Source organism: Crocodylus siamensis, chromosome 10 (assembly GCF_052110815.1).
Source record: "Crocodylus siamensis isolate JL-2025a chromosome 10, ASM5211081v1, whole genome shotgun sequence".
Classification (NCBI taxonomy): Eukaryota; Metazoa; Chordata; order Crocodylia; family Crocodylidae; genus Crocodylus; species Crocodylus siamensis.
Genome location: NC_143404.1, coordinates 30391454 through 31440548, shown reverse-complemented (window position 1 = coordinate 31440548; position 1049095 = coordinate 30391454). Strand labels below are relative to the sequence as shown.

Here is a 1049095-nt window from a genome sequence, read left to right as displayed (position 1 = left end):
GCTATAGCAATGCGCTATGTTGAGGGATTGTGTTGTTATGGTGAAGTACCGGTGGCATCATGGTTTTTGCCCATGGATGCTATACCACAGTGAATTAAAAGACTCTGTGGACTTATTGTAGACTAACTGCTCCCTAGTAAGTGTTTGGATTTGGAGTAAAAGCTAACCTAAGATAGCTTAGCACTGTGCGGAAGAGCGTTAAGTCTTGTAAGAACATAAGAAGTGCCATACGGGGTCAGACCAACGCTTTATCTGGTTGCACCAGGATCAGGCTCTGTGACTGGCACTGTCCCCTCCCTGCCCTGCACATCAGGATTAGGCCCTAGAGCTTGGCACCACCCCCACACGTTGTGACTGAGTCCTGGGGGCATGGCACCTCCCCCCCACTGCTGCCTACTGTGATTTCCCCCCACCCCAAACACACACACCTGCCACTGTGTGCCACGATTGGGCACCAAACCAAAAATCCAATGCCTGAGAGGTAAGGGCAAAGACACCAACAGTGACACATACCAACTCATGTGCAGTAAATCTCAACCCCCGCTAACTTGCTGCGATTTGTTCGTCTCTACCCTGTGCCTCTTTTGCCTCTGCAGACAACTCACTTGATCCAAGCCATTTGGTACTGGGGAATTATTTTCGCACTTGCATGGGGCAGACTGCTGTTAGATTTGTCCAGAATGGGCAGTGCCTGAGTCCCAACCAATAAATCATTCTTGATAGTGGGGAAAGCCCCAACCTCATCCAGTTAAACACATTATATGCCAGTAGTAGCAATGCTTCTTTTGTCAGGATACTGGTAAAACCTTATTCCTCCACAAGAAGTTCCTTTCAGGAAATTGTTTAGGAAATTGCATTTTTATTCATTTCCTGACTTCTTGTAATGTCACAGTATTATGTTAAGCTGCTGAGTTCTACTGCATTATTCTACTTTATATGGAAATACAGCAAACATGGCTGATGCAACTAAAATTGCATCTTGAAAACCTTAACGCAATTTTTTTAAATAAAAGACTATAATCAGATGCTTTTGACTGTGCGCCAGATCTTTGGACTAGACGCTTTTTTTTTTTGTTTGGTTTTTTTTTTTTACTTAAGTCACTGGTAGTTTTGCTTGGGTAAAGATCTTAGAAAGATCTGTTTACAGAGATACAGTCATAGGTAGATCTCTGTTAAAAATACAGGGGCTGAATTCTCCCCTTGGATACACATGCTCAGCAGGTCCCACTGACTTCAATAATGGCACAAGACATATGGTTCCAAAGCTGAGCTTTAACCTTCCTTCCTTCTCCCACTATGCAGAACACTGGGGTTTGAATACCCTGTACAAATCTCCAATCTCCATTATTTTGCATTGGTTCTCTCTGAGGAACCTGCAAGAATAGTTGGGAAGTCTTTGATAATGGAAATCTAGCTTATATTGACGTTAAATCTATATTTATATTACACGAGACAACGACATTATGGTGGCAAAAACAGTATTCCAAAGTAAGGAAATACCAGAATTAAGGTTGCCTTGTTTAAGGTTAATGTGGCTCCCTTGTTCATATATGGTATAACCTAGTCTTTAATTACATTATTAATTCTATAATCAATTCATCTTGTATAGTATTGTTGTCAATGTGTTGTCCCAAATGTCTTCTGCTACATGCCACTCAAACCTGGATCTGAAAGTGGAGCAATTACTCTCAATTACCCACTTACTGTGGGTTTTTCCACATAAATCATCACTACAGTTTCATAGTTTCATAGTGCTTAGGGCAGGGGTGGGCAAAATACGGTCTGCAGGCTACATGCGGCCTGCGAGGCCATTCTATCCAGCCTGTGGGGCCCCTAAAACATTTAGAAAATTAATATTTCTCTGCCCTCAATTCCTGTAAAAAATGACAGGAACCAAGGGCAGTAGGATCCAGGGGAAGTTCCAGTGGGCTCCCACAACAGCAGGGTCTGCCCGGCCCAGCCCCGCCCCGCCCCGCCCCGCCCAGAAGCTCCAGCAGGGGCTTCTGCCCTGGGACCATGCAGATGCCCCACACCAGAACCACAGGTAAGGGAGAAGTGGGGGGAAGGGCAGGGAAGGAGACCAGGGAAAAGTGCCCTGGGGAAAAGCTGAGCGTGGGGGGGGAAGCAGTCCCTAACCTGCCCCGTGCCCAGCACCCCATGCTGCAGCCACTCGCAGCCCACCTCGGGCTGCCTGTGCCTGCTCTGGACAGCCCCGCGCAGGCTGCGAGCATCTGCAGCAGGGAGCACCAGCCACGGGGCACAGGAGGGGCCACTTTTCCCACCCCCACACTCAGCTTTTCTCCAGGCTCCTTCCCTGCTCCTGTTCATCTTGTGGTCAATCCTGACCCACAAGTCTCTTTTGGTCATGGTGCTATGAGTTTAGCACTGCTGAGCCTATACGCATGATGTAGGTTTTTTCTCCTGAGGTGGAGCACCTTGCATTTCTCTGTGTTGAATGTCTTCAGGGTTTGATCCACCCACCTTGCGAGCCTGTCCAGGTTGGCCTGAATTGCCTGCCTATCCTCTAGCATGACCATACTTCCTCATAATTTCAGCGTCATCTGTGAACTTATCCAGTCCAGTGCTGAAACCCGAATCCAGATCATTTATGAATATATTAAAGAGTGCTGGTCTGAGTACTGAGCCCTGGGGGATACCACTGGTAACCATGTGCAATGTTGACCCGGTTCCATTGACTATCGCTCTCTGGGTCTGACCATGCAGCCAGGTCTCCAGCCATCGGCCTGTAAGGTTGTTGAGGCTGCAGTTCTCCAATTTTACCATAAGGGGGCAGTAAAAGAAGATGTGAGAAACTTGTTTCCCCAACACGTTTTTGTGCCCATGGGCAGAGAACACCCACCCTCCCAGAGCCAAGTTCTACTCTCCATTACATCAGATTAACTCCCCTGAAATACGTGGAGTTTCACTAAGCCAAACCCAATATGAAATCACATCCAACCCCTCAGTCCTCATGCAGCTCAAGCAGAAGGACCACCAGAATCTATGTTGCAGGTACCAGATCTGAAATGTCTACATATAGTACTACTGAAACATCACCACAAACCTCACCGTGCTTTGGTATGATCACTAGCCTGGAGACTTAAGTGTAAGGATAAGGTTAAAATGAGGCTCATGCCCTTAGGCTTGATTATTTGGTTCAGCTGAACCCAATGAAGCAAACGGGGCCAGCTGAGCCCTAGCCCCTTCCCAGTGATTAGTTCTGGGTCTGCTTCTAAGGAATGTCTCCTGAGCCTTGCTGCATAACTTACAGGTTTCCCATTCTCAAGCAGCTTCTGTCCTGGTAACTTTTCTGGCTTCTGCCCCAGCATCTTTGATCACGCACTTAGCCCTTTGGACCTTGGTTTGACCTCAGGTTGGTTCCTAACCCTGATTCTGATTCGTCCCCTGGCTTGATATTTGGTTTCTGACTCTTGGCTTTTGACCTCCTACCCATTAAGCCAGACACCACAGCAGACAATAGCAGCCCTCCCCCAACACCTGCAATTCCCAGTTCCACTCCCAGCTCTATCCCCTAATCCAGATGCTTCAGTAGACAGCAGCAGGAAGGAGAAAAACCTTAGTACCAAAACCTAATAATTGTTCTAAAGCCAAAGGCAGTTAAAACTCAAAGAATTGTTAATTTCTGCATGAAACTGGGAAAAGAGGACTACTATGACAAGAACGTCCACCCATTGCCCCAGTGCAATAACTGTATTCCAACAGAACATGCCTAGAAAACTGTAGTAGCTACTTCCTCTAGACCAATGGCCAGCCCTGAGAGCTGAGCTTGCAGAAGGCATAGAAGACTTCTAAACAAATCTAGTTAAATACAGCTTTCCTAAGGACATTCTGAGTGCTGCTGACAGAGGCAATACATGCCGAACAAATCACCGCAAATGACAATATCAAGTCGGAAAATCTATCTCATCCGCTAAACTAGATGCAATTTTGCATTTAATAGTAACTGCCTATGTAAGGGCCGAGGGCCTGGTTCACAAACTAGATGGCATGTTGCACCATTTTATATAAGGTCTCCTGAATTCAGTTCTTTGTTCATGCAGCCTCCTCCATACCCCAGTTAATACATCCAATGTTTATAGTAGATAATCATGCTGACTACCTTTTGGATAGGGATATTGAACCAAGCATCTATAACACTTAAAAATAACAGCTACAATATGAAACCCATTCTCTACTACTTACTTGTCTGTTCCAAAATTGTTTGCAGTCTGAGCTCCTACTAAAGGAAGCACAGGTGCTATCACCTATTACTAGAGCTGCTTGAAGTCTTCCATTATTAAAAAGTCTCTTGTCAGTTGCTTATAACTTTGAAAGACTGTTTGGGCTGAACCATTGATCGGTTTTCCTTTGATTGTCAAGCTGTTCATGTTCCGCTCTGTCAGGTGGGCTGCAAGTGGCTGCAGCTCGGGGTGCCGTCCGGGGGGTGGGTAAGGGGCCACTTTTCCCACCCCCACACTCAGCACCACCTTGTAACCTATCCCCACTACCAGTGTGGGCCCCATGCAGCTCCAGGCTCGCCTGTTGGGGCTGCATGTGGTGGCAGCCGCTGCAGCCCCCTCACTTGCCACACTGGGCAGTGTTTTCCACTGCTGCCTGTGGGATGCCCAATGCGTGCTCCGGGCGGGCAGCAGCAGCCAACACTGCCCAGTGTGCCATGCAGTGTGCCATAGTTGCTGCCGCTGCTTGCAGCCCCAACGGGCAAGCCCTCAGCCGGCGCAGAGCCCAGGCTGGCTGCAGGGGCAGGCTTCCAGCTGGTGCTGAGCGCAGGGAAAAGCAACCCCTCGCTCACCCCGTGGCCAGTGCCCCACACTGTAGCTGCTTGCAGCCCATGTGGGCTGCCTCTGCCTGCTCAGGAGCATCTGCAGCAGGGAGCGCTGGTCATGGGGTGGGCGAGGGGCCACTTTTCCCCATGCCCAGCACCAGCTTCCCTGCCGGCGAGCAGGGGGTTGGCACTGTGCACTGCCACCTGCCTGTACTGCGGGGCTGGAGGCCACTGGGAGTGAGTGGGCAGGGAGCCAATGGGAGCATGCAGCCCGCACTGATGTCCCAAGGCCAGTGCCAGTGGGGCCCAGAGCAGGGTGGCAGGAGTGCGGGGTCCCAGCCATCAGGGGCTCTATGGAGCTGAGCCAGCTCCCCCCTCTCCCTGCTGGTGCAGCCCAGCCCAGTTCCACAGACCCCTGCTAGCCCCACTGGTGCTGGCCCTGGGACATGGGACCAATGTCCCAATGTCTTGGGACCAAAGACATTGGGATATTGATCCCAAGATGGTGACCAGGGGGTGGGGCACCTGTCAAGGGGCGGGGCTACCCCTCCAGCCCTCAACAGCCTGCCAAAACTGAGTAAGCGGCCCTCCGCCCAAAATAATTCCTGCCCCTGAGCTAGAGCTTAGACAGAGATTGTAGCTGCAAAACTTGAACAGGTCTTTACAGAGCATGCACAAGCTGAAATTTTTCAATAGTTTTTAACTGAGCCAAATTACTCAGTTTTGGCAGGCTGTTGAAGGGCTGGAGAGGTAGCCCCGCCCCTTGACAGGTGCCCCACCCCCTGGTCACCATCTTGGGATCAATATCCCAATGTCTTTGGTCCCAAGACATTGGGACATTGGTCCCATGTCCCAGGGCCAGCACCAGTGGGGCTAGCAGGGGTCTGTGGAACTGGGCTGGGCTGCACCAGCAGGGAGAGGGGGGAGCTGGCTCAGCTCCATAGAGCCCCTGATGGCTGGGACCCCGCACTCCTGCCACCCTGCTCTGGGCCCCACTGGCACTGGCCTTGGGACATCAGTGCGGGCTGCATGCTCCCATTGGCTCCCTGCCCACTCACTCCCAGTGGCCTCCAGCCCCGCAGTACAGGCAGGTGGCAGTGCACAGTGCCAACCCCCTGCTCGCCGGCAGGGAAGCTGGTGCTGGGCATGGGGAAAAGTGGCCCCTCGCCCACCCCATGACCAGCGCTCCCTGCTGCAGATGCTCCTGAGCAGGCAGAGGCAGCCCACATGGGCTGCAAGCAGCTACAGTGTGGGGCACTGGCCACGGGGTGAGCGAGGGGTTGCTTTTCCCTGCGCTCAGCACCAGCTGGAAGCCTGCCCCTGCAGCCAGCCTGGGCTCTGCGCCGGCTGAGGGCTTGCCCGTTGGGGCTGCAAGCAGCGGCAGCAACTATGGCACACTGCATGGCACACTGGGCAGTGTTGGCTGCTGCTGCCCGCCCGGAGCACGCATTGGGCATCCCACAGGCAGCAGTGGAAAACACTGCCCAGTGTGGCAAGTGAGGGGGCTGCAGCGGCTGCCACCACATGCAGCCCCAACAGGCGAGCCTGGAGCTGCATGGGGCCCACACTGGTAGTGGGGATAGGTTACAAGGTGGTGCTGAGTGTGGGGGTGGGAAAAGTGGCCCCTTACCCACCCCCCGGACGGCACCCCGAGCTGCAGCCACTTGCAGCCCACCTGACAGAGCGGAACATGAACAGCTTGACAATCAAAGGAAAACCGATCAATGGTTCAGCCCAAACAGTCTTTCAAAGTTATAAGCAACTGACAAGAGACTTTTTAATAATGGAAGACTTCAAGCAGCTCTAGTAATAGGTGATAGCACCTGTGCTTCCTTTAGTAGGAGCTCAGACTGCAAACAATTTTGGAACAGACAAGTAAGTAGTAGAGAATGGGTTTCATATTGTAGCTGTTATTTTTAAGTGTTATAGATGCTTGGTTCAATATCCCTATCCAAAAGGTAGTCAGCATGATTATCTACTATAAACATTGGATGTATTAACTGGGGTATGGAGGAGGCTGCATGAACAAAGAACTGAATTCAGGAGACCTTATATAAAATGGTGCAACATGCCATCTAGTTTGTGAACCAGGCCCTCGGCCCTTACATAGGCAGTTACTATTAAATGCAAAATTGCATCTAGTTTAGCGGATGAGATAGATTTTCCGACTTGATATTGTCATTTGCGGTGATTTGTTCGGCATGTATTGCCTCTGTCAGCAGCACTCAGAATGTCCTTAGGAAAGCTGTATTTAACTAGATTTGTTTAGAAGTCTTCTATGCCTTCTGCAAGCTCAGCTCTCAGGGCTGGCCATTGGTCTAGAGGAAGTAGCTACTACAGTTTTCTAGGCATGTTCTGTTGGAATACAGTTATTGCACTGGGGCAATGGGTGGACGTTCTTGTCATAGTAGTCCTCTTTTCCCAGTTTCATGCAGAAATTAACAATTCTTTGAGTTTTAACTGCCTTTGGCTTTAGAACAATTATTAGGTTTTGGTACTAAGGTTTTTCTCCTTCCTGCTGCTGTCTACTGAAGCATCTGGATTAGGGGATAGAGCTGGGAGTGGAACTGGGAATTGCAGGTGTTGGGGGAGGGCTGCCATTGTCTGCTGTGGTGTCTGGCTTAATGGGTAGGAGGTCAAAAGCCAAGAGTCAGAAACCAAATATCAAGCCAGGGGACGAATCAGAATCAGGGTTAGGAACCAACCTGAGGTCAAACCAAGGTCCAAAGGGCTAAGTGCGTGATCAAAGATGCTGGGGCAGAAGCCAGAAAAGTTACCAGGACAGAAGCTGCTTGAGAATGGGAAACCTGTAAGTTATGCAGCAAGGCTCAGGAGACATTCCTTAGAAGCAGACCCAGAACTAATCACTGGGAAGGGGCTAGGGCTCAGCTGGCCCCGTTTGCTTCATTGGGTTCAGCTGAACCAAATAATCAAGCCTAAGGGCATGAGCCTCATTTTAACCTTATCCTTACACTTAAGTCTCCAGGCTAGTGATCATACCAAAGCACGGTGAGGTTTGTGGTGATGTTTCAGTAGTACTATATGTAGACATTTCAGATCTGGTACCTGCAACATAGATTCTGGTGGTCCTTCTGCTTGAGCTGCATGAGGACTGAGGGGTTGGATGTGATTTCATATTGGGTTTGGCTTAGTGAAACTCCACGTATTTCAGGGGAGTTAATCTGATGTAATGGAGAGTAGAACTTGGCTCTGGGAGGGTGGGTGTTCTCTGCCCATGGGCACAAAAACGTGTTGGGGAAACAAGTTTCTCACATCTTCTTTTACTGCCCCCTTATGGTAAAATTGGAGAACTGCAGCCTCAACAACCTTACAGGCCGATGGCTGGAGACCTGGCTGCATGGTCAGACCCAGAGAGCGATAGTCAATGGAACCGGGTCAACATTGCACATGGTTACCAGTGGTATCCCCCAGGGCTCAGTACTCAGACCAGCACTCTTTAATATATTCATAAATGATCTGGATTCGGGTTTCAGCACTGGACTGGATAAGTTCACAGATGACGCTGAAATTATGAGGAAGTATGGTCATGCTAGAGGATAGGCAGGCAATTCAGGCCAACCTGGACAGGCTCGCAAGGTGGGTGGATCAAACCCTGAAGACATTCAACACAGAGAAATGCAAGGTGCTCCACCTCAGGAGAAAAAACCTACATCATGCGTATAGGCTCAGCAGTGCTAAACTCATAGCACCATGACCAAAAGAGACTTGTGGGTCAGGATTGACCACAAGATGAACAGGAGCAGGGAAGGAGCCTGGAGAAAAGCTGAGTGTGGGGGTGGGAAAAGTGGCCCCTCCTGTGCCCCGTGGCTGGTGCTCCCTGCTGCAGATGCTCGCAGCCTGCGCGGGGCTGTCCAGAGCAGGCACAGGCAGCCCGAGGTGGGCTGCGAGTGGCTGCAGCATGGGGTGCTGGGCACGGGGCAGGTTAGGGACTGCTTCCCCCCCCACGCTCAGCTTTTCCCCAGGGCACTTTTCCCTGGTCTCCTTCCCTGCCCTTCCCCCCACTTCTCCCTTACCTGTGGTTCTGGTGTGGGGCATCTGCATGGTCCCAGGGCAGAAGCCCCTGCTGGAGCTTCTGGGCGGGGCGGGGCGGGGCGGGGCTGGGCCGGGCAGACCCTGCTGTTGTGGGAGCCCACTGGAACTTCCCCTGGATCCTACTGCCCTTGGTTCCTGTCATTTTTTACAGGAATTGAGGGCAGAGAAATATTAATTTTCTAAATGTTTTAGGGGCCCCACAGGCTGGATAGAATGGCCTCGCAGGCCGCATGTAGCCTGCAGACCGTATTTTGCCCACCCCTGCCCTAAGCACTATGAAACTATGAAACTGTAGTGATGATTTATGTGGAAAAACCCACAGTAAGTGGGTAATTGAGAGTAATTGCTCCACTTTCAGATCCAGGTTTGAGTGGCATGTAGCAGAAGACATTTGGGACAACACATTGACAACAATACTATACAAGATGAATTGATTATAGAATTAATAATGTAATTAAAGACTAGGTTATACCATATATGAACAAGGGAGCCACATTAACCTTAAACAAGGCAACCTTAATTCTGGTATTTCCTTACTTTGGAATACTGTTTTTGCCACCATAATGTCGTTGTCTCGTGTAATATAAATATAGATTTAACGTCAATATAAGCTAGATTTCCATTATCAAAGACTTCCCAACTATTCTTGCAGGTTCCTCAGAGAGAACCAATGCAAAATAATGGAGATTGGAGATTTGTACAGGGTATTCAAACCCCAGTGTTCTGCATAGTGGGAGAAGGAAGGAAGGTTAAAGCTCAGCTTTGGAACCATATGTCTTGTGCCATTATTGAAGTCAGTGGGACCTGCTGAGCATGTGTATCCAAGGGGAGAATTCAGCCCCTGTATTTTTAACAGAGATCTACCTATGACTGTATCTCTGTAAACAGATCTTTCTAAGATCTTTACCCAAGCAAAACTACCAGTGACTTAAGTAAAAAAAAAAAACCAAACAAAAAAAAAAAGCGTCTAGTCCAAAGATCTGGCGCACAGTCAAAAGCATCTGATTATAGTCTTTTATTTAAAAAAATTGCGTTAAGGTTTTCAAGATGCAATTTTAGTTGCATCAGCCATGTTTGCTGTATTTCCATATAAAGTAGAATAATGCAGTAGAACTCAGCAGCTTAACATAATACTGTGACATTACAAGAAGTCAGGAAATGAATAAAAATGCAATTTCCTAAACAATTTCCTGAAAGGAACTTCTTGTGGAGGAATAAGGTTTTACCAGTATCCTGACAAAAGAAGCATTGCTACTACTGGCATATAATGTGTTTAACTGGATGAGGTTGGGGCTTTCCCCACTATCAAGAATGATTTATTGGTTGGGACTCAGGCACTGCCCATTCTGGACAAATCTAACAGCAGTCTGCCCCATGCAAGTGCGAAAATAATTCCCCAGTACCAAATGGCTTGGATCAAGTGAGTTGTCTGCAGAGGCAAAAGAGGCACAGGGTAGAGACGAACAAATCGCAGCAAGTTAGCGGGGGTTGAGATTTACTGCACATGAGTTGGTATGTGTCACTGTTGGTGTCTTTGCCCTTACCTCTCAGGCATTGGATTTTTGGTTTGGTGCCCAATCGTGGCACACAGTGGCAGGTGTGTGTGTTTGGGGTGGGGGGAAATCACAGTAGGCAGCAGTGGGGGGGAGGTGCCATGCCCCCAGGACTCAGTCACAACGTGTGGGGGTGGTGCCAAGCTCTAGGGCCTAATCCTGATGTGCAGGGCAGGGAGGGGACAGTGCCAGTCACAGAGCCTGATCCTGGTGCAACCAGATAAAGCGTTGGTCTGACCCCGTATGGCACTTCTTATGTTCTTACAAGACTTAACGCTCTTCCGCACAGTGCTAAGCTATCTTAGGTTAGCTTTTACTCCAAATCCAAACACTTACTAGGGAGCAGTTAGTCTACAATAAGTCCACAGAGTCTTTTAATTCACTGTGGTATAGCATCCATGGGCAAAAACCATGATGCCACCGGTACTTCACCATAACAACACAATCCCTCAACATAGCGCATTGCTATAGCAATGTAGGGGCTAAAAATAACTGTGCGCCACTGGTATGGCACAGTATGGGCTGTTACTGAGCCATCATTTAGTACTGTACAGCACAGTAACAATGGCGCCATAGGGGCACGTGTAGACGCATCTCCTGAGCAGAGATGATCTGAGCAGGGTGCGGGCCCAGGGCAAATCAGCCTGTGTGGGGTCCTGCCCCCAGACGCAAGGAAGCTGGCAGCAGATTCGTCAGCGGGGATGTGGGGGGCAGCAAGTGGCCGGATGTGCTGATTTCAGCAGCGGATTTGGCAGTGGGGTGCAGCGTGCCAAGCAGCCAGACGTGAAGCTGGCGGCAGTGCGGCATCGCTGCACTGCTCCACCCGACTCCATGGGGCCCCTCAAAGCGTGTGGCCTGGGGCAGTCGCCCCAATTCATGCCTCCTAGAAATGGCCTGGCCCCTGAGTGTTACATGTGGGCTATATATTGGCCCTAAAGGCTGACAGTAGCAGCAGGGTGTATTCAGTGCCCAAGCTTCTGAGTGTATTCAGGGTGTATTCAGTGCCCAAGCAATACATTTGGCATGGTAACTTATACTACAGTATTTTAAATCCATTTTTTCTTGTATTTAATATCTGCATTAGAATCCCACTGGAGTGTACTCTGGAGCTCTCCAGGTTAGTTGTATTGTGGATAACATTTTAAGCCTTTTTCTCACAAGTTCGGTTTCTGTTTGTCTTCTGAGGCAGTCCCACAATTCACAGAACAATGGCAAGAAAGTGGTTATTTCTTCTTCACATGGTTATGTCTGTGTAAGCTCTTTGTGGCAGAGACTTTGTTTCTATACATCGCTCGATCCAGACATGTGGTTTGTGGCACGAGCCTCTTTGCAGCACCAAAGATCACATCCCTGGCCCATTAAAATGGGCCCTGTACTGCAAACTTACACGGAGGGGCAAAACTTACTACCAGGAAATCCTGGCAGCAAAGAAAAAAAATTAGCCGTGAAAAACAGTGGCACAGCACATGCCACTGGAGTGTGCACCAGCAGACACATAGGCTTGGTCCATTAGGGAGGTGTGCTGGCTCCCAGCCAGAGAGTCTCCCCTCCTTCACTTCTGCCATGGCTCCTTTAGCACACTGGGACCTGGAAAAAGGGGAGAAAAGGAGAAAAAACCTACATCATGTGTATAGGCTTAGCAGTGCACCGTGCACTCATTAGCACCATGACCAAAAGAGACCCATGGGTCAGGACTGACTACAAGATGAACATGTGCCACCAAACAATGCTGCAGCCAGCAAAACAAATAAAACTGTGGCTTGCATCTATCGATGCATCTTGAGCAAGATCCAAGAAGTCATCCTCCTGCTTTACTCAGCCTTTGTGAGGCCACAGCTGGAGTACTGCATCCAATACCAGGCTCCACACTTCAGAACGAATGTGGAGAAGCTTGAGCATCCAGAGAAGAGTCATGCGCATGATTAGAGGGCAAGAGAACAGACCTCATGAGAAGAAGCTGAGTAGCATGGGACTCTTCAGCCTAGAGAAATGAAGGCTCAGGGGTGAGTTTATGGGAGGCTGTAAGTATGTAAGGAATATGCATCAGGAACTGGGAGAACATTTGTTCGCTAGGCCACCCCCAAGGGAAGGCAAAGTCTAACAGTCACAAACTGTTGGAAGACCATATTAGAATGGACATAAGGAAAAACTTCTTTACTGTCTGAGTCTCCAGAGTCTGGAATAGACTCCCCCAAGAAGTGGTACAAGCACCTACTCTGGATATCTTTAAGAAATGCTTGGATGCTTATCTTGCTGGGGTGATTCGACCGCAGCTGACTTCCTGCCCCTTGGGCAAGGGGCTGAACCCAATGATTTAGCGAGGTCCCTTCCAGCCCCAATGTCTATGAAATCTATTATCCAACCCTTAAACAGAAATTACCCTGCTATTCTAAAAAAATCAATGGAAAGGAGGGCAGGCTGGCAGGGAGGGTGGTGTGGAAGTGGATTAATGCTAAAAGAAGCAAAAGTGATTGGATTCCCATAAAAATGTTTTCCATGGAACTAGTGGCTGGGTGCCAATTCTAGCTTCTTTTGGTGCCAATCTTACTTTTAAGAAACAACTTTTATGAATCCCATCATTAGTGGTATATGCACAGTGAAGTATAAGTTAATTCTACAGTAACGTGATTATTAAATCCATTAGTCAAAGGCAGGGGATCCATAATTAACGTATTCTCCAGCATCAAGTAAATGATCCTACTGTGTGCTTTAAGAAAGCAATTGTTCACTAATATGGAAAATACAGTGGGGCTATTAGACTATAAAGCTATGTAATTTTATAATTAAATTATAAATTTTACATATTTTAATAATATAGCCTATATATTTTAATTGTTTTCTACATAGGATTAAAGGGGGTGCCATTCTTTTGCTCTTTTGCATTATATCTAACCTAGAGTAATACAGTACTTAAAAATAATTGATGGCTATCTTCTGAGAATGACAGCTGTCTGTCACTTAGCCAGGATTTTACCTTAGGTTTCTGATTGCTCCAGCTGGCCTGTTTTCTGGCAGTAGCTGCTGATGAAGGATTTTTTGCTCTTTTGGTATTCAATTTTTGCTTCTGATGACCATAACCCTTTAAACTTCTCACCTTGCACAGACAAAGGAAGAGTTTGCAGCAAGATTCTAGTGCTTAATGCTTGGGCTTGATTTGTACAAGTGCTCTGATGTCATTTCACGCACACAAATTGTGAAATGTCTTTACATAAGAAAATGGTCTGTTTCCAATGTCTGTATGTTGCAAAGGTTCTTTTCAATGCTATGTCACTTCTTCCCAGCTGAAAGCTCTGTACATTTCCTCAAAAACAGCGAGTCTTCTATCCCATATGATGAAACTGGTATTTAAAAGTTTTTGAGGCTCAGTGCCAAATATTAAGCTGTTTACCCAACAGTAGGCATTGAGGGGCTCGGGAATTTAGTGGGGGACCCTGTACCTATTGCATCAGAGCAGTGTTTTCCCATGTGCCAGTCTCATACTCCCCCCATTCCTTACAGCTACTTTTTATTGCTTTCTCTATTTATTTAGATGCCAGGTAACAATTCAGGGTGAGTTTAGTAGGTTCCATAGGCTGCCAAAGAAAGCAAATTTTCCATATGAAATTGTGGCGTAAATCACAAGCTGGGGATATGCACGCACAGTACTGGAACCTGAAACCCACGTGTGTCAGGGACTTGTGCTGAATTTTAGTGAGCAGCACTGGATTATTGCAAGACTGGTGGATTTCTCTGGCTCCTGGACTTTAGCAGACAGCTCCTTTTTCTGGATTGCTGACTGTAATTTCCTTGCATTATTTTTAAATAGGACAAACCTGCATCCATTATAGGTTTCTTATCAAAAGAATGGTTTAGTAGCAATGTCTAGGATCATGGATTAAAGTGAAAATCTTCTTATGTATTGTTTCTTTAATATTCATCTCTCTCTCTTCCCTTCATCATAGTGATCTCTGTGTTACCAGGGCTGACCTGTGCTCATCCAAAGAAAAGGCCATAACTCCATTACATTACATAACAACACATTCCTTGTATTCTTGGGGAAGCTCCAAAGAATCCTTTTCTACCTTTATTTTGAGCTCATAGGTTTAAGTTTCTGGGACCCAAAGGGCCTGTCCAACCAACCTGTCCTCTCTTTGCTACTAAAGAAGGGAGAGAGTTCTGTTGTCTTCTACTGTTACTTGTGCATCAGACAGGAAGGTTCTCTACTTCCTCAGTGTCCAAGACAGCTGTAGTCTTGTCAAACAAAATTTTTGAGTCATTTAGGTGTCTAAAAATGCAGATAGATGCCTAGTGACATTTTTAAATGCACCTGGGTGCCTGATTTGACTTGACTTTTTCTTGTTACCTTTAAAGTCTGTCAAAATACCTTTAAAAAAGGGCCTATGGCCCTTTCAACTTCCTTCTAATGAATAATGTAATGGTTCTTTTAAGCAGATGGATAGGAGCTGTAAGGTAGCCAAGCACATGGTGCTGTTTCACAGCAGTGTTTTAAGGAAATTTAGTCTAACAGAGCCAAAAGGCAGTGCTGGTCCCTAAAGGAGTATATTTGTCTTTTTTGGTGTTTCTGTCCACTGGTTCTCAATATAAGAGACATGAAGAAGAAACAGACCACTGCCTCAGAGGTGGTAACTGCACTGTGAGTACCATCCTCTGACTGCAAATATTAGGGAAGTTGCTAAAACATGCAAACCCAAGTGCTTCCCAGGATGACTTACTAGAGAGGAGCTCTGTCAATCTGCAGATTGTGAACATGGAGTCATTCTTTCTGGCAGCCCTGATATTGGCTGATAGGCTCTTTCGCCCTGTCCAGTTTATATAACAGCAGCTGATATAAAGTGACTTCATTGTTGGATATTTATGAGAGGTTTCATTTCAAATAATATAGTTTTAGCCTGTGGCAGTGTTAAGGTTTAGCCCTGTTATTACTGGGAACTAAATCTTTAGGATAGTCTAACTATAACTGCAGGGCCTGCCTGATCTACCCTGCAAAGCTAATATTTTCCAAAGCAATGAAAACTTTATTATAAAAAGTCTCATTAACAAAGGCTACCTGTCCCTAAAACATATGGGCAATCAGCAGGTCAGGCATTAAAAGACAGCCTTAAGGACTTAGCCTCATCTGGTTTCTATTATACAACAAGGTAATTAAAGAAAGCACTGCTTTCTATTACAGCTAAAGCACAAATAATGTCGCAGAGCTTCTATTCTAAAGCAACAGCTAGAAGCCAGGCCTCAGAAGCTCTCCCTGCTTATCAGTTTCTGCAAATAGCCACTAGTATAACGAGCGGTGGATGACTGGCACACCAGCCTTGGGCACCCATTTAGATTGTGTACAAATGATCTAGGAAAATTCTCCTGGGTTTGTTCTCTTTGTAGAAAAACTTACCTGGAGATGTCTGACTAGACATACTCAAGGAACTGGCGAGCATCATAGCCCAGCCCCTGGCACGGATCTTTGAAAACTCCTGGCGCTCTGGTGTAGTGCCCGAAGACTGGAAGAAGGCCAACGTGGTGCTGATCTTCAAGAAAGGGAGGAAACTGTATCTGACTAATTATAGGCCCATCAGCCTGACTTCTATCCCGGGGAAGATCTTAGAAAAGTTTATTAAAGAGGCCTTCCTTAATGGACTGGCCGACGCCAACATCCTAAAGGATAGTCAGCACGGGTTTGTTGCGGGTAGGTCTTGCTTGACCAATCTCATTTCCTTTTATGACCGGATGACCTATCACCTGGACAAGGGAGAAGAGATTGATGTCATATACCTTGACTTCAAATAGCCTTCAATCTGGTATCCCATGATCACCTCTTGGCAAAATTGGCCAGTTGTGGCCTTGGGTTCACCATGATCTGCTGGCTGGGAAATTGGCTCCATGGTCAGACCCAGAGGGTTGTAATTGATAGCAGTCACTCATCATGGTGTCCTGTGACCAGTGGGGTCCCCCAAGGCTCTGTCCTTGGACCCATATTGTTCAACATCTTCATTAATGATGTGGACATTGGAGTCAGGAGTGGACTGGCCAAGTTCGCTGATGACACCAAACTTTGGGGCAAAGCATCCACGCCAAAAGACAGGTGGGTGATCCAGGCTGACCTGGACATGCTCAGCAAATGGGCAAATGAGAACCTGATGGTGTTGAACGCCGAAAAATGCAAGGTTCTCCACCTTGGGAGGAAAAACCTGCAGCATGCTTATAGGCTCGTCAGTGCTATGCTGGCTAGCACTATGGACGAAAGGGACTTGGGGGTCATCATTGACCACAAGATGAACATGAGCCTCCAATGCGATGCTGCGGCTAGTAAAGTGACCAAAACGCTGGCTTGCATCCATAGATGCTTCTCAAGCAAATCCTGGGACGTCATTCTCCCTTGTACTCAGCCTTGGTGAGGCCACAGCTGGAGTACTGCTCCACAATTCAAAAAGGATGTGGAGAAGCCTGAGAGAGTCCAGAGAAGAGCCATGCGCATGATCAGAGGTCAGGAAAACAGACCTTACGATGACAGGCTGAGAAAAGCACAGGCTCAGGGGTGATCTGATGGCCACTTATAAGTTTATCAGGGATGACCACCAGGATCTTGGGGAATGTTTGTTCACCAAAGCACCCCAAAGGATGACGAGGTCAAAAGGTCATAACCTACTGTGAGACCATTTCAGGCTGGAGATAAAGAAGAATTTCTTTACTGTCCAAGCCCCCAAGGTCTGGAACAGCCTGGAATCGGAGGTGGTTCAAGCACCTACATTGAACACCTTCAGGAGCAAATTGGATGCTTATCTTGCTGGGATCCTATGACCCCACCTGACTTCTTGCCCTTTGGGCAGGGGACTGGACTTGATGATCTTCCAAGGTCCCTTCCAGCCCTATTGTCTATGAAATCTATGACATTTTAATGCTATCTCTGCATGCTCTGCAAGCTCCCTGGGTCTTCCTGGAGTTAGATGGCAGCATTGCACAGGGGAGCTTTTATTGAGTGATGCAGATAGTTCAGAGTCAGCTTGTGTCACCCTGTAGCATAGTGTGGGGACTGTAAAGGGGGTGTAGAGTCCAGCCTGAGTGACACACTGTCTCCCTGGGAGGGTGGAGGGGTCAGTAACAAAGCATCCTGCAATGCTGGAAGCCTGCGCTATAGTTTCTCCCAGAAGAGTATTTGTACAGATATTCATTATCCTCCCCCTACCCCTCTTCCCTGCAGCATTTTCTCCTGAAGTTGCCATTTTTGCTCTGGGAAAAAAATTGTGAACACCTGTACACTCCTGGTTTCTATTGGGAGAGCAGCAACTTTCTGTGGAGTAAACAAATGTTTTTACGTGGTTAGAGAGCACACAAGAAAGGCAGTCACTGAAGCTGCTAGCCCAGTTACCACAACTGACTCGCCCCTGCCACCCAGGATGCAGACCTGGCTCTTATGTATCTGCAAATAACTCTTTCATAGATGGTGTTCATGTTATGGGTGGAGATATCTCTTATCTCTGTGGGCCTAAATAGACAGGCCTGAACCTGGACATGCTTTGCTTTGAGATCTGTGGAATCAAAGGGTTAAGAAAAGTATATTTAGTCTTTACATTGAAGCTTCTAAGGACTCTACAGTACCAGGTTTTATCAGTGCAAATCTTTCCTGTTTAGAGACAAGTATAAGTAATACAAGTTTAGGCAGCAATATAATAGCAGGTCCTGCGATTAAGTTTCAGATTAATTGGGTGGCCAGCATAGAGGACAGTCTAGTTGTCCTCTGCCCTCTATTGATATGAAACCAGATGCCTTTATGTCCTCTATTTTTCTCTTCAAGAAGAAAAGTAGAGGACATAAAGGCATCTGGTTTCATATCAATAGAGGGCAGAGTAGAAGAAAACTGGAATGTCCTCTGTGATGGCCACCCTAGCTCTCACTCATTAGGAACAGGTACACCGGCTTCTTCCTTCAAATGGGAGTGGAGTTTACGTGCGATTGTTATTCAAGGCAATTGATTTCAAGTATGGTTGGACCCCACTGCAGATCTTGGTAACACCATTCTGTGCTTGGTTGTTGCAAGGAATATTAAACTGGTAACAGTGAAGGGCCCAGAGTGCTTCAGATAGGAACACTGAGGAGAAGCCAGCAGAATTTTACCTGTGATTAATCCTGTTATGGGTTGGGGTTAACTTTGAATTTAGGGAGCAATGAGCAGTAACCACTGTGTTTATTGAAGACAGCTGCAGCAATTACATTGCTTTAAGTAACCAGGTAGGAGAAACAATAGTGGTGCACAGGAACAGATCACTACCCAAAACAAAAGTGCACGTGAAGTGCATGCAGGCAGAGGAGTTTTGCGGGCTATTGTTTGCACATTTTTCAAAGGCACCCCGTAAAGACTAGAAAAGCTTGTAGGCAGCAGGGAAGCATCCAATACAGCCACAGAATCTTTGTGAGTGTGGCCCCAAGGGAAAAAAAATCTTTTGGGCTAAGTGCTGACTGGAAAAGGGACTTGGAACGCTGTCTCTGTCTCTCTGATTCCTGCTGTGTTCAAGGAAACAAGGCTTTGTATAATCTTTATAATCAAACAGTGATGCATCAAAGAAATCCATGCTTCCATCACCCATTTCTGGTTTTTAATGAGAAGAAACCATAAGAACTTAGATCGTTGGCTTCCTGCTTGGGTCAAAAAGGATAAATGTAATTGCCCTGACAAGATCATTCAGAGCATTTTTACACATGCTCTGAGGGTAGGAGATGGGGGGTGGGGAGGGGTGCTTTAATTAGAGTGGCTCCAAGAAGTGCTCTAATACATGAGATGCTGTGGGCACTTTTATCATCCTCCCTATGCTTCAAAATGGCGGCAGGGGAGCTTTAACTAAAGCTTGTTGAATGAGCTGATCCATGAGACACAGGTTGGCTGGAGTATTATAATTAGCACACTCCAGCAGGTTTGATTAATCAAGTCTGCTCTGACCCACTGTAATCCAGTGCATCTGAGCAGCCTCCCTGCATGTATACAGGAACCTTCACCATCTTCATTTATTTGTCCTCATACTTATAGTTAAAAATCATGAATACTGCCTTTTATCACATACAACATGACCCAAGTGTGCACCTTTATTTTGAATGGCAGAACGAAGAAAAAAAACTTTCCTTGAAAATCCCGATAAGTACAGTATTTGCCCAGGGAAACCACAGGCAGCTGCAATTGTGGAAAGGAAAACATTGTGGTTGCTCTGTTAACTCCCTAACTAAAGAATGCAATAGATGCTTCTGATAAGTCAAAGTACTCTTGAGTTGAGCTGACTAATGTGGCTAGCAGTGCCTGCCAGATCAGCCAAGAGCCTCTCCCTAGCCAGCAACATCCATGGAGTCAGCTGTGAGCCTCAGTTCTGGTTTAAAATAATGTGGAATTGAGCTCCTGGTGTGGCAGGAACCTGTGGTGGGGGAAAGAGAAAGGGCCCATAGCTAACAGCTAGGAAGCCTGCTCTGAAGCATATGCAGCATTACTTTCTTTTTCCCCAGCAGAAGCTCCTCAGTCACAAGCTGCTATTATTGTATTTCCTTGCTTAAAATATGCACCCCTATTGGCAGAAGCTGATTTTTTTTAAAAGTCTGATGTATGGAAGAAAATATGGTACTGTGGCCTAAATTATTCTCTTGGTGAAATAGAACTATCTGAGGATAGCGTGCGATAATCACAGCCTTAGAAGCAGCATTAGGAATACTCTATAATGCATGATGTCTCCAGGGTGTTGGAAGTTCCAGGAATAGCGAGACTTTCTACTCTGGCTGAAAGGTCTGACGGTGCTCTCTTGCTAGCACTGAGTAGCATGTGACTGGAAGGCAGGGACTGAAGTGGTGCGTGTGTAGTCTAAACAAAAGTGGTGACAATCTTTAATGCAATCCATCCAGACATGAGTCTTTCGGGCTGCATTTTATTCTGGGACAAAATGGAAGTATACAGATATTCATGTCCTTTATCTTGGGGATAAAGCTCAAAAAGTTTCCTGGATAAAAGGTAGTAAAAGTTTATTCCAGGATATAGTAAATTGCATCTGCACAGTTATCCTGGGATAGCATAATTGAATCAATAGCAGCGAAGAAGTACAGCATTCAGCTGCTCACTAGACCCTGATTAGAAAGGTGACATGTCCTATGATTGGTATGTACACATTTTTGTTCTGGGATAAACACAGGCACAACTTATCCAGGAATAAATTCAACCTCTGTTCTTAGCCTAACTGCAGGTGAAAGTAGGTGGCTTTCTGCTCTATACTTCTCATAAGAAGCACCCAATTTATGACCTATTTATAAATGCTCTAGAGCAAAGGCTTCCAAATTTTTTCTTATTGCATACCCCCTTCAAGATTTAGAAGCTGCCCATGTATCCCTTCCAGTATACAGTTTTTTATATTTTAACCCCTTAAATGTCATTTAGTATTATAATGAAAATTAAATCCACCATTACACAATTTCTCCCATGTAACCCCCAGGGATGACTTGCTTACCCCCAGGGGTATGCATACCACAGTTTGAGAATCTCTGCTCTAGATACAAGGTTGGCAGGTAAACTGGGTCCTCATGCACCCTTCTCCTTGTCCAAACTATATTCCCATGAAGAGCTGAGCTAATTTGGTCTAAAGACATTTTTTGGTCTTAAGAAACCAGTTGTTGTTATGAAGCATTATTTAGACACTTTTCAGAAAGTAAGAGAGAATGAAACCCAAGAACCACTGATTCCTGTGTTAGTAATGATGATTGACTAACTCTCAGGGTATGAAAAGGGGCCAAACAAAAGACTCCTTAGAGTCTAAACACAGGCCAATAGACAGCCTACCCTCCTCTCAGGCCCAAGAATAGAAGGGCAGTCTCCAACTGGGTGGAGCTTGATCTTGCCCCTCTGAGGCATGCCTCTCTTTCCTCCTTCATATAATAGCAGGTCCTGTGATTAAGTTTCAGATTAATTTACTTCAAACCTACACCCTTCCTGTCTGATTCTACAATTTTCAATGGCTCAGGTTGAGGTTTGATGCTTTGCTTTTCCAGGACAATCCCACTCCAAGATAGTAGAGATCTTCATTAACATTCCTACTCTGCTGGGCATGAGGCTGGGATTCTACCATATAAGCACTGTACAAGCATTTAAGAAATGGCAGTCTCTGCACTGTGGAGCTTATGTGGATAGAATCTACCATTAAGATCACATAATATAATGAGGGTCTTTTCTGCACAAATAATGATTATGGATGAGATGAGGTTTAGTTTAAGCCAAGTCATGCAGCTTTTCCTAGGTCATAATTCCAATATACATCTATTTTTGACCTACCGACTATTATACAGACAGTTTCACTAATATATATCCTCTGTCCCTGGTCATTCGTATGGTTACTGAAATGCAGGTCACTCTCACTGGGTGCATCTACACATGCTGATTTAAGGCTCATTAACAAATTTTAAGGTGCATTATGGGTATACGGGTCTACATGTTCATGCCCTTAGTGTGCCTTGAAAATGGTGATGTTGGGTTATTCATGCCTAAATTTGATACCTGCTCATTAGGCATATGTCCATTAAGGTTAGGCTTGTAGACATGCCCATTATGATTCCCCTGAAATATATATTTCATATATATGCCTAATAACAAGTTATAAAAGATGGAAAAGCTGGAATCTTAACTCTGGACAAAGGAATATGAATGAAAAATGTGTGAGAATTAAATACCCAGGTAAAACTCCCAGTGATTTCAATGGGTCCTAGAATTCACTCTCAATGTTTTTAGCTTAGCTAGTTTCCTGTTTAAATTGGCAGGGCAAAGGGCCTTTGTCCCTGTCCAGCAGGGCGTATTTCAGATTTATTTTTTTGTCAAGGCTGATGAAACATTGTAAAAACTTCCAGTCTGTTCCAAATGCAGCAAAAGCATAGATATGGCTCCACACCATTGTCTAAATAGTAAGAGCCAGAAGAGAAGATAACCAAAAACTACTACTAGAAATTTATGGGCTCTCACTCTAAAGCCTGGTCTGCACCCAGATTCTGTACTCATATAATCATACATGATCAGGAGTGATTTCTTTTTGACTGATAGACTTTAAAGCATAGATACACAGAGGTATTTGGGCACAACTCCCATTTTTCAAGACTAAACTGATTTACATCAGTTAAGGGTATGGTCCAAAAAGTTTAAATCTTGTGCCTTTTAACCCCATCCCTGAAAATACTATGAAAGATTTTCTATAAAAACTTATTCAAACATACAACTGAATCTGCTCTGTGTACATTTAAACTCCCCTTTCTGTTTATTTCAGAATTTTTCTCACAAATTGGTTTATTGGCAGACACATTCACAAAAGTATTAGATTTTAAACATGCGAAACATGAATATTTAATTTCCAGACATAGTATTTGCATTAATCCAATCAAGAAACTAACACATAGCACACAATTTGTATGCCCAGTCAATACAGCTGACATTTCAAATACTGACTCTTTTGATAAGCTGCTAGCAAGTAAGTTGCATACCAAGAATTATTCACGAAAATGATTTGCTAAAGATTAGCTAACATACATAGTCAGGAAAACTGAAGCTTACTTCAGACAACTCACAAAAAAAAGCAAAATAGATCAACTACATTATTTATGACAAAGGGAATACTGATTTGGAGTTAACATCCTGCCTTTTGGCTATTCTCAAGTTTGAAAAATGTATCAATCGTGCATTGAAGTGGTTACTGTTACTGATTTCCATCAGCAAGAAAAAAGTTATTTCATGTTATCTTTTAGGGAAAATGGTGAACTTTTTCTAGTTAAGAGTACAATGATAACCAAAGTGTGTTTACTTATTGAAGGAATAGCATTATAGCTCTCCACTTGCTGTCATATTTAATATAGCAAGGAACTGAGAGATTTCTGCTGCCATTTCAGTAACAGTGTAGTTGAATATAGGGTTCACCATGTAAAAATGCAAAATCTTTTTTGCAGATGGGAGTGTTTCCACATGCAAATACATTTTGTTTTCAAATAATATAAACCACATGAAAAGTAGTAAGAGGATTCTTGGTCTGATATTTCATCCTAGCGAAAAATGAAAATAGGTTATAAGAAGAGAAGAAAAAAATGAGTTAAAACACAGAAGGAAACATGACAAGTTGATTAAAAAGTTAGCAGACAATCTCTTGAGAGCAACTAAGGCTTGATTTTGTTCTGTGTTTGACCCAGTGCAGTCATTTCATTTGTAAAAGTGACCTCAATAACTAATTTTTTACTGCTTGTAGCCCTGACTCCTTTTGTTGGCTTATCCTCACATTCTTGTCTGCTTAATACAGTTTCTGTTGTTTCTGTCCACTCATGCTTTGTAAGAGAGCCCCTTGCACAGGCAGTAATACTACCAACCCCAAGCATTCCAAAAATCAGCAGTCAGGCCCCTAAAAATCACAAGACTAGCTTAATAATACGTACCCATTTTTCTTTATTGAAAACAATACATTTGGGGGTAACTCTTATTTTAGCCCTTGAGATTTGACAGTAGGGCTTACTGGGTGCATCTACACATGTAATTAGCATGTAGCAATGAACTCTGGTGCAGTCTGTGCTGCACCAGAGTTCATTGCTGGTGGTGTGGCTGTCACCCGGGGCCCCATGCTGCCAGCCCGAGTGGTCTGGAGCTGCCAGAAGGCACACAGCTCTGCGCAGCGCTGTACCAAGCTGGGCCTCACCCGCACGATGTGGCAGAGGCAGTGCCCGGTGGCAGGTGGCCAGTGCCGAGCCACGCTGCCCCATGCTGCATGGGGGTGGGGGGGCTGTGCCATGAGGCCCAAAGCACCCCAATGGCCACTGCTGGTAAGCTGTGGGCTGTGTGGGGAGGGGTAGGGGGCCGTGGGGCCGTGGGTCCTGTGGGGGGGAAGGGGCTTTAGCCACTGGGAGGGGGGGCTGTAGCCCCTGGGGTGGGTGGGCAGGGACCCACACCTCCTGAGCTGGCCCCCCAACCTCCTACATACCTGGGATGGAGCCCGGGTCCAGGTCCCTGCAGCCTGCCCGCAGTTTGCCCTGCATAGGCAGGCAGTGTGCTTCAGCACCAGGACAAGGGACAGCCATAGACATGTTCTGGTTGGCTACCAGAGCATCTCTGTGGAGGACCTGAGCCTCCGGTTGCCTCGAGGCACATTTGTGGACCATTCCCTGCTCCGCTTTTCCCCCCTCCCCCCACCCCCTGTGTTTTATTTTGGTACCTGGATTTCCAGGTACTAAATTTTGAACCTGCACTGCAAATATATGCGCCTTGCTGCATTTCAGTGTGTGCCTTGCTGCATCTCAAACTGCTTTGAGACATGGCAAGAGGCATGTGCAGTCTCGTCTGGATGTACCCACTGAGTTCCAGTTTCAGCCAGGCATATAAGTTCTGCTTCACTGGTGTTCCTTCCAAGTTCTACTTTTCATATGGGAGGACTGCATGATGGATTAGCCTCTCATGCCTGATTGGGCAGATGTTATAAATGTGGTTTGAAGTGGTTACAGGCCCAAAATATAACCTGGGCAGAACCAGAGTCTGGTCCTTTTCTGATTAGGCTTTATTGCTCAGAAGTGCTCTCCATGTATATTGAAGTTGAACTTTCATGACAAAGCACAGAGTGTTCTTTTTTGTTTTGTGTGCACTCTGTGTATGGTGTTTGGCTCCCAATGACAATATAGTTGGGGCATATAAGTCCTTGGTGAAAAACACATTTTTTTAGTCATCTCCTGGAAGACACTCAGGACTTGTTTTCTCTAAAAAATTAATTTAACAAGGAAATTTCTCATAACTCAACTCCTGTCTGAATACAAAACCTCCTCACCTGAGTGCAGTGCAATGGCAGCAGCTCAAGCTGGATGACCTGTCAGGGGAGATGGTCTAGGGCTTTAGTTTAACTTGCTAGCTGCCAACATAAGAACTCATGGTAATAAAACTCTCAGACTAGCTGTCTTCTAGTGCCTTCCCTATATGTGCCCAGAATAGACAGACAAAGTCTTCCAGGGGTCTATGAAAGAATTCATAGAGAGGCTCAGATCACATAGATCATAAAAAACTTATTGTCACAGAAGAATGAGTGTAGCACAAGGGTGGATACAGCAACCCAAGATATTTTTCATGTGGGCTTTCTCTTTATTGCTAGGGTCACTTGCGAGAATTAACTCAAGTACAGACAGCACAAATTATCTCCTTAGTGAGGCACATCCTCAGAGGTCTTTGGGCACTGGACAACTTAAAATGGATTTAATTATTTGTATTTCTTAAGACCCCTGATCCTTCAGATTTCTGTATCATACATAATCTCATGACAGTCAGCAGTGGTGGAAAAGACTCCAGCATCAATTTGCATGGAACTCAGAACAGAACTGGGGACTGATATGTAAATGGCCTTGTACGAGTGCAGTCTGTCCCTTAATGAGAGAAAAGTCAGCCCTATTGAGAGAGCCTAGCAGCAGAGCATTTGGGGCACATATACACATGCATCGAGGCTGCTCTGAAGTGCTGTAATTACACTGTGTCATAGCAGACTCGATTAATCAAGTCTGCTGGAACATGGAAATTGCTGGACTGCAGCAGAATACAGTGTCTCATGTATCAGCATCCCCATGCTGAAAAATGGTGGCAGGGGCACTTTAACTAAAGTACATTCAATGTGCTTTAGTTAAAGTGCCCCTGCTGCCGTTTTTCAGCATGGGGATGCTGATACATGAGACTCGCTGGGTGTTTTAATTAGATTGGCTCTTGGAGCCACTCTAAAGTGACCCCCACCCCATTCCCAGAGAACATGTATAAACACCCTTGGATGGGCAGGGGGTGTCATGCTAGGAGTTTTAAAAAGTTCACAAAAGATTAAGTAGGAGGGGAGGAAGTCAGCTGTGAGCACAAGAGCTTGCTACAAGGAAGAATCAAGCTGCTTTGCTGGGAGCCAGAGCTCCCCTTCTAGTGTTTGGGAAAAAGCAGAAGGATTTGGTGTTGTTTGCTTCTTTGTCACTTAAAGACTGTTTTTTGGGGAGAACTGGCTGAGGAGCTCCTCAGGGAGTAAAGCCCACCTGCAGAACCCAGCAAGCTAGGTAACCTGCTTACAGTCACTGATGAGTGGTTAAAAGCATTAAGATTTTGAACTCAAACACAAGAAATGAGATTCTTTGAGTTGGAGTCTGTCCAATTAAGGCTTGAAAAAGTGCCAGGAGTTCTAACAAAACAGCTCAAGCTTTGGACGGCAAGCTAGAAGTAAAAATGATTCAGAGGTATTCAGCAAATAATGAAGAATAGTAGAGAATACGACATGTTATTCACCTAATTCTAGAATTTACAAATAAGAGTTATTAAATCAGTATAAAAGCTGAATTGTCCACAGAAGATTATCTCTGCATGCACATTAACAACAAGATCTGAAGGACCTATGCTGGATTTAGTGTGCTTCTAAAGTACTTACCACATTTTTAAATGTGTTATTTTAGCATGCAAAGGATATACAGGCATACCTCGGAGATATTGCGGGTTTGGTTCCAGACCACCGCAATAAAGCGAATATCGCAATAAAGCGAGTCACACGAATTTTTTGGTTTCCCAGTGCATATAAAAGTTATGTTTACACTATACTGTAGTCTATTAAGTGTGCAATAGCATTATGTCTAAAAAACCAATGTACATACCTTAATTAAAAAATACTTTATTGCTAAAAAATGCTAACCATCATCTGAGCCTTCAGCGAGTTGTAATCTTTTTGCTGGTGGAGGGTCCTGCCTTGATGTTGATGGCTGCTGACTGATCAGGGTGGTGGTTGCTGAAGTTTGAAATATTGTGAGAATTACCAAAATGTGACACAGAGACATGAAGTGAGCAAATGCTGTTGGAGAAATGGCGCCGATAGACTTGCTCAACGCAGGGTTGCCACAAACCTTCAATTTGTAAAAAGCGCAATATCTGCAAAGTGCAATAAAGTGAAGCGCAAGTAAATGAGGTATGCCTGTATTACCTTTTAGCTCCATTAAATCAGTATAACTCTACTGATTTTAAACCAAATATCATTTGGTTTGGCACTGTCTGGTGCGGCTGTAATGGGGATGGACCTTAGGTGGGCTTATGCTCTTTCTTCCAAATCTTGGACCTTGCTATGCTTTGGCATGACTTCCATGAGACAGAACAGGCTCAAGGCTTCTTTAAATTGCACCTAGTTGAGGTCAGAGGTCAGGTTTTGTATGAGGAACTCGTGGTGTACTGTGTACATACTCAAAGCATTAAAAGTGCATGGGACTTTTATATAGAAGGGCAAAGTGTCCTGAGAGGGAAGGCAGAAATGTACAGGATCTGACATATGTTATAGAAGGATCCATTATTTGGATATTTCCTCACTTTTAAGAGTGTGTGTAAATAGGCACTCCCTGTTCCAGTTTTAGTGCTTTTCTTTTAATGATGTGTGTGTGTGAGAGAGAGACTTTACATATGCAGAACCTAAGAACAAATATTGTAGAATGGGTTGAGTTGCTGATGGGGGATAGGGATGTGAAAAAAGAAGAAAAAAACCCCCACAACATTTTCTTCTGTCAGAAGACATCCTTGAATAAGTTATGAGCAACTTAAAAAGAGAAAGTTATATCAGGAGTATTGTTTAACTACATTCTGTGCAAGCTTGCAAATTCGAAGTGGGGAACACATCTGTCCACCCTAGGCACTACAGCCTTAGCGCCATTGGCAATGCGTAGTGGGTGCACATGGGTGCTCGTACCCCCCCCGAGATTGGCAGTGCACCCCCTGAGAAAAGTGTCGCAAATGCTGTGAGTGGTGCCTGTGGGCAGTCACTGCTTGCCACCCTCCCCTTGCCATTGACACTACCAGCAGCATCTGTGGGTGGTTGCCGATCATGGGTCGGTACTCACCATCCCCCTACCACCGACACTGCCACGGCCACCTATGAGCAGTCACCATGGCCTGCCAGCCTCTGGGGGCATGCATCATTCATGCTGAGCACTTTGTTTCTCTGTGGCTGAATATACCTGCACCACCTGGGGACACTCAAATTACAGTAAATATATTGACACTGCCCTTAATGATACATGCAGAATTATAACAGGCTGCCTAAAACCCACCCATTTCCTGCCTATAAACACTGTCTGGCATAGCTTTCCCTTACATCAGGAGGAAAGTAACAGGTGGCACTGACCAGCAGGTACAAGAGTTAGACAACCACCACCCGCTATATGGACATCAACCAGTGCACCATTGTCTCTCACCAAGAAATACCTTTTGGACTTCTACCATACCATTAACCAAAATCAGAATCAGCCAGTATTACCCTCTGGCAGAAAGCATGGGAGAAACTGGGTGACAAAGCTGTTGAATGGAGCCAGCAAGGAATTATCCTCAGCGAGGAGTTGGCATCCAGCTCCAACTACAAATGGCACACACGGAATATTGAAAGTCAGTCTTGGCAGATGCAACTTTCTCATGAAATCATAGGGCCTGTACGCAACTAACCAATGTGTTTTGTCAGGAGAAACAAACCATGGGTCATCTCCTGAGATGCCCACAATGCTCCCCACAAGATTTGGCAACACCAACATCAGAAGCAGTGGCCTGTGCAGAATATTGGGAGCCGACCATATAGAAAGGGGGGACTGGAGACATTAAAGAAGGAAGAGGAAGAAGAGTTTAACCCTAACACAGCAGTTGCTACCACTTTCACTATACTGTTTGAAGGAATTCCGTTTGTTAAGCATGTATCCCTGCAGCCTTGTACAGAAAAGGTAACAGCATTTTAGTTGGGATTAAAGGAAAAAATTGAAACAAAATGAAAGTGGTGATTTTTTTTATAGATGATATCTCCAGGGGTTTGCTTTTATATTTCAAACATACATTTTATTACATTTTATGGAATAGAGTTTTAAATGCCACAATGTACAAGCCTACATTTCATTATTGGAATTTGTGCTTATTCACTTGCCACTGTCATTTCGTTCCCCTTTTTTCCTATGGTGCTGCACTTTATAAAATATATGATTTATGAATATGTGGTTTTGATCCCTCACCATGTAAAATGGTTCAATAAAAAGTTATTGAAGTAAGAAATCCATAAAGCTTCACATGCTTTGCCTAGCTTCTATAGCAAACTTTAGCAAGAGACTTAAGTCACTTCAGTCAGTCAAGAACTAAACAAACACTCATCTCTCCAAGGACTATGTGATACAATATCCACAGTGATAGGTTTAACTCAGCCCAGACATTGCTGTTGTTAGCAGTTTTCATAGTTTCATAGTTGGTAGGTTTGGAAGGGACCTGAGCAGATCATCAAGTCCAACCCCCTGCCATGGCAGGAAAGAGTACTGGGGTCAAATGACCCCGGGAAGGTGTTCATCCAGCCTCCTTTTAAAGACCCCCAGGGTAGGAACCAGCACCACTTCTCTTGGAAGTTGATTCCAGATTCTAAGCCGCCCTGACAGTGAAGTAGCACCTCCTGATGTCTAGTGCTCAGGGGAACAGGGACTCTCCAAATGCCTGCTGGTCCCCCTGACTAGTTTGTAAAAGGCCACTAGGTCCCCCCTCAGCCTTCTCTTGTGGAGGCTGAACAGGTTCAGGTCCCATAGCCTCTCCTCGTAGGGCCTGCCTTGCCCTTGATCATGCAGGTGGCCCTCCTCTGGACCCTCTGCATGTTGTCCACATCCCTCCTGAAGTGCGACACCCAGAACTGGACGCAGTACTCCAGCTGTGGCCTGACTAGTACCGCAGAGAGGGGGAGGATCACCTCTCTGGACCTGCTCGAGATGCATCTGTGGATGCATGACAAGGTGCGGTTGGCCTTCCTGACTGCCTCCCCACACTGCCGGTCCATGTTCATCTTGACATCAATGATGACTCCAAGATCCTTTTCTGCCTCTGCACTGATGAGAAGGGAGTTCCCCAACCTGTAGGTACGCTGCTGGTTCTTCCTCCCCAGGTGCATCACCTTGCACTTGTCAGTGTTGAAACCCATCCTGTTCTCATCTGCCCACCCCTGTAACCTGTCCAGGTCTGATTGCAGCCTATTCCTCCTTTTTACCGTGCCCACTTCTTCCCACATCTTAGTGTCATCTGCGAATTTAAACAAGGTGCTTTTTACCCCCTCGTCCAAGTCACTGATGAAGATGTTGAACAGTGCGGGCCCGAGGACCGAGCGCTGTGGAACCCCACTGCCCACATCCCTCCAGGACGAATAAGACCTGTCCACCACCACACTCTGGGTGCTGCCCTCCAGCCAGTTGGCGACCATTTGACTGGCACAGTCTCCTAGTTTTTTAATGAGAAACAGGTGAGAGACAGTGTCGAAGGCCTTCCTAAAGTCCAGAAAGACTACGTCCACTGCTACTCCTGCGTCTAAGGATTTTGTGACCTGGTCATAGAAGGCCACCAGGTTGGTCTGACAGGACCTGCCTCTAATGAACCTGTGTTGGTTGCCCCTAAGCATAATCTCCCCTGCTGGCCCCTCGTGGACATGTGCCAGAATAATTCTCTCAAAAAGCTTACCCAGGATTGAGGTAAGACTAACTGGCCTATAGTGTCCTGGGTCCTCCTTCCACCCTTTTTTGAAGATGGGAACCACAATGGCCCTTTTCCAGTCCTCTGGTACATCACCAGAGCACCATGAGTGCTTGTAAAGCCATGCCAGGCATCCAGCAATGACCTCAGTTAATTCCCTCAGCACTCTGGGGTGGAGATCGTCTGGACCAGCTGATTTAAATACATCCAGTCCCTCCAGAAGTTCCCTGACTAGGTCCTCTCTGACCCTAGGCCTGGGTGCACCTCCCCTGGGGCCTACGGGAGTCCCAGTGCGGGGATGACCCAGTCCCTGCTCAGAAAAATGGAGGCAAAGAAATTGTTAAACAGGTTAGCCTTGCTGTCTGGTGCGATGACCAGATTTCCTAGCATGTCCTGCAGATGCCCCACGTTACCCGGTACCTTCTTTTTACCCCCCGTGTATTTAAAAAAGGACATCTTTTTGTCCTTGATCTGGGTAGCTAGTCCCAGTTCCATCTCCGCCTTGGCCTTCCTGACTGCCCCCCTACAGTCCTGAACAACAGAGGTATAGTCCTCCCTGGTGATGTCCCCTCCCTTCCATTGGGTGTATGTCTGCTTTTTAGCTAGGAGACTTTCCCAGATGCTTTTGGTGCCCTCTTGCCCCCTTTGATCCGTGTTGGGATTACCTCCGTTTGGGCTTGGAGGACTGTCTCCTTAAGGAACGACCACTCTTCCTGGACACGTAACTCCCCTCCCCTCCAGAACCTCAGTGTCTCCCTGACTATTCTCCTTACCTCATTGAAATCCACCCTCCTGAAGTTCAGGGCTGCTGCCTTGCTGCAGGCCTTTGCCACCTTGTGCTGGATGGTGAATTGCAGCAGGCAATAATCGCTGTCGCCCAGGTGGTTGAGTACCCACAGACCCCTCACCAGGTCATTGCCCATGGCCAGGACCAGACCAACAAGGTGTCTCCCCTGGTGGGGCTGTGCACCTCCAGGGTTAGATGGAGGTCCTGTATCTCGGCTAGGAACCTACGTGAGCGGTCAGACCTGGCTGACTGCTCTTCCCAGCAGATGTCTGGAAAGTTTAGTTCACCCATGATGACCACATCCTTTGACCTAACTTTCTCCGTGAGCTGACTTAAGAATTCCCAGTCTAGCTCTTCCCCTTGGTAGTAGACCTCCACCGTTAAGTCCTTTTCCCCTCAAACTTCTTGTATTCTCACCCAGAGCACTTCAGTGTGCCCCTCATCATGCTACTCATCGAGGATGCGTATTTCTCCTTGATGTAGAGCGCCACACCCCCACCTTTCCTCCCTGTCCTATCCCTCCTGTACAGCCTGTAGCCTTTGATATTCACTGCCCAGTCGTGCGTTGGCTCCCACCACATTTCAGTGGGCCCCACTATGTCTGGGTTGGTGTTAGCTAGCAGGAGGATAAGTTCCTTCTGCTTGTTCCCCATACTATGAGCATTAGTATAGAGGCATTTGAGCCCTCCTGAAGATGCATGCACTGCCCCCCTAATCCCAGTACTACCCTGGCCCCTGTTGCTTACCTGGGTATTTGTTCTGCTTGTCATCGGTCTAGGCTGGGCTGTTCTTGTGGGTGATGCTTGGTTTAGTAGTCCAAGGCTTCCTCTGCTCTTGTCTTCCCTTTCCCCCGATAAGCCTAGTTTAAAGCCTGCCAGAGGAGATCAGCCAACCTAGAAGAGAACACATGCTTACTTTTGGGGGAAAGGTATTATTCAAATAAGAAAGGTTTTATCTGAATAAGAACCGCAAGACTTTGCCCTTATTAATGTAATGAAAATTGCACATACCAAGAAGAGAATAAAATTGATATATAAAAATCTGTTTTAGACTTGCTTCAAATCAGGAAATTAAACCATACCCTGTAGCCTAAAGATATACAGTACAAAACAGCATGTTGTTCCCAAACAGTAAGGGTTTAAAGCATATTGGGGCACATATTATAACTCATTTCTACAACAAAGCTCATCATGCTGCTTTTGGAGTAAGCATAATAAAGCAGAATAGTATAACTGGCTCTCAAGCCCTGCATTAAATGGAAATTTCTGGCAAAATGCAATACTGTTCTGCACTTCACTAGCAGCACACCGCTCTCTCCTTATTCTTTTCTTCCAGAAGCATCTAGTCTCTTAGGATATTGTACAGTTAAAGACCCTGAAGCATGTGTTGTTGCTGATAAAAGTAGCATTAATGGCAGCAATAACTGAGTTTCATTCCTGAATAGCTGACATGCAGTGTGTTACCGCTTGTCCTCTTCCCCCTTCCTCACAGCAGGAGGGATGCAATGGCAATTTAGAACATTGCTTGCAGAGTTCTGTAAGTATCTAGGGCTCTGGCAAATGAAGTCTCTCACCATTTCACCTGTTCAGTAACACCAGAGTGCAGGATGCAAAAGACTGCCCAGTACAACATAGAACTCCCAGCATAAGACCTCACTTTTACATCACTCTACTTGACTGAAGCCCTGAGGAGTGGCCAAATGAGCATGCATGTGTTTCCCTGGGGACAAAAAGCAGTAAAATATGTGCCACTGCTACTTGTCCCTAGGGAACACTCATGCACATGTGGTCTGGTGGGTGGAAAGTTGCCCCAGGTCGGGTAGAAAAGCCTGATGCCAGCACTTGGCTTGGCCCCAGCAGCCGTAGCTAGGGTCCCGGGAGCCTCCTGGGGCTCCAGTGACAACGATCCAGCAGCAGGGAGCCTGGCCAGCAACCGGAGCATGGCTCTGGCCAGCCAGGCTCCAGTTTCAGCCCTACACACTGATGCCACTGTCCTGCTTTTTTCTAGTGTGGGTTTCTTTTTTTTTGACACTAGGAATCCCCAGTGACAAAAAAAGACGGCACCCACTGCAGATTAGAAGTGTGGGGAATGCCTGCATGTGTGGTATGTGGCACCACAGACAGGTCTACAGTGCTGCATATCACATATGTGTGCTTGCCCCTAGTGTCCTTCCTAGGAGAAGGCTACACATGAAGTAAATGGGTAAACACAGTTCAGTTCCTAGAGGATAGAGAACTACATCACAAAGCACATGACCTCCAAGGGACCATCATCTCAACAGACTCCCTTGTTGCTATCTCCATCTGCTTATTTCTATCCTAAACTCACTGATTTCTCTTTGGGTATTAAAGTGGAGGCAGCATGTAGGGCATTTCATACTGCTTCCACCTGAGGTATGTTTAGAAATAAAGGACTTCTTTCTGGAACTCTTTACCAGATTTTCAAAGTAATAGAAAGTAACTTAACTCCTCTGCTCACCCATCCTCCGTGCTATCTTTTATGGAACTTCTGACCATCCATGTTCTCTTATGTTTTGTCACAGGTAATCAGCTGCCCTCAGTTTGGGGCTTCTTTTGCCCCCACAATGGAGCAACCAAAGGCTCATTTTGTAGGTGAGCCTTTCAGGAGCCCTTCTTTCCAGATGAAATCAAAGAAGCTGGCACATTTTAAGAGCTATAGACATCACCCTTCAACATGTTTATAAAAACAGCTGCAGTCAAACTCGATGCAGTTTTACTATTCACAATTATTAGATGCGGAATTTTAAGAATTATTTTATTATAAGAAAGGATGGTGGCATGTCAAGCTCTCCAAAGTTAGGAAACATCATAATTAAAGTTGCCTGTGCAATCTTAATTCACTTTCCTATCTATTATGAAGGCGTTGTTACTGCTAATTACACAATCACATATTGTTTTCATCATGGGGCACCTGTTTCATTTTGTGACCAGCATGCTATTCTTTGGGGAAATAGGATGGTGTATTGAAATTAGTCTGTTGTCTGTAGGACTGTCCTCATTTTTAGCTGAAGGGGAAAGATGCATCATGAATGAGGCAGGAGAATGCAGGGAGAGAAAATGTAGTTTTGAGTTGAAAGCAGATGAATGCAGTCCTGGAAAGTGGATTCCATATAGCCTCTGGCAGTGTTCTTCAGTATCTTTATTCAAACTTTTCACAGCAGATCAGTTCATGTATTTGGTCCCTATTTTGAAACTCTTGGATCAGTTTTGCAGAACCGAGCACTCACAGCTGCCCTTGAAGTTAGCGTGAATTGTGCTTGAAAATATAAAGTGTTATAGAAAGCTAAGTACTCTGAAAAATCAAGTCCTACGTTTCTCAAAATTATTTGGCCTTTTTCGTCTCAGTTCCTCAGTTTCCCATTTATACCCACTCATCTCTTAGGGAAAACAGTTCTTTAGGCTTGAGAAGCACTCAGATCCTATTGTGGTGAGTGCTGTGGACAGTCTCAGGGAGAAGTTGGAGAACATAATTATTTTTTCTTCAGAGCAGAATATGAATAGTGCATGCCAAATTAAGCCTGACATCATCCAACAAGAGGGAGGAGAAAGCAAAATATTGACTACCTGTTCATTAAGCAAGCACTATCCATCCTGCCTGCTGAATGAAGCATAAATCCTGCAGACAAAATAGAATGTGATCATATTATTATAGACCGTATTATAATGCATACGCATAAAGGAGCTGACATGCCAGCAACTTTTAACTCTAGAATTTTCAGACTTCTGAAGACTTATCTGATCTTAATACTGTGATTTTAGCATGGGTATGTGCATGCACATGTACACTTCACAATGGATTTCAATACATCTTTACATATCACTGAGGATTGGGATGAAAATTTATTTGCTATTAGTCCTGTGGATGCCTAAATATGCAACCATAACAGAATAAAGAATAAAACTTTATTTTGAGAAAGCGTTTGTAATGTATAAAATGTGAGACAGAATACTTCCATAACAACATGCAGGATCACAGTACTTTTGTAGATAAAGCTGTAAATGGGATTATCTGGTTTTACATTCTGTATGAAAAATTCAGACTTAAATTAGGTGTCTGATCACTTCATCAAGAACTGGATTACAAGGAATGACTTAAATTACTTAATGGACAGTGGGCAAGACCACATAGTGAGGGAGGGCACAAGGTAACAGTGTACAGGAGAAGTCCCTGAGTTGCTCTGAACATAAAAATATTTTTTCCAGAAACACGTTATATGAGATGATAAACAGTGGGCCTTACCCTTTTTTGCTGGACCATGGAGCTAGTTGGAAATGGGCTGTGTTCCCAGGAGACATGGGCAAAGCATTCTCTGATGCTCTGGGAAGTGTTTTGTTTCCAGGAGAAGCTCCTATCCTTCAGAATTATTTTTAGGGGTTGTGCAGCCCTACAGCATTCCCAACACCCACCATTAGCCACCATTGAACCATGTATTTACAATGAAGTTTGACCTTGATTTCCTTCTTGAGTACTCTGCACGTAGAAGAAGCAGAATAAAACCGACGTTGTGAACTAGATCGCCAAGACTGTTTTATAATATCATCTGCAGAATGAATTTCTTGCTTCGGCTTTGCCAGGAGATCGACATCAGCATCAGGGCTTAACACTAGAAAGCCATGAAGCAGGGAGGCAAGAACAGGAAAAGTCAGGACAGAAGCATCCAATCTAGCGTTACAAATCAGGGGAACAGGTGCAAGGAGCCATTGTTTGGGAGGCAAGGGCAATGGATCAGGAAACATATGTATGTGTGTGTATAGCACAAGCTTTTCAGAACTGAACCTAACTTCATCAGATACTATGAAACAATGCACAGAAAACAGAGAAGTATAAGAAGGAGAGAGAAATTAGAATACAAAAGGCAGGGTGGGGGGCTGGGGGAGAAGGGAGAGAGTGGAGCAGGGGGACAGCACTGGAAGAAACAAGCCATGCCAGCTGGGGGTAATTAGGACACTGGCAGCTAGGCCCACTCCAGTAATCAGGACCAGCTGGTGGCCAAAGCCTGCTGTGCTGACTCCTGGCAATCTAAACTCCTAGAGCAGCACTCAGCCAGAATAACCATAGGTGCTATCTACATATGAAAGAGTTAAACAAGGAGATCTTTGCATTATCACAACCTGCTCTGTAGAGCAGTGTATTTACATATCTAGAGACAAAAGCATAAAAACCAGCACAGATCATTCCAAAAGTTGGGTCTCTATGCCTGGATCACACTTCCTGAGGCAAGACCAGAGGAGTGAACAAATCAGAAGCAGTCCCTAATGATCTTCTTGCTGAGCTCATTTCTGTCCTATCAGAAACATCTTGACTACCCTTAGATATTTCTATAAATCATACTATTACCTACAAAGTCCCAAGCTGCATATTGTTCATGAAGATCCTTAAAGGAGGTTCCTTATTGCAAAATAGCTCTGTAGGAAACATAATACAGCCTTTTCCAGGTGAATTCCACGGGGCTGCAGAGTGAGGTGCTTTCTTCTCAGAACTGCCCAATGCATGGTTGAACACTCAGTATAACAGGCCCCTGCTCCTGCCTCCAGACAGGTCCACACAATATACATAATCCTTGTGTGGTCACTGCAGTGGGATTGCTGCCCCAGAGCCCACCTGATCTCCTCCACAAAGACAGTACAATTTAGGTAGGGGAGTCCTGTCCTGTACTTGGGGAACATGATCTGGCCCATATTTAGGGATTGGCCAATGGGCACAAGTATGATTAGAATTAGGAAGCCGTTTAGGCCATCAAGTCCCTTCCCCTGTATTTTCAGTCAACCATTTACCTAAAGAATCCCTTAAATCTCACTTTAAGTCCCCATATATGAGTCACAAAACCTTGTAACTTGCTACAGATAAAAAGTCTAAATCCATTTCTCAATATCATCATCATAATCATCAGCACCAGGAGAAGATTAAAAATATACAGTTATTTAAAATAACAAAATCATACTCCTCACCACTTTTTCTTTTCACCTAAAACTGGAATGAATAGCAAGCACAAAAGTATTACCAAGATGGCTCTTCTCAAGGTATTTCCAACATGAACAATAGGCAGCTTGGGACATTGAAGGCAATGGTCTGATTTACAGAAATATCTAGCCCACTTTCCAAACCAAATTACCTGTGAAATATGTCTGGCTTCCAAAGTAAAATATTCAAGAGAGAGTTAGCTCAGCAATAATGCATGACTAACTTTCAGCAGTCAATCTGAGGTGATTTTACAGTACAAAGTTTTTATCTGCTGCTTTGTTTTATTTCAGTTTCCTGACTTTAAATGTTGTTGAGATGAAGGAATTATGAGTGGTTGTTAAGGATGGCACTTTAATTTGACTTCATGTTTCTCTATTATGAAACAGGGGTCCAAACGTTGTTCTTAAAGACAGCATTGTTAACCCGGGGTGCATCTACACAAGACGCTTCACTGAGGAAGTGACTAGTTAGCTCCCTAGTAAAACATCACTGTCTACATGTGCTCCCCTATTAGGTAAGAGTAAACTAATTAACTCTACTGTATGCCTTAATTACTCCATTGCAATGCATGTGTAGATGGTGACTGGGGCTGGTTGCCCAGCTGGCTGCCTCTGCAGCGTGTTGACCTGGGAGGGAGCAGCTCCAGGCTGGCAGCATTTACACATGCACCCAAGTATGAACTACACCAAAGTTTATTTCATTGCATTAATATCACATGTAGACATACCCCCAGATTTCTTCCACTGATTTGAATCAATTTATTCTAATTTTGTTGCTCAGTTACAAAAAAACTAAATTTCTCCCAATAATATTTATTTTAATCATGCCATTTAGGTTTTTCAGTCATTATAAAACCTATTAAGTAACGCAAGAAAAGATTCATAGATTGTTAGGGGCTGGAAGGGACCTTGCAGATCATCGGGTCCAACCCCCCCACTTTAGGCAGGAAGACAATGGGTCAGATGACACCAGTGAGGTGACTGTTTAGTCTCCTCTTGAAAACCTCCAGAGTAGGTGACTGCACCACCTCTGGAGGGAGTTTATTCCACAGTCATACTAACATTAAATATAAAAAAAAACTTTATTAACTGACTGTAGACTGCAGAAGCTAAACAAGAAAGGAAAAGACTGTTGTTCAGGTAATCAAACAAAGAATAGAAGCATCTGAGAGCTTATTCAATGTAATTCCAGGGAACAAGAAAACAGTTTTTTTTAAAGGCAGGAAGAAGTAATCCTTATTGTGTTTAAACATCTTTCTGATTTATTTATTGTGCTGTTTGGCCTTCTCTTCAAGGATAGAAATGGGATTGCCAGCCCACGAGTTCAAAAATATATATCAGATTCTCTCAAACATTTTAAATACATATTTTGGGTTATTTTGATTTACTCCTTGCTTTTTGAGCATTTATGCTTTAGGTTTAAGCTTTTCTTGGCAACTAGAAAGACTAGAAAATTGCAGTTTGCAAAGTGGACTGAACCTGGTATCTTTCTTTATTCCCCATCTTTTCAGTTTCTATGTGCAAGCAATTTGTCATGAAGAGCACTTTTAGTGCAGATGAGTGGTGTCAGCATACACAAACTGGCTCAGGTACAATCTTAGCTTGGTATGTACATCCAGGTTACAGGGGGCATGTACAAAATAGATTCACCCAAATAGACTGGTGCACACATACTGGGGGGAACAGGCTGTGCAGGGTCCAGTTTTAGGCTAGGTACAGATGTTCAAAAAGCCTAGGGCAGAAGTGATCTAAGTTTCGTGCTTTGCTCTAAATGCCCTAGGTTAGGTTGGAAGCAAACGCAACACACATATGCCCTTTGGGGGTGAGGCTGCCTGCACTGGTCAAGGCTGGCAGGTTAGGGGCACTTTTGCACACCTCCCAGCAGGCTGGCAGAGAAGGTCGAGCCCAGCTGAGCTGGTGGTCAGCAGCAGCAGGGCAGGAGAGTGCCTCCCCCACAGTTGTGCTGGCTTGGGTTTGGGGGCTCTGGGACTGGGGCCAGGACTGGGTTCAGTTTGTGGGGGCCTCTGCTTCCCTTCCCCCCTCCCCCCCGTTGCCCAGCTGCCACTGCCAGCTGTGCGGCTCGCAGGTGCACAGTCCTGCCTGTGCCTCTCAGTGGCTGCTGGGCAGCAAGGGGGGGGCGAATGTGGGAGTGGAAGCTCCTGCTGTGTGGGCCTGGCCCTGGCCCCCCCAGAGCTGAGTCGGCACAGCTGGGAGAAGGGATGAACTGGATGCCCTTGTATACAATTTGTAAGGCAGGGATTGTCTGGGGGCAGCAAAAGCTGAAGCAGGGCTGCTCTGTGGGATGAATAGGATTGTTTAGAGAGGAAAATCACTGACTCACACTTGACCACAGCAGACCTGTATTGAAATGAAACTCAAGAGGTGCATTTACATGTAACACTGTTGCTACAGCGACATGCTACCGTGACGTATCTTGTTGCTATGGCGACATAGTGTTGGCATCACAGTTTGGGCCTGCCAATGCTATGTTGCTGTATCAATGAGGTGCAGTAATAACTGTGCTGTAGGGGGCACATGTAGACATGCCCAAGGAGCAGGGCAAAAATGGTGGTTACAAAGCAAAGACATGCATTTGTTACATGGCATTCCTCATTTCTCAAGTGCTAAGGAACTGCATTGGTCTGTGACTTGTGAAATGCTTTGTTTTCCTTTAGGGATAAGACTGGGATTAATTAAAGGCAGCAAGAAATAAAGGTATGTTTGTCCCAACCTGCTGGAGCTCAGTGCTCTAGCGCGGCCTTGCACCCTTAAATAAGGAAAGCCAGTATGACAGACCTGCTTCTTTCTATAATCATCACACTAATGCTCCTTTACTTTTTGTTGCTTGAACAGAAAGAGCTATTGAGGCAGCAGTGACAGTTCCCCTATTACTTTTTTTTCTTGGAAACACAAAATAAAAATAAAATCTAAAATGCTCTTGAGGATCTAAACGAGGCTTTTCAATAAAGCTGATCTCAAATGTTTCCAGTAACCGTCATGGTTTGTCATCATCCTAATACTTCAGCTCTCTTGCTTAAGCTTCCACACAGATTAGAGCATCAGCACTGGGATGCACTGCATTGGAAAGTACATTTGTAGCACTGGTCCCCAGCACAGAGACTTGATAAAACTGTGGTGGGGAGACCAGAGTAGCAGCCACAAATGATGAAGTACTGATATTTCTGTACAGTAATGAATAGGAACCACACATGTTACCATGCTTCTTTTTAGCAACACGGGCAACACGACAAAACATTTTGTTTTGTGTTCACTCTAGTGAGGTTAATCTATAGGTACAGTGTAGCAATAACAGGATTCCTACATCTTTGCAGTGTCAGAACAAAAAATGACATTTTTTAAAAGTAAAGATAATAAGCCCAATAAAACACATTGACAAGCATGAAAAATAAAGGGAAGAACAATTTTGAGTAATGATCAACATTGCTGGGATTCTGAATAGTGAAATAGTTGATGATCCTGTGCATTTTGTTCCTCAGAGCAAACTTAATCTTCTCATGGGTCTTCATGGTTAGGTCACCATAGTTGACATTATCACTAGAGATCTCAACGCTAGTAAAACTTATGCTCCGCTTATAGCTGGAGTCAGAGCTGTTGAGGATGTCAATGATGTTAACGTCTTCAGTTTCTTTGCTATATTCCTTTGTAGATCCCTGGAAGATTACAGAATGCATTCAGTGTTAGAGGGTGGGATCTGGGTATACCCTGGCTCAGTGCATCTCCCCCCTTTGGTGGCTGCTCCCAACAGAATAAGGACTAGATTCACAAATGGATATAGGATTTAGGTGCCTAATTCCTCCTGGCTGGGTTTTGAAATAAATGACTGATTCCTCCTTCATGCTGACTTAGGTGCCTAACTTTAGAGAAACACTCCATGAAGCCCAGAGTTAGGTACATACGTTGTAGAGACCCCTGAGATTTATGACATTCCACTCCCCTCAGGGTCTCCTACTTGTTATTTTAGACAGGTCCCCACTAGGATTGCTGACTTTATGAATCCCATTCTCAGATGCTCAACATTCATTAACTCAAGGCTGATGATTTTGCTATAGTGGCCAGGTAACTAAAGTCCCTTTCTGAATTAGAGATTACCACTGCTGTTGACTAAGGGAAAAAGTGGCAGAAGCCTGTGCATTGTACCTCAAGGTTTTGTCCCTGTCAGTGCTCCAGGTTGATGCTGCTGTTACTCATGAAATCTAGACATTCAGCAAGTGCCATTCTTCTCAATCATGCCACACTGTCATGAAGCACCAAAACATTACTTGTAGGTCTTCTGTCCAAACACTAAGCTTGCCCAGCCCTACTTAATTTATGGAAGCTCCTGGGAAACAGTCTGCTTCACAGTTGCAGGATAAAAGGGAAACGGTGCTAATGAGGATTCATGTTATGTGACTGACAAACTGAGTTTTATGCCCACCATAGAAATACGTAATAAAAACAAAACAGCCATGCAGTTATTATTCTGTTACTGGATTGCCAGTTCTTGAGTACCAACTCTTGTTGATCAAGCATGACCTTACTCCTTGAGACAGCTCATACCTGTTGAGGCTGTTGGGTTGTACATTTTTGTGATGAACTGTAGTGAGCAACGGCGTATTCCACCAGGGCACCAAAAACAAAACTGAAGCAGATACCAAGGTAAACATCAATGGCCTTTATGAAACAGTTAGTTTTAGATAGTGAGGTCCGAGAGCCAATCATCAGAGTTGTCATCGACAGCACAGTTGTCACTCCTGTAAGGCAGGGAAATCAGTATTTTCATCTACCATGGGAAAGCATTTCATTGGCACCGCAGGAAACAAAGGACTTGATTCTTGTGCTCATTGTGGCGTTATTTGCACAGGGAGCTGAACACCTTACAGATCCAATTCTTTCACCTACTTATCCTGTTTTGGGAACTTTGCACAGACTGACACAGCAAAAAGTGCAGCCAGCAACCCTTGAGAAGGGCCCCAGTCACATACAGATTATGTGTTTGTATAAACCGCCAGACCCTTTGCACTGCTCTCACACTTTAGCATGGCTGCAATAGGAACTGGGCTCCTTTTGTCTTCTTATTTCCAGGTGTTGCAAAAATGCCCTTGCTGGGAGAAGTTGCATGTGCACTATCTAACCTAATGTAACTTCTTGTGATGATAACCCAGGTGTAGGAATCTTGGTAGGTAGAGACAAGCCAGATGTGGTGGGGCAGGATGTACCTGGTTTTCTGTATCAACATGGAACCCTGGCCCTTCAGAGCTCTGGTGAAAGGCAGGGAAAACTTTCAACAACAAAAACATACTCCTCCATGTGCCTTATGCTTGTTGTCTGGCTCTCTTCCATGTATCCAAACAGAAGCTTGATTAGGCCCTCTTTGCTTGTTGCTATTTATTTCCTGGCTAGTCTAAGGAAAGCTGTAATTTTGCTGAACATCAGAGGCCACCTGTCTGTCTGTGCCTGAAGTGCCCTTCTACAAACAGCAGCTCACCAATGCAGGTTCTTGCAGGAACTGAATCCAGGCTGATCCAAAAGGAAACCCAGGACAAGACGACAAGCAGAGTAGAAGGGACGTAGGTCTCCAGAATGAAGTAAAGGACATTTCTTCGCAGTTCAAAGTGCAGAATCAGTCTTGGGTAATTGCCTATTGGGAAAATGATGACAAATGCCAGGAAAGTAAGATGTCTATCCAGTCTGAGAAAGATTCAGACATAGCAGAGATCAAGCTCTCATCTGGTGATTTGCCCAACTTATCTTTTATTTATCAGTATATAGCCATTTCTTAAACAAGAACAACATATAATGTAAGTTAACGATACACCCCAGGAAAAAGTATTTAAGTTATCATGAAGCACGTTACAGGCTTTCAACCTGGAGCTGTTCTTTCTTAGTGCTCTTCCATAACCTAGAGAAGAGCTGATACTTCACAGGGATGTTGTCAGGTTAAAAGTCTGATTCGCTGCTCACTAAAGGGAACAGTGGACTTTCCATTGACATAGAAGGCCTATAGGTACTACTCTGCTATATTAAACCTACAGGATCATTCATGCTGCTTGGTAACTGCTTGATGGTGGCCAGTCTACTTTGTGTTTAGTCAGTTTGTCATGCAGCTAGCTGAGGGTGTAGTATCTGGGTTGGAAACACTGCAGGGGGTAAGTTTTTGGCATTTACACACCAGAATGTTAAAAAAGGAGGAAAAAGAAAGAAAAGTATAAACAGATAGACAGAGTCATTTTTCTAATGTTCTGGTGCTGTGGAGATTTTATTTCTCAGAAATGCTGCGTCTCAGGCTAATCATGATCTGACAGCAACCCTATAAATGAATATGGCCTCAATGACATGTTTATCTATGGACAAACTCTTCACATGGTGTAAATTGATATAGTTCCATGGCTTTCCATGATGCAATATAAATTTGCATTGGCTAAGGATCTGGTCAATAATGACTTTAAGGGTAGGTTAACATGCTTGGTCCAATAAATTACTACATTCAAAAGCAAGGATGGTGAGGGATGGCTCTTGTTTGAACTTATGAGGCTGGCAGGAAATGGAAGCATCATATGGTATAGTTCTAAAACCAGAGAAAACAGAAGTACTCTTTGATGTTACAGCTGGTCTGGAGACTGTGCTCAGGGACTCCAAGTTTTTGCTGTACCACAGAACTGCTGCAACACATGCCTCAAATGATAATGTAAAATGCATGTATTATTTAGTGTCTATAGGCATCTGTGTGTTGTATAGCATTCTAGACAGAACATTATTCCTGTTAAACACGGACCACCACCAGTGGAACACAAGCTGTGTAGCAGTTTGCATGGTTTTTTATAGTTGTACTCTTAAATACAAATCCCCTTTTAAAGAAAGACTGTGAGGCCATATCTTGGTAGGATCTGAATACAGAGTGTCAAAAACCTGGATGCAGAAAACATTTGATCCTTTCTTGTTCAACACTCAGGAACATGGTTCATTTTGAAAATCTAGTCACTTGAGGGTGGATTTTTTTCTCTTCATCATTGCATATATGATGTGACAATACAGACAGGCAGCCACCTGAGAGATAAAATGGACTACAAATAATGCAGCCTCATTTCATCAATATAGAAGCATCTTTTAGAAACCAAGGAATGTTTAATATGTTAGTTTTGATAGCAGTTATTGTGCATGTTATCTGGAATACCCAGTACAATAGTTATAGTTTGCAGACATGGAAGCAGGATCTATTGGGTTTGATACAATAAAGTGAAACTATATCAATTGGATTTCAGGAAGGTAACAAATCCCATATTTTCTACTTGTTACAGGCCATCTTGAATGAATTTGATTTTGCCACCTGACATCCCTTATTCTTGTTGAAGAGATGCTATTGTCTGTTCTCTAACAGAGCTAGGTCTGCTAAGAGTTCACTGCTTGGGTCTTCTCAGCTCAAATATGTTGCTGCATAGAAGGAAGAAAAAATGATAGATACTTATGACATACACATTCTTGAGGTTCCAGTTCTCTGCTTTACCTGTTTCCTGCTGGGACCTTGTGACTAGGGTATAATAATGTTCCACAGTGTACTGAGACAGACGGAGATTTTCCAGGCCTCGGACTGAATCATTCCCCCTCAGCCAAGTGAACACTACATCATTTCCATCATATCCCCCTGCAGAGATCATAAAAAATGTATTAATTACTGTCATGAACTAGCCAGTGCATTATTGTTATACTGCCCTCTGCTGGAGAGACTCAGAAATGTTTAGCTAAGGAGTTCTGGGTATGAGATGGACACAAATTGTGTCATGACTTTAAACAATTAGCTAAAATGGACAGGTTTGGAGTAATCATGCTTTTGCTCTAACAGATCAAATTTAGATTGAAATTTGCATAGGATAATGGCAAAGTTGCATGTGAGGCAGTGGAGTATCAGTTCCCATTTTGCTTTATTTGCATTCAGTGTTTTAAAAAAATATTTTAACATTTTTAAAAATGAGGAAACTTTTCTCAGCCCTAAATTGTTTGAAAGCATGTAGATAAGTATTTGAAATGATAATGTATACATTTACATTATATTTAAAATGTAAGGCATAATTACTTCCACCATATGGCATCACAGTGGATGAGCTGATAAAAACAAACAGTGAATCACTGGTGTACTTACCCATTCCCAGAGATCTGGAATCAAACTTGACTAAGCCTTTTTTGAACATTATCAAATTTCAGGATAGATTTTCTTTTCCTTTAGGATTTCGTATGAGATTGTAGATGAAATTGCTGAGCTGTTATAAATATAGCTACTCTCCTATGTTGTCATGCTATGTTCTCATAGCTGTCTACATAGTATAGGGAAATATCTGGCACAGACGCCCTGAGTCAGCTCTGAATATTTTATATCCAGAACCAGAAGTACAATATGTATGTTAGCACAATGTTGTCCCTGAAGAAATAAGCCCTGCTTTCCAAAAGTGCTAATTAGGCCAGGTTCCCTGCTGAACTGATGTGGCTACACTGTTTCCAGTTCCAGGGCTACTGTACATAAAGCTGGGTATCTGCATGGTGTTGCCTTTGGCTGTACCATATAGATATACCCTTTCCCACTGGTTCTGAGGCTGAGCTCCCTTCTGTGAAAACAGTGGGTCCAAGGGCTGGGTGTGTCTACATGTGCACCCCATGGAGCAGTTGCTACTGTGTTGTCATTTAGTACTTGCTTTAGGAAGTACCAAATGACAGAGCAGTAACAGCCGTTACTGCGCTGTCTTGGCGGTGCACAGTTATATTTAGTAGCTATGTTGCTGTAGTGGCACACCAGAGCGAGGTAGTTTGTTGCTATGGTGATGTAGCATTGGCATCACAGTTTGTGCTTGCTGATGCTACATCACCATAGTGCGCCACTTGGGTGACATAGTGTCACGTGTAGAAGTGCCCACTAAGTCTTAAGATGGTGCACATCAACATAGCTGCTCACGCTAGCTAAAATTCTGGCCCTGGGAATTTAAATAGCAATTAGCTAAATGTTTTAATTTAAATAGTCTAATAGTCACAATACAATAATTTAATAATTAAAGGAATTTTTAGAATAATTTAAATGGCCACAAATTGAAAAGAGCCATTTTTGCAATAACCTGAATTTGCTGCTTTGTAGCCATCCAGCTCAAACAAGTCACACTAATTTGGTAAACAGGCCCATTACTCTCATTAATTTGATTCTTTTAATTAATGTCAGGCTATGAAAAATGACTGGTGACTCTCATGCTGATAGCCGCCAGTTCATGCCTTTTAGGAAAAATAAACCTACTTTCAACTCTGTTGTTTGTCTAATTGTGTTTTCTATTAGACACAAATTACTGGTGCTTGCATCTGATGTGCTCTTCAATTATGTGCACAGGGCCTAATTCCCAGGGTACAAATCTTAGGCATGTGACTTTTCAAAGTTTCTGGCAGTTTTGTAATAATGACAATTGTGGTTACTGAGGGAAACTTTATAATAAATGATAGATGGCTGTTAATTCATCTGGCATATATTTAAATAGCATTAATTCCAGGCATTTATCCTAATGAAATCTCTAGTTGGCAATGTGCATGTAATTTCACTGGAATTATACAGCAACTGAGCATGACATAGGGCCCAATTACTTTTAAAAAAGGCTGAAATCAGCTACACTTGAAAAGAAGAGGCCAATCATTATTATTTCAGGTGCTATTCTTTGTAATAAAGTTAATCATGATGAACTAATATGATTTTAATGTGAAAATAATATGCGCTTCCATAGGAACACTGTTCTAGTAACTGGCAAGTCAAACCTGGTCTTTAAATAATGAGATTCCAGACAGTTCCTTTTGTGACATTAAATGGGAGATGGCTGATGCTTTTTTTCAGGGATTCAGAAGTATAGCAGCAAAAAGGACTGCCCGGTTAATGTCTGCCTTTTTGTGATGGGACTGGTGCCTTGTTCCTCTTGAAGTGCAGCTCAGAGATATTGTTTCAAATGCTGTATTTAAGTAACACTCAGGGAAGATGGATGAGAGATGCGCAGTTTGAGACAGGGAGCTGCGAATTATGAACAGAGCTTCCATTACAGGTTGGGTGGCAGCTCCCGCTGTTTTTGTTCTTGCATTATTTGGGCAAGTCCTTAACTGTATTGAGATATTCATGAGTTGTTGCATCTGAGCCATGTTCCCTGTTCCCTTTCTCAGTTATAGATATGTCCAAGTGCACAAGGACTGAGAAAAAGGCCTGTCTACACAAAGGATATTTGGCCTCTTGAGACTCCGAAGCAGAGATATTCCATCTTGAAAGCTATACTGTATTTGTGAAAACCTTTTGGTGCTCTAAGCTCTTCTGGAAACTATTATTTGATGACCTGTATATTTGTCTCTTGTTCAGTTTTGCAATATCTTGGCCACTGAGATTAAATAACCAAGAAACAGTCCTTCTCCAGAATTCCTGATCCAGAAGGGGTGTCCCTGGTATATTTTGACAGCCCTTGTTCATATAAGGGTTGCAGAATTGAGCCCCCACACTTGTCACCATTTATGTTACTGTGACAAAGGGCGCAGATGAGTAAGCTCATCCTGTTTCTTCCCGAGTTAGGCTAGGCTTTAGCTTCAGCAAGCAACAAACCTTTAATACATCACCTCCTACCTCTCTGGCACATGTGAAAGATGCTTGGCTGAGTGCATTGAAGACAAAAGTCCATTGTTTATTCCTGAGGCAGAATTAGAAGCAATGGTACAAGCAGTGCACTCAGTATTCCATTAAGGATATCAGCTAACTGTAGATGTGGGACTTTCTTAGTTATGTAGACACATGCCCCTTACAGGTCAGTGAAATTATTTGCAATGCATTTGCTTAATTCATCAGTAACTGACATAACTATTACTATGGAAAACAATCAAGTCAGTCATTATACTCTTAGAACCAAATTTTGCCTTAGCCATTCTCCTTTTTAATTTTCATAAGTGCACGTGTCTTCTTGTTCAAGGGCATGCTTTAACATGTACACTTAAGGCAGAGACAAGCTTGAGCACAAACACAAACGTGGCTTGCCTAGTGCAAATGGCATGTGGCATGGGTGGTAACTGAATGATCTTTTGAAAATTTGGGTCCTATTGTACACCTGCTGTACCAAAGCACAGTCCCTGAAGTAATATACTTAAACACTGGAGAAAGATGCTATACTTTAATACTTTAGGTGAAAGATTGAAATATCTGTTAGCCTTTCGGAGAAGATATTATTTACTGTCATCCCAATCGGTGTGGACTACACCTGGGGACCAGGGTGACAGGTACATTCTATGCCATGTAATAATGATCCTATTCATTTGAGGAACTGAGATGAGTTGTTTTCCTCTTGAACATTTCCATATTCGCAGGGACAAAAGTGCATTTTGAGAGGACTGCATTAGCTGAAGTCAAATATTTGAAATGGACACCTACATATGAATAAACAGGTTTAAAATGAGTCAGGGAAATATTTTCAGTCTTCTGTAGAATGTTATACTTACAGCTTTCCAGCTGCAGTTTACACATCTGAGTGTCCATGGGGTATTTTGACAGGTCCATGTTACATGCAACAGTAGTTGTGATTCTACAAAGGGAGAGAGTTTAGAAGGTTTTCAGTAAAAGCATGCTGTAGAATCTCTCTATTTTTATAACAGATAACAGATCACAGAGTTATGTCTTTTAGATAACTTTGACTTTGGAAGTGAATAGACTGATAGAACCAGAGAGGTACCACTAAAGTACAAATTCTGATCATGGCCTAATCGGGGTTGTTCAGGAGTTTTTTGGTGTAAATAAGGATCCTAGGTGTATGGGAAATTTAGCAACATAAGGCACAGGTGCCTTTAGTTAGCTAAAGGACCATGTGCCCTGATCCCTACAAATCAGACCTGCTGGGCACCAGTCAAGCAAGAAAGAAGCCAAGATTTGTAGACGTATGCTTAATTTATTTTTTGTTTTATTGTCTTCCCACTGGCTGCTTAGGTCTGATTGTTTTGTCCACCTGTTATATCATGTTTGTAAGCTCTCTGGTCAAGTACCGTATCAGATGCTGTTGGTCTGTACAATGACACAATAGGGGGCCCTGATCCTTAACTAGGATTCCCAGATATTATGACGAGACATATAACTGACAGTTGTAACTGCGGTGGCTGTGAGGGTGAGATAAAGTAACATAAAAATTGGAGGCCTTTTGATCCCAGAGCTCTTATTAACCATAAATCATACACCAGGCTACATACATTCTGGTCTCATGTCATTTAATAATCTATTGGTCCCCAACAGCACACTGACTTACCTTAAGGCATACAGGACAGTGCCATTAGAGAATAATCTTATCAGGCGATTCCCCACTGTTACATCATGCAGGAAAGACCTTTTGGACTCCACTATATATGTGTCAGGTACCCAGAGGAATTCCACCAGACGGGCATCCAGAGTGAAGCTCTTGTTGCCATGAAAAACTAGGCGGGGATCTGTCCATCGCTGCCGCAGGTATATTGTAGCAGTGTAGTCCTAAAGAAGAAAGATAGACACAAGAAGATACTCAGTAACAGCAATGTGAAGGTGTTAATGTCCAGTTTCTAAGAAATAAACTCATTCATGTGGCTGAACCATAGTCTTCAAAATCTAGCCATATATTTTTCTTTGATACCAAAAGCACTGTCTCAGTCATAATCAGTACTAATTGTTGTCTTTCCCAAAGGTTATGGAAATAGTGCAAAAGATAGCTTATATATAATTTTAACAGCTAAAAACTCAGCTTAGAACATACAGGACAATGGTGGTAGATTTTATTTATAACCTTCATTAATTATGTTTGCATAACTTATTTCTCTTACTGATATCCCTGAGTGTTCTCTTTGAAAATAGTAGGTAATAACATACTACCATACTACTTAGATTGCTATTATGCTTTTCACCAAAACCTTAAACTGTTTAAGGAGTCAGTAAGTATCACAGCCCCATTTTGCAGCTGACAAAACAGAAAGGTTGATTGGATTACCCCAGGCCACACGTGAAATCAATTTCATATTAAAATTCAGCCATGATATTTCTTCCAAAATGGTGTAGGTACCATATAGATATATGATCATGAAACATACAGGTAGCCAAAATTAGGAAAAGCAGATAAGCAGCTGCAACTTCATTAGTCTTACATCAATACTTAAAGTTCAATAAACAATGTAGTCACCGGAATTTAAACTATTCACTCTACTGGAAGTCCCTCATTTGTTTATGACACTAAAGGGTATTGTGCAATATATACAAAATATAGAACGGGGACACAGGCAGAGTGTGTGTGTGGCACCTGGCAGATCGGTGAGGGGACAGACAATACAGTGGCAGATAGGGCAGGGAGCAAAAAGTAGGGCAGCAGATTAGATAGAGAGCACAGAGCAGGGGACAGAAAACAGAACAGTAGATTCTCCAGGTGAAGAGCATCGAATTGGTACTCATGGAGGGTGTGGGACTAATTTGTGGCAGCCTGCCAAAAAGATTACCTCCCAACTGCTATAGAGAGGGCCCAGTGGTGGTGAGTAGAATAATGCTGTTCTTTGGAAGGGTCACATAACTCAGTACTAATGGTAGTTTTAGTCTGATGAGCAAAGGTTTCAGTTTAGGTAAAAAATGTAGGTAGATGAAAAACTCCAAAGCCTTGCAAGAGAAGGAAATTTAATCACAGTTTCCAGTCATAGTTCATCTTGGCTTTGCTATCTAGCCTGTCTGAAAGTCCCCAGATGTTTTAGATTGGCTGAAATATTCTTATATTGCCCTCTGACAAAGCAAGAAGCTGTGCTCAGGTGTAAGGAATACAAAGTAAGTCTTTACTGAGCCTTCTGGACAGATAGGACCCTTAAGTAATCCCCAGTTAAATGCAGTTGGTGAGGTCTGGTATTTCTGTAAAGGTTGTCTCTACGTTCTGGTCTGGAGTTGGTAGTTATGGGCCAACAAAAACTGTTGTGTAGCAGTGCTGTGCAGCATTAAGCTGCTACCATGCTACAGACAAGATGTGGCTGCATTTCTGTGGTTGGGGAGCAGTTCCTTATGATTTAGTATAAAATTTGTAATGTGTTTTGGTGTAAACGGTGCCAAATAAATATCAGATATCATCATATTATCTTTACTCTTCAAATTTTATGCCCAAATTGTTAGGAGAAAAAAAGATGTCCTATTTCACCACTTAAGTGAATGAAATGCTGCACTTCTATGAGTTTCTGTGCACTGAATTATTAATACTGATGATGAAGGTGAAAACCTTGGGGTCATTTCAGTTATTTATCTAGCTATAGAGCATGCCTCTGTAATGATCTTCTTGACACCAGGGGAATGTGGGCAGGACGGTGAGGAGAAAACTACTGTAATATGGGGCTATTTTACAAGGGCCTTTAATTAGAGCTGTGTGAATAATTGATTTTTTTGGTTCAGTGGCCAAACTGAAAAACCAGAAAAAAGAATGTCCAATGATAAACTTTATTTATCATGGTGGTGGTGAAGGAGGAGTGGAAGGGGTGCAGGGGCATGAGTTGAAAACCTTATTAAAAATTAAAGGAACCCAAATTTCAAAACAGAAAGTCAAACTGCTTGTTTAAAAATCTCAGAAAGGAATAGTTTTGGTTGACCCTCAACTGTACTTTTCTGCAGATAAACTCATGGAAAAAATGTTTCTAAGCCTTTGATATAATAGGAATGGACCAGAAAAGTTTGCATAAGGAAAATTCCTCCTGGTTATTTTCCTTTTCTATTTTCCCTAGGGATGGCAGTCTTGCAAGCCCTCTGGTCTCCAGAGACTGCTCTGCTTTAACTCACTTTACTCCCCTATCATCTCCAAGCTGAAAAGAAGGATTGGAGTTGGCTTCTTCTAGAAGAATGTGCAATGCCATTTCTAAATGAGCTAGAGGGGATGCTTCAAGGCAAAGGGAAAGTGAGATTAAATGCTACAAAGTATGGGGGAGGAAGTGTCCAAAGCTTGGTGTCCAAAGGGGGTGTTGTCCAAAAATCGCAGTTTTGGGCGCCATCATTTTGGACAGCCAACCTGAGTCATCTTAAAGGGACTTGGGTTATAAAAATGGCTGAGCCTCAGTCAAACCCTTTTTGCCATCCCTGTTTAGCTTAGAAATGATTGGCTTTTATTACCTCACTCTCTGAGAATTTCATAGCTAATAATACATTTTGTTCTTACAGAGTGTGTCTACATGAGGGGGGATCAGCAGGCACTGGGGGAGTCACTGTTCCCCCGAGCACCGCCAGGAGTGACCAGGAATAATGGTCACAAGCTGGGAGAGGGTAGGTTTAGGTTAGATATCAGGAGGCGCTACTTCACGGTCAGGGCGGCTAGGGTCTGGAACCAGCTTCCAAGAGAAGTGGTGCTGGCCCCTACCCTGGGGCGTGTTTAAGAGGAGGTTAGATGAACACCTTGCTGGTGTCGTTTGACCCCAGTACTCTTTCCTGCCATAGCAGGGGGTCAGACTAGATGATCTGCTCAGGTCCCTTCTGACCCTAGAAACTATGAAACTATGATGAGCTAGGGTGATGTAGCTTATTGCTACAGTGACATAACTTTGCTCATTGCTACAGGCACTAACTGAAGTCACTACTGCTGCTCAGTAGCAATGAGCTACCGCACAGTAGCTCATTGGTATGGCACAGTAGGGTTGAAAAGGATCCGTGTGCTGCTGGGACTGTGCAGTACTAGCTAAAGCAAATACTAAATGACTGCACAGTCAGGGATATATGTAGACGTGCCCACAGTCTCCTTGAAGTTGATGAACTGAGACATGAAGGTAGTAGGGGGTATGTCTGAACTACAGTGATATGGAATTTAGAAATGTACTTCCCATAATCTCATGCACAAACACCCGCTCTAGTTGTTTAATTTTTTGCCAGTAAAGTTACTACAGCCCCTTAAGTTCCACTACTGCTCATTCCATCTTGACTGCTGACTATCCAGACATTGATCTCATGCTTAAGGCCTCTCAGTACCTGTTAACTAGGGATCCTCCCACTTGAGTCCCAGATCTGGTAGGTGTGCTCACCTAACACACACCAACAGTACTGAGTTGAACGATAAACACACCAGCCATGACGATTTTCATTCAGAAACAGGGTGGTAATGCTGCCACCACTCACCTTCTATGGGACAACTCAGTGGTCAGAACACTCATCAATGTAATGGGAGAACTGGGTCCAATGCCTTCCTCAGCTGGAGAGGCTTTAAACCCACATCTACTTTCCAGTATCCTAATTATCAGGCTATAGATTGGGTGTAGTATCTGTGTGTGTCTTTGAGAGAGACCCATTTTCCACCCATTCTTTAACGTTGGTCCCAAAGATATAATGCCTGTGAATCCTGGTCTCACAAAGAAACCTAGCTGAGAGTTAGGCACTTCTGTCTGAAAGTAATGGGGGATTTTTGACACATCATAGTCTTTGGCATTACCTGTTGGCTATCTTAAACACCTTCTGTCAGTGGTCTGGCTCTCATGAATCCTATTCCTAAGCACTTTACCTGAGTTTGTGAATTTCACTTGTAGAGACAGACACCTAAAGATTAGGTGTGGTAATGAGTGAGATAATGAGGTGAGCATCACTAGGTCACATTTCCTCTATGGATCTAGGCCCAAAAGACTCATCTGAAGTCTGTGGCTGAGTCATAATGAGCGCTCAAGAACAGACATACAAGATCTCTAATCACTTTTGAATATGTTGGCCCTGAACTCTGGTGCCTCAAGGTCAGATCCCCTTCAGGGCAGCAACATTCAGCTGACCTCATTCACCCCTATATTTAATTCAGATTATGTCACTTACCATGTCACTCTCTGAAATACTAGAAATACTTGCAATGTCTAGGCTCATTGCTATTTGAACAGGGTCTCCTGGAGAGGGAAAGAAAAGCTGAGATTAGAAAGAAGCAAAAAGTGAAAGCAATGGAAAGCTTTTGGGCATCCAATTAAAGTAATGGGCCCTCAGTCCTTCATGGAATTTCATTGGCCCCGTTCTAATTTTACATATGTGGTGATCCCTGGTTGCCACTGACCCAAAATCTAGACCAGAAATGAGCAAGAGATTTCAAAATCCAACCAAAAGTTTACATCTTGGCTGCAGATAGAAGTCTTTGGTAGCCTCAGCAGGGGAAATCTTAAGATGCACTAATGTTGGCTGTATGCATGAGCCACCACAGAATAATAGAAATGTAGGGCTTGAAGGGATCTCAGGAGGTCTTCTAGTCCAAGCCCTATATTAAGGCAGGTTCACCCCTATCTATCTACAGGGGTGAACCTGCTTCTCTACAACTCTGTTGTGAGAAGATCAGGTACATTGCCCTCAAATACCAACCCTCTAACCTGCCACAGGGAAACCAGGAGGATGAAGGCTCTGTTAATGTCCTGCTACCACTAGGACAGGAAATAGTCTCCTAAAAACACTTGAGAGATCCAAAGAAGAGGATCACACCCTGCCTACAGAGGAAGGCAAAACCCTCACTGTCCCTGCCAGTCTTGACCATGGGGTAAAGTTTCATCCTGATTTTAAATGTGGTTGTCTGACCCTGAGCAGAGGACCTTCCATGCAGGCAGTGGCTCTCTAGGAACGTGTTCGCACACATATAATGGTACGAATGCTTAGCTGCTTAATGGTACTTTTCATGGATAGATTTCAAAGCATTCTGCAGAAGTAGGTAAGAATGACCAGCTTCATCGAGTAAATGTCTCATGAAGGTGCACCCAGGGTGAGAAAGAACTAGAGGCAGCTAGCTATGAATAGCTATGAGGACCCCAATTCACACAGCCTGTCCTGAATGCAACACAGTGGAGGAGTCCTGGCTTTACTTCTCTCTGACTGCTGCACTGGACTCAGGAAGAGCTCTGCTGGTGCTTCCTTCTGTCCCCCAGTGCAGAAAGTTGGGACTTTGCCTCTTACAATTATTTGTATACCTGCATAAAACCTGATAATTTAGGGATTTGTAAGAGATTTGAGTATCTCACCCTTTGCAGCTCCAATCAACTGCTATTACTTTCAAGCAAACAATAGTATTAACTGAAAATGACTGCTAGGAGTTAGCATGAAGACCAGTGCTGGGGGCCCTTTCCTGCTTCTAGAGTGCCGATTTCCTCCACATTCGTTGCCAAATGCCAGCCAAGGAGGATCTAAGGAAACCTTTTACAGTGAACAAACACAGTGTTCCAGTGAGCTACTGTTTGCCAGCAGACGTAACGTTATGTTTTTTTTTTTAATAATGTGGTATTCAGGTTGTTCTTCCTTCTAACTGCACACATACAGAGGACAAAGGGAGACAAAGTTACAGGGAACTTTGCCAGGTCCCAGCCTTGGGAAGCTTCTCTCTCTGCCTTTCTCCTGGGACAAAACTGAGGTAAAATATTCCCTTTCATCCAGTCCGGTTATCTGTTACTCTCTCTCTCTCTCTGTCTTTCTCTCTCTCACACACACACACACACACACACACACACACACACACACACACACACACACACTTTTATATTAACATCAAGGTCACATATCTTGGAAGGGCAACTGATCTTTTCTAGAATTAAAACTAAAATTCACCACAAGAGGGCAGCTCTACCCTAGAAGATGACAGCTGGTCACTATGAAACAGCTCCCTCACTTTTTGTTTTATTTATTTTTAAATAAGAGGATTACTTTAAAATGATGCACTAATAGATCTGATTATTTTCTTCATAATATCATCATGAATGTGATCGTTATTTTATTCATCAGATCAGAAACATTCCTTAACATAGGGGTTACTTCTCATCCATTGGCTTTGCTGTAAGTTTTGTGAAGGCCTACAAAACTGGGCACAGCAGGATTTTTTTTATGCTCAGAGTCTTTCAGGACTAAGCACTCTACCCCTATCTATATATAACATGCCTATGTTTTCTCCCTCCAGGACTTGCTTGGTCTTAAATTCTTAGTTATCTACAATCTGTATCTCCAGTTGTTTAAAGAGACTTTATAAAATGTAAAACTTTCAAAAGGACTTAGGTGACCTAAAACCCATGTTCAACAGTTATTTAGGAAAAGTACCTCAAAGACATTCAGGGATTTTCTTCCTATTGAAATGAATGAGGTGTAGGCACCTAAGTATCACAGAGGATCTCCACTGTAGGTACTTAGGAACCTGAATCCTAAACATTTTACCCAATTTGTTATGGATTTGTTACCTACATGCTGACAGGCACAAATGCATTTAAAATTCTGTCTTGTAGCTGGTAGCCGTGTGCCCCATGTGACATATTTCAATGAAGAATTTGTCCTATTACTTGGTATCAGACATTGCAATCATTACTGCATGTTATTTCATTGTATCAGAGATTTATCACCAGAGATGGAAGAATAAAAGAAGGACAAGCTAAAAAATGTTAGCAAGCCTAATAATATTATGAGATACAAAAAGTTATAATAAGAGCTAGTTGTGATTTTTTGTTTCTAATTTTTTTCTCAAAATCTAAGGCATAATCTACAGACAGCTCATTAAAAATTAACCAATTCAGTTCCACAGTGAAAAAAAGTTCCCCAGAGACTGGGGTTAAACAGGAAAGAGTTTTGCAAAAAGAAAAATGCAACTGTTCAACTAGCCAAGGAAACTGGCTTAGTTCATTTGCACCCAGAATGATACTTCTAAAACTGATGCCAATTAAGAAAAACACACCACAGGGGCAAATTCTAAGCAAAGGGATGGCATGGTATTGACAGAGCAGAATTTAGCTCAGGATATCCCATTTGCCAGACCTTATGCTGAGGTACTGAAACTTCTGAGCTTCATGTTCTTTATGCCACAGTTTCTCTTGGAGTAATTTCCAGTTAAATACAAATAGAAAACAGAGTTGGATGGGTTTAAGTGAAGGCAGGCTAATGTAAATAGGTGAACTGGTAAAATTCAAACAGGTTCATGCTAAACAAAACCCATGCAACATTTATTCCTTCTACATAAACAATACTGACTATATACCTCCTTTTGTAGAATATTAGAAAATAGGGCTGAAAGGGACCTCAAGTTCCCTTCCCTAAAGCAGGATCAACTATAACTAAACCATTCATGACAGATATCTAACCTTCTTTTATAAACCATCAGTGAGGGAGATTCCACAACTTCCCTAGTAAATCTCTACCAGTTCTTAGATATTCTTACAGTTGTAATATTTTTTCCTGTGATAGCCAACCTAAATTCACTTTGTTGCAATTGAAGGCCACTACTTCTTGTCCTGTCCATAGCTGTCATGGAGAACAGTGTATATAACCTTTCCATTATTAGAGATTAAATGTTCATCTGACATACCACCAAAGTATGGCCTGAGATATTTGTTGTATCCCATTGTGAGGTTCTCAAAGCCAGGGAGGGATGTTGTGTCACTGCTGTGCAAGTCACCGTCAGTCTTTTGACCCACTGTGCACCTTCTAAAATACAAATAGGTCTTGTTACATGCGTCAGGACATGCCGGGCACATTTTCTGTGTAGCTGAAACCCTGTCATTTGCACATATATAAACAATCAAACAGGAACTCCAAAAAAACACAAATTTTGACATTGCTGAAGGCAGTCACACTTGATACTGCCGTTTAATTTGTGTGGAAGAGGTAGACTGGGGCGAATCAGCACATTAATGAAACAATTCCAAGTTTAACCATTTTGCCATGGTTTGGTGAAGAATAGTTGATGCTACTAAAGAAACCCTCATTATGAGCCAGTAACCAGTCACATATTAATAGCTACATTTTGCTCATGGCTTTTTAATGATGATTCAGGTTCTTAGACTAAAGGCCAAGACTATAGTATATGAGCATCTTTCTAAACTGTAATAAATTTCTCCAATATTTTACTGGTTTGCAGGTAGTAGCATATCAGTCAGAGACAAGGGTCCCTTGGTACTAGGTTCTGTACAAGAATAGAAAAATGGTCTCTGCCACAAAGAGCTTGTAACTTATAAAAAGAATCAACAGGTCCTTTTCACTTTGTGCCATGGTGACAAGAGCTGGGTGTCTTTCATGACCCAAATGTGAAAGGTTGTGTATAAGGTGCCAGACTTGTTGTAAGAGGCAAGAGTTTTTGTAGGCTATAGCTACTTTGTCAGGATAAATTGGGCACTTAAAGACTGCAGAGGATCTGACAAATCTGAGGCCTAAAAATATTTAATCATAATTTTGTTATGGATTTGTTATCCATATACTGATACAGGCCCAAATGTATTTAAAGGTCATGGCCATCTGTTATCATGTGACATATTTCAATGTAGGATCTATACTATTTCATGATACTAGATGTTGTGATCATTACTGTATGCTACTGATGCCATGCTTCTGATGAAGAAGCATGAAATACCTATATTTCATAGATACCTATGAAAGCTCATGTCTCTCTGAATGAGTTAGTTCATAAGGTGTTACCTTGCCCTGCCTTCTGTTTGACTTCAGGCTAACATGGATAACTACCTCTCTCTGAATGTGGAAGCGTATTTTAGCATGAAAAGGGCACTATTAGTTAGGGCTTCATTTAACTGTATCAGAGGGTGGCAGTGGCTGTTCTTTTCTTTTCTGGGGCAGATGGGAATTGGCTTGGTCCAACTGGGAAAATGTCTCCTAGCCATGTTATGGGAACCCATCCTGTTGACTTCTTATGCTCAGAGTTTTTCAGGACTAGGCACTTTACACCTATCTATATACAACATGCCTATGTTTTCTCCCTACAGGACTTGCTTGGTCTTAAATTCTTAGTTATCTATAGTTTCTTAATTCATGTGAAATATAGCTGTCATAGGAGACCATGGCTAGAGGGAGAGAGATGATCTCTTCAGTAGCCAGGGCCAACCAAGAAAGATCGAAGACAGAGATCTTGAACTGCACTTAATTTTCAATGGGAAAATTGCAGAAAAGGATGATGTCTTAAGGTAATGTTTTCACAATGACCTGTGCTCCTATGTATGAAGTAAAAACTCCTGTACTCTGCAGAGTGAAGGATCTCAGAGACATTCTACGGCTGTGAAAATATGAGCCAGACTAGGTAAAACTGTGGTGTCTCATTGCATTTCTATGCAGGAATAAGTATTAAATAAAAAAAGAATATTGAAGATTTGGGTGATCATCTGTTGGGGTTTTTTATATCGGTGACCTTTAGCTGGCAATAAGACCTACAATGACATCATAGGTCTGATCTGCTCCAGATCCTACCTTCAGTTCCTGAAAAGGAAGGGTTGCTTCACTCCTCATGAGGTTCATTAAGGACTTTGCTATATTGCTGTGAATGTTTCACAGAATGTGATATTACACTTGATCTGAGCCTTCAAGAGGCACACAGAGAAGGAGACCCAACTTCAGAAGGAAACCCAACTCACTTGTCCTGTGGGACACCAACGCTAAATACTAACTCTAGACAGAGCAGGGACTTTACCTTAGGTTACCTGCATCCCAGGTTAGTGTGCTAACCAGTTGGCCATTCTTGGGGAATAGATGGATAGCAGCATAAAAACGTAGGGCAGGTAGAAGTCAGAATGCTGAAGAGGACTCAAGCAATTCCTTTGTGTCATCTACAGGCCGGTTAAGTGCTAAGCTTCTCTATAGCTGTTCTGACATATTAGTGAGTTTACTAAGTGACTCAGGCTTTGTCAGCACCTGATGTCCTCTGCAGATCTCTTGCCCTCTAGCAAGCTTAAGTGAAGCTAGTTGTATTGCAGGTGTTTTATTGATAATGTGGCCTCCCCAGTCATTTGGAGCAGAGGGTTTGACATCTTAGCATTTAGGGTAATTTAGACATTTCTAGGAATGCCTGCTATAGAGCAAATGGAATGGCATGCTAGGCAGTGCCTTTTAACTTCAGCATCTAAAACTGCATCCTCCATTATGAAACACATACATTAATACACCTTTTTTTTCTTTCCACTGTCACTTTATGAGTATATTAAGCTGTGCTTCAAGCCATCAGATCCTTCTGTTTACTAATTTCCTAGAAATGTTTTTACTTTACTTGCTGGTAAACTTCCAGTGTCAGACAGAGTGTGCCTGCAACTGATATCAGCAGTAAAAAAGGAACATTACCTTAAGCCTCTGGAAAAATTGGTTTGGGAGGGGCAGATAGCAACCAATGCCAGGGCTTCTTAGCATTGAGCCAAGCAAGTAACACTGGCTAAGGCAAGCTGCTGCATTTCATCCTGTGGCTGTGTGATCAGAAATGGATCTGAGCTTCTATAGCCAGACAAGGGAATCGAGTCAAACTTCTTGGTTCAGAGGATTTCAGATGTAAAGTTTTGGTTCAGCTCTAGGGGTGCTGTTGGCGTCAAATTCAGCATTCTGTAGGAGGCAATAAATCTGACATGGGGGCTATGAAGATAAATCAATAGTGCATGCCAGGCACTCAGGTGAAAAGGGTCAGAAATATCGTCAACAGATAACCATTAGTGGTGTGTGAAGCAGGCAGTATTCGATTCAGATTTGGATTCAGCCCGATTTGGGGGACAGTGATTTGATTCACTGATTTGGATCACTGTTGTGATTTGATTCAGCTGAATCTGAAGATTGAATTCTGATTCAGAGAATCAGCAATTTGGCCATAGACACAGCTTTATTTTTTTTTCTCTACATACCTTGAGGTACCAGGTACGGCTTGTGGGGACAGAGGTGGCTGAGATGGTGAGGCAGATGGAGCATCCCATGGGGTGGGGGGGGGGGGTCCTCTGCTCAGTGGTGGACCCTGAAGTGGACCAGAAGTACTTTCGGTCCACTCTTGGGCCCGCTGGGGAGTGCGCACCCTTCCCCACCCCCGTGTCCCTCCAGCTCAGCAATTGGCCATGGGGGGACCTTGGGTGCCCCTCCAGACCCAGGAGGAACCAGTCTCTGAACCAGGGGGTGGGGGGGTCCACTGCTGAGAGTGTAGGGGACCCCCCCATGCTCCTGTGGGATACTTCATTTGCCCCATCATCTCAGCATTCACGAGCCATGCCTGGTACCTCAAGGTACATAGAAAAACCATATAAAACTGCGTCTATGGCCAAATTATTGAATCTCTCCGGATCGATTAGGAGGCTGCCGAATCAGGCCAAATCTCCTCTGTATTGAATCAGTGACCAAAGCTTTGCACAGTCCTAATAACTATCTATACCCAGCTAATCAGGCACAGCTAGGTCACATTCCACCGTGCTTCAATGTTTCAGTGTAAGTGGGTGGCCTTATATGTGTACAATTACACTTCTGCAACATGGAGGTGACAGGTTACCAACAGTATTTGTGAGCGGCTAATTCTGGTTTGATGGTGTTCTATATCCCATTACAAAGGTATAAATTGCAACATGCAAGGCATGAAAATACTCTCAGTGCCAAAGGACACCCAGGGGTAAGCAGCGTGAAGTGCAGCAGTTCGGTTCCTGAAGTTTCAGTGGAGCTTTATCTTCAGTTCTTATATGGATGAGTTTCATTCCCCCTGAAGCTTCCTATGGGTTTAAAATCTGAGAAGAACCCAAAGTCTCAAAGCAAATTTTATGTTATTATATATTATTGACCCTCCCTGGAAACTGAGCATAAGTTAAATTCACAGACCTTCCTAACTTTAAGTGATGGTTTCAGATTTCCTAGTGAAAGTTATATAAATCTGTAATCTATCTAGGGCTTGACCAGGTAAGGAAGAGCAGTGTCACCATGCCTAAGAGAACTGTGTTGGCTATACTATCCCTTGGGATGACCCAGCCTGTTCTCCTGAGATCTATGGAAGGGGAGCTGTAATCTGGACCATGACATGCTCACAGTTATCAATAATAACTCAGGCAATTGCATCATAAGAAAACTTACCTTTGAGTTGGAAGAAAAAGCCACATGCAGAACAAGCAAAAATATCTGGAGTACATTTCTCAAGGTTGTTTCTGTGCTGGCACCAATCCCTGTACTGATAATCTGTGAAACAGAAAAGGATGGGATGCAACTTAATAAAAATGATTTCTTAAATATATCAGATTTGGGGACTCGGGGGCAAGGAAGAGAAAGAAGAACAAGAAGTTTTAATTACTCCAACTCAAGCCTAAACTCCATGGCCGGATTCTGCAAACTGTTTAGCACTCCTCGCACACACTAATTCTCATCCCTTCTATCCATCTCGTTTTAGTTTTGAGGCCCAGTGCCAGTTTTCACATCTCCCACGTAAAATAGATTAGCAACAATCAGGTCACTGGCAGACTTCATGGCATCTCTGGATCTGGAGTATAGCTGGAGTTGTGAATAGCATTCTGTGAAGGTTTATCTTGGTTATGGTACAATAGCTTTATTACGTAATAAGGCTTTTCAGCACTTACTCAATTTAATCTGACTCTGGATTTATCTGATTGCTTTTTATCACAGGAGGGATTCAGTGCCTGTCTGGACTGGGCCCAAAGCTCTGCTATACAAGAGTACTATGGTTTCTGTGCTGTATTGGATGATGCCTGTGATTATTATATGATGGCCAGTAACTCAGCATTTGGTCCAGTGATGAAATCATTTAACTAAGAATTGGTTTCGTTGACTTTTCTGGGAGTGGAACGGAATACTGGCTTTCAGCCTTACAGTTACACAGGTCTGTGCTTGTCTGAAAATGAACCCTATGGTGATTGACTGGCTTTCTTCTGACTACAGGGTTCTCTGTAGACCATCTTATGCTCACTGAATAAAACAGTGGATCAATTAACCAGCTTTTCTAAAGCATAAAGATGGCTAAGTGCCACATTCAAAATAATTCTTTGTGATAAGACTCAACTACAAGAGTTAGATGATCTGCAGGACAACATACTGTTTACTAAGCCATTCTAATTACTTGGCCAAAAAAAAAAGAGCTGGAAACTCAGTATTGTACATCTACATCTTGTAACTATTCAGAAAAAAATGAGCAAGTGTGTCCAAGATGAAATCAAATGCAAGTGCGTCCAAGTGTGTCCAAGGTGCTACAAATTTTGCTTGTATATCTATGTTGGCTACATACCTATTTTGGGGTGTGAAAGGATCAACCTCCACTCACCCCTACCCTGCACACAGTTATGCTGACAGATGGCTTTGGTTGGCTTGGCCTCTGTCATTCAAGGAGATAGTGAAATGAAACCAGCAGAAACACGCCCCGCCCTGCCCTCCCGCCCCAGACTCTACCACCAAAGAACAAAATACAAGCATGGAGATTTTACTTCTTTCTCATGAAATGGACTGAGTGGTAGCCACTTGAAGATGGCGGGGTGTTACTAAAAAGAAGCACAGGAAAACTAGGGAAATATACAATTAAAAATACAGGCCTTATGCACTTTACTGTTGCTGATTTGAAGAGAAAAACAAAAGACGTGTTTGGATGGGAAATAAATGGCCCATAGCAATGGATAAGAGTATTCTTTTCACCTTCATAGGCCACTCAGCTCTTTACATAAAGTGCTCTTAAAGATGGATCTGAGTTCAGAATTTCTAAAATCAGTAAGCTAGATGCTGTACGTAGTGGATATAATTAGCATGTACTCAGCAAATGGGAGCCAAGGGAAATGGCTTGCTAGTCTTTTGTCATTCCTTTCTGTGGCTGCTTGAGGTAACCTGGTAAGTTCTTTAGCTTAGATACCAAAATATGAGGACAGTCTAGTGGGAAAATAAAAAGGATGTGAATGAAATGACTTAAAAATGAAATATGCTCTAATAACTCCAGTTCTCTGTGTAAAATATGATTTCCTGAATAAGTTGCTTCCTTTTTAGCAACCTGCATTGGACATGTCACTCAGGTGCTTGCCACAGTTACGTAGCAGCCCACCTCCAAAATATAACTACATAGGCCCAGGAAGGGCTGTTTAAGAGCTCACAGCAATGCTATACAGTAATTTAGGATGAGAAGTGAAGAAACTACATCCAGCTGAAATTAAAGATAAACTTTTAGGGAGGCAGATCACAGTTGTTCAAGTTGGCATTGGGCCAGGATACAAGATCAACAAACTTTTGTTGTGTAAAGTGCCAAGAAATTGTTCATGTCCTATTGCCAAGAATAATTTCTTATCTGATCTGAAAGATGTTATCTAGAGTTGAACATTGCTCATAAATGTCATGATGAGAGCATCACCCACTGCATCACCCCTATTTGTTTTTTGGTGACACAGATTTCCCATCCAAGTTTTGACCCCCTAGCTTTGCTTAGTTACAAAATCCAAAAAAGTCACTGCTTGTGATTGCTGACTGAAGGCTTACTCAAAGTCTAAAGGTTACTGTGGACATAAAAATATACTTGGCTCATTTTGTTCTTTGGATAAACCAGTTCTCAAAGAGCTTGTAGGATTACCACGGTTTGAAGTTGTGCTGGATTTGGACAATGAGCCTACCTTAACAGATTTGCAGAAAGCCATTAAATCTATTTTTGGGAACAAGGTATCTGGCAATGACTGACAGTAACTGTTTGCCTGCTGAAATCTACAGAGGTGTTAATGACTAATTACTTTGAAAGCTCCATGAAGCTGTAGTGCTCTATTGGAAAGAGGAAATGGCACCGTAACATTTCAGAGATGCTCAATTTGCACAATTATACAAAAAACAAAGGGGATAATAGAAGCAACTATGACAACTATAGATATATCTTCCTCTTGAACGTTGTTGTCACTTGCATTATGCTCCCTAGGATGAAATCTCTCCCTGACAAAATCTATCCCGAAAGTCAACACAGTTTTTGCTCAGGAAGCTCCGCCATTGATATAATATTTTTGGTCAAGCAACTGCAAGAGAAGTGTAGAGAAAATGGAGAAAAATGAATACCACTGTACATAGCTTTCACTGATCTGACAAAGACCTTTTATACAGCCAATACACAGGGACTTTTTACTATTTCAAAGAAACTGGTTTACTCCCAAACTATTTGAACATCACTGCACATTTAACAGTGTTAATATTGTGTGGCGCCCTGCATCACCCTTAAAAGAATCTGGTAGGACTCCAGGGTGCTGATTGAGCACCTTAATTGAGCACATTGATTGAAAATCACTACCCTGTTAATTAATTGCAACTCACTGTAGCTTGATCCTTCGACTATACCCTAGGATAGATAAATAGTCAAGATAATGACAGTACCACCTATGACTTTCTGCATGCTGGACAGTACCACCTAGGATTTTTTGGGTACTCAGAGAGTAGCCTCTGTGTTATTCTCAAATGACCAAGGAGTTAAACGTATAAAACAATAAAGCTTGTTTATTCAGAGAGCTTTCTTAGTCTACTGATCTGCTGTTCCCTCCTGCAATCCCCAGGCCAGTGTAACAACTTACACATAACACTTTTAAAGCTATCTGCACATCTTCCCCATTTACATGTAATGTATCCCCATGTAATACTAACACTGGAAGGTTAGTTCAGCCTATTTTTAGAGCACATTTTAACAGGTCTCTGTTCATTTTTGTGTTGGCTTTTTAGCTATAAGTGATCTTCTGAGTTTCTCTGCATTCTCAGTCCTTATTGGTTCAGTTCTTGTTTGGTTCCTTGTTCAGATATATCTACTTCTGTGCCATTTTCAACCTCCTCTGTTGTTTCTTGTTGCTCTGTTGTTAGCTCCGTTTCCTTTGGTGAATCTCATGATGCTGCTTTTTTTCTCCCTTTTATGAGCTGCAAGTCTGTTCCTTCTTAATACCTGTCCTTCCAGTGTGACTACTTGATAGGATCTGGGAGCTACTTTATGGGAAACTATTGTTTTTTGTCATCCATTTGAAATAAGCACCATATTTTTCTTGTGCAGTTGTGGTAATTCCCTGGAACCCCTGTCATAGTACCATTTTTATGTGAGTTTGTCACATTCTTTTAATGTTTTCACGTTTTGCTTTTCATTCTGATGAGCATCATCCACAAGATTTGGCAGCCTGTTTTTGAGTTTCCCATTAAAAAGCATTTGTGCTAGGGACAATCTGTGTTTCATGGGTGTTGCCCTGCAATTTAAGAGTGACAGGTAAACATTGGTGTGTAGATTTGTAGATTTTTTCCAAAATTTCTTTATTTTTTTATTCCATTTTCCACCAGGTCATTGGATTGTGAGTATTTAGGAACTGAAGTGTTGTGATGGAATCCATATTTGGTTTAAAACCCTTTAAAATCAAGACAGGTGAACTGAGGTCTTGTCTATTCTCACAATTTGTGGAATCCGATGTGTAGCAAAAATCGATTGGATGTGCATTATGATATAGTTTGCTGTTGTGCTTTCGAGCAATACAATTTCAGGGTAGTGAGAATAATAATCCAACACTAATACATAATTTTTCCCTGCATGCATGAATAAGTTAATGCTCATTTGATACCATGGAGCTACAGGTGCCTTCATGACCATCATGGGCTCTTTTCTTTGTGCAGATCCGTACTTTAGGTGTGTTTCATAGTTTCATAGTTGTTAGAAGCTGGAATTCTACAAGCCTTTACAGCATCTTTTATGTCATTATTTATGTTGGGCCAACATATAGAACACCCTTTGCTCTCCTTTTGCATTTTTCATGGTCTAGATGCCCCTCATGTATTCTGTTTAACATGGCCTTCTTTAGCATTGCTGGAACAAGAAGTCATGAGCCTTTGAACAAAATGCCATCCAGTACTGACAACTCTCCCTTGAACTGGGAGTAGGAGCTAGGTATATGTTTTTCAGGCCAACCAGCACAAATAGCTGTTATCACTTTTGCAATGTGGTATCCTGAGCAGTAGCTTCTTCAATTAGTGCCCACATTTTATCTACGACAGGAATCACTCTTTTAATTAGATTAACATATACTATGTCTGAATCTAGAATTCTATCATTTTCCATTGTGTCATATGCTCTGGATAATGTATCTGCAGTAAGTAGATGTTTTCTTGGTGTGTACTGCATGTCTAGATCATACATTTGAAGTTGCAAGAAAATTCTCTGTAATCTGGGTGGCATGTCTATATCCCCCTTTTTTTTCTATAGTTACCAAAGGTTTAAGATCAGTTCCAGCTATTACAGGCTTTCCATAGATGAACATATGAAATTTCTTACAGCCATATATCAGAGCTAAACTTTCTTTCTCAATTTGTGCATATCAACACACTGACTTAGAGAGTTCCCTAGATGCATATGCCACAGTCTTCCGCTATCCCCATGTTTTTGAAACAAAGCTGCTCCAATGCTTCTTTAGAAATATCTGTTGACAATTTAATGGGTCTTTTAGGGTCGTAGTATTTTAGTTCTGGAGCTTTCATTATTTTTTTCTTCAGGTTTTTTATTTCAGCTTTATGTTCATGATTCCGTATCCACTGAGCTTTCTTTTGTACAAGTATCTCAAGTGTTTGGTCTGGTCTGCTAAATTAGGTAGATATTTCCCAACAAAATTTATCATTCCTAGTAATCTCTGCACTCCTTCCTTATCTGTAGGGGGTGGCATGTTTGTAATGGCTTAACCCTTGCAGGATTGATTTGCACCCCTTTCTCAGAGAGCTTTTCTCGTAGATATATTATTTCTTTGACCCTGATTTTGCATTTTTGTTTGTTCAGTTTCAAACCTGCTCTGTGAGCTCTTTCAAGTGCCTTTCTTAGCCTCAAATCATATTCTTCCATACTATTTCCCCAAACTAATACTTCATCAGTATAAACCATAGTTCCATTAAGACCTTCAAAAATTTGTTGCACCTTTCTGTGAAATACTTCAGATGCAAAACAGAGTCCAAAAGGGAGCCTATGAAAGCAATACCTTCTGAAGGACATATTGAAGGCACATAATCTAGTGCTATTACCAGACAGACATACTATAATCTTGCAGGATAATGATATTCCCAATATGAATGACTTCACAGAGCAATCAGTCTAGAACTTTATACATGTTCACAACCAAATAATCGGCACTAGCTTTCCTGGGACTGTTACAAACTGAACTTTTATTATATTATCCGTATGTCTAGCATTCAGTGCAGAAACACCCTTGGTTGCAATCATGTTCCCATTATATGCTATAAATTTCATTTTCTTATTCTCATAGTAGTTTTAACTTTTTAGTTTAGTTTTAATTTTTTTAATAATGTATTATGATAGTACATTGACCTGTGCCCCTGTATCTAATTTAAAAATGACCATTAATCCATTGGTGTCCGGGGTGACTGTCTAATCCTCAGAAGAATTAATTTATTTTAGCATTGTGCCAGTGAGGAATATTTCCTCTTCTGTGTTGTATATAGCATTCACCTGCTGTTTCTTGTGTGGTGCATCCCGCTTCTTTCTACAAACTCTTGCAAAGTGATAGAATCTTTTGTATTTGTTGCAGTGCTTATCAAATGCATGAGCATTGCATGGATATGTGGCAACCCTCACAGCATCTGCGGTGGATCATTGTTTCTTCAAGCAGTTCTCTTTGGTCTCTGCTTGCCTGCTTCCTAGTGAGGGCCTCCTTTCTGTATTGCTTGTGTGTTGCCTTAGGTTTATGCATTTGTAATACTGTTTAGTTCAGCTTGTTCTGCTTTTTCCTCCAGCTTCTGCAGCCTGGCATTTCTCTCAGCCACTTGGCGCATTCTAACTGCCTTTTCCAAATCAAGCTCAGGATCATCTAGCAGACTTTTCCTGGGGCATGTATCCCTTATACCTAATACTATTTGGTAGGGGTATGTGAAGCGGGCCTTATTTAATTCAGATTTGGATTTGGCCCAAATCAGGGACAGTGATTTGATTTGTTGATTTGGATCGCTGTCCCTGATTCAATTCGGCCGTATCCAAATCTAAAGATTCAATGCTGATTCAGAGAATCAGCAATTTGGACATAGACACAGCTTTAAATGTTTTTTCTACATACCTTGAGGTACAGCGTGGCTTGTGAACACTGCGATGGTGGGGCAGATCGAGTCTCCCAGAAGTATGGGGGAGGGGAGGGGGGCCCTCCACATGCTTGGTGGTGAACCCGGAATTGGACCAGAAGTACTTCCGGTCCATTTCTGGGTCCACCAGGGAGCGTGTCCAGGGGTCCCCCTGTGCCCCCCCAGCTCAGCAGTCAGCCAAAGGGGGACCCCAGGTGCCACCCCAGACCCAGGAGACACCAGTTGCCAAGCTGGAAGGGCAGGGGCCCCAGTGTGCTCCTCGGCAAACTTGGAAGTGGATTAAAAGTGCTTCTGGTCTGCTGCCAAATGCACTGGAGAGCCCCCCACAATCCTGTGGGATGCTCCATGTGGTCTAGCATCACAGCATTCATAAGCTGCCTAGTACCTTGAGCTATGCAGAAAAAACATTTAAAGCTATGTCTATGTCTGAATCTCTGAATCCTTCCGAATCTCTCTGAATTGATTTGGAGGGTTCTGATTCAATTCAGAGAGATTAAAGCGTCCTCTGATTTGATTCAGACTTGGAGATTTGGCCATCAAATTGGGTCGAATCTCCGCTGAATCGAATCAGCGACCGAAGTGTCGCACAGCCCTACTATTTAGTCTCTGATCATGGATTCTTTTAGGTCTCCAAAGTTACGTGTCTGGCTCAGGAGTCTGAGATCTTTGACAAACTCCTATATTGTCTCACATTCTTTCTGCTGTCTCATGTGGAAATTATACCGTTCAAAAGTTTCATTTTGTTTGGGTATACAATATTCCTCAAACTTTTTTATTATTATGCCATAGCTTTTCTGTTCTGCTTCTGACAGTTGTAGGCAATTATGAAGAGACAGAGCTTCTAGGGCTGCTGTTTTAAAAAAATAGCTACCTTGAGTGGATATTCCTTCTCTGAAGCTCCACTGGCTGTCATATATATGGTGAAGCTCTGCTTAAATTTCTTCCAGTTTTCTGCTGCATTGCTGGACAGCTTTAACCCCTCTGGAATTCTGAGATGCTTCATTTTTCCGTCTTTCTTCACACCCTACTCCTGGTACCATGTGTTATTCTCAAAAGATCAAGGAGTTAAACTTATAAAATGATAACGCTTGTTTTTTCAGAAAGTCTTCTTCACCTACTGAGCTGCTGTTCCTTCCTGCAATCCCTGGGTCAGTGTAACAACTTATACATAACACTCTTAAAGGTAACCACACCACATCCCTGTCTCTGTTAAATGATTACTGTCATACTCCTAAATTATCCTGAAGCTAAAATAAACACAGGAAATTACAAATGAAGTATGTGATGAAAAGATGGAAAGGGGGAGAACAAAATCGTAAAATCAAATATTCTACACTTCACTAAGATGTGGGCCTACTTTTGATCTCAAACAAGTTTTACAATGGAGCTCCATATGTTTCAGTGGACTTAACTCTTGACTTATAACAGCACAATTAAAAATTGTCTAGTACTTAGTCTTGACCTCAAATATATGGAGAAAGGGGAATGCCAACACTATGTGATATTAGTTTAGACACAGGAGTTCCAGCAGATCAATACACACAATTGCCATTCTGTTTCTATATTCCAAGAGCTATAATTAAAGATTAAAAACTGAAACAGTAAAGTAGTGTGGGGAAATATGATGTTTAGGATTATATAATGTTTGTTTCTCTAACCAGTAAAAAATTGCAGTTGATTGCAAAAATAAATAAGTTCAACACTATTTATTTTGGATTTTTTTATAGTGTTGGTAAAAATACAGAAAATGCAGAACTACTACAATAGTTTCAATGGTGGAGAAATTATTTCTAACTCCAGAGTTATTCAGAACAATTTTATATTACTTAGACTTTCACAGTGATAATTAAGATATTTAAAGTTTAATAACTTGCCCTCCCTATGGATTGCTAAGTTATACAAATGGCATGTACTACAGAAATACATGCTGGGCCACAATACCAATTGTAGGATGAAATTAATGCCCATCTATGTTACTCTACTGTGATTAAAACGATACTGATTTACACCAGCTGAAGATCTGGCCAAATATGCATATACACTATAAATCATCCTCTGCTGCCTCAACTCTGACATATGTGTTTTTATCTTTGGAATTTTGAGAGGGTAACAAATGCAAAAGTAGGAAAATAATTGGTGCCATCACAATTTGGTTTATATGTAATACAACGTTAGTAACAAAAATACATATCATCGGCCCATGAGGCCTGATTCTTATTAACAAAAGGCTTCTTTATACAAGCATAAATAACCGACTCTCACTTTCAGGCCCCTTTAAACAGTACAAATGAGATTCATGTTCATTATTTTCTTTCTGACATAAAAATTGGTGGATAAGGTTATCCAATGAATATAGTAGGATAAGATTGCTCTGTGAAGTCATTCATATTGGGAATCTTATTATCCTACAAGATTATAGTATGTCTTAACTTTGGTAATATAAACTTGCAGTGTTAACACATCTACAACATACAGGAAGTCAATGAGAATAAGGGGGATTGTTAAATTGCCTTGTCATCACTATTTTTTTATTATGTGTTTGGCACCTTATGGTAGCTGATTCAAGGTAAGAACACACTTTTTGTCTCAGCATGGATGCATAAAAGTTGTGGATCTTGAGTGGCATGTGGGAAGGCAGGTTATAATCTCCAAAATAACAAACCATAAAGAACTTGGTAAATCACAGGTGAATGGGAAGAACAGTTCGGCTGGCAGTTGATGGGGGATGAATATTGCTGTTATGTAACATATCCAGAAAAGCACTGGACAATTTAGATTTCTTCCTTTTTCCAGCTGCCCCTTTTGGAGGGGAGTACACCAAATGCCTCCTCCAGCTCCCTCCTGCTGACAGCCGGAGTCCATCCTTCGTTTTCAGTCTCCTTTCCAAAAGGTCATACTCACTCTCTTTTACAAATACATGACTAAGGGAGCAAGGCCAGTGCTCTTCATCACATGCCACTTGCTCATGATGGGAGCAGGGTACAGTGTTTATGTTACAATTTACATGCTTTTTGAGGGAACTAGTAATCAATTGTCCTTTTCCTTCCAAATTTATTATATGAATTCCCCAGTTGGGAAGTTCAGGCCCTAAGGCTGTCCATTAGTCATATTATTTTGCCTAGAATAACAGGTCTGGGCAGACTTTTCTGTATTTTTTCCTCTTAAGACAAACCAAAGCTTATGATATTTAGGCATGACTTGATACACTTGATCATTCACTATTGCTTGTAAGTGTGCAGATGAAACTGACTTCCCAAATAATTAACACCGCAGTAAATTGGAAAGATGCAATGAAGACAGATATTATATATCATTTTTACAGTTCAGTGAAACCACAAGCAGTAAAAAGGACATAAACATGTTCTCTCTAGTTCGAGTAGGAAAGTGTGATGTATCTGACCAATTGTGCCAACATCAAAGATACATACACCGATAACATGCCATTTACTGTGCTTCACACAATGAATACTATGAAGCTATAAGGTCAGATTTTGTTATGGCTGCATTGGTGCAACCTCAAGGGCTTCAGTACGCTTGCTTGGATAGAACAGAACAAAATTTGGTTCAAGTGGGACAGAAAGAGCACCACAAGAGAGGTTCATTTTACAGCCAGCATTCACACATGTAAAATAAAGGCTGACATGTAAACAGGTAACATTTTATTTAAGATTTGTCTCTGACTTCTGCACAAAATGGAGACTTTTATTACTGGCTTAGGCACAGTCAGATCCATTCTGTGTCCTAGGCAAAGGCTCTGTAAGGTATTTCTACAGTCAGGTTTTAGTGTCAACATTTGCCCCTGTGAATGCTGCTGCTGAAGGCACAAATAGCCTTCGGCACAAATAGCACAAATGACTGCATGGCATTTGCATGTCAGGTGTCCTATGTAGACTTGGCAGCTCACAGAAACAATCTCTCACTGGAGTCCGGAGTCTTAGAAATAAATCTTATCCTGACCAAGACTAGGACTGCTGGAAATCATACAAAGAAGCCTATTTTTGTGATAACTCCACCTCACATGTGAAGAGCTTTATGTGGTTTGGATCAACCTCAAGTGCACTTCAGCTTTTGCAGTATGTATAGTCCTCAAGTGGTGATTGAGTTTGTAGTAATTTGTGACCTCTCTTCTGAAGAGGTTATCTGGGTGTCACTTCAGCCTCCTCAAATCAGGAGAGGCAAGAATTTTGGGGGGTGATATTTTTTGGACAAAATTGGGATAAAATATGACAAGCTTTCCAATGCAGGGCATTCTAAATTTATCCCAACTATGCAGGTGGTCCAATAAAAGCTATCACCCCAAAAAATCCTTATCCCTTTCATAATTCCTGGAACATCATGGCTATGTTACTTTAACACTACTGTGGTATTGACAGGAAAGTCTGTAGAGCCAGAGATTCAGTTCATTAGCAGATCTCCTCTAAAGATATGGTACTTGGAGCACCTCCTGTCCTACCCTAGAATTCCCGAGGGTCATGGACAATTGCATTGCCCTGTGCCAACTTCTGTGAAAATGGCTCTGTGGAATTACCATTGTCAACTCATGTCAGTATTTTTTCATTCAGAAGAGGAAGTTAAGTAATTCAAACCAGAGAGCCCATCCTTCTTTGCACAAAGCCTACATTTTAAATAGGTCCCTCTGAACATAAAAAAAAAACTACTTTGGAATGTGGGATCTGGGTAGGGAGGGGACATTTTTGTTAGCAGAGGCTTATGGAATGCATCGTCCTCTTCACAGCCAATTGGGAAAGAAGCCAGGTGTTGTAAGAATATATTTACTTTTAGAGCTGCCTGAATAACTGATTTTTAGTTCACTGATCAAACAGAACAACATTTACAAAAATCTTCTGGTTTTCTCACCAAAATAAATGGCAAGGGAAAAATCATTTTGTATCATTTATAGGCATTTCATTTTTTTAAAAGTAAAGTAGGTAAATTGCAGAAAGAAGCAACTTTGTAATACAAATTAAAACAATCATTTCTAAATATTTCAACAGTTCAATTTTTACACATCAGTTTAAGGTTTTTTGGCTGAAACACTTCTATCAATTCACTGTATTTTTCAGTTGACCTGAATACGTATTTTTCATCAAAGTTTTGCTCCAAAATATTTCACTCTGATTACTCAAGGGCATGCAGATCCAATTTGATATACTGGCTGTGTTGTGATAGCAGACATATAAAAGTTATGTTCAGCAAGACAGATTTGTGGAAAAAAAATTCTATAATATGATTATTATTGAAGTACAAGTACTCTAATTTTGCTGGCTAGTAATATATATCCTTCTCTTCCCTGATGAAAAAACAAAGTTTACATTTTGCAGAAATGGAGTTTTGAATTTTGGCGCCAGTTTTGTCCATCTGCCTATAAGTGTGGCCTGTAAAACCTAGCGGCTAATTCTTCCATAAATGAAGGCATAACTAGCCAGTATTGCAGTTTGGACAGCCCTCACCCTGTGTCTTACCTGTTCTGGCTCTTGTCTCTGGTTCTTGGTCCAGATCCAGGGAAGGCAGAGAAGTGATGGAGGTGTGGAAGATCAGCCAGAGGTTCACTACTGTATAGCGAGAAATGTCACTCCATTTTTTTAACTTTAAAAGGTGGCCAAAAAAAATGATGGCCAAAAATAGGGTGACACCTCCCCCAAGCAGAAGTGAACCTCTGGCCACTCTACCACCACACACAGTTGCTGCTTTTCTTCCCTCCACACAGCCACACTGCTGCTGCTGGAGCTGGAGCAAGGAAGGTGTAGGATGTGGGAGGCTAGGGGCTAGGAGGGTGAAACAGCCCCTCCCCCCCCCGCTCCATTCTGGAGCCCCTTTTTAGGCAATACCTGAGGCTCATGCTGTGCTCACCCACCCATCATTACATTACCATCCATAACTATCAATTTAGAATAACTTCAAGAAGGCAATGGGCTAGGGACAGACATTCAGAAAGCCCAAGCTTGAATTGATTCCATCTCTGCAGGTTAGTGTAACCTGGCTAGGCTAAATCAGTTTTGTAACCAGACAGACATCCTAGAAATTCAGGCACACGCCTGCAGTGGCTCAGGCTAGAAGCAGGGGGTGGGGGGGAGAGGGCTAGAGCAGTCCTCCCTTCCTTCCACAGTTTGGAGCTGAGGGAGGCATGGCCAGGCTCTGGTAGGACACTGGGATTAGGCCAGCAGGGAATTGATAACAGTGTTTATCACCCAATTAAGAAAACAACAGAAGGACAATACCAGCTACTTGTTGATTCTATCTGTTGCTTCAGCATGGACTGTAGACAGCATGTGGTCTGCTGCCTAATACACAGACATCTCCTCATTAAGGCAGAGGGGAGGGGGGAAACCCTGCTTAGCAGGGTGTGGTGAGGGGAAGGGGTGAAGCAGCCCACAGTATCTGGAGCCCCAGTCAGAGAGCAGAGGGGAGGGGCCAGCCCTGCTGTGGAGCAGAGAGCCCCACTCACCCCAGAGAGCATGCTGGGATGCTGGGGGTGTCTGGTTTATCTTAAACCAGCCAGGGGTCTGGGACAGACATTGCATAAATTGGTTTGAGCCAAATCAGTTAAGTATGATACTACATTCAGCCAGATTTATCTCACACCAGTTTCAGCCGTTCCCAAACTGGTTTATGTGCACTGAAAATTGGTTCTGTTACAGGTTTAAACCAGTTTCTGATCACTTAGACCGGCTTATGTATAAGGTCTGTTGTTAGCTCAGATGTCCATTGGCGTGATGCCTGCATGGAAAGAGACTTGTACAAATGAATGATTGCACTCAAGCTTATCTTTGTAAAGCTCTTCATTAGTTAACATTATATCTTTTTGTGGGGTTAGTTGTGTTGCTATGGACCAGAAAAGTCAAAAGCATCTGTCAGCTTGTCAACACATTAGAGCTGTTGTTTGACTGTACTCCTTCCCAATACTTGTAAGGGGAAGCCTAAAGTGCTTTAGGAGTGGGTGTAGGTCCTTGAGGAATGTGGTAGCATTTCTGGGAGCTGTGCTGTGACAGGTCTGGAGTGCAGCTGGGTAATTTTATTTCAATTCAAAGTAAATATGTCAAAATCAGGGATTTGGGGGCGGTATGTTTGAAATGCAAGTCAAATCTGGCAAATAATTTTGGCTGAGAAATGGAGGAAAAATCTTAAGAATCTTTGGAAAAAATAATTTTTACATTTTTAAGTGAAATATTTCATTTTGGAATGGCTGCAATATTTTGTTTCAAATGTATTTTTTAAATATAAATTTTCCTACATTTAAAGGAGGTGGGACAGAAAGAAAGCAACAGAAGTTAAATAATTTGAAAATGAAACATTCATTTAGGGTTCACCAAAATGACATTTTTATTTTATTTCCATTTTGCTGAAAAGCCAGAAAAAGTGCCACTTTGGATCAACTTGATCCTTTTTTTTAAACTCATATTATGATTTAGCCCCAAAGCCAAAAAACCATTATGTGAGCAGGTTGTATTAGAAGGAACAGACACTCCAGTCTGGAAGACAATGTCTTAATGTTCTGCTTGGGAGATGTACGCATAGCAGGTGCAGGATTTTGAAGCTTAAGGCAAGTGCCAGCTTTATGGCAGCAGGCACAAACTTTTTGTTATGCATTTTGTTTTCATTAAGCCTAACAAGTAGCTTATCTCAAAGCATGAACAATAAGTGAGAGACTCTCTGGCACTCCCAGGAGTCCTGTAAGAACTCAAGAAAACTTTTGTTCTTGCTAAAAATAGATTGTTTCAGTTGAAGCTGCTGTCATTACATCATATGAAAAATTACTTTTAAATTCCAAAAATAATTGGTGCAACTGAGGTACATAGAGAACTTCCAGAGCACATAGTCACACTAAGCTCTAGCCAAGTCTACCAAAGTCTTGACCTCAGAGCCCCATCCTATATTGTTTGCATAAACCAGACTCCCACTGTGTTCAGTGGCAGTATGGGATGAATGAGGTTTGTGTAACTGCTAAACAATAAATCCAAGGAATTCACCGCCCCTCTCAGACAGTTTTAAAAATGAAAAGAAAACCCCAGAAAACCAACAACCCCAAAATACCTCTCCACAGAGAATAACTTAATAATATAAGACATAATTTTGGTCATTACTAGTGTAGCGAGCAATAGATACTTATAAATCATTGTCTTCCATAGCTATTCCTAGTTTACCTCAGTGTAACAAGAAGGCGAATCAGGCCCATAATTTAAATATAACATTAACCTGCTTGATTAATTCTTCCCGTTACAAGAATAAAGTTCAGGAGTAACTCCACAGAAATGTAGTGATATTAGACTGATTTAAGACATGCATACATAAAATTAGAATTAGGCTTTCTATAGATATATGAAATTAATCTCCCAGTGAACTTACTTAAGATTCTAGAACATAAGCCTTGATACTTTAAGTTGTGTACTTAAGATGGGAACCTGTGTCTGCTGAGGCCTATAGTTTACAGGATCAGATGGTTAGATGCATGCAGAAAGACTTAAAATAGATTAAAATGAGGATTTCCAAGATTTACTTACATGCAATAATTTCTTCCTCCAAAATGCCAAGCTTTGCTTCTGGTCAGTCAGTTCACTTATGCTGCTTGAACAAAAATAATATGTTTGTATTGTATAAATAAGTGAGGGTATATATTTGCCACTCCAACCATCTATTTTCCCCGCTTTCCCTATACACTGGATTTCTTAACTCTTGTTCTAATATTACCCTGTTTGCAGTTTCAGTCTGTTGCAACCACAGGTCTAGCAAACTCACTGCTATCTGAGATCAGTCATGTTGTGCAAGTGTTACAGAGGAGGGATTTCATTCATTCAGTAAACCAGTCCCCCTCACCAGCCCACTGCATGTGGGGATCCAGGAGCAGGTACAGACAGCTCACCTTCCCTCCCGTTGCAGACGCACAGATAGCAGGTAAAGCACTGTGTCCTTTTCCAGCCTTTTACTTGTAACCCTATACTTATGGTCCCTCCCACCTCAGCAGTTCTCCCATCTGATTCCTCTCCATTGTTTACACACACGCATTTTGGTGGAACAGCATTATTTTTGCCCGTATCAGCTGAAATGCCTTCTCTGTCTTATTCAACATTTAACTTCCTTCTGGACATGAAATGAACAACCTCTAACACCATCTATATTATACAAAGAATGGGACAAAAACTTTGTAAAATGTTACAATACCTGTATGTAAATCAAAGGTACAGCCTTGCCTGGAATATTCTCTTTCAATTCTGACCATGCTGACATAAAACCAGAAAGGGCTCAGACATGGGAAATAAAAAGGGTTTAACCTGGAAAAATGTCCACATGGATAGAAACTGAAAAGTTTGGCATTATGTTACTTAGATAAGAAAGGACTCAGATGGGCATGGCATAAAACAGTCATATAAAGAAGGTAAGCCAGAAACTTATATTTCTCTTCTTGTGGTATAGAACAGAAGGACATTCAATACAATTTAAAGCAATTGCCAACAGGTACTTTTCTTGAAACCAATACATTCAAAAGTAAACTATAGAAATTGTTTTCACAAAATAGCATTGAGGCCAAAAGCTTCTCAGGAAAAAAAAGGGTGATGGATTTATGCAGGAAGTGTGAATATACATATTTACATTAAACATGAAGGGTTCTCCCCCAGCTAAAATGTAGAATCCCTGGTGGAATATAAACCCTCCTACTATTGGTTATCAAAGTCAGGGCTTCTGAGCTTTCTTGCTCTAGGACTTATAGCAAGACTCGCACCCTGCGCCAGGTACCACTCCTTGGCTTTACCTCTTGACCCTGGTTCCTGCCCCCGGTATGATTTCTCAATATTGGGCTGACATGCCCACCCAGACCAGGACTATCAGCTCTTCCTCAGACATGTCTGGCTCTCCCAGTGCTTTACCCCTGCACTGGGCTCACTCTCCCAGCTCTGCAGCCCTCTTGCCATATCCAGCAGCCGTTCCTTTTAAGCTCCTGACAGCATGCACCCTCTAAGCCAAAAGGAGCAAGAGATTATAAGTTGCTGCGTCGCTGCCTCCTGGAGTAGGCAGTGTACCTCCAGGTAAGTTTCTTGAGCACTCAGCATGTGCTGGAGGGAAATCTATGTAACCGTGGCTTCCTGCCATGGTTACAGCTCTGCGTGCTGGTGTTTCACTGCCATGGGCAACTGGTGCCTCCTGAGCCAGAGGGGCACATGCCCCCCCCAGTGGCCAGTCAATGACTGGGGTGGGGTCCCCCATGGCCAATTGCACTGACCGGGGGAGGGGTGCCCCCACAGCTGATCATGCCAACCTGGAAGCATAAGTGGGGCAGCCAGAAGTGCCAGCGGTGCTTCTCCTGGAGCCCCCACTCACTGACCAGTGCTTGCAGGGAGGGCACTGGTGCTCCCACCTGCCCCCCTGCCTGTCACCTAAGTAGGGAGTGCTGGCAATAAGGGGGTGCACCAGCACTCTCAGGAGGTGTAAGTGCACCCCTGTGCACCCTCTACATGTTGCCACTGCTTACCACCACATACCTCCTCCTTTAAGTTGCCTTGTGGAGTTGAAAAGCATGCCTCCTGGTCATCCTTGTCATCACAGCATCTGAAGAAGAAATCAGCTGTAATATTAACTTTTCCTGGTTTGTGTACTATTGAGGATTTCAAAGGCTGGACTGCTAATGCCCAGTGGCTCATGCACATCTTATCCACCTTGGCTTGCATGAGCCACTGAAATGGAGCATGATCTGTGACTAATTGGAACTCCCATCCTAATAAGTAGTATTGAAAGTACTCAACTGCCCAACAAATTGCCAAACATCCCCTTTCTATTGTGAAATCTGAAATCGGCACCTGGTTTCTGCTGGGTTCAACATATGGCTCACATAGGCCACTAGCCTCTCTTCTTCACCTTGCCGTTGTGTTCATATGGTTTCAATGACAGTGTTGGAAGCCTCTGTTTGGAAAATAAAAGGTTCTGAGAAATCTGGCTTGTGTATTAATACATCACTGTGTAAAGCCATTTTCAGTTGTTGGAAACTCCTCAACATGGCTGGATTCCATTTAATGACCCATTTAAGGGCATCCGTCAGCAGGGCCACTCATTCTGTGAAATACAGTATGAACCTGCAGTAATAGTTAACCCAGGGGTGAGGAGCTGCAAATTGCTGCACCACCTCTACTTTGTCAGCAATGGGTTAATGATACCTTGGCCTCCCATGAAGCATAAATACTTCAGCTCTCTGCCTGCCAGGACACATTTTTTTGGATTGGCTGTCATTCCCATGTTCTTCTGCTCTTGTAACATCGCAGTTAGGGCCTGTAAGTGTTGGTGCCAAGTCTTGGTAAAGATTACAATGTCATCTATGTATGCTGTGGCATAGGCTGTGTGTGGTGCCAAAAGAGTCTATCAGCCAACCTCTGAAAGGTAGTGGCTGCCCTATGCAATCCAAATGGTATACACAGGAATTCATAAAGTCCCTATGGCATTCTGAATGCCTTCTTGGCATGATTCTTAGGTGCTATAAGGATCTGACGGTATATTTTTGACATATCTAGTGTGGTAATTGGGCATTGGGCCACATGGGGCATAGGGAAAGCATCAAGGTCACTAGGACATTTAACTTTCTGAAGTCAAAACAGAATCGTAGAGATCCATTTGGCTTCATCACAGGTACAATTGGGCTTATCCATGGGCTATGTGAGGGCCTGATGACACCTTGTTTGAACATCTTTTCTAACTCCTGTTGTACAGCATGATGCAGATGATGGGGAACCGGATGTCAATATTGTTGTACTAGGGGCCCTTTCAGTGTATAAATCTCATGTATTGCCCCTCTGGCCCAACTGGGATCATCTCTAAAGACCTCCTGAAAGGCCAAGACCAGCTCCTTTATTTGTTTATACTGTCTGGGGTTAGGTTTTCCCCTATCTGTATATGTTACTATAACCTTGCCCCCTCTACTTCTGATAGGGTCATTGGCCCCAAATCTTCTTGTTCTTTAACTAGGGCAGCCAGCCATCCTGCAGGCTCTTCCCAATCCCTCAATAAATTTACATAGATGAGATGATTCATAGATGTTTAGGTTGGAAGGGACGTGAGCAGATCACCAAGTCCGACTCCCTGCCCTGGGCAGGAAAGAGCGCTGGGGTCAGATGACCCCAGCCAGGTGCATATATAGCCTCCTCTTATAGACCCCTAAGATAGGGGAGAACACTACCTCCCTTGGAAACCCATTCCAGGTTTTGACAACCCTTACCATAAAGAAGTTCTTCCTAATGTCTAACCTAAATCTGCTCTCTGTCAGTTTGTCGCCATTGTTCCTAGTTACTCCAAGGGGTACCCTGGTAAACAGGGCATCTCCTGTTTCTTGCTATCCCCCCCCGATGAATTTGTAGGTGGCTGCAAGATCACCTCTCAGCCTTCTCTTGTGGAGGCTGAAAAGATCCAGGGGTCTCAATCTCTCCTCGTAGGATTTTGCCTGAAGGCCCCTAACCATACAAGTGGCCCTCCTTTGAACCCTCTCGAGGTTGTTCACATCCCTCTTGAAGTGTGGCACCCAAAACTGGATGCGGTATTCCAACTGCAGCCTGACCAATGCTGCATAAAAGGGAAGTATCACCTCCTTGGACCTGTTTGTCTTGCACCTGCTAATGCATTATAACATGCAGTTAGCTTTACTGATCACTTCACCACATTGACAACTCATGTTCATCTTGGAGTCAACAGTGACTCCAAGATCCTTTTCCACTGCTGTGCTGCTGAGAAGTTCTTCCCCCAGCCTGTAAGCATGCTGGTGATTTGGTGTTTCTGGGTGCAGCACCTTGATTTGTCCTTATTGAACTGCATCCTATTCTGTTCTGCCCACTTTTTCAACTTGTCTGGATCCACCTGGATTTATGCCCTACCTTCTGGTGTGTTAACTCTACCCCATAATTTGGTATCATCTGTGAATTTGGACAGATTGCTTTCCACGCCCTCATCCAAGCCACTAATGAAGACATTGACAGCACCCATCCAAGGATCGAATCTTGTAGGACTCCACTGCCCACATCTTTCTAGGTCAATATCGACCCATCCACCACCACTCTCTGGGTGCGACCCCTAAGCCAATATGCCACCCATCTGACCATGTAATCATCTGTGTCATGGTCACTCAGTTTATCTATGAGACTATAATGAGATACAGTGTCAAAGGTCTTCTTAAAATCCAAGTGGATGCCATCTACCTTGATTCCTGCGTCTAAGCATTTTGTGACCTGTCATAAAAAGAAACAAGTTTAGTCATGCAGGACCTACCTACTATGAATCCATACTGGTTGCCCTTTAGCATTACTTTCCCGACTGGACTCCCACAAATATGATCGTTAAATTTTTTTCAAAGGTTTTCCCAAGGATACAGGTGAGACTAACAGGTCTATAGTTACTCAGATCCTCCTTCCTCCCCTTCTTGAAAATAGGGACCACATTGGCCCACCCTTTTCCAGTCCTCTGGGACCTGACCTGAGCACCAAGAGTGCTCAAACAGCTGTGCCAGTGGCTCTGTTATGAAACTGGCTGATTCCTTCAGTACCCTTGGATGAAGATCATTCAGGCCTGCTGACTTAAACACATCCAGCTCCTCCAAATGTCCCTTCACTAAGTCAGTGCTAACAGTTGGTGGGCTGATTTCCCTTTTATGCCTGTCTATGATTCAACTGAGAGAATTGTCCTGATCCAAGTTCAGGAATACAGAGACAAAAAACTCATTGAAGAGCTTAGTTTTACCCCCCCATCTGTCACTAATTGCCCTAGTTTGTCTTGTAGGGGGCCCATGCTACCCTGTACCTTCTTTTTGCTCCCTATATACCTGAAGAAGAACTTTTTGTGGTCTCTAATTTTTGTTGTCAACCTAAATTCCATTTCTGCTTTGGCCTTTCTGACTGCCTCCCTAAAAGGGTGGGCCACGTAGGTATACTCTGCCGTGGTAGCTACCCCCTGCTTCCACAGCTTAGATGCCTCTATTTTTTTGCCTCTAGGTTTTCCTGAACTACCCTGTTCAGCCTGGAGGACTTCTTGGCCCCTTTGTCCCTTGCCCTGGACATGGAATACTTGTTTCTCCCTCCAGTATGCAGGGTGGGAGACTTTATAATCTGTAGGTTCTACTTGAAGAATTTTGAATCGACCTTGCCACTGCCTAAGATGCTAGCTAGTTGAAGTTGGTAACAGAACCAGTACTCTGTTACCCACACTGAACTCCCACAATTTTGCTTTTGTATTGTATGCTGCCTTTTGTCTTTCTTTGGCTTCTCAGAGGTTCTTTCCCGTGATCCATTTGGTGGCCTGCAATTGTGTACAGAGTTCCTGATGATAGGTCTCCGTCCCCACTGGCAGCTCCTTGGGTCTTTCCCATTCTTCCCTGAAGATGTAAATCAATGTCCACGGGATATGGCCATATACCAACCCAAATGGTGAGAAGAGTGCTGATTCTTGTTGGGCATCATGAACCGCAAACAAGAGTGGTGTCAACAAGTCCTACTTCCAGGGTTTGCTTTGTGCGCTATGCTGAAGCTTTCATTTGGGTGTACCATTTAGTCATTTTACCAGTCTGTTAGTTTGTGGATGATACATGGATGTGTGGAGATAACTAATTCCCAGGGTACAGCACATGGCCTTTACTACCCCAGACATAAAATTCATCCCCATGTCATAAGCATTTCCCATGGGATGCCCACTCCCGCAATTGACTTGAGTAATTCCTCCATGATACTAGGGGCACTAACTGTCCTCAGGGGAACCGCTTCAGGGTACCATGTGGCCTAATCTATAATTACTAAAATATTCTGATACTCAGTGCTACTATGAGGTGAAGATCCCACAATATCGGGGCAATACATGAAAAGGGAACTTCTATCATCAGCATCACCTGGAAAGGGACCCTAGGTGGCCTATCTTCACAGGTGTGCTAGCACACTGGGCATACTACGCATCTCCAGGCTACAATACCATGTGAAAAGGTGCCTAGATGACCAGTTGGGTAGTCACCTCCCCCTCTCTTATCCCCCTTTTAACCTGATAAAGTAGCCCCTTTTTTTACCTCATAGTGGGGTTCACCCTCTGAGGAATTGCTAGCCACTTCTTCCTCAAAGATCTTCCTCAGGTTAGCATCATCCCTCAGTGCTTGTTGGGACTGAGTGCTGTTCACAATTCTTTCTATGTCAAGGTCTCCCTCTCACTCTTCTTCATTTGGAACTTCATCTTTTCCCTAGCGTGCTTCAAGAGATTGCAAGTGGTGATGCCCCACACAATGTCTCTTGTTCTTTTCAGGAGCAAGTTACAACCTGCAGACCCTGACTCACAGGCCAAGTACTGTTTCATTTATAAAGTGCCTAACTATAATCCTAATCTACTGTGCCTGAGTCTGTTTTGTCTATTATTTGTTGTATAGATTAGGCCCGTTGTATCAGTGACCTATCAGAAAACCTTTCAAAGATTATCCCAAGTCAAACTTTAGGGTATGGGCACACAAACAAGTTGCCCTTCTGGGAGAGTGGAGTAGGCTTTTTCTTTTGTGTCAACTTTTGCAAGCTGTCTTCATTCAGTCATAAGACTAGTCACAAAAAGCTGCAAAGAGATGGAGGATCCTTTTTGCACTACCATTTTTTGGAGACTTGAATCATGTAAAATAGGATTATGCTTAAGTGACTTAGGGCATTTTTACATGTGGTGTGGGATGCGATGCTGGGTGCTTTAATTAGCGAGCTGTGCTAATTAAAAGCCCTCACGTGTCATGTGTATCAATGTACCCATGCATTCCCACACTGAAAAAATAGTGGTGGGTTGCTTTGAAATAAAGCTCCTTGACAGTGCTTTATTTTGAAGTGCCCTGCTGCCATTTTTTCACTGAGGAGATGTGTGGGGATGCCAAAACACGTGACACAAAAGGCTACTGGAGCATGTCAATGTCTGTGCTCCAGCAGGCTCGATTAATTGAGTCTGCTTTGACATGCTGGATTTCCAGTGCGTTGGAGCAGGCTCTGTGCATGTGTATAGTAGGGCTGTACGAAACAGCACCATTCCACTTCAACTTCCATTTCGACGTTTTGACAGAACATTGTTCATTTCGAGTTTCATTTAGTTTTGAAAGCACTGTTCCGTTTCGTTTAGTTGAAACTGTTTTGCTGTTTCGACTCTGTTTCGCTATTTTGCCCATAGGCTATAGTGGGGAAGCACAAAACTGCCTATAGCTTTGTCATTTCTTGCCTGATTCAGCTGAATCTTTCAGGGATTGTAGCCCCTTCAAAGGGAATAAAGTCTGCCAAGTTTCAAGGAGATAGGTGCAGTAGTTTCTGGGAAGCTGCACCTCAAGTTAAAGTATTGACAAGCAAAACTCCGGTCACATGCTGGCAGTGACAGCTTCCTGTCATCCAGCAGGCAGATCGGGGGCCTGCCCACAGCCACAGGAGGGCTGTGGGGCTCTTTAGGACACCTCCCAGGGGTGCAGGTCCCTGATCTGTCTGCCAGATGATAGGAGGCTGCTGCTGCTGGCTGGGACCGGTGCTGGGTGCAGCTCACACCCAGCTCCAGGAAGATTGGTGCTGCTGTTGGCCTCAGCTGGCAGCACCAGCCTTCTGTCATCTGGCAGGCAGATTGGGGGCCCACCTGCACCCCTGGGAGGGCTTGGAGGGCTGTGCTGGACTTCTCGCAGGGGTGTGGGCCCCCAATTTGCTTGCCAGATGACAGGAGGTTGGTTCTGCTGCATGGGGCCAATGGCAGAACCAGTCTTCCCAGTGCTGGGTGCAGGCTGCACCCAGTGCTGGTCCCAGATAGCAGGAGCAGCCTCCTGTGATCCAGCAGGCAGATTGGGGGCCTGCACACCCAGGAGGAGTCAGGCAGAGCCCCACAGCCCTCTTGGGGGTGTGGGCAGGCCCCCAATCTGCCTACCAGATGACAGGAGGCTGCTGGGACCAGCACTGGGTGCAGTCCACACCTAGCACTGGGAAGATCGGTGCTGCCGCTGGCCCCAGCCGGCAGCAACAGCATGCTGTCATCTGGCAGACAGATCTGGGTGCCCACACCCCAGGAAGGGCTGGAGGATGTGCCAGAATCCTCCCAGGGGGTGCGGTCCCCACATTTGCACCAGATGACAGGAGGTTGCTGCTGCCAGCTGGGACCAGCACTGAAGCCACCTAAGCCCGGCTTCGAAACATGAAGTGCCCTTGTTTCGTTTCAAAGCTGTTTTGAAGGCTTTTGTTTCATTTTGCTTTTGCTGTTTTGAGTTCAAAATGCATTGAAAGAGCTTCAGAATGAAACACCCGGCAAAATTTTGCGCAACTCTAGTGTATAGGAGTCCTTAGAGGAGAAACAAGGTTTGGGCCTTCCATGCTTGTCAGCACCCCTTGGGTAGTTATTCACCACTACCTCAATCCCCTTCCTTTTCTAGGCCTGGCATACTGTAATAGCTAAGTATTCTTTGACTGAAGCGCAAATGGTTTAATATTCCCTAGGCTTAGCCATGGGAAGAATAAACCATTCCAGCCTAGATAAAGTCAGAAGTCTTCCTTATTGTTAGCTCAGCTTGTATTATTGTTGAAGCTATTTATTCCAGATCTTTTGTCTTTGCTAATATTTGGCTCCTGTGGGTTACCTTCTTACAGTCTCTTTTGACAAATGCAAGGTAAATCAACTTACTCCCAGAGGGGAAACTTATCTATGTGCCCAGGCCCTAAATAAAGTTTGATTTTGAAATAATCTTTGAATTTTCTTTTTCTGACAGGTCACTAACACAACCAACCTGATACAGCAATTAATACTTGTTTTATACTTCCATATTCTTTTCTTTTTGCGTCTTAAATCACCTGAAATATTGAGTAAACATTATTATGCTAGCTTGATGGATGGGAAAATTAAGGCATAGGAAAACTGATTTATCTGCCTCCCAAGTATAATTAATACAGGTCTGAACTTCTGTTAGGATTAATAAACCCTCTTTAGAGTATGTAGCCCTATCTATTTCTCAAGGGCTCATTGCTATATCTAAAACCTTTGGCAAATACAGATCTATAACAAGGTCATGCAATAAACCTTCAAGATATTCAGCAGATTCTGTTGAATGAAATTCTCACTTGCAACACTCCAATAATATCGCTCAGAGAAAAGCAGCTACTCTGGAAACGTACACCGTGCAAAGACTGTGTGTGTCATTTGTATCTCTTGTAAGTTTGAGAAACATCAAAGAAATATTTTTTTACCTTATGTCAAAATCATGATGGCAGATTTGAGGCTGTACAGCAGTAGTCTTATTTAAGATGATCTTTTATAAGACAGATCATGAATAACTGCTAACATACTCCCTGAAAGGTACAGATCAATTGACAGAATATTACAATCCCTTAAAATATTAATGTCTTATCAGAGAGAGGATTTCACTGAACCTAAAGTCTCTTCCATTATTAGAAATTATGCTCTGGTCTTAAATAAATTAACTCAATAAATGTCTTACCATAATACAAATTACTGTTCGGGCTTGCAACTAAAGTGACTTATATCTGATCTCTAAGGAAGATGAGATGCTTAAATTTGTAAAAAGGGGAAAACCTACCATATTCATTAGCTTTTTGTTTTAAATAAGCTCTTCTTTAATAAGAAAATCTTTTATTTAAAGAAAATCTAAGGTAGGAAAAATAGAGTGACTGTATTTTCTTAAATCGTGTAATATGTCCCAATTCCTCAAAGCATTTATGCACATGCTTAACTTTAAAGGAAGTCAACAAGGCACAAGCTTATGCTTAAGTTTCACTAAGTTAGAGGGACAGGTTAAGATGGCTCAGTGCAACTAGTATCTGCATGCAGAACTGCTTATCAGTAAGATACCAGTTCATACATCTGTTGGTAATGCCAAACTGCCATTTGATGGATTCTGCAGTGTGATTTGGTTGTATACAGAGCCTAGTGTAAAAGGATGGGGTTGCAGCCCAGCTGCAGGTGATAGGAAACTGATTGTAGGCCTTCCTTGGATACCTGGGTCAACTGATAAAGATAATTAGCTGGTTCAAAGGAAGATAAAAGCTCTGAGGAAAGGAAGCTGAGGGAAGACTATGCAGCTGGAGGCTGCAGTCCTAAGCCAGGGTACTCTTTCAGGGCCTGGGATGGACCACAGGGCTTGATTTAATCATTTATTGTTTATTTATGTGTTTGTTTTATGGTTTATGTTGTTTCCTGTGGGGACAAGTTGGCATCAGGGAAAATAAAACTGCTGTGAAAAGTGACAACCTGTTATAAACGAATAGTGCAAAGTAACTAGTCCTGCAAGTCAGCAATGGAAGATACCACCAGCCATTTAAGATGTTTCTTCTCAATGTTTAAAGCAAAGAGTGGAACAGCCAAAACAGAGACAACTCTACCCCAATGATCCTAGTTACAAGCTTGACTCCAAAATAGCTAACTTTTACCCTAAAAGTCCACAGAGTATAAACACTATATGGCCTGATCAATGGGAAGCCTTTTATTTTCCACATTGAGTGTTGGATCAGTCCCATCTGAACTCAAACCTTCCAGTAGGCGTCTTAGAACTTACACTTTACAGTTTAAAAAGTATAATTCACATGATGGTTGCTTCAACCTTTACATTTAATAACATTTCAGGCTTAGTAGGTGCTTGTAATTTCAACAAAACATAAAGCATCTGCCTACTCGTTAATCATTTCAAGCCTCCTGTCAAAGCAGTTGCCCTCATCATATTGATGAATTGACTTTAGCAATGTGAAAGCTAACACTGTCATGTTTCATTAGAGCTGTATTTCACACCAAGGGTGCGTGATATTTTCTCAAGTGCAGTTTTACCATTTTGTATCCTTTATGGACTACTAGTGCAAAACATGGGGCACAAATTAATATTGAACACCAGTAGGTTAGTACTGAGGCTTTTGCTTAGGCTACTGATTCTAATCACTTGATCTTTTGGTCTCCAATTTGCAGGAAGTCTTTTTACCCAGTACACTTTCTGAGTAACATCTTGTCTATGCATAGAGGTTTTAGTGATTTAGCTACATCACTTTAGAAACAAATTTACTTAAGTTGTCACAACTCTTCTAAAGGGACATTTTACCGCAGTTTTCAAACTGATTCTATGCAGATGAGACTTAACTGGGAACACCATTATGAATACATATCTTTGGTTTCACTCTTTTTCTGGATAATGAATGGATAAAATTTGGTTTGATAGACAAAGCACTTTTGTTTTTCTCCATTAAAGACGTATAAGACATCTGTATCAAGCAGTAATCACTTCTCAAGTATCAATATCAGACCCTAGAGGTGCTTTATATTTCATTTGCAATTTTTAAATTTTTATGCCAATATCAATGTTGTATTTACATCCAGTGAGGTGATCACATCAAGGTAGAACCATAACCACATTAGCCCATCTTTAAACATTAATGTTTAAAGGTAGTCCAGTGGTTCAACTCACTTATTTATTTTCAAATAGAAAAAGGTTCCATTCAAGAATGGCCCCAAGGCAGATGTTCATTAGGCGATTACAAGACAGATGTTCATTAAGAGTTTACTAAAGGTGTAAGAAGGCTTCCTTGGGATTATTTCACATGAATAGTAACACAAGTGCTCATTCATAGCACAGATATGTTCTGGGTACAAGGGAAAAGTAAAAGCAATGACAGGGAGATCTTACACCTCCACTAATCAGGGTGCTGTTGCCAAACAAATCCTACCCTTATACTTGTGTAGATAATAGTGATCATCACCATAGTGTCTGAATTCTTCCCTGACAGACTAAGGCTGAGCCCTCCCAGCGCTCCTGTAAGGATTGGAAGTATTGTTCCCCCAAATTTAGAGAATGGTTATCGGGCAGGGAAAACAGAAGTGACTTTCCTAAGAGCACACTGAAGGTCCGTAACAGAGTCAGCAAAGGAAAACCAATTATTCAAGGCCCAGTTTACCTTTTTGACAAGGTCAGAAGACTTTTCTACAGTGATCAGAAAGCTCTCCTGTATACCACACATCACTATATCCTTCAATCATTTTGCTTCTGTCCCTCTTTACTGTGTTGCAACTGGGGGCAATGAGCAGCTGGCAGTGATGATGGAACCCTGCTTGGGCAGGTCTGGCTTCCATGCTCCTCCCCTCCACATAGAAAACATCAGTGATGAAGAAAGAGCTATTCAGGAGCCAACAGTAAATGCTGGTGGAGAACCCTACAGGGAAGAAGTAAGCAGTCTGGCTTGACATCATGTTGACAGGAGGAGATGGTTAAAGAAGTAGCATATCTGCTAATAAATATCAAGTTCTTTTTAGGGTCAGGAAAGATTTCTACTAAGCTCCCTAATTATTATGGAATTGCTATATGTTTACATATTATAATAGCAAAAAAGTACTCAAAAAAAAAAAAGAATTCAGGAGATTACTCCATAATATGCATGCTAGGCTGGCTGATTCTGATTTCTCTGTTAGCAAAATATTTAGAAATGGAGGTATGTTATCAGTTCTCATCTTGCATTACAGCATATTTGTTGTTTATGTTCTGTCTCACAAAAGAAAAATTAATTGTTAGAGCAGAACATGCAGATAAATCAAGCAGCTCAGACCGCATTTACTTTCTGTAACTACACTTTCTGCCAGACAAGTTCTGCGCTCCCCGCAACTAGAAAATGGCAGCGACCCCTATTCTTTTTTTGTCATGACCAGGAGTGAAACTCAGTGTTGCCAAAATCCACCTACAAAAATCTTGTTTAATCATTTTGTTTAGACTGGGAGAATATACAGTTCTTCCCAGTGTAAATCCAGGTCAAGACAGCCAAACACCTCCAGTTGAGACTCGGAGATCATGTCTACATGAAACACTTAATTGCACAGTAGCCTAGTTTACTGAGCAGTAAGGACACATGTCTATAAATGCAGGTAGCAAATTTACTTGCTGGTAGTTACTATGCAGTTACGCATGTGTAGATGCAACCTGGGTGCTGCAGGATCAGAATACTACCCTGGCCTGGGCAATGCAGGCCACAGGTGATGACTGCTGGGTGCTGGTCTTGGCTCTGGCAGTCACTTTCATGCTGCCCACTGCCTGGCCCCAACCCTAGGTCTGCCTGTCCCCTGCCTACCACCCAGCAGCAGGGCCACCCATGGGCCTGGGAGGAGGTTCTGTGCTACCTCCAGCAGCAAGGAGCCCCTGGCCCACCCCAGGTGCCCCACCAACCAGCTGCCCCATCTGGGCAGGATTGCCACTCACCCCAACTGCATGTCGGCACAGAGCCAGAGCTACCTGCAGCAGGGCCAGGACCGCACACCAGCCTTGCTGGTCCTGGACATTGGCTGCCAGAGGGGGAGCCATCCATGCCAGGGGAGCACTGGTCACTATCGCCTCTGGGTAAGCCTCCCACCTGCCAGGCTTACCATGGCATCTGCACCCACAAACAGTGAAAGGTTGGGATGTTGGCTACCTGTCCCCCGGTTCTGCCCCCCTAGGTGCCTCCACCCCGTGCTCCTCCACCCCAGGAGAGCACACAAAGCACTTTGTAAATAGTCTGCACAGGGAGGAGGGTGCTTTATTGTTAATGGGTAGGGTGGGCTGTGGACGGGCTGGTTTTTTGGGTGGGAAGGGGGCTTTGTTTGTTGGGAAGGGAGGAGGGCGGGGAGCTCTGTTGGAGAGGGAGGGGGTTTCTGTTTGATGTGAGGGTATTAAAAACTTCTGTTCTTCTGAGACATATTTTCAGTGAGTCTGGTGCTGGGGGTGAGGGGGGTGGGACTGTGGGCAGCAGTCCAGATGGGATAGAGTGGGGAGTGAAGGAGGAGGTGGTTGGCAAGGGCCTCTTACACTCAGTGCCTTGGTCCCTGGTGTCAGGTGTGCAGCTTGCTTGGGGCCTTGGTGGGGGGATCCATCACTGTCACTGCTGCTGCAGGTGGTGCGCCTGCTGCCAAGTTGTCTTCATCTGCTGTGTCTCCTCTGCCCATGCCTAGCAAAAGAGTTCTCCCAAGGTCTCATGGATGCTATGCAGCATGCAGATTGTGATGATGACCCAGGGAAGGTTGTTTGTGGCAAACATGAGGCAGGTGGTGAGGGTGTGCCAGTGTCCCATCAGACAGCCAATGGTGTACTCCATGAGGGTGTGGCTACAGCCCAAGCAGCAATTAAAGTGGGCCTGGTGGGTGTCCAGGTGGCCAGTGTAGGGCTGCATGAGCCAGGGCAGGAGTGGGTAGGTGGGTCTCTGATAAGGAGGGCCAGGACCATGACAGCACCCAGCTGTGGGTCCAGCACTCCTAGTCCCCAGCTGCAGTCTGGCACCTCTGGCACCCACTCTCCACCAGGCCTGGCAGTGTGTCGGGTGTCAGTGGCCCTGCCTGCCCAGCCAGCACTCATGTACATGAAGGATACTCAGTGGCCCATAATGGCTTGGAGCATCATGGAGTGAAAGCCCCTCCAGCTGTAGTAGGGCTGGTCACTATGGTGTGGGCAGGTGATGGAGATGTGGGTCTCATCCAGGGTCCTGATGCATTGAGGGAAGCCATCACAGCCAGGGGTTCATATACACAGAGCATTGTGTGCCCCAGCACACCTCCAGAACAGCTCCACAGTGGTGGCCTTGCCCACCCCAAAGAGATGGTCCATACAGCAGAGGCTGAAAGGTGTGGCCAGCTTGAGCAGGGCAAGGGCCAGATGGCTGTCCTCAGGGAGGGGTGGCTGCAAGGCAGTGTCCTGTTGCTCCAGGTGTGGTTGGAGCTGCTCCAAAAGTTCCCAGAAAGTGGCCTAGGTCATCCAGAATGCCTCCATCTGCTGCTTATAATCCCAAGTGTGCTGGACTACATACCGTTACCAGCCCTAGCTGGCCTGGTGGGCCCAGAGGCAATGGGGATGGAGGCCCAGAGGCAATAGGTATGGAGGCCCAGGAGGGTGAGGGCAGTCTTGGTGGTGGCATCCAGGAGCCTGATATTGGCATTTCTGTTGGGGTCTGACCGGTCAGATGGGGTACAGGCAGCAGCTGCTTGGTGGTGGTGATCCTGGTGGCCAGGCAGGTGGTCACTGCATGTGGGGGAGCCAGGAGGGAAAAATGGCTATGGGTCAGCTGGCAGTTGGCACAGTGGACCAGGAGGGCCAAGCCAGTGGCCAGCAGTAATCTGGGGTACTGGCTGTCATTGCCAAGGGCAGGGGCTGGAGCAGCCATGGCACAGGGAATCAGTTGGTGAGGAGAGAGCTGCTGTGTGCTGCCCCTGTGCTGTATATGTTGCTCCTGGCCAGGGAGGTGGCTGAGAGCAGGGAGCAGAAGCAGGGCTGGCTTTTCAAGAGGGCTGCTGGCTGCTGACTAGTTCCTGCAGTCCCTGCTCCCTAGTCCCTGCATATGTTGATTCATAGATTCATAGATTGTAAGGCTGGAAGGGACCTCAGAAGATCATTGGGTCCAGCTCCCTGCACTAGGCAGGAAAGATAACTAGAGTCAGGTGACCCAAGCAAGGTGACCTTCCAGTCCCCTCTTGAAGATTTCCAGGGTAGGCGATTGCAGCATCTGTGGAGGAAGCTTATTGCACAGTCTGGACTCCCTAACAGTGAAGAAGATTTTCCTAATGTTAAGCCTGAAATGGTCTTCCAGGAGTTTGTGGCCATTACTCCTGGTTTTCCCCAAGGATGCCCTGGTGAACAGTTGTTCACCGAGCCCTTTGATGTACTCCACTGATAAAGTGGTAAGCTGCTACCAAGTCCCCTCTCAGCCTTCTCTTTTTTAGGCTGAAGAGTCCCAGGTCCCTTAGCCTTTCCTTGTATGGCTTGCTGCGCAAATCTCTGATCATACAGGTGGCTCTTCTCTGGACTCTGTCAAGCTTTACCACATCCTTGTTAAAGTGAGGTGCCCAAAACTGGATGCAGTACTCCAGCTGCGGTCTCACCAATTCCGAGTAAAGCAGAAGAATCACTTCTTGGTTTTGCTTGAGATGCATCGATTGATGCACTCCAGAGTATTATTTGCCCTACTGGCTACAGCATCACACTTCCGGCTCATTCATACTGTGGTCTATTATTACTCCTAGGTTCCTTTCATTCATGGTGCTGGTCAGTTTGGCTCTGCCATGCCATTATGTGTGTTGAGGATTTTTCCTCCCCAGGTGGAGACCTTACATTTCTCAATGTTGAACTTTATCTGGTTTTGATCTGCCCAACTTGCTAGCCTGTGTAGGTCTACCTGTATCTGCAGCCTATCTTCAAGCATGACCATGCATCCCCATGGTGGTGTCATCCACAAACATGGCCAGTAAGCTGTTCCCCCCACATCCAAATAATTGATAAAGACATTGAAAAGAACTGGACCAAGCACCGACCCGAGGGACACCACTGGCCACTTCTTGCCAGGATGACACAGATCCTTTCATTAGAACTCTCTGGGTCCTACCCTGCAGCCAGCTTCCTACTCACCAAACTGTTGCACAGTTAAGCCCACAATTCTCCAATTTTCTTGTGAGAACATTGTGGGATACAAGATCAAAGGCCATTTGGAAGTTAAGGTATACAATCAATTTCTTATCCAGGTGGCAAGTTACCTGGTGGTAGAAGGAGATGAGTTTGGTAAGACAAGACCTGCCCATGACAAAGCCATGTTTGCTGTCATTCAAAATCCTATCTTCTGCGATGATATCAGCCAGATCCTTCAGCACTCTTGGATGAAGTTCATCCAGTCCTACTGACTTATATATGTCTAATTTTTTTAATTGATCATGCACCAGTTCTACAGCAATAGAATGAAATTGGTCATTCCTACCATGGCCATTCTGTACCTTATATGGCATGATTTTCCCCTTATCCTGGTGAAATACCAAAACAGTCATTCAGGAGCCAAGTGCCTGTCTGTGAGGGAGCCCTGCCCCCTGCCCCCTGCTTCCCCACAGAGTCTAGTGTGGGGCTTCCCTGTGCAAGTGAAGAACTGCAGGCATAGTGCAGAACTGCAGGGATAGAACCAGCCAGGCAGGTTGTGTGTGGCTGCACTCCTCACCCCAGTGCAGCACTGGCTGCCTCTTATCGTAGCTCTGTGCTGTGCCTGCAGCTCTGCACTTGCATGGGGAAGCTCTGCACTGGACTCTACAGGGAAGCAGAGGAGGGCACTGCACAGCGGGAACTGGGGGAAGTGGCTGGCTCCAGTCTGGGGCTGGAGCTTCAGGCTCAGGCTCAGGAAGCAGAGCAACAGGGATAAGGCAGACTCCACTGTTCCCCTGCACAGCATTAGCTGGAGCCACACCTTTGCAAAGCACAAGCACCTTGGCTGCACCCCACCAAGGGTGGGGAGTGTGTGGAGGTCCCACTCCCTCTCACCCTCCCTCACACCCCACACACCCACACCCTCCCCAGCTGACCTCTGTGTTTCTGCTGCCTCTCTGGGGGAAAGAAGAAGGGGAAGAGTTCCCCCCACATTGGAACTGAGCCTCCCCCTACCCTGGTGGGGAGGAGTGGGGGCAAGAGTCCCCCTCTGGGGCTGGACAGCATCCTATATAGTCTCCCCTTCCTACCCGTCAGTGATGGGGCAGAAGTGTCCCCCTCTGGAGCCAGGCAGTCTCACAAAGCCTTCCTCTCCATCCCACCACAGGGAGTGCAGAAGGATGGAGAAGTGTCCCTCCAGCACTGAACAGAGCCCCCCCACTCCCCTGGCCCCACAGGAGTGGGGGAGAGGGAGGAGGGGGAAGAGTTCCCCTCTGGGGCCAGGCAGCTCTTGTAGCATGAACTGAACTAACGCAGCTGATGTTAACATAGAGTGTAATAATAGTGAAATGTAACCATGTTACTCTTGTCCTGTTAGCAACTTGAAAACTCCATTTTGCATCCTTCTGCTTGACATAAATGAATGAACCCTGCATGGTCTTTTTGAATGAGTGTATGTGAAAGGGTGAATGGTGAGAGAATGCATTAGAGATGGGAGAAGATTTAACTGTTTATGTAAGCAACAGGGTGCCAAATGTAAGTTACCAGTCAGTACACTAATTAATGGATGGCTGAAGAATCCCTTTGAGGCCTAAGGCACAAAGGAGATAATGAGGAGGAGGGAGGCACACATGCTGCCAGATGGGCAGCAAGGACACTCCAAGGCTGAGACACAAATTTTTATGACAAAACTGACTTTGGGCTGAGATAAGCTGAAGACGGAGAAGAACAACTGAACAAAGCACTGAAACAAAGGATGCCAACCCCTATAAAAGAAGACTTTGAAAATGCCAAGTCTTTATCAACTGCTGTTTCTTTGGAGCACAGACGCGTCTGTCCATCCTGCTCCAAGCTGCTATCTTTTCTCTCTCAATAAGTCCTGGGCTGGCCACCCGGAGCTATTATTGAGCAACTGATGGCGGTAACTATAATGTCTGAATGGAATGGTTGCTTTATGTTTGTGTGTGCCTGTGTGTAATGTTGTTATGAATGATCTGTGTGTGTCTATATGAGTGGTATGTCCGAACCTCTATGTCTAGTTCACCTAATCAATAAACATGGCATTTTGCCTTATCTCCCTTTATAAGGTCTTGCTCTTGATTTGGCAATTGGAATTTAAAGTAACACCCTGTGTGCCTGGATTGCTCCTGGCTGTCAGGGAGCCGCTGGGGTGGGCCTGCTGGGGCCTGGCCATGCCCTGCCTCCACAGCTCGGTTTCCCTGTGGAAGGGAGGGCTTGAGCCACTGCAGGCATGTGCTGAACATCTCTCCACTTGTGAACGAGTTCACTCTCTGTAGGTTAGATTAACCTGCAAAGATGGAATTAATTCAGGCTCAGGCTCAGGCTTTTTGAATATCTATCCATAGCCATAGACTTCAGAAACTCTCTTTGTCAAAATGATTTTAAATGATTTAAAAGTGATAGCCTGCATCCTTATGATTTATCCAGTATGTGTTCAAATATTAAGATGCATATATGAAATGGAGAAACTTTTTGGGATTTTCAAGAGTACTCAGGGTTGGCCTGACTCTTCCCCTGCTGACTTTAACAAAAACAGAGTTAGCATAATGCTGAGTGCTTTTGAAAATCCCGCCTGAGCCTGTAAATTATTTAGGCAAGGTCTGTGTCTGTTCCATTTGTCTGTAAAGCACATTGCATATTCTGGGTGCTCTATATTAAAAAAATCAATGATAAATATTCTCTGACCTAACCAGGACTAATGCTTTAACATTTTCAATGCTCAACTCTAGTCCTATGGGTTACATAAACATCATAAGTAGAAATAAAAATAGTTGATTAATACCAGGTGCAGCTTGACTACTTCACCTGAAACATCATTTATTCATTTCCCTAGTGGCAACAATTACAACCTGAAAGGATTATTTTATCTGTCCATATATCAGCACTGAATGTTCATGCCTAAATGCACATTTTTCCCTAATTACATATTTATTGATAAGAAAAATACATTTTTTAAAAGGTTGGTATAACTTACTGCTGGATGAAAAGATAACATGTGGAACAGACAATTATTTGGTCAGCCACTATTAGAGACATGGAACTCCATTACCTTTACAAATTGAAAAGCAACAGTTGTTCTATCCTAGTGCCAGTCTCAAATAGGATGATCTCCTTTCACTACAGTTCCTTGTTATTTGACCTATTTTGAGCCAGATCCTCAGCTGCATCAATGTAGCAACTGAAATCTTTACAAATCAGTTCATTTATGCTAGCTAGAGATCTGGCCCATTGTTTATTGGAAATCTTTACATGTTTGTATGCTTACTTGTGGAATCCACCTAGGTACAGAAGGCCAGTCCTTGACCTACAAACAGCATCAGTCTTAAGTTGAAGGTTGAAGAGAGATTTACCTGCTGCATATGTTTTTTACAGGCATTCTGCTGTGGGGAGAATTTTCTGCAGAACAAGAGGGGGCTATTTATATGGCACATTTTTGGGATCCATCAACCACAAGACATAAGATTCACTGGGGATGTTTAATAAAACTCTCTTTCTCTTTGCATCTTTAAAAAAAAGGGATTAGAGCTACTGATTTTTTTTATAAGGAAATTTCTGATTTTTTTTTAGCATAAATTCAAATTCCAAAATATTTAGATTAAAAAATGCCACCACGGGTTCTCTTGGGAGCTAAGATTCTGGTGGGACTACATCTCTCCTGATGCATTGTAGTCTCCATGTAAAGTGATGCAAGGTAATGCCTGATGGGGAAGTTGCATCCTGGGTGCTGTGGTTCTCCTGGGGACCCCAGCCTGCAAAGCAGAATGGAGACACAAGCCAACAGCTCTCATACAACACTGCAGCAGCATATTTAAATTAAAATATGTTGAAGATATTTTTTCATGCAATTGGAGGTTTTCTATGGAAAGCATACAATTTTTTGTGAAGAATTTTCTATAATCAAAATTTTCCCAAAGAACAATTTTGAAGAAAAATTCTTTATCAGCCATGGAAAGCCTACTGTCTGTCTTATCTGTATATTATCATGAATTTCCATTCCAGTACAATTTACCTTGTATTTTACAACAAATTATATTCCACTACACACTACTTTGTATGAACTTTGCAAGTTAAGACATCTTCTTTACTGAATAATATCTAGTAATAACTATATTTTTCCCTGAAGAGTGTACACCTAATCCAGATACTTTACTGGGTATAAAAAAGTTGAATAGCTCCTTCCCATTTAATATTTTGAACTATCAATTTCTTTGGTCGCACATGTCTAGTTCTGTTAGAGTTTTCTGGAACTTTCCATTATTCTCCCCCCAACGCATTAATCTAAATCATTTTGTGCCACCAGCAAATTTTTTATTGTCTCACTGAATTCTAACTATGTAATTAATAAAGGAAGTGTGAACTTTGTGCTATGCACTCTGCTTCTGAATGCACATTCAGCATGAGCAGGTGCCATTTTCTATCTGTTAGACAACGAATGAATCACTGCCTCTCTAATTCTTTCCAAAATATTTGGGACAGATTGCTTTTCTTAAGACAAAACAACAGTTATCTAGATCAAAAGTATATATTTTCCATGCATGGGAAACTTAATAATATCCTTATAGTTCAGAACTTATTGGATGAAATATTGTACTAAGTCCTGAGGACAATTGTGTGCGGGTGTGAAAAAAGTCCTTTGCAGCTGAAGTAAGAACAAGTTGTTGGTGTATTGATAAAATTTCAGTTTCCATAACTGATTACATTTCAAAGACATAAAAGGCTCCTATTTTGGTGGGATATTTGACTTCTTGCCTATTGTGCAGAATCGCTGCACACTAGCTGAGGTGTCTTGTTCCTGAGATGGCTCCATGTTGGTGGAAGGTAAGAATATCCCAGCAGATTATTTTTGGTATCAGTACTACATCATAAAAGGTGCAGTGGTACAGAAGAGCAATTAAGATATTTCCTATGCCTTTGAGACTGCTTTACAACTATGCAAGAGGCTGCCTTCAGCTGCAGATGAGTAGCTGGTCATTTGGGCTAGGGAATCCAAGGCAGCTGGAGATGATGCCAACTCCACCACCCACAGTGTGCACTTGGCTAAAGAAACTGATGAACTTTAACCATACTAGTTTGAAGGGTTGCTAGACTTGGGCAGACCATTGACTTTGTAAAACTTGAGTACTTTAATAGCAGTAGCTTTAAAATATCCATATTCATTTTACAGAAGAGTAAAGCAAGGTACCTAGATATTTAATCTCTTACACAGAACTGTCCACCATAAGGGTTCAGATCCCACAAGCACTTTTACCTGTAGGTAGTTCTATTGCAGTTAATGGAAATTGCCTTATGTAGAGAGAGGGTTGCTTAGATACATAATTGTTTTCAGGATGTGGCCTAATTCTATGTAGCTGCTGTCTAGAAAGCCTTGTATATTCTTTGAGAAGAATGGCTCAGCTGAAAACAGAAGCAGCTGCACTTGTGGAGTTTGGGATAGCAGAATTTAGGCATTGCCTCTCAATGAGTGCCTGAGGAGTGAGCTTGTCACACAAAAGGTTAGCGTAGCAACTTCTCTCTCAAACAGTTCCATGTAATTCTCATCCCAAGCATTTTTTCCCGTGAGAATAAGAAATTAAAGTGATTTCAACCTACAATATAGAACTTGTGTATGTATGTCAGATCAGGCACACCCATGCATTTTAAAAATGTAAGTTAGCCACACTGTTTTGGTGAGATTACATAGATGTTTTGCCAGGGGAATTTTACCCGATGCAGTTAGAATCCAAAAATCACCTTTTAAAGCCATCTCTGACCATGTAAGGAATAGTCTTCTCATTCAGAGCCTCGGGGGCAGCTCTGCCTTTGGTGTAAATGGGCATAACCCCATTGCCTTCAGTTGAAGCTATACTTTTTTCCTGAAGTGAGACTCTAAGACCAATGTCTACATGATAAATGTTTGATGAGTGACAGCTGTGCCCTCAAGCAGGTTCTGTTGCTCCACACTGTTTCCTAAACTGGAAGTTGTATAGCCATAACCACATAGTGCTTTAGGTAAACTAATTAACCCCCAAAGCTAATTAGCCTATCTAAAGTAGGTCATAGAAGTATAGGTGCACTGTTTTAAGTTTAGGGGCAGCCTGCTGAGAACAGTGCAGAGAGCTTAATGGCAACATTTCCAGGCATTGTAAGTTTGCCATGGTGCCTCCATCTGACCCTGTATGGTAGGTTTTCTTGGAATATTACAAATTCTATTTAAGTTTTGTCTACTAGGAAGCAAAGTATTCCTGGACTTTACTTTTGTCTCTGTTATGTAATCACTTTTTGACCTTGCATAGCATTATGATTAACTATGGTAGCAAATGCATTATTATCAATGTATTTCTCATGATTGAAAAAGCCTTAGGGAGTAGGTGTGGGGATCTGGCAAAAATGTGATTGTCAAGCATTTGAAAGAATGACTGAGATGAATTATATACATTTCCCATGAACAAACATTTTGCTTTATTTCCAGGAGAGAGAAAATTGGAGAGAAAATTGTGTTAAAGATCACATTAACTTTGTCATTGCGTTTATCTGTAGCTGTAGTAGGCACGTCATCCAAAAGATAACTACCTCATTAACTAGAAAAGGCGAGGTTCAGCAATCTTAAAAATGTCTTATCCATAAGACAGTGAATTGGAGAAATATGTTTTGTGTTTTAAAAATAATTCCAATGGGTGTTAGGTGTGATTAAGCAATGCATTCACTTTTAACAACTCAGCATAACAATATGGAGAATGTGCAGACAACAATTCTGTTGTTACAGTAAGAATGAGGAAATACTACTTTATTTCAGTTTCTACAGGCTGGGGTAAAGCATTATCTAGTTTTGAATGACTGCAAGATGTAAAATAATTTGACCAAAAGGTACGGTAAGTTTTAAGTGCGTGTAACCTTCAAAGGTCCTGAAAGTTGAGTTCAGATCCTGAAACTGCTACTTGACATGTATCATGACACTTTTATTTTATTTTTTTAAATTTTGCAAAAGCATTCATGGTATAGCCTACATTTAGAAAATGACTGCATGAAAATGTTGAATGCCACAATGAGGTATAATTTCCTCCTCCTGGAAGTAATAAGAAAGGAAGGGAGGAATACTGATAATGGGATTTCTCAGGGGCCCAAAGTTGGTTGAAGCTATTCCTAACAAACATTTTGGAAGGCATAAAAAACTTTCAGGTTTCAGGGTTAAAAATAATCTCCAAATTTTGGGGAATTAGGAGCAGACCTTCATGGGGTTTGAATTATCCCATGTCTGCATATGGAGGGATTTGTGCATTGTTCTCTAAAGCATCTGGCATTGGCCAGAGGCAGAAACATGACCATGGGTCTGATCCAGTCTGGTGCTCCTAAGATAAAGTACCTTTCATATTACCTTTTCTTCAGGGTTGCTCTTAAAGGCACATCCAAGCTTTTAGCACCTACTATTACTGCGTGAATGTCTGCTAGTGAACGTATATAATATAGTATTGACGGAAGACAATCACAAAGGTGTGTGTGGAAAACATTCACATGGATTCAACATTCTAGTTGGGATGTGCACAAATGACTTTTTTCTAAGATCTACATATAGCTCTATTCTTTACATTCCTGTTTTTATTGTTTAAATCTATGTAAGTTCAGTGTATGCAGAAGGCGGGGCAGGATGGTACCTTAGGGACTAACTGGTTCAGAGATGCAAGAGTTTTTGCAGGCAACAGCCTACTTCCTCAGATGCTATGAATGGACTTGAAGAAAACAACAATTCTAAATAGAAGGGAATTTCAGTACAAAGGATCAGAGAAGGGGGAATGATGAGAGAGGGAAAGATGGGTTGAATACGTCAATAGGAATAAATAAGGCAAATTAACTCACTGAGGGACATGGGAGTTATAAAAGATAGCCTGAGTAATGGGATAAGAATCCATAGTCTCGAAACTTGCTACAGAGCCAGATGCTAGCTGTGCTTTCTCATCCATACAAACCACATCATCACTAGACAAAACAATACAGATTATATTATTCAGGATTCATTCACTTGTTCCTCTATCAATATCACAGATGCCATCACCTGCTTATAAAGCCCCTTTGCTGTCTACATTGGACAGATGTGGCAATCCTTACATGAAAGAATGAGTGGACACCAATCTGACATCATTTCCAGAAAGACGCACAAGCCCATGGCAAAATAACTTCTCTGGACGTTTCGTCACTGCTCTCAGAGTAGCTGTTCTTAGATAATAAAACTTTAAGAGCTAAATTGAATGTAAACTTGCAGAACACAAAATCATCCACAGACTGGTTTGTGTTAAGTACAGTCTCGCAGGAGGCTGAATTCTTATCCCATCTCCTGGACTAGCTTTTATAATCCTTGTGCCCCTCAATGGATTAATTTATCCCTATTAACATATTCAACTATCTTTCCCCACCGTGCAGTGCTCTATTCCTCCTAGCTTTCATAGTTAAATGCCCTTCTATTCAGGACTCTTGCTTTCTGTATGCCCAGTCAAAGCATTGGATGAAGCAGGCTATTCCCTACAAAAGCTCATGCTTCTGTGAATCAGTCAGTTAATTTCTAAGATATGTTATCCTGCCCTGCCTTCTGCTTGACTTTAGACTAACTTGGCTAACTACCTCTCTCAAGTTCAGTTTATGTTGCAGAACAACAGCAACACAATTGTTATTTATGTAACTAAGGAGGTGGTGCTTATTTATATGATTCACAGAATAGAAATGTCTGGTTTCCTTAAAGGAACTATGGTCTTCTGTTGTTGGAGTCATGTTAGAGCATCACACAGGTACTGAAAGCCTGAAGGAAGTTATGCAGGATGTCTAAAAATAAAGTACTCAATAAGTACAGGAAAGCCATCAGCAATCAGAGTCCCAGACTGAGCACCTGCATAGAACACACAAGAAAGTTTTAAAGAAAACCTGATTATGAAAACATTGTGGATGTATTTTTATTGCTTTTTTGAACATCGTATGCTAAAGAAGAAGGGACAGTTGTCTCTATAACCATTGCTTTAACATCAGGTAAACACGAGAAATAATATTTGCACCCGTTTTCAAAATGTTGCTTTCTAGACTCCTGTCATTCAAACATTCAGGAATGTTCAAAACCAATTTGATCATATGTATGTATAAAAAATAAATCTTAGTTCCTCCAGGGATTTGTCAAAGTACTAAACGCTTACAAGGCTGTCATGAGACAAACTGAGTTTCCTTTAAATTATGCTGAACTGAATGATTATTTCTGTAGTCATAACAGGGTTTGATTGTTTTTCTTTTCATGAGATCTGAAGTGTCAAGTCAATACCTATGAACAATGCTAAAATTTTCAAATGTACCATCTTTCATTAAAGCAACACTTTTCAGTTCATAAAAGTAGTTTGGCTACTAATGCTGAGCTAATAGGTTTGTGGCTGAACCCAATAGTACAGCAAACCATGAAGCCAGTCTAACAACATTGAGGTCAATACTTTCATATCATAACATGAGTCTATTTGGATGATAGAGCATGGAAGGCAGGGGAAGATCACTGAGCCTATTCTGATGAAGAAACATGAATATTAGGAATGAACTAATGTCACAGAAAATCTGTCAGTTTTCTCCTGGGGAAAAATGGGAAGAACTTTTCTAGGGGTACAGTCAGGATATGACATGAAATCACAATGTCATATTGTTACTGAGGCTAGACACATTCTTCTATGGACTACTTCAATAAAGCAGAAGTAGTCTGCTTCACGTATTTTCTCCCCCTAAACCCAGCCATAACCTTCACCTAAGCCTGTTCATCCTTTCTTGACACAGAGGAAAAAGCCTACAGAGTGATCTATACAGTAAAACTTGCTGTGTGTTGCTGACCATGCAGACCTCCCAAATGACACTCCCCTCGTGTTTTGTGTGTTTGAAAAATGCATCACTGGGAGGGTCAGGAAGAGCTCTAGACCACTACTGGAACATGCAGGACAATATTAGTTGCATTAGGAACATTGTGTCACAAATGACTGCACTCAATGGCTTCACTAATTATATTTTAATAAGACTTTACTATTTCCATCTTAGTATGCGAAAATGCATCATTAAGAAACTACTGCTCATCACTAATAACTAACTAAATGGAGGAACATAGGACTGGATGGGATTCCTGGGTTATTGAGGCCAGTCATCTGCTCTAGCAGGCAACTTTATCATATAATCCCTTTCATAAAATGATCACACTCCAACATTACTAACAGAAATATACCTAAGCCTTTATAGCAGAGGCAAACCCTCAAATTCTGTTACTGTCTAGAATGCAAAATAACACCCAGATCTTAATTTTATAACCAACCTCTAACTAACCATAAGCCAAATAGAAACACCAAGTATAAAGTAGGGGACAGTAAATTTTAATATCATGCTTAAGTCCCTTACTAATTTGGGCGAGCAATAACCCTGCCATGTAAATAGGACTTAATATCTTATATGCTCAGCACAAAATGGAGGCACACAGAGGTGAAATGAATTGCTCAAGGCCACTGTGGTGCTGGAGGAAATATATCCCAATTTTTTTTTACTCTAAGCCCTGGTATTCTGCCATTCAGGTCCTGCCCTTTTTAAATGAGCAATGCACACAGAAGTGTATAATAGCAAATACCAGCACACACACATAATTAATTCTACACAACATGGCCTTTAGCCTTTGAGGCCATCAGAATTCAAATTTTAATTTAAATAATAATGTCTTTGAAGAAACTAGATCTTGGCCCTTCATGCAGGTTTTGTTGTTGTTCCTTTTTCTTTGTTTATGTTTTAACCAGGTCTTATACACATGCACAAAGAAAAACCAAAAAAGAAAAAAGAAAAAGATTAAGGCCAAACCCAGAAAAAAGCAAGGGCAAACAAATTGTAGGTGAGAGGTTTTTCAGAAATTGTCCTCCTTAACTTCTTATTCTCTTATCCTTCTTATTCTCGGGTATGGGAGTGCTCCACAGAAAACAGAATAAAAGGACTGTGAAATCCATTTCTTTAGTAGAATGCATGTCAGATCTCAGCTGGCGCCTCTGGGCTTTACTGTAATACAAATAGTAATAGATGCCTTTTCTTTTTTCCTAAAAATCTGGGTCAATATTTGATCTTCCCTTATTTTTTGTTGCTTGCCAGAAGGCCATTCCACGCAGACATAGTGGAACATGCAGAACAACTCACAGGCTCAAGACCTGTTCACTGCAAGTGAGAATTTTTTTTTTTTGTTTATGGGACTGGAAGGGGGAGAAATACCCAAGGAGATCTCTGCTTCCCATCCAGTTTGTCTGAGGGGACTGTGTGGATAACCTTGGTTCTTATGCTCCCAGCATGCAAGGCCCAAGGACACTTTAATTCTCACTTGGGTTGGAGAAACTCCAAAAAGGGCGGGGGCAAGGTTGAAGCAATGCCCTTTCCCCACTGTGGCCATGTACAGATATTCAAAAAACAGCTTGATTTATATCTGTAGTAAACAGTATACATGTTCACCCTTGTGGGGTGGTGGAGAGAGGCAGGGGTGCACAGGCAGCCTGTGTTGGCCAGGGCCTACAGGTAGGGAGTGTTCCTTCATGCTGCCCAGTGTGCTGAGCACCTGTCCAAATGCACATGCCTCCATGTCGTGGCCTGCTTGCACCCTGCTATGGTATCTTACCACCTGTGACCAAGCCCACAGAGCCGGGAGCGGAGGCATGCCCTGCTTGTTATCCTGCATAACTGTCAAAGGAGGCTGTGGGACATCATATGCAGCCATCTGGACATGATGCAGCACCTAGTCACCATGGGACATGACTTCCTGTCCGAGTCAGCAGCCAGCATTCTGCACAGAGACCCTACCTCACCCTGTGCCTGCCCAGCATCCTGGACTAGGCCAATGACTTCTAAGTGGCCAATGAGGACAAAGCCATCCATGATGCCATGGATGTTGGGGTGCTCTGGCACCATCTCCAGACTGTCAGGTGATGGTTCAGGGCCCATGCCACCAGCAGTGACTGGTGGCAATGGATTGTCCTGGACACCTGATGCAATGAACAGTGGCCCAGGCCTTCTGCATGAGCCAGGCCATGTTCATGGACATTGTTGCACAGGTAACTACCCATATCATGATCCAGGACATCAGGATGTGGCCACCTCTCACTCTGGAGAAGTGGGTGGCCATTGCCATCATGAAGCTGGCTATTCCCAGCAGTTTTCACTAGGTTGCCAACCAGTTTGGTGTGGGCAGGTCCATGGCTGGAGAGGCAATCTGGAAGGCATGCCTGGTCTTCCAGAATGCCCTGGCCAACTGCTTCATCTGTCCCCAACCCACAGGAGGTGTTTGCCAGATTTTGCCACATGGGCTTCTCCAACAGCATGGAGACTGTGGATGGCACCTACATTATCCTCTGACCACCTCAAGGTGTCTGGGTATTTATAAACCTTTGGCATGCTGCAAGGTATTGTCAGCCACCAGGGCCACCTCACCCATGCCTTTACTGGCTGGGCAGGCAGTGCCTATATTGCCTGTATCTTCCACAACTTCCCCTTTTCCCATCATTGGCCTCTGAGGACTGGGAACACTCCCTGGATGAGTAGATCAGGCACTGGATGCCTGGCACTGGGTGATGGATCTCTGGTCCCAAGATCCTCTGGCCCTGGAATCCTGGGCAGTGCCACCTACAACCCAGGCTATCTGGACACAATTTCCACCCCACCTCCCAACTGCCTTGAGGGCCACACACTGGGATGTGGTGGAGTGCAGTGTGAGGAAGTAATATGCCTCAGTTTACAATGTGGCAGTTACTGATTTTTTTCTTATTTTTAATAAAGAAAACCTGTTGAACATTGCCTGTGTTATAACTGGGCCCCTCTTCCCATTGATGCAAACCAGCAAATCTTTGGAGGTAGGTGGGGGCAGGAGCAGGGGTGGGGGAGGTTTGTTAAAGATGTGAAATAACCTGAAAGGTGGTTAAAATGGGGAATGGGTTGCGATCGGGAAGAATACTACAGGGACAGAACTCAACACAGAAACTTGGAGGAGAAGAACAGGGAAGGGGCTTTAGACCTGGCACATGAATTCCCAGATTCAGGAATGAAGTCCAGGGACTTTTCCATGTAGGAGCTGGACAGGTGGGTGATCCCAGACCCACTATCTGGTTCCAGGACAGGGGTAGAGAAGTGGCTGCAGGGCATGAGGCATTGCTACAGCAGGGGACTTCCATGCCCTAACCTCCTGCCCCTGGGGCTCAGCTTCCCTCCATGAGGACCCACAACCCCACCACTTTAGCCACACCTGGGGCCTACCTCATATGGCAAAACCAAGCCTGGGGGATGCCCTGCCATGGCTGGGGGCACTCCACTGCAGCACTGGGGGCACTCCAGGCCAGGATAGGGGTTGTAGGGAGTGGAAAAGTTTCCCTCCCTGGACTTCTGTCTGGCAGGTGGATGAGCTGGAGCAGGCAACCTCCCAATGCCAACCAGTGTTCCAGCAATGGCCTGGCAGGCTGGTGGGCTGCACTCTCCCCTGGTTCAGAGCCCCCTTGAGCCCTGCCAGGCCCATCTTGGAACTGCTTGGGAGGCCTAAGTACGCAGGGTGATCTCCAGGATTGGAGGGTGTGGACCAGCTCAGGAAGGAGGGTGGTGTCAGGCCCCAGGGACCCCAGTCCTGCTCCCTTCGCCCACTGCTGCCCACCAGAGCGGGCCCTGCCAGGGGCCTTTCTGCTTCCCTAGACCATGGGTCACCATGTCCCCCATGCTACTTTTTCTGTCTTGGGACCATCTCCCACTCTAGGTCCCAGTCAGGACCTGGTGGGGACCATTTCCTCCCTGCCCAACATCTAGGGGTTCCTTCCATGGGACCCCTGTTCCTATCACCTCTGGGAAGACTGTCTGCCACCCCTAGCCCAGAGGGCTGTGGGTTGTCTTTTGGATGCAGTGCTGGCACAAATCAAGGGTGTCATAAGTGGCTGCAAAGTGGCCCAGAACCCTGTCCATAGTCTCTCTCTCCTGGCACTGGGACTCTGCCATCTCTGCAGTGGTGTAGGATTCCTTGTCAAAACAGTGGGTAGTCATCTTGAGCCTCTGGTTCCTGCATCATGGCAGCTTGGGTGTGGGCATGCTTCAGTCTGAGGATGTCCTCAACTCCATGTCTGGAGCCTCTCCTTGTGCTGTTTCCATAGCTCATGGTGCCAGGAGTCAGCTATGTGTGCTGGGAGCTCAGAGACAGTGACCAAGGCCTGTAAGTATCTCCTCCTTGCTTCTTTGATGCCTCCTATGGACATCCCTCATGCACTCTGCAGCTGTGCAGCCCCATGTCCTTGAGCTAGCATTGCATCCTCTGTACGCTGTCCTCCCTTGCCCAGTTGGTGTTTCTGCAGTTTGATAGGGGAGACACAAAGCATTTGTACGAAGCTGCAATTTTTGCTGGTAAAACTAAGTATTAGGGTAGTTGTTTTGGACCTTTCCAGCACTTGCCTGGGCATCCATGCAGAGCCACCAAGGTAGCTATTATAAATACTCCATCTTGGCCCTTTTCTGCCTCGCCCTCCACCCTGCCCCCCCAGGGCCAGGAGCCCCACCACTACTTTTTCTCCAGCACAACAGAGCTGGGGTCCTGGCTCTGCTGCAGGTGGAAAGTAGACCCTCCTGTGGTGCTGGGACAGGTTTCTGGGGAGGGAGGTAGGGAGGGACTATCCCTCTCCAGGATGTGCAGCAGGTATTTGTTCCACTCCCTCAGAGGATTTCGTGACTTGGGGTCCTGCCAGAACTTGGACAATCCCTGCAATGGGCAGAGACTGACCACCCTGAAGGATGCTGGGGGAGCTCTTACACTGCCCTCACCCCACTCCCTGTCCTTTCTTTACAGGAGAGACATTCAGTGCTGTGTCAGTGCAGGAACTGTGTTTCTCTCCCAACTTTTCCTTGGTAAAAGTCAGCTGGGCCTGAAGGGATGAGCTTTACCACTACTGTTAGGGAAACACTAGCCAATACACCCTGTTCTTGCTGCAGGACATGGTCCATCAGAAGATGTTCGACACCTGGAGTGGGGGCTGTCTGCTTTGCATGCAAGGGAGGCCTGGGTTGCTGTTCAACAAGATAGTCTGGCTTGTGTGCTACCTGCGGCTTTGCTAGGATAAACTCACACCTGTAGATAAGTTTGTCACAACTACTGACGTGATGCTGAACCCTTGACCTGTGAGAGAGGTTTCTCAGAACCTGGCTGCCTAAGAAGAGTTTTGTACTTCGCTTGGCTTTCCAGCACCATTCTTGTATTTTGAATACACCGAGAGGGGGGTGGGACTAGGGGGTTGCTTTACTTTTAGGAGCTGGCAGGAGGCCCTGTCTGGGACTGGGATGGGGGCCATGATTGTGGGATAAGAGGGATAGGTTGCCTGTGGGGTCAGTACAGTGATTGCCTGCACTGTGAGACTCAGAGTTGGTCGGCATCCACGGACTTTCATCAGGTACCAGATCAGATAGTGTGTGTGGGGGAGGATGAGAGTGCTGGAGTGCCATTTGTAAGCCTCTCTAGATGTACAACCTGGGATTCTCCCTGCCTGCAGGACCAGATCGGCTGAGATAACAGTTCCCATGCGGAACTCCTACCTTTCTTGGACTGGGAGGGAGGGAGAGGGGTTGTCTGTCAAAGGGGAATTTTTCTTGTTCCTGCTGTCCTGCAACTGTAGTGGTTCTCACAGATAGCTGAATGTTATCTCCTGTCCCTGACCTCAGTGCCCTCTCTGCCACTCAGCCCCATGGTACTGCCAACTGGGGGTGGGATAGTGTTCTGTGGAGGTCACAGGATTGCCTCTGTGACCTCCACTGCACAGTGCAATCTCAGTGTTCTGCACCTGACCACCCTGGCCCACCAGAGGCAAGTTGCCCGCACCAGTTCCTGCTCAGGTAGGGCAGGTGTCTATGCTGGTATCTGGGTCATAGGGTTCCTGGCTCTGGCCTCTGAGATGTGGCATGCAGGTACAAGGGTCAGGGTCCAGTGGGTTGTGCCTGAGCATGGGGATTCTCCTGGGCTCAGTGTTGGGGACTTCATGTATGTTGTGGGGTGGTTCATGACAGGGTGCTGGGAGTGTAGGGGTATAGTCTGGGGACTGGGGTGCCAAAGTCCCAGAGCTTCTATGGAGGGGGCAGACTCCTTGCTTCCTTCTGCTGCCTGCCCAACAGGTGGCTGGAAGCAGGAGGTAGGGCTTGCTTGGTGCTGGGACAGCCCAAGGTCAGGGCCTGCTGGGTGCTCAGCTGGAGCGCAGCAAAGCACAGGCTGAGTGCTAGAGCATCTTCCTGCAAGGAAGAGATAGGAGGAGACACAAAGCAGGCTGGAATGGGCAGTGATCTAGCTTAAATCAATAGGGGAAACAGGCCAGGACAATCTGGAGCTTAACTATATACAAATCTATTATTATTTATGTAGTGGGTATTAGATTAACATAAATATAAATATATGTACAGATATGTATGTATATAAGTATATATTTAGATACATAACTATAAATCTTATTCTCTATAATGGGTTACCACCACCAGGGTTTTAGGTAAGTGACAGGTAAATACAGGTAAGTACAGGTTAGTGTCAAGGAAGGGGTCCAGCAGAGCCCCAGCTAAGAGTCGTATACTACACACTCTATTAAACTACCAAGATACAATTATAAAAATACACAAAAGATAGGATGCAGCATTACAAATTATGAGGCACTTTCTCACAAAATATAAGGCATATAAACATTAAAAATAAACTTGACTCCTCAAATGTCCCTAAAGCCCAGGCTGTTCCTCAGGCCTTGGCTGCGCTCCAGTGACTAGTAGGAGGGGAAAACCCTAATGCCCTTGGGACTTCCACAAACCTCCAATAAGCCTATAAATCCAGAGGGGCCCTCTTCCGCTGGGACCTCCAGTCCAGGAGCCCCTTGCTAGCCAAAAGGAATTTTCCCTCCCTTGTGGGAATCCTTTTTCCCAGCAACTCATGACACCGGGGCTCTTGGCCCCTCAGACGCATTGCTTCTTGCTTGTTGTCTGCACTGGGTTGCTGGCTCTGTGCCAGGGGACCAGACCTGAGCTGCTGTGAGCGGCTCCCGAGGTCCCGATGCCTCCCGGACCACTCCGTGCTGCCCTGCCAGGACTGACTGTCTGGCCCTGAGCCAGGGCTTGCAGACCCAAGTCACCTCAAGAGGCTTCCAGGGTCCTGCTCCACGTACTGGCCTGTGCAGTCCATTCCTGGATGCATGCCAGAGGTTGTAGACCTGAGCTGCCTTGTGCAGTTCCCAGGGTTTGGCTCCATGCACCGAGCTGTGCACCGTTCACCGTGCTCCTCTACAGCAGGGCTCGTGATACAGCTGCTTGCCACTCCTGTTCAGTGAGGGAGGCTTTGGGACTCTTCAGGGCAATAGCTTCACCCTGCTGGCCAGCTCATACCAGCTTCTTCTTTCTCCATCCTCTTCTCTATCCCTCAATGCAGCCGTCACGTGCTGGGCATGCTGCTTCTTTTATACCTTTTGGAGGCCCTGCCCCCAACTGCAAATGGACCAATAGGGTTGAAGCAAAGTGAAGGCTTCAACCAGGTCTGGGGTTCTTCATCTCAGAGCAGGTAGGGGCAGGGCAAACTCCTCCCAGCAGTTACCTGATTGGTGGGCATGTTCCACCAATCACAATGAAGATTCTTCCAGCCTGGATGTGTTCAATAAGTCCACTGCAGTATGTTGGTCCACGGGTTTCTGGTATATGGTGGTTTGTATTTTACCATTCTGGATATTGATCATGGTGTCTAAAAAGGAAATGTTGGAGCTGGAGTATTTAAGAAATAGTCTGATGGAGGTGTGATGATTATTGAATTTGTGATGGAAGCCAATCAAAGATTGCAGGTTTTCAGTCCAAATAATGACAAATGTAATTTATATGTCTTGGATATAGCATGGGTTTGGTGGTGCAGTCCTTGAGGAATTTTTCTTCCAGGAGGCCCATGAAATGTTGGCATCTTGTGGGTCCATTTTGGTGCCCATAAATGTGCTCATGGTTTGCACAAAGTGGCAGTTATTGAAAATAAAGTTGTTGTGTGTGAGGATGAAGCTACGTTCTATCACCAGGTGCTAGAATATCACTGACATTCTATTTACACCCCTTCCCCCTCCCCCACCAACCTGTCTCATACCTATTGTCTCCCATGGCCTCTGATCCTCACTGCTGTGCGTTTGTATTTTTTAAGGCCTACATTTTGCATATTGGCTTCTATTCCATTCAGGAGAACACAAAACACAGTAGAGTCTCCCTATGGCTGAAGAAGGGTGTTTGTGCCCAAAAGCTTGCAAAGAACAATTTTTTAAATTATTTTGTTGGCCTAATAAAAAATATCACATTAACCCAAAGACCCGTGTCTGCCTATCTCTTTAAACCAACATGGCTACAGCCAGCACATGTGACTTATTAGCACTGCTCAGAAATGAGCAACAAATGGGAGGCACAATAAAAACCATCAGAAATTGTTTAACAACTTAACAAGTTTGGGTGCCTGAACACCTTGATTCAAAGGTCTTAGATTTCATGCTAGAGTGTGAAGGACAAGCTGACATTAGGATTGTCTCTGATCACTCATTTTAGCTGCCAACACACTTAAGGAGCCTGGCTTAGATAGATTTTTGCAAGCTTCATTTGATAATAGGCCTCCGGGTAAATTAGCACCTACTTTGGGAAAATTATGGATTGTATTGTATTATATTTTAGAAGACACACAATTCAGATGAACTTTGAGCTCCACATAGAAGCCAGGCCTAGCTCAATGAGGTTTTTTGGTGGGAGCCTCTAGGTTCCTATGCTCAGTTATTAGGATAACCCTGTGCTAGATACTACATATACACAGGATAAGAGTTTGGGATCTGTCCCAAGAAGCTAACAGTTTAAAGGAATAAGACAGACAAAATGTGGAAGAGAACAGAGAGGCTTCCCTAAATTTACAGAGTAGGCTAGTGGTTGAGCTTAGAAGACAATCCATATTTTTTGCATCTCAGTTCAGTGCCCTTCCTGCTAGGCTACAGTGCCTCTTAAATTATAAATAATAATAAATAAATAATAAATCCAGCAAAGTACACCTAGCACTAATGAAAATATAGTGTCTGATCATGGATCAGAACGTGTAAGCTGTGCAGATACCTTGCTCATCCGTAAAGTAATAAACTACATGAGGAGATAAAACTTATTTCATTAAAGTGATTTAAGATGTCATATGGTTTGGAGATATAAGCATGACAGTGAGGTTCCCATCCACAATCACTCCCATTCAGCTCAGTCACTTACCGGCTATGTATAACAATACTGAAAATGTCAGAGATTCTAGCCATAGATACTGGAAAGGAAGTGTATGGGGTGGTGTGGAAGAACAGTCTGACCAATAGCACAGTCAGGGAGTCACTGCATTCCCAGTATCCTGGTGTGTTCTTACCCAAGAGACCGAACATCAGAGTTCTAAAGAGAATGCCACATTTCAGAGAAACTCAGTTTGACTCTGCTCCAAGTTTCACAGGTGTGGGAGCATTGAAATAAATGGACCTGCACCAATGCAAAAGTTCAAAGAAATCAAAATTGGGCCTATTTATATTCCTCTAAGCAAAGGGTGATGAGGGTGAAATATTCTTCATCTCCACTAAGTCCGTCTACTTGTGCACAAACAAAGGAGTGGCTGAGGAGGAAAGCTTCCTGTCATAACATGATACTTGGGTAGATGGACTTTGGGTCTTATCCAGTATGGTAATTCTAGTGTCCCCAAGCATGCTTCTTATCATTTTGCAGTAAAAGGCATCAACACCTCCTCTTCAGGGTGCACTATTAATCCAGAGATCCTTCACCTTCACTCCAGTGCTCTGAGAATTCTTCTTATTTATTTATATTGCATTTGTGCCTAGGAGCCCCATCCATAAGCTGGGACCCCATTTTGTAGCATGCTGTACAATTCTAATGCTTTATTTTCTAACATGGCCCATGGCCTACTTCCTCTCATCTCCTGAAAAGACAACTCCTCCATCCTTATGTCTGCTAGGCTGAGGGAAGGGGGTTGTGGCATGTCAGAAAAAAAAGTTGTGGAGCATGGGACACAGAGAATGCACCTGCATTTTGAATAACCCCCTGGGTCACTCCACAACTTGCTCCCAAGGAGCTAATGATATCTGCTTTGTCTTCTTTGTGGGGGTGGGGGAAAGAAGAGACTCTTGTTTCTCTTGCCTATGTGCTAGGATCTGTAGTGATGCAGTGCTAGAGGTAGACCTCTTCAGATGGATGAACATAAAGCAGGGACAGACATTCAAAAAGCCTGAACCTGAACTGATTCAGTCTTTGCGGGTTAGTCTAACCTGGCTAGTCTAAATCAGTTTGTAACCAGACAGACATCCCAGACATGCAGGCACATGCCTGCAGTGGCTCAGGCTAAAAGCCGCCCTCCTTTCCTTTCCACAGAGCTGAGCTGAGGGGGGCCTTGGGCAGGCCCTGGCAGGACGCTGCATTCCCCCCGCTCCTGAGCAGCCCAGCAGGGAATGCTTATCCCCCTTAACTTAGTGTTTATCAACCCATTAAGGAAACAACAGAGGGACATTACCAGCTACCTGTTGATTCTGCTTTTGTCCTGTGTGCCACAGCTTGGAGGTAGCCAGCATGTGTTCTGCTAGCTAACGCTGTTCTGTTACAGGTTTAAACCAGTTCCTGATCACTTAAACCAGTTTATGTGAACTGTCTGTCCCTAGCCTAAGAAAGGTGGTTATATGAGCCTGGGATGTGGCAATGAATAGGTTTGGACATGTACTCACCAAATGGAGTGCCAAAAACCTTAAAAACCCACACAGACACCAAACGGTTAAAATATATCTGATTGTTGTATTAGTGCACTATGAGATGTGAGTATAGTTCATCAGACTATCAAATTCATAGCATAATTATGACAGGCTTTGGCTGTTCTGTGATGTACATACAAATGGCATATGGTCTGTCTAGTCCAAGATAACTGCCTGTGATGTTTGAATCTCTAACACTTAAAATATGTCCAGAACAAACTCTTGTGGAAGCACATTAATGATGTCTCTATTTAAAAGGGAAAAAATACAAGACCAAAATTTTACTACAAAACAGACTCTTGTAACCTGATTGACTGTCTTTTCTAGAACCACTTATGGTCATTATAAATGCCATGCTTCTTCTCACAAGTCTGTTAGGGACAGTGCTTAGTATTAATTCAGCTGCTTACAATTGCCCTGTAATTATTGCAATTACCTGCAATTACTGTGGTAGTTTCAATTGGTTAGCTTTTGCCTTCACCAGAGGGGGCTCTGTTCTAATAGCACATGGTATGAAAGGTATGACTAGGTCTTTCCAATGATTTTTATCAAACCTCTGAAACAATGAGAATGACAACTTGCTTCTTGGTAACAGTGCTGGTCTTTCTAATGCTTGGCAACTACCAAATTGAGCATAGCCTGCCAGACTAAGCAGAGAATTTAGGTAACAGAAGCACCACGTTCATCATTATCTTAGTTGTTATTTATAATGTCTATTCATAAACTCAGGATACATTTTTAAAATGTGTCATGGGGTATGTTGTAGCATTTGCTTTTATGCCTTGGACCCTTGTACGTCTCTTTAATGCTACTGTTTTTAACAGCCTAAAGTGAGTATTAACTAATTGAGTTTAATTGTACCTTTGAAGAACAGTCTGATATTGCACATGGTGCATGGATCCTCACTCAAGTAGAAGTTCAGAAAAACATTGCAAAAGAAGCTCCAGTGAAGATGTGCTTTCTTAATGGGTGTGCAGAGTCAGATCCCTGTGGCTGCTGGCCATATCCTCCTTCTCTTCATCTTGTCTGGAGAGGTTAATGCAGGCAATGGCACTGTGCAAAGTCTTGTACAGTCCTTGGGGTCAGGAAAGTTAAAAAATGACACTGTGCCAGGCCATTGTTCTGTGCTTTTTTACTCCTTTGTGTGCAGAGCCTATGCAGGGCCAAGGATAATTTCTCCCTGAAGAAGAAATAAGAAAGGTGTTAACCTCATTTGCAGACATGCCATCAACATTTGTCATCAATATGCCACCCATTGCTTACGGCTTCTTTCTGAAGTCTCTTCTGCAGAACAATAGCACAAGGAGAGAGTCACTGCCAAAATATTTTCCCTTTGCATTGGTTTTGTGCTAGTACTCACCTTACTAGCATTAACTACTAGATACTGGGAACTGTACAGCTGAGTCAGTTACAGTATTAATCATAGACTCAAGGAAATGTAGGGCTGGAAAGAGCATCCTCTTTAGTCAGCCCTAATACCATATTTTCTCAGATCAAAAATAAGTTTTTTCCCCCTTTTTGACATGGGGCAGTACAAGTGGAGGTGGGTAGGCGGCTGCTGTGACTGACTCTGGCCCTGACCTGGACTTAGTATTGGGAGTCAGAGCTGCAGCTGCTGTCCCCCCAACTGCCTCAACCGCCTCCCCACAACACCACCTCTGCTTTCCCCCTTCCTCTTCCCGCACCGCTGCTTACCCTTTGATTCTGGCACTGGCCCCACTCTGGCCAATGGAGCACATGGTTACTCTGGCCCCTGCCCAGCCAGATAGCAGCTGCAGCAGCAATGGTGGCAGGTCCACTCCAGCCCTGGGTCTGGCTCTGGAGCTGGGGACAGAGTTGCCACCACCACAACCACTGCTGCCAGGCCAGGAAGTGGCTAGAGCAACCCTGCACTCTGTACCCCAGGCCAGAGTGGGGCCAGAGGGTAAATGGTGGTAGGGAGATGGGGGGAGCAAAGGTGGCAGCAGGGGGGAGAAAGCAGAGGAAGTCATGCAGTGATAATGCAGAATTTGTTTATGGTGGGTGAAATACAGACTTTGATTAAGTCAATGACAAAACTCCCACTGACTTCAGTGAGGCCAGGATTTTGGCTTGCATGCCTTAATCAGCATAGAACATGCACTCACTATCAAGGATCAGAGCAGCAGGATGGGCCCACCTACCCACTCTCGTACCTTCTCCTGGATCAGTATGAAAGGCAAAATTGCTTCAGAGAACATATACTTCAAAATACACCTCCAAGCCATCATGGATCTCTGCCTGTTCCTCTGGAAAAATAGCTGCCTGCTTCCACTCAAGGACATCAAAGAAGAGGTGAGGGTTCAGCTGCCTCTGTCTGGCCAATTCAATGCAAGAAAAAAGAAATGAAGAGGTCTGTTTCTGGAGCTAGACAGGGGCATGGAAAGAAACTCTGTTTCTAAGAAAAAGATTTTGGCAAGAGGCAACCTTATCTGCTCCTTCCTGGGCGTTCTCAACACCACTGGACAGCAGGAATAGGGAGTGGGAATTGCCAGAACGTGTATTTCAAGTAAGTGGAGTCATTTCCCATTTAAAATAATAGAGGCAAGTGTCTAAGAAGCCTTTATGGTCCAGGTCCGAGGGTGCAGATACCACCACGATGGAGACAATATAAATACCTAGAGGGCAAGAACATAAAAGACAGGCCAGATCACATTTACTTGTGCTCCCCACACCTCCTTTTCCAAGCACTACAGAATCAAAGGAAAAACATCAATGGTGCTGGGAGCAGGTTTGACTAGCATGGTCATATTTTCCTTTTTTTTTTTTACAGTCTCCCTCTCCAAGGTTTTCTTCTGGTCTTTCTGGACTTTCCTTACCATGGGCCTGTTAACACTGTTGCTGAGCCAACACAGGGGAGAGGGCTCACATCTGGAGCAGTTGGCAGAGCTCAGCCTTCACCTGCTTCCTTTGCTCCAAGTAAAGCCTCATTCCACTGCAAAGTGCTGTCCAGTATTTAGTCATTTAAGCTTTACAGTCCCTGATCCCTGTGAGGTGTGCATTTGAGGAAGGATGGTCCAATCATTTTCTTAGGACTCTTGTGACCCAGATTCAACTTTCTGCTTTGCCAAAGATTTCCAGCACAGCTTATTCTGTCTGTGCCTCAGTTGAAAGGCAGGCTAGGTATGCAGTTTATGGATGTTATATATTAACCCGCCACCCCAAATGTTCATGAGTTGAAGCTCACTTTATCAGATGCTATGAAAGTATGTGCAGAAAGCAGAGCATAAGAAACAGAGAGAAACTTGAATGCAAAAGACAAGAGGTGGGTGGGAGGTGAATGAGCAAGCAATAAACCTATAACAGTTGCAAATGGGATAAGAATCCATAGCCCCTGTTTAAACTGTACTTAACACAGTCCAGTCTGTGGATGATTTCTTGTCCTGAAATTTCTTGTCAAATTGGTTTTTAAAAGTTTGCAGTTTAAGAACAGCCATGGTCAGGTCAGAATTAATTTATTCTGTTATGCTAACTATAATTTAAACAGGGACTATGGATTCTTATCCCATTACCCAGATTAGTTTTTGTGACTGCTTTGTTTGCCTCTCCCAGTACTGCTCCCCACTTCCTCCTCACTTCCCCTTGTCTTTTATATTCTAATTTCTCTCTCCTTCTTATACAGTCTATCACAAAGAAACAACTTTCTTGGCAACCCCCACCCATCCCAATTTTAATGAAAAATGTCCAACCCATTCTACTAGTTGTGAGTTACAGTATAGAGAATTAGTACCTAATTAGTGCAACTTAAATGTTCAAATCCACAAGACTTTTTCCTAACATCAAACTGTAACATAATGTTCAATGATCTCATGTGACAGCTTGTCTCTTGCAGAGGAAATTTGACATTCTTGAGCAGAATACAGTGTACTTGACATTTTGGAATGACTTTGCTCAGCTCTCTGAAGCTCTGTGCATGTAGATTAGGATATGTTGTGAGTGTCCAGAGACTCTGGACCTGTCACATGAATGAATGTGGAAAATTTCATACTCTAATTTCTCCTTGGCACCATTTTTTTCTGGAAAATATGAAAGTCTTGCAGTGACTTCCAGAAGGTCTTTCTCAGGTTCCCTTCAACCTGAGTGACTTTATTTGCTCTTTTTTTTTGTAACTGACATGCTTTTGCTCTGCTATTGTGTACAAGAAGATGCAACATGCAAGAATGTTGAACAAGAGACTAAACTCTGTGTCCTATGGCAGCCCCCATACACGGGCCATGGAAGTGCAATGTTAATACTAGCTTTATCAAAAACCGGGAATCAGTATGCAATAAGTTCAGTGGTTTGTGCTGTGGCCACACAACTAAAACAACTCTTGTAACTGGATTTGGTTGAAAATGGAATCTGTATCCTGAAAGAAATTCCAAGAGGATGAGGTTGGTTTTGGACCTGACTTGGAATGAAACGTTGCATAATAGGAATTATATCCAAAATCATATATTCTAATATACTTAATTACAGTAAATTGTTCTTACTGTTCTAAAATAAAAGTCAAACTGTATCAGTTTGTTATATTACATTACAAATAAGTAAGCAAGATAGTTGAAATATGTTTTTCAATCACTTCCCATCAAGTACTTTAATGGAATTAGTATAGTCCAGTGAAAAAATTTAACAAATCAGTATTTTTCAATGGAAAACCATACTGCCAGAAAATTTTGGACAAATTCTATTTTGAATCGACTCATTTTCATATAAAAATATGTACATGGTCTTTAGACTATTCATCTCCACCCTCTAATGCAAAAGTGGAGCCCAGCTGCTTGTTGCTTTCCATACTAGTTTATGGGTTTATACCAATTTCTTAGCTCTATTTACAAATAAAGACTGAAAACTAAAAGCAGACATTTTGGTTTATTGTTCTAGATGCCTCACCTCTGCCAGAGGAGCCCAGGTCTTGGCTTTGGACAGAAATAAACTTCTGGAGGGAGAAGGTGAATTTCTACATGGGTAAGGCAGACCGGGGAGGGGAGGAGGAAAGGTCAAAGGGTTTTGTGGTGTGGAGCTGGGCTGACTGGAATGACCTCATTCTCCCATTAGCTTTTAACCTGGATTCATAACCCTGAGGCTTGTCAATGTCTGCTCTGACTTTCTTTCGCAACAAAACTTGAAATCATGGCTGGTTTCCAAGTATGAAACTTTCCCTGTGATCTAATATGAAACCAGATGTGCTCCTGTAATTCCCTGAGGCTGGATGAGGGTGAGAATCCCACCTTCGGGGGGAATTCCTGTCCCAGTTGAAATTAACAGAACTTTGTCCTGATGGTCAGGATTTCACACTTAAGCTCTAAGGCCCAGATCTAAAAAAGCTGTATGTGTGTAACATTGAATGTTAACGTGCCATTTTTTAAAGGGGTCTGGCTACTGTAATGCAATCCAGAACCCTGAGTTAGGCACCTAGGCTGCCCTGCAGCATGTGAAGAGAGCTAGCCACAAAACAGGAGCTACAAAAGCTGGTGTGGTGATGGGGGAAGCCCTTAAACTAGTCAATACAGAAATGTTGAGGAAAGCATGTACTGTATGTTTGACCTCTCTTTGGGGTGTAGGTTTCTAAGGTTGTTTACACAATGCAAATTAGACCTTTGCTGAGACATATCATGCCCACTCCACATGTGCCAGCTTCAGAACTGCAAGTAGTGGTATACTACTGTGGTACACGCACACTGCTACCCTTATGTAGCTATCATACTTCTCTGCCTTGCACTGTTTACAGTCTCTTACTCAAAGGTGTAACTGGCCAGGTCTGTGCCTTGGGCAGTGGCCAGAAGTGGTGGTGGTGCACTGGGCAGGGGCAGCAGCCAGAAGTCTGCTACTACTGGGGGAGATGTTACTTCCTTTTTTGTCACCAAAGCCATTTAGACACAAATTTTTGGCAGAAAAATAATGAGGTGACATTTCTCCCAGCAGAAGCAAATGACTGGTTGCCACTCCTGTGCTGCTGCTCTGTCCTGCCAAAGGTATGGCTCTCACAGCTCCCGACCTGGAACTCTGTCTCCTGAAGGCAGGTATTGAAGACCTGTTTTCAAAAATGGAGCAGGGTTCTCTCACATCTTCCACAAAGAAAATGTGCTAGGTTGGTAGCTGACATGCTCACCTAGCATTGGGAGATGGAGGTTCCATTCAAAATGATAACCCCTGTCTCCCAAGAGAGTACCTAATCCCCCAAAACTATAGTCTGTTCTGGGGTAGAGGACTATGCTCTCACTCCCCACTGTTGAAGTTGAGCCACTTTGCTTTAAAGAATGCCAGATTCATTAGGTCAGAAAGAAGGAGCAAAAATGAACATGACACTCTCTCCTAATGGTTAGAGCACTTCAGTAGTGTAACTTGAAGCGGGAGGGGAATTACTTTGGGCTCTGATTCAGAGGGGTGCCAGGATGGGAGCCCCCAGGAAGCTGCATTGCTGCTGCCACCAAAGCAACAGACTATGTTCAAGGAGTTTGCACTGAGGCAGCAGCAGCTTTTATCACTGCTGCAATGGCAACAGGCCCTGTGCAAAAAGGTAACTGCTTGCTCTTCCTCCTCCACCCTCTACCTCCCGTTCCCCTGGGCCACCTTGGGTACCAGCATTTTAAGTTATGGCTCTGAGGCATTCGTGTGGTAGAAGTCCTTGGTTGCAGTGCCTGCTCCAAATTCTGTCTGTGCTTTATCCAATCACTGTTAAATATGTTAACAGATAGCAGTGGCTGCCCCTGCGTTTGATGCCGAGCTTGGCTAGTAGTTGTGCTCTGAGTATGCCTCCTGGGTCAAGCTCCTTTGGGCAGAAAAACATACACGTCCCTAGTCTGTGGATCCCATGGGGCTTAGATACATTATATAAAGCACTGAACTGTTCTGCCCTGTCAAGCCTGAAGTTCTTGTTGGCATGCACAAAGGCAGAACTGGGGAGCTTTAGTGTGGAAAACTGGGGTGTCTGTGGGATTTAGGCAACAGGATTAGAATGCAGCTGAACGGGAGTTTTAAAGATCATACTATTAGATGTAGGTGCCAAATTTGTCAGTCTTCTTTTTTTTAAAATATGGCCCAAATATATCAGAAACAAATGTGAAAAAAATCCCAATGCACCATAATATCCTCGTCAGTATAATGCTACTGAAACCAAAATGACCCCACAGAACAGCATGAGCTCTGTAGTTGGGTCATTCCAGGAACTGATGCTATTTGTATTCCTACTTTCCCCACAGATTCACTCACCTAAAGGGACTGAGCTTCAAACTGTAGAGTGCTAGAACTCTGCCCTAGCATGAAGCTGAAAGGACTTTCTCCACGCTACTGGATACATTGTGGATTTGCACTTGTTAAAAGATCCAGAACTGGCCATCTACTCAGATGCCATAGCTTGATTTAAGCTCATTGGTTTTAAAATTGTGTTTGCGAGGAAACTGAATCTCCAAGCAAAGCTACAGGACTCCGAGTATTTCCAAAGGCTGCAGACGGAACCTGCTCACCAGATTCAATACCTCTGTGCACTGATGCCTGTAGAGTCTGGTTTGCCTGATGCTAGAGGTGAAGGAAGGGTGCAATGCTGCTTAGGCTAAAACTGTATACAAAATTTAAAGAAAAAAAATCATGTCACATATTTTTCCATTCTTTGCACTTCACCTGCCCCTGTTTGGGATGTATGTGCATTTTAGACACATTCAATAATTAAATAATTAAAAAGCATATTAATGCACAATTATATGGGTAAATGCATTTTATAATTATTTCTCAATCTAGATGTGTCAAATTTGCTATTAACAATTTGACTTAGCTGTACATGACACTTGGTTTCACTTCCCCATCAAATCCATCACTGTAATCAGTTCAGTACAACATCCCTGTTTATCTGCATTGGTAGGGTTCCAGTGACATCTAGTGTTACAAATGAAAATTGTGCATTATTACTGAGTATGTAGTAAATGCAAGCTTGATGTATATATATAGATGATATTTTATGACACCATATTTACCAATATACATACTATTTTTCTTCTCGTACACAACCTTTGGTAAACAATTTTAGAGTTCTTTGGGTTTCCTAAATTAGTATGTAGTTTTATACTTTCCTCCTGTAAATTACCTTCAAGGGTGAACCATTTTGCAGAAACTAAACCTGTTTTTCAAGTATAAGGGCTGCTTATGTTTTAAAGAAGACTCTTTTAGAAGTAGAAGCTAATGTGGCAATGTTTAACAGTATTTAGATAGCAAGTAGGACCTGAGAGGTCCTATTCCCTCAGTATACTGCATTACTCAGACTATTATTAAAACCATTGTGTCCGGTCTTAGAGTCAACATTTCAAAAGGCATTGAAAAATTGAAGAACGCTCAAGAGCTGCAAGAACTATTTGACATCTGTAAAGCTTATTTCACAGTGAGAAACTACAGAAATACAATTTTAGGTCAAAGATGGCCTGATAATTCTAAATAAAATCTAGCCAAGACAGGAATCATGAAATCCAATGAGGAAGAAGCTGAACTTAGATGAAATTCAGAGTAGATATAAGGTACACATTTGTAAACAGTGATAGCAATCAGCTTTTTGAACCATTTAATTGTAGGTCAAATTTGCTATCAGTTGACATTTGTAAATCAACAGGTTCTAGCAAAAACATTTTGAGGCAGAAATTATTATGTTTCTTTAGCCTTTTATGCTGGTCAGACTACATTATTATAACAGTACTTTTGTTTTTGAAAGCAATAAACATAGTTACCCTGGCACTAGCATTCCCTCTAAGCTGTGCGGCGTGCATGGCTGTCCAGGTGCACCTGGCAGCCCGGCATGGGTGCTCCTGTGCAGCCATGAACACCACACAGGTTAGAGGGAACACTGCCTGGCACAATGGGGTGAATACTTCTGTCTCTGCTTCAGTTTTTTGCTGTTCCTTCCTAAGCAGATTAAAATACCCTCTTCTATAATGGGCATGCCCATTACTCTGGTGGTATGTAGATAGCAAAGGAAAGGTTAGGTAGGTTCTGCACCATCCATGTGTGAGAGATATAGTAAAACTATGAAAATATAGATCTAAGATAAATGTCTAATTATGTCCCTTTCAAATAAATAAAGTTCTTTAGTTTTACAGATGTGCTGCTGAGGCCTACACCAAATGCTGACACAATCTGGCATTCTGTGGCCATCTTAAAGTAGAGGTAGGTGCTAGGATAACTTCCTGAAAACTGAACTCTTGTTTTTCTATTTTTAATGCTTTGAAGAGGTTCTTTGCAACAAAAGGTGTTTTAAAGGAATCTTCAAGTGATATTTAGACCAGGGCTTATCCACTTCAGCCAAGGTTAGAACATACAAGGTGCATCTACACAAGACTCTTTACAGTGCAGTAGTGTAGCTTACTGCGCAGTAAGCATGCACATCTGGTACACAAACAGAAGGGGGGAACTGTCTTGCTTGTGGGGCAGCTCCCAGACAGCAGGCCTGTGCAAAGTAGCTAGTATTCACTTGGTTTTCAGATATGGCCAATTCAGGGGATGGCAATTCGACTCAGGGATTCAAATCACTGTCCCAAATTGATTCAGCCAAATCTGATTCAGAGATTTGGCTGCTGCTGAATCAGCCGAATCTCTGAATCACACAGGCCCCATCCCTTACCTGCTCTCAATAGTTTCTCTGCCCACCCCAGCTGCTGCCACTGCTACCACTGCCTTGTGGTCCCTGCCACCACCAGGGGACCTGAAGGCTCCAGCTGCAGCTACCAGCCATCTGAAAAAGGCAGCCTTGCTCCCTGCTCCCTGGCTAGCTGCTTTCCTGGCTTGGAGCAGCATGCAGAGTCCAGGGACAGCACATGGCAGCTCTCTCACTGAAGTCTCTCCTTCCCCACACCATGGCTGCTAGATCCCCTGCCCCTGGCAGTGATGCCCAATGCCCCAAGCTTCTGCTGAGGCCCTGGTTGAGCCATACAGCAGCCAGAGGAGGTCAGGGCACCAGGTGTGAAGGCCAGTGGCTGAACACCTCCTCCTGCACTCCCCACTGTGACCGACCCCCTTGGACAGCTGCCCACGCACCCCCACCCCACTGCCCACCCTCAACACCATGCTAATGGTGGACAGTTCTCTCAAAAACACTTTATTGCCCTCACAGAAACAGACCCCACCTCCTGTATCCCTCCCCAACAACAGAACCCCCCCCACAACAGTGCCCCTCCACCAGTCATGCCACCAACCACCAATAAAACACCCTCTATGCTATATATATTATATTGTGTGTGTGCCCTTCTGGGTTGGGGGCACCTGGGGGGGGAGCCCAGGAATAGGCAGCCAACACCCTGGCCTTCAGTCATTCCCCCATGTGTGTGCACACTACGGTGAGCCCAGTGGTGAGGAGATGTGCCCAGTATGCAGTCCTGGCCTCACTGCAGGCAGGTCCTGCCAGCAGGTCATATGGAGCCAGGGCGAGTGCTGAGGCTGGGCCCAGGCAGGTGGGCTGGGTGTCAGGGGAGTCGGCAGGGTAGGGGCAGGGACTCCTAACTCATGGAGGCAGTGCTAGACCTCCATCCAGGCCCATGATGGGGGCTTTCTGCTGGTCAGCAAGTGGCTATCAGGGAGCAGGCAGGGCTGCAGTTGGAGGCAGGGCAGTGGGCAGCACAAAGATGATTGGCAGAGCCAGGATGGTGTCCAGCACCTGGAATTCCTCCACTGTTGCCTTCTCTGTCTTGGCTATATGCACAGCCTGCTGCTGCAGAAACTTTATGTGCCACTCCTCCAGTGCCAGGAGCCATGCCCTGAACACCTGGTCTGCCCACTCCCACACCTCCTCCTGGGCCACACCCCCAACCCACCATGCCTCCTGCTGGATGATGTCCTCCATCCATCAGACCTGTGAATCTGCCAGCCGCTGCTCTAATGCCATCACTAGCTGCTTCAGGAGGAGGGTTCAGTCTTGGGTCCTCCTCTAGCAGAGCTAGCACAGTTGCAGGGCCCTGATGAGGGTGGTGGTGATCTTGAGCCATCACTCCAGTTGCCAACTTCAGCCTTTTCCTATGTGCAGCTGAAGGACCTATAGAACCACAAGAAAGAAGCTGCTTGTGAGAGTTTGCAACATTTCTCAAATAAGATGCTCTGTACCAGGGGGCCATGCATTGCCTGGTCTCAAATTGGGGCATTGTGTGTGCACAGGTGTCCACAGATCATAGTAAGTTGTCTGGGAAGGCCCAGGCCCAGGTGGCCACTGCCTGATCCCCCTGTCCCTGCTTGCTTCCCAGGGGCCAATGGCATGCTGGGTGCTGGCCACAGGCAGCCTGGCTCCCTCATCCCATTCCCAGGCCAGGACAAGCCTGGCTCCTGGCAGCAGTTGCTGCCATGGTTCCAGACCCACATTCCACTACCCTCTTCTCCTTTTGCAGGCCAGCATGTCTCTTGTGCTGCTGCCAAGCCCAAGGCACCTGAACTCAGGGGCATGGGCTCCCAGACAACTGGGATGCGGAGCTGCCTACGCCACTGTCTTCCCCATAGAGGACCTCTCTGGGGATGCCATGTGGCCAGTCTCCCACCCTGGGCTGGCTCTGTGGCCCAAGCCAGCCTCTGCTGTGAGAGTTCTGGGTGCAGCACAAGAAGCTTTTTCCGTGGACTGAGAGGTGTCCAACCCACTATACCCTGCTGCTGGTGCATGGTATCCCAGGCACACCTGCACACCTGGAACAGGGCACTGAACTTTGATGAAGTGGCAGGCAGCCTTGCAACCTCCACTGCCACCTGGAGGGTTACCTGTGGCTGCGCTACATGTCTCTGTCCCCTGCAGCCAAGGAGGACATCACCACCAGCATCAACACATACCTTGCCATGTGAAAGGCCTGTGCCTGACTAGCTGTGTGGAGGGGGAACCCAGGGGCCAGAGGAGCATGGGTGGGTGAGGTGGGAAGGAAGGGCTGGGGCCGGAGGCGGGGGACCCAGGGCTGGGGCAAGGCCTGGGCCAGGGCCAGGGGCAGGGGACAGGGTGGGGAGGGCCTTCCCCAAGTGCAGGGCTTATCACATGGGTGGGGATGGCATATCTAATGGCTTGGGTTGGACTCCACTGGTGGCAATGGCATGTGGCTTCTGTCAGTATCCTGGGTCAGAGAGGCATGGTGTGCATTGCCTGGGCAGGTGCCCTGTCTGGGGAGGAGCTGGTGCTGCTGGCAGCTGGTAGCTGGCAGCTGGTAGTGACATGGCTGGTTGGGTCTTGTGGCTGGGGCTGAGGCTGTGGACCTGGCAAGACAGGCACTGGCGCAGATTTCCAGAGCTGTTGGAGGATGCTGGGGATAAGGAGTTTGGTGGGACAGGTTTCTGGTAACCAGAGGGGCCATCCCCAAGTAATACTTCACTACAGGTGCCAGGCTGTAGTGGAGCCTCAGGCAGGCTGCCTGTGCTGCAGTACACAGCATGGCTGTGGCCTGGGTTCTAGGGCATGAGGATGGTTTCCAGTTGCCACATAATGGGCATGGACTTGCAGGCTGTCCCAGACTGATGGTTGTAGTGGTGACCCACTGTGCCCACAAGGCCTTGACCTTTATGAAGCACTGGCTCACCAACTGGTTGTGCCTGTGCTCCTGCATATGGCCTGACAGCCCCTCATAAATGTTCATGTTTGAGCACCTGCCCTATGCGAACTGCCTTAGCATGTCAGCCTCACCCCACAGCATCATGAGGTCTCCAGTTTCCTCCAGTGACCAGTTGGGACCCAAGAAGGTGGCATGTGGTATCAGTAAGGAGGCTAGTGTGGCTCCTGTGACAGCTGTCTGGGCCTCCATGTGGTTGTCCTGTTGCTATTGGGTCTGTCAGCTGCCTGCAGTGCCCAGCAGAAGGGCACAGAGTAGGATTGGCAGCTGTAAGGTGAGGTGGTGCCAGGCAGCAGCTGCAGGATCTGGGCAGGCTGCTAGAGGTTACCTGTGACCTGCAGAAACTGGCCCCAGTGGCCAAGAGCTGACTGCAGCTGGGCCTGGATGCTGGCAGGTGCTTGCTGCACCCTGCGGGGCTGGACGGTGCGGTTCTGGCAACAGTTCAGCAGTGTGGTGACAGGGAGCTGCACCAGGGTGTAGGTAGGCTGGCTGAACTGGCCTGCAGCCTGTTCAGGGAGACGTGTGTGACCATAGGCTGCCTGCATGTGCCCCAGGGCTCCACCGTGCCTGCAGGCTTTTAAGACCCTAGGGCTGGGGCTGCCATAGAGATGGCCCAGCCCTGGGCCAGGAGAGGCTCCCAGCCCCAGGGCTCTGTTTTTTGCATGGATGCACCTAGTGAGGTGCTTCAAGAAGGGGTGAACTGGAATGATCAGAGAGATGGAAATAAAGGCCGAAGGCCTGGCTACTTAGGTCATCATGACAGATACAGTAGATTGAAGTCCCAAGACCATGAGATTGATTGCCTCGAAATAAAGAAGTTATAAGGCTGGATACCAGCCTTGACCACTTGGTATCCTTGTAGCAGGAATGCCTGCTAGTGTGAAGCACTGTCAACAACCACCAACTGGTCTCTGACTGTAGTCTTTTCTTCTGTTACACATACCTCTGTAGACAATGGGAATTGAATAGTTCTAACTCTCTTTTTTTTATTATAAGTCACTTATTTTTCCTTGCTTCTATTTTTACCTTTTGTAGTTTAGTTTTTGTTAGCTTAGGGTATGAAAGTGTGATTGAGTATCTGTTTGTATGAATTAGCACATGCACAAACCCAATTGCCAAACAATTTCCTACATGTAAATCACTGTTACATCTCCAGAATAACTGAGTTGTGTATTGAAAGTGTTGCGAAATCATCCAAAGAAACCAACCTGCCCGCTATGAATGGTTAAATGACAGTTGTGACACTTCTGCTCCACCAAATATCTTAGAAAAGTCTGTATCTGGTTTTGCAGGACTGTAGGGAGAAGAAACACATTTATCACACTACAACAGTTAATTTAAGGAACTTGAACACCTCACTTGGCCTTGAGATTTGGATATAGACATATAACCAATTATTTGGTTCCAGTAGTATAATACTTAAATGACTACAAGTGGTGGTGTAATTAAGGCAGGTGAATGGGACAGGAGCCCCAGGCACCGAGTTTGGGGGCAGTGAAAAACAGTGGCTGCTTCTGACAGCTGTGTAATTGCAACTGTGACTGTGATGGCAAATGAAAGTCATCCTTGCCTCTGTGCCCCAGGTGCCTTGCTGTGTCCTTACACTGCTCACTTTCACAGCTAAGAATTCTCTAACTTCATAAGCAGCTGCCTCCTTGAACTGCCTGATGTAGGACTTACAAGGAATGGGTGGCTGTTATTCTAATTGGTAATTTTACTAGACTGATACCTTAAAGCTAATCTTGCTGCCAATTGGATTGTTTGATCTGATTTTGACATTCACTTGATCACTATTTAACTCTTAATTAATCTAATAGTTTTGCCTTAATGATGTCCTAATGATTTGAGTTTTTATTTTACTAACCTGTAGCAGAAAGATTCTGGGTGCATCTACATGTGTGCTTTACTGTAGAATTGCCTATTTAGCTCAGATGTAAAGCGTTATTGTCTATATGTGTACCCATATCAGGGCAAAGTAAATGAATTAACTCCACCTTAGGATAGTACTGTCTTGGACAAGTACTATCCTACAGTGGTGTAATTTATGTCACTGCAACACTCTACTCAACACTACTCTACTCTACTCTCAGGCCTTCACTCTTCAATGTATTTATAAGTGATCTGAACTCTGGTGTCAGAAGCGGACTAAGTTTGCTGATCGTAGCAGGGCACTAAGGTGCCTGCTACTTGAAGAGCAGGAATGGCCACCCAGGTGCCAGTAGCCAGGGCAACCAGGAAGAGTTAGGGGCCCTCACCTGTTGAGTCAGCTGACTGGAAGGAGCATACCTGACTCCTGTAAAGCACAGGCTGGAGGCCAAGAGAGGGGGTTCTTGGCTGGTGGTGAAGGAGAAGGAGTGCTGCCTAACTAAGTAAAGGGGAAAGGCCTGAACATGAGCAGTCCATTATGCTGGTGAAGGATGGAGCACCTGTGGAGTGTGACTCAAAGGAGGTTAGCCGAGCATTTTAGCTTTGTGTTATAGCCCAGGGGCTTGTGTTATTGTTTGTGCTGTTACACCGGAGGACCAGGAGAGGCTATAAGGGGATGGAGGAGGCCTCATAGAGGAACCACAACAGTGTGGGAGTCCCAGCCCCCGAGAGAGAGAGTGGGCGGCGTGCGAAGCCCCCGAGAGAGAGTGGGCAGCGCAAAGGTATCCAGTAAGACTGAAGAATGTCCAGTACATCCGCAAGGCTTGGGGTGTGGTACAGGGATGGTTGGAGCCATGCATAGCCCATAAGGCTGGGGTGCACCTGAGCCCCATTCCAGAAAACGGACCAATGTAGCACAGGAGAACCGTAGCCAAGAAGACTAAAGGTAGCCTCCTGTAGCAGGGCACTAAGGTGCCTGCTACTGACAAACAGTAATATGGGGTCAGCTGCCAGTCACCAGGGCAGCACAGGTGTGGGTTGCCGAGACAACTAGTTTGGTTAGCTGACCAGAAGGGGTCAGGGCCTGGCCTATATAAACAAGCCAGGCTGAGACCAGAGGTCAGTTCCCCTCGGGCAGTTGAGGAAGGTGGAGCTCTGCTGGAGCAAGCAGAGCAGAGAAGCCTGATGGTCTGAGCGGTTTCTGCATGAGGATACTGGGTGGAGGAAACCCTAGTATGGATATGAATGAAGGTTAGCCAGTCTGGCTTGGAATTTATGTTGTAGCATAGGAGTGTGAGTTTTTTGTTTTGTTGTTGTGTAATACCGGAGGACCGGGTGAGGCTGTAGGGGGTGGAGGAGGCCTCATAGGAGCTCCCCAGTAGTGTGGGGGTTCCTGGAATCAGAGAAGGAGCCGTGTTTTGGGGTGTATCGACCCCGGCCCCAGTGTGGGCGCAGGCAAGATGCCCCAGTGGGGCGCAAGACTCAGAAAGGGGGTCTGGAGGCCAGGCATGGCTATGGCCACCTAAACCTCGATTGTGGGAAGCCCCAGTGGGGCATAAGACCTGAGAAAGGGGTCTGGGGGGCCAGGCACGGCTACGGCCACCTGAGCCTTGATTGCGGGGAATTACGAGGCAAGGCCCCAGTGCGAGCGGGGAATTGCGAGGCAAGGCCCCAGTGTGGGCGGGGAATCACAGAGACAGGTCCCAGTGTGGGCAAGAGCATGGAAGACAGGTCCCAGTGTGGGCGAGAGCTGTGAGGGAAGCGAGGAGGCACCCGTGAGGGCACAGGCGGGCAATGGAGATGAGCCTGGGGACCCGTGAGGGCACGAGTGACTGTAGGACTCATGTGTAGCTCCAGAGGTCGGAGTGCACCAGGCAACTAGACAGAGCCAAGATACATCAAGGCACCGTGCCAAAGAGGGTAAAAAGGCAGCCTCCCTTTAACAATATTACCATCAAAGACATGGTGAGCGAGATAGTGAGGGTGCAACTGAAACCAATTTGGCACGGTAGGTAGGGGGCGCCAGGGGAGTTCATGGCACCCCTAGGTCCTGTCCTGCCACACCTCCCCATAATACACATAAGACCAAAGACGTGGCATGTGAGATTGCGAGGTACAGATAGGCAGCTTGGCATGGTAGAGAGGGTAACTAGGGGGGGAGCACGGTGACCCCAAGGTTCCTGTCCTGTCACACTGATGACACCAAACTATAGGAAAGTGCAGTTACCTTAGAGGATAGGCTGGCAATCCAGACCTACATTGACAGGCTTACAAGGTGGGCGGAGCAAAACCTGATGGCATTCAACACAGAGAAATGCAAGGTGCTCCACCTCAGGAGAAAAAAACCCCACACCACATTTATAGGCTTGGCAGTGCTACATTTGCTAGCACCACAACCAAAAGAGACTTGGGGGTCATGACTGACCACAAGATGAACATAAGCTGCCAATGTGATGCCACAGCCAGCAAAGCAAACAAAACTCTTGCTTGCATCTACTGATGTATCTCAAGCAAGACCCAGGAAGTCATCCTCCCACTTTACTTGGCCTTGGTGAGGCCACAGCTGGAATACTGTATCCAATTCTGGACTCTGCAGTTCAGAAAGGATTTGGAGAAGCTGGTATTTCAGCTGCGGTATTAACCAGGTGGAGAAGCTGGTATTCCTGGTTAAGAGATTCCTGGCCATGCAATACTGGATGTTGACTAGAGATGGAAGCCCATCAGCAATGAGATGCAGAATAGCTATCATATAGATGGAAAAGAGAGTATTGGTGCAATCACACATCTTTGTTTGATTCCAGTTCAAATAGTGAAGTCATCTATCTTTGAGCTGTTGCTGTCTGCAAAATTCAGGTCTGTGAAAATGTGAATACATGACAGTGAGGATTAGAGGCCATGGGAGACAATAGATGTGAGACAGGTAGATGGGTGGGGCAAATGGGGGAATGTCGACCTGGTCACAGAATGTAGCTGGTGAAATATAGAGAGGTTACCTGGGGTTATCAGATGGCAGGTAGGTTATAATGTGCTATAAATCCAATGTCTATAGTCCATGATTTTTTGTATCCAGTAGGTTGAAGTTCATGACTGGTGAAGTTCATAGACTGGTCTATGAAAGGTGTTTTGTAAATTCCCTTGAGCATTCAAACTGAGAGATAAGGGAGAGAGTGGTTGTCTTGTGAGAAGTGTGCACCCACAGATAATTGGGTACTTTTGTCTTTGATAGATTTTTGGTGTGTGTTCATTTTGGTATGCAGTTGTTGTTTGTAACTCTTACATATTTTCCATCAGGGCATTTAGTGCACTGGATGAGCTGTATTACATTTCTGGAGGTGCAAGTGTAAGATCCAGAAATGGCAATGGTTCTGTTATTGGGTGTAGTTATTGTGGGGATGGTGAAGATATGCTGACAGGTCTTATATTTCTTGTCCTGGCATGGTCTGGTGTGGTTTGGGCCTTAGGTTTGTTTCTAGTGATGAGATTGGTGAGCTTTGGTGTTTGTTTAAAGGCTAGAATGGGTTGTTCTGGAAAGATATCTTTAAGAACTAGGCCTTCTTCTAGTATGGGTTGCAATTTTTTGAGGATTTTCCAGGGAAGGATGGTATGTCATAGTGCAATTCATGGGGATTTTCTGTTTGTACAGCAATTCTTCATGTGGCATCTGGGTGGGTCTTTCAAAAGTGCAATCTATCTTTATGGAGGACTGTCCTTGTTACGTGAAAGCCCTTTTGAGATTTGTGAGGTGACAATCACGAGTTTTCTCCTCAGTGCAAATTCAGTGGTATCAGAGGGCTTGGCTGTATACTACAGCTTTCCTGGTGTGCTTAGGGTAAATGGTGATTCTGTGCAGAAAGGCATGTTGGTCTGTGGGTTTGTATGTGATGGTTTGTATTTTACCATTCTTAATATTGATCATGGTGTCTAAAAAGGAATGTTGGTACTGGAGTATGTAAGAACTAGTCTGATGGAGGGGTGATGATCATTAAATTTGTGATGGAAATCAATCAGAGATTGAAGGTTTTCATCCAAATGTTGAAGATGTCATCTATATATCTTAAGTATAGCATAAGGTTGGTAGTGCAGTTCTTGAGGAATTCTTCTTCCAAGTGGCCCATGAGGTTGGCATACCATGGGTCCATTTTGGTGCCCTAGCTGTGCCCATGCTCTGGAGGAAGTGTTAGTTGTTGAAAATGAAGTTGTTGTGTGTGAGGATGAAATATATGGCTAGGGACAGAAGTTACACATAAACCAGTTTAAATGATCAGAAACTGCTTTAAATCTGTAACACAACAGAATCTCTGTGCACATCAAACAGTTTCAAAATGGCTGAAGCTGTTTTAAGATAAACCTGGTTGAATGTAGTATCAGACTTAACTGCTGTGGGTCAAACCAGTTGATGAAACTTCCATCCCAGACCCCTTCCTGATCCAAGTTAAATTACAGTTCCCCAGGATCCCAGCATGCTTTCCAGCCCTGAGCTGGGCTGTGCTGCCTGCTCCAGAGGGCAGGGCTGGACTTACCCCTCTGCTCCCTAGCAGGAGGCATGAGGGCATGGTGGGGGGAGGGAGGGTGGCAAGCCCAGCTGGGGATGCAGCCCAATCTATGAGGGGGGAGGGGTGTGGACTGTCCCCTTCAGGCAAAGCCGGGGTCAGGTCTGGGACCAGGGAGTGGGGTTAAACATCCCTTCCCCACCTCAAACTTACTGCTGGCGGCAACTGTGGACTACAAATCCCAGAGGGACCTGGAAGGAGGAAGAGGAAGTGATGAGCAACTCTGCAGAGTCCTGTTGATGTAACTCTGGACTGAAAATCCCAGAGACTTCGGGGCAGTAGGAAGAGGAAGTGAACACACAGTCAGCAAGCCAGGCTCTAGCATCCCCCAGCTTCTGGCCTGAACCACTGCAAGCAGGTGGCTGCATTTCCTGAATCAAAGGTTCATTTCATTTCTGTTTCATAGATTTAATAGATTTCATAGATTTTTTTTTTTTTTAGGGTTGGAAGGGACCTACCTCAGTAGATCATTAAGTCCAACCCTCTGCCCTGGTCAGGAAAGAATGCTGCGGTCAGATGACCCCAGCCAGGTGTTTGTCCAGTCTTTTCTTAAAGACCTCTAACATAGGGAAGAGTACCACCTCTCTTGGGAGCTTATTCCAGATTCTGGTAAGCCTTACCATAAAGAAGTTATTCCTAATGTCTAGTCTAGTTCCAATTTAATCTGTGAAGCTTAGACTAACCTGCAAAGACTGAATTAATTCAGCCTTGGGCTTTTTGACTGTCTGTACCTAGCCTGTAAGTTCAGTGTTATCTTTAGCTCTGAACTCTGAGTTGTAGTCTTGCCCTTATAGATATGAAAGGTAGTCTTGGTTGCCATCCTGGTGTGGGATGTTGGTATATAAGCTGGTAATATCCATGGTGGCCAGGAGAGTATTGCTGGGAATGTGGTCTATGTTTTTAAGGTTTTGTGGAAAGTCTGTTGTGTCTTGGACAAAACTTGCTCTTTGGGTGACATAAGGTTTAAGGATGGGTTTGATGAAATTTGATATTTCCTTGATTAGGGTTCAATGGTTGGATAGTCTAGAGCTGCCTGGGTTCCTTTGTTTGTGGATTTTGGGGAGCATGTAAAAATGTGGGTAGCGGGGGGGGGATCAAATTCTGTAGTTTTTCTTGTATTCAAATGGAAATGATTTGATGGTGGCTTTGAGTTTTAAGATGAAAGGGGAGTTGGATCTTCTAGTTTTTCATAGTAGGGTTAGAGAGTTGTCTACTGGCTTCTTTTATGTAGTCTTCATGACTAGGGTAACTTTAACTCCTCCTTTATCTGCTGGTTTTATTACTAGTTGGTGATTGGAACTTAGAGATTCTGTGGCCCTTCTCTTTGAGAGGGAGAGGTTGTTTTGGTGGTGTTTGTTGTTAATTATTTCATTGTTCATTCTTTCCCTGAAGCAGCCAATATAGCAGTCGAGGTTTGGATTTCATCCACTGTGTGGTGTTCAATTTGATGTTTTCTTGGGGTCTTTTTTTTTTCCATTTTGGCTTCTATTCCATTCAGGAGAATACATAACACCAGCAGACTCTCTATATCCTGAAGAAGGGTATTTGTGCCCATAAGCTTGCAAAGAACATTTTTTCCAATGATTTAATTGGTTTAATAAAAGATACCACATTTACCCAAAGAACCTTGTCTGCCTATATCCTTAGACCTACATAGCTACAACTAACACCCCTGCAAATATTTTAGACATTTTTTTGGATTACAGATACAGTTCAGGACAAGGAATTGCATACAGAAAGTCCTCAGATGTGTGTCTTCAATTTTGATACTTTGCAATGTCATTAAGCAGCAGAATAGTATATTCAAGCTGGGCTATGATGGGCTGCAAAAACAATTTGAGCTATCTCATGTCTTATTAGAAGTTTGCAACCCTAATTTAATGTTATGGATACTTTTTGATTAAATTAGATTGACTAAGAAAAAACACACCTCCAAAACTGTATGGGGGACATGACTTTGCCATTATGTTCCTAGAGGCAAACTCGTGTAAAAAGTGACTTAAACACTGGTGGAAGATGCTGAATTGTCAGCCTGAAGAACTTTTTATCCGAAGAACACAGAAATAAGTCAGGCTGGCTGGGGGCTAGAATTTCCAGACTGAATGATCAATATACCTGACCTCTACTGATCACGGAAGACCATCAGTGCTGTGCTGGTCTTAATTTTGCCCCTCTCATATTTCCTGGATGATCATAGTTACAACATCACTTCAACATGGCCTGAAATTCTTTGCAAATACTTAGGGTGTTTTAGTTTCTTAACCAGGTCATCCACCTTCTAACTCTTTGCATAAAGCAAATGATTGGTGTTGTAATTCTTTACTGGGAATGTTTGACGGTTCAGAAATATCATGCAGAAACCTCATAACAGCGGTGGAGCTCTTCAAATAGTATAAAATCACTCTCAGAGTAACTCTATGAAAGTATTCAACACATAAATAGAAAATAATTGGCCTTACAGTTATTTTCTGAATTATTTAATGGGAATGTGTGTCCAAATCACTCTCTTTTTAATTTGTACTCCAACTTGTTTTGTTTTGGGCAAAATAACTTTGATTTCCAGCTTCTCAACTAGTTCTTTAGCATCAGTCAGGATGCTTGCAAATCCCTTATCAGAACAATAGGTGACAAGGAGATCATTTGAGGCTTTCAGACAATATATATTCTATACAATATCCGCTTGAGCTTCTTGGAATATTTTAATTGCAAAATTGACTTCATAAACTAGCACCAGTACACACAAATTTATAGTTGCAGATTTTATGAGGCAGCTATTTGGAATTTCTTGAAATACTGTTTTTTGCTGGAATTTTTAGGGTTGTATCACCCAAAACTGAAACTAAAGCATTACAGACTTTTGAAATGTGGTGCTGAAATGCATGTATCATATGAACTTGGTGTTCCCATCTTGAGTGTTTGGCAACATTACATCCCAGTACGGCTAGGCTACAAAAACAAAAACATAGTAAAAGCATTTTTAACCATTTTGAAAAATTAGTACAGTTTCAGTGCAACAACTTGCAGAATCCTTACACAGATGCTGAAGGAATGTGCATTGCATGGAACAAAACACTAATTATGGGTTCCAAATCCTCTTTTGAACTCCACTATATTTTGTCTGTCTTTCATCCTTGTTTCATTGTCTTAGATTTGACCTTTGAAATCGGTGAGTAAAATTCCCATTTCTTAATGGTTCAAAGTAAAGGGAGCAGGGGGGTGCAAAAGCCCCCATGGCTTACCAAAAGCATCCAGGAATGTCTTCTAACTAAAAGGGAGGTGTACACCCAATGGAAGGGAGGGGCCATCACTAGGGAGGATTATACTGTGGTTGCTCAGGGATGCAGGGGAGCAGTCAGGAAGGCCAAAGTGGAGATGGAACTGGGACTATCTTGCCTGATCAAGGACAATAGTAAAGCCTTTCTTAAATACATAGAGGGTAAAAAGAAGGTACCAGGTAACGTGGGGCCCCTGCAGAACACGCTTGGAAATTTGTCGTCGCACCAGATGACAAAGCTAACCTATTTAATGACTTCTTTGCCTCCATTTTCCTGAGCAGGGACCGGATTAGCCCCCCCACTGGGCTCCCCTCAGGCCCCAGGGGAGGCGCACCTAAGCCAAGGGTCAGTGAGGATTTAGTCAGGGAACTTCTGGAGGGACTGGATGTATTTAAATCAGTTGGTCCGAACGATCTCCACCCCAGAGTACTGACGGAATTAGCCGAGGTCATTGCGGGACCCCTGGCATGGCTTTATGAGCACTCGTGGTGCTCTGATGTGGTGCCAGAGGACTGGAAGAGGGCCAGTGTGGTTCCCATCTTCAAAAAAAGGAGGAAGGAGGACCTGGGGAACTATAGGCCACTTAGTCTTACCTCGATCCTGGGTAAGCTTTTTGAGAGAATTATTTTGGCACATGTCCATGAGGGGCCAGTAGGGGAGATTATGCTTAAGGGCAACCAACACGGGTTCATTAGAGGCAGGTCCTGTCAGACCAACCTGGTGGCCTTCTATGACCAAGTCACCAAATCCTAGGATGCAGGGGTAGCAGTGGACATAGTCTTTCTGGACTTTTGGAAGGCCTTCGACACTGTCTCTCACCCTGTTCTCATTAAAGAACTGGGGGACTGTGGTGTCGACACCTACACAGTCAAATGGGTCACCAACTGGCTGGAGGGCTGGACCCAGACAGTGGTAGTGGATGGGTCATTTTCGACCTGGAGGAATGTGGGCGGTGCAGTTCCGCAGGGCTCGGTCCTTGGGCCTGCACCGTTCAGCATCTTAATCAGTGACTTGGATGAGGGAGTAAAAAGCACCCTGTTCAAATTTGCTGATGACACTAAGATGTGGGGCATGTGGGCATGCTAGAAGGAACAGGCTACAATTGGACCTAGACAGGTTACAGGGGTGGGTGGAGGAGAATAGGATGGGATTCAACACTGACAACTGCAAGGTGATGCACCTGGGGAGGAAGAACCAGCAGCATACCTAAAGGCTGGGGAACTCCCTTCTCATCAGTGCAGAGGCAGAAAAGGATCTTGGAGTTATCACTGATGTCAAGACGAACATGGGCCGGCAGTGTGGGGAAGCAGTCAGGAAGGCCAACCGCACCTTGTCATGCATCCACAGATGCATCTCAAGCAGATCCAAGGAGGTGATCCTCCCCCTCTATGCAGCACTGGTCAGGCCGCAGCTGGAATACTCTATCCAGTTGTGGGTGCTGCACTTCAAGAGGGATGTGGACAACATGGAGAGGGTCCAGAGGAGGGCCACTCGCATGATCAGGGGGCAGCAGGGCAGGCCCTACAAGGAGAGGCTATGGGACCTGAACCTGTTTAGCCTCCAGAAGAGAAGGCTGAGGGGGGATCTAGTGGCCATTTACAAACTAGTCAGAGGGAACCAGAAGGTATTGGGGGAGTCTCTGTTCCCCCAAGCACTACCAGGAGTGACTAGAAATAACAGTCACAAGCTGGCAGAGGGTAAATTCAGATTAGACATCAGGAGGCGCTACTTCACTGTCAGGGTGTCTAGTGAAGTGGTGCTGACTCCTACCCTGGGGGTCTTTAAGACAAGGCTAGACAATCACCTTGCTGGGGTGTTTGACCCCAGTACTCTTTTCTGCCATGGCAGGGGGTCGGACTTGATGATCTGCTCAGGTCCCTTCTGACCCTACTATGAAACTAAACTTTTATCATCCCAGCACTGGTAGAATCTATCGTGTTCAAAAATCCAAAGAAATCTTCTTTTATCTTAATGCTGCTTTCTCACAACTTCATTCCTTCTTCTGCAGAAACGGATCTAACAAACTTCATTAGGTCTTGTTTATTAGTGTCTTTGCTGCAGCCAGATATAATAGAATAATACTTGGTAGTTTTCAAGACCAGAAAAAAATTCCTTCTTGATTATGTTTCTAAGAATTTGAATAATTTTATTTTGAATATTTTTACCCAGGTGATAATAATGAATTCCTTTTTGGGTAACTCATTAGGGATGTGCTTTCATCAAGGTCAATCAAGGTCAAATTTCTCACAAACTTAACATGTTCCTATTGGGATGAATAGAGCATGTGTATTGAACCCCATAGGGAAATGCTTTCTATTCAGTGCAGTGTACTCACATCAAAAGTGTTTCCAAAATCTTGCCAATCTTCTATCAAAGAATGAATTTGAAGTTGGTTTTCTTATCAATAATGAACAAAAATAATAATCTTTATGAATAGTGTGAGCTTGCTTTGGTCTAATTTCTAATCCTCCTTACATATGATGACTATATGATTTACTGATTTCTCTTCCTTCACTAGAATAATCAGTATGTTCATCCAGTGTTGAATACCACTCCTAGCTAAAGCAAAATCTCCAGAGTTAAACAACTTTCAGATATAAAGAACATCAGATGAAGTAGAATTAAGCTTTCTCTATTTCAATACTTTTTTTTTTTTAACCATTACTATCCAATGGAAAATTCTTCCAAATTGTATCTACTGGCCCAGAATTCACAAGCAAAAGACAAACACTGTCTTTGATTACTGGCCATGTTAGCAGGATTTTTCTAAGCACTAATGCTCACTTTCATCCTTTGTAGATTCCTCTGTATTACTTGAATACATGTATAATTGCATCATGATGATGTTAATCAGAGACAGATACACATTCACAGACGATGGTGTCTCATGGATGATAACATTTTCTTCTTCTTCGTTTCTTTCATACCTATTACAACTAGTATGAGAGACAAAAACCTTCTTCATTGAGATTATTTTAAGAAGTAAGAGCAGTGACTTTTTGGTTAGATGAACATCCATGACTGGTAGATTTCAATGTATTCAATGGAATTAAAATGGTTTATTTCAGAAATCTTAAACACACTTGATTGTTTTGCAGTATTGGATTCTATTTCAGCTTTCCTTTTGCAGTCCTTAGTTCCAGAAATAAGTTTTCATTTTCACAAAAGACTGTCCCCATCAGTTTCAGTTTTAGCCATGGTGATTGATTCTGTCACTGAAGATCATTAGCTAACTGTGGACACAGCTAATATAAGAACTTCTGAATAACCAAATACAACTGATTTATCCAGATAGAAAGCACTGTGTATTGCTTCCTGGCATCTGACAGCAGTTTTCACAACATTGCCAATTTTAACAGAAATATTTTATTACAAGCAAATAATAACTGTTTTTCATTTCTGAATATTCCTTTTTGCTGTCTATAACTTCTCCCTAAGGTAGGTTTGCCTACCTTGTAACCCAGTCTAACAGTTATGTCTGAGAATGCTTTATTCTCTGTTCCTATTCATTCCCTGCCTAATTAGCAAAGAATCGGTATGTTGCCAGTACGGTGCCAGTTACCATAACACAAACATTTAGTCAGTAGGAGCTAGAATGAGACCAATACCAAAATTCACACAGCTAATTTTTGACATATCTGGATGTATGCAAGATAACTCTTTTTTCCCATTGTACAAGTTTGTCTATATTTTACATCCTGAAGTATGTAACTTAGGAAATGTATAAACTTGTAAAAATTTATTTTCTCATCTAAATGTCAAACAGAATACAGCTGAAGGGATACTAGTAAATCTTTTTGGCCTTAAAGGCTAGGGACAGACACTCAAAAAGCCTAAGCCTCAATTGATTCAATCTTCAGTCTAACCTGCCTAGAGACTGAATCAGTTTGTAACCACACAGACATCCCCTCTGGACTGAAAACAATCCAGCACGTGCCTGCAGTGGCTCAGGCTAGAAGCCAGAGGGCATTAAAGCAGCCCCCCCCCCCTTCCCTTTCAAAGTGCTGAGCTTAGGTGGGGCATGGCCAGGCCCAGGCAGGATGCTCTGATTAGGGAGGGGTTCCCCGCCTTCTTGATAACAGAGCATTTATTAGTTCTATCATTAGCATTTAGCACCCCATCAGAAAACAAAGCCTCACTCATTAGTTCAAGCTCTTCTTAAACAGCTTTTTCCAAAGGAAGGAACACATGCACATTAGCAGCTGACCTGTTGATTAGCTCCAAAAATCCCTAACCTGACATTGTCCTGTCTGCTTTAGACAGACACCTCTCAGCATTAGCTAGCATACTACATGCTGGCTACAGTCCCTGTTGTGGGAGAGAGGAGGAAGGGATCCCTGCTTAAGCAGCGAGTGGGGAGTGGGGGGGGAGGGAGGCATGGGGAAGCCAGGCAGACCCTGTTGTGCCTACAAGTCTCTGCTGGAGCTCCAGCCAGGGAGCAGAGGGGAGGGGCCTGCTCAGCCCAGAAAGCATGCTGGGATAGTGGGGGAATCTGATTTAACTTAAACCAGGAAGGGGTCTAGGACAGATATTGCATATACCGGTTTGATCCAAATCAGTTAAGTCTGATACTACTATATATTCAACCAGGTTTATGTCAAACCAGCTTCAGCCATTTTCAAACTGGTTTATGTGCACTGAATGTCCATTCTGTTACAGATTTAAACCAGTTTCTAATCACTTAAATTGTCTTATGTGTTATGTCTGTCCCTAGCAAAAAGCATCTCTTGCTTAAACAAAGGTCATATAAAAATTTAACCATTAGCACAGACATGGCTAGTAGGGCTGTGCGAAATGCCTGCATTTTGTTTCAGTTTCAGATTCGGCATTTCAAATCATTGTTTCATTTTGTTTCGGCTGAAACTGTTTCAAGTTTCAATGCTGTTTCGACACGGTTTCGGTGTTTTGGCCATAGGCTATAATGGGGAATGACTAAAATACCTATAACATTGTCCTTCTTTGCCTGATTCTGATGAAAACTGCAGGAATGGTAGTCTCTTCTGAACGCATGAAGCCTGCCAACCTTCAAAGAAATAGGTGCAGGGGTTTCTGGGACACTTCACCTCAAGGTGCTGAGAGGAAAACTCGTGACTTGTGACTTTGTGTGTGAGTGTTAAGGCAGAGCAGGGTGAAAACTGCAGGCATGGTACCCCCGGCTGAGGCCATAAAGCCTGCCGAGTTTCAAGGAGATAGGTGCTGGTTTTACATTTTTTAGGTTTAGATAGGTTTTTAACTTGAGAGCACTGGGATTGGAAGGGACCTCAGGGACAGTTGGCAGACACTGGCCAGCTACAGATGTCAGTCTGTTCCCCCTTCTTCCCCCTCCCTCTCCTTACTGTCTCTTTACCTGTAAGTCCAGCTTTGAAATACCTTTGAAATGCCAAAACATCTTTGAAACGTTTTGACTTGTTTTGTTTCATTTTGAATATTTTGACATGTCTCCCATTTTATTGTCATTGGATAATAGCATTGTTGAAATGCTCAAAACACCACCAAAATGAAATGGCGGTCAAAATTTTGCACAGCCCTAATGGCTACCCATATTAGTCTGAAGTCAGACAGAACGCAGGGCAGGGTAACACATTACAGTCTAACTGTTTCAGAGGTTCATGAGCTTCCATAGGCAACAGCTTATGCTGTCATATTTTATATATGGGTCCATTTATAATATCAGATGAACTAGGTTGTTCATGACTCTCTGAAACAGTTAGTCGCTGGATGCCACTCTGCCCTACCCTGTGCCTAACATTTATCAGGTTTCTTGTATTTTTCTAAATGGAAACTGCAAAAATGTGAAGAGAAATCTTATTTCTCAAATATTAGTTTTACTATTCCAAAATATAACCAGTAATCCAGGTACAACTTTTATTAAAATATCTCAGAATGAGGCACCTGCCACTGCACCCACATGAATATTTCTAAATTAGATATATAAATGTCCTAAGTAACATTTAAATATTGTGTTCGCAGCACCCATTCAGCAGTTCACTGCCAAGATACACACACAGATGTGCATGTTCAGAACAGAATCTTGCATTTAAAAACCTGACTCAGAATTTTAAGCCTCAACGTATCTCTTAAAGAAATGATTAGCTCCTAGGCTACAAAAGAACACCCTTCAGTATATATTTAATTTTATTATTAAAACAAAAATCTTTAAAACCATTCAACAAAATATCATAAAAATTGCCATTAGATAATAGCATTGTAACAGTGAAACTATGCATTGCTGCTCTAGTAAAATGGCTTTACTTATCATGATTTATATTTTTTGCCCATATTTCCTTAAGATCCTTCCACAATGAAGAAATATTGTCATACTGCTTCCCCCAGGTCATAATTCACATGCTGACATACGTCACAATTCAGTGGTATCATTATTCTGTTTCTGTTATGATACCAAGGGGATCACATCTGGCATTATTCATGTTTACTCACAATACTGTAGTGCTTTCAAAGTAACAGGAAAACTAACATCAACATGGACAGACACATTACATTTTTTTTGCATCCTCAGTAATAGCAATCCTATTTTTAACAGATCTTTGCCAAAAATGCATGTTATAAATGTTCTGAAGAATTGCTGGCATGATTATGTGGTTTAACATTTATAACTAAACAAACAAGTCAGACAAATTGATAAGACATTTACATCTTTGAGAAAATCTGTACAACTGATAGCACTGATGGATATTCTAATCGTGACTTAGAAGTCAACATGGTAACCACTTTCCACATTCTGGCAGTATGATTTATGATGGGATGAGATCAGACTGGCACAGTATGTTTTTTATTTAATAAGCTGTAGTAGTATTTGCCATAAATATTGCAAGCCTCATTTATGAACCATGGAAGGGTTTGCAAGTTTACAAACTAACATTCACTGAGAACATAAAGAACAAAACCAAAGACATTTCCATGCAGAATACAATTCTCTTACAGTTACTGGATATCTTTCATCCATTAGTCAGAGTATATATGCTGTATACACAGCTCACAAAGTGGCCTACTGTGCATCAGCGCATACCAGCTTATGGATAGGTCTTTGCTAAATAAAGCATGGGATCACATACAAACACTAAAGCGTGGTTTCCTAGAGAAGGCTATTCTGTCACAGTTTGAATTTACAACTAGAGTGATTTAATAAAGGGGCAATGGCATCAATTACCCTGTAAAGCATACATGAAAATATAGCTGTCAGTTATGTCACTCTGCAAATCATCCTATCTCAACCATCAATAATATTAATTAGAACTGAGAGGTAGTAACCCAAGGTAAAACATTATCATACTCTCATGGGCCCCATTCCGGCATGGTCAAAATAAAAAGGAAATATCAGAGGTGTAATAAGCAATTTTTGTTCTTTGAGCAGCAGTAGTGGTGGCAACTGCCAGTCTTGAGCCCTCTTTAAGTCAGTGTTTAGGGCTGGTGCCTTGCTCGCCCACATCCACTTGTGCTACTAAGAATTATACAATTTGATTTCCATGGGAGCAGAATCAGGTCTTTGTATTTTGTAGTTACCCCACATGTGCAGAAACCACAGGCATTGCTAAGAGTTATAGAACAAGGAGCTTTTGGGACCCCCAAATAGAAGGAAAAGCAGCAGTGCCACTAACTGGCTCAAATTGATCAAAGCTCTTAGTCCACAAGTGAACCCAATGGAGTAAAGGGGACCAGCTGACTGCTTACACATCTTGCTGAATAGAGGCCATACTCAGCAGACAGCACTTACAAAGACCAGGACAGGAATAACATATTCCACCTAGTACAGCACAGTGATATTGGAAACGCATCAAAACAAAGAAATACATTACAGTTCTTTCTTCAGCTGACATGAAGGTGAAGCACTTCTGATAGTTAAATACCCAAAAGTGGCATTGAGCCAAATTCAGTATTGATGTAACTCTATAGAAGTCAGTGGAGTTACCCCAGAAATTAATTTGGCTGCAGTGACTGTGATGTATGTAAAAGAAAACTTTCATGAATTGTTTTTGTGTACTGCGCCTTTAAATTGCAAGGAGTCAGCAGGCTGTACCTACCATTTCATGAGGCATAGCTGATACAGCACATTACAGAAGAGGCATGCTGGGTTGTCACAAAACCCACTTTTTCCTATTTCATTTGGCTTTTTTTCCCTTTAGCTGAAATTAGTCAATCAGATTGACAATACATGGCTGATTGGTGTGTATGAAAAACAAACAAGCTAAGGCTTCTGTAATTTTAGGTGGAATTGCAAGAAAATTAAGAGGCAATAGGATAAATGCCCTGATTGATTTTGCTTTGGATTTACAGTATACTTTCACCAAGAGCCTCTTAGAACCTGACTAGCACAACTGGATGACTATACTGTACTTGCAACATATCACCACTCTGAAAGTCACAGACCATGATTGGGACTTGCTATATTCTATATCATTTATAAGAATAAATTAATTGGTGGTGTTCAGTGTAAGGGAGTAAAAAAAAGAGAGAGACTAAAGCCTCCATCTTGCAGGCATATAACTTTTCTCACTTGAACAGCAATGCAACTGCTCAGGAGAGACAAGTTAAGCAGACGTGTAAGCGTATGCAGGAGGGGAAAGTTCTTGGTTGAGATGCAAGCAGAGGATCACTCTTATATCAACTAGATCTATTTCTTTATCTGTAGGTTGATATATTTTATAAAATATAGGGCTCATTCCATATATTTAGTCTATTATAAAAAGCTTCCACTTATAATATTTAAAATATAGTTTCAGTACTGTCAATATCATTGTTATATAATATGTGATTTAATAAAAATACACTTTTTCTGTAGGGGAGCAATCATGGACTGTGTTGGGTGGCCCTCCTTTGTGTGTGGCTCAAGTAACTGAAGAGGTTGGTTGTTCTTGATTTCCCTTATTGGTTTTTCTACCTTTAGATGGCTGCCTGCCAGTGGTGATATGTAGGGGGTGCAAAGGGGTGCACGTGCACCCCCTGAAAGCACTGGTGCACCCCCTCCCAGTAGCATTCCCCACTTAGGCTGTGGGTGGGAGGGCAGGCGGGAGCAGGGGCACTAGAAGTACCGCTGGCACTTCCCTGGCCCTTCCAGGCATGCCGCTGGCACTTCCAGGCAGCGTTCCCTCTTGGAACCAGTTTTGAGGGAGTGCTGCTTCCAGGTCAGCACACTCAGCTGCAGGGGGGACCCCTCCCCCTGGTTGTTGGAGGGTCAGGAGGCACCAGTTGCCCATGCTGCCTGCCACAACTGCTCTGTGCAGTATCAGCCCATGTAATGCTCTCTGCAACTCAGGCTGTACAACACCCCTAGGCTCTCAAATTGTATTGTTTTGGCCTGCTCATCTATTGGGCAAAATCCATCTTTGGCTGGTGATAAAACCAATGATGTCTTTTGGCACTGACAATGTATGGGGTTGGGGGCGAGCCTTACAAAACAAATCTGTCACTGCCCCAGCCCTTGTCCCAGGGAACTTACAGTGTAGAAGTGGAAGTTACACAAGGGATGTAGTTAGTTCATCCTACCTGGGGCTTACCCCCAGCTCAGACCCTGATCCTGTAACTAGCTTAGAAAAGACTGTCCCCTGTTTAAATCAGCAGGACACAGTGTGGTTGCTGGGGTCTGTCTGTGGAAACAGTTATATGATCTGGATTTTATTTTGCACTGCTGAATAAAATCAAGGGGTCAAATAAATCCATACAGAGGAAAATACTTTGCTTTTAAATCCAATCTAAAGTGCAAATGTTTAAATAATGGACTAATGAAGCATATTCCAAACAGTATATAAAGGACTATGGCTTATGGCAGTGGTCCCAATGGGAAATACATACTACATACTAGAAAGCCACTTCATTGGTGGCAACACTGTAGCGGATAATTGGTAAAAGTTGTTCAGTTCCAGTTATTCAAAATTTATCTTATGCTATAGGAATGTAATACTACTCAGTGAGATTCAATATGCAGAAGAGACTTATATGGAAAAGTGCATTATCCTATCTAAAATCTATTGGTTTGAATCTCCTGTGGTTGGTCCACATTAGGAATGACTCCACCAAGTTCAGTGGAGTAGTAGTGCCAGTGAATGAGAGGGAAAGATCAGGAACATTAGAGTAAACTGATTTTATGAACTGGACCCTCCATTTAACAAAGGGCATTTGGTGTTAGTTTTCATAGCCTCACAAATCTGTTATGATAGATTAGTTTTCTGTTAAAACCAATAAGGAAGTTATTTGAACACCATTTTGGCCTATAACAGTATGGAGTGAGCTTCCACTTGCAATAGATGGTGGAGCAAGGTATTGACATTGTATTATCATATGTAATCAAGCTTTCTCTATTTAAAGCAGCAGAATTTGTGACTAGCAAACAGAATATTGTATATTATTCATTTAAAGTTCAAGCAGGAGGTCTCTCTCAAATTTTATTAAAATATTAGCATGCTTCCAAGATGAAGTAAGTTCCACTCCAATGTCTCTTGGGAAGGAGAGATGGAGTTGGTTGCATTCTGAGATACAGCTTGGTGGGGATGTCTTACAAAACCATTGCGCGTTCAACATGGTCGAGTTGTAAAAAGCTTTTGCCCAGAAAGGAGGTTTTCATTACGTACAAAGTCTCTGATTCCTGCACCATTCTCCAGATGCTGTTACATGACGTTCTCAAAGAGCTGTAAGGACCGCATGATATTGTCATCCTGGAAGCAACAAGAAAACAATAAAACAACCAAAGTCTTTAGACCTTCTGTGGCAGACAAAGCACTTCGCACCACAATTCATCTTTGGCACCTGTTTCTACACTATGTATCAGTTCCTTTTTTATAGCACCTTTCTTCATGGATGAGTCCACACTACTTCAGAAGCTCTTGTCCTGTTTCAAAAAGCATTTCTAATTTAACAAAGCACTTGGGTGTGTTGGCTTGAACCACATGTTTGAAATTAAGTAGGTGTTTAAATGCTTTAGATCATGAATAATTCCAGCATTTGCATTTCCACACAGGAGCAGTCTTGATGTCAGAAGCCTTAAACTGCCAGGTCCAGAGCTCCCTTAACTTACCTCTAAAATGAAGCTGCTTCTGGGCTCAAAAATGTTAATCTTCTACCCTTGGATTCCTACTCCCTGGGTGCGTCTACACATGATGCTTTAATGTGCCTTAGCCTAAGCTAATGTGCATTAAGGGTGCATGTCTACTCATGCATGCCCTTAATGCACATTAAAAATGGTGAATATCAATTTAAACTTGATATCTACAAATGTAGGTATCCAATTTAGGCATGAATAATTAAAGCGCATTAACGAACATGTAGATGCGTTAAATCGCATTAGCACTTTAGTCCCAAGTCAGTCCACATACACAGTGTTAATGCACTTTAATGCCTGTACTTGTAGACACCTGCCTAAGCCCACTTAATGCTCATTCAATGTAGGCATGCTTAAATACACATGTAGACATGACCCCTGAATCCAAATAAGAAAGCTGAGAATTACATATTGAGAAAACCTGATTAGCAAAGTTTCTTATGAGGCTAGCTGCATCTGCAGTTTTACTTTGTAGCAACATCCAAGGTGATCTGATAGGCTGTTACATTATCACAGTGACAATTTAGCATTTTTTTTCTTTGTGTGCTTGATGTACCTGAAGCTGGATAAAGTGACAGAACTCTGGATTTCTGCCTATTTCTTTCTTTATGCCCATGTCTCTGCCCTGATTTGTAAAATGCTTGGAACTAATTAGGGGGAAGGTGTGGGGTGAAGAAGGGTTGGAGTATTATGGAGTCTATGGGGCAAAATGGGTATAGGGGAGTGGGAGCAAGAAGGGTGGTTGAGGAGGACCCATGTGGTAAGAGATGCTGCAGTGAGAGAGGAATTCTCAGAGAGGCAAGGGAGGGTTTTGATTATAAATTGAAAAATATAGCCAGAGGCCACTAGCATATTTATAAGGTGTCTAGATTCTTTTTAAATTGGAGGAAAATTTGTTGTAGTAAGGGATGCTGCAGCACACCACCCACCCTGTTCAAAATCCTAGGTGTGCCCATGCTATCTTCACATTACATGTCTTTCTTTTTTTGTTAAAAAAGACTTCTTTTAAAAAAAATTAAAACAAAAAACAACCACCCCAAAAACATGTTCTGAATACTAATAAGGCACCTATTGCAAATGATGCTAAGTTTAATTAAATAATATGGTGCACTGCATGAAGAAAAGAATAGTGAAGAACCTTACATTTTCAGATTAGTTATCAAACACATCTAGAATGAGGACATACATAAACACTCCAGGCAAGCCAGCACCATCAATGAGGTATCTTTAAAAGTACCCAAAAATAAATAAATCACCCAGCAACAGATATAATACGTATGCACACACACCTGCAGGCAAACCAATTAAAAAACATGCACACACAAAGCAAAGAAACAGAAGAGGTTAAGAATAAAACATCTGCAAGAAAGAACTTCATATTAGGCATCTAATAATGGAGGATGAAGTTTCACATCCCTGAAGACCTCACCAAAGAAAGTTCTCCATATAACAAGGTCCTGACTGAACTAGAATAAAGAAAAAGGCCCATCCCACTCCTTAAAAGTGTTTGCAGGATTCATAGCAATCATTCAGATACTGAAAGCTTCACTCATTAGAGCATGGGAATGAATTTCTTGGGAAAGCTTGAAACTAAGAGCTCAGAATGCCGGATGAGTGATAATTACCACTATCTTAAACTGTCTGAAATGAGCAGGCTGTTACTGCATTGTTTAACCACTGGAAACATCCCTGACCAAATAGTCACACAATTAATTGGAAGCCACAAAAACAGATGTCAGGCTGATTGTTCATGCAGATGCTTAGTTTTGTGTAGGTGCTAAAAATAACAATAAACAATTATTGCAGCCAATTTAATTTATGGAATTTGCAAAAGGCACTCATTTTGGAAAAATCATTACTTTGATTGCAGTGCTGGCTTTTAATGTTTGACCTCACACATCAACCATTTTATATGTTGGTGTTGTAATTACAGGGTACCTAGACAGATTTTATGCCTCTGGACACCTCAGTCACTGTGAGTAACTATTAATGATATATGGAGAAAAGCAATTAGAGAGACATTGTCAACCACTTAAAAACAGAAAAACACTGAGGTAGGTGAAAGGCTTTGTGAGCTTCCTTTATAGTTATGTACTACGTCAAAGAATTGTCCATTATATTTCACTTGGGAAAATAATAGCCCGGGCCATCAGCATTGAAAATGAACAAACTGTATTCAGCGATCAGTGCAAACCCAGATTCATGTTTTAAGCATTCTCTGGTGTTTAGGGGAATTCACAAGTCAAAACCCATATGTATCAGGGCCGGTGCTTCGGGGGTGGCGGTTATACCCCTTGATGGTGACTTAGCTCATACTGTGCTCCAAGGTACCCTTCTTTTGCTCTCTCCTGCCACACCTTGGTCTTGTTAACAAGTTTAGAAAGGGAGGCTGCCCAAGGTTCTTAGTGAAAGCCTTTAGCCTGTCCTCATACCCACAGATCCCTCTTGGACCCCACTGCTCCCAATAGGCCTTTGGTCTAATCATGGCCCCAACCTCCCCTGTAGCTGTGCCTATGCCTCTGAGGAGTGACAATCAAACAATTTGGTGGGCCCTCAGCCTCAGTCTTGCATACAGACTTCTCTGACTTTTCAGTCCTCTGTCAATCTCTGCCTCTCCTGGGCTGGACTTTCTTTAGCTTTGTCTCTACCCCTTTTGGGGCAATGGGCTCTCACTAGCCCAATCTCTGCCCCTCAAAGGCAGGGGGCCCCTGGACCTTGTCTCTGCCCCTCCTAAGCTACTGCACTACTGCCTGCCTTGCCCCTGCAGTAGACTCAAGCCTTAAGTGCCTTGCTGGCATTACTGCACCTCCTGACCTTCCCTGCAGTCCCAAACCCAGTCATACAGTTAAAACCCAGAGCAAAACATCAGCACGCTGGCTATAACTTAATTCTCTAAGCACACTGACTCTCTTCTCGAATCCCCCTTCATACTGAGTCTAATCCCCTGCTAGCAGCCTCTCCTTACTGATGTCTCTCATCAGCAGGCATCTTACCGCAGAACCCCTTTCCCTGCAGAGCCAGACTGACTGCTCAGGCTCTGGTCTTGCTTTATAAGCCTCTAGATCCCTGCCCTCTTCCAGCCCTGCCTGCTTCCAGCGATTCCCTGGGCTGTCTGCAGGCACTCTCTAACAAGCTTTGCTTACTGGCCTTCAGAGTAGCCTAGCAGCAGTCTTGCCCTGTCTCCCACACAAGACTGGGTTTTATACCACTGCCAGGAATCTGCTAGTACTGCAGTATGTTTCTTACTGTTTTCTCAGGTTAATCTACTATTGTACTATTGCTGTGTCTCTCTAACAGGAGGCATAGCAGTCTCTGTTACATCAGGACTGAATCTGGCAGCTGGTTTTTACATGCAATAGAATGGAAGTTAGGACCCTGAGCCCCTTAAAACTTAGAAAGGACTGCCTTCTAAAGTGAATATGACCATTGTGGCACAAGCTCATCTTCTCTGCTTTCTTGGCAATGAGAAGGTTACTCTTACCTCCTGACACGATTCAATGAACTCATCTAAAGTTACAACGCCATCTTTGTTTTTATCCATTTTCTGCAAAATAAAAAACACAAAACTATATTTATTTTTTCTAAAACTGATGTTTCTTCAAAAAAGTATCACAATACTGTTCAGTGCTGCTTGCCTAACAGTATCTTGCAAACAGGCAGAGCTTGTCCTCCAGCCAGAGTTTGGAATGAGCTCCATTGTTCAGGCTTTGCCAGTAGCTAAGCATCAAAAGAAATGTTAGAAATCAGCTAAGTACCTGGAAGAAAACTTCTACATGCTGTCTTGGAGCATCTTCTTTGAGCACTGGATATGTGTACTTCCCCATCATATCATAAATTGCCTTTACTATATCCATCATTTCCTGGAGTGGTAACAAGAACAAATAAAACAGAAACTAATAAATGCAAGTACAACGTTTTCTTTTCCTGAATTAGGTCCAGTTCTACATTCTTTTCCTAATGTAAAAGAAAGCCATATTGCTGTGTGTCACTTCGCATTTCTAGTACCACTTCCAGATACCATATATTGCAGTTTTTTTATGCTCAAATGTTATTGTCTATACAGTATGCTGCAAAATCTAGTGAATCTTACTCTGTCATCTGTTGTCAATCATCTACAAAAGCTCCTGTGCAGTCGTTGCCATTACTTCATTTCTTTGCCTTTAGTTACTGCTGTGCAAGATTGTAGCGGATCCATCATTGGTACCCACAGCCAACTGACCCAGTCGGTGGAACTGTTGAAGCTAAAATGAATGTGTTCTTAGTTCTCAGTACTCTTTCAATGATAAAGGATGATTTCCCACAATTTCCATGGTTGATTCTCTTCCCCAAGGGAAGCAGATCTTTTTCCAGTCGCTAGGAAGGATTACCTAGTCAAGTAGACTGATACAAGTCAGCCTTAGGATAAACTTACCCTGTCTTTCACAAAGGTGTCTCTATTATTAGTATTGATACCACTTCTTAATAACAAGCATATTGTAGCACTCCAGACACACACAGTCTTACATTCTTTATAGATTTTTATAGTGTCAAGAAGATCTTACAGTTGATCACAGCCAAAACAGAGCAAGGTGCACAGAGTTCTTTCTTCAGCGTATAACCGAAAGTAAGAGTGCGTCGACATGTGACACTACATTGCTGTAGCAACGCACTAGATCGATGTAGCATCTGCAGGCAAAAACCGTGATGCCACAGCTACATTGCATCCCTCACTATAGCATGTCGCTATGGTGACACAGAGGCTAAAAATAACCATGCACAGTGTGCATGGTGCAGTACGAAAGGAAAGTACTAAATGACGGCATAGTAACAACGGTGCTGTACGGGCCTGTGGAGATGCATTGACATGTGAGGCTTAAGTGTGAAATATGCATTTTGCAGTCCAGTGTATTTATACCTGGATATAAGGAGAGCACAAGTAACTAGAGATACAAATGCAAGTGCAGAGTTAAACTAGGCCAGTATATAAACTGCATCTTGGTAGTCAGAAATGGGAAAACCTTAGGGGAAGCAACTGTTTGCTCCAGGGAGCTGAAGAAATGGCTAGTCATGAAGCCCAAAATGGGTGCTTGGTTTTGCTTTTTTCTCAGATGCCTCTTACATTTTTTCTTTATATTACAACCTGTGTGTGCCACGTCTGACAATAATGTATGCAGAGGAAGTTCTTTTGGTCTGAGGAAGGTTATTTGGGGCTTATTTTGTTGTCTATGAAGTACAAACCTTCTGTAGGAAAAATGTGATTGCAGGGAAAGTTCTAGCTGCTTAGAAGAAACGATCAGGATGAAACACAGCATAGTCTTGCTGAATTAGAAAGCTGGGGTGGGCAGTGGGGAAAGTAACTGAAAAGGGGGAAGGGCCGGTCAGTAAGTGAACTATAAATGATCCTAAATCAACTAAACACTCAGAAAGAAGCAAAATGGACAGTTGGAAGGATTCCTGTTTCTAACCCTTGTCAATCATTATAACACATGTTTGGAGCCCCTGTCACAGGAGCTTTCATGCTAACAGTGACAGTGTTGGAAAACTATTAAAACATCCTAGCCTCAATTTTGTACATATATGGCTGTCACCATAAACTGCATGCATGGGCTGGAGGGAAGAATTCAGCGTGGCTATTAAACTCACATTTCCAAGAAAATATTTTACTGCATAGCTAATCAATCACCAAACAAGTCAAGGCTGTCAGAAGAGGAAGCGCTGTCATTTAATAAAAAGGACAGTGGGCAAACACAGACTCATTCAAAACATCAAAGGTTTCTGAAAACATCTTGGTCACTCTAGGCATGCTTAGATACTCAACACATGCATTAGCATAATCATTCCCATATTAATTATACTGCCCCTACAATTATCTTCATGTATCCATAGTTTCTTTTACGGAGGTAGGATTTGTTTCTAGTAACATGGTTTCTTCAAGGGCAACATACCTCAGGAAAAAATACAAGCTCTACAATTATGCAAAACAAAATCATTGTGCACTTTGCCTTACATACCAATAAACAGTCGAGCACAGTGCTGATTTGAATTTAATTAACTGCATGAAAAATGAATTATGCTTTGTAATATCAGCCACTCAGTTCTTTCAGAAAAGAAACAGCTGTTCCTTCCATAAAGAGCCTTACCTCCTTGTTTATATATCCATCTTTATTTATGTCATACAGATTAAATGTCCACCTTAGCTTTTCATGAACTGTTCCTCGCAACAAAATTGATAGCGCCGTCACAAAATCCTGGTTCATGGCAAAAGAAATTAGCGAATTTTAATAAAGAATCTTTTCCAAACCTTTTTCTTAATAATACTATTCTTTTCTTTTCCACATGAAGGATATTGTTAATTAGAACAAAAATATTTAGACCCTTTTTCTTCCAAATGTTTGACTTTCATGACTGTCAACTCTGGGTGAACTTGGCAGATAAAACTTAGCCGTGAGCAGCACCTAAATGACATGCTACAATAGTTGTAATGTAGGAATTCTGAATACCAGAGAAATCCTAATTTATTTAAACCAAGGTCCACAGTCCACCCATGTTGGTGATTTAGATTGTATGCAAGCACAGGCTGCAGGGGAAATCAGGACTAAGCAGGTGCTGCATATCTGTTTCTCCAACTAGAGGACAGGGCATCTGTGAAGCCTCTGTACTGGATTTTGCTATTGACTGATGATTATTCTTCAGTCAGCCCAAGTGTCCTTGTATAGGGCTCAGGGCAAGAAGAAGAAAGGGGCTGCCTATAATTAATCTTCAAACAGGCTTAACACTGGCAATTAATCCAGCACAGATTACACAGAACCTTTACCCTTTAACCTTTACCCTATATGAGCAGCTACTGTTTCCATGCATTCATTACCCATATAACAGGTTCACTAGTCAACAAAATGTATTTGTTTACTTGTTTTTTAAATTTTGACCATTTTACAGACTCATGGCTTAAACCTGAGATAGTCTGTGGGAACCTGGGAATTAACCAGGAAACCTGACCAGGTCAGGGAGATGAACGTGTTTGTTGCTATCATGATTTAAATGGAAGAGTAGGGGGGATATTATCCGATTTTTGACAAGTCTTGGAAGGCTTGGTCTGTACCCTGCTATGCAGAACTGAGGCCTATTGGGTACTGTCAGGTAACAAAACGTAGTCAGCAACCATTCACATTTGTCATGTTCCAACCTCTGCAATCCAAAGGTGTGTGTTATCTCAGGTGGGACAAGCAATGTCATAATACAAACACAGTCCTTTCATAATAGATCAGGATGGTGCTCTGCTGTCCACCAGTGATGGCTGGGCCACCAACCAGTTGATAAGCCTGCTATAGCCTGGGCTGAACAGAGCTGGGTTTTTTGTTTTGCTTTGCTTTGTTTTGTTTTTTAGCTCAGGCAATAGACCTCATGCTTGAAGATCTAGAGGACTCTGAGTAGATCATCATTAGTGGGATCAAATCTGGATCTCCAGGACTAAGTGCTCATGCTTCAACTACTGATCTAAGAAGCGATCTCTATTCAGGTAGGATTTAAATGCAACTCTGTTGGCAAGATGAACCCAATAATCTATTGAAAATGAATAAGATTAAATACTTGATTGCTTTTAATTTTAGATGAACATTTAGCCCAGCAAGTACCAAGAGACTAGACTCTAGAATGAAGGCAGATTAAGAGAGAGATGAACAAAAGATGATGTAAGTTAATTACCTCAAACTTCACTGATCCATTCTGTGCAGTATCAAATGCATTAAAGAGATAATGGGCATACATACTAGCATCTGAAAAATGCAAAGAAGATACAGATTATCTTCATGCTTATTATTACCACATGCATATTCTAATGCTTATAAGAAATTTTCATAGTTTGATTTTGCTTTGAGGGGAAAAAAGTCTCTGCAACTTCAGAAATTCTTTCCATGGCCTGGTATAAATGAATGAAGAAGACTAAATAAGTACTTAGAAAGGCCTTGAAATAAAAAAAAAATGTATAAAGACAGCAGTGATCTAGAGTAGTGGATTGAGCTGTAGGTTTAGAAAATAAGCAAAGAAGAATCAATGGCTCTGGAGCAAATTGAAAATAAAATACACAAAGAAATTAAGACATGAAAGCAACAGAAAAATGATGTCTTCCCATATGTTTCCTTTATCCATCTTTCCAATTCAGTAGAGGATTTTAGGATTGCAAAACTTTAGAAGGCTGGCTGTTTGGTGGCAGTATCTTAGCTTTGGTATTTGGTTTGAGGGGACTTATGAAAACATGGATATCCTTGGGCTGATATCCCGAGCTCATAAACTTCATATATTCAACCTACCCCTAGGTTCTTTGTAAAGGCTTTGTTTGGCTGTTTGCCAAAACATTCAAACAAAACTATTAATGGAGAGCACTGAAAAAACAGTACAGTCAAGTGTAAGAACATCCAGACTCCAACCTTGTCCTATTTACTGAGTCCTTCAACATCAGTCACTTGGGGGTTTTTTAAAAAGTAATTAAGTCTAAAAAACTGAGCAGATTTTACTAAGAAGTCCTGAAGGACTGCAGTAGAACCAGAGCTCCAGGTATAAGGAAGAGTGAGATGGATATGATCTAATTTTCTTCTATACCTATATGAGAGTATTACAGAAGCACCAAGTGTATTTGTATCATAGACTCATCTGGTAGAGGTGAAATATTTTTAAATCCTCTTTAAAATTTAAAGTACTAAAGGCAGTTTTAGACATCTTTATGAAAGTAAGAATGGATTCTGGGACTAGGGAAAGGGCAACCTACAATCCAGAAAAATGTAACAATACGTGAAAAAAAATCAAAGAAATGTATCACATTAAGACCCTTCATTTGCATGCATTCTGCTTTGGAGGGGATTCATTCATTCATTGCTTCTGCAAATGTGGAATATATTGGGATTAAAATAACCTAATCATATCACTGCTTTTGTAGAGGACTTGTGCACGAGAATCAGCTTGGTCTCTTCTGATCCCTGCCTACACCCACTATAGCACCCTGAGGACTAAAACACTTTAAGATAACTGTAGTGGGTTCAGGGTTATTTCTGGGGGTCTACTGAACTCAAGGAGGTGCCCAGCCAATTTTGGGCAGATCCCAGGGCCAGCTGCCATTTTCGTGGGCTGGGCATGGTGGCTCCCCACAATTCCTCTGACTGACCAAGGGGGCCCCAGCAGTCCTGCCTCTCCCCACAGATTGCCATATGGTCTGAAACTGTGGCTTAATTACCCTGATTAAGCCCAAAGAAACCATTAATCCATGCATTATTAACCGTGGATTAATGGCTTCATGGGCTTAACAGGGTAATTAAGATGTGGTTTCAGGCCATCCCTGAAGGCATGTAATAAATGCAGCTGTATCAAGGTCTGCGGAGCCCCAGCATGGCTTGTTGCTGGCAACAGGTGCACGTGAGGAATGAGCCATGCTGGCCCAGGATCATAGTACAGCTGCTTGTGTAGCCTCCTTGGCCCTGCTTCACCCCCCATCTCCTGGAAGGCCTTGAGCTGTTCTTCCTTCAAGGTGGACAGCTGTCTCTTTAGGTTGGGCTTCTCTGTCACCTCAGAGGCAAATCATGGTCACTTCCTCCTAGAGTGTCACAGCCTTTATTCCCGCTCATGCCTCTTTTCCAACTTTGCCACAATTATCTGTTCCATCTGCATCTTTTTCTCTGCATCTACAGTCAACAGGTATCTTGACTCCTTGTTCTTACTTTTTTTGCTTCCTACCATCAACTGGCACCTCAAGGCAGCTACTTTGGTTTCAGATTGCTCATATTCTTGGCTTTCAACTCCCACTGCAGACATTTTGCCTCCTTGGCCTTCTTGCCAGAGACTAGATGTGCCTTAAGCAGTTTGCCTTGTACTGCAACTAGGACTTTGAGGGTCAGCATAACAGGTCTGTGCAAAGCAGAAAGTATTTGCTTTGGATTCGGCAGGACAGTGATTCGATTCGGTGATTCGAATCATTGTCCCCATTCAATTCAGCTGAATCCAAATCTGCAGATATTTGGCACTGAATCTTATTCAGCCATAGACTATACAGCCAAGCAGTGCTGGCGGGAGCAGCTGGGGGAGTGGCTGGACAAGCCCTGGCTTGAGCTGGTAGCCCCAGAAGAAGCCGCAGCTCGTCCAGCTGCTCCCCCTGCTGCCCCCCACTGGGGTGAGGCAGGCAGTGCTGGCAGTCCTGGGAGAAGCTGAGGGGAATGATTGGGGAACTGGGAGACTGAACTGGGAACTAAACCTGGAACTGGGAATTGAACCGGGAGCTGGGGGGAAGACCCTGTTTGTTCCCCAAGCCCCATATCATTGCCCTCAGCTCCCCAATCATTCCCCCCAACCCCAAGGTACAGCTTGTCTGGCTGCTCCCTCAGCTACCCTTGCCACCAGGGCAAGGCAGGCAGTGTTGGCAGCCCTGGGAGAAGCCGCAGAGGGTGGAGGGAATGATCAGGGAGCTGGGGATTGAACCGGGAGCTGGGGGGAAGCCCCTGTTCATTCCCTCAGCTCCTGATCATTCCCTCCCCAGATCCCGGTTCGATTCCCTAGTTGCATCTCTCAGCTCCCAATCATTCCCCACAGTTCCCCGTCATTCCTCCCAGCCCCACGCCTTGTCCCAGGGCTGCGAGCACTGCCTGCCCCACACCAGCAGGCCGTGGGGGCAACTGGGGGAGCAGCCAGACAAGCCATGGCTTGAGCTGGCAGCCCTGGGAGAAGCCCCAAGGGCTGGGGGGAATGATTGGGTTCTGGGGAATGATTGGGAGCTGGGGAATCGAACTGGGAGCTGGGGGAAGCCCCTGTTCATTTCCCCAGCCCCCAATCATTCCCCTCAGCTCCCGGTTTGATTCTGCAACTCCCAATTGCTCCCCCAGCTCCCAGATCTCCCCCCCAGCCTCTGTGGGCTCTCCCAGGGCTGCCAGCACTGCCTGCCTCGCCCAGGCAGTGGGGCAGCTGGAGGAGTAGTTGAACGAGCCATGGCTTCTCCTAGGGCTGCTGGCTCAAGCTGGTCCGGCTGCTCCCTCGATGCTCCTGCCGGCACTGCCTAATGCCTGCCTATACAAACTATGGCTGAATCTCTTTGAATTGTTTTGGAGGCTTCTGATTTGATTCAGAGAAATTAATGGGTCTCCTGATTTGATTCGGAGATTTGACTACTGAATCTGGCCAAATGTCCTTCGAATCGAATCGGCTACCAAAACTTTGTATAGACCTACATACAGCATAACTCTCTGCTCTCCTCTTCATGCACCTTAGCTCCCAACATAGGACAGAGCACAATCTTGGTCTGCTAAGAGGGCTCAAGCCTCCATGCTGGCACTCACTTTAACTGCTGGCAGTTCATCTTAACTGCTGCACTGTACTTTACATGCTCCTGTATGCTTTCAAGTGCTAGAATCTGTTTAAAGTGCCACTGCTGGCCTCCTTAAACTGTCTGTCTGTATTCCTCACCCACCCCAAGCAGCAACCCTGAGACCAGGAGAGGGAACTTACATGAGAGAGAAGGAAGACTGCACTGTGGTGCTGAAGAAGCAGCACAAAGCCACAGGTACCTTCTCAGGTTCTGGGAAGAGACTCTGGGACTGTGCGTTGCCCTTTGTGTACTGTGTTTATGGACTATTTGTATGAAGTGAGAACCCTGAACCTGCTACACTAAGATCTTTGCCTTAATATATGAGCATTTAGGCAAACCTTAATGCCTTGTGATATACAGGAGGTCAGATTACAGGACTCTCTGGTTCCTTCTTGGCTTGAACATTATGCAACTATGAAAAATATGTTACACTGCTAAAGGGCACTCCATATTACTTGCATGGGTAAAACAGTCTGGAGTCCAAGAAATAATTGGATTACTGCATCTTCAAGTTAAGACTGCAGAAATAAGCCACTGTTATAGGAAGAAAATAAAAGTAACACACCCTTGGAAAAAGGCCTTGTTATACCATCTGAAGCAAAAAGGTTTTGTTTCTGTGTCATATAAAATATATCAAGAAATACTAAACCTCCAGTAAGACTTGATAGATGGTAGAACAGCAGAGCGGATGACTTGTAAAGGATAAAAGCTTTTAGTAATATGCATTGAATGGCCTGGGATAATAAAATTGCATAAATGAAAAATTGTAATTCATGGACATTTTATTACATCCAGTATGTATAATTTCATGTGTAAAGAGAGTCATAAATTGAGAAAAATATGAGAAATCTAAAATAGCATGCTTTATGGGATTGTGGGATTTTACAAACATTTTGGAAAGCAAGTGAGAAAAAAATAGGTACAATATCAAAACACAAGTTTAATCCCACTGCTAAATCATGGTTTATTACAAAGATATCATTGTTAGCCCAGGTATCTCTGACAGAGAACCACTGTCAAGGGAATGGATCACTGAATAGGACAGAAGGCCATCAACATGTTTCAAAGAGCCACCTACAAGACATCATTATGATAAACTTGTAATGTAACTGAATACATGGATGAGCTCTTCAGTGACTATCATCCACCTACCATGTAACTATGCAATGATATATCACTACTAAATTCAAGTATTTTGTAACTCTGAAAACCTAATGAATATATAGATATTATACCCATATATCTTAACCTACATAATACATATATAGACCTAATTTTGTGTCTTCACATTGAAACCTCAAATGCACACGCTTATATACACATTCTGTATAAGGTATGGAATTTCAAATTCGACTTTCAAACTTGAAAGACTATTTGCATCAAAACATACCAAGCTAGAATGCAGGAGCAGAATCCTGAGATTCCTGAAAAGGCTAAGGAGCATTACATTACATTTGTTGTTAAAAAGGTAATACATATTCTTGTCATATCTATGATATATAGTAAAGCTGTCTTATATAGTTTTCTGAAAAACAGGAAAATGGTTACTCCAGCTAGATTGGTCAAACTTCACTGCACTATGGACTTTGGGAAGGCTGTAACACCGGTCTCTAATATTATTTGTATTACACCACCGCGTAGGCTCAAACCAGGATTGGGAGCCAGGATGCTACACAGTATACAAACAATAGTTAGAGACCAGAGGCATAACAGGACAGTTTTGCTTCAGTTGCTTCACCATCAATTACAGTACTGTATGAGACAGTCCATGGTCAAAAAGAGTTCAAATTTTGCACAGGAAAAAAAGAAACAAAAGTGGGAGGGGAAGTAGAGGCACAAAGAACGTGAGAGGTGTTCAAGCCAACCCAGAAGGTCAGCAATATAGCAGGGAGGCCCCTCTTTTCCAGTACAATATTTTACCCATTGTACTATACTTCATTTAAAGAAAGGGAATTGATCATTGCTGGTGAACTTTAATCCAGATCAATTTATATTCCTATGCAATGACTATTTGGGAAGGAGGGGTATATATATTTTCTCCCTTTTAATAGTTTTTTTCCTCAATAATCCTGTAAAACTGAAAAATCAATTTGTGCATATAGCAGGCACTATCTGAAGTAGTTTTGCAAGCAGCTGGCAAGAGTGAATTTTAAGATATGCTTCAATAAGTCTGACAGATGCAACATATTCAACTCACCTCCGTGTGGAAAAAACTGTGCATAGATCTGTTTGAATGTCTCTTCATTAACAACCCCACTAGGACATTCCTGTTGGAAAACCAAAAAACCCTGTTAAGGTTCATTTGTAAAACATTACATGCCCAAAGAGAGTAATTATACAATTTAATTCCTGTTCCTGCAGCATGCTGTATGTACACGTTTTGCAGCTGAAGAAATAAAAAGATTAAGACTAGAGTTCTCTAGTACTTCATAGATCTGGCTCACTATTTTTTCCCAAATGTAACACAGTTTAATCGCTATTTTGCATATGGAAAGATGACGTGTCTTTTGTTACTGAAGGCCTTTATTTAATAATTCTAAATCATCTTAATATTAAGTAATACTTGACAATACCGCAAAACTTCAATGTTCTACAGATACATTAATTCATTAGTCACTGATGAAACATTGTGGATTGGAAAGTGATGTCAGGCACTCAACAGATGTACAAATATTTATCAGATACTTTTAAATAGCATGCATGTCTGGTCTGAGGAGGTTGAGTAAAAAAAATGTTGAGACATGAAAAAGTCTCCAGTTTTTGGTGTGATATAATTACAAATTGTTTCTTGTGTTTTTGTTTCAGTAGACAAACTGTGCCATTGGTTATTCATTTGGTCCTACTGACAATCGCTCAGTGGAAAGACTCTGGTGGAAAGACACTGAGCGATTGTCAGTAGGACAAAATGGCACAGTTTGTCTACTGAAAACCCCCCCACAAGAAATAATTTGTAATTACATCACACCAAAACCCAGACACTTTTTCATGTCTCAACATGTTTTACCTAAACAAATAATGGAAGTGAATGAGGATGCTAGTGAACTTCCTGCCCATGTCTGTCCTGTGACTAGGGCACTCACCCAAGTTCTGGGAGACATGGGTTCAGTTTTCTGTTCTGCCTGAGGGAACTTCAGTCCATATCTTTTACTTACTACAAAAGTGCCTCAAACACTAAACCAGAGTACTCTGTGCTGGGCGGTGCTCTCAGGGTCTGTATAAATACAAACATTCTTATCAAATCCTTGTATGAACACTCTCATTCAAAATGAAAATATTCTAACTCAGTTTGGCGTGATTTACTTTGGAAGTGAATTGAAATAAATAAATTTACAGTTACTTTAATTCTGTAGGAGAGTGTCTACATAGGGGTTTAATGCAGTTTAATTAATCCTCTTTACATGTACACTTCAGATAACTGGATTTATTTTGCTGTGTCTCTGTGGAGACAAGTCCATAGCTTCTTTTGTTGACCTCATTCCGCTTCGCATAAATACCTAAATATTCACTGAAGCAAGGGCTGGCACTTGGGTATCCTGCCTCCCCGGTTACCTTGATTACCAGGGCAGACTCATTCTTTGTGTCTGGTTCAAAGAGGGGCAACTTTAATTGGAGAGACTAAGGGCGCTTACACAAGTTACATTTTTTGTGCAATCTGGCTCCTGAAAGTGCTCCACAGGCATGACATAACACATGTTCATGGCTCAGACTGCTTTTAAAATGGCTGATCAAGTGAAAAATTTACCCTCAAATCAGCTATTAGCTGAATGTGCTCTAAAGCAGAGCACCTTAGGGAATTTCTGTCCAGGGTCCCTTCAAGGCTTAAGTGGGGGTGATTCTGCCTGTATCCCATGCACTGGGGAGCCCTAGCTCAGCACCACCCCACCCCACCACCAGGGCTGTCACAGCCAAGGGAAAGCTGGCCTGGGCCAATGGGGCAAGGGGGCTCTGTTCCCTACCTCCTCTGCCCCCAGCTCTTGCCACAGCAAAGCCCATCTGGCAGCTGCTTGCTGCAACTGTCAAGAGGCTCGGGTGGGGGGAAGGAGGTCCTCCCTGCCTCTTAGGGATTGAGGGGAGCTAGGCTCGACACATGAGGTGGGGGCACTCGCTTCCCCCACCTCCTGCCCAAGGCTATTGACAGGTGCAGCACACAGCTGCCAGAGGGGCTGGGGAGAGGGCTGATATGGTAGGCTCCTGGAAGGCTGCTGGAGTACCCCCATCTACTGGCTAGTGCCAGTGCAGGCTGGTTCAAGCCCTCGGGTGAACATCTGTCAGGTTCAGTGGCACTTTAACTCATGATAGCATACCCCAACAGGTTGCCTAAATGCCTGTAGGCACTCTACAAGTTACCCACCCCAGAATGCCCTTTATAGCATGCTGGTTAAGACATTCCCCTAGAAAGGAAGCTGAGTGGTTTCAAGTCCTCTCATACAAAGGAAAGATTTGAACTCAACTCTCATATCCTAGGTCAATGCCAGAGCTACTAGGCAATGGGATCAGCATCTCTGTTGTGAATCCAGCTATATTTTTAGAAACTTTTCTGCACATTTAGGTGAAACTCATTATTAATTTCAACTTAAATACTAACTATATGCCAGAAAATCCCACAAAACCAAAAAACAAACCAAGAAAACCCAGCCTAACTCTAATTACAAGATCCAGTATTAGAAGGCAGGTGGTTTTGATTTCTGATTCTGTATTCAGACTGTGCAGCCTCTGATTTCTGTGACTGCTGCTGGCGTTCTTTGGATTGGGTCATTGTGCTCTGAGAACTGAGCTAAATAAACACATCATGATATTTCTGCCACAGCTGGATTAAAAAAAGTATACTTTCTCACACTTGCGAAACAGACTCCAGTTAGGTCTTGACTATGCAGTTATTTCTCAACCACAGAGAATTAATTTGTTTGACCAATGTCTAATAAGACTTGCTGTTATTCTCCTGGATTGTATCCTTAACTAGGATTTGACCCATAACATTATGTTGGAAAATAAATACGCTTTGCCTGGCTAAGAACAAGGGGCATGTATGCGCAACACTTTAAAGTGGGCTAAATGCTTTTGTACTGCTTTAATGGCATCGGTGTTTGCACTTATTGGCAGTGTATTGCACATTAATTACAGCCGCTGTAGCAAATTAGGTGGCGTAACGTGCCTTAAATGACTTGAGGTGTAGCAAACTCAAACTCCTCCCTACAGCCATGGAGCGAAGCCCTGCAAGCAGCCTCTCAGCAGCCTGAGAAGGCAGGCTCTGCCCAAGGCAAGTGGCAAGCCTGATCTTTTTTTTGCGTCCCCCTGGAGCCTGCTTGATCTGCGTGGGGCCCGGTGCTTCCTTCCATGGCTGTGGTGCCTGCTGGGACTGCCTAAGCCAGGCGCCTGTGGGTGGGTGCCACCTTGGGGGGGGGGGCTGCCAGGGAGGGAAGCACAACCCCCACCACAGCCCAGGGACCGCTCCACCCACCAGCAGCTTGCCCTCCCCTCCCTGCTGATGGAGAGGCAGATAAGTCAGCACGGTGTGTATATGACATGGGGGTTTAAAGGGCCCTAAATTGAAGGTGATTTTAAAAACCCACCGCTTCAGTTTAGGGCCTCCATTTTGTCTACACACACCCCTGGTTACTCAAAGTTGATCCAAGCTGGACAAAAGCTTTGCAAACCTGGACTAGGTTTCAAGCTCAGGTGATTTATAGGCTGTCAATTTTCTGTTGCCATGAAAAAGAAAATGCATGTTTAAAAAATGAAAAGTTTCTAGCATTTTAGTTTGTCAAGAAATTTTCACTCTTAACTCATTCTCCCTTTAGTCAGTACAATGCTCTTCTCCCTCCTCTGCACAAAGACAAAATAAACTCCTTTCATCTTAATGGATCATGAACTTCAAAGCCTGTTTCTGGCCATAATCACTTGTTTTTTTCAAAAAAAGAAGTTTATTTAAAAATAAAAGCACAAGCATCTAGCTTGTGACCCATTAAAATGCTCTGGAATTCAACTATAAAACTCTTTATGTTGCTATCTAACAATACAGTTAATGGTACTTTGCATTGTGAAGTGAAATGTATTGTATATTTAAGCAGTTTAGTTACCATTTATCTGCTCTAGGAGTCTTTGCTGTTTTGCATCTGTGTGTGTAGGGATCCCAAATTCCAAACATTTAAACTGTTTTCTGTTCCATTTTCCTACCACAGTTTTTTCTGGCTAAACCAATTCTGAATTATTCCTTCTGAAAATATGGGATAACAATAATGCAATTCCCTCTGGGGATGACTATATTCTGCAAGGCACAGCACAACATTTTGAGGCAGAAAAACCAAAGCCATGTCTCAGCAACCTAGGACTGGAAGAAGCCTCCTTCGGGCTCATCAAGGTCCAGTCCACTGATGTTGCAGCAACTGTGCCATATGGAATCATAGAAAATTAGGGTGGGAAGGGACCTCAGGAGGTCATCTAGTCCAGCTACCCCCCTGCTCAAAGCAGAACTATTGCTGACTAGATCACTGCAGCCAGGGCTTCGTGAACTGGGCCTCAAGGATGAAATTCCACCACCTCTCTGGGTAAATCATTCCAGTGCTTCACCACCTTCCTCCCATGGGTATTGTTCGGACTGTGATGTCTAAATTCTACTTTCCAAAAAGAAAAAAGTGTGCTAAAACCTTCCTTCAGTGCTTGAAGGAAAAGGCAATCCTGTGCTTTCATTTAATTTTCTATTACTGAGGAAAGCTAGACTAGCTGTCATATCTGGAAAGGTTACCACTGAAAGGATATATCTGTGCTGCAAATCTGAGGTGTTACTTCATGGATTTCAGTTGAGTCTAGTCACTCAGATGCCTATTCATGGTCCTACACACGCTTGTAAAGACTGTGCTGAAACCTGTGTTGTCTCTCTTGCACTAGCTTGATGAAAATGTGCTTTAGTGGGTCTACCAAAGCTGTAAACACATCTGGTTGAAGAATAGAGGCACTCAAAGACAGACAGATTTTTTTTGGGTAGTGTTATGTAAGGTGGAAACATACACTGTCTGATGTCTTGTCTCTACTTATTTGTACCATATATGGTAGCACAAATACTGAGCAAACAGACATCACACCTGTTGTGCCACATGAAAGGAAAATTAGTGGTGCAACAAAAGCTAATAATAGACTGAGACTTTATTGCAGCAGACTTGCCACGCTGGGTAGGTACTCTGGAGGCTTGAGGGGCACTCAAACCCACAGAGCACTTGCCCACTTTCCCCCAGTTACAGGGGCATCCTAGGAAATCTCAGGGTACTTCCCCATAAGTAGGGAAAGCAGGGAGATTACATCAAGGGATGATATGTTTCACCCAGTGAAGCGGATCAGCTGTGCCATGACAAAACATCCACTTCATTTGGCAATATCTATTTCTAGACAAGGGTGGTTTACAGATGTAACCCCCCCAACAAAACAAAACAACACAAAACAACACAACACTTTAGGCTCAGTGTGTCCTCATGTCAAGCCCAGTGCATGCCCAGATGTAGCATCATGTTAGTTGGACCTGACTCACCCAATGTCTATATAGATTGGTCGCTTCAGTGGGGCTGTTTTGGTGCTTTTAGCTAATAGCTGATTGAATCAGCTATTAGATAAAAGTGACAAAATCCCTGCTGAACTGCATGATCTATACAGATGCTGTGGAGCCAGGTCAAACTAACATGCTGCCTCTTCCGGTAAAGTGCTAGGTTTTTTTCCCCACATCTGTCAGCAGTCATATTGTCTAATTACTTTTGGGTCATATTTGAGGCCTGGGATCAAGTAATTTTGAAATGGAACCACAGAGAGCTGAGACGCACATGCAAGCCCAGGATTCATTTATCTCCAGAGTGTTTTTAGATATCTATAAAAAAAACCCAGTACTTTGATATAGCAGCCTACTCTATGCAAAGTATACACATTTCCTGATATTACATGCTGACAAAGTGCCTGTGTAAACCAAAGAAAAAGGGGGCATTTGAACTAGTGGACTGAATCAATTAGATCAAATTATTTTGCTAGGGGCAAGACAGGAGCACCAAGTGTACCAAAAAAGGGGCCTAGGACAAAGATAATTATCTTCTGAATTAAGGCACAAGTTCAGAGTATCTTGTTTTCTCTCTCTTACCCAAAATAAATCTTAGTCTAGTTTGGCCAGTTTCTGAATGTAAGGATATAAGTAGTTTGGACAGGTTTCAATTAAACCAATACAGAAATAAAATGGCTTTGACAGACCCTGAAATTATTCTTTAGTTATGTCTGCTTGGCTTGACAGTTGTCTTCCTACTAATTCACCTCAAGTGTCACAAAATTCACACTCAAACTCAGCATTCAGAGGCCGTCTCATCCTCTGAAGTGGTAAGTGATGCCAATCCTTTCCAATAGAAATGCTCAGCACCTTGAAGATTAAGGCCTCTAGTAAAAGGAGAAATCTCCTTGCCTCTCACATAGTTTCACAGCTGGACTATCACAGCGACAGCATCACTCTTACGCTACCCATTAAAAAAAAAACAAAGCCAAACAACTTACCCAACTTTAATGGCATGAAAATCAAGCCCCTGTATTTTCCTTTCTGAAGCAATAATTGTTCAGCTTCTAAACACACCTACTATAGGACAGATTTCCTGGTTAGACCAGCATCTTCTAAATACTAAAAAAGTTATTTTTTTGTTTTGCTTTACAAAACAGCCACTTGGGAGTCCCCTTTAAAAAGAAATGGCTGCTGTTTGTGGCTCCTTTTCCTGTTGTTGTGCTATTTTAATATTTTTGAAGCCAGTTGGCATAATTTAAATATGTTGCTCTAGCACAGGATGCCTATACATGATCAAACTTGATTAATTGAGTCTGCTGGAGCATGTTAATTACTGTTTCATGTATCAGTGTCCTTGTAGTTCAAAATGTAGGTGGGGGTTCTCGTTCGATGAGCTTTAGATAAATTACCCCCGCCACCATTTTGAAGCTCAGGAAAGCTGATACACAAGATACTCCAGGTGCTCTAATTAGAGCATCTCTTGGAGAACTGGTTTAATTAGAGTGCCCCCCGCCTTTCCCAGAACATATGTATAAATGCCCCAAATGTCTAGCCTCCTCACCACGTTCTTTTCTGTATTACTAAAGATAGAGTGGCTTCAAGCCTATTATTAAATGCCTGAAGATAGGAAAAACTCAGGTCCAGGTTTCAGAATCAGTCTTGCTCTAGTGATTCAACAGAGAAGTTTTCCTGTGAGCAATTCAGTCAAGGTAAAATGTTCAAACATGGTATTTAAAATTGCACTTGCAACTTTATACACATATCTTTGGCACATTCCAGTCCCACCACCAAAACATTTTGTACACACATAGAAGCACTTGTTCACACATATCTTGATTTACTCATTTAACCAGTCTGCTCTGTTCCTGTCCCAGTCACTAGCTTTCTAGTGGCAGTATAGACAGGAGGGGCGGGGGCCGCTTGCTGCTTGGATTGTTCCCTTACTGTCCAGATTGGCTGATGTCACTCTATGCCACTGGGATCACTCCCTTGTTGCCAAGGTTGGCTTGTGCTACCCTGCACCACCACGATCACTGCCTCCTCTTCGCTGCCCATGCCGCTTGGATCGTTGGACCACTGCTTGTAGGATCGCAGGGGCTGATCTGAGGAGCATGGGTTGATCCAAACAGTGCAGGGTGGTGGGGGCTCCTACCTTCCTCCTTGCCTGCACTCCTTCTCCCTTTTCACGTCCCCTTTTCCCACTTCTCCTCCCATTCCCCGACATTTCCCCTCTCCTGCAGCTGCCCCCAGCTGTCAGTCTAGGGCAGTGGTAGGCAATTATTTGGGCCTTCAGGTCACATAGGGAGTTTTGGGGAGCTGTTACAGGTTGGATCAGCATCCCCACAGCAACAGCTCATTAAACCTCCCTATGTGAGATGTGGCTGTGGGCGGGTGGGGAGCTGGTGTGGGCAGGAAGCAGCTTCAGCAGGGCTACTACCAGTACTCCCTCTGTGCCGCCCTTCTACCGTGAGGAGGATATGGAGCTGCAGTCTGAATTCAGCAGCAGCCTGGGTACAGAGGTGGTGGTGGCAGCTGATCAGAAACTGCTGTTGGGGGTGGGAAAAATGTGGGACCTGGTGGTTGGTGTGGCTGCCTCCCCCTCACTGCTGTACAGCCCTTTTCACTGCTGCCACCCAGAGTCCATGCTGGGGCTGCCCTGTGGCTCCTCCCCACTGCCACCACTGCTCGACCAGGCGTGAGGACCTGGGGTACTCTGGAGGGGGCACTAATGGTGGTGGTGGTGACAGGAAGAAGCTACAGGGCAGTCCTGGCACAGGTTTCTCACAGATGGCAGCAGCGAGAAGATCCTGGCAGTAGTGAGGGGAGGCGGTTGCACCCACTGCTAGGTCCCGCTTTCTTCCCAGGCCCAGCGCTTCTGTCCAGCCACCACTACTGCCACTCATCATGACTGAGGTGGGCAGGTCCAGAGCAGGCACTGTAGGGACCCTCATCCCCTGTATGGGGTGGGCTGGGGCTGTGGTTGTGTGTTAACTGTGGGGCTAAAGTCCTGCTTGTGCAATTCCTAGGCAGTCTCCACGGGGCCAGGGCTGGCGGTGGCAGCAGTCAGGAGTTGCCATGGCCAGGGCTGCCAGGAAATGGAGTCCAGATGTGGAGTTACCCCAGCTCCGCTGTGTGCCTGAGCACAGTGGGATGCACCATGGGCCAGACAGCACCTGGGCCAGGTAGGACTGAGGACTCATTGCAGGATGAACAAAGTTCCAGTGTGGGCCAGATTCGGCCCACAGACTGTATTTTGCCCACCCCTGGTCTAGGGCATAAGGGTCTGGGAGGTTAGCTAGTCCACATAGGGAGGGCTGGGAGCAGTGCCTCCTGGGATACTGGAGGACCACAAATTGCTGTTATTAGCTTTATGGAGCAGACTGATGTTACTGCAGCATGAGCCACCTAATGCCAGTTGAAGATCATCTTTGTCTGAAGAGGATTAACTCTGAGATACTCAGAGGGTACTTAGTTCATGTTTTACTGTCTTAGCATATGGACGCTCCTGTCTTTAGAGCATTTAATGTGTTTGAAAGGTAATGTGCAACTAAGTTATGCACCCTTTCTTGTTTTCAACCACACTACAATGTCTTTTGCAACAATGGGCACATCTACATGAGACAGAATAATGCTCATTAACCTAATTTAAGGCACATAACGAGCTTGTGTCAACATGTGCATGCCCTTAGTGCACATTAAAAATGGTGAAATCAGGCTAGTTGCACCTAAATTTGATACCTGCAAATGCAGATATCAAATTCCGGTGCAATTAGTTAAAGTGCATTAACACACGTGTAGGTATGACCTGGCACAAACTTTAGTGCTGGGTCTGCCCAGCCACTAGGGGCACATGGCAAGGCTGCAGGGACCTGGAGCTAATTTTAGTGCTAAGTTGCTGCACATATAGACACTTGCCACAAATCGCTTAATGCACATTAGCTTAATGTGTATTAAATTTAGTTGCACTTAAATGCATATGTAGATGCACTCAATGAGTTTCAAAAGCTGAATATATTATGTAAAGATGGATTTCCTTTCACTTCATTTAAAAAAAAAATGTGTCTGCTGTCCATTTCGCTAAGTGGCACCCTACTTCAATAGGAAGAAAATTTTAGAATAATTAAAAAATGCAGACTGATCATTTTCACTGAACTTCTCACAACACTTAATGCTTTTATGAAGAATCTCCATTAAACTTTCCATGTTGTATAATCTTAGCTTGTCCAATTAGGACAAGTAACTGACTGTAATGCTGCTTTTAGAGACTTAGAAGATCAATCCAGAAAAATGCACCACTACATTGTGTGTCCTTGCTGTGTTGACTCTTCTGTAAGCTAGCTGCTCTTGATGTAACAGCAGTTCTGGACTGTATGCATGATTAAACTTTCTGAATTTCCACATGAGTATTTTGTCTTCTGATGCTCCATCTGGAAGATATGTGAGGCTTTGAATCCAGCCTTAAGGAGTGCTGCAGAAAGGCACTTCTGACATTGATCAACCCGTTTCAGCTTTCTGTAACTGGATTGGTTTCAGACACATATGCTGGTACCAATTCATTTGCACTTAATTGATCACAATTTTGTTTTATAAGTGCCAAATAGTGCTCAAGAGGCCTAATTAGTGCTACAGTTTGACTTAATATAGCTGGCTCAAAAGACATATCTCTTGTAATGCAAAGCAGATATGTCCAGTGTTCATTTTAAATTTCACAGAAAGCAGCAAAAGTTTATCTATGCAAATATATTTTTAAGCAGTTTAAATGCACTATCCTTTCCCAATGCTTTGAATAAGATTTGCCTTAAAGACAGTGGGAGTTAACATGAACTTCCATAGCACTGGCTTCACTTTTAGATAAATATTACTATCTAAAGAGAGGATCTTTCTTTATAGCAAAACAAGGTTTTGAATTAATGGGATATGGGGAAAGTGGGCATTGGGGGAAGGTGCTTATTTTTGTCTTTTCTTTACTATATTGACACAAAATCCACAACATGCTGAGCCTAGGACATGATTAATACAGGTCATCTACCTTTTCTTTAACATTATAGACCAAATCCATTAGCCACTACCACTACCACTATGACTGTGCTAACACATTAAGGTCCCACACAAAAGATAAACACATCTTGAGCAGAAGTTCTGTTTTTTGTGTTTTATGCAACTTTATGCAAAATTCTTTACAGTAAATAACTGTTTTCTCAAACTGCCCTGTTCACTTCAGAATCAGAGCAGTATTTACAGAAGCATTAGGCTTCTCAGGTTCATGTAATCAATTCCAAAGAAAGTAAGCACCTAGTAGCACGAGACACATGAATAGAAGAGGCATGGAGCCTAGTGCCGTTCTAATGAAGATGAAGATGTTACTATTATATACTATAATACTACTGATAAATATACCAAGCACTATCTTAGAAATGGCTGTTAGGGAATTTTTGCCTCCCCATGCAGTACTCATTATAAGGAGCCTGTTTCAGAACTAACTTCTCTTCTAATTTCCACCAAAATTAACTCATGAGGAATTTATATCTATTTGTACCAATGTTGCCTTTCAGTTTGTGCTTACATTGTTCTTTTTCCTTTATGCTGTATTTATAGACAACAAATATATCCCCTGTCATCTTTTATTTTGCTAGGCTAAGCAAGACAATATCTTTCTTTTTTTTTTTTTAGTTTGCATCTGAGGCCAAATTAGCCAAAACTAATTCCAAATCCAAGAGTCCAGAATCATAAGTGGCCCTACTACTGGCAAACATCCTCCACTCACACCTAGGGCTTCAGATGTTTCCAAATCCTTTGGTGGGTATCCTACTTGCATGCCCATGCCCAGGCTTGGGGTTTGGATGTCCCTGAGTTTTGCTTGCCCTTAGCCATAAGGCCCTCAGAGCAAGCAAGGAAGGAGCCAATATCTTTCAATTTCCTTTTGCAAAAAGGTTCTCCACTCCCCTGAATATCCTAGTATTCCCTTCTCTGCACCTGCCCCAGTTTGGCCTCATTCCTTTTCAATGTAGGTGACCAAAAGGTGGTTTCCCTTACTATGGGTCTTACCATTCTCTTTAATGTTGGTTACATGTTCCTTAATGGGGTGTATCAGTGGTCTACCAGAGACAGCAAATTTCTGTTGTTTCTAGTCCCAATTTAGTTGAAGACCCAGAGCTTTATGTAAAGTGTTTTCAACTATAATAACAAGGCATAACCATGTAAATTAAATAGTGGCTCCTCAGTTGATTAAGAGACTGTGATTGTACAAGCAAGATTGAGAAGAAAGACCATATTCCCTCTAGGGTTTTGAATCTCCAGATGGCACTGTAATACCATCCCAAAAAGCAGATGGCTCAATATTACAGAAGATACGGTAACAGCTGAATCAGTGTGCCTTCTGTGTATAATTACCAATCCCATTGCAATGATGATTTATAGGATGCAAAATTCCATGCATTCATTTTGATTTATATCTGAAATATTAAAATCTTAGCAGCAGAACAAAAACATAGCCTTAATATTGCTTTGTCCTAAAAATCCAACATAAAGCAAGATCTTGGCAGCACTGTGATTAATTGTAAGATCTTCAATGCAGATGAACTTAGAAAATGGCCTAGGTTGCAAGTTAAATGAACTTTGGTAGTCATTATTCCTGCCCTGACTGCTCATTTATTTATACTGAGAAGCAATAACACGATTAGGATAGCACAGGGGCCAGTGCCAGATGTATTGACAGAGCTGCCAACAGGAAATCTGCAATAACATGGACACATTACATTATATTCTTCTCAGAGAGAGAGAAGCATAAAATTCAGCCAAGATCTATATAAGGGATACACACAGATTTCACGCCAAGTATAAAAAAAATTTTCAGAGTCCCTTAGACATATAAAACAATTCCTGACCTGCTATGGCCAATATTGGATAAAATGTTTTATAATATATTTAGAATGAACCTAGAATATATATGTAATGAAATAAACTACACAGAAAAAAATGCTGGAAAAAGGAATTTGCCTGCTGAACCCCACAGGAAATTAAGATTTATTCATGTCTTTTGTCTAGTAAGAAGTATGTCCCTTGCTCTCTGATGCAGCTGTCTGCAAACAAGTGGGAGAGGGCCTGGTGAAGTTTGGCTACCTGTTGCCCAGATCTGTGGGGTAAGGGAAATAAGAGGTGCCTTTTTAAAGGTTGCAGTAAATTGTTTCTACACCTTTGAGAGCAAAACAGAAGAAACCGTGCCTTAAATAATTGTCTCTGAGATGCACTCTTCTCAGGGCTACTGCTTGGGTGAGGCGGCACTTCAAGGTTGTATCTGAAGGCACAGAGATCTATGAGAACCCAGTCCCATTTTGTTATTTTATGCCAGCACGCAGGCTTTGCAAATAATTTCCACAGGACATGAAGATTAAGAGACATTATTAAAACAGCCAAATTCTCTGCTGAACGAAGCTGGGATGGGCAGAGTCTAAGCCACATGGTCCACTGAATATACACTTTATATTACATTTTTGAAGGGTTATTTTTTTCTCGAAAACTCAATAAAAGATCTAATATTATAGTTCAGCAGGCTCCACAGAAATTCACTATTAATAATATTACACTTCAAATTAAACGAGAACTCAGACATAGTAGAAAGGGGGGAAAGGTGGATGAAGATGATAGCATATACTCAAAGCATATCACAAAATACAGCATTAAAATAGCATGAAAAAAGTTGAGACATTAATAAAAGTATCAGACTAATGCAGAGTAAAATTTGCTGGACTTGGTGGCTCAACTGTCTACTGGTGTGGTTTCCACTGACTCTGACTACATCCTCAATCCAAGGAGTATCAGTGTTTTGACGATACATATTTCAGAATTTCCTTGCCATGGTAAATGTAAACTTCTCACCCTGATTCAGGAGGAAAGCAAACTTCAAAATGTGGGCGTCTCCTAAGCAAGGGAAATTTAACAGATTTTGTATATGTAAATAAGACACTAGCTGCTTAATGCAAAGTTCTGACCAGAGGATCTCTATGAACTGTACCTCTGCTTCAGTTCTTAGAGCAGAGACTATCTCTTGCTGTGTGGTTATATCGTCCCTATCACAAAGGAGCCTTCATCCCATCTTGGGCTTCTTAGGTGTAATCTAACACAAATACTAACTTATCTTATGGTGCATCCACATCTTGAACACTGTGCAGTTATGCTCCCCATGTCTCAAGAAAGGATGTAGTAGAACAGGAAAAGGTACAGAGAAGGGGAACCACGGTGATTAGAACATGGAGCAGTTGCCATACCAGGGGAGACTAAGAAGCCTAAGACTCTTCAGTTTGGAAAGGAGAAGGCTGAGGGGGAATAAAATCATGAGGTCTATAAAATCATGAAGGGTATAGAGCAAGTGAGTAGGGAACTGCATTTCACCAACTCCTGGAAAACCAAAACCAAGGAGTACCTGCTGAAATTAGTGTGACAGGTTTAAAACTAACAGGAGAAAGTACTCTTGTATGCAATGCATTGTTAACGTGTGGAATTCATTGTCACAGGACGTGGTGGAGGCAGATGGCATTGCCCAGTTCAGAAAGGGACTAGATAAATTAATGGATAAATCTATTAATGGATATTGAACAGAATGGCTGGTGATGTTTTCTTTGGTATCTCTAAACCCATTGTAGTGGATGCCAGGGAGGATATTGAATAGGGGATGGATCACTCTAGATCTGTCTGGTTCAGTCCTGTACCTCTATAGTATCCGTCCTTGTCATTATTGGAGCAGGTCTATTTGTTGTGCCATAGAGTCATGAGCTAGGCCCATCATGAATTGCTATAAGCCACCCTTAATAAGGGAAGCCAATCAACTTATTATGTGGGATAAATAAAAATAAAACAGGAATAGGAGTGAATTCATACTTTAATAACAACAGAGCTGGAAGGGAACACTGAGCAGAGCGCACTAGCCAGCTCCCACTGCCCCACAAATGAGTTGAGAGAGCCTGTGGACACCGACGAGTGAAACTCTGCCTGGAGATGTGAGTGGAGGAGTCACAGGAAGACAGCCCCACCATTGCCTGGGTTCTTCCCAGCCAGAACCTCCTTCCTGGTCTTACAGAAGGCCAGCTTGGCCAGAGTCAGGAGGTGGTTGACCAGGAGATCATAGGGCTTGGTGAGGCTCAGCAGGACCTTTGGAGGAGGTGGAAGAAAGGTGCAACCTGATGCATGTGAAGTAGGTGTGTGCCAAGGTCTCCAGGGAAAGGGGCAGTGTTAGGGGTGTCCATAAAGTACACCAGATGCACATCTGTGGGGACACTGGACTAGACGGACCATTGCTTTGACTTACTATAGCAGTTCTTATTTTATTATCTTAATAGTAACAATTTAATGGTCTAGGCTCAGGTATTATGCTTGAACATACAATTGTTTGCTATTTTAATAGAAGAGGAAAAATTAAACTCTGCATGTGGTCCATACTTTATCAATATCTCATTTCACCTAGGAATGAAGCTTTGGGCTCAGATATTTATGGTTTCTTGTGACACATCTTTCAGATCATCAGAGCTATGTTTGCCCAGTGAAAACAAAACAAACATGGCAAGACTAATTATGACTAAGCCCACATTTGAATATCAATCAGTGACTGACTGTGATCAACCCAAAGGGTTAAAATAAATAAATAAATAATGAAAAATATCACCACATGATCTTGAATTAAAGGTACATTTGAGAAAAACACCATGTGCTTACTGACATTCGGTGAGCAAATTTGCTAAGTAAGTTATGTGCTGAGTATTCATTCAGCTCCAATTTTAAGATGATTAGAGAGCTGTGAAGGTATTTAGGGATTTAGAAGTTAAAATTCTCCACTGCAAAATCCTGCTGCAAAATCCTAAGGCCGTAAAGAAGAATCTCTGTTCATTATTACTAGTATGGCTATGCCACATGCTTGGGTAATTCTAGTCCCATGCAGCAGACAGTGGTAGTAACAAACACACTGGCCAAATCATTGCAACACCTTAGATCTTACATTTTTAAATCCTCTGTAAAGCACTTGAAGTTCTCTCTTTGTGAAATTGGTTTGTGCTTCAAGCTGTTCCAGTCCTTCAGGCCGGTGGCACACTGTTGTCATTTCTAATTCATCTTCAATTTTATCTGAAAGAAGAGACAAATATTTATTTGTGTTACCATCTTTGCTTTATTAAAATGATGGACAGGTCAAAGAATTGAAATACTGAGATCTTGAAAATAATAAAGGAAGGAAAAAAACACTAACACGGATCTGCTTTCTGCAACTGGTTTCAGTCCTTAAAAGCAAAATTAATACCTCAGAGTGCAATAATACCCTACATTTCTTACTAGGGGGAAATATTTATAATTCTGCTCCCAGGATAATGAGTAACAACAATGAGTAGAAAGGGCAAGCAGTAGACTTGCTGTTCCAAACAGCAGTAGTGTATGCTGCATGTATAAACATCTCAACAATACTCAGGAGTAGTTCTTTGAGGATGCTAGTCAAAGAAGAGCATGCGAACATCAGTGGGAAGTGACAGAGCAGACAGTTTTAAACATATTAGACAAAGACATTGCATTAGACTAAGTGAAAAGAGAAAAGGATGCTCCTTTCTCTTTTGTATGTCAACAAAAGAGCTTGTTACAGAGACATTTGAGATCATGTTCATCTCTGCTGAAGTCCAACAGAAGTATGTCAAGAGTGAAACTGGCCTCATGTCTACATGATTTTCTTAGCAGAAGTAGGGCACGCAGTGGTGTGCTAATGTATATTAAATACATTATATACAGGTTTTAAGAAAATTTAAGGACTTGGAAACGTATCATACTTAAAACTTTCCCCTTTTCTTATATATTTTATAGTTTAGAAACCTTGCTTCCTTAGTATTGCTGAAAATAACTATATATGTCAAATGCTTACTTATTTGCCAAAAGTTATAACAACAAACTAACAAAGGCCCAAAAAAACCCTTAGAGTCAAATGTGGCTATTTCTCTTGCAGCTACCCCAAAGCCCTAGTCTGTCTGTGAACTCCCTATGGATGCAGCCCTAGCACCTGTGGTTTAAAGGAAATTGAACACTGCCTAAGTTCCTTTTCAATAAATACAAATAATTATAAAATGTTAGACCTTCAGTGAATGTTGTCATACTTCTCAGTTAGTGTTCTGCAAAACTCTGTAACGTCATGGTGATGTTATAGTAATTAGCAGGGATCTTAGATTTCCCATGGGGGAAAAAAGTGGAAAATCTACATGTAAAAAAAACAAAAATCAGCATTTATTCATGACTTACCAAAAATGCGGCATTGTCCTGCAGTGAGCATTGGGACACTTCTGTGCTTTTGGTAGTTCATGGAAAAACACAGATCCCTCATTTTTCTGTGGTTTTCTGTGGTGAATGGAAAACTAGGATCCCTGGTAATTAGTGCTCATATGCCCAAGACTAAACTAAGGATTTGTTTACATATGAAGTTATTCTGGATTGAGTACATTTCTGTTCTGGAATAATAACCCATTTTAACAGTTCCTTTTTGTAATTAGCTTAATCATTTTGTATTTAAAGAAAATGACTTTCATGTGTAGACCTTTCATAATAATCAGATATGGGTTTGGGCAGAAATACTCCCCTTTCTATGTACTGAGGCAATGAATACAGCACATACCTGCAAATTCTCAGATGGCACCAATCTGGGGGGAGTAGTAGATACACTGGAGGGTAGGGCTAGGATTCAGAGAGACCTCAACAAATTGGAGGATTGAACGAAAAGAAATCTCATGAGGTTCAATAAGGACAAGACAAAGTCCTGCACTTAGGCCAGAACAATCCCATGCATCAGTACAGCCTGGGGACTGATTAGCTAAGCAGCATCTCTGCAGAAAAGGACCTAGGGGTTACAGCGGACAATAAAACGAATATGAGCCAATAGAGTGCCGTTGTTGTGAAGAAGGCTAACAGCATACTAGGCTGCATTGGTAGGAGCGTTGCCAGATTATTTCCTTCTATTCAGCACTGGTGAGGCCACATCTGGAGTACTGTGTCAAGTTTTTGGGGCCCCACTAAAGAAAGGTGTAGACAAATTGGAAAGAGTCCAGTGGAGTAAAACAAAAGTGGTTAAGGGGCTGGGGTACATGACTTCTGAGGAGAGGCTGAGGGAACTGGGCTTAGTTTGGAGAAGACAGACTGGAGGGGGATATAATAGCTACCTTCATCTACCTGAAAGGTGGTTTCAAAGAGGATGGAGCTAGATAATGGAACAAGGAGAACAAGAAGCAGTGATCTCAAGTTGCGGCAAGGGAAGTTTAGGTTATGTAGGAAGAACTTTCTCACTCAGAGGGTAGCGAAGCACTGGAATGTGTTACACAGAGAGGTGCTGGAATCTCCATCATTAGGGGTTTTTAAGACCTGGCTAGACAAAGCTTTGGGTGGGATTATGTAGTTGGGGACAGTCCTGCTTTGAGCAGGGGTTTGGATTAGGTTACTTCCTGATGTCCCTTCAAACTCTAATTTTCTATTATTCTAAATCAGCTTAATGCACATATTTCTTGTGTAAGATTCCTTGTGAATTTAGGTCAGAACCCAACCAGTGGGTTACCTTGGTATGTCAGCAACATTCAGAAATCAGATTTTACAGGTGTATAATTTTAAAACAATCAAAATCCAGGACCAAATTTGCAGTCTAAGATCATGTTCAGTCCAAACCATCACCTGGACTAAGCATGGCAAAGGCAGACTAGAGGGATTCAATGCTTTAACTACATATCTCTTGGCTTTTTCACCATAATAGTGTTTACTTGAACTTTTAATCGTTGGGGTAATTCTATATGTGGAACAATTAAAGGAAGCAAGCTTTGACTTATACAAGAATACAAGCTTTATTTTTTAAAAATTTGATTTCCTGTTGGAATATCCTTCCTGTTGGAGGATCTTAGTCCTTGTCAATAATGAGAGCGCAATAAGGAATAGACTTAAGGTATACAAGGGAAAATTAGCCTAAGCTTTATGAAACAGGTACAACTCTCCCACCAGTTAGCAACTGAATCAGTCTGCCAGGATTAAAGGAGATGAACTAGAATGAGTTTAGGACACTGTGAGGGGAAAAAAACCATTAACTGAGACAGTTAATGCATGTTTCTGAAAAAGTTGCACAGATTGCAAAAAGTACTTGTAAATGGGAGATTCTCAGCTGTGAGATCTTGTTCTGAGACAATTCTATTCACTAGCATTATAAATGGCAATATCACTGCAAGTAAAATCTATAGACGAGGATAGGTCAGTTATAGAAACGGACATGGCTTATTTGGTAAAGTAGTCATTTGAACAATATGTGTTTGAAGATAGCCAGATGCAGGGTCATATATCTAAGAAAAATATAACATTTTCTGGTGCATAAGATATACTTTCCTCCCCAGGGAAGAAGGTCTTAAAGTCCATGGCACTTTACACTCCAAGGATGTGAGCAAGGATTTGCTGCACTTGGTTTAGGTCTAAGTGGCGTCCTTTAAGGTGCCTAGACCTAGACTGGGAGCAGTGGTATGCTGTATACAGTGGAAAATATGGCAAACCAAACATACAAGATGGTGGGGACTGTGTCAGAAACCAGCAATTCTGGAAGTGACACAGGCTTTTCTGAAGGTAGGAAAATATGTGAGCATAAGGTCCCAGTGTGATGCTGTAGCTTAGAGGACAAATGCAATCTTTGAATGAATAGGTACGGTGATTTCAAGCAGGTCTATGGAGGTGAATTTATTTTAACTTGAAGAGAAAGAGCAGTACTGGAATTTTGTGTCTAGTTCTGGCATCCATAATTCAAAAAGTATGTTGAAAATTTGCAATGGGTATAGAAAGGAACTATGAGAATAATTCCAGGTCTGAAAAAGATGATAACAAAAGGACTTAAGGAGCTTAATCTATTAATCCAAGAGAAGTTTATAAATGTGTAAATGTTTACATGGCGAAAAAGGTTTCTGACTACAGGTGAAGCTTAATTAGTCTGAAAAGGCATAACAGGGTCCTGCACTGTATGCAATTAGACAAGAAACAAGGCAAACATTTTTAACAGTGAATCAGCCACTTGACTTAAAGACATGGAAGACCCTTTATTACTTACATCTTTATAGCAAAACATTTATTAAAGATATGTTATAGCTCACACAGAAGTTATGGGCTTGATGCAAAAATGACTATGTGAAATTCTTTGACCTTTATAAAGAAGTCAGACTGTATGATCTTAATGGTCCATTCTGCACTTAAAAACAATGAACAGATGATTGGGAGGTGGAGAGCAGAGCTGTAAGTGCAGGATATATAGTCAGTTGTCTTTAATTACCCTGGGGAGCTGAGGGGTGTGGTGGTAGGGGGGAGGGACTATATAGAGAAGAGGTATGAGATTATTTTAAGCATTGAATTATGGTTTGGAATTTTAAAAAAAATTGTAGTTCTGTGTTTTAAATAATATGAATTGCTAAAAGCTTAAGAGGCACCAGATGATAGCTGAAATCTTAAGAGGCACAAGACTCAATTTAATTCCTTAGTTAAGGACATGGTGGGCATGTTTACGTGTGCTATTAATTCAAAATAGGCTTTCTGGGTGCATCTATATGAGATGCTAACTCCGCAGTAGCCTAATAACACTGTGAAGTAGCGCATCACAGCATGGACAGCGCTAATATGATACTGTGCAGTATTATTAGGCTACTGTGCAGTAGCATCACTAAAAGGGGGGTTGCCAGCATGACTGCACAGTAACTCTGGTTACTGCACATTTATTTAGTACTTGCCTATACAACCACTAAATTAAATACACAGTAACCACTGTGCATTAATAAATGTGTAGATGTGTAAGCCTATCCAGGAGCATATCTACATGTGCTCCCTCTCGGGAGTGGATCTGCTCCCAGTAGGAGCAGCTTAGTACAGGGATGCTTCCACCCTGTTCTGCCCCACTACAGCAGTCAGAGGAAGCTCCAGGCTCCCCTGGGGTGCTAGCCTGGGGGATGACAGGGAGTTCAAGGCTGTTCCGCTTGTGCACAGGGCCAGGAGAGCTCTGCCAGCTGCACCAGCAGCTGTCTCCTGGCCCCATACACAGTGGGAAGGAACTTGATAGGCCTGTGGCCAGGAGACAGCTGCTGATGCAGAGATCTCCCACCCTGTGCACATGGGAACAAGCCGTGTGCCTAGTTCGTCTTCCCTGTGCAGCCCCGGGCTGGCCAGGAACTGTCCTGAACTGGGGCAGGCCCCAGCCAGGTCCAGGCTGTGCTGTGTACAGCCTGGAGCTGGCTGGAACCTGCCACAGAAACAGGTCTTTCCCAGAATGATCCAGGTACAGGGCTGGGAATGAGGTCCGGGGAAGGGGATGTTTTCCCAGTCCCTTGTCCCAATTCATCAGTAGGGCAGCTACAATATTTTGTATTCAGTAGATTTATGAAGTGAAATTAATAGGCTCATCTACCAAAGGTATTTTGTAAATTTAAATTTAGGTTTACAACTGAGAGATTGGGTGTATGTAGGGAAATAAGTAAGAGAAACCAAACAACAACTATGTACCAGAATGAATGCACACTTAAAATCTATCAAAGTCAAAAGTACCCAATTACCTGTTGGTGTACACTTCTCACAAGACAAGCATTCTTTCTCCAGTCTCTCAGTTCTAAACCTCGAAGGCAATTGACAAAATACCTTTCATAGACAAGCTTATGAACTTCACTTCATAAATCTACTGGATGCAAAAAATCATGGACTAAATATGGACATTGGATTTATAGCACATTATAACCTGTCTACCATCCAATAACTCCAAGTAACCTCTCTACATTTTACCAGCAACATTCTCTCAGCAGGTCAACATTCCCACCCCCACCTATCTGTCTCACTCCTAGTGTCTCCCATGGCTTCTGTTCCTCACTGCCGCACATTTGCATTTTCACAGACCTGCATTTTGCATACTGCCTTCTATTCCACCCAGGAGAACACAAAACAAGAGCAGGGTCTCCCTATGTCTGAAGAAAAAGCTTACAAAGAACACTTTTCCCAACTATTTAGTTATTTTAATAAAAGATATCACATTTACCCAAAGAATCTTGTCTGCCTATGTCCTTAGGTCAATATGGTTACAACCAACACTCCTGCAACACCTGAATACATTCCCTATGATCCTCACATAAACTTATCAATACAGTGCAATCAAGGAGTAATTGGCAAATCAATTTCTCTTTAACTGCTATTGCTTGGCCACAAAGGGCATTTACACACATGCAGGGAGCATGTGGAAATCCACCACATCAGAGGAGACTCAATTAATTGCATCTGCTGGAACATATAATTTGATGCACTCCAGCAACCTCACACATCACATTTATCAGTGGCGTAGCACTTCTCCATGCTGAGAAAATGACAGTGGTATGCTTTGAAATAAAACATGTTTGATGAGCTTTAGTTCAAAGTGCCCCGCTGCCATTTTCTCAGTGCAGGGATGCATTGTGCCACTGATACATGTGACACATAGGTGCTCTTAATTAGCACAGCTCACTAACTAAAAGTGCCCGGCGCCATGTTGGCAACACATGTAAAAGTGCCCCCAAAACACTGGCTCAGGTAAGTGTGAGCCTCGATGACACAAATAAAAACAGCAACTTAAATTGTTCAAAATAATACAAAGATATTAAAATTATGAAAATCTATTTTTCATTTATCTGATGAACCTTATAGCCTTCTTTTTTATGTCTTTAGCAGTTTAAAAGTCTCTAAAGAACTGTACCTAAATTACTTGAAACATAATGGGGGAAGATGCTCAATTAGTGTAATGACACTGGAATCAGCAGAATCATTCTGATGTCTACTAGATGACAGAAGTGCAATAAGTTTTTTCTGGTCACAAATGTGCAAATGATGGCAAGGTCAAAGCACTAAGGCAAATTACTCAGTCCATAAGAGACTATAGGTCAAAGTGTAGGAAGAAAGTTGAATTCAATGGCAGTTTCTCATTTTTTTCTGCCGGTGTGAGCTAAGGTTGCTTAGCTGATAGGCAACAGACTTCTCAATTCTCACCAGTTTAAATAAAATACAATATATACTCTTTGAATATTATTTGAAATTATACAAATCAGATGATAGCCATCCCATAGTATTAAACAATTCTAGTGATTCAATAACTGTACGACTGAATTGCTTAGTGTACCAGAAAATTCCAACTTAAGCAAGTGCCAATCTGCAAAAAAACCAAAACAAAAAAGGAGCAGCTCTCAGGCACTTCCCTTTATTTAGAAATCTAATTTTGATCCCTTGGAGAATAAAAGAACAAAGATTTAAAAAAAAACGCAAAAAAAATCAATATAATTTTAGAAATCACTGGAACCACTTACTTGACTAGCCAAGGACGTTAAACTCACTAGATTGGATTCATTACTGATTCCCACCTTGTGTTCCCATTTATACATCTGCAGAAGAAACACAACTTCTACAAAAGCAGTCTGGTAGCTTACTACATCCATTTTACAGAGGCAGAAAGGACCTCAACAGGTAGTAAAGCAGGCATATTGAAACCAATTATGAGGTTGATTCATATTTTCCTTTGGAAAGAACAATGCCATTTTTTAATTTAATAACTTGGGATATTGTTGTTCCACATTTGGGCAATCGGTTTTCTAAACAGCCTATTTAATGTTTGTGTTCTAAAACAAATTGATTAAAGGAAAAGACCTAGCAGATATTACTTGTGCAGAACTTTATTTGCAGCTTTATGTTAATAAATATGGTCTGAACAAATAGGGATTTATTGGCCTGTTTCTTTCAATAATGCACTATCTTTATATGAATGGAAGTATGAATATGAGGGTCCACATTTTTTTAATATACCCACATAAAAGAATGTTTAGTAAACTTTACAAATTAGTAATGATGTGCCACAGTTTGATAAATCTAGCCTCATTCAAAGAAAACAAGCTTCAGAAATTCAGACATACAAAGAAACTAGAACTCTTGGTCCCAAAATGATCAATAAAAGGTATCATTTTGGAACCAAGAGTTCTAGTTTTTTGTATGTCTTTTTGTCTCAGACCAACATGGTAAGTACACCTTAGAAATTCAGGGCATTTATACCTGTGCTTTCGGAGTGGGAGGGAGTGGAAGGGGGGAGGCTTTAATTAGAGTGGGTCCAAGAGCCGCTCTAATTAAAGTGCCCAGAGCATCTTGTGGATCAGCATACCCGCGCTAAAAAATGGTGGCATGACACTTTAAGTAAAGCTTGTTGAATGCATTAATTTTAATCCTTATTCAATAAAGATTAGTTAATTTGGACTGCAGCCAATTTTAATTTGGACTACAAACATCCAAGTGTATATAGTGATGGCTGTAGTCCAGATTAAACCAAGAGAAACGTAATATCTATAAACAGCCTCAGGGTGTAATTCATCTTCTTCAGCTCATTTTACACACAGAAATTCTTTGTGGTCAATTCAACACCTTTGGTTATAGAGGAAAAATGCTTTCATAATACAAATTAGCCATATTTTTGCTCTAAAGACTTTCTTCCATTTTCCAGGCTAAGAAAAGTTGCTGGGTTTCGGGGTTTTTTTTCTTCTTCTTAATCAGTTACTGGGTAAAGTTAAGAACAATAAAATGTCCCATAAAATGATGGGCTGCTTTTTTTGTCTTCTTTCTTCCTACATAAATCAATATGAATCCTTTAAGTGTCTGAAAAAGGTAGCAATGATTCTTTATGCCTCAAATCCTACATTCTCATCCTTTCCCTTTGGGGAATATTTAGGAACTCAACGAAAACTTCTGCAGCTTCAAATCTGGCCAAGGAGATGGGTAAAAGTCAAAAGAGCTCAACAATTTTCCAACACTTACATTCCAAAAACAGTGAAAAATAATTTCCTTAGTAAAACTGATCTAGAGTGTGTGCTTTAATATTGGCACTCTCATTTGGGGAGAATGCGGGTCAACTTGCTATTTGTCATTGTATCTTGTGCTAAAGGGATAACGTGGCTTTTCACAGACTGCACTGTAGACAGTGGAGATAGAAAAGACCTACTACTTCATTTAATCTAGCTTTGTCAGTTCAAGTCTGTGCCCTCCAAAACACTGTCCTTGCATGAAACTACTTCACTCTTTAATGGACTTCAGTGTTTTAGTCAGCCATTGCTTACATTTGAACTTTGCACAGTTGCTTCCTGCTTTTTTCACAGTTCCTGTCTAATTGGTGCCACTTTAAACTCCTCCTTCCCCTTCTAAAGTCAAGCTCTGTAGGGTACAATGTGTCCCCATGTACAGCAATAAAAGGGAATTTCATGCAAGTATCCAAAGATAGAATCTGGCCTTTGGTGTTGACATAATGCAAATTCTTATTAAGTGTTTAATAGCTTTTCTTAGTCACTACTTAGTTGCTTTCAGTCTTTTCTCATAATTCAGTACCTCCAGTGACCTTTTCTGAAATTTTCATATCCAGAACCAATCACAGTATTCTCAATGGTCTTCTAAGGAATCATCACATCCTTATTTGTGATGAGGCTTCTACATTTTAAAATATGTTTTAACTCATCTGATTTGCTGTCCATTATCCCATTTCAACATATTCATTTCCAGCTTCACAGCTTTTCAAGTATGACTTGTATGTAAATATTCAGAATATGTATTACTTGAATATATAAGGGTAAATTTTTGTTAGAGCAAATCTCACTTTACTATGATATCTGAACATAAAATGTTTGAGGGTTTCATTTCAATATTTATTTTAGAATTTACTGGAGAATAAAGTTAGGCAGTCTTAATAATAAATGGGAAGACTGTTTTTTTAAAGAAAGGTACAGAAATACAATTGCTTTTTTCCAGTCCTCTAGTCTGTCACTGGTTCTACAGGACTTTTAAATAAAGAATTGCAAGCTATTTAATAAATTCATTAGCTAATTTTATGTTGTTAGCCCATGCATATCAAAATCTTGCTGATTTACTCCAATTTTGACTTGCCAATTTATTCCAGTGTTTCCATCTATTACCATGCCTTCCTTTATAACTGCAGAAATACTGACATAGTTTTACTTTCTTCCTAATTGCCCCTATGCCTTTTTTATTTTTCTCATTAAAAGAAAGTTTTAATGAGCAGGTACTTCAACCATTTCAAGTGCATCATTGGCTTCATCCCACTCCTTATTATTAATGATCCTACTTTCTCTCAATATCATTGTAAAGACTTTTTTTCCCCCCTCCTTAATCCATTTGGTTAGCATTAACTCAGTGTACTTTCTAAAAAACAAAATGTTTTCTATTTAACTATTAATTGGCTCTCCATCAATTAACTGTCTGGTTCCTTCTAACTTCATCGTATTTCAGAACAGCTTCTTATGTCCTTACAACAGTTCAAGAAATTGCTCATGAAGCTAGAATAGCAACTTTTTGTTTTGTTTGTACTTTGCTGCAATTCAATTTTTGTATTTAACGTGCTCCAACAATCTTGCATATCCATGTCTACACTGATATTCAGAAAAAAAGAAATGAGAAGCAGAAGGGCTAGAAGTCAGGAACAAAGATTTGCAGGACTGCTAATAGCAATCTTCCTGTGCTCAGAGCCTTCATACCCAGATAGTTTTAAAACACCCTACATAAAGAAACAGGCTAGGAGGTGAGCAGGGGCAGAGCTCCCCTCAAACCTGGAGGTTTAGCAGAGTTCCCAAGCGTGGGCTGGACTGCTGCCAGGAGTCCAGTGCTTGATGTGTATGTTGTTGGCAACCTTAAGCTTCACTTTAACTATCACACTAGTAAATGAGTTAATTCATTCAATTAACTGCCTTTGAATGTTGTCTTGTTGTCTAAAATTGGCAGTATGAGCCAATTTTATGTCAAGCCAAAGCTCTTTCTCACATCTTTCCTGCCTAGTTTAAAGTCTGCCTAACATACCTTGACACACAGGTGATGAACAAAGAGGCATGGGGGAGCACATGCCCCCAAGACTGGCCATCACAGAAGCTGCTGCCGGCTTCTGTGGGGGTTGCCACTCGCACCCCTCCCCCTTGCTGCAGATGTGGCTGGCGGCATCTGTGGGCAGTCCCTGCTTGCTGCTCACTGCTGCCAACACTGATGCTGGCGGCTGTGGGTGGTCCCTGCCACTATGGTGACCCACAGTCTCGGGAGGCACCAGTTGTTCATGCCCTGACAGTTTTTATCTTGAAGACTGGTTCCTCTCTTGCCTAAGTGAAGATGCATGAAATTGGGTGAGCAATTCACAATTTAATGAAATCTTCCTTACAGCTAGTTTGCAAGTTGTCCCTCAACAGATAATCTTAAAGAGATATCTAAAATGGAGAAGTTCCAGTGACCAGGAGACTAGTCTAGAGAAAGCATGGGGAGCATTGCTCTGCTGCTCCCTCCATTCCCATAGACCCACAGACTGGAAGGAAAAGGAAGGGAAGAGAGGCAGCAGTTGGGCAGTGATCCCCAGACATCCTCCTCCCAGCCAGGGACATCCTGGTCTGGGGAAGGTACAGGGACCTTTCCTCACTGCTTTACTCCATCTGGGCACCAGGAAGAGTAGAGCAGCTCCTGCACCCCATGCCTTCCCCAGACCAGGATCACCCAGATCTGGGGAAGGCACATGGAACAAGGGCAGCTGCAGGCTGGATCACTTCTACTTCCTTTTCCCACCAAGATTTCTAGTGCTGGAAACAAATGCTTGTTCCTACTTCAAGAATGACTGTCCCACTTCTGCTTAGGAATTAATCATACCAGGTTTTTCTCTTGGATATATAACTTTCTGGATCCTGGCAACCTGAAAGGCCACATTTCTCCTCATCCTATGCTGTAGTAGGTAAAATTATTAAAGGTGCTCAAGCTACGAGCAACCTGGTTAAAAGAGAAGGGTCAAATTAGTTTTCCTTTTAATGTCAAGGAGCCAGAGATTGCTTATCTCTAGATCATGTTGCTGAGCTTATCAACTACATTTCTGAGAGTTCGGAATGGTTTGGAACATGTTGGGCAAGTTGGAGCTGGTGGATGAGGTTGGAGAGATTTTTTTTTACTTAATCTCAGCCCAGATGATAATTTTTATTACTTATTTTGTGAGAAAATATTCTGTCTCTGTGCTTAACACATCCAATAGAGGCATTTTGCAAATCAAAGAGTGACCTCACTTTATAGCAACCTTAAACTTTTTGCATGAACATGAGTGTTTTATGGATTACTACCAGAAAGAAAATACTGCATTCTATTGCTTTTGTTATTTGGAGCTACTGCATTCTCATTAAAGTAGCTCAATATTTCAACTAAACGCATATGCTATTCAACAGGGTTGGTTTTCTCTGAGATCATGTACAATTCCTTATATTTATTGTAATACTTTTGTTACTTTTGAGTACTTCTGTATCTCAAGTCCCTTGAAAATGAATCTCTGAAAGTGGGGTTCATTATTTTAAACTGCATCAAATGGGATTTTTGTGTCTGTGAACCTCCTCTAGCAGAGCAGAGCAATTTCATCTTTTGCATGTAAATGCCAAAGTAACTTCAAGTTGTCAGCCTCATGTACAGCTGTACACTGACAAAATACAGCAGTTCATCATTGCAGAAAAGAGAGAGTTTTCCAAGTGCTCATCAGTTTTACTATTTATACTTGAGACCTGCAAGAACAACCCAATCCTATTCCTACTGAAGTTAAGGGCAAAAATTCTATTAATTTAAAATATTTCATCTCCCCTGCCCTGTACCTGCAGTGCTTTCAGTTCCACTGGAATTTAGGGTTCATGTTAGCAAGGACACAATTCTTTGCTACCTTTTTTTTAAAGACATAATGCAGTATAATACACATCAGACACATGCTGCATATTCCCAGGCTAAACAACAGTTACCAGGATGTGCAGTATCTGGCACACAGAATTATTACATTCAGTAATTTACTACCACCATAACTAGGGGTGCAGGGAATATTTCAGCATGAAATAGGGTAATGGCTAGGATTAAAGACCTTCTGGGATTAAATATTTAAAGCCCCTCTGTTTATGTAATTGAAAACTAATAATAGATACTAAATTAATGCTCTGGATAAAAACATCCAGAACAGACAGACCTGTCAACTTCCTCCAGCCAAAAATCAATACACATGCAGCATATGCAGCAGAATTCAGACAAATCCCATATGCAATCCCAATAGTATATTTATGAAAAAATCTAATATTATTTATTTAAATACTTTTTCCTCAAATGTGAGATCTTGCAAATTACACACATTAGTCTCAAATAAATGTAACTGCCCACAACAGACAACACAAAGTGCTCCTGTTTTTCTTGCTATAAGCATCCAAATCAAATGACAGAGGTTGCCTCTGATCAAGCAAAACCTTCAACAAAGCTATTTTGTGCAAGCCAAGGTCACTAAACCTTTGCAAAGCCCCAGATGGATCTACCACTGCTGACAGCCTCTGCAAAAAGCTCATTTTCTGGTCTACAAAAAACACACATTTAGGGACCAACAGCAGAAGTGCTTCAGTGGTCATAATACAAAAACTAAGGGAAATCTCTCAAAGTTTCTTGGTTTTATGCTAGTTGGCCTTGCACATCAGTACAAGTACTGGGAAGTAAATGGGAGCCAGCACAATTAATGGAGCACAGATGCTGACACCTGTCCATTTCACTAAGAATGGAGGCCATTGCCTTCTGTAACAACTGAAGCTACAGAATACTTTTCAGCAGAAGACCCAGGGAGCCTGGTTTGTAGTAATGTAACATGGAAATGACAAAGGCCAGGCTGGCTGTAAACAAGCCTAAATTAGTAATACAAGGCCATGAATTCCTGGGAAACCACAGATAAAAAGCAGATTGAAATGTTGCTCCTGCACAGAAATCAAAGAGGTATTTAGGAGTCCAAAGGACTTTTAGAGGCATAGATTCATTCTGCTAAAAGGATTAGTTACAAGATGCATCAGTCTTCAAAGTGGTTTCATGGTAGAAATTTTAGCTGGCTTGATCTCTTCAAGTTGACTGAGGCTGGAGACTTGAGTTGTGGGGCTGAGTGTTAACTGAATACTGAAGGAACTGCAGTCCACTATATTTATGTCTTCTAGTGGTGTCATAAATATACAGTGACAGAAAGAATCTCTACAGAAGACCCTGCATTAAATCCTAAGAATATGAGCATTTGCCGCTTCCCCCATATGCTCCCTCTGAAAGCTATCTGAAAGGAACTTCAGTGAAAAAAGACTTTGAACTGGAAGTGTGATTATAGAAGCCACAGACCCAAAGCATGAGAGAGAGGGGAAGAGAATAAATATACATGGCTCCTTTGCTACCAGTAGGACATTATTTAAACAAAGACAAATTCACCCCTGGCATGACTCCCTGGACAAAATAACTAAATGCATCAAGTATCCATATAGCCATTTTGTGAGGGCACAGTATGGGACAGGCACAGAAAAGGGTTCTTACTAGGACACTGCACATGCTAACTAAATAACAAGCCTTTAATTCCAAAAGTGTCTTAACACTATACACAAATTTAAGTATTTAACCAATTGTTGATTCCTCATAGCAGGGATCTGGGTTTTCCATTTCCTGCATAAAAATGTGGATTTTCCCCTTTAAAGGAGAAAAATGTGGGAAAGTTTCCTCTTTGAAGTGGGAAACCATGGGTTTTCCCTTTTGCAAACAGCTCTCCACAGGCTGGCAGAGTTCTAGCCTACCATAAGCTGCTTGGAAAAAGGGCACAAAACCCTAAGCCCTGTCTGTGTCTGGAGAGAGGAGAAGGAGAGGGAGTGGGAGAAGGGGCAAGGGTAAGGCATGAGAATCTGAGACCAGACAGAGCTGGCTCAGACTCACTTTGACTCCTGACAGCTTTGGGGTAAGTAGGACCTGGAGGCTGGGGCAGGGGCAGCTGGTAGCTGCTTCTGGCAGAGCTGGGGGAGGGCAGGGGGCTGCAGGTTGGGAATGAGGGGTCCAACAATTTCATGGTCCCTGTGCAGCCCCTGGGTCTGATTTTGTGGGTTTTGGGGAAGGGATGGGATGAGAAGCCTGGTGACAAGCAGAGCAAGCAGGATAGAAAAGGGGAGGGAGGGGAAGAGGAGAAGGGGAAGTGGGAGGAGCTGTCAACTGCCTGCTGCCCCACATGAATCCCCAGCCTGCTGCTATCCTTGCTTTGCAACCCTTGTCCCACTGCTCCTGGGTACTCACCACCCAGATGGTTCCAAATGGTGGTGGTTGGTGCATCCAAGTGCTTGAGTGCATGGGCTGGAGGGCTCTGGGATCTGCAGTGGGCACAGGTGGTGGCAGGACCAGCCAGAGCCGTAATGCGGCCACAGGTGTTAGGGGCAGCCCCGCTCCACTGGCATGTGTTATGCTGTACCCACTGCCACCATCTGGAACCATTTGGCAGTAAGCACCCTGGAGCAGTGGAGCAAGGGTAGTGGGTGGGGTCTTTAGTGGGTCAGGGACCTGTGGGGGGACAGTGGGCAGATGGCAGTGGTCCCCACTCAGTGTAAGCTAAAAAGCAGCTGGGACAGACCTGACCTGGCCCCATGGGTGGCCCTTGCTGCATCCCCAGCCTGCCTCCCCTCTTCTCTCCCCTGGGAAGGTACACAGAGGACACTGTACGTAGTCTGCATTAAAGTAGAAGAGGGTGCTTTATTGGTGATGGGTATGGTGGTTGGTGGAGGGGCTCTGTGGTTCAGGAGAGAAGCAGGGAGGGAGTCTATTGCTGTGGAGGGAGGTGGGCATGGATTCTGTGTTTGTGGAGGGGAATAAAGCAATTTTGAGAAAACTGTCTGTAGTGAGTGTGGTGAGGGAGCGTATGGTGTGGCTGGGGTACATGGCCAGCCAGCCTAGGGGCCTACCATGGGGAGTGCAGGAGCAGGTGGCCTGCCAGTGCCTCTTGCATTGGGTGCTTTGGCCCCCACTGTTGTGTGTGTGGTGCGCTGGGGGCCTCCATTGGGGGAGAGGAGGAAGGGGAGGGGAAGTACTGCTGTTGCTGCCACTCCAGCTGGTGTTCCCAAAAGGCTTTCTCCACCCACTGAGCCTCCTCTGCCCATGCCTCATGGAATAGCTTCCCTAGGCCTCACAGATGTTATGCAGCATGCAGGCTGCAATTATGACCCAAGGGATGTTGGCCTCTGCAAACCTGAGATGCGTGGTGAGGGTGCACAATCATCCCTTCAGGTGGCCAAAGGCACACTCTACTAGCATCTGTTGAAATGTGCCTGGCAGGGGTCCAGCTGGCTGGTATAGGCCCACATGAGCCAGGAAAGTAGCAGGTAGGTGGAGTCCCTGATGATAAAGGGTGGTGGCCAGCTGGAGGTCAGGTAACCCTGTCATGAAGCGGCCACTCTCCACCAGGGGTGGAAGGGAAGAGTTCGAGAACACATAAGCATCATGGATGCTGCCCACCCAGCCAGCACTTATGTTGGTGAAGGCATTGCGGTGGTCAACAATGGCCTGCAACCTGATGGAGTGAATAGTAGTAGGTGGTTGCCATGGAGCAGGTAGTTGATGGGGATGTGGGTCCTGTCTAGGACTCTGATGCACTGGCGGAAACCCAGGGTGTGGAACCCTGCCACCACCTTCAGGGGCTTGTGCACACCCACAGCATGGTATGCCCCAGCATGTCCTGGAAGGCACTGCAGACCTTCAGGATGGCCTCCTCAGTTGTCACCTTGTCCACACTGTAGAGGTGGCAAACACAGCACAGGCTGGCAGGTGTGGCCATCTTGAGCAGGGTAATTGCCAGCCAGGTCTCCTCAGAGAAAGGCAGCTGCATGGTGGTGGCCTGCCACCCCAGGTGTGGGCACAGCTGATTGAAGAGCTCCTGGAAAGTGGTCTGGGCCATCTGAAGGAACTCCAGCCACTGCTCATCATCTGAGGTGCTCTGGACAACGTGCAGCCACCACACCTGGCTGACCAGGTGGACCTACAGGTGGTGGGGCTGGAGCTCCAGAAGCTTATGGACGACACCGGTGGCAGCATCCATGTGTGCATCACTGGCATCCCTGCTGGGGTTTGGGTGGCATCCTGAGAGCTGGTCGGAAGCAGGGCGGTAGCAGGGGGCCTTTGATACCACGATCTATCTGGCTACGTGGCTGCACAGCATGGGGGAGCAGGCAAGGCCAAGACTGACCTGGGCCAGGTTATGATCATTGTTGTGGTGAAGCACAGTGAGCAGAGTGGCAAGCAGGGTGGCAAGCGTGAGCCTGGGGCACAGCTCATTGCTCCTGGGTCCTGAGGGTAGAGCAGCCATCATGCAGTGGGCACAGGCTCTGGCGACAGTGTTACAGAGGGCTGTGTCAGCATGCTGTAAACTGATTTGAGCCAGAAACACAGGTAGGCAGGGAGCACCACTCAGGGGTGGCTTTCAAAGAGGGTCACTGGCCCCAGGCAGATGTGGCCAGAACCTCCAGCTCCCCTGGATGCTGCAGGGGTTGGCACAAGGGCCAGAGGAGGCTGGCAGCAGGCTAGTGACATAAGGAGAAAATCTGTTCCCAAGTGGCTACACATGTAAATACTTGCCCAGGGCAGGTTTACTGAGCAGTAAACCTATATGGCACTAATTGCACATGTAGACGCACCCAGAATAGGCTATATTTTTTTGAAACACTGGACCAGGGCTGGCTGAATGAATTTACTCTGAGAAAACTAAATTGTAATATGAGCGATTATTTTTTAAGGTTATGTTTGTAGCAAGTTTATAAAAGCTTAGTAGATATTATATTGTAGACATGATACAGATAGTGATAAGCTGATCAATAGATGTGATTAGACTAGTCTTTTGGACAGTATAATGATCAATTGGTCATTGCCCCATTTATTATCATCATATAGAACTATACATAAAGTAAGTCTCTTGATAATATTGAATATTATGGGTATATTTCCTGCAAGGTAGATGGATTTTATCCTTGAGGGGTGGGGAAAGAATGGAAGTCTTGAGCTTGGTAAGATTCTTATACCTTTTCATGACTGGGTTACAACAGAAGGCTTCCTCTTACTTACACAGTCTATGTTCCAAGGATAACAATTTCAGCACTAGACAAAGTAGCTTTGCAGTTGTTTACAATATTTATCTTATATAAAAAACATTTTTCTTGTAACAAAAATTAAAGCTATAAAATATAGCTACACTGCCCACCATTAATTGTAAACCTGACAAATATTAGATAGAAAGGATAACTTTATAACAACAGCAAAACAAAAGATTTTAAATTATAGGTGAGAATTACCAGAGTGCATCCTACTTTTATTAAAAAAGGTTTCGTTATAATTTGGGAAGAAAGACTTCAAGAAAAAAAATAACTCTAGTATATATCTGGCTTGAAATTAATACCAAGATAGGAATCTTGCTAGTATTTCTAGATCTGAATTCTATTTGGAAACAAAGATATATTTTATCTCTTGGAAAAAATCAGTTTATGCACGTTTCAAAGAAAATAATTTAGAACTTGAGCCTATTCATTGGGCAATGTGGTTCTGTCCATAAATTACTAGACAGGGAACCAGGCGTTTTATTTCCACCTTTACCAACCACCTGAGTATATAATCTTGGTCAGCTTATTTCAGTTTATTCCCCCTCCCACTTCCCAGTAAAATGAAGATAGTTATACCTTCCTCTGTAAAGAACCCTCAGATTAAGCGCCCCATATACTACCATTCATACTGGCCACCAAACTTTATTAATGCCTCATTGAAATTAAGGCTTTTAACAGAATCTTAACAGTAGTCAGCCCACTATTAAGTATCTGCAAAGGGAGAAGTTGGCATTAGGTTTTGAAAGATTTGATTCTTCAGACAGTTATAATTAAGTGTGCTTGAGGATTAGATCATGGCAACACTGTGGTTTTGCTCTCAGTAAAGTCAACAGACCACAGTATTTTCCAGGCTGAGAAGGTTTAAAGGCAAGTTGGAATGATATGTCCATGTATCTACACAGCCTAGAAAAATAAAGTTGAATTTCAACCTTGCAAACAATATTTTTAAAAAGTATACTGAGTACTTATTGAAATACCAAACTCTTAAACACATTTACTTAAAGCTGAACTGTATTTTAATACATAATAAATAAATTAATAGTATTATTGCCTGGTTGGCGAGATCAATTTTCATATCGCAGATACTATTTCTTTTTTATTTCTATGTTGGACATAACATCCTCCCATACCCATCCATTTTTCTAGAATCATTAAAGATCATTTTAGTTCTATTTCCCCACTAAATCAGAAATATTTTATTTAATTATACATAGAGTTTAGCTCAGCAAGGCTATGATGCCTGTAAGACCCTTGATTAAAACCAGCTGCAGGGAATGGGGGTGGGTCTACATTGTTGCTGTAGCGATGCACTATGGCAACATAACATCAGCGGGCACAAACCCTGACGTTGATGCAACATCACTGCACTGATGAGCTACCTTGTTAAAGTGTGTCACTGTGGGAACATAGCTGCTAAAAATAACTGTGCCACCAGGATGGCACAGTAATGGGCATGTCTACACATGATGCTACATTGCCATAGCAATGCACTACAGTGACATAGTACCCGCGGGTATCTACACATGACCAGCAGCTACTCTGCTGTAGTGGTGCACTCCTCCATTATAGCACAGTGAAGTAGCTGCTAAAAATACCCATGCGCCACATGTACAGCACAGTATGGGCAGTTACTGTGCCATGCTCTAGTAGTTCCAGAAAGAAGCACTAAAGCACAGAGCAGTAACACTGTTGCCATAGGGCAATGTGTAGATGCACTCAGTATGTATTAAAATATGCAGTGGCATCAATCATACAAATATGGACAGTTTTGGGATGGCTTGGCTAGGACCAGCAATGGTCCATGCAAATTCTTATTTTAATTTTAAATAATTACATTTTCTTTTTCTACATTTCACGTTTTATATGTAGGAGAATAATTCAAATATGTATTCTCAAGCCAGGTCAATGTGTGCGCTCCCGTTGACCCAGAATAGGCCTCGGATCAGGACTTTGGGCACTCCTCTGCCTTCCATATATATTCTTATCTCTCTGTTATATGAATTAAGTGGAACACAGGGTTATATTTTCCAAGATTTCTTTTTCTTTGTTTGAAATATAATATATGGAAAATTATTGCCTTTTGTGGTTGCTTTGCTGGCAAAGGGTTGCTGAATATGCTTTTCCAGATCAGGAGCAACCTTCTGATGTTTTCACAGAACACTCCAAACTGGAAATAAGGCTGGATAAAAGGAGTTAAAGAACTGATATACTCTGAACAAATCTGGAGGGTTTCCAGTCATACTAAACTAAACTTCATGCAGCAAGTAAATGAACTCATATACTCCAGCAAACTCTGCAGAGCCCATTTTTGTATTAAACCATTGCCTCCAGAAAGCATACAGAAAGACTGCAAAATTGGGACTACACACATTTCAAACAGGGCACTGCTAGCATAGACATATGATGCTCACTCCTTCTCCAATTTCAGAAATTACCCTGGGAGCTTGGTAATTTTCAACCACTTTTTGACTTATTGGCTACAAACATGGAAAAGGGATCAAAGCTAGTCAATTTGTACATTTCCTTGCTTAGGAAACCTCTTCCTTTTAAAGACAGGTGACTAAGACAGTCAAATTGGTTTAAATTTTACCTCTCTGATACAGGTAATACCATCGGGCGGTGTCTAGGAAAAAGTAAGAAAAAATGTAACAAAAGAAAATTAAAATCAGATATGCTTTTGTCTCAAATTTTTTTTTTTTAAAGTGAAGCTGCATGGGACCTGCAAAGTGATTAGGGCTCCCATTTACCAAGAGACGGTATGATGGTTTCCAGCAGTTGTTTAGATGCTGTGGTTTTTACTGCACTGCCTTTCTCTCTTACCCAGAAGGACAGTGAAGGAAGTCAGAGCTCCCTCTTTCCTATGTGATACAAGATGATAGTGAAACACAGGACACTGCAGGATGGAGAACATGCAGTCAGGCATGCAGCCATGCTCTATGGGAGAAATGAATGAGGGGTGGATGCATCATGACACTATGGAGCAGTGATTTCAGCAGCTCTGACACTGAGCACCCCTCAAGCGATTTTATAAGTTTGGACAGAGGGTCTCCTCCTTCCTGCAGTGGTGACCCTTCTTCTCTTTCCTTTTCCAGGTCAGAATACTTCTGTGTCTAGAAATGAAAAAATGATTAGTGGAGATGGAGTAAACCTCAGGCACCTGGAGACATCAAGTGTTGGGAAAGCTGATGCTTGCAATAGAGCAAGATGCTGCAGTTTCTGTGCATCTTGGGGAAAAAAAGAGTCATTAGTACATGAAGTTAAAGCAAACAGTATTAGGATTCTTGTTGTTGAGGTTTAAAAAACAAATAATAAAGCAGTTTGTTTCCTATTTTGAGCTGGATCCTATTCTACCTATTAAGTGCCGGACTTAGACGCCTAAGTGTGACACTGTTCCACCCTGCTCAAATTCTTGAAAAAAACGAATTAATACCAAAGGCAGGTGGGTACTCCTCCTCTTGCTTACTGCTATTTGTCATTTAGCTTAAGGCTGAGATGACAGCATGTTAGAAACATAGATGCATTAATGGATTTTCAGGGATCCAAGTAGAGGGGAATATAATCACATGTAGGCACTGAATAGGTGGACTAGGATCTGGCCCACTCTATCCACCTTTCTAACTTCAGACGTTTGAATGCTACAGTTTGATCTGCAATCATCTGTGAAGAGTTGTCTGGAACTCTAGAGCATTTGTCAGTATAACAGTGCCCACAAGTTTCCTGGCCTTCTCTCCAGACTGTTCAGCTCCTGTCTTTGCGTCAGTCCAGGTTCATCCGTTTTCCTAGTTTTTAACTTTATACTACAAAATACTCAAAATTGCATTAAAAAAACCTTTCAACATCCCACATCCTCTAGTACCTAACACCTGATCTCTTCCTTGCTGATGTCTGGAAACCACTAGGGAAATTACCTCTGCATTATTTATTCACATAAACAAGAGCAACTTGCTCAGCTGCTGCTGCTCCATTCATGGCATCATAAACTACATATCTGAAACAGACAGAGATACTTTTACTAGTCTGAGACACCAACCTATACTTTCATCTCTATAAAGCCAGGCCTGCAGATCAGTGTTACAGGAAACCCTCACTATTCATGGATTTGGCATTAGTGGTTTCGAATATTTGCAGTGCAGCATGATGACACTTTGTTATGGCGCCAGCAGAGCGTGTGGGATCTCCACACTTGCCAGTGCTGAGCTCCTGCCACTGCCGCCTGGATCCTGTTGCTGGGCTCCTGCTGCTGCCAGTGCAGCCATGCCCCCTCCAGCTATAGGGGGCATGCGCCATTTATGAACGCAGACAACGTTCATGAATGCAGTACAGCATTTTACACCTCTGGTGCTCGGGACTGCATGGAGGCTGTTAGGAAGGCCAAGGCAGAGGTGGAGCTAGGACTAGTGACCAGAATTAGGGATAATAAAAAGTCCTTTTTCAAATACATAGGAAGTAAGAAGATGGCACCGAGTAACATGGGGCCCCGACAGGATAGGCTTGGCAATCTCCTGATTGAGGCGAATAAAAAAGCTGACTTCTTTAATGAATTCTTTGCCTCCATATTTCTGAACAGGGATCAGGCCATCTCCCCCACTAGAACTGTGGATGGACCCAGTGGAGCAACTGCCTTGCCTAGGGTCAGGGATGACCTAGTTAGGGAACTTTTGGAGGGGCTGGACAAGTTTAAATCAGTAGGTCCAGATGCTCTTCACCCAAGGGTACTGAGGGAATTGGCGGGGGTCATAGCAGGGCCCCGGCACAGCTCTATGAGTGCTCATGGGGCACTGGTCAGGTACCAGAGGATTGGAAAAGGGCCAATGTGGTCCTCATTTACAAGAAGGGGGAAAGGAGGACCCCAGCAATTATAGGCCAGTCAGTCTTACCTCAGTCCTTGGGAAGGCCTTTGAGAAAATTATCAAGGAACACATCTGCAAGGGCCCAGCAGGGGATGTAATGCTCAGGGGCAACCAACATGGGTTCACTGAGGGCAGATCCTGCCTGACTAACCTGGTTTATTTTTATGATCAGGTCACAAAGTCCCTGGATGAGGGTGTTGGGGTGGATGTTATCTTCCTGGACTTTAAGAAGGCCTTTGACATGGTTTCCCACCACATTTTCTTACAAAAACTTGGTGACTGTGGCATTGATGCCTACACAGTCAGATGGGTGGCAAATTGGCTAGAATGTTGCACCCAAAGAACGATGGTGGAAGGGTTGTTTTTGACCTTCAGGGATGTGGGCAGTGGAGTCCCCCAGGGCTCGGTCCTGGGGCCTGTACTGTTCAACATCTTTATCAGTGATCTGGATGTGGGTGTGGAATGCATACTGTTCAAATTTGCTGACGACACCAAGTTGTGGGGTGAGGTGGGCACACTGGAGGGGAAGGACAGAATCTAGCTAGATCTAGACAAATTACAGGGGTGGGCGGATGAGAATAGGATGGAATTCAATACAGACAAGTGCAAGATGATGCATCTAGGGAGAAGGAACCAGGAACACACCTGTAGCCTGGGGAACACCCTTCTTGTCAACACAGTGGCAGAAAAGGATCTTGAAGTCAGGATGGACATGAGCCGCCAATGCGAGGAAGCGGTCAGTAAGGCTAACCGCACCTTGTTGTGCATCTACAGATGCATCACAAGCAGGTCCAGGGAGGTGATCCTCCCCCTCTATGTGACACTGGTCAGGCCACAGGGAGTACTGCATCCAGTTCTGGGGACCGTACTTCAAGAGGGATGTGGCTATCATTGAGAGGGTCCAGAGCAGGGCCACTCACATGGTCAAGGGGCAGGGGGGCAGGCCCTATGAAGAGAGGCTAAAGGGCCTGAATCTATTTAACCTCCACAAGAGAAGGCTGAGAGGGGATCTGGTGGCCGTTTACAAACTCACCAGGGGGGACCAGCAGGAATTGGGGGAGGCTCTGTTCCCCTGGGCACCACCCAGGTTTACTAGGAATAACGGCCACAAATTATTGGAGAGAAGGTTCAGGCTGGACATCAGGAGACATTACTTTACAGTTAGGGCTGCCAGGCTCTGGAATGGGCTCCCAAGTGAGGTAGTACTCTCTCCTACCTTGGGGGTCTTCAAGAGGAGACTGGACAGATATTTGACTAGGGTGATATGACCCCAGCACCCATTCTGGCCCGGGGGTCAGACCTAATGATCTGTTTAGGTCCCTTCTGACCCAAAGTACTATGATACTATGAGTATTTGTGGATTTCCCTATTCATGGGGATCTCTAGAATGTATCCCTCTGCGAAGGGCAAAAGTCTCCTGTATAGATAAAGAAATGTGGAAAGAAATATTCTTCTATATATGCTGTGCCTGTCTTCACTGTTTTTTGAATACCATATTTATCTGAATCTAAGACAACCCTGAATATAAGATGACCCTCCCAAAAAACTAAGTTCTATACAGTAAAATCCTTGTTATCCAGCATGCGTGGGGAATGGGGGGTGCCGGGTATCTAAAAATTCCCATTAATTGAGTCCAGCTATTTTCAGCTGGCTGCAGAGCAGTGGGGGGAGGGAAGTGGGGTGGCAGGCAGCCAGAGGTGTAGTAGCAGCAACACAGATGTTTTGGTCAGATGCGGAGTGGTGGCACTGTAGGGTGGTGGGTTTTGGCAGTGGGCGCCACACACGAGGTCTCCCCCTACCCCTCTCAAACCCCGCCCCCCCCAGCCAGCATGCCAGAAATTCCAGTTAATGAAGTATTCTGGTTAGTAAAATGTCAGATAATAGGGATTTTACTGTATATGGAACATTTGTAAATTTGTTATAATTTTCCAGATATAGAAGTTAAGTATTGGAGGGTTGTCTTGAATGTGTTTCCCTCCCACTGCTACAGTAGGGAAAATAGTGGCAGGAGGAAGAGTGGGGGTCAGGCAGTTCCCTTGCCCTCTGCCCCTCCTACTTTTGCCTTTGGAGTCTTCCTGCCCCCACTGTCTCTGCCTATTCCACCACTGTCTTATGGTCAGACACTGCTCAGGCTCTATTCCCTCCCCAAGCACATGTGAACTACATGCAATAGTAAGGGAGGAAAGAGGCAGTAGGGGAGGCAGAAGCTATAGAGAGCAAGCAGAGAGCGGGTAGAAGACTGCTATGGGTCTGACTCTGTCCATGACCCAGACCCACAGCAGCTTCCTGCTGTCCCCCACTCCACTTTTCACAATTTGAAACACAAGGAGTAAAAAAACTACTGACTCTGAAATAAACATGCTCAGAGTAATTTGCATATATGCAATTACTACAGACTTAGTTAATTCAGAATTGGTGCATTTTAACTTCTTGCATACTTCTGGGACACTCCAAAATTTACGTGCAGATGACGTGTGGGGCTGCCTGGTCTGGCTTCAACCCATGGAGGTAGAGCTACACTAATTACATGAGATGAGATGACAGAGAGGGTGACAAAGCCTCTCATTTATATAAAAGTTTGGTGCTGTTTGCCAAGAAACAGGAATCATTGGAAACAGGAAAAAAAGAAAGGCACCGCTGAACTGTGGGAATGAAGACAAAGTCAAAATATATTTGATGCAGTGGTTTACTACAACTTGAAAAAAAGAGTTGGCACTGAGGGGCACCGCAGAGTGGGTACAATGTTTTATTCAGGTTGTCTATACTAACCTGCCCTTGTGATAGACTACCAGCATTTTTGGGACTGGGGAGGGTGTCAGTGCTTGTTCTGGCCTCTCTCAGTGCTGGCCTGGTATTGGAGTATCTCCAGGACTTCATATTTGTTTTTTATGACTGAGCACATGCTGCTTCCAGCAGCAATTTTATTAAAGGCAATGAATTTAGTGGCCGGGTGGGGGGAGATATTTCTGGTATGTTAATGTAAGATGAGGGGCTGATTTCTAATATAAGATGAAGGGCTTTTCCCATGCTGATTGATGGGGGGGAAATCATCTTATATCTGAGTAAATATGGTATATAGAGGACATAATTATCTGAGACTAGGAAGCCTGCATCAAAGAGTATGAGAGGGCAGATCCTCACCTGGCATAAAAAGGCATAGTGCCACTGAAATCAATGCAGCTATAACGTGTTTAGCTATAACAACAACTGAAAACCTGTCCCTCAAATCTTAATGCCAGGATGAATTTCATGGAGAAATGGTGCTTATAATAGAATGTATTCCTTCCTGTAAAAAGCCAAGAAAGTAACCCTTGCCCCTTGCAAACAAATTCTAAGGATTTAGGATTGTGTACAATGTACTTGCATATTTATTCTTACAGTCTTGAAAACTGGATCTGATGCTGTGGCTGAGATACGTTATAAACTTTTGTACCCACTCTCCCTCTGAACCCAAGATGCCCAGTGGAGTTTCACAGGGTTTTGATCTGATATGCAGTCAGCAACATGGCAAAGTCTATGGAGTTACAACTGTGGTTGAAAGTTAAAATAGTGCTAAGATGAAAATATATTTAAATAGTCATGTCTGGACCAAAGCAACTAATAACAACAAGGTATTATTATGTTTATTATGTTTAATAGAGTCAGATATTTAATGCTAGTGTAAGGTAGCCGTTATTGATATCTACACCCCTCAAAAATAAAGTGAGACTTACTGTATAAAGAACAGTCAGAAACCAATTAAATCACACATGAGGAGGACATAGAAATATGATGTTAGCTGTGTATGTGAAGTCATCACCGAAATATTTCATTTTGTAGTAAATGTGAATCTCATTCTTGGGATAGATAATGACCTTTAACAAAGGCTGAGATAAATGGTAATGGTAGGGAGAATGGCTACATCAAATAACACCCCTAAAACCCATAGGGAGAAGAGAATTATCCAACAAATAAGGCTGCCCCACAAATGCAAAGAGCTAAACATGATGTATCAGAACCATGTTCTCAGTCCCTGTGGCTGATGGTATCAGCCTGTTTAATCAAGACCAGGATTGGGCCAAGCATCTTTACAAATTAGATCTAGTCAACACTTTTCCCAAAAAATAATTTCTTGTCAAACATGTAAGATTTAAAAGAAAAGCTCTTTTTCAGCTAGTCTTCAGAAAAATTAGAAACCATTTTTTGGACATTGCAAAGTGTTACTAAAACCAGACTATGGAAGAAAAAATGGTTTATAGTTTTCATTTAAATCTAAAACTGAATTTAAAGGAAATACAGGTACATTTTCAAACTGGATTCCTTCAATCACCTCAGTTGAAAACATCTTGAATTTTTATACATAAGCAATAAGGTCACTTGAACTTACTAAGAATGCTTAATATTAAAGTCCAGTGGCAACACAGGGAGCTGGGTTGGATGTGTGGGGTGGCAGCAAAATACAAGTTCACCCAGGGCTCCATTTTCCCTAAAACAGGCTCCGAGGAAGAGTTTATTGAAAAAATACCAACAGGCCATATCTACATAAGACATTGACTGCACAGTAGCCCGAGACTACTGTGCTATAGCATCACATGTTAGAAACCATGACATGATGCTACTACACAGTAGTTGTGGGCTACTACTCAGTCAGTGTCCCAAAAGCTGTTCGTTGGCACTACTGTGCAGTAACACAGTTTAATGCGCAGTCACTTAGTACTAGTTTATACAAGTACTAAATGCCTGCACAGTAATGACTGCTCAGTCAGCATCTCATGTAGATGTAGCCACAGAATCTGAACTGGTAGTGGTTGAGGATTATCGGTAGCATGCTGGCTATTTGTCTGCATATAATGAAAGAGATCCTAGTCAGGAACATTAAAAAGCACTCTGCTTTTATCAAGATCCTTGCTCTGTTAAGGACAGAAAGCAATAGTCAGGCTATTATAGAGTATATCCTCACATGTTTTCAGTCCACAAGGCCTTTCACTGTAACTCAGCTGAAAATGCTTTCTGGGCCATTGTAGCATAAAGGGAGACAGAGAAAAAACTTGCCAGGCATAGAAATGGTATGAGAGAGGCAGAGGTTTTTCTGTCTTTTTGTTTGTTTTTCAAGTTTTTGCAACCACATAATCCTATTTCAGCAAACTTATCCACAAAACAGATTCCCTCATAAAATTCACATTTGCAGCACTTTCTTCAAGTTCATGGCTATTCTTGTGATGAAGGCACAGGAACTGTTTCAATGACTATAATAGAAGTCTATGGTATACTGATGGGATACCATATGGCAAGCTGCTGATATTGTGCAGCTAAAGGTGAGTGGCTATTTCTGTTCCTATTGTGTAAGAGAACAATCTAACATACTCAGTATATATTATTCACAGAGGTGTAAGAACCAATTTGATTTTAGAAATAGGGCTAGAATGCCAGGGAGCAGTATTATAAATAATATATTAATTTGTCTGTCTTGTAAATTATAAACCATGATAGTATGGTTATAGACCGATTATAACAGTTCCTATGACTGTGGTCATAGTTCCTCCATACATTCATGAATACTCTACAGAATGTAGCCTTCATCTTTCATTTATTCTAGTTGTTTTTAAGGCTGGCCTTACTCATCAACTATATATCCTGGAAAATGAAAATTCTTATTGGGTATTCTTATTGCGTATTCTTATTTAGGCTACCTCTCAACTTAAAAGCAACAATGGGTGCATCTATGTGAGATGCTTAATTGCACAGTAGAGCAGTTTACCATGCAGTAAGCATGTGCTCCTACAAGTGCACATGCTTACTGCACAGTAAATTGTAATAATCATGAGTAAATTTCTTACTTGCAAATGCAAATAGCAAATTCACTTGTTATGAGTTACTGCACAGTAGCACTTGTATAAAAGCCTGACTGGGAGCAAATCTGCTCTCCATCAGCTGACCAGCAAGGGGCAAGAGATTGCTTCCTGTTCCTGGGAGTTGCTGGGGTGGGCTCTGCCACCAGAGCCTGGGCAGGGACTATGTCCCCCTGTCCCAGCAGCAGGGAGCTCCAAGTCCTCAGCTCCAAAATCATGCTTGGGGAGCAGGGGCTGCAAGATCCTAATTTTCTAGCCCCCACTTCACCATTGCAATCAGGAAGTGGGGCCCTGGAAGATCCTTCTCTCCCAGCCCAAGCCCCACAGCCACGGAGCTCAGGTTGGGAGAGAAGGACCTCCCAGCTCCCATTCTCCAATCATGGAGTGGGGACTGGGAGCTCTGTGCTGGTAGGGGCTGAGGAGGCATGGGAGGAAGAAAATGTACACAACATCCTGGCCAACAGTTGTGCTCCCCTGCTCGCCCCTGCAGAGGCACCATTTGTCATGTCTGTGGAAAAACTTGCAGAGCACAGACTGGACTCCTCAGCTACCTTAAAATTCACCAGTAATTCACACCTTGGCAGACATCATCCTTGTTTAGAGGAATAGCTGATGATGACACACATACTAAGACAACGTAAGATAAAGGCAACTAAACTAAGTCAACTTAAGCCACATCAGAGCATACAGCTTCTTGACATGGTGGCAGCCATTTCATGAACTAATATAATACACCTCAGAGATGTAGTATCTTGCGCTGCATTTAAGCCAACTCTGCTCCACATACGTGTGTACTCCCTGACAGCTAAATTGGGTTTAAAAAAGTTAAGCCAGTTTAGCTGTCAGAAAGTTAGTATGTGTGTACACAGTGCCAGCCTGCCCTACCTTCTTCCTGACTTCAGATAGCTAACCACCTCTAGAAAATCTCTAACAATCAGTGGTGCAGTTTTCAAGGCTGCCGAAAGATTGGTTTATCCCAAAAAAATCACATGGATTGGATTTCTAATCCCTTCAGTAGCTGTGAAAATCTCAGTGTGAAAGTGTCCATTGCAAAACAGTGAAACTGCCTAAATCATGTAGCAGAAAGCATGCACCTCCTATCTTGACAACTATAAACAAACACTAAGATCCTTTTTTTTACAGAATTAACCACAAAGTACTTATTAACTGGCCTGCACCAACCATCCACATAATTCATTTCTATATTTTAAAATTTCACCTACTTTATTGTCTCATAAAAATCCCAACTCCTGAAGTTCCAATCTGTGATACCACCTTGCAGCTAAGGAAGTTTATCCCATCTGTAACAAGGTGTGATTGAACAAATGGCTAACACATGTACTTCCTCTGTCTTCTCTGGGGACTGCCTCTACCCATCTGCTGAATAATTTTGAGGACTGCCAACTTATCTTTGCCCATTTTGCTTCTCAGCAGTTTGAGCATTTTTAGCTTGCAACACCAAAAAACCCAGAACCTTTCCAAAATATCTCTAAGCCACAGCTGGCCTGAAATCATTATGTTTTGTGGAAAAACTATAAATCAAGGTTTTGATGTTGTTTTTATTCTTATATGAAAAGAAAAGGACCTTTTGAATGTTTTTAAATGTGAAAAGAAAGAGAAATCTGCCACAGAAAAAGAAAGAGATTAGTTTCTTTACTGAAGATACATGTTCAGTGAAGACTATAGTTCTGCAGTTACAATGTTTAAGACACAAATCATCCCCACTATTATACTAGATAGGGCTCTCCCTTGTGCTTCCTTGGCTGAAGGCATCCTGCCGGGTAGGGCAAAATGGATTGGAAACCATGGTGTGGATATAACATTGCGCTGCTTCTCAGAACAGGAAAAATATATACACCCAGCATCTGCCTACCAGTGCTAGCTGTGTGATCAGCTCCGGGCTGTGCAGCCCATCCCCATCCCCAGGGCTCTTTGCATGAAGGAAAGGGGGAGAGGGGAGGGGGAATGAGCTGTGGCCTGGGGTTTGTCCAACTGGAGCTTGAGGGTCGGGTATGAATTGGAACCCCCCTAACTCTCAGCTCCCCCTCCCCACAACTCAGCTGGGCAAACCCTAGCCCTTGGCTTGCTTTCCCTTCCCTCCCTTCTTACAGACAGCACCAGACTGTTGGGGGGTGGGGTAGAGGCAGGGCTGGGGAGGAGGGGTGGCTTCTTCATCCCGACCCTCCCAATCCAACTAGCCAATGTCTGTTGGGTTAGGGGTGGAGCAGGGGGAGGCACTCTAACTCATGGCACTTTATGTAAAGCACCATGAGTTAGAGCAGCTTACTGGCAGTTGGACATGCCCCTCATTAGCACAATTCTTTTCCTATATACTGTCGGGATCTTCCCCTTGAATAAGTGAGGAAAACATTTCCTACATATTATTTTGCCTGTGGAACAAAAAGGGAGTGGGGAGCAGGTTAATTCAGACCTATGAAGGGGGGACTATTGGTGGGAGGTGTACACTTGCGTAAGGCCCTTTCCTTATGCAATGAAACTGACACTCCACAGACTATTTTGTGCTAGAAGGTTACCTATAGAGAAACTTTTCTACTTCCATTTGGTATTCAATGATTTTGAGAATAGTATAGAATCAAAATGTCCTGTTTCTCAGTGTTTCCCTTTATTGTCTAAATATGGTTGATTTCTTCTGCATAGTCACAACACTGTAATTTACAGCACAAATAACATTTCATTTTATACTACCAATGACAATAAGAGAAGTATGCTTTTTTGATTATATCCCTGCCTTTGAAATAGAGACATGGTACATCTTATATACAGAAGCACAATAACATAGGGACATTTGGGAACACACCAATTGCCAGACAAAATTAAATAAAAAAGAACAATATCTACGTAGTAACTTTTTATATAGTTGAATCATTTTTGCATGGTTTATTAAACAAATGTATTTCCTATAATATACACATTTCACAGACTGAAGAACCAAGCAGCACCTTATTTTTGATCTGTTACAATGAAGTTCTGAATGCATTCAGCATCACGTCTTCAATTCAATTTTATGCATCTCTGTGCACAAAGAATAGCTCAGACTGACATATGATAGCATTAAGGAAATAGTTAACTCTGTGCTTTGAGTTGAGATATAGGATATGATTTTTTTCTGCGGGGATGTTCTGCTTCTCTCCTCCACCCTCTTGCTGATAGCTGGAAGCAGGGTGTGGAGAGAAGTTGAGCTGGCCAGGCAGGCCAGGCAGTGAGGAAGGGGGAAAGCTCCTGCTATGCACCCTCCTAGCTGTTCTCGCTGGGTCTGGCGGGGTGGAGAGGGGATAGGTCCATTCAGTGGGGGCCTCCACTTTCCTCCTCTCTTCCATCAGCTGTGAAGTGCATCTGTGCTGGTCAGGTGGGCCAAGCAGCAAGTGTGGGGGAAAACCCCCACCATGTAGCCCCAGCTGGGGTGGTGGTGGCAGGGTAGAGGCTGGGGACTCTGCTCCCTCTACCACCCTGGCCCAGCTGACAGGTGCAGGCAGAATGCAGGACAAGGGAGCAGAGGCTTTTCTGCCTCAGCTCTGTGACAGCGTGGAGATAGGGCCAGCCTGGCACTCAGCTGGAGCAGACAAGCAAGAGGCTAAGCTAGCCTACCTGACCTGCAAGAGGGAAGTTAGTGGGGGACCCACAAAGTTGCCTGGGATGCCAGAAGACTGAGAACTAACTTGATTTGGGAGGGGATCTGGTACAGAAGTTTGATAGCCTGCCTGAAACTGATTCCATCTGATACTACTTCCACCCAGGTCTATCTTAAATTGTTTTTTGCCGTTTTTATAGCAGTCTACGTGCACTGATTTTCTGTTGTTACAGGTTTAGATTGGTTTCTGATCGCTTATACTAGTTGATATGTAATGTCTCTACCTAGCCTAAGTGGTGAGAAATCCAGCTACTCTGATGCACATATACATTGTGGTCAAGCACAACTGACCATGCTGGGAACATTGGTGCTGACTAATTCTGGATTTTTTGATCATGGTATTAAAAAATAGCTCCAGTGAATGATTCTGGTATTTTTTACCATGGAAAATCATCTACTGAAGCAAAAGGTTCATTTTTCTTTTCCCCCATACTCCTCTATCCTACCCTCTCAGTTTACTTTTGAAGCATTCCCTATAGCTCAAGATGTTGGCAGATGAACATATGAAGTGCTTTCAAATTATACCAGTTCGTAGCTGACTGCTACAAGTGCCTTAGAAGTCTCAGCATCAGCTGACATAAGCTTCTAAGAAATAAGCTGTTCCCCCCATTCTTTTAAAATGATTTAGGGTCATATCTTGTCCACAACCTCAGAAACACATTACACAAATGAAGCAAAGCTTAAACAAACTTCAAGAAGCAATGAGAGAGAAAGCCATTAAAATTTTGCTGCTGTTGCCCATTTGTACCAGCAGGCCAGTAAATCATTGCAGTTAACTGAAATGCAAAGTATAACTGGTTCCTTCTTTTAGGCCAAGAATATAATGCAATAAACACTGAACTCCGAATGGTTTAAAATGGAGCGCTTCAGGCTAAATGAAGAGACTGGCAAAAATTAGGATTTATAGATTCACAGATTCGTAGATTCATAGATGTTAGGGTCAGGAAGGACCACAATAGATCATTGAGTCCGACCATCTGCATAGGCAGGAAAGAGTGCTGGGTTCAGATGACCCCAGCCAGATGCCCATCCAACCTCCTCTTGAAGACCCCCAGGGTAGGGGAGAGCACTACCTCCCTTGGGAGCCTATTCCAGACCTTGGCCACTCTAACTGTGAAGAAGTTCCTCCTAATGTCCAGTCTGAATCTGCTAGCTAGCTTATGGCCATGTCTCTGCTCCAATTTATTAACATTCTGAAATGGTTTGCCCAACTCCCTTATGTCAGTGTGGTATACCTTGTCTCTCCTATACATTTTAAACAATCCATGAGTTGGGATGTTTTTTCCAGAGGTCTATACAAAGCTTACAATGAAGGTATCAGGTGTCAGGTCTTTGCCAGAAGATATCATAGGTGGACTCTCTGGAGAACAAACTCTATATTGGGTCAGTTGCTATGCTCCAGACCTAACGGATGTTAGACTTGAGTAGGCAGTGTGGGAGAAGGACCTTAATTGCTGTCCCAAGTTTTTATTCAGTTGCCAATACTTCTACCATTATTACTTTCTATGAGCTACCAGATCTTTTGCATGTAAGAGATGCATCCTTCAAAACCCATCACAGAATGGAGAAAATATCACACACGGGCCCTTATTAGTCCTCCACAAATCTTCCACTGGGTTTTACATGGATTGTCTCCTTTGAAATTATTCATCATTCTGCTTCCATGCAGCCTTGTTACCAGAGGCAAACATCTGCTTTTCTGCCTTCATTCCAGCTCCAGGAGTCCCACACCAAAGTGGACTTTATCTGCTTTGAAACTTTCTTTTTAAAGGTGAAACTGTGGGAATGATATTTTCAGAGTGCTTAATGCTTTCTGAGAAACAGAGTCCCTTAACAGCCTCTCAAGATGAGCACTCAAAACTAGGATTCATTTGTGAAGATCTTGACTCCAGCTGGATAATTTCTATGGGACTGGTGTGAGATCATATTCCTAATATGCTCAGTTTTCTCCCCAGTCCCAGAAAGGGAGTAGGGCAAGAGGGCTACAGAAAAATCATAAATTTTGTCCATGCAGGAGTGCCCACTTTCCAGTACCTGATGAGTAAACAATTACTTAATCAACTGGATTTGTTATTGTGAAGATGACTGCATTTCCAGTCATTGTTTTGCTGAATCAATTGTACTTTATTTGCATGGTTTACCAATGGGAGTTCTGTGTTTACAAATTGTCTTGCAGGTCTGAAATTTCTGTTTGGTTATTCTCCCCGAAAATGGAAGGGATAAAATGGGAGAAAGAGTGATTTACAGATTCGACCTCCAAACAAACCTAGCTAGGCATATCTCTTCTTTTTATCCGAGTTAAGCTTTATTTTATTTTGAATAAGTCCTGATACTGCTTCAGAATGATGTTCATGCCTCCACCTGCCTCTTATTTATTTATACTGAGGAGATGTATTTTTAGAAAGGAAAATCTAGCTCTATCCTACCTTAATAAAATCCTGGATCATCTATCTATCCTACAAAAAGCAATCTTGGGAAAATATATGAGCACTGAATTGAAGATGAACAATAACCCAATGAATAACCTTGACACATTGATCTTTATCAACATCATCTATTTCTTCTGGGAAAATCAGGGTACAATTGCTATATTATTTTTCTTGAGCCTATAAATGCATCAATGTGTCTTTTTAGTAACCATGTTTAGCCTTAAGTTTTCTATAAATCTTGTGTTACATACCTGAAGCTAAACAAATTATTTATGTAGTTCTAGGTTCTCTTCTGGATATACAATAGGTATTTATCAACTATGGTTTGTATTGGTGATGCTTAGTGCTTGGCTTTACTGGTGTGTGAATAATGATAAATGTTAGACATATTTTGAAAATAAAGATGCTTTCTGCAAAAGACTGGCTTTTACTTTGTATGACCTGTTCTAAGACACCAGTAATGAACTTCACCTCAGAGAAGTCTCAGTTGTACAACAGAAATCCAATTTAATTCCCCTGAAGGCCCAAAAAAGTCTCAGTCTGAAGTAGTAATCAAACTGCAGAAGCCCATAATCAAATCCTTTGAAAGAATGTGAGTGGCACTAAATAAGTTCTGGTTCCAATTTAATTAAAGGCAATTGGTAGAGGACAGTGCATAGAGAAAAGATTCATGAAAGATTAATGACAAGATTAGTCTAACTCTGTGCTTGCTTTTAGGTGCATCCTCCACTAGCAATCCAAAAGTCTGCAAGCTTGGTTAAAAAAACTCCTTGCAGCCCATTAAGGCTGTGTCCAGATGAGCACAGAGTTATGTGGCACCACACTCTGAACATGCAGGTGTTCCCTGACCTACTACCTTGCAGAGCAAGGGTTTTTTTTGACCCAGGAGATCCCAGGGCTTGCTAAATAACACTGATAACTTCTGCAAAACTCCTGGTTATAAGTACCAATATTTGTCATACATCATTGATAACAGGAACCCCTAAGACTAAGCAGAACTATTTCATGATCTCCAGTCTCATGCATCTTTTTTCAACGCTTGCTGCAAATAAATTGAACTGCAATAGGACATGAGCATGTCAGGAACTGATCAAGGAACATTTTTAAATCTTCACCAGTAACATGGCAAAATTGTTGATGTATTCTGAGACCCAACTCTTTACCAGCTTAATAAGATCCTCCAAATCCACTTGCTACATCCCTTAGAAGTCCTTTTTCACTTATCAGCACTCAAGGGTCAAATCCACAGCAGGGGTGTGTGGTTTGTGGTGCCACAAACCCTTTTTAGTGTCACAAACTGCATGTGGTGAACACTGAAGTGTGCAGGGACAACCAGGATTTCCCAGTAGCCAAAAAAACAGTGCTTGGAAAAAATGTGGTGCACACCAAGCAACAGGAGCATGCACCAGAAGAAACGGAGGCTTGGTCCTCCAGGGAGATACTCTGACTGCTAGCCAGAGCATTTCTGTTCCTTCAGCTGAGCCCCAGCTCCTCCAGCATGCTGGAAGCTGGGAGGAGCTGGGCAAGGGCAGTTTGCCTGAAGCAGGACAATTTGTGACTCAACAAAGTGCACGTGCAGGGGTATGCACTGAGGCAAAAAGATGCAGTACAAATTTGTGCCGCTACTATATGTGCCACTGCAAGTGCATGCCTCTTCACATCTGGATGCAGCCAATGGGTGCATCCAGGTGAGCATGCACATGCCTCTTGCAGTCTCTCCAAGCCCTTTGAGAGGCTGCACGCGGCACGTGCGGGAACAAAAAAACATTCCTTGCACTGCAAATTTCCAGTGTGGAGGCAAATTTAGACCCCTGGATATCCAGGGGTCAAAAATACCCCGGAAATAAAAAGAAGGCAGTAGTGACCTGGGTTGCTCTTGCATGATGGGGCAGTAGCAGTGTGGGTGCCAAGTGTCCAGGGCTGGGGCCGGTCCCTGCTCCCCCGCACTGCTCTGTGCTCTGTGTGTGTGTTGGTGGCTGACCAGTTGGGGCCAGGAGATGCTTTGATAGTTCAAAGCAGGCCACCACACTGGGAACATCTTCAGGCGATAGCTGCTCAGATGGCTGGACAGGGGCACACATGGCAATACTACCACACAGAGGCCAACTCTGCAGCCACAACCAGCTGGCAGCTGGCCAGGAAGGGCAGATGCCTCTATTGGCTGTGCAGTCCCCATCCAGGTCTGGCATGTGCGCAGCAGTTCACAGCCAGGCAGCAGCTCCCAGTGCCAGACTGCTCCAGTGGGTAGAGGGTGCAGGGAACTCTCAGGGCTGCTGCAGCAGTCCAGCTGGCACAAGGGGTAGTGTACCCAGGTACCAATTGGCCAGGCCCCAGAAGCTCCTGAGAGTGAGTAGCCCTGAGCTACTTGCCAGGGCAGCTTTTTGTACCAAAGTGGCCAGGGCAAGGCAACTTCTGACACTGCTGGGGACAGCACAGGTGCAGATCTGGGAGGAGTCAGGCAAGGTTATTTTGTCCCAAGTGGCCCCACACAGGTGTTATGGCCCGTCACATAGGGGCTATGGCCCCCCAACAGGGGCCAAATGACTCCCGCAGGGGCTACCCCTGCCCCACAAAGCCCACATGCCCTACCCCAGTCCCCCAATTGCTGCCCCACCTGGCCCCATCCCTTGCCAGCTGCTGCAGCCCCCCCCCCCCCCAAATGGCTGCTGCACTCAGCCCCACTCTGCACTTGCACCCTCAGGCCCCCATGGCTGTCCCCCCAACCCGAGGCACTGTCACTTTAAAAAGGAAAAAAAAAGCCTCTACTTGCCCCAAGAGCAGGGACTGGAGGGCTCCAGGGGGTCCTGGTAGTTGAGCAACTAATTAACAGTGGGGAAGCCAAGTATGGATTAGATCAAACTACACTAGTAATGGTGACCTAGTTTGTCAGAGCAGTAGAAGTTTTTCTGTATTTCGGAAACTTTGCATAGGAATCATGGTGCCCAGCCTGCTATTTTTCTTTGAAAGAGATTTCTTTTGATTCCAGTACATGAGATGCCATTTTATCATGTATCAATTCGCTTTGTATTTTGGTTTTCTGCATATTTTCCCATACAAAAAAAAATCCCTTTGCAACCAATTCAATTATTTTTCCCCACATTGTTTATTAGCATACTCAGGTTATTTGAATATTTTTCCTGTAAAAAAGCTATTAAAATAATCTGTATTAGGATGATACAAACTTTACATTAGACATGGTTATTTGGAAATATACCATCCTCTATTTCCATTTACACATCATAACAATATGCATCTTTTCATTTATCTAGATTAGTCTCAATCTTTTTGACTCAAGGCATCCCTTGTTAGACTCAAGGTACCTTCCAGAAATTGCCAACGTGTAGAAAAATAAGAGTGATTTTATTTTGCAAAGAATTCAGAAAGACCATAATGGGTCAGAATGTTTTTTAACACTATGAATTCCTATTTTAAATCTCTGGGTTTATCTTCTGAATCATGTCTGCACACCTAACAGTGCTGACATTGTACAGCACCCTTGAAAAGATCTCAAGGCACCCCAGATTACAGCAGCACGCTGGTTGAGAATCATTGATGTAGATGTTTATGATGTGCTCATCAGCCAAGTACGCACTTAGGCATACTGGACAACTGATGTTCAAACACGTATGAGCCCATCTGAAAAATAAATTATAATGCCCTTATGAATTACAAAACTCTCCTTTAAGCAAAAGCTATAAATGAGCCATTATGTAACACTCCATACTCCAGGAAGGGAAAGGCACACTATGGATCAGCTAACAGGGCTCCCAGCCCTGGGGCTGCATAGCTACTGGGAGCGCCAGTCTGGCCAAACATTTACTTAATGGCATGATAGGACTTTTTGTGTAATAATTTTGAGGCTTATTCTTTATTTTATCAAGCCATTAACTGATTGAACATTTGGCCAGGTAACAACTTAAGACGTGATTATTGTATGCCAGGGGCCTTAGGAAGTGCAGACTTGGAAGGCAGGGCTGAACAGATGCAACAAGTATACAGTATAGTTAGTATGTAAGCTTCAGTGTCAGCTCATGGCAAGTCTCACAAGTTTATAATGGAGACGGCTGCCATATTTCAGGATCCATCTGCTGGTAAGGAAATTGTACCTATACCACCATAGAATGATTCCTTACTGCATCTGGGCATTTTGGGAGCAGAATCCAGACTCCAATGCTGGGGAAGATCCAAGTTTGTATTTCAACACTTTTCCAGCAGCTACCCAAGATAAACAAGATAGTCACAAAGCAACAACCAAAGCCTTCCAAAAAGAACTGGGAGGGAACCTGTGTAGACTGTTGCTAAACCTCTTGAAGGATAACATCACTAGCAACTCATTGATGACTATCAGTGGTACTCTCCTGGGTAGAAATCAACCACAACACTCATCAGTAATAAAAGATACAAGACGAGAATTGAGGGGATCTCAATGACTACTCTGTGCACAGATCCAGTTCAATTTTGAGGCCTTCTTTTCTGCATGGCGGTTATAGAGGTGACTCCACAAATTCAAAACAAATCAAAGAGGGGTGGAGGTGGAGGTGTAATAATGAGTAAATACAATTCCCGTATTTTTGCTAGTAGAAGCTTACACTGTGTAAACCACTACAAGAGCAGGGTCTTATGGTGTCCAGGAGCATCAAAAAGATATCATAGGCCGTTCAAACAGGCTGTAGTTCTTGGCATTATAGAATCTGCATGGCTAGCCCTGAAAACAGCATTTACTGATGGTTTGGTTAGTGTTACTTTTTCCAGCCAACCCATTTATCTCTTGGGTCTATGCAGAATGCCTATGGCTTGGCTCCCTTTTCCATAGTCTAAACTTTAATTTAATAAAAAATATAGCCCTAGGTTCATGACATGGTGAAAAACACATCTTGGGTGTGTCCACACAAGCGGACACATGTGGTTTGCAGCACTGCAGATACTGTGTGCAGTGCCGCAAACTGCATGTGCCACACATGCAGGTATTTGCTGTGCTGATAATGTGTAGCACAGTGGGGTTTTTTGGCCCCAGGAGATCCCAGTATCAAAAAAACCTTCTCCAGAATAAAGTGAGGCAGTGCACATGGTGGTAGCATGCGCCACTTGAAAACCAGAGCCTGGCCAGGCTGAACAGGTCTTTGTGCCTGGATCATTGCCACTGGAGCCCTTGGAGGCCCCCAGGACTCCAGGTAAGGCTGTTGGGGCCTGCCCAGCTGCTGGTCCCAGCCTCTCTTACCTCACCTGTAGTATTTTACCTGTGCTAAATCCACGTGCATGGGTGTGCACTGGGGCAGAAAGCAGCAGCCCTTGCTTGTGGGGATGTGGCCCTTGAGACCATTGTTGCTCTGTTAACCCAACCTTGTGGAAAACCACCTCTAGCCAAGCAATGCCTGCAGCAAAGGTATAAAGACAACTGCAGTGAGCTGATGATCTCAAAGATAAACTGGCAATACTGAAAATACTGTTTCCCTTCACATCCAACTAGCTGTTGAAATCCTCTACTGAGTGTACACAGGCTCCTGCTTTCTCTAGACTCCTCACCACAATCAGCAACATAGGGGAACCCATATACTATCTCATACATTTACATAGGGGGATCTATGTATTGTCTCTTAGCACAAAGTGGAGTGTGGGTGAGGAATACTTGTCTGCAAACCCACACTGGGTTAGCACCCTTCAAAATCCATAAGCCATATAAGCATTCTGCATAGCCCCAAGAGATACCTTTTTTCCCCAAAAAATGGGTTGGTTGGAAAAAGTAACACTAACCAGCAACCTCCAGAAAACAGTGGGGTAGTAATTCAGACATGAATAGTATTCATGCCAGAGAAGTTGTTCAGTCCTAGTGACTGGTATTATCAGTACTATTAAAACCAAATACACAAGAAGGTGGGGAGAAAGAATACATCCCCTCATTTCCATGACACTTGCACCTTTGCTAGGAAGCTCCCCAACTAAGCTGGATTTTCAGGGGTTTTTTTGTCAAACAAGCTCCGCTCTGGGAGTCTCTAAGTCAACATCAAACTGGGCTTCTTAGCCAGCACACTAATGTAGCACATTTTAACCGCTATGTGACTTGAATTCCAGTTGTTCCTCTTGTTTTTTTATGTTTATCACAAAACTGATTCAGGAGTTAGTGTGTTATATAAATTTATATTTATGCAAGAGGCAAAGCATTTTGATGACAGGAGTTGGATTATATTAGCCAGCAGCCCATTGCTAGCTTGTGGATATCTTTTTCTATATGGAAAACAGGAAAGTAGAACACAACTAACACATGATGGATAGGAGTTCACATACCAGTACTATCCCAAGGGACCACCCTGCAAGGTGCTGAATACCTCTCTAAAGTTGCAATGGGCCCCCAACTCAGGCTGGCTACAAATTGCAAAGGAATCATCTATGGCATTACATGCATCTACATTACCTAATAGACATTAGGTCCTTAGGGTGAAGACTTGTGTGTAAAGCATCTTGCATACTTTAATGCCTTCCAGATAGAGAAATAGTAATAATGAACAATAACACTAACTAGGGAAGTGCTGGGATTGTATGGCAGGGAGAGAAATCAGTGCCTGAAACATTACAAGGTTGGGAAGGGCAGCATAGAAATTGAATGAATAAATGAATAAAGAATGAGGATAATTAGGAAGGTTATGGTACAAATGTTGTTTGCATTACAATAGAATTTACAAGCTATTACTAAAACCAGGGCTTCCCAGTACTAAGTGCTACACCTATGCATAGAACAGACCTGAACCAAGCACCTTGATTTTCTGACTATACACAAGGGGCGGGGAAGGAGAAGCATTTCCTCCATTTCACAAATTAAGGAAGCAAAGAAATTATATGGCCATTCCTATATTTCATAGATTTCATAGATATTAACGGCTGGAAGGGACCTCAAGAGATCATCGGGTCCAGCCCCACCACCATAGGCAGTAAGTTAGCTGGCAACAAGTGACCCCAGCAAGAAATAAATCCATCTGTTTTTTGAAGGAATCCAGAGTAGGTGCTTGTACCACCCATGGGAGGAGTTTGTTCCAGACCCTGGACACACACATCGTAAAGAACTTTTTTCTAATGCCCAGTCTAAATCGGCCTTCCTGGAGTTTATGGCCATTAGGCCTTGTTATCCCTTGGGGAGCTCTGGTGAACAGATGTTCTCCCACGCCCTGATGTACCCCTCTTATAGAGTTGTAGGCTTCCACCAAGTCCCCCCTGAGCCTTCTCTTCTCCAAACTGAAGAGTCCCAAGACCCACAGCCTCTCCTTATAGAGCCTTCTCTCCAGGCCTTGGATCATACAAGTGGCTCTCCTCTGGACTATCTCAAGCTTCTCCACATCCTTCCTGAAGTGGGGGGTCCAATACTGAACGCAGTACTCCAGCTGCAGTCTCACCAGGGCCAAGTAAAGCAGGAGGATGACTTCCCTGGTTTTGCTTGAGATGCACTGGTGGATGCATGCCAGAGTTTGGTTAGCTTTGCCCGCCACCACATCACATTAGTGGCTCATATTCATCTTGTGGTCAATCAAGACCCCCATGTCCCTTTCAGTTGTGGTGCTAGCAAGCATAGCACTGCCGAGCCTGTATGTATGCTGAGGGCTCTTCCCACTGAGGTGCAGCACCTTGCACCTTCTGTATTAAAGGCAATCCAGTTTTGGTCAGCCTACCTTAAGAGTGTGTCCAAGTCAGCCTGTAACCCCAGCCTGCCCTGTGGTGTGACGGCTCTCTCCCATAATTTGGTATCATACAACTTGGACAGTTCACATTTCACTCCCGAATCTAGATCATTGATGAAAATGTTAAAGAGTACTGGCTCAAGTACTGAGCACTGAGGGACTCCACCAGTAACACTGCACCATGTTGATTTGTTCCCTTCAACTAGTACTCTTTGGCTTCGACCCTGTAGCTAGTTGCCTAGCCATTGGACAGTATGATGATCTAGGCCCCAGCTTAACGATGAGGACGTCATTGGGAACTAGGTCAAAGGCCTTCTTGAAGTCCAGATAAATGATGTCCACATCATCTCCCTTGTCCAGGGCATGTTACCTGGTCATAGAAGGAGATGAGGTTGGTCAGGCAAGACCTGCCAGTCACAAAGCCATGTTGGCTGGCATTCAGAAGCTTGCCATAATATAATAATATATGGCTCTATTATAATGCCAGACACTGCCAGGGTTAGACATGTTATGTCCCCTCTGCATATCCTACCTCCTGAGTGAGAAGCAGTTCAGCTACCTTAGTGCAGTACTGTGTGCACACCAAGAAGCTCTCAGCAAAGCTGAAGTACAGGGTTAAGTTGCAAGGACGCCGGAGAGTCCCAGTGTTGTACCTCCTACAGCCTGCCTAGAAGGCTTTTGTCAATCTTGTTGTCTGCTACACCTACAGAGTTTAGGGTGACAACCTTTTTAAAATGTAAAGGTGGGACACATAGCTGCCTCCCCCACAACCCTCCCACCCATGGCACGGCCAGAGTATAGCAGAGTGGGTTGGGGGAGGATCCAGGAAGCCCAGTGTGAGCTTGGGACTTTACACCTTGCTGCCCTTCCCCCAGGAATCCCACGCCACCATAGTGAGGCAACCAGGGTAGCAGCAGTGTGAAGTTCTGCTGTCCACTGTTGCTGGGCAGGCAGGGGAACACAGCTAGCATAGGGCTCCCAGGGGACAGGCAGCAGGCAGGGAGACCCAAGCCCACAGCAGGCAGCCTGCATCCGCTACCTTGGGAGCCCTCCGGTGGCTGTGCACCCCCTACTAGCTTCTGTCTCAAAGTTTCAGCTGATGTCCCCTTTTATATTAAAATTATTTGGGGGGGGGGGGCAGCTGAGCACACAGGATGGGAGCAGATGCCACCTTGCAGAAAGTTGTGGGATGAATGAGGAGGTAGGGACGGACCACACCTGCATCTGCACCTGCACTGTACTGCTTTGCCCAGGTGAGCTCTGCTGCACGTGCCCCATGCCCTCCTTTCCTCCCCCAGCTTGCTTCTGGGACCTAGCATGCAAGCACCCCCCCACACACATCCACCCCTGCCACACACCCCTCACTTCCTAAACTCCACGTCTACCCCATGGATCCCCCCATATTCACTGCCAATACCTATACAGCCCTCTGGTGGCTGTGCACCCCCTACTAGCTTCTGTCTCAAAGTTTCAGCTGATGTCCCCTTTTATATTAAAATTATTTTGGGAAGGGGGCTGCATCTACCCCGTACCTACTGTTGGCACTGGCACCACCCTAGCCAGTGTGCACAGCTTCCCAGCAGGGCTATCTTCTACCCACTTGCCCACCCACAAGTGGTTGCTCATTGTGTTGGGTGGCCAAATGCATGGAAGGAGGCTGGCAGCTGGAGCTGAAGCCTCATGTGTTAGGGAAGGAGTTGCACAGCTGCAGCTTCTCCCCAAACAGGCTGGGCATCTGGTTTCCAGTATATGTCCCCACAGCTGTCACCACTTCCCCACCATAACTGTTACCTGGAACGATGCAGCAGGAGGAGGAGGAGCAGCCTCTGGAAGTGGTGGAAGCTGAGCAGCACTCAGGTGGCTGAAGCAGCAGCTGCAGCTGCCCATCTGGAAGCTGTGAATGCTGACTGAGGCCAGGGCCAGGGTCAGGGCAGTGCCATCAGGGGGTGTGGGGTGGATGTGGGTGGGAGCACAGCACACGCTGCCAAGGGCAGGAGTGGACAGAGCTCACCCCGATGCAGAGCACCATGGAGGCAGCCATGAGCTAGATACAATCAATTGGTGGGCCAGATCTGGCCTATATGCCAGATTTCGCCCACCCCTGATGTAAATAGTTCTTGGCACCAAGCCATCAACTTTAGTAGTTAGGATACTTAAGTTGGTTAAAAGGGCAGCTGGTGTATCTGGGGCTCCCCACTCCCCTCCTCTCATCTAGGGCCCCTCTTTTTCTTGGGCCATTGCTATTGTTTGTTTATTTCCCGCTGGGCTCTGGGCCTCATGTTTTGTGAACCCTCTTGTCCCCCGCAGCAGGTAAGTTTGTGGGGGATGGGAAAGGGCCACAGGGGGTGTGTGAAAGATCAAGGCCCCTATGGTGAGGGAGGGAGTGGGGCATAGACAGAGGCAGGGGCTGGGGTGAGTGGGGCTCTGGCTGGGCCAGATCATGGGACAATCAGAGCCTGGGAGGCTCATCCAGGGATGCAGGGGGGGCTCCCACTGCTGCATGCACCCCAGTGGAGGTCCTGAGAGCATGTGCTCCCCTGATCTGCATACAGGGCAGAGGTGGCTGCCACTGTGCTCTGGACTTTGTGTGCCACTGAGGCTGCTGCAGGAGTGGTTTGATGCCACGTGTCCTGCTGTTGGGTGGGTAGGGGGCACAGCACAGCCTGGCAGTGGCAAGCACATGGCATCTTACCACTCCTGGGGCAGCTGCAGTGGCGCACAAAGCCCAGCACGCAGCAGCAGCAGCTGCCTCCACCCCATGCATAAATGGGGCACATGTCACCTAGGTCTCCACTGGGGTGGAGCAGCAGCAGCAGGAGCTCCCCATACATCTTACAACTTTTTAAAATACCCCTAGGGGTTACGTGTACCACCCCCCAGTTGACAACCATTGCTTTAACTTGCTATGCACTGAGTCTACAAAATGAATCCTGTATCTCTTTCTTAACCTCAAGAAACAGGTGATTTTAAGGTAGAAGAAAGTTCAGAAAAAGGAAGTAATGAAAGCAGTTTTTCCTATTAAATGACATATGACACTTAATAAAAAGGTGGCCTGAGACCAGACATTTTGCTGGAAGCATTTTAGACTAGCTGATACAGTTTAAGCTGTAACTGCAAATAAAATAAGAAAATGCAATTTAGATTTTAAAATGCCAGAAGAAAATAAGAATAGAGAGAATATGTCAAGCTATCAAACTGTGCTCTTTTAAAAAAGTAAGACTGGGAACCTCTTCACAATGCACTCAATAAATGAAATTCTCTCAGATGGACTATGAATTATAAATGAAGTAATTCAGCCTTAATTGTTTTTTTTTCTTTCTTGGAAAGGTTATTCATCAAATACCTATGATGGGCCTAGACAATGCATTACAAATGGACTTACTCTTTCTCTGCAAAGCTGGGTAAGGATAATAGTTCTTACTCACTGAAAAGCAAATCAGACATTCTGAATTTCCTGATTTATTAATGCATTGATTTCTATAAATGTCAGTATGTTTTAACTTTCAGTCAGCAAGTGGGAGTGAGAGGGGGGATAGGGAAGGGGAGAACTATCAATGGATTGTAAATACAATGTAGGCTGAATCAACCAAATCAGAAGCAATAATTAAAGCACTGCCTAATTCAAGGACACGGTGCCCTTGGTTTATTGGTCCTCTTAGAATGGGAAAATATCATAACATGACATTTATGTGCTCAAAGAGGATTTAACTTGAGCTTAAAGACTGTCAATTTGTATCTCAGACCTCAGTGCTTTTGAACATTTCATTGCACTTTAACAGAGGCAGAAGAAAAACTGTTGGAGCCCAGCTCATCTCCTAGATAGTAAGTGCTTGTCTAAATAGGGACTCTGAAGAAAGTTAAGGCATGATTAAAGGTTAAGGAAAGTTAAGACTACAGGTATGAAATCACTGCATATACATTAAACCATGTAAATGGCAGGCCTGTTATTGTGTAGAGTGACTTTACATCACTGTTGTTGAGAGGTAACATCTGATGAAAGAAGCTGTTGTCTATGAAAGCTTATGCCTCTCTGAACCAGATAGTCTCTAATGTGTCACTCTACCATGCCTTCTGCCTGATGCTAAGAAGAATTAAGATACAGCTCATCAGTTGTGGATAACTCTTAGTAGGTGTGCAAAGAGTATTGGTGGAAGTGTCTTTGGGTCCCTTAGTTTCTAATGACAGCCAGATACAATTGCAGGACTATCATCTCTTTCCAGTGCTGCCACGGTCTCTCGAATTTTTGGAAGGGTCAAGAAACAAGATTCATGACCTTCCCTCCTAAATGTCTGGATGGGCAAACCATGACAATTTTTTGACTGAATTTTCAAGTACAGAAATTAGAACTGTTTGACTTGGATTTCTCCTTCATGGGAAATTTCACAATTTCAAAATTTGATTTTGTCATGAACTGGAACAGAATTAGCCATTTTTAAAACTTCCCACAAAATGAAAATTCAGAGATCCCCTGCCTTCTCCCCCTCCAAATCATTTGGGGCAATGAACATTAAATTTCCTGTCATGTAAAATGGCACACTTAACAAAAGCTACAATGCTGATCTAGAAAATATGAGTAACACATATTAGTCTTTTATTAGAATACAAAATAGTAGCTGGTTTTAATTTTATTCAGTATAATAATAAGATCAAAATGGGTGAGTTCAACTATATTATGTCATAATAACAATTTATATTACTACTGCCATGAAATGATCTAAAATTATAAAAAATGAAACAAACAACATTTTCAAGGAAAAAATTAATGTTGAAATAAAATTTCAAAATGCTTTCCAAAATGCAGCCCATTTTGGTTGGGGAAAGTTTACTTAATCAGTTCTGAAAGTTTTCTTACGTGACTTTGTGAAAAATAGTGGTTTCATTGAAACATCAAATTTCAAGAGAAAAATCCTTTTCTAAAATATTTAATTATACATGTATATGGGTAAGTTTCATGGGCAACTGTCCATACAGCAATGATTCTCAGTTAGGGTATCGGAGCATCCAGGGATACCACTAGTTCCTTTGAAGGGTGTCCTGAGATTCATAGGTTAATAGATGTAGGGTTGGAAGGGACCTAAGTAGATCATCATTCAAGATCCTAGTCACCCTGACTGTGAAATAATGTCTTCTAATGTCCAACATGAACCTACTCTCAAACAATTTATGCCATTATTCCTTGTTACTCTGGGAGGAGCATGGGTGAACAGGGTCTTTCCCATTCCCTGCTGGTCCCCCCTGGTAAGTTTGTAGATGACCACCAAGTCCCCTCTCAGCCTTCTCTTGTGAAGACTGAACAGGTTCAGGTCCTGTAGCCTTTCCTTATAGGGTCTGCCCTGCCACCCCTGGATCATGTGAGTGGCCCTCCTCTGGACCCTCTCGCCCCAGATCTTGGTGTCATCAGTGAATCTGAACAGGGTGCTTTTCATCCCCTTGTCCAAGTCAGTAATAAAGAGATTAAACAGTGCAGACGGAGTACTGCAGGCTCTGGGGCCCGGGAGCATGGCCACCTCCCCTTGCGGGGTCTGCTCCCTACTGGGGTCTCTGGCGTGCCAGCTGGAGGAGCTCCAGGCCACAGTCCAGAGACTGCGTGCCATCAGGGACTGCGAGCAGGAGACAGACTCCTACTGCCAGGCTTCTCCCCCGGGAGCTACAGGGGAGAGCACCGTCTCCCTCCACGACTAAGGAGGACTCTGGGACCTCCCGCTCTGCCCAGTCAGGGGCATGGACCAAGGTGGTCAAGGGCCCCAAGGCCGGGCGCACCAAGGCCCCTCCATCACTGGAGGTTAGCAACAGGTTTGCACCTCTTGCAGACCCAGCAGAGCCTGCTCAGTTGCCAGCTCCCGCAGGCAACCCAGGCTCAACCACAGCTACTGGCCCCGCTCTCCCCAAGTCAAAGCGAAAGGTGTTTGTTGTGGGAGACTCCATCCTGCGGGGCACTGAGGGGGCAATCTGCCGCCCTGACCCCTTAGCCCAGGAAGTCTGCTGCTTCCCGGGGCCCCGCATCCGAGACATTGCGGAGAGGATCCCACAGCTCCTCCGGCCCACAGACCACTACCCCATGCTCCTTATTCACATGGGCACCAATGACATGGCTCGGAGCACCCCCAGCCAGGTCATGAGGTGCTACAGGGAGTTGGGAGCGGGGCTTAGGGGTCTGGGAGCTCAGGTGGTGTTTTCGTCAATCCTCCCAGTCTCGGGCTACGGGCTGAGGAGGGAGAGGAGGATCCACACAGTGAACCAAAGACTGTGGAGCTGGTGTCATCGGAAAGGCTTTGGCTTCCATGACCACAGCCCGCTCTTTGGCGAGAGAGGCAGTGAGCTGCTGGGAAGAGATGGCCTCCACCTCTCTCCCCTGGGGAGGAGGCTCTTCTCAGCCAGGCTGGCTGACCTGCTCCACCGGCTGGGGGGATGGGGGGACTACTGCCACTGCTGGCCCGCTGAGCGACCCTTGCAAAGCCAGCAGACCAAGGCACTTAAGGCAGCCCACCCCTGCCCCAGCCCTGGCACAATCTGTGGGCAAGGCAAGAGCCCCCAAGGGCACACTTGCCTGCCTGTACACTAATGCCAGGAGCCTGGGCAACAAGCAGGAGGAGCTTGTCCTCCTGCTCAGTGCAAAGAATTATGACATCATTGGGATAACGAAGACCTGGTGGGACTCCACCCATGACTGGACCACGGGTATAGAGGACTATACCCTGTACAGGAGGGATCGTGTTGACAAAAGGGGCGGGGGTGTAGCTCTCTATGTGAAGGAAAGCTACATGTCCCTGCAAGCTGATGTTGGCGACCGGCATGGACAGCTAGAGACCCTCCGGGTAAAAATTCGTGGGAAAAATGGCACAGGGGGCACAACGGTGGGAGTCTACTACAGACCTCCCACTCAAAGTCCTGAGCTTGACAAAGAGTTCGCCCGGGAACTGACTGAGGCCGCTTGCTCCAGGACCTTGGTTGTCATGGGTGACTTCAATTACCCGGGCATCTCCTGGGAAGATCACTCAGCAAAATCCGAGCGGTCGCAAAGCTTTCTCTCGTGCATGGATGACCTCTACCTGACTCAAGAAGTCTATGGGCCAATGAGAGGCAAAGCGCTGCTCGACCTGGTACTGGCTACGGGGGACGACCTAATCGGCGACCTAGTGATCGATGGGAAGCTGGGTGACAGCGACCATGAGCTGATCACCTTCACCATCCACCATAAAGCTGGCAAGTCAGTCAGCAACACAGAAGTCCTTGACTTCAGAAAAGCCGACTTTGACAAGCTCAAGAGGCTTGTCGGTCAGGCCCTCAGGGACCGTGACCCCAGGGAGATGGGAGTTCAAGAAGAGTGGTTGCTTCTCAAGGAAGCGATCTTCAGTGCACAAGCTAAATCTATTCCAACACGGAGGAAAGGCAGCAAGAAGGCACAGCAGCCCTCCTGGCTCTCTAGGGACCTAGCGGACCTCCTGTGGCTAAAAAGGAAAGCCTACAAAGGATGGAGGACGGGATTCACCTCCAAGGAGGATTATTCTGCACTGGTCCGGTCCTGCAGGGAGCAAACCAGGAAAGCCAAGGCTGCAACTGAACTCCAACTAGCTTAAAGCATCAAGGACAACAAAAAGTCCTTTTTCAGATATGTGGGGAGCCGGAGGAAAAGCAAGGGCAATGTTGGACCCCTGCTAAACCAGATGGGGCAACTGACAACTGACGCCCAGGAAAAAGCCAATCTATTAAATAGGTACTTTGCGTCAGTCTTTCATCAGTCCCATGAGACGCCCATGCCTGCTATGGGACAGGGAGATCTGGGTGATGGGGATCCCCTACCCTCCATAAATGCTGACCTCATGAAGGAACACCTTGAGAAGCTGGATACCATCAAGTCAGCCGGCCCTGACAATCTGCACCCCAGGGTACTCAAGGAGCTGGCGAACGTCATAGCCCAGCCCCTGGCATGGATCTTTGAAAACTCCTGGCGCTCTGGTGTAGTGCCCGAAGACTGGAAGAAGGCCAATGTGGTGCCGATCTTCAAGAAAGGGAGGAGAGTGGATCCAGCTAACTACAGGCCCATTAGCCTGACTTCTATCCTGGGGAAGATCTTAGAAAAGTTTATTAAGGAGGCCATCCTTGAGGGACTGGCCCAGGCTAACATCCTAAGGGATAGCCAGCATGGGTTTGTTGCGGGTAGGTCTTGTTTGACCAATCTCATTTCCTTCTATGACCAGGTGACCTATCACCTGGACAAGGGAGAAGAGGTTGATGTCATATATCTTGACTTCAAAAAAGCCTTTGATCTGGTATCCCACGATCACCTCTTGGCCAAACTGGCCAGTTGTAGCCTTGGCTCCACCACGATCCGCTGGCTGGGAAACTGGCTCCGTGGTTGGACCCAGAGGGTTGTAATTGATGGCAGTCACTCATCGTGGTGCCCTGTGACCAGTGGGGTCCCTCAAGGCTCTGTCCTTGGACCCATCCTGTTCAACATCTTCATTAATGATGTGGACATTGAAGTCAGGAGTGGACTGGCCAAGTTCACCGATGACACCAAACTTTGGGGCAAAGCATCCACGCCAGAAGATAGGCGGGTGATCCAGGCTGACATGGACAAGCTCAGCAAATGGGCGGATGAGAACCTGATGGTGTTTAACACCAAAAAATGCAAGGTTCTCCACCTTAGGGAGGAAAAACCTGCAGCATCCTTATAGTCTCGGCAGTGCTACGCTGGATAGCACTACAGAAGAAAGAGACTTGGGGGTCATCATTGACCACAAGATGAACATGAGCCTCCAATGCGAGGCTGCAGCTAGTAAAGTGACCAAAACGCTGGCTTGCATCCATAGATGCTTCTTGAGCAAATCCCGGGATGTCATTCTCCCTTTGTAGTCGGCCTTGGTGAGGCCGCAGCTGGAGTACTGCATCCAGTTTTGGGCTCCACAGTTCAAAAAGGATGTGGAGAAGCTTGAGAGAGTCCAGAGGAGAGCCACGCGTATGATCAGAGGTCAGGAAAACAGATCTTACGATGACAGGCTGAGAGCCATGGGACTCTTTAGCCTGGAAAAGCGTAGGCTCAGGTTTGATCTGATGGCCACCTATAAGTTTATCAGGGGGGCCACCAGGATCTGGGGGAATGTTTGTTCACCAGAGCGCCCCAAGGGATGATGAGGTCGAACGGTCACAAACTCCTGCAAGACCGTTTCAGGCTGGACATAAGGCCGTTTCAGGCCGTTTCTTTACTGTCCGAGCCCCCAAGGTCTGGAACAGTCTGCCAGCGGAGGTGGTTCAAGCACCTACATTGAACACCTTCAAGAGTAAATTGGATGCTTATCTTGCTGGGATCCTATGACCCCAGCTGACTTCCTGCCCTTTGGGCAGGGGGCTGGACTCGATGATCTCCCGATGTCCCTTCCAGCCCTAATGTCTATGAAATCTATGAAATCTATGAAAGCACAAAGTCCTGGGGGACCCCACTGCCCACATCCCTCCAGGTCAAATATGACCCATCCACCACCACTCTCCGGGTGTGGTCCCTCAGCCAATTTGCAACCCATCTGACTGTGTAGGCATCAGTGCCACAGTTGTCTAGCTTTTTAATGAGAATGGGGTTGGAGACAGTGTCAAAGGCCTTCCTGAAGTCCAGAAAGACTAGATCCACCCCGACACCTACGTATAATGATTTTGTGACCTGATTGTAGAAGGCAATCAGGTTGGTCTGAGAGAACCCCTGCTGGTTGCCCCTGAGCCTCATCCCCCTTGCCGGTCCTTCCCAGATGTGCTCCTGGATAATCTTCTCAAAGAGCTTCCCCAGGACTGAAGTAAGACTAATGGGCCTATAGTTGCCCAGGTCCTCCCTCCTCCCTTTTTTGAAAATGGGGACCAGTAGAGTAGATCCACAGATAAATACAGGCTCAGGTTAGTCCCAGCCTGGCCACCACCATGACCCCATTGACTGGCCCTGCTACAAGGAGGTAAGCACTGTAATAAATAAGCTAGTTTCAGAAATGAGAGACATTCAATTCACAGACATTATGGAGGGGTCTACTGAAGGTTGTGTTGAGTCTATTGAGATGTGTCCTGAATCTAAAAAGTTTAAGAAGCACTGATATAGAGAAAGGATTTGTTCCTGTTACTACATTATGGAAACATGCAGTGAAGACAAATTTATAACAATCAGCTTTGGTCTAAGGATGTGAACAAAAAAAATCAGGCAATAAGGATTTATTTCCCAGAAAGATATAATCTTATGGAAACAAGCACCTGTAGCCAGGGTAGTACTCAATTATGTACTCTCCCTCCAGTTGAAGGGACTGTTAACAGGGTAGGTACGCTGTGGGGTGAAACTGCCTACTGCATTCAATTCCCTCCTTCCCCAAAGCATAAAGCTAAGACACACCTGAAGACTTAACCATATACAAATTTATTAATATATAAAATGGAACATTTATAATAAAGACATGGGAACTATGTGCAATATATATATATATACAACTCTATACAAATATTCTGGGCGCAGGTGAGGGATCCAGGAAACAAAGGGTCTCTGTAAACATCATGCAATCTTATACTCTAGTGAAATACTAATCAACACAGCATGAGGCACAAGTTCATGAAATATGAGGCACAGGGTTCACAAAACATGAGGCCCAGGGCCCAGCAGGAAATAAACAAACAATAGCAATGGCCCAGGAAAAAGAGGGGCCCTAGATGAGAGGAGGGGAGTGGGGAGCCCCAGATACACCAGCTGCCCTTTTAACCAACTTAAGTATCCTAACTACTAAAGTTGATGGCTTGGTGGCAAGAACTGTTTACGTCAGGGGTGGGCGAAATCTGGCATATAGGCCAGATCTGGCCCACCAATTGATTGTATCTAGCTCATGGCTGCCTCCATGGTGCTCTGCATCAGGGTGAGCTCTGTCCACTCCTGCCCTTGGCAGCGTGTGCTGTGCTCCCACCCACATCCACCCCACACTCTCTGATGGCACTGCCCTGACCCTGGCCTCAGTCAGCATTCACAGCTTCCAGATGGGCAGCTGCAGCTGTTGCTGCAGCCACCTGGGTGCTGCTCAGCTCCCACCACTTCCAGAGGCTGCTCCTCCTCCTCCTGCTGCATCGCTCCAGGTAGCAGTTACGGTGGGGAAGTGGTGACAGCTGTGGGGACATATACTGGAAACCAGATGCCCAGCCTGTTTGGGGAGAAGCTGCAGCTGTGCAACTCCTTCATGGGGCTTCAGCCTCCTTCCATGCATTTGGCCACCCAACACAATGAGCAACCACTTGTGGGCGGGCAAGTGGGTAGAAGATAGCCCTGCTGGGAAGCTGTGCACACTGGCTGGGGTGGTGCCAGTGCCAACAGTAGGTACGGGGTGAATGCAGGCAGTAGTGCAGCATAGGCTGCCCTGGATGGGAGCAGATGCCACCTTGCAGAAAGTTGTGGGATGAATGAGGAGGTGGGGGTGGACCATACCTGCATCTGCACCTGCACTGTACTGCTTTGCCCAGGTGAGCTCTGCTGCACATGCCCCATGCCCTCCTTTCCTACCCCAGCTTGCTTCTGGGACCTAGCATGCAAGCACCCCCCCACACACATCCACCCCTGCCACACACCCCTCACTTCCTAAACTCCACGTCTACCCCATGGATCCCCCCATATTCACTGCCAATACCTATACAAACAATATACAAGAGTAAGACTTTATTTTGAGCTGTTATGCAAGTGCCTCCATTCTCAACCCTCTCCCTACCCTCAGCAAATCATGACACAAATTATTGTTTTGAAATAAAATTAAAATATGTTATAGTAAATGTTTGTTGTTTAGTATATGATTTGTTTTTTAAGTATCATTTTAACATACTATATCTTCTGAAAGATTGTGTGTGTGTGTGTGTGGCTTTTGACAGGTCACCCAAACTGAAGTGGCTCATCAGATGAAAATTACCACCTCTGGCTTATGTAGAAACTAAAGTTTATCTTTAGAGGTTTAGGAAAGAAGATCTGAAAGAGCTTGATTTGTTGCTTTTGCTTAATGTTGGTGCGCTATGGAGAAAATTCTGTGGGAACAGGAACAAGAAGAAAACATACTGGCAAGGTGTGGTTTCACTTTTCTAGGATCTCTAGACATTAGTCCATTTGAAAAACATGGAGAGAACCCAGGACTGAAACAATATAGTTCAATAATTCACTGTAGATCATGTATAACTGAGAGAACCTCACTGAAAAGCTGATCTAATTCCATTAAACTAAGCTAGTATTTAAGTTACACAGATTGTTTGGAAGTGGGGAATAATCCCAGAAGTAGGGAATAATTAAGCACAACATAACTACGAGTTAAGCTCTATAGGTACAGAGAAAGTACTTTAAACCAATATGTAACTTGCATCTGGATTTTCATCAGGGATAGGATGAATTATTACTGAAAATAGCCATGTAATGATTCTGTGTGCTGTATGCACACAAACAGCAGTCAGCTTCAGATTCTCAGCACAGCCTCACTCAGCATTAGAGAACTGGCATGAGCTGGCTATAGTGTATTTACCAACCAGTAGATGGCAGTATTAAAACCTGGTCAACAGCAGCTCAGGAAGGGCTGTTGTGCCCTACTCCTGTCTCAGCAAAGCTTAAAGCAAAAGGAGATGTTCAGAATATTTTCACAATTCAGTTCTTAAATATTCATATCATTTACGACTCTTAACGTGTATTTCACAGTCTGCATTCATTCAGCAAATGAATCAGGTTAGAACCTGCATAAAGTTATATAAAAAGAGAGCTGTGAGGCATGTCAGGAGGTGATCAAGTCAAGGGATAACCCTAAGTAGAGGTGGATCTGGATGGGGTGCAGACACACCTCCTGTTTCTGACTACTTGGCAGGAAAAACAACTGGGGACTTTTTAAAGTCCCTAAAGAAGGTAAGAAGCTCCCATTTCCAATCCTTTCCTCTCCAGGCTCAGAGGCACATCCTCTCATCTCCTTCCTGCTCCCTCCATTACCCCTTCCCTGCCTGCTGTTGCCACTCTCCCTGTTGTCCTGGGGGTGAGTGGAGTTCCTGCCTTATTCCAGCCAGGCTGTGCAGGGACTGGGCTCAGCCTGAGACAGCAGTGGTGGCTCGCAGGTGGCTTCATCCTCCCTGACTGTTCCCTGTAGGAGTTCCCTGCCAGCCTCAAATCAGGCATGAGGAGGGGAAGGCTGATCCTGGCTGGAACAGCTCTGGAGCTCCCCTTACCCCCAGGACAGTGGGGACAGTGGCAGTGGCAGGTGAGAGGGGAACAGTGGGGATGTGCCTCTGGGCAGAGAGGGGAAGGGAATGGGAATTGGTAGGAGCTAGTGGTCTGGGGCTTAAAAATGCCCCTGACTGCTCCTTCTGTGGCATGTTCTGCACACTCTGGGTTACAGACATCCTTGCAATGCCAGTTGCTGCTCCTCCAGCCCCCTTAAAATAATCCTGGATCTGCTTCTGACTCAAAGGCAGGATTATCCCCATCTAACCTATCCAATGCAAGTGCTTAACCTACTCTTTAAAACTTCTAAGGGGATTCTACACCCTTTCCTGGTAATCTGTTCCAATGCTTAACCACCCTCAAAGTTAAAGTCTTTCCTAATATTCATGTATAACACATTATTACAGTGTTCAACTGATTTGGTCGAATTTTCCAGACTCAGGTGCCTAAAGTTAGGCATCCACACCTGTACTTGGGAACCCAAAGAGCTACATGCCCCCACTCTCAATGACACTTGACACTCAAGTTTGAAATTCCTGATCCACAAATACATCAAATTCTGTTCCTTTAGCTTTTTATTTTAAAAATGTTTGAAGTTTCCTTGTGCATTTTCAGATTCCAAACTGAAAGGAACAGCTCATTTCAGAAGACTTGCTGGGAATTTTATTTACTGTCCAATGAAGCATGCATGCCTTTTTGCCAGGGTTGTACTTTGCCCATTGTAACACTTCCAGAAATTACATATTTGAGGGCCTTGTTGCCCAATAATTTTAGGCAGCTCCTGGATCTCTTAATACCTGGATTGTCTTCACATTAACACCTGAAACTAGTTTTAAGCAGTCATTACGTCTCTCAAAGTTATGCCACTCCAGGACAGGATTCTCTCTTAGCCATGCCACCCAGTTTGTGTAATGCTAAAAAGTGTAGCCAGTCTAGGTTACACCTTAGTGTAAACACTCCACCTGCTCCTCACTCCTCCACTTGCCCACATTGGGCCCACTGCCCCTCTCCCCCACCCCCTGCCTCAGAACCCCACTGACTACCCTGTTCCCACAACTTACTTGTCACTGCCTGTGCTGTCTGGTCCAGAGGAGCAGGTATGGAAGGGTTAATTTGCCTGTCCAGCCACTGCTGCTGCTGTTCTCTGGGCCTGGCTAACCCTTCCCTGACTGCTCCCGTGGAACAGACAGTGCAGGCAGCTGCAAGTAGGTGGGCAGGGGGATGAGGGAAGCCCTGAATGGGAATTGGGGGAGATTCTTACTTTTCAGTCTTCCAGGACCCTGCTGGCCTGAAAATGCGACTGCTCTAAACTGGAGGTAGCACCAATACCGATCAACATTTGTGCAGTTCACAGTGTGATATGGAACAAGGCCTCCAAGTCACAGTTGTCTGCAGCTCACATTTCACAGTTCATAGCTATTCACTACTTTATCTAGCCAGCAAGCATAGTCAGAAGCAAAAATAAGTGGACATTTTAACCATAACAATGGAAGAGCAATTACACGGGGTAGAATAAGAGTAAGAATGTGTTGCCTCTAAACTCACAATCAGAGTAGGTACAGACTTGAGGGATATGTTCTCTTATGCTTGCACATGGGAACAAAAGTAAGATGCCTAATCAGTTCTCTACTGCTGTTTCATACAAAGAGGACAAACATTTAGACAAACAGAGTATACATATTTTCTCTGGAGTTTTGCTAATAAATAATAGATTGTTATGCAAAGTCCTAGAATTTGTGCTAGTAGACACAGACAAATATCCAGGAGACTTTTTAACATTTCACATGGAGACAAAATTAATGTCTCCAGAGAGTTTTCATCTACTTACAAGTTTTCTTCAGAGTGGTAAAAGATCACTAAGCAGTTGCTAAAGAATTAGGCTGGAGGTTAAACTATAGGGGACAAAAAAGTGATTTGTTTTGATTAAGAAGTAGTCTATAAAATGGCTTGACGAAGCTAACAGCTTCAAGATTAGCCTCTTTTTTTTCTCAACAGAATGAGGATTTCAGATCTCTGTCACTTGGGAGTGTTTTGTTTTGCAAGGCTGAATAACTCAGCCAAAACCCCAGAGTTACCTGTCATGTGGCTGAAAGCAGTAAGGAGATACAAACACCATGCACTTACAGAAATGCCCTTGGCCAAAATAGCAGCTTTTAAAAAAGAAAACAACACACACACAGAGCATCAAGAAGAATACAAGCTTTTTTGCAAGGGTTTCGATTTCCCAGTGAGACAGTTGGCACAACACAAAGGAATTATTAGAAAGATCTGAAAGCAAGAATGAGTCTGGTTTGAACCTGCTGAGAATCAGGTCTGAGGTCTGTTTTCTTTTTTCCATAAAGTGTTACCAGAGCTTTGCAAGCTACAGGAAGAATTTTGCTTTGGCTCACTTCTGCCCTAGAATTTACAGGACCAGGCACTCACATCAAGAGAGATCAGCTCCCAGTGCAGTAACAAAACCACTTGCCATACTGCTTAAAAAGCTTAATGTTTTCAGAATGGAGCTCCTGTGACAATCTGGACACAAGTTTTACAATGGAGGCTCCTAGAAACTAAGGCCATTTGAAGATCTTGCCTAATGTTGTGGAAGGTGGGGCCGAGTCTGTGAAAATCTGGTCCCAGGTATTGGTTTAATTACCTCAATTCTAATGATTGAGAGGAAGAGACACATGGTCAGCCCATAATTTGCTCCTCTTTGCCCAATTGTTTACTTTCCAGGCAACGACCAGAATTCTAGCATTATGAAAAGTTCTTTGTTGGCATAAACCATGGCAAGATGCACCTGTAATTAACTACCAGCTTGATGAATCACAGCGCAGTCTAAATGAATGGTTAAAACTTTAGTATGCTAAATTAAACTAGAATTAATTAATCTTATTATCATTGAATACATTGGAGGGATTTCAAATCTCTAAAACTGATTGATCTTGAAGTGAGTAGACAGGAATTATGTTGGTAGGGTTTCAGAGTGGCTGAATCAACTCTCAATGTGGAGCTAGACCCCTGATTTCAAAACTTTGTGATCGTAACCCTGTAAGAGTACCTTCTATTTGAGTTCTGGACTGTTTCTAAGATGGCTTACTGAAGATAAGGACAAAAGAGGATGTTCTCCTACTCAGAGATACCAAATTCAGCTACTATCACTGGATGTTCTCCTTGTCTTATGAACAGATTTCACGTGTAATGTCGACACAGATGCAGAGATCCGATACATGGATCCACTTGGAAAAAACGGTCAAACAATGACAAAGAGAAGAAGTTTTGTCAAAGGACTTTTATGGAAAAATGTCATTTTTCAGAGAAAAATTCTAAAATGTGAAATTAATTTTTTTCATTCTGGATTTTGAACATTTATATCTTTGGTTTCTATCTCCTTTACCCATTTTTGCCACTAGTGCTTTAGAATATTATTTATTATTTTCCCTCTTCCCCCCAAATTAGCTTCCCTCAATTTTGCATTACTTACTATAAAAAAAGTGAATGTTAAAAGTCTTCAAGCTTTTTTTCTACAAATCAAAGTGCTGAGGAAAGTTACAGAATAGGAAAAGCCAGATACTGATTTTATTGAATTAATAGCAAAAATGAAAATAACAACATTTTGAAGGTTCAAAATGTTGTCCAAAACATCTCACAAAAATTTTTAATACCTATTTCAACAGAAAACTTCAGAAATTTGTTCACAGTACATTTTCTCAAGTTCTCAAACAATTCCCATGTGTTATGTTCTAGGTGAAATTCACACACATCTCTAATAGTGGTGCTCAAGTTTTTCATCCAGTGAGTCAGATGGACAATGCCCAGCCCTTCTGCAGGCTGGATCTGGCTGCTGCACCTAATCTGGCACCTGGGACAGGTGCAGCAGGCCTCCATTCAGCTGTGTGGAGAGGGGTGGGGTATAGCCCAGCCCCAGCCCCAGCCCAGAAGCGTGGAAGAAAGGTGCTTGGCTCAGTCCCAACCTGGCCCAAGGAGTGGGGAGAGGGCATGAGCCAGCCCAAACCTGGCTGGGCAAGAGAAAAGTAGGTGTGGCCCAGCCCTGCAGAAAGAAGCAGGTGTGGCTCAGACCCAGCTTGGCTGGGTGGAGGGAAGGGGGCATGGCTCCACCCCAATCTGGCCATGTGGGAGGAAAGTTGTGACCCAGTTCTGATCTAGTGAGCATTGTTTGGGATTTTGGCAGCAGGAAGGGATGGCAGTATTAATTACCATTGTTCCCTGCTAACATTTCCTGACCCTTGGGGAGCCCAGTGGGTCAGATTCCAAGGTCCTGAAGGCTGCACTTTGCACTTGGACCAGATGTTGCATGCCCCGTTCTATTATGTTAGATTTATCAGTCTTTCTAAAGAGATTTTCACGGACCTGGGGGAGAAGATGGACTCTGCTTCTCCTCAAGCTTGGTGGCAGGCTTCAGATGTGTGGCTCAGTTTCTCTGAGAGAAATAGCAGCCAGTATCATTCTGCAGGCTCTCTGAAGTAGCTCCGAGATATTGATTGTGGGCAACCACCCCACAACACCCAGAAGTCCAACCCACCTGTAGTCTTTTTAGTGGCATTTTTAGGAAATGGAGACCTTGCCTGTAGCCCATTCTATCCCACTATGTGGTCAAGTGATACAGGGGGCCTCTTGCTCTGTACAAGTGTATTTAAGCCCATTTATTCCTGCGTTCTGGCATCTCTCAAACTCTTGCTTTTATTGTAAGAAATCCAGATGTTCACTGTTATGGCTGAAGTGGAAAATGAAAAGTCTTGAAAAAGTCACACTGTTTTGGGGGTGTGAAAAGCCTCTCTCAGCTAACTTGTCTTCATTTGTTGTCACCATTTCAATATCAGTTTGGAAAATGAACACGGACAAATATATTTCACTTTTGTTCCTAAATTACAATTCATGGATAGGCTGTTCATGGAGTGACTGTTATAATGATTGGCCATAAGCATCAGTTACAGAGTGAATATATATTAACCATCAATCAATTTGTTCTGGTTTTCAGAGCATACTTTATTAGCTAATCTAAACTCCCCTTACACCTCCTGAACAGCTGCTTCATGATTTTCTAAGGTATAATATGGTTTAAATTCAACCTGCAGATGACTTAACTGGAGGAGCAGCAAATGCATCCAAGGGAAAAAAGAAAAAATTAAACCACAGATTGACCTGTAGAGAATAGAGAAGTGAGAAAAGCAAACAAGGAGCAACTGAGTTCCAATAAAGGTCAGGTACTGCTGTGAAAGTGTCTGTTTATACTAGCTGAGGATTTGAGCTGATAGAAGAAATAAAAAAAGCACAAACGCATGGTAGGGTCATGACCAAAGAAGGATCCCAGCACACTGAACATAATTTGTTTTTATGCAGACCACCCCATAGTGGGTTGTCAGTTCATATAACACAGTCATTATTTCTCTGAGGTGAACTTACCTCATGGGACACAACATAAATCAACCAACATACAAATATATCAACAGCAAAGGGTTAACTCAAACCCTGTGATACACAGCAAAGAGGGTGCCCTGAGACAGCGTTCTAGTGCAGTGCTCCAGCTTCTGCCTCTGCCTTTTCTCTCTCTCCCTTTCCCCTTAATGAGCCAATTATCCTCATCAGCTGACCCAGTCCTCCTAGACAGGCATGCAATCTTTCCTTACTGCCTCCAGCTGGGCTGCTTGTATACTCAGGCTCAGCATTCTGGATATATTTAATCCTAAAAGCCTATGAAGTTAGTTTAGAACAGCCCTATGGCTTGGGCAGGATTGGAAAAAAGGAGATAAAGGTGGAATGAGGACTTGGAAGTGTTTATAAAGTGTGGCTACTCCATCCACAGTCAAAAGAAGATTTGGCATCACATCACCAGTACCAGTAGAAGCAGCTGGGCCCCAGCTTCCAAAATGAGAGAAAAGTTAAAGGCATTGAAAGATCTTCAAGAGGTGTATGGGAAGGCAGAGAACTATGCAGAGTAAGGGGACAGATGCTTCATCAGAAAGGTATTAATCACAAACGGAAGACAGTCTGAAAATTCTTCAGTTCTTTTATGCATTTTAATGCATGGAAATTCAGTCTACATGTCTTTATGATGAGAATGATTACTTATAAATGTAATTGTATGCAAACTAAAACACAAAGTAAAGGTTAAAATACGTCAGACTGTGAAAAGCCTCTGCAAAATGTTAATTCCTACCTTGTCTATTTCAGAACTGCTAACCACAGTTTGTGTTATTAAACTTTTATCAAAAGATCACTCTCTGACATAGAAACGAAAACTGCCAAACTTTATAGCTGACTAATTTGTGCAGCTGAGTTAAATTAATAATAAAATGGAAGAAATAACTTTGATATTTTAATCTCTTTCCTTTACTCTCTTCTTATGGGGTGTTTAGGGTTTATGACAGGTAAACTAAAAGAATGTGGATTTGGCTCCCATTGATAGATCTCAGCAAGCTCAGATCACCTAAGTAATAAACCCTATTTCTGGAACAGATGGGTTTGAAAAGGTCCCCATGAAATTGTATAGGGAGTAAGCCTACAACAGTTGTAGAATTAGACAATGGTTCTATGCCAAGTACTCTAAATGTGTTCAGAATTAGATAAAAAGTAGCTTTTCCATGATATAGATGTCTATAGTTGTCCATAAATACTATCAGATTATCCCATAATTATATTATTCTGGGGTACTAGTACTGTGATACTAAGTCACAGGTGGCTACATTTCAGAGGATGGAGAAATGTGTAGATTTTTGAATATATCAAGCAGGTAACTGTGTAAAAATATTTATTTGCATTATGATGCTATCAAGAGACATTATGTTGGAGACTCTACAAATAGAACAGAAGAAAGTACCTGCTCCAACAAACTTGCAATATAAATGGCAACTTCAATCACAGCAGCAGCTGCAACTCATGTATTGACAGAACCAGGAAAGGTCAGGGACAGGTAAAAGACTTGCTGGTACTTTAAAGTCTTGTGAATATCAAAGCCAAGGCAGTGGTGCAGAGAAGTTCTGGTAATTCAAGCTTTGATTGAATCAACAGAAAAAATAGCAGAAGACGACCTTCATAAGGTAAAGAAATAGAAGGCTATAAGGTCAGTTGGAATGCTAAGAGAGGCATGGAAAGTGGTGGGATGCAAAGGTGTATGCCTCCTCGCTGTGTTTTTTTTGTAAGATCATATTCTTCAAGAAAAAACTGGAGGCATGAAAAAAGAGATTTTATGGCACCTATTTTTAAGGGGAAAGGACACATAAAAGATTGTTGGTTACAGAGCCATAAAACTCATGAATCATACCAAAAAACTATTGCAAAGAATCATTGAATATAAACTGAGAAAAGACAACATTCAATGCAATCATTTTAGTTCAACTCCTTACGGAAAAGTGCATGTGGTGATACATAATGGAACAACTGGTACCAGAAATCTACATGAGACTCATGCAAGACATGCGTGGGGGCTTCGCCAGAATAGGTGGAAGTGCATGCAAACAGATGAAGATTCCTAGTCAAGGTCTGACTTCATCAAGGGTCAATATAAACCTATTCACTGAGGCCATTCGGCACGATGCAGTATACTGCATGAAATTGTAGGTGCTATGGCTTTGATCACAGAAAGCAGAAAAAACCCCAGAGTGACATGGACAGTTGGAGGTACATCTTGGAAAGGCATGGTGTAAGTGTCAGCAGGTAGAAAACATCATGCATCTTTTCAGGTGATAGGAAGGCGGACACTGGCACGAGACGGCATGTAGATTCCACCTGTTCATGAGGTCAAGTATTGTGCCACTGCTACTTGTCCCCAGGGAATGCCTGTGCCTTGCACCCTCTGGCATGTGGCAGGTTACCCCAGATGGGGTAGGGGAGACTAGGGCTAGCACTAGGGCCCAGCCTTACTTGGGTTCCTCGGGGCTTCCTGGGGCTCCAGCAGTGGTGATCCTGCCGCTCAGAGCCTGGCCTGTGCTGCTCCCTTGTAGAGTGGAGAACAGCTGAATGTGTGGTATGTGGTGCCACAGATGTGTCTGCAGCGCCATGTACCGCACGACCCCACTCGTCTGGACACAGCCCTACTGGGTATGCTTCTAGTTGTTAGTACTTGGTATCTTCCATAAGCACAGTGCTCACTACTCTTAAGATGTATTCAAATAGATCAGGCTTTTGTTAACTTGTCCAGGGAGTGGGGTTTTTTTTGTATAAGGGACAAAACAGAAGAAAAAAGTATCATTAATAAGATGGGAGAGGTACAAGTAAGGTTAAAGTGTGGTGGGACCAGGTAAATGGAAAGAGTGAGAAACTTGTGTTTAAGGTGTGGAGCACAGGGGAAGAGTCTCAGGCACATGTGTGTAGGAAAGCAGGGTGAAAGACATGGTTAAGAGAACAGTCAGAAAAATGATTGCAGCAAAATTTGGAATATATTTGAGGAAGGTGAGGCAGTTCATTAGTAAAACAGAAATTTGTGATGACTTGGGTATGAGTTCTAGTGATGTGGAAAGAAAAAAATCCCACATAAGAAAATTTTCTGGCAAAGCTATTACAAGATTTGGATGTCATATCTTGGAGAGGGCATTGTCAAAGACAACACCCAGGTTTCAGGTCAAAGTGACAGAATATGAGTTTTCAATAATGATAGAGAATAAAGGGACTGGAGTGGCTTTGGAATAGCAACCACAGTTTAAGTTAATTATAGGATGCAACCAGAGAGATGGGCTAAGATTTTTTTATTATTTGTAAACTAACAGAACATTAGTTCCCCACAGTATTGCATAACTAATTTGCATATCATTTTTGCTTCTCCAAAATTCTATTATGCTGGACTCTGTAAGAGATAAGAACTTAGATTAGTGCCTTGCAGTTTGCATATAAAAGCAAAAACTCACTTGAGACCAACTGAATTTGAGAGCTTATGTCTGAAACATATTACAGATGGGCAAAATTCTCTGTTTTTCCTTAATTCAATAATATTTTTCTTGATTCTATACAATTATTGATATAAGGCCAAAAGACAGCCTGTAAGTATTATTTTGGGAAAAGAGAAAAAACCATTTACAAGTAAAATTATCAAACTCTGACAGCAATTACCTATGCATTAGTTATACTGTACATGAAAAGAAACCACTCTAATTTTGCCTCACAAACAGTATGTCCCATGTGTGGTTTAAAGCAAACAAAGGAGCTGTACTGCAAATAATAATACTTAGCTCTTATGTATAGGGTGATCAAAAGTTCCGGATTGGCTGGGACAGCCCCGGATTTCGGAGGCTGTTTCAGCATCCCAGCTGCTGGAGAAAAAATTGAAGAAAAATTCCTGGGTTGGTGTGAACCCACCCACACAAGCCCTCCTGGCTCAGAAGCTGGCACGTGTGGACGGGTTTGTGTTAAGTTGGAATTTTTGTTTCAATTTTCTCCAGAGCCCGGGCAATAGGTTTCTCCCTGGTCTGGCCTCCACTGGGCTGTTAGCGGAGTTGCTTGCATAGTGGAGTCGGGTAGTTGGGGTGGGGTGGAGGAGCCCCAGGGTCGTGTATGTGCGCGCGTGTGTGTATACATGTGGATGTGTGTGTATGTGTGCATGTGCTGTGATGTCCTTCCCAGCCCCACTCCTGGGAGCTGCAGGATGGAGGCCGTGGAGTTAAATAGTTTACTCCATCCTAATAGCATGTGTAGACACTGATACATTTACTGCAGGTTACATTTACTGAAGCTAATTAGGCAACTCCATCGTAAACATCTCATGTACATGCATCCATTTGGCATGTAAGTAGAGTTAGGTGCTTAAGTGTAATTCTATTCCACTCTCAAGTCCCTGAAAGACTTAATACAAATGGCGGGTTTGCCTCCCTCTTCCCCACTGTTCTTTGTGACTCATATGATTGTGTATTACAAAATTAAATTCATTAATAGATTTTCAGGGACTGGGAACAGGGTGGAATAGAATTACAGTTGACTTGGATGCCCAGTAAGTGGAACAGAATCTGGCCATTGGAGTGTTGGAACAGATATACATAGTTAGATATCATGTTATCAGCTCAAACAATCTATCATATCCCATCTTGCCCACATCCTGAGTAACTAAGGTTCACTTATGTTCAACAAAAGCCCTTATAGCAGATGAGCAATTACCCAATACTCTATTTTGGGACCTCCCAGAAGAAGGAATGGAGCCTCTCCATGTGACTTCAACTACACCTTTCCAATGTCTGTATGTATATCACATCACCAGGAACTCCTTTAAAGGAGAAAAACATGGGGAACTGTGGGTTTCCCTTTACAGGCTGGCAACATTCCAGCTTGCAAGGGCCTGCTTAGGGCTAGGGACTGTGGGAGGAAGGCCAGCATAAGCTGCGGGTGCCACGTGCATGGGCACAGATGCACATGGCAGCCAGGCAACCTGGTGGAGAGCAGCTTCCCAGCTCCCTGCAGATAAGTCTATTGGGGGAGGGGGACATTGGCAAGGTGTTGGGAGGGCCATTGGGGAGCACATGGCAGCTGTGGGTGTGTGGGGAAACTGGGCTCCACACGCCACTTCATCCACAGCAGCTGCCCCTTCCTGTTTGTGGCAGCCAGGGAGCAGGTAGGATGCAGCTGACAGGTCCCATAACTCTGGCAACTGGGGATCCCCTCTGGCAGGGCTGGGGAGAGGCATGGGGCTGCAGGTTGGGAGTGAGGTGCACCAGCAGGATCAGGGGGGTGTGGGTCAGGAATGGACTGCACCCCCATAGGTGGGGGCACTGTGGCTTGGGAGTGAGGGCCTCAGAGATATCAAGGCTGCTCAGCACCACGAAGTAGTAATGGACAGCTATAGTTGGACCCATATCCTGGTAAGCAAAGGGGGCAGGGGAGGTCTGACTTTCCATGGTAAGAAAAACCAAAATCAAATGCCAAAAATATATAGGTATTTAAAATGTGTTTTATTACATTGATTGAGTCACTGGTAAGCATCCAAATTGCTTTAAAATTGTAAAGATATCAATAAGAAAATGTGTTCAACTGATACCTATATAGATAATTCATTTACCCATCACAGAAAAACATGGATTTGGGGGTTTAAAATCAGAGAATTTTGTAGTTTTTAACAGAGAAAACCAGGACCCCAGCACATCACACAGTTAGAGCTTATCAGAGGTCCCTGACTGAGCTAAGAGGATCTGTGAGGACATTTGACTTTTTTTCCTATCATAGCTAGGCCTAAAACCAAACTGATAGGCATCACGACAGGCACCCTGTACTCACCTTGACTGTCAGCTACACACAAAACAGATCGGAGATAAGGTGACAGCTGGAGAGAGTCTCAGTGCTAAGGGATGGTTCCATGAACAAGGGTCAAATAATTACTTCCTTAAAAACAGCCTGACAGTTTGCCCTCTTACAGGCATTGACAAATGACGACAGTAAAAGCTCCTATGGATCTTTGCCCTCCATATGTCATTTACACTGTGACACTGACTCCAAACAGGGGTTTGTGCTACCACTATATAATAAAAATCAACAGTACCAACTGCAAATACTAATTCAGAAAACATTTAGTTAGGCTGTATTCAGCATATATCAAGTTCAAGCCTGAAATTTGCTGATTCATTTAAAGTAATTCAAAGGTGAAGATATGCCGCATAGAAAACTATAAAATCCCCAGATAAGGATGTCAATGAGAAGTACAGTGTTTTACCTGTGTTGTTACTGTGCAATTATGCTGCTCTAAACTATCTGAAACTTCCAGAAATAATAAAATTGCTTGAGATGCTTCAGTTTGAATTTACGATTTATTTTAACCTGGGGGAGAAGTTTTTGATGGAGTTGTTCAGACACCTTTCTTACTGTAACTCTCATTAAACTGATATACTGTATAGCATGAATCACTCAGTAGCCAATAGGATCCTTAACCAAAATACGCTGGGGTGAAAGTCTCAAAGGGGGACAGTAAATGGTAGGGAAAGAGAAGACTGCGCAATCAACAACGAATGATCTCCACTGGTTGATCACAACACAACATTTAGAGCATCCCACAAAGAGTCAAATCCTCAATTAAGTAGCACATAGGGAACCTTTAACTGATTCAACTAGCACTTTCATAGTTGATAAATGTAAACTGATTTTGGCAGCATTTCAGAAGTAACTTTGTACAAGGACAAACTTCTTTAACAACGTTGCCACTGTGCCCCAGGAGTATCCACATTTTTCTTGCCAAGATCAGATATGCTGTATTTTTTAGGAGACAGGAACTACCATTTATTGTATCTAGTAGGATTGGAAGTGACCTCAAGGAGCATCTAATCCAACACTGCACAAATGCAGCATGTGTTTTTCCAAAATTCTTCTAAAGATATCCTTATCCAGTCTCTTCTTAAAAGCTTTGAAAAAAGGAGATGCCACAACTTCCTTGGAGATCTTGTTCCATTATCTTACTGGTCTTAACAGTTAGGATTTTTTTTCCTGAGATTTTGTCTAAATCTGCTTCTCTGCAGTTTAAACTTGCTACTTCATGCTCTGGCCCCTGTGGCCAGGCTGTTTCCTGTCTTTTCTTATGGCAGCATTTCAGATGTTTGAAAACTGCTATCAAGTCCCTCCTTCCCTGCCCCGCCACCCAAAAAAAACCCAACCCTTCTTTGTTCTAAGCTAAACAAACCTAGTTCTCTCAACTACTCCTCATACAGCTTGCCTCCCACCCCTTTTGTCTCTTATATCTGGACCCTTTCCAGTTTCTCTCAATTCTTCTTAATTTGCAGGCCCCAGAACTGGGCACAAGACTCCACACTGAGCAGTGTGAAGAAACATAACTCATGAATCTTTCCCACTTGATGTTCCTCAACACTTACAGTATATTTAAGTTGGATAGGGTATTGTTTCCAGTGGATGCATCTACATCAGAAGCTATGCCTCCTTAGCAATGCACTCCCTCACTACAGCGCATCGCTACGGTGACTTAGTGGCTAAAAATAACTGTGTGCTGCTGATATAGTGCAGTAACAGATGTTAATGTGCCATTATTTAATCCTTGCTAAAAGAAGTAGTAAATGACGGTTCAGTAACAATGGTGCCGTAGGGGTGTGTGTAGATGCACCTAGTCTGTATTATCTGTGGTGAAGAGACTTATGATCATTTTTCTAAAGTCACAGGACTCTATTGTCCATGGAGGCTTGTGCCACTGAGAGACTGAGTTAATGGAGCATGCTACAGTTTGTGCTGTTCCCCATCTCTGTTATATTTTTCAGTTTCGGGATGGAGCAAATGGTCATTATTAGGCAACAACAGCAATGTCTTCTGGCAAAATGTTCTTACCTTGCTCAGTGAAAGGAGGAGGTATTCCCATTCCCCCCCCCCCGCCACCCATCCTTTGGCTACTTCAGTGTTGGAAAGATTGTAGCCAGGGTTGCAAAACCAAGAAACATTTTTATTGACAATCTGCAAACTTTTTACTGACAAACTTTTTTATTGACAAAAGTTTTACACAATATCAATATAACTCCAGACTTATTCAGATGTAGGTGTTTACCACCATTATAAAAAGTTTGGCTGTCAGTAAAAAAAAATCTTAAGTTGGTAATCATTGGTTCGGCAATTGGGGGGTGGTCTCAGGGTGCTGGGGGGAGTAGGGGACCCTTGTGGTGGGGAGCAGCATGTTGAACATGGTTGCAGGACAGAGGGCTATCGAAGTTCCATGTTTAAAAACAGACATTATGTACAGACATTTTCAGCCTTTTAAAAAAAAATATATATATATAACAGACTGTCTGTAAATTTATGGATATTTGGCAACCCTGTGCAAGATGTTAGAGATTCACAGATATTCACTCCTCTCTAGGGATAAGTTACAGGAGCTGACCCAAACTGAAGTTTCAATAAATGAAGTCATAGAGGAACCTGACAAAGTAAACAGTATCAAATCACCAGGACTTGATGGCATTCACCCTGGGATCCTAAAGGAGCTCGGATTGGAAATTGCCGAACTCCTAACTGTAGTATGCAACCTGTCACAGAAACAGCCTTGGTACCAAAGGTCTGCCAGTATGCCTCCCATATTTAAAATAGGCTCTAGAGGGGACTCACAGAACTATAGGCCAGTGAGCCTAACTTCTGTTCTTTGAAAACTGGTAGAAACAATAATAAGAATAATAAAAATGAATTGTTCAGCACATGGAAGAATATGACTTGCTGAGGAGGAATCAACTTGGCTTTGTCAAAGGGCAATCATACCTGAACCTGTAAGAGTTTTTTGAGGGTGTCAATAAGCAGGCAGACTGGGGTAATTCTGTTGACATAATATATTTGGACTTTGACAAGTTTCCCTCATCAGAGGCTCTTAACTAAGTTAGGTAGTCATGGGACTGCAAGGGACAACCAGTTGTTCATTAGAAATTGGCTCAAAGATAGAAAGCAAAGAGTGAGTATAAATGGCTGGTTTTCAGGATGGAAAGAAGTAAATAGTGGGGTCCTCCAGGGATCTGTGTTGGGACCACTGCTGTTTAACATATTCATAAATGATCTGGAAAAGGGTGTGAATAGTGAGGTAGCCAAATTTGTCACAAAATTATTCAAAGTGCTAACAATGAAGGCAGACTGTGAGGAACTACACGAGGATTTGGCACGATTAAGTAAATTGGCAACTAAATGACAGATGCAATTCAAGGTACGTAAGTAAAAGGCAATGCTCCTGTGCAAAAAATAACCCCAACTATACCTACACTACAATGGGCTCTATACTGGGTCTTATCACATAAGAAAGAGATCTGGGGGTCATTGTGGACAGCTCACTAAAAACCATCAGCTCAGAGCTGTCAAAAAGGCAAACAAAATGTTAGGGATTATTAAAAGAGAATTGTAAACAAAATGGAAAGTATCACCATGCCCTTTTATAAATCCATGGTGCATCTACACCTTGAATACTATGCCTAGAACTGGTTCCCACACCTCAGAAAGGATATAGAAGAGCTAAGGAAGGCCCCGAGTAGGGCAACAAGGGGGACTAGTGGTATGGAGGGGCTTCCGTACAAGGAGAGAATAGAGAAGCTAGGTCAAGTGTCAGCACATGTATCAGAAGGGGCATGCAAAGGCATTTTACTTGGGATGCAGGCCTCAGAGTGGACAGTAGGGAAAGGTCTGAGGCTGCACTGCCACAACAAGGATCAGGCCTTTTGCAGCTCCTCTGCCATCCATCCAGAGGTATGTGTGCAGCAAAGGATCTGGGCTCTGTGGTGGACAGCAGGGGCCTTCCCAGAGCCCAGGCTGGCTATGGCAGGCTGCTGAAAGGCTGCAAGCCACTGCACTGAGGTCTGTGGAACCTTGGCCAACTTGTTGCTGTCAATTAATGCACGTGCACATGGGGTGGATCACGGGGAAGCTGCACAGGACCCGATCCTTATTGTGGTAGTGAAGCCCCAGCCTTTTCCTGTTGCCTGCCATGGAGCCCAGCCTACTTGTATTAGGTGGTGAGGAGGATGAAAGCCTCTGCACCAGGATCTGTGGAGTCCCAATGTAGATTGTTGCTGGTGGGGGTAGGGGGCAGGAGTTGTGTTGGCACAAGGAATGGGCCCCTCGTGGCTCTTCCACCATCTGCCCCTGGCGTACCAACATTTTTTGGGGTGTTCTTGACTCTGTGCTCAAAAACATTGATGACACCTGGGCTAGGCCTATTCAGTTTAGAAAAGAGCTGCTTGAGGGGGTATATGATAAGGCATTACAAAATACTAAATGGCAGAGAAAGTAAATAGGGATTTATTATTACTTTCTCCCACAATACAAGAAGTAGGGGTAATAAAATCATAAAATGAAACTAGTAGGTAGTAAGTTTAAAATTAACAAAAGGAAATTCTTTTCTTTCCCCATGTAATTAGTATGGAACTCATTGTCACCAGGTGTTAAGGAGGCTGACAGTTTGGCTAAATTCAAAACGAGATCGGACAATTTCTTGGAGGAAAGGGGCATCAGTAGCCATAGTGTATGTGTAAGAGAGAGCCTGGGGCTCCTCGTTACTTCAAGATAAAAGCAACCCAGCCAGGGAGCTCTGCAGGCTAGGCAGGGGGCAGCAGCTTCTGGTTGCTGGGGCAACAGAGCTAATGAGGCAATTTGTACCGGCAGTTTAGGGTTGGGACTATAGAGGTGATAGGATATCCCATTAATGCCCAAAGGGCACATGATTACCTTGAGCCCTGCCAGGGGCAGGCTCAAGGCTTAAGCACTTATTGGGCCCACGGTACATAGAGAGTACATAGAGAGTGCAAGGCACAGCCACATAGGGGCCAGAGGCCCAGCGCTAGAGAAGGTGCAGCCACATAGGAGCAAGGGGCCCAGCAGACAGGGGTCTAGGGCCTGGTGATGGAAGGGATAAACAGAGCTAGAGCCTCAAAGCCAGATCTGATTCATTGGGCCAGGCTAGAAGGCCTAGCAAGATTAAAAGGGCGGAGGCTGAAACCCCACACAGGGAATAACATTGCAGTAACACCCATGAGGCATGGTAAAGGGAAGGATTTGGAGCCACTCAATTAGCCCTTAAGGCTTGAGGTGCCCTTCAGTGGCACAGTTGGAGTAGCCCTAAGGACCAGTGAAGTCCAGTGAGGGGCCCGGGTGTACACTAGCAGGGCCCAGTTGGACTGAAGCCATATGAAGGCCTCTGGGCAGGCTCCCTATTCATTTATATTCCCCTCAAGGCATGGCAGGAGAGACAGGAAGGCACACTAGGGGCAGAGCAAGGTACAATCATGGAGTTACTAGGGGGTGTCACAGCCACCCCAGGACTCTAATGTGTTACAGCATGGGAGTTAGGGATATAGCTTCTGAACTATAACTTCCTCAACCTTAAATGCTGGAGGCTGCAAGTGAAAGAGGAGCACTGGGGAGAAACCCTGATCATATCCAGTTCACTCTCTCTTTTTCAGCATCTACTGTCTGCCACTGCATGACACAGGATATTGGGTAAGATGGGACCTATGGTCTGACCTAGTAAAGTGCAATTCTTTTGTCCTTAACCTTGATTATAGCACTTCTAGTGGAGAATGCAGGTAAGAAGTAAACAACAATGACAGGATTACCTGATGGTCACTCCCCTGCTCTCTACCCACCACCACCCATTTGTGAGGAAGGGAGAGAATTGCTAAAGAACGGTAAGGTGGGAACAGGGGAGACAGGAGGGACAGGCATTCCTGAAAAAGGAAGGGGATTCTTTGATAATCCAATTCCTATCAAGTGTAGGTAGGCAGTCGCATCAGTCCCATGACCAAGCACTGGCTCCTTCCACTTCTGATGCTTTATTTCATAACATGAACAGTGCTTGCCCCTGGTGGCAGTAGCACAGCAGTGGCGGCAGGAGCATGGCAGTGGTGTCGGCGGCACCTTTTTGTAGGGGGTGCACCATGCTCAGGGGGTGTACATGCACCCGCATGCAGCCCCTATGCATCACCTGTTTCATAAGCTAGTGAAAGAGAAGGAAGAGTTGTGGCATAGATCTCCAAACTCCGAGGACAGAGTTGGGGTGGGGGGGAGGGCAAGAAGGAGACCAGGGAACTCCAGCATAGGAGCAGGGGACCTGTGCTCCTAAATGTTCACTTTTATTTTAATCACTGGAATGCTGTAGAACTGGAACTGGCAATTTTTGAAAGTGTGACTTTGTAATACTTAACTAGTGGACACATTAACTGAGGAGGTAACTCTTCTTTATTTGTCTTTCAGTTTTTACAAATTAAGCATTTGATGCAGTTACCTTTCCCAATTTGTGCTTCAAGAAGAGAATAGAAATCAACGGTTTGGCCAGGGCTTGGTTAGCTTACAAACTCTATCAGGTAAAGAGCTTTGGTTCCCTGCTGTGAGATTTATGGAGAAGGGATTTTGGCAATTTATAACTATGGATCCTAACTTCAAATATGGAAAGGAAAAGCTTCTTGTTTCTGTTTTCATTGTTATGTCTTATTTAAGAAACTTATAAAGTAACAACCATAACACTTCTAAGGTTTCAAGACTATTAAATATCTCTGAAGAAAGGCATTTGTACTGATGTGTTGAAACACTTGTGGCTGTTTTCTAACAAATTCTTGCAAAAGGCATTACAGAAGCACTTATTGCTCTCTGAATTTGCGACTAGGACCAAGGTTCATAAAATAGCTTTTCCTCTTTAAAATGGTTAATACTCAGCTATGGGGAGAGAATACTACTCAGTCTATATAAGAAAAATGCTATAATTTTTTTAAATAGATGTAGCAAATTTGTTTACAAAGTTCCATATCAACTTGATTTAGTTACGCAGCATGGGAGTCTGTCATTTTAGACTTCTAAGCAATACTCCCTCACATTAAACTTCACAGGCAGTGTTAGGCTTTAGCCCAGATCCACATCCTCAGTGTCACCATGCATAATATTTAAACACTCAGTGAATGGGCCAACACACTGAGCAGAGACAAAAGCCATCCAAATAGGAAATTAGAATGTGCTCTGAGTAAGCACATGATAAAGTTTATTATGATACCTCACATGTACAGCGATCAGGCATCTTGGCATGATGTGCTGGAGCACATTTTTCACATATTTCCAACAGCAGCTGAAAACAGCCAAACTGGAAACTGTGCATCCTGGGATCCTGGAGGACCACAAAATGCTTATATCTCTGTGGAGCAAGCAGCGGTAGCTGAACACCTGTTCCTTAAAATGATCTGGAGATAATTCTCAAGTGAAAAGTTGTAAGTTTGCCATATACGTGTTTTACTACTTTAATGTACAGCTACTCACATTAAGTTCATTTAACACATACTAAGTGTCCCATGCAACATAGCCCCAGGATTCATGGCCTGAAACTGCTCTTGGACATAGGTGTGTAAGCCATCCCTTTGAGAACAGATGTCGGCTCATTCCTTTCAGACCTGTGATATGTGGGGTGGCTGTCCTCATGTCTGCACTTCATACTATAGTAGCCAGAATATGAACTCAGGAAGTGGGAAACCTGGGTTCTAGTCCTGCCTCATCTTGAGGATGTTCAAACCCACATATGTCTTTCAGAGCCTAGCCTAGTATCTTAACCATCCTTAACCTCTAGTGCAAAAGCTGAGATGGGACAAACCTGTATTCCACTATAAAAGATCTGTCTTTTACTGCACAGAAAGAAGTATAGGATTCAAGTGGGCAGTGTGAGGGAGCCTCTCTGTAGAGCACAGTGATGAGGGTACACCCATGACAGACAAGAGAACTAGGTGTCCAGTCCCTGCTCCAGCAGCAGCTCATGTATTTGGCATTAAATATAATTGGATGAGAAGTGAAAAATGTTATGGCAAAGATACCAAGGCAGAGACCACCACTAATAATCGCTGCCTCATTTCCTCCAACTTCAGTGAATCTGGCTGCAGCTGCTGAGATCCGCTAGGGGATTTTTGTGTTGGGACATCCAGTCTGTGAATCCTATATAGTTACAGGTGGGAGACTGGTTGAGTTCAGCAGCTCAGTGCCTAGACAGCAGTGTCTGTGGACATGTTTAAGAGTAAAAGTTGGGTGTAAAAATAATTTTACAGCCAAAAATATAGGCACCTCTGGTCTTACGTGCCCAGGGGTTTTTATTGTTTTTACTTTAGGCACCTAAAATGCTACCAAAGTTTTACTTCAAGGGCCTATGTTTCTTTGGAATACTGCCCTTTGTGATTATCTTCGCAGCTGGAAAAGACATTGCGTCTTCTAACTTCTGTAGTCTGTTTAAAAATCCATATTTATATTTGTGATCATCCAATGTAAGCCTGTCCTTATTATGGTGGTGATGTTCCCCATATTCTGTTCCACCCATTACTCATGCAAGTGGACATAGGTGCCTACTTCACCCTGCTTGAGTCCCTGAAAGATTTTTAATACAGAATGTGGGCAGATCCTCTTCTTCTAACTGATTTTTTTTGTCATTCAATTTTAAGGATAAAAATTATAAGGAGAGGTTAAGGGACCTGAACCTGTTCAGCCTCCACAAGAGAAGGCTGAGGGGGGATCTAGTGGCCTGTTACAAACTAGTCAGAGGGGACCAGCAGGCACTGGGGGAGTCCCTGTTCCCCCGAGCACCGCCCGGAGTGACTAGAAATAACGGTCACAAGCTGGCAGAGGGTAGATTCAGACTAGACATCAGGAGGGCGCTACTTCACTGTCAGGGTGGCTAGGATCTGGACCCAACTTTCAAGATAAGTAGTGCTGGCTCCTACCTTGGGGGTCTTTAAGAGGAGGCTGGATGAACACCTCACCAGGGTCATTTGACCCCAGTACTCTTTCCTGCCACGGCAGGGGGTCAGACTTGATGATCTGCTCAGGTCCCTTCCAATCCTACTAACTATGAAACTATGTTGGTTGTTACAAAAGTGGATGCAGTAATGGATTTTCAGAGCCAAGTGGAATCAAATTGGATTTAGATATATAAGTCCACTTACACAGCTAATAGATAGAATAGAATTTGGCCCTAAGTGCGTATCAGTATTTGTGTCATGGTAGCCAGAACATTTCTGGTCTCAAAAGCTGGGCTGATGTTGCTCTGCTTGTCTACAGTACTTTGACATATTAACCTAAATTATCTGTGTACAAGGGGCACAACACCAGGGCAGCAAGAAGCTTCCCCACCTGACCGCTCTCTGCCTTACCATGCTGGGTCCTGCCCACCAGGCCACAGAAGTCCCAGGGGGAGGGCAGCAGGATGGGGAGCCCAAGCTTGCAGCAGGTGGCCTTCCCCTGCTCTTGCCCCACACACAGATCTGGGGGGGGGTGAATCCTCCCCCTGCCCTACCCTCCCAAGAGTGCATGCAGTGGTGGGGAATCTCCCCCGACCCCAGGCCTGCACTGGGCAGCCTACACCTGCCCCTCTGATGGGTTCCACTCTGCCCACAGAGGAGGGGGAGCCGGGCTCCCCTCCCTGCTCAGGCCACAGCAGCTTCCACCTCCCGCAAGTGCCAGCCAGGACTCAGGCACTGCTCTGGAGGGCAGGGGGCTGTGGACCTGGCTTCCTGGCCCCATAGCCCTGGCAGCTGGGGTCCCCCCTCTGGCAGGGCTGGGAGTGGGGAAAAGGGGCACCAGCAGGGCAGCGGGAGTGAGGGCCCTGGACCTGCATCCTGGTGAGTGAAGGGTGCAGGGAGAGCTCTGCTTTTCCATGATAAACACAAAATGAAATACCAAAATTTATAGGTATTCATAACTTATTTTATTATAATGATTGAGGCACTGGTAGGCTTTCAAACTGCTTTGAAATTGTAAATATATCAATAAAACATTGTGTCCAATTGATAGCTATATATATATATATATATACACACACACAAAAGTACCATATATATAAAAGTACCATGTACACACACACACACTGCTGTACTGTGCAGTAAAGCATCTCATGTAGACATGCCTTGTAAGAGACATAAATTAGATTGGTAGCAAACAGAACACAAGTTTTCCCTTTGGTGTGTGTGTGGGGGGGAGTTTGCAGAGGAGGAAGGACATGACATGCAGGCTGCCTGCACTGGTTGAGGTCTGCAGGTTGGGAATGCTCCTGCATAGTGTCCTTTGCAAGCTCCCTGGGCTGCTGGAGACTGCCAAGGACAGCTGAGTGTCTGGGCCACCCCTGATTGGCTGTGGGGCATGGGCAATCATTTCCCCAACACCCTGCCACATCCTCTCTGTTAACTGCAAAAAGGCAGTGGAAGTGGGGAAGGGAGCCATCCGTTTTCCCCTGGCACCTGAGCACCTGCATCCTTGGGCCATACTCCTGCACCACATCATGAAGCACCCTATGAGATACATACAGACCTGACAAAGGGCCCAGGAGAACTCCCATGCTCAAGTGCAGCCCCATGGAGCCTGACTGGCACATCTGAATGATGCCAAATATGAAGTGCTTCAGGATTCAGAGCATTTCAAATGCATGTCTATCCATGGCAAGAGGAGTATAGTTTATAAAGGCTACAAAGTTGACATCACTTACAAGCAGTAAGCTAACTTTTAAAGATCTTCTGATGGGCAGTAAACTCTGTTAGCCTCTGATCACACTCAAGGCTATAGGCTGTTAACTCTGAGGTCAGAGAATCAGAGACCAATAAGACTGTGCCACATCAAGGGCTACATATTGCCTTGATATTTGGTGGAACACAAGTTAGATTTGATGTCAGTGGCAGACACATGAATCAAAGGCAGTGTTTGGCCCACAGTGAATTCTGTCTCCAATACCAGGAACAACAGATAAAACTTGCACAGTTTCCCAGTATCATCTTCTAGCAATGGATTTATCAAAGCATTAGGAATCAAAGATAAGTTAAAAATATAGGATAAGAACATGGCACAAAACCAACCGATTAGGAGCACCAAGGTTACACATATAGGAACAACAAATACGAATCACAGCAGGGGTAGGAAAGGGATGTATTTGTATATTTTACTAATAAAAGGTATTCTGAAATCAAAAATATTAAGCTGCTGTGCGGTGCAGGTGACAAGATACCACTCAGAGGGCATGTCTACACGTTGCCCTATATCGCCATAGTGGCATGATACATCACTGTATTGCATGCTATGGTGATATAGCAATCACATGCATCTAGTGCACTCCCCCCGTTTTAGTGTGCCAGTACAGCGAAGTAATGGAGAAATCTAACCATGTGCCACACACACAGCACAGTGCAGACAGTTACCATGTCGTGCTTTAGAACTTCCAGAAGGAAGTACTACAGCATGGTGTCATAGCAATGTTGCCAGACAACTCTGTGTAGATGCACCCAGAGATTACAAGATAAAGAGCATGACCCTGAATACAGAGGAAGCAATATGGGGGGGGGGAGGGATGGAAAAAAAAAGATAGAAAAAAAATCAATGCAGTATGCACGCAAGTTAACTTCTATGTGAAAGAAAGTCGATATGTGTGAGGGAATCAGTATGCAGTTTAGCAAGTACCTATTTTGTATATTTATTTTGTGCTAGTCCTGCCAAGGAATAGAAATTCAAAACCCCAGGTGAGGAAGTTAGAGCTGTGCTAAGGGAAATGGGATAAAAGAAAAAGGAACTAGAAATCTGCCAGCAAGATTCTAAAAAGAAATGAAATCGCTTTGGGTAAGAGCTCCAATTTACATACTTTTGATAAAAAAATAAATATAAGATTGTGAACTGGTGCAAAGGATTAAAAGCCATGAGGCTATGTCACATTTCAAGAGGGCAGTACAAATCTAAATAGTTCTTGCCAATGTGCTGAGATGGAAATACCACCTTCTTAGCCAGGTGCTTGGCATTAAAAGAGCTACAGAACCCTGATGTTATTGGAAAGAAAAAATCCCAGCAGCAGCAGCAGATTTACAGGCTAGAATGGAAGCAAGATAGGAACTAGCTTCTTCTTTATGAAGAAGAAAACAATGAGGGACCTAAGTGGTGAATTTGAAGCCATAGGGGCAAGAGCATACTATATAGATTGTATCTTAATGGGCATTTGTCAAGCAACAAAAAGGTAATAGAGATAATGGTGCATATATACTTACAGTGAAATGTGGTTTAAAACACAAGAGATGGTAGACATAGGGTAACGGATTTATTTTAGCAACATGCTGTAAGTTAACAAGAATGTACTGTTTTAACAGCAAGGTTAACAGCAGCTTGATGACCTACCTCAACTACAATTATGAACTACCTCAAAACAGAATCAGTGCTTTAGCTCTACACGCTGCATTTTGTGAACAAGTAGGTACAGTTAACAGAATCATTTTAGGTTAGTGCTACATAGACTCCTAGGTTAAGTATAGTCATAGTTTCATAGTTTCATAGTAGCTAGAGTCGGAAGGGACCTAGGTAGATCATCTAGTCCGACCCCCTGCCTTAGCAGGAAAGAGCACCGGGGTCAGATGACCCTGGCAAGGTGCTCATCTAACTTCCTTTTAAAAATCCCCAGGCTAGGAGCTTGCACCACTTCCCCTGGAAGCTGGTTCCAGGCCCTAGCCGCCCTGACTGTCAAAAAGACCAAGGCTGAATCGATTCAATCTTTGCAGGCTAGTTAAGCTGCATAGATTGAACCAATAAGCAAATGAGAAGACATTCACTTTTGATTCTGGAAATGCAGCCTTCAGTGGCCCAAGCCAGAAGCCAGGGGCACCAGAGCATACTTCCCTGTTCAGCTGGAGCAGACAGCTTGGGCCAAAACTTGCCCATGGACCCTGAGAGAGGGGGGTTAGAAGGGGAGGTGCAAAGCATCCTGGGATGCTTCCCAGGGGACTGTGAGTTAATTTGAACCTGGAGGGGATCTGTGACAGAACTTCAATAAACTGATTTAACCTAAATCAGTTAAGTCTGAGACTTCATCTGAGACTACAGGAGACTACTGGTTTTGGTATTTTGGAAGTGGTTTATGTGCACTGAACTTCTGTTGCGTTACAGATTTGAGCCAGTTTCTGATCATTTATACTGGTTTATGTTTAATCTATGTCCTTAGCCCTATAGTAGGAGAGCTCCACACTTCTGAAACAAAATCCTTACAACCCAAATTGCTCGTCTGAGACAACGCTGAGTGCTTCCGTGTTAAAACAAAACAGAAAATAAATGCTATGAACAACTCAAATTAAGTTCCCAGAATGTGGTCTGCAATTCTGCAATTAATCCATACTGGCAAAGCTTCTCTATTTCCTTAGAATAGCTGAAGCCAGTAAATATCAGAAGCAACTGTCAAAAACTAATCTGGAGAGACTCCTTAAGCACTAACAAATGCCACCAGGACTGGGAAATCAGAAGTCTCTGTGCAACACACAAAATACTGTTCCTCTCACTGATCACCAGCCAGCAGCTATGGCTGGGTATAATCCAACCAATCTTTAGCAGATTCCACAGCAGACTATCTAATGACGTCTAATGAAGTCTAGCAGCCACATAAATATGACAGAGAAAGTGTTAAGAACATTGAAAGAAACCCAGTGCTTTCATTAAAGAAACCTGCAGTGATGAGTTATATTCTATTGAGCTATAAATTGTTCTAAGTTACAAGCGTGTATATACACACCTCCAGAGAGCCACAGAGGAAACTTTTGTAAAAGAGAATGTCAAGGTGACACAGACAAGCTAAAGGTCATAAAATTCCAAAGTTATGTTATCACACAACTCTACAGTTCCCTGTCCTCCCATGTGCAAACATTATGCTTACTTACCATAACTGTATACAATGTCATGTTAAAAAAAACCCTATCAAAATAAGGGGAAGATTCACATGCAGTTGAGGTTATACAGACAATATTCATTTTCACATTTTCTGACTCCTGAAAGTTTCATTTTTCTTGATGTAGTTTTTCTGTCTGGTCAGAGTATAAAGTGCTTGATTTGAAGCTGACTTCTTAAAAAAATAAAAAAATAAAAACACCCTTCCCAAGATGCACAGTTTTTTATAGCAACTTATCCCAGACATAAACACTGAGAAGTGAAGTACACAGTATGACATTTCCTGCACAATTATAGTCTTGTTTTTTTGGATGCCTGTCATGGACATGTCTCAATTAGAGCCACCATTTCATTGACATTTCTCAGGATGAAGTTCATGCTAATGATGAAACTAGAGACATAGAATCTGAATGTATGAGAAAGGAAAAATAGTTTTAAATGGAGAGAAACCTGCTGGGTAATTTAACATTAAATATTTAAATTCCTCACCCACTCTAGCATTTCATAGAAACACCAAGTTCCAATGGAAATATAATATTTACAAAAACACCTTTGGACTATAGTCTATTTGAGCTGGGTTGATATCCTCGCCTCCCAAACAGGGAATGTATTACACTCCAATAAATGTTACTATCAACAGAACAAACTTTTCAAGAAAGAACAAACCAATATCTCCATCAAGGATCTCAGCAAGCTTCCTTCCTGCAACAGTCTGCAATGAACAGAACAGAAAATGACCATCTACCACGGCAGACAGCAAAATCTTTAAAAGTATGGAGGCTCCAAAACAAGGATGTTTACATATCTATATATTCTCGGTGATTTTACTCTCAAGTAATTACTCTAAAGTAATGAGCTATTGTAAAATTATTTTGCAATGAAATCTTCATAATTTTACATGGAGGAAGCAAGTTTGACCACTTGAAACCTGAGCCCCTGCTCCTGCCTTTGTTCGAGGTAATTTGCATCATCACAGACCTCAGAGACACTTCACCTTATCACATAAGAAGTATCTGCCCAGAAGAGCATTCCATCCTTTTACTCCTCTGTGAAATATGAAACATTATAACCAGAAGGAACTATGACTACATCCTGCTTACCACCAAATAACGTTGAGGTAAACACACTATTCCAACTTTTCTCTGAGCCTAATCTGCATAAAATTAACTGTTCCAAATAGGAGCCACACCTTCAGCTCTCCTATGAAATATGAACTTTCATTTCTACCCAGAGTCACTGTCTCCTGTGCCTGAAGCAGCGTGCTTGTGCCCAAAAGCTTGCAATTAAAGATTTTTTTGGTAAAAATCTAGTTGGTCTATTAAAAGATATCACTTCTACCATTAGTTCTGATTCCTTTTGAAATGGAAATGTTTTTAATTCTTAAAATTTTTTTTTTACAATAAATCATTACTTTTTCCAGGGGGGGTGGGGGGGTGTCGAGGGAGAGAGCTCTCAATCTCAACACCAGATGTTATTTTTTCCCAAATGACTTTCCTTAATATTTTAAGCCCTCTCTCTTTCTTGTACAGCAAAATGCTGAGCTGCTTTCTGTGTGCCAAAGACTGCAGACCATTAAGCCATCATGATAGACATTTCTTAAACAAATGTGTTAAACATTTTTAAAAACATTTCTATTTATCTGTGCTCCTTTGTTTTCCATTGTAGAAATCAGACACAAATTTTCACTTTCAACCATAATGGTCCTTCATGTGATTAAGAAAGGTTGAGAAAAGTGAAGGTCAAGGTAGGAAAACACAGCAGTTGAACAAAATAATAATAATAAAAAACCCTAAGAAAATCCAAAGCAGGAAGATAACGTAATGAGATGCATTGTTTATGTAGTATAAAGTGAGAATAAACTTCAGCAAGCAGTGGAGGGAAGGAGAACCCATATAAAGGCACCCCACATAAACATAATTCTCTAGTAAAAGCAACTGAGAACCAGATTATGTGATGCATCACATCTGTGCAGCTGCTCTGAGAATTGTTACCCTCAACTTCTGAGAAGATTTACTGTAATAATAGATGGTACTTTTATAACGTTTCATTTTACATTCTCAAATGGTTTTACAAGCATTATGCATGTTTATCAACTTCCAGCCAAAGTATTATTGAGCCTACTTAACACATGGGGAAACTGATTCAATGGGAACAGAACCGGAGTCCAGCTGCCAACACTAGACTGTAGAGACAGTTTTTCCAAGGTTAAGATCACAGTATCTGAAACCAGGCTGATTACAGTGACCCACAGCTCAAAAAGTGGACAGTTCAAAGTTTTAGGACATTCAGGGAATGTGCCGATTTTGCATCAGACAGCTATTTTCAATGGGTCTGTATGGAGTCTAAAAATGTGGTTCCCCTCAAGTATCATCCCAAGAAGGCAGTAGTAGGAACTTCACTTGTACTGTTCAAGCAGAACCCTTCCCCCCACCCCAAAAAAACCCAACAACCCACCAACAACTGGGGAAGTGATCCTGCAGTGCAATTCACAGTCCAGCATTAGCAGAGTGTCAGAGTGTGTTAATATAGGATTTTTTAGGGGTCTATTACAATTGGTTCCACCCACATGTTGCAAGCTCTTACTGGGAAGGTGGAATGGTAGATAGAAAGAGATACTTCAATATATAATTTATTGAATCAAACCTCTCCTGTTTCCGTTTTGGCTTCTATAACTTTTTCAATCAGTGCATGCAGAAGCTGGAGTTGAGTTCAGACTTCAAGCTGCAGCTGAGAGGGAATTTTGTTTCCATTGTTTCATAGTTTCTAGGGTCGGAAGGGACCTGAGTAGATCATCTAGTCCAACCCCCTGCCATGGCAGGAAAGAGTACAGGGGTCAAATGACCCCAGCAAGGTGTACATCTATCCTCCTCTTGAAGACCCCCAGGGTAGGAGCCAGCACCACTTCTCTTGGAAGTTGGTTCCAGATCCTAGCCGCCCTAACTGTGAAGTAGCGCCTCCTGATATCCAGCCTAAATCTACCCTCTGCCAGCTTGTGACCGTTATTCCTGGTCACTCCTGGTAGTGCTCGGGGGAACAGGGACTCCCCCAGTGCCTGCTGGTCCCCCCTGACTAGTTTGTAATAGGCCACTAGATCCCCCTTCAGCCTTCTCTTCTGGAGGCTGAACAGGTTCAGGTCCCATAGCCTCTCCTCGTAGGGCCTGCCCTGCTGCCCCCAATCATGCAAATAGCCCTCCTCTGGACCCTCTCCATGTTGTCCACATCCCTCTTGAAGTGCGGCGCCCAGAACTGGACACAGTACTCCAGCTGCGGCCTGACCAATGCCGCATAGATAGGCAATATCACCTCCTTGGACCTGCTCGAGATGCATCTGTGGATGCATGACAAGGTACGGTTGGCCTTTCTGACTGCATCCTCACACTGCCTGCCCATGTTCATCTTGGAGTCAATGAAGACTCCATGATCCTTTTCCGCCTCTGTACTGACAAGAATGGAGTTCCCCAGCCTGTAGGTATGGTGCTGGTTGTTCCTTCCCAGGTGCATCACTTTGCACTTGTCGGTGTTGAACCCCATCCAATTCTCATCCGCCCACCCCTGTAACCTGTCTAGGTCTGATTGCAGCCTATTCCTCCCTTCTAGAGTGCCCACATCCCCCCACATCTTAGTGTCATCAGCAAATTTCCACAGGGTGCTTTTTACCCCCTCGTCCAAGTCACTGATTAAGATGTTGAACGGTGCAGGCCCAAGGACCGAGCCCTGTGGAACCCTACCTCCCACATCCCTCCAAGTCGAAAATTACCCATCCACTACCACTCTCTGGGTGCAGCCCTCCAGCCAGTTGGCGACCCAATTGATTGTGTGGGTGTCGACACCACAGTCCCCCAGTTTCTTAATGAGAACAGGATGAGAGGCAGTGTTGAAGGCCTTCCAGAAGTCCAGGAAGACTATGTCCACTGCTACCCCTGAATGTAATGATTTGGTGATCTGGTCGTAGAAGGCCACCAGGTTGGTCTGACAGGACCTGCCGCTAATGAACCCGTGTTGGTTGCCCCTAAGCATGATCTCCCCTGCTGACCCCTCGTAGATATGCGCCTATAGTTTCCTGGGTCCTCCTTCTTCCCCTTTTTGAAGAGGGGAACCGTGTTGGCCCTCTTCCAGTCCTCTGGCACCACATCAGAGCACCACGAGTGCTCGTAAAGCCATGCCAGGGGTCCTGCAATGACCTTAGCCAATTCCCTCAGTACTTGAGGGTGGAGATCGTCCAGACCAGCTGACTTGAATACATCCAGTCCCTCCAGAAGTTCCCTAACTAGTTCCTCACTAACCCTTGGCCTAGGTGTGTCTCCCATGTGACAACTTTCCAAAATTTTTTCTGTTCCACACTAGCCCTGAACCTGATATTTTTGTAGTGAAGAGTGGGAAAGCATGCTCCAACTCAAAACAACAAATTGCTATAGGAGTTAAGCACTTGTAAACTTTGAGTATCAGTCCTGGTGATCAGTTCTGGATTGATTCTTGCCCTTACAAATAATTAAGAGAGATTCATATCTTCTGTGTGAATTAAAGTTTTGGGTCCCAGATCTGTAAAGTCTGAAGAATTATTTTCTGTTTTGCAACATATGTGAAAAGATGTTTTGCATCTTTGGACATTATGAAATATGAGGGGGCAAAGCATGTCAAAGCACTGTGTGGGAGGAAGGGAAGCACATGTTATCACAGAGAAAAAAATCTGGGAACCTCCAATTCCAAATCACATTTTAGAATTGACTTTAAAGCTGCTACAATAAGGAACTTGTTAACCAAGTCATTTAAATTACTAGCCTGTCTTCGGCCATGGCTCACACAGAATGCTTTAAGCATTTCTTACGTCACAGCATTTCATAATGCAGCATAAGGCCTGAAACATAAAGTTGAAAGGTTGATAACAGAGCTTAGTGACTCCCTCCACTGTGGGCTGGTGAGTTAAATCCTGCATATACACTTGAAGATTCAGATTCTACAGACCTGACACATCCTCTGGTCACACCTTCTCAGGGCCCCTGTCCTACCTTCTGTTACTCCCTTTCACATCCAGGTGCTAGGACCCTGCCATGCCTTGCCACTGCTGCCCGTGGGACACAGGAAGTGGCTTGACATATCGCCCCTGATATGGCATAGGCTACCATTTTCTAGTACTTTTTGAAGATCCAATGCGTAGGATAAAGTAGGAGTAGTAACAGAAGCTATCATCATCTATTCTTTGATTCCAAAGACAGCAGAGATAATAGCAGCTAGAACCAGGGTGGGGTAAGGTTGATCATCTAATCTGGGGCTGTCCAGCTTCTAAGCAGCCCCGGGCTACATGTCACATAAGCCACAAGTTGTGGCCTGCAGATGGATCTGAGTGCTGACCTGAACATCTCTGGATTAGGGTAACGATAATTTGAATAGCCTGGGGCCAGATGGTTCCCCTGCTGACTGTGCCAGGAAAACATATCTAGGATCTAATTATTTTGGGAGACTACTAAAATATTTGCCACAATGTCATACAATAATACATTCCACATTGGCTGCCCATACATGTGCTCGGGGATGGGGGTGGAGTGTTTTAATTAGAGCGGTTCCCAAACAGCAGCTCCAATTAAAATGGCCCACCATCATGTAAATAAAACCCCTGCTCATTTTAAAATGGCTGCAGAGCACTTCATCTAAAGGTCATCTATGAGCTCTAGATAAAGTGCCCCTGCAGCCATTTTAAAATGCACAGGGAATTAATACAAGTGACGGTGAGGTGACAATGGAGTATTCTAATTAAAATGTAAATGAGCACATCTATAGGCACCCAATATTTACAGCTTACTGTAATACACAGAAAAGTGACAGTTGCTACTTTTAATAATGAGGGCTTGAAAGGGGAAACCCATTCACCTAACAAGAAATCTCTGATCATAATCTACAATTTTCTCTTGTGAAAAAAATTGATCACAGCTACCAGAGACAGCCAACCATGACACTAAAAAATTAAATCTCTGACTCACCATATTCATATAGTACATTTAAAAAGTACCTACTTTTCAGTATTTGACATCCTGGCAGTGGTATTATGCTGATAGCTCCCCAAAAGCACATATCATATTTGGTTTGGATCCCTCTAATTTAGAAAAAATAAGATTTATCAGCACTTCAAGGATAGCCAAATGATTGATGTGTGCTTCAGCAAAAGAAGCAGAGCTACAGCCAATCTCATAAACAGACCCATCCCAGCCCTTGATTTATGGGGAAGGTCCTTGATCCTTCTTTCTACAGACATAGATTCCCATAAAATTTCACAAAATGTTTTCTCGAACGCCTTTTAATGTGGATAATTAATTATGACTGTATCCCTATACCTCACTAAGAAGCAAATCATTGACTTTTACTCATTCTTTCTGGATTTGATTGTGGGCAGCCTTGATGAGCAGCAACATAAGAAGGTACGGAAACAATGGAGCAACACTGGGCTGTCAAAGTACACAAGGGGCCTAGTAACCAAAGAGTTCACGGATAACACAAAACAAATTGCAATTCATCTCACTATTACCCCACAAATTGCTTTACTTTTGCAGAAAATGTTGCTATAACAAATAATTGCATTGGCTTTTCACTAAGCAAAATGGATCTGTTTATAATTAAAACAAAATGAATACCTTTTTCAAGCAAGTGTGATTTTTCAGGGACTACTCACTATAGGAGAATCTAGGGAGATCAGGACCTGTAGATCTCCCATCCTTCCTATTCAGGTTGGAACACAGAACTCCAAAGCCAAACTCTGTATTCCCTTTGTTTAAGGTTTCATTAATGAAGTTTCATACAAGTGTAGGTATTGCTCAGTCTTTACACTAAAAACATATAATGAGCTAAGCCATTTTGGCTCCCTGCATCTGCACCAAAATTGCATTGACTTCAGTCAATCCTGGCATAGATGCATCTGCATGAGATCATTACATGGTCCAAAGCAGCACAAATAAGCAGCTTTTAAATAAGCATGTTTTACCTGCAGGAGATAGTATAATGCTAATTCTAAAAGTAACTAAGAGCACAACCAATTTCAGATAATTGAGAGCTACCCTAATTTGCTTAAACAGTGCAGTTTCTGATTGTAGCATTATACACAAGCAAGCAGCACATGGAAGAGCTAACTAACATCCTGTAAAAGAAGAACAGTGAACTTAAAGACAAATTAGAAATATTTTTGCTGCAATGTACATTCATATGCCTCTGCCATTGTTGCCACCAGCAGGTCAAAGAACAGGTGTAACCCTACCCTTAAAGATCTCTATGAGCTAGAAGTCTGCAACTTTAGTCACCTTACACATACGTTATAGCAGGAATAAGGAGCAAAAGGAGTCATGCAATTCCATAATGGTCTAATGCATTTTTTTGGCCTGGATTTTTTTTGTAGGAAAAAAAACAACAGTTGCAATTGATCAAAGTTGCAAAGAATTTAGTTTAGTTCATAATGCCCTTATATACTGTGAGGTGGTTTATTAGACTGTCAGGGTGTTATAACATTAAAATGATCACTGCAAAGTGAGACTACACTGCTCTATTCAGCACCCAAATGAGCTGAATGACCCTTGTTGCATGTTGGTTAAAAATCTGAATCTAGGTTTTGTTTTGTGAGAACAATTTACCAATGACTGTTTGATCATTAAAGTATCAATATTCAGGAAGAAAGAACATTGTTACTTATTTAAAAATCACTTTACTTTTGAATAAATAACTTTTGCATCTCTCCATTATTTGCCTTTGCTGGAGAAACATTGTGAAAGCTGTTCTGGGCAATCTGTAAGGAAGTTGGAATAACAGTAAGTAGCTCTGTAGAGCATGGGTAAAAATGTCTTTAAAGTTAAAGAAGTAGTGTTGCAGCTGCCTCAGCATTTGATTGTATATTTTTTGCATTGTGTTTTATTAGGTATGGGTATCCATGCTGATATGATTTTAAATGAACAGTTATTGGTAGGTATGTTTATTCATTAGAGTTGTCATTAGAATTTGGTTATATAATGATAAACTAAATGTATCCATTCTAATAGGAAAAATTAGCATTCATGTAGGTAATCAATATAAAAGATTAAATATTTGACCCTAATTTTCTGATTTTTTTCTATAAGCCAAATTTTTATATTGTACTGTTAATGAAGATTTTCTACTTATGTGGTTGCATTATAGGGCAGTAGGTTTGCACATATGAGTTTAAAATTGTTTTTCTTTGTTCCCAACACAATTCAGTAAATGATGAAACTTGGAGTTAAGTAAAATACTAATGAATGTATTACCTTTATTTTCCCTAAGTATTCTTTTTGCCAGTTTTATGTAACATATTTCAAATGTAACCTCTGTGTCAAGAAACTGCTGTCTTTCAACTGATTTTATTTCATGCTGTTCCTATGTTACCAGAACTTGGTACCTTTATGATCTACACAGGAATGAACTTCTAGACATCTTAAAATGACTACTTGTTTCTTAGTTTTTTCTTTAAAACATTGATGTGCTTGATACAGAAGTTGATTTTCTTAGTGAGCTTCACACGTGGACAAGTGTCACTGTTTGGGCAGAAAATACTGATAACCTAAGTCGACTTAATTAAAATGTGTTCACTCCCATTACATACAAAAAAAGAAATGAAAAAAAACTCCCAAGGAAACAGAGATCTTTATTGAATTTAAAAGATGGTGAGAGGCCAACTGCCCCAGAATAATTCTTCAAATCAGAACTATGTGCTGATTTGTTATGTTTACTCTGGTTTCTCTGAAGTATGTAGAATAAAAATACTTACAGAAAAGTTTCCTTTGTGTTAGACACAGTCAAAAGATTTATTTTCTTCAGGTCTTTAAACTGCAAGTGTCACAATAGTATTGTTTTTAGGGAATCATATGAAACCACTGATCTAATTATTAGCAGTGCTTCTATTATCCCAAGACAGACTTTTTGTTCCCAGGTAGGGACCGATTTATTTCATGCTGTGAAACAAAATTAATAATTAGCTAAAAGAAAAATAGCACAAATGGCAAAAATCATAACTTACAATTCCCATCAGCTGTGATAATAGTCCAAAAGCTAACAAAAAGCCTTCAAAACAAAGCACAGAGCATAACTCTAGCACTGCTCACTATATCACTTAAATATGAAGATGATGATGAGAAATCAGAGCATGGAAAAGATGACGCTTTACTTCCTTCAGCCTATCTGCTAGTATATTGACTTAAATAAAGGTAAATAGAAGGTAGAAAGTTTGGAGGTTCTCTTACCATCTGACAAATCAATTAGCCCAAGGTAGTGCAAAAGTTTCAGAGAGGAGCACACCACCACCACAATCCCCAAAGTCTGAAGCCCCTCCGACTCTCCTTCATTCCACATCCTTTAAGGCACCACACAGATACCACTGGCGTGCTAGGAAAACAACTGGCAGACATCTAAAGCTGGGAATTCATCTGTTTCAAGCTTTCCTTCCTGCTGCTCAGCTAAGTATTGCTCATTTTCTCTTTCTCTCCCTCCCTCTCTCCCTCCCTTTCCCTGTGAATGTGTGCATTTCTCACCCTCTCCCCCTATTTCTATTTCTCCTTTCTCCCTCCCTCTCTCTCTCTCTCTCTCTCCCCCTTCATGCAAACAGTTTCTGCATTTAACACTAATCTATGGTTTTTGTTTCTGCCTCTCCAGGGCAGTTCTCCCAAGAGTTTACTCTGATCACGAACAATTTAACACTGCGGAGGTAACCTCAGTGATAGCTCATGTAATTATTTTTTTCTGTGTAACCAACAGTGAATTTCTCCATTTGTGCCTGTCTGTCTGCCTTGTATCACTGTCAACACAGATGCATTTTGCAAATGCTTTCTCTGCACCACACACAAACTAAAAAGAAAGTTTCAGGGGGAGGACATGTAAAGAAAACTTACCTGTCTCTCCCACTTCCCTTCATTCTTAATGTTGCCTTAGGGCATCCTAAGTATCACATGAACAGTTTGGATTATATTTAATACATTTAAATATATTTAATGCTTGTTTAATACCAGTCTCATCATAAATTACCATAGAAATATGTCTCTTCAGAATAACTATCAATTAAACCAAAAGCACATGTCAATCTGTTGCTAGCATCAATATGTTCTGATGTGGAACTGGGGGTGGGGGAGAGGTGAAGGCAAGGCATAACAGTGGTACTAGTGAACTCCCCTTTGATTCCTGGTCCAGCCAAACTTTAAAACCAACTGTTGGGCAGTGGCAGCAGCATTTCTATTTAGGCAGCAGTGAGGGAGGGAATCAACTGAATTTATGGCTTATTACAATCTACCTGATTCCTTATTAACTCTTCATTCCTCAGTTAACAACCCTCTCCACTTTTTAAAGGTGTTATATTCCACTAATTTAGCTATGCTTTTCTTTCTTATGTAGTTCTGCTGTCTGTTAGCTGCACTTAGGCAAAAAGCTTGTATTTCACAGCCTTGCAGACCCCTTTTACCTCTAGCTAAAACTGTTAGCTCAGGTGTGCAACTTACTTCCAGTGAAGCATTGGATGCACTGCCAAGATGCTCAAGAAGATTTTATTTTATGAATATACATTTCATTCTAATGACTGCAGAACTAATAAAACAACATGTTGCCTAGTGTGTTTTTAAAAAATATGTAATGAATACATGTTCTAATGAAGTTATATTTGTTTTTCCTTTGATCTTAAACTGAATAATATAGCCCAGGCCCTGCAATATTAGTAAAGTTTTCTGTTTCTTTTTAACATGACAAAAATGTGCTGTGTTATATGTGATGACACAGCACACCATCTGGACCCCACTTTTAAAAATCCTAGATCCATCCATGTGTATATGGACCAAAGTACCAGATGGGTACACAATGTACTTACCCTAGGTGCAAAATACAACTAGATATCAGGGACCCAACCTCTGGCTTCAAGAGGGCAATTGTCTTTATCTTGTTTACAGGCCTAATATCACAGGATAACAATTCATTATTGCAGTGTTTCTCTGAGAATTTTTTTCCCCAAAAGCCAGTATCACTCCCCTTTTATTCAGTAGGAGGGTGGGTGAGTAAATTGTGCCTGGGCCATTACCACTGTCCCTGGTTGAACCAGGGGCTAGGGGCTCCAGAGCCACCCCTGCCCTGCTCCAGCTAGACTGGCTGTGGAGCCAGGGTGACCTATTGACACCAGTGGCAGCAGTTGGGTTCCCTTCCCTTGCACCGGATCCCAGGCCAGCAGGAAACACCAAGGGACTGGGCAGGAGCAGCTCTGGAGCTCCCCTCCTGCCCCTACCTCTGGGACAGCCAGAGACAGCAGCAGCAGGTAGGAGGGAGTGTGCAGCTGAACATGGAGGGGAAGGGCAGATTCTTGCTTGCTGTGGAGGCTTGAAAAGAGTCTACATCTGCTGTTTTTGAAGCATGGTCAACTGGGAGGGGTACATATTTGTGTCACTGTGCCCCACTTGGACCTGGCCCTGGATATACAGAGGGGCTTGACCCCTGCCCCTTGCCATCTGTCAACCCCCCACCACAAACCTCTCTCATGACTGTCCCTCCCCACCACTTCTTCCCCATGAACAACCTCTAGTCTCCCTTCTCTCCCTCCCCCCCTGCAGCCTCTGGCCCCCACCCCTCCTCTTCACTTACACTTGCTCCAGCTCTGGCAGGCTCCACCCCTACGTATGTGTTTACTTCTGTCCCATCCCAGCCCCATAACAACAGGAGCAGTGCCAGCTCTGGGGCCCGCTCAAACCTGCTACCACCATCACTACGGGGTGGGGCTGGGGCCGAAGCAAATACATGCTCCATTCCCCAGGCTGGAATGTGAATGGCGCCTGCCAGACCCAGAGTAAGGGTAAGCAGAAGGGGTTGGGGCCCGAGTATGTGTGGGACTAGTGGGCCCAACGCTGTAGGGGAGTTGCGGGGGGCAGCAAAGATAGTGGGAGGGCAGCTAGTAGCTGTGGCTCTGACCTTGACCCTGGGTTGGGGCTGGTGCCAGAGCTATAGCAGCCATCTACTGTCCTACTTTCTCATGCTCGATTTCAAGATAAGGGGCTCCTCACCCCATGTTAAATGGGGGAAAAAACTTCACCTTGGATTTAAGTAAAAATGGCATTTCAATTAAACATCCAAGTGAAAACAGAACAAAAACTGGTTTATCTTTAATCACTATACTTATTGACACAAATAAAACTTCTAACTTTCTTCCCCCACCTTCTTAAATTGCAGAGAAGAAGAAAAAGAGGTGGTCTTTCTTTTTTTTTTCTACTGGAAACACAGGCAGGCAGTTCAAGAATTAGTAGGTGTATTTGGAGCTCTAGGTCCTACTTTCAGCTCTGATAATGACTTTATTCTTGATCATGTAACTATCTGCATTAGTTTTCCGTTAGTATCAAGGGGATAAAAATAGTCACTACTGGCACCTTACTGAGTTGGGACTCTGAAGTAATTAATATGTTTAAAGCACTTCAAGTTTCTAAGAAAGAAGCCAGATTGGAAATGTGAAGTACTGTTAAGTATTGAAGCTACCCAAGCTATTAGTTATGAACAATATATTGACTGAATTTGATCTTGTTTCTCTATATAGATGGGTCATGAAACTACTGTGATTTCTGAAAATTAATGATCTATAACTGTTCAGTCTCTCTCTCCCTTTGTCTTCCTCCAGTGAATACAGAATGAGGCCCAATCTGATTTAAGAATATATTTAAACTAAAGGGTTTAATTCACTATTGGTAGCATCAGTCCCATTACGCGTTCAATATCTGGTTTGTGTTATTGGTTATTATATCCCATGTTATGAAGCTATTTCTTGAATAGATGACCTTGGCTTTTTTTAAACTTCTTAATTAAAGTTACTAAAACTTGCAGGTCTCAGACACAGACCTAGGAATTTCTACTGAATCAAAACATTTATCTTGTCCTGTATGGTTTTGTACAAAAAAATAATACTTTATTTGGCTACAAGTGGAGCACATTTTAAAATAGCAGGTTACTTTCTATTTGAGGAAGAGAGGAAGATGTTGGGTAGATTTATTACCTGTCTAGTGGACTTTGCACTCCCTTTTCTCTTGTCACATTCCCACCAGGTAATTGAGTGTTGTTTGGGTACAACAGTCAAGAATGTGAATGTGTTTACCTGCTCACAGATGCACTAGATTACACACAACTATAGTTATTCACATAAGTGACTTGCATTAGCACAAGGAAAGATGCATCTCACTCATATTCACAGAACTAATCTTCCAACTTTAACAGAAAAGTGAAGAGAAGATTATGAATAGTGCCAGTTTGAACTGTACTAGGTTTAGCTAACATGATCTTGAATCAATATGTTCTGTGCTGTGGTCATGAGAGCTCATATGCATTGGTGGAACTGAAACGTACATGATCTATAAAACCTATTTTAAAAAATAATCATTTTAATATGGTACATTTATAGTAAAAAGGTATTGAACAAAACTGACCAAGACTTTTTCCACAGAAAAGATAACTATTCCTATTAATAAATAAATGAAAATTCTAGCCTCTTCAAGGACAAAAGGGCCAAAAAAGGTATGGATTTTAGGGCCTTGATTCAGAGTTTATGAATTTTTGGGGTTTGCCAATCCTGGATTCCCTCAGAAAGTTTCCTCCAGGTAACACTGCTGGGGGTGGGGAGGGAGGAAGGAACATAATTTCCCCCTCTTCTCCCATAACCCCAGAGGTCTGGCTCATCTGGGGTCATGGGTGGATCCAGAATTTTGGAACTGGAGGTGCCAGATCAGCAACATGTGCTGTGGGGGTAGCTGCCCTGGCTCCCCCTGCCCTCCCGCTCCTCTTCACCCCCCAGACATGAGGGCAGGTAGATTGTCCCATAGGAGCAGCAGCAAAGAATTAAGTCCTTCAAGCAGATAAAAATCTTTCCTCCCTTATCCCTTCCCTTCCACACTCTATTGCATGTTACTTCCCCTCCTCTCCCATTCAGTCCCGCACTTGCCTGCTGCTGCTGCTGCTGCCCACAGATGACCTGTAAGCAAGTGTGGGGGGCTGCAGAGCTGTTTCTGTCCTGTGACAGCAGGTTGCACATAAAGCCAGGCCTGGCTAGCCACTGCCTCGGCAGTGGCAGTGGCAGTGGCAGTCACAGGTTCCCTTCCCCAGTCTGCTGCTGGGCTGTCAAGGAACATTGGTTGAACTAGGCAAGGAGGAGTGACCCACCAGCAAGGTTCTCTCTAAGGTGCGCATGTGTGTAGCCACGCACAGCTAAAAGTGTGGCTAGGAATGACAGGGGAGGGAATGTACTGAGCTTGGAGGGGAAAAGAGGGGAGAAATATTACATGCTTTGGGGACTTACAGTCCCTGGCTGCTGTTCCTGGTGTGGTGGACTGAAAGAGAGTGCACCCTTGCTACTGTACCCCACTTGGATCCACCCATCTGGAGGGCGCTCATCCTCTGGACAATCTAAATTTGAGACCCCTATCTGTTTCAGTGCATTAGCTCCATGTTCCTCCTACCATCCTTGATTGTATTTCTCCACACTGTCATTCTGCTTAAGATTCACACGCTTACCACTGCCCTGAAACCCCCAAAGTAAGGTTTCACAGTGCTGAGGGACTCAGCACAATTTAGTGTTATCCCAAGATGAGTTCGCTTTTTATTGGATTCACAGCTGATTGTCAGGTGAGATTCACATCTCCAGGTATACTTGATCAAGCAGTTGGCTTCAGTTCTTACTGTAATGTCAAAAACTCATGAGATACATTCATTGTGGGATTTAAACAAGATGAAGTGATGCTCAGGTAGGTTCTTTAGAAAAAAGTTGCATGGAAATAGGTTAGCTCAAATTCCAAGAAGCTGCAAAAATATTGATCAGGAATGTATAACTCACTTACAAATATGGATTGTATTTGTTACTCAGGGGGAAAAAACCCTCCAAACTTTGAGAAAGTTGCATTTCAAATTTTTAGGGCTCTCTGGCATATTATGTAAACGCTGTCTTTTTTTGCAATGTTACAGGCACTTTGAGTTGCAGAAAATGTCAATATTTCACAATCTTGAATAAGCAGGCCAGTCAGGCTTCCTTATTTTTGAATAATTAACATAAGCAAAAGGATTTGTAAGCTATTTATCCAAAGCCAAATAAGTTAAATAAGGAAATAAGTATGATGGCAGAGCAGAGATCAGAATATAAAATAAGTTCCAGTCTTGTGTTTAAACCACCAGCCAATTCTTCCTATAGAATGCCATTCAAAAATATAAAGTTATTTTTAATCATATACAAGAGTTTTAAACTTCCTGATGAACAAATAGAAAAAATTGTACATTTGTTAACAGTTGTAACTACAAGACAAAGCAAAGGAAACCTTCTCACAAAATACTAGATCTCTTGACAAACTTTTGCATGCTGGTGCCTTCTATACAATACTTCTTGTAGGCAGCAAACATTCAGAATGTTACAATTAGTTATAATAAAGGTTTACATTGTGTGCATGCCATGTATACCTTTTGCAAACATTCAATATGTACATATAAAGCTCAATCAAAATGATAAATAACAAAAAAGGACTTTGTGGGAACAAAGGAACTGCTATCAGGGATCATGGGTATGGTCTGCTTAGTTCTGAGTCCTTTCTGGGGTATCCACCACATTGTGCTTTTAAGACCACGGTGTTTGGGCACTTGACAGCAAAATGAGGGATATCCTCAGAACAGCTTCACAATTCCCTTTTTGTGTTTTCTGCATGTCAGTGGGAGCGGGTAGGAAGGCAAAGCTAGGACTATTTCTCCCTGGATGCACTGGGGGCATGGTGTAGTCATACCTTATGTCTAACCATTAAGTAATGAGGCACTTGCTCCAATATAAGGTAGACCCACAAAAATCCTTACCTATAAGAACTATCAATTGATTTACAATCTAAAGAATGGTGCTTATGTTTTTTTTTTATATCTTTTGGCAATGGGTTTCTCAGGGTAATCATTAGCTGTGGAAAAAAGAATTTCTGTTATCAGCTTGATTGAGTGTTCCTTAATTCTTGAATTATAACACAAGATAAATAGGGGCATCTGATTCATGTTTTGTGTAGAATTCATTATCTCATATAAAGACATGTCCCCCTTTACTACTTTCTGTTCCAAACTGAAAGTGCAAATTATTTCAGTTTCTTCATATGGAAATTTTGTTAGCACACTAATCATTTTCATTAGCCAGTGCTGAAGCCTCCCTGTTCCAGCTGTATTTTTTTGAGAGGAGGTAATGAGATTATTCACAAAATAACTAGTAAGCATAAAACCTCAGTTTATTTAACACTAAAAATATTAAAATATTATCTTCCATGCATTTTTATCCATCATAATTTTTCATTTTCTATTCTTGCTGTGCCCAAAGCAGAGGTTTTCACTAAGCTGGCCAAAATGATATCCAAGTCTTTTTCATGAGTGATTTGGCTAATCTAAAAACCATATATTAATAATTTAAATTTTTCCTTTAATATGTATTATCTTCCATTTGCCAAGAATGTATTCCATTTGCCTTCTTTCTGTCCATTCATCAAGGTCTGTTAGGTCCCTTTGGGTTTTCGCAGTCCTCTCTTATCCTCAGCTATCAGAAATAATCTTAATCAAGATCCCAGGGGTGTGGGATCTGCATGTCGGATGACAGCTGGCTGCCATTGCTGCCCAAGGCCTGCAGCAGCAGCAATCTTCCCGGCGCTGGGTGAGGGCTGCACCAGCCCCAGGCGGCAGCGGAAGCCTCCTCTCATCTGGTGTGCAGATCCAGGGGCCTGCACCCCTGGGATGAGTCTGGCACAGCCCTGAAGCCCTCCTGGGGTTGCGGGCCCCCAGATTTGTGTGCCAGATGAGAGAAGGCTGCCACTGCCTGCAAGTGTCTCGATCTTTACTTTGAACATTTTGAGGCACAGTTTCCCAGAAACCCCTGCATCTATCTCTTTGAAATACAGCAGGATTCATGCTCTCAGAAGGGGCTACCATCTCTGCAATTTTCATCCAAATCAGGCAAGAAATGACAAAGTTCTAGGGATTTTAATGATTCCCCATTATAGCCTATGACTAAAACATTGAAATGCGTTGAACCAGTGAAACAGTTTCAAGAAAATGAAATGGAACAGTGCTTTGAAACAAAATGAAATGAAACGATGAAATGAAACACAGTCCCTTTGAAACGGCAAAATGGAAGTTGAAATGAAATGGTGCTGTTTCACACAGCCCTAGTAGTCAAGGCTCTGCACTTGCTTAGATTGGAAATAGACCACACTACCATTAACAGTCCTGAGTTGAGTTATGAACAACTATGCAGGGAAAGCAAGAGAATTTACTTCTTGTCTCGCCTGCAAGGCTTCTCTGAGGATAGCTATAATCAGACTGTTAGCCTTTCTGTACCCCTTCAACTGTAAAATGCGACTATTAATACTTAGCTGACCTTGGGGGAAAAGTCCTGGAAGTTCAAAATACCATTATTGACCTGCCCAAGGCTACATTTCTAGTTAGAATGAGTCTGGAATAAAAGTCTCAGTAAAACTCCTTGAAGCACTAAGTAAGGCTGAATTTGAGTTTCAGTGGGCGCATCTACACAAGATGCTTTACTGTGCAGTAGACTAACCTATTGCATAGTAATGCATCACCGTCTACATGTCTGTGGCATTTACTATGCAGTAAACTAGTCTGCTGTGCAGTTAGCTAGTATCCATAAATACAGGTACTAAATTGAGTTGCAGTAGTTACTGCACGGTAGCACTCATGTAGATGCAGCCACACCAGCACAGGTCAGCAGTTCTCCGCCCCCACCCGATGCTGTGTAGCTCCCGACAAGAGTCAGGAGCCAAGCAGCACTGGGACTGGGGACCTGTCTGCTTCCCCATTCAGCTGGGGGCTTACCAGCAGCTGTCCCACTTCTGGGACAGCTTCTAGACAGCCCCCAGCTGGGCAGTGACTTCCCTGAATAGCTGGGGGCTGGCTGGGACCTGTCCCACTCCTGGGGCAGCTACTAGCATGCCTCCAACTGGACAGAGATTCCTCACCCAGCCAGGGGCTTGCTGGCAGCTGCCCCAGGAGTGGGAGAGCACCTGGTGAGCCCCCTACTGGGAAGGGAAGGCTTGCTGGGCACAGGGCTCACTGGCAGCAGTGTGTCCTGGTGTGCATGAGGCTAGGAGAGTTCTGCTGGCTGTGGCAGCAGCTATCTCCCTGCCCATGCACATCAGGACCCCTCTTGATGTGCACAGGGTCACAAGATAGCTGCTGCTGCAGCTAGCAGAGCTCTCCTGGCTCTGTGTGCATTGGGACCACTCCATGTGCCCCCCTGCCAGCCCCTGAGCTAGCACCCCAAGGGAGCCTGGAGCTCCCCCCAGCTGCTGCAAGGGGGCAGAGAAGGGTAGAAGAAGCCCTATACCAGGGTGCTTCTGTTAGGAGCAGATTTACTGCCAACAGGGTGCATGTATAGACATACTCTTGGGGAAGGCTTGTAAGTCTATATTGCATTAATGGTATGGGTAGAAGAAGCCAGTAGGCCTGTGCGACTAGGGAAGTATTTCATTTGGATTTGGCTGATTCAAAGGACAGTGATTTGATTCAGTGATTTGAATCACTGTCCCCATTCGATATGGCCAAATCAGAGATTAGGCACTGATTTGGTGCAGATTTGAAGATTCAGATGGGCCAGGGAGGGGCAGGCACAGCCTGGCAGCTGCAGGTTCTCCTGTGGCTCCTCTGGCTGTGCCTGCCTCTCCTTAGGTGGGGGGAGTTGCGGGAGAAGCCCCTATGGCTGCCCTGCCCAGCACCATCCCCCATCTAGGCCCAGCCTCCCGGCACTTTAAAAAAAATAAAAGTCCTGCACTCACCGGCTTCAGCAGCAGGGATCAGGGCCTCTAGGAGCTCATACAGTGTGGGGCAGTGCAGGGTAGTGGGGATCACCCCACCTGCCTGGCACCCATGCTGCAGTTGCTCCATGGCATGGGTGCAGTGCAATTTGGCAGGGAGCTGCATGCTGTCTGGGAGCTGGAGCTACATGCTGCCAGGTCCCAACTGACTGCTGGAGTTTCCCTAGCTCCCAAATAGCATGCAGCACCCTGATGAGCCAAGCTGCACCCATGTGATGTGACAGCTGCCACGTGCGTGCTAAGTGGGTGGGCTATCCTTGTTGCCCCCCACTGCCCCACACTGCATGGGGGGGCTCTGCCACAAGCCCCCAGAAGCCCTGATCATCACTGTCAGAGCCGGTGAGTGTAGGGCTTTTTTTTTTAAAAGTGGGAGAGCCATGGGAGAAGCTCCCATCGCTTCCCTGTCCAGCCACATCCCTCACCCAGCCCACCCAGTGTGGGGGGTGAGATGGAGGAGTGGCTCACTCTGGGCAGCAGCAGAGCATAGCCCCTGCTCCCAGTGCTGCAGCACCCACAACAGCGCTGGGAGTGGGAGCTCTATCCTGGCATTGCTTGCCAGCTGGAGGGGTGTGGGATGTAGGCACGGGAGTGCTGGGAGTGGGGGCTATGCCCTGCTGTGGCTTGCCTCCTTTTACCCAGAGTGAGGCATACCTGCATCCCACCCCTCCTGCCTCAGCTGGGCAAGCAGCAGCAGGGCAGAGTCCCCATTCCCAGAACTGCCACGCCCGCATCCCACACCCCTCCACCCACCTCCCTGAGTAATGCGCTCCCCAGCCTGGCTGGGCAGCTTGTCCCAGCCCCAATCCCCCCCTCCCAACCCCAACAGACTGTGTCAGCTGCCCATTTAGTCTATGGCCGAATCTCTGAAGTGGCTGAATCTTTTCCAAATCGATTCAGATGCTTTGAATTGATTCAGAGCTTTTAACTGGTCTCCCAATTCAATTCAGATACAGGGATTTGGTACCCAAATTGGGCCAAATCTCCTCCAAATCGAATCGGTTACCGAAGCTTTGCACAGCTCTAACACCCAGTATACATCAGGGCTGCTTATAGCATTTCAGTGGCAATATCTCTTAGATATTGTTTAAGGAACTGCCATATTTTCTTACATACCATATGCACTTTCTCCCCCAAAATTAACCCCTCTCAACTCAGGGCATGTGTCTTAAGCAAGGATGCTGGCTTTTGACTGGAATAGAAGCACTATACATTGATTCCTGCAGCAGCATTTGTTTTACTAGTCAGGGTAGCCAACTGATGGAGTCAACTGCCTTAATAGAGCATTGTTCTTTGTTCTACAGGTATCAGAATTGTTTCTCTTTTTTTAATGGTCTTGATGTGCCACTACTCAAGGTAACTTTTCCTAGGGTATTTTTTCTGTATACTAGCTGCTCCTCATCTCTCTGGGCATTTTTACATGTGCTCTAGGGGCTGGGGGCCTTTAATTAGAGCTTTAGTTAAAGTGCCCCCACTGCCATTTGAAGCATGGGGACACTGATACATGAGACATGGAGCCTACTTAGGTTAGATATCAGGAGGCGCTACTTCACGGTCAGGGCGGCTAGGGTCTGGAACCAACTTCCAAGTGAAGTGGTGCTGGCTCCTACCCTGGGGGGTTTTAAGAGGAGGTTAGATGAACACCTTGCTGGGGTCGTTTGACCCCAGTACTCTTTCCTGCCATGCCAGGGGGTCGGACTAGATGATCTGCTCAGGTCCCTTCCAACCCTAGAAACTATGAAACTATGCTAATTAGCAAGCTCCAGCAGACTCAATTAATCAAGTCTGCTCCAAAGCACTGGAATTATGTCTCCCTCCATGTCTACAGGCACACTCTTCTTCTGTTTCACAACACTGGAGATTCTTGGCTTTTTTCAAAATCCATAGCTCCACCCATGAAGACTAATTTTCAACAGCAGCTAGGGTTTCAGATTAAAGTTAAGAAAAGGGAGGGTGAAAAAATTTGATATTCACTTCTCTGAGGACATTTTACTGTGTGTAAATGCAGGATAGGAGAGTGTAAAGTGTTGAGTCCAAAGTGAAGCAAAACACTGATACTGTAAGGTGGACAAAATGACTAAATGTTAACCCAAACTCTTGCCCCACAATTTTCCAGGCTCATGCTACTTGAAAATACCAAGCTTCCTTTCATTTTTCTCCTCTCTTATCTCTTTTTTCCCCTTTATTCACTTCCAGTTCCTAATCCACAGACTGTCTGTATTTTTGTTGATATTTTCTGTAACAAACCCTCTTATTACAACAGCTCAGTTGCAATAACATTTCATTTCAGTTGCTGTCCCATTACCATAAGTTCCTTAATTTCTCTGAAAATTAAACATGGGGCACCTCACTACACTATATTCACTCCTTTGGCACAGACACAGGAAAAAGAAGTAACATGCTTATTAATCAGCTCCCTGGAAAGTGACATATCTAACAGTTCACTGAAGACATCGTTAACACTTAAAGGACTGATGTGATGACGCGATTCACCTTTGAGAAAGCCATGTACACCATATCAGTTGTGAGGCACTATGTTAGAGTATTCCAAGGCCATAGAAAGCATTCATATCTCTTGAGGCTACATCAAAGGCAATACATAGAATTTAAGATATGTCATTGAAATAATGTATTTCAAATTCTAGGTTACATGCTAATAATAAAATGCAACTAAGCTTCCTTAGACCCTTCCCAATACTCATTAGTTTCATTGGTGTCTCTTGATCTAGAAAGCATAGTTTGAGGAAACAGTACAGCTGTTACTCAACATGTGGTATATTAACTATCAAGGCACATCAGCTTTCACTTGCTGGCAGCAAACCTTTTCGCATCTTTTAAAAAGTGGTGCAAATGCGTAATGATTAATAGTCTTCTGAAAAGTCTCATGTTCATTATCACCATCATGAGCATAATTCAATAAATTTTGAAGCTATGAAAACATAACTCAGTAAAAAGAGGTCTTAGAGCAGGTGATGCACTGCTGAGCATGACTTATAAAGTGCAAATGGAAATGGTGACATCACTGAGTTTTACCCTCAGGCAAAATGCACAATATGAGAAAAATACTCTAGGGATGAGATAACAGTAGCAACTTGACTTGCAGGTTGAGGTACTTAGCCTTCACCAATCATCTGAAATATCTCATGAGACAGCTACAGAGAAGACAGCTGGTGCCACAAGAAATGGGAGGTCATATCTCCTTTCACTTAAGGAACAGCAAACACAATCCATCTCTATCCTCTGGTGGGTTCAGCTTTGCAGTGACTTCTTTAAGTTGCTGTCTACTGCTTCCATTTGTGCTTATCGGAACATCATGATCAAATGATTGTTCTTCCCTGGTGGAAATTCCAATAAGAAATGTTCAGCTGGTTCCTGTGATAGTTACGGTTTAGAGTCATGCCGATGCTCCAGCAGATGGAATACTGAAGGAGGGTACATTTTCCCCATGTGTGGGATGAATGTATATCTCCACCTATGAACAAAGCTTTTTCAAGCCCAAGTCACTCCCCACACACCTGTTCGTCCTACATTTTTTCTCCTTCTTTCTCCATGCTCTTTAATCCCTTCCTTCACATTTTGTACCACTTTCTCTCCATCATTTGCTCTCTTTTCAACTTTTCCATTCCCTCTCTCCTACTTTCTATCCCCATCTCATCCATTCTTTCCAAGTTTAATTGTTAAGTGTTCAAAAGTAGGGGCAGAGAGTAAATACAATCTGACAGTCATCCCAGAAGCAATGCAAGCTGTGCTCTTTGGAAGAGTAATCTTTGCTGCATGAATTCTGCTTCATGATGGTTGTCTGAAATTCTTTACTTATGTACAAAGGGGGCAGCTCAAAGAACACCAGGGCCAGGTTCTCCTCTGCTGCCTTACCAAAGGAGCAGCTCCCTTTTGTTCAGCCTCCTGATGGGACTGGGTCTGAAATTATCCACCATCTTCCATAGGCTTAAAATTTCAGAAGGACAAAATGTTATACACAAAAGCAAATTTTAGGAAATTGAAAATATTATCCTACTGCTTTGAGATGCACACATTAGGAAAGCCATAGTAAAATTCTGTTTGTAGTTTTCAAGATACCAGAAATTTAGAAGTATGCAATTCTGAGATATTCAATAGGGCCTAAGGGAAGCTCGTAGTCAAATACTATTGGATTTCCTTGAGCTGGACCCATAACTCATTTAAACTCTTGAAAATCCAAGCTTCTGTGCAATAGACTCTAATGTAATGTAATATAGTAACACAATCTTCCATCTCCCTTCCAGATACCTAAATGTCTACAAAGTATCCCCTTTAAAGTGTTCAGAAGCATGTGCTTTTAAGAACTGATGCTTAAGACAGTAGTTTTTATCTGATAGCAGAACTCTGTAGTCCACAAGAAAGAGAATTTCTTTTCTTTCACCAGGAACACGGCAGCTTGCTGATTCTGGGCAAACCTAGCATTAAAATAATTGGAACTAGGACCGCACAGTTTGGAAGTGTTTCACGTGCTATAGTTCTTAGGTCAATAGGAGTCAATAGGAGTTTTATTACTGAATTCAACGGGAGTGGCTGCCAGGCAATAGTGAGGAGAGGGTTAGTAGAGCTAAACTCCTGATTCCTCAAATTCATAACCTCACCATAGAAAATCTCACACACTTAGAAGCAAGACCTTTCTTCCCAAATCCACAGGCTGTTCATGTCCCTTGCGAGAGACTGTAGAGTGTGGAATTTTATCTTGAGAACTGCTGTAAGTTACAGCTTGTTAAATGACTGATGAGTCTCAGGAGGATTTTTGAGGTTTAACGTTGCCTTGTTCATCATTATTGTTAACCGAAAATCATGCAGCTGTTTAGAAATATACATGAGACAAATCCATTGGGTTAATCAATGACATTCGATTTCTACATTACATTTAAATTTAAGCTGAGTTGTTGTCATCAAGAGAGAATTAGCCTCACACCAGGACACTGTCTTTGGCACGCCCCAATGTTGGCCCATTTTGATTTACTTTTAAAGTGTGAATTACAATGAAAGCTCTCAATACTACTCAGCATTCCTGTTTAAAGTTACTTTCCCCCAGACTTATAGTGGAATACAAGAAGTTTGGGAAACACTAAACATTATTCTTGTTCAATACAAAATACTCTTCTTATGTGTACATAATTACCACTACAGATAGGAATTATAAAAAATTATTTCATGTTAGAGATACCGCTTTGCATATTTTTCTTTAGTAACAAGCTACCTATATTATAGTTAGGCATTCAAAACAATATAATATATATACCATATTTACTTAAGTAGAAGATGAATTTTTCTTCCCATTTAATCAGGAGACTGCTGCGGCTGTGGGGGCTGCTGGAACCAGAGCCAGAGCTGCAGCTGTCTCCTACCTCTCCCCTCCCCACCACTGCCTCTGCATACCCTGCCACCCATCTCTTACAGCCCCTTACCCCCCTGCACCACTTCTTCCTCTCTTTCTTGCTGTGTCAGACTCCTCCTTACCTTTGTCCAGCTCTGGCAGGCTGTGTCCTCACTGCAGCCTGGAGCACAGAGAACATGGTACAGCCCAGCCCCATAGCAGCAGTGCTGGCTCTGCAACAGGATTGGGCTGGAACCATGCTCTGTGTCCCAAGTTGCTGCAGGGATGGAGCCTATTGGCATTGAGCAAAGGTAAGGGACACAATGGAGGGGCAGACTGGGGTGGGGACATGGGAGGAAGGTAAGGCAGCGACCCAATGTTGTGGGTAGCAGAAGCCGATCACCAAGCCAAGGGCGTGTGTGGGGGTGCACTCCCTGGCAGACCTAGAAGTACTTCCAGTCCACTTTCAGGTTTGCTGCCGAGCATGTGGGACCCCCCCGTGCTCCTGTGGGACACTTCATCCACCCCACCATCATAGCAATCACGAGCCATGCCTGCAACCTCAAGGTATGTAGAAAAAGCTTTTAAAGCTGTGTCTATGTCCGAATCCCCCTTCAGATCTAGATTTGGCCAAATCAAATCAGGGACACTGATCTGAATCAACGAATTGAATCACTGTCCCTGATTCGGGCCAAATTTGAAGCCAAATTGAATAGGTCCTGTTTCTCACGTGCCTAATATGTGTGTGTGTGTGTGTGTGTGTGTGTGTGTGTGTGTGTAGGTATACAACTTCATTTTATTAATTAATAAACCTGTATATTAAATGTATATTAATTTTATTAATTAATAATCTGCATATAAATAATCACTTATTCAATGGTACAAGACTATATCATAGATTTAACTTGTAACTCCTATAGAGCTTCAACCCACACAGGTAAGTAATGGATCTGGAACAGATAAGTATAGGTAATCACAGGTAAATACAGCATATCAACAGAGATGAACACAATTAACTATCTACAGTCCATGAAAGAACATGTATGCAATGGAAATCAAAGATAAGAATACACTTGTACTCATATAATAGTGAAACCTCAAATGACAGGGGTAGCAGTGGACATAGTCTTCCTGGACTTTTGGAAGGCCTTCGACACCATCTCTCACCCTGTTCTCATTAAGAAACTGGGGGACTGTGGTGTTGACACCCACACAGTCAATTGGGTCACCAACTGGCTGGAGGGCCGCACCCAGAGAGTGGTAGTGGATGAATGAGATAGATGACTTAAATAATTTTTAGCAGTCTTGTTTTTTATTTGAAGAAATAGGAGGGAGGAAGAGAAAGATCCTCTTCCTTTGAAGAGGAAAAAGATGTCTCCATTAGTGAAAAATTTTAAATACTGAACTAATGACTCCTTTCTAACAACTTACAGCCTGTCCTATACTCCCTGGCAATATATATATAATTTGCACATGGAATAAGGGTCAAAATGGCTTCATTTTATGTATTTTTTATCATCTACTATGCATTATTTAAACTGATAGACTATATTATCTCATTGTATGTAATTACTGCATGTAATTATTGTATTTTACATAATTTATTGTTTATTTTGTGGTACTGCTTTAGCAAAAGCTGTAAATTACTATTACTAAAAAAGGCAGTTTTCAAAATTGCTACATTCAGCCTCTGAGAGGGGGAGAGAGAGTAAAATGAAAAAAAGAAGCTAAAAACAAAATGCAGGTCAGTTTCCACATGACAGAAAGGTGACAGCATGGTCCTCTTGAAAAAGAAGAAAGAGGCACACAAACAATGGACGCTTGGGACAGTTCCTGAGGAGGACTATATAACAATGGCCTACACTTGTAGGGAGCAGATTAAAAAGGCTAAGGCAGTGATTGAATTTAAACTAGCAACAGAAATCAAGGACAATAAGAAGTCCTTCTTTAGATATGTAGGGAACAGGACGAAAACAAATGGAAATGTGGGGCCACTGCTTAACAACTTAGGACAGCTGGTTACTGACACTCAGGAGAAAACTGAACTCCTAAATGACTGTTTTGCTTTGGCATTTCACCAGACTAAGGGGAAAATCATACTAGATAAGGCTCAGAAGGGGCATGGTGGGAATGACTGCCTTCCTGCTGTTGACATTGAGCTGGTGCATGATCAGTTAGAAAAGTTAGACATTTATAAGTCAGCAGGGCTGGATGAACTTCATCTGAGAGTGCTGAAGGAGCTGGCCAAAGTCATCACAGGACCTCTGGAGAAACTCTTCCAAAACTCATGGTACTCAGCGGAGGTCCCTGAAGACTGGAAGAGGGCCATTGTTGTGGCCATCTTCAGGAAGGGGAGGAGAGAGGAGTTGGGCAACTATAGGCCAATTAGTCTAACTTCTATCCCAGGGAAAATCATGGAAAATTTTATCAAGGAGTCTATGTGCAATACGCTTGCAGAAGGTAGGATTCTGAATGACGGCTGGGATGGTTTCATCACGGGCAGGTCTTGTCTTACCAATCTCATCTCCTTCTATGAGCAGATAACTCGCCACCTGGATAAGAGAGAGGAGGTTGACACTGCATACCTAAACTTCCAAAAGGCCTTTGATCTGGTATTCCATGATGTTCTCACAGGAAAACTGGAGGTTTGTGGGCTTAACTGCTCGACAATTAGGTGGGGAGGAAGCTGGCTGCAGGGTAGGACCCGGAGAGTTGTAATGAACAGATCTGTGTTGTTCTCACGAGAAGTGGCCAGTGGTGTCCCTCAGGGGTATGTGCTTGGTCCAATGTTTTTCAACATCTTTATCAATGATTTGGATGCTGGGGGTGAGAGCTTACTGGTCAAGTTTCTGGATGACGCCAAGTTATGGGGGAGTGTGGTCATGCTTGAAAATAGGCTGCAGGTACAGGTGGACCTGGACAGGCTGGGAAGTTGGGCGGATCAAAACCAGATGAAGTTGAACACTGAGAAATGTAAAGTGCTCCACCTGGGGACAAACAATCCCCAACATACTTACAGGCTTGAGGAGCTAAACTGACTAGCAACACAAATGAAAGGGACCTAGGGGTAATAATAGACCATAGTATGAACATAAGCTGTCAGTGCAATGCTGTAGGCAGCAGAGCAAACAATACTCTGGCATGCATCAACTGATGCATCTCAAGCAAAACCAAGGAAGTGATTCTCCTGCTTTACCCTGCATTGGTGAGACTGCAGCTGGACTACAGTGTCCAATTCTGGGTGCCGCACTTCAACGAAGATGTGGAAAAGCTTGAGAGAATCCAGAGAAGATCCACCTGTCCTGTATGATCAGAGATTTGCACAGCAAGCCATACGAGAAAAGGCTGAGGGACTTGGTAGTAGCTTACTGCTAAGTCTCTTCTGCCTAAAAAAGAGAAAGTTGAGAGGGTAGTAGCTTACTGCTATATCAGAAGAATACATCAAGGGCTTGGTGAACAACTGTGTACCACAGCACCCTTGGGAGAAACCAGAAGTAATGGCCACAAACTCCTGGAAGACCATTTTGGGCTTAACACTAGGAAAAACTTCTTCACAGTTGGAGTGTCCAGACCGTGGAAGAAACTCCCTCTAGAAGTGGTGCAATCACCTACCCTGGAAATCTTCAAGAGAAGATTGGATGGTCACTTCACTGGGGTCATCTGACCTCAGTTGTCTTTCCTGCCTAGTGCAGGGGGGCTGGACCCAATGATCTTGAGAGGGCCCTTCCAGCCCCTTGCAATCTATGAACCTATGACAGAAAGGAAAGAATGTGTTTGCACGAACCTCTGCATAGTGAAATGGTTTTGGTCCTTTCATCTAGGCTTTACCCACAGTCACAGGGTATGGTAATATTTTCACATACCTTATGCTAGGAGACAGGAAAAAGACTTGAAAGTTTAGCCAGCTCCACCTTGTAGCTTTTTCATGAACTGAAGGAATCCCTCACTATTCCTTTAGTATCAGAGATACTTACATTTAGTTTCCAATCACTACCATACAACCTCACTGACATCCATGGTAGTGCTAGGAGTTGGCTGATGACAGGATAAAGGAAGATAATTAAACAGAGATATTAGAGAGGCTGCAGAAAGAATCAGGGCATAGGGAGGAACTCAACATTACTGAAAGCTCATTTGAGTACATGTAGGGGATATACATATATAGTAAGGACAAGCTATAAGAACCAGGGTATTTTGACAAGAAGATTTTAAAACAATAGATAAGCCAAAGCTTGTAGGACAAAGGCAAAGTAAAGTGGATTTCCAAACATTTTGAAAGGGTGTGGAGTCACAGGTAAAAAGCCCACCTGTATACAATAGCATGTCCACCTAGTTGTATATGCTTAAACAAATTCAGGGGTGAGAGTGCATCAGAGCTACACATCTGCTGCTGTATTTGGAATTTTCCTCCTGATGCTTACAATATATTTATTTCCTACACTGAACTACTACACGTATTGTTCCTTTAGCAGCTCATAATACTATAGCCATAGAGTGGGTCAACAGGGAAAGAAAACAGATGTTTTTCTCAATCTAAATCCTTGATAAGCACAAATTAAATAAAATCTCTTTTTTCCCCAAGAAAGTGCACAATGCTCCAAATGGCAGTTCTTGAGAAAGCAAATATTCATCTACAGTGTAGAATCTGCACTGCCCTCAACAATGCTGCACCTGTTTTCTGAATCAACAAAGGATTTGGTCTCCAGAGCTATTTGCAGCATCTGCTCAAGTGAGGAAGAAATTTCCTCCAATACTGCAGTACTGCACAGCTGAACTTATTGCAGGGGATACTCTGTCTGTTCCAATATGGAAATTCTTACCTCTATAAAACACATCCCAGCACAGCAGAACTAATATCATAAAAAAGTGTTTGACCATTACTATAAAATACTGCACTACCATTTATTAAGATCACATTCATTTTCTACTTTTCACTAACTGTATTTTCATTTTAAGGAAAAACAGAGAGAAAATAGTCTGGCTTGCAAAATGGATCTGTACTTTCTCACAAGTATTTTTGGATTTAGGGTTTGTTTTAAGCTAACCTCAAGCATTGTCACAACATTGTTCTGAGCCTGATTTCTCATGGGTAGTAATCAGGAGTTACTCTACTGAAGTCAGAGGAGTGATACCTACATCAAACACTTTTAATAGCAGAATCAACTCTGCCTGCCCCAAACTCCTGATTTATGGAATTGTGTAAGATCAGTGAGAATGGCGAACCAAGACTACTACCTAGAAAGTATGGCACATAAACACAAGCAAAGATTGATTTGTTGTCTAAAGGCCTAATGGTCTAAATTGGGTATTAGTGTATTGCTTAGTATAGTGAACAGTTCCACTGATATAGTTTGCAGGATCATGACCTGATGTTATTTCAGAATTTATGATTGTTTCCTATCTGTATATTAGACAGTTATCAATAACATTCTGTTATGTTGTTTGACTAGCTTAATGTAAAACAAACACAAACTTTTCAGATCTAGCTAAATTCTATTCTGAGTTAGATATAAATTCAGAGCTAATCAAATGCTAGTTTAAATATTGCTCAGCTATGTATAACTGACACTTTGTAAACAGGAATGTTAATGAAGAGAGCCATAATGATTGTATCTTAAACGTCTTCCTTGAGAAAGCCACTATATAATTCCACATCTGACAATGGATGTAATTGACTTGTAACTATAGTTGATTCCAGAAATCTCTCTGGCTCTCTTTCTACAGCTTTCTGAAAATTTGGTGGTAGAAAATGTAGAAAATACTCTGTATTAAAAGAAAACACTACAATAAAGAACAGCATTGTTTTTTTCTCCATTTGATAAAACTACAGGCCATTAATTGCAAAGCATGTTCTTGTGAAAGAAGAAGGGTGCTTAATTTCCATTATTAGACTAAAACTGGTTTGGAAAACCAGCGGATGCTTCATTACGGTACAAATGTATCACAGTTCAGGCCTGGAGGGAATGTGTTTTGATTAAATGAAAAGCTATTTCAGTTGTCAATACTTATTCAGTTCTGAGCGCTGCAAAACAAAGAAAAAAAACCCAGTTGACGGTTCTAAATTACGTCTGGTGCTATTGGAGATGATTGTTTAGTCCATTTAAAATACAAAAGGTTCTTCAGATGCATAAAAAAGTTCTTGGCTAGGGCTTTCCTTAAGCACTTTATAGTCACTGTGAGTAGCTAATTATGATTATAGCCTTTGTTAATCATTGATAGTGTGTGCTACAGTGAACTCATTTAATACAAGATTTATCCTTCAGTCCGTGCTTTGAAAATTAAATGAAAAAGCTCATTTGAATTCTAGAAACCATTTCCTTTTTTCTCAGCTTCCAGAGACATGAAATTGTAGCACCTTCCTTATTCACTTCCCATTTCAACTGTAAACTGCTTAATATGATTTAATTAAACATCATTTTTCTAGTGAATACAGTACTGGTAAAAGGTACTAGAGACAAACCTAGCCCTGCAAAATAATATTTCATATTTTCGTTGCAGAACAGCAGCCTTCTTTGGATTCTCTATCAATTTACAGCTGCATAACAAATTCCCAGTGCCAGATTGTGAGGTTTGCTAAGGCCACTTAGCATGACATAAATGTCTTTTACCAGTCATCGCCTTTCCTGTTGTCAGAAGATGAAGGAAGAGAATATGCTAGGGGCATTCTATTGATAGGCAATGGGAAGGAAAGTCATCATTGGACAGAACTACACCATATTTTCCAATAACCTTGACATAACGTACCTTACAGGTGTTGGCTAGATCCAGCAAAGGATTTAGGTGGGTAAAATGGGATTTGAGTAGAATTTAGCTATCTACATCTAGATTTGCTGTCCTGACAACCTCAACTCAGATATTATATTACTCTGGAGCTGCCTAAATTCCACAGACAATTTATTTTGACTCAACCATTACCTACGTATCTAGAACTGCAAGTCTGTGTGAGTGTACACCTGCCCCAAATGTATCAGCTCAGTGCCTAGTTCCTGCCTAAGTCCAACTGAGATTCAGAAATGCGATTACATTCCCTCAGATGTCTGACCCAATATGAACTTCCAAAGCTTAACATACCAGACTGGAGTTGTGGTCACTGCTTGCGTTTACATAATAATCTAGAGGATTAAGGCATTTACCCAACATTTGTGAGACCTGGGCTCAACATCTTCTTCCCCCTCATGGAGTTCAAACTCATGTTTCCTCCCACAGGAAAGTGCCCTAACCATCATGCTTTGACTATCTGGGTTTGGACTATTTCCTTCCCTCCTACTGAAGCTGTTCCACTGCGGAATTAAAGGTTCATTTGTCTGCAGAGAGACGGAGACAACAGGAGAACAACAGAACTGCCATTCTGGATCAAACCTAAAGTCCATCTGGCCTTTTTGCCTTGCCTCTGACAGCAGCAAGTAACAGATGCATTAGAGGAAGAGTATAAGAAAGAGCACGTGTGTAGAGTGATCTGTCTTCTGTCTTTGAGTCATCAACAGTTGGTTGCATCCCTAACTGCTTAGTTTTATAGTCCACAATGGACCTGTCCTTCATATATTTGTCTAATTCCCTTTTTGAGCCTGTTAATACTATTGCCTTCCCCATAGAATCATAGAATCAATGAGTCGGAGGGGACCTAGACAGATCATCGAGTCCGACCCCCTGCTATGGGCAGGAAGGAGCACTGGGGGTGGGAGGGTTCATAAGACCCCAGCCAGGTGCTTATCCAGTCTCCTCTTGAAGATCTCCAGGGAAGGTGAGAGCACCACCTCCCTGGGAAGCCCATTCCAGGCTCTGGCCACCCTTACAGTGAAGTACTTCTTCCTACTATCTAACCTAAACCTATCCTCCCTCAGCCTTGTGGCCATTGTTCCTGGTGACTCCAAGGGGGGCCCTGGTGAACAGACTTCCCCCAAGTCCCAGCTGCTGGCCCCTGATAAGGTTGCAGGCAGCCACAAGTTCCCCCCTCAGTCTCCTCTTGTGGAGACTGAAGAGATTCAGGTCCCTCAGCCTCTCCTCATAGGGCTGGCCACGGAGGCCCCCAACTGTATGAGTGGCCTCCTCTGGACCCTCTCCAGGTTTCCCACATCCTTCTTGAAGTGCAGCACCCAGACCTGGACACAGTACTCCAGCTGCGGCCTGACCAGTGCCACATAGAGGGGGAGCGAGATGTCTCTGGACCTGTTAGTGATGCTCCTGTTGATGCATGACAGGTTGCAGTTGGCTCTGCCTATTGCTTCATCGCATTGGTGACTCATATTCATCCTAGAGTCAATCATGACTCCAAGATCCCTCTCTGCCTCTGTGCTGCCGAGGGGGTCAGCCCCTAACCTATAACCATAATGCTGGTTCCCTCTCCCCAGGTGCAGCACTCTGCACTTGTCCTTGTTGAACCGCATCCTGTTCAGATCCGCCCACTTCTCTAACCTATCCAGGTCTGCCTGGATGCGGTCCCTGCCTGCTGGTGTATTCACTTTACCCCTCAGCTTGGTGTCATCAGCGAACATCATCCTATGGCAATGAGTTCCACATGGTAATTATGTACTGCATGAAAAAATACTACTTGTTTTAAACCTGTTTCCTGATCATGTCACTGGATGTCCTCCTATTCTTGTATAATGAGACACAGTTAGCAATAGTTCCTTTTTCACTTTTTCCATAACATTCATGATTTCATAGACCTCTAGCATATCCCCACTAAGTCCACTGTCTTCTCTTTCCAAACTGAAGAGACCCAGAATTTAGGTTTCTCCTCATATGGATGAATCCTTGATGCCCTTTCTCTGTACTGTTTCTAGTTCAGGTATATTCTTTTTGAGATGGGTTGACTAGAGCTTCATGTAAAATAGAGGTGTACCATAAATGTATATAATGGCATATTGATGTTTCCAATTCCTTTTCTATCGGTTCCTACCACATTTTTTAACCTTCTCTGAACATGGAGATGATGTTTTAGAGACCTCTACATGACATTTCCAAGACCATTGCACTGAGGGGTAACAGCTAAATCAGAGCCCATCATTGACGGAGCATGAACTTATAGCATAATAGTTAGGGAACTCAGATAAGCAAGGAGAGCCCTGAGTCCTGACTGTCTGTGTTTCAAGGATTGTTTTTGTATTTTTTTAAATTAAATCATAATTGGATAGTACAGAAAAAGTCCCTGGAAGCAGAAGCAGATCCCCAAACTCCCCAATTCCAGGGTAATGCCCTAACACTGCGGCTACCAAATCATGATCTCTTTAAAAAGTTTCATGAACCCCAAATAATTTGAGATATTTGTGAAACAAATTCAACGAAGTGCACTAATCTCTATTCAACTTCCAGTTTCAATATCATTAAACAAGGAATGGTGGAAACTCATTGGAGTCTTCACAAAAGCACAAAGGAAATTGGCATGAATTCTACTAAATAATTGATCTAAAGAAGAAGCAAATTTTTAAGTTCCTAGTTTTTTGCCCAGATTCCAAAGCTACAATCTTTGATGCAAATACTCTCAGAAATATTTTTCTTTCATGCCTCCCTTGAATGCCAAATAGACAGACTATAGCTGTTTGGATATGAACATATGCACATCTAGCCACTAATATTCAGTTTTCAGACCTGGGCATAAACTTTAGCAGAAGTCTCTCTGCTTCAGAGCAACAGAATACTTCCTGAAGTGCTAGTTATGAGAAAAATAGGATCCATGCAGTACATCATTTTGGCTCCACTAAGAACTACCAACTCAATAACACTAGAAATACATGCAAAGAGGAAGTTTGCATCTTTATTCAATACTATGAGTTTGGTTTATGCAATAATTGTGTCCCCAGCGGGTATTAGCTGGCTTATGAATTTGGTATTCAACACCACAACCTTTCACTTTTACTGTTGATGGTGGAATGTTATTATTATTTGTTTACAGTAATGGTAACTGCAAGGACCATCTATTGATTTTAATGGTGGTATGTTAGCTTATGCTAGCTGAGGACTATCTTTGATTTTGTCACTGTTAACATTCAGAAGCATGAAAATAGCGGAGGGCAGAATATTAACAAACTACAGTCATACAACATATGCATCTTAGCCAATGGATTTAATTGTGACTACACTCAGGTGAAAGATATGAGTCTGAATTGAACTGAATTTTGGAAGCTGAACCAGAACCATCATGCCAGCAGTTTCTTTATATACCTATCACTGCACACAAGGAAAAGCAGAGGATGAATACTGGGGTTTGTTTGTTTGTTTTCTTCATTATAGTGCATCTGTGCAACAAGAGCACAGGATGCAAGCCTAACTCACAGGAACCAACCAATTCACCCATCAGCATATAGCAGGCCAGTTTGGGAGAACATATCTAGACTGGTGTTGCAGCAAATCTCAGGAATGGAGACTGGTGTTTTTGAATAAATAAGGTGTCTTTCTGTGGCAGCTATTTATTGTATCCAATAGGCAAGGATAATTTTTGGACCATCAGGGCTACAACATCACTCTTACACTGTTGTTGTATTCAGTAGTCATTCTTCACCTGTATAAATAGCTTTATTTATAGTACAATGTCATATATCTGTTCTCTCACCCTCAGATATTTCTAAGGTACAATTACTACGGTATCAAAAAGGACTTTTCCTCATCTTTATAGAAGCTACTCCCTTAGTTGACTAAAACTACCCCCTCAGTTGATGGCTGGAAAACAGTACTTAGAGATCTGCTTTTAGGAATTGGCTTGTAGATAAAGTAGATATTGCATTAGAAAATTGGTCCAGGGCAACAGCAAGGGTTAACTGTTTTCTAAAAGTCTGTTTGTGACAAAGTTTCCTTCAAGGCCCAAGTGTCTGAAGCCAGCAGGCTGGGAAACCAAAGACATATGCCACACTATTCCATAACATGAGATAAGGTGGTGTTAGTTAGTGCCCAATTACAGAGCCCATGGGATTTTCAGTTTTGGTAGAGAGACCAAATGAAGACACCTGTAAATAACCAAATTAAGATGTGTGCACATGTTGTTTGGGAAACAAAGGAATATGCTGACAGGACAGAATGTGGACAGTATGATGATCATAGGGAAACAATCAATGATGCCCAGGAATGAAGAGTCATCAGAGGGGAGAAAGAATACAAAAGGAGGGATTTCAGAGCAGCAAAGGGTCCCCAAGGGGAGAACCTGAGGCCACCATGGACAGAGGGCACACCACCATCCCATCTCACCCACCCCACTGAGGGGAGGTGTGCCTCAGCCCTCGACTTCCAGACTACTGACATCTGACATTTAAGAAAGAACCACAGGGTGAAGATCACATACTAGCCAGACTTACCTTTTCCTCTGTGACAGCTCTAGGACTGCTAGATAAAGAATTGGAGGGATTATCTTGTTTGCCTTGCCTGCATTATTCTTAGCTGCTATCATTGTGTATCAATAAAATTTGCCTATTATTGAATGGAGAAGTTGTGGTCTGTCTAAGGGTTTGAGTCTGCCTGGAACTAGGTATCTAGGTCATAAATCCAGTGTGAACATTAATCACTGCCATTTATGTTTCCCCTTGTCTACTTGCAGTGTCTTCCACATTTACACATTTCAGCTAAGCCAGAAGTCGTAAGTGTCCAGTCAACCTGCTTCTTGTATTCAAACACTAAATGCACAGTTCTTTTCAGACAAAAAGGAACCACAGTTGGTCACAAGAAGAGAGAATACCTGAAGTAACTGTCAGTGTTGTGCCTGGGGTTTTTGCCTTAGAGTGCTGGTGTTACCTTGAACAAGTCACCTAGGTTCAGAATCTCAAGGTATTCAGGTGCTAATTCCTAATTCAATGAGAATCAGGCACCTAAATACCTTTGAAAATATGGGCCTTAGTGTTTCTGTGCTTCAGTCTGTATCTGTAAAATTGCGATAACAGCACTTAGACATTACTGGAATGAAAATGAGAGCAAGATATCTAAGGTACATTGGTTTTGAATACGGCTACCACAATATCACATGAATTGATGAAAAGCCAAAGCAGAACAGAAATGTTTGTGAAAGGATCATTCCATGCACACTGCTCTACCCATGACCCATGGATTGAAGTGAGCCACTGTGAGGATATGAAACACCACTTTACAAAATGCATTTAAACCTCTTGGAGCTTGTAGGATTACTTGTCAGTCAACTCCTTTGCTAGCAGGCAATGAGGCCTGGCTTTCCATAGGGTAGTGAACTGGGCTAAATGTCCTCAGTTGAACTCTAAACAAAATTTCTTGAGAAATGTTTTTAACTCTTTGCAACCAAGAGTTCTTTACAATTCTTCCACTGGGATCTAATTATGTTTTCAGATTCAACTCTACCCCCAATGTCAGATGCTATCTGAACTGGGCCCAGATAATTTAACATCACATTGCTAAATAAAACATCAGTCTTCTGGGCTGCTGTCACATGAGTTTTTGTGATTTTTGCTGAGGAATCTGCAAAAATTTCCATTTAAATAAAGCTATCAGTTGTGAAAGACACTATCGGGGGAAGACAGTATCAGTAATAACAAATTAACAAGAGCTACTATAATGAGCCAATTAATTATCTTGCAACTAATTCATTAGGAAATGGTAAATTCTTGTTTCATTTAATTTTTCTTCCTTCTGGCTACTTCAGTTGCAGTATAATTAGCTATCTAATTACCTGCATGGGTACAACCAGGGTCTCAAGGTGTTGGGAAGAAAAAGGTGACACAGTCAGAACTGCCTGTCTTCCCTGATACTGGGCTTGATTCTAAGGTCATCAAAGTAGAACATTTACAGTTCTACTTCACAGAAGCTGATGACTCTCAGCATCTCGCAGGTTTCACCTCTATTATAAGATATCCTGATGAAATTAAAAAGCATTTTCCTATTTTGCTGTATATATTCTACAAAGAACCTGTGTCAGAAACAAATGTTACTGATTGTGGTTTCATCTGAGCTGTTCATAGAACAGGATAGATCATAATTTCTATTGATTCTTTTTTCTTGATGGAAAATACTTTTTGGTCAAAATCATACAAGTATATTAAAAGATTCTATACCTTTCCAAATGGCAAATAACACAATTTGGGGAAATAAAAAGATAAAACCCAAAACATACTGAAAACATTTTAGGAAAAAAAGGTTATTATCATTGGTATTTTTTAAATGAGGAACATTTATAATCAGATTTAGCACAGGATTTAACCACTGAGAGAATGAGAAGCATCAATTCTTTTAGTCATTTTAAAATGCAAACCCATTGACTCCTAGCAGTGATTTGATAAGCAAACACTGTGGCATTTGGTGGTAATTCTACGTAACTGTCCTATGGATGGCAGTTTTTTTTTACATTTGGGTTGTGCATTCAGGTTGTCATGAACTCCAGCTGACATGCAGATATTAATATTTAAATTTACATTCCTCCTGGGTTTTTTCCATTACACAGATTGACCGAGGAATATGTGTGGTCATTTTAGGACCTAAGTGTGAAGGACTGCTTAAAAAGGATGAAGCCCATGCTGTTCAAAGTGTTTCTTAATGATTTGGATGCTGCCAGAGAAAGCTTCTTGAGCAATTTTGCAGGTGATAGAAAACTGGGAAGGACTGTGAACATGTTAGAGGATGCAAGTGCAATTCAGAAGGATCTAAACAGTTTGAAAAGCTGGGCTGGAACCAGCAGAATGAAGTTCAATGCAGACAAATGCAAGGGGCTGCACCTCAGGCAGAATAATAAAAACCAAAAATATACAATGGGGTACACCTTGCTGTATGGCAGCTCTATGGAAAAGGACTTTGGAGTCTTGGTAGGCCACAGGATTGATATGACTGCAGTGTGATGCAGCCGCACAAAAGGTGAATGTGGTTTTGGGATGCATCAACAGAAGCATTAGGTGCAAGACACAGGAAATGATAGTATCTGCTCAGCACTGGTTGGGTATGATTTGGGGTACTGTGTGTAGGTCAGGGCTCCACATCTGAAAAAGGACTTGGAAGGCAAATCAGATGAGGAGAGGCTGAAAGACCTAACCATGTTCAGCTTGTGGAAAAGTTGCTTAAGAGGGAACATGACAGAAGGCTGCCATAAAGAAGAGGGAAAGCACCTTTGCTTTATTGCTACAGAGAGGAGGAGGACATGGACCAATGGCTTGAAGTTGCAGTAAAGTTTAGATTAGCTATTCAGAAAAACCTCTTCACTGTTAGAACAGTAAGGCAGTAGAACAGACTGTCTAGTGAAGTTATAGACTCTCCACCACTGGCGATGTTCAAGAAGAGATTGGGCAATCACTGGTTGGGGATGATCTAGGCACAGCTATGCCTATGCTCTACTATGGGCATTTCCCATGCATCTGCACCTTGCTGGTTGTCCCCTTCCCTCCCTTTCTGTTATATGTGTCAGGATGTTTTTAATCAGAGGTACTGGGTGTTGGCTACAGCCAAGGCTGGGGAATTTGACTGGGGTATGCCAATGCTCCCCAAAGCCAGAGTTTCCTAGGTAGGAGGTCTTGCCCTTTGTGAGAGAAGTCCATCCCAGCCCCCTCTTTTGATTGGTTGTTTTCCTCTTTTTCATTTCTCTCTCTCTTTCTTTGCCCATGTGTTTATCAACTTGGTTGGCTAGGTGATCCCCTAAGGAGGAGGGAATTCCCTCTTCCTGTTTCCAGGTCCTTTGTGTGACCTTCCAGCCATTTACCTAGAGGGGCGGTCCCAGGGCAATGGTCACTCTTCTAGGTGAGGGCTGGCATTTTTCAAACTGAATGGTCAGCATCATTGGTACTCAGAAAATACCTGATCCAGGTGATGAGGTCAGAGAGGTTATTTAAAGGGTCCCTCCATCTTAGGAGAGAGAGACTCCTTCTGGTCACTGAATCAAGCTGTGGGCTTCCAGAATTATCTGGATGTAGATGTGAATAACTTACCTGAAATCTAGCTAGGAACTTAGATTTAGGTGTCTTCATTGCATATCAAAAGGCAACAAGCCTATGCTGTTTCGTTCAAAGTTGGTTTTCTTTCTATATTCTGTTGTTTTTTATTCTTTACTCTCCCTATCCCTCTTCAATCAATAAAGCTATCTGTTATAGCATGCCTCACAGTGTGTTCATTAGAGGGAAGGCACTAGCCTTTTTTTTTTGGCTCACTTACTTTGCTGGCTAAGGTGGGCCAGGCTTTTTGCACTCTCCCTGTACAGGAGGCAGCTTTGTATGCTTCAAGCTATGGGACAGGGAGATCTGGGTGATGGGGATCCCCTACCCTCCATAAATGCTGACCTCGTTAAGGAACACCTTGAGAAGCTGGATACCTTCAAGTCAGCCAGCCCTGACAATCTGCATCCCAGGGTACTCAAGGAGCTGGCGAGCATCATAGCCCAGCCCCTGGCACGGATCTTTGAAAACTCCTGGTGCTCTGGTGTAGTGCCCGAAGACTGGAAGAAGGCCAATGTGGTGCCAATCTTCAAGAAAGGGAGGAGAGTGGATCTGGCTAACTACAGGCCCATTAGCCTGACTTCTATCCCAGGGAAGATCTTAGAAAAGTTTATTAAGGAGGCCATCCTTGAGGGACTGGCCCAGGCTAACATTCTAAGGGATAGCCAGCACAGGTTTGTTGTGGGTAGGTCTTGTTTGACCAATCTCATTTCCTTCTATGACCAGGTGACCTATCACCTGGACAAGGGAGAAGAGATTGATGTCATACATCTTGACTTCAAAAAAGCTTTTGATCTGGTATCCCATGATCACCTCTTGGCCAAACTGCCCAGTTGTGGCCTTGGCTCCACCACGATATGCTGGCTGGGAAACTGGCTCCGTGGTCGGACCCAGAGGGTTGTAATTGATGGCAGTCACTCATCGTGGTGCCCTGTGACCAGTGAGGTCCCTTAAGGCTCTGTCCTGGGACCCATACTGTTCAACATCTTCATTAACGATGTGGACATTGAAGTCAGGAGTGGACTGGCCAAGTTCGCCGATGACACCAAACTTTGGGGCAAAGCATCCACGCCAGAAGATAGGCAGGTGATCCAGGCTGACCTGGACAAGCTCAGCAAATGGGCAGACGAGAACCTCATGGTGTTTAACACTGAAAAATGCAAGGTTCTCCACCTTGGGAGGAAAAACCTGTAGCACCCTTATAGGCTCAGCAGTGCTACGTTGGATAGCACTACAGAAGAAAGAGACTTGGGGGTCATCATTGACCACAAGATGAACATGAGCCTCCAATGCGATGCTGCGGCTAGTAAAGCGACCAAAACGCTGGCTTGCATCCATAGATACTTCTCGAGCAAATCCCGGGACGTCATTCTCCCCTTGTACTTGGCCTTGGTGAGGCTGCAGCTGGAGTACTGCATCCAGTTTTGGGCTCCACAAGTCAAAAAGGATGTGGAGAAGCTTGAGAGAGTCCAGAGGAGAGCCACGTGCATGATCAGAGGTCAGGAAAGCAGATCTTACGATGACAGGCTGAGAGCCATGGGACTCTTTAGCCTGGAAAAGCGTAGGCTCAGGGGTGATCTGATGGCCACCTATAAGTTTATCAAGGGTGACCACCAGGATCTGGGGGAAAGTTTGTTCACCAGAGCGCCCCAAGGGATGACGAGGTCGAATGGTCACAAACTCCTGCAAGGCCGTTTCAGGCTGGACATAAGGAAGAATTTCTTTACTGTCCGAGCCCCCAAGGTCTGGAACAGTCTGCCAGCGGAGGTAATTCAAGCACCTACATTGAACACCTTCAAGAGTAAATTGGATGCTTATCTTGCTGGGATCCTATGACCCCAGCTGACTTCCTGCCCTTTGGGCAGGGGGCTGGACTCGATGATCTCCCGAGGTCCCTTCCAGCCCTAATGTCTATGAAATCTATGAAATAAAAAAGATAAAAGAATCACACCAGAACCCCACGGGGGGGTTAAGCACCCTCAAGGTCTACAAAGACCAGACCCTGGGTGGTGGCAGCAATTACCCCAGGCTTGCGGGTGTTCTTCAGGAAGGGGGTAGAGTGTACTTTGTGTTGGCTGGACACATGAGAGAGGCACTCAAAGCTTGGTTTTTGTTTGGGCACAGTTCGGTGGGTGGCTCAGCACAGGAGCACCCCCTGCTGGTCCTCCATAACTCTCTGCTGAGGGTCGAACTGATTACCATATTTAGGGTAAAGAAGGAATTTTACTCTAGGGTCATGCTGGTATAGACTGTGGTGTGCCTTCCTCTGTAGCACGGGGGCATGGCCCTCTATGCAGGATCTCTTGAGCATACATTGACATTTCATAGATGCAAGCCATTGGATGCCACAGTTCCCCTGATTTACCTGTGGCAGGTTAGGATGTTAGGTCTGTGTCATGTCAGGGATGATGATAGATGATGGTTTTTATGGGATGTTTTGGATAGGGATGATCCTGCCTCAGGCAGGGGGTTAAGCTATATGTCTTCTAGAGGTCCCTTCCAGCCTTACTTCTCTTGCCCCAGGAATTTTCAGTACTAGCAGGAATGTAAAACTTCTCATAACACAATGCCCTACCACCAAACCCTATCAGACACTGAACACCCTCAAGATCTGTCAGAGAACTGGGTTAGTGCAGGAGGTTATGATTCAGACCTTTCTGCCCCAGCTTCACTGAATCTGGGTCCAGATGTCAAAGTCTGCAGTTTCAAAGAAACCAGACTGAGCTTCTTATTTACTTTCAATGGAAGGCGAGTACCTAACTTCCTTTATATATGCTCACTTTGTGCTTTGTCTTTTCAGTTTTCTGCCCCCCTTTTTGTTTTCTCTCTGAAATACATTAGCTGTTATTACTTCAGTCTCTCTGCTTGTAAATCACCCTAGGAAAATCTATCTTAACCCTGCCTATTAACTGGGGAAGACATTCAATGGATTTATTCCAAACAGGCATCATAATAATGTCTTCTAGTTTTAGGATTATTTTTGAGAGGTGACGCCAACACAAAGCTCTCCACTTCCTGGTTACAATGGAATCCTAAAAACTTCCCCCCCTCATGATAAACTGCTGGATTTATTTTCCTGAGATATGATTCACAGAAAATACTGCATAAATGGCTTTAATTTTATAGTGTGCCATAAAACTTATCGTACCATTAAGAAATGGGAGAAAACTCTCTTAACATGACAGCTAGAGAAGTAGTTGATGTTTTAAGATATTTTATGCTACAAAGAGGAAAACTCTTTGAGTAAAATTCCTCCCTGTTCAAAGGCTGTGCATAAAACTAATACTAATTTCTATGCAACTAATGGCTCTAATGGAATTTTCATTTAGAAATTTCAAAATGATGTTCAAAGGAGGTCCAGTTTATTTATCCTCATCTTCCTGATAGTGAAACTCCATCATAGGGAGGTGGAGTAACTTGTCTGGGGTAATCTGCTAAATCAGTAATAAAGACAGGAACAGGGCCCATGTTTTTTGGGTTCCCATTTAGTGTTCTCTCCATTAGACTACAGCAACCCCACAGTGTATCACTTAAGTTTCTTCTGCTACCTCTCTGCATAGGAGTAAGTCTCACCCATTGTGCCAGGATCCTGAACCTTCAAATGAAAGTTAGCAGCCTGACATTTCTAGCTTGATCCATCACTTACTATGTTCAGTCTCTAAAATCAGCTATTTTTATTTTACTTTGCATGTTTCATGATTGACTTACATTCATAAGAGGCCATTTCTCCCTCATTTCTGAACCTCTTTAAAATTTTAGGAGTGTAAGCATTTTACTATATTTTGAAAGCTTTTGGATTTGCTTCTCCTTTGGAAAGACTTAACGCAACACAGAGTAGAGAAATAATCCAATGGAAAAATGGAAGACAAAACGAAATGAGGAAGAACAGATAAAATCTGAACATAGAACTCAGATAATGAGAAAAATAGGAATAAAACTAGTTGCTGATGCTATATGCACCAGCCAAACTTATTTTAATCATTATTCCAACCTTAAATACACAGGCTCTCTTTCATCTAGAAGAAACATAAGCTTATCTGAACTAATCTCAAGAAAAATAATGAGTGTTTAGAAGTCATAAGGGAAAATGTTTAACATTAGGAAAAAAATGAAATTGCTTGTTCCTGCTTCAAAGATTCAGAATCAAATCAGCACAGTGACTATAGTTGTTAAAGCTTTTATCCACATACAAGCACATCTCTGCTGAGGAAGGTGATAGTGGCGATAGGGAGTAGCAGATACTGATCTCACTTTCTACCACTGAAATCCAAAGTTAGCCTACTGATATAAAAACTCTGGAGAATATACTAGTACTACTTGTGTTTCAGGATTAAGGGCTTTGTTTGCTAAGGAAATGCAATGCATATAATTCTTCTCCACCCAGCAAAAAGGCTGTTAACTGTGTTTGGAAGCAACTAGTTTGACTGGAAAATAAATTATATTTGCAAATTCAATGTTCTTTTCAAAGACCTTTTGGAGTTAACACCAGTATATGACAGGTATAATAGGTTTTATTATAGTATTTGTTATAAATGTATTCATACTGTAATAATGTTGCATGCCTCAAGTTTCACTAAATTGCAGAGAGGGAAAGAAGAGATTAAGAGAGGGAAGCCTGAGTCTGGCTGACATGACACAAGACACATCTGCCTACAGGGCCTTGAATACCATTGTTGACATGCAGGGCCATGTCCAGATATGCAGGGGTGTGCGATTGTAGCAGAAAAAATTGCTGCAGCTCAGCCCCTGCACGCACACTTTGTTGCAGAACAAATTGTCCTGGAATGGGCAAACTTCCCTCTCCTAGCTCCTCCCAGCTCTTCAGCCAGGGAGAACTGGAGGCTGGGGCCAGCACCAGTGCTGGCCCCAGCAGTCTTACTTGGTGGCCTGGAGCAGCAGGGTCACAGGTCAGGCTGGCCGACAGCCAGAGTGTTGCTCTGGATGGCCTGGCCTCTGAGTGTGCTGGTACACACTTGCTATATGTGCGTTGGACTGCTTTTTTTTTCCTACTGGGGAATCTCAGTTGCAAATTTTGACCCCATGTTACAAATTTACAGTGTGGGACACATTTTAACATTCACCACATGTGGTTTGTGACACCACAAACTGCTTGCCCCTGAATGTCTGGAAGTGACCCAGGAGGCCTCCAAGGCAGCTAAGGGAGATACACATCAGAATGGAGGAAGCAACCAAGAATGGAGGATGATAGCTGTGAATGGTGGGGTCTGAAGAGAGCAAACAGCCAAGCAACTTTGGGACTCAGGGTCATGTGGATTGAAGAGAGAATAGCTGAGCTTACTTTGGTTTGCTCAGGGCGGTGTGGGCTGGACTGGGAACAAAAGAACTGCTTAACCCTTTGGGGAGGGGCAAAGAACTCTGGCTGGGTGGCCTTTGCCTTACTCTCTTCTTTATTGCAGGGGAGCTGTCTGTTCTGTGGCTTGGAACTTTGTAGTGCACTACGTCTCGGTATCCAAAAGGAAAGTCCCTCCCTCAGGAGCTGAACTGGAAGGAAGCTAGCTCTCTGAGGCAGACAGGGACAGAAAGGCTGGGGTCTCAGAGCTGAAAGAAGCTGGGGCTTCCCCCCCCCCACTCTTGAAATCATGGCTGGGCTGGCTTCAGGAAATGCTCCGAGAGAGTAGACAAAGCCAAACGTCCTAAGCAAGTGCTCCATGACAACGGGAAAAATCATAAAATAATTGGGTTAGCAGAAAAACAATAACTTAGTAATAAAGACAACAAATATTGATTGCCTTTAAAGAATTGTACCGCCATGCAAATACCCATAGAGAGCAGAGATTGTCAGCCAATAGCCTGTTCATCAGGAGATGTGGGCCAGGTTTTAAATGAGCTTTGTTGGATATAAAATCTATATTATTTATCTTTTTTCTCCTATACAACGGCATCAAAATGCATCAATAACTATAGTGAAAAAAATATCTGAGATAGAACATGCTTCAAGAGTTAACAGTCCCTTCTGATATTCCTACTTTAATTTTGGATTGGGTTAGCTAAAGAGGTCAACAAATGCCAGTGATCACTATGGGAAATGAAAGACTGAGACATGAGATCTTGGGCCAGGTTGTCAGCTGCTGTAAATCAACACATCTCCATTGATTCATTTGGAGGTTTGTCCCTTGGTTTCCATTTTTGAGGGAGAAAGGCAAATACAATCCAGTATTTCAGTGTGTCAAAGCACTAAGAGGCCCTCTCATAACACCAGGATAAATCTCAAATGCTTCATCTCCTTCTGAATGTAGAAGTGGATCTGGTGGTCATATCAAGTCTACTTGCACCAGTGAAATGGTAGGTGCACAGTTTCCCAGATGAGGAGAGGACTCTGTAGAAATATCACCATAGCAATAGAAGTATCACCATAGCATATCACCATAGCAATAAATGTTGGACAAAATAAAACTTTTTTCCTCCTCAAACGTGTTTCATTCACCAATTTTTATACATACATTTTGCAGTCATCTCTATTAACACCGAAGGCCTGTATTTATCAGTGAGGCTAAAAGAACTGTGTTTGGGAGAAATGACTTGGATAGGAACCTACACACAAAGCCATTTCTGAAAGTCTAAGACTTAGTATTTAAATATCAATATTCTTGACTTAAGCCAGGGATTTTCAGCCTCTTTTGAGTCAGTGTACCTCCAGCGGCTAGTCAAGAAGGAAAGAGTCCCCCAGCAGCCAGCCAATGAGCGGGGGGAGAGGAAGGAGTCCCCCAGTGATCAGCAAGCATGCCAGCGGACTGCTGGCGGTGGAAGTGCTGGTGGTGATGGTAGTGTCAGCGGTGGAAGTGCCAGCGGCATGGCAACAGCAGAAGTATCAGTGGCAGAAGTGCCAACAACATGGTGGCAGCAGAAATGGTGGTGGCGGCTGTCGTGCCTGTGCTAAGTATCCCCTGAGACCTTCCCAAGTATGCCCAGGGGTATGCATACCCCCGGTTGAAAACCCCTGACTTAAGCTATAGGCAGGCATCTAAATAAATGACTTCACTTGAAACAGGGCAGAGGATCATAGGCGGCAGAAGGCCGGGGATAACAGGGCTTAGGCCATCGAAATGAGGGCAGCCTTGGCACAGGCTCCAGGCAGCTGCAGTGGGGGGTGGGGAGCGGGGGAGTAAGGGCAAAGGCATGTACAGACAAAGACAAGCAGCTAGACCTGCAGGCAGCCGAGAACTCAGCCTGGCCTGGCTGTCTGTGGAGCAGCACCCAGCAAGTAAATGTGTGGAGGGGAAGATGTGTGGGGGAGGGAAGGGGGGGCAGATCGAACCCCCACAGGAAGTGGTTGAATGGGGCTCTGGGGTGGGTCATGGGATGCTCGCTGCCCAGGTGGCTCATCAAGGGTGCGAGGGTTCCCACCACTGCCCGCACCCCTGGGGCAGGCATAGGGGATATGTACCTCCTAAATTGTGCTGTATGCAAGGCAGAGGCAGGCTGCTGCTGCAGGCTGCACTGTGCACCCTGCTGCTGGTGCCCTGGGAGCCGTGCAACACCACATACCTCCCACAGCCAAGCAGGAAGCACAGCCAGCAAGCAGGAGGCACATGGCATCATGCCACTCCTGGGACACTGGAAGCAGGGTGCAAACCCCAGCCCAGAGTGGTAGCCCACCTCTACCTCATGCACAGCACAGATCAGGGGGCATATGCCCCCTATGCCTGCCCTAGGGGTGTGTACAGTGGTGGGAGCCCCCTGCCTGGGCTCCAAGCATCCCACGACCCACCCTGGCCCCAGGGCCCCATTTACCCCAGCCCCTGCCCCTGCCTCTGCCTCTGCCCCACTCCCTCCCTCTGCATGGGGGCCTTGATCTGTCCCCCACACCTCTTCCCCATGACAGACTTACTTGCTGCAGGGGGGGTTGTGCACGTGCACTTACACACACACACTCAGTCCCCCCAAACCATATTTTCTTCCTCTGCCTATGCAGAGGAGCCACCAACATCCACTGAGAACTGCTGGACAGGAATTACTGGTGTCAAATAGAGCTGGTCATGTATTTTCTGTAGGATTTTCAGGAAGTGTGGCATCCTAGGAGCCAGTCTGAGAGAGACAACAGGCAACAGAAACTTTCTGGGTGGCAGGAAGGTCCTGGGATGCCACACTTCCTGGACACTCCATGTTCCTAGCATGACTTTATGTTACACCAGATTATGCTCCAGACCCTTGTAAGGGCAATAGCAAGACTATTAGTTTTTTACTGTAGGTATTTCTTTATACAAGAACCTGTAAATACAGTGTTGTTTCCACATCATAAGCCTCTTCAAGATACTACCAGCAGCTCACATGCTGCTTCAGGCTTAAGCTGCAGTGCTCAGTAAATAGCTACCGCTGTGAGGAAGTTAACGTTGGACTCCATCCCATCAGCTTTCTGACCCAGATAGGTGGCAGCTATCTCAGCATCTGCATGGCATGCAGTGTCTTCAGGCATGCTTTCTTTCCAATGAAGAAAACAGCTACCCTTGTTAATACATGCACATTTTGGGTGGAGGAAGGGCATATTTTGAGGAGAAAGGTAAGTTATGTGTGAGAAAATATGGGTACTGTATTTATCCTTACAGCTTTCCTGTACAAAAATACAGTAGCTCTCATTTTACAGATGAGGCTCAGAGAAACTAAGAAATGAATCCTCAGCAATCCGGTTTTAGGATATCTGGGACCCAGAACATTAACAACAGGTCTGAGCTAGATCTGACCCAGACCTGATCTGCATTAGCCACCCTTTCTCCTGGATCTATGACATTGCGGGTGTGTTCTAGCCATTAACCATATCTCCTGTGCCACCTCCTCCAGTTATGGTGGAAAGAAGTGTTCACTGTTGTAGTTTGTATGGCACCTGATCCTACAAGGTGCTTTAGGCATGCTCTGATGATATCTATTAAGACAAATTGACAGAGGTTATCTAGTTCAAGCATCTAGGGAATTATACTGGTGAAAACATACATACCAGGGGGCTCAGGGATCATTCCTTTGAACTTAGGTGCTTAAATTCTTCCTAAGTCTCATTTTAATTGCCTAAGTCCCTTTGTGGATCTAAGCCCTACATGATTCAGTCAGGGTCAAGCAGAACCTCTATGATAGAAAAGGGAAGTGAACTCAGTTTACACCTCCAAAGCTTGATGCTAGCAATCTATCATTAAACTGTCACAAAGTCATTCATTATTGAACTGAGACTCTCATTTTTGAGTATCTTGGTGCTGAGCACTGACAGCTCTCAATGACCAGAGCTAACTTTGCTCATTTTTCTTGCTCAGGCTTGTAAATTTTTGCCATAGTGTACTGGATGCATCCACCTGCTGGCTGATCTTTTGTATGTTTAGAACAGGCTTGACTTCTAGATCAGGAAGAAAAAACCCAAACTTTGGGTTCAGTGACAGGTTTGCAGAGGATACCTGCTAGCAGTGCCAAGAAGTGCATGTGTGTGTTTGTGTGTAACAAAGAAACCATCAGAACCACAAGTTAGAACTTAAATGTTAAATTTACAGGTAAGAACAATCTAAATAGATGTTCAGTTCTGCTCTACTTTGTTACTGAGAAGCTGTTTGCTTCATTTGTGTTGCTTCAGAGTTCCTGGCTCACCACCTATCAATAGAGCCAGGGACTGAATAATTATTTTCACTCTGACATTGATTGTATTCATTCAATGCAAAAAGTTCAATAAGGCAATCCAGACATAATTACTTTCACTTAGGACAATAGACTGTCATGCTTCAATGCACAACATTGTAGGCGTCTATCAGTAATATCTACAAGTGAGTTCAGAGAATGATTTAAACAGAACCATGGTTTTAAAAAGAGACTTGTGTTCTTTGGCACTCAACTTAAAAGCTGTAGGAGAAGACTGATTTGTTAAAGTACTACAGGCCTACCCTCTAAAAATGAAGTCCTTTTTAAGCCTTTTGGGCCGTGTCCAGAAGAGTGCGGCTATGCGATATATGGTGCCACAGACGCAACTAAAGTGCCACATAACACATGTTCAGTTGTCCTCTGCAAGGGAGCAACGTGGAGGGTTTTTTTTACCCTTGGATATCCCCAGAGAAAAAAAAATGGAGCCTTTCACTCATGAGCAGTGAGCCCCGCTCAAAAAGTGGAGCTGAGCTGCCCAGAGCCATGCTGCAGTAATTTGCCTCATGCCGGAGTATGCATGAACAAGCATTCCCTGGAAACAACTAGTGGCAGTGCAAGGTGTGCTGCTGCTAGTTGTCCCCAGGAAACAAATGACAGCCATGTGTGGATGTGGCCTTTAAGTCTTAAGTTTGGTGACCAGAAAAAGGCATAACCCAAACTCACTGGTAATTTTAGGAAATGTTGTTCACTGGCCCATAATTTTATTACTTTAGGAATCCAGGTATTCCTAAAATATCTTGAACCAGGAGCCTTAAAGACTGGGCAGTAAAATTAGAAGTGGGAGGAAGAGGACAGGGGAAGGTATGATATGATTCGCCACCTGAACTAAAAAAAAATGAACATAAAACGATAGGAAGAGCTAGCGATCTAACACTACGCTGTGACAGAGAACAGTACAGTCTTACAATACGCTGTGTATCTCTGATAATTGGTGAAACTTTTTGGCACTATGTCAACCCATTTTCCATTAAGACCAGAATAAAGTCCTTGAAAATGTATTTGTGATATGATTTACTGGTAGTGCCAATACACAAATTCTTAGGCATTTTGACATCAGGACCTATTAATCACTACGTAACACAAAGTCTTTCTCTGCTCTAAATGCAGTTTAGAATTCATTATTGTGCCTTCGGCCACATCAGATCAGTTAGGACTCAACTGGTGAAGACAAGGTGTTTTGTTTTTCTTTCGGATGGTCGTTCTTACATGGATCAGCAGCAACCCCCAAAACTAATGAGAATTGTGCAGGCAGCATTGCCAGTTCATGATTGTATTGCAAGTCACATGATAATCTTTTTCTTAAATTTGCAGTGACTGGAATCAAGACCTCACAGAAGAATTTCAAAATCAAGAGCCATCTGCAGGCTCAAAAACTAGAAAACAATCAACATTTACTACTGGCTCATAAAACTAACAGGATTTCTAAAAGTCTTAAGATTTTATTCAAAATAAATGGGCACAATTTAAATTTATTTGAATCCATAATTACTTGGGGCAAAATCTGGCTTCAAAACAGCCTGGGCTAAATTCTAAGCTGCTTTGCAAATCAGCATAATGCAGTTACATGAGTTTAAACTAGCTCAGAAACTATGTCAGACCTCTGAGTAACAACAAAGGGGAACATGAAAGAACAGATTACCAGTAGACAAAAAGGCTAATAGATCTGAAGTGACAAGCCACTAGCAAGCAGTTTAAAATAATTAATTTCTGATCCTGCTGAAGAAAATGATGATTTGAAATTGACACTGAGGCAGACAATCTGTAACAATAAACAGCATTTACATTCAATGGCCTATCCAGAAAACCATTTGAGGGCAAGTGCTTTATAGGCAAATTTAATGAATAATGTCCAACATCAACATAAACGGACAATTAATTAACATGTATTTGGAAAGCAATTCTCTCTCTGCTGCAGTGGGAATTTTTCAAGTTCTCCTATGCTTGAAATAGCTGTAACTTGGAAAGCCCAGTATGGCAGATTTAATAACTTTCACTCAGGCACATTATAAAACTATTAAATGTCTGCCATTCAGGTAATTATTGGAGGTTTGCCATATCTTTTACTGTCTCCAGGCCAAGACATGAAGAAAGCAGGGGGAAAAAAATCTTAATGAATCCAGCCAGAGAGCTTTTCTTCAGTAATTATGTCTGATTGGAAAATTGCCTGCTTCAAAGAACAGAAACCTGAAGCATTATCAGTAATGAGAGATCTCAAGTTTCTAATTAACTGAAAACAAAAGTGCTGTACATTTCATATCATATATTCCTGTCACATAGTATCCCCTTTTTTAGCAATATTCTCAGAAGAACTAATTTGCCTGTGTCATATAAAAGGGAAAAACTCTTAAAACACACATACATGTGCACCCCCTCCCCTTCAAATGCTCTAGTGAACAGACAAATAAATTGGGACTGTGTGTTATGTAGGAGGCTAGTTCACTTATTCTTATCAGATCATTAGGGGTGTGCAAAACAGGCCATATTTGACTCATATTCAGCCCAAAGTGGAGACAGTGATTTGATTAATTGATTTGGATCACTGTCCCTGATTCGATTTGGCTAAACCCATATCTGAATATTCAATGATTTGGAGAATCAATGATTCGGCCATAGACACAGCTTTAAATGTTTTTTTCTATATACTTTGAGGTACCAGGCGTGGCTCATGAATGCTGTGATGCTGGGGCGGATGGAGCGTCCCACAGGAGTGTGGGGGCCCTGGAAGTGGACCAGAAGTACTCTGGGGAGTATGGTGCCTCCCCCATCCCCCTCTGCAGGGGGAAGGTATGTGGGGACCCAGGAGACAGCAGTCACCAAGCTGGGGAGGCATGGGGACCCCCCTGAATGCTCACTGGCAGAGCCTGGAAAAGGACCAGAAGTGCTTCTGGTCCACTTCCAGGTCTGCTGCCAAATGCGCTGGGGAGCCTCCCTTGCTCCTGTGGGACACTCCATCCGCCCCACCATCTCAGCATTCACGACCCGCCTGGTACCTTGAAGTATGTAGAAAAAACATTTAAAGCTGTGTCTATATATGAATCACCAAATCTGTCTGAATCTCTCTGATTCAGAGGGTTCCGATTCAATTTGGAGAGATTAAAGGGTCTCCTGATTCAGATTTGGATACTCAGCCACTGAATCAGGCTGAATCTCTGCCAAATTGAATCAAACACTGAAGCTTTGCACAGCCCTACTAATCATCACAGTCCAGCATGAACTTGAGTGAAGACAGATGCTAGCTTTTCTACCTATCTTCCTTTGGGTGAAAGAAAATAACTTAAGCTTGTTCACAACACACTGGTTGCTTTATTTTGTGAATAAAAAATTGAGAAACCATTAACACTTGTTAAGATGTTAAGTGAGTGGTTCTCAAACTTTTTAGACACGAGGCACCCCTTGAAAGACTTGAGGTGCCCCCCAGAAAATGCCAACCCTTAATCTTCACTGTTTTTTTTTTACTACAGAAAAACAGAACAATTCTGTTTCAAAGAACTCAGCTATACCACCACAGGTCAGCATGGTTTTGACATTATGGATTCCTATTTGAAATCTCTCAGTTTATCTTGTGAATCATGTTTGCACACCCAACAGTGACAACATTGCATGGCACCCTATGGCACCTTTGAAAAGTTTGCAAAGGACCCTGGTTGTGAATCACTGCATTCCTCTACACACATTAATAGTGCCATACCTCTAAGTAAATCTGTGTAATAAACAGGAATTGCACAAAACGCAGAACTGTGTTTCTGCTTGCACTGGTTGACAATGGACTGCTCAGTGCAGAGTTGACTTCCCTGCAGGTTCCTTTAACATTAACCTAACTTTTCCATTTGAAAAATGCTAATGAGTAGCAACTTTAAGGATGAAATGATGTTCTTACATTTTCCTTACTGATACCAAACACCATTACACAACAAAATTACAAAATAACATTAAGGCCCCCTATACATGCGCAGGCAAAAGTGCAATAGGATCTAATGCATGATTCACAAAATTGTGCCTCCTGCCAGGCCACCTGTACCAGCAAGAAGCAAGCTCTTGCAGCTGGGAGCCTTTCAGCTGAGGGTCTCCCAGCCATGGGGGTATCCCATGCACTCCCTGTGGCTAGATCGCCACAGAGGTGATCCCTCTTGCCCCAGGAGTTTCACACAACTCTGGGACTGGGAGATCATAGCTGCATCATATTGCTGCTGGGACAAAGCTGGGTCCCAGCACTGAAAGGCATGTTGCAGGGACTCAGCATCTACAGCTGTGGGACTCTGGGGTCCTGGGAGCTGTGAGATGCTTCCAGGACCCAAAGTCCACAGCTGCTGGGGCTGGGAGTCCACAGGCGACAGGGCTCACAGACTCGGCTGGATAAGGTTCACACCCGTGGCTGGGAGTCTACAGGTGACAGGGCTCCTAGTTACAAGGGAGACCCTGCTATATGTGCAAATTAAAGCTCAACAGCAACCAGCTATAAAGTGAGTACACATTTTCAAAGTCTAATTTTATAGCTGGTTGCAGCTTTTTATTTTGTGATAAGTACCAGTGTAGCTGGTTTCAAGGTAATTTTGCAATTAATCTGTTAATTGCAATACCTGTAACATGTAGAAGGGGCCTATAAGTCTCCAGTAAAGATCAGGGATCTACTTGCCAAGCCCTGTATGAATTAAACAGGCTTTCCCCATAAAAAGCTTCCTTTCTAAGTCTCACATTGTGTGGAGATGTATCTATGTGCTTAACTATGTGCTTAATTGTGAACTACCTCAATAGTGTGAGACATTTAGTTTTGCAGAACTGGTGTCTCAGAAGGGTGTTTGCAAACAATGAAGATTGGATAATGATGGTCTCCCAGCCATAGGCCTGGTTCTGAACCCTTAATTTTTAAGAAAGTTGGAGCAATATTTTAATCTTACAGACTGAAGGCAATTTATCTTTGCTTTAGCTCAAACCAGTTTTTTAGAACAGTAGGACTCACTGAAAATTTGATTTGGAATATTTAGACTTTTTTTTAGGTTTGAGTTCACAAACCCTGAAGTTCCAAAAGTTTTATCACTGAAAAAAACCCAATTCCCTCTTGGTTGAATCTCATTATTTAACCTTTTCAAGTATGACAGGTTCATGCCCATTCACACAGTTTGTTGAAACTCAAACTTAGTCATAGGTTTCAGCTACAATACAATGATGAAACACCTGGATCTCACATTTTCCCATGTGAAATTGTAAAAAAATAAAAATAAAAATGTATAATTATATGTGGGGAAGGTAATAAACTCAGCTGGGACATAAGGATTTCCAAATTAGAGAAGACCAGTAGTTCTACTACAGTATGTTCACTCTCCATTATCAAATACTTCAGAGGAAAATATAAGGGTCTCTGTAATTGGTAATTCTATAATAATTTGTCTTGATAAAAAGGCTTTTACTCTGAAATATAGGTGTTGAAATCCCTTATACATTTTTAAATCTGCCTTGAACGTAAATGGGTATACTACTTGTATATAATCCTGCAAGACCTCTTGCCCATTAATGATTTTTGGCAATGAGTTCCATAGGTTAATTGCACTGGTCAGTCTAATTTCCTCTGATGGCATCTTCTTTTCTGAGAATGGATAAATTGCAGCTTCTGATTTATCTTATTATGCTATTCATTATTTCCTACATCTACGTTACTTCCCTTTGAACTAAGCTGTTCTCAACTTTTCTCATCCCTCTTACACAGAACTCTCTCAATGCCTCTGATCTTTTTGGTCCTACCCCTTCCCTGCCCAACCTGCCATCCATCACCTCTCTATTTTCATTGCACTGTTTTTAAGATGAGGTGTTAAGAACTAAACTCTCAAGCTGGTTGGAAGACAGTATTTTTCCTTCTGCAGAAAATTCCAAGCAAAATTGACTTTAAGATTGAAAATGGACCAAATGAAAGCATACTGAAAGGTTTGTTGATTTCCCACAAAAATATGGAAGTTTCTGAGGAATACAGATAATTTCTGTACAGATTTCCATTTCCGTGACAACATGTCTGCCATGAAAAAAGAGTGTATGGGGGGTGGGGGGATTCTCACTATTTTTAGATACAGCAAACATTTTCAGAAGCTTAAAGAATGGTTGGTATAAACAAACAAACTTTGAGCAAACAGATATTAGTTCAAACCCCAAACCAGACAGATTTCAGGACAGATGGCTCTGCTCATTTTACTGAAGATTAAAGTGTCTTTTAAAACAATCACAAAATAAGAACGGAAGAAAATTTATTCTAATTCTGCATTTTTTATTAGGTTGCATCTGTCATAAATTTTTTTAAAAAAAAACAAGACTTGCTTGCACACACCCCAAAGGCAAGGAACATGACCAGTTATGCACAGTCAATTAAGGGGAAAAGAAACTGGACTGTGCTGAAAGTGTTTCATTATGTAATGTATCACTAAGAATTCAGAAAAGGATGAATTGAGAGGGTGAAGTAAACAGCTGTGAAGGACTAGGTTTAAAAAAAATGAAAAACCATACTTCTGGAAAAAGAAAGTACACATACGATCTTGTTTTTTTAACTTAATATATTTTTATATCATCTCTATGTTAATATTTTTCTGACACTGAAACTAAGTAGCAGGAAATAAGAGCTACCATACTCCACTTTAGTTTTCCTTTGGATTGTGTGTGCGCATGTGTGTGTAAACAGCATTTTTACATCCTTTTGAAGCCAGAAAAAGGCATTTATGCTCTGCTAGTGTTTTCTGAAATTAAGTTGTAGACTATTACAATCACTGGTAAGAAGCCCTGAAAAGAACCTCCAGCCACATCGACACAAGCGCGGATATTTGTTTCCCCAGAGACAACTAGCAGCAGGACACCTTGTGCTGCTACTAGTTGTCCCATGGGAACACTCGTGCTACATGCCCTCTGGTGCACAGGTTACCCTGGGTGGGGTAGGGGAGGCTGGAGCCAGCACTGGTCTGGCCCCAGCAGTCTTAGCTAGGGTGCTGGGAGCCTCCTGGGGATGTAGCAGTGGCAATCCTGCTGCTTGGAGCCTGGCCTGCAGCTGGAGTACAGCTCTGGCTGGCCAGTGGCCAGGCTCCAATTCTGAGTGGCACATACTACTTCCATGTATGTTGCTCCAGTTTTTTTTTTGCACAGGGCTTTTTGACCCCTGGATATCCATGGGCCAGCTCCCACCCCCCACTGCTCCCTTGCAGTGTGGAGAACAACGGAGAAACTGGGAGGTAGAGGAAATATTTTGTCTGTCTAGAGCAGTGGTCTCCAAAGTTTTTTGGATCACGCACCCCTAACAGTAAAAAAATTTTTGAGCATGCACCCACAGTATATGTGGAACTCCCACTCTTCCCTCAGGATATCCCGCGTTCTGTATGTGACACGTGACCATCTGACATACGGACCGAGTGAGGGCGCCAGTGTCAATCCATATATTAAATATTACTAAAGCTTAATTTCTTTCTTATTTTTTTAGATAAAAAATAAATACAAAAAGAAGTTCTAATATTTTCTTCCCGCACCCCAATGGATCATCTTGCGCACACCCCACTTTGGAGACCACTGCTCTAGAGAGCCAGTACCAACAAAACAAGCAGGGCAAATCTAGAATATAGCTATGCATATAAACAGAATACAAATGTTAATTAAGCTAGAGTTGGGATAAAAAAGGCCCACAAGAAAGACATAAGCCAAAATTGTTGTTCTTTGGTATTGGGCATCTGAATAGGTTTTCCTCAATGTACTGGTTTGGATTTCCATATTAAACACTGATGCAGTGGTGTGTAGAACAAGGTCAGTGGATTTTTAACAGGTGCTGAGACAGTCCAATGCATTCCCTTAGAAATGGCTAAAAAATCCTGCAACAAAATAACAATAACTAAGACTGACTAACCTAATGCAGAGCACCCAGAGTCTCTGCAAAAACTGTAATGTCTACCTTGTAAGGTGTCAGAGTGCTGGCATGCCAGAAGAACAAAACTGGGATGGGGGTAGACACACCACATATTAATATAGTTCATAATCATAAATGTTGCTTTTTTTACAGTAAATACCAGAATTTTCTAAAAATTCCAAACCTGGTGACAGTAAACAAAACTTCATATACTACTTTTGTTGTTGTGTCTTCTTTTTTGTTAAGCATGTTGTGATGAAAGAGAGAAAAAGAAAGAGAAAGAGAGAAAGAAGAGAAAAGGGAGAAATAGAAAAAAGAGAGGTAGAAAGAGGGAAAGAGAAGAGAAAAAGAAAAATGGGAAAAGATGAGAGAGAAAAAGAAAAAAGAAGGGAGAGAAGACAAGAAAAAGAGAAAAAAGAAAGAGAGGAAAAAGAGAGACAGAGAAAGAAAAGAGAGAAAAAAGAAAAAGGGGGGAAGCGAAAGAGGAGGAGGAAACTATGAGGACCACTCCCCCCACCAACAATGCAGGCACACAGGTGCATGGTGTGGGCATTGGGCTGATGAGGTGGTGGTGGGCACCACTGCTGCTGGTTTCTCTTCCCCTCCTGCCTGCACCAGCAATGCAAGCAGGTGGGTGGGGACAGAGGCAGTGCTGGAGGCAGTGCTGGGGTAGGTTTGCTGTGTGGCATGGTGGCTGGGCTCAGGATACTTACCACGGCCCCAACCCCAGATCCAGACCTGGGCAACAGCACAGCGCAAGCCGCTTGGGCCCCTGCCACTGGCCTGAGTGAAATCAGGAGAGGGGCACATGCCCCCCCCCCCATATCCCCTATATGGGTCACTCAAGAAACCTTGCCAAGTTCAAAGTTAGCTCTGGGTGTTGTTTCAGTGACATTTCTTCTCCCACATCTGAAGCAGCTTCTTTAAAGCTCCCAGCACCATGGCAGGCACAAGGGATGGTGGTCTGGAGAACACAGACAGGGACACAGTCTGCACTTTGTGGATCCAGCCTTGGTGGCTGTGTTTGTGATGCTTTGTGAAACTCCCAGCGCTACCACAGACATGGCGGCAGGGTCAGCAAAAGGAAGACAGTGTCCCTGAGTCCTTGCCTGTGAGCTCCTCACCCCACCCCCAGCGCCTGCTGTGGTGTGGGGAGCTGTTGCTACCCTGGAGAGCCTGGAGCAGCAACTTAAAAAAACAATTTTTTTTAAACAATTTCCTCAGAACACCTTCTGGTGTGCCCAGGAAAATGTCTATTACTCATAGGATTTCTTTACCAGGAACAATCAGGATTGACATAGCAACTCATCTCATTCTGGTACCAAGAACTTTATTAGACAAAGACAAAACAAACCACTTTAAGTACAAGACATCATCCATACAGGCATCAGGCTATCAAGTGGTTCAAAGCTTTACAGCGAGGATCCAGGATTGGTACTGGATCCTGAATTTCCTGCTGGGCGCTGAGTGCAGAGGTCTGTGGTCATGATCTCAGGTGTTGACACTCCACAGGGTGATCAAAGAGGTGTGCCTAGAATCACTAGTCATCAGTCTTTTATACAACTTTCTTTCTTCTTCTTGAACCCTTTCATCCAATCTATGCTCTAAGCTAAACATATTCCCTTATTTGGAGAAAATATTTTAATTAAATATTATAATTAAGCCAAGCCCGTAGGTTGTTGTCAGGATAGCTAGTACCCTTTGACCCAGACAAGAGATAGGAAAAACAGTATCTGTGGGTTTTTTAAAATCTCTGTATGCACTTGTTTCCTGCTTTCCTTGCTGTTTAACAGAACCTTTACTAGAGAGGTCAATCCAGCTTGTTTTTACATTTGAAAACCCCAGTATGTCTGATTCCTGGTCTCTGCCTCAGTGCTTCAATGCCTCATGCTAATTCTCTTAGAATAACTTAAAATATCGTGCTACACTCTCCATGTCACTAATTAGCATGCACATTGGGGGTTGCCTATCCTTGGGTTAGGAAGTTGAGGTGGTCTTACAATTCCTCCCTGAGGGCTGACAAACCCAGGCTGTTAACATTTAAGAGGCAAATCAGTTCCAGAAGTGTGGAGCCTGGAAAAAATGCTTTGTTAATCACACAACCTTTTTTTAAGCCATAAAACTTCAGTTCTTGAGCCTTTATTGATTGCTGCTGTGGTTGTATATCAAAAGGAGAGAGTCAATTTCTTGGGAAGATCTGAAGTCACTTAGGACTTTATAAGCCAAACTTAATATCATTTAGTCACTCCAGAAATCAACAGGGAGCCAGTACAGGTCATACAGCACTAATATGATATGCTCACAGAAACAAAATGTAGCTTAGAAGGCACACACTGGGACATCAACTGCATGTAAATCTATCTGTCTGTCCGTAATGCTCTTGGAGCACTCTGATTGTTAGTAAAACAACAAACCAGAGCGTGGAGCACCACCATGATGGTGGGGACAGAAGGGGGGTCCCCCACGCAGTGTGAGGCAGTGGGGATCACCCTTTCCCCGACCCCTGCCTGGCAGGATCAAGTGAGTGCAGGGCTTTTTTTTTTTTTTTTAAAGTGCCGGGACACTGGGGCTGGGCAGGGCAGCCATTTATGGGTTTGGGAGAGTAGACAGGGGTTAGGGGGCACTCAGGGGGACTGGGAGAGCAGGCAGAGGATGGGGCCTGGTGGGGGCCCCCCATAGTCCCTTCCACTCTCCTCCAGCCCCCCTCCCCCCACTTACTGGCATAAAGTCTGGGTCCAGCTCCCTGAGGCAACGAGTGGGGACTACCCAAATCCCCAAATCTCCAAATCTTTTTCCAAATCAATTTGGAGGCTTTGGATTGTTTTGGACCTTTTTATTGGTTTCCTGATTCACTTTGAATTCAGAGAGTTGGCTGCCGAATTGGGCCAGATCTCCTCCAAATTGAATCAGCAACCAAAGCTTCACACAGCCCTACTGATGCTACAAAATGTCAGTTTCTCAGAGAAATTGCAAGGTCTAGGGAAAAATATTTGGTTCCATGTTTCCAAACTAAATTTTTTCTGATTTTCTAGTTTGCCAGACTTTTAAAAAAATGTTCAGTTTTGATTCAGCTCAGATCAAAATCAAATTTTAATCACATAGTTCCTCCAGACAAGAAGTTTTGCTTTGCAGCCAAGGCCACTATGCTCTTGTCTAGATGATTATTCCCAATTCCTTGAGCCAGCCTTACCAAAGACTAGACTAGGTGACTACACATCCAGTTTACCTAGTAAGTAGTACCTGACAATGGGTTACTTCTTGGGGGGAAGGGGGCTGTAAGTTTAAGCAGTTTGCAGTGAAGCACATGTACAGACATGCACCTGCTAGTCCCAGGTATCCCCAACTTAATAGCTCAGTAGAAAGCAGTGCCAAAATTATAACATACTTACTAGAAAAGGCTGAGAAGTCTAACTCTGGCTTGAATTCAGCACCATTAAATTACAAAATGGATCACTGAAGCATGGGATGTTACCTGCTGACATTCTGTTCAACAGAAAACTGAAAATAAGACTATTGCAGTATTAAAAATGTGATGTTAGAATCACTGGGGGCTCACAGATATATAAAAATACAGATTTAGTAAAACAGAAAACAATACCCCAAGACACCTCAAAGCTATGAGTGATAGCTCAAAACACCTCAAAGACTAACTAAGAATTTTATTACAACTGAGGGTTGTTTATATCTATTTGAAATTTAGCGTTATGTTAATGTGGGGTTTAGGGGCAGAGCAGTTAAGGTATCCTTCTACTGTTCCAATGTCATGATCTCAACCTGTGCTCCAAATGCATTCTGAAGGCTACTCTTAGGTGACCCTGCTGTAAATGAGTAGCTGGTCATTTGTGCAGGGGAGTGAAAAAAGACCAATGTGATGTTAGTCACTCCCTTGGGTGCCATTGGTTATAGAACATGTCATGTCTAAACCATGGTGGGCAGTAGATTATTTGGCTTAGGCAGTTCTTTGACCTTTTCTGATTATGTTATTACTGCTAATTGTCATTGTTGCTGTATTTGACAAAAGAACAATGTGAAAAGCTGTGTCTATGGGTTCTCAGGAAAGCTAATTGCAACTAGAAGTTATGTCGTGCAGAGGGACACATTATACAAAGCTCACAGACCCTAAATGAAGGAGTCTTCTGCTAGACTCCTTGGCTCAGAGTGATCTCTGAATGACACAATTGTTCTTATTTCCCTGACAAGCAACTGTTAGAAGATTGATTTCCTGTCCTACCATCAACCTGCCACACTAGAATCACAAGACATCCTTCCTATCTTGGTAGAAAAGTTGTCTGAGGCAATTTAACCCTTAAATCACACTTGAACTTCAGCTTCATCTCAAATTCTATTAGATGCATTACAATGAACACAAGTCTTTCATGGTATTATTTTATATCACACCATTCTAGATCACATGTGGAGCAACAAATAGGTATTGCTGGGTGTGTCTACATGTGCGCTTTAATGCACAGTAGCCTATTTGACTGCGTACTAAAGAGGTGCATAAAAATACGTACTATTATGCTAACTCACAGTAAAATAGGCTATTGTGTATTAAGTGTCACCTAAAAAGCACACACTTGTGCTACCGTGCACCAGGGCAGGCTAATGCTCATTAATTTAGTACCTCACATTGGAGGGTGCCCATACACAAGTGTGGAGACTGCTCTGAGGTAGTGGAATTCCAGCGCATCAGAGCAGACTTGATTGAGTCGGTCAGAGTGTGGCAATTCCTCCTGCATCTTGTGTATCAACATTTCCATGCTTAAAAATGGCAGTGGAGGTGCCTGAACTAAAGCTTGTTGAATGAGCGGCTCTCAGACCCACTCTAATTAAAGCACTGCCTCCCGCAACCTGGGAGCATGTGTAAAAGTGGCCAGAGGTACTAAATTTAATGCGCATTAGGAAAAGCTCATTTTTGCATATGTAGATACACCCAATGACAGTTAATATGTGACCTACAATAAAATGCTCAGTATTAAAATCAGAGTATTTATCTATCAGTTTTATGTATATGGTAAGGACCACAAAATGGAGTGGAGTGGAGTGGAATGGGAAAGGCAACCTTTTTTAAAAATTATTTGTAACACTATCCAAAAGAATTCTGTAAATTCTCCCTTCCTGATTAGCAGAATGCTTATATAATACTTTTTTTTTGTCTCAGACCAACATGGCTACCAAGTACATCCCTGAAATATGGAAGATGCTGAATTTTAGCCAATTTTGGATTTTAAGCTTCATTACAGAACAAGGAAGTATTTTTACCTCTCTGCCTGCCATCTGACACCTTCAGGGAAGGAATTCTACCTGATCAACACATCAAAGAGCTACTCAACACAGCTCTCACACGCTTATGGACCCAGAGGGACAGCCTTCCATCTTTAGCTCCCTCTGTGCAAAAAAGAAGTTCATTCCTACCTATGAGGATTTTTTACCATCTTGTACAATCTACACATTTCTCAGAACCTGATGAAGGGACTTTGATCCTGAAAGCTTGCAGAAAAGGACAACTTTCTTGCCATTTTCCACTTGGTCTAATAAAAGGTATCATTTTGGAACCAAGAGTTCTGGTTTTTTGTACATACAATACTTACACTTTCATGGGGATACGATAAACAAGGAGGATTAATTCATTCTTCAGTGAATATGACATTTACTTTAAAGAGCCCAAGTTATTTTCTTCCCTCTATTAAATATTTCATTTTGCAATGATTCATCTCCTCATTCTTCTAGCATGAGATTCTGATACATTAACTACCATTTGTTTTTTTACTTGCATACAGCATTCTCTTAGGAAGAAGCACCCCCTTAGAATTCTAAGTTGGCATTATATGAAACTTTTTAAGAGTAAAAAAAAGACACCATGAGGAATAGGTTAATTAGTATTCAGTTTAATTGCTTTTACTGTAATCTGCTGAACAAATTTTAATAACTTATTTTATTGAATATTTAAAGAGAATGTTTTTTAGATAAATGAGTTAAAATCTGTATCTTTTCTTAAAGGCCATGTCCGAAGATACACTTGCAACTCAGGTACACCCAAGGGTGTGCCCTATTCTCAACTGAATGGGATGGGTAGGCAGGAGGAGATGCCAGAATTTCAAGCAGAACCCTCTTTCCTCTATAGAGTTAGCCTAAGTTCTTAACTATATACAATTTATTAAGTTATAATATACATAAACATAAAACTAAATGTCATATACATATATGAGTAACTGAAGTGTAATAAATTGAGCAAACTGTTGCTACTGTTGACTAGACAGTTTGCCCAGCCCCTTCTCTGGGTTTGCCTGCCCCAAATGTCTTTCTCCTGTGGGACCCAAGAGCCCAACGACTCACACTTCCTCAGGTGGCAGTGGTTCGGGCACAACTCAGTTGGGTCTCCTCTCCTGGAGAGCATCTCCAGGCCTCTCCTGCACTGCTAGTTTCCTCCCCACCCTGTGCCCCGCTCTTGGCATTGAGGGCTCAACTCCTCTCAGATGCTGCCCCACTTCTCCTGGCTCCTGGGTGCTGGGCCTCATGCTGCAGCACTACCATTTCCCTGTGCCCCAGCTTGGCACCGAGGGCTCTCTTAGCACAGGTTGGGCCCTTCAGGCTCCAGCCAGGCGTCCTCATGCCGGGTGGCTAACCCAAGCAGCCTCCGCTGCTCCCTGGCTCCCAAGGCTCGGGCCCATAAGCTGCCCTGCACATCATGGGACCTGGCTGCTTGCCAAGAGATGGGGCCTGAGCTGCCTCGCTGCAGCCCCAAGGCCTTTTCCCCATGTGCTGCCCCACACACTGTGTGGCCTGCTGGCAAGGGAAAGGGGCATGACTTTATTTCTCCTGCTGCCTCCTGATTGATGGATGGACTCCACCAATCAAAACAGCAGGATCTGAAGCCTGGGACTCAACCCAATCTCTGAAAAGTGAGCCTGCTACACACTAGTCAAGAAATATGCACTCTACCTTATTTATGTACGTTAATTTGTAGTCCTTTTATGATTAGACACCAATAAACTTAAGCAAAGGAAGGGCTTGGCTTCCCTGCAACAGTTTGCTCAATTTATTACCCTTGAGTTACTCCACTCTTGCAACCCTACCTTGACTGACAGCAACAAAATTACATGGATTTGATGTTTCTTTTGGCCCAATGATTGGATTAGTGTTGCTACATTATTGTAACTCAAGGGTGAATCCTGACTGCATTACCAAGTTGCCTTGGAGCATCCTTAACTTCCACAACTGGTATCACGTAAGACATGTTACAGATTTTTTGTGTATGTACAGGAATTTGGTAGCAGCAAAAATTGAGTTATAACTTGAATGAAGAGTGCTGTGAAGAAAAGCTCAAATGTGATTGTGTATTGTAGCTTAGGGACTCTGGAAGCTCTTATTATTTATACAAAGACTTAGCTTGGGTAATTCATGTTTATGGATTGTCCAAACTAGAATGTGGAGGCATGTTAGTTGCTTAATTCAATTGCAAATCTGTTGACTTAAAATGGAACCAAACACTTCAGTTTAGCCGTATCAATGGCATTGTCTCTGCTTCACTGAAAAAAGGATTTCCCTAAGTTAGCTTACTGTAACCCGCCTCCCCCCTTACCTTCTCTTTGCCACTGTTTAATCACTGAAGGTAGACAGACATAACAACTGAACTGTACCCATTCACTTTGGGTGGGTGATGTTTTTTAGTTGTTTAACTTGCATGGTTGGGAGAATATTAGACACGGTTTTGGGTACCACAGTGGTCTCTGGGCTATTGGGAATTGGTTCACTAATTGTTTGAAGTGCTGGGATTCTGACACCAGGGGTTGGGAGTGAAGACCCAGTGCAGCATGTCTTTCAGTGGGTGATTGGGGTACGGGGGAAGGTTTCACTTGCATCTATGCTTTGGGGGTCCCAAGGGGTGGATGACCTGTGGCTGTGTGGGAGGGTGATGGTGGGGAGGTTCACTTTCCTGCTTCCCATTCTTCCTTAAACAAGAATTCAATAAACTTCAATAGCCTGAAGTCCGCAGAATGCTTCCCTCACTTGCGGGGGGGGGGGGGGGAGGGGTTGGGAGTGAGCACCCAGTTCACTCCCAATGGGAAATGGGGGGAAAAGTGCTTGCCCCCACATTTTTTGGTTTCCAGGGCTTGGAGGGGCACAATGAGGGGACGTAGTCAAGTAGGGAGTGAGGACACAGCTGCTTGTTAGAAAGATGGCATTTTTGAATAACCAGTGCAACCAGTTCATTGATAAGTGCCAACCCAGGAAAACAAAAAAAAAATGGAGGAAGTAGAACTCTGGCTGTGTACAAGAGTGTCCAGTTGTAGCAGTTGGGTGGGGGTTGAGGAGTAATACAGTGTGAGATGCCTGAAGGACCAACCAGGTTATTACTATGGAATGCTTGGTATCCACACAGAACACTGAACTAGCTCACAGTAAACAGGTTCAAAATAGTACTTGAATTTCCAGGTATGTTTTTGAACTGTTCCAGGCAGCTTTAAAACAATTTCCAGCCATGCATATATATCTGCTTCAGGTTTAAATCTATGGCCTTAGAGCAGGGTGTGGAGCTGCTCCAGAGCTTGGCTGGGATCTTGCAGTGGTGACAGCATGGTCCAGAGCCAGGGCACAGCCATGACCTGCAGCCTGCATGTCCTATGCAGGGATGTGCAGGAAGTGGATTGTGGCTCTGCCCTGGCTTCTTGCAGTGATAACAGTGCGGCCTGTAGCCAGGGCGAAGCTGAGATCAGCTGCTTGCATGCCTCTTCCTGGAGAATGCAGGCTACAGATCGTGGCTCTTCTCTGTCTCTGGACTATGCTGTTACCACCGTAAGATCCCAGCCTGGCCCCAGAACAGCTTCCCACCCTGCTGTGTGTCCTGCCAGCAGGGGCACTGCTGGGGGGGGAGGGGAAGCTGAGGGGGCTATAGCCACCCAAAATTCCCTGTAGCCCCACATATCCATGTGTCCCAGTGGTGCCATTGTCACTGCTGCCTACCCTGCACAGGCAGCTGAGTCCTCCCCACTCCTGCCCACAGCACAGCTCCCCCTCAGCCCTCCAACCAGGAAGAGGCTGGCACTGCGGCTGCCTGCAAGTACTGCTGGGACCAATTTCCACAGAAAACCTGACACCCTGATATCACAGCATGGCTGCTGATGGGGTCTCCATGGAAACTGGCCCCAGCCACACGGTCAGGGGCTGCTGGGAAATGGAGTCCACTGATGACCAGATCTGGCTCGAGGGCTGGAATCTGCCTGACACTGCTTTAGTGAGAACTTGATAGGAACATTTTCCAGTGTGTAGACCATGCCTAAACAACTGACCAAGGCATATAACAGTGTGATTATCAATGTGAGGAAAAAATATGCCATACTTTATTTAATGGGCAATGAAAAAATACTCACTTAGACCCTAAAATAACCAAGTGATGCCTTATTGTACAGTGTGCCTTTAAGGGCTAAACTTCCTAAAGAGTGTCAATTCTTGTAATTGTTATGCACAGCTAGTTGAAGCTGATTGCATAAAAACTTCTGGAAAGCACCTTAACCAATGACTAATCATTCAATGCATATAGTAACAGAAGTCTGAAAAAAAAATGGAAAAGGAAAATTAGGAAGATACTGAATGGAAGAACAGTTCAGTTAAGACCCCTGAAGCTGAAACTCTCTGGAAATATCAAAAGTTACTGGAGAACAAACCATCAATATGCATCTGCAACTAATAAAGAGCTTTATTGCTCACCAGAGCTGGTCCTACAATACAGGATGTATTTACTAACTTTTGGTTAACACAGGCAAAGCAGGCTAGATGCAAAACACAAATAGGGGGAAATAGTGTATCCACATGAATTCACACACTTCTTATAATCACCTAGGGCAGAAGGAAGATAACTGACTTAAGGCTGAAAAGTCAACATTGTAATATTGGGAGTTTAACTGAGTCTTTGACAAGACAGTCAGCTGTGATAGGAATCTGTAAACAAAACAAAACAATCAATTCCCAAAAGAGGAATTTGGGCCAGAGTCAAAGGAGGAGTCGGCACCTCTGAGTTACAAATAGTAGCACTCAATTTTTAGGTGCCTGGAGTGGAATCCAAAGTCCAGGTTTAGGTTCCTAATAAGCAGGGACCTACCAAAATTGTGATTTCACATTTTTTTGTGGAAACCATGATTTTGGGCAGGATCTTAGAAAGGGCGTGGGCTCCACAAAAAAGGATAGGCACCACACTTTTGGCAGGCTCCCTGAAAAAAAATCAAAAAACTTAATCAAAATAAAATGCTGACTCCCTCTGGGGAGCCAGCAGTCCTCATGGCTGCTATGGCCTGGCCACACAGCCCATGGAGTAGGGGAAGGAAGAAGGGGGGCTGCCAGCATAGCAAGATGGCTGCTGTCCCTGCCTTTCATCTCTGATTGGCTGTGAGGGCTGTCATATGACCCTACCCCTCATCGCTAATCAGCAGCAATGGGTGGGGACCCATGATGGGCAGCCCTTGCAACCAATCAGTGGTCAGGGGTAGGGCCACTGGTGGCGCATGTGGGGAATGCTGTGCTCCACCTGCAAAAATGGCTGCCAGCAAAATTGACTGGCACCTACCTTGAGTTTTGTAGCACCCTATTAATAAGCGTTCATGGGAAGAGTTCAGTGCCTTAGAACAGTGATCAAGAACACACTGGTCATCTTAAGCAAACTGAGCAAAGAGTCCTCAGGGGTCATCAATGGGAAATACTAAGCACAACATGCCAGAACCCATGATTTCTCATTCACGGATGAGTGGCTGAACCACATAGCTGGCCTCTCTGTTACTCCTTCTTTTTTGAGCCCACAGATCTTGCATTCCTTTCTGCTTAGTAGTATGCTTTCAACAGGAGTTGATGGGTTTTCCCAGTCAGGGAAGGTCTGAACTCTCTTCTAGGATATGGGAGGTGTGGGTTTGAGTCCCCTCAGGACCCACATCAGTGAGAGACTCAATTCCCTTTTTTTTCCCCACAGAATGTGCCCACATCTCCCATGGTTTCATAGTTTCTAGGGTTGGAAGGGACCTGAACAGATCAAGTTCAACCCCCTGCCCTGAGCAGGAACAAGTGCTGGGATCATAATACCCCAGCCAGATATCTATCCAACCTCCTCTTGAAAACCCCTAAGGTAGGGGAGAGCACCACCTCCCTTGAGAACCCATTCCAGAGCCTGGCAGCCCTAACCGTAAAGTGATGCTTCCTGATATCAAGCCTGAACCTGCTCTCAATCAATTTGTGGCTGTTATTCCTTGTTATCCCAGGTGGTGCCCAGGGGAACAGAGCCTCACCTATTTTCCTCTGCCCCCCCCGGTGAGTTTATAGACAACCACCAGATCTGCTCTCAGTCTTCTCTTGTGGACGCTGAATAGATTCAGGCCCTTTAGTCTATCTTCGTAGGGCCTGGCCTGCTGCCCCTGATCATGTGAGTGGCCCTCCTCTGGACCCACTCAAGGTTAGCCACATCCCTCTTGAAGTGCAGTGCCCAGAACTAGATGCAGTACTCAACTGCGGCCTGACCAGCGCTGCATAGAGGAGAAAGATCGCCTCCCTGTACCTGCTTGTGATGCATCTGTAGATGCACGACAAGGTGCAGTTAACCTTACTGACTGCTTCCTTACATTGGCGGCTCATGTCCATCCTGGAGTCAACAATGACTCCAAGATCCCTTTCAGCCACTGTGTTGAGAAGGATGTTCTTCAGACTATAGGTAAGCTGCAGGTTCTTTCTCCCTAGATGCAGCATCTTGCACCTGACTGCATTGAATTCCATTCTATTCTCATCCACCCACTTCTGTAATCTATGTAGATCTACTTGTATTCTGTCCCTCCCCACATCTTTGTATCATCAGCTAATTTGGACAACATGCTTTCCATGCCTACCTCAGAGTTGCTGATAAAGTTGTTGAATAGCACAGGCCCAGGGACCGAGCCCTGGGGTACTCCACTGCCCACATCCCTCCAGGTCTGAAAGGACCCATCCACCACCACTCTCAATTTAATCCTCACAATTAAAAACACACCATTTCAATTTTGAGAACTAAGCCCCCGTCATGAGTACAAGCAGCCAGAAAGGCAATAACCATACCAGGTTGGTATAATTGAGTCCCAGCATATGGAACAGCCTGAACAAATAGACTTGCTGCCTCATGATAGCAATACTACTGATATTCCAGGGAGTCCTGCATTTAAAAGAGTCAGAACAGGGCACCTTAGAGACTACCTAATGATTGTTAGAGGGTTTGATTAGTAGGCTGGTTCTACTTGTGCATTATACTACTGTTTAAGCATTACTATTATTACTTTTTGGCTTTGAAAGGAAGATGTGACATTGGAGACTGAACAAGTTGAATTTACAAGTTGAATTTCCTAGATGGAGATTCCGGGCCGGATGCAAAAATCTCTTTCTGTTGTTATCTATAACAAGTTTGATTGGACCCAGTGTAAACTAGATCTCTTGCAAGAAGCTTAAGCACTTACAGTGATCATTGAACAAATATATTCTGGGAAGCTGGATTGGGATGCATTTCTTGAAACTTCCAGTGAGGTCAGGTTAGGTATTTCTAAATTATGTGTTGAAAAGAAACATGAATACCTGCAGTATGTATGTGAGTTCATGGAGTTTTATTTTGATGAATACTAGAGGCCAAACAAGATTCTAAAGATGATTTATGAAGAAACAAGTCACACAAAAATTTTAAGACTGGGTTTGCTGAGGGCATAAAAGTATGGACTGGCTTTGCATCTGGGAGTTTTCAACACATTGCAATCAAATGCTTTGCCAACAAAGCACAAGAGTAACTCTCTTGATCATACAGAAACAGGATAAACTGGGTTGTGATGATGGCTCTGAATTCATTATTATATTCACCCAGACTCAGGGTGTCAGGGTTCCCAAGAGCATCATCCCTAGTGGGTAGAGCTGGGAGTGAGGACTGATGGGGTCACAGGGATGAACTGTGGGTGGGGAGGAAATGACGGCAACCCGAGTTCCAACCAAGGAGTGGGAGCTGAAGTGAAGAGTCCAAAAACTGAACAGGAGGACTAACCAGGGGATCAGGGTCAGGAAGCAAGCTGAGGTCAACCCGAAGTCTGAACACTAAGCCAAAGAGTTAACCAGAAATCAGGGAATCAAGAAACCAGATGAGTTATAGGGACAGGACCTGTGCAAGGACTGAAACCAGTAACTTGTGCAGAATGGCTCAGGTGCTAAAACAATTTGTGAAAAGCAGAACAAAACAGGGAAGGGGGCTGGAGCTCAGCCCTTACTGTATTAACTGTGGCTGACCTAGTTATACAGGCTGTAATACAGGAGCCTTACATGCAGGCTGCAGGGCAGAAGCCTTGAACAAGGGAGGATCCAGAAGGGGTGGTATAGCCTAATCTCACCCCCTTCTGGATCATGCCTTGGGAACAGCAACTGGAAATCTTACGTCCCTGAAGAAGGTAAGAATGTCTCCTTTTTCCCTTCCATGCTCAGTGGTACATGTCCTCCCCTCCTTCCACCAGCTGCTTTTCCCAGTTTCCCCAGATGACCTGGGGGTGTGGAGGGAGGGAGCTCCAGAGCCACTCTTGACCTGCTTCAACCAGGTTGTGCAGGGACCTGGGCTCAGCTGAGGACAGTGGGGGTGGCTGCATTAAGTAGGATCCTTCTCGCTGTCTGATTCCTCTTGGTGTTCTCTGCCAGCCTGGGAGTAGGCACAGGGAAGGGGAAACCTGCCCACATCCACTTCCACCAGTGAAACCCAGCTTCTTGGGCAGCCTGGCTGGAGTAAGGCAGAAGTATCTCTGGAGCTCCTCCCACCCCTGGGTCAGCTAGAGACAGCAGCAGTAGTGGGTCAGGGAAGAGAGAAACTGGAAGGGTAGGAGAAGGGATGTGTTTCTGAGTATAGAAGGGAAGGGAAAGGAAGGGAAAGGGTGCTGAAAGTGGGGTTCAGAGAGATTCTTACCTGGTTCAGGGACTTTGAAAAGTCCCAACTGCTGCTCCCATAACACCGTCTGCCCACCCTGGGATAGGTTCAGGGGAGAGGCTAGGAGCACGGTGCAGCCACCCTTGCAGTACAGGTCGCTGCTACCACAGCCCCCTTTACAAAATCCTTGATCTGCACATGCCCAGACTTGTGCTTTTGCCTCTGCTTTATGTCTCAGTTTTTATTTGCCTTTATGTAACTGTACAGCTATTTACATAAGTCAGTGTCTCTGTTTAATATATCATGAAAGGAGGAGGTTAACAAGGGGTATGACAAGAGCTGTGTGACAATATTCTATGGCCTTTTTTCAAAGCCCAAGAAAGTTGATTGGAGGCCTTCTCATGACTTCAATACACATTGAATCAAGTATCATCTTTCTCTCCCCACTCATACTTACAAATACTCTGGAAAGGACTCACACATCCTACTTGAAGTTAATTCAGCTTGGTCTTTGGCTTGGAAGGAAACAGGTAGGTATTTCTGAGGAAGTTTGGCTAAGTGGCACATATCTGAAATATTTATTGTAAGCACAAAGTGGCTTCACAGTGGATTGCTGGTTGAAATGTGCTTATTTATCAGTTCTCCAAATTCCATTCAATGATCGAATAACAATGTAAATCCCTAAGTGCACTCTATTAATCTCTGGTTAAGAATGAGGATCTCATTTTCTCTCTTGTGCTCAATTCATCTATTTGCCTGTGCTTTTAGGACACACAAAGGTTTCAAATAAAATGCCTAAAGTTGTACATATTTCTTCTTTGAAATAACAGTAACATGAAGAGATTTCATTTTCTAGGGGTTTTAGCTACCAGACTCCAATTGTGCTCAGTAAAAAGAATAGATTAGCAGAAGGGTCACTTATACAATTATATAATGCAAAAGCCAATGACATTGGTAAATTGAAACAATGTCATTTCAACTAACGCTTTAAAAACCTATACACATTTTTCATTAGTTAAAATAGAAGCCTGAAAAGAGTGTTGACAATAACAAGCAATCACGTCACAAAAAGGGGAGATAAAAATATTTTTTAAATTACAAAAAAGCAAAAAATCAATGACTAAGAGCTGACTCCCTATATTTAGGAAATTAATCCACAAAGGCAAGGATTTTTTAATTAAGAGTGGCCTATTTTTTCAATTGAGCTCAGTTCTCAACAATCAATGCACTGGCCATATTAAGCACATAAATTTGACAATTTTGGCTATGGTCCATGAGGTTTTAAATAGAAAGGGAAAGAGGATTTCTCTAGAGAATGGAAATGGCATTAAGACACTTTCCTATGCTGACAAATTTGAATCAAGCTTAGATAAATGGTAGCCATAATATTTCCAGCTGATAGCTCTGATAACTTGTATGTTTAGTTTGAAATAATCTGTTCTTTGGCAGGTATTCTATACTTAAGCTAAGTACAGACAGTCAAAAGCCCTAGGCCGAATCAATTCAATATTCACAAGTTAGTCTATGCTGTGTAGACTGAACCAATAAGCAAGTGAACAGGCATTCACTTTTGATTCTGGAAATTCAGTCACATGCCTGCAGTGGCCCAAGTCAGAAGCATCCTCCCTGCTTGGCTGGAGAAGACAGCTTGGGTCAAGGCTAGCCTGCCCACCCTGTGATGGGAGTCTGAGGGGAAGATGCAAAGCATCCTGGAAGTCTGGGGGATGGTGAGTTAACTTGAATTTGGAGGGGACCTGGGACAGAAGTACAATAAACTGATTAAATTTAAATCAGTTAAGTCTCATATTATATCCATCCAGATTTATCTTAAACTGTTTTTGGCCACTTTGAAAGTAGTTTATGTGAACTGAACTTATCTTGTGTTACAGATTTGAACTGGTTTCTGACCACTTATACCAGTTAATGTGCAGGGAGTTTTGTCCCTGGTTTTGAAGTGAGGGATATTTAGTAAGGTCTCCAAATATGGAAAAAAAAATGGAAGTGATATTAAAGGAGTAGTCTCAGAGTGTTCCCTATTAGAAAATATCTGCGTCACAAGGTTGGCTCCGTTGTTGATAGATTCAACTAAACCAACCGATAGGCACTAATATTAACTACCTATTGTTTCCTTAGTGGTCATTTACGGAGCACAAAATTCACAGATGTAGAAGAAGTTTGCACTGCCATTATTTTGCGCCCTGGTTTTTTTCTGCAATGAACTTACATATGAGCCTAAGAAGAGGACTTTCTCTACATCTCTGTTCAAGAATGATACAATCACTCAACTCTAATTTAAAGCAGTCAACAAAAAGATAGAAAAGGGAAAAGTGGAGATGAACAATCACAATGACATCCTTACATCTCATCAAGTGGAAAACTACAGCATGAATGCAAATTTTAATCAGTAAACTAAGAAATAAAATAACATGTAAAGTCCCAACAGGGTATTTATATAGTTTCTTATGATTTGCTTTTCCTGCTGCATAAGCTTAACACTTTATAACATTATTTTCTTAATTACAAACAAAATGGAAATAGCATTTAATACATTGCTGATATGTTAATTAAAAGCAGAATGCTTTGTAGCCAATATGCAACCAAAGCCAACATGTTTACACCGAACCAGTAAATCCACAAGGCAGAGAAGCAGCTGTGCTTGGAGTCTTTCAGCATATTCTGTTATCACAGTTTGTCAACTTATTTCTTTACATAAGACAAACTCAGAGATTATGATGATTACAGAAGAGAACAATAAGCCTGTCTACATGGTGGTTTAGCAGGATTGAGCTCCAGTGGTAGTGGCTGTGATGTCCCCTGGTGGCTGCAAGGTTCCTGCTTTGTTCTGGCTCTCCAAGTACCACCCTGCTTTTGCCCTCTCACCTGCCACACCTTGTGAAATTATTTGATTGGGAAAAAGGGTCCCAGAGTGACCCAGAGTGAGTCCTTGCCTATTATCAGTCAGTGAGTCCTTCATGACCCCACTGACACTTGTCCTGCCCTCAAACACTAGGTGGTTCCTCCTGGCCTATCCAGCCCCCAGGGCACTAATCATTTTAAGGGCTAATTTCATGGCCTCCAGCCCCGCCCTCCAGCCATGCCCATGCCTTGCAGATGTTATGGATCTTCATCACTTGGATGAGGCACTTTGCCCTCAAGCACCACCTAAGGCCTTAACGCCCTTTGTGGGGCCTCGATCTTCTCAGCTTCCACTCATCTGCTCTTATTAGCATCTTTGCCTGTGCCTGCTGCACCAGACCTTAGCTTATGGCCTCTAGCCGTGGTTCTGCCCTTCTCAGGTACTGGCTGCAGTCTCTTTCTAGGCTTCACCTTCTGCTGGCTTTAGCCTGTTCTGTGTCCTGAGTCCCAGTCCCTGGCAGGGGGCCAAAACAGTCCTGTGCCCCTCTAGCACTACTGGGGCTCCATCTCCTGTGTTAGTCCCAATCCAGTTCACTGGTTTAATTTAAATGAAAATGGTAAGAACTTGCTTAACAACAAAACCTTACCTTCTGGGCAAACATCATGAAAAGAAAAAAGTGCACTACCACTTTAAAAGAAACCTCTGTCCAGAGGTAGACAAACATATATCAGAGCAGCCCTCACACCTGGGCTCTCACTGCTCCCTCCCATTCCACTCTGAGTCGGTGGCGCTTGGGTTTTGTTGTGTTGCATCACGTCCCATCCCGTCTCCTGGGAGCTCTTAACTACAGGAAGTCAAGCTCCAAGTCATATTCCTATTCTCTCCACTGACCTAGAGGCATGTATTTAGGCTTAGTATTCAAAAGCAGGTTAACTTCCAGAAGTGAAGAGGCAACTCTAGCATTTGTCTGCCATTAGGTCATAATGCAAGTCACTGCATTTTAACCAAGATTTTCTCTATATCCAGGGGAAAAATATTTTTCTGCAATCACCTCTACACATGGCCACACAAAGAATATCTTACCCCAAATACAGATTCCAGTTACCAGAACAGAAAGTGTGAACAGCTCCAAGATGTCTATGAGGCAACAGGATCCGTACTTCTAACTTATGCTGCTGGGTTAAGCACCACTACAAAATTATAAAGGCGTAAGTCTATGAGATCCTTCAAGCCGCTGCACATTTATGAAATCTTGTTATGACAAAAGTCTTTGGCCCTTTTTTGACAGGTTATTTATTTTTAATTTTTTCTGATATAAAAATATCCCAGGTATATCATCAAATGGTACTTTTAAGGGGCAGACTGGCCACAGGAGGCAGAGCCCCAGGGAGGAGTCAGTCTGGACTGCCTGGGGAGACAGGACTCTGTCGCACAGATGAGCAGAAGAAACGCTGCACTGTGAGCAACATAAGATAAGTGCCTCAAGCTTTGTTTTGGGGCTACAGCTGGATGAGATTAGCCCCAACAGGGGAGCTGTTGTGTGAGCTTTATGTTTAGGGAGTGGATGCTTGTGCTTTTGATTTATGTTTAAACTGGAAGACCAGGTGCTGCTGTAGGAGAAGGATTGCAGGCCACCAGGTACTATAGAAGCACCCAGCACAGAGCATCCCTCGGCCTGAAGCTCAGTGGACTGTGTAGAGAAGAAACACAAGCATTTTGGAGGGACGACTGTGGCATACCAGAAGACTAAATAGCTGGCAACAGTCTGAGAGGGTGCAAGCTCAGAGACTGTGAGGGGTGTGGCTAGGAGGCCGAGAGGCCCATAGCCTAAGGCAGGGGTCATCAACCAGGGGTACATGCACCCCCGGGGTACTTGGAAAGGGTCTAGGGGGTATGCACAAGTGGGGATGGAGTGCCAACACCCACAACTCTGTGCTGCTGCCTCCCAGGAGCAGGGCCGGGGGGGGCGAGGGCAGAGGCTGCCCTCTGCATGCCGGACGCAGGGGGGGACTTGTACACGGCAGCTGCTGCCACCATCCACCACCCCACGCCTCTGTAGCATGCAAGCTCCCAACCCCCACTCTGGGTCTGGCTGCCACCCCCCTACACACACACTTCACACCATGGGCAGGGTACAGTTGTTTACTCTGCATTTTGCAGGACTTCACAACATTACAGTCACATATTAATATTGTATTGCACTATTATTATGCTGGTTTACAAATGTCTACTGTTTGGTTTCCAAACAACATTTCCAAAGTGAACTATTTCCAAATAAAGCCCTTCACTGCTTTTTTCACATAAGTTTGCAACTCCTTATTAGAGTATTTGGTGCTTCAGTCAAAATTTGCTTTGTCAAGGGCTAGAAATATGTTAGTGTATATATAATAATTTATTGTATAGTGTATATAGAGATAATACATATAGAGAGAGATGTGTGTGTGTGTGTGTGTGTGTGTGTGTGTGTGGATTGAAGGAGAAAAAGTAGTTTTGGTTGGGATTAAATTTATTATAATAAATTAACTGCTTGTAGTTCTTTCCCTGTCATTATAATGGATGGATTGAAGAACATCAGTAGCCTCTCCTCTAAGCTTCTGATTGAATATCCTTGGGAATATTATAACCAAAGTTGCTTAGAAGCATATGGCTACTGTTCATGGGCCCAGCTAAATGCAGAAAGGTGCTTGACCATAAGCTTATTTCTGTTGTTCTTTTAACAGTCTGACCCAAGGAAAATGTTGTTGTTCTCTCAGCTACATTTTAACCACCCATCTCTGCTCTAGGGCTTTAGATAAACACTGAAGAAAAATGACCCTGGAGACATTCTGTCCATACCTCAAGCTGTCTTTTCTTGAGACAACATTTTCTTACCTTTCTCTCTTTCTTTAGTTTTTATCACTCTCACAAAAGAACTAAAAGGGCTAGAAGATCTCACAGGTCATGTTCAGTCTTTGATGGGAATGCTTATGCACGTATGCCTTTTATGCATTGCTGTAAAATATCTGTAGAACTACTGGTTTTAATATATTAACCTCACACTGTGAAGACGAAAGATTGATGCTATACATATAAAAGGGAACCTTACGTACCAAATCTTATTTGTACAAAATGCCTTGAAAACCAGTCTGAAGTATAAAATAAGATGATCTCACAGCTTTATAAAATTGTTCTGTTCAAATGTAGAATAATTTTCAGTCATCTCTTTGTCCTAGCAAAAAAGCTGTGGTTTTCCTATGCTGCAGCATTAAGTTACATGTATGTGTATCATCTGGAAATTGAACTCAAAGCCTCTGGCTGTGGGATGGCACCAAGTAATTGGGCCACATTTGAACATAAAATTTGTAAAAAAGGCCCAGTGTTCCATAATTAGGCTACTGTGCTATCTCTTCCCACTAAATGAAAATAAATATCCTTATTCCATGGACAGGCTAATTGTGTATTAAAGATTTGACGAATCAGAATGTACTGCAAGTGCAGTGATAATTGAGAAGATGCACAATAAAACAGAAACCATGTTTTATTACAGGACTAATTGTATTTTTGATTGCTTTGAGGTCTATGAATAGTATGAATATAATATCTACTAACATTGAAAACTAAACAATTTAATAACATCTTTTCAATTACTGATTTTTTTAATAGCCCAATATGATAACAGTGAAACTGTACTTTCCATTTTAGACCTGTTCCTGTAAATAAAACAGATCAGTTATCACCTAGGGACTTATACCAAGAAGAATTGTATTTCACCTAGTTGACAACCAACACAGTTTGTGTCTGACTCTGAGTTACTAAAGTGTAGGAGGCTCTTCTGTAATATTAATTAAAGCTATTACATATAGCTATTGGAGAAATTAATATTATAGTATATTAATAAAATATCAACTAGATCACAGAAATATCTCACTTTTCACTGTGCAGAATAACAACAGCTTACCCAAAAACAAGGGGTCCTTCCTCCATTTTACAATGTCATACATTGCAAGCCATGATAGCTCTTTTCTCTCGCATATTGTAGCTCTGCACACTGAAGGTGCTTCTTCTCCATCATTATATCACAGATTCTTTTCTACTATAAATCAATCTGAAACAAGCATTTCAAATAGGCTACTGAACAGTCAAATGCTAGTACTTGGTAACTTGTGAATCTGGCCTTGTGTGTCCATCGCAATCTTTTTCAAGCAAAGTTTTTGCCAAATACCTGATCTATAAAAATACATAAGCCAACATTAACTATGTTCCCAGACCTGAAGCTTTAGCAGTTCCCAGTAAATAATTCTATAATTCTAAGTTACTTTTCTTCTCAATGTGTCATTTTTCTCACCTGTAAAATGGGGAGGATTCTGATTTCCTTTGTAACACACTTTAAGATCTTTGTAATGCAATTTGAGATCTTTAAGAGACGTGTTACATATAAGAAATAGATATTATCTTTTACAATATGCTAACTATTGCTTAGCTGTCAGTCCAGTCTTAAATATGCTCTATATTCCTCAAGATGTAAAAATGCAGTCACTGGGTTCATTTGCACACACATAATTAATGCACAGCAATAAACTCTGGAGTAGTTTGAGCTTGAGGAAACTACTCCTGGGTGCAGCAGCTACACATGCTCCCTGGACAGCAGCAATTTGAGCTTGGGTAGAGCAGGCTCAGGTTGGCAGGAAGGGCAGGGTTGTCGGCCCCAGGCTCCAGAAGGTGGCATAGGGCAGCAGAGGAGCTGGCTGGGGATGAGGGTGTTGAAAGTGGGGCTACATGGCAGACAGGAGTCTGGCCCTTAGCTGGCTGGGCTGACCAGGTGCAATTTATGCCCATGGTCAGCATTTAGAGGTGCATTTAATCACAGTACATTACCCTGCCATGATAATACTATCTTATACTGGTGTAAATTAATATCCTGTGGTATTAGTTCAGTACTATTTACAATTACTATGTAATGGAGCCCCTGGCCCAATACTGAGAAGGGGGAGGGAGCCCAGGACGCACTTGACTAACCCAACCCCTTTGAACAGACTTAATGGTAAAAGGCATCTAAATAAGAGGTATATCTACACATTCATTAATGTGCCATAGTTACTGCACATTAAGTTTAGTATTTGGTTAACCAAGTACCAAATCAAAGCACTGCAACTGGCAGTAGTGCATAGTGCTAGTGCATGGGTTTTTAGTGACAGTTAGTGTGCAGTAGCCTAATACTTCTGTGCAGTATCATATTAGCATGGTTTTTGCCTAGCATGCTACTACACAGTGTTATTGGGCTACTGCACAGTTAGCATCTCATGTAGACATGCCCAAGATGGCCAATTGCCACAGGTGTAGGAAGTGTTTGGCAGGGTGGGGTGAAAGTAGAGGGTCAGGTGACTGAGGGAGAGCCTCAAAACCCCAGGGTTTAGCACAGAAGAGGCAGTTAGGCCATAGGAGCCACCAGAGGCACAGCTCTAGGGGAGAGCTGGTCCAGATGGCCTGGAGGCAAGGACTGCGTATAACAGAAGGGTGGAAGAGGCTCTATGTTACAAGTGACATGAGACAAGTACTTTGTACTTTTTGCATTTATGCTTGAGTTTGGCAAGCGTTGTGTCTGAGAGGAGATGTTCATACTTTGATTTACATTTGAACTGAAGGACCAGAATATCTGTAAGAGATAGACTGGAGATGATTAGGAGCAGCAGAGACACTCAGTTTATAGCACTCCTATCTGGGCAGAGCTCTGGGGTGTTGCTTGTGGGCAGCAGCTCAAATACATTGCAACAGGGAGAACTGTGGTGTGTCAGAGGACTGGGTATCTGGCCACATGACCCAGGGAGGGAAATGGGGAGTGTAAACCCTGGGCTGAGTGGCCCAGACCCTGCAGAGGGCTGGGCTGGAGCTGGGGCTCAAGTTCAGACAGAGACCCACCCGAAACCCTGCATCTGCCTCTTGGGGCAGCCTCCCTACAAACCTATAACATCAAATCTTGGCAGGTAAGATAACCGTGAGGGGGCAGGACTCAGACAGCCCAGAAAGTGAGGGTGAGGAGATTGGAGCCCAGTGGCAAGTGGACTGGGAACCTTATAGTGTCAACTTGGAATAGTTCATGTCTAATCTGTACCTTATTTTCTTCTTAGGAACTTTGTTGTTTGTATGGAAAAGTTTAATTTAAAAAGGTTGCAACAGACAACGATGGTATCACATATCATTGCATAGGAGGGATTACAACTTCTGGTCAATACACAATGAGGACTGTCTCTGCATGTTCTGGTAACTGAAATAAAGAGGAAGAAATCACTGCATAGTTTAATTTGTCCTGTGAACACTTCAGTGTTCTGGAGAAAAATGGTCTCTGAGCCAGGTTGTGTGGGAAAACTGGAAAGTAGACTATATTATTTCTACCTGCTGAGAAGAAGCATCTCATTGTTCCTACTTACAGTAAAACTTCCACTGAAGTTAACTGGAGCTTTGTCAGTATAAGGAGGGCAGTACTCAAAACAACGTTTTCAGCATTAAGAATGATAGTTTCTTCCCCTCCCGTCTGATGACTCCTGCCTGACACATGCAGGAGTTCAAATGGTAGATAAAGGGCTTATGACAGAATTAAGCTTACAGACAGATCACAATTACCTGTCCAAGATCCTTTACTTCTAATACTGTAGGCTTAGTTTCCTCCTCTTTCGCCATATGACAGATCCTGCTCTCTACTTTTCCATCTTTTCATAGGATGTGAGCGAGCACATACTACTAAGAACTATGAGAAGCTTATCCTCTTTATGTTATTATTATAATACCAAAAAATTAACCCATTTGAGGTTGGTCACACCAGTTAGGTAAAAAACATCACATTCTATTCTGGAGCTGTGAAGCAGCATAACTGGAAGGGCATGAGAAGGTGCAGAGACTGCAACAATGTGTTACAAGAGAAAAGGTAAGCTTTGGAGTCCTGGGGAGATTCATTCTACTTCACCTTTTTCCCTTGGTCCCCAGTCATGGTAAACATTTTTCCCAGCTACTCATCTGACAGGTCAAAATCCTCCTATCTGACATTACAATTCATTTCCCCAGTTGACTGTGGCTACCTGGCACTGAGATTCCATAGTAAGACTCATTGTTTCTACTTCCAGTAAACCGTTTTATACTAGAGAGAAACGTCTCTGTTGACTGATGAGCTTGTTTCCTTAAATGTTTTTTGGGTTTTCTTTGTGAACACCCTAGGCAGTTTTCCCTTCCCAGAATTGCTCTTCTTTTTATCTTCTCCCCCAACTTTCATCCTCTCATTACATGGAAAAATAATTATTTTCAATTAAATCTCTCTGCTCAAAGAACTTGAAGAGCAACTCATCACTGCACTCCACTAATAGACTTTATTAGTCTTTCAGGCTCTTACAATCCCCAGGGAAGCCACTAACTTTTTAATTCTTTGTTTCACTGCTGTGTTTCATACAGTCCTTTCCCTTTAAACACAGAGTTGCAAATATTAGTCATCTTATTCCAAGCTGAACTGCTCCCCTGTGGAGAGCTGTGCTGTATGCAGTGCAAGTGCCACACAGAGAGACAGCGTGGTGAAATTTATGAATTGGCCTATGCTGTAATGTGCGACACACACAGCCCCTGCCTCGCAGGCATTTTAGATGCACATTCACATAGGGAGAATGTTACATTTAAACCTAGATCCCTTTTACATTGGGCTTAATTTAGGCCCACATTTTCATGTGCTTCTCTGGCCGGATATAACCCAAGAGATTCTTGCCTAACACAATACAAAGAGCTAACATAATAAGTTAGAGTAGTCTGACACTCCTCCATCTCAAACTTACAGGCCAGGGCTGGTGCAAACACCATATGCGTCAGGAAAGTATATTTTTTCCCCGAATCCTATCTCTTAACTTCCTGCTGCTGGCACCTGGGCCTGTGGCTTTAAGCTGCTGATTGCTAGGGACCTACCCAAATCATAGCAGAAATGCACTGCACAGCGACTCCTTTAATTTTGCCTTTATGCCCCCCCCCACACACACTTCTCTCCCTTCCACCCCCATTGCTTGCTGCTGATCAGCCAGGAAACAAAAACTATGGCATATTTAAAACTGCGGTTTTAAATCAGGAGCAAGCAGCAGGGCCACTGGAGCCTGTCTGCCAATCAGGGGTGAGGGCAGGTGGGGAGAGAGCATGGCAAAAAGAGCAAGATGAAAGAAGCCACTGTGCAGCACACTGCCATGATTTTGGTAGGTCTCCATTAACTGCATTTGGTAGGACCCCACTGATTGCACTGCATGCTGGGCAACTGGACTGGGAAATAAGGTCTGAGGAAGGAATAACCTTAAACCATCAGATTACTTCAGACTTGGATGAACCAGATAATTCATCTCTGGCTAATCCAGAGCTGGAACTTGTTGTCACCAGATGTTGTGGAAGCTGACAATTTATCCAGACTCAAAAAGGGACTGGGCAAATTCTTGGAGGAAAGGGGCTTCAAGTAGCTATTGAGCATAGGAACAAGGGATACAGCCTCCGTATTAGAACTTCCTAGACCTTAAATACTGGAGGCTGCAAGTGACATAGGAACCATGGTGTGTGTGTGTGGAGGCGGGGGGAAACCTGGTCATACCCCGTTCACTCTCCCTTTCAGCACTGCTCTCTGTCATTGTGTGACACAGGATACCGGGCAAGATGATCCGATGGTCCAATCCAGTTAATGGCAATTCTTGTGTTCTTATGTTATTTTGGCAGTAGTAAAAATTGTACTCAGGAAGCCCAAAGACCGTGACAGTCTCTGAAACCTATACAGTTGCAAAAAGTGTAATGAGGTAACCAATTTTGTATAATCTGCTTTGCTTTATACATGCATTCAGAAGCAAAGTGACCCATAAAAGGCTACTCTTTTCCAAGAGTTTCTGAAAATCCACATGGAATTCAGCAACTCTGTAGTTTATTTCATCAGACTGACATCATGATTTAATAAGCAGATGTGTTTGTTTGAAATTTCTATCCCTTCTTTTTAAAAGGAAGTTAGTACTTGTTAAAGGCATTAGATTCAAACTAAAGGAAGCAGTCAAAATCCAGTCCTTAATGGCTACAATTTCTACCCAAGAACTGGAAACAAGATTATCGTGGCAATGAGATTCAATGACGTGGAATTTGTTTATGCCATGTCTGAATTTGAACAAATACCTTGAATGAAAATTGTTCTCTATTCTTGCTGGAACAGCTAGCTTTCAGGAACTCATGCATGTGTCTAACCAGCAGGGAGCTGTCTAGCTACGTGAGTGCTCACTTAGTTTACAGCCTTAGTAATAAACAAGGCAATTCCAATTCAAAGTTCATCCTTCTGGATGATTATGGGGATATGTCAAAGTCCCTGAGCAACTCCAGATCCTCTCAACTGAAAAACAGTTTACTTAAGGATAATAATGCCCTGATGTTCAACATGTTGTCTAAGCACAACTTTAATTATTTTATTCAGACCAACGGTTCAAATGCCAAAGTCTCTGCTGATGTAATTCCAGCAAGGGATAATGCCTCAAAATTTCAAATGGTAAGAAACTGTAGATCAGGGAGGGGGAAAAAAACCTAAGGAAAAAAGTAATTTGCTTTTATTGCCAGCTGTCATTAAAAACTTCTTTACGAACTTGGTTCAGCCCAGTAATCTGAAAATTCAAAAGATAAGAAGCACTTCTCTGTAGGAACACACAGCAATATATTTGAAAGGGAAGTTTGAGGGGGTTTGATGTAAATTCTCATCAAAAGCTTCATTCTCAAATACATTTCATGGTTCATTCATGCTGAGAAGCACTTCTTATCTTTTGAACCACTAGACTGCTTGGCTGAACACAATGTGTACATTTTGTTTTTAACTGTTTCAGAGCATCTTACAGGAGACAAAACAACACAATGACTAACTCCTTACACTGATAAGAGATGCATCACATAGCAGAGAGAGTATGTCTCTAAAGGCATATCTAAACTGCAAAATGCAGGTGTGTTCTTAACAAGGATTAAAGTAGCAGTGAAGACAAAAGGGTCAGATCCTTTTGCACCTAAGTGTGATCCTAGTCCACCAAACTCAGTTCCCTTAAAAAAAAAAGTTCATATGCCTATTTTTTTAACCTTAATCTTTAAACTAACAGTATGTACAGAAGTTCTATCTCTCTGGAGAAACGCTTCTGGGAGTGATTTAACCTTGGTTGTGTCCAGGTTATTTTCCTCTTTGAGCTTCCATTTGAAGAGAAAAATCCTGAACATCTGCACATCCATGGTTTCTTCTGTGAGAAGAGCAACTCTATCCAGAGGAATTAAATGTCTGTACAAAGCCTAAGTCACAAAATGGCAGCAAGAGGGAGTCCAATCTGCTTTTCATGTTAACCTTTTCCAGGGACTCAGGAAGGGTGGAGCAGGAACCCATTTTAGCACCTAAGACCAAGTCCAGATGAGCACAGACATGCAGTATGTAGTGTCGCAGACGCACCTGTGGCACCACACACTGCACATGCAGGCATTCCCTATGCTCCCACCTTAAAGTGCAGGGGGTTTTGACTCTGGGAGATCCTAGGGTAAAAAAAACCCACGCCAAAAAAACCAGGGTGGTGTATGTGGTGTAGCATGCGATGCCCAAAACCAGACTGGCTAGCTGGAGCCATGCTCCAGCTGCTGGCCAGGCTTCTTGCCATGGCTGCAACCCTAGGAAGCTCCCAGGACCCCAGGTAAGGCTGCCTGGGCCAGCAAAGTTGCTGGCCCCAGCCTTCCCTACCCCACCCAGAGTAACTGGAGGAACTCACCCTCCTGCTGGCTGACACCAGCCCGGACATAGTGGGGATTACGGAAACGTGGTGGGATGAAATGCATGATTGGGCAGTCAATGTCAAGGGCTATAGGCTGTACAGGAGGGACAGGATAGGAAAGAGGGGTGGGGGTGTGGCACTCTATATTAAGGAGGAATACACATCCTCATTAATTAGCAAGGAGCCAGGGGAGGGGCACTCTGAAGTGCTTTGGGTTAGAGTACAAGGCAGTCGAGGGGAAAGGGACTTAATGGTGGGAGTCTATTACAGACCTCCCAACCAGGGAGAAGAGCTTGACCAGGAATTCTTGGGTCAGCTCACAGAGGTAGTGAAGGCTAAGGATGTGGTTGTCATGGGGGACCTGAATTTCCCAGACATCTGCTGGGAAGAGCAGTCAGCCAGGTCTGACCACTCACGTAGGTTCTTGGCCAGAGTGCAGGACCTCCATCTAACCCAGGAGGTGCACAGCCCCACCGGGGGGATGCCTTGTTGGACCTAGTGCTGGCCACAGGTGATGACCTGGTGAGGGGGCTGCGGGTGCTCAACCACCTGGGCGACAGCGATCATCACCTGCTAGAATTCACCATCCAGCGCAAGGTGGCAAAGGCATGCAGTAAGGCAGCGGCCCTAGATTTTAGGAGGGCAGACTTCAACGAGCTAAGGAGGATAGTTGGAGAAGCGCTGAGGTCCCGGAGGGGAGGGGAGGCAGGTGTCCAAGGAGAGTGGTCGCTCCTTAAGGAGACGATCCTCCAAGCCCAAAGGAAGGTAATCCCAACGAGAATCAAAGGGAGCAGGAGAGCACACAAGCCTCTGTGGCTCACCAAAAGAATCTGGGAATGTCTCCTTGCTACAAAGGAGGCTTATACCCAGTGGAAAGAAGGGGTCATCACCAGGGAGAGCTATTCTGTAGTCGCTTGGGGATGTAGGGGGGCAGTTAGGAAGGCCAAGGCAGAGATGGAACTGGGACTAGCTGCCCAGATTAAGGACAATAAGAAGTCTTTTTTAAATACGTAGGGGGTAAAAAGAAGGTCCCGGGTAATGTGGGGCCCTTGCAGGACGACATGGGTAACTTGGTCGTCACACCAGATGGCAAAGCTAACATGTTTAACGATTTCTTTGCCTCTGTCTTCCTAAGTAGGGACCAGAACAGCCACCTCCCTGCTGGGCCCCCCTCGGGCCCCAGGGGAGGCACACCTGGGCCACGGGTTAGCGAGGATTTAGTTAGGGAGCTTCTGGAGGGGTTGGACATATTCAAGTCAGCCAGCCCGGATGATCTCCACCCTAGAGTTCTAAAGGAACTGGCCGAGGTCATTGCAAGTCCCCTGGCACAACTTTATGAGCACTCGTGGTGCTCTGGTGAGGTACTGGAGGACTGGAAGAGGGCCAACGTGGTCCCCATCTTCAAAAAAGGCAGGAAGGAGGACCCGGGAAACTATAGGCCAGTTAGTCTTACCTCGATCCTAGGCAAGCTGTCTGAGAAAATTATGCTGGCACACATCCAGGAGGGGCCAGCAGGAGACTGCATGCTTAGGGGCAACCAACACGGGTTCATCAGTGGCAGGTCCTGTCAGACCAACCTGGTGGCCTTTTACAATCAGATCACCAGATCATTAGACGCAGGGGTAGCAGTGGATATAATCTTCCTGGACTTCCGGACGGCTTTTGACACTGTCTCTCACCCTGTTCTCATTAAGAAACTGGGGGGCTGTGGTGTAGACACCCATACAGTCAAATGGGTCGCCAACTGGCTGGAGGGCCGCACCCAGAGGGTGGTAGTGGATGGGTCCTTCTCAGCCTGGAAGGACGTGGGCAGTGGGTTCCGCAGGGCTCGGTCCTCGGGCCCCCACTGTTCAACATCTTCATCAGCGATTTGGATGAGGGGGTAAAAAGCACCCTGTTCAAATTTGCTGATGACACTAAGATGTGGGGGGACGTGGGCACGGTAAAAAGGAGGAATAGGATGCAATCAGACCTAGACAGGTTACAGGGGTGGGCAGATGAGAACAGGATGGGTTTCAACACAGACAAGTGCAAGGTGATGCACCTCGGGAGGAACAACCGGCACCATACCTACAGGTTGGGGAACTCCCCTCTTGTCAGCATGGAGGTGGAAAGGGATCTGGGGGTCAACATTGACTCCAAGATGAACATGGGCCAGCAGTGTGGGGAGGCAGTCAGGAAGGCCAACCGCACCTTGGCGTGCATCCACAGATGCATCTCGAGCAGGTCCAAGGAGGTGATCCTTCCCATCTGTGCGGCACTGGCCAGGCCGCAGCTGGAGTATTGCATCCAATTCTGGGCGCTGCACTTCAAGAGGGATGTCGACAGCATGGAGAGGGTCCAGAGGAGGGCCACTCGTATGATCAGGGGACAACAGGGCAGGCCCTATGAGGACAGGCTGCGGGACCTGAACCTGTTCAGCCTCCACAAGAGAAGGCTGAGGGGGGATCTTGTGGCCTGTTATAAACTAGTCAGGGGGGATCAGCAGGCATTGGGGAAGTCACTGTTTCTCCGAGCACCACCAGGAGTGACCAGGAATAACGGTCCCAAGCTGGCAGAGGGTAGGTTTAGGTTAGATATCAGGAGGCGCTACTTCACAGTCAGGGCAGCTAGGATCTGGAACCAGCTTCCAAGAGAAGTGGTGCAGGCTCATACCCTGGGGGTGTTTAAGAGGAGGTTAGATGAACATCTTGCTGGGATCATTTGACCCCAGTACTCTTTCCTGCCATGGCACCAGGTCGGACTAGATGATCTGCTTACGTCCCTTCTGACCCTACAAACTATGAAACTATGAAACTTGTTGTGCACCAGGGTGCATGCACTGGTGTTTCCCAGAGACAAGCAACAGTGGCAGATAACATCTGTGCTCACCTGGACACATTGTTAAAGCTTGGGCTGGGCAATTAAATAATAAAGTAATTAAATCAACCTTTGCACAGATAAAAGGATATTTAACGGTGGCAGGCTCCTCTCAACAGGGTCTTCACCTGCAGCCCAATGCTACCCCACCACTAAAGTAACTAACTGGTAAATCAAGGACACTACAACAATAGAGAGAGAATTAATATATTATCAACAACAGAAAAATGTCAACAATAGCAACTCAATGCAACAACAATCTCAATGATACTAAGCAGTACACAATAAGCAAGCTCAATGAATACCAATATAAGAACCACCTTACCCCAGTCAGAGTCCTAGAGAGCAATGTTTCTCTCTCACTCTGAGAGCCTGTCAGCTGCACCACACACTCAGGCATGGAGAGAATATTGGCCACTCTGGCCTTCACGCAATCATGCAACAAACAACTGCAGGCTCTGGTGCAGACTCTTGTACACTTGCAGGTGCAGTCCCAGACACATCCTCACCACCCAGTCTTTCACTCAGACTCTCCTTGGAATCACTCTCCACTCAAAGCTGGCTTTTGGCTGGCTCAGCCCTCAGGCATAATGCACTACAGCCTCCACGCTGGCCCTCTTTGGCCACTCACACCTCACCGTCCTTGGTCAGGGGCCACCTGCACACACACTTCTTATGGAGAGACACACCATACAGCCAGCCCCTGAGCAGCAGAGACCCAGATCCTTTGGACCTGTCTCCTTTTGTAGGCTCACTCACTGGTCATCTATCAGTTGTTCCAAGTACTAATCACTCATCGGTACACACAGCACTCTATACTTCACACAGCCCTCTTGGCTACTGCACATGACACCTGGCTGTTCTCTCAAAAGTATAAACTTATTTAATTCACAGAGCTTTCCCACTCTTCTGAGGCTCAGTTACACAAGGTTGGAAGACAGCCAATATGGTGTCTATCTTCAAGAAAGGAAGGAAGGAAGATCCAGGGAACTACAGGCCAGTCAGTTTGACCTCAATTTCTGGAAAGAACTTGGAAAAAATTGTCAAAGAAACCATCAACAACAGGCTAATGGAAGGCAACATTCTGAGAGATAGCCAGCATGGTTTGTTGTGGGTAGGTCTTTTCCCAACCAAACTTATTTCCTTCTATGACCAGGTGATGCATCACCTGGACAAAGGAGAAGAGGTGATGTCATATATTTAGAGTTCAAAAAACCTTTTGACGTCTCCCATGATGTCCTCATGGTAAAACTGGGGAACTGCAGCCTCGTCAACTTTACCGTCTGATAGCTGGGGAACTGGCTCCGTGGTTGAACCCAGAGCGTGACAGTCGATGGAACCGAGTCAACATAGTGCATGATGACCAGTGGAATCCCTCAGGGCTCAGTACTCGGACCAGCACTCTTTAATATATTCACAAATGATCTCGATTTGGGTGTCAGAAGCAGACTGGTTAAGTTCGCAAATGACACCAAATTTGGGGGAAGTGCAGTCATGCTGGCAATTTAGGCCAACCTGGAAAAGCTCGCAAAGTGGGTGGATAAAAATCTAATTACATTCAACACGGAGAAATGCAAGGTGCTCCACCTCGGGGGGAAACCCCCCCCACATCATTCTTACAGGCTTAGCAGTGCTACACTCACTAGCACCATGACCAAAAGAGACTTGGGGTTCATGATTGACCACAAGATGAACGTCAGCCACCAATGCAAAACTGCAGCCAGAAAAACAAATAAAACTCTGGCTTGCATCTACCAATGCATCTCAAGCAAGACCCAAAAAGTCCTGCTTTACTTGGCCTTGGTGAGGCTGCAGCTGTAGTACTGCATCCAATTCTGGGCTCCACACTTCAGAAAGGATGTGGAGAAGCTTGAGAGAGTCCAGAGGAGAGCCACGTGCATGATTACAGATCAAGAGAACAGGCCTTATGAGAAGAGGCTGAGAGGCATGGGACTCTTCAGCCTGGAGAAGCGTAGGCTCAGGGGTGACTTGGAGCCAGCCTGTAAGTATATAAGGGGTGTGCATCAGGACCTGGGAGAACATCTGTTCACCAGGGCACCCCAGGGAAAGACAAGGTCTAACAGTTACAAACTGCTGGAAGACTGTTTTAGACTGGATATAAGGAAAAGCTTCTTTACCATCCAAGTCTTCAGAGTATGGAATAGACTCCCCCCAGAGTGGTGCAAACACCTACTCTGGATACCTTTAAGAAATGGTAAAATGGATGTTTATCTTGCTGGAGTGATCTGAGCCCAGCAGACTTCCTGCTCCTTGGGCAGGGGGCTGGATCCGATGATCTTGCAAGGTCCCATCCAGCCCTAATGTCTATGAAATCTATGTCCCTGAATTCAAAAGTAGGTCAACTCTCATTAAAGATGAAGTGTTCACCTGACCTGGAATTTTCCAGCCTTTGCCAGGGGACACTGACTTGAGCACCATCAGCTCCCTAAAAGGTGGACTGAATTTTAGCTGAACATGACTTGGGTTTTAATGTCATCTGCTGAAGTAAAATCTGAGAGGGTGTCCTACATTTAAAGTAAAGAGGCAAACCTTTTTGATATATTGAAATAATACTGCATAGTTGCCCAAAGTTTTTATTTTTGACAAAAGAACAGGATGCAAGAACCAGATGCTAAGGCGAGGGTATTTCTTTTGCTTTCTTTGATAGAACTCATGGTGACTACAACTGTGAGTACTGAAGTTTCAGCCAAAATACAGATGTAAAAAAAAACACCTGCATTCATACTACTGTAATATGTGAATTTATTATTCAGTGTCACACGAATTCATAGGTATAGTGCTTCATAAAGCCCCTTCAGAAAAATTACAGTATTGCTCTCCAAACCCACTGCTCAATTTTGTTGCTCACCATATGAAGCTTTTAAAAAGTGTATATAATTCTGAAGTATATAATTTGGTGTATGTAAATCTGAGTCTTATCCCCTGTACAAGTTCTAGGTTCTCAAACAGATAAAATTCTTGTCTTGGATAATTATGGACATAGCATGCCCAAAGGAGAAATTTTCTGTTAATTTTCAGCAATTATTTTGTGCCTTGATATATGAATGGTCATCTCTACCTTTTTTAAAAATAATCCTAACCATGTCTTTTTTTTATTTCCATGTAAATATGTTTTGAAATCTGCTATCTTCCTTAATAGAATGCTACTAACAATTATGTGAAGTCTAAGAAAATAGCTATCACCTTTCCTCAGTTTTAAATTTGTTGCCCATTGGTTTCATTAAATGTTCCTTTGTTTCAAGGACAACTAGAAGTGACTGGATGACTTTTTATATACCATAATAATATCTTTATTTAAGAAATTTGATGAGCTGCTCAGAAAATTTTTTATGACATATTTAGGAATCAAAACTGACTAGCTTCTTCTCCTGTGGTACTGGTACGTTCAAAGATTCACATTATAGGCATACACAGATGATCCCAGGATAAGATGCATGGCTTACTGTAGGCTGTGTGATTATAAATCAGCTGCTGCTTGTTTAGATGTTCGCTGGTACCAGGAGCCACACAATGAATGCAATCTACATAAGTCAGGTTGGGAGGAGGGGTGGGCACAATCATGATGGGGCACAAGTGGGTCTGTGGGGAGAGGGAGGTGGAGAGGCTGAAAAGAGTCCAGTCAGAGTGAGGGACAGGAAGAAAAAACACAACACCATAGCTGGAGCAAGCATCTGGGCTTTCCCCACCCCAGGTCATGCAATGAAAACGTGTGCAGACATTCAGTAGAGTGGGCTAAACTATTTTTTTCCCCCGCTGTTTTTTTGCACCGGTCTGGAAGCACTGTAATACAAGGTCAATGCATGGAGTGGATGGAGCAAGCTCCGGTTCCACCACGCAACACCGAAAAGAATCTGCTCAATATAGACCTCTGATGGAGGACATATCAGAGACAATCACCTGCCCTGGGGAGCCCGCCTACATGGTCAGGGTGCTTTCCCTGCCAAGGAAAACCACCTGATTGATCATGGTGTCTCCCCTGCCAGGTAAGTACATGGTGCTTCCGTCATACTAGTCTGACGCTAAAAGGCTCCTGACTAAACTATGCCTATGGGCTAACTATGCCTGATCTAACATCATGCACCTCCTCAGGTGAACTAAGTTAGATCAGGCCAGCCATTTTTGCCCAATCTAACCTCCCTGAACATATATAAAGATTGGCCCTTAAGTTCAACTAAACTCTAGTAGGCCAGTTTCTGTAGTTATGCCAATAGAGTATATACATGTCACTGTACAATGAAGTTGGTACAGCACTGTGCTTTAGTATTTCCTTTTGGAAGTACTAGAGCACAGTGTAGTACAGGTGGTTACTGGGCTGTGCGCATGGTGCACGGGTAGACTTCACTGCTATGTTGCTGTAGCAGCATGCTATACTGGGGGAGCGTGCTGCTATGACAATGTAGCTTGCAATTACATGTAGACCCATATGATTGCTACGTCATGGTAACATGCCATATGATGATGTAGCACATGGGTGAAGTATAGATGTGCCCTATGTTTCTCAACTTTCTAGAAAAATAGTTCTGTACAGAGAGCTGACTAACAGAAACACTGGCTCCTCATCAATTAGACAACCATTCATTATTTTTAATACTTTTATCATGTACCCTTTTAATTCTTCTCCTTTCTAAGATAAGCAGTGCTTAATTTTTCAATTACTCTTGATTCAGAAACCTCTCCAAGCTACTAAAATTTTATTGCTTTTCTCCAGGCCACTTCTATTCCTTTATGGATGAGGTGACCAGAACTGAATATAATTGTCAAGGGGAGAGTGTCATTGATTTATATAATGTTATTAAAGTATATTCAATCATTCTAATCACCCCTACTGTAACTTAAAAAAAAAAATTATGCTAAATTGAGGAGTTTTCATTCAGCTTTCCACTGTGACCTAACTTCTTAGTTTTTGGCTGAGTAGTTACTGGTAATTAAGAAATAATGAATATAGACAACAGTAATTCAAGTAGATCTTTTCAGTATACATTACCCTGTGTTTGAAAGCAAGTGAAATTTAGTCTAGACCAGTTTGAGAGATCCTTCTAGGGGTCAGTGGGAAGATTCCAGGAATTAGTTAAAGTTCATAAAGCACAAGTAATGCTCTTTTCTGACTGGGTTCTAGGTGCTCAAGTACTTTCGTGAATGAGTAAAATTGCCAGTTTCTAACTTTAAAAAGGTCAACAGAATCCAGTTCAGGATCACAGTGTAACAATCCTTTAAAGCAATCACATATACACAAAATGTAAAAAATAGAAAAATCTTAATCTTTGCCTTTGGGTAGATGCAGAAGCATACAAATAGAGCATTTCTGTTCAATATGCCCGCATCTTCTAAACCATTTCATTTTGTGTATCAGCAACCTGTGCTTCAAAATGGCAGTGGGAATGCTTTAAAACTTGTTTGACTGGCTTTAGAAAAACCTCCCCCACTGCTCTTTTGAAGCATGGGGACATCAATACATGAAACACGAAGGGCACTTTAATTAGAGCAGCTTTCAGCACCACTCCAATTAAAGTGCCTCTCCTCCCCTCCAGGCATGGCTGGGCAACTCAGACTGGTGGGGTGGTTGGAGCAGCACATGGGAGCGGGGCAGTGGGGGGTGGAGGGGGTTTGCAGGCAGCCAGTAGCAGAGTGAGGTTTGCAGCCAGCCGGGAGCCGGGGGGGGGGGGGGGGTTGCAGCCTTCCCACTCCCGGCCAAAGTACCTGGCTTACTGCAACCCCCCACATGCCCATCGGCTGCAAACCTCACCCTGATCCCGTCTGGCTGCAAACCTGCTCCCCACAATGTAACACTCCACCTGCCCCACCAGTGTGAGTTCACCAGCCGCACCTGCTCCTCTCCCCGCTCCTCCCCCCCACCTCCTCCTGGGGCACATGTAAAAATGCCCTAAGGATCCACATGCATGGGTCTGGACAGAGACATTTGTCCTGTTGAGAAGCCTGCCAAGTACTGAAATGGCTGGTGGTTATAAACAGGAGACATTCCCATGCAGACAATTGAGGCCAGCAGGGGATAGTTAGGAAACAAGCAGCCAGCCCATTCAAGCAATCAAGGCCAGTTGAAATCTGGTCAGTCTGTATGCTTCTCTGACTCCTAACAGAAGCAAAACTCTAGAAGCTTAATGTGATCAAGTTAATGGCCCAGATAATTTCTGCCCCAGAATTTGACATACCTGGCATCTGCAATTACAAGTCCAGTAACATGCATTTAATAACTGAGTCAAAAAGGGGTAACATATGATTTAAAAAACAGTATGTGCAATACCTATATTTAAGAAAGGGTAAAAGTAGTCTGGGTAAATACAGGCCTGTGTATCTGGTCCCAATAGTATGCAAGGCTTTAAAGCGTTTCTTGTTAGAAAGGGTAGTTAAAGATAGAGGTACACAGAAAATAGAATAAAATATAACACATGTTAACTAAAGGTAGATTGTATCAGACTGTCCTTGTAACTTTCCTTATAAGGTAACAGTGTCTAGAAAAAAAAAGAAAGGGGGTGAATCTTCTTTGTTAGGATTTCAGTAACACATTATATACAGTTCCAATGGAGAAACGATTAGTTAAGCTTCCTAAAATGGAGATTAATATATGAAGTGTGAACCAAGACTTTACAGAGGGGGCACAATAATAGAGTGGAGACTAGTCTCAGGATCAGTCTGCAATGGTATTATTTATTTTCATTAAACAACTCTGGCACATAAAATAAGCAAATGTATCATCAGTAAATAAATTTTGTTGATGATCAAAGCTAACTGGCTTTGTCAGTATAGAAAAAGATAAGGATATCATACTGGAAGAACTGTTGACTTTGAGGATTGGAATAATAAAGTAGGATGAAATGCAACAGTATAAAATACAAGGTCATACACTTGGGAACTAACAACAAACTTTTGCAACAACTGGGAGAACATCCATTGGAAGTAACAGAGATTAAGAAGAACACAAGTGTATTTGCTGATCATGAAATGCTTTTGGGCCACCAGTGAGATGCAGCTATGAAAAAATAAAGCTCTGATCCTAGGATGCATCAGGAAAGGCATTTCCAGTAGAGATAGGAATGTACTAATGCCATTGGGTAAGGCCACGAGTGATATCTCATTTGAAAATTTGTACACAATATTCATCTTGAGAAATGTAAAGTGCTCCGCCTCCGGACAAGCAACCCTCAACACAGCTACAGGCTTGGCAGCACCAAACCAAGTAGCACCGTGAATGAAAAGTGTTAGGGTAACAATATAGATTGGGGGTATTGGGGTAACGAGCTAGATTTTGGGGAGTGCTGGGTATGCAGTTAAATAAAAGTTTTTTCTGTGTCTCAGCAAAAGCTGCTGGTCACAAGGCTGGATGATATATTAAAAGCAACTAACTTGGCTAATGCTTAAGCAAGCGGATTCTTAACAAAAGGATAGGGTGCAAAGTGCATGATGTGTTGACTTAAAATAGGATACAGACCAATGGTTATTGTTAGGGGACAAAAGCAGAAATATGGCCTTGGAAATGGTGCTGAAGTCATCCAAAAAACCAGAAAGAACCAGCGAGAAACCACAAGTGACCAAAAGAAGATGGGGGGTTAAAGTCTTATGCATGTGCTCTTAGCAGAGAAGCATGTAAATGAATGAAATGCATAGGCAATACCATGATAAGGAAGCAAACAGTAAACAGAGGTGGAGCTTGAGATGGGAGGAGAAATGGGTGGAACCCAAGGAGGGACATAGGTGGAGTGAATGTTAATATATATGAACCAAGGTGTATAAAATGTGAAAAGAACTAATGTTCAGGGCTGCTCCCCTGGTTGCATGGGCTGTGTGTCTGTGAGGGAGCTTGCCTGAAACTGTCTCCATGCTGAATAAAGTTGTTGTGAGCAATGTGTGCTGGTTTTTGCTCCCTGCTTGCTCTGCCTAATGAGTACCAGGATCCATGAACAATTGGACCGTTGTCTCCCTAGTCGTTGGGTGCCGCATGGAGTCAGGGTCTAACAAAGAGGACCTGGGGGTAATAACAGACCACAATACAACTATCAGCCAGCAGTGTGTTGCTGTAGCCAACAGGGTAAATAATACTCTGACATGCATCAGTCGATGCATCTGCAGCAAAACCAAGGAGGTGATTCTTCCACTCTACTCAGCACCGGTGAGACCACAGCTGGAGTACTGCATCCAGTTCTGGACAACACACTTTAACAAGGATGTGGACAAGTTTGAGAGAGTCCAAAGAAGAGCCACTCATATGATCAGAGTCTTACATGGCAAGCCATATGAGGAAAGGCTGAGGGACCTGGGACTCTTCAGCCTAAGGAAAAGAAGGCTGAGAGGCGTCCTGGTAGCAGCTTACTACTACACTAGGGGAGTACATCAAGGGCTCAGCGAGCAACTGTTCACCAGGGCACCCGAGGGGAAAACCAGAAGTAATGGCCACAAACGCCTAGAAGATCGATTCAGGATCAATATTAGGAAAAACGTCTTCACATTCAGGGTGTCCAGACTGTGGAATAAGCTCCCTCCAGAGGTGGTGCAGTCAACTACCCTGGAAATCTTCAAGAAGAGACTAGACAGCTACCTTGCTGAGGTCCCCTGACTCCCAGTTATCTTCCTGCTTGGTGCAGGGGGCTGGAACTGATGATCTTCCAAGGTCCCTTCCAGCATTACACTCTATCCATCTACATCCCATGTTCAAGGAAGAGTATTTCAAATTGGAATAGGTGCAAAGAAGAGTAACTAGGATTATCTGGGGAAAGGAAATCCCACCCTTCAAGAGGAAGAGAAATTAGCTTAGCTTGTTTAGCCTATAAAAAAAAATCAAGGCTGAGAAAGGATGGGATTGTTCTTCTGTCAAAATTGTCCTGGAGTTTACCCTGATCTTTTTTTTTTATATAGAGCAAATTCATCATGAATAAAATTAAGCAGGAAATTAGAAAAATGTCTCTAACTATGAGAGTCTAACAATCGGATTCTGGAGCAGTTTTCCAATCACAGCAGTAAAGAAAAAAGATACATAACTGCTACAAAGATGAAGCTCAAAAAGTTTATGAAAAGGAGTACATGATGTAAGACCTATGATAGCAGAGGACTAGACTTGATGGCAGGGGGTTCTTGCAGCCCTGTGTTCCTGTGGGTGGTCAGTCTGGATCATATAGCACATGGCTGGAGTTGCCTGCCTGCTGTTGGTATACAGTATATTGTTGGTATAAAGTTACTGTTGGTATACAGTAAAGACTAATTCAGAAAAAACATAACAGATGGTGATAGCCTTGCAATCATGCTGTGATGCTGAAAAGGCTGAACTGCAGAATATAAACACTCCTACAGGTAAAAAAGAAAGAACATTTTTGAAGGATGAAGAGGCACCAGTATTAGGAATCTTGATGAGAGGCATTTGCAGATTTTGCCACTCATAACAAACTGTGAGATAAAATTCAGGATAATTTTGAAAGCTGTTGAGGTATATGAAGATCCTTGCTTTTGTCTATTAAAAATAAGAAATAGAACATTTGTTTACAAGTAGTCCTGAATCAATAAGTGCAAACTGGGTACAAGATAAAGGCAATAAACATTATGTAACTGTTTTCATATTGTTCTGAAACAACACATTTGTACTCTCCAGCTTGTATATAGTACTTTATGAAAATGTGGTAAGAAATTACGAGACAAGCAAAAGTGTTATTTCCTCAATGCGATAGTTCTACTTCAATATTTCTTCATCTGTCTAAATAATACAGTTTCCTGTGTCCTCAGTGGAAAAAGGCACTGCTTCCTTTTGTTTCCTAATTGTTCCTCAGGAATAATAGCGCCTCCCTTTCCATCCTCCTTAGCTCATTGAATTTTATTCATAGATGTTTAGGATTGTGAATCCAAAAAGATGACAAAGCCAGTATGGAAATACAAATTGCCTTAGCGAGGGACTAACGTTAGAGGGATGGGGGTGAGGAGGGGAACACAACTAGGTTACAGAGAATATAATGTTAGCCAACTGAGTACTAAATATAATGACAGATCAACAACTGAGTAGTCCTGTGTTGTATGAAAGGCTTTAGATGCTAATAATAAAAGATTTAGCCAGTGTACAGAGGAAGATTATGCATAGCTAACTCATGTGCTTGAGAGTCCTTGAACACTTATCATCCACTTTGTTGGAGAGCAATGATTCACACATTTTTTTTCTGAAGAAACCCTTAAGTAGAACTCCTCAGTATGCTGCAGTCTAAATGACACACCCAAAGACTACTGTGACAAGAAAATGTGCAACCTTTAAATGTATGAAAGATGGGGAAAAAAGGCTATTAATCATCACCACCAGAACTTAGGTCTTCATCTTCAGACGACTGTCAAAATAATTTCTGAAAAAACCTATTAGCCTTTAATTCTTACAAATATGGTCATTTTATTACCATATCATAGTTTCATATTTGTTAGGGGCTGGAAGGGACCTTATAGATCATTGGGTCCAGCTGCCCTGAATGTGGGCAGGAAAGATTGCTGGATTCAAATAATTCCAGCACAATGGGGGTTAAGACATTTTTTGAAGATCGCCAGGGTGGATGACTGTACCCCTCCTGGGGGGAGCCTGTCCCAAACCTTTGGCACTTGGCTTATAAAGATATTTTTCCTTATGTCTAGCCTGAAGCGATCTTCAATCAGTTTGTGCCCTTTATCTCTTGTCCTTCCCTAGGGGGCATTAGTGACTAGCTGCTCCCCCAAACCCTGATGTACACCCCTGATATACTTGTAGGCTGCAACCAAGTCCCCACTGAGTCTTCTCTTCTCCAGGCTGAACAATCTCAAGTCCCTCAGACTCTCTTCATATGTCTTGGTCTCCAGGCCTCTAATCATGCACGTGGCCCTCCTCTGGACTCTCTTAAGCTTCTCCACATCCTTCTTAAAGTGTGGTGCCCAGAACTGGATGCAGTACTCCAACTGCTGTCTCGCCAAGGCCAAGTAATGCATGAGGATGACATCCTTTACCTTGCTTGAGATGCCTCAGTGAATGCATGCCAGTGTTTGGTTAGCTCTGTCAGCTATGGCATCATACTGATGGCTCATGTTCATTTTGTTGTCAATCATGACACCCCAGTCTCATTCAGTTGTGGCGCTGGCAAGCAGAGCACTGCTGAGCCTGTAGTGTGTTGTGGATTATTTATCCTCAGCTGGAACACTTTACATTTCACTGTATTAAATGACATCAAGTTGAGGTCTTCCCACTTCATGAGCCTGTCCAGATCGGCCTGTATTGCCAGCCTGTCTTCAAGCATGACAATTGTCTTTGATAGCTTGGTGTCATCAGTGAACTTCGCCAGATTGCTTGAAATACCTGAATCCAAACCATTAATGAACATGTTGATTAGCACTGGTCCAAGTACTGACCCTTGAAGGATGCCACTGGTCACCCTCCACCATGACAACTCAGTTCCATCAATCGGTATCCTTTGAATCCTACCACAGAGCCAGTTAACTAGCCACTGGACCGTGAAGTAGTTGAGGCCACATTTTCCCAATTTGGCCATGAGGACATTGTCAAAGGCCTTTTTGAAGTCCAAGTATATGACATCAACCTCATTTCCTCTATCCAGGTGGCAAGTAACCTGATCGTAGAAGGAAATGAGGTTGGTCTGGCGTGGCCTGCCCATGATGAAGCCATGTTGGCTACCCTTCAGAATACTGCCTTCAGTTAGCTTGTGTGTGATGGTTTATTTGATCATTTTCTCCAGGATTTTACCTGGGATTGAGGTCAAACTGACTGGCCTGTAGTTTCCTTGGTCCTCCCTTCTCCAAGAGCCTCTGCAAACAGGCAGCTCTACATAGGATATACAAGCTCATACCTAACCTTCCTCACCACAAACTGTAATAAAAGAACATTAAAGGTTGCTAAGTCAAGCACTCAGAATGCAAGGATTAAAGATTCTCTGCTCACCAGTAGTCCTCCTTGCAAGCTGAACAATTCTGATTTGGTTCTCTGGAACTAGACTTTTTTCAAAAATTTTAATCTGAGGGGAAAAAATAGGTTTTGGGGTGTCTATATTCATCTGGGACATTTTTTCATAACCTTGCATTTTTTTTCATGCCACCTAAAGATCAAAAGCAGATTCCATTTATGAATGCTGCACCTAATACAATCTGTAAGGTTTGTATACAGAGGAAGAATATAAGTTTACATGTTTGCCCTCGAGGGACTGTTCCATTTGGGGTTTATGAATCTGACAGATGTGCCAGTCAGTAGATGTGTACTGCCTGAACTAGCTGCACAGATAATCAGAAAAACCTTTCAGCGACTCAGTTCAACCACTTAAGCAGCATATGTACATTATTCTTAATAATGAAGGTCCAGGTTTAAAATCCATTTTTGACTAATTACATAGAGTAATTCCTTTCTTGTTTGCTTGGATAGCTTTCCCTACAGCTGCTTGGTTTTTCTAGGTAATCCTTTCAATAGCATTTTGGTGGGACTTTATCCTACAGTCACCAGAAAATAGGAGTGGTCATGCTTGATAGCAAATTGATACCATGGTTTACAGAAGGCAGGAGCCAGAAGTATGCACAGATTCCTTTCTACTTTTAGCAAAAAGGAAAGTTCTCTTTCTTTCTCCTATTGCTGATTTGGGTAACAATTGCATTTTCTTCTTAACAGGTGAATTGGGAGCTCCTTTCTCCTTTCAGTCTATTTTAACTATAATCAATACTGCATTTACCAGGCTAAAATATTCAGTTAATGTTCATCTCTAGGACCAAATATTTTTCTGTTGTCTTTCATGGATCCAATGGAGGCTTTATATAATAGGCAAACATTACAAAAGGGACTGAGTCAGAAGTGACAGACATTTCATAGCTTATGTATCATTAAAATTCAATAGTATTTTTCGCTAAAGGATACAGGATTCAAATTAATTGGGTGCTTCTCAAAGATTTACCCATTTCTACACATATTTTTTCAACACTGAAGAATTGATTCTGGGAATGATATTACAATTAGGAATGCTCAAATGGCACACCAGTTAGTATAAACCAGACAGCTAAGCAAATCTCATCTAATTGCTAAAGAAGTAAAAATATTGCTATTAAGTAAATTTGTGCTTAGCAATTTCGTGGTATCTATTGTACTAAAAGTAATTATTTCATTTAGTTGAGAGAACCTATCCAAAAATTGCTCTGCATTTCATATATTCACATCTGCTGGCTTGAGTCTCCAGCAAAGAATTTCATACTTAGAAAATTCCACTGCATTCATTAGTTTGCAAATGTCTTTTCACTTCATATTTCATTCATGGGGAGAGCACTTCTACACAGATCTTCTACCATGTTTGTTGAAATTCTGTGATAACAACTGGTAAATTTCAAAAGGTTTAGAGTTATGGTTTATTTCTCTTAAATAAAGTCTAGATGCTTATGTGAGGCCCGAGTTTGTAAATCTAGTTGGGAATCATTCAACTGTGTTTTTCCCCAAATTTTAAATAAAGTTGTAGGTATCCTGTTTATTCTGGACATCACACCATCAGGTTGCTTGAGGCTGAAATCCAGGGTTGTTATGATCAATGTCTTACCCCACAGATACATTCTGTACCGCACATAAACATGGCCATGAAATCTTTCTGGTGATACCAAAGCTAGCATCCTCCAAAATCAGAGGCCCATCACTTTTCAAGATTTTTTTGGTTTGACCTTTTTTTAAAATAATTTTCCCCCCAGCATTCTGTCTGTCTTAAAGAATGCATATTCTTTTAAGTCTCTCCTATTTCTGGGCCAATTTCACTAATATACAACTTCAGTAGAATAACTGTGCAGACTTTCCACAAGCAATCAAATCTGCCCCCCTGGGCCATGTCCAGATAAACAGGAACATGCGTTTCCATGGGGACAAGCAGCAGCAGCACACCTTGTGCCACTGCCATTTGTCCCTGGGGAATGTCTGTGCTATGTGTGCTCCAGCATGTAGCAGGTTACCCCAAGTGGGGTGGGGGCGGCTGGGGCCAGCAACTGTTCTGGCCCCAGAAGCCTTACCTGAGGTCCTAGGGGCCTCACAAAGCTGCAGCCACGGCGCTCCTGCAACAGAAAGTCTGACTAGCAGCTGGAATGTGGCTCTGGTCAGCTAGGCTGGAGCATGCTGCAAAGTAGTAGTGCAGGAAACACCTGCATGTGCAGCGTGTGGCGCCACAGACGGGTCTGTGGTGCCACGTAGTGCACATCTGTGCTTGTCTGAACGTGGTCCTGGGGTTCAGAGTAGTACTCAGTCCATCTTCTTGTAAACCTGCTTAGCAAAGTTTTGTCTCCCTACCTGTTCCCAAGATTCCTACTTTATAGTGCACAATGACCGTCAGTGGGTCTATCTTTTAGAGCATTTGAGGATTTTCTCCCCAAATCCTATGTAAGATGGAAGAAATGGCCAGGCTGCATCCTTAAATAGAACAAGTAACTGATCAAAACAATAGAATATGTACAGGATTCTAAATTTAGAGGAGCATAGTATACATTTCAGAAGTTTTTCTTTAATAGCTTATGCTCACAAGCTCGGTACCATCTGGCAAAACCAATCAGATGCATCTGTATGCATTTCCCATGTATAAAATTATAACTGTAGGGCTCTCACAGTTGTCTCCTGGAATATGCTTTTTTGGTAAGACAATTCTGAACTGCAGAGGACTTCAGTAGTGTACTTCCACTGCCCACTCACCTTCACCATAGCCAAGAGAGAAAAAGAACACATGATATAAGTATTAAAAGTAATTATCGAATTTTTACAAACCCCAACTATGCTGATCATTACTTTTTTTTTTAGTATGCACTGCAGTGCAATAATGAATCCATGCAGTATTCATGAGGGTAGCAGATGAGATGCTTGCATTCTCTGACTGAGAAGCTCATAAATGTCAAGCTTCACTTCCTATAAGGATAGGTTAGCTTCCTGACTTTACAGCTAAACAAGAAAGCATTCTGTATACAGTCTTTCTTTCTCTCTCTCTCTCACACGCACACAAATATACACTTTATACATTCGGTTGCATACATATAGCCCAAAGACAACAATGCCTCAGAGACCAATATGAAGTCCTGGAGCTTTAGAATTCATTCTGACCTGGAACATCTTCACTAAGCTTCAAATTTTATTCAGTAGAAGTTTCTCTGATGAGCAGAAAATTCCCTGAAGGCTAACTTGGATTCCAGGACTCCCAGGCTGTATATGCTAACTAAACAACCTGCTTATTTATGCAGATGTGAAATACTGCTCCCAAATGTCCCTGTACCAACATGACACTGTTTTTTCCCTCTCTGTAGATTAAGTGTAACCTTTCCTTCTTGAGGTTCAAGAAAGTTTATCTAAGGATCCTCTCAATTCCTCTTCCTTTGAAGTGTCAGAAGAACATCAAGGGCATTTTTAGTTTCATGAGTGGGAGGAGCTTTAATTAAAGAGGCTCCAAGAGCTGCTCTAATTAAAGTGCCTGGAGCATCTTGTGTATCAGCATCCCCACGCTTCAAAATCAGTGTCCCTGTGCTTCAGCGCTCCCAGTGTCCCCCAAAGTTCCTATATCAACAGGGCATTTCTAACTTTACATAGACACTTGAAACAGTGTATTCACTAACAGCACGTGGAACCTTTCACAGTGCACAGCAACACAACATCACAGTTTAAGGCTGGAAGGCAAAAATGATGCATCTAATTTGAAAAATGCATAGGAAGCCAGTGACAGGAAAAAGGTAGCAATGTAATTTGATGATACCAGTGCTACCACTATTTTTGCCAAATATGTTTAGTAAACAGATTGGTGAGGTCCTCTAGTTCATGTGTTTTCCAGAGGACCAAATTTCAAGTAGTAAAGTGCCCAGTAATATTAAGCAGAAACACTGTACCCTGTCAGTACAGAACCACGTACATTAAGGCCGCTCTAATGCACTGTAATTACAATGCTTCAGAGTGTGGTAATTATCGCTTTCAGCAGACTCCAGCATCACGTGTATCAGTGTCCCCACATTGAAAAATGAAGGCAGGGGTGATTTAACTAATGCTCGTTTAATGTGCTTTAGTTAAGTGCCCCGTCACCATTTTTCAGAGTGGGGACACTGAAGCTCCAGGCACTTCAATGAGAGCAGCTTTTGGAGCCGCTCTCATTAAAGCGCCACCCGCATCCCAGAGCATGTGTATAAATGCCTTTTCTCTTTTTATTTTGTACTCTTCCACCCCACATAACAAATAAAAGCTAAACAAAAACTACAGGCTGAAATACTGGGATACATTGATTCACAGAAGTTTCCAGTTCTACAATACTGCCACAGAGAGAAGTAGATGCATTACCCAGCTCTGAATTTAAGCTAGCATCTCATCTGTCAAAATGGAAGAGAGAAACTGTATAATGAAAGTTTAGAGTATATTTTCTTCTCAATAAGCTATTAGTGCTAACGGGAAATGCACTTAGAGAGAAGAGAATATACCCTCTATGTATTTAATGATGAAGTGCCCAGGTCAGCACTAAATCTTGCACATTTTCTATGCTCCTCAGTGTCACATTTTCACACACTAATTTAAAAAGTGGTAAATTATATTGCTGACCTTAGTTAATTGCTGTCAGTGAAACAGTGTAATAGCCAGAAGGGGACTGCATCATAACATACTTTACTTGAACTGCCATTTTCTAAAAGCTGAAATTACAGAATATTCTAGAAACTTTAAAAAATGCAGTAAGATACCTCACATATTGCTTTTTGAATGCAGCTAATTATTGGTCAGAAGGTTCACACACCCTTGCTTCAGTGACCATTTGTTTTCTACCAACTGGTTAAAACTCTGACTTTACCACTTTGATTTGGTATTCCATGAACAGAAATCAGCTCTCAGAGGATATGTCCACATTAAGAAAAGGAAACATGCAGTGTATCTAATTACACTGAGTGCATCTACACATGATAGTAATGAAACACAATACACTCTGGTGCCGTTCATGCTGGATTTTATTGCTTCCAGGTGCAGCATTTACACGTGCATCTGGGACCACACAGCACCCTGAGCCGGGGAGGCAAAGCCCTGGTTGGCAAGAGGTCCAGGAGGTCACCCTGCCAGCCTGGAGCTGCTCCCCCCCTCCCCTCCCAGCCCACCCTTGCTCGATGTGCCACAGAGGGGCTGGCTGGGGCATGAGGCTGCTACAGTGTGAGACTCACCAGCAGGCAGCCTCCGCGTTGTAGCACTCTCATGCCCCAGCCAGCCCCAGTTACTGTGTACACGCGCATTGTGGCAGAGTAAAAAACTCTGCTGGAGAGTAGCACTTGTGTTGGGTGGTACTATTCTATGGCAGAGTTAATTAGTTTACTCTGGCCTAATAGCTCAGTGCATGTAGCCAGTGACACTTCACCACAGAGCTAATTAGTCAACTCCATGGTAAATCATCTCACGCAGAGGGACCCACTGTTACTAACCTGCTCCCTGCCATGATGTTATGGGTCAGCAGGGAAGACATAGCCATCTACATCGGGTACAAACTGCTCCCAGCAAGCAAGCACGAAATGTGGATATGGAAGGGAATTTGCAAAACACTACACTGACTCCCCCTATTGGTTACAAAATGAACTGAGGTCCAAATCCTGCACCAAATGTGAAAGTATAGGGCCCAGCTTTGGAATGGAAAGTTTTCTCTATTAGGCATCTTCACACGCTTAGGAGCCTTTACCCATGCTCCTCCACTAGCTCCTCCATACTTCAGAGACAGTTTCTACTGTAAAAAGAGGAGCTGGTGAAATGCTGGAGGGGTTCTAGGAAGGAGAACTAGCTTTCTGGTGTAGTGTCATAAACAACTCGCCACCTTGCCATCACAGAGTATACTCCAATGAAATGAGGTGAAGCCTTCACTGGTCATTATAATTTCCTCATGGTTATTAATAAATTTAGGGCAAAAAAATTGTGACAGGAATGACCCTTCCATCTATCTCAATTCACTACTAAGCCTGGGAAAAAGGTGAGGGGCAGTGAATCATGACAGGATAGACTGCCCAATTTATCAGAAATTGCTGCCCCCAGCACTAGGGAAGGAGAGCAAGGTGTTGAGCAGCAAAACAGTGACAGAAATCACTCCTTAATATCATAATTTGCTATCTCTGAACAAGTGAAGGTAAAAAGTAAGGGGCAGCAGATGAATACAAGCCAGCAAATGTAGCAGCTTGATGTCAAGTTTTGCTACTTGTGGCAAACTGTGATAAGGAGCAGTCTGTTCCTTCCTCTCTCTTATAACCCATTGGTGTCGGCTGCATTCGCTGGGGGAGTAAACTGGACAATCCGGAGCTCTGGAGGCGAGGCAGGGGCCAAGTTTGATTCCACCTACTAGCCACAAAGACTTTCATCATAAGGGCATCAGCACCCACTTGTGGTTCTGCTCCACTTTGCTCAAATCCCTGAACAACTGTCAAGTACAGAACGGGGTGATCTTCCTTTTCATAGCTTTTTGGGACTGGATCTTATGGGCAAGATGATGGTGTACTGCAAAGGAGACGTCAAAGTGGATATTCAGGACTTGTACAGGGTGGAATAGAAGCCGTATTTAAATTCACAGAGAGGCCTAATAGGTGGGCCCGGGTACAAAGCCCTCCTGAGAGCTCAGAGACATATCGCGCTCCCTATCACCATAGCACAGCAACATCCCTGTTATCTGATATGCCACAAGCTGGATGCTCTATTAAGTGGAATTTCTGGTAGATCGGTCGGATGGACATGGTGAGGGGGCTGGGGTGGGAAAGTTCATATGCAATGGTTGCTGCTGCCACCACCCACCACCCTGCACTGTTGCTGCTCCATGTGAAGCCCTGCCCACCCCCACCCCCTGCTGCTCTACGTGCAGTCACTGCCGCTGCCATCCCCTCCATCCTCCCGCATCCCCCTCCCCCCCCACTCAGTGTTATCTGCCTCAGATAACTGGAATTTTTACCTAACCGGCACCTGGTGCTCCCCACTCATGCTGGATAACAGGGATTTTACTATATTTCAAAAACATAACCTGGACCTGTGGCACAAAAACACTTACTTCCTCTGTGACAAAATTATGCCAACAAAATTACTTTTTTTTTTTTAATAAACCAACCAATGAGCGTGCCAAAAAACCTTTCCAAGAGACCTCCTGGCTCTTATAGTTATTACACAAGGTATGGCTTTGTACCTTAGTATTTAATATATGCATGGAACTGCAACTCTGGCAAACTCCACAGTTGTAGGCCATTAATCAATGGTCCAAGGTAATGCCTCACAGAGTATCAACTCCTGATTTACTAGTGAATCAGGCTTTTTCAAAGACCTGTCTAATTTTCCACATTAGAAAATGAGTTCTATCTAATTTGGTGGGGTTACTATTAATCTGTATACCTATAGGAAAGTACCTACCTAAATCGTGGAGGAAGTTCACAGTGCAGTGACTCCTTTAATTTCGCTCTTTCCACTGTATGCCCCTCTTCCCCTCCATCCCTCCCCCCAGCCACTGAGTGGCAGAAAGGCAAAAACTGTGGCACTGATTGCCTCTCAGCCGCTCAGAGGCAGGGGGAGGGGGACGGGCATACAGCAGGAGAAGTATAAGATTAAATGCATCAATGTGCCTTGAACATCAGCCATGATTTAAGTAGGTCCCTAGCCACAGGCCTCCAGAGGGAGAACCAGAGGAAGCTGAAGAATCAAACTAAAAAACATACTAAGGCTGTGTATGAAGGATAAATGTCAAGTGAAATAAGTAATGCAGATTTCAACAGTGCCTAAAAATATAAATACAAATGTTGGACTAATAAGAAATAGAACCTTTGCACACAAAACCCTAAAGAGTGCTCAAGTATTATCCCCCATGTGATAGTTTTTAAAAGCTGCAAGTTGGAGAAATAAATGGAATATTAAAATATGCAATTTTTCCAGGAAAAAAAAAGAAATATTCCTCAAATAATCCTATACCTTCTGAGTCCTCTTATCGTATACTAAACTAGTTTTGCATACTCACTCAGTGCCAGAACATGATTTGTTTCATGAACATTAACTCAATATTCTGCCTATTCTCCACAGATATTGTGCTGGGGTAGGATTGCTGTGATGGTGTTTTGCTACTTATGACATAGATATAAATATGACATCACTTCACCAACTGAATTTGGCTCCCAAAGTAGTTCTATGCAAACAAAATTGTAATTTGCACATGCAGTAACTACCTGAGGATAAGAGAAGTGCACAAACACTAGGAGCCACAGACTAAGTTTAGTTTCACTCAGACCCTCGTTCTACAGAGCAATAATGTGAAGCAGCTGAAGAGAGTAAACTAGCAGAGCAGAGTTATTTGTTAACTCTTGGCCTATCAAGTGCTGCCTCCCCAAAATAAATCAAGACTGCTTGATTTCACTTCCCTCATTGATACATGTATAAAATGTTTTCATTTTAGTGGGAATTTATATTGGTCTACCGCAGGCCAAAATTGGTTTCTTGGAGGCTAAAGCTTTCTGGTTGCCTGGCTCACTTGCCAAGTTTCTGTTTTCATGCAAGCTTTAAAAAAAATCAACAGTTGCCAGCTGGTGTCACACATTTACATTGATTTCTCTTATTTTAAAACCAGGGAAAAGTTCCAGCTACCATCACAAAGTAATTGTTACAAAACGTAATAGCTATAAAGATTATTTAATATCAAGCTGGCCCTCAAAAAACATCATTTACTAGCTAGCAGCAGCTGAAGCTGGTGGCCAAAGTTTATTTGAAAAAGAAGCATCACAGATTTATCCCAAGACTAAGCTACTTTTGGGGATTCATGGTGTGGCATGTATAGATGTTCTCCTAAACTACGTTTATTCATGTGGTGTTTCGTCTCTAATGGTAGCTAGTGCAAAGCTGTTTTGAGTGTTATTGTTCTCATAATCAGATGTGTTACAGTATTTGATATAAATCTGGTTCTGATGCATCTTTATAGTTCAGCCAAGTTGCTTAGTAAGGCACTGATTGGGTATGTACAAGTGTTGCATGTAGATTGGTTAGCGCAATCTAAATTGCCGGTTGTGCAAGCATTCACATAGCTTAGGTCACCTTTAAAATGGTGCATCAAGTCTAAAGTTAGTTCTTGTCAGACTTAAGCTAATTTTTAGATCAGCATGGGATCAAAATGATCCAGCAAGGGTAACTCAGCCAAGTGAATGCTTGCATGCATTCACAGCACAGCCGTGGGAAAGTCCAGTTACTCTCCAGCCCCAACCCTACAGACCTGCCAGCCCTTGCTTCCCCCAACTTACCTACCTGTGTCTTCTCCTGGCAAGCAGCAAATGCTTGCCTGCAGGAATCCCAGCTCAGATTCAGTCAGTTTAAATTCAAACTTAACTTTAAGCCACCTGAGCCTGGTCCCACAAACACTTGTTTCTACCCAGAGAAGAGATAGTGACTGAAAATTAACATTTGTCTTGGTTTATTTACTAGTTATCCTTACAGACATGCTAAGAGGCATGGGGGAAACCTGGGTCTGGCCAGCCAATGATAAATTTACATTGTAAAAGATGCCTGACACCTAGCTGGTCAAAGTAGCAATACATCAGATTAACTAACCTATACATCTAATAAGGATGCAAATTTGTAGTCTGGTAAACAAGTATCTTCAGGGGGCAGGAAGTTACTGGCATAGTGTGAGTCCTCCTAGAAATGAAAGGGTGGCCTATGTTAAGGACCAGACTGGAAAAGATACTTAAAGCCTACCTCAAAAGCATGACTTTGTCTCCAGTCTTTCCAAGGAAAAGGGAGGAAGCTGGGAAAAACAAACTGACAGCAAGATGTAGGAAGACCTGAAGGGAAGGACCAGAGGCAAGAGCTGCAATTAGACCCTGAGGCTGGCTAGAGACTGTATGCTAGGAATTAAGGTAGAAGGTAGAAACAGGTCAATGTTCCGGTATTTTTTGTTTGTTTACTCTTATATGTCTGTATCTCAATAAATGGTTACTGATTTCTTATGCGTATTCTTGCTTTGTAATAAAACCTTTTGTTGCCCATCTCCTTGCTGGTTGCCTGTGGAAGGGGTGACTTCTGGACCAGTGATATTCTAGACTGACCCTCTCTATGGAGAGGAGGATCTATAATTTCTTTCCTAACCCAAAAGTGGGGCCACTTGGAGCTGGCAGAGATCCCTCAGTGCAACTGCAGAGTCCAATGTAAGGGCAGAGGTGCTGAAGTGTGGGGATAGGGAGTTGTTCTTTGAGTCAAGTGACAGCATAGCAGGGAGAAACTCAGGACTCCGGGAATCTCCTGTGGACAGGTTTGTGACAAAGAGATTTAACATTAGGGTTTACTTGCGTTATTTGATTTTCAGTTGTATTGAATTCATTTTTTTCCTGAATAGGCCGATAAGAGCTGTAGTACATTCATTTTTGAAATCCATAAATGTAAAATAATAACTCCAAAAGCATTAGCAAACCTGTGATGGAAAGTGCCATGGCATTTCCCTGCATCCATCCAATTCAATATAATGCTGAATACCTCATTTTCATAAGCAATAAAACAACTCCAGATTGAAAAAGGAAAATAGGTAAAGATGTAACAATTTTAATCAGTATGTGCATGTGCATGCATGTGTGTGTGCGTGCATGTGTGCATACATACACGTACATCCCTTGATATGGGATAAAGGTTCACTTTTGCCTATTTTTGAATATTCAGTATTCTATCCTGTGAATCAGTGATGAATAAATAGTCTCAAAGTGGAACAGAATCCTACTTATAAAATTGTAGGCAAAGCTCTGAATAATCCTGATGGAAAAGAGACAAAAGAAGAGAGTAAATGTTCAAGAAACATAAATCACATTCTTCTGATTATTTTTTAAAATCTAAATAATTACAAAATACTAACAAGCCAGAGGCTACATGTTTGTAATGGGTTCTTGAAATCAATGCTTGAATTTCCTGTTTAATTGCCATTTGCAAAACAGCTTCCAACAACTGCTGTTACAGTGGGGGTTGAAATGAAAAGGTGAGTGGATGCATGATGGTGTTAAAGGCATCCAGGTTGTAGCTGTATTGGTTTAGAGGCACAAGGAATCAGACCATTTTTTTTGCAAAACTCTAGTTGGTTTATTAAAATATATCACCTCTACCATGAGTTCTGATTCCTGATGGTGTTAAAAGCTGCTAAGAAAACTTGAACTTCTACTTTAAGACTATAAATGTTGATATTTACACCATATTTTCAATGATCACACAGACAAATATTTACTCTCATAATGGACATTTCTCCTCAGATGAATGGCAAAATGTGTATCGAAGCAGCAGGTTACAAGTTAATTGCTATTGTCGTTTCTAGTCAATTACTGCCTACACTGAACCTGTCATGCATTAGAGGCAAAAGATAGAGGAATACTAGCATTAATGGTGAATTTCCTGGCTTTTATCAGTGTGTCAAAACAGTAATGTTCTGTAATCACAGGCTTTCATATTGAACAATTGAAGTAGCTGCAAAACCCAATGTAAACACATTTTTAAAATATCAGCCAACTATAGTTTTTTAGACATGGAGGGCTACATTCACATGGGAGAGTTAGAAGCTGCAGCATTCAGCACTACATCTTCTCAAAAGTAGGCACTATCACCTAGTGGAAGTTGTACAATTGTATTAGATGCTTACTCTCTTTTGCAATGCCCAAGAAGAAAAGCAGTAGTGTTACTAAGGAGAGTCAAGCAGGGCACCAGCCTGGGTGCTGACTAGGAAGACTGGCAGCAGCATCCTGCAGTTCTCTGCACCCCGCCTCCATCACGTCTCTGCCCAGACAGCTGAAATTGGTAGGTATGCCTCTGAAATTAAACACTTAAGAATGAGGGTCAGGGAAACCAGCAGGCAGATCAGGAAGCTGTCTAAGGTACTCAACAGGAAATGCTAACAAGAGGGATCTTAAATTCAAGAATATAGGCACCTAGCTGTGATTAGTATTCACAGCTATGAATCCTTTCCTAGAGTTAAATGAATAGGACATTTATTCAAAGATGAGAGGTCATTTGAGAGCAAGGTAAGCACCAGCCTTTTACCAAATGTCAATCACCTGTGATGCGGGAGACCGAGGCTGAAACCCCATTTCCATGTGAGTACATTCAAGCCCAGATCAACCATCTCTGCAGTATGGATTGAAAGCCCTGCATTTGGAGTAACTGCATGCACAAATACAGACTAGAGGGTGATTTGCAAGGCTGCAGTACTTCAGAGATAGACCTGGGAGTTACACTTCAAGAAGTATGTGGTCAGATTGGAAAGAGTCCGGCACACAGCAACAAAAATGATTAGGGGCTTGGGATGCAAGACTTATGAGGAAAGACTGAAAGAATTATAGTAATTTAGCCTGGAGAAGAGAATACGGAAGAGAGATTCCATTACAGTCTTCAAATACCTGAAGGATGATTACAGAGAGGATAGATATGGGCCTTCTTTGTAGCCATAAGCCGCATCCAGATGAATGCACCTGTGCAGTACGTGGGACTTCAGACACATCAGTGGCACCACACACTGCACATTCACCTGTTCTCTGCGCTGAAATGGAGCCATGCAAGGGTTTGTTTGTTTTTAACCCCTGGATGTCTAGGGGTCAAAAAACCTGCACAAAAAAAGGTGGAATGGTACACACAGGAACAGCGTATGTGGCTCAAAACCCGAGCCTGGCCAGCCAGTTGCTAGTCAGGTCAGAGCAGCAGGATCGCCACTGCTGCAGCCCCAGAAGCACCCCTAGGACCCTAGGTAAGGCTGCTGGGTCCAGCCCAGTGCTGGCCCAAGCCTCTCCTATGCCACCCAGGGTAACCTGCCATGTGCCAGAGGGCATGCAGCACAGGTGTTCCCTGGGGACAGCTGGCAGCAGCACAAGGTGTCCCCACTGCTAGTTGTCCCCGGGGAACCAAACATCCACACTCGTGCAGACACAGCCATAGGGAACAGGACTAGGAGCAACAGCCTCAAGCTATAGGAGTGGATATTTAGGCTGGAGACTAGGAGGGACTTTCTGACTATGAGGGTGGTCAAGCATTGGAACATGCTATTTAGAGAAATTATGAAATTCCCATTACTGGAAATTTTCAAGAGCAGGTTGGACAGACACTTGACTGAGTGGTTTAGTCAGGTTGAGCAGGGGGCTAGACTAGATAACCTCATGAAGTCCCTTCTAGATCTACTTCCTTATGATCCTGTTCTGAGGTGGGTCCTTAATCCCTCCTGTCAAAGCTTTGCACTGAATACCAAGATAGGCATGAAACCTGAATGCCTGGGATCAATGTACACAGTTAGGGTGTAACTCCCATGGATGGACAACAAACACTGTACAAGCCTTCCCAGCATCATGTTTTTAGATGTAACAGGCAGTTTAAGGGGCACGTACCTTCCAAGTGTCCTACATTGGGCTCTGCCTGAACGCTTGAGGGAGACTGTGTCAACTGGACGCCATACTTGTGGTTTAGTATTCTCCCCAACAGGGGGATGCCAGATCACCACAACAGGAACGTCAAACCTGTAGTTTAGCATTATTCCCAGCAAGGGGATGTAAGATTCAAAAAGCAGTTAGGGAGCCCAGGAAAATGCCAGCCCAGGGATTGGCTGAGTGGCTCCCCTTAAAACCAGAGTGTCTTCCCTCCCACTGCACACTGCATGAAAAGGGCTGGGAAGAGCCCGCAGGGTGGTCCCACCCCACAGGTGGACAGGCCAGAGGTCAGCAGAGCACCTAAAGGATCAAGTAAGAGAGAGCAGACCTCTAGGATGAGCACGAGGGGTTTGTGAGTGAGCTGAACAAGTTCCTTAGGGTGCAGACACAGCCCTGGGAAGCCCCCAAGGAGCAGGAAGGTGATTCCCTGTTGGGTTTGGAGATGTAGGGGGTCGGTAAGAGTGTGATAACCCCCATCCCATGTGACTGGTCAGGGGGTGGACTGTGGTGGGACTGAATCAGCTGAGTGGAAAGACATACCTGCTAGGGAAAGGTCCCCAGACCTGGGCTAAGACCAAGGGAAGCACGACCTGAGGGAAAGCCTCAGTGTGCCTGAGTGCCTAGAGGGGGAAGTGAGCCCAGAGGTGCTGCCTGGTTTGCAGTGGCGGTTTGCCTTCCCTCTGTGGCTCTGTGTGTAATAGCTCTGTGGGCTTGGAGAGGCCGCGCACAGGCAGAGAACAGTGCACGGAGGTGCATGGGGAAGAATTTGTGTTTTGCAGGGGTCTGGAGTGGAAAAAGCCCCTGCAGACTGCGAGACACCTTGACCTGCATGGGATAGCCTGAGGCAGCTGGAGCCTGCAAGTACGTGATGAGAGGAGTGGGTGACTGCCTCACCCTCCATCCATACAGCAATAGTCAGAGTGCCTGGCAATTAGCTGTATATAATTAATTAGGAGATTAATACAATGCATATTTAACTCAGTGCAGAAGTTATTGGCTTTGTATTTGTTATGTTGACCACCCCTAAAGTTTAAATAGTTATCAATTTTTTTTTATATAGTTTTGTTATACTTGTGTATTGCAAGTAGAGTACTGCAAACTTTTGACAGTATTTAATATTTGCTTCCAAGGCAAGGAAGGACCTAGCAGTACATTAAACACCAAAAGAAAGATGGCAGTTTTTAAAAGGGTGGCATCAAGGTATCTGTCAAGCAAGATGTTGAAATATGTTTCCTACTGGTTATATTTTTACAATCTTTGCATTCTCCTATGCCTGAGAAAGGGTGTGCGCACCCAAAAGCTTGCAAATAAAGAATATTTTTGGCAAATATCTAGCTGGTCTAATAAAAGAAATCACCTCTGCCATGAGTTCTGATTCCTTTTGCCTGTAGACCAATATGGCTACAACCTGTATCCCTGAAAGAATGAGCTCAGAGAGCTCACTAGTATGTCAGTGCCTGCTGGAACTTCACATGTGCCATGAACTCCAAATGTATCTGCTGATCAGCACAGGCTCTGGCCAGACTGGAGGCAGCATTAACTTGCTGGGCTCTGGGGCTGCATGAAAGCAGGGGCTCTAGTCACAGCCTTATCCACTCAGCTGGTAGGCTCAGAACTTGCAGCACATGTGGAGCTCTGCCAAGAGCTGTGCTGACATGCTGGTGAGCTCACCATGTATATGTCGGGCATACAACCACACTGATGCACCCCAGGGGATCCACCCCTGCCACAGCATAAATGATTCAGGACAGCAGATATCTAACAAGGCAACAGCCTGCTCTTGCCACTATCCAAATATAGGTTTAAGTTAAGCCTAGTTGTAACTCTCAGTAAGAAGAGAGTCAGCACAGCTTTCCAACGTTGATACTTAATAGGGCATATAAAGATACCATATGTGGATGATCTCATTAGATTTTTTTTTTTTATATTTAATAGTGTCAGGCAAATAATTGTGTTTCACCATATTTGTACCCTTCTGCGCTCTCCCTGCCACCTTGTATTTCTTGCTGAACACTTTCTTTCCCTGCCATCCTGCACCTGGCCCCTGCAGTGCTCTCCCTCACATTTCCCTTAAAGAAAGGGTTGTTTTTTGAGCAGTGGAATTTCTCTTTAGCATGTTTGGGTTGCTCAGCTACTCTTCCCTTGAAGTCCCTGAAATGTGCTCTCCTCACAGGAAATGGAGCATGAAAGTGCTAGTAACCATTCACAGCTTGATGACTGCATTTCCTTAGGTGTTTCAGCCAAATTACTTGGAATGTTGTGAATACACAGAAAGCTCATTTACAAATTAGGTTGTTAGGAAGCTTGGATCTAAAAAGAGGCATCTGTGCTCTATTACAAATACTCATGTTGTGCTGCCTGAAAACTATTCTTCTCTTTGAATACTGGAGTGATATTAATGTGCCATGAGGTTTTTCATTCCCATTAACTGAAAAGAAAAAAGCACAGCTATTTACATGTAATGGTTTGCTTTATTCTTGAATAGTGCAATGAATGTCATTGGGCTAAATCCTGGAACCCTTATCATACTCTTGGTTGGTTATTATTCAAACTCACTAGTACAACAACAATAAAGTCATTTTAAGGGGTCAAATCCTGAACGTATATTAAACTTAAAATTTGATCATCTCCCCCAATCTATACAGACATGTAATACAGGCTTAGTTGCAATCAGACACACCCCACTGCTACTGTGAGGGGCACAGGGGCAGGATACTCTGTGCTATAGCACAGAAAAAAAGTGAAACCTAAACAAATGACGAAAGCCCTACAATAAATCCACTTTACTCCTAAACCTTTGATACAATTTACTTCCACTTACAGACACTTCTGTTCATTCCTTAGGGGGCTGTACAAACACTGGCCAAGACTCTCAAAGTCAACTACAGGATTTAGTCGCCACCAACTCGTTAAAATCAATGGAAAAGATGTGGATAAATCCTCTTGACTATTTTAGAAATCTCAGCTAGGTACCTCTCTGTCATGTCTCAAAAAACATTCTGTAACATAAAATTTTTTCTGCTTTACACACTTACTGTCAATCTCATGTATATTTTGTATTGTGAAAAGAGGATAACAGAAATCAATTTTTTGAAAGTGTCAAGTGCAAGTGGGTATTGTACTTGCAATAATTTCTGGAGCAATTTACATTTCCAAAGCTATGTTACCAACATGACGGACACAAGCTGCAAGAACTAGATCTCTAAAAACAGCTATTAAATAAAGACGTTTCACATGAATAACATGAGACAATTTAAGTCCAGCACCTACTTTCTTTTAAAGCTCTGATTCAACACTTAAAGACAAAGAAGCATATCAGTATCTATTGAATAAGAGACAGCATGTACTACCCATACTGCATGCAGTTTTTGAAAAAGCAAAACATAATATAGGATGTTGCCTTTGGTTAGCTTATGCTTTGTTACATAGTGGGCGTGTCTACACATGCATTTAGGTGTGCCTAAATTTAATCCGATTCACCTTATGTGCGTTAAGGCACTTTAGGCTCATGTCTACACATGCACATGTTAAAGAGCACTAACACCATGTGCATAGACTGATGTGAGACAAAAGTTAGTCCTAAGTCAGTCCATACAAAACATTAATGCACCTTAATGCGTCTACAGGTGCGCTTTAGGTATTTGTGCCTAAATTTAATACCTGTGTATAGCAAAAGTGGAAGGCTTTTGCAGGTAGCAAATTTAGATGCAAATAGACTAAAATCACCATTTTTAAAGTGCATAAAGGGCATGCATGTATAGATGTGCACCCTTAATGTGACTTAAATCAGGCTAAAGCTCCTTAAATTGGTATGTGTAAACACGCCCAGTAAGACATTTTAATTTGATTGACTAATCAGAGAAAAAAATGGCAAGTAGGTAGTTGCTGAAGCAATAGGCTGGAGTTTTCGGTTTATTTGTTTATTTGTTTTTTCCTTTTAAAACAAATCTTTGGCAGTTTCCAAATAAACCTGGTCCCATTTTTTGGGTATAATGTTAAGCATGCTTATGATATTCTTTCTATTTAGCAGCTCTGCTTCCTGCAGTCCATTCACAGGATCTGATGAACTACATCTGCTGCTTATGAAAGCTACATTAGACATGTAGCTACATATCTCTGATTGGGTAGAAACAGATATGGATGGATCTAGAATTTTTAAAAGAGGAGTACAGATGATGTGGTATATTATCATATATGAAACAACATATTTTTCTCAAGTTAAAAATAACTAGAAGCCTTACTAAAAATGCTAAAAGGCCTAAGGCTGTATTATTCCACTTAAAATTGCAGCAAAAATAGGCATACCTTCAGTGGAATACATTTAAAACTCTGTAGGGCTGTGAAATTGAAGCTTTAGAAGCAGATAACAGACAAAGGAATTGCAGAACAAAAGATAGCTTGCTTGGTATAACATCAAGGTCATTCAAAAGAAGAGAACGTCATTAACATATGTGGAATGAAGACTTTAGAAGGGTTCAGGTAGATGATAATGAGCCATGAAGTCAATTGACTTCCTCAGCACTGCCTGACTAGAAGTGATACTGCCACTGCCAGGCAGTTGGTTTTAAACTTTGGGTAGGGCAGGAAGCAAAGTGGTGGGGGGCAACTATACCAGTTGCCCCCCACCTCATAGAACCACCCCCAGAAACAGATATCACCTTTCTTTGCCTTTGGTAACCAGGGTGTAGCTATAGGGGTCTAGAGGCAAAAGGAATCAGTTCTCATGGTAGAGGTGATATCTTTTATTAGACCAACTAGATGCTTTTTTAAAAAAAAATTATATTTGCAAGATTTCAGGCACAGGCACCCTTCTTCAGGCAAAGAAGAAAAGATTGTAAATGTTCTCCTAATTAGAAATGAAAGTTCATATTTCATAAGAGAGTTGAAGGGGTGGTAAAATCTCCTGTTTGGAACAGTTCATTTTATGCAGATTAGGTTCAGAAAAAAGTTGGGCTAGTCTGTTTACTTCAAAGTTGTTTGGTGGCAAGCAGGATGTAGAGCCATATTTCCTTCTGGTTATGATATTTCACATTTCACAGAAAAGTAAAAAGATGGAATGCTCTTCTGGGCAGGAATTTCGTATGTGGAGAGGTATCTCTGGGCTCTGTGATGATGCAAATTATCTTGAACAAAGGCAGGGGCAGGAACTCAGGTTTCAGGTGGAAAACTCACTTCCTCCTTGTAAAATTATGAAGATTTCATTTTTAAAATCAGCTAAAATTCAATGTCTTCCATATGTCAAGTATCCAGGTTGTAGCTGTATTGGTCTAAAAGTACAAGGAATCAGAACTGTTCCAAACAGGAGATTTTCCCACATCTTCAACTCTTTTATGCAATATAAACTATCATTTCTATCTAGGAGAACTTTTACAATCTTTTCTCCTATGCTTGAAGAATGGTGCCTGTGCCTGAAAGCTTGAAAATAAAGACTTTGTTTGCCAACATCTAGTTGGTCTAATAAAAGATATCACCTCTTCTTTGCCTTTGTGCTATCATGAAAATTTTAGCAGACCCCCAAATAACTGGTAGGTTTTGGAACTAAGTGAATGGCAAGGGCAACGAACAGGATCAGAACAATCCGTTTCATGCTACTAGAGCAGAGACAGGTAGTTATCCATGTGAGTCAATAAGGTGCATCTCTACTCTGCCTTCTGCCTGACCTTACACTAACTCAAAGAGAGATGCATAAACTTCATTAGCATCTGAAGAAGTCAGTGTGGGTCCATGAAAGCTTATGCATCTCTGATTTAGTTATACCATTCACAGGACAGAGAGAGAAGAAAACAGCCTGTTTTTCATTCTTATTCATTTCTGTCATTAAACAAAGATTGAAAATTCACTGCTTAGGCCAAGGATAGTAGGTTGTTGCTGACAATAATACACTATCCTCCTTTAACCTTTTAAATATTCTGTCTTTAATTACTTGGTTCATCTCTTGCACATGGCTGGCCAGGATCATAAAACAGGGAGAACAGAAAATGCCATCCAATCAAATTAAAGAACATTGAAAAGGTCAAGGTAGTCTCTGCTGGTACCTTAAATAGACTAAAAGAAGGATTTGCAAGCTATACTTCTACAGCAAAGCCTGTGGCAAAAGCAGAGAATGTCATTTCACAGTTTTTATGACAATTATTGTTACAATAAATAGAAATGTTCTTCTCTGAAGAAAAACTGTGTGGGCTTCTATTGAGATTTCTTCCTGCCATGCCTCAAATCAGTTGGCAGTGGTTAGCAGTTGATGCTGTAACTGCAGTTTTTAAAGCATTGCAATTTGGAGTTGATATTCAATTTAACATCAAATGTTGGTAATCATTTTCATCTTGGTTCTGAAGGAGGCAGCTAGCACTGATGCAATATAAGCAAAGGAAAGGCTCCCAGAGACAAATTCCACTCAAACATGAATGGTTTCCAGGACTAACAGTAGTTGATTGCAAAGAATATCTCCTATAATATTAAACAAAAAAAATGGCATAACAAGGAAAACAGAGTGCCTATTCAAAATGCTTTGACCTTCACTTTTTAGATACAGATATATTCGTTTATTTACAGTGACTGTGGCTGCTTTATAAAGCCAAATGATGTGAAAAAAAATCCTTCTTACAAGACTAAACACCAAAGAGCATTTCATGAAGCATTTCATATTTCTGTAGTATAGCATCCCTAAAATATCCTTTAGACTAGTAGTTTTTAACTGGGGTACTATGACACCCTTCCAAGGGGTTGCAGCAGGAATGGTTGCACTTGCCTGCATTATGTTTATCTATTAAAACAGGGAAGCTGAGATGGTACAGCAGCAGTTCTCAACTGGGATGATGCTAAATTCAGAAATTTATGAAGGTGTGCTTTGAGTCTAACACGATTGAGAACCTTATATCTTGTATCTAAAAGGTATGCATGTTCCCACCTAAATTCAAAGTCTACAGTGAAAGAGAGTTCTACCTCTAGAGCTGTAACCTGGCCAGGTCGATGAGACTCGCATCCTGCACTTGCTAGAGAGCTACAGAATCATTACTTACTATAAATCAGATGAGTTTGGGATTTACTTGTCAGTTGAGTATTACATTTTAACACTTAAGTTCTATGTGCCATGAATAAGCTAGAACACTAGATATCCATCGTGAATGGTCTAAACCAGAGGTGCCATAACTGACACCAGCTCAATCCTGGACCACAGGGGCTCCTCACAGTCCAGATTTCTGAGGCAGTGGCAAACATAGTGGGTCTGGGACTGGGCATCAGCATGGAGCTGCATTCAGGCAGCAGCACTTGTCCAGAGGCATGTGGCAACGTGGAGTCATATTCAGGCAGCAATGCATATCTGGGGACATGAGGTGATGAGAAGCCATGTTCAGATGGCATCAGGGACCTGAAATTTTGGGCAGGACATGCCACCAACTTCTAGTTGTCTGCCAGACTATCAGTGAGTCGGATGGAACAATTCTACAGGCCACATCTTGGACACCCCTGACTGAAATGTAGGCTTGTGTGAGTAATTACCAAGGTGTTCAGAAAAACTAAACTACAGAAAAAAATTAAAGCACACCAGAAATCCCATTACATGGAGCTACTGTTTAAACTTCTGCTGTGTGGGCTACCATAGTAATTGACTAAAATTGTACTTCTCATGTGGATTGGTTGCTACAGAAGAATGACACATTTTTCTAGACCTTTTCATAGCTATTTGCTGACAGTTCATAAATATACGGCCAAGACTCAGGACTCCTGGATTTTGTTTCAGGTTCTGAGATGGAGTGTAAGTTAGCAGTAACTGACTTCTCTCCCACCCTCCAACCCTGATTTTATCTGCCCCGATGCATCCAATCTGTCCTTCTCCAAGTCTCTCCCTAGTCCACCCAATTCACACCAACACCACACAACTGCTTAATTTGTTCCTGCCATTCCACATTGCAGTCACATCACCCAGGGTCAAAAGCTTTCTCCTCATAAAAGCTTGGATCCCTATGGTCTGCATTCCAAAAAAACAGTGTGACCCCCACCCCCTCTTGCCATCAGCCTGAGACAGAGACCTGCCATAGAAAATTTCATCCCAAATGTGTAAAGTTTGCCAAAGGTTAGCAAAGATATAAGCAACTGTGTGGGATCAGGTAATCTGAACTGCAACAATAGCTAGCATTCCTGCCTACATTACAATACACTCTGGCTAATTAGGGTAACATAACGCCCACTATTAAATTAAGCACAGAATACTTATTTCACAGAGGCTTAGACATGTCATTAATACATAATTAAATAGCTAATTAATTGGATAAAGAACATTAAGTTAAACAGCACCTTACGTACAGATCTCTTGAAAGATCTGGCAACAGGAAACAGGAAAGTCCTGCCAATGCTTAAATCATCTGTTACCAGACTTAATTAAGTCACTTTAAGAGATGTGAGCTTAATTTTAAAGATATTATGCTTGCTAAACATATACAAGGATTTAGACTTTCCCCCCTCTCCTTATTGTTATTCCTGACATCCTGTTTTCATGGCACTTCAGAATCAGGTTAATACCTTGATCGAGTCTTATTTGAGTATTTAGGGATATTTGTTGAAGTTGATTCTTTCTATATTCTGGCAATACCTGAAAAAGTCTCCAACACTGATTTTTTTGTTACATCACTGACATGGTTATAAATTAGGTACTCTCACAAAATTAAAGTGTTATGTTTCCACCCAAAGAGAAAAATCATATTTAACTCAAATTTTTCCTAAATAACATTAAAAAATGTAAAGAGAGGAAAAAAGCTAAGGGAAAAAAATCCACCAAGATTTGTAAACTGTATAATTGAGATTCACTGTCAATTTATAAGTAAATTTTTCAACTGAGAATTGTCTATAGTTAGTAGAAGAATTTTCAACCAAAGTTATTCATAGCTATTCTTAAGATTGTTGTTATGGGAAAAAATGGTGTTTGGAAGCCTGGCAATAGAACTTGGTGAAAATTGAAACATTTTGACAGCTGGACTCCAGACAGATCAAGCACAGGTGGGTTAGAGAAAGAGAAGCTGGGACAGTAAGCTAGTGGGACAAAGAGGGGGCTGGTAGGGCTATGCAAAATGGCAGTGTTCCATTTTGACCAGTGTTTCAACAGAACAGCGTTTCATTTCGAATTTTGATTCGATTCAAAACAGCTGTTCTGTTCCATCCCATTGAAACAGGGTCAAAATGGCAAAAGTATTTCGACATTTTGCCCACAGGATATAACAGGAAAGGTTGAAACAGCTATAACTTTGTCATTTGCAGCCTGATTTGGATGAAACTTGCAGGAATGGGAGCCCATTCTGAGAGCAGGAAGTTTGACAAGTTTCAAGGAGATAGGTGCAGGGGTTTGGGGGAAACTGCACTTCAAGCTGCAGACAAGCAAAACTCATGCCATTGGTGACACTGTGTGTGTTAAGGTGCAGCAGGGTGAAAGCTCCAGGTCTGCTAGCCCTTGCTGAGGCCATGAAGCCTGCCAGCTGTTAAGGCAATAGGTTTAGGGGTGTTCTGGGGCCCTGCACCACTAGCTGCTGACAGGCAAAACTTGTGACATGGGTGCTTGTGCAACTGACTGTGTCCACCTTGGGGCAGAAGCAGTTCCCAGCTCTGTATTGATTCTTTCCTCTTAGTCTGTGGTTTTGAAGGTGTTAATCCTTGCTCATTAACTTGCTATTCTTTTTAAATTAGGCACTCAACATTTGCACTTTGGGTTTTCATCTGTAATATGGGGAAAACAATACCCCACAGTCTTGTTGAGGAGATTGGTAGGAGAGGCACTGGGGTCCTGGAGGAGTGGGGAACTGGGCGTCCAAGATGAGTGGTCATTCCTTAAGGCGACAATCCTCTGAGCCCAAGGAGTAACAGTCCCAACAAGAATAAAAGGGGGCAAGAGTGCTCAAAAGCCCCCCTGGCTCACCAAAGGCATTCAGGAATGCCTGAAAGCCAGAAAACGGACTACACCCAGTGGAAGGGAGGGGCTATCACCAAAGAGGAGTATACCTCCATCGCTCGGGCTTGTAGGGGAACTGTTAGGAAAGCTAAGGCAGATACAGAACTAGGGCTAGCACCAAGGATCAAGGACAACAAAAAGTTCTTTTTTAAATACATAAAAGAAGCCTGAGAAGGGACCTGGTGGCTGTCTACAAACTTACTAGGGGGGACTAGCGGGGAATGGGAGAGACCCTTTTCACCCGAGCACCTCCCAGAGTAACAAGGAATAACGGCCATAAGTTGTTTAAGAGTAGGCTCAGGCTGGACATTAGAAGACATTATTTCACAGTCGGGGGATCTGGAACCAACTTTCAAAGGAAGTGGTGCTGGCTCCTTCCTTGGGGGTCTTTAAGAGGAGGCTTGACAATTACCTAGCTGGGGTCATATGAGTCCAGTATTCTCTCCTGCCCATGGCAGAGGGTCAGACTTAATGACCTACTTAGGTCCCTTCCGACCCTACATCTATGAATCTATGAATCTTGTATGCTGCAAAAATCAATTTGTTAATCTTTGTGAAATATTCACATATAACGAATTAAGATCAATTTCACCTAGAGCTCACAGTTTGCATAGTGCACATGACTAAGGCAATGCACTGAACAATGAGAAGACACACTATTCATTCTGTGTAATGGATGAGGTGGGGAGTACTTATTATTGTATTATAGTATGAATTGTGCATACAAATACACAAGGGAGCTACATTAGAGGTTTCACAGGTAAACAATCATGTATTACCTAACTTTTGAATCACTGAGTTTGGAACTTTAGGCCTCATCCAGACAAGTGCAGCTGTGTGGTATGTGGCACTGCAGACATGCCTGCAATGCTACATACTACAAGATCAGTAGTTCTCCATGCTGCAAGGGAGCAGCACAAGAGGTTTTTGTTTGATCTCATGGATATCCAGGGATAAAAAAAACCTGTACAAAAAAAAAAAGCAGAGCAATACACGTGGGGCCAGTGTGCACCCCCAAAAATGGAGATGGGCTGGCCAGAACCGCACTCCAGCTGCCAGCCAGGCTCCACATGGCAACATTGCTGCTGCTGCAGCCCAGGAAGGCCCGCAGCACCCCAGGTAAGGCTGCTAGGACCAGCTTGGTGCTGGCCCCAGCCTCCCCTACCCCAGCCAGGGAAACTTGCTGCATGATAGAGAACGTGTGGCACAGGTGTTCCCCGGGGACAACTAGCAGCAGCACAAGGTGTCCCACCACTAATTATTCCCAGGGAACCAAACATCCACACATATGTGGATGCGACCTTAGTGTCTTTCTAATACGTGTACATAAGTACAGAGTCCGTGTATATATAAAGCTTGCAAAACAGCATTAAAAACCATTAGTTCTTAAGATTCCAAAATCAAGTATTCAGAAATTATGTAATATGCCAGTATTACAATTGTCTGTAGTCTCATATCTTCCCTTTTGTTCCTATGCATGCTAACTTTCCATTACTTAATCGCAAGCAATTTTTCCTAGAGACCCCTTCCTTACTCTCTGCTTCCTCATTATGATCCTTTCCTCCCCACCTCCAACACTATCTAGACCCCTCCAGCACTCTTGGTCCTAGCTTACATCCCATTTTGTATTAGCAAAATCTTTTCCCATTTGTCCATCACAGTAAACTTCCTTTTCTTCATCTATCAAAGCCATCTTAACTACAGAAAGAATATGAATTAACTTTCCACAAGTAGCCACTGATTCTTGCAGTAAAGTTTCTACAAGTATGTAGCAACAAGAGGAGGATCAGGGAAAGTGTGGGACCTTTACTAAATGGGGGAGGCAACCTAGTGACAGAGGATCAGAAAAGGCTGAAGTACTCAATGCCTTTTTTACTTCAGTCTCACAGGCAAGATCAGCTCCCAGACTACTGCACATGGCAGCACACTTTGGGGAGGAGTTGAGCAGCCAACAGTGGCAAAAGAACAGGTTAGGGCCTTTTTAGAAAAGCTGATATGTACAAATCCATGGGACAGGATGGGGTGCACCCAGCAGTACTAAGGGAATTGGCTGATGTGACTGCAGAGCCACTAGCCATCATCTGAAAGTGATGAAGGAGGATCCAGGGAATACAGACCAGTCAGCCTCACCTTGGTCCCTGGAAATATCATGGAACCGGTCCTCAAGGACTCTCCTTTTAAGCACTTGGAGGATAAGAAGGTGATTAGGACAAGTCAGCATGGATTCACCAAGGGGAAATCAAACCTGACCAACCTGATTGCCTTCTATGATGCAATGACTGGCTCTGTAGATGTGGGGAGACCAGTGGATATGATATACCTTGACTTTAGCAATACACAAAGCTCTCGGGTCAGAGGCGGTATCTTTTATGAGATCAGCTAAATAGTAGCAAAACAATTCCTTTCTTTGCAGGCTTTCAGGCACATACATACTTCTTCAGGCTGAGGAGAATTCAAAGATTGTAAAAGTCCTCCTAGGTAGGAATAAAACCTCCATTTTGCACAGTGGAGATAGAGGGTGGAAGTTTCTTCCCCTGGGTATCTGAGAGTCCTTTTATGAGAATTTTGCTCTGTGATGTGCAGATTACGCTGCCTTCTTCTGTGGATGTGTCCAATGTCAGAGGCAGACAGGGAAGTGAAAATATCCTTCTTTATTGGTTAGCAATGAAGTTTACTTTTCCAAACAGCCTAATCTGCACATGGGGAGTCCTCAGTCTCTAAGAAAAGCAGGCCTTAAGTATTCAAGTGCCCAAAAATGAAGCGTCTAGAGTCAACTGGATACTTCTGAAAACATGGTTGAAAAAGTACAAGGGAGTATGCAGTATAAGGACTTCAAACATTTCGTGCCACCTGACTTCATTTCTAATTTCCTACCCCAAGGCATCCCATTATTTGTGAGTGAAAATGAATGATTGGTTTTAAAAAGAATGCTAATTCTGAAATTCTGCATTTTCCTGTGGTTAGAACAAGGTAATTACCCTTTGATATAGTTGTGAGAACAAATGATCCCGAAGCAGAAATCGTATTTTCAATTTGCAATGTAAACAAAAACCCACAAGAATGATGGAAATAACACAGAGATCTAAATCATGCAAGATGTTGTTTCTGCTTATATTTATTTTGCTGGGTTCCCTAATAGGAAATAGATTAAATATGAAGTGCTGTCACAAATTGATCTACAACCTGCATCTCATCCTCCCTAGTACGTTACTAAGACTGCAACAGCCTTAGGTATTGCAACCTGCTGAAACAATTAAAAAAAAAAATAGCAGTTATTAATGTTGCTTCTTTTGGGTGAAGCATCAATCAATTTTGGGGCTATTACAGATTATTGCTGTTCAGAAGAGACATTAATGATGGAGTCAGGTATATCCTTAATGCAATCTTGTTTATTTACTAAGAATGCAAGACTTCTGAAGAACTGCATGGATTGTATAGTCCAGCCATTATCCAGCTCTGCTGGAGGTCTAGTTCCTGAGTGGTGATTTTTCATTGTTTTAGTTTCTACTAAACAAACTGTTCCTCATTTGGCCTGAACAGAAAGTGGCTGGGAAGTCCAGCATCTTCAAAAAGGTGGCGTGACTCTCAGCCCTGGCAAATGAACACTTAGCTTTTATATTGGGCATCTTTTTAGTAAATCCCCAAGTGTGCTATAAATTATGTTAGGATCATTACCTCCATTTAACAAATGAACAAAGTCAGTGAGACTGAAGAGAAGGGACTTATCCAACATCATACAATAGACCAGAGGCAGAACTGGGAACAGAACCTAGATCACCTAGGCCGCACACCTGTACTCTATTTACTAGGCGATGCTGCCTCTTCAGAGCAGCAACAATTTTGCTTTGCCTTTTCTTCTAAAGCAAGAAGGTAATGTACTTTATAGTGTGAGAGTTCAGTGAAAAATAATTGTTTTAAACCAGTAGGTAATTAACTCATGGCCAGTTACACAGACACCATTGCCATCAGCTGGAATCATCCCCATGACTTTCAGTATCAAGAGTCCCTACTAGTGGTAAAGTAAATACCAGACTTACTGAAACCAGTCAGCAGAGGGGAAAAACATTCATTTATATCAAGCCAATATTGTGGATATCATGCTATGTAACATGTTCTTAATAAATGAAGCTTTGCACAGGCATGCCAAGTCATTAGGGACAGATTCTGCAAGGTGCTCTCAAATGTCATTCTCATCACTGGGGGAGTAATAGGTGAGTGACCACATAGTCCTGTCGCCACCAAAATAGGTTGCGCAGCTGTCTGCTCAGCAAAGTGCTATCGACTTTTTGTTGGCTTTGCAACTGGGCCAAGTGCTTTTCAATATCACAGGTAAAGAACATTTAACAGCACACGTTTTCTGTCCATATCTTGTTCAAAATGGTGTGGAGGCTTGGTTTACCCCAACTGCTGTAATAGAGCCTTACCTAATGCAACATCAGGGAGTTCAACTTCTTCCCTAGCCTAAATCCCTACAATTGGTGCTTTTGCATCCGCTCCTAACTTTTGAGTGTTCTCATTACAATGGTTTTTTTCAATTCAAAGCCCAAATCATCTTGCTCTCTTCTATTTCTTTCTTCAGTCCTTCCTGGAGCTCAGAGTTCAGTCCTTACTACAGCTTCCCAGGCCTACATAGTTCTTTCCCAAGTAAGACCACTTCCCCTGTCTGGTCCCTTCCTACCTATATCTTATAGATTTCATAGACAGTAGGGCTGGAAGGGACCTCGGGAGATCATTGAGTCCAGCCCCCTGCCCAAAGGGCAGGAAGTCAGCTGGGATCATAGGATCCCAGCAAGATAAGCATCCAATTTACTCTCGAAGGTGTTCAATGTAGGTGCTTGAACCACCTCCGCTGGCAGACTGTTCCAGACCTTGGGGGCTCGGACAGTAAAGAAATTCTTCCTTATGTCCAGCCTAAAACGGTCTTGCAAGAGTTTGTGACCGTTCGACCTTGTCATCCTTTGGGGCGCTCTGGTGAACAAACATTCCCCCAGATCCTGGTGGTCACCCCGATAAACTTATAGGTGGCCATCAGATCACCCCTGAGCTACGCTGTTCCAGGCTAAAGAGTCCCATGGCTCTCAGCCTGTCATCGTAAGATTTGTTTTCCTGACCTCTGATCATGCGCGTGGCTCTCCTCTGGACTCTCTCAAGCTTCTCCACATCCTTTTTGAACTGTGGAGCCCAAAACTGGATGCAGTACTCCAGCTGCGGCCTCACCAAGGCCGAGTACAAGGGGAGAATGATGTCCCGGGATTTGCTCGAGAAGCATCTATGGATGCAAGCCAGCATTGTGGTCGCTTTACTAGCCGCAGCATTGCATTGCAGGCTCATGTTCATCTTGTGGTCAATGATGACCCCCAAGTCTCTTACTTCTGCAGTGCTAACCAATGTAGCACTGCCGAGCCTATAAGGGTGCTGCAGGTTTTTCCTCACAAGGTGGAGGACCTTCCATTTTTCAGTGTCAAACACCATCAGGTTCTCGTCTGCCCATTTGCTGAGCTTGTCCAGGTCAGCCTGGATCACCCGCCTATCTTCTGGCGTGGATGCTTTGCCCCAAAGTTTGGTGTCATCGGCGAACTTGGCCAGTCCACTCCTGACTTCAATGTCCACATCGTTAATGAAGATGTTGAACAGGATGGGTCCCAGGACAGAGCCTTGAGGGACCCCACTGGTCACAGGGCACCACGATGAGTGACTGCCATCAATCACAACCCTCTGGGTCCAACCACGGAGCCAATTTCCCAGCCAGTGGATCATGGTGGAGCCAAGGCCACAACTGGGCAGTTTGGCCAAGAGGTGATCATGGGATACCAGATCAAAAGCTTTTTTGAAGTCAAGATATATGACATCAATCTCTTCTCCCTTATCCAGATGATAGGTCACCTGGTCATAGAAGGAAATGAGATTGGTCAAACAAGACCTACCCGCAACACACCCGTGCTGGCTATCCCTTAGGATGTTAGCCTGGGCCAGTCCATCAAGGATGGCCTCCTTAATAAACTTTTCTAAGATCTTCCCCAGGATAGAAGTCAGGCTAATGGGCCTGTAGTTAGCTGGATCCACTCTCCTCCCTTTCTTGAAGATCTGCACAACATTGGCCTTTTTCCAGTCTTCAGGCACTACACCAGAGCGTCAGGAGTTTTCAAAGATCCGTGCCAGGGGCTGGGCTATGATGCTTGCCAGCTCCTTGAGTACCCTGGGGTGCAGATTGTCACGGCCAGCTGACTTGAAGGTATCCAGCTTCTCAAGGTGTTCCTTCACGAGGTCAGCATTTATGGAGGGTAGGGGATCCCCATCACCCGGATCTCCCTGTCCCATAGCAGGCATGGGCATCCCATGTGACTGATGAAAGACTGATGCAAAGTACCTGTTTAATAGGTTGGCTTTTTCCTGGGTGTCAGTTGCCACTTGCCCCATCTGGTTTAGCAGCTGTCCAACATTGCCCTTGCTTTTCCTCCGGCTCCCCACATATCTGAAAAAGGACTTTTTGTTGTCCTTGATGCTTGAAGCTAGTTGGAGTTCAGTTGCAGCTTTGGCTTTCCTGGTTTGCTCCCTGCAGGACTGGACCAGCGCAGAATAATCCTCCTTGGAGGTGAATCCCATCCTCCATCCTTTGTAGGCTTTCCTTTTTAGCTGCAGGAGGTCCGCTAGGTCCCTGGAGAGCCAGGGGGGCTGCTGTGCCTTCTTGCTGCCTTTCCTCGGTGTTGGAATAGATTTAGCTTGTGCATTGAGGATCGCTTTCTTGAGGAGCAACCACTCTTCTTGAACTCCCATCACCCTGGGGTCATGGTCCCTGAGGGCCTGACCTACTAGCCTCTTGAGATTGTCAAAGTTGGCTTTTCTGAAGTCAAGGACTTCTGTGTTGCTGACTGACTTGCCAGCTTTACGGAGGATGGTGAAGGTGATCAGCTTGTGGTCGCTGTCACCCAGCTTCCCATCAATCACTAGGTCGCCGATTAGGTCGTCCCCCGTAGCCAGTACCAGGTCGATCAGCGCTTTGCCTCTCGTTGGCCCATAGACTTCTTGAGTCAGGTAGAGGTCATCCACGCACGAGAGAAAGCTTTGCGTCCGCTCAGATTTTGCTGAGTGATCTTCCCACGAGATGTCGGGGTAACTGAAGTCACCCATGACAACCAAGGTCCTGGAGCAAACGGCCTCAGTCAGTTCCCGGGCGAACTCCTGGTCAAGCTCAGGACTTTGAGTGGGAGGTCTGTAGTAGACTCCCACCATTGTGAGGTGAGGCTTCTCCCCCAATCCCTATTAGGCTTCTTTTCTTAGGCCTTCTCCGTTGGAACTGTGAATGGTCTGTCTTGATCTCTGATTTTAGTCCCTCCCAAAGTCAAAGACTAGTTTGTCTGATTTTTCTAACTAGAGATACTATTTTTGCTCCAAACTTTTGTCCATTCCAAAACAAAACACGTGTTTCCAGTGCCATTCATACATTATAAAGCCTCATAATGCTTTATTCTTCTAATTAGGCGTGTCAGCCCTTTTCAGGATTAATAATCTGAAGAAATCAATTAGTAATTATCTTTACAATTAGTTCAGCATAAATTTTAGAGCAAAAAAAAGGTTTCGCTAGAAACAACTCTTCAATTAGAAAGGCTGATTTAGTTACAGTACTCCCTAATGGTGAACAGTTAAGATACTGGCTGTTAAAATATTAAAAGTACTTCATATTTTATTTCAAAACAAATTTTAAAAGACAGCATACCAATGAAATCATGATGATTTGTTTTGGATAATTATAGTTACTTTTACTTTAAATCAAAGAGTATCATTACAATGATGTGATGCGCACATAGCTTTCAATGTCTGTGAAAGCCGGGACTGCACAGTGGTCATGTTATATAATGGAGTCTGTTTATCTACATATACTCACTCTCTTAGTATTCTTTCCTTATTTACCCAACCAAACAGTAGTCAATAATCTGCACTTCTGTAATATTTACAAATAGTGTGGGAGGCTTTCAAAAAGCTTTATGAACGTTGTTTCATTAATCCTCAACACGTCCTTGAAGCAAGGAATATTCTCTTCCCTGCTTATACAGATGGATAAAATGATGTATGAAGCGAGATAAAGGGTCAGAATTTTAAAGTCAGAAGCTAACCCCCAGTGGGATTTAAAAACCTGGCCCAAACTGATTTTAGTCAGTTCACAAAGGGGACTAAAATAGTCCAAGTAGGAGCAGTGAAAATTTTAAGCAGCATGATCTGAGGAAAGACTGAATGATATCAATTGAAAATTGAATAAATTATGTCTATTTAGCTTAAAGAGGACATGAATGAGACGTGGCAGGATAAGGAGGCAGGTAAGCAAATTTCAGTTTTCAGTTCTGATTTACCTTTTTTCTTAAGATGGATAGTCATTGGAATTATAAAGCAAGCAAAGCTTTACACAAAGCATGTTCAGCCCACAGAAACTTATGCCACTGGCTGAAGTGAAAATTTTAGGATTAGAGATATGCAGGGAGGATGAGGATATATTTAATTGCACAAGACAATAAAAGACAATGCCTTGCTTGAGAATATAAAAAAAAACCCCAGTTAATTCACTGAAGTTAGGAAACAACTTCCCTAATAAGAATATTATTGCATAATTGTCTATGGGGATTTTAAAACATGCTTTGACATATGTGTATATGAGTATAAGGAAGAGGGAAGAGAAGAACAGTAAAGGGATTTCACCTCCTACACCTTCCAGTTTCACTCTGAACTAGAATAGCCAAGCTCCACCAGCAAAAAGGCTGCTGCAACAGATCAATATTTTGGGGTGGTAGAAAAGAAATAGGATGGAAGCCTGAGGCCATGAGCTTTTGCCGGCCTCCAAACTGGAGAGAGAAAAGTCTAACAGGCTGAGGAATACCAGTGGCCATAGAAAAGTATAGCTTTAGTCCCCAGGTATGTGACCGTCTACTGAAGGGTTGCAAATAGCAGTATTACTGTTAGACAAACCCTAACAAAGGAAGAAAATCAACTGAAGAACTCTCCTTAGGTTTATCCTTCTCAGTGCTATGTGCAGAAGATCCGGTGGAAATCATTAAACAGTGACCAAAGTTAAACAGGCTTTTAGGCTGAGTGGGGATCTGAGAATCTATCTGTCAGCCAAAGAAATAAAACATAATATTCCTTTGGCTTTTTCTACCTATAGTAATAGCAATATCTCAAATTTCAATCCCTCAGAGAAACAAGCCAACTACTTTTAATTGGGTGGGTTGCCAGAGGGTTTGTGTCTTGCTTATCTCAGTTTTTGTGGCCATATAAATTGCACAGTGAGTTCTAGGGCTAGGCTGTGTTCAGTGACACAGCATTTTTGGTCTTGTTTTTGAAACTTTTGAATTTATTTTTAAGGAAAATTCTGGTAATACAGAAAATAATGGTTTTTGTTCCTTTCTATTTATTGCTATCCATGGAAGGATTTTTTTAGGCCAATCATTCCAGTAGCAGTTACCTTCACGGTCAACAAACAGTTTCCCTTCTTTGCATTAATCCATGAAAAGATGGCAACAATCTTAACGCATGTTACATTCCACTATCACAATATGTTAAGATATCCTATTATAGCACAGACTAATTCACTGTGGTTCTCTGTGCCCTGCTAGTGGTTGGAGCAACTTAAGATATTTAAACCTCTGCTAGACTTCCAATGGAGCTGGTTATTTAGCTTGGATATTTGGATACATATTCAGACCACTGGCAGACATTCAGTTAAAATCACCATGGAATCTAAGGGCATGTCTACATGTGCATTAACACGCTTTAGTTAGTGCACATTAAATATAGTACCGCCATAGTGAAGTACTAGGAAAATGCTCATTAGCCTGGCTTAATGCTCAGAAACTAAAGAGCAGGGTTTTTTAGTGACACTTAATGCACATTAAGCTATTTTAATGTGCATCAACTAAATTGCACAGCATTTTTGGGTGATGCTTTAATGCTCATTAAAATAGGCTAATGCTCATTAAAGTGAGTATGTAGACACACTCTCAATGCACAATCCCAACAATCTACATGAGCATGGCATGACTGTTGGATTAGGGATCAGCTGCCCATCACTCTATATTGCCAGCGCAGGGGACACCTGAAATCACGATCCTAGGATCCCCATGGACCTTCAAGTAAGAAGCAAGTCAGCTTCAGGTGTACAATAGTCAAAGGCTCTGATATGCCCCCAAGCCTGGGAGTGTGGATCAGCTATCACTCCCAGATTCTGGGGTGCAGAAGACTCAGTGGCTCCACTGCGTCCTGGAGACACGAAGCCCTGATCAGAAACTACTCTCAACCTTGGGGGACACATCAGAGCCCTTGATTCTGGTGTACTGCCAAAGCTGGGAGCCTCCCAGCTAGGATCCTTAATCAGCTGATCACAGCCACATGTGCAATTTAAGGTACCATGGAAACCAGCCACCAAGTTATTATACATACTTTGCAAAATATTTTATTCCTTGTTTTGTCATGCTACTAATTCCCTTAATATGTGGTTGGGTTACTAAAGAAGTGATTAACTGGTTAATCATGTCTTAAAGGCAATGTCTGCCAGAAGCCTCAGTCTCTATACCCAGACCAGTCTCTATACCCAGCATTCTCCTGTGACTATCTTTACTGATGAGTGAGAGAGACCAGCCTCTTTTCCCTGTAGTTCCTTTGCAACTGAGCACAAATCAACTAAAACAATTCTAAGAGCAGTTCACTTCAAAGGGAAATAAAAGAGTAAGGCAGGTTCACATCCCTATACCTGATAAAAAAGGCTGCCATAACCAGGAACTGGACACACTTTTTCAGAGGGAGTTGTGCTGGCCTGTGCTTTCCAGGATACTGAACCTATGCCACGGGTGCATCTGGGGCTACAATTGTGATGGCACCTCCACATCAACCCAACCACAAGGTTGTAGCTTAATATACATATTCTTGTTTCTTATCAGTTGTGTGATCAGAAGGAATTTGGTAAACAGAGTTAGAACATACAGGCAAAAGAAAAAGTGAAATATATGTGAAGAGTGGGTCATAAACACACTTGCATTAAAAATAACCTCAGAGCCTTTCTTGGTTTTCATCATTACACATCTCGTTCTAGCCTTGGATACAGAAGTCCTTCTCACTTGCATGGTAGCAGTTATCTACAGTGTGTAACTTGAAGGCAGAATCATGCTCTACATTCCCAAGAATAGGGATTCCCAAGAAGAGGCCTGACCCTCCCCCTGCCCCCCACCCATACCCTTTGTATTTCAATAATTCCTACCCTCTCAGTCTCTCAAAACACAGATTTCAAACTACTGTAATACTTACATTGTCTCATCCTTCTCTTACAGCTGAAGAACATGAAGCAAGAAACAACCAAGGTCAGTGGTAGAGCAAGGAAATATAATCCATTTTGTATGACCCTGATATCCTTGCTTTATCTACCTGACCATTCTCCCTCAAATCTTTTAAGTAATGCAGTACAGTATTCAATAACCTCTCTCAATAAAGCATAAAGTAGAAATTCAAGACCATTTCTCCTTGGCCACTTGGATAATTACTGATATCTTTTTCCATGCATAAATTCAAAACTAATTTATTTTGTGAACAGCAAGTTGTTATTGTAGCTTCAGTAGCTGTTAGGGTTGAATTAGTGGCTATTTTTTCACCTCTGCTACTATTTTCAATGCCCTGGTTTGCAGTGGAAAGTTGTTGTTAGATTAATTCACTTTACCCATATTTGTTTATAATTTGCATGCACATATTTGCGTAACAGTTCAAAGACATTTTCCTCCTTTCAAAGAAAACTCTTTCCCTGTAAGTTGTCCTACATCTGATATGCAGTGGACTGGTATTTTTGTTCTTGATTGAGCACTGCTGCATGCTGTTCCTTTTAAAGCTCCAGCTATTTTGGGAGAGGTGTATAATTTAATATGTTCAATAGATTTTTTGTCAGGCATTCGTGTATGACTACCTTCATCTCTCACTCAGCTGTTTGATTTTCTACAGTAATTGGTTTTGCTGCTTTTGTGTTTATTTTTATGACCTGTGGTAAATGTCTGCTTTTCTACCTGGGATTACTTAAGCCTTTGCCGATCCCTAATGTGTCAGCATTTAAGCAACTGAAAGTCCTATTTTTTGGAATATGGTTTCAAGATGCTAATTAATATAACAGTAATATACACTTCTGTATATATTAGAGTGAGATTGCAAAGAATAGTGGCATGTATGCAATTTACCTTCATTAAGATGCTATATGGTTATATGAAAAATGATATAGAAAGCTTATTTTTGGGCCAGACCTTGAGAATTGGATCAAAGGCCAAATAAGAAATCTTGGCTCAGAAGAAAACACTCTGAAGCCTAGCAAGGTTAAGGGACCAGCATGTGCTTCAGAGGTAAAAGGTATAATTGCATTACAGATCAAAGAATGAAAATGCCTTTGTCCTGCAACCATGTTAAAAGCAGCTTTGATACGCTACTAAAAGAGCTAAAACCACACACAAATCCTCTCTGCAGTTATGGTACCACTGGTATCACCCCCCACTGTGCTAGTCTATGGCTGCTTATTGCAGACTCTGTGAAGCAGCAGCTGATCTAGTTCACTGCTCCTCTCAAGTTGAATTTGACACATGCTAAGGGCAAGTTCAGTGGCAGATTCAACCTCTTTTCCACAGAACACAACTTCTTTCATGGTGCACAAACAACAGTCGAGTCCCTTCGAATTAGTTCCCTGCTGCTTAGCCCAACAACAAAATAGTGCAGGGAAGTAGTTAGTCTGAAGTCAGGCAGACAGCACAGCAGAGAGGCACCTTATATAGACTAACTAATTCAGAGGGGCATAAGCTTTCATAAGCAACTACTTACTTCATCAGATGCTATGAATAGGCCTACAGGGGTTCTGAACAGAAAACAGTAATTTAAATACAAAGGATATGGAAAGGAGACAAGCATGTCCTAGCTTACAGACAGCCCCCCCAACCTCAAATGACAAGTCTTCAGCAACAGATGGCCCAACTCCTATTCTCATGAGGGCAACATAGCTTGCAAGAAACCAAGATGCCAGCTGTGCCCCCTCGTCAGTAATGACCACATCATCACTGAATCGAATAACAGTTTCCAATATGCTGGGTTCATTTACCTGCTGCTCTACCAGTGTCGTAGATATGCCATCACCTGCTTACAGTGCCCATCTGTTGTCTACATCAGACAGACAGGACAATCTCTACACAAAGAATTAATGGACATTGTTCTGACATCAATTCCAGAAATACACACAAGCCCATGGCAGAACACATGAACCTGCCTAAACACACTATTACTGACCTCAGAGTAGTGGTTCTTAAACAACAAAACTTAAAAAAAATGAACAAAAATAAACTAATAATCCATGGGCTGGATTGAGTTAAGTATGGTCTAGACAGAAATGATAAGATTCTTATCTCATTACCCAGAATAGGCTTTTATAAGCCGTATGCCTCTATGGTTTTACTGCTTTGTTTACTACCTTTTTTCCCCCTCCAAATAGTGCTCCCTCTCCTCTCTTCTCCTCTCCCTATCCTTGACATTTAAATTATTGCTTTCTACTTAGAACCTTTGCTCCCTGCAGGTCAGTTCCTAGCATCTGACAAATTAAGGTGCTGCTTACAAAAGCTTGGCTCTGAATTAGTTAGATGAAGGTGCCACTCTGCCCTGCCTTCAACGAAGTATGATGCTTTTGGTCCAAATGCTTACAGATACCAAAATAGGTCAGTACCATATTTCTAAAATGACAGTATTTCTCCTGACTACCTTTTTCTAAGGCCTGTAATGGCCTATTTACACCAAGGAACCACTCTAGAGAGCACCAGAATGGAATGCAAGTTACACCCCAATATAGATGTAATGCAGGTGCCTTAGAAAAGCACTGGACAGGTCTGATCTTAAGCAAGTCATTTCAATTTTTAAAATGAGGATAATGATACATGTTCCTTATTTACTCACTTTGACATCTACTGACATCTACTTTGAGCTCTAAGAACTCAAAGATGCTATTATTGGGTCACACTGATACACGAGTAAACAGCTTAATTTCACTATCTTTACTAAAGGCAAGTAGTAACTTGAACAGGAAGAAGACCATCCTCTCCTGGTTATGAATAGAAGAAATCAAATGCATAAGACTGAAGTGAGGGAAGAAGATGACACAGAAAAAAATAAGTATTTTAAAATAACTATTTATATATGCAACTCTGTGAAGAAATCCACAATGTCTATGTACATTCAATTTTCCCCTCCTAACTGCCTTATCTAACCATAAGTGTCTGATGACCATGAACTCCTCATTTGTTTCCTCCCCCTCACTGCCTCAATATATGCATTATTTGTAGGGCTGCTGGCAGCACTCAGTGCTTGTAGTAGCAGCTTTCAACCTATCCTTTTGTATTTGAAGAGCTAAATTGGGCGTTTTAAACAGCTGAGCTCAAAATAAAGCCTTTAAAATGAAGAAGTATAAGTGCAAACATCTGCAGGGAGCACTACTGAAACAGTTGGAAAACAGGACAAAGTATAATGTTCAAATACAAGCTGCTGAATCCCACCAAATGGTTTACTCATATGAGATTGCAAAATTGCCAACAATGGTCAGTTTTTGTATTGTAATCCAGAATATTCTGTTCTGAATAAATGTGACTGAAGAAACTGGCTTCAATTCACTTCCACATCCTCTAGACAGACTGCTGATAGGAATGCTAGGGGTTTCAGATCCTTCCTTTACAGCCAGTTTCTCTTCCCTTGGTTCTTCCTTCCTTAATGCACAGAAAAACCCCTCATCTCGCAATTTAGGTCCCAACTTCATTTCCTCTCAGGGGGATGAGTAGTGAGAGAATGTAGGGTTTAAAAGCCTGATGAGGGTGCATGGCAGTTTGTAAAAAACTGAAGGTTGACAGTGATGTATTTGTCCAAAAAGTTCAAGAAACACTATGATAGTTTGTAAAGAAAGATGAAGGGATAGCAAGGATAAAACAGCTTCTTTGGATCAAAATCATTTTGAAGAATCATAGTAAAAGTTTTACTAAGCTAGTACAAAGGAGGCAAGCATAGAACTAAGTTGGATCTGGATCAAGAACATATCTGGAATATAATTATGGAGATAAATGGTACTGGGAAGTGTGCCATTATGGGAGATTGACTTTGCAGATTTAATCTGAAGAACAAGTACTACTAATGGTGGTAGGGGCCAAGTATCTTTGGATGTAATGACTATTTTATGCTTGTTTTTTCATGCTGTGAAGATATATATATCATTACAGAAAAGCTACTTGTAGCAAATAACATTGGCTAGAGTTGATTTTGTTTAAATTAAGTGGAAGGATAAACAAGCTATAACAAAGGCTTTCAATTTCAGAAGGGTAAGCTTTGAGAATTCAAGGGAATTTGTTAATTTGGGAAGTCAATTGGATCAGAGAGCTCAGGGACTTGACTGCATAAAAGGCTAGGGATTTCTCTAACTCAACGGTGCAAAAACCATGTGAAATGTGCAGCACAAGGAAGGGAAAAAAATTGAAAGGAAGGGCACTAGACCTAATTGGATGAATAACCACCACTGAAAAAAAGAAAAGAAAGGAGCAGTAAGAAAGCCTATGGGAAAAGAGACAAAACAGTGGCAAAGAAAGATGAGTATAAACTAAGAATCCAAAATTCAAGCTGAGTTAGACCTTGAAAGGGAAATTAAAACAAATAGTAAAACATTTGTTGAGCCATAATAAGGAACAAGAATGAGTTTGGGAGGCTGAGCAGCGAAGATGCTACACTTGCCCCACAAAAATAAGCAATTCATTTCCCAAGTTTTCAATAATGATAGTGTTGAAAGAAAAAGCAAAAAGGGAATGAGCATGCAAAAGCAGAAGTCCCCACTACTACAAGAGACAACTTGCTTAATGTCCCCAAAGTAAACCAGAGTTATTTCAGGAAACAAGATAAGCTATCACAGAATACTGAATAACTATTTGATAACAAAGGTCTCTAGTGAATCTACCAAATCAGGAGTAGAAACAGGACTTAAGAACACCAACTATATTACCTATGTTTAAGAGAAGGGGGAAATAATCTGGGCAAGTAGAGATGCTTTACTCAGACACCAACAGTAGGTAAAGCTCTACAACAAATTTTGAAGGAAAGAATTGTTAAGGATACCGAGTTAAATAAAAAAAAGGAACAAAATGCAACAGTCTGGTAAGAATGACTGTTGGTGAGGCAACCCACTATCTTTTCTTCATAACCATTTTCAAATCAGGAAAATGCTGTCAATCTGATCCATAGAAAACATTTGATACAATGTCACATGGAAAATTATTAATGACTTGGAAAAGACAGGGATTAACAGAAAACCTCTAAGGTGGGTAGGCAAAATGAAGACAAAAACAGGATACTCTGAATGGGAAATATTGGACTTAAAGGAAATAGTATAGTTCCCCCAGAATCAGTTTTGGCACTAAGTATTTCCATTAAAATCTTTAATAGAAAAATTAGGAATATGCTGAAGAAAGTTGCTGACAATACAAATGTAGACATTAACAATACAAAGTGGGTACTGGACTATCATGCATGAAGAACTAGAAGGTTTTGAGGACCAAAATAAATAAGTATGAGTAAAATGTAAATGTCCAAAAGTCTTTGGAAGTAATGAGGACTTTTGCTATTAGCTGGGGATTCAAAAGGAACCAACACAGGAGAAAAATTTTTGTGTATTCATTGACCTCAGCTAGGAGAGAACTTCAGCTGTGAAAATACTTCCAGCAGAGATAGGGAAGTATTAATACCATTATACAAAGCAGTAGCAAGACTTTCCCTAAAGTATTGAGTGATTGGAACAGCATACATGTTCAAAAATATACATTAACACTTAAATAGTGCAGGAAAGAACTACTAGAATTATATGGGGAATAAAGAGCTTATGTTATGTCTAGGAAATTGGTTCGTTTAAGCTAACAAAATGAAGAGTTACAATAAAGATGAATAGACTTCTCGAACAACCTTGGAATTAATGGATAAAATTATTAGATTTTTAAAAACGGAGTTTCTATGAATGCTGTTATGACATGGTTATGATAACAGGGAACTGGACTCTATGATTTAGGATGCTTCTTCCAGTTATAGAATCCTTTGGGGTTAGAAGGTAAGAAAGGACTATGCTGGGGCTACATTTCAGAGTAGTTAAAAAACAAGATGTCTAATTAAACCAATTTTAACACATCATGGTTTTCATGACCATTTATAGTGACTTTAACGTGGAGTACTAAAAACAAAAACCAAAACCAAAATAAAAAACCCCTCCCCTGCCCCCGACCCATGCAACGGTTTCCCCCCCCCTTTCTTTTATTTACAGAAGAAAAAAAATGAATGACAGGTTAAAAAAGCTGCCCACGTTCAGACAGGAAGACTGGCAGACCTGGCACCTGAAATCAGACCTCTCTAGTTTCAATATTCAATACTGTGTTGACCACAAGGGCTTTTGAGAGCTGCACTTTTTATCAGCGAAAATGTTTAAGATGTGTAAACTGACAGACTCACCTGACTTCTTTACTCGGATCCTGCTTGACTTCTGATGTACAAAATTTGTTAACCACAGAATTAACAGCATGCAAATAAAGTAAAATGCATGTGCCAGCCAACTTTTGGCCACAAGTGCATATATACAACTCTTGGGGAACACGGCCAGACACAGCAAAACAGAAAAGATGGAACAAATAATATATTTTTTCCAGTATTTGTAAATAGCTACATTTTGCAGGAGGGAAAATTACGATCAGGATGATTTTGAAATTTTAATATAAAATATTTTAGAAACTTTTCTAGAAATACAATTAAATGATCCAAGTGCCTTTTGAGATATCAGTCCGTCCTACCCAGGCAGAATTTTGAGGCCGTACCTATGGTAGGCAGATATGGATGGAAATTGGTGCTTATTTTTCTCACTGAGTTAAGCGTTGCAAGATCTGCTTCATCCTCTTAGACTGGAGCTCTAAACTGGCACCTACTGTAGCCCTTTACTGAGGATTCATCTCTTTGGTCAACTAATCCTCAAGATTTTCTGGTAGCTCTCCTTTTCAGAGTTTCTACCATGGCATCTTTTCTTTATCTTCCTTTCTTTTTTCAAGATGAGAAGTTATTTTCCTAGGCTGGACCCCTGAAGCCTTTCTCTCTCCTCTTATGCTCAGAGAGCTGTTTCTGCGCCTTCTTTGGCTCACATAAGGAAATTGTGTCCTTCCTCTTCCTGTAAAACTGGAAAGGAGCTCAGTTCTTCCACTATCCTCTGAGCAATCCTAAACACAAAGCAGCTTTTCCCTGTCCTAGAAAGACAACACTGGCTCTCATAAGGCCCAGGAAACTACCAGTAACTGTCTGTAGAAAATGGCTTCTCAGAACTTTCCACAACAGGGTTGGGGAGGAGTGGCAGAGGGGAGGGGGATGCAAAGGAGAATATCCTGGCTATGTTGATTATTGATTAAATAAGAGACTGTCACTATGTGAATACTCTTCAGGAAAAGTGTATTCTGTAAAGCATAATTTTCTTGAGATACCAAAGTAAATTAAAACTGGGTGTGCCTGCACGAAATGCTTTACTGTGCAGTAGTGCAGTTTACTGCACAGTAAGCATGCATGTATACATGTGCACAAGCTTATCATGCAGTAAAACTTCATTACTCGCAAGTAAATTTGCTACATGCAAATGCAAGTAGCAAATTTACTCACAGGTCTGGCACAGTAACACATATGTAAATGCCAACCTGAACCACATTTGCTTCCAGTCAGCTCTGCCAGCCTCAGCTCAGCCCCAGGGCTGGGAGCCTCTCCTTCCCCATGGTGGGCCTACCTCTATGGCAGCCCCTGCCCCAGGCCCTTTAAACTGTCCACAGGGAACATGGTGCTGGGGAGGGGGCCCTTGGTAGGCTATAGTAGGGAATGAAGGAGGAGGTGGTTGGCCAACACCTTTTGCATCTGGTGCCCTGGACCCTGGTGGCAGGTATTCAGGTTGCTCATGGCCTCAGTGGAGGGGGGCTGCTGTTGCTACTGCTCCTGCTGCCACGCATGTGTGCATCTCCATCACCCAGGCCTCAAAGAGCTCCCCCTAGTCTTCACAGATGTTATACAGCATGCAGACTACAATGATAACCCAGGGAATGTTGTCCTTGGCAAAATCAAGGCAGAAGGTGAGGGTGTACCAGCGTCCCTTGAAGCAACCAATGGTCCACTCCAACAGCACATGGGTCCAGCCCAGGCACTGGTTGAAGTGGGTCTGGCAAAGGTCCAACTGGCTGGTGTAGGGCTGCATGAGCCAGGGCAGGAACAGATAGGTGAGGTCCCCAATAAGGAGGGATAGGACCACCACAATGCCCAGCTAGAGGTCCGACACCCCTAGCATGAAGCACCTTGACTAGAAATGCAACTGGCCAGGGAGCGGGGCTACCTTTTAAAGATGGCCTCCAGATGCAGAAAGCTGTAGACAGAGCCTCCAGTTCCCTCTGGTCATGGCAGGGTCCTGTTGCAGGGCCCCAGGAAATGGGAGCAGTTTGCTGCTAGGAGCAGTGAATCTGCTCCCATGTCCTTGAACATGTAGATACCTGCCCGAGAACATTTACTACGAGTAGTTTATTTACAAGTAAACTGGTCCTGCATCAAATGCATGTGTAGACAAACCCACTATCATGCAACACAACCCTCTTGGAATGTCTGTTCCTCTTCCATTTTTTAAAATTTGTATATTGCACAATCTTGCTGCGTGGCTTCAAAACTTTAAAATGATACAAGCGCGATTAGAGAAAACCTTCTGAATAATTAAAATAAGGTCAAAATCATAGATAGATTCTGTTGAGATGTTTGTTGACTGCATTTCTTTCCACTTTACCAAATGACACAGCAGAAGAAATTCATCAAAAATAGTAACAACTGATAAGTCAGAACAAAAATGGAAAAGGGGATGACAAGTGGAAAAATCCTGTGCACCCAGATAACTGAGCTGCAAAGCAAATTGAAGTGCAGCAGTATCAAGTTTAGACAAAAATGGGTCAGGTGTTTAATAGAAAAGCATACACTGAAGCAAAAAATTTTTTTTCCACTTCATAGAAGAGCAAACCTAAGTTAAATAACAAGGCCAATGTCAAGTATTTCTAGAGATCAAAAAGAGATTGATATTCTGTCAACATGAAGAACTCAGCTACAGTTAGAAAGAAATGTTTTCAGCAGCTCTCCTTCACCTTAGTGATGTTCAGTACAAAAAGACTGCTGTTCTTTTAATATGAGCTATGGACCATATTTATCCCTTAAAGACAATGGAGTTTCATCAGTGATGATTCTAGCCCTATGCTTATAGGATGAAGAATGAGGTCAGGCAAATTAAATCTACCCATTCTTAAATAACCAGACTGAAGATACTTATATATAGAAAACAATCTTTATAGTGTCTCAATGCATTTTGTACACTTTAATGGTACTTGAGTAAGATTTTTTCCTGTAGTGGACAAGTGTTGTTTATCAGTGGAAGTGAATTGCACCATAACTTTGAAATGTAATGGCTGGAAAAAGATTTGGGGGTGAAAATAAAAAGGTAAAATTAGAATTCTTTACAGTTGACCCCTCCAAGCTCACCAGCTCTTTTCTAATATTTTAAAACTTCCCTGGTTACACACCTATAGGAAAAAATTCTGATTCCCAAGAGAGGATTCTCTCTTAATTCTCTGAAGACAAATCTGGACAATTTGTCTAAAATCACCCTGTTTGATTCCCAGCTTATTAAGACTTTCTTCACTTCCCTTTGAGTTTTAATCCTTTGTGTCTAGAATTTTCTGGGGCATGAATCTTCATTGCAGTTCTCCATATCCTCGAACTTCCAAAAGTTTTATGATATTTGGGACCAATTATTGTTTCTACCAGAACAGTATTCAATACACAGCTGAGGGTTTGTGTGTATCCTCACCTTTGGATTAGCAAATATTATTCATGTGGCTCAAGGAGACCAATGAAGCAGTTAAGACTAGGTAAAGTGAAACAAAACTCCAGCTATGCTCCCATCTCCCTGGATATGCCAGGGATTTAGAGAGCAATGAAGTATTGATATGGATCAGCATTTTCTAAGGAATCTCCAGAGTCTGGTTTTATGATTACTATGTAACCAAAATAGCAAAGTCTGTTGGGGTAAAAACAATTTCTTATCCCCTAATTTACAACTGTAGGGCAGCATAGCTTAGTGCTCCCAACTGGGTGCTACCCTAGGTACCGGCTGCTTTTAAATCCTCTTCCTTAATACGTGCTGCTTCTTTCAGTCCCTACTTGTACAAAAAATGATCTCACTCAAGTATGCTAAAGTTAATTCTGCAAAACAAAGATAAAGGCTAAAAAGGCTAATAGCCATTACATTTTTTCACCAAAAAAACAACATAAATTGAAAGCTCTCTTTACAACAACTGAACTACAAAATCTAAGACATATTTACAAAAAGCTGTTTTTTCCCCCATCACGAAAGTTTTGATGGAATTTTGACCAGTCATAATACTAAGATAAGAGTTCCAGATTATAAATATAACCAAGCTCTCACAACAAGTATATATTTTAGGAGCCCAAAGCAAAACCACTCTTCAGCACTATCTAGTGACAATGGGAAATACACTTTAAAAGCAAGGTTCTGGGATTTGTACCAGAACTGCTTTATTGTCTTCACAAAAATGTTGTATTGGATAGTTAGAACACCTATAACAATGTACCATTTTTCAACTAATACTTCTGTTGGCCACCTGCAAGTGAGCCAACATGAAGCCAAGATGCAGTAAATTATTCAAACTAGTTCATTATCCCATGAGGTAAGAAGATAGCGAGCAGCTTAATCATTCTTAAATTAAGTACTTTCTTGTATTTTGTTAGATAAATTATTTAAATTAATTTTTGTATGGTTAAATAACCCACCAATGAGTTCAGCAATTATTAAACTGCTCTCTGAGTCCACCTCAGAGACTATTCCTGCCTTTGTCCTTTAACAAAATACAGCCATAGTTATGAAACCATCCCAAACACTGCTCCCTTCCCTTTTTATACATATGGTCAAAGCTAAGTAGACTGTGCACACATGTTCTCTGAGAGCTGTATCAAGGGAATATTGAACGTAAAATAAGGCCATAGTAAAACATTCTTGCTGCCAGGAAGGAATAAAGCTTCAGATGACACGGGAAAGTGTGCCTGTGGAGAATGTAAGAGAATTCTGCATTATTTTTATGAACATTGTATGACTCACGTTTATCAATCTACTTTTGTAGGGAAGCCTGTAAGAAATCAAAGGAGTTAACTCCTTCCAGCTAAGTACAGACAGTCAAAAAAGTCTAAGGCTGAATCAATTCAATCTTCACAATTTAGTTTAAGCTGTCTAGACTGAACCAATAAGTAAGTGAACAGACATTCACTTTTGACGCTGGAAACGCTCACAATGGCCCAGGTCAGAAGCCAGGGAGCACTAGAGCACACCTCTCTGTTCTGCTGTGGCAGACAGCTTGGGCCAAGGCTAGACTGCCCACCCTGTGAGAGGGGGTTGTGTGGAGGTGCAAAGCATCATGGGATGCTGGGGACCATGAGTTAATTTGAATCTGGAGGGGACTCTGGGACAGAAGTTCAATAAACCAATTTATTCTAAATCAGTTAAGTCTGATACTACATCCATCCAGGTTTATCTTAAAACAGTTTCAGTCATTTTGAAAGTGGTTTATGTGCACTGGACTTCTGTTGGGTTGCAGATTTAAACCAGTTTCTGATCACTTATACTCGTTTATGTGTAATTTCTGTCTGTAGCCTCCAAGACTTCTCTATCTGGAGACTGGGAACTGATAAAAAAATATTTGATTTAACTCAGTCCTCCAACACATTACCCTTCATATATGTGACAAAATAAGGTAGTGTCTCTAGGTCCAGCCACAGCTATCCTTCACTTTGGATAAAGGAGGTAGAGCATTGTAGCAGGAAAGCTGAAACAAATAGATTTTGTTCTGTTATAAAGGCAGGCTTGATAAACTGGAAGGACGAAGAACTAATCCAGTACACACACAGGCTTGGTTTCACAACTCACGGCTTCCTGAGGTAGTCTACTTAACGAGGAGCATCTGGACAGGTAGCTAAAGCATCACAGTTATAGTCCTGCTTGGTTTTGTTAGCCTGTCTCTAACTACTGTGCTCTTGTTTTTCTTTTTAAAGGACTGAGCTGTGCTGCTGCATGCATTTCCTGGATATAAAGGTCTCAAGTGAGAAAACGCCTGCAGAGAACTAAGTCAAATTGTCCTGATTCAGGACAAGGCAAGACAAGTTTTCAAGCTCGGAGAGACAGGCTGAGCATAGCAGAATCATATAAGCCAAGTGGAGGCCCAGTGCTTATCACTAAAAAGGAGACTGAAGAGTGGGAGAAAGCATGCAATGTTGCATGGTCCCTGTTTATCAGGTGCACATGCAAAAACAGTTTCTTAGGCAGGCAGATTAGACTAAAAACACTGTTTATATAGCTGAAATCTTAAGATGACTATATGTAAGAAATCTGTTTGGTTATGTGATTAAAGAACAGTACTGTCCTCAAAAAACAAAACAAACAAAACCAAAGACTGGCTTTGATTACTGACTTGGTACAGGCTGTCTCCATGACTTTGGTTATATTATTTAATCACTGTTCCCACCCACAAGACTAGGCTAATAGCATTTCATTTCCCCAGTTCACTTGTCTATTTCAATAGGATTCTTGGAGAAGAGATGTCTCTTTGTATATATGTGCAACAACTAGCACAGTGGGGCACTACTGTTGTTGTGGACCAGCCAGATAAGTTATTAGCCAAGTGCTGAAAGAAAAATACCAATAGTTTGACAAGATGCCGCTTTCTAAAAGTCAGCACCTTGGAAACCAGAGGCTGGATAATTTAACACAGAGGTCTGCATGACAGACATTATGGCAACCACAGTACAAATAGGTTTTCAAACTAAATGCAGTGTTTGCTACTGTCACTCTCTTTTTGAAATGATGTCCCTTCTTGCTGCTTTATATATCATTTTCTACTGCCAAGGTGTCTCCCATTAATACAATTAACCTTGTATTTAAATATACTTAGCCCTAGATTGTCCATGTATGTGAACCAGTTCAGCTCCATTCACATCTTTTCTCCTAGACTGTGAGCTGTCACTTTGTAAGAAGAATATGTCCCAATGCTGTGTAACAAGCAAGTCTGTTTCTCTCATTAAAAGTCAAGAAGTCCATCACATTCCTATTAAATTTATCTTCTCCACTAGTTCTCCTTGCTGATGTCCTATGCCTAAGATGCTTATGTTTATATCAGCTGCTATTTCAATTTAACAGGCTGCCTGCCAAAGTAAAAATTACCTTCCTGATTGAATTGAAGGAAGAACCAAATGACAGCACAGTTGTAATGAGGAAAATCAACTCCATTCAGTCCATGTGGTACAGAAAGATATTGAAGAATCCATTTCAAAAGAAATATCACAGAATTTATCTATTTATTTCAAAATGTAGTCTCAGTTATGTCATAGTGGGAGTCAAGGACTGACAAAAAAGGATACAACTATACAGTGGAAGAGAAGTGATAAGCTTTGCATGGCATGGGCTGTAGACAGTGCAGGCTAAAGATAACTTGATTATTTAGCCTTTACTTGTATGATATATTTGTACTAGTTGCTCCTCAAATGAGTTCTAAAAAAACCAGCAATATATTCATCATCCACATCCAATTTCTCTCTCTCACCACCCACTTGGGGAGGCAGCATCTATTATTTATCAACTTCACATCAAAAGGAAAAAGACCATGCCTCCTGAGTTTACACTAGATGGAGATGTAATCCTGTCTCTCAGTATTTACTTGTACAGCACCAAGCACTCTGAGAGGAGCCCTTGCTGGAAAACTAATTGACATGTAGCTCATTTTCATCTTAAAGATTATGATTCAGGTCTAATATAAATTCAGTAGGAAGTAGACAAGAAGGTAGAGCTCTTGTCTGGAGTATCTGGCTGGTTATTTCATGACAACAATATACCTAATCATTATAATGTGAAAAAATAAGGCAAAACACATACATTTTCTGTCACTTGAATAGGAAGATTTGCATTATTATAATACAATTAAATATACTGTTACCAAGTATTATAGACTTCAACACTTTTACAGATTTTGATATCTAAGAGTACTTACCAAAACTTATGAATTAAACCTTGTTGCATACTTGAGACAGAAAAGTACTTTTATTCCCATTTTACATATGAATAAACTGGGGCTTAGGGATTTCATACACGTAAGGGCTGGAAGGGACCTTGGAGATCATCAAGTCCAGCCCCCTACCCCAGGGGCAGGAAGTCAGCTAGGGTCAAAGGATCCCAGCAAGATAAGCATCCAAGTGTTACTTGAATGAGTCCAGAGTAGGTGCCTGCCTCACTTCTGGAGGGAGTCTATTTCAGGTCTTGGGGGCTCGGACAGTACAGACATTTTTCTTATGTCCAGCCTAAAACAGTCTTGGAGGAGTTTATGACTGTTGGTCCTTGTTTTTCCTTGGGACGCTCTGGTGAACAGATGTTCTCCCAGGTCCTGACACACACCCCTTATGTACTTCATAGATTTCATAGACATTAGGGCTGTAAGGGACCTCTGAAGACCATAGAGTCCAGTCCCCCACCCAAAGGGCAGGAAGTCAGCTGGGGTCATAGGATCCCAGCAAGATAAGCATTCCATTTGCTCTTGAAGGTGTTCAATGTCGGTGCTTGAACCATCTCCAATGGCAGGCTCTTCCAGACCTTGGGGGCTCAGACAGTAAAGAAATTCTTCCTTATGTCCAGCCTGAGGTCTTGTAGTATTTTATGACCATTCGACCTCATCATCCCTTGGGGCGCTCTGGTGAACAAACGTTCCCCCAAATACTGGTGGTCACCCCTGATAAACTTATAGGTGGCCATCAGATCACCCCTGAGCCTATGCTTTTCCAGGCTAAAGAGCCCCATGGCTCTTTACCTGTCGTCATAAGGTCTGTTTTCCTGACCTGTGATCATGCGCGTGGCTCTTCTCTGGACTCTCTCAAGCTTCTCCACATCCTTTTTGAATTGTGGAGCCAAAAACTGGACACAATATTCCAGCTGTGGCCTCACCAAGGCTGAATACAGGGGGAGAAGGACATCCTGGGATTTGCTTGAGAAGCATCTATGGACGCAAGCCAGTGTTTTGCTCGCTTTACTAGCTGCAGCATCACATTGCAGGCTCATGTTCATCTTGTGGTCAATGATGACCCCCAAGTTTCTTTCTTCCATAGTGCTAGCCAGCGTAGCACTGTCGAGCCCATAAGGATGCTGCAGGTTTTTCTTCTCAAGGTGGAGAACCTTGCATTTTTCGGTGTTAAACACCATCAGGTTCTCATCCGCCCATTTGCTGAGCTTGTCCAGGTCAGCCTGGATCACCCGCCTATCTTCTGATGTGGATGCTTTGCCCCAAAGTTTGGTGTCATCGGCGAACTTGGCCAGTCCGCTCCTGTTTCCAATGTCCACTTCATTAATGAAGATGTTGAACAATACAGGTCCAAGGAAAGAGCCTTGGGGGACCCCACTAGTCACTGGACATCATGATGATTGATTTCCATCAATTACTACCCTCTGGGTGTGACCACAGAGCCAATTTCCCAGCCAGTGGATCATGGTGGACTCAAGGCCACAATTGGCCAGTTTGGCCAAGAGGTGATCATGGGATACCAGATCAAAGACTTTTTTGAAGTCAAGATATATGACATCAATCTCTTCTCCCTTGTCCAGGTGATAGGTCACCTGGTTGTAGAAGGAAATGAGATTGGTCAAGGAAGACCTACCCACAATAAACCCGTGCTGGCTATCCCTTAGGATGTTGGCGTCGGACAGTCCATTTAGGATGGCCTCTTTAATAAACTTTTCTAAGATCTTCCCCAGGATAGAAGTCAGGCTGATGGGCCTATAGTTAGCCTGATCCACTTTCCTCCCTTTTGTGAAGATAGGCACCATATTGGCCTTCTTCCAGTCTTTGGGCACTACACCAGAGTGCCAGGAGTTTTCAGAGATCCGTGCCAGGGGCTGGGCTATGATGCTCGCCAGCTTCTTGAGTACCCTGGGGTGTAGATTGTCAGGGCCGGCTGACTTGAAGGTATCCAGCTTCTCAAGATGTTCCTTCACGAGGTCAACATTAATGGAGGGCAGGGGATTTCCCTCACCCAGACCTCCTTGTCTCATAGTGGACATGGGTGTCCCATGGGACTGGTGAAAGACCGATGCAAAGTACACATTTAGTAGGTTGGTTTTTTCCTGGGCATCAGTTGTCAGTTGCCCCATTTGGTTCAGCAGAGGTCCAATGTTGCTCTTGCTTTTCCTCTGGCTCCCCACATATCTGAAAAAGGACTTTTTATTGTCCTTGATGCTCAAAGCTAGTTGGAGTTCAGTTGCAGCCTTGGCTTTCCTGGTTTGCTCCCTGCAGGACCGGACCAATGCAGAATATTCATCCTTGGAGGTGAATCCTGTCCTCCATCCTTTATAGGCCTTTCTTTTTAGCCTCAGGAGGTCTGCTAGATCCCTGGAGAGCCGGGGGGCTGCTGTGCCCTCTTGCTGCCTTTCCTCCAGGATGGAATAGACTTAGCTCATGCATTGAGGGTCACTCCCTTGAGGAGCAACCACTCTTCTTCGACTCCCCTCTCCCTGGGATCATGGTGACAAGCCTCCTGAGCTTGTCAAAGTTGGCTTTCCTGAAGTTAAGGACTTCCGTGTTTCTGACTGACTTGTCAGCTTTATGGCAGATGGTGAAGTTGATCAGCTCATGGTTGCTGTCACCCAGCTTCCCATCAATCACTAGGTTGCCGATTAGGTAATCCCCAGTAGCCAGTACCAGGTCGAGCAGTGCTTTGCCTCTTGTTGGCCCATAGACTTCTTGAGTCAGGTAGAGGTCATCCACGCCAAAGAGGAAGCTTTGCAACTGCTCAGATTTTGCTGAGTGATCTTCCCATGAGATGTCTGGGTAATTGAAGTCACCCATGATAACCACGGTCCTGGAGCATGCGGCCTCAGCCAGCTCCCATGCGAACTCCTGGTCAAGCTCAGGACTCTGGGTGGGAGGTCTGTAGTAGACTCCCACCGTTGTGTCCCCGTGCCATGTTCCCCATGGATTTTAACCCAGAGGGTCTCCAGTCATCCACCCTGATCACCAATATCAGCTTGCAGGGACATGTAGCTTTCCTTAACATAGAGAGCGACACCTCTGCCCCTTTTATCTACATGATCCTTCCTGTACAGGGTATAGCCATCTATACCCAAGGTCCAGTCATGGGTGGAGTCCCACCAGGTCTCTGTTATCCCTATGACGTCATAGTTATTTGCAACTTATAAGCAACCACCAGGTCCCCCCGAGCCTGTGCTTTTCCAGGCCGAAGCGTCCTGTGGCTCTCAGCCTCTCTTCATAAGGCCTATTCTTTTGCTCTCTGAGCATGTGTGTGGCTCTCCTCTGGACTCTTTCAAGCTCTCAACATCCTTCCTGAATTGTGGAGCCCAGAATTGGATGCAGTACTCCAGCTGAAGCCTCACCAAGGCCGAATACAGCAGGAGGATGACATCTTGAGATTTACTTGAGAAGCATTTATGAATGCAAGCCAGAGGTTTTTTTGCTTTGCCAGCTGTGACATCGCATTGGTGGGTCATGTTCATCTTGTGGTCAATCATGATCCCCAAGTCTCTTTCAGCAGTGGTGCTAGCAAGTGTAGCACTGCTGAGCATATAAGTATGGTGTGGTATTTTTTTTCTCTAAGGTGGAGTACCTTACATTTATCAGTATTGAACATCATCAGGTTTGTATCCGCCCACTTACTAAGTTTATCTAAGTCAGCCTGGATCACTAGCCTGTCTTCAGATGTGGACGCTATGCCCCAAAGTTTAGTGTAATCTGTGAACTTAGCCAGTGCACTTCTGACACCGATGTCCACATCATTGATAAAGATGTTAAGAGAACCGGTCCAAGGACAGACCCTTTGGGGATGCCATTGGTCATGGAGCACCATAATGATTTGCTACCATCGACCTTGGACCCAATTTCCCAGCCATCGGACTGTGGTGTAGCTGAGGCCACAGTTGGCTAATTTTTCCATGAGGTGGTCATGGAACACCAGATCAAAGGCTTTTTTCAAGTCCAGATATATGACATCAATTTCTTCTCCCTTGTCCAGGTGATAGGTCATCTGGTCATAGAAGGAGATGAGAGTGGTCAGGCAAGACCTGCCTGATGAAAAGACAGTTTGAAGGTTGCATACGGTATCATGACAAAACTGAAGAGGAGAAAACAGGATCTCTGACTCTTAGTTCTTTGTATCAACAAAGGACTGTAAGGATCTTGTTACATGGTAATTTTGGGTGGCTCCTGGAGTTTTTAACCCCTGGATTGTCCACACATTAATACCTGAAACTACTTTTAAACACTCATGATGCTGCTCAAACTTATACCATGCCAAAGCAGGATTCTCTCTCATCCATACTCCCCAGCTCCCCACTCACTACCTCTGCCCCACCCCCACTTACTTGTGTCTGCTAGGGGCATGCAAAGTGGGCCCTATTAAATTTGGATTTGGCCCAAATCAGGAACAGTGATTCTATTTGTTGATTCAGATCACTGTCCCTGATTCAATTCAGCTGAATCCTAATCTGAAGATTCAATGCTGATTCAGAGAATCAATGATTTGGACACAGACACAGCTTTAAAAGTTTTTTCTACATACCTTGAAGTATCAGGTGTGGCTTGTGATCACTGTGATGCTGGGGCATATGGAGCATCCCACAGGAATGTGGGGGGCCCTCCACGTGCTTGGCGGCAAACCCGGAAGTGGACCAGAACTACTTCTGGTCCACTTCTGGGTCTGCCGGGGAGCACACTGGGGGGACACCTGTGCCTCCCTGGCTCGGCAATTGGCTGCAGAGGGACCTTGGGTGCCCCTCCCAGACCCAGAGGTACCAGTCACCAAGCTGGGAGGGTGGGGGGTCCCCCTATTCACTCCCCAGTGGACCCAAAAGTGGAAAGAAAGTGCTCTTGCCCACTTCTAGGTCTGCTGCCGAGCATGTTGGGGAGTGCCTCGCGCTTCTGTTGGACACTCCATGCACCCCAGGATTTCAGTGTTCACGAGACACCTGCTACCTAGAAGTATTAGAAAAAACTTTTAAAGCTGTGTCTATGTCTCTCTGAACCTTTCTGAATCTCTCTGAATTGATTCAGAGGGTTCTGATTCAATTCAAACAGATTAAAGGGTCCTCTGATTCAGTTCTGCCACCATATCAGGCCAAATCTCCACTGAACTGAATCAAGGACTGAAGCTTCACAGAGCCCCAGTGGCTGCCCATGCTGTCTTGGCTGCAGAAGCAGGGAGGGAAGGGTTAAGCTGGCTGCCAGAGCTGCCACTGATACTGTTCTCTGAGTAGGCTTAGGTGGAGAAGAGCAGCAGCCCAGCAGAGTTAGCCAGGCAGACCCTTCCCTGCTTGCTCCCCTGGGACAGAGAGCATAGGCAGCCACAAGTAAATGGGGGTGGGGAGGGGAAATGGGAGAGGTATTGGGTGGGGTTAATGGGAGAGCCTCAGAGAAGCCCTGGGGTGGGTTAGGGGTGAAGCTTGCAATGGGATGGGGGGAGGATTCTTTAAGTTCTTCAGGCCCCTACTGACCTGAACATGTGACTGCTCCAAACTCAAGCTAGCACGGACATCATTTGTTCAGCTTACAGTATAAGGTGTAACAAGGCCATAACTTGCAAGACCTTCTAATTCACAAGATGTTCACTGTAAGATGTGGAACTTGTTAAGTAGCATAAAACCTTGTTAGGAAACAGTGTAATAAATTAATCCCTTGCTTTCTATTTGAGGCATTCATTTTCTTTTTGTTAGTGTTGAACACCAGTATAACTTCTCTTTAGTTTGTATAGGTATTGCACAAATAACTGGTTAATTGTGCAGTTACCTAGAGACTAGCTAGTAGTCTCACATGCAAAGTAGTTATCACACAATAAAAAGCTCCAATCAGCTATAAAGTTAGACCTAAAAAATGTGTACTAACCTTATAGCTGGCTGATATTGAACTTCAATTTGGACATGTAGCATGGTATTCCATGCCCAACTAAGGAGACTCTCAGCCCCAGACTCTGGTTCCCAACAACACTCCATAGCTCCCAGGATCCAAAGTCCTGCAGCTGCAGATGCTAGGTCCCTGAAGTGCACCTCCCGGTACCAGGACCCAGCTGGATCCCAGCAGTCGCAGAGCACAGCGGTGATTTCCCAGCCTCGGGGGTGAGTGAAGCCTCCACGGCTGGAGGACCACAGCTGCTGAAATCTCTCAGCTCTGGGTGTTTTATGCACCCCCAAGGCTAGGAAATCATGGCAGCCACGCTTCATGCATTCCTGAGACTGGGAGATTGCATCAGCTGTCTCCTAGCCCTGTGGCACTGTCTCCCCCTGCACCAGCAATAAGTTGTGATGGGATCTAATGTGCCATCGCACGATCACACCTCGTGCCATGCACAAGGAGGAGTGATTGTGTGGATTGTGCATTAGATCCCACCATGCCTTTCCCTGCATATGTATAGAGACCCATAGATGCACAGGAGTGAGTTCCAGAATACATCTCAATTCATTATAGGTATTTTATGGGTATTATAGGTAGCCATCCTTTATAAAGGTCATCCAATTAAGATGCAAACTGTTTCATACCATGGACTGAACAATCAGTGTTGAAATAGCAAACTCACTGAGTACTTGCTTGCTACCTTTAGTTTTTAAATGCAAAAATATATATTCTTATGCCTACCCATTAAGCTATTTGTATTAATTTGTATTAGATGAATAGTCTCTACTTCCTAATAAATTGTTTTCAATAAATAATTCAACCATCTCTGTTTAAGACTATATTCAGTTGCCTAACAGCTGGCAGGCTTCCTTTAAGGCAGTTTCTGCAAGTAAAGAGACAGTTTGTTTATCTCCCATGTACCAAATACCAAGGAGGAGCATAAACAAACTGTTACCGTTCTGATAACGATTTACTTTCACAGAAATAGCATGATGAAATGGGAAAAATCTATATTATGAGTTATGCAAATAGTACATCTCTGTATTTATAATGGGTTATTTGATAAGGAATTATATCCAAAGGGCTGTTAAAGGCAATATGAAAGTAAAAAGACACACAGGAAAGCAGGGCTGGAAGGGACCTCAGGAAGTCATCTAGTCCAGACCTCTGCTCAAAGCAGGATCATCCATGTCTAAACAATTCTAGACAAGTCTTTGTCTAACTTATTCCTAAAAAGTCTGGCAACAACGCTCATGTACAATACCAGTTATAGTGCCTGAAGCATGACACACCCTTTAATTTGACACAGTTAAAACATGGGGATGAAAGTATTATCAATGACCTGGTACTGTAAGTACAGAAAATAGTTTGTTAAAAAACACATTCAGGAGATCCAAGGAAGAGAACCATGCCCCACTCTACAAAGAAAGGCAAAAAAATGCCACAGCCCATGTCCGTCTCCCCATGGGGTAAAATTCCTTCCTAATCCCAAATGCAATGATCAGTCTGACCCTGTACAGGGGAGTAAGACTGCCTCTACCTAGGAACCTGCCTTGAGCAGGCGGTTGGACTACATGACCTCCTGAAATCCCAAATAAGACTGTGTCCTCTTTTTATTTTTCCTGTTTGGTTCCTTTAACAACCTTTTAAGATCATTTTTTAAATACAATAACCCATTTTTAACTCTCAGGAGGAACATCGGGTGGAATCAATGGAAAGAATCAATGATGATGCTGTTTATTGGGGAATATCTTGACATGGTTCCAAGTTAGCTGAAAACAGTTTACTTTTCCCAGGGATAAACCTAGGATCAAAAGGGAAAAATGAAATATTAGAGGATCCCAGGCCAAGAAAAGGCAGTACTACCTTTTTAAGTAGTAAAACCAGACTTTACCCTGCATATAGTAATGATGTCATTTGTACCTCCGAATCAAGAACTTGTGGTTAACTCCATTGTGATCATCACTGGAGGGGGGGAAGCAAACACACCCAAAACACATAAACAGATGGGCCTAAACTACAGAGATTAGACTGGTGTTTCACATCCAAATCGGAACTTTTATGACTTTCTGGGTGGGCTCAGGCCTACAGTTCCATTTCAGAAACTGAAAGATACGTGTTCCAAAGACCTTTTCTTTCAACGTGTTCCGAAATGACAAGATTTTCCCATGTATTGCTAAAGTTGCCCTCATTTTCAAAACAGCTATTGACTGAGTAAGCAAAGGTAGCAGAAGCTTCTTTTAAATTTAAGGAAGAAGGAGGAAGAATCCAGTCAAAGTTTTCAAAGAAAAAATAAGATAGAGCATTTCAAGCACTTCTGCACCTTCAGGTGCCAAACAATTTGAGAAGACAGTGTGGCCAGCCCAGAGCCAGCTCAGCTAGGAGGAAACCAAGGACATCCTTTATGAATCCTACAGAAGTAAATTAACAGAATTTAGCAGCAAAGCAAGCCTTGCACATTCATATGGAGATATGAACTCTAGGAATTTAAGACATCAAGCAGAGCACATCATCAATCTTTACTTCCCCAGGAGCCCTCAGTGACTCTCTCCTATGCACTGTTCCCCTTGGAAAATGCTTGGGGTTCCAAGGGAGACAGCTCCCCTGGGAGGAGTCCTTTTTCTACTGGAGCAGCTTGTGCCCTGCTTGTAAAACTTGGAAGCAATAGCTCAGGTTACAGGAGACAGCAGTTTGGAATGGGCACAAGGAAGCTAGTCTGTGTTCACATGGGTCAACTGGTATATATTTAGCTGTAACATCTCTGTGAGCAGATCGCTATTTAACAGAGAGCTATTTTAGAAATATGGAGTCTTTTGATGTTGTCTAGCATACAGTACACTAAGTACCCTGGAGAACATAGCTTTGCTTTCCATTTAAGTCTGCACGTTTAATATTGTGTAAATGCTGGTATCTTAGTGTGCAGTAGGTTGTGGGAGCATGTCATTTTGGGCCTGCTCACTTGACCTACTTCCCCATGACATAATACAGATTTTCATACTTGTAGCCAAGTGACCAGTTGAAAAGAAGTGGTAGAATACAGTCTATTTCCATAGCACCATTCTGCTTTATAGTAATATAGCCTCACACGGGAAAGCAAATAGCTATAAAAACCACACTGCACAGTAACAAGTATATATTTAATATCGTATTACACCCTGCAGGGAGGAGTTTGCAAGATATTCAGCCTCTAGCAACCAAGTTCCTTTAAGCTCATCAAGCTACTGCTGTTGATCTATTAGATCTTGTCTGACTGAGAGGCAGCTGCTGCTCACCACTGTGTGTTCTCAGGGCTGGGCATGCGACTGGCTCCATGATGAACCAGCCCTTGAAATGAGCATGAAGGGATGGCTGTCAACTAGGCAGAAACCCTGCAAGGGGCTAAGATCTTACACATGAAATAATTATGAGAACTGACATGCAAATGGTGATAATCACGAAGGAGGCGGCCAAGGGCAAATGAAGAGAGAACAGTGTTTATTTTAAAGGAACTACTACTTCATGCTTTGCTGCATTTTGGAATGCACTATTGATGTTTCAGGGTGCGCCAACTTGAGTTTTACTTTGTTTTTGAACAGGTTGGTTGAATGGTTTGAGCATTTATTAAGTATTGTGAGAGCTAGATATTGCACACATCTCACCAGAATTACTATGATTCCATTACACCAAGAGCAGCTCAATGTACAAGAAATGTACAGGGCTTCTTAATACTGTCGTTTTCAGGAAGCTGAAATCCATGCTAGCTCAGAATATGAATCAAGGGATGAAGATGCTCCATAAGAATGCAGATTCCATAGGATATAACTATACCAACAGAGTAGTAGTCACAAAGAAACTAGAAAGGTGCCCCCAGTGGTGCAGTCTATTTCCTCCATCTCTGAAATAGGTCTGGAACACAGAAGACACCTACTGGCTGGATGTAGAAGCAGGTAGTTTTCATCCAGAGGTAGTTTTCAGAGATCTCTGTTCTAGAGGAACATTCATTTGTTTAGTGAGATGGTGATAGAAGTTCTCTCCAATGCTCTTTACTAGGCATGAATGGTCTGGAAGAAGTTTTTGGCGTTTATTCCCTGTGTTTTCTGGTTTTAGGGACAGATTTTAAAACATAATTTTTAAACTATGCTTCTTTTTTTCATATTTAAATCTAATTAATCCAGGGGAGTTTCTGTGAGCAACGATCTGTTCTTGGTCCTCTTCTAGCAGAAGGCCTGAAGTCAAACATCATGAGGTTACAGACAGCATGGTCAGACGGAGCAAGCATGGGACCAGGAACTAGAAAATCTCACATTCCAATCCCAATTTTGCCAATGACACACTAAGGAAGCATAAGCAGGTGCCTCAGGCTAATATTTTCAGGAGCAGTTTCTGGCTTTGAATGTTCCATTTGACGTTGCTAGGGATGCAATTTCTTAAAAGCATAGGGAACCCACTGCTCTCCTCAGCCTCACTTGCCATTGTGGACACCCAGCATATTTGCAAGTCAGCTGGGCATTCACAAACTCCAGAATTAGTGGTTACTTATGGACCTTCTGAAGCCCAAACTCATTCCTGAGATAAATCAGTGCACAGTACAATGAAGCTCTTCTTGTCAGATAACAAATTGGTACCACTCCATTTCAGATGCAGTGACTTCAGTTCAATTGTCATTATTATATTGACACTTGCCTTTTTTCAACTCAATTGTCATTATTATACTGATGCTTGTTTGTTGTTTTTCACTCCACATCAAATATTTAATGTTAAATATGTTGTACTATTTTCTTTAAAAATAAACAAAAATAACAGCTCAGGTGAAGAATGGGTACTTCAGCTTGTTGTAAATATAATTCCTCTTGTATCAGCCCAGTGTGCCAGTTTGGAGAGCTAATGAATTATGACAGAAATTTCAAAAGCCTCTTTCATACAGCATAAAAATTACACAGCAGTAATTCCTTCCAGTGTTCATAGGGCTTGCCTCTATTCTCAGTTGTGAGTTCTAGGAGGTATGGGACCTAGCAAGCCTCTGACCACCCACATCCCTGATGCACTCCAGAGCCAGAAGTCTGCCAGCAAGATTGTTTGGGCTGAATCCTTGCAACCACTCTTGAGCCTTCAGTCTTCAGCAGGTGGGCAAGGTATTCTCAGTCACGTCTTCCCTAGTACCTGCCACGAACATAGCATAGACCAGCCCTTGGGTTCCCCAAAGCAAACATCACTAACATACACCATAACAAACCCACAGAAGGGTATACATATTATGCTGATATGTACTTGCATACCTATCTTGTCTTAGCAATTGTTGTTCCTCTGGATTATGGTGTACATACAAGAGGTCCAGGTGAGTATCACACCAAAACCTTCAGCATGTATACCTAGGGAAGAATATGGAGGAGTGGAGGCTCCCCTAGACCTACCATTCCTCCTTTAGACCACTGAGACAGAATCCAAAAGTCACACTGAGTCCTGATGTTCAGTGCCCTGACAGTTGTATCTTCTGCCAGTGAGCAATAAATTAGAGCTGCTGGTGACTCCTTAATGCCTCAGTAAGGGTGCATTTCTGTTAGGATGATGTCCCTTAGCTTTTCTCCAACGAAACAGTACCCACAAGGCAATGGGAGCTAGAGTTTTGAGGTGCCCTATATTCACTCTACTCTGGAAGTGGCAACACTGTGGCATTTTATAGGAGCTACCCCACCACGAGTGGCCTCACCACACCACGAGTGGCCTCGCCAAGACCTCCAGTCGGATGCAGTTTACGGTCATCCTCACAACCATACTTACATACGTGGTTCCTGGAAATATACATGGTCACTGTGCATCTATCTTACCACAGCTATTTGTTACAGAAAATTATGATAAAATACTGACTCCAGTTCAAAGAAGTGCATGTTAAATTATACCAAGCTCTAAACTCTCCCTGCACAATTTACCGTGTGCTTTTTTCATAACATGCATAAAGTAACTCAGACCTACTATGAAGTATCTTGAGATAACCTTCTTCAGAAAACAACAGTATCCACTTATGTTTCCCTCTATATAATTCAAATTTTACGTAACCCCAAAAAGTCCACAGCATCTTCTTTTTAAACTTTTCTGCAATTCTATTTCTAACCAACATGCTAAATGGGATCTTCTCTTTAAATGTATTAAGACAACAAATGGATTCCAAAAAAGCAGGTGATCAAATAGAGCAATTTATATTGGACATTGTTGAAGCTGAGGGCAGAGAATTAACCATAAATCAGGTAGATACATAAGAGTATCCTATGATAGGAGTGCACAGGCTTCTGAAAGCTGATGAAAGCCAGAATAAATATGTTCCTCTGTAATCACTGTCTCATTTGTAGAATCCTATCACTTAAAAAAAGGCACTGCAAAGCCAAAGCCATTAATAAAGCAACCGCTAAAAAACATATATAGTACTAGCATAACTTCTAAATGTTCTTTCCACTTACTTTTTCTAAGTACCCAGAAGATTAGGGAGAAATCATTCAAGATGCAGCAAAAATGAGAACTATGTACTCATGGACTCTAATACAAAAGTGTAGTAGAAGTAGCAAGTACATTATACAATCAACGAATCAAAGTTTTATAACTTTTTTCCTCCAATAAAGTATTTGTTGTTTCCTTCTTTGAACCTTGTGCTAGCTCTGTCAAATAATTAATATAGGGCTAGCAACATTACTTTTTACAGGTTGTCATGAGCTTTGAAGCAGAAAAGAATAATTGTTCAGTATCAGTGGGTAGCTAAAGGTTATTTTAGCACCCGTGTACTTGTAGCTTACCATGAAAAATGACTCTAAAGTTTCCCTAAACAGCAGCTGCTCCAATGTATATCAAACTTAGGGACATTGTAAATCCACTTCTATTAAACAGCACAGCCATGTTTTGATTTAAGGGAATCACTGTATTAAATTCAGCTATTTGCCTTTATTGAGTTGATGTTCCCATTGTCTGCATGAATGACATTGTTTGTAAGATTGATAGACACAGAACATCTTTAACAGTCAATTGCTTGCAAGTATCTTCAACAACTGATATTTACATTTCAATCAGCTAAGTGGTATTTTCCTGAAACATTCATATGACTAGGTATCCAGACTGAGCAGAGAAGTTAATGATAAATATTCTGGAAAAAAGGTTAAGATGTGAAAACCCAGTCAATTAAGGTAGAAAAATGTATCCAAATAATCTTTAAAATGTTTTTATTTTATTTTAATCATGTGTATTTATGCATGCCTTCCCTAATAACTACCAATAAGGTATGATCCTTCCAGCAATTAACACAAAATGAGAAGTTACAACTACAGACTTGCTAAAATGTAAACCTTTATCTCGATCACCAGTATGCAAGTTACAGTTTACCAACACACACATATCTGTATTGAAGTCCCTGAAACAAGCTTAATTATAGAGAAATAATTTACTAGAATTACCTTTGTCACAGTTATTTACTTTATAATCACAGCTAAAATTCTGTACTGAGACATAAAATGCAGTTCATTTTTTCTAAATCAAGCATCTTAAAGTTATATGAGCTACAGTTCAGTTCCTCTGTTACTCAAACACTGCACACATACACACAGATTAAAGTATAATGCTCGGCAGCAAAATGTTTTCTGAATTAAATATGTTCTATTTCTTAATGTCCTACCTTCATAATTGCCTTCTAGAAGACCCAGATGCTCAAGTGCTTTCACAAATGCAACAATTATCACCAGTACCACAATCATTTCAAGACCCTCCAAGTTCATCTTGAAATATTATTCATATGAAAGCATCTTTTCTTAGGGAGCGTCCTGACTTCAGAGTTAGACTTTAATTAGAAAGCCCTCCTAGTCAAAAACATGATACACACCACCAGATAAACACATTGCAAAAGAACTCCAGCATATAGCCACCATAAAACATTTCTATTGACAGCAAGATGAACACAGGAATGTAAGGAAGTCAAATCTTACCATGTCTGCATCACTTGCCTGCATGGATACAGATGTTTCAGTCTCTAAGGCAACAGAATATACAGTCGCCACTTGGTTTAGCATTTCCCCTCAGCCTCAGCCAAAATTCACCAACCCAGTTTGATATCTGTTTAAATCTGCTGCTGGTTTTCTACATTAAGTTATAGGGACACTCTAATTCCACTCTGTAGTACCCAGAACAATCCCCACACAATTAGCTTGATCCTGAAATGAAATTTAGGGAACTTAAAGCGAGAATGATTAATTCAGTAAACACCATAATCTATCATTATATTGTTTCTACAAAAGCAAAAAACTTGTCCACACGGTTATCAGTATGTTTAATCACCTTGTTTTCCCACCTGTAGACATATTTTGTGTTTACAAAAAAGTTCCATATTAGAGATGGGGAAAAGTGACAGCACAAATAAAAACACAACTGTCAAGTTTAAGTATTGACATACTAAAATCGCATACTTGATCACATATATTGGATTTTTTATGTGTAGGTGATGGGACAAAGGACTTTAGTTTTGTTCAATTCTTATTTAATGGTAGTTTCCAGGTAAGGAAGGACCAGCAATTGGGTCAAGCAGGATGCAACTTAAATGACTGGGACATGTGCAATCAACAGTTCACAACACAAGAGAGATGCTCAGCATTCACAAGTGAGAGTGTATTCTCAAAAGGGCTCCCTCTCTTATTTAAACAATGAGCAGGGGCCATATTTTCCCACTGTCATAGTTTCAGGCATTCATAGCACCCAACCCACACTCTAGGGATGCAAAGTATTTCTGAAAGTAGTGCAATTTGAAGTGGACAAGCCATGCACTAGCCCCAGGTGCCACCTGATAAGAGGTTCTGGAAGGATGGCTCACCAGGCATTTTTTTGCTGGAGCAGTAGCAGACCCTCACTGCATAGCAGCAGCTAGGAATGGGACACCACCTCAACAACAGCCAGGGGTGGGTAGATAGCAATGTGGAAGTAGAAGCTGAGGTCTTTTGAGTCCCCAGGGAGGTAAGGCTGACCATCCTCCACCCTCCAGGACTTGGCACCCCTCCCCTGTACTCTGGATGGGAGTACAGGGGCTTTGCCCAGGGCACATGTTAGCTATGCCTCTGTCTGAAGATCTGGCAGTTGTTTTGACAACCAACTGGGTGTCATCATCTTCTGTAAATGTTGTCCATGAAGGCTGCTGCATTTGCCTACAAGGTTACTTACTGCCTTTCTCATCAGTTTAACCCACTTTGGAGTAATGACTTTAAAGAAGAACTATAAAAAATCCCAAGCTCTAGTCCATATTTAGCCTACTACTGTATAGTACTCTGAATGATTGAAATCTGACTCATTTTTTTCAGGCTGTAATTGTATGCTAATTGTTTGTGTGCTTATCTTTTCTTACTGATTTTTTATATTACTGTCTCCCAAGACACTCTTCTAACAAGATACATTAACAGTTTAAACAGTTCTCCCAGGGCTTGAGCGGGCTGTCTGTAAGAGGGCAAATTTCTTGGGGTTAAATAAGGGCTTAATTTTGCTCCAAGTTTACTTAGCCACTTCCCAGTGGCTTGGATGGGAGCAGAATCAGGGCCAGAGATCCATTAGAAAATTCCTCATACTTAGTTCCCACTGTGTTTTTGTTATTTTGGTAAGGGGGGGGTGATTCGTGACTCTTTTTATTAGTATCAATGAAGTCATGTCTCCAAAGTGGTTATTCTGATGCATTATACAATCGGTTATATTTCAGAGAGATTCGCTTCCTATAACAAGATACTTAATATGATAACTTTTCTCTTCTAGCAAGCAGCAACTTATCAGCTTTCCAAATTAATGCTAACACTTCAATATTGAATTTCTTTTGAAAAATTTAAAGCTCTCAGCCAGCATCCATAATGAGCCTCAACACCCCTGTGAGCTGAATCATTTAGCTACCATGGGAATGAAATCATTCCTGGGGCAGCAGTACATAGGTGTTTAATAATGGTCAGCAGTGATGTATATCGTAATAGCTTAAAGAACAAAGAATGCTACAACTGATGAGAGAGATTAAGTTGTCAAAAGACAATGACCCAAATTAAAATATGGTCAGGATGCCAAAGTTAAACCCTCTTTTCATCCACAAAAACCAAACAAACAAAACCCCATGGGAACAATAAAAACCACAGGTGGTCAGAACCCTAGTTTGTCTGTCTGCTCCTTTTCCAATAAGAGACAAACATTAAAACAAAAGCAATACAATGTTCCTGTGCAAGGGTACTGGCTCCTTACTGACTCCGAGGAAAACTGGAGGTCTACTGAGCTACAAATAGTGCTGGTAAAAAAAAATGTTTAAATGGATTTTTTTTAAAATCTGAAATCATATGTCATTTAACTGACATGAAAATGCCCCAGAGAAATGTGTTGGCTTTGACAAAACTTGAACTGCAAAGATTTTAAGGTCCCTACCCCATAACAGCTTGAGTTTTAGGTCCTCACTTTGGATGCGCAACACAGATTCAAATTCTGCACTTTGAACACAGATTCAGATTCTAGCAGGGAGCTAGGTACCTCAGTGCAGGTGAGCACCCTTACCACTGGGCTACCACGGGACAAGTCTCTTCTTTCTCTCGGATCAAAATGTATATTATTTATGAGACATGGAATGGCTCTAACAGATGAGAGGTTATGGGCAAATGTTTTAGTTGCCACAAGGGCAAAAGGGGACAGAGATTTACCACCGGGGCAGTACTCAGACTCACCCATTGCAGTAAATGAAACTAACCTATGGTCATTTTTTCATCTGTGAAAGAAGGCAAGACTACTACAGCTTAAGCTCATTTCCCACTGGAAGGGGGCTATTTTGCAGGTGGGCAGTTAGCATGGACCATCTGATGGACAGTAAAACCTGCCCATCTTACCTCACAGTGACTGTGCATCTACAGATTCATTTATGAGATGTAGTTACGGCACATTAAGTTTAATACTTGTATAACCAAGTACTAAATCAATGCACAGTAACTGGTGCTACTGCACAGTAGCACTGGTGCATGGCTTGTTACTGATGCTAACTGTGCAGTAGCTTAATACTACTGCACAGTAGCATATTCGCTATGGAGTCTTAGTATTAGGTTACTGAACAGTTAGTGTCTCGTGTAGACGTGCCCAGTAACAAGTTCATGATTCTGTAGCCTGAGTTAAACAAAAAGGGATTTGAATTTTAGTCTTCCCATGAGTATCCTAACCTTTGCATTATCTATATAAAGAGCAGGAGTTTGTTGTCTTTTCTTACTTCCTCTACAAAATAATTTTAAAAGGTCTCATTTTATGCTGCATCAGAATAAAAACAAATTTGTCAGCTTCCGAGTCATTCCTAACACTGACCTGTTTTTGAGCCAGCCCTAACACCAATACCATGGTGTGAAAATTATCTTTCCTTAGAGATCTAGCAACAGACAGCAGAATATGACCCCATTTAGCTTGTAAGATCTAATAGAACAAAACTGCAGGCTATGCATTTTTATACCAGCTGTTTCCTTATAGTAATATCTATCACATTTGTATGAAATTGCCAATGTGTTCCAGGAGTAAAGTATCTTGTTTCCTCAGATTCCAAAGCCTGACTGACCATTTTGGCTTACCATATTCAGTACAAAAATGAAGGGATGCAGCACAGCTAACTTTGTTCCCTTGAGGAAGCAGAGGGCTCTTCTGGATGCTATTATAAGTAAAAGCCATTATGCAGGAACCTGAATTTACACCCATTTTTAGACCACAGCATAGTACAAAGGAGCCATACAGCAATAAGGAATCAACTTCTGTGTTTACCATCAAAATACGTACATGGATAGTTCAGCACTCCTAGGTAGTCAGTATGCACAGACATTAGCTCTAAATTACTGCTTAATTAGCACAGAGTGCTATCACCTTGGCAGACTGTTTTCATAGGACACAGGAAAAAAAATGCTGAAGTGCATAGCAGGGGACAAAATGTTTGATTGGGGAGAAGACAGACACTGGAAAAGGCAGAACCTCTTCCACTCTCCTGAGTCCGACTTCTTGATCACTTACTTGTACAGAGTATACTAATGTAGAAGGGATTATAGATTGATATAAACACTGAGGAGTCAGAAAACTAACCGCTGAATGTCGTAAGGCAATACAGAAAGGATGGGGGTGTCAGTGGGTGGTTGCTGGCTGGAACCTAGGTTTGAAGATAGGCTGATATGGCCAGCTAGAACTGTTCTGCTTAGTGCTAACTGTAATAGCAGATTTCAGGATGTGATGTGGGGTAGGAAGGAGTGGTCCGTCATTAATTTGGAAGTGAAATTAAATCACCCAGATAATTTCTGACAAACAATATAAACATAGAAAGAAATAAGAGAACCAATCTACTCTATGATTTCTTATTTCTGCACTAAGAGACCTCAAATGAGTGGGGCACTGTTGTGTTACGTGCTGTACAAATTAATTGTGAAGAACTATCTTTGTCACACAGATTTTGCAGTCCAGTTAGAGATGGATATCATATTAGAAAATGATAATGATATCAGATGATGCTATTTTATGGGTAGGCAACTGAGGTAGCACCAAAAGGAAGCGACTGCCCAAGGTCACAATGGCAGACAAGGTTCTTTGGGTGAATCTGATATCTTTTATAAAAAGCCCACTTTTATAAAAAGATATCAGATTCATCCAAAGAACCTTGTCTGCCATTATCTTTTATAAAAGATATCAGATTCACCCAAAGAACCTTGTCTTCCTATGTCCTTAGACCGACACGGCTACAACCTACACCCCTGTAACAAGGTCACAATGGAACTGTAACTGAGTGAGGAACTTGAACACAAACCTTCAAAGTCCCAACCCAGTGCTTAATTACAATCCAAATTTCCTTGGCAACCTTTCAAATTATATTATTCTATATTATGCATAACAGACCAACATGTCAGTAATCGGTGGAGATCCAACCAAGGGATCTGCAGCAACAGAACAGGACTGCTTTACTCTCTGACCTTTTAAAGCCCTTAGTCTAGTTAGTGGAGAGGGAAAGCACTTGGAGGAGAAGAAGGTGAATAGGAACAGTCAGAATGGATTAACCAAAGTCAAGTCATACCTGGCTAACCCAATTGCCTTCTACAATGAGATGACTAGCTCTGTGGATGCAGGGAGACTGGTGGATGTGGTATATCTTGACTTTAGCAAGGCTTTTGATACAAGTGTCACAGAACATTGTTGCAGGCAAGCTAAGAATGTACAAGTCGGATGAATGGTCTGTAAGATGGATAGAAAACTGTGTAGACCCTCAGGTGGCATATCCCTGGTCTACAGTTAAGTCAGTGGTTAAGCAATTTGCATGAGTCCTCACATGCTCACAATGACTAAAAGCCAGAAGATTCTGGAGAAAGAGAACTTTTGCCTCCAATGATGTCAGTGACCTAGCTTCATGCAAAGAGCATGCACAGTTGATCGTGTCATGTAACTGAAGGCTGAAACACAAAAGTTACAATTTTAGAGAGGTGCATAACATGTTCACCTGAGATACGGAGAGGTGTGATTGGTGCACCTGATTGATGGATGATTGATACCCTGAGAGGCTGATTGGATGGACAAATGATTGACGGGGTGATTGGAACCTTAAAAGGGTTGTGCCTCTTGTCTCCTGTGTCTCTCATCCTGTCTCCTGCCTCGAGTAAGCATCCAGTGTGAGCAAGGGCCCAGAGCAGCCAAACTCCTCTGGTCATCTCCTCATTGTGTATGTGGCTCTGTACCTGCACTCAGTGTAGTGGAATGGGTCCAAGCAGAGGTTCAGTAAGGATAAGTGTGAAGTCCTGCACTTAGGACAGAACAATCCCATGTGCTGGGACAGGCTGGGGGCAACTGGCTGGGCAGCAGTTCGCAGAAAAGGACCTGGGGGTTACAGTGGACAAAAAGCTGAATATGAGCCAGCAGTGTGCCCTGGTTGCTAAGAAGGCTAACAGCATACTAAGCTTCATGGGTAGGAGTTTTGCCAGCAGATCAAGGGAAGTGATTTATTTCCTCTATTCAGCACTGGTGAGGCCACATCTGAAGTACTGTGTTCAGTTTTGGGCCCTCCACTACAGAAAGGATGTGGACAAATTGGAGGGCAACAAAATGGCAAGGGTCCTGGGGCACATGACTTCTGAGGAGAGGCTGAGGGAACTGGGCTTATTTAGTCTGCAGAAGAAAAGACTAAGGAGGGATTTAATAGCAGCCTTTAACTATCTGAAAGGTGGTTCCAAAGAAGGTGGTGCTCGACTGTTCTCATTGGTGATAGATGACAGAACAAGGAGCAATGGTCTCAAGTTGTAGCAAGGGGAGTTTAGGTCAGATATTAGGAAGGATTTTCTCACTAGGAGGGTAGTAAAACACTGGCACAGGTTATCCAGAGAGGTTTCAGAATCTCTGCCTCTGGAGGTTTTTAAGAGAGAGCTAGACAGAGCTTTGGCTGGGATGATCTGGTGGGGGATAATTCTGCTCTGAGCAGGGAGTTGGACTAGATGACTTCCTGAGGTCCCTTCCAACCCTAATTGTCTATGATTCTATGAAAGTCATTAACAAAGCCAGTGACAAACAGGTGGCTAATTCAGGACAAGGATTTTGAAACCAGACCAGAGCTCCTCTTTTTCAGTTCTAGATGTGACACTTCTGAATGACTCGATGTGAATTTAATTTCTTTAGGCAGCACTTGGTCTTTCAGCTGGGTCTTATTACAGTAGAAGTTGGCTAGTCTATCATTTTATTAATAGTATGATTATAGTATAAATATTTGATTTTGCAGTATGTGTGGAAGGCTTCATTATGCCTCTGTATTTTTGCATGCATATCTTTTTTTAATAGTTTTGTCAAACTTAGCATGGCAGGTCCCCCTTTTTCAATATTTCCTTTAATACTTCTAATATTTTCCTAAATGCTAATAAGTGTTAAATTCAAAGACAATTTATTCAGTGAATAAAATCCACACCCAGTAATACCATTTCTTTTACATTACAGTGGGACAATACGATGCAGTGAGAATTTAATGCAAATGTGAATTAAGCCTCTGGAAGATGAGGATAGTTGTCATTTTCATATTCTCTATAGTGTATAATGAAAGGATCCTGGGATAATGGTTAACCATTCAGGGGAACATTATTACTGTTCAGAGTTTCACAGTTCAACATTACTTCTTTTCTGGCTGCATTACACTATACTTTGATAAATATATCATCTGTAATGTTAAATGCACCCGACATAAAATACCACACGACTGCTATATTTCTAATTGCCAGTTCAGGCCAGAAACAACTACTGCAACTAATGTTCCAGCTTACAGCCATCCTTGTCGGCAAAACAGTTCAGAGTTGGTGAATTCACACACCAAGTAGAAGGCCTACTCTAATATCACTGGAGCTGTCTTGGTTTAAATAAAGATAAACATTAATTAAAAACACACATATAAAGATTTTGCTTCCTTATCAGACAATAATGAACTATGAGAACGGGCTCTAGAGTGTACGGGTTAAATCCTCGGCTCTTCATCTAAGCTCCAAATATCCCTGGTAGACTGCTAAGCACTTATAAGTTTCACAGAATTATACCTATAATAGTCAAATAATCATCAGTACCTAAGCAGTGTTGCTTTCCAGTTAGTGCCTGGTTCAAGAAAATCTTTTAGAGAGGTGTTTTGAGAGGTAGTATGTGTTTTTTTTGGTCTCTAAATTAAAAATAAACAGCAAGCTCTCCTGTGCCTTCCTGCTGAATGCTTTAATGGAATATTTTGGTGGTGCAATTTTACCTGTAAATAGACTTGCAATGTGGGGCTGTGCAGCACTGGCATTTATTGGCCAAATTATTGGCCCCATCAGGCCAATAGATGATACAGCATATTTTCTTTATATTGGTACCAATCTGATATTGGGCCAATGTATCGGTGCACCTCTAAAAAATACAAAAACAAAAACACCTATGCTCTCAGAACTTAAGTGAAACCTGAAGGGAATATTATTGATCTTTATTCCAAAGAACAAGCCTCACTGGTGGAACCAACTAGAAGGGAAAATATTGAATACTGTAAACCAAGAAGGTGGAAGAAAGGCGAGATTTGTCACAGTTCCTAAATGAAACATCACGTGACTAATTGTGCACTGCAATGTCTTCAGTGAAGAAACTGTCTGCTGTAGGCAAGACTACAGCTAATACTAGTATTAGCTGTAGAGATGGACCAGTTATTATTATTATTTCATTTTGTAATGTAGCATACAATGGTGAAGAAAGCAGCTTAAAATCCATTTGTGACCAGCACTGAGAAAGCAAGGGAAGAGACAATTTTTTCTTGGAAACATCAGGCTAGTTTATACCTTTTTGTTTTTAAAGGCCAAATACATTAGGAAGTACAACCACCTTGAATATACTAAAACAACGAGTTAGGGCCATGGCCTTTATACCAAAAGTTGCAGAGAACACCACAGGAGCATAATACATTAACATGAGATTCTGAAGACAATGTACGTCATCGGTACACAGTCCAGTAGAAAGAAAATATTTTCCTCAATCATTTGTCGGTTCTAGCAAAGAATATTTTGGGGGAAAAAACAGAAATATCCTGAAACTACAATGTTTCCAGTTTCAAACTGGATTTGCAGAAAAAAAATCATTTTCAGCATTTAATTATGTCCAACATTTGAGATGTATTTTCAAACCTTTTCTGGAAGCTCCCACCTGCCTTGTCTCCAATAGAAAATCAGTGATACAGCTGTTAAAATCTGGTAGCTTGAGGACACTTAAATATGAAACAGGACTGATATCCACAAGTTACTTCAAGGCAGAACTACAGTTAGCTACTTCACCAAAGGCTACAGTTCTTAGTTTACCTAAAAAGCCAGATGAGATCAACAGCCCTACTACCTTCACTTTCTGACCTTTAACTAAAACAGGTGGGAGGAGTGGGGAAATCCTCATATTGAAAACTAAGACCTCTATCCTGTCAGAAATGTCCCTGTTGCCATACCCAATGGAGGGGATTGCAATAAAAGGCATTACAACAAAAGGCATTACAATCATAGTGCTGGAAAAGCTTTTTGCCTTGATACAGAATTACTCATTATGACATATTGTCAGAGTGACATAAGAATTGTGAAAGACATGGAAATTCATGTGTATAATTCTCAGATACCTGTGGAGATGCTTAACTCCACTGGTCATATATCTTCACTCCTTACATATAACTTTGAAAGCATTACAGATAAGGACACACATTTAATAAAACTATTCTAACTCACAATTCACAAATTGCTCTTAGATACCTCATACGCAAAGGAATAAAACCTATAAAAATGTCAACATTAAAGGTGGCCTATTGCTCAAGTAATGATATCATCAAGGGTTCTGCAGTTGTCCAATCAACTGTTCCTAATGACATTACAATTCAGCAAATCTGTCATTTGAAGGCACTCATTTAAATCTTCCTTTCATACTACAAGAAACTGGCTCATGAACTAAAGTAGCACATGGTAAATGTACAATCTAGTGGCCTTAATTTCAAGAGTGCTCTCACAAGCTGATGAGAGCCTGCAGGTCCCAAAGTGAAAATGGTTCTCATCCTTACTCATGAACTGTAAATGTGGTTATTTAAATTGTATATTCTCTATTTCAAACAACCAGGGCATGGACTCAATTTTAACTAAAAAGAAAAGAGAGAAATAGAGAACATTCAAAAGTGTCTACAAGTAGAATTGATGGGGAATTTTTTCCTTGAGCTTGAAATATTGTATTTGAAACATCTCCAGTTTCTTGGACTTTAGCCAAATCCATGTCTGTGTTCTAAGGGAAGCCAGAAGCTGTTAGGTCCCCCAGACCTGGCAAACATGCCTGGGAACTTGGAAAGCTCTCTCAGTGAAAGTGTTAGCAGTGAAACCAACCAGAAGGTCAATTTCACTTAGCAGCCGCAGTGTCAGGGAAGTTTTCAGCTCACAGGAAATTTCAGAAACACTGATGATTCTGGTGCTTTTGGGACTGAAACCAACGTGTTTTTTTTAAAGCTTCCTATGAACTGGAAAACCTGCTGTCAGCAGGCTCTGCCAACATATGCCGGCTGTTTAGCTTTATCACACTTTTAAAAAGGAGTTGCTCTTAGATGGCAAATTCAGGCATTGCTCTTTAAAGTAACAAGCTTAATGGAAGTCACATCAGGCAAGGTTAACTAATGCTGCTCTAGCTGCTCTCTTAATGAAGAAGCTCCTCTGTTACTGAGAAAAGCAACAGATCTCTTTCTTTTTGAATTTCCCATCCAAGGGAATCACATTTCAAAACTATCTGTAACTGGCTGTATTGGGAGAAATATTCCCTTCATCATAGCTCAAATACCAGCATTTGACCAATGATTGAAGATAAACTAGACTGCCTTGCATGCTAAGGCTGAAAAGAGGTGAATAGCCCATCTTACATACTTAAAAGCTATTTTAAAGAAAATTCAAACAACCATGCCCCCTCCCAGCTCATCAGGCCATGAATATTCATGTATCAGACTCACAATCTATCCTATAATTACATCACCATGATGTTGCACGATTTCAAATTGCTCTATGTCAGAACACGCTGAGTCGCTGATCCTGTACATTAACAGTCATGATAAGGCTGCATCCAGAAATGCTGGAGGAAATGACTTGTATGGAAAGATTAAAGGGAATAAATATTTATAGCTCAGCTAAGGAAAAGGAGATGACTGTCTGCACATATCTGAAGGTTATAAACATCAAGGTGGTAAAGGAATTGTTTTGGAAGATTTAAAGGATATATCTAGAAGTAATAGGATGGGATAGTGCCAAAGGAAAATTTGGGGCCTGATCCTGATGGTCTTACTCAGGCAAGACTCACATCAAAACACATTATTTTCAAGAAAGAGTTCTTTAGCTGACTGAATGGACACTTCATGATGCAGGCAAACTCTGCATTCATTAATGAACTAGGAATATTGTTGGTCATCTGTGAAGAACTAAATGAACTCCTTAAGTCCTGTCCTAGCAGGTACTGTTCTGAGTGATAATAATTATATGATAGATATTGATACAGATATCTAGATAAAATCATACATTCCATCCATATAATGTTATCTGTATTGCGGGTTTGATCTCTGTTAATAAAAACTAATAATTAAATATGGATAATAAATGAAGCCCTAATACATATACATATATACATATAAAATATGTGTGTATATGTGTGTGTACATACACACACACACATACACACGCGCGCACACCCCCCCCCCACATATATATTCTGCCAGCATCAAATACATCTTTAAATTGGGCTGTAAATAGTTTCATGTGTGATTTCTAATTTTGCACAGGTACAGAGTTGAGGAAACAAAGTTTAATGTTAAAATAGCTGTACAAACAAAATTAAGTAATGTAGAAACAGGAGCTGTCACAAAGGAGAGCTACAACCTTAATTCCAGTTTACTTGGTTACATCTGGTTTCATGGAACTAGCCATGAGCAAATTTTAAGACACACACATTTGATTTGGAGAAGCACCAGCACATGCATTTATTTACAATACCATCACTATGGCTGTGTTTAAAGAACAGGACTCAAGTGTCAAGCTATGCTTTTTCCTGATATTTTTTCTACTTCTTACTTGCCATTAGGTAAGAAATATACAGATGTTCCTCCTTTCAACTAATAACTGGAAACTACAAATGCCAACACATACAAAACAGAATGTAAAATAAAATAAATACCTCTGTATATTTAATTTTATATGAAATAGAGGGATCGGAACATAGTTTTGGATGGAGTTCTCAATCTCCTGATATTAAGATGAAGGAAAAAATGTGGTAAATTTCTATCCTAGAAGTTATGTAGTTGCTGTCACTTTTAAGGTCTGAAAAATAGTAACAGAATTTGTTACATCTAGTAATAACTTTTTTATATTACTTTTCTATTCATTAGTTTCTAGGCCAAGACTAACATTTGTACTTGTCTGGTAAGCACAAGGACTGCATGTAGGCTTATGAGGCTTCACTGAGATATATATTATAAAAAAGTCAAGATAAAAGACAAAGAATTGGGTAGCATGCATTGCTGAAAAGTATCAGTAGAAATGATGACGAACCTATATATGGGTGTGTTTGGCTATAATAGGTGGGGGGATACACACCCTCATGCACCCAAAAGGCAAGATTAAAAATAGAGAAAAGACCATAGCATGACAATAAAGCACCAGGTAGATACTCCTGGTGGGGGAAAAAAAATTGCTAATTAGATAGCGCACCTTTAAAATTAAACAGAACAGTATCATCTACTGTTAGGTCCTGAATAAACAAAAAGAAACCATCAGACCTTCATCTGGGAAGGGAATTTATTTAAAAAATGCATCAAAGTCAGGATTGAAGTCAGGTGGAGTGAGATGGGATTAGAAAGCATTGTCTTAAAATTCTACAAGGTTGAATTTGAAAATTAGCCAACTGCCAAAAGCCCCACAAAGAGGTTGCTTTCTGGCACCACTTCTGATCCCAGGGATCTAGTTTCTCTCTCTCATATGATGTGAGACATAGACCTACTAACTAGCCAACCCTTTTTAACAGCAGAACACTGCACTGATTAACAAGCTGTTGGCAATCCAGACACTCAGAACATGAATGGCATGAGTAATTCTGCTTCTCTTCTTAACATTTTCCATTTTGTTGCAAACAGCATTACAATTGAACTCAAAAGCAGATGGATACTTTTAGATAGTATCAAACACTACTAAGTACCTGCTGTTTGTAAGCATGATGCCATTATTTTGATGTATGGGAGACAGGCAAACAAAAACTCCACCTGTGTTCCCACACCCACTCCTTGCCCCCCTCTAATGGTGGTGGTAATTTTACACAATTATCAGGCACAAAAATGTGAATGGAAGAGACACATTGAAAAGGGTCTGAAATTCAGAGACTTACATTACAATGCACAGGTGTGGCAGGATTAGAGTCGAAGGAGGACCAGGGAGTTACTTGGGATCATATTTGAATGTGAGTAAATAGTTTCATATAAACAACCCCTTTTCGGTGCCAAAATACTATATTTCCATCACAAAGGTATGATGCAACACAAAATGTCTGGCTATGTTTGCATTCCTACTGTATCTCTATCATTATGTATGTGCAATGTGACTAGAACGTAAAATGCTAGTTTCCATCTCTTTATAAGTTTAGAAGTGGAATCTCTGAAGCTTCACATGGCATTTATATTTCTCTAATTTGTGAGCATTTTTGGTCTTTAGACGCTTTGATAATACTGTGTCTTTACGAACTGAACTGTAAAGTCATTGAAAAAAAAGAACACAAGCTGTAATAGCTACACATTTCTCAAACAGTCAGCATATATTTTTCTTACCAAGTATACATTTTGAGGCTATAGAATGTTTAAATAAAAAAAAAAATTCTCAAAATGAACTGCCTTAAGTAGTGCTTGAATTTGGTTTTGAAATTAGAATCACGTTCAGGGTAGGTTTCAGGATGTAAGTGGCTTTTAAAAAAAAAATCATCCAGAATTGCAGGGAGTTTTATTGGTTTCTTGACATGGAGAGTATTAATAATCCTTATCTCTTTATTCAAATGATGCATTACATTCATTTTGGTATTATGGAAATTAATTATTGACTCAAAGAAAGATAACGGTGAGAGCCTCATTTTAAAGGCTGTAGTCAGAAAAGCAATTTAGGGAAAACCTCATTGCAAGACTCCTCAATTATTTGCTTTCCATTTCATCCAGTTAAGCATGCAGAGTTTACAAGTCAAAGGAACATGGTTTTTTTTATTATTTTATATTTAAACTGTTTATTCAATTTTGAATTAGCTAACATTGCATAATAAAGCAATGGAGAAAGGAAAATTTCCCATATCCAAAGAATAAAAAGATAAAAAGAAACTAGAATAAATCTCTATACTTCATATTAATCCTGCTGCAGTGTAATCATGTTACTTTGTGTCGACTTCGTGATTCAGCAATATACCTATTAAGCATTTAACTTTAACCCATGCTGTATGCAAGCCTATTCTTTTCCAAACATGTAAAATATATACTTAATATTTTAAGAACAAGCTTTGCTGAGGTGGGATCTTTGAACCTAACTGGCAATGTTACTAGGGTACCAGGAATTCAAGATAGAAACTAACTTTTCCTTAGCTCTATCATCTTGAAGGGCTGGCTACCCATGATTAAAATTTGTGTTACTCATTCAAGTATGCAGACCGTAGTGAGAAAAGATATAATTTAGAGATGCCCCCTAATTTAGAGGAGTTGGGAATTGAGTGATGGTTCCTCAGTTAGGTAGAAGCTGTTAGTGAGAGACAGACTAAGGGTCTGCAGAGGTTGCCTAATGCTACACAGTAAAAGTGTATTGTTTAGTTTTTCTTATTCACATGTGCCCGCGTTTCCTGAATCCAGTGTTCACTCTCCTCAGCCTGATAAAGGGTGTTTGGACTGGATACCTTGCAAAGAAAGAAATGTTTTTCTACTATTTATATGGTCTAATAAAAGATGTCGCCTCTAGCCCAAGAGTTATGTTTGTCTCTATTTCTTAGACCAACACGGATACAACAGATATCCCTGAAACATGGAAAATAATATATTTAGCCATTTGGAAATGTAAACTTCATTCCTAACCAAGAAAAAAGAAGTTTTCACATCTCTGCCTGATATCTGACACCTCCAGGGAAGAAGCCTGCCTAATCTACATATCACAGAGCAACTCTGTTGCAAAAGGATGCTGAGGAGCTCAGAGAAAAAAAACTTCCACCTTATACCTCCCCTGTACAAAATGAAGTTTCTTTTCGACCTGACTGAACATTTACATCCTTTTAATTCTCCTTAGCCTGACAAAGGGTGCTTGGACCTGAAAGCTAGCAAAGAAAGATTTTTGTTGTTGTTACTATTTATTTGGTTTAATAAAAGATAGCATCTCTAGCTCAAGAGTTGTGTTTGTCTCTGTTTCTTAGACCAACATAGCTATAACATATACCCCTGTGTTCACTCCACAAACTCAGCTAAGGGAGTGTGATTTCATATCACCACAGGTTTTACAGTTTCAGCTAAACACTGATATTGCACTTAAAAATTAAAGCTTGCATGCTTTAGATGAGTGAAAAACTGAAAGCCAGTCAATTGGAGAAGATGAAAAAATAAGGGGTAGAAATTTAGTAGGCAGACCAACAGTATGTCAAGTAAGCTCTTGTTACCTTTGTGCTAGATAGCTACAAAGTGCCCTAATTGTGTTTACCATGAAGGAGACTAAGCTTCAGACTCATGCAGAATGCAACAGCTTGTCTCCTAGGTAAGCTGTGGCACTATAAAGAGAGGCATCTGTGCTCTGATACACAGGTATAATTTTGCCTATTAGTGAGGCAAACATATATCTTTTCCCTTTTCCATAAATCTCCCCTGCCTGCCCTCACATTGAATTAAGTTACCATATTTACTTGAATATAAGATGAGGTTTTTTCCCCCTAATTGGCAAAGGGGAAAAGCCCCTTGTCTTATGATTGCATACAAGGAAACTTCACTAAAAACTCTGCCTATCATTAAACTGCTTCCAAAAGCAGCATGTGCTTAGCAATGGAAACCAACTGTGAAGCTGATTAAATGCAGCTACTGCTGAGCATGACTATAAAACATATGGCCCATATTGGGCAAATATGCTGTTGTGACTCTTTTGTATGTGTGTGTTTGTGGCCCTTAAAAAAATGTGTGGGTATTCCTTCCACATGGGAACTGGTATGAGGCCTAAGAGTACTGATACAAGAAATGCAACACACAATCCTCTGACTACTACACGCAACTCCAAATATACTTCAACTATGCAGGAAAACTTCAGAAAAACTTAGAAATCATCTTCTTCACCTAACCTACTCCAAAAGAGATCAACTCAAGAAGCAAATCAGCACATGCTGCAACAACTTTAAGAGAAAAATCCAGAAATCTTCACAAAAATTGTACAACATACACAAACAGCCTATGAAAGATTTTCTACAACGTCCATCCACCATAAAAAGAAGAAACGAAACTAATTACTCCAGGAACAATTTTCCCAACTACAAAACAACCATTAGAGAAACAACACCAATACCATACAACATTCCAGCCTCATACTTGATGAAACTGAAAGAAGAGATCAAATATTATCGTCTCTCCATGCACACTCTTACCAAGGCTGAAACATCTGTCCTCTCTAAAGGCCTGGATTTCCTTCTGGAAAAATACCCTAATAAAATATTACAATGTGGAAAACTAAAAGAATTCTTCCAATGCCTCCGCCTCAAGGAATATTTCCACAACCAAAATGAATCCATTTCCAACAACACATCATCCTTTGACAACATCAAGGAAAAGATCAACTCCCCTCCCCCCACCAAAAAAAAAAAATCAATTTGGACACCTCACAGTGGACAAAATTCTATCCTTGTCTGCTATATTGACTGTTTCAGTGAAAGAATGAACAATGAAATAATCAACAACACATGCCACCCTAACAACATCTCCCTCTAAGATCCAACCACCAAATAATAATAAAACCAGCATGTCGCAGGGGCACTGAAGTGCCTGCTTCTATAGAAGGACAGGTGTTGGTTGCTGGGGCAACCCCAGGGGTCAGCTGACCAGGAGGGGGCAGGGCCTGGAATATATAAACAGCTGAGGCTGAAGCCTAGCAGACAGTTCCCCTCTGGCAGCCGAGGAAGAAGGAGCTCTGTGGGAGTGAGCAGAGTAGGGAAGCCTGCTGGCATGAGCAGCTTCTGGTCAAGGACACCAGGTGGAGGAAGCCCTGGTAGGGAGTTGAATGAGAGTTAGCCAGGTCGCTTAGAGTTTATGTTGTAGCCCAGGGGTTTGAGTTTTCTGTTTGTAGTTTTATAACTCTGGAGGACCAGGTGAGGCTAACAGGGGTTGGAGGAGACCTCAGTAGGGCTCCACAGCGGTGTCGGGACCCCGGTGCCAGGGATGACATGGTACTGAGGGGCATTGACCCCAGCCCTGCGAAAGGGGCACGGTGGATTTAGGGGCCAGGCATGGCTATGGCCACTTGAGCCCCAATTGTGAGGAGCACCAGAGTGGGCACCGACAAGAAGCCCAGAGGGTGTTTGCATTAAGCCCTAGGGAGGGCGTATAGGAATAGAAGCCCCAGGGAGGGCACACAGGAAGAGAAGCCCAATTGCAAGGCGAAGCCCCAGGGAGGGTGTCTGTGGGAGAAGCCCCAGTGTAGGTGGAGCCCCAGAAGGGGGTGCATAGGCGAGAAGCCCAGAGACGGCACGATATTCAGGGGGCATTGGCCCCAACTCGGGGGGGCGCCAGCGAGTGGGCGCCGGCTGCGTGACAAGCCCGGGGGGGGCGCCAGCGAGTGGGCGCCGGCTGCGTGACAAGCCCGGGGGGGGCGCCAGCGAGTGGGCGCCGGCTGCGTGACAAGCCCGGGGGGGGGCGCCAGCGAGTGGGCGCCGGCTGCGTGACAAGCCCAGGGGGGGCGCCAGCGAGTGGGCGCCGGCTGCGTGACAAGCCCGGGGGGGGCGCCAGCGAGTGGGCGCCGGCTGCGTGACAAGCCCGGGGGGGGCGCCAGCGAGTGGGCGCCGGCTGCGTGACAAGCCCGGGGGGGGGCGCCAGCGAGTGGGCGCCGGCTGCGTGACAAGCCCAGGGGGGGCGCCAGCGAGTGGGCGCCAGCTGCGTGACAAGCCCGGGGGGGGGGTGCCAGTGTGGGCGTGGAAAGGAAAACCGACCCGATAATGTCTGGGACATCTGTGAGGCTTGGGGCATGGTACAGGGGAGGTTGGAGCCACACATAGCCCATAAGGCTGGGGTGCACCAAGTCAGTCCATACAGAACAGGGCCCAGGATAAACAAGCGCACCGTGTCCAAGGGGACAAAAGGCAGCCTCCATTATAAACTTATATAACATCACAGATGTGGTGTGTGAGAACGAGGGTGCTGGATTGCCCACTTGGCATGGTAGGGGGCGCTAGAGAGATCACGGCCGCTCACAGGGCCCCGCACCATGATACAGCAGAAAAAGGAGGAGCTACAGTTATTCTTAACTGTAAAGACTACATAAAAGAAGCTAACAGACAACTCTCTGATACCACCTATTACAAAAACCTAGAAGAAAATTCTACTCCCCTTTTCACTTAAAAATATGGGGTTTGAAATATGGGGGATTTGGGGGGGGGGGCTGATCCCTCCACAAGAAATGAAAGCCCCTGGCCCACTTTGCACCTTTCTAAGCAGCTCATGTAGTGTGGTGGTGGTGGTGCTGGTGGTGGCAGCTTCTTCCGGCTTCCATCTGCCACCACTGCAGACCTCCCCACCCAAGAGTCAGAGTGTAATTTGAACCCTGCAGAAGTTGATCAATCCAGGGACTTTTTACATGGTCCCTAAAATCCACAAACAAAGGAACTCAAGAAGACCTATCCTATCCAAGTATGGAACCCTGAGGAAATTTAAGGTTTCATTGAATCCATCCTAAAACATCTTGTGACCCAAAGAGTGAGTTTTATCTAAGACACAACAGACTTTCTATGAAAACTAAAAAACAAACCATCTTCCCAGCAACACCCCCCAGCCACCAGGGATGTTAACCAACACTTCCTCCAAACCATGGGTATAGCTATGGGCACCAAAATGGCCTCACAATATGCCAAACTTTTTATGAGACACCTGGAAGAAGAATTCCTCAAGAACTACGCCATCAAACCTCTGCTATATTTAAGATGCATCAATGACATTATCAGCTGGACTGAAAATCTGCAATCTCTAATTGATTTCCATCAAAAATTCAATCATCATCACCCCTCCACCAGACTATCTCTTGAATACGCCAGCACCAACATCTCCTTTTGAGACACTACGATCACTATCCAGAATAGGAAAATACAAAGCACCATACGCAAGATACCCACAGACCAATATACATACCTAGACAGAACCAGCAATCACCCTAAACACACTAAGAAAGCTGTAATATATAGCTAAATTCTCCAATACCACTGAATTTGCACTGAGAACATTCACAATTGTCACCCCACAAATCTCAAAAAGGCTTTAACTTAGCAAGCACACTCCTCCAGAGAACTAGATTGCATTTTTGAAAGAGCCACCCAGATACCCCATGAAGAATTGCTGCAGTACAAAAATAAAATCCCCACGAATCACAAATCATTAGTGACCTACCATCCCTCCCTGGAATCTGTACAGAAAAACCTCAAATTATTGCAACCCATACTAGAAGAAGACCCAGTTCTTCAAGAGATCTTCCCAGGACCACCCATCCTACCCTTTAAACAGGCACCGAATCTCACCAACCTTATCACAAGAAGCAAACTTCCTATGGCCCAAAACACACCAAATAGAACCAGTAGGAAAACCACCTTACTGGTCATGGTATTCCCCCTCCCAGCCGAGATCTACTTTTAAAATTTTTTTTATCCAAGGCCAAATTAGTCAAAACTAATTCTAACACCAAGTCCAGAACCATAAGTGGCCTTTTTATTAGCAAACATCCCCCACCCACACCCATGGCTTCACATATTTCCAGTTTTTTTGGCAGACATCCTACTTGCAGGCCCAAACCCAGAGACTTAGGGCTCAAATAGCCCCAAGTTTTGCTTGCCTTTAGTCATAAGACCCTCAAAGGAAACAAGGAAGAAGACTCCCACATCTGCCACATGGATAAATTAATACATCTTACCTGAATAATGTGGGTAATGCCTATTAAGTGCAGTTCCCCTCAGTGCCAACTCATTTTTAGGTTAGGGTGATCTGCTACAATAAATCCATTTTGACTTCCTCTTCACTTTCACAGCTGAAGTGGAATCCTTTCCCATTTTCAAGGATTCCTGTTTCTTCACCAGCCTTAAATACCTGGCACACATCATGAAATTGGACCCCAAACAGTTCACCCAGAATCCTTCTATCACCCCCTCTCTCAGTCTGGTGCATACGATTAGTGTGATCCCACCATCCATGAGATAAAGCTGAGCCAGGCTGCCTATATCTCATTTTCATATAATTTTTTAGAGCATCCCAGGACTTGTGACAAGAACACCTGGTTCCAGTCATGAGTGGAGGCTAATTAGCATATGGATCCTTTGTGGGAGGTATCTGGGTTACATAAACACTACTGAGCCTTTCTGAACTATGGGGACACCATAGCTTGAACTATTGGTGTAAGAGAAGCAGGCCCCTGTGAGCATGCACCAGCTGACTGGGGGAGCCATTATCTTGGAAAAAATTCTGCAAACTGGCAGACCAGTTGAGTTTGAGCATGAAAGATAACCTCAGAAAGGTTAAAAAAGTAGAATGAAAAGGCTACAAGGCCATCCCTCCTATCACAGCTTTACTTATGGGGATTCTCATAGCCTCTGTAAACGTAAGAAACCTTCTTAAGAAGGACAAATGGGAGATAATTGAACAGGCCCTCGGGCAATTGCAAACAGACATCCTTTGTCTTCAGGAATGTGACTTGCCCAGTTCTAGGGGCTATGTTTTGTTCAGGAAATGCTGCCAGCACAGACTCTCATTCTTGTCTGGAGCCAGTTCCAGTCCTCCTGAGAGAAGACAAAGTTTGTCCCTTTCAGCAGGGACCGGACAGATCTTCCAGGTTGTTGAAGCAGCTGATCTGCAAATGTAGCCTGATGGACATGAACAAAGAAGCCAAACAACTAAAGAAAAGTTCACCTGAGTTGATCTCTTGGGTCAATCAAAATCATGCACAGACTTTGTCCTCCTCCCAAAAGGGTGGATGGTAACTAAAGCGGAATCCATGCTTGTGTGCTCCTGAGACCACTGCCTTCTGATAATGAAAGCAGAAATGCAGGGCGGGAGGAGGGGGAGACGGGGGTAGTCTGAAAGAGGCAGAGGCATATGAAAACTGAATGTGAGCCTTCTGGATGATGAAAAAATACAATGGGAGTTCAAATAGCACTACACAGCACTACAAAGGGTGGAAAACCCTCAAACCCAGAGCTACATGGAGCGGTGGGCCAGTGTGAAAGACAAAATGAGAGACGGCTGGAAGGCAGCAAGCCTGGGCCCAGAGGAAGCAACACGAATGTCTAAACCTCAAGTTCATAGATTCATAGGCAGTATGGCTGGAAGGGGCCTCAGAAGATCATCAAATCCAGCCCCCTGCCCTAGGGGCAGGAATTCAGCAGGGATTATAGGATCCCAGCAAGATAAGCATCCAAATGTCTCTTGAAGGCATTCAAAGTAAGTGCTTGAACCACCTCCGGTGGCAGACTATTCCAGACCTTGGGGGCTCGGACAGTAAAGAAATTCTTCCTTATGTCCAGCCTGAAACAGTCATGGAGGTGTTTGTGACCATTCGACCTTGTCATCCCTTGGGGCGCTCTGGTGAACAAACGTTCCCCCAGATCCTGGTGAACACCTCTGATAAACTTATAGGCAACCATCAGATCACCCCTGAGCCTGCACTTTTCCAGGCTGAAGAGTCCCATAGCTCTCAGCCTCTCATCATAAAGTTTATTTTCCTGACCTGTGATCATGCATGTGGCTTTCCTCTGCACCCTCTCAAGCTTCACCACATCCTTTTTGAATTGCATAGCCCAAAACTGGACCCAGTACTCCAGCTGCGGTCTCACCAAGGCTGAGTACAACAGGAGAATGACATCCTGGGATTTGCTTGAGAAGCATCTATGGATGTAAGCCAGCATTTTGCTCGCTTTACTAGCTGTAGCATCACATTGAAGGCTCATGTTCATCTTGTGGTCAGTCATGACCCCCAAGTCCTTTTTGTCTGTAGTGAAACCCATCAGTTTCTTTTTGAGGCACTGAAGAAAATTGGGGTTCCCCACAACCTTTGTCACCTAAAGATGCTGTACACTAATGTGATCAGTAAGGTACTGATAAATGGGTTCCTGACAGCCCTGATTGCCATCAAGTTGGGCATCCAGTAGGGCTGCACACTCTCCATGATCCTGTTTATCTGCATGATGGAACATGCAGCTTAGGCAGGACCCCAGGATTAACAAAGTAGAGATTGCTGGGGGTAACCAGGAGGAAACAAGGGTGTCCTGGCCTACATGGAGGACCTCAACATCATATGAAGGGACAAGTTGCAAGAGTGTTACAATATGCTTAGGTATATGGAGCAGCAGCAGAAGCCAAGCTCTGCATAACCAAAAGTCTAGTACTGGGCAAACTCAGGGACCTGTTGGCCCTGGGAATCTAAGTCTCTCATGAGGGGGTAAAGATCCTCATGGTAGAGTTCAGTCCGGAGCTGACTAGACAGAAGGTCTAGGAAAACACTGAGGCCAATGCTTGACAGAGACTCGTTCTATGGAAATCAATATGCATGTGGCACACATGAGGGGGGTGTTATTACCAATGCTTCTGTATACCATACTAGTCTTCCCCTCCCCTCTCCCCAGAGCAAGTCATCCACAGAATCCAAAGAACCATATGCATCTTCTTCTGGGACTCCAGATGGGAGAAGGTGGTGAGGACCACACTGTACAAAACTAAATGGTTTGGAAGCAGAGGAATGCCAGACTTCCTTTTGTGCCTATGGGCCAAGTACATAAGCCAGATCTGAAAACTGGTGACGGGGCAGAATACAAAATGGCCAACTATGTAAAGTATTCTGCAGGGTAACTACTGTGACAGTGGTGGGTATACACAATGACCAATGCAAGCCTGTGGACCACAGAGTCTCCATGGTTCTATGAGGTCCTGAAATGCTTCCAGAACAAATATCAGCTGCACAGTGAGGCCTCGGCAACCCTGAGAAACCACTATAAGATACAGGAGGTGGTTAAGAGCAAGAGACATCATGTCGCCAGTGGACCAACTACCCAGCAACAGTTGCCAGGACATGTGGGAGCAAATTTTCCACAAGGACCAGCAGAAGAAGCACAGAGACTTGAACTGGCAGATAACCCACCAGACACACCCTGTGCCAGCATGGAAAAACAGTGAGGGGAAGAGGCCCAACAAACTCCCCCAAGCAAACCTGCCAGTGGAAGGTGGAAACAATCAATCACTTTCTCTGGTACTGCCCATTCTCCAGCAGGGTGTGGAGGAGAAGATGCATATGCCTCTTGATTGTGGCAGAGTTCACACCCCTGACCAGAGAGGCAGTTCTGTACAGGCCCTTGATCAAGCAGTAAGGGCCCACTTGACAGCCCACTTTGACCAGCTCCTCTCCTGCTTTAGGAATGCCCTGTGGAAGACCTGGGGCGTGCTCATGAACAGACGCAAAAACCTCCCAGTCGAGGGCCGCATCAAAATGGAACTCACTGAGATGCTACACCACTACAGGAAGACGGTAGAAGATGATGGACATCATATGAAAGAGAGGGGACTGGCTTAGACTGTTCTGAGGTAGATCCCCCAAAGAGAGCAATGATGATGATGACAAGGGTGACAGAAATGACAACAAATACAATGATGAGTGAAAGCACTGTGGAAATAGGAGGCGGAGTTGGGAGGGGGTTAAAGGGAGGGGCAGGGGGAAAGCCACTGAAGTGGTCCTTTGCGTAATTGTGATGTTTAAAGGTGATGGTGATTGGCAAGAGAACACATGGGTATGCAAGAACACAGATGCATGATGTGGTTTTGTAACAGGAATGAAAATGGTCTAATAATAAAGGTGTGTTCTTGTACTTTCAAGTGAACCATAACAGTCACAACACAGGTTGGTAGAAGTATGGGGGGTGGGGGTGCGTGCGTGTGTGTGTGTGTGTTTGCATTGAAAAAAAAGGCTGTAGTACATCTAAGTAGGTCCTGACGTGCTGCTTGCAAGTGCATTTATGGAGTACCTGTGGTAAAACTTGCAGCATGTTAAAAAAAAAGCTAACATGCATCAATGCTGGATGAACTAAGTATATGGGTACTATATGCAAATTGCTACAGCCATGTTTAATTTGAAGGTTATTGGTCACAAATTTGCTCCTACCTTCCATGTGCTCAGGGAGAGCAGAGTCTGACAGTAAAGAGAGGGGGAAGGGGCTACCTGACCTTCCTAGATTTATTTTCCCTGCTGTAGCAGTGGGAAGGAGATAAATTCAAGGCAAACCTCCAAAAACTAAATTCTATAACTGGAAAATTATAAGAAATGTGTACATTTTCCATATGCAGTATCTAATTATCGGGGGGCCATCTTATAATCAGGGTCATCTATCTGAGTAATACAGTGTTTGAGAAACCTAATTTTATCTATTCTTGATCTACCAGTTAGCTACTTGGCTCAAACAACTTGAAGAAAAAATGACAACAAATTAAAAACTTTAGAACTTGCTGTGCCTGACCCACTTTCCTCCTCCTCCTCCTTTTTCCTATTTGGAAAGAAAAAATCCTATTCTTATCTGGGTGACAGGGGAGACTTGAAAGGCAGGATTACTTTTACTCATGCTGCCACAGAGTACAATTTGGAAAATAAACTAGAGCCTTGACCTACCTGGAGTACAACTCATCCATTTCTCAGATTGTTATTTATCATCTTTGAGGGGTGCTGGATTTCTAACTACTTTGAAAGAAACTCAAAACAGTGAAGTCAGCGGCTGGGGTTTTCAAAACAGCCTAAGGGAATCAGGCACCTAATGTCTACTGAAAGTTAAAGGAAATTGGGAACCTAATTTTCATTCGTGCCTTTGAAAGCCTCAACCAGTAACCCTGCTCTGGGAATTCAGGCAAGACCTGCTATGAAAGGATGTATGAAAAGCAAAAGTTTAATATAACATTAAGGACATTTAAAACATACGGAATACAGAGATCCTCATCTGAGAAGAGCACTGTATTATTACTGTAGTAATTTCTATTAGAGAGAGGTTTTTGTCAGTGTTTCTTCTACTACTATCTGAATCCATCACTAGAAGCAAATTGCACATTTCTGAGTCAGATTCCTTTGTAGTATAAACTGATTGTTGGCTTTACTCGATTTATACCTTCTCTCTTTCTCATTATCTTTAGATTTCTTCCACAGCCTAAAGGACTTTGAGACACTATTTCTTCTCATTTCTGCCCAGCTTATAATAGCTATGAATGGTCTTATTTTGAGTTCTCCCACATGTAACAGACTGTGTAGTACAGAACAAAGATAAACAAATTTCAATTACTGTATTTGAATAATGAAAATTTTAGCTGGATATAGTTGTATGGTTTTTGTACTTTTTCTGTCACATTTAACATCCTACACTTTGTTAACAAAGTGGCAAATTTCTGTAGTCAGTGGGCATATTCCACAACAGCAGTTGCAAAAATGTCAGCACTTGAGGTTAGAAGTTGCATTTTCAATATATGTTTTAAAAAAGGTCACTGGATATTAAACTGATACCATCAAATAACTTCTCCATAAGCCTTTACACATGAAGTGATAATTTCATTTTTGCTAATCTGTCCTTAACCTTGAATTTAAAGATAAAAATTATTAGTTAAATCCTCAAACCTCCCACATATGTCTTTTTAGCTGCTAGCCACTAAACATGCATGATATTTCATATTTCTCATAATTTGGCACAGTCCAAAAACTTAAGTCCAAAAAATCGAGGACTCAAGATGAACTTGAATTCTAGATCAGTATTTTATGGTAAGGGGCCATCCATAAACATGGGAAAACCCAGCAGAGACTCCTTAGTACTGTGTGATCCATATGAAACACAATGAAGTATTAATTCAGATATCCAAGCAGAATATCTAAGAGCTTTTTGGAAACTGTAAACAACAGGCCTGGATTTACTGAGCACCCACGTCTACACACGATGCTGACAGCGCAGTTGTTACTGCGCACTCATTTAGCATTTGCATACATGAATCCTAAAATGATTGCTGTAGTGTTGCCGAATGCCTTTTAGGTGATGCTGACTGCAGAGTAGCTTATTACTACTGCGTAGTAGCATTGTGTCACATTTCCTGCTATGCAACACTACTGCATAGTAGGATGTGTGAAGCAGGTCCGATTAAATTTGGATTCAGGCTGCATCAGGGACAGTAATTTGATTTGTAGATTCAGATCACTGTCCCTGATTCAATTCGACCAATCCGAATCTGAAGATTCAATGCTGATTCAGAGAATCAGCGATTTGGACACAGAAACAGCTTTAAATGTTTTTTCTACATACCTCGAGGTACCAGCGCAGCTGGTGAATGCTGCAATGCTGGGGTGGATGGAGCTTCCCACAGGTAGCCATCCATAAACATGGATCCTCTAGGTAGCAGATCCTCTCAGTCCTCATCCTCAAAGGAAACTTACAAAACACTTCCCAGAGATGTGCCTATTAACTCCACTTCATCAACCTCCTGGATACTAAAAATCACGGACTAAATATAGACATTGGATTTATGACACATTATAACCTGCCTGACATCTGACTCCCTAGGTATCTCTCCACTTTTCATCCCCCTTCTCTCTTCCCCCCCAGCTCTCACTCATTGACTCCTCAATCTACATTTTCACTGACTATCTGTCTTGTATGCAGCCCAGCCCAGCCTCTGGCTTCTTTACTTTCCATCCAGGAAGAGCACACACCAAGTGCAGAAACTTCCTTACCCTGATGAAGGGCTTTTGAACCTGGAAGCTTGCTTAATAATTGTTTTCCAACTGTTCAAGTTGGTCTAATAAAAGATATCAGATTCACGCAAAGAACCTTGTCTGCTTATGTCCTTAGACCAACACGGCTACAACCTACACCCCTGTAACTTCTCATGAAACATTCTCTTTCCTGTTGTGTCCATGGTCTCCTCCTCCAACTCTTTTATTTGTACAGTTCTTCCCTCTCCTCTCACACCTAGTCAGTTCTTCCCATCACAAGCCTTAACTCCCAATTCCTCTGATACTGTGATCCTGTGTGTTTCATTTGGCTTTTCTTCCTTGCTAGGAACTTGAACCCACAACCTTTAAAAGGTAACTTCTCTCCTTACTTAAAATCCTCCTTTTCCTCTCCATTGCTATTTGCCTTTACCATCATCATCGTCTTCAAGGGCAAATCTGATAGTCCAGCCACAAATCTCCTCTGTTATCTCCCTCTGCCACTCCTCTCTATTACCATGTTTATCAGACTTTCCCTCTCATGGTACCCCAGCTCAGGTACTTCTTCAACTGATCTGTGTTCAGCTTTTGAGCTTCCTGTTCATTCCATCACTCATTCATTTCCTTATGTTTATTCTCTGCCTCGTGACTCCTCATGTAGCCTTCAGTCATCCACCATCCTAACTAATCACTTATCACCCAACTCTAACATCTTTTTCTCTGCGTGCTCCCTCCATGCTCCAGCTTCATGTGCTACTTGGACAGTTGTCTTCAGTCCTGCTTCTTAATCTCTAAGCTGTTCTAATTACCAAGAAGCACAGCCAATTCAATTTTCTTTATCTGCCTGCTGCTTATGCTACTCTCTTCCTCCCTTAAACTCTCCTTCTTGGGCTTTTCCAATTTTGTGCCCTTTTACTCTGCTCTTCATCAGTGTTTCACTTAGGACAGGGGTGCCAAACTCATCTGGTCAGGGGCATGTGGCTGGTTTGTGGGCTGTGCACTGCATATGGCATGCTGCTCTGTGATGCACAGACAACACTGCAGGTCAGATAATAGGGCTCTGTGGGCCAGATCTGGCTAGCAGGCCACATCTTTGATACCCATGACTTAGGGAAACTTCTACAGTTGTATATATCAGTGCCTCCATCAATTTGCCCTGAATCCATTTCCCCCCTCTAAATTCTATAATTTACTTCTTCTTCTCATATGACTTCAACCACCATTTCTATGGTCAGTATGTTCTTCTGCCCTAAATACAGCACACACTCAGATCTACACATTTTTCAAATCTTGTCCTAAAAAACGTCCTCAAACTCAGTAAGATAAGAACAGAAAATACTTTTTTCTTTAGTGTTCTCCAATGTTTTCTTTTTCATCACTCTATACAACTCTGCCATCTTCTCTACTTACATTGGAGTCTTCTCCCCTTGCGAGAACTACCTAGATTCAAACTGCTTCCACAAACCTCCATGTTACTTTCACAATAGCCTTAAATATTTTCTACCTCAACTGCTAGATTTCTAGCTCATATCTTAGCCCTTTGACTTAACTACTATAAACCTGGTCTTCATATTTCTACCTTGTTTCACCCCAGCACAAAATGCAACTAAAAAAAAATCAGATTAGGTCCTGATCCATGGTCCACTGAAGTCAATAAATTCCTTCTTTTCAGTGCAGCAAGTCAGTGCCCAAAATTTTAAAAGAAACTTCTCTTTATGTCATAATTATGAAAGACAATGGACAATGAGTGTGTTTACACATGCATATTAATGTGGTGCAATAAACACTGGTGCTTATCACACTGGAGATTATTGATCCCAGGTGCACATTTGCCCAGGATCACATCATGTTGAGCCAGGTTGGAGTAACCCCAGCTGCTCCTGGTGGGGTTTGGCCTGCCAGACCAGGGCTACTCCCCCACAAGCTCAATGTACTGCACAAGGGCTAGCTTAGGCATAAGGATGCTACTGGGGCATGGAGCTACTTGGCAGGCAGCCCCTGCACTGAAGCACACTCATACCCCAGCTAGCCAGGGCACTGTCTACACATGTGCTGCTGTGGAGTTTTTTCGGATGGGAAATTCCCATGGGTAACAAATGCTTGAAACAACTTGGAATATCAGACTCCTATTGAGACATATATGGAAATAGTGAAGTCCCAAGTGAAAACACAACCTGTAATGTCTCTAAACATATTTTATAATACCTCATGGGGCTTATAAATTGATATTTAAACCTTAAAATTACAGCAGAGTAGGATCATCATTTGCAAACATCCTGATGTATGTGTCATTTTTCATTGCCAATAAATTATAGAAAGGAAAAAAAGAAAAAATGCTTTCACTTAAAGCTCTTAATCTGACATAAGGGAGACACTGTATGAGCCCTGCAGGAACTAAACATGAGGGTCTTCAATAATATTCTTTAGCGGGGGTTATTAGCAGTGATTTCTTTGTATTTTAAGATGGGAAATGTCTAAGAATAGTGTGTGCACTAAAGTCTTCTGCTGTTGCACTCCCACACATGCAATCCATCATTGGTAGTATCAGACGGCCACATATCATGCGGAAAGACATCATGGAGGACATTAGCATCTTGGGGCACGTGTAGATGAAATGGGCGCCCTAAATTGAAGCGGCGCATTTTAAAAAACACCGTTTCAATTTAGGGCCGATTAAACCCCTGTGCTGTACACACACCCCGCTGAATTAACTGCTTCTCTGGCAGGGAGGGGAGGGTGAGCTGCTGGTGGACAGAGCAGTCCCTGGGCTGCAAGGGGGGTGGGTAGGCTGGTGCTTTCCTCAGTGGCAGTGGTGCCCCCGCAAGAGGCACCCTCCTGCAGGCACCTGGCTTGGGTGGTCCTGGGGGCTTAGGCAGGCGCATCTTAGGCAGGCAGGCAGGTAGGCTCCGGGGGGAGGGGGTTGGAAAAAATAAAATCAGGCTTGCCACTTTTCTGGGGTGGAGCCTGCTCTGCCAGGCTGCCTGCAGGGCTTCCTCCAGAGCCACAGAGCTGCACGGAGCCTGGTGCTTTGCTCTGCGGGTATAGGGGTAGCAAACTAAAACTCCTAGGAGGGGTTTTAGTTTTCTGTGCCCCAAGACATTTAAGCTGCATTACACCGCCAAATTTCCTACAGCGGCTGAAATCAATGCACAATACGCTGCCGAGGCATACTAACACAGACACATTAAAGCAGTGCAAAAGTGTTTAGCCCACTTTAAAGTGTCATTCATACACGCCCTTCATTTCGTCTACACATGGCCTTAAAGCCTAAGCCAGCTTGTACCAGCCTTTATGCCATGACTCTTTATAATTGTCAGAAGTTTTAGTGTTTCCAGGATACCTAAGCCTGTGGAAGCAGTGGTGAGAAAGTTTAGCCAAATAATCCTGATGTATATAAGACAGACAATGCAGATAAGTAACACAGAAGTCAGAATTAACCCCAACCAGAACGAGAGCAACTGGAAATATATGTAATGTGTACATAGAGAAATGCAAGCACTGCATCACTGACACAAAGAAAAGAGGATGTCACAGAAACAAAATAAAAGCACTGAGCTTTCACTTGCAAACAGAGCTATTGCTAAGCTGTCATTTCTTTTGCCCTCCAGAGGGTGGATAATGAAAATAACACACCTAGATCTGGTAATATAAAAATGATAATTTTCTGAAATACTAAAAAATTAAAATTTAAAAATATTAAACCAGATCAGGAGTAGCTTTTTGCAAGAACTTTAAGACCTTTTTTTTCTTTCTCCGAGTTTTAGCATTTTAATAATGTCAACCTGTACTACAAATTGCAACAATAGTCTTTCAATATGGGGTACCTCTTGATGACATACCATGCAAGATCTAAAGAACGTTTGCTCTGCCACATTAAATGCTGAAATGAGAGACTGGAGCACAATATAAAATCTACCTCTGTGCTCACTGCTACAGTCAAAACAAAGCCCATATACAATGAGGGTTTTTTCCAACCTATTACAGCTTTCCATTTTAGTAACATCCTTTGCTCCCTTGCCCTAATACTGCATAGCTCATTAACCAAGCCAAACTACTTTTACAATTAAACATAGTATATACTGCTTGGTTAGTGAGCTATAAATATTATAAATAATTGTTTTATTGTCTATATTAGTTTAATTTGATACATTGGATCTGTTTGTAATTACATCCCTCCACTTTAAGCTGCTTCATTGTTTTCCCTTAGGGCACATCAATATCCTAAGCAACACTCCATGATTTGCAAAATGAGTCCAACTTTCTTGTGCTCTATGCCTATGCTCAACCTATTCAAAAAAGGCCAGATGCAAATGAGGATTAGGTTATTCACCTACAAGGTAGCTACACACCCAACATGTCTATCCCAAAAACCTACTGACTACAGGGGTGCAATTAAAGTTGGGGTTGATGCTTCACAGATATAAGGTTCCTGAAAGAGGTTATGTCATTCAAGCATTAGCAGGCGATTTGCATATTTTGTAGTGCAGTTTTACCTTTAAATCAGGATTCTTCATGCCTCCCAACTTGCCAAGGTTTAAGAAGTGGAATGAAGTAATATAAAGAACATGAACAAGTTACTAGTCCAGGAAACTTGAAATCATTTGGGATCCCTGCCCTAGTGAAAACCTTTTCTATGAACAGAATTGATTTTTTGAGAAAGTGAACAGAAGTGCCTGTGGGTATGGGCACATGCTTGTGCACACACACGTGCACACATGTGAAATGAGATGAGAAAGAAAAAATTATGTTTGTTAGTGAAGAAAAAAATTATTAACTCGAATTTAAAATATCAATTAGATTTCACTGTAAACACAAACACCAATAGAAATACAACCAATCCACACATAGCACGAGCCACAGACTAAGATGGCTTGAGCTACTTTTTCTAGTTGAAGGTGAAGATTTAATTCTTCTGGGGAAGCATCCAGTCATTTTACTCTTTGAAGGGAGCATATGCAGTTGATACGAATACACATTTTAGCAGTGCAGCTTAGTGTATATTGGGGAAATAACTTTTGGTGGACAAAAGAAAACAGAATAGCAAAAGTTGAATCATTATAGGTACCTCCTTCCACAAAAAAGTGTTGCAGCTGCTACTATTTCTACTATGCACTCAGTTGACTTTTCACTGGAATCTCCGAGTCATTCAAAACACATGGTTGTAACATATGTACCTGAAGTACCATGAAGTCCCTAGACTCGTCACCACCTGAAATCTAAGCTGCTCTCCAAAAGTGACCCAGTCATTCATACAGCAGAGGATTCCCCGTTATGTCATCTTCAAAACAGAATTGGTGATATAGCTGTAGAAACATCTAGCCCCTTTCTCCAGTTGGTAAGAAATACCAACAGAAGCTGAAAGGAAACCAAAGCCAAAGAAAGAAAGAAAGGAAGGCCAGGAAGAAAAGAAATTGCTTAGTTTTCAACTGGAATTCTATTAGCTGATCTGAATACTGACTGAGACAAACAGAGCAAATCTAGAACAATATGAATCTAATCCACACTTGATTGACACTTCTGTAGTTGTATCTGTCAGTGCCTCCCTCAATTTGCCCTGAGTCTAAACATACCAAATACAGACACAACTGTTGAAGAGTCAATGAAGTGTGGATTAGATTCATATTGTTCTAGATTTGGTATGTTTGCCCTGAGAAACTGTCTAGGTAAACTAAGAAGCTAATTTATTTTTGAAAGTGACCAATCCAAACTCCACAGATGATTGCAGGATAATCTTACAAAACTTTATCTTAATTGAACATCATTAATTGTCAAAATAATTGGTTCTAAAATGACACTGATCAGGGAAAATGCTGAGATGTTTCTGTATGCTAACCCTGTACAAAGATTTGGCGGGGTTCGTTTCTGTACTGAGATAAAAAAAATCATTAAGAGGTCAGGTAAGCAGAAATATTCCTAAACAACACCTGACTTCTCAAAAAGGTGTCATCTAATTTGATTAGTGGTTCTTACACACACATGCAGCAAGAAGAGTTTGATTTTTCCAGTATGCAAGGAGCCGGGAGGGAGAAGAAAACACTGAAATAGAATAATTTTAGACCACTGAAGCAGCAAACATGACACTTATCTCAATTACTAGAACAGGCTGATTCTGATGTAATCAAGCTTGCAAAAGCATGTTGACTTTCTTATGGCTAGGAGGAATGGACTCCAAGCAGCAATGGCTGTGTAGGAAGGGAAAACATGCCAGTTTTGGAGCAGTATTTTAATGGTTTATAGGGATGCCCTTTTGCCAGATGATTAGTTAAAGGTAATCTGTTTCAAATGATCCACAAAGTAAGCTTTTCAGTGTATGACCTGTTAATCTGCCATTACTCAAGCAGAGGGACTGAAATATTTAGACCATGGCAAATTACCCAAATTAGAAAAACCTGTAGATTAGATTAGGCTCATCGAAAAGGTTTGTGGAAATGTTATTCCTTTCACCATACAGGTAGCAAAATGCATTTTCATATTATCTCCAGTTACTGCAGAATTAATAGTTTAAGTGAAAACTGGAGAAACAAGCATTTTTAAATACTACTTAATACTATGGGAAATATTTGCTGTGTCATTTCTGACCTAGCAGATAAACAACACTGAATGTGCATAGATAGCTACCACCAGTTTGAGAGTATGCTATTTCAGTAACTACATTTTTAAAGGGACTAGGGTAGATCAAACATTAAGACAGCAGCCTGACCTTTTTAACAGGTTGAGACAGCTTGAAGAAGGCTTACTTTGGTCGCTTACATCCGCAAATTTCATGAAATAGATCAATCCTGACTTACCTGCAAGAAGAGAAAATGTAAGTTTGGATTCTAGATCAAACTTAATACAAATATGTCAGAGCAATCAGAAAATAAATAACATATTCCTAAGAAATTTCACAGCTGTTAGAGTTAAAATAACTTTCAATACTATGATGAATTATTTGACTCTGCTTCTCCCCCAGCCCCCGACTTTAAATAACTGAAATAGCCTCTTTCATTTTGATAATTTAATTATAGAAGGTTGTTCTGCCAAAGGACAAAATATAACGTCTGTTGCCTTTTTTCAGATTTCTCCTATTCTGAGGCATAGGTCTCTCTCTGATTTTTTTTTGTTAGGTAAACGGAGTGTACTTAACGTTGTCCAAAACTGTGACTTAGTGCAGAGACAAATATATCACAACACACAGAGACATGATTGCAAGGAACCTTTTTGTTCACTCTTAATTGATTTGTCTAGGGGAAGAAAGGTAATGATTCATCTGCCACCTGGTGAACTTATGTTCTTAAAATGGAACCAAATGTTTTGATCATGCAGTATTAATTCATCAAGACGAGTCAGTTGGGCTTTTGTAGTAACATCCTTATATCAGTTTTCTAGCAGTTTTAAGGATAGAAAATATGACAGATACATTTTCTGCTTTTGTAGGAGCACAGTAAATTAATTGATGGTAGTTTAATAAGCACAAATGCCTTGAACATTTACAGCATGCAGTTTAAACATCATTTGTATGTTAACCTCTCATAAGTATCTTAATGATGCCATTTGGAAGAGAAAGTGTATCTCACACTGATCACTGGAATGACTGGCAGAGCTAGATATGCTGGTTATTAATATAAATTTGGTTATCTAACTCCTTTATGCCACTTCAAAAATCCTAGCCATAATTACTAGATAAAACAGACAGTTCCAGTATTGCTCTTAAAAATCATGAGATTGATATGTAAATCATGAGATGCTAGTTTTGAACTCTGTGTGTGGGGGGGGGGAGGAGGGGGTTGGAGCCTGGGGGGGGAGGGTCCCTGCACACCCTAGCAGGATGCAGGGCAGGAGTGAGGCAGCAACAGGGCTGGGGGTGGGTTGTGGCTTGGGAGTGAGGAGAAGACACACACACACACACACACACACACACACACACACACCCAGAGACAGCACTCAGCTGGTAAGTGGAGGAGACTGGGCAGGGGGAGAGGGAAGGGGCAAGGAGGCAGGTTGAGGCCCCCACAGTGAGGGAGGTAGTGGGGCAGGAGCAGAGGCTGGAGTGAATGGGGACCTGGAGCCGGGGCCGGTCACCCAGAGGCATGGGGGGAGGGTAGGAGGGGCACAGCTCCCCACAGCTGTGAGCACCCCTGGGGAGGCATGGGGAACATGTGTCCTCATGTGGAGCAGGGGCAGGATGCCCGGTGCGGCCTTGGGGCTCTGCACTCTGCTGGGTGCTGAGAGGTCAGCTGTGTAACACCAATGCTTCCTGCTGCTGGGCAGGCAGGGGATGTGATGCACAGCCATCATGTCCTGTGTCACCTGCCCACCCAGCGGGTGGCAATCATGGCATTACATGGCTGAGCTCCTGGGGCAAAGGCAGCAGGGTACAGGGTCCTAAGCCCTCAGTGGGCAGCCCGTCTCTGCCCCATGGGGGTCACATGCCCTCCATGCCTTCCCTCCCCAGGGGTGCGTACTATGGCACAGAGCCTCACCCCATCCACCACACTCTAATCAAGCTGCTCACCACATGAACTGCCCCAGCCCCAGGGCCCCATTCACCCCAGCCCCTGGCTCACTCCCTCCCTCACTGTGAGGGCCTCCATCTGCTCCCAGCCCTTTCCCCTCCACAGACTTACCAGCTGGGCACTCTCTACACGCATTAGAAGGAAAATCCTGAGATTTGAGGATTTTATTCTGAGAGCATGAGTTAGGGTTAATTTGATTTAGAAATCGGGAGTCTCATGACTGTTTTGTGAGAGTTGGCATTACTGCAACTAGCCTCATACGAACAGTAGTTAAAAATAAAAAGTCTTCACTTCCAAAAGACAGGTCACTAACACTTGACCTAAAGAACTCTTGCTTGTAGCAGACTTTTATACTTTTTTTTTTGGACCAGCTAAGAAACCAAAATCTCCGTATGAGCTGTTTGACTCTATATAGACCAATTTAAAATGGCAAATCCACTGAATTAAAAAATAAAAATGTTTATATGCTTAGACTTAAATACAAGCTTGGTCGGGTATACAACCCCCAAATTATCATATATTTAATGTTATTTGATGTACTTAAAGTTCTGAAATCAGATACTTACAGGAGAATATCAGTTTTCTTGAACCACAATATAAAACATCAACCCTCTCTATTCGCCTTCCACCCCATATACACTTCATGGTTGGAAAGAAGAACAAGAAAAACCTGATTAAACTATAGTTTTCAGTCTCAGAAAAATAGTCTCAATAACAAGAAGCCAAAATATTTTTTTTAAATCTTGTAATTCATGGCAATTTGTTATTTGGAGGTCTGAATCATGCTTTTTGAGTGGTTAGATTTAGGAATATTGCAAAAGCTAATTTACATAACTTTTATACATGCAAGTAAAACCACTATTTCATTGTTGCTATTTCATGGCATTAAGGCTATAAGCAAAGGCATTTGTCTTGCAGACATCAACAAAATGGAATTTGAGCTGTGCAAGTTGATGTTTGTCAGTGGCCAGCTCACCATAGAGTAGTTCCATGGGGATTTGGCCATCACTCGTACAATTTACATGTCTTAACCAGTGGAGACGTCTCTGGCTCAGGAGCACAAACATACTGTGTATTTTGGCCCATTCCAGGACAGTAAAGTTGGAGATTTTGTTACACCATGTTATGCCTAGAATACAGCGGAGACATCAAAGATGGAAACTGTTCAGTTTTCTTTCTTGCTCGGAGTAAGGAGTCCACATTTCATTGCTGTATAATAAAGAGCTAAATACGCAAGTGCTGTAGATAGACATCTTTGTCGATAAAACAAGTGCTCTGTATTTCCAAACTCTCTTTTGAAATTTAGCCATGGCATTGCTTTTCCAATGCAAGTGTTAATTTCAGCTTCCAAGCCAAGATTTTGCAAGATGGTGGAGCCCAAATTAATTTTTCAACCACTTCCAGACTTTCATCATTTATTCCAACTTCAGGAGGACCATCAGCTTGTTGATCCATGACTACTGTCTTCTTTAGGATAATGGTTAAACTAAAGTAACCACAATAACATCTCAGTGTTTATAATTACATGGTGGCCAACATTTTAAACTTTCCCAAAATGTCCTTCACACTCATAATATGCCTACATAAAGTACCAACAAGAGAGGCTCATCATCTAAGAAACTTAATTTTAACTCAGGATAGTTAGACTTTCAAACCGTCATAGCCTTTTGTATTTTCCCCTCTCTGTTTCTCTCCACACGTAACTATATAAACACACATATGTAGGATCCTAGAATGAGTCTCTAGTTACGTGGCATTTAAAGTGCCAAATTGTTTTACTTTGTTTTGTCGGGAGTGGGAAGATGTAACACTTAGAATGTTTAACCTACACTTCAAATCCCAACAATGTTACACACCACCTAAAAATAGTTTAAACTTCCAGGAACATTTTAAAAGCAAACCAGGAAAATCAAGTACTGTATTTACCTGTATCCAAGACAACATTGTATTCAGTACAACTTGGGATAGGTACAACTTGTACCTATCTTAAGGTTATTTTGTTGGATGTGGTTCATAACGTGAGATTTCTCCGGAGTAAGCGCACACTGATTAGAGGTGGGAAGGTTCTAGAATAACTGAACTTTCCACCTTGATGATGTCAGTGACCCACTTACATCTGAGGAACCTGTGCAGTAGCTTGCGTGGTCAGTACAGCGTCGTAAGCACAGTAGTAGGGTGTTGTGTGCACGAGTATGACTGGAGAGGAGCTGGGCTGTGGTTTCCTGTAAACTTTGGGTGCAGAGCATGGTGGAGGCACCAGAGTCGGCACAGGACACCTAACTGGAGGTAGGTTACCACTCAGCTGTGCGGGGGCCAATCTGCTCAGCTCCTCACTGCACCAGAATTCCCACAGGGAGAGAAAGCAGCATGGGGCAGGCAGTGGCTCCTCCCCGAGGCAAGACAGGGGCTGGGGTAGATTCAACCTGAGGTAGACAGAAAGCAATTGCCTGCCTTGGCATTCATCCAGAGGCAGAGTTGATTTGCAAAGGAGGGGAGGAGATATATATATATTGGCATGGGATCTTTGACCCCCAAGCATTCAGGAGGCTTTGGCCTGCACAGTTCAGCCAAGAGCACACTCCCTCAACTCACCTGAGCAACTCCGATGTGGCAGAATTGCTCAGAGTCACTCATGCATTTTTGAGTCATGGCAAGAGTGACCTCAGCATATATGCACCTTCCAAAGGAGCTTTCCTCCAAGCGTGGAGGGGGGGAGGGGGGATGGCCTCTGCTGGAAAAACTGGTGCCTGGGGGCAGGGTGCATTCCCAGGTTGGCCCCATCAGCCTGTACACTCTTTGGAAATCCAGAAATCCAGGTCAGGGATTTTCCTGCTGCTTGGCCTTCCTGTTTTAATCTGCAGTCAGCCTTCAGAATAGCACTGGCCCTTTGCTCAAAGTCATCTCAGAGAAAAGCTGACTATAAGCTAAGCCTATGTGGCAGGCTCCTTTTTCAGACCCAGTAGGAACTTCACAACAGGCAGTGCGCTCACAGACCAAAGTGGCACACTCACAGATCACTACACCTTAGAGAGAACATTGAGTTCTGTGTATATCCTTGACACCAAAATCCACTCCTAACAGACATAATGCATGAAAGGCAGCTCCCTCCAGGTAAGTTTATGGGGGTGAAGGATAGATGGGGGAAGGAGTGCAGGCTATGTGGCGGGGGGGCATGTGCCCCCTAAGGTTTCTACATCCACAGCAAGGCATGGGGCTGCAGCTGGGTTGGACCAGCTCCACGTAAGAGCTGTCTCCATGGCCATGGCTTCTAAGGTGAGGTGCCCCCTGCCCACCCAGCAGCTGTGGGGGGAACAACTCCATGCCACCACCCTTGCCACTACTTCACCTCACCATGGTGGTACAGTGCTCCTTCCAGGGCTAGGTCCCACTCACTGGGTCAAAGAGGCAGTTCTTGCTTGGAGATGGGGCAGCCTGGTTGCAGTCCCATCCTCCCCTGTGAGCACAGAAATCTCAGGTGGCATGTCCCCCATCACATCACTTGTGCCCCCCCCACCTTCTCCACATACCCACTCCCTTCCTCACACACTGGGGAGCTGGGGACAAGGGGCAGCAGGTTGGGAGTGAGGGGCACTGACAGGGCTAGGGGGATGTGGCTTGGGAGTGTGGGGCAATAGTATGGGCAGGGGGAGGGTACTGGCATATCAGGGCTGCTCGGTGCAACAAAGGAGCAGGGAGGATGGCCACAGTTGGACCCATGTCCTGGCAAGTGAAGGGGTTGAGGGGCTGCAGAACCCCTTTTATCATGGAAAATCAGATTTTCCATGATAGAAAACCCAAAATCAAACACCAAAATGTATAGGTATGTAGAATTTATTTTATTACTGAGATTGAGGTCCTGGCAAGCTTCCAAATTGCTTTAAAATTGTATATATATACTAATATACCAATAAAACATTGTTATTAACTGATAACTAGAAAGAGAGAGAAAGAGAGAAAGACAGTGATGTTTCATTTTACCCATGGAAAAACATGGATTTTGTTTTTTTAATGAGAGAATTTGCGATTTTTAAACAGAGAAAACGAGGATCTATAGTAATTACTATGCTCTAGCAGACTTGTGTATTGGCAGCTATAAGGACTTTTGATTTCCTGGCACACAGGGGTACTTCAAAAGTAAATACATCAAGGGCTGGGAGCCCTGTAGGGTGTGGACTCACTAGCATTTGGAGCCCTTAAAAAGAGGAATGTTTCACAAAGGGAGTAGCTGCCACTTCTAACTGTCATGTGTGAACAAGCTGAGAATGATTCAAATGCAGCCAACCCACTCCAACTTAAACCTTGGATGAAGGAGGGTTAAAGTTGGAGTGGGTTGGCTGTTTTTGAATAGTTCTAAGCTCATTTACACATAACAATTAGACTTTACCACCTTACCAGCTGCTGCCCTTTTGAAAGGTTTCCCTTTTGAAAGCATTCCAAGCTTGTCTGTGTCCACAGATGTTAAAGTGATAAGTTTTTAAAAATGGTGGTCCTTTGCCATGGCATATCCATGAAACAGACACACTTACAGAAAGCATTATTTCAATGAGTGAACACCTGACCAGTATCTGTGAAAATCTGAGACAATCACATATCCATTGTTTTTACTGCAGTTTCCACAAACCATTATAGAATGCAGCAAACAGCCCAAGCAAGGGCAAAACTCAAGCCTATCAACTGATCACCTTGCTTAGAGGTACATATTATTTAAAAAGCAGTAGTTAATAACTCTTTAGGTGCTCCTGATCTTTAAAGTTCATTGTTCACTGAACATTAATAATAGTGGGTCACATTATTCATATATGTATTTTAGCTGATACATTTTACTGTTCTCAGCTGTGCAGGACTGGCAAGTTACAACATACTGGTGAGAGAATGCAGCTCCTGAGGAACCTGTGATTGGCTGTTAATAGCAGCAGAAAAATATTCATGGACCAAAATATAGGAAACTTCCGGAGGGACCTAGCGGACTTCTTGTGGCTAAAAAGGAAAGCCTACAAAGGATGGAGGATGGGATTCACCTCCAAGGAGGATTATTCTGCACTGGTCCGGTCCTGCAGGGAGCAAACCAGGAAAGCCAAGGCTGCAACTGAACTCCAACTAGCTTCAAGTATCAAGGACAACAAAAAGTCCTTTTTCAGATATGTGGGGAGCCGGAGCAAAAGCAAGGGCAACGTTGGACAGCTGCTAAACCAGATGGGGCAACTGACAACTGATGCCCAGGAAAAAGCCAACCTATTAAGTAGGTACTTTGCGTCAGTCTTTCATCAGTCCCATGGGACGCCCATGCCTGCTATGGGACAGGGAGATCCGGGTGATGGGGTTCCCCTACCCTCCATAAATGCTGACCTCGTGAAGGAACACCTTGAGAAGCTGGATACCTTCAAGTCAGCCGGCCCTGACAATCTGCACCCCAGGGTACTCAAGGAGCTGGCAAGCGTCATAGCCCAGCCCCTGGCGCAGATCTTTGAAAACTTCTGGCGCTCTGGTGTAGTGCCCGAAGACTGGAAGAAGGCCAATGTGGTACCGATCTTCAAGAAAGGGAGGAGAGTGGATCCGGCTAACTACAGGCCCATTAGCCTGACTTCTATCCTGGGGAAGATCTTAGAAAAGTTTATTAAGGAGGCCATCCTTGATGGACTGGACCAGGCTAACATTCTAAGGGATAGCCAGCACAGGTTTGTTGTGGGTAGGTCTTGTTTGACCAATCTCATTTCCTTCTATGACCAGGTGACCTATCACCTGGACAAGGGAGAAGAGATTGATGTCATATATCTTGACTTCAAAAAAGCTTTTGATCTGGTATCCCATGATCACCTCTTGGCCAAACTGGCCAGTTGTGGCCTTGGCTCCACCACGATCTGCTGGCTGGGAAATTGGCTTCGTGGTCGGACCCAGAGGGTTGTAATCGATGGCAGTCACTCATCGTGGTGCCCTGTGACCAGTGCGGTCCCTCAAGGCTCTGTCCTGGGACCCATCCTGTTCAACATCTTCATTAATGATGTGGACATTGGAGTCAGGAGTGGACTGGCCAAGTTTGCCGATGACACCAAACTTTGGGGCAAAGCATCCACGCCAGAAGATAGGTGGGTGATCCAGGCTGACCTGGACAAGCTCAGCAAATGGGCAGACAAGAACCTGATGGTGTTTAACACCGAAAAATGGAAGGTTCTCCACCTTAGGGAGGAAAAACCTGCAGCATCCTTAAAGTCTCGGCAGTGCTACGTTGGATAGCACTACAGAAGAAAGAGACTTGGGGGTCATCATTGACCACAAGATGAACATGAGCAATGCGATGCTGCGGCTAGTAAAGCAACCAAAATGCTGGCTTGCATTCATAGATGCTTCTCGAGCAAATCCTGGGACGTCATTCTCCCCTTGTACTCGGCCTTGGTGAGGCCGCAGCTGGAGTACTGCGTCCAGTTTTGGGCTCCACAATTCAAAAAGGATGTGGAGAAGCTTGAGAGAGTCCAGAGGAGAGCCACGCGCATGATCAGAGGTCAGGAAAACAAATCTTACAATGACAGGCTGAGAGCCATGGGACTCTTTAGCCTGGAAAAGCGTAGGCTCAGGGGTGATCTGATAGCTACCTATAAGTTTATCAAGGGTTACCACCAGGATCTGGGGGAACGTTTGTTCACCAGAGCGCCCCAAGGGATGACGAGGTCTAACGGTCACAAACTCCTGCAAGACCGTTTCAGGCTGGACATAAGGAAGAATTTCTTTACTGTCCAAGCCCCCAAGGTCTGGAATAGTCTGCCAGCGGAGGTGGTTCAAGCACCTACATTGAACACCTTCAAGAGTAAATTGGATGCTTATCTTGCTGGGATCCTATGACCCCAGCTGACTTCCTGCCCTTTGGGCAGAGGGCTGGACTCGATGATCTCCCGAGGTCCCTTCCAGCCCTAATGTCTATGAAATCTATGAAATCTCACTTAGAGAACCACAGAATATTCGGGTTGGAAGGGACCTCAGGAGGTCATATAGTCTAACCCCTGCTCAAAGCAGGACCATACTCAACTAGATCATCCCAGCCAAGACTTTGTCTAGCAAGGTCTTAAAAACCTCTAGGAATGGTGATTCTACCATGTCTGTATGTCACCTGTTCTAGTGCTTTACTACCCTTCTTGTAAGAAAGCCTTTTCTAATATCTAACCTAAGCTTCCCTTGCTGCAGCTTGAGACCATTGCTCCTTGTTTTTTCATCTGCCACCACTGAGAACAGTCTAGCTCAGAGGTGGACAATTATTCTGACTGGAGGTCCATTTAATGAGCTTTGGTGAGCTGTCAAGGGCTGGAAGGACAGCCCCACCCCTTGACAGGTCCCCGCCTCCCTGGTTGCTATCTTGAGAATGGAAGTCCTGCCCCTAACCCCTGACCCTTCACCACTGGAAGTCCCTCCCCTTGCCCCTGGAAGAACTCCTTTGTGGAGGTGAGGGGAGTGATTGCCATCTTGGAACTGGAAAAAAATACCAAATCATATACTAAAAGTCAAACATCTAATATAAAATATTTTAATTTTATTAAAAATATTTTAATCCTGATTTATATGTATTTGCATAGTGCACATAGAGATGGTTGCATAATAACTCAAAATAAAGTCTTACTCTTGTATATTGTGTGTGATGGATATATGGCGTGTGTGGCATGTAGCTGGGGAGTGGATGTGTATATGGTAGAGTGTGGGGTGTATGTGTGAATGTGTGTGGAGGGTTTTGGGGGAACAGATCAAATTAGGTGGAGAACCAGTAAAGCCCAAATTAGGATGTGAGCATGTGATGGGTTTGTGAAACAAAGGAATATGCTGACAAGACAGAATGTGGACAGTATGATGACTACAGAAAGACCAATCAGCGACGGCCAGAAATGAAGAGTCATCACAGAAGGAAAAAGAATACAAAAGCAACAATTTCAGAGCAGCAAATGGTCCTTGAGATAGGAACCCAATGCCACCATGGACAAAGGGCACAACACCAGCTTGTCTCACCCACCCCACGGGGGGGGGCGGGAGGGGAGGGCCTAGGCCTCCAACCTCCAGGACCTCAGAGTGAAGCTCTCATACTGGCCAGATGTACCTGGGCTCTGATGACAACCCTAGGACTGGTAGGATAGAACTTTTCCATTATTCTTATCTGCTACCACTGTGTATCAATAAAATTGACCTATTATCAAATGGAGAAGTTGCAGTTGGTTTGAGGGTTTGGATCCACCTGGAAGAAGGTATTTGGGTCATAAATCCACTGCCAGGGCCCTGAGTTCCTGCCACCCCACCGGCCACAGGCCCTAGGATCCATACTTCTGACAGCCCCAACCCCCATACTCCATGCTATGTGCTACAGCCCAGCTGCAGCTTCCCTGCACCTGCCACCATTTCCCTACCTACTGCTTGGAGCAAGCACTGCAGCTTGGACAACAGAAGGAGCCACTGGAGGCTGGGGAAACCAAGTAGGTCCTCTGGTGGCTGCAGCAGTGGCAGCAGTAGCCCCTTCCACAATATGTGCATGCTGGCCAGGGCTGGGGCTCTCCTGTGCATGAGGATGGAGTGAAGTGCACAGGCTGGGTAAGGTACAATTAATTGGTGGATATCCATGGGCAGGATGAAATCACTTGGCAGGCCAGATCCAGCCTGTGGCCCATATTTTTCCCACACCCCACTCTAGCTTCCTCCTCTTTGCAACCCCTCTTCACTTATTAAATCCCTCTTCACTTTTCTCTTCTCCAGACTAAATAAGTCCAGTTCTCTCAGCCTCTCCTCAGAAGTCATGTGCCCCAGGCCCCTTGCCATTTTGTTGCCCTCCACTGGACTCTCTCCAACTTGTCCACATCCTTTCTGTAGAGGTTGCAGGGGGAGGGAACTGGACACAGTACTCCAGATATGGGCCTCTTAAGTACCAAATAGAGAGGAAGTATAAGTTCCCTCGATCTACTGGCAACACTCCTACTAATGCCATCTAGTAGGCTGTTAGCCTTCCTCACAATAAGGACATACTGTTGGGTCATCTTCAGCTTATTGTCCACTGTAACCCCTGGGTCTTTTTCTGCAGAGCTGCTGCTTAGCCAGTCACTCCCCAGGCTGTACCACTGTTCTAACCTAAATGCAGGATTTTGCGCTTGTCCTTTTTGAAACTCATGAGATTTCTTTTGGTCCAATCCTCCAATTTGTCTAGGTCTCTCTGAATCCTACCCCTACCCTCCAGTATATCTACTACTCCCTCCAACTTGGTGTCATCTGCAAACTTGCTGAGAGTGCCCTCTATGCCATCTTCCAGATTGTTGGTAAAGATGTTGAATAAAACGAGCCCCAGGACCAGCCCTGATTCCACCTGATTCCAGCTGCCAAGTAGACATTAAGTTTTTGATTAGTACCCTTTGAGCCTCAGTCTAGCCAGTTTTCTATCCATCTTACTAGAACAGCAGTCGTTAGAACACACACTAGAAAAAACAGCAGTTAGACATACTTTCCATTGGAAAAAAGACAAAAGCAAGATTGTTAATGATGGATTATTTCATTCTAGATTTCCTCCATATTTTTGGATTGACTTCCGGATATACAAAGACTACCCAAGCTGGCATATGTTAATATTCCCTGTGCAGCAAATATCAGCCTATATTTTAGTTGGCACCAGCCATGGAGTTCTCACTTTTGCCGCTCCACTATTTTTATAATATTAATAACAGCAGGATTTGTATGTGTACCTATGCTGACTACTCACAGAAGTGTGAGCTTAGTGAAGCTGTTGGTATTAACACACCCACAGTGTGAAACACAGGACAAAAGGAGGCAGGGCACAGCTGACTGAGTGCCTTGGTAAGATCTCTGCAAAGCATAAAGTGAGTAAATATGCTATCTACTCCCCTTCTCTCTGGTCCTTTCCCAGAGAGTGACATGTACACACCTAACATATATTGTGAACAAGAATTATTTCCATTTTAAACAATTGATCAGTGTTTGCTGTGTCCATACAGCACCTGGCACAATGGTCTGACCTTGTTGGCCTGCAGGCCTTACACCAATAGAATTATAATAGTACTATCAGCAGCTAAGACAAGAAATAGGAAAAGGTTTTTTGAACCAACTATTACAGGATTCTAAATCAGGAATCTTACATTGAAAAGAGCACATGAAAAAGTACAGAGCAGCCCAGGAAACACCCATCAAGCAAATTTGGAAGGATATTTCTTGGTGCATGATATTTGTGGATGACATAGCCTTTACTTCAGAATAGGGCTGTGTGAAACAGCACATTTAGTTTTGACTTTTGTTTCAACGTTTCAACAGGACAGTGTTTTGTTTCAAGTTTCGTTTCATTTGGAAACCACTGTTCCGTTTCGTTTCATCAAAACTGTTTCGCTGTTTCGACACTGTTTTGCTGTTTCACCCATAGGCTATAATGAGGAACCATGAAACTGCCTATAACTTTGTCAGTTCTTGTCTGATTTGGATGGAACTTGCAGGGATGGTAGCTCCTTCTGAGGCCACAAAGCTTGCCAACTTTCAAGAATAGATTGGGGGGGGATCTGAGAAACTGCACCTCAAATTCTTGAAACCAAAACATGTCACTTATGTGTGTTAAGGCACAGCATGGTGAAAACTGCAGGGATGGTAGCCACTGCTGAGACCACAAAACCTGCCAAATTTCAAGGAGGCAGGTCCAGTGGTTTCTGGGAAACTGCACCTCAAGCTGCTGGAAAGCAAAACTCATGTCACGTGCGAGTGTGAAGGTACAGCAGGGTGAAAACTGCAGGCATAGTAGCCCCTGCTGAGGCCATGAAGCCTGCAAGCTTTCAAGGAGAGAGATGCAAGGGTTTCTGGGAAACTGCACCTCAAGCTGCTGACAAGCAAAACTCGTGACATGGGTGACAGAAAGCAGGGCAGTTCAAACAATGCTGCCTTTTATGCTGTTTTTTCATCCCTCCCCCAGAGCACTGGGATTGGAAGGGACCTCAGGGAAGGACCACTGCCCAGCTACACAGTCAATATGAGAGCAGCGCTTCCTCCCTTTTCCCCCTCCCTCTCCTTACTTTCTGTTTCCCTGCAGACAAGTCCTGCTTGAGTTTTGAAACTCGAAACATTTTGAAAGTTTCAAAATGTTTCGACTGCCCTCATTTTGTTTCAAGGCTGTTTCAAAGCCCTTCGTTTTATTTCAATTTCGCTGTTTCGAGCTTGAAACAGCATCAAAACGAAACACCCGGTGAAATTTCTCACAACCCTACTTCAGAACACAGAGAACAGGCAGAGTATAATTTGAATAGTACATGCATCAGCTGGGAAAGGGCAAACTACATATCATGCACATTTTTAGATGATAGTGAGAGCAGAGCAGCATACATGTCGCACTATATAGCCAGCACATTTCATCTGTACATGAGGTGAAGTATCTGAAGTCCACTATGGAAGACAATGCAGAGACAGCTGAGGAAGGTAGGAACAAAGTAAATACGACATGGACAAAATGAAGGGAAGTGAGCAGAGTTGCTTGCTGGAAAGTAACAATAGGTGCATCCACATGTGTGCTTTACTGATGAGTTGACTAATTAGCTATGTAGTAAAGCATCAATGTACACATGTGCCAGTATTAGGGTGCAGTAAATTAATTAACTCCGCTGTAACAGTGGTTACTATCTTATGGTGGAGTCATTTACTGTGCCATACTGCATGTATAGATGGTGATAGGGGCTGGCTGAGGCACAAGGGTGCTAAAGTGTGGGGGCTGCCTGCCACATGGCTCCATACTTCACCATTCTCATGCCTTAGTCAGCCCCGGTGCTGCCTAATGCCACCACCTGGAGCTCAGGGCTAACCCCCCTGAGCCTGCTGTGATGAAGTTTATCATGTCACTTTAATAGATAGATGCACCCAATGGCTGCGCCCAGATGAGCGTGGACATGTCATCAGAAGGCCTGTAGAATAGGCATGAAAAAGTTCAGAGCATGAAAGTCAGAGAGGTAGGAGAAAGAGCAGAAGACCTAAGAAGATGTGGCAAAGTGTATAAAACAAGACCTGAGAACTTGTGGTGGTTCAGAAGAGAAGGAAAATCATGCGGAAAACAAAGTGCTCAAAAGCAGAGTTCCACCTAGTGGGAAACCAGCTTGGAATTAATAGTATAAAGCATCTAGATGCTGCTCTAGAAAAAACTTAGGTACTTCACCATCGCTTTACATGGATTTCTTTAGCTAGAGATGTACAATAAAACCACAACTTGCCAAGGCTTTCATTAAGTGCAACATGTCACATTTTAAATAATGAAAAAATCAAGAGGATGAAAATCCACATTACCAGGAATAAAAGCCCTCTTATGTACCAGAGAACTTCTGAAATAAAACATTGGTGTAAATCTACCTTTAAAAAGGAAACTTATGGTCATCCTCAAGCCAGACAAGAAAGCAGGGTGGAACCTTGGAGCTACAGAGGAAATGTATCAGTTCGGGGAGTCCTCAGTCAGTAAGGATTCAGATCCCCCAAGATTTCAGGGACTAAAGTGGCATAGAAAATACTCAGATGTGAATGTTGGGTAAGTTTCAGACCTTGTAAATGCCATTCAGTTCTCTGAGGCTGGAAGAAGGATCATACAGTGCGTAGGACATTAACCTGAGCTATAGGAGGCCTGTGTGATATGGGCAAATACATGACGGTCTGTGCCTTAAAATGGGGAAAATAGCTCTTTCCTACCTCACAGGGATGCTGCAAAATGCTCAAATGGTATTGGGAAACAAATGTGATAGAGACAGAAGAACATGTACCTTTTGGAGATAAAAGCCAAGTAGCTTTAAAGATTCCCCTCAGACCAATACAAATGCAAACAGTGTATTTAAATACTGTTAGGGGATCTGAAAGGAAAATAAAACTGTTAACAGGTGGAAAGATATAAAACTAAAGACTTAACTTGTCACAAAATGGTGGCTCTAGCATTGTTTTCCATTAAGAAGAGATAAAGCCCAACTGTCAACCTTAATTTTGAATTACTATTCATCCCAAACAGCTTTAGTGCTCTTGAAATGTAGGCTGTGAGAGGCAGATAGGGCTTTGGATGTTTAAGCATTACAACTCCTCTACCTCAAGTTTACTGAAGCATTTATAGCATCACAGCAAAATTTATACAACCCCTATTAGTTAAATTTCTGTCTACTCACCACATTCAAGCTTTTAAACCAGGATAATCTAGCTGTATTCATGGATCAGATTTAAACTGCGGGCAAGATAAGGATACTGCTGCCCTCTGCTGTCACTGTTTCACATAAACATAAAGTCAATAGTTTTCCATTCACATTTTCCAATTTTTCAGAAATGAATGATGGCTGCTGATGACTTGGTTTCAACCCCCTAAGAATTCTGCTGTTTTCCTGGGGAGTAAGTTATGGCACTTCACTTGTCTATATTTTTCGGACTTCACATATTAAGGTCCTCACTTTTTAAGGGATTCTATTTGGGTGATCTGGCAATATCCACATTTACTAAGAGATATGTCATCCTGAATCTTCACTTAAAAATTGGTACATACAGGCTTCTGAATGTCTACCCTACAGTGCTTTGTATTCATGGCATAGAGACCAACCTGGGATTTGGTTCAATGATTATATACAGTACAGTAAGCTATCATGTACGGTAACAAGCAAGTAGTGATGTAAAATCAATATATTGTGTGTGCTAAAACTAAATGCAGCTTGTGCTTCATTAGCATGTATGTGTAGAAATGTGTGGAAACGTTTGGGTAACAGCATACCCCCAAAAATTCTGCATGTCCTGTCCCCCTCATCTCCACAAAATACAGCGTCCATTGAGCATACTCAGAGACAGCTGTGTAGTCTATGCCCAGCTGCAGGGAACAGAGGACTGAACATGGCAAGCAGGGAATAGGAAGCAAAGTTAGAGGCTTGGGAAGAACAGCTGAGGAACAATACATATAAGCAGTAGCCAAACCTGCTCTCTTCCCCCAAAGCATTCCTTTAGCCAGAGTCCACTGACCTAGACAAAGCATTTGTTAGATAATAGCAGAAAGCAGCCATCATCTTGCCTAGCCCAAGAGAATGAGTTGCCAGTCCTGGAGATTAATAATGTAGTTATAGCCCTCCACCCAATGAAGGGTAAATGAAGCTAAGGTAGATTTACAAGGAATGTTATTACCTGGATTTTGACCCTGAGAGATGCCAGAGGCAGACAGCAGCATCTTACATTCCTAAATATTACTCCATGCTGTAGCCTTGTCAGATTTAAAACATCCTCAGGACATCACCTGACAAAGTGAGGGAAGAGCATCTTCCCATACAAACTTGTAAACCTAACAAAGAGGGCTTTAAACTAGGTTTGCCAGGGGATAGAGACCGAAGCCCTGAGGTAAGTGTGACAGTGGGTGACCTGGAATAAGCACAAGTAGGAAAGGGCAACAGGGGAAGCCTTCTTATTCTTCCTGAGAAATCAGTGCAAGTGGCTAGTTACCGCAGTTGTCTGTACATAAATGCACAGAGCCTGGGAAACAAGTAGCTAGAACTGGAAGTCATCACAGTCACAGAACTATGATGTAACCGGAATAACAGACTTGGTGAGACAGCTCGCATGACTGGAGCACTGTCATGCATTGGTATAAACCGTTCAGGAAGGACAAGCAGGGGAGAAGAAAAGTGGTTGCTTTTTATGTAAAAGTGTTGTATGATCACTCAGAACTCCACTACAGAAATGGAGCTAGGTCTGTTGAAAGTCTCTAGATTAGGGTCAGAGGGGAGAGCAGCAAGGGTGATGTCATGGTGGGTGTTTCATTTAGCTCACCAGACCAGGAGGATGAAATGGATGAAGCTTTCTTCAAACAGCTAGCAGATTTCCAAATCATAGGCTATGGTTCTCATGGGGGACTTCAGTCACTCAAGACATCTGTTGGGGACAATTTCCTGGTGCAAGTGCGGAAGAGGACAGTGAGGGGCTGCTGCTCACAAACACAGAAGAATTGGTGGGAAATGTAGTAGTGGATGGCAACTTGGTGACCATGAAATGATTGAGTTCAGGATCCTGAGGAAAGGAAAGAGACCAGCAGAGTAAGGATCCTGGACTTCAGAAAAACAGACTTCAGCTTACTCGGGGAACCGATGGATAGGATCTGCTGGCAGGCCAGTCTAAAGGGGAAAGAAGTCCAGGGCGGCTGGTTGTACCTTAAAGAAACCTTACTGAGGATACAGGAGCAAACCATCCTGATGAGCAGGAAGATTAGAAAGTATGGCAGAAGGCCAGCTTGGCTTAGCAGTGAGCTAAAAAAGAAAAAAAAAGGAAGCTCACAGGAAGTGGAACCTTGGACAAATGACTAGGGAGACATATAAAAGTGCTGCTCAGGCATGCAGGGATGAGATCTGGAAGGCCAATACACAATGGCAATTGCAGGTAGCAAGGGACGTGAAAGGTAAAAAGAAGTGTTTCTATAAGTATGTTAGCAACAAGAGGAAGATCAGGGACAATGTGTGTCCCTCACTGAATGGAGGAGGCAACCTAATGACAAATGATCTAGAAACAGACTGAAGTACTCAATCCCTTTTATACTTCAGCCTTCATAGGAAAGGTCAGCTCCCAGACTAGTACACCTGGCCGCACAGTTTGGGGAGGAGGGGAGCAGCACACAGTAGCAAAAGAACAGGTTAGGGACAGGTTAGAAAAGCTGGGTGTGTACATAAGACCAGATACAATCCACCCAAGGGTGCTCAGCATATTGGTTGACATGACTGCAGAGCTGCTAGCCATTATCTTTGAAAACTTCTGGTGACTGGGAGAGGTCTCAGATTACTGGAGTAGGACAATACTATAGTGCCCATCTTTAAGAAAGGGAAGAAGGAGGATCCAGGGAGCTACAGAGCAGTCAGCCTCTCCACAGTCCCTGGAAAAATCATGGAGTAGGTCCTCATTTCTAAGCACATTCAAGAGAAAAACTTCACTAGAAACAGTTGGAAAGGAGGTCCAGTGCCATTCCTGCCCCACTTCAGCCAGGCTGCACTGGTGGTGGACAGGTTTCCACTCCATGGATATTTCATGTCAGCCCAGGAGCATGTGCAGGGAAAGCGAACTTGCCTACTGCTGCCACTGGCACAGCTGAGCCCAACTCCCCATGTAGCTCCTTGCAGACCAAGTACAGTGGGGCAGGAGTGGCCAGAACAGTTGTGGCAGTGACCAGGTCTCCTCCACCTTTCTGGACAGAGGGAAAGGGAGCCACTACTGAGCAAAGATGGGAAGAGATAGGGTGCAGACGGTGGGGAGATGCCTACCTGATTTGAGGATTTTAAAAAGTCCATGTCTAAGTGTTCTGCCTAACTGGGGTGGGGAGGTTGGGATGCAGTCACACTTCAGCATCAGTCACTGTTCCTGCACTTGCCTTTACAAAATCCTGGACCCACTTATGGGTGTCATGGATAAAGAACATGATACTGGAGGAAACTGTTATGGTCCTAAACCTTCTCTCACCTGCTCAAAGAATAGTAGGATCTGTCCCTAAAAAAGGAAAGAAACACAAAAAAAAGACCTTTAACAGTAATAGAATAGAGTGAAAAGAAGAGAAGAGAGAAAAGAAGGAAAAAGAGAAATGAAAACCAGATAGATATGAAAATGAGATAGAAGGGCTAAAAGTACACCATGTTAAAAGACTTTTGCAAGAACAGCTTTACAGTCCTTAATCACAAAGATGCTTCATAGACTCCTCTCTTCACTTCTGCTTGCCTGTGGTAGCATTTGAAAAGTTTCTTGAATGACACTCAGGACAGATCTATCTGAAATGTTCATTAGCTCCTTCTTAATAACAGTGTTAAATAGTGCTGAAGCCATTATTATTCCTTGTGGGATAATAAAGATAATGTGAAGTAAGAGGAAGACAAGGTCCTTGAATACAACAATTACCTGTAGACTGACTGTTGGAGCAGAAAATAGATCATTTAACTTGAAGCGGATGGATGGTATCATAGTGTGCTCTGGCTGCAACCAGCAAGAACAGCAGATGTCTTGATCTAGGCTTCTTAAGGAAGTGCAAGGCATATACTTAGAGTCAATGGGTATTCTCTAATAACTACCCAAAATTATAGATTATTCATTGCTTAAAACCACCATTTTGTAAAATTGCACCCTTAATGCTGAAAGATCCCCTTCCTCCACACACGGTTTTATAAAAATGTTCAAAAAAGTAACTCAAAACTAAAGGCTTATTATCCTGCCTTGATCATCCACTGAACATGCTGGGCTTAGCTCCTTTGCGGTGTGAACGGATGCAGAGCCTACATACCTCAGGGTCAGAATTTTGCACTTGGGATCTCGCTAGACATTCAGGTAAACGTGTGATAGGATATGATGTGCGATCCACACAATCACGCTTCCTGCCATACTATCCTGGGCTCCCCCCTGCACTGGCAAGTAGCAAGGTCTCACAGCTGCGAGTCCCAACTGCGGTAGCATGCCCAACATGTTGCTGAGGTTGCAAGTCGCTGCTGCAGCTGAGAGTCTCATCAGCTTTGGGACTCCTAGCCATGGCAGCATATGATGCACCCCCACATCTTGGAGCCCCATCAGCTGACAGGGCTTCCAGCAGCAAGGGTATATTTACCTTACTACACTTACAAATTAAAGCTAGATAGAAGGCAGCTATAAAGTTATTACACATTTCCTAGCTCTAACTTTATAGCTGAATGGACCTCTTATGGTATGATAGTTAATTTGCACTTGTAGGCAATCTAAATTAATTGTGCAATTAACCAGTTAATTGAATAATACATGTTACATGTATGTGCGATGGCTCTGACGCATATGCAGGTCTTTATTTTGCCTTAACAAGGAAAACAGGAAAGTCAGGAGTGTCTTATTACAAAGGTAACTTACAATATAAACTATTAATGCATCTTTCATGTGGAATTTCAAGACATACATTTCCTAACTACTTTCTCAGATTTTTGCATAACATGGATCACATTTTAATAGGCATTTTCCAAACAAGTCCTCTCCCATTCATGATCAAATGATATCTCCATGGCAGACAGCATTTCATATATGATACATGTACAAACATACAAATGCATATGGATACATTCTGTTATACTGGACATATTTGCAGACCCTTTCCACTGCCTTTGAAGCATGAGCCTTCACTTTTGCATTGCCCTAAGAATCAGTAACAAGGATCCACAGGAAACAAATCCTGTATGAAGACACCTATTAACCAAGTCTCTCTCTTCTCAAGCCACCTGACTCCTCTGGAGTCATATTGCAGAGTCTCAGGGGTCTGTAATATTATTCCAGTGGAAGAGAGGGAGAAGATGAGTCATAACTGGAAAATTATATTATAAAGTTAGTTACTATTCAGCCCTCTGTAACCCCAGTGAGAGATGCATGAGATATTCTGAATTTCTCCTTTTGAAGGAAAGCGTTCTCATGGTCACCTCCCTTTCAGGGATCTACCTGGAGAACAGCTAGTTGGATCTGTACAGAGAGTTTGGAAATGGAATGATGAGGTTGCGAGGAGGGATTTTAGATCCTTATTCCAACATGCACTTCATTCTAGCTTTAACCAGTTAGGAAGCAAACTTTCCCCACCCATTCTTCTTGCCTCAGATACATAATCAAGCCGGGTTTGCACAGGAGTCTACTTTTGCCGGGGACTCAAAAATAGCTACTGTCAGTTTTGTCCACCCTGCCTATCATGCACTGGCTGCTGCTGCTGCAAGAGAAACACCATGGAGCTGCTTTTGCTTCCAGGGTGTAGATTCTGTTGGGCTGGGAGGGCAATTTTAGTGCCCTTCCTAAGTCAGTGCGTGAGGCTGGTGTCTGGCCTGTCCACCCTTAGTTATGCTACAGCTACCTCTACTTTTTCAAGTAGAGGTATAGATAAGCTATATGCAACTCCAAGGAAATCCAACTGCAGAACTTCACATCTCACCTCTTCATATTGTGCATACAGAACTTTGATGTTTGCGGGCATTTCATGTAGAGCAGAAGCGCAGAATACATAAATGATCTGCAGTGCAGAGACAAGAGTTGTCTTCCAATATATAAATACTGCTTAATTTAAATAATGCAAACAGAATCTCATGAAAATGCAGTTCTTGTTAGCACTATGTATAGTTCATTGCACACAAATAGTGGCAATGGGTGCTTAGGTCAGCACTTAAGCCCGTGAACAATTTACACTCAGCAAAAAACTCCAGCACACACTGAATTTTAGAGTTAAGGAAGTACTTGAGTACTTTTTGGAAATGAAAGAGGCCATGGCTTTAGTAGCTATAGGAAAAAAAGAAACGCTAAAGAGTTAACAACATTCTTCTGAACAGCCTGGTGTTAAATTAAATTATTAGGGCCATGTTGCATGGGATACTGAGCATGTGCTAAATGTACTTAAAATGCCAGTGTCAGGCATTCAATCTGGATAACATATCATATTTTACCATGCCAAAGTTATGCGTTTTCAAGCAAAGAGTCTCTCTACATCATAAGCAGGGATCCTGGTTTTCTCTGTTTAAAAATCTGAAATTCTCTGACAAATAAAATAGTTCCCAAATTCTCTGATTAAAAAATCGAAAATCCATGTTTTTCTGTAATTAAAATGAAACAACACTATATGTGTGTGTGTGTGTGTGTGTGTGTATACTTTAATATTATAAAATCCTTAGTGTATCGGTCTCTGTCTGTCTGTCTGTCCATAACACTTTATTTGTGCTCCTATTGGCTCTCTCGGTAGCCAATCAGAGTGCTCTAGATAAACAGGACAGATGGTGAAGCACTGCTATGACAGTGGGGACTGAGGGGCCAGAGGGGGAGCAGGGCAGGCCTGTGCCCCCCCAGGTCCTTGGAGGCAGAGGGGGATGGTGAGGACTGGAGACCCACCATAACAGAGGGGGGCAAGGGCAGAAGTGCTGGTTTTGCCCCCCCATCTGCTCCTTGGAGCCAGGGGCTGGAGCACCTCCCTTGCCCCCCAACAAGAGCTGGCAGGGAGGGGAGGCGGGGGAAGGGGAGGGGAGGGGGTAATTACAGGTAGCCACAGCCACCACCCTGCTGCTGTGTCCATGCCTGCACCCATGACATTGGGCCCTCGGCCACAGCCGAGTCCATGTCCACCACCACTGCGGCCGGGCTGTGCCTGCTGCAGGGCCCGTGGTCACCGCCAACACACTGTTTTAGTGATATATTTACAATTTAAAGCAATTTGGAAGCCTAACAGTGCCTCAATCATTATAATAAAATAAATTCTAAATATGTATATATTTTGGTGTTTGATTTTGTTTTTTTAATCATGGAAAAATCAGAGTTCCTCCTACCTCCTTTGCTCACCAGGAAGTGGGTCCAGTTGCAGCTGTCCCCCCTGCTACTTTGTGGCACTGAGCAAGACTGATATGCCAGTGTCCTGCCCCTGCCCATGCCACTGCCTCTGACTCCCAACCCACAGTCCTCTGGCCATGCCAGTGCCCTTTACACCTAAACTACAGTCCTCTACTACCCCAGCCCTGCAGTATCCTTCACTCCTAACCCACACCCCCCTGGTCCTGGTCCATCACTCCTGACCTGCAGCACCCTGCCCCACCAGCCCTGCTTTTAGGGGGCCACCAGCTGCCCCCGCCCTGCTTTGACTCACAGGATGGAGGTCTATGGGGACACAGTGAGGACTGCCTCCAGCATAAGGTGCATGCAGCACACCTCATGTGGAAGCACAGGCAGTGGTTGTGTAGAAATTTTCTAACAAGATCATAGATAATACTGTAGAAATTAACTATAAAACAAGACTCAGCATTTCATGAACACAGCCTGATAAGACTCTGGAATGACTAAACCTTAGTCGTCTTAAAGTCTGAAACAATCAAGGATTAGTTAGCGTTTCAAAAACAAGCACATAGCCAAAAACCAGTTTGAACCAATTAAGGGTCTCTCAAACTGACCTGATATCTTGTTTTCTTTCACAGTGGAAAATTCCCACCTGTGCGCGCATCTTGTCTGTAAACTATAAAATGCCTCTAACAGTTTTATTCGGGGCCTCTGAGTTTGCTCAGGGTGCCCAGCATGCTGAATAAATTTGAGACAGACAGCGACTCTGTGTCTTTGGGAATAGCCCCGCAAGGGGTCACGAACTCCTCAACAGTTGGGGCACAAAATAATGCCCTGAGCCACCAAGCTGGGACTGGAACTAGAGCTGGGCCTGAAGCACAGTGGGGAGGATCAGCACCATGCATCACAGCAGCAGTGTTAAGCTGAGTATGGCTCTGGCCCTGGCCAGACTACAGGCAGCAGGAGGAAGGTGAAGGGCTCCAGGTGCTCTCTGTCCTGACCAGGCTGGAGCTCAGTGCCTGTGGCTTATGTGGGCAGCAGAGGAGTGAGTTTGGCCCTGGTGCAGGCTGGAGGGAGCCCGCAGGTGTCACAATGCCTGTGATACCTCCTGCCTTGGGCTAGGGTTCCTACGCTGTCCCAAGTGGCCTGGCCACTGACTCCCCTGCACCTCTGGCAGTGTCTCCTGGATGCCCCTTTCCTAACTCTGCCCCTGAGAGCACAGGCCCTGGGCCCCAGCACCAATGGCTTAGACACGCAGGATTCCTACCACCCCTGCAGGATTCTCTCCACCCTCTTCCCCTGCTGGGACTGGGGATTACTGGGAATGACAATCCTCAATCATAGTAAGCGTTAGTGCACAACCACTCAGAACATATCCTAACTTTTAATGCAGCAGGTAGTGCTTTCTACTACCTCAGCTAAAACATGTAGTATGTGTACCATAAAACACGGCCCTTAGATAAATCTCCTGCAATCTATCAGATCAAACTTTCAGTAATATATCTCTTCCTATAAATTAACACATTCTGAATTAAGAAATGCACCTCAAGATTTTATTGCATTAAAGACTCTCCTTAACACATTTGTCTTTGTGCATAAGCTATTCCAGCCCAAGAGGCAATGCTTTTCATTGTTAGCCTGTATGTTTACTTATTGTCAGAAAGGATTCAAGCAACTGCGTCCCTGCTTGAAGATGACAGCTTCGGAAGGGGATCGTTGTTTCTATGGCATCTTCACTCCCTTCCCTTAACGTCATAAGCACTCCTTCCACTTTTTGCCATTGAATGTAAGACCCACAGGCTGAACAGAGGCAAGGAAAGAGGGAGTGGCTCAGGAGATTCCCCTTGATCCTAAAATCCAGTGGAGAATATCCATCAAATCTAGCAGAGTCTGAGACATCATTCCCATTGATCGCTAACACTATTTTGTAAAAACTGTATTAGGTGTTTCTAGAGACACCAGGTGGAGAAAGAACTTGGTGCTGTGGCTGTATCAGAGCAGAAAACAGACTGGGAACAAAGCTTAGCTAGAATAATACTCACTTTCCCCCACAGTGCAGAGAGCCTCAGAACATGATACAGGTCACTTGTTCTTAGCCCACAAGAGGCTGAGAAGCGATACCATAACAAAAACAAAATTCAAAGTAGTCCATTTTACTTAATCACTCTGCATTTCTGCCAATGCTCTTCTGAGATTGTTTCCATCATGGAAGACAGAGATGAGAACTAGTTCATTGATATTCCTCATGTTGCTTTTGAAAATCTAGGTGAAAGAGGGAATCTTTAAAATTATTTTTCATTACCCAGTCATCAGGCACATTTTGTAATCAGAGTGGCACAGAAGGCAACATATTTGCAGAGCACAGCTAGAAGCTTGCACTTCTGATAGATTTGGAAATTCTCTGTTGAGTATAGATTGCTCACTTGATTTTTGCGGAAGTGCTGAAGAAGAGCTTGTAAACAGCCAGCAATTCCATACTGAGATTTTTCAGTTTCTTGTGTCATCGCAGGCAACTGGCATAGCAACCAATAATCTGAAGAGATCAAGAGAAACATTTTATGAGGCAGCTCGTGGGAGCCAACTTATCTCCAGGGAATTCATTTACACTTTCAGTTTTCTATAATCTCAAAGGCCATCCTCATTTCACATGCCTGTGCAGTTCAGAGGATGTGAAAACTGCTCTGTTGCAAAAGCATCTAAACAAGAAAAAATATTAAGCCTCTTCTCTAACATGAAGAAACTTAAAGGTAAGGAGTTTGGAATAAGTATGCAATTTTAAAAATATCCCTGAAAACAAAGCTATAATGTTTTTTCCTTTTACTAGTGGTTTGTCATAGTCTAGTATTCAGTATAAGTATATAAAATGCATAGTTGCTGTATGGGTAGGTGGAAGAGCTCAATGCACACAAGTTTTCCTGTGATTCATTGTTCATAAAATTGTAAGGAAACTTGTCTTTGCTCCAATAAAAAATAAAAACAAACAAAAAAACACTTTACAGTCTTTAAAAATCAGGAAGAATATGTTAAAGAAAGCAAAGTTAGTGTAATAATGGATACAATTATATCTTTTACACTAACAGTAGAGTTGAAAAAAATTACTTATTAGTTTATGAGCCAAGCCAGCTTCTGTGTGCATATAAAAAGCAGTCTGTAAGCTACATTTATTTCCTGTGCTAGAAAGGCAACCAGGGCACATCTACAGGTGCATATTAATGCACACCAATGCACTCCAGTGCATAAACTGTTTAGATCTGTGCCCAGGACGGCAGCACATTGAGGTGAGTCGGAGCAGCCCTGGGGAGTAGGCTTGCCAGACCAGAGCTGCTCCAACTTGGCTCAACATGCTGCAGAGGTGCTAGCTGGGGCACAAGGGTGCTTCAGTGCACAGGTAGCCAGCAAGAAGCCCCCACACATAAGCACCCTCATGCTCTAACCAGGTGGGTCAGCATCAACACGTGTATTGTTGTGCACAAAAAACTTTGCAGCAGGATAGTACTTGCATTTATAAGTACTAACCTGCTACAGAATTTACTAGTTTTCTGTGGCCTGATAAAGCCGCATATGTAGATGGCATGGTTTATTGCAAGGCTAATTATGAAACTGCAGTAAACACCTGTGTATATGCACCCACAATAAACCAACTGAATAGATGGGAATATATTCAGAAAACTATATATAGAAAATTAGTTATAGGAGGGACTTCAAATGGGTTGAAAACTGCCTCAACCAATTAATCAGATAGAAATCTCCCACAAGCAATATCCCCACTTCACTCCTCTATTCCTTGGATGGAGGCAAGTCGAGCCCTGGTTCTTGGTTGTAAAGTGTCTTGCAGTATGCACTCATGAATACCTTGTGACAATGGGTGCAAAACTATCAAACTTACTGGCCTGTAAAAGCACAAGAACAGGAGCAGGTAAACACTTAGGATCACTTCAAACTGCTCAGGTCGCCCAACTGCCAGGCTTGAGGGTATATGAATCTGACCAAGTGGGCGGGACTTATTTTCTTAGTTGAATGCTTTTAGTCAGAGAGGGATTGTAGACATGGTCAAAGGTTGCAAGATGAAGCACTCAAAAGTTAAGTAGTGCCAAATTTAAACTTACTTGTGCAATAATTTTGTCCTTTTTCTGTATACGATTTTTGGTGCAGTTCATTACATGAATACTACTTCCCCCAACAGGAATCCAGAGCTAATCTAGAGCTCTGGACTTCAGGATGAATCAGGGTCATTTAGTGACTGAGACTTCTGGCTCTAGGACACCCACCTCAATTGATATGGAACTGAGGTGTAAAGTTAAAGAGGACAGCAGGAAGACAAAGCATGGCCTTGTGGGGCAGCAAGTTGATTGCAATCTTGAAAAAATGGATTCCCTCCCAGTCTCCACCACTTGAGGGAGACTGAGACATTATATATAAACACATTAGAATGGTTCAGGATGGGTGGCAGGGATTGATTTCTAAAAGCCTGGGTCTCATACATGGTTTTCTCAGCCTTCAGAAGCAGACAGGCTGTCTAACACAGCAAGGCCAATGGATAGACCATACAGCCTGGGAAACTGAGGGCATGTACTACGCTGTTCCATAACATAAAATAAGGTGGCACCAGCTCACAAGGCCAAAGAGGGGGGCCTAAAATTCCTGTTTTGGGAAGGGTGTGCATGTGATGAGCTTGGAATGTACTGAAGAAACAGGAAGTGGCCAGTATGACGACCACAGAGAAAGAGGAACCAGCAACAGCCATGGATGAAGAGTCATCAGGAGGGAAGGATAATACAAAAGCAGAGACTTGAGAGTCACAAAGGGTCCTCCTGCTCCATCTCCATCCTCTTCCTCCTCCTTGAGAGGGGTCCCCATCCCCTTGGAGAGGTCCTTGAGGCCACCATGGACAGAGGGCACGCCACTAGCCTGTCTCATCCATCCCACTGTGGGGGAAGGGGTGGGCCTCAGCATCCCACCTCCAGGCTGCTGACATATTGACATCTGACACCTAAGGGAGACCCTTCATCTGCATCCTGGCCAGATATTTCTTGATTCTGATAACAGCCCTAGGATTAATAGATATACAGAATAGCTTGATTGCTTGTACTGTTTCTTTTCTGTTATCCCTGTGTATCAACAAATGTGCCTGTTACTGAATGAAACGTTATGGTTGGTCTGAGGATTGGGTCCCCCACAGAACAAGGCATTTTGGTTCTAAATCCAGAGCCAACAGGGCACATTAATGCATGTGTGGATGTGCTCCTCCATCATCTCCCTGTACATTAGGTCTCCAAAGCTGCTTGCCTCAAGGTAAAACCCACTCCTCTCCCAGAGTAAAATAAATACAGATTTTTATCCACTTTGTATTTGATGGGTTTCCTCCTCTACATTCTATACTGAGGAGCAGTATGCATGGAAAGTGTCACTGAAAACACAGGAGAGAGAAGCTCCCTGCTCTCGGTTCTGGGCACAGTTGGATCCCCATCCTGGGACCACAATTTCAAGGCAAATCTGACTTGCCCTCTGCAGATAAGAGTTGGAGGAACTTGCTAAATCTGTCTTTAGGAAGGGTGTATGCATGGTCTAATCAGGTAAACACTAATACCTGTGAAAGACTGGAACACACTTAGTGAGGACAGAATCGCTGGAGATTTTAACTGTTAAGATCTTATAGGCATCAAAATGATCTTGTAAGAACTGTGATTTCCAAAGGTTTGCAATTTGGCTGAGTGTGGGTGGATTTTCCCAAGCCATATCTCTAGTACAATCCCTGTCATATTTTTAGGGGTCTGCTCCAAAGGACAGGAGCACTGGAACTTTCCAAAAAAAAAAAAAGACTATCCGATTTTTTTTAAATGATGAAAATATAGTTTTTCCCTAATTTGATCTTAAAGAAGGCTTGAATGTTAATAATAAGGCCCCAAGATAGATTTCAGTTCAAAATGGTTAAAATGAGATAAACACATCAGAGAAATATCTTAAACACATCATAAATATGTATCTTAAAGTGAGATAACACAAAACCATAGATAAACACAATCAGAAACCAAAACCAGAGTCTATCTACCTCACCTTCAATTGTTAAATAACTTTATACATGTCCAAAAATCTTGCAACCTAGGGTTAACAGTTAAGTTATGCCATTAATGTAAATATTTCTCAACTCCTTTCTTCCTTTCTCTCTCCCCGCAACTAATCTGTTTGGGATTCAACTATTACTACTGTACAGGTTTGGGGGGGTTTGGAACTGTTCAGGAGTCTTGCCCCAGTGAGAGAAGAGGACCCTGAAGTAACAACATGACTTTGCTCATTCATATTTTCATAACTTCTCTGGATAGGTTTAAATTCTGTCTGAACACTAGGTGGCAACCCAAACTTTGAGACTGGATGCTTTACATTTAAGTCTACTATTTTCTTTATGCACAGCTAATGTTAAAGTGAGGGTTAACACAAGACCATAGCAAGACATTGGGCAAAAAGCTGCCCTCAAAATGAAATGAAAAAGGATGAGAAATGGCCTGTGAACTCTCTCATCAAAGAGCAAGACAACTGTGGAATGTGGGAATTGAAAATATGCTCTGGGGCACATTTCCCTGCTACACCAATGAACAATGATTGAATTCTATCTCTGCAAGCTATCTAGGGATGTGGCATATTTGTTCTGTTGTAGCAGCAGGTGACTACACCTATATATAAGAAAAAGGGTGCCCTGATGAGAGCATAACAACATACTCCAGGGTATGATTATCTCTTGATCTGGGAAACCCAGCTCCTATTCCATTAAGGTGTGGCCACTCCCCGGAGATGTGCCCCTCAAGTTGAAGATGTGACTGCAAGCTAGCACTAAGCTGATCAATATTTATGCAGCTCACAGTGTTACATGTAACAAGGCCCTAAATGTAGCTGTTTCCAGGCTAATTAGTTTTGAGAGTGTACCATGCAGACATGCTACAGAATAAGAGAAGGCAGCTTGAAATAGCTGACAAATAATAAGGACGCAACACAAAGGAGTCTGGAACTTTGGGACATTTTGTACTGAAGCATTCTGGGGAACTGGGAATGTCTTGAAGATGCCAAATGGTGTGTCTGTGTGGATGACAGACATATAAGTACATGTTTTATGGAGAAAGAAATCCAAACTGGACCAGGGACATGGAAAATAAACTCTTCTTACATTAAGGGAGACATAATAGCATTGCTCTGGCACTAACAAGCAAAACCAAAAGCTAGCCTTTGATAAGAAGATGGAGAAGGTAATAAGCAGAGGACTGCGATAGATGGTATCACACAGTAGCACAGGTACAAGTAAATGGAAAAAAAGGCCAAAGTTAAAAACACCAAAAACTGAAGTAGATAAAAAGGCACAGATTAGCCATGTTTCCTGATAAAGAGAAAAAAGGGTGAGTGCTACTTAAGCTGTATATAGATGGGCAGATGTTGTGTGCAACCAACTGGAAAAGCATATGGATAGAAAGAGTAGCATGATAGCGTAGGCTTGGAGCTCCTGCTATTTTAAGAGCAGGCAGGCTGTGACTGAGGCAGGCTACAGGTGCAGCAGGAAGGTAACTAAGGACTACGCCTCAGAAGAAGCTTGCAGGTGTGGCCAGGGCCAATTGTGGAGTCATCTGACCCAGGAGAAGGGCTGAGCCCTGAGTTGAACAAGCAGTAAGATCCTGGAGGATGCTGAGGGAACATCTAAGCACGATGGCTGTAGTGTAGCTCCTAAATGCCAGCATAGAGAGAAAAGCCTGCAGCAGCCTGGATGTTTCGGAAGGGACTATAGGAAGGAGGAGGAGGTCTCTGGAGGCCCAGTAAGGGAGTCCAGGAACCCCAAGAGGGGTTTAGGGTAGGACCAAAAGGGTTCACAAGCCCAGAAATGGCTGATGGTGGGATCAGGGGTCCAGGAGCCTGGAGAGAGGCTGAGTGAGAGACAACAAAGGCTGAGTGCCCAGACAGGGGCTGAGTGAGAGACCAGGGTTTCCAAAACCCCAAGGGGCCTGCATGTGAGACCTGACGGTTTGATAGCAGAGAGAGAATATCACAGAGAGTAATGACACCTGTGAGGCATGGGGCATGGTGTAGGGGCAGATGGAGCCACACAATCAGTCCTTAAGGCAATGATCACAGACACCTGATAGTCATTAGAATGGCACGGGGCTAGGAAGCCCTGAGGTGCCTTCCCATTTTCTAGAGATTAATTCCAACATGGCACGGCAGGTGAGAAAAGAGGCGATTGCCCAATGGCAGCAGAGTAGGTGAAGGCTGACAGGACTCCAGCGGCCTCATGGCCACCCCTGGAGACCACCCTGTTACAGATACAAGTTTCAGGACAGGCATATACAGAGGTATTCAGAAAACCATTCATTTGCCACCACTCAGGGAGGAGATGGGAAGATGGAAAAGAAACAGAGCTATGATGCCAATTTCAGAATAACATCTGGAATTTGTAGTGAGAGTAATTTAAAAGGGGCTAAAACTGAAGTCAAAAGGATTTCATTAAAGCAAAAAGGTACAGAGCAGCTGATCCCACCAATGATTTCAGTGACTTAAGAGTAGGATTTGGAGTTAACAAGAAAAATGCATAAAGAAAATGACTCCACTCTTGACATCAGAAAGATACTGATACGATCTGCAGAACTGAGGTTTAGAAAGTTCATGAGGCTTTCTAATGTTTTTGGCTGCACTGATAAAAGAACTCCAGAGAAAAAAGGCAGAAAGAGTGGGCAGTGAACATTGTAAAAATGTTACTAAGGAACTTTCCTCAGGAGTTGGAGAGAGGAAGGAAAGGGAAATTATTATGTTTTTTCATGAATACCAGTAAGTCACATTAGATGAGTACCAAATAATTTGATATGGAACTATGTGCACCTCCGCTACCCTCACTTTTCCTGTATCTAGCACATATGTCAAGCTTGGCATGTGTATGACATTTGTCATCTCTACATACAGAATGTCGACATCAGCTGTGAAATGCTAATTTCACCACTCTGACTGTCAATATAGAGGTGGAAACTGTATAACACTTTTGTAGGGTCTTCAGATGACTGTACTAAGAGTGTGTGTACATACTGTATATAGCCATAGTGCTGCTGTGCAGTGTAGTAGGATTCTAAATAAACACACAGCTATTGGAATATAGTCAATTATGTATTTTCCTTGCATTTTCCTTGAATATTATAAATATTACACCTTTGGCATTCATGAATTATCATAGAAAATCTGTGGTGCAGAACCCTAAAATACTCCTGGCAACTCATCAGGAAGCATACACAAATGCTTTTAAACCACTGAGCACTCAGACTTCCTCTGAACTGCCTTGGGATAACAAGCTGGCACAACTTAAAACAGCATGACAGTTGCTTCCAAGAGCATTGCTTGCCCATGGTTTCAAAGGATTGAAATGTGTCAGCAGCCATGGATTGCTCTGTCCTTGTTTCCCATGGCCACAGTCTAATGCTGTATCATCTCAATACTTACCCCTCCACTTTGTAAGTAGCCAGGTATATAGTGAAGTCTGGGTGAGTGATGTTGCTTCATTTGGGGGAATCAATGAGTCTGGCAAATATCTCCCCAAGGGACACAAAAGATGCTTGAGTATGCTTGAGAATTTCCCATTTTTGACCTCTTATTTAATGATGCTGCTGGTATCTGTCTAATCTCATCATACTAATTCATCCTAGAATCTATTAAAGCTTTTTTCTGTTGTTATTAAACTGTTAGGTAATTGCTTTGAAAAAACAAAAATTAGCACAAACCAGAATGCTCTGGAAAACCAAAAAGAAATCCAGATTTCCCAAACCTTCACTTCCCTATATACATTTTAAGCTCTTTCGTGTATGGACTGTCTCTTATGCTCTGAACTAAGCTAATGAGTGCCTTTATATCAGGAGATGTTTCAAGGTGCTGCTGTAATTCTAGATAAATGAGATGCTATTAGACTAATTTCATTTTGTGTCTTCACCAGATGTAAAGGAGGATTATATAAAGGCATTGAATTGATACTGAAAGAATGCCATGAGACTGGAGACGTACAGACTACCTCTGCTGCTTCTCCCCTGGCAATCTCGTCACATCTAATATCAGGAAGATTCCTCCATATATAAAATGTGCAGTTGACAGAGAGCTCATGCTTATCTGTATATGGTTTTTATCTAGAGCTCTAGAAAACATGGGGACCATGTTAAAAACCTTAAACAGTTCTGAGTATTTAGTTCAGGAAAAAAAAATTATTACCTTACATGTTGCATCAGAATGAAATAGACAAATGACACCTACAAATGTTTTCCCTATGCTCACTAGGGTCTAAATCATTGTCCCTTTTCCAGAAAACCATGTGAATTATTGCTGTGAAATACATTATATAACAATGAATATCCAAGATACAAGGTCCACCTTTGTTTTTAAGACAGCTTATGACATATTGAACTTTAAAAAGATAATCTAGAAAGAAGAAACATATGGCATGCATTGTTTATCTCAAATGGATTTTTCAGTTGAGTGGACAAAATTAAAAATGTTTTAGGCTGACCCAGCTGAAAATGTTTCAATTCCCTATTTGCTCAAAATAATCACCCAGCTTTGTTTACAACTAATGGTACAACCAACTGCCAGCTGGTGAGTTGGCTTGATTTAGTTTGCAAATCACTCACCTGTATTCATATTCTAAAATAGCAAACTGGCTGTGCCTCGGACCTGTTTGTTTAGGTCTCTGAGTTACAGAAAATAGGCTCTAGTCAAATTCTACTCTGTTGCATAATAAAGCTGAAAAAATACCATTAACTTAGGGGGTACTTTGATTTTCCAGACCCTAGCCTATAAACTCATACCTGCAGCTCCCCATGAGCCAAGGAAACACAGAGACTCCCTACACAGTCCACCCTGCAGAGAGTTATGCCTGTACTTAAATCCTTACATGTAAGAAGTCCAATTTGTATGCTGAAGCATTAGATTGAGAATGCATGTTTTTGCAGAAGAGGAACCCCAAATATAATTGATAACATTTATCATTTGGTAGGTCAGTCTCCAGCAGGTTTCATAGAAGGACATATAAACAAGTTTGCCTGCAGCATAAAATTCCAAGTAGTGACAATTAGAGAATTTGTTTCTTTCTGAAACATCACTAAAAGCTGTTTAATAAAAGGTGCTTACTGGAGAATAAAGAGCAATGGATGATAAGGAATAAGGTTTTGTTGAATAGGTATACAGTAGTCAGATCCCGTTCAGCATTCACTTCTAACTGATGGCTACTGAAACAGCTGAATGATCAGGGCCAATACTGCACGTGTTCTGATAAATGGTTTATTTTGTTGTCACTAAACCATTTTCCTTCATTCTTTATAAGGAGATTGCAAGAATTGCTCTGGGACTTCGATAACAGCAAGTGCCAAGTTTTTCAACTAAAAAATTGTGTAAATCAGTGACAGTCAAAGGAATCATCTGATTGCTTTACCACAGCTATGGAAAAGTATGCAAGTTGGTGGTCTTTGCCAGCAAGATTGAGATTTTCAAAAGAGCAAACTTAACTCCTGCTGAGATTCAGCTGCAGCATTAAATGCATCCTTTCTACAGAAAAATGGCTGTCAAACTTCCAAGCTTCTCTAAAAACCTCATGCACAAATATTCACATCACATATTCAATCAAACTGTCACTAATCAGCCTCCATTCTTTCTTCAGACTTGCCCTTCTTTTATGTTGTTCTTGAGAGTAAGTAGTGATCTGCAGAGATTTCTAGCCTGCAACTGCTTTTCATGGAAGAGCAATGTTGTATTTCCAGCTGTGCCCAGTGCAAGGCCTTGAAATCAAGTCCTTGATGGGTATTCAAAAGGATCACATCTGGATGAAGTGGTAATATCATGCGCTATACAACAGCTAGTACCTAGAATAACTGGATCTCAAGTCAAGTGCCATTTAGTTAATGTAAATGAATTAATCAATTAAAAAGCAAATAATGTACATGAAGGGATGTGCACAGAGCTCTTTAAAAGGACAGATATAATGAGCAAGCAAAGTTAACAAATCTTACCTGTAACTCTTCCAGTGGTCCCATTCCTCCTGCTAAGATGCTAAGATGGATGCTTAACTAAGCATCTTAGCTTAAACTCCATTTGGATTAGAATCCCACAACATCATGGTACCATGCTGGTATGTGTATGGACATACCTTTATGAAACACATTTTAAATATATGTAACGATTTTGCCAGGCATTGGTCAGCAGCGACAAAGACCAGGTTCAATGTTGGGGATTTAAATATATTTTACTTTGGTTCAAGGCCACACCCAGACCACCTGGGGAACACTAAATAAATTACTAGGGTGTCCCCCATAAACAAAACTCCCTCCTCATAAGCCATGTAAACACAGAGGATAAATTTATTACAGAAAGAAAGGCAAAGAAAACACTAAACACAATTTAAAATGCTACCAAGTACAAGGCATAGTTCATAGATTGCACCCTCTTGGGGAGGCTTCACCCATGCCCCAGCAGTCTGGGACTTGGGGCTTACTCAAAAAGGCAGTTGCAGAGGCTTGCACCCTTATACCTGCCCTTCGGCAATGGGCTGGAGGGAGAGGCTTCACTGGAGAGTCCTTTGAGCTGCTCCTTGGGTTTGCTGGTCCACAGGAAGCTGCTAGAGAGTGTGGGTCCTTTTGTATTGCAAAGGCCCCTCATTTCTCCCTGTGATACTGTAGGGCAATTCTCACTTCCATTTGGTGGCCTTGAAGGGTTAACTGTGGCCCCAGACAGCATGCCGCACCCCTACAGTCCTAGTGCCAAACCCAGCTCTGCTGGGCAGAAACTGCAAAAAGAAAACTTCGAAGGGGAGGTCAGGCCTAATTCACTGGGCCTGAACTGGGCAGTAAAAGATGACCAGGCCTATACTGCACTGAGGTCTGAATACAGAGCTGGGGTTCAGCCATGCAGCTAGGCTGAAACCTTAAGCAGTAGAAACAACCAAAAAAAGGCCCAGGTTTATGGCTGCGTCCTGGACATCCAGTCTCCACTATACCCCATGCTGAGATGATACAATTACAAAGCAGAGGGGTCCTGGGTCCTGTGGCTAGTAACTGCTAGGACCCATTCCTGGGGCAGCTTGCTTCAGTGATTAACACCCCCATGGTGTTAATCCAACTTAAAGCCAGTATAGCCTCTGCCAGGACTCATTCCTGGAAAGTTTGCTTCAGGGATTAATACCCACATGGCATTAACCAATTTAAGAAAAGAATAAAAGGAAGAGAGAGGAAATAGGAGTCTCAAACTCCAAAACAGACACTCTCTCCCTCTACCTGAGGCTTTCTCTTCAAACCATATTTGCTTGTATCCCCAGCAAACGGGGGTGGGGGGAGTGGGCAGCTCTCAGCAGCCCCAGGAGAAAAAGTGAGAGACTCTTAGTGAGTCTTCTTATATATCTGTTGTGACATCACACAAGTCTTGTCCAATCAAGGAGGGCCACATTTCAGTCTTTCTCCCAGCCAATCTGTGCAGAGAACTGCCTGCTTCCTCTGGCCAATGAGGCCAGAGGGTTTTACCCCAGATACAGGCCCCAGCTTGCTGTGTGCTGAACACATGGCCAGAACAACAGGGGCCATCTTGCCCGTGTCAAAACACACACACACACACACAAAACAAAATACAACCCAGTGTGTATGAGGATGTTACATATAGGAAAATGTATTTTAGTCAAAAACATAAAACAAATAAAAAGAGAGGCAAAAAAAAATCAGAGATATGGGAAAGGAGCAACACAGCATTATAGCTCTGCTAACGCCAGGCAATGGATGGGTGTTGACAAGTCAACAAAGTATCAGCAAATATGATTGCATTGACCTGAGAAGTCCCCCATCCCAAGACAGTCAGTCAGTTTAATGCCTGGCATGTAATTTTTCTCTTTTGAATCCAGGTCTCCTTCATTCTTCAGTCAAACAGTAAATTTAGGCTGATCTTTAGCATCAAACTTCAGGTCTTCCTCAACCACCGAAACCCCTTGAGCTGCCTCCCCCATTTCAGTGGCACATCTTGGGCCTGTATTAAAATCATCTACATGGGTATTCTTCTTTCTTAAGCATAGCATTAAAATGTATTTTAGGTTCTCTTATACCATGTGAAGCAGAGCCTTTTAGGATTCTGTCTATGGAAGAGACGCAATACAGTAAAAAGCAACTCTGCGATTTCCGCTGGCCTACTTCCTGCATCAGAGTCTTGAAGTGTTTTAGACCTGACCCACACATATTGCAAAACGTGATGGAGTGAACTTCATGCGCAGAATTCACCAGAACTTTCAGGATAGGGGTGAACTGCTGCCAGGGATTGGCATTTTCAGTCCAGATGGTCAGTGGGCATGGGCTTGAATACCTCATGCCTCACCCTGACTATTGATATAGATATAGCCTAAATATTTAAAGAAGCAGAAGCAAACCTATGGTACTATTTGTGCATTTTACAAAAGGTGGGCATTTCTTAAGGTAAAGAACCATTTGCTCTGATTACTTTACTTGCTAGAACAAGGCTGCTTTCAACTTTTCCTCATGCTACTTTTAAGCCTTCTAAGACACAAAGAAAGAACTATTATGATTGTCATTGCAAAGAATTTATTCAGCTTGCATACCTGGTTCTATTTTTTCTTTTTTTTTTTGCAAGAAAGCAGTTGTTAGAGTAAAATGATATTACACTTTCAGTATCCTATACTCCCTGAAGCAAATCACATGCTGAGAGAGCTTATTTATCTATCCTCAAAGTTACAAGAAACAGTCATATTTCCAAATGGAAAAAGCTTCTGGTTACCAGAAGATTTTGATCTTTTTTTCACATGAAAAAGCCAAGATCAATAATGTCTTTGAAATCAGTACATGTAGTACAAATATTCAATAATGATTTAGTATTAAAATGTACACTCCTTGTTAATTTTATGCTTAGTTGAAAGAACATTTTCCCCGGTTGCTTGTTGCAGGTTAAGGTAATACCAGTAGTCATCCAAACCATGCCACCATAAGGTTGGACTTTAAGCAAGGATCTCACCCATGCAACACCTTCCATGTTAGGCTGCTTTTCAGTGAAGGTTATCACACTTCAGCATATATACCATTCACTCACAGCTTTCATGATCGTTTAACAACAGTGTAATTAGGATGCTACCCTATGAAATGCTTTTCCTATGAACGTTTATTTAGCTGTTTTGTGTGGACTCAAATAATGACACTAGGTTTAGGACAATGAAGAATCAGAATCTTCACTGAATAGCAGCAGGCAAAGGTCTTAGATATCTGCTCTTACACCCAAAAGTACAAGGTTAAAAAGAGGTGATGTGTCTGAGGATATGTGGGAGTATATATGATCAATGGTATGTTAACCAGTAGCTATAAGTCCTTCATAACCCTTTGGCCATGCTGCTGCTGCAACATGGTGGCATGCTGCCTTAATACAATATGTGGTTCGCACATATGATCTACCCATCATCTTTCATCCTGCCCTTTTAGTCTTAACATTTTGAGAGGCACAAAGTAATAGTTAAGCTAACTGGGAAGGATTAGGTATTTTTAATTTTGATTTTGTTACCATAAGACCAAAAAGGGGCTTTACACAAAGGGAAGTCCTTGGCTATGAAGTCTAGTCCCCTCCATTCACAGACAACTGTTTATCCAGAGTTCAAAAGAACATCCAATTCTGCCTCTGACACATTACTGCCACAATGTGCCCTATGAAACCAAAACCAAAATATATCCTATGATGTATCACAGGTAAAAATCAGGAGAAACAAAGGCACTGCTTACTTTTCCACCAATGGAGTGGCAAGACACCATTAAAGTTAACATATATGCTCAGATGATCTCAAGAGCAATATAGAGGAAGTAAAAAACAAACAAAAAAACCAAACAAAACTACAATCATTGACATTCTGACCTAGACATTTGTTATTTTACAACTGCTTCCCCCATCTTTATGAATACATGTTGAGCCTGGATAGAGAACAAGTTACACACAAGCATTGCAGATAGTTTATATAACACCATGTTAATGCATCACTGAATATACTCTTTCTATACTTTATGCAAATAAAGAATGAGAAATAGCAGTGTGACAGAATACTATAGATCCCACACTTTACTTTTAATTGCTTTGCGGTTGTTAGAGAATAGCTCAGTAGGCTAACCTTTATTCCAAACAACAGCATTCCTTTAAGTCTTCAAATCCAGAGCACCAATTTTCAGTCTCCCAAAGTGGATGTCAAATACCATACAGCTTATGTTTAGGGGGCCTTTTGGATGACCCCCTAAAAATGAAGCCAGTGACTCCTCCACCTACAGCCTCTACCTAAGGATAAAACTTTGCCACAGTTTGCTTGGCCTGTTTTCCATCCTTTGTGTCTTGTGTTGTGTCATCTATTGGCTGATGCTCTCCAAACCAGAGGTGTGTGCCTTTTGCTAGCATCTTACACAATATAGGGTTTTCCAAGCACTTTCTGATCCTTGATGAAAAAGATACATACATGTGAATGATTTTCTATTGGAATTTCATAAACATTGCTATGAAGATGACACTCTTATCTAGAAGAAAGAGAAAGAGGTTTTAGATGGCACACAAAGTTTCCTCTGAGTGTAAGAAGTTAAGAAATCTACATACAGTTTATAAATTTAGTTCAAGATTGAGATTTCTCTAGGTCTGTCAGCTTGTAAGCACCATTTTGAACACGGGACTTCACTGCTTTTTTGGTTGCCTTTTACTTTCATGTAGGACTGAAATTTCTATAGGCAACAAGAAAGACATTACACCTTAGTGATCCTTTTTCACATAGAAGCTCCTTTGGTTACAACGTTGGCTGCCATCACAGGAAAAGAGTTTTTCAAATCCAAACATCAGGGGGCAATCACTAAGTGAAGGATCACCTTTGGCAAAAGGGACAGGGAGGCAGGGAATTATGATTTTGGTTACAGGATAAGGCTGGTCACATATTAGGCAGCAAAAAAGGCAGGCAGGAAACTAACTGCAGAGATCCTCTGTGATTTAGAAGAAAAACCAACTTCAGGGAAAATATTGTAATCTAAACCCAAAGAATGTTCCAGGCTGATAAGTGAATTGAGACAAGGAAAAGAATGCAGGTGATTTATTATTAACTAAATCTGTATTGTTCTTGCACTAGGTAACGAGCAGATGTTTCATTTCTGGAATCAATAGATTCTCTGAATCCATCTCCTTTACTACCATGTCTTCCTGATAAACTCAGCTGTAAACTCACACTACCAACATAGATTGTGCTCTGGTGAAGAAAGGGCATTTCAGTCACTGGGAAGTCTTGGGAATCAATAAGGCCATTTGGGGGATCAGGTACTTGGGACACAAGTTTTACAGTTCCTTGAAAGGAGCAACAGTCATGTCCAGAAACAGGTCAGACAAAGCAAAGAAAAGGTACTGGAGCAGAGCAGCTAGAAGAGCTTACACAGGGTTGTGGGATAGTAAACAATTATTGCAGGAAATTCAGCTTCACTGTGTGGTTGTATGCATGCACGTTCGCACATACGCACACCCCTACCAACTTGGGGTGTGTAAAGCTTTAGTCCCTGATTCGATTCGGCGGAGATTCAGCCTGATTTGGTGGCTGAGTTTTTTAATCTGAACTGAATCAGAGGACCCTTTCATCTCTCTGAATTGAATCAGAACCCTCTGAATCAATTCAGAGAGATTCAGAAAGATTCAGCGATTTCGGACATAGAGACAGCTTTAAATGTTTTCTCTACATACCTCTAGGTAGCAGGCAGCTCGTGAGTGCTGTGATTCAGCTCGTGAGTGTCCCACAGAAGTGCAAGGGGCTCCCCAGCACACACAGCAGCAGACCCAGAAGAGGACCAGAAGCACCTCCAGTCAACTTCCAGGTCCACTGGGGAGCATGCTGGGTGCCCCCCCCCGGCTTGGTGACTGGTGCCTCCTGGGTCTAGGGGAGCACCCAGGGTCCACCACAGCTGATCGCTGAGCCGGGGGAGAATGGGGCCCCCACCCATGTGCTTCCCAGCAGACCCAGAAGTGGACCAGAAGTACTTCCCGTCCACTTCTGGGTTCACCGCCAAGCACGTGGAGGTCCCTCTCGCACTCCTGTGGGATGCTCCATGTGCCCCAGCATCGCAATATTCAGAAACCACGCTGGTACCTCAAGGTCTGTAGAAAAAGTATTTAAAGCTGTACCTATGTCCAAATTGCTGATTCTCCAAATCAGCATCAACTCTACAGATTCAGATTTGGCTGAATCAAATCAGTGACAGTGATCCATATCAATGAATCGAATCACTGTCCCTGATTCAGGCCAAAACCAAATTGAATAGGGCCCACTTCACACACCCCTACTACCAACCCAACCCACTAACACTTATGTTTAAACCAACTTAAGTCCCTCCCTAAAATAACTTTTATTAGCCCAAATGCTATCAATCATTATCTGTGCTTTGATTCTGATATTGACAAGATCGTTGACAGAAGACAATAAGAAGCCTAATCCATGTGGGTACTAATGATGTGGCCAAGAGAAGCCCTGATCACCTGATGGCAGACTACCACACTCTGGGGGGCATGCTGAAGGAGATAGGTGCACAGGTGGTATTCACTTCTGTCCTATCAGTGAGCAGACGTGGAAGATGGCATGAGACATGCATCGCAGAGACCAACTGGCGGCTTCGGGAATGGCGTCTTGAGGTGGGCTTTGGCTTCCTTGACAATGACCCGCACATCACGACAAGAGACATGCTTGGATGGGATGGGCTCCACCTTTCCCCTAAAGGTAAGCATGTGTTCTCTTCTAGGTTGGCAGATCTCCTCCGGTGGTCTTTAAACTAGGCTCGTCAGGGGAAGGGGAAGACAAGGGAGGAGGAAGCCTTGGACCGCTAAACCAAGCAGCACTCATAAGTACAGTCCAGCCTAGATGGACAAGCGGAACATATACACAGGTAAGCAATAGGGGCCAAGGCAATGCTGAGATTAGGGGGCCAGTGAACACATCCACAGGGGGCCTCAAATGCCTCTACACAAATGGTCATAGTATGGGAAACAAGCAGGAGGAACTTAGTCTCCTGCTAGCTGACACCAACCCAGACATAGTGGGGCTCACTAAAATGTGGTGGGACCCAACACTTAACTGGGTGGTGAATATCAAGGGCTATACGCTGTACAGGAGGGACAGGACAGGGAGGAAAGGTGGGGATGTGACGTTCTATGTCAAGGAGAATTACGCATCCTTATCAATTAGCAAAGAGTCAGGAGAGGGGCACACTGAAGTGCTCTGGGTTAGAATACAAGGCAGTTGAGGGTGAAAGAGACTTAACGGTGGGGGTCTACTACAGACCACCCAACCAAGGGGAAGAGCTAGACCAGGAATTCTCAAGTCAGCTCAGAGAGGTGGTTAGGTCATAGGATGTGGTCATCATGGGTGATCTGAACTTTCCATACATCTGCTGGGAAAAGAAGTCAACCAAGTCTGACCACTCACATAGGCTCCTCAGTAAAATACAGGACCTCCATCTAACCCAGGAGGTGCACAGCCCCACCAGTCAGGAAGGCCAACGTGGAGATGGAATAGAGAACAGCTACCCGGATCAAGGATAACAAGAAGTCCTTTTTTAAATACATAGGGGGAAAAAAGAAGGTAGCGGGTAACATGGGGCCCCTGCGAGACATTCTAGGAAATTTGGTCATCACACCAGATGACAAAGCTAACCTATTTAATGACTTCTTTGCCTCCATTTTCCTAAGCAGGGACCAGACCGCCCCCCCACTGGGCCTCCCTCAGGTCCCACGGGAGGCGCATCTAGGCTAAGGGTCAGTGAGGATCTAGTCAGGGAACTTCTGGAGGGACTGGATGCATTTAAATCAGCTGATCCAGGCGATCTCCACCCCAGAGTGCTGAGGGAATTAGCTGAGCTCATTGCAGGATCCTGCCACAGCGTTATGAGCACTTGTGGTGTTCTGATGTGGTGCCAGAGGACTGGAAGAGGGCCAATGTGGTTTCCACCTTCAAAAAAGGGAGGAAGGAGGACCTGGGGAACTATAGGCCAGTTAGTCTTACCTCGATCCTGGGTAAGCTTTTTGAGAGAATTATTCTGGCACATGTCGATGAGGGGCCAGCAGGGAAAATTATGCTTAGGGGCAACCAACACGGGTTCATTAGAGACAGGTCCAGTCAGACCAACCTGGTGGCCTTCTACAACCAGGTCACCAAATCCTTAGATGCAGGGGTAGCAGCAGACATAGTCTTTCTAGACTTTCGGAAGGCCTTCGACACTGTCTCTCACCCCATTCTCATTAAAGAACTGGGGGACTGTGGTGTCGACACCCACACAGTCAAATGGGTTGCCAACTGGCTGGAGGGCCGCACCCAGAGTGTGGTAGTGGATGGGTCATTTTCGACCTGGAGGGATGTGGGCGGTGGGGCTCCACAGGGCTCGGTCCTCGGGCCCGCACTGTTCAACATTTCATCAGTGATTTGGATGAAGGGGTAAAAAGCACCCTGTTCAAATTTGCTGATGACACTAAGATGTGGGGGGATGTGGGCATGCTAGAAGGAATAGGTTACAATCGGACCTAGACAGGTTGCAGGGGTGGGCGGAGGAGAATAGGATGGGATTTAACACTGACAAGTGCAAGGTGATGCACCTGGGAAGGAAGAACCAGCACCATACCTACAGGCTGGGGAACTCCCTTCTTGTCAGTGCAGAGGCAGAAAACGATCTTGGAGTCATCATTGATGCCAAAATGAACATGGACTGGCAGTGTGGGGATGCAGTCAGGAAGGCCAACCGCACCTTGTCATGCATCCACAGATGCATCTCAAGCAGATCCAAGGAGGTGATCCTCCCCCTCTATGCAGCACTGGTCAGGCCGCAGCTGGAGTACTACATCGAGTTCTGGGCGCCACACTTCAAGAGGGATGTGGACAACATGGAGAGGGTCCAGAGGAGGGCCACTCACATGTTGGGGGCAGCAGGGCAGGCCCTACAAGGAGAGACTACGGGACCTGAACCTGTTCAGCCTCCACAAGAGAAGGCTGAGGGGGGATCTAGTGGCCTGTTACAAACTAGTCTGAGGAGACCAGCAGGCATTGGGGGAGTCCCTGTTCCCCCAAGTACTACCAGGAGTAACAAGAAGTAACGGTCACAAGCTGGCAGAGGGTAAATTCAGGTTAGACATCAGGAGGTGCTTCTTCACTGTCAAGGCGGCTAGGATCTGGAACTAACTTCCAAGCGAAGTGGTGCTGGCTCCTACCCTGGGGGTCTTTAAGACAAGTCTAGATGAACACCTTGCTGGGGTTGTTTGACCCCAGTACTCTTTCCTGCCATGGCAGGGGGTCGGACTTGATGATCTGCTCAGGTCCCTTGTGACCCTGCTAACTATGAAACTATGGAGCCAACCAGAGGCACAGCATAACTGAACACATAGTAGGTGTCCTAGTGCCAACTGGGTGCCTTAGTTGTCCTGCCTTGTTACACTACTGAAGCTAATGAATATCCAAGTTCTGAGTATATCAGATCCCTCATTTCATGAAGAGCAAGACCCTGCCTGTACATATCCCAGATCATCCAGGGGAGCCTTTCCACACACATCCCTGCATTTTGTAGAATAACTTATTGCACTTTATAATTCTCAATGGACATTATCATACAATATCTGGTACCTGCTGTACCTTACATTATCTTATAATTACAGATTAGGAGGCTGTAAGCATGCAATGCACACTGTGTGTTGTTGCTTCCATGCTAAATTCATTCTGTTCTCTTGAATCATTGCTGAATTAGAGCCAGAGGCTGCTATGAGACTTGACCCTATGTATTCCAAGTTGCACTTAGCTGATTTCAGCTCTGAATTGCACTTGGCTCGTTTCTTCCCACCAAAGAGGAAGCATGTAAGTTGTGATGGTAATACACAAGTCTAAAATGTTTAAACGGAAATGCTAAAACAAGACGCCAAGCATACAGGTCATTCTAGTGTATGTAAATCACACTTAATTGAGGAATAAGTACAGCTCTTAGTCAGCATGAAATAGACGAGTCCAGGAATAAACTGATGAAGTTCCTTTTCAAGATCCCAGGTACAGGCTTGAGAATTAAGACAAGGGGATGAACAAACAAACCGACACTAAAATCATCTGTTATTTAACATTCCCTGACATTGTGTCAGGACTATACTGGCTCATAGATAGCTAAAAAAGAAAATCTAATTTGCTCAAATGTAACATCTTCCTTGCAAAAATTTCTCTGCTGCAATTTGATCCATGTTCAACTTGTAAGCATTCGATATGATACCTATAAAGGGAATGGACAGATGCCAGAAAGTTCTGAAGGGGTCTGTACTTAACTACTTCTAATCTAGGTTTTACCAATAATCAACCAACCTCTGGCTAGTAATTGATGCTGTCTGCCTGAATTCCTCCCCTAAAACTGCACATAAAAATAATGCCTTCTTGATTCTGTAGCCATAGCTTTGCAAAGACTGATTAATGTTTTTTTCACTGCTAAGTAATTTAACTTAAAAAATTAATGTTAATGTGGAATATAATTCTGCACATTAAGATATTCAGCTTCTGCCACAGATCTCTTTGGAAGATTCTGAAGTTTTACTTTAAGGAAAGATGTAAAAGCAAAAGATCTTCATGTAATTCTATTGAACTCAAAATGGCTCAGAGGTGAGTAGAGTGCACAGCTCTACACCTCCTATTACCTAGTCAAGTATATACCTCCTATAACTTAGGCAACCTATGACATTTCCGAGGGCCAAGAAAACTGGAAAAAGCACCAGTTCCTGAAAAGCAAATCAGACTAATGGGAGGACACCAAATTCTGTGCAGGAAATATTTTAGCTTGCTTTGCTTGTTCATTGAAGCATTGTAGTTAGCCCCATTGCCTTACTACACACTCTCAAGCTGAATAGCTCTTTTTGGCTATTGCTCCAGAATATATTTATTTGTATTTCTGGTCCCTAGACTCAGGCATAGGCATGAGTTTGGATTATTTCATTGTAGTAGAACAGTGATGCTCAACTTTTCCCCCTGAAGGCCTGATGGTTGGTGTCCAGTCCACCCGCAAGTCAGATCTGGCTGATGGTCCCAATCTGGTGCCCAGGGCAGATGTGGCAGGGCCCTGCCAGCCACGCAGAGAGGGACAGGGGCAGCCTGGTCCCCACCCAGCCCTACAGTGGTGGGGAAAGGGGACTTGACCCAGCCCCAAAGGGGAGAAGGGGGGCACGGGGATGCAGCCCAGCTCCAACTGACAGGGGTCGGGTATTTGTCAGTGTGGGGAGTGTGGCAGTATTACTCGCCACTGCTTCCCTGCTGCCAAATTTCTATACCTATGGAGAGCCCTGTGGGCCAGATTTCTATACCTATGGAGAGCACTGTGGGCCAGATGTCACATTTGGCCTGCAGAGTGGATAGGAACTAGAAACCTGTTAATTTGACCAAAGTGAATCCCTTGGATGAATCCCACAATGAACCCTTTAGCTCCCTGAGCTGAGTCAATGTTTGGACAGCAAACACAGTTAGTGCCCAATTAATAAAAGTTGCAGAAAAAAAAATGCATATTGGCACTTGGACTGACAAAAGAACTATTCTCTATGTGCAGTGAATCTATTTCCACTGTTGCTAGTGAAAGAAGTCAGATTGTTAGGCTATCAGAACCATAACTCCAGTGAGAGATCAATACCCTTGTCAGGAGGAGAGAACAGATGTAGCTTTTTGTAGGAGAACTCAGGGACATCAAACAAAAATGATGATAAAGTTATTTTGCAATATTGAGCCAGAACATTTAGCATGATTTGATTAATAGGCAGTATCAGCAGGGTTATGCATCAGAGAATGATAGAATAGGCACCTCTTTGTATAGAAGGAGCGGAGGAAACTTGAGATGCATAACAGCTTCTGTCTACAGGTGTATGCTTCCAGCACAGTAGACAAAGGAATCCTAAACATTAAAAAAATTATACGAACCTTGACAGACCATAGTGGAAAAAAGCCCTCTGTCTGTAAGATATAAAGGTGTTTTCCTCTAGTTGAGCACACTGATTTAACTCTTTTAGAAGTAGGAATCCTGGGCTTCTCCTACTTCTGTTTCCTAGTATTAACGTGTGAGTGACTGGAAACAAATCTGTTCTTTCAACACAACTGGTTTACATACCACTGCAGATGACTAAAGGCTTTGTTACATGTTAATTTTGGGCAGCTCCTGGAGCTCTTAAACCCTGGGTTGTCTGCACATTAACACCTTTAAGTGGTTTAAAGCACTCATCATGCATCTCAAATTTATGCCACTCCTGGGCAGGATTATCTCTTGATCTGCACAACCCAGCTCCTGTTCCATTAAGGGTTTGAATTACACTTTGACTCTTGGGGGGAGGGTCTGCAAAAAAAACTGGGTTTCCCATCACGATACCCTAATAAAATTGGAGACCCCCCAGGTTATGATTTTCAAATCTTAGAGGGAAGCTCTTGTTTCTTTCTGGGGCAGTGGGGGGTGGTGCTCAGCCTCCCCAAGCTTCCCTGTAATTTGAATCCTGGCCATTCCCCACAGGTATGCCACTCAAGATGAAGTTGGGACTGCACGCTAGTAGTAAACTGATCAACATTTGTGTGGCTCACAGTGTAACATGTAACAAGGCCCTAAATATTATGCTGTTAAGAGGTCTTTCATTTAAGTTCTAAGTTTTTCTCCCTGTTTGTATTATTATAACTCATAACAGGTAAGAAATACAATTCTTAAAGTAACTTTTTCTGTAATAAAAGGAATAGTGCTATGACATGCTCAGAAAATACTGCTGTAACACACTCACCAAACTCACTCTGGAGAAAAGACTATCATGGTGCTCAGTGTATGAGCTAAGCATCATGACAGTCAAGCTGTGTAGTGCCATTTGCTTGCTTTTTCAAAGAGAACTCGGTGTCTCGTATTTCCAGAGGTACTGGGTGAAATTTTCTTTAGAAATATAGTTTACTAAAGTAGGAATACAAACTATTTTTGCAAATAGCTCTGGTCAAAGTTGAAACATTTCAAAATGAAAAAGGTAGAATATCAAAGAAAAAATCAAAAACATTGACAATTTTTGTTTGGATGGTTTTGATTTTTCATTTTGAGATAGTTCAAGACCAAATTTGCTTTAAAAAATATTTTTTTTCAGGCTGAAAGAAATCGTTTATATTTCTCCCCCAAAAAATGAAAAAAAATCCTCATTATGGGTGAAAAACATTTTTTTTGGATCAACAAGTGAAACATGAACTTAATCTTGTACTACTTTCCCAAAAAAAACACATGAGGCCCTCACAAAATACTGTTTTTCATAGATCTACCAGCATAAATTCATTAATATAAAAGCTATGATGATACACAAGGTGGCAAGGTTTAACGGCAGCATTTTGCTGTGGCTCAACATATTTGATGGAGAACCCTCACAAGATTCAAATCTAGAGACAGAGGTCCTTTGTTCAGTATTTATATTCTAAGGACCTGATCCTACTATAGACCTGCATTTGCCTGCCTGGCTTCTTCCATGCTCTTACAGTTATACTGCAGTGATAGGAATGAGTTTAATGAGTCCGTTAACAACAGTGACTGAACGTTTGGAACAGCCGAAGGGAAGGAAGGCTTTCACAGTAGCAGGCCTATTATTTCATAACATGTATATTATTATTTAAGGAAAATCATTCTTCTAGGTAAGAAAACAAGATGTTCAGTCTTCTCTCTATGTTATATTTAAGATAACTTTATTTTCTATTTGGAACTGTGTTTTCAAAAAGGAAAGATGTTAGGATGCCTATTATTCCACCAGATTTATGACATGTTAAGTCTTCTTGAACATTAATGGCCAACGAAAAGAAGAAAAATAAAAATCATATTATTATTCATTTAAGAATTATTCATTGTCCAGGTTAAGGTGCAGTGGTAAATTAGATCTTCTGCAGGGCATTAATCCAGATTGGAGTGAATGCCTCTGAGAGATTAATTCAATGAATGTCTAGCATTTCTGTTGATGAATGACTTAGTTATGTAGTTTGAGGTCTCTGTGTGTGTCTGAGCATAGGACCTCTTGTCAGTGTTTTTCTCTCTGAATAATCCATTATGAAAGTTAAACATTTAAAAATGTGAACTCTTGATTTGATTGGATGTATAATTAACATGATATTCATACCCTCTGATTAGAAAATGTACATCCTCCACAGGATTCATTCATCCATCTTAGGACTCCCTAATTAGAAAACTTTTTTATATCCAACAGAATAGAACAGAGTCATGGTTTGTATACCACACTGCCATCTTTCCTCCACTGCCCTGCCCCCGCCCCAAACAACAAATAGGCAAGACTATTAAGAATATTCTGCTTTCAAAATCACAAATTCTGCTTCAGAATTTGTGAGAAATTATCTTTTTCCAACACTGGAAAAAATAAAAGAATCTCTCTCACTTGAAATATTTCTCTGAAAAAGAATAATTGCACCAGAGCACCTGCAGTTACAGCACTTAGCGCTAATAGCCAACCTCTAGAGCAAGATTAGGTAATTTTAATAATGTGAACTTCTCTGCTGTAAGAAAGAGCATTAGTGACCTACCAGGTAGCATTCATTTATGGTATAGTATACTGAATAATCATCCCAAATTCATGTTTCAAGCAACACTCTTTTTCCTGGAGTATCTTATTTTGGATAGGATCTAAAACAGAGATCAATCCCTTGTGACAAGAAACAGATGTCTCTCTCCAAGAATACTTGGACTTCTCTTATCACACACTGTTATGCTCATCAACTGATGCTTCCCTGTCAGCGGCAGCTACAACTAAATCGTTCCTCAACTCACACCACAAATTGCTTTTCAGCACTTTCTAATCCTTTGAAATTATAAGAAACTAACACTTGCAGTAGTGGCCTCTCCAGAATGCATTCAAAGATCCCTGAAAAATATCTCAAGAATTGAGTAAGATGTCAAAAACTACTTCAAACCAACCCCAAAGATAGGAGGCAAAATATTAGGGGGGAATGTGCATCTCCAGGAATACTTAGTATCAAGCATATAAAATTACACCTTTTATTAGTAACCCATGCCTAAGTACATATAGCTGGGATGGGTAAAGGGACTCAGAAGATCTCTTTCCCAAGACAGAATTCATTCAAATGAGCACATTTGTTCCTGGTTAGCCCCAACACCAGGAACTCCTCCCGCCCTGGCACTACTCAGCTGGTGCTCCCAGGAACTGGGACACGATAGCTCTCTGCCACCTCCCCCACCCTCACCTCCTACCCACTTTCCTGGCACTGCTCAGCTCCTGCCTCTCCACAGGAACTGGGAGCCGAGAAGTGCCAGGTCTCAGAAGCTCCCTGCTTCCTTACACAGCCTAGGGCTGGTCGGGAACTGTTGCAGTGAGGATAGACCCAGGCTAGGCAATTCATTGCATTAATTGCACATAGAGATGAACTCAATTTTACCTGGAATGTATTTATATCCCTCTGCCTGCAAAGTTGGGCTGGCTGCCTTAATTATTATGCTGAGGTTTCCAAGTAACAAACATAATAATATTTTTGAACAAATATATAATAGAAGGGTTGGGAATTATAAGTTCAGCATCACTGAAGTAAGGAAGGCTCAGTGTAAATGTGGTCAAGCCCTCTAAACCTAATATTTCACCCCTCCATAAAGGTAAGATGACTGTCTCTACTGGTAATCAATCACAACTGCTGGGAGAGACACTTTAACACTGATATTCAAAAGCACACAGTGCTGCCTAAACTCCACTTCCTCTGCAATTATTAAGCATTTTCAATGGAGGCAGTGTTGGCCCAACACTAACCCTGTGGGAGTAATTTTAAATATTTAAAACTAATCAATGTTTGGGCTGCAAGAGAAAAGTGTGAAAAACAAAGCAGCTGTCTGAAAATCATTTTTTAAGCATTAGACATACCTCAAGATAGATTAGACTATACTGTGGAGGACAGGTGGAAAAGATGAAAGTGAGACTCGTCTCATCCCTATCTAGGTTACTACATAGTGTTCTCATCCTCATTTTGGTTAGTACACAGATATAAGCGTTTGACTATTTGACCATGTCTGTGAGTTTGTAGCTTTCTCAGCTTATGGTCAGCATGGACAGTCAGGGACAGTGAACAACTCCACTCTTGTTAGAGTTTTGTTGCTTTTTTAAGTTAATACAAAATACAAGCATCCTCCAAGGTTCAGAGTTCTGCACCATCCTTTAGACTAGTGAAGCATATGGGACTGAACTAATAGAAACAGCCCATACTGGAGTTGCAAACAGTAACTCAAGCAGGGGTCGATCCTGGGAAATGTCACGAGAGTCCTACTAACTGAATAGATACACCAAGAAAGTACTGCTTGCTCTCACTATTGTACTGCATGACACATTTTGATCCTAAAGTGTTATTTAGTGGGGTATGTAAAAGCCTCTGCTTAGCATTTACCTAAGCCTCTATTATCTCTCCATTGCTATCCACCCCTTGTGAGCCAGAATCCTCATTAGCCAGACTTCAAGGAAGAGGTTATATAAATTCAAAATCTTCAGCTGGTGGGGTTACAGGCTCTAGACTCACTAGATATATTGTTTGGGTAGATTCATCCTCAATTTAACTTTTAATAATGTGAACTTTTCTGCTGGCTCGTATTTGACCTGGCGGGATGTGACTAGTGGGGTCCCCCAGGGCTCGGTTCTGTGGCCTACACTGTTCAACATCTTCATCAGTGACTTGGACGAGGGGGTGGAAAACACGTTGTCCAAGTTTGCCAGTGACACCAAGATGTGGGGAGAGGTAGGCATGCTCAAAGGGAGAGAGAGGCTGCAATTAGATTTAGACAGAAGTAGGCAGATAGTAACAGGATGGGGTTCAATATAGATAAATGCAGGGTGCTGCACCTGGGGAGAAGGAAGCCACAGCACTCCCCCCCTTGTGAGCACAGAGGCAGAAAGGGATCTTGGAGTCATTACTGACTCCAAGATGAACATGAGCTGCCAATGCCAGACTGCAGCCAGCAAAGCCAACCTCACCTTGTCGTGCATCCAAAGATGCATCTCAAGCCAGTCCAGAGAGGTGATACTTCCCCTCTATGCAACATTGGTCAGGCCACAATTGGAGTACTGCATCCAGTTCTTTAGGTAGGCACCGCACTTCAAGAAGGATGTGGCCTGCCCTGAGAGGGTTCAGAGGAGGGCCAGCCGCTTGGTTGGAGGGCACCAGGGCAGGCCCTATGAGGAAAGACTGAGGGACCTGAACCTGTTCAGCCTCAGCAAGAGGAGACTGAGGGGGATTTGGTGGCTGCCTACAAACTCGTTAGGGGAGATCAGCAGCAAATAGGAAGGGTCCTGTTTCCCCCAGTAGCACCTGGGGTGACGAGGAACGATGGCCAGAAGCTGCTGGAGAATAAGTTCAGGTTAGACTAGAAGGCACTGTTTCACTGTTAGGGAGGCTAGGATCTGGAACCAACTTTCCAGGGAAGTGGTCCTCACTCCTACCTTGGGTAAATTAAAAAAGAGGTTGGACAAACACCTGTCTGGGGTTGTGTGATCCCAGCGTGTGCTCTGGCCAGTGGCAGTGGGTCAGACTAAATGATCTGTTCAGGTCCCTTCTGACCCCAAACTACCATGAAACTGTGAAACTCCACTCAAGTTGATTAATATTAGTTATTGGATTAGAATCAGCTTGTTTGCTGAATAAGTATTGTTATTCAGTAAATTAGCTGGTGAGCCACTTGGGCCAGAAATTCTTTTCCCAAACGGTCCCCTCTAAATGTGGTCATTCATTTGTATGCAGGGGTTCTGCACCAGCAAACTAGTAACCATGACCAAAGGACTTCATCAACTCAGTAAATAACTTATAACAGGATAAAAAAAAGCAGAGCTTATCAGTCCATGAGTCACACTGTTTGACTATAGCCACTGGGGGTAAGATGAAGAAACAGCTCAGCCACACTGATGTCAGAAGATCTGACAAAGCAGGCAGTCACCTACAAAAGCCTATGTTTCTCTGAATCAGTTAGTCTCTAAGCACATGTCCCTATGAGTGGGAACATGCACTTCCCCAGGGACAAACAGCAGCAGCACATGTGCCACTGCTGCTTGTCCCTGGGAAATACCTGAGCATGCATGCTTTGGTTCTTGGCAAGTTGCCCCAGGTGGGGTAGGGGAGGCTGGGGCCAGCATCTTGTCTGGCCCCAGCAGCCTCATCTGGGGTCTTGAGGGCCTCTGGGGGCTGCAGCCATGGCAATCCGGCAGCACAGGGCCTGGTTGGCAGCCAGAGTGTGGCTCTGGCTGGCCAGGCTCCAGTTTCTGGTGGTGCATGCTACTGCTCTCTCCTGCTTCTTTAAGGCATGAGGTTTTTTGACACTGGGATCTCCCGAGGTAGAAAAAAATACCCCCTGTGCTACAAATTAGTACTGCGGGGGATGCCTGCATGTGTGGCATATGCAGCACTGCAGACGGGTCTGCGGTGCCCCATACTGCGCATCCACACTCATCTGGACATGCCTTAAGGCCTGCCCTACAAAAATGTTGCTTCTGGGATATGCCTGACTTTGAGGTGCAATATAAGACAGTAAAGGTGCAGGGGTTCTGTGATCAACACAAGTTGTGAACATATAGCTCAAACTGTCTCTTCTATTACTATAGTTAAACAGTAAGGCTCAGGATCTGGCAAGCTCCGATTTTTCTGTAGCATCATGCCTGTCTATATTGTTGTACACGTTGGAATGGAAACGACAAAAAGGATAGGGAAATAATTATCAGCTTTAGAAACCTGAGCATTTTCAGGGTCAGTGTCATCTTAGTCAGCCTATATCTCCTGATCTAAAATAAAGAGTTTTGATCCAACTGAGAGAAAGTATGTAGCTGTTGGAATATAACACATTGGCAATGTAAACATCTATCTTGAATAATATGCAGTTGGGATCTCTAGAGTTGCAGGCTTACTTAGGGAAAACATGAATAAATTAATAAATGGCTTGCTTTCACAAACACCACCATGACCTTCACATTAACTTCAAATCTAGAGAGCAATTAAAAAATGTTGCTTCTGGGATATGCCTGACTTTGAGGTGCAATATAAGGCAGTAAAGGTGCAGGGGTTCTGTGATCAACACAGCTCAAACTGTCTCTTCTATTACTATAGTTAAACAGTAAGGCTCAGGATCTGGCAAGCTCCGATTTTTAAACATCCTGTTCTAGGAAAGCTATTAAGTCACTGAAAGTCTCAGAATAAGCAAATTAGAAAACCATGATCAACTTCCACACTGATGAAAAACAGCACTACACACAAACAGAACTGACCTTATGTGAAACTGAATTCCTGGTGAAAGTAGCACTGACTTAGCTACAAACTTTAGATTTGGAGAGTTGAAAGAAGCTGTTAATATTTTGATGGAGTTTTTGGTCATGTTCAACAGCGAGGTTGTGTGATAAATTTAGTGACCAGCTGGAGCCCCTGGCTTGTCAACATTGGGAAAAAAATGGAGCGGTGTTTACTATATATGCATACAATATCACAAGCTAGGTCTGAGCTGTTTGTTTGGAAAAGTATTTACTTCCCAAAACCGAGACATAGTTTCCCAGCCTTCTAACGTAAGAGCACCTTGCTTAGGAGACCCAAATGGAATGTGAGAAACCTATGTTCAAATCTATCTTTTTCCCTGAACCAGGACAGGTTATTCAAACCAAGAAGTCCTATCAGGAGAGCCCCTAACTACCAGGTTTTAGGAAATTCTGTCATAACAATTTTCAATCTCTCTTGTTAATGCTTTTGTATTTTGCAAAAAACCTAAACATTAACTGAGCTACAGAGAATGATTTTATATCCTCATGCCTGAATGAAAGGCAATTTTTTGGCAATATAACCTGTGTTTTTACCATTCTGTTTTGAATCAAAAGTTGGGCCATCAAACCAAAATGTTATCTGCACAATCCAAGTGCAAACTTCACTATACTCTATTTGTTCTATAGCTCCACTGGGGACTGCGGTGACTTATTAGGGAGAAAAGGAGTAATTTCTTTTCCATGTCCCTTCAGTCTTTAGACATTGTCATGACATGGCTGCAATGAGGACAAAGAAAGGATTTATAAGGCTGCATCCATTGATAGCGGCTCCACAAAGCCATTCTCAGATATAAGGTGGAGTCTGACTGGCTCTGTAAAAAGGATCAAGGTCATATTTAAGAACAGGCATCTAACATGAGGCTTTGTTGTTCTCTTTGGATTTTAGAATGGTCTGTATCCAGTCCCCTTCATTGCTGAAAATGGCTGAAAATAACAAGCTCTCTATTTTAAAATGTAATTAAACTTAGCATTTCTTCCAACTTCGTATTCACTGTAACTCTTGGAAAAATTATTTAGACCGAGGGAGGAGTGTGAAGCTTCAGTTGCATCCTAAAGCTACTGGCATGACAAGTTTCTTAAGTGTGAAGAAGTGGTATACCCCATCCCTTCTATTGGCACTGAGAAGAGAAAGCTTTGAAAAGGTCTATAGCTCTATGGTTATATGCTGATGAAAAGAGGGGCAACAAAGGTGTAGAAGTACAGCTGAAAGTAAGATCAAATTAGAGATAAAATCTGGGGGGTGGGGAAGTCTACTTAAGTACTTGCAAATATTTGTCTTGTACTGTGGCTTTTTTATACTGTTTACACAATTTTCAATTGCTGCAGCTCTCTGATATGGTCACTAATAAGCTAATTGCTCCATACAATCCTTTTAACCTGGAATATTGTTGCTAAGAAGGTACAGCTGGGATAGTGATATACAATGTTTAAAAATACTCCAAGGCCATCCCCAGAATATGTCACTTCATGAAAAATGTTCAGGCACTCTTATACCCCAGAGTGGTAAAAACACCAACAAGTGATTTCTGCGACACTTTTACATTAGTACCATGCCATAAAATACATGCAAGTCACCTAATATTAGTACGGCATAACATGATGCAACATTATTTCAGTTTTGTTTTTGCAATCATTAAGGCCAATATTTATGCAACAACTTATTCCTTTTCAGTTCCAGGTTGCAAAATAATATTAAAAAAAAGACGTAGAAAAACATTCAAAAGTCCAAGCAAATCTGTTTACATAACAAGAAGTTAATTTTGAAATTTGTGGGACATTTTTCAGGAATCAACTTGATCTCATCAAAAAAAATCTAAGTTCCATCAGTATGTCTCTCCTGTCAGAAATTTTGATGAAACCTTTGGCCACCTCTACTATGCACCATGACTATTATTAGCTCATTGTAACAACCCTAGGAATGTTTTATCCAGATGCAAATAAGCATCAATTTTAATGGAAAAATGCAAAGGACTGCCTTAAAATATCACTCTAGTTTAGATAACACCAGGACTGTGGTGAATCATGCATTAGATCTCATTGGGTGCATCTACAGGAGGCACTTTACTACACAGTAGAATAGTTTCCTGAACAGCAAGCATGTGATTCTACATGTGCACATGGTTACTACACAGTAAACCTCATTAAATCGCAAGTAAATTTGCTACCTGCAAATGCAAGTAGCAAAATTTCTCACGATTAGTACTGGCACAGCAGCATTTGTGCAAACACCTAACTGGTAGCAAACCTGCTGCCACTTTGCTGGCCATCAGGGAGTGGGAGATTACTCTGTGCCCCCAGGACCTGTTTGCTGCTGGGGTGGGCTCTGCCACTGGAGCATGGGCAGGGGCTATGTCCCCCTTCCCCAGCAAGCCTCCCCACTCCAAAATCATGATCAGAGAGTGCGGGCTGGGAGATCCTTATCTCCCAGCACCAAGTCCATGGTTGTGGGGCTCAGATTGGGCTTATATCCTAGACCAAGCTCCATAGTTATGGGGCTCAGGCTAGGAGTTAAGGGTCTCCCAGTGCTGGCCCCATGATTGTGGAGCTTAAGGGAGATAAGGGTCTCCTATCCCCAGCCCTTTGACTGTGGAGCTGGTACTGGGAGCTCCCTGCTGGTGGTGGTGGGGAGCTCCCAGTGCCTGTTCCCCACTATTGGGGAGCTTGTTCCCTGCTCCATGAGAGCAGAGCTGAGCAGGGAAGAGGATCCCCAACCTGTTCCCCACCCAGCTCCATGCTCATGGAGCCCAGCAGGGAACAGGCACCCCATCCTCCACCCCGCAATCACAGAACAGGGGCTGGGAACTGTCCTGGTCAGGGGCAGGTCCCAGGCCCATGCACCAATTGGGTGACCAAGGCACGGGGCTTGGAAAGAGCTGCAGGAGTGGGGTGGGTCCCAGCCCTCTGCACCCATCTGCCACTGGGGCAAGCTAGCAGTGAGCTAGCTGTCCCACTAGTGGATTGGGGCAGGGGCTGGGACCTGCCTCTCCCCTGCAGCTCTTTCCAAGTCCCCTGCCCCTGATCAGGGAGGTGGAACCAAGAGCTCCCTGCTGCTGGGGCAGGGAGACATTGTCCACACCCCAGCAGCAGGCAGCCCAATGGGGCAGAGTGTAATGTCCCAGCCCAGCCCAGTGCTCCCTGCCAGCTCCTGACCTAGAGTTCACTCTGGTGGCAGCAGGGGCCCATTGCAGGGCCCCAGGAAGTGGGAGCTGCCATTAGCAGCAAAACCACTTCTGCTTCCCTGCATGTGTAGACACCTGCCTGGGAGCATTTACTCATGAATTATTTATTCACAAGTAAACTGATCCCACATGAAATGCAGGTGTAAATGTGCCCTTTGTGTCTTTACCTATACATGTAAAGGTAAAAAGGACACAGTTCTTGAGGAAAATAAATTTACAGTCAACTTCAACCAGTTGGTATAACTAAAATAAACAATTTAATAGCACTCTAAATATATAACATGCTTTAAAAATGCTAAGAAATAGTCCAAATACACACATTTTTAGATTTTTTCCTCTTTTACAGTCAGTAAAGTACCATCAAGAATAAGAACAAACAAAATTTGGCAATGCCTTGCACTGCACAAATTGTCATTTTTTTTGATGTAGTAAAGAAAAATGTAAAAGTTATTTCCACTCGATCAGGGACCTGATTCCCAGGGGGGAATGTAATTTTAGGTAAAACAAAATTACTTGTATAATTGATCCCTGTCTCCATCCTCTCCCACCCCTCAAGAAAAAGAAAAAGAAAAGGAGCATTATGTTAGGTATCCTCCTCTACTTGAGAGATAATGGTATTCCTTCAGGACACTGAAGACCTAGTTTAAAAGGCAATTGCTACTAATGCAAAACAGAGACTTGCACCAAGGTCTCTTTCTCATGTACCCCAGTGGCTTCTCATGTATACTCATACTCATTAGAGCTAGGACTGGAACCCAGGTCCTCTACCCCCTGGGGCAGGGGAAGCCTCCTAATAACTGTGACTGGGATGGACTAGATAGTCTCTTTCACTCTCCGGACTGAATGACTATTTAACATATTCATTCATTCATTCAAAGTGCAACATCTTTAATAATATATAGGGAACTTGACGGTTCACTATTTACGGTACTCTCTTGGGAACCAGGAGACTATATAATAAATGGACACTTGCCTGATTAAAAGAGGGGAAGGGATAGCCTTCTTCCTTCCAATTTTGTGGCTATGCCCCAAATTCTTTTTCACCAAAACATTTTTTCCTGAAATTCACAAATATTATGTGTCACTGAATCTGTTTTTTGTTAGTGTATAGACTTTCAAGCCTCAGCAAAGAAATTGCTTCTTAACTAAAGAACCCAAGGTGTCAGGGAGGCAGTCTTCCCTTGTCTTCTTAGTCAGACTAGATGATGTTACAATTACAGTATGCTCCAGCATACAGCAGATGGTCTTTCCTTTGGATCTTCTGAGCACGCACAGAGGATTTGCCTACTGCTACACACCTTCAAAAGGGGCAATGCAATCCTCAGCATGCCAGGCAACATGCATTACTTAGGTCACAAGCAAGCAGAGCTTGCGTCATGTCTGTGTAAATATAGAAACCAACAATTTGGAGGCCCAGTGATAAGCTGGTACACAGGCATGACTATTGCCTAAGCGCACTAAAGTTGTAGGAGGCGAAAGAGGTGGCAATTCAATCCGATAGGAAGAATAAGACCCAGGAACACAAGGGAATCTTCTGGATCTGAAGGACTGGATGCTTTTTGGCAGATGGGCTGTTTAGGTTTTGGAATTGGGTCCTTCGAGAGACTTCCAAATAACCAAGATGAGCATTCACTGGGTGAATCTGAGCCAGAACCAGGATCTGAAACCCTGTGGCACAGCTGTACAAACACTCCCAGGCCCCTAGACCTAATGTTTATTTGAAAAAAAATACTAAGTGTTACAGTAAATTAAGTACGTCTTTCACGTGATGCAATTCAAACTGGGAGAGATGTAACTGGCTGCTTAACACCTTAAAAAAAAGACAAAAAAATTTCCATTTTCTGGTATGGATTAAAATCTTACTGTCATCTGGGCTCACCCGAGATGAAAGCTCTAACTAAAGCAGCAGCTTGTACACAGGTGTTTCTTAAACTCGCACAATAGAAGATAAAGGAAACACAGGCTGTTGCTGTACAGACAAGCTGAAATCTTATCATAAAATCTGTCTCAGCTGTGCATGTCTCCAAAGGTGCCACAGCATTTGCTAGCAGCAATTTTAAAGGAAACAGCTTGAAAGATGTAGATTCCCATTAGGCTGAGAAAATATGCAGGCCTGCTGCATTAATCTTCCTGATTTTTTTAATCATCAAAGGGGCAACCCTGTGGGAGACAATTAGCTTCTGTAAATGTGCATATTTAACTCTCTACATTGTAAATGTGTATAATGTGCCAGATGGGGACGTCACAAAATAAAAACTGACCACTGGAGAAAGACATGTTGCTATCCTATTAATTTCTCCAAGCCCTACTTGAAGAAAACAAACAATGGATATTCCCAGACAAAAACTGGAGGTATTTGGTACAAACCATGTCTGAGAAGTGATTCATGCTGTAGAGACCATGAAATAAATTCTAAGTTACAAGACTATAGGTTTCAGATATAAAGAGAAACTTAGACTGTTCACACTCCACGCATCAAGCTAGCAATCAAATCCAGAAGTGAACTGCTGAAGTTCAAACAAAGCAAAAGGGTAGTTTGAAAGGTCACTGTTAATTGTTCATCATCGGCTGATCTTATAAATTTGCCAACTAATTTGGCACTGCATGAACTGGGAGGTCTCATTCATGACAATCTTGCTCTCCTTAGTTTCCTTGAGGGTACTGACAGACACACAGGCCTCTGCTCTAACTGTGCTTTACATAAAGGGCCCCCCTAGGGGCTGTACAGCAGGTCAAGGGGGCTGCCATTTGCCTGTTGGGTCGGGGGTAGGGAGACTGAGCTCCACTTTGGAGTTGGTTAAGTGGAGAAGCCTATCAGCAGCCTCTCTCCCCTGGCGCCTCCCCCCTGCTCCCAACTCTGGTGCTATCTGCAGGAATGGAGGGAGGGGGATTGTGGGGAAGCTCACAAAGTGGGGGGCTCAAATCCACCTGCCCCACGCAGCCACCCATCGTCCTACGCTGCTGCCGCACCCTGCTTTCCCATGGCACACGTGGCTCCACGGGCTGCTGATGGGCTGTGTGCCTGGCCAATCGCATGCTACCTGTCAGCAGCCTGCAAAGCCAATGGCTGGGCAGTGCCTGTGTGGCCTGCAGAGGGGCACTGCTGCCCTCGCCCCCCAGCCCCAGCCCTGCTCCTGGGAGGTGGTGGGTGGTGGCAGCAGCCACCGCGTGCAAGCCTCCCTGCCCCACATCCATCCATAAAGGGGCGCTGCTGCCATTGCCCCACCTGCCCTGCTCTGTCCCCGCCTGCCTGCACGTACCCCCTATCACTTTTCCAAGTACCCCTAGGGAGTATGCATAACCCCTGCTCTATTACATCTCAGGAACCTTTAAAAAAAATAAATATTGAGAGGGCTTCACCCAAAATGCCCCATGTTACATTGATTTGCAGTTACCATAGTCCTTCTGCACAAGTACCTGCCCTCTTCCATTATCAGTACATTTTAAAACTTAAGAACAGACCCATGCTATGCACTAGTCTATTCTAGTAAAGGAGCTAGTTGACATTCCTTCAAAAATTTGGTGTTTCAAAACTGAAACAGTGTACAGAAAATTTCCATTTCAAAAGATACCACTCAAGCTTCTCTTGAATCCAGAGAGAGGTGCACTGACCTGGGATGCAGAAGACTGAAGTTTGGCTCTTCCTTCTGCTGAATGAACTGCAGTAAACAGACAAACAAAAACCCCACCACACTGTATTTGGTTAAACAGAACATGAAAATGAATCTGGGACCCTTCAGAAGAAAACATTAGTCAGTGGCTTAGCTACCTTGTATGACTGTTCCCCATATGGACACTGCAACGCAAACTTCCTGAAGAGATTTTCATTCCAGTGAAAAACAAAACCCAAATTTTACAACCTTGAAAGCTGCCACAAAGCAGAACTGTCCTTTCTTCTATCAGTATCAACAGCGAACCCTTTCTTGTTGCAAGCCAATGTTAGAAACACTATATTGGATGAAAGCTTTAATAGTTCTACTAATAATTTCTGACATGAACTCTTCTGCTACCTTTGGGAAGACACAAATGTAATGCTTGAAACATTTCCAAGTGTAACAGGCTTGGAAACATTTTAAAATAGTAACATTATGAGCCTCCAAACACACATAGATCCCCTGTCCGGGTCCCACACTACTTTTCAACAGGGCAGTGTTAGAAGGGGCTGCACTAATCTGCAATTCCAGTCTCACATCGCCCTGCTTCCCAAAAAGTTGGGGGGAGCAAGTGGACTGTAAATGTCATCTTGCAGGTGCCTTCTCTCAGGGCTGCAGCTCCTCTCCCCCACCCCTCATGGAAGTGGAGCCAACATCAGCCTATGCTCTCATGCCACTCAACTCTGCTCTCCCCCAGTACTTTCCCCCTGCTATGACCAGAGAGGTACGTGAAGCCTGGGGCTGGGGCACTAGAAAGCTGGCTCCAGTAGTGGCGCCCAAGGAGCACCCTGAATGCCAGGAGTGGCATTGGTCAGGGGTGGGAAGAGACCTATCAGGCTCTTATAACAGCCCTGGCAGTATCAGCAGGGTATCACCTGGCTCCAGCTGCAGTAGACTGGAGGGTGGAAGGAGTGTCTACCCAGCTCCAAGCAGGAGAGTGCCCAGTCTGCTACGCTCTCCCTCTCTCTCCCTGTGTGTATGAAGGGGAAGAGGACCCACTGTGGGAGGCTAGAGGACCCCAGGTGGTCTGTCACGTTCCCTACACTGTACACAAGTATGGAGCAGAGAAGCACTTCAGAACAGTACCTCATTCAGATAGAAACTATTTTAGAGCGCTTTGGAGGGTGAGCTATACCAATTTACAAAAGTGGCTGAAGTGCTTTAATGAAGCCTGAAGTGCTACAGAGCTGAGTTTTTGAAAACTCCATGCACTAAATAAGTCTACTTGGAGGCTTTTTGAATACACGTATCAAATAGTTTAAATATAAGAAAAAATCATAATGGACTAATAATTCATTTTATTGGTTTCCTCAAACCTAACACAAATCAGTACTTTGGAGCGGACAAATTATCCCACCTGTCCCTGCCTCCTCCTTTCCCACTTCCCCCCACCCTAAAAAAAGTCCCAATATTTTTTTTCCTCACACTGAGTTATCAAGATAAAGATGTTTCTTGAAAGATGCATTAAGTCAGGTCTAGGCTATTCACCTTGTTAAAGAAGGATTGACAGAAAGGGAAAATTACCTGTCCGTTCACACAATGCCTGTCTAGTAAGTACAAAAGTAGCAATTTTGTGCTGCTAGACACTTGGTTTGCAGTGCTGATACAAAAGAATTACTAACATCTTGATCTTTAATTCTACCAAAAAACTCGGACTTTCTGCTTTAGTGTAGAAAGATAGTTTTCACAATGGATTTATATAAGCTTCCCATACTGTAGCTCCATGTTAAGATGGCTTGTTACTTGATTTAAATTAAAAAAACATTTCCCAATCTCTATTAATATTAGAATGTTACTTTTTTTTGGATGTAATGAGATAAAATTCCTCCTGCATCTTGTATGAATTATTTGAAAGGCATATCTGATTCAAATATATATTATGGTATCTTATTTAAGTTGGCTATCCTTGCTTATCGATTAGTTATTTCATATTAATGTTCCAGCTGTGTACCTTGCCAAGATATGCGATTAAGCTTTAATCTTAGATCAATAGTTATCTAAAATATTAACCCATTTTCACAAGAGAATAATCCATTTCATATGTATGGGTGGGGGGAGGCAATAGGCTGAAATTAAGGTACAGTGAATATGCTAACTTTCATGTGCCACCACTAGTCTGTTTCATCATTTTGATTTGTGAATTTGATATGTGCATTGAAATTGGGAAGACCATACCAGTTTGCTGGGTTGGAAGATGGCTTCATAACTAACCAGTACTGCAGGATGTTTTTGGCCAAACAGCGACTCAGAGACAGTGACAGAAGTTTAAATGCTAGAAGACTGAATCAGGCTGCAGCGATGAGACAGAAGAGGAGAAGAGATTTTATTTTATGGAATAATTACTTGAACTTCCTGATTCTGCCCAGATTCAAGCTATTAACCAGATAAATTGCCTACAACTCTATACTAACCTCTGCTTTATTTTCTAAAGAACATTTATCATTAGCATCTAATAGTAGAGTAATCAGCCCAGGCCATTCCTTGATCTTTTCTAAACTAGGATTTTTCCCAGTAGTAATGATCAGTTATTTAGGACCAAATCTTCTCGTATTAGCAGCATTATAAATTGTAATATAGAGAAGCTACTCGCCAACTCTGCTAATATGCTATCTAACACTGTTCAGAGCAGGAATAAATGATAGTGTTAATCAGTGCAACACTTTCAAAATGTCCCTCATCTAAGAAGCTCAAAGTTCTTGTCAAACAGTAATGTTCATACGGCTGCAGTGTGAACATTACATAAATGCTATCACTATTTTACATTTATAGCAGCTAGGTACAGAGGCTGAGTACATTGTGCCAGTCACATACGAACCAGTAGAAGTCACAATTTTCAAATTTCTAATCTAATTAGACAGTCATTAACTAATATGATGGACTTAAGTCTCTTCCATGAGATCCATCTGCAGACAAATCAATTAGATCCAAGATCTCATAATTGACTAACTTTCTGCAATTTTTGGGAACCTAATAAAGTGGTTCATTGCAAACTTTTCAAATTCAGAAACTGAGCTGGTTGAGACATTCTTACAACTTTCTTCGGTATGAAAAGCATTTTACTGTGTGACATTAATGGCCATAAACTGGCAAAATACTGTTGCCAAACATAGGAGGCAAGAATATATTAACAACATTGAGTGACCTTTCTCCCCATGTCTTATCTACTGCAATGCATTATTAGATCTACAAATCATGTGAGTGGCTTATGGGCTATATTACATACAATATTTTTAGGCATTTAAAATATCACAGGGAAAGTAAAGTATCTGTTTAGGTAAAATTTCTCATTTTTACTCCAATTCCAGTGATTAAAACTAGGCCATACAATTAAACAGAGAATTACACTTAGCTATTAAATACTACCACTAGATCTAAAGATCCCATAAAAAATTATAATTCTTGAACCCAGTAGGACTTTTAAAGGTTATGTACTAAATATCTACACTCACATTCTCTCATTCACCAGCTTCAATCTATGGTGAAGAGTTTGCAGCAATATTAATCAGACTGAAATAACAAGGCTGCTGGCAGCAGCATGTAATTTCTTTATCTTAATTATAATTTAAAATGTTAATGTTAGGAATTTGACAAGTGTCTGAGCTAAAAGATTCATTTTTGTAATGGTAATAACAGTCACACAGAAAAATGCTTCCCATACTAAAGAAAAGCAATGAATTCATCCTGTATGTGCTATGCTAATTACCCATGCTGATAGGTGTTTATGGAAGTAGAGAAGGGCTGGATTCAAATGTCTGCAGAACCACTCTGAATATCTGACCAACACAAAAACCTAGAAAAACTAAACAACCACCTGGAGATTCTCAAATGCTTGCTATAACTCCCCATTGCAAGCACTGAGTACAAGAAAATATTGGAGGGAGGCAAATTAAAGGTACACTTCTTCCCTCCATCCCCACAGCATGCACCACATCTCTGGAAACTAGTGTTAGTTGCCTTAAATTTCACCCTTCTCTCACAGCAAGTCTCCAACAAGGCAATGCATTCTTGTATTCAGGAGGCATATCCCAGCTCTGCTGCATTCCTTGCTTACTTTCTCGAGGCCTTAAGCAAGTTGCTGCCAGATGAAGTCTAATGGCTATGCTTTACTTGTTGGGGTGGGAGTATCACAGGAGATCTTCTGCAGTGCTGTCACCTGGACAAGGGAGAAGAGATTGATGTCATATATCTTGACTTCAAAAAAGCCTTTGATCTGGTATCCCATGATCACCTCTTGGCCAAACTGGCCAGTTGTGGCCTTGGCTCCACCACGATCCACTGGCTGGGAAATTGGCTCCGTGGTCGGACCCAGAGGGTTGTGATTGATAGCAATCACTCATCGTGGTGCCCTGTGACCAGTGGAGTCCCTCAAGGCTCTGTCCTGGGACCCATACTGTTCAACATCTTCATTAACAATGTGGACCCTGGAGTCAGGAGTGGACTGGCCAAGTTCGCCGATGACACCAAACTTTGGGGCAAAGCATCCACGCCAGAAGATAGGCCGGTGATCCAGGCTGACCTGGACAAGCTCAGCAAATGGGCAGACGAGAACCTCATGGTGTTTAACACCGAAAAATGCAAGGTTCTCCACCTTGGGAGGAAAAACCTGCAGCTTCCTTATAGGCTCGGCAGTGCTATGTTGGATAGCACTACAGAAGAAAGAGACTTGGGGGTCATCATTGACCACAAGATGAACATGAGCCTGCAATGCGATGCTGCGGCTAGTAAAGCGACCAAAACGCTGGCTTGCATCCATAGATGCTTCTCGAGCAAATCCCGGGACGTCATTCTCCCCTTGTATTCGGCCTTGGTGAGGCCGCAGCTGGAGTACTGCGTCCAGTTTTGGGCTCCACAATTCAAAAAGGATGTGGAGAAGCTTGAGAGAGTCCAGAGGAGAGCCACGCGCATGATCAGAGGTCAGGAAAACAGATCTTACGATGACAGGCTGAGAGCCATGGGACTCTTTAGCCTGGAACAGCGTAGGCTCAGGGGTGATCTGATGGCCACCTATAAGTTTATCAGGGGTGACCACCAGGATCTGGGGGAACGTTTGTTCACCAGAGCGCCCCAAGGGATGACTAGGTCGAAAGGTCACAAACTCCTGCAAGACCATTTCAGGCTGGACATAAGGAAGAATTTCTTTACTGTCCGAGCCCCCAAGGTCTGGAACAGTCTGCCAGCGGAGGTGGTTCAAGCACCTACATTGAACACCTTCAAGAGTAAATTGGATGCTTATCTTGCTGGGATCCTATGACCCCAGCTGACTTCCTGCCCTTTGGGCAGGGGGCTGGACTCGATGATCTCCCGAGGTCCCTTCCAGCCCTAATGTGTATGAAATCTATGAAATCTACTACTGCCCTCTGCATGTTCTACAAAAGGTGTCTCGCTGCCACTTCTATGCCACTTTCAATCTCAAAGCTACTTCCATGAATCTGACATTCACTGAGCTCTCTCTCATAAGAGAATGCTGTGTATATCATGGGCTTTGTTAAGAAGCAGTAGAGATACTGCTGAGTGCTTGCAACTGGGGTGCGTTTCCAGTAGAAGGTAGACACTCTTACTCTTGGGAGTTACATACAGGCTTCAATACCCAGCCACACCACAGACACATTTGATGCAGCTTCCTTGTCCTTTCATTATCCACCAGCAACAATGTTTACTACTTCCAACTTAAGATATAACTGAAATTTTACATCCCAGAAATACAGAGGGGGCTTGGCCAATGCAGTTTTTGCCTCATACTTAGCAGCAGGTGCTGACAGAAGGCTGCCTTTCTGACAGGCTTCCATCTATCTGGACCTCCTAAGCAGCTGTGGTAGCTCCCCTTCCTGCTTGACAACACACATCAATACTGGACTACCTCTTACCTACGACTCTTCATCAACTCTTTAAAAAGAATCTTCAGTGTTAGTGGGAAGCAAACCTCTGCATTCCAGTAAAGCTATTATTTGTACTCATGTAACTGTAGAGTTTCATGTGTCTCATTGCAGAAAAGTAGTGGAAATGGTACGAGGAATGGGGACAATGCCTTGGAATACAGGCAACAACTAAACTCTGATACTACATTACATGATGTGTTCATTTGTACATATGCCTAACATCCCACAGTGATGTAGTTTCTAAATCTTAAGCATGGCGCCATTTTTAGTCATTACATTTTATCACTGAAATTAGCTGGAAATTCTGTTCCCAGTTACAATAATATACATATGAGTATTGTAATAGTCTTATGTATATTGCACGTAGTAATATAAGCTAGGGACATACATTACACATAAACCATATAAGTGATTGGAAACCGGTTCACATCTGTAACACAACAGAAGTTCAGTGCACATAAATCACTTTCAGACTAGTGTCCAGTAACTTGCGATTTGCTCTTGTATATGCTCTTCTCAATCCTTTTCACTCTTGTGTACACCTAGAAGTTAGGAGATCTTATAAATGGAACTAGCCATAAAGTATTGGGTGGGGTCTCAGACTCATGCAAATCTCTTCCAATTTTTGTTAATGTAAAATGGCCATAATTTTATATCCAGCTTTATTGGATAATGACAGTGCAAGATACACAACTGTACAGTACCTAATGCCTCATACTCTAGCCTTTATAGGCCACCTATAACCTGTACTGTATTTTCAAATGCCAAATAAATTGTACTCATAATAGGCAGAATTTATTCTGATAAAGATATGAAAGCAGCTTTAAATTTCTAGCTTAAAACTCATTGGGGTAAATCATGAATTTGTATGTAGGATAGCTCAGCCCCCTGCCTCCCATTTACTTCCTTAATTTTTTTGCAAGGAGGCAGTAGCTGTCATGGATTAATGAGAAAGATGTACTGATAATTCATTCATTGTTTTTTATTACATTATGCATGGGCCTCATGTCTGTTATCTCTAGACAGAAGGCTAACACACCAGTTTCTTCTGCGTGTGCCCCGGATACTTTCTAGTTCTTGGTATTTTCAGAAGACATCTGCAGCGTATGTATAACAGTACATCTTGCATTCATGGAACTTTCCACAATGACCTTAGCACTAATGAGAACCCACTATGAGAGGACAGGGTCATGTTAACTGTATCCTTAATACATGGCCCACCTAATTGGTCATAAAACTATGAAGGTGGTCCCTGTGACAGATGAAGAGCGAAGCAACTCCCATAAAATCAAGGGCATTAAGAGAGATGACAATAACCTCTAAAACAGAGAGACCCTCTGTTCCTTGGACAGGCCATTCAAAGAAAAAAGAGGTGAAAGATCCCAGTCGTTGACCATGCCAGCCTGACCAGGCTGCCAGAGTTCCAGCCGCATATTATTCCATTACTTGGTGCCAATAACAATTACACCAATCAAAGATTCTTAGTTAACCTAGTCAGGTTATAGCAGGTTAGTCATGGGTTTATTCTTGTCAGTACACAAAACCTATTTATTCTTTTGACTGGAGCAAATTATCCCAAGAGCAAAAGTAGTTTAAACAGAATATTTGACAGCCACATGGTTCAGTTTCTACCAGTTTTCCTTATACTATTGATTATTTGCTAGAACTTGTAGATTTTAGCAACATCTTACCAGATACAGTAAAAAAAATCACTGCACTATATATACTGTATGAGGAAAATTAGTTATTCCGAAAACAGTTAAACATTAAATAGATAAAGTTAGGAAGGTATTTGTATAATGGATATCGTATAGTAGTTATCTGTATTTTATTTGCCAGTTTAACAGCTTCTTCCATGCTAATTTCTAGAAAGTCTACAGTCAAAGTCTTCATTAAAATCTTGATTGTGTATCTAGTTTCAGGTGCCAGCATCTTTGGGCCCTATGTGCCATTCCACGATAGCCATTTTTACTCTCTTGTGCAAGGGATGTAAAGCTGGTTGACCTGGCTTAAGATTCTCTTACAGCCCTTGGAAAGTAGTCCTGGACTACAGGTATGGTAGATAATCTTTATTTTCCAGGTATTAATGACTGCTAGACTGACTCCCTTAATGCGATAGGTATCTCCATATTTGGCATCTAAAACTAATTCTCAAGAACCTACTGACCAGGCCCATTGTACTTTTTTTTATTGTTTTAAAACAAGGCTGGTCATTCTTTCTACAATGATTTATCTAAGTATGAGTTATCAAGAGGGTATCACTATTACTGAAGCATCTAAAAGCCATAGTTGTGGACCACTAGACTCTATTATGCCAGGCACCAGAAAATCAGAGGTTAACAAGACAATCCTCTCTCACTAGAAGCACAGAGAGACTGAAAAAAGGCACAAGCAGAAAACACAATTCAGGGAAGCAGTGAGCCCGTATGGCAGCTGGTAGATGGGATCTCAGCACACCAAAAGCCTAACCTATTGCCAAGTTTTTTGTAGGCTTCATGAGAAAAGGAGGAGAAGAAGGGAGAGAAAGTTTTTCAGGTTTTTACTTGAAGCTTTTCCTAAGCATAATGGCCTATTTAGGAGAAAGCAGAGAACGGTTTGTTTAAAGATTTAACAACTGAGCACTAGATGCTGACACCGCTAGAGCTGACTTTGAGACAGGCATTACTGAGAGTATCTGTATCTGGCTCCCCAGTAGGCTTAAATGTCATAAAGGTCTCCCTGAACAAGAGCTGCAGGCAATAAGTGTAACATCTACACCACTGTAGCAGCCTGCCACTGTAGCAGCCAGCCTGAGTCCCTTTTCAAACTTACATTATTGACAAAACAACCCTGTGCACACCTTGCCCACCTGCTCCAAGCCTGGAAAAGTCTTGCTGAGACTGCTCTGAGGTCATCTATAGTGGTTTCTCTCAAGCACACTGCAGAAATAGGTCTTGAACTCCAGAGCTGCTAGAGAACTAAGCTGCAGAGGAGTTACTAGTGCATTTCCAGATTTGGAGCCTGTGGGGAATGTTTGGAACATCTCAGCCAAAACTTGCAGCTGAAGTGGCATGGCCATACCCACAGAGCTTTGCACAGGTCCCTTAAACTGTGTGCTTTTTATGTGTACAAAATAGGCTTCAAGTCCTATTTGAAACTTTAAGTAGAACCAGGCAAGACAAATTATAAAAACGTTAAGTGCAGAAATGATAAAAATAGGTTCCATAACCTGCTTTTTCACATCCATTCCCTTTCTGCCACATTAGATTCAAGCAGGCAGTCTGTTACAGGCCTAATTTCCAAGCAGTCATGCTTCCCTTGCAGCAGATCCCTCTATATATCCTTGCTAAGAGACAGTCACTGGGTAGACTGGCTTATTGTAACAAAAGCTCTCCTGAGAAAGGAGCAGACCAGATTTTCAGTTATAAGGTAGTTACAGATTCAACCAGACAGAGAAGGAGGTCCAGGCTTTTCTTTACCCATAAATGCAGAAGGCAACTATTTTTGTCTAGCTGCATACAAAACATCACCAAGGCACAGACATATCTAGTGCCCAAAACACCAAATAGTAGTCACCAGGCAAGGTGAATGCAAATACTGAGAAAGCTGTAGACCTGAGGCAAACTGCGGGCTAACTCACTGACCTGCACATCCAATGAACTTTCTTCAGCCACAGGATTCCAATCTGTTTTCTTCAGAGCTTCAGTTGTGTTTCTTCAACATAAAACAATATAAATGCAGGTTCAACCTTTTAGTCGCATCCCTTCTGCCTGGTATGAAATCTTCCTCAAGAGCCTGTCTTTACTCCATTTCTAAACTATTTCATCACGCAGAGGACAAACTAAGACAAACTAAGTCTCCCTAGGATCAGCTTAGCTACTCACTGGTTTCGGAGGAAAAGGTACTCCTCATTCAGTCACCTGATTTTAGCCTCACAGCCTGAATTGGGAGCAACTGAGTAGTCACAGCTTAAGTTAGACCAAACTCTCTGTATATGGCCAGTAATTCTATGATAGTTGTCTTGCAACAAGACAAGGTTGTAGCAGAAAAGTAAGAGAATAGGTAGCCTACTTACCTGCCATCTCTAGTAGCCTATTCTTAGCATGTTGCAATGTCTAAGTATTATGTAACATAACAAGAACTTCTACTTTGACTATGATCTTAAATGGAACAGCTGTAGGAATGTATACAGCCTGCATGTCTTTGTATGGTGGTACGACCTTGGAACCCAGAAGACCCTTATACTGACAAAAGAAAAGGTTGGAAATGCAGGCCAGGTAATTTTTAAAGAATGAGAACTGCTAGAAGGATCCAGTGTCAGGCAGGGTTCGAATTACAGGGAGTTCAGGGGAGGCTGAGTTCCTCATAAGAGACAAGAGCCCCCCTATAAGATTTGAAAATCATAACCTGGGGTGGTCTGTGATTTTATTACGGCATTGTGATGGGCAGCCCCATTTTTTGCAGATCCGCAAAAGTCAAAGTGTAATTCAAACTTGTGCCAGGCAGGACCACATGGGAACCTCAGATAGGTGTAGGCTTGAAGCAGGCCCCTCAAATCTTCTATTTTTTCACTGATTTGACAACAGCGTTCTGTGACATTAAGCCAAAGGTAACAGTTGATAGGAACTGGCATCTCTCTTATGCTCCTGAGCCACAGGACTGCAACACTGCCAGTACAGTGGCCACATTTGGAAGACATGGGCTCCTCCATGCAAATATCTTAGAAGGTTTCAAACAAACAAGTCATATGGAGCCAAGTTTTTCTATGCAAAACAGAAAAAATGAAATTTTCTTTGATATAAGGTCCTCTTTCGATCTTTCCCAATATGAATTTTCTATATAGAAAGATTAATGATCTACGCATAAGTGGTGTGGCATTATCCCTTGATAACGGTAAAGGAGCTGACTGTCACAATTACTGGAACAATTTGTATAAGTGGATTTTTTTTTTTAAGAATGGAGCCCCTAATAACAATCTCTGTTGGAAATTAATTTGAATATGAAAGCTAGTAGAGAAGTTGCTTCACTCAAACTTTTCTGATTGTTCACACAAATCAAACATGTATACACATTCATTTATGATGCCTTAAATTTACTGTGCAGTTAATTACTGTGCAGTAAACAGGAATAGTCTGGCATGTGCAGGTATTAAAGCACATCAGTCCACTGTGTGTGGACTGACTTGGGACTAAGTCAGTAACACAGTTCACAGACAAAGTGTTACTGCACAGTAAGGCGTGTACACATGTGTTATTGTGCAGTACCTAACTGGGCATAAATGTGATACCTGCATAATGCAGGTATCAAATTTACACTCAAGTTGGCACAAGTCACCATATTTACTGGTCAGTATAGGCATGCATGTGTAGATGTGTGCCCATACTGCACAGTAATTTTGGCTGCTGCACAGTAACTTCACACATTATGTGATTGTGCAACCTGCATTATCAGGCTACCCCTTCCAGTAATGGAAAGCATAACTTCTTTTACAGCTATTAGCAAGAGGCAGAGCACTTCTGGTGCCAAATTGCTAAAGAAATATGGATGAGGTAAACTGGGTTTTTGTGAATTAGGAATTAGAGACCTAAAATTCCCTTTACAAAAGTCCCAGAAGCCCTCAAAAAACTTGTTCACAGCCATCAGGGTAAATACAGTACAGTATTATCTTTGTGTTTTATTATTAGATTACAGTGGTGCAGCCACCATGTACAGACCAAGGCAGCACTAGACCTGAAGTTATAGTAGGCATAAAACTGGTTGTCAACTATAAAAGTAGAGGAGGGGAGATCCCTTCTTGGACCTTGAGCTGGCCACGGGTGATGACCTGGTGAGGGGGCTGTGGGTGCTCGACCATCTGGGCAACAGTGATCATCACCTGCTGGAATTCACCATCTAGCGCAAGGTGGAAAAGGCCTGCAGCAAGGCAGCAGCCCCAGACTTCAGGAGGTTGAACTTCAATGAGGAAAGGAGAATAGTTGGGGAGGCACTGAGGTCCTGGAGGGGAGGGGAGTCATGTGTCTAAGAAGAGTGGTCATTCCTTAAGAAGACGATCCTCCAAGTCCAAAGGGAGGTAATCCCAACACAGATCAAATGGGGCAAGAGAGTGCAAAAGCCCCCATGGCTTACCAAAAGCATATGGGAATGTCTCCTAGCTAAAAGGGATGCATACACCCAATGAAATGGAGGGGCCATCACCAGGGAGGACTATACCTTGGTTGCTCAGGGCTGCAGGGGGGCAGTCAGAAGACCAAGGTGGAGATGGAACTGGGACTACCTACCCAGAACAAGGAGAAGAAGTCCTTTTTTAAATACACAGGGGGCAAAAAGGTACACGGTAACGTGGGGCCTCTGCAAGACACACTAGAAAATCTGGTTGTCACACCAGATGACAAAGCTAACCTATTTAACAACTACTTTGCCTCCATTTTCCTGAGCAGGGACCAGATCAGTGCCTCCACCGGGACCCCCGCAGACGCCAGAGGAAGTGCACCCAGGCCTAGGGTCAGTGAGGATCTAGTCAGGGAACTTCTAGAGGGACTGAACATTTTTAAATCAGCCGGTCCTGATGATCTCCACCCCAGAGTGCTGAGGGAATTAGCTGAGGTCATTGCGGGATCTTTGGCATGGCTTTACGAGCACTCATGGTGCACTAGTGTGGTGCCAGAGGACTGGAAAAGGGCCAATGTGGTTCCCATTTTCAAAAAAGGGAGAAAGGAGGACCCAGGAAACTATAAGCTAGTTAGTCTTACCTTGATCCTGGGTAAGCTTTCTGAGAGATTTATCCTGGCGCATGTCCACAAGGGGCCAGCAGGGGAGGTTATGCTTAGGGGCAACCAACACGGGTTCATTAGAGGCAGGTCCTGTCACAAAATCCTTAGACGCAGGGGTATAAGTGGACATAGTCTTTCTGGACTTTTGGAAGGCCTTTGACACTGTTTCTTACCCCATTCTCGTTAAAAAAGTAGGGGACTGTGGCGTCGACACCTACACAGTCAAATGGGTTGCTAACCGGCTGGAGGGCCACACCCAGAGAGTGGTAGTGGATGGGTCATTTTCGACCTGGAGGGCAGTGGGGTCCCCCAGGGCTCAGTTCTCAGGCCCACACTATTCAGCGTCTTCATCAGCGACTTGGATGAGGGGGTAAAAAGCACCCTGTTCAAATTCGCAGAGGACACTACAATGTGGGGGAAGTGGGCATGCTAAAAGGAGAAATAGGCTGCAATCGGACCTAGACAGGTTACAGGGGTGGGCAGATGAGAACAGGATGGGTTTCAACACTGACAAGTGCAAGGTGATGCACCTGGGGAGGAAGACCCAGTAGCATACCTATAGGCTGGGGAACTCCCTTCTCGTCAGTGCAGAAGCAGAAAAGGATCTTGGAATCATTATTGATGCCAAAATGAACATGGGCCAACAGTGTGGGGACACGGTCAGGAAGGCCAACCATACCTTGTCATCCATCCACAGATGCAACTTGAGCAGGTCCAAGGATATGATCTTCCCCCTCTGTGTGACACTGGTCAGGTTGCAGTTGGAGTATTGCATCCAGTCTGGACGCCACACTTCAAGAGGGATGTGGACAACATGGAGAGGGTCCAGAGGAGGGCCACTCGTATGATCAGGGGGCAGCAGGGCAGGCCCTACAAGGAGTGGCTACAGGACCTGAACCTGTTCAGCCTCAGGAAGAGAAGGCTGAGGGGGGATCTAGTGGCCTGTTACAAACTAGTCAGAGGGGACCAACAGGCATTGGAGGAGTCCCTGTTCCCCCGAGCACCACCAGAAGTGACTAGGAATAACGGTCACAAGCTGGCAGAGGGTAGATTCAGACTAGACATCAGGAAGCGCTACTTCACTGTCAGGGTGGCTAGGATCTGGAACCAACTTCCAAGGGAAGTGGTGCTGGCCCCTACCCTGGAGGTCTTTAAGAGGAGGCTGGATGACCACCTTGCCGGGGTCATTTGACCTCAGTACTTTTTCCTGCCATGGCAGGGGGTCGGACTTGATCTGCTCAGGTCCCTTCCGACCCTACCAACTATGAAACTATAAGTAGATCACCAAACTTTCTATTTCCTCCTAGGGTTCTGAGTTGTGGTATTTGTATCTATTAAGACACAGAAGATAGAGATATAATGGCTGTGTCCCTTTTCAAACTTACGGACTTAGAATTGTTGTAACATAGCTTTGCCATTTGTTACATAGGTCTATGTGGCTGTTGACATTAAGATGTAAAGTAGGCTCAAGAAATTTTCCAGCATATCAGAGCAGACTCAATTAACTGACATGCTGCAGCAGCCTTCCACACCATGTGTATCAATAACCCCACACTGAAAAAATGGCAGCAGTGTACTTTGAAATAAAACACATTTGATGAGCTTTAGTTCAAAGCCCCTGCTGCCATTTTTTCAGCACGGGGTGTACAGGAAGACTGATACACGTGATGCTCAGGCACTTTTAACTAGTGCAGCTTGCTACTTAAAGCTGCCAGTGCCACACCCAAGTATAGCAAAACCCCCAGTTTTTCTTTTTTTTTTTTTTAATTTATTTTAAAATGCATTCTCCTCCCCTTCCCAACCATTTCTGACTTTTTCTCTCCCACTCTATTCCCTATAGGTAAGTATAAATGAGTTCAGACTTAGGATAAGCTTTAAACATTTTTTATTTTGGTAGCAAGTTTTTGGTTTTGGATATCCACTGTTTTATGTTATATTATTATTAGGTTTGTATTGATTCTCACTGTTGTATATTGTATTATTAACTTTTTTTGTATTGATTTTTATTGTTTCATATGGATATGGTATGGTTTAGGCCTGTGTTTGTAAGTGAACCAAAGTCATGTCAAGTTTCCATTTTATATGTCAAGTCTCCATCTTGTGTCCTCTGCCTGGGCATCCCCTGTGTCACAACTGTATGAGTCACGTATCCCTCCCATGTAAATTGGTTTCCCAATGAAGGACTGTGATTAGGAATGATTGAAATACAATGGTAGCAGGCCTCTACTGAATGACCTTTAATGACTGGGCCATCACCTTGCATTGATTTATCCAGGAACCACGGACCTCACGCAGGAACAGAGACAAGAACCCAGCATTTAAAGACAAAAGACCCTGCAGAACCAGCAACTCTACCATTGTACCCCACCATTACAGACATCCAAAACTGCACATCCCTGCATGGAGCACACATGCTCAGTATGCCAGGGGCTGACCCTTGCCTGGGCTTGCCTCCTGTCACTAGGGTCATACAAGGTCTGCCCCTATAAAAAGGGGCAGTGAAGACAGACCCAGTGGGATGCTCTCTCCATCTGGACCAGCGCCATACCACTTATCCATCCAGAGGCCCTGCCGGTGACCCCCCTCAGGACAACGCCTACTGAACAAGGGCCCTTTCCACCATGGATAGGCAGATATTACCTGCACACCTCCTCCTACAATTTGGACTTTCTCTCTGTCTCGCTCTCTCTCCTCCTGGACTTCAGCCCCTGCACTAAGCCTCTCTAACCCCTGCTATCATTGTGTGGGGGGGGGGAGGAGCAGGTGCAAGGGAACCAATAAGACATTGTGTCACCATCTCCCCTGTTCAATAAAACCACTGTCATTTGCAACCAGTCCCTTCCCTATCTTAAATTCCAGCCTCATTTTCTCTCTCTCTCAGCTTCAGCCCCCCACCACTAGTTTCCTGATCTCCTCCCAATTCCATCTCCCCTTTTCTGCCACCTCTCAGCCTCTCCTTGCTTTCATGCGGTCTCTGCTGCCTTTCAGCCTCCTGTGCCATTTACTACCTTTTCCCTATGACTTTCAGCTGCCTTTCTCTGCTTTCCCACTGCCCTGCCATCTTTCAGACTCTCTTGCTGCCTTTCCTGTGATTTTGCTGTGTCTCTCTGTTCTCAGGCTTCCCCCACACCTTCTGTAGTCATCCCCCCTTTTTCTCCCCCGCAGCTTCCCAGCTCCTCGTGGCTGTCCTGCAGTTTTCTCCAGCAGCTGGAGCCTTTCTCCAGCTCCCAGCACCTCATGCCACTCTCTTCAACTTCTCTAGCTTCCCCAGAGCCATCCTCTGGCTCCCCACACCCAGAGCCCTTCTTTAACACCCACACTTTCCCTTAGTCCCATTTTCCCTCTCCCCACCTACCTTTTCAGCTCCTCCGTAGCTCTGGCTCCAGTCCCAGCCTCTCTGTCGGCATCGATTCCCTGTTCTGCAGGTTTTGGGTATTGTCTTTTAATTAATTAAGATCAATTAACCTAAAGTTACCCCTGAACCTCTGTTCTTCAGCCCAGGCCCCTATAGTCTACTGGTTCTAATCCCGGTCCTGGTAACTTTAACGCCCTACACTTCTATTTTCGTACCTTAACCTTTCCCCAGGTATCCCAAGTATCCCAAGCACATACATATATACACGTCACAACACCCAACTTAGGAACTCACCTGTGTGTATGTGTAGGTGGGTGGTATGTATGTAAATTAGTGAATACACATATATATACATACATAGATATCATTGTGAGTGTGTGTGGTATATAAATTAGTAATCCACATATGTGTATTGAATGTGCAGGTGTTGGTAACTGATTCTGTCTAATTTGGTGTGTGTAGCATGTATGGGCTTAAACTGGTGATAGGTGTGCATGAACCTAGACTAGTTATTTTGAACGTGTGTGTATCTGAGTTGCTAGTGTGTGTATATCTATATCTATATACACAATGCCATATATAGATCTAGATCTAGATCTATATATGGCATTGTGTACATGATATACAAATTAGTGATCTGTGTCTAACTTTTGGGGTGTTTAGTATGTGCTTGAATTGGTAATAGGTCTGCATGTGCCTAGGCTGGTTTGAATGTGCATGTGCCTGAGCTGGTAGTATGTGTGTGTATACACCTAACTGATTTGTGTGTTTGTATATGTGCAATTGTACACCACGCCCTCCTAACAGCGCAATATTGAGATCCTGAGCATTGGCCTGATCTCTCAGGGCAACATGAGAGCACATGTAAAAGTGCCCAATGATTCAATTGTTGCTGCTTCTTCCAAGACCAGTGTATACGTGCAAAAACAGTGTGATATAGTTGGGACACTTTTTGACTAATGACTTCCAATTTTAGGTGTTGCAAAAAAATGTACTTCAACCTTAACTCAAAATCACAGGGCTTCCCTGTTGATTGTGATGTGTATGCCGAATATATAAACACTTCAGAAATGTAAAACATAAAATAGTTGCATTTCACAATGTGAGATTCACAACATATCAAATAGATAACAAAAACAGAGAGGGTGAAATGAAATGTATTTCAGGAGTGATTAAATTTCCTGACTCTTCAAGCCTCAGATTAAAACCTTGACACAGCCAAGCACACTGCTCGAGCTCCAGTAATAATTTGTTGTTAAATTACTTTCTTTAGGAGCCACATTAATTAAAGCTCAAACTACCTCCAAGCAAAAAGCAAATCCTAAGATCCTCAGTCATCAGCAGTAGTGGGTAGTAGATAGTAGTCAAAATGGCCATAATACTGACACCATCTAGAGGAACTAGACGGTAGATTCTGGTATAGTCCTGAAGCAGGAGGCATTTCTAGTGGTGGTGAATGTGTATATGTGGTAATGAAGAACTAGTCTTTCCTGGGACAGTCTGAAGAGTGGTATAACCACAGCAATTTTGTCAGCAATGTCATATGGGGTTTTGAGACTCAAATGTCTTGGGTGGTAGGACATTAATTAGCTAAGCTACAGAAGTTAGGATCTGAGATAATGCAGAGTACAAGTGTTGATAAGAACTCAGCCTACAATCATTGTACTCAGGTTATGTTAAACCAATTTGTCTATTGCAAAGACAGACAAGAGGCATACTGCAAAGCTATAGTAGGTATATCTGTTGAGAATATATCATATGAATATATATCATATCAGATTTCTTTGAAATCTTCAGTCTTGTAAATGCTAAAGGGAAGATTTATTTGCTTAGAGGCACAAGTTCACCTTCCAAATGCAAAACTAGGAATTACATTAAAAATTCAGAAAAATCTTTAGACTATTTGAGGCTAATTATCTACACAAAATAAAAGGGGCTTTTAGATTAATGACTCTAAATGACTTATACCTTACATAAAGCTTGGCTACTGAAGAAGTGCAGCCTGAAATCTGATATGAACAGAAAAGAAACAAAAGTGAAACTACACAAATATTGTACATTTTACTGCCCAGCAAGTCTACAGATATGGATATGTATTTCCCAAAGGCTTTTAGAGATCAAAGGCTTCTCACTTCCAGAAAGCATTATCCTGATGGTGACAAAATGTACTGACATTCTGACTCATTGCTCTTTAAACAATTAATCTAAAAAATGCAACACTTCAATTGTTGCTTAGATGAGGAACTTGAAGCTTAATCAGCCAACTTTTCACAGCTGGGTACAAGTGCTGCTACAAAAAATCTGTATACCCTTCATGCTTAGGAACAACTATTATTTGCCCTAAAAATAAAACTGATTATGTGTGCAGGGGGGACGGTCTCTGGATCCATGATAATTTAGTCTATGTGCAAATCCAGTGTATCATAGGAATAGCAGGTGCAGTCATACTTTCATAAGCAGAATCCATTATTCAGAGCATTCAAAATTTGGCTAGAACATTTTTAAATGGACTAATACAATAGAATAATATTTTGTGCATTCTTCTTTTGTGTGTGCATGTGTGTGATAAATAAATATATTTAATCCACCCACCCGATAATTTTTGTGAAATTCAAAGAAATTTGATAAATTGCCACGCAGATTTCATTGGACCAACTCAAAGTACATCACATACATAGCAATCAGCTCAAATTTACTGAAGATGTCTTCAGCAAATGTTTTTTAAACAGAAAGCATTTAAACTGTTTCTTTGTGATTCTTACTGATGTTGGTATTGTCTCTAATGAGACAAAGTGGCTTGTTACTTCCTGGCAAGGGCATTTATGTAAATGAGATTTTGATATAAAAGGTCCATCTTGGGAAGATTATCTTTAAGGAAGATAATTAAATAAAAAACATTTTCTCAATCTAAAAACCACTGGCAGCACACATGCTGCAGACTACATTTTAAGTGCTTCCCTTAGCTACACATAAAACACATCTACAGTGCCTTTGCCATACATAAGTACTAACACCTGTGTGAAGGGAGTGTGTAAAACACCAGTAAACCAGAATGATAATGTCTTACACTGACTTTGTATTGGAGTAAGTATCTATACAAGGAGAGAGGAAGGGTTAATTAATTCCACATATTGTTGTGACATTTACACCACTGTATTCTACTATTTTCAATTAATTTAGCATCTAAGTCTAGTGGAGAATATTTGGTAATTCACACATTGACTCCAGTGAGTCAAAGTAATGCTACTCAGGTACTCATGGGCTAGGGACAGACATTCCAAAAGCCTGAGCCTAAATTGATTCAATCTTTTCAAGTTAGTCTACCCTGGCTAGGCTGGAACCAGTTTGTAACTGGACATCCATTCGCTCTGGATTCAGGAAATTCATTTACATGCCTGCAGTGCCTCAGGCTAGAAGTTGGGGGCACTAGAGCAGCCCTTCCTTCCCTTCCACAGAGCTGAGCTGAGGGGGTGTGGCCAGGCCGTGGTAGGACATTGGGATTAGGGAGGTTCCCCCCCACCCCACCCCCCTGGTTAGCCCATCAGGGAATGTTAATCACCCCTAACTCACTGTTTATCACTCCATTAAGAAAACAGAGGGACATTACCAGATATCTGTTGATTCTGCCTTTGCCCCGTGTGCCACAAGGTAGCCACAAACTCATGGGGGCCTGGGGAGGCAGCAAGAAATAGGGGAAACAACATTTACCAGGGTGCCTGTTGGTGTAACTAGGAAAAATGGCCACAAACTGGAGAGAGCATATTTCATAGATTTCATAGACATTAGGGCTGGAAGGGACCTCGGGAGATCATCGAGTCCAGCCCCCTGCCCAAAGGGCAGGAAGTCAGCTGGGGTCATAGGATCCCAGCAAGATAAGCATCCAATTTACTCTTGAAGGTGTTCAATGTAGGTGCTTGAACCACCTCCACTGGCAGACTGTTCCAGACCTTGGGGGCTCGGACAGTAAAGAAATTCTTCCTTATGTCCAGCCTGAAACGGTCTTGCAGGACTTTGTGACCGTTCGACCTCGTCATCCCTTGGGGCGCTCTGGTGAACAAACGTTCCCCCAGATCCTGGTGGTCACCCCTGATAAACTTATAGGTGGCCATCAGATCACCCCTGAGCCTACGCTTTTCCAGGCTAAAGAGTCCCATGGCTCTCAGCCTGTCATTGTAAGATCTGTTTTCCTGACCACTGATCATGCGCGTGGCTCTCCTCTGGACTCTCTCAAGCTTCTCCACATCCTTTTTGAATTGTGGAGCCCAAAACTGGACACAGTACTCCAGCTGCGGCCTCACCAAGGCCGAATACAAGGGGAGAATGACGTCCCGGGATTTGCTCGAGAAGCATCTATGGATGCAAGCCAGCGTTTTGGTCACTTTACTAGCCGCAGCATCGCATTGGAGGCTCATGTTCATCTTGTGGTCAATGATGACCCCCAAGTCTCTTTCTTCTGTAGTGCTATCCAATGTAGCACTGCCGAGCCTATAAGGAAGCTGCAGGTTTTTCCTCCCAAGGTTGAGAAACTTGCATTTTTCGGTGTTAAACACCATGAGGTTCTCGTCTGCCCATTTGCTGAGCATGTCCATGTCAGCCTGGATCACCCGCCTATCTTCTGGCGTGGATGCTTTGCCCCAAAGTTTGGTGTCATCAGCGAACTTGGCCAGTCCACTCCTGACTCCAATGTCCACATTGTTAATGAAGATGTTAAACAGGATGGGTCCCAGGACAGAGATTTGAGGGACCCCACTGGTCACAGGGCACCACGATGAGTGACTGCCATCGATTACAACCCTCTGGGTCCGACCACGGAGCCAGTTTCCCAGCCAGCGGATCGTGGTGGAGCCAAGGCCACAACCGGCCAGTTTGGCCAAGAGGTGATCATGGGATACCAGATCAAAAGCTTTTTTGAAGTCAAGATATATGACATCAATCTCTTCTCCCTCGTCCAGGTGATAGGTCACCTGGTCATAGAAGGAAATGAGATTGGTCAAACAAGACCTACCCGCAACAAACCCATGCTGGCTATCCCTTAGGATGTTAGCCTGGGCCAGTCCATCAAGGATGGCCTCCTTAATAAACTTTTCTAAGATCTTCCCCAGGATAGAAGTCAGGCTAATGGGCCTGTAGTTAGCCGGATCCACTCTCCTCCCTTTCTTGAAGATCGGCACCACATTGGCCTTCTTCCAGTCTTCAGGCACTACGCCAGAGCGCCAGGAGTTTTCAAAGATCTGTGCCAGGGGCTGGGCTATGACGCTGGAGCAAGCGTCCTCAGTTAGTTCCCGGGCGAACTCCTGGTCAAGGTCAGGACTTTGAGTCGGAGGTCTGTAGTAGACTCCCACCGTTGTGTCCCCTGTGCCGTATTCCCCACAATTTTTTACCCAGAGGGTCTCTAGCTGTCGATGCTGGTCGCCAACATCAGCTTGCAGGGACATGTAGCTTTCCTTCACATAGAGAGCTACACCCCCGCCCCTTTTGTCAACACGATCCATCCTGTACAGGGTATAGCCCTCTATACCCATGGTCCAGTGATGGGTGGAGTCCCACCAGGTCTCCGTTATCCCAATGACGTCATAGTTCTTTGCACTGAGCAGGAGGACAAGCTCCTCCTGCTTGTTACCCAGGCTCCTGGCATTAGTGTACAGGCAGGCAAGTGTCCCCTTGGGGGCTCTTGCCTTGCCCACAGATTGTGCCAGGGGTGGGGCAGGGGTGGGCTGCCTTAAGTGCCTTGGTCTGCTGGCTTTGCAAGGGTCACTCAGCAGGCCAGCAGTAGCAGTTGTCTCCCCATCCCCCAGCGGGCTTAGTTTAAAGCCTGGTGGAGCAGGTCAGCCAGCCTGGCTGAGAAGAGCCTCCTCCCCAGGGGAGAGAGGTGGAGGCCATCTCTTCCCAGCAGCTCACTGCCTCTCTCGCCAAAGAGCAGGCTGTGGTCATGGAAGCCAAAGTCTTCCCGATGACACCAGCTCAGCAGTCTTTGGTTCACTGCATGGATCCTCCTCTCCCTCCTCAGCCCATAGTCCGAGACTGGGAGGATTGATGAAAACACCACCTGAGCTCCCAGACCCCTAAGCCCCGCTCCCAACTCCCTGTAGCGCCTCATGACCTGGCTGGGGGTGCTCGGAGCCATGTCATTGGTGCCCACGTGAATAAGGAGCATGGGGTAGTGGTCTGTGGGCCGGAGGAGCTGTGGGATCCTCTCCGCAATGTCTCGGATGCGGGCCCCCGGGAAGCAGCAGACTTCCCGGGCTAAGGGGTCGGGGCGGCAGATTGCCCCGTCAGTGCCCCGGAGGATGGAGTCTCCCACAACAAACACCTTTCGCTTTGACTTGGGGAGAGTGGGGGCAGTAGCTGTGGTTGAGCCTGGGTTGCCTGCGGGAGCTGGCAACTGAGCAGGCTCTGCTGGGGCTGCAAGAGGTGCGAACCTGTTGCTAAGCTCCAGCGAGGGAGGGGCCTTGGTGTGGCAGGCCTTAGGGCCCTTGACCACCTTGGTCCATGCCCCTGACTGGGCAGAGTGGGAGGTCCCAGAGTCCTCCTTAGTTGTGGAGGGAGACGGTGCTCTACCCTGCAGCTCCCGGGAGAGAAGGGCCTGGCAGTAGGAGTCTATCTCTGAACCATAGCAAAAGGTTGAGTCTAGGGAGCCAGATAGTGCTTGAGCTACTGAACCAGCAGACAGGGCCGAGCCAGAAGCTCCAGAAGTCCTACATAGAGGAGCCCTGTTCCAGTGGACAGCCCCACCCCCCCACGAAGCCCACTGCAGGCGAGAGAGCAGCTTGGTGCAGAGGACGAGGGCCACCTTCCAGGCCTTGGAGCCGTGAGTTGGAGGGAAAAGAGGATTCCCACAGGGGAGGGGGAGTCCCCCACCCTAGTTAGTTAAGGGCTTCTGAAAGGGCAGGTCCCACTGAGAGGCCCCCCTAAAGCTACCAGCTTCTTTGTAGGGCTTGGAAAAGACAAAGGCATTGGGGTTTCCCCTTGGGATTAAGTTTATCTTTGGGGCTTTTGCGCCGTAAGTGGTGTGATGTCATGCCTTACATTTTGTGAACTCTCATGTTTCTAAATTAGTAGATAAGTAGAGTTCTAGAGCTCTGCTGGGACCCCCTGTTTCTATTATTTCACCTGTTGTTTACTTGTATTTATTTGTGGCTTATTTATTGTTCACCCCTACTTATCTATAATTTATCTGTTGGCTATCTATGTTTATTCTGGGGTTTATCTGTTTCAGATCAGATACTTACCTGTGACTTACCTGTATCTGGAGCACTGGTATAATGTTTTATGTCATTTATGTTACTGGTTTTGATATCTTATAAATATATATATTGTACATATGTTTATATCCATGTTCCTTTCCCTTGTTTTAAGTTAATGTAAATAAACTTGTATATAGTTAAGTCCCCTGGCTGTCCTGGCCTGGTTGTATAGGGATGGAGGGAAGCTGAGTGGTCTGCAGTCCCCCTCTTCCCGCCCCCCCCCCAGCACACCTGCCAGCTAACAATCCCTTTAGAGACTGGAGAAGCAGAGTATATACCCAAGTTACCTGGGCTATACTGCTACAGTAATAGCATAAAATGTGATAAAAGAATTAACAGTGTGTGCTGTACGTTGGATAGCTGTTAAATACCTGGTAATTTGCATAGTTTTATAGAGGTTAGGGTCAGAAGGGACCTATTAGATTATCAAGTCTGACCCCCTGCCCTAGGCAGGAATGAGTGCTGGGGTCAGATGACCCCAGCCAGGTGTCTGTCCAATCTCCTTTTAAATACCTCCAAGGAAGGGGACAGCATCACCTCCCTTGGAAGTGTATTCCATATTTTGGGAACCTTCACAGTAAAGAATCCTGATATCCAGACCTGAGTGTTGCAGTCTTCAGTCAGGTCCAGGGATGGGGGGGAACTCCTCTCCCCATCTCCTCAGGATAGGGGTATGACTTCACTCCTGTTGCTGCCTCCTGATTGGTGGATAGGCTCCACCAATCAAAAGAACAAGATTTCAAGCCTGGGACTCAACTCAAGCTCCAAAAGGCAAGCCTGCTACATGTGTGTAACATTTAAAGCTTTAACTCACTCCAGGTCTGAGAGTTAAATATACCAGTAAGTAAGTATAGAATCTATACTTTCCTGTTTTTCAGTTACTGGAACAGCATAGAATGATCACACTTAAGCACCAAAGTCTCCTTAGGTGCTTACTAGGCATCATAGGATTGGGTCCTACATGCATAAACAACTTTTAAAGAGAGACTTTAGAAGCCTAAGTCATGCATGTCGTTTCAAAATGTTATCCGGATTTTGAAATCTTGGCAGTGGAGTATTAATTTAGAACACAGCCCATTTCAATAAAAAAGCTAGTGTTCATTCTTAGCAGCAAAGAATTACATTTGATGTTTTCTGACTTACCAGGCAAGTCCTTCTCTTCATTGATAAGTGTTGCCCAAACAATGTGATATTAGGGAATCTTGGCACCCATGAAAAGAGTTCTTCCACTACTGTATGTTGTTTGCTGCATTCATTTCCACATTACATTGATTTCACTTCACAGTCCAAATGCTCTTTGTGTCCACATGATCTTTGTACATTCCTCAGAAACTCATTCCTTTATAATTCTTTAAAGAAACAGATTTTTTACTTCTACTTGTGACTCATGTCTGTAATACAAGGTACATTTTATGTGCATTTACATTGCACAAAGCTACAGATTTAACCTTGTTAGAGGCAACGAGCTGCTTCTGAAGGATGAACTTTTCTGCTGGGGAATCTTTATTTATACAAAATTACATGGAAAATGTTAATAAACATATGCCTGAAAGAATATTGTTATCAAGTACAGAATACCAAAATGCTATTTTTACTGGGAGGCCTAATCATGAGAATTTTGTTTTTTAAACATCAGTTGGAGAATTAAACATTAAAATACAGATCTGAGTATCAAAAACCAATGGGAGACTAGAACAAATTATCATCAGGACTTGGATTAGAGTAATTGATGTGTTCTGAAATGTATTTGTTGTTTACATGTGGACAGTATGCCCAGTGCTGTACTAAAAACAAAGGTACAGTTCCTGTTTCTAAGTTATAGGATAAGAGTAAAAAGTTATATAAAACACTCACACAGTGGGGATTCTAGAAGTTTATTTCTCCTTTCTTGTAAACTGAAAGAGTAATAAAATAATATGTGTAGCTTAATACTTATAAGCCTCATAAAAGAATTGCATTTTCAGAAGGGATTTGAACAGAGTATGAAAAACTGGGAAACAGGATAGCATTTCAAAAGTAGTTCTTTAATATTTTTAAAGGAAAACACTCTCTTATGAATCAGTACTTTGTAATTAATCACAAACAAAATCAATGAAAATAATTTTAAAAACACTGCTCTTTCTTATTTCTTAAAAATAAGAGGCTGAGAAAGCCCCTTTTGGGCTTTTCTATACTACAGCAGTAGTTGAACTTGCTGCTTTTGAGTAGGGTAGTGGACTTGGATGCATGGGGCATGCTCAAGCCTGTCCTTCCTGAGATCCACTGCTGACATGGTTTAGTCAAGTCTTAGGGTCAGTGTTTTTAAAGGCTCATTCTCAAAACACATAGTTGTTGTCATTTAAAAGTATTGTCATTTAAAAGCATTAACTCACTCCAGCTCTGTGGTGATTCACCACTCAATGGTGAAGCAGATAATGGATGCAGTAAAGGCTAGGGAATGATTAGCTAGGCAGAGAAAGGTTACAGTGGACAATAAGCTGACTATGGGCCAACAGTGTGCTCCTGTTGCAAAAATAATAATAATAATAAAAAAAATCTAACAATATAGTGGACTGTATTAACAGGGGTTTCACTTGCAAATCAAGGGAAGCAATTCTTCCATTGTAGTCAGCACTGGTAGGGCCTCACCTAGGGCACTGTCCAGTAGAGCTGTATAAAATGTCACCAGGTGTTTCATTCTGATGCTTTTTCAACTCATTTTGAGCTTGAAACAGTGAAATTGAAATGAAATGAAGAGCTTTGAAACAGCCTCAAAACGAAATGAGGGGAGTCAAAATGTTTTGAAACAAGTTTTGAACATGAAGCTGGGCTTGACCGCATGGAAACAAAAAGTAAGAAGAGGGTAGGGGAGAGGGGGGAAGGACACAGTGAGGGCATGCTTTAACACATGCTGGAGAAGAAGGTCCTGCAGGAGAAAAAAGAAAGACTGTTTGACTGCCTGAGATGCTGCAGATGCTACTGTGCTTCTCACTAAGTTATTATTTACCTGTTGTTATTTAAAGTGGTGGATGGGCTGTGGCTGTAGGGGAGAGGGAGACCTTATTGGGGCACACTAACGTGTCATGTAGAGGCCCCAGAACCAGTGAAGCGCCTTAAGACACACACTCAGTCACACATCATGTGTATTGCTTGTCAGCAGCTTGAGGTGCAGTTTCCCAGAAACTCATGTACCTATCTCCTTGAAAGCTGGCAGGCTTCATGGCCTCAGCAGAGGCTACCATACCTGCAGTTTTCACCTTGCTGCACCTTAATGCAGAAACCACTGAATCTATCTCCTTGAAACCTGGCAGGCTTCATGCCCTGAGAAAGGGCTACCATCCCTAATGTTTCCATTTAAATCTGCCAAAAAATAACAAAGTTATAGGCAGTTTTGTTCTTCCCCGTGATAGACTATGGGCAAAATGTTGAAACGACTTCAATGAAACAAAACGGAATTGTGGTTTTAAAATGAAACTCAAAATTAAACACTTCCATCAAAATGGCAAAACAGAAGTCAAAACAAAACGGTGCTGTTTCACACAGTCCTAATGTCCAGTTTGGGCCCCACACATCAAGAAGGAAGTGGACAGATTGGAACAGAGCAAAGCCAAGAAGCAAGTAGTCTTGGGTCAGGTTATCCAGACACTTCCTATTCCAGGTCAGAGTTTTGTATGTGGGAAGTGGATGGTCAGCTGGCTATAATTATGGAGCTATAGCCAAACTCCCTACACATCTCTTATCTAGATCTCACCAGGTAACTAGCTCTTACTAAGTAACTAGCTGTTCTCGCACTGAGGGACCATCTCAAGTCTCAACACTCTCCATCTCCTGTTAGGAAGTATCTCTAAATCATAACTTCTATCATTATAATACCCACAGTCCAAGAAAAAAAACCTCTTTGTACTGAAGTGACCCAGTATATAGGTCAGGATCTTCCATTACCACAAAGGGACTAAAGATGTTGCTTCAGGCAGTAAAAAGAAAATTTTATATATCTGAGGGAATTATTCAACAGCAAGCTGAAGCCTACATCCCATTAACTGCTAATTCCCCAGTGCAAGTGACCCTTTTAAGTATCAATCATTAAGACCAGGTACAGACATTCAAAAAACCTGAAGTGGAATTGATCTAAGTTACGTGGTTTTCTGTAAGCAGCATAGCTTAGATTAGGGTTGCCAACCTTCCAGGACTATCCTGGAGTCTCCAAGAATTACATATAAATCTCCAGGAGACTGCTGAGAGTCACCTGGGAGATAAATGATAGGGCATTCATTAAAATAAATATTAAATGTTGAATCCAATTTATACAGTAGTCCAGTGGGTTTTTAAAATGTAATAGTAATGTGCATTTGCCTTCCTTACATAATGACTCATTAATGTCATGTGATGAAACCTCCTGGAATAGATTCAGAGTTGGCTATGCTAGTTTAGATTGGTAGCAAACAGAGCACACATTCTCCCTTTGGTAGTGGGGAGGGATGGTGCAAATCTGAGACTGGGTTTCACCATTTTTAAACAAGTCTATGTGTGCTGGGTTGTATTATCACATGATAACACCCAGAATCTGATCTCCCATATTTCACCCAGTCATCTTAGGGCAGAAACAGAAGTGCAGCTCCTTGCTATAACTAAGAATGCTTTGCAGGAAGTGTTCTAAATTATAATAACCCCCCAGACCAAACAGAAGTTCACTGTTGGTTCCGGGTGGGGATGGGGTGGAATCTAGCTGCTGACTATGAGCCTCCAGCTACTTTCCCTTAACAATGGCCCCTCCTTCCTGCAAGCCAGTGCTGTTTTCAGAATGGGAGGGGGGAAAGGAAGCAGAGGGATCTCATTCTACAGGTTCCCTAACGAATCCTAGAGGGCAGCATGTGTGAATTGGAGCCCTCCCCACCTCAGGGAGGCTCCAGTACAACCATTCCACCCTCCAGTGGGGGTTTGAAAAACCCCAGACCAAAATCCGTCCACTCCCTTTCCCCACTCCCATTTGGAAAACAGCAACTGGCTGGGAGGCAGCACAGACACGAGTTACAAAAGACACTATGTTTTGAAATGTCTTCATCTGAACCCTCATTGGACGAGGGTGCAGATTTTGACCCAATTTTCCATTTTTGAAGTGGTCTACAGCTGTGTACTGGTGTTTGGTCATGGCTATAGACTACTTTCTGTGGTCAGATTGGGCAAAACTCGTCACTTCTGTCTGCACACTTACTGTTATGTTTAAATCCCTAGGGTCAAATTCATTATGACAACCATAGCTTTGTGAAGGGCCATGCAATACCAGACACTCTATGAGTAAAAGGAATTCAAGAGGCAGATTCAGGCAAAATTCTGAAGTCCCTCAATCTCTAAGATCTCAGTCACTAAGATCAAACCACCAAATAGTAATAAAATTAGCAGACATAGGAGGACCTATATTTATCTTTAACCATGACGACTACATAAAAGAAGCCAATAGACAACTCTCTGACACTATCTACTATAAAAAGATCCCACTCCCCTTTTCTCCTCAAAACTCAAAACCACCATCACATCATTTCCATCAGAAATACAAGAAAAACTTCAGACCCTGATCCCTCCCCTACCCAATACAGGGACTATTTACCTGATCCCTAAAATCCAAAAACAAGGAAACCCCAGCATACCTATCATTTCAAACCATGGAACCCTAATGGAAGAAACACCAGGTTTCATTGAATCCATCTTAAAACCACTCATCACCGAAAGACTGGGTTTCATTCAAGACACAACTGACTTCCTGCAAAAACTCAAAAACATAGACCGTCTTCCCAGAAATACCCTCCTAACCACCATGGATGTCACTAGCTTATACACCAACATCCCATACCAGGATGGCATCCAAGCCTGACTCACATATCTACAAGAATGAGATTACAACTCAGAATATAAACCTAAGGATATCACTGAACTCATATACTTCATCCTCACACAAAACAACCACCACTTTCTCCAGACCCTGGGGACAGCTATGGGCACCAAAATGCCCCCAAAATAAGCCAAACTTTTTATAGCCCACCTAGAGGAAGGCTTCCTTTAAAAATGCACCATCTAACCTTTACCATACCTGAGATACACAGATGAAGTTTTCATCATTTGGACCCAAACCCTGCAGTCTCTGATTGATTTCCACCAAAAATTCAGCAATTATCACCTCTCTATAAGACTATCACTTGAATACTCTAACACCAGCATTTCCTTTTTGGAAACCATGATCAATATGCAAGATGGTAAAATTCAAACCACCATATATAAGAAAACCATGGACCAAAATACACATCTACATAGAACCAGCAATCACCCTAAACACACCAAGAAAGCTATAATTTACAGCCAAGCTCTCCGATACCACTGAATTTGCAGCAAGGAGAATACCCGTGATCGCCACCTCACAAATCCCAAAATGGCCTTCAGCCAACAAGGACACTCCTCCAGAAAGATAGATTGATCACACTTTTGAAAGAGCCACCTGGATACCATGTGAAGATCTGCTGCAGTACAAAAAGAAAACCCCAACAAATTGCACACTATTAGTTATAACATATCACTCTTCCCTGGAACCTACAAGGAAAATCTTCAAACAACTGCAACCCATACTAGAAGAAGATCCCATTCTTAAAGAGATATTTCCAGAATCACCCATCCTAGCCTTTAAACAAGCAGTGAACCTCTCTAACCTCATCACCAAAAGCGAATTCCCTATGACCCAAACCACACCCAATGGATCCAGACCATGCCAGGACAAGAAAAACAAAACTTGCAAACACATCTTCACCACCTCCACAATAACTACACCCCACCATCATCACTATTCCTGGATCTGACACCTATACCTCCAGAAACATTATATATCTCATCCAGGGCACCAAATGCTCTGATGGAAAATATGTAGGAAAAGCCAAACACCAAATGCACACCAGAATGAACACACACCAAAATTCTATCAAAGACAATACCCAACTACCCGTGTGGACACACTTCTCACAGGACAATCAATCCCTCTCCAACCTCTCAGCTGTAATCCTCAAAGAGAACTTACAAAACACCTTTTGTAGACAAGCCTATGAACTTCACTTCATAAATCTACTGGATACAAAAAATCATAGACTCAATATAGACACTGGATTTATGACACATTACAACCGGCCTGAAATCTGATTCACCATGTACCTGCCTGACCTGATCTCTTACATTCTTCTTTCCCCCACCTTTTCTCTCCTCCCCTACTTTTCTGTCCTTTGTTTTCCTGATTTCCAACTATTTCCTTTTTCACTGAGAGCTTCTTTTTTACCGTGTATTATTATCACTGTAATGTTTCCCTTTGGCCTTCCCCCTCTGCTTTCTTCCCCCTCCCCTCCCTGTTTTACCTTTTGTTTTTCTAATTTCTACATATTAATATTTTCACTGACATCCTGCCACACTTTTACTTTCTCTCATTCCTTGGAATTTCAGACCATCAGAGACTCTCTATGCCTGAAGAAGGGTGACTGTGCCCAAAAGCTTACCTAGAACTTTCTTCCAGCTACTCAGTTGGTCTAATAAAAGATATCACATCTACTGAAGTCCCTCAAGAAACTTTATCATCCAGGGAGGGGGTGATATGTATACTTACCTCTATATCTGGCCAAATGCAAGATGCACAAGCACTGCATTATTTTGCCAGTTTGTTTTGGATTTTTCTCTGAAGGGAAATAGAAGACTATTTGTCCTCTTCTTCAATTTTCATGTCTTCTCAAGTGGTCAAGCCCTGGACTCTAAAGACTCGAAGAGGATGATCTCATTTTTAAATACAATGTTGTGAATTGCTCTTTTAACACTATTTCCTCACAGGGCTCTTTTAGCAGAAGAACCCTAGGAAAGTGAAACAATCTGCAATGTGGATGATGTTCCTGAAGCAAGAAGTTGAAATGAAAAAAAGCCAATATAGTATGACTGAAAGGTACTGGAGTGACAGCCCCAGCACACAGAGATGTCCTCTGGCTTTTTTCTAAAGACAACCAAGCACACAGCAAGTGATACAGTCTCCCCCACATTACCCTCTAATATAGCTGAACTCAGCCATCACAAAGGAGAAGAGAACAGTTCAGGCTCCTGTCTTTGACTTCTCTACTGACCATGCCAATAAGACTGCTAAATGCAGTGTGAAAATCCTCTTTCTACATGAAACTGAATTGAAATGACATTTTTTATAAAGTAGTTAATCAGAAAGAAGATGGAAATTCTCTGGAATATATTTATACTATCTACTTAGTAGGGAAAGTCTCCAAAACTTAAATTTGATTCCTTTGGAATGAAAATATGCTAACTTTCTCTCAAGATAAGAAAAACTCAACAGGTGATAAAGCACACTATATTGACTCACAACTATAAGCAACTCAAGTATGATGGTAGCCAGTAGGAACTCTGCCACTCAAGTGAGTTGAAAATCTAGAGATGAAAACTGAGCTATCTGAATTATTTATAAAAATCTCTTTCTTTTTCAGTGAGCTATGACACTCAAAGGACTAAGTAAAAATGCATTCTAACAGCAAGATTATTACGTGTCTGCAGCACATGTATTTTCCACTGAAGGATCATTCCAAATTCACATCCAATGCACAATAATTATTAGGAGTCAGCATGCTCACCAGATTAATTGTAATAGCCAGAGGGGAAAGAATGACTCACTGCTGGTTCATAAAATCATCATTGTTGACAAAATATGAAAGCCTTCAGTCAAATACAAGTGAATCTCTTGAAATAGGTTACTGCTCTGAACATCATTTCCAACCATGTCCTTTTGAGGGCAAATGTCATTCTCTCTCCCTCAAGTAGGTAAATCCCGCTGCTCCCCCCATCCTATAATAAAAGAGGAATTAGACCCAATGTACAACCACAAATCCAAATCCAAATGGGGCTCTTAAATAATTCAATATCAGAGTCAGATGCACTAAAAATATTTACCATGAGTACACCCACCCATAGCATGCCTTGCTAGCTAACAAGTAATAGAACGTGTTTTCAGTCCTGCTGTACAATGAAAAAGGACATGATCCTTTTAAGAGAGTACATTTCTAGGCATGTGCATATAAGATGCACACATCTTTAAAATAAGTCTAAAAAATAAGGGTTAAATGCTGCTCTTGTTCCCTGGGTTTAAGCTTTATATTCGCTTTGATCAATGGCACTTTCCTTTTCTGATTTCTTTTATCACAATTAAATTATTATAAATGCCAGAAAGAAATGTTATGTAGCCAGTGTTTCCCATGATTATCTTCAGAAAGTGTCTCACTTACAATGAGCATGATGCCCAGGGAGCCACAACGCTCAAGTTAGGTGCTCTGGGCTTTTGCATTGCTTTGGAATATAGGTTAAGATATTTTGCAACTGATAGCACAACTTCAGGGAAGAGTATTTTCAGGAATAACACACAACTTCAGCTCTCAAAGGTGTATAAATTAGGCCAGTTCTAGAAACACACATTACCCTTGCCTTCACTGAGCATTTTTTCTGCTAATGAATCTCCACAAGAACTCAGTATAAGTATTAAAAGTTGATGGCGGGCTATTAGAAAAAAGGTTGAATATGTCTATACTCTGAGGCCACTAGACCTTGCATCTGGAATGTCTAAAGGTGTTCTCTTATGTGAGTGGAAATTAAGATTTTTGCTGAAGAAATTGAGACCCTTGTGATTTTTATTCACGGCATGTCTTAGAACTTGTACATTTAAATTGCTTACCATTGAAGACTTGACTGTCAGCATAATAACGAACATTATTTTGTATTCACTGGAGACTATAGACCGACTCACTGGTTAACAGTAGCAGATCAGGTCATAAATAGGTAACTCAACACAGAATATTCTGAGCAAAAGCTTATTTAAAGAGAAGGGACTAATTTCAAAATGAATTACTTAAAGAATTTGTGCTGGCAAACAACACATTTCCTCTAAGTAGTAAGTTTCACACCCTTGTATTTTTACATTTGACATATATTGTGTCAACCCAAGTTTAGAGAGGAATCATAGCTGGCAGCTTTTCAATGTTTTAGGCAGGTGGTGTCCCAGTTCATGGGCTGAATCAGGAGCAGAGGGTCAGCCCAGATCTGACCATGGCAGATCTGGAGTGTGAAGCTGCACTGTCTGGCCGATGGAGCTGGAATTAATGAATAATTAATTTCTGGGCCTGTCAGAGTTTTATAAATTGCTGCTCCTCCCCCTGCCAGATGTCTGGGCCTACGGGCTGCCCTGGGGACCAGATGACACATCTCCATACTCAGGATCCAGCCTGTAAGGCTCCTCACAAGTCCAGAACTTTGGCAGCCGCATTAATACCATTAGCTAGCTTATCTCAATTACCTGTAATTTGAAGGAACTGATCAATCATACTCTATTGAAAAAGGGGCTAAGCTATGGGTTTTAAAAAGCCAAAGCAACAGGGGAGCTTAAATAGTCTCATTTTAGAGAATTCAAGCTGGGAATAAAATTAATGAGGGGTTTGGATTTAAAGAAGAGATTGTTCAAGTCCTGAGAAAACTAAGATGGTTAGTAGATAAAATAGGAAAAGTACAGTGAAAAGTAATGTTCTAAATACCAATACAACTCCTGGGAGAAATTATGCCTAGTGGTCACCAGTGAAATACCCTCACTATTAGAATCTAACTACTGTTACTATGGGGGGGGGGATGCAGTGCTGAGAAAGTAAGTCTATTGCTATAAAATAATTTAAATTAACAACGATTTACTTCATTCAAAAACACTGTTTCAGTTGCACAGTGATTCATCCAGAATTTTAAAAGGAATGTTACTATGAGGACTTCCAAAAATGAAGGATGCATAACATAAAAAGAATATATTCAATGTTCATTCAAGGCACCCAGATACATGTAGAGGAGCATGAATGGGCCTTGTATCTTTCACTTCTAGCACCAGGCCACCATTGCAATGCAATCAAGGCAGGTAGTAACAAACTTTTTTTAAACGATCTTCTACTGACCAACGTGAAATGATACGGTGGTCTCATTTCCGTTTGTTGTGGACAAGTGTCCCCCATATGAATGCAGCAGTTGATAGAGGCCCTAACAGGCAGCCCAACACTTCTTTTCTGTGGCTCTGAGCAGTAGTTCTACCCCAGCTTATAAACTAGCTGGCTGCTGTTAATGGCCTCCTGACTGGCTGCTGGGGAAGAGATCCACCTGTGGCAGCTGACTGCAAGCTAGCCAACAGTTCTTCCACAATTCTGTGGTAAGCCTCTCTGAATCCTGTATTTCTGGTTCTCTAACTTCTGACCCTGCTCAGCTTTTTTCCCTTGGCTTTCTGGATATTCCTTTTGGATCCTGTAACTTGGTCTTGGATTCTTAGTTCAGTCAAAGACTTGCATTGCGTCCCCCTGATGTACCTGACCTCCAGCTCATCCTAACTTTGGCACCAGCTTCTGATTCTCAGACCTTGTCTTAGCTTGTCTTGGACTCTGCCCTTGGATTTCCCTTTGGGTCTGGTAATTTGGTCTCTGATTCCTGACTCCTGATTCAGCCTGTGGTTTGGTTCCTGTCCTCCCTGGTGGCTTAACCACTAGGCAAGACTGCTCATGACCTACTTCTTACACTCAGCAGAAAAGAAAAACTCAAAAGTGTATCATGGAATGCATGTCCCATCCAAAGAAGATGGAACAGTTCCTTTTTCATTCTGCTGAGGTGTATTAGTGTGAAACAAGTTGGAATAACCACTGTCCAAGCTTCAAATCTGTGTGTGTAACAGAGGGCCAACTCAGGGCTGGGTCTCAACCTCAGCCCACCCACCTGTGTCTGGGGCAGTCTGCCCATTCTCTCCTACCACAATTTACTGGTCTAATGAACTGATGTTAAATGAGGGATGCTGCCCATTTTAATGCCCCAATGCCAGGGGGTGCTGTATGTGGCTCTGTATCACCCTTACACCTTGTCCCACGCCTCACAGATGGCATTATAAGTTCTTAACCACTCTAGCCCACACTGGGCCCCATAACATTGTAGTCTAGACTCCAACTAGATTCCTCCTAATCAGGTGGTCTACTCTGCCCATATTCTGGGCTGTCAAGCTCCCTAAACCCTTCTCCCTCTCAGCACTGGCCCCCTCTCTGGGACCTTTGGCCACACAGGCCCTGGCCCTGCCTTTAGGCCAGTCAGAACCCCTGGCCTCGTCTCGCACTGTATCATACAAATAATACTGATTTTCCAGAAACAAAGTTTCTCTGACAATATCCTTTACCAGAAGAATCTCTTCTTCTTTTGTATGGCTGACTCGGACCAACAATTATAATAAAACTAGCAATTTATGTGTTAAAAATGACAGTGGCGGGGGGGAAGAGCCCAGCGTTCAGTTCCTGCACCCCTGTCCCCACCCAAGCTAGTCCTTCAGGCCTGACCCTGTCCCCTCCATGGGTTTGCCGCTTCCCCCCCTTTCCTCTCCTAAGCTGCAGGTTCAGCTCTGTTGGCCCTCCTGCAGCAGAGGCCCTGCCCCACTTTGTGTCCCCCCACACTCACCCCCACTGCTTTGGGGAGGCAGTTCCCTCCACCCCCCGCTGTTTCCCCCAGCTCTGTGGCCAGGCCTGCACCCGCCCCCACACCTGCTGCTTTGGACCTGGGTCTGTTCCCTGCCCACCCCCCACAGCTTTGGGTTCATGCCCGTGCCACCACTGCCATGGGCCCAGCACTGGTGGTGGGTGCAGGCCTGGCAGTGGTGGCAGTGGGCCCAGTGCCAGGCCTAGTAGCAGGTGCAGGCTCAGTGCCAGCCATGGGCATAGGCCCAGCAGGCTGGCTGTGGGCGTGGGCCTGGTGGAACAGCTGTGGGCATTGGGTGGCAGCTGTGAGGTAGTGTCTATGGCTACCAGTAACCACCTCCTCCCCTCCCCCCCATCTCCAGTCCCCGCCATCCCCCTTTGCCTCCAAGGAGTAGGGAGAGGAGCCAGGCCAGCCTTAGTCCCCACTGTCATGTCAGTGCTTGGCTGTCTGTCCTGTCCATTTAGACCACCTTGGCAGCCAATCAGAGCACAAATAAAGCATTATGGACAGACAGACAGACAGACTATGGCTTTTACAATATTAGAATGAATAGACTGAGAACATAAATACACCCACTTCCTTCCTAGTATGAAAGATTAATGAATTTTATTGTATATTGCAGAACTTGTTCACCATTTTTTATGTGTATGGGGCCCTTATTACACAATATAGTATATTACCACGCTGGGGATATCTCCTGCTTTAACATTTGATATCACAGAAATAGGAGACCAAATGTATCCCTGTGTAGCTCTACTTGAGCCTACAGAGTTACATAATTTATCTCCAAGGGGATTTTAGGAAATCTTCAACTGTCTTCAATACCCGGTTGGGCCAATCTGATATGAAATTCTTCCTTTTATTATTAGTCTTATTATTAGAGTTGAAGGCTGATGCCAGCTGTAACAACAACTTCACAGAGCTATTTCACAGGATTTTTAAACAGAATAAAGTGTGAAAAATTGCATGCAATAGAGATGGTTGCTTAATTCCTTGTGAAAAATTGATCAGTTTTTTGTTATTTGTGTATAAATGACAACTGTACTGAGTCAATCCTTATGCAGGGACTGCAGAGAAATCTTTATAAATATTTTTGTGCAGTGTCTTCATGAGGCATATATTTAACTAGTATCAAGAGGAATTATACACAAGCTTAACTCCAATGTTGTCTGAGATCTCAGTACGAAAAAGGTTCAGTACTTTCATCTGGTTTTAAGATAGACATAGCAGTGAGCTTGGCAGTTACTTACATGCTTCAGCCCTGATTTTGCAGCTCTTGCTCAATCGAGTTTGCAGATAGGTGTAAGTATATTTGTTGGAACAGGTCTTTGGGGCTTTAATCTCCCTCTTTTAAATGGTAAGGTATGGGAGGTAAAATACAAATACTAGGTACAGCAGGCTCTGAGGCACAGAAAAAAGGGGAGCCCAAAGCATGAATATGTCCTCTTCAAGAGGCCTAAAGAAATATGTATGGAGGAAGAGTAGGTGTTTGCTTTTGTTTTTTAAATGTGCTCATTATTTATCTATCTAGCAGATGTGATGTTGGCGGTAGAACTCCCCTTGCATTTAATGAGAGCAGAGATAACACCCACCAGGTAATGGAGGTCTGTAGGTTAAACAGCATTTGGTTGGATGTGGGAGTAGACTGCCATACCATATAGCATCTACACCACCAAAGGCTAAAAACTGCCTTCACTTCATGCACCCTACTGCTTCTGAATCAGAAGGGATAAGTAGGCCCAAATAGAAGTGGAGTCAAAGTAAATAAAGAGCTTGGCTATGCTAATGTACAAACCTGGAAGATACATTGGATTTCCATTAGCTCTGTTGAGTACAGCAGAAACAAACATCGCCTTTGAGACTGCATTATTGTTAACTGATTATGAGAAATACTCCAGTATTTTATCCCAGATGTATAAGTTCAACTAATAAAGTAGATAATGAAATTGACTGTGCATCAATTTATCTGAAGCCTACAAAGACACTATTGGAAGAGATGTACCAATGTTCCAGTCTGGCTTGGCATACATTGTAGCTATTAAATGAAAGTTAAATGCTTTCAAAATGAATATTCGCTGTCTCATCTTATTATATCATTGAAAGCACAATGGCCCATCACTTGCAGCATGGCTCTTAATGGCTAATCAGTATAAGGGAAATACACAAATTAAACTTTTGCCTGGCATGTCCACATTACTGGCAGAAGGTTGTATTACCTACACCTCTTTTTTAACCTGACTACCTTTTGTCTCATGATAAGGACAACTCTCAAGCTATTTCTTTGGCACTTACATGGCAGACATTTCTGGTCTTCTCAGAATACTTATACAATTCTCTTCAAATTATCAAATTGAGTATTTGGAAAATCACAGAAGTTCTGTTCAGTTTGGTTAAACATTTCAGTGCCTCTCTGGCCTCCAAGTGAATGATCAAATAAATGGAACAGGGCTCCGCTGTTCGTTTACAGAAATTAGGTATACCAGATGTCTGTTGTGCACTTAGCTGAAAATAGTCAAAGATTATTTGATCATTGCTGAAGTCTGGTTACTGAAATACCTCGGTAAATTACTAAAAGATGAATCGACAGAAACAAAGGAACTTATTGAAAAAAATAAACCTTAATATCCCAATTCAGGGTGAAAATGAGATTTGTGGTCCTGTTATAAAAAGAGGTTTTCCCTTAAATTATGGGGAACTACAATACGCTTTTTCCTAGATACCATCTTACAAATAATACATGCTCTTTTTGGGGGGTGGGAGGGTTCCAAAAAGAAAAAGTTTCTTCGAACAACTGATAAGGCTGTTCAACTGAACAACTGAAGGGATTGACAAAAGAAAGACTTAAAGATCCAGGTTGCAATTTTCAAAAGAGTTTAGGGGAGGTACATGTTTAATTTAATCTGAGAAGAATATGGGCATCTAACTCCCTTTGAAAATTTCAGCTATAATTATTGTATATACTGGAGATTCACCTGCCTTCAAATACAGTGTTTGAAGTTCCAAAAATGAAGGAGTGGGAAGAATTATTCAGCATGGCAGAAAGGTTATGACTAAGAATAACAAAATGCAATTAAAAGTAGAAACATGTATTAGGAATAGTTTATAATGAGATCTTTGAGCAGTGTGGACTCCAAAAAGAACAGGGGGTATAGCTGCAGGGCAGGGTGGGGGGAGGCATGCACCATGAAGGAGGGGGACGGGTGGCAAGGGGCAAGATGCATGGGGAGGGTAAAGGTTGGGGGTCAGGTTGCTTGACTCCCATGCTGCATGTCCCCACTACTGCTGCTTTCCCCTTTGCAGATGCAGGAGAGAGTAATGTAAGATAACCCCTCCATAATTAGAGTCTATACATGGTAAATTATAACAAATTTATAAATTTTCACGAGTAGTCTCTAACTATTGTGGGATTGTCTTGGATTCTGGTAAATAAGTTAATTAAAACTGTCCTTATTCAGAGGCTTACATTATGCAGTATTTGAATACTGTGTTGAATATTTCAGAGAATATTCATGAATCAAAAGCTTCACAGTTTTGCACAAATTAATATTCATCCAAACTTCACACAGAAGAGTGTATTATTGATCATTTGAGTCTAAAATTTCAGCAATCCCAGGACTGAATAGAAACAATAATATAATGATGCAATCACATACACCAAGTAGTCAAAGTAAGCATCTTTAGGCTGAGACTATCTGTTCAGTGAACACTTTTGTTTATCAGATGAATTTGTGGGAAACAGGATTGGTTCATAATCTATTAGTGAACTGAAGAAAGTGGATACATTTGTAATAAAATACTTGAAGCCTCTCAATTTTGATACATCATTTGAGAAGTTCTTGTATTGTATTTCTCTGTAACAGAGAGCCTGGAACTCTCTGTTACTTTACGAGACCAAGAGCCCAGGGAGAGCCCCAGGTCGGGGAAGACTGTGAGGGAGAAAGCTGCAGGACAAATGGCCCAGGGAAGCAGGGACTATGAGTACTTATTGAAGAGCATCTAGCTCTGCAGTAAGCACTCATAGTCCCTGCTCCCCTGGGCCAGCTGTCCTGCAGCTAGCACTGCAGTACCACAATACAACAATGCCTGCATGAACAGTAGGAAGTAGGGTTGTGTGAATCTTTGGTCACTGATTTGATTTGGTGGAAATTTGGCCCAATTCAGTGGCTGAATCTCCAAATCCAAATTTAATCTCTCCCAATCGAATTGGAAACCTCCAAATTGATTCGGAAAGATTCGGAAACAGGGGTGATGCGTAGGGGGTACATGGGGGTGCACATGCAGCCCCTGAGAATGCCAGTTCACCCCATGTCAGGCCACGCTCCCAGTTTAGCCAGCAGGCAGGGGGACAGGCAGAAGCACAAGTACCACCCCCATGAGTGCCTGCCGGGGAGCAGGGCCTCCAGCAAAAGTGGCTGTGCCACTTCCGGAAATGGCCGTAGGAATTCCATGTTTATGGTGAGATCAGCCACCAGGGGGCTTTTTCCCTGCCCCCCAGGTCAGTGGGATCAGCCGCCGGGGGACCCCTGACTCAAGAGGCACCAGACACCCATGTTCAGAAAGATTCAACAATTTGGCCATAGACACAGCTTTATATGTTTTTTCTACATACCTCAATGTAACAGGCAGCTCGTGAATGTTGAGATGCTGGCACAGGTGGAGTGTCCCACAGGAGCGGGGCTGGGGTGGTTCCCAGCATGCTCAGCAGCAGACCCAGAAGTGCATCATCCAGTCCACTTCAGGGTTTGCTGGGAAGCACACAGGGGACCACCTTGTGCCCCCCAGCTTGGCAACTAGTGCCTCCTGGGTTGGGGGCAACTGGGGTCCCCCCACAGCCAATCGCTGAGCCAGGGGGCCATGGGGGCCTCCCAGCACACTTGGCGGTGGACCCAGAAGTAGGCCAGAAGTACTTCCAGTCCACTTCCGGGTTCACCGCCAAGCACACACTTCCACCCCCCCAGTAGGAAGCTAGAAGAACTGAAGCTTGCTCTGGGACCCTTAGGCAGCTTCCCATCCTATAAGACAATTACATCTAAGGTGTGGGGAGAGCATCTTAGAGCTGGAGCTAGGCAGGGGTTGCGTGGCCACCAGGGGCCACCCTTGGAACATGAACCTGCTACACTCACCAAATACTTGGCCTATTTATTTAATTCAGAATGAAATATTTTAATTTTCACAGCCTAGGTGTGAATAGACAAGCTTTTTTTTTTAAAGACACAGAAGCTAAAATGAAATGTATTCAGAGAAAGACAAAGGAGAAAATGCAGAACTGTTTTGAGAGGCTGTCTTCATTTTGAAAATCTTTTCTCTTTCATGGGAACAAAATGCTATTTATTCACTATTCAAGCAACTGTGGTGTTTGTATAGCCATACAAAGGGTGACAGGTTTCCTGGAATATAGACATTTTGTACTTACTAAATAGAACAAGACCATGAACCTAGTGCAACTTGTTCAAGTCTATACTGGGGATTAAAATTGTGTCAAGCAAGGAAGTGAAACTGTAAGGCTGTGCATAAAAAGGGAGGCATTACTTGCCAGGAAAACAAAATCATCTAACAATTTTTCTCTGCTTAGGGGATTTGTTCATGCCTGTACCATGCCTGCAAATAAACATGCAGAAACAAAGATACTTATTGCAAAGGATGCACCATGGACTGACCGGTCATGGATGTTAGTGTCTAGGCTCATTTGTAGACAGTAAACTTGTTCAAACTTTTTGTCACTAAGAACTAAAGCCTGTGGTCTCTTTCTTGTAACAGTGTGGTCAGTGGGGGCATACATAGCATCACATTCAGCATCCTGACAGTATGACAGATCATCCAAACTGATGTGACTGGTAACATCTAACGCCCAAACAATGCTAATAGAATCAAATAACAATACTGATGTAGTCCTCCCTGAGAACACTGGTGACTCGCTAGGGTTCAGAGTATTTCACAGTGCAGAAGGACTGGACTCATTGAATTTGCAATGACTTGCTCAGGCCTTCTGAGGACTCATCCTCTAAGTGTAATACATGACAGACTTCACTCAAATACTGTAAGATATTTGGGATAATGAAGATGTAGTGGAAGACAAGGTTAGAGAAACACATGGCAAAGAGGAGATGGTTATGTAAATGACCATATTTGAGGTGAAAGCAAAAGTAAGACTGCTTACCATCCCAAAAAACAGGAGGCCCAGGTAATCTCCACCCCAAAGGAAAAAAAATTACGTATGAACAAGCAACTCCTTTAGAACCAATTTTCATTGAATTGTCAACTCAGGGCTAGTAGCTTATGACTGGATGATAGCAAATGTACAGTCTGTTTCTAAAAAGGGTGGTGGCAATGACTGAGGCTATTATAGACCTATTAGCTTGATTTCAGTAAGATGGAAAGTTTTAAACAGATATTGAGGGAAAGAACAGTTAAAATATAGAACAAAACAGGAGAAACCTAATAAGGTAAGTAAGATTATGTCACATTAATTTCATATCCTTCTATGACAAGATAACTGGTTTATCAGATAAGGGCAGTACAGTGGATTTAATTTATCTAATTTTAAACACAGCTTCTGATACTATGCCTCATGGGAAAACATCAGCCAAATGGGAGAGGAAAGGGGTCAATACTACAATCAAGAGATAGATAAGGAGTTGGCTTATAGGGATAATTGAAGTAGGTTATGTTGGAGAATGAATTATCTGACTAGATACTGAAGAATGAGTCCTTGTGCTTCAAGGCTTCTGTTGGCTGCCTTTAGGGCCTAAGAATTTCCCTCCTTCGCAAATATGAGTGGTTTCTGGGTTTTTGGAAGTTTATACCTTCCAGAACTTAGAAAGGTTTTTGGTTAGGGGGTCTTGCTCTTCTGCTCAGCATCATAATAAATACCAAATTGGGGGTCTGTCTGGAAAATTCTCTCTACAGGTCAGACTGAAAAGGATTGGAGCAGTTTTTGCTTCCCTCTGTAGCATTAAGCATGGTAATCTTCTGTGGACCCTCTCAGTATATATCAGCCCATTAATTCCCTCCCACAGAAGAAGCAGAACACTGGCAGCCACTCCTTGTGCCTCTGACAACCTCTGACACTGCTGATGAAACCGAGGAGAAATTCTATGCCAGCCTTGACCAAGTCCTTTTTGGGTTTCTGGAGGGACACAGCATTATTCTTCTCTGAATTTTCAATGCCAGAGTTGGAAGAGACTCGAATCTCTGAAACAAAATCATTAGCAAGAAGGAGTAGGAAAGGTCAACTCCAACAGCTCCCTTCTCTTGACCAAATGCAGAACATGGACTCAGTATTACCAACAACCTGTTCTGCCAGCAACACAGGCACAAGACATCATGGCAACACTCGTGATTTAACCATTAGCACCTGATTGACTACATCATTGTTTGTGCCTTGGATGAAAGGATGTCCACATCACCCAAACTTTGCTAGGAGCTGACAACTGCTGGACCAATCACTGATTTATCCAATCCGTTATGTAACTCAAACTGTCTACTAAACAATGGCTTCAGCAGAAGCAATACTGAAGGAAGATCAACATCAAAGGACTCAAGGGCCCAAGCAAGCAAGACTTCTTCAAGTCCACCATCATCAATGCCTGTAAGGAGACACTTGGATTCTTTACCATGAAACATCAAGCCTGAGTTGATGAGAATGAGCAGGAAATCCAAGAGTTATCAGCTGCCAAGCACAAAAGGCCTTGTGCTTGCAGAATGACATCAAGTCCACGGAAAAGAAACTGAATCTCTAACAAGACAAGGCACAGGTCCAAAGGGGGCCCCATGATATGAAGAACAGATGATGGGAAGGCAAAGCAAAGAAGATTCAATATCTTGCTGATGTCAACAATATGTGCTGTTTTTTAAACAGCAGCAAGGCCATCTACAATCCAAACACTCAGGGACCAACCCCCTTGAGACCTAAAGATGGAGGAAACCTGATCAAGGAAAAGTGAGCCATCAACCCCAACTGGAAAGAGCATTTTGAAGACATTCTCAATTGAGACTCTGTTGTTGACAAGAATGTTCTCAATTCCATCCTTCAACATCCAGCAGAGACGATCTTGGAATCCCTCCAACCCTTGACAAAATGATGAAAGCCATCAAGCAGATGAAAAATGACAAGGCATCTGGAACAGATGGAATACCTGCCAAAATCTTCAAGCAGAGGGAAGAGGAGCTCACATCACAGTTCCATCTCCTCATTTTAAGGATCTGGAATGATGAGGAAATCCCAGATGACCTCAAGGACACCATGATCATGACAAATTTCAAAAAAGAAGACAAGTCCAACTGTGGAAACTGCAGAGGGATCACCTTGATGTCTACTACAGGAAAGATCATTGTGAGAACTTTCCTGAATCATCTTCTTCCACTTGCCAAAAAGCTCCTCCTGGAATCTCAGTGTCAGTTTAGGGCATAAAGAGGCACAACTGACATGATCTTCACAGCTCACCAGCTGCAGGAAAAATGATGGAAATAAACTGTTCTACATGGCCTTCTTTGACCTCATGAAAGCCTTGAACTCTGTCAGCTGTGGAGGATCCTTCTGAAATATGGATTCATCACCATTCATTGCCCAGTCCATGGTATGAGAGTGGTGATTCTCACTAATGGATCTATCACAGTTCCCTTTGAGGTTAAGATGGGAGTTAAGGCTGCATCATCACTCCAACACTCTTCTTGATATTTCTTACTGCAGTGCTACATATGACCACTCCAAGCTTTCAGCTGTAGTGGAACTAACGTATTTAATGTATGGTAAGCTGTTTAGTTTCAGCTGACTCTAAGCCAAAACCAAGACCACTCCAACCTCAACCATCAAGCTCCAGTCAGCTGATGATATTATAGTTTCTACTACTACTTTGAAGCAGATCTGCAGGCAATCATTGACGTCCTTTACCAAGGCATACAAGAAAATAGGACTGACACTTAACATTCAGAACACTAAAGTCCTCCATCAACAAGCTCTTAATGAGCAGCCCCAGCTCTGGTAATTCAGTGAGACTGGAGAACGTTGAGTATTTCATGTAAATGAAAAGCCGCCTCTCACAGAAGGTTGGTATCAATGAAGAAATCCATTGTTTCAAATGTACAAGTGCAGCCTTCAGATGTGTGAGGAAATAGGAGTTTGAAGATTGCAACATCAGATCCAAAATTAAGTTCATGATGATCGCCACCTTACTGCATGGAGCTGAGACATGGACAGTGTAGAGGAGATACCATAAATCACTAAAGTACCATAAATGTTGTCTGCGGAAGATCCTTTGAATCCAATGGGAAGATACATGCACCAACATTAGTATCCTCTTGTAAGTAAACACCATGAGCTTCAAGACTGTTCATCCAACATCAACTTTGCTGGGCTGGCCAAATCATCCAGATATCTGACTACAGACCCACAAAGTAAGTTTTATTTTCCCAGCTCAGTCAAGGTGTAAGCTGAAGAGGAGGGCATAGAAAGCCCATCAAAGACATCCTCAAGACCAACTTGAAAAAATGTAACATAGACATCAACTCATGGGAGACTATTGCCCAGGACCACCCTAAATGGAGGAAGAGTCTGTTGCAAGGATCTCAATACTTTGAAACCTTACAGTAACAACAGAAAATGGAGAGGTGGCAGCAGCAGAATTAGCATGTTGTAGACCAAATCAAAAATCCGGAGCCACCCACATGGAAACATATGTCTGAGTTGTAACAGAGTCTGCTAATTCCAGATCAGCCTCATCAGCCATCTTCAGACTCACAAATAAGACATTCATGGAAGACAATCATCCTTGACTGTGAGGGATTGCCAAAGAAATGCCTTAGATGTTTCTGGTGTTGGCCTTGGCATCATGCTTGTGGGCTTGAAATAGTAATTTTGGGTTACTTGTATATATAGTTGCCTATAAATGCAAAGGAATTGACTTGATGGCTCAGGAGATGACATCCTTCTTCTGTGTTCCTATGATTCTGATGCATTTGCCTTTTGCATAGTACAGTGAGCTGGTATTCTATATGGTTTGTTCTGGGTTAACTGAAGAACGACAAAATTTAATAGAACACTAGCTCTTTGGAACCCTTTCCATTACTATATCATTATAAGAAATATTTTCCCCAGAGAATACTAAAGATGAAATGCTAACATGGATTCTAGATCACATGTGACAGTAGCCATATAAAAGACACTAGATTGATAGAAAATTTTTAAATGTTCATTGCAAAACAAACAGAGGAACTAAATCATTTTATCTGGAAAACTTAACAAATAAATGGAATATAGTTGGAAGTTAAAATGGCATGTCACCTCTATTAAAATTGCTAAAATACAGCATCTGTGCTATATTTATTTTGCAGTGTATAGTGGGTTTTTGTAATATATATATTTGTCCCAAACACTTTACACCTGGGAACTATAGAAATAAAATGCAACCAATTACTTTCTGCATGGGGGGTAAAATACTACATGAGATACAAAGCAAGAATGAAACCCCTAAGTGGTGAAGTATCACAAATATTACAACAATGTAGGGCTTTTGGATTATCAGTAACTATAAAATTGCCAGGTGTTTGAAAAACACCACCAGTTTCCTAAATAAACTAATCTGCATTGACAAGCTTCCAGCATCCACCATATTAGCTACCATGGATGTCACATGGAAGTACATGAATATCCACCATGATGTTGAGCTGTGGTTCATGAAAGCTTATTTAGCTCTGATTCAGTTAGCCTTTAAGGTACATCTACCCTGATTTCTTCCTTCAAGCTAACACGACTGACTACCTCTCTTCATTGTCCCTGTGGTCACATGAAACATGTAATTATGCTCAGGGCTGCAGATACTAGTCTGGTGTAGCTTGTGGGCTATGGGTTGCAAACCCCTGAGTTGAAGAACTAAATCTTGGAGATGTCACAGACCTATACAATCTGTATAGGATTACGTGTAAAAGGAACATGAAAAATATACTGAACAGTCACTTTAAGTAGTATTTATAAGGCTCTTTAATGAGACAAAAGAGGTCTGGACTTCCTGAAGTAATAACATTTCCAGAATACTTTAACCAAGAATCGGTGTGTTAAACTCTGTGGCAGAGTTAAATTGAAATGTAGAGCACATTCTGTCAACTTAAATTTCCCATGCATTTTCAATTGTCTATACAGTTCTGCTTTGCCTTTCCTAAACTGTTGCCTTAGTGGCCTATTGTGCTGGTAAACAACTGGCAGGCTTCAACTTAGTGACTGCTGCATTCTAGGAAGTATAGCTAGAATTTCAATGGCAGTTTTGCATGGAGGTGCTCGCAGAAGAAGCTTTTGACTAGCGTTTCCAAGTGCTTCTGTATGTACAGTGCTATCCAAGAGATCACTCACCCTGAACTGTGTTAAGTTAGCTGTTATTAGAAAGTCTCATCATAATATTCTGTGTCCTTGTTGCTTTCATTGTATCTCCAGTTCACCTATACTGAAGCTTATCTCAAAGATTGTTCTGCACTTGTTATCTGAGAATAGTTAGAAGGCAGGCTATTTACAATGTTGCATACTTAAGCAATGAACCTTCACAGAGTATTGAATGGAGAGACATCTGCACCTGCAGAAAGCCCTATGAAGTCAGCAGAATTTTTCATGGTTACATAAATACATAGATCATTGGGATATTAAACTGGAAACTGGTCAGTAATGAGGCAACATGTTCAGTACAGTACACGGTACTGCCATCAGTACACTGGAACAATCACATTCAATGCACCCTGTGCCTCTGATCAATCAAGACTTTCAAAAGTATATGTATATTATATATATCTATACCAGAAAATGGGCAAGCCCAACAATGGCTATATGGGAGTGTTCACTTTCTTTAACAGTTCTTTTTGAAGTCTATCCTTTATAAAACAGGAGAGATTGATGTGATAATATAATTTGTTCTCCAGTATGACACAAATTATACATCTTCCTTGAATAAATCCACAATTTATTCTTAGAGAAGATACAGTCCTCTGGAATCTTCCCATTGTGCTAACACAACATGAAAATCAGCATTAACTACTCAAAGGATTCCTTGGCCAGCTCTTGTGTGTGAATTATTCCTAGCCAAGTATTTTGCCTAAAAATGTTTAAGTTCCTCTTATTTAACATCCTCCTCAGTTATTCTTGGAATGCAAAGTATTTTATCACCATCACTTTATCTACGATTTTGCCTACATATAGACCAGAAGGATTTATTGAGAGCCAGCTGAAACCCACAAAACATTTCCGATTAAATTTTTATTGCAAAAGTATTTCTTTAAATACAGAATTTTTAATTATATTTTGACCGAATACTTTAACGAAATCAAAGCTTCTCACTCACAAAAAGGTTAGATACAGCTGTCCAGGTGTAAATACAGGCCGAGGAATATAAAGACATATTTTGTCAAAAGTCTGACCTTGTGACTTGTTCATAGTCATAGAGTAAAAGGGCCCTTGTACATGTGACTAAGGGCCCTTGTATATGTGAAGAAACCCTTTCAGTGGTTTAATTGACCTTTTTAGCAATTTCATTGTGTAATAGCATACACGCTCAGTGGTGAACTTTGATTTAAATGACTTTTTTATGTAGCAAACTAAAATACATTCCATGTATTTTAGTTTGCTACATAACAAATTACAGCGATATCCTCCATGGCTCTATCTAGAGAAGGCAGTGGGGATGGTACATGGGGTACTGGAAGCTTGCATGTGCTTAGGTACAGTGCAGGCTTAGCAGACTTCCAATGCCCTGCGCCACCTTCTCTGGCTGCCAGGACACCCAGCCACCCTTGTGCTGCCTTTCAGGGCAGCAAGCCCATTCCCAGGTGCTCTCAGGCTGCAGGAAGGATGCTGGGAGCCTGCCAAGCCTGAGCTTCCCCAAGCAGAGCCAGGCTTCGAGCACCCCATGCACTGCTGGATTTGGTGGATGATGTCTGTAAGCTGGAGCTGCACACACGCAGCTAGCACCCTGGCCATACAGCCCCAGGGGGCACCGCCACCACGGGGGGAAGCACTGAGCCCTCCTGCAGTTCAGGGACTATGCAACATGGCAGCAGCTTGTGCAGACAGGCTGCACTGAGGGGAAAAAAAAAAGTAGTGAAGGGCCTGATCATTTTTTTTTTCCCTCTTGGAGCCTGCCTGCATCTCCCACAGCCAGGAAGCAAGCTGCCAGTGGGTCATGAAGCCCCTAAGCTGCAGGGGACCTTAGTGTTTCCCTCCCTGGCAGCAGCACCCCCAGGCATTACCCAGCTGCTGGCAACCTGCCTGGGTGGTCCTCTGGGGTGCCACCACTGTGGAGGAAAGCACTGGGGCCCCCAGCAACTCAGGGCCCACCAGCTGATTGCCCCCCAGCTGTGGGAGAGGTGGGCAGGCTCTGGGGGGAAAAAATGGATCAGGCCCCTCATCACTTTTTTTTTTCTTTCCTGTCTGTCCAGAGCACTTTGTTCGTTTCAGTAAGCATTGTGATCCGCTGCTCAGACAACCAGAGTGCTCAGAATAAGTCAGAGTAAGCCCATTATTATATGTCTTTTCTGCATTCTTGTTCACAGTTCTACTAATACCTAGTAATAAGGCATGCCATATTGTAGATTTTTTTCCCTAAATTGATGTATTTGAAAACTGATCTTTACTGTCTTTAACTTTGCTAAGCATATATTTCTCCTTGTGTCTTTTTCATAGATTTCATAGACATTAGGGCTGGAAGGGACCTCGGGAGATCATCGAGTCCAGCCCCCTGCCCAAAGGGCAGGAAGTCAGCTGGGGTCATAGGATCCCAGCAAGATAAGCATCCAATTTGCTCTTGAAGGTGTTCAATGTAGGTGCTTGAACCACCTCCACTGGCAGACTGTTCCAAACCTTGGGGGCTCAGACAGTAAAGAAATTCTTCCTTATGTCCAGCCTGAAACGGTCTTGCAGGAGTTTGTGACCGTTCGACCTCGTCATCCCTTGGGGCGCTCTGGTGAACAGACGTTCCCCCAGATCCTGGTGGTCACCCCTGATAAGCTTATAGGTGGCCATCAGATCACCCCTGAGCCTACGCTTTTTCAGGCTAAAGAGTCCCATGGCTCTCAGCCTGTCATCGTAAGATCTGTTTTCCTGACCTCTGATCATGCGCGTGGCTCTCCTCTGGACTCTCTCAAGCTTCTCCACATCCTTTTTGAATTGTGGAGCCCAAAACTGGGCGCAGTACTCCAGCTGCGGCCTCACCAAGGCTGAGTACAAGGGGAGAATGATGTCCCGGGATTTGCTCGAGAAGCATCTATGGATGCACGCCAGCATTTTGGTCGCTTTACTAGCCGCAGCATCGCATTGCAGGATCATGTTCATCTTGTGGTCAATGATGACCCCCAAGTCTTTTTCTTCTGTAGTGCTAACGAACGTAGCACTGCCGAGCCTATAAGGATGCTGCAGGTTTTTCCTCCCAAGGTTTCTTATTGATATTAACTGCTAGGGATGTGCAAAATGGGCCATATTCAATTCAGATTCAGCCTGAATCAGGGACAGTGATTTGATTCATTGATTTGGATCACTGTCCTGATTTGAGCTGGCCAAATCCAAATCTGAAGATTCAATGCTGAGTCAGAGAATCAGTGATTCGGACATAGACACAGGTTTAAATGCTTTTTCTACATAGCTTGAGGTACCAGGTGCAGCCCATGAACGCTGTGATGGTGGGGTGATTGGAGCATCCCACAGGAATGTGGGGGGGCCCCCCACATGCTTGGCAGTGGACCCGGAAGTGGGCCGGAAGTGATTCTGGTGCACTTCTGGGTCCGCTGCTGAGCACATTGGGAACCCCCCCAGGCTCCCATGGGACACTCCATCCACCCCAGCATCTCAGCAATCACAAGCCAGCTGGTACCTTGAGGTATGTAGAAAAAGCATTTAAAGATGTGTCTATGTCTGAATCATCAAAACTTTCTGAATCTCTCTGAACTGATTTGGAGGGTTCCAATTTAATTCAGAGAGATTAAAGGGTCTCCTGATTTGATTCATATTCAGAGATTCAGCCGCCGAATCGGGTCAAACCTCCAAAAAATCGAATCAGGGACTGAAGCTTCCCACAGCCCTATTAACTGCTGCTGTTTTATACTCCCCTCTATTACATGCATTATAAAATTTATTATTTTTCATTTCTTCTTTTATGTACCCTCTAAAGCATAATATTTTCTTAATCTATATGTGCTTCTTGACTGTCGGGTTGTGATTTTTGATTTTTAGTAAAATGATTTAAATTTTTGTATTTAGTAGTGCTGACATGATGTGATCTTGTTACCATGATGATCCATAAAATGTGCAAGAGGCAAGAATTCTTGCTGGTGATATCTTTTACTTGACCAGCTGCATGGTTGGGAAAAGTTTAGGCAAGTTTCCTTCCTCAGATGTCAGTGAAAGCTTGTCTATGTCTATCCCCATCACGCAGTTAGTTCAATAAAAGATATCACCTACAAGAGTTTTTGCCCTTCTCAATTATTATGTATGTTTTTTCTGCTTGAAGTATTTATCCCATTTGTTTTGTTTTGTATCAGGTTTTTAAAGCACCATAAATATTACTGGTTTCAATATTAATTTTGTTTAAAGATGATAAATGTAAATCAGGTAAAATTATTTACAACTAAGTTACTACAAATTTTTAGTTCTATGATCAATTCTGTATTATCTGTCTAATCTAACGTCTAAACATGAACACAAAACACATCCCATCAGATGTGCATCTGTTCTTTTGATTTCTTAAAATATTCTTTACAAGGGTCAACCAGTGCAGTTTTTCTTGAAAGATCAAGGCTTATTACAGACAGATTAGCTCAGAGTTGAATAATCATATATACCAAATTTCTTTGAAATTAATAAAAGTTCTAGCAATGACCATTCCATCTGATGGATGCAGAATACCAAATTTATTATGGAAGTTTTAGGAACAGTATTGAATATAGGCCAAACCCAAAGATTTCGTATAAAAGAAGAACACTACCCAAAGGCAATCAAGGAAAATGTCCCCATGGCTTGTAGTTTACAGATGGAATTCACACTTATGCAGAGGGCTGCAGTGGCTCTGCAACACTTTAGCCCTATTTAAGAAGTTAATAGGTTTGTTTTGATTCGAATTCATGTGTGAGCAGAATTCTTACTGTGTAACCTATATCAACAGTGACAGTGGTAATGTTTTAATGGTGGTACATACAAATTCATTAAGCACGTTTATATTCTAATGTATTTTCAGACTTCTGTATATATAGTTAATTTTACTAGGAATATCTATCTTTGCCTACTGCTAGATTGCATTATGGGTTTTTCTTTTCTTTATTCATATTTATTTTAATGGCTTCTTTTCCTTAAATGATCAAGGTTTGTTGAATTATTCAGTGCCACATGTGGATCATGTAGCCCAAAGTAAAATTAGAAAAGTGTCCTAAAGGACACATCCAATTGCCTTAAATGATAATACTTTATTTTTTGCCTGATTCAAATACTGGATAAACTTATCTATGGATATTCTAGTCATGATTTCTATTATGGCCACATTTCCCTACTCAATCACTAGATTTTGCTTCACTTTGATTAAGTATCTAGGGACCTTTGGCAGCTGACTATTGTTCTAAGCCAGTGGCTGAGTAATTAGCTTCAAATGTTATTTTCATGAAGCCATATTCTTTGTGATGTAGCCTAAAGTCCCAAGCTATTTTCTACATTTGGCCTATTACCTTAATGCCGGGGAACCTTAATATTAAAATGACAACAATATTAAAACAGACTGCCACCTGAACTTTAATAAAACTGAAAAATGAAAAATTTGGATGCTCTTCATGTAGAGACAAAATCTGCTGTCTACTTCTTGTGGCTAAGGACCATAATTCTGCCTGCCATAACGGGGCAAACATAGGAGAGATTTGAGAAAATTTAAGTAAAATGGAAACACAAATTCCAAAAAGGACTAAAGCACTGAGGAGGGAATGAGTGGTTTGGTAAGCCGGCTGCTTTGCAGACTGGCTTTGCTCCCTTGGGAGCTTCTTTAAATATGAACACAGCTCTTGAACCAACCAAATAAATTAAAAAAACATTTTAACCCTTCTAAGAGTGGTCAGAGAAGCCCTTTACCTCTTGTCCAGTAACTAGCATAAGCCCTTCCTAGTAGGGATCTTATTTGGTTTCTAGTCCACCTCCTGCCCACAAACCATTCTATCTTGCATTTCCGAGCTCATCACTCTCCCTTCTGGGTTTTTAACTGCTAGTGGGACACTCCCTCATTAGACCACAGCTGGGCTTCTACAACAGGTCTCCCTCTTAACTGGCAAGATGGCCCAGTTGCAGAACATTATATCCTCCGCATGATCATTAAAACTTCTTGAGTGGAAGCAATTTGAAGGCCCCATATTTGTACAATTGCCCTCCAATTTTCTACAAAGGTCAACATAGTTTTCTAAAAAGGTCATCATATGATTAAGTACTTGACCATGTTCCAAGTGCATTTGAGTATGCATTTTTGATTGATCTGGGCCACATTTGGCCGGGGAAACAATTTGACCCAGTGAAAGAACTCAAGAATAAAACCAGGGCATTTGTCTTCTGTGCTTTGCTTGCTCTATGTATAAGATGGGGATAAAAAGACATACTGATCAGGAATAAATTAAAGCATGCTCACTAAAGGTGTGTGCCCTGGGCCCCAGCTCTCGCAGTTGTGTGAATACAGCTCAATCAAATTTTAAGTAAGTCTCTGCCACTTATCATTGCAGAGAAATACTAAAAAAAAAGAACAAGAGACTAAACAATAATACAATGTCTTCCTAGGTCTATAGAGACAGGTCATTAGATAAGGAAATTGTCCCATGCACTTGACAGGGTTGTTAACACCAAGACCCTACTGCCTGTGGGACACTTCTGCTGATACCATCCCAGTAGGGGACTTTGTGTGAAAGGGAACAAAGGGTACAGTGCCAAACCTGCCCTCTTAGCCAAGCAGGGGGCAAGTACTGGTAAATATAAGGGTGTGACATGGAGTCAAAAGCCACTGTCACTTTAAGTAGATAATGCAGCAGGCCAAGCTTGCTGCATGGGGCTGTAGCAGAGGGTCCTTGAATAAATGGCCATCTGTTCCAGGTGCGGAAGTAGTGGGTCAGGTGGCACAGAGAGAGACATACAAGTCCAGAGCCTGAGGCAAGTCCTGGTTCTGTAGGCTGCAAGAAGTAGAGCTCCAGGGTAGAGTGGGGCCTGACCAGACAGGCTACAGGGAAGCTGCAGGAAGCCCCTGCACCACCAGGAAGGCAAACATAAGTATTTTGGAGCCTTGCATGGTAGTTGTACCATGGTGTGGTGTTAACCCAGGATGGGGAACCTTTTTTTGAGAGAGAAAACACTCATATCTTTTCACTTGTGTTTCAAAGTTCTGTGTGCCCCACTTCAGGAGGGATGTGGACAACATTGAGAGGGTCCAGAGGAGGGCCACCCACCTGATCCAGGGACAACAGGGCAGACCCTACAATGAGAGACTGTGGGACCTGAACCTGTTCAGCCTTCACAAGAGAAGGCTGAGGGGGGACCTGGTGACCGTCTATAAACTCACTAGGGGGGACCAGAAGGGTTTGGGAGAGACCTTGTTTCCCCTAGTGCCCCCTGGCATAACAAGGAATAACGGCCACAAGTTGTTGGAGAGTAGGTTTAGAGTAGACGTCCATAAGAACTACTTCACAGTTAGGGCAGCTAGGATCTGGAATCAACTTCCAGGGGAAGTGGTGCTGGCTCCTACCCTGAGGGTCTTTAAGAAGAGGCTTGATGCCGACCTGGCTGGACTCATTTGAGCCCAGTTTTTCTTCTGCCCATGCAGGGGGTCGGACTTGAAGATCTACAAGGTCCTTTCTGAACCTTCTTCTATGATTCTATGAATACTGGAGCCTTGGGGTGGAAGCCAACAAGAAGGTCCCAAGGGCACCCCATTCCTAAACTTTTTGAAGGCTCTAGTGCTGCTCTTAGTAGAAGGACTGTCATGTCAGACAGCAAGGCCAGTGCCAAGGGGCTGGGAGCCCACAAGGGTGAGACAGGGGGTCCTGGGGGTCCAGGAAGCACAGAAGGGTAAGACCAGGAGTCAAGAGGCTCAGGAGTCTATAGTCCTGAGACAGTGGACCTCAGGCAGCCTCAGCTCAGCCAGTGGCCTAACACGCAACCCCCTATGTCCTCTACAGGCAGCCTCCTTGTTCAATCATAACATTAAGGTGTGGCAGATGAGACAACAGGCTGGGACCATGAGAGGCCCAAGATCCCAAGCAAGATGGGGTTCAGGCAGATGCCAGGGGTGCAACTTTGCTATCCCAGTGCCAGACCCACTATAAAGTGGGGACTACAACAATTCTTTTATCTCTAGGTGGGGAAAGAGGACCTCTGTTACACCTGAGGAGGAAGGAGCATCCATCATGAAAGGAGCAGCCCTTCTGGAGGAGAAGAGGCTCTCCTTGGTATTAATACTGGAAAGATTCATGCCATAACAGTATCAGATATTAATTGATTTATTTAAAAACATAATTTACACCTAAATATTGATCCAATCCAGATATAGACTCACCCTGCAGCAATGAGATCTAAGTAAGAAAAGTTACTTATTATCATTATTCTATTACAAATCCATCTGTGAATCCTACCACTTGCTATTCAGCACTGTTAAGCACTGGGTATCTTCAGGCTTGTGGACAAGACCTCTGAAAATGGCACAATTCTAGATTCCACAAACATTTGATCTAAAGGGAGGTCATGTAGGAATCCAGAAAGTTATACATGTGACTCTTAGGTTGCTGGCAGACATGCAAGTATAGGCAAAATAGGATCTGATGTGGGTTCCCCACAATTACACTTTCTGTCAAGCCACACATGCATAACAGGAGATGTGATTCTGGAATCCTCCCATGCCTTATTAGGTGCAGATGTAACCTCAATCAGCTGACAAGGCTCCTAGCCATGAGACTGCATGGTGTGCCCCAATGGCTGGGAGTACCCATCAGTTGATGTAGCCTTGAGGGTGCACTCCATGGCTGAGAGCCCCAGCTTTGCCACATATTCTGTTAACGCTGTAATAAAAACCAGCCATAAAGTTATTACACATTTTTTGTATAACAACTTTGTGGCTTATTCCTTATCATGTAATTTAATTGTGTTAATGTATGGCCAGATAACAACTTAAGCTGGAATTAACTGCTTAATCATGTTTCAAGTCTAACATCCCAGGGGCCTTCAAAATTGTACTTTGTTTAAAAGAATTACTGTCCCCATTTCCATTAGCAATATGGATTGAAAGTACTACACCACATATGCTCTGTAATGTAATCTGTAAAAATGTGATTTCACTCTACTGAGCCAGGAAAAAAGTACAAAAAAAGAGCTGTAGTAACTATACTATTTGTTAGGATGTTATGAGTTTCATTTGGGTTTAATCTTTTCTATTTCAAAGGACTCAGTGATCAAAGTGGATGAGTGGTTCCATTCTATATCAGGAAGAATCCTAAAAGGCCTTGAGGGTGATTGCTGATCAAGAACAAGTGCACTGAGCCACAAAAAATATAATACCCTCTCTGCTTCTACTGTGTACGGCATCTCTCTCAGTCTAAGTTGACTGTTCTCCTCAGCATTTGGCTTTTGCCTGAAGTCACTGTAAAGCTGTTAGATTTCTTTTATTTGTAAAACTGCTGATAAGATATTAATGCTAATGCAGTTTTATTATGGAGCAATTCTGGCAAACACAGTCCAGTTAATTCCTTCTGTACTTAATTTATTAGGTCTTAAATGTTTCCCCTCATTTTCTTTACAACCTGAGAAGTCAGATCTGTATTAAAACACTGCACCTTAAATAAATAAGCAAAATTGCCTGGAGAATAATAGTGTTTGGCTATTCAAATAGAGAATGTTGATCTTTGTCCCCACACAGCGCTTCACAGAAAAGTTTGCATTAGGGATATTCCCTGTGATGACTGTAATTGAAAGTATAAATTTATAGAAACGTTGTTGACATAGTTACTATAATGAGCTGGATTGTATGCCTCCACCATTCCTTTCACTGGGTGGAACTGGCAATTGAAAACTGCCACAGATCTAAACTAGGGAATGGAAAGCTTTGTCCTTTACCTGAAGGAGTGTAAATGAAAGGAGAAGACAGATTTTGTTTTTATCACTACTATTGTCACAAAACTCCCTGTTTTTCTTTTCTTATATGTAAAAATACATTCCCTCCCCTTCCCCTAACCATTTCGGACTTTCTGTCTGCCCTCTCTATCCCTTATAGGTGATTACAAGTAGTACTAGGTAAGATAAGTTTTTATACTCCCATATAGTATTAAGCCCCTTTTTATATTGTAAATAGTGTTCTATTATATTTGTATTGATTTTTACTGTTTTAGATTGTATTATATAATGTTCCTATTATTTTTGTATTAATGTTTACTGTTTTATATTGAATTTATATGATTTAGGTCTATGTCTGTAAAGTGGTGTCAAGTAATGTCAAGTTTCCATTTTGTATGTCAAGCTTCCATCTTGTGTCCCCTGCCCTATACAATATGTTGCAACTGTGACTCATACCTACCCCTATGTAAATTTGTTCCTGAATGAATGGGGATGGATAAGGGTGCTTGAAAGACAATGGCAGTAGGTCTAAAAATAGCTCCTTCTGAATGACCAAATCATCAACTCGACAACCCAACCATCACCCTGCATTGACCCTCCCTGTCTCAAGATTTGGAAGACAAAGACTGCTGAAGAAACCAGCAAACTCATCAGTACAGACACCTGAAACTGCATGTCCTAGCCTGGAATTCACATGCTCAGTACACCGGGAGCTGACTCTTGCCTGAGCATACCCCTACCACTAGGGTCATGTCAAAGAAAAATCTTTGATTTCAGATGCCGATGGCAAAAAGGTCAAAAGGTTAACATAACATATTTTGTCATTGTAGTTCTGTATTCAGCCCTCCCCCAGCTTAAATGTAAAATACATGCGCAGTCAATCTTGCATGAAACCTGAGCAGAAGTAAGAACACGCAAAGTCTGCTCGCAGTCATAATTGGCAGCCCTGTAATTATTCAAACCTGGTGTGTTGTGATTGGCCACCTGAAAACCTTTAATTTTGGAAAGATTTCCGCCTTCTGCGGAGACCTCCACGCACACCCAGGAGACTTAGTCAGCGGCCTGGCCAGTTGCTGACCCCTCCCCAGCTGCGGCCTAAAATTACAGGTGTTGTATTCAAATTTTTGTCGACTCGTCCGTTCTCCAAGAGCTCATGAATGTCTTTGAACCAAAGTTACCTGTACACTTTGCTGAAAACCTGCACCAAGCAGTTTATGATCTGTGCAAAGAAGAAGCATCTGTAAGCTGAACTGAACTTCTCCTTTCTCACTGTGTAACCACAACTTCCTTCCTATGCTGCAACTCTTCTGTGGTGTAAGTAACAATAAATCTTTAACCAAAATGCATTTAAACTCCCTGACTCCTCTCGCTTTTCCACCTGTACGACCACCGTATCGTACCCGCGTCCAGCCGGTCGTGCCAACCCAGGCTCACAGGTCAAGGGTGCACCGGTCCTCAGACGCAACAGGTCATAGAAGGTCTGCCCCTATAAAAGCGGGCAGTGAAGATAGACCCAGTGGGATGCCCTTTCCATCTGGACCAGCACCATGCTACACCACCTATTCACCCAGAGGCCCTGCCAGCGACCCCACTCTGGACAACGTCTTGATGGAGAAGACCCCAACTAACCATCAAGGATCAACTCACAGCCTGGGATAGGTAGCTATCATACACTTTCCTTCTCCAAGCAAAGGACCTGGACTCTGTCCCTATACACCTTGACTTCAATCCCTCCACCAAGCCTTTCCTCTCCTGCTACCATTGTGTGGTTGTGTATGTGAGTGCTTGTGTGTGTGTGTAAGAACCAATAACTTTGTGGGGCTGTGTAGTGTGTTGTCTGTTTAATAAACCTGTTATTTTGAAACCCTGAGTTGGGTTTTTGTCTTATTGACCTCCCAACCCTCAATCTCCCAGCTTTCTGCCTCAGTTTCCAGCCCCAATCTCCCAGCCTTATGCCTCTCTCTGTCCTGGCCATCTCCTCCTTGCCACCAGGCTTTTTCCCTTGCTTCCACTCCAGCACCAGTGACCTTGAGTAATTGTGGGGCCACTTGACCTTAAGTAAGCCTCAGTTCCTCAGCCCAGTGTCTCTCTAGTCTAGTGATTCTAATCCTGATCCCGGCAACTGTCACTCCCTACACTTTCACTCTCTCACCTTAACCTTCCCCCAAGCACACACATATGCATGATATATGAATTAGTGATCTGTGTATGTGTATTGGGTGTTCATAACTGATTTTGCCTAATTTTTGGTGTGTGTAGTGTGTATGTGCTTGAATTGGTGATAAATATGCATGTGCCTAGTGTGTGCCTGAGTTGGTAGTATGGGTATATGTGCCTGGTAGGAGCTTATGCACCTAATTGATTTTTGTGTGTGTATATGTGCAATTGTGTCACACCTTCCCATCTAACAGCCTAATTTGAGATCCTGAGAAGATCCTGGGGCCAGGCCAACACTATAGTTAAAATGTTCTGAGCATCCATGGTATCAGTAGCATCAACCATGAAGTCCTAATTGGCCAGGGATTTATTGCATTTAACACAATATATTAACTGCTGGGACCTTCAGAATCATGAAGACAAACTTAGTCAAAACAGGGATGCTCATTCTCCAGAAAGTTTTCATTAAGCATGATCTGCAGCACAGTGACAATCATGAACTCTTAGACAGCCACAGATTAGTTATCTTTTTTGCAGTCTGAAACATCCTGTGGCCTGATTGTCCTTTTTCTTGCATTATTAATACCTGATAATTTCTACTGACTTTAGTGGAGTAACTTCTGACATGCCCTAGTATAGATGAAGGAACTCAGATAAAGGAAGATGTCTCAGTGATTGCTGAAATATATCTATTGGACCACCAGCAAAAAAAATCCTTTTCTAATACATTGGACAATAATTCATATGGCTTTACTGATACCTACTTCATTTTCTTTTGGGAAATGTGAAGCCTTGTAAAAGAAATTTTTCAGTTATATCTCTTTCTAAATAACTCGCTAAATCTAACAAAATAGATGAAAAACTACCCTAACACAAATTTCCACAAAACTAAATAGAAAATGTATTCCCATTTGTCATATCTTTATTTCTGCATGCTGACCTCAACTACCTAGTGCAGCTCATCCAATCCCTTGTGGAGAACAGATGTTTTTATGTAGGACTCTGCAAGCAATGGAGCTGCTGGAGATGACAACAAAACAGCCTCCCATAGGGTAGTCTGCTAGCACTGATCCTTTGTAACATATATACCAATGACCAACTTAAACAGAGTAATATGAGGAGCATCATGTATGCTGAAGATCTGTGCATCATCTCTCAAGAGGAGGACTTTGCCACTATCAAGAAAGGTTGACATGCACACTGAGCAACCTCTTAGATTACTACAATAAGAAACAGCCAACCCAACCAAGATGCAGGTCACAAATTTTCACCTATGCCATAGAGAAGCCAAGCAGAAATTAAGCATAATCTGGGATGGAATCCCACTGACTGGGTTACACTGGACCAAAAACTTACCTGCAAAGCACATGTAGAGAAGACTAAAGAGAAGGTCAGCACCAGCAATGACATACTTCAACATACCTCAAAGTGGGGAACAAACCCAACTAAATTACCAATCACTGCTTTTGCCTGGTGTTATTCCACTGCAGAGTATGTGTGTCCAGTATAGGATCGATCAGTTCATGTCAAGAAATAGATTTACTTCTAAATGGCAGCTGTTCTGAAATAACAGGGGTTGCTGACAGACATAGGGAAAAAATATATATGCATTACTGGAAAAGGTAGCATTTTAGTTTGACCTGGCTCTGCGGTGTCTGTATAGATCAGGTGCTTCAGCAAGGCTTTTTGCTTCTTTTATCTAATAGCTGATTCAATCATCTATTAGATAAAAGCATCAAAAATGCCCCACTAAAGTGCTTGATTTATACAGATGCTGGGTGAGCCAGGTCCAACTAATGTAATGCCTCTTCTGGGCATGCACTGGGTTCAGTGCAGGAGCACAAAGAGTTTAAAGTGCTGGGGGTTTTTTGTTTTGTTTTCTTAACATCTGTAAGCATCCAGTATGTCTAAAGCCAACACCAAAGGATAGCCCATACTTATTGGCTGGCATTGTACCACCTGACTTCAGAAGAAAGATAGCAAGCCAAAAGGAAAAATCATAGCAGACCAGGCATCTACTCTATGGTCACACAGAAGTAACTAAATGGCTTAAAACATGAAAGAGTTTTGTGATTAGTGTTGTGCCAAGGGACATAATGGCTGATAGGACATGACTGAGGTTATGGAAGGAAAGAATATGTATAATCAGGTGCTCTTCAATGGACATGGAATCCCATGAGGACCTACTAAGATGAGCAGATCTAGATTGGCAAACATGGTGATGTCTGAATCACCTGCTCACGCAAACTGGAAAATCAAAACAAACATGAACAAATGGGGATACTCTAATGACACAAGTGCAAGTGCAGTGAAATGCAGAAATGGAGCACGTGCTCATTTGCTGACTCTTGGTGAGACCTGTAGGAAGGAGGGCCTCACTGCAGCAACAGAAAGAGCCATCGCTTGTACATGATTCTGGAAAAAACATCTGATTTATGAGAAGGACAGGAGAAGAAGACAGTTAAACATGCTCACAGTTGTGATGGATGCACACTCTGAGCTAGCAGCTTAATATCTCCAGTCTCTTCATTGTTATTCATAAGGGTTTGTTTTACTTTGTCTACAGGCCCCTTAAGAAATTCAACATAAATGGAAGGTTGTACTGGAGCTGCTATGGGGAGAAGAAGAAGGTTTAAGCAAGGAATAGCTTTACTTGTACTGTTAAATGTTTATTTACTAGCAAATTTCTAAATGGCTAAATATTAATATTTAGTTGTATATTAAATATTAATACACAATGTGTCAAACACATTAACACAGGTCTTCTCTTTGCTTTAAACAAAAAAAGAACAAGTATATTCATTATAGGGTAGAAGAATAAGCTGGTTCAATAGGGTTAATGTAATTAACTTGTAGTTTACTAGTTAAATTGTATCTCCAGTCCAAAAGTCAAAAGCTACCTCATGGTTTTAAGCTCCCATTAAATTGTCACGTTCAGTATTGTTCTTGACAGCTAGGTGCCCACAGTTCAAAGAACCATCTTAGGAGAAATGCCAAAAATTGGATATGGAGCCTGAACTAACTTTTCACTTTTGGACATAGCCCCTAGATATCAGAAATGAAAGCCATTCACATAGGCTGTCTATACTCCGTCCACTTGGGGAGAGCATTTTTGTCTGACCTGGAAGATGCAGTGCAGTACTTTTTAGTATCCGCATCCAGAACTGGGAAAACATCTGTTCACCGGGGCACCCCCAGGGAACACAATGTCCAGTGGTCACAAACCCTTGGAAGACCATGTTAGGCTGGACATAAGGAAAAACTTCTTTACTGTCCGAGTCCCCAGGGCCTGGAATAGACTCCCCCGCAGAAGAATGCAAGCACCTATTCTGGACACTTTCAAAAACCACTGGGATACCTATCTTGATGGGATCATTTGATCCCAGCTGACTTCCTGCCCCTTGGGCAGAGGGCTAGACCCAATGATTTTGTGAGATCCCTTCCAGCCCTAATGTCTATGAAATCTATGTAGTACTGAATGAAGAGAACGATGTGTATATAGTGTATCTAGACTTCAGCAAGGTTTTTGGCATGCTCCCACATGACGTTCACATAAACAAACTGGCGAAACGTGGACTGGACAAAACTACTATAAAGGTGGATAGATTTCATAGATTTCATAGATATTAGGGCTGGAAGGGACCTCGGGAGATCATCGAGTCCAGCCCCCTGCCCAAAGGGCAGGAAGTCAGCTGGGGTCATAAGATCCCAGCAAGATAAGCATCCAATTTACTCTTGAAGGTGTTCAATGTAGGTGCTTGAACCACCTCCACTGGCAGACTGTTCCAGACCTTGGGGGCTCAGACAGTAAAGAAATTCTTCCTTATGTCCAGCCTGAAACGGTCTTGCAGGAGTTTGTGACCGTTCGACCTCGTCATCCCATGGGGCGCTCTGGTGAACAGATGTTCCCCCAGATCCTGGTGGTCACCCCTGATAACCTTATAGGTGGCCATCAGATCACCCCTGAGCCTACGCTTTTCCAGGCTAAAGAGTCCCATGGCTCTAAGCCTGTCATCGTAAGATCTGTTTTCCTGACCTCTGATCATGTGCGTGGCTCTCCTCTGGACTCTCTCAAGATTCTCCACATCCTTTTTGAATTGTGGAGCCCAAAACTGGACGCAGTACTCCAGCTGTGGCCTCAGGCTCAGTAGCCACAAAAAAGGGTAAGTATTAACAGGTTCATGACAGAATGGCATGAAGTTTTGAGTGGAGTCCCCAGGGGTCTGTCTTGGGCCCAATGCTATTAAACACATTTATTAATGATTTGGATGCTGGCATAGAAACTTCTCAAGCAAGTCTATGGATGACAAAAAACTGGGAAGGATTGTGAACTTGGAGGATGGGAGTGCAATTCAGAAATATCTCAACAGATTGGAAATCTGGACTGGAGCTAGCAGGATGAAGTTCAATACTGACAAATGGAAGGTGCTACACCTTGGGAAGAATATTCATAAATACAAATATGAAATGGGTGACACCTGGCTGTATGGCACCACTACAGAGAAGGATCCAAGAGTCTTGGTAGATCACAGGCTCAATATATGTCTTCAGTTTGATTTAGCCACACACAAAGAAATGCCATTTTGGGATGTAGCAATAGAATCAATAGGTGCAAGGCACGGAATATAACAGTGTCTCTCTACTTGCACTGGTCAGGCTGCATCTGGAGTACTGTGTGCAGTTCCAGGCTCCACATTTTAAAAAGGACATGGAGAAGTTGGAGAGAGTCCAGAAGTGGGCAACAAAAATGATAAAGAACAACACCCGACTGAGCTGATGTTCAGAACATCCTTGGTGGTAAAGGAGCTATGGGGATGGCAGGAGGCTCCTGGTCCTGGGTCATGACCAAAAACTACACCCTGCTGGAGAAGTATGGCCTGGTGGGACTACTCATGGTGGAGTAGTTCCCCAGGAATGCCAAACCAGTTGCCTCCCCAGTGAAAGATGGATAGGGGTGCCTTATAACCCCAGATCCCACATCCTGGTGGGTTACCCTGATGTACTGACAGGCATGGGGGCCAGACTCATCTCCCGGCACCTGACCCCCATGGGGTGTAAGACCCCAGAGGCTCAGAGTGGGGGCAGAGAGTTAAAGCAGCCCCAATAAAGGGTCAGTAGTGTGTGGTGGCCTGAACAGAGAGGGTACACCATTGCAGCCTGAAGGACTGTGCATTGGGAGTGTAGAGTAGGGGTGCAAAGACGACCTGAAAGGCTGCACCGGAGGAGGGAGGGAGTGTTGAGTAGGGCTGCAGAGATGGCCTGAAGGACAACAATGAGCCAAACCCCACATAAAAATGTGAACTTGTAAACTGGCCCAAAGAGGGGCTAGTGGCTGAGTTCAGCCCAGTGTGAGGCACAAGGCTGGCAGACACATAGAGTAGGGTCTGTCTGAGGGCAGCCTGAAGGGCTGCATGTGGTCTGGCCAGAGAGTGAATAGGAAAGTCTGAAGAGTCACATAGAGTTGTGGAGTAGGGTGGGTTGAGAGTGGCCCAGTGAGGGGCAGTATGAAAGAGGCTCTCTGAGAGGGGGCATAGATAGAGGTGCTATAAAAAACTCATGATGCCATCTATTAGGCATAGGACACAGTATAAGAAAGGTTGGAGCCATGTGTAATGCCCTATGAATTGGGGCATTAAATGGGTAGCCTTCTGCATTTTACACCAGTTTACACCAGTCACAATCCTTTTGGGAACAAAGCTAGAAGTTCCTGGTTAAAGGGTCTTACCTTTCTGCTTGGGGGTCAACCTGTTTGCCACATTTCGGGTCATTAAAGAATCCTACCCCATGGTCAGATTGGTACAGAGTGTGGGGGTTTTTATTTTCATCTGTAGTGGAGGAGATGGCCTTCTACTTGGGATCTCTTAAGCATATATTGATAATCTTTTATTGAGGCAGGACATTGGCTGTCATGGTTTCCCTACATTAGCTGTGGCAGGTTAGGGTGTTATGTCTGTCTTGCGTCAGGGTTGATGTTAGCTTTATGTAGAGTTTAGATCAGGGATGGGCAAAATACAGCCCATAGGATGGATCCAGTCCACTAGGCCATTTTATCAGGCCCCCGGGACCTCTATAAAATTTAGAAAATATTTATCTGCTCCTGGCTGCTTGTCAAAGATGACAGGAGCCAAGTGGCAGTAGGACCCAGGGGAAGGTGACAGCAGAAGACAGGAGCCAAGCCCTACCCCCCCCAGCCATTTCCCAGCTTCCTGCCACGCCCTGCTTCAGCCCCATGTGGCTTCCAACTGTATGGCTGGGCCGGGGAGGATGGGCCACAACAGTACTGGGGTGTGTGCACATGTGCAGGCAGGGGCAGAACGTGTGCATAAGTGTGTGTGTAGGGAGGGGCAGTGTGTGTGTGTGTGTGTAGGCAGGGCAGTGTGTGTGTGGGCAGAGGAAGTGTGTGTGTGGGCAGGGAACATGTGTGTATGTGTGTGTGGGCAGGGGTAGTGTGTGTGTGTGTGTGTATGTAGGCGGGGCAGTGTGTGTGCGTGTGTAGGCATGGACAGTGTGTGTGGGTGTGGGTGGGGGTAAGGCAAGGGCTGTGTGTTGGGAGGTGTGTGTGTGTGTGTGTGCATGTGTAGGCAGGGGCAGAGTTCATAGGGCGAGTCCCATCCACAAACCTCACCATACACATGCACCCACCCTCACCTCACACTGCCATATGTGCAGATCCCCACACCCACACCCCCTCATCCACACCCCACACCCCAGCCACCCACCCACCACACAGAACCCCCCACAAACCTTATACCCACCAGCACCCCAAATATCTACATGCCCCCACATGCTCCCTTACCCCACATACCCACACACTTACAGCTCCCCACAAACCTATACCCACCCCCCCACAATATAAAAGCATAAGACTTCATTTTAAGCTATTGTGCAATCATCTCTATGTACACTACACAAACATATGTAAATCAGGACAAAAATATTTTTGAAATCAAATTAATGAATGTTTTAGATGTTTGCTTTTTAGAATATAATTTGGGATTTTTGTGGATCTGAGATGGCAAAACCCCTTGCTGAAAGGAGTACTTCTGGAGGGAAAGAGAGGGACTTCTGGTGGCAAAGATCAGGGGTTAGGGGGTGGGACTTGTTGCAACTGGGGTTGCAACCAGGGGGCGGGGCACCTGTCAAAGGGTGGGGCTAGCAATTTGGCCCTCAACAGCTTGCCAAAACTCATCAAATGGCCCTCCGCCTTCATTATACAATTCATAATTGTCCACCCCTGGTTTAGATTATGAATGGTATCGGATGGTTTAACTCACAAACAATGCATGCCTTCTCAGGCTGGGGGGGCATAGGCGGCAGTGGAAGGGCATGGCAGTGGCAAGCAGGGACCGTGTGCAGATGGAGGTGGCTACAGTGATGCTGGCAGCAAGGGTAGGCCAAGCAGGGACTGCCCACATGCAGCCACAGCAGTGTCGGTAGCAGGGGAGGGGTGGGGGGGAACAGCAGATGGCAAGTGAGGACTGCCCGCAGCCACTGTACACGCTGTTGGCAGTAGAGAGTGGGGACTACCCACAGCCATTGGCAGCCATGTTGACAGCGAAGAGGGGGTGGGCAAACTCAGGGTGGCGGGCATATGCCCCCCTATGCCTCCCCTATGCTTTGCCTATGGTTTAGCTATGGATGATGTTGCTTCAGGCAGGAGGTTGTACTAAATGATCTGTATAGTTCTATGATTAATGGTGGTGGTCTTGAAGCTGTGGAGTTCTCAACCAAAGGAAGACACAGATGACATTATTCAACTGGAGGAATGGGACCTAAATCAAACCATCCTCCCATACCATTGTATCTTGCGTACAATTTGGGATTCCTATGGTTTTTGCTGCAGCTAGGTGCTTTGACAGGTGTAATGACCAGAATGGCTCTCATCTCATTAGGAGATCGTGTTTGTACTACTGTCAGTCATGGCTTTTATTTCAAAATTGGGTTACTCCAATGTGCTGAGCACTTGGTTATCTTCCAAGTGATAAAGTCTTCAATCTGCAAGCTACAAGAATGGTGCCAGTACTCTAGAAGCAAAGTAGGATAATGAGGAAGGGAGGGGAGGCACAATGAGAATAATTTGCTTAGGGTGTTTGGGAAAACTAAGGGGGGACATTCATACTTGTTCACTAGCCATTTGTTTTGTGATGAGTAAAAGTTCCCACCTTACCTCCTGCTCTCCCAAAAATAATACAGAGGATATTTTGAGAAGACTGAAAGTGAATAAAACAATGTTTAATTTTTTCATGATGTTTATAACCTTGGAAATCTAGGACTCCACTTCCCTTTCTGCTTTGAGACTGTAATAAAATGGCACTTCTTTACATCTTCATTGTCATTCTTTTCATGTTCCCTCTGGTTACTAGGTTTTTCCCCCCGAAGTTGTGAAAGAATTGAAAAGTTACAGAAGAGAGCAAAAGAAAAACAGGAATAAAGAGAACAAATAAAGCCCAGAAAGTCATTCATTTTAGGAAGGCGGCAACTCCCTTTGACTTAAATTTGACTCGATCTAGACAGACAATCAGCTAACACTTTCAGTCTACGCTTAACTGACAGCCCTTCATTTTTCTCCTTTTTTCTAGCAGATGCACTTTGAGCTGCCTGAAATCAATCTGAGGGATGGTGAAGAATATACTTTGCTTCAGCACTTGGAACACCATGTGCAGTGACTATGTTTCACAACCCATTTGTATTAATTCAGATTGTCCAAACTGTATTCAGCTCATGGCACAGTTACAGGTACATGATTAATGCCCCATCCTTTAACACAATTGAGATGGCATCTGACAGTGGTGGCAGTAGAAAACAGCATGGTGTTTTTTAATGGCTTGCATTCTGCCACTGTATTTAGATTTTTCTCCCATACAGCAGCACTGGAAAGTCTCTCTCTGATAAGAACTGCCTAGTAGTAGCTGGTTTATTTGTCAATCAACCTTCAATAAAATTTCAAGGACCAAGAAAAATAAAAAAACAGTAATTATGGAATTATATATGTATTACATACAGACAAATATGGAATAATCCAGCAAGACACTTCATTACACCTACTCAACCTGGTCCACTCCTACTGCATTTAATACCTGATAAATTCATATATGCATTAAATACTAGGATGGCATCACCATCTATTACTAATGTACCCTAGGACTTTCTAAGGCCCTGTTTTTCATGGGCTGATAACTTCACCAAACTTTAAGTGTTTGGGCTAAAAATGTACATGCCTGGTATCTGTCTCTGTCTGAATTTTTAAGGCGTTTTGAGCCAAATTGTTTCAGCTCATTTCAAAACATGAGTCAAGGGAAAACTACATTGTTACCCTTGTTAAGAAATTCAGCTAGCCTTTTTGTTCCAGGGAACTCTATGGCACCACAAGTTTTTGGAGCAGGGGTTTTAAATTTGGTAGAGGTGTGGCCTCTGTCAGGGACATACCTTATGTTGTTGTAAAAACCTACCCGAATTTTGCTACACATTTGAAAAATCATGATTTCTATTACTTATTATAGGCTTTCTGGAGGTCTTCCCCAATGTTTGAATGTGTTTTACATACAGTTCAGTCTGGAGTTGAGCTGGAATTTTATTAGACATTGCACTGGAACTGAGAGCAAGGAACCTTTCTGTCCTGTGCCCTGAGTGATCCCAGGTGTGAAGTTATATACATGGCTCCCTTGCATGTCACTGGCAATAGCAACTAGTGTGCCTTAATATCCAAGCTCTATGAGCCTTTAGGCTCAGGAGTTCCTGTGACACACGCATACACACACACATGCATGCACGCACACTAATTTCATGCTTATCCGAGGAGACCAAAATCAAACTTCATGATTCCCCTGACCACCCATAACTAAAGCCCTGCTCAGTTTGCAAAGGCAAGTCAGCATGCTTGACAGAGGAAAGGGAAAGCAAAGCCAAGGGCTTCTGAGTCAACTTTTTAGCTGTATCTCAGTCATTACAAAGATTAGTGGTACAAAGGGCTAGTCTGATCCATACTGAATACTAGATATCTCATATCTGCTTATGATCACATCAGAAATAACATAATTTTGGGGGGGGGGGGGGCGGGGAGGAGGGAACCTGGAGAAAGGTATAGGAAATTACAATTTATTTGATGATGTTCTCTAAGCCAGGAACGAAATTGGGTTTTTTTGGCTTGTTGCAAAATATTCACTTGCTTCTACTCATGTCCAGTTTTGCATTGTTTTAAAGCCCAGGCACTAACGCTTACCATTCAACATAATTTCTTCTATGAGACTCTTTGAATTCACAACAAAAAAATCATGTCTGGCTTCTACTCATATTGCCAGTAATAGCAGCTTAGTACGATAAGGAGGGTGGAGAATTCATTCTTCCTTCTATTTGTGAAGTATTTTGAATGATGTGACTACCTTACTGTTTCGTCAAAAGCTTTTCACTAAACTTAGAGCAAGAAGTTTGATCGGAGGTTTCAATACAACCTCTTTTCCTCAATGTGTGGGTTTGTGCAGATGGCTCTATGCTTGACAGAACAGAAGTGATACAATTGAGATACTGTGCCCAGAGCTTGATGGACAACTCAAGATCTACTGATCTAGTATAGCAAATCCATCTCATACTAATTCTGACATAGCCATTGATTTTCTTTGTGTTCTTGGTCAAGCAATTTAAGTAAAAATTCTCTGGTGTGGGTGCCTAAAATAACTTATATGTATTTCTGAAAAATGAGGCAATTTACATAGGCACCAGACTCTGCACACCCAAACAGGAAACATGTCTTTAACTACTTGGCCTATGTTTCACTATCTGAAAAATAGGGAAAAATATATATTACAACTTCTGTATCTTATAGGTGCTCACTCAGATCAAATTGTTGTTTAAAATCCACTAAAATGCATTATGCTAAGCACTTAGTACCACCAAATTAATCTCAAAACTATTTATAAAACAGTGCCATATTGTACCCAAGTAACAATTTTAAAGTTAATATTTACTAATACTCATTCCCTTATTGGATCTGAAATAGCACAATTACTCTGTAATAATAGATATAGGAATTAACTGAAGTAAATATTCATAAGTATCACTTATCCCTATTACTTAAAAAAATTGCTAAAATAAAAACTACAACTCCTTCACCAACAATTCAGAGCCCAATGTATATTAATCTTTTTTTTTTAATGATAAAGGAATAGTGGGAGCATATGAACATTTTCCTTTCCCATTCTTTGAGACATTTCATGGAATAAAACAAGTAAAATTGTGATTAAGTGTACATATGGAGAAAAGCTCATACCACCTAGTCAAAGCATTTAGTTAGTGAAAACAGTAGGAAGAAATGAAATTTATGTTATGCTGATTTCTCACTTATAAACAGATTACAGGATAATTGCATATAAATCCTATCTGTCTTTGTTACTTAAATTCTTATTCTGCCTTAAATTAACTCAACAGCATAACAATTATTATGGAAAAGGCTATTGATTATTTATCAAACATTACCCTATAATTATATAGAAAAATGAGTTTGTCGGCAAGAGACAGAAAGAGTTTAAAACTTCAGCAACAACCTCTCCAGCTAATCCAACACAGCTGAATGGATTCATTATATCCATTCATTACTTAATTGGAAAAGTATTAAGATACCTAGAAGCCTTTTCTATAAAAGTTAAAGATAGGTGGCATCCTGAAACCCTATCAGAATAATAATAAGTCCTTGTGCTGAATGTTTACCTTCTCAATTTTATTTCTTTTAATATGAAGAGTTGTAGCTACAAGTTCAAGAACGGTGGGCATTTACACATATCCTCTGTGGGCAGGGCAGTGGGTGCTTTAATTAGAGCGGTTCTGAAGGTAAGCCGTTCTCGGAGCCTCTCTAATTAAAGTGCTGCTCCAAGAGTAAGCTGCTCTTGGAGCTACTCAAAATGCTGCAGGTTCTCATGTATTGGCATCCCCACACTTCAAAATGGTGGCCGGAGTGCATTTAATGAGCTTTAGTTCAAGCACCTCCACCTCCATTTTGAAGCATGGGGACACTAATACACGAAATGTGGAGGCTGACTGGAGCATGGATATTTCTATGTTCCAGCAGACTTGATTAACTGAGTCTGCTCCAACACCCTGTAATTACAGCATGTTGGAGCGGCACCATGGCACATCTACAGGCATCCCATATGTTCACGAATACCCCAAGTCTCCTTCTTCTTGTCTGATCCGAACAAAATCTTCACTAAGCTTAGGATCAAGCATTACTAGAGCCACTGGCTCTGCCCCACAAGTTGTATCTAATGCTTGTCCTTAAAACACAGGGAGTTTTTTTAGCACCCACAGTTACTGAAGCATTGAGGTGTCAATAGCATGAGTCTGTTTGCTTAAAACACCAGAGATTCCCTTTTTTGTGTGAAACCAAGAAGCCTGGCTTTTTAGGAAGGCTGACATATTAATTTACACATTTTTTTAGTGTTAAGATCAAGCATATTGATTTTTTAGAATACCAGGTTTAAAATCCAAATACTTGAAAATAAATAAAGGATGGATCAAACCTTATGTATCTAAATTTTAAAAAGCTAGCCTTCCCAACTCAAACTAATTTTAAACTCATTCCCTGTTGACTGTGAAGTTTTGTTTCATAAAGTCTGCCTGGACTAACAGGGTGTCCAGGAAGTGTTTTAGTGCCATGGGACTCTGGCTCTCCCACAGCCCTGGTGAATGCTGGAAATGCCTGGAAAAAATTCAAGGAACTATTTGAGCTGCATATGAAAGCCATATTGAGGGGGGGAAGATAAGTTAGAGGAAGAGTGAAAGATTACGCTGCTCTTAGCAAGTGCAGACAATGAAGCACTAACTTGCAATACAAGTTAATTCATAGTCCTCCAGCATCCCAGGATACTGTGCAGCCTTGGGCTGTGCTCTCTGCTCCAGAGGAGTAGGTCTGGCTCTTCCCCCAGCTTTCAGTGGGATTTCTTCCATCCCCTACAGCCAGAAACCAGGCTGATTTCCCTGGCCCCACCCGCTCCTCAGCCGGGTGTTTGGCTCAGCTCTGGGCTCGGGGGTGGGGAGTAAAGCCCCCATTGCAGGTGTACCCCCTCTGCTGGGCACAGCTTGTCTGGGGGTCCAGAGCCAGGCAGGCGGGTCAGTCCCCCCCACTCCCACTCCCACATCCAGTCGGAGGCTGAATTAGGGGCGTGGCTAGAAGGAATCACAATCTCTAGGCTCCCAGCTCTCTGCCATGACCTGCAGGCTGGGATGTGTGCTCTAGCACCCCCAGGCTACTGATATGGGGCACTGCAGGGGTCCAGCTGCCTTTCTGATTTGAAAAGTGAATGTGAGTTCACTTGTTTATCAGTTCAATCCAGGCAGTTTAGAGAAACCTGCAAAGACTGAATGGATTCACCCTCAGGATTTATGACTGTCTGTAGTTAGCTCAAATGTGTTTAATGCCTACCATACAGAAGGGGACAAAGAAAGCCTGGCAGAAATAAATGAAATGAAAATGCTTGAAGATTATTGTGTTCTTAGAAAAAATACCACTTATGAGAGAGATCTGTTCAGGATGACAACACAAAAGGAAGAGGAAACTGTGGAAGAATTTGTCACAGACCAAAAACTAAGAAGTCAGTCCTGTGAACATGGAATACTCACATGTTCTCTCATAAAAGACTAGACAGTCCTGGGATGTTTTAATAAAAAAGTCCATAAGCAATTACTACAAAAAAGGAACCTGACATTAAAAAGGCAATATGTCTATGCCACACTGCAGAACAAGCAGAAATGCAAGTAAAAATCCTAGAGAAAGACAAGGAAGAAATGACTGTATCACCAATCCATCAAAAGAAAAGTCCACCAAAATTAATTTGGGCATGCACAGTCACATCAGAAGTTAAAAAATGCCAGTATTCTGGTAACCAGCTTGAATATAGAAGGTGCCCAGCATTCAGACAAACATGTTGCGGAGGACCGGGTTAGAGAGCTTCTGGAGGGGCTGGACGTGTTCAAGTCAGTGGGTCCAGATGCTCACCCCCCCAGGGTGTTGAGGGAGCTAGCTGGGGTTACTGCATGGCCCTTGGCACGGCTTTATGAGCGTTCATGGTGCTCAGGCCAGGTGCCAGATGACTGGAAGATAGCTAACTTGGTCCCCATCTTCAAAAAAGGGAAGAGAGAGGCCCTGGGCAACTATAGGCCCATCAGTCTTACCTCAATCCTAGGGAAATCCTTTGAGAAGATCATCAAGTAGCACATCTGTGATGGGCCGGCTTCAGGGATGATGCTCAAGGGCAACCAGCACAGTTTCATTAGGGGCAGGTCATGTCAGACCAACCTGATTGCCTTTTATGATCAGGTCACAAAGGCAATGGATGCAAGTGTTGTCGTGGATGTAGTCTTTCTAGACTTCAGCAAGGCCTTCGACGCTGTCTCCCACCCCATCCTCATTAAAAAACTAGGCGAATGCAGCATTGATGCCTACACAATCAGATGGATTGCAGATTGGCTCAAGGGTCGTACTCAGAGAGTGGTGGTGGACGGGTCATATTCGACCTGGGGGGAAGTGGGCAGCGGAGTCCCCCAGGGCTGAGTCGTGGGGCCCGCGCTGTTCAATTTCTTCATAAGCGATCTGGACAATGGGGTGAAAAGCAACCTGTTTAAATTCGCTGATAATACCAAAATTTGGGGTGAGGTGAGCACGCTAGTAGGGAAGGAAAGATTGCAGCAAGATCTGGATAGGTTACAGGAGTGGGCTAACATAAACAGGATGCGTTTCAATACTGACAAGTGCAGGGTGCTGCACTTGGGCAACAGTAACCAGCAGCACACTTACAGAATGGGAAACTCCCTTCTTGAGAGCATGGAGGCCGAAAGGAATCTTGGAGTCATTACTGACTCCAAGATGAACATGGGCCGACAATGCGAGGTCATGGCTGGCAGGGCTAACTGGACCTTGTCGTGCATCCACAGGTGCATCTCAGGTAGAGCCAGGGAGGTGATCCACCCACTCTGTGCGACACTGGTCAGGCCACAGCTGGAGTACTGCATCCAGTTCTGTGCGCCCCATTTCAGGAGGGATGTGGACAACATTGAAAGGGTCCAGAGGAGGGCCACCCACATGATCCGGAGACTACAGGGCAGACCCTACATTGAAAGACTGCAGGGCCTAAACCTGTTCAGCATTCACAAGAGAAGGCTGAGGGGGGACCTGGTGACTGTCTATAAACTCACTAGGGGGGACCAGAAGGGTTTGGGGGAGACACTGTTTCCCCTCGCGCCCCCTGTCATAACAAGGAACAATGGACACAAATTATTGGAGAGTAGGTTTAAATTAGACATCTGCAAGAACTACTTCACAGTTAGGGCGGCTAGGAGCTGGAACCAACTTCCAAGGGAAGTGGTGCTGGCTCCTACCCTGGGGGTCTTTAAGAAGAGGCTTGATGCCTACCTGGCTGGACTCATTTGAGTCCAGTTTTTCTCCCGCCCAGGCGGGGGGTCAGACTTGAAGATCTACAAGGTCCCTTCTGACCCTACTTCTATGATTCTGTGATTACGATTCTATGTAGAAGCTGTAATAAACTGAAACATTATGCAGAAAAAGTAAGAATGCATATACAATAAGCACAGACACACACTTAAGTGAGGAGGAAGAGCTGTTCCTATGCTGTTCCCAAAACTCAGAACATAGATACTGGGGAACAAGTAAATGGAGTCACACATAGAGAGGTGCAAGGGACTCATTAAAGTGAGAGAATCTAAAGCAGTGGTTCTCAACCTTTTTGGACTCAAGGCACCCCTCAATAATTTTTGTGAACTGATTGGTGCCCAATTTCAAAAACTAATTTATTATAGTAATTACCTCCTTGCAGAGGGGCCAGAAAGTGGGGAAGGGGATATTAATCAGGAAGTGACAAGCCTGAGCCCATGCTTATCTTCTAAATCCTCATACTTTGCAGCACCAATCAAAAGATCTAGTGGCACCCCAGGATGCCCAAGCACTCTGGTTGTGAATCAATGATTTAAAGTGTAGGTGAAAGACAGAAGGACCATTCCCATGTTGGGAGGGTGCATACTTGCACTAAGATAGAAAGCTAAAAGAAAAGAACAAGACTTTGTGGTGCTACACAGAGGAAAGCAACCAGTTTTGGACTGGTACATACATAAATTGATCTTATTAAGAGGATGTATAACATAGCGAGGGTGAAAGTGAGCACTGAACCAAAAATTGAAGGCAGTGATAGGATCATTTGAAGATGTATTCACAGGTAGCGGGTGCCTCCCAATGACATATTAAATATGGTTAAGGGAAGATTCAGAAACAGTGTTATATGCCACATGAAAAGTCCCCACATATCTTAAGAAAAAGACCAAAAGAAGGGATACAAAGCAGAGCAATAAACGGTAACATTAGGAGAACAGAAGAACCAACAGACTGAGTCCATTCCCTGGTAACTGGAGAGAAGAATGACGGGGAACTATGACTGTGTATAGACAGACCCAAAAGAGTTGAACAAAAACATAAAAAGAGAACACTTTAACTTATCCAGAAGAAATGAGCTATTTATTGCAAGAGATGGCAGGAGCCAAATTCTTCAGCAAATCCTGAAATGACAGGATTTTGCCAGTTCCCTTTGGACACTGAGAGCTCCAAGATCTGCATTTTCAACATCCATTTGGAAGATATTGCTTATTAAGACTACCTTTTGGGATATGTTCAGCTCCAAAAGCATTTCAGTGCACAATGAGACACATGCTAGAGGGGCTAGCAGGTGGGAAGGCTTATATTGATGACATAATACAATGGGGTAGTAGGGCAAATGAACATCAAGAATGACTGGGAAAAGAACTGGACTTTGCAAAAGCTAATAATTTTAAATTGAATCAGGACAAATATCAGTTTCAGACAACAGAGGGTCCAGAGGAGGGCCACTTGTATGATCAGGGGACAACAGGGCAGGCCCTATGAGGACAGGCTGCGGGACCTGAACCTGTTCAGCCTCCACAAGAGAAGGCTGAGGGGGGGTCTTGTGGCCTGTTATAAACTAGTCAGGGGGGATCAGCAGACATTGGGGAAGTCACTGTTCCCCCGAGCACCGCCAGGAGTGACCAGGAATAACGGTCACAAGCTGGCAGAGGGTAGGTTTAGGTTAGATATCAGGAGGCGCTACTTCACAGTCAGGGCGGCTAGGGTCTGGAACCAGCTTCCAAGAGAAGTGGTGCTGGCTCCTACTCTGGAGGTGTTTAAGAGGAAGTTAGATGAACATCTTGCTGGGGTCATTTGACCCCAGTATTCTTTCCTGCCATGGCAGGGGGTCGGACTAGATGATCTGCTCAGGTCCCTTCCGACCCTAGAAACTATGAAACTATATTTGGGTGAGCAACTGACTTCAAAGTGGCTATTAGCGGAAAACTCAGACCAAGTTTATTTCCGAATATACAGCCTGCACAACTCATTTAATGTACAGTCTCCACAATGGCATGAAAGGGAAGGTGCACCACAGTGCAGGCATACAGTGCCTACTTTTGAAATTGAAGAAATATGATATGATTCTGGATTTCCAATGTTAATGCCATGGCAGATGATGTGGAGGAAACTGTAACCATACATGTGAACATGATTAAAACATCATGCAATGCATCCCTAGGCATCTGGAATCAACTGGTGATGGAGACAGCTAAAGATGAAACATTGCAAGTGGTGATACAAGCAATAAGTGAAGTAGGAAAAACATCACATTTCCCACCTGCATATTCTCAATATAAAAATGAACTTTCAGTGATCTCCGATGTACTGATGAAGGGTACACAGGCTGTGACTCCTGCAGTGATTAAATAAAATTTTGAAATAAATACAGAGCCAGAGGTGTTGTCTTTTGTCCATGAATGAATAGTGACATTGAAGACATGGTGAGAGAGTGTGAAACATGTCAGAAGTACAGGAAGCCCAGCAAAAAGAACCAGTGACATCCCATAAGAAATGTGCTATTCCTCAGGACAAGGTAGGAATTAACCTATTCAGTCTGGGAAGATGATGACTACTAATTTGCCAGAACCAGTGATGCTTGAAGATACCTCAGTGATAGTAGTTGCTAGACATATTAAATCTATATTTTTACACCACAGCATTCCAAGAACTGTAATTAATGACAATGGACCACAGTTCAAGAATAGGAAATATTGAGACTTCAATCAATAGTATGACTCCTGTCATGAGACACCATGTCCCAAATACCGTCAAGGCAGAATGTGGAATAAGCATTTTGAAGAACCTGCTAAAAAAAGCAAATGAAGAAGAAGATCCCTACTTCGCAGTATGCATCTTCAAAGCAATACCACTACAGTATGGTAAGTCACCTGCAGAACTACTCTACAACAGGCACATAAAACTCAACTTCCTGATGTAGGCCAGAAATTACAAAGGAGTCTGAGATAGTGTGGAAAATACTGGGAATGTACAATCAGATACAGAATTACAAGACAAAAGTAAAACCACTTTCACAGTTAAAAAAACCCCAAAGATTCCATTGGAATTTGGGAAGATCGACATCAGCCAGTTAAAGCTAGAGTAATCATCAAAAAGTCACTTCATTCATACATGATGATAACAGATTAAGGACAAATTTTAGAAAGAAATTCAAGATATTGTCCCAAAATGCCTAACAATGAGTGATACAGGAACAGAGATACCAGCTGAAACTAATTTACAACTTGACCTGAAATGTGACAAGGCAACTGAACAGTCAGTTGCAGATAAGAACATGTGGTACAGTAGGGCTAGAAGACTGCTGAAATTGCCAGAAATTTATTGAGACATGTAAGTTGGAGTTTGTAACAGTTGTTACCTTCATATTATTGTATTATTAGTAGGGACATACTTAAATCATGGTTTCTTTAATTAGTGCAAAAAATGGCATTTTGCATGATTTTGTGCAAAATCGCCTGGAAAGAAATAAAACTTACCAGAACACAAAGAAAGAAAGGCAAACCCTGCAGCCACAGAGCATGTGGTTTAAGAGGGAGCTACTGGAATAGCGATGTAGACTCAGTGAAGGTGCCTGTCAGGAAAGCAAAAGGGTTTTGGCACCATCTTTTAAGAAGTCAGACGCAATCCTGCAGCAATGCTGCAGTCTGAAGATGAGTGATTGGTCTCTCAGCCAATAAGAAGTGAGGGATGGGGCTGCCAGGGCCCCTCAGCTAATCACTGGTAAGGTGGGTGGGGAGGGCTCACCATGAAAAGACTGTGAAATCAGCTCCACGTGCTGCCAACAGCCTGCAAAAATCCCTTTGTCTTGCCATGATTTCAGTAGGTCACTAATTATTAGTCTAGTTATAAGAAGGGCAGATGTGACAAACTTCTCCTGGACACCAAGTATCCAGGAAGCATGTAACCATGACACTCTGGATGAGGTCTCCAGGAGTTTCTGCGTCACATAACACAGACAATCAGTCACAAGTCAGGAGCAAAACTGTTACTCCTTACTCTAAATAGCTGTATACAAATTCTGTATGTAACGAAGAGCTGTTTCAAAAGCACAAGCTTCCAGATACTACAGTTCCTTTTCAGTGCTGAGTCTGGGGTTTTAATACCTAAATGTGGGTATCCTACATTTGGTTTAGAGCCTCATAACTAGGTACTTGATCATATTTTTGTTCTATCAAAACTGCTGGTAATGTTCCCTCCATTGTCTGAGTCACATGCATTGATTTTCTGCAAGCGGTCAAGCAATAGGGGGTCAGTTCTGTTTGATCATAGTAAACTTCAGTTAATGCCCCAGATACTGGTTCTTATAACAGCTCTGTAACTGAAAGAGCAGAACATGGTAACTTTTCTGAATCCCCTTTCTTTCTTTTTTTCTTTTAACTTATCCTCCCTGATCCTTCAAAGGCCTGCCAGAGCAGCTTTCCAATTTCTTTTTGCCTGTCAAACATCCGTGCTGCTCAGAATATAGGTATCCATGCACCGCATGAAGAAAGTGTACATTAGGTCAAGCAGAACTTCTCATTGGCATATTTAATAAATGGCATATCTAAATCCTGCCCTGTGATTAACAATGAGATTGAAATGACATATTTGAATTGTTCTGCTAGACCAGATAAATGTTCCCTCTCAACTACAGTCTTGGCAGTACCCTTGGTTCTTACCTGATGCTTCCTAATACACCTGGCTAACTATGCCATACCATACAGGCTGGAAAAGCCTTCTGAACTCTTATACAGGTGGCAGGTTACTCAAAGAGGTCTGAGAATTGCAATTGGTTTTATTGTTTATGGTCATATAGCTACAGTAAACTTCACTAACTCGTGGCCAGTAATTCTACCAATTGAATGGAAGTTGTACAAAGTAACCTCCCCCAACAAAAAATCCAAATAGAGAACTGCCATGAAATTGTTTCCAAATGTAGCTTAAATTTACTGCCATATAATCTCCTTTTTCCACATAATCCTGATTTAACTGCTGTTAGTATAGATTTTAAAGACAAGAAGGACTACTACGATTATTTGGTTTGACCTCAGTATATGATAGGCAATGTACATGATTATCCAGTATTTATTCCAATACAATGTGGTTGAACCAAAGCATTTTAATACATGTATATAACATCTGAAGCCACTTTTAAGTATCTCAAAATATACAGCATTTAACATTATTAATTAAAGACAAGAACAGTCCTTAGCAGTATCATAATTTGATTATATTAAAGGAAATGAGTGCAGGAATACTTGATAGACCCCTGAATTAATTATGTTTCCAGCCTTTTCTCCTTTGGGGCCGACCAAGATCACTGTGCAACTTCCAAATGGCTCTTCTGTTTAATGCTCACATCTATAATATTTGTGTATCGATTATTCCTATTACAAAACTTATCATTTAGAGAAGTGATGGAAACTTCAACATCCATTACTATGTAAATGTGAAGTAAAAATAAAATGAAATAAATTAATATTTTATTGACTAGTTATGGTACATAGAAAATTAAGCTGTCAGCAAAGACTAGATGACATCATTATGTGTGGTGTTACAGTGATGGTGCAGGTCTTGTTCACACAGTACTTTTAATCTGAGATTTTCAAACAAGCCATTTACACCCATAATTAGTTTCACAAGCCCCTAAAGTGAGGTGCATTCTGCACATTTTGCAGATGGGGAAATTTAGGCACAGAGAGACTACGTGGCTTGTCTGAAGTCTCTCAGTAAGAGTGGGCCAGCCAATAAAAGAACTTAGCTGTTGAGTGGATTAGAAAATGGACATTTCTTCCTACAAAAAATCCCATATTATTTTAACTAGTCATCCTGGATCAAGATGAACAAACAAACAAACAGATGTCTACCCAGGAATGGGTTCCCAGAAAAATTCCAGTTCAAGAAAACTGCAGTGGAATATTTTAGTTTGTTCTTGGTGGCCTGGGTGGTTCTTGCCAGTGTCATTTCTGCTGTCAGTAGAAATGAGAAAGGAGGCAGGAAAGAAGCCATTCTTTCAATTTTCCCATGGAAAATTTCTGTTCACAGAAGAGGTAACTTACAGAGTGACCAGTTCCATTATGTGGAAGTGGCTGACTCAATGCTGTACAGTTCCTCTGGGGAGGCCAAATAAATGGGACTTGATCATAGGAAAGGGAATGATAGAAGACAAGGGCTCAGATAGCCCTTCCTCACTACAACTGGGCAAGGGGTAGTGTTGACTATGGTGGAGTTATCAGAAATAGGTTACCCTAGCAGGTTAAGGAGGAGGCTGGAAGAAAAGAGTAAACCAAGGGGTTTGAGGGCTCTCTTTTGCTCTGTAAGGGTTTGCCAGGAGTCAGAAGTGTTGAGAGATGGCTGATGCTTGATAAGACAGTCCCTGTAATAGCAGTCCTGAGGGGCAGAGTATGAGATACAAAGCTAGAATGGACTCACACTTAAGCTACTAGGGCTTGACTTGCATTATTTGAGTTACTTTTATTATGAGTGGGAGGAGGTTAGTAATGTTAGTCTGAAGTCAGGGAGAAGCGGGGGGGGTGGCACCTTAGAGAGAAAATTCTATTTCACAGAGAAAAAAATTACAGAGGAATCTTCTATTTTGGAAAGGAAATGTTTTATGCTTCTCTGAATGGATTAGTCTCTAAGGTGCCACCCTACCCTACCGTCTTTTGTTTTGTGGGAAAGAATGAAATCCCTAGCAAAGAAGTGTCAAAGTCACAACAGGGGATTGGGCTGGGTTAGGCTTAGACTTCAAAAGGGGTAAAATTGTACTTCACCTAGGCAGAGGGCCAAGTTTTCAGAAGAACCAGAACAATGCAGGGCCTGTAGGGACATCTCAGAGAGCTGATCAGGAGAAAAATTTTGCCACCCTTCGCATAGCCGTTTTCCATTGGAAAATCATTCTGATGGAAAACTCCTGACCACTTTTACTTAGAAACTTTTTCTTCCAGTCACAAACTTTCACCAGCAGGGGTCAAGAATTAATGTGCTATGGCACACTGCAGCCTGTGCTGGCTGTATTCTCACCTGAAGGAAATGAGATCATAATACATGAAGTTGAAATAGAAGAATACGTGGGAAAAGTAAATGAGATCCAGATGTGTGTATCTAAGGATATACTGTATACAAACCTTACCTTTCCCCAAAAACCAGCTGCTGAAAACTGGAGCATGCAATATACAAGAAAAATACACTACGAGCTTATCAGCAGAAACCAAAAGTAAAATATGCAGCAATCCACAGGGAGAAGAACAATAACCAGGCTCAGCTCCTCAGTTGCTGTTACTCACTACAAGGAAAAGATTTTTTTTTTCATTCTGCTTTTCAAATATAAGGTGCTTGTTACATTCCAGGTCATATTGTAAGCAAGAAAACAAACACAGTAGTTCATCTTGTCCAGAAGGCCACTGTACATCTCTTTCTGTATCATTTATGCCTTTAAAAGGGACCTCAAGAGAAACTTTAGTGGAATATAAGCTTTGTGCAAAGTCTCTGCATAAGTGAGAATTCCATCCCTATATATAAGTTTTTGGACTCTTAAGAAGATATTTACATTTTAAATCCCTACATATCCTCAAGTGAGACTGGGAAGCCCAACCAAGGTCCATGGAGCCATCCCAGGACATGAGGTACATGAGGTAAATTCAGCCTTGAAAGTCCTGCCCCCCCTGTACCAGATCAGGCATAATATGGCCAACCCCTCATCCTGATAAGAATTCTGCAAACCTCTTGCTTCTTCCACATTGCATGCAATTTATATTCAATAGTATCTGGATTGTAAAAGAAGCAGAAAGACATTCTGGAGTACCTGATTCCATATGCTATACTGTATCCCTTCTATACAGTGAGGTCTTTGTTAAATTGTATGTCCCATGTACCTCTTATTTCCCACTTGTTCCCTAGCTAAAATTTACATGCTGCCAATAAAATTGAGTGAAAGCTACAAAAAAAGAGATGTTTCTGCATTTAATTGTCAAAATTAACTTGCTTCTCTACTATGAAATAATCATGTTACGTTGACTTTGCTTTTATGCTACAGGAGAGAAAAGGAGAACAATTTTTCTGGAGACTTTCTTAGTACACAGCACATTATGTCAAAGCTATGGATGAGGTTAGTAAATTATAATTCTTTTCAACATGAGCTATTAATTCCTAAGAAAGTTTTAGATAGAAAGAAAAGAGCTTTAGGAGTATTAAAGTGACTTGTTCATTTCCTTTACCTCTTGCTTCTAGAATCAGTATTTAGATAGCTCTCACAATTATTTTTTCTATTATATATAGTATTCACACTAGAGACTTTATAGGCCAGACATGAACATGAAGGTCATCACAATGATTTAGCACTCCTTTTATGGCATGAAGAAAACGGATTTTGCCAATGCAATTTCAGAATTTAAGCAATGTGCTTTTTATCACTCTATATCATGAGACATGGTGAAAATAGTGTACATTAGGCCTAAGGGTAATTTTGATCATGAATGTATTTTGTTCTAATTTACTGCATTCAGTTTGCCTACCGTTACTTGCTCAGGCTCTAAATACCATTGGGCTTGATTATGCTCTGGATAAGAACTGCAAAAGTGAAGCCAGAGGTGGAGAGAATGGGTGTTGGGGAATTTTGTAATAAAATGAAACATGTTCAGTTCGAAACTTCCAGGGAAAAATGCAGTTCTTGAAGTTTGAATTTCATAAATCACCAGCTCTTCAGTAGTAGTGGGAGTTGGGAACAGCACAACTAAATTGTAGAAGAAGAATTGGAAAACTGCAAAGCAACACAACTCAAACAGAAATGATTATGGAAGAGAAGGATCCCTGGAATTGTCCTAATCACTAGGTTACTGGGCAAAAGCAGCACCATCACCATGACATACATACATCTATGGTATGTTATGTTGATGGTGCTGCTTTTGCCTAGTGCTTTGGGACACTGACTGTAAGTGCCTCCAAGGTCACCTCTACATGGGCAAGTAAGGGTTTAGTGGGATCTAATGCACGATTCATAAAATTGTGCCTCTTGCCATGCCACATGTGATCCCATCACACCTTATTGCATTAGATCCCATCACACCTTATTGCCAGTGGAAGTGAAACCCAATTTCAGGCTCCCTCTGAACTGGCAAGAAGCCAGCTTCCATGGCTGGAAGCCCCACATACCCTCAGGGCTTGAGGATCACTGCTGCGGTGATCTCCCCACCCCGGGAGTATACTGCTAGAGTGATCCCTGTACCCTGGGGTTGCAGTGGTGAACTCCAGGGATTGGGGGGGCATGAAAGCCCCAGACCCTGGGGATCATGGCTGCCACAATCCCTATGCCTTGGGGGTTTTCTACTGGGCATGGTGCACCCCTCTGGCTGGGAGACCATTCAGCTGACAAGGCTTCCAGTCCCAGGGAAGACCCTGGTACACATACACATTAAAGCTTGATAATAACCAGCTATAAAGTTAGTACACATTTTGAAGGTCTAACTTTATAGCTGGTTGGAGCTTTTTATTTTGTGATAGCTACTTTGCACATGCAGCTGGTCTCCAGGTAATTGTTCAACTGACCAGTTAATTGCAGAGTACCTCTAATGAATAGAGGGGGGCCAAATTAAATGTTAATTAAATACAAAAAATAACCACTTCAACATTTTTAGGATGATTTGTCACCAAACTGGTGAAGAATTTTAACTAATCCGCAACTACATTTTTTGCAGAATGACTGTCCTGCAAATTTTCTCCCAAATTATTCACACTCACTCTCCCATTTCTTTGCCCCTTTCTCAATAGTTATTTCATAAGCATAGCTTTTTCATTACTTTTTATATTATGACCCCCTAATAATTGTTAGGGCCTTCAAGTCAATGATGCTGTTTCCACTTATACCACCTAACTATTTAATTCTGGGATCCAAATAATACATCTATACTATGTACCAATTTTGCCCTGTGTATTTTAAACAAATAAAATTCAAACCTCTGGGGTGTACATTACAACTAAGACACAGTATGTGATGACTCCTGACAGGAACAATTTTAAGTCTTCTGGTTTGCAAAGCTTACGAGTTTCAAAGCAAACAACAGAACCAGTTCCTCATACATAGAAGAATGATGCAGGTATATCATATTACAGTGCTGCTGCATAAAGTGAATGTTAGCATTAAATTATCTGTTCCCAGGTAATTTAACAGATGAACCATCACAAAAGATTATGAAATAATATTGTGTCCTTTTTTTTTTTGTGGAAGATATACATAATACTCGAGACATAACAGGCTCTAATTCAGCAGGATTTGATTTGTACTAGGCTATTGTTTTTAGCACAGTTCCTAAAAGGGCAGAGAAGCATAATGGCAATATTATATTTATCAGTGGGTACTTCTACATGTGCTTTTAAGGCAAAACAATAAATTCCAGCATTTACTGTGCTATGGTTTATTGCTCCCAGGCACCACTTTTACACAGGTACCTGGGACTGCAGCAGGTTGAGCCAGGTCACAGCAGTGTTGGCTGGCAGGGGACCTTGCCAGCCATGGAGGGGTTGGCTGGGGTGGTTGGGGATGTGCTGTGGAGGGGCTGGCTGGGGTGTGAGGGTGCTCCATTGTGGGGCCAGACAGCAGGAATCCCCCACACTGAAGCACCCTTGTTCCCCAACCAGCCACATTGGCATCTACACATGTGCTGCTGCAGAGTAAAAAACTCTGCAGAAGGATAGTACTGAATTTACAAGTGCTACGCTATTTCAGAGTTAATTAGTTTCCTGTAGCCTAATAGAGCTGCACATATAGATGTGATAAATTTACTGTGGAGCTAATTAATCTATTCTACAGTAAACGCCTTATGTAGACATGCTCAGAGCATGTCTATTACTGAAGAATGTTACTGCAGAATTCATTTGTTTACTGCAGAATGTCAGCTATGGATTCACCATGACCACAGGGTTCTTTTAGGCACTGAGTCATTAGGGATTTCATGTCAGTAGTGATATGCCATTTTGGGTTAAGTTGGGCTAGAGGAAAGGGGTTTTTTTCCTTAAGACTTTGTGGCTTGTCATCCATTAGATAAAGCACATAACTTGATCCAAATAATGATAGATATTCAGCTATTGTTTTACAACACAAATTTTCAGCGAAAAAAAATATATTTTTGACCTTTCAAGACAACAATCCTAATGTTACTGAGGACATTCAGAGCTTTACTAAGCCACACTTTTACTGATGCTCAGTCCGTCAGCCTGTGAACCCTCCATAGCTCAGCAATGTCTCTTATTTCTGAAGCACTTCAAGACATACCTTCAATGCTAGGCTCAAAGCAGCTCCATGATTAATAGGAATCCCTTAACAATAAACGTAGTGTCATAACCTGTAATCCACTGGCCACATTATAGATGTGACATTATTAGTGAACCTAGCCCCTTTAATTACTAATGGCTAAATAGAAGACTCAGAACACAATGAAATAAAAAATATTTAAGATAATAGCCATAAATAAGTAGTGCCTGTTGCATAAAAACAGAATATTATTTGAAAACTGTAAGACTGAAAAGGATGTGATTTTCCTGAAAAGGTGGTTCTATGTAATTAACAGTATCTGATGACATGAGATCAGGGTCACAAAAGCTCATGCTATACATCTCTGATTTAGTTAGTTTGTAAGGTGCAAATCTATCCTCCGCTCTGCATGAGGCAAAGATTTCTTTGGGTGATATACATTTGGTCCAATAAAATATTTTACCCTAAAAAATCATTGCCTCTGGACCATCGTGACTACAACATCACTTTTATAGCATCTTCTCCTCATCAACCAGGCATCCCAGTACATCTTAATGAAGTAAAATGAGAAGATGAATGAAACCCGAAGTATTGCTGAAGGGCTGCAGTCCTTTGACAGCCACCTTTTTTCTCTCCAATTGTATCTCAGTCTTTTAGTGAATAAAGCTTTCATTGAATTCACCAAACCTACCCAGGTCTTTAATTTTCACTCCCAACTGCACTGTCTAGCTACCCCATCTAGGTAGTTACCTCACTTAATGGATGTCATAAAGGAATTAATAAACCAGTTCTTAATGTCAAAATAAAACACATTTATGAATAAACTGAGGAGGGTAACTGTTGTGATGTAAATCTTTTGTCTTTCCTGAACAGAAACTTGAAGTTGTAATCTCATAGCTGTATTCTGAATCTTTCCCTTGATGAGTACAGTGTGACGTATCAATAGCTTTGTCAGAAAAAGAGACAGAGACAGGGGGAAAAAATCACTGTTGCAGGTGCACAGACTTTAAGGACCTTGATTTATTTTCTTAATGAGGTTGCACCACTTAAAAGTTTGTTACAAAATTGCTATGTACACTGTTTACTGTAGAAACTGGTGAAACCACTGTCTGCAACAGAGAAAGGTGATAAGCACATGCCTTATAACCAGGGATCCAGGTTTTCCGTTCACCATGGAAAAAGGCAGTAAAATTGGATGTTCTCATTTTAAGGGGAAAACCTGGATTTTCTCCTTTAAAGGAGAAAAATGCAGTTTCCTCCTTGCAGGATGGCAAAGTTCCAGCCTGCAAGGAGCTAGGGGTAGCAGGAGGAGGACAATCAGCAATAGGTGCCATGTGCATGTGCATGCTCACACATGCACATGGCCACCAGGCAGCCTGGAGAGCAGTTCCTGCAGGTAAGTCTGGCAGCAGGAGGTGGGAGAAAATGAGGAAGGGAGGGGAGTTGGGCAGGGGCTGGGGCTGCTGCTTAGCTGGGGTGGTGCATGGGGCTTGGGATTGAATACATGGCTGCAGGGCCTGGGTGGGGACTGGGATGGGGCCATGGGAGGCTGTCCAGGGGGCAGTGAGGTGGTTGGCTTCCCACCACTGTGTGCACTCCCAAGGAGGAATAGGGGGCATATGCCCCCCAGATTTGTGCACAGGGTGTAGGCAGGTGTGGGCTGCCTACTCCAGGCTTGGGCTCCCTACTCTGCTGTCCTCCCCTGGGGTCACCACAGCCCAGTGGGCAAAACCCAGCATGGCAGGGCAGAACGGGGCAGGAAAGCTTGGTGCTGCCTTTGTGAGCCCCACATTATCATGGCGAGGTGCCTTCTGCCCACCCAGCAGCAGCTGGGGTGGCAGTCTGGAGCTGTGCTTCCTGCTGCTGCTGGGTGGGCGGTGGGCTCCTTGCCATGGCAGTGCAGAGCTCCCAGAGGCTTCCCCGCCCAGTCCCACTCTACCTTGCCATGCCAGGTCCCTCCCTCTAGGCTGCGGAGGCCCTGGGAGGAGGGCAGCAGGGCAGAGAGCCAAAGCCAACAGTGGGCAACCCACATCCACCCCACTGATGGGCTCTGTTCTAACCATGCCACCCGCGGGGGAAGGGAAGCCAGGCTTCACACACTATTCCACCACAGCAGCTGCTGCCTCCCACAGGTGGAAGCCAGGGCTTGGGTGCTGCTATGGGGGGGGCAGGGGACTGCAGACCTATGTCCCTGGCCCCATAGTTGTGGTATCTTGGGGACCCTCCAGCAGGGCTGGGGGAGTGGGGGGCTATGGTATGAAATGAGGGAGACCAGCAGGGCCAGGGGGCTGTGGGTTAGGAGAAAGGAGCACCAGCAGGGCTGGGGGGACTGTGGTTGCGGAGTGAGGAGCACCAGAAGGGCTATAGGCTGTGGGTCAGCAGTGAGGGGCAATAGCATGGGCAGGGCACCAGCATATCAGGGCTGTTCAGCACCACAAAGAAGTTGGGGAGGACAGGCACAGCTGGACCCATGTCCTTGTGAATGAAGGGGCCAAGAGGAGCTCTGATTTTCCATTATAAACAACCCAAAGTCAAATGCCAAAATTTGTAGGTATTTAGAATTTATTTTATTACAGTGATTGAGGCACTGGTAGGCTTTGAAACTGCTTTAACATTGTAAATATAACAGTAAAATATTATGTTCAAATGATATATATATATAGCGGTGTTTCATTTTAATCTTGGAAAATTGCAGATTTGGGAATTTTTAATGAGAGAATTGGTGATTTTTATCAGAGATTTTGTGATTTTTAAACAGAAAACCAGGAGCCCTGCTTATAACCAAACTATTGTTCTTTAATGAATTTATGCAATTGATTGTATTATCAAAATACTTAAAGCTATTGTATTTTTTATTTTTAGAAATTCTATGAATTAGATCATTCTAAAGTAGACTTCTTACTTCTTTGTATTACAAGTGAAATCTTGTACACTTCATATCATTATGTTCTATGCCAGTGGTACTCAACCTTCTGGAGCCTCAAAACACCCTTAGAAAAGGGTCAGCTCTTAGTTTTCACTGGGTTTTTGACTACAGAAAAATAATAGATAAATTCTCCTGTTGCAAAGAATGTGGAAAGTTCACAACAGGTCAGACTATTTTAACAGTCTAGATTCCTAGTTGAGACCCCTGGGTTTATCCTATGAATCATGTTTGCACGCCTAACAGTGCTAACCTTCCATGGCACTCCATAGCACCCTAGAAAAGATATCCAGGTACCCTAGGCTCCCACAGCACACTGGTTGAAGAAGCACTGTTCTATGCACAATTTACAGAAGCATTGAATAGGCAGATGCTACAATGAAACCACTTCCTAAAACAGTGGGCATTTTGGCAGCCATTGGAGTAACCCACATGGAATTTGGAGGGAGAGGCATAGGCAGAGGGAGGGCAGTCTGGAGGAAGCATGTGGATGTCAGTCTGTGCACATGACTACAAAGGTGCCTGCACTTGCAGCATCTCTATAAATCATTCTCTTAATAAAGAGCCTGTTTAGCTTTACAAGCATGGAATTTTCTCGTATTATTAAACAGCACACAGTGCATGAAACAACTATAGTATTTTTCCTTAGAGATTCACAACTCTCATATATGTACTAGTCACTCTAATTGCCTTTTGTATTTCAATATAGGTAGTATGCCTGTAGATATACCACTTCTTTCTAAGGTACTGTAAAACGGGGTTGAGTTTATTTTGATGAAAGGTCTCCAAAATAAATGCAGGCAGCTCTTGGAAGCAGAGTCAGAGCTCTCCAACAGGGAGATTTAGATTGATTAATAGCTCTTTTTCTGTGCTCCATCATAATATGAGCAGCTAGCTGATCATAGAATCATAGAAAGTTAGGGTTGAAAGGGACCTCAGGAGGTCTTCTAGTACAACACCCTACTCAAAGCAGGACCATTCACAAGAAGATCATCCCAGCCAAAGCTTTGAAAACTTCCAAGGATGGAGCTTTCACCACCTCCCTGAGTAACCTGTTCCAGTGTTTTACTACCTCCTAGTGAGAAAATTCTTCCTACTATCTAACCTAAACTTCCCTTGCTGCAACTTGAGACCGTTGCTCCTTGTTCTATCATCTGTCACCACTGAGAACAGTCCAGCTCCACCTTCTTTTGAACCCCAATTCTGGTAGTTGAAGGCTGCTATTAAATCCCCCCTCAGTCTTCTTTTCTTTAAACTACATAAGCACAGTTCCCTCAGTCATTCCTCATAAGTCATGTCCCCCAGCCCTGTCACAATTTTTGTTGCCCTCTGCTGGACTTTCTCCAATTTGTCCACATCCTTTCTGTAGTGGGGGGCCCAAAACTGACCACAGCACTCCAGATGTGGCATCAGCAGTGCTGAATAGAGGGGAATAATTACTTCCCTTGACTTACTGCCAACACACCTACCAATGCAGCCTAGTATGCTGTTAGCCTTCTTGGCAACAAGGGCTCACTGCTGGCTTATATTCGTTTTATTTTCGTCCACTGTAAACCCCAGGTCCTTTTTTGCACAGCTGCTGCCCAGCCAGTCAGCCCACAGCCTGTACTGGTGCATGGGTTTGTTTCAGCCTAAGTTTATGACTTTGCACTTGTCTTTGTTGAGCCTCATAAGATTTCTTTTGGCCCAATCCTCCAATTTGCCTAAGTCACTTTGAATCCTAGCTCTACTCTCCAGTACATCTACTCCCCACAACTTGGTGTCATATGCAAACTTGCTGAGGGTGCACTTCATCACATCTTCCAGGTCGTTGATGAAGACATTGAACAAAACCAGCCCCATGACCAACCCCTGAGGCACTCCACTTGATACTGGCTGTCAACTAGGCATCAAGCCATTGATTACTATTCTCTGAGCCCTATGCTCCAGCCAGTTTTCTATCAACTTTACAGTCCATTCATCTAGCCCATACTTCTTTAGCTTGCCTGAGACAATGCTGTGGGAGACTATCAAAAGCCTTACTAAAATCAAGGTATACCACATCCATAGGGTGTGTGGGTGACATAATCTCTAGATGATAAAATAAATATCTGAATACACAGCCCTCAAACATACTGTACTTTCAAAAAGATGTTCGTTTCAAACATTAACCAACCGTCATTTCAGATGCTAAAGAATGTCACCAAAATATATTTTCAGACTGTGCTTACAACAAATTAGCAAAATGTTACAACTGCAATATGACAACCCCATTGCCACTCCCATTGCATAGGGTGCAGTCATGATGAGTACTTGCCCATTCCTAAAATGAACAAGTCCAACAAAATGGAGCTGTGCACTTGAAATTTGCCCTTGCCTGAACACATACTTTTAGTTACAAGTTACCCACCTACCACATAGACAACAGTAATTTAAGTATTCCCAGGGAAAAAAACTCAGCAAGTGATCCCCTTTCAAATAAGAGCGCTTGATTAGGACAAGGGCTTCTTGGAAAACAAAAATTCCAGTTTTTACAATATTTCAAAGTCTTGAAAATTATTTTCAATGCACATGGGAACAAGGTCTTGAAAATTATTTTCAGTGCACATGGGAACAATGCACATGGGAACAAAAGACAAAAAAAGAAAAACCTTTTGAATTTTTTTTATAAGAAATCATGAGAGATAGGTTCATGTCTGGCACTCATATAGCATATTGGAGAACCAGGTTCAAAACCCAACTGACAAAGAAGCAATTTGGACCCGAGCCTCACATCCCCAATGCCAACCAGAGCCATTGGGCTATTGGGTAGCCTAGAGTAATTCTCTTAGATCTAGATTATCTACATCTACACTAGGTCTCCCTCTTGTTTGAACAGAATTTCCATTGTGGACCTGGGGGGAGACGGGATCTATTAACATTTAATAAAAAACAAGATGTTTTGATTGCGACTGCCACTTTCTAAAGAAAAAGAGTGAATTATCCTTGACTATCTCTAACTGTGACAATCAAGCACTATAATTTTGATCTGAGTGTTTAAACCAGCACTTCAATAATGATCTGGATATTCATATTGTTCAATTTTGGTATCCCTTTGTTTTCAGAAATACACGTATACATATGTATATTGATACTTCATTAGCATCCATTTAAAAGTTAGCATCCACCAACAGGTAACTGAGAATCAGGCCTAAATTGCTGATGTGTCACTGTCAACAAACACTGGCTATTTACTGTTGACCAGTGCATAGCAATTATTAAAAATAAGGATGATACTGACCTATTTTATAAAGCTCTTAGAAAAATGCTATATGATGTAGGTATTAACATATAGTATTTAAATTGAAGACTGAGATTTTAAAGGGTCACCCACTTAAGTGCACATGTAATAGTGATTGTTAGAAGTATTGAGTAACCAATCTTCAGTAGTTAGGACCCTTTAATGTGCTGGTGTCAGATACCAGAGTTATAAGTCACCTTTGAAATTCTTAACCTAAATATTTTGTTATAACACAGCATAGATCATATGGAGAATTTTTGAATGGAAATCCAGAGTTCTGATTATGTGGATCATAGGGCTGTATAGCCTGACCTACTAAGTTCTTGGTAAATTGCTATGTGGTACTGAATTGTGTAATTTCATTACACTGTAGCTGCCTGTGCCATCTGGATATAGCTCATGTATTCAAGTTTCTGTGGAATTATAAATTGATTATAGCCTTGTCAGACTGCCAAGTTAACCATCATTATCATTCAAGATTTCATTTAGCACATAGTCCACATGGCAGTCAATTGCTTGCATTATAATCACCTCATAAAACTGTGACTTCAGAGATATAATACCCTTGTGAGACCTGTTATATTAAACTTACAGATATTTAAAATGTCAGATAATTTTTCATTCAAACTGCAGTACTATCTAATGTCAATCAGCCAGTCCATGTAAAGGGATTTTCCAGTTTTCAAAAAGGAGGGGATAGGCCCACATTTATTTTGCCTTTTGTTGTAAATATCTTGTTTTACTAAAATGTGAGTACTTATGTTGCTGTGAGTACTTGTGTTGCTGTATGTATCTTATAGCTGCTATTCCTTTGTGTACTGCACCTTTACATTCCAAAAAATTTCATCTGAAGCCACAGAAGCCACCTTCTACTTGACTTTGTTACAGCTTGGACATATATGCACAAAGCTCTCTCACATACAGTATCGCTACATTTTTGTTGTTTTCCACACAAATCTAAAAATTAATATTACATTAAAAATATAAATTTACTCTGGGGTTAAAAAAATAACACTAGTGCTTTCCTGATTTTTATCTAGATTAAAGGATTGTTTAGATTAAAAATTTTAGATGCACGATTGTAACACACGATTATGTCCATACCTGCCAATCAATCCAGGCACAAATAGCAAAAACCTGAAGAAAGATTTCAAATGTGCCCCTCAGTTCTTTTCTTGTGGCTAGCAAGGTATTCAACAAAATTTCTGTGACATAACACTATGGAAGCCACCTGAAAAGCTATAGCAATAATGAAATGCCTGCAGAAAAAGGTAATGAAGAATATTAGTGACAAGAAGAGATACTCATTTAGAAGGATGAAAAAAAATAGATTAGGGCTATATGGAGGAGATGAATGAATAGCAATGAGGAAAATTAAATAAACCAAGGTACAGAGATGATAAACCAATTGTTCCCATTTACCTTTGCTTATATTGCAAGATCAAGACAACCAGAAAGTAAGCAAATTTAAAACCGATCAAAAGACAATACTAGAATGAATATTTAATACATTGAAATCATTGCCACAAAATATTGATGCCAGAAAGTTTACAGGATACAAAATTGGTGAGGCATTTACGTAGACACATAGCAACATCTGCCACTACTGCCCCCTCCCCGCCACCCAGCAAAACATTTACACTGCTAACAGATATTAATACCTATCCAAGTGTTTCAAGGTTTAATCCTCACGGCCCTACCTGGGGTTAGGAAGAAACTTCTCTATAAAGGCACATTTGCACATTGAGATTGTGGCATTATCTGTTGCAGTGTTTCACATCCAGGATACTGCAGTGGGGGGATCCAATCCATGCACCCCCTCCAGTTCAGGTTGGGCAAACCCCAGCCCAGAGCTCCCTTCCCTCTTTTCCCCTTCTCCTGTCCTGCAGATAGCACCAGAGCTGGGAGGGATGTGGTGGGGCTAGGGGAGGGAGGCTGCAGACAGGCAGCTCCTCCTGGATTGGCTCCAAAGTGGAGCTCAATACCACCTCCCCTGCCCCCGCACCCAACAGCAAATGTCTGGGGGTCACTGTAACTCCTGGGCTAGAGCAGACATTACACATAAACTGGTTTAAGTGATCAGAAACTAGTTTAAACCTGTAACAGAACAGTTCAGTGCACAGAAACCAGTTTGAAAATGGCTGAAACTGATTTAAGATAGGCCTGCTTAAATGTAGACTCAGACTTAAGTGATTTGCATCAAACCAGTTTATGCAATGTCTGTTCCAGACCCCTTGCTGGTTTAAGATAAACTAGAGTCCCCCAGCATCCTGGCATGCTCTTGGGCTGGATAGGGCTTTCCGCCCCACAGCAGGGCTGGCCCCTCCCCACTGCAGTGTCCTGGCTTCTCCATGCTAAGCAGAGAGAGATTATTCCCCCTGCCTCTCTGCTTTATGCAGACACCTCAGCATTAGCTAACAGACCACATGATAGCTACAAGCCGTGCTGTGGGAGAGACAAAGCCAGACAGGCTTTTTAGAGCTAATCAACAAATGGCTTAATGTTCTTCCTTGGAGATGCTGTTTGCAAAGAGTTGTTTGCTCCCCTCCATCCCCCTTACCACTCTCTGCTAAGCACAAATTCCCCCCAGCCTTCTGCTGTGCTGAGAGGTGCCTGTGTATTAGCCAGCAGACCACATGTTGGTTCTGTGCTGAATCAAGAGCTAGCTAGTCTCTCTGTCTCCTTTTTTTCTTAATGGGACAACAAACACCGAGATGAGGGTGATAAACACTGTTATCAGTCCTCTTCTCCCCCTGGCTTGCTTGCCTGTCAGTTTGCTACAGACAGTATACAGAAGCAGGGAGGGAGAGTAAAAAGCTCTGCATCATCAACAGGTGCATGCACTGCACTCTCCCCACCCGCCTTGCCTCAGAGTGCTAGACCGGGTCTGCAGGCTGGCAACACTCGTGCCCCTTGAGCAGCAAGTGGGGAAAAGCCTGGTACTGCAGGCAGGGTTGGGATTCACACCTCTCCATAATCAGAGCCCTGCTGGGGCCTGGCCACACCCGCCTCAGTTAAGCTCTGTGGAAGGGCACGCAGGGCTGCTCTAGTGCCCCCTGGCTTCCAACCTGAGCCACTGCAGGCATGTGCCTGAGTCTCCTCAGTACAGAGGGACTGTCTGTATGGTTGGAAACCAGTTCAGTCTAGCCAGGTTAGACTAATCTGCAAAGGTTTAATCAATTCAGTCTCAGGCTTTTTGAATGTCCATCCCTAGCCAGGGTGTTTTCTGTGAAGTGCCATGAGTTAGAGTGGGGAGCTTCACATCTGCCAGTGCCTACTGTTTACTGTTGTCCAGATTTCATTCACAATCTTCCATGATACCTGAAATGCTTATTCAAGATAGATAACCCTTCACTAAGACAGCTCAAACGTCAGTAAAGTGAATCTCAGTCCTCCTCACATCCATGAAAACAGGTTGTATTAATCTCACAGTTATTACAGCAATATGAGTGTTGCATGCACATTCATCTTGACTTAGGCTGTAATATGAACAGTCTAGAGTAGGACAAGAAAATGAACTCAAGTTTCATGTTTCAGTTAAAGGCAAGGATTTTTTTTCCTGCAGGATGACAGTGCAAAATACTTTGTGAAATCATGTAAAAGTACAGCATAGAAGTTGAAATAGAATATGGAAAACGCCCGTCTGCTAAATAAGATTCTGAACCTGCATCCACAGCATTAATAAAAGTTTTTTTAATGTTCTACATTTTTATTTAACTTCTTGTTTTATCACAGCTTGCTGTTCTTGCCTTGTACATTCAAGACACCTGATCGTATGTAACACTGTTTTCATGGTGAAATGGAAGAAATGGAAATCTTATATGAAAGTCTGTTCTTAAAACATTTCCACCGTTCAATTTTCCAGACTTAAGAAGTTCAAATAGTTTGGATGAGCACCTAAAATGTGCTTATCAGAACTGAGCCTGCAGTCCCACTGTCATTGCTTCAAAAAAATGCCAGTTTTCCAGTCTGACTGATCCAGAAATGCTTTGTTAGACACGACTGAAATGTACTAGATGTAGCAAATGAGGCAATGAAATAAAATGATCCTAACACACCAGTATAAAGGAAAAAGCAAAAGAGAACCTTTTCCAGCAGAATTAGATATGCGCTGAGCAGGTTGAATTCTAGGAAAGATGACCTAACATTTGTATATGTTTTAAGTTTCAGACAACCTAGAACGTGTTTCTTTTTGTCTTTTTCCCTTTCCTTCCCTTCCCATCCCTGTAATTAATTTTTGAACAGTAGTGTGGTAAATACTGTAGCCATTCACATAGTAGACTCTATCACCTCAGAGGATCAATACTTATTTCTTTGTTATGAGAAGCAAGCATAACAGGATCTTTCAGTGCACCAGAATGTAAAAATGCAATAGCATGACAGTCTGCTACTCTGCTTTCCTTTCCAATAGTATTGAACCATTATTAAAAAACCTACACAATCCGTCCATTCCAAATTACTTTCAGGAACAACAGCCAGGAAAGGAGAGTACTATTACACACAATCTCTCTAAATTTTGTAATTTTCTACACGTGATAGAAAGATTATTATTCAAATTTTCACCAGTTGCATTTTCTCACCTATGACAGTACCTAAAAAGTAAAACTGGCTTTCTACATCTCTAATTACATGTAAATGGCAGAGATAGTTTTTAATGACACAAACAATTTCCAAATAATGAAATATCCAAGATTATTTTTAAAAAATTATTCTGGTTTATTGTGTTCAACTTGAAGCGTGTTCAGTGTGATTTTCAGATGGGCTGAGCATTCACAAGCAAAGGTCCATCCATGGGTACTGGACATGGGAGGCAGGGATGAGGCTTATGAATGACTCAGAACTTCCTAAACTTCTGACTACTGAAATCTGCAATGGGCAGAGGATGGAAAATTCTAGACATGGCCTGTTCAACCTTTCCTCAACATGCACACTTTGCCACTGTGAGATACATGATACTGAGCAAGATACTAGCATTTCTCATGTTCCTATGCATTTCAATATAAAGATAAGTTTTTACAATTAAAATGCTATTTAGATTAGAAATGAATTTATAAAGAAAAGAAAACTTAAAATCAAGTTTCCATTTTTGCTCTGTAATATTTATCAAATCCAAAAACTGTCTAGTTTAACCATCCCAGGAACTATTTGTCCATAGCATGGAGATGCAATAGAAAATGGACTTACATGTTTCTTCTGCATTGCTGTCTGCCAATCAGCTTTTGCAGAGAGTTAATCTCTGAAGCTGAGAGTTCAGGATCAGGTTTTAAAAGTGTCCAACATTTCTGAAAATCTGGCCACTTAGTTTGGTCTCTGTATTGAAGCTGAGCTATTTTGTAAGTCTAGCACAGTTTATAAACACTTTCAGTTACTGGCTTCTTTGATACAATTATATCATTTTTTTAAAATTGGGTGACAGATTTTGTAGCTGGACATGTGGGTCCTACCAACAAAGATGAAATCATGTATTTCCTGTTAGTCATCAGGAGCTGTCCAGTGGTGAAGATTTTTGGTAAGTGCTGACCAGACCAAGGCTAGATACAGAGCTGTAACCCAGAAAAAGTCTCTAAAAACACAATTAGAAGCCCTTTAAGTGATCTAGTTTGGTTCTATTTCCTTTCTTTTGTTCAGATATAATCCTCTTTAAAATGTATTGCTTCATCCAATCTTGATTCTGTACATAAAACTCCTAATGATTTTAGTGGGACTTTATACATAAATCAAACTAAGAATATGTCTTGAGGTAAATAGAAACAAATCTCTTGTTTAGGTCCCATTTATGAAACTGTCTTTCAAAGTGGTAACTGGATGTATAGCTTGCTGGGCTGATGAGAAAGCTGACTCCAAAAGCTTACTGACTCTAGAAGCTCTAGCTTGTTAAATGATTTCAAGTCACTGAATGCATTGCTAAGAGTTGAATGATTACACTAAACCATTTCATATCTGGTTTCCCATTATCCATATTCAAACCTCCCAGTAACATGAGAGGGGCTGAGGCTGTGGATCAAAAGAGGATGCACTCCCAGGACTCAGAGCAGATTAAAATGGAATTCAGCTCTTTTCCTAGAAAGCTCTTGACACCCCATCTTAATAAAAACTAGCACATTTTTAGAGGTTATGAAATAAAATGGTAACATGGAGCCATTTTAAAAATAACTATAGAAGTTTTGAGTGGTAAATACCATATTCTTTATCCAACTGGTTTTAGCCAATTAATTACATCAACCTTTAGTCACATCAACAAAAAGGAGTAATCAATAACTTGCTCTGACATGAATTAAGTTTCTAAATTCTACTGTTATATTTTCTCTTAATTATGATGGTCTCACAAAGCTATCTTGTAATAGGTGTTTTCATTAGAGCAGTACCCATCAATATTCTTTGTTTATTAATCCCTTTATCAAATGATAAAACAGATATTGTAACTATATTACCAACAAATATGTCTTCAAACTGTGCAGTGGCTAAGTTAAATAAATTTTAAAAACATTGGTGTTTATCCCATATTAGGAGCTGCTAGATTTTGGCATTGAGAAAGCCCTTTCAGCTTAATTTTATATTCAGAAATCTCATAGTCCTATCAGAAGCACAACAAAATAGATTGTTTCACTTCATAAGTTCACTACAACAGAGTGGTAAAATTTCTCTCATGCAGAAGAAACCTGGCTGACCATTTGCACTGCTAAAGAAACTAATATCTTAAAAAAATGAAAGGAACAAAAACTAATATAAAAAAAATACTTTAATGTGGTCAGCTTACACTTCATAAGAGAATTATGTCCTTCAGAGAGATTTTTAAATGAAATTTTAAAGTCAGTCTTTTGAATTATGTCTTCCTTTTGGCAAGGTACCTACAGTGTTAGTAAAAATACACGTGATAGCAAATAGGATTCCCTTATCCCCAGTTATCAGTCACACTAAGGGCCTTGTTGCACCTTAAACTAATTTGCACAAATGCTGATCATCAGTATTAGTGCTAGCTTGAGTTTGAAGTAGTCACACGTTCAGGCCAACAGGGGCCTAGAGAACTCAGAGGTAAAAATACCCCACCCTCCTATTCCAGGATTCCGCTCTGCCCCACACCTGGGCTTCCCCCACCATATCATGGGTCCCCCCGCCTACTTGTGGCTGCCTGCACTGTCTGTCCCAGGGGAGTTGGAAGAGTTAACCTGCCTACCTTGCTGCCACTAATGGGCTGATGCTCTTTTCCAAGAGAGCAGCAGTGGTGGCAGTGGAGGCTGAGAAGGCAGGTTAACACTTCTTTGGTTGGGACAGATAGTTTGGGCACACATAAGCAAGTCGGTGGTGGTGGCGGCAGTCCCTCGAAGTCTAGGATGACGTGTGTCAGGCTTGATGGGTCCTCAGGTGACTAAGGAGCCTGATTCTGGATGCACATGTTCTTCAGCAATGGGAGCATGTTGTTGAATGGGTGAGTGGGATTCACAGCCCCAGGTTGGTCTCCTTCTCCTTCCTCTGAGTTGTTGAGCCTTGAAGTGGCATGTGCCTTGGTGGACCAGGTGGCACCACATTGAATGGTCAGCAGTTTGATCCTCTCAGCCATTGGTGTCAATGCCTCCATGCTTGAGGGCAACCTTGAGCATGTCTTTGTACCATTTCTTTTGGATGCCCTTTCAGCGTTGGCCAGTGGAGAGCTGGAAGACGAGAATCTGTCAAGGGAAGCAGTTCTTTGACATCTGGACACAGTGGCCCATCCATCAGAATTGATTTCTCAAGAGCAAGGCTTTGATGCTGGTGGACACTCTTCATGGAGGACACTCATAGTGGTCTGGCAGTCCTCCCATTTGATCCCCAAGATTTGGTGCAAGTACCACTGGCAAAAGCTCTTGAGGGTTTTACTGTGTCATTGGTAGATGGTCCAGGTTTCACTGCAGGAGAGGAGGGCGGTCAGCACAGCAGCCCTATAAACCAGGACCTTCATTGACTTCTGAAGATCTCTACTTTTGAAGACACATCACAGCTTGAAGGAGGCAGCACTGGCGCAGCTGACCCAGTGCTGGACTTCTTCATCAATGGTAGCCCACTGAAAAAGGTGGCTGCGAAGGTATGGAAAGTGCTGCACCTTAGTGTAACATGACCTTAGTAATATGGAGCAGAGATAATCCTGCCCTGGAGTAGCATAGCTTTAAGGCACCTAATGAATGTTTAAAATTAATTTTAGGTGTTAGTGTACGGATGATCCAGGTGTTAACAGCACCAGGAGCTGCCCAAAAGTTGCTACGTAACAAGGCCCTAACAGACAGAAAGCTACTACTTACTAGATACTTATTTTATGCTTCCAGGTTTAAGGAATACATATTTATTTCAGTATTCATGTTAGCTAATTTTTGCATATAGAATTCAAAAATATATTTTGCACATAAAATAGACATCAGGGCCAAATCAGTATATTTTAGTCAATTCAATTTAGCAAACTGCATAGGAGAGAATTTCAAAGACATGGAATACATTTCTATACCCAAACCCAAATACTGAAAGTCTCCTATGACATGAGTGTTCAAGCTGAATTGAGATAAGGATGGATTAATACATTATAATTAGTGTCACAGTTACAAAATAAGGATAACATTACCCTGAATTTGTGTTAAAGTGTAACATTGTCATATATATCCATCCCCCAACCCTCTCATATTTAGCAAAAAGTATCATCAATAAATACCCTTTTTTTTTTGGATCAGGGACTAATCTCACTGCTTGGCTGGTGCTTAGTTTATCCTAAGATTTGAGAGTTGAAATTCATATATGTTCTTCAGCACTCTATTCTAGTGGTGAGGTGGGAATGCTGGTATTCAAGAGTATAGTGGGCACTGCACTGTGGTCTGCAATGATTTAAGCTTGAATGAATTTTATACTCTACTGATAGGACACTGGAGTCATGGCCATCATCTGTAAATGCTTTGTTCCTGTGACAGGGCACTTAGCATACCTATCACTTCAAGAGTGGAAGAGACCACAATGAGGGCTCAAGTGGAAATCAGGGGAGTCACCTGAATACCAAGGGTCTGGGCTTAAAGAGGATATAAGCCCAGGGACTGAGCTGGAGTATGGAGTCTTATCTTGGTAGCTGCCAGGGAAGGCACTCCTGAGCAGGTTGCCGAAGGTATGACTTTGGTCCACACCGAATATGCCTGTAGGTATGCAGCCTGAGGTCTGGGAGCTCAGCCGTAGGGCTGGGGAAGTCTGGTAGTAGGTGGAAGAAAGTAAGGGGAGGTAAGGAGGTCTCAGCTAGCCCAGGGAAAGAAAAGGACCAGAGGGCCCAGAGAGAAAGCAGGAGCTAGAGGGCTCAGAAAGAGAGCAGAGGGCCTGGGGAGCAGGTAGGGCCAGGGGCCCTGTAGGATCACTGGCCTAGGAGTGAAGCCAAGGCTCAGGAAGGTCCAAAGACCAAGAAAGGCTAGAGACTGGCTAGGCTGGAGAGCCCATGGGCCTCAACTGGCCAAGGAGCAGAGCCAGGATCTAAGCAGAAGGACCAAAGGTCAGAAGGGCCACAGCTCACAGCCACAGCCAGAGACCAAGGGGGGCAGAGTACATATAGCCCAGAAAGGGGCTGGTGTAAGGACAAATGAAGCCTAAAGCCTGTAGGGGAAGTTATGATTGGTTAGCATGTGCATCTGCAAGGTATGGGCATGGGTACCGGGGAGGAGAGAGTCCATAAAAATGCCCTTAAGGCAATAAGCAATTACAACCTAGCTTATGAGCAGATGAGATCTGACTCAGGGATCTCTGGGGCAGCCTCAGGTTCCTAAATACATGTTAACATCAAGGCATGGCCGGAAACCAGAAGGGGAAGATGCTTAAAAGTCAGGGTAAAACAGGGGCTGAGTAGCCACCAGGACATCGAAGTGAGCACCCCTGGGGCCGGCCTTTATTACAGTCCCCTTCTCCGTTTCTCAGTTAAGCATACCTATCATAGATGGAGATACAGTCTGTCCAGTATACAAGCTCTAGCTTATCAAGGTATGATGCTTACTTATTATCAAAATCCCTGGTAAAACACTTCATTTAATTTGTAGTTTTTCCAGAGGATCTAAGCATAGACTGATGCCATTCGTCTATTTAGATTGCAGGGTTTTTTTGTTCCTGTACATTGTTAAACAAAGAAGTGCAACAGTGGTGAACTGTCCTTGATACCTGTCCATACCTGCATCAGAGAAGCCTTTAATAATTAGTAAGATCCACTATCCATGAAGGAAGAGTCTCTTTTATCCAGAATGTTTCTGTCTTTCTGTACCCTTTAGCATATGCCACAGACTTTTTGTCTGGCATTTTCAACTGGTACATTTCCTCTTAATGTGTGTCCCTAATGGAAAGCTCTTATAGATTTTAAGGGGAATGTAATCAGTAGAGATGAAGTTGAATTGAGGATGGTGTCACTGAGGCCCATATTTTTCCCAGAAAGGGGACATGAAATTGGTTTAACTAGGTACTGCAGGATTCCCCCAATGTGTACAGCCATCATAGCAATGTGTTGAACATAACCTCCTAGAGCTACTGCTGTAGGGAATGTAGCTGAAGCACTGCTGATCCATGTCTGACACAGTTAGGATCTCCTGGGGGCTGTTATAAACTGAATCAATTTAGAGCAGTACTGAACCTGCTGTAAATTTCACTGGTGCTAGGACTGAAAACATAAAAGTGATATAAAATTACTTTCAAGACCCCCAACCTACCCCTTAATCCTTGGGCTAAACAGAAATCAGCTATACCCTTCAGGTTTCCAATTCATCCTGTGAACTGTACACTAGAGGTAACATTTTCTGTTGTAGTCTACTCTATGTAAAATACCTGTAGAAAGGTTATAATCTACAGGCCTTGTTCCATAAGCCTTTTGTAGCATCTAATATGGTTTACATGGGGCTCAGAACAGTAACATGGTGAACACAGGGACACTAGTCCAGCAGAATGCTTACTGTCACACAAATCCAAGCCCTCCAAACCATCCTCAAACAACAGTGTACAACAAATACATCCCTGTCAATCAGAGTTTACCAAGAAACATTTGCCAAAGGAAAAGGCTGAACTTGTCAGATCATTTGTTTGTAATGACCTAAAAATCCCATGATCTATTTGTAATAATCTACATATCATCAAATGTAATGACTCATTCTTACTGTTTTGTAATCCCTCCAAAAAAATGACTGACTATTGGTTGCAATCTGCCAGCCTTTGAAAATATGTGGGAAAGATTGTTGTTTTCATACTTTGCTGAGTCAAATTCAGAAAAGAATGCAATGCCAAATTTTCTATGTTTGCATATTTTAACCCAAGACACATGAGGAAAATAGAAAGATTTGTCCAAATTCACCACTGGGGAAAGGTTGTACTGGTCTACTGATGTCAACCAAGTTGTGCTTATTATTGGAAACTGAATTTGGCTTATTAAATTCAGGATCTTTCTGTTCTCTGGGGGAAAAAAAAAACATCTGTTCACACTGGGTGTGTCCACATGAGTGTGCACGTGCCTCTTGCCCCTCCTCAAACCCCCTTGAGGCAGGGCAACAGGCACGTATGGGAACAAAAAATGTTCCCCATGCTGTAAACTTGCAGCACAGGTAGAAAATTAGATCCAGGGGTCTAAAAAAAATTGACACTTAAAAAAGCAGAGCAGGGCACAGTCCGTGACCATGGCCTGAGGCAACTGGAGCCTGGGTCCTCCATGGGGGCTGCCAGACCATCTCTATGGTTGGCCCTCACCCTGGTGCTGAAACACATGGCTGGCCGGGTGAGTAAGGAGTTGGGGAGGCTGGAGGAGGGGGGAGGGGCTATACCCCTTGTGTGGGGGTTGAACCCCCTGTTGGGGGGCCACACCCCTTGTGAAAGGGCCAAAACCCATGTTGGGAGGAGCCAAACCCCGTGTGTGGAGGCCATCACTCTGTGGGATTGCAGCAAAACATGCATTCATGAAAAATGTATTTAGAGTTCACTTTACTATTATGATAAGAGACTTACTTTAACATCATAAGATATATCAATAAAATATTGTAGAACTGATCACTGTCTCTGTCTTGCCCTCTGTCTTTATAGTGGTCTTTTGTTTTACTTGTGGAGGAACATGGATTTGGGGGCATTTTACAGAGTGACTTGGGGATTTTTTTTATCAGGGATTTTTCAGTTTTTCCAATAAAAAACACCAGAATTCCTGCTAGGGAGGCCAGCGGCAGGACCCTGTTTGCTCAGAGCTGGCACCTTGGACCCATCTGGCTTTGGCTGGCATCCTGGACAAATGGGCCGGGAGGACATGCTTTGACAGTTCAAAGCAGGCCACCACACCCAGAACATCTTCCAGGTGATAGCTGCCCAAATGGCCGGGCAGGGGGCACAAATGGCAGTAGTGCTGCACAAAGGCCAGCAACCGCAGTCCACTGGCAGCTGGCTCAGAGGGGCAGATGCCTCTACTGACTCTGCAGTCCCCAGCAGGTCTGGCAGATGCACAGCAGGTCACAGCCAGGCAGCAGCTCCCACTACCAGACTGCTGCAGTGGGTAGAGGGTGCAGAGAACTCTCAGGGATGCTTCGGCAGTCTAGCTGGCACAAGGGGCAGTGTCCCCAGGTTCCAATTGGCTAGGCCCCAGAAGCTCCTGAGAGTGAGTAGCCCTGAGCTACTTGCCAGGGTGGCTTTTTATACTGCTGGGGCCAGGACAGGGCGGCTTTTTATACTGCTGGGGACAGCACAGGTGCTGGCCCCAGGCTCTAGCTCCCCCTGGCTGAAGATCTTGGAGGGGCCACACAGGGTTATTTTTCCCTAAGTGGCACAATTTGCTCCACAACAAAGTGCATGTCTGAGCATGTGCACTGAAGCAAAAAGTCCCAGCTCAAATTTGCGCTGCTTCTATTTGAGCTGCTGCAAGCGCACATGCTTGCATGTGTGGATGCACCCACTGGATCTCATATAACAACCTTAGTATGCACAATATAATTTAATTAACTGTCCAGTTGCCTAATGTTATATAAAATCCACTGCAGCATTATAGAGGTAGGGAAGCCATGGAGTAAAATCAGGACCTGCACTGCAACTGCTTCACTCAAGAGAAGAGAATGGCTCAAACTGTGGCAGAGACTTTTACCTTTAGCAGATGGGTGGAACAAGACAGATACTGGGTGTATATACACATACAACTAAGGCAATGTGATAAACTCTGGAGCTGTTTGAAAACCAGAGTCAACTGCTCTCAGGCACAGCATCTACACATGAGCCTGGGACAGCAGCAGTTTGAGCCAGGGTGGAGCAGTCCTGGGCTGGTAGGAGGTCCAGGGGATCAGGCCCAGGCTCTGGATGATGGCACTGGGTGGTGGAGGGCCTGGTTGGGGCACTAGAGTGCTGAACATATGGAACCATGTGGCTAGGTGGCAGGCAGACTCCTCACTTTAGCACCTTAGTGCCCCAGCCAGCTCTTGTCACCATCTACATGTGTATTTCAGAGCAGTAAATGACTGCTGTAAGATAGTAGATCTTACAGCAGTTAATTAATTTGCTGTACTGTACTATTGGCACATGTGTAGACAGTGACGCTTTACTGTGGAGCTTATTAATTAACTGCAGGAAAGCGCTAATGTAGATGCACACACTGGCTGCATCTACACAAGATGTTTACTGTACAGTTGACTAGTTAGCTATGCAGTAACCATCTTGGCATCTACACGTGTGCCTCTATTAGGCTTCAGAAAACTAATTTATTCCACAACAGGATAGTACTTGTATTTCTTTATATGTATTTACAACTACTACATTGCTGCGGAGTAAAAACTTCCACAGCACTGCATGTGTAGATGATACCCAGCTGACTGGAGCATGAGGGTGCTTCAGTGCAGGGTTTGCCTGCTGGCTAGCCCAACAATGAAGTTCCCTCGTGCCCCAGCCAGCCTCTTCACAGCACATTGAGCCAGGGTGGAGTATTTCTGGGCTGGCAGGCTGACCCCCAGAGCCCACTGCCAGCCATGGCTGCTTTGCCTGGGCTCCACAAGCTGCACCTGAATAAACTGTGGAGCGTATTTCTCTGGAGTTAATTGCTCCAAGGCACATGTTTAAACAGCATACAGGGGAGAAAGGGGTGGGGAGGGGATTAACTCCAGAGCAATAAGCGCCACAGTTTATTCAAGCACTGTAATTGCATGTGTAGATGTGCCCACTAAGTTGCAATCTGGTTCCTGATCTGTTACTGGCACATTCACCTTACTTAGGAGACGCAGTAATGACACAGATGAGTTCCAGAATGTTTAGTGAACTGTACAGTTCTAATTTAATAACTGAATTAGACTCCAGCTCCTGGGACAAGGTAATAAGTGGCAAATAATCAAGATGAGGTTGGTGTTATTCTGCTTTCTATACAGTCACTGAAACATCTTAAGGAAATATTTAAAAAGAAAAGTAGTACACCGATTTTTTCTTTATTTCATTTTTCTACTATCAGTTTTGAAAGAGTATTTGTGATATATACAATAATATTTAATGCATTAAGGATTTGTCTGAACTAGTTAGACCAATGACTGCTGATAAGACTATTTGTGTCATGCACGGCTTCATACCTGACAATCAATTGATTTTTAACACCATCTAGAATAATAGAAAATTAGGGCAAAAAGGGACCTCAGGAGGTCATCTAGTCCAATCCCCTGCTCAAAGCAGGACTATCCCCAATTAGATCATTCCAACCAGGTCTTTGTCAAGCTGGGCCTTAAGAACCGCCAAGGATGGAGATTCCACCACCTCTCTATGTAACCCATTCCAGTGCCTCCTAGTGAGAAAGTTTTTCCTAATATCCAACCTAAACCTCCCTTGTGGCAACTTAAGACTGTTGTTCCTTGTTCTGTCATCTGTCACCACTGAGAACGGTAATGTAGATAGAGTATTTCAATCAAGAACTTTATTTTCAAAGGCACTAGAGAGCTTAAAGATGGGAGAAGAGACTTCAAAAGAGAGCATGTAGGCTATGAACAGATATTGTAATCATCACAGGATAAACCATTTTATCCTGAGACTAAGAGAAATCATTCAGATAGACAATGGCTATTAGCCATGTCCACTGTCCTGGCACAAATCCTATAAAGGTTCATGGAATAAGAAGTGTTAAGTTTATTTTGGGACATTACAAAGTGAGTCTGAATGGTTGTCACAGGATTACTACATTGAATGAATTGCAGAAAAGTGGCAGTGCATTCTGCTGCTCAATTGGAAGGACAATGTGTGTACACATTGATCCCAGAACTTTTCTTTTGTGTGACAAACCATAGGCACAACCAGTCCAGGACAAATGCAACTTCTGTCCTTAGCCTAAAGAAGTAGCAAATGCTATCTATTAAGCATCTGATTGGATGGCCTAATACAAAAGGGTTTCTTGGCTTTAGCCAATTCTGTTTAAATGAGGCATCTGCAAATGCCCGTCATCTTGAATGTCAAGATTAAAAGTTGAGACATTGTCCTTGAAGAACAAAGTTAGAATGAAGACAAACAAGTGAAAGGAGCCCTGACATTCACCATCAGCATACAAATAAATGGATTTTTCTCATCTGATCCAACTTTTAACTGAATGTATCCAGGCAACAGAAGTCTTTGAATTCAATAACAGATGTTCACACCATAGCATAGCAATATCCATGGAAAAGCAGAAGAGACTAACACAGCAAAATAGGCATTGCTTGCTTTACATGGCATTTTTGTTCTTTTGTACACATACCAAAAATCACATTGATTCACTTGGCTTCTGTGGAATTTGGCATGTTTAGTTTCATTCATCATTAAAATCTGTTCCATGTTTACAACTTCCTGCACATAATACAGTCTTATATTATACTAATAGTCCGCTACCTTGTCAGCATAACTTTCTGAGATACTTGAGAACAGCATCATCATTTTATATGCTGAAGGTGCCTGAAAGAGGACTCAGAGCTCAGTCCTATTAGTTGCCCATATGCAAGTCTTACCAACTTTGCAAGGCCTTAGTACTGAACATTGTGTTCTGTTACCCCTGACCCCTCTATCCATGCAGAGTCCTGGTTACTGCAACCATATAGGGATCCATGGTAGCAGATTCCAATTTACCAGAATGTCCTAATAGTGGCTGATTCATAAACTATTCCTTTTTATGTGTGACACTAGCAAATAGAGTACTGTTTTCTTTGATTAGTTCAAATCACGTGTTATACTTGTGCCACAATAGAAACACGTACACATATAAAAATGCACCTACACACCCTGCTCCTAATTAAGGAATATATTTTCATGTTCAGATCACAGCTAGCAGGAAAAACACAGCAGTTTCAGGATTTTGTGGAGGATATTTTCCCGTATGCTCACATTTCCCTTTAGAGTCAAACACAGTTCATGATTCCTAAAGCATCTCTATAATAAGACAAGCTGATTGGAAAGAAATGAGCCATACTAAAACGGAAAGTTTCCCATAGAAAGCAATCAGCAAGAATAAATGCAAAATTATTATTGTTTTAGATTAGTAACTAGTGGGTCTAAACTTAGACTGTGACAGCTCGACTAATGTTACAACAAACACTGGCAAGATAGCCTCATTTTTAAATAACAGAAAGAAAGTTCAGGCCATAGCAACTGAGGGCAGGAGAAAGAGGGGCATAGTGCAAGTGTATAAAGTGAGAGCTAAGCACAGAAGAGATAGTAGTTTAGAGAAATGTCTGGAAAATGTGGACTCAGAAAGCAGATGCCATGTGGTGTGAATACACTTGGAAGAAGAATGGAACACTTATGAGAAGGGACACTGATTTTCTCTTTTAAAAATCCATAATATCTTTGATATTTGATTAAAAAATCTAAAATTATCAAATTAAAAAACCCATAATTCTATTTTTTTCTGCAATTACAATGAAATGCCACTCTATATAAGTATCAGTTGAACACAATGTTTTATTGATGTATTTACAAGTTTAAAGCAGTCTGGAAGCCTACCAGTGTGTCAATGATTATAATAAATGAATTCTAAACTCCTATATATTTTGGCATTTTGTTTTAGTATTTTTATCATGGAAAATCAGAGCTCTCCCTGCACCCTTTGCTCACCAAGACATGGGTCCAACTGCAGCTGCCCCCCACTTCTGCTTTGTGGTGCTGAGCAGCCCTAATATGCTGGTTCCCCTCACTCCCAAGCCACAGCCTACCTACCTATCAGTGCTCCTCATTCCCAACCCACAGCTTCCCTCCCCGCTGGCCTTGCTGATGCCCCTCACTCCCAAACTGCTTCCCCCACACCTCCAGGCCCTATCCCCACAGTCTGTGGGATGAGGGGGCTGTAGGGTGGTGAGGGTGCCTGACCATAGGTGATGCCATAGGCGATGCATCTGGGGAGGAAATGTGGGGGGAGACACATGCCCTCCCCCAATTTGTGTACCCGCAGCAAGGCATGGGGCTGCATCCTGGGTGGACCAGCACCAGGAAGAAGCAGTCTCTTCAGCTCAGTGGGCAGGACCTGGCATGGGAGGGTGGAGTGAGCCACTAGTGCTGCTGCCATCATGAAGGGACTGAACAGGGAGGAAATATGGAAGTGTAGCTCTCTATGTGAGGAAGCAATACACCTCATTGGAGGCTGACATTGGCCCCAAAGAAAAGCAACTCAAAACCCTTTGGGTCAACCTATGGGGGACAGGGGTGTGCACATGGTGAGAGAGACCTAACTATAGGTGTATACTAGACCACCAAACTAGGGGGAGATGCTTGATCTGGAGTTTTCTCAAAAACTGGCAGAGACTCTGCATGCACAGGACATGGTCATCATGGGTGACTTCAATTACCCAAACATCTCTTGGGAGAAACACTTGGCTAAGTCAGACCAGTCGTGTTGCTTCCTGACCTGTACCAAACAGCTCTACCTGACTCAGGAAGTGCACAGGCCAACCAGAGGTAATGCTCTCCTAGACTTAGTCTTGGCCAAAGAAGACGATCTGGTGAGTGACTTGAACACAGGGGGTGGCCTGGGCAACAGCAACCATGAAACGATCATGTTCACTGTCCAGTGCAAGGCAAGCAAATCAGATAGCAGGGTTGAAATTTTGGACTTCAAAAAAGTGAATTTCAACAGGCTCAGGGCAATAGTAGGAGAAGCGCTGTGGGACTAGGGACTGAAGGTGAAAGGGGTGCATGAAGCATAGGCAATATGTAGGGAGGCACATGCCCCCCCAAGAGCAAACGCTCAAGTGCTCATGCCCCCTCTGAAATTGGCTCTGCTGGCAGGACCCCCCTGCCCCTCAGTTGCCAGCTGGCCACTGGGGGACTCCCCTCACCCTTGGCTCAATGGTTGGCTGCTGGGACCCGCCCCCATCACCATCTGGCCACTGGGGGACCCCCCTGATCATCCCCCACTGGTTCTCCCCCAAACTCAGGAGGCACCAGTCACCCATGGCATGAATAGTGGTCATTCCTCAAGGACTCAATCCCCAAAGCACAAAAGAAGTCCATCCCCATGTGGAGGAAAGGTAGCAGAAGGGTTGGTAAGCCATTTTGGCTTAATAGGGATATTATGATCCTCTTGAAAAAGAAGAAAGAGGCATACAAACAATGGAATTTTGGGACAGTCCCCAAGGAGTATTATACAATAATGCCCCACACTTGTAGGGAGCAGATTATAAAGGCTAAGGCGGCAACTGAATTTAAACTAGCAACAGAAATAAAGGACAATAAGAAGTCATTCTTTAGGTATGTAGGGAACTGGAGGAAAACAAATGGAAGTGTGAGGCCACTGCTTAACAACTCAGAACAGCTGGTTACCGACACTCAGGAGAAAACTGAACTCCTGAATGACTACTTTGCTTTGGTATTTCACCAGACTAAGGGGAAAATCATAATAGATAAGGTTCAGAATGAGCATGGTGGGAATGGCCACCTTTCTACTGTTGACATTGAGCTGGTGTATGATCAGTTAGAAAAGTTAGACATTTATAAGTCAGCAGGGCTGGATGAACTTCATCCAAGAGTGCTGAAGGAGCTGGCTGAAGTCATCATGGGACTTCTGACAAAACTCTTCCAAGACTCATGGCACTTGGGGAAGGTCTCTGAAGACTGGAAAAGGGCCAATGTTGCGCCCATCTTCAAGAAGGGGAGGAGAGAGGACCTGGGCAACTATAGGACAATTAACCTAACTTCTATCCCAGGGAAAATCCTGGAAAAATTCATCAAGTTTATGTGTGATACATTTGCAGAAGGTAGGATTCTGAATGACAGCCAGCATGGCTTTGTCATGGGCAGGTCTTGTCTTACCAGTCTCATCTCCATCTATGACCAGGTAACTTGCCATCTGGATAATAGAGAGGAGGTCAACATTGTACACACAGACTTACAAAAGGCATTTGATCTGGTATTCCATTATGTTCTCACGCGAAAATTGGGGGATTGTGAGCTTAACTGCTCAACAGTTAGGTGGGTAGGAAGCTGGCTGCAGGGTAGGACACAGGGAGTTCTAATAAATGACTCTGTGTTGTTGTCATTGCAAGAAGTAGCCAGTGGTGTCCCTCACGGGTCCATGCTTGGTCCTGTGCTTTTCAACATCTTTACCGATGATTTGGATGTGGGGATGAAAAGCTCACTGGCTGAGTTCACGGATGACACCAAGTTATGAGGAAGCATGGTCACAGTTGAAGATAGGCTGCAGATACAGGTAGACCTGGACAGGCTGGCAAATTGGGAGGATTAGAACCAGATGAAATTGAACATTGAGAACTGTAAAGTGCTCCACCTGGGGATAAACAATCCCCATCGTACTTACAGGTTCGGTGGCGCCAGACTAACTAGCATGACTGAAAGGGACCTAGGGTTAATAATAGATCATAGTATGAATATGAGCTATCAGTGCGATGCTGTAGCCAGTAGGGTACACAATACTCTGGCATGCATCAACCAATGCATCTCAATCAGAACCAAAGAAGTGATTCTTCTGCTTTACTCAGCATTGGTGAGACTGCAGCTGGACTACTATGTCAAGATCTGGGCGCTGCACTTCAACAAGGACGTGGGAAAGCTTGAGACAGTCCAGAGAAGAGCCACCCGTATGATTAGAGACTTGCAAGGCAAGCCATACAAGGAAAGGCTGAGGGACTTGGGACTTTTCAGGCTAAAAAAAGAGGAGGCTGAAAGGGGACTTGGTAGCAGCTTACTACTATCTAAAGAGAATACATCAAGGACTCAGTAAACAACTGTTCACCAGGGCACCCTCAGAGAAAACTAGGAGTAATAGTCACAAACTCCTGGAAGACTGTTTCATACTTAACACTAGGAAAAACTTCTTCACAGTCAGGGTGTCTGACTGCAATAAGCTCCCTTCAGAGGTAGTGTAATCACCTACCCTGGAAATCTTCAAGAGGAGACTGGATGGTCACCTTGCTGGGGTCACCTTCCCCAGTTATCTTTCCTGCCTAGTGCAGGGGAGCTGGACCCAATAATCGTGCGAGGCCCCTTCCAGCCTCTTAGAATCTATGACTCTGTTTATGAATCTATATGAGCCCCATGCCAGCTGCAGTGCCATGGCATCCAAGATAAGGTGCCCCTTGTCCATTGCTGTAGTGGGGGCTGTCTGTTCCCCCTCACTGCAGTGGCAGGCACAGGGTGCCTCACCATAGTAGTCCACCTGGTGTGGGACTTGTGGCAGTGGTGGCAGCAACAAGTCTCAATGTCTTGCTCTGTCCTCCCATACCAGGACCCTTCTGCCCAGTGCCCATCTGGCCAGGCTGCAGTCCTGTGCCCAACTGTGGGTGCAGAAATCTGGAGCACAATCCCGATATGCCCCTCTGATTCATTGCCTCTGGCACTCGTCCCTTCCCTGGGAGTGTACACAGTAGGAGGGAGCCACCGCCGCTCCCTCCCCCCTCTCCCCATGAGACACCTGTGGCTCCATCCTGCTCCCTGGCCAGGCCCCATGGCCATGCATTCCCATCCCAGATCCAGGCCCCAGGCCACTGTGAACTGCCCCAGCTGACAACCCTGCCCCACTCCCTCCCTCACTATGAGGGTTTGGCATGAGCTCCCATTTCAATCTCCCCACAAGTTGCAACATCTCATCTCCCCACATATCACCTATGTCCCCCCTCAATAGACTTACTTGCAGGGAGCTGCAGGAGCTGCTCTCTGCTATGCTGCCTGGGGTTGTATTGCCAGCCACGTGGACGTGTGCACACCTACACATGCACATGGCACCCCCTGCCTCTGATTACCTTCCTCCCATTCTCTGTACCCCCAGGCAGCCCCTTGTGGGCTGGAACTCTGCCCACCTGCAGCTCTCTGCATTTTTCTGCTTTAAAGGGGAACATCCATGATTTTTCTTTTAAAGGAAAAAAATTCATGTTTTTTTGCAGCAAATGGAAAACCCAGATCCTTGCTAATGAGACAATATAAATAGTAATGACAATTTAGGGAAACCCTGGGACTAAAGTAGTTTAGCGTAGATAAGAGCTATCCAACTGACAGCCTTTTGCTGCATGTGGCCCATGAGGGTTTAACCCATGGCCCCCCAGGCTTAAGTTTTGAGCACTGCTTCCCTCCATCATTCTCCTGCTGCTGCTGGGGTCTCCAGGCTTTTCCTCCATCCTCCAGCTTCTGTTTCTTGTCCCCACCTCTGGGGCAGGGCAGGGCAGAATGGTTTACGGGGCCTGGGGAGCCTGTGAAAGGTGGTACTATGCAGCAGGGAAATCTGGGGCAGGAAAGGGTCTGTGCCATACAGTGTGTAGTCCCCAGGTGCTCAGAAATTGGACAGCTCAGATATAGACCATATATTCTAATACCAAATTTGTGTAATTAAAGGAATGCATAGTACTATATATAAGAATACTGTCTTGTTAATATGTTGGAATTAGAGTAGATCAAGCAATTGAAAATGAAGAATTTTTCATCAAAAAGTGGGTTTTTCTCAAAAATAAAATATTCCCAATAAATGTTTTTTCTTCTTTTTCTGTTTTTTCTCAGCCCCCACTCCTCAGTTGATTTTTTAAAATTTTAAATAAGCTGTTTTTCTTGGCTCTTCCTCTCCCTTGCCTTTTCCATTTTTCTCCATTTCCAGTGACAAAGTAAGAAAAGAAAGGGACATATTTTAAAAAATTGTCCTGAGGAAAGTGTGTGTGGTATTTAGAAAGGCACAAGGAACCTGTGTGCACTGAATAAGGCAAGTAACAATTAATATCTGATCATAAAATTACAAATTGAACTACAATATCTACAAATATGGAGGAGAATGCATGGAAAACTTGCATGGAAACATTTGATTCCAGCTTTTTACTTATTTTAAACACTTTTGTTTATTACCTGATTCTTCTAACTTCCCTTTTGGAATGAAGTAACAATAACGTCTGTAGAGAGCTACAGTGAAAACTAGTTAATTAATTAGTCGTGTAGCTTGCCACTATGGTCTTATTAGTCAGCGTACTGACTCCCTGCAAGATTCTTCTTGAATTGTACACAAAAACACTGGCTGATTCATCAGCTGTTAAAACGTAACTGGTCATTTAAAAATGTATATATATATTAAACCAAAATAGAAGTTGCTACTGATAATCAGTCACCCTAAAAAGTATTGGCCCATACTCTCCATAACACCTGTCCGACCAGCTGATTTTCACAACTTATTTGATATTTTTCAGCTTTCCTTGATTTAACAAGCCAGATGGTTGCAAAATTTCTGTTATTTTGGTAACCAGCGCATGCAAGAATGAAAACCAAAATTCTTTAATTATTTTACCCCATCATAACATTATAATTCTTAGGTTAGTAAGCACTCAGAAGTTTCATAGTAAGAAATTGCACAGTGGTCACTTATCCATATAATCATATACTTCTCATGTAAAAAGCCAGTATTCATACTCTGGCATGTTTATAATACATTTTTCTTTGCTATAAATGTCAAAAAATCTTTATTGCATCTCAATATGGCATCCAAAATCTAGCTCATAAAAAGTTGAAAATATCTGACTGCTGATAATTATACATATATGAATAATTAACCACCATTACCATAGTCTCCAGACTATATGGTATACCAGATGTAGTAAATTAAACACCGGCTTTAATCTTTCCATCATAATCAATGAAAACACCTTATTTCCCAGTGCCTTTCCTAAAGGCCACTCTGAGTTCTGTATAATGATCAAGCTTACCATGGGAAACTTGCAATAGCTATCAACCTCTTATCTGAGCACTGAAACAGATGGAACATTGGGAGAGAAAGGTGATATCACTCACTGTCTAAAATTCTTTGCTTTAAAAAATGTTAACAGGAGGGATGGAAGACCTGTATACTGTTTAGAAGAAACAGGATAGGCAAGTCAAAGTATCAGCAGTGCACAAAGTAAAATATCAACCACCAAACATCTAAGAATATTTCTGGAGGGAGGCTGACATCAATGGAAACTCCTCCTCTGAAGGCTGCGTGCAGCTGGGCCACAATATTTTAAGCCCACATACCCAGGGTTGGATTGGTCCCTTTGCAGTGCAACCTAAATAATGTCCACTGTGTACCTCTCATGTTCTAGGTACACAACAGGAACCAGTTACTATTATACTAGTCATCGTTACTATGCTTCATCCCTGCACTTTGGGGCAGAAGAAAAAATTGAATTGCACCAGATCTTTGGTTGGAATTTTTTACTTCCATCTCCAAGGTGAGTTATTTGCACTGGTCAGCTCCTGACATATTTTGCTGGAAATACGACTCAAAATTTCTCTGGGCTGGTGTTCTCCAAACCTGCTCCCACCCCACTGAGAAACTAGAAAGCAGAATCTATTAATTGATCCTGGGATATGACCTCAGTCACACCTTTTTTCTCAATTTGTGTAGCCTCTGGATCTATATTTCAATCCCTATGAATAATACTGAATAGCTTGTTGTGGAAACAGTGACAATTATTGATGATAATGCTAGAGTAATTTTATCTACACAAGCTGGAGACAGCATACAGTTTATTAGGTGCCACTGAAATTGAACATTTTAGTTACAAATAGCATGTTCAGCATTACAAAGTTGGAAGCAACGTTCTGAATTGATCCATCATGATAATAACAATGCTTTCTCCTTCATGTTTTCCCTCTCAGACATGATTCATTTAATGGAAATAGAGTTCCACGAGCAGAAATCAAGAAAATTTCTTGGCATTAAGTGGAATTCTGAAAGCATTGTTGAAAAGCAGTCTGAAGCTAGAAACCTAGCTTGGTTTCCTTTTAAGAGAGAGAAAGAAAGTACATCTTGTACCACAGCTACAATGCCAAGATAAATACTAATAATAAAAATTTAAAGCATCTGAAGAGAACTCCCACCTTGGCCACAGGAGGGAAAATGGACTTAAGTTGCATTCTGTAAACCAATGCAATCAGTCTGACAGAAAGATCAGAGATAGCAAATCATAAGCTAGAGTGTGGGGGTGAATTTGATACAGCAGAATCCACAGTAAAATAAGCAAAACACATTGGGACCTGAAATTCAATATTTTTTACAAGCTGAAATGAATTAACTTTGTTTTCCTTGGGGATTGTAGATAGCTTTCATTTCAACTTTTTCTTTCCCCTGAAAGAGAATTTTTCACTGAACAATACTGCTAGTAACCCAGAGCTAACAAGCAGGGCAACAGTTATAACAGAATCCAAAGTATTGCTCCGAGCAAGAGGCTGAAGAAAATGCTGCTAGCATGGTTAGGGAGACCTGTTTCATAGTTTTAATATTCAATTCATTTAATTGAAGATGGAGATGTAAAGAGGAGCACCTAACACAGCATTTTCAATACAAAAGCAGAAACATTGTTGTACTACAGAAGATATTTGGACAGCTCCCTGAATCAAATCCACCCACCATCTTTTGACTGAGAGGAAAGCATGCAACTGTGATATTAGTTTTATATTAAGCATCTGGAATCAGAACTGAACAAATTTTAAAATATTCTGTCCTATGGGAAATTTTAATATTCCTCTATTAGTTTGTTTTTAAAATGGAAAGAAAAGTTGGCCTATCAAAATGTTTCACACAAAGGTCTCCCTTGCTTTTAATTGGAAAAGTCATAGTGGAAACTGCAGTTATATTTGGCTTACTCATTTCTCATACATTTAGTGTAATTGGGGGGTGGGGGGCAAGTAGGCCCCCCAACCCAAGTGCTGGCACCAGAAAGCTGCCCAAGACTATTTACAACAAGTACAGCTCAGCCATAGAAGCTGGGCAGCCCACTATTGTATGAAGGGAAGGAGTCAAGAAGAATGGCAGCCTCTACCAGGATTCTTGCAATGGTGAGGACCCAGTAGCATACTCGAAAAGTGTGTGTGGGGAAAAGTGGGGGAAGGGAAGACAGGGAAGGAGTACCAAACTTGCTCCAGTAGGGGCAATTCCTAGGGAGATCACACCGCATGATTGTTGGCAGTAGCTCTGTGGTACAGGTTTCCCGGGGGAAGCCCTTATGCATTACTGATGTCCTCTCCCCACCTGCCTGCACCCACCAAGGTATGCTACTGGGCAAGCAGCTGTGCCTCTCATGGCAAAAATCCTAGGGGGAGGCACCATTTCTTCAATACATAATTTACTCACTACCTAAAAAAAAAAAAAGAGTCTTACTTATTAAGAGAATAGTAAATGTTGCAATAAAATAATAAAAATAATAAAAATTTGAGAAAGTATTTTACTGTGTTTCTTTAAAATACCTTCAGGATGATGTGTTATGTTTCTGTTCTGCATAAGCAGTACCTGAGTGAAAGTCCTGTTTTTACAGGGTTTATTCTAAAACCATTGATAAGAAAAGGACAATGTACATTATCTACTCTGTAGTAATTACAAGTGAAGTGAAGATAAGTCATTTTCAGTGAGTTCTAAAATGAACAGTGGCGTATTTTAAGTTGATTGTACAAGTGGAATTAGGCTTCAAGGAATGGACTAAAGTAGAAGTTTCCATCAACTTAAATGGACTTTGGATCATACTAATGGCTTGAGATTGGAACTATGTACATAACTTATATTTTGATAAATCTATGCAAAAATTAAACCGCCTATAACACAAAATAAAAAATAAAACTGAAGTTCATTTTTTTCTGAATAGAAGGGATTCTGCTACATCTGTCCTGTTATAATCCCTACTCAGCAGAAAAGACTGGAAAACTGGTTATAGTTGTTTCAGCCTTCCATTGGGAAACAGCATCACAGAACGTGATAAAAATTTAAGATACATTTCAAGGAAATGGCAACAGTAGAACGAAAAGGCATTTGTACTTTTACAAACATAGCTTTTCACATATGAAATGCTGCAGTGAACTTGTGTAAACTAAGGACAAAAACAAAAACTCTTGATATTAGGAAATCTGTGGGTGCATCTACATGTGCACTTTACTGCAGAGTAGACTAATTAGCGCCACAATAAAGTGTCAGTCTACACATGTGCCAAATGCTGCACCCGAGAGCAGCTAACACAGGTGCAAACTGCACTGGAGCTTACTGCATTGCACTAAGAGCACATGTAGATGAACCCTCAATGCACACACAGACTATAAGTAAAAAAACATATCTGCTTTAAGTTCCTGAGACACAAATGAAATAAAATGCACAATCATTTTCATACTGTACATAGCTTGAAAATAGCACAAAAACTACTAATTGGCACAGCTGACAAAAAATCGCACTAACTGTTGCATCCTGTGCTATTATCTCATTACAATGAGAGCTCAGTGGAGGCTATTTTAAGAGCTCAAGAACCCTGATTTTTTAAAGTCTGAAAGAACATATACTAGCTATGGGGTATTTTTGGTGGGTAACTAGATGAATTACTTTCTTTTCACATTACAAGTGGACTAAAGGATCTGATCCAATGAAGTTATGGAAGACCTCCAAGGACTGCATAATTGTAATGGGAATGATTCTGAATAAAAAGACCAACAACATCATATCAATTGAGTACTATACAACATTAGACAAATAATTGTGTTAAATAGAACATCATGTAAATTGTAACACTAATCTTGTAACAGTTAGGAAATGCCATGATTAATCTAGCCTGTGCAACCTTATTTTGGTTTCCTTGTGCATATGCATTAGAATACAGTCTTGATTACACAGTTAATTAGGATGCATACAAATGTTCGATGCACCCAGTCTATGATCGCATAGCTTACTTTAAGCTGTGTGATCATAAATTGGAAATGGCATGTACAGACTTTTCCTGGTGTCAGGAAATGTGCTAGGTACATCAGGGAGCTAAAAACAGTCTGGTTAAAGTTGGGGGGACAGGGGAAGGATAAGGAAGAGTGCAGCCCAGCATCTGAGGCAAGCAACAGGGCTTTCCCAGCCCTAAAAGTGTGCAGTCTTTTCCTGGATTGGGTTAATCCATTTCTGATCTAAGTTAGGTGAACTAACTTAGATCAAGCCAAGCAGCTTTGGGCTAGTGGAAGCTAGGGAGGGTCCTCAAGGAGGACTATAAAACTTGTAGGGAAATGATCAGGAAAGCCAAAGCGGTGACAGAGTTTAGGTTAGCTACAGGAGACGAGAACAATAAGAAGTCCTTCTTTAGGCAGTAAGAGGAAAAGAGGTGTGGAACCCCTGCTTAACACCTCAGGACAGATGGTAACCATCATTCAGGAAAAAACTGAACTCCTGAATACTCACTTTGCTTCGGTATTTCACCAAACCAAGGGGAAAGTGAAGTGAAATAAGGATCATAGGGGACATGCCGGGACTGACAGCCTTGCCACTGTGGATGCTGAGTGGGTGCAATGCCAATTAGAAAACCTAGAAATTTATAAGTCAACAGGACCAGATGAACTGAATCCGAGAGCGGTGAAGATGCTGGCTGAGGTCATTGCAGAATCCCTGGCAACGCTCTTTCAGAATTTGTAGCACACAGGGGAAATCCCTGAGGATTGGAAGAGATCCAACATTGTGACCATCTTCAAAAAGGGGAAGAGGGAGGACCTGGGCAACTATAGGCCAATCAGCCTAACCTCTGTCCCAGGGAAATTCCTGGAAAAGCTTATTAAAGAATCTATGTGCAATACACTCGTGCAAGGTAAGATTCTGAATGAAAACCAGCATGGCTTTTTCATGGGTAGGTCCTATCTTACCAATCTCATCTCCTTCTACACCCAGGTCTCTCACCACTTGGACATGGGACACATGGTAGACGTTATATATCTAGATTTCCAAAAGGCTTTTGATCTAGTACCCCACAATATCCTTGTGGGAAAACTGGAAGATTGTGGGTTCAGCTGCTTGACAGTTCAGTGGGTGGGAAACTGGCTACAGGGTAGGACTCAGAGAGTTCTCATCAATGGATCTGTGTCATCCTGGCACAACATGGCCAGTGGTGTCCCTCAGGGGTCCATACTTGGATTGGTTCTTTTCAACATCTTTATCAGTGATTTGGATGTGGGAGTGAAAAGCTCACTGGCCAAGTTGATAGATGACACCAAGTTATGGGGCAGTGTGGTCACGCCAGATGATAGGCTGCAGATACAGGCAGACCTGGACAGGCTTGAGAGTTGGGCAGACTGGACCCAGATGAAGTTTAACACTTCCAAGTGTAAGGTGCTCCATCTGGGGGCAAACAATTTTCAACATACATACAGGCTCAGCGGTGACAGCGTGACTTGCACCATGGCCGAAAAGGACCTAGGGGTAATGATTGACCATCATACAAATATGAGCCATCAGTGCAAGGTGGTGGTCAACAAGCTGGCATGCATCAACCCATGCGTCTCATGTAAAACTAAGAAAGTGATACTCCCACTGTATTCAACACTGGTAAGACCACAGCTGGAGCACTGCATCCAGTTCTGGGTGCCGCATTTCAATAAGGAGATGGAAAAACTTGAGAGGGTCCAGAAAAGAGCCATCCATATGATCTGGGACTTGCAAGGCAAGCCATAGGAGGAAAGTCTGTGGGACCTGGGCCTCTTTAGCTTAAAAAAGAGAAGGTTGAGAGGAGACTTGATAGTGGCTTATTGCTATATCAGAGGAGTGCACCAGAGGCTTGGTGAATAACTGTTCACTAGGGCACCCCCGGGGAAGACCAGGACTAATGGATACAACTCCTGGAAGGCCACTTCAGACTTAATACCAGTCCAGGGTGTCCAGACTGTGGAATAAACTCCCTCCAGAGGTGGTGCAGTCACCTACCCTGGAGGTTTTCAAGAGGAAGCTAGACAGACACCTCACTAGGGTCACCTAACCCCAATTGTCTTCCTGCCTAGAGTGGGGGGGGGGGGGAGGGGACCCGTTGATCTGCAAGGTCCCTTCCAGCCCCTAACAGTTTATGAATCTATGAATAATTTACCCCTCACCATCTCCAGAGATTGGCATTTAGGTTGATCTTAAGTAATATCTGCATGTATCCTAAGTGAGCATAATCTATTCCAGGGCCATTTAACTTCCATGCAGGCCTCTGACTACACACTGCATCAGCAGCGTGTTGTAGGGGTGGCCCCCTGTCTCCCAGACCATGCCAGTAGTGAACAGCCACCCCTCCAATTCCCCTTCCTGGGCAGCACTGGCAGCATGGGCAGAGCCAGCAGTAAATAGTTTTCACACTGCCCGCTTTGTGAGGGACTGGATCACTGCTGCACAGGTGCTGCACAGCAGCTTCCAGAGTCCATGGGCTGCAGGCTGACCCCTTGTGGGCCACCATTTGGAAAACTATCTACTCTGTTCACTGAGATTAAGTACAGCAATTCAAAACTCCCAAAGCAGAAGTGGTCTAACAAAGTGCTCTTGATTAGTGCAGGAGTGAACATAACAGACGCTCGCCCTTGGGGTGTGGGTAAGGAAGTGTTCTACACTGGCCGAGGCTAGCAGGCAGGGGCACTCCTGCATGCCTCTCAGGAGGCTGCCAGAGTGGTTTCTATCCTCACCCTTTCCCCCCACACCAGCTGGTGGCTATGGCTGGGGTAGGGGGTGGGTGAACAACCCCCACTGCTGTGAGGGCACCCCCACAGTTTGTTGGCTCAGGAGGGATGGGCGGCTGGGCCTGGTCCACACAGTGTGGAGAGCTCCATTAACCCACAGCTGCAGTTCTGGTGCCTCTAAAAGCCAGGCCAGGCAGCCCCATGCTGCAGCTGTCAGGAGGCTGGGGTAGGGCAGGGTGGGGTGGGTGAAGGGAAATGCATTGCCGCAAGGGCCCCCCACTGCAGCTTGCTGGCTTGTGGGGGGGCATGTGGCAGGCTGCGTGGCGGGTCCATGTAGCTGGGGGTGGATTCCATTCATCCCTGTCCCAGCCTCCTGGCAACTGCAGCCAGAAGCTGCAGCATAGGGATGCACATCTGGCTTTCTGCTTCACCAGGAACTGTGGGCAGGCAAGTAAGTGGACCTCGCTATCACACAGACCTGGACCAGCTCCCCAAACCCCTGATCCAGCAAGCTGTAGAGGGGCACTCATTGTGTGTGTATGTGTTTGGGGGGGGGGCTGGCTCCATTCACCCCCAGCTGCAGTTTTGGCATGGCAAAAAGTTAAACCAGGTAGCCCCATGTTGCATCTTCCTGCTGCTGTTAAGAGGCTGCAGGAGAGGAGGGGGAAGAGAGCTCCCCACTTCAAGGCCCCCCCCCCTTGCAGCTTGCTGATTGAGATCTCAGGGGGGCCAGGCCAGGTCTGTGCAGCAGGTTGGCTCCTTTCCCCTCCCTGCCCCAGCGCCTTGCCAGCTGCAGCCACAAGCTGTAGCAAACATTGCCCAGCTTGGCTTTTTGCCATTCTGGGAACTGCCACTGGGAGGTAAGGGAGCCCCTCTTCCATGTGGACCAGGTAAACTGTGGGAGGCTTCAAGGCAGGGGGGCTTCTTTCCCCCTATTCCCCACTTGGCTACACAGAGAGGAGACAGAGTATTTTCTATCTCCTCTGTATGACACCCTCGGGGTAAGGCTAGGCCAGTGTTCACCCAGAACAGATGAGTTGCCAAGCAAGGGGCCCCTGGGATGCTGGGAGAATGCAACCTACCTTAACTCAGGACTGGATATGGTACAAATGTTTGTTAAATTGTTCTAACTTAAAGCACGTAAAGCACATCCATCCAGGGTTAACTTAGAACTTACTCTATTTGTAAAGCACTTTACATGCTGTGAATGTCTGTTCTGTTACAGTTTTAAAGGGCTTGTTTTGTGGTTAATACATGTTTTGTATAATGTCTGTTCCTAGCCTGAATGTCTTAGGCAAAAAAGTGAGTGCATAAGCAAAACCAATATCATAAAGCAACTGTGAACACAGACTCTGTTGTCTGTCCCTGAACTGGGATAGTTTCATGGATTCATAGACATTATGAATGGAAGGGACCTCAAAAGATCATTAGGTCCAGCCCCCTGTCCAAGGGGCAGGAAGTCTGCTGGGGTCAAATGATGCTAGGAAGATAAGCATCCAAGTGTGTTTTAAAGGTGTCCAGAGTGGGTGCTTGTACCACTTCTGGGGGGAGTGTATTTCAGACTTGGGGGACTTGGATGGTAAAGAATGTTTTTTTTTATGTCCAGCCTAAAATGGTCTTCCCAGAATTTGTGACAATTAGACCTCATCTTCCCTTGGGGTGTCCTGGTGAACAGATGTTTTTGCAGTTCCTGGTGTGTACCCCTAATATATTTATAGGCTGCTACCAAGTCTCCCCTGAGCTTTTGCTTTTCCAGGCTGAAGAGACCCATGTCTCTCAGCCTTTCCTCGTAAGACTTGTTCTTTTGCCCTCTGATCATGCATGTGGCTCTCCTCTGGACTCTCTCAAGCTTCTCCATACCCTTCCTAAAGCACAGAGCCCAGAACTGGATGCACCATTCCAGCTGCAGCCTCACCAAGGCCAAGTATAGTGAGAAGGTGACTTCCTGGGTCTTGCTTGATATGCATTGATAGATACAAGCCAGGATTGCATTTGCTTTCCTGGCTGCAGCATCACACTGGTGCCTGATGTTCATCTTGTGGTCAATCATGACCCCCAAGTCCCTTTCAGTCATGGTGCTAGTGAGTGTAGCACAGCCAATAAGTATGATGTGCATTCCCCTGCCCCCAAGGAGGAGCACCTTGCATTTGTCAGTGTTAAATGCCATCAGGTTTTGATCCACCTACCTTGCAAGCCTGTCCAGGTTGGCCTGAATCTCCAGCCTATCCTGTAGTGTGACCACACTTCCCCATAGTTTGGTGTCAGAAGCAAATTTAGCCAGTCCGCTTCTGATACTTGAATCCAAATCTTTTATAAATGTTAAAAAGTACTGGTCCAAATACAGAACCCTGGGGGATGCCACTGGTCACCATGCACCACGTTGACACGGTTCCCTCAACTATCACTCTCTGGGTCCAACCACAGAGCCAGTTCCCAAGCCATTGGACCATGAGGTTGGAAGGTTGAGGAGTGAAGACTGGTATTTCTGATGAGATAAATGGGACCAGAGCATGCAGTTTTGAGGGGAAGGGACAGAAGAGGTCAAACTTGAAACTGAATATTTCCAATGGTCTCCAACAGTGAAATCTTATGTAGTAGAATTTTTTTACTGCAGGTGTATAATACTTAATTATCTTCAACCCCACTGTTTTCTTCTTTAGATTTTCTTTAGAAACTTCATATTTAGGGATTTTAAAACAGTCTTTGTTTCTTTCTACTACAAATATGAATAGGCATTTAGGACGTTTGTTCAGGCATTACTGAAATATTTATTCAGGCATTACTGAAATATTTATTCCCTTTTTCTTTCCCTTATATAATTATCTACTCATTATTTTATAACCAGGTACAGATTTCTTGTCATCCCTAAACATATTCAGAAAGCCCTGTAGGGTAAACATAAATCCTAGTGTATTTTAAAGGCCTGTTTTAATTCTTCTCAACAGGAATTTAAGGCATGATACTAGTTTGGATTTATATAAAGGCATATTTAAATAATAAGGAAACTTTTTTCTGACTCGTTCTTTAAGTAGCTATCTTAGTGGACAAATGTCAGCAAAGAAACAAACCTTGGAAACATGCTTTCACCATGTGAATTCACTCATATTGGACTCTTTTTAGCTGAGTGGCCTATTGAGAACTTCAGGATTTTATTTTATGCTGCATAATTGGTTTGCTGCATAAACGTTGCCAGGTCTTGAAAATCTACAACCAACATGTAATTAAAATGATGTGCCAGCAAGGCTATAGGGGTACAAAAAATAGAAATACAGCGTTAGTCTAAGCCTGTGTTTAGTATAAAAGTGGATAGAATGTTAGGTTTTTCATGACAAGTTATTATGCTCCTAAAACAACTTGGTGGATTCATTATCTTGGCTTTGATTCCCTCAGTCTGAGTTCTACTTCAATACATAGCTTTATGTTCAAGGAACATCCAGTGATATGCTCATTATTACTATTCTCAGTAGTGTTACCCACAACCGCTCTTCTAAGGAAAAGGAACCCAGGTCATCTTCATATAAATCAGCTCTGATAGGCATGATTAGCGACTCCATAGTTACATTTACTTTTTTTCTTTTAAAACATGATTTTATTTACTTAAGAAATGAGCAAAGTCACTGCTAGTGTACAGATTAATGTTTTAGGGATTTAACAAAGCAAGTAGCTAATCTATATAAAGGATTTCAAAACACTTCAAACTGCTTCTTTCTAAAATGTTAACACCACACCTAACTCTTCCCCCTGCATCAGAAAATAATATCACGTGTCCCCTCTAAACTTTCATGCAACATAGTATATTTAGTAGTCTCATGAATAGGGTAATTTGTAATCATGAAAAATTTAACAGAGAGCTGCTGAACATAAAACTAGAAGGGTGACTCTTGCTCCTGGCTTTACTGGTACCCAGCTTCCCTCCTGCAAAAAAGAGATGGTTTGGTGCAACTGCACAGGAAGAACAGGATTAGGAGAGCTAAGCAAAGGATGCTTAGTTTTTACATAGTAGAGTAGCGTTAAGGTACCTCCTAATGGCTAGCATTTAAGGAGAAATTGGGAGCAAGGAATGGGTCACAGCAGGAGTGTTCAATCCCTGGCCTGTGGGCCAGTTCCAGCCTATGCAACTGTATCATTTCTCCCTGCAGATCTGAAAATTTAGTAGCAGAAGAGCAGTGACAGCATTAATTGTTGCTCCCCTGCTGTCAATTTTTTTACATTTGTGGGGACCTGATGGGCCAGATAGCATGGCCCTGCACACTATATAGAGCATGCAGATATGACTGGAGGCAGTACACAGCCGAATCTGGGCATGTGGGCCTGAGCAGGAGAAAAGGAGGCAGCACAGGGGCCAATCCAGGTGCTCAGGGCTGATCTAGGCTCATAAAGGCCAACTGAGGCAGGGTGGGGCCTGATCCAGACACGTGGAGTTGGCCAGAAGCAGTGTGGGGCATAGTATGCTAGCATGGGGCTGAGTGGAGGCATGTGGGGGCACAGTTCAGCAGCATGGGGCCAAGGCAGAGTGGGGCCCAATTCAGACCATAGCCTGGACCTGTGCTACTCATCCAACCTGCAGGACAAAAAGGTTGAGTACCACTGGGTCAGAGGTTTATGAAAAATAGGTTGCTCATTCATTAGAGCTGTGATGGAACTCTATAACCTCTGAGCTAGAATGGCAGACTCACATTGCTCCATGGCTTCCAGAACAGATTTCCCTCCTCTTGAACCTCCATAGTGGCCAGACCCACTAGGAATAAACCTACAACCTATTTATAGAGGTAAAAAAGAGCTACCAATGTAAGATGCTATTTCTATGTGTACACACATACTAAGTTAAATTAAAATACGGAAACTTACCTAAGTTGACTTAAGTAGACTTAAATTAAGCCACATCAGAGTGGATACATGTACAGCTCCTTGACATGGTGGCAGCCATCTTGTGAACTAAGTCAACTTAACTAATGCGACTCAAGATAATACACCCTGGAGATGTATTATCTTGTGCTGCATTTAAGTCAACTCTGATCCACATATGTGTATATGCTCTGACAGTTAAGTTAACTTTAAAAAGTTAAGTTGGCTTAACTGTCAGAAAGTTACTACATGTGTATGCACCCCAGGACATCTACAAACAAATATCATCCATGCAATATAGCCAAACCACATGCCAACTAACTACAGGTTATGACAATCAGATCTATAAGATATTCAATAGCAATCTCAGTTTAAAAAAAAAAATTTCATCATTGAAAGAGGTGATAAATTGTGGAACACAACTGTGGTAATAACTTGAAATTACAACTCATTTTTAAGCCATTCTAATAATACAGCATTTTAAACCATTTTAATAATAAAAATGGTGTGTTCCTGTAGGGATTACTACCAGCTCTAACAAACACTTTTAACTGACATTTAAATGTCAAGCTATTATGTTAAATATTATAGGTGTTTCATTTTTTTAGCTCAGGAGAAATATAAACATATGACACTCTCCTAATAACCAGCCACTTTAATTGTTGATGGGCTTCAATATCTGGGGAAAAAAAACTACAAAGGAAACATTTCAACAGGGCTGCCTGATGACTTTGCAATACAATAGCAGAGATGCACAGTGAGAGCCAGGCCTGTAAGGCCACAAGTTAATCTAACTAACAACTTACTGATGTAATTCACTTATACATGTCAAATTAAAAAAGATTCCCCGGATATGCACAACAATGAAACCCCAAACCACTAGCTATTATTCAATAAGATTATATGTTGAGTTTCTCATTTATCTTTTTTTCTCCAGATCTTACTTACCAGCTGTCTGCCTGTAATTTATCCCCACCAGTCACACAACAGCAATGATGTTCAGAAGACTGACCTGGAATAGTCAGTGTTTTCATCTTCTGGGAGTAAGGTGGTCTGTATTAAATTAATCTCACACTTAAGCTATATATAAACTTTTTTTCAACACCACTAGGACAATATGAATGTACATAAATAAACCTAAATCAAATTTGCCAGTAATTCTTAGAGTTCCTTTTATAATGGGCAGATCCAGGATGGGTACAATGGTGCAGTCATACCCCACTTTGATTCCTGGTCTACCTAAAGTCCAATACCAACTACCTGGTAATGGTAGCAGCATCTCAAGTCAGACAGCAGCAAGGGAGTAAATTCACTTCATGGCTCATTATAATCCATCTGACTCCTTTTAAAATGTTAATTCCACAGGTGTTAACAATCCTTACTCCTTTTTGTCTTGATGTTCCACTAATCAAGCTACCTTTACTTCTGCAATGCTGCTGTTTGTTAGCTGCTCCTGAAAACATGGGTCCTATTTCACAGCAGATTGTTTTTAACTCTAGGTGAAAACATATCTCAAGTGTGGATATAATTTTCAGTGAAGCATCAGATTCACTGCTAAGATGCTCAAGGAGGCTAGAATGAATCTGAAAAAGAGATGTACATTTAATCCTAATGACTAAAATACTAATGAAACAACATCTTTTGATTATGTTTTTGCCTACATCATTGTGGTTTTTTATACATGAGATATGATATATCAAACTAATTCACATTCCAATAAAGATATACTTGTTTTGATTGTACTCTGAATAATATAGCCCTAGGAAGCTAGCATGTTAGTAAAAGCCCTAGTTTCTTTTTAACTGGAAAAAAATATGTGCTGTGTTATATGTGATGATGTACCACCCCATCTGCACCCCACTTTGCAAAATCCTAGATCTGTTCATGCCCCTTACCCTTTTTATTTCTGTTCTTTAAACAGAAGTTTTAAGAGGATTGCTTCTGCTGATTCCAGATATCAAAGTTGTGTCATGTTTCCCAGGTAGCTGCCTCTTCCCAAACTCTATTTAGTTCTTCTACCCTTTGTAAATGGGTACCCTTCCCTCTATCCTTCCCTCAGGTTGGGGTGGTTCCCAGTGACCTAATCACTTTTTGACTGTGTTTCTGATTTACACAACTCCATGCCCCCATTTTCCAATCATGAGAACTTTCAGGACCAAAGACCTTTCCCACAGTAGACAGTGGTAGTATTTAGGAACTCATAAGTAGAGGTACCTTCTTCAAAGCAAATTATATTATTTTTTTGTCAAAAATCATATCAAATCAGCAGGTACCCAGAGAAACAGATTTAAAGCAAGGTACCTACATGTGTGCTGTTTAAATAACTATGCTTAGCATTTCCCGCAAGCCCTTTGGTCTGCTTGGTATGCAGTTTTTAACAGTCAATCTGTGCCCACCTGCAACAGCTGATAACAAATCCTAAACCCTTTCTGGAGGCTAGCATCTACCAATATCCCCTTTGATTAGGTATGGCTTGGGGACAGCACACTTGCTAGCCTGAGCACAGCCAAGCAGAGGTACCTCCCTAGTTAACATTTCCCAAAATTTGCCATGGTTCACTTTAGGATGATACCCCTATCTCTGCTCTTGTTCTGCCTATTAATTTAACAGAAAAAAAAAAATCAGGCTTAGATTCTGATCTTATCATGACTTTGAGATCCAAGATGCTTGCTAAATTATTTCACCAGATAGCAAATAATCCATCATGAACAAGCACACACAAGTAGACAGAATAATCTTTTAAAAAAATCACATATTTTTATTCATCATAGTAGCAATAAATATAAACATTTCAATTGAATTTGTGCCAACAGTAACATTAGCCTAACTTTGCTGTTCCTAAAGTCAAAGGCAGATTTTTCATAGACACAACACTGAACACCCCACACCCTGAAGGTGGAAGATGTGGGTTTTGTACGTATGTAACCTGCCCTATATGCCACAGGCTTTGCCAAATCATTTACAACTTGTATTTAACAAGGAAGTATTGCCTAGTGTGAGTATAGTTTAGAGCAGATGTTTGCAATCACCACTTTTAACTAAATGAGCAAACTACAATCTCACAAATACTTAAAATGATCAAAACAGGAACAAGTAAGACATTGGCAAGCCCAAAGATACTACTTTAAAGCTGCCAAATCAAATTCAATGAGACAAAAATAAAATAGGATGCAAACAAATCAACATCTGACTAGCCAGGTTAATGCTCTTGAATCCCCTCCATGAAGCATTAGTGATATCTACTGCAATGTTTTCCAAACTTCTGATACGTGGGTCTTGCTATTTTTCTAGATTAAAATGGCAGCATGCTTTACTCTTACATCCAAAAAATTATATTTTTATATATTTATAAAATTTATATATATATAAATTTATTTTTATATATATAATTTATATATATAGATATAGATTTTTTTGGATGTAAGAGTGAAGTGTGCTGCCAATTTTAATCTAGAAAAATCAGTTAAATATGATAAACAAATTGTTCATCATCAATTTTTAGGGAGTTCATACTTATAATAGGGAGTTAAAATTGAAGGCAACATACATGTACTTTCCTAACCTTCAGCTGAAGTTAAATTCTGTCCTTTTGACATACCTCTTGCAGTGGGATATGCAGATATTCAGAATAAAATCATTTGTGTTCCGGTAGACTTCCTGTCAGAGGATTTTGAACAAGTCTTTGAAGAGACACGGATTAAGGCATGAACATTTAGCAAGCAGGTTGGATCTCAAAGTCATGATGACATCAGACTCTAAGTTTGCATTTAGCCCTCATATTTTTTGCTTCTAAAAAGAAAAAATGAAAGAAAGCAAAACAACCTTAAAAGATGAACCAAGCAGTAATAAAACTGCTGGAGACATCAGAGAGACAAAATCAATAGCTCACAGAGGCTTGAACATTTGAAGGTAATTTTAATTCAAATGTCCAGTGATACCAATTAAGTATTAATATGTTTAATTTCACATCTCATTGAAACACATGAGAAAGAAAAGACACAATCATAACATGAAGATTGCATAATTGTTTTGACTTCTCACTTTGGCATTGTTTCTGGCTGGCACTTAAGAAATATTATCATTTGTCTCCTTTCCCTCACAGCTTGACTTGTTAAGACAAAGGGGGAAAAAGCATATGTTGAATTTCTCCTGTGGCAAAGCTTTTTATCCTAGCATCCTATAGATGTACAGCCCATTGTCCCACTTTAAATACCTTTGAAGCATTCTAGATAATACTTTTTCTGGGACAGTCATAGCCATTCATGCCAGGGACAGTCTGTAAGTGAAAAAACATATTCTACTCACAGATCGGAACCACCTCTAATTAAATATCTGTTTTTAGCCAAAGAGCCAGAGCAAAAGAACCGAGCTTTACAGCCCATCCAAACAAATCAGCCTCCCCAGGTAATCTGGACACTGGTAGAGCTTCATTTAGAGATGACCTATTAAGGGATGTGAGACTAAATGGCTACCTCAGCTGAGAGACTGTTGCTCCTAATACTGCTGAGGCTGTTCACAAATGGGGGTAGACACCACTCCACTAGTCACACTCAGTTCAAGTAGACAAGATTTCACCACGTAAGGGCTCCACTTGAAAAAATGGAAAGTGACTCTGAAGAACAGGCCAGAACCTTAAGGAAAGCAAACAAACAACCCCTTCCCCCACTTCCCCCCCCCCAAATATGGGTCCTCATGCCCTTCCATTAAATCTTAATAATCATAGAAAAATAAAATACAAGTAAGGCATCTATATGTAAATATAACTCCCCTCAAGTTAAGACTTATATGTATGGTGTGTGGGTCTATATTATTATAAAACAAACAAATCACAATATAGAAAGTGTTAAACTAATATTATTTTCTAAAAAATACTGTTAATAGAAATGCCTTAATAGCAAGTACTTAACTATTTTCTAGGGGTGTCTATACATGTGCTCTGGGATGGGGAAGAGGCATTTTAATGAGAGTGGCTCCCAGACAGCCACTCTCATTAAAATGCTACATCATGTGTATGCAGCATCCTATCTCTCAAAATGGCCTCAGGAGGTTTTAACTAAAGCTCATTCAATGAGTTTTAGTTAAAGCGCCTCTGCTGCCATTTTGAAATGGGGGCCACATGACAGTGAGGCATGCTGGAACATCTGCTCTGACGCATTCTACTTAGAACACATTGGAGCATGTGTATAGGCACCCTAGTACACCATGTTTGTGTTAAAAATGGCAGAGATAGTGAACCTAAAACCTGACTAGAATGCTGTCACTGATATGACCATATCATGTTGTGTCATGACTCACATTTCTTGGGCAATATCAGCTCAGTATATTTTATGTTCCTTTTAGGAAATGAAAGGCTCATATAGGATCAAAAAACTATGGAATAGCCTTTATGGTAGAAAAAGCTGCTTGGTAACAGAGATCTGCTGTACATGACTTTTGAAACATACTTTTATTATACCACAACTCTGTCATACACTTAGTCCAAGCCTGGGAAATCAGCCAGTTTCTGTTGTAAGACAGGTAGTTTGTTTTGTCATCTTCTTGGTAATGTTAATACTGATATTTGATAGTGGCACAGACTTATACTACCACAGTGATCTAAGTCAACAGACATGGTGGTAAGTTAAATATTTATTTCCTACATCCATATGGGTAATAATTATCTTCAACTTCAGCTGGCATTGCTGCAATAAATGCCAAAGAAAAGACTTAAAGGGTTAGATGACACCTGTGTATGCACTGCTGGCCATCTGTGACTTATGAGAATATAGTATGGCCTAACCAGCATTTCAAGTACTGGCCTCGGCATTACTAGGTCATTCCTATAATTACCAGATTAATTTGTGTTGAATTTTTCAAGGATAAACTGTGTCCTTGAGCTGGAGAACTGAGGGAAGAAACCTTCCTCCTCTTTTCTCTGTCTGTCTGGATCTTAGATCCAGGTCCAGTGATAATTAATCCTCTCTTCCCCAGGAGGAAGCACGTGGGGGCAGAAAATGAAGCACACTGAGCTTTGGGTTTGCTTTGCCCCAGCTTGTTTGTTAGAGTAGCTGCTCAGTGGTGAGTTAGGAAAACAGGTGGCAGCTACATCCTTTCAAGGTCTACAGCATAAACTTTTTCTCCCAGAACAAGAAGGCAACAGAGAAGGAAACCTGAGTTAGAGCCTGACCAATCCAGTACTTCAGGTTACGCTGTTAGGCCTTTCAGCTTAGTCTGTGTAGGACAGAATTTCACTGTTCTTATTCATGCAGAATGACACCCGACTCTGCAAGTTCCTGTTGTAACCATGGGAGTAAGGGTGGTAGATTATGACCACTGAGGACATCTAAATATTAATGGAAATCTGTTTCTGCATAGGTATATGGGTTGGCTCAAAGTGGTGTTTAACACCTTAACACTAGGCCTACTATTTATTCATTTTCTTACATATTTTGATTTTTACTGGCTTGCCATTAAAATTAGTGGAATATCAGGACTCTACATTATAAGCCCATGTTTAGTTTGTTCTAGTGACACTTGTTCTTGTGCCCTTGTCATAAATTAGATGTTTTTTTCCCAGAGTTTGAGATTGTGATCACAAGGTATTTAGCAGAATTGAGCAGAGTAACTGGAATCTAACAGGGCTGTGATGTGAATGCTTCTGCAATGGCTGTTATGGCATTTGGATGGGGACTGGGGAGAAGGGATGTGTTGAAGGCAGGATGGGGAATGGTGACACTGATACAGTGGGAGATAAGGATCCTTCCACAATTGCATTATGCCCTAGTCTGTGTGATAACTTCTGATTCTACCTGTAACATCTCAGTGGGTATAATTATTTAAAAGCAGATTATGGCTATACATATGTGCTGCAGCTGCACTGAGACTTAAGGAGTGATGTATATCTATTAGTTTATTGTACATGGTTTATGAAGACAGAAAGTATATAGGATCCATTTCTTTGTTCATGCACTTGACAAGCTGAACAATGCGGAAAGAGTTTATTTGCCAGATTTTGTGGATAGATTCAGCAGCAGCAAACATTCCAAAAACATTTCCTTTAATTAGTATTCTTTTCCGTCTCTGCTCATCATCAGATTTCTTTTCCCCCACTAACTTTTCTAATGTTGCTTAACTTTCTTGCATCCTTTCCCAGCGGATGGCTTGATTTTGAATGGCATGTTGAAACTCAAGTCTCATAAGACTATCTTCTGACATGTATGGGTTAATGAGTTACATAGGGACAGCCTTTATGATGCAGAAAATGAAATTATACTACAGAGACCATTTGTTGCCACTTTACCATTTTTTACATATGCACTGCAACTCATTCACACTTTGGAGTCTTGAAATCCCAATAGTTACTTAAGTCATATATTGCCTTGAAGAAATAATTCTTTGAATAATATTATATTCTTGTAGAAAAAGGAAAAATGTTTCCTTTCTTGTACAGAAGGAATTTTTTTTGGTTTTAGAACTAACTGACATATCTGCTGCACTACTTTTATCCCCTTCAGTTTTGAATTTTTAGAATCCTATATATTAACTGCACTTTCTTAACATTAAGCACATATGCAAAATATTTAAGGTTTAATTATACTGATGGCTGTGAATAAATTACTTATATTCCAAAAAGATGTAATTACATAAAATCTGAGGGTAACCAGAAGTACACTCAGGTCTCTCTTTATGAGAGGGTTGTGTTCCAAAAAAACCTTGCATAAAGCGAATCCATCATTACATGTAATCTGGATACATACCAGCCTCACTATACTGCCCCCCCAAACCATGACAAATTCAAACAGTGATCTCACAATACAATAACTGCTGCGGGGAAAGGCTGCAAGCTCTATGCTGCAAGCAGCGGCACGCGCAGCTGGTGCATCACTGAGGGAGCGTGGGGAGAGCACCTTCTCCACGCGGCCCTGCTGTTCCCGGCTTCCCAGCCTCCAAGCCTCCATAGCCTGGTGGGCATGATCTGGTGCACCAGGGAGCTCCTAGCTTTTTCATGCAGCTGGGCTGGAGCAGCTCCTGGGTTGTGCCCACTGGGCCGGAGAGGCACCTGGGGCAGGGAAGCAGGGTGGCAGGGAATGGCAGCTGCTTGTCCTGCAATGCCTTGGGGATGCACCTCCTGTTCCTGCTGGTCTCTGAGGGGTGCAGCCCCACACCACAGGAGGAGCATGGCCAGGGCAGTGTGGTGTGGTGCATTGGGACCATGCAGGGAAAGGAGCTGAGCCAGGTCCAGGATCAGGGCCAGGGCCCACTGCGCCTGTGCATCTGCCCCTTCCCCTTGGAAGTATGCACAGCAGTGGGGAGCCGGTCCTCCCCTGACGAGCTACCAGAGGCTCCATCCTGCTCCCTGCTGGGGCCCTGCAGATGCACACTGCAGCCCCGGGCCCCAAGCACCCATTGAGTGGACAGCAGCCCCAGCCTAGCCCGGCTCCCTCCCTACAGGGCCTCAATCCCCCTTTTCTACTCTAGTTACCTGCCAGAGCTGCCCTCGAGGCTACTTGGGACCACATGCATGCACTGTACGTGCACGTGGCACCCCCATCTCACCATCTTCCTTCCGCTTCCTCCCAGCTCCCTGCAGGCACAAACTCTACCAGCCTGCAGGGAGCTCATTGCTGGCCAGCTTCGCATATGATTGGATTTTTCTTGCACAAAGCAAATTTCTGGTGTAAATAAGGTCGTCATAAGCGAATTCACACAAAACAAATTTGCATAAAATGAGCCGAGTGTACCTTTGTTATGTAATTAGCTTTCTAATAACTGTATTGACTATGTGTTGCAGAATATAGCTTTAAATATAACATTACAAAGAGCTGACATAGATCTAAGCTGATGATACCTCTATATTATCATGAAGTTAGGCTTTTACTTATTCGAATGGCAAGAGGAGCTATCAAAAAAATCCATACCCGTCCCTTAGTTACAATAATTGTGGTGTAGCTACAGTGTAATTACAGAGATACTATTATAAATAATATGGGAACTTCACTAGTCCTTTGATCTTCACTAAATATTTTATTTCCACTGAGGACAGTGACAGCAAGTGGTGCCCAATACTTTAAAAAATATGACTCTGAAGAGCTTATATCCAGTCATTCCACATTTTCATCTTTGTGTCTTTGTAAAGTATTATCATTTCCTTACCAAAAAGTTCTTTTTAAATGTATTTTTAAATTAACATATTCTTTATTCTCTTCAGATTCTGATGCCATCTCTCTTGACTTACCTTATATCATCCCTCTATAAGTAGACACATAATACCTTAACTTACTGAATGTGTGCGGGATGCAGAGTTGTTAGTACTGTATCAAATATATGCTGATTTTTTTCAGTCTTGTTTAACTACTGCTCTAACAGGAAGATGAGAATCTTACAGTTTTTGAGAGGAGCAAATGAAAAAATGTTAACCTAAGGTTGGTATTTACCATTAGTCACATAAACAGTTTTTTCTTTGGACGAAAAAGGTGACAGGAGATGTTAAAAGGGAAACAAGGCAATTAATTGTCCTTTGAGCCACAAAAATCTATCCTCTCTTGGATACATAGGGGACATCAGATATAGACATAAGATATGGCAAGTGAATTAGCCACGCTGAAAATAGAGGTATCTTGGTAGGTTAAATGTTCTCTTCAGCACTGAAGCTGAACTTGGACTGCTGCTGCCTTGCCCCTTTAGTGCTATTTTATTAAGTCCATTGTAATGGATAATGTTAACATAGAATCTACAGTGTGTGTATATATATGTGTACACACACACACACACACTCTCTCTCTCACTTTATGTGCTTCTGAGGGAGGTGGTGCTCTCCCCTACCTTGGGAGACTTCAAGAGGAGATTGGACAAGAACCTTGCTGGGGTCATATGACCCCAGTGCTCTTTCCTGCCCAAGGCAGGGGGTCAGACTATATACTGAGCTCCCTTCTGACCCTAACAACTATGAAACTATATATTATTTCTAATACAGAAGAAAAGAAACACATACAAAAATGGGCAGAGGATACCATTAGTGGGGTGGCATCAGTGGGCCAGCTGAGAAATCAGCCCAACTACAAATATGTATTTGTATGCTTCAGAAAAGTTAAATCTGCAGCTGCTGAGCCTGATTTTGCATCCTTCCTGAGCTCGACTAGACCAAAACGGAAGTAAGAAATGGAGAGATGACAAAGGTAGCCTTAGCTCACCATTCACCTCCACATACTGTGGGTCTCTTCAGCAATGAATTAGAGCATCCTCTGTGCTACAGCAGCTCTCTGCAGGCTATGATGGGAGACAAGCATAGTCAGATTTCAGTGCTGCTCTCTAACAAAACTGAGGTGGAGAAAGAGTGATAGGGCCAACTATACTAGGGAAGCCTCTATCCAGGGGTGTCCAACCTTTTGGAATGTGGGGCCAGATCATGAACTTTCTATCACCCAGTGGGCTGGCAAGCCATATTCAAAGACCTCACAGGAAGCGGTATCACATCACCGCCCCGCCCCCCCAAATGAAAGTACAGTGTTTACTTGTTTACTTTCATTTCCTATCGCAGCACCTTGGGCCTCAGAAAATAGCTTGGAGGGCCGCATGTTGGACAAGCCTGCTCTATGCTAAAGATATCCTTTGGTTGGGAGATGTGCTATTTTATAAGCCTCCTTCTGCTGTAATGTAGTTGCAGTGAAAAAAAGGAAAACCCCTTATTTAGATAGAACTTAAAAGAGATAGCAGACATATTTATACAAACATATTATTGAGAGCATGGATATATTATTTAATTTAGAGTGATAATTGGTAGTGCAAAAATCTATTTTGTCAGAAGCAGTGTTGGGTTCTGGGGGAAAATGTTAGCTCTTGAACTAAACCACTGTTTACTGCAGAGACCTTTACAGATATCCATAGGAGGTGGGGCAAGAAAAGAGATGTTCAGAAAAAAAGCATTCCTGTGGCAGTAGCTCTACACAGGAAGCAATTATGGAGAGTACTACAGGAAAGTAAAAATCAAATGTACATTTTTTTTGGTTTTCAGTCAGTCCCATTTACATTTCTAAAGTGCCTCAGGCACAGTGCAGAGTTAACGTATTCAGCACATAACAATACATCAGTGAAAAGGTAGAATCAAAACACACATTTATGTGACAGCCTGATCAAAGATAATCACGTTACACTGTAGCTAGAGACTTTGGCTTATGAAGACCTCCCAGTGACTTTAATAAGAAGTTTTCTTAGAAAGGGGCTGCAGAATGAAGACCTTTATAGATAAAACAGGTTACTTCAACAGCCTGGGAATTAATGGTGCTCATATGACAGGAAGTCACATGGACTCATAAAAACAATACAGAACATGGAAAGTGAATTAGTAAGTGAACAAATAAAAATAATGAATCCCAGTTTACAGCTATATTGGAAAACAGAGGTGTTTTAATAATATTGATTTACTTTGGTTTCTTAAAAGGTATTGAACAATATTGTCCTTTAATGCCCATATTCCACTGGACTCTCCAGACTGTTGCTGCTAGCAACTAATAAATCTCAATACAAATGATACAAGGCCAGCAGTAGCAGTGTTGCAAAATGTAATCATAGCTCTGTGAACCAGCTAGCAGGTGAGCTTCACATTTTTCTACCCTCCCTGAACACAGGGTCAGAGCAGACTCAAACCTTCTTTGCTTCTGCCTTACCTGACCACAATGTACCATATTTACTCAAATCCAAGAGGAGATTTTTTTTCCCATTCAACATGGGGGGGAAAGGCCCCTGTTCTTGGATTTGAGACCAAGCAGGGGTGCAGTGGCTACAGATGGGAGGGACAGATGCCGGGGAGCACAAGCAGGGGAGGGGGTGCAGATGGGTAGGGGGCAAGTGGTCAGGGGGTGGGGAGCAGGCAGCAGCGGGGGCAAGTTACAGGCATGTAGATACCATGAGGGGGCAGGCAGCAAGTGGTGGGTGAAACAGGGGCAGGGGGAGGGGCCTGAATCCCCACTGCCTGCCCCCCTGCTACTGCTTTTCCCAGTGGAGCAGCAAGAAAAGTAAATTTAAAGGCAACCCTCTAATAATTAGATTCTATATATGCTATACATATGGAAAGTTATAACAACTTTATAAATTTTACATGTTCAGAATCTCATGTGGGATATCTTAAATTTGAAGTATTCTTGGATTCAAGTAAATATGGTAAGTAAATACAGTAGCTTTACACACACAGAGCTCGTAACAAAAATGTACTGCTGTTATCAGTATCTTTTAATGCTTAACGAATATTAAAAATTCAGAGCTTGTAATCCCCATATCCATAGTTTCATAGTTTATAGGGTCGGAAGGGACCTGAGCAGATCATACAATTATAGAAGTAGGGTCAGAAGGGACCTTATAGATCTTCAAGTCCGACCCCCTGCCGGGGCAGGAGAAAAAACGGCTCAAATGATCCCAGCTAGGTAGGCATCAAGTCTCCTCTTAAAGACCCCCAGGGTAGGAGCCAGCATCACTTCCCTTGGAAGTTGGTTCCAGATCCTAGCCGCCCTAACTGTGAAGTAGTTCTTAGGGATATCTAATCTAAACCTACTCTCCAACAACTTGTGGCCGTTATTACTTGTTATGCCAGGGGGCGCTAGGGGAAACAAGGTCTCCCCCAAACCCTTCTGGTCCCCCCTAGTGAGTTTATAGATTGTCACCAGGTCCCCCCTCAGTCTTCTCTTGTGAAGGCTGAACAGGTTCAGGTCTCTCATTGTAGGGACTGCATTGAGTCCACCCCCCTGCCATGGCAGGAAAGAGTACTGGGGTCAAAACCCCCCAGCAAAGTGATTGTCTAGCCTTGTCTTAAAGACTCCCAGGGTAGGAGCCAGCACCCCTTCTCTTGGAAGTTGGTTACCGATCCTAGCCGCCCTGACTGTGAAGTAGCGCCTCCTGATATCTAGCCTAAATCTACCCTCTGCCAGCTTGTGACCATTATTCCTGGTCACTCCTGGCAGTGCCTGGGGGAACAGGGACTCCCCCAGTGCCTGCTGGTCCCCCCGATCAGTTCATAAATGGCCACCAGATCCCCCCTCAGCCTTCTCTTGTGGAGGCTGAACAGGTTCAGGTCCCGTAGCCTCTCCTCATAGGGCCTGCCCTGCTGCCCCCAACATGTGAGTGGCCCTCCTCTGGACCCTCTCCATGTTGTCCACATCCCTCTTGAAGTGCAGCGCCCAAAACTGGACGCAGTACTCCAGCTGTGGCCTGACCAGTGCTGCATAGAGGGGGAGGATCACCTCCTTGGACCTGTCTGAGATGCATCTGTGGATGCATGACAAGGTGCGGTTGGCCTTCCTGATTGCATCCCCACACTGCCTGCCCATGTTCATCTTGGCATCAATGATGACTCCAAGATCCTTTTCTGCCTCTGCACTGACGAGAAGGGAGTTCCCCAGCCTGTAAGTACGGTGCTGATTGTTCCTCCCCAGGTGCATCACCTTGCACTTGTTGGTGTTGAATCCCATCCTATTCTTATCCGCCCACCCCTGTAACCTGTCTAGGTCTGATTGCAACCTGTTCCTCCCTTCTAGCATGCCCACATCCCCCAACATCTTAGTGTCATCAGCAATTTTGAAGAGGGTGCTATTTACCCGCTCTTCCAAGTCACTGATGAAGATGTAGGAGGGCAAACTTCAACAAGCTAAGGAGGATAGTTGGAGAAGCGCTGAGGTCCCGGAGGGGAGGGGAGCCAGGTCTCCAAGGAGAGTGGTCGCTCCTTAAGGAGACGATCCTCCAAGCCCAAAGGAAGGTAATCCCAACGAGGATCAAAGGGAGCAGGAGAGCACGCAAGCCTCCACAGCTCACCAAAAGCATCTGGGAATGTTTCCTTTCTCAAAAGGAGGAGTATACCCAATGGAAAGAAGGGGTCATCACCAGGGATGACTATTGTGCTTGGGGATGTAGGGGGGCAGTTTGGAAGTCCAAGGCAGAGATGGAATTAGGACTAGCTTCTCAGTTTAAGGACAATAAGAAGTCCTTTTTTAAATACATAAGGGGTAAAAAGAAGGTCCCGGGTAATGTGGGGCCCTTGCAGAACGTGTTGGGAAATGTGGTCGTCACACCAGACGGCAAGGCTAACATGTTTAATGATTTCTTTGCCTCCGTCTTCCTAAGTAGGGACCAGAACAGCCACCTCCTTGCTGGGCCCCCCTCAGGCCCTGGGGGAGGCACACCTGGGCCATGGGTTAGCGAGGATTTAGTTAGGGAGCTTCTGGAGGGGTTGGACGTATTCAAGTCAGGCGGCCCAGATGATCTCCACCCTAGAGTTCTAAAGGAACTGGCCGAGGTCATTGCAAGTCCCCTGGCATGGCTTTACGAGCTCTCGTGGTGCTCTGGTGAAGTACCGGAGGACTGGAAGAAGGCCAACATGGTTCCCATCTTCAAAAAAGACAGGAAGGAGGACCCAGGAAACTATAGGCTGGTTAGTCTTACCTCGATCCTAGGCAAGTTGTTTGAGAAAATTATGCTGGCACACATCCAGGAGGGGCCAGCAGGGGACTGCATGCTTAGGGGCAACCAACACGGGTTCATCAGTGGCAGGTCCTGTCAGACCAACCTGGTGGCCTTTTATGATCAGATCACCAGATCATTAGATACAGGGGTAGCAGTGGATATAGTCTTCCTGGACTTCCGGAAGGCTTTTGACACTGTCTCTCACTCTGTTCTCATTAAGAAACTGGGGGGCTGTGGTGTAGACACCCACACAGTCAAATGGGTCGCCAACTGGCTGGAGGGCTGCACCCAAAGGGTGGTAGTGGATGGGTCCTTCTCAACCTGGAAGGACATGGGCAGTGGGGTTCTGCAGGGCTCGGTCCTTGGGCCCACGCTGTTCAACATCTTCATCAGTGATTTGGACGAGGGGGAAAAAGCACCCTGTTTAAATTTGCTGATGACACTAAGATGTGGGGGGGACATGGGCACACTGCAAGGATGCAACAGGCTACAATCAGATTTAGACAGGTTACAAGGGTGGGCGGATGAGAATAGGATGGGTTTCAACACAGACAAGTGCAAGGTGATGCACCTCGGGAGGAAGAACCGGCACCATACCTACAGGCTGGGGAACTCCCTTCTTGTCAGCACGGAGGCAGAAAAGAATCTTGGAGTCATCATTGACTCCAAGATGAACATGGGCCGGCAGTGTGGGGAAGCAGTTAGGAAGGCCAACCACACCTTGTCGTGCATCCACAGATGCATCTCGAGCAGGTCCAAGGAGGTGATCCTTCCCCTCTGTGCGGCACTGGTCAGGCCGCAGTTGGAGTACTGTGTCCAGTTCTGGGCACCACACTTCAAGAGGGATGTGGACAACATGGAGAGGGTCCAGAGGAGGACCACTCGCATGATCGGGGACAGCAGGGCAGACCCTATGAGGAGAGGCTATGGGACCTGAACCTGTTCAGCCTCCAAAAGAGAAGGCTGAGGGGGGATCTTGTGACCTGTTATAAACTAGTCAGGGGGGATCAGCAGGCATTGGGGGAGTCACTGTTCCCCCGAGCACCGCCAGGAGTGACCAGGAATAACGGTCACAAGCTGGCAGAGGGTAGGTTTAGGTTAGATATCAGGAGGCGCTACTTCACGGTCAGGGCAGTTAGGGTCTGGAACCAGCTTCCAAGAGAAATGGCGCAGGCTCCTACCCTGGGGGTGTTTAAGAGGAGGTTAGATGAACATCTTGCTGGGGTCGTTTGACCCCAGTACTCTTTCCTGCCATGGCAGGGGGTCGGACTAGATGTTCTGCTCAGGTCCCTTCCAACCCTAGAAACTATGAAACTATGAAACTATGTTGAACAGTGCGGGTCCGAGGACCGAGCCCTGCGGAACCCTACCGCCCATATCCCTCCAAGAAGAAAATGACCCATCTACCACCACTCTCTGGGTGCGGCCCTCCAGCCAGTTGGTGACCCATTTGACTGTGTGGGTGTCAATACCACAGTCCCCCAGTTTCTTAATGAGAGTGGGGTGAGAGACAGTGTCGAAAGCTTTACGAAAGTCCAGGAAGACTATGTCCACTGCTACCCCTGTATCTAAGGATTTGGTGATCTGGTCGTAGAAGGCCACCAGGTTGGTCTGACAGGACCTGCTGCTAATGAACCTGTGTTGGTTGGCCCTAAGCATTATCTTCCCTGCTGGCCCCTCATGGACATGTGCCAGAATAATTCTCTCAAAAAGCTTACCCACAATCGAGGTAAGACTAACTGGCCTATAGTTTCCCAGGTCCTCCTTCCTCCCCTTTTTGAAGATGGGAACTACATTGGCCCTCTTCCCATCCTCTGGCACCACACCAGAGCACCACAAGTGCTCATAAAGCCATGCCAGGGGTCCCGCAATGACTTCAGCCAATTCCCTCAGTACTCGAGGGTGGAGATCGTCCGGACCAGCTGACTTGAATACATCCAGTCCCTCCAGAAGTTCCCTAACTAGTTCCTCACTAACCCTTGGCCTAAGTGCGCCTCCCTTGGGGTTTAAGGGGGCCCCAAAGGGGGGGTGGCTGTTTCAGTCCCTGCTCAGGAAAATGGAGGCAAAGAAATTGTTAAATATGTTAGCTTTGTCATCTACTGTGACGACCAAATTTCCTAGCTTGTCCTGCCAGGGCCCCACATTACCCGGAACCTTCTTTTTGCCCCCTATGTATTTAAAAAAGGACTTCTTGTTGTCCTTGATCTGGGTAGCTAGTCCCAGTTCCATCTCCACCTTGGCCTTCCTGACTGCCTCCCTGCATCCCCAAGCAACCGCAGTATAATCCTCCCTGGTGATGGCCCCTCCCTTCCATTGGGTGTGCATCTCCCTTTTAGCTAGGAGACATTCCCAGATGCTTTTGGTGAGCCATGGGGGCTTTTGTGCCCTCCTGCCCACTTTGATCAGTGTTGGGGTTACCTCCCTTTGGGCTTGGTGGATCGTCTCCTTAATGAGCAACCACTCTTCTTGGACACCTGGCTCCCCTCCCCTCCTCTCCCCTCCAGGACCTCAGTGCTTCCCCAACTATTTTTCTTAGCTCACTGAAGTCCACCTTCCTGAAATTTAGGGCTGCTGCCTTGCTGTAGGCCTTTGCCACCTTGCTCTGAATGGTGAATTGCAGCAGGTGATGATCACTGTCGCCCAGGTGGTTGAGCACCATCAGCCCCCTCACCAGCTCATCACCAGTGGCTAGCACCAGGTCCAACACGGCATCTCCCCTGGTGCAGCTGTGCACCTCCTGGGTTAGATGGAGGTCTTGCATTTTGGCTAGGAACCTATGTGAGCGGTCAGACCCATTTACAATAGATTATAATATCCTCAGTGTAGAGAATCCTAGGGGTAGATTCTTAGCTAGTGCAACTTGTTATAACATATGACGTCCAGAAACATTGTGAGAGCTGTAATAATCTATACCAGCTGTAGGTCCATCTTTTTTTCTCCCATAACAACAACTGCCACAGACAGGGAATTAAAATGCCCATGGTCTTAAATTTGCTGGCAAGGCTATTTAACAGCAAATGGAAAGAGATGATAAATATAGAGATGTTTCCTCAGAATATATCTAAAGCTCTAATTCAGTAAAAAGCAGAGGTGTGTAGCAACATGCTGCATTAAGCAGCATCTAAACCATGTTAGAAAGCTTTCTGTTTTGTTTCACTCTTAGTTTAAAAATACAAGCCTTTCAGTGGGCAGATCTGGCAGTTAAGTCCCTGAACACAGGTTATGCCTCCTTACATGCTTTGGCTTCCAGTAACTCTGCTGTAAATATCAGCTCCAAGGTTTATGTGCCACAGCCAGATCTGAAAAATGCTTTAATGATCTTTTCAGCAGCGAGGATCTAGATATGAGATATTTGGTGCAAAAGGCTTTAAAAAACAAACAAACAAGAAATTAGTGAACTTCAGACCAGATTAAGACTACATGTTTTTTTCTCATTTCAGACCAGGTTTAAGAGTACATTTTTTTTTCTCATTTAATCTGGCTTTTTGCTCTATCTGATATCTATGTAAGGAATAACACTAAGGGAATAAGTTATGACAACTGCCAACATTGGGCCAGATGTTGCTCTCTTCTGCATGCTAGAGAGCCAGGTTGAATGCCAGGATATATGTAAAGGGCCAGAAATCCAGAATAGTGGCTTCAAAACATTCATCTTCCTGCCTCCTATTCCATGGAAGCTCCCTTGGCAAACATCATGTAAACTGGTCTCCCCTATGTATGGAAATGGAACTACTGAGCAGGAACTTTATATGCACACTCATACACACACTCTCTCCCCCTGTTAACTTAACGGCACACATCCACAATGGAATCAGATGCTACTCTGGTGCTGGAGTACAGCAGACAGCATGACCATTTGTGTTAATGGCATAATATAATTAAAAACCTGACCAAGCAAGATGGCAGCCAACAAAGTGAGGCAAATCTATTTAAAAAAAAAAACCGTATATAGGAGGCTTACTTCTAGTTTTGAATTCAGAACTAATCAGGCTCTTATGCATGCATATGTATGCAATTAAATATGTATTATTTCCAGCTGTTACCACATGGTGATCTCTCATATTTCCCATAATATAGTGGGATAGATCCAAGATAAGTGAGCCATATTTTTTGGCCTGTGATTTTTTTAATTCTTCAAATTTACATTGGTATAACAGATCAGAATTCAGACCTTCCCTCTGAGAGTATGATAGATATATTTATTTTTAGCAAACATTATGAAAAATAATCATTTTCATCCTGGTATCTTGATAATTGCTTAAGGAGGTTCAGAAATAAAAAAAACAGATTTAAAAGACAAGACCCCAATATTTTGGTAGATGGCCTTCAAAATACGGAGAGAGAAATATTCCTGCTATAGAGCATGCCTTTCTCTTTCAGCATGTGTATAATTATAGATAAGCACTTTGAACATCCAATGCATCTCCCATAAAATGAGACATTCACATATTGTGGCTTAATGAAAAAAACCGAAAGAGATGTACCAAATTGTTGGTTAACAGGCAGCTGCTTCATAAATGCCTTCCCCCATCTGTTTTCTGCTTCCTTTCCATCATCTCATTGAATCTAATGTCTATAAAATGCTGAGATGAATGTTTCAAGGCTTCCCTAAATCTCTGTAAGTGTTCAGTCCATAGCTGCATGTAAAACTTCAATCATGGAATCCTGCTTTCAATAAATTTGTACTGCTGACAATAAGCTACACACACACCCTGCCCCCCCATCATACAGATATTTATTTAGAAGGGGTTCAGATAATGCCAAGAGCACTACTGAAAAAGAATCCTCTGTGTTACTATAGATCCCAATTTTGATGGAAATGAAACTAAAAGGCCCATCATATTAATCTTGCTTTTAAGAATCTTACTGATTTCAATGGAGCTATTAAGTTATTAGAAAGAACAGAATTAAGTAATGCTAGTAAGAATACTATACTGGGAGAAAGTAATTTGATTTAATAAATTGCTTTGTAGCCTTAGAACGTACAAACATTTCTCACAGGGCTCTTAAAAGCATTTCACAATGCAATAGATGTGGCAGGACTGGATAGTTTTTCCTTTTCATGTAAAACATCAGGTAATGGCTACTGTCAGAAAACTGATGCTAGACTACTAGAATTGTCAGTGTGGCAAATTCATCTGTGGCCTTATGAGCCGCACAAACTATGACAGGCAATGGATACTGAGTACCTAGCACACCAACTGGGCTGAGGGACCTGCCATGGAAATCCTAAATAAGAACAGCTTTTTGGTGGGAAGATGTGATGTTAGCTATGATGAGGATCTCACATAAATGAGCCATTCCCTTGCCAGCTCCACTCAATTCCAAATCTCAGTCTCTTGCCTAAGACACAAAATCAGGTAACCTACTTTAAAGGTACAAGTAACTTCCCTGTTTAGCTTCACATGGGTATACAGCTAGGCATGGTTTAAGGAAACTACTTTTGGGCTGAACATATATGTCTCTCTCATATGGATAACTTTTTTCATTTCAGTGAGAATTCTGAAAATCGCTTCTGGTGAGAAACCAAAGTGTGTTGCCTTAGATGGTGAGTTATATTTAACCCAGGCTCACTGCAACTTTATCATGCAGGGATACATTGTCTCCAGCTGATCCTGCTTAATCCAACATAACACAAGACAATACAAATTAAAAACCCACACACTATTTCCTAATCAGCATATGAGAAGCAGGTGTTTCCAAAATAACTGCAAATGGTGAGTGACTGTGATTATCCGCCTCACACACTAATGCTGTGAAGCACATCTATAGTAATCTGGATAATATCTACACTAATTCTCTGAGGATTTGAGCTACTGACACTGCGAAAGAAAACATGATTATTTCTTTATTTTTTTTCCCTGGTGAACAAAGTGAATATATTTTTATTTTAAGTCCATGTTGCTGTTACAAGATACTCGGTCCAAGCTACTTAGCTCCACATTATAATTACCTGTCAAACACTGCTATAAATCTGATCCTACCATCAACAAAAAAACTAATCCTTTGGGAACCTCTTTTTAATTAAACATCTAATGCAGAAATAAACATTGAAATGCATCAATGCATTAATGCATCAAATAAACATTGAAAATATGCACTGCTCCTGTATTAAGAATTTAGCTTGATTTTTGAAGTGTGCCTAATCTAATTCAAATGTAATATTTACTTTGGCGGCAAATCTTCAGGTCTTAATACTTGAGGCAAGGTTGCTGGAGCTTTTCTACTATGTGAGAATTGAAGAGTAACAAATATAATAAGAACAAATATAAAAAACTTTAGTTTGCCTGCTTACCCAAGGCCTTGTTTCACGGAGGCTCAATTTTCACTATTTCCACTGAATGGATAGGTGACATTGCACAAGTCATTTCAGCATTTTGCTTCTGTTCATTGTGCACACTATCTGCATCATTTATATTTAGATAATGAGCATTCCTGTAGGCACTTTGTGTGTGCACATGTGTGCATGTGCACATAATACAGCACCAAACACAACAGGACTTGGTCTTCACAGGGTTTCCATGATACTACACATAATACAAATAGGTATCAATTGAACTTCTGAATCTGGAGCACATATATTTTCTTCCCTTCAAACTAGACCATGAAGTCTCTCCATATCCCCAGGCAATAAAACCCTCCTTTCCACTCAAACTTCAATGCCATCACAGTCTGTTTGTGTACCATGCCCAATAACCAATTAATTTGTGCTGTGTCTTTCTTACAAGCATGGGCTACTGGATGTTCACCTATGTATACCAAAGATTATTTATAAAATCTAAAGTGTCAGGGATTTTATTAGCAGGTTTGTTGAAAAACAATTCCTTTGTGGCTCTGTCCACTCTACCAACAAGTGGAAAAGAAGAATAGAACAAAGAAAAATGTACATAACATTTGTCCAACTGAAGACATTAATACCTGTATGGAAAGAAAGTGTAGTCAGCTGGGATCATTTGCAAGACTCTTCATCTACAAATCATATTTTGGATTGAACTTCTTGGACCAGTTGAAAATTGTGCATTATTTATCATTTAAACAGATCTAATTTACAGCAGCAAGGATTAAAATGAATCCTGGCACAAATCCCCAGGATTTTGAAGAAGATACACTCCTATAGATTTTAAGTCTTTTTTGAAGGAAGAGGAGGCACAATCTAGTTGTGCTCATCTGTGTTTCTCAGAAGCAAACTCAAAGTACAACTGTGTATGTATTAATGTTAACCCTAAGGCTCTGGGATAGATCAGGTCATTGGGAAATAGGGAAGAACTGGTGGAAAAAATAAAGGTGATGGGCAATTTGGGAGAAAGTGATCATAACATGATAACATTCCAAAACTTGGGATGGGAAAAGCACAGACACTAGATTTAAAAAAGTTGGATTGCAACAGACTCAAGGAGTTAATAGGCATGGTGCCATGAGAACACAGACTGAAGGATAAAAGCACCCAGGAGGACTGGTAGCATCTAAAAGGCATAGATGCCCAACAAGAAACTGTTCCAACATGGTGGAAGCTAAGAAGAATAGCAAGAAACCAATGTGGTTGTATAAGAAACTTCTAGAATGCCTCAAATGCAAAGAAAAGCATACAGGCAGTGGAAAAAAAATGAGTAGATTATCAAGGAAGCTTATAAGGAAATAGCAAAAACCAGCAAAGACAAAATCAAGAAGTCAAAGGTAAAAACTGAGTTGCCCCTGGAGAAAAAAATTAAAGACAACAGACAACGTTCTATAAATATGTTGGCCAGAAAAAAAAGACCAAGGTAGCTGTGGGTCCACCATTAAATAGCCAGGGAAAATGCTTAACAGCAGATATAAAGAAGGCAGAGTTATTCAACATCTACTTTGCCTCAGTCTTCACAAAAAAAGCTGCAGCCAATCACCTATGAAGGATTATTTGGATAAGGAAGGTGTAGCAGAGCACTAAGTTTCCTGCTACTTGTAGAGCCAGGATAACTACCCAGGTGCCGGTTGCTAGGGCAACTAGAGGAAACTAGTGACCCACACCTGCCAGTGGTCAGCTGACCAGAAGGGGCAGGGCCTGGCTCCCATTTAAACCCCAGGGTTGAGGCCAGGTAGGTAGGTTCCTGTTGGTAGCTAAGGGGGAAGGAGCTCAGTCTGCATGAGTAAAGGGAAGAGGCCTGAATGCATGTGCAGCTTGATATGTGTGGGAGATGGAACACCCTTGGGGTGGCTCAAATGATGTTTTAGCCAAGCAGCATGAATTTATGTTATAGCCTAGGGGTTTGTGTTTTGTTTGCTGTTTGACCGGTGGCTTGGGTGAAGTTATAAGGGGATGGAGGAGGCCTCATAGGGGGCCTCATGGTAGTGTGGGGATCCTGGCCCCAGAGAGGAGGCAGTCAGATGGGGCTGCAGAGAGCCCGAGTGCCAGTGAGGACACAGCCTTTGGAGGCACAGACCCCAGCACCAGTGAGGGTGCAGCTTTTGGGGGAGACAATCCCTGATCAGTTGTATTTGATTTTGTTTTTTTCTTGATTGGACTGACAGAGGTGGGTTTGGGGTTGCACCCTGGTTTGGAATCTGTGACCCTCTTGTTGTGGGTCCAGGTCCTGTGCCTCTGGGCCAGGGAGAGTCATGCTCCAGAAGGGAGCAGAAAAGGGGGCCATGAGCCTCCAGACACTGGAAGGAAAAGCTAGAGCCCCAGAGTCAAACCCTGTTTCCTGGGTTTGGACAGGGAGGCCTAGCTAGAGAAAAAAGGGGTCTGGCCCTTCTAGGAGGGACTCCAACATACCCAACATACTAGGCAGTATCCTGCTCACATAATAATTTCCATCAAGATGTGGCAGGAGAGATTAGGGCAGGACAGAAAAAATCCAAGGAGGACTTCAAGGGGGCCCCACATAAAGTGCGGATGACCAAGAAGATGGTGCTGGGGAGGGCGACTTGTTACAGAAGGGTACGAGCTGAAGGATGAGATAACGAGAGAGAGAGTTTTTGATGAGTTTGAATGAATTTAAATCAGCAAGGCCTGATTAATTTCATCCCAGGATATTGAAGGAACAGGCTGAGATCTCGGAGCCCTTATATTATATTCATGGAGTCATGGGAACTGGGCAAGGTACCGGAGGACTCTAAAACGGCTGACATTGTTCCCCTCTCTAAAAAAGGGAACAAAGAGGACTCAAGGAACTACAGACCAGTTAGCCTGACCTCAGTATTCGGAAGTTACTGGAACATATCCAAAAGAAAGCCATTTGCAAGCATCTGGAGAAGAGGCTGATCACAAACACCCATCATGGATTTATGAAGAACAAATCATGTCAAACAAACTTGATCTGATTCTTTAACAGAGTAAGTACCTGAGTAGATGTAGAGAATGCTGTGGACATAGCATATCTGGACTTCAGAAACACTTTTGATGAGGTCCAACATGACTTTCTCATAAACAACCTGGGGAAATGTGGCCTGGACAAAATTACTATAAGATGGATAGACAACTACATTGATACCAGCAAGCAAAGTTAGCTACAGATAGATCCACGTCAGAATGGCAGGAGATTTTAAGTAGAGTCCTTCAGGCATCTGTCCTGGGCCCAATACTGTTCAATGTGTTTATTAATGATTTGGAAGCTACAATTGAGAGATTCTTTAAAAAGTCTGCAGATGACAAAACTGGTAAGGATCTTGGCAGGTTGCAGAGTTGGAAAGTGATGCCAGAAAATGATATATAGAGATTTTCTTTTAGGAATTGGCTCGCAGGTAGAGTAGATATTGCATTAGAACAATGGTCCAGGGGAATGGCAAGGGTTAATTGACTTCTAAAAGTCTGTTTGTGACAAAGTTTCATGTTCTCTGCCTTTGAGGCAGAAACTGTGCTCAAAGCTAGCAGGCAAACAGGCCTGGAAAATTTAAAAGTGTGTACTATGAGACCTGTAGAATTGGCATTGGGTCACAGTGACCAGCTGCAAAGCCCTGGGATTTATGATTTTGGTGGATTTGCCAAATTAAGACACTGGTAAATGACCAAATTAAGGTGTATGCATGTAATGGGTTTGTGGGAACAAAGGGATATGCTGATAGGACAGAATGTGGGCAGTATGATGCCCACAGGGAAACCAATCAATGGTACCTGGAAATAGTCATCAGGAGGAAAAGGATACAAAAGGAGGGATTTTCAGAGCAACAGGGTGAATCTTGAGGCCACCATAGGCAGAAAGTATGCCAGCAACCCGTCTCGCCCACTCTGTCAGGAGGGGTGGGTCTTGGCCCTCAACCTCCAAGACTTCTGATGTTAGACAATGGATTTGTATTATATGGTCTTTATGGGGAAGATCCTGCATCAGATAGGGAGTTGGCCTGGATGACCCCTTGAGGTCCTTTCCGTCTTTACTTCTCTGTAATATGATTCTGTGGCTCGTAGGCAGAAAGAGGTGATAATGCTGACCAATTTTAGAAATTGTGTTCTCATTATACTTCGGGGAAATATTAGCAACTGACCTTTGCACGCTCCTGAAGAATGAGGGAAAGGTAAGTAAACGAAGATGGGAAAGTCTTCAGGCCCCAATCCTGCAAACAACCGACAAAAATTAAAGCTTTATGAAGTTAGTGTAACTCCGCATAGGAGTAAAATTGTCAGCATGCAGAGATTTACAGGATTGGAAGCTATTAGATGCATCATTCTGGGTAGGATGTATAGCAATAATGTTCAGCATGCTGATGTAACACAAAATTACTTCTCCAGAGGGAGGAAGGAGCTGCAGAAACAAAAGCAGTCAAAGAATAAAGACTTTCTTCTTCATTCCAGAGATTAAGCCCCAAAGTCCTGATTCAACGCTCAGATGCACACATTCAATCGCAACTGAAGTCAATGTGCTTATGTTTCTACTTTAGTGTGGAATTTTACGTTAACTGAAACAATTTTTAAAGGGATTCCAATAAAATGGGAGCAAAGATTTCTGCAATGATTGTAGTATGCTTTTCCCTATCCACATGGAGTGGGAGAAATATGTTCAACCAATTTAGCATGGCATTTTTTAAAAATAACTAGCTCACCTAACATGTTGCAAGCTAAAGTCATTCCGTTGGCTGGGGGAAAGCTTAGTAAGAATATTACATATCTTTTATGTTGAATTGATTTTATCTCAAGTAAGAAAGAGGCAAGTTGACTTGCAAACTAAAAAGTAGAGTGCCTGAGCTATCCTCAAAGCCCATTCAGAGATGCTAAATGTCAGAACAGAATGGCAGATGAGGATAGACCACATCAGGTGATTCGTGATTTTTAAATTGCGGCACTTTTAATAATATTCAGTGGGGAAGGACAGAAGGAAATGAGTGGGCATGATTGGAAATCCCATTTTGAGCACTTACTGGGCACATCTACACATGCGATTTAATGTGCACAAATAAACTCCTGGGCTTATTACTCTGGAGTTCATTTGTGCGTGGTACATGGAACAGGGTCAGAGATATGGGGGCTCAGTCTACCAGTCTAGGGCTGGTCCAATGGGGCTCCATGTGCTATGGAGGAGTTAGCTAAGACATGAAGGTGCTTCATTGCAGAGCTAGCTGGCAGACAGCCCCTGTGCGGAAGCATCCTTATACCCCAGCCAGCCACTCCACAGCACATGGAGCCCCATCATAACAGCCCTGGCTTTGCTGATTTGATGGGCCTCCATGTGCTGTGGAGCAGCTGGCTGGGGGATGAGGGTGCTTTAGAGCAGGGGCTGCCTGCTGGCTACCCCTGCACTGAAGCACCCTGTGCCCCAGCCTGCCATTGCAGCATCTAAAAATGCCATGCTATGCATGAAAAAACTCCACAGAAGGTTAGGACTTTTAAATGCGAGTCCTAACCTGCTGCAAAGTTTATTAGTTTTGTAGATCCTATTAGGGGAGCATGTGTAGACACTAAGGCATTTACTGCACAATTAATCAGCTGTATAGTAATCATCTCATGTAGATGTGCCCACAGAGAACTTCAGACAGACAGGAAACCATCCCACCACAATACAGAAGCCAATGCATCCATTGGACTCATCACATTCTCTGATTCAGAGCAGCATTGCCATCAGCAACATTAGTAGCAGCAGTGGTAGTACTCGGGCCAGCATGATCCTGCATCTCTAGGGCAGATGCTTGGCAATGCCAATCTGACCAGTACTGTGAATGAAAGAGACCTGGGACAAATAATACTCTGATGTGCATCAATCAATGCATCTCCAGCAAAACCAAGGAAGTGATTCTTCTGCTCTACATGGCATCGGTGAGACCACAGATGGAGTGGTGTGTCCAGTTCTGGGCAACACGCTTCCATAAGGATGTGGAAAAGCCTGAGAGAGTCCAGAGAAGACCCACATGTATGATCAGAGACTTGCACAGCAAGCCATATAAGGTAAGGCTGAGGGACCCAAGATTCTTCAGCCTGAAGTAGGCTGAAAGGGGACTTGGTAGCAACTCACCACTACATCAAGGGCTTGGTGGATAACTGTTCAACACGGCACGCTTAGGGAAAACCAGGAGTAATGGTCACAACCTCCTTAAAGACTGTTTCAGGCTCAACATTAGGAAAAACTTCTTCACAGCTAGGGGGTCCAGACTGTGGAACAGGCTCCCTCTAGAGGTGTTGCAATTGCCTACCCTGGAGATATTCAAGAGACTAAATGGTCACCTTGCTGGGGTTCCCTAACCCCACCTGTCTTTCCTGCTTGGTGCAGGGGGGCTGGACCAAGGGCTGGACCTGATGATTATCTGAGGTCTCTTCCAGTCTAAAATCTGTGACTGTTTAATCTAATAGTAGCCTTTGTTAGACCTGTGTTGCTTTGCTTAACATGCACAGCAGCAGGGGACAATTGCCATTATATTCTACTATGTTGGTACACAAGAGGGGAATTATAGGTGTCATTGAATGAAAGAGCTTAAATGTGACCACAAGCGGGGTGGGGGGGAGAATGACCTGGTGTCTCCACCATAAGGGGGAAAAAATGACCTGGTGTGTCCCACACACACACTCTCCTGCTAACCCCTTACTGTCAACTGTGGATGCATCAGATCTGATATTTTTAAGAACATCCAAAATGTCAAGCCTTTTTTTTTTTTTCCCCCTAAATGTGATTCTGAAAGGGCCTCATCCTAAGGGCTGAGATCTGTCCCAGAATTTCCTACAAGATGCATAAGTGCTGAAACTTTAACAAATAATCTTTCCTTCCATTTGTTTATGTGGTGAGTAATTTTTAGTCAAATACTGAGCCTGTACAGAGGTACAAACCTTGAAGCAATATGGCTGAGGTCCTCCAGAAGTCCAAACCCAGTTCAATCACTGCTACTTCTCCCATCCCCTTTCTGAGGCTAGTAGGACATGCCTTTTCTGCACATATATCTTCTGTAAAGGCAGATGCCATTTATGGATAATACAAGAGGAAAAAGGCTGTTCATCATATGTAGGGGTTTTGGTCCAGGTTTAGAAATACATCAAGATAATTTAAAGCAGCCATTGCACTCCTTTCCACAGCAGTGTTTATTTCATGGCTGCAACCAAGAATCTGAGGAGAATTAAAAAAGAAATCCTACCTCTCTTAAGTATCACATTATTTACATGGTACCTAAATTGCCTTAATCCTATTAGTTCCTCACAGAGCCTTGCAGGAAAAATGCAGATGAGACCTGATTATCTGATGCAAAAGACCTACAATTCTTTATTAAATACCATATGATGCCTCAAGCCCTGGCTGAGATTGTGTACATAAAATAATGTGACCTCTTGACTGCATTTGAAAGATAAAATGTGATTATAGTCATTAACCCATAGAAAGAATTGAGGAAACTAGCATCTACTCTGTATGTAGAAGCAGTGGATGTGACTTCCAGCACCTGCATTTGCATATGAAAATTAGGCATCATGAATGGAGTTACCAATTTTGCACACAAAACTGGGCATCTTTACTGCTGCACATACTGCCCCGTCTTTTGAAAAGACAATTCACATTATTGCATTTTGATTTTGGGATGCAAGTGTCTAACATATCGGTTCTTTGGTGAGGTACCTAGTGAAAATTATGTTGAATTGTGTACTGGGCTAAGGGACTACTTTCCACTCTTACTCATCTTTTATTCATTGTTTTCCTAAAATGGAAAACCAAGTTTCTTCCTTTAAAGTCAATTCATAGATTCATCGATTGTAAGGCTGGAAGGGACCTCAGAAGATCATCAGGTCCAGCCAATGGTTCAATAAGGACAAGTGCAAAATCCTGCACTTAGGACAGAACAATTCCATGCAGCAGTACAGAAAAACATGTATGAGTGAATACATTATTCAACACAATAAGGAAAATGTACAGAATAAACTAGCCACAAAAGTAATTTAGTCAGCTTCCCTAATACTGAACCATCTTTTAATGTATTTGGACACCCTGTGAAATGAGTAAGTGTATTACATGCAACTTTTAGTTATCAGCCCAATGATAACTAAGCAAAAAAAAGTATCCACATTTGTCATGACATAGTAACTATCATCCTCGATTAGGGCACCCAATTTGTACCAGAATATCAACTGTTAACAGTCGACTTTTCCAGTTTCATACTGCTGCCATTACTGTCAATTTGAAGCAATTTGTGACAACCTGGTATTTGCTGAAGTTGAAGATAAAATCCTTCAGAAAATTTAAAGGCAGGGGGGTTCTAGTAATATTCAATTTTATACATGTATCTTTAGGGCTCCAAGTCTGAATGTAAGGCTGTTTTCAAAAGCTTGTGTAGAAGAGTCTTTCATCTACATTTCTCTGCATTTTGTCCATAAATGATAAGCCAAATGAAAAGTGGGTATCTGTACAGAAAGGCATAGTATAGCATAGACAGTATAGTTATAAATAATGTACCAGAAGTAAAATTCCTTGGTCTGGCCTAAGATCACAGGTCTTGAGCTTGTAGTTAAATAGCACTCACTTCTCTACATTCATAGACGGATCAATTATTTATGTTTCTCATCTAAAGCTTCAGTAAAAAGAAAATGTTCACTTACCAACAGTAAACTTTTTCCTGCCTTCAGTAAAGAAGTAGTACATCAATGACAGTAGTTATGCTCCCTACATCCTTCCCTTCTCTTTTATCTAATGCAAAAGTTTCCTTATTTCTAAGCAAGCTACTTGTATATTACACACAGTGGTTTAAAGAGACAACTCTCGGCCATATCATACCATCAGATTTAAATAAGGAATCTTCATAAAACGAATAGGGACATTTTAGAAATTGTAGCATATGTCATATGTGGCATATGTTCTCCTTTAGTCTGACCAGTCCCATTCTAGAAATGATCACTGAAATCCTCTTAGCAAAAAAGGTCTGATATCATTGGGAGTATCCCATGCCAATCTGTCCTTAGGCCTGGATGTGGGAATGACCACTCCAAAAAAACACTTAAACATGTGTTTAAATCCCACTGACTTCAATAGGATCCAAGCAAATGCCTAAGCATTTTGCTGAATCAGAATCTATATTTAGTAGGGCTGTGCAAAACAGCACTGTTCTGTATCAACTTCCATTTCACCATTTCAAAGGGACAATGTTTTCTTTTGTCGCTTTGTTTCGTTTTGAAGCACTGTTCCATATCATTTCATCAAAATTGTTTCGCTGTTTTGACACAGTTTGACGTTTCACCCATAGGCTATAATGGGGAATCATGAAAATGCCTATACATTTTGTCATTTCTTGCCTGATTTGGATGAACATTGCAGGGATGGTAGCCCCTTCTCTGGGCACGGAGCCTGCCAAGCTTCAAGGAAATAGGTGCAGGTTTTTGTGAAACTGCACCTCAAACAGTTGAAAGCAAAACTCGTATCACTTGCCAGCAGCGGCAGCCTGCTGTCATCCTGTGTGCAGATCTGGGGGGCCCAAGCCCCCAGGAGGGCTGTGGAGTTGTGCCAGACTCCATCTGAGGGTGTGGGCCCCTGGATCTTCGTGCGGGATGACAGGAAGCTGCTGCTGCTTGGGACCAGTGCTAGGCAGAAAAGGAAAGACTGCTGTTGGCCCCAGGCAGCAGCAGCAGCAACTTCCTGTCATCCCACAAGCAGATCTGGGGACTCCTGCCCGGTGACAGTGCTGGGAGGGCAGGTAGGGCCAGGGCATTCAGGAAATGGTGCAGCCTAGCAACTTCAGGCAAGCAGCATCTGCCACTTCCAGGGCTGCAGCAGGGACAGCACTGGACTTTTCCCAGTGCTTGGTGGCAACACTGGGAGGGCAGATTGAGCTCCATGGGGCTGGTGGAGCCACTCAGAGCACAGCCCTGGCTCTCCCTGCCTCCTCCTGCCAGGCAGCACTCAGAATGGCTCCACCAGCCCCATGGAGCTGAGCCTGGCAGTGGGAGGTGGGAGAGACCCACTGGCCAGGATTGTGCTCAGAGCCAGGGCTGTACTGGCTCTCCACCACCTCCCCACTGCCAGATTCAGCTCCATGGGGCTGTGGAGCCTCTAGCCTCCAGGCTGTGCTCACCAGGGCTACACTTAGAGCCCGGGCTGCACTCCAAGGGGCTCCACGAGCCCCATGGAGCTCAGCCAGGTGATGGGTGGTGGCAGGAGAGCCAGTGGCAAAGCCACTCAGGGTACATCCCTGATGAGCACAGCCCAGCAGCAGGAGGCTCCACAGCCCCACAGAGTTGAGCCTGGTGGTGTGAGGCAGTGGAGAGCCACTAGCCAGGGCTGTGCTTGGAGTGGCTCCACTACTGGCTCTCCACCACCTCCGACTTCCAGGTTCAGCTCCATAGGGCTGTGGAGCCTCCCACCACTAGGCTGTGCTTGCCAGGGCTGCACTCAGAGCCAGGGCTGTGCTCAGAGCAGCTTCACCACTGGTTCTCCTGCTGTCTCCTGCCACTGGGCTGAGCTCTGTGGGGCTGGTGGAGCCACTTGGAGTGCAGCCCTGGCTCTCCCTCATCTCCTGCCACCGGGCTATTCTCTGAGTGGCTCCACCAGCCTCACAGAGCTGAACCTGGTGGCAGGAGGTGGGGGAGAGCCACTTGCCAGGGCTGTGCTATGAGCAGCTCTGTCACTGGCTCTCCCACTGCTTAGCTAAGCTCCGTAGGGAAGACCCCAGCACAGCCCTCCTGTTGCAGTTGGTGCTGGTGGCCCCCATGGGAAGAGCTGGGGGAAATATTGGGAATCTGGGGATTCAAACCAGGAACTGGGGCAATGTTCAGGGACCTGAACATTGCCCCAGCTTCCAGTTTGATTCCCCAGCTCTCTGATCACTTTCCCTAGCTCTTCCTGAGGGCTGTGGGCCCCTGGATCTGTGTACTGGGTTTTAGCAGGCTGCCACTGCAGTTTCAGCGACAGTCTGCTGAAACCCCACGCACAGATCAGGGGCCCACTCCCCCCAGGAAGAGCTGGGGAAATGATCAGAGAGCTGGGAAATCAAACAGGGAGCTAGCTGTCAACATGAATGATGCATGCCCCCTGTGACTGGGGGCATGGCAGTGGCAGGAGCAGTAAGCGGGGGAGCTCCTGTAGATGCCGCCAACATCAGTGGTGGGGGACGGGGATAGCAAGCAGTGACCAAGAGTCAGCGACCACCCGCAGGGTGGTTGGTTTTGTAGGGGGTGCACGTGCACCCACGTGTACCCCCTACACATCGTGCCTGGATGTCAATATCAGACAGCAGTCCTTCCCCACCTTTCTTCTTCCCCCTCCATAGTTTCTGTTTAGCTGCAGCACCCTGACTTTCAAACTTGAAACATTTTAAAACTTTTGAAATGTTTCAAGTGCCCTCATTTTGTTTCAAAATCTTTTGTTTCATTTTTAGTTTGTTTCAAGCTCGAAATGCGTTGAAACAGCTTCAAACCAAAACACCCATTAAAATTCCACACAGTCCTCATATTTAGATCCTCTCTGGATGTTTCAGTGCTAGAGAAAATCACAGTTTTGGTTAGGTAAAGGTCTGTGCTAGTTCCTACTTTATCTGAATAGATTTGCCCTTTATTAAATCTTCTGGAAACATACTGCATCTTTAAAACCTTCAAGTGGATGAGAACCTTCTGGAAAGGATGGACTAGTTCCTCTAATTAGTGTGCCATTATGTTTTTGGAAACTAAAATATAAGAGGAGGCTTAAGATTAGCATTATAGTTTATCTCATCAGCCAATCCAGAGAAGCAGAGAGGGGGCATCTATATATAGTTATCCATACTGGCATCTACCTATAGATATTGCATTTTTTTCAGAGTATGTTTTTCTCACAATTTCCCTGTCCCTCTCTGATTCTCTTTCCATGATGTCCTTTACATGACTCAAGATGATAATTACATTTCAAACCAAATTTTCAAATGTCAAGTGATCCAAGTGAGTTTGAATTTAAGCAAACTTGCTTGCCTTTTCTTACCAGCTATTATAGGCTCATTATAGCTTGGCATTGACTGATGGAATAAACTTTAACCCTAATCCTAGGCCTCCTACTGTATTTTTATGTTCCAAAAACACCCACAGTCAAATGGGTCGCCAACTGGCTGGAGGGCTGCACCCAGAGGGTGGTAGTGGATGGGTCCTTCCCTTCTCAACCTGGAAGGACGTGGGCAGTGGGGTTCAGCAGGGCTCAGTCCTCGGGCCCGCACTGTTCAACATCTTCATCAGTGACTGGAATGAGGGGGTAAAAAGCACCCTGTCCAAATCTTCTGATGACACTAAGATGTGGGGGGATGTGGGCATGCTAGAAGGAAGTAACAGGCTACAATCGGACCTAGACAGGTTACAGGGGTGGGCAGATGAGAATAGGATAGGATTCAACACAGACAAGTGCAAAGTGATGAACCTGGGGAGGAACAACCGGCACCATACCTACAGGTTGGGGAACTCCCCTTTTGTCAGCACAGAGGCAGAAAAGGATCTTGGAGTCATCATTGACTCCAAGATAAACATGGTCAATCCCTTCCAGAACGTTCTCATCCACTTGAAGTTTTTGAAGATGCAGTAAGTTTCCAGAAGATTTAATAAAGGGCAAATCTATTCAGAAAAAGTAGGAACTGGCACAGACCTTCACCTAACCAGAACTGTGCTTTTTTCTAGCACTAAAACATCCAGAGAAGGACTAAATAAAGGATGGATGGATAGATAGATAGATAGATACCAAAGGGGCCATTGTGATCATATCTACTGAATTCCTGTACAGCGCAACTGAAGTATTTCCCTCAGTTACTCCCGCATCTATCTTGTAGCTTGTATTGAGCTAGGGCATGGTTTAGAAAGACCTTATCTTAAAATTAGTTTGTTAAAGTGACAGTTATATACTTCTTCTCTCAGCCTAGCATCTAGGACAGGAAATCTTCAGTAGTATATGCACCCCTATAGAAAACATCTTAAATTGAATCTACCATGAAAAATAAAAGACATGTCTACAATGGCTCCATATTCACTTCGGACAGTTCTCAGAAAAGCACTTTATTACCCTCCACAAAAGCAGATCCTCTCACCCATCCCTCCCCCACATCAGACCCCATCCCCCACTTCTTCCCTTCCTACCTTCAGAGTCCCTCCCCACACAGCACCTCCACCACCCATCCCACCCACCACCAATGAAGCACCCTCTTCCCCATGCAGACTAGGTCCAGTGGTGTGTGCCCTCTTGGGGGAGGGGGAAAGGGGAGGGGGTACCTAGGGGCAGAGCCTGGGAACAGGCACCCAGAACCCCAGCCTCTGGCTACATCCCCATGGGTGTGCATGCTGTAGTGAGGTAAGCAGGCAGGGGCTTGCCTGAGGGTGATGATGGGCGCTGCTCTGCTGGCATGGGCAGCTCCCTGTCCTGTGGCCAGTGGGCTGGGACAGCATTGTCCATGCATGGGCCTGGCCCCACTGCAGACAGCTCCTGCTTTGGAGCTACACAGAACCAGGGTGAGCGGGTGGGCTGGGCCTAGGTGGAGGAGCTGGGTGGCAGGGGCCCCAGGGCAGGAACTGGGGCAGGGGCACTTGACTGGTGGAGGCAGTGCTGTACCTCAGTCTAGGTCCACCGGGAAGCTACTGCTGGGTGGTGGGTAGCTGCTAGGGATCAGGCTGGGCTAGGACCAGGGGCAGGGTAGCAGGTGGAATGAAGGCAACCACCAGAGACAGGACAGTTTCCAGCACCTGGTGGTCCTTCTCCATGACCTCCACAGCCCTGGCAGCAGGACAGCCTGCTGATTCTAAGCCTCCAGGTACCTCTCCTCCAGGGCCAGGAGTCTGTCCCTGAATTTCTGGTCCACCTGGTCCCTCACTACCTTGCAGGCATCCCCTGCCACCTCATGGGTGCGCTAGGCCCACAGTTCTGCCAGCCGCTCTTTGGCCACCATGACTAGGTGATCCAGCAGCTGTGTTGGATCCTGGATCCTGTGCTGCTGCAGCTGGTGCCTACACAGAGCCTCAGCCAAGACTGAAGGTAACCCTGAAGGTGCATCCCAGCTGCCAACTGGTGGCTCTCCCTGGTATGCAGCTGCAGAGGTTGGAGAAAGAGGTTGTTTATGCAAGTTTGCAACATTTCTGACATAAGATGCTCAATACAAGGGGGCTGTGTGTGCCTAGCCTTAAATCGGGGATCATGTGTGCATGGGTGCCCACGGACCATGGTAAGTCAGGTGGGCAGGCCATGGCACAGGCTGCCACTAGTCGAGCCCCCTGTCCCCATTTGCTTCATAGGGGCCTGTGGGGCAGTGGGTGCTGACTGCAGGGAGCCTTGCTCCTCTGCTCCCTTCCCAGGCTGGGACAGGCCTGGCTTCTAGCAACACCTGCTGCCATGGTTCCAGAGGCCCAACCCCCCAACTTCTCCTCCTGAAGACCAACCCGTCTTCTGTGCTGCTGCCAAGCCCATGGTGCCTGGGCTTGGGGATCCTGCCTGTCTAGGATGCAGAGCTGGTTGCACCACCCCCCTCCCTGGAGGGAGCCTCTCCAGAGAGGTACCCTGGGGCCAGCCCCCCCCCCACACTGGCTTTGTGCCTTGAACTTCTCCTTGCTGAGAGTGTCCTGGGTGCACCACAAGGAGCTGTTTTTGCAGACTGAAGAGTGTCTGACCTACTATGTCCTGCTGCTGCTGATAGCCATGGTGCCCCAGGTGCACCTGCGAAGCTGGTGTGGGACTCTTGGACTCTAAGCTTTGATGGTGCAGAGGGAAAGCCTGCAGGGGCACAGGCTGCTCAATAAAGTTTTGCACTCCCTCCTGTCTCCTTGTGTGTTGAGGAGGGGAGAGGGAAACCCAGAACCATGGGAGCCTGGCTGGGCTAGGTGGGAAGTGGAGCCATGGCAAGGGGCAGAGGACAGGGCAGAAAGGGCCTTCCCTCGAGGTGGAGCTTACCATGTGTATGTGGCAGCCATGCCCAGTGGCCTGAGTTGGTCCCCAGTGGACCAAAGGACGTGCAATTCCTTGATGTGTCCTGAAATGCAGGGGCTTGGTGGCTGGCTGCCCAGTTAGATGTCCCCTCCAAGAAGAAGCTGGAGCTGCTGTTGCCATGGCTAGCCTGGCCTCCTGAGTAGGGCTATGCCAATGGAGCTGGTGGGGCAGGAGCTGGCCCAGACTTCCAGAGCTGATGAATGAGGCCAATGGCAGGGAGCACAGTGAAATGGGCTGCTGATGGACCCATCCTTCAGTGATGCATTATCATGGGTGCCAGGCTGCAATGTAGGCTCAGGCAGGCTCCCTATACTGTAGTACATGGCATAGCTCTGGCCATGGCCCCAGGGCATGAGGATGTCATTCAGTTGCCACATAAAGGACATGGATTTGCAGGCAGCCCCCAGCCAGCAGTTGTGTTCAGTGACAGTGACCAACCATGCCCTCAAGGCCTTGCTTTTTATGCAGTGCTGGTGCGCTAATCGGTCATACTCCCACATGCAGCTTGACAAGTCTTCATAGATGTGTGCATTGGAGTGTCCACTCTGTGCAAACTGGCTGAGGATCTCAGCCTAGTCTCACAGCACCACGAGGTCCGTGGTCTCCTCCTGGGACCAGTTGTAGCTCTAAGACAGGCATGTGGCATTGGGAAGGACACTAGCATGGCTCCCTTCTTGTGAGAATCCTGATGCTGGCAGGCCTGGGCAGATGTGTGCTGTGCCCACCACAGGTGCACAGTGCAAGACAGGCAGGTGCATGGAGATGCTGTGCTAGGCACCAGCAGCAGGGTCCAGGCAGGCTGCTGCAGCTGGCCTGGGACCACCTAGAGTGCAGCCTGCAGCACCCAGCACAGAACAACAGCATTAGCCTGGCAGGTGCATGGCAATGCGGTGCTAGGGACCAAGTGCCAAGGTGCAGGCAGGCTTGTGTGGCTGGCCTGGGGCCTTTGTTGCAGGACATATAGTGTCCAGAGGCTGGCTGCAGCTGACCCAGGGCCCCAGTGTCCCCATAGCCTTTTAAGGACCAAGGGCGGGGGCAGGCAAAGAGCCACCCCAGCCCTGGGCTGGAGAAGCTCCCAGCCCCATGGCCCTGGGGCTCGGCTGAGGGTTGCCCCCTGGTGGTGGGGCTGACCTGGAGCAAATTTGCTCCCAGTCAGTATCGACATGTGCATTAATATGTGGTAACTACTCAGGAGTTAACTTGCTACTTCTATTTGCAGGTAGCAAATTAACTCCTGAATAGAACACATTACTGTGCAGTAAGCATCTGTATGTGCAGACTTTAATGCTTACTACTCAGTAAAGTGTCTTGTGTAGACACACCCAGTATAAAATCTGTCAATTCTTCCCAAACCTAACATTAGACAGTCAGAAGAGCTGAAATACCATTGGTCTCAAATGCCTAATTTTTCAGCTGCTCAGAGAAGGTTAAAAATATTAAGAACTGTAAAAATTTTAAGTACCTCTTCAATCAAGTGAAATGCTAAAAGCCAAAACTAATTCAGTGGTAGGTAGTAAGCATTGGGGGATCCTGTCCTATCTAATTTGCTGTCATTTGCAGTAATCTCTGCTATTAATATTACTATGAAGAACATGCCAAAAGATTAAATTCATCACATCAGACTGGACACTCAAAAATGTGCACAGGCTGGAATTATTACTTTTCTTCTTTTTTCAGTATCTGTCCTGAATATTGAAACCCCAACTGCAGTGCAGTATCTGACATAAAAAACATCCACACAAATGGTAGCACTGGACATGTCCACAGGAGATGCAGTAGCTCTTTACTACTTACTAACTATGCAGTAGCTCCTTACTACTGTGCAGCAGCATCGCTGAGCACAAATTGTGAGACGATGCTACTGTGCAGTAGTAATGAGCTACTGTGCGGTAACACTGGTTACTGCAGTTATTTAGTACTTGGTTATGCAAGTGTCTTGTGTAGACATGGCCACTGAGAGCAACAAAGAAATCTTGGGTGTAATATTTATTTGCAGAGAAGATTTCCAACAAAAACTTGAGAAGCTTGTGGAATACACAGTGTCTGAGGGTCCCTTGTTTGACAGGTAATTGTCATTCAAATGGAATAGACAATGTGACCCAAAATTGCTCCAATGGCACAGAATGAGGGAATTAATAGCTCCAATGGCACAGAATGAGGGAATTAATTCTCATCCTGTTTTCCTGTTTCTCTTATTTCTGTGGTCAATACAAGCCAAAAAGGAGAGAAACTGATATACAAGTTTTTGCAAAATTGCACAGAACTGGCTGCTTCATTAATGCTCCCTCCTCCAGGTGGGTCAGCTGCAGTGCTATAAATCACTCAGGGTTGTGGAGAGAGCTTGGCAGGAGCAGCTCAGGTCTGTAGCCTAGGTCATCAGAGCAGACATGCTGGGAGTTAAATAGCCGGTTCTAGCAGACATCTTCCTTGCTGGGTGTGCAGACATGCATAACCTCAGCTTTTAAAGTCTCATTTAAGTCCTTCACCTACTCGCACACACATACAGTAAACTTACTAGTAGTTCAGAGAGATGAAGGTGTAAATCAAAGCCACTGGCCAATGGACATTTGTTTGCAGGGTATACCTTCACCCCAAGTGAAAGTGTTCAGCCCAGGTAATGAAAGTAGTGAATATGTGGTGGCAGAGACTTCAGTATGGGTAATATAAGGCTGATGTGGAGCCTGGGCATGTCTAGTGCACTAGAACCCACACTACTCCATCTTTACCACTACAGTTAGTTACTCCACCCTGATTAAAGTTGTGGTATGCCTGTGCGATGATCACATAAATCATGTCTACACAGCCAATTAAATCTTTCAAAACAGAGGCTTGCACCATTCAGCCATTCCTCATTGCCAAAGATTAAACAGTCACACAAACTGAAATAGATATGAAAGCAGTTGCATATGTTTGGACCTGCAGCATATTTAAACCTTCCCTCTTCTACAAGGAAATTCTGCATTTTCAAACAAATGTAAACATCTGCTTTGTCTATTCTAATCTATCACTGACAATATGATTTTCCAGTTCCATCAGAGTACAGCCCTTTATATCATGGCAAAACAAATGCAAAAAAGCACTGAACTGAGCTATTTAATATGATACTATGCTAACCAAAAATGAGACAGGGGGAAATGTTTCAAAGAAAAAAGGAAGCATTTCTTTAAAGCTATCTCCTGGAATGGCTGCATATATTGTAAAAAAAAAAAAAAAAAAAAAGCCTGTACAGTTTAAGACTGCATCTTATAGAAACCAGTGAACCTGAGGAAAAATCTTTATGGCCCAATTTCCAAGCAGAAATATACGCTACCAACTTGGATAACTCCAATGACAGATTATTTGAAATTTACCGCTCAAATACTAATGTAGCATTCATTGTTAGGAAAGGGTCTGAAAGCAAGGGACAGGAAATCCAGTTTGGCATTAGCCAGATGTTTTTGGATTGAATCCAGGCAAAACCGCCCATTATTTATCTCAGGGAGACACCATAGTACTGTTCATTAACCCTAGTACAAATCAGGCATATTTTTTCCCAGCGTGCCTAGATAAGGAAAGAAAAAATGACAGAATCCTAGCTACAATTAATTGTCAGATCAGTAGTGGCATTCACAAATAGCACTTGAGGCTCATTGTCCATTTAATGTTTTTTTTTCTTGTTATTAGCTATGGTCACTGATCTGTTGCCTTACTGATCTGTGCTATTAAATAGCTACAACAATACTTGGCCTATGTCCAATTCTGGAAACTACCTAAGAAGCCACAGCTGTATTCTGGGGAAAGGAAGAAGTATGCTGCTGAGCTGGAGATAGCCTGAGGCTGGAGGCAGTAAAAATGCTCTCTGAGTAGCAGAAGTTAACCCTGGAATGCATGTATATCTTCAGTGAACCTGCTAAGTTTCCTCTAGCTGAACACAAATACCCAAGTCCTACACGGTTTCATCATGAAGCCACAAATACTGTTGGCTTGCAGCCATAGGACTTATGTTTGTCTGCGGAATACCAAACCTTGGTAAGACTGTCAGTGAGTTCAAACTCAGTTGCTAGGGGAATCCATTTTTTCTAGTGGGCTTTATTAAAAAATGTAACAGTTATGTAAAACTACAACTCCGGAAGTGTGAACTCATACTCTGTGCATGGTAATTACAGGCAAACATTGACTTTTAAATAACACCTTCTGTAAATTCACAGCTTCTGTAGTTCTGAATGTTCCATTACAGAAATTAAACAGCAAAGTTAGTGTTATATGAAGTAAATTTATGTTCATTTTTTGTGCTGCAGTAAGATTTCCCTTCACTTGAGATCTCCATTCTGCCTTGGCTTTCAGCTTACTACCACACAGGTACTTTTTAAATATTAGCAAAATACACAGGAGATATTGCAGGTGATTCCTATTCTCGGGCCCCTGTTACACAGTAATTTTGAGCAGCTCCAGGAGCTCTTAACCTCTGAATTATCTGCATATTAATACTTTTAACTAATTTTAAGCACTTATGTGGCTCAAAGTTCTGCCACTCCAGCAGAGGATTATCTCTGATCTGTGTTACTGAGCTTACACTACACTAAGATATAGCCACTCTTGGCCACACATTTAATTACACTGCATGTGGGGTATTTACATTTACAGGCAACCCCCATTAACGCTTTTAATTGGTTCCAGAAAAACTGAGCACTAAGTGAAACAGCATTAAGCAATTAGTGTTTCCATTTCTCCATAGGATTTAATGTAAATAAATATAATTGATTCTGCACAACCTGCTGCCCCGCCTGGGATTGGGCAACCTGCACAATCTGCCACTCCTGGATTGCTGCAGGTTGAGGACAGTGTCCATGCCCCGCAGGTGAGTGCATGACTGGAACAGGGCACAGGCTGCAGTCTTGGGGCAGGAAGGTTCAGCCTGGGAGCAGGGGGAGCTCTACAGACTTGGCCCCACTGTGGCCTGGGGCAGGGGACAATGCACCCATGTCCTGCCACCCCAGGCCCTGCCTTCCCGCTTCCCCACCACTCTGGGCCAAACGCTCATGCCCCCTGCCCACCTGACCCTTCTTGCTGCCACTCTTCCCCACCTGCCCACCAGCTGTGGGCTCCTGCTGTGCACCTGCTGCCCTGCCCTGGGTCCTGCCCCTGGGCACCAGCCCGAGCTCCACTGTCACGCATATCCCCTCCCTCCCTTCTCACCACCACCACTCCTCCCCGCCGATTCCAGCACCACATGCAGGAGCAAACCCCACTATCCTGCTGCCCCACCCTGCACCCCTGGTAGCTGTCACTCACCTCTTCACTCGCTGCTGCCGCCATCACTACTTTTCCCCAGCCCCACGCTGAGCATTATAACAAAATGCTTTGAGCACTAAGTGAAACCAGGTACATATTTTAAATGAGCACTGTAATGAAACTGTGGTAAGCAAAACTGCCTTAAGAAGGGGTTGCCTGTAGTGTAAATACCCACCTTCCCCCCTCCCCTGCTGGATGGATCAGGCCTACTGCCTACCCCCAGGTCCCCACTCACTGCCCACTGCCCCCACTCACTTGTGGCTGTTCACACTCTCTCTCCTGGGGGAGCAGCCTGGGAAGGGTTAACCTGCATGCCCTGTTGCTGTTGCTGCTCTCTAGGTAGGCTCAGCTTAGAGAAGAGCAGCAGTCAGACAGTGGCAGTGTCTCCAGACAGGCAAGTTAACTCATCCCTGCATGCTCTCCTGGAACAGACAGAAGGCTGTAAGCAGGGAGAGGTGGGGGGAGGGGGGGAAACCCTGAGGGGCAAGGGGCAAGCCTCAGGGGTGGGGAGAACCAGGGGATCTCTGGGCAAAAGGGGTGAAGCCTGGAATGAGAGACGGGGAGGATTCTTACCTTTCAGTCCTCCAGCCCCTGACCTGAATATGTGACTGCTCCAAACACAATTTAGCACTAACACTAATCAACGTGTCTGGTTCATAGAGGCAGTATCTACATGAGATGCTGGCTGTGTGGTAGCTCGTTACTACTGTGCAGTAGTGTCGCGTGGCAGAAAGTGTGACGCAATGCTATGGCACAGTAGTAATGAGCTACTGCACAGTCAGCGTCACCAAGAAGCTGTGCAGGGATGCTACTGCACAGTAACACCAGTTATTGCACAGTCATTTACTACTTGGGTATGAAAGTACTAAATGGCTGCACAGTAACAGCTGCACAGTCAGCATCTCATGTAGATGAGGCCAGTATAAGAGGTAACACCCTTACACGTTAATTGTAGGTGGCTTCTGGAGCTCTAAACCACTCATTAACACCTGAGACTAGTTTTAAGTACACTTCAGGTAGCATCAAGTTATGCCACTCCAGGCCAGGTTTATCTCTGATCTGTGTTACTCAGCTTGGGTTTCATTCATTGGGAAACTCCTCACACAAACTGCCCACATCACAATCCTCTAGCATCCCAGGATGCAGTGACCCCTCCTCCACCTTCCTGTTCTGTCTGAACAAGCTTTCTACCCCCTGAACTCTACTGTCCAGGAGGCAATTCTGGCACTAAGCCAACACCTCCTCCCACTCCCAGAGGGTGCAACCATCCCATATCCAGGAGTACAATCCTGTTCAAACAGCTTGCATAGCACATGCCAGCCAGCCAGGTCACATGGCATGGCCAGGTCTAGCAGTAAATCTAGGGGGCAGTGGAGGGAACAAGGTAGGGGGCCTAGTCAGGTCCTCATGGGCTAGGGTTTTCTTCCCAGGGCAGGGGCAGTAGCTCCCCCAGAAGCACTTTCTGTCACTGTTGCTACCTCCCAGCCACCCCAGGAAGCATGACCAGCAGTCCCCACACCCCAATTTTAAATCCTCATTTATTAAAACATGTGGTCTTCTTTAATTTACTTCCTCTTTATTTCTTTTTAAATTATTTTTTCTACTTCTTTTTATTTTATTCTTCAGTGGCTGATTTCTTTCATTTTACTACCCTTCCCCCACCCCCATTTCCTTTTCACCTTCCATTTCTTTACCCATCTCCATCCCATTAACTCTACCTCCCAGCTTCATGTTCCCACCCCTAGCACATCTCTCTCTCACACACACATCGCTCCACCTAGAGCAGGGATAGGAGCCTGTCCTAGCTCACCAGCCTTGTACTGGTAACTCACAGCTGTAGCCCCTAGTCAGGCCCCTCCTCACACTCACTCTAGTGGCAAGCCACAGGTGGGGGACAGTCACAGAAGGTTTTTAGCTTTAAGGGGTGGTTGCTCCAAACTCAAGCTAAAACTAACACTTATCAACACTTGAGCAGCTGAAAGTGCAAGATGTAACAAGGCCCTCAGGCCCAAGGCACTCTACATTTCAGCACGTATACTCATCTGAAGGGGAGTGAGGACACAGGGAGGGGGTATTCAGTGTGATTACAGCTAAATCAGTACAATCCCAAGTGAGTTTCTTTAAGGTTGTCAAACACTTTGTTAATAACCAGGGTGAATTAGAATCGAATGTTCCATTGCAGAAATTAATAAAAAAGTTAGTGTTATATGAAGTAAATTTAAAACTTGCAGGAGCCACAGATATATAGATTATCAACAATATCTTTACTACAAAGCCTTATAATGTGATTCTTTTTTTTTTTTTTGATGTACACTCATAGCTTCAATAGGCTAGCATGATAAAGGCAGTTTTTGAAGTTGCGCTATTTTATAATATTATACACACACATGCACACACTGTATTTTCTTGACAGCATAGACTCTGATAAAATAAATTGATACAGATCAAGATTATCAATATAAGAGGGACCTTTCCATCCAGAATCTGAAATCCTAGGCTTAAATCCTGCCCTTGCGGCCAGGAAGCCAGCAGCACAACCCATGCAGGACATAACCCCTAGGATGTAAGTGAGGAAAAAGGCTTCTGACCTTTCCTTGGGCAGCTGGTGTCATGTTCTAGACAAGAGAAGTGTTCTGCTTCATAGAATCTGTTTTTTTGGTGTATTTCCCACAAGAAAAGGGAAGATGACCTATTGGTATTCATGTTCAGCTGAGGTCAAAAGGAGTCGCGTACATAAACAGTGGATGCCAAACTGAAGTTGGGTGGGAGAAACAGCAATAACATAGCATCTGTCATCACATTTCATTCCAATATTAAAACACAGAACGGAATTAGTTTTGTTGTCAAAAAAAATCCCCCAAAGCCTCAACCTGAGAAACCTCAGGAAGGACAGAAATCTAATTAGAAGGCTGATTAGTGTTCAGGGCCTGGATGGCATCCCTGTTGACATACTCCTCAGCTATTTCCCTGGTCACATATGGACCATTTTGTAACTCCCAGTTCTGTCCCAATAGGACGGAAAAAGGTGAAGGCATGAATGGAAAGCTAAAAACAACTAACTGGAAAGGGTTAATTTAATTTTTTTTATATTTTTTTTTAAATCTGTACCTTCACATTTAAAGTCTTTCTTCGTTTTTTCTACCCTACTTTTCACCTCTGAAATACAGAGCCCCAGTCTCTCCAAAGGAAATTTCACTGCCCATTAAGGGGGCTGGTCAGAAAGCATACTGTGATAATAGTGTAGTAATCACAATCAGCTCACTATTACTTGTGCTCCCCCGTGTCTCATAAGGATTGTAATGACTTTGGGGCAGGGACTCTCCCTTTATTATGTTTTTATAGTGATTTATAAAGTGGGACTCCAATCCTTGAGCCTGTAGGTACTAGCTCAATACAAACATAAAATAATATTTATATACACATCCCCGTACCTATCCTTGTGGAGTAACCAGTTAATTTCCATGAGCTATGTTAGGGAAAACATTGCCTCTAATTTTCAATATGTCAGCACTGGCAATGCTAAAAGTTCTACTTCCAAGTTCATTAATGAATACTTTTGTCCATGGAAAAGTGACTACCTCTAATCATACCTCTCTATGTAAAATGACTAACAAAAAGCAAAACTAGTTTTTTCCCCTCCCAATATGTGCATCACAAAACCCCAAAACAAAAACCAAGCACAAATTATTTTAAAAAACCAAAACTGAAATACAGTTTGCAGAAATGAAAGGACAGACAACTTCATGCAAAATGTGTAAGCTTCTTATTTTCATTTCATATTTTGCAGCTTTCTCAGCTTTTCATTACTATTCACATTGCAAATAATTCATTCTTACTACTGAAATGCCAATAGAGTAAACTTTTAGCTGACAAAGGAGTTTAATACTCTCGTCAGGGTATTTATTATGCACATTAAATAATTTAAATGTTTTCCACTCACTTTTTAGTGTTTGGCTATATGGTTTAATAAAACAATTTGTTTATAGATAGCAACACATTTGGTATTTTTTAATATTTTCACAGTGAATCAATTTAATCACAGCTTTCATCTATATAGATTAGGTTTTGAGGTAGTTTTCATTATGGCTTCTGTGCATACTGAACATATGAGGTAGTGAGTGTGGCTTAGCTTCAGTGTTACCAAACTATGACTTTAACTGGGAAAAGGTCAGACAAGAGGGAACTTCATTTCAGACGTGCAGAATGTACTAAGGATACCAGTGAGAAGAAAGAGTGAGAGGATAAAATGGCTGCTTGCTAATGTCCTCTAACTAACCTAATGTGGAGTCCAAGGACCCTGTACCAACTGGTTCCTTGGGCTTTCTGTAAGCATGGGGAAATTGCTGAAGAGAAGAATATAGTTTAGAAAAGACTTTGAAAGGAAGATAACCCAGGAACCTGAAATAATTTAACTGCCTCTGGATTAATTACATTACATAATTGTTCAGGCTTGGAAGAGAAATATTCTATTGGTGGTTGAAACAAAGTATCTCCTGATTTCCTGTCCCTTTAAAGAATTGGTATATTCTTTTATCTCACTTTTTCTGTGATGGGCAACATATCCCAACTTGTTATTGTGATTAATAACCCAGTGCTATAATCTGTATTAAACTTCATAGGATTCTGTCACAAACATATGAGTTGTGTAAATGAAGTGATAGTAGGATATGGCTTGTTGAGTTCAGGAAGTGTTGCACATATACATCAGAGGGCAGGATTTGACCCTTACAGAATTACTTTATGTTCTCTTGTATGGAAAATATCAAAGAGCAATTCACTGAAGGAGGTAAAATAATTTTTCAAATACCACACAAAAAGAAATACCATTCCAGCCTGCACTAGATTATGTGGGACAGTGTGTAATACATTTCCCACCACGTTATGACATTGATTCATTCCTTGTATTGAATTTGTTCACTGTAATGAAAGTATTATTTCTTCCCTCAAGGCCCAAAGCCTTTTTTTCTCACCTTTATTGATCAATGGTTTGTATTTTACTAACTTTGAAATTATTCTGAAAAAAGCAATTAATATTTCAAACCTTCTGTGCTCAATAACAGTGTAAGCAATTAGGACGCATAGAGCACTCCTTTATATAGTCAGAAATAAATCTGCCAAAGTAGTGCAACATTACACTTGCTGATACTTCAGTAGAAAAGTAACAAAAGTTTGTATTAAAGCTGATCTGAAACAGATTTTTGTTGCTAAAAAACACAACATAAAATATGCTGGAAGGGACCAGCTGGGGGAAAAGGGAGAATTACTAACAACTTCTACTATATCTCTTTGTGATGCCCAGAAAAAGAGACATGAAAACAAGTGAGAATGTCTAATATCTTAATCAAGGGTAATGAGATTATTCATGGCTCCAGTACTGCAGCCTAAGAATCAGTTATAAGAAAAGAGATGTTTAGAGTGGAGAGAGTAGAAGATGATCTATGTAGATCTCTAAAGTTTGGCATGTTATTTAGCCATGTAAGCAAACATTAACTGAGTAAAGGTAAAACAATGTGCCCCTTAAATCTAAGTACAATTATCTGAAATTATTTGATCAGATTACAAAATAAAATAGAATGCTCAAAACACCAGTGTCCATCCATTCAGAAAAGATTGCCAGGAGAGTCATATCCCCTTGGGATGTATAGTTCAAGCAGTTCTCTGTGTTGGGGACAATGTTTGTGTCCAAAGGTGGAGGAAATTGTTAGATATTTTAGCCTCTATTCTAACTAACAGGAAGGAATCAGCTGACAATTTTAAAATGGGAGGTAATTTGGGTAGAAGTGATCATGAAAGATAGAGTTCATGGTTCCAAATAAAAGAAGGGGTGAGAGCAGTAACATAAGGACAGTGGACAACAAAAATAAAAGTAGACTTAAAAAAACTCATGTAAGTTTCTCTGAAGAAAATATTCTAAGGAAAGGGAATTGCTGAAGAGCTGGCAGTTAATAAAAGAGATTTTGTAAGGCACAATGGCAAACAAAGTATGACAATGTGGAGGAAAGAAGAAAAGCATAATAGACCACTAGGGCTGTATCAGGAGCTCTTTAATGACCCACAAATCAGAAGGAAATTTTATAAAAAGAGAAAAAGAATATATGAATAAAGATAAGCATAAAGTAATAGCAAGACAAGCATGGAAGGATAAAAGTAGAAAGGCTGAAGCACAAAAACTATTTTAAAAAGTTAAAAATACAGGACATAAAAAAGCAAGAAGAAAGGGCTCAATAAGCGTATCAGAAATAAGATGACAACTAAAGAAAGTATAGATCCAACACTTAGTGAGAAAAAACAGAAAATAATGGGCAGTGCTGAAAAGGCTAGAACAGAAGTTGACAACTTATGACCTGCAACAAATTGACCTTAGTGGTGGGCAATGTAAGTGACTGCCTAGGGCACCATGATCAGGGGATGCCAAACACAAACATATACGTGTGGCAAGCTTGTGCTCACAGCAGCACTCTCCCAAGACTCTATCCTGCCCCAGCTGATCCCCACCCCAAGTAGGAGGAATGGTGTCTAGCCCAGCTCACCTCCTCCCCACCCTGGGCTTCTGCTCAGCAGGAGCTGGTCTGGAAACATGGGCAGGGTGGCACCTGCTCCAGTCTGCTTGCCTTGTTCCTGCACAGCAGCAGTAATGCCTGCCTGCTTGCTTGCCTGGTGCAATCCAGGCTCCCCACTGAACTGAACCCTGCACCCCTGCCAACCTGCCTCTGCCCGCAGCACCATTGCTGAGTTGGGGGAGAGGGGCACCAAAATATAAGGTTACTCAGGACGCCATATTCTTTAAGGCCAGCTCTGGCCTGTGGACCTACTGGATTTTGCTCATAGAGCAGGAAGTCTTTACCTCTGTCCACACCTATGCTAGAGCTGGGCAGGGAGCTGAACTGGGGCTGGACAGCTGGAAGCTGTCCCTGTACTGCTGCTGCTTCTCCCCACCCACTGCTCCCTGGCTACAGCACTTGGTAAGGAACTGAGCTTGGGCTAGCTAGCTTCTAGCTGGACCTGCACTACAGACATGGAGAGGTGGGGTGGTGAGAAGCAGGGACTACATCCGGGCAGCTCCCAGCTACCCGGCCGAAGCACACCTTCCCTCTATCTGCAAGCTGTGTTCATGCCCCAGCTAAGGAGGGCAGGGGGCAGGGACAAGTGGTGGTGATATGGGTGCAGCTTCCCAATGCTTGGCCCCACCGCAGGTGCAGGCAAATCTCCTCCCCTTCCCCCCCCTCCACATACACACAGAGTGCTGACACCTTGCCAAAGCCATCAAGTCCAGGCAGCCCAAGGTTTATAAAAGTTGCCAGCTTATGGGCTAGAATATGCATGCTTGGCTTTAGTCTTCACACAATAGGTTGATTATGATTAGATACTTAATGCAATTCTAGCAAGAGGACAGGAGTAGGGAAGGAGGAGTATAGGTGGCCGAGTGGGTAGAAGACAGCTGAGAGCTGAAGCCAAGGCCACGTGCACTGGGGCAGGAGCCGCTGGCTGAAGATTCCTCCCAGACTGGAGCAGTGCAGCAGGAGCAGGAGGAGCAGCTGCTGGAGGTGGGGGAAGCTGAGCAGCACCTGAACGGCTGCAGCCACACCAGGAGCAGTTCCACCAGTAAGCTGCGTGCGCTGGCTGGCAGGCACAGGCCGGAGTGCAGTGTGGGCTGCCGGCAGGGCTCAGCCCCATGCAGAATGCCACAGGGGCAGCGATGGATCGAATGTAGTCAGTTGGAAGTTGCCCCTGTGGGCTGGATCCAAACAGTTGGCAGGCCAGATCCAGCCCACGGGCCATATTTCCTACCCTTGTCTTAAAACCTATAGCTCAGGTGTTAGACCCCCCCCCGAAGATATTGGGAGCCTGAATCCAAATCCCTTCTCTGCCTGATTCAGAGGAGGACAACCCACAATGTAGGCAATGTTTGACAGCCCATGATGTCATTCTTGTTCGGTCTCTCAGCCAATACGTATTTATGTCATGCAAAGAGGAACAGCTTCAGAAAAAAAGTTTGATAAAAACCCACCCCCAAATATTCTATAGCATGATGGTTAGGGTACATTGTTCAACACTTTGTCATAGAAAGCCATAGAAAATTGGAGCTGGAAGGGGCCTCAGGAGGTCATCTGGTCCAACCCCTAGAAAAAAAAGGACCATCCCCAACTAGATCATACCCAGGTAGACAAAGCTTTGACTGGACTTAAAAACCTTCAGGGATGGAGATTTCACAACATCTCTGGGTAACCTGTTCCAGTGGTTTACAACCCTCCTAGTGAGAAAGTTGTTCCTCATATCTAACCTAAACTTCCCTTGCAACTTGAAACCATTGCTCCTTCTGTTATCTGTCATCACTGGGAACAGTCTAGCTACATTATCTACCCTTCAGATAGTTGAAGGCTGCTATTAAATCCACCCCACCCCCAGTCTTCTCTTCTCCAAACTAAATAAACCCAGTTCCCTCAGCCTCTCCTAAGTTATGTGCCCCAGCCCCCTAACCATTTTTCTTGCCCACTGCTGGACTCTTTCTGATTTGACCACATCCTTTATAAGGGGGTGGGAAGCAAAACTGGACACAGTACTCTAGATGTGGCCTCATTGCTCAGTGCTGAAAGAGGGGCAGAAACACTTCCCTTGATCTGCTGGCAACGCTCATACTAATGGAGTCCAGTATGCCCTTATCCTTCTTTACACCAATAGCACACTACTGGCTCATTCAGATGCAAGTTATTGTCTGCTGTAACCCCCAAGTCCTTTTCTGCTGAGCTCCCACTTAACCAGTCTATACTGGTGTATCCCCAGCCTATACTGGTGTATGGGACTGTTCCCTCCTGTTTACAGGACTTTGCACTTCTTGTCGTAAGGCAAGGATTCAAAGCTGGGTCTTCGGTATGCCAGATGAGCACCCTACACTTAGTGATACATGATATATGGAGGGCCACCTACTCCTATTCAGTGGTTTTGTGGATCTTGTCTTAAAAAAATAGAAATGAATTATTTTGACATACCCAAACATTTTTATTTTGTCAAAATTATTTATTGAATTCATGTATTGTTTGGGGACAATCAAACCCACATTTTTTGAAAATAAGCTATTTGATTTTTTTTTTAAATCACCTAATCTTAAATATAATCTACATAGCTATAGTACTAACAGAGGAATAACCAAGGATCACTGATGGTTTTGCAGGTTGTTTGTTGTTTTTTTTTCCATTAACGCTATTTAGTCTCTGAAGAAATGCTGAACTGTTTTTTCTGCAATGAAGTTTTACTTACAGAGGAGTTGTGGCAAGGAATAACAGAATTTTCACTCTGCCTTAATCTCTCTGTCTAGAGTAAAAACTGATAGAGAGAAGGTATTTTTTGAGAATCATATGTTGTCATGTTAGCTGTGGTTTTTAAAGAGGGATTGTCCTGCATACTATGCATAAGAATACTTTTCAAAGACTGGTGTATATTATTTAAATAAAATCATTTATACTGATAAAATACCTGAACCTTTTGTCACTGAGCTCTCCTTCAAGAAATGATCTACAAAACCTCTAAATTTACTACCTCTTTCTAGAGAGGCAACAATACATTGTCCTTAATTTTATAAGTGCAGTGGGTATAGTGACAAAAATGTTAAGGTGAATTCCCTTATCTCCCTCACAGTAAATCCATTAAATACTGCAGCTTGACAACCTCTGATTTCTGCTATGTAGTTTAAAAGTAAACTTTAAAAGAGTAGCAGTAAATCAGACCCCATTGTGTAATGAGGTTGTTTTAACATGATAATTATTTCTTCCTTGCTGATTACAGGTTAGGAAGTAGCCTAGCTAATCTTTGATTAATTACAAAGAATATCTGCTGTAATTGGGACTGCAAAAGAAAAATGTTACTTTGTAAAAAGGGTTATGATTTTTAAAATCAATTTCTCCCAAATATCTGCAGATCAAAACATTTCTTCCCCTATGTACGACACCATTACAAAATGCACAGACTGACTAGAAGTGCAGTAAATAGCTGGTTGTACAATCAAGAGATCCAAGTTTAAATTACAACACTGAATTCTTGGGCAACTGGTGCCACCTTAGTCAGGGGGGCACATGCCCCCCAGCGACCAGTCAGCAACCGGGGGGGAGGGGGGGGGAGTCCCCTGTGACAAAACTCACAAACCAGAAAGTGGCCATGGTGCTTCCAGAAGTGGCCGCAGTGCTACATCTGGTGCTCCCACTGCCCAGCTGGCACTTGCAGGGGGGGCACCAGTGCTCCCGCCTGCCCCCCACCCATCGCAACAGCGCTCTCAGGAGGTGCATGTGCACCCCCGTGCACCCCCTGTGTATCACCACTGACTGAATTCCTGGATTACCTAGGATAACCTAACTTCCTGCATAACCTAACTTCAAAAGTTTGTGCAGTTTACCAGAAGTAAAAGTGAGAGCAATAGTGTTGATCTAAATAATAAATGTGACGCATTAAACATAGGTGACAAGTATTAAGGTCACCAGAAGTAGGAATCAAACTTGGATTTCTTGGCTCCTGCATATAATCCATTGATTATATACTTTTGAAGTTTTCCACCATATTTTCTTCATAGAAACACAGGATTAGAAAGGACCTCAGGCAAAAGGAGGGGAGAGGGAAGATTCTTTCCTGCTGGTGGAACTTAAAAAAAAAAAGGCTCTATTGCTGGTCCTGCTGCGAGGCCTCCCTGCCCTAGTTCCTGGGGGAGGCTGGGAACTGGGGCATAGCCACCCCTGCAGCTGCTCAGAAATCCCCACCTTTCTGAAATCTTTGATCCACCCATGATTTTAAATATGTTAACTCGGACACAGACATGGATCTGCTTTATATCCTCGATTGCCTGCCCCCTTTCAGCATGGCTAACAATGTGAGAAATGCTAATATCAAACCAGCTAGCGCTTAAGTGAACACACTGATTGTGTTTTCCTTAGTCCCCGAGTGGTAGTTCTAAGTGAAATAAGAGAAGGCAGAAAAAGAGCCCCAGATTAACAGCACTGGAATGGAGCAGTCTCATGAAAAGCTGCTAGAGGTCCTCTGGTCCAAAAAGCACTACTCTACTTACATAGCTGGAATTAATAACTTACTTATTTATGCAAGAGGTAGCTACTATATATTCAGCTACTCTGGGATAAACAAGTATCTGTCCATTTTTGATAATAGTGAAATTTTCTCCAGCTTGCAAAAGCAATGTAAATTTCTGCGTCTCTGAGTAGCCTTTCCCCCTCTATCTACCCAGCGAGTCTGAATCCATTGTCCAGTTTTAAACATCTCTATATATGTGTATTATACTCACATTTCTCTTCATTTTGTTTGTTTTCACTGCATGACTGCCCCTTAATAAATGAAAACTGAAACCACCTTAAAACTTTATATTTGCCAAAGGAGATGACATTTAGTAAGCCTTCACATAGTTTCTCCTCTGATAAACTTGTATTGGGCTCTGGTTAAAAAAGAAGAAATCAATCTATTGCCTTTAGGGAAAATATTGTGTGTGTGTATATGTTATTATTTGTGTGTGTGTGTGTGTGTGTGTGTGTGTGTGTGTGTGTATTGAAGACCATGAAGCAATATATCTCAGGGATGGGCAATTATTTTGGGTGGAGGGCCGCTTAATGAGTTTTGGAAAGCCAGTGAGGGTCACATGACAGACAGCCGGGGGCAGATAACTATTAATTTTCTAAATTTTTTAAGGGCCCTGCAAGCCAGATAGAATGAGTTGGTGGGCCGCTTCTGCCCAGAGGGCCACATTTTGCCCACCCCTGATATATATATATATAATTTTCTTTGATCAGTGATTTTATAGTATCTTCAGCAGTAGACCACAACTATATATATAACTATATATCTATATCTACATCTATATATAGTTGTGGTCCACTGCTGGAGATAGTATAAAATAACTGATCAAAGAAAATAATACAAGACATTGCTGAAAAGACCTGGATTCTCTTTTGTTAATGTATTTCAATTAAAAATTTAAAGCATGTGTAATTGCAATGACTATTTCTCTCTCTACTATATTCATAAGGTTCAAGTACCAGATATCCATGGCACATATTTTTGATGTAGTCCATTGAGTTTAACATAAAAGTTAAATAATGGGAGAAAAAGCATTTTAATGGAAACACTGGACACATCTACATGAGATGCTTAACTGCGCAATAGTATAGTTTACTGAGAAGTAAGAATGTGCGTCTACATGTGTGTCCGGACCAAATTTTGAATGTATGCTGGCAACACAAGAGTTAAGTTTGATCATGTGCAGACAAGCAGCAAGGCCATGCTCAGTTTGGCTAAGAGCATGACTTCATAGAACTAGAAAATTCTTCAGAGCAAGCAAACTGACTGGCCACTTGGTTGCTATAAAGGGCTTGCGAGCCCCCACCTTTGGGGGTTTTGGTTCTTTCTCTCTGTCAGTGTGGTGGTGGGTGTGTGAAGGGAGACTGTGCTCAACCTGTAAGCAGAGGCTGCCTTGGCAGGGACTGTGAGACAGGGAGAGATTGATCCAGAGAGCAGAGGCTGTGGCTGCAGGGACTGCTCTTCTGAAGGACTTCAGGCCCACCGGTCTCCTCCTCATTGCGAATTGGCTATTCGATTCCCCTTCATTCTTGTACTGATCTCCTGGCTACCGGACTGATTTTGGCACCGATCCTGACCACAATTCTGATCAACCCGACTCACCTCGACTATGACTTCGTTTCACCATACCCGGCACTGACCTCGGCATCGTTCTTCATCGACCACGGCACCGATCATCCATTTGTCCATCTTGGACTGGCGTCACACTGTTCATTGAGTTACAGTTCTGTTGTTCGTATCCCATTAATGAGCTGATGACCAGCCCTGGGACTAACAAGTGGGCAGCCGCACCTATCCTTCAGGGTAGAAAGCAAGGGCTCACTCAGAAACCCCGTGGGCCAACAGACCCCTTCGTTGTTCGTTTGTTTTGTAACTGTAACCGAAGCAAGCGTCTCTGCCTACGCTCCAAAGCATAAGTCAACAAATCTAATCTACTTTGAAACCGAACGAATACACGTACCGCTCAGACTCCTAGCCGCTAATCCCGCCTGTTCATATCCGATACCACCCTCGGCCCACCGTAACCTTGGGGCCTTTACTCCCTGACAATGTGCACATGCTTACTACGCAGTAAACTTTTCTAATCATGGGTAAGTTTACTACCTGCAAATGCAAGTAGCAAATTTACTTTGATTAGTAACAGCGCAGTAACATTCATGTAGACCACTGACCAGGAGCATATCTGCTCTGGGCCAGCTGCCCACCAGGGGGCAGGAGTTTTCTCCCTGCCCCCCAGAGCTGTTTATTGCCAGGGCAGACTCCATCACCAGAGCCTGGGCAAGGACTATGCCCCCAGCCCTAGCAGCAAGGAGCTCCAAGGCCCCTGCTTCAAGATTGTGATTGGGGAGCAGGGGCTATGAGATCCTTATCTCCCAGCTCCAGGGTCACAGGGTGGGCGCTGGGAGATCCTTACAAAACTACTCTCTGTGCTGTCCCCATGGTCACAGAGCTGGTGCTGGGAGATGAGGATCTCTCAGCACCAGCCCCATGACCACAACACTGGCTTGGGAGATAAGGGTCAACCCAGCACTGGACCCATGCTGCAGAGCCAACACTGGGAGATCCCTGGTGGCAGAGACTGGGGAACATGTTGGAGATCTTGTTTCTCCCATCAGCTCCATGAGCACAGAGCTGGGTGGGGAACAGGCTCCCCAGCCTTTTTCCCACCCAACTCAGCACTCATGGAGCTAAGCTGGGAACAAGCTCCCCATCATCTTCCCCACCATTTTGTGCTCACAGAGCTTAGCAGCAAACAAGCTCCGTGGTTGCAGAGCTGAGCAGGGAACAGACTTCTCAGCCTCTACCCCACATGCAGGGCAGGGTCTGGGAACTGTCTTGGAGGACAGCTGTTGGCTAGGACCGCTAGCAGCAAGTTTGCCATGCCCCCCTCCCCCCCCCCCCCCCGCTATTTCCAAGTCCCCTGTCTCTGATCAGGGAGACAGGGTCAAGATCTTCCTGCTGCCAGGGCAGGGGGACATTGTCCCCACTCCAGCAGCCTGCAGCCCCTGGGGGCAGGGTGTAATTTCCCAGCCCTAACCAAGAGACCAAGGTCCAGTGCTCCCTGCCAGTCCCTCCCAGGCTAGCACCCAGGGGAGCCTAGTCCTTCCCCTGGTGGTGGCAGGGGCCCATTGCAGGGCCCCAGGATGTGGAAGCAGTCTTCTCCTGCTTCCCTGCATGTGTAGATCCCTGCCTGGGTGCATTTACCTATGTGTAGTTCTCTCATGAGTAAACTGATCCCAGATCAAATGATTGTGTAGACATGTCCACTGAGTACTTCTGTACTTCATAAAAACTTTGATACTTTGGGTTACTGCCCAGTGGAAAGCTTAATTCTGTGTTCTCATGTATTTGTTAATGCAACATATTTTGCGTCTGGGGAATTAACAATGATTTGCTGGTTATGGATTGCTTGGTTAGAAAATAACATTTTTATTGCTGAAGTGAAAATCTTCATTCAGAGCTCTATTAACTCTTACTGACTGCACCAGTTTTTCAGGTCCAAAAGTTACTATGGTAAGGAAGGAACACTTGCTATCAAACAGTGGCTTGGTGTTTTAATTTTAGTGGCGATATATCTCAGCACAGAGCTGAGGGGGGACCATGTGTCTGAAAAAAAAGATGAATTTGTTGATACAGACAACATACACCCATTTGGGGTGAAGTTCACTGAAAGGGAGAACATCTACAGAAGAACCCAAATACTGCCTCCTATCAGTACCACTGAGAATTTAGCATTGTGATGAAGACCATGAAGCAATGCAGTTTAACTTATGTTTAGGCTTAGATTTTTAAAGGCAATTAGAGATTTGGCTAATTCTAAATAAATGGGGATTTAGTATTGAAAACCCCTGGTTAGTTTTGAAAATATCAGCACCAGCGCTCAGTCAGCAACATTTTTTTGAAATACTGAAATTCCCTTTATGAGTAACTTTTAGCAAAATAGGGTGCAGTATCCTCTGAAGGACTCCCCTGCTGCCATAACTTTGCATCAAGAGGACTCCCTTCTGCAGAATAATGAACCTATTTCACAGAGCACTGTGATTAAAGTGGGGACTAATTACTTTCAGTAAAAAGGAATGGACAGTTTCTCTAACAGTTCTTATATGCCCAAAACAGCTTATTTAATTACACCGGTTTTCAAAATTCACCCAGTGCTTCTAATGAAACTACTAGTAGACAGCAGCTCAGAAATGCTTTTGGCTTCTTTACACTGGCTCCCTTTTCAGAAACTCCAATTTGTCACTTTTTTCAGCTGAATAAACAACTGCTTCCAGACCTGATTGAATAAATTTATCCCCATTATGAAATTACAGGACATATGCCCAAAACACTTTTGCATGCTGTCTGCTTACATTGCCATAAAGATTTCAAATCATCCATTGTGTCCAGTTTGCTTATTAGTGAGTTCCTTAAATAGATCTAATATGCAACTGATTTGTCCTTCCTTATTGCTTCCTAATATGATGTTTGATATATTTCCTCGTGATATGAACTGATATATACTACTGCTGATGAATAACTACCACTAACTCATACATCTTTATATTCTAAATATAATTTTAGCTTAAACTACTGAAGTAGAGGAGTGAAAATATGGAATGTAAGTACAATGAATTATGAGGCTGTAGAATACCTTTTTCAAATGTAGTTTATCCTTTACTCATGCACAATGAAATCTTAATGTATGCCATCACAAGGTGACTTGTGTAGCTTCAGCCAGCTCTGAGTAACTGATACTGGATCTATTTGGTACTTATTTCTCTGTCTCTGTAGGAAAAGAGCTGGGCAAATTATTTGTTAACTTGATTAAGTTGCTTTTCTTTTCTCTTGACGATTTATCTACAAAGAAACTTGGATATTAATTTTATTAAATATTAAACTTGGAAATTGTTCAAAAACGTGAACACATTTCACTCAGTGAATTGTGCAGGGATTTGATGGGTCACTAGGCAATGTTCATGGTGTGATTATTCAGAAGTCAATGCAAATTTATTTTGTTACAGTTTCCATAAAAAAGACAAACAAACTGTATATCAGTATGATTTAAATGACCCAGTTACAGTGAAATGTGTATACAGAATAATGAATAGAAAAACAGCAAAAAGATAAGAGGTAAAAAATAGACTTGAAATGAGTTGCATAGCTTATGAGGCATGAGGGTATAAAGGAGTTTGGTGGTCCACATGTTCACTAAAGGAGTTTTGTGGTCCATATGTCATTCTTTGGTGGCAACAACAGACAGATTGTAGATGGCAATAGGGAAGGCTGATGCTACATGAAGGGATACAGATAAGAGGATACATAAGCCTGGAGGATTTCAGAAAAAAAAGACTGCCAGGTTTGGACCTCATTGTGAAATGAACGTGCTGAGACTGGAAGTGCTTAAACTAAAAGGAAATGTCTTCACAAAGAGAGAGAGGCGACATTTCACATGTGCTAAGCTCTGGAGAACTGGGATATTGAGTGCAGGGAGGAAGATGTTACAGCCAAGGTGAAAGGAGAAGAAAGCATAAATAAAGATTACTGCAGAGGTGGAGTTCAACACCAAGGATAATAAGGTTACAGATCCCTGAGACAAATGGAAGATCTGACATGAAAACATTAATGTGCTACAGAATTACTTTCTGCCCAAAGGAAGCATTTGTTTCTACTTTCTTTGTCTGAAACTCCCATTTATAAAACTAACTGCAATATTCAGATAGTCTGCACAGGCATTTGCTAATAGACCTGCAATGCTGTAGTATAAGATACAAATCATACAGGCTTCTTCTCACATAAGACATTGACTGGAAGTCTCACACAGGTTTTTTTTTCCACACACCGGGAAGAATGGGGCAAACATTTCATTGGATTTTCCAAATATGACTGGTGTTTGGGCAGGATATATTTTGCATACTTCCCACTAAGTACTTATTGGATCTTTGTAAAAACTGCATCTTTTCAGCTGAACCTGACCATTTTGAAAATTCTAAATTAAAAAGTAAAACTTCATTTATAGGATTGGGAAATTCATCTCTCTTAACACAAACTGCAAGAGAAGTGTATTCTCTTTCTCCTACACTTCATATATATAAAAACCTCTGATATTAGAAGTAGCTGTGTCTTAGGTACTTTAACATTCCTTTCAGCTTTATCAAAACAGCAATGAATGAAAAATGTAATTATACGCATGAGGAATTCTCTATATAAACAGATACACAACAATCTAAGCAGACCACTCCACCAATTGAAAACTAAAGAGAACCAACCTGATTAAGTAATCACTGAAGGGTCCACACTGGAATCATCATCCAATGGTAAAAAAAAAATGTAGATCATCTTGAGTAAGCAGCTAATTTTGATAAATCTCTTCAACTGATACTCATGTTTCAACTGACAGTCAAGTTTCATTGAAGTCTTTATTCCAAAGTGTTTCAAATATAGTTTTTATATTAGCAGAAAACCTAGTTTAATTTGAATTACCTTGAAAATACATTGCATCTGCTGAGTTATATTTTGAATAGTGTACTATTTAGAATTAAATCATATACCTGATAAACAGTACACAGCCTAAACCAGTGGTTTCAACCTTTTTAGATTCAAGGCTCTCCATTGGACTTAAGGCACCGCTCAAAATATGTCAGCTTTTAACTTTTACTTGTTTTTTAATTTAAAAAAAATAATTCTTCTGATGCAAAAAACTTAGAAAATTACAACAGGTCAGAATACTTTAGATACTGCGGCTAAGTACAGACAGTCAAAAAGCCTGAGGCTGCATCAATTCAATCTTTGCAGGTTAGTCTAAGCTGTATAGATTGAACTAATAAGCAAGTGAACAGACATTCACCTTGGATTCAAGAAATACAACCACATGCTAGGAGTGGCTCAGGCCAGAAGCTAGGGAGCACTAGATCAGATCACACCACGCTGCTTGGCTGGAGCAGACAACTTAGGCCAAAGCTAACCCATTCACCCTGCAAGGTGGATTTGCAGAGGAGGTACAAAGTATCCTGGGATGCTGGAGGACTGTAAGTTAACTTGAATCTGGAGGGAATCGGGGATAAAAATTCAATAAAATGATTTAATCTAAATCAATTAAGTCTGATACTACACCCATTCAGGTTTATCTTAAACCAGTTTCAGCTATTTTGAAAGTGGTTTATGTGCACTGAACTTCTGTCGTGTTACATATTTAAACTGGTTTCCAAACACTTATACTGTTTTGTGTATAATTTTTATCCCTAGCCAATGGATTCCTATTTGAAATCTGTGGGTTTATCTTGTGAATCTGTGTAGGCATTTGTATACCTAATAGTGCTAAGATTGTGCATCACTCTGTCGCAGGGGCACTCTAGTGCCCTGCTCCTATGAAGAGATACAGGTGCCGGTTGCCGGGGCAACTGCAGTTGGTCAGCTGACCAGAAGGGGGCAGGGCCTGACCTAGATAAAGGTGATCCAGGCTGAGGCCAGGGAAGCAGTTCCCCTTTGGCAGCAGAGGAAGAAGGAGCTCTGCAGGAGCAAGCAGAGTAGGGAAGCCTGATGGCCTGAGCAGCTTCTGGTCAGGATACCAGGTAGAAGAAGCCCTGGTAGGGAGTCGAATGAGGGTTAGCCAGGTTGCTTAGAGTTTATGTTGTAGCCCAGGGGTTTGAGTTTTCTGTTTGTAGTTTTATAAAACCGGAGGACTGGGTGAGGCTAATAGGGGTTGGAGGAGGCCTTAGAGGGGCTCCACAGTGACGGGGACCCTGGTGCCAGTGAGGGCACTGCATGTAGGGGTGCACTGCCCCAGACTTGAGGAGGGGCACAGTGCATTGGGGGGGGCAGGCATGGCTACGGCCACCTGAGCCCCAAGTGTGGAGAAAGGCCCTAGTGCAGGCTGAGCCCCAAGGAGGGGCACACAAGCAAGAAGCCCAGAGAGGGCACAATGTTCAGGGGGTACTGACCCCAACCCTGAGAAGGGGCACAGAGGACTGGGGCCAGGTAAGGATGAGGCTGCCTGAGTCCCACAGGAACTGTTGACCCATTGGAGGGAATTAGGGGCCAGGCACGGCTATGGCCACCTGAGCCCCAATGGTGAGAGACCTCAGAGAGGACACTCACTTTAAGACCTGAGGAGGGGATTTGGGGGCCAGGCATGGCTACGGCCACCTGAACCCCAATTGTGAGGGATGCCAGCAAGTGGGCACCGGCTGCGTGACAAGCCCGGGGGCACCAGCAAGTGGGTGCGGAAATGAAAACTGATCAGATAATGTCCAGGACATCTGCGAGGGTTGGGGTGTGGTACAGGGTAGGTTGGAGCCACGCATAGCCCATAAGGCTGGGGTGCACCAAGTCAATCCATACAGAACAGGGGCCAAGATAAACAAAAGCACTGTGTCCAAGGGGACAAAAGGCAGCCTCCATTATAAAATTAGATGACATCAAAGATATGGCGGGCGAGAACGAGGGTGCTTGATCACCAACTTGGCATGGTAGGGGGTATTGCAGAGATCACGGTCGCTCCTAGGGCCCTGCGCCATGACACATCCTTAAAAGGATCTCATGGTATCCCGGCGCCACTGGAACCTGGCTGAGAATCACTGAGTTAAAACAATGTTTACAGTATTCTTTTTAGACATTCTGCTGGTCCAAGACTTAGTCCTTGGTACCTCAGATCTGTGGAGCTGGAACTGCCTCCATACTTTGAAGTTCTGGGCACATCACTGGGATTTTGCTGGCTCTGGCCAGAATTGCCAAACCTATGTGCTTTAAGATGTACTTATTATAATTCCATTTAGATGCTGTTTGATTTCAAAGCATGATGATAAACAACTACTACTGTTAACCTGAATGAAAACAGCTACTGCTTAGCATTTCTGAAAACTGCATTTTATTTGGGTCACTAAATAAGAATTTAAAAGCTTTATTTTAGGCACCAAGTTTTGAAAATGGATATATAAATACACAATATACAGTTCAATTTTGCAATGCAAGATTGACTGTGAATTAGTAATAATACCTCATCAATAATGTGTTAGAAATTCGCAAATACTGCTTTTTTAGCAGTACATACATAATGCTAAAACAAACAGGAGATGACAAATATCCTTGATCCGTTGGATTTGTTTGTAATAGGAATGCCTTTCAGAATTCATGTACACAGGGCAGGAAAGAAGAGAAACAAATGGCCTCATCTTACTATCTGTAACAGTTGGTGACCATCATGGTACTCCTGCACATGTATATCTTTTACTGTATGTAAATGATACTTACTGCAGTAGCAAATCATTGGCAGTGCTCTTATCTCCTCTGCTTTTTTGGATGGCATGTTTTAAGAGCAGCATCCTCAACCTGTGGACCATGACCCAAAAGTAGGTCACAAGAATATATGAAAGGGTTGCAAACAAATTTTAAAATGGATCATATTTTGCATACATTAAAAAAAAATAGATTCTGCTTGTGTTTCACCATAAGTTAATGCTGTGCATACTAACGGGGATCTGAGTTTTCCACTTGCCATGGAAAAGTGTGGAAAAACATAGATTTTCTCCTTTAAAGGAGAAAAGAGCAGAGTGGGGCGGTTAGACTCATTGCTGCGGCCACCGAGCCCCAGCTGCGCTGGCAGCAGTGCAAAGAGTAATAATGGATGGGAGGAGGGTGCACTGCCTTCACCTCCTCCCACCAACAGCTGCTCACCCACCGAGGCACAGCTCTACCCCACCACCATGGCCCAACTACCATCAGTCCCTTCAGGCTGTGATTCTACCCTGGAGGGAAGGTGGGGTGGCCTGAGGTGAATGGCAGTGGTAGCAGCTGAGGCCATGGTGGTGGGATAGAGTTGGGGCCCAGTCCACAAGCAGCTGGTGGCAGAAGGAGGTGACAGCAGCATGGCCCCCCTTTCTATTACTCTTCATGCTGGTGGTGGTACAGCTGATGTGTTTGTCCTGGCAGCAGTGGCACCCATGAGTTTCATTGCTCTGCTCCATCCTCCCACACCCAGTCCCTCCCTCTGGGCTATGGAGGCAGCTGCTGCCCATGCCAGTTCAGCCAGGCTGAAGTTCCATATTCACTGTGGGTGCATAAATCTGGGGAAACATATGCTCCCCACATTCCCCACACAGCCCCCTCTGCCCCACATACCCAACCTCTGCTCCATACACAGTGGGACTGGGCCCTGGAGCCTGGGGCAGGAGGCAGTAGGTCTGGAGTGAGGGGTACCAGCAGGGCTGTGGGGTGGGGGGCTGTGGGTTGGGAGTGAGGGACCCTGGCAGGTCCAAGGAGTTGTTTTCTACATAAACTATTTACTGGGGTGGGACTGGCCATCAATGTTTACAAATGGGTCCTGGTACAAAAAAGCTTGAGAACCACTATTTTAGAGTGTTCTTGTTTTCTCCCTTAAAATGGTATGAGAGGGTTTGAAGTGCCTATTGTGAGGAATCCTCAGGTAAATGGTTGTCTGTGAATGCAGGGATGGAACAAAATGGGTCAGAAGGGACATTCCTATTCTATGATCCTACTATACCTACCCAAATCCAAGATAACCCTAAATATAGATGATTTGCCTCCCCCCCCACCTCTGTGTTCCCGCAGCTATGGGCTCCTGTCATCTCTACCACAATCCCTGCTACAGAAGGAATAACTAGCTTCTATTCATGGAAAATTTATAAATTTGAGGCAGTGAAGGCAAGGGGAGATGGGGGCCTGAGGATGTGGGTGCAGCAGAAGCAGTGGCTCCAGCCCCAACCCCAGGTCAGGGCCAATGCCAGATCCTCAGCCATAGCTGCAGCCACACAGCTGCTGCCTACCCCTGCACCACCTCATGTCTGAATTAAGTAAATATGGTATGTTTGAAATTAGTGACTGCTTTTCAAATGGATATCTGTAGGAATAACTACCTGCCAGTTGCTATATACAGAATACATTCATGATACAAAGATGATATTGCCCTTATCGTATTAAACAATGCCTTAAGATATTCATGGTAAAAAGATCATTCCTATTTTAAGGCATTGTTTAATAGGATAAGGGCAATATGTTAATATCTGTGCATGGAAAGGGTAGAGAACAAAGAATGCAGTCAGAAGCATCAGATTGTCCCCAACATGTACTCTTAATTATGCCTGAGGTTGAGATCTTGAGAGTGGCCACAGAGAGGCACCTGAAAGTGCCTTTGCTAATGTACATCTGGTTTTGGAACATGCCCACCAAGGCATGTACTCAAGAACAGCTGGGGTGGTACACACCCCCATCGCACTGTAAATAAGCCCTAGGAGGCCTGTGCCAACTGTGAGCACACTCATCACAAAATGACTCAAGATACATAAAAACTGCAAAGAGTATTGACAGAGAATGTTATAAAAGGGAGACAAACTAGATTAATACAAACAAAAGGAGCTAATGATATAATCCAATCACTATTGCATGCTGTTCCATGTAAACCAGAAGAGTCAAAATACTAGAGGAGAAACCAAACAGACCAGACCTGATTTATCCTTAGAATCATATGATATTTTTTCTTTCAATTCCAGATCCAAAGCTCTTTAAGCCAATGGGAACCTTCTCCTTGATTCTAAGGGACTTTTGGATGACAGCCCTTAATGATTCAGATTTAAATTCAATATTTGATTATTCCTAATTGGGATTTTTTTCATTCAAACAACAAAATGTATACTACGGATATGATGATATACCACTGAATTCTCCCCTGAATGTGCCAGATTGAGTACAAGATACTATACCTTTTAGATATATACTATCAAATTGTCTGTCAAGAATGACAGGGACAGGGCCGGGGAAGGGGGGGGAGGGAGGGGGACAAAGCACCACCACCCACCACCCTGTGCCACTGCTGCCTCCCAGGAGCAGGGGACGGGGAGATTTCTCTACCATCCCCTCCATCTTCCTCCACCAGCACTGCCTCCAAACAGCAGGGCTGGGCAGTGGGGAGTTTCTCCATGCTCCATCCCCTCTGTCCCTGCCATCATGGCAGTGCTCCGCACAGCACTCTGTGAGGAGCACTCGTATTGGTTGTTTCAGTATGCATTGTGATTGACTGCCAAGACAACCAATGAGAATGATCCAAGAGCATTAGGGACAGACAGACAGACACACAGACAAACGGACTAAGCCCTTTATATATATAGAATATATCTGGAGCTACAGGTATTTAACAAGAGCTTTGTTTTATGGACTGTCCTGCAGCAGATCACCCCTAACCCTGAGTTATTAAAATAACAAGTTCTTTCCATCATTCCCAAGGTACTATATGAACTGGTAACATAAAAATATGGGGCATTCAAAACTAACTTCATTCTTCTTGTTGACATAAAAATCCCAAAACATTAGCTCTTTATCACTACCTGACCTTCTTTTCACCCTGATACTCTAACAGAGGAAGATGACAATCAGAAGAGAATACCCCGATATTAGAAGACAAAAAAGAAAGTAAGAAGACAGCAGAGTTTAACTACTGCTTATTGCCAAAACACAATGAACACCAGTCGTTGAGAGAAAAGAGACAAGGAACAAGTCAAGGCCATATTATGTCATCCTCACTCACACTGGGATAGTTCAATTCTGAGTAACCCCCTTGGTTACTCTGGTCTGAACTTACTGTATTTACTCAAATCCAATATGAGGGTTTTTCCCCCTATTTAACAAGGGGAAAAACCCCTCATCTTGTATTTAAGTACAAGGCATCGGATGGGGGTGCTGGGGCAGGATGCTGCTGTGGCTCCAGCTCTGGCCTTGTCCCAAGGATGTAGTTAGGGTAAAAGACTCAGCTCCTGCCTGCTTCTGTGCTGCTTCCACACCCCACCCCACCCACCCCGACTCTCTTTTCTGCCCTGCTTACCCTTCCTATAGCACAATTCCAGTCCTGCTCCAGCCTGGGGCACAGAGTATGTTTACCCCAACCTCTGCCTGGCCTGGTAACAGCTGATGTGGTGGCAGTAGCTCTGCTGGGCCCTGAGCTGCTGACACCACTCACTATTACCAAGTCAGGCTGACGCTTGAACAAACATGTGCTCCATGTCCTAGGCTGGAGTGGGGCCAGAGTCATGCCAGAGTAAGCGGGGGGGTGTGGGGGAGAGGCAGGCCAAAGGAAGAGTCTGGGGGGACAAACAGGAGGCAGCAGTAGTGACGGCAGAGGGGCAGAGGCTGCCAGGGCAGGAAGTCAGGGGGCAGGCACAGGGAAGCACAGGTTCCAGGGGTGGAGGTATTGGGGGCAGGGCAAGAGGGGAAGAGGATGGACAGCAGGTGGTAAGATGTGAAGGACTAAAGGGAAGGGGAACAAGCTACTTAACTCCCCCACTGCCTGCTCCCCTGCCACTACCACAGGATTCTCTACATGGAAAACTGTAGCACATTTATAAATTTTCCATATATAGAATCTAATTACTGGGCGGTCATCTTAAATTCAGAGTTGTCTTATATCTGGGTACAGTACTTTTTTCTGATTAATGTTAATGTTAGTTATACTGTTCTAACTGGTTATTTGCATAAATGAACCTTTACTTGCAGAAAGCTCAATAGATAACTAAAATGTATGTGAAGCTTTTTTTCTTAGAAACTGTATATACAGTCCCTTTATTTCAGCAATTTGTGGGAAATTCCCTTAAAAATCCTGACCATTAGATCTTTGTAAGCAGTGGGTTGTGAGTATTCAGCATAAAGTATTTAAACTGTTTCCATTACAAGTATGAAACACAACACACTTTTTTTCTTGATGTGTCACACATGTACTAGAATGACGTTTTTAGTAGATACTTGCATTTATGAATTTATTAATTTAAACTGCCCTTCTATGTTTGTTCTGTGCTATTTTTCAATACTTGCTTTACTGAACATTTCATTTACATTACATTTGGACATAGTAATTTAAAAAGTGGTTTGCAGTTACTATGCTTTAAAATTTACACAAGAAAACAATATGTAACAATTATCATATTTTGTCTTGAATGTATAGTCTGAACACCTTTTTGGCTACTATTCATCATTCCTGGTGCTACATTCATAATTTCCATGTGATATTCTTAACCATCTGTGTTTTCTTGGTACAGGTCAACATTCTTTTTAACCTTGCCTACACTGGGCATCATAGTATCAATTTGGAGCTGTTGCTCCAGTCAGTAGTGGTACCACTCAGAAGCTGTATTTCTACAAAATGAAAACTTGCTCTGAATGGGTGCACACTGCTGTAGGGCTTCTCTATGTGGGAACACTCAGAAAAGTTAAGGCAAGTAAAATCATGCAAATGTTTTCCTGAGTAAGAATATCTCTCTGAGGGTTTAGTATGGTTTCACTTCTGCAAATCGATTTTACTCTTTCAATTGATTTACCTTAACTCCCCAAAATGTCCTTGTGCAGACATAAGACACTGCTATGCAAGCCCCAGATAGCTTGCTTTTTGGATGCCTCAAATCTTCAGCCCATAACCTGAGTGGTATTCCAGTTTGCTGTCTCTCTCATGTGTACCATCTGCTTAGATGGCAGTATGCGTGATCATAAATACTTTGGAACTTTGCCTTACAGAACACTGTTGAAGTGGAAAGGGCCAATTAATGTACAAAAGGCAACTGGCAACATATATAATTAGTACCACCACTTTCACTGTGTTTTTTCTGCTTCTTGCTTCAGTGCTGCCATGATACTTTATCAAACCTACAGAAAAAAGCTAACAGAAAAAATGGAAATCATTATGTCCAGCTTTCTAGCAATGGTGTCCAAGAGTGTAAGTACTATTGTAGAAAGGGGTAGAAGTATTTTGAGATCCATGGACTGTGTAGGCCTGTAAACTGCCTTAACATAACTGATGCTATGAGTATGTAGACAACATAAACAACTGTTGTAGGCAAAAAATATATAGTATGTAGACAGCTGTAGAATGCAGAAAAAAAGAATAGAATATAAAAACTAGACAAGCCCAAGGACAGCTCAGTGCATGATAAGAAAGTTGAAAAAAAATAGAATGTGGGTGATTATGAGGAAATAACTGTGGTAAAAGGTAATTAGTGAAAATCTATAGCATGACCACATACGAGACATACAGAAGAGAGCTGTAAAAAAGTATAAAAGGCTAAGGAAAAAACTTAAGTTTGGGAAGCTGTCACTAAGCAAGAGGAGACTGTGCCAGTCAGAACCACAACCCCTGGTGCCATGATGATACCTGGCTAGTTGGGTCATTATGCGTCATTTGGAAGGACTGTAAATATTCTACAGTCAATTAAAAACATTTTTTAAAGGCTTCCCAGTGACCACAGCCATAGTTACAGTTCTAACCAGGGTAAAAGAAAACTCAGTTAGACTGAACCACAGAAGAGACACTGGGAACTATACCAGTCATGAGAAGAGGCATAACTCAGGGAGCTCTTAGGCATTGACTTCTAGAATCAGGAGCAATAGTTGAAAAAAGTCGTAGCATGGTGTGTACACAGATCAGAAATCGAATACTACACTGAATTTTACACACTCTGGGCTTCAGGAGTAATGAGGTATAAACCATAAAAATCTGGTTCTGAAACTAAGTCTGAAGGTCAGTTGAATTATAATGCCAAATGCTCAATAAAACTGAAGTCCCTCTGAAGTATACTTTTAGTAGGTATTAAATATATTTAGCTACATACAAGCAATTTACCACAGGATGGAAGGGGGGATGATTTTACCTTTTGTTAGCTGTTCTACGGTATGTCCCACATGCACAATGCTATCCCACAGCAAGCAGAAACTGAACTGTAATACACCCATTAATGAAACGAGGTTAAGTCGCCACAGCATTTATCGTGGTGCAAGACCACGGACACAAGCAGTTACTGCAAAGCAACTGCTGCATGGTAGAACCCTGTTCCCTTTTACTCTACAGAAAATTGTTCATATATCCACACCTCTAGAAACAGAGATATGAGGTAACCAACAGTCACTTCTGATGTATGACACAAACTCTGAACCGTGAGGTTTCTTACAAGTGAAGGTGCTAAATTCATTCAATGCCCTATCCAGCGTTTTCCCCAAGGAGCTCCACTCATCTAGTAAGTTAACAGTTATTATTCCTTCTTAGGGTCAGAGGAATATATATTTTGTTGCTGGCATCAGAAAAAAAATCCCATTTGCAAGTGTACTGAGACTCTGACAGTTTCTCCCAGACAAGCTCTAATGGGAAGCCCCATTAACTGAATCATTCAAAATGAGCCTGAACAGAGCAGTCACAAATATAGGCGATAATTCTGCTCTCACGGGCTTGTGGGAAGCCTAGCTGGCCTAATAGGAATATTCCAGCTTTAGTTTCTACAAATCTCTGCAGCCTGATTCTACTACACTGGACTAAAATTATACCGTATGTAACGTTACGCACTAAGAGAACAACATTGACAACAGGAACTTTGTCCCACATTAAGACAGCAAACAATACTGCACTTGTTTAACATAGGTCGTTCACATGTTCTTTTGTAAGAAATTACAGTAGTGCTGTTTATAGCAAGTTACCCAAGTGTTTCATTGAATATTGTGGTAGCAATGGAAGCTACTTTTCACGGTGTATGCCTTCAAAATGCGGCCTAATGCTAAGAAGTGCTGATCAAAGTGTTATGCACCCAAAGTTGTATATGACTTTAGTGAGAACAGGTGGCAATCAGCCTCCTCTGGGAACTGGAGCATTACATTTGGTCATCCATGTGGCATGCACCACTATTATAAATGCTTGTTCCTTTATTTTCATTGCCATCAGTTTGCAGCTCATTTTCACGACTTTATCCATGATGATTTTCTCCCCTCTTTCTTAGTCAATAAATACAGTTGTTCTTCAAGGTCAGAGTTTTATTTTGCGGCACTGCAGGTTAAAATACTTTAAAATTATATATAGCTTTGTTTCTTTGGTTATGCTTCACTTTAATGGTTCCAGGCTATTCCTGAGTGACTACAGATTGCTTCTGCAATCAAAAGATTTATTAATATGGCTTGTAGCTAGCAGAATTTGAGTAATTTTATTTCACCTTTCCTTTTCCATTAAGACAATATCAGTGCCAACAGTGTTACACAAAATAAAAAAGTCTAGTAAATCTCTTCCCTTCTCAGTTTGAAAAAGAATCTGCATATTCTCTTGAAACAGGTGTACGTAGGTGTGTATGTGTGATGGAGTACTTAAATAGCTTCCAAATGTAAGTGGCAAAGGTTTTTTCCAAAGAAATTTTAGGTTAGTTTCCTCCAGAGTGCCACCATATGAAAGATCCCTAGATATTAGAATTGTCATTCTCTAGGTTGCTATTCTGTGAACCAGTGTGTTTCCTATATTGCTTTCATTTTCTTGACATTAGTTTAGCATGGTATGCAGATCTACTTGGAAATACATTCATCTTTCCCAACTTTCCAACATTCCAACCCTTATAGATAGTTATTTTATCTCCCCAAATCTGAGACGATCCAATTGAAAGCAATACTGGTGTAATAAACTGAGAGTTAGATGAGGTTAGAGTCAGTACCCATTGAAACCAATGGAAAGTTGTCTTTTGGTTTCATTGAGTAATAGTAGGGTATTTTTTTATATTCTAAGTTCTTAGAATATCTTCATCACATTAGGCACATCTACATGAGAAGCTTAATGCACAAAAGACTAATTCTACTGCACATTAACATGGTCATCAAAACCCGTGCTAATATGTAGTAAATTTAGTCTACTGCACATTAACTTCACTAAAAAAGCATTCATTTGTGCTAATACATGGTAGCACTGATTACAGTGCATTAAGTTAGTATCTGCCATTACAGCTACTAAATTAATGTGCCATAATTAAGGCACATTAATGAACATGGAGATGCATCCTGATATCTGAGCTTACAATTATAAATGGATTTTATCCTTATAGTGCTCCTGTAAGGTATTATTCTCAATACCCTGTTTTTCTGATGAAGAACTGAATAAGAGTAAACCTAGATTTAGATTTTCAAATATGTTTTGATGCCTAAAGGTGCCAATAGGTAAGATTTTTAGAAATGCTTTAATAACAGATTTGGCACTTTATTCTGCAAGACTTTTTGGGTGCATCCACACAAGCAAGCATGTGCGCTTGCAGTAGCTCAAATAAAAGTTGTGCAAATTTGAACTGGGGCTTTTTACCTCAGCACACCTGCTCGGACATGCACTTTGTTGAGGAGCAAATTGTGTCACTTGGGGCAAAATAACCCTGCCTGGCTCCTCCCAGATCTGGAGCCAATGAGAACTAGAGCCTGGGGCCAGCACCTGTGCTGTCCTCAGCAATATAAAAAGCTGTCCTGTCCTAGCCCCAGCAGTACAAAACGCTGCCTGGCAAGTAGCTCAGGGCTACTCGCTCTCAGGAGCTTCTGGGGCCTGGCCAATTGGAACCTGGGTACACTGCCCCTTGTGCCAGCTGGACTGCTGAAGCAGCCCTGAGAGTTCCCTGCACCCTCTACCCACTGCAGCAGTCTGGTAGTGGGAGCTGCTGCCTGGCTGTGACCTGCTGTGCATCTGCCAGACCTGCTGGAGACTGCAGAGTCAGTAGAGGCATCTGCCCCTCTGGGCCAGCTGCCAGTGGACTGCGGTTGCAGGGCTGGCCTTTGTGTGGCACTACTGCCATTTGTGCCCCCTGCCCGGCCATCTGGGCAGCTATCACCTGGAGGATGTTCTGGGTGTGGTGGCCTGCTTTGAACTGTCAAAGCATGTCCTTCTGGCCCATTTGTCCAGGAGGTCAGCCAAAGCCAGATGTGTCCAAGGTGCCAGCTCTGAGCAAGCAGGGTCCTGCCACTGGCCTCCCTAGCAGGAATTCTGGTGTTCCCTATTGGAAAACTGAAAAATCCCTGATAAAAAAATTCCAAAGTCACTCTGTAAAATACCCCCAAAGCCATGTTCCTTCACAAGTAAAACAAAAGACCACTATAAACACAGAGAGCAAGACAGTGACAGTGATCAGTTGGACAATGTTTTATTGACATATCTTACAGTGTTAAACCATGTCTCTTATCATAATAATAAAATGAACTCTAAATACATTTTTCATGAATTCATGAATGCATGTTTTGCTGCACTCCCACAGGGCAATCGCCCCGACACAAGAGGTTTGCCCCCTCCCACATTGGTTTCGGCCTTCTCACAAGGGGTGTGGCCCCCCCAACAGGGGGTTCAACCCCCACACAAGGGGTATGCCTCCCCTATGGTCCTCTCCTCCCTCCTCCAACCAGACAGAAAGACAACGATCAGTTGGGCAATGTTTTACTGATATATCTACAGTGTTAAAGCACTGACTGTTAAGTGGCTATGGCCACACAAGGGTTGTGGCCCCCACACTGGGATTACAGCCCCTCAACGGGGGCCAAATGGCCCTTGCGGGGATTATCAAGGGATCTAATTTTCTCCCCACACTGCAAACTTGCAGTGCAAGGAACATTTTTTCATTCCCACACATGCCTCTTGCCCCGTCTCACAGGGGTTTGAGATGGGGCAAGAGGCACATGCACACTCGTCTGTATGCACCCTTTGGGTCCAAAAAGAAAGCCAGCCAGGTGCTCCAGAGGAGAGTTGAGCTGTGTTCTTCTTGAGAAATATGTAGATGAGAAGAAAAAAGAATTTTCAGGTAAAGACTATTGTTGTATAATTAGCAAAAATCAGGCACACAAACAGAACCTGAGACAGAGCTACAAGAAATTGTTAGATGTAAGAATAGGGAGATGATGATCAGTCATCTCCAACATAGACCGTTCCCTTTTTCTTTCAAAGTCCAGCCCCAGAAGATGTATAGCAGACTTCACCAAAACATTCTAACAAAGGTGCCTTTTTATGACATCCTGTTCTATTGTACTGACATCATAATCACTCGCAGTTGTTATAGCTAGATTAGCTTGTTGTATGTCAAGCATCTGATAATAAGCCAGCTGCACTCATTTCTCTTGAACGCTGCCCTATTGAGAGACATTTATTTTCCAAAAGGTGGCCCTCTATGTTTTGTCCACGTAATTGCACTCAAGTCAAATCTTGCCTATGCATGTAGGAACAGGACTTGCATATACTAATTAGCAACAAATACCATTTCTGTTTTTATCAGATTTTAGTTTGGAGTTGCACCTTGGGCACCAAGCTTTGAAAATAAAGCCCTTAAACTTTAGTTCTCAATTCTGCCCAAATAAGAAAACTACTTAATAACATGAACCTTTAACTCCAGCCTTTGATCTGGGGCTTTGTTAATCTTCTTTACAAGACCAAGCCACCCTGGGGAAAGGAAATGAGAATATTTGTTTAGCACAATTGACTGGGACCCTTGCAGACCATAATGCCACCTAGAAATATTGAGACAGAGCTGAGAAACATTCCTTCCTATAACTCTAGCCTGTAATCTTCTCTTCCACTGAATATTTCAGGATATGGAAGTAAGAGGGTCACCTTAGAGACTAGCTGGTTCAGAGAGACATGAGCTTTTGTAGGCAACAACCAGCTGCATCAGATACTTTGAGCAGACTGACAGAAAGAAAAATTTGTATACAGAAGGGAAAGGGAAAGAGACAGGAACAAAGGAAACTGCTAAGAGAAGTTAACAAGGGAGTTGATCAGATCATTTGAGATGAACAGGGCAGTTAACACTTGGAGGGATATTAGAGTAAACAGCTAGTTAGTTTCTACGGAGACTGTGGTTAATATAATCTAGTCTGTGATGATTTCTTATTCTGCAATTCTGCATTCTAGTCGGGATTTTTTCCTTGTTTGTTTAAAGACAGCTATTCTGAGGTCAATGATGGAACATCTGGAGAGATTAAAGTGTTCTGCCATCAACTTTTGTGTTTCTGGAAATGATGCTGAATCAGTGCTGAGTATGCAAGGATTGCCCCATCTGGTCAATTTACACAGCAGAGGGGCTCTGTGAACAGGTGTTGTTGTATAAGCTGTTGGTGGAGAAGCTGTGAATGAACTCTATATGTTAGAATTTGTGTTGTGCAGTGCAGTGAAGTAGACAGTATTGACGAGGAGGCACAACTGACATTTGAGTCTGTAGCAAAACCTGGTGCCTTGAAAAGACAGTATTGAAATTGGGGGCCTGCCTATAAGCAGGGAGAGGCTCATCTCCTAAGGCTAAAATGAGATGGTTGTCATTTTTCAGGAGGGATTGGAAGCTATGAATGATGCTTCTAAATAACTGATCCTCAATGATTTTAGTTTCAAGGCACCCCTCGGAAAATGCCAGCAAGTTTTTACTTGTTTCTTGACTACAGGAAAATGAGTAGACCAATTCTTCTATCACAAAGAACTCAGGAAGACCAGAACACATGAGAATGTTTTTGACACTATGGGCATTTTATACCTGTGCTCTGGGAGGTGGGGCGGGGGGAAGCACTTTAATTAGAGACCCCAGGGCATAACATTTATCAGGTCCCCATGCTGAAAAATTGTTGTAGGGGCACTCATAGAACACACCAGCAGACTTGATTAATTGAGTCTACACTGACATGTTGTAATTACAGTGTTTTGGAGCAGCCTCAATATACATGTATAAGTGCCCTATGGGTTTTTCTCTGTGTTTATCTTTTGAATCATGCGTAAGTATTTGGACACCTAACAGTGCTAATATTGTGCAGGTTGGCATTGTAGCAAGTTGGGGCAAGGTCTGAGTCTGGATCTGTTGATCTGAGATTGTTGTGAAAGTGTAGGAAACCCTGTTGTAAATCCCTGAGGTGTACATTCCAAATATGGAGTGGAATATGGTCTGGACCACACTTCCTAATGTACATGTTCTTGTGTGGCCCAGCACTGAGAACCAAATTTCATCTCCCCTGGCACATATTTGCTAATAGAAGGTAATAGCTTCTTTTTGTCCTCCTCCCTTCACTAGTGCACCTTATAAGAAGAGGTGTAATTGGCACTTTGAAGAGATGTAAATGGCATATTAGAAAGATTGTACCCCTACTTTTAATGAAGGACAATGAAACATTTCTCAGGCTGCAAGGAAGAGGTAATTGTTTCTTAAGAGAGGGAATGCTATTTTGAAAGAAAATTCTAAAATGAAGTCTGCATTTTTCACCCAAAGATGATCCAAGTATAGTTGCCTCTTATTCCAGGTGAGAAATCCTATAGTGCAGGAGAAGATGGGCACAGAGGATTTTCCATATTGAGTCAGATCATCTGTCCGGTGCATCTGCTTTCTTTCCTATTAGACATTTCTTCTCCTGAAAACTTGTGCTCACCACAACAAATGTAGCCTGTTCTGAATATATATGAATTCTCATTCTTAATCTTGAGCAGACCAAAACAGCAAGTGCTATGAGCAAGAAGTTTTGTAGAGCATTAAATTGACAATGGGATCATCAGAGAGCATGGGAGCCAAAAGGATTACCAAATGGGTGGTATGACAGGTGAACAGAGAAAGCTATGTAGATACAGAGCAAAGTGAGTGAATGAAAATGAAGGAACTTTGTGACTCAGAATTAAGATGCATTAAATTTTACTTGTATATGCAATAGATGTAGTGACAATAAACTGTACAATGAATTAAACTCTTTTGTCCCAATTTCCTTTGCTTAGTAATTTATATGGAGGTTTTGGAAGATACTTTCAATTGCAATTCAAAAGTTCATCTGATGTTTATAGGATCTCCACAATATGGGGCTGAAATCTTATGAGTTCTCATTAACATCAGATCCAAACTCTAGTCCTCATTTAGTCTTAAACCCAAAGCTCACATTGTAGCTCACATTTTAGAAATCAATATATATTTTAATGCCCCTATCCCACATTTAATAAAGATTACAAATCATAATCATGATTTGAATCTCACTTAAGGCAGAGTAAGTCTACAATAACTCAAAATGAAGTTAATGGGTATAAATGAGGTTCAGTACTTACATTTCTTCCACAAAAAATGAGTTGCTTAAATGTTTCAGTTAACTACAAAGTATTTGGAGATGAAGGAAAAAGATAAATAAGTGTTGAAAACAGTGACTGATTTGGCAATGAGAATAAAAGAATGAAAATGTGGTAATAATCCAAATCCCAAAATGATTAGATCTCAATAGCTTTGAAACACTAGGTAGGTGCTTTGGTGTTAGCAAAAGCCTTTGTAGCAGAGAGGATAAAAGAGCTGCCTTGCAGTTCCAAAATACTGAGCACAGATCCTGGGCACTGTAGTATTGCTTAAAAATTATGAGTACCTTTTATTCAGCATGTCAAATCATTACATTCTATATTTTCTTATCCAAGTATAAGTTTTGTGGGTTTATACTTGTAAGAGTTCACAGTATTAAAACATTTCACAAGCTAGAGTAAAAAGTTAAGTCATATAAATTAGTGAAGATTAATAACAGCCCTATTAGAAATAACTAGCTATGTAAATCGGTAGGATAAACAACAAAATAAAATTGAACCCTTCCTGGGTTTAAAAAACCTTTACTAAACAACTCCACTTTGTTTATGGAGGGGCCCAAGTCTGGCTTCACTTGGTCATACAGAGTCCTGCTTGCTTGCACCACAGACTAGCAATTACTCAGAGAAGGCAGCTTGGTGTGACCACACAGACCCAAATGCCCACTTCAGCAATGCTCTCAGGCTCACTCAAGATGGAGTCCATGATAACTGCCCTGGGACATGCATACAGGACTTCTAGGTGCCATATTTTCTGAATAATCAAAGTCCCTGGTGTGATAGAATATAAGGACATGGATGGTGCTTATTTTGTCAACAAGGGACCCCAATCAGGAAGGAGACTATGTAGACATGCCCTAGGATGACTAATCTTCCAGCATGGTAAGTAAATACAGGAAATTACAGTAGTGAAAATACAGCATAGCCTCTTGTTGAGTATGTTACACATTTCACTTTATGCCTGATCACCAGAGGATTCACTTCCCACTATTCTAAGCCATAAGGCATTGCTCTTCATGCAGGAGGAGCGTAGGCTCCTAACCTGGGTATTATACATTTCACGAGGTAGATAAGTGCCTAAAAACTGGACACTGCAAATTGAAATGGATCCTTTTGGGGTCTAGCCATCAATCTCTCCGTGCCTCGGATCCCAGTCTATAATATGACAATAATAGCACTTACCTCACAGGGGTGCAGAGAAGACAAATGCATAGAACAGTCCAAAACACTTGGTTGCTATGGTAATGAAAGTCATCTCAGTACTTTAGGGCCCCAATTGAATGCTCTTTGTGGTATACCGGCAGATCTGAATTCCATGCAAAGGATTGCTATGGCTTCCTCTGTACAGGAAACCTTGATCAGGTCCACAAATCTTGACTCATGTTGGGCCCGTTCCTATGTTCTATGAAAAACTCCCGCTGAAAGCAATTAAAAGAGAACTGCACCACTGAATAGAATAACAGCAATTCTAGCAAATCCCCTCACACAGTAGTAATTATAATTGCTGCAGTGGTAGCACTAAGTGGAGCACCCAAAATCTCCAAACACAACAGAAGTTGAAATGTGTAGTTTTATGTATAAATGACACCTGGCAGAGCACATTTGCACTGTAGGTGGAAATGTATTTTTAGAAGATGCTGTATGGACAGCTGTCTATATTTTGATTAATAAACAATGCTGCACACTGGCTACGATCTGAATAGCCTGAGCTTACTCGTTAGTACTTAATTGTATTGAATCCTTATTCTAAAACATACCTGCTAAACTGATAGAATTAGAATATCTCCAGAATCCAGCTATGTTATTTTTGAAAGTCCATAAATACAGTGGGAAGGAGAAGGACAGGTAATAGGTAGACAAGTGTAGGAAATAACTATATGCACATCCAGGCAAGTGCACACGTGAGGCTTGCAGCACCAAAGACATGTCTGCAGCAACGCAAACTGCACATGCTGCACATGCACGTATTCACTGTGCTGCTAAATGGCAGCACAGTGGATTTTTTTTTGACACTGGGAGATCCTGGTGTCAAAACAACCCACACCAAAAAAAAAACAAGGGGGCAGATGTGGCAGCAGCGTGCAGTGCCTGAAACCGGAGCTTGGCCAGCTGGAGCTAAGCTCTGACTGCCAACTGAGTATTGTGTGCCCGTATGACCACTGCTGAAGCCACAGGAGGCCCCCAGGTAAGTCTGCTAGGGCCAGCCTCCAGCATCCCTATTCTACCCAGGGGTAGAATATTCTTATAGTTATTCTTGCCACGTGCCAGAGTACACGCACATGGGTGTTCCGCAGGGACAAGTAGCAATGGCACAACTATGTGCCGTTGCTATTTGTCTCTGAGGAAATTCATGTGCATGCTCATCTGGACATGCCCCATATGATTAAAAGAGCTGAGTTCACAGAAGGATGAGGCACTTCCTCTGTACTGTTTTTGAACCATTTTCCAGAACTGGGATTAGGGATCAGAGAAACAAATGTGGTGCATACTTGTGTTTCTCTCTATAAAGGGCATATAGTTATATACTTAGCACTGTGGTAATGGTGAGATTTGTCCACACCAGGAAATGCTACACAACATGGCTGGCATTCTTGGAAGCAAGCCTAAATGACCAGATTTTCACAGGGTCAAACTGGAAGAACAGTGGCTCTTCCTATGAAAAGATGTAGTGTCTGTGAAGATCTCTGATTTAAGAGTTAAGAGAAAAGAACAATAAAACAAATAAGATGATTGAAGTTCCACTCATCTTATAATGAAACTACAATTTTTTTTTACACAATTCTAGCATGAAGGCACCAACTAAAATACATGATAAGTAATATTCATTGCCAGAGGCTTGTTCCGCCCCATTGTCCTGAAGAAAATGTCTTACATTAAAATATGCCCAAAAGAAATCATCAGCAGAAAAGTCTGAAACTCTGGTCTTAAATGTACCCAATCAGAAGTACCCCACCATGGACTGAAATTAGCAGTCTGTCTGCCTTGGCAGAGGGACATCTGCCAGGAACCAAACAAATGGAAAACTGAAATGTAAAGTGACACCTCTACTGACATTCTACTCATTTCCCCTCTTCTTTCAGGATGAGTTAATTTTGGCAAGAGAAGCTATCCTATACCACTGAACTTTCTCCTTTTCTTTTAACTCTTCCCTCCATTTGCCATTTTCTGCTGACATTTCATGAATCAGTGGAATGTAGAATAAGCTTGCAACATGTATCCATTAGGTACTATGCACCTGTTGTGGTCTTGAATACAAGGACATCTGGAACATCCAACATGAAAATATATAAAGTGTCAATGGACACATTCGATATCCATGTTGAATAACAGATCCAGTGTACAAATGGTCCACCTATTCTATGTTTTTAAATTTCTCTGAGTGCACAAAGTGTCTACTTCCTTATTCCAGGAATACCCGCCAAGAACACTTACGTGATTGTATTCAGAAATTCAGCGATCATCAACAGCTTCCCATTGGGACAGACTGGTACTTTCAGCAGCACAACATATACTTTCTACAGATCACAGAAACTTAGTGACCAATTCTACCTGCTTGAAGTCTGTATGTTAGCAGCAAAACAAGCATGTCCTACTTGTTTATACTTCACAAATGGGAACATAGTGAGTTTATAACTGAAACGTTGAGAATAAAAGGTAGAGTACCATATTTACTTGATTCTAAGACAAGGTATACTGTCCCCCCCCACACTTAATGGGAGGGGGAAAGCCCTCCCATTAATGTAAGACATTAATTAATGTAAGACATCTTATAATCAAGTACAATGGCGGGGGGTGGCTCCCTACCCAGGCATGGGGCAATAGCCATAGCTGCTGCCTGCCCTCTTTCCCTCCCTCACTGCCTCTGTAACCCCACATCTCCCCCCCACACACACACAGCCTCTGCTCCCCTACCTTCCCCTCTCCCCATTTCCCTTGCTCTGCAACAGCAGACTCCATGCATTTAGTAGTCTTGTCCACTGAGCACAGCCCCACCTCGTGTGGAGTAAGGGTAAGGGGAGAGAGTGAGGAGCAGAGGCTGGGGAGGAGAGAGGGGAGGGAGAAGCAGAGGCAGAAGGGGAGCACCTAGGCTGTGGGAGGGGAGGCTGGTGGCAGAGGTGGCAGGCACAAGCAGGGGGCAAGCTTCTTGACCTCTCTATAACACCTGTCCCCCCTGCCACTGCCTGGCTCCTGCAGTAGTGGGGGGGTGGGGAGGGAGTGCAAATTTAAGATGACCCTCTAATAATTACATTCTATACATGGAAAATTATTTTAATTACAATTTTTATGTATACAATCTAATTATTGGGGTCATCTTAAATTCAGGTTTATCTTAGATTTGAGTAAATATACTAGTCAAAGGGGTAAGTAAAGAACTGGGTAAAAATGGTAAAGCACATTAGCACTTGCTATCCCAATTTCTCTCATTACTATGAAGTGCTACTAGTAGGTTGACACTTCCTGCCCTCGTGCTGTCTCACTCCAGTCCCCACATGACATTTCTCACCCTTACAATGTCGTTCTACCTCCTTTCAACTACAATGTCCATCAGGACATAAAAACGGGGTCTAACTAATTCAATTTATTACTGTTTCCTGCTAAGTTATTTTTCCTCATTCTGGAATCCACTGCAAATATTATGGACTCTCATATTTGTAAGATTGGTAAATGTTAGAGATTAAATAAAACCAAATAAATTAAAGATAAAATGTATGCCTGGCAAATTTCTAAATATCTCTTTGGTCTATTTATAATCCCATGAAGAAACTATCAACTCAAATCATGTAGTGCCCATGCTAATTATATTATTTCATAGCCCTGAGTACTTGAATGTAAGTAAAATTTGGCTTTAAGTTGTGGCCAGTGTAAAACTCATTTCTGCATTAGAGATGTATTCGTTTGGATGAAGCACAAGAAATTACTGAATACAATGAAAAATATTAACTAAACTAGGAGTGGCAATTTACAGAATGAGCTTTACAAGTGGAATCAGCAACCTCTACCTGTGTCACATGGCAGATCAGGGAGGGGAACAGACAGCACAGTAGCAGATAGAGCAGGAAATAGAAAGCAAAGCAGGAGACCAGATGGGGAGCAAAGGGCCAGAAGCAGAAAACAGGGCAGCATATCAGGCAGAGGAAGATGAATGGCAATCTGGGATGGTACAGAACTAAGTTCTGACACACCTGCCAAACAAGTTAGCCCCCACTGAACTAAACAATAAAAAGGATTTTTCTCCTTATTTCTGGAACCCATTATTTATCAGTTTAAATGAATCCCTGGATCTCAAAAATACATGTAACATTTCTGTATTTAAATGATATATGAAATCTTTGTTCTTCAAACGTTCCAGGGTATTTTAAATACTCATTTAATTAATTTAATTGACAGGTTGCAAAATAATTATACTCAATTTCACAACAGGGCTCACTGTGGACATCAGCTGAATTTTTAACTCAATATAATGTAATGATTGGGCATGTCTATATGTGAATTTATGTGCACCTAAACATAATGCACTTAACCTAAGGCGTATTAAGGTGATATAGGTGCACATCTACATGTGCACACCTTAAGGCGCCTTAACGCAGCCTGCTGGGCAAACATGTCTGCAGCCTGCACTGGGCAGCACCCTAGACAGCACCCACCCACCCCAACCTGGGCAGCACCCTGGACAGCCAGTTGAAGCCAGAGGCAGCACAGCTGGGCAGTGCAGCTCAGCGTCCGCCAACGGGATGGGAGCTGCCAGTCTCCCTAGATGTGATTGGCCCCCTCCCCCCCATGACTCCCTGCAGGGGGAGGGGAAAAGGAAAGGGGGTAATACAGTGCAGTGCAGGCAGGGCCTTTCCTAGCAGCTCCCCGGTGCCTCTCCTTTGGGTCAGGTTTGCTGGCCAGGCAATCCAGCCCTGCAGGGGCAGGACAATCTCACTGCCTCCCTGGGATTCAGGCACCCTTAGAAGCCTGCACTGGGGCTCTCATCAGGGACAGCAGGCAGGTTGGGACTGCATCTGGTATGGCTTTCCCTTCTCCACCCACCTCTGTCCTAAGCAAGTGCTTGATCTCCCTGCCAGGCACTGCCTATGGGAGAGGCCCTGTGAGCTCCTGGGGGCTCTCAATGACTTGGCCTGGGACTGAGGTGGATGGAGCATGGACAGCCATAGAAGGCACTGAGGACAGATGCAGTCCCAGCCCACCAGCTGTCCTGGGAGGGAGCCCCAACACAGGCTTTTAAGGGCCCCTGAACCCTGGGAGGGCAGTGAGGCATCCCACCCTCACAGGGCTACATTGCCAGCCAGCAAACCTGCCCCTAGGGAGAGGTGCTGAGGAGCCATTAGCAAAGGCCTTGCCCATGCTGCACTGCCCCCTTCCGCTGCGAGAGTCACAGGGGGCCTTTCCTTTTTGCTTTGACAGGAGCCCTCACGCCTCCTGCCCCCTCTGCTGACTTAGTCCCAAGTTGTTTGGCACACCAACAAATACCACTGCTGCTGGAATTGCTGCTCCAGCTCCAGCATCTGCACCTTCGAAAACAGGACCCACATGTGTGGCAACTCTGTTTAGCAATGATAGAATTTGCAGACTCAAATTAAAAATACACAGTAGGGTGAAGCAGGATTATTAGAATATAAATACAATGAGACACATTTGTCAAACAAGACTATCAGAATGTTTCTTAATGTAAGAACGGAAGGGACTTACTGCATTTTTGTTATGAAGATGATTACTCTGGTTGTTTAGTTTTAAGTAACAGCTGACTTCCAATTAATATTGGTCTTCTACTTAATTTCAAAGGTTTTCTGGACTCTAGTCAGGTTGTAAAATTTCCCCAAATTGGGTCAAATGTGTGATTATTACAATCACCACAATGCTTCTGAATTAAGTTATTATGATTCTGACAAATCAGACGGTGGATCACATAAGAAAAAAACCCCATAAAACAACAAAAGGGTTAATTTTTTCTTTGCTCCAGGCAAACTTCAAAGGAATCTGTATTATTGTACTAGATATAAATGAATGTAAACAGATCAATCTTAAACTATTATAGGTTTCCAGTGACACGTTGCATCTTTACAGATAGTAATGCATATGAACATAATTAAGGACTTGGAAAGTGTTTGTAGCTACATTTATAGACATCTTAAAAAGTAAGGTCAAAGTAATAACAGCTAAATTTTGTATTGTACTGTAGCTCGGTACCTCTTGGATGGTGGCTATTTTATAGGTTTTCAGCATCTGGAATGGGCCAAATGGGAGTGGGTAAAGCATGTTTTCATAGCAGCAACCACTCACAAGGTTAGAGGTAGTGTAGACTTTTCCTTGAAGCCCTCTTTAATAGAAGCCCTTTTAAATTCACTGGAAAAATTAATAGCTAAATGCACAGTTCTCTGTTAACTTAGCCAGTTTCATGTGTCCACTTTCTATATCAAGATATTTTAGGATTTTAATTAACTTGCTTGGCTACATCCCTGGTCAGTTATATAAGACTTATCAATAAGGACTGCAGTTGGCCTTTGGCTGGAACAAAAAAGTTCCACTTTTCCCTGTTCAACTACTTCTGTCTTGGCACCAAGGTGGCATTTATTCTGTCAGAACTTGACCTTGCTAGCTAATGACAATCCTTGGCATCCAAAGACTTTATAGTACAAGTTAAATCTATGGCTTATAAGGTGCTGAGAGCTTCTGCAGGGAACCTGTGTTTCTTATACTCCTGTTGAACACAGTGTAGAGCAAGCAGGGTAGAGAAGGAAGCTATCTGACTCAAATGCAGATGTAACAAAAGCTGGACTCAAGAGAGAAAAACAGGCCTGAAGAGCCAGAGTGCCAGGGGAGTTTCCAACAAGAAAGGAAGGAGGAGGGAGATGATATAGGCAGCTGATGCAGGGGTGGGGATGAGTGTGGGAAGGGGGAAGGGGGGCCTGGAGATGACTGAAGAATATGGTCAAGGAACAAGGCTGGGAGCACAAAGTGGATGAGAAGTACTAAAACTTGGGCTGAGTTCTTGAGGGGGACAACAGGTCTGGCTGGGTAAATGGGCAAGAACAAGGATATGAGTGAGAGAGACGAGCCAGTGCAAAGGGAAAAAGGCAGGAACAGATGGGAAGACAGGAAGAGACAGACTTGAAGAAAATAAGTAGAAGAGTTGGAGCCCAGTATAGAACACTCCTATCTAGAGCCTGGGGTGGAGGCTAAAACTTCTGAGTATCTATCCCTCACTAGTGCTGGGCCACAGAGGAAATCACAATGGGTATTAGTTATTCCTTTCATCAACTGGCAAAGGCTTCATCAGGAAAGCTAAAGGTTCCCAGCCTGCTGATGACTCATGCAGGTGCCACATAACAGAATCAATGTTTTGATCTTCAAATTATTTCAAGTCTTTGTATTTTAGTGCATTTTTTTATTTTGAAACAAAACCTTTTCTTGGAACTAAAAAAAATGAAACTACTCAATTTAAAAATACCAAAACATACTATTTTGAATTTTTTTCTAAATGAACAATTTGAATAAAACAATACAAGTTGTTTCCATGATGCTGAATGTGCATGTTTTCCATAGAAAAAGTTGTGTGCAAAAACTTCACAGCACTTTACTTAGGCTGCAGAAACATAAAGCTGAATTAAAGATGCATGCGCAACATTAATTTTGGCACTTCCTGATTTGGATTTCTTGGTTTTGCAACTTTAATGTCCCTTTAATACAGTGTTTTGTGTATAACGCATAGTAATGTGAAACATCCAGTACTGAATGAAGATAAAATACTACAAATCCCTCTAAGAGATGGGAACAATTCTGTCCAGAAAGGGCCATTTTATCTGCTTCACAGTAAGTTCACTGAAAGCCTTATCCAGCTGTCTGAAAGTTAAGTAATGAATATTTTATTTCAGTATGTGGGATTTCTTGTGCACTTGAGGTGTAATATGCAGAGCTGTCACCCTGTGGGAGAGCAGGGGATGTCCCGGCAGCAAGAACAGCCCTATGGCTTACCCATGCTGGGAACTCCAGAACAGTCCCTGGCTGCCGCTGCTGCCATGTGCTTTTGCTCCTCCCAACTGTTGCTCTTAAAGCAGCAGCAGCAGCTGCTTCAGCAGCCACCGCTGAGGTCTCTTTTGGAGTTCCCAGCATGGATAAGCTTTGAAGGGTGGGGGTCTCTTCAGGGGTGGGTGGGGGTGATTCCAGTGCCCAGACCAGGAGCCCCTTTTATCCACCCTAGTTACACTACTGTTAATAAACCAACAAGTTCTTGTTACACCTGTTAAATACCAACACTTTAAAACAGAACGAGTGTTCCATTATAATGGGAGCTGTGTGGCAAGCCAGATGAAAATGCACTAAAAGTACCCTAACCAGGAACTTTCAAGACTACAGCAAATTCTGTCCCATGATACAATGCTGTGAATCCAAAGCAAATTAACTGACTTGAATATCTCAGTTCAGATAGTTAAAAAGGAACACAGAATGTGACTCTATTAAATCAAATGAAGATGTACAGCTAAGCTTACTATGTAAGTTTCTCAATCATTGTCACATTAGAGGTGACCTGCAAAAAGGGGATACAGTTTGAATACTTTTTTTCCCTTATTTTCTTTTCAAATCTCTTTATGATGCATGAAGAGCAAATGGTTATTTGAGTACAAGGCAATATTTCACATTAGGCTGAGGATTTATTCATACCTTGCAAACTCTGACTTTTCAATTTATAATTTAATGATCAAGATTGCTATAATAGATTTTCTTTGTTGTTGTAGAGAACAGCTTTATAAGACTCCCTGAAAAATGACAACAGTAAATACTATGAGACAAGTTTATATGTCAGCTGGGGCCATAAGTGTGTCCTCATAGACTTATGGAAGGAGACAAAGCACCGAAGCAGGACCTGACAGTCTCACAAAGATCTTTGCCCTGCCAGTGACTAAGAACAGGTTGACGTGTGTCCACACCACAGAACTATCACACTAAGATCTGTACATGTACCTTTTAATAATAGATTCAAATGAGGTTTTAGCTACTGTTGTAACTTTCAGATAAAGAGTGGTTTCCTGGTAATGGAGTGAATGTTTGACAAAAAGCATCTGCCATTTTATGCTCAGCAGTAGTTTTAACTCTAGAAAGCCCACCTCTATCACCATTTGCTGGATAGAGTTCAAATAAGAGACATTCAGCAAACATGTGGGTGCCTCAAGAAGTTATTGATAAGTTAATTCAGTAAGTAGCACTCTCGTTACAGACAGGGTAAGTACTAATGCTCAGAGTTCATAGATTTCATAGATTTCATAGACATTAGGGCTGGAAGGGACCTCAGGAGATCATCGAGTCCAGCCCCCTGCCCAAAGGGCAGGAAGTCACCTGGGGTCATAGGATCCCAACAAGATAAGCATCCAATTTACTCTTGAAGGTGTTCAATGTAGGTGCTTGAACCACCTCCGCTGGCAGACTGTTCCAGACCTTGGGGGCTCGGACAGTAAAGAAATTCTTCCTTATGTCCAGCCTGAAACGGTCTTGCAGGAGTTTGTGACCGTTCGACCTCGTCATCCCTTGGGGCGCTCTGGTGAACAAGCGTTCCCCCAGATCCTGGTGGTCACCCCTGATAAACTTATAGGTGGCCATCAGATCACCCCTGAGCCTACGCTTTTTCAGGCTAAAGAGTCCCATGGCTCTCAGCCTATCATCGTAAGATCTGTTTTCCTGACCTCTGATCATGCTCTCCTCTGGACTTTCTCAAGCTTCTCCACATCCTTTTTGAATTGTGGAGCCCAAAACTGGACGCAGTACTCCAGCTGCGGCCTCACCAAGGCCGAGTACAAGGGGAGAATGACGTCCCGGGATTTGCTCGAGAAGCATCTATGGATGCAAGCCAGCATTTTGGTCGCTTTACTAGCCGCAGCATCGCATTGGAAGCTCATGTTCATCTTGTGGTCAATGATGACCCCCAAGTCTCTTTCTTCTGTAGTGCCATCCAACATAGCACTGCCGAGCCTATAAAGATGCTGCAGGTTTTTCCTCCCAAGGTGGAGAACCTTGCATTTTTCGGTGTTAAACACCATGAGGTTCTCGTCCGCCCATTTGCTGAGCTTGTCCAGGTCAGCCTGGATCACCAGCCTATCTTCTGGCGTGGATGCTTTGCCCCAAAGTTTGGTGTCATCAGCGAACTTGGCCAGTCCACTCCTGACTCCAATGTCCACATCGTTAATGAAGATGTTGAACAGGATGGGTCCAAGGACAGAGCCTTGAGGGACCCCACTGGTCACAGGGCACCATGATGAGTGACTGCCATCAATTACAACCCTCTGGGTCCAACCACGGAGCCAGTTTCCCAGCCAGCGGATCATGGTGGAGCCAAGGCCACAACCGGCCAGTTTGGCCAAGAGGTGATCGTGGGATACCAGATCAAAGGCTTTTTTGAAGTCAAGATATATGACATCAATCTCTTCTCCCTTGTCCAGGTGATAGGTCACCTGGTCATAGAAGGAAATGAGATTGGTCAAACAAGACCTACCCGCAACAAACCCATGCTGGCTATCCCTTAGAATGTTAGCCTGGGCCAGTCCCTCAAGGATGGCCTCCTTAATAAACTTTTCTAAGATCTTCCCCAGGATAGAAGTCAGGCTAATGGGCCTGTAGTTAGCCGGATCCACTCTCCTCCCTTCCTTGAAGATCGGCACCACATTGGCCTTCTTCCAGTCTTCGGGCACTACACCAAAGCGCCAGGAGTTTTCAAAGATCCGTGCCAGGGGCTGGGCAATGATGCTCGCCAGCTCCTTGAGTACCCTGGGGTGCAGATTGTCAGGGCCGGCTGACGTGAAGGTGTCCAGCTTCTCAAGGTGTTCCTTCATGAGGTCAGCATTTATAGAGGGTAGGGGATCCCCAACACCCAGATCTCCCTGTCCCATAGCAGGCATGGGCGTCCCACGGGACTGATGAAAGACTGATGCAAAGTACCTATTTAATAGGTTGGCTTTTTCCTGGGCATCAGTTGTCAGTTGCCCCATCTGGTTTAGCAGGGGTCCAACATTGCCCTTGCTTTTCCTCTAGCTCCCCACATATCTGAAAAAGGACTTTTTGTTGTCCTTGATGCTTGAAGCTAGTTAAGGCTGTCTGAATTTTTTCCATTAGAGCATGTTTTCAGTCATTTATAAAGTGTCAACTCTTCAACAGTTTGGGGTGAAATTTTCCATGCTGAGCAAAATTCCAGCAAAAACTGTGCAGCTTTGTCTCAGTTCAAGATGAAGGAAACGGTTATTAAAAATGTCTTGCAACATTTTAGTTGAAATATTTTGGAAGTGAGCTTGAAATTTGACAGGAGTGTCAGTCTGAGCACTGACAGACATGCAGCTCCCTGATCTAATCTCATGGCACTTCAAAGAAAGTGCCATAAGATAGATTGACCCTCCTGACCCCACAGACATTCATTGTTGGGTCAGGAGAGTGGGGGAGCTGAGGAGCTGTAGAAAAGCAGCTTTTCTCCCTTCGTCCTGCCACTTCCCTCCCAGTTCTGATGCTGTCTGAACAATGGGAAGGGGGTAGAAGGGAAGTGGGGATCTTGGGCTGGGCTTTGCCCAGCCTTTGCTGGAGAGGGGGCAGGTGGATTGGAGCATAATAGAACGCTTTCAAGGGGCCATTCATGTGACAAATATAACTTCAGTATGTGCCCTCTAGTGCAGTAGTTTCCAACTTTTTTAGGACACCCAGGCACAAGCTCTGCCAGGCAGAGCCTTTTTGTCTCTAGCACCCTGTGGCTCAGGGCTGGAGCAGGTCAGGCCAGGCGAGGGTGGGGCTTGGTTTCTGAGCAACCAGAGCTACACCTCCTGTATGGAGGCATAGGCTTGAGGAGGGGCAGTCCAGGGTCAGGGCTTACAGAGCACTAATGGAGGGCCCTGTGGGCCAGATGACATTGTCTGGCAGGCTGGATCTGGCCCATGGGCCAGATGTTGCTCATCCCTGCTCTAGTGTGTATCCAATATGACAAAAAAATTCATAAACACTAGACCTAAGATTCAATCATGCATACAATTATAAAAGATTCAGAGGAAATTATATAACAGAGGAACTAGACTAAAAAAAATTGTCCATGTTTTTAATACTTAATGAGCTTTTGGTATATTGACAGAACTGCCTAATATGACTAATATGTTATTGTGATGATTTGGAAATGATGTGAAGACTTGGTAGAACTTTCAGATCAGATAACTACATTTATGGCTGTAACAATTGGTTTATGAAATCTAATATTCACTTTATTGCATATAGTTTCATAGTTTCATAGTTGCTAGGCGCTGGAAGGGACCTTACAGATCATCAGGTCCAGCCCCCTTATACATAAACAGGAAAGACTGCTGGGATCAAATGATCCCAGCAAGACAGATGTCACGACATTTTCTGAAAGTTGCCAGAGTGGATGACTGTACCCAGAGACGATACAAGCAGGGTGTGGGGCCCAGGGCAAATCAACCTGTGCAGGGCCCTGTCCCCAGATGCAAGGAAGCTGACGGCAGACTCAGCAGTTGGGGGGAGGAGAGGGGTGCCGAGTGGCCGGACAAGAAGCTGGAGTCACCACGGCCGCTCTGCTCAGCTCTGCAGGATCCCCCAAAGCGCGGGGCCCAGGGCAGTCACCCTGATTTGTCCCCCTCCCCCACTCCTGCTCCAGGGGTGGTCCTTACTGTACCACTTCTGGGGGGGCCTGTTCCAAACCCTTGGCACTCAGCTTGTAAAAGGGTTTTTATGATACAGCTTATGATAAGGCATAAGCTACTGTCAGTAAATAATTAAGCATGGATACCTATCGTAGAATTAGCTTGAATTATTTCTTATTCTCATTTCTTTTTATGTTTGCTTAACATCAGTTCTAGAAGCATTTTGTTCTATGACGGGTATTTGAAAACCAATTAAAAGATCCAGTAGAAGGAAATATGCTTGTATAAGGCAGTCAGCTGTGCATAAGCAATTCCAGCATATGATTAACCAGATTGCACAGGGGTGTGGATGGGTGAGGGCATCTGATGGAATCAGGAAGTACATGATTATTCACTGTGATATCCATCTACTTTAGGATGTGGCCCCAAAATGCTCAGCACCCTCAACTTCATTTCATTTTTCACGGGAGTTAAATTAACTTGGTATCTTTCAAGGCTGAACTGCTTAGGATAGAGATCCTGTCTCAAAGCATTGTGCACAGTATCAATGTTCCCAAGTGGAATATAGCCAAATTACTGAAGCATAAGAAAATAAGTACCATACTCTGGCTGGTGCATTGATTTTATTTCCAGGTGGTCAAAATAAACCCATCACTATAAAGCCATACCACCTTGATGGGATGCCAGTCTCCTCCTCTGTGCTTTACATGTAGAATACTAAATACTAAGCAGAGTTTAAAATATAATACATGACTTTAGATGGGACAAATGAAGTGTAACCTATCACTAGATCAGATTAAGAGATAACCAAAATATTGGAGTTAGATTAAACAACTAAAAACAAACCTTCGCTAAGGATCCACTTAGTAGTCATACTAATCATTTACTTTCCAGCAGACTAAGTGCATCTCACTGCTGGGAGGATATTTGTACACACAGAGGATTTTATGTAAAGTATTTTTATGTGAAAAGGTGCAAAATGTATGTTGTTCAAAAGTACAACATGTGAGGCAGGGACTGTGTGCCTGCTTAGTCATAAATATGTCATACAATATTTTGCAGTAATATTTATTACATTATACAGAACTGTGTTCTCGCACCTCCTTGCAAGCCTGGGTTATGTGGAAAATCTATCTAGATTTTTACAACACAGTATCTGAGGGACAATACATTTTTCAGCAGTGTTTTTTTAGTGGTTGGCTGCAGATCCAAATCAGTTAATCTTTTCTTTCACTTTTAGTAAAGTTTGCCTAAGAGAGCAAGGCAGAAACTTACAGATAAGGAGGGAACCTTAGTTCTATGGGGGGCAGGAGAGGTGGATATTCTCTCTCTTTGAATCACAGAAGGGAAAAGAAAGCTAGTCTTCCTCTCCTCCCCCCTATAGTATCAACATTCCCGCTGTATTTCTCAGTGTCCCCACATTGTTCTTTTACTTAAAGCAAAAAACAAAGTAAACAGGGTTAATTGTAATAGGGTCATTGTCACCAGTTTAGGAAAGCACATTTTTCATGTCTTCTGTATAAGATGTGATAGTTATTGTTATAAAGGCTTTGGTAATGTAAACAGATGGATTAAAAAGCAATTCACATCTAGTTTAGCATGCCTATAGAGTTGCATCTGCTACAGGGCAAAAATACTTTTGTTTCTTTTAGTCTAGGTAGGGCTAACTTTACATAAATGGATATTGATATTGATCCTTTGTTACAGAGAGAAATGATCTCCACCCTTTTACAGTGGAAGAATTACATTGGCAATATTAAGCAACTGGTCTGAATTTGAAAGCAACATTAGCATGTATTCCTAGAGCTCAGCTGGTTGGAAAACTTTAACCAGAAAATACCAGCTTGGCAAAACAAAAACTTTTCAAGTTCAATGAAACTTTTGTCAGGACATGTTTTTTCAGGTCCAGGATACAATTTCATGTCAAAACAAAAGAAATATCTACCCAGCCAGAATAGCCTGAGATACAGAAAGATCCAGGTTCAGATCCTTATTTCACCTGATTCATACCAAAGCCATGGCTACCTATTTGCTGGCTAGTCTTGCTCTCTCCATTTTTTGGCAAATAAAAGCTGACAGGGTTTGTTCTTATCCAGATGGGGAATGGAAAACACCTTGAAATTTCCAAAAATATTCTTGATTAGGAAAATAATTGTCTACCTACTTATTTTTATGTCTAGATCTGTAGGGAGTAGATTATTCTAATATAGAGACTATGGGACTGGGAGTAAGCCAGAGAAAAGGAATAAAATGCCAACTGGACTCCATTTGAGAATGGTCTACCAGATGGTTTGTGCAGCTGTGCTGACCACCCAGTGTCCTGAAGTCCACCCACTAGCAGAGAGCTATTCATTAGATGCTGCAGCCTCTCTTTCTCCAGAGTAATTCTTGGCGAGAGTGTATCACAGAAAGGCATGCTCTTACAGGAAGCAGAAATAAATTGGTAATATAATAGCAGGGATGCAGTGTATAGATCATGTTAAAAATGCATTTTATACATTTCACATTTTCCGAAAAACAAAGTAAGCAACGTAAAGCAGTAAGTGCCCTCCTCCAAAAAAAGACTGACATCATGTCCCTTTTTAAAAGAATTGGAGTATGAGATAACCTGGCATGCTGGCTACATTAAGCCTGCATTTTCTGCTCAGTAAACAGGCATCTGTATTGCATTTTATCGATGTCTGGAGAGTAAAGCCACTGGCACAAATGTCACGATGAAAATACAAGAGGACTGAGGAGCAGGGATTGACTGAACCAAACAGAGGCCTTGAAATACACCGCAGATTAAACAGCTCAAGGGACACCATGGGTGAAGATATATCTGGCACCTACTTCCAGTTACTCCTAACACACACTTCCAAGTTCTCTTCACTGGCTGAAGCAAGAGCCTCACAGCAGAGACCAGTGCCAGAGGATGGAAGAAATCCAGGTACGTGCTTCTATTTGTCACTCCCCTCCTTAACTCTGAATCTCCTGCATTCCTGCCATTCCTCCCTTCTCGTAATTTCCTTCATTCTCTCTCCCTCTTCTTTTCATTATTCTTCCATGCCCTTTTTATGTACTTATTGGTTTAAAATATTATAGTAACCTTCATCTCAGCATTGCCAGTGTTTCACCAATACTAATGAAGATTTAATAAAGTAAGGGGAATCTGCAGGACAGAATTTGAATTTTACTATCACTTTGCAACAGTGGGGCATGAGCCAGGATCTGTCTCCTCATGAATCTCTTCACAAAGCTAGTCAACACAAAATTTAAATAAGGGGAATATTTAACATGAATAAAAATCTCCCTTAGATTCTTCAGGGAGCTGATGTTCAGGAAGGATTGTGTTTTGAAAGATTATGTGAAACTGAAGTGCTGTCTAGCTTGTCATAGGGTCCCTCATAAATGTCATTCTTACAAAAGAAAAGAGTTTAAACTCAGTGGCCTGACCAGACTAACTCCAGTGACAGCAACATACGTCCTAATTTTTTTCTATATTACTTGGTTAATTTACTGTTTTCTTATTGTATGCTGGTGAACCACTGGGATAGTGGGTTTATCAGATTTCAGTAGTTTAGTGCTTATTCACAAAGCTTTCAAGATGACAGTGCATCAGAAAGGTGGTGATAAGGTAAAGCAGCGGTGGCTTGATCCTAGTATCCGCCCATTTTCAGCCTGAGCTGGGTCATTCCAGCCCACTGCTGGAAAACATTTCCATCCCCTGGAGTAGGGGACAGAAAACTGCAGAAGGCCTGGCGCCCCTACCAATGCTTTTGGAAAGAATATAGAAAATAAAAGCAATAAAGGAAATCCAAATAGACAGTCAGTAAGTAGCAAGAATTAGAGGAGACATTTGTGTTCACAGAATTCTACAACCTAGCCCAGATCCAAAGCTCAGTGAAATCAATGAGTTTCTGTCAGGCATAAAAGAGATTATAGCTGTTGCCTAGTTATCTAAAACAAGTTTTATTATTATCCTTGTAACTGATGCACTTTAGAAACTTTTATGGGTCCTGCTTGTCAAGGTTTCCCTCTGTGATATATTCCCAGGATGCTTTCACCAATGCAAGAACTTTTATTACTAAGTCAAAAAACTATAAGGAAAGAGTGCCTGAAAAATATGATTGTAAAGGAATCAGAGCATTTCAACTTTATTGTCAATATATTGATTATTATAAAACATTTTTGAAGTATTCTACTTCTTTCTGAGTCCTGATTTGCAGCTAATAATGTCCATAAACTCTGGCTTCCATGTGACTGCCTTGCAGTTAAACTAGCATAGACTTATTTTCACTTTCTAACAGTAATCTTTAATTTGATTATTAAGATAGTAATTACAATTATTTTATAAAAGTCACTTCCAAAAATGCTGTTAGATCACATATTTTTCAGGGGTGATTCACACAGGCAGGAAGAGATACTGATGCCACCACGTGAAAGGAACAGAACAAATAAAAAATGACCTTTGAAAATTCCTGTGGGCTTGAGGAATGCAGCCAAGACCCTCTTCCATTGCTGATGGCTGTACACTTTATCAATATCAGGTTCTCCACATTATCAAATTCTCAGTGTAGAGAGGAATTTAAATACTTTGCAAGGCTTCTCCCAGCTCTAGGGTGAACATACACCAGACTGGCCAGGACAATCCTGGATTTCGGAGGCTATCTCAGTGTCTCAGCTGTTGGAGAAAACTGAAGCAAAAGTCCTGGACTGGGGCAAACCAGCTCACACGTGCTCAACTGCTGACTGACTCTACTGTTCAAGTGACTCCTGGCTTGTAGCCTGGTGGAGTCCAGACCAGGGAGCAGCCACCGCCGCATGGAGCCCAGATGAGGACAAGGCTTCCCCTGGAGGGAGCTTGGGGGAAGACAACTTGGACCCCTGCCCCCAGGGGAGTGGGACTCCCTCCCCACCTTCCCATTTGGCTGTGTTGGGGTTGGGGCGGGGAAGGGGAGGGGCAGCTCTGGGCTCTACTCATGATTCAATTGTGTATCTAACAGATGACCTTAGTCTCATGTGCATCTCTGTTGGTAATTGTTAGGATGACCCATGCCTCTACAATGGCTTTTTGTATAGACCATGATCTTCCAGAAACATACCGTACCAAGTTGTACATTGCCACATGTAACAGGGCACTGGAGTGTGCCTGTTCCTTTAAGAAAGCAAGCAGCTAGAAAGGCAGCTTGCGGGTGGTGAAGGGAGTTAATTAGGGACTCCACCAGTAGCAGGCCAGGCTGGAGATATATCAGCCCGGCCTGAGTCAGGAAGTTCAGTCTTGAGAGCCATGAAGCGCAGAGCACCTGGCAGCAGAGTTCCTGAACTCACTGTGGAACAGAGCAACTCTGCATGCCTGGGAACAAACGAAGGTACTGGAGTCAGAGCGGGCCTTGTTATATGAGCAGGTGGCCTTGGTTTTATACTACAACTCAGAGCAGGTTTGAGTGCCTGCCAGGGGGTGCAAGTGTTTGTTTTTAAGTTGCACCAGTGGTTTAGCTTTGAGCCCTGCAAGGGAAGGCCCACAAGGCCTACTCAGAGTGCTGGTAGCCCAAGAGTGCTTGAGAGTAGGGTCCAGTAGGGAGTGCATGAGCTCAGAAGGTTGGGATCAGAAGATCCATGAGACCAGGACCCAGAGAGGGGCTGGGATGTGATCAGAGGATCCAGGAGTACAAAGCAGGGCTGAGAGAGAGTGAGAGTGAGACTGAAGAAGGTCTAAAGAGAGGGAGTGTCTGAGCATGGGACCAAGAGGTCCAGGAACCAGGGATTGACTGAAAGTTGGACTAGAGGGTCCATGAGCTCAGAGAAGGGATGGGAATCAGACTAGAGGGTCCATGAACCCAGAGAGAGGGGACTGCATGTAGGCCAGAGGTCCAAGAATCCAGAGAGCAGCTTTGTGTGGGACCAGAGGTTCTGAGGGCCCCGGCAGGGGAAGGAACGTGAGACCAGAGAACCTGAGAGCCCAGAAAGTGGCTGCATGTAGGGCCTGAGGGGCATGGAGCCTGGAGAGGGGCTAAGTATAACAAACATCAGGTGACATCACTGAACAATAACACTTGTGAGGCATGGGATGTGGTGCAGATCAGAATGGAGGCCTTAAGGCTACAAGTGTCTTGCAGAGGCATAAATGGCCCAAGAGGACATATTTAGCTGGAGGGCAGAGCGATGACTAAGGGGGTCCAAGAGTAGCTCAGTGGTGGTTTGTATGGACTTAGGCTCACTCTAAAGCCCACGGGCAGCTTCTCTTATATTAACTTTCTAATAAGAAGAAGGCATAGCAGACAAGTGATTAATGGGGCACTACACTGGAGCCTGAGCCAGGCAGGGGCTGCATGGATACCACTGTGGCCTGAACCTGCTGCGCCACATTTGTGCCTAAACCTGGGAAGACATCTGTACTCAAATACACAGCAGTGTGCATGAGGTTTCATTTTGCCATGATATATGTACGCTTGAAAAAACAGCTGAAGTTTCTCAGTAACAGCAATAAGATGTGCAGTGTACTGTAGCTCTCATCCACTGTCACTCATTAGCATTTGCATGTCAGCTGAATTTGACACACTGCTCAGAATGGTTCTCAGATTAAGTATCATCTTTGAACATCACAAATCCATTTGATAAGAGAAGTCAGAAAGTCTAATCAGGTCTTCAGAATACTGTAAAATTAAAGAGCAAATTACCTGGAAGGGAAATATCAGTGCCAAATAGTGGTTATACTAGTTGTATTGAGAACTAAATAGCATGTTTAGTGCTGGACAAAAAGGAACATGCAGGTCTGTCCTAAGGTGCTTAGAGGATAAGACTATGTGTAGATGTTCACGGGAGTTAGGGGAAGGTTAGTTTGCATTAACAATGGCCCCCCAGTCTAACTTAGTTCACCCAGATGCAGATCTTACACTTAGACCTGGTCTCAGTGCTTGGAAATCGATCTAAACTGATAACAGTACAGAAGTTCCATGCAGATAGACCAGACTAGAAGTGGCAGAACCTAGTCTAAGAGACCTGGATCAATGTACACTCAAACTTAATCTAAGTTAGAGGGATAAATCAAGCTTCAGTACAGTTACTTGCAGTCCCAGGGCTGGGAAAGCACAGCTACTGGCCCGTCCCAAGGCTGTAATTTTCCTGTCCAACCACCTGGGCTATTTTTAGTGCCCCCTAGAGCGCCACATCCTGTAAGCAGCTGTGGATGCCGGTTTTATCAAGAGTCAAGGAAGTAATGGGGTGTAGGGTCAGTGGGGAGGAGGTTTGGGGGGGCTAAAAATAGCCCCTTGTCTCCCCCAAGCTTCAGCACTCAACCCTAAATGATGAAGTTATGGTAAAAATCCAAGCAGCGGTACAGACACCACTTCTAAAGGTTTGGGGGTTTTGTTTTGTTGTGTTTTGTTTTGTTTTTAAAGGACAAATCTCTTCCTTTGATGTGTGGCCACACAGGGGTTTTTTTCTCACCCTGACAGCAGTTCCAGTATGGCCACACCTCCCTCATTTTACAAGTACACTTCAAAAATCATGAATTATACCAGTGAAGACACCCTGTGATCTTTCTCAGTGGCCTCCCTGAAGCATGTCAGAAATGAAGGGCCTGAAAGAGGCTGCAGGGGGATGACCCAGAGCAGCCTCACTGATGTATACCCAGGCTTGAAGCACATGTGTAAGTTCAAATAGGCAGTACATGTTTGGTGCCAGCCCAGCTGGAACATGCCATTGCAGCAGTGTGGACATACCTATAGAGGTTTTGCGGAAGAAATTGGTTTCAGTGAAAGAGTTGTGTTTAGTGCTTGAACTCCAAGTAGAAAACAGTGTTCCTGCAGCAAAGAGAGGATACAAACCTATATGCTACTGTTAAAGTGATTTATTATCTGTATTAACACAGGACTAAGTAGTGCCCAATCTCATGAATTTATACCTCACTATTCAAGGTACTGTCCAAACACAGAACAAAACAAATGCTTTTTACCATCAAGAACTTCTAATTTAAGTCTAAGGTGAGAGACAGCACATGGATACAGACCATTCGGGGAGCAAATGCTGCACAAGAAAGAGGATACTGTTCAAAGCATCAGAGGCAGCACAGGAGAAAACATAAATATGAATAGGGAGAAGAATGCAAAGGGAAGTTGAGCTGTGAGACACTGGCAGTGCTAAAGGAATGGGAGGGAAGGGAAGGGATGGAAAGGAAAGCAGAGATGTAGACAGGACCAGAGCTTCACAGTCTTATAAAATGGATGTGGAAGGCAAGTGATAATTATGCTTGATATTTATAAAGCATTTGACAGATTCAAAGTGCTTTAAGAATACTAGCTACTGAATATTAGTTCATGGAGGAATTTGAAAGAGCAAAGATGCTGCCAGAAGAACACTTTTTCAAGAACATTTTGGATGGGCTGCTGTGAAGGATGAAGCAATTAAGCAGAAGGCTAACGTTAAAAGATTTTGTTTTTCCAGTGTTTAACGTGATCCCTGGAAAAATCTCTGCCATTCAAATTGATTCCAAGAAGTCACAGCAGCTGGAAGAGAGTGTATTGCGCAAAAAAAGGGGGAATAGATAGAGAGAAGGTGGAAACAGAAACAGGCAAAATAGTGATGGAGAACGAGAAAAAATGATTTAGGCAGGGAAGGACAATGAAATGTAGGGGCAACCAAAAGGAGTGATGCCAAAATATCTGCAGGCCAGCACAGGAACTTGGCAGCAGAAAGATGCACTGACATATGGGAGAGTCTGGACTGGGGTAACCACTTCATTGTCTCTTTCACTGGCCAGAGCACAGCAGCTCTGGACGTGGCCCATAACGCAGCTGCTTTTAGCTCTTCATTACCATCCTCCTGAATTTTATTGAGCATATACAAAGTTATTAGCCCTGCAGTATTTTCTCCCGAATAAAAATCTACCTTTCGTGAGGTATAGTCCTGGACTTTCACCACACTAGGCCTCAAATCACTTGTGGGGCTGGTTTAGTTGGCCAAAAAACCTTGCTTACTGTGCTCTGCCTTTTTGCCTTCAGGCACAGCATGACTCTATCTCCTTCTTCAATCTCCACAGATTATTTTTATTGTTGCAAGGAAATATGGGCTTTACTGACTCCAGTATAGCTCAGGCTCAAGCAGTTGGGAAGCTTCTTAGGAGAACTGCTTGCTTCTGGAAGGGGAGAGGGAGTGAAACCAAAGGTGGATGCATACACTGGGTGTACCAATGTTTCAGAGCACACAAATTAAAACCAAAGTTTTTCAAAATACAAAGTGCCATACAATGAGTGCTTGGCATATGACAGCCATATTTTCAGCCCAGTAAAAAGAAATAAGCTAAAGGAACTGACAAGTGTCAGAGCTCTTGTGTTGTCCCAGCCAATTAGTAGGTTTTGGCATCCTACAAGGAGATAACAATTCTTAGGGCATATCTACACTGCCTCTAGGCCAAGTTAGGGAACCCCAGAGTAAAGCAGACTATAACCTGCTCCATCTTCACTAACCCTCAAAATGGATAGCTGCTTCAGGATGGTGCTGGGCACTCACCAACACCCCGCCCAAGACAGAGAGCTTATTGGTGCAAACTGCAAACCCAGCAGTGCTGCAAGACCACTACAATATTTCCATTTCAGGGTTTGGCACATGCAGACATAGCATGTTATGCTTGATTGTAGCAGTCCTTAGCACAGTTCAGACATGTACCAACTCAGTCTGGCCGGTGCAGCCCACTGACTCTAACCTGCATGTAGGGGAGGGACTTGCTCTTTGAGAAGTGAGATACAGAACAGTGGTCTCTGCAGGAAAACCCAAGGAACATCTAAATATGAAGGAAAACTTAGGTTAAGTTTTGCATTTCTGTGTTACCAGGAAAACCATATGACATCTACAGTTCTGTTCCTCTGACTTACACTGACTAAAAGCAAAATGGCAAGCATAAGTCATTTCAGGACACCCCGTCAGACAGATATTCACACTAAAGTCAGCCTTTTTCCACCCATGATGACACCTGTTTTTCTGGAAGCAAAATGTCCATTATAATGAGAGGAACAAACACTTCTAAGGCAACTGATTGCTGAAATCAGAAACTTTTACAAGTAGCAGCTTACTTCAGAAATCAGAAACACCAGCCACGGAATATCACTGACATGCACCCAAATAATCTCATTAGGACTATATCCTAGCTTGGGGATGGGCTAAATAACCTAATTTAACATGTAGGTTTTTTTGTACATCTGTACTTGTTACACTTAATTAAGCTATTGAAAATGCTTTAAGTTATAGCTAAAGGGAAGACCTCTGCTATAGACAGTGATCTCTGTTACATGGGAATAAGATCCTACTCTACCTCTGAGACTGCGCTAATTGGCTTCTAGGTTATCCAAATTAGTAAACACAATTCTGGTTTACCTTTGGAAGTAGCCACAACAAAACTAAGATGTGTAGATCCACCTCTATTTTGGCCTTAAATATCCAGTATGATTACATTTGCTCTACTGTGAATGCCCAGAAGCAATTTGGGATGGCCACCTAGAATGTGTGCTCCCATCTAAGCTCTGTGCAATCCAGTTCCATCTGGGAACTGCATGACATCTCCTCAGATGGAGAAAAACTATGCAAAGCAACTGTTTGACACTCCTTGGAAGAGGATAAGGTGCTAACCACCATTTGTGAAATAGTGTACTCATTGGGACGCTTGTTATGAAAAGCTTATTTAAAGCAAACTGCATAAAAAATACTGAAAACAGCTCAGAACACAGTGCTTCAAGGAGTGTCAGACTCCCTCTTGTATTCTGTTTATCTTGCATCTGTCTCTACCCAGTGTCCCAGACAGAGGATCTCCTATAATCTTGAGAAGCCCAAGATCGGATGGTCAGGCACTTTGCTAAGAAGTAGGAAATGTGGGTTCAGATCTGCCTAATTTCTACAGGGTGGACTTTTCACAAGTTAATAATGCAATAGGTAACTTGACTGAATATTTACTCCAAATGGATTTCATGACTTTGTTCCTCTACCTGGCTTTCAGTTGTATACTATATCCTTGTCACTTGCCAAACCAGCTTCCTCTGTCTATTCTGCAGCAAAAATGCAAAATGTTAGATCTGACAATGGAGTTATTAAATATTTTCAGCAATTAATTTAAAATGATAAGATTAGTGTTTCTTTTCAGTATGGCTATATTAAACCTCAGCCTCCAAAAGAAACTGTAACAGTAGACACAAAACTCCTTTGAGGGTGTTTCTATAGTTATTTCAGTGTTTCTGTAAAGTAAATTCATTCTGGGTTCAGGAACTCTAGAAATTACTTTAGGTTATGATTATGCCTAAAACTGTAGAAAACTGATACTTGAGTTTTTAACTATATTCTCCCCCCCTATGCTATCTTGATGTCATAGCTGATGTCAGATGATCGACTGCCAAACACACTTCCTGAGTCTGTTATATAAGACAATGCAGTATGTTCAACAGGACTGGTAGAAACTTTCATCAGTTTTATGGATGAAAAATGGCTTTCTGAACAATGCAGTAAATTTGATGAACAAAATCGCCACCCACACACACACCTCTTTTTCTTTAATTTCTGCAAAATTCTCTTATTACCTTTTAATAGTTAGAATGCCTAAGTATAATTGTGACAGTCATGCTCACACAATGAGGCCCCTGGAAGATGTTCATATAATCAAATGATTTGGACCACAGATATTTTATGTCTGATCCCAAAAAATGAACATACTATGATACTGTGTCTGATTTTTGAGATCGGGCATAAAATTCTTGTGATCTGAGTTGTGCTGGCCCAGGGAGCCTGGAGGCCTGTGCAAACAGGGAAGTATTCAATTCAGATTCAGATTCAGATTTGGCTGATTCAAAGGACAGTGATTCTATTTCAAGGTTTGGATCGCTGTCCTGAACTGATTCAGCTGAATCAACTTTGGAAGATTTGGTGCTGATTTGGAGAGATTTGGTAATTCAGATTGGCCAGGGAGAGGCAGGCATAGCTGGGTGACTGCAGGTTCTCTTGTGGTTCCTTCATCTGTGCCTGCCTCTCCCCACGTGAGGGGAGCCATGGGAGAAGACTCCATGGCTGCCCTTCCCGGCCCCATCCCCCGCCTGGCCCCAACCTAACTCTGGCACTTAAAAAAAAAAAAGTCCTGCACTCACAGATTGGGACCCCTGGATGCTCATGGTAGAGCCCCCCCCATGCAGAAGGGGCAGTGGGGGACAGCAGGGATTTCCCCCCACACCTGGCACCCACGTGGCAGCTGCCCTATGGCTAGGTTGCAGTGCGGCTTAGGAGGGCACTGAGCAGTGTCTGAGAGCTGGGGCCTCTGGGGCTGAGTGATGCCAGGCTCCGGCAACATTGAGCTGCCCCAGCTGCCAGGCAGTGTGTGGTGCCCTGCCAACATGTGCTGCACCCGTGCCATGGGACAGCTGTCATGCAGGCGCCGGGGGGTGGGGGGGCGATCCCCACTGCTCCCCACTGTGTCTGGGGGGGGTGCTCTGCCATAAGCCCTCATTAGCTTCAATTCCTGCTGCCAGAGCTGGTGAGTGCAGGGCTTTTTTTTAAAAGAGACTGGCACCAAGCAGGGGATGGGGCCGGGCAGGACAGCCATGAGGGCTTCTCCTGCAGCTCCTCTGGCTGTGCCTGCCTCTGCCCCGGCAGGAAGAGCCATGGAGGCAATGCCCTGCTGCCACTTGCTCCAATCCTCCTGGAGTGAGCTGTGCCTGCTTCCTGCCTCCCCCCGCTCCAGCTGGGCAAGTGGCAGCAGGGCAGAGCCCTGGCTCCCAGTGCTGCCGCGCCCATATCCCATGCCCCACTCCCCACATGCTGCCCTTCCCAAGTAACGCGCCCCCTGCCCTGGCTGGGCAGCTTGTCCCAGCCCCAATCCCTGCCTCCCCCATGTCCCTTCCTTCCCCCCCTCCCCCACCTCCAACAGACTTACCAGCTGGCAGCACCTCTCAGCTGCCTGTTTAGTCTATGACTGAATCTCCAAATCAGCCAACTGTTTTCCAAAGAATTTCTGAATTAATTTGGATGCTTCAAATAGATTTCAACATTTTACTTGGTCTCCTGATTCGATTCGGATTCAGTTCCCGAATTGAGCCGAATCTCCTCTGAATTGAATCACCTACTGAAGCTTCACACAGCCCTACTTGGCATCAGGGCTCAGTCCCCAGTGAAGGACTCCCTGCTTCCCAGCAACTTGAAAGACAAGCCATATAACCCAGTATGGGTGAACCATTTGGCATCTGCAAAAAAGGCTTTTAAAATCTCCCAGGGTGCCATGAGTCTGACATTGGAGAATCTCTCTCCAGTGCTGGGCTCATGTCACCCCAGGACCATAACAAAGTAGCCATGAAGCATCTTAAATATCTTCCACGTGTGGCTGTTTGGCATTTATTGTGCAATTAACACTTTAATGAAAAAATGCATTTAAAAGTATGCTAGGGCTTAAGGATCATATTCTTATTTTTAAAGGCAACTCTTGTGCTCATGAAGTCAGTTTGAATTTCTGCACCTTAGAAATTCAAACCCATATTTCCTGCCTATACGGAGTGTTGTAGGGCAAGATGCTCTCAATTTCTCCTGATGATGTTTCAATTTTTATTGACTGCCTGAATATTCATGGGTTAAAGAACTGGAGCTCACAGGTCCCACCTTATAGGTCAGTGGCCCCAAACACTAGACTATAAAGTAATTCATTTTCTGTGTCTCACTCAATGAATAACTACTTTATATATAACAAAAACAAGAGAGACAGGACTGCTCAGCTCAGAATATCCTGTAACTTGGCTATAAATTCAAGGTCAGTTCTCTGCCTGACTCAGAGATGAACCAAAATTAGGGATTCTCTCAGGTTTTCATAGAGTTCATTCACAGTATCTGATGAAGACAGCTATATCCTACAAAAGTTAAAACCTCTCTGAATGAGTTAGTCTATAAGGTACCACCTTGCCCTGCCTTCTGCTTAACTTCAGAATAACCTCTCTCAATCACAGTGAACTGGAGACATTTGTGTGGCTAGTTTGAGCTGAAGTCCATGCTACAATATAATTACAGTACTGCTATTGTTATTTCATTGATTTCATAGATATTAGGGCTCAAAGGGGCCTCAGAAGATCATCGAGTCCAGCCACTCACCCGAAGGGCAGGAAGTCAGCTGGGGTCATAGGATCCCGGCAAGATAAGCATCCAATTTATTTTTGAAGGTGTTCAATGTGGGTGCTTGAACCACCTCCGATGGCAGGCTGTTCCAGACCTTGGGGGCTCGGACAGTAAAGAAATTCTTCTTTATGTCCAGCCTGAAACGGTCTTGCAGTAGTTTATAACCATTCGACCTTGTCATCCCTTGGGGTGCTCTGGTGAACAACCGTTCCCCCAGAAACTGGTGGTCACCCCTGATAAACTTATAGGTGGCCATCAAATCACCCCTGAGCCTGCGCTCTTCCAGGCTAAAGAGCCCCATGGCTCTCAGCCTGTCATCGTAAGGTCTGTTATCTGAGACAGCTAGATAAAAGTTATCTCAGGAATGCATACAGATGCTGTCATCACACCTCAGGCTGATCTTTAAGTAACTCCATTCTTCCTATCTCCAGCAAAGTATTAGAAGGAAATTACAGGAGTAGAGACTAGGGTTGGCAAGCCGGTCAATTGACTGCATATTTTGTGACTGATCAAAGTTTATAACAATGTTACAAAAAAACCCTACTTTTTGGTAGTATTCTTGTCAGAAAAATGACTTTTTATTGTTTTTTGACATATTTCTTAATGGAAAATCTGTCTTTTCTGTATATTATTTGAAGCCATTGGCTTTTTCTTTTTCTTTCCAATTTTTGACGATATTTGAAGGGTTAGTTGACTGAGTTTTATTTACCCAGTCAAATACCTAACCCTATTGGAAACTAAATTAGTACTGGCCACCTAGAGAAGCAAAAGCCCTTAAATTATTCAATTCAGCTGTACTTTAATTTTCTCTATGACTGCAACATCACAGCATAAAATTATTAGACTAAACAGAATTGCTAGAAAGTCAACAGAGAGAACTGCTCCCGCAATACTGCTATCCTAAGCTTCAAAAATCATGACTCAGGCCTTGTCAATTTTGAGATATTCTCAAATTATTAAAGTTCCTGCTTGCAAAATTTTCTCACTAAACGGGATGGGTAGGAAATTATTTTTTCAGATACGAAACAGCTATTTTCATGCATATATGTACGGCTGAAGTTTTTATATATATATATATAAAAGAAAGTTGGTGCTTACAGAATAAACCAAGTATTGCCAGATTGTGAGAGAATTTCAAGTGGACAGTATTAAATACATTCACATTACAAAGCAAGAAAATACCTTGGACTAGATTTTCAATTACTATGCTTGCTAAGTATTGAATTTGGACCGTAAACTGAAATTTTGCAAAAGTAAAGGAACAGATTAGTTTTAACGTACAAGGTAAGCACCAGATGCAATTAAAAATACTGAAGTCCTGTTTCTTTGTATGAATAGCTATACCAAAATATTATTGCATTCACTTTCCACAGGCAACTATATGCTTGTATTTATAGCTCTCTTCACTGCAGCATCTGGGTAGGATTTGCATTCAAAATTATGCATAGATGCTTCTCCACTTCTAATATGTGTCCATTGAACATTATGTTATTCTGGGCATAACTGACAGAATCAGTAGATTTTTTTTAAGGCAGACACAAATAGCCAGTTAGTTAAATAGTGACTTTTGAGCAATCATGTTAATTATACATGGTCAACACTGCAAATCAGACCTTTGCCCAGTATGCCAGAAAAAACACCATACGGAGAGCAGAATCCATGGAATGAAGATACCTACAAAACTTTCTCGGAGCAAAGGAATATGAGAGCGTACTCCCAGAATAAGTCCCAAAGCTGAATCACACCAAAGGACCTTTTAGCAGAAGTATCTGAAAGCAAATAACCAGAATGGCAGCTCTGTTAGCTACCCCTCTTCTTGTCCTCACTATGAGGAACTGGATTGTATTTTTGCAAAGGACACCACCACTGAAGCCAGGAATGATGTGGTACATAGATATCTATGAAGCAGCCCTTACAACAAAGCAAGCAGCCAAAGGAGCATAGCCAGCACCTATATGCTCACTACCAGCTTTCTTAGCACCCCCCCACCTCCTTCCCCACATGTGCCTGGGAGTCTGACCAAGAGACTTGTGAAGGAACTCAAGAAGTGAAAGAACTTGGAAGATTTGGAGAAACCACATCCTAGAGCTGCTGTGGTGGAGAAGCTCCACTAGTCACCAGCCTGAAAATGCTGTGTGGCAGGAAGTTGCACTGATACTATGCATTATACTATGATACAACTTCAAAGATGGAGTTAAACAATTTTTTTTCCTGGTACCAATTCTTTACTGTTATGGTTGTCAGACCTAGAAGCTCCTCTTCTGCTGGAGCCTTCCATTGGGCTCAAAATATCATCGATGATAGAAACTTAAAGTGTTAAATTGTATTTGCCTGAAGTCTCAGTACCAAAACCATCAGTCAAACGTAAAAGACTACTGTATTCTCCAATCTGATATGCATTCTCTTCACTTTCCCTCCCCTTAGTCTACCTATCAGTGTCCTTTCAGCCTTCCCCATTCAAGATGTTAACAGCATGAGGGTTAAACATTGAATATATTGCAGAATCGGCATTTACTGTAGCAACAGATATGGAAAGAAAAATCAATATTAGCTCAAAGTTTCATTTAGCTTTACTCATAAATTTGTGATTTCCTCAGGTATATTCTCTGAACGAGGCTATAGAGACATTCATAAAAGCATTAAGATTCTAAAGCATTATAAGTATTTGATTTTAGAAGGCTAACTGCAGAATTCCATTAATTTTGCAGTGTACTTTATGATCTGTGTCATAAAGGAAGACTTAAGACAAAGATGACGTCCTGTTTTAGCATATCCAGAGCACTACACCTTTTTTACCATGTAGCTAATGTTTCCCTTCCACTTCCACATATTAATTCTTAATAGGAGCAAACAGAAACAAATTTCCTTTTACAAAATACTCTCATTACCCACAGCTACCCCATTGGCTGTTTCCTTGGGCACCTGAAGTATTTTGCAGAGGCATCCCATAATATTCAGAAAGTGTCTCAACCTCCTTCTGTGACCCATTTCAAAAGGAAATGCGACCTGCCTTTTCTGTCTTCCAAAGGCTGTCTCTACTGATTTTTCCCCCCAGCTAGAAGTTGAAAGTTAAATCACATTCTTCTCTTGTCTGAGAATCCAGCAAAAAATTCCATAAACCAGGGAGCAGAGAGTGAGCTGGGACTTTCAAAATGCCAATAAGAATCTGTCTTTCCACACTGGCCCAGGTTATAAATATTGCCTTGCTGATTTTATTAAGCAGGCCTGAGAAGACTGGCAAGGCCCATGATCTCATACCAGCACCAGTGAAACTTCTAAATAACCTACTAGGATTTTCATCTCCATAGAGAATTTTTGCAGGTAAACTGCACAACTCAGAAGACTGGATTAAGTGGCCCAAATGGCTTCTTCCAGTACTATGTTCCTATGTGTGCTTCTAAGAACCCTGGCAGATGTTATATTTAAGACACCATTAATCAGGTAATCACATCTTAAACAGTAACTCTGGAAAAGATCCATCATGGTCCCAATCTTCAAGACAGGAAGGAAGTAAGATCCAGGGAATTACAGGCCAGATCCTGGAGAAAATCATCAAAGGTTCCATCAGCAATAGTATAATGGAAGACAACTTTCTGAGTTACAGCCAACATGGCTTTGTTGCTGGACCGTCTTACTTGTCCAATCTCACCTCTTTCTATGACCAGGTGTCGCACTGCCTGGACAAGGGAGATGAGGTTGATGTCATATATCTGTATTTCAAGAAAGCCTTTGACTTGGTCTCCCATGATGTCCTCATGGTTAAGCTGGGGAACTGTGGCCTTGACCATCCCATGGTCCGAAGGCTGGGGAACTGGCTCCGGGATTGGACCCAAAGAGTATTAGTGGATGGAAGCACATCAACATGGTGCAAGGTGACTAGTGGTGTCCCTCAGGACTCAGTACTCAGACCAGTACTCCTCAATATCTCCATTAATGATCTGGATTCGGGCATCGTATACGAACTGGTAAAGTTCGCAGACAACACTGAACTGTGAGGAGAGGCAGTCACACTGGAGGATAGGCTGGGGATACAGGCCGACCTGGGCATGCTCACAAGGTGGGCAGACCAAAACCTGACGGCATTCAATATAGAGAACTCCAGGGTGCTCCATCTTGGGAGGAAAAAGCAGCATCATACTTATAGGTTTGGCAGTGCTATGCTCACTAGCAGTACAACTGAAAGACTTGGGGGTCCTGATTGACCATAAGATGAATATGAACCATCAGTGGGATGCCATAGCTGGCAAAACAAACCATACCCTGGCATGCATCCACCAATGCATTTCAAGCAAAACCAGGTACATCATCCTCCCACTTCACTCGGCCTCAGTGAGGCCACAGCTGGAATACTGTGTCCAGTTCTGCCCGCCCTGCTTCAAGAGGAAGGTGGATAAGCTTGACCAAGTCCAAAGGAGAACCACGCACATGATCAAAGGCTAAGAAAGCAAGCCTTATGAGGAGAGGCTAATGGACATGGGACTTTTCAGCCTGGAGAAGAGAAGGCTCACAGGGCAACTTGGTGGCAGCCTATAAGTATGTAAGGGGAGTGCACCAAGATCTGGGAATACAGTTGTTCCCCAGGGCTTCCCAAGAGATAACTAGGTCTAACAGCCACAAACATCTGGAAGGACAATTTAGACTGAACATAGGAAAAACTTCTTTACAGTCCGAGTGTCAAGGATCTGGAACAGAGTCCCCCCCAGAGGCAGTACAAGCACCTACTATGGACTCTTTCAAAAAACATTTGGAAGATTATCTTGCTGGGAACATTTGACCCCAACAGACTTCCTGCCTAAGGCAGGGGGGCTGGACTCTATGATCTCACGAGGCTTCTTCCAGCCCTGAATGTCTATGAATCTATGAAACTCAGACACATGTACATGTAGTTAAGGTGTGATAAAATGAGGACTATGCCACAAGGTTATTACACAAAATGTCTTAGGAAGGTTCTCAGCACACCTTAAATTAAATTTGTGGCTCACGCCCGTCAGCTGATTGGCACTCCCAGGCTTGGGAGTGCATTGGAGTTTTGAAGGGGTCCCAGGCACTTCCAGGGCTGGTAGCGCCTGTCAGCTGATAGGTGTTCACAGCCACAGTAGTGCAACAGAGCCCTTCATTCCAGCGTGTTTCTGTGGCTGGCAGCACCAGTCAGCTGATCAGGTGCTGGCCATATGTTCAGTTTAAGACACGATGGGAACCAAGCCCTGGAGTGCATCGGAGCCCTTTGCACAGGTACGTTTCTAAAGCTGGGAGTACCAATCAAATGACTCACACTCTAAGCTGGGCAGAATGGGCATCTGGCTTGCTAACTGCAATACAGAGCAGTGTGTAGTATGGTAGAAGGCACGACTGTGGAACTGGGGATCAGATCCCATTGTGCTTTTAACTGTATGTCTGCCAGGGACCTAAGTCTTCTGTCAGTTGTAGTTAGGGGGGCAAAGAATAGGAAAGTGAGTTCTTCTTCCAGTAGTCCCAATGCAATATGGGAATCCCATCTATAAAAAACCATTAATGACCACCAGTATCTGGGGGAACATTTGTTCACCAGAGCGCCCCAAGGGATGACGAGGTCGAACGGTCATAAACTACTACAAGACCATTTCAGGCTGGATATAAGGAAGAATTTCTTTACTGTCCGAGCCCCCAAGGTCTGGAACAGCCTGCCATTGGAGGTGGTTCAAGCACCTACATTGAACACCTTCAAAAGCAAAATGGATGCTTATATTGCTGGGATCCTATGACCCCAGCTGACTTCCTGCCCTTCAGGCGGGGGGGCTGGACTCGATGATCTTCCAAGGTCCCTCCCAGCCCTAATGTCTACGAAATCTATGAAATTAATAACCTCTTCTACATGACTAAGCTTTATGCTGTGTGTCACTGAAGCACATTACTCATGACATTGTAAACCTGTATGACAACAGCCCCAGTACTTGTTCAATCAGCAGCAAACTCACTAGCTACTAATGAAAGCGACAAGCCCAAAGACCACAATGTCAGTGAAACACCTACCAATTATTGAAGCAATCACCCAGACTGATGTTCTGGTCCTGCAACTCCAGGATAAACTATGCCTTGATCGCTACGAATTTGTTATCCTGAATTTCTATTGCCATCACTGATCTTCCTAGTTCTGTATTACCATCCTGTCCCACAAGTGACATTAGTAGACTGAGCCCAAATCAGCATTCTATTGAGTAAAGCTGTTCCATTCTTGGGGACTAATTGCTTCATTTATCTTCCTCCTTCATTAGCTATGGCCCTATGATATGACAGCCAAATCCATCTACCCATACTACCACCATGTGCATTACTCTTTCTGTAATGATAACAGACATGATCATGGTGGTTAGCAGTACACCCTTCATGCTGCTTGGCAACAGTTTGAAAATGGCACTAGCAAAACTAAAGGCAGCTAGAAAAGGAATAATAGAAGTTTGCCAGTTTGATGTACCATCCCAGAATTTTTGTAATTTCAAACAGGTATCTTAGAATGCACAATAAAATAAAATAAACCAGAGCATAGATCTAAGCAGCAGAATGATACCCAGTCAGAATATAGCATATGTAATTGACCAAGTGCAGAGCTGTGTGTACACAAATCACTAGCTAGGAAAATGGTGCAAAGATGCACTTTAGTTTGATATAGCAAACAAGCAAGTTCAATGGAACATCCCTGTACAGACACAACATAAGTGACTTGCCTAAGTCTGTTATTAGGTATTGAGCCCAGCTCTTCGGAAACTTGGTTTGGTGCTTTAGACACATACTTGTCTCTCTTCAAGAATCTGGTTCATAGGGAAACGGAACACTTTTCAAAAATATTGCTTTGCGTTCACTCTTAATAGTATGGAAATGCACCCATTCACCAAATTAATACAATTTGTGCATTTTCTTCACAGAAGTACTTCTACATTTAAATATAGGACCATGATCAAAGGCTTGTTATTGGCTCATGGTTTATTCATCCTTTCCTTTAGGAATTAAATTATATTTAAATGTACAGTTCTTTATAGGAAATATTCTCAGATACATAAGGGTATGTACCTGCACTTACATTTTTACACATACATCTTAGGCTAATTAATAACATGTCTAGGGCTGATTATAAGCTGTGCTGAGCATTCCAGGGCATCAAGACCGCTGCTTCCCCGAATTACCTTAGTGTGTACTCAGCTACGTTAAAGTTGTAGGTTCAGATCACATCACCAAAATAAAAACTATTTTATTTTGATCCAGATGGTGTTGGGCAGGAAAATAAGTCTTGTAGATAAATCTTCATCTCTAATAGTTTACACACCAAAATGCTGTTTTGCTGAAAACTAGAACAGTACTCAAACCCAAAATGCAGCTGGGCCCTAAGTTCAGAACCATGTTTGAGCACTCCCAACATTTCTATAGTGTCCTGTATCGGTGTTTTGGTATGGTACTTTGCCTGGAACAAGCATACTCAATCTCACTGAAATCTGCAGCAGAAAGCAGTTTTATATTTGCTGAAAAATTGAAGCTAACAGTTTTGCACAGGTTTCAGAATAAGAAACCAAATTTTTAGAAAATTATAGAACAGAAATTTCTTTAAGAAAACTGCAGCATTTCCATTTAGTAAAAAAAAAAAAATACTGCAGAAGTGTGGGCTGTTCAATTAGACCTAAATAATATAATGCATGGTATTTAAATCCAGCCCTGCCATGTTTTTTCCTTGCCTGTTTCTGAATAATAGAAATAATAATAAAAAGCAATCCAGGAAACAAATTAACTCTATGCCTAGAGGACTTCCTACAGCATATGAACTTTTGAACTGCAGATATTTTAAATTCATCAACAATCAGCACAGACTTAGTAGAAAAGGCAGCCTCAGATTAAAAAGATGCAAATAAAGTAGTGCTAAGTATTATAGGAAACAGCACATCCCCAGAACCTGTCTGATCAGAAAATTTCCCTTTGCCAGATTTCTTTCTTAGAAGGCCATTGTAACCCCATGTACAATCTAGTGATCCATGGTAGAGGTGATTAGAAATGATAGAATAGTTCAGCTGTAATTTCCTCAGTCATGCCAAGTAAATGATTTTGAGTACATTAACCCAATGCTGGAAATAACCGCCTCTGATGTCTTAAACCTTTGGAGATGAATAGTTTGTGAGGATAGTTTCTGGCTGGCTTCTCATCAGGCCATGGAACTACTGTGCATACCAGTTAGATCACTTGCAATTCAAACAGGAATTGAACATTTAGACGCTGATTTTTTTTCTTTTCTTTTTTTAAAGCAGGCACAAATAGCCAGTTAGTTAACTGGTGACTTACAAGCAATCATGTTAATTACACATGGTCAACACTGAAAATCAACCCCCCTGTCAATACACTAGTGAAAACACCATATGGAGAGGGACCCAGTGTTAAAAAGCCAATATCCACATGTGAATATACCTCATGTCCCAGGGGCTCTGGTACCACTGTTTAGGTCAGGTCTAATCCAGTAAACATGAAATTATTACCTCACCTCACAAATGTTGCTGCTATGAAAATTAGTGCAAGAATTCAATTTGAGTAGTTTCATAGTTGGTAGGATCTGAAGGGACCTGAGCAGATCATCAAGTCTGACCCCCTGCCATGGGCAGGAAAGGATGCTGGGGTCAAATGACCCCAGCAAGGTGTCTATCTAGCCTCCTTTTGAAGACCCCCAGAGTAGGAGCAAGCACCACTTCCCTTGGAAGTTGGTTCCAGATCCTAGCCGCTGGGACTGTGAAGTAGCGCCTCCTGATGTCTAGCCTGAACCTACTCTCTGTCAACTTATGGCCATTATGCCTTGTTACACCCAGTAGTGCTCGGGGGAACAGGGACTCTCCCATTGCCTGCTGGTCTCCCTTGGCCAGTTTATATATGGCCATTGGATCCCTTCTTGGCCTTCTCTTGCGGAGGCTGAACAGGTTCAGGTCTCGTGGCCTCTCCTCGTAGGGCCTGCCCTGCTGCCCCCTGAGTAGTAGGACCAGAAAAGAGATTCCTTTCTGCATTGACACCAGTTTCTTGCATCCCTTTTTCTTTTTCGCGTGCTGCTTTTAATTCAGAACATAATACCTGAGTTTCTTGAACTAAAAAGATTAAGATTATATATAGAAGTGCCAGTGCCCTCTACTCAACTATGAAGCTCACCTGCCCAGACAGGAGAAGTTGTAGCTACCCTAAGGGAAAGCTGCCATTTCCCTCAACTACCACACATTGGTTCGCTACATTTTTCAGTGAACAAGCTAACAGTGTAGCCCTAAGACCACTCTGTGCATATCATAAAGATAGGGACCTACCTAATTTGTAGGGGCTGTGCCCTGATTTTGTGGGCATAACATGGGCTGGGCAACCATTTTGTAGGTAAAATGCAACAGGCCCAGCAAACAGCTGATTTGCTGAGGGCCCCCATTGACCCCATCCCTCACTGCTGATTGACTGTGAGGGCTGTCAGTCATTCAGGCCTGCTCCCTGCTGTTGATTGGTGGAGAGGGGCAGGGCCACTTAGCCAGCTGTTGCAGCCAGTCAGTGGTGAGGGGCAGAGATGGCAACTATGGAATGGACAGCTTTCCCTTCTCCCCCCTTCCCCACCCCAATAAGCTGCTGCAGCACTGGATAAATTCCCACCTCCCCCATGGATTTCACAAATTCTGCAAAGCTGCAATTTCGGTAGGTCCTTACATGGAAAGCATAATTTTCTGTACAATAACTGCATGATATAAGTCAGGGTTCTGCCTAGGGTTCCAGGTAATCATCCAAATCTCAAAGGGACAAAGGGTTTATCAATGAACACTTTTTCTAGAACTGGGGGGGGGGGGGACAGTCTGAAAACAGCCTTTGAAATTATGAGTCTAAGTTCAACTCTGAATTGTGGATATCTGATATCCTAGTTGCAACCAAAGCAAGCTGCAAATGCATATGGCTGAAGGCAGCATGTGGTTTACAGTTGGCACATCTACACGTTTATTAATGTGCAGTAGTTACTGTGCATTTAGTGTGGTACTTGCTTAATAAAGTACTAACTGAATATGCAGTAACTACAGATCCTGCACAGTAGCACCGGCACGTTTTTTTGTGATTCTTAGTGTGCAGTAACATAATAACACTGTGCAGTAGCGTATTAGCCAGTTTTTGAGCAGCACACTACTACAGTGTTATTAGGCTGCCATGCAGTGTCTTGTATAGATGTGCCCAGTGTGTAGGCTAAATTTTTCAAAAGCTTCAGTCTGGTTCCTGAAGTTGTGGGTACAAACCTAAATGTCCACATTTTGAGCATACGGTTTCTTACACCCATATTTTTGTGACTGTAAAGTTGACAGGCATGAACATTTATCGCTAAAAGCAATTGACATCTTTTTCTGTATTTTTTTCTCTTAGGAAAGATGACATTATCTTTGTTTCCACTAAGCACCTTTCAGTAGAATTATCCAGGCATTTTTCAGGTTTCCTGGTATAAATGTATCATTACAATCATCTCCTCCATTAGCTGTTTCAATCATAGAAAAAAATGTCCTGTGGCTACATTTTGGCCTTTATGGAGTATAGTTCCATCTGTTTTTTCATGCGTCTATCTGCAGAAACTCAATTTCCAATTAGTTTTTGGGATATGAACTTTTATTGAATGAAAATTGGAGGGGGGGAAGAATAGATAAAAATAAAAGTTTTGATGAGCGTAAGTGTGGGAAAGCTAGGAGAATTTCAGCTGTTACATAAAGTACTGAGGAGCTGAATTTGGTAGATCATGAAAATTCCTGGTAGATATAACAGGTGTTTGTAGGATATGGCTTATTAATGTCTGTTAACAAAGGTCGTCCCTGGGGTGGCCTGGAGTGCCTTTTTGTATTAGAGTTGTTCCTGCTTCACTTTTACTTGCAATAAGTCCCCCTGCCTGTGAGGCAACAGAGCGCAGTTAACATTTCTCAGCAGGGAAAAGTTCACAGAACAACACTGACAGTCTATGATGCTAAGGAACCTGGACATTTGTCCACTATCACATGACCTCTCTCCACTCAGCCATTCATACAAATTTAATAGTGCTTTCTTCAGTTTTACATATATGCAAAACTCCTGTGTTTCCCTTTGACCTTCCTCCTTGCCATCTTTCCCCTGCAATTTTCCTTTGTAAATGTTCATTTCCTTTTGCCAATTTTATTTTCACTGATATGTTCATAACAACTCTAAGAGACACTGATTTTTTTAACTTTTGTCATGATTTATAACTGGGAAAATGTATTGATGATTTTATTATTGACAAATATGCTATTTCAATGAACCCACTAACATAAGACAAGATACAAAACTCCTCAGCAAGGGCAACAGAATAGCAATGTTTGGACATCTTAGCCTAGGCCACTGTTATATGTTAGCTCATCTAAAATGTTTCTTATAGCGAAGAGAAAACCTGGACTTTGGTGTGGAGTATCTTCCTCTACACCACAGCAGGCACATCTACATGTGAAATTAATGCTCTTTAGGCCTACTGCACAGTAAATTACTGTGCAATAAATCAGCCTTGGGAACACATCTACATATGCACCCTGTTGGGAGCAGATTTGCTCCTTGTAAGATTAAGCAGATTCAGCGTTGATCCTGCTCTGCTCTGACCTCCTGAAGGAGCCATAGGGAGCTGTAGCATTCAATTGCAGCTGCCTAGATGAGGGGTGGGCAAAATGCAGCCCGGGGGCTGGATGCGGCCTGCCAGGCCATTCTATCCAGACCACAGGGCCCCTAAAAATTTAGAAAATTAATATTTATCTGGCGTGGGCTGCCTGTTATGAGGGCCTCAATGGTTTGCCAAAACGCAATAAGCGGCCCTCTGCCCAAAATAATTGCCCGCCCCTGGCCTAGGTGCTTTGGGCAGATTCAATCTGGCAAGGGATGCTGTCCCAGGAGCCTGTGGCATTTGCACAATGGATGCTTCCCACTGTCTCCCCTGCAGCAGTGGTGGAGAGGGCACCATGTCTTCACGGCATCCATGGACAACATCCCTCCCCACCCCCTGCAGTAGGGCACCTGGGATGCTGCCTGTGAACCTCAGGCCCACAGCGCACCATAAGTCCACACATGCACTAGACAGTTTCCAATCAAGAATCTTTATTTCCCTCCAACACAACACACTTCCTCCCACCCCACCACCCACCAACAACATGCCCCCCAAGCCCCAATGTCCACCACCAATAAAATACCATCTTCTCTATACAACTGCTTACAAAACTGTGGTTGATGCAGTGTCGGGGGGAACCGGTGGGCTGGTGGTGCCCATGGTGTGCAGCCTGGGGAGAGGTAGCTGGCACCCTGGCCACTATGGGTGCAAACAGCACAGCAAAGCTGGCAGCCTGAAGGCTCAGCCAGGGTCTCAGGTGGACACTGTCCAGCCTGCTTACCCTCCTCCTCCTCTATGGGGCCAGACTTAGAGGGGATCATCTTCCACTCAGGGGTCACATGGCAGGCAGGTGAATGGGGAGTGGCAGCCCAGGTGGGCAGGGCAGGGGGCCCGGGCTGCTGCAGCTGCCACTGGACCTCTTCCCAGGTTCACTGAGGAGCTTGGCATGGGGCTGCAGGTGGCAAGCAGGGCTGAAGCTGGGGTGGGGACAGAGGTAGGGCCAGAGCTGAGCCCAGGGCCAGTGGGCAGGTGCCTTTAGGTGGCAGCTAGGGCTGGGGCTGGCAGGTGGGTGGTGGGCAGCTCCCAGGCAGTAGGTGGTGGGCAGCTCTCTGGCAGTAGGTGGGGCTGGGGGTGAAAGCTGGATGGCAGACATGGGTGACTAGTGCCTCCTGAGTCTGGGGGGGACCAGATCACTGACAGGGAGGAGGGTCTCCCAGCGGCCGATCACTGACCAGAAGTGGGGCTTCTCAGTGGCCAATCACAGAGCCATTGGCAAAACTGGAAGTGCAGCTCTGCCACCACTTCCATCTTTGCACCTGGCACTTACAGGGGGTGCATGGCTGATCTCAGGGGCTGCATGGGCATCTGAATGCACCCCCTATGCATCACCAATGGTGGCAGGCAGGATAAAGGAGACTGCCAGGCTGTTGTTGAGCACCAGCAGTCTTCCTACATGGCCCCCACTGCCTGAGCCACCATGCCAGCCTGCCACTCCCGGCATCCACCATTCTTTTTAGGAGGGCAATGTAAATCTCATCAAAGTTCAGGAGCCTGCACCAGAATGTACACTCCTGGCAGCTCCTTTTCCACTTGCACATGACATCCTCAATGCACCAGGCACATCAGCCCACTAGCTGCTCCTCCACCATGGTGACCAGGCAGTCAGGAGTGTCCAATCCTGTCTGCTCTGTTGGTGGAGGCAACATATGTGAGGTGCACCAGCTGAGGGTGGGGGGGGGCATCAGTAGCAGTCTTAGGGGAGGGCAGACCAGGTGATGACCTGGGGCCTCACACTTTATAAAAATAAAAATTAATTACACTGAATATTTGTATTATCAATATTATATTAAGATACTTTCACTGCAGTTTAATGGATAGGGTAAAGTGAAAATGAAATCGAAAATGTCCAACTTGCTTATAGGTCAAAATTAAGCCTCTGTGGGGCCACAAATGATTCTCTTGCCCAGGGCCCCAACAATCCTAAGGCCACAACTGGGGTCATGAATGTACAGGTGCCGAGGGGCCATGGTAAGTTGGTTAGGCAGCCCCTGCCACAGGTGGTTACCACCCAAGCCCTCCATCCCCACCCCCTTTGCAGGGGCAGGAGGCCTGCTTGGTGCTTGCTACAGGCAGCCTAACCCTCCTGCTCTTCTTCCAAAGTTGGGCTGCTGCCATGGCTGCTTTGGGCAAACTCCCCCGCCTCCCCTCTTGCTCGCCAGGCAATTTGGTCCTGTAGTGCCAGGCTCATGCTGGCTGTGGTCAGGAGGCAAGGGGCTCCCACCTGGATGGGATGTAGAACTGATGATGCTCCTGCCTTCCCCCCAGTGGGCCTCTCCAGAATGGCCTGTGCCCCAAGCATGCCCCTGCTGAGAGTCCCCCGGGGCACTATGATGAGCTTTTTGAGTACACCAAGAGGTGTACAACCCACTATGTGCTGCTGCTGCTGATCATGGTGCCCCATGCACAACTGAGAACATGGTGCAGGGACCTGAACTTTGATGGTGCCCCAGGCAAGTCCGTGCTTCCCCACAATGTGTGCCACGGCCTGGAGGGGTACTTCTAGCTACACTACAAGTCCCTGACCCCTAAGCTAAGGAAGATATCACCACTGTCCATAGGTGGAGTGCAGAAGAAAAATTGGGGAGGGGGGGCTGAGTGTGTGCACATAGGTGCATGCACCCCTCCCCCCCAGGTAGAAGAGTCTGCGGGAGAAGGGAAGGGGGAAGGGAAAGAGCCAGGGGCGCAGGTCTGCAGCAGTGAGGCATGGACACAGGGAGCAGAGGCTGAGTCCAGCTGCGGCCTGCTCATGCCCCATGCAAAGATTGGGGGCCCACATGCCCCCCCATCCCTTGGCCCCCGTCACCATACCAGTTCTAGAGAAGCCTCTGGGCTGTACCGGGCTCGGAATTGGAGCCTGCTGCACTCGTGAGGCCACCCCTTCCCCTGCGTTTTGAGTATTAGGAATTTTCAGGCAAGAAGTATCTCGAGATACCATAAAGAAATGTGTGTTATACTATCATGAGACTGCTCCACAGAGATAATACCAGCAGTTCTCCGCTCCTGTGCAGTGCTGGGGCTAGGACTAGCAAATAGATGCTTGTCTGCAAGGAAACTGGTTCAAGACTCCAGTGCTGTAGGGAGGACAGGGACTGTTTTAGTCAATCACACAAACAGCTCCAGGCTGTCCAAGGAGTTCACACTGTATTATTACTATGCAGCTACTCAGGAAACTTTCTAACTCATAGTAATGCTTATCACGATTTAAATAAAACACGATCTAAGTGTAATGTGTGACAAGGCCCTTAGCTGAAAGATAGTGTTCTCTATTTAATGTGATTGCTCCTTGAGCAGATGATCTATTGTTTGACTATATGATGTGTTTCTAGCTAGCATGGACTACTGCACAGCTTATTGTATTTGTTTGGCGATAACTCAAACTAACATACCACTGAACTATCTAGACAGGCTTTTAAAATATTGGGAGCAATTATTAAGCTGTCACCCTACAAGCATGGCAGATGTACAAATTCTGAAAATGTATCCAAACTCACTAAGTAGTATTTTCAAGTAGACACACTGAATGCTGGTCTGAGTTGAGGCATTTCCAGTACTACAGTAAATAACAGTTCCTAGAAACTAGACCTGCATCAATAACAGATTTTATTTCAGTTTGCTTACTAAGCCAAATATAATACTGAAAAGAAAATAATAATATAACAATGAAAATTACCAAATAAAAAAAAAAGACCATCCCCGCCCCCCCCCGCAAACCCATTAGTAAATCAAAAAGTCAAAAAGATTGATTTTGGTTTGGGTGAAGCCCAGTGTTATATCCCAGAGAAGAGTGTTTTATTTAATATGTGAGGGTCTATTCATTTTTAATAAAAACGGAAAGTTACAAATAAAGTTATGTTTATTTTTTAATGCTAAAACATTTCCTATATATAAAACTTTTTTATGGTGTTTTTTCCCCCAATTGAAACCATTTACTTAAATCAGCCTGAGTTCCTCAAGTGTTTTATTGAGCTGTATCAACCAAACCCACAGAAAATGAAACAGTGACAAAGATGAGGCAACCTGGGGTAAACAGTCCCAAAGGAGACTTGCTTGACAGAAGGGCAGAACCTCTGCAAACTTCCATACTCAAGCTGCGACGTAGGTGGACTGGTCCAGACCTGCAGGCTCTGGACCTCCAACTGCCTGTCAAGCAACCTACACAGGTACTATCAGAGCACCACTAAAACTGAACAGTCTCTAGCAAAGCGCTGACTCTGACAAGCAGGCAAAATTTAAACGGCAAAATATTTTTCCACCCTATTTCTGAGCTACACGACCTAAATCATAGGGTGAAATACTATTCATGCAATTTCCCTGGTATTTTTGTTAAAAAGACCACAAATTCCAGTGTGCAGCCACACCTGCCTCTATTATGTACTATCAGAATGGGTACCCTGAGCCTTCAGTACACTAGGGCATACAGCTGCCACTTGAGATACAACAGTGGGTGACAACAGAAAAGACTAGAGAGTAAAATAGGCTGCTGGTATGTTTTATTGGTTCCAAAGAACTGGCCTTCATTCCAGTAACTAAGAGAGCTTCCTGCAATATCGCTCCTGCAGTATCCCTACTGTTTAGGCTGGGATTCTGTGTTGGGTTCCAGGGAGTAAAGAACTTTCTCCGCCGCACCTTCCAGCTTCAAGTAAAATTGCCATTCCCATTGCAGCATGTGTGTTGCCCAAGGCCAAGTCTTTAGCATGCTTGTGTTCACCTACTATTCCGGCAGGCTATCAAGACTTCCTTGAGGAAACAGTTTCTTTCGCTGGCAAACCTGAACAGAATTTCAAGCGACAAAGACCTGTCTTTAGCCCCAGGGTCGAAGAATTTCAAAGGTCTGTTGCAAACAGGAGAGATGCTACAGATTCTCAAAAAATCTCCAAAGTCTTATATAATGGAAAGTATTAGGCAACACAAACAATGAGCCAGCTCCCCTTTAGTACCTTTACAAATGTAGAATTTCCTTCAGAAAGCTCCTTAAGCTTGGGAAACCCAAAGATTGAATGTTGTCCACTGACTGGTTTAAAGTCTGGTATCTGAAGGCGTCGGTGCATGACACTCCAAAGTGTGCTAAATGCTTTACTGGTGTCGGTGTTGGCACGCCTTGGTGGCATACTGCGCATTAATTCCAGCTGCTGCAGAAAATTTGGTGGCCTAACGCGCCTTAAATGACTTGGGGCACAGCAAATTAAAACTCGTTCAAAGTGGAGCAAAGCACCAGACTCCATACAGCTCTGCTGCTCTGCAGGCAGCCTAGCAGCAGCCTGGGACAGCAACTCCACCCAAGAAAAGCTGCAAGCCTGATCTTTTATTCCTCCCCCAACCCCCCTGAAGCCTGCCTGAGCTGCGTGGGGGCCTGGTGCTTCCATCTGCAGCTGTGGTGCCCCCTGGGACAGCCCGAGTCAGTTGCCTGTGTTCAGGTGCCGCCAGGGGAGGGAGGTCACCGCTGCCGCAGTGAGAAACACCAGCCCCCACCGCAGCCCAGGGACCACTCTGTCTGCCGGCAGCTCATCCTCCCCTCCCCACTGGAAAGGCAGGTAGGTCACTGGGGTATGTGCACAACACGGGGGTTTAATCACCTCTGAATTGAAGAGGTATTTTTTAAAACCCACTGCTTTAATTTAGGGGCCCTGTTTCATCTACACATGCCCCAAGGCACCATAGATCCAGAAAAAGGATCTTTCCCCCCGACATTTGAAGAGGTAGAATCAGCACTTTCCAGTGCTGGAAACAGAGAATTCACATCCAGCCCCAGAAAAAAAAAAAAATCAGAATAAATGATTAATTTCAAAGTCATGATATTTTTATGAAGAGAAGCAATTCAAGCAATTTTTAGTTTTTTATGGCTTCCTCCCTGCTTTTTACAGATGGTCTCACAGCAAATACTGTACCCAAATGCATAGTTAGAGGCACAGAAGGGTCAACCAACAAATATGACCTTTTAAAACATTTCTAAGTCCTGTAACTTTCCTGTAATACGTGTGGAAACTATCAAATTATTTGCTGTAAAGGCTCCATACTGCAGTCAACTGAGATAGCATATATAAGTATTTCCAAGCTTAAAACTATTATGAGCAACAGAACCAACTCATGATAGCAAGATATAATATTTGGAAAAAACAGTGAATGTAAATAACAAATTTTGTGTAAGTTAGTAGTGTAAAATTCTCAAATACATGTTCCTTTTACAAAACAAACAAAAGCAACACTATTCATTTAAATTGAGTTGCTTTGTAATAGCAGAAACAAAATTTAGCATTGGGGCCAATAATTTTGGCTAACACCAACAATTCAGGGCCTGAGAAAGGAAAAACTGCTTAGAATATGTGAGTCTGTACTTTATTTATGCACCAGTGTGAAAACACCAGGAGGGGGAAATTCAGCAGACTGTTAGACTAAGAGCTCCCGACCAATCTTTCTGTTATACTGTATCTGACTTTGCTACAGATGGAAGTGTCAACACTCCTAGTGCATGCTACACAATGAGTGATTGCTAAAATTTCATGTGGCACTTAGGAGAAAAGTAGTCAAAATGAAAAATCCACCCCATTTTAACAACCTGTTAGGCTGACTAATAATGTAACAAGAATGAAAAGTGTTGATTCCAGCCACAAACTTCGGCATGATTTGCTGGATAGTAAAAGCACGAAGAATCTTAGTAAGCAAGTGTGCTATGCTCTGCTAATTGTTAAAAACTGATGGAGATTGAGTGCCTCAAACTCCATTTTTAAACTAGGTTATAAATTATATTTTATGCTTACTTAGAATTTGATATTAAACTACACAATCAGCCTGACAGGCTAGGTTCAGGAAGGTGACTAACTGAAATATATCTATTTTCTTTCTTTGCATTTACTTACTAAGTGGACTTTAGGCTATAGTTTCAAAAGATCTTAGCATTTCCAGACTAGCTCCTACCCATCAGGTGCACTGCAGATGTTTTACCAATAACTACATCTCAGCTGATACTGAAGAGCCAGCAGGCAAGCAGGTCTCCAGAAGTAGGGCAATGACACTAATTCAGAGGCATGAGCTTTCATAAGCAATAACCTGCTTGGAATAAACTAGAAGAAAACAGTGGTTCTAAATATAAGGAAATTTAAATACAACAGATGGGAGAGGGGAGATGAGAGAAGGGAAGGTGGGTTGAACAGGTCAATAGGAATTAACAAAACAATTAACCCATTAAGGGAATAAGGGCTATAACAGCTAGTCTAGGTATAATGTGAGATAAGAATCTGTAGTCTCTGCTGAGACGATACTTAACACAATCTGGTTCGTAGATGATTTCTTGTTCCACAGTTTTGCAACAAGTTGTTTTTTGAAGTTTTTTTCTTTGTTTGAGAAGATACTCTGAGGCCAGTGATGGGCTGTCCAAGGAGAATAATGTTCTGTCACAGGCTTTTGTATATTTTTGGAACTGATGTTGATTTGTATCTATTCTCTCATGTAGGTGCTATCCTGCCCTGCCTCCTGACTGATTTTAGGCTAACAGGTAGCTATCTCATGCTTACAGAAGAGAGGGAAAGTAGAGGACAGCTGCTAGTACTGTTCTATGACCTTTCCATTCACCCAAAATTCTAGTGCAGGAAAACCCTTCAGTCCTTATGATTCTTTAATATACAGTCGAATGGCCTTTGACATCTACTTTATCAAAAACTGGGGGTTTTTTTTATTTTATTCAGGGAATTAAAAAAAGGTAAAACTACCCATTTAACAGATCACTTTGTTTGCTTCCAAACAACAGAATCTGCACAATGTAGAGCACACTGCCTCAAGGTGCTGTTGAGGAAAATGGTATAAGTTTAACAGACCAATTCCAGACAAATATGTGAACAGGAAAGGCTTCTACAGATACAAGAATAAAAATCAAAGATCTATTGACTATTATGTTCAGGACACCAGTTGATTATCTGCTTAGGTGAAATATCTGAGTATATTTTATTAAGGCTGTTGTGTTTGGGTTAGGAGGAGAGTAGAAAGAATCATACGAACTTCTTAAACAAGCAACACTGGTTACTCTTGGAGTAAAGGTACCATGGTTGATGGGGCACTGGTGTCTACTTAATACAGTTCCTTTTCTAATACTTATTTTTATTGATTCAGACTCTCCATTTTCATTAAAGCACTGAATTAAATCTGTTTCTTGTAAACACTGTTATGAACATTGTTACTGACTGCAACTGGAAAAGCCCAGCTAATACACAGATAATTTCATCTGTCTACACAGTGAACTATACTAATGTATGTGGTGCTGCAGAGTCTCAATAGGATGAATTGGGTATTAATACTAAGTGAGATTTACTCCTACTGTGGGGTCAAAATCAGGGATCAATTTAATCCAGGTTGCCAAAATAACTATAGATTTACTGATGATAAGAATCTTTAAGTAAGACCTTTAGCACAGTTTATCTGTTTTTTTTAAATATTGTCTATGAATCATTATAACAAAAAATTCATTTAGGCAAGACACATATCTTCATTTCTGCAATAGAAAAGGTTATTTAGTGGTCTCCAGACTACTTTAAAAGGATACAAGGCGGCAGAGATCATGTTCTTGCAGGTATTTAAATACAAAATTGCAACCATCATTATGGCTGTTTCTTATAGTTCTAAAAGGCAGTATGGAAAGCCCAAGATGTATAACCTTCTCCCTGCTCCTGCCTCAAACAGCTCTGGATCAAGCCAGACCATTTACTGGAACAAATCCTCCATTTTACTGTAGCTCTCCTGAGACTAGTAGAGATAAGAATTTGGCCCACAGACTTGGAGGCAGTTAGGAATGTGTACAAAACTGGTACATGCATCTTCTCATTGTGAAAAGCTGAAGAGTCTCCTAGTTTGTGGTCAGCCTAAAGCACACCAGGTGGCACAAAAGTGAGACTTGTAAACATCCCTGTATCATTTCAACTTCTTGTATTCCCCAGTGAGCTAGGGAAGCCTTTGGCTGCAGGTTTGGTAGTATTTTTGAATGGACTGTCCAGTAGGTTGTGCTCAGAATTGATTGCTCGTCTGCAATGTTCTTTACCTGAAGCTGAGTGACGCCCAGAAAGGTGTGAAATTCTATGCAGCCTTTGAAAATGTCAAAGAAAAATCAAAGGAATTATTTCCAGCCTGTTCCTTACAACCGAGTGCCCTGCTAACCAGCAACAGTTAAAGGAGAACATGTTGGTGCCAACAGGAGATAGCTCTGAGAAAGGAAGTTTTGATGCATATAGATGAATGATAACTGCCAGCAAGCATCAATAAAATTGAATTCTGCTGTAAATGTTCAAATATGTAAGCAAGCACTGGGTGTTTATTGGTGGTAAATTCAAACAATAAACAATTACTAGCCATCCACTAGAGGAAAGCTAATCACAAGCCAGTGTGGTATGGAACACATAAATCCAATCACAAATGATGTATATTTAGATGCAAATGGAGTGCAGCTTTCAGAATCCTGCCAAGTGGCTTAGATTTTCTTTGGTGTTGTAAAGGTTGGCATGGCCAGCATCCTTTTGGGTACATCTGTACCTTGTAATGTCTAAACACATGGGCTCCAAAGGCTTAACATGAGATTCATTGCGTAGATACTATATATATTATGGGTACGTTACAAATGACAAAGAAACATTAAATACAACCCATATAATAAAAGTGAAGTTTGACCTGGTCTAAGCAACCATTTAGCTAGACTGTATCATTTTTTTTTTCAAATTGTATATTTGTTTGCAAACTTAACGTGATCCATTACCCTGTATCAGCCCCTGTAGAATGATAGCTTGAAAACACCAGCTTGATTTGTTCTGATGTGGTAATTTAGTTTTTAAAAATTGTCCATGATCAAAGCTGGAAAATGCTATGTTAATTTTCAAATACACATGCTTCAAATCTAGTGGGGCAGAGATGGACTTTTAACTGCAAGTGGCTCTAAAAGGAAAGTTTTGGAGTTTTTAAATAATATACATGATATATTTGGCAGTCCTGCCCCCAAATACCTTCAACTTTGTACTAAGCAGTACTGTGGAATTTTTTAGTTAACCCCATTTAAAAAAAATGGAGCACAGGTTGAACAAATAAGAGACCCTATCAACACTACAGACTTCCTAAAAATAAACCAAACAACCCCCCCTCCCGCCCCCCCTGGAAATAAACCACCAAAATAGAAAAAAAATCACCATGGTAAATCAAAGACTCATGTATCGGAGGATGAAAAATCCCTCTTTCCTGCTTTGAGCCTCTCGCTCTTTTCTTCCTCATGAAAAATCATTTGTTCTCTGGATAATTACCCTAAAGCATACTATGGCAGGATTTCATAGGAGCTGTTAGATGATTAAGAATACTACATTTCTCTCTGACAATACTTCCTTTTTTTTTTAAAGGAGCCACAAGGCAGCTACAAGAATTTGCCATATGTGTACATTTTACTCTCTCCCCAGTAGATTTACAAAGCATGCAATCTGGGAGTAAACAGGGCTCTCCTGCAAGTGCTGTGCATGTGAAACTGCTGAGTTCTCCTCTCTACACATGTTTGTGTGAAGGATTACAACACTTCAGAAGATATTTCAACCCCCCAAATCCTAGGAACAAATCTCATGCCCATAAAACCTCTCCAACACACACACTGTTCTCCCCTCTCCTATAAATTATACCTCACAGTAATACTGATGGGTTAGTTGTAAGTGACACGTCTGCCCCCCTATCCAACTCCCCCAAATCCTATCTAAGCAAATACACAGAAGAGGCAGAAAAAAAAGCAAAGAGGAAATTCTTACCTTTCGAAGGTCTTCTTTGTTTGGTTTGTAGAGAAGAGAATGTACCCATTACTGCACCCATTTCAAAAGCTACTTGTGAGTTTTGGGGGGTTTTGTTTGGGTTCCTCCCCCCACCCCTCAATGAACCAAAATCTATTTGGAATATCTACTAGAAAAAGGAGGAGGGAAAAAGCAAAGCACTGCAGCTCAGCATTCAGCAAGCGTTAAGCTTTGAGATTTTTTTCAGTCAACACACATGCACTGACTCACAGCCGGCTGCACTGTTATTATTCAAAACAGCTCCCCATCAAAATTTAAATGCTAGGTAGATTCCCTCAGACCAGAGCTGGCAGCAGATGCATCAAAATATTTACTGGAGCACAGCCACATAAACACACAAGCTAATTCTTCCTCTCGTTCCCTTATGGCTCCAACCAGCAGCCTGTAGGTCTACAGAGAAAGCATCAATGCATCTCTTCTAGTGCATACTAAACTACAGTTCTGTAGGCATGGTGAGGGTCTCCGGGGAATGCTAGGGACTTGGGCTGAGTACCAATCATGAATGAATGAAAATCTGCTCAGTGGAAAATTATAGTGAACTAGCCATCAAAGTCGCTGCTGTGTGGAATACATGTTCCTGTCGATTAATAGTGTCTTACTAAAAAAGAAAAATAGCACTCTCTCAAACTCTTCTCAGGCACAGGATCCAGGGGAAAGAAACAAGCACAAGGTGGGGGGAAAGCTGATAGTAGATTTCATCATGCTGCTCTCCTTACACTTTCTCACATTCCAGATGCATGGAAAATGAAATCACTGATAACCTAATTTCACACAACTAGTTTGTATGTGGGGGTGGGAGTGAGAGAGAGGTTAAGACACGGGAAAGAGACTCATACAGTTGGCATATAAGAAACCCACAATATTGAAAATAATAAACTGAAGTATTATTTGTTTCACCTACTGGAAAAACCTGCCAGTAGTTGATATTGTACTTGATAGTTTGTTAAGTCTCTTGCTACATTTGCACTGACCATGGGGAAATGGAGTGGTTAGGTAAATAAAGATAGGTGTCAAAACCAGAATTAATTTGCTACTTGCACAAGGTGACTTAAAGTAAAACCAGGTAAATGCAAATACTGAATTTCTACAAAGAAGTGCATTCTAACACTGGAGACTAAAGTATTCTGTCCCAACAGGTTTCCCTGTAAGTTTTGAATGCAGATTTCAAATTCAAACCTCAGTGCACCAGGAAAAATCACAGCTACTATCAAATCATTTATGCTGGAGATAAAGCACCTGGAGAGCTAACATTCATGCATTGCCTATTCTGCATTTCTTCCATGCCCATTAATATTCATGTGTATATTGGTGAACAGCTCACATTTAAATCCCAAATGAAAGTGCATAAGTCACAAATGGTGAATATAGATTTTTCATTATTTATAATTCAAGTGTCCTATTTGAAATAGGACCGTTTGAGCTTTTTTTGATGAACATAGTTTTAGAGCTTAGATGATGCTTAGAAACTGTGATGCTGACTAAAAGCATTTCCCCATTTTCAAGGGGCCAGAAGTGTCTGTGTTTGGGATATGCAGATGTTAACTTGAAAAGAACCTAATATCAGTTAGAACTGGGCTCCGTTCTGGCAAGTTGTCTCCCAGTTGAAATACTGGAATGGAGAGCACATGTCATCTAGTAGACTAACACTGAACTTCTGGACTACTCCTGAGGAATATATTACTCTGGAAAGGGCAGAGACCATTTTCAGCTGCCCTCCTAAGGTATGGAGAACTTTCATTCAATTATTACACTGGTGTTATTTAAATATTAAATGTTACCTATTTTCATGTTATTTAAATGGATATAAAATGCCTATTTATATGGGAAAAATCCAAGACATATATAGTCACATGTTCATAATCTCTGTCTGCTATGGAGGGTGATAGTGATCTTCTGCAGCTACTGTATGCAGCACTCTCTGAGGTAAAAAAGATCTCAATCCAATAAAAGTTATATGCATACCAGAACTAGTAATTTTTATATAGGAAGTCATGGTGTACTGCGTTTGAATAGACTTTTCTTCTACCAGAGGTGCTCTACAAACCTTGGTGGCAGTCCTCATCAGAAACATGCTTTCACATACACTACAGGAGGAGTAATACATACAGAAACAGGTAGAGAATAGAAATTTCCCTGTATCCTAATAGGCACTGTACTTCATTGACTGAAGAGCATGTGGCAACAGTGCCTGGGGAGCGCTCATGGTGCTGGCTTTCACTTCATTCCCAGCTGCTTCTCCAGGTCTCAAGAATCTTTATAGGAAATGAGGAGGGGGCCAGATTAACTGCCTGTATTGCAAGTTATTTCAACTCAAGAAAAGGTAACTGGAGCTTTTTTGGAGAGAAGCCAAGGTGAGTGTTCTTAGGAAGAGAAGAGAGAATGACACAAATTCAGCTGAAAAGAGGGCCCACCAGTAAATAATCAGGTAGGTACACAGGGGAAATTCATCAGAGAAGAGGGAGGCAAATTGAAGGGGAAAAAGTTTGTGATTAAAAGATTATGTTTAGGAGATTGTGTTATTCAAAGAAGTACAAATATTTACAAGATTCAAGACAATTAGCAATAAATCAATAATTTACTGATATCATAAGCAGCTGCTGCTGTTGCTACAGACTTCTTTGCATTCCCTCCCCTACCTCAGTCACAGTGTTATCAAGGTGTGGTTTACACAATGAAAAAGTGAGAGGCTGTTAAGTTGTGGCTACTGAAAAGCAGTGGGCAACTGCTCCTCTCATCTTCCACACATGAAACTACCCATCAGTCCACACAATGACTCATCCATTATGAAAGATGTTACAAATTTAAGTGCTCTAAAGTGAATAGATTGAACTAATTATGAAGAGATGCCACACTGAAAACCAACTGGAAATTAACTTCTTCAGAATTCTTCCTGACACTTACTGGATTTGGTCCAGAAGGAAAGATCAGACAGACAGCCTGGTCTGTCTCTCTCTCTGTGGGGAAAGTTTACAGAAGGGGGTCTTGGGAGATAATATGCCAATTCCTGTAAATGTACCATTGAAAGAAGGTAGTGGGAAGCATAAGGGAGACAGACCTCCCATGTTCTTCTTTCTTTGACTCAAGAAAATAAGAACTTTCTCTTTGGAAGTTAAGAAATTGATATTTATGAATTTTTACGAAACTGTGACAACAAACCCACAGAGCAGGGGGAGCCAGGTAATGTACGCACCTGGTGCATGCGTTCCCCAGTTACATGATACACTCTGTAAGAACTGTGGCAAGATACAGTCCTACTTCTATAGGAATAGGCATTTTAGAACAAGTTCCCAGCTCAGTTAATAAGGAACAATATAATTCACAAGAATCTAAAATCAGGATCTCAGGAACACATGGACAAAACAGTAATGAACTGGCAGGCATGTTTGCTTAGATGAATATCCTAATTTACCAATCCAAAAGAGAATTATTTACTCGAGAATTATTTACTCAAGATTTACAATGCTGATGTTCACATCAACAGCCTATACAGGTGTAGTGGTAGCATACATTCTAAGGATGTCCAGTGAAGAGAAGTTTGAAACCCTAACTGGTAATGAACTTGAAAAATTTAATTAAAATGGTTTCTAAGCTACCATCCTATAGGGGATATGCAATCAAAAGATCAAAAATACTTCAGGGAAAGTGGATGATGTATTTCAGTGAACCTGGCTGCAGCCAACTGGGATATGCTTATTTGCATACATACTGTGCTTTAATTGATAGGCATTGTTCCAGTCCTTAGGAACGATTGCTTCCTCAGTGTATGTTCCAAGCCTGTGCACTTCTTTACTAGACTCTGTTACTGTTTCCATATACAATTCTGCAGCACATATTTAGTCTTTAAATCCATGGTTGCTTTCTAGCTGGATGTTTGGGAAAAGGCCAACCTTTGCTTTAGCTTGAGCTGGAACCCTTTACTACGCAGCAAGCAGTCATGCAAGAAAACTTGACTACTGATAGTCCAAGTTCCTCTTCTCAGCTCCCTCAAATGGCCAGACAAGTTCTCTCATTACTGACCAAGAAGAAATCCTTGACTACTTCAGGACAAAGAACAGTGCAATATGCCTCTAGATATGTGTACAAAAACACAGAAATCTGAATATAGCTTTGCTGTGGGCATGGCCTTAACTCAGGCTAAGCTAAATGGAGCACTGGGACCAGAGTTTCAGTCATGGAGGCCAGATGTGTTTTCAAGATACTCCTCTCCCCAGAGGTCAGTACTAGCTCATTAAATACTAGCCTACAAGTTAATAAAGCATCAAAATGGTACTATACAATAATAACATTTGACTTAATTTCACCAAAGGTATTGAGTATTTGCATAGAAGAGCACAAACAGAACCTACAATAACTACCTCATCTATAGAGATCCCTTGTAAAGCAGACCAAAATTGTTAAACTTGGTTGATGACAGTGATGTATTCTACTTTTTGGTGTGTTGATATACATTTAGGTGGGCAAACCTATTTTGTTGTCTACTGTGTATTTTCAGCATCAGAGCTGAGAAGCACAGACTGCTGGTGGGTTTTGCTTCTCCTCACATACTACAGTGTTTGGAAGGAATCCTCCTTCCAACTGTGACTCCATTTCAGGATGGTATTCTGTGAGTAGTTCACTCTCCAAACTTCCAAATGTAGGTCCTCACATAAAGGGTGAATGATGATGTCTTCCAGGCATCCTGTTGCTGCTGCTCTTCTCTATGTATATATGGTGGTACAGCTCACTGATGGTAAGTTAGAAACCTGGTAAGAAATAGGCAATGAACCAAACTGACATAATTAGCATCAATATAGAAATGCCAGTGGCACTGACTTCAGTTGCATCCCCTGAACTGCATCTTCATCGGTTGCTGAGAAACAGAAAGCATCAACGATGGTACAACTACCACTCTGCTCTGTGGTACAAGCCCCTAGCTAAGAACTGCCTCCAGTCACTGTGACAATCTGGGCCTCCCTATCAGCACAGCTGTAGCTGCTTCAAGTATACTTCAGGCATGAAAGATGTAGGGAAAGAGACATAAATTCTGCATCCACTGGCAGAGAGACTAGCAGACTGTGCCTGAGGTGACAGTCCCTTTGGCAGATGCTGCCAATGATTCACTGCGACTGCCCCTAGGCCTTTGCCCTCTCTTTTCTTCCCCTTTGATTTAAAAAAAAAAATTTCAGACATGGAAAGAAGTGAATGCCTTGAAAAATAAAAAACAGGGAGAGGAAAATTGGCTCTCTTTTAAGCACAAGAGGTTTTGTTGCTTAGCAAATTTTTAACAAATTGTTTTCTTAGACTCTGCACCAGTTAATTTTTCTCTTAAGGCCATGAATGAATGAGTCAGGGATGTGAAAATGGATGCTTTGGGAAACGGGAACTATGTAGCTTCAGAATTCACTGCTTGTTTTAGTGAGGAGTTGTGCATAAAGCATCAGTGACATGATATGACCCTCAGTCTGAAGTCTGTGTGTTTTATTTCATCAGACAGACCTACCACAGAATTGTTTTTCAACTCTATCCTGGAGGAGCCCATTCCTAGAGAGTAAGTGGCTAGAGAAAGAAAACTACAGGCCAAAGCAGTTGGCCAAGAATAGACCTCACTTTAGAGTCAGATCCCCAAGGAGTGGAAAGGAGGTAATCAGCTTTAGCTCTCTGCTACGAAATGTAGTCTTCACTCACAATGAGGCTATTGTAGGGTAGCCAGAATCCATTTTACATTTGGTATTTCCAATTCTGAAAAAATAGCTCCTAAGTTTATTCACAATAAACATGCAGCTGATAACAAGGGTAAGGTTGAGCTGCAGTCAAGCAAGTGCTATTCCAGGAGCTCCCCCCCTCCACCATGACTGGCAGTAGAAAGCAGAACACATTTATCTAAAAAATATCATCGATCTATTGTAAAAAGGAGCTGCAAAACTTCACACCCCAAAGTTGTCTCCACCCAGCTTTCTTTTGCATTTACTGAAACTGACAAAAAAGGCGGAACGTAGTTTTCTGCCCAATTAAAGTTTTTCACACAACCACATTTCCATCTATTGGCGTTTCACTATGTCTGGGAGGCTGTCCCACTCAAAGGTAACCATACATCTTCAAAAGGTAACCTTTTCCTTATCTCTGTTCTTTTAATGACCTCCACCCTGAATATTTAGTTTGCTGCTGCCCTTCCGTGTCTCAGATGTTTGAAATATGTAAATACAAATGGAAGATCTTTATGCTAGCCTGGAAAATTATAAATAATAATAATTAAATAAAACCATGTGCACAAATCTATGTCGTGGGTAGTACTGAAGGCCCAGGATGCCTTGCCTTGTCACCAGGAAAACTACTAAATGGAAGAAGCGCATATTTGTTGAACAGTTCTGCTTTGTACTGTTCTGTATACTATTTGGGGGTTTTTTTAAATAAGTTTTTGGTACTTACCTGAAGATGAACCTTTCCATGGAGCTGAAAAACTACAAAGAGCCTCAACTGTTTCAGATGCCTAGTTGAAAGTGAAATTAAATGGATGTCATCATTATTTCTCGCAATCCCTTTCTAGCTCCCCTGTCTTGTAGTAGGTTCTGCTGCTCTATTATTGTGAAGACTCAGTGAGGATCCCTGCTTTCCTGTGCTACATGCTGCACAGTCTGTGATCCTCCAGTTATGCCCAGGCAGACTGCTGTGCTTGTGTGGAGCCCTGCTAATCTCTGTGAGATTCTACCCAGCTGCAGCTGTTAGCGGGTATTTCATCAAGCATAGGTTCAGAGCCATAGAGACAAATATACACACTGTGCTGATGATCTTATATGCTAAGTATGACATAGCATTATTGCTCTAGGATACCAAAAGGCTGACGTTTAATCACTTAAAAATCCCAAGCTTTTTAGGTTCTTCAGTTACGCCCAACACCCATTTTTCTGGTAGTTTACAGTTTCACCTCTAGCAAAGTAGGTAGGAAAATGTCAAATACTCCAGGCACAAGAAGGTATCCTCAGATAATCTCAGAATGTGTGGCATGTATTAAGGGTATATGTTGTAGCCATATTGGTCTAAGAGCACAGACAGACAAGGCTCTTTGGGTAAATCTGATATCTTTTATTAGATCAACTCAAATACTTAGGAAAATTCTTTTTTGCAAACTTTTGGGTACAAAGACCTTTCATCAGGCTGAGGAAGCATCTGATGATGGTCTGTGCTCTTTGAGTTGGGCTAATAAAAGATACTGGATTTACCCAAAAAACCTTGTCTGGAATGTATTAATTTACATTAACTTGATTGGAGTGGCAGGGCCAGAATCTGCTCTCATTTATGAAGTAAAAATCTGGAGTCCCTCTACTGACTTCTGTGATGCAATCATGGCTGGAATTCAGCATGTATATTGTTCACTGAGCAGCACACAGCAGATGATGGTCTTCCACCTATTGTAAGAAATATTTCTTTTGGAAAATATGCTTTCAAAATATTAACGTACAATCCTGCCTTCCTCTCTGACCCCCAAACATCTGGAGTGGTACACCCCAGTATAAGCAGATCCATGGAAATCAGTGGGGCTTTTTGTAATGAAACTTGCTCTTTACTGTCATGGTAGAACTGTCCATTAAGTCATTCATGATGATTGCATTTACACAGGCTCAGTTTAAAGTCTCACTCCAGTTAGCTTTGCCAGATCTAGGAAGCCATCCATCCTCCCCTTTTTTGCTAATATTGATAATATGTGTTTCAGGACTATGAAGCCAGTGAATAATAATGCTGAAAATTAGATTATTTAGATGGGACCCAGAGCCTGGGGATCATTCAGCATTGCATGTAAATAAGGAACTGACAATATTATTCAATGTATTAGAATTCCACTTGCTTGATTCAGTTTGTAGTAAATAAATCTAGTAAAAAACAAACAAAACAATTGCATTAATTTAATACCACCCAATGGGGCATGGAAAAAACATGGATATCTTCAGTTTTCATCAAATTAAAGGCTTTTCTATTCATTAACATTCCAAAAAAGGAGAAGTAATGAATAGTGCTGGCATAGTGTTACCTCATATTATTAACGGAAACTTAAATATTTGAACGCTGGAACCACAAATCCAAATCTCACCATTCAGCTCTGGCACTCAGTCTTTTAAGCTACATAAACTGAACTTTATGTACGTGTCTGTATGGAAGTGGAGACCTCTAGGTCTGTTTGCTTGACGGAGCGCAGGTGTGAGCTTAAACAAGTTATCTGCTGTATTTTACTAGTAAAAGAACTGATTACAATAGACCTAGCCTCTGCTTGAGACAATTTCAGAAGTAATATCTCAGATTCTAGTGATTAAAAAAAAAAACCTAAATGTGGGCCAGATATTCTTTTTCTCTGTCGTTTTGGTCGATATTGGTTTTTTACAGAAGGAATGCTTTTTCAGGACAAATTTGAAACAGAAGTAGGAGGATGGTGAAGTAGAGGGAAAGAGCTCCAAAAGCAAGGGTAATATGGAAAGCCACATGAAGATGAGAGTGGGAAGAGGGTACATAAGAGGCATTCAGAAGAGTGGTATCAGTGATTCTTCAACAGCAAGAGTAGGAGGAAACAGAAGCAGACAGATGGGCAGCAGTGAAGCTATGCAGAACCTTTCAGAGGTGAAGACAAGAAGTTTCAACTTGATGTAGAAAGTGTGAGAGCACCATACGTGAGGGACACAATTTGAGTGCCAGAAGGGAGGAAAAAAAGAGAAGCTGATTTTAATAGCAGTATATTGCATGTGATAAGGGGCATGAAGGGGTTGCAAATGCCAGAGAAGAAAGGACCGTAGTCAACAGCATGAGAAAAGGCTTCAATCAGGAGAACTGGTAGGAAAAGATGGACTGCTAATAAAGAAAAAGCTGATAATGGCTCAGGAATCTACCTGGATGAGGGAAGGGGAGAAGAACGAGACAAAGGAGTGAATTAGCCACTACCTTACTTTATTTACTCAAATCCAAGACAAGTTGTTTTTTTTTTCCTGCCATTTAACATGGAGAAAAAACCCCATTGTCCTAGATTCAAGTACAGGGAAGCAGGGTGCACAGGGGCAGGAGGCTGCTGTGGCTCTGATTCTGGCCCTGACTTAGCTCTCCAGGACTTCTCCCCCTCAGACTGGCTTCCAGGGGATCCTGCCCATGAGTTCCTTCAGCAAGTTAGTTTGCTTTTCTGAAGTCCAAGGTCCGTACTCTGCTGCTCTCCTTCCTTCCTTTCCTCAGGATCACGAACTCAGTCATGTCATGGTCACCGCTGCCCAAGTTGCCATCCACTACTACATTCTCCACCAATTATTCCCTGTTTGTGAGCAGCAGGTCAAGAAAAGCACGGCCCCTAGCTGGCCACTCCAGCACTTGCAGCAGGAAGTTGTCCCCAACACTCTCCTAAAACTTGCTGGATTGCCTGCACACTGCTGTATTGCCCTCCTGGCAGATGTCAGGGTGATTGAAGTCCCCCATGAAAACCAGGCCTTGCAACTGGGAAACTTCAGCTGGCTGTCTGAAGAAGCCTCATCCACAATGTTAACTTCTAACAATTCTAAATGTAATGGGTTGGATTGATATTGTTGGCAGAGGGAAGAGGAGTACTTAAAAAAACTCTTCATTCTTCTCTAGCAAGTATTCCAGCTTTAATGCACTTAGAAGAGACATGCCAAAATAACTGTATGTAATTCAGGTCAATGAGCAGATGTGGATGCCAGTTGAGAAGCGCTGTAGATTGTAAACTACTGCAGCGATTTTTTGCTTATTTTATTTCTTACTGCAGGGTCTTATTAAAGAGAACAGGAGCAGCCATTTTGTACCCTTAAGTAGCTTCACCTTGTGTCAGGTTAAATCACATCAAATGAAAAAACACTAACCCCCAAAAAGTCTTTGTTTGTATATTTGCCCTAGTCTGCAGTGCATTTGTTCAGGATACATGAAAGACAGACTTAAAACATATGCCCAGGGAGCTTCTGCTACAAGATGTCTCAGTAAGGTCACACTTTCTACTGTTCTAATGGCTAATTTAACTCTCTTTTATCTTAAATGGATTGTAACTTCATTCTGGAGTTGTTAATGAAGATTCCATATGAAATCTATTCCCAATGTCTTAATTTTCCCCATTAGGAAAATTCCAGTAAGAGAACTGAACCAGAAATGGGCTAAGAGTGGTGATAAGGCTGGATGGAACAATCCATTAACACCAAGATCAACTTTGCAAGTTACATTTAAAATCAGTTTCAATAGGTTCATTTTAAGAACTGTATATCCACCACACAAAACAGCTAATGAGAAATCCTTGCAAATACCTCTATCCACAGAAGATGTACTTTAGGGCTATACTCTGATAGTCTATTTGGAATAAATAATTTGACTTCATTATATAGATGACTTCTGCCTAAATTTGTATAGGTAGAATACTTTGATTGACCATTAACATGGATGGGGCCATCCTCTGGTTTGGGTTCCTTCTTCTCCTTCTTCTGATATTATCATAAACTAGATATTTTTCCAGAATTATGCACAAACAGTAGTTCTTTCCCTTTTCAATGCTGCAGTAAGGTCCTCTTTCGTGCAGGTCTTACCAAATCATTGACAAATGGGCACATGTTCCATAGTCTGCACTTCACAGCACTCGCATATATTCATGTCATTCAAGTAGCCCCTTTGATAATGTTTACTTTTGATCTTCTACTTTGGGTTTGCAGGGAATTCAGCCATTGCCATGTTTACCAGTCTAGATCCACACCTCTTGGGAGGTATTCCTGGGGTTCCAGGTCCATTTTAGAGCACCTGATTGTACATAATCTTCCCTTCCAAAACTTCAGTCATGTCCTGTCAGGCATAGTGTCCAATGGCACAACACTGATCACAAAACTCTTTCACGTTTTAAGCCATTTAGTTAGTTCTGTGTGACAACAGAGTGGATGCCTGGGATCTTCTGTCTGCCATGATCTTTCTTTTTGGCTTGCTACTTTTCTTCTGATATCAGGTGGTGCAATGCCAACCAGTAAGTATAGGCTATCCTTTCATGTTGGCTTTAGACATCTTGTTATTTCACAACAGCTGTCATTTAAAACTGAGTCTCTTTTCTTGGCATGAATTAATCATTCCCATACTGGACATGCATACTATGCAGTGGAATAACACAAGGCATTAACAGTGGTTTGTAATGTAGCTGGGTTCGCTCCCTACTTTGAGGTGGCCAACTTTTGATGTTGTTGCAGGTACTAACTTTCCCTTTTGTCTTCTCTATATGTGATTTGAGAGTAAGTGTTCAGTCCAATGTAACCCCCAAGTATGCAGGATTTGAGTGATTAGTCAGTGGGATTCCATCCCAGATGATGTTTAATTTCCAGTTAGCTTCTTTATGGCGTAGGTGAAAAGCTGTGACCTGTGTCTTGGCTGGGTTGCTGTGAAGATGGTTCTTACTGTAGTAATCTGAGAGGATGCTCAGTGTGTATGTCAGTTAGGTCTCAACAGTGACAAAGTCCTTCTCTTGAGAAGTGATGCATAGTTCATCAGTATACATGAAGTTCCTCATATTACTCTGTATGGTTTGATCACTGGTATACCTGTTAAAACAATTGGTGCAAGGATGCTACCCTATGGGAGGCCAGTTGTATAGTTATATGTAAAAGCATCTGTTCTCCAAAAGAGATTGGCTGCACTAAGTGGTAGTCATGTGTCATATTGTACGGCAAGCAGGTTTCAGTGGCTCACTGTGTCATATGCTGATAGGTCTACAAACACAGGACCTGTTACCAAGCCTTTTGCAAGTCTATCTTCTATATGCTGGGTGATGCTGCACTGACCACATACTTTAAATCCAGCTTGTTCTGATATTAGATGTGAAATGTGACAGCGTATAAGGCATTCATAATGGTTATAAACATGGCACAGAAGTGACACTGGCCTAATGTTCTCTGGGCCAGAGACATCCTTTCCTGGCTTTAATAGAGCTATTACGTGGGCCTGTTCCCATAATTTACATACTCTAAGGGTTGATGAGCAAGTGTTAAAAAGGCATAATACCCATAACTTGACCAAAGTGTTTGATGTACTCTGTTGATCAACGTGTTGAATCCAGCTGCTTTGCCATTCAAGTGACTTATTCTGGCATAAAGTTCATGCATTGCATATGGCACGCTAAAATGTTTTTAGCAGAGGGTCCAGAGGAGGGCCACTTGTATGATCAGGGGACAACAGGGCAGACCCTATGAGGAGAGGCTATGGGACCTGAACCTGTTCAGCCTCCAAAAGAGAAGGCTGAGGGGGGATCTTGTGGCCTGTTATAAACTAGTAAGGGGGGACCAGCAGGCATTGGGGGAGTCACTGTTCCCCCGAGCACCGCCAGGAGTGACCAGGAATAAGGGTCACAAGCTGGCAGAGGGTAGGTTTAGGTTAGATATCAGGAGGCGCTACTTCACGATCAGGGTGGCTAGGGTCTGGAACCAGCTTCCAAGAGAAGTGGTGCAGGCTCCTACCCTAGGGGGTTTTAAGAGGAGATTAGATGAACGTCTTGCTGGGGTCGTTTGACCCCAGTATTCTTTCCTGCCAGGGCAGAGGGTCGGACTAGATGATCTGCTCAGGTCCCTTCCAACCCTAGAAGCTATGAAACTAGTTTGCCATCTTATCTGTATTTCAGGATGTTTGTTCAAAGCTTTACCAGTGAGCAGAAGCTGGTGAGCCACCTAGTTGGCTGTGATGTTGTGGTGTTGCTGTACTTTCTTGAGGTTGTTACTCAGCTTGCAAATGGTCAACCACACTTTCCTGCTGTTGTGGGTCATATCCATTTCTTCAGTCAATTCTTTCTATTCCATCACCTTTCCTTTTGAAGCCTGTTAGTTAGGGCTGTCCCTGCCAAAATACTGTTTTCTGAGAAAGGATCTCCAAAACACTTGCTGGCATTTTTTGTATTCAGCTGCTAGTATGGGTTTAAACCCTGGTATATACTAGTACTCAGTTCTGCATCCTTGAGGTATATAACTCTTGGAGGTTTTGTGCAATGCATTCATGAAGCAGTCATAGTTATCCAAGACTGGTTCCATGTGTATCACTTTTTTGTCAAGGTCTTCAAAAAAGCCTCTCCAGTCTGTTTTCTTAAAATTGAAGCATCTACATATTGGTACTATATTTGGAGTTATGGCTGCTATTGTACTGATAGAGAGTGGTCTGTGCTGTGTGGAGAATGAGTTTCAACATGTCTTTTTTGTACCTATCCTATATTGTTATCAGCAAAAGCAAGGTCTGGATTATAACTTTGTCTCCATTGGGAGCTAGTCAAAGATCCAGGTAGCTTTGAGTCATGGATCTGGCTTAGGTGGTATTCCTCGGCCCACATCTTGATCAAGTTGCCATTCTCATTGTTTTCACTACAACCCTATGTGTCGCTGTGGCTACTAAAGTCACTGATGATCACACATGCTTTTTTGTGGTCTAGGTTTCCTAGGCTCACAACAGCAAAATACTTCCCTGGAGGCTTATAAACAGATGTTACTGAGATGTTGTCTATATCAATGGTCAAGATTTCAATGTCACTTTGTTCTGCCATTGATGCTGATAACAAGCTCTGGTTTTAAAAAGATAGTGCTCATATATTTCTCGTGATGTCTTTCAATGGCTAATCTCATCATGGAAAAAAAATCACCAAAAAGTTGGCATATGCCAGTGGTATCAAATTTATCTGGCCCCTTGGGCTAGATGGGGTATGGGGGGCTAGTCTGAGGGGCACACTGGGCCCACAGACTGGCCCTAAACATTGGAGCCAAAATGCCGGGCCAGACTGGCACATATGCTGCATATAACACCAACCCTGGACTGGCCCCAGGCCATCTGCAGCCCTGGACACAGCATGCATCATGCATCAGCCCGAACCCTGCATGCTGAATCTGGGGTGTAGGGATGGTCTGGAGTGTGCACTGCACGTGGTGCCCACAGCAGCAACATCCCACATGCTGTATACAAAGCATGCTGTGAACCAGCCCTACATGCTGTGTGCAGCAGACTGGCTCTACATGCTTCATACAGTGCTTGGGGATGGGCTGGTGCATGCATCATGTGGGGCTAATCTGAGGCCAGGCCAGATTATAGGGCCCTGCAGGCCAGATCTTTGATACTTCATCGTAAGTTACATGTGAAGAAAGTTTTGTAGAGTAAATCTCATTTTTTGCCTCTACATTATACCTGAAAAGTTTCTTCAGTAGCATCTGAAAAAAAAGAAAAGTTCATCAGAACGTTTTCTCAGTTAAGCATCTGAGAATTGGAGCTAGGTATCACAGAAGCCGGCCACCATCATTTGCCATTAATTTCCTCTTCTGTACTTGATGATGGGATAGGGTTACAATATATCAGTTGGGGGCAGCTTGGCTTCAGTCCAGTTGGGTGCGGGGAGAGAGAATCCATTTTGACAGCTGGTAGGCTTGGAACTACATCCCAGGAGGCCTCTTCAAGGTGGAATCTGAAGGATTATTCTATATGGATGGATTTCTCTTCCTGAGAAGGCTCAAGGGCAGTCATCCTTCCCAAGATATGGCAAGGATCTTGGGCTAGTTCCTCAGCTAGTGTACATGGTCATAGTGCAACTGCAGTCCAAGGTGCTATATGGGTGCTACAAATGCTGAGGATCCATCACTAAGACCAGGTATAGACATTACCCTTTTACTAGTACAGGCAACTCTCATTAATCACGGGCTTGGTATTTGCGGTTTTAAATATTCGTAAATGCTGAACCTGCATCTTAAATGCACTTAAAAGGAGCTCCTCAGAAGCTCTGCACTAGCCACAGCCAGGCTCCCGCTGCCACCACCGGGCTCCTGCTGCTGCCGGAACAGCCATTCTCCCTACACCCCACCTGCTGGGGGCACTGGGTTCATGAACATAGACAGCATTCACGAACTCAGTGCCTTATTCGCAGATTTTGCCATTTGCGGGAGATACAAGAACGTATCCCCTGCAAATGGCAAGGGTTACCTGTATAAGTGGTTGGAAACTGGTCTACACGTATAACAGAATAGTAGTTCGACACATAAAACCAGTCTATACCCACAACAGAACAGAATTCAGCACATATACAGACTGTTTTAAAAATGGCAGAACCCAGTTTAAGATTTGCAACCCCTCCCCACCAAAGGGAAAATGTGTGTTCTGTTCACTACTGATCTAAATTACACCTCTTTCAGAAAATTGTGCAACTTAGATTGATTGTGCCTCAAGTTTTTTGAATGTCTGCACCTAGCCTAAAAGTTATCAGACCTGATTCTTATCCACTAGAGAGCGTTTTCAGTTAAAGATTAAGGATTTATTGACTTGAAAGTGTCTCCTTTTCTGGAACTTCCATGATTATTTCTGAGACACTAAAATTCCCAGTGCAGATGCTTCTCTTGTAGTCCCAAAACTTGCTGTGGGGCAGTTTTCAATATGACCATATAAAAATACATTGTCATTTTTGGGTTTAGATCCCATAATGTCCAGACTGTCTTGGTTGCTTTCCAAACATCAGATGCCTGAGAGGTAGAGTCATAATATATATTGTAACTGTGTAAACTGAAATGTTGTTGTTTGTGCAGTTGCCCGTTTTTATCTGTATGAGCATATGCTGATTGTTCACATACCAGGAGCAGGTAAAAAACAAAAAGGAAAAGATGGAATGGGGTGGAGGTGGAAGGGCACACGCATCAGTCATGGAATCACTTGGAGTTTTTTGGGGAAGGGAGGAAAGAAACTCAAAGCTTTGGTCAGAATCTGAAGTTCATATTAGGAAGCCTAGCCCTATTTGTCTTCTCTTTGACATACGCGATCTCCTGAATAACTAACTGTCAGGTAGAAATAGTAACTGGCATGCATAGATCACAAAACTCCAGAAAGTTCTTTGTTTTCCTTTTGTTTGTCTCAGAATGACTTATGCAAACACACATTTATTATTTCATACTTACTTCTTGTCAAAGAAATAAAAGCAAAACTCTCAAATCTTCAAACCACAGCAGGCAACTCTTCAGTAATAACTCATGTTCCCTCTTGAACCATGAATGTGTCTGGGAGTATGCATTAACCTAGCAGACAGGGCCTGGATATCAAATATAAATCACAAATAAACAAATGCAGCCTTTGAATTCAAAATGCTTACAAAATTGCACATAGCCCTATGCATAACACATACAATTAGAGCTAAAGGGCACCGACATCTAAAGATAATTTCTTGCATTGCTTCTGTGCTTCTTTTGTGCTTCTCAAATATAAGCAAACCCAGGTATCTCTCAGGGAACCATGTGGTCCTGCATTTGGAACATATGGTCCTCCTGCAACATTTATTTTTTATTTTAATTAGAACTAGTCACTGGCTTTTTGGATTGGTAGCTATTTTGTGGTTGATGTGGAATCCAGCTCTGTCTGTTGATAGTGGTGATTGGGATAAAAATCACCAAATAGTAACTTACTGCAAAAGCAGGCCTAGAGAAATGAATAAGTCTCCTTCCACAGCAAGATGCACAGTTTGAATAAAGTGCATACAAGAGTTTATATGAGGCATGAGAGAGAGAGAAACAGATGCTGGCCTTTATTAAATAAGCAGATCTCATCTCTGAACAAACACAAGGAAAATGTTGTTACATGTAAAGATGCCATTCTCCCATGGTTTTCAGAGCAAAAAATGTGATTTCAAGATCAATATGGCCTCTCTACTGAAAGAATCTCAGCTACCTAATGTGCCCTCTCCTTTTAGCTGAAAAGACCAAGCGATTTCTGGATGCTGCAAGAAATTTGGAAAGCAATATAAAGAAAGCTTCTGGATATAGCGTTTCAGAACTTACATCTCAAAGGGGTTACCTCAGTTGCTGAAATAGCAAGGGAAGAGTCCAAGAAAGTAATTCGTTTTCCCTCCTCTGGGCATCAGTGCACACTGAGAATATAAATCTGAGACTCACCTGAGTGTTTACAATAAAACAGCTAGCATGATGCACTGACCTTTCCCATTCATCTATGATGGATGCTGACAACATGAACAGAGAAGTGCCATGTTCTAACTTGAGTCTATTTCCAATGACATGAGAAAAGATGGCTTATGGATTAGAGAAAACCAGATAGTATCAGGATTGCTCTGTTACAATGGCAGACTTATAGTCCCCATTCTATATTACAGGGATGATCATATCATAAGTCATGGAAATTAGGAAAAGAATTATGGCATAGCCAGATGTACTCTGTAATAACTAACCTATAGTGGCTGTGTGACACCAAGCCTTGTTTTTTATCTAAATGTATTTTAGGGCTCCTGAGTAAGCAGGTGGTTTTTATTGTTATTGGTAAGATGGTAGAGCCTAAAAGCCCCATCCAAGATCAGGGCCACAGTGGATTAGGAATCATGTTGCAGGCCCCAAATAATAGGAAGCCTGCAGGATTAATGCCACAGGAGCCGGACAGTACTCTGACTCTGGCTGAGACTAAAATCCTGTCTACCCCACCTCTGTGATGAGGCTGGAAACACTATTTGGAAGCTTTCCCACCCACTCACTCATTCTCACTCTGCATCCACCAAATCCTGGAAATGAGTCAACATCGCCACCTTAGAGCAACCCTGACTGTACATACCTGAACCACTTTCAGGCTATCCATCTTGGGTGTGTTTATTTGTATGTGATAAGGTCTGCTCTAAGCAGCTACAATGCTTCTTTTGCAGGATTTGGTACATGCAAAATGGGAACAAGTAGGGTGTGCTTCACAGCCTCACTCCTAGTTTGGATGGAGATGGTGCAGACAAAGCCCGAGTCATATTCTGGTTTTTGCTTTGCCCCCTTGCTTGAGGTGGGGGCAAAGCAAGAAACCTGTGCCTGCCAGCTCTTGTCTGGTACAGATTACTTTCCTGTAACTGCTGTTCAAATAGCTGTCTGCCCATCTAAAAATTCATTCATAAGCTGTGGGCATCTTCATCTTTTAAAATAAGAAGTGCACTGGGGTATGTGTCATGCATATCCACTATATTTGTGTTCTCATCCTTTGGCTATCGGTATCTTCTTATCTTTGTTAGCAGCCTTGAAATATTATACTACTCCTATGCTTGTAGCAAAACCCCCAGGTGTTTTTTTTTGTTTGTTTGTTTGTTTTTTAAATGCATTCCCTCCCCTTCCCCAACCATTTCTGACCTTTACTCTCCCTCTCTATTCCCTATAGATAAGTATAAGTAAGCTAAGATGTAGGATAAGCTTTAACATTTTATTTTAGGTAGTAAGTTTTATTTTTCTCTCCCCTCTTTGCAGATAAGTTCTCTGCTATTTTGATATTGATACCCACTGTTTTATAAGTGATAATTATTGTGTTAGTACTGCTTTTATATTGTGTGATTATTGTTTTAGGCCTATATATGTAAGTTAGTGTAAGTCATGTCAAGTTTCCATTTTGTATGTCAAACCTCCATCTTGTGTCCTCTGCCTGAGCATTCCATGTTGCAACTGTATGATTCACATACCCCTCCCATGTAAATTGGTTCCCAGATGAATGAGAGTGATTGGGAATGATTGAAATATAATGGTAGCAAGCCTCTACTGAATGGCCTGTAACAACTGGGCCATCACCTTGCATTGATTCATCCAGGAACCATGGACCTCACCCAGGAACAGAGACAAGAACCCAGCATTTGAAAGATAAAAGACCCTGCAGAACCAGCAACTCTACCATTGTAGCCCACCATTACAGACACCCAAAACTGCACATCCCTGCATGGAACACACATGCTCAGTAACACCAGGGGCTGACCCTTGCCTGGGCTTGCCTCCTGTCACTATGGTCACACAAGGTCTGCCCCTATAAAAAGGGGCAGTGAAGACAGACCTGGTGAGATACCCTCTCCATCTGGACCAGCACCATGCCACACCACCTATCCACCCACAGGCCCTGCTGGCGACCCCCTCTGGACAACACCTACTGGACAAAGACCCCTTTCTAGCCTGGATAGGTAGCCATCACCCACCTTCCCCCTTCAACCAAGGACTTGGACTCTGCTTCTCTTCCCTACCTGGACTCCAACCCTTCCACTGAGTCTCTTTCTTCTGCTGCTGTGTGCGTGCGTGAACCAAAAACTTCATGGGGGCTGCGTAGTGTGTCATCTGTGTAATAAAACTGTTATTTGGATCCCTAAGTTGGGTTTTCCTTTACTATGGTTTAGCCTTGCTCCAATCTCTGCTCCTCGCCCCTCTAACTTCTGTCTCATTTCTCCCTCTCCTGCTTCTGGCTCACTGCCACCTCCAACACCTGTCCTGAGCTCCTCTCTGCCTCCAACCCCCCTGTTTCTTTGCCATCGTCTTATCCCCACTACTTTTTCCGTTTTCCCTGAGCAACCAGGGTTCTGCCTCAGTTTCTTTCCTGGCTGTCTCCTCCTTGCCACCACTTATCTGTCCCCCCAAAAACTCTCAGCTGTCTGCCTCAGTTTCCAGCCCTAGTCTACCTTAAGTAAACCCAAGTCTCAGTTCCTCAGTCAGCTTCTCTGTAGTCCACTGGTTGTAATCCCAGTTCTGGCAACTTTCACTCCCTACACTTTAACTCTGTCTCTCTCTCACCTGAACCTTCTCCCAGGTACCCCAAGTGCACACATGCACACTGTACCATCCAGGTTAGGAACTTACCTGTGTAGATGGGTTGTATGTGTGTGAACTGGTGAGTGTGTGTCATTCATATATGTCATTGTGTGCGTGATATATGAGTTAGTGATCCATGTCTAACTTCTGGGGTGTATAGTGTATGTGCTTGAATTGGTGATAGGTATGCATGTGCCTAGGCTGGTTTGGATGTGTGTGCGCATGCCTAATTGATTTGTGTGTTTGTATATGTGCAACTGTATCACACCCTCCTGTCTAACAGCGCAATATTGAGATCCTCAGAGCTGGCCTGATCCCACAGGGCAACATGCTAACTTGAGCTTCATTTCTCTACTTGTTTTTTTTTATCTGGTTCTTTGCCCTATACAGTGCAGAACAGAAAACCTGGGCTGCTGCAGTTGTCCCCTGCTGGCAACTGCCCCAAAGGAATCTGTCAGCTGAGGGGGACAGGAATTCATTTGATTTTGGCTGTGCCCCAATAAGAGTATGTTCACTTGGAATGTTCCTGTAACTTATATAGCTTTTTGTTCTGCAAGAATCCATATGGGCTTTTAAACTGATTTGGCTCCTTGTAGCTTCATAATCCTATGTTTCTATGTGAGCACTACATTTGAATGAATCTTAAGGCTCATTCAATATTCTTGGTTTCATGTTGAAGACACAAGTTCCAAATGGCTACAATGGGGCCAGAGTGGTTTGGGCACTATGTAATCTTTTGGAGAATTTTCATTGACCCATGGAAACAAATATGAAAAGGAGCATGCCCTCCTGCTTACACCACTGCTGAACATGTCTCTTCGCTGAGACTGTGAGTATGAAATGAGAAGCAAAACCAGTTGGGTGTCACCATAGAAAAATTATTCTTCACTCTAGTTTGTATGTCAGCTGAATAGGATACCAAGTATAACAACAAGCATTTACACACTTTTATGGCAAAAAAGGGAGCATATTGAAAACAATGTACCATAATTTTATATCCTTTGACATTAGTAAACCCACAAGCATTCACTGCTGGGAAGTCACAGTTTCTTGGGAAATGGCATATAGTAGGGCTGAAACATAGGACTTGTGCTTGGATCATGATGCCATTCAGAAGTAATTTTAGTGTTGTGCCTTGATTACTCTTATTTGTCAAAACTGTTTTCCATTTTTGGCACCTCCTTGTGATAAGCAAAAAAAAAAAAAAAAAAAAAAAGGAATCAAGAACCTAGGCTTTGGCATTCACCACTCTCGTTTATGTTAATTGATATTCAAAAATATTGATGAAACTTACATTTGCATAAAGTATTAAGTATTCACACATGCACAATGATTGCTCTAGAAACAAGATGCAAAACAGATCAACATCAGCAAAAGCATCTGAAACGATCCCCTTGGTATATAACCTGCCTGACATAACTACCGCTTAGAAAGGCATGTCAGATGCAAAGCGTGCTGAAACCTACACTGTTAACAGTACTCATCGCTATGGAGGTATGAGGCACTGTATCAGGTCACTGAAGATTCATGGACAAGAAAGTGTACTGCCTACACCGGTGACATGATTAGTCTATTTTGCTGAGAAAAGCTGCATTCTAAGCTGCTTCACAGGAGAAAAATTAAATATCTTCTGCCCTGCAACATGTTCAGAAGAACAGCTGGGAGAAGAATGGGTCTGGTCCACATACAGGCTGTGGCAGGGTAGCAACTTAATGAACATTTGCAAACTGCAAATCTCAAGAGGTTCTGGATACATTCTGCTCAAAATAGATACCTCTGACTTTTCCCCTCCTCTTTAAAACCACTCAGCTTCCACCCAAATCAGCACCTTATCTAACAACTAGCTGTTAATTTTTATCCCTTTTTTGACTATAGAAAAATAATAGAGTAACTCATCTGTTGCAAAGAACTCAGGAAGACACAACAGGTCAGCAATTTTCCTGATGGAGTGGATTTCTGTTTGAAATTTTTGGGAGTGTTTCCATGCGTAGTAGTGTGCGTTTGCTGTGGCACATATTTGTGCTGCTGCGCAAATCCTTGCATGTGGGATTTGCTGCAGGGCAAAATGCCCCCCTTTAGGGAAGCTACCATTCCCTACGCCTCCTGGCATGCTGGGGGGGGGGGGGGGGAGGGGGGGGAGGGGAGACGCACCTAAAGCAGTGGAGATACTCTGGCCAGCAGCCAGTGTGTCTCCCTGTAGGACCCAGCCTCCATTTACTCCAGTGCATGTTCCTGGAGTGTGCGCTCTGCTGCCTTTTTTTTTTTTTTTTTTTTTATTAATACTGGGAGTTCCCAGTATCAAATTTTGGCACCATGCTGCAAATTTACAGTGTGTTGAATAGTTGCACATGCACTGTACGCAATTTCCAGCACCTCAGTTTTGAAGTACCACAAACCACATGTGAGTACTAGTCTGGATGTACCCTCTAGGTTTATCTGATAAATCACGTGCAAGTTTATACACTGAACAGTTCTAACATGGTGCAGCACCTTTAAAAGATCATATGGCACCCCAGGGTGACATGGCACACTGGCTGAGAATCACTGGCTTAACTGAATGTTTTTCAACCAAACACAGCAGGTAGCAGCAATATGAAATAGCCTCACTGACTGGAGAGGGTATATAACAGGTACACATAATGCATAGAAGGCAGGGTAGCAATGCACCTTATAGATCAGAGGTAGGCAGTTATTTTTGCTGGAGGCCCACTTAACAAGTTTTGGGGAGCTGTCAAGGGCCACACACATACAATCTTTAGAAAATATAAATTTTAACAAATTATAGTGCAACAGGGGGCCTGCTCTGGGCCAATCTCTGCACCCACCTGTTCTTGGGCTAACCACCTGCTTTCTCACTCACCACGCCTTGATCTTAATAATTAATTAACAGATGTAATTTAAGCAGGAGGCTGCCCATTTTCTGCCCCGCTGCTAGGGGGTGCTATCTGCAGCTCCATTCCTCCCCTACACTGCAGCCCAAGTCTTGTAGATGACATCATGATGTTATCTGATGCAGTAGTCCCACACAATGGGGGAATCCCACTGTAGGTGGGGACCTGGGCTCCTCCCTTCAGGCAGACTCTGAGCCATATATCTCCCTGCCACCAGTTCCCCTTTGGGTGTGGTCCCCCCACTGGGACCTTCGGCTCCCACTAGCCCTGGCCCATCCTCGGGCCAGTTGGGGCCCGAACCCCTGGCTCTTAAGTGTCCCTCTCGGTGGGCCTCCTTGCCCTTCTGACCCTCCTGGTTCTGGCCCCCGCCTGGGCCAGTCAGGGGAAGCTCTGGAAGGGGTCCCCCTCTCTGGGTCCTCCTTCACAGATATGGGGAGCTGGAGTACCTCACACCATGACTGGTGCCTCAGCGTCTCACAGGGGACTGTCACTCCCCCTGGGCAGCAGGTCATGGTGCTACTACAGGTGTTATTTTTGACCCACACTCTGCCTCCCAACTGTGAAGGACCTATCAGGGTCAGGGCTCAGCTCTCTTGCTGAGCCATCATTTTTCCTTCACTGAGCTCTGCATCTCTGCCTTTCACACTGGGGGCTTCCCAGCACTGCCCCCTCACACTGGGGGCTTTCCACTGTTCATCATGTCCTGTTTACTCAGGGTCTTGGGGCTTCCCTCCTCTGGGGGGCTCAGGTGGCCAGAGCTGTGCTTGGCCCCAACTCTACCTCCTCAGGGTCTCAAAACCCCCTCAAACTCTCCTCCTTGGGACTTGCACCACCACAACTACCTCTAGTGGAACACAACCCACCCAAAGGTGAGGGCTAGGTGTTACAGTGCCCCAACCCACCTTTCACTAGGGTGATCACCGGTCTGGCACTTCCTGGGGGCTCCCATGCTACTGGGAGCTCCACCAGACCACCCACTCCCAGCAGGGTATAGTCTTAGGTTGTACCCAGGACCAGGAGCCTCCTACCATCCCCTAAAACTCCTCTCTTACCTCCACATAAAACTCAGCAGACCTCTGACCAAGCAATATTGTTACCTGCCTCCAGCAGCCAAACTGCCTTGTTTATATGGGCAGCCCTGAACTTAAAATGGCTGCCCTCATTAGGCACCTGGAGGCTGCCAGCTCCAGGGCCTTAAAGTGGCAGGCACACAGAGTGCCCTGCCACATATAGGTTAAACAAAACCTTTTTTGTATACTAAAAAAACCCTACTGTAACATATTTTAATTTTATGTAAGAAATATATTTTTGTCCTGATTTTCTTGAGTAGTGTGTATAGAGGTAATTGCATAATAGCTCAAAATAAAGTCTTACTCTTGTATATTGGGTATGGGGGATGAGTGGGGGGAGGGAAAGTTGATGGGTAGGTGGGTGTGGGGGAATGGATGCATGGGGTGGATGAACATGTGTGTGTGGGGGAACTACCTAGGGATTTGGTTCTGGGAGCCTGCCAGGTATAGGGAAACGGAAGAGCAGAGGCAAGGGGCACATGCAGCAGAGCTTGCCTGGGTGGTGCAATGCAGGTGTGGTCCACAGTTGCCTCTGCACTGCTCCTATATAGGGCAGCCCATGCCATGTTCCCAGCCACACCTACCATCTCCAGCCCTGGCCAGTGCTCACAGCTTCCTGGAGGGGCTGTTCCCGGTGCAGCTGCAGCCTCCCAGCTACCCGGCTCCTCCTGCTTCCAGTAGTTTCTCCTCCTCCTCTGCTCTTGCTTGTCACTCAGATGCCTGTTACTCAGCTGTTAATTACACCAGGTGGCCAGGAGCTGGAGCTAGATCCCCACCCACTTGGGCAGGAGCAGCCTGGCTGCACCTTCCTCCAACCCTGAGCAGCTCATCAGGGGCAGGAGGAGGATCTGCTGCAGCAGGGAGGAGCTGAGCAGCACCCAGGTGGCTGCAGCCACACCAGGAGCAGCACTGCTGGGAAATTCTGTACACGGGTTGGGGTTGGGGATAGCAGTAGTGGGTGGGAGCTCAGAGCAGGGTGGGGCTTGGACCCATGCGGAGTACCACGGGGGCTGCTGTGGGTAGGATCCAATCAATTGATGGGCCAGATCCAGCCTGAGTGCAGTATTTTGCCCACCCCTGTTATAGACTAGCTGTATCAGAGATGCATCAGTTTTCATGAGCAAAAGCACATTTCATCAGATGCTATGAAACAGCATCCACAGGGCAGGCTATCAAATAGAGACAGTGGTTTGAATACAAAGACAGGGAAGGGAGGGAGAAAGAAAAGAGGCGGAAGGGAGGAAGGGATAGCGCTGTTAGAGACAAACAGGTAATACCCCTATAGGGACAAAGGGGTTAGACCATACTTAATAGGGCTATGTGAAATTTTGCCAGCAGTTTCATTTTGATACTGTGTCAACGCATTTTGAGCTCGAAACATGGAAATTGAAAAAAAAAGAGTTTTGAAACAGCCTCAAAACAAAATGAGGCAAGTTGAAACGTTTCAAAATTGTTGAAACGTTTCAAGTTTTGAAGCTCAAGCTGGGCTTGCCTGCAGGGAAACAGGAACTAAAGTAAGGAGAGGGAGGGGGAAGAGGAGATAAGCAGGTGGGGGAAGGCGTGCTTTCATTATTGACTGTGTAGCTGACCAGTGACTGTCATCCTTTTCTGAGGTCCCTTCCAATCCCAGTGCTCTGGGAGATGTATGGAAAAACTGCATAAAAGGGAGCACTGTTTGAACTGTGCTTTCTGCCTTGGTGTCAGCTGAGTGAGGGCGCACCTTAACGCACACACACTGTCGCCCACCCATGTCATGAATTTTGCCTGTCAGCAGCTAGAGGTGCAGGGCTCCAAACCCAGACTCCCCCTGCATCTATCTCCTTGACGGCTAGCAGGCTTCATGGCCTCAGCAGGGGCCAGCAGGCCTGCAGTTTTGACCCCGCTGTGGCATAACTCATACAAGTGACATGAGTTCTTTGCTTTCAAGACTTTGAGGTGAAATTTCCCTGAACCCCTGCACCCATCTATTTGAAAGTTGGCAGACTTCATGCCCTCAGAAGGGGCTACCATTCCGGCAAGTTTCATCCCAATCAGGCTAGAAATGACAAAGTTATAGGGTGTTTCACGCTACCCCATTATAGCTTATGGGCAAAACATCAAAACAACATTGAAACTGCAAGACTGTTTCAACGAAACGAAATGGAACAGCAGTTTCAACCAAAACGAAATTCGAAATGAAACGCTGTTCTGTTGAAACGCAAGTCGAAACAGAATGGTGCTGTTTAGTGCAGCCCTAATACTTAACACCATCCAGTCTGTGGATAATTTCTTGCTCCATATTTTCACACACAGATCAGCTTTTAAAGCTTAGTTGTTTAAGAACAACTACTCTGAGGTCAGCAATGAAAAGTCCAGAAAGTTTAAAGTATTCTGGCATGGGTGTTTATATATAAAAAATATATATACTATATTTATACTATACATACACATAACAAGCATCCTATAGAGGCCACAGATATACTGTATGCCTAAGGGAGGGTTTTTGGGCACACACTGTGACAGGGACTGGGCAACAGACAGGAGAAAACAGGGCTGAGTTGCATGTGCCCATTCTGTCATAGTTCTGTTACAGATCTATTACAGCCGGATGCTCCTTTAACCCACCTTCCACAATATCGGTTGGCACATCAGTTTGCAAGCCAGGAAAAGAAGCTTACATAAATTAAAACAGGTGGAATCTTATTCATGTCAACTGCTAAAAATGTGGTTTAACTAAGCATCTAGGGAGAAAGAGAGAAAGGGAAAGGAAAGAAGAATGGAATTAAAAAACATATTTTCTTCAAAATGATCTGAAGGCTCAGTGTCGGATAAACAACAGTTCAAAGAAGGGAAGAGTTGCTCTGCATTCACATTTAATCCTAAGAGTGTCTCCCTGGAATTTTGTCAGGCTTCAGACAGTCTCATTTGTTTTAGGCTGATACTGGGGAATCTTGATTTCCTTTAACATTTCTTCTTCTCATGGGAATTTCCTATCTGTTTTTTGGCATCTGTCCTCCATCTTACTGGGTGAGCAGTGAGGTTGAGAATTCATCAAATTCTGTTTAGGACTGTCTGCTTCTTTTGTCAATAAATTGCTTCTTGAAGCCCTGCTGAATCTTTCACTGACCTCTTGTTCTGTTTGTACTTGAAAAATTTCTAGTTATTTATCTAAACCTCTTGTGCAATCTCTTTTCATATACCAACTTTGCTTTGCAGTTTTGTTTTCAACAAGCTCAACATTGTCTTTAATCTTTCTAGTCTTATTGTGTAATTACATCTGATGTCTCCACTCACCTAGACCTCACTAAGCCTGAATTTATTGTATGAATTTTCTTGATGCTTTCTAAAAAATAATCCTAGTGCACTGCTGTTATCTAGCTCATAAGCATAAGGTATAAATTCTCATGAAACAGTTGAAACTTCCTGGGTCCATTAGCTTTATCCTATTCATGCTTTATTATGTTTACATAAAACTAGTACTTTACATGTCAAAGGCCACAGAACAAGATACAGTAGAGGCAGCAGTTGCAAATATTTCCATAACTGCTAATACAACATGGGCACATTAAAAATCCAAGGGGAAAAATAATCAGATTTTGCCAAATGAGAAAGCATATATGCAGAAGACAGAAAATTTAAATTTTGGCTTCTAAGGGCTTATTACAAAAAAATGGAATGCTTAGGGAAAATAGTCTTTCTTGTCTGTGTTGAATTGCTGAAGATACTTGTATTAGAAATAATTGTGTTCACATTCAATCTGGTCTATCTAAAATGTGCAGGGTTCTGGAGCACACAGAGTTGATTTGAGTAAGGAATCATTTGAAATACTTAGCTGAAGAGAGAGGAATGACACTGTAATCTAAATAGCACCACAGTTTTTTCTGACTTCCATTTATATTTATTTCCATTTCCAGTTATAAAAGGATTCATGAAAGCAAAGGGACTGGATGTCATCAAGCAACAACCAGTGAGAAATAAAATGGCATTGCTTGCAGGAGAGCATCCTTATATTGTCATATTAACATTAATGGATAGCAGCAACCTCAGTCTGTTTAAGAAATCATTGATTTATTAAGTTATTACATAAAGTTACTGTAAAGTCAAGGTTTATGTACCATTTTGCATGTCTATTGGAGATAGGAAAATTGGAGATAAGGACTTCAAGTCCTATGAGGCAGTTGTAGGGTGGGTGTCAGGAAATGCTTTCTAATTACCGGGATATTAAAGCCCTGGAATAATTAGTCACAGAGGTTGTGGAATCTACATTACTGCAGGTTGTTAAGAGCAACTGAGGAATGGTTTAAAGCTGACCCTGCCTTTGGGGGAGGAACTGGCTAGATGAAAATTTAAGGTCATTTCCATCTCTGCTGTTCAGAACCCAAGGGTATTTTTTGTATAATGTTAAGTACAGTGCACACTCTGTCCTGGAGCAGAAGAGGATATCAACAACTCCCACTGGACATTACAAAAACTTCCTTTACTATACTCATGTTAAAAGTTTGTTTGTTTAATTAAAACGGGAAAGAAATATCCCAACCGTTTCTGTCCCTCTTAATTTAGCACATCGAGTAAAACCAAATCAGAACAATAACTTTATGGTGGATAGAACTGAAAAAGTTTTCATTCCCTACCTTCCAAAATAAATCTCATTGTTTTTTAAACAAAGAATATGTATTATGGATGATACAGGTATTAAAAAAAACTCCAAATCTGTGCACTGTTGAAAACTCAAATGTATTTGTGGCAGGGGGTGGGTGTGGATCCTCCGGGCATCTCTGTGCATCCATTAGCAATGCACAGAAATGCAACTGAGCCTTCGGCAGCCTATTCTTTTGACTGTTAAGACCAAGCTGCCTGAGGGGTGGGATTCTTTTTAGCCCACAGCTAACTCAAGTGTAGTCTCTAATGCAAATCCTGTTCACACACAAAGCCCTTTGAGCATGGTGGGTGTCCTTAACCTTGATTCGTTGGCTCACCAGGTCATACAGTTTACAGCTTGAGTTAACACTAGTCATTACAGGAATCCTGGTTTTCTGTGTTAAGATTGCAAATTCTCTGATAAAAAAAATCACAAATTCTCTGATTAGAAAGCCCCAAATCCAGAATTAAAATGAAATGTCCCTATATAGATAGGTATTAGCTGAACAATGTTTTATTGATATATTTACAATTTAAAGCAGTTTGGAAGCCTACCACCGCCTTGATCACTATAATAAAATAAATTCTAAATACCTATATGTTTTTCTGTTTGATTTTGAGTTTTTATGATGGAAAATCAGAGCTCTCCCTGCCCCCTTTGCTCACCAGGATGCGGGTCCAGCTGTGGCTGTCCCCCATCACTGCTTTGTGGCACTGAGCAGTCCTGACATGCTGGTGCCCTGCCCACGCCATTGCCCCTCACTCCCAAGTCACAGTCCCTAGCCATGCTGGTGCCCCTCACTCCCCAACCACAGCCCCCCTAACTCCCCCAGCCCTGCCAGAGGGGCCCCCAGCTGCCAGGGCTATGGGGCCAGAGACTCAGGTCCACAGCCCTCTGCCCCCTGCAGCAACACCAGACCCCCGGCTGCCACCTGTGGAAGGCAACAGCTGCTCTGGCAAAGTGAAGTGCAGAGCTGGTTCCTCCTCCCCCATAGGCAGCATGGCTGGAGCAGAGCCCATGGTGGGGGCAGGTGCAGGCAGCCCTCTGCAGGCTCAGGTTCCTCACCTTGCTGCCCTCCCCACAGGGCCTCTGCAGCCCAGTAGAGCGGGGCGGGGTGGGAAGGCTCATGATACTGCTGGTAGCTCCACGCTGCCATGGCAAGGTGCCCTCTGTCTACCCAGCAGCATTGGGGTCACAGCTCTGTGCTGACACTCCCACTGCTGCCAGGGACACTTTGCTGTGGTGGTACAAGCCTCCCTGTCCTGCTCTGCTGTTCCCTGCCATGCTGGGTCCCACTGCCTGGGCTACAGAGGCCCCAGGTGGAGGGCAGCAGGGTGGGGAACCTGAGCCTGCTATGGGCAGCCTGCATCCACCTTCACCCTGCACACAAATCTGGGATGCATATGTCCCCCACTCCCCTCTGGAAGTGCAGCCCCCATCTCTCCTGGACGAGCTGCTTATAGCTCCATCCCACTTCCTACATGAGCCTTGCAGCCACACACAACCCCAGGTGCCAAGACCCATGCCCCACACCAGCTGGGCAGCAGCCCCAGCTGCAACCCTGTCCAACTTCTTCTCTCACTATGGGGGCATCAATCCCCCTCCTGCCAGACCTACCTGCAGGGAGCTGTGACAGCTGCTCTCCAGGTGGCCTCGTGGCCATGTGCATCTGTATGTGTGCACATGCCCATGGCACCCCTGCTGGGATTTTCACCTTAAAAATGAGAAATGTTGTGTTTACTATGTTTTTCTGTGGTGAACAGAAAACCTCGTTCCCTGATCATTAGTTGCTAATACACTCATTCTACACTAATACTATCACTGCACAGATTGGGTGCGTCCACACATGCAAGCACGTGTGCTTGCAGCAGCTCAAAGAGAAGCGGTGCAAATTTGAGCCGCAGCTTTTTGCTTCAGCACACGTGCTTGAACATGCACTTTGGTGTGGAGCAAATTGTGCCACTTGGGGCAAAATAACCCTGCCTGGCTCCTCCCGGATCTGCAGCCAATTGCTACCTGGGGACACTACTCCTTGTGCCAGCTGGACTGCTGAAGCAGACCTGAGAGTTCCCTGCACCCTCTACCCACTGCAGTAGTCTGGCAGTGGGGACTGCTGCCTGGTTGTGACCTGCTGTGCACCTGCCAGACCCAGATGGGGACTGCATAGCCAGTAGAGGAATCTCCCCTCTGGGCCAGCTGCCAGTGGACTGTGGTTGCAGGGTTGGCCTTTGTATGACACTACTGCAATGTGTGCCCCCTGCCTGGCCATTTGGGCAGCTGTTGTCTGGAAGATGTTCTGGGTGTGGTGGCCTGCTTTGAACTGTCAAAGCATGTCCTCCTGGCCCCATTTGGCCAAGAGGTCAGCCACAGCCAGATTGGTCCAAGGTGCCAGCTCTGAGCAAGTGGGGTCCTGCCACTGGGCTCCCTAGCAGGAATTCTGATGTTCCCTATTGGAAAACTAAAAAATCCCTGATAAAAAAAAAATTCCAAAGTCACTCCATAAAATACCCCCAAAGCCATGTTCCTCCACAAGTAAAACAAAAGACAGCTATAAAGAGACAGACAGACAGACAGCGATCAGTTGGACAATGTTTTATTGATATATCTTACAGTGTTAAAGCAAGTCTCTTATCATAAGAATACATTGGTTTTCATGAATTCATGGATACATATTTTGCTGCCTTCCCACAGGGGCAATAGCTCCCACACAGAGATTTCAGCCCCCCCAACATGGGGTTCAGCTCCCCAATAGGGCGTCAGCCCCCACACAAGGGGTATGGCTCCCCAATAGGGGGTTTGGCCCCCACACAAGTGGTACAGCCCCCACACAATGGGTTCAGCCCCCCAACAGGGGTTCAGTTCCCACACAATGGGTTTGGCCACCCAGTAGGGGGTGGAGCCCCCAACAAAAGTGGTTTGGCCCACAAGGGGTTCAGCCTCCCAACAGGGGGCCAGCCAGGGTGGGGGAGGGGGCCTTGGGGGGCTGGCAGGGGGAGGGGCCCACGAGGGCAGGGGTCAGGGGAGTTGGGGGAGTGGGCAGGGCCATCAGGGTCCCCTCCATGGTCCCCTTCCTCCTCCTCCAGCTGCTGCAACTCCTTACGCACCAGCACTGGAGCTCTGGTGCTGAAACATGCAGCCTAGCCAGCTGCATGTTTCAGCACTAGGGCAAGGGGCCAACCATAGAGATGATCTGGCAGCCACAGCATCTCTGTGGAGGACCCAGCCCCTGGTTGCCTGCCCTGCTTTTTTAAACTTTGGTTTTGTTAGACCCCTGGATATCCAGGGGTCTAATTTTCTCCACACACTGCAAGTTTGCAGCACAGGGAACATTTTTTCATTCCCACATGTGCCTGTTACCCTGCCTCAAAGGGGTTTGAGGCGGGGCAAGAGGCACGTGCACGTTTATCTGGACATGCCCTTTGAGTGTTAGTTTCCAGTGTAGTAGCTCTCACTGCAGCAAGCCTAATGCCATAGAAGTTATCTTAAGTGTGGATGGCATGAATATATTCTACAGTGAAGACAGTTTAAAGGAGGAAGCAAATTACTCATAATTGTGCCACCAGAAGTAAAATGTCCAAAACTATGCTGCCTGGAATGGAATGCAGACCTTGGTACAAAAACTCAAAGTGCAGAAAAGGCAAAGTTAGGAGGTGAGGATGAGGGGAAACTCAAGGTTGCATCTGGTCTGTCTTCTAGAATAGGGAAATACATTCAGCTGTAGCAAAAAGGGAACTGCATTAATAAGTAGCTCTCCTGCTTTCTGGGACTATGCCTGTACTTATCAATAATTGGTTCCTAAGATTGTTTGATGTAACCAACCCCAACCTGGCTTATGCAAAACTGAATAGGAAAATTAACACAAAAGTAAATAGCTATTTGTACTGCATATACCAATAATAACTCTTTCATATGCCTACCTTAGCAGGCACACTGGTCACATCCCTGCTGGAAAGCTTAGTTTATATGAGTAAGCCTGTAGGGGAAATGGGACTGCACTGCTTCAAATATGTCCATGCTGCCATTTATCTTGACAAAGCTCTCCTCTGAGTATGTCAGCTAGCTGACTAAGGGAATGTAGTCAAGATGGGGATTTTAATTTCTGTAGTATACTATTTTTGCCACAATTAATGTTGTACCTAGCCATATTTCCTTTTGATTGCTTATAACATCAAATATTTAATAGCATTTTTCATTTAATGATGGTTACTCTAAAGAATTAAAGAGTTACTTTCATTACATTTTTCTAATTGTTTCCCCTGAGAGGCTGTAATATAACTACGTATAGAACTACAGGTGCACTGCTACTCAATGGCAGATAAAATGCAATTTCAAATGAATCTCAATTATTCCCTGAAATTAATATTTCACTTTTATTTTTTGGTGTTAACTTCATTTTATTGCAGTCAACCTAAGAACTGCAGAATGGGGGACTTAAGTGCCCCATTCTGTAGTCATTCTAAGACTGAAGAAGGACTAGACAAACCTGTGAAATGTAGCATCATCGCTGTCTATTAAAACTTTTTCCAGACTTCACTATAGAGTCTCTGGCTATGTTGATCCTGAGTTATAAAGGTATTTCTGAATCAAGAAATGCTTAAACACTGAGTCACCCTTATTACTGTAAGATAATAAAGAACACTTACTTTGTCCATTTACTTTTCAGAGCATAAGGATTCCAAGCATTTTTGTCCATCTTATCTTTCTGTAAAAGTGATACACCATAGAATAATTCCTTTGAATGTAATCAGACTAGAAGCAAGCCTGAAAGACTGAAGAAATGATATTATCATTACTATTACCCGGATATCTCATGGGAGGACCACTCAGCAAATTCCTAGCGGTTGCAAAGCTTCCTCTTGCATGTGGATGATCTCTACCTGACTCAAGAAGTCTATGGGCCAACATGAGGCAAAGTGTTGCTCAACCTGGTACTAGCTACAGGGGATGACCTAATCAGCGACCTAGTGATAGATGGGAAGCTGGGTGACAGCGATCACGAGCTGATCACCTTCACCATATGCCGTAAAGTTGGCAAGTCAGTCAGCAACACAGAAGTCCTTGACTTCAGAAAAGCTGACTTTGACAAGCTCAGAAGGCTTGTCAGTCAGGCCCTAAGGGACCATGACCCCAGGGAGAGGGGAGTTCAAGAAGGGTGGTTGCTCCTCAAGGGAGCAATCCTCAATGCACAAGCTAAGTCTATTCCATCTCGAAGGAAAGGCAGCAAGAAGACACAGCAGCCCCTCTGGCTCTCCAGGGACCTAGCAGACCTTCTGAGGCTAAAAAGAAAAGCCTACAAAGGATGGAGGACAGGATTCATCTCCAAGGAGGATTATTCTGCACTGGTCCGGTGCTGCAGGGAGCAAACCAGGAAAGCCAAAGACGCAACTGAACTCCAACTAGCTTCAAGCATCAAGGACAATAAAAAGTCCTTTTTCAGATATGTGGGGAGCCGGAGGAAAAGCAAGGGCACCACTGGAACTCTGCTGAACCAGATGGGGCAACTGACAACTGACACCCTGGAAAAAGTCAACCTATTAAATGGGTACTTTGCGTTGGTCTTTCATCAGTCCCATGAGACGCCCATGCCTGCTACGGGACAGGGAGATCTGGGTGAGGGACATCCCCTGCCCTCCATTAATGCTGACCTTATGAAGGAACACCTTGAGAGGCTGGATACCTTCAAGTCAGCCAGCCCTGACAATCTACACCCCAGGGTACTCAAGGAGCTGGCGAGCATCATAGCCCAGACCCTGGCACGGATCTTTGAAAACTCCTGGTGCTCTGGTGTAGTTCCTGAAGACTGGAAGAAGGCCAATGTGGTGCCTATCTTCAAGAAGGGGAGGAAAGTGGATCCAGCTAACTATAGGCCCATCAGCCTGATTTCTATCCTGGGGAATATCTTAGAAAAGTTTATTAAAGAGACCATCCTTAATGGACTGGCTGACGCCAACATCCTAAGGGATAGCCAGTATGGGTTTGTTGTGGGTAGGTCTTGCTTGACCAATCTCATTTCCTTCTATGACCAGGTGACCCATCACCTGGACAAGGGAGAAGAGATTGATGTTATATATCTTGACTTAAAAAATGCCTTTGATCTGGTATCCCATGATTACCTCTTGGCGAAATTGGCCAATTGTGGCTTTGGGTCCACCATGTTCCACTGGCTGGGAAATTGGCTCCATGGTCAGACCCAGAGGGTTGTAATTGATGGCAGTCACTCATCATGGTGTCCTGTGACCAGTGGGGTCCCCCAAGGCTCTGTCCTTAGACCTATATTGTTCAACATCTTCATTAATGATGTGGACATTGGAATCAGGAGCAGACTGGCCAAGTTTGCCGATGACACCAAACTTTGGGGCAAACCATCCACACCAGAAGACAGGCGGGTGATGCAGGCTGACCTGGACAGGCTCAGCAAATAAGCAGATGAGAACCTGATGGTGTTTAACACCGAAAAATGCAAGGTTCTCCACCTTGGGAGGAAAAACCTGCAGCATCCTTATAGGCTCGGCAGTGCTACGCTGGCTAGCGCTACAGAAGAAAGAGACTTGGGGGTCATCATTGACCACAAGATGAACATGAGCCTGCAATGCGATGCTGCGGCTAATAAAGCGACCAAAACGCTGGCTTGCATCCATAGATGCTTCTTGAGCAAATCCCGGGACGTCATTCTCCCCTTGTTTTCGGCCTTGGTGGGGCTGCAGCTGGAGTACTGCGTCCAGTTTTGGGCTCCACAATTCAAAAAGGATGTGGAGAAGCTTGCGAGAGTCCAGAGAAGAGCCACGCGCATGATTAGAGGTCAGGAAAACAGATCTTATGACAACTGGCTGAGAGCCATGGGGCTCTTTAGCCTGGAAAAGTGCAGGCTTAGGGGTGATCTGATGGCCACCTATAAGTTTATCGGGGTGACCACCAGTATCTGGGGGAATGTTTGTTCACCAGAGCGCCCCAAGGGATGACTAGGTCAAACGGTCACAAACTCCTGCAAGACCGTTTCAGGCTGGACATAAGGAAGAATTTCTTTACTGTCCGAGCCCCCAAGGTCTGGAACAGTCTGCCATCGGGGGTGGTTCAAGCACCTACATTGAACACCTCCCTGGTCCCAGACCCAAGATGGGACCAGGGAGGGGGTTAAACTTTCCTTCCCCTGAGTACAGAGTTTCTCTGCCCTGCTAAAATCTCACTGCTGGCTGCTATTGTGGACTTCAAATCCCAGAGGCACCTAGAAGCAGGAAGAGGAAGCGATGAGTGACCCTGCAGAGTCCTACTGTTGTGATTCTGGACTGCAATTCCCAGAGACCTCGGGGACAGCAAGAAGAGTAGTAAACACACAGCCCATGCTAGCTATGTGCCAGAGAGCCATACTCTAACACTCCCCAGCTTCTGGCCTGAGCCACTGCAGGCATGTGGCTGCATTTCCTGAATCAAAAATTGAATGTCTGTCCAGTTGTTTCTCAGTTTAATTTCTGCAGTTTAGACTAACCTGCAAAGACTGAATTAATTCAGCCTCAGGCTTTTTGACTGTCTGTACTTAGCCCTAAAGAATGACAGGTGTGATACATACATATATCCATACCCTAATTCAGACCATTGCTTCTCCAGAATGCTCATGAACCCAGATTTGCAGAATATGAAATAAGTGAGCAAACAAGCAAACAAACCGAACTAAGGACTGAAGAGAACAAGCAAATATGAAAGACACTTTTAGTTGTATGAGTTTTACAGAATATCTCTACTTAACATCAGACAGCAGTTATTTTGTTGGTGTCACCTCAAAGGCAGGCTTTAAGGAAAGACTGAAGAGAATAAAGATAATGGCTTTGCTTATTAAGCTGGACTTTTCTTCTATCTTTGGCAAGCAGCTCCTTTGTCCAAATAAAATCTACTTTTCAACAGGATGGCATTGGTCCCTTAAGCAACATTAAAGAAAATAGCTATAGAGCTCTGCTAAGGGTTTCCCAACACAGGTGCAGGTACCTCATGGGTAAGGGTGAATGGAACATTAGACAAATAACATGATCAGCAACACTTCCCTAGCGAAATCAGGCCTTTGAACCCTTTAATTTTCTTTAACTCTGAAATACCTGTTCATGGATCTGCTTGTACTTTCTTCATATCTGATCCCCTATGGAATGAGTTCTGGAAGACTTATCAAAGAATAATTATAAGACAATTTCAGACATAATGAAGATTGCTTGTAACATGCCTGTGTTCTTCTTTTTTCTCAGACTAATGGAAAAATGTCACTCTCTAGATCTGACACTTATAGAATTTTCATGAGTACTACATGTACTTTATCAAAGGGAAAAATTTAATAGAAAAAAGCTGCTATATGCAATGAACAGAGAAAGAAATATTGTTCTATTAATGCGATGTTGGAATGCAAACACTAATTTTAAGAACGCACTGGCTAGCTGCTCTGGGCTTTATTGGATAAGACTGACATCTTATTATGTTTTATTAGATAGCTGCCTGGACCTGCATTTTTGCAGTGATATGGTATAATGTTGTCATTAACCAGGTGGAAACTTAGTTTTTAAATTAAATTGAGAATTATTTTAAAAGAAAGTCTGAAGATATTTCCTTCTATAGCAAAATTGTGGCACTCTTCCTACAAATATTTATTAGGGACTGGGCTGCAGCTGAAAATTAAGCAAGCCAAACACTGCCGAAATATTACATTGGCATTTTACCAGGCTCAAAAATGAGCTTTGCTGTGTGTACGCCCACACCATGTCAATGTTATCCCTTAATTAAACAATCAGACCTACAGCACAGCTCTCTTGTACAACTACAGCAGTAATGAGAGGTACTTAGGGGTTGTGGAGTAGAAATTGGGAGCAAACTGCCCAATGCCAACAAGGCATAAGTACCACTGAGAAAATGCCATTTGAAATGAAGAGAGAGTTCATATTTCATAGCAAATAGTATCCAGGGTACTTCCAAACATGGAGACCTTCGCAGACCACCAGCAAGCACTTAGGAAGCACTAAGCACAGGGTTGTGTCTGAACTCGTGCATCTATTTACAGGTTAAGCACTGGAGACAGGGCTTCAAGGGAGGCAATTCCATCCATTTTGGATGCTCAATCTGAAACCCATTAGATTATTATATGAAGACAGACACCACTGCTGTCACATTTTGCCATGGTGGGTACTATGCCCAGTGCTGCACTGTGTATTACCTATGCTTTGAGCAGTCTTCCAAATTTGGTCCCTTCAGGGAACTTAGGAACCAAGTAGCCTAGGTAGAAGCTAGACTCTTAGCTTCTCAGGCTGAGATAGTTCTGGTCATGAAGAGAAGGTAGGACTGGAAGTGCTCGAGGAACTTTCAGATGAGAAGGAAAGTGCCTAAAATCACTGACTGGCTTCAAAACTTGGGAAGTTACTGGAATGAAAAAGTTGTCTTATCAAGTCAGTGTCCCACAAGGGGGAAAGAGAAAAGATACTTACTTCAAAATCTGACGGAAGTTCTTGGAAATTACTGAAAATAAATCTCTTGTCAACAAACCAAAGTTTGAAGAACTTTAAGTATTGAAGGAGACGCAGGTTCTACAAGCTAACAGTTAAGAACAAATTTGGAACTGATTCAAAATTTGAAAGCAGAGATGGGCAAAAGACAGCGAGTTTTGTATTACGTAGATTGCTGAGGAAAAAGTGGGGTGAATCATTAAGCAGGTCACATATAACAGATGAAGAAGCGTGAAAGCTTGAAATAGACTATGAAAGGTAAAAGGAGCTATAGGACACTGAAAAATGACCTCATGAGGGCTTTTCCAGCCCTACTTTCCTGTGATCCTATGTAAAGAAAGGAACACCAAACTCATCTGTGGACACTGACTTGAGTTAAAGAAGCATTGTTGATGGAAGTATGTTGATATGATTGGATATACCTTTAAATGTTAAATTTGTTATTTGAAAAGCTGGATTTACTAATAAAGTTTATGTAAAAAGAAAGAAAGTAAGACATCTATTGAGAGTGAGTTTAAGCACCTCCAAGGTTAGGTAGCCCATCAGTAAAAGGCAGAACCATCATAACATGGTCATTAAAATCATCAGATCTGAAGACATTGAAGATAAGCAGAACTCACGAGTAAAAAGTTTCCAATTTTACATAGCTACTTGCAAGAGCTTCCACATGAGAGGTTGTATTTTCAGAAAGTAGCTGCAGTAGCAGAAACCACAAAACTTGTAGTTGCTAGCACACTTGAGCCTTTGTGAAAGTGAATTTGCTATACAAGTTTTGGTATGTAATTACTGATTTGCCTGTAGAGTACTCACTTTGCATGTGAAAATTTCAGTCTGTGACAGCAGATTTAATTCTCCTTTAGAAAGACTACCCAACATGAAAATTGATGAAATACTATAGTGTGGTGGGCATTTTCGTATAAAATACCATTTGTTGGAACATCTTACTATGTCATCAAGCAAGTAAAATGAACCTGTGGATAGGATTATTTACAGCAATGAGGTGATTCAGTGAGCAAATCCATATTGATTATCATGTATATAGATTATTGTAGAAGGCAACATGAAAATTTGGGAACATCAGGAGAAAAATAAGACAATAATAAAGAAGAATTTAATGGAGGAGACCAGCCTATTGAACAAATTAACAATCCTTTGCTGGCCATTAGAAAAAATAGCACTTCAGGTGTATATTAAAGTATTGGAGACCAGCACAGCTCTCTTTTATGAAATGACAGGAGTGATCCAAACCTGTCAGGATGTGTCTATGTTACTGAATAAATATGTAATCATACAGTTATTACCCTCAGCTTCATTGCTTTCCAGTGACTGGGCTTTCTCTATACTATGACTCAGTCTAGCTATGTATGTATCATGGCAATCAGCATTCTGCCAGCATTGCGTGGTGTGACAGGTAGGATCACACCTTGTATCTCCTTGTGACTTTCACATGTTGTATCATATTGGACTTATAATAAAAGATCCATGCTCTCTTTTTTTTTTTTTGGTGAAGTTGCCAGAGCATTTAATGCCCTTAAAAATAAATCCCAGCAGTAGCATTTGAAGAGGGACTGTCAAATTACAACATGCTCATAGGCTCCATTGCACAGATGGTTTTCTGTAAAAGATATTAACTCTGCCCTTTCAATTTTGTTTTTTCACACAAAATAATTCTCTCGTATTTGTCCATGACAGTCACCGGGTCCTTTCATAACTATATCCAGTACAAAAGATCCAAATTATGGGTACTGTATAATGATAGCTAGGTGCTTCATTAAAACATTGACATTGCTTTAATGTAGTTCCTTGTATATAATTATAAAAATGTCAGCTAAACTTTGCATGACAGAATTTCAATTCATTTTCAGTTCTATGGAAGATGATTGTACTTTGTTAAAAGTTTACATAATATGAAAATAGCCTAGAAAGAGAAAATTTAATTAAAATCTTCTATAGATACTGTAGTTTATTAAAAGTTTAATCACTAGAGTCAGTACAGGAAACAGCAAATATGATCTACAATTGCCATTAAGAAAACAACAAAATAGCTCCTAGCACATATTATACATTTTTTATTTGATCTTGTTTTTATTTTTCAGGCTTTCATAAGTGCGATCAGTAGTGGAATATACCACCCATTTAACAGTTCAATACTGGATACTAGAAATTTATTTGGTAGTACATTTTTAAATCTTGAGGCCTATTTCAGGATAATACACATTTGTAATACACATCTAATGCAAAATGTCAAAACTGGGCATAGTACCCACAGCTACTTTCATTCAAAAACATCAAGATGGTGGGTTCTGCTTTTTATATAATAATTTTCTATATTCTAAGTGTCTGTAGTAAAGTTAAGATGGTTCAAGGCCTTCCTGTTTTCAGTGATATTTTAAATGTGAACTAGGGCACAGATAGAAGTAAGAATGTTGACCCAATCTGGTGACAGAATGCAGTTTATAGCTTCAAAAGACTGCTTCAAAAATGGTCAATAGGGTGAAAATCTGAACACTCATTGCTTGAGGATTCAGATGAAGAAATTCCAAAACATAGAGTCTTCTGTAACTTCTGTCTGTGCTGTATCCCAGCCTGTCATTATTTTCAGAATAGGCGGGGAAAGGGAGAGGAGGGAGTTCAGTTTGGGAATATTTCACCTCCTGCTGGAGAGTGAGACAGGTATATTGGAGACCTCTGCTGAGGTGGGTGGGGCTACAACCCACCCACTCCACCCTCCAGCACTAGCTAGAGAACCCTCAGAATGAGCTCCCTCTGCTCCCTTTCCCCCCTCCCATTGTGATAACAGGGGCAGGCTGGGAGGGAGGAGGGGCCCTTGCTAGGAAAAAACGCTGCAGTCTGCCACCGATCTGCTAGGTTCCACTCCCTTCTAGAACCAACAGTTAACTTCTGTTTGTTCCAGGGGATCATTATAACTCAGAACACTTCCAGCAAAGTGTTCTGAGTTGCAGCAGGGAGCTGCACTTCTGTCTGTGCCCTAAATGACTCAGTTTCCACCAGACTGAAATAAATGCACTTTTTATAGGAATCCTCTTTTTCTATATAGATGTAAAAAGTTAATAATTTTCCCAGGGTGGGTTTCAAGAATATACATCATTATTCTAGAATTATGTCAAACCAAGAATAAAGTGCATATATAGTGAGGAAAAATGTAGATTTATGTCATATTTTATAATCTAATGCTTACATACATATTTCAGTGTTTTTACTCATGACTGAGATTGCTTTAAGTGAATAAGCACTAACTAAATGGGCTGTGCGAAGCTTCGGTAGCCAATTCAATTCAGAGGAGTTTTGGCCTGATTTGGCAGCCAAATTTCCAAATCCAAATCAAATCAGGAGACCCATTAAAAGGTCCAAATCGGTTCAGAAGCCTCCAAATCAATTTGGAGAGATTCAGCGCTGGGACAAGCTGCCTAGGTGTGTGGGGGGGCATGAAACTCAGGGTGGGGGCTCCCGCCACTGTGCACCACCGTGCACTGCTAGTCCAGGAAGGCATGGGAGCAGGTGTGTGCACCTGGATCTGCGTGGAGCAGGCTGGGCCAGGCTGCACTCTGGGAGGCTAGACCTAGCCACCTGCTGCTGGGCTGTGCTCTGTGGGGTGGGTAGAACCAGGGCTGTGTTCCAGGGAGCTAGCCCTAGCTGCAGCCTGGAGCACAGCCCTGGCTCGGCCTGCCCCACAGAGCACAGTGGATTGGGGGCTATGGGACTGCTGTAGCCACCCTAAAATTCCTCATAGCCCCTGCCACCAGCCCCTTCCCAATTTGGGTGCACGCACCTGCCCCCATGCCCTGCTGCTGCTTGCCCAGCTGGGGCATGGTGGGGTGAAGCTGTGGCTTGTCTGGGAGGTGCAAGGAGGCTGGAACACCTTCCATCACTTCATACCACTTGTCTGAGACAGCACAGCAGCACCATTCCATGCCTCCCTGCCCCGGCTGGGCAAGTGGTGGGAGGGCATAGCCCCTGCTCCCAGTGCTTCCACCACCCATCCAGAGCACAGTCCAGCCCAGCCTGCACCACACAGATCTGAAGGCACATGCCTGCTCCCATGCCCTCCTGGACTAGCAGTGCATGGTGGTGCACAGTGGCGGGAGCCCCCACCCTGAGTTTCATGCCCCCCCCCACACACCTAGGCAGCTTGTCCCAGCGTTGAGTCTTTCCAAATTGATTTGGAGCTGCCGGAGGATCCACCAGAAGAGCAGCTCCTGGACCAGCGGTGTGCACCCCCTCCCCCACACCACCTGGGCAGCTTGTTCCAACCCCAGCCACAATCTCTCCCTTGCTGTGGGGGCATTGATCTGCCCCCACCACACCCCTTCTCTCCCCACTCCGCGAACCACAACTGACTTTCCAGTTGGAGGCAGCTGTTTCCACCATTGTTGAGGACTGCTTCCTGTTTAGTCTATGGCTGAATCGCAAAGTTGTTGCTGAATCTATGAATCTGAATTGGCCAAATTGAATTGGGACAGTGATTTGAATCACCAAATTGAATCATTGTCCCTCTGAGTCAGCCAAATCTGAATCTGAAGAAAAATACTTGCTGTTTTGCACAGGCCTACTAAGTAGTAATCTTTAATGGGCACTCAGACTAAGTCACTGGCCTATTAGGTTTCTATGGCTGTGTCTACATGAGATGCTGACTGCACAGTTGTTACAGGAGTAACTACACAATGTTGTCCCCAAATGATTTTTAGGTGACACTGACTGTGCAGTAGCTTGTAACTACTGTGCAGTAGTGTTGTATTATGCTTCATGCTACGTGACACTACTGCACAATAGCAATGAGCTACTGTGCAGTCAATGTCTTTTGTAGCTGTGGCCTATATGCCTAAGTATTTGAATAAATTATATTTAAAAAGCAACAATTTTGAATGAAACTACATCTACCAGCATATTAATAAAAATAAGGCCTGTGGGTCTTATTACTTTCATTACTGGCATGTTTGATTTATTAAAGGTCTACCAAGTCCTGTGGCCCTCCATACCACCACCCCTCCCCAACTAATTTAGTTATGCTTTGGAAGGTTTCAGGGGTGGATAAAGAGGGGGTGCAGTGGTGCAGTCATACTCCCCTTTCAGACCATGGAATGGGAACAGCAGCCAGGGACTATTTTTAAACTCCCCAAATTAGATAAGAGCCCCTCCCCCCCATGCTTCAAGTATTGTATCTAGGGCAAGGCAACCAGGGCAGCAGATCTAGGCACCAACTTTGGTAAAACATCTGCTGCTGCTGCCATGTAATCATGCTAGCAGCATGGAGGCAGCTGGAAGTTAGTGTTGCCCCATGTGTCCTACTGCCCCAGGAGCCCCAGCCTTCTTCTCCTTCCCATACCCTTTCCCCTCCATGCTCATTTTTCCTCCCCTCCCTCCCATTTCCATTTCCATTTCCGACCTCCACTGCTCACCACTGCCATTGCCCCTGGATGCCTGGGGGAAGGGGTTGGTGGAGCTCTAGATCTGCTCTGCCCTGCTCCAGCTGAGCTATGTGTGGAACCAAGGACAGTGGCAGCAGTGGAAGTGAACAGATTCTCCCTTCTTGCCCAGTTCCCCTGGTGTTCCCCGCTAACTCAGGAGTGGGCTCAGGAAGTGGGAGCCTACTTGGGTGGGACAGGATTAGCTCTAAAGCTCTTGGGACATCCAGAGATAGCAGCACTGATGGTGGTGAAGAGGGGTTAGGAATGAAAGAGGGGACATGTCACTGAGCATAGTGGGGAAGGGAGTGGGTGCCAAGAGTTTGGGGGAGGGGGAATTCCCTACCTGATTTGGGGACTTAAAAATATCCCTGGCTGCTGCTCCCATGGTTTGGTCCACCCAACACAGAGGAAGGAGAGTGGGGGACTGGAGTTAAGGAGGCACCCACCCCTACTGCACCATTCATTGCCCCTGCACCACTTTAGAAACTCATGGATTCACTCATGAAGGGCACTATCTAAATAAGTTTATTAACCCTCATCCGCTCTCATGAAACTGTAACCATTGTTGGTATCATGAGGTAACTTGTTAACCCACCTGAATGAACAAAATGGAACCAGTGACAACAATATAAATGTACCAAAAACTATTTATTAAACATACAGATTGTTTGAAAGAGAATTTATGATATTTGAACCCAAAATATTATTTAACTAGAACGATGAACAAAGTTTAAACTTTTTTTAGATTTTCAAAATGTGATTGAACAATTTGCTAAGTGTGCAGTTCACACAGTTTTCAATCACTTCCAAAACAATTACTTCCAAAAACAGTTCCTAACAGTTTGAACTAAATATTGCATTCCTCACAAAGTAGCATAGATGTACTATGGTGCACACAAGCAAATCACTTCCAAACTTCACATCATGTCCGGGTTTTGTGGTCATGTGCTCTTGGACAAAAGGCACAATGTCCACTAATGCTTGCAAAAGGTTCTATGTGGGGGTGTGTTGTGGCAATTTGTAATTTAGGGCAGTCATACCAGACTTGATGGACTTAGACATATAATGTGTATCCATCATTCTTTGTTTTATTTGTCCATTGATCATCTGTTCTCCAAGCTCCTGCAAAAAAAAGTGCCAGCTTCTTAAATGTGATGTTTGTGAATTTGTGTTGTGGCCTAGCCAAACGATAAGGCTGGCAATAGCAGCCACATCCAGCATACTGAAAAGTAGTGTCATTGGCCACCTGTTGATTTTCCATCTGCAGGTGGTCATACAAACTAAGTGGTCAAGGTTATCCACCCCACCCTTGTTTTTACTGTAGTCATGGATTATGTCCGGTTTTCTTTGCTCTCCACCCACTGACAGGTCAGGGTGCATGCTTGACAGCAACAGCACAACTTTGGACTTCTTTGTAACACAGAAAACTAGGGTGAATTCCCCATCAAAAGCAAAAGCGAGTGGAGGACAGCCATCCATTAGTTACCATGGATACCTGAAGTGGACATGAATGAGGTGTGATTGAATGCTGACCTTTCAGATGCATCCACCCAAAGTGGCCAAACAGGTCTAGGCCTGTCATTTAGTCAAAATTGCATTGGGGTAACAAGTTACCCCAATGCATTAAAATGAGCTTAGGGTATCGAATCAGAGGACCCTTTAATCTCTCCAAATCTAATCAGAACCCTCTGAATTGATTCAGGGAGATCTGGACACAGAGACAGCTTTAAATGTTTTTTCTTCATACCTCTAGGTAGCAGGGCTCAAGAATACTGCAATGCTAGGGTGCATGGAGTGTCCTACAGAAGCATGGGGGGCTCCCCAGTGTGCCTGGCAGCAGACCTGGAAGTGGACAAAAAGCACTTCTGGTCCACTTCCAGGTCTGCTGGGGAGTGTGCAGGGGGATCCCCACGCCCCCCCCCCCCCCGGCTTGATGACTAGTTCCTTCTGGGACTGGGCTCCCTCTGTGGCTGATCACTGAGCCAGAGAGGTATGGAGGGCTCCCAGTAAGCTCCCTGGCAGACCTGGAAGTGGACCAGAAGTTTGCCACCAAGCACATGGAGGATGCTCCATGTGCCCCAGCATCGCAGCAATCATGAGCCATGCCTGCTTGCCTCAAGGTATGTAGAAAAAACTTTTAAAGCTGTGTCTATGTCCAAATCACTGATTCTCCGAATCAGCATCGAATCTTCAGATTCGGACTCTGCCATATTGAATCTGGGACAGTGATCTGAATCAATGAAACAAATTGCCAAATCCAAATCTGAATTGAATAGGGCCTGCTTCGCACACCTGTACTTACAAGATAAAGAGCCCAACATGCCATCACAGTAAAAGCCTGACAATTTCTATAACCAGTGCCACATAATGGCCACATCATATGGTTACTATCATGTCTATCCAACTTTCACTTATTGGTCTAAATAATCAGCTATCCATTTACAACTGGTCATCTGTGGTCAAATCTGGAGCAGGGCGTGTTCTCATATGTATAAAGTCACAAAGATGACTCTGTGACATCTTCGTGACAGACAAAGGGTCAGGACATGAAGGGGATAATCCAGGCCATGATCCAGCCCACCGATTACTACCCCATGGTCTTAATCCATGTGAGTACTAATGATGCGGCCAGGAGAAGCCCTGATCACCTGATGGAGGACTACCACACTCTGGGGGGGGAGGGGGTGCTGAAGGAGGTAGGTGCACAGGTGGTTTTCTCTTCTGTCCTACCAGTGAGTGGATGTGGAAGACGGCATGCGATGTGCATTGCAGAGACCAACTGGTGGCTTTGGGAATGGTGTCTCAAGGTGGACTTTGGCTTCCTCGACAATGACCCGCACAACACGACAAGAGACATGCTCGGATGGGAAGGGCTCCACCTTTCCACTAAAGGTAAGCGTTTGTTTTCTTCTAGGTTGGTGGATCTCCTCCAGTGGGCTTTAAACTAGGCTCACTGGGGGAAGGGGAAGATAAGGGCAGAGGAAGCCTTGGACTGCCAAACCAAGCAACACCCACAAGTACAGCCCAGCCTAGACCGACGAGAGGGACATTTGCACAGGTAAGCAACAGGGGCCAGGGCAATGCTGAAAGTAGGGGGCCAGTGCACACATCCACAGGAGGCCTCAAATGCCTCTACACAAATGCTCACAGTATGGGAAACAAGCAAGAGGAACTTACCCTCATGCTAGCTGACACCAACACAGACATAGTGGGGCACACTGAAACATGGTGGGACCCAATGCATGACTGGATGGTGAATATGAAGGGCTATAGGCAGTACAGGAGGGATAGGAAAGGGAGAAAAGGTGGGGGCATGGCGCTCTACATTAAGGAGGAATACACATCCTCATCAATTAGCAAACAGTCAGAGGAGGGGCACTCTGAAGTGCTCTGGGTTAGAATACCAGGCAGTCGAGGGGAAAGAGATTTAATGGTGGGGGTCTACTACAGACCACCCAACCAAGAGGAAGAGCTAGACCAGGAATTCTTAAGTCAGCTCACAGAGGTAGTTAGGTCAAAGGATGTAGTCATCATGGGTGACCTGAACTTTCCAGACATCTGCTGGGAAGAGCAGTCAGCCATGTCTGACCGTTCACATAGGTTCCTAGCCAGAACGCACTACCTCCATCTAACCCAGGAGGTGCACAGCCCCACCAGGGGAGATGCCTTGTTGGACCTGGTGCTGGCCACCGGCGATGACCTGGTGAGGGGGCTGCGGGTGCTCGACCACCTGGGCGACAGTGATCATCGCCTGCTGGAATTCACCATTCAGTGCAAGGTGGCAGAGGCCTACAGCAGGCAGCAGCCCTAGATTTCAAGAGGGCAGACTTCAATGAGCTAAGGAGAATAGTCAGGGAAGCACTGAGGTCCCGGAGGGGAGGGGAGCCAGGTGTCCAAGAAGAGTGGTCGCTCCTTAAGGAGACGATCCTCCAAGCCCAAAGGGAAGTAATCCCAACATGGATCAAAGGGAGCAGGAGGGCACAAGAAACCCCATGGCTCACCAAAAGCATCTGAGAATGTCTCCTAGCTAAAAGGGAGATGCACACTCAATGGAAGGGAGGGGCCATCACCAGGGAGGACTATACTGCAGTTGCTTGGGGATGCAGGGGACCAGTCAGGAAGGCCAAGCTGGAGATGGAACTGGGACTAGCTTACCAGATCAAGGACAACAAGAAGTCCTTTTTTAAATACATAGGGGGCAAAAAGAAGGTTCCGGGTAATGTGGGGTCCCTGCAGGACATGCTAGGAAATTTGGTCATCACACCAGATGACAAAGCTAACCTATTTAATGACTTCTTTGCTTCCATTTCCCTGAGCAGGGACCAGATCATCCCCCCAGTGGGACCCTGTTAGGCCCCAGGGGAGGTGCACCTAGGCCAAGGGTCAGTGAGGATCTAGTCAGGGAACTTCTGGAGGGACTGGATGTATTCAAATCAGCTGGTCCGATGATCTCCAACCTTGAGTACTGAGGGAATTGGCTGAGGTCATTGTGGGACCCCTGGCATGGCTTTATGAGAATTTGTGGTGCTCTGGTGTGGTGCCAGAGGACTGGAAGAGGGAGAATGTGGTTCCCATCTTCAAAAAGGGGAGGAAAGAGGTCCCAGGAAACTATAGGCCAGTTAGTCTTACCTCAATCCTGGGTAAGCTTTTTGAGAGAATTATTCTGGCACATATCCACGAGGGGCTAGCAGGGGAGATTCTGCTTAGGGGCAACTGACACAGATTCATTAGAGGCAGGTCCTGTCAGACCAACCTGGTGGCCTTCTACAACCAGGTCAGCAAATCCTTAGATGCAGGGGTAGCAGTGGACATAGTCTTCCTGGACTTTAGGAAGGTCTTCGACACTGTCTCTTACCCTGTTCTCATTAAGAAACTGGGGGACTGTGATGTAGACACCGACGCAGTCAAATTGGTTGCCAACTGGCTGGAGGGCCGCACCCAGAGAGTGGTAGTGAATGGGTCATTTTTGACCTGGAGGGATGTGGGCAGTGGGGTGTCCCAGGGCTCGGTCCTAGGGCCTGCACATTTCAACATCTTCATCAGTGACTTGGACGAGGGGGTAAAAAGCACACTGTTCAAATTTGCTGATGACACTAAGATGTGGGGGGATGTGGGCATGCTAGAAGGAAGGAATAGGCTACAATCAGACCTAGACAGGTTACAGGGGTGGGCGGATGAGAATAGGATGGGATTCAACACTGACAAGTGCAAGGTGATGCACCTGGGGAGGAAGAACCAGCACCATACCTACAGGTTGGGGAACTCCCTTCTTGTCAGTACAGAGGCAAAAAACAATCTTGCAGTCATCACTGACTCCAAGATGAACATGGGCCACCAGTGTGGGGATGCAATCAGGAAGGCCAACTGTACGTTGTCATGCATCCACAGATGCATCTCAAGCAGGTCCAAAGAGGTGATCCTCCCCGCCTATGCAGCACTGGTCAGGCCACAGCTGGAGTACTTTGTCCAGTTCTGGGAGCCGCACTTCAAGAGGGATGTGGACAACATGGAGAGGGTCCGGAGGAGGGCCACTCGCATGATGAAGAGACAGCAGGGCAGGCCCTACGAGGAGAGGCTACGGGACCTAAACCTGTTCAGGCTCCACAAGAGAAGGCTGAGGGAGGATCTAGTGGCCTGTTACAAACTAGTCAGAGGGGACCAGCAGGCATTAGGGGAGTCCCTGTTCCCCCAAGCACCATCAGGAGTGACTAGGAATAACAGTCACAAGCTGGCAGAGTGTAGATTTAGGCTAGATATCGGGAGGCACTACTTCACCATTGGGGTCTGGAACCAGCTTCCAAGAGAAGTGGTGCAGGCTCCTACCCTGGGGGTCTTTAAGAGGAGGCTGGATGATCACCTTGCTGGGGTCTTTTGACCCCAGTACTCTTTCCTGCCATGGCAGGTGGTTGGACTCAATGATCTGCTCAGGCCCCTTCCAACCCTACTAACTAGGAAACTAGGAAACAAACAGAAGTCTTCACCACTCTGATGCCAAGGCCTTTGCTTGTTATCTTATACTAATGTATTTTCATCAGTAATTCTCAGTTTACAAAGGTAAGGCAAGAGAAGCAGAATCTTGTCTAGTAGCCAAAAGGTTGCATTTAAGTAAACTAAGTTGATGTTGATTAGCAAATTAATGCTAGAGAATGGATCTCAAATTCACTTTTTAAATTTGCCATCTGACTTAGGGCTGGATTTTGACTGACATCAATAGCAGTTAAAAATAGTTATTATCTAACAGGATTAAAATGGTGTGAAATATTGTTCTGCTGTTAATTTCATTTTAATACAATGCTGCTTAATCAAAACCCTAATAAACCTAGTGGCTGTGTAATGATCCCTGGTTCATTGCAATAAAACCTGTTATGACGCTGACTCCTATTAAAATGAATTGAATTTGTCACTGCTAAGAAAAAAGGACTAGAAATATAAACATTGCTCTCTAAAGATTTCAGCTGCTTTTCTGACCATTCTCAGCATAACCCTTCCTGCTAGAAGCATTATTGGAAACAACTGAAAAGCAATCTTGAAGCATTAGCTTGCTTTCCTAGTTTTATTGTGTTTATGCTTGCATCTGAAAAAGAATTAAATATGAATTTCCCTTTGCCTTTGGAGATGAAGGATAGCCTTATTTAAAGTTGCTAGAAGAAGAATAAGAAAATAACAAATAATTTCTTAATGAAGGAATTGCCCATACATGAAAAACACTCTTTATAATGAATTTTCCAGACAATTCTTGCTCTGTGATTAAATCATTAGACCAGGAGTCAGCAAAATCAGATTCTATTACTAGCCATACTAGATATTTTGTGTGTAGCCTTGAACTGATTTAAATAGCATTTAATCCATTTTTACATGAACAAGTCAAGTCACTGAGGATAGTGAGGAAGGGAGTGTGTGTGAATAATTGCATCCATTGAATATTTTCTTCCATCGCCTTGCACCCATCAAATATTTGTATCTATTGAATATTTATCTTATCATGCCACTAATCAATGGTACTTGTTCTACACATATTTCTTCTATTCTCACTTAAGTTGAGCCCTCTAGCGCTTGACCTTTTCTGTTTTTGTTCTCCCCCTGACTCAGTCCAGGTTGCTTATTACTTTTGGTCATATATAGCCCAGGATGAGTTGTGTCAGGGATAATTATATAAAAACCATATTGGAGTACCTTCCTGTTCTGTAAAATAAATGGTTTAGCATATGGATTCCAGAAGACTGGAGCTCTTTTCACAATCATAATATACTGAAAAAACAAGTCTAATCTGTTTTCTGATATCCTCTCTCAATACCTCTCAAAATTTGTTTCCAAATTTTCTCCTTCCACTGAGTCTTCCTGTCCTCAGAATTAATTTACATATTTTAAATGAATGTCTTTTTGTTTTATTCTACTTATCCCTCCAATAATTGCAGAGCTCTCTCCTAAGGTGTAGGTCATTTGCTCTCCACTCACTGGATGCGCCTACATGTGAAATTAACAGGAAACAATAACTTCCGGAGCAGTTTGAGCTGGAATCAGCTGTTCCTGGCTGCAGCCTCTATATGTGTGCCCAGGACAGCAGCAGTCTGAGCCAGGGTGGCGCAGACCCAGCTGGGTGGCAGCATCAAGCAATGAAGAGGCTGGCTGGGGCATGAGAATGCTAAAGTACAAAGCTGTGTGGCAGGCAGCCTCCAAACTGTATCACCCTCATGCCCCATTCAGCCCCTGTCACCATCTACATGTGCATTTCATCACATTTAGTTACTCCTCTGTAAGAACAGATTGACTTTTTATTAGTAAATGTTTAGGATTGGGAATCCAGAAAAAAGCTGATAAAGCTGATAAGGAAATACAGATTGCCCGAGCAGGGGACTAACAATAGAGGGATGGGAGTGAGGAGGGGAACGCAACTAGGTTACAGGAGACACAATGTTACCCAACTAAGGCCAGGGGTGGGGAATGGGGGGAAGGGGAGGGAGGGGGTTCGTGATGCTGAGAGAGAAAGGAGATAGATACACACAAACCCATTACAATGGTCTGCAATGGTGGAGGAAGTGGTTTGAAGAAAGTGCCTCAGTCCATATACAGTCTCATCACGGGGGTCCTCTTCGGGTGGAGCGGGGTCGTCCATGGTCGAAGAATCCTTTCGAAGTGAAGTGAAGGTTCATCTGGCACGGGGGGGGGGGAGGTTCAGGCGGTCCCCTCTGGGTCCGGTCCGGTGGCAGCTCATCTGGTGGGGTCGCAGTACTGGCGGTGGCCCATGGTGTGTTCCATATAGCTGTCGCAGGACCAATGGATGGTGTCAGACACCATGAGGCAGCGCATCAGCTTGGCGTAGCGGCGGGAGATGCAGCAGGCACTCAGGACGCTCTCGTTGTTGCTGGGGTCCCAGGCTCTGAGCATTCCCACAATGAGCACGTCAACCATCATGTTGTAGCCGTGGCCCCTCAGGGTGTCAGCCAGCGGGGCGTACTTCTCCCACTTGAGAGCCTGGGTGTCGGTGAAGTCTTGGCGGCTGGTTCTCGAAGGGGAGGTGACATCCACGATCACGACCTTGTTGGCCTCTTCGTTGGGGATGATTATGTCGGGTCGCATCTGGCTCTCACAGCCCGGAATGGTGCGGTTCACGGAGATCTCCCCTGCCACGGCTGGGATGGCCCTCACCAGGTGGTCCTGGACAGCAGTGTGGTGGAGCTGCCAGGCTCTGGCATGTACTACTATCCCCAACAGTACTATCTTAGGGTTGAGTTAGTTAATTTACTGCACCCTAATACCAGTACAAGTGTAGGCAGTAACTCTTTACTGAGGAACTAATTAGTCAATTCCACAGTAAAGCACATATGTAGATGTGTCCACTGGTATTTGCAAATCTTTTCAATGTAGCATCATCTGCACCTTTCATTAATGCCCAGTTTATCACTTCCTCCTAATCTTCAGTGAAGTTGAATAAAAGACAGAGAATTGATTCTGGCAGTACTCCATTAGAAGCATCCACTCAGTTTAGTGCATAGCTACATGCCTTTTGTTTGTAATCTTTTAGCCAGCTGTCAATCCACATGGCGGTGACCCTATTCAAACCAATTGGGATTATTTTTTTTAGATAAATCTGAGTGAGACAATAAATGCATTACTAAATTACAAATATATTACATCAGGTGTAGTTCCTTCATCCACTGGAACCATTTAAAAATAATTAAGTGAAAATAAATTAGCCAAGACAGAGTAGAGATAAAAAAATGGAAGACTGGGGAGCACCTGAGGTATTTAAAATGTGCAACTGAATTCAGCTCCAATCACATCCTCTCACCCTAGGTGTGCATTAATTACAGTCCATGTACTTTGCATATAAAATATCTATCCACATGTTGCCAAGTTGGGAATTTTGTGTAAACACCAACTGTTGCTACTGAAGTTAATGTGTGAATATGGAGGCACCTGAAGATGGGAAAGACTGTTCAGGGTCAACCAGTTTGAAAGCCAGTAGCAAGGTATCTAGCAATACCTGGTCCCAAGAGAAGTGGTTAGATGAGTGTGGAAAACAACAAAAAACACTGTGAAGAATGAAAGCAAGCGCACCAAATTAATGAAAAGTTCCATGAAAAAATGTTGTTTATTCTCTGGTATCCCAAAGCTGCCTCATAGCACTGCATCAGTAAAAAGCATACTCACAAGGTGAAAACAACCACCTAAAACCTCCTTAGCTCCTAGAGAAAATGAAGTAGCACAAAGATTCTGCCACTGCTATATTACTCTTCACCCTCTGCAAAATAGAGTTGATTGGAAGAAATATATGCACCCGGGCCATTTGTATGCCCTTACTCATCTCTAGTACTGTAATGCCCTTTGGGAATGATTTACTTTTTGGTATAAAAAGGATCATTGCATAAGAGCGAATTCACACATACAGAACCTTCATAAAGCAAGGGAAACCTGTACACAGCACAGCAAGCACCCCTCTGCTTCAATATGCCATTGTACCATGCAGTCTACCTGCCTCAGCACTGTCTTGTTCCTTCCCTATGCTGCACCATAAGATTAATAACCTCTCCCTTGCCTCCCACAGCTTCCATGCTGTACAGAGTTCCAAGGGTCTCCCCAAGCCCTCGGCTGCAAGCTCCATCATCCTGTGGGCCACCCCACCCCATACCCAGGGACAGAGGCAGGAAGCGGAAACTAGAGGAGGGAGAGAGAGCCCAGAGACTTTGGCAGCACAGTAGGAGAGTGATGGAGGCAGCAGCTCCTGGACTGGAAACTTGGGGGCTGCAGATTAACCCCTGCACGCAACCTGTGAGCCACCAACTGGACACTAGGGCTCACTAACACTTCAATTTGCCGTCCGTTTCGAGTCGAAGCAAGTGCACCATAAGTAACTCAAAGTCTCGCTGCCACATATGGTGCCCATCATCCTTGGGTCACAGATGGTGGCCAGCATATGCACTGTGTTGGACCCTAAGGGTTCAAGCCTTTTCCTAAGGCCCTCCTTCAGCCGCCTCACCAGTGCCTGCACATCTGGTGACAGTGGCCTGCCCCAGCCAGGAACACTGGCCCCCAGGAAGCTCGCCGTTTGGCTGCGGAGCTCTTTCACTATGGGGACCACCTGGCTAAGGAAGGCATCAGCAGCACTGAGGGTCTCAGTGGCCTTGAGGAAGGGCTTGAGGACCAGCAAGATCTGGGAGATGGCATCCCACTCAGCTTTGGTCAGGGGGCCGCTGATCCCAATCTCCCCAAGCAAGGCCTGCTCACGGATGGCCTTCTTTTGCTCCACCAACCTCTGGAGCATCAGGTATGTGGAGCTCCACCAAGTCGCCACATCCTGGATGATTCTGTGCTGTGGGACATTTAGCTCGGCTTGTTTGTCCCGCAGAATCTTGCCCCCCTTGATGCTCCGATGGAAGTAGCCTGCCACCTTCCTGCATCTGGAAACGAGCCTGCTGGTGTTGCTGGCGCCATCACCAGCAGCCCTGTCCCCCTGCAAGGCATCCCTCACAATCAGATGTAAATTGTGTGCCACACAGTGAATACCAGCAAAGTTGGCATCACGGACTGCCTTGACCATATTGGCCCCATTGTTGGTGACCATGAAGCCGCGGATGAGCTCAGCCTGCCCAGCGCCCGGCCACCCCTGCACCATGCGGTTCATGGCCCCCCCTTATCTCTGCTGCTGTGTGGGACTCATCCATCACCTTGGCATGAAGGAGAGCCCACCGACAGCCTGACTGGCCACACCAGTGCCCTGTGAGGGAGAGGTACACATGATCTCCACCCCGGCTGCTCCAGATGTCCAAGGTGAAGTGTACAGTCACCTGCAGATCTGCCTTGTGCAGCTCCTCCCTCAAGTGCTCCCTGCATGCTTTGTATAGGGAGGGGACCACCATCCTGCTGAAGGTGGTGTGTGCGGGCACCTGGTAGGATGGAGCCAGCAGTCCCAGGAGCCGCCTGAACCCTGGCTGCTCAACAAAGGTGAAGGGCTGGCCATCCAGAGCAAGCATCTCCCCAGTGGTCTGGGTGACCTTGCTCGCATTTGCAACTGGTCCCTTTTGCCCCCCATGTTGCAGGGTGCCCTGCCTCTGCTGTGGGGGGACGGGGGCTGTGGAGTGAGTGGGGGCCGTTCATGTGGCAAAGGGATGGTACCTGCAGAGATGATTCAGCATCCCTGAGGTGGTCATGTGCTTTGTTCCCTTGCCCCGGCTGATTTTGGCTCGGCTGTGCACGCAGATAGCAAACGCGGGATCATCTGCCACCTCATAATGATCCCAGACCATGCTAGTACTCAGCCTTTCCCTCTGGCATGCGGGTGCATCTGTGGATGCTGCTGAACTCTCCCCCTCTTCAGCAGTCAGAGGCACAGCAAGAGGAAGAGCAGACTCAGCTGAGCCACTTGCCTTCACCTGTACAGAGGCACCTTCTGGAGTGCCTTCTGGGAAAGACCTCATGGCTTGAAAGGAAAAAAACTGAGGGGTGTTGAGCACAAACTCGACTGATTCCCCCTCCTTCCCCAGAACTTCCCTTGCCAAGGCACTGAGATCCAGATCCAGCACCAGCTCTTCCTCTGGTGCTGAAGGCTCAGCATAGGCAGTGACATGGGGTGGAGCGCGCTGCTGTCCTGGTTGCAGTTATGGTGGGAGAGGTTGTGGCTGCTGTGTCTGGACATGAGACAGTCTCAGGCACAGGCAGTGGCTCTGGTGGCACTGCTGCTCCCCTCTCTTTACTGCTTGTAGCAGCCTCATCCCTTGTGGTGGGAGGAAAGAGGCTGTGTCTGAGTTTGGTGGGGGGAGAAGCTGCAGCTCTCCTGTTTGCAAACCCCCTTGCTCCCCTTCGTGCAGGCTGGCCAGTGTGGCCACCTGCCTTTCCACCCCGCTTCATAATGTGTTCCTTCATATGTAAACTGGAACCTCTAGGTGTGCTGTGCGCCGCGGATTAGATTTCTGGATGTTGTGTAAATGTGTTTGTGTGTGAAGATAATATACTGAGAAGCGTTGGTGTGGTGGAAAGAATGAATGATGTATAAATATATATATATAAACTAAATTCCTATATGTAGACTAGATCCTAGGCTACTACTAACCCTATCCAATATAAGCGTAAACTAATATGAAAAGTAGTTATAAAATAAAAGCACCAAGTTCTCAGAAATCCCTGTTGCTAGCATTGCAAGCAGGGAATCTGTTGAAGATCAGGGCTTCCAGCCGTCATGGTCTGATGCAGAGGTGCTGGAGAACACCAGCTGCTCAGAAACTGACCCCAAGGCAGAAAGCAGGGAGCTGAAAAACTGCTGCCTTTTATGCAATTTCTCTGGCCCTCCCCCAGACCACTGGGATTGGAAGGGACCTCAGAGAATGCTGACAGGTCACTGGCCAGCCACACATGTCAGTCATGAAAGCACTCCTACCCCCTCTCCCCCTTCCTCCCCTTAGTTTACGTTTTTTTCCTCCCCAACAGGGAATCTAGTATAGGCAAGTTGAATATTCAACCCTTGTCGAATATTTGACCCACACTGTTAATATTCAACTTGCACTGTTAATATTTGACTTCCGGTATTTGATTTGACAGCTATTCGACCAGCTGCTATTCGACTTGACTTTCACTTTTCAAGGTTGAATATGTTGAATATTTGTCAAATCGAATATTAAGTTGAAGCTTTGCGCAGCCCTACTGGACACCCCTGCATTACACCAAGGGACTGGAAGATGCCTCATCAGAAGGGGAGATCAAAGGTGACTTAAAATCTTCAGAGCTATGCATCATGTCCCAGAAAGCTAAAACCCAAGATGACAGTTTGTAGGTACAGAGAAATATCTCACAGACACAAAACATTCCTGAAGTGTCTCTGCAACCAGCACTCATAAGATCTGGTGAAAAATAAGAGGATGCAAAGCACAAAACAACGGGGGTGGAGGTGGGGAAGATGCTATATGAGAGCAGAAAACTATGTTCAGCAGTGCACAGAGGGCAAGGGAAGGTAGGAAATCTAGGGACATGATGTGGCCAAAGCCAGAGCAGGCTAATAGGCTTCAACAGGGAAGGTTCTATTTCTCTGCTCAAAGAGTTAGAGATGGGTACGGGAGGCAGGACATCTCTTGAGTTTTGCATGCATCACTCCAGCAGGACACCATTTTATCTTTAGTATCTCATTTAATGTCTCAGGACCTCAATTTACCCATCTGTAAAATGAGATGTGGCAGCGCCATTGCACAAGGGTTAATAACTATTTGGAAACTATACAAATGAAAGACACCGCAGAGGCCAAAATATGCTGATGATGTTCAAAACGTTGTTTTTTGAGGCAGGAACCTAATACCCCATAAAGTTCTGCATATTGCCTATTATATGGTGGGCACTTAAAAACATTATCTTGTACCTCGGCACATATCCTTCACTGTTTTACAATTCCCCACCAGAGCAAACGTTCTGAGAAAACAAGAGAAGTCTTCAATGCTATCCATGAAACAACACTCGTCTCAAAACCAGATTCATTCCCAAAGAGGTGTAACTGATGGTTCTGACTGGCAAGGCATGCTACCTAAACTACTGCCTTGGTATTGTCTACATCAGAGATGACCCAAGCATCTAGCAAATGCATAATACTCTAATGCAAGATACATGTTTATACAGAGAATCTTTAGGGTATCACAACTGAGGAGACTTGCAGAAAATCTCTTGAATTAATCAGCTAAGGACCTGATTTGGGGGCAATCCAAGTTTTCATTATTTACTACTGACATATGCTGACTTTAAATTTTTCTAATGCTTGATTAATACAGACTCTAATAGGGATATTAAAAATGAGCTATTAAATTTATTTTGACTTGACAAGGCTGTCTTAATTAAGAATTCTATTTAGATTACTTACTACTAGGACATTTCTTGACACATCCTGCCTTGTAGCACTGAAAAGATTATGTGAAATGAGTATGTGAAAGGTTTCTATTTGAAGTACAGTGCTTGGGCACAGGAGATTTTTAGCAATGCCCATTAGTGAAACATTGCATCCTCCTGGTCAGATACATATTAAAAAACACAAGTTTTGGTGATGAAAAGAGGTGAGAGTTGGAGTGTGCAGAAACATAACATTTTAATTGGGGTAGACCTCTGCCAAAGGGCATCTAAGATGACCAGCGCCTTTTCCTTTTGTTCCTCAAGCATACTCCTTTGAGATTTCATTCAGATGAGCAAACTTGGGTGGTCTCTCCTTATGCCTTGATGGGAATAATCAACAACTGATGAGCCATGCAAGGATTCCAAAGAGTTCTATTAATTTGAGAAGCTTAATGTGTATAGGTCCATTCCATCACAGGCATCTCTGCCCTTTATACAAAATACTCCTTGGCACATTTGAAATAACACATTTGTACAGAAACCTCACTTTTCCCAATAATTAATACATCACAACCCAGCAGTTACAACCTCTTTACTATCTGCCCCTGGAGCAATCCCTACATCTCACAGCTTGCCAAAACAAATAGGCTTTGATGGGTATATACCCTTATGGTTAATAAATTAGGACTCATTGAGAGCAGGGAGACAGCAAGTTTCAAAAGTAGCAGATGTCTACTGAGAAAGTGGTGCCAGATGCTCCATCTCTGATAGTGGGACCCCTGCTCAGCTTTCCCCAGGGGTCCCAACTGTGGCAATGTGGCACTCATGTCGACAGGTGCACAGACAATCATGCAAAAGCATGGAGGCTCCAAACCACTATGGAGACTGGAACACTAGGTGGAGATGGCTATGGTTCCAATCCCACATTCACGCATAGATTGTTTCCATTTTCTATATTGTAAAAGATTGTAAAATATTTCAAATCAACATAGCAAAACTTTCATTTGCCCCCTAGTATTTTCTGAGAATGCCTTTTGGGTGATATTCACCCCAGTGACAAAGGGGGACTGACCAAACTCTGAGCTGTTTCAATCATTGTTCCAGGGCATAAATGGTGCAAAGGCCCTTCTGTGGTCCCCTGTCAATGGAGAAACTTGTTCCTCATGGTGAATACCCAATGCAAGATACCTATTCATGTAAAGAATCTTAAGGGCATCAGAACTGAGGAGACAAAGAAAATCTCTTGTATTAATCAGTTATGGACCTGAGGTCTGCATCAGTAAGCCTGTACTCCATCTATAAAGCTGAAACCATCTTCTACCTCATCCCTAAACCTTCCCTAAAAATCAACGTGGATCTGGGTTTTTTGGAACTATGGAACTGTAGAAAATACACTGATCTTTGCACGTGACTCAGCTATTTTAGAGGAGGAATGGGTGCCACACGGAATGAAAAGGGGATGCATTTGTGTACATACATGCACACATTAGGAAATTGGTACCACTGGTGCAAATGAAGAAAATCAAAGTAGCTTGTTCCTTTCTCTAGCCCCCTTCCAGCTATGACATGAGTTCCCCAGCTCACTTCATCCTGCAGAATCCACTTTCTCTTGATCTATAAAAATCACAATTTTTTTTCCTTCAGGCCCAGTTTTTTTTTCTCTCTTTGCCTACCATTTCTTCTTCCTTGCCTTGCAGCCTGTTTTCCCCTGAAGTCCTTTTAGGTGGTAGTGGGTGCAGCTACACACGCATTAACGCATTTCACTTAATACACATTAAATCTAATACCTCCATTGTAAGGTACTAAGAAAATACACATTAGCCTGTCTTAATGGGCATCTATGCGCTTGCTCTGAGGTGGAGAAGGGTGTGCTTTAATTAGAGCAGCTCCAAGAGCTACTCTAATTAAAGTGCCTGTAACAACATGTACATTCAGTATCCTGCACTTTAAAATGGTGGCAGAGGCACTTGAACTAAAGCTCATTCAACAAGCTTTAAAGAACCCCGGCCACCATTTTGAAGTGCAGGTTCATCCCAAGTAACCTATATTTCATAGATTTCATAGATTTCATAGACATTAGGGCTGGAAGGGACATCGGGAGATCATCGAGTCCAGCCCCCTGCCCAAAGGGCAGGAAGTCAGCTGGGGTCATAGGATCCCAGCAAGATAAGCATCCAATTTACTCTTGAAGGTGTTCAATGTAGCCACTTGAACCACCTCTGCTGGCAGACTGTTCCAGACCTTGAGGGCTCGGACAGTAAAGAAATTCTTCCTTATGTCCAGCCTGAAACAGTCTTGCAGGAGTTTGTGACCGTTCGACCTCGTCATCCCTTGGGGCGCTCTGGTGAACAGATATTCCCCCAGATCCTGGTGGTCACCCCTGATAAACTTATAGGTGGCCATCAGATAACCCCTGAGCCTACGCTTTTTCAGGCTAAAGAGTCCCGTGGCTCTCAGCCTGTCATCGTAAGATCTGTTTTCCTGACCTCTGATCATGCGCGTGGCTCTCCTCTGGACTCTCTCAAGCTTCTCCACATCCTTTTTGAATTGTGGAGCCCAAAACTGGACGCACTACTCCAGTTGCGGCCTCACTAAGGCCGAGTACAAGGGGAGAATGACGTCCCGGGATTTGCTCGAGAAGCATCTATGGATGCATGCCAGCATTTTGGTCGCTTTACTAGCCGCAGCATCGCATTGGAGGCTCATGTTCATCTTGTGGTCAATGATGACACCAAGTCTTTTTCTTCTGTAGTGCTAACCAACGTAGCACTGCCGAGCCTATAAGGGTGCTGCAGGTTTTTCCTCCCAAGATGGAGAACCTTGCATTTTTCGGTGTTAAACACCATCAGGTTCTTGTCTGCCCATTTGCTGAGCTTGTCCAGGTCAGCCTGGATCACCCGCCTATCTTCTGGCGTGGATGCTTTGCCCCAAAGTTTGGTGTCATTGGCGAACTTGGCCAGTCCACTCCTGACTCCAATGTCCACATCGTTAATGAAGATGTTGAACAGTATGGGTCCCAGGACAGAGCCTTGAGGGACCCCACTGGTCACAGGGCACCACGATGAGTGACTGCCATCAATCACAACCCTCTGGGTCCGACCACGAAGCCAATTTCACAGCCAGCGGATCATGGTGGAGCCAAAGCCACAACTGGGCAGTTTGGCCAAGAGGTGATCATGGGATACCAGATCAAAAGCTTTTTTGAAGTCAAGATATATGACATCAATCTCTTCTCCCTTGTCCAGGTGATAGGTCACCTGGTCATAGAAGGAAATGAGATTGGTCAAACAAGACCTACCCGCAACAAACCCATGCTGGCTGTCCCTTAGAATGTTAGCCTGGGCCAGTCCCTCAAGGATGGCCTCCTTAAAAAACTTTTCTAAGATCTTCCCCAGGATAGAAGTCAGGCTAATGGGCCTGTAGTTAGCCGGATCCACTCTCCTCCCTTCCTTGAAGATCGGCACCACATTGGCCTTCTTCCAGTCTTCGGGCACTACACCAGAGCGTCAGGAGTTTTCAAAGATCCGTGTCAGGGGCTGGGCTATGACGCTCGCCAGCTCCTTGAGTACCCTGGGGTGCAGGTTGTCAGGGCCAGCTGACTTGAAGGTATCCAGCTTCTCAAGGTGTTCCTTCACGAGGTCAGCATTGATGGAGGGTAGGGGATCCCCCTCACCCAGATTTCCCTGTCCCATAGCAGGCATGGGCATCCCGCGTGACTGATGAAAGACTGACGCAAAGTACCTGTTTAATAGGTTGGCTTTTTCCTGGGCGTCAGTTGTCAGTTGCCCCATCTGGTTTAGCAGGGGTCCAACATTGCCCTTGCTTTTCCTCCGGCTCCCCACATATCTGAAAAAGGACTTTTTGTTGTCCTTGATGCCTGAAGCTAGTTGGAGTTCAGTTGCAGCCTTGGCTTTCCTGTTTTGCTCCCTGCAGGACCGGACCAGCGCGGAGTAATCCTCCTTGGAGGTGAATCCCATCCTCCATCCTTTGTAGGCTTTCCTTTTTATATGCCCCATCCCTGTATACATATTTCTTCTAAACATCTCTTTTCTACCCCTGACCCTGACCCTGCTTCACCATGTACTCTATGAATTCATGTTGCATCCATCCTGATGGTATACAAGACTCTTCTGACATCATTTCCCAATATTTCCTGCATTCTCCTCATCTTCCTTTCCATGTATTTCTCCCCCTGCAAGTTCTTTCTTTGTTCCTCAACACTGCAGGCTCCGATAGCTCCCTCCTCCATAGTTCTTCTAGTCAACTGAAGCATCTCTGGCTTTCACATACACTATGTAGAGAGGTTCAAAAAGCCTGAGGTGGAATTGATTCAATTTGTGCAGGCTTTTCTAGACTGTGTAGTTTGAACCAATAATGAACTAAACTGACATTCAGTGTTCTGGTGGCCAAAGCAAGCAGAAGCCTGCACTTACCAGGCCAGGAGCCTGGGGGAACTCACGCACACCTCCCCTCATGTTGGACAATACCCGAAGGCTGCTGAACCCAGCTGATGGCACCCCACACCTTATTAGCTGCTAGACACATGCCCCTCACCCCCTGCTGTCAGCTGTAAGGAGAGGGAGAGCAGACAATCTCTCCCCATCCCCACACCCTGCCAGCCACCTGCCTCTCTGAGATGTAGGGGTGGGGAAGCGGGGGGTGGGGGGGGAGAGGGGAATGCACTCCAGCCTGGTGCTGGGTCTCCCAGCAGGGGTCTGCACAGGAGCCCCTGTTGGAGAGATTTTCTCCCACCACAGCCCAGTGAGTCAGGCTGGGAAAGCCCCAGACCCACAGAGGTTCCCCGATGCAGACCCTTGGTGGGGGGGGCAGTGCTAGGCTGGGGGTCTGTTCCCGACCTGCGCCTGCCTCTCCAAAAGGCCATGGGCCAGTGAGGGGGTGGAACTGGGGCTTTCCCAGCCTGGTTCACTGGGCTGTGGTTGGAGGAAAAGCTCATAAGGGGTTGGCCCCTTAGATATCACCCAGAAATTCAAAAATAACTTTAGAATTAACAGGAACTACTCCAAAAAAATCACCATGAAGGTCACTTTTTTTTACCAAGTCTCAGGATTAAACTACATCTGTAAATCCAACAGATGTACCAAAGCACCATAGTCTGGTTATCACTGTGCATGTTTTCTGGAAGCAACAGTGACAGGTGCAAAAGCATGAATGAGATTTATGTGACTATCTGGTCCTGATTCCAAGACTGTTGTGGTTCATCATCTTTTTCTTCTGGACAGGAGATCACACAAGTCAAATATGCTAATTAAATGCTTATTTAACCTCTCAGAAGCCTGTCTTGTAGGGCTGAATTAAAAAGTAAAGCCAGAATTAAACACTCTCATTACATTTATAGATAAAATTTATCAACCAATCAGTGCAGCCAATTACAGATTTTAAAAAAAGAATCAAAATTACTTGACATTACACTATATTGGAAAAAGACCAGCAGCAAATAACTGACTTGGTAGAGATCTAAATTATGGTGCTGGTGTAGGTAATAAACTGATAATTCATACAATTTTGGAGACATTACAGTAACAGTATCTGTTAGCATTAATTAGACATCCCGCTCCTTTGGCTAGACTCTTCTAATATTAACCTTTATATTCCCTTACCAACTTCTTGCCCTTATATTCAATTATGAAGTGTGATGTTTGGTGGCATAATGTAAACCAATAAAGTAAAGCCCAGTGGCAACTTTTCAGCTTTTTCTGAAACTCTGCAGTACAGCTGTTACATGTCCCCAACTACTTAATGAACACTAAACTACACACGTAATTCAACCTCCTGGAACATAACAATTAAATGCACGTAGACATACTTCATACTCTATTCAAATATTTATACCATGCTTATCACCATAATGTCTTTCCCACCGCACATTCAGTGAGACTACTTGCACCTGTGATAAGAATAAGAAATTATACTTTTAATTAAATCCTGAGCAATCAAGGGTGATTCATAGTGCTTAGAACATCAAATTATCCACTAAGTTATAGGGACACAGACAATGTCACTGAATGTGAAGATGCATCTCTAGAACCAATTAGGGTTAGTTAACTGGAAAATATCTTTTTCTGTAATGTTAAAGTCAAATGTTAATTGAACATTATTTTCACCACAGACTATGGGGTATGTGTGCGTGTCTGTGTGTGATCATCAACACTTTACTATTTAGCTCTTAATCCTAAAACAGAAGCAGATAGGAATTGCTAGTTCTTTCAGTTTTCTTTTCTTCCCACAGCATTAGGAATAAAGGCATTGGAGCCAAAGCCCACTTGAATTTAAAGACAGCATACAGTGTTCCTCAACTCTATATACTTCTCAACATGCATTTAAAAAATGCACCATGGATGCTTCAGGTAGTGGCAGGAAGTTTTAATGCACAGAATATGGATAGCATTTTTTCTTTCACTAGGCAGTCATTGTTCTCATGAAGATGTTTACAAGAAAGAGACTTTGGAAAACTGCCAGCATCACTGTCCTGCAGCTCAACATGTAAATTGACAATACTGGAAAATTCTGTTACCCTAGCCAAGCTGCAGAGAATCACTTGCCTCATGGTTTGCATCCTCAGGCCCTGATGGGTAGAACTAGTTAAAATCTTCTGCCAAATCACTGCTGAGCTAGCTTCCTATGCTACCGAAAGGCTAGCTAAGCTATGCCATGCTGCAGTTTGCAATACAGACATACCCTCAGTATGCGAAGTCTTACTGATCAGCATTGCATAACATAATTCTGTACAACAGAAACAAAGAAGATTCCCTCACTCATGCTGGAGACTCTTAGGCCACATCTAGACTGCAACTTATTGTAAACAGCAATGGCACCCTCAAATGCACTGTGTGGCTTAGCATCTGTAAACTCCCATGACTGCAAGCTGTTGGGCTGACTGTGCAGTAACAAGGGCACCTAGCAGACCAGTGATTCTCAGCTAGGGTACCAGGGCAGCTGGGGTATCTTGAGGTATGAAGAAATAACCAAGTAAGAGCAAGCTCAAGCTCAGTCCCTACCTGGTCATTCCCCTGACCCCACTGCCAGGCCCCTCCATGAGGATGCAAACCCTAATAAATGTTTGATTTTGAAATGAGGTGCTGCTCAATTCGCAAAAAAATATGGAGAAGTACCTTGAGGCTATTGAGGGAATGCCTGGAGTTTAAAAAGGTTCACTGTAACAGAAAAAGACTAAGTGCTGACATTCAGGGGATGGAAGGGTTAGAGGGTGGTTAGATTGTATGAAAGATGGCCACTCAGGGCGATGAGTAGGCGGTGCACGCGGGTGCATGTGCACCCCCTGAGCATGGTGGTGCAGCCCCTACAAAAAGGCACCAGTGACAGTGTTGGCGGCACCTTTGGGCAGTTGCCACTTGCCACCCCACTGTCGATACCACCATCGGCGTCTGTGGGTGGTCCGTGATTGCCACTATTGCTGCCACCACTGCTGGTGGCACTGGCAGGCAGTTGCCAATGCCTCCTCCCTGCCACCAACAGTGCTGGTGGCATCTGCAGGAGCTTGCCTACTCACTCTACTCCTGCCACCACCAGCACAGCCATGCCCCTGCAGCCACCAGGGGCATGTGCCATTCATGCGTCCACTCAATCTAACTTAGTTTGTCCTCAGTGATCAGAAATCATTCTAAACCCAAAACAGTACAGAAGTTCTGCACAGATAGACCAGTCTAAAATGGTGGAACACAGTCTAAGATAGACCTGGATTGATGTACATTCAAGCTTAATTAATATAGGTTAGATCTGTGCCTGCAACTGCAGTACACTTACCTGCAGAACTCTGGGAAAGCCTAGCCATTGGCCCCAATCCCAGGCCTGCACTTTTCTTATAAGCCCTCCCTGGAAACAGACAATTTTTATCCCCTTGGTCCTTCACTGTCCCACCCTAGAGACCAGCCAGCTCTACATCGCCCCCAACCCTACATCCTGGAAGTCCCTCTAGGTGCTGGATTTATCAGCATTTGCTGCTCCTGAGAGCCAGGGAAGTAAGTCCCAGTGGAGGGGTGGGGGAGAGAGATTGGGGTGTAGGTTTCTGGGGGGAGGATCGAGAGGATAAAAATAGCCCCTTGTTCCCCCCAAGCCCTGTTGCAGACCCCATGAACCCCCTTGTTCCCCCCAATTACTTCTGTGGATCCCACTTGCCTCCTGATCCTTCCTGCAGATCCTGCCTGCCCCCTAATTCCCCCACAGATGATGCCTTCCCCCATCCCCCTCATTGCTCCAACAGATCCTGCTGGCCTCCCATCCCTCCCATGGACCCTCAATTCACCCCTAAGCCTGCTTTCCCCCCATTCCCCCAACCTCCTCCACTAGCCCCTCCCTCCTATCCTGACTTCCCTTAGATCAGGTGGCCATTTTTAATGTGATCTTACCTTCCTGAATGTCTGCACTGAACCAAAATTGAATTGCCCCTGGTCAGGTGGGAGAGCCACACAAAATCTTTGAAGGTGGGCTTGGAAAATTTTCACTTGACATGGCCTTAGAGGTATAGTTCCACGCATGGTCTGACAAAAGTATGCCAGATTTCAAAGCCAAAGATTGAGCAAGAAAGATTTTTAGTTCCTTCTTCTTCCTCTCCATGATTTGCTCAGTGAACTTAGAGAAATTGTTTAATCTAAACAGTCCTTTGTCCTTTTGTAATACTTACAAGAGCTGGTCAAATAATGGAAACTTCCTTTAATAGCTTCTAATTCTGGATTTTTTTTTAGTTACTAACATTTGCTCTACCTACCTCATAAGGGAAGAAAAGTACTTTTTTTGTAAGTTTCATGGCTTGTGGTTGAGGTGCCCTGATTTCTGTGCATGGCTCAAGCACTTGGAAGCTCTGCCCTTCTGCAGAAACAGCAGCTACTTTTCTCTGACTGCAGCTTATTACAGATGAAGCAAGTATGCAGTTATGTCATGCTTAGTGTTTGGTATCAGTAAGGAAAAGGGCAAAAAAAAGTGAGAGAGAGGAAATTTAAAGGATTTAGAAGCAGGCAGTGGGGAGAAGAGGATTGTAAAGAACATACATAAGATAATAGCCTTACCACAAGGCAATCATGGTTTGCATTAAGACAAAATGATTGTTCATATTCATCTGATTTTGCATTCTTTGGAACCAAAACTCACCCTGACAGGATGGGACCAGCAAATGTGTTATTTTCATTAACTTACTTTCCTTCACTATTGATAGATTTCTTTCTAGTGTGAAAACATGCATTTATGGGCAAAAAAGAAACAACCAATAAACATTGTAGGCAAGTACCTGCAATGTAAAAGACAGTTACTTATTTCTAAAAAGAAAATGGGGGGGGGTGAATAAAAGTAGTAGACAAGTGTCTAGAATCATGATTCCTCTCATTCTAAAGGGCACTTCCATAACATTTTGTGAAGACAAAGCAAACATCCCTACAAAGCAGAAAAGGATGAAGTACTCAATATCTTTTTTCACCTCAGACTTCATAGGCAAGTTCAGCTGCCAGACTACTACACCTGGTAGCACAGTTTGGGGAGGAGTTGAGCAGCCAACAGTGGTGAAAGAACAGGTTAGAGCTGTTTAGAAAAGCTGGATATATACAAGTCGATGGGGCCAGATGGGATGCAGTCAAGGGTGCTGATGAAGTTGGCTGATGTGATTGCAGAGGCACTGGACATCATCTTTGAAAACTCATGGTGATTGGGAGAGGTCCCAGATGACTGGAAAAGGGCAATATAGTCCCCATCTTTAAGAAACAGAAGAAGGAGGATCCAGGGAACTACAAAATGGTCAGCCTTAGCTCAGTTCCTAGAAAAAACATGTAGCAGATCCTCAAGGAATCTATTTCTAAGCACTTAGAGGAGAAAAAGGTGATTAGGAACAGTCAGCATGGATCCACCAAAGGCAAATCATGCCTGACCAGCCTGATTGCCTTCTATGATAAGATGATTGGCCTTGTGGATGCAGGGAGACCAGTGGATGACCAAAGGACTTTAGCAAGGCTTTTGATACACAATGTTCTCACAAGCAAGCTCAGGAAGTATGGATTGGATGAATGGACTGTAAGGTGGACAGAAAGATGGGTGGATCATTGGGCTCAGAGGGTAGTAGTCAATGGCAAGTAAGCAGGTATCAAGTGGAGTGCCCCAGGGGCTGGTCCTGAGGCTTGTTTTGTTCAATATCTTCATCAATGACCTGGAAAATGGGATAAATTACATGTTCAGCAACTTCACAGATGACACCAAGCTGGGGGAAGTAGTAGATATGGTGGAGAGTAGGGCTAGGATTCAGAGAGACCAGGACAAATAGAAGGATTTGACTGAAAGAAATCATGTGAAGTTCAGTGAGGACAGGTGCAAAGTCCTGCACTTAGGATTGAACAATCCCATACACAACTACAGGCTGAAGACTGACTGGCTCAGCAGCAGCTCTACAGAAAAGGACCTGGGAGGTTACAGGGGACACTAAGCTGAATATGATACAACAGTGTGTCCTTGTTGTGAAGAAGGCTAATGGCATACTGGGCTGCATTAGTAGGAATGTTGCTAACAGATCAAGGGAAGTAATACTTCCCCTCTATTCGGAGCTGGTGAGTCTCCATCTGGAGCACTGTTTGTCTGTGGGTGACTCTAGTGTACCCTTGCCAGCATCGCCTCAACACTGGACAGACAGTTTCTACTCACTCACTTATTCTTTCCTGCCATGACTTGATGTTCTGAGATAGGACGCTGCACTTGATTTCTATGTGTCTGTGATCAGATTTATATTGTGGGTTTGTTGCTGCCTGGGTTCTTCTGGAGGGCTCCCACTCTTCCCTACACCCTGCTCCATTGCCTCATGTTGGTAAACTGCTGTTGTCTTTTCAGGTTGGCTTCAGTAAGGAAATGGAAAATAAGTATGTACAAAAAAAGGAAACGAGAAAAACAAGATATCCATCCTTAAAAGGGTCGTAGTGCCTCTCCTTTCAAATAACCCCGTTGCTTAAAGGGTATACACAGCTTCAGTGATTGCCTCCCCAGTCTGAGTGTTTGGTGTTCTGTGTCTGGGATTTTCCTCAGCCCTCAGAGTCCACCTAGTTGAATGCTCTGGGCCCTCACATTTTAGGCACCCCTGGCCGAGTTAAAGACAAATACAAAATAAGTTTATCTGCTTAGTAATTTGGACAGAAACAAAACTGGTCCTGCCTCTCTCAGTTGTGATGCACTCTGAGGTTCACTCCCTTGTTAATTCTGTGGGGCCAGGTTTGAACCTAGCTTCACTCCAAATGAGAAACAGGTTGCCCATCTCTTTTTGTCCTACACACTTAGCCCCTGGGTGTGCTCTCACAGCTGCCACCTGGCAGTACTCATGGTTAGCTGACATCTCAGAGCTTCTCCAACCTTTCCAGGTAATTTCAATCTCTGTGCTTCAGCTGTCCCCTGCATCCCTCAGGTAGTTTTCCTCTGAGCCTCCACTTTGAGGGCAACTCAGACTTCCCTTTTCTCCCTCTTCCTTTCTGCAGCATTCTGTCTTCTGGCTTGTTTATGGCATTGGCTCTTCCTGGGCCACTTAGCTTCCCCATTGCTGGGGCAACAGCTTCTGGCAGCTGGAACTCATCAAATGAGTTTTAGCACACCTGTGAAGCTACTGGCATGTTTCCAGAATTATTTTCCCTCATGGCCAGGGAAGCTGAGCTCTCCACTTATTCTCTGGGGTCCTCCTAGGTGAGTTGCTAATGTTTCTATAATTCCAATTACATTTTGTTCAGTTTTGGACTTCCCACTACAGAAAGGGTATGGACAGATTATTGGATAGAGTCCAGTGAAGGGCAACGAAAATAGTTAGGGAGTGGGGGCACATGACTTCTAAGGATTGCTGAGGGAACTGGACTTATTTAGTCTGCAGAACAGAATAATGGGGGGGGGGGGCGCGGGATTTAATAACAGCCTTCAACTACCTGATGGGGGATTCCAAAGAAGATGGAACCAGACTGCTCCCAGTGGTGAAAGATGATAGAACAAGGAGAAATGGTCTGAAGTTGCAGCATGAAAAGTTTAGGTTAGATATTATGAAAAACTCTCTCACTAGGAGAGTAGTAAAACACTGGAACAGGTTACCAAGAGAGGTTGTGGACTCTCCATCCCTGAAGGTTTTTAAGATCCAGGTAGACAAAACCTTGACTGGGATGATCTAGTTGGGGATAGCCCTGCTTTGCTCCTGGAGTCCCTTTCAACCCTTATTTTCTATGATTCAATGATCCCCTGCTTTGGGACAAAGTTGAGGTGAGCTACAATACCAGAACTACATGATGATTTCAGGGTACCTATGACAAACTATCAGATGGATTTGCTCAGGTCATACAGTGTAATCACAAGCTAGATTCCTCTGGGAGATATTGTGGCCACATGGTCAAATAAAAGCTATCCAAGGTGCAAACAAAATGCACCTCTGAAACCAAATTCAATATATTTAGCCAGATGTATGTTTGAGAAAGGAATTCCAAGCCAGTAATATTCTAACCTACAGGGCTTCTGGGGTGAAATACCAACAGAACTCTGACTCCTACAAGGCCAGGATTTCCACAGTTAAAGATCTTTCTTGCCTGAAACAGTGTATTGCTATATATGTTATCTAGAAGTGACCAAAACTGTTGCAGTTCATAATTCCAATCAATATCACTACTCATGAATACGAATAGAATCCACAGAACAGTGAAACATGTAACAAAACCTTGAACTTCCCACACAAAGAGAAAAAGCAAAAAGCAGCCTGGTGAGGGCCCAGGACATGGCACAGGCTTGGAGCTGCAGTTTGCCATCAAGCCTGCCCAGTCACCCAGACCGGTCATGACATCAGAGTGCGTGTTGAAGACGGCTGTCTTCCACATGGCACAGTACCCCCTCAAGGGCCCAGTGTGCCTCAAAAGCATGTTGAAATTCCACTGAGTGGTGGACCACATTGCTCTCTGCACCATGAGGATGAAAAGCCACAGGGCATCGTCCAGGCAAGCCAGCTGTAGCAGCTCTTGAGGATGGCCATCTTGGCCTGACCCAGCAGAAAGTGGGCCAGGCAGATGGCGCCCTGCTCAGCCACCCAGTATGGGTAGGAACAGACATAGGTGGTCCCCAAGAGGCTCCTGTCCAGCACCCTCAGTGGCAGCTTGAGGGTAACAAAGATCAGGGACAGCTGAGGAAGGTGTGAAAGAGGTTCTCCTCAATGTCCCCGGGGCAGAAGGGCAGGCCATTGAGGTGGCTAGGTCAAAGTGGGATGCAAACGTGCCAGTGGCTAGGATGCTGTATAGCAATTGCCACTGCAGGTCACCGGTCTTCTTGGTGGTTGGCAGTTTATACAATGTGCGGCAAATCGGATGGACTGGTGGGGAATCTGGTGGCCCCAGGCACCATTGCCACGGTGTATCAAGGCGGCCTGCTAGGACCTGGGCATGGTGGACATGAATCACCCAGGCATACAGGCTTCTACACAGCAGGGAAGCAAAGGGACCACCCATGTCACTGTTGGGAGGCATAGCAACCATCACCAGAGTGCCACACCAGCCAGCACCAGGGTGACCAGCTCACCGGCCACAGCCAGGGTGACCAGCAGTGGGAGGAAGGCCTCATTCAGGGCATGGATGGCAAGGGGGACCTGAGATTGTCATCCAGGGTGGCTACTGAGTGAGTTAAGAAAAACAATGATCCCAGTCTGAGGCATCCAAAGCTGAAGGAAGGAAGCAAGGAAGGAGCACCTTAGATTTCTTATTTGAATCCTCCACTGAACACAAATAGGACCAATCGTAATAGACATTACCATATACACTTATATGACTACACAGCCTAAATCAAAGGGATATATCTGCTCCATGTTCCTAAGCTATTGCCACTCACATGAATGGAATTCGCATGTGTAAGGGGAAAAGCGAATATATCTGTACTTTTTCTGTTTTTCTCTTTTGCTAGTTAGAAAAGTTTATGTTTTGTTGATCATGCTACATGGTACCCACACATCCATACTGACAGATAAGATAGAAAGAGTGTCTCAAACAAAACTTGACATACAGTAGGTGTCTATTTTCTAGAAACCTGGAAAAATCGAGCCTCTCAGGGATATACAATCACCCTCCTCTCTATTTTTCTGCTGTCTTCCTGCGTGACTCATCCTAAGCATTTCTGAATTATGGAAAAACACATTCACCTGTAACAATATTCCCCATGCAATTGCAGCTTTTTCCTCTAACCTCATATCTACTTTGTCTGAGGGCAGAGTAAGTTCTCTAAACAAAGCTTCCCCAAAGTGAACACATATGATACCCGTTTAAGTTAATAGCAGAACTATGTGAAGCCCTAACCAGAATATACTCCCTAGCAAGAAAGTATGGAAGCTTTATAGGACCTGCCCTGCCCCCAAATTTGTGCACAGGAGGAGTTCTGTAACCATCTGCTTTTCCCTACTACGAAGAGCCAAGGGTGCAGGTGCCCCTCCTTCCCAATCTGTTCCCACACAAATCTTTGCAACAAGTCCATGAGATTTCTTCTCCTTCAGACTCTCACATGGGTTGTTCCACAGTAAGAAACAATGGGCCCAACAGTGAAAACCAACCTTTGTGTTATATGAAACTGAAGGAGAGTTCTTTGGGGGACAAAAAATGGGAAGGAAGGCTTCCCCACAGGAAGAGCAGCTGGAATGTACTACTGGCCCTGTCATACAGTCTAAACTGTTAGTGAACCGGTAATGTGGCATAAGGAACCTTGTAGAATGGGCAGGGAAAATACCTGGTTTTTCCTTGTCACCATGAAGAATTGCTGTGTTTGCTGTCCAAACAGATTTCTGTGCAGTGGGTGGTTTACAAAATCCTGATAATTCTGTAAATCAGTTCTTCTCTTAGTCCTGAAATCAGATTGGGGAACATTTACAAACTGGCACAACACTAATGACTTAAACTCTGCTGTGGCAAAGATAGCTGGGTGTAGGGTATGGTCCTTTCAGTCCCTTGATAATATTAAGTGATATGTTTATTAACAGAAAGTGATCTTTGTGACTGCTTACAGCCAAGGACCACAGAGTATTTCATAAATACAAGTGCATTAAGCCTTGCAGTGGGCACATTTACATAAGATATTTACTATGGTGCTGCTAATTAGGTCTTCAGTAAAATGTCACCTTCTACATGTGTGGTGTTATTAGAATGGAGTAAACTAATTAACTCTGCTGCAGGATAGTACTCATAAGTACAAGTACTATCCTGTAGTGGAGTTCTTTACTCTGCAGCAATACACATGTAGATGCTGATGGGGCTGGCTGGGGCATGAGGGTGCTTCAGTACAGGGGGCCACCTCGCAGCTAACTCTACACTGGAGCACTCTTAACCCTACACTGGAGCACAGCATGTCAAGCTGGGGAAAAACAGCCCTGGACTGGCAGGCTGAGCCCATGAGCCCTTTGCCAGCCAGGGCTGCTCCAACTTGGTTCAACATGCTGTGGTGCCAGGTGCACATATATATGTGGTGCCCAGGAGCAATAAACTCCAATGTGCTAAGCGCTGGAGTTTATTGTGTCACATTAATTGCATGTGTAGACATGCCCAGTGAGAGGGAGACCTATGAGAGGGAGAAAAGGAGACAAATGTTTAGAAATCAGAACCTTTATAGATCAGAAAAGGAGATAAATGTTAAGTATCTTGCTCAAAAAGAACTACTGTAGGCTGTGATCAAGCCCTGCCTTGTATAATAGAGCACAAATGCCTTTTCAGACAATTCCATCCCCATTCTACCCTCCTTAATCCTAGTGTAGAACAATTTGAGAGCAGACATACCTCAATAAATCCGCTCGAATTTGGGGGGGGGAGGAAGAAGTGTAAAATGACTTCCTTCAGGTTATATTAAAGAATCACAAACAAACAGGTTAAGTCTGTTTGCCTCCTGCTTTGTGTTATTACAGTGGTGCAAGAAAGATGGACTGGGATGTTGACAACTAAGCCCTGAATCTGCTGTAGAATGAAGCTGGTTTGTGTTTTAAACACAAGGAGATGCCCCACATTTAGTTTTTTTGTGAAACTTGTGAATGAATCATTGAAGTTTTATTTTTTTGGTCTAATCAGGGCTTTGACTACAGATGACCTTAAATTGTTGCTAGTGTACTTGACAGATATTAGGGCATTCTATTTCCCAAAGAAGAAATCTAATGCTTTATTAATGACTGGTAAGAGCTTACCACCCACTGAAAAACAGAGCTTGAAGACACTGATTACTTTTTTCATTGATGACAGACAAGGGAGGTCCTGGCTTTAATGAAATTACAAGAAAAATACCAAAGAGTTTTGCTTTATTAGCCAAATCCATACATTTCAGGGGCTCTGATGGGCAAGTACAGATGAGATATTTTAAACAGAAGATAAATGAATTTGCACTCCCAATTTGCAGCCCACATGAAAGACAGCTGATAGATGAGGTGGGCAGACATGTACAGACTGGTAGTTAATGTAGTTAGGGACTTACCTCAGATATGGGACAATTAGATGCAAGTCTTATTCCATATCAGGCAAACCAAGGACAATCAGGTGTGGCCCTTGGGGCTCTTACATCCCAGATGTGCACACTAACCAGTATGTTATGGGGTATATTAGAATCTCTATCTCATTTTTGTGACTGGGAAACCAATGATGAGTTGATTTGGGTGCCTAGTTCCAGAGAAAGATGATGTTAAAAGATCTCCAGTGCCCATCACTGGTCAGGTCAGGCACCCAACCACCTCTTGACTCTGCATTTCACTCCTGACTAGGTTAGGTGACTTCCCAGTTCAACTGTTTTATGTGGATCCTTTCTATGAGGAGCTTGGGAACCAAACTTGAGGCTGAAGATTGTGGTAGGTGATTGAGTGCCCAGGAGACAGTCATTGCAGTGCTGTGCAAAACATCACTGTAGTGCCTCTGAAGATCTACCCCCAACTGTCCCTATTATGATCAATAAGCAACATGAGAAACAGCAGGTGTGAGCAGGCCAGGAAAGGACTATTTTCTCAATCCTCAAATGGCCCCATCAGGTCAAGTCAGAGATTCTGGGGTGTGGGGAATTTCAATCCTAGTCACCACTGAGAAGTAGAGAAAAAACATGTAGCAAATTGGAAAAAATGATTTGAGAGAAAAAATTTAAAACATAGCAGGATTCTTTCTAGGTCTACTTTTTTATATATCCTGGTAGGAGATACTCTTTGAAAACATCCTCTTTTCTCTGTGAAGTCAGAGCTGGGAGGCAGAATGTTCTCTGCAACAGCTTCTGACTTTTGTGGAGGCGCATACTTAGGGAGCTACTTCCAGAGTGCATTTCCTTTGATTAGTGTGCCAAATCCAGACTGCACAAATGAGATTAATAAGCCCATCAAAGTCTTGCCAATTTTCTTGATTAACCCTTTCTTCAAAGGACAGAACAACAGTAGCTGCCTTGTGTTTTTATTTTCTAAGCAGAAATATGGCATTGCAGATTTGTTAATATTAAGAATGAATCTAAATATTTAAAATAACCAGGCCCATGCTATCAAGCACAGTATCATACAGGTGATCTGTATAGCTGCCATAACTATAAACGATATCACAACTGGATTGGAGGAATAACTAACAGGGAATTGTGTTTCTGATTGTAGACATTTGTAGAAGGCAGAAAAAGGAAACAAGCTTACCCATCCTAAAGAGGGACTAATGGTAATGAGCCAAGTACACTGATTGCAGAAGCATTTTCCTCAGGTCACTGTGCTCTTTGTACACAACCATTACCCTTCTGCACAGCTCTTTCCATCACTGTGACAAGGCATTAAAATAGCTTTACAAGACATTTTGCTGAAGTAACTTCTAGCAATGAAAATCCAAATAAGTTACCTCTCATTAGATTGCTAGCAATACTTTCTAATTAGTTTCTAGACATGTGAGATTTTACATCAGAGTAGTAACTAGAATAAGCCTGTTCTACTGCAAACAACATATCCATTGGAGGTTTTTTCCTATTTCCAAACTGTCTGAAGAAATAGAAAAATGTTAGTCAGATTTATTGACTATATCAGAAAAACACTGGCTTGCTCTTTCTCCTATTATCTTCCTGACTTCTAACAAACTTACACATGGATTCTCTGTTTACATTTGCACACTCAGGCACACTACAGCACCCAGAAGCCAATGAAAAAAGTAATAACTTTAAATGCAGTGCAGAGTTTAAATGCAGGTAAGGACTTCTGCATTCATCACATGAAAAGAAGAGAAAGAAATATCAAATAGCTGCTGTCTCAGTCCCTGAGCACTGAACAGAGCCCCCTGGAAAAAATAGCGTGTAGTCAAGTAACTGAAGACTGTGGCAGAATGCACACTTGCAAGGGGACCGAAATAAACATTACACAAACAACAATATGAATTCTAAACCTACAGCACTTTTATCTGCTTTGCTCTGCCATCTCAACAGCATTCTGTTCATATTTATTGTCTGCTATTTCTTGTACTACCTCAAAACATGAAAATTAGGTTTGATAAACTTCATAGTTATCAGGGTTTGAATCTTAATCTCATAGCACTTCAGTAAATATCCAGAGTATTTGTCCAGAATGTATCTACAAGCATGGGGTGGCATAAAACACAGGCTGTTATCCTCTGTACATCAGCCAGTAGGAGGAGGATAACAGTGGGTTAAATATAGCTGAATGGCCCCATTTTACATACAGTATAGTGGTTATAACTGAGAAAATTATGGAAGCCATATCAAAGAGCTAGGTTATAATTCTCAGATTCTGTAGGCATGCTCTAGTCAGTGTATGCTGAAATCTTTGAACTGCATATAAGTACTACTCCTTAGATAAGCATAATCCCCAGTTTAAGAACAACTATATACAGCCACATAAATCTGGAACCAATAGTAAAACAAATAATTTTTACTAGGATTTGATTAGTTTCTTCCTCACCATAAAAGGGAGATAAAGTTTTCACAGGCCTTACAAATAGGAGACTATAGAAACATTGAAAGGCAGACAGTGAGTGACTAGCAACAGAATTTCCATGGGACTTCTGCTAGAGGAAAGTGCTACTCTTGTACAATAGCAGGGATGAAATTCCATTTACACTTGGATCATACTTAGGGCACTTAAAAATCCGTATGTTAAAGCATGTTTACTTATGCCAAGTGCCTTTGAAATGTCTCAAAGTTAGGCAACTTGAGGCAAAGGCTGTGCTACCTAGCTCATGCTAAGGTAACTTTAGTCTACTCAATGAAGATAAAACGAGCAATTCCCAAACTTCCAGCATCCCAGGATGCAATGCTCCCTGTCCCCCCACCTCCCACCCTACACATGTGGTAGTTTAAGATACACCCTGAGGCAGTATCTTTTGGTCTCTTGTAATTGATTTTAAAAGTTCAGCATCGATCTTTGTTCCAGGTGTGTGATCTTGATTTACTGTTAGGGCATAGTGAGTCTGTCAATAAGGGAATGGGGCTGACTAGCATCCATTAAGGTAAAAACCCAATTAACAATGAATATCTGAGCAAAAAGCAGGTGCTAACCAATATATAAGTTTCTATGGGGGTTTGGGGCTTTGCTTTTATATAGAAACCATTTCACCTTACTAACAAAAACAGAGTTTTCAGAACCTGCAGCAGAAAGTCCGTATTTTACTTTTTTAAACTGAGAGGAAAAAAGGGCCCAATGAGCAAGGTTCCTGGAACAGGGTTATGGAAGATATCTTACATACCTAGGTCAAGTGCCACAACAGATCCCTCAGAGGCAAAAATGGACACCCCCTCCTCCCCCCCGAAAAAAAAATAAAAGAAGGCTATTTTGTTACTTTCCAGGAGCCAAGACAAGGAGCCACTTGAATAAACAGGGATTGATGTTGGCAGGACAAACTCCTTTGATAAGAATCCATACTATATATATTGACCAATTTCCAAAATATCAAGCAGCTGTTGACCTAACTGAATGGAAAGTACTAACTGGGCATGTATACAAGTTCATTTACTGCACAGGAAGTAGTTTGTAGGGTGGTGTCTATACATGCAGCTTTTGAAGTGCAATAACATTGCATGTGGACTGTCTTGGGACTAAAATAGTCTCAAGTCAGTCTATACACACAGTGTTACTATGCAGTAAGGTGACTACATGTGCTCTACTGTGCAGTAACTAAACAGGGTTAAATGTTTAAATTGCCATAGTTTCTATAAAGTATAGGCATGCACATGTACATGAGTACCCATACTAGACAGTAATTTTCAGTTAGTGTACAGTTACCCAAATTACTGTGCAGTAAATGTGCACATGTAGATGTGCCCACAGTGACTGGGAATTGTTCATGGATAGCCAACTGGATTTCCCAAAGCCAGGATTCCACAGACATCTGTGTGCACACACATACACAGAAAGAAAAAATATTTAGGTTACAAGATATGGAAGTGGTGATAAAATAAAATAAAATAAAATAAAGTTTAGGGAAATAAATGGTAATGAATAGAAATTAAAAAAATATCGGTATCTGACAGCAGAAGCCAAACATTGTAATGGAATTTCAACAACCAATAGGGTTAAAGATAAGGGATTTTTAAATATATTGGGAATATGAAATATTTTAGGATTAAAGGTCTGGTTGAAAATGCAGTTATGACACCATGTACATAGGTAAAAACTGGGTCACTGACAGTTCTCAAAATGTAGTTCTTGGGAGGTATCAGCAAGGGGGAATGTTTCTAGCAGGGTCCTCCAAGGATCAGTTCTTGGTCCACCAATAGTTAATATGATATGTTAACTGTAGTTAACATGACCCAGATAGCTACCACAGAATTCCATCATCAATTTAATCAAATTAAAGACCTGAACCTGGAAGTTACCAAGCACTTCATGAACACTCCTGAGAGTGTTCAACTGCAGTGTCATTTTTGCATTGTCATTTTAGACAGAAAATGCACTTTAAGTCAGGGGAAGATTATTTTTTCCTTGGGCCTGGGGAGTATTAATTTCTTCTTACACAGCATCCTGGCAAACAGAAAAACTCAAAGGAAAGAAGCAGTCATGTACAGCTGAAAATTTCATATGCATCATCGAAGTAATAAGGGAAGAATTAAGGGAGATTTTCTTGTACTTTGCAAAGCTGCAGAGCCCAAGTCTTGTTTAAAGCCTCTTGTCAGCTTTAGTTGTCAAAAATTGCTAGAAGCTAGTATCTGCAAAAAGGAAATTGCAGAAAGGTTACATTTTTTTTTTAATTATTTCACATCACAACTAAGCGTAGGTTTAGCCTTCCAGCTATTTGTTTAGTATTAATGATATTCTCAGAATAAATGGACATGGTAGCATTATATTCTGGTCACGTGTGGCCATTTAATCAAGATTTTTTTCATTAATATTTTTTCCCTTTTATTCAAAGTCCAACATGATTTTCCAGCAATGGCTTTTTGAGACAGGTGATAAAATACTGTCAAATCAAAGAAAAAAAAACCACAACGCTATGTACAGATATCTCTACTAGGATCAGTGAACCTCAAGAGTCAGGATGCCTGTTGCTACTTGATTTGAGGCAAGGAGCAAACCTCATTATGTTACTCTGGCTTCTCAGTATGTTAGTAGGAGTTACATTCTTAGAGCTCTGCCTTCCTTAATTTACAGCTAATAAAACAATAACTAGGAAATAGGAGGCATTTCTGATAGACCACTGGATCAGTCCTAGAAAGTCTATTGTACACACGGGAACCCTCTTACAGAACACATTTTTATGCCTACATGCACTATGTTTAGGGACAGAAATTACATGCATACTGGTATAAGTGATCAGAAACCAGTTCAAATATATAATACAACATACATTCAGTGCACATGAACCACTTTCAAAATGGCTGAAACAGGTTTACGATAAACCTGGATGGATGTAGTATCAGATTTGACTGATTTAGGCTAAATCAGTTTATTGAACTTCTGTCCCAGAACCCCTCCAGATTCCAGTTAACTAATAGTCCCCCAGAATGCTAGGATGCTTTGCACCTCTCCTGCAAACCCCAGCTCCTCCACAGGGTGGACAGGCTGGTCTTGCCCCAAGCTATCTGTTCCAGCCAAGCAGGGAGGTGTGCTTTAGTGCCCCACAGGCATGTGGCTGCATTTATGGAATCGAAAGAAATATCTGTTCATTTATTTGTTCAATCTATGTAGCTTGGATTAATGTGTGAGGATTTAATTGATTCAGCCTCGTGCTTTTTGACTGTCTGTACTTAGCCCAAAAGTTCAGAATATTTGTATTTAAAATATGTAATCTACATGGTGTCAATTTTAGCAGCTATTGACGTGACAAGTCAACAGGGTTATATGTAGAATGCTAATTGCTGAATGTACATACACAATATGCACCATACATTGTTTGGGGCTCTGCAGAAGATATATGTATTCATTAGATTTCTACGCTACTCTCCTCAGAAAAGGCTCAAGGCAGTTTACAATAAAAGCAAGGTTAATTATAAAAACAGATAAAATATTAAATTAGAAGAGTATGAGTAAACACCAAACAAGAAATTTCACAAACGGTGCTGCAAAACTTAACCCCTCCAATGAAAGCCTGCCCAAATTAAAAGGTCTCAAAATGTTTCCTGATGATTCCCTGGCTCAGATCCTGACAGACAATCTTCTAAGTTTCTGGTATCATCAATTTAATTAATTTTTGTTATGGTAAAGATATCATGCTTCATGTTTTGTTTCCAAAAAAAAAAAGTGAAATGGAACAGCTTAGACCAACTGTGAATTTTTGCTATAGCCAGGTTTATCATTACAGGACTATAAAATACCCAGTGGGTGTGTACACACATGCAGGCACTTGAGCCTGCAGCAGCTCAAATAGGAGAGGCACAAATTTGTGCCAGAGATTTTGGCTGAGTGCACGTGCCCAGATATGCACTTTGGTGAGGGGCAAGTTATGCCATCTGGGGCAAAATGACCCTATCCAGCTCCCCCCAAATCTGCAGACGGGGGAGCTAGAGCCTGGGGCCAGCACCTGTGCTGGCCCCAGCTGTATAAAAACCTATCCTGTGCTAGCCCCAGCAGTATAGAAAGCTGCTGCCAAGAAGGTCAGGGCTACTTGTTCTCAGGAGCCTCTGGGGCTCCCTGCTCCATCACCTGAGCTAGCTGGAGGACACCAAACCGGTTTGCTTCTCCACCATCCATTGCCACCTATGCACTCATGCACCATGTGATTCACCATGCCGCCCTTGCATCCCACCCAGACACCAAGTGGCAGGGCCTGCTCAGTGAAGGCATAGCTGGGGCGCCCCAGTGGCTGAGCTTGTACTCAATCCTCATCCCATGAGCCACTATGGACCTCAGCTGGTGGTTCCTCCATGGAACCATTGCCATGGGTATGTATGTGAAAAGCTTTACTGATACTCCAGTTTCCTGCCCCTTCTGTGGGAAGAGGGAAACCCTGGCAAACATGATACTCAGGTGTACCAGGCTGCAGGCCCTTCACCTCCACCACTGGAACCTCCTCCTAAGGTTCTGGATGAACTTTACCCCCTGCTTTTTATTTTGGGAAACCCCCATCCATGGCCCCACCAAGTCCCAGGACCTCTTGGTCATCCTCCTCCTGGTCCTGGCCAAGTAGGTCTTGGTACATGACCAGGAAGGAGACTCTGATTAGGAAGGTGCCCAGGGATTACAGGGCTGCTTTCGTCTCACTGGCCCACACACACCTCTGAGGAAATCACCACTGGGTGGCCTTTGAGGATTGGTGGGTATGACCTAGGGGGCTCTCCTTGGTATCTCCCTCAGGAGCACTCATTCTCACATATTGACCCTTTGACCCTTGTATCACTCCTGTTCTGTTTGTTCCTTTTGTCATCCCAAGAATTCTGTTGTATCTTCTACCCATTGGCCCCACACAGTAAGGGCTATTATTTAGATGGGTGGGCCTTAGGGCCCACGGTACTTGAAGGATACAAATAAACAAGAGCTTCTGGGACCCAGCCAATTGGTATCTGGAGACACTAGCCCCTTGTGCCAGCTGGAGTGCTGAAGCAGCCCTAACGAGAGTCCCCTGCACCTTAACCCACTGCAGCAGCCTGGCAGTGGGGGCTGTTGCCTGGCTATGACCTGCTGCCACCTGTGACAGAATGTGGCCCCAGGGCTGCATGCCTGCCAGACCTAGATGGGGACTGCACAGCCACAGTAGAGGCATCTGCATCTCTGGGACAGCTGCCAGTGGCTGCACAATTTGCTTTTGTGCAGCACTACCGCCATGTGTGCTACTGCCCTGCCATCTGGGCAGCTATAGCCTGGACAATGTGGTAACCTGCTTTGAACTGTCAAAGCATGTCCTCCTGGACCCAAGCAACCAGGAGATTAGCCACCTCCAGCTGGATCCCAGGTGCCAGCCCTGAGCAGGCTCCTCTGCCTGGGTCCTGACACTTGCCTCACTAGCAGGAATTCTGGTGTTCCCCATTTAAAAACTACAAAATCTCTGATAAAAAAATCCTAAATATATATATATATATATATATATATGAGAAAGAGAGAAATATCAGTTGTGCAATGTTTATTGATATATTTGCAAGTTTAAAGCAATTTGGAAGCCTACCAGTGTCTGTATCATCATAATAAAATAAATTGTAAGTATCTACATGTTTTGATGTTTGCTTTTGGTTTTCTTATCATAGAAAAATTAGAGCTCTCCCTGACCCCTTCACTAACGAAGATGTCAGGGCAGCTGCCCCTACAGCCACAGCTCCTTTTAGCATGCCTCATCCTGTCTGGCAGCTGGTGTATGATGGGGGATCTGGGGTATGCAGAAGTGGGGTGGGAAGGGGTGGGGGGGACGTGGGTGGGTATGTTGGGATGTGGGAGGGCATGGGGGGCATGGGGGACTGTGGGTGTGAGGAGACTATATATGGGGGGGTGCTCAGGTGCCCCATCACAGGGCACAGCACCCCCCCACACAGCACATGGACTGTGCCCCAACAGGGACCCAGATCCCCCCACAGGGCCATAGGCCCCCCCACAGAGCCCACAGATCACCCCTTCAGCAGCAGTGACCATCAAGCATTCAGGCCCCACTGCTGTTGGAGGTTCCCCATGGGGCAGTGAGGAACTAGCTGTCTCAGAGGTGGCACTGCCTGTATGACTTGTTGCTCATGCAGCCCAGCTTGGTGCAGCACCGTGTGGTGCTGTGCACCTTTCTGCCACTCAGGGCTGCTCGGGCTGTCACCCAAGGGCTAGCACCACTCAAAGGGACTGTGTGTCATGCCAGGCCAGGTCCTGCCTCCCTGGAACCAGTCTGGCTTGATGGTGCATGGGACCTGTCAAGGCAGAATCTGGACCAGCATGACATGCAGTCCCTGTGAGTGGCACCTGCCCCTGAGTGAGAGCCCGAGTGGCCCAGAGCTGTACAAAGGTGCACGGCCTCATGCCATGCTATGCCACATCGAGATGGGCCAGGGCCCATGATAAGCACCACACTGGGGGGGCAGGCTCTGACAGCAGCGGGCTTTGAGTGCCTGACAGCCACTGCTGCCATGGGGGGGGGCTGTGCACCCTGCAGGGGACCAATGCCCAAACCACCCCTGACCACCCCCACAGAACGTCCCCCCACAGTATCCCCACACATGCACAGCCTCCCCAATGCACAATTCCCCCCAGTACCTACTTACCCATGACAATGCCTGGATCCTGTTTGAACCGGATCCTTGCCCCACCTCTACTTATTCCAGCATGGTAAGGGTGCATGCCCTGCATGTTGGGGCAGCAGAAGTCTATAGAGATGCCTTGGCCAGAAACTAGAGCATCTCTCCAGAGGATCGGCCTCCAGGTTACCTTAGGGCATGATTCAGGACCATGCCCTGCCTGCTTTTTTCCCCTGTGTTTTTTTTATACTTGGATTTCCAGGTGTCAAATTTTGAGACCTCACTGCAAATATGCAGTGCGAGGAACATTTTTTCATACACAGCATGCATCTTGCAGTGTCTCAAACTGGTTTGGGACGCTACAAGAGACACTTGTGTGCTTGACTGGATGCACCCAGTGGGTGCACCTTTAATGTACTTTAATGCACAGTAGACTTGTTACTGAGGATTAAAGCATCACAGAAAAAAACATGACATTATGCTAATACACAGTAAAACAGTCTACTGTACATTGTGTCACTAAAAAGTGTGCAAATGCATATTCATTTCTACACGTGCTCTGGGAGTGGGGGTGGGGTTTACTTTAATTAGAGCAGCTACAAGAATTGCTGTAATTAAAACCTCCAGAGCAGCTCATGTATCACCATTCCCGTGCTTCAAAATGGCAGCAGAGGTGCTTTATCTAAAGCTCATCAAATGAGCTTTAGATAAAGCACCTCTGCTGCCATTTTGAAGCATGGGGACACTGATACACAAGATGCGGGAGGCTGCTGGACAGCAGTAATTGTCATGCTCCAGCAGACCCGATTAATTGAGTCTGCTCCAAAGTGCTGGAATTACAATACACCAGAGCAGCATCCCTGCTTATATATAGGCACCCTGACACTGGAGGTACTAATCTTAATGCACATTAGAAAAGTCACATTAATGCCCATGTAGATGCACCTAATATTTGGTAACAGAACTCTTCAGGCCTAACTCTCCTCTGTTAACTCAGGGTTTATACTTCTTGAACTCCATTGATATTAGCTGATATCAATAGAGTTACTCACAGTTTCTGTGGAGGAGACTGAGAAAGGAGGAAGAAAGAGAGTCAACTGAAGTATTAGTCAAACAAAAATGAAGACTATGATAAACATTTAGGGATCTAAAATGTGTACATTGAATGAGAAATTAGATTGCAACTGAGTACACTTTGTGGCATTAGAACAAGTCCAGTCCCATGAGTTTTGTACTGCCTTACAAAAATCTTTGCAGATTCCACAGTGGTTAGAAAGTGCTATATAAGAAAGATGTTATTGTAAGTATTACATATTTTCTGAGATACAAATTATTAAATCATTCTTTACTGGTAGAGACCCCCAAAATAGGAATTTAGTGCTTTATGTTTTTACACTGTGTAAAGGTAGAGGGCACAAAACTGGGTGAATCTACATGTGCAATTAATGCACCTGAATTTTCTGCACAGAAAATTAAGACACATTAAATTGTGCCCCCACTAAAAGTGCATCTGCTGGGAGCAAATTTGCTCCTGATGGGAGCAGTTTAGTCTAGGGCTGCTCCTGCCCTGCTCTGCCCCCCTGCAACAGCCATGGGGAGCTCTAGACTCCCCCAGGTGCCAGCCCCAGGCTGGCAGGGGTCACCGTGGCTGGTGCTGATCTCCACAGAGCAGGGAGAGCTGTCTCGGCTGCCAGGTACTGCCTCTCTGCCTCATGGAGATTACCACCCATCTAATGCACAGTAAGGCATCTTGTGTAGATGCACTCACTGAGCTCTGCATAAAAAAGGCACTTAACTTTCCAGAACAGCTTTGCAGTGTCCTCAGGAGCCTAAGCTATATGCCTTGAACAGAGAACAAGAAAGACCAACGTACAGGTGACCCCTGCTTAACATTGTTTCGCTTAGTGTTGTATCGCTATAGAACTCATTTTACATTGATACCCAACCAATTAAGAGCATTAAGTGGGGGTTGCCTGTACCACCAATATCAGAGGCTTTGACATGGCTTTTTATGCCATGCTAAGAAATTTATTTGGTGAAAAATGGTGAAAGATGGTGAAACCCCTTAAGATTCACAAGAGTCTTATCTGGAAGAAAATACCAGTTCTGGTAATCACCTGAACTTCGGCATTTAAATAAAAGATGCTAGCCAGGTACCTAAAACCAAAGTCACTTTATACCATTTCAGAATATTTGCCCCATCCATCTCCAACTGCAGTCAATTTCTGCTTCTGCAGAGGAAGATTCTTTCTCTGCACTTGATCCCTGCAGATGACTGGCTGATGTTCCAAAGTTTGAGATTGATTATAGTCATTTCTTAATGCAGAGCTTCAAGTATTATGACTACAGTGAGGGCAATGCACAGAATCCTATTCCCTTCAAAAAGAGAGGGAATGAGCACAGATATTCAGAACCTCATATTCCAAGAGCAATTACTCATGCTCATTCATGCCATAGAATTTCTCCGAGAAGCTAGATTCAGGCATATCTTTTTGAAAGAATGGTGTGTCCACTAGCTCCTCCACTAAGTCACCATGTAGTTACACTCAGTTACAGAATTGTTTATTTCAAGATGACTCTCATTATACCTCTCTCATTAAAGCTGAGAAGCTCCACACTTTCAGATAGCTCTTCCATAAGTAAATACATGCACACAGTAATCAAGTCTTCCTTCTCATTGATAACCTGATAAATCAGATTCCAAAGCTTGCTTTCCAGTCTCTGAATCATTTTCATGTACCTCCCTTGAACTATCAGAGTTATCTTCTCAATTTGCCTGAAATTTGGACACTGGGTATGGACATTGTATATTCCAATCTTATCCATGCTACAGAAAGACATCATCACTTTTCTACTTCTACTGGATATTTTGTGTCTTATACATCAAAGGATCGCATTAGTTCATTTTGCCAATAGCTGTTCAGATGATTATCTGTAATAATCCTTAGTCTTTCTCTTGAGTTACAGATTTCTAAGAGAGTGTCTCCCATCCTGCAGGTATAAGCCGTATTCTTGATTCCTTGCATTTGGCTGTATTAAAACACATTTTGTTGGAATGTGATCATTTAATCAGGAGATATAAACTATGCTATGGTAGCAACCTTTCTCCTTATTTCCTACATGCTCTGTCAGCTGCAAATTTTACCAGCCAAGATTTCATATTATTATTATTTGAATAATCTATTCACACATTTCTCCCTTGTCAAATATAAAGAATCCAGGAAACAAGTATCAACAAATAAAAATACTAAATGGAAACAAAAGAGACCTTCAAACCTTGTCATCTTAACCACTGAAAACAATTGAACAGAAATATGGCAGAGAGGAGTAGATAGGCAAAGGTAACAAAGATGCACAGGTAGTAGAGGACAAAGTTTGTTTCCCCAAATAGTCGTATTTATATCAGTTTTATCACATTTCACAGATACACTATAATACCTATTAGCAAACAGAGAATCTAAACCATTCAATTCTTTTGTCCTGGAATGGTACTTTCTTTTTGTTCCCATTCTCCCAATCCACAAAGACGATAAATGAACAAAGACCACATAAATATTATTCTACCGCTCCTCCCATGCCTCTTTCAGACGCGCTCTCTCTCTCTCTCTCTCTCTAACAAGCATTCCAAAGGAGAGTTGAGAGGAATTATTATTTTTGTTTCAAACCATGTTGCACAACAATATAAACTATAGCTACATACATTTAAAATGAAAATATGAGCTACTCAGAACCAATAAGAAACAAAAGTAAGATAAAATACACAAAAATAGATTCGGTTACAAAAAGCCTTCTATTGGGATGTTGTTTCAATGCAAACATATACACATCAGGTCATCTACAGGCACATACAAGCATGTATCTTCTCCTGTCCCTAAGGTTGTCTGAGTGCATATTAAAAGAGTGAATTAATCTTGGCTCACCTAGCGTTCATAAACCTGTTTTTCTCATAGAAGGTGATGATGAAAAATCATGTAATGTATCCTCCCTGTCAGGAACACCAACTGGTTTATTAGAGAGTGTAGCTAGGGAGAAGCTGGGACCCTGACATGAGCACAGTCTCAGTTTTTATCAGAGCGTCACCTTCCCCCAACCTAACTAGCATTCTGAGAATTAAAAAAAAGTATGACACATAAAAGAATCCTACCAGAATCTTTCTTGTGGAGGAAAACTGTTCAAGTCTGCCCAAAAGGCATGAGGCTCTCCCTAAAATGGTAGCCATAAAAGGCACAGTTAATCACCAAACTACAAAGGCTTAAGATAAAAACATTGCACAGCTCATCTCCAGATGGATGTTGGCCATTTAATGCATTTCCCAGCATACTATTAATCAAATATATGGCTGCATCTGACCTCAATTACTACTTTCTCTTACAAGCTATTTTTGAAAAAGACTATTCTACAATTTTGCTGAAGTTCTGCACAAAGGATTGTAATAATTGGAACTCAGATTTATATAATCCAGAAGATACCAAAGTGACTTTCCTGACAAAGTAAGTTTTAGAACTCTGAACATACAAGTGCTCACACAAATGATCATCTTACAAATGGTTTCTCAGCACAATCATCATTTTCTATACATGCATAGTACTAGCAAATGCAAATTGACATATATGGTATAACTATAATTACTAATTAGGTATGTAAATGGACACATATTACTGTGAAAAAGCTGAACCTGTGTTTATGTGTACGTGTAGACGTAAGTATAATCTTCCCAAATAGGTAAATGCTATGTAAAAGAAGGTAAATGAGAAATTGGACAGAATTTACCCATCACTGAAAAAACAGGTAAGAAAGAAAAGAAAGCCACAGAAAGACTCTAATTGTTTATTTGGCCTTATCATCACAGTTATGAAGAGACGCCCATCCAAAAGTTATGGATGTCCTGCCATTATATACATGTGTATATATTGATGCGCATACACAGACAAACATGTGGACAGTTTCAGCCTTCTACACACTTAGGCCATGTGTAGACAAAATGAGGTGCATATGTGCATGACACTTTAAAGTGGGTTAAATGCTTTTGCACAGCTTTAATGATGTTGGTGTTTGCATGCAACAGCAGCATGCAGAGTAATTCTGGGCGGTGTAGCAAATTCAGCAGCGTAATGTGCCTTAAATGACTTGGGGCGCAGCAAACAAAAACTCCTCTGAGGAGTTTTCGTTTGCTGCCCTACAGCTGTGGAGTGAAGCACTGGGCTCCATGCAGCTCAGGGGCTCTGCCAGGAAGCCCTGCAGGCAGCCTGGCAGCAGCACAGGAAGGCAGGCAAACTCCACCTCCCTCCCCCACCCCCCACTGGAACCTGCCTGCCTGAGCTACGGAGAGGCCCGGTGCTTCCCTCCATGGCTGCGGTGCCCCCTGGGACCGCCCAAGCCAGGTGCCTGCTGGCAGGTGCTGCCTGAGGGGGTGGGGGGCACCACTGACTTGGAGGGAAGCACCAGCCCCCTGCAGCTCAGGGACCACTCCACCTACACCTTCCCCTCCCCGCTGCTAGAGAGGCTGATAAGTGCATGGGTGTGTGCATGACACGGGGGGTTACTTGGCCCTACATTAAAGGGTGTTTTTAAAAACCCACTGCTTCAATTTAGGGCAGTTGTTTAGTTTACACACACCCTTAAACTACAATACAACTGTTGTGGCAAATATAGTATTTTCTGCCCTATAGCCTATATTTTCTCCCCCCATTCTCCAGTAATTTCCAAGAAAAAAATTAGATGGGACAATTTTAACATGCTTAGTTGAGTCTAGCACAGGGATCACATTCCTACACATGCCAGAGTATTAGTTTTGCTTCTCATTCAAAATAAGCAATGAGGGAAGGGGCTAGATGGTTTTCACACCCTAATGGACATGTCAGCAATGGCAGGGCAGCAGATTACTTGTCAGTCCCAGCACAATGATGAATAATCCATCCTGCCAGATTCAGAGTGCTTATCAGCATGGCATGTCCAAGGAGCACCATGCTGGCCAAACATTCTCAGAGGTGCCTCACGACTGTCAGCTTGTTGTAAGGGTCAGGCAATTTGGCCTTCACAGATCAGTGAAACCTTACTGGCAGGTTGTTGTACAAGTGACATCAGCAATTAACACAGGCTTTTACCTCCAAGTGTCTCGGTCCTAAGTTAGTTGTCAGTCAGCATTTGCATGCCACAGTAGCCACTCGCATCACTATTCCTTTTGCACAAAGCTTACAAATGTTTGCAAATTTGATAGGTTTATGAATGGGATTGTTTGACTGGATTGCTGCTTTAGATATGGACTGAATGTGATGCCCCATGAGATCCCTTTCAGACTTATGATCTATGTAAAGTATTTCTTGCATTACTACTGAAAAGAAATAATGTAGACATAATGCAGCCCATTAATGCACATTCTTCTCTTTAAGCCACAGGCTAGAAAAGAAAATCAAGTGAAAAATCTAATATCAGAAAGCTTGCAGCGGAAGTGCTATATTGTCTCTGGGAAGACTGCTTTCATATGTTTGTCCTGATCAAAAATATCTCCTAAAAAACATAGTCTCATGAGATTTGCTGCCCAAAAAAAATGGTACTGCTCAAGTCATTTGCTGTGAGTATTGTTCACTGTGAATATCTTCTGTTTCTGAGCCCAACCTAATTTCTGCTAATGTGCTTATCATTCACAAGTTATTTGCTAAATATCTTGGGTGAATAATATTCAGCTAATGGACTGCTGGCAGACTACTGCGTTCGATTATTTGTCATTAGTAGCACATGTAAGCCATTTTGATACTATGAGTTAGTCACATAGTCTTTTCCCAGTTCCTAAACCAAATGACAAACTTTTGAAACTAGACCACAGTAAAAGAGGAAGTGGCAGTAACAACTACCACACAAACAGTGGATTTTTCTAATAAAAATGTTCAGAGGGATTCATGAAACGACATGTTGTGAACCATTAAATAAGTACTTGGGAATTCCCTGAATACTCAGCATTATCAAAAATTTTAAAACACTGCACTGAGGTAAACGCTTACGTTCATACATCTGGCCTTTAAAATTCAGCCATCTGTAGGTGCGAACAAGCATTTGAAATGCATTCCACCCAGAATTGTCTTTCTGATGTGGGCCCATTTTTTAAAGAAATTATACCTAAAATACCTATACACCTAATACATATTATGAATCAAATAGTTTTTCCCCTGGTGAAAGGAGGCCTCTGACTGGAAATGTTGTGAGAAAACCCAAAGCTATGTGAGAGATTTCACTGCAGGCTGAAAGATTCAGACAGCCACTGGCAGAACAACAGACCAGGGTTCACAAACCAAGTCAAAGCTATGAGCAGCCTGGGACCAGATCTGCTATTGTATCTGTTTTTGTAGCTGTACATAATCAGTTTAAAGTTAGCCATTTCAGCTGAGCTCTCTCTTGAGGTATCAGTTCATTCAAAAACAAACACTCGGGAGCCAAAAACCCAAGTCAAAACCAAGTAACATTTGGGCAGTTCCTATGCCAATGAAAGCTGCTGGGATTGGCATAGAGCCAAGGACTTGTGTTTGCTAACTGATAGATACTATTGCATCCTAGTTTGTAAACATGTTTTGACACTCATTTGTGACACCCATTATCTTCCTCCTCATTGTATCACTAAGGTTTTGTGCATAAGCTACTTTGTGTAGTACATCACAGAAGAGACTGGCTGATAGGGATAGTGACCTTAAGGGGACAAGGAAATTGTTTCTCTTCTCCATTGCATTTCTGATGGATAATGTCCTGATGGACTGGAAATTGCTGCACCTGCCTGGTGCGAAACAAGGACAGACAGAGGAGACAGGGGGAGAAAGAGAAGAGAAGAACACCAGACAGACTAAAGAGCTTTGAGCATCAGCAGAAAAGGGACATGTTAACAAACAGATCTACTGCACAGAGCTAAAAGCTACAATAGAGAAATTGCACCTCATTTTTTACATGAGGATTTAAACAGGTTCTACATGTGGTCACCTTCTAATGACAACTCTTTGTAACACCTTTCCTTCCCTAGGGATCTCTAAGTTTGAGTATAATAATATTTTTTGTTCAGAAATGTGACTTTTTTAACTTGAATGTTGGGCAGGTTATAGAAAACCTGACTTACACAATAACCAAAAATATCTCTTGTCTGGGTAAACGTGATTTAAGCCAATATAGATTATTCTGGTACCCACTGGGCACATCTACATGAGACACTAAGTGCTCAGTAGACTAATTCTACTGTGTATTAGTGCTTCACAGCAAAAGCTGTGTAATTGCGTGAATGCACAATAGAATTAGTCTACTGCACATCGGCATCATTTAAATGGTGTGCACTGGCGCTATTGTGCAGTAGTGCTAGTTACTGCACATTTAGTTAGCACCTGTTATTACAGTAAAGCATGTATAGATGTGCCAATACAGAATGGTTATGTTGACATATGGTCATAATGCCAGCACCTTATATCAATATGTCTGATCATTTTACTGATGTGAGTCTGGCACTATGGTCAAAGTTATTAATTTCTGATGTGTAAACCAGGCGTAGGTTTTACAGTCCCAGGACTGAATTCATACATGTTGTTGCCATGTGGGCTGTAAAAGCCCAATACTCAGACCAGCTCTACCTGCTGCCAAAGGTCTGATGAAGTCAACTTGGGTGCACAAAAGCTTCTGCTCTCTCTATATACATCTTATTTAGTCAGTCTGTAAAGGTAGATATCTATGCTGCCTTCCAACTGATTTCAGATTAACATGGCTAACTACCTGTCCCTGATCAAAGGTCTGTTGGTCAGGGGAATTATGAGATGAAGTTTGTGACCAACGCAGCCGTGACAACTGAAGATACCATTTAGATAAACATTTACCAACAAAGTTGTGCTTTTACCAGAATGGCTTGCTTCCTTTTGTTAGACTGATTTTACAGTTCATACGCAACTTTTCCAGAGGACATGTGCCCACAACACAGGCACTTGACCAATACAACATACTGGTTTTCAAGTGCCAGTTCAAGAACTCCATGGCCTCATTCCAGAGCTCCAGAAATGTAGCGCTCTTTGTGATATATTCTGTAAGAGCTAGTTGCTTTTTACCTCAAGATAACATGACTGCAAAACTAGCACAGTTAAGCCTAAAGTCTAAATTTTCCAGTATAGTCCTGTTAGTTAGATCTGGAATTTTTAAGATCTAACTTAAAAGATGTACCAAAAAATGCACAAGTGTAGACACAGCTTAAATTGGTACAAAAGTAGTTTTGTTGGAGTTTTTTGGGGTTTTTTTTTGTTAACCTAAATAACCTCTAAGAGAAAACATAGCCTTTTGCCCGTACATGCTACATCTATACTACAAGGGTTTTCCAGGGGTAGATTAAGACATACACATCACAAATGTTTGTTTGTGGGGCCAATTTTCATTCCTGGTCATGAGTTTATCTTAGGGTGAAACCAAGACCAGGAACAAATGTTTGTGAATGTCTACATTAGTATATTCAAAGAACAGTAAGCATTCACATTACAATTATTAAACGTTTTTGTTAACTTGAAATTGATCTCGAATGGAGACGAGCTCTTGGAGCTCAGCAGCATCTTAACGTATATGATGGTCCTCTGGGGCTCACCTCACTCCTCACCTTACTGGCTTTCACACACCAGTGTTGTGGCTGGTCATATCCACTTTTAGGAAACTAATACACATACACTCTACAGGAATAGGAATACCTTAGCTTGAAGTGTAACATCTGGAGTGGAAGTCTCTTAACAGCATATACAAATACAACTTTGTGCACAGAATTTTTGGAGCATGGATTGAAGAACATTATACCTATCTGTACCTGTAAGAAGGACTTTAGAGGCAGAGTTGAGCCTCCAGCACTTCATTTTTTATCTTCAGGAAGTATACCACTTCAGGTGCAGCTAGTTACTCTGAAATTGCTGACAAAAGTTCACAGCACAATACAAGAAGGCTAACATGATGTAGCTTCTAGAAAAACTAGAAATACATTTCATCCACTTCGCTACTTCTGGTGTGCTGAAAGCAGCAGCTAAGGGCCTACTCATAAGACTTACTCATAAGACTGGACAAAGTTAAAATTAGTCTCTTTGGGTATGATATTCTTCTCCCTGAAGTTTTAGAGTCATATATACCTTTGCAAAATGGATGGAATAGGGCTTGTCTGATCAGGTAACATTTGATACAGAGGGTAGTATAAATCCGACTTTGCTGATTGTAAGTACAGCTACATGCTTCCATTTCATTCCCTTCTGCAATAATTGTATACACTCCCTTCAAACTACATTTTTCTGCATTGAGCCCATTTCCTCTGTAGCAAGCGTGAAATGAATTTTACAGGTACCTCCCTACCCTGTCCCTCCCTTCCCGAAACATTGCTACTATCCAGGTAAAGTATTACAATAGCAGGTCTATGTGTTTTCCTTTTCTCTTCAGTGTTGTGCTGAGTAAATTCAAAGGGATATTGATGACATTTCTGACTCATCAGTACGGTCCTACCTAAATCATGGTTTTGCAGATTTTGTGGAAACTGCAAAAAACAGCGTCGTCCGTGATTGCCAGGAAATTCTGTATTAGCAGCAATTTCCTGTGAAATCAACTAAAAAAAAAGCGATAATGATAGACTGAGTGAAGACACCCTCTGCCAATCAGCAGCAAGGGTCAGGACTGCTGTGAAATGGCCACAAAATTGGCTCTGCATACCATGAGGGGGCTGCAAAAAACTCATTATCTTGCTATGACTTAGGTAAGTTCCTACTGATCAGTGCAGACTTCTGAGTAAGATTTTTGCCAGCAAACTTAGTTTGATCTTTAGCTGCTACTGTGCATTCATTGCCTCTGGGTGCTTGTCCACATAGTGCTTTTCCTATATCCACGTGACAAAAATTGCCATTTCTCTAGCTTAACCACATCTGAAGACATGCATTTTGACCTTATTTTATCGTGTTAGTAATTTTTTATCATGGTAAATCAAACCACCTCTAACATGTTTTATTTTTAGCATGGGAATTTGTGCCAACAGGATTATTTTTATCACATTTTTTCAATGTGTATCTAACATACGGGCGAAAATGGACTTTTCCCTGCTCTACAATGATTTCTCCACCAGGTGCCACTTGGGTTCACTCAGAAATCTATGGAATTTCTGTTGCGATACAGTAACAAGGCATAAGGTGCGCTCTTGAAAATCCTTAGGCAGTTCAAGGTTCAGGTTAATAAAAAAATACTATTTTTTTTTACTAAAAAAAAATTGTTCCCGGTGTTTACATACACTTCGAAAAAGCCGCGTCCAGTACTCCAGAATCAATCAATGAATAAAATAATAAAATAAAAGGGTATAGAATGAAAGCAAAAAGTACTGAAGAATCCCACTTGCTAGGCTAGCAAGTAGGAAATCAATGGTAGTAGCCTTTGTTGTCTAACGGTAATGAGCTTCTGGAAGATAGCTCAGTAACTGACCTCAAGGCAGAAAGCAGGCCAGTTCAAACAATGCTGCCTTTTATGCTGTTTTCTCATCCCTCCGCCAGAGCACTGGGATTGGAAGGGACCTCAGGGAAGGATCACAGTCACTGGCCAGCTACACAGTCAATATCAGAGCAGTCCTTCTTCCCTCTTCTACCTCCCTGTCTTTACTTTCTGTTTCCCTGCAGGCAAGCCCAGCTTCAGCTTTGAAACTTGAAGCATTTCAAAAGTTTTGAAATGTTTCAACAGCCCTTGTTTTGTTTCAGGGCTGTTTCAAAGCCCATCATTTCACTTCAATTTCACTGTTTTGAGCTTGAAACAGGTCCAAGTGGCATTAAAAAGGAACAGACAGTGAAATTTCACACAGCCCTACTGTATAGTGCATAACAGTAATTGGAGTATTGTGCATAATTGACAGATTTTTGGATTGCTAAATCACAACAAATTTAAATGTTATTGATATGACCATTGAAATAAAGATGCCCACAATAAGTGAAGCTCAGTAGTAGGCTTTTGTTGCGCCCCTAATGCCGGTGCACCCTTGACCTGCGAGCCTGGATCAGCACGACTGGCTTGGCGTGAGGAGGGGGATTTATGACCGGGCAGGTGAGTGATAACGGTGAGCAGGAGTCAGTTGAATTTAAACACAGCGTATGGTTATACAAAAGGTTTATTTTACTTACGCTACTGATGTGCTGCAGCGTAGGCAGAGGAGTTGATTTATTCAGTTACAGCATGCAGATATCATGTTACCCAGCATTTACAGGGTGGGTAAGAGAGTTGCTTGTTACATATTTCGAGTGATTTACATAAGCCGTTGCAGTCTGCAGATTACCGAGAGCTCTTGATAAGAAAGATTACGACAGAGATAGAGAGATAAACGGGGATACACCAGAAAGATACGTAGGCGGATAGATAACACTCATGCACGATCTGTTCTTCTTGAGTGTATACACAGTTCTCTGCCTTGGGCGGAAGTTCTTTCAAAGTTATATTTGGTGAAAGTGACCAATTACTATACGCCATCCATAAATAATTAATGAGTTGGCACTTGTGCTTTCTTTGTTTGCTTAGGTTTCAGAAAAAAAAAGGGGGGGTATTTTTACTTGGGTGGTACTGGTCCTGTTTGGTCACAGGATGGCGCGCATAGTATATTTAATTTTACAACTTTACTAAAGTCAGCTAATCTCGTTACTATAGGTACTTTATCTTTCGTGCTGGGCTGTCAAGGTCAGTTTCTCTCTCTCGTATGAGAAGCTCAAGCGATTTGAAATGAGGCACAGATAGGGGTGTGTGTATGCAACACTGTTAATACAGAGGGATAAATTACAATTACAGAGTTTGTTGTGTTAGCTTCTGACCTTTTGCCATCTGACCTTTTGCCATCGGCATCTGAAATCAAAGACTTTGAACTTTGACAGCTTTGTGGCCAGCACCAATTCCAATACTACAAGCTTAAGCCTTCAATAATGCTTCAATAAAGCCTTAATAATAGTGTAATAATAGGGTGGCTTTGCAAAGTGGGTGGGAGATGCAATGCTTGTGGTACCCTGATGCCAATAGCCAGGGATGCTAGCAAGTCAGATTTGTGAGGGGGAGGCAGACAGCCTCTTGTGTAACTTTGCACAAAAAGATTTCCCTCCCCAGCTCCCAGCACCCTGTGCAGCAGGCACCCAGAAAAAATGGGAGGCAGAACTGCAGGAACAGACTTGGCCAGGGTGGCAGCCCCGCTGGCTGGCCTGCAGTACCGACCCCCAATTCTGAGCTTTGTGAGGGGAAGGCAGGCATCCTCTTGTGAATTTGGCAGGGGACTTTGCAGGGGAGGTGGGCAGCACCGCTTATTGAACTCAAAACCTTCCAAAAATGCATGTCTCTCAAGCAAAGCCAACAACAATGCCCTCAATGATAGCAACCTGACATGGCCCAAGAATCAAATCCTATCTTAAAATGCCTTCTGGTATAAATTAGTACTGGAAGGTCAGGAGGGTAAAATTGTTATAACCTACCCCCTAGCATTTTGTACTCGTAATAGCAAAGTAACTCATAATGTCTAAATAATGTACGTTACATCGTTAGTCGTGGTTTATTGTGACAGTGAAAAAAGCCCAGGACCATCTTTAGCCAGCAAAAGCTGATGCGGTGGAAAAGTGCCCTCTCTCACTACATTTATGTCTTGTCTATCCATTCTCAGATGTCACTAAGCTACACATGTACGCACAAGCTATTTTCAGTCTTTAAATCTACCCAGTGGACTCATCTACAGAGAACAGGTACAAGAGAGAGTATGCAAGATTCCCAATAATTATTTTATTGATCTAAAATGTTATGACTGTCCTTTCTAAAGATCTAATAGCATACAAGAACAAACTAAGCAACCATATTCTAGTCAACCACATGGTCCAATCAATAGCATGATGCCACAAGTTGTTTCTGAAGTGCAATTTCTTTCTTTCTCTTAAAGTTCTGTGAAAGGTTTTGTTTCTTTTTGATTAGGAAATCTTTTGCTATTTATGAGAGCTTTAACCCCTCCCTCCCCGCTTTTCTAAGTTTCCTTATATGTTAAGAAAGTACTCTAAAATGTGTACCCTTTTTTGTTAATATTCTATTTTCATTCGTGTTTTGGAAGTTTACTGATTGGCTGTATGTTTTCATAACTGCATGTGTGCCTGGTCTCAATTAGTTCAGTTGTTTGGCCTTCTGCTGTATTAGAACAGATATGTAGGTTAGTAAATGACCCACTGCAGCTGCACAAGAGAGTGCCAGACATGCCAAGTAATGCCTGCCTCAGTAAGGGAGCACAGATAAACTGATTTCACTTGAGGCTCTGCAAGAGAGAGATTGTCCCTTCAGGATTTCGAAGACATTAACTACTGAAAGAGAGTCTAGGCACTGTCCAAAGCAAGCTGAGCCAAATCTAGGGACCAAAACTTTGGGGAAAGAAGATGTAGATCCAGAGTAACCAGAATGCATTATGAATTTGTTTAATCAGATCTGTGAAGAAACACATTTGAAAATAATCTAAATGTTTCATTTTCATCTATTTGAACAGCAGATGACATTCAAAATTATGTTTTTTTGTTTTGAAACTTTTTTAAATGCCATGTTAGCAAAGTTTAAAAAATGATAGAAATTGAAACAAACATTTTGGATGCAACAGAACTGGTTTTAGTTTGTTAAAATGTGAACTTCAGGATTTTTTCAAAACTGCTAAGGACTGGAAAAACAGTCCTAATCCAGAGAAAACTGCTGCCAAGAAAGACAACAGTAGTTTCATATGCTTATCTTGGGAGCCCTCAGAGGATCAAAGAATGCAAGCTAAGAAATTATGTTTGCAGAACACATCACCAGTTTAGCTTGAACGAAGATCAGCTCTCTATGAACGAATACTTGTTTCATATTTTAAATTTCTGTGTATAACATATAGAGTAGGTTCAAAAGTAGCTTCAACAAAGGTTCAAGATTTAACATTAGGAAAGAAACAAGGGAAATGATCCATTTTGCACTATTTCACATCAGTTAAATCCTCTCAGTTGCTCTAAACTGGCATAAATACATTGGTTTCAATAGTGATTTTACTTCTAGCTGAGAATCTGTCCCTACGATTTACAAATCTATGAATTCATGCCAGCTACTAAATTATGTTACTACTACATATATGTGCATGGAAAATGGAAATATTTAAACCAAAAACAGAATAGAACTATTTTGCTGATCACAGTTACCCTACTTTTTCCATTTATCATATTTCCAGTTCCTTGAAGTACTAAAATGTAGTAACAGCCTTATAGAATTTGGAGTTCTATTTGTACCCAAACGATCTACCATACTTTGCAATGGCTCCCATACTGTCCTTCTACCTTGATCTGTACAGACCACATCTAAGCATGAGAATGAGGTATGGTTTTCACAGACCTATTAGTCTTTGACCAACAGGCCAAGCCTGACCAACAATGAAGATGGTGATTTTTGTTATGCTTGCAAATGTCCACTGGAAAATGCATGAGGCTATTCCATGGACTTCTGGGCATGGACTCCCATTTGGGTCCTTAAGAGCCACTTCTGTTCCAGTTTGGTTTTAAAGGGATCATAGAGGCCTACTTGCAAATAAGAATTGTGAAATAATTATTTACCCTACCACATTCTAGTTAGTTTATGATGCTAAAGCTATTTCTACAACCGGGGCATCAAACATATGGCCCACAGGTTGCAACCATTCCACTAAGTTTCTGATTGGCTGGATGACCCAACTCTGGCAGCTGGGCAGGTGGCAGTAATGTTATCCTTCTCAGTGTGAACCATGCTGATGCAGCAGGTCTGGTATCTTCAGGGCTTAATGCTACTATTACTTGCCCCAACACTGAATTTCTGGCCCTGCAAGTTAGATGACCTGTCTCCATGGTCCAAATCTGGTTTGACACTCCTGCTCTATAAGATCACCATTATTAACACTGTTAATAGGTACCATGAAGATTATTCCTGTTACATTCTTTTGATTCTTCTTAAGTCTTTTAAACCTTTGAATTAAAATGTATGGCATAATTTACAGTATAATTTTCCTTTCTGAGTATCCACTATATTTAATATAATAAGAATACTCTTGTTTTCATATCCTCTTTGGTTAACTATTAGAACGGAAATGAGACTAGATGTCAAACAATTATATAACTGTAGAAACTTAACTGAGTTACAAGTTCTCAGAAAAAAAACAATCACCATTAAAAAAGAAACCCAGTAGGGTGGTATTTCAGTGTGCTAGACAATTCCACTTCATTGCTGAGATAGCTTACTGATTTCACTACCAAAGTTTGTTTTAATCTATTAACCTTAGTGTTTAAAAGCATTATATATTTCATTACAAGGTCTTGTGAGTTAAATACTGCATACTCAATAACTTTACTTCAACTTGTATAACTATGTTAGTAGTTATAATGAGTTTTAATTAAATGTCATGCTTCAAGGCATATACTTAAGGATCAGGCCTGTGGGGGTTAATTCCTTCCAACAGTTTAGCAAAGCTGGAAGGGTTTTTCCTCTTCTCTCTCAAAGATATTGGGTATAGACCCCTATGTGATGTGGATAGTAACTCCTGATGGGCCAATAGTCTGACCCAGTAGTGCAAGTCCTGTTTTCCTGCATACAACCCTCTGTAGCACTGAATCCCATTAGGTTTAAAAGACAACACACAAGAAGGACAACAGATCCCTACTTGGTGATGAGCTCTTTTCTTAAAGCAAATGCTGAATTACAGGATTTATATACAACGCATATTAGTTTTTGTCAGACAGCTGCTGTAAGTCAATCCACCAAGTGCCAAGCACTACTTCATGTTTTTTTTCTCCCAGCCTTCTTAATGTACACAGCTAAATCTTTGGAGCTCTCTTGTTCTTTATTGTACTATAATTATGGCTCTGATTATTCTGCCACTCTTCAAAATAATGATTCAATTGTTCACTCTGGGGCAAAATATAATCAAATATTAATTATGCTGTCATAGTGCGGCGTTCTCAAAATTCTACCTCATCTCCAAGCTGCATTAGTGTTCTCATTACACTGCTTCCTGCAGACAGAGTTAAAATTATATCCACAACAACACTCTTTGATAATAAGGTTCTCTATACAATACTGTTAATAGCCTCAAACCTAGAAAATGTCCCATCTCCCTACCTCTACAGACCTACAGTTGTATAAATTAGCTTCATTCTATAGCCTCAACTTCAAAGCTTAATTTGAAGTCCATGGACCTTCCACCACTTGAGGTGCTGGTCCCCATATATTTTTAATCAGGACCTTCAACCTGTTGTACAAAACATAATAACATAAGGTGACAAGCTTCCATGCAACCTCCTAATCTCCATTTACTCTGCATCAGTACAGATCACTATATCCAAGGTAATAAGTGGCCTATAACAGTTGCTTTTAAAGGACTGAGATTTGACCTAGGTCCCCCTCAGGACTGAACAGAACACTAACCAGTAGGCAACTAAGCTATTTCCACTGTAGTCTTTTTCTTGACTAAAACTGTTAACTCCAAATGACAGCAAAATGTTAAAAAAAATTAAATCTATATTGTTTTAAAATAATTTCATAATTAAAATATGTTAAATGAATTAGAAAAATTCAAAGCAGAGTTTCTAAGGTGAAGTCTGCTAACCATCTGCCTCTCCTAGATTGGGTTCTTGAGCCGTAACATCTCTAGACCGCAAATAATTTAGGTCATGGACATATCTTTGTAAGTATGCTTAAAGCACCATACACACTGTTGATAATAGGAATAAGACTAAAATAAAAAACTTTTTCTCAAAGAATGTGTTAGCAGCTTCCTGTTCATGAATTTATTATATTGCTTTATTATTAAGTATTAATCACCATAAATTATTGTATTTAATTATTATTATGTTATATTATAAGATCATTATCATATATACAGGAATGATTGTCAATCACTGCACCTAGATTCATCCTGGCTAGACCAGCTAATGAAAGACCTGCCTGACTACTGACTTCTTGAAATTTCCTCAGGCCCTGCAGACAGCTGGCTAAATCTGAAGACTTTTGGAAGCATCACAGAATATGGGTTATAAAGAGTTTCCATGAAAAAAAAATGAATTCTGAAAAGGAAAACATGTTCAGTTACTGGGCATATTCTTTTTTTCTTCCTTGTCCCTACTTTACCTTTTTTCCGTTAAGAAAGTAAACAAAGTAAACAAATAAGGAGAAACGGTGGGGCGGGGGGAGAGAAGGAACTGGAAAACGAAACCCAAAATAATAAAAAAAAATTTTGTATTTCATTTAACAAATAGAAGAGACTAGATATAACCTTTTTAGCACTTTCATTTTTATGGGTTTTTTAAGGTCAATTTCTGACAAAAGAATTGGTTAATAAACACTGATGAAGCACAGAACTAGTTCCCTGATTTTGCAGAGTTGTTGTTCATGTGGTCCCAAAGAAGAGACCTGTTTTCAAAACTGTCAAGCTAGAACTGTTCACCAGTTTAATTTAATATACACATGAATTTTAAAAAGGGGATCATTTAATGGAATGCTTTGGATACACTTAATTTTCCTCAGTTTTGAATGAAAAGATGGACCCATCTTGCAGACAGTTAGCAAAACAGGCCATAGTAATGCACTGAAATAAACTGAATCTAGCTAAACTCAAGTTGCAGCAAGGGAGGTTTAACTTGATATTAGGAAAAACTTTCTTACTAGGAGAGGGTGAAGCACTGGAATGGGTTATCTAGTGAATAGGCTGAATCTCCATCCTTGAAGATTTTTAAGGCCCAGCTGAACAAACCTCTGACTGGGATGATCTAGTTGGGGATGGTTTGGCTTTGAGCAGGGGCTTTGACTGGATTGCCTCCTGAGGTCTCTTCCAACCGTAATTTTCTATGCTGCTACAAATCCTATTATAAATTGACTGATTTAGTATTATCAAAAATTAATTTGCCCCATAGGAGGTATTATCATTTGCATGGGATCAGCAGAAATTTACACACAGAGTAATTTTTTCCATATTCTTTATTTTCTCTCATCTGCTTTAGCCTTGAATCAGCATCTTTTCTGCTTTCTGATGTGTTTTCCAGTGGTACAGAGTGGAGGTTTTCTTACCTGGTAAGGAGAATAACTTAGCTTATAGTTAGATATACTGTCAGTAATAACTTTGAAAACAATCCTTACAAATTAGCCAAAGGAGGCTATTAGGGCTCAGTGGAACCCTGAACTGAACATATTCCAGTACTCTAAGGAGTGCTTATGTGTACATGATGGACATTTAAAATACCCTGGTTACCACTACTCTGAAGTCATTCAAATATATGACACAAAGGATATTATATATAAACTTAACTATAGCAGGTGATGCACTAGCCAGCTGCTTTCCTCCTTCATCCAGTCAGCATTTTCATAGAGCAGAATAATTTCACCATCTGAATATATTGTCCAATACTCACTTTGCCTTGAAGAAGATCAGTGTTATTTCAAAGAAAGGTGCAAAGTTTGAACTTTCCTCCCCAATGGCATGAGGGTGTTTTCAGATAATTTTTAAAACAAAGACAAATTGCAGTGCAACCACAGGACACTTGTCTGCTTTACTCATTTTACCGCAACCTTCCCTATAAAGTTCCAGATTCACCAGCCTCCAGCATCACCCATCTGCTGAATCATACTACATATCTTACTTTAACTAAAATACTTACAGACACTCCCATCAGCCTAACTTCCATCCTAGGAAAAATCCTAGAAACATTCATCAAGGAGTCTATCTGTGATAAGCTTGCAGAAGGTCAGCTTCTGAATGACAGCCAGCATGGCTTCATCGCAAGCAGGTCTTACCTTACCAACCTCATCTCCTTCTATGACCAGGTAACTCGCCACCTGGACACAAGATAGCAGGTTGACACTGTATACCTTGACTTCCAAAAGGCCTTTGATCTAGTATCCCATGATGTCCTCATGAGAAAATTGGAGGACTGTGGGCTTAACTCCAAGACAGTCAGGTGGGTGAGAAACTGGTTGCAGGATAGGACCCAGAGTCATAGTGAACAGATCTGCGTCATATTGGTGAGAAGTGGTCGGCAGTGTCCCACAGGGGCTGGTGCTCGGTCTGGTACTTCTCAACATCTTTATTAATGATTTGGATGTAGGGGTGAAGAACTCACTGGCCAAGTTTGCAGATGACACCAAGTTAAGGGGGAGCATGATCATACTTGAAGATAGGCTACAGATACAGGCAGACCCAGACAGGCTAGCAGGTTGGATGGATTTGAACCTGATTAAGTTCAACACTGAGAAATGTAAAGTGCTCCACCTTGAGACAAGCAACCCCCAACATACCTACAGACTTGGCGGCACCAAATTGACTAGCGGCATGAATGAAAGGTACCTGGGGGTAATAATAGACAACAGTATGAATATGAGCTGGCAGTGCGATGCTGTAGCCAGCGGGGCAAATAATACTCTGGCATGCATCAATCGATGCAATTCCAGCAAAACCAAGGAGGTGATTCTTCCACTGTACTTAGCACTGGTGAGACCGCAGCTGGAGTACTGCATCCAGTTCTGGACAACTCACTTTAACAAGGATGTGGACAAGCTTGAGAGAGTCGACCTGTAGGATCAGAGTCTTAAAAGGCAAGCCATATGGGGAAAGGTTGAGGGACCTGGGACTCTTCAGCCTGAGGAAAGAAGGCTGAGGGGGGACCTGGTAGAAGCTTAGTGCTACACTAGGGGAGTACATCAAGGGCTCGGTGAGCAATTGTTCACCAGGGCACCTGAGGGGAAAACCAGGAGTAATGGCCACAAACTCCTGGGAGACTGATTCAGGTTCAACATCAGGAAAAACTTATTCACATTCAGGGTATCCAGACTGTGGAATAAGCTCTCACCAGAGGTGGCACAATCACATACCCTGGAAATCTTCAAGAAGAGATTAGACACCTGATCCCAGTTATCTTCCTGCTTGGTACAGCGGGCCAGACCTGATGATCTTCTGAGGTCCCTTCTGGCATTATAATTTATGAATCAATGAAGCATTCACCACACACACAATACAACATAATAATAGTAATACAGCCCCTCCATTCTATGCCTCGATTTGCCTACCTATAAAATTAAGATAACCCTGTTCTACCTACAATAGCCCGAAGACCATGTTACATGTTGCACTTTGATATGCTCAAATGTTGATCAGTCTTAGTGTTAGCTCAAGTTTGAAACTGTCACACCTCAAGGCTAAAAACCTTCTCTGACTGTCCCCAACCTGCACAGCTGTGACTTGCCACTGGAGACTTGATTAGGAGCTACAGCTGTGAGTTGCCACTACAGGGCAGGTGAGCCAGGACAGGTTCTAGCCCTGCTGGGGGTGGGGGGGGTGAGAACTGGGTTGGGGAGGAGGTGGGAACATGAAGCTGAGAGGTGGAGAGTTATTGGGACAGATGTTGGTAATGAAATGGATGGTGGAAAAGAAATGGGGGTGGGGGAAGGATGGTGAAATGAAGGAAGTCTGCCAATGAAGGAAAAAATAAAAAGAAGTAAAAAAGAACAAGAATTTTTTAAACAAAGTAAAGAGGATGTATATTAAAGAAGGTTTTAATGAACTGGGATTTGGGATTGAGTTGTGGGTAATACTGCTCATGCTTCCTGGGATGGCTGGGAGGTGGGAGCAGTGAAGGAAGGTGCTTTTGGGGAAGCTACTACCCTGGTCTTGGGAAGGAAACCTCTGCACATGGGGACCAAATCTGAACCCCTATCTTGTTCCTCCCACCCCACCTAGATCCTCACTCCTGGACTCATTCATGCCCTGCCACCAGTGTAGCTAGCATGTGCTATGCAGGCTTTTTGCATCGATTACACCCTGGAAAGTGGGAAGGTCACACCCTTGAGAATATGGGAGTGGGGGAGTTTGGTTTGGTGCCAGAACTGCCCTCTGGGCAGTTCAGTTCAGGGGCTGGAAGTCCACCCACACAGAAGAGGACTTCCTGGGATGCTGGAGGACTGAAACTTGGGTGGCTCGTTTATGGGGAGTGGCCACACATTAAAAGAACATGAGCTGGGTAACATGGATCCTGGATAAACCTGCCCTGAAGTAAACTGAAGACACCTAAAGTATGCTAACACCAGTTTCAGGTGTTAACGTGTGGACAATCCAGGGGTTAAGAGCTCCAGCAGCCATCTAAAATGAATGTGTTACAAAGCCCTAAAACTAAAGGCTTTATTACAAGGTAATTTTGGGTAGCTCCTGGAGCTATTAACTCCTGGGTTGTCCACAGATTAACACCTTAAAGGGGCTTGAAGCAGCTCAAAGTTATGTCACTCCAGGACAGGATTATCTCTTGATCCACAGAACCCAACTCCTGTTCCATTGACGTGTAGCCACTCCCCACAGATATGCCGCTCAAATTGAAGATGTGACTTCTCCAAACTACAAGCTAGGGCTAGGCCAATCAACATTTGTGTGGCTTATAGTATAAGGTGTATCAAGGCCCTCATTCTTTCTTTTGTAAAGGAACGTAGCTGGTTCCTGCCTCAGGGGCTTTTCAACCAGGCTTTTGATGTTTACCCAAGTGTCCCTCAGCAAGCCTCAGTAATATACAGCCTTTTAACCTAGTGGTCTTTGCTGCCTGGTGCATCTCTCAGCATGCCCAAGAGTATATAGTCCTTCATCAAATTAAAACAAGTAAACAAAAAAATCTTATTTTCCTGGACCCTGGGAGGGGTCAGCTGTGGCTTCAGCCCCCTATCCCAACCTTGTTCTCCTAGCTCAGAAGTCACCTGTCTCTGGTACTTCTCCTCTGTTCTACTCCTGGTTCTGCCTGCTGGGGTTTTTGATACCCAGTGAGCCATGCCCTCATTTGCCTTTCCAGAGCTGCATCCCTTTATCCAGGTTAGCTGCCTTCTCTTAAGAGGACTGCACACCCTGTTACAAGGAACTTTTACATTTTTATAATTGACTATAAAATACTGAAATCATCTTGCAGTCAGCAGCATGTTGTCTCCCATATTAAACCCCTTTAACGTAAAGCTCTGTCAAATTTTACAATGTTTCAGCAATATTCTTTAATAAAGATAATTTTTATCTTTTTTATATTTAATACTCATTTTTAAACCTTATCATTAAAAGCCAATGCCTGATTTAAAAAAAAAATGCCAACTTGGAGGTTCAAAGGGAATATGATAAGAGTGAAATAATGAAGATATTGGTACCAAAAATAATTTAGCCTGCATGGCCGTATAATTTAAACCGTCAGAGTTTGGGATGTTAATATGGAATCATCAGTCAGTAATAATTGTGTCCCTCAAGAAATGTTATAATTTCTTTTATTGCCTTTTTATTTTCTGTCCCCTTTCATTTTGTGAAATATAATCATAGTTCATTGACTCCATACAGCAATGAAGTCTTTGTTGTAATGATCCACAGTGAATAAATCACAATTCCTTAATCACTTTATTCCCTCTTTTGTTACCTCATTTGAATTCATGGTTTCCAAAAAATTCAATTATATTTGCAATTTCATCACAAAATGACTCAGATAAATAACTGGCAGTATAATAGCCCCCTTTTATTTTCTGAAAATAAAGAAAAAAATGAAGGGATAACACATTTCAAAGTATAGGACGTGTCTTTGGAAAATGAAGTTCTTCAGAGCCTGTGAGGAGAAACAGATGAGAAAAAACTAACGGGTTATCTGCTTGTTTATAACATGTGATAGCAGCACCAGAAATCAAATCCTTCATGCCTGGATAGTACCCAAGAAGTCATCGCAAGAATGACTGCCAGATGGTACTGAAATTACACAATGTTTTTATTCTTGTTCAGGATTTAGCAAAAATACTGTAAAATATGGGAAATTAGGAAAAAAATGGAACTATAATGAAAATAAAAAATGGAGAAGCTGGAAGTTTATTGAGCTCTAGGTCTGAAGAGTCAATTTGAAAGTAATTTCTCAGTATCAGTATTAAACAGTCAGTATTTACACCTGAAGAAAGATTCATATGGAGGCATTTTTATTCTCATTTTTTATTCATATTCTATTGTTTTTGTCACTAGAATGAGATACAGTAATGGCATTCTGTTGCCATAAACCCCTGATGCTGTATGTTCTTTCCAAGAGACAGTCTGTGGTAGTTCTAACATTTTCTTCTGCTCATTCAGTTTATGATGCATCATATTCCTTGTTTACTTCTGCTCTATCAACACAAAAAAACCCATATCACAGACAGCAAGCCCAATGGCTGAAGTCTGGGAGGTGCTCCTGAGTATTTCTTGTAAGTGTAACAGTCGTAATGCAAGTCTTGTGCATTCATCACCACAGTAACTTCAATGAGTGTCACAGCTGATTGCTACCTTTCAGTATTAGATCCCAAATGTATTGTTACCAGGAAAGAAACAAAACAGCACATTAGTATCTCCCCCAAACATGTGACTGTGAAAATCTATTCTGAAGGCAAAGAATGTGCGCCAAATAAGAAAGTCTGACTTGCTTGATGTTTAAACCATTATGAGACTGAAATACAGTTTATACTCATAATTGTGAAGCCAGATTTTAAGAAAGCAATCTCTAATTTCCAGGAGCATCCCAATATTCATATTGGGCAGCCATACTGAATCAATTTAACTTTCCCCTAACACCATGAAATGTCTTTTCTTAGCCTAGAGCTTTATTCTTTCAGGAAATATTTACATCAATATTTAATTTAGTGGGACTTAAGTACATAAGAACATGCTTTCCTGAATTAGGCCCATTTCTAAATCTTGATTCTCATATTTATGGCCTAAATTGACCCCATTTTAGGTATCTAGGTAAAATTCAAAATCAGAGAGAGTTCTTAGCCATATTAGTCTCAAGTCAGACAAAAGGCAAAGTAGAGATGCTATAGAGTCAATACACTAACCAAATCATAGATGCATATACTTTGTGAACCTGATCTTACTTTGTCAGATGACAATTTTGGTCTAGTGATACTGATGAAGTGAGCTTGGGGTTATGAAAGCTTATATATCTCTGATTTTGTTCATCTGTAAAATACATCTCTACCCTGCCTCTGCCTAAAATTCAGAAGTCAAATGCTTCTCTCACTTATGTGTACGTAAATACAGAATAGATGTCAACTGAATTAATCCAAATTTTCATTAGTACAATTTAACTGTTGAATACAGCCCACAGACCTGGGGACTTCCCCGCTACCAGAAGACTGAGACCACCCACTCTGATATAGCAGATTGGGGACAGAATCATTTGTGATCTGAACTGGGGTCAAGCAAGGAAGCATCAACACCCCAGGTCTGTTCTCCAGTTATTTGGTAGTCATCCTGGTTCTCATTAAGGACCATACAGCAGGACCAAGGCCCTAGGAGTGGCCATGACACCCCCAGGTAGCCAAGTGCCTCCGGCCTCACTCCAGCTCCTTGTGGAACCCGTCTCTTTGACCTTGCCTGCCACATTTTGATCTAACTTATAATACTCAGGGAGGCTGCCCCAGAGCCCAAAAGGGAGCCTCAGTCCCTTGGCTATCTATTGTCTCACAGGATGCCGAGCACTGTCTGGGAGCTGGGGCAGCTTCACGGGCCAGCCAGAGGCTGGCAGTGCTCAACCCTGGCCGCCCCAGCTCCCAGACAGCGTACGACACCCTGCCAAGCTACGCTGCACCTGCGCCATGGGGCAGCTGCCATACAGGTGCCAGGTGAGGGAGACAATCCCTGCTGCCCCCGCACTGGCCCATGCTGTGTAGGGGGGCTCTGCTATGAGCTCCCAATCCCTCCTGCCAGAGCTGGTAAGTGTGGGTTTTGGGGGGAAGGGAGGTTAAGTGCTGGAGGTTGGGGCTGGGAAGGGGATCAGGCCAGGCAGGACAATGGGGATTCCTCCCCCGGCTGTGCCTGCCTCTGCCCTGCTGCTGCTTGCCCAGCCAGTGTGGGGGTGGGGGAGGGGGGACTACAATGCAGGCTTGACTCACTCCAGATGGCAGCAGGGCATAGCTCCCACTCCCAGCACTGCCATGCCTGCATCCCCCTCCCCCCCCCCCGGAGTAGCACGCCCCCCTGCCCTGGCTGGGCAGCTTGTCGCAGCCCCAATCCCTCCCTCCCCCAAACCCCTTCCTCCCCCCTTCCTCCAACCCCAACAGACTTACCAGCTGGAAGCAGCTGTCAGCTGCCTGTTTAGTCTATGGCTGAGTATCCAAAACGATCAAATCTTTTCTGAAGCTTTTCCAAATCAATTTGGATGCTTTGAATCAATTTAGAGCTTTTATTTGGTCTCCCAATTTGATCTGGATTTAGATATTCAGTCCCTGAATCAGGCCAAATCTTCTTCAGATTGAATCAACTACCAAAGCTTTGCACACTCCTAGTTCAAATGCATTCTGAAAGGCCAAAACAAAATGAGTACTGTCAACTTTGACCTCGTAAATAATTTTATTTTAAAAAAACAACCCATGAATAACATGTTCTCCAGCTTTAAATAACCCTAAATATGGATTCTGTACTAACATCTCTAAGTAGATAAGCTCTGCTAAGTTTTGTGGAACTTTACACAGCTAAAATCTCCAGTGAAAACAATTGTGAATGAAAATGAATGGCTGATGATATACCTAGCTCTGGATACACTATCCTGAGAACAGAAAGTAGCATAGTTCACAGGAGAACAGCAAATGGTTTGGACAATGAGATTTACTAAGAACATTTAGACTAAGGAAAACAAGAGATAAATAACACTATGCAGTATACATAGGTGATGTTACAAAGGAGTTATGTAGCCATCAAAGATACATTCTCATTATTTAGGGTTGAACATAAATAACCTGCTGCTGATCATTTATAGAGAATGTTCTCTCCAGAGCAAGCAGAGGAAAATGAGATATATTCCTTGTATTTTTCAGATGTTCTTTTTTACCTTTTTTATTCTCTGTATTTAGTTTTCTCAGCACATGGATACACTTAAAGTATGCCACAGGCCAGGGACAGAAATTACACATAAACTGGTATAAACGATGGGAAACCAGTTCAAATCTGTAACACAGCAGAAGTTCAGTGAACATTAAACTGGTTTCAAAATGGACAAAACAGGTTTAAAATAAACCTGGATGGATGTAGTATCAGACTTTACTGACTTAGGTTAAATTGGTTTATTGAACTTCTGTCCCAGATCCCCATGCCCATTTAACTGCCAGAGGGTAAATAAGTACGCAAAATAACCTCAAGTGCTTGTAATAGACTCTAAGGGTCTCCTTTGTACATGCCTAAGTGTCAATATGGGCATCCATGTGATTGATAAGGCATAACCTATAAAGATGATCACATTAAAAAATGAGACCCTGTGTATATGAGGACAAAATAAAACCATCCAAGACTAACCATTCATTAATACCTTAGTCTGAAACATCACAAGATGTGTTTAACATGCATGTTAGATTTCAATCCCCAATTAATTATTTAAAAAATAACAGAAAAGAGGTACCACTCTCCTCCCTTCAGTATATTTCTTTTACAAAATAAATGCATACGTTTATTCTATGCTCAGTTATACCACTTACAGCGACTCGTTTCCAGACTAGAGACTACATTTGTGCACAAACAGCTTGTCCAAATGTGGTTCCTGCACATGCAGATGCTACACGCTACCAACTACTTTTCAAGATATGATTGCACTAAAAACGTAGGTTTAACCAGTGAATTCCAGGTTCCAAATATCCTGAGTTCCTCTGCATTGTACCACAGCCAGATATGAAACCTTACTATGAAACATTTTTATTATAAAAATAATTCTGTAATAAAAGGAAACTATTTTAAGTGACTTTACTGCATACACTGAATTGTACAGTATAGTCAAGACAATTTCCCTTGATTTCTATATTTCCACCTAGACTTCAAAGAGTTATTTAAATTTCAAGTTTATCATACAAGCTCTAAATATGGTTAATAGTAGTTTATATATTAAATTGCTATAACAAATCTCACTCCCACACAATGAATGTCACAGCACAGAGCTGGAACATTAGGGTATTCTTCCCAACAAAAACGTTTAGGCTGGGCCTGTGCTGAAAGAAAGAGGAGAATAGTCAATCACTTGTGGGTGGTATAACTGTTCTTTCAAAGGCAGCCTGTATTGTGATTGGTTTATTGTGTGGCAGTATAGAGAATTAATCTAATTCTTTCAGTTCTTGCTTAATGGAAATAAATTGCATACTTCTCTTTTTCGTTAGCTGATTGTTCATTGTTAATGCAGAAATCCTGAAGAAATCAGTGTCCCCAAAATTCTCAGGGGATTGTGTAAATATAACTCTTCAGTACCCCATAGCATGAGTCATTCATTCTTGACCATTACTACACCAACTTTTCACCTTTCATATAGCACTGTTTTAAGGAGGCAAATGCTCTCAAATTAAATTAAAAAAACATTGTAATGGGGAGGAGGCAATACTAACTTACACCCAAAATGGAGGATCCATGGTTAAGGGGAACAAGACTGAAGAAGAAATCTGAGCTAAGTGTGTAATTTCCCAATACAGTCTACATGAGATGCTTTACCATGCAGTAGACTAATTGACTACACAGGAAAGTATCACTGTCTACAGGTGCAGATGCTTACTGCACAGTCAATTAGTCTACTGCATGGCTAATTTGCTACCTGCAAATGCTACCTGGGGGAGGGCCCACTCTGCCCCTGTCCCTACCCCTGTTCCCCCTCCATGTTCCATCTGGCTGAGCTCCCCTTGGCCCCCAGAGTCCCCCCCCACAGCACACAGGGAGGTGAGAGGCAGTGCAGCTAGGCAGGCACGGACCTTTCACATGCAGACAAACACATTGATGCCAGTGGCAATGTCATCCTCAGCTGCAGGGAGCAGGAACATGTAGCATAGTCAAAGGTATGCCTCCAGGTAGTGGTGAATATTGTGGAGAAGCACGGGCTTGCCTACTGCAGTGTCAAAGCTCAGGGTCCCACACCAGATTCTCAGATGCTCCTGGGGCACTATGGCAATCATCACAGCAGGACATAGTGGGTCAGGCACACCTCAGTCCATGCAGAGAGCTGCTCATGGTGCACCTTGGGCATGCATGGGGCACAGGGCTCGCACAGGGGTGGGCCAGCCTGGGGTGCCTCTATGGAGAGGCCCCCTGGGGGAGGGTGGGGACACCACCGGCTCTGCATCCCAGACAGCTGGCAACCTCTTGCCCACCCAGCCTGGGAGCTGTGGACCTGGTGGCAACAAAGGAACAGAAGGGGGGAGGGGGAGGAGTGGAGTGCCTGGCCTGCAGGAGGAGAAATGCAGGGAGTGGATCTGGAGCCAGAACAGTTGGTGCTGGAGCCATGGCAGCAGGTGCTGTCAGAAGTCAGGCCTAGCTTGGCCCAGGAAGGGGTAGGAAAGGCAGGCTGCCTGCAGCAAGCACTCAGCAGCCCACCTGCCCCTGTGGAGTGAGCGGACATGGGGGGGCTCAGCTGGCATCCACCTGTGCCAGGGCCTGCCTGCCTGCCTGACTTACCATCAGCTGACTTACCAGGTCCCTGGGCACCCGTGTGCACACAACCCCCGATATGAGGCTGGGCAGCGCATAGCCCCTAGTATAGTGCACACTATTTCAGAAATGTTGAAAAGTCTCACAAACATCCTCTTTCTTCCAACGCTGTAGGTCCACGAGGTGTATGCAATGGAGGCAAAAGCTGTATGCGGAGATGCGCTGTTGTAAGTCACCGCCAGTCTTGGCCGGGGCTCTCCATATGTGCCGGCTCCAGTAGTGGCAGACCCAGGACCAGACCCAGCTGCTGAACCAGCTGATTACCAGGGTAGAGGAGCAGCTCATGGATTTGTGGTCCTGGCACACAGAGGACATAGTGCGTGAGGGACCAGGAGAGGGAATGGGCAGACCAAGCATTGCAGGATAGGCTCGTAGCCCTCAAGCAGAGGTACCTTGCCTGCCTTGAGAGGATAGTGGAGGCTCAGGAATGGCAGGTCACTGTGCTGGCCTGGGTAGTGGAGGTCATGGAGGAGGACCACTGGGTGCTGGACACCATCCTGGCCCTGGCAGTCACCTTTCTGCCACCCACTGCCCTGACCTCGGCCCTAGCCCTTCCTGCCCCTTGGCAGCCACCCAGTGCCCAGCCACAAGCCCCACAGTGGGTTTGGACTGAGGTGCAGTGCTGTAGTGGCCAGGTCCCCATGTCCCAGCACCCACTTCAGGGCTCCCACAAACCAGTCCCCACTACCTGGGCCAAGCCCTATCACTGGCCTTAACTCCATGTGCCCCAAGGGTAGGAACTGCCCACAGCAGAGACAGCAGTTTGTGCAGACCCTGCTCACTGTGGCTACTGGCTGCAGGAGGGGGAGCCAGCCATGCTGGCAGAGCAGAAGCTGCTCTCACCCCCAGGCAAGCATTCCACGTGGTGTACTTGCTGCGGCATGCATACCCACAGTGGTGCGGCCAGGGTGCTGGGCATCTGTCCCCAGGCTCTACCTCCAAGGCACCCCTACCCTAATGCCTCCACCCCAGGAGAGCACACAGAGTCTGTATGGGGAAGAGGTGCTTTACTGGTGGTGAGTGAAGTAGTTGGTGGGGGGGGGTCTATGGGTTTGGTGGGGAGGGGCTCTGTTGAGGAGGAGGGGAGACAGGGACTGTTGTGGGGGCTGGAGTGGGGAGGGTTCTGATGTTGAGGAGGGGAATAAAGTTATTTTCAGAAAACTGTCCATAGTAAGCATGGTGGTGGGGGTCCATGGCCAGTGGTCCAAGTGGCCTACAGCAGGGAGGGCAGGAGAAGGTGATCCAACAGCAACTCTTGCATCCACTGTCCTGGCCCCTACTGCTGGGTGTGCGGCTTACCTGGGGCCTCAGTTAAGGTTTCCTCTAAGCTGCGCATGTGCGCAGCCACGCACGCTTTAAAACAATGCCGTGCATGAACTCATTAATGCCACATACCCACCGCTGAGGAGCTGGGTTGCAGCTTCGAGAGGCAACAAGCTGAGCATGGCAGAAGCACCGACACCGGCATGGGAAAACTTACCGGTAAGCTCAGGCAGGCTGCCAGAAGCAAGGCAAGGCGAGGTGGGGACAGAGGCTGGCGGCAGGGGCTGGGAAACTGCTCCCCTTCCCAGCCCCAGCGCCATGTGCCTGCTCATTCCTAGAGGCATGCCAAGGTGGGGTCTGGGGCTGGCGTGGGCTCTAGCAGTGCTGGAAAACTGCTCCGCTCCCCAGCCACAATGCCACGTGCCTCCTTGCTACCGGAGGTGAGGCGAATCAAAGTGGGGGCTGGGGCTGGGAAACTGCTCTGGTCCCAGCGGCGATGCGGGGGCTGGGGCCAGGACTGGGGCCAGCAAAACTGCTCTGGTCCTGGTGGTGATGTGGGGGCTAGGGCTGGGACTTTGACCGGTGGCAATGCGGGGGCTGGGGCCAAGACTGGGGACCGGGAAGCTGCTCCAGTCCTGGCGGCAACGCAGGGGCTGGGGCCGGGACTGGCAGCAATGTGGGGGTTGGGGCTGGGGCCGGAAAACTGCTCCAGCAGCTATGAGGGGGCTGGGGCCGGGACTGGGAAAACTGCTCCCCAACCCCAATGCTCTGCTCCGAGAGGCAATCTGGGGACAGGGGCTGAGGTTCCTGGCTTTGAGGGGCCTTCACTAAAGTATTCTTTTGCATGTAACATAAGTGGATTTGTTAATTAAACTGGAATTTCCAAACTGCAAACTAAATGACAAAGCAATGTGCTAAGAACTGTAGAGGGAAAATTTAATTTATTGTGAAGTATTTTTTATTTTTTGAATATTTGTAATTATGAAAGGGTTATAATTCTAGTAATGGCAAAACATGAACTAATATATTTAAAGAACTGGGTGGGTAGGTTGGTCTGCACTCCCAGGGGCTAGGACTGGTGTTAGCTGCTTTTTCTATCATACTAGGAAGGCCAGTATCTTCCCTGCAGCAAGGATCATCTTTATATTCATTTTACAGTGTCTAAGTGTAAGTGTGAAGAGGGTGAATGCAGTGGACCAGTTAAGAAGAAGAGCTACACAAGATTCAAAGAAGACCGGTTGAAGGAGATGTTCAAAACTGACATGCCACATGCATCTAGTTGGCAGCATATAAGTCTTGGAGATATTTTCCAGTATCGTGAAAGCGATGATGTCCTGCATACCATCTGTGTGCATGTAGGTGCCAATAGCGAATGGACAACTGGAAAAAAATGGGCTGACTGGAAATTAGACTATTTGAAACACCATTTGACAAACAAGATTCACACAGATTCTGGGATGAAAGTATGCAACCAAAGCAGAGCAATCCTGAAAAGTTATTTTTCTGAAACACATGAGACACGGGAAAATAGGATGGAGCTGTTTGAAAGGAAGTGATCAGATGCTGATGAAGTCAAAATCTTAATTGATAATGTTCTCCGCACAGTGAAGTTAAATTTTTCGATGCTATCAGTGCAGGAAATCCAGAGTCACGTTGGCAAATAAGTTAAAATTCCTAAATTTATTGACTGCATAAATTTTGTAATTCATCAGGACATACTGAATGAAACGCATACTTCGCCATTCCACGCTTTGATAGTTGACGAGAACACAGATATCTCTGTTAGCAAAATGTTAATAGTGTATGTAACATTCTGAAGTATGGATGATTTCAGTCATCTGACCAGATTTGCTGGAATTTTAAAGCTGACACAGCTTGTGATAGCTCTGCTATTGTAGCAGCAATTCGGCAATTTTATGCTGACAGCAACTTAGATATGCAAAAGATAATAATGTTTACCACCGATGGTGCTTCAGTAATGCTTGGAAAGTGCAATGGTGTGGCTGCAGTACTTCTCCAGTCTTTCCACATCTGCTCAAGCAGCACTATGTGGCACACTGAGAAGACTTGGGGATTGATGATGCTTCACAGCTCAAAACCCTCTCTTGTACCTAGCCACTTCAACCAGTTCTTTGGGTTCAAACAACTGGCTCATTCTTTTCTTTAAACTCTCATTTTGCCAGTGCCTGCCTTTTATTCCTGGGTCCCAGCACCTCCGTCAGCCTGATACGGTTGTAAACAACACCCCAGGCTTGCAGAACTCCTTTGCTAAGAGATTCTAGGATGAAGGTACTGTTCACTTCTTCTGTGGAACTGCTGTGGCTGTTCAGCCAAAACTGTAGAAGTTACTGAACCAGAGAGAGAGGAAGCAAGAGGTAATATGATTTTGTTGGCTTGGTGATGAGAACACTCAGTTCTGGGTCTCTTCAGTCTTGGGTTCCAGTCCCTGCTATAGGGACGCCTTATGCATTTTGCAGTAAAGTGTCACTGGATAAAATGTGTAAATGGTGTTATTTTGTCTCTGGCCCTATAAATCTTACACTCCCTTCTACATAGTGGCAGAAACTAAGAAACCCATTTTAGCAACTACACTGATTTCCTGTCCTAGGTGCAGTAACTGTTGGCAGAAACTAGAATTCAAGTATGGAAAGAGGAGAATTGAAAAGAGCCACTGAAATGAAAAAGAATACACATGACATCTCCTCTGTACATGGGTCAAGGGGAAAACCACAGTTGGGTGTAAACACAAACATTTGAATGACCAGTCCTAGCATTTATCCTTTGTGTACTAGTTCTAGCACAGCAGCTGAACATCTTCCCTTTATTTTGTATCCACTTAACATGAAGACAAGAGCTGTTGTGATACATCTCTGTGGACTTACAAAACGCAAAGGCCATGTTCACATGGGCATGGACATTTGGTTCCCCAAGGATAACTAGCAGTGCAACACCTTGTGCCACTGCTACTTGTCCCTGGCGAACACCTATGCCACGTGCCCTCTTACATATGGCAGATTACCCTAGGTGGGGTAGGGGAAGCTGGAGCCAGCACTGGGCTGGCCCTGGCAGCCTTACCTGGGGTCCTGGGGCTGCAGCAGCAACAATCCTGCTGTTCAGAGCCTGACTGACAGCTGCAGTGTGGCTCTGGCTGGCAAGGCTTCAGTTTTGAGCGGTGTGCACTATCCCTGCGTCTGCCACTCCACATTTTTCATGGGGTTTTTTGACCCCTGGTTATCCACGGGTCAATTCCCTACCACCTATTCTGTTACTTTGCAGTGGAGAGAAGAGCTGAATGTCCGGTATGTGTGGCCATGCACATACTGCATGGCTGCGCTCGTCTGGATGTGGCCAAAAGGGGATGAGACTTACCTCCTGATCAACATAACTGTGCTTATTGATGCTCCTATTGCAGGAAAACTGCATTTTTTGTAAGTATGGTTTATTTTAAAGGGACTGCCTGGAATACATTATAGCAGCAAAACCACACGTCTACATGCACATGAACAGTGCTCTGATGGCTATGCCGACAAATCATTCCTAGTGCCTCCATTTTCAAACCTCATATTTAAACACAACAGGCGGCCTTGTCTGCAATATGCAAAGTCAGTCTTCAGATGTATTTTTGTGGATTTCCTTTCCCAGTTCAAATAGAGGACAAATAATGTTCTTTGATTGTTATGCCCTTGATATCTTCTTTACTTTGGTAAACCTCTGCAATGACTAAGCTCCCTCTCCTTAAACACACTTTTCCATTTAGAGAATTCTACAATAAGACTATGAAAAATGTCCCAATGGGAAGCCCTTAAGCTTTCATGTAGCTGGAAAGGACATTACTTGTGATTCCCACATAGTTTATTCCTTGCATCATAGGGAAAGATAGTTGGAAAAACAAAATGGAAGCTTTAAATGTCTGCTTGGATCATTTCCTACTTTAAGGAATGCAGCATGACAAAGTACTGTGTAATAAAGGTGAAACACAATACAGCCCAGAGAACTATTTCCTCAACCAGGTGCAGACCTCTCAGAAGGAGCTGGATTAATATGAGGATCAGGCAGAGAGAACAGAAGCATGGTTGATAAAATTTGGATGTTTCTGAAATGTCGCTGCAATTGGAGCAAAAAAGTCTCCCATAACTGCAATACAGCCAGATCAGGAAAGAATACTCTTAGGAAAGGTATTTTGTTAACAGCTCTACACAGGGCTGCCTTGAGTTTTAAAATGGGAGTCATAATTAGGACATTTTAGGAATGATGCAGGAGATACCATCCCAGACTCCAGACCTGTGAGGTAGCTGGGAGTTATGGGCTGCAAAGCCAAGACCTAACTCAGAGACACACCTCTGTAAATAGTTGGTCCAACGTAAACATTTGGAAGGGGAGGATCAAGATGAGAATCATGTGACTGTGGGTGCATCATGTATTATCTAGTAAGCGACTCTAGCTTAGAAAGGAGAATAATGTCCTTAAACTCCAGGAACCACAAGTCCCATAAAACTATGTTCCATAATAATGTAATGCCAAGCTTCCTTAAAATGAAACATTTCACATTTGGGAATTATCAAAACCACAGAAAGTTAGGGTTGGAAGGAACCTTGGAAGGGCATCCAGTTCAACCCTCTGCTTGAGGCAGGACCATCCCCAACTAGATCATCCCAGCCAAAGCTCTGTCTAGCTGGGTCTTAAAAACCTCCAAGGATGGCAATTCCACCACCTCTCTGGGTAAGCTGTTCCAGTGTGTTACAAGCCTCCTAGTAAGAAAATTCTTCCTAACTTAAACTTCCCTTGGTACAACTTGAGAACAAGGCTCCTGGTTCTGTCATCTGCCACCATAGAGAACAGTCTAGCTCCTTCCTCTTTCAAACCCCACTCACGCAGTTGAAGGCTGCTATTAAATCCCCTGTTTCCTCTTTCCTAGACTAAATAAGTTAAGTTCCCTTTGTCTTTCCTCATAAGTTATGTCCCCAAAACACTTAACAATTTTGTTGCCCTGTGCTGGACTCTCTCCAATTTGCCCACATCCTTTCTGTAGCGGGGGCCCAAAACTGAAAACAGTACTCCAGATGTGGCCTCATCAGTGCTGAAAAGAGGGGAATAATCACTTCTCTTGTAGCTTGAAAGGACATTCTCTCAGTATGCCAATAGCCTTCTTTGCAACAAGGGTGCACCATAGGCTCGTATTGAGTCCACTGTAACCCCAGGTCCTTTTCTACAGAGCTGCTCCCCAGCCAGTCAGTCCCAGGCTTGACCCAGTGCATGGGACTGTTCCATCCTAACTGAAGGACTTTGCATTTGCCCTTGTTGTACCTCATAAGATTTCTTTTGCCCAGTCCTACAATTTGTCTACATCACTCTGAATCCTAGTCCTACCCGTCAGTGTATCTACTCCCCCCCCCCAGCTTTGTGTCATCTGTAAACTTGCTGAGAATGCGCTCTGTGCCATCTTCCAGGCTGCTGATGAAGACATGGAACAAGACAGTCCCAGAATTAGTCTTTCTGCACTTTGTGATGGTTTTTCCAGTATTCTCAGTAAGGTTTCTTTAAAGTATAGCCAGCTCTTCTGGACTCTTCTCTTCCTCAGTCTGGGTTCCCAGAGGATCCTGCCCATTAGGTCCCTGAGCAAGTCAAAATCCGCTTTTCTGAAGTCCAGGGTCCTTACTCTGCTGCTCTCCTCCCTTCCTTTCCTCAGGTCCTGAACTCAAACAACTCACAGTCACTGCTTCCCAAGTTGCCATCCACTACTACATTCCCCAACAATTCTTCCTTGTTCATGAGCAGCAGGTCAAGAAGAGCATGAGTCCTAGTTGGCCACTCCAGCATTTGCACCAGGAGGTTGATCTCAACACTCTCCAAAAACTTTGTGGATTGTCTGTGCACTGCTGTATTGCCCTCCCAGCAGGTGTCAGGGTGATTGAAGTCCCCCATGAAAATCAGAGCCTGTGATCAGGAAACTTCCACTAGCTGTTTGAAGAAAGCCTCATCCACCACTTCCCTCCTGGCCTGGTGGTCTATAGCAGACCCCCACCACCACATCCCCCTCATTGCTCTTCCCTCTAAACTTAACCCAGAGACTTTCAACAGGCCTTTCTCCAGTTTCACACTGGAGCTCTGAGCAATCATACAGCTCTTTTGCATAAAGCTCTTTTACATCAAGTACAACTCATCCTCCTCTTCTTCTCCCCTGGCTGTCCTTCCTGAACAGTTGATACCCGTCCATGACAGTGCTGCAACCATGCAGCTCCCACCAAGTCTCTGTAATTCCAATCACATCATAGTTCCATGACTGTGAAAGGACTTCTAGGTCTTCCTGATTGTTTCCCGGGCTCCGTGTATTTGTGTGCAGGCATCTGAGGTAACTAGTCGATTGACCTTTCTCAGGAACAATGAGAACACCTTCTCTGTTGCCCTGTCCAGGTCTCCTGATCCCCCACTTACTTCAGGGCTTTTGGTCTCCATCCCCTGGTAAACCTAGTTTAAAGCCATCCTCACCAGGTTAGCATGCCTGTCTGTGCAGATGCTCTTCCCTCTCTTCATCAGGCGGATCCCACCTCTTACCAGCAATCCTTCTTGGAACAACATCCCATGATCAAAGAAGCCAAATCCCTGCTGGTGACACCACCTGTGCAGCCAGGTATTGATCTGCAGGACGCACCTGTTCCTACCTGGGCCCTTTCCCTTAACCAGAAGAATCAGAGAGAACATGGCTCCATATCTGTTCTCCTAATGAACTGCTGCAGGTGGAGGCAAAAAATTCTGTTTGCTGCCACAGGCCACAAACTTCCACGCTCCTGGGAGTCCACGTCCTCTCTCTTTTCTAGTGCTGCCTCCAGCAGTTCTTCCTTCACAGTCCTGGAGGTCTCCTCCAGCATCAAGGTGATGAACTCCTCATTGTGGAGGATGCTTTGCAGGCTCACCACCTCCCGCTGTAGCTCCCTTTCCTGTTCCATGAGAGACCCCACCAGGAAGCACCACTCACACCACAGGCCCCCTACAACCTGGCCATCACTTGAAGGAACCTGCGAGCTGCAGTCCCCACAGCCAAACCTGGGTTGAAGACTCCATGGTGAGCAGTCCTGCCTGGATGGACATGTCACACGTGCAAGCAGAGGCCGTGGCAGTGGCTGTGGCATTCCAACATCCTTTGGTCGTTTCTCTGGGTCTCTTAATCCACCTCTTCTATCTTACCACCCTTCTTCCAAGCAGACCTCCCCTAACGGACTCACCCAGAAGCTGGCTTGTTTACTGCTCATTGATCCCAAAGGTTCCATTTTTCCTACTTCCTCATACCAAACTGAAAGTGTTTACCCTCAAAAGCAGGGAGTGGGGGGAAACTGACCTGCAAAATGCTTACCTTGTTGGCAGCCCCTGTTCACTGGCTCCCTGGTCACTTGGGAAGTCTTCTATTTATACACTGCTGGGCCTGGACTGGCTCTATTTCCCCGTTAGAGCTTCTGTCAGGCCCAGGCAACAATCAGGAGTCACTCAGCCAGCAACCCTGCCAGCTTCTCAGAGCACATGCCCCAAACACACACAGCCCACCAAAGAAACACTCAGCAAACCAAATGCACAAGCAGCTCTGGATCACTCCCTGCGCAGGATCTGGTGCCTGGTGCCTAGCTTCTCTTCCCCTTCCTCCTCTTGCTCCCAGCAAATTGCCTGCAAACTGCTTATCCTGTCCACTGGCTGCTTGGTCTCTGGCTCTGTTTATTTTGTTTTAACCAGAAACATCAAACCAGAATATTTTGCTGTTTCCAGATCAATGTTTTTTAAAACTTCTTTAGGTATTTCATCATTATGTTCCAATACAGAATAACCAGAAATATTGAAATAATGACATTTTTCGCATACCAATTCTGATTTTCATTCAGCTCTACCAGCATTTTAACAAACTATGGCCATATTATAATAAGGATTCGTCAGAAAACAATACCTTCAATTTTTTCCAGCCAACTATTCTTGGGGAAAAAAATCGCATGGAAATTTTGGACATCATAATTGAACATACAGCTATTTTTCAACATGGTCTCCTTCTCCATCAATGATCTTTTTCCACTGGTGAACAAAGGCATATATCCCAACACTGTAAACATCTTTGCTTCTGCTGTGCAGCCTCTGCCGCACATCCTCTGGACTGTACAGAGGATCTGGCAGTGCAGTCTTTCAGAAAGAGGGGATTGCCTCTGTTATACCCAAATGTGAGAGTTGTGAAGAAGCAGCACCTCAAACATATCTCTGTTTGCATGGGATCTCTGAATGCAATATTTCAGTATTTCATGGTCTTGATTTAAACCTCTAAGTGGCTCCTTTGGGCAAGAAGTCAAAAGAAGAACACCCTCCATATCCATGGCTTTCTTAGGATATAAAAAGCAGAAGGTGCTGAGTCTGAGGTGCTGCTTCTGCAAGAAAATGCTCACCCACATTCACTAAAAATTGAATTTGGAGCTTTAGCTCTGTCCATCATAAAAGTATGAAGCATTAAATCTTGATCCAAACTTGGCTGAGCGTTTTTACTCCAACCCACCTATAAACTTGATTGTACCTGTCTATTGGGTCCTATATTGTGAACACTTACACGTATGAGTAACTCCATAATTTTCTGTGGGAAACTCAGAAGTGTTTTCAGAGTCTGAAAGTGACGATGTGGACAGATCAACTGACTAGTAGTAAGTTTTCTGTCTCTTGCTTTCTCTCTGTCTAAATCACTACCCACTTTGCATGATAATGCATATTTTACTATGAGGTAAACCAATAGAAGCTACTAGGCTTTATCACCAGACACCTAGAAAAAAGCTGTAGACTCAAGCTAGATAAAGCTTTGTTTCAGAAACTGGCTATTGGCTGTAGATTGCACACTATAATACAACGATGCCTCAAAAAGTGTTTACTCAGGCATATTCCAATATTTACTCTGTGCCAGGAACAATTCAGACTTTATTGTCCTGAGCATACAAACAAATTCATTTGCCAGCATGAAACCTCACATCATAGTTTATAGAAGAAAGATAGGAGATCACTGTGAGCAACACGAATATGAGAGAGACAGATGAGTCCAGCTGGAGATCTTCCCAGGAATAAAGCATTCTACTTCCCTACCAGTAGGAGAATATTTATCTACATATCCTCCACCAGCATAGGTAAGTTTTCTTTTAAATTATGTCAATATTCATCATTAATCTCTCTAGCCACTGGGAAAAAAAAAAGCTGGGTTTGCTGCTTCAACCAGGTTTGTGGCTTTCATTTAAAATGTGTTCAGATGTAATGTAATTAAAAGCTGAAGAAGGCTGTGATCCTTCTGTATCAACACCATGACTCAAAATGTCAGTCCCTCAAGACTTTTTCTTGTGTCCTCCAACTCCCTTTGAGCTAAAGACAGAAATTACATAAACTGACATAAGTGATTGGAATCTGGTTGAAATCTGTAACACAGCAGAAGTTCAGTACACGTAAACCACTTTCACAATGGCCAGAATTGCCTGATGTTAACACCACTATAAACACAACACTAACAGAATTTCCTGAAAAAAATACAGCCAAATTTTAGCTTGAGTGAAAAATGAGTTTTATAAAATGGAAGATGAATAAAAGTGTTTCCTTTATGCTTATAATTCCAATTACACGGGAAATTTATTTTCAAGAAAGATTTCCCTGCAGTTCACAGAAGCCAAACACTGGCATATCATCTTGTGACTTCAGTGGGAGTGACTAATCTTTTGTCAAGTGAGAGAAACCAAAAACTTCTTGAAAAAATAAATACAGAAATGTTAAGTGGATTATTAAAATCCTTTCACTTTTAATTGAATAAATCACAGTTAAGGAGAATTTTGGCATCCTCTTTTACTAGAGCTTTTGCTTAAGGACTGAATAATCCATTTCTTATTCTAGTAAATACCTCTTCAAGACACTTCTCCTTCAATAAACACATAGCAACCTAAGTGGAAGAAGGATTTTAGGAGTCTCAACAGTGCAGAAGCACCAGTATTTATATATTTGGCATGACACTGACTTTATGACCTATCACCTGGACAAGGGAGAAGAGATTGATGTCATATATCTTGACTTCAAAAAAGCTTTTGATCTGGTATCCCATGATCACCTCTTGGCCAAACTGCCCAGTTGTGGCCTTGGCTCCACCACGATCTGCTGGCTGGGAAATTGGCTTTGTGGTCGGACCCAGAGGGTTGTGATTGATGGCAGTCACTCATCGTGGTGCCCTGTGACCAGTGGGGTCCCTCAAGGCTCTGTCCTGGGACCCATACTGTTCAACATCTTCATTAACGATGTGGACATTGGAGTCAGGAGTGGACTGGCCAAGTTTGCCGATGACACCAAACTTTGGGGCAAAGCATCCACGCCAGAAGATAGGCGGGTGATCCAGGCTGACCTGGACAAGCTCAGCAAATGGGCGGACGAGAACCTCATGGTGTTTAACTCTGAAAAATGCAAGGTTCTCCACCTTGGGAGGAAAAACCTGCAGCACCCTTATAGGCTCGGCAGTGCTACGTTGGTTAGCACTACAAAAGAAAAAGACTTGGGGGTCATCATTGACCACAAGATGAGCATGAGCCTCCAATGCGATGCTGCAGCTAGTAAAGCGACCAAAATGCTGGCGTGCATCCATAGATGCTTCTCGAGCAAATCCCGGGACGTCATTCTCCCCTTGTACTCGGCCTTGGTGAGGCTGCAGCTGGAGTACTGCGTCCAGTTTTGCGCTCCACAATTCAAAAAGGATGTGGAGAAGCTTGAGAGAGTCCAGAGGAGAGCCACGCACATGATCAGAGGTCAGGAAAACAGATCTTACGATGACAGGCTGAGAGCCATGGGACTCTTTAGCCCAGAAGAGCGCAGGCTCAGGGGTGATCTGATGGCCACCTATAAGTTTATCAGGGGTGACCACCAGGATCTGGGGGAACGTTTGTTCACCAGAGTGCCCCAAGGGATGACGAGGTCGAACGGTCACAAACTCCTGCAAGACCGTTTCAGGCTGGACAGAAGGAAGAATTTCTTTACTGTCCGAGCCCCCAAGGTCTGGAACAGTCTGCCAGCGGAGGTGGTTCAAGCACCTACATTGAACACCTTCAAGAGTAAATTGGATGCTTATCTTGCTGGGATCCTATGACCCCAGCTGACTTCCTGCCCTTTGGGCAGGGGGCTGGACTCGATGATCTCCCGAGGTCCCTTCCAGCCCTAATGTCTATGAAATCTATGAAACAAATTATTACTAATTTTATCCTAGCATATATAGCTACATAATGGGTATTACAGTGTGCACGTTGTGTGATATTCCTGCACATAATTGATATGGCATGAAGCAAAGACAAAAGGTAAATGAAAATGCCATGTCTTGCAAGGAAGACAATGAGGTGGGACTGGTTCCAGATGAAGGCAATTTTGATCTCCATGTGCACTGAAGTCTAGATGAGTCAGTGTATTGACATTAGGTTCATTTGAAAAATTCACAGCCTTGAGTTTGAAACAACTTAAAGATACATTTATACCTTTTTCTTTTACCGGACAAATGTCCTTACGTTGCAAATATCTATTATTGTATCATCCAAGATGAGGATTTTCTTCCACAAAAAATGTAGTAGCGTAAGGGAAGCCTTGTCTTAGATTCAAGTACTGGTTTGGGGCAGGCAGCAGCTCAACTCCAGCTTTGGCTTTGGGTCCCTAGGCCAGGGTGGCTTGTGGAGAGAGGGAGGGGACATGCAGGCAGGGGAGTGTCAGGGTGACCACGTCAGGGAGGGAGGAGGAACACAGGCAAGACCTGCCTGTGTGGCTTGGAGGGAGACTGCACAGCCTGCCTCCCACCCTGTGTCTGTCCTAACCTCACCCTCAACCTCACCCTATTCTGCCTTGCCTCACCCTCATTTATTTTCTGCTCCAGCTCTGGCCCCTGCAGCCCCAATCCAGAGGGGCCTTAATCTGATACTGCTCTTTTTCCCCAGCTAGGTAAGGCCAGACTAGGGTCACTGCCACTGTCTGCCCCAGAGCAAAGCAGAGCAACAGAAGGTAAACAGTGGAGGAAATGGATGGAGGAAGTGGGGGAGAGCCGACATGGGGGTTACAGGAGGCAGGGGAAAGCAGGGGTGGGGGACAGAGAATGAGGGGCAAGCACAGGCACAGGGAGCAAGGGGTGGGGGGCAGGTGACAGGGAGAAAAGTGGTTGGGGGGTAGGGAGTGGAGGGCAGGTACAGGCATGGGGCAGTCAAGGGTGCATGTGGTAGGGAGCACACACAGGCACAGGGGGCCAGGGGACTGGCAGCAGGGAAATGTGGCAGTGGGCAAGCAGCAGGTGGAGCAGGCACAGTTACAGGCATGGGAGGCAGAAGGGGCAAGGGGAGCAGGGAGGGTGGGGAGGGGTAGGTCGAAGGGTCTGGCCCATCTCCCACTGCTGCTTCAGCTTTGTAGGGGAGAAATTGTAGACAACCGGCTACTAATTAAATTCTATACATGGAAAGTTATAATGAATTTATAATATTTCATGGGTAGAATCTATTTATTGGGCGGGGGTCATGTTAAATTCTAAACTGTCTTGGATCATTAAATATGGTAAATAATTTGTGGTCCATTCATTCCCATTTTAAACATATGTAGGTATATATATCAAATTGCCTGGTACTTCCCATCTTTAAATCTTGGGGCCCTGCTCTATATTTATTATAACTTTGCTAAACTTAAAATGTTTACAAGAGGCACCCTCTTCAAACTGAATATTTTTAGAAAAATTGTAGTCAAAATTGTTTTGAGAGAGACAAGTGATAGATGCACTTAAGTGCAATAAAATGCATGACTTACAGGTTCATGCCTCTATAGCAATTTTGTGTGTACTTAATATACTTAATTACAAAACAGTAGTATAATTCAAATTCAAATCAGGCACATTCTTGCATTATTCATGCCCATGTTGGAAATATCACACAAAGCAAGGTTAAAAGTCACATTCTAAAAGGATGTCTAATAAAGGCAAATACAAAGTCATACCTATGCAGTATACTCAAAGGTTAAATACAGTAGAAAATGGAACTGTCAAAAGCAGTTTACTAGATATAATTTCCCTGCACCATACTCAAATATCTTTCAAAGAATAGTAAAGCTATTTATGCAAATACCTGCTGAAAGTAGCATGGACTTAATATGTAAACTGAGATTTAGTGAGACAAGGTTATCCATTTTGCAGGTTTCCACTGTACCTCTACCTCAGGTCTTTTCTTTTCTTTTTAAGTTCAGATGATCCACTTGTTTCAAATTTTCTGAGACATAGTTATGGTTTGAAGGGGGCTGAAGTTGAGCTAGTAAATGATCTTTCAGGATTTCTGCATATCAGAATCAGGGTGAGGATGCTCTGAAATTTTCTAGATTTAAAGTCTGGTGCAATTTGCATGAAATGAGTGCGACCCTTGTCCATTAAGTTGAGTAGAAGTTGGATCACGGTCCTATAGAACATCCTTGTGCAGATTAAGCTATGTCAGGCACTATCTGTATTATGAATAAGGTGCTGTTGGGGAGGGGCAGATCCAGAGGATGTGCATTGGTATACCTGCTCCCCCATTTGGTATCTGCTTCACCGAAACCCAAAATTTAAAATCCAGTGGCAACAGCATTTCTATAAGGGTGGGCAACATGGGTGGGCAAATCCAGGGTGTGTGGGCAGCAGATTGCAGCTCTGCCTTGGGTCCATTCCATGCTGTCACTGCCACAAGATCCCAGACCCAAGCCTGGAGCAGCTCCCTGTCCAGCCATGCACTCTGCCATTGCTGTTTGGCCCAGTCTCCATGGAAACCCTGGCCCTATGTTATCACAGCCCTGCCATTCCTGGGGTCTCCATGGAAACTAGCTGCAGCAACATGAGCTAGGGTTGCTTGGAAATGGAATCTGCCTAAGGCCCAATCCAGCCCATGAGGCAGACTTTGCCCACCCCTGATTCTAGTCAGTCAGTTGGCTTCACAGATCTTGATCATCTATCTGATCTCTTCTAAACTCTTCAACCTAAGGGTCTTAATGACCCTCTCTTTTTAATGGCCTTGACATTCCACCAATCAAGTTGTCCTTAGTTCAGCTACCTTGCTCCTGGTAATGAAGCTCCCATTTCACTGCCCTGATTATTTTAATATATTTCATAGTTTCCATAGACAAGGACTGGAAGGGACCTCATAAGATCATCAGGTCCAACCACCTGCTCAAGGGACAGGTAGTCATCTAGGGCAAAGGATCAGAGCAAGATAAGCATCCAAATGTTTCTTAAAAGTGTCCAGAGTAAGTGCTCGTACCATCTCTGAAGGGAGTCTGTTCCAGGTCTTGGGGGCTTGGACAGTAAAGAAGTTTTTCCTTATGTCCAGCCTAAAACGGTCTTGCAGGAGTTTGTGAGCATTGGACTTTGTCATCCCTTGGGGTGCTCTGGTGAACAGGCATTCCCCCAGATCCTGATGCACACCCCTTACGTACTTATAGGCCACACCAAATCACTCCTGAGCCTGCACTTCTCCAGGAAGAGTTCATAGCCTCTCTTCATAAGGTCCATTCTCCTGTCTTCTGACCATGCCCATACAGGAAATATTCAACATTACCAGAGTGGCACCAGGGATCTGGATTACCTGAGCTGGGGTTGCTCATTAGGAACTTGTTGGTGGAGGACCTTAGTCTTCTGAACGTTAAGCATCAGTCCTGCTTTCTCATATGCCTCATTAAAGACGTTGATGAGTGTGCTGGTTAAATGATTAGCATAAATTATCCAGCATAGGCATAGGGGATTTTGAAATTAATTCATGTTTATGTGCAGGATGAGACATTGCCATATGGGGCTTGATAGGTGTCTCCTCCTGATTTACTTTTGCTTTGCCTCAGTGGTTCCCTTGAACTTCCAAGGACAACTCTTCAGAAACTTTGTGTTTTTCCCAGTTGTCAATCAATTTCCTGATATATTCCAACTCAGTAGAAACTGATAACCTCCTGTTACTGAGGAAGGTAATTCATTCAAAATTATGACTTTCTGATCATCAATAATGAACGGTTTGATTAGCAGGATTTTCCTCTTAGATATTGGTTGGGATTCTGTCTTGATTTATACAACTACAAGAATACTTTGAAGATGCTGAGCTGAGGGTATAAAGGAGAAACTAATCAGCTAACAGAGCACACTTCAAAAGGGAGAAATCACTCAACACAAGAATTGCTAGGTTAGGGATAGAAGTTACGCATAAACCAATTTACGTGATCAGAAACTGGTTTAAACCTGTAACAGAACACATGCTCAGTGCACATAAACCAGTTGCCAAAGGCTGGAACTGGTTTAAGATAAACCTGGTTGCATCTAGTATCAGACTTAACTGATTTAAGTCAAACTGGTTTATGAAAATTCTGCCCCAGACTCCTTCCTGTTTCAAGTTAAATCAGAGTCCCCCAGCATCCCAGTTTTCAGCCCGGGGCTGGGATGTGCTGACTGCTCCAGAAAGCACACTGGCCCTGCCCCTCTGCTCCCTAGCCAGGTGGCTAGGACTCACTTCCCTCCCACCCAGGCAAACCGCAGTTGGGGTCTGGGGCCAGAGAGGCGGGGTTAAACTCACCTTCCCCCAAGTACAGAGCTAAAACTTAGTGCTAGCTGCAACTGTGGACTAGAAATCCCAGAGGCACCTGCAAGCAGGAAGAGAAAGTGATGAGCAACCCTGAGACTCCTACTGGTGGGCTGCACATGCGCGATGCAGCAGTGCGGGTGCCAGGCTGCCGGGGCTGAGCCCTGCTGCCCACCTGAATTCCATGAAGGCATGCCCAAAACTCAGCCCTGCAGGAGCAGCAAGCATGGGGCACTCAGGTCCTGCTGCTGCCAGCCCCCACTGTGGCACAGCACAGCCTGACTGCCTCCGAACTGGCGCCGCTTGTGCTGCTCGCTGTGGGACTGCTCTGGCTGGGGATCCACACACTGTGCCCCACCCAGCCCCAGCCCTCCTACATGACCATCATGAGGTGGTAAGCTGGGCCGGTCCTGCGGCAAGCAGCAAAAGCAGTGCTGGCTCTGAACCGATTGGGCTGTTCTGTGCCGGGAGGGGCTGGTAGCAGCAGGCCCTGAACACCCCACACCCACTGCTGCTGCCGGGCCCTTCTGGGCCCTGCATGGGGGGCTGGGACCCTGCGGGGAGGGTCTGTGGGCCCTGTGGTGGACCCACACACCCCAACCAGCTCCTGCACCCCCACACAGGAACCCTCCCTGCACAATTCCCCCAAACTCCCAGTCTCCACTTACTGGGGACAGCTCCAGGGTCAGCCTTGCACTGCTCCTGCTTGGCCTGGCACATACACACAGAGTGTTAGGGCAGCAGGGGCACCAGAGAGATGCTCTGGCTGGATCCCAGAGCATCTCTGGTGGTCCAAACCCCGGCTTGCTTCAGGGCACGGGTCAGGGCAAAGAATACGTGGGCATAGTTCCACTAACCATATAGTCATGCCTCACCCTCCACACGATCATTGTAAAAAGAGCTCCAATGAACCTGAAGGTCCTACACAGAATGACCTTCTGTACATTTGTCTTAGGTTCCAATCTATGAGATTTACCAAGCTTAAACCTCAGAAGTTCCCAGTAGGCAAAAAAATATTATCTGCCATCAGGAAGAGCAATTTCTTTTATGTAAACTGCTGATCAGTGCTGTGAATAATATGACTATTTCTAGTGGGGAAAAATTCACACCAACAACAGAGCTAACAAGAATTAAAGCTATAGTAGAACCTGGTCTCACCTAAGGTGTGAAAACAAGTTATTCTCTCTTATTGGGATTGACGGTGTCTGATGATGCTCTCTGTCCTCAGTTACTCAAGGTCACAGGATATTGTATGATTTGTTTGGCTCTAAAATGAACTCTATTGGTATAATATTGAAACCAGGAGTTCAATGCCTTTTGTAAAATAAAGGTTCTTGATGTAGGTAAGCATTTGATTTTAAAAAAAGGTTTAAAATGTTAGCAAGACAGAGACATTACCTGAAAAAATGTAGACCATAAAGTTGGGCTTCTATCCAAATTTCAATAGCAAGACAAAGTTAGTATTTTCTATAACTCTGTGAGTTGGATGGCTGAATTAAATCTCAAACACTGCCTTAGTCTCACTCCATGCTTGATTACACGTTCTCTCCAACTTAATGGCAATGCTGCTCTTAGCACTTGTGCAAACTTCTGTAATCAAACTTTTATATTTCATATAACAGGGAAGCTCCCTGAAGTTTCAGCCTCTGGCCAAGGCCTGTAGCAGTAACATAATTATGAGTAGGCAACTGGATCACAAGCGTTGTTGTCAGTTGTCAGGTAGCAACTGCAGCCATTGCTGCTCTTTGCCACCGTGGCTGCCCAGGGAATGGAGCCTTCTTGTTAGGCCTCCAGCCCGTAGGGTTTTCAGGGAACCAGAGGGAGCTTAGAGGCAGATCTCAGATTTTGACCCAAACAAGTTTGTCTTGGTTGTCAGTTTTACCTCACCAAGAAGGAGTAGGATTTTGCTCTAAGATGAAATCAGGTAAGCCTTCAATGGAGCTTGCAATTAAATGGAATGCAGCTAAGCGCAAAAGGAGGATGTCAGAGCTGGCTGTCAGTATGAGGCTTTTGGGTGCCTGGCTGTTGTAAGCCTGCCCACCTGAAACAAAACCATACAAAACCTACTTGGCTTTGTTTAATCAGCAGTCACCTGAGAAAAATGTGTGGGGTAGGAAAGTGGTTTTCTAACATTAGCAATGAGGATAGACAAGGCAAGCAAGAATTATGCAGTCAGTAAAGTATCAGAGAGTTTCTAGGGCTGTGCAGAAGTACCTGGCACTTCAGTTAGTGGGCATTTCTGTGGAAAAATATGACAGTTTACTTTTCCAGAACATATAAATACAACTTGAGGAAAACACCTGCATTTCACCTTCTTTGTCGTTGTTGGGTTTTTTTGTTTGTTTTCAGCTTCCTAATTTATCCAATTCTGGTGGTGACAAGGTTTTATGTACACAACTCCAACCAGCATATATCAGTTGGAAATCCCTATTGCAAGGAACAACCCATCTACTAAATGAACTCCAAGAGGTGCAATCACTTCTATTCTGTTTTGGACTGGGATCATAGTAACTTTTTTTTCCCCCTGCCAGTCTTTGTGCAGCATCTCAAAAATCATTTTCAGCTGTATGACAGGTGCAAATTACATTCCAGTATTGGGAGCTCACCCAACTACCCAATAAAATTGGTGTTGAAATGATACCTTCCAATTCTTTTTTTTTTTGTATTCCTTTCATATTTCAGAGGAGCTCTGTTTAAGTAGCTAGCTTTTGCACAGCAGAGATGCCCACGTTTTCAAGGTCCTGATTAACGAATATGAAGCTCTTGGGGCATAAGGAGTTAGGGACACTTAAGCATCCCCAACTTGTAAGCCTGATGATCACTAACTATAGCCATTTAAAGGGAAGCGAACAGCTTGCACAAAATCTACATACATTCACACATATGCATATGATCATGCTTTAGCACAGTCTTTAAGCAGTTGTACCCATAGAACCCCACACACCATTTCAGTTTCATGTGTGAAATTGCAGTCTCTTAATTCTATTTTGGGTTGCGATAAATGTATTGAAACTGTAGTGTGTAATTGCCCTCCTTTATTTAGAATTAATTTAAAAAACAAAAACAAAATCATTCAAGCCCTTTTTAGAACCAAGGAGCTGAAACAACAGGCAGTGTCACTTCCCACAGCAGGTGATTCATCATAGTCAACCAGAAGCAAAACTACCTGCTCATCCATAAAACATGATGCTAAATTGAACTAAGAAAAGCAAAATATTCCTTTTGGCAACTTAGGCAAAGTCTGATGGATAAAAGCGACAGAGCATGGAGCTTCAGAAGAAGTTCTTCCTACCCCCTGTTCAGAAATTTGGGCTAGAATCTTACATGCTCAGGCTTGCATATGGGGTATTGGCTTTAGTTAGCTATATAACCCAAACTCTGATGAGGAGGTGCTATCATATTTTTGCCGACAACATTGTGTCAGTAGAACCACATGCTTTACATTCATTTTAAAGAAAAAAACCAGGCTGGTTAGGGGCACATGCAACATAAGCAAGCAAAAATTAAAAAGGCTTGTGTTTAAAATATTCTGAAGTTTGGTGCAAAGATTCAGGTCAGTGAAAACTTTTAGTCAGGGCACCTAAGTACATCCCATGGTTTACTTTTAAGCAGAACAAACTTCATGAAGCTCTTTGGCAGAGATTCTTTCAGCTAAAAAAGGCCTTATTCCCAAGCTGGAAAACTCCCATCACAATTTTGCACTTATCTTGTCTTGCAAACAATTTTTTATGCCCTAGAAACATGTAGGAAAATGTTATTTGTGTTCCTTCTCTCTGAAACTCTATCTAAATTTGGCTTCCGTTTACATGATTTCATGCTGCCTTTCATTTTTAACAACAAGTATTGATTACCAGGGGACTGGAAGGTTATGCGGAGCAAATTTAGCTGTAGGGTTAAGCACCAAAATGCAATGTCCTTTCCAGTACTGCATTCAGAAAAATAACCTTATACCTACACATAGGTATATGACAGATACAGACATAATATTTCCACTTTCATGTACATACTGTATGGTTCAGAAAGAAGGCTGCTTCAAGTCTAAATGTGATCCTGGCTGAGTGAGTCTCAAAGAGCTACACTTAACAAAGCAGGAAAAATCTCAACTTCTTTTTTTTTTAAAGTTTCCTATCCTCCTGATCACAGAATAAAATCTTGGAAATGTGATCTAGCACTCTGTGTAGGCAAAGCTTTGAAACATTTTAAGGAAAATATCATGATTTTGAAGAAATTCATTTTAGAGAGTGCTGCAGAATCAATACTTCGGAATAACAGCACAGAAGGCAAACCCAAGCAGCGGACGCAGCGCACTTCGTTTCCACCCCAGCAGTGGTGACTCCAAGTGGCAGTGGCAAACCCTGAATGGTAGTGATCCCGAGAGGTGTCAGGCAGCCAGTGACAAGATCTCCAGCCAGCAACCTGAAAGGACATTCACAGATTCGCCCCTTGGACTAGGCTAGTAGCAACTCCCAGGCTGAGGAGTTTTCAGATATAGAGACCCAGGGAGTACTGTTTGGGATTTGGGGCTGAAGTTTGATACAGCTTAGTTATTTTCATTTCCTAAACTGTTATATTCTGTTTGTTTCAAAACTGCTTGCTTGTGGGGAAGTTATTCTTTCAGGATTCCCAGGTGCGTCTACACAAGACACTACTGCATAGTTGTTACTGCACATTTATTTAGTATTTGCATTAGCAATAATGCAAGTAACCAAAGTAACAACTGTGCACTAGCAAGTACTAAATAAATATACAGTAAGCAGAGTTACTGTGCAGTAGCACTGGCAAATGCCTTTTAGGTGATGCTACTGCACAGTAATCTAATAATACTGAACAGTGGCATATTAGTACTGTCTGCTGTGACATGCTGCTGCACAGTATTTTCCAGCTACTGCACAGTCAGTGTCTCATGTAGATGCGCCCACAGTAAGGTGATTTTTCCCCAGGTTTGAACCCTCTGTACTGACAGAAGGGTTATAGGTATAAAATGTAATAAGTCACCTACACTTCACACTCTTAGGGGTTTCTTTGAAGACACCTTAATGAAACTCCTGGGTAACCTAGTCTGCTTAATATGATATTTACTAGTCTGTCACCTGCATTCATTAGTCCTCTCTTTTCTGTTATCCACAACCCCTTAGACAATTTTGTTACTGTAGTCATAGAAAAATAATATATTTAATTTTTTTTTTAATGGGAGGAAGAAATGTGATCTGGCTTTGCCTTAATGTATGAGAAGATCTGTTTGATTAACCACACATTTACATGCCATATGCAAATGAAACTGATAAAAACACAAGTCCAATAAAAATGTAAATTAGAAAAGAAGATTCCATATAAGTCTCAGCCCTGAAGCACTTATAGCACTCAAAGTTTAATTAAAATAGGAAGAACAAAAGTGGTCCTGAATCACAACTTTGGATCTAAATATCTCCATGCTTTGAAAGTGCAGGGGCAAGGAGGGCATGACAGAGAGAGCGAGAGAGAGAGAGAACACATGCATGTTCAAGAGAAAGGTTAGTTCAAAATCTAAACTCTACTTTAAAATCTTGATCTGGAGTCAAGTTTATGGCTTAAGTTTATCTTCAATGTGTCAGGTAAGGTCATGCGACTGGGATGACTAATCTACGCCTCGGGTAGGTAGAAAAAAATCAATGTTTGTTTTTGTGTCTCAAGTGAAGGGGGGCAATATGTTCAAAAGCCCTGATGCAATGTGATCTGACATGACTTTACTATTTGTAAAAAGAATACATTTTAAACAACAGCTTTCAAAACAGGACATCAGATTGGCATTCAACAAACCCAGATACAAGGTCAACTCTCACATGCCTCGCTCCCAGTTAGCAAGCAATGATGATTCAGGCACTCTGTATTCAATTTCTTATTTTGTAATTTTTATATATTTTGCCCTACCCCTCCTTCTCCACATTGTTATTCTCATATAAAAGAGCACCACCACACAAGCATAATACTCACAGAAATGATTCCTATGGCATTATGTGCCTAGACCCTGACCTTGAGAGCTGTACAAACTCAGCAACTCATGAAATCAAGCCCTTGATCCTGCATTTGCACTCTGATAAAACTCCTGCTGCCTGATAAAACTAAGCTGAAGTTTTGAATAATGACAACAAGCGGCTTTAATTGTCAGGTCAAAGCAGTGCTACAACCAGATGTAGCTCATCCTAGCAACATACCCTCCCTTTCTTTCAGAATTACAGCATGCCTTCCATGATGAAGCTTCTTTCAGCTACTAAGAGAAATACTTTATCTTTAAAAAAATCGTTACAGAAAATATTATATGTGAACATCTAGGTGATATTTCTTGCACTATGTTGTTAGGGTATATCCTTGTGTGTGTGCATGCACATGATGGGGAATAGATAAAGCTGTCTTCCCTGACTGGGAATCAAACCCATTCCAGAGCAGTGAGAGCACCAAATCCTAACCGTTATACCATGTAATATAAAAACAGAGCTGTCCTAGTAATCAACCTCAAAATAGTAAAGGCATTTTGAAGGGATGAACATGTAAGGATGGGGGCATAAGCAGTATTGTAGTGTGTGGGATTAGGCAAGTATCTGAGCCTTCAGGGAATCTAGATCCATGGTGTAGGCTTTGTGGGAGGGGGGGTGGTCAAAAACAGTCACACTTCTAATCCAAAATAATGCCCACATTCACAGTCCTGGTCAGACTGAAGGTTGGGGGCTGGCGAGTCCAGGCACATTACAGGATAGGCAGGAGCGAGGTACTGGTGTCCATGGCTGAAGCAGGGCTGAGCAGCCAAAGCCAAAGACACTAGGTTTATACACTTAAGCCCCCTCTCTGCCTTACACTTAAGGCATGATTAACCAGTTAATTGCGCCTTGTTGTAACCCAGCTACACCTTCAACCAGTCAATGGCATGATAAAATAAGCGATAAAGTTATTCCACCAAAAACCTGTAATAGCTTTGTAGCTTGTTCTAGTCATACCCTTAATTGAATGTGTGCCAAGTGCTCCTTTGTGGCTCCAAGCCTCATCAATGGAGGGGCTCCCAGCCACAGGGGTGCACCACCTGTTGCCAGTCTCACAGCTCACAAGGCTCATAGTGATGCCAGTGTGGCCTCACTATGAGTGTCATCAGCTGTGGGGCTCACAACTGTTAAGGTATTCTCCCTGGCGCTCCTGCTGTGAGCCCCTACCTCCTGAAGCTCACAGCAGTGGCAGCATTCTCCCCACAGCCCCAGCTGCAAGCCCTGCAGCTGACAAGGCTCATAGCAGAAGCAGTGTTCCTGGTGCTGCTCCACTACAAGCCCCATCACTTGCAGGGGTTGCAGTCACAGGAGCCAGTGCAAAATTGTGGGCTCCCTCAGCACTGGTAATAAGGTGCAATGGGATCTAATGCATGGTCCCACAATGGAGCCTCCTATCATGCACATGTGATATGGCAGGAAATGTGATTGTGTGGATCACACGTTAGATCCCATTGCACCTTTACCTGCATGTGCAGAAGGTCCCTTGGCTGGCTCCTCAGCCAATCAGTTGGGTGCTTGCTGATGGTGCTCTGGGGCCAAATGGCCCTATCCTCTCACAGAATACTGGAGTGCAAGTCAAATCTAATCCCAGTCATCTCTCCCAGCTTGCCAGCTGTTAAATGCTAGAAGCTCACTTAGGAAGAGGTAAATGTGTTTCTTATGGCAACGCTAAATAAAACATGTCCAAGCAGCATTAGTTTAACATGCTGAAAAGACTATAAAAGCGGTGGGAAATCCTGCTCGTGCAAACACAAATGCAGTTCCAGCAGGGTAAATAGGAAAGATCGTGGCACGTACAAACACCCTAAGTAACTAAGATTCTATGCCAATGGTCAAGAGAAGCATGTAGTTAGTAGAGGGGAATGCTGAAGATGCAGGGACAAGTTCAAAATCTTAATATTTCTCCAGATATAGCTGATTTATATTAGCAGTCTCCAGATAAAAGACAAAAAACCCCCATGAATTTTCAGTATAATCTTTTTTTTCCTCTTATATAACCTGCAAACAGTCAAAAGTGCCCTTTGAGAGCTCTGTTCAATGGCTTGACAAAGAAATTCCCTGATTGTCTGACTCACAAGCATAACAATTGATTTTATGTTCCCACAGAGCATACATTCTTTCGCCTCCACTACAGACCTTTTAGCACTGTTGGTAACCTTTAATCTGTCACAAATTAAACAAAAAAAATACTGGATTTTTCTTTTAAAAGCAAATAACATATTTCTTAGATAAAGAACTCAAAGATGGTGAGCTAAGTTTATGCCAATAAAAATTCTCAGTTTTGGGGAATAGATGTTTCATAGGGAAAAAAAAGTGTTGCTATAAAATATCAATTGTATATTATATCCTTTTTTTCTGAGCTTTTTGGAGCCATTTCTACTGATTAAAATGTCAAGGATTCTGTAGGAAATACATTATATCCTCTGATAACATACCATATATATTTTTTAAATCCCCTGTTTCCAGTGCCTTCAGTATCAAACAAATCAGTCTTCTCAGATCTCCACTATTTCTTAACTTTGAAAGTACATGCTTAGGGCTATGCTCCTAGCATAGTTTTCTTGAAGCTAAGAAGTAGGGCTGTCAGTTAATCACAGTTAACGTATGCGTTTAACATAAAACAAATCAATGTGTTAATTTTTGTAACAAGCATTAATCGCACACATCCATTTTGACCAGTGGTGGGCAAAATATGGGCCATTGTATGCCCCCTCTGGACTTGGCCTGGCAGAGCAGACCAGCTCTGGGCCAGCCAGAACCTGCACACAACAGCCCCTGCCCAAGCCCACCCCATGCCTGTTCTGAACAGGCTGGGCAGTGGAAGCAGTAGCAGTAGCTGGGCAGAAGCTGCTGCTCCACACAAGGGAAAATGGTCCCTTTCCTTCACCACTGCCAGGCCCTTCTTGCTGCAGCCACCCAGATCCCACACCCAGGCCGCCCTGGAGCTCCTCTTCACCATCGTCACTGGCACCCAGCGGGGCAGTGCAGAGGAGCCACAGGACAGCCCAGGTGTGGGGTCGGGGCAGCTGCAGCAAGAAGTAAGGGGAAGGGGCCTCTTTTCCCCCGCACTGAGCAGTAGCTTGTGCCCGGCCACTTCCACTGCTTAGCATGAGTGGGTGAGTCTGGAGCAGGCACAGGGTGGGCCAAGGTCGGGGCCATTCACATGGATTCTAGCTGGTCTGCTCCAGCTGATGCGAGTCTGGACCGGGTGCAGGGCAGGCCAGGCTGGGCCAGGCCAAGTTCAGGCTGTATGCTGTTGGCGGTGGTGGGGGAGGAGTTGCAGGGCACATGGGCTCTGAGCTATTGAGTGGGGAGATGCTAACTACTGTTTAACTGTGCGATCAAAATTGTGATTAACTGTAACTGTTTTTAATCTCACAATTAATTACATTACTTTTTTTAATTGTTTGTCAGCCCTACTAAAAAGTACTTCCCAAGTCCAGTCCCCTGGGTTGTTAGGTCCTATGTCCTCAGCTCCTCACCAAACTTGCTTATAAACTTGACACAACCAACAGGTCAAGCTATTTCTTCTGACAGGTGAAGAAAAGATTCATGATTTGAACTCATTAAGTTCTGGGATTCTTGACTGAGATGGGCAAGATAACATGCTTAATGTCAATGGTTCTGATGTTTTTTGCAGGCCTTTGCATAGTAAGAATCAACTCATCTTTAAAGGCCCATAATCTATCATGGTCAAGTTAAGTCACCACTAGGTCCAAAGTATGAAAAAATCTTTAGTTAGCTGTTTGTAATATTTGCCATTCAGCATTTAACAACACTTTAAAAGGGGGGGAAATGTGGTACTGAGCTACTGCACCTATGGCATATCCCAAGTTCAGAGAGAAACCAGGATATCTCAGAGCATTGAAACAAACACTCTAAATTACTGTTTTTTCAAAAGCAGATTGTACTTTTCAGCAATGCTTTTCTGACCCAAATTAATCCAGTCACCCAAAAGTTTGCCATTATAACTTTTACCCTTCACCTGCACACTGAAGTAACTATCATTGTCTTCCATGCTATTCACAAAAGTTTAATATATCTCCAATTTTTTGATAGTCTAAGGTAGTACAACGACATTACAGGATGTAAAGAAATAAAGTACACAGTTTCATTAACAATACTTATGGTCAGAGTATTTTCATAAGCGTATCCTTCAATGTCAATTTGCAATAATTCCGTTAAGTTTCAAACTTGATTTACTGGCTGTATGGCAGATGAATTTGTTGCATCAAAACCCATCTTTTTAATCTTCTGTGACATACGCTATGAAATACAGAATCTTTCTTGTAATACAAAATTTATGACAGTACTTACAGATGAATTCAGATTAGGGATTTTTGTCAGGAAGGAAATTTATATTCAGAACTACGGTATTAGTAATTCACCAATAAGTTAGACCTACTTGTTATCAGAACTATACACAAAACAGTATACTGTTGATTTTATATTGACAGTGCCTTCACGTACCTATGAACATACTAAAATCATATATATATATGACTTACACACACATAGATACATGTAGTTTACTGTGCAAATTGCTACACCAACCTTTGCTCAGCTATAGAGCAAATTGTTCCACAGTAAAAAAGGAAGCAAAATCATGATAACTTCTTTGATAAGAAAGTGCTAATTCTGGGTGCATCAACATGAGATGCTTTACTGAGGAGCTCACTAATTAGCTTCACAGTAAAGTGTCACCATCTACACGTGGACCCCTATTAGGATGGAGTAAACTAATTATCTCCATTGTAGGATAGTACTGCCTGACACAAGTACTATCCTATGGCAGAGTTATTTACTTCACCACAAGCATGTGTAGATGTTGAGGGCTCTGGAGGGCTAGGCTGGGGCACAAGGGTGCTACAGTGAGGGGGATAGAGCCACAGAAAGATCCATGCTTTCTAGTCCCTCTTCTCAGAAAGTTGTATCTTTTTACGTTAGACAATCATTAGTTTAAAAATAAATGGGCTTAGCAGTAGGGACCAGAACCTAGATCTTACCTTTTGCCAAAGGAGTGCTATTATCATAGACGTATGGAACCATCCTCCTCCTTCCTTGGTCTCTCTTCCCCTGCTCCCCTCCCCCCTATCCCTCTTCTCTGGTCTCATGAATTACATTCTTGACTATGCACTGGCCTGGTAGTAAGTGCCCCTCCAGACAGGTAGACAAAGCCCCTGATCTAAACTACTGTATAACCTAACAATTAAGGCTCTCTCCTGCAAAACAGTCACTGTAAACTTGAATCCAGGGTGCCCGCTTCCTCTCACATTTCATCACCTTCTTCCTTATTTGATCCCTCAATATCACTAAGCTACAGCATTATAACACAACCCAGAATTCATTGATTTTTTTTTTTCTATACGCTAACAATATAATTTCTATAGAACATTGGCAGCTTTGAAGATTAGGCAAGAATCAGCCACAAAGGGATAGTTTGAAAGGTTTGGATAAAATAAGAATCAAGCCAGATCACTGCCAAACACTGGATAGCCCCACACTGTACCACGCATGAACCCTACACAAGTTCATCTAACCTGTTCCAGGCAGCAATGGCATAACTGAGTGCGAAGGGGGAAGAAGGTGATGGGGGCAACTACCCTAGGCACTGACTTGGGGTGAGGTGAAAAAAAGTAGCTGCTGCTGGCAGCCATGTGTTCGTGATTGTGAACTGAAAGTCACCACTTCTGGTTTGTACTGATTGCATCCATACACTGCTTCTAGGCAGTAACCAGGGGCCAATGATTCAGAAGCAAGGGTTATAAAAAGGAATGTTTTAAAAAAAGGTTAAAGAGCTAAATGGCAAAAGCTTTGGGGATTTATTTATTTATTTTAAATCTATACAACTATTCTACAGCTGGTAGATTGGGTGGAAAATTTCCCTCATCATTTCTGACAGAAGGTGACCAGAGGAGGCCACTATACTAGGCTCATACCAACAGAATTTGAGAAGAGGAACTGGAAAGGAAATAGATACTACACACTTTGTTTACAGTGAATCTTAAATATATTTGAGATTCACCATTTAACTACTTAAAATCCAGCAGGTTTCAAAAAATCTGACGCTTGAGCAAAGCATTAGTAAGTATTCAGTTTTTACATGAACTGAAAATAGTGGTCCCCTTTTAGTAATACTATTCCCCTACCACTTGAGAAACCTTCTTCAAGAACTAAGAATTTGAGCCCAGCTCTGAAAGCGAAGGTGCACATCTCTCAGAACACAGCAAGAAATGCCCACACACATCTGCCACAGAATTCAACTCTCTAAATTATTACCAGCTCTCCAAAAGTTGACTTCCAACATGCAACCTTTTGCTTGTTAAAAAAAAGACGTCTGAAGATATAAGGACATCAGTATGTCAGTGTATTCTTTGGTGTATATTTTTTCCCGAGCTCCTGCAGGGGATTAGAAGCTGCCCTGAATTCACTAAGGTAGGACACTGAAATCTCTTGGTACACATGAAACTCTGCTGCACTCTGCTGTATGCCTGTGGTATTGTTAAAAATCATTGATCACCAGAAAAAGGCTACACCATTGAAGACTTTAATTACTTGGCAGAGTTTAATTAGGTTTTGCTGTGGGTCCTGCATGTTTTATCTTATCTAAGAGACTGTTCTTCACAAGAGACACTCTTCATTCAAGGTTTTTGAAAAGTGAAATGTTACCAAGGGTAAAACAATAAGTAACAAAGCAAAATGTTATTATACTGAAACATAATTTTATTAATGGTGCTACAGGGATTCTATCAGTGAATCTATAGTCTGAAAACACATTGCATGATTTACATCTGTACTCAGGTATGGAGTTAAAGTGATAACAGTCTAAATCTGTTTCATGGTCAAACAATCTTCAGGAAAATAGGCAAAGGTATGTGCTTTCCTGCTGCAAGTGTTACAAAGTGCTCCAATCCTGCTCTTCATTTATGCAGTGCTAAGGGGTGTAACTGCCATTCAATAAGATGAAACCTAATTTTAGTGACAGGGAGAATCTGCTGCACAGGAGAGAAGTAGAAAAAATATTTAGGCTATTTAAATGACCTTTTCATTCCCTTCACAGCCTTCCACTCTCCTTGCAGTTAGCTGGTGGAGGCTGGTACATAAATGACATAAGTGGTGAGGGGGGCACAACTCTGTGCTGCTGTCCCTGCAGCTACTGGGCCCTGGCACCAGCTGGGCTGAAGCCTTGTACCCTCTACACTGCTGCTGGTGCAGAAATCGGGGCAAGGCACATGTCTGTCCATGCCCCCTCTCCCCTCATTGCCTATGGGCTGCTGCAACCCTAAAATGCTACAGTGCAGATCCAGGCTCATCAGTGGTGCTCAGGAAGTTCAAAGCATCTCACGGGATTGTTAACACCCCAGGAAGGAATATACTTTTCTAACTGGTAGCTTGGACAGATGTTCAGTTTCTCCAGGGAGAAATCACAAGTGTACAGAAGTTCATAATTTTTCTCCCAGAGTAAAAGTGGTCACTCTGGAAGAAAAATAACTCAGGAGCAACCCGAGTGAAATGGCTCCCAGGAGAATGTCTCTCAGGAGACAGAACTTCTGTATAAGCAGCCAGTATGCTTTTCTGCTTCTCCTTCCCCCTCCCACAGGGAGACGGAGAGCATGAGTCAGTCCTAGCCAGGCAGCGAGCAGAACACACCCCTGAAAGCTTTGGGCTGGAAAGCCCAGTGCCGAAGCACTTAGGCAGTGTGTTCTGCTTCAGGCTTGCTCCCTACCTAAATCACGCTGCAATACTTGGGTACCAGGGAACATACAAGCATACTCCCCGCCCAGCTACAGCTGGGCTGGAACTCCACATGGAGGGGAGGAAGGCTGGAGGACAGTGTACACAGACCCTACCTCCCTTTCCCTCATATTGACCATCCTTGCCTACATTCATATAAAAAAATGACTGCAAAGCTCTCTGGGCTGTGTACTCCAGGGATCCCTGGCAACCTATGGTCCATATGGCAGACTCTTTGCTTCTCTGTCTGAACTTCTGTACAGGTCAGTTTTTCTCTCAGGAAAACGAACCTGGGAGGGTTGCCCTGGCCTAGGAAGAGGTGATATATGCCAAAGGGAAATAAGGGTTTTCTTCTAAGTTTAGTCAAGATTATTCTTACAATAGCTAGGTGGTTTCAAATATCTTCTGCAAAATCCCACACACATTTATTTTGTACTGTCCTGTCTTGGAGGTGGAATTTGTCAACTAAAAATAAACGGGGGGGGGGAGGCTAGCATATACCTCCAAATTGGACTGATCACTACAAGACAAGAGCCATCTATTGAGGCTCTGTACCTCAGTAGGAATCCTAGCCATAGTATGGGTTTTGTTGGAGGCATGCTACTACAGCTTACCCTGAGGCCTAGCTGCTGTGTACATCCAGAGAGGGGACGGGAAAAGGAGAGAAGTAAGGGAAAGGACAATGTAGAAAAAAATCCCCTCATATTAAAGCTTCTGCAATCAGCTTCCACCGAACTACCTGGGGATGATAAGTATTCTCAGCCTTGCCTGTGTTCCACCAACTCTTCTTTCTTGGTCATGCAGTTTCAACTCTACCACCCTACCAAAGATTTCAGGTGATGGAATTAAGTCTCTGAAGGGTCCAAAGTGAGAGAAAGGATGGTGCTGTGGGAGTGCATGAATGTGCTGTCACACACAGGTAGATGGAAATTCTAGTGAGCAAGAATTATAGTTTTAATTTTGCATTGAAATAATTCATTCTCAGTTTTCTGGAAGTAACTAGCTTGCTTGTTTTTCTTCTGTTTATTCTGTAGTTTGGAGGAGCCATGTTTAAAAATTATGGGGAAAAAACCCTTTAGGAATTGACTTTTTATTGAGCCAAGGGTATAAAAGGGCAGCATCTCTAGCAGAACATACTATCACATTATAACATATTAGAGGTTACCTAGACCACTGTTCTCAACTTTTCAAGTAGCAAGTACCCCCTAACTTCTGAAAATTCTAATAAGTACCCCAACACTCAATTTTCCAGGGGATTTTATATTTACAGACTAATGTGTGCCATATGTTGGAAGAAGGCCTGGGTATATAACACCATGATATGTCAGATGTCTGATCTTGTGTGGGTAGGGTTGCTGTCTTTTACAACAGGGGCGCACAACTCAAGTATGTACTTGGGCTAGAGGTGATGTTGGCCAAAGCTAGGAGGGCTGAATGCCAAATTATTACTGGGGTATTCAAAGCGCTGCACAATGAGCGGTGCACCAAATCTCTTGCCATAGTTTTGAGAGGAGGAAGGGGTGAGAGAGAGAGGAAAAGAGAGTGAGAGAGTGTTGGGGTACTCGTGTACCCCCTGCCCATGTCTCACATACCCCCAGGGGTACATATTGAGAAACTATGACCTAGACAGTGTACTATAGTTTAAAGTTCTTCACACATACTAACTCACCCTTCAGGCTCAATAACACCATGCATGTTTTAGGACAAATAACTATTATATCTGTAAGTGATATGCCATAGATGAGACCACTCTTACCATATTAGTAAAATAAGGGATGGTCTGATAGTCATTTGTAACATATTAGTCATCAGATAAAGTTTGGAAAAGCTTTTGCAGTGAATGGGCTATTTTGCAGATGTGATGAACATAACCAGAGGCATCCAGAGCTGAAAGCAGTCTCTGAAACTTGAACTAAAAACTCTGCCTCTTCAAGTTGTGGCTTTAATGCACTCATATCCTCCATAGTTTGGTGACAGCATATGAACATATTTACTAGCTGGTTACAGATATATACTTTAATACTCTCTACTGCTCTGATGATTGAGCTTTTGGCCCCATTGGCCAACTAACTGGTGTGTGGGCCAGATTGGGTCCCACATGCCAGGATTGAATCCTGGCTTCCCCCGCCCACCCCCATGTACCAGGATTGAATCCTGGCTTCCAACACCACCCTTGTGCACAGAGATCAGGCCTGTGCCACCCTTGCCCAACCCTAGGATTAAGCCCTGAGCATGGGGATCAGGCCCTAGGGCTCAGCACTGCCCCCATGCCAGGAATAGTCTCTGCATTGTCTTGTGTGCCCAGTCTATCTCACAGACTGTAAAATTTGTCAGCAGGGGAACCGTCTATATTTACCTTTCCTCCTTGTCTTCAATACAGCTACAGTGGGTAACAGAATAACCACAATACTGAGACAGCTAGGAATCTGTCATATAGCTGCTTATTTTGTTGAAACTTGGATTCTGCATAGTGCTTTTATTTGTCTTTAAAACACTAATATTTTCCTGTTATTGTAATAATCCAGAGTTGTTTCTTACATGTAACTGATTAAATATTTTAAATGTTTTCTTTAAAGCACCATAACAACTATTTCACTTCACCTGTACATTTATTTTCCTTTTGTTCATTTTCCCCATTTCACATTCTCCTGTACAATTAAGAAAATGATCTGGCCCTGGTGCCTATTTCTCATAAGACTTTGAAAGAAAAAGTAGTGTTGTTGTTTGACCAAGTAAAATTTTGAAAGCTTGGAGCCCAAGATTTGCCCCAACAGAACAATGAGCGATATCTGCCAAAATGCATTCAATGACCTTCATTTTCAAAAATGCCCATTAATTTGGATGCCTCAATTTTTACAAACATCTCTTCTACTCACCTGCAGAGATCACTCTGTGTTAGAAATTTGTCATAACCCTACAGTGCAATGTCTGGACAGCAGAGTGCAGTGTTATCTGGTTTATAAATATATATTTTTTACAATTCACAAATCTCAAACTGAATGTAATGAGAACTGACCAAAATTACTGTCATTTCCTCTGAAGACCAGAATCTGGTTTGCTCTGTCGAGAATATGCACAAGAGAGGGGCAAGAGTAGACATCAAGCATAAGGTGACCTTCCTCTTTTGCCCATCTGCACAGGTAGCAGACCTGATGCAGGTCCTAACACCATTTGCAAGGTTCAGAGTGTTCTTAGTGCTGTCCTTAGTTTCAGACCCATGAATGAGGTGAGGCGTGGGACAGAGCCACTGCAGCTGGTACAAAGGAGCTAGACCTTCAAAACAGAGATATGGAAGCTGCTTTGGGATGTTCTCTTCAGGCACTGCTCACCTCAGAGACACTGGGGTTTTGCACTCATTCAATAGCCATGCTCTCTCCTTGCACAGCTAAACTTGGAAAAAACTATACACAGAGATGAACAGGCCTTAAATTGAAAGGTTTCAGCTTGGAGATGGGTCAAATGATTCCATACAAAAATTCAGCTCCTGCACTGACGCTCTTCTGGGCTATCTATATCTTCTGAATGAGCCAGGAAGAGCTAGAAAACCCAGGGGTGGGGAAGAACTTTTTTGGGAGAGCACTGATACTTCTGTTTTCAGTCCATTCTTGGCAAACTGCAAGAACAGGTTTCCACGTGGGAGTGCAGCAGTTGTGTTTGTGATTCTGACCATAAAACAGAGGTGGAAAAATGCAGAAAAAAACTAGGTTCCAGTTTAATTATACCAAAAACAAAGTCTTAGGGAAGGTTATTCCTAGAGCCCCATAGCTTTAATTTTAATTTTACCAACAAATAGAAATAGCAATACCACATGAAATATCTATTAAAAGAAATCTCCTGATCCTTCTACCGATAGAGAACACAACACTGACACCCTGCACTGCATTCTGAACTGAGGAGTATGTATTCTCTTCTTGGCTTAGTCTGATAGAAATGCTAAAAACAATTCACTAGTGAGCTCTTCCTCTGTTAGGCTGGTGTGTACTAATGTGTAAAACAAAAAATCATTGCAAATGGGAACTCTCCTAGACTAGGCACAGGCATTCAAGGCACCCAAGGCAAAAGTGCTCTAACTTTCCAACTTTACTCCAAGCGCTGCCATTTAGGCTGGGAGGAAACAGAATTCACATTAGCCCTTGGGGATGGAGACCTCAGGGGGTCAGAGACTCCCTGCCCAGCCTAAGCACAACAGTGGAGCAAGGTTCTTGCATGCCTCCCAGAGTGCGCCATGGGCTCCCCAGGCTCCTGAAAACTTCTGGGTGAAGCCAAATGGCCAAGCCACCCCTAATTTGCTGGCAGGGACATCACAGCCACCCACCTGGACCTGATGAGTGTGTGTCCCAGACACCTGGGTTCTGTGCTTGTGTGCCCCACACAAGACACACACACAGACCCAAGCATTCAGCTCAGGCACACATGTGCACACACATGCCCGTGCACACACTGCCCCATCCCTCCCCAGTGTCTCGGGCATGACTGAGCCACTGACTTTCACCTGGCCAATGAGGATGATGTTTGCCTCTTGTGTAACTCCCCATTTAGCAGGGTGATGGAGAGCAGGCACTGTGCTCCCAGGGTACACGATTTTGTCATTGACAACATTGTTGCATCTCCAACCCTCATTGTGGGGCTTGGCTTACCCCCTCCTGCCCTGGCTCATGAGGTGCTATAGGGAGAAGCTGGATCACCAGAAGGAGCACTGCAACTACAGACTAGGGTTGGCACTGCAAGTAGACATGGAGCAGGGATGGGGGAGAGGGCAAGTCCCCTGCCAATGGGTGTGACCCTGGCCCTGCTCCATGGGATGCTGTCCAGATTAATGAAGCCCAGACCTCACTGCTGCCTCACTCACAAGGATCAGGAGGTCATCCTGGATGAGTAGGGCCAAAGAGCTTTGAGTGCCCACAGCCTGGCACTGGGCCATGGGTCTTCCGCCACAGGCTTCTCTGGCCCCATGTCACAGGCAGCACTGCACACAATCCAAGCTGCTCAGGCAGTGTCCCCTTTCTTTCCCCTCTTCCTCCCCAACCTCCTCCAGGGGCATACACTGGAGTGTGGGGGAAGGCAGTGCAAGAAAGAGACATGCCTCAGTTTAAAATGTTGCAGTTTCCAAACTTTTCTTGGTATTTAATAAAGAAAATCTGTTGAACCTTGCCTGTGTCTCTACTTGGTCCCTCCACTCAATTAACACAAAACAGCAAGTGTGGAGAGAGGTAGCAGCAGGCTGTAGAGGGGTAGAGAAGTGGGTTACAGTCCCTGGAAGGAAGTTTGGGATCGGGGAAACACTAAAGACCATGAAATCAAGAAACATGAAACCCTGGAGGGGAGGCATAGGGTAGGGCTCTTTTGACCTGGCACCCTACTTTATGGGGTCTGGAGTCAAGATCAGGGACTAATCCATTTAGGAGTTGGACAGCTGCATGATCCTGGACTCAATATTTGTCTGAGGACTGTGAGGTGGTGAAGACTGCTGGCCCTCCCAAACATACCCTTGCCCCCTGAGACTGTCTCCCCCTTCAAGGACCAAGGACCCATGTCCCTCACTGATACTGCAGTGTATCCATGGCTGCCTATCCCTGCCAAGATTGCGCTGCTCTGCCAAAGTGGGATCTGGGTCACAAGTGGGGCCACAGGGAGCAAAAGTACTCTCCCTCAGACCTCCCAGTTGGGGGTAGAGGAGCTGGGGACACCAGGCTCTGCTGCCAGAAGTTCCCCCAGGGTCTGCCTGGCCCAGTGGGCTGCTGGGCCACTCTTTCCCCCCATTCTGAGTGCTCCTGTGCCTCTTTGGGTCTTGTCTGGAACTGCTTGTGGGGCCTGAGCCTATGGAGTGATTGGTAATGATCCAGGACCATGTACATTAACTCCTTATCCTGGTGCTGCAACTATCTCAGCTCCAGTGTTTCACAGGGTGTCTCCTTCAAACAGCAGGTGGCCATCTGGAACCCCAGTCATACAACTTGGCAGCCCAGGTGTAAGTACCCCCTGGCCTGTCTATGTCTCCCATAAATGTCCTGATTCATTCCTCCTGCTGGTCTCACAGCCCCTGGTGACAGGAGTCTGTGGGGCATTGCCTGAACTCAGAGGCTGTGACTGGAGCTTGTTATGTCTCTTCTTCATTTTACTGGTGACTTGTACACACCTTTCATATGCTCAGCAGGTGTTCAGCTCTCCGTCCTGGACCCACCATGCCTTCCACCATGAGCTGGCCTTCCACACAAAGATGTGGAGCCTGCAGACAAGGGAAAGGAGCTGCTTAGCTTGCAGAAGTGGGGGGGAGGGGAGGAGCAATTCTGGGGCCAAGATGAGCCATTGATTGGGGCAGAGGGTTGAAGGTTGCCCTAAGGGTTTGATACAGTGAGTGTCTGAGCCATGAGAACTGAAATCAGCTGGTACCCAATGGACTTCACCCATGGATCAGATCTGAGGGGAGAGAAAAAAGAAATATTGGGTCTCTTGCCAGCCTGTCTAGATGCAGAACCCAGGAGTCACCCTGGCAGTGACAGCCAAGTGGCTGAGATAGCAGTTCCCATGCAGGGATCCTTCCATCACATGTTCCTTTCCTGGGCTGCAAGAGAGGGAGGGACGTCCGAGGGTTTTTTGATGAGGGGGATTTTTTTTCTCATTCCTGCAGTGGTTATCAGACATAGCTGCATGGTATGCCCAGTCCCTGACCTGGGGGTGAAAGAAATAGTAAACTTCTATTTAGCCTTTTGCCTGCTGAGCCCAATAAATACTATTGGTGCCTTTCCATGAGTGCTTTGGGAGGAGGGGGTGCTGATTATATGCAAGTGCTTGGGGTATTTATGTTTAGAGTCCAATCTCCCATGGTGCACATCATGGCCCCAAGAGAAATGACAAGAATGTAACAATTATGCAGATAGGTTGCACAGCATTCTTGTGCGTGGCCTGACTCATCAGGAGAAGTGTTGGGAGAACTGGTTGTGGATGCTGTGGGTCATGTTAGTACAGTGGCTGCTGTGCTGCTACTGGGGGGGATGATACAGACTCCATGCCTCTAGGAAGGGTACAAAGATATGTGATAGGGCTTGGTCCAGAATAGCCATGGCCCCTGTGTGGGGAATGGTATAGTGAGGCCTTCCTCTGCTTCCTCCTTCTCCACTGGAGTCTCTGTAGGTGACTCCTCCAGAACACACCTGGTCCCATGGGCATGGGAGGTTTCTGCCCTGTTCTTGGTGAGGAAGTGGGGCAAGTCCTTGTAGAATGGCATGGTCCCTGGCCCACAGACCACTTTTGAGCATCAAGCACATGGTAATAATGTCTCCTCATCAACATGGTTGTGGCAAGACACTGCTCCCAGACTGTATTGTGACCCCTCATCTGCATCTCCTGGGCAAATATGCTTGAAGACATCTCTGATTCAATACTTGATCTGGAGCTGACACTGGATGCGTTTCTCACCCCAGATGCTGACACCTGTGTCTCCATGTTTGGTTGTTGTGGGGCTGGGTTTGTCAATGGTCTGCAGTGGTACCCACTTGGGTCTCAATGTCCGTGGGTGGGTAAGGGTCTGGCTGCAAAGGTGTGGGTGGAAGGCTGGAAGGACAGATGGATGGAAACATCAGCAAGGGTGTAGTTACCAGCAAGTAGTTCTCAGTCTCACTTCAGAGGGTTGGGGCCGCTGCTCCCACACCCCCTGGGCTCAGCTGCTCAGGTCACCTCCAGGATCTCAAAAGCCCCATATCCATGGGCTTTCAGCTGATGCCCCTTGATTTTGATGATGCCACACTTCCCACCCAGGCAGTAGAATTCAAGGGTTCATGGCTCATGCCCTGCCTTAGGTTCACAGAGTTTCTCTCTACTTCCCCCTCCAACCATTTCCCCCTACACACTGACTGATCATCTATTAGCTATCTGATGAGCGAGGAAGAAGAGAGGGAGTCAAGATTCAATAAATGAGAATGAAGGACATGGCAGGAGCCTTCCCTTCAAAAAAAATAAAAGAGATGGCAAATATTTAGAGCCCAATACTCAGCTGCCCTTACCTTATACCCTTATAATATAGAGGACTTTGGTGTTGTGGATTCTATTATTTGTGTGTTATGAATTTCAACCCCAAATAGTGCTTGCCAAATTTTATTACATTTCATTTTTTCATTTACTATTTCTTTCCCCATTCCTTAACTGATAGTATATAAAGTCCCTGTTTTTTTAGATTTCAATATAAATATAGACCACAGAATCATATAAAATTAGGGTTGGATGGGACTTCAGGAGATCATGTAGTCCAACCCCCTGCTCAAAGCAAGACCATCGTCACATAGATCATCCCAACCAAGGCTTTATCTAGCTAGGCCTTAATAACCTCCAAGGAAGGAGAGTTCAGCACCTCTCTGGGTAACCTGTTCCAGTGTTTTACTACCCTTCTAGTGAGAAAATTCTTCCTAAAATCTAACCTAAACTTCCCTTGCTGCAACTTGAGACCATTGCTCCTTGTTCTGTCATTTGCCACCACTGGGAACAGTCTAGCTCCTTCCTCTTTCAATTCTCCATTCAGGTAGTTGAAGGCTGCTATTAAATCTCCTCTTAGTCTTCTCTTCTCCAGACTAAATAAGCCCAATTCCCTCAGCCTCTTCTCATAAGTCATGTGCCTCAGCCCTCTCACCTTTTTCATTGTCCTCCACTGGACTCTCTCCAATTTGTCCACATCCTTTCTGTAGTGGGGAACCCAAAACTGAACACAGTATTCCAGATGTAGCCTTGCCAGTTCTGAATAGAGGGGTATACAATCACTTCCCTTGACCTACTGGCAACACACCTATCAATGCAGCCCAGTATACCGTTAGCCTTCTTGGCAACAAGGGCACACTGTTGGCTTATATTCAGCTTATTGTTCACTGTAACCACCAGCTCTTTTTCTACAGAGCTGCTCCCAGTCTGTACTGGTTCATGTGATTGTTCCATCCTAAGTGCAGTATTTTGCACTTGTCTTTGTTGAACCTCATGAGATTTATTTTGGCCCAATCCTCCAATTTATCTAGGTCACTCTGAATCCTAGCCCCATACTCCAGTGTATTTACTACTCCCCCCTGACGGTACCACCTGCAAACTTGCTGAGAGTGCAATCTATCCCTCTCTTACAGGTCATTGATGAAGATACTGAATATTCCAGGATCAGCCCCTGGGGCACTCCACTTGATACCGGCTGCCAACTAGACATCAAGCCATTGATACTAGGCTCCAGCCAGTTTTCAATACATCTTCCAGTCCATTCATCCAACCTGTACTTACTTAGCTTGCCTATAAGAATGCTATGGGAGGCTGTATCAAAAGCCTTGCCAAAATCAGGGAATACCACGTCCACTGGTCTCCCCACATCCACGGAGCCAGTCATCTCATCAGGATGCAATCAGGTTGCTCAGGCATAACTTGCCCTTGGTGAATCCATGCTAACTGTTCTTAATCGCTGCCTTCTCCTCCAAGTGGTTAGAAACGGACTTCTTGAGGATGCGTTCCGTGATTTTTCCAGGGACTGACTGGTCTGCAATTTGCTGGATCCTCCTTTTACCCTTCCTTAAATACAGGTACTATATTTGCCCTTTTCCAATCAACCAGGCCTCTCCCAATTGCCACGAGTTTTCAAAGATGATGGCCAATAGCTCTGCAGTCTCATCAGCCAACTTCCACAGTACCTTCGGGTGCATTGCATCCACCCATAGACTTGTATTTGTCCAGCTTTTCTAAATAGTCCCTAAGCTGTTCTCTTGCCATTCTTGGCTGATCACCTCCACCCCAAACTCTGCTGCCTGGAGCAGTAGCCTGGAAGCTGCCTTTGCCTGTGAAGACTGAGGCAGAATGCATTGAGCACATCAGCCTTTTCTGCATCCTCTGTCACAAAGTTGCCTCCCCCATTCAGTAAGGGACCAACACTTTCCCTGATCCTCCTTTTGTGACCAACATACTTGTAGAAACCTCTCCTTGTTACTCTTCATGTACCTTGCTAGCTGCAACTCCAGTTATGCTTTGGTCTTCCTGACGTCATCCCTGCATGCCCGAGCAATGCTCTTGTACTCGTTTCTCCAAGTTTTCACTTATAAGCTTCCTTTTTCTGGTTTAGTTTACTGAAGAGTTCCCTACTAAGCCAAGCTGGTCTTCAGCCACACTGACTAGTCTTCCTGCACATCCGAATGGTTTGTTCCTGCACTCTCAGTAAGGCTCTTTAAAGTACAGCTAGCCCTCTGGACTCCTCTTCCCCCTCAGACTGGCTTCCCAGGGGATCCTGCCCATGAATTCCTTGAGACAGTCAAAGTCTGCTTTTCAGAAGTCCAGGGCCCATACTCTGCTGCTCTCCATCCCTCCTTTCTTCAGGATCCTGAACTCAATTATCTCGTGGTCTCTGCTGCTCAAATTGCCATTTACTACTATATTGCCTTCCTGTTCTTCCCTGTTTGTGAGCAGATCAAAAAGAGCATGGCGCCTAGATGGCTGCTCCAGCACTTGCACCAGGAAGTTCATAGACTCATAGAAGTAGGGTCGGAAGGGACCTTGTAGATCTTCAAGTTGACCCCCAGCCTGGGCAGGAGAAAAACGGCTTAAATGACTCCAGCCAGGTAGGCATCAAGCCTCTTCTTAAAGATCCCCAGGTTAGGAGCCAGCACCACGTCCCTTGGAAGCTGTTCCCAGATCCTAGCTGCCCTAACTGTGAAGTAGTTCTTACGGATGTCTAATCTAAACCTACATTCCAACAACTTGTGGCCGTTATTCCTTGTTATGAGTTATAGCTCCACTGCGTGCCCTGCAAACACACAACACCTCTGATTGGCTGGTAATGTTAGGGTGCCAGCCAATTAGGCAATTTAAAAAGAAATGATGGAATATGAACAAGGTACCAAATACCTGCTTATCCTAAGTCCCCTTTCTGGGGCACGAGCTGGCAAATAGGATAACCTGGCTACCTCCAGTCACCATCCAGCCCTAGACTTCAGGAGGGTGGAGTTCAATGAGGTAAGGAGACTAGTCAGGGGGCACTAAGGTCCTAGAGGGGCGGGGAGTTGGGAGTCCAGGAAGAGTGGTCGTTCCTTAAGGAGACGATCCTCCAAGCCCAAAGGGTGACAATCGCCACACGGCTCAAAGGGGGCAGGAGTACTCAAAAGCCTCCATGGCTCACCAGAAGCATCCACAAATGTCTCAAAGCTAAAAAGCAGGCATATACCCAATGGAAGGGAGGGGCCATCACCAAGGAGGATTATACCTCCATTGCTCAAGACTGTAGGGGGACTGTACGGGGTCTAAGGTGGAGATGGAACTGGGACTAGCGACCCAGATCAAGGATAACAAGAAGTCCTTTTTTAAATACACAGGGAGTAAAAAGAAGGTACCCGGTAACGTAGGGGCTCTGCAGGATACACTAGGAAAGCTGGTGGTCATACCAGATGACAAAACTAACCTCTTTAACAATTTCTTTGCCTCCATCTTTTTGAGCAGGACTGGGGTATCCTCCCCACTGGGATCCCCAGTGGACCCAGGAAAGGTGCTGCCAGGCCCAGGGTCAGTGAGGACATAGTCAGGGAACTTACGGTGGGTCTAGACATTTTCAAATCAGCAGATCCTGATGATCTCCAACTCAGAGTGCTGAGGGAATTAGCAGAGGTCATTGCAGGACCCCTGGCATGGCTTTACAAGCACTTGTGGTGCTCTGGTGAGGTGCCAGAGGCCTGGAAAAGGGCCAATGTGGTCCCCCTTTTCAAGAAAGGGAGGAAGGAGGACCCAGGAAACTACAGGCCCATTAGTCTTACCGCGATCCTGAGGAAGCTCTTTGAGAGAATTATCCAGGAGCAGATCTGCAAGGGGGCAGGAGGAGAGATCATGCTTAGGGGCAACCAACATGGGCTCATTCAAGGCAGGTCCTGTCAGACCAACCTGGTGGCCTTCTATGACCAGGTCACAAAATCCTTGGATGCAGGAGTTGCAGTGGAAATAGTCTTTCTGGACTTTAGGAAGGCCTTCGTCTCTGTCTCTCACACCATTTTCATTAAGAAATTAGGCAACTGTGGCTTCGATGCCTACACGGTCAGATGGGTCTCAAATTGGCTGGAGGGCCGCACCCAGAGAGTGGTGGTGGATCGGTCTTTTTCATCCTGGAGGGTTGCGGGCAGTGGGGTCCCCCAGGGAGCGGTCCTTGGGCCTGCACTGATCAATATCTTCATCAGTGACTTGGATGAGGGGGTGAAAAGCACCTTGTTCAAATTTGCGGATGACACTAAGATGTGGGGAGAAGTGGGCACGCTGGAGGAGAGGGACAGGCTGCAACTAGATCTAGACAGGTTACAGGGGTGGGCGGATGAGAACAGGATGGGATTCAATACTGACAAGTGCAAAGTACTGCAGCTAGGGAGGAAGAACCAGCAGCATACCTACAGGCTGGGGAACTCCCTTCTAGTCAGCACAGAGGCAGAAAAGGATCTTGGTGTCATTATTGATTCCAAAATGAACATGGGCCACCAATGTGAGGATGCAGTCAGGAAGGCTAACTGCACCTTGTCATGCATCAACAGATGCATCTCGAGCAGGTCCAATGAAGTGATCCTCCCCCTCTATGCGACACTGGTCAGGCCACAGTTGGAGTACTGCATCCAGTTCTGGGCACTGCACTTCAGGAGGGATGTGAACAGCATCAAGGGTCCAGAGGGGGGTCACTCACATGACCAGGGGCAGCAAGGCAGGCCCTGTGAGCAGAGGCTATGGGACCTGAACCTGTTCAGCCTCCACAAGAGAATGCTGAGAGGGGATCTGGTGGCTGTCTACAAACTGACCAAGGGGAACTATGGGGCTATGGGGGAGTCCTTATTCCCCCGAGCACTACCAGGAGTAATGAGGAACTATGGCCATAAGTTGACCGAGAGTAGATTCAGGCTAGATATCAGGAGGTAGTACCTTACACTCAGGGCGGCTAGGATATGGAACCAACTTCCAAGGGAAGTGGTACTCGCTTCTACCCTGGGGGTCTTCAAAAAGAGGCTAGACAATCACCTAGCCAGGGTCATTTGACCCCAGCGTTCTTTCTTGCCCATGGCAGGGGGTCAAACTTGATGATCTGCTCAGGTCCCTTCCAACCCTACCTACTATGAAACTATGAAACCATGGCTTCAGGAAGTTTTCCTCAGACAAATTGGAAAGTAGTGATGCTACACATTAGTATGCACAGGTGTGCTAATGTCCATTCTGAGTGTGTTCAAGTACATATTTACTTCCATTAGGGAACTTGCCCATTGCCAGAAGTCAGTACAGATGAATCAGTTCTTAAATCAGGTTAACTGAGTAGAGGCAAAATAGCAGCAGACACACATTTGGCACTTGCTCACCTGCACCCATGATGATATGCAATAAGAGAAATTCAGCAATTAGCAGTTTTCTTTCTGTGGATGGATCTATGCTAACTGGAGGGAGGATACAGGCCTGGAGACAGAGGCTTCACTGACTCTTGTCAGGGACAGCCTGGGGGGTGGGGCTGGCCCAACACTATGACAGAGAAGACAAACTCTGGCTGAGGCTAGATCACCACTTCGTGGGGAGGGGGGAGGGAAGTGAGTGGGTTGTCACAATGCTCCGTAGGATGATAATGGAATGCGACCTACTGCGATTCGTGATGGGATCTTGTACACATGTTCTTTATGGCGTTCTAATCTACAGCACTGAAATCTGATACTACATCCATCCATGGTTATCTTAGAGTAGGATCCACCATTTTTACAGTGCTCTGTGTATCCTGATTAGCTGTTCAATTATAGCGGTGGAGCACTTTGTGCATGCTACCATGCAATAAGTGTAACCTGAATACATTCAGGCATTCAGTACATTGAAAAATCTAACAGAGTAAATTGTTTGCAATCTGCAGTTCTGCATGGGACCAGTGCAACATCTGAAACTGAGCTTCATTCTGAGCTTCTGGGGAAGCAGAGAATTGAATCCACATATGTATGGAGCCTAAAGGGAATATCAGCTCAACCTTCCTTCTTTTTTGGCTTCCTTTAGTCTGCAAGAGACTGGATATTGCAGCCTATGACGTAGATGGTTTGCAGTGTCTCATGTGATTGAATAGTCCAGTCTAAGATTTGCATGATCTGTGGCAGTGGTTGCAAGTTTATGTGTAACAGTTGGTTGGCTTGGGAGTTGTTTGCTTCCTATGGACACTTTTCTCTTCAAGCTGTTGGACCCAATTCCTGTCATGGGTTTGATCCTTTGGTGGAGATGATGATACCACTTGTTCCGATTGCTTGCCAAGATTTCCCATTGGTCAGGATCAATTCCAAATGACTCCACAACTCACTTGCATGTGTCTTTGTAGTGAAACTTGGGACATCCTGTTGTTCTTGTTCCCTCCGATAGTTCCCCATATAGCATGTCCTTGGGTATAAGTCCATCTTCCATTCTGCTCAGATGGCCTAGACAGTGAAGTCTTCTCTGTTTGAGTAGGGCTGTCACACTTGGTAAACTTGCCCTTTGAAGAACTTCTGCATCGGTGACTGTATCTTGCCATTTGATATTGAGTATGTAGCACAAACAGTGCTGGTGGAAGCTATTTAACCTTTTCTCTGGATGTGCATAAGTTGTTCATCATTTGCCACCATACATGAGAGTGCTGAGCACACAAGCTTAGTACACTAGCATTTTGGTCTTGATGGTAAGCCTTGAGTTGTTCCATGCTCTTTTAGTTAGTCTGGTGAAGGTGGTCGCAGCCATTCCAATGAGAACATTAAGTTTATCATCCAGCGAGAGGTTGGTGGTCAATGTGGAGCCTGGGTAGTTTAACTTTTGGACTACTACTAGCTGGTTCTCATTCAGGGTGAAGAAAACTGGGCTCTCAAACCTTTCCTTATTAATTACAGAGCAGGCAAAAAGAGACATTAGCCAAAGTACAGACCTGGCCCCGGATCACATACATATTCCACAGTGACAAGATCTATTAGATTTAGGAAACCCTATTACATGCAACATCTAAAACTGAGCTGGCCAAATCATAAATTTTAGAAAGCAATGGTGTTGTAAAAGGAGGTTTTTCAAAGGGGGTTTTACATTTAATTCACAGAAAGTCCCTTTGAAAATCTCAGGCTTCTGATTTGTCTAAATTGGGATGCTCAGGAATTTTAAATTAATTCACTTGGAAATTAATTAAGATAAATCAAAGTAAGGTAACTTCAACTCTGAATCAACACACCCAGTAAAAAGGGTTTAATTCAGTTTAGCAAATTCACTTTAAATTTATATTTTTAATTCATTTTATTAACTTGCCTGACTGTCCCTGTGTAGACAAGCTTTTAATGTAGACCAGACTTTTTAAAGCCTCTAGTGTTAATTGGTTCTGCCACCCCTGGGAATTCTCATGGGAGCTGTTGTCATGGTTCGTTAGATGACACTCTTATCTGATCTCTTCTCAGGAGACTTGTGTTGACAATAAGTTAAGTTTATGGAAAGTATTTCAAAATATTTTCAGGCCACTCTCAAAAACATATGACACTTCCAATAGAGAAACAAACCTTGTGTTACCAGAAGTGAAGAAAGCTCTATCTTTTTACTCAGTCCAATACATGGCAACTCCTGATTGAGGCCTTTAGGTGCTACTGTCTTAATAAATACCAATCATAAGCCATGAGTTACCATCTAATCATCGGTCTACTCCCAATATCCCAATACTCCCAATGGTCTGGATACTAGAATAGGGCTTCAGTACCTGGGTTCCACTCTCTTGTGCCACAGCATTCATGCATGATTTTAGGTAAGTGACTTAGATCCTCTGTGTTTTGGCCCACCTTCCAAAGTATAGATATAATAGTATTCACAGGGATTTTGTGATGATAAATATATTAAAACTTATGAGGTACTCTCATACCTGGGTAATGAAAGCTAATAAATACTTCAGGTAAACAGATTTATTGAACTTCAAAGAGAAATTGGGACTTTTTAAAGCTTGCTGTAGCCTATGTAATATTTTAAACCCAAAGCTTTGAAGAATGATCTTCCATTTACCAACTCAGCCAGGACTTGCTCAAATGGTCTGAGGTTTTCTCTGAGTTTTTGGTCCAGTGAATCAATACACCCCCAAAAGCAAATTTCTGTGTAGATAAGAGAGTACAGAAAACCCCCAGGAGGTGTGCTTGTTTCTGTGTACTGGGGAGAAAGGGAGTTGTGCTTGTTTAAGTATTCTTGGCCCACCTGTAAAATGGAGAGGGAATGAAAAACAAGGAAATAATGCAGTACAAGCTATTTATTCTCATTTGTTTTCTAAGCAACATGAAAACTTCATCACTAAGCACAGTATAGACTTCTATACTCACTTACAGTTTAATTTGCTGCCTGTAAAAATATGGAAAAATCGAGAAGGTCACACAATTTTCTACCACCTCAACTCACAGGAAACAAATCTGAGCTTTCCATTTAGGAGTCTGGTAATGAACTTAAAGACACAGCACAACACAAGTGCTGTTGCCACTCGTTTGCTCATGTGATGGGTGTAAATAATTAATAATACCCTTGAATGACTGTCATGCCTAACTGTAGGAATGCTTTTTAATTATATTACTTTTCTTTCAAGCTTCATTATTTTGGGGAGGTGGTTAGCGAGGAAAAGATAATACACAAAACCTAGGCAGATGAACAAACACCCATGCTCACTTGTTCTATCGCTACTGGCAAATTAGATTACCAGAAGGCAGGCAGAGTTTCCAAAGCAATTCATTCAAATCCAGAATTCCAGCTCTTAAAATATGACTTCTCTGTATCATTTTACTGTAACCCAACCATGCTTATCATGGTGCTCTCTTGCCCTCTTGCAGTGGCTGAGAATGGAAAATGATGAATTTTCTATAGCCCAGGCTATGAGGTACCTGACATATTATTAAAGCAGTAGACTGGTCTGTTTGCTACAGGTCCATGAAACAAAGCAATATACTGCTTCTTGGAGAACTAATTCTGCTACTGGCCTGCTATGTGACCTTGTTCTTTTCTATAAATCTTTCCTATAAAATGGGAACATTACACAAATGAAAAGTGCAGCCTAAGAGCTTTGCAATACTGTTATTTTTATTATGTTTCAGTATTATTGCTGTTATTTTACTATGCTGAAAAAGGCAGGGAAAGATATCCTAAAAAAGAACTTCCAACCATACACATACACATGGTTCAGTTACCTGCGCTGGTCCCACTATTCTGTAATTAGGTGAAAGAGTATTTGTCAACTGGTGCTTCTCACAATCCTTAATCTTCATTTCTAGTAAGATTTAAGAAATATTGAACTGTTATGGTCTATATAGTGAACTGTAGCCCTTTCAGCTAAAGCAAGATACTCTTGTGAAGCTGGCTTCAGATGTTACATAATTAGGTAGTGACTGACAAGCTTTGACATTATTAAAACAATCTAGTCATGTTGCTTAGTGACTAAAGACAACATTGCAGAGAAAATAATTCTGTGAAACGAGAAGCAATTATCATTTTTGGTTATCTTGCTTAAGCAGCTTCATAAAAATATTTAAAAAATTATTAGGGATTGCAGATTATCTGAAATAATGGGAAAAATCTTAAAAATGCTATTAAGAACAGCCTGTAACAATTAATAGTTCTGGTGTACTGTGTCCAACACACCTAATGATTTTTCACAAAATTAATAACATTAAGTTTATTATTTTATAACAAGTGAGGTGGATCTGTACTACATACAGTTACTGTCTGTTTTTACAATTTTAAGTCTTCCTTACTGAAATAAATGTTTTGCACAAGTGATAGCAGGGCTTTTCATACTTGTAAGTTGTGATGCCTGAAAAATGAGACATTTGGCATCATTCAATGATCTTAGTTTCTTTTGTCTAAGATGAATACAGTGACCTGAAATGTCCTTGGCACTGCAGACATAAGGCACCAAAGCAAGGGGAAAAATGCACAAATGAAAATTTTCAAAAGTGCTTTATATCTTGGTCTATTGGAGTTTTACCACTTGCTTCAGAAGAATAGAATTAAGTGAGGACTAAGCAGTTGTGAAAATCCTACCTCAGAAATCTTAACTTACTAGAACTCAAATTCCTTTTCCTGTAGTCAAAGATATTCTTGTAATGCTACTGAGCTGTTCAGAGCAGCAAGGTGAACACCCAAAGATAATGTACCTTTCTTGAATACTGAATAGATCATGGCACACAACTAATGGAAAGGTGGAATGGAAACCAATGAATCTGCTACTAGAAGACTCCAACCAACCAGTGCCCTCATGCTAAGAATTGTTTAAGCAGCACACAAAGGTTCTACTCTTTCACTTTCTACCTCCTTTTAAGACACCTTATTTCCTGGGTTTCATACTGGACCAAGATTTTTGTAATTATTAAATCAATTAAACCCCTAACAGCCAAGAGATGAGGCAAACTTACTAGCAAAGCTCAGTGAGGCTCCCTCAATTGTATCCTTAAAGAAGGGTGTGATTTGTGAGCCTAAAGACTGGACATAAGATATGGTTTTTCAATCATTTGGATCCTTCATACTGACAGAGAATGTTTTTGGCCCTGACCCTAAAATACTCGTGCACATGCTCAACCTCACTAATACGAGTACACCCAACATGCATGGAAAGGTTTCAGGACTGAGGCCATTACCCAATCTAAGTCATCCATACTGAAAAGTAAACATATACCAGGCACAATTTGTGAAAACTAAAACATCTTTATTTACTAAGAAACAGAAAAAAATATAGCAAAAACTTTTCATGGAAGTTTTTCCAACTTGCGTCAAAAAAAGGCATTTTTTTACCAGTTCTACCAAGCTCACCCATCTTACCTAGCATTTTCTGTTTATCAATCTCAAAGCACTTCCAAGAGAAAGCAAGCTTCATTGTTCCCATTTTAGAGATGTGCAAACAAAGGAATGGAAAAATGAAGTTACCGATTCAATATAAAAAAAGCAAGCCTGGGGCACAACTCACAATAGAACTTAAGCCTCCCAATGCACACTGCAGTGTGCAAATATATATTAGACAATGCTGCTTGTCTATGGCACAAAAGCCAGTGCTACCATATCAAAGTAGGCTAAGCAAGGCATAGATTCCTAGAGGAAGGGGAAAGGTAGTATATCCTGCTTAAATTTACAGCAACCAGTGTTTGCACAGCTTTTCAGTCCATATCAATGTTGTATACTATACTTTTATCACTGCTTTATAAATTCCTTGTTTAAGCTGATTTTTATTGTAGTTTTTTAAGGGATTTATTTTTTTTTGTAGACCACTACAGTGTCAGTAGAAACCATGCAGTTTCCTTTGATGTGGACTGGTGGTTGAAGTGTAAAAACCCCTGCTTTCTAATTAACTTCAATCCCCTCATTAAAGCAAATTGCAATCCAGGAGCAAAACCAAAAATAAATAAATAAAAGAGAGAGAGAGAGAGAGAGAAAGAGAAGGAGAGGGGGAGCGAGGGAGAGAGATGGAAGGTTCACAGGGACAATTCTTTCCACAATGATCCATAAAATATTTACAAGTTGCCCACACATCTCTAAATACAATATAATCACAAACAAATTTGTATTGCTGCACATTTCCCATTTCACACTTGGCCTGGAGCTCTTTTCTGAACGTATTTTTGGTGAAACAGATTACTTTCAGAAAAATTTTCATAATAAAAATGCAGGAAGAAATTGCATGCTGATCACCATAAATGCTATAAATTATTTATTTCCTGTGTAATGGTTACAGAGGCAGCTGTTACATTTTAAAAGCATCATGCCGACAACATGAAACATTTATTTACGTGGCTGCACACTATAGGGATCTTGATTTAATCGGACTTTATTTCTCTCCTCATTAGAATGAAAACCAGCACTTTGGTAGTCAGCACTTTCCTAGAAGCTGAAGCACATTCAAAGTCACTGAAAGCTAATATTTTTACTATGACAATTAAAAATTTATACCACATGATACATCCATTGGCATGTGGTTCTGACGAAAGAAATATTTAAGTCACAGAGTAAAACGCATCGTCTATAACCCCTGGACAGAATAAAGTATGAAGAGCAAAACAGGTAACAAAGGGAGAGAGAACAGGAAAAAATAGCATGCCACAAGCAGGCCGTGATACCCATCAGTTTGTTGTTCTAAATTTGCCTCTCACAAGAGAGTACAAAATATATATTGTTCACTGTTTTCTATCCACCTATTCCTATTGGCTGAAGCTGAACATGTAGATTATTTGTAGGGAACTAGGTTTTCTGTTTCCAGTAGAAAAATGCTTATTTTCTCTCTCAAATGACAAAAATGCAGATTTTTTTCCGTTAAAGGATAAAAACACAGGAACCCACAGGTTTCTGTTTCCAGGCTGCAAGAGTTCCAGCCTACAATGGGCTGCTTGTGTTGCCCTGTGGGGTCAGGCCAACTCTCACAATTTCAATATTGCACTGTTAGACAGGAGGATGTGACACAATTGCACATATACAAACACACAAATCAATTAGGCGCATACGCACACACACACTACCAGCTCAGGCACATGCACATCCAAACCAGCCTAAGCACATGCATACCTATCACCAATTCAAGCACATACACTATACACCCCAAAAGTTAGACCCAGAGCACTAATTCGTATATCATTCACAAAATGACATTATATATATACACACACACAGTCTCTCACCAGTTCATACACATACAACCCACCTACACATACACACAGGTAAGTTCCTAACTTGGATGGTACAGTGTGTATGTATGTGCCTGGGGTACCTGGTATACTTAGGGGAAAGTTAAGGTGAGAGAGAGAGAGAGTTACAGTGTAAGGAATGAAAGTTGCCAGAATCGGGATTAGAACCAGTAGACTGCAGAGAAGCTATCTGAGGAATTAAGGCTTGGGTTTACTTAAGGTAGACTGGGGCTGGAAACTGAGGCAGACTGGGGAGGTGGGGCAGATAAATAGTGGCAAGGAGGAGACAGCCAGGAAAGAAACTGCGGCAGAAACCTGGTTGCTCAGGGGGAAAGGAAAAGGCAGTGGGGATAAGAACAAAGTGGCAAATAAACAGGGGGTTTGGAGGCAGAGAGGAGCTCAGGACAGGTGTTGGAGGTGGCAGTGAGCCAGAAGCAGGACAGGGAGAAATGAGACAGAAGTTAGAGGGGCGAGGAGCAGAGATTGGAGAAGGGCCAAACCATAGTTAAGCAAAACCCAACTTAGGGGTCCAAATAAGTTTTATTACACAGACAACATACTACACAGCCCCATGGAGTTATTGGTTCTCTCTCTCTCTCACACACACACACACACAAAAGCACGCACAATGACAGCAGGAGAAAGAGACTCAGTGGAAAGGTTGGAGTCCAAGTAGGGAAGAGAAGCAGAGTCCAAGGCCTTGGTTGAAGAGGGGGTGGGGGGTGATAGCTACCTATCCAGGCTGGAAAGGGGTCTTCGCCCAGTAGGTGTCGTCCAGAGGGAGGCCGGCAGGGCCTGTGGGTGGATAGGTGGTGTGGCATGGTGCTGGTCCAGATGGAGAGGGTATCTCACCAAGTCTGTCTTCACTGCCCCTTTTTATAGGGGCAGACCTTGTGTGACCATAGTGACAGGAGGCATGCTCAGGCAAGGATCAGCCCCTGGTATACTGAGCATGTGTGCTCCATGCAGGGATGTGCAGTTTCGGGTGTCTGTAATGGTGGGGTACAATAGTAGAGATGCTGGTTCTGCAGGGTCTTTTGTCTTTCAAATGCTGGGTTCTTGTCTCTGTTCCTGGGTGAGGTCCCTGGTTCCTGGATGAATCAATGGGAGGTGATGGCCTAGTCTTTACAAGCCATTCAGTAGAGGCCTGCTACCATTGTATTTTAATCATTCCCAATCACTCTCATTCATCCGGAAACCGATTTATACGGGAGGGGTACATGAATTATATAGTTGCAACACAGGGCATGCCTGGGCACAGGACACAAAATGGAGGCTTGACATAAACTTGATATGAATTACACTAACTTACATATATAGGCCTAAAACAGTAATCACACAATATAAAAGCAGTACAAGCATAATAATTATCTCTGATAAAACAGTGGGTATCAATATTAAAATAGCAGGGAACTTATTTGCAAAGAGGGGAGAGAAAAATAAAACTTACTACCTAAAATAAAATGTTAAAGTTTATCCTACATCTTAGCTTACCGATACTTATCTATAAGGAATAGAGAGGGAGAGAAAAGGTCACAAATGGTTGGGGAAGGGGAGGGAATGCATTTTAAAATAAATAAAAAAAGAAAAACTGGAGGTTTTGCTACACTTGGGGCTGGGGGAATGGGACATGCAGCAGGCTAGACCAGCTCCAGGTAGGAGCCACCTCCATGGCCCAACAAGTGGGGCCTGGCATGCGAGGGAGTGATGAGCCCCCATGGCTGCCAAGGTGAGGTGCAGCAGCCGTGGCACAGCAATCCCTCCCACACTGGGTCCTGCCTTCTGGGCCATGGAGGTGGTTCCTGCGCAGAGCTGCTCTGGCCCTACTGCAGCCCCACATCCCACTGTGCATGCAGAAATCTGGTGGGGGGGCAGATGCCTCCCTACTGCCAATGTACTGTTTGTGTCCCCTTGCCCTCCCACATGTCGCCTGTGCCCACACACCCCTTTCCCATACACTGGAGAGCTGGGGTATGTGGGACAGCAGGTTGGGAGTCAGGGGTGCCAGCAGGGCTAGGGGTGGGGGCTGTGCATTGGGAGTTAGGGGCACCAGAAGGGCCAGGGGGCTGTGAGTCAGAAGTGAGGGGCACTGGAAGGGCTAGGGGGATCATGGCTTAGGAGTGAGGGGACACATCAGGGACAGGGCACTGGGATATCAGGGCTGCTCAGCACCACAAAACAATGAGGGAACATCCATAGCTGGACCTGCATCCTGATAAGCAAAGGGGGCAGGGGGTGGAGGGCTCAAATTTTCCATGATAAAAAAAACAAAATCAAATGCCAAAATATTCTATACAAAATTCTCTATTTAGAATTTATTTTATTATAATGATTGAAACACTGGTAGGCTTCCAAATTGCTTTAAAATTGTGACTAGATGAATAAAACAGTTGATATGTATATTAAATTAAATGAAGCACCACTATGTATATATATGGTGTTTCATTGTAATCATGCACAAATGTGGATATGGGGAGTTTAATCAGAGAATCTGGGATTTTTAAGCAGAGAAAACCAGGATCCCTGGTTACTTGGGAGTCGACCACTGTTGTATATTCGATAGTCAGCAGTTTATTATGTCAGTGTAAAGGGTACTTGAGTTTTTCTGAGTAATCTAAACCTCCCTCTATTTATTTATTTGAGAGACAGAGAGAGAGGGGAGGATATCATGCTGTTGGAAAGTGATGGACTTACAACTCTGCAGACAAAATGCGTCCTTTCGCTTTCTACTGACAGGGCAAGTACTGTAGAGCAAGGACATATTTTCCACGTGTATAGACCTCAGCCCCAGCATGGAGAGTTGGTAAAGACAATTTTGCTTTAAAAACCCTAATCTTAGGCCTTTCTACTGAGACTACCAGGAAGGGAGTCATAAAAACAAAATATGCCAACAAACCTCCTCTTAAAGCACTATCTCTGCTTTCTCAGGAAGAGAAAACTTCCTATCGTCTCCACTGTTGTATATTAGTAATGCCATTAAATTAGATTACTGAATAGTTATATAGGCCTCTAATTGGCCAATACCAGAGGCAAATTTCTTTGTACATAATTAATCACTGAGCTTACCTTCACATATTCATAATGTTTCAAGCAATCTATAGCACTGACATAGCCTCCTTAAGTAAGGCAACTGCATGCCTCACAATTTTTTGTATTTATTCTTACAACACCCCTTAAACATAAACAATTATTTGCAATTTATAGATGCTGAATTGTGGTGTGGAATGAGTGACTGATCCATAAACAGAGGAAGCAAAGAAACCAACCTTTGTGTCACAGCTGCAGGCTAAAGGCCTAACCACTTGAGATTATTACTTTTGGAGGTCCTACCATAAAAATGTAGAATATTCATCAAAAGACATTAAAACTACGAAGACAAAATGAGACTATGTGGACAAAACCTGTGCTCAGGAATAGCAGTCTGTAACTAGACCTACATCATTTTACTTCACTGAAATTATTCTGCATTTACACTAGCATAGCAGAATATAGAATTTGCCTACATTATTTTGATACCAGTGGTGAGCAAAAACTTATAGAGCAACTGTCATTTCTGAGGAGCCACTGGAGTTATTCAAAACCTTCTGTTCAGAAATACATCTCTTGCATATTGCATAGTGCAATGAACACATCCAAAAGAAAAACATAATATTAAGCTACATCTGCACTAGCTTTTTTCTTCCTAATGCATTCAGTGATTACCAACCCCGATGGCACTCCAGCTGTAGCAATACAAGGTTACACAGGGTCAGGGTGCTTTCAGAGCTTTTAAGTACCATGCTTTTTAATCTGCAACTCCTGCCTGCTGAGGGCTGTCTTCATCAGACTTCCATCCTTGATATATCCAGGGAATGACACAAGCAGTAACTATGTTTGGGCACATTCAAGTAAGAAATGGCAGCCTGTACCCCACCCACAAAACTGCGTATACGTTGCACTAATGCGAGGCACTTATACTGTTTCATATCTAAGTCCACGGTAGCCTACAGGATTAGGGGAAGAAGTAGCCTTTTCAGCCCCTTATATGACCAAAGACTGCTTTTGTCTTCAGCTTAACTGTTTTCTATAACACACAGGGATGGTATATCATATGATTATTTACTACCTGCCAAGAATAACTACAGGACAATGTACTGAAGCAACCTTTTGTTCCGTCCCCAAACATGCCTGCACCCTCCCAAAGCAATAGCCTTTACATGGGGTACACAAGGCAAAACTACCCTTAAGGCAGCTTTACAGCTCCTTCCCTAGTCTCAGCTTACAGTCACTAATTCCCCATATCCCACCTGGCTAGTATCCACTTGGATCATCCTCCCCACCTGGCAGCTATAATTAAAATCTCGTTCTTCCAGCATAGCAAATGAACTACACCAGAGATCCTGGCTTTTCCTGCCACTGGAGTCTTGGCTCCTCCTTGAGGTAGACAAGCTGTCACAAAACTTCTCTCTGGGAAGAAAGAGACCAGAGCTCTCTACCCTCCCCATCTCTATTTCACTTGTGAAAAATCTGACCATTTTAAGGTGCACTATTTTCTACAAGGTTCATATATACATTTTAAGAGATGGATATGAACATCTTCATTAACGTGACTCTGGGCTTTCTCCTGCTTAATTAATTGCCATTTCTCTTAATATAATTTATACTCAATTGGCTGTTTTCATACAGGTCAGCAAAATTCTCTAAGACATGGCAACCTGGAAAGAGATCATGCTTCTGTCCTCTATTGCTGCCAAAAGCATTCAGCTGAATTTTTATTTACTATGTGCAAAATAAACATTTTAGCACATTTCCAGCCCAAAGAGCAAACTCATGATTTAGAGTTCATATTAATTTATTATAATCAATGACATTGCAAGCTGCCAGAAAAGAGTGGGGGATATTTTCTAAATTATTTTTTACCATGACTGATGTTAGTATTGCAAATTAATCTAATCACTTTTTAATTTATCTTCTATTTATCAAGCATATTCAAGCAGAGTAAACTCTTAATAAATAGCAACGCTGATCTCAACTGCCACTAGGAGTGGAACTATGCTTGCACTAAGATTGCTAAAAAGCTCACTACGAATTCAGATGCATCAGGTGCCTGGCTGGCCTGAACTGGTTGGCAGTTCACAACATTGGGGAAATGGAAGTGTTAAAATTATTCTTAGAACTGTTCAGAGGAGTGAAGGCCAACATACTAGAGATGGTGGTAGACGCATGGATAAAAATGTCAACTGTTAATTGCATTCTGCATTCAGGAAAACAGTCACACTTGTACTTTAATATATGTTCATGTCCCATTGACTTCAATGGGGCTTCAGCACACTAATCCCAATATAGGCAAACTCACCCATACTAGAGTAAATGTATTGGCTTATGTGCCAGCTAATGAAATGATCTGAAGGCTGATGGTACTTCATAAATGCGTATTACGCTAGCTGTGGTTTGGGAAGGTAAGCAACTCACATCTTAAAATCCATGAAAGGTGCATTAATTATTAGAACTAGATGCCGATCTTTGATTTGCACTAATGTGCTGGAATCTGTTATGATTCAGTTTTTTCACAATAATGTAATTGGAATTTAAAATGATTTTGCCACTGCACTTAGCAGCATTAGGTTGCATGTTATTACAGAGTACACTTCTTACTGACAGGCTGAAGAAGTCTGCACAGAATTGAGTCAATTATTAAAACAAGACTGTAACAACCCTACAGCCACTACAGAGGAACAGAAATTTTAAGGCTACAGTGATCAAGTAAATTTCTTCTGGTCTGAATGGGCTTTCAGCAGAGCATCTTCAACTGCTGTTTTAAAATCTGTTCTATGTGAAGGGACAGATGGCACCAGGATCAGCTAACAAATGAGGTAGTTCTTTTACTTGCAGGTTGCCAATTTGATTCCCATCATATCAGTCACAAGCAATTCGCCTGCCTGATGAAATGGGTTTGAGAGTAGGTGGCATACATTCATGGACCAACAGTTATTAAGTGACAATGTTCATATGCCACGGCCAGGTACAGACATTACACGTTTACCAGTATGAGTGATTGGAAACCTTTCTATACTTGTAACAGAACAGGCGTTTGGCACACACTGACTAGTTTAACGTAGTGAAACCCAGTCTAAGGTTTGCACCCTCTCCCCCACCAAAGGGTGACTGTGTGTTCTGTTCACTACCTATCTAAACTACACCACTTACAGAAAAACTGTGCAACTTAAATTGATTCCAGCTCAGGCTTTATGAATGTTTGTACCTAGCTACGTCATCCAAGAAACTGATGAGAAAGGAAATAGAGACTCTCCTTGCACCAAGAGGCAGTTGCTCCTGGAAACACAGGAGATATATGAACTGAAGACCACGAGCTGAACATGAGCAAATACTGTGCTCTTGTTGCAAGGAAAGCCAACAGCACCCTAAGTTTTAGTACTAGGAGTGTCACTTGCAAATCAAGGGAAATGAGTCTTTCAGTATATTCAGCACTGGTAAGGCCTCACCTGGCCAGTTTTGGGTCCCACATTTCAATCAGGATGTGGACAGCTTGGAAATAATCCAGTGCAGACAAAAAATGATTCAGGGCATTAGAGGCAAGTCCTATGAGGAATGGCTGAAAGAATTGGCACTATTTGGTTTAAAGAGAAGATGGAAGGGGGATTCGATAACAGTCTTCAAATGTCTGAAGGGTGATAACAGGGAGGATGGAGATGAGCTTTTCTCTGTGACTGTAGCAGAGAGGACTAGGAACAATGGCCTCAAGCATCAGAAGAGGAAAAAAGGTTGGAGATAAGGAGGAACTTTCTGACTGTGAAGATGGTCAGGCGTTGGAACTGTCTACCTAGAGAAACTGTAGCATCTCCATCCGTGGAAGTTCTCACGAGCAGATTATTCCAGCCAAGTGTCTGTCCAGCTTAGTCAGGGATGTTCCTGTCTTGAGCAGGGGGCTGGGACCAGATGACTTCATGAAGTTTTTTCCAGCCCTACTTTCCTATGAAATATATATATGGTAAAATCCAGAGGCAAATTTGTAAAAGTTTTATCAGAATGAAACCAAGGTAGAAAAACTCAGGATTTGGCTTTAAAATAGAATCTGAATTTTTGGTGGTTTCCCATGACTCTTTCCTCACAATGCTTAAAGTGCTAGTTAAGTTTGATTTGTAACTGGCTGTTAATTAATTTCTGGAATCAAAATATTTAAACCCAGAGTCTGGTGAAACCAGTTCCTGAAAGTGTGTTTTCCCTCTCCCAGCTATAGGGGAAAAAAGTTGTATTCTGAATGTAGGCTGTAGCTTTATGCAAGGTTTTTTAGTCAAATGCAAATGCAATTTAAAATGAATGAGATGTTCAAGTTTGCAAATTTGGAATTTTAGACCTGCAAGCTTCACCCTAAAAGAAACTGAAAGCATATGCCATCGATATGTGAAAAGCTCTTGCTTGCTTCATCTCCTTCTGTCTAATTGTGATGCTTCCATTTGCATAATTAGATAACTCCATTTGGTGCAGTGCAGAGATTCACTAACATGCAATGAGAGTAAATCATGGCCCTGGATTACTTCCTGCACATTTAATTAGAAAGGACCATGCATTGAATTATGGCAGGATTCAGGGAATGGTATTTTCAGTCAATTTGATAAACTAAATTAATTATTTGTGGTGGGGGGTTTAAAAGAAGGACATGTCTATTCATCCTCAGTGAAACAACTTATGGTACTCAACCTATGTTTATAAACATTTGTTCAATACCAGAATTATGATGGTCATGAAATATGTATTCTGGGTCTTGAGAAAGTCCATGAATTAATAGGATTTCCAAGACCTCTAGAAGCTGGTGCCCAATTCTCAGCTAATTCATCCATGCACTGGAGGCAGGAAAGGGGGAAGGAAGAAGCAGATTGGTAGCACCTTTAAGCTTTCTGTATTCTGAAGTGCCCACTGCTTTGCTACACTTTCAGTGCAAGTTGAGAGCAGCGCTGGGGCTCCTGTAACTATACTCTGTTTAAGAAAGCTCCCTGAGGTCTCTCTGCCAGGGTTGTGAGCAAAGCCAGCCTAGAACATTAAAGACATGGATCACAGAGAATTAATAAACAGGACATTTTAAAACCAGAATGTTTCCATACCTCTTTATGCAACAGGGGAGTTATAAACAAGGATCATGCTGAATGTGGACAGCGTAGGCTATATAGGTAACTTCATGTGTATAGTGTAGGCCTATAATAATATCTTAATTCTATCCACTCTAAATTTATTCCTTTCTGTCCTAATGTCTGTCTTCTTCATCCTCCTCTCATTCTCTCCCCAAAGTTTATTTTCCCCCTCATTTCTCCACGTAACGCTACCTGCCTATGGTCCTTAGACGTCTCAAACACAGAATATTAACAACCAAGTCCTCTGCTCGGCCGTCTTGTGATAGTCAAAATTCCCCTTCAGTTGGCTTTGTCAGCCATTCACCCTATCCCTTCCCACTGACTTCATTCTCTCTTTCTTCCCTTCAAAAACTACTCAGAGTGTCTACCAAGGAGTTCTCTCTCTTCTGCTCTGAGCCAGCAGGGGGTAATATCCCCATGGCCTCTCCCTGCCCACTGCCTCCAGTTCTCCATCTTAAAAAGAAGCCTTTTTATGGGAGAAGCCTTCATTCTGATCCAAAGCTTTCTGCTATGTCCAGCTCTCTAGCTTAGGAGAAGGTACCCTACTTCTCTTCTACCCGTAACGTTCTCTAGATTTCCAGTTCTTGCTTCTCAGCATACGGAGACTCAGCAGGTCAGTTCCTTTGCTGCTTTCTTTCACTTCAGCCTTCTCCAACTCAGGGTAGTCCATAGTCAAGATCTGCTGCTGTTCTCAACTTTTCCAGGCAACTTTTTCATCTTTCCCATAAAGTCCCAGATATCTGCTCCCTTTGGGGAACTCCTGTTTTTGTTGTGTACCTACTAGTCTCAGATGACAGAAATAGGCAGACAGCTCTGAAGTCCCTGCCTCTCTGACTCCTCTTCCTACCCCTGTCCTATACTCTTTGGAGTATTGATTACTAGGCTGTTACACCACTTCACTTCCCTAGCAATGCCTCAAAATTCCTGGCCCACAAGCATGTGTGTAAAGCATTGCAGTTTGGAGACTTTACCCCTCACTCTGCTCAAACACTTCGAACAGAAAAGAGCACCAAGAATGACTAAGATTGTGTAGGAGCTGCTATTTCCTGCCTGTTATGCAGAGCATTTTAGTACTCTCTACATCATACTCAGAACGGTGAAAAGTGAGAGATGGAGAATAGGATCAATTTACAAGAGCTGATTTAAGTTTAAAGGAGAATTCAGACCTACCTCATGTTCACAACATGTTGTAGGGCAGGCAAGAAAGGCTCCCTATGGCTTTTGAGATCTCAAGATCTGAAAGATGCAGTGTCAAAACAGAAGAGCTGTTTTAGAAACACATATTTTAGGAAACATTGTTTCCAGTGAGAACAATCAGACATCAGGAAAGTCCATCCAGAAGTCTGAAGGTCTAAAGTTGATCTAAAGTTATCTAAACCCCCATGTCCAAAAGTTAGGCAGAGCATGACTTTCAGATCCAGTTCTTTATCACAAATGCCCAATCCTCCCTCATTTAAGTCTGGCCAGGAATATCAGGAGATCCATATGTGTTGTTTCATCACTTCCATTCTACTGGTTAGACTGTAGAACACAGTGAGAATGAAAGCGAAAGTATGCTGCTAAATACACTTTTTTGAACTTAAAAGCATATGTTATTCTTTGATAATTTTGAAACACAATTTGTTTCAGGAACTGCATCTATTCCTTCCAGCACTTCAGAAATTACACTATTCAAAAAATTCAAACCAGCAGCACAGACCAGAACACTGTGCAGCTCATTTCTGCTATGATTTGATTCCTGTGTGCTGTATATCTAAATGGAACCCTCCCTGCTGCAAAGTTGGTACCTGTTTTGAGTTCAGATGTAGCCTGCTGCATCAAAGGGGTGCATAAAGTTTTCTCTTGGGAAATTTTCTTTCATTCTTTCTGAGTTTGTTGATATGTTGCTTTATGATAAATTAAGAAAATATTTGGTTACTGTTTATCTGTTAACAGAAAAAAAAACCAAACCCTAATCGCCCCAGCTCTTAATGGATGTTGGAACTGAAGCTGCACTTCAGGAACCTATAGGAATTTACTATCACAAGTTCAAAACAACCAAGAACATATCAATAAAGGTTGAGATTCACACGGTGTGTGGCTGTGCAAGGGTTAGCATGCCAGAAGGAGATACCCCATCCCTCTACGTGCAGTGCATTTTAGAGGGTTACCATATTTCCACATCCAAGTAAGACAACACCTGTGGTGTGGAGGTAGGGGGAATATGATGGAGGGGGCAGTGACATGCGGTGCCCTGCCCCTGCCCATTCTGTTGCCCCTCACTGACAAGCCACCCCCCAGCCCTGCTAGTGCCCCTCACTCCCAAACAGCAGTACCCTGCCCTCCACCCTTTGCTGGTGCCCGTTGCTGGTGACTCACAGCCCCCTGGCACTGCCAGTGCCCTGGGCACCCGGCCCACAGCCCCCTGCCTTGTCCCCCCAGCCCTGCTGGTGCCCCTCACTCCTGACCATAGACCCCTGCCCCGCAGCCCTGCTGCCCAAGCAGCTCCCACATTGTGCAGGTGCCTGCCCTCTCTTACACATGTATACACACACTCTCTCTCTCTCCCTCCAGAGCCTGCAGAGGGAGCATGTGTCCCCCAACAGCCAATCCCCAAGCAGCCAGCCCAGGAGAGCAAAGGAACAGCAAAAAACCTGGACATTTAGCTCTTATTTTAAAAACCCGCCCAGACACAGCACAGGGGTCCAAAAAAGAGGACATGTCTGGGAAAACCCAGACGTATGGTAACCCTAATTCAGAGGTGACTGGTGCCTCCTGAGTCTGGGCGGGCACAATTTGTAGGTGGGCCCAGGGGCGGGCCAAAAGCCCCATATCCACTCCTATACTTCTGTGCCATGGCTTAGTGCCCCGCCTCTCAACATGCTGCCAGCCCACACAGCAAAAAACTGCCCTGTGCTGAGTCAGGGGCCAATCTCAGGGGGGACATGTGCCCCCCATTCCTCCTGTACCAGTCACCTGTGCCCTAATTTTACATACATCAATGACGATTTTCTTCCCCTTAGAAGTAATATGTCAGCTTCATGCAATGTTTTAACTTGTATGATATTGAACTTCAGGAAGCAAATGAAGTCTTGGATTATTCTTAGTTGGAATGATTCATGCAAACAGATGTTACAGATGATAGTAACCATTTATAAAAAAAAAAGAAAAAAATTAATACCAATACATTCCTACAGACAGAATTAGCAATAACATCAGAAACGGCACCATTTTGAGACTCACACCAACAGGAATCCTCCTTAGAGCAAAGTGGTCTTTTTCACTTCCTATGATTTTTAAGTATCCCAGAAACGTTCATTCAGAATGAAGATGACCTACGATCTGCCTCTGAGGAATTCAGTGTTTCAAAAGTTGGGAGCAAGCAGACATCACTGTTGGGCCACAAGAATAATATTTATGGAAGCACAAGTTGCAAGACAACAGATGTACCAACACAATATCATGCTTTAAGTGCCCCAAAATATTTCTGCAACCAAAGTTGGTCCTGGTTTGTACTGCCTTAAATGGGAGGATGTCTGCTTCTTGTGCACCATGAGAATTCCCCTCCAGGGGAATTCCTGGGACACACTTGCAGATGCATGTTATCAGGCTCCTATCCCTTCATTCCCCGCAACTCAGGGCACACTTTTCCAGCAAGGAAACAAGTGCTGTGAGAAGCTCCCATGAAGGGAATGCCCATGGCATATCTCACTGCTGCTCCCCAACTGATGAGGATTCCCCCATTTGTAGACACATGCCCCAAGTACAGGCACAGCACCCAGGGGCTGTTGTCAGGCAGGATCCGGCCTCTGAAGCCTTGGAAGTGGCTGGAGCCTGACAAGGGCACCAGCAACATCTGTAGACACCAATGCAGAGGATCAGCTGTGCCAGGACACACCCCCTCTAAAGACATTGTCTATTTATAGACACTGTGACTGTTTGTCATAGACCAAACCAAATGGGAGACACAAACATGAAAGCAGGAAAATAAACTGGGCTTCAAATGTAGCAGCTCAACTTTGGTTTAAAATGAATTAAATGAAAAGGGGGACCAATCTCAGCCAACACTGCCTCTTTTGAATTAACAATGCAGTTGGACAAAAAGGAACAGAAACATCTGCAACCACAACTAAAACAAACAGCTGAGATGTACATTCATTCCAAGTAGCACTGGAAAGCAAAATGGGTGCAAAGCTAAAACTCTTATTCAAGTAAATTAATTTTTCAGGCAAACAAGTAGATCAAAATCTATGTAAGGCAGGAAAATAACTGCTACAGAAAATAAAAAGAAAGAGGACCAAAAAGAGTTCTTTATACAAAGGCTAGTGGGGATTTGTGTACTGTACATATGAATAACTGTACCCGTGCTCCACTGGAGTGTGCTGTTTGTTTGCAATATGAATATTGACTGGCTAACGGTTCACCAGAATTGCAGGTGGTGTTCTTAATGATCATCTTTTCATTCATTCATGAAGTGTACAGTGCAGTTAGATCCATAGCAACCTCTGTTCTTGGTATACAAATGCTGTTATGAGCAAATCATTGGCTGAAGTAGCCTGTGTGTGCCAGCAAATCGGCTTCTCCATCCAGAATCTCTGACTCAGAGCAAAATTGCCCCTGAGGCCAGTTATAGTAAAGTGCATGCAATATTAACATAACCTTGAAGCAGAGGAAGCCAGTAACTGCTGTGGTGCCACTGCAAAGTGCAGAGCAAAAGAGGAAAGTTTGTTTTTTGCTTGCTTGGTCAAAGCTGCTGTTAGTTAGCTGGCACATAAGTTAATTAAAATACGGCACAGAAAATGCAAAGTAACAGTCTATTTACTTTGACTGCAATTTTTTTTAAAGGTCTCAATTTTACTTTAAAAAAAAGATCAATGCTGTTTGCCAATGCTGACTTAAGCACTTTAACAACGTATGTTTCACAGCAAACATCCAGGATCTGGTCTGGTCTTCACGTGGTGCAAATACGTTCAATTCAATTAATTCAATGCTGATTTGAACTAGCTAAGGATTTTTGCTCTTAGGACCAAAATTTAGAGATGCTGCTCAGGTATAACAGTGCTTCAAGCCACTGGGGAAGTCAATTCCCCAGTGCAGGGAATAAATTGTCTTCCTTAAGGATTTCTTATCTTCTCATAACACTTGCTAATGGCAATTGCTCTCTCTAGCCTTCATCCAGCAGAGTACTTGAGCATCTCCCTAGTTTTAAGTAACCACATTGATATGGGATTACTTATCCAGTTAAAGTTAGCTGTGTGCTCATTTGCTGGGAAAAATACATATCAAGGTGCTTTTTTGTAATGACATTTATCACTGTTTCTCAGGTTTCACAGAAAGGAGAGAGAGAGAGATCGATCTATATCAGGATTTAGGTTTTTTTCTAAGTTCCTCTCTTTTCCTTGCTTCCCAAGCAATAGAAATAAGCCCTATTCATTCCAAGAGGAGGCCCATCCCATATCACTGAGTGAAATGATGCTGCTAAAATACTGCTCAGTTGATGCATCTACACAAGATGCTTTACTAAGCAGAAGAGCTAATTACTACATAGTAAGCATCATCATCTACATGTGCTGACCCTTACTGTGCAGTACTTTCCTCTACTCAGCAATTAATTTACTACCTGTAAATGCAAGTAGCAAATTAACTGTTATGTAATTACTTTGCAGTATGGCACATGTAGACAGCTGACCAGGAGCAAGTTTGCTCCCGGTCAGCTGGGCAGCAAGTGGTGGGAAATTGCTCCCTGCCCCTGGGAGCTGTCTGCTGCCAGGGTTGGCTCTACAACTTGAACCCAGGCAGATACAATGTCCCCTTGCTCTGGCAGCAGGGAGCTCCCAGACCCCACTCCATGATAGTGGAGCAGAGGCTGGGAGCTTGTTCCCTTGCTCTACCACCTTAGAGCAGGGACTGGGAGCTCCCTGCATGGGAAGAGTTCCCCACCCAGCCTGGAGGTGTCCTGTTTCAGGCAGTCCCCAGATAGCTCTGGGCTGCAGATGCAGAAATCCCTGCATAGCCTGGGTATAGCCAGGAACTGTTCAGGTCAGGGGCAGGTCCCAGCCCTGCAGAATTTTCCCAGCACTGTGCCCCGATTCGGCAATTGAGGTACAGGACTTGGAAAGAGCTGCAGGTGAGAAAGTTCTTGGAAAGAACTACCCAAAATAGGACAGTTCCCAGACATTTCCAGGCTGGGTGGGAAACTCTCTCCATGCAGGGACCTCCCAGCCCCCCCACTCTGCAATGGTGGAGTAGGGGCTGGGAACAAGTTTCTAGCCTCTGCTCTGCTATTGTAGCACAGGTGCTGCGAGCTCCCTGTTGCCAGGGCAGGGAAACATTGTCCCTGCCTTGGCTCCAGTGGTGGAACCCACCCAGGCAGCAGGCAGCTTCCAGGGGCAGGGAAAAATCTCCCACCCATTGCTGTCCAGATGACTGGGAGCAAATTTGCTCCCGGTCAGCCATCTACACGTGCCGAGTAGACACAGCTGAAGGTGTCAAATTAACTGCCGAGTATAGGAATTTACTGCCCTGTAAAGGTCAGCATGTGTAGACTGGATTCCACACCCAGCTGGAGGCTTGCTGCTAATTGCCCCACATGGCAGATCGGGCCCCTATTGCCCTGTCCAAGCCTCCTGCCCTTGATCAGTGAGCTGGAGCTAGGAGCTCCCTACTGCCAGGGCAGGGGGACACTGACCCCACCTGGGGTCCAGCACCAGAGCCTACTCCAACAACAGGGAGCAATCTCCCAGCCCCTGCCAGGAAACAGGTCTCCTGACCCTGTGCTTCCTGCCAGCCCCTGGATTAGCACCCAGGAGATCCTACAGCTCTCCCTGGCTGCTGCAGGAGATGAGAGCAGGACCAGAAGGGGCAGGAGCAGACTGCTGCCAGGAGCTGCAAATCTGCTCCTGAATACCCGCACATGTACATGCCTGCTCCAGCATTTGCACATGTAGAAGTGCCCAGTAATACATTAAAAACCATTAATATATATTGCTGTTCTGAAGGCTTTTCCAATTGCAAATGGAAAAGTTTAAATATTCCCAGTTGAGAGTTTAGTATATGCAGGGACTGGTTTTTTTTAATTCAGTCCACCTAGCACTGAAGTTCACGGAGTGGGGCTCTTCCCAGTTTGTATTCCCAGAGCAAATATGGTCAGACTCTATAGTTCAAAAGTCACGACTGGAGTTCAGCCTTGTGCCGTCAAACCTTGGACTACTGGATCTGATTTAGCCTTTAAATCATTGTTTTAAGCTATGGGCAATTCCCTAAAGCCTTTGTGGGCTTTACAGGAACTAAGGAATGGGGGGAGAGGAGGGCAGCATATTCACACTGTCCCTTCTATTTACATACCCCAAAGTGCCTCCAGAGAGAGGAGACTCTCTGCACAGCAATACTCTCTTGTGGGAAGAGGAAAAATATACCTGTGGATCTCACCACTTTGCTTTAGCGAATGTGGCAGATCCATAGCAGTCACCAAGGAACTATAACTTGAGTTCTATACAAATGAGTGCAAAAGCAAGGAGTGGATACAATGCATTCTACCCCGTGTGATCTTCTGGAACCTGAACTGCCTCCTATTTCCCCATAATGAAACTCTCTCTCTCTATTCTGGGAAAGTAACTGGGAAGGAGAGGCTCTCTGAGCAATTAAGACTTGTAAGGGCTGGAAATACCAACACCAAGAGCATTTTTTTCAGATTCACACAGCAATTTGCTATCACACAGTGCTTTAATCTTCACAAAGAGTTTCCAAGCCCCATGGGATAAGTGCAGAAGGTAACAGTGGGGCAGACTCACCAAGAGGCAGCCTGCTCAGGGAGCTAATAGGGGATGGCATAAACCCAATTGCTGAACTAGGTTATTTACAGCTCTGATTTTCAACATAACCTGGTGGACCTCATGAACCACTTCAAAACTCATCATATTAATTATAATGAGAATTAGCTCCTGAGATTTTCAAACACAGTTAAGTCACAAGTCCCATTAAAAATCAACAGGAGATTTACAAAGGCTCAAAGCACGTGAGCACATTATTGTCATGGACTCTTAGAGAGTTAGGCATTTAAACTGGTATTTGTGCCTTTGAAAATTTCATTCTGGGATTGATGCCCTAAATTATGTAGATGCTTTTGGAAATCAACCAAGTGTCCAAAACCCAACAAAAGGTCTGCTCAGGACTAGCATCCCATTGGGGATGTGGTTAAGGCACCCACATTTTTGTAGGTCAATGGTACACAAGGGAGTGATATGGCTAATAATGTGGGTGTGTTCCCCATGAGTGGAAGCATGAATTTCCCCAGGGATAAAGGACCAGATAAGGATCTTGCTAAGGAATTTCACACCATGAACGTGCACTGTGCACTTAGCCATGTGGCAAATTGCCCTGGATGGGGTAGGGAATGCTGGGGGCTGGAATCTGGGCTGAGCCCGGTAGTCTTATCTGGGCTGCAACAGTGATGAACCAGGTGCACAGAGCCTGGCCAGAAGGGATTCTAGACTGCAAAGCAGCCATTTCTTGCAGGGAAGGTTATTTGAGCCCCAGCAGCAACCCACATGTGGGTTATGGAATAAAACGTTTGTCTCCCTTCCCGTGAACTACACCATCCACACTGGTCTCTCCAGATGTATTGCCTGGTGTCTGATCTTGTTTATGTAATCCTCTGCCCATCCCAAATGCTGCAAATGCCACTGCAGCTGATGGAAAGGAAGTGGAATAGGCCTCTTGCTCTGGAGCCCAACTCTTGCATAATATTAGGGTTTCAAATGGTTTGGGGCTTAAATTCACTATTAATTTGAGATTAACATTTTGCAGAACATAATCATTCCTAACTAACCTATTGATTTTCCTTTAGAATACAGAGACCATCATTAGTGTGTTCATCCATCTCTTATTTATGGCAGAAGACCCTTTGAGAAGCAAGTGATATAATTAAAAGGCAATATACCAAACTGATGATGTGGCAGAACAGTAATTTTAAACTGCTAGACTGTCTAGATGTTAAAGTCAGTTCAGCCTTATGTAGAACCTACACTAACTTGAAGTTAAAACATGACTGCAAAGGTTTGCTATCTGTCAGCAAAATGTAACTGCAGTTTAGTAAAACAGTCTTTATTTCACTGATAGCATAACTGAAGCTTGTAAACAGCAACTGCAAATGCATCCATTTCCCCAACCCCAACCAGTATTAATTGCACTCTTTTTTTCAAGCAAGAGACTTATTAAACACACATTATCTTGGAAGGCAAAATGAAATCCACTGGTCCCTTCTAGATTTTTCTAGGAACTGTTTCCAGAAGAATCAGAAATATGTATTAGTTAGAAAAAATAGAATAACATATAGACATTGCTGCTGTAGCATATGCAGGGTTTTCTGTATAATCCAGGATTGGGAAAAGTGAGTGCCACTTAGGAATTTCAAACTAGCTCTGGCTTCCCTGCCAAGTCTGCCATGTGAGGTTAAAAGCCTGTGCATTTAGGGTATGCCTTGTACCCTGTGAAGAGGTGCACTGTGCAATATGGGGAACGTTGTCCAACAGGATTTGGTAGACATGAGATGTGTGGCTCCTCATCTGGTAGAGTGTGGACTTTTTTCTTCAGACTGTCAGACTATTTTAATAAGAGGCCTCCACAGATTCTATTCTGTTATCCTGCAGTACATTTAATTCCCAAAAGTGTGGAGCTGGGGAAATTGAACATTTAAACCAAGCAGGTTCACAGTTCAAAGGAGGAGTCGGGACAATTTTCCACGCATTTTTGAAAAATATTAAACCTGTACTAAGAGCAGTGAGGTAGTTCACCATTGAGTTGATTGGAGTCTGGGAATGGTGTACTGAAGACCTACCCTGAGCTACAGACACACCTTTTTTTGAAAATGGGTGCTGTTCAGTTCAGATGCTTCCAAGGCAAAAAGCAAACATATTGGATGAGTGATATGATTTTCAAAAGTGTGTAAGGGATTTAAAAGCATAAATCCCATTTTTAAAGGGGACTTAGGCAGTTTGGAATGGACACCTCATTGAAAGCTAAGTCACTTAGGAGCTTTTGGAAATTTTGTACTCCATGCCCAGCTGACATAAATGGGCATGTGCTTTTTTGACCTAGTGAAATTATATTGGTTTACTTTGGGTCAGAATCTGGCTCATGGTAATAGGGTTGTGCGAACCAGCACCATTTTGTTTCTACTTCTGTTTTGCCATTTTGAAGGGACAGTGTTTTGTTTCACTGTTTTGAAGCACTGATCTGTATCATTTCGTCGAAACTGTTTCGCTGTTCCAGTGCTGTTTCACTGTTTCACTCATAGGCTATAATGGGGAATCACAAAAATGCCTATAACTTTGTCATGTCTTGTATGATTCAGATGACAATTGCCAGGATGTTAGATCCTTCTTAGGGCACAAAGCCTGCCAAGGTTCAAGGAGCTAGCTGCAGGGGTTTCTGAGAAACTGCACCTCAAACTTTTCAAAGCAAAACCTGTATCTCTTGCTGGCAGCGGCAGCCTGCTGTCATCCCGTATGCAGATCTGGGGGCCCATGCCCCCTGGGAGGAGTCTGGCACAGCCCCACAGCTCTCCTGGGGGGCATGGGCCCCCGGATCTCCACATGAGGCTTCATCTGGCTGTTGCCGCCAGCTGGGGAAATAGCCCAGAGGCGCTGCCATCCTGAGCTGGCAGCGGCAACTGCTGTCATCCTGCACCATCCGGGGACCCACACCCTCCAGAAAGAGCTTGGGGAAGCAATCAGAGAGCTGGGGGAAAGATCCGGGAGCTGGGGAATCCAACCGGGAATTGTGGGAATGTTCAGGGCAGGTTCACCTGAACGTTCCCTCAGCTCCTGGTTCAGTTCCCCAGCCCCTTATTCAATTCCCCAGCTCTTTCCATGCGCCGCTGGGGAAAAAAATCAGAGAGCTGAGGAACCAAACCGGGAGATGGAAGTCAATATCAGAGCAGTCTATACCCCCTCTCCCTCCTCCCTCTCCTTAGTTTGCATTAGCTGCAAGCTAGCCGGGCTTGGAAACTCGAAACATTTTGAGCATGGGTAGCTTAGTAAAATCTAGAACAGGGTAAATTCTTCCAGAAGGAAAGCTACCCCAGTTACACTAGGCTTTTCCCATGTGGCAATGAATAGTTAACAAGATGATACTGGCGATACTAAGAAAACTGCTCCTTTAATGCTTAGACTAGGAAGACTTCAAGCCCCATGAAGGTCAAAATCTGATCGAATAACTGGTCAACAGCTGCAGGAGAGGGTCACATATTCCACAACTAACTTTGAAGAATGAGCAAAGCCTGCTCTGGGTTTTGAGGCTGCTGAGTAGAATATCACAAAAAGGAGTCTTAAGAAAAGCTCACAGTACTTAAGGAGTGATGAGAGATCCCTAACTCAATACTTACCATGAGCACCACAGTGAACCATTCTCTCTTGCAATCTATTATCAGAAGAATATTCTTTAATGACTAGTGGAAGTAGATTTTATATCTAAATGCAACCTTGGGGACTTTCTCCTTTTCTTTTGTATTTTCCAAAGCTTACAATATATTGAATAATATATCAGGGCAGAGAGAGGGTCTGGATGATTATTAACCTATTAGAATAACAAATCCCTTTAGCCTCACTGGGGAGTATAATATTCATTTTTAAATATTTGTTTTGGAAAAACTGAAAAAGTGCTGAGGTAGCAACATTCTGTTCGGGCTGAATAAGCTTCTGACTACACATTTTCCTCACCTTACACTGAGGGAAAGTAACAGATCTCTAGAAATGAGCAATCAGAATAAATACACAGTGGATGTATTTTCTCTTACTGCTATTTTTTTTAAATTAACGTGCATGAAGGCTAATCAGCAGAATGGAATGGAACTAGCTGGCAAAAAATTAACATCACTTTTTTTTCCATCTGGGTTGTCTGTAATGTTATCTATATTTGATGTTAGTACCTGCCTGGAGATAGCCTTCTGTGAAAAGATTCAGCTTGACATCAATTTTAGTGACACAGAGTTATGGATGAGAAACCAGTACCTTCCACCTAGCTTCTCATTGCTAGAAACTCCTTCACACATACACTGTGCTTTTTTGCTTTAATATTTTGCTTTACCAAGTAACCACTGAACCACAACCTATTTAGGCTGAGATTTTAGGATCCAATGAAGGGATTTGGAGGGATACAGAAATAGATTAATTATGAGGTCTTGCTATGACTTTCATTATATTCATAGATGTTAGAAGCTGGAATGGACCTTACGAGATCATCAGGTCCAGGCCCCCTGCACTTAGGCAGGAAAGACTGCTGGAGTCAGATAACCCCAGCAAGGTGCACATTAAGTCATTTTTTTGAAGATCTCCAGGGCAGGTGATTGTATCACCTCTGGGGAGAGTCTGTTCCAGAACTTAGGCCAGGAGCAAGCAATATACAGCCTGCCAGGCCAGTCTATCTCACCTGCAGGGCCCTTAAAAACATTAGAAAATGAATATTTATCTGCTCCTGGCTGCCTGTCAAAGATGGCAAGAGCCAGGGGCAGTAGAACCAAGGGGGAGACAGCAGCAAGACTGAGCAGCCCAGCCCCATCCCACCCCCAGCCATTTTCCTGCTTTCTTGCATGCTCACTGCTCCAGCACCACGTGCTTCCAGACTGCGGGAGCACAGGGCCCGGACCAGTACCCTGGGGCCAGGAGGTGTGTGCATTGGTAAGGTGAGTGCCACACACACATCCCACCATACACACACACCCTCCCTCACATTGGCATACAAGCAGACCCCCACACCCCCTCACACACCCGATACCTCCTCCCCCACAAACCCAATACCCACCCACACACCGCACACACACGCTCCCACATTCCACACCCATCCACAGATGCATCCACACCCTCCCCCACCACCCACAAACCTACAGATCCCCAGAAAACTATACCCCCCCATGACCCCAACCCCTGCACAATATACAAGCGCAAGACTTCATTTTAAGCTATTGTGCAATCACCTCTATGTACACTACACAAACACATGTAAGTCAGGACAAAATACTATTTAAAATCAAATTAATGAATGTTGTAGTTGTTTGATTTTTAGACTATAATTTGGTATTTTTCTAGTTCTGCTATGGCAAAACCCCTTGTATAAAGGAATACTTCTGGGGGCAAAGGGAGGGACTTCCGGTGGCAAAGGACAGGGGCTGGGGGAAAGACTTCTGGTCACAAGATGGCAACCTGGGGGTGGGGCACCTGTCAAGGGGTAGGGCTACCCATGCAGCCCTCGTCAGTTTGCCAAAACTTGGTAAGTGGCCTTCCACCCAAAATAATTGCCCACCCCTCCTATATATTAATGGAACGGCACAAAAATCCAGCCTCACAATTGTTTCTTGGGGTTTACCTTTGGAAAAAATTTTCAGTACATTTTGCCTACTCTGCTTTTCTAATAGAGGTGGTGGCAGTGTTCATTATAATATCAAAGAAAAATCTGGAACTCAAGTGACCTCTTTCTCAGTGAGAGGCCTCATTGAGCTCAATGGATAATAATTCTGCTTAATTTGTTTAAAGTTTTGTTAATTTCTAGATGACCTACCACTGTGCACCACACTGCTAATAATAGCATCATTATTATGTATTAATTATGGTGAATGGTCTCAAGTTTAGTGTTTAAGTTATGATAGAATTAAGCAGGAAACCATAAACTTTCCCTATGTTTTAAAAATTATAACAGTGCTGAGGGGTGCTTAAATTAGAGCAGGTCCAAGAGCCGTTTTAATTAAAATGCCTGCCGTTTCACACGAATTCAGCCTCCCACACTTCAAAACGGCGGTAGAGGCCTTTTAACTAAAGCTCATTTTTGCTGGAGACAGAGCTTGTCCAAACCCACATGCAACATGTAAATAACTAAATCGTAACAACAGTGTCTTTTGCACAAGAATGCAAGCTCGTGATTGGGACCAACCAAAAATACAGTATAATTAATCTCATCTCCTGCTTTTGTTATCGATTACACCTACACACCATGTCTAACTACCCTAGATCAATTATGATTAGGTTCTCTTTTCAAAGTGATTGCCTCTCCCTTATTACTACATTCCTCACCAATCTAGGTGCCTATGCTGGTTGGCAAATATTTTGGGATATGCCCTGCTGTAACAGTGATTTATACAGTTCCTCACAATTCATGGTCTAAGGGGCTCAATTTGATTAATCAAGTCCTATTACAATTAAGTAGATGGTAAACCTCCAGTTTAGGGTGTACACTCACACACACACATACACAATCACACATATGTGTATCTTTGTGTATATGTATGTGTGTAAAATCTAGTTTCACAGCTATAACCACAGCACCCCAAAAGACATGAGAAGATTCTATGTGATTGTAACAGGTACCCTGGCCCTGTGACTAGACAGGGGAGAAAGAGAGGCAGATGGATAGAGGCTGTGGGGGCTAAAAGGTGCATATACATGAGATGCTTAATGCGCATTGGACTAATTCTATTGCGCATTAGCGTGGCTGGCAAAAACTATACTAATAAACTAATGAGCAGTATCTTTAGTCTAATGCACATTGTGTCACACACAAACCATTCATCTGCGCTAATGTGCAGTAGTGCAATTATGGTACATTGAGTACCTGTTATTACAGGTACTAAACCATGTGCTGTAATTATGGGGAGATGCGATATCGTTTAGTAAACCAACTGAGCAGTTGGGGAAAAGCTGTTTGCAAGCTTTCAAGCACAATTACCCTTCTTCAGGCACGGGGAATCTGCTGTTCTGAGATCTCCAGTAAAAGATATCACATTTACCCAAAGAAAATGGCCTGCCTATGTCCTAGACCAACACAACTACAACCAAAAAACCTCTAATTATGGTGCACCAAAGAACATGTAGACATGCCAAAAGAGAAGGAAAGAACAGAAAGGAACTGTGTGTGGGAATATAGTGGACTGGTATTCTCACAGAGAAAACAGCTGGTGGTGTTAGGATAGCTTGTTATATTTATGCTTAAGATTGTATCTGCCTGAGTGGTGAATCGAGTAGCTCCAGCAGATCATGGGTTTGAACCCTTTTCTGTTATGACAGGCAGACAGATGCAACTGCTACAGAAGTGGTGGATCAATACGGACTTATGTGACGACTTAGTCCCTCAGGGCATAAAATGGGTATAGGCTTTAATGGAACACATTAAAGATATGCATGTCAGGGTGGCTCGAGAATTGGCCTAAATGTCAAAAGAATGGATAAGAGATTTGGCCCTAACAAACATCTCACAAAATGGAACATAGGAGACCAGGTAATGTATCAAAAATGGTAAGATAAAGAGCATGGATTAGATGTCAAATGGAAGGGAACTGCATATGAGATGGACAAGGCAAGTCCAACTGTTTACCTAGTTGAGTTACCAGGAAAAATGAAGGGAAATACCCTTCAGAAAAAATGGTTTTACATATCACAGTCAAAACCATGGAAAGGAAAATAACTTTGTTTTTGAAGTGAGATGCAGAAAAGCATAGAAAACTTAAAAGTTAGACTACACGGGTGGACTATACCAGAGTTAATAGATGGGGCACAAGCACTGGTACAGCATCTGAACTATCTGTTGATTTATGCAAAGCCAGACAACACCTTGAGTTTGTTTTCATCATTGAATAGCAGGTTATTATGGACATACAATTAAAACTCCAGTCACATTTAAATCAAAGTATGATATTAAGAGAGTTGAAAACTGTGCCAGAAAAAGTGAAGGAAGGCACTGCTATTGTAAAAGTGTAAACCAACTTTGTCATAACATTGTCATTTGGGACTTTTACAAAAAGTTTTGTCTCACCTTGATTTACACACTGTACTCCAATCTATTAAGAAATACAGCCAAGGAACTATGTTTCAGGTCAAACATAACAAAAAAGAAGTACTGAGAGTATTAGAAAAGGTACAGAATGCTGGATAGTATTCTTGGTGTGAAACTTTACTTGGGCGTAGCTCAACTGTTATGGGATTTCTTAATCTAACACTACATCCCATTGTTGTTTTAATTTTGTGCAAATAACACTGCTTGTGTTCATGATTTTAGTTGGCTGGAAAATGAAACATTTCCAGAGTAGAACATTACGTTGGAGCCAAAATAGTTCTAAGTCCGCAGTGTCACCACCTAGCTTCTATATGGCCTCATACACATGTGTGTCTTAAGTAGGTCAGAAGTTGAACCTTCTGCGATCTCTAGAGTAAGAGGTTCCGCATGCAAGTCACTGAAAAATAATACCCAATGCATACCTCAGGGCCATGTGCACCGCCCATATAAAGGTTTTGGGTTTTTTCCTGACAGATAAAAGAGAGTGAGAGTGGGTGAGTGAGTGTGGGAATGTGTGTATGTGTGCAGTAGTGATGTATTAGGAGTGTGAAGGAGAGAGAGGAATAGTGGTTACTTGAGGGTAGAAGGAAAAGAGGTATAGTTTGTGCATGAAACTGGTGAAGTAATTCTGTGGACAACTGGTGCAGTGGTGTGCCTTGTGATCATCTGGTGTTGCTGTTTGGCCTATGGTGTGCAATGCAGGACCTGACCAGCAATAGAGAGCATCTCAGTGGAAGCTGTCGAACTGGACAATCTAGTGCAGGTCCACACCAGTATTTAACTCCAGTATAACTCCACTCTCTACCTCTGGTCATCTGTAGCTGAGGGTTGTTGAGTCCACTCCCCAGAATTCTTTTCCTGGGTGTGCCTTGCACAACACTCCTGTGCCAATATTACCCCTCTCCTCAGGGTGGGAAGGGATAGGGAACCGGGTTCCTTTAGTGCCAGGTGAAATTCAAATAGGTCACTCCTTCCATTACATTTGTGTATTCGTTAGGATTGTTAAGGTCGTTATTAGGAATTTGTTGTTGTTAGGAAGTACATAAGGCTGTTAGGATTCAGTAGGTTAAGATCTATTTGCTTGTATTACCTTCTTCTCCCCTGTCATTGCTGTTGAAAGTTACCTGTGTTTTAATAAACCATTTATTCATTTCAGTTTATTTTCCCATGTTTGTAAGTTTGATTATTTAGGCCTAGTGTAGGCCAAGTCAGTAGGCAAGTAAGGCAGTGACAGATATGTCTAGCTAGTTGGCCAAACATGGGAGGGGCTAAAAATAATCCCCATTGGACCAGGCTATTAGGTCACCCATTGATTGATCCATTTTATTCAGATACTAATCAAGTCCAGCTCCAACAACTATCAAGCTTTGCAGCTACAAGCCCTGTACTATTTCATATATTTCATAGACATCAGGGCTGGAAGGGACCTCGGGAGATCATCAAGACCAGCCCCCTGCCCAAAGGGCAGGAAGTCAGCTGGGGTCATAGGATCCCAGCAAGATAAGCATCCAATTTACTCTTGAAGGTGTTCAATGTAGGTGCTTGAACCACCTCCGCTGGCACACTGTTCCAGACCTTGGGGGCTCGGACAGTAAAGAAATTCTCCCTTATGTCCAGCCTGAAACGGTCTTGCAGGAGTTTGTGACTGTTCGACCTCGTCATCCCTTGGGGCGCTCTGGTGAACAAACGTTCCCCCAGATCCTGGTGGTCACCCCTGATAAACTTATAGGCGGCCATCAGATCACCCCTGAGCCTGCGCTTTTCCAGGCTAAAGAGTCCCATTTCTCTCAGCCTATCATCATAATATCTGTTTTCCTGACGTCTGATCATGCGCGTGGCTCTCCTCTGAACTCTCTCAAGCTTCTCCACATCCTTTTTGAATTGTGGAGCCCAAAACTGGATGCAGTACTCCAGCTGCGGCCTCACCAAGGCCGAGTACAAGGGGAGAATGACGTCCCGGGATATGCTCGAGAAGCATCTATGGATGCAAGCCAGCGTTTTGGTCGCTTTACTAGCCGCAGCATCGCATTGCAGGCCCATGTTCATCTTGTGGTCAATGATGACCCCCAAGTCTCTTTCTTCTGTAGTGCCATCCAACGTAGCACTGCCTAGCCTATAAGGATGCTGCAGGTTTTTCCTCCCAAGGTGGAGAACCTTGCATTTTTCGGTGTTAAACACCATCATGTTCTCGTCTGCCCATTTGCTGAGCTTGTCCAGGTCAGCCTGAATTACCCGCCTATCTTCTGGCGTGGATGCTTTGCTCCAAAGTTTGGTGTCATCGGCGAACTTGGCCAGTCCACTCCGGACTCCAATGTCCACATCATTAATGAAAATGTTGAACAGTATGGGTCCCAGGACAGAGCCTTGAGGGACCCCACTGGTCACAGGGCACCACGATGAGTGACTGCCATCAATTACAACCCTCTGGGTTCGACCACAAAGCCAATTTCCCAGCCAGCGGATCGTGGTGGAGCCAAGGCCACAACTGGGCAGTTTGGCCAAGAGGTGATCATGGGATACCAGATCAAAAGCTTTTTTGAATTCAAGATATATGACATCAATCTCTTCTCCCTCGTCCAGGTGATAGGTCACCTGGTCATAGAAGGAAATGAGATTGGTCAAACAAGACCTACCCGCAACAAACCCATGCTGGCTACCCCTTAGGATGTTAGCCTGGGCCAGTCCCTCAAGGATGGCCTCCTTAATAAACTTTTCTAAGATCTTCCCCAGGCTAGAAGTCAGGCTAATGGGCCTGTAGTTAGCCGGATCCACTCTCCTCCCTTTCTTGAAGATCGGCACCACATTGGCCTTCTTCCAGTCTTCGGGCACTACACCTGAGCGCCAGGAGTTTTCAAAGATCCGTGCCAGGGGCTGGGCTATGACGCTCGCCAGCTCCTTGAGTACCTTGGGGTGCAGATTGTCAGGGCAGAATAATTCTCCTTGGAGGTGAATCCTGTCCTCCATCCTTTGTAGGCTTTCCTTTTTAGCCACAGGAGGTACGCTAGGTCCCTGGAGAGCCAGGAGGACTGCTGTGCCTTCTTGCTGCCTTTCCTCCGTGCTGGAATAGATTTAGCTTGTGCACTGAGGATCGCTTCCTTGAGAAGCAACCATTCTTCTTGAACTCGCCTCTCCCTGGGGTCATGGTCCCTTAGGGCCTGACCAACAAGCCTCTTGAGCATGTCAAAGTTGGCTTTTCTAAAGTCAAGGACTTCTGTGTTGCTGACTGACTTGCCAGCTTTATGGCGGATGGTGAAGGTGATCAGCTTGTGGTCGCTGTCACCCAGCTTCGCATCAATTACTAGGTTGCCGATTAGGTCGTCCCCCGTAGCAAGTACCAGGTCGAGCAGCGCTTTGCCTCTTGTTGGCCCATAGACTTCTTGAGTCAGGTAGAGGTCATCCACGCACGAGAGAAAGCTTTGCGACCGCTTGGATTTTGCTGAGTGATCTTCCCATGAGATGTCCTGGTAATTGAAGTCCCCCATGACAACCAAGTTCCTGGAGCAAGCGGCCTCAGTCAGTTTCTGGGCGAACTCCTGGTCAAGCTCAGGACTTTGAGTGGGAGGTCTGTAGTAGACTCCCACCGTTGTGTCCCCTGTGCCGTATTCCCCACAAATTTTTACCCAGAGGGTCTCTAGCTGTCCATGCTGGTCGCCAACATCAGCCTGCAGGGACATGTAGCTTTCCTTCACATAGAGAGCTACACCTCCACCCCTTTTGTCAACACAATCCCTCCTGTAGAGGGTATAGCCCTCTATACCCGTGGTCCAGTCATGGGTGGAGTCCCACCAGGTCTCCGTTATCCCAATGACGTCATAATTCTTTGCACTGAGCAGGAGGATGAGCTCCTCCTGCTTGTTGCCCAGGCTCCTGGCATTACTGTACAGGCAGGCAAGTGCCCCTTGGGGGCTCTTGCCTTGCCCACAGATTGTGCCAGGGCTGGGACAGGGGTGGGCTCCCTCAAGTGCCTTGGTCTGCTGGCTTTGCAAGGGTTGCTCCACGGGCCAACAGTGGCAGTAGTCCCCCCATCCCCCAGCGGGCTTAGTTTAATGCCCGGTGGAGCAGGTCAGCCAGCCTGGCTGAGAAGAGCCTCCTCCCCAGGGGGGAGAGGTGGAGGCCATCTCTTCCCAGCAGCTCGCTGGGGCTGGGGCTCCATCTGCGTGGAGCCCGGAACCATGGGCTCTGTCTGGATGGCCGTCTCTGAGGTGCCCAATGGGGGGGCCACAGAGCCCTCGGGGACCCTCGGGGTGTGGCGCGTGCCCATCCGTGTCATGCCTCTGGTAGGCTGGCTACGTACGGCTGGGGCTGACTACTTTGGGGGGGTCACAGGCAAGGTCTCGTGCCCTCCCACGCTCTCTCCTGCGCGAACTCCACGTTAACTCGAGTGCCTGTGTACGCAGCCTGTTCGCGTGGCTCCCTGGGGGGCTGGGCCAAGTAGGGGCCTGGGCGGGGGCTTGACCTGGCCTGGCTCCACGCAGCCGCCTCCTCCCAGGGAGTGAGGAGTTAACCCCTTCCCACCACAAGCCCACTTACCTCCAGCTGTGCTGGGGGTCAGCAGGGGGCTCTGCGGCTGCTGAGGGGGATTCTGGGGGGCTTTGGGGGAGTGGGGGCGCAGCGGGCTTCACCCACACATCTCTCACCACTCCAGAGCCTAACTGACAAGCTCCTTCAATAAACAGGATGTCAGGCAAGCCTGGAGTGAAATGATCACTAGCTGCTTGAAGGGCTTGGCTGATGGCTGCAACCCATACAGGCCTTGAACAGCAGGAGCAGAATTTCATTACCAGACTGCCTTCCATGCAGTGATGGCATAGGTGAACCTATCCATCAAGGAGGGGATTGTTAGCACTTAAGAAATTTATAAATTGACACCCTGTTTTGACCTTCAAACATGGGTTTCAACTTTACAGCTCTGGATACAGCTGCATCCAGCTGGTAAGTCTGGTGGGGTGGAAGGGGACGGGGAAGGGAAGAGGGTGGGGGCGCAGATCAAGCCCCCCCTCAGTGAGGGAGGGGTGGGGGCAAGTTGGTCATGTGGCAGGTCATTTGGCAGCTCCTGCCACTCACCCGGGAGGTAATGGGGGTGTCATGTCCCCCTGGATTGGGGCAGCATGGGCGGGGCCAGGACTGTGCCCCAGGTGGATGGTGTGGCCTATGGGAGAGCTATGGCCTGCCATAGTCTTTGCTCCACTCTGTGCCTCCGTCACAATCTAGCACATGGGGAGTCAGGCCATCTAGACTGACTCTGTGCCCCCACAGCGTGATCTAGCATGGGAAATGATAAGTCAGCCCAGGTGGGCTGAATTTCCTGAGCTTGATCATGGGGCTGGTGTTGGGAATTCAGCCCAGCTGGGCTTAGTTTCTTTCCCCAACCCAATGGTTGGGCAAAATGTTAAAACAGCTTTAAAACAGCCTCACTGTTTCAACAAAGCGAAACACTGAGGGTGTTTTGACTTGAAATGAAATTGGGTATAAAACACTGTTCTGTCCAGACCTCGAAACTGAACTTGGAACAGAACAGTGCCATTTCACACAGCCCTAGTAATTATGTCTTTCAAATATATATCAAAAGGGTGCAGTAAAGCCCACTCATATCTGTGTGTTCTCGCACTACCAAATAATTATTTAATGGTTTTCCACATCACAATTAGATAAACATACAGATGTACAAAGACAGTCAGGGGAGTTATAGCACTTTAGATCACAGATTGTCAACAAGGCTGCCATGGCAATGGGGTGCCATGGGATCCTTTTAAGGCTGAACAATAGGCTGAACAATATTAGAACTATTAGGTGCTTCAAACACTTAAGATAAACCCAGAGATTTGAAACAGAAATCCACTAAACAGGAAAACATTCCAAGCTGTTGTGCGCATCTCAGTTCTTTGCAACAAAAGATTTTTTCTTTTATTTTTCTATAGTCCAAAAAAGTGAAAGCTAACAGCTGGCATTTTCCAAAGAGTAGTTTGAGTCTAATGAAAGGATTCTTTGAGTCTAAATAGGTTATGAACCACTGCCTTAGACCAAAGAGAAGCCTCAACAAAATCCCTAGGATAAGTCTGTCTGTGGATTAACTATTAAAAACAGTTTATGCTTCCAGTAAAGTTAGTGATAACATTCGCAAGACTTGAGGGTGTGTAGAGTCCTTTTTCTGCAAAAATACAGAATCATTTTTATACTACACATTTGGTTCCTTACATAGCTTGACTTTTGGGCCATATACAGACATTCTACATAAACCAGTATAAGTGTTGAGAAACGAGTCTACAACCACAACAAACCAGGAGTTCAGTGCATATAGACTGGTTTAAAAATGGTGGAATCTGCTTTAAGATATACCTAGACTGATGTGGTATCAAACTCAATCAACTTAGGTTAGATTGTAGAACTGTGAGACGCTTCAGTAGCTGATTCGATTCAGACGAGATTCGGCTTGATTCGGCAGCCAAATCTCCAAATCCAAATCTGGAGACCCATTAAACGGTCCAAATCAAATAAGAAGCCTGCAAATCAATTTGGAGTAATTTGGAGATTCCGAAGGCTTGCAGGAAACAGAAACTGAGAAGAGGGAGGGGAATGGGGTCATCTTCCATATATGGAAAAGGCTGAGAGGGTGGAAAGACTGCTCTGATATTGACGTCTGTAGCTGGCCAGTGACTGTGATCTTTCTCTGAGTTCCCTTCCAATCACAGTGCTCTGGAGGAGGGACATAGGAACATACCAAGCTGTGTCTGAAGTGATCTGCACCTTTGTGAGTGGTATTGCTCTTGGAACAGCAGCATCTGAAAGGCTCTAGCTTGCTATCTAGTCTCTCTTCTTGTAAGTTGGTTGGCTGGTCTTGTATGGCAGGCTTTAAACTAGCTTTGCCGGGGGAAGGGGCCGCTCCAAGTGGAGAGGATGTTTCACCAGCATGCAGGGTGACAAGAGAAAGGGATGCCCAGGTAAGCAACAACATCTTGGGAGTAAGGGGCCACAACTGTCCTGTGAGTGTGAGGGAGGGGCATACATGCTCAGGAGGCCTCAAGTGCCTCTACACTAATGCTTGTAGTATGGGGAAAAAGCAGGAGGAACTGTGCCTCTTGATTACGAGTAAGATCCAGACTTAGTAGAGCTCACACAAACCTGGTGAGACCCCACCCAGAGCTGGGCGGTGGGTATTCGGGGATACACCCTATATAGAAGTGACAGGACAGAAAGAAAAGGTGGGGGGGGGTCACGCTCTATGTCAAAGAGCACCTCACAACACAACATGAAGGATTAGTTTCAGGTTAGAGGAGGGTCGGGCGGAGACACTGTGGGTCAAACTACAAGGGGGGCATGGTGAAAGGGACCTTACAGTGGGTGTCTACTACAGACCACCCAACTAGGGGGAAGAACTAGACTAGGACTTCTCCAGTCAGCTTATGGAGGCGGTTAGGTCAAGGGATGTTATAGTCATGGGTGACATAAACTACCCAGACATTTGTTGGGAGGAGCAGACAGCCAGGTCTAACCACTCGCATAGGTTCCTGGCCGTATTACAGGACCTTCACCTTATCCAAGAGGTGCACAGCCCCACTAGGGGTAATGCCTTGCTGGACCTGGTCCTGGCCACTGGGGATGACCTGGTGAGGGGACTGCAGGTCCTTGACCACCTGAGCAATAGTGATCATCACCTGCTGGAATTCATTATCCAGCGCTGGGTGTCAAGGGCTTCCAGCAAGACTAAAGCCCTTGACTTCAGAAGGGCCAGCTTCAATAAGCTTCGGAGATTAGTAGGGGAGGCACTGAGGGCCCAATAGGTAGAGGAGATGGGAGGCCATAAGGGATGGGTGTACCTTAAGGGGATGATCCTCCAGGCCCAAAGGGTAACAATCCCTGAGAGAAGCAAGGGGGGGTAAGAGTGCTCAGAAAACCCCTTGGCTCAGCAAAGGCATTCAGGAATGCCTGAGAACTAAAAGGGAGGCATACAACCAGTGGAAGGGAGGAGCTATCACCAAGGAGGAGTACTCCTCCTCTGCCCGGGAATATAGGAGGACTATTAGGAAGGCCAAAACAGAGATGGAACTCTGGCTAGAATCCAGGATTAAGGACAACAAAAAGTCCTTTTTCAAGTACACTGCGAGCAAGAAGAGGGTACCAGGCAATGTAGGGCACCTACAAGATGCAAATGGTAATCTTGTGGCTATGCCAGACAAGAAAGCTGATATTTTTTAAAGTTTCTTTGCCTCTGCTTTCTTGAACAGGAACCGGGACATCCCTCCTACCAGAGGTAGGGACAATCTTGGGGATAGGTCTGTCAGGCCTTTGGTCAGCGCAGATGTAGTCAGGGATCTTCTGGAAGGGCTGCACATTTTTAAATCTGCAGGTCCAGATGCCCTCCACCCAAGGGTGTTGCGGGAGCTGACAGGGGTCATCATGGAGCCCTTGGCCTGGCTGTATGAGCATTCATGGTCATCTGGCCAGGTCCTGAAGGATTGGAAACTAGCTAATGTGGTCCCAATTTTTAAGAAAAAGAGGAAGGAGGACCTAAGTAACGATAGGCCTGTAAGCCTCACCTCGGTACTCAGGAAGATCTTGGAATCATCAAGGAGCACATCTGTGGGGGGCCAGCAGGGGAGATCATGCTCAGGGGCAATCAGCATGGGTTCATCAAAGGTAGGTCCTGTCTGACCAACCTGATTGCCTTTTATGACCAAGTAACTAAATCCTTGGAGGATGATGTTGCTGTGGATGTAGTCTTTCTGGACTTTAAGAAGGCCTTTGACACTGTCTCTCACCCCACTCTCATCAATAAATTAGGTGATTGTGGCATTGATGCCTACACAGTTGGATGGGTAAAAAATTGGCTGATGGGGTGCACCCAGAGAGTAGTGGTCGACACTTCGTACTCAACCTGATGAGATGTGAGCAGTGGGGTCCCCCAGGGCCCACACTGTTTAATATCCTCATCAGAGACTTCATAGTTTCATAGTTTCATAGTAGCTAGAGTCGGAAGGGACCTAGGTAGATCATCCAGTCCGACCCCCTGCCTTAGCAGGAAAGAGCACCGGAGTCAGATGACCCCGGCAAGGTGCTCATCTAACTTCCTTTTAAAAATCCCCAGGCTAGGAGCCTGCACCACTTCCCCTGGAAGCTGGTTCCAGGCCCTAGCCGCCCTGACTGTGAAGTAGCGCCTCCTAATATCTAATCTAAACTTACCCTCCGCCAGTTTGTGACCGTTATTCCTGGTCACTCCTGGCAGCGCACGGGGGAACAGGGACTCCCCCAATACCTGCTGATCCCCCCTGACCAGTTTGTAGCAGGCCACAAGGTGCCCCCTTAACCTTCTCTTGTGGAGGCTAAACAGGTTCAGGTCCCGTAGCCTCTCCTCATAAGGCCTGCCCTGCTGACCCCTGATCATACGAGTGGCCCTCCTCTGAACTCTTTCCATATTGTCCACGTCCCTCTTGAAGTGTGGCGCCCAGAACTGGACGCAGTACTCCAGCTGCGGCCTGACCAGTGCCGCATAGAGGGGGAGGATCACCTCCCTGGACCTGCTCGAGATGCATCTGTGGATGCATGACAGGGTACGATTGGCCTTCTTGACTGCCTCCCCACACTGCCGGCCCATGTTCATCGTGGAGTCAATGACGACTCCAAGATCCTTTTCCGTCTCCGTGCTGGCAAGGGGGGAGTTCCCCAACCTGTAAGTGTGGTGCCGGTTCTTCCTCCCCATGTGCAACACCTTGCACTTATCAGTGTTAAACCCCATCCTATTCTCATCCGCCCACCGTTGCAACCTGTCAAGGTCAGCTTGTAGCCTATTGCACCCTTCTAGTGCGCCCACATCCCCCCACATCTTAGTGTCATCAGCAAACTTGAACAGGGTGCTTTCTACCCCCTCATCCAAGTCACTGATGAAGATGTTGAACAGTGCGGGCCCGAGGACCGAGCCCTGCGGAACCCCACTGCCCACATCCTTCCAGGTCGAGAAGAACCCATCCACTACCACCCTCTGGGTGCGGCCCTCCAACCAGTTGGCGACCCATTTGACCGTGTGGGCATCGACACCACAGTCTCCCAGCTTTTTGATGAGGACAGGGTGAGAGACAGTGTCGAAAGCCTTCCGGAAGTCCAAAAAGACTACATCCACAGCAACCCCTGCGTCTAATGATTTGGTGACCTGATCGTAAAAGGCCACCAGGTTGGTCTGACAAGACCTGCCACTGATGAACCCATGTTGGTTGCCCCTGAGCATGCATTCCCCCGCAAGGCCCTCCTGGATGTGTGCCAGGATAATTTTTTCAAAGAGCTTACCCGGGATTGAGGTCAGACTAACTGGCCTGTAATTTCCCGGGTCCTCTTTTTTTCCCTTTTTGAAGATAGGGACCACATTGGCCCTCTTCCAGTCCTCCGGCACCTCGCCAGAGCACCACGAGTGCTCATAGAGCCGCGCCAGGGGTCCCGCAATGACCTCGGCCAGTTCCTGTAGAACCCTAGGGTGAAGATCGTCTGGACCAGCGGACTTGAACATGTCCAGCCTCTCCAGAAGTACCCTAACTAACTCCTCGCTAACCCCTGGCCCAGGCGTGTCTCTCTCGGGGCCCGAGGGGGGCCCAGCAGGGAGGTGGCTGAACTGGTCCCTACTTAGGAAGACAGAGGCAAAGAAATCGTTAAATATGTTAGCTTTGTCATCTGGCGTGATGACTAAGTTGCCCATCGTGTCCTGCAGGGGCCCCACATTACCCGGGACCCTCTTTTTACCCCCTATGTATTTGAAGAAGGACTTCTTATTGTCCTTAATCCGGGAAGCTAGTCCTATCTCCATCTCTGCCTTGGCCCTCCTGACTGCCCCCCTACATCCTTGGGCGACTGTAACATAGTCCTTCTTGGCAATGACCCCATCTCTCCATTGGGTATATGCCTCCCTTTTAGCAAGGAGACATTCCCGGATGCTCTTAGTGAGCCATGGGGGTTTATGTGCCCTCCTGCTCCCTTTGACCCTTGTTGGGATTACCTCCCTTTGGGCATGGAGGATCGTCTCCTTAAGGAGCAACCACTCACCTTTGACATCCGATTCCCTTCCCCTCTGGGTCCTCAGCGCTTCCTCAACGATCCTCCTTAGCTTGGTGAAGTCAGCCCTCCTAAAGTCTAGGGCTGTTGCCTTGCTGCAGCCCTTTGCCACCTTACGCTGGATGGTGAATTCCAGCAAGCGATGATCGCTGTCTCCCAGGTGGCCCATCACCCGCAGCCCCCTCACCAGGTCATCACCCGTGGCCAGCACCAGGTCCAACAAGGCGTCTCCCCTGGTGGGACTGTGCACCTCCTGGGTTAGATGGAGGTCCTGCACTCTGGCTAAGAACCGACGTGAGCGATCAGACTTGGCTGACTGCTCCTCCCAGCAGATGTCTGGGAAGTTCAGGTCCCCCATGATGACCACATCCTTAGCCCTCACTGCCTCTGTAAGCTGACCTAAGAATTCCTGGTCGAGCTCTTCTCCCTGGTTGGGGGGTCTATAGTAGACTCCCACCGTTAAGTCTCTCTCCCCTGGACTGCCTTTTACTCTAACCCAGAGCACCTCAGAGTGCCCCCCCTCTACCCCCTTGCTAATTAACGAGGAAGTATATTGGACAAGGGGGTTGAAAGCACGTTGTCCACGTTTGCTGATGACACTAAGATGTGGGGTGAGGTGGACACACTTGAAGGGAGAGAGAGACTACAACTAGATTTAGACAGACTAGAATAGGATGGGGTTCAACATAGACAAATGCAGGGTGCTGCACCTTGGGAGAAGGAATCCACAGCATACATACAGGCTGGGGAGTTCCCCTCTTGAAAGCACAAGAGGCAGAAAGGGATCTTGGAGTCATTATTGGCTTCAAGATGAACATGAGCCGCCAATGCCAGACTGCAGCCAGCAAGGCCAGCCATACCTTGTCATGTATCCAAAGATGCATATCAAGCTGGTCCAGAGAGGTGATACTCCCCCTCTATGCGACATTGGTTAGGCTGCAATTGGAGTACTGCATCCAGTACTGGGCGCTGAACTTTAAAAAGGATGTGGCCAGCCTGGAGAGAGTTCAGAGGACAGCCACCGTTTGGTGACAGGGGAGCAGGCCAGGCCCTATGAGTAGAGACTGAGGGACCTGAACTATTCAGCCTCGGCAAGAGGAGACTGAGGGGGGACCTGGTGGCTGCCTACCATCTCATCAGGGGAGATCATCAGCAAATAAGAAGAGCCCTATTCTCCCCAGCACTACCTGTGGTGATGAGGAACAATGGTAATAAGCTGATGGAGAATAAGTTTAGGTTAGAGATCAGGAGACAATATTTTACAGTTAAGATGGACAGAATCTGGAATGAACTTCCTAGGGAAGTGGTCCTTGCCCCTACCTTGGGCAAATTCAAGAGGAGGTTGGATGATCACCTGTCTGGGGTCTTGTGAACCCAGCATTCATTCCTGCCTGTGGCAGGGGGTCAGGCTAGATGATCTGATCAGCTCCCTCCTGACCCTAGCTACTATGAAGTTGTATCCAAATCCTTTCCTACTTACCCTCGCCTACAATCTCTATTGTTATCCCTATCTATTCCTTTCAACTTTCTCTTCCCTCAAAATTCCTTTACTTATTCTTGTTAGTTTGTCTTGATTCTGTCCCACCAAAAAAAGAAATCTGTGTTTTCCCTGACAGTGTGTCATCACTGTGCAGAAAGGCACAACATATACTATACATGCATACACACACATTTCACAGCACACCAAACATTATGAAGCATGCTGGAAAGGCAGGTGCCAGATCTTGTGGCAGGGGAGGAAGAGGGGGTAAAGGTAGAGCTGCAAGGTCCCCCTGCCCCAAACACAGACGCACCCTCTTTACTGGCAGCGATGCTGCTAGTGGGAGCAAGGATGTGACAGCAGTGTCTTTACCTGCATCACCAACACTAACACCACTAACCAGCAACAACATGACATTCTCCACCCCTATTTCAGTTCCCAGCATAAGCCTTCCAGTGCCAGAGAAGGAGCTGGATCTGGAAGCAGAAGAGCTGAGGGCCATAGCGAAGGAAATTCTGGGGAAGGAGGGGGATCTGAGTTTGTGCTCCACACCTCTAAAAGTTCCCCTAGAGGCAGGTCTCCTTCTCTGGAAGGCACTTTGGATGAGGTTGTGGGGTCAGGTGGCTCAGCTCCTCCTGTTGTTGTGCCCTCAACCCAGAAGTGAGTAGGTACTGTAATGTGGGATCATTTTGAGGTGGCAGATGAACCCACGTATGCTACCTGTCAACTCTGCTGAAGGCAGATCATCTGGGGCAAGGATGTGAAACACTTTTCCACTACAGCAATGCTGCTGCATCTCAGGAGGCAGCACCCCTTTGCTCTTGCTCCTTCTCCACCTGGCACCAGTGGCAGCATGCCCCAAAAGAAGTCCTGCTCTTGCTCCAAAGCTCCCATCCCCAAGAAGCAGAGGAAGGCCACACTGGACTAGTGGGGGAAAGGCAGAGACAGAGTGGGGCTTGTTCCCAAGGTGAGCGAGGTCAACCAGAGCATTTGGGAGAGGCTTGCTCTGGATGGTCAGCCCTTCTCCTTTGTTGAGCATCCAGGGTTCAGGTGGCTCCATCATACCAAGTGCCTGCATCCACCACCTTTAGCAGGACAGTGGTGCCATCCCTGTATGAGACATGCAAGGAGTACTTGAGGGAGGAGCTGCACAAAGAAGATCTGCAGGTAGCCTTGCACTTCACCTCAGACATCTAGAGCAGCTGGGCTGGAGATCATGCCTACCTCTTCCTCACAGGGCACTGGTGTGATAAGTCAGGACACTGGTGGGCTCTCCTTCAAGTGGAGGCAATGGATGGGTCCCATATGGCAAAGGAGATCATGGTGACCATGAGCTGCATGGTGCAGGGATGGCTTGATGGGCAGGGCAAGCTCACCTGCAGGTTCATGGCCACAGACAATGGGACTAATATGGTCAAGGCGGTGCATGATGACAACTTTGTTGGCATCCACTGTGTGGCACACAAGTTCCACTTCGTAGTCAGGGACACCTTGGAGGGGGACAGGGCTCCCAGTGACAATGCTGTCACTACCAGCCAGCTCATTTTGAAACGAAGGAAGATGGTGGGCTACTTCCACCAGAGCATCAAGGGGAGCAAGATGCTGCAGGACAAACAGGCAGAGCTGAGTACCCCACAGAACAAAATCACGCAGAATGTGGAGCCTCAGTGGAACTCCACATGCCTGATTCAGCAAAGGCTGGTCGAGCAACAAAAGGCTATCCATGAAATGGCCTTGGTCAAAGAGATTGGGATCAGGTCAAAGAGACTGGGATCCCCTTAACAAAACCGAGTGGGATAACATCTCCCAGAACTTGGTGGTCCTCAAGCCATTCCATGAGGTTACCGAGAGCCAGAGTGCTGGTAATGCCCTCCTTAGCCAGGTAATCCCTGTAGTGAAGGAGCTTGAGAAAGAAATGAAGAAGTTCCAGGGGACTGATGTATCTGGCTGAAGCAAACCGCTTTCACCTGAGGTGCAGGGACTGGTGAAGCAGCTGAAGGAGGGCATAAAAATATGGCCGGGTCCATTGCAGTCCAGTACGGTCCATCCACATGTTGGAAGGCATGTGCGACTCAAGGGTAAAGGGGAACATCTGCAGCAGCAAAACCCTCTATCACTGGACGGAGGTGCTGGTGAACAGAGTCAGGGAGTCAGAAGGGCAGAGGCAGGGGTACATGGAAGAGTGGGATCCACTGTCCTGTGCCAGCACTCCAACCATGAGCCAATCTCCTCCACCACAGCTGCTGCCAATGTGGGCCAAGGGCATAGCTTCAATGTTGGGATCCAGAGGCACCTGACCCTGATGGTGATCAGGCAGGTAGCATGGAGGCCTTGGTGGCTACCTACCTCACTGAGGATGTGGAGCTGCTGAACTGCAACCCCTTGACCTGTTGTGCAACCTGCATCCAAGTGTGGCAGGATCTGGCCACAGTTGCCCTGGAACACCTGTCCTGTCCACCAACCAGTGTTCCAAGCGAGGTGTTCAGAATTGATGGGGATGTTATGACACCCCACTGCACCTCCTTGGATCCTGGTTTGGTGGAGCAGCTGGTGTTCCTGAAGGTGAACCTCCTGGTGCTGGGGTTCCCCAAGCTCCACATGCAGATGGAGTGAGTGCCACTCTCCTCACTCCATACCTATTCGCTTTTTAAATTTTCTTTTGGAACCTTGAGTTGCACCTTTACAGAAACCCCTGCACCCATCTCCTTGAAACTTGGCAAGCCTCATGCCCTCAGAGGGGGCTAGCACCCCTGCTGTTTTCATCTGAATCTGCAAAACAATTACAAAGTTATAGGTATTTTAGTGATTCCCATTGTAGTCTATGGCTGAATCTGTGCCAAATCTTCAAATCCGAATTGGCCGAATCAAATCAGGGCAGTGATTTAAATCACTAAATTGAATCACTGTCCCTCTGAATCAGCTGAATCCAAATCCAAATTGAATACCTGCTGCCTCGCACAGGCCTATTAGATTGGTCTATCAAAATTTTGTACTATATCTCCTACCAACTCAAGTTAGGTCACAGTCCCCCAGCATCACAGGCCACTTTGTGGGCCCCACTAAGCCCCCATCACAGGGCAGCACAGTAGCCTCAGCCCATACTCATCTGCTTCAGCCAAGCATCTCTCACAGAACCAGCCAGATGCAGGAGGCAAGGCTGGAGGCCATGACAGTGGGGGGCAGCAGCCAGACAGTGAGGTGATGGAAAGCCAGACCCAGCCCTGGCCTGAGCCAGCACAGCTGAGGGGTGAATAGACTGCATGGTAACTGCCTCCATGTTGCCCATCTAATCTGCCGCTGGAAGAAGTAGGGCTAGGGGCCATGTTGTCTGTCAGCTGGGCCGGGAAGCAGAGGGGGAGCAGAGGCCCCTACCATACAGACTACCTCCCCTCCCCACCCCCCAGCTGTGCTGGCTTGGGTCTGGAGGGGTCAGGGCCAGGGTGGAGGTCTCTGTTCCCCCCACCTCCCCACCAGTACTGACAGATGGCCACAGGCAGGGGTGTGGGGCTGAAGAGAGGGGGTGCGCTGGCCAATCAGAGGTAGCCGACTGCCTGGCTGGGTTTGGCATTCTCCAGCAGCCTGCTGGGAGGTGTGAAGTGCCCCCAAGCTGCTGGCCTCAGCTAGTACAGGCAGCCTGAGTGCCCTCCCCACCAGCAGGGCAAATGTCTGTTCTGTTCACTCTTGACCTAACCCAGAGCAGTTAGAATAAAGACAAAATTTAGATTGCTTCTGCCTCAGGCGTTTTGAATATCTGTACATAGCCTTGGTCTATGATATTTCAGTTTACTGCTTTGAGAATTTCCTAGTATAATAGTATTTGGAAAAGAACGATTAATTAGTTACAATGATAGCAGAATTTGATTTCAGCAAGCTTGTTTTTTTGTGAACTGTGGAAACAATTGAGCTAAATAACAAGAGAATCTGCAATTAGTAGCAAAATATCCTTTGGTCTAGAGTCACTGTTAATGTCTAATGCAAGATTAATGTTAATTTCCCATTCTAAATGTTGACTGCAATGCAGAACATAGGAGCAGTAAGGAACAATATTATCTGTAGCATCTCTAAGGACTATGTTGCAAAGAGTAAGCCTGAAGTACAACTAAGTTGATAATTAAAAAAAGGTTCTCTTACCTCCTGAGCCATTTGCTCCTTATCAGCCAGAAAAACTCCAGCAAATAAGTTAGTGAATCTGAAACTAGCCAGAAAAGATTTCTGTCAATCTTAATTTCACCCTACAAAAGTGAGCATATAGCCATTCAAGCTACATGGAACACTACAAAAGAGGACAAAAATGCTACAAAATAGTATCTTTTCCAAACAGAAATGTACTGGTTTTGTAGTAGTACATGTAAGCCAGTACAGGTACAGGTAGCAAGCACTACAGGGGTCTCTAGAATCCTCAGCATCCCAATATTCTGCTCTCCCACAGGGGAGGGGGGGAGAGCAGCTGACTTCTTGATAGCCTGCTTAGTAGTAAGCTGTCAGGAAGCCCTACTATTACTGTGTCACAAATACCAGCTTTCTGCTACAGTGGCAAATCACACAGAGGAAGCTCTTTCTGCTTGCTTGGCTCTGCTGACCAGCTTTATGAGCTCAGATTTAAACCCCTATGAGCAGTTTGTCATTCCATCTCCCTCTTCAAATTTCCACTTTATTCATTAACTGCTCTTCTTCACTATTAATTCACTGTCCTCCTTCAATAATTCCATACAACTGACTTGTTACGACCTTCTTCCACTTTCTAATGACTCTCTTCTTCACTGATGCTGTCCAAACACCCTTTCTCATTTATGCACTCGAGAGCTGGAAGAAGCAGAGACTTGGTATACATAAATGCATTCAAAGGCAAGGTCTTTGGTAGATGTGATATCTTTTATTAGACCAACTGAGTAGTTGAATCAAAGCTCTAACTGAAGAACCTTGCCTGTCTATGTCCTTAAACCAACACGGTTACAACCAAAAACCCTATAGGCATTCACCACACTCAGTCCATCTTCAAAGGGCTTACACACCAGGAAAATTGAGTAAGTAACTCATGGCGGGGGAAGTGGTGGGTGAGACTGCAAAGGGCTAGTAGGTCTGGGGGGGGCAGGGCGGGGGAGGCAGGTAACAGGTATGAGGGCATGGTGAGATCAGGGAAGGGGCTGGCAGATCTATGGGAGAGATGTCCATTCAAGGATAGATGGTCCAGGGGGTTAAAAATATCCTGATAAAGGTCAGGGGGTAGGAAGAGCACAATCCCAGGGCTGGGGCAAGCAACTGGGTTTTTCCAGCCTCAAGGCTTCCCTCTGAATGCATATAGGTGCTCATTAGATTGGGTTAACCTGTTCCCAATCTAAGTTAGTTGACTTCGTCAGGTGAACTAACTTAGATAAGGCCCACCATTTTTTGCCCAGTTTAACCACCTTGATGCCTGCGCAGATGAACATTTAGACAGAACTGAGCCTAGTTAACTTGATCTAAATGTAATGTCTGTGCACACCTTCTGCAACTTCTTCTGCTTCTCAGAGCTAAATGTGGACAATAGAAAACAGAAGGCATCTTCCTCTGTGCCACAGGCACTTAAGTTGTTCCAAGTGCTGACTGGCAGGATGCTTGAACTGCTCTGAATCTACAGACTAGAGCAGGGGTGGGCAAAATGTGGCCATTCTATCTGGCCCACAGGGCCCCTAAAACATTTAGAAAATTAATATTTAGATGCCCTGGGCTGCCTGTAGTGCAGCCCTTGATGGCTTGCCAAAACTCAGTAAGTGGCCCTCTGCCCAAAATAATTGCCTACCCTGAACTAGAGAGAGTTGTGGCAGTGTCTCACATGGAGAGAGAAGCGAGAGAGAAAATGAAAGACCAGGTTAAGAAGAGTAAGAAGAGAAAGCAGGAGTTGCAAATGCATGAGGTAAAAATGGATAAAGGGATAGGAATCAGACTGGTGGGAAATAGCTAGAGAGGTTGAGGAGCATGAGGAGACAGCAAAGCAGGGGACAGCAAGGAAATCTTTGAGAAAGTAAGAATATAAGATTATCAAGTAGAAAGTGAAATATATAGCAGGAGCACATCAAGTATGCTCTAGAAATTTGGAGATACAAAAGAAAAAGTGATCCTGCTTCTTTGGAGAAACACAAGACAAAGGAAAGATGTTAATGGAGGAGCAGGAAGATCTAGGCAGAGAAAAAAATCTATGAGAAGAGAAACTGGTAACAAAGAACAGTTTAAGAAATTGAAGGGCAGCAAAAAGAAAGTGCAATGCCAATCCTGGATTTGTCACTTTCAGTTAATTTTCTTGTTATGCTTACACTTACTGCATTTTCTTGACACCAGCTGACCAGTGCTGTTATTATGAGAAATGTTCCCAGTAAAAGATTCCTATATACCCTCTTATAAAAGCAAATTGTAACTGAATAGTGTTCAGTGTTTCCTCTTTTGGGCAGCCACAATTAAGTAATGCCCCGGAAGAGGGAGGCAGGAGATACGGGGTTCCCCCCACCGCCAATGGGATTCTTATCTTTCAGCCCTTGAGGCTGAACATGCGACTGCTCCAAAGCCAAGCTAAACATGAATACTGATCAACACGTGTGAGGCTCACAGTGTAACATGTAACAAAGCCCTAACACAACTACACACTCAACTCAATTCAGTTCTTTGACCTTTGTAACCCAATTAGCCTTATGTAGCTTTGTATAGGTGTCAGAACGGACATAACATAAAAAACAGTAGACAATACCAAATCAAAGTTTCAATCTGAAGTCATGGAATTGAACAGGAATCTCTGAAGGGAAGATATTCTTACTGGTGAGGCCTTCAAAATACTAAAAAAACTCCAGCTTGATTCATAAATTTGAGCCTCAGTTATTACGGGTGGGTGAAGATGACAATATTTTAACAGGAAAGAAGTGTGGAATCATAAATATTATAGCCCAGAGAAAGTTTGTCAAAGTTATTTTACACAAATAAAAATAAAAGCAAAAACATGCTATTAGAAAAGGCACCTATATATGTAAAATGTTCACATTTTATACCAACAGCTTAACACTGTGATTCTAGATTTAGTACAATCACATAATATTCCCCATTTTATTGGACTCCAAAGGCACTAACACACTTGTGGGAAGCCTGCTCTGATGCACTAGGAATCCAGCACGTCGGGGCAGACTCAATTAATTGAGTCTTGCACCACCATGTAAATTGACGTGATCTGGCAGCCTTGCATGTCATGTGTATCAGCAATGCAACACGCCTCCACGCTGAGAAAGTGGCGGTTGTGGTCTTTGAACTAAAACATGTACAGTGTGCTTTAGTTCAAAGTGCACCACTGTCATTTTTGCAGTACCTCTGTGCATTTGATACACGTGATGTGCAGGCACTTTTAATTAGTACAGCTTGCTAATTAAAAACACCCAGCACCACATGAGAAACGTGTAAAAATGCCCTAAGGTTCAACCTAACATTTGATTGTAGGTTCCAACTTGGGAAATGCCATCTTTCCTATCAGCTCGCCACATGGAGAAATGACAGGACTGAACTGGATGGCCAGGAAAGAGGTGCACACTCTGCTTCTTTCCTCAAAAGACCTATGTTCTGCTCATTTACAAGATTATTATATTATCTTATACTTTGAACTAAACTAGGTTCAACATGGGACGGGGATGCAGATGACAGAGAGAACCTAGGACCAACAAACCATGAGCCATTTGCTGGAACAGCCCACATAAGTACTAAGGGGCCCAGTGGGCATCAGGACAGGGGGGCACCAAGGGCACGCACTGGGGGAATTAAGTGTCCCTATACTAATGCTAGGAGTATGTGGAACTCACACTCCTGCTTGCAAAGAAGAACATTGCCTTAGCTGGGCTAACTGAAACTTGGTGGGACCCTACCTATGATTGGGCAGTAAGCATTGAGGGTTATAGGCTGTACAGATGCAATACAGTAGGGAGAAAAGGGGGGAGAAAAGGGGCGAGGTATTGCTCTCTCTGTTAAGGAGCAATATACATCTTCCATAATCAAGATGGAACCAGAGAAGGGACAAATTGAGGTACTGTGGGTCAGAATGCAAGGGGGTCCAGGGGAAAGGGAACTGGTAGTGGGGGTCTACTACAGGCCACCACATCAGGAGGATGAGTTGGACCTGAAATTCTCTAGACAGCTCATAGACGCCATACAGTCAAGGGACATGGTTGTCATGGGGGACCTAAACTACCCTGACATCTGCTGGGAGAAGCAGTCAGCTAGATCCAATCGTTCACATAGTTTCTTAACCTGCATACAGGATCTTCACCTAACGTAAGAGGTATATGGTCCCACTAGGGGAAACGCCTTACTGGACTTAATTCTGGCTACAAGGGATGACTTGGTGGGAGATCTACTAACCAGTGGCAATCCGTAGGGGGTGCACGAGAGTGAACATGCACCCCCTGATAGTGAGTGCTCTCGGCATAGGTGATGGGCATGGGGGCCACCTGGAATTTCTGAGTTTTGCCTCCAGCCACAGGGGAACTCCCCCCTGCTGCTGACACTGCCGCAGCCGCCTGTGGACGGTCCCTGCTCAGCCCACCCCCATCAGTGATGCCCATGTCACTGCCTGTGGGCAATTGCCATGCCCCCCCAGTCCCAGAGACATACATTGCCTATGCTACTGACACAAGGTAACCTAGGGGACAGTGACCATCACTTGATTGGATTCACTATCTGAAGTAGGGTGGGAAAGATAACCAGTAGGTTATCTAGAGTGCTAGACTTTAGAAAGGCTAAGTGCTAGATTTCAGAAAGGCTAACATGGGGTAACTAGGAACAGTGACTGCAAACTGACATACAGCAGATTTAGGTTAGACAGATTGAGATTAGCTCAGGAGACTGGTTAGTGAGGCACTGAAGAACAGGAGAAGTGGTGAGATGGGAGTCCAGGAAGGGCAGTTGTTCTTAAGGGGAGTGATCCTACAGGCGCAGAGACAATCCCATTGCACAGGAAAGGGGGAAAAAGGGTCAAGAAACCCTCCTGGCTGAACAGGGAAATCCAGGAAAACCTAGGGGCAAAAAAAGAGGCATATAGGCTGCGGAAGCAGGAGGTAGGTACCAAGGCAGAGTATACCTACATCACCTGCACTTGCAGGGAGGGAGTCAGAAAGGCCAAAGCAAAAAGGGAACTTAGGCTGGCAACAAAAATTCAAGAAAACAAAAAGTCCTTCTTCAGGTATATAGGGAGTAAAAAGGCGGCACAGGGTAGCATAGGACCCCTGCAGGACAAACTAGGGCAATTAGTAACAGATAGGGGAAACAAGCTGAGCTCTTCAATGAGTTTTTTGCCTCTGTATTCCTGAACATGGATCAGAACAAATCTCCCAGCTGGATCGTAGACAGGCACAAAACAGAAACCAGCCCACCAACTGTTAGCATCGACTTAGTGAAGGGACAGTTGGAGGGGCTGAACGCATTTAAATCAACAGGCCCAGATGGTCTTCATCCAAGGGTACTGAAGGAATTGACTAGTGCCATAGCAGAGCCACTGGCATGGCTGTTTGAGCACTCTTGGTGCTCAAGTTAGGTCCCAGCGGACTGGAAAAGGGCTGGCCAGTCCAGAAGAGGAGGAAGGAGGAACTGGGTAACTAGAGACCAGTTAGTCTCACCTCTATCCTCGGGAAAACCTTTGAAAAAATTATTAAGGATCACATTTGTGGGAGTCCAGCAGGGAAAACAATGCTGAAGGGCAACCAGCACAGATTCATAGCAGGTGGATCCTGCCTGACTAACCTTGTTTTTTTTTAGAACCAGGTCACAAAATGCTTAGACACAGGAATCGAGGTAGATGTCACCTACTTGGATTTTAAGAAAGCCTTCAATACAGTATCTCATTCTATTCTCAGAGACAAACTGAGTGACTGTGATGGATGATTACGTGGTCAGGTGCATGGCAAATTGGCTTAGGGGTCACAGTCAGAGAGTGGTGGTGGATGGGTCAGTATCAACCTGGAACTATGTGGGCAGTAAAATCCCACTAGGCTTGATCCTTGGACCGGTGCTGTTCAATGTCTTCATCAATGACTTGAATGAGGGCAAATTTGCAGATGATACCAAATTACAGGGTAAAGTTAACACACTAGAGGGTAGGGGATGAATCCAAGCAGATCTGGACAGGTTGGAAATGTAGGCAGAACAGAACAGGATGCAGTTCAACAAGGACAAATGCAAGGTACTGCACCTAGGGAGAGGGAATCACCGGCATGCTTACAGGCTGGGGGAGGACTTTCTCATCAGCACAGCAAAAGAAAGGGATGTTGGAGTCATTGTTGATAACAAAATGAACATATGTCATCAATGTGACAAAGCAATCAGTAAAGCTAACCACACCTTATCATGCATTAGCAGGTGCATGACAAACAGGTCCAGGGAGGTGATACTTCCCCTTTATGCAGCATTGGTCAGGCCACAGTTGGAGTACTGCATCCAGTTTTGGGCACACTTCAAGAGGGATGTGCACAACCTTGACAGGGTTCAGAGGAGGGCCACTCGTATGGTTAGGGGCCTGGAGGCAAAGCCCTATGAGAAGAGATTGAGGGCCCTGGATCTCTGCAGCCTCTGCAAGAGAAGGCTGAGAGCTGATCTTGTGGCCACCTACAAATTCACTGGGGGGACGGGACAGCAAGGAATAGGAGATGCTCTGTTTACCAGGGCACCCCTTGGGGTCACTAGGAACAATGACTGCAAACTGACATACAGCAGATTTAGGTTAGACATCAGGAAGAACTTCTTTACGATAAGGGTTGCCAGAATCTGGAATGGGCTTCCAAGGGAGGTACTGCTGTCCCCCACCTTGGGGGTCTTTAAGAGGAGGCTAGACATGCACCTGGCTGGGGTCATCTGACCCAAACATCTATGAATCTATTGCAGCAAGTACCTGATGAAAATAACCATCATGAAACAGCAACTTCAGTGAAGCTCATTGTTGAGAAACCATTAGGCATTTCTTTGAGAATACAGTGGAAAGTTTTAGGATTTATTCCTACTACTAAGACTTCACAGGCACAGTATCAATGCTGTAATAAACCAAGTCTGTCTAACCTGATTGTAGTGAGGGGCTACATCTGGTGCCAGCATGAGACCCTTCCCCCCCGCAATCACATACCATGCTGGCCATACACTGTTGGGCATGCCCCTGGGATGCCCCTCCTCCCTCCCTCTGACACTGTGTGGGTAGTGCTAGTGGCATACAGCTCCCTGGGATCCGCCCCTGCTGTGTGGGCATTCCCAGCAAAATGCAGCATCCCCACCATGTGGGTTCCATGAGCAGGGAGTAATCCCCTCTCTGATAAGCTGCACAGACGGTGTGAATGGCGAGCAGTCCCCTCCCGCTGAGAAGCAGAGAGAGGCAGCTGCAGGAGCTTACCGGTTGGACAACTCTGTAGTAAACCATAAATCAAAACTCACAGGGAGCATCTCCATGAGATGCTGACTGCACAGTAGCTTGATACTACTGTACAGGAGACATAGGTAGAGGAAGAAGAGGTGCCGGGCTCTGCCCGTTAGGGTGGTAGGGCCATGCTGCACTTGGGGTGGGCAGCGTCAGCGCTAGGAGGGGAGGTTGGGGGGGGTAAGACAAATGTTGTGGTGGCTGCAGCCCCCCACCCATAGTTCCCTCCCAGCACCACCACCCACCCCAAGTGCAGCCCAGCCCAGCCCAGCCGGGAAGAGCCCGGTGCTGCCCTGGCCCCAGCCTGCAGCTGCAGCCCACTCTGCCCCACACAGATGCAGGGGCACACACCCCCCATGTCTCCCAGCGTGCATGCAACAGGAGCCATGCCCCCTGGATGAGTCGCTTGTGGCTCAGTCCTGTGCCCCGCCCCAGCTGTGCAGTGCCTGCCCCTCCCCCAGCCTCATCCCCACTACTTTCCCACCCCTGCTGCAGCTGCCGCAAATCTGAGGCTGAGCTGCCTTGCAGCCCTACTCCTGCTCCGTGTTTGTGGGGGCTAATCCCTGTTAGTACTCCCCTCCACTGCCTATGACAGTAGCACAACATGGCAAAAACCATGCCAAGATGCTACTGTGCAATTCTATTAAGCTACTGCATGGTAGTATCACTTAAAAGGCGCTAGCCAGTGCTACTGCACAGTAATTCCAATCACTGTGCATGGGTACAGTAACCAAAGAACAGTACCATCTCATGCAGACATGCCCACAGTGTTTCAATAAGCTCTCAGTAGAGGTAGCACTGAACACTGCACCAGGACTTTCATGATGTTGCCGTGTAAGAATGTAAGATGTACATAAAAAAAGATGAGAACAGAAAAAAGTAGAGGAAAGTTTCTACACTTCCTGGTGACAATGCAAAATTGTTTAACTTTCATACATTCCCATGGGGTAATTTCCTACCCCAGACGTATATTTTGTGCAGTATCTTAAAGTTAGTTAATTCTAAAAAAAATTCTTTTTAGGCCATTGTCACTGGCACTGCAGTGCACAATATCCCCAAAGAACAGCCAGCTTACATGAATGGTTTGCTCTCTATAGATGAAAAGCTGCCCAGGGTAACATTCACACCTGGGGTAACTTGTGTTTTTCCATATGAGGTAACAACTTATCCCAAGTCCGTGTTAATGCAATGTTACCCCAATGCAATTTTGTATAAATGACAGGCCTAGACCCATTTGGCCACTTTGGGTGGATGCATCTGAAAGGTCAGAATTCATTAGACCTCATTTACGTCCACTTCAAGTATCAATAGTAACTAATGGATGGCCATCCTCCACTCTGCTTTTGCTTTTGACTGGGAATTCACCCTAGTTTCCTGTGTTCCAAAGATGTCCAAAGTTGTGCTGTTGCTGTGAAGCATGCACCCTGACCTGTCAGTGGGTGGAGAGCAAAGAAAGCTGGATATCATCCATGACTACAATAAAAACAAGGGTGGGGTGGATAACCTTCACCACCTAGTCTGTATGACCACCTGCAGACAGAAAAATCAACAGATGGCCAATGACACTATTTTTCAATATGCTGGATGTGGCTGCCATTGCTAGCCTCAACATTTAGCTAGGCCACAATGCAAACTGGAAGCAAAGATCACATTTAAGAAGATGGTACTTTTTTTTTTGCAGGAGCTTGGAGAACAGTTGATCAATGGAAAATAAAACAAAAAATGATGGATGCACATAATTTGTCTAAGTCCATCACGTATGGTACGACTGCCCTAAATTAGAAATTGCCACAATGCATCCCACTGGAATCTTCTGCAAGCATGAGTGGATATTGTGCTTTTTGTCCAAGGACAGATGACCTCAAAACCTGGAAGCGATTTGAAGATTGAAAGCGATTTGCTGGAGTACACAACAGTACATCACTGCTGCTTTGTGAGGAATGTAATATTTAGTTAAAACAGGAAATGTTTTTGGAAGTGATTGTTAGTTTGAAAACAGTGTGAACTGCAGGCTTAGCAAGTTGTTCGCTCATGTTTTGAAACTCTAAAAAATGTTTAAATTTTGTTCATAGTTCTAGTTAAATAATATTTTGGGTTCAAATCATCATAAATACTCTTTCAAACAATCTGTATATTTAATAAATAATTTTTGGTAGTTATACTGTTGTCACTGGTTCCATTTTGTTCATGTGGGTGGGGTAGCAAGTTCCATGAGACCAACAACGGTTATTGTTTCATAAGAACGGATGTGGGTTAAATTGGAATAAACTGCACTGACTTCAGTGGAACTGTGCTACCCTATTTCAGCTACAATTCTTGCACAGCAGGTATAAGAGTAGAACTACACCCTATGATCTCAAAAGGATCTTATCTTCGAGACCTGATTTATACAATGAAATATGGCACAGCTTAACATCTCTCCACCAGTTTTTTTGCAGACATATTCAGCTACTCCAGGACTGTAGGAAGACACTGGATAGAGCCTTGTTACTTCCTAACCCTCAACCTCACAGCCTGTAAAAAAAGGAATAAGATCAGATTCCAACTGTTTTCCAATGTACTTTGCTCTATTGATGTTTTGTGTATTTAATGTTTATATCAGATTTCATACAAGTCCATAACACCTAAATATACCTAACCAGATAACTTTATATAGTCTCATTACAATTGATTTTTTTTTAAATCTTTCAAACACGAGTGATTTAACGATACTAATATAGGCTGCCATTTCATTCATTAACATCTTTGAGCATAACCATGCTGCGCTTTCTGTAGGGGTAAATTACTTTCATTTTTAAAAAGGACAGCATGTAGTGGTAGTATTCAAGTAGCAGTAACATTGTGTTTACTGCACCGAGGGATTTGTCTGAGCCACAGTATTTGTGGTATTCTGTAACCTCAGGGAATGTTGCTGCACCACAGGCAATTTAATTTCTTCATGAAGTAAATATTAAGAGCTTAAATGCTTCCTGTTGAATTACAATGGCCTTAACTAACCCAAATATTGAAACCAAAATAGAACTAGAAACAAACCCAACATTTTACAAAACATAAGAAAGGTGCACAGTGTTCACATGTGCACAGTGAAATAAAATAATGATATGCATCAGAGATTCGGTAAAAAAAAAAGTGCCGCATGAATCAAACAGCTTATAAACAGTTTAGGAATAACATTCCTGCATTCATTCGGTGTTGAACTAGATGATGTTCTCTCTCCCTATCTTAGATTCTATTAATCTAGTACATAAGAAGCATTTACTTCTGGAATATGAGTGAAGAAATCTTTTATTTAGTTCTAGCCTATAAAGGAAGTACAGGAACAAATGGTAATAGGAAATCTGAACTGTCTAGCCACACATGGGAAAAGAAATCAATGTTCGGCTATCCTGTCAACATAGGCTAGGAGGTTTTAAACTAATGTTTCAAAACTATTATACTCGGACCACAACTCCTGAACCACACAATGACTCCCCAACTTACCACCTGTGGGGTTTTTTTTACACAAAATGTTATAACAATTTGTGGGATTTTGCAGTTGGTGTTTGACTGATTTTCTTTGCTTTTTATTTTACCTCAATTTTTTCCAGCAATTCTGAAGAATGAAGCAACATGTGTTGTCCATCTCTGTCCGAATTCCATTGCATGATGTTTTGTCCCTGTGCTGTTCTAGCTTCTTGCTTAACACTGGCTGGTCACATGACCTTTCAGCCAGTCAAAACAGAGTACTCCTGCTTTAAACAACATGGGGAGAAGGTTATATTCTTACCACTGAATCACAAGTAATTGCAATATGCTGGTACTCCTGTAGCAAAACCCCCAGTTGAAAAAAAAGAATACATTCCCTCCCCTTCCCCTAACCATTTCTGACTTTCTCTTTGTCCTCTCTATCCCTATAAGTGATTACAAGCAGTACTAGGTAAGCTAAGCTAAGTTCTTGTATGCTACTATTGTAATAAGTTCCTTTTTTATATTGTAAATAGTACTCTATTATGTTTGTATTGATTTTTACTGTTTTATATTATATTATATTATATTGTATTCATATAATTCATGCATTGATTTTTATTGCTTCATATTAACATTGTATGATTTAGGCCTGCAATGGGGGTTGGCAGGAGTGATGTCAAGTATCCATTTTGTGTCAGGTTCCCATCTTGTTCCCATCTTGTCCCCATGCCCTCTTGTGCAAGTATGTTGTAACCTATGACTCATACCTACCCCTCCTATGTAACTTGGTTCCTGAATGAATGGGGATGAATGAGGGTGCTTCAGAGGCAATGGCAGCAGGTCTAAAAATAGCTCCCTCTGAATGACCGAATCATTGACTCAACCACCCAACCATTGCCCTGCATTTGACCCTCCCTGGCTCAAGATTTGGAAGACAAAGACTGCTGCAGAAATCAGACAATGCACCATCACAGACACCTGAAACTGCATGTCCTTACCTAGGAGTGCACATGCTCAGTACACCAGGGGCTGACTCTTTTGCCTGGGCACGCCCCTGTCACTAGAGTCACAGGTAGTCTGCCCCATAAAAAGGGGTAGTGAAAACAGACTCAGTGGGACGCTCTCTCCATCTGGACCAGTGCCATGCCACACCACCTATCCACCCAGAGGCCCCGCCGGCCTCCCTCTGGACAACACCTACTCGACAAGGACCCTTTCCAGCATGGATGGGTAGTTATCACCCCCCCCACCCCTCTTCAACCAAGGACTTGGACTCTGTTTCTCTTCCCTACCTGGGCTCCAACCCTTCCACTGAGTCTCTTTCTCCTGCTGTCATTGTGAGTGCTTGTATGTGCGTGTGTGTAGGAACCAATAACTTCATGGGGCTGTGTAGTGTGTTGGTTAATAAACCTGTTACTTTGAAACCCCAAGTTGGGTTTTTGTCTGTTTCCTAACTGTTTCCTCCTTGCCACCACTCATCTGCCCTAAGCTCCCAGGTTTCTGCCTCTCTCTCTTTTCTGGCTGTGTCCTCCTTGCCACTGGGCTTTTCCCCTTGCACCAGTGACCTCAAGTAACCCTGGGGCCACTTGACCTTAAGTAGCCCCAGCTCCCCTCCAGTCTATCAGTTCTAATCCTGGCCCCAGCAACTTTCACTCCTGGCACTTTCACTGTCTCATTTTAACCACCATCCATCTCCCTCCTTCTGGAGATCTTTGACCCTTGATTCCGCTTCCCATAGTCACCGAGCACCCTAGGTATCCCAAGTGTCCTAAGCACACACATACACCCCACACCACCCAAGTTAGGAACTTACCTGTATGTATGTGTAGGTGGGTGATTTGTGTATGAATTGGTGAATATATATATATATTTTGAATATATATATATATATTCACCAATTCATACACAAATCACCCACCTACACATACATACATACATATATCTATATACATTTCATTGTGTGCATGATATATGAATGAGTGATCCCTGTATCTGTATTGGATGTGTACGTGCCTAGTGGGGGGTATATGCATCTAGTGTGGGTGTACACACCTAGAGTGTGTGTACATGTCTAATTGATTTTTGTGCAATTGTACACCACGCCCTCCTGTCATATTGAGATCCTGAGCATTAGCCAGCCCCCACAGGGCACCACTCTCAGCGTTGCCAATAATGCATCTCTATCCATGCTTATACAAAATACTTCCAGGTGATTTAGATCAATTCAAAAGAGGGATGTCACACTCAAACAAGTTGGTGGACTGGATACAGACCATGGGACTTCTTGTGGATGTCATATTGAATGTAATAGTTTGAATTCTTGTAATAACTGCCCATTAGCCAGTTTAGACAAAAAGGCAAGGTTCATCTTTTTATCTAAGCCATTGCTTGCTTTGCCTGGCCCTGCAACAAGTCTGTTTAAAAGTCTTAGGTTCTCAATCTTATCTTTAGAGGCCTTTAACAAGTTAACATAAGAACAAGAAAAATGACCCTTAAGCAAACACTCCAAGAGATCAAACCCTAGAAGCTTTTGAAAGGGGTCTGGAAAAGATAGGTCACTGCAGTGGTGTGGACAGTCTCAAAAATTTAAGATAAACTGAATAGTTGGTGGACAAATTCCACCGCAGAAGACAAACTGACCACCCAGCAAAAAATATGTTGAGTAAGATCCGAGCCCAATTTTGGAATAGTGACAGGTTTGGGTAGGAGGGGCCCAAGACGGCAAGTCACCCAGTATATAACCTGTAACCTACAGTCCCAATTTGGAGGTAACCTCACTTGCAGAACACTGAAAGATGAATCGCAAGTGTAGGCCAGATCAGACTGATCACCTGAACCACCCTCTCCATGAACAAGAACTCGCGTTCACGCTGAAGCTGTGGAGCGCCTGAGTGGGACCGAAGGAAGGGGACTTGTTCCTATCATGGCTGAGACCAACCCTAAAACCATAACTAAAGAATGAGAGTATATCTGGAGATTTGGTTTCTCGGAATTCTAGGATTGTAAGTATACCATGAGAAATAATAGTAGTGATTCAAATTTGACCTTTAGCTGTACTTCTAGCTGTTTTTGTAATATTAATTCTTATAGCATTGTTTGGGAAAGAAGTGTGTTTGAAGCATTGTTTCTAATATATGTAGTTATCATGTTTTAATGTTTGTGGTATTTCTTAAAGCTAAGCAGTATTATATCCATAAGGAGTTTTAATAAACATATTAAAGGAATAAAAATCGTAATCATTGTGAAAACGAACAGAGCTCAACCTCACCCCACCAGCATACTGATTTGAACCAATATATGGTGTGGGACTTCTCTCTATCCTGTAAACCCATAAGAGACAGTGGACTGAATGACCCAGCCTTAGGTGGACCCCATGGGGCATCCCATTCTGGCTGCTAGAGCTAGTGTCCGCACCAGCAGCCAATGAGTTTCCACTGCCAACACTCAGTCCCTATCACCTCTATGCAATCTCCGTCACAGCCACTGCTGAAGTCACTGAGTTGGTGCAGCCAGTAGTCAGAGAAATTAACAATGCCACTGTTCAATCCATGTCACCTGCAATCTTTGTGCTTGGTACCCCTGATTCAAAGAATAGGCTCAGAAATGAACTTGGAAATATCCTAAATGCCACTGGAGAATATTGACTGAGATTTTTGAAAGGGCATGTAGAAGCAAAGCAACCAAATTTCAATGGTAGTTGAATGGCTAAGTTCTTTTGACCCTTTATGAAATACTTTCACTTGTGTGTAGTGCAATTGACTTTAGTCTAATCTCATTCCATGCAGTCCAGTTTGTACACATAAGTGCAGCAATATATTCACTGACTTTGAATTATTTGACATTAAAAGGAGAACTGCTTTTTAGAACTTTCAATCTAAAAATTAACCCTGAAGAGGGGGGGAAAAAGATTACTTAAAGATCAGTCATTAAGACAGAAGTTAAATGTAAAAGCAATAAGAGAAAAACTAGACACTGTTGGTGATTTTCAACATAAAATATTAATTTTAGAAGGACAGAGGTTGCATTCAGCTACTGTAAATCACTGAGAAAAATTCTGCAAGAGGACCGCTTTTTTATAACTTATTTTTTTAAATGCAGAGAGAAAAAATATGAATGTTTTATGCCCTCTGAAAGCTTTTTGATGTTAATGGGTACAGGTCAGCCCCCACCCTCCAAAAATACACACTGATCAAGAATTCTACTGTGCAACCCCTACATTTACAATGGGTTTGGCATTGTTTTTCATACACTGGCAATAGAGTCTAAGGAGGTTCCAATGATTTAAGGAATTAGAACACTGAAGATAAATTCTACGGAAAAGCATTAGTGCATGAAATTAAACTCCACGTAGAGTTGTTCCACTTGAAATACTTTGAAGTCTGGCTTATTTTATTCTACTTGTGATACTGCAAATTAGAAGAAGCTACATTAACAAAAATATTGGACAAAGAAAACTGATGTAAATAACTGACACAGTTTACGGATGCAGAACAAAGCTCTGCATTCAAAAACCTACAAATTTCATTGTGCTCCTAATGTGTTTCTGAGTACTGCAGCACTGGCCAGTCTCCAACTGAAATATTTTTTGATACCAACTGCTTACAAATTTTTGCCCCAATATTTGGTCTAAATAAATTTAGCTGCAGTGAAATCATTGATGTCAAGAGTTACCACAATTTATATCAGCTAAGCATAAAAGGGTTTGAATTCTTTTCATTGTTACACAGTTTGCATCAAGATTAAAATGAGCCTTATAAAACCTTTGTTATTAAATCTGTGAATTTAAGGCTATTAGAGGCAGGGGAAGGATTGCGGGGGAGAGGAGGAATGCTACTTTGTCTTAACTCTGTTTTACAGATTAGCAATCTTGTTTTAGAATATTCCACTTCCTTTCCCCTCCCCTCCTTCATTTTTCTCCATGTAGACATACTCTGTGTGAAAATAAATTTAGACATTTTTGCACATGTAAACTGCCCAAACTGTGGATCCAATTATATGACAACTCTATTCTGACTACTGTATGAAAAAGTAGGCACCACCTTTCCTATTTTTTAAGGACTGGCCATCATAGAAACATAGGGTTATATCTCATGGGCAATTCAGGTCCTGTTCCTCGTTTTGGAGAGATGTTTATACAGCCTGTTCTTGAAAATCTCCAATGAAGGAAATTCCTTAATTTCCATAAGCAATTTAAAGTTTTTAAAATCAAAATCTGCTTTGCTGCATTTAAATCCATTGACTCTTCCCTACTGTGTAGCAAAGAAGAATATTTTTCCTATCTATTTTTTTCTCCAACTTCAGTCCCAAAACAGAATAAAAATCACTGGGGTCCAATTCTGTGAGATACTAGGCATATCTACACATGCAAATGCTCTAGGGTGGGTTTACTCTAGAGTAATCCATCCCAAGCAGGCATCTACATGTGTGAGGAAGTGGGAGAAGATTTGCTGCTCATGGCAAAAGTCTGCTTCTGCCCCTGCCAGGCCCTGGCAGCAGCTAGGGAGACCTGTAGGATCCCTCTGAGTGCTAGCCCAGGGTCTGGCAGGAAGCATGGGGCCAGGAGACTATCTCCTGGTGGGGGCTCGGAGATTGCTCCCTAACCCCAGGAGCTGCCTGCTACCAGGGCAGCTATGCTACCAGAGGCCAGGAGGGGACAATGTCTCCCTGCCCCAGCAGCATGGAGCTCCCAGCCCTACTCTTTGATTATGGAGCAGGGGCTGGGAGCTCCCTGCTGCCAGGGCAGGGGGCATTGTCCCCACCCAGGCTCCAGCAGACAGCTCTTAGGGGCAGGGAGCAATCTCCTGCCCCTTGCTGCCCAGCTGAACAGGAGCATATTTGCTCTTGGCTGGCCATCTACATGTGCTGTACTGCACAGTAATTATCCCTGAGTGAGTCTGCTAGTTGTATTTACAGATAGCAAATTTACATATGATTAGAGCAAATTACTGCACAATAAGCACCTGTACTTGTAGACAGTGACACTTACTGTGCATTACTTTGCTCTAATTGTAGAGGCAAAGGTGAGACCTGTGTCATGGTCTGTATAGAGATGCTGCAAAGTGGGTCATGCTTTGACCTTTGCAAGACCTGTTTTTCAGAGGATTATGTCACAACCTGAGACCCTGGCCATAAAAGAGTGTTGTATGCAGAAATGATGCCCTGTGCTAAACTTGAATGTGGCCATGAGCACCAGAACTATAAGGGCAGGGACTGACAGCTTGAGGATGTGTTTTAGTGTGCCTGTGTCTAGTGGGTCGTGTGTGTGGGGGGGAGGGGGGCGGTGTTCTGAGGTGTGGGTTGTATGTGTGATGTCCAGTGAGAAGGTTAAGGTTTTTGGATGGTTTTAGTCAATGAATTGTTGTTGTGAGCTGAGAGAGAAAGCAGACGCAAGCATCTGTTAGTGTTTGGTCCTCAGTCGAACCGAGTGCCAGGAGCGTTGAGTCCAGCCCTGTGGCCATGGCCTGAGGAGACGTCCTCCACCACAGGACTACTCTCGGGACAGGAAGAGGTCGGCTCCCCAGTATTCCCCACTTGGTGTGCGGTGCACAGGTGTAGCGGCCTCCCTGTCCTATTACTGTATTATCCCATCCTCTCTCTCCCTCTCACAGTTCTTTGAGGTTTTTGGTTGTTCCTTACACTGGATCTACACCAGATGTTTTGTTCCTTTAAGAAGTAGCCTTTGGGCTCTGTTCTGTTGGCTGTTGAAATAAAACTCCCCGTTCCATTGCTAATCCCCCTTTCCCTTGGTGTTACTGGTTCTCATAAGTGTTTTAACATCTGTGATATCTGTGTAAGGTTATTCTAAATAAACCATCTTATTTGTCAACTATAACACCTGTGGTTCTGTGGAGTGATTAGTTAATTAGTCAATTTATTCCTCAATTAATTCTCTGGTCCAATTTACCAGTAATTAGGTATGGGAGGTTGGGTTGTAAGTGGTTTAAGGGGCGGAGTTCCACCCTTTTGTTGACCGGACCCTGTAGCTGCTATTTCATCATATCGCTAATTAGACTCCTAATTAGTCTAGGCTTAACATAATCACGGGGAAAGCATCTCATTTGGATGCACCCACTGACTCCCAAATTTTAACAGAGAGACAGTACACAGCACCATGCTCTATTGGAATAATCAGGTATGCAGTAACTTCTCATTTGGTTTATAATATACCACACTGCACAGAGCAGAGACACTGGTTTGCATGCAAGCTTTGTACGTTAAGACAATTGCTAGCTTCATGAAAAACTTTTGTGCCACTGCATTTTCACCAGCTTAAGCCATTTTAAGTATTTGCTGCATTGCAAAGTTCTGTTAACATTCACTCAAATGCAGAATTCTACAATTGAAAGATTAAAATCCATGGCTATAAACACTAATGTCAAACTAACTGTATTTATCTTCAAGTGGCTCAAAATACCACAAACAACTAATTATAAAGCAAGGACAGATGTTCATCAAAACTGATGTGCTCACAAAAAAAACCCCTCCCATGGGGGGAGGAGTGTTATTATTTTCACGTCATTTCTATCTTAACCAGTAGCTATAGGCAGCCTTATACATTTCCTTGACCCCTTTATTACCTCTGATTATGATATCCACAATTAAAAGGACTGTAAAAGGACTAAATGGCTAGTACAAACATTACTGTGGGAGGATACAACAGCATTGCAGAAGTACAGTAAAAGCTCCGTTATCCGGCATCCCTCGGAATGGGGGATGCCAGTTAATCAAATATGCTGGTTAATCAAATATGCCACGTCCAGTTCACCAGGGCTTTAACTCCCTGGCATCAATGTGCCAGGGGGCAGGGAGGGGGCCCCGCAAAGGCTGATTTCACCCAGGCCATGGTCCAGAAGGAAGAAGAGAAGAGGAAGAACTTGGATCATGGCGGCAAAACCGGATGTGAAACTTCCAGTTTCGCTTTTGCTGTGTCCCTTGAAAAGAAGATTTGTGTTGACAGATGCCAGTTAGTGGAGCTTTCCAGTTGCTAAACTGCCAAATAACATGACTGTTGCTGAACCAACTGCTCCCACTTGCCAAGGAAATCCTTCCCGACTCTCAATGAGGCTCGAGACCACCAAGAGACACCACAAACATTATTTTTTCAGCCCAGCGTATCCAGGAAAAATGCTGATAACACCACCAGTAATTGTATATGGCCTTTATTGATCTGACCAAGGCCTTCAACTCTGTTAACTATGAGTTTCTATGGAAGATGTTATTGAAGTCTGATTGCACAGTGAAATTTATCACCTTCCTAAGACTCTTTCATGACCAGATGACTGCCTCCATACTAGGCTGTGGCTCTGCTACAGAGCCCTTTGCCATTCAAACAGGTATCAAGCAGGACTGGGTGATTACACCAATTCTGGACCCAATCTTTCTTGCGATCATCAAGCTGCTAATCTGTGACTGTCTGACATATGGCATCAGTACCAAGTACAGGATGGATGGGAACCTTTTCAATCCCTCCAGACTCCTTGCCAAAGCCAAAGTGACTTCAGCCTCGATTGTGGAACTCCAGTATGCCAATTGTGCTGTTGTTGCACATACTGAGGAGGACCTACAAATGGCCCTTAACTGCTTCTGTCATACATACCAGTGCCTGGAACTGACCCTTAACATTGGAAAAACAAAAGTGATTCACCATCCTGCTCCAGGTGAATCAATGTCCTCCTCCCCTGCCCCAAGCCCCAGGAAAGACCTTTGTTGATGGACAGGAGCTAGGGAATGTTTGAACAATTTGCATATCCAAGCAACCATCTCTTAAAGAAGGCCAACCTTGACAAGAAGATCCAATACAGGATCCAGTGTGCCAGCTCTGCTTTTGGAAGAATGAATTGTAGTATATTCAATGATCATGACATCAAGACTTAAACAAAGTTCCTACTATATAAGGCCATGGTAATCCCAACTTTTCTCTATGGCTGTGAAGCTTGGGTGACCTACAGGGACCACCAGAAAAGTCTGGATTGCCATCATTAGTGCTACCTCCAGAAGATCCTTGCCATAAAGTGGGAAGATTGTCACACAAATTGCAGGGTCCTCACTGATGCTAAGACCACCACCATGGAAGTGCTGATTGTTCAATGTCAGCTGCAGTGGACAGGACACTGTGCACATGCCTGATGGATATTTACCAAAACAATAGCAGGCAACAGGGAGCCTTGAACTAGCAACCTTATAGTCTCAAATTCACAACCCAGGACCTTCATCCACACAGAAAACCCTACACTCCCAACTCAGCCAAGAATAAAGGACGCACAGAGCCAGAACAAAATACTTCAAGGATACCCTGGAAGTCAACATTAAGAAGTGTGGCACTAACACCAAAGATTGGGAAAAACTAGCCCAGGACAGGGCTACATGGAGATGGCTTGAGAGAGAGTAAAAGGTCCATTTTACTTTGAAGAAAACTGTCTCCCTTAGAGGCAGAAAAACAACAGAAATGGAAGGAAAGGAAAGAAGACTGAGAAATCCATGGTCCAAACCCTGCTTAACCACCATCTGTGGTGTTTGCCAGTGAGTCTGTGGCTCTACGCTTGGCCTTCCTAGCCATCAGCAGACTCATCTACAACCCTTTACCTAACCTGTGGAAATGATCATCCTCAACCATGAAAGATTGCTGCCACTGCCAATTTTTGTTCAAAAGATTTCCATCTTCCTGCTCTTTAAAAAAATGTTATTTTTGTCAAAGTTTTGATCAAGCCACATTTTCATTTTATTTGCTTTTTGGACAAAAGAATTGTTGATCCAGATCCCGCCCCTCCCCCCCCCCCAAAAAAAAGGACTTTCCCCCAAACTGATTTTCATCTTTCTCTAATCTTGTCTTCAGACAGGTCAAAAATAACCCTATACATATAAGCTTTTGACTTTTACAGAAGGTAACATGTCTACACATTTTAACATCACAAAATGAACTAGACACAGTTGTGTTGGTTCTGTGAACACATTTTGAACTGACACCTAAGGAATATATAACAAAGCATGTAGTATTTCAACAAGAATGAATGTAGGTAGTGAAAAGCAGAGCAAAAAGGAGAGCAGAAGACTTGGGACATAAGGTCAGACTTCTTGTGTGAGCTTAGACAAATCATGCATTCTTCTGAGCTTCAGCTCTTCTGTGATAAAGTGGGAATGACAACACTTCCATTCTTCCATTTGTTGCTTGTTCTTCAAAACATGAAGAATCCTGTTGTCTTCTGTCTATGTATTGTGCAGAGAACAATGGGGGGCTACTGTAATAGAAATAAGTACTGGTGGTGTGTCTGTGTGTATATATGGGACATGTCTGCAGTGCCACTGAGAAGCCTGCAAGGAGCTTCACTGTGCTATGGCTTTGCGATTTCCAGTATTTGAGTTATTTTATGTACATTTAGCCCAGATATTACTATACTACCACACAGTCTGCAATGTAGACATGTCCTACAAAGAAACTTGTACCACTTTATCAGGTAACTTACTAAAGATTCAAGCGATTATTATGCTGTACATTTGCCTGGTGAGTAGTTTGTATACAGGTTTACACTTGGAACTGTGGTAGATTCATATATGCAAATGGGCATAATTATATTTAAGCTTCTTGCACAGCAATTACAAGTGTCCATTTCTAGAAATGGACTTTGAGGTATGAACAACACAAAGTGACATTTTCAAAAACCCATTCCTTGCACCCACTGAAAATTACAACAGGACTTCACCACTGATTTCAGTGAGAACACATTTTGCCAAAGCAGAGTGCTTTTGGAAATCATATTCTGAAGTTTCTTTGTGTTTTAAGAAAAATAGAAAAAACAACTATTTTCTATTAATAAATCTTAAAATTATACTATAATATCAATGAACTAGGCTCATGAAGGATATCTGCCCCATCATTAAAACCACACGCTGAATCCCACATCAAATGACTATTCAGCAAATCAAATGCTTCATTAATATGGAATGATTTTCCACTACAAAGTGGAGTGCAAATATCTATATAATCTATACTGTTTCCTAATCGAAAAGTATCAAGGACAATATATTTATTCAAAGCTTAATATTACTGTTCATTATAGAGATGTCAAGAAATTGACTATTTTTCCTAAGGGAAAACTGGAAACAAATTAACTGAACATCCTGGTCTATACAGCAAAAACAGTATTATTCAGAAGTAGAGCATTAATATTAGTATACTCTGGTAGGTATACAATTTTGCAAAGTTATGGAGTCCTTGGAAATAGGCTGTATCTTAAGGCACTTGTGATAACAATGGGAGAAAAAGGGTAATACCTCGTCTCTATGCCTTCTGTCCTCATTTTAGCAATAAGGACACAAGGTAGTCGTTTGAGTCCAGGAATAGGTAGCAGGGGTTTTAATTCCAGCTCTGCCTCTGAGTCACTGGTAGCCTTGAAAAAAACACCAAATATCAGTGGTACAGTTTATCCTTCTTTATGAGGCACTGCGAAAAGTAATCCAGAGTCTGTGAGGTTCAGATGTGTTTGGCTAGTATTATATTGGCCTTCTGTTAGCTTGAAAACAGTAACCTAGAGGTTCTCTCTTCCCAAATCTGAAGTTAAAATCAGGCTTTTTGTTCTCAATGGTAGAATATGCTCACTCTTCTTCTTAAGTCTCCATGGCTCCCAGAGACCAGTAGCTACTAAGACAAACTCCAGTTTTGATCAAAATGAGTACATTCTCTAAAGATTTCATACACATTAGGGCTGGAAGGGACCTTGCCAGATCATTGGGTCCAGCCCCCTGCTCAAGGGTAGGTGTTCAGGTCATGGAAGATGATATTCAAGTGAACACTTCATGTCCCCTACACAGAAAAATGCAAGAAAAGCTCTTCGAGGACTCTGCTAATTCTTCAGATACAAACAGAGGGTCCTGGTCTCATTTCCACCAGATGTTCACCTTACTCACAACTTTACTTAAATACAACCACCTAACTTCCATAAGATTATAATCAGCAGCACCCACATGGATCCCATCTCATACCTCTACAGAACCATTAGAGGAACAAGTTTAGAACGGTTCCAATGACATTAATACAGTTCTAGAAACTGCACAGCTCTTCACTTGAACTTTGCAACCAAGGGTTATATGCAGCCAAAGGTTTACTCGATCTGGTGCAAAGATATTCCAAATGCTTTAGAGCTGCAGCAAAACAATACCAGGAAAGGATCATAAAAACTAACTGACTTCACTCAATAAATAATTTTGTGGCAATTTTGCAAGTCCACGCTTGCTGCCTAGCTTTGTACATTTGTGAGCTAGGCAGGAAAACCAACTGGAAAGCCTCCATTTCTAAAAACCATTCTCAGACTCTATGATAACCAAGGATGAGAAAGAGGGTGCAATCCTATGTTTTCAGTCATTTCCCATAATCAACATTCAGTCACAATATCTAAGAACAGAATTTAAATCTAAATATAATGAACTGGGGAATCTTGGAACTCCAGAATCTTGAAATCATGCAGATACTGTTTAATTACAGAAAATTCTTTATGCTCTAATGCAGCTCTTACTGCAGATTATATTCCCAATGACTGTAAGAAACACTGCACAGGTCAGAACCTTGCTGGATTCTCTGACAAGTCTGCTATAGTCAGGGAATTTATTTCTTCTTAGCCCGACAGCAAATGGCTCAGTAAACTGCTCTGCGAAAAATCAATAAAGTCATACCGGGTGCAATGGGCTGAGGTTTGCTGTTTTTGTTAATAGTACATGTTGTTGCTTTTGGTCTTTTGTCCCTACAGCAGTACAAATCCGGTTCCTGAGATACAATACACTATTGATTGTGTTTAAGTCTGAGATGGAAAAGGGGAATAGGAAAAATAAATTGCTCTATCTTCCCCAACCTAAACCAGCAGGACAACCTGACAAAGATTTTGCTAAGTCATGATAATTTAGATATCCAGTAGAAGTGAGCCTTGAGATATTGTAGTGTAAATTTTCATGTTATGAATAACGTAATCAGTTCAAATATGTCGCCTTGCTAGCTTCTCCTCCAGCACATTGAATGTACTCTGCATTTTTCTAGTAACTTAGTCACCATGTACCATATAAGAACAACGATAAAACTGCATCACCTTTTTATTGTTGCCTTTCAAGAATAAGTGACATATTACAATAGAACAAAAGGAAGCACATTTAGTTGAGATACTTTAAGTATCACATTAAATTTGAATCTTGATGTATCCGTAGGCACATTGCAACCAGGAAGCACTGACACAATACATTTTAACAGGCCATTTCCGCAAGTACGATTGTCACTCATCCAGATGTAAGTTATGCATTAGTTAATTAAGTGATTTTTGTTACTACTTTTTCCAGGAATGGATTTCAGTCTGAGCAAAACTCACTCCTACACAAAGCTTGAATAAATGGGCTTTGTCTGAGCATACTATATAGGGACAAAAATCAAGCTTCATTCATGAATTTGCAAGTAGAGATAACTCTGCAGTGGGCTACTCTACCCTCCTTGCTTGACAGGGATTTATGGTCACTGGATATATATATATGGTCACTGGATATATATAAAATCAGGGAAGCAGAATGGTTTAGTGGTTACAGAAGTGGGCCGGGATTCTCGAGGTTTAGTCCTAACTCTACATCCTCCTGTGCCTTTGTCCCTCTGTAGCAGAACCAGTGCTACATGGGTGGCCATGATGCTCCCTTATGGTCAGGAAGCTCCTGCCCTGCTCTGGCTCTAGGATATCCTCCCTTTTCTCCCACCTGCCATAACTTGGTGCTCTTAGTTAGTTATTTGAAAGGAAGCTGCCCGAGTTTCTTAGAGCTAGACTTAGTCTGTCTTCCACCAATGGATCCTTCGCAGACCCCACGGATCGCAACCTAGCCCACACATTACAGATCTTCTCTATAGTCATGCCCATGCCTCACAGGTATTACCGTTCCATCACTCCCTTGTTGGGGCCTCACATTGCTCAGCCTGTGCCCCTTTTTCTTTTAATGGGCCCTCCAGCTCAGGTCTCCTGTGCTGAACCAGGCTTCTGGGCTCCAGCCTCTGCCTCACCCTCTTAGGATCTTATCTCTGCCCCTCCTGAGCTGTGGACCCCTGGTCCTAGTCTCTGCCCCTCTCTGAGCTCTTTAGCATTGTTTCTGCCCTTGCTCAGGCTGTGGGCCTCCAACCCTTGGTTGGCCTCACCCCAGTGCTGGGCCCTTGGCCCTGTCACCTTCTCTCTCTCTCTGTAAGACTGGGCCCCCAGCCTGGCGTCTCTCTCTCTCAGGCTACACAGCAGCTCCCACCCTGTTCCAGCAAGTTCCAGCCTCATTGCTAATTACTCCAGCCTAATTACTCAAAACCCACCAACCTCACCAATGCTTCTACATCAGCCTGTTCAAGCCTCCTCCCCAACATACTGGACTATAGAACCAAAACCAGTGACAACTCCTGTAAGTAACTGGAGCTTCTTTGCCTATCTTCTCCACAGCCTCCCTCAGCCCTCAGGGTGGAGCCACAGCAACCCTAAGGCCCTGGCATTCATGGCAGAATCTACCTAAACAAAATCAGTGAGTCAAAAAAGATATCTCGTAAGACAGAGTGCAGCCATCTCTCTCTCTCTCTCTCTACATATACTTGTATCTTATATAGTTAGTCTATAAAAGGGCATATCTGCCCTGTTTTCTGAGTGACTTCAGGCTAACATGTATAACTCCCACACAAAGCCCTGTGTCACAGTGAATGGGGAGTACGGTTACATCAATATCCCACAGGAAGGGGTTGTTGGCTTTCCCTTCCTTATCCTGGTATCTTGCCTACTGCTGATACTACCAGGAAGGACTCTGACTTACTCTCCCCTCCAAACATTTTGAGAGTGGATAATATAGCAAAATATTAGTAGGAAGCATTCCCCAAGCAAAGACTGTTAACACTATCTGGAGCTGACCCTTGCACTGTTTCTCCAGCATCTTAAAGTGTGTACACAAGGACCAATCACAGTCTTTTGTGGGTTGTTTGGTTGGTGTGTTTTGGCCAGCTCCACTGGAATTCTGCCAACAGTCAGGAATTTTAGAGACTTGCAGGGAATTAATTTCCTAATCTTCACATCTTTGGGCTTGCTTGGTGATGCAGAGAAAGATCCATGGAGAACACTGTACTTGTCTGGAAACAGTTCTGGGTGTTCTGGCAATGTCAAGAGAGCAAAATTACCATGCCTCACAGAGGTGTCCTCAAACACAGTGTTGCACTGCACACTATCACTTCCTCCAAATGTAAGCAGCATGATGCATGTTCGTGCAGCATCAGGGATGGGAAAACTGGTGCTGTTTCTTAGCAGTGCCTATTAGTTTGTCCTTCTAACTACAAGGACATAGCTAAATTGCACGTAGGCAGGGATTAGTGTGCGTGGAACATCCCAAGAAGTTTGACCTCTAGACATGGCCTTTTGCATAACAATGGACCACGTACCACTCATTCACTTGTAGATGACATGTTCTGCTTTGAGGCCTTGTTACACCTTATGCTGAAAGCCACACAAATGTTAATCATTTTAGTGTTGTTCAGCTTAGCAGAGCAGCCGCACCTTAAGGCAAAAAAACCATCTCTGACTACGTTTCACCTGCACAGCTCTGAGTTGCCACTAGAGGCTTGGTGAGCAGAGGCAGGATTAGCAGCTAGGAGCAGGACCAGCCCACTGCACCTGCCAGGCAGAGTGAGCGCTACAGTCCTGGACTGCCTGGCAGCCGCAGTGGCACCCACCACCACCCAGACTACTGCTTGCTTTGCCTGGTGGAAACAGCAAGGCAGTCCAGGCAGTGGTGGAAGGCACTGTAGCCACCAGGCACTCCAGGGCTGTGGCAAGCAGTGGGGCATAGGCAACATGCCCAGCCCCACTACACCCTGGCATCCTCACTCACCCTCACTCAGGAGGAATCACTGCATCCTGGGATACTGAAAGACTTCAACCTGAGGGAACAGCTGTGTGGGGTGGCCACACCTTAACTGAACAGGAGCAAGGCTATCCATATTAGAAATAATCCTGCCCTGGAGTGCTGTAATGTTTAGCTGAGTAACAGTTGCTTTAAGTCACTTAAAGGTATTCATATGCAGCCAACCCAGGGGTGAAGAGCTAAGAAGCTGCTTAAAATTAATATGTGATAAGGCCCTTAGATGAGGTTAGATGAACATCTTGCTGGGGTCATTTGACCCCAGTACTCTTTCCTGCCATGGCAGGGGGTCAGACTAGATGATCTGCTCAGGTCCCTTCCGACCCTACAAACTATGAAACTATGTTTCAGTGTATAAAGGGCATATTTACATGAGATGCTTTACTGTGCAGTATACTAATCTACTGTGCAGCTGAGCATCATCATCTATACATGCACACCATTTACTGTACAGTAAATTAGTCTACTGTGCAGTTAGTTTATTACTTGTATTTCCAGGTAGTAGCTAACTGCACAGTACATACTTCTCAGTAGTGCACATGTAGACACTGACCAGAAGCAAATTTGCTCCTGGTCAGCCCCAACAGCAGGGGGCCACAGAGGGTAGGTAACTCCTCCAGTCCTCCTGCTACTTAGCTCCCAGCTTCATCTAGGAGCTGGAAGCTGAGCAATGCTGGGACGGGGTAGGTCTCTGCCCCCTCCCCACCACCCTAGTGCTACTCAGCTCCTTGCTCCCCACAGAAGCCAGCAGCCAAGCAACATCAGGACTCGGGAGTTCTCTGCTTCCCTTAAAAAAATGGGGGGAGGGAAAGGTTAAACTTGCAAAGAACATCATGTTTCATGGAATTAACGTATATTTGAGCATTATTTTAGCTTCCTATTTAGTAAATCAAATATCACCTTCAAAATTATTTACTTTGAAATTTAGTATTTTAATTTTTCTGCATGGGTTAATACACATTAAAACTCAAAGCTGATGGATCCCTCTTCATCAATACTGTAACTAGGGGTGTGCGACTACGGGACTAGCTCCTGGTGACAATGTAGAAGAAGTGTTCATGCCAATTGGGGGCTGCTGTAGTTGGTGTAGTGGCTTTCAAAACCTGATATCAATGAAGACAGTTTAAAAGCAGCTACTATATCTGCTCTTGAAGTTTTCTACACAACATTTTTCACACACATGAGTTGTGCACCTGCATGTGGTCTTGACTTTTATATGCAAATTAACTAGATGCATGGATAACAAGGGGCGGGAAATCAGTTTAGCACTTGTGCAGTAGGTGAGAAAAACTATGCACAAAAAGTCTGTACATAAGACACTGCAGAAACAGCTCTAGAGTCTGACTGCTGATGTGAGCAAACATTATGCAAAATATTACACTTTGAATGAAGCTGACTGTTTTTTTTAGAATTTTTATTTAGACTGGTTCTGAGATAAAGGACTATGTTACACTGCTAAACAGCTCACAGTCCTTATTCTTGATGGTAAGTTAAACTGTAAACTTACAAATCATTTTTAAAATGTGCTTTTCACCAGTTGTCATTTGTACTTTTCCTAGCCTATATAGCAAAATTATATGACTATGTTTATTCAATTTCTCTTTCCAGGTATATTCAGATGATCTTTGTGGTTGCCATAAATAGAGCAATGCCATATTTGGGTTTCCAGCATAAAAATATTAATCTAAAGCATAATTTTTTTTAGTACAAGATTTCATATAATCTAATTAACTTTTTGGATTGGCTGGCCTTTGCCAAAAGTCATCTGTTTATGCTTATAAAACTTGAGGTATTAAAAAGGAACATGCAGGACACTTATGTCTTTTAAAATCCTGATCACAAAAACAGTAAGTCTGGAACCCAATTTTGGTTACACCGCTGTAGAGGGACTGCTATAAAATTGGTAAATGCTTCCTTTTAAGTAAGTCAATACATTTCATTTTTAAAAGAGGAAACTAATATGAGTAAATGTGAACTTGAACCACTTATCATAAAAAAGTTAAAATTAAGGTATAATGGACAAGTCTAAACATTCATTACTGCACTGTAATTACGGAGCATTAAGTTTAGTACTTGGTTAACCAAGTACTAAATCAATTTACAATAACTCACACTACTACACAATAGTGCCGGTGCACAGCTTTTTAGTGATGCTTACTGTGCAGTAGCGTATTAGCACGGTTTTTGTCCAGTACACTGCTCTCCAACACAGTTCTAGAGTTTTGCTTTGCTGAAAGAGTATGGCATTTCAGGATCTTCATTTGCAAAAAGCTTTGCCCAGCTGTATCCATTTCATTGGCCTTTCCTCCTTCTGTCTCATTCAGACAGACTGCATGTGAGACTTTTCACACCTTGGTGAAAGAGCAAAGCAGCAGGTAGAAGAGTCCAGCTGTGTTCTCCCCTGTGATCTGCTGCTGCTGTATGGGCTCTGGGGTTGGGAGGGTGGGACTCTGCTGCTTCTTTGGCTATAACTCCAGGCACAGTGAAGCCTAACTTCAGTGACCTAAACTGTAACTGGTGAAACAATCAATCCAGTCAGAAAACAGTTCCTAATTAATTCTCTACCCCACCAGTTAAGGATGCTTGTGTAGGAACTAATTGATCTGAAAATTGAATTGGGAGAATCTATATAGCTGGAGCTGTTTTTCCTGCCCAGGAAGTCACACAGAAAACAGTTAATGATTACCTTAATGCAATTAGCAAACAACCAAATCTTCTTATGCAAGCTACTTAGGATGAGCACATTGATGGTGGATGCAAAGTCCTAACACTAAGGAGTTTGAGAGCTAGAGAACTTTTTCTGTGAGTCGGACTCTGCTTAACTGTTTTCCTTAAGACCAGGTGGAAATTCCACCCTGAAGAGTGTGATACTGAATAAATATGAGCCTATGAACTTCACTTCATAAATCTACCAGATACAAAAAACCATGGACTAGATATAGACATTGGATTTATGGCACGTTATAACCCGCCTGCCATCGAATAACCCCAGGTATGCTTTCTACATTTTACCAACTACATTCTATCACTAGATCAACATTCCCCAATTCCCTTTGCCCCCCCACCTACCCATCTCACACCTATGGTCTCCCAGGGCCTCTGATCCTCACTGCCACATATTTACATTTTCATAGACCTGCATTTTGCATATTGGCTTCTATTCCAAACAGGAGAACACAAAACAAAAGCAGACTCTCCCTATGTCTGAAGAATGGTGTTTGCATCCAAAAGGTTGCAAAGAACAATTTGTCCAACAATTTAGTTGGTCTAATAAAAGATATCACATTTACCCAAAGACCCTTGTCTATATACTGTACACTTAGGCACATGGAGCTTTTGGGTCCTCAAAGAAATCACTCCGTTATCATTACATTGTAAGCAAGGAACTATCCATTTGTCATGAGTTTATATAGCACCTAGCACAAAAGGGCTCTGATCTGTGACTAGAGCCCTAAGGTACCAATGTTTCACTTCACCTTAATCCTGCAATTGCTTGCCCAGAGAAATCAAGATTCAGTGGTGGCTCCTGGCTGCTTTGCATCAATCAACCAATAAAGAACAACACTAAAAATGGCTTTGCCATACAATTAAGCCAAACTGCTTTCTTTCAGTGGCCAGACTATTTTGATGAAATTGGTCTTGCAGAAGCCGTGAAGTATCAAGTCTAACTGGGTACTGATGAACTTGGTTCAGGGATTATTTCTCAAATTAAGGCAGTCACTCTGCCAACCCCACCCCATTCCAATTGGTCTCTTTTATTTAGTAGTGGTTAGAAATCTTAGACATGGATTTGAAGATTAGGTTAATACAAATGCACTGGAATGAAGAGACAGTGATTTTACAATTAATTGACATTGATGCATCTGGTTTTTTGCATAAAAACTATATATGTTGGAGGGAAGTATGAGTGATGCAGCTAGGAAGATTGCAAAGTTTTATGGCATTAATACAATACGTTCCACTAGTTCTATGATGGGACAAGATCAAAGATGATCAGATGCCATACAACTGGAAGAGGGCCAATGTGGTCCCCATTTTCAAAAAAGGGAGGAGGGAGGACCAGGGCAACAATAGGCCAGTTAGTCTTACTTTGATCCTGGGGAAGCTCTTTGAGAAGATTATCCAGGAGCACATCTGGGAAGGACCGGCAGGGGGGACAATGCTCTGGGGCAACCAGCATGGGTTCATTATGTGCAGGTCCTGTCAGACCAACTTGATTGCCTTCTGCGATCAGGTGACAAAATCATTGGACGCAGGTGTTGCGGTGGATCTAGTCTTTCGGGACTTCAGGAAAGCCTTTGACACTGTCTCCCACCTCATTCTCATTAAAAAGCTAAGCGACTGTGACATTGATGCTTACACAGTCAGATGGGTCACAAATTGGCTGAGGGACCGCACCCAGAGAGTGGTGGTGGATGGGTCATTTTCAGCATGGAGGGATGTGGGCAGTGGGGTCCCCCAGGGCTTGGTCCTTGGGCCCGCACCATTTAATCTCTTTATTAGTGACTTGGACAAGGAGATAAAAAGCACCCTGTTCAAATTTGCTGACGACACCAAGATCTGGGGTGAGGTGGGCACGCTAGAAGGGAGGGACAGGATACAACTGGACCTGGAAAGGTTACAGGGGTAGGCGAATGAGAATAAGTTGGGATTCAATACTGACAAGTGCAGGGTGCTGCACTTAGGCAGTAGGAACCAGCAGCATACCTATAGGCTGGGGAACTCCCTTCTTGAAAGCACAGTGGCAGAAAGAGATCTTGGAGTCATTATCAATTCCAAAATGAACATGGGCCGCCAATGTGAGGACCCAGTCAGTAAGGCTAATTGTACCTTGTCATGCATCCACAGATGCATCACAAGCAGGTCAAAAGAGGTGATCCTCCCCCTCTATGCAACACTGGTCAGGCCACAGCTGGAGTACTGCATCCAGTTCTGGGCGCCACACTTCAAGAGGGATGTGGACAACATGGAGAGGGTCCAGAGGAGGGCCACTCACATGATTAGGGGGCAGCAGGGCAGGCCCTACGAGGAGAAGCTAAGGGACCTGAACCTGTTCAGCCTCCACAAGAGAAAGCTGACAGGGGACTTGGTGCTGGTCTACAAACTTACCGGGGGGACCAGTGGGGAATGGGAGAGACCCTGTTCACCCGTGCACCTCCTGGAGTAACAAGGAATAACGGCCATAAGTTGTTTGAGAGTAGGTTCAGGCTGGACATTAGAAGACTCTATTTCACGATCAGGGCAGCTAGGATCTGGAATCAACTTCCAAGGGAAGTGATGCTGGCTCCTACTTTGGTGGTCTTTAAGAAGAGACTTGACAATTATCTAGGTGTGGTCATTTGATCCCAGTATTCTCTCCTGCCCAGGGCAGGGGGTCAGACTTGATGATCTACTTAGGACCCTTCCGACCCTACTTCCATGAATCTATGAAACATGGTCAAGGTAAAAAGTAAGGGATATTTTTTCAATGTTTTTCAGTGATTTTTTCTCTTTGTTTATGGTTTAGATTTTTATATCAATTTAAAAGAAGTGAAGAGAAGAACAAACTGAGTCTACTTTTACTGTGTTGACTGACCCAGTGCACTTTGATTTTGTCCATAGTAGAAATTTTATGGCAGCTGCTAATTGTGTGTGAATATTTTATATTGCATTTTATAACAATATCTGGAAACAGGAAGCTAAATATAAAATACATTGACTCTGCTTACAGAACTCAATGCCAAAATTATCATTTATTAAAATCTTGAGTTTGTTTTAAAATCTTACACTGTAAAAGTTCATTGTGCGTATATGTGTGTGCCCCCTCAAGTCAGACAGACAGCACAGTTGCCCATTTCCAGGGGCAAACAATCATTGTCAGGCCTTGCATCCAGTTCCAGGGTATGTAATTGAGGGTGTACTTTATAGGAGAGTATTCATGAGATAAACACATACTCAGTGGGCATGTGTGCACAAGATGCTAACTGTGCAGTAGCCTAATAACACTGCACAGTAGTGTGCTGGACATTTGAGTTGGTTTAATAAAAAATGTCATATTTACCCAAAGAACCCTGTTTGCCGGTTACATTTTTTTTTGTGATTTTTTAGTTGGTCTAATAAAAGGGATCATCTCTGAACCAAGAGTTCTAGAGTTTTGCATTTATTTTTGTCTCAGACCAACATGGATACCAAATACATCCCTGAAACATGGAAGATGCTGAATTTTAGCTGATTTTGGATTTAAACTTCAACAACAAAGATTTCTACACCCCCCCTGCCCGTCTGCCATCTGACACCACCAGGGAAGGAATCCTGCCTTATTTGCACATCAAAGAGCAACTCACAAAGACACTCTCAAGGACCCAAAGGAACAGGCTTCCACCTTCAGCTTCCTCTGTGGAAAAATGACATTTATTTTCTACCTATGGGGCTACTTTTTATCATTTTTAATTTTCCCTGAGAAAGGGCATGTGTGTCGAAAAGCTTTCAGGAAAAGATTTTTGCCCCAATTTTTCATTGGTTTAAAAAAGGTGTAATCTCTGAACCAAGAGCTCTAAAGTTTTGTATTTCTTTTTGTCTCAGACCAACATAAATACCAAATACATCCTTGATACCCTTTCAGCAACTCATTTAATTTTTTTGCCGAATTCTTGAAACATTTTGAATTTTCAATTCAAATTTATATGCATCATATTTATTTGTTCAGGCTGAGATTGTTCAAAATCAAAACAAAACATTTTATTTCAGGGAAAGAAAACCCCAGACCTTTTCTTCAACCCACAATGAATACTGATGTCCAACCTCCTGCCAAAATCAGGCAACACTGTTAGTTACCACACAACATTTAACCTCAATGTAAAGCGAATAACTGATCTTACCCTGGCTTAGGGAAAGGTGGGGATGGCAAGCAGGAGACTGTGGCACTGAAGAACTTCACTCAAGAGTTGAGGATACCGAGGTACCAGGATTATAGTGCAGAGGGTTTAAAAGGAAAAGCGGGGAGCCCCATCAGCCTTTGGTACCACAGCATCAAAGCTTTAGCACTTATATTTGTCCATCATTTTTAGTTTAGTTTTCTACTGTAAACTCCTGCAAACCCTCCCTGAACCCCTCGGTTCTAGGGGTTTTGTTTCTCAAGTCAAAAAGAGAAGGAAAGTATGAGTACTGCCCACTAGTAGTACACACTAACTAGTTCCCCTTATGCCCATCTCAAAAAAAGTTATGCCTCTGTTTCCAAACCAATACACTTTATATTCTGGATCTGAGTGTGTAAATACAGATGAAACAGTGGATAAAGCCAGATAGCATCTCTCTTCTGTTATGGCCACACTGTTGTAAAGGTTCACTGGCACAATAAAGCACAACAGCTCTACATGACCACCCATGGTGCCAAGATTGTGGCAATGGGTGTGTGGTCAGACATCCTTTGGCTGTGCAGTGCACGTGCAGTGAAGAGCGATTACTGGTTATGTGCCACACAGCTGAAGGGGGTGTGGCTGCAATTCCTCTCTGTGATCCTGTATGCCGGTGAGTTCTCAGAGCTCCTGAGCATTTCAGTAATGCTCCACAGGTGCTTTGAACTCTGAGCAAACTGGCTGCTTGGTATGGGGTCTGCCTGGAGGGCCTTCTTTCAAGCAACTCTGGAACACAAGGCTGAGCACTAGGGATGTTGCTCTTCCCTTCCCACTCTCCTCCCCACAAAATTCAGCAGTAGGAGAAAGGAGGGGAGAAGTGCCTCCTTTCATGCAACTCCAGAGCCCAGGGGCTGCAGACCCTCCTTTCTCCTACTGCTGCTGAATTTAGAGGAATTTAGGGAAAGATGGGAAAAGTGAATAGCAGCGGTCCATCCCCCCCTCACCCCCCGCACTCCAAGCAGATGCCGTGCCAACCAGCCATTGAACTCATATTGCTCACAGCACATGAGGAGCTCCACTGACACACTGGTCAGCTGTAAGAGCTCATTGCACATGTGGTGGACAGCCAATGGGGATGTCACTATGCCACAGCACCCCCTCTGGATCCGGCCATGGGCTTCTGGCAGCTGCAGCACGGGTGGGGAGGGGGCACACAGCTGTGGGGGAGGGAGTGGGGCGGAGGCAGGCGCTGCACAGCCGGGGTGGGGCACAGAACTGAGCCGCAAGCAGCTTGTCAGGGGGCTGCAATTCCTGCTGTTAAGCGTACCCCAGGAGGCACGGGGGACGTGCCCCGGATCTGTGCTGGGTGAGGGCAGACTGCCACTGTGGTCTGGGGTCAGGGCTGTGCTTGGGGCAGGCAATGGCAGCACTGGGGGGAGGTTCTAGGTGGGGGCTGCAGTCACCCCAACATTTGCTGTACCCCCCTTCCCAGTGCCACCACCACCCTCCCCAAGCTCAGCCTGGCCCAGCACCCCAGCAGGAAAAGCCCAGCCCCAGCCCACAGCCTACCCTTACCCCAGATCCCGGGCATATGCCCCCATGCCTTCCTGGGGTGTGTGCAGTGATGAGAGCCGCCATCCCCTCCCCATGCTGGGCACCGCCCCACCAAACAAGCTATTCATGGCTCCCACACCCTGCCCCAGCTGTGCAGGGCCTGCCTCAGCCCCACTCCCTCCCTTACTGCCATGGGGGGGTGCAGATCGAGGCCCCAGCAGGCAGGGAGGGAGCAGGGCACAGGGAGGCCCCACTCACTCCAGCCCCTGCTCCTGCCTGTGCCCTGCTCCCTCCCTCACTGCTGGGGCCTCAATCTGCTGCCCCCCTCAACTTACCTGCCGGGGGGGTATACATGCACGCTCATCCCCCCAAAATAATTTGTTCTCCCTCGGCCTATGGGAGGCTGCTCTTAGAGGCTAATAAACCTCTCTGTCTCTCAGTCTTACTTGTCGTAAGGGCTAAATTCATGCCCTCCTTCCACCCCTAGAGCCATTTCCATGCCACACCATTCTGTCCCCTGCAGAGGCCTCAGCCCTCTGGGGACAGCTTCTCTGTCCTCTAGATGCAGACCTCCAGCCCAGGACCACTGATATGGGCCAAGCTTTCTCAGGCTCCGCCCTGTCTGGGCCCTGCATCCTTCACTCTGGGCCCCTCTGGTCTTTGCCCCTAAGCCAGGCTGCTTGTCTCTCCAGCTCTTAGCCTTCCGATGCTAGGCTACCTAATGCCAAGTCCCCTATCAGGCACCCCTCCATGGCCTCTAGGCCTCCCCCACAGCCACATCCTGGTCCTCCAGTCTGAAGCTTAATGCACAGCATAAACAAAAGCCCCTGCTTCCCAACAAAAGACTCTACCCAGCTCTGGGTCATTACCTCACTGCAGGACCATCAGCTCCCTTTAGTTCTCCCTGGCTGCATCTACGTGAGACTCTGACTGCACAGTTGTTACTGTACTTGTTCTAAGCAAGTACTAAATGACTGTGCAGTAACCCAAATTACTGCGCAGTAATGCCAATGAATGGCGTTTGTGATGCTGACTGCGCTATAGGCCGAGATGACTGTGCAGTAGCATTATGTCATGGCTGTTTCCATGCAACACTACTGCGCACTAGTGTCAGGCTACTGTTTAGTCAGCATCTCATGTAGATGTGGCCTCTGGGCAGCTCCAGGGAGCAACTCAGGCACCTGCCAGTCTATTTGCTTCAGGCATCTCCTTCAGCAGCTCCTTACCTTTCAGCAGGCAGGGCCAGATTGCCTGATCTGCTCAGGACCTGGGTTTATAAGCCTGAAAGCCATGCCCTCTTTTGGTCACGTGCTTTCCCCAGTTCTGCCCAGGGTTTTCCTTGTCAATCAAGAGCCAGCCTTCCCTCCTGCAGCTGTGGCCCCACACAGCCAGCTTAACCCGCTGCACATTCTTAAAGGGACAGGAGCCTCCTGGCTCCCTGCCAAAGTTCCCTTTCCTCCCCTCACACCCAAGTAACAGGTTATGGGTCCCCTGTTACACAGCCCCTGAAGCTAGAAAAGGGAATTGTATCAGCTCTACCTTTGGTAGATTTTTGAGATAGACCATGTTGCTTGCAGTGTCTTCTGTTTTTAAAGGTGCTTTAGATTTCTAATGGAAACATTCTGCACCTAAGGGCATAGGATGAATTTACCCTGGTAGCTGGTGGTAACCAGCAGACTGGAAGTTGAGCTAAGAATAGAAAACAAGTTTCATGATTCACTTCCAATCAGTGGGTTCACTAATTTGTAGTCACCAGATTTTGCCCTGTGGTAGACTGGGTACATGATTCCTCCTAGAATATTTTTTGAAGTAGCCTAGAATAGTGGTCTCCAACTTTAAGGGTGAAGATCACTTTTTGAAGTAACGGGCAATACAAGATCCACCACGGTCCTCCCCCTGCCTTGCCTCCCCCCACACCCAGCATATCAGTCTTTGGTAGGGGGGAGAGGAAGGGGAGATCGAGGCCCCTGCAGTGAGGGAGGGAGTGGGGCAGGGGTGAGTGGGGCCCCAGCTGGGCCAGGGGAGGGTTGGAGCCTGGGTGGTTCATCCAGGCTCATGGGGGGGCTCCTGCTGCTGCATGTGCTCCAGTGGAGGCCTAGGGGGCACATGCCCCCCCAATCTATGCACAGGGTGAGCACTGGGCTTTGCACCCCAAGTCCTGAACTGCAGGGGGGCTTGCGGAACAAACCCTAGCTCGCAGCGGCAGCTACCTTGCCCCTCACACAGATTGGGGTAACCACTGGTTTAGAATGACTTTGGGTCTGATCTAATATGGTAGCCATCTCTTTTTACTGAACTCTGAAGCTATCATTATGAAGAAACTAAGGTATCATTTCAGACCCTGGGTAAGTGGATAATTGCTCCCCAGACTAAGTTCCTGAAGGAAAGCTGGACTTCCCCACAAAAAACCCAAAAAACCAGATTCTAGCTTATTAAGCAGAATGGTGCATCAAAGCAGAAATAGCTTTTTCTCTTGCACTGCACTGACAGGGTACTAAATGGTTTCCGGACCTGTTTATTATAAACGGTGCCTTTCATCTATCCATTCAGGAAGAAGCCTGAATCCAGCTTAATGTTCCATTTTGTGGAAATATATTCTTAACCAACTTAACCAGAGTGGCATATGATCTGCCACCATCAATTTGGACTTACGGCAGCAATAACTGAAATTCACCATTCAGCTGGCAAAGTCTGGTGACCACATAAAATGAATTCACAGTTTCAGACCATCTCCTTGTGGGCTGGCCTTGGCATCACCAAAACTGATTCTCTCAGCAAAGGCTCACCAGAGGGGGCCTTTCAAAAACACAGTTAAAGCTTTGGTGAAGTGGGAGATTGTGGACCACATGCTTAGGACATTAATTCCAAATCTAAAGTAGAAAATCCAGTTACTAGTACTGCTAGCTGCAACTTAGAGAGTTGGGGGAATTTTAAAACTCTTTGCACATGTTTAACGCCCTAAAGCAGTAGATTTCAAGCACCAACTGAAGAAGATTAATAAAACCTGGGTAAGAGTCTCAGATCATTAACATGATTTTGTGCTGTTTATTCAAAAAATAAATCACTTAGCTGCCTCATGCCTTTATGCCCCATGCCTTTCACTGAACAGATAACCAGAACCCATAATAGCCCCTTTCTTACAAATCTGCCTGACTGCATTGAAGAAGAATTACTTCTTCAATAGAGCACTTTGCATCAGTAGATTTCAAAGTATTTGGGAAAGAGGACACTATCACAAGCTCCATTTTAGCAATGGGGAAAAACAAAGCACTAAGAGGTGAAGTGCAGGGTAGATCACTGGTAGAGCCAGAAATCAAATCCAGATCTCCTGAGTCCTGGGTCAGTGTTGTGTGATCAGGAAACACAATCATAATTGTTATAAAAGTTGTTATACATGTATATGTAAAGGAAGAGAAGTCAACTGGGACAAAACTGTATTTTCAGACTGAACTGAAAAGTACAACAGTGTAACAGGAGGGGGGAAATTATATCCATTCCCAGTAGATTTGGAATTTTAGATCAGGATGAGGAGACTGTTATCCAGAAGGCAACATATAGTGCAGCAGTCTATGAATCCAAATGGACCATTTTCCTTCCTCTGCCGCTGACTTGCTGTATGACCTTGGGCAGGCCTTCTCTCATCTAGGTCCTCTCCTACTTTCCAAATGCATTCAGGGACACTGTTTAAAACCAACCAGTGAGCAGCAGGCATGTTATACTCAGTTAATTTGCTGCCTTTGCTATGCAATATAGAGCTAAGACGCAGCAACCAAAAAGTAATGTTATAAGAGCTATAGCTCCTTTCTCATGCTGCAATGCAGGTGTACAGCACCCTGGTGGGTTTAAATTGCACAGCGCAAAAGTGGCTTCAGAGAAGTCTAATTTAAACCTTCCCTGTCTAATTTTATTATAAGGAAGTCTCTTTCAGCCTTCAGAATATTGGTTCATTATTCTTGTCCCGGTGACAGAGACTATCTGAAATGACTTTCACTTGAAAGTAAATACAGGTTTGCATAGATTACTCCTGTATATTCCTCTGTTCCCTGTTGATTTAAGTTAAAACCAGATATTGGTGAACTACTAACTCTCACAGTCTTATGAGAAGACAGTACTTTTGTCTCAGGAATAAGCCCATAAAGTGAGATTGATGATCATTATGACAAGAAACTTGCTAAGGCTTTGTATACATTTTACCACTCAAGAAAGCTACTAGACTGTGTTCAAGTCACAGGTTGTAGTGTATGTTACAGTGGGGCCCAGAACCCTTCTCTGTAGCCATGATCTGTTTGCAAATAGATCTAACCACTCAACTGTACAAGCCTCCAAGCCAACCAGGTCTGGATGGCCTTGCTTTGTTTCTAAATTTTAGGACTACCAAGCACACTCCCGGACTCGGACTTTGCCCAAGACCCTTCTATGAAAAGTAGGGTCACCACTGTCTTGATGCTAGAGGTTTTGAAATAAGTGCCTGAATACCCAAGGCCCCACAATCTAAAATGTCTCCTTAGAACTTGCACACCACAGCTTTCTAGTTTTGTCTCAGAAACAACCAAACAGAAAATAATGAACTCATTTTCACTTTGCAAGAACTTCTCTCAAGCTGAGATTCTTTGTCTCTGGGAAGCATAACAAACTCAGATTGTGTCAAAAAAATCCTCATATGCAGAAATATTTTTGAATACCAAATAGCTGCCTTAATATAATTTGGATGACACAACTGTAGCCTGCTTCCAGCGATATATTAAAATTTGTTTAACTAAAACAGTTTATTGATCGTAGAATTTTCTTTGACATATTCAATCTGAATTTGTTATGCTGCCCAGAGAACAAAGCATCTCAGCTTGGAGAGAAGTACTTGCAAAGTGATAATGAGCCTATGACAGCTATTTAGTATTAAAAAATATATTTCTTCAAATGAGGAGGATAGCAAATACAAAGAAAAACAAGGAAGGAAGAAAAGCAGAAAGAGGGAAAGAAAAAAGTGTTACTTAAAATATTGAATGGACCTTTCTAGTTGCACATCAAAAAGTCAAGTGAAACAGTCAAAGATGCTTCCAGGGATCAGTTTCCACATATTTGAGACTTGTGAAAGTAGTTGGATACTGAATTCACACTCTTCTCATTAAGCACTTTTTAAATATCTAACCGCAGCACACGTTTTAATATTTATTAAGAGAGCTAAATTTTGCAATGTGGTTATCATTGGTTCAGCTCAACACATGTGAACAAGGAAACTAATCAATACCATGCAGAGAGCATATCTGGATACAGATAGTCTTACTAAATTATCAAAACAGCAACTAAATAAAGCCTCTTTTTATATCAGCTCATGAAGTGCAATCCTTATTTAAAATGATCTTGTAGTACTCTTAAAATAACCTTGCAAACTTATCATTATTATTTCCTTTTGAGAGAGAGAAAAAAGGGAGAGAAAAGGAGGGAGAGATCACTACATAGATACCCTGTCATTTTCCTCTTTAACTGCTTTCAGCATTGAGAGCTTTCTTAAAAGCATCAGCATATTACGTCAGACTCTTCTAATCGATTACTGGATTTATAAAACAGTATTTAGTTGACTTCTTAACAAAAGCATATAGCATTCTCTAATGATACTTGGTATAGTTAGCACACAACACTCCCATTAATTATAAAAATCAGAATTGTGAGATCTTATGTTACAATTATACAGCGACAGCCTCTATCTTTAAGAATAGCACTACATCTGAAAACAAGTGAAATAATCATCTTACTTGCATATAAAAGGTTAGCATTTGTTCATGTGATAAAAGAATAGTTAGAAAATATGAACACTTATTAATAATCTTAAATGTAATTTAGCAGCCTGATGCAGAGATATGCGTCACCATATGGCCTGCCAGCTGCCTGTAGGTCATCAGTAAGTACTCTATAAATCAGAGTGGAAACTCACATTTTTAAAGAGTCAAGGATCCAATTCATTATGAATAATACATCATAGTTGATTATTCCCTTACCCCCCATTTTGCTTGACCTGTTACCATAATTAATTTCCACCCCTGCATTTATGTCCTTGCATGTTACAACTTGATAGACAATTTTTTCCACTTGCTTGATGACAACAATATATCCTGGAAGGGCTAATGTAGATTTGTCAGAATCCAATGGGCCTCATTCCTGTTCTTTTGCTTCCTTTTTCTCCTTAACAATTGAAAATAAATAGTCCTAGAAGCAAGGAGGCTCTAATTATATCCTGAAACTCTAAAAATGTCTGGCTAATATCTCTTTGAATAGTCTCTCTCAAATATCTATAGAGATTACCAAAAACAAACAGCAATAATCAATGTAAGGCTGCAGTGTGTTTTAAATAAGTAGCAGGACGTCCTGACTTTTAGAGAAGCTTCCAAACATGTATTAGGAGTGTGAGAAATGAGCTGTAGTTGATTCAGATTCAGCCCGAATCAGGGACAGTGATTTGATCTGTTGATTCGGATCACTGTCCCAATTCTAGTCGGCCAAATCTGAATCTGAAGATTTGATGCTGATTCGGAGAATCAGTGATTCACCCATAGGCACAGCTTTAAATGCTTTTTCTACATACCTCGAGGTTCCAGGCACAGCTCGTGAACTCTGCAATGGTGGGGTAGATGAAGCATCCTGCAGGGGGGCAGCAGACTTGGAAGTGGACAGGAAGTACTTTCGGCCAACTTCAGGATCCACCACCAAGCACTCATGGGATCCCCCCGTGGCCCCCCCAGCTTAGTGATCAGCAGTGGGGGGACCCCCAGGTGCCCCCCCAGAACCAGGAGGCACCCCACAAGCTGGGGGGGGGCCCTGTGTGTTCCCCAGCGGACCTGGAAGTGGACCAGAAGTACTGCCAAGTGCACTGGGGATGCACCCGCACTCCAATGGGACGCTTAATCCACCCCAGTATCTCAGCATTCACAAGCTGCCTGGTACCTTGAGGTATGTAGAACAGACATTTAAAGCTGTCTCTTATGTCTGAATTGTCAAATCTCTCCAAATCTTTCTGAATCAATTCAGAGGTTCCAATTTGATTTGGAGAGATTAAAAGGTCTCTTAATGTGATTCAGATTCAGAGATTCAGCCACCGAAGCAGATCAAATCTCCGCCAAATTGAATCAGCGACCGAAGCTTTGCACAGCCCTAATATTTAATATTATCATTTATCTAATTTCAGTAGTTTTTGTATTCTTCTCAGAAACCTGAAGACCTGAGGGGAGGGAGATAAGGTTTATCATCAGCTTTAAGCTTCATATTTAGCCAGATCACTGTCATTATGAATGTGGCATGATGGTTAGTGAGCCTGTCAATAAGAGGCAGCTTCCAGGTGGCATGGGGGGCTGATTAGAGACTCACCTGATTGTAAGAGGGAGGTCTTGGGCCATATAAGCCCAGAGCCTGAACTAGTCATGCAGTCTACCCCTGAGAGCCACAAGAAGGGGAGCTCTGGGCACAAGAGCTTCTGAAAGACCCTGGAATTAGGGTAAGCCACTCTGCAGACCTGGGAACAAGGGAGTATTACCAGAGGCAGAGAGGGAATGGCTTTATGCAGGCAACTAGCCTTTATTTTATTTTGGTACTCTTGTTTGAGTTGCAAGCTTTGAACCCTGTTGGAGGCTTACTCAGCCAGCCAGTAGCTCAGAGCACTGCTGAGAGAGAGGCACTGCCTGGGGAGACCAGAGGCTCTAGGAACCCAAAGAAAGGGACTAGAGAGTCCAAGAGCCCAGAGAGGGGCTGAGTGGGCAACCTATTGGTGCGAGAGCCCAGAGATGGCTGAGCATACTGAGAGGGAGATTGGGGTGTCAGAGAGCCCAGAGAGAGGTGCTGAGGGTCCAGGAGCCTGGGGTGGGGAGGGTATTGGAGTGAACATCAGGTGAACACCTGGGAGTGATAACATCTGCAAGGCTTGGGGCATGATGTAGGGGCAGATGGAGCCACAAAATTGACCCTTAAGGCTACAGTGCCACAGAGGGCCACAGACAGGCCAGGTGGGCCAATTTTTCTTCAGTACAAAATAGAGACTAGTCAGGTCTGCAAGTGACCCACTGACAACTCAAACAGACTAAGGTTCACTCTAAGGCCCATGGGCAGCCTTCCTGACCTAATCTTTATTAAGAACAAGGTATGGAGGGCAAGTAATCAAGGGTGGGCTAGCTTATAGCTCAAGCCAGGCAGGAATCATACAGCCACCTGTGGGTTTCATGGCCACCCTTGGGGCTGGTCCTGCTACAACAATGACAAATGTTTACTATGCAAATCTTCCTATTTTGCTTTACAACTGTAAAATCTGCAAATTGTACAAACAACAACCCTAGCATTTGCAGAAGGTTCATGAGCATATCTTGCATTTTCTCCTGAGGGTCAGGCAGTTTGACTGCACATCAAATACCAAGCAACTACAATGTGCTGACTGTTCCAGCACAGAAAAACTGATCATAAAGGCACCCATTGGGGTGCCATATCATGCATGTGGTGGGAAGTGAGTGTATAACTAAACAGCTAATTTATGCAGCACTAAAATATAGTTAAGCTAGCAAAAATGCATCCAGTTGTAAGGCATTTTGGTGACCTAATGGGTCAGAGAAGAATACCAGCTACCAGATGACTACAGATAGATCAGGGATGGGCAATTATTTTGGGCAGAGGGCCGCTTACCAAGTTCTGGAGTGTTGTCGAGGGCCGCATGGGTTGCCCTCCCCCTCCCCCCACCATATTGGAAGCAGAAGTCCTGCCCCCAACCCCTGACCTTTGACACCAAAAGTCCCTCCCCTGACCCTGAAAGAGTGCTACAATCTTGAAACTACAAAAAAAAACCCAAATCATATACAAAAAATAAAACATCTACTATAACTTATTTTAATTTTATTTAAAAATATTTTTGTACTGATTTATGCATTTACAAAGTGTATCTAGAGGTGACTGTATAAGAGCTCAAAATACAGTCCTACTGTATATTGTGTGCAAGTGATAAGGGGGTGTATACGGCAGAGTGAGGTTGGGGAGTGTGTGTGTGTGTAGTGGGATGTGGGTATGGTGGGTGGGATGGGAGAGACAGAGAGTGGGCCTGGCTGCCGGCTTCTTTGCATGAGATTCTTGCAGACTGCATGTAAGCCTCACACAATGCAGCTAGGCAGACTCCACACCGAGGCTACATTCTCCTGCTGCCCCACCTTGGGTCACAGCTGGTCCCACGGCACCTGAATGGGCTCCATACCCACTGGCCACAGCCACTTTCCTGCTTTCCCTCGCAGGCACTTGCTCTCCACTTCCCCTGCCGTAGCCACCCCCTGCTGTTCCCTGCATCCCCCGCTGCTGCCACAGCCTCCACTGCTCCCCATGGCCCCTGCCACTCCCCCTGCTGCTGCTACAGCCCCCACTGCTCCCCGCTCTTCTCCTCATGGGCTCTGCTGCTCCCTGAGCTGCTGCCGCAGCCCTCACTGCTTCCAATGGCTCCTGCCGCTCCCACCACTGCTGTCACAGCCTCCAACACTCGCAATTGCCCCTGCCACTCCCCCAGCCTCTGCTGCCCCCCAGAGTCTCCACCACAGCCTCCACCACTCCCTGTGGCTCCTGCCAAACCCCGCACTGCTGCCGCTGCCGTGGCTTCTGCAGCTCCCCACATTACTGCCAAGGTCCCCGCTGCTCCCTGCAGCCTCAGCCACTTGCCACTCCCATCTGCCGTGGGCCCCGCCATTTCCTATGCCATTACCTGTGGCCCTGTCACTCCTCCCACCACTCCCTGCATCTCCGACTACTCCCTGTGCTGCAGCCGCAAAGCTGATCCAGATACCTGTGCTACATTGGAGGTTCCCCTGCCTCGGGCAAGGTCCCCTGAGCCATGCCACCAGTACAAGGGGGAATTACCTCTTCTCATCCCACTGTCACCATCACATTGTAACCAAAATAATCTCACTCTTCATGGGAAGGAGCTTTCATAATAAGATTGTTTGCACTGATGCTATAATCTTGAGCACAGCAGATGGCCTGCGTAGCTTGGAATAGGCAATGCAGGATGATGGGGAAAATTCCTCTGGAAGAATATTAGATCCGTTTCCACAGAGTCCCACTTCCAGGCCACCCAGCAGGGCAGCAGTGACAGGAGAAAGGAGCCACAGGGCAACCCAGGCATGGACTCCAGCTGCGCACAGGAAAAGGGCCCAGCAGCAGTGAAGGGTCTATCCACCACTGCTGCCACTTCTCGGTGTGGATGGACCGATCTGTAGCAGGCAGGGAGCGGGCTGGGTTGGGGGCTCTGCACGCGGGTCCCAGCTGGTCCAAAGCTAATTTGCTCCAGCCAGGGTATGTCCAGAGTACGTGCGAGGTGGGCCACAGTTGGGGCTGTGCACTCAACTGCTTGGTGCTGGCAGGGAGCCACAGGGTATGTGGGCTATGGGCTGTTGCAGGGGGCAGGAAGGGGGGCTGACTAGCCTGTGATGGTTCTCCAGAACTGCCTGTGTAGCCCATGGGTCCAAATAATTGCTCACCCCTGCCTTAACAGGACCCTCTGCTGAAATGCTCATAGTGTACCAAGGCACTAGGAATTTTTCACATCTCTTTTTAGGTTTCATGGTTCATATCTAGATTTCACAGGAGCGCGGGGGGGGGGCGGGGAGCATGTTCTGCAGTGAACTTGGAAGTGGACAGGAAGTACTTCCAATCCACTTCTGGGTCCACTGCTAAGCAAGTGGGGGACCCCCCCGCACTCTCCCAGCTCAGCGATCGGCTGCAGGGAGACCTCGGGTGTCCCCCGCCCAGATCCAGGAGGCACTCCATTAGCCGAGGGGTGTAGGGGTCCCCCACACACTCTTTGGCGGAGCCAGAAGCAGACCAGAAGTGCTGCTGAGTACACTGGGGACCCTCCCTATGCTTCTGTGGGATGCCCCAGCATCTCAGCAATCACGACCTGCCTGGTATTGTAAGGTTTCTAGAAAAAACGTTTAAAGCTGTGCCTATGTCCGAACCACTGAATTTCTCCAAATCTCTCTGAATTGATTTGGAGGTTTCCAAATCAATTTGGAGAAATTAAACAGGTTTGATATAGGGACCCTCACAAAATCGTTGAATTCAGGACCTGCCCAAGGGTAGGTGTTCAACTCACAGAAAATGATATCCAAGTCAACATTTCATGTCCCCTATACAGAAAAATGCAAGAGGTGGTCTTCCAGGACTCTGCTGATTCTTCAGATACAAACAGAGGGTCCTGGTCTCATTTCCACCAGATGTTCACCTTACTCACACTTTACTTAAATATAACTACTTGACTTCCACAAGATTATAAATTGGCAGCACCCATGTGGATCCCATCTCACACCTTTACAGAACCATTAGAGGAACAAATTTAGAACGGTTCCAATGACATTAATACATTTCTAGAAACTGCACAGCTCTTCATTTGAACTTTGCAGCCAAGGGCTTGCTTGATCTAGTGCAAAGATATTCCATATGCCTTGGATCTGCAGCAAAACAATACTAGGAAATGATCATAAAAACTAGCTAACTTCATTCAATAAATAATTTTGTGGAAATTTTGCAAGTCTCTGCTTGCTGCCTAGCTTTGTGCCTTTGTGAGCTGGGCAGAAAAAACAACTGGAAAGCCTCCATTTCTAAAAACGATTCTCAGACTCCATGATAACTGATGATCAGAAAGAGGGTACAATCCTGTGATACAAGCTTCCTACAATCCCAGCTTTTAGTCATTTCCCATAATCAACATTCCATCACAATATTAATCACTAGTTGGATAGCTACAAACGGCCTAAACTACTGAGACCTGGAAGGGACACTAAAAATTAAAAAATGGGGGACACTGTGCAATCTTACTCTCAGACTCTTCCCATCTTCTCTACCCTCTCAGGTTCTTCCATCATTTCTGTTTGCTCATCTTATTCATTGCTCCCTCTACTTCACTCTCATCTTTGGCTTCTCATGTCTTCAGAGCAATAGGAACATCAGGGGAAACTGGTTACATTTCAGCATGATTCTGCAGCTTATTTCTGATGTCCAGGTTTGCCTTGCTAGCAGTCCCACCCACTGTACTACTCCACCATGAATGAGGTTGGTGGAACTAGTCCTTAAATCAGGAAGGGAAAGTTGTTATTAGCCTGTTGCCATAGATGATAGATGTAAGGCATGCTACACCAGAGGAATGGCATGGCCGTTTCTGTTACTCAAAATCAGCCTGATGTGACTTCCTTGTGCTTTCTAAGTACGTTTTTGTTGGCAAACAGTATCATATAGCATTCAGTCATACTGCCAGTGTTCTACTGATGTTTTACCCCAGTAACATGCAACTTAATTCTGACCTACAAAGGATTAATGCTACTTCCTCCCATCAGATTACTTCAGGCTTCAGGAACAGACCTTTTTGCCAAATTAATTTTGTGTTAAATATAATAGTTTCTCCCATGATGTTTATACCTCTTGACTAGAAATTGAATGGAGACCAGGATGTTACTTTGTAATAACGGCAACAACTTTTAATTAGGCTCATAACTATTCCCAACTGGATTCAAAAGATAAAGAAAAAAAAAAGTTATCTTTGTATCATTGCCAACCACAGTTTTGTTTTGTTTTTATTTGTATAAGGAAAAGAATCTTCACTTTTTCATTATTTTAAAGCATTTTATATAGTTTCATAGTTGGTACAGTCAGAAGGGACCTGAGCAGATCATCAAGTCCGACCCCCTGCCATGCAAGGAATGAGTACTGGGGTCAAACGACCCCGGTGAGGTGTTCATCCAGCCTCCTCTCAAAGACCCCCAGGGTAGGAGCCAGCACCACTTCTCTTGGAAGTTGGTTCCAGATCCTAGCTGCCCTCACAATGAAGTAGCGCCTCCTAATATCTAACCTGAATCTACCTCTGCCAGCTTGTGACTGTTATTACTTGTCACTCCTAGTAGTGCTTGGGTGAACAGGGACCCCAACCAGTCCCCTTTGACTAGTTTGTAAATGGACACTAGATCCCTCCTCAGCCTTCTCTTGTGGAGACTGAACAGGTTCAGGTCTCATAGCCTCTCCTCATAGGGCCTGCTCTGCTTCCCCCTGATCATGCGAGTGGCCCTCCTCTGGACCCTCTCCATGTTGTCCGCATCCCTCCTGAAGTCCGGCACCCAGAACTGGATGCAGTACTCCAACTGTGGCCTGACCAGTGCCTCATAGAGGGGGAGGTGACCTGCTTGAGATGCATCTGTGGATCCATGACAAGGTACAGTTGGCCTCCCTGACTGCTTCCCCATACTGTTGGCCCACGTTCATTTTGGCATCAATAATGACTCCAAGATCCTTTTCTGCCTCTGCACTGACGAGACCCCAGCCTGTAGGTATGCTGCTGGTTCTTCCAGTACCTTGCACTTGTCAGTGTTGAAACCCATCCTGTTCTCATCTACCCACCCCTGTAACCTGTCTAGGTCCAATTGCATCCTATTCCTCCCTTCTAGTGTGCTCACTTTCCCCCACATCTTAGTGTCATCTTCAAATTTGAACAGGGGGCTTTTTACACCCCTGTCCAAGTCACTAATGAAGATGTTAATTTTTTTATATACCCTCCCTATATACACATGTGTATACATGCATTTCTGAACTTTTGCTATGGTGACAAAAATAAGCCAAATGCTGCAGTTCTTCTCTTCCCTAAGTGAAACAGAAAAGTTGCCTGGCTTCTGTTTCTTGTAAAATATCACATTATTGGCTAATTGAAAACAACAGAAACAAATTTATAAGGAAATGGTGAAATGGGGGTATTGGTTCTTTCCTGAAGAGTGAACCTAAAAAATGTCAAGCATAGTTGGCTGGAGGGCCGCACCCACATAGTGGTGATGGACGGGTCATTTTCAACCTAGAGGGATGTGGGCAGCTTGGCAATGCTACACTCACTAGCACCACAGCCAAGACAGACTTGAGGTTCATGACTAACCGAGAGATGAACATGAACCACCAATGCAATACCAGAGCTAGCAAAGCGAACAAAACTCTGGCTTGCATCAAGCAATACCCATGATGTCACCCTTCCACTGTACTTGGCCTTGGTGAGGCTGCAGCTGAAGTACTGTGTCCAATTCTGGGCTCCACAATTCAGGAAGGACATGGTGAAGCTTGATAGAGTCCAGAGGCAAGGAGATTAGATAAAATCATGATCAGAGGGCAAAAGAACAGGCCTTATGAAGAGAGGTTGCAAGCTACGGGACTCTTCAGCCTAGAAAAATGCAGGCTCAGGGATGACTTGGTGGCAGCCTATAAGGGTGTGCATCAGGATCTGGGCTAACGCCTGTTCACCAGAGCACCCCAAAGGATGACCACGTCCAATGGTCACAAACTCCTGAAAGACCATTTTAGGCTGGACATAAGGGAAAATGTCTTTACTATTCAAGCCCCCAAGGCCTGGAATAGACTCTTTACCCCCCACCCCGAGAGGTGGTGCAAGCAACTACTCTGGACACTTTTAAGAAACATTTGGACGGTTATCTGGCTAGGGTCCTTGCACCCTAGCTGACTTCCTGCCCCTTGGGGACTGAACCTGATGATCTTACAAGGTCCCTTCCAGCCCTAATGTCTATGAAATCTGTGAAATCACACACACACACACACACACACACACACAACTATATCTATATCACTTCCCTTGCTCTGCTGGCAATTTTTTCCCTCGACCTGATGGCAAGGCTCTTTTTAGTTGAGGGAAGAGAAAAAGTCACCGTATCTCACGAATGCCACAGCCTCCATATGCACCTGATATCACCCCCTGAGACCCTCAACTAAAGAAAACCTTGAAAGGAAGAAGATTTTGTGATGTGGAAACCATAAAACAAAACATGACTGAATAGCTTTACCAATTCCACAAATTGCTTATCAGAGGTGCTTCCAACAATGGCAGAAACGTTGGGAGAAGTGTGTGGCTGCAGAAGGACCATACTTCAAAGGAGATTAAGCTTAAACCCCTGTAAATAAAATATTTTGTTTCCTTCAGCATCAGTCTTGATACTTTTTGAACAGACCTCATGCGTATGTATGTGTGTGTATATGTTAATATATATATTAAAAATACAAAAAAAAAAATCAGCAATATTTTATAAAATTCCCATGGAATAATTTTGTTCACAATTTTTAAGCTCTCTCAAACAGTTCTGCACTAGCATGGCTTTTGTTCATTTCTTAAATACAGGAAAGTCAGGGCAATTTTTAATTTTGACTGGGTCTGTTTATCAGCACACAGTAACTGAAAATAGGGAAACTCTCTCAATATTAATTAAGTAATAAGTTATTTGCAGTATTTTCTCCTGTTAATGGATTGATATTACACTTGTTTAACACCATGCAAGTTAAGTGAGAAAAGAATTTCATAATTTATATTGGCTTTATGGGGCACAAATCATGGAATTTAGATCCTTTTTATCTAATCTCTTCATCTTGCACCCTGCACCTGTGATGGAGCAATTGCATGCAAAAATATAAATTGGGGAGTGATTGACTAGGCTGTTGTACTGCAGAAAACAAACTGGGGTTATAGTGGACCTTAAACTGAAGATAAACTAATGGTATGCTCCATTTGCAAACAAAAAAAAAGAAAAAATGAAAAATGAAGCATACTGAGCTTTATTAATAAAAGCATCATTTTCAAAATCAACAGAAGTTATTCTTCTGCTCTATTCAGCACTGGTGAGACTTTACCTGCAGTACTGTGTTCAGTCTGGAGCACTACACTTCAGGAAAGACATGGTAAAATTGGGGAGAGTCCAGTGAAGAGCAATGAAAATGACTGTGTCCTATGAAGAAAAGCTGAAAGAACTGGAATGCTTTAGTCTGGAGGAGAGAAGACAAGACAAAAAGGGGAAGTGGGGAAAGGGAAATAATAATACCTTCATACAGACATGGTTATACAGAAGATGGGCTTAGAATATTTATTCTTTGTGGCAACAGGGTACACAAATACTAGGAGGAACTTTTTTAGCATGAGGATAATTAAACATTGGAGCAGGCTTCTAAGGGAGATTATGGAAACTCCATCCTCAGAACTTTTTAAGAGAAGGTGAGATATTTGACTGGGATGGTTTAGAAAAGGATGACCTTTCTAGAGAAGGTATTTAGACTTAAATGACAGCCTAAGATGCCTCCTAGCCATATCTCTGTATGATTCTATGGCAAATAACTACATGGAGTAGCAGTTTGCTCACTAATAGTTAGAAAAAAGAGAATAATTTATCTAGCATAAAAGGAAAAATTGTGGACATTAACAAACACTTCTGGTTTGAAGTACCTGCTGAGGGAATACAATATGGTGACAGCATCCTTGATGCGAGTAGAGCATAAGGAAACTGGAAGTGGTCAAACCCCATACAGTTGTAGCATAATGCCAACAAATAAGGCAATATGTTAAAACAGCTGGATGTGATATTGTAACATCAAGCCATGTCAGCATATATGGTGCCAAATACAGTTCAAGTTCCTCATGCTATCCAGGTTTTCCAGTATTAGTTCCAAAAGCTGACAAGTTGAATCCAGATATATTTTGAAGAAGTTGATATTTTTCCTAGTTAAGCTGTGAAAAGAAGCCTCAGACATTGTGACAGAATTCAGGTGTGTCCCATTTTCTTATTGAAATACAGAAATGTAATATAGGACAAACTGAAGGTATAGCTATTCCCTGTACACTCAGGCTTTTGTGCCCAGCTAATTGCAAAGTCATAATAAGCCATATGTGAAGCCATCATCATCATCTCTCAAAGCCCACTTAACTTTACAGAAGCTCAGTCTGCTGTAGTAGGACAGGAGAGGGGAGGGGAGGGAAGGGGTGTGGGGAGCAGATCAAGGCCTCCCACAGTGAGGGAGGAAGAAGGACTGGGGATGGGACAGGGGCTGGGGAAGCGCTGCCCAGACAGGGTGGGTTGGGCGTGAGACAGAGCCATGGCTCATCCATGGGGGTTTGGTTCCTGCTGCTGCGCACTGCTCATCTGGCCTCATCTGGCAGCTCCCACCACTGCTCCCACCACTTGTCTGGGAGAAAATGGGGGGGAGGTGTACCCCCAGAGCTGCATGGGGTGGGGGGGGCCTTGATCTGCCCCCCACACCTCTCCCCTCCCCTCTCCCTTCCACCACAACAGAATTACCAGTTGCATATAGCTGTATCAAGCACAGTAAAGGAACTAATCTCCCATTTATAATCTTCTTCCTATGGGGAAATTGGTTCTGAGTTACAATGTTTCAACTTAAGACATGGTTTTCAGGAACCAATTGTCTCGTAAGTCCGAGGACTGCCTGCATGCCAAACTGTACAAATTTGAATGGGGACTTGCTAGTGTGTTTGCAGTTATTTTCTATTACATTGCTTTGTGACATAACAGTTAATGCAGCTGCCACAGGACTGGAGGCATGAGTTTGAGCCTCCATCTGGACTTCTGCCCTATATTACCTCCAGCTGGCATACCTGTAAAAAAGTAACTGCTCATTGCATTTAAAACCAGTCAGCTATAAATGAAAGCCCTGTTACCCATTTTGTGCCACTGGTTGTAGAAAAATGGTTTGCTGTAATCACGATAGTCCAACAAACCATATAATCTTAGGCAAATCTTTGATGGTCTTTATGACACTGTACAGAACAAACTATGGTGAGATTCCCATAGGCACTGTTATTATCATCATCACTCCATAATCGTCCTTGCTAGAAAGCGATCATGTGAATATGAATGAAAATGTTCTCATACAAACAGTAAACCATCATATAAAGTGTTCTTGGCAGTACAGTATACTCCACAAGCAAATACAAAATTACACATAGATTTACGGAGACAATACTCCTTGTACATACTATCTTAAAACTAGAAGGCTTGTAAAATGTGTGGGGTCCCTCTGGATGAAAGGGGTATCATAAAAACATCACTGAGTCAAGTCCAACTAGCAAGACACCACCAAACTTCAACAAATCACACGAGGAATGTATTTGACCCATTAGTTTCAAATGAAGTAGATGATAACTGTTGGGGCTTTTCTGTCATGCACGGTATTTGGTCATATTTTCAGGTGTTTTAATTAGAGCTGGCTGAACACCATGGTTTCCACTACACTGAGTATTGCATTTTTGAGTGTCAGTGTCACAGAGCAGTTGTAGGATCCTTTGAGCTCTGGGGTAGCCCCGCTGTGCTGACTCCTCCAAAGTCACAGACCCAGGAGACCTTTCAGGCTCCAAGTCCTAGCTCTGCAACCGGAAGCCGGCAAGCTCAAAGAGGCCTAGTTCCATCCTAGGGTTTTCAGGGCTTCCAGGCTCCTACTGTTGAGAAACTGAGAATTCAGACTGCTTAGGCCCCAGCAGCCCAGGGTCCCAAGAAGCAGGGATGTCAGGCTCCCAGTACTGTGGACGCCAAGGGTTCCAGCATTTTACCCAACAGGCCTAGTTTGGGGCAGACAACTAGGGCTTCCAGCATTTCCCTGCTCCCTAGGGCAGAGTTAGTAGAAGCTCATCAAGACCAAGATGTTTTGAACAAATTTGGACACAATGAGCAGGTATGTGCTAAAAAAGCTTGGCTTTGGTCAGAAAATTTCTAACAGGTTCTAACATGCAATCAGATACAAGTGAACTACAAAGCTCCACATTTTGTTACAATTCCACAAAGAGAGGGACTATACTGTCATTGAGATTCTCTCATGTTTGTAAAAAGGCAAGTGTCAATGCTTCCCCCTACCCCCACCTCCACCCCTCATCAGGACCCGTTGTATTCAAATTAATGAAAAGAAGAAAGCATGCAGCACACAAAAGGACTATGAATTCTTCTTGAAACGCTACCCTGGAAACAGAGGACCCAGCATCAAGAACTATTTACAAAAATATTGCAAATTCGTATTCAACATGCTCAGATTCCTAGCACTTGTTCAAACTCTTGCTTTCCTAAGTTCTATGAAGGCAGCTACACCATGTCTCCTGCACCTCCGCTATGAGCTATCCTGTTTGAAAGAATAACAATTTCATATGAATTTAAAAACAATCTACACAGATACTGCCATTTAACTAAATCAATCCTGTTAAATAGGTGCAAGATCTGCTAGTTGATTTATGTAAAGAATAAATATTAAAGGAGGCAGCTGGTTAATCTTTAGAAACCACTGTGGTAAACTGTTCATAAAATTTGTTATTAAATATATGGCCTCACTTATTTCATGTTCATTGCTATGAATATTTTCAGCATCGCTGAAAGGAGATAGCAGAATAATCACATGGCGTAATGGACTTTCAGATCAGGTTGGCCCCATTATTACTAGAGGAAAGATAACTTGTGTATGGATGTGGTAGATTCTCTGTCATTTAAAGACTTGAAGTGACAGTCCCAGAGATTTTCTGGCTCAGCTGGAAGTTATGAGTTTGATAAAGGAATCAATAGAAATGTTATAGTCAGTGATACACATGAATCATCATGATATACCTGGATTATTATAATGGTCCTGTCTTGCCTTAAAATCTATGAAGCTACAAATTGAAAAGAGATCATGATTCAAACTCAGGAAAAGGCACCTTCAAGTAGACTTGCCTGCGATACTGATAGCAAATGCACGAATCTTGTTAAAAGCATGCGCTCAGGACATAGGTTTTCATCTCCAGAGGGCATTATATCTCAAAGGTTACATCTCCAAAGTATACCCATAGAGAAGAGAAGGAATATGATGCCAATCTCAGTTTTTAGAAATGTTTAAAATTGATTAAGTAATATTGAGAAACTAATGCCTTACATTATGCATCACTTCCTATTCTGTTTTCCATTATAAGACAGTGAGAGGTGGGCCCAATTTTCTGACTTGTGACAAATTTATGGTCATTTTCTCTGCCAAAAAGAGGAGAAAGCAAGAACTGTTTATTCATCCAAGTTGAAATCACTTCCCTCTAATTCATTCTATTCTTTTACAGAGGTGCCCTGCATCTTGGCAGCCTCACTGTTATCTCTGGATTTTGATGAACAGTATAATTTTATTACAACCTGAAAAATTCTTTACAACACAGATTTCTTTTGGGAGGAAAAATTAACATTACACATTTTCAGCAAACAGTTACAGTCTACTCTCCCAGCATTTGGCCACTATTTCTAATTTTGCCATAAATTATTTACTTCCTGTCAGACAGAGAAAAGCTATGATAACTGACCTGTTTTATGACTTTGTACCGTAGGTTCTTGAATTTTTCATTCAATTTTACTGTTCAATGCAGAAACTGCTATGTGTAATATACTTACAGATACCCCTTTTATGCCCAGTCCTCTTTCCTTTTGTTCATATTATGTATAGCGGCATCATGGACTTTAATGGGACTGATCATGGTAGTAATGTACACAGGCTAAGCGGTCCAGATCTTGTTACTATTGAAATCAATGGCAAAAATTCCAATTTGGAGAATTAGAGCAAAACTACAGCCTTTTATGTGTAATTTCACCCATCCCCTGGAAACACCCTGTAGCAGATTGTTGCTTTGGTTTTTATTCTCCTGAGGCAAACTTGCCCACACAAGAAACCAAGCATTCACAGCAAAACAAATGCAAATACAAATAATACAGGGTTAACACAAAGAAGTATGGGCTGGATGAATGGACTGTAAGGTGGATAGAAAAGTGGCTGGAGCATCAGGCTCAGAGAGTAGTAATCCATGGCTCGATGTCTAGTTGGCAGCCAGTATCGAGTGCACTGCCCCAGGGGTCAGTCCTGGGGCCGGTTTTGTTCAATATCTTCATTAGTGACCTGGAAGAAGGCATAGAGTGCACCCTCAGCAAGTCTGCAGAGAACATTAAGCTGGGGGGAGTAGTAGACATGCTGGAGGGTAGATCTAGGATTCAGAGTGACCTAGACAAATTGGAGGACTGGGCCAAAATATATCTCATGAAGTTCAACAAGGACAAGTGCAAAGTCCTGGACTTAGGACAGAAAAATCCCATGCACTAGTACAGGCTAGGGGCTGACTGGCTGGGCAGTAGCTCTGCAGAAAAGGACCTGGGGGTTACAGTGGCCAATATGCTAAATATGAGCCAGCAACGTGCCCTCGTTTTCAAGAAGGCTAACAGCATATTGGGTTGCATTGGTAGGTGTGCTGCCAGCAGGTCAAGGGAAGTGATTATTCCCATCTATTCAGCACTGGTGAGGCCACATCTGGAGTACTGTGTTTAGTTTTGGGACCCCACAACAGAAAGAATGTGGACAAATTGGAGAGAAACCAGTGGAGGGCAACAAAAATGGTTAGGTGGTTGGGCCACATGACTTATGAGGAGAGGCTAAGGGAACTTGGCTTATTTAGTTTGGAGAAGAGAAGACTGAGAGGGGATTTAATAGCTGCCTTTAATTACCTGAATGGAGGTTGAAAAGAGGATAGAGCTAAACTGTTCTCACTGGTAGAGATGACAGAACAAGGATCAATGGTCTCAAGTTGCAGCATGGGAAGTTTAGCTTCAATAATAGGGAGAATTTTCTCACTAGGAGGTTAGTAAACACTGGAGATTGGGTAGAATCTCCATCCTTGGAGGTTTTCAAGACCTGGCTAGACAAAGCTTTGGCTGGGATGATCTAGTTAACCACCTGAGGTCCCTTCCAAACCTAATTTCTATGACTATGAAAACCTGCAATCCTTCTTCAGATATGGAGAGGGTACTCTGGAACTGTGCTGCCTCCTTGATCATGTAGCCTTCCCTCTCTCCACCAGTTCCCATCCCCGGGAGATTTTAGCTCCTCGGACCAGTAATCATCCCTCTCAGCTGCCCCTGTCCCCTGGGCAGGCTGGCTGTTACTCAATAACCTCTTGCAGTTGGGTCCTGCTCCAGAGTCATGTACCTTGTTACACCACTAAAAAATCAAATTGGCACACAATAGCCCAGCTTATTGCAGACTACACATATTTCACAAGCCTAACAGAACACTGAAATTCATCACAATTAATCCTATATATTTTATTCAAAAATTTTAGAGAGCATTTCTCAGCCTTTGCTATATTCTTTCCTTCAGTCTGAAAACAGTTTTTTCAGTGAAGACACTAAACAAAAAAGAAGCAGACTGAAAGAACCTGAGAGAGATAAAGTAAAGTTGCTGAGAATATAAAGAATTCCAGGGGGAGTACAGAACTGCTGAACAAGTACAAAGAGAAATCACAAAGATTAAATGGTTTTCTTTCCACTGTTTATGCCTTAACATAGTGAGCCATGGCATTTCATCAGAAGACTTCTAAACCATATAAAACATCTTACAAGCTTCTGGTAAACTCCATAAGCACCTTTAATAAAACTTACTAATGAGGGATTGGATTTTATAAGCTCACTTTGGATAAAACCTGCTCTAGGACTGCTAAAAATGCTGCAATTAATTTTTTCACATGCTCACTACAAAATGAGTATATTTTTTATGAACATGCAGAACATGAAAATAATTGCTTTGATTTTCCAGGTCAGTCTAGTAGCTCAACAGAAACAAAATCACTACAGATAGATCCAAAACCAATTCCTTCTGAGCCAAATGATTGGGGAGCACCAGGGGGCAATGATGGTCTGGATACAATCAGTTGGTGAGCCACATCTAGCCTACAGGCCATTTCTTGCCTACTTCTCCTACAGAGCTTAGAGAAAATATATCAAGGCTGCTAAGAAACAAAACCTAAAAGTTGTCTAGGTAAGTAGCATTCCTGATGGTGATTGCTATTATTTCATTGGGGAATCTGAAGAAACTTAGATATTTTCCTCTTTGAGCACCAAAAATAAATACTACTATTGGCGGTTTTTATTCCCATAATTAGAGATTTACTGGGCATGTCTACACATGCACATTTCCTGCACAGTAACTAAAATTACTGTGCAGTACAGGCATGTGTCTGTATGTGCACACCCATGCTGCTCAGTAAATATGGTTACTTACGCCAGCTTGAGCATAAACTTCATACCTGATTAAGTACTGTGCAGTAATGCACATGTAGACGTGTTACTGCACAATAACCCAGGGGGCCTCCCTAGGGGGTGTTCCCAGTCACTAGGGGTTAGCCTGAGCCCAGCCTCAGGGCTCCTGGCTGCCTCCCTCTCCTGCCTTCAATTTGGGATTAAAGTTAGTACCAAGGGCTGGCAGCCATGTGGTTGGAGGCTGGAGCTCGCCCTGGTGGCCACAGGGGCACATGGCAGCCTGCTCTGACCTGAGACTAAATATAGGCAGGAGACTGAGGGGGCAATCTGCCGCCCCGACCCCTTAGCCCTGGAAGTCTGCTGCTTCCCAGGGGCCCACATCCGAGACATTGCGGAGAGGATCCCAGAGCTCCTCCGGCCCACAGACCACTACCCCATGCTCCTTTTTCACGTGGGCACCAATGACATGGCTCGGAGCACCCCTAGCCAGGTCATGAGGCGCTATAGGGATTTCAGAGTGGGGATTAGGGGTCTGGGAGCTCAGGTGGTGTTTTCGTCGATCCTCCCAGTCTCGGGCTATGGGCTTCCACCGTCTTCCATGACCACAGCCCACTCTTTGGCGAAAGAGGCAGCGAGCTGCTGGGAAGAGATGGCCTCCACCTCTCCCCCCCTGGGGAGGAGGCGCTTCACAGCCAGGCTGGCTGACCTGCTCCACCAGGCTTTAAACTAAACCCGCTGGGGGATGGGAGGACTACTGCCACTGCTGGCCCTCTGAGCAACCCTTGCGAAGCCAGAAGACCAAGGCACTTAAGGGAGCCCACCCCTGCCCCAGCCCTGGCACAATCTGTGGGCAAGGCAAGAACCCGCAAGGGCACACTTGCCTGCCTGTACACTAATGCCAGGAGCCTGGGCAACAAGCAGGACGAGCTCGTCCTCCTGCTTAGTACAAAGAATTATGATCTCATTGGGATAACGGAGACCTGGTGGGACTCCACCCATGACTCAACCATGGGTATAGTGGGCTATACCCTGTACAGGAGGGATCGAGTTGACAAAAGGGGAAGGGGTGTAGCTCTCTATGTGAAGGAAAGCTACATGTCCCTGCAAGCTGATGTTGGCGACGCGCATGGACAGCTAGAGACCCTCTGGGTAAAAATTCATGGGGAATACGGCACAGGGGACACAACGGTGGGAGTCTACTACAGACCTCCCACTCAAAGTCCTGAGCTTGACCAGGAGTTCGCCCGGGAACTGACTGAGGCCGCTTGCTCCAGGACCTTGGTTGTCATGGCTGACTTCAATTACCTGGGCTCCTTATTCATGTAGGCACCAATGACACGGCTCAGAGCACCCCCAGCGGTGAGAGATGCACGAGTGAAGCCTGCTGCACCCCCCACTCCCCCGAAGCCCCCCAGACACCCCCTCAGCAGCCGCAGAGACCCCTGCCGAACCCCAGCACAGCCGAAGGTAAGCAGGCTTCTGGTGGGAAGGGGTTAACTCCTCGCTACCTGGGAGGAGGCGGCTGCCTGGAGCTGGGCCGGGTCAAGCCCCGGGCCAGGCCCCTATTTGGCCCAGTCCCCCAGGGAGCCACACGACCAGAGCCGTGCGAACAGGCTGTGTAAACAGGCGCTCGAGTTAGCATGGAGTTCGCGTGGGAGAGGGCGTGGGAGGGGATGAGACCCTGCCTGCGATACCCCCAGAGTAGTCAGCCGCAGCCGTAGCCAGCCTACCAGAGGCATGACACGTATGGGCACGCGCCGCACGCCGAGGGTCCCCTCGGGCTCTGCGGACCCCCATCAGGCACCTCAGAGACAGCCACCCAGACGGAGCCCATGGTTCCGGGCTCCATGCAGACAGAGTCCCGGCTCTTGTCTGCGGGGGCTCCCTGTCCCTTTTTCAGGTTCTGGGGCCTGGGAGCATGGCCACCTCCCCTTGCGGGGTCTGTTCCCTACTGGGGTCTCTGGCGCGCCAGCTGGAGGAGCTCTAGGCCACAGTACACAGACTGCGTGCCATCAGGGACTGAGAGCAGGAGATAGACTCCTACTGCCAGGCCCTTCTCCCCCGGGAGCCGCAGGGTAGAGCACCATCTCCCTCCGTCTCGTGGGAAGATCACTCAGCAAAATCCGAGCGGTCAAAAAGCTCTCTCTCGTGCGTGGATAACCTCTCCCTGACTCAAGAAGTCTATGGGCCAATGAGAGGCAAAGCGCTGCTCGACCTGGTACTGGCTACAGGGGACGACCTAATCGGCGACCTAGTGATCGATGGGAAGCTGGGTGACAGTGACCACGAGCTGATCACCTTCACCATCCGCCGTAAAGCTGGCAAGTCAGTCAGCAACACAGAAGTCCTTGACTTCAGAAAAGCCGACTTTGACAAGCTCAAGAGGCTTCTCGGTCAGGCTCTTAGGGACCATGACCCCAGGGAGATGGGAGTTCAAGAAGAGTGGTTGCTTCTCAAGGAAGCAATCCTCAATGCACAAGCTAAATCTATTCCAACACGGAGGAAAGGCAGCAAGAAGGCACAGCAGCCCCCCTGGCTCTCCAGGGACCTAGCGGACCTCCTGCTGCTAAAAAGGAAAGCCTACAAAGGATGGAGGACGGGATTCACCTCCAAGGAGAATTATTCTGCGCTGGTCCAGTCCTGCAGGGACCAAACCAGGAAAGCCAAGGCTGCAACTGAACTCCAACTAGCTTAAAGCATCAAGGACAACAAAAAGTCCTTTTTCAGATATGTGGGGAGCCAGACGGAAAGCAAGGGCAATGTTGGACCCCTGCTAAACCAGATGGGGCAACTGACAACTGACGCCCAGGAAAAAGCCAACCTATTAAATAGGTACTTTGCGTCAGTCTTTCATCAGTCCCATGGGATGCCCATGCCTCCTATGGGACAGGGAGATCTGGGTGATGGGGATCCCCTACCCTCCATAAATGCTGACCTTGTGAAGGAACACCTTGAGAAGCTGGATACCTTCAAGTCAGCTGGCCCTGACAATCTGCACTCCAGGGTACTCACGCAGCTGGCGAGCGTCATAGCCCAGCCCCTGGCATGGATCTTTGAAAACTCCTGGCGCTCTGGTGTAGTGCCCGAAGACTGGAAGAAGGCCAATGTGGTGCCGATCTTCAAGAAAGGGAGGAGAGTGGATCCGGCTAACTACAGGCCCATTAGCCTGACTTCTAGCCTGGGGAAGATCTTAGAAAAATTTATGAAGGAGGCCATCCTTGAGGGACTGGCTCAGGCTAACATTCTAAGGGATAGCCAGCACAGGTTTGTTGCGGGTAGGTCTTGTTTGACCAATCTCATTTCCTTCTATGACCAGGTGACCTATCACCTGGACAAGGGAGAAGAGATTGATGTCATATATCTTGACTTCAAAAAAGCTTTTGATCTGGTATCCCATGATCACCTCTTGGCCAGACTGGCCAGTTGTGGCCTTGGCTCCACCACGATCCGCTGGCTGGGATATTGCCTCCGTGGTCGGACCCAGAGGGTTGTAATTGATGGCAGTCACTCATCGTGGTGCCCTGTGACCAGTGGGGTCCCTCAAGGCTCTGTCCTGGGACCCATACTGTTCAACATCTTCATTAATGATGTGGACATTGGAGTCAGGAGTGGACTGGCCAAATTCGCCGATGACACCAAACTTTGGGACAAAGCATCTACGCCAGAAGATAGGCGGGTGATCCAGGCTGACCTGGACAAGCTCACCAAATGGGCAGACGAGAACCTCATGGTGTTTAACACCGAAAAATGCAAGGTTCTCCACCTTGGGAGGAAAAACCTGCAGCATCCTTATAGGCTCAGCAGTGCTACGTTCGATAGCACTACAGAAGAAAGAGACTTGGGGGTCATCATTGACCACAAGATGAACATGAGCCTGTAATGCGATCCTGCGGCTAGTAAAGCGACCAAAACGCTGGCTTGCATCTATAGATGCTTCTCAAGGAAATCCCGGGACGTCATTCTCCCCTTGTACTCGGCCTTGGTGAGGCCGCAGCTGGAGTACTGCGTCCAGTTTTGGGCTCCACGATTCAAAAAGGATGTGGAGAAGCTTGAGAGAGTTCAGAGGAGAGCCACGCGCATGATCAGAGGTCAGGAAAACAGATCTTACGATGACAGGCTGAGAGCCATGGGACTCTTTAGCTTGGAAAAGCGCAGGCTCAGGGGTGATCTGATGGCCACCTATAAGTTTATCAGGGGTGACCACCAGGATCTGGGGGAACGTCTGTTCACCAGAGCGCCCCAAGGGATGACGAGGTCGAACGATCACAAACTCCTGCAAGACCGTTTCAGGCTGGACATAAGGAAGAATTTCTTTACTGTCTGAGCCCCCAAGGTCTGGAACAGTCTGCCAGCAGAGGTGGTTCAAGCATCTACATTGAACACCTTCAAGAGTAAATTGGATGCTTATCTTGCTGGGATCCTATGACCCCAGCTGACTTCCTGCCCTTTGGGCAGGGGGCTGGACTCGATGATCTCCCGAGGTCCTTTCCAGCCCTGATGTCTATGATGTCTATGAAATAAATGCATATGTAGACACAACCATTTACATGGTGAGATTGGTGGGCGTCTTGAAAAATAAGGACAAAATATTAATTTTGCTTAACTGAGAAAAGCAGAAATTAGGCAGATTAAAGTGGGATTTTTGTCTGTATGTCTGGGATAACTGCCATCCTACAGTTTCAAAACATGGTCTCTCAAGACAGGCACATTCAGCACTGTCCTTTGTAACCTGAAACAAGGCCATAGCCCTCACCATGCTGAGAAGTCATGGCTTACTGTTAGTCTTCTTGCACCAGCAGCTTCAAACCACAGTACATTCAGCCTTAGTTAGCTGTATACACAAGACTGAACTTAATCACTTTGATTCCTGTTAGTTGTTTGAGTCCTTCTGTGAACTTCAAAACACATCTGCAGATAACTTTTTGGGCAATTTTATCTTTGTAATGGATGAAAATTTCCAGGGGTGAAAGCACAGCTCAAAGTAATCTAGTTAACTTTGTGAAAAGCGTATAGTAAAGCAAATAAAAAGCCTGTATAATGGGGCTTCATATTGAAAGTAAATTTATTGCTCCAGGGAAGGCACGATCAATGTTATTATTTATGGATGGCAATCATAAATTTTCATTAACTTATGTTGCAAAAGGATATTTGCTTTAAAAGAAAAAGGATTTCCTTTTAATTTCTTACATCAGAGTGTTGATGAAAAGGAAGAAATAAAAATGTAGCCTTTTAACTACTGAACAGGTGGATTGAAATGTAGCCATGATCATATTTCTGTCAACATTTTGAAACCTGTCTTGGAAGAAATCAATACTAGAATGGGAAAAATGTCACCCCAAAGACATTTAACATAAGATTTTACAAAAACAGCAAATGGTTCTCACAAACTGTAACACACATAGCGTATTTTAAAGTTGTTACAACAAAGCAACTTGTATTTAACTAAATAAGCATAAAATATTTATAAAATTATCTAATCCTTTCAGTTACATAGAACACGGGAAATTTATTCCACTGCCCAATTATATTAATATAGTCCCCATGTAGCTAAATTTATATGCAATCACCTCTGTGAGCCATGATTTCTGAAAGCATCCACTTGTGTCTTTTGTTTCCTGCCTGCATTTTTGCAAAAACATTTTACAGAACTTGCTTAAGTTCCTGATATATGGAAGAAAGTCATTATTCATTTATTGGCTATCTGGCAGTAATCACCATGGTACCCAAGTGCATTACATTAACAGATTACATTTTATTTCTAGGTTTGTCATCTTACTTGCTCTCTGAGAAGGAGCATATTTCTATCTCCATTTTACAAATGAGGAACTGAGGCACCTCAGTTTATGTGCTGTACCAACACAGAGGAAAAGATGGTATAAAATGGAGTTATTTCTTTACAAAATAATAAAAACTGAAAAAATTCCTTCACTCACCAATGTAACAGAGGCATTGGGTGCATTTAAACATATTATTAGCATGGGGGAGGGGACCATGGGGGGACTCCTGCCAGCCCCAACCCCCCCTCTCCCTCAGCCCCCTGACTCCTACCCACTCCCCCAGCCCCCTCATGGCTACCCTGCCCACCCCAGCTCACAGTATTTAAAAAAAAAAATCTCTTGTGCTCACCAAGTGCTGCTGGGCAGGAGTGAGCCCTACTGCCCCCCACTGCAAACACTGCATGGGTGGCTCTGCATGAGCCCCCCACCCCCCCATCCCCCGCAGGCTTGGGGCTTTGGGGGACTCAAGTAGAGCCCCCCACATGGCATGGGGCAGTGGGAGGCAATGGGGACTGCACTCCCCACCAGCAGGAGCAGTGAATCTTGGGGCTATCCTTGTTTTTTTTTTTTCCTTAAAGCGTTGGATCTGGTCCAGACATGGCACCTGTGGGGGGGCTGGGGAAGCAAGAGGGGGTCAGGGGGGCTCATGCAGAGCCTCCCATGCAGTGTGGGGGCAGTGAGGATGGCTGGGGGGGCCTCCCACCCAGCAGTACCCAGTGATCCGGAACTTTTTTCCCCCAAACAGCATTGTAGGGCTGCACAAAAAACAAACTAAAAGACACAGAGCAAATGTTTTTCTCATAGCAATTGTTATGTTCTTAATTGTGATCATGTAATACTTGTCTAATATTTTAAAGTACCACAGTACATTTCGTAACTACTGGATTAATGAAAAAAGGTGACCTCAAAATGTTTTATTTTGTATTCAACATATTATTCAAACAGTTCCATATATGAAAAGCTGAAGTGACAAGAATGCTCTAGTTCTTGGTAGCCTTTTGCTTATCCGGAGCCACATACTGCCCTTAGTCTTTGCACAGAACTCCCACTAGCATCAACAGAAGTTCAGTATGTGGCCTTCAGCTTGGTTGTCAGCTGCACTTTGATGTATTCTGATGTATTTAAATGAAATATGCATGTTATGTGTCTGAGACACACTGATACTTTCAAACCAAAACAAAACTATATTTATTTATGACTTTGTTTTAAGAATTTATTATACAGTCTGTCCCTGTTCCTGTCAAGTGCAGCATGGACTATTAGCATAAAAAGGACATGAAATCCATCACTTAGGATGCATCTACACATGCACTTTAATGCGCATTAGCCTATTTTAATGTGCATTAAAGCATCATTAAAAAACGGTGCTTTTTAGTTAATGCACATAATTATAGGCTAATGTGCATTAAGTATCACTTAATTAATGCACATTAAGACAAACTAATGCACATTTTTCTAGTACCTCACAATGGAGGGCACTTTTACATATGCTAGGGGAGCAGGAGGTGGTGCTTTAATTACAGTGGTTCTGAGAACCACTCTAATTAAAGCACCACCAGAGCAGCTCTGAGAGCCACTCTAATTAAAGCATCACCGTGTCTTGTGTATCAGCATTCCTGTGCTTAAAAATGGCAGCAGGGGCACTTGAACTAAAGCTTATTCAATAAGCTTTAGATCAAGTGCCCCTGCTGCCATTTTTAAGTGTGGGGAAGCCAATACACAAGGTGCTGGAGGCTGCATGACTCAATTAATCAAGTCTTCTCCAACGTGCTGAAGTTCCAGCACATTGGAGCAGCCTTCACACCCAGGTATAGGTGACCAGAGGTACTAGATTTAATATATATTAACTAAAGCACATTAACGCATGTGTAGATGAGCCCTTGGGGATTTAAGAGTATATAATGAGCCAGGATGTAATGATACTCTTGTCAAACTAGGTATCTTCATGACTTGCAAAAAAACTAACCCAGAAAAAAATCCAAAATGCTGAAAAGCAGAGTCAGTTCTCCACACATTCCCTGATTTTAAATAGATGGAGAACTAAATAGGGACATGGGATACTAGCATAGTTCCCAGGTTTTTCAGTGGTTTGGTGAGTGACCTTGAACAAGTCACTTAACCACTTTATGCCTCAGTTTTTTGATCTGGGAAACATAGATAATGATACTTATAAAATGCTTTCAAATCTGTACCTGAAAAGGCCACATAAAAGCTAAATAATGTCATTACTAGGCATGGGTCCTCATTCTCCTCTAACTCATGCCAGAAGTGCACTGAAGTAAGTGCGCTGTGCCCAATAACACTGGTGTAAAAGCAAAGAGAAGAGTCAGACTTCTAGTCCATAAACTATCATTCATTCATTGGGGATATATGCACTCACAACTGCTGTAATCCTGTGCTGAACACCTTCAGCAGTTTCAGTTTCAGCTGCCTTGGTATCTGGAGGCCATGCCTAGGCCTTTCACTTATTGGACCAGGCAGCATCCTGCTGAAATGGTACATGCAGAGCAGCACAGCTCACTTTCCAAATGAGAAGCAGCATAGGTATGTTCATATGGTGCTGTGCCTGGGCCAGTTAACTTTGCTGAAAGGCAGAATCAATTAACCCACCTGCAGTACCATACTAAGGCAGCTACACTGCTTTCAGCTCAGAAAGTAAGGTCATAGGAAAGTAGGAGTAGAAGGGACTTCATGGGCACATCCCACATGCAGGGGTGTGTGTTTGCAGTGGCAAAAATACTTTGTGGCGCTACTTTTTGCCATAGTGCCTACCCCTGTACATGCACTTTGGTGTGGGGCAAACTGCTCTTTCCCCACTCCTCACAGCTCCAGAGCACAACTAAAGGAATGAAGCCAGAGCATCTCTCTAGAGGACCAGGCCTCCATGTCTACCAGAACATGCTCCTGTTGCATACACCCACACCGCTTTATTTATCACCAGGTTTTTTTCCTACCAGGATTTCCCAGTAGTAAAGTTTGCCCCCACACTTCAAATTTGCAGTGCAGAGCATGTTTTAACACTCCCCACATTCAGTTTGTGCTGCCACAAAGAGGTTTGAGCCACCACAACTGCACGTGCCTGCACATCTGGATGTAGTCTATGAGGTCATCTCATCTAGCCCCCTGCTCAAGGCAGGATCACCCCTGACTAAACTGTCACAGTCAAGTGTCTCCATAACCATTTCTTGAAAAATTCCAGGAACCAAGTGTCTATAACCTCCCTAGGTGCCAGTGCTTGTCCACCCCCATATTCAGAAAGTTCTTCCTAATCTCCAACTGAAATTTCTTTTGCTGCAGTTTGAGGTCTTTGCTTTTAGTCCTGCTCCTACGGCAATAGAGAAAAGGCTACTCCATCTGGTGAAGGCAGCACTGACAGGGCAGCAAGGCAGGTTTCAGCAGGAAACTATCTGGACTGGGGAGTGCTACAAACATGCCCAGAGAGTTTTTAAAAAGCAGAAAGCTGGTTATTCAGCAGCTCTGAAAAGCAAGTCTTTGAAGTAAGTGCTTAAACATGAATCAGCCAAGTTCCAAATGTTGGCCTACATTTAATTCAGATATGCCAGTGCTTAAAGCAGTTCTCCCCACCTCCCACCCACAATCTATGCAATCATTTCCAAACTGTTTGAGAATGGTCCTTGATCAATAGCCAGGGTGGTTCTTTCTCTCTGTCATATAAATTAAAAGGCCAATTTACTTTACTATTAATATGTTTCAATCAGGAGGGGAAAAGCTAGTAACTTTACAGTGCATATATGCATGATGTCAACAACTCTTCTTGTTTCACAGCTCACTGACTTTTTAGAGGCATTAGAAAAATTCCTGAAAATAAAACCGCAATTCTTATTAAATAGGCTTTGCCTCACAAACATTAGATCTCCCTATTGCTTGGTACAAAACTAATCCTTTCTGGGCGTGCCTACAAGTCACCCCATGGTGATGTTATGACACCATGCTTTAGTACTTCCTTTTGACACAGTAACCACCCACAGCGCACAGTTAGTTTTCACTGCTACTTTGCCTCTGTGTTGTGCTGCTAAGGTGAAGTAGCTCCCTATCACGTGTAGACTCACATGAGCACTACGGTAACATAGTGCAATGTGCAGACGCACCCAAAGAGGAGCAGCTTGGAAGAATGGGCTTTTCTGAGCACGGTGAACCATTTCCTTATTGCTGAGTACATTTCCCATTGATGGTGCATAACATGCAACTTCCCATAGGTTATAAGTTATGGAACATTCTGGTCCTGTACTATATTTACAACTGCCTTTTGACACTAGTTTGTGGAGTTTGACAAGGGCTGGTAACCAGAACTGAAGATTAATTTATGATAATTTGTAGTGGACCAGGTTACCTGGTCAGGCCCAGCACAAAGTATCATGTGAAAACATCTTACTACAATGTCCCACTAAGGTTCAACGCACCAAGTTTTACTATAACTCATACAAGAAACACTACCATTTAGACAAGGTAAATCAAGCAACTCAGCATTTTCCATAGTGCTTTGTTTTAATTCCGTATTTTAGGCTTTGGCCTTCATTATTTCCTTCAAGAAAAGAAACTAATCTGTATTACGTTCATTACATATGTAGGAATAAGCTTCGAGGTGACCTACATGGTGTGAATGTGTATATTTTTATATGAGGTACCAAAAGAACTACAGAGTGGTCAGTGATATGCTAAAACTATTCAATGCAGTCCGACCAATGTGTGTACATGCATGTAACAAAATAAGTTGCCAGGTTTGGTTTGTGATGAGTCACAGAGTCATAAATATTTGATCCTATTAAAATACTTATGGATCATTAAAAGTAGGAGGATTTTTTTTCCATCCAGAAAGTCACACTAGAAAGTTCATTATTTGCCTGCTTAAAAAGTTTCAGTCACTCGGGGGAAATCATGAACTCCACCATTAGATATCAGTGATAGTATGCCACAGCTAATTAAACTTATTTGCAGGCTGAAAATTAGTTCCTACAACAACTCCACATATACAAGTAAAGTGAATGAGAAATGAATATTAGCTTAAGAAATATTTTTTCACTGTGTTGACACAGGACCTGCATTCCTAATATGAACTATGCAAGAAGAAAAGATCAAACCACTTATGTAGATGCTGATAGGTCATAAAAAAACTACAAAAAAGTCTAAGTTAAAAACCCCATACCTATAAATTCACATCTTCTTGATTCATAAATAACACCAGTCTAGACTGTTTCCTTACAGGGCCATGAACAGAGATGGCATTATACATTTGCACATACTACTTCCTGCTTTATTCTCTATTCATTGTGTACCTCTCTTCTTCACCTAATTTCTCAAGGAAATGCTTGGTTAATTTATACTGGACTCATGTCTCATGGTTTTATTTGTTTTAAACCCAAGATAAAGAATTTCCTTTCTTAGGTCTGCTTGCTTTATTGTTGTAAGGGGGACTGTTGGTTATTGGATCAATCCAGGAATGGGCCCAATACATGGGCCAAAAACTTCCAAATTTTCAGGCTCTTTCCTGGTATTTCTGAAGGGAGCCTGAAATATGAGTTTGGTGACTGGGGGGTCAGCCTGCTAACCCAGAGCTGCTCCCCCCCAGCTCAATGTGCTGCAGGGGGGCTGGCTAGGGCAAGAAGGTGCTACAGTGTGGGGTTAGCCAGCACGCAGCTCCTGCGCTGTAGCACCCTTGTGCCCCAGCCAGCCCTATCACTGTCTACATGTGCATTTCACTGCATGTAACTACTCCACTGTAGGACAGTACTTGTGCCAGGCAGTACTGCCTTACAATAGAGTTAATTAGTTTACTGTGGCCTAGCAGTACTGCACATGAAGACAGTGACACTTTACTACAAATCTGACTAGTCAGCTTCATAGTAAAGCATCTTGTGTAGATGCACCCATTGTATCACATATACACAGGGATCCTGGTTTTCTCTGATAAAAAAAATATTATCCCTAATTTTCAAGTAAACCCCCCCCCCAAAATCCACATATTTCTGTAATTAAAATGAAATATATCTGTATATAGTGATGTAAAAATGGGATTTTGGGTTAGTTTTTTAAATCCAAAAATTGGGGATTTTTTTTTTAATCAGAGAAAACCAGGATCCCCCACATATAACAGTAGTCCTTTGACAACTGAAGACACCAGGCTCTCTGCAGTGTCAGGTCCCATAGTCCTTTTTGCAGTTTACTGGTTCACAGTACCATTAACAGTCACAAATAATTGTCACCAGTAACAACTGGAGACTAAGGTTTGCTTCAAAGGCAGAACAGAAAAATCATCTGGCCATATTCCATCAGTGAACACACTGTTTCAAAAGAAGTTTTCAGCATTGCAAACTATCTTCCCTGCTTTTGCAAGGTAATGTTTATAGTTCAATCAACTATTTATATTACACAGCTGTAATCCCTGTATGCTAATGTTTATATACTACTCTCTTTTTCACATTCTGATCCAGACACCCACAGCTTCTCTCTTCAAATCACTTTTGATTTAAACAATATTTAAGCTTCCAAAAAATGCCAATGTGGAGAAAAAATTCCCAACACAATCTACTTGAATTCACTTTTACTCAATAGTTTACTACTTAGGGCTCTGGAGCTTGTTATTTCCAAATGTAGTCCTCAACAAGCTTAAGCATTTATCATTTTTTTGTACTCCAGTTGGAGTCATCAATCACCTTTTCAGAAAGATCCACAACCTGATTTTTCCTGTTTTCAGTCCCAGCTAGAAAGTATGAAATCAGCACTGAGCTAGAGGTTATAAAGGAGCTTGATCTAAACCCAAGAAGAACTAGAAAAAGACATTTGGAAAGTCTGAGCAACTCTTTCCCACTATTTGTTTATTTATGCTGCCTCTCAATTTCCAATAAACAGGAAGGGTCTTGTGCAGTATTTCTACACTGATCAGAACTAAGTAGTTAGAAAAATCTCAGGAGATTTCCAACCCAATTATAAAGACTCCAAAAGTTCAGAGCAGATCTGATTAAAGGCCTGATTTGGCTGCTTCCTGGAGCACTAATGAAATCATGTGGTCTCCACAGAGACACAGCAGTGAGCTTACACATTCAGTCCACTGCAGGATTATGGCCATAGCTTGTAGAAACACTGCAGCCCTGAAATATTTGTTTCAGCTCAGCTATACTGTCTTGCTTGCTTTTTGGTTTTTGCTCCAGCAATGAGTTTCCAGTAGCTACTTGTGCTTAGATACTGCAGAGGTTGGAAAATTCATGAGAGAGGAAGGTTGGGGTTGAAAAATTCATGAGAGAGAGAGACAGCATGAGAAAGAAGGTCAGCAAGAAAGAACAGGAAACATTTACAACACAATTGGGCCATGAACATGGTTCAACTCTTCAAATATGACTAAAACTTCTAGCTGTTATGTGGTCAAAAAGGGCAAACAAATCTTCCCAGCTATGCTTCATGAATCTTGATTTTCCCATTCAGACATTATGATGCATGATGCTTCAGCTACAACTATGTGTGTGCATTTGTGCACAAAACTGGGAGGAGCAGCAAGAACAGCAGAAATGGAAACTTCATAGATTCCAGGGGCCAGGACTCTCATTTACTGCATAACTCAGGGTCCTGCCACATGTTACATATATTATGCAATTAACTGGTTAACCTCATAATAAATTTAGACCAGCCACATGTGCAAAGTAATTATCAAGCCATAAAAACATCCATCCAGCTATAAAAAGAGCCAACCAGTTAAAAGTTAGTGCCTGAAAATGTGTAACAACGTTATAGGCGGTTTCTACCCAGCTTTACTTTGAATGTGTAGCGGAGCCTTCAGGCTGACATTCACCCAGTTTATTCTGCACCTAGCCACTGACCTCTGGTTTAGCTATAATCTCTCTCTCAAGCAGAAGGCTAGGATTGATTTAAAAACATCAAGCGATAGCAAATCCACTACTTCTCTAGACAAGTCTCCTCAAAGGTTCAAAATTACCCTTAAATAAAAAAATTGTACTTTTTTAGGCCAAGTTTACATAACTTCAGCTTTCATTCACTGGATCTTATTATACCCTTTTCTTGTATATTCTATTAGAAATCTTTTCCCACATAGACATTTTTAGACCAGGATCAAGTTATTGCTTACCTTTCTTCAAAATAAAAGTATATAGTTGCATTTAAAAGAGCCACTTCCCAGACCTGAAATCATTCTTTTAAGATGTTTTCTGACACGTCCAAGTTTTCAACCCCTTCTTTCAAGTGGAGACACCTACTACTACTTGATCTTCTTTTTATAGCTGTGAGAATAGGATTCACCCTTTTAGCTTGTTCAGTCATACTGGAAGTCAGGTAAAAGCATTAATACAATATATTAGATTTTGATTTACACAGCTGCAACTCCACTCTCCTTTAGCTCAAAGCAGTGGAAGCAACACATCATTAGCATCTGGTGGCTGTTCGGAAGCCTGTGTGAACAGAATTGCTATTCTGTGTTTAGTACCTACTGGACAAGTGTTCATATTAAAAAGAAAACCTACAACACTATTACCACTAATGCATCCTTTCTGAAAATTTTATAGGCATTACTATCATTCCAGATGAAGGCGCTGGAGTGTTTGGAAACCATGAGGAGGAGCCTGCTTTTATCTTACCTGCCCTTTGACATGCATTGTTCTCTGCAGAATCGGCAATCTCTATATCAGTCTTCTCTAAAGTGCCCAATTTGCAAGGGTGTATCAGCTCTAGCAGCTGACAAGCCCCCTAGGTTGCAATTTACCACTTGCAGGCTGCATGTGCCACCAGTTGGACAGCCCTGGTTTATGCTATAGTGCAGCCACAGCAGTCACCTAACTGCAGGACAGTGGGTGCATCTACACATACAATTAGACTGCAGTGATAAACTCAACACAGTTCATGCTGGAGAAAACTGTTCCTGGGTGCAATGTTTACAAATGCACCCAAGACTGCAGCAATTTGAGCTTGGGCAGAGCAGCACTGGGGTGGCAAGAGTCCTTGGGGGTCAGCCCTGGGCTATGGGAGGCAGTTTCAGGTGGCAGAGGGGGTGGCTGGGACATGAGAGTCCTACAGTGCAGGGTCAGGCAGCAGGCAGCCCCACTGTAGCACCCTCATGCCCCAGCCAGCCCCAGTAACAATCTACATGTATGTTGCAGCACATGTAACTCCTCTGCTGTAGGACAGCACTGTCACAATGGAGTTAATTAATGTTCTGTGCCCCAATACCAGAGCATGTATAGCAGGGGTGGGCAATTATTTTGGCCAGAGAGCTACTTAACAAGTTTTGGTGAGCTGTCAAACAAACATCCATAATAATTTGTTTTAAAAATATTTTTGTCCTGATTTAAGTGCATTTGTGCTCTATACAGAGAAGTGATTGTATAATAGCTCAGAATGAAGTCTTACTCTTGTATATTGTGGAGAGTGTGGAGGGGTGTGGGGGCTGTGGGTGTTTGTGTGAAGATGTGTATGTATATGGGGTGTGAGGGAGGATGTGGGGGTATGTGTAGATGTAGGTGGGTGAATATAGGGTTTTGGGGATGTGTGGATGTGTGTGGGGGGGATATGGGGTTTGTGGAAGGGAAGGATGGCTGGGGGTGTGTACAGCACTGAGGCAGGCTCCCCGCAGAGGCATGCAAGCAGGTTCCGGGTTTGTGGGGTATGCGAATGTGTGTGGTGAGAGTGTGGTTGTCGGGCTTGGGAGGGAGAGTATGTGGGGTATGTACGGAAGCTCCTACATCCACCCCTCTGATCTGGACAGCCCCCACTCCACAACAGCTCAGAGCCCATGTGTCCTGTGGCACTTCCCCTGCCACCACCAACAGCACACAGCCCCAGTGTGGCCCACATATGCCCCACTCTGCCCAGCCTGGAGCGTCCTGCCACCCCTGGGCATACAACGGGGCTAAGGCAGCCCCTTCTGGCTGCCAATGCCACTGGCCCCAGCTCTGCAGGACCACTGGGCACACACCCTGAGCCCACGAGCCCTGCACTGGACAGGCTTACCTGTCTGGGCTGAGCAGTGGCGACAGCAATCACCTGTCTGGACTGAGCAGTAGCAGACGCTACTGCTCATAGTTTCATAGGTAGTAGGGTAAGAAGGGACCTGAGCAGATCATCAAGTCCAACTCCCTGCCCTGGGCAGGAAAGACTGCTGGCATTAAACAACCCCAGCAAGGTGATTATCTAGCCTCCTTCTCAAGATCCCCAGGGTAGGAGCAAGCACCACTTCCCTTGGAAGTTTGTTCCAGATCCCAGCCACCTTGACTGTGAAGCGGCGCTTCCCTGCTCGGCAGGGGGGAAAGAGGCCCCTCCCCCTGAGCGCTGCTGAGCTGTTTTTGGTGCAGCCTCCCAGAGTGCACATTGCACCTGGCTGCCATGTGGCTCTGTCACCACTGCCTCTGGGCTGCTTTGTGGCTACTCACCACTGCCATGCAGGACAACCCAGGGGTGGTGACGGAGCTGCATGGCAGCCGTACCAAAAACTGCCTGGCAGCGGGAGGAGGAGGGACTACTTTCCCCCATGCCGAACAACAGTTTCTGCCTGGCTATGGCTGCTGTTGCTGCACCCAGAAGGGCAAGCCTGAAGCTGGCACTAGGGCCCAGGCTGAGCAGCAACCATGTGGAAGAGAAACTGTTGCTCAGTGCGGGGAAAAGCAGCCCCTACCCCTTCTGCTGCCGGTGCTTCCTGCTTCAGCTGCTCAGAGGTCACACAGGGCTGCCCTACATTTGTTCTGTGCTGCCACCACTGCCCCACAGGGTAGCCCAGAGGCAGCAGTGATGTGGCAGAGATGCAGGGCAGCCTCGCTTGGGTGGTAGCTGCAGCCAGAAAGAGCTGCCGGTGCCTGGGCTGCCTGGAAAGGCAGCCCAGCTGCGGCGCCACCCCAGCCCCGCTGCATGCCCAGGGAGTGGCAGGATGCGCCGCAGCCTGGCAGCACCTCAGCCAGGTGGGACCAAGGAACCTGCCAAGGGCCGGACAAAGCCCCTTTCTGTGCCAGATCTGGCCCATGGGATCTGGCCATATTTTGTCCATCCCTGACGTAAAAACTGTGACGCTTAACTGCGGAACTAATTAGTCAAATCTGCAGTAAAGCACACGTATAGATGCACCCAGTACATAGCAGTCCAGCTGTGGTATAATATACAAGATTCCAGCTTTCCTTTATTTATGAAAAGGGAACTTCAACAGGCCTGCCAGGGCACAATAAAGAGGTCTTAATGTAAAACAGAACCACCTCTTTAGTTGGTTCTACCAATGTAGCTTCCTGCTTTTCAGCAATTAATCTTAATAGGACTGCACTCTTTCATACCTTACCATTTATGGTAACAGAAATCTTCATAATAGGGAAACTGAAGTTAAGGGTTCATACACAGCAAAACAAACCGCGAGGGATCCTGGAAAGGAACGTTCTAAATCTAAGTTTAGCTGTCTCATCACTGACATGGGAAGGTTTTTCACCTATCAAGATTAGTCAAATGACAGCAACTATTTTCTGCACTGAAGACTACAAAAAAGCAAAGCCTGTAAGTACCATTCAGGAAAAGTTTTTTTGTTTAAATTGAGGAATGTGTCTTGTGAGAAAAATCATACTTCTAGAAGCAACAGCCTTTCTAACTATACAACTAACTTTGAACTTGAGAAGTTAAATGCTTTTCCTCTCTCTAACACCAATCATAAAGTAACTGAATAATTCAGTTGAATTATTCAGACATGTGTGATGTTAACAGCTTGTGAATAACAGAATAAGGACTCTGTAGTTCTGTCAAGGGCAGTAAATATTAATATTAGCAAGTGTTCTTAGCTTTAGATGCCAAGTGGCTAAAATTTTCAAAGAGCCTGAGGGAGGGTGTTAACTGCACATCTCCCATTAAACTTGCATAGGAGTGGGGCATCTAACTCTAACTTTCTTTGAAAATCCACTCTTAAAAGCTGTGTTTTGTGTTACAAAGAGTTGAAAAGAAGTACTCTATAAAGATATCAGAACCAATACATGCAGCAGATTCATCTTTAATCTATTAAAGATTAGAAAGAAACCATTATTCTTAGACATCTCACTCCACTCCCACCTTGCTGTCTTTGGCAAACAAAAACGCAAAAAATCCAACCCCCATGTTTTCTATCATATGAACAGGGTTTAATCCCATGTTCAAATCAATAGGATGACTATAACTTCTCTGAGGTCACTTATCAGAACACTTTATCCTACAAGACTGGTGAAAGCGGCACTTTTTTCTAAGACTGACCACAACAGTATTTTTCAAGGGTAATAAAATAGGATGGCTGATAAAATGTTAATAGTGTATGTAATAAACAGCTATTTTATATAGAATATAGATTATAATCAGTAACCCCTAAAATGCCTTCTGGCATAAACTCAAGGTCACAGATTGCTTGGTAAATCAGAGGCAGCAAAGGCTAATGAATTGGGATCCATTTTCAATGCTATAGTCAAAGTTGATCCGAATGATCATCAGAATGCTGTGGTATATTGTGACATGGAAAATGCTGCTGTTGCTGCTCATCCAAAAGTCAGGAGCCAAATGTTTGCATAAAGTTCAACCACTGAAAGTTAAGCTTCCTCTATTAATGATTATGTCACTGTTAATATTTACTCTCAGGCTAAACTCAAGATGGTAAGCTTGGCTCAGACTCCTCTTTTCTGCTCAGAGAGTGGGAACAGAGCTAGAGAGTGCTGTGAACTCTTACCATTTGTGATTCCTGTATTGAAGCTAGCACTATGGAATAACCATGAAGGATGTCTCATTGTGAGCTATAGAAGGTTACAACATCAAAAAGGATGTTGGGGTTGGGTGGAAGGGGGGCCAGGTAAGGTGGAGAGATGAGAAAGACCTCCCATGGAGTATGAAATGCATCTACTAATCAAAACTGGGTATTCAGTTCTAAACCTTAGCAGATGGCATCCCCAGGACGATCACCAGCCACTGTCAATGCAGTGATTATACACTGACATTAAACAGCTAATGTACTGTATAATTTAACTAGACTGAATAGAAAGATGGGAAAGATGTGAATATTACAAAAAGATGAAGATTATAATTTGCTAATAATTATGAAGGCATCCTAGGAATTTCAGAGCTAAGGATACATTGTGATTTGTGCTTAAAGCAGAACTAACTTTCCTATGTTCGTGTCTTCAAAATCGAATACAGGCTATCCTCACACTTACAGCGCCTTTTTCAGGAACATAACACGCTGTAAGTTGAAATGATGCAAGTCAAATCTGATTTTCCCATAGAAACAGTGTTATAATAGGGGGTTACATTCCTGACCAAGGACCTGATGCCCAACTTTTTATAGAAATGACCACAAACACCATATTTAACACCATATTTAAATCAACTATTTAATTTTATTTAATCAGCTATTCAATTTTACTGTAGATCATGTTGATTCTGACAGTATGAATACTTACTCACATTAAGATGAAAGGCCAAGAGACAGCAACTGCCAGAGCCCCCCATAACCCTGTGTTGGCAGGAGTGGTGAGCAAGCAAAGGAGAGCAGCTAGGGCAGGATGTCAGTGGGGATGGAGCCAGTGTAGGAACCAGCATAGCTCCAGCACAATGGAGGTGTAGCAGGGCAGCTGGGGCCAGGGCAGTATATGGGGCAGTGTTGGCTGGAGCACCCAGCTGCCAGCTGCAGCAACAGCTATTTCTGGGCCTCTCCCCACATGAGGCACCTGCCCCCTGACTTACACTGCTGAGCAGAAGGGAGGAAGCCTTTCTCTGTTGCACTCAGAGCTCTGCCTGGGAGCCCCGCACACAGCTGCCCTGCCAGGAGGCAAGGCACCAACCTTACTCTCCCCCACCCCAGGGCCACCCAGGCCCTGAGACAGGCTGGTGCTCTTGCCCCTTTCTGAGGTTGTGGGAGCACCATGTGTCTCCAGCCAGACGGTGGCATCCTGCTGCAGTGCCCCACCCATCTGGTGAGCAGCACAAAGGGCAGGAAATTTGGAGGCACTCACCACCACCACTGCGCCCAGCCACGGCTTGACCCCAGCCCCGGTGGCTTTGCAGTCACATGGTCCTGGGCCCCTCCGCGGCTGGGCACGGATCCCAGGGCAGGCGGAGGTGACCTTGGCAGCGACCGCCCAACCCCCGGTGCAGGGCTCACCCAGGTATCGCAGCCACAAGTCCCGGAGTGGGTCATGGGCTGGATGACGTGGTGCTGGATCCTTGCACGTATGGCATGCCCTAAGTGCAAGGATCCAGCACCGCAAGTAATGACATGGGTGTAAATAGCGGCACACCACAAGTGCAGATCGCCGCAAGTCGGAACGACGCAAGTGGAGAACTGCCTGTACATATTATGCCCTCCTGAACCAATTGCATTTTCCACAATATTTAATTTGATATTTTTTTTACGAATGTTGGCACAGGAGAAACATACTGAAGGGGGGTTTTTTGTTTTGTTTTTTTAATACTACCCCGATGTAAGACACCAACATAAAATTAGGAACAGAAGAAGATGAATCAGAGTTTACAAGCTGTAAAACTTGAGATAGTTATCTCATGCCCAAATTATAAACATGTTTCTCCACACACACACAGCATTCATCTGCATTCCAACTTAGAAAATGTAGGGATTTCAGTGTTAACAAGTGGTAAAACATCTGACTGATTACTTGTAAATGGAAGGGGTTAGAAAAGTGCAATGGATCAATTTCAGCAATCTGTCCCAACTTTTCTTCATCTTTAACTTTTCTGTCCCATTTTACATTCCCAGCTCCTCTCAAGGATTCCCTGCATACAAACTAAATACAGCTTTATTGTTTTTACCACACAACTTGATCTACTCACTCAGTTTACAAGGAGTGGAAAATAAAAAATTCATTTTGTGATTTATTTTGAAATTTCATTTCAGCTGCTGTAGACTGGCACAGCAACTCAACTGTCAGTGCAGTAACACTGACTTATAGCGCCAGAGGATTTGGCTCAGTATGTTGCATTTATATCTTTTCTGTTAACAAATCTAGCATTGTATATATGGGTGTATTTTGTGGCAGAGCAGCAGTTTGAAATGCACAAGGAATTTTAAGTGGCAGGATCATTCAAAAAGTTAGCAAGGTGCAAACAGCCATTCTATTTCCTGTTTGTATCACCTCACTAGGTAACTTTGGGCAAATCACTTACTTTTTTGGTACCTCAATTGGATATAGTGAAAGCTTAAAGCAGCAAGCAAGCTGAGCTGTGAGATGCAAGATCCAACAGACATGCAAATTTACTGATGTAGAAAATATCCAAACTGACTGAGTTGAGGATTACAGTTCTTATAACATTCTTTATTGTGTTAATGATCCAACAGTTTTTGGTTTCAGTGTCATGATACACAGGATAAATGGAATATTTGACCATATTTACTTGCCAACTGGGAGTCCACTAGTACATACAGATGGAAACATTATGGTTGGGAAAAACATTTTCTTCTGGTGCTGGTGGGTCCACTAGGTGCTGTATCACTCTCCTGGAGCACTGAAGTATAATCATTTGCTGTGAGCACAATGGCAAATTCCATACAAATTCACAGAGATTGTTGAAAATTTCCCACCAACATATTTTAATGAAAACAGTAGTTCTTTTGGGTTATTTTTTTCCTGGTGGAAACCTAAGAAATCTGACAAAATTAAAGGCAGAAACTATGTTAAGATTTGTTGGACCCAAATTAAAATAGTTTGCTTTGTTGAAGTAAACAAACTGCCTTATCTTATGTTACAGTGCCTCATAGAAGTGCTTGGGTGTCCTATGTCCTTGCTCTACCTTATGGACTGTTCTTCCACATTGCACTGTAGTCTCCTCTCAGATCAAATTGCATGATAGGAAACACATAACTGCAGCTGTGGTTAAATATCAAATTGATTCAAACAAAAAAAAGCCTATTTTGTTTTGGGAATGTTGGAATCTTTTATTTTGGCATTCTTGGTAGAATTGTTTGGAATTTTTGTTCCATGGAAAAAAATGTTTTTCAATTTGTTGTCCCAATTTAGACAACAAATATTTTAATATTTGAATTGTGTATATATAGAACAGAAATTCTTGTTTTCACTCATCTTTAACAGCCGCCTTACAACGAAGCATATGGGAAGAATTAGCACTGACCTTGGTCAGCTCTAGATAGTCTGTGTATTTGCTCCCAAAGGTCAAGAGAACACAAGTCTTGGACACTATTCCCAAGGACTAGACTCCACATGGCTTCATGGAGTTCTGTCTCTACATCACAAGGCAATAACCAGGTATTGCTTATTTTGTATCAATCATCAACTTTAAGAATATGTGTTTAGTTTAGAAATGTAACACAATGTACTTGAACTTCATTGTACTCCACAGTTGTGAGCTGCTACTCTTCGTTATAGACTGTTTCTAGCACACCTCTAGGTTCAGATCCTAGTTAGAAAAGCACATGTGCACCTTTAGGTACATGTTTATGACCTATTGACTTTAACTTGATGTTTACCTTAGCGGGACATAAGGATCTGCCTATCCACTTGGCTAAACAGCTCAGATTAAGTATGAAGTAACTGCTTTGCTGAACTGAGGACCCTGTAACTGTTTTAGGCCAGGTACAGCAGACATTGCACTTTTACTGGTATAAGCAATCAGAAACTGGTCTATACCTATAACAGAACAGAAGTTTGGCAGACACAGACTGGTAAATGGCAGAACCCCGTCTAAGATTTACCTCTCCACTGAAAGGGCAACTATGTGTTAAGTTTTCTATCAATCTAAAGTATACCACTTAAAGAAAACTGCATAAAACTTAGCTCAATTCCACCTTCATTTTTTTGAATGTCTGTATATAGGCTCAAGCACCTTTTGAGGTCCACTCTGTATGGTTGTATACAATCAATAGTTGTTGCCCTTTATGCTCAGCCAGGAAAAGAACAGTACACTCTGATGTTACAGTTGATGCCATGTGAACAGACCCTTACATCTGCTGACAGAGTGAAACTGCTCAATTGCAAGGATTCATTCGTGTTCTAATAAGGCACAATTCAGCACATTTCCCCTCTTTCCTACCTACCATGAAACCATTTGGAGACTTTCAGTCTGCCAAGAGTATGTCTGCAAATAGTGTATACAATTTTACATTAACAATTTAGAATGGCAAAGACCAACTACAGCAGGGTGGCCAAGATTTTGCTGATGGGACTCCTCATGGGTCTGGAAAGTTGGCAGTAGGGTAACAATGGCAGTGTTAACTGCTACAGCTCCCAGAGCCACGACAATTAATGCTGCTGCCACTTCTTCATCTGCCAAATTTCCTCACCTAAGGGGAACCCTGCAAGCCCGCCGATTTCACATGAACCACTGAATTGTAGATACTGAGTGTATCTACACAATACGCTTATTGTGGAGTTGCCTAATTA

At 43.4% G+C, this 1049095-nt stretch overlaps 3 protein-coding genes and 1 long non-coding RNA gene across 10 annotated transcripts in view; 1 reads left to right on the top strand and 3 right to left on the bottom strand.

Moving 5' to 3' along the window:
* Positions 1-11078: 11078 nt before the first annotated feature.
* On the bottom strand, positions 11079-32753 carry LOC149856381 (uncharacterized). Its single transcript, XR_016438328.1, has 3 exons — positions 32651-32753; positions 32387-32533; positions 11079-11976 (listed from the first exon to the last, which is right to left on the bottom strand). It is a non-coding gene; the product is annotated as an uncharacterized LOC149856381 (long non-coding RNA).
* Positions 32754-35532: 2779 nt separating this feature from the next.
* Positions 35533-78183, bottom strand: GABRP (gamma-aminobutyric acid type A receptor subunit pi). The gene is made up of 10 exons (XM_090020609.1): positions 77861-78183; positions 62388-62489; positions 57895-58013; positions 54405-54472; positions 49894-50111; positions 49100-49182; positions 45123-45260; positions 43107-43259; positions 42179-42372; positions 35533-41292 (listed from the first exon to the last, which is right to left on the bottom strand). Exons 2-10 carry the CDS (start codon positions 62441-62443, stop codon positions 40978-40980), a joined length of 1344 nt encoding a protein of 447 aa, XP_089876735.1. The 5' UTR covers positions 62444-62489; positions 77861-78183; the 3' UTR covers positions 35533-40977.
* A 65621-nt stretch (positions 78184-143804) lies between these two features.
* On the bottom strand, positions 143805-764500 carry KCNIP1 (potassium voltage-gated channel interacting protein 1). 5 transcript variants are annotated; one of them, XM_090065221.1, is made up of 9 exons: positions 764084-764500; positions 663993-664061; positions 177556-177680; positions 162252-162321; positions 156418-156488; positions 154857-154964; positions 152493-152597; positions 152219-152281; positions 143805-148354 (listed from the first exon to the last, which is right to left on the bottom strand). In XM_090065221.1, exons 1-9 carry the CDS (start codon positions 764142-764144, stop codon positions 148307-148309), a joined length of 720 nt encoding a protein of 239 aa, XP_089921347.1. In that variant the 5' UTR covers positions 764145-764500; the 3' UTR covers positions 143805-148306. The 5 variants fall into 5 exon arrangements, with proteins under 5 accessions (XP_089921347.1, XP_089921349.1, XP_089921350.1 ...); XM_090065223.1 differs by lacking the exon at positions 663993-664061 and adding an exon at positions 198111-198143; XM_090065224.1 differs by lacking the exon at positions 663993-664061.
* Positions 764501-1043058: 278558 nt separating this feature from the next.
* KCNMB1 (potassium calcium-activated channel subfamily M regulatory beta subunit 1) overlaps positions 1043059-1049095 on the top strand; it is a 16332-nt gene continuing 10295 nt past the window's right edge. Inside the window, exons 1-3 of one of the 3 annotated variants that reach the window (XM_090065327.1) lie at positions 1043060-1043234; positions 1046596-1046669; positions 1047788-1047961. The gene's annotated coding sequence lies outside the window, so the exon portion shown is untranslated. Of the gene's footprint in view, positions 1043235-1046595; positions 1046670-1047787; positions 1047962-1049095 lie in introns of all 3 variants that reach the window. The other 2 variants (XM_090065328.1, XM_090065326.1) reach the window with 2 other exon arrangements.

Bases quoted from the DNA above. Each gene is read 5' to 3' on its own strand.
- GABRP (XM_090020609.1), bottom strand. From the start codon at position 62,443: ATGTACTCCAGATATTTTTGCTTGTTCTGCATGTGGCTTTTTCTTCCA. The intron at 58,014-62,387 runs GTAAGTTTTCTT...TTTGTATTTTAG, and splicing joins CTTTTTCTTCCAACTCAAAG to AAGGTGCACAGTGGGTCAAA. The intron at 45,261-49,099 runs GTAAGTATAACA...TGATCTCTGCAG, and splicing joins TAAACTGCAGCTGGAAAGCT to GGGGATATGATGGAAATGAT.
- KCNIP1 (XM_090065221.1), bottom strand. From the start codon at position 764,144: ATGGGTGCAGTAATGGGTACATTCTCTTCTCTACAAACCAAACAAAGA. The intron at 177,681-663,992 runs GTCAGTTGCTAA...CTCTTCTTTCAG, and splicing joins TTCTTCAGGAGCGTGCAAAG to ATAAAATTGAAGATGAATTA. The intron at 152,282-152,492 runs GTACTTAGCTGA...TTTATTTTGCAG, and splicing joins ATGTAGAAGTTTTCTTCCAG to AAAATGGATAAAAACAAAGA.